This window comes from Ranitomeya imitator, chromosome 3 (genome assembly GCF_032444005.1).
Source record: "Ranitomeya imitator isolate aRanImi1 chromosome 3, aRanImi1.pri, whole genome shotgun sequence".
Lineage (NCBI taxonomy): Eukaryota > Metazoa > Chordata > Amphibia > Anura > Dendrobatidae > Ranitomeya > Ranitomeya imitator.
In genome coordinates this window covers 134,363,344-135,516,776 of record NC_091284.1, presented here as the reverse complement: position 1 = coordinate 135,516,776, position 1,153,433 = coordinate 134,363,344, and the positions used below count along the sequence as shown (strand labels likewise).

At 43.6% G+C, this 1,153,433-nt stretch overlaps 3 protein-coding genes across 16 annotated transcripts; 1 reads left to right on the top strand and 2 right to left on the bottom strand.

The window, feature by feature from the left end:
* The first annotated feature begins 334,166 nt into the window (after positions 1 to 334,166).
* CNKSR2 (connector enhancer of kinase suppressor of Ras 2) lies at positions 334,167 to 884,245 on the top strand. Of its 14 annotated transcripts, none has more exons than XM_069761477.1 (24): positions 334,167 to 334,469; positions 421,090 to 421,253; positions 435,835 to 436,037; positions 444,368 to 444,436; positions 451,315 to 451,402; positions 477,383 to 477,424; positions 477,783 to 477,902; positions 495,780 to 495,839; positions 497,297 to 497,365; positions 592,441 to 592,587; positions 594,966 to 595,010; positions 626,496 to 626,629; positions 645,575 to 645,786; positions 663,396 to 663,485; positions 670,645 to 670,859; positions 757,188 to 757,236; positions 776,844 to 777,016; positions 786,586 to 786,659; positions 792,920 to 792,991; positions 802,663 to 802,730; positions 805,424 to 805,524; positions 808,055 to 808,583; positions 874,671 to 874,867; positions 879,238 to 884,245. In XM_069761477.1, the coding sequence occupies exons 1-24, from the start codon at positions 334,406 to 334,408 to the stop codon at positions 879,451 to 879,453; spliced, it is 3,201 nt and encodes a 1,066-aa protein (XP_069617578.1). In that variant the 5' UTR covers positions 334,167 to 334,405; the 3' UTR covers positions 879,454 to 884,245. The 14 variants fall into 14 exon arrangements, with proteins under 14 accessions (XP_069617578.1, XP_069617586.1, XP_069617577.1 ...); XM_069761476.1 differs by having other exon boundaries at positions 334,185 to 334,469; positions 874,674 to 874,867; positions 879,238 to 879,683; XM_069761485.1 differs by lacking the exon at positions 874,671 to 874,867.
* A 24,578-nt stretch (positions 884,246 to 908,823) lies between these two features.
* Positions 908,824 to 920,767, bottom strand: KLHL34 (kelch like family member 34). The gene is made up of 2 exons (XM_069760063.1): positions 918,657 to 920,767; positions 908,824 to 909,421 (listed from the first exon to the last, which is right to left on the bottom strand). Exon 1 carries the CDS (start codon positions 920,447 to 920,449, stop codon positions 918,665 to 918,667), a length of 1,785 nt encoding a protein of 594 aa, XP_069616164.1. The 5' UTR covers positions 920,450 to 920,767; the 3' UTR covers positions 908,824 to 909,421; positions 918,657 to 918,664.
* Positions 920,768 to 978,525: 57,758 nt separating this feature from the next.
* SMPX (small muscle protein X-linked) lies at positions 978,526 to 1,114,043 on the bottom strand. The gene is made up of 5 exons (XM_069761475.1): positions 1,113,633 to 1,114,043; positions 1,076,032 to 1,076,089; positions 1,049,929 to 1,050,021; positions 1,023,251 to 1,023,404; positions 978,526 to 978,769 (listed from the first exon to the last, which is right to left on the bottom strand). The coding sequence occupies exons 2-4, from the start codon at positions 1,076,068 to 1,076,070 to the stop codon at positions 1,023,264 to 1,023,266; spliced, it is 273 nt and encodes a 90-aa protein (XP_069617576.1). The 5' UTR covers positions 1,076,071 to 1,076,089; positions 1,113,633 to 1,114,043; the 3' UTR covers positions 978,526 to 978,769; positions 1,023,251 to 1,023,263.
* Between the last annotated feature and the right edge of the window lie 39,390 nt (positions 1,114,044 to 1,153,433).

Here is a 1,153,433-nt window from a genome sequence, read left to right as displayed (position 1 = left end):
TCCATTCTACACTGCCTGTGCAATAGAGCACTGCAGAGCTGACACAAGCAGGGCTGAACTATGTTTGATGCCTCCCGCTGACTAATCAGTGATATGAAACTGCAATGCTGTTCTGCTTATGTTTTGCCATATTCATCAACAGAATAGGGTCTGTGGCCTCCTGCAGGAACACTGGAAAACTCCTCTTACCTGTTGCAACTGAAGGCCTGTTTGTGAATTGTAGTCCTGGTGTGCTGCTATCTTTGTGGAGTGACAAAACTGTAAATGAGAAAAAAACATTAAAAATTATTTTTTTAAGTAAAAATAAATATCATTTATGTTTAGTTTCTGTGAATGCTGGGACAATTGTTGTATTGTTAATGTGTTTTCAAAGTAGGTCACATAAAAGTTGACTACCGGGTTAATAGACACATTTCATTCTATTCGCCTGAAAAAGCTAGTTTTTCCTAATGTAACTACTTCAGCTATTTTTCACTTTACGACTCAAACATATTGCAATAAAATAGAAAAACAGAAACTCGTGTCTGATGAATTATTTAAAATATATTGTGGCTTTGACGAGGGCATGTTTATGTAGTAATAGATGTACAGAGATATTGCATTACACCTCCCATAATAGATAACTAGAATTTCGGTACAATTCAGACCAATTGAATATGTTTGTTTTTCAACTGGAACCTAATTGTGTTAGAATTTCAATTACTTAAATGGATTTTATAGTGTCTATTAAATTCTGCTGAAAAGTCATAATGTAAAAAGTTACCTAAATCTAAATCCATGTACGTTTTCAACAGAGATCGTTTCCCGGCTGTCCAGATTTGGTTAGTTATTACCAAAACATAGGGATTTAGCATGGATGCTAACTTGCACATCAAAGGGGTCCGACCATCGATCCTAAAAATTGGTGTCACAGGGATATCGTGACAGAGTGGCGTCAGACGATCACAATGTCTGGTGACACATAAACCTGCGGTAGTTAGAACGGCTTCACCGTCCTATTAGCAGATCTGGTTTTCTTTTGTCACGGGTTTACCGAGACAGAGGAGCCAGAAGATCACAGCATCTGAGTTCTTCTACTCCTGCACTGAATAGAAGCACTTCACCTTCTTATTAAACGGTGTAAAGTTCTTTGGGCAGTCCTGGGGTTAATCTGCTCTGTTGAGAGCTCTTAGAGCTAAGGCTCTCAGCTGTGCACTGTTAACCACTTCCATCCCCTATATAATCTGGGTCCTTACTAACACACATCATCAGAGTAAATTTATGCTGCATGGCTAGGAGGAAAGGTGTTGGTGGTTATTTGAGTAGTCGGTTGGTGGATTAATCTGTGACTGTTGCTTGATTTTGTGAGTGTGATAATTCCATTTTTTCTTCTACTTTGGTTTAACCCCATCCTCCACTTCCGGTGTATACCTTTGGTATTTCTGAGTGTATTTTTGTATGTTTGGTATTTTCCGTTACCTCTGTGCATATTACTTCATTTGGTCTGGTTGGTGTACTACGGTGCTCTACTACTCCTCTCTCCCCTGGGTGGGGGAAGGGTACAGACTGAGGGCAGATTCAGGAGTTAAAGCAAGGTATGTGGCCCTGGCATCTTCACTTTCAGAAGTAAGCCAGGAAACAGGGTGAGCTAGGGCACCCACTAGCATTAGGGACCGGGAAGGAGCTCCTGGTCCCGGGACACCCGATAACACAGTCGTGACATCTTTGCTCTGATGCTGCAAAGGTTAAACTGCTTATTTTGACTCCTGGAGTTCTGTCTTGTGTCATATCAGCTGTTCTGAGTTTTTTACTTCCAGCAGATATAAGAACCCTCCAGCTTGCTTCTGATCTTGTCAGTGATAGCTGCCACTACCTGGTTTGGAGTTGAAGGAGAGAGTTCAGTGTTTGGAGTAGGCAGTTGGAGAGTTTTTCACGAGATTGCTGTGTGGAGATAGTTTGCACATTAATCCTTATCCTATTCTTTTTTTATTTGGGCCTCTTATTTCTCCTATTTCCTACTCTGCTATTTTGCGAGCAGATTGCGGAATGCAATAACGGATAGGAGGCAGAGCAAGGGTTAAAATTAACTTTACTATAACAGGGGTATTTCCACGCAGGGAGGAGAGACGGTAGAGACAGGTGGTATTAACACTTTTGATATACTGATGGAGGGAGGGAGGGCAAAGGGTATAAACAATGTTCAACAGTAGTAAACTTATTGGTAGGGTTGAGCGACCTTCACTTTTATAGGATTGGGTCGGGTTTCATGAAACCCGACTTTTGGAAAAGTCGGGTCGAGTGAAATCGGCCGATCCTATAAAAAAGTCGGGGTCGGGGTCGGCCGAAACTCGAAACCCAATGCAATGCATTGGGTTTCCATGGTTCCCAGGGTCTGAAGGAGCGGAAACTCTCCTTCAGGCCCTGGGATCCATATTTAAGTGTAAAATATATTATTAAAATAAAAAATATTGCAATACTTAACCTCTGACGCGCCCTGGTACTAACCGGCAGCCTTCCTCCTTCGAATCCGCGCTTCTAGGACCTTGCCGTGACGTCGCGGTGACGTCACGGCTTGTGATTGGCCGCGCGGCCGCCCATGTGACCGCTCGCGCGGCCAATCACAAGCCGCGACGTCACCCGCGACGTCACCGAAGGTCCTGGAAGGGCTGATTCTTAGGAAGGAAGGCTGTCGGAAGGAAGCAGGGCGCTTCCGAGGGTGAGTATATTCCTATTAGGTATATACTCACCCTCGGAAGCGCCCTGCTTCCTTCCGACAGCCTTCCTTCCTAAGAATCAGCCCTTCCAGGACCTTCGGTGACGTCGCGGGTGACGTCGCGGCTTGTGATTGGCCGCGCGAGCGGTCACATGGGCGGCCGCGCGGCCAATCACAAGCCGCGACGTCACCGCGACGTCACGGCAAGGTCCTAGAAGCGCGGATTCGAAGGAGGAAGGCTGCCGGTTAGTACCAGGGCGCGTCAGAGGGTAAGTATTGCAATATTTTTTATTTTAATTCTATATTTTACACTTTAATCTGAATTCCGATACCAATTCCCGATATCTTAAACATATCGGGAATCGGGATCGGAATTCCGATTCCAGATTCAAAAGATCGCCGACTTCATGGCCGACCCCCCACTGGGGTCGGGTCGGGTTTCATGAAACCCGACCTTGCCAAAAGTCGGCGACTTTTGAACAATTTCGACCCGTTTTGCTCAACCCTACTTATTGGTCCAACGGCTTCAGAGTGAAGAGTCTCAGATGCACAGGGTGGTGCCGACATGGTCAACATGTGATGGATATGATGCAGGCCTGTAGGCGTCGATGTACTGGTTCCTGGTGGAGGGGATGTCTGTCTCGGGGTCCTGAGTAGCAGGGAGAAGAGCAGTATTTTGCACTGCCGGGGCTGGACAGAGCACGGTAGAAGCAAGTGGGTGAGTAAAGGTAAAGTTCTCGATAAATCACCCGGTTTCTTCCAGGCAGCATTTATGCATTATACGAAGACCTGTGACATTGAGTAACTTGAGCAGTGGGGGCCAAGGGGTGGAAAACTGTTCTCCGGTCACAGTCTTTGTAGGGAGCAGCTGCGACATTGTCAAGGTACTCAGAGGACGGATCACCTAAATTCCACAGCTGCTTGCTGAAATTTTTCTTTCATAATTAAGGACTGTAACTAGCCACTTGGATACTCTGACCATGGCCACTTCTTCCATGCCAGCTCAAGTTGTCGCAGCTGTGGGCGAGTATACCCTGACTGCGAGTTATACCCCTAGAGCTAATATCCACTTATCAGCTCTTCCACAATTCAGCAGAAATCCTAAACAGTGCCATGGATTCCTGAACCAATGCACCCTGCACTTTAAACTTTTGGCCAACAGTTCCTGACTGATCGGGTTAAAGTGAGATTCCCGATGTCCCACCTGGCAGAAGAATCCCTTGCATGGATCAACCCCTTATGGGAGAGAGGGGATCTTGTGACCATGGACCTACAGCCCTTCCTGGTGGCCTTCTGTAACGTCTTAGACAAACCTGATCATGCTTCCTCTACTGCATCTTTCATGTTCAGATTGTATCAGGGAGAATTGCCCATCAGTCAGTGTGCCGTCAGATACCGACCTTATCTTCTGAACTGGGATGGAATGATAAAGCCTTGGTAGCCGCCTTTTGGGAGGGATTATCTGGAAGGATCAAGGACGATTTGGCTGGATGTGACATTCCAGTCTCCCTAGAAGAATTAATCTCCCTAGCAATCTGTATCGACCTCTGGTTTCAAGAGCGGACGAAAGTGGTGACACGTGAAGGAAAACTGGCACATATGGCTCTGTCTTTCCAAAGGCCTCTCTTTCCATAGTCTCCTCTAACAGCTGTTCTGGTGGAACACATGTAAGTCGATAGAGTTAGGCTGGCAGAGCGGCAGCCAGAGTGGTCATGCCAAGGGTGTGTGCTTTAGCTGCAGTAGTGAGGAGCACTACTGTACTAAGTTATCTAAACTCCTAAACCTAAGGCCTGTGGGTGAAACCTTCCTAGGTGAGAGAGGAGACTTTTCATCACTGACTGTGAACGTTACTGTCTACTGTGGAGGAGTCCAATTAAAGGAGATAGCCTTTCTGGGCTACAGTTCACCAGAAAGTTTCGTACAACATGCTTGGTGGATTGATATAGAATTTTCGTTCGACGTCTTATGAATATGCTGAAAGTGTCATCCATTAAAGGAAAGGACCTAACCAAACTCATTCAATTCATCACTGAACCTGTTGTCCTCCAGATAGGAGCACTCCATACTCCATATGAAGAAAATTACTTTCTATGTGCTGGATGATATTTTTCTCCCCCTTCCCTTAGGTCTTCCTTGGCTGAGAACCCATGAGCTAGTCTTAGATTGAAAGTGCAGTGAGGTGCTTCGATGGGGAGAGTTGTGCCACAAGGGGACCAGGGGGGTCTGGTTCTAGTGCTTTCAGCCACCAGTGCTGCCATACTCTCCAGCAAGTGATTGTTCCAATGGTCCGTGTCCTACAAACCTCCCATCTGAAGGATGTACCTTGGGAGAGACCAATGTGGTGATTGGCCCTGAGAGGATATCCTCTAGTTCCAGGTGGTTCCAGGATGACAGCATCAAAGCAGAAGCATCTTCTGAGATTCTGCTGTCCACTGACCAGGAGGTGTCTCAGTCCATCTTTGTTTCTTCCAAGGGGACAGCTATTCCTGCCGAACTACAAGAGACTCAGCAAGTTAAAGTCCCTGTTGCCAAATCTGCTCTGAGCATGTCCAGCCAGTGAGAGAAATAATGGCCCAGAAGAAGATGGGAAATGTAACCTTTCTTCCAGTGGTTTGGAGAGAACGTGGCCCTGATGAGAGGTTGTGAGAGTTCAGGAGGAAGAATCTGGCTTCATCTTCTCTGCAAGGAGTCCTCGGGGGCTTGAAGAAGAAGGCCGTCCTATCTGCACAGTCTGAAACTGTCTCAAGTGGCCATCCAGTCCTGTCAAGGAATCTGATTAACAGCTTAGACCCTTGGGGTCAGCTTCTACTGTCAGATGCCACCCTGGAGTGGCTCCTGGCAGCTACCTGCCACACAAGCCTGACCTCTCTATTAGAGGCTCCAGTGAACACCAAGGTAGCTGCTTAGTCACACTCCTCCAGGATAAGTCTGGTACGTGACACAGTGGGTCCACAAACCATGTGTGCCACCTGTGTGCATGACAGTCTCATTGTACACCACATATTAGATGGCTTACTTTGAGCCACAACTTGGCTGCAAAATGATGTCACAATTTTGGCCAGAATTCTTGCATAAATCACCTTGAAAAGTTGTTTTGCCTTTTGGCATTTTTACACATAATGAGAACAGCAGGGGTTGTACCAGGGCATGGCGAATTCTTGATGCCACAGCTTGTCTTATTCATGATGAACTGTGGTATTCCCTATGCCAGAAATCTTATTCCAATTAGTGACTGGAGTAAGATTTGTGGCATGACACACAGAGGCACACGCCATTTTTCTGATTCTCCTGATTCATTAAGAGATATGCCTCTTAAGAATTCATGAGTGTCGGACTCTTACACGTTCCCCTCATCAAGATTGCTGAGAAAATCACTGGACTTGATGAATTGGGATCATGTTGTTGATCTCAAGCCAAAATCCCTTTCTTAGTAAGCCACACTTTTCTCCTAGCTAGACTCTAAAAATATATGATTAAAGTGGTGTATCCGTTTTGTTTATGAGTAATTTTGGGCAGTTAGCTTAAATCTGCAATAATCTTAACCCCTTCGCGCCACGCGCCGTACTAGTACTGCGCTGCCGACACTGCATTTGTGCCAGCAGCAGTACTAGTACGGCGCACCGATCACCGCGGTCTCGCGCTGAGCGCCGCGGTGATCGGGTGCGGGTGTCAGCTGTATATGACAGCTGACACCACGCAGCAATGCCCACGATCGGCGCTATCGCCGATCGCGGGCATTTAACCCCTCTGATGCCGCTGTCAGTAGTGACAGCGGCATAGAGGGGGATCGCGCACGGACGGGGGCTCCCTGCGCTCTCCCACCGGAGCAACGCAATGAGATCGCGTTGCTCCGGTGACCCGGAAGGAGTCCCCGGATCCAAGATGGCCGCCGGACTCCTTCCGGGTCATGAAATGACCTGGCTAGCCAGCGCCTGCTGAGAGCAGGCGCTGGAAAGCCAGCTGAACTGCCTGTCAGATCGTTGATCTGACAGTGTGCTATGCACAGTGTCAGATCAATGATCTGATCTAATACAGAGATGTCCCACCCTGGGACAATGTTAGAAAGTTAAAAAAAAAAAAAATAGAATGTGTAAAAAAAAAAAAAAAATCCCCAAATAAAAAAAAAAAAACATTTCCCAATAAATCCATTTATTTATGTAAATTAAAAAAAAACAATAAATGTACACATATTTGGTATCGCCGCGTCCGTAACGACCCGCTCTATAAAACTATCCCACTAGTTAACCCCTTCAGTGAACACCGCAAAAAAAATAAATAAAAAACATGGCAAAAAACATTGCTTTATTATCATACAGGCGAACAAAAAGTGGAATAACACGCGATCAAAACGACGGATATAAATAACCATGGTACCGCTGAAAACGTCATTTTGTCCCGCAAAAAAAAAGCCACCATACAGCATCATCAGCAGAAAAATAAAAAGTTATAGCTCTCAGAATAATGCGATGCAAAAACAATTATTTTTTTTATATAAAATAGTTTTTTGTGTAAAAGCGCCAAAACATAAAAAAAATTACATAAATGAGGTATCGCTGTAATCGTACTGACCTGAAGAATAAAACTGCTTTATCCATTTTACCACACGTGGAACGGTATAAACGCCCCCCCCTAAAAGAAATTCAGGAATTGCTGGTTTTTGTTCATTCCGCCTCCCAAATATCGGAATAAAAAGCGATCAAAAAATGTCATCTGCCCGAAAATGTTACCAATAAAAACATCAACTCGTCCCGCAAAAAACAAGATCTCACATGACTCTGTGGGCCAAAATATGGATAAATTATAGCTCTCAAAATGTGGTGATGCAAAAACTATTTTTTGCAATAAAAAGCGTCTTTTAGTGTGTTACAGCTGCCAATCATAAAAATCCGCCAAAAAAACGCTATAAAAGTAAATCAAACCCCCCTTCATCACCCCCTTACTTAGGGAAAAATAATAAAATGTAAAAAAATGTATTTCCATTTTCCCATTAGGGCTAGGGTTAGGGCTAGGGTTAGGGCTAGGGTTAGGGTTAGGGCTAGGGTTAGGGTTGGGGTTAGGGTTTCAGTTATAATTGGGGGTTTCCACTGTTTAGGCACATCAGGGGCTCTCCAAACGCGACATGGCGTCCGATCTCAATTCCAGCCAATTCTGCTTTGAAAAAGTAAAACAGTGCTACTTCCCTTCCGCGTTCTCCTGTGTGCTCAAACAATGGTTCCCCCCAACATATGGGGTATCAGCGTTCTCAGGACAAGTTGGACAACAACTTTTGGGGTCTAATTTGTCCTGTTACCCTTGGGAAAATAAAAACATAGGGGATAAAATATCATTTTCGTGGAAAAAAAAATATTTTTTATTTTCACGGCTCTGCGTTATAAGCTGTAGTGAAACACTTGTTGGTTCAAAGCTTTCACAACACATCTAGATAAGTTCCTTGGGGGGTCTAGTTTCCAATATGGGGTCACTTGTGGGGGGTTTCTACTGTTTAGGTACATCAGGGGCTCTGCAAATGCAACATGATGTCTGCAGACCAATCCATCTAAGTCTGCATTTCAAATGGCGCTCCTTCCCTTCCGAGCTCTGCCGTGCACCCAAACAGTGGTTCCCCCCAACATATGGGGCATCAGCGTTCTCAGGACAAGTTGGACAACAACTTTTGGGGTCTAATTTGTCCTGTTACCCTTGGGAAAATAAAAACGTGGGGGCTAAAATATAATTTTCGTGGAAAAAAAATATTTTTTAATTTTCACGGCTCTGCGTTATAAACTGTAGTGAAACACTTGTTGGTTCAAAGCTCTCACAACACATCTAGATAAGTTCCTTGGGGGGTCTAGTTTCCAATATGGGGTCACTTGTGGTGGGTTTCTACTGTTTAGGTACATCAGGGCTCTGCAAATGCAACATGACACCTGCAGTCCATTCCATCTAAGTCTGCATTTCAAAAGGTGCTCCTTCCCTTCCGAGCTCTGCCATGCACTCAAACGGTGGTTCCCCCCCACATGTGGGGTATCAGCGTACTCAGGACAAATTGGACAATAACATTTGTGGTCCAATTTCTCCTGTTACCCTTGGGGAAAAAAATTGCGGGCTAAAACATCATTTTGTGGAAAGAAAAAATGATTTTTTAATTTTCACAATGCTACATTCTAAACTTTAGTGAAACAATTGGGGGTTAAAAGTGCTCACCACACATCTAGATAAGTTCCTTAGGGGGTCTTCTTTCCAAAATGGGGTCACTTGTGGGAGGTTTCCACTGTTAAGGCACGTCAGGGGCTCTCCAAATGCGACATGGCGTCCGATCTCAATTCCAGCCAATTTTGCATTGAAAAGTCAAATGGCACTCCTTCCCTTCCGAGCTCTGCCATGCGCTCAAACAGTGGTTTATCCCCATATATGAAGTATCGGCGTACTCAGGACAAATTGCACAACAATTTTTGGGGTCCAATTTATTCTGTTACCCTTGGGAAAATAAAAAATTTGGGGCACAAATATCATTTTTTGTGAAAATTAATATAAAATTTTTTTTACGGCTCTACATTAAAAACTTCTGTGAAGCACTTGGAGGTTCAAAGTGCTCACCACACATCTAGATTAGTTCCTTAGGGGGTCTAATTTCCAAAATGGTATCACTTGTGGGGGGTTTCCACAGTTTAGGCACATCAGGGGCTCTCCAATCGTGACATGGGGTCCGATCTCAATTCCAGCAAATCTTGCATTGAAAAGTCAAATGGCGCTCCTTCACTTCCGAGCTCTGCCATGTGCCCAAACAGTGGTTTACCCCCACATATGGGGTATCGGCGTACTCAGGACAAATTGTACAATGACCTTTGTGGTCAAATTTCTCCTGTTACCCTTGGTAAAATGAAACAAATTGGACCTGAAGTAAAAATTTTGTGAAAAAAAAGTTAAATGTTCAATTTTTTTAAACATTCAAAAAATTCCTGTGAAGCACCTGAAGGGTTAATAAACTTTTTGAATGTGGTTTTGAGTACCTTGAGGGGTGCAGTTTTTAGAATGGTGTCACTTTTGGGCATTTTCTGTTATATAGACCCCTCAAAGTCACTTCAAGTGTGAGGTGGTCCGCAAAAAAATGGTTTTGCAAATTTTGTTGCAAAAATGAGAAATCGCTGGTCAAATTTTAACCCTTATAACGTCCTAACAAAAAAAAATTATGTTTCCAAAATTGTGCTGATGTAAAGCAGACATGTGGGAAATGTTGTTTATTAACTATATTATGTGATATAACTCTCTAATTTAAGGGCATAAAAACTAAGAGTTTGAAAATTGCTAAATTTTCATAATTTCCGACAAATGTTTGTTTTTTTCACAAATAAATGCAAGTCATATCGAAGAAGTTTTACCACTATCATGAAGTACAATATGTCACGAGAAAACATTGTCAGAATCACCAGGATCCGTTGAAGCGTTTCAGAGTTATGACCTCATAAAGTGACAGTGGTCAGAATTGTAAAAATTGGCCCTGTCACTTAGGTGAAAACAGGCTTTGGGGTGAAGGGGTTAAGATGCTTGTGCAAAATTTTGCTTTGTTCATGATAAAGGCTCCGCCCTAAATAGCAACTACAGATGTCATAAAGCAATTTCGTTACCAAAGCCGCCATCAGGGCATTACTGCCCTGACTGGCGTATGGGGCCCGATAACCAGAGGGGGCCCGCATCGGGCCCAATTGGCAGGATTCTGCCTATTCAGTAACTATACCTGCATCCGAGATGCAGGTTCAGTTAAACTCTATTGCCTTGCGGGCCTGAGCCCGCACGGCCATAGTTAAAAGCTGCCAATCGGAACCTGGCAGCTGACGTCACCACGCACATCGCTGGCGTATGACATCATTGCCATTTGCCGGCGAGTGCGCGCCTGGACTGCGCTAAGGGAACTTTGCCGCAGGAGCGCAGCCAGGTAAGATGAAAGGTTTTTTTTTATTGAGAGCAGCAGGCCCAGGGCAGAGTGTGAGACACGGGGGGAGGATGGGAGACACGGGGGCTGGATGGGAGACACGGTGGAAGAATGGAGACACGGGGGAAGAATGGAGACAAGGGGGAAGAATTGAGATACAGGGGGAAGAATGGAGATACCTGAGGAACTATGGAGACACAGGAGGAAGTATGGAGACACAGAGGGAAATATGGAGACACAGGGAAATATGGACCCTGAAACTCATAGAACAGAGAAGCATAATATATCACAAGGATCATTCAAAAGAATATGTAAAAATGATTACTCTTTATTAACATACACAGCAATGTAATACTAAATCCATTTAAAACCAGAAAAAACACACACAAGAATACATGCTCATAATAGGGTAATAAGCCCTGTCCAACTCTTTTAGTTCCTGGTGTAGTGTGCATCTGAATCACCCCAAATTCAATAAGAAAATCAAGTTACAAATAAACATCAAACAGACGCAACAGAATATACTACAAAACCAACACTATTCAGACCATTAATAATTATATGCATATTGGTATCCAATACCCCACCTGGGGAAACCATGCTGAAAACAATGAACGCCATACCATCCCCATAAGAGTTCTAAAATGAGAAGGGGGAAGGAAGTGGAAAGGAGAAATCTCCATGATACAGAGTAGTGGGAGAAAAATGAAAGCACCAAATGGTGCCCCAAATGACGATCGCTTGCTGCTGGGTACAGGCAGCCCGGTAATATCTGATGATTCAAAGAGGGTTAACAACCCATAAACAAAGAAAGATACTACCTGTACCCTGGGAATATATATGGCCACCACTGGTCAGCCTTTAAAATAACAAAAGGTCTGGATTGGAAGGGTTAACCAGGCCAGTCGCCTTTTTTTCTTCATCTAGTGTAGTTTAGGAGTTGGCAAAAAATTAAGTAATGTGTTCTGCAAGCGGTGCTATAGCTAAATGTGTTATTTCCTGCAGAGACGAGCCCTGACTGGAAGTGATGGCGGTCTGTGCTGGATGAAGATAAAAAGCAAAGATGGAAGACTTCACCTAGAGAAGTCACTGGTGAGTCAGTGTGCTGCCTGTACACCAACACTATACACTGTATATTATATACAGCGGTCCTGTGTACAATGTCACCAGTGATCACTGTATTACCTTTACACTGACACTATATACAGAGCTCCTGTGCATAACTTCATTGATTACAGTATAACCTGTATAGTATATACATTTCTCATGTGTATAATGTCACTGTTGATCACTGTATTACCTGTACACTATATATTGTATGCAGAGCTCCTGTGTATGATGTCACCGGTGATCACTGTATTACCTGCACACTGACACTATACACAGAGCTCCTGTGTATAACGTCATTGATTACAGTATGATGAAATTTAGATTCACCGCACTCTCTAAGGATAATGATGAAAAAGGTTGTGCCAATTTATTAAAGTATAATGGGAGCGTAACAGAATATTGCAGTATATGCGATTAACAACGTTTCGGCTCCACCAGAGCCTTTGTCACGTATTCGCTTATTTCAGGCACAAGATAGTGTACAGATGGGGGAAATTAGGAGAATCCCAGTGGTGAGCTTGGATACTGCACTCAGTACTCTAAATGAGGCTCCCTTCGGATATTGTGGACCTGTAATATCGGCATTAAGAGCGGCGCTCCCGCGCTGTGCTCAGTAGCAGCGTGTGTCAGTGTGACCTGACACACGCTGCTACTGAGCACAGCGCGGGAGCGCCGCTCTTAATGCCGATATTACAGGTCCACAATATCCGAAGGGAGCCTCATTTAGAGTACTGAGTGCAGTATCCAAGCTCACCACTGGGATTCTCCTAATTTCCCCCATCTGTACACTATCTTGTGCCTGAAATAAGCGAATACGTGACAAAGGCTCTGGTGGAGCCGAAACGTTGTTAATCGCATATACTGCAATATTCTGTTACGCTCCCATTATACTTTAATAAATTGGCACAACCTTTTTCATCATTATCCTTAGAGAGTGCGGTGAATCTAAATTTCATTATATAGGGGCCTTTGGTCCATTACAGCGGCACCTCGCTTCATCCAGGCTGAGTGCACGCCAAAACCCTCCTTCTATTGATTACAGTATAACCTGTACAATATATACAGTTCTCATGTGTATTATGTCACTGTTGATCACTGTATTACCTGTACACAATACATTGTATACAGAGCTCCTGTGTACAATGTCACCGGTAATCACTGTATTACTTCTACACAGACACTGCATACTAAGTACAGATCTCCTGTGTATAATGGCACTTACGGTGATATTAGTATTGTGATTTTTTTTATTAATGATCAGTATTGTAGTATTCAGTCACTATATGGTGGTAATATGTTGTCCGGCCATGGTGTGGCGGTATTTGTTCCTTGTATGTGGTATTATTGGTCACGATGTGGTGGTAATATGTGATCTGGACATGGTGCGGTGGTATTTGTCCCTTATATGTGATATTATTCGGTCACTGTGATGGTAATATGTGGTCTGGACATGGTGTGGTGGTATTTGTTCCTTGCATGTGGTACTATAGGTCTCTATGTGGTGATAATTTGGTGTCTGGTCATGGTGCCGTGGTATTTGTCCCTTGTATATGATATTATTGGTAATTTTAAAAATTGTTAAATAAATAAAAATATAACTAAACTGTATTGTATATTTTAACAAATGATTAATAGGTTAGAGTAGAGTAGAGCTCGGCCAAAATAGTGCACCTTGTCGATTAGATTAATCTTAGAAAAATATTTTGGCCAAAACAAAAGCTGCGGGCTATGTATGTCATCTGGTGATGGGAACTGTTAATGTGTGATTGGTGAGAACTGGAGTTTTTCCAAGAGAGATCGATGGGGCTGTGGACAGTTCGAGGGGTGGAGGCAGGGCTAAGATGGAGCCTGGGTGGAGTCTCGGGGAGGCCCTGAAAATTTAGCAAGTATGGGGCCCCGAAATTCCTAGTGGCAGCCCTGTCCGTAAGTAATAGTTTCAAGTTCTTTACAGTTAGTCACATATGACCTATATTTTTTCTCCTATATAAAGTAGGACACTGACTCCTTTACATTTCAGTAGCTCCAAAGAGCTGCCATATGAAGCTATAAGTATATGAAGGTATGCCTGATGACTGCTTCAATCACTGTAGCCTATTTTAGGTAATGCACAAGCGTCCATATAAATCAGAGATATTGGAATTTCCTGGAACTAGAATACTAAGGTCCCTAAAGTGTTATGTGTTATTTCTCCCTGATAGGAAGCAAACTCATATTCTGCAGATTGCTAATATTTTTTTTGACCTGGTGAAGTGAAAATCAAATCTCATTTGGACAGAAATGCAGCAGCAAAGACTTGCTCCACTTTATAATAAGACTATGGTAACTTTGGATCCAAGAAAAAAAATCTATTTATAGTCAGGTGTTCATGACTGCAGGGAAATCTCTGCGCAAACAGAAAACATCCTCAGGTCAATGTCTTACTGAGAGCAAAAATACAAAGTAATATAGTAATTAACAGCTATGATTTTAGTACAGTGTTAAAAATGTTAGGTACATGTAAATAACATAGGGTACTTAGTTAACACTATTATCTAGGCTGTCATCTATATAGCTTCCCGTAGATTTGTGTGAACAGTTGGGTCTCTGTCCTGCTCTGTCCTTATCTATATTTAGGTCAGTTTATACTATAGACAGGATAGGACTGTACGGATTCGGTACACCTTGTCGAGGTGGGATGGCTTTTACACATTTTTGATTAAAAAAAACTAAGTGTTCTATGTTATTTACACAAACTATTACTATGACCGGCCTATAGATCTTAACAGCTCATTTACATAATAAGAAAAACTTGGATTTTCAGCCAACAGTCTAATGTGTATCTGTGCCATAGCAGCTGCCAACACTGCCTTGATGGCTGGAAGGTAACATCTGCAAGGAAATTATGGCATAATTTTCCCCCTATAGTTTCTCTTCCAGTAAAGCAGCCTACTTTGAAGTAACATGGCAGCGTATGCCGAGTACGGTTTCCTTCGGGCGTAATCCTAAATACCGCCAAACCCCGACATACTGTCCCAACCCATTCCTTGAACAAAAACACAACCATTTATATTCTTTGGATATTTTGGCCACAGCAGCCAACTTTTATTAACAAAATTAACATAAACAGTAATACAATCAGTATATAAATTCGAGGGGAGGGTTCTTGGAGCTAAAAAGATCTGGCAAACCCCAAAATGAAGATGGACCACCATGTTACCCTCAGCCGTACATCACCAGCTCGAGGGCACCATACATCCCGTTCCAGGAAGAGAAAAACCACCAACAGCTCCCAGGGTAAAAACCCCGTCCAGAGCCCATACCAAAATGCCAGATCAAACCCCACACCATTTTCAATTGCCTGTAATTATGTTCCAATTCCTTCCCCCTACCAATCAGCGTCAACTCCAAGAACCCCCACTCCCCCACCAACCATGAACAGCCCTGACCAACTCAGGCTCGTGAGTGCCCCAATGCCACCAATGCCCTCTCCACCCCTTCTTGTACTGCCAAAGTCCACAAATCAATCCCAATTGCATTTAAGTGAACTCCATCCTCCAACCAGTAATTACCAACCAACCCCCGATTCCAATTCAAAATGCCTGATGCTAATACCCCCATTTCTGGAAACATAACCTTATACTGCACTGTTTAATGTTATCCTAGCTCTGCTAATTCCTTTCAAAGATCTAGCTACCCTCCACCGCTTCCTAGGCACAATATCCGACCACACAATCAACACTCCCGGAAACGATACCCACAACCTCAAAAAATCAAACCGTATATCTCTGATTAATTCTCTAACCGGCCTTACCCCTAAATCATTCCCCTCCATATGCACGACTAAAATGTCAGGCTGTCTATCCAAACGAGCAGCCCTGGAAAATTCAGAAAGGACCCTACTCCAAACCATCCCCCTAATTCGCAACCAACGAATGACCACTTGCCACCTACTAAAACTCAGTTGCCTACAGTCCGACCTGACATCAGCACGCAGTGCCCCCCAATGCACGAACGAATGTCCGAAGATCCAGGCTAAATAGGGGAAACCACCTGCAACAAGATACATGAAAAATACTCAACTTCAACACAATATCATGACATGCCACACAAAAATTAATGACGAACATAACTTAAGTAGCGATCCGAAGTCCACTTGCCAATTCTCCGTATGGCATCCGCACCTAAACCCAAACTATCAGCTTCTGATGCAGCCCCAATCCTAAAAGAATGCGACCCGAACATATCCGGGGGAAGGCCCAACTCCTGCAAACACCTTTTCAATACCGCAATAAACTGAAAATGAGACAGAAATGCCCCCCCGCGTGACACAGCAAAGGGCCTACTCTACGTGACCACAAGCGCCAATATGCTTCCAGACACCCTCTAGGGCACATCAACGACCCGATAACCCTCCCCAACACCACACCTTGTCCTCTTCGAAACTAGTCAGTCTTTGAGCGCTGAATCCAAAAACAATACCCCCCGTCCAAAAATCTACATCCTCTGCCAACAAACCTCATGCCCTGTCCCTGGAGCTTGACACAAGCTTGCCAACACGCATTGCCCCAAAAAAGGCTAAAGAAAAAGCAAGTCGAAACAACGCCAACTCAAAATTAGAACAACAAATAGTCTCCAAAACTCCGCCCAACCGTACCAAAAGGATGAAAGAAATGGGACTGTGCCAATCAAGCATCTGATTACCTCTCCTAAAACCTCTTAGTGCCTGTCTAACCAAAAAAATTTTTGTAACGGCCGCCAACCCCTGCAACTTAAAAGCAAAAGCAAGTCCAGCCACAAATTTATTCACTTTAGAAATCGACCAACCTACCTCGGCCGCCTTGCCAATTAAAAATAACACTGCCAACATTGTATCTTCTTTGGACACCAAATCGCCCCAACAAGACACCCAACTTTGCCACGAGGCTTCATATGATGACCAGGTTTGGCTTGACTCCTGAATCAACTGTCCTGCTCGTCCATAATCACGATCCATAGATGCAAAGGGCATTCCTCTCCCGAGACCTCTGCGTCCGGTGCCAATTCCCGAAAACGCTCCCACTGAAAACGAGACAATGCATCTGCTATTGAATTCTGGACACCTGGCACATGAACTGCCGAAATACAAGCATTCAGCTCTAAGCACCTGAGAACCAGCTCCCTCACCAACTTAATCACAGGGGGACGAAGCCGATAAACTGTTAATCACTGACTCCACGCTCATATTGCCGCAATGAAAACAAACCCTCCTGTTAGCAATCATTCCCCCCAAATGGAAACCACCATGACAATAGGAAACAATTCCAACAAAGCCAGGTTTTTTGTAAGGCCCAACTTCCTCCAAGGCTCCGGCCATTGTCCCGCACACCACCTTCCCTTGCAATAGGCCCCATAACCAGCCGCACCAGCTGCGTCCGTGTATATCTCGCAATCAAAATTGGTTAAAATCTCCTGTTGAATCAATTACCACCCATTGTAATTGTTTAAAAAACGTTGCCACACTAGCAAATCATCTCTATGCTCCTTGTTCAAATGAATCAAATGGTGAGGCGCCTTCACCCCTGCCATCGCGACCGACAACCGGCGACAAAATATCCTGCCCATGGGCATGATCCTGCACGCGAAATTCAACCTACCCAACAAAGACTGCAACTATTTCAAACAAATAAACCAATAAACAAAAAATCCTCCAGATAATGAATAACTGACTGAACTCCTGCAACATCCCTAACCACCCACTCCAAGAAAGTACTGAACGTCTCGAACAAGGAACAAAAAATTGTGCAACCCATTTGCAAACATCTATCCAAATATTAACCACCATTCCAAAAACAACCTAACAACGGAACACTGTCCGGGTGCACCGGAAGCAAACGGAAGGCCGATTCAATATCCGTCTTTGCCAACAATGCTCCAGGGCCGTGTCTCCTCACCCACTGTACCACCGCATCAAACAATGTATATTCCACAGAGCACAACTCTTGGGCGATGCCATCATTCACTGACAGGCCTTTTGGATATGACAAATGCTGAATCAACCAAAATTTATTCGGTTCTTTTTTGGGCACCACCCCCAAAGGGGAAACAACCATCCCTTCCGTCGGCGGATGCAAAAACGGACCTGCCATCCTACCCAGCTCCACTTCTTTTTTAAGCTTAACATCAACAACCTCGGCATGCAATATTGCCGACCGCAAATTCTTAATCGAGAAAGGAACCTCGTGACCCGGAGGGGGAATCCTAAAACCGTCCGCAAAACCATGAAAAATAACACCAGCCTTCACTTGATCTGGGTACCTATTTAGAAAGGGGGCCATCTCTTGAAGTCTCACTGGGCTCTCCCCCTTGACCGGCACCCAATGCTGGCTTTCCTTTCCCTTTCTTGAAGCATTTAGAGGCCCCATGGGAGCTTCCGTGACAATGGGAACACACATGCTTAAACTTACAGGTATTCCCGTACTTGCACTGGCAGTCATTAAACTGCCAGCATGTTCCAGATTTCTCCTTTGATCCCTGTGCCCCCTGACCACCGCTTCCGTGTCCCGCCTGCTGGTTGCCACCACCTCCACCCCCGTGAAAGGACTGCCCATGCCTGGCTGGGGCCATAACCTTCAACCAAAGCCCTATATCCTTCTGGTCCCACCTAATTTCCGGCCTCACCACCTTTCTCTGCCTAAACCGCTCATCATACCTCAGCCATGTCTGACCGCCATATGTACGATGCGCTTCCCCAATAGAGTCTAAATAACAAAACAATCCCGAGCAATTCTCAGGTGACTTCTCCCCCACCACACTCGCCAATATTGCAAATGCCTGCAACCAATTCACAAATGTCTGCGGAATTAATCTCCACCTCCGCTTTTCTTCCTCCTCCTTTTTGCTATCATCTTTTTTACCTTTATCTAAGTTAAACTTTTCCAAAGGAAGAAGGGAAACAATTTCCACATACTCATCCTGCCAAATCTTCTCTTTTACCTCCTTCTTCAAATGAGCTCCCAAAGGCCCTTCAAAGCACACGTAAACTTCCCCTTTCGCTCATTCATCTAATTTAACCGTATCCCCTTTTTCCTTTTCTGTCTGAACCGAAACCGATACACCTGATAATGCTGCCTCCGCCACCCGACCATGACTGAACAATACACTTCCCGACTGGGGCTCTACCCCCTGTCCTGACATCCACGCCCCCACTGGCGACATAATGACCCCAGTTGCCGCCCTGCCATCTAACCTCCGCAGAATTTGCGACATACTATGCAATATATCCTGCAGGCCTGGCACCTCCGCCACAATAGGCCCACCCTGCTGCCGCTCCTCACTCCCTACCACTAGGCCCCCCCTAGCCTCCTGCAACCTGGCCCCAGCGGGCAACAAACTTGCAGTTTCATCAACAGTCTTGATGTGCAGACCCGGACGGGCCAGCCCGTTCGTAAACCCTCCCTCGCTGACCGGCAGGCAGCTCGACACTGCTGCCTGCCTCTCTCTCATCACTTCGCTGCACACTGAATACAGGCAGCAGGGGAGCTCCCTGCCTGCCTGCTGCTTGTCGGCGCCTGGTGTTGAACCCGGCAGGCACCAAGGAGGGAGCTGCGCCGGGGGTACCTGCCGCAGGTGGTGGATCCGGACTCCTCCTTGCTGCCGCTGCCGGTCCCGGCTGTGTTCCTGCTCGTGCTACTGCTGACTGCACCCTGCGGGCTGAGGACCGGTTAGATTCCAAGAGCGCCGGCTGCATGCTGCCTGGCTTGCTCAGGCTGCACTTCCGGTCCGGCGCTCACTGCAGCAGTGGTGTCCTGGGCTCATCAACGGGCGCTTGCGCGGCGGGTGGAGGCCATGCCGCTGCACTCACCGCCCGCAGGGTCCCTGGAGGGGCTCCAGAGCCTGTGCCTGCCATGCGCCGCAACTCAGGAGAAAGTCTTTCCGGGGGCCTGGTCCTCCTGCCCCTTGCGCTTACTCCTGATCGCTCTGTCGCGCCAAGTATAGAGGACAGCTGGGCTTCAAGCCAACCTCCCCTCCTGGACTGAGCCACCACCTGCAGCCAGGCCATCTGCGCTTCCGCTGACTCCATCAGGTACGTCTGCTTCCTTCTGGCATATGAGATGGAATGGCGGTTTTCCCGCACTTTTCCTCCCCAGATCCCTCCTCCTTATAGCTCCTCCCCCGCTACAATCCACCTATCAAACCCCCTTGGCATTATTCAAAACCTCCCGGCCAAATACAGTCATGGGGGACCTCCATTTAGCTGCGCCCTACTCCTGCCCCTGTCTGGAATCAGTCTCCATCGCTACCTGATCTAAGAGCAAGCACAACGCCCAAGCCCATAATCCCTCCTGGGAAGTGGGCAACACCTCATATATCAGTTATATCATATCAGGAGCACAGATATTAAACTGTGATCCAAGAAGTGCCACTAAATACATTTATTTAAAAACCAAGTACTTTTATTAAACACTAAAATACAATACACACATACATAGACATAAACAAGGTGCCTCAAAAACAACCCTATTGCGGTCAGCAGGGCATAAGGATACTGGAGCCAGGTGAATACATTATAGGTATATCGAATTACCATATAGCAAGTCTATTGGACTAGTTGAAAGCCGTGTAGGCCAGAACCACACCATATCTCATGTAAATAGAGGCTAAGACAATTGCATTTGTAACACCTCTAATCTATGCCATACAGCTAAAATATAATAAGCGGTGCGTCCCGTCCCCCATACATGTTACCTGCTCCGTGCCTTCTCCTAAAGTGCTCTGCGCAGTGGCGTGCTGTGTCCTTATTCCCTGCTGACCGCAATAGGGTTGTTTTTGAGGCACCTTGTTTATGTCTATGTATGTGTGTTTTGTATTTTAGTGTTTAATAAAAGTACTTGGTTTTTAAATAAATGTATTTAGTGGCACTTCTTGGATCACAGTTTAATATCTGTGCTCCTGATATGATATAACTGATCTAAGAGCAGCATGATCTAAGGACAGAGACCCAGGTTTCAGTGTACTGATTGCAGCAGTTGTGATAAAACATTTTCTCTGCTGCAAATCTTGCAGCACTGAGAATGCTGAGCCTTGTATAACCCTATACACATAAGTTAGCAGCTTTCTGAGTACAATGTATAGTGAAGGAGAGCTGCTAATTAGTGGTTGGGGTGTCGGTTACACAGAGCAGGAGGACTTTGAGGCACACATGTGCTGCAGAGTCGACTGACAAAGTGCAATGAACAGTGACTATGTGCGCCTGACAACTGTATGACTGAAATAAAGTTCATTTTTTCCAGGTGATGCACTTTCAGTACAGCGGCTGTGCACCTCTATAATGCTATTAACATGCAGATTAGCAATGCCTCTGTAAGCAAATTGATCAGGCTCCGATCATGTAATCTTGGGTGTCCACAGATTACCACTATCCTTGCTTCTGCGCAGTGTTCAGTCATTCTATGGGCAATGGCTTCAATTTTCTCCTTCATCGCTGGGCAATGCTTGCTGAGAAGGAAGTAGTAGTCTCAGTAGCGTAGCTACCGGGGTGGGGGGGGGGGGCAGAGGGTGCGGGTCCTCTGAGGGCGCTTTGAGCTGCGCACGCCGATACAGTTACATTTTGCGGCAGAGCAGGGAGCTCTTCCGCCCGGCCGCTATGGGGCCCCTGAGCAGGCGGGGAGGGCTCGGTGCCAGCAGTGGCCCCCCACCGTCATCGGAAGATCAGCTGTACCGGCATTTAGCAGATACAGCTGACCGCAATGATGGGAGAAGGAGCGCTGCGCTCCTTCCCCCATCATCCCCCTGTCAGTGTCAGAATCTGACGTCGCCGACACTGACAGCGGGCGCGATGACGTCACTGCCCGGCTCCCGCTGTCAGGAGATCAGCGGGAGCAGTGCAGGAACCAGGAAGAAGAGAGGTGAGTATTTATTTCTTTTTTTAACTGGGTGCTGCTGCCTTTTTACAGGGTCTGCCTATGGGGGGGCTGCCTTATTACAGGTACTGACTATTGGGGCTGCCCTATTACAGAGTCTGACTCTAGGGGTGCTGCCTCATTACAGGGCCTGACTATGGGGGGGCTGCCTTATTACAGGATCTGACTATAGGGGTGCTGCCTTATTACAGGGACTGACTATGGGGGCTGCCTTATTACAGGGTCTGACTAGAGGGGTGCTGTCTCATTACAGGGTATGACTATGGGGATGCTGCCTTATTACAGGGTCTGACTATGGGGGTGCTGCCTTATTACAGGGTCTGACTATGGGGGTGCTGCCTTATTACAGGGTCTGCCTATAGGGGTACTGCCTTATTACAGGGTCTGACTATGGGGGTGCTGCCTTATTACACGGTCTGCCTATGGGGGTGCTGCCTTATTACAGGATCTGCCGCCTTATTACAGGGTCTAACTATGGGGGCTGCCTTATTACAGGGTCTGACTATGGGGGTGCTGCCTTATTGCATGGTCTGCCTATGGGGGCTGCCTTTTTATAGGGTCTGACTATGGGGGTGCTGCCTTATTACAGGGTCTGACTAAGGGGGCTGCCTTATTACAGGGTCTGACTATAGGGGTGCTGCCTCATTGCATGGTTTGACTATGGGGGGTGCTGCCTTATTACAGGGTCTGCCCATGGGGGCTGCCTTACTACAGGGTCTGACTATGGGGGTGCTGCCTTATTACAGGGTCTGACTATGGGGGCTGCCTTATTACAGGGTCTGACTATGGGGGGGCTACCTTATTAGAGGATCTGACTATGGGGGCTGCCTTATTACAGGGTCTGACTATGGGGGTGCTGCCTTATTACAGGGTCTGCCACCTTATTACAGGATCTGCTTATAGGGGTGCTGCCTTATTACAGGGTCTGACTATGGGGGCTGCCTTATTACAGAGTCTGACTATGGGGCTGCTGCCTTATTACAGTGTCTGCCTATGGGGGCTGCCGTATGCTATAGAGTGTGCCTATGGGGAGTGCATTATACTATATTGTGGACTATTTGGTGCATTATGCTACTGTATATGGAGGCTGTATATGGAGGATATATAGTGTGGTGATTACAGTGTTGGAGTCATCAAACAGTTTGGGGGCTACTAAGGAGTAAGTATACTGTGTGGGAGCTGTACAGGGGGAGACTTGGGACTTTATTAAATGTAAAGTGGGCACTTATTGTTATAGGGGAACTCAGGTTACTGTGGCTATCAAAGGGGCACACAGGGCATTATTACTTTCTAGGGGCAAATATGGGCACTGTTTTCTAGGGCACTTGCACCTGGCATTACTATACTGTTGAGAGTTGCTTTAGAATTTAGAGGGCACAGAGAACCACACAGCAGGTGCAGTAATAGGGACACATACGGCAGCAGCGGCTCAGTATTGGGATATCAGGTGCAGTAATAGGGACACATACGGCAGCAGCGGCTCAGTATTGGGGCATCAGGTGCAGTAATAGGGACGCATACGGCAGCAGCGGCTCAGTATTGGGGTGTCAGGTGCAGTAAAAGGGACACATTCAGAAGCAGCGGCTCAGGATTGGGGTATCAGGTGCAGTAATAGGGACACATACGGCAGCAGTGGCTCAGTATTGGGGCATCAGGTGCAGTAATAGGGACATACAGCAGCAACAACTCAGTATTGGGGTACCAGGTGCCGTAATAGGGACACATACGGCAGCAGCGGCTCAGTATTAGGGTATCAGGTGCAGTAATAGGGACACACGGCAGCAGTGGCTTAGTATTGAGGTATCAAGTGCAGCAATAGGGACACATATGGCAACAGCAGTTCAGTATTGAGGTATCAGGTGCAGTAATAGGGTCACCTAGGGAAGCAGTGGCTCAGTATTGGTGGAATCAGGGGCAGAAATAGGGACACATACCGCAGCAGCGGCTCAGTATTGGGGTATCAGGTGCAGTAATAGGGACACATACGGCAGCAGTGGCTCAGTATTGAGGTATCAGGTGCAGTAATAAGGTCACATAGGGCAGCATCGGCTCAGTATTGGGGTATCAGGGGCAGTAACAGGGACAAAAACGGGAGCAGCGGCTCAGTATTGTGGTATCAGGTGCAGTAATAGGGACAAATACGGCAACAGCGGCTCAGAATTGGGGCATCAGGTGCAGTACTAGGGACACATACAGAAGCAGTGGCTCAGTATTGGGGTATCAGGGGAAGTAATAGGGACACATACAGCAGCAGCGGCTCAGTATTAAGGTATCAGGTGCAGTAATAGGGTCACATAGGGCAGCAGTGGCTCATTATTGAGGTTTCAGGGGCAGTAATAGGGTCACATACGGCAGCAGCGGCTCAGTATTAGGGTATCAGGGGCAGTAATAGGGACACATGCGGCAGCAGCGGGTCAGTATTGGGGTATCAGGGGCAGTAATAGGGACACATACGGCAGCACCGGCTCAGTATTGGGGTATCAGGTGCAGTAATAGGGACACATAAGGCAGCAGCAGCTCTTTATTGGGGTATCAGGTGCAGTAATAGGGACACATACGGCAGCAGCGGCTCAGTATTGGGGTATCAGGTGCAGTAATAGGGACACATATGGCAGCAGTGGCTCAGTATTGAGGTTTCAGGTGCAGTAATAAGGTCACATAGGGCAGCATCGGCTCAGTATTGGGGTATCAGGGGCAGTAACAGGGACAAAAACCGCAGCATCGGCTCAGTATTGGGGTATCAGGTGCAGTAATAGGGACACATATGGCAGCAGCAGCTCAGTATTGGGGTATCAGGTGCAGTAATAGGGACACATACGGCAACAGCGGCTCATTATTGAGGTATCATGTGAAGTAATAGGGTCACATACAGCAGCAGTGGCTCAGTATCGGGGTATCAGGGGCAGTAATAGGGACACATACAGCAGCAGCGGCTCAGAATTGAGGTATCAGGTGCAGCAATAGGGTCACATAGGGCAGCAGTGGTTCATTATTGAGGTTTCAGGGGCAGTAATAGGGTCACATACAGCAGCAGTGGCTCAGTTTTGGGGCATTGGGCAGTAATAGGGACATATACGGCAGCAGAGGCTCAGTATGGGGGTATCAGGTGCAGTAATAGGGACACATACGGCAGTAGTGGCTCAGTATTGAGGTATCAGGTGCAGTATTAGGGTCACATAAGGCAGCAGTGGCTCAGTATTGTGGTATCAGGTTCAGTAAAGGGGACATATACGGCAGCAGCGGCTCAGTATTAGGGTATCAAGTGCAGTAATAGGGACATATATGGCAGCAGTGGCTCAGTATTGGGGTATCAGGTGCAGTAATAGGGACACATACGGCAGCAGTGGCTTAGTATTGAAGTATCAGGTGCAGTAATAGGGTCACATAGGGCAGCAGCGGCTCAGTATTGAGGTATCAGGTGCAGTAATAGGGTGACATACGGCAGCAGCGGCTCAGTATTGGGGTATCAGGGGCAGTAATAGGGACACATACGGTAACAGCGGTTCAGTATTGAGGTATCAGGTGAAGTAATAGGGTCACATACGGTAGCAGCGGCTCAGTATTGGGGTATCAGGTGCAGTAATAGGGACACATACAGCAGCAGTGGCTCAGTATTGGGGTATCAGGGGCAGTAATAGGGACACATACAGCAGCAGCGGCTCAGTATTGGGGTATCAGGTTCAGTAAGAGGGACACATACGGCAGCAGCGGCTCAGTATTGGGGTATCAGGTGCAGTATTAGGGTCACATAAGGCAGCAGTGGCTCAGTATTGGGGTATCAGTTTCAGTAAGAGGGACGTATACGGCAGCAGCGGCTCAGTATTAGGGTATCAAGTGCAGTAATAGGGACATATACGGCAACAGCGGTTCAGTATTGAGGTATCAGGTGCAGTAATAGGGTCACCTAGGGAAGCAGTGGCTCAGTATTGGTGGAATCAGGGGCAGTAATAGGGACACATACGTCAACAGTGGCTCAGTATTGAGGTATCAGGTACAGTAATAGGATCACATAGGGCAGCAGTGGCTCAGTATTTGGGAATCAGGGGCAGTAATAGGGACACATACAGCAGCAGTGGCTCAGTATTGAGGTATCAGGTGCAGTAATAGGGACACATATGGCAGCAGTGGCTCAGTATTGAGGTATCAGGTGCAGTAATAAGGTCACATAGGGCAGCAGTGGCTCAGTATTTGGGAATCAGGGGCAGTAATAGGGACACATACAGCCCCAGTGGCTCAGTATTGAGGTATCAGGTGCAGTAATAGGGACACATATGGCAGCAGTGGCTCAGTATTGAGGTATCAGATGCAGTAATAAGGTCACATAGGGCAGCAGCGGCTCAGTATTTGGGAATCAGGGGCAGTAATAGGGACACATACAGCCCCAGTGGCTCAGTATTGATGTATCAGGTGCAGTAATAGGGACACATATGGCAGCAGTGGCTCAGTATTGAGGTATCAGATGCAGTAATAAGGTCACATACGGCAGCAGCGGCTCAGTTTTGGGGTATCAGGTGCAGTAATAGGGACACATACGGCAGCAGCGGCTCAGTATTGGGGTATCAGGTGCAGTAATAGGGACACATATGGCAGCAGTGGCTCAGTATTGAGGTTTCAGGTGCAGTAATAAGGTCACATAGGGCAGCATCGGCTCAGTATTGGGGTATCAGGGGCAGTAACAGGGACAAAAACCGCAGCATCGGCTCAGTATTGGGGTATCAGGTGCAGTAATAGGGACACATATGGCAGCAGCAGCTCAGTATTGGGGTATCAGGTGCAGTAATAGGGACACATACGGCAACAGCGGCTCATTATTGAGGTATCATGTGAAGTAATAGGGTCACATACAGCAGCAGTGGCTCAGTATCGGGGTATCAGGGGCAGTAATAGGGACACATACAGCAGCAGCGGCTCAGAATTGAGGTATCAGGTGCAGCAATAGGGTCACATAGGGCAGCAGTGGTTCATTATTGAGGTTTCAGGGGCAGTAATAGGGTCACATACAGCAGCAGTGGCTCAGTTTTTGGGCATTGGGCAGTAATAGGGACATATACGGCAGCAGAGGCTCAGTATGGGGGTATCAGGTGCAGTAATAGGGACACATACGGCAGTAGTGGCTCAGTATTGAGGTATCAGGTGCAGTATTAGGGTCACATAAGGCAGCAGTGGCTCAGTATTGTGGTATCAGGTTCAGTAAAGGGGACATATACGGCAGCAGCGGCTCAGTATTAGGGTATCAAGTGCAGTAATAGGGACATATATGGTAGCAGTGGCTCAGTATTGGGGTATCAGGTGCAGTAATAGGGACACATACGGCAGCAGTGGCTTAGTATTGAAGTATCAGGTGCAGTAATAGGGTCACATAGGGCAGCAGCGGCTCAGTATTGAGGTATCAGGTGCAGTAATAGGGTGACATACGGCAGCAGCGGCTCAGTATTGGGGTATCAGGGGCAGTAATAGGGACACATACGGTAACAGCGGTTCAGTATTGAGGTATCAGGTGAAGTAATAGGGTCACATACGGTAGCAGCGGCTCAGTATTGGGGTATCAGGTGCAGTAATAGGGACACATACAGCAGCAGTGGCTCAGTATTGGGGTATCAGGGGCAGTAATAGGGACACATACAGCAGCAGCGGCTCAGTATTGGGGTATCAGGTTCAGTAAGAGGGACACATACGGCAGCAGCGGCTCAGTATTGGGGTATCAGGTGCAGTATTAGGGTCACATAAGGCAGCAGTGGCTCAGTATTGGGGTATCAGTTTCAGTAAGAGGGACGTATACAGCAGCAGCGGCTCAGTATTAGGGTATCAAGTGCAGTAATAGGGACATATACGGCAACAGCGGTTCAGTATTGAGGTATCAGGTGCAGTAATAGGGTCACCTAGGGAAGCAGTGGCTCAGTATTGGTGGAATCAGGGGCAGTAATAGGGACACATACGTCAACAGTGGCTCAGTATTGAGGTATCAGGTACAGTAATAGGATCACATAGGGCAGCAGTGGCTCAGTATTTGGGAATCAGGGGCAGTAATAGGGACACATACAGCAGCAGTGGCTCAGTATTGAGGTATCAGGTGCAGTAATAGGGACACATATGGCAGCAGTGGCTCAGTATTGAGGTATCAGGTGCAGTAATAAGGTCACATAGGGCAGCAGTGGCTCAGTATTTGGGAATCAGGGGCAGTAATAGGGACACATACAGCCCCAGTGGCTCAGTATTGAGGTATCAGGTGCAGTAATAGGGACACATATGGCAGCAGTGGCTCAGTATTGAGGTATCAGATGCAGTAATAAGGTCACATAGGGCAGCAGCGGCTCAGTATTGAGGTATCAGGTGCAGTAATAAGGTCACATAGGGTAGCAGCAGCTCAGTATAGGGGTATCAGGGGCAGTAACAGGGACAAAAACGGCAGCAGCGGCTCAGTATTGGGGTATCAGGTGCAGTAATAGGGCAGCAGCAGCTCAGTATTGGGGTATCAGGTGCAGTAATAGGGACACATACGGCAGCAGTGGCTCAGTATTGAGGTATCAGGTGTAGTAATAAGGTCACATAGGGCAGCAGCGGCTCAGTGTTGGGGTATCAGGGGCAGTAACAGGGACAAAAACGGCAGCAGCGGCTCAGTATTGTGATATCAGGTGCAGTAATAGGGACGCATGCGGCAGCAGCGGCTCAGTATTGGGGTATCAGGTGCAGTAATAGGGACACATACAGAAGCAGTGGCTCAGTATTGGGGTATCAGGGGCAGTAATAGGGACACATACAGCAGCAGCGGCTCAGTATTGAGGTATCAGGTGCAGAAATTGGGTCACATAAGGCAGCAGTGGCTCATTATTGAGGTTTCAGGGGCAGTAATAGGGTCACATACAGATGCAACGGCTCAGTATTGGGGTTTCATGTGCAGTAATAGGGACACATACGGCATCAGTGGCTCAGTATTGGGGTATCAGGTGCAGTAATAGGGACACAAACGGCAGCAGTGGCTCTGTATTGAGGTATCAGGTGCAGTATTATAGTTATTAAGGTTGAAGGAAGACTATATGTCCATCTAGTTCAACCCATAGCCTAACCTAACATGCCCTAACATGTTGATCCAGAGGAAGGCAAAAAAAACCCATGTGGCAAAGAGTAAGCTCCACATTGGGGAAAAAAATTCCTTCCCGACTCCACATACGGCAATCAGACTAGTTCCCTGGATCAACGCCCTATCAAGGAATCTAGTGTATATACCCTGTAACATTATACTTTTCCAGAAAGGTATCCAGTCCCCTCCTAAATTTAAATAATGAAACACTCATTACGACATCATACGGCAGAGAGTTCCATAGTCTCACTGCTCTTACAGTAAAGAATCCGCGTCTGTTATTATGCTTAAACCTTTTTTCCTCCAAACGCAGAGGATGCCCCCTTGTCCCTGTTTCAGGTCTATGATTAAAAAGATCATCAGAAAGGTCTTTGTTCTGTCCCCTCATATATTTATACATTAAAATAAGATCACCCCTTAGTCTTCGTTTTTCCAAACTAAATAGCCCCAAATGTAATAACCTATCTTGGTATTGCAGACCCCCCAGTCCTCTAATAACCTTGGTCGCTCTTCTCTGCACCCGCTCCAGTTCAGCTATGTCTTTCTTAAACACCGGAGACCAGAACTGTGCACAGTATTCTAAGTGTGGTCGAACTAGTGACTTGTATAGAGGTAAAATGATATTCTCCTCATGAGCATCTATGCCTCTTTTAATGCATCCCATTATTTTATTTGCCTTTGTAGCAGCTGCCTGACACTGGCCCCTGAATATGAGTTTGTCCTCCACCCATACACCCAGGTCTTTTTCATTGACGGTTTTGCCCAGAGTTTTAGAATTAAGCACATAATTATACATCTTATTACTTCTACCCAAGTGCATGACCTTACATTTATCCCCATTAAAGCTCATTTGCCATTTATCAGCCCAAGCTTCTAGTTTACATAAATCATCCTGTAATATAAAATTGTCCTCCTCTGTAATGATTACCCTGCAGAGTTTAGTGTCATCTGCAAATATTGAAATTCTACTCTGAATGCCCCCTACAAGGTCATTAATAAATATGTTAAAAAGAAGAGGGCCCAATACTGACCCCTGTGGTACCCCACTGCTAACCGCTACCCAGTCCGAGTGTGCTCCATTAATAACCACCCTTTGTTTCCTATCCCTGAGCCAGCTCTCAACCCACTTGCACATATTTTCCCCTATCCCCATTATTCTCATTTTATGTATCAACCTTTTGTGTGGCACCATATCAAAAGCTTTTGAAAAGTCCATATACACTACATCCACTGGGTTCCCTTGGTCCAATCCGGAACTTACCTCTTCATAGAAACTGATCAAATTAGTCTGACATGAACGGTCCCTAGTAAACCCGTGCTGATACTGGGTCATGAGGCTATTCCTCTTCAGATACTCCAGTATAGCGTCCCTTAGAATGCCCTCCAGGATTTTACCCACAGTAGAGGTTAAGCTTACTGGCCTATAATTTCCGAGTTCAGTTTTTGTTCCCTTTTTGAGTATTGGCACCACATTTGCTATACGCCAGTCCTGTGGCACAGACCCTGTTATTATGGAGTCTTTAAAGATTAAAAATAATGGTCTATCAATGACTGTACTTAATTCCTGCAGTACTCGAGGGTGTATCCCATCCGGGCCCGGAGATTTGTCAATTTTAGTGATTTTTAGACGCCGCCGCACTTCCTGCTGGGTTAAGCAGGTGACATTTAATTGGGAATTTTTATCACTAGACATTTTGTCTGCCATGGGATTTTCTTGTGTAAATACTGATGAAAAAAAGTCATTTAGCATATTGGCTTTTTCCTCATCCTCATCCACCATCTCACCCAGACTATTTTTAAGGGGGCCAACACTATCATTTTTTAGTTTCTTACTATTTATGTAGTTAAAGAATATTTTAGGATTATTTTTACTCTCTCTGGCAATGAGTCTCTCTGTCTCAATCTTTGCTGCCTTGATTTGCTTTTTACAGAATTTATTTAATTTTCTGTATTTATTTAACGCCTCCTCACTACCTACTTCCTTTAATTCTCTAAATGCTTTCTTTTTGTCACTTATTGTGCCCTTTACAGCTCTATTTAGCCATATTTGTCTCCTCCTATTTCTAGTATGTTTATTCCCATACGGTATATACTGTGCACAGGTCCTATCCAGGATGCTAATAAACGTCTCCCATTTTCTGTGTGTATTTTTGTGTCTCAGGATATTGTCCCAGTTAATTGCACCAAGATCCTCTCTCATCCGTTGGAAATTTGCCCTCCTGAAGTTTAGTGTCCTTGTAACCCCTCTACTACACATCTTTTTAAAGGATACATGAAAACTTATTATTTTGTGATCGCTATTTCCCAAGTGACCCCCAACCCTTATATTTGATATGCGGTCTGGCCTGTTGGTTAATATTAGGTCTAGCAGTGCCCCCTTTCTTGTTGGGTCCTGAACCAGTTGTGAAAGGTAATTGTCTCTCATAGTTGTCAAAAACCGATTACCTTTGCTGGAACTGCAGGTTTCTGTTCCCCAATCTATTTCAGGGTAGTTGAAGTCCCCCATAATAATGACTTCTCCTTGAGTCGCAGCTTCATCTATTTGCTTTACGAGGATATTCTCCATTGCTTCCATTATTTTTGGAGATTTATAACAAACCCCTATCAGTAATTTATTATTTTTTCCCCCTCCCCTTATCTCCACCCACAGGGATTCTACATTTTCATTAAATTCACCTATATTATCGCGCAGGATGGGTTTTAAGGACGATTTTACATATAGACACACCCCTCCCCCTCGCTTATCTGTACGGTCATTTCTGAACAGGCTATAGCCCTGCAAGTTAACAGCCCAGTCATGGCTCTCATCCAGCCACGTTTCAGATATCCCCACCATGTCATAATTATGCTCCAACAACATTAGTTCTAATTCGTCCATTTTGTTGGCGAGGCTTCTGGCATTAGTATACATGCACTTTATGTTCCTCTCTGTACTTCTATTTCTTAAATTATTAACTGTTCTGACCCCACCCCCCATGCCACCGCCACCCCCAACTTCCTTATTTGTGTCCAGGTCTATGTCTGCACTATCTTCCCCTCCTATAAAATGAATACCCTGCCCCCCAAATCCTAGTTTAAACACTCCTCCAACCTTCTAGCCATTCTCTCCCCCAGCACAGCTGCACCCTCCCCATTGAGGTGCAGCCCGTCCCTAGCGTAGAGCCTGTAGCCAACTGAGAAGTCGGCCCAGTTCTGCAGGAACCCAAACCCTTCTTTCCTACACCAATTCTTGAGCCACTTATTAACCTCCCTAATCTCCCGTTGCCTCTCTGGCGTGGCACGTGGTACCGGCAGTATTTCGGAAAATACCACGTTGGAGGTCCTTGCTTTCAGCTTGCAGCCTAATTCCCTGAAAGCATCTTTAAGGACCTTCCACCTACCTCTAACTTTGTCATTAGTGCCAATGTGCACCATGACCGCTGGGTCCTCACCAGCCCCTCCCAATAATCTGTCCACCCGATCAGCGATGTGTCGGACTCGAGCGCCAGGTAGGCAGCACACCGTTCGACGATCCCTGTCTTTGTGACAGATTGCCCTATCTGTTCCCCTAATAATTGAGTCGCCCACTACCAGCACCTGTCTGGCCTGCCCTGCTCTCCTATTTCCCTCCTTACTGGAGCAGTCACTCCTCCGGCTTTCAGAGGACATGCCTGGCTGCAGCAGTGCTACCCCTGTACTGGCACCCCCCTCATCTGCCAACTTAGCAAACTTATTGGGGTGTGCCAGGTCAGGACTAGCCTCCCTGGCACTCTTCCCTCTACCCCGCTTCCTAACTGTCACCCAGCTTGCTACTTCATTGTCCTGCAGCTCCATCCCACCATCCCCCCCCTCATCTGTCCCATTGAGCATCTGCTCCGTGAGCAGAAGACTCCTCTCCATATTGTCTATGGATCTCAGTGTTGCCAGCTGCACATTTAGAGTCAGAATCTGGGTTTCCAAATGCACAACGTGCTCACATCTCGCACAGCAGTATGCACCCTCGATCGGCTGCTCAAGGATTGCATACATGTGGCAAGATGTGCACTGGATGGCATTAACAAGAGTGGAGCACATTTCCTAATGGGGATTGCACCAGACAGAACAGTTCAATAAAAAAAATAAAAAATAAATACAAAGTATTAATAAAAATCAGACAGCAATTCAGTAATTCCTCCCTTGGAAACTCCCTGAATCCAAAGTCACTGAATCACAAGTCACACTTACCGCCGTCCACACTTATGCTCAGGCCACACTCAGCTCGCTCACACTCGCTATGCTGAAGATTTAAAGATTTTTTTATTTTTTTATTTTTTTTTTCTCTAGTTCCCTTAACAGCAATCCACCTTGCTGTCTAAATGCACTTCCAATTAGGGTCACATAAGGCAGCAGTGGATCAGTATTGGGGTATCAGGTTCAGTAAGAGGGACACATATGGCAGCAGTGGCTCAGTTTTGGGGTATTGGGCAGTAATAGGGACATATACGGCAGCAGAGGCTCAGTATTGGGGTATCAGGGGCAGTAATAGGGACACATACAGATGCAGCGGCTCAGTGTTGGGGTTTCAGGTGCAGTAATAGGGACACATACGGCATCAGTGGCTCAGTATTGGGGTATCAGGTGCAGTAATAGGGACACATACGGCAGCAGTGGCTCAGTATTGAGGTATCAGGTGCAGTATTAGGGTCACATAAGGCAACAGCGGCTCTTTATTGGGCTATCAGGTGCCGTAATAGGGACACATACGGCAGCAGCGGCTCAGTATTGGGGTATCAGGTGCAGTAATAGGGACACATATGGCAGCAGTGGCTCAGTATTGAGGTATCAGGTGCAGTAATAAGGTCACATAGGGCAGCAGCGGCTCAGTATTTTGGTATCAGGGCCAGTAACAGGGACAAAAATGGCAGCATCGGCTCAGTATTGGGGTATCAAGTGCAGTAATAGGGACACATATGGCAGCAGCAGCTCAGTATTGGGGTATCAGGTGCAGTAATAGGGACACATACGGCAACAGCGGTTCAGTATTGAGGTATCAGGTGCAGTAATAGTGTCACATACGTCAGCAGCGGCTCAGTATTGGGGTATCAGGTGCAGTAATAGGGACACATACAGCAGCAGTGGCTCAGTATTGGGGTATCAGGGGCAGTAATAGGGACACATACAGCAGCAGCGGCTCAGAATTGAGGTATCAGGTGCAGCAATAGGGTCACATAGGGCAGCAGTGGTTCATTATTGAGGTTTCAAGGGCAGTAATAGGGTCACATACAGCAGCAGTGGCTCAGTTTTGGGGTATTGGGCAGTAATAGGGACATATACGGCAGCAGAGGCTCAGTATTGGGGAATCAGGTGCAGTAATAGGGACACATACGGATGCAGCGGCTCAGTATTCGGGTTTCAGGTGCAGTAATAGGGACACATACGGCAGCAGTGGCTCAGTATTGAGGTATCAGGTGCAGTATTAGGGTCACATAAGGCAGCAGTGGCTCAGTATTGGGGTATCAGGTGCAGTAAGAGGGACACATACGGCAGCAGCAGCTCAGTATTGGGGTATCAGGTGCAGTAATAGGGACACATACGGCAGCAGTGGCTCAGTATTGAGGTATCAGGTGCAGTATTAGGGTCACATAAGGCAGCAGTGGCTCAGTATTGGGGTATCAGGTGCAGTGATAGGGTCACATATACGGCAGCAGCAGCTCAGTATTGGGGTATCAGGGGCAGTAATAGGGACACATGCGGCAGCAGAGGGTCAGTATTGGGGTATTAGGTGCAGTAATAGGGACACATACGACAGCAGCAGCTCAGTATTGGGGTATCAGGTGCAGTAATGGGGACACATATGGCAGCAGCGGCTCTTTATTGGGGTATCAGGTGCAGTAATAGGGACACATACGGCAGCAGTGGCTTAGTATTGAGGTATCAGGTGCAGTAATAGGGTCACATACGGCAGCAGCGGCTCAGTATTGGGGTATCAGGTGCAGTAAAAGGGACACATACGGCAGCAGCGGCTCTTTTTTGGGGTATCAGGTGCAGTAATAGGGTCACATATACGGCAGCAGTGGCTCAGTATTGGGGTATCAGGTGCAGTAATAGGGACACATACGGCAGCAGCGGCTCAGTATTGGGGTATCAGGTGCAGTAAAAGGGACACATACGGCAGCAGCGGCTCTTTTTTGGGGTATCAGGTGCAGTAATAGGGACATATACGGCAGCAGCGGCTCAGTATTGAGGTATCAGGTGCAATAATAGGGTCACATAGCGCAGCAGGGGCTCAGTTTTGGGTATCAACAGGATGAGGAGTTTGTGCAGGTTGGGAATAGATGGTGATGGGGCTGGAATATTTCTTTGTTGTATTCTCTGGAGACGAGTTGTAGCTGAAAGAACTTGTCATGTTGGTCTGGGCCAGATGGAAAAGACGGGAAAAATGAACAATTCCATCAGAAAGAACGTCAGTGGTAAGACATTATCTGTAACTGTGCTGTGATCTGTTATATGTTGTGAAGGGCTGGTATCTACCACTGACTATATGGCGGTAATATCCATGTTGGTCTTTATATAGAGATTATCTTCAGTAACAGCACAGTCATCTGCTGAGGTTCTCCTCCAGTATTAGGGCGCGTCATCGAGTTTTAATCAAGGTTACCTGGTTAGGGGCCCACTGAGAAGTTTCGCCTCCCCTGAACCAAAACCCTAGCTACGCCTCTGAGTAGTCTCTTTGTCCCTCACGTAATCCCTTCCTAGAATTTTTGGTTCATTCCATGTTTTTTTTTTTGGGGGGGGGGGTTGTTTGGTTTGGATTCCAACATATCTTGAATAGGGGTGGCAGGCAGGGGTCCTCATAACTACACTCCACCAGTAAGTATCCGTACACTTCATGCACTTTTGCCCATCTGTGGCTTTGCACTATTAGCACTATTAAGCACTTTACCTTTACCTTGTCACTTACATTTAAGTTTATGTGGGTATCTTGCCCTCATTTAGAGCAATGTCTTATATTGTGTACAATAGAGTAACTGCCCGGCATTATATAGCCTTCAACTTTAATGGAGGACTGTACATTAGGAACTGATTTAATTCTATGGAACTTCCCATACATATACAGTATAAATGAGGTGCTAGGTATTGTAATTTTTATTACTGGTTGTTAAAAACTTATTATGGATTCCCCATTACTCCTGCTTCAGCAGTGCTATTATGTTTATTAATCATTTTATGTATTCTATTTAAATAGAATTCACTACTTGGTATAATTTTCTGTTTTCCTTTTTTGCTTTAATCAGCTGGTAAGGGTTGTTGTCGTTCAAATGTGTTTTGAGTTTTGCCTTTATTAATCCCATAGTTATAGGGATATGCTAGTGTTTAAACATATCTTGAATTCTGATGAGTGAATTTGTTCAGAAAACGATCGCCAAACATAAATTCGGCACAAAAATGATGGTGTATCATGAGCATGGGGCACGCATTTGATTCGGATTCATTTTCCGAAACACAAGCAAAATTTTATAAAATCAGAAAAAATCCGAAACATTTGGTAAAAAGTGCGGGAAAATGTTTGCGTTGCCGCAAAAGTATTTTCAGCGCTTTGACTACGATAATGGTGGTCTATCACGAGTGTGAGGCACGTGTTTGATAAGGGGAGGGTGTTTGCAGAGCCAGGGGCGCGGCGTTCTTGTAAACAGTAATTTATTTAATCCTAACTTTGTGTGCACATTGTAGCTAGCCAATCAGGGTGCAGGAAACATCCACAATGTCAGGCTTGAACTGGCCCATAGGGCCTGCAGCTAGATTTTAGCTAGTTAGCTAAGCTCTTGTTTCTTACTCGGATAGTTTAGCTAGTCAGTGTCCTATGTTGCTGTGAAATCGACCTTCCAGCAATTTTTTTTTTTTTGCCATTGCTGAGGTCCACAGACAAAGTCAGCAGGGCACATGTCATACAAGTGTGTTGTGCACTCTTCTATTGTGCTCCATGCACGAGTATAGAGTTCTCAATTTATTTTTCTACTAGCTAAATGTGAAAAAGCATGCCATATCCCACCTTATCATTTAGTGCTGTGATGATATAGTTCTGTGATTTGAGCTATTGTGATTACGCATGAAGAAATGGTTTTGAGGGGCAGTTGCTAGCGTGATTCACCATGCCATATCTCACCTTGTTATTTAGTGGTGGTGAAATTCCACAGTGTGCAAAGCTCAAGCACATTAAAAAAAATATTTTTTTTTTCTGTTGCTAAATGTGATACAGTATCCCACATTGTAATTTTGTGGCGGTGATATGAAGCTGTCTGCAGACCTAACGCTTATTAAAAAAAATATAATTTTTTCTGTTGCAAAATGTGATACAGCCTGCCGTCCCCCACAAATGCAAAAGCAAAAAGTCAAGTTCAGTAATACCTAGATTGTGTCCTTTCTCATGCGGATACCCTGAGCAACAGATTGGACCAGTGGTAAATACAGCCCTCGTTTGCTATGAGCACACTCTCATGTCCAGCTTCCAGTGTAATGTCAGAAAGGGTTTCCACTGCAGTGTGTGGCTTTGGCACATCCAAGAGGACCAGGTTATCTGCTGCAAGCATCTAAGGCTCAACTCATCACTACTTCTCACACAGACTACAATTTGAGCGTTTTTTTAACATCAGATTCATGCGACACAAATGGAGAATCAAGCATAGCAGAAGAAAAACGAAACACCAGACAATGCAACCATCCACCTGTACAGGTACAGACAAAGAAATAAAAATGATAGACCCTCTGGATAAACAACTTCAAATCATTAATCTCTCATCCAGAGGGGGCTATCACCCCAAGCCCTGCGCTCTGATGGGGGCCCACCCGGAGCTATGCTACTGTAACTGTATCAGTGTGTGCACAGATACAGTTACATTCTGCGGCAGAGCAGGGAGAATCGAACTCCCTGCAATGCTGCCTGGCCCCTATGGGGCCCCTGAGCAGGTGGGGGGCCCGGTGCCAGCAGTGGGCCCCCCGCCTGTCATCGCAGGTTCAGCTGTATCGGCGGGATGCCGATAAAGCTGACTGTATTGATGAGAGAAGGAGCATTATGCTCTCTCTCCCATCATCCCCCTGTCAGTGTCTGACTCAGACACTGGCAGCGCGCGTGATGACGTCACTACCCGGCGCCTGCTGTCCGGAGATGAGCAGACGCTGCGAGCAGTGGAGGAGCCAGGAAGAAGAAAGGTGAATATTTATTTATTTTCATAGGTCTGCCTTATACTACAGAGTCTGCCTATGGGGGTCTGTCTTATACTACAGAGTTTGCCTATGGGGGCTGCCTTATACCACAGAGTCTGCCTATGAGGGAGCTGCCTTATTACAGAGTCTGCCTATGGGGGCTGCCTTATTAGAGAGTCTGTCTATGGGAGCTGCCCTTATACTACCGAGTCTGCCTATAGGGTGCTGCTTTATACTACAGAGTCTGCCTATAGGGGGGCTTTCTTATTCTACAGAGTCTGCCTATGGGTGCTGTCTTGTGCTATATAGTCTGCCAATGGGGACTGCCTTGTGCTATAGAGTCTGCCTATGGGGGCTGCCTTATGCTATAGAGTCTGCGTATGGGGGCTGCCTTATGCTATAAAGTCTGCCTATAGGGGTGCATTATACAATATAGAGTATGCTTATGAGGAGTGCATTATACTATATCAAGGCCTATGGGGAGTGCATTATACTATATTCTAGGGGGCAAAATATGGGCACTGTTTTATAGGGCACTTGCACCCAGCATTACTATATTATAGAGGGGTGCTTTAGAATTTAGAAGGCACAGATAACCACACAGCAGATGCAGTAATAGCGACACATACGGCAGTAGCGGCTCAGTATTGGGATATCAGCAGGATGAGGAGTTTGTGCTGGTTGAGAATAGATGGTGATGGGGCTGGAATATGAGAAGTGAAATGTGTCTTTGTTGTATTCTCTGTGTTACAGAGCTGCAACACAGGACTAAGGTAGAAGGGGGAAAACAGACCCTGCACTATGACTAGGCTGAAACCCTACAATGGAGTGGGTGACCTGTCATGATCCCAATGGCAGGGGATCACAAAAGGACAAGCACAAAAACAAAACAAGCTCTAGGGTGATGGAACCTGAGCTGACCGCGATCCTGAACCTAAACACACAACTAGCAGTAGCCGGGGAACGTGCCTACGATGATTCCTAGACGTCTCGCGCCAGCCGAAGGATTAACTTCCCCTATTAGAAGAAACACAGACCTCACTTGCCTCCAGAGAAACACCCCACAGAAATAGCAGCCCCCCACATGTAATAACGGTGAAATGAGAGGAAAGCACATACGTAGTTATGAAAATAGAATCAGCAAAAATGAGGCCCGCTAAAGCTAGATAGCAGAGGATACAAAAGTGAACTGCGCGGTCAGCGAAAAACCCTTCAAAAACCCATCCTCAAATTACTTGAACTCATGTGCCAACTCATGGAACATGAGGAGTAATTTCAGCCCACTAGAGCAACCAGCAGCAAGGAATCACATATCTGCAAGCTGGACTAAGACAAAAATTAAGCAAAACGTGGAACAGGAAAATCAAAACTTAGCTTGTCCTGAAGATAACAGATGCAGGGAGCAGAGGTAAAAAGACACGCTGATTACATTGATAGCCGGCGAGGAAATGACAAAAAAGCCAGGTTAAATAGGAAACTCCCATAACCTGATGGAACAGGTGGACACCAGAGACCGCAGAGAACACAAGTCACCCAGTACCATCAGTAACCACCAGGGGGAGCCCAAAAACAGAACTCACAACAGTACCCCCCCCTTGAGGAGGGGTCACCGAACCCTCACGAGAACCACCAGGGCGACCAGGATGAGCCCTATGAAAAGCACGGACCAAATCGGCAGCATGAACATCAGAGGCAATCACGCAAGAATTATCCTCCTGACCATAACCCTTCCACTTGACCAAATACTGGAGTTTCCGTCTGGAAACACGAGAATCCAAGATCTTCTTCACAACATACTCCAATTCACCCTCCACCAGCACCGGAGCAGGAGGCTCAAGCGAAGGAACAACAGGTACCTCATACTTCCGCAACAACGACCGATGGAACACATTATGAATAGCAAACGATGCCGGGAGATCCAAACGAAACGACACAGGGTTAAGAATTTCCAAGATCCTATAGGGACCGATGAACCGAGGCTTGAACTTAGGAGAAGAGACCTTCATAGGAACAAAACGAGAAGACAACCACACGAAGTCCCCAACAAGAAGTCGAGGACCCACGCGGCGACGGCGATTAGCAAACTGCTGAGCCCTCTCCTGGGACAACTTCAAATTGTCCACCACATGACTCCAAATCCGATGCAACCTATCCACCACCATGTCCACTCCAGGACAATCAGAAGGCTCCACCTGACCAGAGGAAAAACGAGGATGAAACCCCGAATTACAAAAGAAAGGAGAAGCCAAGGTAGCAGAACTAGCCCGATTATTAAGGGCAAACTCGGCAAGCGGCAAAAAGGAAACCCAGTCATCTTGATCAGCAGAAACAAAACACCTTAAATAAGTTTCTAAAGTCTGATTAGTTCGTTCCGTCTGGCCATTCGTCTGGGGATGGAATGCAGACGAAAAGGACAAATCAATGCCCATCTTAGCACAGAACGTCCGCCAAAATCTAGACACAAACTGGGATCCCCTGTCAGAAACGATGTTCTCCGGAATGCCATACAAACGGACCACGTTTTGAAAAAACAGAGGGACCAACTCAGAAGAGGAAGGTAACTTAGACAAGGGTACCAGATGAACCATCTTAGAAAAGCGGTCACACACAATCCATATGACGGACATTTTTTGAGAGACAGGGAGATCCGAAATAAAGTCCATGGAAATGTGCGTCCAAGGCCTCTTCGGGATAGGCAAAGGTGACAACAATCCACTGGCCCGAGAACAGCAAGGCTTAGCCCGAGCGCAAACTCCACAAGACTGCACGAAAGAACGCACATCCCTCGACAAGGAAGGCCACCAAAAAGACCTGGCCACCAAGTCTCTAGTACCAAATATTCCAGGATGACCTGCCAACACAGAAGAATGGACCTCGGAGATGACTCTACTGGTCCAATTATCCGGAACAAACAGTCTTTCCGGCGGACAACGATCAGGTTTATCCGCCTGAAACTCCTGCAAAGCACGTCGCAAGTCTGGGGAGACAGCCGACAAAATCACCCCATCCCTAAGAATACCAGTGGGCTCAGAATTTCCAGGGGAGTCAGGCACAAAACTCCTAGAAAGCGCATCCGCCTTCACATTCTTTGAACCTGGCAGGTATGAAACCACAAAATTGAAACGGGAGAAAAACAGTGACCAACGAGCCTGTCTAGGATTCAGACGCTTGGCAGACTCAAGGTACATCAGATTTTTGTGATCAGTCAAGACCAACACACGATGTCTAGCACCCTCAAGCCAATGACGCCACTCCTCAAATGCCCACTTCATGGCCAAAAGCTCCCGATTACCAACATCATAATTCCGTTCAGCGGGCGAAAATTTTCTAGAAAAGAACGCACATGGCTTCATCACTGAGCCATCGGAGCTTCTCTGTGACAAAACCGCCCCCGCTCCGATCTCGGAAGCATCAACCTCAACCTGAAAAGGAAGCGACGTATCTGGCTGACGCAACACAGGAGCAGAAGAAAACCGGCGCTTAAGTTCCTGAAAGGCCTCCACAGCCGCAGGAGACCAATCAGTAACATCAGCACCCTTTTTAGTCAAATCCGTCAAAGGCTTAACAACACTAGAAAAATTAGTTATGAAGCGACGATAAAAATTAGCAAAGCCTAAGAACTTCTGTAGACTCTTAAGAGATGTAGGCTGCGTCCAGTCACAAATAGCCTGAACCTTGACGGGATCCATCTCAATAGTAGAAGGGGAAAAAATATACCCCAAAAAAGAAATCTTTTGGACTCCAAAGAGACATTTAGAACCTTTTACAAACAAAGAATTGGCCCGCAGGACCTGAAACACCTTCCTGACCTGCTGAACATGAGACTCCCAGTCATCAGAAAAAAACAAAACATCATCCAAATACACGATAATAAATTTATCCAGATATTCACGGAAAATATCGTGCATAAAAGACTGGAAGACAGAAGGAGCATTAGAAAGTCCAAAAGGCATCACCAAATACTTGAAATGGCCCTCAGGCGTATTAAATGCGGTTTTCCACTCATCACCCTGCCTTATCCGCACAAGATTATATGCACCCCGAAGATCAATCTTAGTGAACCATTTAGCCCCCTTAATGCGAGCGAACAAATCAGTCAACAATGGCAAAGGATACTGATATTTGACTGTAATCTTATTCAAAAGACGATAATCTATGCAAGGCCTCAAGGAACCATCTTTTTTGGCCACAAAAAAAAAACCTGCTCCCAAAGGGGACGAAGATGGACGGATATGTCCCTTTTCCAAGGACTCCTTAACATAATTCCGCATAGCAGTATGCTCTGGCACTGACAGATTGAACAAACGACCTTTAGGGAATTTACTGCCAGGAATCAAATCTATAGCACAATCGCAATCCTTGTGAGGAGGAAGCGAACTGAGCTTAGGCTCCTCAAAAACCTCCCGATAATCAGACAAAAATACCGGAACCTCAGAAGGAGTAGATGAAGCGATAGAAATCGGAGATGCATCATCATGAACCCCCTGACATCCCCAGCTTAACACAGACATTGTTTTCCAGTCCAGGACTGGGTTATGAGTTTGTAACCATGGCAGACCAAGCACTAAGACATCATGTAAATTATACAGTACCAGGAAGCGAATCACCTCCTGATGAACGGGAGTCATACGCATGGTCACTTGTGTCCAGTACTGAGGTTTATTCATAGCCAAAGGTGTAGAGTCAATTCCTTTCAAAGGAATAGGAACTTCCAGAGGTTCCAGACTAAACCCACAGCGATTGGCAAATGACCAATCCATAAGACTCAGGGCAGTGCCTGAATCCACATAGGCATCGACGGAAATGGATGATAATGAACAAATCAGCGTCACAGACAGAATGAACTTAGACTGTAAAGTACCAATGGCAACAGACTTATCAACTTTGTTTGTGCGTTTAGAGCATGCTGATATAACATGAGCTGAATCACCACAATAAAAACACAATCCATTTTTCCGCCTATAATTTTGCCGTTCACTTCTGGACTGAATTCTATCACATTGCATTATCTCAGGTGCCTGTTCAAAAGACACCGCCAAATGGTGCACAGGTTTGCGCTCCCGTAAACGCCGATCAATCTGAATAGCCATAGTCATGGACTCATTCAGACCTGTAGGCGCCGGGAACCCCACCATAACATCTTTAATGGCCTCAGAAAGGCCATCTCTGAATTTTGCAGCCAGAGCGCACTCATTCCACTGAGTAAGCACCGACCATTTCCGAAATTTCTGACAATATATTTCTGCTTCATCTTGCCCCTGAGAGAGAGCCAATAAAGCTTTTTCAGCCTGAATCTCTAGGTTAGGTTCCTCATAGAGCAAACCCAATGCCAGAAAAAACGCATCCACATTGAGCAACGCAGGATCCCCTGGTGCCAATGCAAATGCCCAATTCTGAGGGTCAGCCCGCAGGAAAGATATAACAATCTTGACCTGCTGAGCAGGGTCTCCAGAGGAGCGAGATTTCAAGGAAAGAAACAACTTGCAATTGTTCCTAAAATTCAGAAAACTAGATCTATCTCCAGAAAAAAACTCTGGGATAGGAATTCTAGGTTCAGACATAGGCGTATGTACAACAAAATCTTGTATATTTTGAACCTTAGCAGCAAGATTATTCAGGCTGGAAGCCAAACTCTGGACGTCCATGATAAACAGCTGAGGTCAGAGCCATTCAAGGATTAAGAGGAGGAAAGAAGCAGCCAAGCTGCAATTAAGGCTAGGCTGCAAACACTGAGGAGGGGAAAAAAAAAAAAAAAACTTCCTCAGACTACTTTTCCTCCTACTTCAGCCAAAACGATGACCAATTTTTTTTAGGCCGGCTATACTGTCATGATCCCAATGGCAGGGGATCACAAAAGGACAAGCACAAAAACAAAACAAGCTCTAGGGTGATGGAACCTGAGCTGACCGCGATCCTGAACCTAAACACACAACTAGCAGTAGCCGGGGAACGTGCCTACGATGATTCCTAGACGTCTCACGCCAGCCGAAGGATTAACTTCCCCTATTAGAAGAAACACAGACCTCACTTGCCTCCAGAGAAACACCCCACAGAAATAGCAGCCCCCCACATGTAATAACGGTGAAATGAGAGGAAAGCACATACGTAGTTATAAAAATAGAATCAGCAAAAATGAGGCCCGCTAAAGCTAGAGAGCAGAGGATACGAAAGTGAACTGCGCGGTCAGCGAAAAACCCTTCAAAAAACCATCCTGAAATTACTTGAACTCATGTGCCAACTCATGGAACATGAGGAGTAATTTCAGCCCACTAGAGCAACCAGCAGCAAGGAATCACATATCTGCAAGCTGGACTAAGACAAAAATTAAGCAAAACGTGGAACAGGAAAATCAAAACTTAGCTTGTCTTGAAGATAACAGACGCAGGGAGCAGAGGTAAAAAGACACACTGATTACATTGATAGCCGGCGAGGAAATGACAAAAAAGCCAGGTTAAATAGGAAACTCCCATAACCTGATGGAACAGGTGGACACCAGAGACCACAGAGAACACAAGTCACCCAGTACCATCAGTAACCACCAGGGGGAGCCCAAAAACAGAACTCACAACAGTGACCTATTCCTTGCGAATAGACCCACCGACGATCCTAGGTTAATCTCAAGCGAAGACCTATAGATAAGGGGAAGGTCTTCCCGAAAATAACTAAGGACTGCGTACAAAAATGGGTCACCTCCTAGTAGAAAACACAGAGAAGGCTGCAGAAACCAATAGAAAACAGAAACTGAGGCTAGCAGAACCAGAGGTACCAATAGCACACTAGGTGGTATTTCCTGATGTAGGGGGCATGAGACCCCTGAAACGCATAGAATAAAACCACTGTGAATCAACTATACTCTCCTGAAATTCATCTTAGCGGCAGCGCGGAACTTTAACTACAAATCTCCCTTTGAAGACATAATTTACTACCAAAGCATCTTGCACTTACTGCCAGATGGGCTCCCAACCTTTGTGACTCCCTAATGAGGAGCCATTTTGTAAGACCCACTAACAGAACTCACTCTGGTTATAGACTTTGAAGTTCTTATCCATGTGGCGACTACAATGTCTGTGGTTTTGCCAAGCGCAATACTTATTTTTCCAATCATGATGATCAATCCGTGCATGTATTTCATTAATTGCAAAATGCAAAATGTTGTTTACGATCTTGTATGCCCTTGCCCCAAAGTGTATGTTGGACACACATCACAGGGAATGTGCAGGCACATACAACAGCACAAATCAAACAAACCTGGCCAAACAAGATTTGGCCAAAGGCAAAACCGTATCCTCAGTTGCCTCACATTTCCTTGAATTTCATGCTGATAAAATACGTGGGCTACATGTAGTGGGTCTTCAAAAGATCCAATGTAACATCCGCAGGAATGACCACCAAGGTGAATTACTTAGGTTGGAATCCAGATGGATACACAAACTTGACTCTGTTACTCTACTGAGAATAAATGAGGAACTATTTTTTACAGGGTCTCTCATTACCTAATTTATCTTTATTTCCTTTTTTATTTACACTTACCTTCTCGCATCCTTTCCTTGTATCCTGTTTTTGTCTTTCCCTTTCCTTCCCCCCTCCCACTTCCACCTTTCCCAATCCCTGTTGCCTGACTGTGGAAATAATGTGGCGCTTGTGATTGCCTCATTTCCCTCACTCAGCAACCTTCTTTCATCACCTTCCATCAGTTACCTTGGTCTTTCCTTATTGAATATTTTTTATCATATTATTTTTGTTTATTTTTTTTTTCTCCCATATTGTATTCCCTGGTATACACATTATGTGGTAATTGATATTCTGGGCCTCGTTTGGACTTTGCAGCATGTCATCCATGCTCTTGCACATGCGCAATTATTCCAGGTATTCCAGCACATATGTTGAGTAAATATCTACTATCAAATTATATTTTTTGCATTTGCATTTTATTATTATACAGGGTGGGCCATTTATATGGATACACCTAAATAAAATGGGAATGGTTGGTGATATCAACTTCCTGTTTGTGGCACATTAGTATATGGGAGGGGGGAAACTTTTCAAGATGGGTGGTGACCATGGCGGCCATTTTGAAGTCAGCCATTTTGATCCAACTTTATTTTTTCCAATGAGAAGAGGGTCATGTGACACATCACACACTTACTGAGAATTTCACAAGAAAAACAATGGTGTGCTTGGATTTAAACTAACTTTATTCTTTCATGAGTTATTTACAAGTTTCTCTTTGTTTACAGCCGTTGACATGTTGCAGAGGTTAACATGTGAGGAGCGGATAGAAATTGTGTTGATGTCTATTGAATGCAGTACCAGGGTCATTGCAGCAGATTTCAATGCAAGACACCCTACGCAAGAAAACTGTCACCATTCCCATGTTATTTAGGTGTATCCATATAAATGGCCCAAACAAAAAAGTTTGCCTCATCACTGAACATAATGTTCTGTGTAAACTGAAGGTCCTGTTTCAATTTTTGTTTTGCCCATTCTGCAAATTCAGCGTGCCGATCGGAGTCATCCTTGTTGAGATGCTGCAGCAGATGGATTTTATAAGGGTGCCATTTGAGAGTAGCTAACATCCGCCGAAGGGACGTTCGACTGCTGCCAGATCGGCGTGCTAAATTTGCAGAATGGACAAAACAAAAATTGGAACAGGACCCTCAGTTTACACAGAACATTATGTTCTGTGATGAGGCAAACTTTTTTGGGTGGGCCATTTATGCCTGGTTACCATAAGATGGGATGACCTTTTATTATATAATTTGCACTATTTGAATTATTTTTTTACCCATCTTGCATATCCAATCTTGTGGGTCATTCACAGTTCTTACTTGGTTATATACAGGATATTATTTCTTATTGTGCCTGCCTACATTTGTATATGTCTTCCTGCATCTTTTTAATGTTTTTAACTTGTTTTTGGCACTCATGTTCTCAATAAAACCTTGTTATTTATAATTTCTTGTGTGTGCACTCTTGATTTGTGCAATCTTTCCTCTTTTGTCAACATTATATGGTGACAGTTTACTTTTCACATGTACCAGAGACACTTACACACTTGACATATTGAAATCGATGCTGCTGTGCACATGTCAGTGTGTTTCCACAGACCATGGGTCCGAGTGATCCACACGTAGACATGTCCATTTTTTACATTACAAGTCCTATTAATCCCATCAGCCTGCACCTGCTGCCGCAAATAACAGTGAGAGCGGGAGCAGCTGATGGGAGTATTCAACACCCACCGCCTGCACTATAACTATATAAATAAATAATCCGGCGTGGGTTCCCCATTATTTTCTAAAGCCAGCCAGGCAAAACTCACAGCTGGGTCCACACCCCTAATATCTCCTGTATTAGATCACAAAGAAAGAGAGGACATCAGTGTGAGTAACATCTTCTTACTTCAGCACTTTCTGATATCATCAACATTACACCACACAAATAGGATGGACAGAAGAGTGACGTGAACAGCCTTTTCTTACCGCAATCTTCATACCTCCAATACTGCCCCTCCATTCTGATGGGATAAAAGTTCCCTGTTCTAGCAAATCAGTGAGAGAACCAATGATTGGACCCCATTGATAAATAAGTTATGTTATCACCTATCCAATGGATAGGAAATAACTTGCTTTCACTGGAGACCCATTTTAACCCCTTAATGACCGCCGATATGCCTTTTAACATTGGCAGTTAAGGGTACTTATGCCTCAGTGCCACTTTTTAACTGCGCTGAGAAATAAGTGGATAGCACCCCCCAGCGTTACAAAACCTCCGGGGTCTCGGCTGCAGGAGTAGCTGAGAAGCTGGAGAACATGATTCAGATTGGTTTTTACCAATCACAGAAAAACGGCGATCGCAAAAAAAGTCTGATTTCTGATTTATTTCTCTCTTCTCTCATATGATCTAGCATATCAAAGGAGAGAGAAATGGGGTCCCTCGAGCCCCCTGGTACCTCAGGCAACTCCTGCATCCCCCCGGTGATGTTCCCCAGCCCTCGACGTCTTCTTCTGGGAAGAAAATGGCAGGCACATGCGCAGTGTACCCGCTGAGATATGCCAGCCGACACCCGGCAACAATAGGAGATTTCTCCTATTGGTTTATTTTGATCACTGTGATGGACCATATCGCAGTGATCAAAATAAAAAAAGTAGTAAATCAACCCCCCCTTTATCACTCCCTTAGTTAGGTAAAAATAAAGTGAAAAAACTATATTTTTCTATTAGGGTTAGGGTTGGGGCAATGGTTAGAGTTAGAGCTAGGGTTGGGGTTGGTGCTATGGTTAGAGCTAGGGTTGGGGATAGGGTTAGAGTTGGGCCTAGGGTTACAGCTATGGGTAGGGTTGGGCTAGGGTTAGTGTTGGGGTTAAGATTAGGGTTGGTGTTAGGGTTGGGGTTGGTGTCAGGGTTGGTTTGGGTTGGGGCTAGGGTTGGGGCTAATGTTAGGGTTGGGCTAGGATTAGGGTTGGAGCTAGAGTTGGGGTTAGGGTTGTGTCTGAGTTAGGGTTGTGTTGGAGTTAGGGTTGTGGTGTTGGGGTTAAGGTTGTAGTTTGGGTTATGGTTAGGGTTGTAATTAGGGTTAGGAGTGTGTTGGGATTAGGGCTGGGATTAGGGCAGTGTTACAGTTAGAGTTAGAATTGGGGGGTTTCCACTGTTTAGGTACATCAGGGGGTCTCCAAACGTGACATTGATTCCAGCCAATTTTGCCTTAAGAAAGTCAAACATGATCCCTCCCTTCTGAGCCCTGCCATGCATCAAAATAGTGGCTTTCCCTTAGATATGGGGTATCTCCATACTCGGGAGAAATTGCACAGCAAATTTTGTGGTCTATTTTCTTCTGATACTCTTGTAAAAATAAAAAAGTTTGGTTCCAAAGTAAATTATTTGTGAAAAAAAGTAAAATGTTCATTTTTTTTCCTTCCACATTGCTTTAGTTCTCGTAAAGCACCTGAAGGGTTAAGAAATGTCTTAAATGTGGTTTTGCTCACCTTGAGGGGTGCAGTTTTTAGAATGGTGTCACATTTGGGTATTTTCTTTTATAGTCAACCTACAAACTCACTTCAAATGTGAATTGGTCCCTAAAAAATAGTTTTGTAAAGTTTGTTGGAGAAATGAGAAATCGCTCCTCAACTCTTAGCCCTTATAACGTCCTAGCAAAAAAAAATATGCTTCCAAAATTGTGCTGATGTAAAATAGACATGTGGGAAATGTTATTTATTAACTATTTTGTGCAATATGACTCTCTGATTTAAGGGTACAAAAATTAAAAGTTGGAAAATTGCAAAATTTTCAAACTTTTTGACAAATTTTTGTTTTTTTTAATAAATAAATGCAAGTCATATCAAAAAATTTTAACCGCTAACATGAAGTACAATATGTCATGAAAAAACGGTCTCAGAATCAGTGGGATCCATTACAGAGCTATAACCTCATAAAGTGACAGTTGCCAGAATTGTAAAAATTGGCTAGGTCATTAACCCCTTGCCGACATTGGGTGTTATACTATGCCGATGTCAGTATCCTTCCCTTTGATGTGGGCTCCGGCGGTGAGCCCACACTTTTCTCCGCGACATGTCAGCTGTTTTGAACAGCTGACATGTGCCTGCAATAGCCGTGGATTGAATTGCGATACATCCGTGCATATTAACTATTTAAATATAGTTAACTATTTAAATGCATTTAAATGGCGCTTCCATCAATCACGCCGGAAATACGAACATCGGTGACCTGCATCACGTGATCGCGGGTCACCGGTGTGTCAGCATGACAACCCAAGGTCTCCTGGAAACCTCTATGATTCTCAGTGCCAGATTGCTGTGAACGCCACCCAGTGGTTGGCAGTCACAGCAGCTCAGCATTTCTACTACATAGAAGCGATCTGACCATTGCTTCTATGTAGCAGATTCGATCGAGTTGTGCCAGCTTCTAGTTTTCTATGGAGACTTTTAAACCATGGCAAAAGTGAAAAAAAAAGTTTCTAAAGATATAAAAAAATAAAAAAAATATACAAGTTCAAATCACCCCCTTTAGCCCATTCAAAGTAAAGCAATAAAAATAAAATCAAACCTACACATATTTGGTATTACCGCATTCAGAATCTATCAATAAAAAAAGGATTAACCTGATCGCTCAATGGCGTAGCAAGAAAAAAACTCAAAACTATGTTTTTTAGGTCACCATGAAATTGCAATAAAATGCAATAATGGACAATCAAAAGATCGTATCTGCATCAAAATGATATAAATAAAAACATCAACTCGGCACGCAAAAAATAAACCCTCACCTAACCCGAGATCATGAAAAATGGAGACGCTACGGGTATCGGAAAATGGAGCGTTTCTTTTAACAAAGTTTGGAATATATTTCACCAATTAGAGAAAAAGAACCTAGTCATGTTTGGTATCTATGAACTTGTAATAACGTGTAGAATCATAATTGCAGGTCAGTTTTAGCATTTAGTGAACTTAATTAAAAAAAGCCAAACAAAAAACAAGTGTGGGATTGACTTTTTTGCAATTTCATCGCAGTTGGAATTTTTTTCCCATTTTCTTCTTTTAACAAAGTTTGGAATTTATTTCACCAATTAGATAAAAAGAACCTAGACATGTTTGGTGTCTATGAACTTGTAATGACCTGTAGAAACATAGTTGCAGGTCAGTTTTAGCATTTAGTGAACTTAGTAAAAAAGCCAAACAAAAAACCAGTGTGGGATTGACTTTTTTGCAATTTCACCGCAGTTGGAATTTTTTTCCCATTTGCTTGTACACAACATGGTAAAACCAATGGTGTTGTTCAAAAGTACAACTTGTCCCACAAAAAACAAGCCCTCACATGGCCATATTGACGAAAAAATAAAAAAGTTATGGCTCTGAGAAGAAGGGGAGCGAGGGTGAAGGGGTTAAGTACCGACTTTGCTCTGTCACTAAGGGGTTAAAGAGGGTTTTTCTACTAATATTCAATCAAACTGGTAGACGAATGTCAAAGATGCAATAAATTACCCATAACATAGCCATCTTCATGAAAAAGGTATTCTGAAAGCATGGTTTTAATCAATATAACCAAATATCTCATATTACACAGCTTTTGGCTCCTGTAATGATAGCACTTCATATTTCAATTCCCATGATTCCTTGCTGGTCATCAGCATCATAGATGACACATCACAATTTCTGAGATTGCTGTAAAATTGCCATGAATTTGCTATTAAGAAAGCAAATCAAGTGGAATAAATTACTTGGTGATGACTGCTTGAAGAGTCTATTGAAAGTATATTAAGATATGACTTAAGTCCTTTCTATCCTTCAAAAGGCACATCATTTTTTATGGCTCATATATGTTAATATGAGATTTACGTTGTAAAGATGTGGATATCAAAGCATATAATAAAAGTCAAAAATACCTTTTCCTCTGTTAAGCTATATCTCTATTTGTCGCCATATACCGTATTTTCTGGTGTATAAGATGACTGGGCGTATAAGACGACCCCCAAGTTTTCCATATAAAATATGGAATTTGGGATATGCCCGCCGTATAAGACGGGTGTCATCTTATACGCCCAGTCATCTTATACGGCGTGTGGTTCCCAGGGTCTGGAGGAGAGGAGACTCTCCTTCAGGCCCTGGGATCCATATTCATGTAAAAAACAAGGAATAAAAATAAAAAACATGGATATACTCACCCTCGGACGGGTCCTGGCTCACAGCGCTGCTAGCATCTCCCTCCGTTCCTTAGAATGCGGTGAGTGAAGGACCTTCGATGACGTCGTGGTCACATGAGCGGTCAGGTGACCGCGACATCATTGAAGGTCCTTCACTCACCGCATTCTAAGGAACGGAGGGAGACGCTGGCAGCGCTGTGAGCCAGGGCCCGTCCGAGGGTGAGTATATCCATGTTTTTTATTTTTATTCTTTATTTTTTACATGAATATGGATCCCAGGGCCTGAAGGAGAGTCTCCTCTCCTCCAGACCCTGGGAACCACACGCCGAAATGCAGGATTGCTCCCTGCACACACCGTACCCGACGTATAAGACGACCCCCGACTTTTGGGACAATTTTTTGGGGTCAAAAAGTCGTCTTATACGCCGGAAAATACGGTACAATAGTTAAAAAAAAGATGAGATAATAAATTCAATTCAAGTTCCATTTATGTAGAATTTTTTGAAATTTGCTGAACCTGCGAATTTGCTTCAATTGCCTAATTCTTACCAGTGTCCCTTAATGTAGTAATAACTCTTGAGTGCTTCAACAGATCTCACTGATTCTAAGACTGTTTTTTCGTGACACATTGTACTTTATGATAGTGGTAAAATTTGTTTGATATGACTTGTGTTTATTTGTGGAAAAAAATGAAATTTTACACACATTTGGAAATTTTTTCAATTTTCAAATTTTTAATTTTTATGCCCTTAAATCAGAAAGTTATGTCACACAAAATATTTAATAAATAGCATTTAACACATGTCTACTTTACAGCAGCACAGTTGTGAAACATATTTTTTTTTGTTAGCCCGTTTATAAGGGTTAAAAGTTGACCAGCAATTTCTCACTTTTCCAACAAAATTTACAAATCCATTCTTTTAGGGACCACATCACATTTAAAGTGACTTTGAGGGGCCTATATGACAGAAAATACCCTAAAGTGACACCATTCTAAAAACTGCACCCATCATGATGCTCAAAACCACATTCAAGAAGTTTATTAGCCCTTCAGTTTATTCACAGGAACGAAAGTAATTTGGCAGAAAAAAATGAACATTTAACTTTTTCTCACAAAAAATTCACTTTAGACCCAAACTTTTTCATTTTCACAAGGGTAACAAGAGAAAATGGACCACAAAATTTGTTATGCCATTACACCTCAGTACACTCATGCCACACATGTAGGGGAAATCTACTGTTTGGGCACACAGCAGGGCAGAGAAGGAGCACAGTTTGACTTTTTGAACGCAAAATTGTCTGGAATCGAGAGCGGACCTCATTCACGTTTGGAGAGCCCCTGATGTGCCTAAGAAGTGGAAACCCCCCACAAGCGACCCCATATTGGAAACCACACCCCTCAAGGATTTAATCCAGGGGTATAGTGAGCACAGGTACGACATAGAATTTGACATTAGGTTTTCATATTGAATATGTTGTCATTACTTAGTGTTGAGCGCAAGTGCTCGTTACTTCAGTTTGCATTAGGTGCTTGGGTATGCATCGAATATGTTTCGAATATGTTTCGCAGCAGTTAGACACCCAAAAAAAATATGGGAATCCCCCCTGCCTACCTGAGCACTAGGTGCAAACTTAAAGGGACACTGTCACCTGAATTTGGAGGGAACAATCTTCAGCCATGGAGGCGGGGTTTTTGATTCACCCTTTCCTTACCCACTGGCTGCATGCTGGCTGCAATATTGGATTGAAGTTCATTCTCTGTCCTCCGTAGTACATGCCTGCACAAGGTAATCTTGCCTTGCACAGAATGGGCAGCGGATGCGTTGAAAAACTGCATCCGATGCCCACGTCGTGCACAATTTTCACAACGTTCGTCAGTACGTCGGCCCGACGCATAGCGATTGACCCGTACCGACGCAAGTGTGAAAGAGGCCTTAATGAGCGTTTAAAAAAAAAGAAAAACGGAAAAAAACGGCATGGGCTCCCATGCAATTTTCTGCACCAGAGGGGGAAAGCCGATGGCTGGGGGCCAATATTTGTAGCCTGTTATGAATATCAGCCCACAGCTGTCTGCGTAGCCTTTACTGGCTATTAAAATAGGGGAACCCCCCAAAAAATGACATGGGGTCCCCCTATATTTTATAGCCAGAAAGGCTACGCAGACAGCTGTGGGCTGATATTGATAGCCTAGAGAGGTGCCATGGATATTGCCCCCCCAGCTAAAAATACCAGTCCGCAGCCGCCCCAGAAATGGCGCATCTGTAAGATGTGCCAATTCCGGCACTTAGCCCCTCTCTTCCCACTCCGTGGAAGCGGTGGGATATGTGGTAATAAGGGGTTAATGTCACCTTGCTATTGTAAGGTGACATTAAGCCGGGTTAATAACGGAGAGGCGTCAATAAGACGCTTATCCATTATTAATCCAATAGTAATAAAGGGTTAATAAAACACACACACATTAGGAAAAAAGTATTTTAGCATTTTTCTTTTAACCATACTTACCATACTTTAGCGCCTGCAAAAAACGTAAAATAATAAACCGTATACTACCTGTCCGCCGTAGTCCAATTAATGACGAGTGTCCCACGACGATCTCCCCTATAGAACAGTGACATCGGGTGATGTCACTGCTCTATAGGACCCTCAGTGACACACTGACAGGAGACAATGGCTTCTGCAGTGCATCACTGAGGTTACTATAGTTCAAAGTCTCACTTTATGGCAATTGCTGCGTGGGAAAATTTCTCACACAGCAATGCCAAAAGTGAGACTAGGGACTATTTTTTTACACTGGCTTCGGGGAACAAAGTGACAAGTAATGGTGAGTATGTACTCTATGTTTAATGTACTGTATGTATGTATGTATAGCCTGCACAGAGCCCCGGCAGCCTGCACAGAGCCCCGGCAGGTGTGCAAAGAGCCCCGGCAGCCCGCACAGGGCCCCGGCAGCCCACACAGAGCCCCTGGCATGCACACACAGACACTCGGCAGCCCGCACAGACCCCCAGCAGCCCGCACAGAGCCCCTGGCATGCACACACAGACCCCTGGCAGCCCGCACAGACCCCCAGCAGCCCGCACAGAGCCCCAGCAGCCTGCACAGAGCCCCCCGCAGGCATACACAGACCCCCGGCAGCCCGCACAGAGCCCCCGCAGCCCGCACAGAGCCCCCGCAGCCCGCACAGAGCCCCCGGCAGTTGCTCACAGACCCCCGGCAGCCCGCACAGACCCCCGGCAGCTTGCACAGAGCCCCGACAGCCCATACAGAGCCCCGACAGCCCATACAGAGCCCCCAGAAGGCACGCACAGAGACCCGGCAGGCCCGCACAGAGCCTCGGCAGCCCGCACAGAGCCCCCCGCAGGCACACACAGACCCCCGGCAGCCCGCACAGAGCCCCCGCAGCCCGCACAGAGCCCCCGCAGCCCGCACAGAGCCCCCGGCAGTTGCGCACAGACCCCTGGCAGCCCGCACAGACCCCCGGCAGCTTGCACAGAGCCCTGACAGCCCATACAGAGCCCCCGGCAAGCATGCACAGACACCCGGCAGGCCCGCACAGAGCCCCGGTAGCCTGCACAGAGCCCCAGTAGCCTGCACAGAGCCCCGGTAGCCCGCACAGAGCCCCAGCAGGCCCGTACAGACCCCCGGCAGCCCACACAGAGTCCCGGTAGCCCGCACAGAGCCCCGGCAGCTCGCACAGAGCCCCGGCAGGCCCATACAGACCCCCAGCAACCCTCACAGAACCCCGGCAGGCCTGCACAGACCCCGCCCGCACACACAGACATGCACAGTGTCCGCCCACGCACCGCCCACACTCTTCCCCCCTCCGGAACAGGATGTAGAAGGACAGAAATGGCTTATTTACATTCCGATATTTGTGTCCCATTGACTTGCATTGGTATCGGGTATCGGTATCGGCGATATCCGATGCTTTTTGGATATTGCCTGATCCAATCCGATACCGATACTTCTGGATATTGGAAGCTATCGCTCAACATTAGTATCCATCTCGCTTATTTTTGCATTAATAATCTATTGTGATCGCCTCCCTGCGGAGGAAATTTTACACTGGTCTTATTGTTTTCCCAATAAGACCATTAATTACCAGATTTAAAGAACATTATAATTCGATAAATACAGGTAAAGGCTGTTTAAGGTTAATACAGCATCTGAAAGAAAAACACAACTCTAACTCAGAATTGCTAAAGTTTGCTGGTCTGGAAATTGTAAAATTTCCTCCGCAGGGAAGCGATCACAATAGATTATTAATGCAAAAAGAAGCGAGATGGATACTAAATAGTAACACACAAGGTCCGACTGGTCTAAATGATGGATTAGACATATCGGTTTTCTTATAAACGCAGCTGATGATATAATTGTGTCAAAATAGTCTCTAAATGCCGCCTAAAATTATAAGTCTGTTTGTAGTCGATGATTATCTGTTTTCAATGCACTTTCACTATTGTTTTAATGTATTTGTTGGTGTATATCTATGCACATATGTCTATCTCCTTTAAAAAGGAAATGACGAACAGTAATCACTCACCTGGACCCCTTGAAGCACATTGTGTGTGAAACGGCCGTCGTCCACCTTCTATCCCTGCACCCTCCTATGCGCCTGATGTATTATATGGACATGTAATAACTCTCATGTCAGTCCAATAAAGAGCATGATTCCACAAGCAAAAAGGGTGAGTGCCGCATTTCTTCCTATTTTTTGGTTCATACAGCTACTTGCTATAAGTGCTGATCACCTAAATCCTTGGGAATTCTTGTAAGCTGTTATTCGGATTCACATGTATCCAAGTCCTGAACGTGTACTCCTCTGGTGCCGTCCATTCCATATATTATTCTTTTTTTGACTGTTTGACTTTTTGAATGCAAAATTGGCTGGAATCAATGGTGGAGCCATGTCAGGTTTGGAGACCCCCTTATGTACCTAAACAGTGGAACCCCCCAATTCTTACCCCAACACACCCCTAACCCTAATCCCAACCCTAACGATAACCCTAACCACAACCTTAATCCTAGCCCATCCCGATCTTTAGCCCAACCCTAACCCTAGCCCAGCCCTATCCCTAGCACCAAACCTAACCCTAAACCTAGCCCAACCCTAACCCTCGCTGAACCCTAACCCAACCCTAGCTCTAGCGTTAACCCAACCCTAGCTTTAGCCCAACCCTAACTTTAGCCCAATCCTAACCCTACTGAAAAATGGAAATAAATAAAAAAACTTAATTGTATTATTTTTACCTACTTAAGTGGTGATAAATGGGGGTTTGATTTACTATTTTTTTTATTTTGATCACTGTGATAGGGTCTATCAAAGTGATCAAAATCAACCAATAGGAAAAATTTCCCATTGTTGCCGGGTTCTGGCCGGCAGATCTCAGATGGCGCACTGCGCATGCATCTGCCATTTTCTTCCAGGAAGATGATGTTGTCGGCTGGAGGACTTCTCGGGGGATGCAGTTACACCGGAGGTATCAGGGGACTCCATTTCGCTCTCCTCTGGTGTGTGATCACATGAGAGGAGAGAAATTAAATGGAAAATCAGACTTTTTTTGCGGTTGGGGTTATTTCACTAATAACGGTGATCGCAACACTGAGGTCAGTAAAAACTGACCCGAATCATGTTCTCTTGGGTCTCAGCTACACCAGGTATCTGAGACCCTGAAGAAATTCCAACTCTGGGGGGCGCTATACCCTTGTTTCTTAGTGCCGTTAAAAAGCGGTGCTGAAGCATAAGTGTGATGGAAATATATATATTTCATATAGATCTCACTTGCATACAGTATATACTCACAGTTAATATATACACTATAATCAATTGATTAAAATGCCTGCCACAAGCCAGACAGCTCTTTGGGACTTTCCAAGATGAAAAGTGGAACAAGACCAGATGTGCCAAGTGCTGAGTCAGTCAATGTCTCAATTTTTAGCTTAATTGCAGAAAAGGAGACAGTTACACTTTAGTTGCTGAATCAGCATTCATATGTGCATTAATCCAGGGGTGTCAAACTGCATTCCTCGAGGGCCGCAAACCATGCGTGTTTTCAAGATTTCCTTAGCATTGCACAAGGTGCTGCAAACATTATGTGTGTAGGTGATTAAATTATCACCTGTGCAGTACAAGGAAATCCTGAAAACATGACCTGGTTGCAGCCCTCGAGGAATGCAGTTTGACACCCCTGCATTAATCACAATATTACATATATATTTAGATATCCAATAACAGAAGAGCTTGACCATATGGTAATTAACTAACCACCCCTTTCTAGATGCATTTATAAAAACATGTATGTACAATAAACCATCAGTATTGATGGAATGTTATTCTGTCACTGTGGGTGTACAGTGTCATTCTTGAGTGCTCAAATAGTCTAATTTGGGAATGGTCGCAGCACACACAGGGATAGATTTATCCAAACCAAATTTCCACAACATCTGGAGCCCAACGTAGACGAAACACACGGGGACCCTGCTGACCGGAAAGATGAGGGTGCCGGCCGCAGCCTTAGCACACAGGATGAAGACTGCAGCTCCATAGTAAGGTAGGAAAAAAATTGGCATTTTACCTGAATGTCCCTGTGCTCCGGGTCTATACCTTTGCCGGTCAGGTGTGGTCACCACCGCATTCCTAGGTAGTGTAAAAAGTCCACTCCCTTATCCAAACCCTGGGATATAAGCCAAAGTGTCAGCTGCGTTCTGTGTTTTATGTGTTTATGTTTGTGTATCTGGGAGATAGTTGGAACAGTGACTGATTTTGCTAGTGGTTGCTGGGAAACTGATAACAGGAAGTCAAATCACTTGATAAGTTAGCACCGGAGGGAGAGGTGCTCCCAGCTTTCCAGGAACAGATGGTGATAACTTAGAGGGATATCACAGATTCCCGTAGCCAGCGAGCCATGGCAGGACATCCAGAGCGGAGGGTGGTATTCCCTGGCATTTGAGTGCCCTGTGCGATTGGCAGTTGTCGGTTACCAGGACGGCTTGTACGTGTCATAGAATAATAAAGAGGGCTTCGATTTCGTCTATTGATGTTTGTAATGTAATGTACTGACGCTTTGTTTATAGAATTGTAACCTAAAGAAGAATTTTAGAAGGTATAAAGTATGTGAAATTCACCAGGAAGGCAGACTCAAGGCTGCAGAGTTGTATTACGTATTGAGAAAGGAAAAAGGGAAGTTAGTTGACGCTAAGTTGCTGAGCATGCAAATGCATGGTATAAAAAACAGTAGCCTTACATCTTTTAGGAGTTACAGAAAGATATGTGAACAAACCAGGAAATGATTTTTATGTGTATAAGATGGGGAAAGGTGTTAAGCCATCAGCGCCTCCCCCATATTGGGACGGGAAATATTGGACATGTGCAGTCTGCTCCCAACAGAATCCATGGTATTGGGAAAATTGTGCAGAGTGTGGCACTCCCTGTCCCTCTCTACAGGGAGAAGGCATTATTGTTCCAACCACACCCTCTCAGGCTACACAAAAGGGGAGGAATTTTCTCCTCCTCCCCCTCCTCTGTTACTCCCCTTTCCTCCTTCTTCACTTCTCTCTCCTCCCCCTCCTCCTCTGTTACTTCCCTCTCCTCCTTCACTTCTCTCTGCTTCTCCTCCTCCTTCTCTGCCACACCTCTCTCCTTCTTCAATTCTCTCTCCTCCTCCTTCTTTGCCACACCTCTCTACTTCTATACACCGCTCTCCTCCTTCTCTTTTGTTACCGGCTGTGCCAATGCCCAATTTAAGCAGTGCGGTGTCTCTGTATCCAGTGCTCAAAGCACAAGTCATGATATCGGGAGAAGAGGGAGAGAACCTCGCTGCCCACAGTATCGCAGCCCCCCGACACTACAGGCAGCTCAGCCCAGGAAGGCAGACTCAAGGCTGCAGAGTTGTATTACGTATTGAGAATGGAAAAAGGGAAGTTAGTTGACGCTAAGTTGCTGAGCATGCAAATGCATGGTATAAAAAACAGTAGCCTTACATCTTTTAGGAGTTACAGAAAGATATGTGAACAAACCAGGAAATGATTTTTATGTGTATAAGATGGGGAAAGGTGTTAAGCCATCAGCGCCTCCCCCATATTGGGACGGGAAATATTGGACATGTGCAGTCTGCTCCCAACAGAATCCATGGTATTGGGAAAATTGTGCAGAGTTTGGCACTCCCTGTCCCTCTCTACAGGGAGAAGGCATTATTGTTCCAACCACACCCTCTCAGGCTACACAAAAGGGGAGGAATTTTCTCCTCCTCCCCCTCCTCTGTTACTCCCCTTTCCTCCTTCTTCACTTCTCTCTCCTCCCCCTCCTCCTCTGTTACTTCCCTCTCCTCCTTCACTTCTCTCTGCTTCTCCTCCTCCTTCTCTGCCACACCTCTCTCCTTCTTCAATTCTCTCTCCTCCTCCTTCTTTGCCACACCTCTCTACTTCTATACACCGCTCTCCTCCTTCTCTTTTGTTACCGGCTGTGCCAATGCCCAATTTAAGCAGTGCGGTGTCTCTGTATCCAGTGCTCAAAGCACAAGTCATGATATCGGGAGAAGAGGGAGAGAACCTCGCTGCCCACAGTATCGCAGCCCCCAGACACTACAGGCAGCTCAGCCCAGGTTGCAGAAGGGAGACCATCAGCTGATAATGTGCAATTTCACCACCAATCAGAGCTGCCAACATTCACACCAACATGGAACTATAATCCACCGCAGCTCCAGTCATGGGAGGGAACATCCTCACACAAAAAAGCAACTTCTACATCCAAATATCAGCCCATGCATGACTCCAGTACACAGTATCACAACTACTTCTCTGATGAAGATGAAGAGGGATCATCATACATGCTCCCCAGTACTAGGAAAAGAAACCCACAGGCATCAAGAAGGCAGGGGCAAATAGAGGCACCACTCTTATACTATGTACCCTTCACCCCAAGTCAAGTGACCAGTATTCTGAATAATCTGCCAGACACAGAGATACATCCTATGCCATTTTACCAAAGAATGTAGCAGAACCAGCGAACATATGCAGCAACCTGGAATGATCTCTGGGCCATAATGGAAATAAAAGCAGGTGATGCATTCTGGCCAATCATGAAGGAACAATTCAAACGCCCAGCAGAATTAGATGTACACACTTGGGAGTGAGGGCCACAGCTTATTGAACAGCTCAGAGAGTGGGCCAAAGGCAGATTGTCAGGACAAGCCCTCAGCTTACATGACATGAGCCAAGGCAAGACAGAGTCCATGGAGAAGTTTCATGGCAGAGTAATGCAAGTTTTCCAAGACTTGGGCTTCACCATTCATGACCAAATACATAGGCAAATGTTGGCACAGGCCTTTGTGCATTTGCTAAGAGAACCAATCAGGAAACCAGTGATAGTGGCCAGACCCGAGTACAGGTTATTAGCAATGGACACCCTGCTCACAGTAGCCAAAGGGATTGAATCCCAACCAGGAGTGTGGAACACATCCCCTCTTATGGTGACCACTAACCTGGAAGAGCAACCACCCAACAAAGACAGAACAAATGTCAAATGTTACAACTGTGGCAAGTTTGGCTGGAACCAGTGCAGAGCACCCACACAACCCTAGAGTTTGCCCAGAGAAACAGGTCAAGGAAGAAGCACAGAAAGCAGTGAAGAGCTCTGCCCATAGGACAGGGGCAAGCCAGGTCCACAAGACACCACACGCCTAACATGCAAAACCCAGTGGGACCAATACCTCAAATTACCCTGAAAGTGGATGGGGTTGTCAGATCTTTTGGTGCAGCCAGAAGTGTGATGAGACATGTGAAACTCCCTGACTCCACCTGCCTACCAGAATCCTCTGTGTTTTGCGTGGGGATTGATGGTCAATTCAGGCATACCCAGCTTACAAAGCCCCTGAGCGTATGGACTCAGCCAGGACACTCTATTCTGTCCCAGTTCATGGTGTCAAGAAACTGTCCACTCAACCTGCTGGGAGCAGACCTACTGCAGAAGCTGAAGGCGACCATAGTGTTCCAGGAAGATGGGACCTTGACACTTTCTTCACCCCTGACCCAAGAAGAATCAATCATGCTGGCGGCCCTACAAGAACCTAAAACAATTGATGCAGGCCTACACAAGGAGGTACTGGACGTAGTACCAGAAAGTCTATGGTCCAAGGGACCCCCCAGTATCTCCTGTCCATCTCCCAGAGTCAAGCTGTCTATGACAAACTGAAGGTCTACCTGCAAATAGGAATCATTATTTCTTACACATCACCTTGCAATACCCCGCTTTTCCCGGTCAAGAAAAACTGTAAAAGGAGAACCAGCCAAGTTCAGAATGGTGCATGACCTTAGGGCCATGAACGAGGCTACGGTATTTGAAACCCCAATTGTACCAAATCTGCACACTCTGCTCTTAAATGTGCCAGCGACAGCAACAGTGTTCACAGTGATCGAGCTGGCCAAAGCTTTCTTCAGTGTTCCCCTTCACCCGGACGACCAGTACCTGTTTGCCTTCGTGCACCAGGGGGCACAATACGCATGGACAGTGATGCCCAGGGGGCCCAGAACAGCCCTTCAAAGTTCACGAAAGCAATGTCCTCCATCCTCGTCAACTGGATTACAGAACATGCAGAGGTCACTTTTCTACAATACATGGATGATCTTCTCCTTTGTGCAGCTGCTATCAATAACTGCACAGCCCATTCCTTGTCTCTCCTACTCTACCTGGCGGAGCAGCAATGCAAGGTCTCAAAAAACAAAGTCCAGTGGTGTCAGAAGCGGGTTATGTTCCTGGGACACTGTATTGCCCACCAGATGAAACACCTGGCAGATGACCGGAAGGACACTGTGGAGAAGATGGCTCCCCCAACAACTCCAAAGATGGTACAGGCCTTCCTTGCTCTAGTTTCGTATTGCAGAATTTGGATCCCTCATGCCTCGATCTTAATGCAGCATATGTACGATTGCATCAATGTGACCCCGTTCCTTCTCTCAGATGTGGCCTTCAACTCGTTCAGGAAACTGAAAGACTCCATAGTCTCAGTGCCAGCACTAGGCCTACCTGACTACAAGAAGCCATTTCGTCTATACCTGATGGAAAAAGAAGGCCATGCCACTGGAGTCCTGATGCAGATTCATAGGGGAAAGCAGAGACCTCTAGGCTACTTTTCAGCTCACCTAGATCCAGTTGCTAGGGGAGCCCCCTCAGGCATGAGGGCAGTATTTGCAGCACACGTCCTCCGGGACAAGACTGCTGACATCATTCTTGTACATCCACTGGAGATCCTGGCTCCGTACGACATCTCAGCAATCCTCAACCAAACCCAACCAAAACAACTCTCCACCGCCAGGCATCTTCGCCTCCAGTGCTCTCTGATCTTGCTTGACAATGTCACCATCTCCAGATGCACGGTCTTCAACCCAGCCACTCTACTCCCAAGGGGGGATGCAGTTATGGACTCCTCAGATCAAAATCATGATACATTTCACAAGGATCTGTATTTTCTCTGGACAGATGACCATGATTGTTTCAGCATCATGCAACAGGAAACAGCAGGAATACCCAATGTGGTGGATGAGCTACTAACCAACCCAGAGTTTATCCTTTACATAGATGGCTCCAGATTTTCAGGTGATGAAGGAAGATTCCACACGGGATGTGCAGTGACCAGCAATCAAGAAATCTTGTGGTCCAGAAGTCTGCCGCCTAGCCTGTCAGCCCAGGAAGCAGAACTGATAGCACTGACAAAAGCCTGCCACATTGCAAAAGGCAAAGCTGCAAACATTTATACCAATTCCTGGTACTTGCATGGCATATCACACGACTTTGGACCCTTCTGCGCTGCAAGCGACTTCATCACTGCAAGTGGGACAACCATGAAGAATCATGGAGCCCTCAGAGACTTGCTGATGCACTCCAACTACCAAAGATGGTGGCAATATTAAAAGTCAAAGCACATGGAAAACGGAACACAGTAGAGGCACGGGGCAATAACATGGCAGACATGGCAGCCAAATGAAGACAGTATGGAGAGGTGGGAGAGGTGGTAGAGCCAGACAGCTACTACATGATGACTGAGGACAAGAAACCTGACAAAATGACGTCCTGGGATCTGTTCAAGTTGCAATAACAGGCTTCAAAGGAGGAGAAGGAGAACTAGATGCGGAAGGGAGCAACACATGAAGAAGGAAAGGTATACGCAATGGACCCCAAACCCTGTCTTCCTCGAAGCATGTACCCTATGGTGGTTCAGTGGGCACATGAGACCACACACAGATGAATGATCTGATTGGTGATTACTGGCTCGCACTGGGGATTTCCACCCTAACAGACAAATTTACTAGCAGCAGTTTGACCTGCGGCAAATGCAACCCTGGACGAGTGGAGAAAGTTCCCCCACATCATCTGGCCAGACTACTGTACCCCTTCCAGAAAATCCAGATAGACCTCATCCAAATGTCACCAAGTGGAGGATTTGAATATGCCCTCATGGTCATAGATGCATTCTCAGGATGGCCAGAAGCTTTCCCACAGAGGAACCAGTTGGCGAAGACTACTGAAAAGAAGCTACTTTCAGAAATATTGTGCAGAAATGTGGTTCCAGATGTGATAGAGAGTGATCAGTGACCCACATTCACAGCAAACCTGACATGAGAGATCTGGTCAGAAGTAGGGTCAGATTTATGTCTACACACTCCCTACCATCCCCAAAGTAGTGGGAAAGTGGAAAGATTAAATGGGATACTTAAGAACTGGATGTTGAAAGTTGCCCAAGAGACAAACAAACCATGGCTTGAGACACTCTCGCGTTATTTAGTGTAAGGCGCACCCAGAGGCCCAGAAAAGCTGTCACCATATGAAATTTTGTTTGGGTCTAGTCCCAGGTTAGGGGTGTTCTTCCCTCAACAGCTGACTATACAATATGATACTGTTACGCCACTTTATTATACTTACCTGTCCGGCCGGCACGCTTCCGATGCTCCTTCCTGCTCTCCGTCTTCCAGCTTCTCCGACGCTCGTCCATTCTGTGGGCCGCGCATGCGCAGACACGCTCCTTTCGTCGCTTGGGCTTCTGGGAGGTCGTGACCCGGCGGCTCCGCCTCCAATATGGTGGCGCCCGTCGGGTACTTCTTCCCAGTGCCTGCCATGCTCAGACGCCTTTGCGTCTATTGCATTTGCTGGTTTTTGCCAGCATCTCCGTAGGTTATTTGGCTCCGGTCCCTGCATACTTGCTGTGACTCTTGGTAACCCATGTCCTGTGTTCCTGCCGTTCTAGCCAGTCCCATGTTCCTGCCATTCCTGTCAGTCCTGCCATTCCTGCTGTGTCTTCCAGTCCAGTGTTCCTGCAGTTCCTGTCAGTCCTGCCATTCCTGCCGTGTCTTCCAGTCCAGTGTTCCTGCCATTCCTGGCAGTCCTGCCATGTCTTCCAGTCCAGTGTTCCTGCCATTCCCGACAGTCCTGCCGTTCCTTCCAGTCCTGTGTTTCTGCCGTTCCTGCCAGTCCTGTTTTTCCTGTCATGCCCACCAGTCCTGTGTTCCCACCAGGTCTACTAGCCCTGAGTTCCAGCCATGCCTTCCAGTCCCGTGTTCCTGTTGTGTTCCGTCAAACGATTGTTATCTTCTTACCGGTCAGTACTTTATCTTTGCTGCCGCCGTCCGTCTTGTGGTCTTGTGCCTCTGCCATATTGGTCTCCTCTCTAGCTCGACCTTCTCCCTTCTTCTGTTCTCCCTCTTTCATATCCTCATTCGTCCCTTTGGTTCCCACAATTGCGGCTTCACCCTCCTTGGGCCTGTCCCTAACGCTCCCTGTACAGGGGGTGGTTCCATCTGGCCCGCTTGCCCTCGGGGCTCTGAAGCCGTGACCCATAGGGTCCACTTCTCTAGTCCTCATAGATACTTTGTCTGCTTATGTAATTGAACTGACCAAAAAAAACAGTGATCTTTTTTAGGTTCAGAACAGAGCAGACCAAAATACTGCATGGAAAAATTCTAAAATTGTATAGATAAACCCAAGTATGATTTTAACAGAGAACTTCCACGTCTTGAGTAACACATTTAGAATGACAGGAAAATCCCTATGGCAGATTAATATCTCTAGCCACATAAAGTATGTCTGGATAAAACAATCACTTTAGTGTAAGTAGGATTTGGCACTGCTGTGGGGAAAAAATCCTGTATTGTTGAAACATTGTTTTTTTCTGATATACCACAATATCAGGATAATCTGCTTTATAATCCAAGCCAAAGAGGTCAACTCAATCAAGAAAATGGCTGTAAAGAAACTCAAGCAAAAAAATAAGAAAATAAATAATTGCTCAAGAAATCAGTTTATAAAAGATCCACCATTCTTAAATGCTCCATTGAATAATAATGACATATCAAAGACCTTATACCTGGCTCTGCGTCTGATCATAGACAGTTTTACTCTACGCAGCAATGAATGTCTCTGTGATGTTATCAATTCTTTAGAAGACAGATGTACCACATAGTTGAATCGCAGTTTTAGAAGAAACTAAATAATAGTGTCTAAAAAATGGTAAATCAATATAACTGGTTGCACATGGATTTTTTAATGAATTTTTATTCTTGGTTTCTTATACTACCATAAGTGTGGTTTAAAAAATATTTTGTGCTGATTACAATATAGAGGTTAGAGCACAGTTATTCCATATACACAGCTACATAGCTTGCATATACAGTAGCAGTAGATTGGTTTTATTTGTACAAAAATAGACCCATTTTTTAACGCTAGAACGCATGATGTTAAAAATATACATATTAACGTATTGGGGACCTTTTAGGCCCGCATGCACATAATGTAGAAAAACACACTTAAATAACTTTCACAAGTTTATTTCAAAATTGCTCAATAAAATATGAATAGTGGACAAAATTTTAATTATAATTTTTCACAGAAAACACCAAAAAAAATTTTTTTCCCAAATTTCACACAAAGACATGAAAACACACAAAAACGCATAGAAATCTATAGCAAACTAGCTGCAGCTACATTTTTATTCTAACTTTATTTTCTATTATATTAGTCTTCCAAACAATTCTGACATGTTATTTTTTCAGAAGTTTTGTGCAATTTTTGATAAATATGTTCCAGATATAACTGATAGGGGCTAATTTGTCTGTTTCAAACCTCGCTGCACGAGTTCGCTTATCATCAAAGCGAATGATTCTTCTAATTTCCTCATATCTGCCCACTGACATTGTCGCCTTATAGTGTGGATCAGAAAGTGGGTCCAGAAATAATTCTCGTATTGGGACATCATACGATTTTTGACTCCCTGCCAGCAGTAAAAGTCCAATATATGCATAAAGTTCCTCTTTTGAGATATTTTTCCAGGACTTATTTTTTGCAGAAGCGATACGTCTTCCTTCTAGGTTTGAACATAATAGGACCTCTTCTGCAATATTGTCAGAAAAATAAGTACAGAATACATCTTTAGGGGTAAAGTAACTGGGACTTCCCACAGCTCCTTGAGCCTTGTGTGTTGGAGTACGTCCGACTAATGTAGGATTACTGTCCCAAAAAACATTCCTTTTGGATGTTCTGCTTATCACTTCTTGAGGATCCACTAGATTCACTTCTTCATCATCAGAAGAATCACTGCATGAGGATGTTTGATTAGCTGGTGGCAGATATTCTTCATCAGACAAAGACAGTTCACTTTCATCATCGCTTTGAAACATAATCGCTTCAATCTCTTGATCAGCCAGACACTCGGAGGAAGAGTGTGCCATTGCTGACTAGATGTTAGCAAACTGAAAGAAAAAACAATGAACAGAATCAGGGTTGTCCACTCTTTGCTTGTGTGTGACACACTGGAAGTGTAATGTACCCCCTTCTTCCTCTCACCCTCAGCAGCTCTTACCTTTTATAATTTTAGGTGGTGTACAATTCTCTTGATTTTTGTGGCTCACAAGCTCTAGCCTTTGCAAGCTTCTTAGAAACAGAAACTGAAAATGAATCAGATTTCCTCTCAACAGCTTATCTTATCAAAGGTCCTTCAGCAATTAGCTCACAGTGTATACTGTCCTCAGTACTTTATACACAGCTCATTACTGTGTTCCGAAGGACCTGAGGTGATGTCATGGCCTTATCATTCCCTCCAAAAATCACATGACATCCTCACATGTTATTATCCACACCCTGGCCCCTCCACCAGCATTACTGAATACAAATAAAGTAACTTGAGACACAAACACTACTGAGAACATGATAAAAATAGCGGGGGCCTAAAAGGCCCCCAATTCGTACAGATGTAGTTTTCACCAAACAAGCATTGTTACACCATAATGCCTATGAAAAAAATTATATGAACAACTGGATATTATCAACAACGACATACTCGAGGAATACCTGGAGTTTCAAAATTATAGCTAAAGTAATTTTGCAGATAATAGCAAAAATGTAAGCATGGGGGCCTAAAAGGCCCCCAATATGCGTTCTAGGGTTAACCTGATAGATCATAGTAATCAAACTGCCTTGAAGGATTCTGTCATCAGGTTTTTGTGATGTAATCTGAGAGCAGCATGATATAAGAGCTGAGAGCTGGATTCCAGCTATGTGTCACTTACTGGGCTGTGTTTTGCAGCTTCAATGAAATCAGTGTTTTATTAACAAAAGATTGTCACTACAGGACTAGATATATCATACCTCCATGTCTAACCCCACCTCCAACAATGATTATCAGCTTTTTGTCACTATATACAAGAAGCTGCCAGCAGGGTTATACATAGATTGGCATTGGGAACTCTATCTGCAGCAGAGAAGTGTCATTCTATCACAACTACTGCACAAAGTAAACTTAATGACTCTTCGCTGGAATCAGGGTCTTTGTCCCTATATTATGTTGATATTAGATTAAATACAGTAATACAAAACTGCTGACAGATGATTGCTGACACAGCAATATGTACAGCTCATTAATACAGTTTGAGGGATTACTCAGACAAGTGTTTTTTCTGTCTGTGCGCCTTTTGTGTGCTTGATGGGCCACACGTGGATTGCACACACCAATTTTATTCAATGTCCTAGTGCACATGGGCTTTTTTTCAAAATGTCCATGTGGATTGCCCTTGTGAAAAACTTTCAACAAGTAATACATTAGTTCATTTCTTTGAGCAGAGCAAGGTATAATAATAATAATAATAATTTTTATTTATATAGCGCCAACATATTCCGCAGCGCTTTACAAATTATAGAGGGGACTTGCACAGACAATAGACATTACAGCATAACAGGAATACAGTTCAAAACAGATACCAGGAGGAATGAGGGCCCTGCTCGCAAGCTTACAAACTATGAGGAAAAGGGGAGACACGAGAGGTGGATGGTAACAAATGCTATAGTTATTCGGACCAGCCATAGTGTAAGGCTCGGGTGTTAATGTAAAGCTGCATGAACCAGTTAACTGCCTAAGTATGTAGCAGTACAGACACAGACGGCTATTAACTGCATAAAGTGAATGAGAACATTTTTTTTTTTTTTTAAATAGGCCACACAGGGATCCTTACATTAATGCATTGAGGCGGTAGGCCAGTCTGAACAAATGAGTTTTTAGGGCACGCTTAAAACTGTGGGGATTGGGGATTAATCGCATTAACCTAGGTAGTGCATTCCAAAGAATCGGCGCAGCACGTGTAAAGTCTTGGAGACGGGAGTGGGAGGTTCTGATTATTGAGGATGCTAACCTGAGGTCATTAGCGGATTTGAGGGCACGGGTAGGGTGGTAGACCGAGACCAGAGAGGAGATATAGGGTGGTGCTGAGCCATGGAGTGCTTTGTGGATGAGGGTAGTAGTTTTGTACTGGATTCTGGAGTGGATGGGTAACCAGTGTAATGACTGGCACAAGGTAGAGGCATCGGTGTAACGGTTGGTGAGGAATATGATCCTGGCAGCAGCATTCAGGACAGATTGGAGCGGGGAGAGTTTGGTAAGAGGGAGGCCGATTAGTAGAGAGTTACAATAGTCCAGACGAGAATGAATAAGTGAAACAGTAAGAGTTTTTGCAGAGTTGAAAGTAAGAAAAGGGCGAATTCTAGAAATGTTTTTGAGATGCAGATAAGAAGAGCGAGCCAGTGATCGGATGTGGGGGGTGAATGAAAGGTCAGAATCAAGGATGACCCCAAGGCAGCGGGCATGTTGCTTTGGAGTAATGGTGGAACCGCACACGGAGATGGCAATGTCAGGCAAAGGTAGGTTAGTAGAAGGAGAGAACACGAGGAGTTCAGTTTTTGACAGGTTTAGTTTCAGATAGAGGGAGGACATGATGTTAGAGACAGCGGTAAGACAATCACTGGTGTTTTCTAATAAGCCAGGCGAGATATCAGGAGCAGAAGTGTATAATTGGGTGTCATCAGCATAGAGATGGTACTGGAAACCAAATCTACTGATTGTTTGTCCAATAGGGGCAGTATACAACGAGAAGAGAAGGGGGGAGAAGGTATAGAAATAGAGAACAGCCCGAACACTTCTGCTACACAGACAAGCTGAACATAGAGCCAATCACACCTGCATTTTGTGGACGCTACTGGCTAATCTTTTTAAATAACCATCTGATGGACATCCTAATAGTAATTAGTTCTCCTCCTATGTTTAGAGCTCAATGTACTCCTCTCAATAATATATATATATATATATATATATATATATATACACAGTACAGACCAAAAGTTTGGACACACCTTCTCATTTAAAGATTTTTCTGTATTTTCATAACTATGAAAATTGTAAATTCACACTAAAGGCATCAAAACTATGAATTAACACATGTGGAATTATATACTTAACAAAAAAGTGTGAAACAACTGAAAATATGTCTTATATTCTAGGGTCTTCAAAGTAGCCACCTTTTGCTTTGATGACTGCTTTGCACACTCTTGGCATTCTCTTGATGAGCTTCAAGATGTAGTCACCGGAAATGGTCTTCCAACAATCTTGAAGGAGTTACGAGAGATGCTTAGCACTTGTTGGTCCTTTTGCCTTCACTCTGCGGTCCAGCTCACCCCAAACCATCAGGTCATCTGGCGTAGCATCCCATCACTCTCTTTCTTGGACAAACAGCCCTTACACAGCCTGGAGGCGTGTTTGGGGTCATTGTCCTGTTGAAAAATAAATGATGGTCCAACTAAACGCAAACCGGATGGCATAGCATGCCGCTGCAAGATGCTGTGGTTGCCATGCTGGTTCAGTATGCCTTCAATTTTGAATAAATCCCCAACAGTGTCACCAGCAAAGCACCCCCATACCATCACACCTCCTCCTCCATGCTTCACGGTGGGAACCAGGCATGTAGAGTCCATCCGTTCATCTTTTCTGTGTCGCACAAAGACACCGTGGTTGGAGCCAAAGATCTTAAATTTGGACTCATCAGACCAATGCACAGATTTCCACTGGTCTAATGTCCATTCCTTGTGTTCTTTAGTCCAAACAAGTCTCTTCTGCTTGTTGCCTGTCCTTAGCAGTGGTTTCCTAGCAGCTATTTTACCATGAAGGCCTGCTGCACAAAGTCTCCTCTTAACAGTTGTTGTAGAGATGTGTCTGCTGCTAGAACTCTGTGGTGCAGCATTGACCTGGTCTCTAATCTGAGCTGCTGTTAACCTGCGATTTCTGAGACTGGTGACTTGGATAAACTTATCCTCAGAAGCAGAGGTGACTCTTGGTCTTCCTTTCCTGGGGCGGTCCTATTGTGAGCCAGTTCTTTGTAGCGCTTGATGGTTTTTGCAACTGCACTTGGGGACACTTTCAAAGTTTTCCCAATTTATTGGACTGACTGACCTTCATTTCTTAAAGTAATGATGGCCACTCGTTTTTCTTTACTTAGCTGCTTTTTTCTTGCCATAATACAAATTCTAACAGTCTATTCAGTAGGACTATCAGCTGTGTATCCACCAGACTCCTGCATAACACAACTGATGGTCCCAACCCCATTTATAAGGCAAGAAATCCCACTTATTAAACCTGACAGGGCACACCTGTGAAATGAAAACCATTTCCGGTGACTACTTCTTGAAGCTCATCAAGAGAATGCCAAGAGTGTGCAAACAGTCATCAAGGTAAAAGGTGGCTACTTTGAAGAACCTAGAAAATAAGACATATTTTCAGTTGTTTCACACTTTTTTGTTAAGTATATAGTTCCACATGTGTTAATTAATAGTTTTCATGCCTTCAGTGTGAATTTACAATTTTAATAGTCATGAGAATACAGAAAAATCTTTAAATGAGAAGGTGTGTCCAAAATTTTGGTCTGTACTGTATATATATATATATATATATATATATATATATATTGTAAAGCTGCAGCAGCATCGTACGCAGTGAAGAAGCAGTGACCCACAAATTCAAACACAAAAGTCTCTTTTAATGTGTTTCTTCACAGCATTAAAGTCCACTTCACATAAATGCATATAACATCAGTGATCAGTTTACACCAGTTCAAAGTAATGCATATCACATGGCTTTAGATTTGCGGTCCCTAAACAGGCCAGACTTCCCTTGTCCAGTTTCCCTGGGCGACCGCACGCCATCTCACAGTCTCTATACGTCTCCGTACACACAGCCTCATATGTTGCAGACACTACACACGCCAGCCCTCCTCTGACTAGTTTTCGTGGGTGTCCTGCATCGCTGTATCACAGTCTCTTACAGACTCATTACTCACACAGTCGTACACAGTTCAGGATATCCTCCGGATAGCAGCCGGGCACCATATCCACCTGTTTGCAATCGTTACACATGCTAGTCCTCTTTCGGGTACAGGACATCCACCTCCGGGCACAGGACTATCCACATCCGACTCCTATGGGCACAGGATATCCACCTCCGGGCACAGGACTGGCCACATCCGAGACCAGTACCATGGATGACTTGCATCTCTGTGTACGCTGCGGGTGCCAGGCTATTCAGCTGCCCTGGGTGCTGGCTCTGCTGGCCTCCATGCACTCTGCAGACCAGCACACACCAGACTGACACTGACGTGCACCTGGCCTCTCCTGGCCAGACACCTGACACGGCCTGCACGGCCTGACACACCCATACCCCTTACTGCAGGGTTTTTAAACACACACAAACCTGTGGCCAGCCTCACAATATATATATATATATATATATATATATATATATATATACAGCTCTGGCAAAAATTAAGAGACCACCACATCAAAACCCTGTCATGGGCAGCCCAATCTCCAGACCTGAACCCCATTAAAAACCTCTGGAATGTAATCAAGAGGATGATGGATAGTCACAAGCCAGCAAACAAAGAACTGCTTAAATTTTTGTGCCGGAAGCAGTGTGAAAGACTGGTGGAAAGCATGCCAAGATGCATTAAAGCTGTAATTAAAAATCATGGTTATTCCCCAAAATATTGATTTCTGAACTCTTCCTGAGTTAAAACATTAGTATTGTTGTTTCTAAATGATTATGATCTTTTTTTTCTTTGCATTATTTGAGGTCTGAAAACACTGTTTTTTTTTAAAAAAATTTAACCATTTCTCCTTTTCAGAAAAAAAGTACAAAATTTAGTGCTTGGAACTTCGGAGACAAGTTATCAGAAGTTTATAGAATAAAAGAATATAGAATAAAAGATCAATTTACCTATAAAGAGAAAAATCAGACAAACTGAACATTTTGCAGTGGTCTCTTAATTTTTGCCAGAGCTGTATATAATCATTAGTGACGGACGAGCATGCTCGGCAGTTCTTGATACTGGATCGAGCATTTAGCCGGCTCAAGAGACGAAGACCTAGAAGCACAGAGGATGTCAAGAGTGTCAACTACAACAGCACGGAGGATGTCAGAAGACCCAGCCACAGCAGCACAGAGGATGTCAGGAGAGCCAGCCACAGCAGGAGAGAGGATGTAAAGACTCAACATTAAGGCTGCGTGTCCACGTTCAGGATGGCCGGCGGTATCGTCGGAGCGGCAAACCCGCTCTGCGGTAAGCCCCGCCCCCTTTCTGGGACGCTATGATGCCGGATGTGTTCACAGCACACATCCGGCATCATCGCTCCCCACCATAGGGCCCTGTGCTATATCTTGCGGCGACGCAGCGTCGCTGCAAGATATACGGACATGCTGCGATCTGAAAAGACGCGCAGCATGTCCGGAGTCGCAGGCTCTATGCAGCGTCAGACACGCAGCGTTTCCTGCACGTGGAAACATACCCTAAGGCTATGTGCACACGTTGCGGATTAGGCTTAGGAATTTCTGGTGTGGATTCTGCCTCTCCTGGCAGAAAACGGACCTACGGATTTGTCGCGTTTTTTGTGCGGTTCCGCAGCATTTTTTGTGCGTTTTTGCTGCGGTTTTCTTGCGGATTTGCTGCGTTTTTTACCGCTGCGGTTTTCTATAATGGAATGAGTACAAAAACGCTGCAGATTCACAAAAAAGAAGTGACATGCTACTTCTTTTAAACCGCAGCGTTTCCGCAGTGGATTTTCCACAAAGTGTGCACAGCATTTTTTTTACTCATTGATTTACATTGTACTGTAAATCAATTGCGGATCTGCAGCGCTTCTGCACTGAAAAAACACTGCGGATCAGCAGAGAATCCGCATATTCTATGGGGGCTGTGCTGTATTACATTCTATGGGGGCTGTGCTGCATTACATTCTATGGGGCTGTGCTGCATTACATTCTATGGGGGCTGGCTGCATTACATTCTATGGGGGCTGTGCTGCATTACATTCTATGGGGCTGTGCTGCATTACATTCTATGGGGGCTGTGCTGTATTACATTCTATGGGGGCTGGCTGTATTACATTCTATGGGAGCTGTGCTGTATTACATTCTATGGGGGCTGGCTGTATTGCATTCTATGGGGGCTGGCTGCATTACATTCTATGGGGGCTGGCTGTATTACATTCTATGGGGGCTGTGCTGCATTACATTCTATGGGGCTGTGCTGCATTACATTCTATGGGGGCTGGCTGCATTACATTCTATGGGGGCTGTGCTGCATTACATTCTATGGGGCTGTGCTGCATTACATTCTATGGGGGCTGTGCTGTATTACATTCTATGGGGGCTGGCTGTATTACATTCTATGGGAGCTGTGCTGTATTACATTCTATGGGGGCTGGCTGTATTGCATTATATGGGGGCTGGCTGCATTACATTCTATGGGAGCTGTGCCGTATTACATTCTATGGGGGCTGGCTGTATTGCATTCTATGGGGGCTGGCTGCATTACATTCTGTGGGTGCTGTGCTGCATTACATTATATGGGGGCTGGCTGCATTACATTCTATGGGGCTGTGCTGCATTACATTCTATGGGGGCTGGCTGCATTACATTCTATGGGGGCTGGCTGCATTACATTCTATGGGGCTGTGCTGTATTACATTCTATGGGGCTGTGCTGTATTACATTCTATGGGGCTGTGCTGCATTACATTCTATGGGGGCTGGCTGCATTACATTCTATGGGGGCTGGCTGTATTACATTCTATGGGGGCTGTGCTGCATTACATTCTATGGGGCTGTGCTGCATTACATTCTATGGGAGCTGGCTGCATTACATTCTATGGGAGCTGTGCTGTATTAAATTCTATGGGGGCTGGCTGTATTACATTCTATGGGGGCTGTGCTGTATTACATTCTATGGGGGCTGTGCTGCATTACATTCTATGGGGGCTGGCTGTATTACATTCTACGGGGGCTGGCTGTATTACATTCTATGGGGGCTGGCTGTATTACATTCTACGGGGGCTGTGCTGCATTACATTCTATGAGGCTGTGCTGCATTACATTCTATGGGGGCTGGCTGCATTACATTCTATGGGGGCTGTGCTGTATTACATTCTATGGAGGCTGTGCTGTATTACATTCTATGGGGGCTGGCTGTATTACACTCTATGGGGGCAGTGCTGCATCACATTCTATGGGGCTGTGCTGCATTACATTCTATGGGGGCTGGCTGTATTACATTCTATGGGAGCTGTGCTGTATTACATTCTATGGGGGCTTGCTGTATTACATTCTATGGGGGCTGGCTGCATTACATTCTATGGGGGCTGTGCTGTATTACATTCTATGGGGGCTGGCTGCATTACATTCTATGGGGGCTGTGCTGTATTATATTCTGTGGGGGCTGTGCTGTATTACATTCTATGGGGGCTGTGCTGTATTACATTCTATGGGGGCTGGCTGCATTACATTGTATGGGGCTGGTTGTGCTACATTCTATGGGGGCTGGCTGTATTACATTCTATGGGGGCTGGCTGCATTACATTCTATGGGGGCTGTGCTGTATTACATTCTGTGGGGGCTGTGCTGTATTACATTCTATGGGGGCTGGCTGTATTACATTCTATTGGGGCTGGCTGCATTACATTCTATGGGGCTGTGCTGTATTACATTCTATGGGGGCTGACTGTATTACATTCTATGGAGGCTGGCTGCATTACATTCTATGGGGGCTGCCTGTATTACATTCTATGGGGGCTGGCTGAGTTACATTCTATGAGGGCTGTGCTGCATTACATTCTATGGGGGCTGTGCTGTATTACATTCTATGGGGGCTGTGCTGTATTACATTCTATGGGGCTGTGCTGCATTACATTCTATGGGGGCTGTGCTGTATTACATTCTATGGGGGCTGTGCTGTATTACATTCTATGGGGCTGGCTGCATTAAATTCTATGGGGGCTGTGCTGTATTACATTCTATGGGGGCTGGCTGCATTACATTCTATGTGGGCTGGCTGAATTACATTCTATGAGGGCTGTGCTGCATTACATTCTATGGGGGCTGTGCTGTATTACATTCTGTGGGGGCTGTGCTGTATTACATTCTATGGGGGCTGGCTGTATTACATTCTATGGGGGCTGGCTGCATTACATTCTATGGGGCTGTGCTGTATTACATTCTATGGGGGCTGACTGTATTACATTCTATGGAGGCTGGCTGCATTACATTCTATGGGGGCTGCCTGTATTACATTCTATGGGGGCTGGCTGAGTTACATTCTATGAGGGCTGTGCTGCATTACATTCTATGGGGGCTGTGCTGTATTACATTCTATGGGGGCTGTGCTGTATTACATTCTATGGGGCTGTGCTGCATTACATTCTATGGGGGCTGTGCTGTATTACATTCTATGGGGGCTGGCTGCATTAAATTCTATGGGGGCTGTGCTGTATTACATTCTATGGGGGCTGGCTGCATTACATTCTATGTGGGCTGGCTGAATTACATTCTATGAGGGCTGTGCTGCATTACATTCTATGGGGGCTGTGCTGTATTACATTCTATGGGGGCTGTGCTGTATTACATTCTATGGGGGCTGTGCTGCATTACATTCTATGGGGGCAGTGCTGTATTACATTCTATGGGGGCTGTGCTGTATTACATTCTATGGGGGCTGTGCTGTATTACATTCTATGGGGACTGAGCTGTAATGCTGGATACAGCTGTAATTATATGTTATATAATCGTGTTACACTCCCCTCACTTCTTGTAACCTACAAGTGTACAAAGATATTATACAGTCACCATGCGACAAGTGGGCCTGTGTACCTTCAAATGCCAGGGCTGAATTTTAGTCCCAGTCTGGCCCTGTGCCATAGCACTACAGAGTTCAATTTATTAGTTATGAATGGAGATGGCTACTCTTTTCACCTGTACACATCAGTTTTCTGTTTGGAAGTGACGGTCAGTGTTTGAGTATGTTTCCACGGGGCGTATTGCTTGAGTTTTTGATGCGGATTGGACGCTGCGTACAGCCACAGCATCTAATCCGCAGCGACCAGATGTTACATCATAGTGGAGGGGATTTTATGAATTCCCATCTCCAATATGCGTGCAAACACGCAGACCTGCGTAACCGGATATGCGGTGCGTCTTTATAGATCGCAGCATGTCTATTTATCTTTATAATCACCGCAGAGCTCTAATATTAGAATTAATAAAACATCAATTTTTATTTAAGTAGCTTAAAATGTCAATACAAAAAGTGAATAAACACCAATACCAAAGCATTAAAATTAGATGCACCCAGGGGGAGGTGCCTGACCCTATATACAACCACAAATACAAATTTGTGACTTTTTGCCTGAGACCCCCACCTATGACATTCAGAAGGGGAGATCTATTGCTGATCAATTGGTTCACAGTTACTATACATCACCATCAAAGAAAAATACGTGGTTGAATAAAAGGGAAATGGGCACCTTCAGATGTGGGTTTTGTAGATACATTGGTGTCTGTAGACAATTTAGTAGAGTTTCCAATGGGAAGGTATATCAAAGCAGACATTTTGTCAACTGTAAGACAATGGGTGTGATATACAGTTAGGTCCATATATATTTGGACAGAGACAACATTTTTCTAATTTTGGTTATAGACATTACCACAATGAATTTTAAACAAAACAATTCAGATGCAGTTGAAGTTCAGACTTTCAGCTTTCATTTGAGGGTATCCACATTAAAACTGGATGAAGGGTTTATGAGTTTCAGCTCCTTAATATGTGCCACCCTGTTTTTAAAGGGACCAAAAGTAATTGGACAATTGACTCCAAGGCTATTTCATGGACAGGTGTGGGCAATCCCTTCGTTATGTCATTCTCAATTAAGCAGATAAAAGGCCTGGAGTTGATTTGAGGTGTGGTGCTTGCATTTGGAAAGTTTTGCTATGAAGTAAACATGCGGTCAAAGAAGCTCTCCATGCCAGTGAAACAAGCCATCCTTAAGCTGCGAAAACAGAAAAAACCCATCCGAGAAATTGCTACAATATTAGGAGTGGCAAAATCTACAGTTTGGTACGTCCTGAGAAAGAAAGAAAGCACTGGTGAACTAATCAATGCAAAAAGACCTGGGCGCCCACTTAAGACAACAGAGTTGGATGATCGCAGAATAATCTCCATGGTGAAGAAAAACCCCTTCACAACAGCCAACCAAGTGAACAACTTTCTCCAGGAGGTCGGCGTTTCAATATCCAAATCTACTATAAAGAGAAGACTGCATGACAGTAAATACAGAAGGTTCACTGCACGGTGCAAGCCACTCATAAGCATCAAGAATAAAAAGGCTAGACTGGACTTTGCTAAAAAACATCTAAAAAAGCCAGCACAGTTCTGGAAGAACATTATTTGGACAGATGAAACCAAGATCAACCTCTACCAGAATGATGGAAAGAGAAAAGTATGGCGAAGGCGTGGTACAGCTCATGATCCAAAGCATACCACATCATCTCTAGAACACGGCGGAGGCAGTGTGATGGCTTGGGCATGCATGGCTGCCAGTGGCACTGGGTCACTAGTGTTTATTGATGATGTGACACAGGACAGAAGCAGCCAAACGAATTCTGAGGTATTCAGAGACATACTGTGTGCTCAGATCCAGCCAAATGCAGCCAAACTGATTGGTCGTCGTTTCATACTACAGATGGACAATGACCCAAAACATAAAGCCAAAGCAACCCAGGAGTTTATAAAAGCAAAGAAGTGGAATATTCTTGAATGACCAAGTCAGTCACCTGATCTCAACCCAATTGAGCGTGCATTTCACTTGTTAAAGACTAAACTTCAGACAGAAAGGCCCACAAACAAACAGCAACTGAAAACTACAGCAGTGGAGGCCTGGCAGAGCATCAAAAAGGAGGAAACACAGTGTCTGGTGATGTCCATGAGTTCAATACTGCAGGCAGTCATTGCCAACAAGGGGTTGTTAACCAAGTGCTAAAAATGAACATTTTATTTAAAATTATTGAATCTGTCCAATTACATTTGGTCCCTTTAAAAACAGGGTGGCACATGTTAAGGAGCTGAAACTCCTAAACCCTTCATCCAATTTTAATGTGGATACCCTCAAATGAAAGCTGAAAGTCTGAACTTCAACTGCATCTGAATTGTTTTGTTTAAAATTCATTGTGGTAATGTCTATAACTAAAATTAGAAAAAAGTTGTCTCTGTCCAAATATATATGGGTCTAACTGTATATGTTCAAATGCTCTTGCCCCCTTAATTACATTGGAAAAACTAAAAGAGAGCTCAGGTGACGCATCAGAGATCACCTGGGTGATATCCAACATGCAAGAGATACCCCGATATCAAGCCACATTAGGGAAGTACATCAGGGGGGTCTTAATTCATTTTCTTTCAATGTGATTCAGGTAATTACTCCATCTGTTAGAAGAGGTGACTGGAACAAGGTTATATTACAGAAAGAGCAAAAATGGATACATTGTTTGAAATCTACTTCTCCAGACAGCTTGAATGAGCAAATACAATTTAGTTGTTGCCTTTGATATCCTTGGCTATGAATTCTCTTTTTGGCCTGCAAACATCTAAATCTGGTCACACATATCGGCTAAGATTGGTCTATGTGACAATAATATCTTATTCCTATATAGGGAAGTACTGTACATCAATAAGACACGTGTCCTCACATCTTGGGGGTGCAATAATATTCAGTTTAGACAACCTATCCCCCTCAATATAGTTGCCACTAGGGTTGAGCGACTTTTATTTTTATAGGATCGGGTCGGGTTTCACGAAACCCGACTTTCTCAAAAGTCGGGTCGAGTGAAATCGGCCGATCCTATAAAAAAGTCGGGGTCGGGGTCGGCCGAAACACGAAACCCAATGCAGTGCAATGGGATACTATGGTTCCCAGGGTCTGAAGGAGAGGAAACTCTGCTTCAGGCCCTGGGATCCATATTGATGTGTAAAATAAAGAATCAAAATAAAAAATATTGATATACTCACCCTCGGACGCGCCCTGGTACTAACCGCCAGCCTTCCTTCCTAAGAATGAGCGCGTGAAAGACCTGCGGTGACGTCGCGGCTTGTGATTGGTCGCGTGAGCGATCACATGGGCGCTCACGCGACCAATCACAAGCCGCGACATCACCGCAGGTTCTTCACGCACTCATTCTTAGGAAGGATGGCTGCCGGTTAGTACCAGGGCGCATCCGAGGGTGAGTATATCAATATTTTTTATTTTGATTCTTTATTTTACATGTAAATATGGATTCCGATACCAATTCCCGATATCGCAAACATATCGGAACTCGGTATCGGAATTCCGATACCAGATTCAGAAGATCGCCGACCTCATGGCCGACCCCACACAGGGGTCGGGTCGGGTTTCATGAAACCCGACTTTGCCAAAAGTCAGCGACTTCTGAAAATGGCCGACCCGTTTCGCTGAACTCTAGTTGCCACATTTATTTTTTTTGAGTACATCTCGTATAATAACCTATATTCATTATAGCTATACTTCAAGGTTGTTTATCTTATGTATATATATTGTGGTGTCAGCGATCTGATAATTTAGGGCGCAGATACATCGGCATTTAGGTACTAAGCAGTTTTTCTATTTATGCAACTAATCGCATACCTTACTACTGTCTGTCACTTGGGACAGGGGTAGCGGCGTTTTATATCCGGGCACGCGCGGTCATTTGTAATGGAGTGAATCGCATGTTGCATTTTGTCATGCGCATAGCCCTGGAACGTGGTGAACCGCATGTCATATCCAGTCATGCGCGAGTGAGATAGCACTGACTGTACCCATTCGTTGCATCTGCGCAATGCCTTGGAACGCGGTGAACCCCATGACATATCCGGTCATGCGCAGTTGATGACCGCTTTCCTCGGCGCAAGCGCGAACAGTGTTGTTCCGGCATGATGTCACTCAGTTTGAATCCGTGTGCACCCAAATTTACGTCTCACCTGCAGGTATTCACCTAATCTAGTTGCATATATAAGAATGCGGGTGTGGTTAGGAAACACCATGCATCATTTGTGAATGAGGATTGTCTCTGAGACTCCGGCCATCATGCTTGATCTGTATCCGCTATAAGAAATATTAACTAAGTACTCCTTGTTATGATCTGTATTTTTATTATCTTACTCCTGATGAACCCCAGTGGAGGGGAAACTGTTATGATCCGGTGACCTTGGAGCAGCATGAGAACTTTCACTGGAGAAGGTGGTCACTATACTGACCGCAATCCTGAACTAAACACCGCAACTAGAAGTAGCCGTGGAGTGTACCTAACAAACCTAGACACCTCGTCACAGCCGGAGGACTAAATACCCCTAAAGATGGAAATAGGAATTCTATCTTGCCTCAGAGCAGATCCCCAAAGGATAGACAGCCCCCCACAAATATTGGCGGTGAGTCGGAGAGGAAAAAACATACACAGGCAGAAAAGCAGGATTTAGCACAGGAGGCCACTCTAGCTAAATAGGACAGGATAGGACAAAGTTCTGTGCGGTCAGTATTAAAACCCTTCAAAAATATCCACAGCAGAATATACAAAAACTTCCTACATCTAACTAAAGATGTAGGAGTGTATATCTGCAACTCCAGCGAATCCTACAATCAGAGCAGGAATACAAACAAAAACAAGCACACAGCAGTGTGCCACAGACACAAAAAACCAAACACTTATCTTTGCTGAATTTGGCAGCTAGCAGGAGAAGCCAGAAAGTGATCCAACACTTCACAAGGAACATTGACAACTGGCAAGGGCTAATGAATCCTGCACACCTAAATATCCCAGTCAGAATTGTAATCAGCAGATACACCTGGCCAGGGCTGCGACTCAGAGACAACTGCATTCCCACCTACAACCACTGGAGGGAACCCAAGAGCAGAATTCACAACAGGAAAAGCGTTGAGTGTTGTGGATAATGGAGTATGTATATTCTTCCATCAAGGCTCATCTCAAATTGGGGAATGTTTATTGTGATCTGCAGCAATCTTCATTGTAAGTGCTGCTACCTTTGGAGCATATAATTGAGAATATTTTGGCTTTTAACTTGCTGTTATACATCTTTAATATAGAGTGTTTGCTGTACTTACTATAGAATACACTGCAATGATTTTTTGATATTTATCCAATTATCTAAACATGCTAGAAATGATGTGATTTGGAATATTAAGTAAATATATCTCTTCTCTCTATCATTTTTTGCTCCATTCCTTAATTGGACTTTTGTATATTTAGTGACCCCTATACATATATAAATGATTATGTTTACAAGATTTACTGTATATCTTTAGATCGTTTATAGAAAAAGGTGTAGGTTACAATTATTCATCTACAAGTCAACCCACCCTTTTTTCCTTTAGGATATATAGCTATAGGTTTAGACATTAATATTTAATCTCTAGCCATTTCAACCTGTTTAGACTTTATAAACAATATAAACAGCTGTATTTCTTTATTAAATCTATCCTATTTCACTCTTTGCGTGTATCTTATTTTCACTCCCCTGCCATTGATAGAGACAAGTAGGGAAGACAGGGAGAGCGGCCAACGAGTGGGGGCGCCAGTGCGCAGGATATAGGGTGCCAACCTCCGCTCGCAGGCAGGGTGAGACAGGTTGTATATAGGGACAGGCACCTCCCCCTGGGTGCATCTAATTTTAATGCATTGGTGTTGGTGTATATTCACTTTTTTGTATTGACATTTTAAGCTACTTAAATAAAAATTGATGTTTTTTTAATTCTAATATTAGAGCTCTGCGGTGATTATATATATATAAATATCTCTAATAGTCTATCCTCAAAAAACTGTGAAATGTCTATTTATCTTGCGGAGACGCTCTGTCTCGGCAAGATAAATAACACAATCTATGTATAGGATGCAGTGATTCCGCATGTGTTCAATGAACACATGCGGAATCACCACGTGTACAAAAGGGAGAAGGGCTTTGGGCGGAGCGGGTTATCCGCTGCGTCCAAAGCGCTGTCAATACGCCCCGTGGACACATAGCCTATTGTTACTTATATTATTTTGCTACTTGTATTACATTTCCCGTATTTTTGGAGTTTTTTTATACTTGAATAAATGCTACATTTTACTTTGAAAAGAAAGCCTCTATTCCCGCTGTATCGTTTTTCCTTCAGTTTTGTACATGTGCAGCTGCTGTGACTGGATCCGTGCATGGCTCCTGACAACTCCACTATTTGGTGAGCTGATCTACCACTGTTTTTTCTCATTATACTGTATGGAGCAATATATGAACTATAAATTCTGTATGGAGCATTTTATAGGTCCATTATATACTTTATGGAGCATTATATTGTACTGGCTATTGAATCCGTTCTACGCCAGGGTGGCGAGCATTTATATTGGTATATGGTCTCCATCCTGGTATGTGCTGCTCCATCCTGGGTCCCCATCCTGTCATGTGCTGCTCCATCCTGCGTCCCCATCCTGTCATTTGCTGCTCCATCCTGCGTCCCCATCCTGTCATGAGCTGCTTCATCCTGCGCCCCATCCTGTCATGTGCTGCTCCATCCTGCGTCCCCATCCTGTCATGTGCTGCACCCATCCTGCGTCCCCATCCTGTCATGTGCTGTGTATGACAGGTGATTTAGAACCAAAATGGGTCTAGTGGTTAAGAGCACACAAGGTGACCTGACAGTTACCAATAACAAGGACGAGCTCTGAGACGTGGGAACTCTGCTGACCGCAATCCCTAATCCTATCATACCACACTAGAGGTAGCCGTGGAGCGCTCCTGTCCAGGCCTAGGCACCTCGAGCACAGCCTGAGAAACTAGCTAGCCATAAGAAAGAAAAATAAGCCTACCTTGCCTCAGAGAAATTCCCCAAAGGAAAAGGCAGCCCCCCACATATAATGACTGTGAGTTGAGATGAAAGTACAAAACACAGAGATGAAATAGATTTTAGCAAAGTGAGGCCCGACTGACTGAACAGACCGAAGATAGGAAAGATTGCTTTGCGGTCAACACAAAACCCTACAAACAACCACGCAGAGGGTGCAAAAAGACCCTCCGCACCGACTAACGGTACGGAGGTACCCCCTCTGCGTCCCAGAGCTTCCAGCAAGCAAGAAAAACCAATATCGCAAGCTGGACAGAAAATATAGCAACAAAAGTAACACCAGCAAAACTTAGCTTATGCAGGAAAGACAGGCCACAGGAACGATCCAGGAGAGAGCAAGATCCACACTAGAACATTGACTGGAGGCAAGGATCAAAGCACTAGGTGGAGTTAAATAGAGCAGCACCTAACGACTTAACCTCATCACCTGAAGAAGGAAACTCAGAAGCCGCAGTACCACTCTCATCCACCAAAGGAAGCTCATAGACAGAACCAGCCGAAGTACCACTCACGACCACAGGAGGGAGCTTGGCCACAGAATTCACAACAGTACCCCCACCTTGAGGAGGGGTCACCGAACCCTCACCAGAGCCCCCAGGCCGACCAAGATGAGCCACATGAAAGGCATGAACCAGATCGGCAGCATGGACATCAGAGGCAAAGACCCAGGAATTATCTTCCTGACCATAACCTTTCCACTTAACCAGATACTGGAGTTTCCGTCTCGAAACACGAGAATCCAAAATCTTCTCCACTATATACTCCAACTCCCCTTCAACCAAAACCGGAGCAGGAGGATCAATAGATGGAACCACAGGTCCCACGTATCTCCGCAACAATGACCTATGGAACACGTTATGGATGGAAAAAGAAGCTGGAAGAGTCAAACGAAAAGACACAGGATTAAGAACCTCAGAAATCCTATATGGACCAATGAAATGAGGCTTAAACTTAGGAGAGGAAACCTTCATAGGAATATAACGAGATGACAACCAAACCAAATCCCCAACACGAAGTCGGGGACCCACACAGCGCCTGCGGTTAGCGAAACGTTGAGCCTTCTCCTGAGACAAAATCAAATTGTCCACTACATGAGTCCAAATCTGCTGCAACCTATCCACCACAGTATCCATACCAGGACAGTCCGAAGACTCAACCTGCCCTGAAGAGAAACGAGGGTGGAACCCAGAATTGCAGAAAAACGGCGAAACCAAAGTAGCCGAGCTGGCCCGATTATTAAGGGCGAACTCAGCCAAAGGCAAAAAGGACACCCAATCATCCTGATCAGCAGAAACAAAACATCTCAGATATGTTTCCAAGGTCTGATTGGTTCGTTCAGTCTGGCCATTTGTCTGAGGATGGAAAGCCGAGGAAAAAGACAAATCAATGCCCATCCTAGCACAAAAGGCTCGCCAAAACCTCGAAACAAACTGGGAATCTCTGTCAGAAACGATGTTCTCTGGAATGCCATGTAAATGAACCACATGCTGGAAAAACAATGGCACCAAATCAGAGGAGGAAGGCAATTTAGACAAGGGCACCAAATGGACCAACTTAGAGAAGCGATCACAAACCACCCAAATGACCGACATTCTTTGAGAGACGGGGAGATCCGAAATAAAATCCATAGAGATATGTGTCCAAGGCCTCTTCGGGACCGGCAAGGGCAAAAGCAACCCACTGGCACGAGAACAGCAGGGCTTAGCCCGAGCACAAATCCCACAGGACTGCACAAAAGAACGCACATCCCGCGACAGAGACGGCCACCAAAAGGATCTAGCCACTAACTCTCTGGTACCAAAGATTCCAGGATGACCAGCCAACACCGAACATCTCAGAGATCTTATCTCAGAGATAACTTTATTCGTCCACTGTTGTGAATTCAGTGGCAGAGCTCCCTCCTGTGGTCACAAGTGGTACTTCGGCTGATTCTCTCTGGGAGCTTCCGTTTGTGGAGGAAACTGGTACTGCTGCTTCTGAGTTTCCTCCCTCAGGTGATCTGGTGAGGTCGTTAGGTGCTTCTCTACTTAACCCCATCTAATGCTTTGATTCATGCTTCCTGTCAATGTTCCAGTGTTGGACTTGTGTTTCTCTGGATCATTCCTGTGGCCTGCTGCTCTGCATAGCTAAGTGCTTCATTGCTATTTGTTGCTATTTTTTCTGTCCAGCTTGTCTATTTGTTTTGCTGGAAGCTCTGGGACGCAAAGGGTGTACCTCCGTGCCGTTAGTTCGGTACGGAGGGTCTTTTTGCCCCTTTGCGTGGTTTTCTTTAGGGTTTTGTGTAGACCGCAAAGTTATCTTTCCTATCCTCATTCTGTCTAGAATATCGGGCCTCATTTTGCTGAATCTATTTCATCCCTACGTTTGTCTTTTCATCTTACTCACAGTCATTATATGTGGGGGGCTGCCTTTTCCTTTGGGGTATTTCTCTGAGGCAAGGTAGGCTTATTTTTTCTATCTTCAGGCTAGTTAGTTTCTCAGGCTGTGCCGAGTTGCATAGGTAGCGTTAGGCGCAATCCACAGCTGCCTCTAGTTGTGTTTGGAGAGGATCAGGGATTGCGGTCTGCAGAGTTCCCACATCTCAGAGCTTGTTCTATTATTTTGGGTTATTGTCAGATCACTGTATGTGCTCTGACCTCCATGTCCATTGTGATACTGAATTGCCTTTCATAACAGTCCACCTATCAGGGACAAACAGTTTCTCCGCTGGGCAACGGTCAGGTCTATTAGCCTGAAATTTTTGCAGCACCCGCCGCAAATCAGGGAAGATGGCAGACAAAATGACCCCCTCTTTGAGAATACCCGCCGGCTCAGGCAAACCCGGAGAATCGGGCATAAAACTCCTAGACAGGGCATCCGCCTTCACATTTTTAGAGCCCGGAAGGTACGAAACCATAAAGTCAAAACGGGAGAAAAACAGCGACCAACGAGCCTGTCTAGGATTCAACCGTTTGGCAGACTCGAGACAAGTCAAGTTCTTGTGATCAGTCAAGACCACCACGCGATGCTTAGCTCCTTCAAGCCAATGACGCCACTCCTCGAATGCCCACTTCATGGCTAGCAACTCTCGATTGCCAACATCATAATTTCACTCAGCAGGCGAAAATTTCCTGGAAAAGAAGGCGCATGGTTTCATCACCGAGCAATCAGAACTTCTCTGCGACAAAACAGCCCCTGCTCCAATTTCAGAAGCATCAACCTCGACCTGGAACGGAAGCGAAACATCTGGTTGGCACAACACAGGGGCAGAAGAAAAATGACGCTTCAACTCCTGAAAAGCTTCCACAGCAGCAGAAGACCAATTGACCACATCAGCACCCTTCTTGGTTAAATCAGTCAACGGTTTAGCAATACTAGAAAAATTATTGATGAAGCGACACTAAAAATTAGCAAAGCCCAGGAACTTCTGCAGACTCTTCAGAGATGTTGGCTGAGTCCAATCATAAATGGCCTGAACTTTAACAGGGTCCATCTCGATAGTAGAAGGAGAAAAAATGAACCCCAAAAATGAAACCTTCTGAACACCAAAGAGACACTTTGACCCCTTCACAAACAAAGAATTAGCACGCAGGACCTGGAACACCATTCTGACCTACTTCACATGAGACTCCCAATCATCCGAGAAGACCAAAATATCATCCAAGTATGCAATCAGGAATATATCCAGGTACTCTCGGAAGATGTCATGCATAAAGGACTGAAACACTGATGGATAGTGTTGAGCGATACCTTCCGATATCGGAAAGTATCGGTATCGGTTTGGATCGGCCGATATTCAAAAAATATCGGATATCGCCGATACCGATACCCGATCCCAATGCAAGTCAATGGGACCAAAATATCGGAATTAAAATAAACCCTTTCTTTCCTTGTAGGTTCATTCTACATGAAGGAAAACAACTAAGAATAATGCCGGATGTATTTGGGGAGGTGGCGGAGACATTAAAGTCATAGAGGTTTATCCCAATCAAATAGAATAGCATGTTTTTTGTTTTTTTTTAAGACGTTCGGAGTGACAAAGATATTGACTATGTAAATTTTTTTTTTATTTTGTCAGATATTGATGTTTCACTATTCCACGCCCTTCCCCTTCTTTTTTTTCTTTTTTTTTTTCTTTTCCCACACTTTCATCTTCATCATCATCAGCATCTTTGACATCAACTTCTTCACCTTATTCATCTTCTTCTTCATCTTCTACCTATTTTTTTTTTTTTATTACATTCTTCATATTCATTTTATTCAACTATTATTATTCTTCTTATTCTACATATTCTTTTTATTCCACTGTTATTATTCTTCCTATTCTACTTCTTCATCATATTCTCATTTGTGACAGGCATTCCCGTAGTTGTTATCTATAAAAGTTTGAAGATTACACCTTCCGTTCTGCCAGTCACAAAAGTTACATTTGTCCGCGTTCAGTTTGGCCTGCAGCATCAGGCTTTATCCAGGGGCACCACGAGGAGGAACGGACTCACCCCCATACACTGCTTAGTCTTCTTCTGCATATAATTTAGATAATATCTTTTGCTCTGATATTAAGTCTTATGCTTAATGTTCTTCTGCTCTTTGTTCTGCAGCCTCTTGTTCTTCTGCTTCTCGGTCTTCCATGTTGTCGTCTCCAGGGTCGTCGTCTCCAGTGTCGTCATCTCCGCCGTCGTCGTCGTCGTCATCGGGGTGGTCTTCCGTGTCGTCGTCATCGTGGTGGTCTTCCGGGTCGTCGACGTTAGGGTCTTCAACTTGGAAATGTAGCAGAAGGTACAAGAAGGCTGAGAAAATGCCAAGAACCAGCTGATGGAACTGGAACTCGGATGGCTACCCGAAGGTTCAAGAGCCTATGGAACTACCGAGGACCAGCTGACGTTACTGGAACCCGGTTACTAAGCAGGAGGTACCCGTGCTAAAAAGCACTACCAAGGACCGCCTGACGTTGACGGAACTCGGATACCCAGAAGGAGGCACCTAAGCCAAAGGCTCTGCCCGGAACCAGCTGACGTTACTGGAACCAGGATGGGGAGCAGAAGGTACAAGAGCAAAAGACACTGCCGAGAACCAGCTGACGGTACTGGAACCCGGATGGGTAGCCGAAGGTCCAAGAGCCAATGGAACTACCGAGGACCAGCTGACGTTACTGGAACCCGGTTACTAAGCAGGAGGTACCCGTGCCTGAAAGCACTACCAAGGACCACCTGACGTTGGTGGAACTTGGATGCCCAGAAGGAGGCACCTAAGCCAAAGGCTCTGCCCGGAACCAGCTGACGGTACTGGAACCAGGATGGGGAGCAGAAGGTACAAGAGCAAAAGACACTGCCGAGAACCAGCTGACGGTGCTGGAACCAGGTGGTGGACCCGAAGGCCCACAGGAGAGGAGAGAACAGCTAGGCCGCGAGGCAGCCGCAGTTACCGAACCCCAACAGTCCTACAGGGGGAGCTGGGCCTACTGGCACTACAGAACCAGCCTTGACTACCAGTTCACGCAGCCCACATAGGAAGCTCCTAAACTGGAGGCACCCTGGAGTTGGCTAACCCGACCGCACCACGACGAGGCAAGCATAGGTGTCTCAGTGAGCTTGACACAACCCGGAAACAGCTGACGGTGCTGAAACCAGGCTTGGCACGAGGGAGTACCTGTGACAAAAACACTGCCGAGAACCAGCTGGCGGTGCTGGAACCCGGATGCGTTGCCCCAGTGTGCAAGAGCCAATGGCACGACCGAGGACCAGCTGACGGTGCTGGAACCCGGTTACTAAGCTGTAGGTGCCCGCGCTTAAAAGCACTACCAAGGACCGCCTGGCGTTGGCGGAACTCGGATACCCAGGAGGAGGCACCTAAGCCAAAGGCTCGGCCCGGAACCAGCTGACGGTGCTGGAACCAGGTGGTGGACCCGAAGGTCCACAGGAGAGGAGAGAACAGCTAGGCCGCGAGGCAGCCGCAGTTACCGAACCCCAACAGTCCTACAGGGGGAGCTGGGCCTACTGGCACTACAGAACCAGCCTTGACTACCAGTTCACGCAGCCCACATAGGAAGCTCCTAAACTGGAGGCACCCTGGAGTTGGCTAACCCGACCGCACCACGACGAGGCAAGCATAGGTGTCTCAGTGAAGTTGACACAACCCGGATACAGCTGACGGTGCTGAAACCAGGCTTGGCACGAGGGAGTACCTGTGACAAGAACACTGCCGAGAACCAGCTGGCGGTGCTGGAACCCGGATGCGTTGCCCCAGTGTGCAAGAGCCAATGGCACGACCGAGGACCAGCTGACGGTGCTGGAACCCGGTTACTAAGCTGTAGGTGCCCGCGCTTAAAAGCACTACCAAGGACCGCCTGGCGTTGGCGGAACTCGGATACCCAGGAGGAGGCACCTAAGCCAAAGGCTCGGCCCGGAACCAGCTGACGGTGCTGGAACCAGGTGGTGGACCCGAAGGTCCACAGGAGAGGAGAGAACAGCTAGGCCGCGAGGCAGCCGCAGTTACCGAACCCCAACAGTCCTACAGGGGGAGCTGGGCCTACTGGCACTACAGAACCAGCCTTGACTACCAGTTCACGCAGCCCACATAGGAAGCTCCTAAACTGGAGGCACCCTGGAGTTGGCTAACCCGACCGCACCACGACGAGGCAAGCATAGGTGTCTCAGTGAAGTTGACACAACCCGGAAACAGCTGACGGTGCTGAAACCAGGCTTGGCACGAGGGAGTACCTGTGACAAGAACACTGCCGAGAACCAGCTGGCGGTGCTGGAACCCGGATGCGTTGCCCCAGTGTGCAAGAGCCAATGGCACGACCGAGGACCAGCTGACGGTGCTGGAACCCGGTTACTAAGCTGTAGGTGCCCGCGCTTAAAAGCACTACCAAGGACCGCCTGGCGTTGGCGGAACTCGGATACCCAGGAGGAGGCACCTAAGCCAAAGGCTCGGCCCGGAACCAGCTGACGGTGCTGGAACCAGGTGGTGGACCCGAAGGTCCACAGGAGAGGAGAGAACAGCTAGGCCGCGAGGCAGCCGCAGTTACCGAACCCCAACAGTCCTACAGGGGGAGCTGGGCCTACTGGCACTACAGAACCAGCCTTGACTACCAGTTCACGCAGCCCACATAGGAAGCTCCTAAACTGGAGGCACCCTGGAGTTGGCTAACCCGACCGCACCACGACGAGGCAAGCATAGGTGTCTCAGTGAGCTTGACACAACCCGGAAACAGCTGACGGTGCTGAAACCAGGCTTGGCACGAGGGAGTACCTGTGACAAAAACACTGCCGAGAACCAGCTGGCGGTGCTGGAACCCGGATGCGTTGCCTTGCCTATTAAAGATTGTCTTCCTAGAGCCCCAACTAGCGGTGTTGGAGCAAAGGGTAAGCAGGGGGAGATGAGTGTAGGCCGAAGCCTGCACTGGAGGCAGCTTTGTGTCTGCGTTGCGTTTGCAGGACACTTTGCCGGCTACACACTGGGGGAACAGCTGGCGTTGCTGAACCCCACTAACACAATGGCGTGTGTTTTTCTCTGTGCAGCTAGCACTTGCGGGCAAAAACTAGCGATGTTAGAGCCCGTGTTGAAGCAGGAGGAGGAGGAGAGGAGCAGAGTGTAGGCCGAAGCTTAGTTGAACCAATTTCAAAGGAAACCTTTAACCCCCCCCTCAGGTGTTACAAAGTACAAGAGACACACCTTGTGCAGTATTAATGCTGCACAAGTGAAAGGTTGCTCTATTAATTTGTCTACTTGCACACGCTGAATGAAAGACATACACAATTTACCCCATTCTACAGTCAAACTGTAGTGGATGCGTGACTTGGTTTTTTGATGAGACGCAGCACAGGTGTCCAAAATAACGCCTTGGTGCTTGGAGCAGCTTCCTGAGCGTTGTTATTTGCTGTACAGGAGTCTGCGCTCTTGTGTTATCCCTTGGCAATGCCCTGTTAGCGCTGCCCATCTTATGACATCATTTCATGTTGGCCGGTGCGGTTAACGATGGCCATAAATCCCAGACCCACAGTGTCTTTTCATAAAGCCACACTGCGGTGCTGGGATTCGTGGCCTTGAGCAGTAAATATTTTGGCCGCTCACACACGTCCTTACACCTGCTTCAGACTGGGCGGCCTCTGCTGATCCCTTCTTGCATGCCGCGGCCATGAGGCTGCACAGTCTGAAGAAGGCTGAAGGAGATGAGTTAAGACAGGCGAAGATATGCACTGCTCGTGCCCATCAATCACACCCTCGCAGTCAAAATAATTAAGACAACGAGGAGCATTTTATTCAGGCAGGGCGGACGAACAGGCGCAAGTAGCCAACCAATGATGTCAGAAGACGGGAAGCGCTACCAAGGGGGGTGCTGCGTATCATTAGAAAGGAAAGTCACACCTCAGGGACAGTGGAATGGTCTCAAAGAGACACATTTTGTACGTGTTGAGTTCCACGTGGGCAAGGAGAAAACATCAGCCACCTTGTACAAATGCAGCAGTACTGCTGTACAAGGTGGCTGTTATACATAGAAACACCTGGGGGTGGGGGCCAGGCTCCCTTCAATTTCAGTTCATGTGCCTGCGTGGCGTTTGCAGGTCACGTTGCAAGCTGCACAGCAGGGGAACAGCTGGCGGTGCTGAACCCCACTAACACATTGGCTGGTGTTTTTCTCTGTGCAGCTAGCATTTCCGGGCAAAAACTAGCGGTGTTTGAGCCCAGGGTCAGCAGGAGGAGGAGGAGAGGAGCAAAGTGTAGGCCGAAGCCTGCACTGGTGGCAGCTTTTGGTCGGTTGTGCCAGCGTGGCTTGTGCTGGACACGATGCCGGCTACACAGCGGGGGAACAGCTGGCGTTGCTGAACCCCACTAACACATTGGCTGGTGTTTTTCTCTGTGCAGCTAGCATTTCCGGGCAAAAACTAGCGGTGTTTGAGCCCAGGGTCAGCAGGAGGAGGAGGAGAGGAGCAAAGTGTAGGCCGAAGCCTGCACTGGTGGCAGCTTTTGGTCGGTTGTGCCAGCGTGGCTTGTGCTGGACACGATGCCGGCTACACAGCGGGGGAACAGCTGGCGTTGCTGAACCCCACTAACACATTGGCTGGTGTTTTTCTCTGTGCAGCTAGCATTTCCGGGCAAAAACTAGCGGTGTTTGAGCCCAGGGTCAGCAGGAGGAGGAGGAGAGGAGCAAAGTGTAGGCCGAAGCCTGCACTGGTGGCAGCTTTTGGTCGGTTGTGCCAGCGTGGCTTGTGCTGGACACGATGCCGGCTACACAGCGGGGGAACAGCTGGCGTTGCTGAACCCCACTAACACATTGGCTGGTGTTTTTCTCTGTGCAGCTAGCATTTCCGGGCAAAAACTAGCGTTGTTAGAGCCCAGGGTCAGCAGGAGGAGGAGGAGAGGAGCAAAGTGTAGGCCGAAGCCTAGTTGAACCAATTTCAAAGGTTACCTTTAACCCCCCCTCAGGTGTTACAAAGAACAAGAGCCACTCCTTCTGCAGCATTAATGCTGCACAAGTAAAAGGTTGCTCTATTAATTTGTCTACTTGCACAAGCTGAATGCAACACGTAGACTATTTAGCCCATTATACTGTTTAACAGTAGTGGAGGCGTGACTTGTCTTTTTAAAGAAAAGCAGCACAGGTGTCGAAAACACCTTTTTGCATGGGCGCAGCTTCCTGAGCGTTGTTAGTTGCTGTACAGGAGTCTGCGCTCTTGTGATCCTTTGGCCATGCGCTGTGAGCGCTTCCTGTCTTATGACCTCATTTCATGTTGGCCGTTGCGGTTAGCGATGGACATGAATCCCAGACCCACAGTGTGTTTTTAAAAAATCACACTGCGGTGCTGGGATTCGTGCCCTGGTGCAGTAAATATGTTTGCCGCTCACACATGTCCTTACACCTGCTTCAGACTGGACGGCCTCATCTGATCCCTTATCGCCTGCCGAGGCCATGAGGACACCCAGTCTGAAGAAGGCGGAAGGAGATGAGTGAACACAGGCAAACATATGCACTGCACATGCCCATCAATCACACCCTCGCTGTCCAAAAAAATAAGACACCGAGGGGCGTTGTTTCGAGCAGGGGAGATGCACAGGCGCAGCCAGCTAACCAATGATGTCAAAAGACGGGCAGCGCTAACAAGGGTGGTGCTGCGTGTCATTACAAAGGAAAGTCACACCTCAGGGACATTGTAATGGTCTCTAATGAGACACATTTTGTACGTGTTGAGTTCCACGTGGGCAAGGAGAAAAAGTCAGCCACCTCGTACAAATGCAGCAGTACTGCTGTACAAGGTGGCTGTTATACATAGAAACACCTGGGGGGGTGGGGGGCAGGCTCCCTTCAATTTCAGTTCATGTGCCTGCGTGGCGTTTGCAGGTCACGTTGCAAGCTACACAGCAGGGGAACAGCTGGCGTTGCTGAACCCCACTGACACATTGACTGGTGTTTTTCTCTGTGCAGATTGCATGTCCGGGCAAAAACTAGCGGTGTTAGAGCCCAGGGTCAGCAGGAGGAGGAGGAGAGGAGCAAAGTGTAGGCCGAAGCCTGCACTGGTGGCAGCTTTTGGTCGGTTGTGCCAGCGTGGCTTGTGCTGGACACGATGCCGGCTACACAGCGGGGGAACAGCTGGCGGTGCTGAACCCCACTAACACATTGGCTGGTGTTTTTCTCTGTGCAGCTAGCATTTCCGGGCAAAAACTAGCGGTGTTTGAGCCCAGGGTCAGCAGGAGGAGTAGAGGAGCAGAGTGTAGGCCGAAGCCTAGTTGAACCAATTTCCAAGGTTACCTTTAACCCCCCCCCTCAGGTGTTGCAAGGTACAAGAGCCACACCTTGAACAGCATTAATGATGCACAAGTCAAAGGTTGCTCTATTTAATTTTGCTCCTTGCACACGCTGAATTAAACACGTACACTATTTAGCCCATTATACTGTCAAACAGTTGTGGAGGCGTGACTTGTCTTTTTAACGAGACGCAGCACAGGTGTCAAAATTTGCACCTAGGTACTGGGCGCAGATTCCTGAGCGTTGTTATTTGCTGTACAGGAGTCTGCGCTCTTGTGTTATCCCTTGGCAATACCCTGTTAGTGCAGGCCGTCTCATGACCTCATTTCATGTTGGCCGGTGCGGTTAACGATGGCCATAAATCCCAGACCCACAGTGGCTTTTCCTAAAGTCACACTGCGGTGCTGGGATTCGTGGCCTTGTGCAGTAAATATGTTCGCCGCTCACACATGTCCTTACACCTGCTTCAGACTGGGCGGCCTCAGCTGATCCCTTATCGCATGCCGCGGCCATGAGGCCGCACAGTCAGAAGAAGGCGGAAGGAGGGGAGTGAAAACAGGGGAACATATGCACTGCTCGTGCCCATCAATCACACCCTCGCAGTCAAAATATATGAGACAACGGGGGGCGTTGTGTCGGGCAGGGGGGACGCACAGGCACAGCCAGCCAACCAATGATGTCAGGAGACGGGCAGCGCTAACAATGGGGGTGCTGCGTGTCATTACAAAGGAAAGTCACACCTCAGGGACATTGTAATGGTCTCTAATGAGACACATTTTGTACGTGTTGAGTTCCACGTGGGCAAGGAGAAAAAGTCAGCCACCTCGTACAAATGCAGCAGTACTGCTGTACAAGGTGGCTGATATACATAGAAACACCTGGGGGGGTGGGGGGCAGGCTCCCTTCAATTTCAGTTCATGTGCCTGCGTGGCGTTTGCAGGTCACGTTGCAAGCTACACAGCAGGGGAACAGCTGGCGTTGCTGAACCCCACTGACACATTGACTGGTGTTTTTCTCTGTGCAGATTGCATGTCCGGGCAAAAACTAGCGGTGTTAGAGCCCAGGGTCAGCAGGAGGAGGAGGAGAGGAGCAAAGTGTAGGCCGAAGCCTGCACTGGTGGCAGCTTTTGTTCTGTTGTGCCAGCGTGGCTTGTGCTGGACACGTTGCCGACTACACAGCAGGGGAACAGCTGGCGGTGCTGAACCCCACTAACACATTGGCTGGTGTTTTTCTCTGTGCAGCTAGCATTTCCGGGCAAAAACTAGCGGTGTTTGAGCCCAGGGTCAGCAGGAGGAGTAGAGGAGCAGAGTGTAGGCCGAAGCCTAGTTGAACCAATTTCAAAGGTTACCTTTAACCCCCCCCTCAGGTGTTGCAAGGTACAAGAGCCACACCTTGAACAGCATTAATGATGCACAAGTCAAAGGTTGCTCTATTTAATTTTGCTCCTTGCACACGCTGAATTAAACACGTACACTATTTAGCCCATTATACTGTCAAACAGTTGTGGAGGCGTGACTTGTCTTTTTAACGAGACGCAGCACAGGTGTCAAAATTTGCACCTAGGTACTGGGCGCAGATTCCTGAGCGTTGTTATTTGCTGTACAGGAGTCTGCGCTCTTGTGTTATCCCTTGGCAATACCCTGTTAGTGCAGGCCGTCTCATGACCTCATTTCATGTTGGCCGGTGCGGTTAACGATGGCCATAAATCCCAGACCCACAGTGGCTTTTCCTAAAGTCACACTGCGGTGCTGGGATTCGTGGCCTTGTGCAGTAAATATGTTCGCCGCTCACACATGTCCTTACACCTGCTTCAGACTGGGCGGCCTCAGCTGATCCCTTATCGCATGCCGCGGCCATGAGGCCGCACAGTCAGAAGAAGGCGGAAGGAGGGGAGTGAAAACAGGGGAACATATGCACTGCTCGTGCCCATCAATCACACCCTCGCAGTCAAAATATATGAGACAACGGGGGGCGTTGTGTCGGGCAGGGGGGACGCACAGGCACAGCCAGCCAACCAATGATGTCAGGAGACGGGCAGCGCTAACAATGGGGGTGCTGCGTGTCATTACAAAGGAAAGTCACACCTCAGGGACATTGTAATGGTCTCTAATGAGACACATTTTGTACGTGTTGAGTTCCACGTGGGCAAGGAGAAAAAGTCAGCCACCTCGTACAAATGCAGCAGTACTGCTGTACAAGGTGGCTGATATACATAGAAACACCTGTGGGTGGGGGGCAGGCTCCCTTCAATTTCAGTTCATGTGCCTGCGTGGCGTTTGCAGGTCACGTTGCAAGCTACACAGCAGGGGAACAGCTGGCGTTGCTGAACCCCACTAACACATTGGCTGGTGTTTTTCTCTGTGCAGCTAGCATGTCCGGGCAGAAACTGGCGTTGTTTGAGCCCAGGGTCAGCAGGAGGAGGAGAGGAGCAAAGTGTAGGCCGAAGCCTGCACTGGTGGCAGCTTTTGGTCGGTTGTGCCAGCGTGGCTTGTGCTGGACACGATGCCGGCTACACAGCGGGGGAACAGCAGGCGGTGCTGAACCCCACTAACACATTGGCTGGTGTTTTTCTCTGTGCAGCTAGCATGTCCGGGCAGAAACTGGCGTTGTTTGAGCCCAGGGTCAGCAGGAGGAGGAGAGGAGCAAAGTGTAGGCCGAAGCCTGCACTGGTGGCAGCTTTTGGTCGGTTGTGCCAGCGTGGCTTGTGCTGGACACGTTGCCGACTACACAGCAGGGGAACAGCTGGCGGTGCTGAACCCCACTAACACATTGGCTGGTGTTTTTCTCTGTGCAGCTAGCATTTCCGGGCAAAAACTAGCGGTGTTTGAGCCCAGGGTCAGCAGGAGGAGTAGAGGAGCAGAGTGTAGGCCGAAGCCTAGTTGAACCAATTTCAAAGGTTACCTTTAACCCCCCCCTCAGGTGTTGCAAGGTACAAGAGCCACACCTTGTGCAGCATTAATGCTGCACAAGTAAAAGGTTGCTCTATTTGTTTTGCTCCTTGCACACGCTGACTAAAACACGTACACTATTTAGCCCATTATACTGTCAAACAGTTGTGGAGGCGTGACTTGTCTTTTTAACGAGACGCAGCACAGGTGTCAAAATTTGCACCTAGGTACTGGGCGCAGATTCCTGAGCGTTGTTATTTGCTGTACAGGAGTCTGCGCTATTGTGATCCCTTGGCCATGCGCTGTGAGCGCTTCCTGTCTTCTGACCTCATTTCATGTCGGCCGTTGCGGTTAGCGATGGACATGAATCCCAGACCCACAGTGTGTTTTTAAAAAATCACACTGCGGTGCTGGGATTCGTGCCCTGGTGCACTAAATATGTTTGCCGCTCACACATGTCCTTACACCTGCTTCAGACTGGGCGGCCTCATCTGATCCCTTATCGCCTGCCGCGGCCATGAGGACACCCAGTCTGAAGAAGGCGGAAGGAGATGAGTGAACACAGGCAAACATATGCACTGCACATGCCCATCAATCACACCCTCGCTGTCCAAAAAAATAAGACACCGAGGGCCGTTGTTTCGAGCAGGGGAGATGCACAGGCGCAGCCAGCTAACCAATGATGTCAAAAGACGGGCAGCGCTAACAAGGGTGGTGCTGCGTGTCATTACAAAGGAAAGTCACACCTCAGGGACATTGTAATGGTCTCTAATGAGACACATTTTGTACGTGTTGAGTTCCACGTGGGCAAGGAGAAAAAGTCAGCCACCTCGTACAAATGCAGCAGTACTGCTGTACAAGGTGGCTGATATACATAGAAACACCTGTGGGTGGGGGGCAGGCTCCCTTCAATTTCAGTTCATGTGCCTGCGTGGCGTTTGCAGGTCACGTTGCAAGCTACACAGCAGGGGAACAGCTGGCGTTGCTGAACCCCACTGACACATTGACTGGTGTTTTTCTCTGTGCAGCTAGCATGTCCGGGCAGAAACTGGCGTTGTTTGAGCCCAGGGTCAGCAGGAGGAGGAGAGGAGCAAAGTGTAGGCCGAAGCCTGCACTGGTGGCAGCTTTTGGTCGGTTGTGCCAGCGTGGCTTGTGCTGGACACGATGCCGGCTACACAGCGGGGGAACAGCAGGCGGTGCTGAACCCCACTAACACATTGGCTGGTGTTTTTCTCTGTGCAGCTAGCATGTCCGGGCAGAAACTGGCGTTGTTTGAGCCCAGGGTCAGCAGGAGGAGGAGAGGAGCAAAGTGTAGGCCGAAGCCTGCACTGGTGGCAGCTTTTGGTCGGTTGTGCCAGCGTGGCTTGTGCTGGACACGATGCCGGCTACACAGCGGGGGAACAGCAGGCGGTGCTGAACCCCACTAACACATTGGCTGGTGTTTTTCTCTGTGCAGCTAGCACTTCCGGGCAAAAACTAGCGGTGTTTGAGCCCAGGGTCAGCAGGAGGAGGAGAGGAGCAGAGTGTAGGCCGAAGCCTGCACTGGTGGCAGCTTTTGTTCTGTTGTGCCAGCGTGGCTTGTGCTGGACACGTTGCCGACTACACAGCAGGGGAACAGCTGGCGGTGCTGAACCCCACTGACACATCACCTAGTGTTTTTTTCTGTGTAGACAACACTTCCAGGTGGCAACTGACAGTGTTGAAACCCAGGGAATCAAAGAGGAGCAGAGTGTAGGCCGAAGCCTGCAGTGGAGCAAGTTGAAAGGGAACCTTTAACCCCCCCCCCCAGGCATTTGTTGCTGAAAGAGCCATCTTGTACAGCAGTAATACTGCACATGGAAAATGGTGGCTCCGAAAATTATGCTCCTTGCAAACGCTGAAGTACACACTCATATAATGTGTCCCCTCACACCGTCAAACCATCCCGGAAGTGGGACTTTCCTTTGTAATGTGACACAGCACAGCCGTCATTCCAACCCCCTTGGTGCCGGGCACCACCTCCTCAACGTTGTTTGGTTCTGTCACGGAGCCCGCACTGTAATGTTATCCCTTGGCCATGCACAGTTAGCGGTGCCCGTCTTCTGACATCATGTAGGTGTCAGGCTGGCAGTGCCTGTGCGTCCAAGCTGCCCGAGATCCAACCTTGCAGTGTCATCTAATGTAGTCCCACTGCGGGCCAGGGATCCATGGGCATGCGCAGTGCATATCATCGCCTCTCACTCACCTCCTTCCTGCTTCTTCAGACTGTGCGGCGTCACGGCCGTGGCATGCTATTAGGGATCAGCTGACGCCGCCTAGTCTGAAGAAGCGTGAAGAAGGGGAGTGAGAGGCTAGTATATGCACTGCGCATGGCCATGGATACCAGGCCCACTGTGGGATCACATTAGACGACACTGCGAGGTGTGATTTCGGGCAGCGTGGACGCACAGGCGCAGCCAGGACGACAACAAATGATGTCAGAGGACGGGCAGCGCAAACTGTGCATGGCCAAGGGATAACATAACAGCGCAGGGTCCATGACGGAATCAAACAACGCTAAGGAGGCAGCGCACGGTGCCAAGGGGGTAGCAATGACGGCTGTGCTGTGTCACATTACAAAGGAAAGTCCCACCTCCGGGACGGTTGGACGGTGTGAGGGGACACATTACATGAGTGTGTAGTTCAGCGTTTGCAAGGAGCATAATTTCAAGAGCGACCTTTCCCTTGTGCAGTATTAGTGCTGCACATGGTGGCTCTTTCAGTAACAAACGCCTAGGGGGGGGGGGGGACAGGTCCCCTTACATTTTAGTTGTGCCAGCGTGGCGGTCGCATGACACGTTGCCGGATACACAGCTGGGGATCAGCTGACGTTACTGAACCCCAATAACAGAGGAGCGACTGTTGACTGTGCACACAGCACTTCCAGGCACCAACTGGCGGTGTTAGAGCCCAGGGACAGCAGGAGGAGCAGATTGGAGGTATTGCCGCACACACAGCTGGGGATCAGCTGACGTTACTGAACCCCAATAACAGAGGAGCGACTGTTGACTGTGCACACAGCACTTCCAGGCACCAACTGGCGGTGTTAGAGCCCAGGGACAGCAGGAGGAGCAGATTGGAGGTATTGCCGCACACACAGCTGGGGATCAGCTGACGTTACTGAACCCCAATAACAGAGGAGCGACTGTTGACTGTGCACACAGCACTTCCAGGCACCAACTGGCGGTGTTAGAGCCCAGGGACAGCAGGAGGAGCAGAGGAACAGAGTGTAGGCCGAAGCCTGATTGGAGCAAGTTGAAAGGAAACCTTTAACCCCCCCCCCCAAGACGTTTGTAGCTGAAAGAGCCATGTTGTGCAGCACTAAGGATGCAAAAGGAAAAGGTTGCTCTTTTAATTATGCTCCTTGCAAACACCGAAGTAAACACTAAAAATGTGTCCCTTTATACCGTTAAACCGTTCCGGAGGTGCGAATTTCCTTCGTAATGGGACACAGCACAGCTGTCATTCCTATCCCCTTGATGCCGTGCGCTGCCTCCTCAGCGTTGTTTTAAGCTGCCACGGAGCCTGCGCTGTTCTGTTAGCCCTTGGCCATGCCCAATTAGCGCTGCCTGTCTTCTGACATAATTTGGTGTCAGGCTGTCAGTGCCTGTGCGTCCACGCTGCTCCAGATCCCACCTCGCAGTCTCATCTAACGTAATCCCACTGCGGGCCTTGGAACCATGGGCATGCACAGTGCATAACCTCGACTCTCACTCCCCTCCTTCCCTCTTCTTCAGACTGTGCGGTGTCACGGCCGTGGCATGCTAGGGATCAGCTGACGGCGCACAGTCTAAAGAAGGCGGAGGGAAATGAGCGAGAGCCCGAGGGGAAGATATGCACTGCGCATGCCCATGGATCCCAGGCCCGCAGTGTGACTCAATCAGAAGACACTGCGAGGCGGGATCTCGGGCACCGCGGCCGCACAGGCGCAGCCAGCCTGACACCAAATTATGTCAGAAGACAGGCAGCGCAAATAGGGCATGCCCAAGGGATAACAGAACAGCGCAGGCTCCGTGACAGCTTAAAACAACGCTGAGGAGGCAGCGCATGGCACCAAGGGGGTAGGAATGACGGCTGTGCTGCGTCACATTACGAAGGAAAGTCCCAGCTCCGGGACGGTATAACGGTATCAGTGAACACATTTTATAAGTGTTAAGTTCTGCGTGTGCAAAGAGCTAAAAAAAAAGAGCTACCTTTTCCTTGTGCAGCATTACTGCTGCACAAGATGGCTCTTTCAGTAACAAACGACGGGGGGGGGGGGGGGACAGGTTCCCTTACATTTAGGTTGTTGTGCCAGCGTGGCGGTCGCAGGACACATTGCCGGCTACACAGCTGGGGATCAGCTGACGTTACTGAAACCCAATAACACTGGGTCGTATGTTTTTACTGTGCAGCCTGCACTTCTGAGCCGCAACTGGCGGTGTTGGAGCCCAGGAATAGCAGTTCAGGTGGTAGAAAGATGAACACAGCAGGAGACCTGGATGACACCCAATTACTTAATCAGGCAGAGGAGTGGCAAATTCCTGCGAGATCCAGGCCTGGTTCATTTTCAGGAAAGTAAGCCGGTCAACGTTATCGGAGGATAGTCGCATGCGACGGTCTGTTAGTACACCACCTGCGGCACTAAAGACACGTTCCGATAAGACACTAGCCGCAGGGCAAGCCAGCACCTCCAATGCATACTGGCTTAGCTCTGGCCATGTATCCAGCTTAGAGACCCAAAACTTGAACGGGGAAGAGCCGTCTGGGAGTACAGTAAGAGGGCAAGCCATGTAGTCTGTCACCATCTGACGGAACCGTTGCCTCCTGCTGACTGGAGCCGCCGGTGATGGTGTAGACATTTGGGGCGGGCACACAAAAGTGTGCCAGAGTTGTGCCATACTGGGCTTGCCTTGGGCAGAGGCACTGCTTCTGCTCCCTCTTTGGGCAGAGCCTCCCCCACTGCCTCGACGCACTGAGCTGCTTTGTAAAGCACTAGCAGCACTCCTCTCAGTTGGACAGGAGAAGATGATGGAATTCACCAGTGTGTCGTGGTACTCCCGCAATTTACGCTCCCGGGTCAACGCAGGGATGAGGTTTTGGACGTTGTCCCGGTAGCGAGGATCGAGGAGGGTGAACACCCAATAATCAGGCATGTTGAGAATGTGGTCGATGCGGCGGTCGTTTCTCAGGCACTGCAGCATGAAATCCACCATGTGCTGCAGAGTGCCAACCGGCCCAGAAACGCTGTCCCCTGCTTGAGACATGATCTCTGCCCGCTCGTCATCACCCCACCCTCGCTGTACACACTGACCACTGGACAATTGTGTCGCTCCCTCCTCTGGACGGAGCTCTTCCTCCTCCATTGACTCCTCCTCATCCTCCTCACAAATTGGCCCCTGCGTACCCCTTTGTGAGGAACCACGTGGCGCTGACTCTCCAGAAGCTGATGGAAAAGGTGACTCCTCATCCTCCACCTCTTCCACCACATCATCCCTTAACCCTTGCAAAGTTTGCTGAAGCAGGCAGATAAGGGGGACAGTCATGCTGACTAGTGCATCATCTGCACTTGCCATCCGCGTGGAATAATCAAAAGGACGCAAAACCTGGCAGACGTCCTTCATAGTGGCCCACTCTGTGGTTGTGAAGTCTGATCGGCGCTGACTGCGACTTCTTTGCGCCTGATGCAGCTGGTACTCCATAACTGCTTGCTGCTGCTCACACAACCGCTCCAACATATGTAACGTGGAATTCCACCGGGTAGGTAGGTCACATATGATGCGGTGTTCCGGAAGGCGGAATCGGCGCTGCAGAGCAGCAATGCGGGATCTGGCCAAGCTGGAACGCCGCAAGTGAGCACACTCTAGGCGGACCTTGTGCAGCAGGGCATCAAGATCCGGATAGTCCCTCAGAAAACTCTGCACAACCAAATTGAGCACATGTGCCAGACATGGGATGTGAGTGAGGTTGCCAAGGGCCAAAGCTGCCACCAGATTTCGGCCATTGTCACACACTACCATGCCTGGCTGGAGATTCGCTGGCAGTAACCACACATCGCTCTCCTGCTTGATGGCATTCCAGAGCTCCTGCGCTGTGTGGCTTCGATGCCCCAATGAAACTAGTTTCAAGACGGCCTGCTGACGTTTGGCCACGGCTGTGCTCATGTCGGTCATAGGTAAACGTTCACGGGTCCATGTGGAGGTGGACTGTGACGGATCCTGCAGAGAGGAATCAGAGGAACTGGTGTAAGAGGAGGAGTCGATGCGTACAGACTGGATTCCTGCAATCCTTGGAGTGGGCAGGACACGTCCTGCGCCACTCGCACGATCTGTACCTGGCTCAACAACATTAACCCAATGGGCAGTGAGGGAAACATATCGCCCCTGTCCATGCTGACTGGTCCACGCATCGGTGGTGAGGTGGACCTTGCTACTGACGGCGTTCAGTAGCGCATGTTTTATGTTTGCCTCAACATGCCTGTGCAGGGCAGGGACAGCCTGCCTGCTGAAGTAAAAGCGGCTGGGCACCTTGTACTGTGGGACTGCCAATGCCATCAAGTCACGGAAGCTGTCAGTCTCCACCAGCCTGAACGAGAGCATTTCCAGGGACAACAGTTTGGCAATGCCTGCATTCAGAGCCTGTGCTCGGGGGTGGTTGGCCGAGAATGCCCGCCTTTTCTCCCATGCCTGTACTACCGATGGCTGTAGAGTAGACTGGGAGTGTGAGGATGACTGGGAAGGTGGTGCTGTGGGTGGAATTACACAAGGTCTCTGGGAGGAAGCCAAACCAGCTGTGCGTGAGCTGGAGGAAGAGGCAACACGAGCTGAAGAGGTGGTAGCTGCCGCTGTTGGTTGGCCTACATCTTCAGTGTGTTTCTGTAACTCCACCGCGTGCCTGGTCCGCACATGTTTCCACATATTTGTGGTATTGAGGTTGCTGACATTTTTCCCTCTTTTTACTTTATGATGACACAGCTTGCATTTGACAAAACAAATGTCATCTGCAACTGTGTCAAAAAAGGACCAGGCACTGCAAGTCTTGGGAGCGCCCTTTTTGGCTTTGGAAAGAGACAGGCTCCTAAAGGGTGCCAAAGTGGAGGCTACAGGCTCCGCAGTCTTCCCCCTCCCTCTCCCTCTTTGGCCCGTAAGAGGAAGCTCTTCCTCTGAGCTGCTCCCACCACCTTCCTGTTCCTCACGCCACGATGGGTCAAGGACCTCATCATCTCCACTACCCTCTGCCACCAACTGCTCCTCCTGGGTAGTCTCAGCAGCACAGTACGCACGAGAAAGCGGCACCTGAGTTTCATCATCAGATGCGTACTGCGCTGTGGTCACCGGAGGCACTGGCCCACCTGCCTCTTCAGAGTCAGAGAGAAAAAGGTGTTGGGCATCACTGCACACTGCCTCTTCTTCCATTTCTCCAATGCTGCTTGGCTGGCCCCCTGTTTCCAAGCCAAGAGATTCAGAGAACAGAAGTAGAGACGGCTCCTGTCCTGGGCTCTCTGACTGCCTGGCCAATTTGGCAGGTGGTGAAGAGACAGATGGCTGCTCTCCAGTGCTCTGTGCCTGAGAGGATGTGGCACTAACTGAAGTCGATGCCGAGGCGTTAGCTGCCATCCACCCGACAACGGCTTCAATTTGGTCTTCACGCAGCAGCGGTGCACGGCGCTCTCCGACAAAGCTGCGCATGAAGGACTGTTCCCTGCTGAAACTGAGTGACGACGAGTCACCGGCGCCCGCAGCAGGCACAGAATCACCACGTCCTCTCCCTGCTCCTCTCCCTGCTCCGCGCCCACGCCCACGTGCCTTACTCCCTGCCCTCTTCATCTTGGTTGACAGATAAAGATAAGCAGAAAAGTACTAAGGCCTTAGTGTGCTTATTCCTGTAATGCTCCTCCTAACAGGTGTAAGAAACACTAATGTTGTAAATTGTGGACTAAACTTTATTATTTTTCAAATGTGGCCTACACAAGTGTAAGTTGTGTTTGGTGAACTTAACCTTTTTTTTGGTGCAGATCGGGCTACAGAGCTAGTTTAAATCACACGGAGACCGTGCAGACAGCCGTAAACGGCGCTGCAAGGCCAAGAAACCCTCCTCTAGGTTATCCTATATAGTGTTTTTCCACTATTTAGCTGGATACAAGTGGAAAGACACTAATAGGAATTTTTTTTTTCAAATTTTAAACTGGCTGCACTATTTGAAAAAAAGGAAATTGTTTTTCAAGGTATGAGGCAGTAACGCACCCTGAGCTGAATCCAACCGGCTATGGCTGCACACAGACTACAGGGCGAGCTGCGCTCACACGGAGACCGTGCAGACAGCCGTAAACGGCGCTGCAAGGCCAAAAAACCCTCCTCTAGGTTATCCTATATAGTGTTTTTCCACTATTTAGCTGGATACGAGTGGAAAGACACTAATAGGAATTTTTTTTTTCAAATTTTAAACAGGCTGCACTATTTGAAAAAAAGGAAAATTTTTCTCAAGGTATGAGCCAGTAACGAACCCTGAGCTGAATCCAACCGGCTATGGCTGCACACAGACTACAGGGCGAGCTGGGCTCACACGGAGACCGTGCAGACAGCCGTAAACGGCGCTGCAAGGCCAAAAAACCCTCCTCTAGGTTATCCTATATAGTGTTTTTCCACTATTTAGCTGGATACGAGTGGAAAGACACTAATAGGAATTTTTTTTTTCAAATTTTAAACAGGCTGCACTATTTGAAAAAAAGGAAAATTTTTCTCAAGGTATGAGCCAGTAACGAACCCTGAGCTGAATCCAACCGGCTATGGCTGCACACAGACTACAGGGCGAGCTGGGCTCACACGGAGACCGTGCAGACAGCCGTAAACGGCGCTGCAAGGCCCAAAAACCCCCCTCTAGGTTATCCTATGTAGTGTTTTTCCACAATAGAGCTGGAGACTGGTGGAAAAACACTAATAGGAAATTTGAGAAAAAATGTGCAGCAGGCTGCACTAAGAGCAAAAAAGAACAACTGTGTGAGGCAGTGTGAACCCCCCCTGAGCTGAATACAACCGGGTATATGGCTGCACACAGACTACAGAGTGAGCTGCACACACACACACACACAGAGACCTTGCAGAACGCTGTTAAAACAGCGCTGCAAGGCAAGAGCAAGGTGAACAGTGAAGAACACACAGCGTTTTGCTAAATTAGCCTTTGGAAAGGAAAATAAAGCAATTAGCTAGCTCAACTGGCCCTCAGTTAGAACACAGCGTCCTGTCCCTAACTGAAATCACAGCAGAGTGAGCGCAAAATGGCGGCAGCGCTTTTTTATAGTGCAGAGTGACATCATTTCAGCAGCCAATCCAAGCCTTGCCAGTACTTACATGCCCACCATGCTAAACAGGATGTGCCCACACTTTCATTCATTCCTCATTGGCTGCTGCGTTCAATTTGAATTCTGGGAACTTCCGATTCCGGTATCCGATACGCGGGAAGTATCGGAATTCAGTATCGGAATTCCGATACCGCAAATATCGGCCGATACCCGATACTTGCGGTATCGGAATGCTCAACACTACTGATGGAGCATTAGAAAGCCCGAATGGCATAACCAGGTACTCAAAATGGCCCTCGGGCGTATTAAATGCTGTTTTCCATTCATCGCCCCGTTTAATACGCACAAGATTATATGCACCGCGAAGATCTATCTTGGTGAACCAACTAGCCCCCTTAATCCGAGCAAACAAATCAGATAGCAGCGACAAGGGGTACTGAAATTTGACCGTAATTTTATTTAGAAGGCGGTAATCAATACAAGGTCTCAGCGAACCATCCTTCTTGGCCACAAAAAAGAACCCCGCTCCCAATGGCGACGATGACGGGCGAATATGACCCTTCTCCAACGACTCCTTCACGTAACTCCGCATAGCGGCGTGCTCAGGTACAGATAAATTAAACAGTCGACCCTTAGGAAACTTACTACCAGGAATCAAATCGATAGCACAATCACAATCCCTATGCGGAGGTAGGGCATTGGACTTGGGCTCATCGAATACATCCCGGTAATCAGACAAGAACTCTGGCATCTCAGAAGGGGTGGATGATGAGATAGACAGAAATGGAACATCACCATGTACCCCCTGACAACCCCAGCTGGACACAGACATTGATTTCCAATCTAATACTGGGTTATGGACTTGTAGCCATGGCAACCCCAACACAACCACATCATGCAGATTATGCAACACCAGAAAGCGAATATCCTCCTGGTGCGCAGGAGCCATGCACATGGTCAGCTGGGTCCAATACTGAGGCCTATTCTTAGCCAAAGGCGTAGCATCAATTCCTCTCAATGGAATAGGACACTGCAAGGGCTCCAAGACAAACCCACAGCGCCTAGCAAACTCCAAGTCCATCAAATTCAGGGCAGCGCCTGAATCCACAAATGCCATAACAGAATAGGAAGACAAAGAGCAGATCAAAGTAACGGACAAAAGAAATTTCGACTGTACCGTACCAATGGTGGCTGACCTAGCGAACCGCTTAGTGCACTTAGGACAATCGGAGATAGCATGAGTGGAATCACCACAGTAGAAACACAGCCCATTCTGACGTCTGTGTTCTTGCCTTTCAGCTCTGGTCAAAGTCCTATCGCACTGCATAGGCTCAGGTTTATGCTCAGATAATACCGCCAAATGGTGCACAGATTTACGCTCACGCAAGCGTCGACCGATCTGAATGGCCAAAGACATAGATTCATTCAAACCAGCAGGCATAGGAAATCCCACCATGACATCTTTAAGGGCTTCAGAGAGACCCTTTCTGAAAATCGCTGCCAGCGCACATTCATTCCATTGAGTGAGCACGGACCACTTTCTAAACTTCTGACAATAAATCTCTATCTCATCCTGACCCTGACGCAGAGCCAGCAAATTTTTCTCTGCCTGATCCACTGAATTAGGTTCATCATACAGCAATCCGAGCGCCAGAAAAAACGCATCAATATTACATAATGCAGGATCTCCTGGCGCAAGGGAAAATGCCCAGTCTTGAGGGTCACCACGTAATAAAGAAATAATGATCTTAACTTGTTGAACTGGGTCACCAGAGGAGCGAGGTTTCAAAGCCAGAAACAGTTTACAATTATTTTTGAAACTCAGAAATTTAGCTCTATCTCCAGAAAACAAATCAGGAATAGGAATTCTTGGTTCTAACATAGAATTCTGAGCCACAAAGTCTTGAATATTTTGTACTCTTGCAGTGAGATGATCCACACATGAAGACAGACCTTTAATGTCCATCACTACACCTGTGTCCTGAACCACCCAAATGTCTAGGGGGAAAAAAAGGCAAAACACAGTGCAAAGAAAAAAAAATGGTCTCAGAACTTCCTTTTTCCCTCTATTGAGAAGCATTAGTACTTTGGGCCTCCAGTACTGTTATGACAGGTGATTCAGAACCACAATGGGTCTAGTGGTTAAGAGCACACAAGGTGACCTGACAGTTACCAATAACAAGGACGAGCTCTGAGACGTGGGAACTCTGCTGACCGCAATCCCTAATCCTATCATACCACACTAGAGGTAGCCGTGGAGCGCTCCTGTCCAGGCCTAGGCGCCTCGAGCACAGCCTGAGAAACTAGCTAGCCCTAAAAAAGAAAAATAAGCTTACCTTGCCTCAGAGAAATTCCCCAAAGGAAAAGGCAGCCCCCCACATATAATGACTGTGAGTTGAGATGAAAGTACAAAACACAGAGATGAAATAGATTTTAGCAAAGTGAGGCCCGACTGACTGAACAGACCGAAGATAGGAAAGATTGCTTTGCGGTCAACACAAAACCCTACAAACAACCACGCAGAGGGTGCAAAAAGACCCTCCGCACCGACTAACGGTACGGAGGTACCCCCTCTGCGTCCCAGAGCTTCCAGCAAGCAAGAAAAACCAATATCGCAAGCTGGATAGAAAATATAGCAACAAAAGTAACACCAGCAAAACTTAGCTTATGCAGGAAAGACAGGCCACAGGAACGATCCAGGAGAGAGCAAGATCCACACTAGAACATTGACTGGAGGCCAGGATCAAAGCACTAGGTGGAGTTAAATAGAGCAGCACCTAACAACTTAACCTCATCACCTGAAGAAGGAAACTCAGAAGCCGCAGTACCACTCTCATCCACCAAAGGAAGCTCATAGGCAGAACCAGCCGAAGTACCACTCACGACCACAGGAGGGAGCTTGGCCACAGAATTCACAACAGTGCTGCTCCCATCCTGCGCCCCCATTCTGACATGTGCTGCACCCATCCTGCGCCTCCATTCTGACATGTGCTGCACCCATCCTGCACCTCCATTCTGTCATTTGCTGCTCCCATCCTGCGCCCCCATCCTATCATGTGCTGCTCCCATCCTGCTCCCCCGTTCTGTCATGTGCTGCTTCCATCCTGCACCCCCGTTCTGTCATGTGCTGCTGCCATCCTGCGCCCCCGTTCTGTCATGTGCTGCTCCCATCCTGCGCCCCCGTTCTGGCATGTGCTGCTTCCATCCTGCACCCCTGTTCTGTCATGTGCTGCTGCCATCCTGCACCCCCGTTCTGTCATGTGCTGCCCTATTCTGTCATGTGCTGCTCCCATCCTGCGCCCCCGTTCTGTCATGTGCTGCTCCCATCCTGCGCCACCGTTCTTTAATTTGCTGCTCCCATCCATATGCCCCATACGCTGCTCCATAAAGGTTTATGGCCCCCATAAGATGCTCCATAGTATATGCCCCCGTACACTGCTCCATAAAGGTTTATGGCCCCCATAAGATGCTCCATAGTATATGCCCTCGTACACTGCTCCATTATGGTTGATGACCCCATTAGATGCTCCATAGTGTATGCCCCGTACGCTGTTCCATAAAGGTTTATGGCCCCCATAAGATGCTCCATACTATATGCCCCGTACACTGCTCCATAAAGGTTTATGGCCCCCATGACATGCTCCATGGTATTATATGCCCCGTATGCTGCTGCGATATATAAAAAAAAATACCATACTCATCTATCGTCGCTGGGCGCCAAGTGCTGGGGGGCCTGAGCAGGCGGGGACACCGGCGCACTGTGGGGGTCAGGTGCCGGTATCGCCGCTAGCTCAGGCCCCCGACACTTGCTATATTCACCTGGCCCTGATCCAGCGCTGCGTGCCGCTTCTTCCGGGTCCTCTGGCTGTGACTGTTCAGTCAGAGGGCGACGCGCATTAAGCGCGTCATCACGCCCTCTGAACTGTGAACGTCACAGGCATAGGACCCGGGAGACGGAGAAGGAGCCGCAAGCAGCGCTGGAACGGGGGACAGGTGAATATAGCCGATACTTACCCTCCTGGCGCGTCCCTGCCTCTCCGTTGGAGATCGCGGTGTGCGTTCAGTGTTTACGCATACCGCGATCTGCTGGGAGCGTCACTCTGTGGGGTCCAGACTGCGCCGGCGCTTGCGCAGTCTATAAAGGCTTCGGACAGAGTGACGCTCCCAGCTTTATATTATAGATAGTAATACTGTACTCATACTGTATATAGTAGGCTCTATAGGAGCTCATGCTGTATATAGGAGACTATATGGGGATTCATACTGTATATAGGAGGCTATGTGTGGGCTCATATCTTATATAATAATAATAATAATAATTTTATATAATATTATTTCTATAGTGCCAACATATTCCGCAGCACTTTACATTTTAGAGGGGACTTGTACAGACAATAGACTTTACAGCATAACAATAAACACATAGATCAAAAGAGATTACCATCTATGAGGAAAAAGGGGAGACACAAAAGGTGGATGGTAACAATTGCTTTCGTTGTTCGGATCAACCATAGTGTAATAATCGCGTGTTCATTTAAGGCTGCCGTCACACTATCAGTATGTCAGTATTTTACATCAGTATTTGTAAGCCAAAACCAGGAGTGGGTGATAAATGTAGAAGTGGTCCATATGTTTCTATTATACTTTTCCTCTAATTGTTCCACTCCTGGTTTTGGCTTACAAATACTGATGTAAAATACTGACCAAATACTGCTAGTGTGACGGCAGCCTAATGCTGCATGAACCGGTTATTGGCCTAAGTATGTAACAGTACAGACACAGAGGGCTATAAATGCATAAAGCGTGTGAGAACATGGTGCGAGGAACCTGGTTATGGTAAAAATTTTGAATGGGCAACACAGGGATAGTTAGATTAATGCGTTCAGGCGGTAGGCCAGTATGAACAAATGCGTTTTTAGGATACGCTTAAAACTGTGGGGAATGGGGATTAATCGTATTAACCTGCATTCCAAAGAATTGGTGCAGCACGTGAAAAGTCTTGGAGACGGGAATGGGAGGTTCTGATTATTGAGGATGTTAACCTCAGGTCATTAGCAGAACGGAGGGCAAGGGTAGGGTGGTAGGCTGAGATGAGGAAGAAGATGTATGTGGGGTGGTGCTGATCCATGGAGTGCTTTGTGGATGAGGGTAATACATTTTGTAGCGTGGCTAAAGGTTGTATAGTCGATGGGAGATATGCGTCACATAGGTGGCTTGTCGCTGTGACATAACCATGCCTATCTATGTGTGTTTCAGGACCTGTGGTGATGTCACAACCACATGTCTAATCATGTGATGGGTTCCTGGGTGTGGTTAGACCTATAAAAGAAAGGCTAATGTTTAACACAGGAGGTATATGTGTGGAGGTGTTAGCCTCCAGAGTGTGTTAAGGCTCCAGGACTGAGCCTGAAGGACTGGACAATTGTTTTTCCTTTTCCTGAGCTAAAGGATATTTGTTTTCTGTTTGGCTATGTTTATGGAGCAATAAACCCTGTGAACTTTTAATGGAACGTGCCTCCTGAGTGTCAGCCGTCGCACCTGAGCGAGTGAAACCCCTACAATTGGTGGTAGATGTGTGGGCAGCGTTCCCAGCGGAGACGTAAGTCTATAATTGAATGTCCTGGGTTAAGTCTGTTTCAAGCCAGCAAGCATTGCTGGGGAAAATGGAGGACCTGCTGAAACACTTGGTCCAGTCGCAGTCACAGTAGCAAGAGACCAACAGGCTGTTGATGCAGCAGATACAACAGAGCCAGCAGGAGTAACGGCAGCAGATACAACAGAGCCAGCAGGAGCAACGGCAGCAGATACAACAGAGCCAGCAGGAGCAACGGCAGCAGATACAACAGAGCCAGCAGGAGCAACGGCAGCAGATACAACAGAGCCAGCAGGAGCAATGGCAGCTGATACAACAGAGCCAGCAGGAGCAACGGCAGCTGGTACAGCAGTAACAGCAGGAGCAACGGCAGCAGATGCAGCTTCTGGCAACCGCCATCCAGGGCAGGACGAGCGCTCCAACCCCAGGTCTGGCTGATGACACCCACATCTGGAAGACGGTGAGACACGCATTGCAGAAAATTACCCCCAGGGATTATGTTGAGGCGTTCTTGACGGTGTTTGAGAGGGTCGCTGAGAGGGAAAAACTTCCGCCAGAGCAGTGGGCAGAGGTACTGGCTCCATACCTGACGGGAGAACCTCAGAAGGCGTACTATGACTTGACCTTGCAGGATGCCAAGGAGTATCACAAATTGAAAGCCAAGATTCTTGCACGTTTGGGGGTGACACTGACTGTTAGGGCACAGCGAATTCACTGCTGGGCCTATCACCGGGACAAACCGCCTCGCTCCCAAATGTTTGACCTGTTGCACCTGGTCCAGAAATGGCTGCAGCCAGAGTCCTCTACGCCTGCACAGATGGTAGAATGAGTGATGATGGATTGGTTTGTGCATTCCCTCCTGAGGCCCATACAGACTTGGGTTGCCCAGGGTGATCCCCAGAATGCCGACGAACTGATCGGACTGGTTGAGAGATACCAAGGGATGGAAGGCTCCTTCGGGAGGCAGCCCATGCTGTACTGGGGGTCCCAGAAAGGGGCTGAGTCCCAAAAAGGGGTGGGGCTTCCAAGGTCACAAAGGGTGGGGGAGGTGGTGCCCAAGGTCCCTACGGGTGATATTATTTGCTGGAGGTGCCATGGGCCAGGACATATGGCTGCCCATTGTTCCCAGACCACTGAGCAGATGGACTGCAGCATGGAACGCCGTAGTTCATACTATGCATATCCAGCCTGCAGTGTGAACTCTCCGCCCAACGAGGGGCCTCAAGCATGTCCCGTAAAGGTAAACGGTCGAGCAGTAACGGCGCTGTTAGACTCGGGGAGCTTAGTGACACTGGTGAGGGCCACTTATCCTCTCCATCTGCTCCTGGGAAAGAAGGTCGGTGTGCGGTGCATACATGGTGATGCAAAGGACTACCCTATGGCCAGGGTGGATATTGAAACGGCGTGTGGCACTGAGTCCCATGAAGTCGGCGTAGTTCGGGACTTGTTGCACCCTATAATTATTGGCCGGGATTTCTGTTTGTTTTGGGATTTGTGGGGAAAGGGTTCTAAGGTCCCTAGCAAGAGTAGGGAACCAATGAACCCTAAAAAAGGTATTGCCACACCCAGAGACAGACAGGTTTTCTTTTTGTGTTCTGGTTGGGGATAAGGAGGAAGTGTCACCTGCATCTGACATTCTGGAGTTAGAGGTAACCGGTGAAAATTTTGGGACTGCCCATCATAGGGACCCCACTCTGAGGGAAGCCTTTAACCCCTTCATGACCCAGCCTATTTTGACCTTAAAGACCTTGCCGTTTTTTGCAATTCTGACCAGTGTCCCTTTACGAGGTAATAACTCAGGAACGCTTCAACGGATCCTAGCGGTTCTAAAATTGTTTTTTCGTGACATATTGGGCTTCATGTTAGTGGTAAATTTAGGTCAATAAATTATGCGTTTATTTGTGATAAAAATGGAAATTTGGCGAAAATTTTGAAAATTTCGCAATTTTCACATTTTGAATTTTTATTCTGTTAAACCAGAGAGTTATGTGACACAAAATAGTTAATAAATAACATTTCCCACATGTTTACTTTACATCAGCACAATTTTGGAAACAAAATTTTTTTTTGCTAGGAAGTTATAAGGGTTAAAATTTGACCAGCGATTTCTCATTTTTACAACGAAATTTACAAAACCATTTTTTTAGGGACCACCTCACATTTGAAGTCAGTTTGAGGGGTCTATATGGCTGAAAATACCTAAAAGTGACACCATTCTAAAAACTGCACCCCGCAAGGTACTCAAAACCACATTTCAGAAGTTTATTAACCCTTCAGGTGCTTCACAGCAGCAGAAGCAACATGGAAGGAAAAAATGAACATTTAACTTTTTAGTCACAAAAATTATCTTTTAGCAACAATTTTTTTATTTTCCCAATGGTAAAAGAAGAAACTGAACCACGTAAGTTGTTGTCCAATTTGCCCTGAGTACGCTGATACCTCATATGTGGGGGAAAACCACTGTTTGGGCGCACGGCAGGGCTTGGAAGGGAAGGAGCGCCATTTGACTTTTTGAACCAAAAATTGGCTCCACTCTTTAGTGGACACCATGTCACGTTTGGAGAGCCCCCGTGTGCCTAAAAATTGGAGCTCCCCCACAAGTGACACCATTTTGGAAACTAGACGCCCCAGGGAACTTATCTAGATGCATAGTCAGCACTTTGAACCCCCAAGTGCTTCACAAATTGATCCGTAAAAATGAAAAAGTACTTTTTTTCACAAAAAAATTCTTTTAGCCTCAATTTTTTCATTTTCACATGGGCAACAGGATAAAATGAATCCTAAAATTTGTTGGACAATTTCTCCTGAGTACACTGATACCTCATATGTGGGGGTAAACCACTGTTTGGGCACATGGTAAGGCTCGGAAGGGAAGGAGCGCCATTTGACTTTTTGAATGAAAAATTATCTCCATCGTTAGCGGACACCATGTCGCGTTTGGAAAGCTCCTGTGTGCCTAAACATTGGCGCTCCCCCACAAGTGACCCCATTTTGGAAACTAGACCCCCCAAGGAACTTATTTAGATGCCTAGTGAGCACTTTAAACCCTCAGGTGCTTCACAAATTGATCTGTAAAAATGAAAAAGTACTTTTTTTTCACAAAAACATTTTTTCGCCTCAATTTTTTCATTATCATATGGGCAATAGGATAAAATGGATCATAAAATTTGTTGGGCAATTTCTCCCGAGTACTCCGATACCTCATATGTGGGGGTAAACCACTGTTTGGGCACTCGGAAGGGCTCGGAAGGGAAGGCGCGCCATTTGACTTTTTGAATGGAAAATTAGCTCCAATTGTTAGCGGACACCATGTCGCGTTTGGAGAGCCCCTGTGTGCCTAAACATTGGAGCTCCCCCACAAGTGACCCCATTTTGGAAACTAGACCCCCCAAGGAACTTATCTAGATGCATATTGAGCACTTTAAACCCCCAGGTGCTTCACAGAAGTTTATAACGCAGAGCCATGAAAATAAAAAATAATTTTTCTTTCCTCAAAAATGTTTTTGTTAGCCTGGAATTTCCTATTTTGCCAAGGGTAATAGGAGAAATTGGACCCCAAATGTTGTTGTCCAGTTTGTCCTGAGTACGCTGATACCCCATATGTGGGGGTAAACCACTGTTTGGGCGCACGGCAGGGCTCGGAAGGGAAGGCACGCCATTTGGCTTTTTAAATGGAAAATTAGCTCCAATCATTAGCGGACACCATGTCACGTTTGGAGAGCCCCTGTGTGCCTAAACATTGGAGATCCCTCAGAAATGACCCCATTTTGGAAACTAGTCCACAAATGGAACTAATCTAGATGTGTGGTGAGGACTTTGAACCCCCAAGTGCTTCACAGAAGTTTATAATGCAGAGCCATGAAAATAAAAATAAAAAATTATTTTCTCAAAAATGATCTTTTAGCCTGCAATTTTTTATTTTCCCAAGGGTATCAGGAAAAATTTGACCCCAAAAGTTGTTGTCCAGTTTCTCCTGAGTACGCTGATACCCCATATGTGGGGGTAAACTACTGTTTGGGCACATGCCGGGGCTCGGAATTGAAGTAGTGACGTTTTGAAATGCAGACTTTGATGGAATGCTCTGCGGGCGTCACGTTGCGTTTGCAGAGCCCCTGGTGTGCCTAAACAGTAGAAACCCCCCACAAGTGACCCCATTTTAGAAACTAGACCCCCCAAGGAACTTATCTAGATATGTGGTGAGCACTTTGAACCCCCAAGTGCTTCACAGACGTTTACAACGTAGAGCCGTGAAAATAATAAATCATTTTTCTTTCCTCAAAAATTATGTTTTATCAAGCATTTTTTTATTTTCACAAGGGTAACAGGAGAAATTGGGCCCCAGTAATTGTTGCGCAGTTTGTCCTGAGTACACTGATACCCCATATGTGGGGGTAAACCACTGTTTGGGCACACGTCAGGGCTCGGAATTGAGGGAGCACCATTTGACTTTTTGAATACGAGATTGGCTGGAATCAATGGTGGCGCCATGTTGCGTTTGGAGACCCCTGATGTGCCTAAACAGTGGTAACCCCTCAATTCTACCTCCAACACTAACCCCAACACACCCCTAACTCTAATCCCAACTGTAGCCATAACCCTAATCACAACCCTAACCACAACACACCCCTAACCACAACCCTAATTCCAACCCAACCCTAACCCTAACCACAACCCTAATTCCAACCCAACCCTAAGGCTATGTGCCCACGTTGCGGATTCGTATGAGATTTTTCAGTATCATTTTTGAAAAATCCGCGGGTAAAAGGCACTGCGTTTTACCTGCGGATTTTCCGCGGATTTCCAGTGTTTTTTATGCGGATTTCACCTGCGGATTCCTATTGAGGAACAGGTGTAAAACGCTGCGGAATCCGCACAGAATTGACATGCTGCGGAAAATACAACGCAGCGTTTCCGCGCTGTATTTTCTGCACCATGGGCACAGCGGATTTGGTTTCCATATGTTTACATGGTACTGTACACCTGATGGAACACTGCTGCGAATCCGCAGCCAAATCCGCACCGTGTGCACACAGCCTAATTCTAAAGGTATGTGCACACGCTGCGGAAAACGCTGCGGATCCGCAGCAGTTTCCCATGAGTTTACAGTTAAATGTAAACATATGGGAAACAAAAATCGCTGTACACATGCTGCGGAAAAACTGCACGGAAACGCAGCGGTTTACATTCCGCAGCATGTCACTTCTTTGTGCGGATTCCGCAGCGGTTTTACAACTGCTCAAATAGAAAATCGCAGTTGTAAAACCGCAGTTAAATGCGCAGAAAAAACGCGGTAAATCCGCCATAAATCCGCAGCGGTTTAGCACTGCGGATTTATCAAATCCGCAGCGGAAAAATCCGCAGAGGACCAGAATACGTGTGCACATACCGAAACCCTAACCCTACCCTTAACCCTAGCCCTAACCCTACCCCTAGCCCTAACCCTACCCCTAACCCTACCACTAACCCTAACCCTAGCCCTAACTCTAACCCTACCCCTAACCCTACCCCTAACCCTGCCCCTAACCCTACCCCTAACCCTACCCCTAACCCTATTCTAACATTAGTGGAAAAAAAAAATTCTTTATTTTTTTATTGTCCCTACCTATGGGGGTGACAAAAGGGGGGGGTCATTTATTATTTTTTTTATTTTGATCACTGAGATAGATTATATCTCAGTGATCAAAATGCACTTGGGAACGAATCTGCCGGCTGGCAGATTCGGCGGGCGCACTGCGCATGCGCCCGCGATTTTGGAAGATGGCGGCGCCCGGGGAGAAGACGGACGGACCCCAGCAGGATCGGTAAGTATGATGGGGTGGGGGGGGACCATAGGAGGGGGATCGGAGCATGGGGGGGTGAATCGGAGCGCGGGAGGGGTGGAACGGAGCACGGAGGGGGTGGAACGGAGCACGGGGGGGTGGAACGGAGCACGGAGGGGGGTGGATCGGAGTGCAGATGAGGTGATTGGAGCACGGGGGGTGATTGAAGCACGGGGGGAGCGGCCAAGAGCACGGGGGGGAGCGGAGCACAGGACAGAGGGGAGACAGAGCAGTGTACCGGACAGATCGGGGGGCTGGGGGGGCGATCGGTGGGGTGGGGTGGGGGCACATTAGTATTTCCAGCCATGGCCGATGATATTGCAGCATCGGTCATGGCTGGATTGTAATATTTCACCAGTTATAATAGGTGAAATATTACAAATCGCTCTGATTGGCAGTTTCACTTTCAACAGCCAATCAGAGCGATCGTAGCCACGGGGGGGTGAAGCCACCCCCCCTGGGCTAAACTACCACTCCCCCTGTCCCTGCAGATCGGGTGAAATGGGAGTTAACCCTTTCACCCGATCTGCAGGGACGCAATCTTTCCATGACGCCACATAGGTGTCATGGGTCGGATTGGCACCGACTTTCATGACGCCTACGTGGTGTCATGGGTCGGGAAGGGGTTAATAATGTCACAGTTATTAATGGGGTTGTACAGGAGCCGGGGCAGACAAAAGATTTCCCTATTTTCTGATGAGTGGGGAGTTGTTGTACCGGGTCTCGAAAATAAGGGAGGAGTTGGTAGAGCAGTTGGTAGTGCCGGGTCCATATTGACGGAAGGTGTTGGACATGGCCCATTCTCACATCTTGGGTGGACACCTAGGGGTGGAAAAAACACAGGAACGGGTTGTGCAGAGGTTCTATTGGCCTGGGTGTCACCGGGAAATAGTGAACTATTGCAGGTCCTGCCCTACATGTCAGCTAACTGCCCCCACTCCTCATTTCTGGAGCCCCCTTGTGCCATTGCCCATTACAGAGGTGCCATTCAAGAGAATTGCCATGGACTTGGTCAGTCCCTTAGTTAAATCAGCCCAGGGCCATCGGTGTATATTAGTCATCCTGGAATATGCCACGCGCTATCCTGAGGCAATTCCCCTGAGAAATTCTTGCTCGAAGAGTATAGCCTGCGAGTTGGTCCATGTGTTTTCCCGGACAGGTCTGCCGAAGGAGATCTTGACTGACCAGGGGACACCTTTCATGAGCAAGGTGATGAGGGAGTTATGCAAAGTCCTGAAAATCTCCCAGTTGAGGACCTCGGTGTACCATCCCCAGTTAGATGGCTTTGTTGAGAGATTTAACAAGACACTGAAGAGCATGCTGAGAAAAGCTATAGAGAAAGGCGGTAGAGACTGGGACTGTCTCTTATCATATCTGATGTTTTCCATTCGTGAAGTTCCACAGGCCTCCACAGGGTTCTCACCGTTTGAGCTTCTATATGGCCGACATCCATAAGGACTCCTGGATATAGCCAAGGAAACCTGGGAAGCCGAAGTCACGCCCCACAGAAGCGTAATTGAGCATGTGGCCCTGATGCAGTAGAGGATTGCAAAGGTGATGCCTATCATGAAAGAACACCTCCTCCAGGCACAAGAAGCTCAGGTGAGGGTCTACAACCGGTCTGCAAGAGTTAGGCAGTTCAATCCGAGAGACCAAGTTCTTGTGTTAGTTCCAACGGTGGAGAGCAAGTTCTTGGCCAAATGGCAAGGGCCATATGAGGTCGTCGAGAAGCTTGGTGAGGTAAACTATAAAATTCACCAACTCCGAAGACGGAAACCAATCCAAGTCTACCATGTCAACCTCATCAAGCCATGGCAAGATAGAGAGTCGGCAGTAACTCCATCTTTGCTAAGCAACCCCGAAGGAGAGGTTGGAGGGGTTACTATAGCGGAGACGCTATCGAAGGCCAAGAAACAGCAGTGCCGGGAGTTTCTCCAGAAGAACAGGGACTTGTTTTCAGAGTTGCCAGGATACACGAAGGTCATAGAGCACGAGGTCCTGACAGAGCCACATGTGCGGGTGAACGTGAAGCCCTACCGAATTCCTGAGGCCCGTTGAGAAGTAATCTCCAAGGAGGTGGAGCATATGTTGAAGCTTGAAGTCATTGAGGAATCCAAGAGCGGTTGGTTGAGCCCAATTGTCCTGGTCCCAAAACCTGATGGGGAGTGGAGATTTTGCAATGACTATCAGAAGTTGAATGAGGTCTCCAAGTTCGACGTATATCCCATGCCCCGCGTTGATGAGCTTATCGAAAGACTTGGGCCCGCCAGGTATATAACCACCTTGGATTTGACGAACGGGTATTGGCAGATTCCCATGGCACAAGAAGCCAAGGAGAAGACGGCATTTTCTACACCAGATGGATGCTTCCAGTATGTCCGGATGCCGTTTGGCCTACAGGGAGCTTCGGCAACCTTCCAGAGGGCTATGGATAGAATCCTTGCACCCCATAAGCCATACGCTGCTGCGTACCTGGATGATATCGTCATCTTTAGCCTGGACTGAGAGAGTCATCTGGAAAAAATCCAAGTGGTGTTTGATGCTCTAAGGGAGGGTTTACAATAAACCCAAAGAAGTGTGCCTTGGGTAAGGAAGAAGCTAAGTACCTAGGATATGTAGTGGGCCATGGAGAAATAAAACCCCAAATCAGTAAAGTGGAGGCAATTCAAACATGGCCAAAACCACTCTCCAAAAAGCAAGTTATAGCCTTTCTGGGTATCGTGGGATATTACAGGAGGTTCATCCCAAACTTTGACTGATCTGCTAAAGGGGACGAAATCAGTAATGGTTAAATGGTCCGAAGAGACAGAGTCAGCCTTCCAAGAAATGAAAGAGGCTCTGTGTAAGCAACCCGTTCTGATGGCCCCAAACTTTAAGAAAGAGTTTATTCTTCAAACAGATGCCTCAGATGTTGGGGTAGGAGCAGTCCTTTCCCAAGAGCTACATGGGGAGGAGCATCCTGTTCTCTATCTGAGTAGAAAACTGTCCTCGTCTGAAAAGAATTACTCAGTCATAGAGATGGAGTGTTTGGCCATAAAGTGGGCGGTGGACACGTTACGGTACTATCTGCTGGGACGTAAATTTAGACTGATATCCAAGCATGCCTTACTTAGATGGATGAGGGAAATGAAGGGTAGAAATGCTAGGGTCACTCGTTGGTTCTTAGCCCTGCAGGACTTCAGTTTCCATGTAGAACATAGGGCCGGGAAGCTGCACGGTAATGCTGATGCCCTATCAAGAATCCCTTGTCTAGTGGTAGAAAGTGCCAAGCCGCATGGCTTTAGGCAGAGGGGGAGGTATGTAGGGTGGCTAAAGATTGTATAGTCGACGGGAAATATGTGTCACATAGGTGGCTTGTCATTGTGACATAACCATGCCTATCTATGTGTGTTTCAGGACCTGTGTTGATGTCATAACCACATGTCTAATCATGTGATGGGTTCCTGGGTGTGGTTAGACCTATAAAAGAAAGATTAATGTTTAACACAGGAGGTATATGTGTGGAGGTGTTAGCCTCCAGAGTGTGTTAAGGCTCCAGGACTGAGCTTGAAGGACTGGACACTTGTTTTTTCTTTTCCTGAGCTAAAGGCTAATTGTTTTCTGCTTTGCTATGTGGTTTATGGAGAAATAAACCCTGTGAACTTTTAATGGAACATGCCTCCTGAGTGTCAGCCGTCGCACCTGAGCGAGTGAAACCTGTTGTGAATTCTGCTTTTGGGCTCCCTCCGGTGGTTGTAGAGGGTAATGCAGTTGTGCCTGGACTGCAGGATTGGACAGGTGTATCTGCTAATTGCAAAGCTGACTGGGGTATATAGCTTTGCAGGACTCTTTAGTCTCTGCCAGTTGTCCATTGTTCCTTTGGAAGTGTTGGTCCTGCCTGGCCTCTCCTGCTTGCTGCCAATTCAGCAAAGTTAAGTGTTTGCTTCATTTTGTTTTAGGCACACTGCTGTGTATTTATTTTCTGTGCTATCTTGTTTCTATTTTGTTCCTGCTAGACTGTGCCTGATGTTTTTTCTCAGTCTAGTTGGATTCGCTGGAGTCGCAGATATACTCTCCACATCTTTAGTTAGGTGGTGGAGTTTTTGTATTTTTCTGCTGTGGATATTTTGTAGTGTTTTATGCTGACCGCATAGTATCCTGTACTTTCCTTTCCTTTCTAGGTAGAAGTGGCCTCCTTTGCTTATCCCTGTTTTCAGTCTGCGTGTGTCTTTTCCTCTCCTACTCACAGTCATTATTTGTGGGGGGCTGTCTATCCTTTGGGGGTCTACTCTGAGGCGAAAGATTTTTCCTATTTCCATCTTTAGGGATATTTAGTTCTCCGGCTGTGTCGAGGTGTCTAGGTCTGGTTAGGCACACCCCACGGCTACATCTAGTTGCGGTGATAGGATCAGGGTTTGCAGTCAGTAAAGTTACCACTGCTCCAGCGAAGGTCATTTCATGCTGCTCCAAGGCCACCTGATCATAACAGAAACCTCTACAGTTTGTACTGGATTCTGGAGTGGATGGGTAACCAGTGTAATGACTGGCACAAGGTAGAGGCATCGGAATAACAATTGGTGAGGAATATGATCCTGGTTGCAGCATTCAAGACAGATTGGAGAGGGAGATTAATCCCTCTGCTTGTGGCTGGTACAGCTATAAATAGCCGCCGGTGGATGCCACGTCCGCACAGCACAGCACCGGCGCCAAGTGTAGCCGGCTATTTATAGCTGTACCAGCCACAAGCAGAGGGATTAATCTCCTATTAGAGCGTCAATCTATGAAATACTCTAAGAGAAGTACAGGTCCTTCTCAAAAAATTTGCATATAGTGTTAAATTTCATTATTTACCATAATGTAATGATTACAATTAAACTTTCATATATTATAGATTCATTATCCACCAACTGAAATTTGTCAGGTCTTTTATTGTTTTAATACTGATGATTTTGGCATACAACTCCTGATAACCCAAAAAAACCTGTCTCAATAAATTAGCATATCAAGAAAAGGTTCTCTAAACGACCTATTACCCTAATCTTCTGAATCAACTAATTAACTCTAAACACATGCAAAAGATACCTGAGGCTTTTATAAACTCTCTGCCTGGTTCATTACTCAAAACCCCCATCATGGGTAAGACTAGCGACCTGACAGATGTCAAGAAGGCCATCATTGACACCCTCAAGCAAGAGGGTAAGACCCAGAAAGAAATTTCTCAACAAATAGGCTGTTCCCAGAGTGCTGTATCAAGGCACCTCAATGGTAAGTCTGTTGGAAGGAAACAATGTGGCAGAAAACGCTGTACAACGAGAAGAGGAGACCGGACCCTGAGGAAGATTGTGGAGAAGGACCGATTCCAGACCTTGGGGAACCTGAGGAAGCAGTGGACTGAGTCTGGTGTGCAGGAAATGGGCTACAGGTGCCGCATTCCCCAGGTAAAGCCACTTTTGAACCATAAACAGCGGCAGAGGCGCCTGACCTGGGCTACAGAGAAGCAGCACTGGACTGTTGCTAAGTGGTCCCAAGTACTTTTTTCTGATGAAAGCAAATTTTGCATGTCATTCGGAAATCAAGGTGCCAGAGTCTGGAGGAAGACTGGGGAGAAGGAAATGCCAAAATGCCTGAAGTCCAGTGTCAAGTACCCACAGTCAGTGATGGTGTGGGGTGCCATGTCAGCTGCTGGTGTTGGTCCACTGTGTTTCATCAAGGGCAGGGTCAATGCAGCTAGCTATCAGGAGATTTTGGAGCACTTCATGCTTCCATCGGCTGAAATGCTTTATGGAGATGAAGATTTCATTTTTCAGCACGACCTGGCACCTGCTCACAGTGCCAAAACCACTGGTAAATGGTTTACTGACCATGGTATTACTGTGCTCAATTGGCCTGCCAACTCTCCTGACCTGAACCCCATAGAGAATCTGTGGGATATTGTGAAGAGAAAGTTGAGAGACGCAAGACCCAACACTCTGGATGAGCTTAAGGCCGCTATTGAAGCATCCTGGGCCTCCATAACATCTCAGCAGTGTCACAGGCTGATTGCCTCCATGTCACGCCGCATTGAAGCAGTCATTTCTGCCAAAGGATTCCCGACCAAGTATTGAGTGCATAACTGAACATTATTATTTGATGGTTTTTTTGTTTGTTATTAAAAAACACTTTTATTTGATTGGATGGGTGAAATATGCTAATTTATTGAGACAGGTTTTTTGGGTTATCAGGAGTTGTATGCCAAAATCATCAGTATTAAAACAATAAAAGACCTGACAAATTTCAGTTGGTGGATAATGAATCTATAATATATGAAAGTTTAATTGTAATCATTACATTATGGTAAATAATGAAATTTAACACTATATGCTAATTTTTTGAGAAGGACCTGTACATTGATGAAGGTCTAACCTGAGACCGAAACGTCAATATTGTATGTACTCTCTTTCAATTAAATCTCACTTTCATTTGACCACGTGTGTGCCAAGTTTATCTACAACATAAGTACGGTTTGGGCACCTACTTGTGCACCACAATTTATAGTAGTGCCTACGGCTATCTTCCACAGATTGGAGAGGGGAGAGTTTGGTAAGAGGGAGACCAATTAGTACAGAATTACAATAGTCCAGACGAGAATGAAGAGGCTATGTGGGGGCTCATACTGTATATAGGCAGCTAAAATGGGGAAAATAATGATGTGATGCACTGCCAATTTTGCAAGTTTTCCCACCTACAAAACATGGAGTGGTCTGTAATTTTCATCATAGGTACACTTTAACTGTGAGAGCCATAATCTAAAAAAATCCAGAAATTCGGACTGCATGATTTTTACATGATTCATTTGCATTTTATTGCATGAAATAAGTATTTTATAAAATAGAAAAACACAACTTAATATTTGCAACTTCAGAGGTCAGACGTTTACCATAGTTCTTGACCAAGTTTGACCACACTGTAACAGGAAAATTGACCCACTTCTCCATACAGATCTTCTCCAGATCTTTCAGGTTGCTGGGCCACATAGAGTTTCAGTTCCCTCCAATGATTTCTAATGGGTTCAGGTCTGGAAATTGGCTAGGCCACTCAAGTCACACTCTGGCTGTGTGTTTTGGGTCATTGTCATGCTAGAAAACACATCCATTACCCATCTTTGCAAAACGATCAAGAAGGAGAGTCTGTAAACCTGTTTAATAAAAATTTTTATCTGTTGGAAACCATTGTGGATGCATCAGCAGCAGCTGAGGAGTGACATCTCCTTCTTAATCGTTTTGCACTGTTTGGACCGATGTCCTTGCAGCAACTGATTTGTATTTCCTGCCAGATACATGTTGCTCTGTAGCAACCATACAAGGTGAGTGGATCAATTTCCTTGACACCTTTTTGATACCGGCTAAGACCCTATTGCGCTGTTTTTCTTTCCCAGTTCTATTTTGGTCTCATCTGACTACATGACTTTCTCCCATGCCTTTTCTGGATCACCCAGATGGTCATTGGTGATCTTCAAATGGGCCTGGAAATGTGTTGGCAAACGGGGACCTTGCATGACCTGTAGGATTTTAATCTATGACGGCATAGAGTATTACTAATAGTGATGAGTGAATATGTTTGGATTCTTGATCGAACACACGAGCAAAATTAAATAAAATCAGTAACATTTGGTAAAAAGTGCAGGAAAATATTTACTTTGCCACAAAAGTATTTTCAGCACTTTAGCAATGATAATGATGGTGTATCATGAGCCTATGGCGCGTGTTGATGAGAGGAGGGGGTTTGCAGGGCTCAGACGAGCGGCATTCTTGTAAACAGTAGTTTGTATGTTTTTTCTTACTTTATGTGTGCATTGCGGCTAGCCAATTAGGGCACAGGAAACATCCATAATATACTGACACCATGGCTTGTGTCATTGGCTGCTGAATACACATGTCCCTCTGCATATAAAGAGTGGACATCTTGTTTTCGCGCCATTTTGACACTGCAACAGTGCAGAGAGGCTGCTCCTGATGCTGTCACTGTTAGCAGCAAGATTTAAGCTAGTTCGCTAGGCGGTTGTACAGTGGATAAGGAAAGTATTCCAACCCTTTTAAATTTTTCACTCAGCCATTTGGTAAGTTCAAAAAAGTTCATTTTTTTCTCATTAATGTACACTCTGCACCCCATCTTGACTGAAAAAAACGGAAATGTAGAAATTATTGATAATTTATTAAAAAAAAGAAAAAATGAAATATCACATGGTCATAAGTATTCAGACTCTTTGCTCAGACACTCATATTTAAGTCACATGCTGTCCATTTCCTTGTGATCTACTTTGAAATGATTCTACTCCTTCACTGGAGTCCAGCTGTGTTTAATTAAACGGATAGGAATTGATTTAGAAAGGCAGACACCTGTCTCACAGTGCATGTCAGACCAAATGAGAATCGTGAGGTCAAAAGAACTGGCCAAGGAGCTCAGAGTTATGGCAAGGCACAGATCTGGCCAAGGTTACAACATAATTTCTGCGGTACGTAGGTTCCTAAGAGCACAGTGGCCTCCATAATTCTTCAATGGAAGAAGTTTGGGACCACCAGAAGTCTTCCTAGACCTGACCGTCCAGCCAAACTGAGCATCTGTGGGAGAAGAGCCTTGGTGAGAGAAGTAAAGAAGAACCCCAAGATCACTGTGGCTGAGCTCTAGAGATGCAGTAGGGAGATGGGAGAAAATTCCACAAAGTCAGCTATCACTGCAGCCCTCCACCAGTCGGGTCTTATTGGCTGAATGATCTGACAGTAGACTCTCCTAAGTGCAAGACACATGAAAATCTGCATAGAGTTTGCTAAAAAAAACACATAAAGGACTCCCAGATTATGATAAATAAGATTCTCTGGTCTGATGAGATGAAGATGGACCTTTCTGGTGATAATTCTAAGTGGTATGTGTGGAGAAAACCAGGCACTGCTCATCACCTGCCCAATACAATCCCAATAGTGAAACATGGTGGTTGCAGCATCATGCTATGGGTGTGTTTTTCAGCTGCAGGGACAGGATGACTGGTTGCCATTGAAGGAAATATGAATGCGGCCAAATACAGAGATATCCTGGATGAAAACCTCTTCCAGAGTGCTCTGGACCTCAGACTTGGTCTAAGGTTCATCTTCCAACAAGACAATGACCCCTAAGCACACAGCTAAAATAAAAAAGGAGTGGCTTCAGAACAATTCTGTGACCTTTCATGACTCTGGATGGGAGGATCCAGCCTCCATCCTGGTCAGGTCAGGGTTAATGCTTGTTGCCTCTCTCTGGTTCTGGGGCGGCTATTTAATGCTGGGGATTCCTGGGTCAGGTGTCGGTGATACTTCCATTTACTCAGTTAGTGGTTGCTGACCCAGGTTACTCTTCTGTAATCGGTGTGCCTCTGTGCGTGTGAGCTTTGTTGTGTATGACCCAGTTTTGTCCCCTATCTTCTGCCTCTGTTTTATTCTCTGTACTTATCTCAGTGCAGAGTGTACATTAATGAGAAAAGAACTTTTTTTAATTTACCAAATAGCTGCAATGAAAGAGAGTGAAAAATGTAAAGGGGCCTGACTACTTTCCATACCCACTGTATATCAGTCAGATAGTGTAGCTAGCTAGTGTCCAGTTTGGCTGTTAAATTTACCTTCCAGAATTTGTTTTGTTTTGTTTTTTTGGCCACAGACAAAGCCAGCAGAGCACATGTCCTACAATTGTGTTGTGCACTGCTTCTGTTGTGCTCCATGCATGAGTATAGCATTCTAAGTAATATTTTTCACTAGCTAAATGTGAAACAGCCTGCTGTATCCCACCTTGTCATTTAGTGCTCTGGTGATATGAAACTGTCTGCAGACCTAATGCACATTGAAAAAAATTATAATTTTTCAGTGGCAAAAAGTTACACTGCCAGGGGTCATTTTGTTGAGTTGAAATTAAGCTGTCCACAGATTCACACGCATAACCAAAAAACGCTTTCTGTTGCTAAACATCATACAGTAGGGGACCTGACTTAAGAGAGAGTACTATAGAGGCCTGATCCAGAGGCCACCAAACATTCTTCTGTTCCTAGTGGCATATAGAAGGGGAACTGACTTTCAAATAGGTTGTAGCATCTAGTGTGTTATAGAGGCCTTATCCAGAGGCCACCAAAAATTCTTCTGTTCCTAGTGTCATACGGTAGGGGACCTGACTTACAAATAGTTTGCTGCATCTAGTGTGTTATAGAGGCCTGATCCAGAGGCCACAAAAAAATTATTTTGTTCCTTGTGTCATACAGTAGGTGACATCTCACATTCAAATAGTTTGTATCATCTTGTGTGTTATAGATGCCTGATCCAGAGGCCACCAAAAATTCTTATGTTTCTTTTGTCATACAGTAGGGGACCTGACTTCCAAATGGTTTGTAGCATCTGGTGTGTTATAGAGGCCTGATCCAGAAGCCACCAAAAAAATCTTCTGTTTCTAATGTCATACAGTAGGGGACCTGACTTTCAAATAGTTTGTAGCATTTCCATGGGAGACTAGAAGCTGCCATAATCTGATCGGCTCTGCTCCATACAGGTGAAGATCAGATAGCCTTTATGTAGCAGAATTGTTCATTTGCTTTGAGCGACGACCAAGGGGCGGCTCTCATAGTAATCCGAAAGTGACAACCAAAGAGGTCTGTATATAATAAGTAGTGTTGAGCGATACCGTCCGATACTTGAAAGTATCGGTATCGGATAGTATCGGCCGATACCCGAAAAATATCGGATATCGCCGATACCGATATCCGATACCAATACAAGTCAATGGGACATCAAGTATCGGAATGTATCCTCATGGATCCCAGGGTCTGAAGGAGAGGAAACTCTCCTTCAGGCCCTGGGATCCATATTAAAGTGTAAAATAAAGAATTAAAATAAAAAATATTGTTATATTCACCTCTCCGGCGGCCCCTGGACATCAGCGGGAGGATCCGGCGTCTGGCACGGCTTCTTTCTTCAAAATGCGCGCCTTCAGGACCTGTGGAATGACGTCCCGGCTTCTGATTGGTCGCGTGCCGCCCATGTGACCGCCACGCGACCAATCAGAAGCCGCGACGTCATTCCTCAGGTCCTAGAAGGCGCTCATTCTAGGACTTTAGCTGAGGAATGACGTCGCGGCTTCTGATTGGTCGCGTGGCGGTCACATGGGCGGCACGCGACCAATCAGAAGCCGGGACGTCATACCACAGGTCCTAAAGGCGCGCATTTTGAAGAAAGAAGCCGTGCCGGACGCCGGATCCTCCCGCTGATGTCCAGGGGCCGCCGGAGAGGTGAATATAACAATATTTTTTATTTTAATTCTTTATTTTACACTTCCGATACCGATACCCGATATCACAAAAATATCGGATCTCGGTATCGGAATTCCGATACCGCAAGTATCGGCCGATACCCGATACTTGCGGTATCGGAATGCTCAACACTAATAATAAGATACAATAGATAGCATAAATAGCATGCAGTATGTAGATGGTACAAAGGTTGCTCTTGTTACAAAGCAACACCTTGAAAATGAATTCTACAGCAGATGAGTCAAGCCATCTTCCCAGCTACAAATTACGAATCAATGTGAATGAAGGTCTTAATATATGGGAGCAAAAAGAGTGAAACACCACTGCAAAGCTAGAAGTGTGATGTATATTGTGACATTATCATACCCTGCATCTATGAATAAACAGGTGAATATCAGGTGTTCAAGAATCATGTAATTTCAAGTAGACCCCTTCATTAATAAGTGGCATGAAGCACAACTCTTTACGCTGCTGTGTGCGGGGAAACTGTTTTTACCACCATTGTATTAAATAATGACCAGTGAATTGTGGTATTTCAACACAATTTCCTAATATGCTAAAGCTTAAAATAAATCCTCTTATAACTGTGTTCAAAGTAATGATAAATATACGGTACTTGGCCGGTTTTGAAGACTTTTTTTGTATAACATATTGATGTACACCATGTGCAGAATTATTAGGCAAGTTGTATTTTAGAGGATTATTTTTATTACTAGCTGAAGAGACCGGCGTTGCCTGGGCATAGTAAATATCTGTGGTTAGTTATAGCACCTCACTTCTCTTATTTTCCCCCTCACATCTCTCATTTTCTCCCTTACACCTCTCATTTTCACCTCACACCTCTCATTTTCCCCTCAGTATATACATGTTTGTCATTTCGACCTCACATCTGTCATTTTCAGATCACTTCACTATTTTCCCTCACTCCTCTCATTTTGCACTCACACCTTTTCATTTTCACCTCACACCCCTCATTTTCACCTCACACCTCTCATTTTCCCCTCAGTATATACATGTTTGTCATCTCCCTTATATATAATATACACCTGTACGTCATCTCCTGTATATAGTATATACCTGTATGTCATCTCCCCTGTAAATAGTATATACCGGCTGTATGTCATCTCCTCCTGTATATTGTATATACCTATGTGTCATCTCCTCCTGTATATAGTATATACCTGTATTTCATCTCGTCTGTATATACTATATACCTGTATGTCATCTCCTCCTATATATAGTATATACCTGTATATAATCTCCTGTATATAGTATATACCTGTATGTCATCTCCCCTGTAAATAGTATATACCGGCTGTATGTCATCTCCTCCTGTATATTGTATATAGCTATGTGTCATCTCCTCCTGTATATAGTATATACCTGTAAGTCATCTCCACCTGTATATAGTATATACCTGTGTGTCATCTGCTCCTGTATATAGTATATACCTGTGTGTCATCTCCCCTGTATATAGTATGTACCTGTATGTGATCTCCCCTGTATATAGTGTATACCTGTATGTCATCTCCTCCTGTATATAGTATATACCTGTGTGTCATGTCCTCCTGTATATAGTATATACCTCATCTCCTCCTGTATATAGTATATACCTGTGTGTCATCTCCCCTATATATAGAATATATGTGTGTCAAATCCTCCTGTATATAGTATATACCTGTGTGTCATCTCCTCCTGTTTATAGTATATACCTGTGTGTCATCTCTTCTGTATATAGTATATATCTGTGTGTCCTCTCACACATGCACAAAATAGACAGGTCATGTGACTGATAGCTGCCCTATTTCCTATATGGTACATTTGTTGCTCTTCTGGTTTGTCTGCTTATTAATCAGATTTTTATTTTTGAAGGATAATACCAGACTTGTGTGTGTTTTAGGGCGAGTTTCATGTGTCAAGTTGTGTGTGTTGAGTTGCATGTGGCGACATGCATGTAGCGACTTTTGTGAGATGAGTTTTGTGTGGCGACATGCGTGTAGCAACTTTTTGTGTCGAGTTGCATGTTACATAGTTACATAGTTATTAAGGTTGAAGGAAGACTATAAGTCCATCTAGTTCAACCCATAGCCTAACCTAACTTGCCCTAACATGTTGATCCAGAGGAAGGCAAAAAAAAACCATGAGGCAAAGAGTAAGCTCCACCTTGGGGGGAAATAATTCCTTCCTGACTCCACATATGGCAATCAGACTAGTTCCCTGGATCAACGCCCTATCAAGGAATCTAGTGTATATATCCTGTAACATTATACTTTTCCAGAAATGTATCCAGTCCCCTCTTAAATTTAAGTAATGAATCACTCATTACAACATCATACGGCAGAGAATTCCATAGTCTCACTGCTCTTACAGTAAAGAATCCGCGTCTGTTATTAGGCTTAAACCTTTTTTCCTCCAAACGTAGAGTATGCCCCCTTGTCCCTGTTTCAGGTCTATGATTAAAAAGATCATCAGAAAGGTCTTTGTACTGTCCCCTCATATATTTATACATTAAAATAAGATCTCCCCTTAGTTTTCGTTTTTCCAAACTAAATAGCCCCAAGTGTAATAACCTATCTTGGTATTGCAGACCCCCCAATCCTCTAATAACCTTGGTTGCTCTTCTCTGCACCCGCTCCAGTTCAGCTATGTCTTTCTTATACACCAGAGACCAGAACTGTGCACAGTATTCTAAGTGTGGTCGAACTAGTGACTTGTATAGAGGTAAAATTATGTTCTCCTCATGAGCATCTATGCCTCTTTTAATGCATCCCATTATTTTATTTGCCTTTGCAGCAGCTGCCTGACACTGGCCACTGAATATGAGTTTGTCATCCACCCATACACCCAGGTCTTTTTCATTGACGGTTTTGCCCAGAGTTTTAGAATTAAGCACATAGTTATACATCTTATTACTTCTACCCAAGTGCATGACCTTACATTTATCCCCATTAAAGCTCATTTGCCATTTATCAGCCCAAGCTTCTAGTTTACATAAATCATCCTGTAATATAAAATTGTCCTCCTCTGTATTGATTACCCTGCAGAGTTTAGTGTCATCTGCAAATATTGAAATTCTACTCTGAATGCCCCCTACAAGGTCATTAATAAATATGTTAAAAAGAAGAGGGCCCAATACTGACCCCTGTGGTACCCCACTGCTAACAGCGACCCTGTCCGAGTGTGCTCCATTAACCCCTTCCCGACCCATGACGCCACGTAGGCGTCATGAAAGTCGGTGCCAATCCGACCCATGACGCCTATGTGGTGTCATGGAAAGATCGCGTCCCTGCAGATCGGGTGAAAGGGTTAACTCCCATTTCACCCGATCTGCAGGGACAGGGGGAGTGGTAGTTTAGCCCAGGGGGGGTGGCTTCACCCCCTCGTGGCTACGATCGCTCTGATTGGCTGATGAAAGTGAAACTGCCAATCAGAGCGATTTGTAATATTTCACCTATTATAACGGGTGAAATATTACAATCCAGCCATGGCCGATGCTGCAATATCATCGGCCATGGCTGGAAATACTAATGTGCCCCCACCCCACCGATCGCCCCCCCAGCCCCCCGATCTGTCCGGTACACTGCTCCGGCTCCCCTCTGTCCTGTGCTCTGCTCCCCCCCGTGCTCTTGTCCGCTCCCCCCGTGCTCCAATCACCCCCCCGTGCTCCAATCACCCCCCCTGCACTCCGATCCACCCCCCTCCGTGCTCCGTTCCACCCCCCGTGCTCCGTTCCACCCCCCGTGCTCCGTTCCACCCCCCCGTGCTCCGTTCCATCCCTCCCGCGCTCCGATTCACCCCCCCATGCTCCGATCCTTCCCCCGTGCTCCCCCCACCCCATCATAATTACCGATCCTGCCGGGGTCCGTCCGTCTTCTCCCCGGGCGCCGCCATCTTCCAAAATGGCGGGCGCATGCGCAGTGCGCCCGCCGAATCTGCCAGCCGGCAGATTCGTTCCAAAGTGCATTTTGATCACTGAGATATAATCTATCTCAGTGATCAAAATAAAAAAAAATAATAAATGACCCCCCCCCCTTTGTCACCCCCATAGGTAGGGACAATAAAAAAATAAAGAATTTTTTTTTCCACTGTTAGAATAGGGTTAGGGTTAGGGGTAGGGTTAGGGTTAGGGTTAGGGGTAGGGTTAGGGGTAGGGGTAGTGTTAGGGCTAGGGGTAGGGTTAGGGCCAGGGTTAGGGGAAGGGTTAGGGGTAGGGGCAGGGGTAGGGGTAGGGGTAGGGTTAGGGTTTCGGTATGTGCACACGTATTCTGGTCCTCTGCGGATTTTTCCGCTGCGGATTTGATAAATCCGCAGTGCTAAACCGCTGCGGATTTATGGCGGATTTACCGCGTTTTTTCTGCGCATTTCACTGCGGTTTTACAACTGCGATTTTCTATTTGAGCAGTTGTAAAACCGCTGCGGAATCCGCACAAAGAAGTGACATGCTGCGGAATGTAAACCGCTGCGTTTCCGTGCAGTTTTTCCGCAGCATGTGTACAGCGATTTTTGTTTCCCATATGTTTACATTGAACTGTAAACTCATGGGAAACTGCTGCGGATCTGCAGCGTTTTCCGCAGCGTGTGCACATACCTTTAGAATTAGGCTATGTGCACACGGTGCGGATTTGGCTGCGGAGTCGCAGCAGTGTTCCATTAGGTGTACAGTACCATGTAAACATATGGAAACCAAATCTGCTGTGCCCATGGTGCGGAAAATACCGCACGGAAACGCTGCGTTGTATTTTCCGCAGCATGTCAATTCTTTGTGCGGATTCCGCAGCGTTTTACACCTGTTCCTCAATAGGAATCCGCAGGTGAAATCCGCACAATAAACACTGGAAATCCGCGGAAAATCCGCAGGTAAAACGCCCATCAAAAATGATGCTGAAAAATCTCACACGAATCCGCAACGTGGGCACATAGCCTTAGGGTTAGGGTTGGAATTAGGGTTGTGGTTAGGGGTGTGTTGCGGTTAGGGTTGTGATTAGGGTTATGGCTACAGTTGGGATTAGGGTTAGGGGTGTGGGGGGGTTAGTGTTGGAGGTAGAATTGAGGGGTTACCACTGTTTAGGCACATCAGGGGTCTCCAAACGCAACATGGCGCCACAATTGATTCCAGCCAATCTCGTATTCAAAAAGTCAAATGGTGCTCCCTCAATTCCGAGCCCCGACGTGTGCCCAAACAGTGGTTTACCCCCACATATGGGGTACCAGCATACTCAGGATAAACTGCGCAACAATTACTGGGGTCCAATTTCTCCTGTTACCCTTGTGAAAATAAAAAAATGCTTGCTAAAACATCATTTTTGAGGAAAGAAAAATGATTTATTATTTTCACGGCTCTACGTTGTAAACGTCTGTGAAGCACTTGGGGGTTCAAAGTGCTCACCACATATCTAGATAAGTTCCTTGGGGGGTCAAGTTTCTAAAATAGGGTCACTTGTGGGGGGTTTCTACTGTTTAGGCACACCAGGGGCTCTGCAAACGCAACGTGACGCCCGCAGACCATTCCATCAAAGTCTGCATTTCAAAAGTCACTACTTCCCTTCTGAGCCCCGACGTGTGCCCAAACAGTGGTTTACCCCCACATATGAGGTATCACCGTACTCAGGAGAAACTGGACAACAAATATTGAGGTCAAATTTCTCCTGTTACCCTTGGGAAAATTAAAAAATTCTGGGCTAAATAATTATTTTTGAGGAAAGAAAACGTATTTATTATTTTCACGGCTCTGCATTATAAACTTCTGTGAAGCACTTGGGGGTTCAAAGTCCTCACCACACATCTAGATTAGTTCCTTTGGTGGACTAGTTTCCAAAATGGGGTCATTTCTGGGGGATCTCCAATGTTTAGGCACACAGGGGCTCTCCAAACATGACATGATGTCCGCTAATGATTGGAGCTAATTTTCCATTTAAAAAACCAAATGGCGTGCCTTCCCTTCCGAGCCCTGCCGTGCGCTCAAACAGTGGTTTACCCCCACATATGGGGTATCAGCGTACTCAGGACAAACTGGACAACAACATTTGCGGTCCAATTTCTCCTATTACCCTTGGCAAAATAGGAAATTTCAGGCTAAAAAATCATTTTTGAGGAAAGAAAAATTATTTTTTATTTTCATGGTTCTGCGTTATAAACTTCTGTGAAGCACCTGGGGGTTTAAAGTGCTCAATATGCATCTAGATAAGTTCCTTGGGGGGTCTAGTTTCCAAAATGGGGTCACTTGTGGGGGAGCTCCAATGTTTAGGCACACAGGGGCTCTCCAAACGCGACATGGTGTCCGCTAACAATTGGAGCTAATTTTCCATTCAAAAAGTCAAATGGCGCGCCTTCCCTTCCGAGCCCTGCCGAGTGCCCAAACAGTGGTTTACCCCCACATATGAGGTATTGGCGTACTCGGGAGAAATTGCCCAACAAATTTCATGATCCATTTTATCCTATTGCCCATGTGATAATGAAAAAATTGAGGCGAAAATAATTTTTTTGTGAAAAAAAAGTACTTTTTCATTTTTACAGATCAATTTGTGAAGCACCTGAGGGTTTAAAGTGCTCACTAGGCATCTAAATAAGTTCCTTGGGGGGTCTAGTTTCCAAAATGGGGTCACTTGTGGGGGAGCGCCAATGTTTAGGCACACAGGAGCTTTCCAAACGTGACATGGTGTCCGCTAAAGAGTGGAGCCAATTTTTGATTCAAAAAGTCAAATGGCGCTCCTTCCCTTCCAAGCCCTGCCGTGCGCCCAAACAGTGGTTTACCCCCACATATGAGGTATCAGCGTACTCAGGACAAATTGGACAACAACTTTCGTGGTTCAGTTTCTCCTTTTACCATTGGGAAAATAAAAAAATTGTTGCTAAAAGATAATTTTTGTGACTAAAAAGTTAAATGTTCATTTTTTCCTTCCATGTTGCTTCTGCTGCTGTGAAGCACCTGAAGGGTTAATAAACTTCTGGAATGTGGTTTTGAGTACCTTGAGGGGTGCAGTTTTTAGTATGGTGTCACTTTTGGGTATTTTCAGCCATATAGACCCCTCAAACTGACTTCAAATGTGAGGTGGTCCCTAAAAAAATGGTTTTGTAAATTTCGTTGTAAAAATGAGAAATCGCTGGTCAAATTTTAACCCTTATAACTTCCTAGCAAAAAAAAATTGTGCTGATGTAAAGTAAACATGTGGGAAATGTTATTTATTAACTATTTTGTGTCACAGAACTCTCTGGTTTAACAGAATAAAAATTCAAAATGTGAAAATTGCGAAATTTGCAAAATTTTCGCCAAATTTTCGTTTTTATCACAAATAAGCGCATAATTTATTGACCTAAATTTACCACTAACATGAAGCCCAATATGTCACGAAAAAACAATCTCAGAACCGCTAGGATCCGTTGAAGCGTTCCTGAGTTATTACCTCATAAAGGGACACTGGTCAGAATTGCAAAAAACTGCAAGATCTTTAAGGTCAAAATAGGCTGGGTCATGAAGGGATTAATAACCACCCTTTGTTTCCTATCCCTGAGCCAGCTCTCAACCCACTTACACATATTTTCCCCTATCCCCATTATTCTCATTTTATGTATCAAACTTTTGTGTGGCACCGTATCAAAAGCTTTTGAAAATGCCATATACACTACATCCACTGGGTTCCCTTGGTCCAATCCGGAACTTACCTCTTCATAGAAACTGATCAAATTAGTCTGACATGAACGGTCCCTAGTAAACCCGTGCTGATACTGGGTCATGAGGTTATTCCTCTTCAGATACTCCAGTATAGCGTCCCTCAGAATGCCCTCCAGGATTTTACCCACAGTAGAGGTTAAGCTTACTGGCCTATAATTTCCGAGTTCAGTTTTTGTCCCCTTTTTGAATATTGGCACCACATTTGCTATACGCCAGTCCTGTGGTACAGAACCTGTTATTATGGAGTCTTTAAAGATTAAAAATAATGGTCTATCAATGACTGTACTTAATTCCTGCAGTACTCAAGGGTGTATCCCATCGGGGCCCGGAGATTTGTCAATTTTAGTGAGTTTTAGACGCCGCCGTACTTCCTGCTGGGTTATGCAGGTGACATTTAACCCCTTACCGGCATCGGACGTACTATACCGTCCGATGCCGGCTCCCCTGCTTTGATGCAGGGCTCCGCGGTGAGCCCGCTTCAAAGCCGGGACATGTCAGCTGTTTTGAACAGCTGACATGTGCCCGTAATAGGCGCAGGCAAAATCGCGATCTGCTCGCACCTATTAACTAGTTAAATGCCGCTGTCAAACGCAGACAGCGGCATTTAACTACCGCCTCCGGCCGGGCGGCCGGAAATGACGGCATCGCCGACCCCCGTCACATGATCGGGGGTCGGCGATGCTTGTATATTGTAACCATAGAGGTCCTTGAGACCTCTATGGTTACTGATGACCGGTGGCTGTGAGCGCCACCCTGTGGTTGGCGCTCACAGCACACCTCCATTTCTGCTACATAGCAGCGATCAGCAGATCGCTGCTATGTAGCAGAGCCGATCGTGCTGTGCCTGCTTCTAGCCTCCCATGGAGGCTATTGAAGCATGGCAAAAGTTTAAAAAAAAAGTTTAAAAAGATGTGAAAAAAATAAAAAAAACATAAAAGTTTAAATCACCCCCTTTCGCCCCAATCAAAATAAATCAATAAAAAAAATATCAAATCTACGCATATTGGGTATCGCCACGCTCAGAATCGCCCGATCTATCAATTAAAAAAAAGTAATAACCTGATCGCTAAACAGCCTAGCGGGAAAAAAATTAGAAACGCCAGAATTACGTTTTTTTGGTCGCCGCGACATTGCATTAAAATGCAATAACGGGCGATCAAAAGAACATATCAGCACCGAAATGCTATCATTAAAAATGTCATCTCGGCACGCAAAAAATAAGCCCTCAACCGACCCCAGATCATGAAAAATGGAGACGCTACGAGTATCGGAAAATGGCGCAATTTTTTTTTTTTTTAGCAAAGTTTGGAATTATTTTTCACCACTTAGATAAAAAATAACCTAGTCATGTTAGGTGTCTATGAACTCGTACTGACCTGGAGAATCATAATGGCAGGTCAGTTTTAGCATTTAGTGAACCTAGCAAAAAAGCCAAACAAAAAACCAATGTGGGATTGCACTTTTTTTGCAATTTCACCGCACTTGGAATTTTTTTCCCGTTTTCTAGTACACGACATGCTAAAACCAATGATGTCGTTCAAAAGTACAACTCGTCCCGCAAAAAATAAGCCCTCACATGGCCAAATTGACAGAAAAATAAAAAAGTTATGGCTCTGGGAAGGAGGGGAGCGAAAAACGAACACGGAAAAACGAAAAATCCCCTGGTCATGAAGGGGTTAATTGGGAATTTTTATCACTAGTCATTTTGTCTGCCATGGGATTTTCTACTATCAGTTTCTTACTATTTATGTACTTAAAGAATATTGGTGGTGAATTGGAACACGCGGGGTTAAAATTTCGCCTCACAACATAGCCTATGACGCTCTCGGGGTCCAGACGTGTGACTGCAAAATTTTGTTGCTGTAGCTGTGACGGTGCAGATGCCAATCCCGGACATACACACACACATTCAGCTTTATATATTAGATTGATCAACAACTATATTCTCAATCAGCCCAAAAGAATCATAAATATCAAAGCTTAATATTTTTGAAAGTTGGATTGTTTTTTTTTTTTAGATTTGGCTATCTTAGGAGGATATCTGTTTGTGCAGGTAACTTTTACTGTGCAGAATTATTAGGCAACTTGATAAAAAACAAATATATTCCCATCTCACTTGTTTATTTTCACCAGGTAAACCAATATAACTGCACAAAATGTAGAAATAAACATTTCTGACATGCAAAAACCAAAACCCTGAAAAATTAGTGACCAATATAGCCACCTTTCTTTATGATGACACTCAGCAGCCGGCCATCCATAGATTCTGTCAGTTGCTTGATTTGTTTACAATCAACATTGCGTGCGGCAGCCACCACAGCCTCCCAGACATTGTTCCGAGATGTGTACTGTTTTCCATCCCTATAGATCTCACATTTTATGAGGGACCTCAGGTTCTCTATGGGGTTCAGATCAGGTGAACAAGGGGGCCATGTCATTATTTTTTCTTCTTTGAGAACTTTACTGGTCAGCCATGCTGTGGAGTAATTGGAGGCATGTGATGGAGCATTGTCCTGCATGAAAATCATGTTTTTCTTGAACGATACCAACTTCTTCCTGTACCACTGCTTGAAGAAGTTGTCTTCCAGAAAGTGGCAGTAGGTCTGGGAGTTGAGCTTCACTCGGTCCTTAACCCGAAAAGGTCCCACAAGTTCATCTTTGATGATACCAGCCCATACCAGTATCCCACCTCCACCTTGCTGGCGTCTGAGTCAGAGTGGAGCTCTCTGCCCTTTTCTGATCCAGCCTCTGGCCCATCCATCTGGCCTATCAAGAGTCACTCTCATTTCATCAGTCCATAAAACCTTTGAAAAGTCATTCTTAAGATATTTCTTGGCCCAGTCTTGACGTTATTCTTATGTTTCTTGTTCAAAGGTGGTCGTTTTTCAGCCTTTCTTACCAGGGCCATATTCCTGAGTAGCGCACACCTTGTGCTTTTTGATACTCCAGTAACGTTGCAGCTCTGAAATATGGCAAAACTGATGGCAAAGGGCATCTTGGCAGCTTTTCGCTTGATTTTCCTCAATTCATGGGCAGATATTTTGCGCCTTTTTTGCCCAACACGCTTCTTGCGATCCTGTTGGCTATTTTCCATGAAACGCTTGATTGTTCGGTGATCACGCTTCAAATGTTTGGCAATTTCAAGACTGCTGTATCCCGTCAAATCTCTCTTCTGACCCATTTTGCCAAAGGAAATGAAGTTGCCTAATAATTAAGCACCCTTATATTGGGTTTTGATGTCATTAGACAACACCCCTCCTCATTACAGAGATGCACATCACCTAATTTACTTAATTGGTAGTTGGCTCTCAAGCCTGAACAGCTTGGAGTAGGACAACATGTATAAAAAGTATCATGTGATCAAAATACAACTTGCCTAATAATTCTGCATACAGTATATTTCACACGTAAGTGGAATCATAATTTCTCTACAGGCAAAAACGTTTCACTTAGAGTTGAGCGACTTTAACTTTTTTCGGATGGAGTCGGGGTTTCGCGAAACCCGACTTTGTCAAAAGTCGGGTCGGGTGAAATCGGCCGATTATTGCGAAAAGTCGGGGGCCGACTGAAACACGAAACCCAATGCAAGTCAATGGGGAATCAAAGTCGGCAGTGAGTGGAGGACAGGAAAACACCTACTGTGCCCATTTTAATGCCAAAAACTTCAATACTTATTACTTAAGCTTGTCAATCTTAATTTACTTTATAATAATAGTTAGGCATTGAAAACTGTGGGTCATTTGGCTAAAGTTCTGGGGGGGTAGGGCTGGTTCAAGATTTTCATGGGCCCAGGAAACGCGGAATACGTCACGGCGGTGGAGCAGGGAGAGGTAAGTATTTCAACTTTGCAAGTGCTGTGATCCTGAGCAAGCAGGGGGGAAGGGGCGCTTGCTGAACAGCCTCTCCAGGCTATTAATATCTGCCCTCAGCCACTGGCTTTACTACTCTGGCGGAGAAAATTGCGCGGGAGCCCACGCCAATTTTTTCCGCGATTTAACCCTTAAATTTAATAGCTAGAGCGCCGAAATTTTGCACATACACACTACTAACATTAGTAGTGTGTAATATGCAAAAAAAGGGGGATATGACATGGTTTACTGTATGTAAACCATGTCTCATATCATGTCGGGTTTAGGCAGGAGAAATGAAAAGCCGGCAATTGAATTACCGGCTTTTCTGCTATATCGCGCTGAAGCAAATATAAAAAAAGAAAATTTCCCATTGACTTTGCATTGGGTTTCGTGTTTCGGCTGATCCCCGACCCCGACTTTTCAATAAGATCGGCCGATTTCACTCAACCCGACTTTTGAGAAAGTCGGGTTTTGTGAAACCCGACTCGACCTCAAAAAATGAAAAGTCGCTCAACCCTAGTCCCAAATAATAAAGTAAGCTAAATGCAGTTCAAAATTGGTAATAGGACTAAACAGGTGGCATAGCCAGGTATAGGGGTGGGCTCCTCTGCTGAGTAGCAGACAGTGGTAGTAGGTGCAAAGTATTAACTGGTCTAAATGGAGGCCAGGGCCCCTGTATATTTTAACTATCATCTATCATTTCAACAAATTTGTATTGGCAGTGCCATTGAAGGATTTAACAGCACAGACTATACAGTGGTGGAGCAGGGAGAGGTAAGTATTCCAAGTGGTAGAGCACTGTTCGAGCTGGGGGGGGAACAATCTCTCGTGGGCGGCAGTACTGGCACAGGGCCCCTTATTTTACGATGGTGTGTCTGATGTTGGTTGTGCACCACCACCATCAGAGGCACTTCATTGTACTGTGAGGGACCCTGCGCCAGTGCCGTCGCCCAAGAGTGGGCCCACCCACCTGTCCAGGCAAACGGCACTCGCACGGGTGCTTGCGCCAGGTGGTGACCACGATCCTGTGGGGGGAGTCAGCCCATTTAAGGAGGTATAAAAATGGCCTATGGTGGACATTCAGCAGCTGCAAATGGACGAATTGGAGAAGTCAGTAAGAGGAGGCCAAAAGCAAGACATTTTTCTGGCAAGCTACGTGTCAGCAGGGGAAGGTGGGGCAAAATAATTTGAAATCCATGATTCGATCATTTTAATGAAAGTTAGATCATCAACATTCTGGGTAGCCAGACGTGTCCTTTTTTCGGTCAGAATTGAACCAGAAGCACTGAAGACTCTTTCTGATAGCACACTAGCAGCAGGGCAAGCGAGCTCCTGTAATGCATAGGCATATTCTGCCAATTCAGGCCAGGTGTCTATTTTAGATGCCCAGTAATCAAAGGAGAAAGACCTGTTAGGGAGAACATCGATAAGGGAGGAAAAGTAGTTCATAACCATACTGGACAAATGCTGTCTCCTGTCACTTTGAATCGATGCAGCAGTACCTGTCGTGTCAGTGGTCATTGCGAAATCACTCCACAAACTGGTCATAAAACCCCTCTGTCCAACGCCACTTCGGATTTGTGCACCTCTAACACCTCTGCCATGTTGCCCCCTACGGCTCGTGTGAGAACCATCACCGCTGCTGTGTGCTGGGAATGCCTGATACAAATGGTCTACAAGAGTTGCTTGTTTGGCAGCAATATTTGCTCAAGGTTCTCATGTGGCATGATATTTTGCAATTTTCCTTTATATCGTGGATCCAGGAGGCAGGCCAACCAGTAATTGTCATTGGTCATCATTTTCATAATGCAGGGGTCCCTTTTTAGGATATGCAAGGCATACTCAGCCATGTGGGCCAATGTTCCAGGTGTCAATTGACTGCTTGTGCTGGGTTGAGGAGCACTTTCTTGCAAATCAAAATCACTTGTATCCCGCAAAAACACTGTACCTGACCTTGCAATGCCACCAGTTTGTATTGCCCCCTGAGAAGCATCCTCCACACATAAATATTCTTTCCCATCATCATCCTCCTCCTCTTCATCCGCCACCTCGTCCAGGAGAGTTCCCTGAGCAGACAATGGCTGACTGTTATCAAGGCTTCCCTCCTCGGCTGCAGACGCCAGCTCCTTAATGTGCGTCATCTTTGCATCAGCAGACGCATTAGTGAAATGCTCATGCTTATGATGGCATCGTCTGCACTTACCAGCCCTGTGCATTCCTCAAAACACTGAAGGACTTGACAGAGGTCTTGTAGCTTTGACCACTGCACACCAGACAACTCCATGTCTGCCATCCAATTGCCTGCCCGTGTATGTGTATCCTCCCACAAATTAATTACAGCACGCCTCTGTTCTCACAGCCTCTGAACCATGTGTAGTATGGAGTTCCACCTTGTTGCAACATCGATTATTAGGCAGTGCTGGGGAAGATTTAGCGATCACTGATGGTTCAGCATACGGCTGGAGTGTACGGGCGACTGGTGATGTGCGAGCAAAGTCTTCGCACCTTCAGGAGCAGGCCTGGTAACTCCAGATAATTTTTGAGGATGCACTGCACCACCAGGTTCAAGGTGTGAGCCAGGCAAGGTATATATTTAAGTTCTGAAAGGGCTATGGCAGCCATAAAATTCCTTCCGTTATCTCTGACTACCTCGCCTGCCTCAAGATGTACACTGCCCAGCCATGACTGAGTTTGTTGCTGCAAGTACTCAGCCAGTACTTCTGCGGTGTGTCTGTTGTCGCCCAAACACTTGATGTGTAACACAGCCTGCTGACGCTTACCACTAGCTATTCGATAATGGGACACCTCGTGTGCAACACTGGCTGCTGCGGATGGAGTGGTCTTGCGACTGCGACTGTGCTCTGTGGACAAACTTTCACTTCTGGAGGAGGAGGAGGGGTGGCGAACGCCTACAGTCAACTGTTTCTTAGACCGTGGGCTAGGCCGAACTGTCCCACTATGGCTGTCCCCTGTGGACTCTGCATCCACCACATTAACCCAGTGCGCCGTGATGGACACGTAACGTCCCTGGCCATGCCTACTGGTCCATGCATCTGTTGTAAGGTGCACCTTTCCACTGACTGATTGCCTCAGTGCATGGACAATGCGGTCTTTGACATGCTGGTGGAGGGCTGGTATGGCTTTTCTCGCAAAGACGTGCCGACTGGGTAGGTCATGGCGTGGTACTGTGTAGGCCATCAGGTCTTAGAAAGCTTTACTTTCAACCAACCGGTAGGGCATCATCTCTAACGAAATTAGTATAGCAATGTGGGTGTTCAAACCCTGTGTACGCGGATGAGAGGATGAGTACTTTCTTTTCCTAACGAGAGTCTCTTGTAGGGTGAGCTGGACTGGAGAGCTGCATATGGTGGAACTAGTGGTGGTGGTGGTGGACATGGCAGATTGAGAGAGGGTTGGTGATGGTATTCTTGATGTTGGCCTACATACAGTGTTTCCTACCAAGAACCTTGTGATTCTCTGACTGCTTTGGCCTTGCGACAATACCTCCACATTTGCTGCTGGTGGTGTCCTAACCGGTGGACTTACAGTGAGGGAAGCAATGTAGCGTTGCTGAATACCTTCATTCTGAGCAGGTGCACCAACGGTACGGGACGTTTGGTAGTTAATCCAGGCTTGCAAGTGCATGCTGGTTAAATGTCTAAGCATGCACGTTGTATTTAAATTTTGAAGAATCTTCCCTCTGCTAAAGGTCTTTGAGCATTTCTTACAGATAACTTTTGACTGATCATTCGGATCTTGGATAAAAAATTGCCACACTACACTCTTCTGACTATGGAATACCTTTTCAGGCATTGCATGCTGTGCTACTTTCACCGGATGGCCACACTGTCCCAAAACTGTTTTTGTTTTTGACAAATGTTACGGGCATGCCAGATGACAGCTGTTGCGATGTAGATGGCTGCTGCGGATCATCCTCCGCCGCTTCTGAGCTACTGGCAGCGGCACCCTCTTCCCCCAATGGCTGCCAATCTGGGTCAACAACTGGGTCATCTATCACCTTCTCTTCAATGTCATGTGCACCTTCCTCTGTGTCACCGTGTAAGGTGCTATAGCATTCGGGACGGGGCACCATAGTCTCATCAGGGTCAGATTCTGGCTCAGTACACTGCAAGGGCAATGTAGTGATCTGAGTCAATGGAACAGCATAATAATCTAGGTGTGGCTGTGCATCAGTGCACTTCATTTCCGATTCATCATGTAATGGGCAGTTAACAATTTCCCTTTCTAACCCAGGCACGGTATGTGTAAAGAGCTCCATGGAGTAACCTGTAGTGTCGCCTGACGCATCCTTCACTTTTGGTTTAGGTGAAGGACACAAGGAAACGTCTTGTTCCTGACCGGGAGCATCCACTGACGACTCGCTGCTTTTATATTTGGAACTTTCTGAAAAGGAGGCGAAAGAGCTAGAGGCTGAGTCAGCAAGGAAAGCCAAAACTTTTTCCTGCTGCTCCGGCTTTAAAAGCTGTTTTCCTACTCCCAGATAAGGGAGCCTTCGAGGTCTTGTGTAGCCAGATGATGACACTGGCTCAACACCTCCAGCCTTAGGTGCTATTGTGGTTTTGCCACTACCACCAGATGCAGCACCACCACCACCACCACCATCAGTACCAGCTGGCAACCACCGCCCATGGGCTCTTCCACCAGACTTGCTCATTTTTTGGAAAATCTAACCAAAATAACAACCGTTATATGGTACTGTAAAACAAGGTAGAAGGTGTATATGAATTTGTTGAGATTTTAAATCTCCCTTTTTTTTCTTAACTGAACTAAAACTCAGGCCCAGTGTATATAACGCAATCTAAGTGGCAGAAAGTGGCTGGCTGACATACGACAAACTAACCAGACTGCAGTATATCTACTTTATGAGAATTCAAATCTCACTTTTTTCCAGTGTATATACCAACACAATGTAAGTGGCAGAAAGTGGCTGGCTGATATACGACAAACTAACAGGACTGAAGTATATCCACTTTATGAGAATTTGAATCTCCCTTTTTTTGGGGGGGAGACTGAACCAAAACTCAGGCCCAGTGTATATAACAACGCAATGTAAGTAATACGAATTGATGTTTTTGGCATTAAAATGGGAACAGTCCTCCACTCACTGCCGACTTTGATTTCCCATTGACTTGCATTTGGTTTCGTGTTTCAGTCGGCCCCCGACTTTTCGCAATAATCAGCCGATTTCACCCGACCCGACTTTTGACAAAGTCGAGTTTCGCGAAACCCCGACTCGATCCGAAAAAAAGTTAAAGTCGCTCAACTCTAATCATGACACCAGCCCACATTTCTGAATCTGAATCCTTTTTGCTAATAGTGTGATCTAGACACACTATATCAGCAAATAAATACTGATTGTTAATTTAGTGACAGGTGACTGACAAGTGTGTGCCTAAGGTTGTGAAACAGAAGGTTACAAGAGGGGATGGCTGCATAAAACATAAGTGAGAAAAATCAAGGTTATGGTGTAAGGTGGAATAGGCTTGGTGTTCGGCATGTATGTGGGTTAGGTGCTAATGTTAATGAAAGCTCAATGAAAAACACACTGTCTTGTTCTATCCAAGGACCACCGATAACATCTGTTACTGGATGGGCTACTCCAATCCCTTTCTTTGGCAACCACACAGCGGTATGCTTGTAGATGGGGACCAGGAAGAGCATGTGCTCCAGTGGATGGCAAGCGCTGCATCAAGTGGTCATGCCTCCTCTTCCTCCAACTTAACACCACACACATTACAATCTTCAGAGGTGTCACCCCAATTACCCTTGTTTCACCACATGTTACAACTTTCCAACAATGCAACTGACTGTGGGGAACCACAGATGGGCGAGTCTAGACAGCTGTTCACACATTCTATTCCATGGGCATCAGAGATCTGCTCGAAAGATTCACAGAATCAAGAGGAAAAAAGCATCTGCACAGATTCCCAGCATTTTTTTTTTCAGTTGGATCTGGGGACAGATGAAGGAAGATCCAAGCAGAAACCAGACCTTCAAGACCAGATATTAACCCCGGGGTGGAAGTGATCCTGATAGCTATCCAGGCCGAGTTTGAGCATTGGCTGTCTAAACTGAACCTGGAGCCAGGTAAGGCAGTGTGCGATAACAGTATCAAGGCAACCTCACACATGTGCCTTGTAGGGCTCACGTCCTCAACCTGGTGGATGTGCTGCTGCAAAAAGCTGTGTGCTCAATTCTGCCATTTGCACCCCGCAACTTACATTGCTACAGAGGTCTTTTGGCCTTCCAGTTAACTGTTTGAGATGCAATGTGCCGACATGGTGGAATTCCACTCTGCACATGCTGCAGCGACTGTGGCAGCAGCGATGAGCCCTGGTGCAGTATGTCCTTTTGCATAGCCTGGGGCAATGCAGTATGGACGTGGTGCACCCTTCTGCGCAGTTTCAAAAAGGCTACTAAGATGGTTATTGCCATCATCAGCATCACTATCCCTGTCATGCTGGAGAACACTTGGAATAGTCTGCGGGAGGAGATGATGGTCCCAGAGGAAGAGGTGGAAGCAGAGGAGGATGTGGAAGAGATAACAATATCTAAGTTCCGGCCTGTCATTGCACAGGCAGGTGCCATAGGAGAGTGGATTACAGTGATAGAGGGGGCTCAAGGTACCAGACAAACTGTTAGTGAAGGTGCAGGAGCCGAGGGACAAATGGACAAGGTCGAGGAGGAAGAGGTGTTGGGTCTGCAGCAGTCAGGAGATGAAGAGGATAAAGATCACTACTCTGTTGGTGGTGGTTGGCTGGAGGGGATGGAGGAAGCAAGCTTGAATGTTACCCCACCACCATCACACCATGGACTTGGACCTCATGGAAGCATCTGACACATGAGCGCCTACATGCTACACAATCTGCAACATGATGCCCAAATTGTTAGGGTTAGAAATAGTTCTGACTACTGGGTTGCCACTCTGTTAGATCCACTGTAAAATAATAAACTTTACCAGATGCTTCCACCTGGAAAGGGATGCACGCATTGCATGTTGATGTACTGAAACACGCTTGTGGACAATCTTAAGAGTGTTGTTCCCAAAGACAAAGTAGAGAGTGCATCGCAGTTGTAGACGTCCAACCCCAGGTCATTTCAAATATTTTTTTGGCCAGCTTGTGCACAAGCAGAACAGAATACAAGTCAGACACATTTTGAGCTACTGGAGAGGATAGTGCAGAAGTATCTCTAGCTCATTATCAATGCCATCAGAAGGAGCTTGGACCCTTCTGCACTTTAATCTTCAAAAATGGAATAGTGGCCTAAGCTTGTCTGCCATGCCTTGGAGGTTTTATCATGCCTGGCAGCCAGTGTTCTCTCAGAAAATGTCATCAGCACTGCTGATGGTGTTCTGATGAATAAGCGTATCCGGCTCTCCCCTGAAAGTGTTGAACGCCTAACTTTCATCAAGATGAACAAGTCATGGATCTCCAATGACTTTTGCACCCCAGTCACAGACTTGGCAGACTAGGAAATGGTGTAGCTTCTAGTGTGCTGCATTGATCTTGCATTACTGCAGTCTGGGAGACCTTTGTAGTGGCTTCTGCACCTGCTGTTGCTACTGCTGCCTGATATTACAAACAATTTTTTGAAATGTGGAGACTCCATGTTGGGTCTCCATCTGGTGGGTTGCCTGTAGTGGAAGGGGTGTCAGAGCCCCATAATACTATTTCTACTCAGGGGAAATTTATGCTGCTTTAGTGGCGTGTGGCAATAATTTTTGGTCTCCTTCACGTGTGCTGCCTGTAGCAGTAGGGTTCCCAGACAGTCAGGCCTGCACTTACTTTTGGTCACCTACCTGTGTTACTATCCTTAAATGTTCTGTGAGAATCTGATGTTGTGGGTTATAAAATTCACCTAGGCAGGTTAACGACACAACTATTTTTATTCCATACATCCATGGTTGTACAAGAAATTCAGGTAGATGGCCAAAATACAATTTCCTCAGTCCACAAGTTAGCAATCTGAGATCGGTAGTTCCACTGGCCCCATACCAGGCAATACCCACAGTCTCCCAACTTTTGGTTGGCCACAACTTTTGGTATCTCCAGCCGGTATAGTGAGCATTCACAACCTATGTTGAGGGGCAGCACGGTGGCTCAGTGGTTAGCACAGCAGCCTTGCAGCACTGGAGTCCTCGGTTCTAATCCCACCTTGGACAACATCTGTAAAGAGTTTGTATATTCTCTCCGTGTTTGCGTGGGTTTCCTCCGGGTACTCCGGTTTCCTCCCACATTCCAAAGACATACTGATAGGGAATTTAGATTGTGAGCCCCATCGGGGACAGCGATGATAATGTGTGCAACCTGTAAAGCGCTGCGGAATATGTTAGCGCTATATAAAGATTATTTATTATTATGTTCCTCCAGGCAATGGATATCATGACCGTAGCTCATGGATACCCCTTCAGCCAACAATCAATCTCCAAAACTCCACAGATCATCCATCCATCCCAGCTTGGATCCTCTCCCTTCGAAGTCCCTCCAACAACTGCCTGATTCAACCCATGTGTCTTTTTCTCCCACCCCCTTAAAAATTTTCTTTAGCTCATAAAATGAAGCATATTTCATCACCTAGGACTGTATGTGAGACCCCATGTGCTGACGGCTCCCCTAGGTCTACTATCTCCATCCACACAATGGACCTAGGCATTAAGAACAATAGATTGATAGGATGATTGCTTTACATTTACCTTTAGCAGTCTACTGTATGGCTTTAGGTTTACTTAAGATCCAGACTCCATGTCCTCCTCTGCTTCCTGTCACTGAATGTAAACATTGATTCCTGTAGATTAACTGACTAGCAAGCAAATCACTAATAAAACACCACAAGAAAATATCTAATAAAACACAACAATCTCGACACAACCGGTGCTTTATGCTGTAAAAAGTCTATCTCTTAGAGCTGGGGACTCCGCTCTACGTCCATTTGTCCAATAGTCTTTAGTAATTGGCCAAATCCTCACAGTTTCTAACAACAATTTTCTACTAAGCTGATACTTGAGTGTTGCTGAGCAGAAAGGCAGTTTGAGTTGTTGCATGAGGTATCAGGGCTCCCAGCAGCACTGGCTTACACCAGTCCCTTGCTCACCTCATCTCAATTTAAACTTAAATTCAAAGCTCTAAATGCATGGCCCATAGCTGAATGTTGTGTCATTATCAAATTTATACTGTGGGAGAATTGATCAGGCAACTACCTGTCTTACGATACTTAACTTTTTCTACCAATAGTAGTCTACGAAACTGAAGTTTGTGGCACCTGATTGTGGCTGAGCAGAAAAGCAGTTTGAGCTGTTGCATGAGATATAAGGGCTCCCAGCACAGCAGACTTACAGCGGTCCCTCACCCACCTCATCTTAATTTAAACTTAAATTTAAAGCTCTAAATGCTGGCCCAGACATTGATAGCTCATGCATAGCCCATGGCTGACTGCTGCTGTGCCATTATAAAATTTCTACTGTGGGTCAATTAATGCCACTTTTCCTGGTGTCTGCCCCTAATTTTAGGAAATGTTTGACCTGTAATGTTAATTACTTATCTGAAACTACTTTGTATAACGTAAATCATATAGTGGCCACTCAAAACTAATGTTTCGTTTAGATGAGCCAATAATCGTGGAACAAGCTTTCATAGGAATGCTCAGTTCCAAATATTGGCTAATCTAAGCAGGCCTGTAATCACCAGCTGAAAAAGCAAAATGTTAGTTCATCGAGTGTAATTATTTTTAAGTCAGTATAAAAATTATCTTTATCAACAGCACACCTGTGTAAACAGGTGATCTTGTACTCATAACACAATATTCTATGGGCAGAGATCTTTAACATTAAAGATTGTTCTGCACATGCAGAATGTTCTGTAAATGACCACCAATAGGTTTACATTCAGCCTTTCCATGGTTGTTAATGACCTAGATTGGCCATAGGGTCATAACAATGAGGTTGTAAGTTATATTAAAGTTGAGGATCTTTGACCATAAACCTTTAAAATGTTATTCTGCAGTTAAATATTTGCTTCCCATAACTGCTACAAGCAAAGTGTGAGGTGAGATGAAGTTTGCTGAAGGTAGGTGTTAATGGGTGTTAATGTTTGAGCATTTTGACTGTTATAATTCCTGATTTTGTGTTGGAGTTCCTGGCCGCTATGAAATTCCAGAAACAAGTAAGTATACGATCCAACATCAAGTATATGAAACCACTACGAACCCCATTATTTTACATGCAAATTTGGAGACAAGATCCAAAAATACACAACAGGGTGTTCACTGAAACAATGTTCTGCAGATTGTTTACTAAGGATAATTTAAATGACCCTCCAGGAAAAAAAGGCATAATTTCTTGATGGGAAACACAACCATTGTTCTCCACATATGATGGTTTTCCAGGATATTTACCAATCCCTTATCATACAAAACATCCAAGGGGATTTTCCTCAGCAGGTTTGCTTTCGCAGTCCTGAAATCAAGGCTAATTCTAGCTTTTTTGTGGCCTGAGGTGAAAATTGAATTGGCACCCTTCCCTGCAGTGCAATTTCAGCCTGCAGTAAACAAACATAATTCTGACATTGTTTTTTGGGTTTTGTTTTTACAGTATTAATTTATTACAATATGGCCAATGTGTTTGCTTATACAACAGTATTGCTATATAGCGTTAAATCACTTTCTCCTATCAAGGAATTCAGCACCAGAACCACAATCAGCTCAAGAATACAGCACCATAATACAGCACCAGAACCAGAACAACTAACCATCAGTACATGAATGCATCACTAAAACCAACATTGGTACATGAATACAGCAATAAAACATCACTAGTACATAAATACATCACTAGTCATCAGCAGTACATTAAAAGCACCAGAACAACCATCAGTACATGAATGTGCAGCGCCCCAGAGACCTGGCCATTGCAGTATGACACTCTGCCGCTAAGGGGAGTGATGGTACGTCTGATGGCACTGAAGGAATTCTACTGACCAGGTATCACCAGCACACATTACACTTCACACTCCGGCCACTAGGGGGAGAAAAAGGCTTTATTTATTGGGCCACTCCTCACACTGGTAAAACTAGGGGTTGGATAGGAAGTTAGTCAGAAGCTGACTGGTTTGGATTCAGGCAACATCCCGTGGCAGGGGGTGTTGCAGGGAGAAGATTCAGGGGGGTCCCTGTCAGGCGTGGGAACCTGGCAGGTACCTAGCGAACAGAACAGAACGTTACGGAACCGCGCCTGCACTACCTTGCGGCGGTATCCTAAGAAAGAGACACGAAGCGAAGGATATTGTGGAACAGTGAGAAACGACATCAAGCACAAAGGAGAACCAGTAGGAGTCGTGCCCCGAGAACGGCAACATCCTACTGAGGCGCGTAGCCGGTGGCCGGAACACCGAGGAAGTAACTGACTCTATGCCTTACTTCAAACTCCGCAGGACAGTTAATTATAGGTTCGCTGTCTACCTTAAATTTCCTACGCAGACATAGGGGGCAACGCGTGGAGAGGGGCGTCTCTAGGGTCCCGGAAGAGCTCCGAGCCTTCCCGTCATACGGGTGCATCCTAGCCATAACATACCTGGGGACGAGAAACTAGTAACATCTGGAACGAAATAGAAAGAAAGAGAAAGAACTAGAAACAACGAACGAACTAGAACAGAAGTTGTGAGGACTATACCGAATGCTCAGCAGGGTAGCACTACAACACACAGGCGCTATTGGTAGGCAACGATTTCCACCTGCAAAGGGAACTCTGGATGTGCCATCGGACCGGCCGGTCTCAGACAGCCCTGTTAACTGTGCTCTGGATTGCGGATCCTGAAGTCTTCAGTAAAGAGGTAAAGAGACTGCAACCTTGTGTCCTCGTTATTGTCTGCACCTCACACCATCGCCATCTACATCACTGGGAAGCCCTGGGGACATACTTCACCTGTGGGAAGGTATACCATCTAGCTGCCATTCCATCACCCCAGCGGACCCCAAGCAGCGTCGGTCATCCTGACCGAACACCACAGGTGGCGTCACGAAACCTTGACAGACTCCTATCACCTTTTATTGGACGCCCCTTGGCAGGGTCACGGACCGGGTCCAGGCACCGTGACAACCCCAGAACTGAGACAGAAAGGACCGGTACCGAGTAACCTGTGGCCCTGTGTCTGGGGGCGCTCCAACTGCATCACCATTAGTACATGAATGCAGCATCAGCACCAACATCAGCACCTAGGTAAAGGTACTGTCACACTCAGCGACGCTGCAGCGATATAGACAACGAGCTGACCTAAACTAAATCACTGGACCGTCGCTGTTTAGGTCGCTGTAGAGGTGTCAAACACAGCAACTCCAGAATGATGCAGGAGCGATCCAGTGACGTAACAACGACTCACTTCTCGTTCTCACTGGTTGTTAGCTCCATGTCAAACTACCGGAGTTTACCGATCCAACACACATCTAGGGGCCCTATGCTCGTTGCTGGCGTCGTTGCTTTTGATGTCAAACATGACGATACACGCCAACCTGGTGACGAAATAAAGTTCTGGAATTCTAGCTCCGACCAGCGATGCCACAGCGGGATCCAGATCGCTGCTGCATGTCAAACACAACGAGATCGCTATCTAGGACGCTGCAACGTCACGGATTGTTGTCGTTCTCTTTGCAAAGTTGCTGAGTGTGACGGTACCTTTAGACCAGCAAACAGCTGCAATGTCAAGCCAGCCCCCACAATTTACATTGGTGTCACATCAACTTACACCTCCTAGGATGTCCTCAACTATGCAAAAGCAATACTAGTTGTTGATACCAGACATCATCAGACTGTGGACCATACAGAAACCACAATACTGAATAGATAGAGGCAGCATCACAAATAAATATTTACACCCAGGTATCTTGCATATGACAACTTCTTTGATTAAAGTCATTCTCTTTCTTTTCCTTTCCTTCTGGTCTGCAGACTTCCATCTTCTCCTATCTTATTCAGCACATCAAAGTATAGTGGTGTTCCTGAATAGGTTCTCGGGCAGCTTATGAAAACTGCTGCTTGGGCTGCATAGTACTTTAGTGATGAGCAAAACTACAACTCATTCTGCAAAAAAGAAACCTGTCATGATCCCAATGGCAGGGGATCACTAAAGGACAAGCACAGATACAAACAAGCTCTAGGGCGATGGAACCTGAGCTGACCGCGACCCTGAACCTAACACACAAATAAAAGTAGCCGGGGAACGTGCCTACGATGATCCTAGACGTCTCGCTCCAGCCGAAGATCTAACTTCCCCTATTAGAAGAAACACAGACCTCTCTTGCCTCCAGAGAAATCCCCCACAGAAATAGCAGCCCCCCACATATAATGACGGTGAAATGAGAGGAAAGCACATACGCAGTATGAAAACAGTTTCAGCAAAATGAGGCCCGCTAAAGCTAGATAGCAGAGGATACTAAAGTGAACTGCGCGGTCAGCGAAAAACCCTTCAAAAAACCATCCTGAAATTACTTGAACTCATGTGCCAACTCATGGTACATGAGGAGCAATTTCAGCCCACTAGAGCAACCAGCAGCAAGAATCACATATCTGCAGGCTGGACTAAAAACCAAATAAAGCAAAACACCAAAACAGGAAAATCCAAACTTAGCTTGACCAGAAGGTTCTAGGATCAGGGAGCAGAGGTAACAAGACACACTGGATACATTGATAACCGGCGAGGAAATGCCAGCAAAGCCAGGTTAAATAGGAAACTCCCATATCCTGATGGAACAGGTGGAACCCAGAGACCCAGGAAAGACAAGTCACCCAGTACCATCAGTAACCACCAGAGGGAGCCCAAAAACAGAACTCACAACAGTACCCCCCCCTTGAGGAGGGGTCACCGAACCCTCACGAGAACTACCAGGGCGACCAGGATGAGCCCTATGAAAAGCGCGAACCAAATCATCAGCATGAACATCCGAGGCAACCACCCAAGAATTATCCTCCTGACCATAACCCTTCCACTTGACCAAATACTGGAGTTTCCATCTGGAAACACGAGAATCCAAGATCTTCTCCACAACATACTTCAATTCTCCCTCCACCAGCACTGGAGCAGGAGGCTCAAGCGAAGGAACAACAGGTACCTCATACTTCCGCAACAACGACCGATGGAACACATTATGAATAGCAAACGATGCCGGGAGATCCAAACGAAACGACACAGGGTTAAGAATTTCCAAGATCCTATAGGGACCGATGAACCGAGGCTTGAACTTAGGAGAAGAGACCTTCATAGGAACAAAACGAGAAGACAACCACACCAAGTCCCCAACAAGAAGTCGAGGACCCACGCGGCGACGGCGATTAGCAAACTGCTGAGCCTTCTCCTGGGACAACTTCAAATTGTCCACCACATGACTCCAAATCCGATGCAACCTATCCACCACCATGTCCACTCCAGGACAATCAGAAGGTTCCACCTGACCAGAGGAAAAACGAGGATGAAACCCCGAATTACAAAAGAAAGGAGAAACCAAGGTAGCAGAACTAGCCCGATTATTAAGGGCAAACTCGGCCAGCGGCAAAAAGGTAACCCAGTCATCCTGATCAGCAGAAACAAAACACCTTAAATAAGTTTCCAAGGTCTGATTAGTTCGTTCCGTCTGGCCATTCGTCTGAGGATGGAATGCAGACGAAAAGGACAAATCAATGCCCATCTTAGCACAGAACGTCCGCCAAAATCTAGACACAAACTGGGATCCCCTGTCAGAAACGATGTTCTCAGGAATCCCATGCAAACGAACCACATTCTGAAAAAACAGAGGGACCAACTCAGAGGAGGAAGGCAACTTAGGCAAGGGTACCAGATGAACCATTTTAGAAAAGCGATCACACACAACCCAGATGACGGACATTTTTTGAGAGACAGGGAGATCCGAAATAAAGTCCATGGAAATATGCGTCCAAGGCCTCTTCGGGATAGGCAAAGGTGACAACAATCCACTGGCCCGAGAACAGCAAGGCTTAGCCCGAGCACAAACCTCACAAGACTGCACAAAAGAACGCACATCCCTCGACAAGGAAGGCCACCAAGAAGACCTGGCCACCAAGTCTCTAGTACCAAATATTCCAGGATGACCTGCCAACGCAGAAGAATGGACCTCGGAGATGACTCTACTGGTCCAGTTATCCGGAACAAACAGTCTCTCAGGCGGACAACGATCAGGTTTACCCGCCTGAAACTCCTGCAAAGCACGTCGCAAGTCTGGGGAGACAGCAGACAAAATCACCCCATCCCTAAGGATACCAGAGGGCTCAGAATTTCCAAGGGAGTCAGGCACAAAACTCCTAGAAAGAGCATCCGCCTTCACATTCTTTGAACCTGGCAGGTATGAAACCACAAAATTGAAACGAGAGAAAAACAGTGACCAACGAGCCTGTCTAGGATTCAGACGCCTGGCAGACTCAAGGTAAATCAAATTTTTGTGATCAGTCAAGACCACCACACGATGTCTAGCACCCTCTAGCCAATGACGCCACTCCTCAAATGCCCACTTCATGGCCAAAAGTTCCCGATTACCAACATCATAATTCCGCTCAGCCGGCGAAAACTTTCTAGAAAAAAAACGCGCATGGCTTCATCACTGAGCCATCGGAGCTTCTCTGTGACAAAACCGCCCCCGCTCCAATCTCGGAAGCATCAACCTCAACCTGAAAAGGGAGCGAAACATCTGGCTGACGCAACACAGGAGCAGAAGAAAACTGGCGCTTAAGTTCCTGAAAGGCCTCCACAGCCGCAGGAGACCAATTAGCAACATCAGCACCCTTCTTAGTCAAATCCGTCAAAGGCTTAACAACACTAGAAAAATTAGTTATAAAACGACGATAGAAATTAGCAAAGCCCAAGAACTTCTGTAGACTCTTAAGAGATGTAGGCTGCGTCCAGTCACAAATAGCCTGAACCTTGACGGGATCCATCTCAATAGTAGAAGGGGAAAAAATATACCCCAAGAAAGAAATCTTCTGGACTCCAAAGAGACACTTTGAGCCTTTTACAAACAAGGAATTGGCCCGCAGGACCTGAAACACCTTCCTGACCTGCTGAACATGAGACTCCCAGTCATCAGAAAAAACCAAAATATCATCCAAATACACAATCATAAATTTATCCAGATATTCACGGAAAATATCGTGCATAAAGGACTGGAAGACTGAAGGAGCATTAGAAAGTCCAAAAGGCATTACCAAATACTCAAAATGGCCCTCAGGCGTATTAAATGCGGTTTTCCACTCATCACCTTGCTTTATTCGTATAAGATTATACGCACCCCGAAGATCAATCTTAGTGAACCATTTAGCCCCCTTAATGCGAGCAAACAAATCAGTCAACAAAGGCAAAGGATACTGATATTTTACGGTAATCTTATTCAAAAGACGATAATCTATACAAGGCCTCAAGGAACCATCTTTTTTGGCCACGAAAAAAAAACCTGCTCCCAAAGGGGACAAAGATGGACGGATATGTCCCTTTTCCAAGGACTCCTTAACATAATCCCGCATAGCAGTATGCTCTGGCACTGACAGATTGAACAAACGACCTTTAGGAAATTTACTGCCTGGAATTAAATTTATAGCACAATCGCAATCCCTGTGAGGAGGAAGCGAACTGAGCTTAGGCTCCTCAAAAACATCCCGATAGTCAGACAAAAACACAGGAATCTCAGAAGGAGTAGATGAAGCGATAGAAATCGGAGGTGCATCATCATGAACCCCCTGACAACCCCAGCTTAACACAGACATTGATTTCCAGTCAAGGACTGGATTATGAGTTTGTAACCATGGCAGACCAAGTACTAGAACATCATGCAAATTATACAGTACCAGGAAGCGAATCACCTCCTGATGAACGGGAGTCATACGCATGGTCACTTGTGTCCAGTACTGAGGTTTATTCATAGCCAAAGGTGTAGAGTCAATTCCCTTCAAAGGAATAGGGACTTCCAGAGGCTCCAGACTAAACCCACAGCGATTGGCAAATGACCAATCCATAAGACTCAGGGCAGCGCCTGAATCCACATAGGCATCGACGGAAATGGATGATAATGAACAAATCAGAGTCACAGACAGAATGAACTTAGACTGTAAAGTACTAATGGCAACAGACTTATCAACCTTTTTTGTGCGTTTAGAGCATGCTGATATAACATGAGCTGAATCACCACAATAAAAGCACAACCCTTTTTTCCGCCTATACTTTTGCCGTTCACTTCTGGACTGAATTCTATCACATTGCATTATCTCAGGTGACGGTTCAGACGACACCGCCAAATGATGCACAGGTTTGCGCTCCCGTAAACGCCGATCAATCTGAACAGCCATAGTCATAGACTCATTCAGACCAGCAGGCGCAGGGAACCCCACCATAACATCTTTAATGGCCTCAGAAAGGCCATCTCTGAACTTTGCAGCCAGAGCGCACTCATTCCACTGAGTAAGCACCGACCACTTCCGAAATTTTTGACAATAAATTTCTGCTTCATCTTGCCCCTGAGAGAGGGCCAACAAAGCTTTTTCAGCCTGAATCTCTTGGTTAGGTTCCTCATAGAGCAAACCCAATGCCAGAAAAAACGCATCCGCATTAAGCAACGCAGGGTCCCCTGGTGCCAATGCAAATGCCCAATCCTGAGGGTCACCCCGCAGGAAAGATATAATTATCTTGACTTGCTGAGCAGGGTCTCCAGAGGAGCGAGATTTCAAAGAAAGAAACAACTTGCAATTGTTCCTAAAATTCAGAAAACGAGATCTATCTCCAGAAAAAAACTCTGGGACAGGAATTCTAGGTTCAGACATAGGAGCATGTACAACAAAATCCTGTATATTTTGAACCTTAGTGGCAAGATTATTCAGGCTGGAAGCCAAACTCTGGACGTCCATGATAAACAGCTGGGATCAGAGCCATTCAAAGATTAAGAGGAGGAGGAAGTAACCAGGCTGCAATAAGGCTAGGCAGCAAACTCTGAGGGAAAGAGAAAGAAAAAAAAAAAAAAAAAACGTCCTCAGACTACTTATCCTCCTACTTCAGCCAATACAATTAACACTTTGTGGGCCGGTTATACTGTCATGATCCCAATGGCAGGGGATCACTAAAGGACAAGCACAGATACAAACAAGCTCTAGGGCGATGGAACCTGAGCTGACCGCGACCCTGAACCTAACACACAAATAAAAGTAGCCGGGGAACGTGCCTACGATGATCCTAGACGTCTCGCTCCAGCCGAAGATCTAACTTCCCCTATTAGAAGAAACACAGACCTCTCTTGCCTCCAGAGAAATCCCCCACAGAAATAGCAGCCCCCCACATATAATGACGGTGAAATGAGAGGAAAGCACATACGCAGTATGAAAACAGTTTCAGCAAAATGAGGCCCGCTAAAGCTAGATAGCAGAGGATACAAAAGTGAACTGCGCGGTCAGCGAAAAACCCTTCAAAAAACCATCCTGAAATTACTTGAACTCATGTGCCAACTCATGGTACATGAGGAGCAATTTCAGCCCACTAGAGCAACCAGCAGCAAGAATCACATATCTGCAGGCTGGACTAAAAACCAAATAAAGCAAAACACCAAAACAGGAAAATCCAAACTTAGCTTGACCAGAAGGTTCTAGGATCAGGGAGCAGAGGTAACAAGACACACTGGATACATTGATAACCAGCGAGGAAATGCCAGCAAAGCCAGGTTAAATAGGAAACTCCCATATCCTGATGGAACAGGTGGAACCCAGAGACCCAGGAAAGACAAGTCACGCAGTACCATCAGTAACCACCAGAGGGAGCCCAAAAACAGAACTCACAACAGAAACCCTCTTAAGGCTTTGTTAACAGAAAACGAAAAAGTTATATATTTTGGATAAATAAAAAAATAAAAGAAAAAAATCGCCAAGTTCTTAATGGGAAAACACCATTTCTCTTTGTTGCCTATGTTGTTTGCACAGCTTCCACTGAAAGCTCATTGACCTGAAAGCAGAATCCAAGGCAATAAACCACATACCATACACAAACTAGGATGCCATGGTACTGCCTAAACTCAGATGTATAGGCTCATATTCTTTGCACTTGTGAAATAAGAAATTCAGAATGAGGATGGAAGTTGCCAGCTTTGCCAATTAGTTGGATGGGAAACTTCTTAGTGGTTATTTATTGTGATTTGCCTTAGAAGAGCTATATTATTCAGCTATTTGCCTCCACAAAAGCTGACCCTTACTTTATACATTAAATTGAAACTTATATAAATATTATTGATACCTACTTCTACATAATATATTTGTAATAGACGTATAATACTGTACCATTATATATAGAGATGCTAAATATCTATTTAAATAATAAATATAGTATCGGAAACCTTTGAAAGGGAACCAGTCAGCACATTTTTACATATGGAATTAGTTGTATGGATTTCCCCCAATAAAAATACCTTTTTTGTAGACATATGATGTGCCAGTCATTAGAAATCTAGTATAGACATCATATGTAAATTAGGCTGGAAGTGCACTGGAGGCATGTCACTGCACTTAGAAAAAGTAGTCCTTTAGTACTCTTCAAATTATATAATAATGTTAAATCATCATCATACTGTTCTACTACTATTACTACCATTTCCAATACTACTACTTTTACTACTATAACTTCCTCATGGCAGGGACACGACGTATGACGTGACGTATATATGTACGTCATATGTCGTGAAGGGGTTAAATTGATTATATAATAATGTTAATCATCATCACAATACTATACTACTACTATGACTACTTCTTCCGCTACTACTACTTTTACTTCAATAATTGTTTCATGGAGCAAAAACATAAGAAAGCTAATATTTTATCTCTTAGTCATTTTGACGGATATTGAATTAATCCCCTTTGCATAGTCTTATTATTATTATTATTATTATTTTATTATTATTATTTATTGTTATAGCGCCATTTATTCCATGGCGCTTTACATGTGAGGAGGGGTATACATAATAAAAACAAGTACAATAATCTTAAACAATACAAGTCATAACTGGTACAGGAGGAATGAGGACCCTGCCCGCGAAGGCTCACAATCTACAAGGGATGGGTGAGAATACAGTAGGTGAGGGTAGAGCTGGTCATGCAGCGGTTTGGTCGATAGGTGGTAACTGTAGGTTGTAGGCTTGTCTGAAGAGGTGGGTCTTCAGGTTCTTTTTGAAGGTTTCGATGGTAGGCGAGAGTCTGATGTGTTGTGGTAGAGGGTTCCAGAGTAGGGGTGATACTCGAGAGAAATCTTGTATACGATTGTGGGAAGAGGAGATAAGGGGGGAGTAGAGTAAGAGATCTTGTGAGGATCGGAGGTTGCGGGTAGGTAAGTACCGGGAGACGAGGTCGCAGATATATGGAGGAGACAGGTTGTGGATGGCTTTGTACGTCATGGTTAGGGTTTTGTAGTGGAGTCTCTGGGCAATGGGGAGCCAGTGAAGGGATTGACAGAGGGGAGAGGCCGGGGAATAGCGGGGGGACAGGTGGATTAGTCGGGCAGCAGAGTTTAGAATAGATTGGAGGGGTGCGAGAGTGTTAGAGGGGAGGCCACAGAGCAGGAGGTTGCAGTAGTCAAAGCGAGAGATGATGAGGGCATGGACTAGGGTTTTTGCAGATTTATGGTTGAGGAATGAACGGATTCGTGAAATATTTTTGAGTTGAAGTCGGCAGGAAGTGGAAAGGGCTTGGATATGGGGTTTGAAGGAGAGATCAGCGTCAAGGATTACCCCGAGGCAGCGAGCTTGTGGGACTGGGGAGAGTGGGCAGCCATTTACTGTAATGGATAGGTTCGTTGGGGGGGTCGCGTGAGATGGGGGAAAGATGATGAATTCTGTTTTGTCCATGTTAAGTTTCAGAAATCTAGCGGAGAAGAAGGATGAAATAGTGGACAGACATTGAGTGATTCTGGTTAGAAGGGAGGTGATATCTGGTCCAGAGATGTAGATCTGTGTGTCATCAGCATAGAGGTGATACTGAAAGCCATGAGATTCTATGAGCTGTCCCAGGACAAAGGTGTAAATGGAGAAGAGCAAGGGCCCAAGGACTGAACCTTGTGGGACTCCGACAGATAGGGGGCGAGGTGAGGAGGTGGTGTGTGAGTGGGAGACTCTGAATGTCCGGTCTGTTAGGTATGATGAGATCCAGGATAAGGCCAAGTCTGCGATGCCAAGGGATGAGAGGGTTTGTAATAATAGGGAATGGTCCACTGTGTCAAAGGCAGCCGACAGGTCGAGGAGGAGGAGGACAGAGTAGTGTCGCTTGCTCTTGGCGGTTAAGAGGTCATTGGTGACTTTAGTTAGGGCAGTTTCGGTGGAATGGTGTGACCGGAAGCCAGATTGTAGGCGGTCAAAGAGGGAGCAAGAAGAGAGATGGGAGGACAGTTCAAGGTAGACGTGTTGTTCCAGTAGTAGTCTTATGTTGACTTGTGCTGCCTATGTCTTGTATAGACAGAGGTCAATAACAATAATAGGGCTAAAATATCTCAGAGCTAAAATTGGAGTATAACAGCAAGGTCAACAGTCAGTATCATACACTACAGAGCCAATGCAGTAATTGATTTTAACCAAAGGAGTCAGAAACATATATTTGCTCAGTACTGGAGCAAAGCCAAGGATGCCAGAACACAAGCTAAGGATTGGAGTAATGCAGCTAATCTAACCCCGAGTGGTGCCAGAATTTAAGGACAAGGTTATAAGTAGTGTTGAGCATTCCGATACCGCAAGTATCGGGTATCGGCCGATACTTGCGGTATCGGAATTCCGATACCGAGATCCGATATTTTTGTGATATCGGGTATCGGTATCGGAAGTGTAAAATAAAGAATTAAAATAAAAAATATTGTTATATTCACCTCTCCGGCGGCCCCTGGACATCAGCGGGAGGATCCGGCGTCCGGCACGGCTTCTTTCTTCAAAATGCGCGCCTTCAGGACCTGTGGAATGACGTCCCGGCTTCTGATTGGTCGCGTGCCGCCCATGTGACCGCCACGCGACCAATCAGAAGCCGCGACGTCATTCCTCAGCTAAAGTCCTAGAATGAGCGCCTTCTAGGACCTGAGGAATGACGTCGCGGCTTCTGATTGGTCGCGTGGCGGTCACATGGGCGGCACGCGACCAATCAGAAGCCGGGACGTCATTCCACAGGTCCTGAAGGCGCGCATTTTGAAGAAAGAAGCCGTGCCGGACGCCGGATCCTCCCGCTGATGTCCAGGGGCCGCCGGAGAGGTGAATATAACAATATTTTTTATTTTAATTCTTTATTTTACACTTTAATATGGATCCCAGGGCCTGAAGGAGAGTTTCCTCTCCTTCAGACCCTGGGATCCATGAGGATACCTTCCGATACTTGATGTCCCATTGACTTGTATTGGTATCGGATATCGGTATCGGCGATATCCGATATTTTTCGGGTATCGGCCGATACTATCCGATACCGATACTTTCAAGTATCGGACGGTATCGCTCAACACTAGTTATAAGGTTAGTCATATGAGCCAAATCTAAGAGAGGAAACAAGCTGAGTACACTCTTTCAGTGCATTACACAATACTTGCATATCCTATATTGGGATAACTTGCTGATTGGCTTTTGGGAGGCTCTATTGCAGTGTTCTGTAATTCAGGAGCTTCAGAGATAGAAGCAGATAAGTTTGTGCCATAGAAAAGGTTTTAGATTAATTCCCTGCCCTAAGCATTTTCCCTTTCAGATATATTGTTCTTTCAAGTGACCTTTCAGAGAAATCTGTTGTATTTATCTGTAAAGAATAACACGATTTCTTACTATTATATAGTTTTCACCTCTGTAGGCTTCATATGTCATTGGCAGTATTCCCTGAGCTAGGAACTGTAAACTATCTGCTATGATAGCTCCCATTTACTACACATGCCACTCTCTCATTCTTTTGTGGCATATCCTCAAGTAGTACTGAGCAATGTAGATGTGATTTCAGCACTAAGGTGAAATAGAACACTTACTAGAGCCTTCAGAAGAGACTTTATGTGTATTTTTCTACATTTGTCTCCCTCTCCCTTCCTCTCCATAGACTTCCAAAGGAAGCACTTAACCTGGTCCCACACTTAGCTGAACTTCAACTGATTTCAAGCTTGGAATAATCAGTTTAGAATGTAGGGGGAAAGGTGAATGATAACTGAAGGAAAATGTATTTTTCTCTCATGAGAAGTTTTACAAAGCTTCAGTGTTCAGAGATAGTGATGCAAATGATATTCTGAATTTTTTTAATTAGTGGTATCCTAAACAGAAGAGCGTTATGTATCAGTTGCCCAAGAAGAGATTGAAGCAATAAAAATGTTTAACCTTACCAGCAAAAAAAAATCAGTCCTTTTGGCAATTTATGAACACTAATCTTTGTCCAGATCTCCAGCTTACAATAAAGAAAATAAAGAGAAACAAATTTAACCCCTTTACCCCCAAAGGTGGTTTGCACGTTATGGACCAGGCCAATTTTTACAATTCTGACCACTGTCCCTTTATGAGGTTATAACTCTGGAACGCTTCAACGGATCCCGGTAATTCTGACAAGGTTTTCTCGAGACATATTGAACTTCATGATAGTGGTAAAATTTCTTTGATATTACCTGCGTTTATTTGTGAACAAAATGGAAATTTGGCAAAAATTTTGAAAATTTCGCAATTTTCCAAATTTGAATTTTTATGCCATTAAATTACAGAGATGTGTCACAAAAAATACTTAATAAATAACATTTTCCACATGTCTACTTTACATCAGCACAATTTTGGAACCAAAATTTTTTTTTGTTAGGGAGTTATAAGCGTTAAAAGTTGACCAGCAATTTCTCATTTTTACAACACCATTTTTTTTTAGGGACCACATCTCATTTGAAGTCATTTTGAGGGGTCTATATGATAGAAAATACCCAAGTGTGACACCATTCTAAAAACTGCACCACTCAAGGTGCTAAAAACCACATTCAAGAAGTTTATTAACCCTTCAGGTGTTTCACAGGAATTTTTGGAATGTTTAAATAAAAATGAACATTTAACTTTTTTTCACAAAAAATTTATTTCAGCTCCAATTTGTTTTATTTTACCAAGGGTAACAGGAGAAAATGGACCCCAAACGTTGTTGTACAATTTGTCCTGAGTACGCCGATACCCCACATGTGGGGGTAAACCACTGTTTGGGCGCATGACAGAGCTCGGAAGCGAAGGAGCGCCATTTGACTTTTCAATGCAAAATTGACTGGAATTGAGATGGGACGCCATGTTGCGTTTGGAGAGCCACTGATGTGCCTAAACATTGAAACCCCCCACAAGTGACACCATTTTGGAAAGTAGACCCCCTAAGGAACTTATCTAGAGGTGTAGTGAGCACTTTGACCCACCAAGTGCTTCACAGAAGTTTATAATGCAGAACCGTAAAAATAAAAAATTGTTTTTTTTCACAAAAATTATCTTTTCGCCCACAATTTTTTATTTTCCCAAGGGTAAGAGAAGAAATTGGACCCCAAAATTTCTTGTACAATTTGTCCTGAGTACGCTGATACCCCATATGTGGGGGTAGACCACTGTTTGGGCGCATGGGAGGGCTCGGAAGGGAAGGAGCGCCATTTGGAATGCAGACTTAGATGGAATGGTCTGCAGGCATCACATTGCGTTTGCAGAGCCTCTAATGTGCCTAAACAGTAGAAACCCCCCACAAGTGACCACATATTGGAAACTAGACCCCATAAGGAACTTATCTAGATATGTTGTGAGAAGTCCGCCAGCTTGCAGGAGCTTGCAGTGGGATGCAGCAGTTTGTACCTAGTACGGGCAGCTTAGGCTGATCTGCTTCCATCCAACTCCAAGTTCATGCAAGCCACCCTGCCTCCACCTACGCCGGATTCCCCAGGGAAGGGCGGCACTCTGTTCTCGGCACTCACCGTGGACATTGCACGCAGACAGCACTGGCTGGTGGGTGCCCATTTTACTATTAGCTCCTGAGAGGCACCTTGCCTCAGCACTCACCGCTAACACCGGTAAAGGACAACGTTCCACTGCAGCACGGACGGCTCCATATGTATTGAGGCTGGCGGACTTCTCACGCGGTAAGGAACTTACCTATAACAGTCATAAGCACGCAGATACTATACATCTATTCACTGTGGCCACTAGATTCATTTATTGAGTATTATACAGTATGTGCATGCTCAATAGGCAGCGCATTATTCGGTATTATAAGTGCTGACTATTTTCATCTAGGTGGAATATATACGAGCAGGTGTGAGATTTTGATTTAGTTGTTTATTTATTTATTTATTTAGTTATTTACTTATCCACTTGTTTGAGGTAGCCATTTATTGCTCTTTAGGCTCTGGTAGCGTGGTATTTTACACTAAACCTGGACCCCAAAAGTTGTTGTCCAATTTGTCCTGAGTACGCTGATACCCCATATGTTGGGGTAAACCCCTATTTGGGCACACGGGAGAGCTCGGAAGGGAAGGAGCACTGTTTTACTTTTTCAATGCAGAATTGGCTGGAATTGAGATCAGACGCCATGTCGCGTTTGGAGGGCCCCTGATGTGCCTAAACAGTGGAAACCCCCCAATTATAACTGAAACCCTAATCCAAACACACCCCTAACCCTAATCCCAATGGTAACCCTAACCGCACCTCTGACCCAGACACACCCCTAACCCTAATCCCAACCCTATTCCCAACCGTAAATGTAATCCAAACCCTAACCCTAACTTTAGCCCCAACCCTAACCCTAACTTTAGCCCCAACCCTAACTGTAGCATTAACCCTAGCCCCAACCCTAGCCCTAACCCTAGCCCTAACCCTAGCCCCAACCCTAACCCTAGCCCCAACCCTAACCCTAGCCCCAACCCTAACCCTAACCCTAACCCTAGCCTTAACCCTAACCCTAATGGGAAAATGGAAATAAATACATTTTTTAAATTTTTTAATTTTTCCCTAACTAAGGGGGTGATGAAGGGGGTTTGATTTACTTTTATAGCGGGTTTTTTAGCGGATTTTTATAATTGGCAGCTGTCACACACTAAAAGACGCTTTTTATTGCAAAAAATGTTTTTTGCGTTACCACATTTTGTGAGCTATAATTTTTCCATATTTTGGTCCACATAGTCATGTGAGGTCTTGTTTTTTGCGGGATTAGTTGACGGTTTTATTGGTAACATTTTCGGGCATGTGACATTTTTTGATCGCTTTTTATTCCGATTTTTGTGAGGCAGAATGACCAAAAACCAGCTATTCATGAATTTCTTTTGCGGGAGGCGTTAATACCGTTCTGCGTTTGGTAAAATTGATAAAGCAGTTTTATTCCTCGGGTCAGTACAATTACAGCGATACTTCATTTATATCTACTTTTATGTTTTGGCGCTTTTATACGATAAAAACTATTTTATAGAAAAAATAATTATTTTTGCATCGCTTTATTCCGAGGACTATAACATTTTTATTTTTTTGCTGATGATGCTGTATGGCAGCTCGTTTTTTGCGGGAGAAGATGATGCTGTCAGTGGTGCCATGGTTATTTATATCTGTCTTTTTGATCGCGTGTTATTCCACTTTTTGTTCGGCGGTATGATAATAAATCGTTGTTTTTACTGAAGGGGTTGACTAGTGGGACAGTTTTATAGGTCGGGTCGTTACGGACGTGGCGATACTAAATATGTGTACTTTTATTGTTTGTTTTTTAATTTAGATAAAGAAATGAATTTAAGGGAATAATATTTTTTTTTCATTATTTAGGAATTTTTTTTTTTTTTTTTTTTTTTTACACGTGTGGAAATTTTTTTAAAAACTTTTTTACTTTGTCCCAGGGGGGACATCACAGATCGGTGATCTGACAGTTTGCACAGCATTCTGTCAGATCACCGATCTGTCTGAGAGCACTGCAGGCTTCACAGTGCCTGCTCTGAGCAGGCTCTGTGAAGCCACCTCCCTCCCTGCAGGACCCGGATGCTGTGGCCATCTTGGATCCGGGCCTGCAGCAGGGAGGGAGGTAGGGAGACCCTCGCAGCAACGTGATCACATCGCGTTGCTGCGGGAGGCTCAGGGAAGCCCGCAGGGAGCCCCCTCCCTGCACGATGCTTCCCTGCACCGCCGGCACTTGGCGATCATGTTTGATCGTGGTGTACCGGGGGTAAATGTGCCGGGAGCGGTCCGTGACGGCTCCTGGCACATAGTGCCGGATGTCAGCTGCGATAGGCAGCTGACACCTGGCCGCGATCGGCCGCACTCCCCCCATGAGCGCGGCCGATCGTGCTGGACGTACTATTCCGTCCTTGGGAAGTAGGGCCCACCCCACATGGACGGAATAGTACGTCCTTTGGCAGAAAGGGGTTAAGGAGCTAAAGAGAAGAAAATCACTAATTACATTTATTTTTACAATGTAAAATTATCCACATTTAAAGTTATGCAAGAGGCAAAAAGCAAACTTTCTTTGAAAAAGTGGAAAGCCAATAGAAAGATCAAATTTTGCATGAAATGGTCAGACATTACATGTTTTCTCATTAATTTGAATAAACACTGTTTATTACTAGTGAAATTGAATGAATTCCCTGATTATTCTTATGGGTTCCAATTTAAAAAAATCCTTTAATTTATACTTTTTTATTCCCCATATTAAACTAAGATCTGAAAATTAACTTTTCTCGCCCAATCAGAGCAATTTTATCATTAACTCTAGTCTATGAAGGGGTACAGGAATTTTGATATCATGCTGTGATATTGCAATGGCATCCTGTGCCTGAGCAGGTTTCTTGTAAAATCAGAGTTGTGACAGTGTACTTTGTCTCTCCGCATATCTGTTTCTGTGTATGTGTGGAAAGCCATAAACATGCTTTTTTTTATATAGCATACCAAATTTGTTCAATGGAATACGATGACCAATATGTAGAGTACACCAGATGCAAACGACGTTTGTTAATAAAAAATGCAAACTTTCTGTTTTTTTGCAATAATACCATCAAACAAGAACAATTTACATAGCTCAACACAACTAATATAACAAGTGGTTTCAACAAATTCAACACAAAATGTCATCTTTAATGATCACTGCAGTCTCAGAATTATTCAACCCCTTCATGACAAGTGCCTTTAGTGCCTAGCAGAGCCTCTTTGGCTGTTATAACCTTCTACAAACAAGATATATAGCGAGACACCATCTTCTGTCATAATTCTTGAATTTCATGGGCAATGGCCTCCAGTTCATTAAAATTCTTGAGATTGCATGCTGCAATCTCCTTTAAATCTCACAAGAGATTTCTATGTGGTTCAAGTCAGGCAACTGAGTCCATCACTCCAGAATATTTCTGAACTTCATTTGAAGCCAAGTCTTTGTGAACTGTGAGGCATATGTATGATATGTGAGGACAACCCCATCTTAAACAAATATTCAGCCCCAATAAAATATTGAAGCATATACTCAGGTCCCGTGTCGATCCAGAGGTGTCTAATTTAAAAAAACTGATCGTCACATCCAAATACAAACTAAGTGTGAACAGGTGCTAACCTAGAGTCACCAACTCATATACACTCAAACAAAAAAGACAGCACTCTGTGGCGCCATAGCATGCAAATATGAAGTATGAAAATTGAATTGCCTTGCTGCATTAGAAATATGAAAAATTGAGACAGCTTAGCGCATATATTGGCCAATTCATGTGTACCTGGCTGCCACGTTAAGGCGTTTCTCGTTTCCAGGACCTAACAATGCCATTCCTCTCTTAGAATAAAGTCTTCATGTGTATGGGAACCAAAAGTGCGTCCTCTCATAGACTAAAATCTCTCTGTGGAGGGGTAGTGGTCTTGCTGTAATTAAAAACACCTGTGGCTAAAAGGCGGAGTGCTCAATAAGAAGGCTACTGAATACAAATTTAAAAAAACTGACCGTCACATCCAAGCATAAACTAAGTGTGAACAGTGAATTAAAATTACTTATAAACTGGCAAAAACGTATCCAAAACCCTGTCTGAAAATGTTTTTTCTTTAATTTTTAATAATTTTTACTGTTACTTTTCCTAGAAGCTTGAAGCCATATTACAATGGTATTTAATGAAAGGGAAGAGTTAGATCAATTTTAAAGAAAAAGTAATCCTACTTAAATCTGTTTTTTCAGACTCTGCTGAGTGTTTAGTTCTCGGGCTCAGATTTTCTTGACAATGCTTCATTCACAGTAGACCCATCATCAAAAGGATCATATGATCTCTGTGACTAAAATCAAATTATATTTAAAGCATCTGCATTCATTAAAGAAGTCATACTAGGTAGGAAACTTTGCGATTAGTTCATGTACACTTTATAAAATACTGCATTATAATAGGATTTAGAATTAGAAACCATTCATATGGGAAAATGTTGAATTTATCAAAGATAAGATATTTGTTTACTTTAGTCCTTTGCAAATTATTGTGCTCATTACAAAGAGCATCTCAATATTTTAACACATTAAGATATCCCTATCTGGACATTATAGTCACATGACGTCTTATTTCTACTGATCCACTTCCTTTGAAAAAATATTAATAAAAGTTAATTTATTTTCTCAAAACAAAAAAAAGTAAGAAAATATTTTTTAAAAATGTTAAAAATATTTTCTTACCTTTTTTTTTTTTTTTAGAAAATAAATGAACTTTTATTAATATTTTTTCACTGGAAGTGGATGTAGTCAAAAAATCCTAAGATGATTAGTGCCACATTCGCTTGGAGTTTATTTTCCCTTTGAATTAACCACCTATGTGGATCCAAAACAGGATCAACACATAGTTCTCCAAAGTGAGCTGCACACCGTATTGGATTATATAAGACACGGAGAAGAATTGCCTAAAGAATTGATTCCTTGAGAATCTCAACATGCATTTCTTACCGATTGAAGCTGAGCATAACAACAACTTAAAGATTTTTTTTACTGTTGGTAAAAACGTATTACGCTCAGAGGAAGCACCACACTTTTTTCCCCCCTCTTTCCCCAAACCAGGGTATTTCTAAAGTTATTACTACTGATGTAATGCCACTGTCGTAGCTGTTTTCGTTCTGACCAATGTCAGCTGACAGATCAGCAGTGAGGCCAAATTGTGGAATTACGCCCGTCATTTTACAAGCGCGCTTGGAGACAAAAAGACACCTCACACATTCTGTGAGCAAGTCACTTTTATCTGAAGTAATGGTGCAAGAAGCAATATTTTATACCATTTACAACAAATGTAACTCTCAATGCAATTCATGTAGCCCCCACTATCACCCAGGGTTATACTGACCTTTATTCTCTCACGTACCCGGAGCATGTTTTGACTGACTATTGGGAACATACATGATAAGAAGTGTAGTCTCCTTGGAGTGGAGACTATCAGACTACTGCATCAACAGATTCTAGTAATTCTAGCAATTAAAGGCAAAAGGCACTTAAAGGCAAACTATTAACCCTTCTATATCAATTTCCCCCTTTTGTAAAAGGTATAACCTTTGCTACGGGGTCAGCTGATGTCCACAAAGGAGCTACTGTCTCATGGGTCTAGGGGGCTTTCTACCTGCTTCGCCCATCCGCCCTCAGTGTGGACACTCACTTCCTCAGACAGCAGTGGTTATCTGGGTTTTATGATACACTATGGATGGCACAGCCTCAGATTCCTTCCTTAAACATACACTATTCCATAGCTTAGGTTATATATATATATATATATATATATATATATATATATATATATATTAGCACTTTTATGGCTACATAAAACAATAAGCAAAGCAACAAAATGTGCATACAAGTCTGTAAAATACCAAAAATAATCCATCCCGCTAGGCCGCTAAGCCAATTGGCTGGATTAAAAAGGAGTCTCTATATTGTATTAGTCTCATTAAGAGCCTTAAGGAACCTAAAAAGTCTGAGTCCTAGTCTCACTGTGCATGCAGTGTGACGTTAATACCTTCCTTGGCTCCTGGGGTATGTCTAAGTACAGCATAGTCCTTGCAGATACTGGGCTGTGTATACAGATCCAACAGTCCAGCAGTTTTTGTCCTTCCGCGTCTTTTATAAGAAAAGCAAGATGTTGAATATGTTGTTGTCCTTGTCAACATTTAAAAGTGTATCCAGTGTCTCTGTAAGGTGCAAAAATACTACCACTGCCAGCACGGTGATTAGGAGAACTGTCATTCTGCTGGTGAAAAGATCTTTTTGCAGTGACTGGCATGGATCAAGGTGGGCTTTCCCTCAAGTTTCACTGAGGTGAATGTGGTCAGCTGGACTTTAAAACGGGCCCTCAAACCGTGGATCTAGGCTCCTTCTCACGTGTCTGTGTATGACCACCCAATCACTTGGATTCAGCAGATGTACGTCTGCCCTGGCATTAGGATCTGGAATGGATGAGAACACGTTTATGCACCACATTAAGTCTTTTATGCATTCCTGGACATGGGCTGTCATAGCACCGTGTTACATTTGTAGCACCTGTGGGAAGTACAGACCAGCATTTGGCAAACTACTAAACAGGACTTCAAAAGGAGACAAGCCGGTCTTTCTATTTTCAGTGTGTCTGACAAGAGTGCAAGAGACAAGCATTCTACCCCGCTCTTTCCTGTGTCTGCCGTGGCCTTTGATTTTTCAGTTTAAGTGTCCCATTTAGTCTCTCCACTTTCCCACTACTTTGTGGTCTATATGGTGCATGATATGCTTGCTGTATTCCCAGGGCCTGCATGACTTCCCTCATTATTTCTCCCGTGAAGTGTGTATCCTTATCGCTTTCTATGGTTTCTAGGACACCATACCTGCAGATCAGTTCTTTCATCAGTTTGTCTGCAGTCGCTTTAGCATTTGCAGATTTTACCAGATAGGCTTCCAGCCAACCAGAGAAGAGATCTACACATACTAGGATATTTTTACACACTCCTACCTTGGGTAGCTGTATGTAGCCAGTCTGCAGTCTCTGAAACGGGTAGAGAGGCCTGGGTGTTGCTTTCTTAGGGACTTTTACTGTTTTACCTGGGTTGTGCTGTGCACAGATGAGGCATGATTGTACGAGCTTTGCGTAACTGAAACCAGGAGCGATCCAGAAGGCATCTACCATGGACACATGTGACATTTTGAGGTGTGAGTGGGGCCATGTGTTGCTTGCGCCATAATTAGGAACAGGGACCTTGGTATATACAATTTATCCTTATTCTCCCATACTCCTTCTGAGTTCAGCTCAGCTCCCATTCTTCCACAGTGTTGTGTTCCTTCTCTGTTTGGGCAGCTGGAGGGATTTCAGGACATCTAGGCTCAGTGTGGCTGGAATACGCTGACTCTCCTCGCCACCGTCCACTGCTCTCTAGACCGCCTTGCTGCTACTTTAGCAGCCTCGACCGCCCTTCTGTTGCCCTCTACGTCCACAGAGTCACCGTTCGTGTGTGCTTTTACCTTGACGATGCCAACCTGGACTGGTAACATCAATGCCTCCACTACTAATTGTTTCACCAGCTCTGCATTTTTAATGGGCTTACCGGCTGATGTAAGAAACGTTCTGCTTCTCCAGATAGGGCAATAATCATGGGATATTCCCCATACACAATTCGAATCTGTGTAACTATTACCGAATTTTACCTGCAGCAGCTCTACACGCCTCAGTGAGTGCCTTCAACTCTGCCTCCTGCACCGACATGTGAGGAGCGAGTGGTTCAGCTCAGATTACCTCATGTGAGGAGCAGGATTTTTTTTCCCACAAACATATGTAAAACCCACTCTCTCCTGACTCATCAGTTCCTTTGCAGTCATGTTCGTGCGTCATGTGAACGTCATGTCATGTTCTCTTTCCCACCTGCCAATGCTGTCACCAATTCCCCCTTGTCTGAATCCACAGGCAGATGAGTGGCTGGATTCAGAACATTATGTTTTTTGAGGGTGACGTATTCAGGAATTAGTATTAGAGCACATTCAAGTCTGATCTGTCTATCCATCGACAGGTGTTTTGGTTGAACTTGTATGAGTATGGCATTAATGTCATGTGGAGAACAAATTGTCAAAAAGAAAAAGTCAGTGTGATCTCACATGCCTTTCAGTAATACAGCAGCTCTTACAGCACGGACACATGTAGAAGACCCTCTAATCACTGGGTCTAATTATGCTGAGTAATAAGCTATCGGTCTCTGTTTCTCTCCATGTTGTTGTGTCAGTACTGCGGTAGCATGTCCACCCTGCTCTGTGCAAAATAAGAAAAATGGCTGATCATAGTTTGGAATGCCCAAGGCCGGGGCTGACACAATGAGCAGCTTGAGAGAGTGGAAGGAATCAATTGCTTCTTGAGTAAGATTGTAGGGGTCTGATGGCAAACAGTCATAGAGTGGTTGCATCATTTGTGAAGCAGACCTTATCCAAGGCCTACAGTAGGTCACCAAACCTAGAAAAGTGCGTAGATGCTGGTGTGACCTGGGTAAAGGGAGATTTTGTATTGCCTGTTTTCTGTCTTCAGTCAGGTGTCTGGTACCTTCAGCAATACAATGTCCTAAAAATGTCACCTTTTGTTTGCAATACTGTAATTTGTCACTTGAGACCTTGCAACCCTTCTCTGCCAAGAAACACAGCAAGGAAACTGTAGCTTCCTTGCAGGACGTCTTGTCTGGGCAGCAGAGCAAGAGGTCATCCACGTACTGTAATAGTACAATCTGTGGATGAGGTGGTTGCCACTGCTCAAGAATCCCTGCCATCACTGTTGAATAGATGGTTGGGGAGTTCTTTCCCCCTTGTGGGAGGACCGTCCAACAGTATTGTTTACCTTCGTGAGTGAAAGAAAAAGATACTGACAGAGTGCAGTGGTACAGAGAAGAATGCATTTGCCAAATCAATAACTGTGAAAGATTTTGACATCGGTTGGATTTGGGATTTGTGACAGTAAGGTGTGTGGGTTAGGGACAATTAAGGTCATTCTCTCTGTAACCTCATTAATAGCCCTTAAGTCATGAACCATTCTGCAAGCACTGGGGGAACCCTTGGGTCCTTTTTTCTTAATGGGATACAAAGGGGTGTTGTAGGGGGAAGATCTCTGCACTAGAACCCCTGCCTTAACATACTCTTTAATATCCCTGCTCAGGGCCATTGATTTAGCTAGGCGCAAGGGGTATTGCTTTAAGCAAGGAGGAGTGGTTCCTTCTTTCAATTTAACCATGAAAGGGGGAATGGGCAGCCGACCCACATCAGATTTTCCCCTTGCCCAAACGGTGTCTGGTACCTGACTCTTTTCCCTGTCCTCAGACATTCTGGTGTCAGGTGTTACTTTCACTACTTTATCCATATACACCATTTCTGCAATATTACACAAGTGTTTATATAAATCACACATTAATGTCCAAATATTTATACCCGTATTTGATTGGGTAGAGTATCCCTTAAAAAAAACCTAAATTTGATTCACAAAATATGTTGCCAAAAGAAAATTATATATATGAATATATATATAATTACGAAAGATACTGAGTCATAAAACAGGGGAGCACAATGCCATAGGCCACAGCAAAGCACAATTCTAAGGAAATAGCAGCCCTACAAAAATTCATAACTAACAGTTCCAAATACAAAAAGAAGGGATTTGAAAAATACCAAATATCAATGCCAGCTGCTTGCGATAAGGTATAAGAAGTGGAAAAGACAAATAAACAGTGACTATGATTTGAGCCAATATAATGAATGGCTAAAAACTATACATCATATGAAGACAACCTAGAAATAGACGGTAACTATACCATCTTGTGTAAGGAAAACTACGAAACTGGCAAATGAATGGAATTAAGTGTAACTATAATAGGGCATGATTTACCTGTGGTATAATGTGCACGTGGAAGACCCTGGCGTCCCTCTGCCCCAAGTGTTTAAATGAAAAGGGGACTTGTGACTGTAATACCCTCACAAGAGTACTGTATAGTGGCCTAGGCAGCACTCAACTCTGCTCCCAGCAAATTCATAGGGGTATTGTCACTAACACTAAGTTTGTAAGCACCTCTTGGCTGTCTCGTGACTCTAGTCTTTTTTGTTTAGTCATAGGGGCTTCAGTCGCTTGTCCCTCTAACCTCACGCATTCCACAGTCTTGTCAGTAATCATGTCTGGCAGTATCAAGTCTTTGTGTACCACAGTTCCGGCTGCCTCAATGTCAGTCAAGAATTCTGTCTCTTTCCCTCCCAGCATTTGTATGGTGGTCATCAAGGCAGGACCAGGTTCGGAGGGGACAAGAACAGGGCACACATTTGTCACTGGGTTGTCAGTTTCCTAATCTGAAGGTGAAGGAGGTGGAAGGTTGGTCTGGGTGTCCATTTTCTCCACAATTCCAGCACTTTATTGTTTCTAAGTCCTTAGGTCCCTTACTACGTCTCTACTGTTTTCCTTGTATTCCAGCATACATGACACGTCGTCTTATTGTCCTAGTTTGTTCAACTCCTTTAGCAACCTTCAGGAGGTCTTTGGATCTACATTTCTCCATTCAGGTCTGGCTGTCTGTACTGCGTCTCATAAGCCTTTGGTCATACCGTCAATGAATGTATTTACCAATATTTTAACATCAAGTGGGTTTACTGGACTGTACCCCATGTCTGCCCATTTCAGCTGTAACCGTCCAAAGTACATCTCTACACTCTCTCCTTTTGTCACATCTGTAAAAGTCTTAATTTGCATCCTAGTATGTCACCTGCTTTTGTGCTCACCAACTCTCTAGGTCTGCTCAGGTGCACTTATACGTCCATCATATTGTCTTTCTTTGTCTGTAAAATGGGAAAGGTTGGTTCTCAAGGTCAGCCAATTGTTTTAGCGTAGCTAGCTAGTCAGAGGGCTTCCAGGGATAATACTCTTGTATCTGTCTTACCCTACCTGTTGTGTTTGGTTCTCTGGTGGTGGGTGTGACTAGATGTCCGGTTGGGGGTGACATGACATGCTGGTCTACAGCTCCTTCCCAAAAGGATTACTGTCAGCTTACTCCCAAAAAGTTAATGTCCCCACTACCCACTAACCACAATCCTGTGTCAGCTTCTTATGTCACTACATGTGATGTTGTCTGGACAGGATTCAGTGCAATTCATTTAGGTCAAGTTGCAGAACAGATCATACAAGTATTTCTCCAATCTGGGTTTGTCTGACCGCAATGTTTACAAATCCATCTGTCTTGTCTGGGTCTCTGGTTATACAAAGGTATGACCGCAGCAGTAATGTGTCGGTCATAGTCGGACTTTTGAGCATCAAAACATTCATAATACACCTTACTTCCGTCCTGCTGCACTCTCTCAGACGCCATTTATTCACTTGCTATTTTCTTCCCTTGTCTGTGCCTTTTTGTACATCCAAACATCCACACTCTGGCATTTTTGCCTTTTTCAATATTGGTCTCACATCTTTCACTGCTTCCTTTTTCAATCTGTATAGCGGTTCTGGATCCTATTGGGGGCCCTGACTGCACACAGAACACGTTGCCCATGGCTTCAACTTATTTGCTCAAACAACTCACCTTTATTCTACAAATGCCCTTTTTAGTGTGCCTTACCATCTACGGGTGGCCACACGTGACAAGTCAGAGCGAGTGTCAAGATTTAGCGGGAAAGGTTACAGAACCTATTACCCGGTAGACCTAAAGGATTTAGCGGGCAGGTTAAAACCACCTACCACCCGGTAGATCAACTGGCTAGCTCAGCTCCATGGAACGGCAAGGTTACACCTCCTATGTGCCGTAGGCTGACTGTAGCAGGAAGACTCTCACCTACTACATCAGCCGTGCAGTTGGCTACCTCCTCTGTTGATCCTCAACTTGCTATATCAATAGTAATATATGTAAGTGGTGCACCCCTGCATAAATCAAGAGAAAGCAGGGTGCAAAACCTGGCCAGTAAACAAATGATAGAAACAAAAGAAAGAGCAGACTAGGCCAAAAATGGTATGCACACCCACGAATGCTATAAACATATGAAACAATTTTATTTACACCTCAGAACAAGACATGTATAGATAAAACCAATTAAAAAGGTCTAGATACAAGACCACATACCATCACCCCTAGACATATATGGCATAAATAAGCCTAACACATAAAGAAGTATAAATACATACATATAGAGTATACATATATATGCAACGTCTCTTGTCCACAAGATATTCCCTCAGATCACAGAGAGCCCCACGCGTATCGCTCTTGTCTCTTGTCCTTCTCGGGCATTGCCTTTCATGATATATTTCTGCTTACCACTGACCACATAGGTATACCGCTGGGACATGATCTTTACTACTTTTTTTGTGGTCCCATTGTGTGTTCACATCTAAACCCTAGGGATTGTATTTCCTATCTGTCTCTCCTGCACTATTGTGTTCATGGTCTCATTAGTCTCATGCATGAGCATAATTTATCTTTTGACATCATATTATTATGTGTGTGGGGGGGGATTTATTGTTATGATTATTGGTCATTTGGTATGCTTGAGTTGGTTCATCCCTTCTAAATTGAGTATATGTTACATTATATACTTCTCTGTGATCTGAGGGAATATCTTGTGGACAAGAGACGTTGCATATATATGTATACTCTATATGTATGTATTTATACTTCTTTATGTGTTAGGCTTATTTATGCCATATATGTCTAGGGGTGATGGTATGTGGTCTTGTATCTAGACCTTTTTAATTGGTTTTATCTATACATGTCTTGTTCTGAGGTGTAAATAAAATTGTTTCATATGTTTATAGCATTCGTGGGTGTGCATACCATTTTTGGCCTAGTCTGCTCTTTCTTTTGTTTCTACAACTTGCTATATCAATCACTCAACTTGAAGCAGGTGAATCTTTTTACCAATCTTTCATTCACTTACAAGTTTCCTCTAAAATAGGCACAGTTCTTTTACTTTCAACTTCAACTTGCAATATTCCTTTCTACTTCAATACATACAGTACTATTGCTTTAAACACAAATCTCTCAGCGTGTACTACACCAAGGACAGAATATGCACAGCTCCATATTCTTCAGCGCAGCTGCATGCCCCCCTTCCTCTGGCCCACAGCACAGAGAGGAGAAATAGCAAGCAATTCGCACAGGGGTTCGACTCACCCCTCCCATCAGGTATAAACACAGATAAGAGCTTGGTGTCTTACACACACAGAAACAGAATGCAGCAGTTTTCAGACTTAATCTCTACAAAACATTCATCCTCTCGGAATTAAAAACAGTTTCTCTATACAGGCAGATCACTGCACAACTTGAATAAGCTGATTCTGACCGCGTCCGGCCAAAACACATATAGAAACCTATCCAATGTCAAACCATATATAACACGGTTTCACTGAATCTCAGATGTAAATTAAATGTACATTAAAAATATCCACAACTCATCCATCCTGGACAATCAACAACAGTTAGATAAGTAATGATACTTATGTGATCATTCATTCATACGTGCTCATTCAGGGATTGTTTTTTTCCTTTCCTTTCACTTTTCAGTTGATTTTTACAAACAAAGCTGAATAATGTCTTCTGTCACATACAGAGGACCACACCTAACGGAACCCCTCATCAATCAGGGATTTATCTATTTACCCCTTATTTTCATTTACTCACCTGTCATCTCATTCAGAGTTTCTCATATACATACAAGGTTCACATAGCCTGCCTATTTTGCACTTTGGAATTAACACAACTCTATATAAAAACTGCAGCAGTGTCCACTGACACTCTGAAAACACTAAAGGCCAAACAACAAAAACCACGGCCCTGAAATTACAGCTTCATATGATGTACTGCCAATCCAAAATGACCAAAATAACAACACTGCACAGAGCCTATCCCAGCTCTGTATTACCCACACACACACTAAACAAATACATAACCAATTAGGATATTGACAAATAATACAGATAACAATTATCACCATTATTACTCTATTATTCAATTCTCATACGGACATAAACAGAAAACACAAAACTTACTGGTGATGTGGATTCTTTGAACCGTGCTCGCAGCCTTTTACCCAGAGGTATGGAGAGATCCAGAAGAGAGAATGCAAGTGCAAAACAGATTGTAAGAATAAAATTTCTTACCTTGCTGCAGCTGGTGTTTTACATGTCCAATCTCCCAGAAAGCTCCCACATACGGATTCCGAATAGGCTGGTCACACGGCCCCGGTCGGGCGCCAAAACTGTCGTAGCTGTTTTCGTTCTGACCAATGTCAGCTGACAGATCACCAGTGAGGCCAAATTGTGGAATTACGCCCGTCATTTTACAAGCGCGCTTGTAGACAAAAAGTCACCTCATACATTCTGTGAGCAAGTCACTTTTATCTGAAGTAATGGAGCAAGAAGCAAAATTTTATACCATTTACAACAAATGTAACTCTCAATGCAATACATGTAGCCCCCACTATCACCCAGGGTCATACTGACCTTTATTCTCTCACGTACCCGGAGCATGTTGTGACTGACTATTGAGAACATACATGATAAGAAGTGTAGTCTCCTTGAAGTGGAGACTATCAGACTACTGCATCAACAGATTCTAGTAATTCTAGCAATTAAAGGCAAAAGGCACTTAAAGGCAAATTATTAACCCTCCTATATCACCACCATGGCTGAATACACAGGACTAGTGAACACTAATAGGAACTGGTGGCAGGAGTGGGGTAATCCTTTTTTTTCTAGCTTTTTTTAAGGTTTCAAAGCTTTATAGAAAAAGTCAAGCTACTTAGGGCTTTATCACAAGTTGCATTTTTGCAACATTTTTTTCTGCCAGTTTTTGCTATAGATAAAAAGCAGCATTTTATAGTACCAGTAATATGAATGAGATTTCTAAAATCTCTTGCACAAGCTGCTTATTTTTGCCTTGGAGATTTGAGCCTTCACCTTTTTCAAATCTACAGTATGCCAATTCTTTCAGCGTTTTTTGTGAAAAAAAAAAACCAAAACATTTACTCCGTTGTTTTTTATTTTTATGGGGTTAACTATGCAGTACAAATTATCTGGAAATATGATTTTCGATGTCAGCACAAATATGAAGATACCAAACATACATAGATTTTTTTTACTAAAAATGTCACACTTTTGTAAAAAATTAAAGATTGGTGTCATGCTCAAACACGGCTAAGGCCAGTGGACGACACAGCATATAAATAAGACAAGATGGAAAAAGGAGAGGGAGGCTCTAACGGTAGAGAATGGAGGATGAGACACCTCATGACACCAACGTGTGCCTGTCCCTAAGAATCCCTAATGCCCTATGTGGGTCCTTCCCCCCACCACCATCACGTGCCTAGTCCCTGACTATCACCTGGCTAGTGAACAGAGGACAGACAAAAAAGAAACTACTCAGATCAGACTCTGCTGTTAATCTCCACAGCAGCAAAGTGAACAGCACCAGGATAGCAGAACTCCCACAGCAGCACCATCATCATCACAGGTGAGTTCCACACACCAAGCTGGCCTGCATAGAACAAAAACTCTATAACTGACGATCAGCTGATGGTCATTTGACTATTTAAAGGGAGGTGGGAGCGGTTACAAATCAACATAAGCTGACTAGCTTAAAAGACAACTTTCAGCAAGAGACTGACATTAATTCTGGCTGCACCAAAAGGAAAAAAACAACATTTAAATTTCAGTAGACTCCCAGCCGCCACGAATCCCTCAATGATTAGTGGACAATTGGTTTGCGTTACCATTTTCAGAGACCCATAACTTTTTTTATAATACCATCAAAGGAGCTGTATAGAAACTTGTTCTATTTTATGTGCTAAGCTGATATTTTTATTTGTACATTTAGTTTTTTGTTATTGTGGAAGCTGAAAAATTGCAATTCTCGTGTTTTGATTTATTTCCACTTTACAGCATTTAAAAGTTTAGCTTCATTCATTTATCTTTTTGCTGGAAGGGACTTTCCTGGACACAGGGATACCAAATATGGATTTTTGTTTTATTATTTTACATTTCATTATTGTTAACTAGGGAAAAGGGGGAGGTGATTCTAATTTATATGTATGTATGTATATATATATATATATATATATATACTAGCTGAAGAGCCCGGCGTTGCCGGGGCATAGTAAATATCTGTGGTTAGTTATAGCACCTCACTTCCCTCATTTCCCCCTCACTCCTCTCATTTTCCCCCTTACTCCTCTCATTCCCTCCTAACACTTGTCATTTTGACCTCACATCTGTCATTTTCCGATCATTCCACTATTTTCCCTCACTCCTCTCATTTTGCACTCAGTATATACATGTTTGTCATCTCCCTTATATATAGTATACACCTGTATGTCATCTCCTGTATATAGTATATACCTGTATGTCATCTCCCCTGTAAATAGTATATACTTGCTGTATGTCATCTCCCCTGTATATAGTATATATCTGTGTCATCTCCTCCTGTATATAGTATATATCTGTGTGTCATCTCCTCCTGTATATAGTATATACCGGTGTGTCATCTCTCCTGTATATAGTATATACCTGTGTGTCATCTCCCCTGTATATAGTATATATCTGTGTGTCATCTCCTCCTGTATTAGACCTCGTTCACACATTATTTGGTCTGTATTTTTACCTCAGTATTTGTAAGGTAAATGGGCAGCCTGATAAATCCCCAGCCAACAGGAAGCCCTCCCCCCTGGCAGTATATATAAGCTCACACATACACATAATAGACAGGTCATGTGACTGACAGTTGCCGTATTTCCTATATGGTACAGTTGTTGCTCTTGTAGTTTGTCTGCTTATTAATCAGATTTTTATTTTTGAAGGATAATACCAGACTTGTATGTGTTTTAGGGCGAGTTTCATGTGTCAAGTTGTGTGTGTTGAGTTGCGTGTGGCTACATACATGTAGCGACTTTTGTGAGATGAGTTTTGTGTGGCGACATGCGTGTAGCAACTTTTTGTTTCGAGTTGCATGTGACAGGTTAGTGTAGCAAGTTCTTTGTGTGGTGCGTTTTGAGTATGTGCAAGTTTTGTGAGGCAACTTTTGCATGTGTTGCAACTTTTGTGCATGTGGCAATTTTTCCACGTGTGCAAGTTTTGCGTGTGGCAAGTTTTCCATGAGGTGAGTTTTGCACGTGTGGCGAGTATTGCGTGAGCCTAGTTTTGCATGTTGCGAGTTTTGCGCATGGCGAGTTTTGAGCGGCGACTTTTGTGTTTCGACTTTTATGTGGTGAGGTTGGTGTATGTGTGGTGAAATGTGTGCTGAGGGTGGTATATGTGTTCAAGCACGTGGTAGTGTGTGGCGCATTTTGTGTGTGTGTTCATATCCCCGTGTGTGGTGAGTATCCCATGTCGGGGCCCCACCTTAGCAACTGTACGGTATATACTCTTTGGCGCCATCGCTCTCACTCTTTAAGTCTCCCTTGTTCACATCTGGCAGCTGTCAACTTGCCTCCAACACTTTTCCTTTCACTTTTTCCCCATTATGTAGATAGGGGCAAAATTGATTGGTGAATTGGAATGCACAGGGTTAAAATTTTGCCTCACAACATAGCCTATGAAGCTCTCGGGGTCCAGACCTGTTACTGTGCAAAATTTTGTGGCTGTAGCTGCGACAGTGCAGATGCCAATCCCGGACATACACACATACATACATACACACATACACACATTCAGCTTTATATATTATATATATATATATATATAGTGGCGTAACTTGAAACTCATGGGCCCCAATGCGAAAGCTCCAACGGGGCCCCCAAATATTTTAAATCTTTTTTTTTTTTTATTTAAATAGATTTTTATTAACAATATAAAGAAGAACATCAGAATGCCATTTACACTACAATATGTTACATGTACATTTTCTTATTTTAATAAACCCCAACATTACCCCAACAGCCCCCCTCCCCCATAAGACAGCTCATTCCCAATCTGCACTCCTCTGAGGCCATCTCTGCCTCGACTAATTTACCCTTATCCAAGTCCTAAGAAACCCAACTTCTATACTCCTCAGTCCAGTTCAAGCCAAGGAGACCACATTCTATTAAACATTTCTATTCTCCCCCTTTTTTTGTACACCCCCTTTTCCAATTTTAGACCATGTTGTACATATTGGAGAAATTCCCTCCTCGCAGGTGGTTCAGCATTTATCCAATTTCGTGCTATCACTTTCCTAGCCATGTATAGTAGCCTAGCGATTGCAATCTTCCAGGTATTGTCAACTCCAATTTCTTCCACATATCCCAGCAAGCATACTATCGGGTCTCTAAGAACTCTACACTTATAAGCTACTTCAACCCGGCTCAAGACCACCACCCAAAAAGCAGCCAGCCTAGGACACGTCCAGATCATGTGATATATTCCTGCATTCTCACTCGCACACCTCGGACACTCAGAATTGGCACGCAACCCCGCTTTGTGTAGCACTTCCGGAGATTTATATACTCTGTGCAAAATATATAGCTGCGAGAGTCTATATGGTTCACTCAAGGATAGTCGCGGAACCCACTCCATCACCGATTCCCAGGTTTCATTCTCCATCGGCCCCACTTCTCTCTCCCACTTAGCTCTCGCCTTTATAGGGAAATCAAGCAAAAACGTGTGCATAAGGTCCTTATACAGGGTGGAAATAACTCCCCTTGTGGTCCCGTCACCACACACATACTCCAAAACTATATCATCTTGAATCCTGATATCAGCTTTCTTATTCTGAGCTCTAAAGGCATGTCTCATCTGCGCATACTGATATTCCCCTGTTGATCTCAGACCAAACTCTACCTGCAATTGGGAAAAGGATTTCAATGCTTGCTGCTGGATTATCTGGTGAACAAAGCAAATTCCCTTATTCTGCCATTCCATCAGTCCTCCCAGAGCCTCGAATTCCTTTAAATTGTTGTTAGCCCATATCGGTGTGAATTTAGTCAGCCCTGTAACCCCACGAATCTGCCTTAGTCTATTCCATAATTTACGAATCAGGAACAGGGTTGGATATAATTTCCCTAAAGCGCCCAAGGAGCCATCTTCCAAACACTGAACCACCGGTTGTCGGCCTGTCACCTCTTTCATCAGGTGTTGTACTGCACTGGATGACGCCTCTCGCGCCCAGCCCTTCAAATGCTGACTCTGGGCTGCAAGAAAATATATTTCCAGGTTGGGCAAAGCCAAACCACCATCTTCCTTGGGTCGCTGAAGCGTCTCCAGGCTAATACGTGGATATTGTCTCCCCCATATCAAACTTCTAAAGAGGGCATTAATCTGCCTGAACTTCCCCCGAGGGATCCAAATTGGCGCATTGTGTAAAACATATAGAATTTTAGGCATCAGGACCATCCTAATAAGGTTAACCCTTCCGACCACCGATAGATGCAGTTTATTCCAGGCATTTACCTTCGCCTTGAGTACCCCCATAACAGGAGTCAAATTCCTTTGTAGGAACTCCGCAATTGGGACCGAAATCCATATTCCAAGGTATTTAAATTGGGAAACCACCTTTAGCCTCTCATCCCCAACATCCTCACTCACATTCTCTCCTACGTCATCCACCATAAAAAGAACCGATTTACCCCAATTAATTGTTAGTCCCGACACGGTACCAAATCTCTCAACAATTTCAATGGCCCCTCTCAGTGAATCATCCGGATCAGCCAGGAACAGCAAAACGTCATCCGCGTATAGCGCTATTTTTTCCTCAATTTTCCCATACCTAAACCCAGGGACTCTATCAGACTGCCGAATCTTAGCAGCAAGAGGTTCTACAGCTAAAGCAAACAGGAGGGGTGAGAGCGGGCATCCCTGCCTAGTACCCCTAGCCAGCTCTATAGGCCGAGACAGCTCCCCGTTCACTCTAATTCTAGCCGACGGTAATGAATACAACAGCTGTATCCAGGCCACAAACTGCGGACCAAACCCCATACATTCCAACACCTGCCATAGGTATCCCCACTCAACACTGTCAAACGCCTTATGGGCATCTAACGATACAATCACTCTTCGACCACAGTTGTCAGACTCCACCTGCAGATTCACATATAGCCTCCGCAAATTAATCGCCGTTGACCTATCAGGCATAAAGCCAGACTGGTCCGAATGCACCAGACTCGCAATAACACTAGAGAGACGGAGAGCCAACACCTTGGCCAGAAGCTTGACATCAATAGTTAGTAAGGAAATTGGTCGGTACGACTCCGGCTTCCCCAAATCCTTATCCTCCTTTGGAATAACCACTATTATGGCCTCTCTCATAGAGGCTGGCAAGCACCCACAGGACCTAGCTTCCTCCAGTACCATTTTTAATCTAGGAATCAACACTTCTGCCAAACCTTTATAAATCTCAGCGGGTAACCCATCAACCCCAGGCGCCTTCCCATTAGCCATGGACATCAATGCCCGACTCAATTCCTCCTCATTGATAGGGGCCTCAAGGCTCTCCCTATCTGCCTCATTCAGTCTCGGCAGATCCAGACCCTCCAAGAAGGTCAATGTATCCTCGACCGATTCCCCCAACCGGGAGGAATACAAATCTGCATAGAAGTCCGCGAAGGCCCTCAAAATCTCAGGCGTTTCCGTTATTCTACCTCCACTTGTAGGTTCCAAAGAGTGTATATATGAAGATCCTCTCTGAGCAGCAGCCACCACCGACAGCATATGACCCACTGTTTCTCCTTCCTGATAAAACAACACTCTTTGGAAATCCCGCTTTCTCTCAGCTTTGTCTAACAGAATTTTTTCCAAATGGTTTTGTGCATTTTTCATCCTTCTCTCTGCCTCAGGAGTTCCCAGTGTGGCCATCCCATCTTCTGCCTCCTTCAACTCCTCAACTGCCGCCTTTTCTGCCTCCCTCGTCCTCCGCTTACACCTACTAATGTCCCTAAAGAGTAGTCCCCTCAGATACGCCTTCATTGCATCCCAAATCGTAAGAGCGTCTGTGCTTCCATCATTTAGGACAAAGAACTCCGCCACCTCCCGTCCTATACTTTCCAACTCAATGCTCTGTAACCAATTAGGATGAATCTTCCAATCTCTCCCATTTATCGAACGTGCCCCCTCCAATCTAACCTCTACTTCAATTGGGCTATGGTCTGACAAGGCCCTTGGCAGATATCTCACCTCCCCAACCAGTGTGTCTAAGATCCTGTTACCCAGAGCCATATCAATTCTAGAGAGCGTGGCATGCGCTGGTGAATAACATGAGTACCCTCTTTCCCCAATATGTCTGACCCTCCAAAGATCAATCATACCTATCTCCTGTATATAGGTGCCAAATGTTGTAATGTGTCCCTCCGACCTATTCTGAGTATTTTTATTTTTGTCCCAATAATCATCACAGATGTTATTTAGATCCCCGATAATCATTAACGGTGTTGGCCCCCATCTTTCCACTCGCTCCATTACTTCTCTAATCTTCCTGCTAGAGTAGGGGGGCGGAATATACATCGCAGCAACACACATCATCACTCCATACAATATACACTGTATTAGTACGTACTGCCCATCCACATCCACATATACCTTCACCTCCTCATACTGAACTCCCGCTGGAACCAAGATTGAGACTCCTCTTGCATACGTGGAGAAGGTAGAGTGCTATCCCTTTTGAATCCAACGTCTATTTAGGACATCCACCTTTACCCTTACCAAATGCGTCTCCAGCAAGCATATCATTGAGGCCCGTTGGTCTCTTGCATATTGCAAACTCGCGGCTCGTCTGGATTTTTCCCCTAGGCCTCTCACATTCCAGCACAAAATCTTAAAACAGGTCCCCATCAATTGACTCATCTTCACTAAGAGTATCATCATTCTTGAGCACAAGCTGTTCAACTTCTCTCCCCCCCTCTCCCAACTCCCCCTCCCACCCATCCCCCCTCACATCTAACCATTCCACCTCTTTTGAAGAGTGGGGCATCATCGCCCATAGCGAACACTCCGTTTGGCATTGCCTTCCCAACCCTCCTCCCACCACTGTACATAACAGGATTCCATACATTTTGAAAAACAACGTGTCTCAAAATATTTTAACATAGAATTATTTACACACGCAAGAAACCTGCATATACTTATAATATGCCGCTTACCCTTCCTCCCCCTTTCCCAGCAGCCATTACACCATCCCTTTAACTTTAACTGATTACAATCCAACTCCCTTCTTCACCACCCATACCCCCTGAGTTGTCAATCACAAGATTCTTTTCCAACTGACAGAGAAGTAATCACATTCAGAATCACCCCACAGTTTCAGTCTCCTTTTCCTTTAAGCCTTTTAGCATTAATATCGATCCACTGGGTAGCTTCCTCCGGCTTCTGAAAAAAGTGAATTTTATCAAACGCCACCACCCTCAGTCTTGCTGGAAACATCATAGAGTACTGCACTCCCAGCTCCCTCAGCCGTCTCTTGATACCCGTGAACATCATCCGTTGTTTCTGCACCAGAGCAGAATAGTCCGGGTAGATTGCAATCCTTTGGCCTTCAACTGTCAGATCCGTCATGTCTCTAGCCTTCCTCAGGATAATGTCTCTGTCTCTATAATTTAGAATTTTGGCAAGCATGGTACGGGGATTCGCTCCAGGGACAGGTGGTTTCGGCGGGACCCTATGCGCTCTCTCTACCGCGAAATATTTTGTTAGCGCCATATCTCCAAAAGTCTCTAACAGCCAGTTTTCAATATACTCAGTTGGATTCCTCCCTTCAGCTTTTTCAGGGATGCCCACTATGCGAATATTGTTTCTTCTGGACCTATTCTCAAGGTCCTCATTTTTAGCAGCCAATTCAGCTATAGCTTGAGTGAACTTCTTCTCTGCTTTTTGCAGCTGCACTATATGGTCTTCTGCAGTGCTCACTCTCTCCTCTACCTCCCCCACACGTTTGTCAATCTTCTGCATGGCTGCGTTTATCTGGGCTGTGTCTCCCTTAACCTCCTGTATCTGTAAAGTCAGAGACTGTTTACATGAAGAAACCAGCGCAAAAACGTCTCTCAAGGTAGGCTCAGCTTCTGGCGCCATTTCCTCGGGTCCCCCTTCTGCCACCGCCATTTTGCTCTCCTTTCTCCCCTGTTGTACCTCATGTTCTCCTGCTGGGCTCTCCTCCTCCTCCTCCTCGGTATCAGCTCCGGCTCCCTCCTCTGCGGCCTCCGCTCTCGCAAACTGCTGGAGCTTTGCTGCTACCTCCATGCGCTTTCTACATGCGGCGTTCTCCTTGTCTGCCTTCTCCCTTGTATCGGCGCCATCTTGGATTGCGCCTGCATCCCCGGCTCCCGCGTCCTTCTGCCGTCTCCTGGTCATATTCGCCGGTTCCAGCGCTACCACTCAGCACCGCCGGACTCTCCAAGTCTCCCCGCAGCCGGTAAGCCCCCTCAGGGACCGAACAGCAGCGGCTCTGTAGGATTATTGAATATACAGCAGCGGGAGCTCCCTGCCGCACGTCCGTTCACATGGACTCTCAGGCCATGCCCCCAAATATTTTAAATCTTTAATAGCAATAGTCTTTTTCTATAGGCCAAAGGGACTTTTAGTGCCCTCTAGGCTCCAGGGCCTGGGTGCGATTGCAACCCCTGCATCTGTTGTAGTTACACCCCTGTGTGTATATATACAGTGGGGCAAAAAAGTATTTAGTCAGTCAGCAATAGTGCATGTTCCACCACTTAAAAAGATGAGAGGCGTCTGTAATTTACATCATAGGTAGACCTGAACTATGGGAGACAAACTGAGAAAAAAAATCCAGAAAATCACATTGTCTGTTTTTTTAACAATTTATTTGCATATTATGGTGGAAAATAAGTATTTGGTCAGAAACAAAATTTCATCTCAATACTTTGTAATATATCCTTTGTTGGCAATGACAGAGGTCAATCGTTTTCTGTAAGTCTTCACAAGGTTGCCACACACTGTTGTTGGTATGTTGGCCCATTCCTCCATGCAGATCTCCTCTAGAGCAGTGATGTTTTTGGCTTTTCGCTTGGCAACACGGACTTTCAACTCCCTCCAAAAGTTTTCTATAGGGTTGAGATCTGGAGACTGGCTAGGCCACTCCAGGACCTTGAAATGCTTCTTACGAAGCCACTCCTTCGTTGCCCTGGCGGTGTGCTTTGGATCATTGTCATGTTGAAAGACCCAGCCACGTTTCATCTTCAATGCCCTTGCTGATGGAAGAAGGTTTGCACTCAAAATCTCACGATACATGGCCCCATTCATTCTTTCATGTACCCGGATCAGTCGTCCTGGCCCCTTTGCAGAGAAACAGCCCCAAAGCATGATGTTTCCACCACCATGCTTTACAGTAGGTATGGTGTTTGATGGATGCAACTCAGTATTCTTTTTCCTCCAAACACGACAAGTTGTGTTTCTAACAAACAGTTCCAGTTTGGTTTCATCAGACCATAGGACATTCTCCCAAAACTCCTCTGGATCATCCAAATGCTCTCTAGCAAACTTCAGACGGGCCCGGACATGTACTGGCTTAAGCAGTGGGACACGTCTGGCACTGCAGGATCTGAGTCCATGGTGGCATAGTGTGTTACTTATGGTAGGCCTTGTTACATTGGTCCCAGCTCTCTGCAGTTCATTCACTAGGTCCCCCTGCGTGGTTCTGGGATTTTTGCTCACCGTTCTTGTGATCATTCTGACCCCACGGGGTGGGATTTTGTGTGGAGCCCCAGATCGAGGGAGATTATCAGTGGTCTTGTATGTCTTCCATTTTCTAATTATTGCTCCCACTGTTGATTTCTTCACTCCAAGCTGGTTGGCTATTGCAGATTCAGTCTTCCCAGCCTGGTGCAGGGCTACAATTTTGTTTCTGGTGTCCTTTGACAGCTCTTTGGTCTTCACCATAGTGGAGTTTGGAGTCAGACTGTTTGAGGGTGTGCACAGGTGTCTTTTTATACCGATAACAAGTTTAAACAGGTGCCATTACTACAGGTAATGAGTGGAGGAAAGAGAAGACTCTTAAAGAAGAAGTTACAGGTCTGTGAGAGCCAGAAATCTTGATTGGTTGTTTCTGACCAAATACTTATTTTCCACCATAATATGCAAATAAATTGCTAAAAAAACAGACAATGTGATTTTCTGGATTTTTTTTTCTCAGTTTGTCTCCCATAGTTGAGGTCTACCTATGATGTAAATTACAGATGCCTCTCATCTTTTTAAGTGGTGGAACTTGCACTATTGCTGACTGACTAAATACTTTTTTGCCCCACTGTATATGTATGTATATATATATATACACAAACACACACTTTGTGCAGAATTATTAGGCAAGTTGTATTTTGATTACATGATACTTTTTATACATGTTGTCCTACTCCAAGCTGTTCAGGCTTGAGAGCCAACTACAAATTAAGTAAATTAGGTGATGTGCATCTCTGTAATGAGTAGGGGTGTTGTCTAATGACATCAAAACCCTATATAAGGTGTGTGCTTAATTATTAGGCAACTTCATTTCCTTTGGCAAAATGGGTCAGAAGAGAGATTTGACGGGCTCTGAAGAGTCCAAAATTGTGAGATTTCTTGCAGAGGGATGCAGCAATCTTGAAATTGCCAAACTTTTGAAGCGTGATCACTGATCAAGCGTTTCATGGCCTATAGCCAACAGGGTCACAAGAAGCGTGTTGGGCAAAAAAGGCACAAAATAACTGCCCATAAATTGAGGAAAATCAAGTGTGAAGCTGCCAGGATGCCAATTGCCACCAGTTTTGCCATATTTCAGAGCTGCAATGTTACTGGAGTAACAAAAAGCACAGGATGTGCGATACTCAGGGACATGGCCAAGGTAAGGAAGGCTGAAAAATGACCAGCTTTGAACAAGAAGCATAAGTTAAAACTTCAAAACTGGGCCAAGAAATATCTTAAGACTGACTTTTCAAAGGTTTTATGGACTGATGAAATGAGAGTGACTCTTGATGGGCCAGATGGATGGGCCAAAGGCTGGATCAGTAAAGGGCAGAGAGCTCCACTCTGACTCAGACGCCAGCAAGGTGGAGGTGGAGTACTGGTATGGGCTGGTATCATCAAAGATGAACTTGTGGGACCTTTTCGGGTTGAGGATGGAGTGAAGCTCAACTCCCAGACCTACTGCCAGTTTCTGGAAGACAACTTCTTCAAGCAGTGGTACAGGAAGAAGTCGGTATCATTCAAGAAAAACATGATTTTCATGCAGGACAATGCTCCATCACATGCCTCCAACTACTCCACAGCGTGGCTGGCCAGTAAAGGTCTCAAAGAAGAAAAAATAATGACATGGCTCCCCTTGTTCACCTGATCTGAACCCCATAGAGAACCTGTGGTCCCTCATAAAATGTGAGATCTACAGGTAGGGAAAACAGCACACTTCTCGGAACAGTTTCTGGGAGGCTGTGGTGGCTGCTGCACGCAATGTTGATCGTAAACAGATCAAGCAACTGGCAATCTGTGGATGGAAGGCTGTTGAGTGTCATCATAAAGAAAGGTGGCTATATTGGTCACTAATTTTTGGCGTTTTATTTTTGCATGTCAGAAACGTTTATTTCTAATTTTTGTGCAGTTATATTGGTTTACCTGGTGAAAATAAACAAGTGAGATGGGTATATATTTGGTTTTTATTAAGTTGCCTAATAATTCTGCACAGTAATAGTTACCTGCACAAACAGATATCCTCCTAAAATAGCCAAATCTAAAAAAAAAACACTACAACTTCCAAAAATATTAAGCTTTGATATTTATGAGTCTTTTGGGTTGATTGAGAACATAGTTGTTGATCAATAATAAAAATAATCCTCTGAAATACAACTTGACTAATAATTCTGCACACAGTGTGTATATATATGTATATGCTTATAAACTTTTGTTTACTACTTTGGCAATCCTACCGGGCTGACAAGGTGCTGTTTCACTGGTGCTAGAGAAAGGGGCCTGTCAGTTGTTGGTAAGTGTGGTGCCACGTCAGTGACTGCATGGGCCACATCCTTTCACTCCCCGTGCACCCCTGGGCCCATGTACACAGAGGCTGTCTGTGTTAAACAGTACCAAGCAGACCTTATGTGTCCGCAGGGGGTGCAGAACATCATGTTGGTGAAAGTGGGGAGATCTAATTGCGTGATCCTTCTGACGTATTAGTGACGTCAGGCGGGGTGGCAAGGGACTTGAACATCACAGGGGTTAAGGGATATAAACCTGTAATCTGATTGCTATAGAGTATATTACATTACCATGGTATTGCAGTATACAGCGCAAATTGTGTTCCCTATAAAACAGCCTGTAGCTAAACATCTCAGGAGTAATAAGATGACTTAATAATGTGATACAACTAAACTCAGCTGCACTGCCCCTCCCCCCTCACTTACTCATGCAGGAGGTTAGAACAAGACATCAGGACTGTCTAACATTATACATCTCACAAACTGAGAAACTCTGGCTCTAAGTTGTAATGACGGGGTGTTCTTCCTTTGAATGTTGCTTCCTGCTTATGATTGGTCAGCATCATACATGCACCCAGGGCGATTTATAAAAGAAAATTCAGATTTACAATTCATTTCTCTCTCCTCTGATATGATCTAGCATATTAGAGAAGAGAGAAATGGGGTCCACTGAGCTCCAACGGTACCTCCGCTATCTCCAGGCCCTACTGCTTATCCCCCTGCCCTCCACATCATCTTCCTGGAAGAAAATGGTGGGCGCATTAACAGTGTGCACTAGGGTTGAGCGAAACGGGTCGGCCATTTCCAGAAGTCGCCGACCTTTGGCAAAGTCGGGTTTCATGAAACCCGACTAGATCCCTGTGTGGGGTCGGCCATGAGGTCGGCGATCTTCGCGCAAAAGTCTCGTTTCTTTCCGATACCGCAAGTATCGGATATCGGCCGATATTTGCGGTATTGGAATCCAAATTTATGTGTAAAATAAAGAATAAAAATTAAAAATAGGGATATACTCACCCTCGGACGCGCCCTGGTACTAACCGCTGTAACCGGCAGCTTCCATTCCTAAGAATGAGCGCGTGAAGGACCTTCGATGACGTCGCGGCTTGTGATTGGTCGCGTGAGCGGTCACATGAGCGGTCACGCGACCAATCACAAGCCGCGACGTCATCGAAGGTCCTTCACGCTCTCATTCTTAGGAAGGAAGGCTGCCGGTTCGCGTCCGAGGGTGAGTATATCCCTATTTTTTATTTTTATTCTTTATTTTACACATAAATATGGATCCCAGGGCCTGAAGGACAGTTTCCTCTCCTTCAGACCCTGGGAACCATTAGTATCCCATTGCACTACATTGGGTTTCGTGTTTCGGCCGACCCCGACCCCGACTTTTTAATAGGATCGGCCGACTTCACTCGACCCGACTTTTGAGAAAGTCGGGTTTCGTGAAACCCGACCCGACCCTAAAAAAACAAAAGTCGCTCAACCCTAGTGTGCACCCATCAAGATCTGCCAGATAGTACCCGGCAACAATAGGATATGTTTCTTATTGGTTCCTCATGATCGCTGTGACAGACCTCATCATAGTGATCAAAATAAAAAACAGTATTTCAAATGCCCCTTTGTCATTCCCTAGTTAGAAAAAAAATTATAAAAAATTGTGATTTTTTTTTCTTCCATTCCTTGCAATTAGGGTTGGGGTTAGGGTTAAGGCTAGGGTTGGGATTAGAGCAGTGGTTAGGGTGGTGTTAGGGTTAGGGTTGGAGTTAGAATTGGGGGGTTTCAAAAGTTAAAAAAAATGAATACCATATAATTGCTAGCTAAGAGTGTACTCGCTACTCGAGTTTGCATCACGTGATTGGGTATGCACATAGTATCCCAGATCCTTGCAGATTTTTGAGGTGTCTAACAACCACGAAACATGTGGAGCAACCAATTTTGTGTTCAAAACATCAAACTATGCTCCTTCCCTTCTGAGCCATGTTGTGCGCCCAAACTGTGGATTTCCACCACATATGGGCTATTGGCATACTCTGGAGAAATTGCACAACAAATGTTGTGGTCCACTTTATCCTGTTACCTTTGTGAAAATAAAAAGGTTTGGGTATAAAAAAAAAAATTTTGTGAAAAAGTAATACTGTATGTTCATTTTTTCCTTCCACTTTACTTCAGTTCTTGTGAAGCAACTGAAGGGTTAATAAACTTTTTGAATGTGGATTTGAGCACCTTGAGGGGGCAGATTTTATAATGGTGTCACTTTAGGGTAGTTTCTGTCATATAGACCCCTCAAAGTCACTTCACATGTGATGTGGTATCTAAAATATGTGGTTTTGTACATTTTGGTGGAAAAATTAGAAATTGCTAGTTAACTTTTAACCCTTTTAACATCCTAAAAAAAATGGTTTCCAAAATTGTGCTGATATAAAGTATACATGTAAGAAATGTTATTTATGAACTATTTTGTGTGACATAATTCTCTGATTTAAGGACACAAAAATGTAAAGTTTGAAAATCACAAAATGTTCAATATTCTGGCCAAATTTCCATTTTTTTCATAAATAAATACAAGTCATATCAAAGAAATTTTACCACTATCATGAAGTACAAATAGTCTCAGAATCAGTGGAATTCGTTGAAGCGTTCTAGAGTTAAAACCACATAAAGTGACAGTGGTCAGATTTGTATATTGTCATTGTCATTAAGGTTAACATTTGCTCATCAATAAGGGGTTAATATTTTAAATAAATGCTTTCAAAACGTTTTTTTTTGTTCCCATTTTATCTGTGTTTTGCTTGTTAAACATCTGTTGTACTCCATGGATTCACTCTACAACAAATCAATGTAATAATGCTTTGTAAACCATATAATTCGATTTTCATTGATATTTCTACTGCAAAATTGAAATGTAGATAGATGTTGCTATGTTGATATTTTGTACAAAGCATTTTGCCAAATATATCAGTATATTTAGTGTTTTCTATAGAAATTGGACTTTAGATTATTACCATTTGTAGGCAGTGAATTGAAACTATCTTGTTTAGTCAGGAGTCTGAAAATCTGTATCCACTCATTATCCTCAGTCTACTACTGACAGATTTTAATTACATTAAATCATCATAGAAAAATAATGCTTCACAGTGGACTACCTTGACTTTCAGAGGCGCAGAGAAATGTTAAATCCTTAAAATAGTAAAGCATAGTACTGTTAATTTTATTCCAAGGACACCGATCTCTCTTGGTTCTCACCCTTCATCTCTAACTGGTCCTTCAGTTTATCATTTGCTGGCTCTTATTTCTGTACTCTTCCCTTTGTTGTTGGGGTTCCTCAAGGTTCAGAACTATCTTCTCTCCATTTTACTCTATATTCAGCCCCTTTTGGAAAAACAATAAGCAGAATTAATGCCCTCCCTGTACCATCTCTATGCTGATGTCACCTAATTATACAGTCATGGCTGAAAGTGTTGGCTCCATGGAAATTGTTCCAGAAAATGAAGTACCTTATATACTTGAGTATAAGCCAACCGGAGTATAAGCCGAGAGACCCATAATTTTGCCACAAAACAATGGGAAAACTTATTGACTGTAGTGTAAGCCTAGGGTGGGAAATGCAGCAGCTACTGGTAAATTTCAAAAATAAATATAGATACCAATAAAAGTAAAATTACTTGAGACATCAGTAGGTTAAATGTTTTTGAATATCCATATTGAATCAGGAGCCCCATATAATGCTCCATAAAGTTCATGATGGGCCCCATAAGATGCTCCATACAAAAAATATGCCCCATATAATGCTGCACAAAGGTTAATGATAGCCCCATAAGATGCTCCATATTAAAATATACCCCATATAAAGCTGCATAAAAGATTAATGATGGCCCCATAAGATGCTCCATAGAATAATATGCCCCATATGCTGCTTCATAAAGTTTGATGGCCCCATAAGATGCTCCATAGAATAATATGCCCCATATGCTGCTCCATAAAGTTTGATGGCCCCATAAGATGCTCCATAGAATAATATTCCCCATATGCTGTTCCATAAAGGTTGGTGGTGGTCCCATAATATGCCCCATATGCTGCTGCTGTGATTTAGAACAAAAAATGACATACTCACCTCTCATCGCTGGGTGCCAGGTGCCAGTGTCCTAAGCATGCAGGAACACCGGCGCGCTATGGGGGCCTTGTGCCGGTGTTGCCTCTGGCTCAGGCCCGCGACACTTGCGATAGTCACCTGTCCCCATTCCACTGCCGCATGCCGCTGTGTCTTCTAGGTGTCTGCAGTGACTTTTCAGGCAGAGGGCGTGCACTAACCACGTCATCGCACCCTCTGACCTGAACATCACAGCCAGAGGATGCGGAAGACAGTGCCTGGCGGTGGAACAGGGACAGGTGAATATCGATGGCTCACCCTCCCCCGTCATACTCACCCTCTCCTGGCACAGTCTCTGCTTCTCAGATGGTCTCTGGCACTGGCAGCTTGTTCCTGTGTTCAGCGGTCATATGATACCACTCATTAAAGTAATGAATATGCGCTCCACGCCTATGGGAGTGGAGTCGTGTCTATATTCATTAATTAATGAGCGGTACCACATGACTGCTTAACACAGGAAGAGCTGCAGTCGCCAGAGACCATCTGAGAATCAGGGACATGCAGAGACCACGTCGGGAGGGGGTGAGTATGATGTGACAGCCACCACTCTTGCCGCTCCACCTCCACGCCGACCCCTGGGGCAATGACTCGAGTATAACCCGAGAGGAGCACATTCAGCCTAAAAAAATGGGCTGAAAATCTTGGCCTATACTCAAGTATATATGGTATTTCTCCCAGAAAATTTTTGCAATTACATATGTTTATGTTTTTTTATACACATGTTTATACACATGTTTATTTATTTTGTGTGTATTGGATCAACACACAAAAAACTGAGGAAAAAGGAAAACTGGACATCATTTCACACAAAAATCTAAAAAATGGGCAATATAAAAATTATTGTTGGCACTCTGAACTTAATATTTGGTTGCACACCATTTGGAATAAATAACTGCAATCAATCACTTCTTATAACCATCAACAAGCTTCTTACAACTCTCAACTGGAATTTTGGACCACTCTTGTTTTGCAGGGTGCAAGCCTAGCTTTCTGACACTGGGCATTGCAACCCAAGATACTTGGTAATCTTCAGATTTCATGATGCCTTGCATACAGTCAAGACACCGAGTGCCAGAGGTAACAAAACCACCCCAAAATATCTTTAAACATCCACCATATTTGACTGTAGACACAGTGTCCTTTTCTTTGTAGGTCTCATTCCATTTTGGTTAAACAGAATGATGTGCTTTACCAAAAATCTCTATCTTGGTCATATCCATCCACAAGATGCTTTCCCAGGAGGAATTTAACTTACTCACGCACATTTCGACTAACTACATTCTAGCCTTTTTATGTCTCTGTGTCAGCAGTGGGGTCCTTCGGGCCTCTCCTGAAATAGCTTTTAATTTCATTCAAATGTTGATGAATAATTTGTGATGACACCGATTGAGCCTGCAGGACAGCTTGAATTTCTTTGGAAATTGATTGGAGCTACTTATCCACTCTCCGTACTATCCTTTGTTGCAAGCTTTCATTAATTTGTCTCTAACATTCCCGTCCAAGAATATTAGCAACTGTGCCGTGTATATAAAATTTTTGGATTATGTTGCGCACCTTGGACAAAGGATCATCACAATCTCAGGAGGTGGACTTGTAAACTTGAAATTGTTAATATTTTTCAACAATTTTGGTTCTCAATTCCTCAGACAGTTCTCTTCTCTTTCTATTCTCCATGCTTAATGTTGCACACACAGACACACAATGCAAAGATTGAGTCAACTTCTCTTTTTACCTGGTTTCCGGTGTGATTTTCACATTGCTAACATAAACTAATACCTAAAAGAATCTTTATTGAATATTTAGACAAAAAACAAAAAAACAGCTTCAGGCCTGCAAAAAGCATGGATTTTGTGCCATTGGAAAAAATATATTATACCAACCCCTATAGAACCCTAACTGCACCCTCTTACACCCTTCCTGACAGCGGAGGTTGGCACCCTAGCTTGTACGCAAAGTGGCGCCCCCACTCACTGACGGCTGACCCTAGATTCACCCTAATAAATCCCTAAATAGGTGTAGGGTGCATAGGTTACCAACTACTCGGATACACCAGATCAATAATGCCGTGGTGAAAAAGAAAAAAGAAAAAGAGAGAAGGGGGGTGTTTTGAATACTGATGAGGTATTCACACAAAGATATACACCTGCTCCTCACCAGAAATTCTAAATATATCCAAAAGCAACAAATCAAATAAGATAAATAACATCAGAAAGAATATTCAACCGGATTTTGGATAATTCAGGGATAAGGGGAGTCGCAATAAAGCCTAGATAAAAACAACCCTACAATACCCCTGATCAACAACGTCCCTACCTAACTGCAGAGATTGGCACCCTAGAAAAACATTGCGCAAAGTGGCATCCCCTCTCCCGTCGACTATCCCTCACTTTCCCTTTTTAATCACCCTCTGCTCTCTAATACGAGATAGTATAGGCAAGAGGGAGTTACCAAAAAAGTGCAGGGGAACTCTAAAGGAGTGATAAGGACAGAAAATAAAGCAAAAACCCCACACTTAGATCAAGTAAAAACCCCACACTTAGACCGGTGCTCAGGAAGGATATAATGGAACTAGAGAGAGTACAAAGGAGGGCAACAAAATTAATAAAGGGGATGGGAGAACTACAATACCCAGATAGATTAGCGAAATTAGGATTATTTAGTCTAGAAAAAAGACGACTGAGGGGCGATCTAATAACCATGTATAAGTATATAAGGGGACAATACAAATATCTCGCTGAGGATCTGTTTATACCAAGGAAGGTGACGGGCACAAGGGGGCATTCTTTGCGTCTGGAGGAGAGAAGGTTTTTCCACCAACATAGAAGAGGATTCTTTACTGTTAGGGCAGTGAGAATCTGGAATTGCTTGCCTGAGGAGGTGGTGATGGCGAACTCAGTCGAGGGGTTCAAGAGAGGCCTTGATGTCTTCCTGGAGCAGAACAATATTGTATCATACAATTAGGTTCTGTAGAAGGACGTAGATCTGGGTATTTATTATGATGGAATATAGGCTGAACTGGATGGACAAATGTCTTTTTTCGGCCTTACTAACTATGTTACTATGTTACTATGTTACTATGATGTATTCAGGGACGACACCCTTATTACAGTTCACTATATATGCAAAAATGTGGTATGAATGGTACTATTGAGCCAATACCAAATTAGCACAATCTCTGTAATTATAAGTTAAAGGTTAAACCATCCCCAGTATAATGATCAAAATGACTCCATGGGGAGACCAACATCAGCAACAAAGCTTCATATATCAGCAGGGGTATTCAGACCCCTATACATCAATAGCATGTTTATACAGTATTGCCACCACCACCAATGCCCTATGCACAAAACAATTCCCTCAGATACATTAGTGAACTGTCCCCAACACATGAAATAAACTGATAATGGTGAAGTCTTATCTGAAATCCAGATGGTATATGAATGCCTCAACGCGTTTCCCTTCCATCATATCTTAGGTCTTTTATATGACTGACCATATCATCTAGATAGTTTCTGATGTCTGTATCCATCTTTTCCATTCTATCAGTCCGTGAAAATTGGACAACTCAGATTTGAAGTCTGTTTTTTTTTTCCACGGACTCACTGACTTGCATGGCTGAGTACGATCCAAATATAGGATGCAAATCAAGCATGCTGCAATTTTTTCCTAGAACAGACTCTATCCGAAGAATAAATCTTGTCCACAGCCCCATATAATACCATTGCTCCAAGAGAAATCTGATGACACTTGGACAGATAATTTGGTCATCTGCACTCTTCCTTAGTCTGATCTCTCATCGTTTACGTATTGTAACATGGCCACTGAACGAGTCCCATGAGGTCGGCGTGGTCAAGGACCTATTGCACCCTACCATAATAGGGCAGGACTTTGTGTTATTTTGGGACTTGTGGGGGAAAGGGAAGACGTCTGGCTCTCCAAACAACAGACAGATTGCTCCCAAAAAAACCTTATTGCAGGCTGCGGATGACAGGTTTTGTGTGCTTGTTAGCGATGAGGATGAGGCAGCATCCACTGAGGCCAATGTCCCTGAGCTGGAGGTGTCCGGGGGAAACTTTGGGACCGCCCAACTCAGGGATTTAACTCTAAAAGGGGCATTTGAGAATGTAACAGTACTTAATCATGCAGCTCAAGAGTCGGGGGCTGACACTCGCTACCCACATTTTTCCATGAATGGGGAATTACTACCAGGTCACCAAGCTGAGAGGGGAGGTAATTGAGCAGTTACTGGTGCCAGGGCCATACAGATGCAGAGTGTTAGACAAGGCTCATGAACATGTGTTAGGTGGTCACCTGGCCATATAGAATACCCAGGAACGGATCCTCCAGAGGTTCTACTGGTCATGGTGTCACCGTGATGTTGTGAATTTCTGTAGGTCCTGTCCCACCTACCAGCTGACATCCCCAGTGGCCCATTTCCGTAGCTCCTTGGTGCTAGAAGCACGGGCACGAATCCCAAGAGGCAGTGTGACTGCCGATACTGCATGTCCTGGGTTAAGTCTATTGCAAGCCATCAAGCATCGCCAGATTAAATGGAGGCCAGTTGCCTCATTCGGTGTCTGTGGCTGGAGGTGTGGAGTCCTCCATGTGTGTGTTGCTGAAGACAATGACCTGAGCGGGCGGACCCGCAGTGCTGTGGACTGGTTATTTTGCTTGTTTCTTTGTTGTGCTGGAAAAAGGCTGTTCATTTGTTTATTCTAATCAGAAATCTAAGCAGAGCATGCCATTTGAAAACACTTGTTTGGACATTCCAGTAAAACTGCTTCCTGTGCCTGCCTCAACTGCAGCCAAGTGAGTACAGATCCCTACAGTATATATTCTATTATTCTTTTTATGAGTGTGTAATTATCATATAAACATATTGTCTATTTTATAGCATTTTGTTTGTGTGAACCTATTTCTTCTTTTGGGAATATTTACTGCTTTTTGTCCCATTTACATTTTTTAGTTTATTTCCCTAAACTTTGAATGTCTGAAACAAATCATGAGACTGCCATGGTCCCAGATAGGGTTGAGCGAAACGGAATGGACAAATTCAAAAATCGCCGACTTTCGGCAAAGTCGGGTTTCATGAAACCCGGCCCGATCCTAGTGTGGAATCAGCCATGAGGTCGGCGATCTTCGCGCCAAAGTCGCGTTTCGTATGTCGCCTTCAGCGCCATTTTTCAGCCAATGGAGGAGGACGCAGAGTGTGGGCAGCGTGATGACATAGGTCTCGGTCCCCACCATATTAGAGAAGGGCATGACAGTGATTGGCTTGCTTTCTGCTGCATCACAGAGGCTATAAAGGGGCGTGCACACCGACTGCCATCTTACTTCTACCGATCGTAGCATAGGGAGAGGTTGCCGCAGCTTCATCAGAAGAAGGAATATAGTTAGGGATGGAAGATTAAGCCCCGAAACTGCTTGTGCTGTAGCGATTTCTACTGTCCAACACCACCATTTGTTTGCAGGGACAGTGGAGGCTATATTTTTGTGCATCAACTCTGTAGCTTATTAGGCTGCCTTATAAGGCTCCCTGATAGCTGCATTGCTGTTTGCACGCCGCTGTGCAAACCAACTGCTTTTTTAAAAGGAAAAATCCTGCTGCTCCTTTCTGCACAGTTATCTTGTTTATTTGTCCACACTTTTTTTGTGCAGCAGTCCTTTTTATTGCTGCCATACTTGTACTGAGATCATTGTAGGGAGATTGAAATTGTACTACAGTCCTTGTATTTTTTTCATATATCTTCCAGCCACTTTCTGCCACTTACATTGTGTTGTTTTATGCACAGGCCTGAGGTTTGGTTTAGTCTCCCCCCAAAAAAGTGAGATACAAATTATCACAAAGTGGATATATTTCAGTCCTGTTAGTTTGTGGTATATCAGCCAGCCACTTTCTGCCACTTACATTGTGTTGTTATATACACTGGGCCTAAGTTGTGGTTCAGTCTCCCCAAAAAAAGGGGAGATTCAAATTCTCACAAAGTGGATATACTTCTGTCCTGTTAGTTTGTCGTATATCAGCCAGCCACTTTCAGCCACTTACATTGTGTTGTTTTTTGCACAGGGCCTGATTTTTTGTTCAGTCTACCAAAAAAAAGGGAGATTTAAAATCTCAACACGTTTATATACACCTTCTACCTTGTTTTACAGTACCAACAGTTGGTATAATAGTTGTTATTTTGGTTAGATTTTCCAAAAAATGAGGAAGTCAGGTGGAAGAGGCCGTGGGCGGTGGTTGCGAGCTGGTACTGATGGTGGTGGTGGTGCATCTGGTGGTAGTGGCAAAAGCACAATAGCACCTAAGGCTGGAGGTGTTGAGCCAGCATCATCATCTGGCTACACAAGGCCTCAAAGGCACCCTTATCTGGGAGTAGGAAAATGGCTTTTAAAGCCGGAGCAGCAGGGAAAAGTTTTGGCTTTCTCCTCTTGAGAAAGTTCCAAATATAAAAGCAGCAAGTTGTCAGTGGATGCTACCGGTCAGGAACAAGACGTTTTCTTGTGTCCTTCACCCAAACCAAAAGTGAAGGATGCGTCAGGTGACACTACAGGTTACTCCATGGAGCTCTTTACACATACCGTGGCTGGGTTAGAACGGAAAGTTGTTAACTGCCCATTACAAGATGAATCGGACATGGAGTGCACTGATGCACAGCCACACCTAGATTATTATGCTGTTCCATTGACTCAGATCACTACATTGCCCTTGCAGTGTACTGAGCCAGAATCTGACCCTGATGAGACTATGGTGCCCCGTCCCGAACGCTATAGCACCTTACACGGTGACACAGAGGAAGGTGCACATGACATTGAAGAGGAGGTGATAGATGACCAAGTTGTTGACCCAGATTGGCAGGCATTGGGGAAGAGGGTGCCGCTGCCAGTAGCTCAGAAGCGGAGGATGATCCGCAGCAGCCATCTACATCACAACAGCTGTCATCTGGCAGGCCCATATCAGGCCAAAAACGTTTGTCAAAAACAAAAACAGTTTTAGGACAGCATGGCCATCCGGTGAAAGTAGCACAGTGTGCAATGCCTGAAAAGGTATTCCATAGTAGCAAGAGTGCAGTGTGGCATTTTTTAACCAAGATCCGAATGATCACATTGCCAGACTAATCTCATTAGAGATGATGCCCTACCGGTTGGTTGAAAGCGAAGCTTTCAAAGCCCTGATGGCCTACGCAGTACCACTCTATGACCTACCCAGTCCACACTTCTTTGCGAGAAAAGCCATCCCAGCCCTCCACCAGCATGTCAAAGACCGCATTGTCCATGCACTGAGGCAATCAGTCAGTAGAAAGGTGCACCTCACAACAGATGCATGGACCAGTAGGCATGGCCAGGGACGTTACGTGTCCATCATGGCACACTGGGTTAATGTGGTGGATGCAGGGTCCACAGGGGACAGCCATAGTGGGACAGTTCTGCCTAGTCCTCAGTCTAGGAAACAGTTTGCTGCAGGCGTTTGCCACCCCTCCTCCTCCTCCTCCAGAAGCAAGAGCTTGTCCACAGAGCGCAGTCGCACGACCACTCCATCCGCAGCTGCCAGTGTTGCACACGAGGTGTCCCATTATCGAGCAGTTAGTGGTAAGCGTCAGCAGGCTGTGTTAGAAATGAAGTGTTTGGGCGACAACAGACACACCGCGGAAGTACTGGCCGAGTATTTGCAGCAACAAACTCAGTCATGGCTGGGCAGTATAGATCTTGAGGCAGGCAAGGTAGTCAGTGATAACGGAAGGAATTATATGGCTGCCATAGCCCTTTCAGAACTTAAACACATACCTTGCCCGGCTCACACCTTGAACCTGGTGGTGCAGTGCTTCCTCAAAAATTATCCGGAGTTACCAGCCCTGCTCCTGAAGGTGTGAAGACTTTGCTTGCACATCCGCCGGTCACCCGTACACTCCAGCCGTATGCTGAACCATCAGCGATCGCTGAGTCTTCCCCAGCACCACCTAATAATCGACGTTGCAACAAGGTGGAACTTCACACTGCACATGCTTCAGAGGATGTGCAAACAGAGGTGTGCTGTAATTAATTTGTGGGAGGATACACATACAAGGGCAGGCAGTTGGATGGCAGACGTAGTCTGGTGTGCAGTGGTCGAAGCTCCAAGACCTCTGTCACGTCCTTCAGTGTTTTGAGGAATGCACACAGCTGGTGAGTGCAGACGACGCCATCATAAGCATGAGCATCTCAATAATGCCTATGCTGATGCAAAGTTTGACGCACATTAAGGAGCAGGCGTCTGCGGCCGAGGAGGAGGGAAGCCTTGATGACAGTCAGCCATTGTCTGCTCAGGGAACTCTCCTGGATGAGGTGGTGGACGAAGAGGAGGAGGGGGAGGATGATGGGGATGAATATTTATGGGAAGCGGATGCTTCACAGGGGCAATAGAAACTGGTGGCGTTGCAAGGTCAGGTACAGGGTTTGAGCAAGACACAAGTGATGTTGATTTGCAAGAAAGTGCTCCTCAACCCAGCAAAAGCAGTGAATTGACACCTGGAACATTGGCCCACAAGGCTGAGCATGCCTTGCATATCCTAAAAAGGGACCCCCGCATTATGAAAATGATGACCGATGACGATTACTGGTTGGCCTGCCTCCTGGATCCATGATATAAAGGAAAATCACAAAATATCATGCCACATGAAAACCTTGAGCAAATATTGGCTACCAAACAAGCAACTCTTGTAGACCGTTTGGTTCAGGCATTCCCAGCACACAGCTGCGGTGATAGTTCTCACACGAGCCGTAGGGGGCAACATGGCAGAGATGTTAGAGGTGCACAAATCCGAAGTGGCATTGGACAGAGGGGTTTTATGACCAGGTTGTGGAGTGATTTCACAATGACCGCTGACACGACAGGTACTGCTGCATCGATTCAAAGTGACAGGAGACAACATTTGTCCAGTGTGGTTACAAACTACTTTTCCTCCCTTATCGATGTCCTCCCTCACAGGTCATTCCCCTTTGATTACTGGGCATCTAAAATAGACACCTGGCCTGAATTGGCAGAATATGCATTACAGGAGCTCGCTTGCCCTGCTTCTAGTGTGCTATCAGAAAGTGTCTTTAGTGCTGCTGGTTCAACACTGACCGAAAAAAGGACACGTCTGGCTACCCAGAATGTTGATGATCTAACCTTCATTAAAATGAACCATTCATGGACTTCAAATTATTTTGCCCACCTTCTTCTGCTGACACGTAGCTTGCCTGAAAAATGTCTTGCTTTTGGCCTCCTCTTACTGACTTTTCCAATTCCGCCATTTGCAGCTGCTGAATGTTCACCATAGGCCATTTTTATACGTCCCTTGTCTCTGACGGTGGTGGTGCACAACCAACGTCAGACACACTGTCGTAATATGAGGGGCCCTGTGCCAGTACCACCGCCCACGAGAGAGTGTTCCCCTCAGCTCGAACAGTGCTCTACCACTTGCAATACTTGCCTCTCCCTGCTCCACCACTGTGTAGTCTGTGCTATTAAATCCTTCAATGGCACTGCCAATACAAATTTGTTGAAATGATAGATGATAGTTAAAATATACAGGGGCCCTGGCCTCCATTTAGACCAGTTAATACTTTGCGCCTACTACTACTGTCTGCTACTCAGCAGAGGAGCCAACCCCAGTACCTAGCTATGCCGCCTGTTTAGCCCTGTTACCAATTTTGAACTGCATTTAGCCAACTTTGATATTTTGGGCCTACTAACTGTGTCTGCGCCACTCATTACTGTTGTCCTCCACTGAACAAAGCAATGCCGCCTGTTTAGTGCTGTTACGAATTTTGAACTGCAGTTAGCCTACTTTTTTATTAAGGGCCTACAAACTGTGTCTGCGCCACTCATTACAGTTGTTCTCCGCTGAACAAAGCAATGCCGCCTGTTTAGTCCTATTACCAATTTTGAACTGCATTTAGCCTACTTTATTATTCGGGCCTATATCTGTGTTTCCTCCTCATCCTGACCATTGCTCAGCCTCTGCTAGATGAGTCTGCTGGTACATTGACTCAGACCACTACATTCCCCTTGCACTCTACACAGCCAGAATCTGTCCCTGCTGAAAGTCAGGTTCCCCTTCCCGCATACTGTACCACCTTACAAGGGGACAAAGAACAAGGTACAGATGAAAGTGCAGGTTCCTTCATCAGGTGGGGGGGCATACTCATTGGCAACGTCACTGGCACAGGGCCGCTCATAGTACGCAAAAGTGTCTCTGACAGTGGGAGGCGCCACCCGCCATCAAACACACTGCCGTACTATGAGGGGCGCTGTGCCAGTGCCAACGAGTGGGCCTCCCCTGCTTGCTCAGGATCACAGCACTTGCAAAGTTGAAATACTTACCTCTCCTTGTGTCACGAGACAAAAATTGGAAGACAAGAGATTAGGAATCTGGGCCCCTGAACTGCCCCCCAGGCTAGGGGAAGCCCTGTCTTTCCTTAACTTGGGGGTACCCTTGAAGGTAGGGAGGCCCAAGTCACCAACCTGTCCCTGTCTCCTGTTAAACCCTGTATTAAACCCCCAACCCCCACCCCAGGGGGTGAACTGTGTAAACAGCACCACAAAGCAAATAAACAATATAAGAGTGAGGGGAACAGGATACCAAAAGGTGAATGCACAAACTACAAAATAACAAAACTCAGAACTTAGATTGTGCACACCGCTGCAGACTCCAAAACAAAGATAGTACAGCAACTGAGCTCCAAACACCAGACTTGGCTGACACCTGGGAGCTGCTACTGCGAGGTTGGTCTCCTGAAAGGAACTGTATAACCAACAGTCAGCTGATGCACCAGGTGACCTTATTAAGGATGGTGGGAGTGGTCACAAACATCAGCTGCTCCAGCAGCAATGCAATGCAATAACACCAGCGGCCACCGGGGGGAGAAAACTGCATTAACCCCCAATGACCAGAAAAGTGAAAAAGGTATAAATCTGAGGAAAACCAGATCTGCCACAGATCCAAACATGGATCGTGACAGTACCTTTTCAATGAGTGGCCTCTGGACACTCAACATCAGACCTCACCAGACCTTCCTACGGTGAGGACGCCACGATCCACCAGAGTTCACCTCGGCAGTCACCTGACTCTTAGGTTTATGGCAAACGCGACCTGATGAAAATGCCACCAACGAAGGCTCCGGAGGAGCCACAAATCTCCAGCGGGCCGACCTGGGGAATGAGTTGTGTACATTCATAACTGGGGGTAACTCCAACTGAAAAGTCCCCAGGCTGAGAATGGCCGACACCCGATATGGCCCAACCACCCTGGAGCTCCAGGTCCCAGTTGCACACTTCCACCTGATGTTTTTGGCGGACACCCATACGTACTCATTCACACACAGGTCCGGACCTGAACGTTTATTTGCATGCAAACGTTTGCCACAGGACGGAGAATTCTTTGAGGAATTGACAACAGAGGCATCCCCCTGTGTCACTACACTCACATCCCCACAATGCTCCGAGGGAACCACCACCCTCATCTGACCCCTCCTCCTAAGAGGTCTCTGACCCACCAGGTTAACCTGTCGTGAGGGTAAAGTCTTGCCCCTAGTCCCTGGCAGCACCTCTGCTGCCCCCACTGAAGGGGAAGGTGTAGGTTTTAGAACAACGGCAGAGATCGTAGCTCCCGGGCAGCAGTCCTAACACGACTGACCCCAGCTGACTACTTCCCTGGACCACCAGTCTATGACCAGGTTATGTCTTTTCAACCAAGGGAGTCCTAAAACCATGGGAGTTGGTATGCCCTCCAAGACGTAGCATGATAACGACTCTTCATGACAAGCCCCTATACGCAGATGTATATTGTCTATGACTTGTGTAATGCTCCCCTGGCTGAGCGGAGCAGAGTCAATGGCCTGGACGCTTAAGAGTTTCGCTAGCGTCATATTCATCAGGCCATGGGTCTGGACAAAATAAGCATCCACCAAATTGACTCCTGCTCCACTGTCCACAAGCACCGGAATATTCTCAGTTACCCCACCAATAACCACCTCAGCAGGTAAGGTACACTGAGACGAAAAAATTGAGGAAATATACACACCCTGGTCGCCTCCCTCCACACGACCAGGGGGACGCGGCTCTTTAGATGGTGCAGGTACTTTGACACGCGCTGGGCAGACATTGATAAAATGACTGGTCTGCCCACAGTAGAAACATGCCCCCACTCCACGGCGAACCACAGGCAACCCAGTTTGGGAACCAACTCCTCCCACCAGCATGAGTTCGTCCACCTGCCCAGGTGTGTCCTCCTCCCTAGCAAGGACTATAGGGGGCACATTTGGTGTATGCCTCTCCCTTAAGCATCTATCCACCCGGATGGCAAGGGACATGGCGGCCTCCAATGACCTGGGGGCTGCGTACTGCATCAGAGTATCTTGCAACCTAGGGGACAGACCCTGCACAAAATGGCTCCTAAGGGCAGGGTCATTCCACTGTGTGTCAGTGGCCCACCTCCTGAACTCTGAACAGTACTCCTCAGCAGGCTGACCCCCTGCTTGATCTTAAGGAGTCGGGATTCCGCCAGGGAGACGCCATCTGGATCACCATACACCAGTGCCAGAGCCGTAAAAAACTCATCCACCGACCGTAGGGATGGTGAACCGGTCAGCAGGGAGAAGGCCCAGGATTGAAGATCACCCTTAAGAAGGGAAACGATGATACCCACCCGTTGTTCCTCACTTCCTGATGAACGAGGGCGGATGCTTAAAGTACAACTTGCAGGCCTCCTTAAAAAACAAAAATGTATCTCTCCCTCCAGAGAACATGTCTGGGAGAGATATCTTGGGTTCAGATTGAGCCTGTACCTGAGCCGAGGCCCAAAACCCCAACAATTGCTGCAGCTGCTGCAGCACCTCACCACGCAGCACCTTACACTCGTCGGTGAGAGTCTGTAGCAATTGGGCAAAGGCCTGCATCTGGGCCATGGCTCACCAGAAAAAAAACAGAATGGTTGATTATAATGTCACGAGACAAAAATAGGAAGACAGGAGATTAGGAATCTGGGCCCCTGAACTGCCCCTCAGGCTAGGGGATGCCCTGTCTTTCCTTAACTTGGGGGTTTCCTTGAAGGTAGGGAGGCCCAAGTCACCGACCTGTCCCTGTCTCCTGTTAAACCCTGTACTAAACCCCCAACCCCCACCCCAGGGGGTGAACAGTGTAAACAGCACCACAAAGCAAATAAACAATATAAGAGTGAGGGGAACAGGATACCAAAAGGTGAATGCACAAACTACAAAATAACAAAACTCAGAACTTAGCTTGTGCACACCGCTGCAGACTCCACAACAAAGATAGTACAGCAACTGAGCTCCAAACACCAGACTTGGCTGACACCTGGGAGCTGCTACTGCGAGGTTGGTCTCCTGAAAGGAACTGTATAACCAACAGTCAGCTGATGCACCCGGTGACCTTATAAAGGATGGTGGGAGTGGTCATAAACAACAGCTGACCCAGCAGCAATGCAATGCAATAACACCAGCGGCCACCGGGGGGAGAAAACTGCATTAACCCCCAATGACCAGAAAAGTAAAAAACGTATAAATCTGAAGGAAACCAGATCTGCCACAGATCCAAACATGGATCCTGACACCCTGCTCCACCGCCGTGACGTATTCCGCGTTTCCTGGGCCCAAGAAAATCTTGAGCCAGCCCTACCCCCCCCCCCACAACTTTAGCCAAATGACCCACAGTTTTCAATGCCTAACTATTATTATAAAGTAAATTAAGATTGACAAGCTTAAGAAATAAGAATTGATGTTTTTGGCATTAAAATGGACACTGTAGGTTTTTTCCTGTCCTCCACTCACTGCCGACTTTGATTCCCCATTGACTTGCATTGGGTTTCGTGTTTTGGTCGACCCCCGACTTTTCACAATAATCGGCCAATTTCACCCGACCCGACTTTTGATCTCGATCCTAAAAAAGTAAAAAGTTGCTCAACTCTAGTCCCAGATTCTGACACATTACTAATCAGCTGTACAGAGAATTATATGGCATAAAAATTGTAAAACTGTAGCTCAGGTTACAGTTCAGGGGACATTTTAAAAAGAACCAGCTAAAGAATTGGTCGTGCTTTGAATTTTCCAGAAATGCAGACAAAACTACATTATTCTTAAAAATAGCCCAGCTGTGTTTCTTCCTCTCAAAGTATGTGCCTGCAAGAATATTGTCAATGCAAACAACAGATCAAAGTTAACAACCCTGGTTTCACATGAGAATTGTTCCAGTTATTGAAGTGCTTCCAATCTTAATTGAATTCTCTGAAAAGGAGCATCCATGTTGTACCGATTCACTTTGTCAGAGAGAGCAAACAAATGTTCTGTATAATGCAAAATAGTGAAGAACATTCTCAGTAAGTCTGCTATCCCCAGTAAGTCTGCTAAATTTACTGATTTGGTTCGAAAAGTATCTTAAAAAAAGCTGCAGAAAACACATTTTAAAAAATATGTTTAAGGCCGGGGTCACACTTGCGAATGTGATGCAAGAAACTTGTGCATCAATACCCGGCACTGCCGCCAGCAATCTGGACCGGAGCGTGCGGCTGCATAGAAATACATGCAACCGCATGCTCCGGTCACGAGTGCCGGCGGCAGTGACGGGTATTGATTCAAGAGACTCACGCGAGTTTCTGGCATCACACTCGCAAGTGTGACCCTAGCCTAAGTTTAATTTCTGGTACAATTTAATTTTCTTTGTATTAATCCCTTTACGACTTTAGATGTATCCATACGACTGGTTCTTAATGACCTTGGACGTATGGATACGTCATATTTTTAATGCGGCATCACAACCTCATTAAAGTGCAGATGCCATCTTACCACAGGCCATATGCAGTTGTCATCCCAGGGGGTGGCTACGACACCTATCTCCACCGCAACTACGAGCACTGTAATTGGCTGTTCAATTCTGAACAACAAATCGCAACATTTCTAAGTGTTTCAGGCAATCAGATTTCCTGAAACACTGATGTCCAGCCTACAATCAGTGCTGTAAGAGCTCAGATCACAGGCTAAGCCTAGGAAAGCCAGCCTCACCAGGGCCAGCTCTCGTTGGTGTGATCGCCCTGTACTTCCTCATTCTAGCTGCAGATTTGTACATGGCGGTCACTCTGTCCCTTTGTGCTACATGCTGGTCTTTGTAGTGCCATAGAAGCTTGTACATCAAACTTTCTTCTGTCTGTGCTCCTGCTGCTGCTGAAACGAAGAAAGAGAAATTCCTTATCCTTTCCTGATCTTTTCTAATCCATCCCAATCCCCCTCTCCCACTCTTCTGCCGCTGAGCACTGATCAGTACTTGATCGCTCGATTTTTGGCAGTTTTTTTTCCGGTACATCCTGCTGCCACTGAGCGCTGATCAGGGATGCAAATCCCTGATGAACGACTGTGCTCACTGTTTTCCAGGACTTTTTTTTTTTGTCCCTGTTCATTTTTCTCCCCATCCTCCTTTAAAACATAGAAAAGTACAAAAAGTCAGCTCCCCATCAAATCTTTTTGTGAAAAGAGAATAAAAAAATAATTAAGATTAGGTACAAAAAAATAAAAATATACCATAATAATTGTTGTCTACTGCAGTATTTTTCTACTGAATTGAGTTAGTGTCAGTGTGGAAAAAAAATCATCTGCGCGTCGAGCACTGATCACTGACACACATCAGTGAGCAACCTACGGTTTCTGGGTTTTTTTATGTGAAAAGAATAATTTAGATTAGGGACAGTAAAATATACTGTAGTAATCATCACGCACATAAGTGATCAACCTGCAGTTGTTGATTTTTTACTTTGATCTTTTTCTATCTTTTCTAAATAAAAAAAAGTTTACACCATGCAATCACACACACACTTATATAAAATTTGGTACTCACACAAACACCACATGCATAAAAAAAAGTCTATCACATGGTCATAAGTATTCAGACCCTTTGCTCAGTATTGAGTAGAAGTATCTTTGTGAGCTAGTACAGCAACGAGTCTTCTTGGGAATGATGCAACAAGTTTTTCACACCTGGATTTGGGGATCCTCTGCCATTCTTCCTTGCAGATCCTCTTCAGTTCCGTTAGGTTGGATGGTGAACTTTGGTGAACAGCCATTTTCAGGTCTTTCCAGAGAAGCTCAATTGGGTTTAGCTCAGGGCTCTGGCTGGGTCAGTCAAGAATGGTCACAGAGTTGTTCTGAAGCCAGTCCTTTGTTATTTTAGCTGTGTGCTTAGGGTCATTGTCTTTTTGGAAGGTGAACCTTAGGCCAAGTCTAAGGTCCAGAGCACTCTGGAAGAGGTTTTCATCTAGGACTTGTACTTGGCCACATTCATTTTTCCTTCAATGACAACCAGTCGTCTTGTCCGTGCAGCTGGAAAACACCCCCATAGCATGATGCTACCACCACCATGTTTCACTGTTGGGATTGTATTGGGCAGGTGATGAGCAGTGCTTTCTCCACACATACCACTTAGAATTATCACTAGAAAGGTATATCTTCAGCTCATCAGACCAGAGAATCTAATTTCTCATAGTCTGGGAGTCCTTCTTGTGTTTTTTTTTTAGCAAACTCTATGCGGGCTTTCATGTCTTGAACTGAGGAGAGGCTTCCATTGGGCCACTCTGCCATAAAGGCCCGACTGGTGGAGGGCTGCAGTGATAGTTGACTTTTTGGAACTTTCTCCCATCTTCCTACTGCATCTCTGGAAATTAGCCACAGTGATCTTGAGGTTCTTCTTTACCTCTCTCACCAAGGCTCTTCTCCCATGATTGCTCAGTTTGGCTGGATGGCCAGGTCTAGGAAGACTTCTGGTGGTCCCAAACTTCTTCCATTTAAGGATTAAGGAGGCCACTGTGCTCTTAGGAACCTTGAGTACTGCAGAAATTTTGTTGTAACCTTGCTCAGATCTGTGCCTTGCCACAATTCTGTCTCTGAGCTCCCTGGCCAGTTCCTTTGACCTCATGATTCTCATTTGGTCTGACATGCACTGTGAGCTGTGAGGTCTTATATAGACAGGTGTGTGCCTTTCCAAATCAAGTCCTATCAGTTTAATTAAACACAGCTGGCCTCCAATGACGGAGTAGAACCATCTCAAGGAGGATCGCAAGGAAATGGACTGCATGTGACTTAAAATAGGAGTGTCTGAGCAAAGGGTCTGAATACTTATGATCATGTGACATTTCAGTTTTTCTTTTTTATTAAATTTGCAAAAATGTCTACATTTGGTTTTTTTTCAGTCAAGATGGGATGCAAACTGTACATTAATGTGAAAAAATGAACTTTTTTGAATTTCCCAAATGGCTGCAATGAAACAAAGAGTGAAAAATTTAAAGGGGTCTGAATACTTTCCGTACTTTCGTTAGGTGTCAGCACTGAAAATGGCCACAAAAAAAAAAACATACAAAAGAACCATGATCTGCATATGCCCAATAAGTCAGGTGAGTGTAATGGATTTTTGGTTTATAATTTTAACCCCTACCGGACCCTTAAAGTAAAATAATCTAGGAAATTTAATGAGGGAAATTTTGCTTGATTTTCCAAATTAAATCTGAAAAGTTTCAAGTTTGCCAGAATCCAACATTTTTGGGGAAAATTAATAATGAATTTAATATGTTTTGAATCAATTTGTTCACCTCTAGTAGCTAACTTTAGGTGGCACAAGGAAAATAGTTTTTTTTTCAAATACTTACACAAGTCTGCTATGGAATGTGCTGCTTCTATGTGCTACACAGGCTTGTAACCATAAGAAGAGAAACGTTGACAAAAATCATAGAGATGCAGGAGAAACAAGACAGAAATTGGAAAGAGTGCATGAAATTCATAAGAAACATGATGGATTTGTGAAGCTCAGGTTCATAATGAGCAATAATAAAGTACCGATAGAAGTCAACGGAATAAACCAATGACTGTAATCCTCAATTTTATGCCGAGGCATACGCAGCTTTCTGTTCTCTTGAGCACATGCTGTATTCTCGCATTCTATCAGGCACCATATTACTGAGGTATCTTTTCCTAGAAAAATGACCTCTAGGGGAATATATCTCAGTAACATGATGTCAAACAGAGGCACTATACAACAGCACAGAGTAATTACGGCTAAGTAGTTACTGTAGGGCTAAAATTCGTGGTGGCCAATATATACAAGAGGTTTTATAATCTCAACCTCAATAGAATTAGAAAATTAGAAAAACAACTAATTGCTTTGAGCTGTACAAAATCAAATGACTTCACCACATACAAAAATAAACAATCCCTGATGGTAAGCATGCAATTATAATTCGTACTCTGTTTATGAACATAAAAGATATTTGACGTCATTCTCATATAATCTGTTAAGTATGTGTTAATGTATTCCTAAATATTCTCTCATTCAGTATTTAATTGCTAATTCTAAGTTCAATTAATAATAGAACCGCCTGGATCTCGATTAAGTACTCTTGAATTAATCATGTATAAATAAATGGCCAAAAAGTGTTAATCCTTTGAAGACATTGTGAAATTGCTGCTACCATATAACCAACTAGATACTCATGTTGAAAGCTTAATTTAAAGCCTCATTATAACAATTTTTCTATTTCTATTGTTATCTAAGCATCTCGTACCCATCAAAAACCATTTTAAAATAATATTGGGTTCATTTATAATCTGAAATAAACAAAGATCTGATTGTTTCATTTTATGTTAGGGACATGAAAAGAGCAAAGATGGACCTATAACACATAGCAATATGGTGCTCTCTAATGCTAGTGCCAGCCTGTCATCTCACGCCTCCACTCTGGAGCAGGAGAACCAAAGGCTCTTTTATATGTACTGGTTACAATTACAATCCTATTATCTCTATTGGCCAATGTTAGATCCAGAAAATGAATATATTGGTCATATGGTAAATTACAAAGTAAAAATTAAAAGCATTCCCAAAAATCACACTTGCAAAGGTTAATATGTGACATAGATGACATCCCATGAGAAGGTCCTCTAGGTAACCATCCTACAACCATAGCACACAATACTATTGAAAAACAAATTGTCATCGCTAAAAACAGAATGAAGATAATTTAGTAATTATTTTATATACTAAAATATTGCAGTTAATTAAAGCACCACTCCAGTGTTTTTTATTTTTATTTCACCCCCGAGTGGTATAACTAGTAATAAAATACTTACCAGACGTCGTCTTTTGCTGTTCCTGACAGTGATCTACTCCTGTTAAACCATCTTGAGACCACAGGTCCTGACTGGCCTCATATCACAGTCAGAATCTCCCAATGTAAGTCCAACAAACGCTGGAGTGGTCCGGCTAATCATAACTAGAAGAAAAACACCGGACCAATGCTAAACACAGCAGAACACAGCTATTTGGCAAGTATTGTACTACAGACAAGGAACATACATTATTGACACCACTCCACCCATTAAAGAGAAAAAAACTGTTAGAGTGGTGCTTTAACAGAAATATTAACCCCTGCACCCCCGAAGCTTGTTTTCACCTTCCTGACCAGGTCAATTTTTTATAATTCTGACCACTGTCAATTTATGAGGTCATAACTCTGGAATGCTTCAATGAATCCCACTGATTCTGAGACTGTTTTCTCGTGATATATTGTACTTCAAGATAATGGTAACATTTATTTGATATGACTTCCATTTATTTGTAAAAAATCAGAAATTTGGCAAAAATTTGGAAAATTTAGCAATTTTCAAACTTTTATTTTTTATGCCCTTAAATCAGAGAGTCATATAGCACAAAATAGTTCATAAATAACATTACCTACATGTCTACTTTGAATGGAATATGAAAGGAAAAGATTTACTTTTTTTCACAAAATATTTCCTTTAGATCTTTTTTTTTTTACTTTCGCAATGGTAACAGGAGGAAATGGACCATACAATGTGTTGTGGCAATTCTCTTAAAGGGACACTGTCACCTGAATTTGGAGGGAACAATCTTCAGCCATGGAGGCGGGGTTTTGGGGTTTTTGATTCACCCTTTCCTTACCCGCTGGTTGCATGCTGGCTGCAATATTGGATTGAAGTTCATTCTCTGTCCTCCATAGTACACGCCTGCGCAAGGCAAGATTACCTTGTGCAGTTGTGACGCCCAAGAGACCGGGGTACCCAGCACCGGACCAATGGGGTCTGTCTCTTGAGGGGGATGTCACGGGTGGCTTGACCCGGTGCTGTAGCCTCAGGCAATGCACAGTGTAAAGGGTATCGTGAGGGAACAGGCACTTACTTGATCAGCAGCAGGTTCTCCCAGCGGTGATGATCCCAATCCTGGATAGATGGCTATTGTCCAAATGAAAGACTGAGGCACTGAAACGTTTAACCAGTTTACTTTAACAAAAAAAGGATTTACAACCAGTCCTGTCACCGGAGTCTGTATGGGAACTCTGAGTTACTTTGACCCTGCCGGGGTCTTCGCCTCTTATTGTACGCAATATCTGTGTGGCCCTGCTGCTGTATGTGAACTGGCTGCTGGCCCAATCTGTCCCCTCCGGGTCCTGGTTCGACGGGCAACCCGAGTCCTTTTATCGGCTTACCCCCTCCGGGAGTACCGCTGAACTCTGTGTCTGTTGCTGCGTCCGACCCTAGTGAAGCTGATATCACCTCACGTTTTTCCGGTTGCTGTATTATATGTAATGAATACAGCCACGGATCCGGTATCCGTCTTTGCGCCTGTTCTGGGTAGTGATTAATGCTACCCGGTTCTCACAATGTCCTTTTTCTCTATCCCTCTTCTCCTCAGGCCGGTGATTTGGGCCTGGAAACCGGCATAGGGCTGTTAGAAATTCAGCTGTATGACCTCTCACTTTCAGCTCCTTAGCCCAACTGCCCAACTGTCAGTTCTTCTCTCAGACCAGAATGGATCAAGGGGAGTCTCTGGAGCTCCCCCTTCTGGCCGGAGGAGGTAGTGCAGTCTTGCTATTTTAGTATTTGTATTCAGTGTCAGTAACTATATTTGTGGCAAATACCTCTAGGGGTGCCACATTCCCCCTTAGTTAAGAACAGTACTCCGGGACTGTGGGACGATAACATTTTGAAATAACAATTAATGTGTACAGAGTCTTAAAAATGAAAAGTTACAAAAACCACTCAAGGAAACAAAAATAGAGTTCTGTAAAAAGTCACTTCAAATAGCGTCCATTAATACAGTTCTATCCTTGAAGGTACTAGGAAAGGCACTGCACTTTGTGTCCAAGAATTTAGTTCCATTTTTCCAACGGAGTTACCAATATAAAGTCTAAAGAAAGTTCAAAAAGAGCAAAAAGCAAAGTTCAAAAAGCAGTCTTTCCGGAGCTTTGATTTAGTGCCTCCGGGCTGATAAAAAGTTCAAGAATATGCAATAAGTTCATACAGACAAGTCTCTGTAGGTACTGGGCTTAAACGTTGCAGAATGATAACAATGACTATAGTTTTATAGTTGGTAATCCGCATACCTGGCCGGTAATTGACCCTGGGTACTACGCTGTGATCTACGTAATAGCGGTGTCTCTTCATGTTGTGTACTACTGTCTACTGCGGATGTAGTATCTGCCCGCTCTGCTAAAGATAATTCCACGACTATGGAGTTGGCAAGTCCACCATTAATGGGATTACTCTGATCAGGAATCTGTTCTTCCTGGCCTGGAATCTCCTGTAGTACGGGGTCAGCCTCTTCCTGTCTCGGGACTTCTGGTATTGGGTTCGGTGTTGGGTAAAAGGCCACCATGGGAACCACTACTGCACCATGGTATGTTAGTAGGGTTTTGGGAAAGTCTCCTATACAGGTGTGATATATTTCCTCTTCTTTTTCCTTTACTGGTTGAACCAGTATGGGTTGAATATCTTCTGGTTCTGGCTGGACAATTTCTGGCTCTTTCAGTGCTTCCGGACATAATTTAAGATTGTCTCTTGACACTAGTACAGATGTTAAGCCTCCGTTTTTGCTAATGAGACACATTTTAGGATTATCCATTCTTGTTGGTAAAACTGTGTAGGGTACGGCTTCCCACTGATTGTCTAGTTTATTGGTTCGACGATTTCTCTTGAGCACTTGGTCACCCGGTCTTAATGGGGTCGCTAGAGCATTCTGGTTGAAAGTTCGCTCTTGTCTTTCTCTAGTTTGCTGAAGGCTTCTTTCCACACTCTCTTGCACTTGGCGATACTGCTTTTGCCGTATGATATCCCAATTGGAGTCTTGAACTTCTGCGTCTGGTTTCAGAATTCCCATTTCTAGATCGATTGGTAATTGGCCGGGTCTTGCACGCATAAGGTAAGCTGGGGTGCAGTTGGTGGAGCTCACCGGGACATGATTATACAGATCCACCAAGTCAGGCAATTTCTCTGGCCATTGATTCCTTTCTGTCTCAGGTAAAGTCTTTAGTAGGTCTATTACAATATGGTTCATCTTCTCGCATAAGCCGTTTGTTTGTGGATGATAGGCCGTCGTCCGGATCTTTTTGCAACCATACATATTACAGAATTCTCTGAAGATCTCTGATTCAAAGGCTGTACTTTGGTCGGTGAGAACCTGTTCCGGATATCCATGGGGTCTACAAAAGTACGTTTGGAACGCTTTGGCTGCTGTTTTTGCTGTCAGATCTTTTACGGGTACTACTACCAAGAAGCGTGAATAATGGTCCACGATGGTCAAGGCATAGACATAGCCAGACCGGCTTGGTGTCAACTTCATGTGGTCCATGGCTACAAGTTCAAGTGGTTGTTTGGTGATTATGGGCTGCAGTGGTGCTCTTTGGTTCTTTTGATCGTTTCTTCTGAGGTTGCACGGGCCACAATTTCTGCACCACTGTTCGATTGATTTTCTCATCCCGACCCAATAAAATCTTTCTCTTAGAAGTACTTCTAACTTTTTCCAACCGAAGTGACCAGCACCATTATGGTAAGCTTCGAGGACCATCTTGACATCTTGTTTAGGCACGATAATCTGCCAAACCAATTCATGTGTTTTCGGATTGGTGTACCTTCTACAGAGCTTCCCTTGATACAGGAACATTTTGCCTCTCTCTTTCCAGAGTTGATGCGTCTCTTCTGGGGCATCCTCATCGGGATATGCACTTTGCTCAGTTAACAGTTCCTTCACCAACTTCACAGCCGGATTGCTGTCTTGGGTGTCAGCCCATCTATGGTGTGCTAACGGATTTAAATTCACCTCTTGTTGTTTCTGATAGGTACTTGACTGATGATGTTTTGCCTTGGGATGATGGAAGGCTGGTAGTTCAATTTCTTCAAGCTCCCCCGTTTCTTCTTCTACATCTCTCAAGTGTGGCATCCGGGATAGGGCATAGGCATTTCCATTCTTGCGACCTGCTCGATACTTGATCTTGAAGTTGTAATAAGATAACCGGGCTATCCATCGCTGTTCTAACGCACCTAATTTGGCTGTGTCCAGGTGGGTCAACGGATTGTTGTCAGTATAGACAATAAATTCTGCAGCGGCCAGATAGTGTTTGAAACGTTCAGTCAAAGCCCAAACTACTGCCAGTAGTTCCAATTTGAAGGAGCTATAAATTTCTGGATTTCTTTCAGTAGGCCGGAGCTTTCTACTTGCAAAGGCGATGACTTTCTCCCGACCTTCTTGCTTTTGTGACAGCACCGCTCCTAGTCCCACATTACTGGCATCGGTGTAGAGGATGAAAGGTTGATGGTAATCTGGGTATGCCAGAACCTCTTCTCCGGTTAGTGCCTTCTTTAGTTGTTCAAAGGAGTCTTCCCTTTCGTCGTTCCACTGAAAAGGAGGGTTTCGGTTTGAAGGTTTCTTCGTCTGCCCTACCAAGGCGTCTTGCAAGGGTGCTGCCAACTTGGTAAATCCTTTTATAAATCTGCGATAGTAACCCACCAATCCCAGGAATTGCCTCACTTCTTTTGCGTTGGTAGGTCTTGGCCAATCCCTTATGGCGCTTATTTTCTCGGGATCCGGTGCTACTTGTTACGTACGCTGCGCACGCTGCGCATACTTACCCGGCTTCTCCCGTCCCTCGGCGCACTCGCGATCCTGTCCAGCGCCGCTCTGCTTCCTCCTTCGCCGGCTCACGGCGTCCGGTCCCTCTGCGCATGCGCGGTCGCGTCTCCTCCATCGCAGAGCCTTCTGGGAGGTCGCGACCCGGTGGCTCCGCCCCAACATGGCAGCGCCCATCGGGTATTTCTTCCCGGCGTCTCCCTAGGTAAGACGCCTTTGCTTTGTAGGTGCACTGTCTGCCGTCAGTGTCCCTATGCCCTAGGCTCCCCTGTGCCAGTGTCTTCTCTCAGCCCAGTCTTTACTTTGTCTTAGTGTCCTGCCAGCCCGTGTTCCTGCTGTGTCTTGCCTGTCCGTGTTCCTGCTGTGTCCTGCCTGTCCGTGTTCCTGCTGTATCCTGCCAGTCCGTGTTCCTGCTGTATCCTGCCAGTCTGTGTTCCTGCTGTATCCTGCTAGTCCGTGTTCCTGCTGTGTTCTGCCAGCCCATGTTCCTGCTGAGTCCTTCCGGTCCGTGTTCCTGCTGAGTCCTGCCAGTCCGTGTTCCTGCTGTGTTCTGCCGTTCCGTGTTCCAGTCATTTTCAGTTAAGTCTTGTTTTCCTATTATTCCCTGCCATCCTTATAGCCTTTGGTTTCCTTCTTTATCTTGGGTCGCCCCTTTGGCTCTAGCTGTTGTGTCTCCATTCCACCGAGGTCCTGCTCCTAACACTCCCTGTATAGGGGGTGATTCCATCTGGTCCGCTCGACCCCGGGGGCTCTAGAGTCACGACCCAGAGGGTCCACTCTCGGATTTCTGCCCGAGTACTTACAGTAAGCAAAGGCCATGGACCCCGCTGGGGCCTCTGCTGCGCAGAAAGAGCTACTCTTTTTGCGAGAGAATCAGTCCCGCATGATGTCTTTTATGAAAGCTATGGATTCTCGTTTGTCCACGCTCCAGTCCTCCGATCCTGGCAACGCCGCTCTACTCGTTGGCTTACAGCAAGAGTTAGCTCAGCAGCGTGACACCCAGGCCCATATACTTAGTTATATGTCTTCTATTGACGATCGGCTGCTTTCCATCCAGACAGCCGCTTCTACGTCTGCTCCTGCGTCCCACCCTCCACCCCGCTTGGCTAAACCGCCTCGGTACAATGGGGATCCTAAGTCCTGCCGAGGATTTCTAAACCAATGCCGTCTTCACTTTGAGCTTCTGCCCCAGCATTACCCGACGGATCGGTCCAAAGTTGCGTTTTTGATTTCCCATCTGGAGGGTGATGCCTTGGCATGGGTTAATCCACTCTGGGAGCGAGACGATCCTCTAGTCTCCCGGTTGTCTGAATTTTTGGAGACTTTCCGTCTTGTCTTTGACGAACCTGGACGTCTGGCCTCTACAACTGAAGCTCTATTTTCTCTCCATCAGGGGTCGTTATCCGTAGGCCAGTACGCTATTCAGTTCCGCACACTCTCCTCTGACTTGGGCTGGAACAATGAGGCGTTGGTGGGTGCTTTTTGGCGGGGTCTCTCTGGGCGCATAAAAGATGAGTTAGCCGGTCGGGACACCCCTACTGTTTTGGAGGAATTAATTTCCTTAGCTACCCGTATTGACCTTCGGTTCCAAGAACGCGCCCGTGAGCGGAGGTCTCTTCGTCCTTCTTCTGCCACCCGTAAGCCACTCAGTCCTCAGCCTAGAACCTCCTCTCAGGCGTCCGCACCGGAACCTATGCAAGTGGACCGTCTTAAGATGTCCGAACAACGTCGTAAAGAGAGGCGCACTCAGGGGTTATGCTTTTACTGCGGGAGTGCTGCTCATTTATTACGCTCTTGCCCTGAATGTCCGGAATACTCCTCCGCCTAGGTCAGGTAAGAGAGGCCTCCCTAGGTGTGTGTGATCCCTCTCAACCCCTTACTTTGTCCGTTCTTTTGCATATTGCGGGCAAAGGCATTTCTCTGGATGCGTATGTGGATTCGGGTGCAGCAGGGAATTTTATTAGGTTGGAGGAGGTTTTGAAATTCTCCGTTCCAGTCAAAACCTTAGAGGCTCCTGTGATTCTTGCATCTGTGGATGGTAAACCGTTACAGGAGACCATTACTCAAGTAACACTTGAGGTGGAACTTCAGGTTTGGGCTCTACACAAGGAGAGAATTGCATTTTATGTTTTAGCGGGTCTGTCTCATCCTATGCTCTTAGGTCTTCCTTGGTTACGGAACCACGAGCCCATTTTAGATTGGCGCAATGGTAATATCTTGCGCTGGGGTGAGCTTTGTCGGGAACGTTGTCTGCTGCCGGTGCGTCCTGTGGGATCTTCCTCTAATTCTTCTCCTTCCTCTTCTTTTCCCGCCTTACCCTGTGTCTACAGCGCTTATTCTGATGTCTTCAACAAGAAGGAGGCTGAGGGTCTTCCGCCTCACCGGCTCTATGATTGTCCCATAGATCTCGTGCCTGGAACTAACCCGCCCAGGGGCAGGATCTATCCTCTCTCTCCTGCTGAGACTCAAGCTATGTCTGAGTACATTCAAGAAAATCTTGCTAAAGGATTCATTCGCAAGTCTTCTTCTCCGGCCGGAGCAGGGTTTTTTTTCGTGAAGAAGAAAGACGGTTCTCTCCGTCCCTGCATTGATTATCGAGGCCTAAACAACATCACGGTGAAGAACAAATATCCTCTGCCACTCATTCCGGAACTCTTCGACCGTCTTCGGGGTGCGCAAACTTTTACCAAATTAGATCTACGTGGCGCATATAATTTGGTTCGTATTCGTGCAGGCGATGAGTGGAAGACTGCCTTCAATACTCGTGACGGTCACTACGAGTACTTGGTTATGCCGTTTGGTCTCTGCAACGCCCCCGCAGTTTTCCAGGAATTTGTGAACGATGTATTTCGGGATCTTCTCTACTCCTCGGTCGTAGTTTACCTTGACGACATTCTCATCTTTTCTCCGGATCTCTCCACTCACAGGCGAGATGTCCGTCGTGTTCTGCAAAGGCTAAGAGAGAATCATCTGTTCGCTAAGATTGAGAAGTGCGTCTTTGAACAATCTTCTCTTCCCTTCCTGGGATATATTGTCTCAAGATCTGGCTTAGAGATGGATCCAGAGAAGGTTTCTGCTGTCCTGAATTGGCCTTGTCCTCTTGGAACAAAAGCAATCCAACGTTTTCTTGGCTTTGCCAACTACTATAGACAATTTATTCCTCATTTTTCTTCCATGACCAAGCCTATCTCTGCTCTAGTTCGCAAGGGAGTCAACTCCAGTCTTTGGACCCCTGAGGCTGAAGAGTCCTTTCTGTCTCTTAAACAAAGCTTCGCTACGGCCCCTGTGCTTCATCGTCCTGATGCTAATAGACCGTTTGTCCTTGAGGTCGACGCATCCTCTATTGGAGCTGGTGCTGTACTTTTGCAAAGATCCTCGTCCGGACGTTTGGTGACCTGTGGTTTTTTTTCTAAAACCTTTTCCGCTCCTGAGCGTAACTACTCTATTGGAGATAAAGAACTTTTGGCTATCAAGCTAGCCTTGGAGGAATGGCGTTATCTCCTTGAGGGGGCTCTTCATCCATTCACCATTTACACAGACCACAAGAATCTGGCCTATATTCAGTCCGCCCAAAGACTAAATCCACGACAGGCCAGATGGTCTTTATGCTTCGGACGATTCGAATTTGAACTTCATTTCCGACCCGGAAATAAGAATGTCAAAGCAGATGCTCTTTCAAGATCCTTTCAGCCTCTGGACCTAGAGGATTCTCCGGCTCACATCATTGATCCTGCGAAGATCGTCACTCTTGCTCCTCTAAGAGTGATTTCAACTCCTCCTGGCAAGACTCTTGTGGCTAACCAAGACAAGGAGAGAGTTTTACGTTGGGGTCACTCCTCCAAAATTGCAGGTCACGTAGGAGTCAAGAAGACACTTTCTCTTATCTCTCGGCATTACTGGTGGCCATCTCTCCGACAAGACGTCACCAAATTCATCGCTTCTTGTCCTTCTTGTGCAAAAAATAAAGTCCCTAGGCAGCTTCCTTCCGGTCTCCTGCATCCTCTGCCTGTGCCTTCCGTTCCTTGGAGTCATATAGCTATGGACTTCATCACTGATCTACCTTGTTCCTCGAATTGCTCTGTCATCTTGGTTGTTGTAGATCGGTTCTCCAAGATGGCTCACTTCATCGCATTACCTGGTCTGCCTACCGCTCCTGAGTTGGCAAAGATCTGTTTACATCAAGTCTTCCGTCTTCATGGTTTTCCTCATCATATCGTCTCAGACCGTGGAGTACAATTTACCTCACGTTTTTGGAGAGCTCTCTGCAGTCTATTAAAGGTTAACTTGGACTTTTCTTCCGCCTATCACCCTCAGTCCAACGGACAAGTGGAGCGAGTTAATCAAGTCCTGACTACATATCTGCGACATTTCTCCAATGCACACCAAGATGACTGGGTCTCTCTTCTCCCCTGGGCCGAATTCTCATATAACAATCTTCCCAGCGAGTCTTCCTCCAAAACCCCCTTTTTTGTAGTCTATGGTCAACATCCGAACATTCCTCTTCCTGTTTCTCTTTCCTCGGGGGTACTGGCAGCGGATTTCTTGTCCCGGGAATTCTCTACGATTTGGAGTGAGACCAAAGTGGCTCTTGAGAGAGCTAGCCTTAATATGAAAAAGTTTGCTGACAAAAGGCGTTTGGATGCTCCGCCATATTCTCCGGGTGATAAAGTTTGGCTTTCCTCTCGCTATATCGAGCTTAAAATTCCCTCTTGCAAACTGGGTCCCCGCTATATTGGTCCTTTTCCTATCTTGAGTCGCATTAATGATGTTTCTTATAAGTTGAAGTTGCCTGCCTCTTTACGCATTCCCAATGCCTTCCATGTGTCTCTTCTCAAGCCTGCAGTCTTTAATCGTTTTCACTCCGCTACCTCTTCCTCTCCTCAGCTCAGTACTTCTGATGGAATCTTTAATGTTAAAGACATTCTTGCCAAAAAGGTAGTTAGGGGTAAAACTTATTTTTTGATTGATTGGGAGGGATTTGGCCCTGAGGAGAGGTCCTGGGAGCCCCGAGAGAACATCAATGCTCCTCTTATCATGAAAAGATTCCTTTCTAGCCTTAAAAAGAGGGGGACTAAGGAGGGGGATACTGTTACGTACGCTGCGCACGCTGTGCATACTTACCTGGCTTCTCCCGTCCCTCGGCGCACTCGCGATCCTGTCCAGCGCCGCTCTGCTTCCTCCTTCGCCGGCTCACGACGTCCGGTCCCTCTGCGCATGCGCGGTCGCGTCTCCTCCATCGCAGAGCCTTCTGGGAGGTCGCGACCCGGAGGCTCCGCCCCAACATGGCGGCGCCCATCGGGTATTTCTTCCCGGCGTCTCCCTAGGTAAGACGCCTTTGCTTTGTAGGTGCACTGTCTGCCGTCAGTGTCCCTATGCCCTAGGCTCCCCTGTACCAGTGTCTTCTCTCAGCCCAGTCTTTACTTTGTCTTAGTGTCCTGCCAGCCCGTGTTCCTGCTGTGTCTTGCCTGTCCGTGTTCCTGCTGTGTCCTGCCTGTCCGTGTTCCTGCTGTATCCTGCCAGTCCGTGTTCCTGCTGTATCCTGCCAGTCCGTGTTCCTGCTGTATCCTGCCAGTCCGTGTTCCTGCTGTATCCTGCCAGTCCGTGTTCCTGCTGTATCCTGCTAGTCCATGTTCCTGCTGTGTTCTGCCAGCCCGTGTTCCTGCTGAGTCCTTCCGGTCCGTGTTCCTGCTGAGTCCTGCCAGTCCGTGTTCCTGCTGTGTTCTGCCGTTCCGTGTTCCAGTCATTTTCAGTTAAGTCTTGTTTTCCTATTATTCCCTGCCATCCTTATAGCCTTTGGTTTCCTTCTTTATCTTGGGTCGCCCCTTTGGCTCTAGCTGTTGTGTCTCCATTCCCCCGAGGTCCTGCTCCTAACACTCCCTGTATAGGGGGTGATTCCATCTGGTCCGCTTGACCCCGGGGGCTCTAGAGTCACGACCCAGAGGGTCCACTCTCGGATTTCTGCCCGAGTACTTACACTACTCCCTCCGAACTCACGATGTGTCCCAAGTACTGTACCTTTGGCTTGAGAAGGTGACATTAGGATGGCTTGATTTTCATGCCATACCTGGATAAGGCTTCGAACACTTCTGCCAGGTCTTTTAAGTGTTGTTCGTAAGTCTTTGAGTAGACGATCACATCATCTAGGTACAGGAGGACGGTCTCGAAGTTCTTGTGTCCGAGGCAGCATTCCATCAGCCGCTGGAAGGTACCGGATGCGTTGCAGAGTCCGAATGGCATGCGATTAAATTCACATAGACCCATTGGTGTGGTGAATGCCGTCTTTTCCTTATCTCTCTCAGCCACAGGGACTTGCCAATACCCGCTTGTTAAGTCTAAGGTGGAAAAATAATTAGCAGATTTCAAAGCAGTCAAGGACTCTTCTATCCTAGGCAAGGGGTAGGCATCTTTATGGGTGATGTTATTAATCCGCCGGTAGTCTACGCACATTCTCATGGTTCCATCCTTTTTTTTGACAATCACTAGAGGGGCCGCCCAGGGGCTACAGCTATCTCTTATTACCCCGGCCTGTTTCATCTCCCTCAGCATATCTTTTGAACATTGATAGTGAGCGGGCGGTATGGGTCTATATCTTTCTTTTATTGGGGGATGGTCACAGGTGGGGATTGTGTGTTCTACCCCTTCTATCCGTCCGAAGTCCAATGGGTGTTTACTGAAGACTTGTTCATATTCCGTCACTAGCCTATACACCCCTTGTTTTTGATGGGTAGGTGTTGAATTTATGCCCACGTGTAGCTGTTGGCACCAATCCTCCAATTCTCCATCTGAGCCGTTGACTTCCACCTGACAGGTTGGTTCTAAGGGCTCAATGGTTGTGATGGCATTGTTGTCAACAGTATATAGCTTTGCCACTGTAGCATACCTTGGCAAAGTGACCTCTTCCTCTCCACAATTCAAAAGTCGTACCGGCACTCGTCCCCGGTGTACCTCGACTACCCCTCGTGCTGTGAGTATAGTGGGCCTGCTGTCGGTGTACACTGGTTCTATTAAGGCTTGATAATCTCGTCCCTTAGTACCAATGGCTGCTCTACACCATACCAGCATTTCTGTTTTTGGTGGGATTACAATAGACGTTGGATCACTTACCCTCACACTGCCGATTTCTCCACCTGCAACTTCTACCTGTTGCCTTAACATCAATACTTTTATTTCCCTCCGGAGAACTCTCTGCTGGTAGGATTGGGCAGTTTCAGCAATTTGCTGTAAGACAGAAATAACTTCGGCAAAGCAGTTCTCTAACACATTCATTCCTATCAATACAGTTGGTTCACGGTTCCGCCGGTCAACATCAACAACAATTATACCCTGTTTCTTCAATTCTACTTTACCAATCTTTATGGTCATCTCCCTGAATCCTAGTTTCGGTACCAACTTACCATTACTGGCCCATATATCTAGTTCAACATCAGAGGGCCCTTTATCAATATCTGCATCAGCCCAGTACCTCTTATAAAGGATATACGGTATAGATGAAATCTGGGAACCTGTGTCCAGCAAAGCGTTGAGGGGAATTCCGTCCAGCACGATAGGGATAATGGGTCGTCCTCCGATGTACCTGTCGTGCCAGGGTGTTGGGACTTGAAAGTTCATTCCTGCGAAGCGGCCCGCATTCCCAGGGGATTCCCGTTTAAATCACAATCTCGTGCAAAGTGACCTGGCTGCTGGCAATGGTGGCAAATGGGCTGTCCATCCGGTTGGTAGCGGTCGCGGGGTCGTCCTCTCCATGTCGGGTATCTCCGGGGTCTCATCCATGGAACATCCTCTCTACAGTTTGCCAACTCCATCTTGTGTCCTCTCATCTCCTGCATGGTTTTAGCCATTGAAGCAACAACATCAGTTAAAGAGTCAAGCTGTTGTTGAAGAGCCTCATTAGTACTGGGCCCCAGGGGCTTAGCAATGGCCCCGGCCATAGCTGATGTCACTGGCACTCCCTGTTGTTGAGGTGCCTCTGCCATGGGCTGCGCAGGATCCTGATCCCGAGGTGCCTCTGCCAGCTGGAGACGTATAGCGCTCTCCTTTAATTGGGCAAATGTCAATTCAGGGTTCTTAAAAACAAGCATGCTCACATGCCCCCGGTGAGAAGGGGTGTAGAGTCCCTCAATAAATTGATCTCTTAGCAGTTTATCCGCTCCGTTGTTAAAAATGGGTTCAGCCAGTGTAAGTGATTTAAGTGCTTCCTGCAGGTTTAAGGCAAAGTCTCTCACGCCCTCATTAGCTTTTTGTTTGCAATTAAAGAATCGTACTTTAGCTTTGCTGCCGGCAGTGGTTTCAAATGTAGCTTTTAATCCAGCAAATATGCGTTCAACAGTGCCTTTTAGATCAGCTGCCCATGCTGTGACTTCTCGCTTAGCATGGCCACTTAACTGCATCATCAGGAGACTAACACGCTGAACTTCACCCACGGGGAACATGTCAAAATGGGCCAGCATCTTTTCTCTGAAATCGTCAAGGGTATTAGGCTCACCTTCATACATTGGAAGCCACGGGCCACCCGGGGTATATGGCATCAGCACCGGCATGATGGGCGCCGCTCCTTGCACCGCTGCGCTACCGGACTCTCTATCGACACTCTGTCTTTCAGCTGCATTAGCGTCGCCGGGTGCTGCGGCGTCTCCGTGCTGCGACATACTGTGCCCCCTTAGTTAATCCGGACCCTTCCAGTCCTCCGCTTCCGTCGGGATAGTGTAGATTCGTTCCGCTGTGCAGCAGGATTGGTTTTCCCCTTGCTCTGACGTCAGAGCGCTCAGCTTGGTGCCGCCCACAATGACACGCCCCCTGCTGCCCCCGCCCGCCGCGCGCTCAGTAATGGCGGATTCTGAAGTTTATCAGTCAGACTGGGGCTCAGGTAATGGCGTAGCTCAATTAACAGTCTCGTGCCTAACGGTTATGAGGTGATGGCGGCCATCTTTACTCCATTATAACCAATGGGGAAAAGTCACTTTCAATAGTTTTTAATGGGAAATGGAATTTTCTTTAATAAAGTCAATTTTCAAGATTTTTCATCCAAGTTTTCACAGTTTTGGGCACACAATACCCGGTATACGGGCTGGCTGAATCCTGTTCGTGATGCCAATTGTGACGCCCAGGAGACCGGGGTACCCAGCACCGGACCAATGGGGTCTGTCTCTTGAGGGGGATGTCACGGGTGGCTTGACCCGGTGCTGTGGCCTCAGGCAATGCACAGTGTAAAGGGTATCGTGAGGGAACAGGCACTTACTTGATCAGCAGCAGGTTCTCCCAGCGGTGATGATCCCAATCCTGGATAGATGGCTATTGTCCAAATGAAAGACTGAGGCACTGAAACGTTTAACCAGTTTACTTTAACAAAAAAAAGGATTTACAACCAGTCCTGTCACCGGAGTCTGTATGGGAACTCTGAGTTACTTTGACCCTGCCGGGGTCTTCGCCTCTTATTGTACGCAATATCTGTGTGGCCCTGCTGCTGTATGTGAACTGGCTGCCGGCCCAATCTGTCCCCTCCGGGTCCTGGTTCGACGGGCAACCCGAGTCCTTTTATCAGCTTACCCCCTCCGGGAGTACCGCTGAACTCTGTGTCTGTTGCTGCGTCCGACCCTAGTGAAGCTGATATCACCTCACGTTTTTCCGGTTGCTGTATTATATGTAATGAATACAGCCACGGATCCGGTATCCGTCTTTGCGCCTGTTCTGGGTAGTGATTAATGCTACCCGGTTCTCACAATGTCCTTTTTCTCTATCCCTCTTCTCCTCAGGCCGGTGATTTGGGCCTGGAAACCGTCATAGGGCTGTTAGAAATTCAGCTGTATGACCTCTCACTTTCAGCTCCTTAGCCCAACTGCCCAACTGTCAGTTCTTCTCTCAGACCAGAATGGATCAAGGGGAGTCTCTGGAGCTCCCCCTTCTGGCCGGAGGAGGTAGTGCAGTCTTGCTATTTTAGTATTTGTATTCAGTGTCAGTAACTATATTTGTGGCAAATACCTCTAGGGGTGCCACACAGGCATGTACTACGGAGGACAGAGAATGAACTTCAATCCAATATTGCAGCCAGCATGCAGCTAGCGGGTAAGGAAAGGGTGAATCAAACACCCCAAAACCCCGCCTCCATGGCTGAAGATTGTTCCCTCCAAATTCAGGTGACAGTGTCCCTTTAAGCATGCAGATACCCATTATGGGGGGGCAAACTACTGTTAGGGCACATGGCAGGGCTTGGAAGAGAAGGAGTGCCATTTCACTTTTTGAATGTAAAATTTGCTGCCGTAATTAATGGATGCTATGTTTGGAGAGCCCCTGATGTGCCTAAACATTGGAAACTCCCCACAAGTGATCCCATTTTGGAAAATAAGCCCCTTTGGGAACTTATATAGATGTGTGTTGAGCACCTTGAACCCACAGGTGCATCACAGAAGTTCATAACATAGAGCTGTGAAAATAAAATAAAAAAAATCACATTTTTAACAGATAAATCTTTTTTCACTCCACATTTTGCATTTTAATAAGGGTAACAGGAGAAATTGCACCATACAATTTGTTGTTCAATTTCTTCTGAGTGCGCAGATACCCAATATATGGAGTAACTGTTTGGGTATACGACATACTAGGGAAAGGGTAAAAATTTCTGCTCAATGTGGCAATACCCCAGTACTGTGGATGTACAGTACTACTTAGCCATATGGAGAGACCTGTGAGGGACTGAGCGCTATTTGAATCCTGGAGCACAGATTTTCCTAGAATAGTTTGCGGATTCTATATAAAGAGCCCTTAAGTGCTAGAAAAGCAGAATCCCCCCTCAAGTGACCCCATGTTGGAAATTATAACCCTTTGGGAATTTATCTACAGGTATAGCAGGTATAGTTATCATCATTTTGACTCCATGGGTGTTTTCCAGAAACAAGCAGTTGCGAAGTGAAAATTTTTATCTGCGTTATAGTGATCAGTACATTATGCCCAGCTCATGCGTCTGGAGACACGCACCTGTAAATTAGGTGGGCTTTCTTCACTACAGAAATGCCAGACGTGGGCGCTACATGTGGTTTAGATACACTGTGGGGCTCAGAAGGGAGTGGGGGCACTTGGATTTGGGAGCGCAGAATTTGCTGAATTTCTTTTTGGGGACGAGGAGCCATTTCACTTTTTCAGAGCCTTTGTGCTACCAGTAATGTGGAAGCCTCCTATGTTTCTATTAACAGATGACAGACCTGAGTGAGGGCTTACTTTTTTTTGTGGATTGAATTGAAGCTTTTATAGGGAACATTACATAACGTTTGGGATCACAGTTATCCGGCGCACTACACTGAGCACTTACTTTGACATTTCCATCTTAATCTCTGAGTGACCTGACAGATGAAACCCCTCATGGATCCATTCACTATAATGAGGCAGCAGAGTTACTGTGGACTTCGTCTGGCTTCTGTTCAGCATTGTCCTTTTCAGAAGTGCACAAAACTGTGGCCAACGACATTTTTATGGAATTTTAAAAAGACGGACACAGTTAGATCACAGGTCCTATGGCATCCACAGTGCCACCATATGCCTCATGACCGCGTATGCCGAGTACGGTCTTTCTTACGTATGTAGCCTAACCACCAAACTACTGCCCACCGACCCACCTTTCCTTAAATAAAACATAACCACTTATTCTTTTTGGATATTTTGGCCACAGCGGCCAACTTTATTAACAAAATAACATAACATAAATACAACAGTATAAATTCGAGGGGAGGGTTCTTGGAGCTAAAAAGATCTGGCAAAAACCCCACAAGATAAGCTCGACCACCATATTACCCTCAGCCGTGAAAACCAGCTCGAGGGCACCGTACATCCCGTTCCGGGAAGAGAAAAAACCACCAACAGCTCCCAGGGTAAAAACCCCGTCCAGAGCCCATACCAAAATGCCAGATCCAACCCCAACAAATTTTAAATTAACTGTAATTATGCTCCAATTCCTTCCCCCAACCAATCAGCGTCAACTCCAAGAACCCCCACCCCCCCACTGCCACTGTGACAATACATTAATAAAATGCAAATAATGACCAAACACCCGCATACAAAGTGTAAACCCACAAATGTCCTCCTTTTTTTTTTTTTTTTTTTTATATATATATATAAATAACTTCCCTCGCCATATCCACATATAAACTCTGCCCCGCAATTCCCCCCCTCAATAACAAAAACCCCCAAGCACACAACAACAAGGGAGGGTGGGTGGGTCTTCCTTCTCCTGGATTAAGGTAGGGAATGGCGGTTTTCCCGCACTTTCCCTACTACCTCCCTCTTCTAAACCCCTCCCCCCTTTCCATTCTCCTATCCCCAGCCGGAGCATTATTCAAAAAGACCGCCGGCTCAAAGCAGTCATGGGGGGCCTCCTCCCAGCTGCGCTTTGTTCCAGCCCCCATCTTGACCGCGTATGCCGAGTACGGTCTTTCTTACGTATGTAGCCTAACCACCAAACTACTGCCCACCGACCCACCTTTCCTTAAATAAAACATAACCACTTATTCTTTTTGGATATTTTGGCCACAGCGGCCAACTTTATTAACAAAATAACATAACATAAATACAACAGTATAAATTCGAGGGGAGGGTTCTTGGAGCTAAAAAGATCTGGCAAAAACCCCACAAGATAAGCTCGACCACCATATTACCCTCAGCCGTGAAAACCAGCTCGAGGGCACCGTACATCCCGTTCCGGGAAGAGAAAAAACCACCAACAGCTCCCAGGGTAAAAACCCCGTCCAGAGCCCATACCAAAATGCCAGATCCAACCCCAACAAATTTTAAATTAACTGTAATTATGCTCCAATTCCTTCCCCCAACCAATCAGCGTCAACTCCAAGAACCCCCACCCCCCCACCACACACGAACAGCCCTGACCACCTCAGGCTCGTGAGTGCCCCAATGCCACCAACGCCCGCTCAACTCCTTCTTGCAATGCTAAAGTCCACAAATCAATCCCAATCGCGTTCAAGTGAACTCCGTCTTCCAACCAGTAGTTACCAGTCCCTGCCTCCAATTCAAAATGTCTAACACTAATCCCCCATTCCTGGAAACAAAACCCGCTATTGCCCTATTCAACTTGACCCTAGCCCTATTAATACCCTTCAACGATCTAGTCCCCCTCCACCGTTTTCTGGGCACAATATCTGACCACACTATCAACACCCCAGGAAATGATACCTGCAACCTCAACAAATCGAACCGTATGTCCCTAATCAATTCCCTGACAGGCCGCACACCCAAGTCATTCCCCCCCAAATGCACGATTAAAATGTCAGGTTGTCTATCTAACCGAACCGCCTTAGAAAATTCAGGAAGGGCCCTGCCCCACACCATCCCCCTATATCCCAACCACCGAATGACAACTTGACACCTACTAAAGCCCAGTTGCCTACCGTCCGGCCTGACCTCGGCCCGCAGCGCCCCCCAATGAACGAACGAATGTCCGAAGATCCAGGCTAAGTAAGGGGACATACCTGCAACAAGATGCATGAAGAAAAAACACTGGGGTCAAATACAAAATCATAATCGCACCATTAAATTAATGACGGACGTAACTTAAGTAACGATTGGAAGTCCACCTGCCAATTCTACGAATGTCTTCCGCGCCCAAACCCAAACTATCAGCTTCTGATGCCGCCCCGATACGAAATGAATGCAACCCAAACATATCTGGAGAAAGACCCAACTCCTGCAAGCCCCTTCTTAACACTGCAATGAACTGAAAGCGTGACAAAAATGACCCCTCTGCGTGACATAACAAAGGGCCAGATCTGCCTGACCATAACTGCCAGTATGCTTCCAGACAACCTCTAGGACACATCAGAGACCCGTTAACCCTCCCCAGCACGACACGTCTCCCTCTCCCAATTTGGTCAGTCTTTGAACGCCGAATCCAAAAAACAACACCCCCCGTCCAAACTTCCACATCCTCCGCCAATAAACCCCCGGCTCTAACTTTGGACGCAGACACCAGTTCCCCAACGCGCATGGCCCCAAAAAATGCTAATGAAAAGGCAAGGCGGAACAACGCCAATTCGAAACCCGAACCACAAATAATCTCCAAGACTCCACCCAACCGTTCTAAAAGGCTAAACGAAATGGGGCGGCGACGATCAATAGTGTGATTACCTCTCCTAAAACCCCTAAGTGCCTGTCTGACCAAAAATTGTTTTGTCACGTCCACCAACCCCTGCAACTTAAAAGCAAACGCCAATCCAGCAACAAATTTATTAACCTTCGAAACTGACCAACCTTCTTCGGCCGCCTTCCCGATCAAGAATAATACTGCCAACATCCTGTCTTCTTCAGACACCAACTGGCCCCACACCGACACCCAACTTTGCCATACCCGCCAAGATGCTTCATATGATGCCCATGTTTGGCTCGTCACAGACTCCTGAATCAACCGGCCCGCTCGTCCATAATCACGCTCCAGAGATGCAAAGGGCATTCCTCTCCCGAGATCTCCGCGTCCGGCGCTAATTCCCGAAAACGGTCCCACTGGAAACGAGACAATGCATCCGCTATTGAGTTTTGCACACCCGGCACATGCACCGCCGAAATACAAGCGTTCAGCTCCAAGCACTGAAAAACCAACTCCCTCACCAACTTAATCACCGGGGGAGATGAGGCCGACAAGCTGTTAATCACCGACACAACGCCCATGTTATCGCAATGAAAACGAATCCTTCTGTTAGCAAACATTTCCCCCCAAATGAAAACCGCTACCACAATAGGAAACAATTCCAACAGGACCAGGTTTTTTGTAAGGCCCAAGTCTCTCCACTGGCTTGGCCACCGTCCGGCACACCAACGACCACCACAATAGGCCCCGTAACCAGCCGAACCGGCTGCATCCGTGAATATCTCGCAATCAAAGTTTGTCAAGACCTCCTGCTGAATCAATGACCGCCCATTGTAATTGCCCAGGAAACGTTGCCACACTAGCAAGTCATCTTTGTGCTCTTTGTTCAGGCGAATAAAATGGTGCGGCTCCTTCACGCCTGCCGTCGCCACCGACAACCTGCGACAAAATATCCTGCCCATGGGCATGATCCGACATGCAAAATTCAATCTACCCAAAAGAGACTGCAACTCTTTCAAAGTCAACTTCCGCTTTCTTCTAGCCCTTTCAACCTCCTGCTGCAGAATGGCCAACTTATCCTCCGGCAACCGACACTCCATTTTTTCGGAGTCAATTAAAATTCCTAAAAAACTCAACGCCGTGCTGGGACCTTCTGTTTTATCTGCCGCTAATGGAACTCCAAAAAGCTCTGCGACCCAAAACATAGCCGTTAGCGTATTACGACACACTGCGGAATCAGGCGGCCCAATAAACAAAAAATCATCCAAATAATGGATAACCGACTGAACTCCCGCCACGTCCCTAACCACCCACTCCAGAAACGTACTAAATGTCTCAAACAACGAACAAGAAATGGCGCAGCCCATTGGCAAACATCTGTCCAGATAGTAACCACCATTCCAAAAACAACCTAATAACGGAACACTGTCCGGATGCACCGGAAGCAAACGGAAGGCCGATTCAATATCCGTCTTTGCCAACAGCGCCCCCGGGCCATGCCTTCTCACCCACTGCACCGCTGCATCAAATGATGTATACTCCACAGAGCACAGCTCTTGGGCGATGCCATCATTTACCGACCGACCCTTTGGATACGACAAATGTTGAATCAGCCGAAACTTATTCGGCTCTTTCTTAGGCACCACCCCCAAAGGGGAAACCACCATACCCTCCGTCGGCGGGTTCGCAAACGGCCCCGACATCCTTCCCAACTCTACTTCTTTCCTAATTTTAACATCAACCACCTCGGCATGCAACATTGCCGACCGCAAATTCTTAATTGAAAAAGGAACCTCATGACTCGGAGGAGGAATCCTAAAACCATCCGCAAAGCCATTAAAAATAATACCTGCCTTCACCTGATCAGGGTACCTATTTAGAAAGGGGGCCATCTCGTGAAGCCTCACCGGGCTCTCCCCCTTGACCGGCACCCACAACTGGCTTTCCTTTTCCCTTCCTGAAACACTTTGAAGCCCCGTGTGAACTTCCGTTACAGTGGGAACACACATGTTTAAATTTACAGGTGCTACCGTATTTACACTGCCCGTCATTAAACTGCCAGCAGGTTCCAGATTTCTCCTTTGCTCCCTGTGCACCCTGACTACTGCTTCCGTGTCCCGCCTGCTGGCTGCCACCACCCCCGGACCCATGAAAGGACTGCCCATGTCTGGCTGGGGCCATAACCTTCAGCCAAAGGCCTATATCCTTCTGGTCCCACCTAATTTCTGGCCTAACCGCCTTTCTCTGTCTAAACTGTTCATCGTACCGCAGCCACGTTTGACCGCCGTATGTACGATGCGCCTCCCCAATTGAGTCTAGATAGCAAAACAAACCCGAGCAATTCTCGGGCGCCTTCTCCCCCACTACGCTCGCCAATATTGCGAATGCCTGTAACCAATTCACAAATGTCTGCGGAATTAAACGCCACCTCCGCTTTTCCTCCTCCTCCTTTTTGCTATCGTCTTTTTTCCCTTTATCCAAATTAAACTTCTCCAACGGGAGCAAGGAAAAAATTTCCACATACTCGTCTCTCCAAATCTTCTCCTTCACCTCCTTTTTTAAATGCGCTCCCAACGGCCCTTCAAAGCACACATAAACTTCCCCTTTTGCTCTGTCATCTAATTTTACCGAATCGCCTTTTTCCTTCTCTGTCTGAACCGAAACTGATACTCCTGCCGATGCTTCCTCCAATACTCGACTAGGGCTTACCAACCCACTTCCCGACGGGGGTGCCACCCCTCGCCCAGCCAGCCACGCCTCCACCGGCGATGCAGCAACCCCATTTGCCGACCCCCCTTCCAATCTACGCAAAATTTGCGACATACCCTGCAATAAGTCCTGCATGCCTGGCACCTCTGCCACAATCGGCCCACTCCTCTGCCGCTCCTCACACACCGCCACCCGACTTCCCCTAGCTTCCTGCAACCCGGCCCCTGCGGGCGACAAACCAGACGTAGAATCATACTCACAACGCTGCGCGGGTGCTGTGTCCCCGCCAGCCGGACCTCCGGATCCCTGTCGCTCCGATCTCCCTTGTCGATCACCTCTGGACTCCGACACCTCCTCACCGCGTCGATGCCCTGGGCCCGCGCCCCTGGCCTCCTCGTCACCAGGGGGGACCCGAGCGTGCTGGAACTGCTGCGCTGCTAGCCCTCTCTGCCCCAGGCCCGCGCCCCTGGCCTCCTCGTCACCAGGGGGGACCCGAGCGTGCTGTAGCTGCTGTACCGATCCACTCCTCCGTCCGCCGTCAGTATTCCCCGCCACCTCACCGTCCGATGGGCAACGGGTAAACGCTGCTCTATGTTCCGGAGATCTCCTGGGCAACCGCGACCGATCCCCGCATTCCAACTCGGGCGAGCCCGCCCGGTCGTGTAACGATCTTCGCTCCCTAGCAGGCAGCTCGACACTGCTGCCTGCATCTCTCCCTCCGCTGCGCCGTTCTGTGTAGGCAGGACGTAGCAGATCTCCTGACCGCTGACCGTCCGCCGCCTGTGTACTCCTCGTGGACATCCCAGCAGGCACCCTGGGAGGCGATGGGCTGTGGGTGCCTGCCGCAGGCAAAGGGGCCGGATTCCTGGGTGTTGCTGCCGCTGCTCGTCCTGGCCGTGCTGCTCTTCCTGGACTTGCTGCTCCTCTTGCTGCTCCTCCTGGCTGTGTCCCCCTGCCTGGCTGGGCTGGTCTTCCTGGTGGCGCTGTTCTCCCTCGTCCTGCCGCCGCGCGCCTCCTGGGGGCTGTGGATCTGGTGGTGGCAGGAGAAGCGGGGACAGGGGAAGCGACGGCCGCTCTGCTCCTGGATGCTGGGACAGCTGATGGAGCCGGTGTAGCGGCGGCCGCACGCCCGCCGCTAGCTGTGGACCTGCCAGGAGCGGAGGAAGCTGCGGCCGCGCTCTGCCTGGATCGCGCAGGCCGCACTTCCGGTCCGACGCTCCCGGCGGCAGCGGCGGTGTCCTGGGTCTGCCGCCCGGCGCGCGCAGGCCGGGTGCATGGATTCCTGCCGGAGCGGGAGCGACCAGGGGGGGAAGCGCCGCTGGACTCACCGCCCGCAGGGTCCCTGGAGGGGCTCCGGAGCCTGCGCCTGCCACGCGCCGGGAGATCCGGAGATAGTCTCTCCGGGGGCCTGGTCCTCCTGCCCCGTGAGCTCTGCCCGGATCCTCCTGCGGCACCAATGATGGAGGCCAGCTGTGCCTCAAGCCAGCCCCCTCTTCTGGATCTGGCCATCTCTTGGAGCTGGGCCAGCATGGACTCCGCTGACGCCATCCTGCACTTCTTCCTTCTCCTGGATTAAGGTAGGGAATGGCGGTTTTCCCGCACTTTCCCTACTACCTCCCCCTTCTAAACCCCTCCCCCCTTTCCATTCTCCTATCCCCAGCCGGAGCATTATTCAAAAAGACCGCCGGCTCAAAGCAGTCATGGGGGGCCTCCTCCCAGCTGCGCTTTGTTCCAGCCCCCATCTTTATAGGGAATCTTCCGCCGGGGGTTCTATCTGAATCACTTATTTCAGAGATTTATAGGGAAACCTTAATGTAATTGCTCAGCATAGAGGGCAGGAAAATGTGCGCTGAGCCGTACTGCGATCTTTGGGAGGCAGAGTGAAAAAATCAACAGATTGTAAAGAATTGGCTTTATTTATTTTTTTACACCATCCCTCGTGCAGTATAAGTGATTAGGCAACTTTATTCTTCAGTTCGGTGCGATAACAGCGATAACAGATTTATATTGGGTTTTTATGTTTGGCAGCTGTCACACACTAAAAGACGCTTTTTATTGCAAAAACTTAGTTTTTCCATCACTAAATTTAGAGAGCTATAATTTTTCCATATTTCGGCCAACAGAGTCATGTGAGGGCTTGTTTTTTGTGGGACAAGCTGAAGTTGTTATTGGTACAATTTTCGGCACATGACATTTTTTGATCGTTTCCTATTCTGATTTTTGGGAGGGAGAATGAACAAAAACCAGCAATTCAGAAATTGCTTTTGTTTTGATTTTTTATACCTTTTTATTGCACTTTTTGTTCAGCAGTAAGATGATAAAGCATTGTTTCTTGCCTCGTTTTTTTTTTTTACGGTGTTCACTGAAGGGGTTAATTAATGGAAACGTTTTATAGAGCGGGTCGTTACGGACACGATGATACCAAATATGTGTACTTTTATTGTTTTTTTTTTATTTACATAAATAAATGTATTGATTGGAAAAATATTTGTGCTTTTTTTGTTCTTTATTTGGGGATTTTTTTTTTAAATATATATTTTTACACTTTTCAATATTTTTTTTTTAAACTTTTTTACATTGTCCCAGGATGATAAATTACTGAATAGCATGAGATCGCTGATCTGATGCTCTGCAATGCTTCTGCATCACATCACCATCTGACAGGCAGGGAAGGAGGCGTCTCAGGTCCTGCATCTTGCGGCTGGGGTCTCCATGGACACCATAAGGACAACACGATCACATGGAAGAGAGCAGGGAGCCCACTCCCTGCGTAATGCTCCTCTATGTCGCTGTCACTAATGAAAGTGGCATCAGAGGGGTTAAATGCCCGCGATCGGTGCTAGGAACGATTGTGGACATTGATGCGGGGTGTCAGCTCTCACATAGCTGCCAACTGCTGTCCGCACCCGATTGCTGCAAGAAAGCAGCTCCCACAGTGCAGTATATACAGTGGGGAATTAAAGTATTTAGTCAGGCACCAATTGTGCAAGTTCTTGAACTTAAAAAGATGAGAGAGGTCTGTAATTGACATCATAGGTAGACCACAACTATGAGAGTCAAAATGAGAAACCAAATCCAGAAAATCACCTTCTCTGATTTGGCAAGATTTATTTAGCAAAATATGGTAGAAAATAAGTATTTGGTCACCTAAAAACATGCAAGATTTCTGGCTCTCGCAGACCTGTACCTTCTTCTTTAAGAGGCTCCTCTGTCCTCCGCTCATTACCTGTAGTAATGGCACCTGTTTGAACTTGTTAACAGTATAAAAGACACCTGTCCACAACTTCAAACAGTCAAACTCCAAACTCCACTATGGTGGAGACCAAAGAGCTGTCAAAGGACACCCTGCACCAGGCTGGGAAAACTGAATTTGCAACAGGCAAGCAGCTTGGTGTTATGAAATCAACTGTGGGAGCAATAATAAGAAAATGGAAGACTTACAAGACCACTGATAATCTCCCTCAATCTGGGGCTCCACGCAAGATCTCACCCCGTGGGGTGAGACCACCATATGAAGGTCCTTGAGTGGCCTAGCCAGTCTCCAGATCTCAACCCCATAGAAAACCTTTGGAGGGAGTTGAAAGTCCATGTTGCCCAGTGACAGGCCCAAAACATCACTGCTCTTGAGGAGAACAGCATGGAGGAATGGGCCAACATACCACCAACTTGTAAAGACTTACAGAAAACGCTTGACCACTGTGATTGCCAACAAAGGACATATAACAAAATATTGAGATGAACTCTCCTTAGAGTGCAATTGGCTGTATAACATGACAGGGAGCTGACAATCCATCTTGTATGGAGCTATTTTTTCAGAGTGGATAACAAGTTGTGAGAGGAGAGGAAGAAAAGTGGCTCATAGGAGTTTCTTATATTCACTTGTACTATTGATATATGTAAACTTTGTTAACAAATTAAATATTATACAGAGCTAATGTTAATTCTTTAATAAGACCAAGCAACTCTTTAACTCCTTAAATCTAACCAATACAAGGACCCATGACTCCACTAGATAGAAATCTGGGTACTTTAGTCACTTTTTTGGCATTCTGAAAATATATGTGCAGAAGAGTTCAATATACCAACTATATATCCTCCTTTGTATAGTATTCCTTATGAAAACACTCTGTGCAATAGCATTATACAACTAAGAATGGTACTGTATACTTTGCAGTCCAACTGTTCTAAATCTATCACTTCAAGCATGCCTTTATATTCTTTTATAGGAACAGCTGTAGCTTCACAGATTTTGGCAAATCACATATTGAAGACCAGCACAACATACAGCATGAATTTTGATTATCAGTTTACATGTTACATGGTCAGATATAGAATATATAGCATTTCTTACGAAAATGTGGGTAATAGCATAATACAATTCTGGTTTCTGAATGTAAACTGCACACAAAGGAGTCTTACTATTGGCAATATTTTACCTATCAGTATAGCTATACTTGCAAACACAAAAGTCATAACTCATAGGGCCACAAAGCAAAAACTAGAATGGACCTCACCCTTCACTTACAGTAACTTTTGACAAATGTACTACTTTTTTTATAACTTTGTAGCATATTTTTTGTCACATAATGCCAGCGGTACAACTTGTATCATATCACAGTGCTGAGCAGTAATGCCAGTAAAGTACGCCATGTGACTGTGGGGACCACTGATATGCTGGCTTCTTCTAAAAAAAAGACCAGGAGGACTTCCGGAGCTTCTATTTTAGATTGCTGATGAATAGTGATGAGTAGGGTTGAGCGACCTTGACTTTTTTAGGGTCGAGCCGGGTTTCGCGAAACCCGACTATCTCAAAAGTCGAGTCAAGTGAAATCGGCCGATTATGGCGAAAAGTCGAGGATCGACCGAAACACGAAACCCAATGCAAAGCCAATGGGAATTTTTTTTTTTTTTCATCTCTCTCTCTCTCTCTCTCTCTCTCTCTCTCTCTCTCTCTCTCTCTCTCTCTCTCTCTCCCCCCCTCCGTCCGTCCCTGAACTGAAAAGCTGGTGTTACACAGTGCAAATCGCTACAGCGCACAAGCAACAACATGGCGATAGGCATCCACGCCCCTAAGACCTATGTCATGACTCTGCCCACGCCCCTTCATTGGCTGAAAAAAATGGCGCCAAGCGCGTCATACGAAACGCGACTTTGGCGCGAAAGTCGCGTACCGCATGGCCGACCCCACACAGGGATCGGGTCGGGTTTCATGAAACCCGACTTTGCCAAAAGTCAGCGACTTTTGAAAATGAACGATCCGTTTCGCTCAACCCTAGTGATGAGCGAATACACTCGGCACCATTCGTTACTCATACGAATAGTACACTATTCGGGCTATTCGTTACTCAGTGAGTAATTTGGCATTCGCGTCGGTATATTCAAGTGACCCGCCCAGCACGTTTGGTGATTTATTTGCAGCCAATAAACATGCTGGGCTGGCTTGCCAATCGCAGTAATCATCTTTAGTGTGGCATTACTGTGATTGGTTGGCCTTACAGCATCATAGGGGATATTTAATACCTGCCGGCGCAGGAAAAAAATTTTCCATAAGCATAACGCATTCAGTATGAGAAAGGGTGATGCTAAGGGACGTGGATGTGGTGGTGTCCACCAAGGCCATGTGACAGATCAGAAGGTGGCTGTAACTTGTTCTAGTTTCCTGTCAAAATTAAGTCAGCGCACTACACCACTGATGAACCCAGACAAATGCAAGGTTGTGGGTTGGATGGTAGACAAAGGGTCCAGTGTGTTGACAAGCACCACAAATTTTTCCACATGGTCCAGTCTCAGGAGCCAAAAGGCTGGGCCTCTGAATCCTTAATCTGGTCCTCCTTCCTACCTCATCACGAGTCCCAGAGCACATATGACCCTAACGCTGGCCACTCTGAGAAACTATTCACATTCCCTTGTAAATTTTCAGGCCTTTCAATGTGCACCATTAAAGAGGGTCATGAATGGGTGAAGTGCAGTGATGCCCAAACATTTGAGCACCCATGGCCAGGAGAAAGCCACATTGGGTGGAATAAGATGATGACGCACCAGGTAAGCCTAAAATCGCAACTCAGAAAAAGGATTAGATTGATGGATTGGTAGATGACGTGATTGATGATGATGCCACTGATCCAACCTGGCACAGTGGAACACCTTGCGAGCACAGTAGCGCAGAGAGGGATGGATCCGTAGCATGAAAACAGGCAAGAAGAGGTAGTGGTTTGACCAGAGAGAGAACTCAGTCAACTGTTCTACAGTGCCCCACACTCGGCTAGATAACAGGCCAAGGGTGCAGTGTTCCCCTGTATGGCAGTTTTTTTTCTGAAATTCCTTCAGACAAGTCGAGACAGGTCCACCTAACCACAGACATGTGGACAAGTTCTTGTGGACAGGGATGCTGCATTTACCTGATGGCACACTGGGTTAACCTGGTGGAGTCTGGGACAGTCAGAGGCTGGGACATCACACATCTTACCCACACCAAGAATAGCAGGCCTAACTTCCATCAGGGTTTCAGTATCCTCATATTCCAATTCCTGTCTCTCCTCATCCTCAGCTGAACTATAGCCTGCCCATCACTCCCCAACTGGGAAATCTGCAGCATGGCCTTGGCGAAGTGGTAGCACGCTCTGCTGAAGCTCATCTGTTTAGGTGATAAAGCTTACAACGCAGCATAGCTGTTAAATGGGATAAATGAACCGATCAGTAGCTCTCCCAGCTGAACCGTTAACTAGGTCTGGTTGTGTGCAATAATGGGCGTCACTTGGTGGCAACTTTAAAGCTTGGCAAGCTGGTACATTGTAACAACCCTGCCGCCATCATTGCATGGCCACCCATCCCCTACCTGCTCGTTACATCAACTAATTCACTCCGGGCCATTCTGTAAGTTCTGTCTGCTGCCAGCTCCAGGCTCTGGGCCTCATGTCTGCCTACTCTGTGCACGCTTCCTGGCTGTGTGCATAGGGGGCGGCGCTGGCAAATCCAGATTCTTATTGAGACTATGTGCACCTCCCTAAGGTGTCCCTGGCCAATTGCCTAGAGGCCTCTGATACTCAAGGCACCCTCCCGCAGTGGAGGATGCCTGAGCAAACTATTTCCCTTAGTTAGTATCTTGCTACTGGGCTGCCAGGTCCTGTCCTGTCTCTGCCTCTGGGGGCTGCAATACCCAGGCCTATATCCGTGTTCAGTTCTTGTGTCCATGTCTGTTCCTGTCTGTGCTCTGGTCTAAGTCCATTCCTGTTGTTCTTTGCTTGTTTGCCTTTCCCACTCTGCTGTGCGTACCTATGTGTTCACTCTCTCTGCTCTGCTTGCTACAACCTGTGGCTCTGCGGCTTTTGCTCTGCTCTCGGCTCTGCACTCTGCGGCTTGCTCTGCTCTCAGTTACGCACTCTGTGGCTTTGCTCTGCTCTCGGTTCCGCATTCTGAGGCTTTGCTCTGCTCTCGGTTCCTCACTCTGCAGCTTTGCTCTGCTCTCGGCTCTGCACTCTGTGACCTTGCTCAGCTCTCGGCTCTGCACTCTGTAGCCTTGCTCTGCTCTCAGGTCTGCACTCTGTGGCTTTGCTCTGCTTTTGGCTCTGCACTCTGTGGCTTTGCCCTGCTTTCGGCTCTGCACTCTGTGACCTTGCTTAGCTCTCAGCTCTGCACTCTGTGGCTTTGCTCTGCTCTTGGCTCTGCACTCTGTAGCCTTGCTCTGCTTTCGGCTCTGCACTCGGCGCCTTTGCTCTTCTTTAAGCTCTGCACTCTGCGGTTTTGCTCTGCTCTCGGCTCTACACTCTGCGGCTTCGCTCTGCGGTTCCGCTCTGCTCTCAGTCTGCCCTCCTTGCAGTTCTGCCTTTCTCCACTCCTTGCTTGTTCTATCTTCCTCCACTCCTTGCGGTTCTGCCTTGTTCCGCTCCTTGTGATTCTGCTCTTAGCTCCACCTCCTGTGGTTCTGCTTTGCATCCGCTCTTGCGGTCTTGCTCTACCTCCGTTCTGCAATTAGTCAAACAGGTTCCTATTTGTTCCAATATACTCTCCTGTCTGAACAGGTTCCTACCTGATCCCATATACTCCCCTGTCTGAACAGGTTCTTACCTGTTCCCATATACTCTCCTGTCTGAACAGGTTCCTACCTCTTCCTATATACTCTCCTGTCTGAACGGTTACTTCCTGTTTCCGTATGCTTTCCTGTATACCAGTTCCTACCTATTCCTTTATATCCTCCAGTGTGAACAGGCCCCTACCTGTCTCCATATACTACACATACCTGTCAAAGCTCCTGTCTTACCCGTACAGGTTCCAGTCTGGTTAGCTGTGCCCTTCTGTCATGCTTGAGTGCCAGCTGTGCCCGCCTGTCCTGCCAGTGTGCCAGACGTGCCTGCCTGTCCTGCCTGTGGGTCACTAGTGCCCGCCAGTCCTGCCTGCCTGTCCTGCTTATCATCCACATTCGCCCGCACCCGTCTGAGTGACCCATTCCTCAGTAGGATCAGCAGCCACAGCCAGACACCACCCTGGAGTGGTTGCTACCTGCTGCACAAGCCTGACCTCACCATCAGAGGCTCCAGTGAACACCAAGGTAGCTACTTAGTCATGACCCTTCCAGGCTAGTCTGGTCAGTGGTCCAGTGGGGCCACACTTTGCGCCAACCTACCAAGGTGCGAGCATTACATACATATTCCATGCATGGCCCACGTGCTGAAATTGGTGGTACAGCAGTTTTTAAAAACATACCCTGACTTGCTAGACCTACTTGCCCAGGTTCGCCGTGTCAGCACACATTTCCGAAAGTCATCTCTGTCTTTCGCCGGTCTAGCTTCACTGCAGCAGCACTTTAATTTGCCTCATCACCGACTGATTTGTGAACTGCCCACATGCTGGAATTCGACCGACCATATGTTAGCAAGGCTTAGTGAGCAGCAGAGGGCAGTGTCTGAATTCCAGCTTCTTAATGCCCATCAGCGTAACTTTCAGCCCCCACACATAGCAACTGCTGAGTGGGTGTGGATCACTGACATATGTGAGGTTCTTCAAAACTTTGAGTACTGCACCAAGATGGTGAATGCTGATGATGCTATTATCAGAGTAACCATCCTGTTGCTCTGTCTATTAAAATGTTCACTTCAGAATCTGAAAGAGGAAGCTTTGAATGCCGAGCAGGTAGCTATGGAGCTAGATTTTACAGTGACTGATACCACACATACCAGCCTCACATAGTATTCTTAGGCCATATTGGGTGATGACAAGGAATAGGAGGAGGAGGAAGAGGAGTTTTTTATCTGCGCTACAGAGGGGACTCCCAATCCCAGCTTCACGCCTGTCCATCATGGATGGCCTGAAGAGGAGGAGCAGGAGGAGGCGATGCATTGTGAGGAGGTCAAGATGGTTAGTGTTCTTCCTGTGAGGACACTGAATGTTTGACTTTTTGAAGTCTGCCACACATGGTACAATTCATGTCCAGATGCCTTTCCCAAGACCCTTGCGTGAAACACATTTTGTACAACATGAAATACTGGCTGTGCATCTTTCTTTACCCATGGTACAAGGAGAAATTTCCTTCTCTCAGCCTTGCACAGAATAATAATATGAGTAATGAAACATGCTCTATATATATGCTGCTAGTTCAAAAATTATACCCACAGTTCCCTTTATAAAGGGAAATTTGACATAATACCTCTGTTAGCATATGCCATACACTGCTCACATACGCAGCATCCCAGTAAGTGGGTGCAATGCCTGGGTACAAAATGTGTGTGGGAGATACCACTGGCCTTTCCCTTGTGTTACAGCCTTCCCAATTTGCTGTCCAGGAAGCAGGCGCTGATGCCTCCTGCCCACGACCTGCAATTACACGGACACGGCAGTCAGCAACCACGTCCAGTTCATTGTCCCAGCATAGTGTTCAGTTGCCACCATATATGTCTGTTCACGAATTATTAGTTAGATAGGGCATACATATTCATTAGCACTTTACATTGTCTGGTGCTGGACAAAGACCATTGCTGGCTTTTCCAGGCTCCTAAATTAAACTGTTGCTTCCCTTTAATTTTCTAGATTTGGGTCCTAAAAAAAATGGTGGGGGGTTGGTACTGCCCAGTTTTTGTATGTTTTAAGCACATCTAAGAGACTGGGTTAATATGCTCCACAGACCTATTCAGGCGGCAGCCTTACACATACTGGAACATAGTCATTGCCACGTTAAAGGGACACTGTCACCTGAATTCGGAGGGAACAATCTTCAGCCATGGAGGCGGGGTTTTTGGGTGTTTGATTCACCCTTTCCTTACCCGCTGGCTGCATGCTGGCTGCAATATTGGATTGAAGTTCATTCTCTGTCCTCTGTAGTACATGCCTGCACAAAGCAATCTTGCCTTGCGCAGGCGTGTACTACGGAGGACAGAGAATGAACTTCAATCTAATATTGCAGCCAGCATGCAGCCAGCGGGTAAGGAAAGGGTGAATCAAACACCCAAAAACCCCGCCTCCATGGCTGAAGATTGTTCCCTCCAAATTCAGGTGACAGTGTCCCTTTAAGGCCTTTACCTGACGTCTGTAGCACTGCCTGTCACCTGAGTAATACACTCCACAGACCTAGTCACTCTCCGGGACATATCCTGTAATTACTTCATTGTTGTTCAAAACCATGGAAAATATACATTCTGCCTGGTTGTGTAGTTTTCAGAAATGCATAGGATTGTGCAGATTGGTCAATGGCACTCACAGCTTTGTGAACAGAATCAATAGAAAAACATAAGATGTATGACTCTTTGAAAAATCAGTAAAAAAAAGTAGAAAAATGAAAAAGGGTTAAAGTTTTGTATAACCTTAAAGACAATTTCTGGCAAATTGTAGTTCATTATTGTAATGTTATGCGTTAACAAGAGATTTTTTTTTACAGAATTCTCTTATAATTGGACCAACCAAACAAAAGGCATTTAATTGAGCCATTACTTGTGCATCCAGAGAATCACTCATTACATGCCTGATTTCATGCGCAACTTAGTTTGTGTGCTTTTTCGTAACCAATCTGCAACATAACTAGAGAAAAGCTGAGTACCTATTATGGTTTAGCACAGAACTTCCACTCGGATCACCTTTGCCCTAAGTGGCATAACCTTTGCTTCATATTCAAAGGCATTCATGAGAAACTAATATCTTTAGAAGATAAAAGAGAAACATGTGGTACTTGCAAGGAACAAATTGGCTTTGCAGTAGAATCAGCTACATACAGCATCATCAACTCTGTTTATATAATGATTGACCATGAAGGACTTTTTTATCTCAAGCCTTAGCTTCATTCTTCCAGAATCTCTGCTCATTTGAGATGGGAACAATCTGAGGATGTCATAGACAATGTTCTGATAGTTTTTCTTTTGTCCCAAAGTCATGTTTTTTAAAAAGCCACTGTAGTTTCAACAAACTTTACATAACTCAATAGTAAAAGCGAATATCAAGAGTAGGGTTGAGCGAAACGGGTCGTTCATTTTCAAAAGTCGCCGACTTTTGGCAAAGTCGGGTTTCATGAAACCCGATCCGACCCCTGTGCGGGGTCGGCCATGCGGTACGCGACTTTCGCGCCAAAGTCGCGTTTCAATGACGCGAAAAGCGCCATTTCTCAGCCAATGAAGGTAAACGCAGAGTGTGGGCAGCGTGATGACATAGGTCCTGGTCCCCACCATCTTAGAGAAGGGCATTGCAGTGATTGGCTTGCTGTCTGCGGCGTCACAGGGGCTATAAAGGGGCGTTCCCGCCGACCGCCATGTTACTGCTGCTGATCTGAGCTTAGGGAGAGGTTGCTGCCGCTTCGTCAGAAGCAGGGATAGCGTTAGGCAGGGTCCATTAACCACCAAACCGCTTGTGCTGTAGCGATTTCCACTGCCCAACACCACCTTCGGTGTGCAGGGACAGTGGAAGCTACATTTTTTTTTTTTCCCCTCAGCGCTGTAGCTCATTGGGCTGCCCTAGAAGGCTCCCTGATAGCTGCATTGCTGTGTGTACGCCGCTGTGCAAACCAACTGCTTTTTTCAAAGCACAAATCCTCTTGTTCCTTCCTTTCTGCACAGCTATCTTTTTTGTTTGTCCACACTTTTTATTTAATTTGTGCATCAGTCCACTCCTTATTGCTGCCTGCCATACCTGGCTGAGATTACTGCAGGGAGATAGTAATTGTTGGACACTCCCTGTTTTTTTTTGTTTTTTTTTTGTGGGAGATTAAGATTGACATTTCAGCTAGAGTGCCATCCCTGTGTGTGCCATTTTTTGCTTGATTTGGGTTATAAAATCTACCTGAAAAAATCACTACATCAATCAGTGGGAGAAAAATATTGGCCTCAGGGCTTGTGTGCCACTCTTGACTCCTGTGTGTGCCATCTCTCAGTCAGTGGGCCATAGAAAGCCTATTTATTTTTTTGCTTGATTTGGGTTCTAAAATCTACCTGAAAAAATCACTACATCAATCAGTGGGAGAAAAATATTGGCCTCAGGGCTTGTGTGCCACTCCTGACTCCTGTGTGCATCATCACTCACTCAGTGGGCCATAGAAAGCCTATTTTTTTTTTTTTGCTTTATTTGGGTTCTAAATTCTACCTGAAAAAATCAATAAATCAATCAGTGGGAGATTAATATTGTCCTTTGGGCTTGTGTGCCAGTCCTAAGCGTGCCATCTCTCTCTCTCAGATAGTGGGCCATAGAAAGCCTATTTATTATTTTTTTTATTGGGTTTATAAATTTTCCCTGGAACAAAAAAAAAAAAGTGGGAGATTAATATTGGCCTCTGGGCTTGTGTGCCAGTCCTGAGCGTGCCATCTCTCTCACAAATAGTGGGCCATAGAAAGCCTATTTATTTATTTTTTTTTTGTTTTATAAATTCTCCCTGAAAAAAAAAGGGAGATTAATATTGGCCTTTGGGCTTGTGTGCCAGTCCTAAGCGTGCCATCTCTCTCTCTCAGATAGTGGGCCATAGAAAGCCTATTTATTATTTTCTTTATTGGGTTTATAAATTTTCCCTGGAACAAAAAAAAAAAGTGGGAGATAAATATTGGCCTCTGGGCTTGTGTGCCAGTCCTGAGCGTGCCATCTCTCTCACAAATAGTGGGCCATAGAAAGCCTATTTATTTATTTTTTTTTGGTTTTATAAATTCTCCCTGAAAAAAAAAAGGGAGATTAATATTGGCCTTTGGGCTTGTGTGCCAGTCCTAAGCGTGCCATCTCTCTCTCTCTCAGATAGTGGGCCATAGAAAGCCTATTTATTATTTTTTTTATTGGGTTTATAAATTTTCCCTGAAAAAAAATAAAAAGTGGGAGATTAATATTGGCCTCTGGGCTTGTGTGCCAGTCCTGAGCGTGCCATCTCTCTCACAAATAGTGGGCCATAGAAAGCCTATTTATGTTTTTGGTTGATTTGGGTTCTAAATTCTACCTGAAAAAATCAATAAATCAATCAGTGGGAGATAAATATTGGCCTCTGGGCTTGTGTGCCACTCCTGACTCCTGTGTTAGTCATCTCTCACTCAGTGGGCCATAGAAAGCCTATTTTTTGTTTTATTTGTTTTATAAATTCTCCCTGAAAAAATCATTTTATTTTATTTGGTTTCTAAATTCTTCCTGAAAAAATCATTTTATTCTATTATTTTTTTTTCCTATAGTCTCCCTGAAAAAAAAAAAAATCAAATCAGTGGGAGATTAATATTGCCCTTTCTGCTTGTGTGCCAGTCTTGACTCCTGGGTGTGCCATCTCTCTCTCTCTCTCTCCAATTGTGGGCCATAGAAAGCCTATTATTTTTTTAGCTTGATTTGGGTTCCAAAATCTACCTGAAAAAATCACTACATCAATCAGTGGGAGATAAATATTGGCCTCTGGGCTTGTGTGCCACTCCTGACTCCTGTGTGCGTCATCTCTCACTCAGTGGGCCATAGAAAGCCTTTTTTTGTTTTATTTGTTTTCTAAATTCTCCCTGAAAAAATCAATTTATTTTATTTGGTTTCTAAATTCTTCCTGAAAAAATCATTTTATTCTATTATTTTTTTTTCCTAAAGTCTCCCTGAAAAAAAAAAAAAAATCAAATCAGTGGGAGATTAATATTTACATTTGTGCTTCAGTGACAGTCCTGCGTGTGTGGCATCTCTCTCATTTGTTGCCACCAACAACAGAGTGTGTAACATTGTGCCTGATTTTCGTTGTGGTCTCACTCACCTGTAAAGGGGTAGCTGAATCATACTGAAGTTATAGCTCACCGTGTAAGTTGTGTGACAGCAACAAATACCGTTAGTTTGTTTACGTTTTTAAAACAATGAGGAAGTCTGGTGGAAGAGGTCGTGGCCGGGGGCGTTCATTGTCAGCTGGTAATGAGGGTAGTGGTAGTGGTGGAGCATCAGCTGGTCGTGGGAAAAAAAATATTGCACCTAAGTCTGGAGCTGTGGAGCCAGGTTCGTCGTCTGGCTACACAAGGCCTCGAACGCTCCCTTTTCTGGGAGTAGGAAAACCGCTTTTAAAGCCGGAGCAGCAAGAGCAAGTTTTGGCTTATCTTGCTGACTCAGCCTCTAGCTCTTTTGCCTCCTCTCGTGAAACTGGTAAATGTCAAAGCAGCGCGTCGTTAGTGGATGTTCACGGTCAGGGACAAGTCGCTTCCTTGTCCTCTTCAGCAAAAACAACAACAGAGAAGAATGCAGCAGGCGACACAACGGGTTACTCCATGGAGCTCTTTACACATACCGTCCCTGGCTTACAAAGTGAAGCAGTTAACAGTCCATGCCCATTACAAGTTGAATCTGACATGGAGTGCACTGATGCACAGCCACAGCCAGACTACTATGCTGGTCCTTTGACTCAGACCACAACATTGCCCTCGCAGGGTAATGATCAAGAATCAGACCCTGATGAGACTATGTTGCCCCATCACGAACGCTATACCACCGACCGACACGGTGACACAGACGAAGTTGCACACGAGCTACAAGAAGAGGTAATAGATGACCCAGTTCTTGACCCCGATTGGCAGCCATTGGGGGAACAGGGTGCAGGCGGCAGCAGTTCTGAAGCGGAGGAGGAGGGGCCGCAGCAGGCATCAACATCGCAACAGGTTCCATCTGCCGGGCCCGTATCTTGCCCAAAACGCGTGGCAAAGCCAAAACCTGTTGGAGGACAGCGTGGCCATCCGGTTAAAGCTCAGTCTGCAATGCCTGAAAAGGTATCCGATGCTAGAAAGAGTGCAGTCTGGCATTTTTTTAAACAACATCCAATTGATCAGCGCAAAGTCATCTGTCAAAAATGTTCAACTACCTTAAGCAGAGGACAGAATCTGAAAAGTCTCAATACAAGTTGCATGCATAGACATTTAACCACCATGCATTTGCAAGCCTGGACTAACTACCAAACGTCCCTTAAGGTTGTAGCACCCTCGGCCAATGAAGCTAGTCAGCAACGCAACATCCCTTCCGGCAGTGTAGGGCCACCATTTTCCGCACCACCTGCAGTATCTGTGCAGGTTTCTTTGCCAGGCCAAAGCAGTCAGGGTCAGGGAATCACCAGTTTTGTAGTAGGAAACACTGCATCTAGGGCACCGGCGGCAACAATACCATCTCCCACCGTCTCTCAGTCTGCCATGTCCACCGGCACCCCCGCTAGTTCCACGATCTCCAGCTCTCCAGTCCAGCTCACCCTACATGAGACTATGGTTAGAAAAAGGAAGTACTTAGCCTCGCATCCGCGTACACAGGGTTTGAACGCCCACATAGCTAGACTAATCTCGTTAGAGATGATGCCCTACCGGTTAGTTGAAAGCGAAGCTTTCAAAGCCCTGATGGACTACGCTGTACCACGCTACGAGCTACCCAGTCGACACTTTTTTTCCAGAAAAGCCATCCCAGCCCTCCACCAGCATGTTAAAGAGCGCATCGTCCATGCACTCAGGCAATCTGTGAGCACAAAGGTGCACCTGACAACAGATGCATGGACCAGTAGGCATGGCCAGGGACGTTACGTGTCCATCACGGCACACTGGGTGAATGTTGTGGATGCAGGGTCCACAGGGGACAGCAAGTTTGGGACAGTTCTGCCTAGCCCACGGTCTAGGAAACAGTTGGCTGTAGCCATTCGCACCCCCTCCTCCTCCTCTTCGTCCTCCTGCAGAAGCGAGAGCTCGTCCACAGACCGCAGTCGCACAACCACTCCATCCGCAGCTGCCACTGTTGCACACCAGGTCTCCCATTATGGGGCAGCTACTGGCAAACGTCAGCAGGCTGTATTGGCTATGAAGTGTTTGGGCGACAACAGACACACCGCGGAAGTTCTGTCCGAGTTCTTGCAGACAGAAACGCAGTCGTGGCTGGGCACTGTAGATCTTGAGGCAGGCAAGGTAGTGAGTGATAACGGAAGGAATTTCATGGCTGCCATCTCCCTTTCCCAACTGAAACACATTCCTTGCCTGGCTCACACCTTAAACCTGGTGGTGCAGTGCTTCCTGAAAAGTTATCCGGGGTTATCCGACCTGCTTCTCAAAGTGCGTGGACTTTGCTCACATATCCGCCGTTCGCCCGTACACTCCAGCCGTATGCAGACCTATCAGCGTTCTTTGAACCTTCCCCAGCATCGCCTAATCATAGACGTTGCAACAAGGTGGAACTCAACACTGCACATGCTTCAGAGACTGTGCGAACAGAGGCGGGCTGTTATGCTTTTGTGGGAGGACACACATACACGGGCAGGCAGTAGGATGGCAGACATGGAGTTGTCAGGTGTGCAGTGGTCGAAGATTCAAGACATGTGTCAAGTCCTTCAGTGTTTTGAGGAATGCACACGGCTGGTTAGTGCAGACAACGCCATAATAAGCATGAGCATCCCCCTAATGCGTCTGCTGATGCAAAGTTTGACACACATAAAGGATCAGGCGTCTGCAGCTGAGGAAGAGGAAAGCCTTGATGACAGTCAGCCATTGTCTGGCCAGGGCAGTGTACAGGACGAGTTAGCGGGCGAAGAGGAGGAGGAGGACGAGGAGGATGATGGGGATGATTATATTTTTAATGAGGAAGCTTTTCCGGGGCCACTGGAAATTGGTGGCGCGGCAAGGCCGGGTTCTGGTTTTTGGAGGGACACAAGTGACGTGGATTTGCCTGAAACTGCCCCTCAACCAAGCACAACCGCAGATTTGAGAACTGGAACTTTGGCCCACATGGCGGATTATGCCTTACGTATCCTCAAAAGGGACACACGCATAACTAAAATGATGAACGATGACGATTACTGGTTGGCCTGCCTCCTTGATCCTCGCTATAAAGGCAAATTGCAAAATATAATGCCACATGAGAACTTGGAACTAATATTAGCAACCAAACAATCAACTCTTGTTGACCGTTTGCTTCTGGCATTCCCTGCACACAGCGCCCGTGATCGTTCTCACACGAGCTGCAGGGGCCAGCAGACCAGAGGAGTTAGAGGGGCAGAAATCAGAAGTGGCGTTGGCCAGAGGGGTTTTCTGACCAGGTTGTGGAGTGATTTTGCTATGACCGCAGACAGGACAGGTACTGCAGCATCAATTCAAAGTGACAGGAGACAACATTTGTCCAGTATGGTTACAAACTATTTTTCATCCCTTATCGATGTTCTCCCTCAACCGTCATTCCCATTTGATTACTGGGCATCAAAATTAGACACCTGGCCAGAATTGGCAGAATATGCATTGCAGGAGCTTGCTTGCCCGGCAGCTAGTGTCCTATCAGAAAGAGTATTCAGTGCTGCAGGTTCAATACTAACAGAAAAAAGGACTCGTCTGGCTACCCAAAATGTAGATGATCTAACCTTCATTAAAATGAACGACAACTGGATTTCGAAATCTTTTGCCCCACCTTGCCCGGCTGACACCTAGCTTTCCTATGAAAAGGTCTTGCCTGTGGACTATTCTGAATGCCTTTTCCAATCTCGTAATTTTCTGCACCTGATTGTCCAGCATACGACATGTTTACACCTCACTAAATGGCCAAACTCCCCACACGGGGCCGTGGTATCGACACTTGGCGACAGCACCCGTGAGAGTGCTGTTTGTCTGAAGAGGTGGGTGTGCCTGCTTTTGGTCGACGGCATTGCCACTGGGTCCCTCCTAGTACAATAAAGTGTCTCTGGCGGTGGTGGTGCGCACCCAACGTCAGACACACCGTTGTAATATGAGGGGCCCTGGGCCTGTACCGCCGGCCACAAGACAGTTCCCCCCCCCAGCTCAAACAGTGCTCTACCACTTGCAAAATTATCTCACAGCTCCACCAATGTTTAGTGTATGCGCTGACATCCTTCAATGCCTGCCACTGACAATACCATTGTATTGACATTTTTGTTATGTTAGGCCTTCGAAGCCTGTCTGCGGTCACTCCTTCCACTATGCCTCCACTGACCACACCACTGCTGCCCGTGTACCCCTGGAACCAATTTAAAATTGCCTACAGCCATGTGTTATTATTTTAGGCCTTCGATGCCTGTCTGCGGTCACTCCTTCCACTAGGCCTCCACTGACCACACCACTGCTGCCCGTGTACCCCTGGAACCAATTTAAAATTGCCTACAGCCATGTGTTATTATTTTAGGCCTTCGATGCCTGTCTGCGGTCACTCCTTCCACTAGGCCTCCACTGACCACACCACTGCTGCCCGTGTACCCCTGGAACTAATTTAAAATTGCCTACAGCCATGTGTTATTATTTTAGGCCTTCGATGCCTGTCTGCGGTCACTCCTTCCACTAGGCCTCCACTGACCACACCACTGCTGCCCGTGTACCCCTGGATCCAATTTAAAATTGCCTACAGCCATGTGTTATTATTTTAGGCCTTCGATGCCTGTCTGCGGTCACTCCTTACAATATGCCTCCACTGACCACACCACTGCTGCCCGTGTACCCCTGGAACCAATTTAAAATTGCCTACAGCCAGCCCAATTTTTTTATTTTAGGCCTTCGATGCCTGTCTGCGGTCCGTTCTTTCTACTACTACTACACTGACCAGGCCACTGCTGCCCGTGTACCCCTGGAACCAATTTAAAATTGCCTACAGCCATGTGTTATTATTTTAGGTCTTCGATGCCTGTCTGCGGTCACTCCTTCCACTAGGCCTCCACTGACCACACCACTGCTGCCCGTGTACCCCTGGAACCAATTTAAAATTGCCTACAGCCATGTGTTATTATTTTAGGCCTTCGATGCCTGTCTGCGGTCACTCCTTCCACTAGGCCTCCACTGACCACACCACTGCTGCCCGTGTACCCCTGGAACCTATTTATAATTGCATAGAGCATCCTTTTTTTAATAGTAGGCGTACAAAGTCTGTCTGCGGTTCACTATTGAAATTGTCCTCCACTGCCCAGAGCACTGCTTGTGTACCCCTGTAACTTTTTTCTGCTGCAGTGAGCCACATTTTTGGTTTGAGTCCTACTACCTGTGTCTGTCTGCGCCACTCAATTCAGCTGTGTTCCTTTGAAAAAAGCTGAGCGTCAATAGTCTTGTTTTCAGCCTCTAGGAATTTTAAAACTGCATTGGGTGTACAACTTTGGTAGGGCCTACTAACGGTGTCTGCCTCCCCAAGGTGTTCCCCAGGTTTCCTCTCCATTGCTTCAATCTTCATGCTCTCGTTTAGTAGTTGTTGGAAACTACGCTGCATTAGGCCTACAAATTGGGTATGGGGTGTAGAGAGATGGTGTGTTCCACTCCAAGGTGTTCCCCAGGTTTCATCGCCATTGCTTCGATCTTCATGCTCTCGTTTAGTAGTTGTTGGAAACTACGCTGCATTAGGCCTACAAATTGGGTATGGGGTGTAGAGAGATGGTGTGTTCCACTCCAAGGTGTTCTCCAGGTTGCCTTTCCTGAGCTTCAATCTTCATGCTCTCGTTTAGTAGTTGTTGGAAACTACGCTGCATTAGGCCTACAAATTGGGTATGGGGTGTAGAGAGATGGTGTGTTCCACTCCAAGGTGTTCCCCAGGTTTCCTCTCCATTGCTTCGATCTTCATGCTCTCGTTTAGTAGTTGTTGGAAACTACGCTGCATTAGGCCTACAAATTGGGTATGGGGTGTAGAGAGATGGTGTGTTCCACTCCAATGTGTTCCCCAGGTTTCCTCTCCATTGCTTCGATCTTCATGCTCTCGTTTAGTAGTTGTTGGAAACTACGCTGCATTAGGCCTACAAATTGGGTATGGGGTGTAGAGAGATGGTGTGTTCCACTCCAAGGTGTTCTCCAGGTTGCCTTTCCTGAGCTTCAATCTTCATGCTCTCGTTTACAGACAGGGTCTGTTCCGCAGGATTGGCGCATAGCAAATGTGGTGCCAATATTCAAAAAGGGCTCTAAAAGTGAACCTGGAAATTATAGGCCAGTAAGTCTAACCTCTATTGTTGGTAAAATATTTGAAGGGTTTCTGAGGGATGTTATTCTGGATTATCTCAATGAGAATAACTGTTTAACTCCATATCAGCATGGGTTTATGAGAAATCGCTCCTGTCAAACCAATCTAATCAGTTTTCATGAAGAGGTAAGCTATAGGCTGGACCACGGTGAGTCATTGGACGTGGTATATCTCGATTTTTCCAAAGCGTTTGATACCGTGCCGCACAAGAGGTTGGTACACAAAATGAGAATGCTTGGTCTGGGGGAAATTGTGTGTAAATGGGTTAGTAACTGGCTTAGTGATAGAAAGCAGAGGGTGGTTATAAATGGTATAGTCTCTAACTGGGTCGCTGTGACCAGTGGGGTACCGCAGGGGTCAGTATTGGGACCTGTTCTCTTCAACATATTCATTAATGATCTGGTAGAAGGTTTACACAGTAAAATATCGATATTTGCAGATGATACAAAACTATGTAAAGCAGTTAATACAAGAGAAGATAGTATTCTGCTACAGATGGATCTGGATAAGTTGGAAACTTGGGCTGAAAGGTGGCAGATGAGGTTTAACAATGATAAATGTAAGGTTATACACATGGGAAGAAGGAATCAATGTCACCATTACACACTGAATGGGAAACCACTGGGTAAATCTGACAGGGAGAAGGACTTGGGGATCCTAGTTAATGATAAACTTACCTGGAGCAGCCAGTGCCAGGCAGCAGCTGCCAAGGCAAACAGGATCATGGGGTGCATTAAAAGAGGTCTGGATACACATGATGAGAGCATTATACTGCCTCTGTACAAATCCCTAGTTAGACCGCACATGGAGTACTGTGTCCAGTTTTGGGCACCGGTGCTCAGGAAGGATATAATGGAACTAGAGAGAGTACAAAGGAGGGCAACAAAATTAATAAAGGGGATGGGAGAACTACAATACCCAGATAGATTAGCGAAATTAGGATTATTTAGTCTAGAAAAAAGACGACTGAGGGGCGATCTAATAACCATGTATAAGTATATAAGGGGACAATACAAATATCTCGCTGAGGATCTGTTTATACCAAGGAAGGTGACGGGCACAAGGGGGCATTCTTTGCGTCTGGAGGAGAGAAGGTTTTTCCACCAACATAGAAGAGGATTCTTTACTGTTAGGGCAGTGAGAATCTGGAATTGCTTGCCTGAGGAGGTGGTGATGGCGAACTCAGTCGAGGGGTTCAAGAGAGGCCTGGATGTCTTCCTGGAGCAGAACAATATTGTATCATACAATTAGGTTCTGTAGAAGGACGTAGATCTGGGAATTTATTATGATGGAATATAGGCTGAACTGGATGGACAAATGTCTTTTTTCGGCCTTACTAACTATGTTACTATGTTAGTAGTTGTTGGAAACTACGCTGCATTAGGCCTACAAATTGGGTATGGGGTGTAGAGAGATGGTGTGTTCCACTCCAAGGTGTTTCCCAGGTTTCCTCTCCATTGCTTCGATCTTCATGCTCTCGTTTAGTAGTTGTTGGAAACTACGCTGCATTAGGCCTACAAATTGGGTATGGGGTGTAGAGAGATGGTGTGTTCCACTCCAAGGTGTTCTCCAGGTTGCCTTTCCTGAACTTCTATCTTCAGGCTCTCATTAAATTGTAGTTAAATGGAACAACTGCATTTGGCGTACTAGTTGGTTTGGGGCCTACTATCGGTGTCTGCCACTCCTTGCTGTTCTCCTGGTTTCCTGTCCTGAAATTCCATTTTCAGGCTCTTGTTAAGTAGTTGTTAATGTTAGACTGCATTTGGCCTACTAGTTGGGTTGGGGCCTACTATCGGTGTCTGCCACTCCTTGCTGTTCTCCTCAACTGAACAAAGCTGGGCCGCCTGTTTACTACGGTTGCCAATTTTGAACTGCATGTCGACTACTTACTGATTTGGGCCTACTCTCTGTGTCAGCCTCTCATTCCAGTTGTCCTCCACTGCAATGCCCCCTGGTTAGTCCTGTGTTACCAATTTTGAACTGCATTTAGCCCACTTTATTCTTTGGGCCTATATCTGTGTTTCCTCCTCATCCTGCCCATTGCCCAGCCAGTGATAGATGAGTCTGCTGGTACATTGACCCATAACGCAAAATTCCCCGTGCACGCTACACAGCAAGATTGTGACCCTGCTGAAAGTCAGGTTCCTCTTCCCGCATACCATACCACCTTACACGGGGACAAAGAGGAAGGTGCAGATGAAAGTGCAGGTTCCTTCATCAGGTGGGGGGAGGAATACTCGTTGGCGACGTCACTGGCACAGGGCCTCTCATAGTACGCAAAAGTGTTGCTGCCGGTGGGAGGCGCCCCCGCCGTGCAAACACACCGCTGTACTTTGAGGGGCCCTGTGCCAGTGCCAATGCCAACGAGTGGGCCCCCCCTGCTTGCTCAGGATCACAGCACTTGCAAAGTTTAAATACTTACCTCTCCCTGCTCCACTGCCGTGACGTGGTCCAGATTTACTGGGCCCACTAATTACTTGAACCAGCCCTACCCCCCACAACTTTAGCCAAATAGCCCCCAATTTCAAATGCCTTCCAATTATTATAAGGTAAATTACGATTGACAAGCTTCTTTAACAAGAATGGATGTTTTTGCCATTAAAATGGGCAGTGTAGGTGTTTTCCTGGCCTCCACTCACTGCCGACTATGCTCCCCCATTGACTTGCATTGGGTTTCGTGTTTCGGGCGATACCCGACTTTTCGCGATAATCGGCCGATTCCACTCCACTCGACTTCTAAGATAGTCGGGTTTCGCGAAACACGGCTCGACTCTAAAAAGGTCAAGGTCGCTCAACCCTAATCAAGAGAATTGAGAGAACTGAAAAATAGAGATAGAGATAGAGCGTTCAGAGATAGAGCCTCCATGTTGATTGTGAGCCAGTAAGGACAGAGTCTTCGCTCCCTTTGTTCCAGTCTGTCATTATTAGTTTGTTTACTGTATTTTATATATGTATTGAATGTATATAAGGCCTCTTTCACACATCAGGTTTTTGCCGTCAGGCTAAATCCGGCGTCCCGCCGGAGCAACGGATCCGGCATAAATTGTGGAAAACTGATGCGACAAATCCGTTTTTTCACCGGGACCATCTAGCAGATTCGGCTAAAAAACTGATCCGTTGCATCCGTTTTGAATCGGTTTCATTCGTTTTTTTATCCATTTTACGATGGATTCGGTTTTTAAAAATGCCCATGGGAGGCATCCAAACGTGATTGGTTACTGAAAACCTATATTTACACTGTTCCTACACACCATCTTTGACAGGTTGTAGAGGAGCAAGTAGCGAATACGGAAAGGCAAAATGGCAAAAATTCTGAAGACCAATGTGGATTTTACTGTTGAGGTGAATCGTTTGAAAGCGATTGTTCTGGAGAAGGAGCGAGAGAGACAGGAATGAATCATGCTTCAGCGACGACTGCGTTTTTGGATTCACCCAATAACAGCACAGAGAATAACTAACGCGTGGGGATTTTTCTACTTTATACATGGTTACGAGGAAACCCCGAGAAGTTTTTCAGATACGTGGGGATGAAAGCAGAGAACTTCGACTTGTTGATGGAGCGGGTTGGACACCTCATCGCAAGAAGTGATACATATTGCCACTTCTCAGTTTCACCAGCGGAGCGTCTGATGGTGACTCTTAGGTAAGCCATTTTTATTGCATCTCCAACTGTAAAAGCTGACTTATAAGTGTAATATTATTGCTGGTATTTTCTGCTAATATCTGTCTTCCTTTTTTTCAGATTCCTTGCAACTGGAGAATCTCTATTGTCACTACATTTTCAGTTCAGACTTGGGATTTCTACAATATCAGGAATTATGAAGCACACGTGCCGTGCATTGTAGGACTCTTTACATGGCGAGTTTATACCACATCCCACAACAGAGAGTTGGCTGGAGATTGCCGAAAAATTCCAACAAATTTGTCAGTTTCCCAATTGCTTGGGTGCAGTGGATGGGAAAACTATCCGCGTTGTAAAACCTACTGCATCTGGATCGGAATTTTTTAACTACAAAAAATATTTCTCCATTGTGCTCATGGCCATCGCTGATGCAGAATACAAATATATAGCAGTCAATATTGGGGCCTATGGCCGCTCAAATGATTCCCAAGTTTTTAAAGTGCCTGCAATGGGGCGTCATCTCTATGGAAACACATTCCAATTTCCACCACCAAGACCGCTGCCTGAAACCTTGGAGCCGCCAATGCCTTTTGTATGTGTTGGAGATGAAGCATTTCAACTCTCAGAACACCTGCTTAAGCTTTACTCAAGTAGTGGATTGACGGCAACTAAAATAATTTTTAGATACCGATTAACACGAGCACGGAGACTGGTGGAGTGCGCTTTTGGGATTTTAACATTAAAATGATGAGTTCTGTTAACCGCTATCAACCTGAAGACTGACACTGTTGACGAGGTGGTTAAAGCTTGTGTGGTCCTTCACAATTTTGTTATATGCAAGGAACAGATTTCCATTGATGACAACTTAGAAGAAACCGCCTTGCCTGATTATCAGAACATTACTTATAGAAGTTCTGTGTCAGTTTCCAGAATGAGGGTCAAATTTGCTGAATACTTTATATCACCTCAAGGAAGAGTAGACTGGCAGGATGAGAGACTGTGGAAATTTTGTTTTGGACCTTAATACCCAAAGTATTTGACCTTTTTTTACCCAAAGTATTGTACCTGGTTGGGATTTACCCAAAGTTTTTAACATGTGTAACCCAATGTATTGTACTTGATTGGTTGTATTGTACCTTTTTTACCCAAAGTATTGCACCTGGTTGGGTTTTACCCAAAGTATTGTACCTTGTTTTACCTAAAGTATTTAACTTTATAATTTAATAAATGAATGACAAAAAATTTTAAACCAAAAAACTTTTATTTACAAATTAACCGTACAAAAGTTTTATAAATTTAAGTGTGGGGTGGAGATAATACTGGAGGTGCTGTCAGATTGGGACACTTCGACAGTGGGAGTGTGGAGAGAGGATTGTGGTGGTGATGGATCAGGAGGAAAAACAGAAGGTGAAGGGGTGGAGAAAGAAATAGAACGTGTGGACATAAAAGCGGGAGTAGTGTTTGGATTTTGGAAGGTTTGAGGGATGGAGTGGAGGGATTGGGAGGCAGAAGAGGTGGTGGGTGGAGAAGAGGGTTGTGTTGGGGGCATGATGGGTGTGGAAGGAAATGGGTGGTAGTGGGCAGGGAGTAAAGATTGGCAGAGAGTGGAGGCGCAGGTGATGTGGTTGGGAACTGGTATGGGGCAGATTGCTGGTACGGTGCAGGATGCTGGTACGGGGTAGAGTGCTGGTACGGGGCAGAGTGCTGGTATTGTATAGGAGGGGGAGAAGGGACAGTCGCTGGAGGGGGAGCAGGTGAGGAGGAACTACCGGTGCGGGTGGAGGGGCTTGGGAGCTAACATGCGCTAGAGCAAACTGGCATGCTTGCATTACATGCATCTGCTAATCAGGGGATAGCGTGTCCATGCGCTCGAGTACTGCCTGTAAAAAGGTGTGGTTTGGAGATTTACTTGTAATTGAATGCATCCTATCCAGGCGTGTGTGCAACTCAAAGAATACTGTTGCTGAGCAAATTAAATCCTGCAGTCATTTTCTCAGACAATAGTTTGAGACAGTTCTGGAAGGCTGCATTCAGAGGCAAGAACTCGGGAGAATAGCTCTTTTCCTGACCCCTCTGGCGCTGCCGTCCAGAACCCACAGGTGTTCTAGAGGTGGCAGAATCAGAAGGGGTGGGTTAAAGGAAAAGCTATATCCTCACCAGCAGCTTCATGTAACACAGTTGGGCACGATGCTCCAGCGCTGGTGGATGGGACTGAGGGATCAAATGGGAGGGAAGGCTGGGAAGGTGCAGAGGGGTCGGGTCTGTCGAAGTGTCCCTGGGTGGCGGATTCCTGAGGGATCGCTTCAGAAGGGTTTAAGTCTGCAGGCTCCCAAGTGCTGCAGATGGTGCTTTGGAAAAAAGAAAAGGAATTAATATATTGATATTGATTGGCCCTGGCTGAAACGCAAAAAAAGTGTTAGACATGTAAACATTTTTTATGAAATGGGGTGGTTAATATTTACCTTCTGCTCACCATCATCGACTGGAGGAACGACAGGGCTCTAGCATATTTATATTTGCTCCTGCGTCCTCCCGATCCACTTGGGGCCTGCATCTCTTTGTTGAATTCCTTCTTGAAGCGATCCCTGATTGACCGCCACCGCTTGACCACTTTTCGCCTGTAAAGTGAAAGCACAAATTGGTTAGTATACAACACATTACATCCAGCAACATAACTGAACTGTGAATACTTACGCTCTGGTTTCTGGACCCGAACATCGAGGTCCTCCCAGTTGTCCACAAGTTGTTGGCATACTTGCTCCCAGAGCCGACGGGTTATACCAAGATCTGCGTGGCGGCATTCCCCATGTTCCACAGCGGCTCCCCCTCTCGTATTAGATCGATGAGGAGGTTGATATCTAGCCCGACCTCCTCAACATCCGAATCAGGAGCACGCTGTGACGCCTGCTAAAAAAGACAAAAATCAAAGACATTAGACTCAAAACAACATAAAGTAGAAATTTAAAAGAATAAAAAGGTACTTGTTCGATGCCGACTGTCCTGACGCTCACACCTACGACCCTGGGAGGCGCTTTGAGGACCTCTAGATGGAGCCGCAGAATCAGACGACAAAAAGAAAAAAAAATGATGTGCTTGGATGTAGGCTATGTTTTGTGAGTACGGTTATGTCTGTGATAATCTGTTTTTGTGTTGTGTGTACTGTGATATGTTTGATGATGTGTTTCTGCGATGCATGTAAACTTACCAATTGCAAGCCCACTCCGGGTATCTCTTCACCCCTTACGTCTCCTTCTGGAAGCACCTCTTCTGAAGCTTCCTGCTATACAAAAACAATTATATATACAGTACAGACCAAAAGATTGGACACGCTTTCTCATTTAAAGGTTTTTCTGTATGAAAATTGTAAATTCACACTGAAGGCATCAAAACTATGAATTAACACATGTGGAATTATATACTTAACAAAAAAGTGTGAAACAACTGCAAATATGTCTTATATTCTAGGCTCTTCAAAGTAGCCACCTTTTGCTTTCATGACTGCTTTGCACACTCTTGGCATTCTCTTGATGAGCTTCAAGAGGTAGTCACCAGGAATGGTTTTCAATTCACAGGTGTGCCCTGTCAGGTTTAATAAGTGGGATTTCTTGCCCTATAAATGTGGTTGGCACAATCAGTTGTGTTGTGCAGAAGTCTAGTGGATACACAGCTGATAGTCCTACTGAATAGACTGTTAGATTTTGTATTATGGCAAGAAAAAAGCAGCTAAGTGAAGAAAAACGAGTGGCCATCATTACTGTAAGAAATGAAGGTCAGTCAGTCCAAAAAAGTGCAGTGGCAAAAACCATCAAGCACTACAAAGAAACTGGTTCACATGAAGACCGCCCCAGGAAAGGAAGACCAAGAGTCACCTCTGCTTTTGGTCTATACTGTATATATCTCAAACTTTATATAGGGGGTGCTCACTGTTAAGAATAGGTGCTCTGGAGAAAAAGTATTGTATATATCAAAAATAAGTCCGGCACACTTAAAGTTCCAAATAAATGGTACAATTTATTATATGTTTCCAAAACATGATGATGCATTTCATACCATGTCCTGCGTTAACTAGCCAAACATGATAAGTGAATCAGGTATATCGTTCAACGTTTCGGCTTAGTTTAGCCTTTATCAAGAAATACCTATATCTCACATAGAGACAGTGTTCGGGTGATCGAAGTCCATTTATTTACCTCACAGTGCTGGCGAAGCGGGGAAGGGCTCCCAGATGACGACATGGCTGCCTACGGCTGGCTGTAGCTGGCTGTGGCTGGAGCTGGAGCTGGAGCTGGTTGGAGCTGTAGCTGGCTGGCTGGCCTAGAACAGGTTCAGCTCTGGATCTGGCGGCAGGATCAGCTCTGGCAGCAGGTTCAGCTCTGGCTTGTGTGGTTTTTCACCACAGACAAAACAACGTAACTTTGTATGTTTTTTCCAGACGCCGGACAAACACTTTTTGCTGGATCTGGCAAAAGACGGACGTGAGGCCATCCAGCGCAATCCAGCACCAATACAAGTCTATGAGAAAAAAACAAATCCTGCGACAGCTTTCAAAAATAGCCAGATTTAGCCTGACGGCGGAAACCTGATGTGTGAAGGGGGCCTAAACCCTTTTCACATGTAAAGTTCCATGGAATTAATAGTACAACTGAATATCCACCCACTAGCACAGTGAGAACTGAAAACTATAGATCAAGAGTACAGATATAGAGGCTCCCTGTAGATTGTGAGCCAATAAGGACAGAGTTCTCTCTCGCTTTGTACTAGCCTGTCTCTAATAGTTTGTTCACTGTATTTAAAAACTGTATGTATTAAATGTGTGTAAACCCTCTTCACATGTAAAGTACCATGGAATTAATGGCACTTTAAAAATAAATAATAATTCTGAGAAAACTGATGCAGGATAATAATGGCATTAATCCTCATATACACACAATGGAGATTATTCTGAATAATTACCTAAAATGATAGGTATGTTTTAATTTCAACATTGCTCAGATTGCCTCTATTGTCCTATCTTGGCAAAAAAATAAAAAGATGCCTACATACAGTAGGCAGCCTTGTAAATACAAATCATGTCTTATTTTCTTGTGATGTTATCAGAGGTTGAACCCAGAGACTCCTTCTAAAAACAGCTTGTAGGAGGTTTGGTGACATTACCTTATAGAGAACATTGAAGTTTTTTTTCAAATTAAATTAATTTATAACATTTGACAATAAAACTCTTTAAAGAGTACCTACTGTAACTGGGTCATTTTTCCCAAAATAATAGAAGAGGGGTGAAATTGAATAGTGCACTTACATGTGTAAAAGGCTGTTTGCTGCAGTGTCCGTCTGTCCTGCGGGTCATCTGACCAGGTCAAGCACAGGTAGCTGCTCCCCCTTGCAATTCTTCGATTACCAATTGGTTCTACCTGATTTTGCCAAGCCAGGAGATGGCAGTCTTTCCTTACTATGGTCACATCCCATAAGGGCTCTTCAGGGGTATTACTGCTTCCTTTTAGGCCTCTTTCACACAACAGTGTGTCCGATACATGTGGTGACAGTTTTCACACGTACCGGAGACACGTACACATGCAGACCCATTCAAGTGAATGGTTCTGTGCATGTTTCAGTGTGTTTCCACAGACCGTGTGTCCATGGGAAAAACATGCTGACATGTCAGATTTTTACCATCAGCACGGGCTGCAAAACGTCTCGCACATGTGCACACGGATGACACACATGGATGTCATCCATTTGACAAGCACCAGCGCCAGAGAAGAAGCGTTACAGTAAGCACTGTTCCCTGACGCCGGGTGCTGAAAACTGCTCTTATCATTGTCCCCTGCTCTGCCGGCGATCAGTGCGAGCATGGGAGAATGATAAGAGATATATTCAAGTGAGAACAATGACAGCAGGCTGAGGCTGGAGGAACTATTACTCCCATCAGCCTACACCTGCTGCCGCTAATAACAGTGACAGAAGGCGGCAGCTGATGGGAGTGTTTCTCATCCACCGCCTGTGCTATAAATAAATGAAAAAACTGACAGCTGGAGACTGCAACTCTCAGCTGTCATCTTCAGTAAGATTGGTTATCAAGAATAGAGGGGTTCCCACGCATTTTTTTAAATTATTTTAATTAATAATTTAAAAAAAAGGTGTGGGGTCCCCCCATTTTTGACAAGTAGCCTTGCTAAGACTGACAGCTGGGGCTGGTATTCTCAGGCTGGTAAGTGACCATGGATATTGACTTCCCCCAGCCTAAAAATGGCGCTTTGCCTGGCTCTTCCCTCTTGACCTGTAGCGGTGGAAAGTGGAATTCATACTTGTGAGGTTGATGTCACCTTTGTACTGTGAGGTGACATCAAGCCCACGGCTTAGCAATGAAGAGGTGCCTATAAGACACCTATCCATTGCTAAGCCTATAGTTTTCTGATAAATAAAGACACAGCCAGAATAAAATATTTTACTAGAAATAAAACAAAAGTTTTCCATTTTATTTAAAAATAACAGACACAGTTATACTCACCTAATGCCTAATTCTACTGAATCCTTTGTCTCCTGTAATAAAACAAAAATAAAAAAACAACAATATCCCTCACCTTTCCATCTTTTTGTCCAATGTCATAATCCACGTTTGGGGGATTAATACTTTTCAACCTGGACGGCGCCAAGATGCGACCGTCCAGGCTGAGAAACACTGGTGAATGAGCTGCTGCGAGCACAGAGTCAGTGACAATCGATGACGTCATAGAGGTTACTGACAGTCACTGAGGCTGCATTCCCAGCTGGGCTGAACTGTGGTGACCTTAGCACCGAGAGAAAAAGTCATTGAGTAAATCGCAGTTCAAGGTCAGTGACTTCACCGCAGATCATGGTGTGAAAGTCTCACGGTGACCTGTGGTGAAGTCACTGAGTTGAACTGCAGTGAGCTCAGTGACTTTTTCCCATGGTGTCGGGGAGCAGCGCTTACTGTACTGCTACTTCCCTGGCGCCCGTAAGTGTGGAACTTATGCGGCACATGGATGCCACGCGTGTGCCACATGTATTAAACACACACACAGACACATGAACACTAACATCTCCGGTATGTTTTTTTTCCGTTATTCCAGGATGTGTGCTACAGAATCGTAGAAGGCGAGTGAGAAGTCAAAGGCAGGAATATAATATAGGAGCAAAGGTGGAAGATAATACAGAAGTAAAAGTGTGCATTGGTGGCAAAGGAGCATGGCCTGTGATGGAAAACAGTCAACTAACAGGTGGTATAAAGCCACATAGAGTGTCAAAATGTATCAAACAGCATGGGCCACTTTGATAAATCTGGCACAATTAATCATTTTTAGTATTAGTTTACACTGTGTAAAAATTAGACAGTAAATCTGCCCAAAAGGTTGAGGTCTTCTTATTTTGAATGGATCCGTGAAATACTCAGGGCAGAGACACACTACAGTATTTCTCCTGCGAGAATCACATTGTAAAACTTGTACTGGCTGTCCGCTCACCTGACATGAGCCTGACAGCTGCATAGTAATCCATCATGTTGTCATGCTCAGGTCAGGAGAGGTGCCGGCCAGTCCATACAGTGTACGCAATTATTGCACGAGAAATACGGCAGTGTGTCTCTGTCCTAAGTGTGGTAAAACTATGACAGATGTTTTCCTGCTCTGAAACTGGATTAGTCTGCAGGTCTATAAGTGGGCAGTGGGCTGATATAGAAAATTCAATGTGTTTCTGTGTGTCTTCTAAAGCTTGGTTCACACGTTGAGCTTTTGGTGAGTTTTTGATGTTGCAGATCTTCTGCACTATTTCTGCATGCATGAATGATAATAGGTTACTTGCACTTTTTCTAAAATACGCAGTGTAAAAAAATGACCAAAATCTCATTGTGGGAATGTAGCCTTAGTATAACTCTATCTGAAAATTGCTTGAACTGTGCCTAAGTTGTCAAGGTACTATATCAAAAGAAATAATTCATATGACATAACCGGAATTAGTTTCTCATGATCACATATAATCATGTGAAACATTAATTCTAAGGTAGGATTTTGGATATGTCTAAAATACTATTTATGGTTAACGTTTTCCAGCATCATGAACTAGTTCTCTCCTCAACACACATGGGAGCTCTATATTTATCCAGTGAAGAAAGAACAGGAATCTGAAGACCTGTTAGATGTTCTTGCATTAGTTCTTCCTCAAATAGCCACATACATTGTCACAATATTCATAAATGAAGATGTCTTTCCTAGGGAGCAATTTAAGACCAATCTTATTTGAGAACTAATTTTCTCAGATTGCACAAATATCAGTATATTGCACCTTATCTGCCCATGCTATAAATGGATTCTGGAGGCTTGTGAACTGTGGAAAGTAGGACAATGGACTGAAATAATACTTTTATTAAATGTTAACCTATTTTCTAACTCATCTACAGCAGCTATTTTCATTGCTTGGATCAGAAGAAAAGGTTTACATACTATTTTGTATGTAGAGAAAAAAAACTTTTAGGGGTATTACCATCTCGAAGATCCTATCCCAATTTGCAGTCGGTATAATAATAATATTAGGAAATACCGAAACTACTACAATGTCTTACATGAGGTAAGTGGCATACCGAATCTGAAGAACTATACTAAATTTCAAATTGGATGTATTTGCTAATACTATTAATAATATACCTAATACACATTGGTATAGAATCTTGGAGATGGGAATACCCCTTTAATGCCAACTTTTTGTTAATTTAACATATTTTAGTTAAAATAGGAAATCATGGACCAAGCCCTTTGAGTCCTTGCACACTCTAGTGATTCCACTTTTTTCTTGATAAATCTCCCTTTAAACTTTTTTTTGTAGTTTTAACCCCTTACTGACCTCGGACGGGATAGTACGTCCGAGGTCAGCTCCCCTGCTTTGATGCAGGGCTCCGTGGTGAGCCCGCATCAAAGCCGGGACATGTCAGCTGTTTTGAACAGCTGACATGTGCCCGCAATAGCGGCGGGTGAAATTGCGATTCACCCGCCGCTATTAACTAGTTAAATGCCGCTGTCAAACGCAGACAGCGGCATTTAACTACCGCATCCGGCCGGGCGGCCGGATATGAGCGCATCGCCGACCCCGTCACATGATCGGGGGTCGGCGATGCTTCTCCATTGTAACCATAGAGGTCCTTGAGACCTCTATGGTTACTGATCGCTGATAGCTATGAGCGCCACCCTGTGGTCGGCGCTCACAGCACACCTGATTTTCTGCTACTTAGCAGCGAACATAAGATCGCTGCTATGTAGAAGAGGCGATCAGGTTGTGCCTGCTTCTAGCCTCCCATGGAGCATGGCAAAAGTTTAAAAAAAAAAAGTTTAAAAAAATGTGAAAAAAATAAAAAAAATATAAAAGTTTAAATCACCCCCCTTTTGCCCCAGTCAAAATAAATCAATAAAAAAAAATCAAACCTACACATATTTGGTATCGCTGCGTTCAGAATCGCCCAATCTATCAATAAAAAAAAGCATTAACCTGATCGCTAAATGGCGTAACGAGAAAAAAAACGAAACGCCAGAATTACGTTTTTTTGGTCGCCACGACATTGCATTAACCCCTTAATGACCGCCAATACGGCTTTTAACTGACCTGAGATATAAGAGAATAGCCTCCCCATACAGATGACAATCCAGCATCTGTTGGTTGTACACTATAGCTGACAACTTGCTGTATCAGCCACGATCAGTATTTGCACCTTCTAAATCTGTTTAACCCCTTAGATGCTGCTGTCAATAGTGACTACATCATTATAAATGGTTAACAGAGTGTGGGGGCTTCTTCTTTATCCCAATTGGTGCCCTCAGATCATGATTTTGTTGTCCTGATGTTTGCGATGGCAATTCATGACCAAATAGCGGCCTTAGAGTCTGACTGCTGTAGTAATCTGTTTAGAAGTTAGCAACATTTAGGTGGTAAAAATCCCCATTTTCATTTCTGTCATGCCACTTTGCATTAATTCCTGTAAAGCACCTGAAGGGTTAATAAACTAACTGACAGCAGATTTCAATATGTTTAGGGGTGCTGTTTTTAAAATGGTATCACGTTTGGGGGTTTCCCAATATATGGGACCCCTAAAGTCACTTCAAACATGGATAAGTCCCTAAAAAAATAAATGTGGTAAATTTCTTTGAAAAAATGAAAAATTGCTGCTACATTTTTAAACCTCCTAAAATGCTAACAAAATAAAATAACATTTTACAAATGGTGCTGATGTAAAGCAGACATGTGGGAAATGTTATTTATTAATAGTTTGCTGTTGTATGACTATCTGGATTAAAGGGATAATCATTCAAATTTAGAAAATTGCTAATTTTTTAACATTTTTCTCAAATTTTTAATATTTTTTATAAATAAACACAAAAAATGTTGAACTAAATTTACCATTATCATAAAGTATTATGTGTCACGAAAAAACAATCTCAAAATCACTGGGATTTGTTGAAGCGTTGCAGAGTTATTACCACATAAAGTGACACTGGTCAGATTTCAAAAATTTGGCTCGGTCACTAAGGGGTTAAAATGCAATAACGGGCGATTAAATGAACGTATCTGCACCGAATTGGAATCATTAAAAACGCCAGCTCAGCACGCAAAAAATAATCCCTCAACCGACCCCAGATCATGAAAAATGGAGACGCTACGAGTATCGGAAAATGGCGCAATTTTTTTTTTATTTTTTTTTTTTTAGCACTTAGGTAAAAAATAACCTAGACATGTTAGGTGTCTATGAACTCGTACTGACCTGGAGAATCATAATCGCAGGTCAGTTTTAGCATTTAGTGAACCTAGCAAAAAAGCCAAACAAAAAACAAGTGTGGGACTGCACTTTTTTTGCAATTTCACTGCACTTGGAATTTTTTTCCCGTTTTTTAGTACATGACATGGTAAAACCAATGATGTCGTTCAAAAGTACAACTCGTCCTGCAAAAAATAAGCCCTCACATGGCCAAATTGACGGAAAAATAAAAAAGTTATGGCTCTGGGAAGGAGAGGAGCTAAAAACGAACACGGAAAAATGGAAAATCCCAAGGTCATGAAGGGGTTAAGCTACATTCCCTAAAAACTCAAACAACCAGAGGAGCAATGGTCATGGTCAGGCTCAGAATGGCCTAGCGGCGAACTGGTGGATCTTCTGAGGGCCCCACCAACCAACCTGTACAAGAGCTGCACACATTATTTTTACAACCAAGAGAGCATGTGCCGAATCTGAGCTCCAAAAAAGAATTTTGGGATGAATGTTATAAAAGTACCTTTATTAAACAAGCATGGTAAATGGTGGCACAACGTGCAAAGAACTGCCAGCAAATGTAATGAACAACAATGATAATACAATATAAAAAATAAATAGATAAAAGTTAATATATAATTAGCTAGTCAAAAAACAAAAAAACCTCAGAACCACTGAATGAAGATTGGGTATACTAAGCAGGTAGTGAACTACAGTTGTGCTCAAAAGTTTACATCCCCCTGACAGAATTTTTGCTTTCTTGGCCTTTTTCAGAGAATATGAATGAATATGAATGATAACACCAAAACTTTTACTCCACTCATGGTTAGTGGTTGGGTGAAGCCATTTATTGTCAAACTACTGTGTTTTCTCTTTTTAAATCATTATGACAACCCAAAACATCCAAATGACCCTAATCAAAACTTCACATACCCCATTTCTTAACACAGTGTATTGCCCCATCTAACATCAATGACACTTTGAAGTCTTTTTTGGCAGTTGTGGATGAGGTTCTTTATTTTCTCAGATGGTTTAGCTGTCCACTCTTCTTGGCAAAAAGCCTCCAGTTCCTGTAAATTCCTGGGCTGTCTACCATAAACTGCGCAATTGAGATCTCCCCAGAATGGCTCAATGATATTGAGGTCAGGAGACTGAGATGGCCACTTCAGAACCTTCACTTTGTTCTGCTGTAGCCAATGACAGATCGACTTGGCCATGTGTTTTGGATCATTGTCATGTTGGAACATTCAAGTATGTCCCATACGCAGCTCCCGGGCTGATGATTGCAAATTTGCTTCCAGTATTTGCTGATAACGTGCTGCATTCATCTTTCCTTCAACTTTGACCAAGTTTCCTGTGCTTTTGTAGCTCATACATCCCCACAACATCAGCAATCCACCACCGTGCTTTACAGTAGGAATGGTGTTCCTTTCATTATAGGCCTTGTTGACCTCTTTCCAAATGTAACATTTATGGTTGTGGCCAAAAAGTTCAATTTTGGTCTCAGCACTCCAAATTACCTTGTTCCAGAAGTTTTGAGGCTTGTCTCTGTGCTGTTTTGCATATTGTAGGCGAGAAACTTTGTGGCATCTGCGCAGTAAAGGCTTTCTTCTGGCGACGCAACCATGCAGTCCATTTTTCTTCAAGTGCCTCCTTATTGTGCATCTTGAAACAGCCACACCGCTAGTTTTTAGTGAATCCGGTATTTAGGCTGATGTTATTTTTGGGGTTTTCTTTGCATCTTGAACAATTTTCCTGGCAGTTGTGGATGAAATTCTTGTTGGTCTATCTGACTGTGGTTTTGTTTCTACAGAACCCCTGATTTTCCATTTGTTAATCACAGTTTGAACGCTGCTGACTGGCATTATCAATTCTTTGAATATCTTTTTGTATTTGCAAGAAATGAGGAAATGTTCCAGCTTCTGGTAAAATTTTCAGAGTAATCTTTATTCAATCAAAAAACAATTACAAAAATATGATGGACAGGAACACTAGCAAGCTTAGTAAAGAGCAACCGTGTTTGAAACGCGTCGCTTGCTAGTGTTCCTGTCCATTGTATTTTTTAATTGTTATTGGATGGAGTAAAGATTACTCTGAAAATTTTACCAGAAGCTAGAACATTTTCTTCTTTTTTGCAATTGCTATACACGAGTGGTCTGCTCGTGGTTCTGTGTACGCTGGATTCCTACAAACTTCAACTTTGAGCTCGGATTATCTTTTCTGTTCTCTGTATCTTCTTGTATCCCTTTCCTCTTTTATACAGTTCAACTACCTTTTCTCATAGATCTGTTGACAATTGTTTTGCTTTCCCCATGACTCACAATCCAGAAATGTTAGTGGCTGGATGAAAAATGCAAGAATCTGTCTGGATCCCAGAAACTCACTCAGCTTTTATATACGCACACACTGAGTACAAGCAAAGAGGTCAATGATGAGGATGTTACCTTTAGTAGCTAGTCAAACCCATTTGTGTCAACTTCTGTGCACGTTATCAGACCAAAATCACCAGGGTATGTGAACTTTTGATCAGGGTCATTTGGATTATCTAATCTATATACAGTGGCATAAAAATGTTTGTGCATCCCTGGTCAAAATTACTGTTATTGTGAGCAGTTAAGCAAGTTCAAGATTAAAAAGGGCTAAAACTAAAGATGACACATTTCCTTTGTATTTTAGGCAAAACAAATATATTGCCATTTTTTTTAATTTTAAAAATTACAAAAAGTACTATAATTTCATGTGAAACACACAAAAAGCAATGAGTGTGTTTAGTCTGGTATTTGTTTTTTAAGATAAGAATATTCTTTCACTCTTAAAACTTTGGCCACAAAGCAGACCGAAAGGATCATTTTGGCTTCATTGTTATCTTGCTATGATACTATATCATATCACTGTAAAATAGTTTAACAGGGAGCAGATGGAGTAGATATGCACATCACTTTTAAAAGGAATCTGTCAGCAAGTTTTTGTTAAGTAATCAGAGGACAGCATGAGGTAGGGGTTAAAACACACAATGTAGTGATGTGTCAGTTATCAAGCTGTGTGCTGTTGTTTACTTACAGTGAAAGATTAATCACCAGGACATTATCATTGCTGTGACTATCTGGCATGCGAGGAATTATCCAACTCCGCCCGCTCATGTGATTAGCAGTTAATGGTGAGGTTAGCTTTCTCATCTCTGCTGCGCTGCTAAATCTAAAAACTCTTGAGTGTGTGAGAACTATTGCGCCCAGTAAAATAAGTGATATATTGTTGGATTCAGGGTTTATTTTCTGACATCAGGATGCTCTCAGAAAAGTTAGCAAAATCTGGTGACAGATTGCCTTCAAATAACTTCTAGGGTCAATGACATTTGCTTCCCGATGCCATGTATTTAAAGTGTATCCTTAGTATACACAAAAAAAAACAATTATACTACAGGAGCTAATTTTCTATTATTATCACTCAGCAAGAATCATTTCATAAATTAATTTTAAGCAATCTCTTTTAACAATATTTTCTAATCAATGGAATATATGGAGTTTATGGTTTAGAAGACAACAGGAAGAACTAATATTTTTTCTTCTAAGTTTAAAATGGGCCTCAATATCTGCTAAGTCCTTTCACAACTTCTCACAATTCACACATAAGGTCGGCATATTCTCTGGTTGTTACATGATTTTTTTGGTATGGAGGTGTGACATCCATAGGAGAAGATATTGTTTTTCCTTTCCTGATTCCTTCTGTTATCACTGCCTGTTGACAGGCTCATCCATTATGATCCATTAACCTTTATCTTTTATTTTTTTCCTTTGCGAAGACGAGAGATGATATCACTGTTAATATTCCCGTCATGGAAGAGGCATACAAAGTAATTTGCATTGATAATTATATGAACATTCACTTTCAGTGCAGAAATCACTTATCTGTATTATTACAAGTACGACGCCCCATGGTACCAAAGCAATAACATAATTGTTTCACTCTTTATGTAATCCATGCATGAAAACAGATCGATACTTTCATTGATGCGCAGACAGATCCAGAATTTAACGAGGTTAAGCAGATTACATTATACAATGAAATTCCTTCAAATTGTCGCCTGCCTCACTAAAGGAAATGGGGTATCAATCTTGACTGCAAGAGAAATCACATGCCAGGTCTTCTATTAGTTACTCCTAGGATACAAATAAAAAGCTGGATGGTGATTAAGTGGATTGACATTAGCCTCACAGTATCTTTGGCTAAAGCAAAAAATAAGGCATTTTTTTTTGTTTTTATTGTAAGAGAGGGATAAGATACCTGTCACAAATCATTAAGGGATTGGTGGCAGCTCTGGGTCTGCTGTAATTTAAATGTTGTTTTTTTTCCTTTTGGTCCAGCAAGAGTTAATGTTTGTCTCTTGCTGGGAGCTCTTTTAGGCTGATGTTGGTTGGTAACGCCTCCCATTCCCTTTAAATAGTCACAGGACTGTTGTGAATTCTGTGCCCAAGCTCCCTCCTGTGGTCGTGAGTGGTACTGCGGCTGGTTCTGTCTATAAGCTTCCTTTGGTGGATGAGAGTGGTACTGCGGCTTCTGAGTTTCCTTCCTCAGGTGATGAGGTTAAGTCGTTAGGTGCTGCTCTATTTAACTCCACCTGGTGCTTTGATCCTGGCCTCCAGTCAATGTTCTAGTATTGGTCTTGCTTCCTCCTGGATCGTTCCTGTGGCCTCTCTATCCTGCATAAGCTAAGTTCTGCTTGTGTTATTTTTGTTTGCTATATTTTCTGTCCAGCTTGCTATATTGGTTTTTTCTTGCTTGCTGGAAGCTCTGAGACGCAGAGGGAGCACCTCCGTACCGTTAGTCGGTGCGGAGGGTCTTTTTGCCCCTCTGCGTGGTTGTTTGTAGGTTTTTGTGTTGACCGCAAAGCTATCTTTCCTATCCTCGGTCTATTCAGTAAGTCGGGCCTCACTTTGCTAAATCTATTTCATCTCTGTGTTTGTATTTCATCTTTACTCACAGTCATTATATGTGGAGGGCTGCCTTTTCCTTTGGGGAATTTCTCTGAGGCAAGGTAGGCTTATTTTTTCTATCTTCAGGGCTAGTTAGTTTCTCAGGCTGTGCCGAGTTGCATAGGGAGCGTTAGGCGCAATCCACGGCTACCTCTAGTGTGGTGTGTTAGGAATAGGGATTGCGGTCAGCAGAGTTTCCACGTCTCAGAGCTTGTCCTATGTTTTTGGTAAATGTCAGGTCACCTTGTGTGCTCTGAACTTCAAGGTCCATTGTGGTTCTGAATTACCTGTTCATAACAGTACTGGAGGCCCAAAGTACTAATGCTTCTCAATAGAGGGAAAAGAGAAGTTCTGAGACCATTTTTTTTTCTTTGCACTATGATCTGTCTTTCTTTTCCCCTTTACATCAGGGTGGTTCAGAACACAGGTGTGGACATGGATATTCAGGGTCTGTCCTCTTTGATGGATAATCTCACTATAAGAGTACAGAACATTCAAGATTTAGTGGTTCAGAATCCTATGTTAGAACCTAAAATTCCTATTCCTGAGTTATTTTCTGGAGATAGAGCTAAGTTTTTGAATTTTAAAAATAATTGTAATCTGTTTCTGGCTTTGAAACCCCGCTCCTCTGGTGACCCAGTTCAACAAGTTAAAATCATTATTTCTTTATTATGTGGTGACCCTCAAGACTGGGCATTTTCCCTTGCGCCAGGAAATCCTGCATTATGTAATATTGATGCGTTTTTTCTGGCGCTCGGATTGCTGTACGACGAACCTAATTCAGTGGATCAGGCAGAGAAAAATTTGCTGGCTCTGTGTCAGGGTCAGGATGAGATAGAGATTTATTGTCAGAAGTTTAGAAAGTGGTCCGTGCTCACTCAATGGAATGAATGTGCGCTGGCAGCTATTTTCAGAAAGGGTCTCTCTGAAGCCCTTAAGGATGTCATGGTGGGATTTCCTATGCCTGCTGGTCTGAATGAGTCTATGTCTTTGGCCATTCAGATCGGTCGACGCTTGCGCGAGCGTAAATCTGTGCACCATTTGGCGGTATTATCTGAGCATAAACCTGAGCCTATGCAGTGCGATAGGACTTTGACCAGAGCTGAAAGGCAAGAACACAGACGTCAGAATTGGCTGTGTTTCTACTGTAGTGATTCCACTCATGCTATCTCCGATTGTCCTAAGTGCACTAAGCGGTTCGCTAGGTCTGCCACCATTGGTACGGTACAGTCGAAATTTCTTTTGTCCGTTACTTTGATCTGCTCTTTGTCTTCCTATTCTGTCATGGCATTTGTGGATTCAGGTGCTGCCCTGAATTTGATGGACTTGGAGTATGCTAGGCGCTGTGGGTTTGTCTTGGAGCCCTTGCAGTGTCCTATTCCATTGAGAGGAATTGATGCTACGCCTTTGGCCAAGAATAAGCCTCAGTATTGGACCCAGCTGACCATGTGCATGGCTCCTGCACACCAGGAGGATATTCGCTTTCTGGTGTTGCATAATCTGCATGATGTGGTCGTGTTGGGGTTGCCATGGCTACAAGTCCATAACCCAGTATTAGATTGGAAATCAATGTCTGTGTCCAGCTGGGGTTGTCAGGGGGTACATGGTGATGTTCCATTTCTGTCTATCTCATCATCCACCCCTTCTGAGGTCCCAGAGTTCTTGTCTGATTACCGGGATGTATTCGATGAGCCCAAGTCCAATGCCCTACCTCCGCATAGGGATTGTGATTGTGCTATCGATTTGATTCCTGGTAGTAAGTTTCCTAAGGGTCGACTGTTTAATTTATCTGTACCTGAGCACGCCGCTATGCGGATTTACGTGAAGGAGTCTTTGGAGAAGGGTCATATTCGCCCGTCATCGTCGCCATTGGGAGCGGGTTTCTTTTTTGTGGCCAAGAAGGATGGTTCGCTGAGACCTTGTATTGATTACCGCCTTCTAAATAAAATTACGGTCAAATTTCAGTACCCCTTGCCGCTGCTGTCTGATTTGTTTGCTCGGATTAAGGGGGCTAGTTGGTTCACCAAGATAGATCTTCGTGGTGCGTATAATCTTGTGCACATTAAACAGGGCGATGAATGGAAAACAGCATTTAATACGCCCGAGGGCCATTTTGAGTACCTGGTTATGCCATTCGGGCTTTCTAATGCTCCATCAGTGTTTCAGTCCTTCATGCATGACATCTTCCGAGAGTACCTGGATAAATTCCTGATTGTATACTTGGATGATATTTTGGTCTTCTCGGATGATTGGGAGTCTCACGTGAAGCAGGTCAGAATGGTGTTCCAGGTCCTGCGTGCGAATTCTTTGTTTGTGAAGGGGTCAAAGTGTCTCTTTGGTGTTCAGAAGGTTTCATTTTGGGGTTTCATTTTTTCCCCTTCTACTATCGAGATGGACCCTGTTAAAGTTCAGGCCATTTATGATTGGACTCAGCCGACTTCTCTGAAGAGTCTGCAAAAGTTCTTGGGCTTTGCTAATTTTTATCGTCGCTTCATCAATAATTTTTCTAGTATTGCTAAACCGCTGACTGATTTGACCAAGAAGGGTGCTGATGTGGTCAATTGGTCTTCTGCTGCTGTGGAAGCTTTTCAGGAGTTGAAGCGTCGTTTTTCTTCTGCCCCTGTGTTGTGCCAACCAGATGTTTCGCTTCCATTCCAGGTCGAGGTTGATGCTTCCGAAATTGGAGCAGGGGCTGTTTTGTCGCAGAGAAGTTCTGATTGCTCGGTGATGAAACCATGCGCCTTCTTTTCCAGGAAATTTTCGCCTCCTGAGCGAAATTATGATGTTGGCAATCGAGAGTTGCTAGCCATGAAGTGGGCATTCGAGGAGTGGCGTCATTGGCTTGAAGGAGCTAAGCATCGCGTGGTGGTCTTGACTGTTCACAAAAAATTGACTTATCTCGAGTCTGCCAAATGGTTGAATCCTAGACAGGCTCGTTGGTCGCTGTTTTTCTCCCGTTTTGACTTTGTGGTTTCGTACCTTCCGGGCTCTAAAAATGTGAAGGCGGATGCCCTGTCTAGGAGTTTTGTGCCCGATTCTCCGGGTTTGTCTGAGCCGGCGGGTATTCTCAAAGAGGGGGTAATTTTGTTTGCCATCTCCCCTGATTTGCGGCGGGTGCTGCAAAAATTTCAGGCTAATAGACCTGACCGTTGCCCAGCGGAGAAACTGTTTGTCCCTGATAGGTGGACGAATAAAGTTATCTCTGAGGTTCATTGTTCGGTGTTGGCTGGTCATCCTGGAATCTTTGGTACCAGAGATTTGGTGGCTAGATCCTTTTGGTGGCCGTCTCTGTCGCGGGATGTGCGTTCTTTTGTGCAGTCCTATGGGATTTGTGCTCGGGCTAAGCCCTGCTGTTCTCGTGCCAGTGGGTTGCTTTTGCCCTTGCCGGTCCCGAAGAGGCCTTGGACACATATCTCTATGGATTTTATTTCGGATCTCCCCGTCTCTCAAAGAATGTCGGTCATTTGGGTGGTTTGTGATCGCTTCTCTAAGATGGTCCATTTGGTGCCCTTGTCTAAATTGCCTTCCTCCTCTGATTTGGTGCCATTGTTTTTTCAGCATGTGGTTCGTTTACATGGCATTCCAGAGAACATCGTTTCTGACAGAGGTTCCCAGTTTGTTTCGAGGTTTTGGCGAGCCTTTTGTGCTAGGATGGGCATTGATTTGTCTTTTTCCTCGGCTTTCCATCCTCAGACAAATGGCCAGACTGAACGAACCAATCAGACCTTGGAAACATATCTGAGATGTTTTGTTTCTGCTGATCAGGATGATTGGGTGTCCTTTTTGCCTTTGGCTGAGTTCGCCCTTAATAATCGGGCCAGCTCGGCTACTTTGGTTTCGCCGTTTTTCTGTAATTCTAGGTTCCACCCTCGTTTCTCTTCAGGGCAGGTTGAGTCTTCGGACTGTCCTGGTGTGGATACTGTGGTGGATAGGTTGCAGCAGATTTGGACTCATGTAGTGGACAATTTGACTTTGTCCCAGGAGAAGGCTCAACGTTTCGCTAACCGCAGGCGCTGTGTGGGTCCCCGACTTCGTGTTGGGGATTTGGTTTGGTTGTCATCTCGTTATATTCCTATGAAGGTTTCCTCTCCTAAATTTAAGCCTCGTTTCATTGGTCCATATAGGATTTCTGAGGTTCTTAATCCTGTGTCTTTTCGTTTGACTCTTCCGGCTTCTTTTTCCATCCATAACGTGTTCCATAGGTCATTGTTGCGGAGATACGTGGCACCTGTGGTTCCATCTATTGATCCTCCTGCTCCGGTTTTGGTTGAAGGGGAATTGGAGTATATTGTGGAGAAGATTTTGGATTCTTGTGTTTCGAGCCGGAAACTCCAGTATCTGGTTAAGTGGAAAGGTTATGGTCAGGAAGATAATTCCTGGGTCTTTGCCTCTGATGTCCATGCTGCCGATCTGGTTCGTGCCTTTCATGTGGCTCATCCTGGTCGGCCTGGGGGCTCTGGTGAGGGTTTGGTGACCCCTCCTCAAGGGGGGGGGTACTGTTGTGAATTCTGTGGCCAAGCTCCCTCCTGTGGTCGTGAGTGGTACTGCGGCTGGTTCTGTCTATAAGCTTCCTTTGGTGGATGAGAGTGGTACTGCGGCTTCTGAGTTTCCTTCCTCAGGTGATGAGGTTAAGTCGTTAGGTGCTGCTCTATTTAACTCCACCTGGTGCTTTGATCCTGGCCTCCAGTCAATGTTCTAGTATTGGTCTTGCTTCCTCCTGGATCGTTCCTGTGGCCTCTCTATCCTGCATAAGCTAAGTTCTGCTTGTGTTATTTTTGTTTGCTATATTTTCTGTCCAGCTTGCTATATTGGTTTTTTCTTGCTTGCTGGAAGCTCTGAGACGCAGAGGGAGCACCTCCGTACCGTTAGTCGGTGCGGAGGGTCTTTTTGCCCCTCTGCGTGGTTGTTTGTACGTTTTTGTGTTGATCGCAAAGCTATCTTTCCTATCCTCGGTCTATTCAGTAAGTCGGGCCTCACTTTGCTAAATCTATTTCATCTCTGTGTTTGTATTTCATCTTTACTCACAGTCATTATATGTGGGGGGCTGCCTTTTCCTTTGGGGAATTTCTCTGAGGCAAGGTAGGCTTATTTTTTCTATCTTCAGGGCTAGTTAGTTTCTCAGGCTGTGCCGAGTTGCATAGGGAGCGTTAGGCGCAATCCACGGCTACCTCTAGTGTGGTGTGTTAGGAATAGGGATTGCAGTCAGCAGAGTTTCCACGTCTCAGAGCTTGTCCTATGTTTTTGGTAAATGTCAGGTCACCTTGTGTGCTCTGAACTTCAAGGTCCATTGTGGTTCTGAATTACCTGTTCATAACACAGGACCCATCAGCAGATCTTTGGTTATAGAGTTCGTTTTGTATGCAGACCAGCTAGGTGTGTGGAGTTCGAGTATGATGGTGGTGTTGCTGCTTTGGGAGTTATGCTATCCTGGTGCCGCTTTCTCTTCTGCTTTAGGGCTTAGTAGCAGAGCCGGAGCTGAATATTTCCCATTTTGTCTGTCCTGTGTTTGTCTCTTCCCCTGTGTATTACCATCTGCAGTGGTTAGACTATCGTCTTTGCCAGCCAGTGCACTAGCCGGGGTACATTAAGGTGCCAGTCAGGGACTAGGAATGTGACAGTGGCGGGGGAAGGACCCTCTTAGGACGTTAGGCAAGCTTAGGGACAGGCACAGGTTGGCGTCAGGAGGTGTTCTATTCTCTGCTCCCTACCATTTGAGCCTTCCTCTTCTTTTTCCATCCCACCATATTTACATGCTGAGTCGTCCGCCGGACTTACCTGTGTCCGTGCGTGACAATACCTCTGTCATAAATTCAATCTTGTAAAAATTAAGAGTAAAGAAAAAACATCAATTAGTTCATCTACGTTAGTGGTTCTCAAGCCTTAAAGAAACAATATAATCAGAAATTGACCCACTGTACTGTTTAAAGGGAAATTGACAGCTGATACATGTTGCTCGATCCACTAGCATCATGTATCAGGCACTGACTGCATAATATCAGCCATGTATGTTTAACTCTAAAAAATGCTACAACATTTCAGCAAAAAACATTGTTTAATGTGTAAGGAGAGACTAAGATCTAGAGTATATATGACCTGTCGCTGCAAGGTAGCAGGCAGGGAGAGTGTAAGGATTCTGGACTTTCCTGGTGCCTGTTCGCCCTGATCCAAGATGGAGTCTTGGATCTCGCCCTGTCATGGAACTTCCTGTCTGTCCTGATTATTTAAGTCCGGGTCATGTGTTCTACGGTGCCTGAGTATTTTGTGCTGCTGGCTCCTGAGCTTCTGCCGGTTTGTTGGTGAACTCCCTGCTTCTTCTTCTCACTACTCGGTGGTCTTTGCAAAACTTTTCCCAGTGTTGTGCCTCTTTGCACAACCACACCAGGTGAGCAAGATTCAAGTTGTGCTTGTCGCATCCAGAAATATTTATTCATCTGCTATGCTTAGATAAAGCTCTCCCTCTTTTCCCCTCGTCCTCTCTTTCCCAGGACTGCACTCACATAATGCATCATCTGTGAATTATTGGACTCCTACTAACAAGTACTGGACTAGCACATGTGTGATCAAGTTTTGCTGGACTTCCTCATTTTAACCCCTTCCCGACCTTTGACGCCACGTAGGCGTCATGAAAGTCGGTGCCATTCCGACCCATGACGCCTATGCGGCGTCATGGAAAGATCGCGTCCCTGCAGATCGGGTGAAAGGGTTAACTCCCTCGTGGCTACGATCGCTCTGATTGGCTGTTGAAAGTGAAACTGCCAATCAGAGCGATTTGTAATATTTCACCCATTATAACGGGTGAAATATTACAATCCAGCCATGGCCGATGCTGAAATATCATCGGTCATGGCTGGAAATACTAGTGTGCCCCCACCCCACCCCTCCGATCGCCCCCCCACCCCCCCGATCTGGCCGGTACACTGCTCCGGCTCCCCTCCGTCCAGTGCTCCGCTCCCCCCCGTGCTCGTGTCCGCTCCCCCCGTGCTCCAATCACCCCCCCGTGCTCCAATCACCCCCCCTGCACTCCGATCCACCCCCCCCGTGCTCCGTTCCACCCCCCCGTGCTCCATTCCAGCCCCCCCGTGCTCCGTTCCACGCCCCCCGCGCTCCGTTCCACCCCTCCCGCGCTCCGATTCCCCCCCCCGTGCTCCGATCCCCCCCCCCGTGGTCCCCCCCCACCCTATCATACTTACCGATCCAGCCGTGGTCCCGTCCGTCTTCTCCCGGGCGCCGCCATCTTCCAAAATGGCGGGCGCATGCGCAGTGCGCCCGCCGAATCTGCCGGCCGGCAGATTCGTTCCAAAGTGCATTTTGATCACTGAGATATAATCTATCTCAGTGATCAAAATAAAAAAAATAATAAATGACCCCCCCCCTTTGTCACCCCCATAGGTAGGGACAATAAAAAAATAAAGAAATTTTTTTTTTTCCACTAATGTTAGAATAGGGTTAGGGGTAGGGTTAGGGTTAGGGGTAGGGTTAGGGTTAGGGTTAGGGGTAGGGTTAGGGGTAGGGGTAGGGTTAGGGTTAGGGGTAGGGTTAGGGGTAGGGTTAGGGGTAGGGTTAGGGCTAGGGTTAGGAATGTGCACACGTATTCTGGTCCTCTGCGGATTTTTCCGCTGCGGATTTGATAAATCCGCAGTGCTAAACCGCTGCGGATTTATGGCGGATTTACCGCGTTTTTTTCTGCGCATTTCACTGCGGTTTTACAATTGCGATTTTCTATTGGAGCAGATGTAAAACCGCTGCGGAATCCGCACAAAGAAGTGACATGCTGCGGAATGTAAACCGCTGCGTTTCCGTGCAGTTTTTCCGCAGCATGTGTACAGCGATTTTTGTTTCCCATAGGTTTACATTGAACTGTACACTCATGGGAAACTGCTGCGGATCCGCAGCGTGTGCACATACCTTTAGAATTAGGCTATGTGCACACGGTGCGGATTTGGCTGCGGATCCGCAGCAGTGTTCCATCAGGTTTACAGTACCATGTAAACATATGAAAAACCAAATCCGCTGTGCCCATGGTGCGGAAAATACCGCGCGGGAACGCTGCGTTGTATTTTCCGCAGCATGTCAATTCTTTGTGCGGATTCCGCAGCGTTTTACACCTGTTCCTCAATAGGAATCCGCAGGTGAAATCCGCACAAAAAACACTGGAAATCCGCGGAAAATCCGCAGGTAAAACACAGTGCCTTTTACCCGCAGATTTTTCAAAAATGGTGCGGAAATATCTCACACGAATCCGCAACGTGGGCACATAGCCTTAGGGTTGTGGTTAGGGTTAGGGGTGTGTTGGGGTTAGTGTTGTGGTTAGGGGTGTGTTGGGGTTAGTGTTGTGGTTAGGGGTGTGTTGCGGTTAGGGTTGTGATTAGGGTTATGGCTACAGTTGGGATTAGGGTTAGGGGTGTGTTGGGGTTAGTGTTGGAGGTAGAATTGAGGGGTTACCACTGTTTAGGCACATCAGGGGTCTCCAAACGCAACATGGCGCCACCATTGATTCCAGCCAATCTCGTATTCAAAAAGTCAAATGGTGCTCCCTCACTTCCGAGCCCTGACGTGTGCCCAAACAGTGGTTTACCCCCACATATGGGGTACCAGCATACTCAGGACAAACTGCGCAACAATTACTGGGGTCCAATTTCTCCTGTTACCCTTGTGAATCTAAAAAAATGCTTGCTAAAACATAATTTTTGAGGAAAGAAAAATGATTTTTTATTTTCACGGCTCTGCGTTGTAAACGTCTGTGAAGCACTTGGGGGTTCAAAGTGCTCACCACATATCTAGATAAGTTCCTTGGGGGGTCTAGTTTCTAAAATGGGGTCACTTGTGGGGGGTCTCTACTGTTTAGGCACACCAAGGGCTCTGCAAACGCAACGTGACACCCGCAGACCATTCCATCAAAGTCTGCATTTCAAAAGTCACTACTTCCCTTCTGAGCCCCGACGTGTGCCCAAACAGTGGTTTACCCCCACATATGGGGTATCAGCGTACTCAGGAGAAACTGGACAACAACTTTTGGGGTCCAATTTCTCCTGTAACCCTTGGGAAAATAAAAAATTCTGGGCTAAATAATTATTTTTGAGGAAAGAAAACGTATTTATTATTTTCACGGCTCTGCATTATAAACTTCTATGAAGCACTTGGGGGTTCAAAGTGCTCACCACACATCTAGATAAGTTCCTTTCAGGGTCTAGTTTCCAAAATGGGGTCACTTGTGGGGGGTTTCTACTGTTTAGGCACATCAGGGGCTCTGCAAACGCAACGTGACGCCCGCAGAGCATTCCATCAAAGTCTGCATTTCAAAACGTCACTACTTCAATTCCAAGCCCCGGCATGTGCCCAAACAGTAGTTTACCCCCACATATGGGGTATCACCGTACTCAGGAGAAACTGGACAACAACTTTTGGGGTCAAATTTCTCCTGTTACCCTTGGGAAAATTAAAAAATTCTGGGCTAAATAATTATTTTTGAGGAAAGAAAACGTATTTATTATTTTCACGGCTCTGCATTATAAACTTCTATGAAGCACTTGGGGGTTCAAAGTGCTCACCACACATCTAGATAAGTTCCTTTGGGGGTCTAGTTTCCAAAATGGGGTCACTTGTGGGGGGTTTCTACTGTTAAGCCACATCAGGGGCTCTGCAAACGCAACGTGACGCCCACAGAGCATTCCATCAAAGTCTGCATTTCAAAACGTCACTACTTCACTTCCGAGCCCCGGCATGTGCCCAAACAGTGATTTACCCCCACATATGGGGTATCAGCGTACTCAGGAGAAACTGGACAACAACTTTTGGGGTCAAATTTCTCCTGTTACCCTTGGGAAAATAAAAAATTGCAGGCTAAAAGATCATTTTTGAGAAAATAATTTTTTTTTTTTTTTTCATGGCTCTGCGTTATAAATTTCTGTGAAGCACTTGGGGGTTCAAAGTCCTCACCACACATCTAGATTAGTTCCTTTGGGGGTCTAGTTTCCAAAATGGTGTCATTTCTGGGGGATCTCCAATGTTTAAGCACACAGGGGCTCTCCAAACGTGACATGGTGTCCGCTAATGATTGGAGCTAATTTTCCATTTAAAAAGCCAAATGGCGTGCCATCCCTTCCGAGCCCTGCCGTGCGCCCAAACAGTGGTTTACCCCCACATATGGGGTATCAGCGTACTCAGGACAAACTGGACAACAATATTTGGGGTCCAATTTCTCCCATTATCCTTGGCAAAATAGGAAATTCCAGGCTAAAAAATCATTTTTGAGGAAAGAAAAATTATTTTTTATTTTCATGGCTCTGCGTTATAAACTTCTGTGAAGCACCTGGGGGTTTAAAGTGCTCAATATGCATCTAGATAAGTTCCTTGGGGGGTCTAGTTTCCAAAATGGGGTCACTTGTGGGGGAGCTCCAATGTTTAGGCACACAGGGGGCTCTCCAAACGCGACATGGTGTCCGCTAACAATTGGAGCTAATTTTCCATTCAAAAAGTCAAATGGCGCGCCTTCCCTTCCGAGCCCTGCCGTGTGCCCAAACAGTGGTTTACCCCCACATATGAGGTATCGGCGTACTCGGGAGAAATTGCCCAACAAATTTTATGATCCATTTTATCCTACTGCCCATGTGAAAATGAAAAAATTGAGGCGAAAATAATTTTTTTGTGAAAAAAAAGTACTTTTTCATTTTTACAGATCAATTTGTGAAGCACCTGAGGGTTTAAAGTGCTCACTAGGCATCTAAATAAGTTCCTTGGGGGGTCTAGTTTCCAAAATGGGGTCACTTGTGGGGGAGCGCCAATGTTTAGGCACACAGGAGCTATCCAAACGCGACATGGTGTCCGCTAACGATGGAAATAATTTTTCATTCAAAAAGTCAAATGGCGCTCCTTCCCTTCCGAGCCTTACCATGTGCCCAAACAGTGGTTTACCCCCACATGTGAGGTATTGGTGTACTCAGGAGAAATTGCCCAACACATTTTAGGATCCATTTTATCCTGTTGCCCATGTGAAAATGAAAAAATTGAGGCTAAAAGAATTTTTTTGTGAAAAAAAAGTACTTTTTCATTTTTACGGATCAATTTGTGAAGCACCTGGGGGTTCAAAGTGCTCACTATGCATCTAGATAAGTTCCTTGGGGCGTCTAGTTTCCAAAATGGGGTCATTTGTGGGGGAGCTCCAATTTTTAGGCACACGGGGGCTCTCCAAACGTGACATGGTGTCCGCTAAAGAGTGGAGCCAATTTTTGATTCAAAAAGTCAAATGGCGCTCCTTCCCTTCCAAGCCCTGCTGTGCGCCCAAACAGTGGTTTACCCCCACATATGAGGTATCAGCGTACTCAGGACAAATTGGACAACAACTTTCGTGGTTCAGTTTCTCCTTTTACCATTGGGAAAATAAAAAAATTGTTGCTAAAAGATAATTTTTGTGACTAAAAAGTTAAATGTTCATTTTTTCCTTCCATGTTGCTTCTGCTGCTGTGAAGCACCTGAAGGGTTAATAAACTTCTTGAATGTGGTTTTGAGTACCTTGAGGGGTGCAGTTTTTAGAATGGTGTCACTTTTGGGTATTTTCAGCCATATAGACCCCTCAAACTGACTTCAAATGTGAGGTGGTCCCTAAAAAAAATGGTTTTGTAAATTTCGTTGTAAAAATGACAAATCGCTGGTCAAATTTTAACCCTTATAACTTCCTAACAAAAAAAATTTTGTTTCCAAAATTGTGCTGATGTAAAGTAAACATGTGGGAAATGTTATTTATTAACTATTTTGTGTCACATATCTCTCTGGTTTAACAGAATAAAAATTCAAAATGTGAAAATTGCGAAATTTTCAAAATTTTCGCCAAATTTCCGTGTTTATCACAAATAAATGCAGAATTTATTGACCTAAATTTACCACTAACATGAAGCCCAATATGTCACGAAAAAACAATCTCAGAACCGCTAGGATCCGTTGAAGCGTTCCTGAGTTATTACCTCATAAAGGGACACTGGTCAGAATTGCAAAAAACGGCAAGGTCTTTAAGGTCAAAATAGGCTGGGTCTTGAAGGGGTTAAGTACCGTGTTTAAATATCTGTTCGCCTCTAAGTTTGCTGTGATTTACTTTATTGTGCTGAGGACCTTGTTACTACTACAGGGATATCTGCATTATGCTCTGTTTGCTATTTACTATATAGAGCTGAAGACCTCGTTGCAATTGCAGAAATATCTGCGTCAATTCTATTTTCTTTTCTGTTTCGAGTAAAAACATTCTTTGCTGCAACTTTGTTCTCGGACTGGCTTTATCCCATGCTATTAGATTCCGTAGTACCCATATAATTATTACAGAGAGGCTGCCAGAGAACTGCTTGTCTGAGTAGTCTCCTGTGCAACTCGGTCCTCAGTGGCTATTAAACTATGTATTTCTCTGTAATGCCCCAGCATTTCAGAGTCAAATCATGCAGCCAGAGTCTGACAAAAGCTGCATGTGGATACATGCTACCTATGGACAGGGCCGGCGTCAGCACCCGGCACAGCGGGCAAATGCCGGGGCCTTGGGAAGAAAGGGGGGCCCACTAGCAGCTGGGAGAGCAGAGCAGGAGATAACATGCTCTCTCCGCCCACAAAGTCACTGCTGGCTGCGTTCTCTTAACCCCTATGTGCCAGCTCTGACACAAGCATCTTCTCACTCAGTCAGTGCAGCCAGGCAGGCACACATAGGGGTTAAGAGAAGGCAGCCAGCGTGACTGTTTGTGGGCGGAGAGAGCAGTTCTCTGCTCTGGCCCCTGGCTGGCTGCAGACAGTGCTGCTGAGCTGAACTTATCAGGAAGATTCCAGAGGAGCTAGTCCTACCAGAGTGCAAAGGTATCCAGCAATAATTGCAGTTGGTCCTGTGGCTCAGTCTGCTGCTGTCTGTCTCTGCTGCCTAAAAATGTGGGTGATGTCTGGAGGAGCAGCTGGTGGGGTGCAGCCTGCAACCTGCAGCCACCCAGAACCCCAGAATACATGCATGCTGCACCAAACCTGCACCAGTGGGGTAGGAAGAAGCTTAACCCCTTCCCATCTGTATGAAGGTTATTGCTAAACCTTAAATATAACAATCCGACCCGCATAAATGGGGTTAACCAGATGCCAGGAGGAAGGGGAGCTGCTGCCATGTGGGCTGTAGGTTGGGGCCCCGTGGCCCCAGGCTGGTGACTGGAGGGACTCTGCCCAGTGCTGGCATGTGGGTGATTTCTGCTCCGGAGTCTCAGCTTCTCTCCTCCACATCACACTGTGCAGTCACAGCAACATTGGTTGTCTCTGTCCAGGTCCCAGCAGCTGCCACCGCTCCCACCAAGGACATGGCATCACTTAACCCTTCCCCTGCAGCCACCGGCAACAAATCCACATTATTCCTTGATTAAATCAGGTTCCAACCCAATAGAGGAGCAGACATTTCCTGCTGCCATTAGGATCCGGGACGGGGTGACATTGGTGCCCTGCTACTCTGTAGTGGGGGGTGACAAGTGTAACATGGGGTAACGATGATGGAGAAATGCACAGGATAATAGTGAGAGCGACAGAGGGCAGTGTATGGTATGGAGCAGTCACGGGTGGGCTGCAGGATCCCCCCATACTGTACATGATTGCTCGGGACAGGGAGGCGTTTAATGAGCTTCTAATGACGGGGCACTAATTGGGTCATTAGGGTTTGTGGAAAGGATTCAGCATCAGGTCCCTCATTAATGCCCGAGCCGCCTGTTACTTTGTAGCACAGATCTGTTAGGGCCGCAAAACCAAACAACGTTGTTTATGTAGAAAAGTCTTTGTTTCATAGAAAAACTCAAAACAGAAAAGATTTTCTGATACAACAACGCCCTGCTCACGACACTGCACAGCACCTCTCCTGTATATATACACTGCACAGCACCTTTCCTCCTGTATATATACACTGCACAGTACCACTCCTCCTGTCCTGTATATATACACTGCAGAATTTACAATAGCTGTCACTCATGTAAGAAGTGAAATCTGGCATTGTACTATACATTTCTCTGCCATATCTGTGCATCATAAATCGGGTATGTGTTAAAGGGGGGGGGCCCACTGAGACTCTTTCGCCCGGGGCCCTCAAAAACCTGGAGCCGGCCCTGCCTATGGATCTGGTAGCATGTATCAGCTGCAGGGTTGCCAACTTGACTTTTTATAATTTTTCAAGACAGCTTATCAAAAAATCATGGATATACAAGATTTTTTAAATACACTTTGGAAAACCAAAATAAATAATTATGATTAAAAGTGATTCATATCTATAGCCAATAATTATGATATGAAGACATTGGTTGAATTCATTGCAAAATGTAAAATGATAATTATAGTTCAAAATCAAGTTACTTCACCTTCAAAAAATCACGAAAAAATGTCCTATTTCTACGGACTGTCCTGGTATTTCTGGATGGTTGGCAACCCTTATCAGCTGTCAGGTTCCCTTTAATTTTTTCTGTGTTAAACTTTGTGGGATTGCTAATCACTTGGGTGCGTCGTGACTAGGGTTGAGCGAAACGGATCGGTCATTTTCAGAAGTCGCCGACTTTTGGCAAAGTCGGGTTTCATGAAACCCGACCCGATCCCTGTGTGGGGTCGGCCATGAGGTCGGCGATCTCCTTATCGGGTATCGGAATTCCGATACCGAGTTCCGATATTTTTGCGATATCGGGAATCGGTATCGGGATCCATATTTATGTGTAAAATAAAGAATAAAAATAAAAAATATTGATATACTCACCCTCGGACACGCCCTGGTTCTAACCGGCAGTCTCCCCTCCTAAGAATGAGCGAGTGAAGGACCTGCGGTGACGTCGCGGCTTGTGATTGGTCGCGTGAGCGGTCACATGAGCGGTCACGCGACCAATCACAAGCCGCGACGTCATCGAAGGTCCTTCACTTGCTCATTCTTAGGAAGGAAGGCTGCCGGCTAGAACCAGGGCGCATCCGAGGGTGAGTATATCCCTATTTTAAAGAATAAAAATAAAAAATATTGATATACTCACCCTCGGACGCGCCCTGGTTCTAACCGGCAGTCTCCCCTCCTAAGAATGAGCGAGTGAAGGACCTGCGGTGACGTCGCGGCTTGTGATTGGTCGCGTGAGCGGTCACATGAGCGGTCACGCGACCAATCACAAGCCGCGACGTCATCGAAGGTCCTTCACTTGCTCATTCTTAGGAAGGAAGGCTGCCGGCTAGAACCAGGGCGCATCCGAGGGTGAGTATATCCCTATTTTTTATTTTTATTCTTTACTTTACACATTAATATGGATCCCAGGGCCTGAAGGAGAGTTTCCTCTCCTTCAGACCCTGGGAACCATTAGTATCCCATTGCACTGCATTGGGTTTCGTGTTTCGGCCGACCCCGACTTTTCTATAGGATCGGCCGATTTCACTCGACCCGACTTTTGAGAAAGTCGGGTTTCGTGAAACCCGACTTGACCCTATAAAAATAAAAGTCGCTCAACCCTAGTCGTGACGCAACACAGGAAGCGTTTCCATATAAATGTCGATGCTGGGTTATTGGTGCTTCATAAACTAGCCACAAGCGTAGGAAAAATAAATTGCCTTTCAGTGCAGGCAAAACAATGTAAACAGTTATTGACAGAGTCCCAGTGCCTCATTTTTTTATTTTTTTTTCACAAGGGTAACAGGAGATATTGCACCATACAATTTGTTGTGCAATTCCTCATGAATATGCCAATGGGATCGAAAGGAAGGAGCATCATTTGAGTTTTTGAACTCAAACTTGGCTGAAATCATTAGCAGACGCCATGTCATGCCTGAACAGTGTAAACCCCCCCACAAGTTACCCAATTTTGGAAACTAGACCCTTTAAGGAATGCACTTTGAACTCCAAGGTGCTTCACAAAAGTTTATAATGTAGAGCCGTGAAAATAAAAAAAATCACGTTTCCCACAAAAAAAGTTGTTTTAGTAAAAAAAAACTTTAATTTTCACAAGGATAACAGGAGAAAATGAATCCCAAAATTTGTTGTGCAATTAGTCTTGAGAACACCAATGCCCCATATGTGGTCGTAAAATACTGATGAGGCACAGTGCAAAGCTCAGAAGAGAAGAAACGCCATATTGGGCTACAAATTTTGCTGGTATGGTTTGAGGGTGCCCTATCACATTGGTAGAGCCCCTGAGTTGCCAGAACAACAGAAACCCCCATAAGTTATCTCATTTTACAAACTACACCCCCAATGAATTCATCTAGGAGTGCAGTGAGCATGCTGACACTACATTTGCCTCAGAGTCTTATAACATTGGGGGGTAAAGAAAGAATAATTACATTTTTACCAGTAAAATGTTGATTCAGCCCCAAGTTCTTAATTTTTCTAAAGGCTGGTAGGAAAAAAATGGACCTCTCAGTTTGCTGTTCCATTTCTCCTGAATGCAGCAATAACATGTAATTCGGAAATACTTGTGCAAAGATCAGAAAGGCTCAGTAATTCGGAAATACTTGTGCAAAGATCAGAAAGGCTCAGAAGGGAAAGAGCATCATATTATTGTGCAGATTTTTACTCTTATGGTATCCGGGTGCCATGACCCACTGGGAGGGCCGCTGAGGTTTCACAACAGCAGAACCCCCATATGTGACCCCATTTTGCAAACTACACCTCACAATAAATTCATCAAGGGGAGCAGTGATCATATTGACACCAAGTGTGTCACAGAATTTTAAACCATTGGGCAGTAAAGAAAAAATAATTACAATTACATTAGATTTTTCCATTTTCACATGGGGAATTGGGTAAAAATAGAACCAAAATTTGTCCCACAATTTCTGCTGAATGTGGAAATACACCAAGGTTACTTACTGGTAGCCGGTTTTTCCGGAGCCCATGACAGCACACCTGAGAGAGGGATCCGCCCAGTCAGGACAGGAAACCTACTGAAATAAAAGGGTGGCACCTCTCCCTCGCTTCAGTTGGTTTTCAGAGCATGAGAGGCCCCCTTTGTTAGTACACATGGCAATCTACCACCACATTATAATAACAAATAACACCCAGCTAAAAAAAGTGCGCACGAAAAGGGTGAAAAAAGAAGGGAGGGAATATACACATTGCTGTCATGGGCTCCGGAAAAAACGGCTACCAGTAAGTAAACTTGGTGTTTTCCCGTCTCCCATGACAGCACACCTGAGAGATTTTTGGAGAAAGACACATTAGGGAGGGACCACCGCTTGTAGCACCCTTCTACCAAAGGTAAGGTCAGTTGAAGAGGATAGATCTAGACAGTAGTGTCTAAAGAAGGTAGACGGTGAGGACCAGGTAGCGGCCTTACAAATTTGATCAATCGATATCTCTGCTTTTTCTGCCCAGGAAGTAGCCACAGCTCTGGTGGAGTGAGCCTTGATGCCTTCAGGGATCGGGGCACCACGAGAAGCATAGGATAAGGAAATGGCCTCCCTAATCCACCTAGCAATAGTACCCTTGGATACCCCATATCCTTTCCTACTACCCTGGAAAGCTACAAATAAGGACTGATCTTTCCTCCACTGACTAGTGAAAGATATGTACTGCAAAATAGCTCTTCTTACATCCAGTGTATGAAATTTCTCTTCCCCTGGGTTCTTGGGATTATCACAAAAAGAGGGTAACACAATTTCCTGGCTTCTATGGAACTTAAGTACCAGTTTCGGCAGATATGCCGGATCTGGTCTGAGTACTACTCTGTCATCAAATATCTGTGTGTAAGGAGGGGAGATAGACAGGGCTTGCAAGTCACTCACCCTACGGGCTGATGTTAACGCTACCAGAAGTACTGTTTTAAGAGTGAGTATTTTTATCGATGATTCCTGCAAAGGTTCAAATGGATCACTAGTCAGAGCCTCTAACACCAGATTCAAATCCCAAGGAGGAACCCTCTGAATTATTACCGGTCTAGACCTACTACAGGATTTTATAAAGCGGGACACCCATCTATTGGAGGCCAGATTACAATTATACAAGGCTCCTAATGCCGACACTTGTACTTTGAGCGTATTAGTTGTCAACCCTAGTTGTAAACCCGCCTGTAAAAACTCTAGAATAGTACCTACAGGAGCCTTGTCCCCCAAAGGTTGCCCTGAAAAATCCAGAAACTTTTTCCATGTTCTACCATATATCCTCGATGTTACTGGCTTTCTACTTTTCAACAAGGTGGAGACTAACCCTGGTGAAAACCCCTGCCTACTCAATAATGCCCTCTCAAATTCCAGGCTGCAAGATGGAAGCCCTTCACTTGAGAGTGGCATATTGGACCCTGAGTAAGCAGGTCCGGAATTTCTGGCAGAATCCATGGATCGGTTACTGACATTTGTCTCAGGAGGGAGAACCAAGGTCTTTTTGGCCAAAATGGAGCAATCAAAATTACTCTCGCCTGCTCCATTCTGATCTTCCTTACCACTGTCGGAATCATCGCTATCGGTGGAAACACATACGCGAGACTGAACTTCCATTGTATTTGAAGAGCATCCACCGCGAAGGGTTTCTCTCTCGGGTCTAATGAACAGAAACTCTCTACTTTCCTGTTGTTTAGGGTGGCAAATAAATCTATTACAGGTAAGCCCCAAGCCTGCACTATCTGTTGAAACACATGGGGATTAAAAGACCGCTCTCCTTGTCTCAGTGTCTTGCGACTTGGGTAATCTGCTTTCGTATTCTCGACTCCCTTTATGTGGAGAGCCGAGAGGGATAGTAGGTGGCGCTCTGCTAGCTGTAGGAGGACAGATGCTGAATTCATCAGGGAAGGGGATCTTGTCCCCCCTTGGTGGTTGATATACGCCACCACTGCGTGATTGTCTGACATGACCCTGGTATGGTGACCCTGAAGGATGGGAAGGAAATGTTTCACAGCTCTCTCTACAGCCCATAACTCTCTTAAATTTGACACCTGTTGTGATTCTAGTTGGGACCAGGATCCCTGAACTGAGAGAGTCCCTAAATGAGCCCCCCATCCTGTACCGCTTGCATCTGTGGTGATGATCTGCTCTATCGGAGTTATCCACTGGACTCCCGACGCCAAATGATCTCTTACAACCCACCATTTTAGGGAATCCGTTACCGCTAATGAAAGGCATAGCTTCCCATCTAAATGCCCTTTTAACCACTTTTGTGCTGACAGGACCTCCCACTGTAACTGTCTTAGATGGAACTGTGCCCATCTTACTGCGGGTGTACAGGACGTTAGAGAACCCAACAGGGACATTGCCTTTCTCAACGTCATTACAGGGAGCTGAATTGCTGACTCCACAAGATTTTGAATTTTGACCAGCTTGTTTTCTGGTAGGAGACAAAGCTGACGCCTGGAGTCCAGAACTAAACCCAGAAAGGACTGAACTAGCTCTGGCGTCAACCTCGACTTGGTGAGATTTATTTTCCACCCCAACCGCTCTAGCGTTGACATGACTTCTTTTATTTGTGCCCGGCAATGTGCTGCTGAGTTCCCTATTATAAGGAAGTCGTCCAGATACGGAACTATAACCACGTTCTGAGAGCAGAGGAAGGACATGACCTCTGACATCAGCTTGGTGAATATTATTGGCGCTATAGAAAGGCCGAATGGGAGGGCAGCGTATTGATAGTGCCTGAGACAACCTTGGACATAAACTGCTACCCTTAGGAATTTTTGATAGTCCCGATGTATTGGGACGTGGTAGTAGGCATCCTTTAAGTCTATGGCTGCCATGAAGCAACCTGGGAACAAGAGTTTTATTGCTGTATTCACAGACTCCATTTTGAAGGAGCAGTTTACTACTGACTGGTTTAGATTTTTTAAATTGACAATGGTTCTCAGTGACCCGTCTGGTTTTCGCATTAAAAAAAGAGGGGAGTAAAAACCTTTTCCCAGCTCTTACCCCGGGACCTCTACCAGAACTCGTTTTGATACCAGTTCCAATACCTCTGCTTCCAAGGCTAGCTGCTCCTCCGGGGTTTTTCTTTGGGGCGTTAAAACAAAAGTTTGTCGCGGTGGAAAAACAAAATCTATTTTTTACCGTCTTTGATGACTTTCAGAGTCCAATGACTGGGGGAGATGTCTACCCAGGCTGGGAAAAAAGATGAAAGCCTTCCCCCCCACCTCCGGCCTGGTGTCATTGGGAGGGCTTTTTTGCCGATGTAGAGGGACCTTTAAACATATATCCAGATCCCTTCCTGTCTCTGGAGTCCCAATTCCTTCTGTCTCCCGGGGGGCGGCCCCTACTAAATTTGCCCCTCCGAAAATAAGGCCTTCTAAAGTCCACAGGAAAGCGAGGAAATACCTTTTTCCTATCTCCTGCTTTCTCCAAAATATCTTCTAATTTTTGACCAAAGAGGAAATGGCCATCACATGGTATAGAACAAAGTCTATTTTTTTAATTTAAATCGCCCGGGCACCCCTTCAACCAGAGAGCACGTCTAGCCGCATTGGATAAACTTGGCGCTCTAGCCGCCAGCCTTACGGAGTCTGCCGAAGAATCTGCTATAAAGGCAGCTGCTCCTTTAGCCAAAGTTACATTTGTTAAAATTTCATCCCTTTGGACTTTAGATTTCAGTTGCTCTTCTATCTGCTGCAGCCAGACGATAAGGGAGCGAGAGACACAGGTCCCTGCGATTGCTGGTTTTAACACCCCTGCGGTCGCTTCCCAGGTGTGCCTTAGGAATCCATCCGCTTTTTTATCCAAGGGATCCCTTAACACACCAGAGTCTTCTAAGGGAAGGGATAACTTTTTAGACGATCTAGCTACCGCACCATCTATTTTCAGAACTTTATCCCATGTTTCCGAATCTTTCTCCTCAAAGGGGTAACGTCTTTTAGAAGCCGAGGGTAGATTACCCGATTTCTCCGGCATCCTCCATTCCTTTTCTATAAGGGCCTTTACCCTGGGATTAACTGGAAAGGTGCGCTTTCTCTTCTCCTCTAGACCCCCAAACATTATGCCCTCCAGGGACCTGGCCGCTTTCTCATCTTTTAGGCCCATTGAAGCTCTAACGGCTTTTACTAATTTGTCCGTGTTAGAAAGCACGGACGGCCTCCAACATCACTATCGGAAGAGGAGCCAGAGGATTTAGAGGAAGAGGAGCAGGGAGATAATGGTTCCTCCTGACATTCCTCGTCAGAAAGAGAAACCTCGGAAACCGAAATTGGTTCTGGGTTTTTACTACCTTTTTTCTTAAGGGCTGCTTTTACAGAGCCTTGTACTTCTGCTCTAATTATTGCTCTAAGACTAGAGGCAAAGTCAGGGGTCTCTTCCTGGATAGTCTTTTGGATGCAATCTACACAAAGACTTTTCTGCCACTGGACTGCCAACGGAACTCTACAGAGGGCACATTCCTTATTCCTTGACTTGGAGCTAGCCTTCCTCGGTGCCTGCCAAGTAAACAGAAAATGTAGCCCATTACCACCAGGGTGACATTCACGTAGATCACTCACCACCCGCTGACCATAAAGGGTACCGGATTCCAAGGCGGACTAGGAGCACGGGGAACGTTCCTCCTGGAGGCTGAAGAGTCCTGAGATGTCCGACTAGGACGATTGCCACTCCTTCCACTCGAGCGGCTATTCTTCTTAGCACGTTGGTGAGCCGGTGCATCACCTGATAAGGGCTCTTGCTGCTGCTGCTGTAATAACTGCTGCTGCTGCTGCTGCTGCTGCTCCATACGATCCTCCATCTCCGGAATCTTGTATGAAGATGAACGACGTTCTGTGCAGCCACCCCCCTAATAAGGGGTCTTCCACAGTGCTCCCCGTCTCTTCCATTAACCATTTCGCTCCTCTCCCCATCCTGTACACCACCGGGAAGTGTGTAACGTTACCGGCGTTTCATTCCATGGGCGCCGCCATCTTGGATCCGGCGCGCCTCCCTGACGTCACGCAGGCACGCCCATTCCCAGCATGCCTTGCGCTGAACGCCAGCCGCGCGCCCGGAAGTTGCCCAGCAGAGGGGGAGAGAGTGGTGTGGCAGACGCAGAATGGCCCCCAGAGTCCGGACTGCGCTGGACCGACGCCCACATGTGCGCAAAAGCCCGGAGGATCTGCGGACGGTGCTACCAGCATCCAAAGGCCGGCATACAGGCATTCTGCCTGCGCTTCCAGTACCGGGACGGGAGTGAGTAAGTGGATCTTCAATCAACAATCAAAAAATTAAAATAAAAATACCGCCGTGATTCCAGCACAAGGGTTCCCATCAGGACAGGAAACCCAACTGAAGCGAGGGAGAGGTACCGCCCTTTTATTTCAGTAGGTTTCCTGTCCCGACTGGGCGGATCCCTCTCTCAGGTGTGCTGTCATGGGAGACGAGAAAACCCCATATGTGGCTGTACAGTACTGCCTAGCCATACAGTGAGGGATGGACGGAGCACTATTTGCCTCCTGCAGTGCCAATTTTCCTAAAATAGTTTGCGGACTCCATATACAGAACTGCTAAGTGCTAAAAGAAGAGAATCCCTCCTCGAGTGAACCCATTTTGGAAATTATGCCCCTTTGGGAATTTATCTACAGGTGTAGTGACGATTTTGACTCTACGGGTTTTTTCCAGAAACAACCAGCAGTAGATGTTGCTGAGTGGAAATTACAAACGGCCATTGTAGTGCCAAGTACGCTGTAGTGCCCTGCTCATGCTTCTGGAGATATGCACACATACACAAGGTGGACTTTCTTGGCTACAAAAATGCCAAATATGGACCCTAAATGTGGGTCAGGCACACTGGGGCTTAGAAGGGAGAAGGGCTGGGAGTGCAGAATTTACTGAATTTCTTTTGGGCGGAGCCATTTCACATTTCCAGACCCTTTATTCTACCAGTAACATGGAAGCCCAGTATATTTCCATTAACAGATGACCTGAGTGGGGACTTAATTTATATGTGGATTCATTTGAAGCTTTTGTTGGGTACATTTTACATAACATTTTGGATCACATTTATAATGCACTCTACGATGAGCAGTTACTTTGCAGTTTCCATCTAAACCTCCAAGTGACCTGATTCATTCAGATGACACCCCCAAGGCATCCATTCACTATAATGAAGCAGCACAGTTACTCTGGCCTCTGTTCAGAATTGTCTGGTTTTTTTTTTTTTAGAAGTGCACATGTGGCGCCCCAGGGTCCTGGTCGTTACAGTAGCATTGCTTTTCTCCCGGGGAGAGTGATGTTACGCTTGAACGCAAGAAGGGATAACTGTAACCAGGTAACACAAATGTGGCTCCCCAGGGTCCTGGTCGGCGCAGTGGTATTGCTTTCCTCTCGGGGAGAGTGATACTGCGTTTGGAGGCAAAGAAGGATAACTGCATCCAGGTATCACAAACATGCAACACATTTAACGCTCCAGGCCACCAGGGGGAGATCATGCTCCGATTAATTAGGTCACTCCCCACATAGGTAAAACTGGTCGGAACTTGCTTGTATATAGTTTGCACCTTCTTAAAGGTGCTTTCTACTGGTTTTACAAAAGAAGCTTTTACAGAGACTGCTTCTAAAAGAGACTGCTACTAATCTTGTTGTGAGAATTACTTTGTTTTACAGAGTCCTGAAAGAAAACCCATTTGGCGCAGCAGGATTCTGGGTCTGGATACACGCCTTGTAGCCCGCCCAAGCCCAACGTTGGGGGTTAATAACGGGTCCCTTGCTTGTTCCTACTGTTACAGGGTTATTGACTGACTTGAGTATTTATACTTTGCACTACCTCAGTAAAAGAGACTTGAATATTGTTTAAATCTTTAAAGGGAATGCTTGCTAGTTGCACTTTGACAGAATATATTAAAGAGTTAATATAGAAGATAGTACTGAAAGCTGAAACTTGAATCTAGTTAGAATGGTGCTTCAATATAGCCGGTAATGAGTATTGATATCCTGATATACTTTTGAATAAAATAGAGAAAATAAAGTAACCCACGGTCGTTGGACACAAACTTTGCACTTGAAGAATAAAAGTAATCAGATGTTGATTTGCACTTGAATAAAGATAGAATGTTTGCCTTTGCACTTAACAGATAGTATACCCGTTTGGATAATTGGATTTCATAGTTAGTAACGGTTTTCCACCCTTATTAAAAGTGTGCATACAATGTAAATATGTTTTGTTATGCAACGTTGAAGTGACCTCACCTCCCATAAAGGGAAGCATCAGTTCATATTCATTTGTTTTATAGCATTTCAAAAATTTGTATGTCTTTTTGCTAACCTGTAACTGTTGTTTTCTTTTCCCAGACCGGGAGTACTGGATTTAACGGGGGGAAGTGTGGCGCCCCAGGGTCATGGTCATCGCAGTGGGATTGATTTCCTCTCAGGGAGAGTGATACTGTGCTTGGAGGCAAAGAAGGATAACTGCATCCAGGTATCAAAAACATGCAACACATTTCACACTCCAGGCCACCAGGGGGAGCTCATGCTCCTATTTATTAGGTCACTCCCCACATAGGTAAAACTGGTCGCCTGTAGGGAAAGTTAGTTAGTTAGTTGCTGGCTGAGCTCCACTTAGTTAGTTGGTCCATGGCAGGGGTGGGATCCTGTCAGAGAACGAAGGAGGACACAGAGCTGTGCATGCCCTCATAGCTGCAGCTCCTAGATAGAGACATTGAAGGCAGAACTGTATTGCAGCGAGTGTGCAAGGAAGTCATAGCAAAGGAGAGGATACCAGAAGGGGACCAGCCCTACACAGGCTGCCTTCTTCTGAGGCGCAGAAGCCCGGTAGCCGGAACACCGAGGGAGTAATGTCCTTTATGCCTTTCTCCAGAGACCGGCAGGACAGCTAATTTCACATTACCTGTCGGTCCTACACCCAGGAGGCACGGTGGCACCCGTTAGAGGCTTGGGCATGATAGAGTCCCACCAGTCATACGGGTTTGTCCTATTCTATATGGGGGACAGAGAGAGAGACATTACATCTGTGAGGACCTTATGTGAAGCCTTAGGCAGTAAGAAACTACAACACTGCAGCGCAAGGGAAGGCTACTGATTTCCATCTGGACAAGGGGACTCTGGACTTGCCTCCAAACTGGCCGGTCTCTGCCTGCCCTGTGATCTGGTGCCCTGAACTGTGGATGCTAAAGTCTTCAGTAAAAGGTAAAGAGACTGCAACCTTGTGTCCTCATTCTTCTCTGCGCCTCTCAACATTCACCATCTACACACCGCGAAGCCCTGGGGACATACTTCACCTGTGGGAAGGTATACCATCTAGCTGCCATAACATCACCCCAGTTGACCCCTTAAAGCAGCGTCGGTCACCCTGACCGAATACCACAGGTGGTGTCACGAACACAAACTCTATCCCTTTAAAGACCTTTCCCTTTTACATGGATGTCCCAGGGCCACGGACGGGGTCAGCCACCGTGACATCCTCCTGTGAACCGAAGGACCCTGTACCGAGAACCCCAAGGCCCCATGGGGGCGCTCCACAAACATGCAACACATTCACACTCCAGGCCACTAGGGGGAGCTTTTGATCCTATTTACTAGGTGACACCCCATATATATGGCAGTCTGTAGGGAAAGTTAGTGAGTTCTTGCCAGGAAACAGACAGGATCAGTCTGAGGCAGAAGATGGTTTACAGAGCTGTGTAGCCACAGTGCAGCAGTTCCTGGAAAGAGACATTCAGAAAGCCGAATACATTGCAGTGAATGTGCAGGAGAGCAAAGCACAGGAGAGGATACCAGGGGGAGACCAGCCCCGAGCAGGCTGCCTCCTTCTGAGGTGCAGAAACCGGTAGCTGGAACACCGAGGATCGTAAGGCCCTCAACAACTTACATCAGAGACCGGCAGGACAGCTGGCCTCCACGTTACCTGTCCGCCTTAGTACCCAGGAGGCACAGTGACACCCTTAGAGGCTGGGGCATGCTAGAGTCCCTATAAACCACCTCAAGTCACCAGTCATACGGGTCATGTCCTATCCTATATGGGGGACAGAGAGAGAACAACTGTGAGTACCTTATTTGAAGCCATAGGCAGTAAGGGACTACAAGACCACGGCGCTAGAGGAAGGCTTTGATTTCCACCTGGATAAGGGGACTCCTAACTTGCCTCCAAGCCGACCGGACCTTGCCTGCCCTGTGATCTGGTGGTCTGGACAGTTTCTGCTGAAGTCTTCAGTAAATAAAGTAAAGAGACTGCAAACCTGTGTCCTCATTCTTCACTGTACCTCTCACCATCTTCCATCTACACACTGGGAGCCCTGGGGATATACTTCACCTGTGGGAAGGTATACCATCTAGCTGCCATAACATCACCCCAGAGAACCCCTTAACCCCTTCATGACCCAGTCTATTTTGACCTTAAAGACCTTGCCGTTTTTTGCAATTCTGACCAGTGTCCCTTTATGAGGTAATAACTCAGGAACGCTTCAAGGATCCTAGCGGTTCTGAGATTGTTTTTTCGTGACATATTGGGCTTCATGTTAGTGGTAAATTTAGGTCCATAAATTCTGCGTTTATTTGTGATAAAAACGGAAATTTGGCGAAAATTTTGAAAATTTCGCAATTTTCACATTTTGAATTTTTATTCTGTTAAACCAGAGAGATATGTGACCCAAAATAGTTAATAAATAACATTTCCCACATGTTTACTTTACATCAGCACAATTTTGGAAACAACATTTTTTTTTGTTAGGAAGTTATAAGGGTTAAAATTTGACCAGCGATTTGTCATTTTTACAACGAAATTTACAAAACCATTTTTTTTAGGGACCACCTCACATTTGAAGTCAGTTTGAGGGGTTTATATGGCTGAAAATACCCAAAAGTGACACCATTCTAAAAACTGCACCCCTCAAGGTACTCAAAACCACATTCAAGAAGTTTATTAACCCTTCAGGTGCTTCACAGCAGCAGAAGCAACATGGAAGGAAAAAATGAACATTTAACTTTTTAGTCACAAAAATTATCTTTTAGCAACAATTTTTTTATTTTCCCAATGGTAAAAGGAGAAACTGAACCACGAATGTTGTTGTCCAATTTGTCCTGAGTACGCTGATACCTCATATGTGGGGGTAAACCACTGTTTGGGCGCACGGCAGGGCTTGGAAGGGAAGGAGCGCCATTTGACTTTTTGAATCAAAAATTGGCTCCACTCTTTAGCGGACACCATGTCACGTTTGGAGAGCACCCGTGTGCCTAAAAATTGGAGCTCCCCCACAAGTGACCCCATTTTGGAAACTAGACGCCCCAAGGAACTTATCTAGATGCATAGTGAGCACTTTGAACCCCCAGGTGCTTCACAAATTGATCCGTAAAAATGAAAAAGTACTTTTTTTTCACAAAAAAATTCTTTTAGCCTCAATTTTTTCATTTTTACATGGGCAACAGGATAAAATGGATCCTAAAATGTGTTGGGCAATTTCTCCTGAGTACACCAATACCTCACATGTTTGGGCACATGGTAAGGCTCGGAAGGGAAGAAGCGCCATTTGACTTTTTGAATGAAAAATTATTTCCATCGTTAGCGGACACCATGTCGCGTTTGGATAGCTCCTGTGTGCCTAAACATTGGCGCTCCCCCACAAGTGACCCCATTTTGGAAACTAGAACCCCCAAGGAACTTATTTAGATGCCTAGTGAGCACTTTAAACCCTCAGGTGCTTCACAAATTGATCTGTAAAAATGAAAAAGTACTTTTTTTTCACAAAAAAATTCTTTTCGCCTCAATTTTTTCATTTTCACATGGCAGTAGGATAAAATGGATCATAAAATTTGTTGGGCAATTTCTCCCGAGTACGCTGATACCTCATATGTGGGGGTAAACCACTGTTTGGGCACTCGGCAGGGCTCGGAAGGGAAGGCACGCCATTTGACTTTTTGAATGGAAAATTAGCTCCAATTGTTAGCGGACACCATGTTGCGTTTCGAGAGCCCCTGTGTGCCTAAACATTGGAGCTCCCCCACAAGTGACCCCATTTTGGAAACTAGACCCCCCAAGGAACTTATCTAGATGCATATTGAGCACTTTAAACCCCCAGGTGCTTCACAGAAGTTTATAACGCAGAGCCATGAAAATAAAAAATAATTTTTCTTTCCTCAAAAATGATTTTTTAGCCTGGAATTTTCTATTTTGCCAAGGATAATAGGAGAAATTGGACCCCAAATATTGTTGTCCAGTTTGTCCTGAGTACGCTGATACCCCATATGTGGGGGTAAACCACTGTTTGGGCGCACGGCAGGGCTCGGAAGGGATGGCACGCCATTTGGCTTTTTAAATGGAAAATTAGCTCCAATCATTAGCGGACACCATGTCACGTTTGGAGAGCCCCTGTGTGCCTAAACATTGGAGATCCCCCAGAAATGACACCATTTTGGAAACTAGACCCCCAAAGGAACTAATCTAGATGTGTGGTGAGGATTTTGAACCCCCAAGTGCTTCACAGAAGTTTATAATGCAGAGCCATGAAAATAAAAAAATAAAAAATATTTTCTCAAAAATGATCTTTTAGCCTGCAATTTTTTATTTTCCCAAGGGTAACAGGAGAAATTTGACCCCAAAAGTTGTTGTCCAGTTTCTCCTGAGTACGCTGATACCCCATATGTGGGGGTAAATCACTGTTTGGGCACATGCCGGGGCTCGGAAGTGAAGTAGTGACGTTTTGAAATGGAGACTTTGATGGAATGCTCTGTGGGCGTCACGTTGCGTTTGCAGAGCCCCTGATGTGGCTTAATAGTAGAAACCCCCCACAAGTGACCCCATTTTGGAAACTAGACCCCCAAAGGAACTTATCTAGATGTGTGGTGAGCACTTTGAACCCCCAAGTGCTTCATAGAAGTTTATAATGCAGAGCCGTGAAAATAATAAATACGTTTTCTTTCCTCAAAAATAATTATTTAGCCCAGAATTTTTTATTTTCCCAAAGGTTACAGGAGAAATTGGACCCCATAAGTTGTTGTCCAGTTTCTCCTGAGGACGCTGATACCCCATATGTGGGGGTAAACCACTGTTTGGGCACATGCCGAGGCTCGGAAGTGAAGTAGTGACGTTTTGAAATGCAGACTTTGATGGAATGCTCTGTGGGCGTCACGTTGCGTTTGCAGAGCCCCTGATGTGGCTTAACAGTAGAAACCCCCCACAAGTGACCCCATTTTGGAAACTAGACCCCGAAAGGAACTTATCTAGATGTGTGGTGAGCACTTTGAACCCCCAAGTGCTTCATAGAAGTTTATAATGCAGAGCCGTGAAAATAATAAATACGTTTTCTTTCCTCAAAAATAATTATTTAGCCCAGAATTTTTTAATTTTCCCAAGGGTAACAGGAGAAATTTGACCCCAATATTTGTTGTCCAGTTTCTCCGGAGTATGGTGATACCCCATATGTGGGGGTAAACCACTGTTTGGGCACACGTTGGGGCTCGGAAGTGAAGTAGTGACGTTTTGAAATGCAGACTTTGATGGAATGCTCTGCGGGCGTCACGTTGCGTTTGCAGAGCCCCTGATGTGCCTAAACAGTAGAAACCCCCCACAAGTGACCCCATTTTGGAAACTAGACCCCGAAAGGAACTTATCTAGATGTGTGGTGAGCACTTTGAACCCCCAAGTGCTTCATAGAAGTTTATAATGCAGAGCCGTGAAAATAATAAATACGTTTTCTTTCCTCAAAAATAATTATTTAGCCCAGAATTTTTTATTTTCCCAAGGGTAACAGGAGAAATTTGACCCCAATATTTGTTGTCCAGTTTCTCCTGAGTACGCTGATACCCCATGTGTGGGGGTAAACCACTATTTGGGCACACGTCGGGGCTCAGAAGGGAAGTAGTGACTTTTGAAATGCAGACTTTGATGGAATGGTCTGCGGGCGTCACATTGCGTTTGCAGAGCCCCTGGTGTGCCTAAACAGTAGAAACCCCCCACAAGTGACCACATTATAGAAACTAGACCCCCCAAGGAACTTATCTAGATATGTGGTGAGCACTTTGAACCCCCAAGTGCTTCACAGACGTTTACAACGCAGAGCCGTGAAAATAAAAAATCATTTTTCTTTCCTCAAAAATGATGTTTTAGCAAGCATTTTTTTAGATTCACAAGGGTAACAGGAGAAATTGGACCCCAGTAATTGTTGCGCAGTTTAGCCTGAGTACACTGATACCCCATATGTGGGGGTAAACCACTGTTTGGGCACACGTCAGGGCTCGGAAGTGAGGGAGCACCATTTGACTTTTTGAATACGAGATTGGCTGGAATCAATGGTGGCGCCATGTTGCGTTTGGAGACCCCTGATGTGCCTAAACAGTGGTAACCCCTCAATTCTACCTCCAACACTAACCCCAACACACCCCTAACCCTAATCCCAACTGTAGCCATAACCCTAATCACAACCCTAACCACAACCCTAATTCCAACCCTAACCCTAAGGCTATGTGCCCACCTTGCGGATTCGTGTGAGATATTTCCGCACCATTTTTGAAAAATCCGCGGGTAAAAAGCACTGCGTTTTACCTGCGGATTTTCCGCGGATTTCCAGTGTTTTTTCTGCGGATTTCACCTGCGGATTCCTATTGAGGAACAGGTGTAAAACGCCGCGGAATCTCCACAAAGAATTGACATGCTGCGGAAAATACAACGCAGCGTTTCCGCGCGGTATTTTCTGCACCATGGGCACAGCGGATTTGGTTTTTCATATGTTTACATGGTACTGTAAACCTGATGGAATACTGCTGCGAATCCGCAGCGGCCAATCCGCAGCCAAATCCGCACCGTGTGCACATAGCCTAATTCTAAAGGTATGTGCACACTGCGGAAAACGCTGCAGATCCGCAGCAGTTTCCCATGAGTTTACAGTTCAATGTAGACCTATGGGAAACAAAAATCGCTGTACACATGCTGCGGAAAAAAAGCACGAAAACGCAGCGGTTTACATTCCGCAGCATGTCACTTCTTTGTGCAGATTCCGCAGCGGTTTTACAACTGCTCAAACAGAAAATCGCAATTGTAAAACCGCAGTGAAATGCGCAGAAAAAAACGCGGTAAATTCGCCATAAATCCGCAGCGGTTTAGCACTGCGGATTTATCAAATCCGCAGCGGAAAAATCCGCAGAGGACCAGAATACGTGTGCACATACTGAAACCCTAACCCTACCCCTAACCCTAACCCTAACCCTACCCCTAGCCCTAACCCTAGCCCTACCCCTAACCCTAACCCTACCCCTAACCCTAGCCCTAACCCTAGCCCTAACCCTACCCCTAACCCTAACCCTAACCCTACCCCTAACCCTATTCTAACATTAGTGGAAAAAAAAAATGTCTTTATTTTTTTATTGTCCCTACCTATGGGGGTGACAAAGGGGGGGGTCATTTATTATTTTTTTTATTTTGATCACTGAGATAGATTATATCTCAGTGATCAAAATGCACTTTGGAACGAATCTGCCGGCCGGCAAATTCGGCGGGCGCACTGCGCATGCGCCTGCCATTTTGGAAGATGGCGGCGCCCAGGGAGAAGACGGACGGGACCCCGGCAGGATCGGTAAGTATGATGAGGTGGGGGGGGACCACGGGGGGGGGATCGGAGCACGGGGGGGAATCGGAGCACGGCAGGCGTGGAACGGAGCACGGGGGCGTGGAACGGAGCACGGGGGGGCTGGAACGGTGCACGGGGGGGTGGAACGAAGCACGGGGGGTGGATCGGAATGCAGGGGGGGTGATTGGAGCACGGGGGGGTGATTGGAGCACGGGGGAGCGGACAAGAGCACGGGGGGGAGCGGAGCACTGGATGGAGGGGAGCCGGAGCAGTGTACCGGCCAGATCGGGGGGCTGGGGGGGCGATCGGTGGGGTGGGGTGGGGGCACATTAGTATTTCCAGCCATGGCCGATGATATTGCAGCATCGGCCATGGCTGGATTGTAATATTTCACCCGTTATAATAGGTGAAATATTACAAATCGCTCTGATTGGCAGTTTCACTTTCAACAGCCAATCAGAGCGATCGTAGCCACGAGGGGGTGAAGCCACCCCCCCTGGGCTAAACTACCACTCCCCCTGTCCCTGCAGATCGGGTGAAATGGGAGTTAACCCTTTCACCGGATCTGCAGGGACGCGATCTTTCCATGACGCCACATAGGCGTCATGGGTCGGATTGGCACCGACTATCATGACGCCTACGTGGCGTCATGGGTCGGGAAGGGGTTAAAGCAGCGTCGGCCCCCACTGACGGAATACCACAGGTGGCGTCACGAACATAAACTTTATTCCCTTTAAAGACCTTTCCCTTTTACATGGGCGCCCAGGGCCACGGACCGGGTCGCCACTGTGACATCCCTCTGTGAAACACCAGACCCGGTACCAAGTACCCCACGGCCCTGGCAGGGCGACTCACACAAAATTGTGGTTAACTGCGATTTTATGTATGCCTAAAAGCGGACACTGCTATATCATGGGCCAGACGGTGTTCACGGTGCTTCCATTTGCCTCATTATAGGGAATCTTCCACCGGGGTTCTGTCTGAATCACGTATTTCAGAGATTTACATGGAAACCTCGATGTACGCGTTCAGAGTAGAGCGCAGGATAAATGTGAGCAGAGCCTTAATGTGATCTTTGGGAGGCAAAATGAACAAATTAAAAGTAAGTGAAGAATTACCGTATTTTCCGGCGTATAAGATGACTTTTTAACCCCTGAAAATCTTCTTAAAAGTCGGGGTTGTCTTATACGCCGGGTGTCGTCTTATACGCCGGGTGCAGACCAATGTGTATATGGTAGGTGGGGGGGAGTGGTCCCGATGACGATGAGGGGGCGTCTCACGGGAAAGTGTGAGTGGAGTATCCCCCTATTACCTCATTGTAGCAGCGTGGGGTCTCTGTGCTGGGGAGCGGCGGCGGCTAGTCTTTGTGCCGCGTGGGTGCTGTGCTGTGGGGCGGTGGCTCCTCTTCATGCAGCGTCAGGGCTCTGTGCTGTGGGACGGCATATTTTCGTTCAGAGTCGGTGGCTCCTCCGGCATTTCCCAATTCCTCAAAGCCTGGAGGCACCGGCAGCTCCATTGCTGCGATGCGGTGGCCTCCGTGAAAATGGCCGCTGGGGGCGGCGCATGCTCAGATTCATATCTCGTCCTGGGAGAAGTTTTTGCATTGCCATATTTTGAGAGCTATAATTTTCCTATATTTCTGCCAACAGACTGATGTGAAGGCTTGTTTTTTGCACGATGTGTTGACATTTCTATTTTGAAGTATATAACTTTTTTATCGCTTTCTATTCCGATTTTTGGCAAGGAGAATAAACAAAAAACAGCAATTCAGGAATTGTTTTTTTATTTATACTGTTCTGCATGTAGTAAAAGTGGTAAGACAACTTTATTCTTTGGGTCAGTATGATTATAGCGATACCGCATTTATTGTATATAATGTGTGACACTTGCACAATGTAAGAAGGGAGATATGTGTCAATGCGCATATTGGCATCAGTGATGTAAAATCAGGATGTTTTTCCTCCAGCACGCTATGTGCTGAGTGGAGTAATTTAACCCCTTCATGACCCCAGCTTTTTTCGGTTTTGACTTTTAGTTTTTTGCTCCCCTCCTTCCCAGAGCCAACTTTTTTATTTTTCCTTCAATATGGCCATGTGAGGGCTTATTTTTTGTGGAATAAGTTTTACTTTTAAACGACATCATTGGTTTTACCATGTTGTGTACTAGAAAACAGGAAAAAAATTCCAAGTGCGGTGAAATTGCAAAAAAAAGTGCAATCCCACACTTGTTTTTTGTTTGGCTTTTTTTGCTAGGTTCACTAAATGCTAAAACTGACCTTCCATTTTGATTCTCCAGGTCATTGCGAGTTCATCGACACCAAACATGTCTAGGTTATTTTTTATCTAAGTGGTCAAAAAAATTCCAAACTTTGCTAAAAAAAAGTGCGCAATTTTCCGATACCCGTAGCATCTCCATTTTTTGTGATCTGGGGTTGGGTGAGGGCTTATTCTTTGCGTGCTGAGCTGACATTTTTTAATGATACCATTTTGGTACAGATACGTTCTTTCGCCCGTTATTGCATTTGAATGCAATGTCACAGCGACCAAAAAAACTTAATTCTGGCATTTTGAATTTTTTTCCCGCTACGCCGTTTAGCAATTAGGTTAATCCTTTTTTAATTGATAGATTGGGCGATTCTGAAAGCAGCGATACCAAATATATGTATACTTGATTTTTTTATTGCTTTATTTTGAATGGGGCGAAAGGGGGGTGATTTAAACTTTCATATTTTCTTTTTTTTTCATATTTTGTAAAACATTGTTTTTTACTTTTGCCATGATTCAATAGCTTCCATAGGCGGCTAGAAGCTGGCATAGCCTGATCAGCTCTGCTACATAGGAGCGAAGCTCCCTATGGGAGGTGGAGCCGCATATTCATCACTGTAATGAGCGGTACCACATGACCGCTCACACAGGACAAGCTGCCGGCGCTGAGAGAAGGCATCGCGGGAGCTGGGTGAGTATTTCTCTGCAAGCGGGCGGGCGCACGGGGGGTGAGAGGCGGGAGGTGACCCCAAACTTTATTTTTAACAAAAAAAAACTTGATTTTTCATCCCTTCTCTCCTGCAAGTGCTGCTTTCAGCCGAGCAGGACAGAAGGGATGAATGCCGACTTCAGCACCACACACAGGGGACAGCACTTACTGTAGCGCTCTTCTGTGTGGACCTCAAGCAGCACACGGATGGCACACAGACAGCATCCATGTGCGATACGTGTTTACACAGACCCATTGACTTTAATGGGTCCATGTGAGCCGTGCGCTCCCACGAACACTGACATGTCTCCGTGTTTTGCAAATGGACACACAGTCTGTGAAAACACGCTGACATGTGCAGAGACACATTTACTTTAATGTGTCTATGTGAGTCATTGTCTCCGGTACGTGAGGAAACTGTCACCACACGTACCAGAGCCACTGACGTGTGAAACCGGCCTTAGATATAGTATTTCAAATGGTGTCAGGAGTCAGTTTAAATAGTTACTCCCTTCCGGTTACTATACCAGTGGAATGATTAAGCCGGTTGATATCATAGAATACATTGGAAACAAACTGACATTTCTGACACTCCAGAATAAAAACATCAGAAAGACGTGCATATTAAAAACAATTAAGATAAGTGACGAAAGCTAGAAAAGCAGCATAATGCGTTCAAGGTGAAGAAGGAAAAACATTAGAGATAAGGAAAGAATAGAAAAAAAACAATATAGTCTTATTTCTATGAGTGAATTGCAGCCAGATAAATTCTGCTATATAATGAGAGAATGATGTTCCCCGGAACCTGTAGGAGGGAATGCACGGCATTTCTATATGCCATGTCTTTCTCGCCTGAAAGGATTAATTAGCGTTAAATGCTTTTTCGCCAACACTTTTACATCTCCATACTTTGGACTAAGTGGCCCAGGGCATGGTGAGTGGCTAAACGGATGATCCAGGATCCGCCACTGGGGAGAAATATTCTCCTCTGCTGGTGATGACTAGTGATGGGATGAATGTGTTTTGCAAATATGGGCTTGTGCAGGGATGAGAGGGTGCCACACTGAGGGTCTGTGTCTGACCACCAGCATTTCATACCTAGAGCTGTCCTGCCTGTACTGTCGTGTAAGGAGGAGAAGCAGGCCGTGGGTACCTGTCCTAGGCCGGGTCCGGAACTGTCGGGGCTGTCTCCTCTGTCCGGAGGAAGGAGTAAGAGACCGGACAGACCTTTGCACTCTGAAACAGGGGGTGTGGCTAAGTGGCAGTCAGTCTTAGCGGGAACAGGCAGCGTGCAGCACAGAGAGAGAAGTGCTCTGTTCCTTGAGCACCGTGGCTGCACTGGCCCGCATCCATGTACTCCCACTGTGACCAACGGGGATTGCAGAGAGAGAAGTGCAGAGCGCCCGGTAACTGGCAGAGAGCGAGGTGTCGTGCACTTCGTGACCGTGAGTACAGCGCATATGCCGCAAAGAGAGAACCGGGAACTGGACAGACGTTTGCGGCCCACCTTACCAGCATATACCTTCCCGCCCATGGGGGACCCTGATTGTGCTGTGGCATTGTTTGCTCCGGCCGCATATGTTCATGGACTAGGGGCTCAGCGGAAGGTGCCGGAGACCGACCGCTGCCGCCAGAAGATGGACCGCCGTTACCAACCGAATCCTCTTGAACAAACACCGCACCAGCCGTTGCCAGTGCTACCAACCCCCAAGTGGTACCTGAATTCTGAAAAACTCCTGACACAATGTGCCCAACAGAACTACTGTCACTTTGTTTTTTAACTCCACATATCCTTTGCAATTGGACTGCGAAGAGTTAACCCCCTGTTAAAACTGTTAAGTTTGTTAACCTTTGCTCTGCCTTCTGTCTGTCACTGAATGTCCTCCACTGAGATGGCGCTACCCGCACATGCGCAATAACAGCTGTCGGCGATCTCCTAGAGCTGCTATGCGCAGCATTTTTTCTTCTACTCCAGCAAGTGTTTGCCACCGGCGCCTGCACAACAGCAGCTATCAGATCTCTATACAAACCGACAGCTGCTACTGCGCAGGCACGGCGGGCTCAATTTTCAAAATTATTATGCTGCAGCACAGGAGCCACAGCCGGCATCTGCCTGCAGAAGCGTTTTTTTTTTAAATTCAGTGTGTGATGGTGTTCATTATGCAAACTACAGGACAGGTCAGTGAGGGATCAGTGACCTGCCAGCAATATGCATTATGAATACCTAATCAGAGCACCACATACATGAACCCCACCTTAGGACACGAGCATATCATTAACACAAAATTAAATATAAAGATTAAGAAACAGCCACAAGACGTTTTTCATCAACCAAGGTATCATTTTATTCAGTATAACGGCGCCAGCCTGACTATGCGTAGGTTACTATGCACAACCCTGCTGACAGGTTCACTTTAAGTAGAAACCCGGCCTTCTGATTTGTCACTGAAACACAGTTTTATCACAAACGATTTGTAATAGCAAATGGGGCCTCCTGAGACGGCCACACAGTTTTTGCACAATCTAGATAGATGCTGAAAGATCGATTTCACACCGGACAGGATCCTATCTAGCTAACTCACAAGTTCCCTTTCAGAAGCAGCAGGAGAAGCAGAAACGGCCTGTCTGCACTGTGACACTGAGCAAATGGTGCCAGCATTTTTATATGCTTTTCCGCTTTTTATATGTCATGACATTGTGGATGGCTTCTGCAACCTGATTGGCTGCCAGAATTAACAACATACATGATGTTAAGGGGGAAAAAAGAGCGTTTCACTCCTCTAACCTCTCCACACCCCTTCCCGTCAGTAAATATGTCCTCCAGTACCCCCTGCTCATCATACAATACTACTATCCTTGCCAAAGTAATAACTACAGCATTAGTGGAAACGCGATGATTTACCGAAATGTGACCAAATTTTTCTGACTTTGAATAAAAATGCTTGCGAAACTGAACATGAATCTGAACGTGCTACGTTCGTGCCGACTTTAAAATTGGCGAACGCTTTTCAAACAAGTTCGCTGATCTCTAGTAATTACTATAGAATTTAATGGTTGTTGCTTTGTTACACTGAGAGAATCCTGAGAGAAGACACGTAAGCTGATGTTACCCTCTTTGAAACAATAAGGGTAAGAATAGATTATTCTTGAAATCCAAATCAACCTCTTTTCTACCTTTTTCAATTTGGTCCTCTTCTCTGTGTGTAACTTCATTCTTCCATTCCCCTTTTGCCCTTCATCCTCTTCCTTATTTGGAATCATTCCCCTGATATTAGGTATGGAAATAGTAAAAAACTGATGCAACTGATCCTTTTTTTTTTTTTTTAGAGGGAGAGAATGAAAGATGTGCATGATTTCAATGGAAAAAATGCATGAAAAACTGGATTCGGAGGCCGGATTCATCTTTTCAGATCACAGTTTCATACATTTTTCGCCGGATCCGTCGCTGTTCGTTTTTTCGCCGGACAGAAAAACCGTTCTTCTATATGTTTTCTCCGTCCGCCGGAAACAGCTTTCTGAAAGATCCAGCAAAAAACGGATGAAACGTGTGGCCATTAGGCGTAACCCAGCACTAATACAACTCTATGAGAAAGAACCGGGTCCGGCGGAATCAGGTGCGCTCCTGTAATGAGGCAACTTGAGCTTGTTGCCTCAGGCGGCGCCACCTGCTGGGCGGCAGTGGGAGCGCTCAGTGCAGGAGACTGATGCACAAAGTCCTGAGTGTTGCTCCTGTGCAGAGCTTGGTGCCGCCTCCAGCACTGGCTCCTCCTCTGTCTTCTCTCCCCCTCACCCTCTGGCTGATCAGGACATTGGCAGTGAGGGACAAAGCAGGAGGCGCTCGGAGCCAGAAATCTCCTCAGTGTGTGACAATTACAGTGGCCAGTAGGTGGCAGCGTCACAAAGTGATGCTGCCCCCTCCTGGCTCCAGATGTAGGGCTGCTCCCTCCCCCAGCCCCCACCATTTCTGAGACTAGCTGCTGAAGCTGCCTGCTGGTGCCTCTGTACACTGTCCCCTCCATAACTCCTTCCTAGTTCCTCTGAGATCACAGGAGGCAGTCGGACCAGAGGAGGAGGGGGAGATCCTGTCTGCACTGACTCCTAGAGGAGGCAGCAGCTCCGTGTCCTCCTGTGTCCTCTGCCCCTGGTGTCCTGGAATGGGGCGAGCAGTGCCGGCTCTGCTGCAGCACACGTGAGTATATGGAATGTCATTTATAGGGTATGTAATAGTGTGTATAGTGTGTGTGAATGGATGCAGAGGTTTCTTGTGTATGTAATAGTGTGTGTAGTGTACAGTATGTGTGTCTCTGTTTATAAATGAGTGTATATGAATATACTGCCTGTGATTCGTGAGTATGATCAGGCTTGAACCCACAATTGTCTCTGCTTGGCAGGATCCCACATAATAAATTCCCTCCAATAACAATCCTTTGCATATATCCAGTACAGTGTAACCTGTGCACTCCCGAGTATCCGGAGTCCTGTCCAATAATGTGCTGGGGTGCAGGCAGTGCAGTGCTGGTGTATGTTATGTGCGCTCCCCTGAGTATCTGGAGTCCTGTCCAGTAATGTGCAGGCGGTGCGGTGCTGGTGTATGTGATGTGTGCTCCGCTGAGTGTCCGGAGTCATGTCCAGTAATGTGCTGGGGTGCAGGCGGTGCTGGTGTATGTGATGTGCACTCCCCTGAGTATCCGGAGTCCTGTCCAATGATGTGCTGGGGCGCAGGTGGTGCTGGTGTATGTGATGTGCGCTCCCCTGAGTATCCGGAGTCCTGTCCAGTAATGTGCTGGGGTGCAGGCAGTGAAGTGCTGGGGTACGTGATGTGCGCTCCCTTGAGTATCCGGAGGCATATCCAGTAATGTGCTGGGGTGCAGGCAGTGCAGTGCTGGGGTACTTGATGTGCGCTCCCCTGAGTATCCGGAGTCCTGTCCAGTAATGTGCTGGGGTGCAGGCAGTGAAGTGCTGGGGTACGTGATGTGCGCTCCCTTGAGTATCCGGAGGCATATCCAGTAATGTGCTGGGGTGCAGGCAGTGCAGTGCTGGGGTACTTGATGTGCGCTCCCCTGAGTATCCGGAGTCTTCTCCAGTAATGTGCTGGGGTGCAGGCAGTGAGGTGCTGGTGTATGTGATGTGTGCTCCCCTGAGTATCCGGAGTCCTGTCTAGTAATGTGCTGGGGTGTAGGCAGTGCGGTGCTGGTGTATGTGAGGTGCGCTCGCCTGAGTATCCAGAGTCCTGTCCAGTAATGTGCTGGGGTGCAGGCAGTGCAGTGCTGGTGTATGTGATGTGCGCTCCCCTGAGTATCCGGAGTCCTGTCCAGTAATGCAGAGGTCCCCAACTCCAATCCTCAAGGCCCACCAACAGGTCATGTTTTCAGGATTTCCTTTGCATTGCACAGGTGATGCAATTATTACTTGGGCAAGACTAAGGAAATCCTGAAAACATGACATGTTGGTGGGCCTTGAGGACTGGAGTTGGGGACCCCTGCAGTAATGTGCTGGGGTGTAGGCAGTGCGGTGCTGGTGTATGTGATGTGCGCTCGCCTGAGTATCCAGAGTCCTGTCCAGTAATGTGCTGGGGTGCAGGCAGTGCAGTGCTGGTGTATGTGATGTGCGCTCCCCTGAGTATCCGGAGTCCTGTCCAGTAATGCAGAGGTCCCCAACTCCAGTCCTCAAGGCCCACCAACAGGTCATGTTTTCAGGATTTCCTTTGCATTGCACAGGTGATGCAATTATTACTTGGGCAAGACTAAGGAAATCCTGAAAACATGACATGTTGGTGGGCCTTGAGGACTGGAGTTGGGGACCCCTGCAGTAATGTGCTGGGGTGTAGGCAGTGCGGTGTTGGTGTATGTGATGTGCGCTCGCCTGAGTATCCAGAGTCCTGTCCAGTAATGTGCTGGGGTGCAGGCAGTGCAGTGCTGATGTATGTGATGTGCGCTCCCCTGAGTATCCGGAGTCCTGTCCAGTAATGTGCTGGGGTGCAGGCAGTGCGGTGCTGGCATATGTGATGCTATCAGTGTAGACGACCGCTGTGCACTCTGGTACCCAGCACCTGTATGTTCTGCAGTTATCGCCCCTCACATTATCACACCTCAGCTAGAATGTCCGCTCTGTGGAACATCTCCTGAAGGTTCATGCAGGATTCCAGAGCTCTGGTCATTCTAGCAATGGACCTAATAGTCCGGGCAGTGGTGACCACGGTCATTTCACTCTATATAGATGTAGTGATGAGTCTGGGTTTAGGTTCCTCTCTGACTGAGAATCATGTCGGTTCCCCTAAAGTCTCTTTTTTTTGTTTGACTAAACTATTAAAGATAGGACACGCAGGTTGATATCAGAGATTTCTGTTGAGAACAATATGTTTTGCTGACACAGAACAACGACCTAATGACTGTGGTGGACTCTTTTGTGCAGTTCCTCTGTTGGATAATGGGATTAAGTTAATGCCTCTGATCAGAATGTCGGCTTAACATGGTCCAATAATCTCACGAGAGAATCGGAGCACACTGAGGAGAAGATGGAGGAAAACATTTTCTATCTTATCACTTTGCGGAAATCAGACTGCACTCAGATGTCATCCAAGTGCAGTCCAATGTTCTGGCCCCACCCACTGATTTGAATGTTTGCATGCCGTCCAATATACCCTGCTACTCAGCATTCTGTGATTTTTTTTCTCTTGCCAATTCAGTATGAGAAGAAGACACCAGTCTTCTAGAAATCCCATCCTCACTATGTTTCTCCCCTCCGCAGCGTTATTTTAGCTGCAGTGCAGGTTTTGGGACTTTCGTATCACCACAGCATGTTCATTTCATGCTTCGGAGTCGGAAGAGATCTCCATCGGGTGAATGCGGGGAGAAGCCGTCCTGCACCCACTGCAGATCGTGAGTACAGGGCAGCTGCGGTCTCCCTGCGATCACCCGCGGGTTCCCACGGGTCCGGAGACACTGCTTCCAAGACGCAGCCCCTCCAGATGTTGAGCACATACCCGAAGACTATGTTCACATACTGCATTTCTGTGTTTTCGCCCATAGCACGCTGCAAAATCGCTGAAAAGAATTGGTGCTCATTCTTTCCAAATCACAGCAAAACCTGTGCAGGTTTCACTTTCTGCAAATAAATAAAACCAATGTGCGTTCTCAGCTATAAAAAATGCAGGTTTAGATGAAAATAAAACCAAGGTAAAAATGCAGCAAAACCTTCCATGTGTGAACACAGTCTAAAGAGGAGGAGAGAGTGGAGAATACATGTTATATGCGGCTCCTTACTTCATTCATTGGCCAATAGACCTGTCATAGGGGGGCACCAAAATCTCCTCATTTGCATTAGATGTAAATAATTTTCTCAGGAAATTGTCCTGTTCTAGTCTGTATTTTACCGGAGGTGAGCCCCTTATACCACTATATAGCAGCTTAGTATGCATCTTGGGGGTCACTGACTTCCTTTTCACATAGAGGTGTTACCATTTTTTGGAATGTAGAAATTTGGAAGTGGACAATACAGTATGTGGGCCAGTGGGGTCTCGTGGGGGGGGGGGGGGCAATTAGAGCTAATGCTATGGAGCCCCATAATTTCTATGTACGCCCCTGGTGCAGGATGCATTGCACCATTCACATACAGTATGCCTCTGCTGCAGGACTGACTTGTTATAACATCCACACCACGTCCAATGTCGCCCCTTGGTACATACAGGCATCCAGCCATGTTTCTCCTGAGCGGCGGTTGGTCGGTGGCGCTCGTCCGCCTTCCCGCTCTCACATCCCTCGCCCAACCCAATGGGAAAGCCCCTATTAGCCCCGGACAGCACTGTGTGTGGCACTAGTGATTGGCTAAGCGTTTCGGGACACAGAGGTGTGGTCTGTTGGAGAAGACGCACCATTTTTTACCAATTTAAAAAATTTACAACGGGGGGCGCCATTTTGCAGTTTGCCTCAGGCAGCAGAGAGGCTAGGTTCACCCCTGGGCGGAATCAAAACTCGCCAGATTGTGCCTGACGGCAAAAACCTGGTGTGTGAAAGAAGCCAGATATATGGATAGATACATCTATGTATCTATAGATATATCTATCTATAAATATATCTATAGATCAATATATCCATAGATATAAATTGTAAGAAAGAAAATGAGGGCACTCACCGGTCTTCTTGAAATGCAAAAACTTTTATTGGCAACACATCCAGATAAAATTCATGGCCGGGAACGACGGAGCCGAAGCTCTGGTGAGCAGGGGAGAACAGGGACGACGGTCGTTTCGCGCTGTGCTTGCGCTTCTACGGGTCCCATACTATGTATGTAGTATGTAGGTAGTATGAATGTAGTATGTTGTATGTATGTATGTAGTATGTATGTTGTGTGTATGTAGCATGTTGTATGTAGTATGTATGTTTGTGTTTTTTTTTACATTCAACACATTAGCCGGATGATGGGACTACTACTGTCCCATCATTGGCTAATGTGTCAATCACTGTCATTGTAGCAGGCATAGCCCGATGGGTCTTGTAGTCCCATCGGACAATGCCTGCACACACACACAAAGACCCCCAAGAGGCCCGCACAGACCCCCGACAGGCCCGCACAGACTCCTGGCAGGCCCGCACACTACGACAGGCCCGCACAGACCGCCCGGCAGTCCGCACAGACTCCCCGGCAGCCCACACAGACCCCCGGCAGGCATGCACAGACCCCCGGCAGGCCCGCACAGACCCCCGACAGGCCCGCACAGACCCCCAGAAGCCCACACAGACCCCTGCAGGCCTGCACAGACCCCTGGCAGGCCCGCACAGTCCCCCGACGGTCCCACACAGACCCCGCCCGCACACACAGACACGCAGTCTCCGCCCACGCACCGCCCACACTCTTCCCCCCCCTCCCGAACTGGATGTGCCCATAGTACACAGGCTCTTCATTGGGTGGTTCATGTGTCAATCACAAGCATTGTGTAAAAAAAAATACGCATTTCCGATTTCCGATCACATTCAATGATCGGAATCGGGATTTGGAATTCAGATCATAGTGAAAATCGGTATAATTCTGATTTTGCATGATTGGATCGAGCAACCCTAGCAGAGAGTCATAAATCCAGGTGTTAAATTGAGCCCTAGTGTCAAAGAATTGAACATCTTCTTTAGTTTGAATTCCCAGATTTTTCTTTCTCTGTCATCCTTAAAATGACCTTTTAGTATTAAGACTTTTAAATCTGTCATACTGTATCCAGGTCCAGAGAGATTTTATTCCTGCTCAGGGAAGCCCACTAATCGCATAAAATGGGGATATCTGAAACTATAAGAATTACATTTTATGGCCCAATTCATCAAAGCTTTTACAAAATTCTGTCATAAAACCTTTGAAAAGTTGCAAAATTTTGGCACAACTCAAGGATGCTCTAAAATTTTGGGACTCTTGGTGTTCTCATGCCATTTTTGCCAAGCTGCAACAAAGTAGGAGATAGTGACCCAGAATGGGAGCGTCGCAACCTTTTGCTTGTTAAATTTATGATGAGTGGAGGCATTCTTTACACCACAAAAGATTTGTGACAAGGTGCAATAATTAGACATATATGAGGCTCGCTTAGTTTTAGACAACTCTTTAAAGATAAATTAAATTTTTTGCTTTGGAAAAAATAAAAGAAATATATTTCTTTACAAAACAGAACAAAAATGTTACAAAAAACAGATATGGTATTGGATTGTGCAAGCATATGTTTTTCTGTGGATCAACACAAAGAAGGATTTTATGATATTACAGCAAATTTTGTGTTCATTTTACTGTGGTTTTGGTCATGTGGTTTTCACAAATTACTGTTCTAACATGGACAAAAAACAGATCAAAATGAAGAAGACTGTGCAGCATATTGCCACTAAGCGCAAATGCATCTTTACAAAATAAAGTGTTTTGTTGGCAAGGTTTTGAAGCAATTTTTTCCATGTGAAATGCAAATTTTGTTTATTTTGTTCCAATGTTTTGTCCCTTAAGTAATTTAAGTCTTTGAAAGGTTTGTAATATGTTCACATAAAATATGTAGAGTGTGTTTACTTAGTCTTACATAGGTTCTGTGATAAAACAAAGCACCATTCCATATCCACAATGTCTGAAGGCAGTGCAAGGATCTTTTTGGAACCTTGTCTGTCTCATTTTAATTCTAAGATTAAAAAATAATGCTATAGTCCCAAGGGTTTTAAGGCCTGGCTGGCAAGGCATGGCCATTTTACAGTCATTAACCCCTTTACCCCCAAGGGTGGTTTGCACGTTAATGACCAGGCCAATTTTTACAATTCTGACCACTGTCCCTTTATGAGGTTATAACTCCGAAACGCTTCAACGGATCCTGGTGATTCTGACATTGTTTTCTCGTGACATATTGTACTTCATGATAGTGGTAAAATTTCTTTGATAGTACCTGCGTTTATTTGTGAAAAAAACGGAAATTTGGCGAAAATTTTGAAAATTTCGCAATTTTCAAACTTTGAATTTTTATGCAATTAAATCACAGAGATATGTCACACAAAATACTTAATAAGTAACATTTCCCACATGTCTCCTTTACATCAGCATAATTTTGGAACCAATTTTTTTTTTTGTTAGGGAGTTATAAAGGTTAAAAGTTGACCAGCAATTTCTCATTTTTACAACACCATTTTTTTTTAGGGACCACGTCTCATTTGAAGTCATTTTGAGGGGTCTATATGATAGAAAATGCCCAAGTGTGACACCATTCTAAAAACTGCACCCCTCAAGGTGCTCAAAACCACATTCAAGAAGTTTATTAACCCTTCAGGTGTTTAATAGGAATTTTTGGAATGTTTAAATAAAAATGAACATTTAACTTTTTTACACAAAAAATTTACTTCAGCTCCAATTTGTTTTATTTTACCAAGGGTAACAGGAGAAATTGGACCCAAAAAGTTGTTGTCCAATTTGTCCTGAGTACGCTGATACCCCATATGTGGCAGTAAACCACTGTTTGGGCGCATGGGAGAGCTCGGAAGGGAAGGAGCGCTATTTGACTTTTCAATGCAAAATTGACAGGAATTGAGATGGGACGCCATGTTGCGTTTGGAGAGCCACTGATGTGCCTAAACATTGAAACCCCCCACAAGTGACACCATTTTGGAAAGCAGACCCCCTAAGGAACTTATCTGGATGTGTGGTGAGCACTTTGACCCACCAAGTGCTTCACAGAAGTTTATAATGCAGAACCGTAAAAATAAAAAATCATATTTTTTCACAAAAATTATATTTTTGCCCCCAATTTTTTATTTTTCCAAGGGTAAGAGAAGAAATTGGACCTCAAAAGTTGTTGTCCAATTTGTCCCGAGTACGCTGATACCCCATATGTGGCAGTAAACCACTGTTTAGGCGCATGGGAGAGCTCGGAAGGGAAGGAGCGCCGTTTGACTTTTCAATGCAAAATTGACAGGAATTGAGATGGGACGCCATGTTGCGTTTGGAGAGCCACTGATGTGCCTAAACATTGAAACCCCCCACAAGTGACACCATTTTGGAAAGTAGACCCCCTAAGGAACTTATCTGGATGTGTGGTGAGCACTTTGACCCACCAAGGGCTTCACAGAAGTTTATAATGCAGAGCCATAAAAATAAAACAAAATTTTTTTCCCACAAAAATTATTTTTTAGCCCCCAGTTTTGTATTTTCCCTAGGGTAACAGGAGAAATTGGACCCCAAAAGTTGTTGTCCAATTTGTCCTGAGTACGCTGATACCCCATATGTGGGGGGGGAACCACCGTTTGGGCGCATGGGAGGGTTCGGAAGGGAAGGAGCGCCATTTGGAATGCAGACTTAGATGGAATGGTCTGCAGGCGTCACATTGCGTTTGCAGAGCCCCTAATGTACCTAAACAGTAGAAACCCCCCACAAGTGACACCATTTTGGAAAGTAGACCCCCTAAGGAACTCATCTTGATGTGTTGTAAGAGCTTTGAACCCCCAAGTATTTCACTACAGTTTATAACGCAGAGCCATGCAAATAAAAAATATTTTTTTTTCCACAAAAATTATATTTTAGCCCCCAGTTTTGTATTTTTCCAAGGTTAGCAGGAGAAATTGGACCCTAAATGTTGTTGTCCAATTTGTCCTGAGTACGCTGATACCCGATATGTGGGGGGGAACCACCGTTTGGGCGCATGGGAGGGCTCGGAAGGGAAGGAGCATCATTTGGAATGCAGACTTAGATGGATTGGTCTGCAGGCGTCACATTGCGTTTGCAGAGCCCCTAATGTACCTAAACAGTAGAAACCCCCCACAAGTGACCCCATATTGGAAACTAGACCCCTCAATGAACTTATCTAGATGTGTTGTGAGAACTTTGAACCCCCAAGTGTTTCACTACAGTTTATAACGCAGAGCCGTGAAAATAAAAAATCTTTTTGTTTTCCCACAAAAATTATTTTTTAGCCCCCAGTTTTGTATTTTCCCAAGGGTAACAGGAGAAATTGGTCCACAAAAGTTGTTGTCCAATTTGTCCTGAGTACGCTGATACCCCATATGTTGGGGTAAACCCCTGTTTGGGCACACAGGAGAGCTCGGAAGGGAAGGAGCACTGTTTTACTTTTTCAACGCAGAATTGGCTGGAATTGAGATCGGACGCCATGTCGTGTTTGGAGAGCCCCTGATGTGCCGAAACAGTGGAAACCCCCCAATTATAACTGAAACCCTAATCTAAACACACCCCTAACCCTAATTCCAACGGTAACCCTAACCACACCTCTAACCCTGACACACCCCTAACCCTAATCCCAACCCTATTCCCAACTGTAAATGTAATCTAAACCCTAACCCTAACTTTAGCCCCAACCCTAACTGTAGCCCCAACCCTAACCCTAACCCTAATCCTAGCCCTAACCCTAGCCCTAACCCTAATCCTAGCCCTAGCCCTAACCCTAGCCCTAACCCTAGCCCTAACCCTAACCCTAGCCCTAACCCTAGCCCTAACCCTAACCCTAGCCCTAACCCTAGCCCTAACCCTAACCCTAGCCCTAACCCTAGCCCTAACCCTAGCCCTAGCCCTAACCCTAGCCCTAACCCTAGCCCTAGCCCTAACCCTAGCCCTAACCCTAGCCCTAATGGGAAAATGGAAATAAATACATTTTTTTTTATTTTTCCCTAACTAAGGGGGTGATGAAGGGGGGTTTGATTTACTTTTATAGCGAGTTTTTTAGCGGATTTTTATGATTGGCAGCCGTCACACACTGAAAGACCCTTTTTATTGCAAAAAATATTTTTTGCAATACCACATTTTGAGAGCTATAATTTTTCCATATTTTGGTCCACAGAGTCATGTGAGGTCTTGTTTTTTGCGGGACGAGTTGACGTTTTTATTGAAAACATTTTTGGGCACGTGACATTTTTTTATCGCTTTTTATTCCGATTTTTGTGAGGAAGAATGACCAAAAGCCAGCTATTCATGAATTTCTATTGGGGGAGGCGTTTATACTGTTCCGCGTTTGGTAAAATTGATAAATCAGTTTTATTCTTCGGGTCAGTACGATTACAGCGATACCTCATTTATATCATTTTTTTATGGTTTGGTGCTTTTATACGATAAAAACTATTTTACAGAAAAAATAATTATTTTTGCATCGCTTTATTCTCAGGACTATAACTTTTTTATTTTTTTGCTGATGATGCTGTATGGCGGCTCTTTTTTTGCGGGACAATATGACGCTTTCAGCGGTACCATGGTTATTTATATCTGTCCTTTTGATCGCGTGTTATTCCACTTTTTGTTCGGCGGTATGATAATAAAGCGTTGTTTTTTGCCTCGTTTTTTTTTTTTTTTCTTACGGTGTTTACTGAAGGGGTTAACTAGTGGGACAGTTTTATAGGTCGGGTCGTTACGGACGCGGCGATACTAAATATGTGTACTTTTATTGGTTTTTTTTTTTATTTAGATGAAGAAATGTATTTATGGGAATAATATTTTTTTTTTTTTTTCATTATTTTGGAATATTTTTTTTTTATTTTTTTTACACATTTGGAAAATTTTTTTTTTACTTTTTTACTTCACAGATCAGTGATCTGACAGTTTGTACAGCACTCTGTCAGATCACTGATCTGACATGCAGCGCTGCAGGCTTCACAGTGCCTGCTATAAGCAGGCTCTGTGAAGCCACCTCCCTCCCTGCAGGACCCGGATCCGCGGCCATCTTAGATCCGGGGCTCGAGCAGGGAGGGAGGTGAGGAGACCCTCGCAGCAACGCGATCACATCGCGTTGCTGCGGGGGGCTCAGGGAAGCCCGCAGGGAGCCCCCTCCCTGCGCGGTGCTTCCCTGCACCGCCGGCACATCGCGATCATCTTTGATCGCGGTGTGCCAGGGGTTAATGTGCCGGGGGCGGTCCGTGACCGCTCCTGGCACATAGTGCCGGATGTCAGCTGCGATAAGCAGCTGACACCCGGCCGCGATCGGCCGCGCTCCCCCCGTGAGCGCGGCCGATCGGCTATGACGTACTATCCCGTCCAGGGTCAGATAAGCCCAGGGCACCTCGACGGGATAGTACGTCTAAGGTCACAGAGGGGTTAACCATGCTGACATAAGCATACTCAGTTTTTTTTTAGGCAGTTAAAAATGACAAGTTTTCTAGTGGAAATAGTTTTCAGGAAATGTTCATTTTTCTAGGAATTTTTCGAACAGTTTTAAGCTTCCTGAAGTTGTTTTAAAGCGTGTTATAGGGTATTTGCACACAAGACTTTTTTTTTGAGCAGATACGGCCTGGAACCCATTTTTAAAAGCACTAAAAATCTGTTCACATGCATACCAATGTGAAAATCGAGTTACAGTGCATATGTTCAATCTTTTATTCTTTTATTCACCAAAAACTTCAAAAGCTGCAAAGTGGCTTAAAGGGAACCTATCACCCCCAAAATCGATGGTGAGGTAAGCTCACCGTCATCAGGGGCTTATCTACAGCATTCTGTAATGCTGTAGATAAGCCCCTGATGTAACCTGAAAGAGGAGAAAAAGGTTAGATTATACTCACCCAGGGGTGGTCCCGCTGCGGTCTGGTCAAATGGGTGTCTCAGGTCCACTCCGGCACCTCCTATCTTCATTCCATGACGTCCTCTTCTGGTCTTCACACCGTGGCTCCGGTGCAGGCGTACTTTGTCTGCCCTGTTGAGGGTAGAGGAAAGTACTGCCGTGCGCAGGCGCTGGGCCTCTCTGACCTTTCCGTCGCCTGTGCACTGCAGTACTGTGCTCTGCCCTCAACAGGGCAAAGTACGCCTGCGCCGGAGCCGCGGCGTGAAGACCAGAAGAAGATGTCATGGAATGAAGATGGGAGGCGCTGTTCCGGACCTGAGATACCCATTGGAGCAGGACCGCCCCTGGGAGAGTATAATCTCACCTCTTTTTCTCCTCTTTCAGGTAACATCGGCGGCTTATCTACAGCATTACAGAATGCTGTAGATAAGCCCCTGATGACGGTGAGCTTACCTCACCATCGATTTTGGGGGTGACAGGTTCCCTTTAAGCAATCTGCTTCTAAAAATGTCAGGAAAGATGTAAAAAAGACACTTTAGGAAAAACATTACCAGTGCCTTCCTACAGTGTCTGTGACAGGAAGTACTCAACGGATGCACATACCCTTAAGATATTTTGGGAGTTTTTTCTGAAGAGTTTTTTTTCCAGCAAATTCCTCCAGGAGCCACATCAGTGAAGTGACGTGTACTTTTTTGCCCAAGAGTCATTTTTCTAAATCTGAAGTGTTGGAAATTTTTTTTTAAAGCATTTTAAAAGCAAAGTATTTTTTCCAATATAAATAATAAGGAAGAGTCTTTCAAGTGTTTTTAGCGATTTTTCAGGCTTTTGTTTTCTAAACCCATTTCAAAAAACTATCAAACTCCATCCAAATTTTCACACAAAAAATATTTGCATACAAACTGATACAATTTCATTGTAGATTGTGGATTTTAACAACCTATGCAAATTATCCACTAGATGTTAATGTCACGAGTGGGTCGTCCTGGGAGATCTGGAGTTAGAAGATCACTACACATTGTTAATGATGAGCGAATACATTCATCACTATTCATTACTTGCATGTATAGTACGCTATTCGGGCTATTGGTTACTTGCCGAGTAATTTGGTATTCACCTCAGTATATTAGAGTGACCCGCCCAGTAAGTTTGGCACTATATTTGCAGCCAATGAACATATAGGGCTTGCTTGCCAATCACAGTAATACCGGCGCCATCTTTGTTGTGGCATTAAAATCATTGGCTGGCCTTACAGTGACATATAGGATGTTTAATCCATGCCGGCGCCATTGCAACCAGAAACAGAGTAGGGAGCGCATAGTGTGAGCGTACTGAGAGTGAAAGAAGCTTATCCGGTGAGATTGTGATCCCAAAAAGCTCTTTTAAGAGCTCATGAGGGTGAAGATGAGTTATTTGTAAGGTGGAGATAGTGTAGGGAGAGATTTAATATGAGGGAGACTGAAAGGCAGGCACCTGGGTGTTATCACATCATCATTGCAAGTACATGCTGCAGATCTCTGCTAGCTTGCATTAGTGGATTAGGGAGAGATAGGCAGGGTTTCATCCATAATATACAAAGCAGCTTTTTTAGAGACAAATAATATTAGGTAGCACCAGCATATACTAAATCAAATTTCTTGGAGCTACATTATATTCCTGCGTACCAGCATATAAATAAACTTGTTTTTACAGCTAAATAATATTCCTTAGTGCCAGCATATAGTAACATCCTTCTTAAAAGCTAATTGTTAAATAATATTACTCGCCTAATGCTTAAATAGCTATTATTTATCTAGCAGTTGTATGACTGGCGCAAAACCTGCTGAACTATGTAAACATCACTATTTACCAGTAATTTCCCTGAGTCTGCTGTTGGCGTGTCTCATAAAGACGATATAAAAAATAGAAAAAAAATTATATTGGTTAAATAGCGTATTTTTATCTAGCAGTTGTGTGTATGGCGCAAACCATGCAGAGATAAGCAAATGTCACAATTTACCAGTGGCAATAATTTTCCTTAGTCTGCTGTTGCCTTGTGTCAGCATGGCAATATACACCATGTTCCAAATTATTATGAAAATTGGATTTAATTGTTTTGTTTTTCAAATAAACTCATGGTTGGTATTGTGTCTCAGGGCTCAATGGTTCACTGAAATCAATCTTAAACACATGTGATAGTTTTCCAGGTGATTCTAGTTAAAGGAAAACTACTTAAAAATGATGTTCCACATTATTAAGCAGGCCACAGGGTTCAAGCAATATTGGAAATGAAAAGGATCTCTCTGCTGCTGAAAAGTGTTAAATAGTGCAATGTGTTACACCAGGTCCATTTCCTGTACCTCCAGGGGGTCTCCGTTGGGACTCTCGCTCTGTGCTGGCTCCACGCTCTCCGAATGCAGCTTCTGCCCCTCCTTCCTCTCCTGCTTCCTGGTGTGCAGCCAGCAGGTTCTCATGCAGGGTTCTTAGGTCGCACGCGCGCTCACTCCCGGTCTTTTAAAGAAACAGTGTGCATTTTCCAAAAGTTGCCTCTAACCAATAGCGTGTGGCTGGCTACTATTTCTAGCTCCTCCACCTTAGGGAGGGCGCCGGAGCAACAAGTATTCACTGTTGCTAACTTCCCGTTACGTGCGCTTCTGTTTCTGAAGTGTCTGCCAAGTACTGCGCTTCCACAGATCCACTGCTATCTGTTACCCGGTTATTGTGGACTGCATCCGCACTATCTATGCTGGACCCATCTAGTTCTGCCAGTCTGCCTGCCACTCTTCCAGCCTACGCCAGTACTCCCGGTATCAGCTTCTACTCGAACACCCGGTATCTACCGGTCAGCTCTGCAGCATCCACTAACCCTGCTGGTCAAGCTGTTCCGATGGGACAGCCGCCACGAGTACAGGGTCTAACTGAAGGTAGCACCCGTGTCCTCCATGCATTCCATTCTGTCCCTCTTTGAGGGGACTTACAACTGGTGTCTGGGGCTCACGTAGTAACACCCCTTCGGAGCCCCCCGGACCGTGGTCTAGTGGTTCCGCATTTAACTTCAATAAATAAGAATGTGAACTTCTACATCTGTGCCTCGGTTTCCATTCGTTACACAATGCCTTGGACAAGGTATTGAAACATTAGATATTTCACGAAAAATTAAGAGTGATCATCATACTGTGAAGAGATTTGTGACTGAAACAGAGCACAGACAGAGTTCATGCAGATAAAGGCATAATGAGGAAGGTTTCTGCCAGACAAATTCATTGAATTAAGAGAGTAGCTGCCAAAATACCATTACAAAGCAGCAAACAGTTATTTGAAGCTTGCTGTGGTGCATAAACCTACTATTCAGCCACCTCTAAACAGTGTTCACAAGTAGAAACGGTTGCAGTGGGCCCAGACATATTTGAAGACTAATTTTCAAACAGTCTTGTTTACTGATGAGTGTTGAGCAACACTGAATGGTCCAGATGGACGGAGTAGTGGATGGTTGCTGGCTGTCCACCATATCCCAACAAGGCTGCGATGTCAGCAAGGAGGTGGAGGAGTCAGGTTTTGGGCCGAAATCATGGGGAAACAGCTGGTAGGGCCCTTTAAGGTTCCTGAAGGTGTGAAAATGACCTCTGCAAAGTATATAGAGTTTCTGACTGATAACTTTCTTCCATGGTATAAAAAGCAGAAACGTGCCTTCGGGAGCAAAATCATCTTCATGCATGACAATGCACCATCTCATGCTGCAAAGAATACCTCTGAGTCCTTGGCTGCTATGGGCATAAATGGAGATAAACTCATGGGGCGGCCACCATCTTCCCCTGACCTCAACCCTATAGAAAACCTTTGGAGTATCATCAAGCAAAAGATCTATGAAGGTGGGAGGCAGTTCACATCAAAACAGCAGCTCTGGGAGGCTATTCTGACTTCATGCAAAGAAATACAAGCAGAAACTCTCCAAAAACTCACAGGTTTAATGGATGCAAGAATTGTGAAGGTGATATTATAGATGGGTTCCTATGTTAACATGTAACTTGGCCTGTTAGGATGTTTTGGAGTTAAATAGCTTTTTTGTTCAGTGAATGTGACCTCCTAATGCTGCAAATTCCACAAATGTTTAGAAATTCTATTGTGCCTAATAATTTGGAACAGTGCATGTTGAGTTTTTATTCATTTTGAAGATTATACTGTTATCATTGGGAGGTTTCTTCAATAAAATTCGATGTATACTCTAACGGGTGATGACTTTTATTAGACTGACTGTCATTTGCACCGACCATTTAGGAAAATCCGAGAAAAATATCATTTGCATAATGATTTTGAACATGGTGTAAAAAAATAATCTAATTTTCTACTGACTAAATAAATAGCATATCTTTATCTAGCAGTTGTGCGACTGGCGCAATCCGTGCAAAGATAAACAAATGTCACAATTTACCAGTGGCAATAATTTTCCTTAGTCTGCTGTTGGAAATCGATTTAAAAAAATACAAATTTTCTATTGGTTAAATAAATAGCTTATCATTATCTAGAAGTTGTGCGACTTGTGCAAAGCCTGCTGAGATATGCAAACGTGACTATTTACCTGTAATTTTCATGAGTCTGCTGTTGCCATGTGTAGTAAAGCTGATATCTGAAAAAAAATAGCCACACGTTGCTAGACACAGGGAATTTGTGCATAACACCTCTGTGGAGGTACTAGTGAGAAATAAAGCCAGGAATTTATTTTTTAATAATGCACTCAATATATGAAAGGGTGACATTAACCTCTTTCTAACATCGGATGTAATGATACGTCCATGTGACCTGGGCCTATTTGACTATGGATGGATCATTAAGTCATATCTTTTATGTGACACTGCGACCGTAGTCGCGGTAATCACATTAAAGTTCTGGCGCCATCTTACCTTTGGGTAGATGGTGCCATCATCCTGGGGGTGTCGCTGCCGTCATCCCGCAACCACGATTGCTGTGATTGGCTGTTCAATTCTGAACAACCAATCGCAGCATTTCTCAGTGTTTCAGCCAATCAGATTGCCTGAAACACTGATGTCACAGCCTAGGATCTGTGCTCCATGAGCACCGATCCTAGACTGGTGACTGGCAATGCCAGGCATCACCAGATCCGACTCTGATTGACGCGATCACTGAGTACATGGATCGTGCCAATCGCAGGGCACAGCTGTGGTGTGACCGCGCTGTGCCCTGCCTGTGACCTGCTTAGGATCGGAGCTCTAAGAGCACGATCCTAGGCTGGTGCCTAGCAATGCCAGGCATGGCCTGGACCCGCTGATTGGTGCGATTGACGATTAGATCGATTGCGCCACTCACAGGGCACAGCCTCGGTGTGACCGCTCTGTGATCTGGCTGTGCCCTGCATGTGACCTGCCTAGTATTGGAGCCGATCCTAGGCTATTGCCTGGCAACACCAGGGTCACCAGGGCCGGCTCTGATTGGTGCAATCGATGTCATCATACAGTATATTGCACCAATGACAGGGCACAGCAGCGGTATGATCGCTCTGTGTCCTGTCTGTGACTAAGCTGCAGTTCCTCACACTAGCTGATGATTTCTGCAGAGCGGTCACGCTACAGGGTCTGCTGCTGTGCTGGTCCTTGTGGTGCCACAGAAGCCTGTGACACCACAATCCCTTCTGAAGAAAGAAGAGCAAAGAACAGAATAGAAAGAAGACAAGACAGAATAAAGAAGAGACTCTAAGTGTTTTGATCCCTGATCGCTGCCCGATCTCTCTTCATCCACCCCAATTCCCCATCCCCCCTTTCTACTTCCCTTTCCCCCTCTTTTTACCCCCTCCACCCCCCTTTGCGCTGCCTCAGTGTGCACATTTAGCAGCCGCCAAGCGTTAATTGGTGACACAGTTCACCGATCAACACTCTTGCTAGCTGTTTTCCATTTTTCTTTTTCACCCCCTTGCGCCACCCCCGTGCGCACATCCAGCAGCCACCGAGCTTTTATTAGTGACGCAGTTCACTCATCAAAGCTTGTGCATGCTGTCTTCCAATTTTCTTTTTCACCCCCCCTGTGCCACCCCATGTGTACATCCACCAGTGGCTGAGCTTTGATTAGTGATGCAGTTCACTCATTAGAGCTCATGCCTGCTGTTTTCCACTTTTCTTTTTCACCCCCTTGCGCCACCCCCATGTGTACATCCAGCAGCCGCCAAGCTTTGATTAGTAATGCAATTCACTCATCAGAGCTCCTGTGTTGTTTTAGACACTTTTCTTTTTCGCCACCTCCGTGCGCACATCCAGCAGCCCCCGAGCTTTGAGTAGTGACGCAGTTCACTCATCAGAGCTCGTGTCTGCTGTTTTACACTTTTCTTTCTCACCCCCCCTTGCGCCATCTCCGTGTGCACATCCATCAGCCACCGAGCTTTGATAAGTGACGCAGTTCACTCATCAGAGCTTGTGTTATTGTTAATGTGTGATTGGTGAGGACATGGTGCAAAAGTAGAGTTTTTCCAAGAGAGGGCGGTGGGACTGTGGAAGGTTTGAAGGTGGAGGCGGAGCTGTGGTGGAACTGTGGATAAAGTAAAATATGATTTTTTCTTTTGTCACTGAACATTATCAGCATGCACAAGAGAGAAATCTAGCACGACAAAAAGCACAAGAAAAAACAAGCAAACTTGCGTTTTTTCTGCAGCTTCTTTACTGCCAAGAGAGCAGAAAAAAAGCAGCACATGTGAACATAACCCTATGGTGTGCGGACAGTAGATGTGCAGGAGCCACCTGTATTTTCAGGTCGATGCTCCTCTATAACGTGGATAATGGCGAACAGGTAGGTACATACAGATGTATTATGGTCCGCTAGAGTCAATTACACCAGTGAGATCCAGGCACCCTAGTCCGACCTTTTATGCTCATGTAAACTTGACCTTACAGTGATTTTTTTTGGGGACAAGAGATTAAAAGTCAGGTGTACTACTCCCAAGAACCTCACAATTTCTTATTTATTGTGGTTGTCTATATGTCTGTGTGATGGATGTAGTTTATTTGGCCAGGGTCTGCATTTAGCAAGTCAATGTGTCCTTCTCATACAGGCAGCGTGTTATACTATCTGATTTTTCCATTTAAAAAAAAAACCATGGCATCATCACCTCAATCTGGATTGCATCAGAATACATTGCATTGGGTATATACAGCTCCCCTGGATTTAGGAATCTCCATGTATCAATTTATTGCTTTTTTTTTTTTTTTTGCTGTTGTGCTTACTAAGTATAAACTGCTATAAGGTGCATTACAGAAGGCAGTGCTGCATCCCAGGCTCAGGAAAGTAGAAGTGTTTGTGGTGTAGGAATGTGTGCTGTGTGTGTGACTGTGGGTGGAGGGATGATGTCATGATGGGAGGTGGGGAAGATCAGTGGGAGAAGCTGACTGAACAGAGAGCCTGGCTTGCACTGAGTGAATGGTGTGAAGCAGCAGCCTTGTGCACAGAGGAGCAGCCTGACAACTGATGCTGCTGCTTATGGAAGCCTGGACTGAGCAGCATTGCTGACATCCACACAGCTTCCCCTCCTTCAAAGCCTGCTCTGGAAGCCAGGAGGACTGACAAGCCTAGGGTTGTAGCTGTTCATCACTGTGGGCAACTGGCAAAGTTCAGCATGGCATTAATAATGGAACCTGTGAGCAAATGGTCTCCCAGTCAGGTAGTGGATTGGATGAAAGGTAATGTCATTGAATTAACTCTTGAAAACCTTTGGATGAATGTCATGTCTTTTCTGAGGTTGTATGTGACTTGCATTCCCTACTCATGGGGGACTTGTTTCACCAGGCTGAGGAGCAGAGGTCTCCAAGTGTTGAGATGCCACCTTGCTTCTTCTCACACAGGTGCCAGTTAGGAGTCAGCAGCATCTGACTTCTTCATATCTCCAACCACATGTCAGTTTGGCAAGTTCTCCAGCAGATGAAGGTGTAGGAAATAGATGTATGGTTGGTTCTACCACTGCTGGATGAGGACCAGAAGAATGCTACCTGGGACCAGTGTGGTCACCTGGCATATCACACATCACCTTTTAAATGTTTTCTTGACCTTTTAAGATTAATAGAAACTCAATATTCACCTATAAAATAGATGTGTACACATTTTAATTAATTTATAACTTAGCCTACTAAATAGGTCAGAAGCAATTACATTTCTGGTCATATTTATCTCTTTCTAGAAGACAAGACTTAGGTTAACACCAACTAATTGCCTAATTAAGGCTGATGGGAAGTAAAGATTGCTTTCCAGATCCACTTGTCCTCTTTTAGTGTTTGGATGAGCTGTGAATCCTGGTGGGATTTTTCAGAACAAAATGCAAAATTGGGGCATGGAAATGGTGCCAAATCTACTATAGAAAACCTCTTGTCTTGGAGAAGAAGGGGATCTTGTGGATGGATGGATGGATCTAGTGCAGGGTTGTACTGCCAACAGACATTGATTAATGATGACCCTTCACAATTATTGTGTAGGGGACCAGAGTATTAACCCTTCATCTGCTACTGGCTTTCTGTGCCGGGTTCTTTAAAGTAAGGATAGTTTATGGTGTATTCTTATGTGATCATTATGGCTTGATCCTGTAGGATCTGGCTTCATATCTCTAGCTAAGCCATGGCATAACCTGCCACTGTAGTGACACCTAGCTTGTACTAATGGTCTATGGCAAGCTAGGTGTGATGTTTGTGCTCATTTGCTATTTGGACATTGTAGGCTATTCAGTCTGTGCACTCTTCACTTCATAATAATTTACCACATTCTCTTATTAAAATGAAATTTACTTCATTATGATCAGCCTTGTGTTTCACAGTCTTTCATTTTTCACATCCACCTACATGATTTCAGTGCCCACATACAGCTTTCTGATCCAGGATAATTTATATATTTGTTTCCATTTTTTTTTAATGGTGCTAACAGCGCTATACAGAGATTGAAATTACTCATTCATTCACTAGTCTATCAGTAATAATGTTAAATACAACGTGGGCACAAATTTTATAAAAAAAAAACAAACAAAAAACAACAACATAACAATAAACCTATATAGAAAAAAACATTAGAAACCCTCTCAAACACAGAACATACAATCATCATGCTTATTTTACTGGCTGGATTGAAGCCTATGACACCAGCACTGAAAGGCAACCAAGCAATCAGCTGAAGGGCTCCATACACACATCCCTGTTTCACAGATCATGATGCAATGACCATCCAGGAATCTCCCAACCAGAACTCAGTAACCTCCTATATGCCTTTAAAGCAATCTTCACACGTTCAGTATCTGTAAGCCAAAACCAGGAGAGGAACAATCTGAGGAAAACTATAATAGAAACACGTCACCACTTCTGGATTTATCACCCACTCCCGGTTCTGGCTTACAAATACTGAGGTAAAACACTGAACGTGGCCTAAGGCTGCTGTCACACTATCAGCATTTGGTCAGTATTTTACATCAGTATTTGTAAGCCAAAACCAGGAGTGGGTGATAAATACAGAAGTGGTGACGTGTTTCTATTATACTTTTCCTCTAATTGTTCCACTCCTGGTTTTGGCTACAAATACTGAGGTAAAATACTGACCGAATACTGCTAGTGTGACGGCAGCCTTATGCTGTTGAGTTCAGGTCCCAAGACAAGCTGATGGTCCAGATAACCAAGTCAGTGTGTGAATTGTGTTTCATTGATGTCTCAATCATAAAAAATTTTCTCTCTAAATCTGCATCGAACACTGTGAATATACATTTGTACTAGTGAAAATCCGCAACATAAATTGTCATGTTAAGTTCCGCTGCAGATTGTATTCCGACACTGTGTGAATTAGACTTGATCAAATCCCTTCCACTTTCCAGCTACTGGTAAATGCAAAGTATTTGTCAAATGCAAATCCAAGTGGGAAATATGCCGCATATCTGCTTAGTGTGACCATGCTCTAACAGAATATTCACACTTTTTAATATGGATTTTTATGTTGATCTGCTTGAAAATCCACACCCAAAAAGTGTGTTACGAACAAACTTTAAGAATGTATTAGTTCTGTGTTCAGAAGGTTGGAGCTAATGCAGCTGTGAATAAGATCTTCATTTTACATCTATGTTGATAGAACTACTTCATCTCTCTGCTTTGCTGCGTATTATATCAGTGTCCATATTCACCTGGCTATATTGACAACTTTTGGGGTCTTGCAAACAGCCAATATTTATTTATATATTTACTGCAGGGTATTTGCCTATTTTTTTTTTTTTTTATCTTGGCACTCGAATGACAAAAAAATAATCTGTTGTTTTCACAGATAAAATATCACAGGAATGAGTGTTCTGGGGCGATGTTCAACTCTTTTTTTTTTTTTTTTTTTTTTTTCTTCTGCCAGTCTGATTTTTCAGGACTAGAGAAAGTGGAGATTTTTTTTTTCTTTCACGTCCGAGAAAAACTGATGCTACTCTGGGCAAAATATTCGGACTGTTTTTCTTGGATGTGCAGGAATCGTACAGTACAGTATTTCTGCACCTATTAAGTAAATTAGGTCACTTGCGTTTGAGTGTGTGTTTTTTTTTTTTTCGTTCTTAAATTTTATCACATTTTAGACTAGGCCTTATTTGTCCATTTTGGTATGTTATGTTTTTTGCATTTCCTTGTATTTGGTTTTCACAAAACTTTGAGACAATCATGTGCGTGAAAAAAAGAGGTGGGCATGAGATTTCTATAAATCCCTTCCACTTTGCTCGAGCTGTAAGATGCTACATTTTTGATGCAGTGAAAGTACAGTGTCAAAAACTCATTGTCTGCACAAAGCCTAAGTAAATGTAATATTCCAACATAGAACTGTATTACATGTTTACTGCATTTGTTTTTATAATACATGAGAATATATGAAAGTACACAACGCACAGACTTGTATGATTATCATACATATAGTAAAAGGGTTGCCTAACTTACAAAAAGTTAACCTGCAAATTGTCTCCTCAGAGAGGAAGTGGACTAGAACTCTAGTGCCACCTAATGGAAGTAGCCATCCTAACAGTCAATAGCGACCCTCTAATGAGCCTTGTCACATGACTTAGGATAAAAGCCAAAATCTCAATTTGCAGACAGTGTTTCGGGGTACTGCCCCTTGTCAAGCAAAATTTGAGATCTGACGATCGAGTTTGGCTAGGTGAGAGGTGTCTGACTGGGATCCAATGGGTAACGTTTCTCCTCACCTTGGTAGTCAGGCATTACATGTCACTCTCCGCAAGAAGAAACGTTACCCCTTGGGAAAACGTTAATTTAACACTCAAATAGTGTCAGTCCATTAGACGGAACTGAATCTTGATTTGGTGGACCTGCGTGTCCATTTATGACACTGGCATCCAACTGATTTAATAGGCTTTGTGTTATGGTTTGTTTCTCCAGAGGTGTCAGCCATTGCCTTGTTCCGAATGTGGCTCAATGCTTGCAGTATGCCTAAGGGTACCGTCACACAGTGGCATTTTGATCGCTACGACGGCACGATTCGTGACGTTCCAGCGATATACTTACGATCTCGCTGTGTCTGACACGCTACTACGATCGGGGACCCCGCTGAGAATCGTACGTCGTAGCAGATCGTTTGAAACTTTCTTTCGTCGTCAAGTGTCCCGCTGTGGCGGCATGATCGCATCGTGTACCAAAGGTGTGCACGTTATTGTATACGTTGTGCACATAGTAACCAACGGCTTCTACATCGCACATACGTCATGAAATTATCGCTCCAGCATCGTGCATTGCGAAGTGTGACCGCAGTCTACGACGCTGGAGTGATAATGGTGCGCTGCTGGAGCGTCACGGATCGTGCCATCGTAGCGACCAAAGTGCCACTGTGAGACGGCACCCTTACCCTTCTAGTGGTCAGCTTGTCGTCACATGAAAGTGTCAGATTGCATAAAAGTTATTGAGAACCTCAACTGCAGAAATGCCACACACTTGTTGAACCACCGGTATGATGCACCTGCATTAATTTTTATGGGTTGTCTCTCAATGACGCTAATGTGTAAACAATCACATGACATTCAACCCCAATGGTTGATTATCTGCCGCTTACGGAGGGAAGAAAGGTTTATCCATGACACTTTGTTTGTCACTGGGTGAAACCTTTACTGGGTAGAATTATCATATGCTGTGGCCTTGATACACCACAGCAAAACACCTCCAGAGAGACATCCAACTATGACTTTCACGTGTCCCTTTTGATCATTATGGCCATGTCCATCATATGGTGAAATGGTTCTACTTCAAGCTTTAGCTCAGAATCAATGCTTGGCAAGCAAAGGAACTTTGCATCTATTTTCTCTCTATTTTATATAAAGAAACTAAAATATGGGGTACTTGACACGCTAATTCTGTACAAGGCAATGAGTAAGGTAATGACACCCATTAATTAACATTGATACGTCATGTTTACTCATTCTGCCTAGATCCTACAAGGATAGTTGACATTTTTAGCAATTTACACATTACTAGAGATGAGCGAATTTGATCGGGTCAAGGCTTAATCGGCAAGCTAGAGCGCTTACCGAATAAGCTGCAGAGGGAACCCAGATACCTGAAGAGCAGCGGCTGATCAGTTGTTCGGCTCCATAGCTGCATGTGTCCTGGCTGTGTTACTGTCACAGCACACACATAGAGGGCCCAACGCACAGGCTGTCCATTCCTGTGTTGTGACTGTGACAAAGCCGCGACACATGCAGCTGCGGAGCCGAACAGCTGATCAGCCGGTGCTCTCCACGTATGGGGGCTCCCTCTGCAGCTTATTCGGTAAGCGCTATAGCTTGCCGAATAAGCAGGGACTTAATCAAATCGCTTATCTCTACCCATTACCCAATGTCTAGGACAACAATATAAGAAGAGGATCCTCAGTATATTAATGAAATGCATCAACTATAAATGACTGTATGATTTATATAATGGCATCTTGTGTTTTGTGTCTTTGGGTAGGTGGGAGTTGCAATACTTGCTTATGCTGGTTTCTCACTATATGGGCTTTTCTTCTTTTGCCTTTTCACTGAATAGAAAATTGCAGCTGCACCCCCTTCCTCCGTAGTTGTTCTACTCTGGATAGATTGCTTTGGTAACATCATAGTTAATTATGACTGATTAGCTGGGGAGCACCACCGATATGGGTAAGAGAGATGAGCGGAGCAATATGCGCAGGATTGAGCTCAAGATGAATTTCCTGAAATTCATGGTACCACACAAATTCGTGCTTTTTTGAGATTTGATACGTTAAAAAAATATAAATTATACTCTGTGGTGGGCGATATCTGAGCTATCACAGATCAGCAGTTCCCAGTACAGCACAGTTTGTATGGCAAGTCACTGAGTAATGCCACATTCACATGTTCAGTATTTGGTCAGTATTTTACATCAGTATTTGTAAGCCAAAACCAGGAGTGGGTGATAAATCCAGAAGTCGTGCATATGTTTCTATTATACTTTTCCTCTGATTGTTCCACTCCTGATTTTTGGCTTACAGATACTGAGGTAAATTACTGAACATGGTCTAAGTCTCTCTCTCCTGTAGTGTGTAAGTTATTATGGTCAACGCCGATTTCTCACATTGAAATTTGCGCAAATCAAATTTTTAAAGGTAAAATTGGGCAAATTTGATTGTCTGAAGATCCGCATATCTCTAATGGCTACACTTTGACATGCTTGACATGGCCAAAGCAGTGTGTAAAGCTTAGATGCAGAATAGAAATTATTCTGGTCTCCAAACTATTCCTTTTTGTCTTTTTGTGCCAAATGTTTGCACTACTCTTGAATACCAATAAAATAACCAAGAAAGTATAATACTCATTTTTTGCATAGTTTACTTTGCTACAAGCCTCTAGGCAATCGCCTGCTAGGAAGTGAGGCAAAAGATGTTCCAGCTCACATAGTGCTGGAAGAAAGCCTTTAAAGAGTAACAAGAGTTGAAGTTACGGGGTAGAAGAATCCAGACATATTGGGGTATGTGCACACAGTGTCTTTTCCAGGCAAATTCCGCTTGAAAAACTGCTAAAAAAAAAAAAAGCCATCAAGAATGAACATAATGAAAAAGCTACTGGCAGTGCATACGTACAGTCTTCTGGAGCTCGTTTTAACTACTTCAGGCTTTGAAATCTGTGAAGTGTCTATAAAGAGAAGTAACTTTCTCATTCTTCAGGAGGCTTCTGTTCGCAATCTTCTCACTATTTATACAGTTATATGAAAAACTTTGGGCACCTATATTAATCTTAAGCTTAATGTTTTATAAAAATTGTTTTTTTTTGCAACAGCTATTTCAGTTTCATATATCTAATAACTGTTGGACACAGTAATGTTTCTGCCTTGAAATGAGGTTTATTGTACTAACAGAAAATGTGCAATCTGCATTCAAACAAAATTTGACAGGTGCATAAGTATGGGCACCCTTATCATTTTCTTGTTTTAAATACTCTTACCTACTTTTTACTGATTTACTAAAGCACTTTTTTTGGTTTTCTAACCTCATTGAGCTTTGAACTTCATAGCCAGGTGTATGCAATCATGAGAAAAGCTACTTAACGTGGCCACTTGCAAGTTGTTCTTTTGTTTGAATCTCCTCTGAAGAGTGGCATCATGGGCTCCTCAAAACAACTGTCTAATGATCTGAAAACAAAGATTATTCAACATAGTTGTTCAGGGGAAGGATACAAAAAGCTGTCTCAGAGATTTAACCTGTCAATTTCCACTGTGGGGAACATAGTAAGGAAATGGAAGAACACAGGTACAGTTCTTGTTAAGGCCAGAAGTGGCAGGCCAAGAAAAACATCAGAAGGGCAGAGAAGAAGAATGGTGAGATCAGTCAAGGACAATCCTCAGACCACCTCCAGAGAGCTGCAGCATCAACTTGCTGCAGATGGTGTCACTGTGCATTGGTCAACTATACAACGCACTTTGCACAAGGAGAAGCTGTATGGGAGAGTGATGCGAAAGAAGCTGTTTCTGCAAGCACACAACAAACAGAGTCGGCTGAGGTATGCAAAAGCACATTTGGAGAAGTCAATTTCTTTTTGGAAGAAGGTCCTGCGGACTGATGAAACCAAGATTGTTGTTTGGTCATACAAAAAGGCGTTATGCATGGTGGCCAAAAAAAACACAGCATTCCAAGAAAAACACTTGCTTCCCACACTAAAATTTGATGGAGGTTCCATCATGCTTTGGGGCTGTGTGGGAATCTTGTTAAAGTTGAGGGATGCATGGATAATGTTCATGAATCAGTGACAAAGTTGAAGTTACGCAGGGGATTGATCTTTCAGCAAGACAATGATCCAAAACACCGCTCCAAATCTACTCAGGCATTCATGCAGAGGAACAATTACACTGTTCTGGAATTGCCATCCCAGTCCCCAGACCTGAATATCATTGAACATTTGTGGGATCATTTGAAGAGGGCTGTCCATGCTCGACGACCATCAAACTTAACTGAACTGGAATTGTTTTGTAAAGAGGAATGGTCGAAAATACCTTCATCCAGGATCCAGGAACTCATTAAAAGCTACAGGAAGCGACTAGAGGCTGTTATTTTTGCAAAAGGAGGATCTACTAAATATTAATGTCACTTTTCTGGTGGGGTGCCCATACTTATGCACCAGTCAAATTTTGTTTAAATGCAGATTGCACCTTTTCTGTTAGTACAATAAACCTCATTTCAAGGCAGAAACATTACTGTGTCCAACAGTTATTAGATATATGAAACTGAAATAGCTGTTGCAAAAAAAACAATTTTTATACAACATTAAGCTTAAGATTAATAGGGGTGCCCAAACTTTTTCATATAACTGTATATAGTTTCAATGATCAAGACAAGTTGCAGTGGAGCCTTTTTAAAAAAAATTAAAAAAAAACGAATTAAAAGATGCCAGCGCTCCAGAAAATGACTGACAAGGTTCTCCTAAAGCATTTTCCCTTGTAAACATTGGTGGGATGAACTTTTTCGTGAATCAGGACCGTCTGACTCCAGCACGTCCCCTTCACAATCTGGCTCAGAGGTTTTTTTGAGAAATCTTTTGAAGGAGTTATACTCTGAAGCTTGAAAAGCTCTTATTCATTTCTATTGTAAAATGACTTTCTGCCAATACTGTATGTTCCAACTTTTGAGCACTTTTCTTCCACTTCATGTTTTGAAAAATACCTATTTGGAGAAAAGTGCTTGTCACTTTTTTCAAAAATCTCCTGATGGCCACAAGCCAAACTAGTCACTGTCACAATTAAAAGGCTGCAAGAAAGTGCTCCAGGAAAAAAAAACTCGACAAAAACTATTGAAAAACTCTTTTAAAAACTCCCTAAAGAAGGAGCGTTCCCTGAAGCAGTTCCTATAAAAAGTTTGACATATTTTACTGCCCCCAGAAAAACTCCTTATGAGTATAATTTAATGTGAACACATCTCAAGGTTTTTGGAATACAAACTCTCCAACTCCGCAATCAAAACTCCTGTTTTTTTGTTTGGATGTTTATTTTTATTAAGACTTTGCTTCAAAAAGTCCTGAAAAATTAGTGTGAACATACCCTTTGGGCTTATTTAAATGACATTGATTTTTGCTTGTATTCCAAAAAACTGACCACATGTCATCTAACATAGTAACATAGTTAGTAAGGCCGAAAAAAGACATTTGTCCATCCAGTTCAGCCTATCTGTGTTTTTGTTCAGATTTTCATCAGTTTGCTTAGTGTGTCAGTTTTTTTACCATCAGTTTCATTAGTTTTTCTGTAATGCAAAAGAAAAAAATTCTGTAAGTTGTTTAAGCTTCACCTATCAAATATACAGTGACTACCTTTTTCCGCTGACCCATAGTCTTCTGTGGGCAAGTTTGATCTGTGACTTAACCCCTTCATGACCTTGGGATTTTTCGTTTTTCCGTGTTCGTTTTTCACTCCCCTCCTTCCCAGAGCCATAACTTTTTTATTTTTCCGTCAATTTGGCCATGTGGGGGCTTATTTTTTGCGGGACGAGTTGTACTTTCGAAAGACATCATTGGTTTTAGCATGTCGTGTACTAGAAAATGTGAAAAAAATTCCAAGTGCGGTGAAATTGCAAAAAAAGTGCAGTCCCACACTTGTTTTTTGTTTGGCTTTTTTGCTAGGTTCACTAAATGCTAAAACTGACTTGACATTATGATTCTCCAGGTCAGTACGAGTTCATAGACACCTAACATGACTAGGCTATTTTTTTTTCTAAGTGGTGAAAAAAAATTCCAAACTTTGCTAAAAAAAAAAAATTTGCGCCATTTTCCGATACTCGTAGCGTCTCCATTTTTCATGATCTGGGGGTCGGTTGAGGGCTTATTTTTTGCGTGCCGAGATGATGTTTTTAACCCCTATACCCCCAAGGGTGGTTTGCACGTTAATGACCAGGCCAATTTTTACAATTCTGACCACTGTCCCTTTATGAGGTTATAACTCCGAAACGCTTCAACGGATCCTGGTGATTCTGACATTGTTTTCTCGTGACATATTGTACTTCATGATAGTGGTAAAATTTCTTTGATAGTACCTGCGTTTATTTGTGAAAAAAACGGAAATTTGGCGACAATTTTTTGAAAATTTCGCAATTTTCAAACTTTGAATTTTTATGCAATTAAATCACAGAGATATGTCACACAAAATACTTAATAAGTAACATTTCCCACATGTCTCCTTTACATCAGCATAATTTTGGAACCAATTTTTTTTTTTGTTAGGGAGTTATAAGGGTTAAAAGTTGACCAGCAATTTCTCATTTTTACAACACCATTTTTTTTTAGGGACCACGTCTCATTTGAAGTCATTTTGAGGGGTCTATATGATAGAAAATGCCCAAGTGTGACACCATTCTAAAAACTGCACCCCTCAAGGTGCTCAAAACCACATTCAAGAAGTTTATTAACCCTTCAGGTGTTTAATAGGAATTTTTGGAATGTTTAAATAAAAATGAACATTTAACTTTTTTACACAAAAAATTTACTTCAGCTCCAATTTGTTTTATTTTACCAAGGGTAACAGGAGAAATTGGACCCAAAAAGTTGTTGTCCAATTTGTCCTGAGTACGCTGATACCCCATATGTGGCAGTAAACCACTGTTTGGGCGCATGGGAGAGCTCGGAAGGGAAGGAGCGCTATTTGACTTTTCAATGCAAAATTGACAGGAATTGAGATGGGACGCCATGTTGCGTTTGGAGAGCCACTGATGTGCCTAAACATTGAAACCCCCCACAAGTGACACCATTTTGGAAAGTAGACCCCCTAAGGAACTTATCTGGATGTGTGGTGAGCACTTTGACCCACCAAGGGCTTCACAGAAGTTTATAATGCAGAGCCATAAAAATAAAACAAAATTTTTTTCCCACAAAAATTATTTTTTAGCCCCCAGTTTTGTATTTTCCCTAGGGTAACAGGAGAAATTGGACCCCAAAAGTTGTTGTCCAATTTGTCCTGAGTACGCTGATACCCCATATGTGGGGGGGAACCACCGTTTGGGCGCATGGGAGGGTTCGGAAGGGAAGGAGCGCCATTTGGAATGCAGACTTAGATGGAATGGTCTGCAGGCGTCACATTGCGTTTGCAGAGCCCCTAATGTACCTAAACAGTAGAAACCCCCCACAAGTGACACCATTTTGGAAAGTAGACCCCCTAAGGAACTCATCTTGATGTGTTGTGAGAGCTTTGAACCCCCAAGTATTTCACTACAGTTTATAACGCAGAGCCATGCAAATAAAAAATATTTTTTTTTCCACAAAAATTATATTTTAGCCCCCAGTTTTGTATTTTTCCAAGGTTAGCAGGAGAAATTGGACCCTAAATGTTGTTGTCCAATTTGTCCTGAGTACGCTGATACCCGATATGTTGGGGGGAACCACCGTTTGGGCGCATGGGAGGGCTCGGAAGGGAAGGAGCATCATTTGGAATGCAGACTTAGATGGATTGGTCTGCAGGCGTCACATTGCGTTTGCAGAGCCCCTAATGTACCTAAACAGTAGAAACCCCCCACAAGTGACCCCATATTGGAAACTAGACCCCTCAATGAACTTATCTAGATGTGTTGTGAGAACTTTGAACCACCAAGGGTTTCACTACAGTTTATAACGCAGAGCCGTGAAAATAAAAAATCTTTTTGTTTTCCCACAAAAATTATTTTTTAGCCCCCAGTTTTGTATTTTCCCAAGGGTAACAGGAGAAATTGGTCCACAAAAGTTGTTGTCCAATTTGTCCTGAGTACGCTGATACCCCATATGTTGGGGTAAACCCCTGTTTGGGCACACAGGAGAGCTCGGAAGGGAAGGAGCACTGTTTTACTTTTTCAACGCAGAATTGGCTGGAATTGAGATCGGACGCCATGTCGTGTTTGGAGAGCCCCTGATGTGCCGAAACAGTGGAAACCCCCCAATTATAACTGAAACCCTAATCTAAACACACCCCTAACCCTAATTCCAACGGTAACCCTAACCACACCTCTAACCCTGACACACCCCTAACCCTAATCCCAACCCTATTCCCAACTGTAAATGTAATCTAAACCCTAACCCTAACTTTAGCCCCAACCCTAACTGTAGCCCCAACCCTAACCCTAACCCTAGCCCTAACCCTAGCCCTAACCCTAGCCCTAACCCTAACCCTAGCCCTAACCCTAGCCCTAGCCCTAACCCTAGCCCTAACCCTAGCCCTAACCCTAACCCTAGCCCTAACCCTAGCCCTAACCCTAGCCCTAGCCCTAACCCTAGCCCTAACCCTAACCCTAATCCTAGCCCTAACCCTAGCCCTAATGGGAAAATGGAAATAAATACATTTTTTTTTATTTTTCCCTAACTAAGGGGGTGATGAAGGGGGGTTTGATTTACTTTTATAGCGAGTTTCTTAGCGGATTTTTATGATTGGCAGCCGTCACACACTGAAAGACCCTTTTTATTGCAAAAAATATTTTTTGCAATACCACATTTTGAGAGCTATAATTTTTCCATATTTTGGTCCACAGAGTCATGTGAGGTCTTGTTTTTTGCGGGACGAGTTGACGTTTTTATTGAAAACATTTTTGGGCACGTGACATTTTTTTATCGCTTTTTATTCCGATTTTTGTGAGGAAGAATGACCAAAAGCCAGCTATTCATGAATTTCTATTGGGGGAGGCGTTTATACCGTTCCGCGTTTGGTAAAATTGATAAATCAGTTTTATTCTTCGGGTCAGTACGATTACAGCGATACCTCATTTATATCATTTTTTTATGGTTTGGTGCTTTTATACGATAAAAACTATTTTACAGAAAAAATAATTATTTTTGCATCGCTTTATTCTCAGGACTATAACTTTTTTATTTTTTTGCTGATGATGCTGTATGGCGGCTCTTTTTTTGCGGGACAATATGACGCTTTCAGCGGTACCATGGTTATTTATATCTGTCCTTTTGATCGCGTGTTATTCCACTTTTTGTTCGGCGGTATGAAAATAAAGCGTTGTTTTTTGCCTCGTTTTTTTTTTTTTTTCTTACGGTGTTTACTGAAGGGGTTAACTAGTGGGACAGTTTTATAGGTCGGGTCGTTACGGACGCGGCGATACTAAATATGTGTACTTTTATTGGTTTTTTTTTTTTTATTTAGATGAAGAAATGTATTTATGGGAATAATATTTTTTTTTTTTTTTTCATTATTTTGGAATATTTTTTTTTATTTTTTTTACACATTTGGAAAATTTTTTTTTTACTTTTTTACTTTGTCCCAGGGGGGGACATCACAGATCAGTGATCTGACAGTTTGCACAGCACTCTGTCAGATCACTGATCTGACATGCAGCGCTGCAGGCTTCACAGTGCCTGCTCTGAGCAGGCTCTGTGAAGCCACCTCCCTCCCTGCAGGACCCGGATCCGCGGCCATCTTGGATCCGGGGCTCGAGCAGGGAGGGAGGTGAGGAGACCCTCGCAGCAACGCGATCACATCGCGTTGCTGCGGGGGGCTCAGGGAAGCCCGCAGGGAGCCCCCTCCCTGCGCGGTGCTTCCCTGCACCGCCGGCACATCGCGATCATCTTTGATCGCGGTGTGCCAGGGGTTAATGTGCCGGGGGCGGTCCGTGACCGCTCCTGGCACATAGTGCCGGATGTCAGCTGCGATAAGCAGCTGACACCCGGCCGCGATCGGCCGCGCTCCCCCCGTGAGCGCGGCCGATCGGCTATGACGTACTATCCCGTCCAGGGTCAGATAAGCCCAGGGCACCTCGACGGGATAGTACGTCTAAGGTCACAGAGGGGTTAATCATAGCATTTTGGTGCAGATACGTTTTTTTTATCGCCCGTTATTGCATTTTAAAAAAACGTAATTCTGGCATTTCGAATTTTTTCTCTCGCTACGCCGTTTAGCGATCAGGTTAATGCTTTTTTTTAATTGATAGATCGGGCGATTCTGAATGCGGAGATACCAAATATGTGTAGATTTTTTTTTTTTTTTTTTTTTTCATTGATTTATTTTGATTGGGGCAAAAGGGGGGTGATTTAAACTTTTATATATTTTTTTTTGATTTTTTTCACATTTTTTTTAACTTTTTTTTAACTTTTGCCATGCTTCAATAGCCTCCATGGGAGGCTAGAAGCAGGCACAGCATGATCGGCTCTGCTACATAGCAGCGATCTGCTGTTCGCTGCTATGTAGCAGAAAATCAGGTGTGCTGTGAGCGCCGACCACAGGGTGGCGCTCACAGCTACCGGCGATCAGTAACCATAGAGGTCTCAAGGACCTCTATGGTTACAATGTACTAGCATCGCTGTCCCCCGATCATGTGACGGGGGTAGGCGATGCCGTTATTCCCAGCCGGATGCGGTAGTTAAATGCCGCTGTCTGCATTTGACAGCGGCATTTAACTACCGTAGTTAATAGGCGCGGGCAAATCGCGATTCTGCCCGCGCTTATTATGGGCACATGTCAGCTGTTCAAAACAGCTTACATGCCCCGGCTTTGATGCGGGCTCACCGCCGGAGCCCGCATCAAAGTGGGGCTTCTGACCTCGGACGGGATAGTACGTCAGAAAGGGGTTAAAATTGGACATGTCTCTATGATTTTGTGTGGACCACTCGGATATGTGAACATCAACATAGAATATAATAAATATGAATATTATCCATGGAAAACCTGAATAGAACTCATACGGGAAAAACTGACTTCTGAATGAGTCCCTATAGTGGTATGTGCACCAAAAGCAGTTTTATTGTGGGGGAAGAACTTGATTTTCTGCAGGTTTTATGAGAAAGGTCAAATACACATTCAGGGTATGTGCACAGGTCGTCTATTTCAGGTGGATTTCACACAAAAAAAAACCTTGAAAAATGCTAAAAAAGAATTAACATATGCACTGCAATGTTAAAATGACTTGCTATTTACAAGTGCTTCTCACTAAATTAGAATATCATCAAAAAGTTAATTTATTTCAGTTCTTCAATACAAAAAGTGAAAATCATATATAGTCATACTCATTACAAACAGAGTGATCTATTTCAAGTGTTTATTTTTGTTAATGTTGATGATTATGGCTTAGTCCATGAAAACCCAAAAGTAATTATCTCGGTAAATTAGAATACTTTATAACAACACCAGCTTGAAACAGGATTTTAAAATCCGAAAAGTTGGCATACTGAAATGTATGTTCAGTAAATGCACTCAATACTTGGTTGGGGCTCCTTTTGCATCAATTACTGCATCAATGCGGTGTGGCATGGAGGCGATCAGCCTGTGGCACTGCTGAAATGTTATGGAAGCCCAGGATGCTTTGATAGCAGCCTTCAGCTTGTCTGCATTGTTGGGTCTGGTGTCTCTCATCTTCCTCTTGACAATACCCCATAGCATCTCTATGCAGCCAAGGTCAGGCGAGTTTGCTGTCCAAGCACAGTGATACTATTACCAGGTATTGGTACTTTTGACAGTGTGGACAGATGCCAAGTCCTGCTGGAGAATGAAATCTCCATCTCCAAAAAGTTTGTCGGCAGAGGGAAGCATGCAGTGCTCTAAAATTTCCTGGTAGACGGCTGCACTGACTTTGGTCTTGATAAAACTCAGTGGACCTGCACCAGCAGATGACATGGCTCCCCAAACCATCACCGATTGTGGAAACTTCACACTAGACCTCAAGCAGCTTGGATTGTGGCCTCTCCACTCTTCCTCCAGACTCTGGGACCTTGATTTCCGAATGAAATGCAAAAGTTACTTTAATGTGAAAACACCTTGGACCACTGAGCAACAGTCCAGTTCTTTTTCTCCTTGACCCAGGTAAGACGCTTTTGCCGTTGTTTATTGGTCATGAGTGCTGCAGTTTTACTGAAGCATCTTCCTCTGCCAAAACCTAGCAAGTATGCCAGTGTCTATAAGATGCCCAGGGCGCATGCCGTTAAATAATGGAATCTGCCTGAATCAGGGTGGCAAAATTACCACAAAGCATAGCCGCTACAGGGCAAGTGGGAACAGCCGGACAAACCCCAGAATTGGCACAATAGATGCGCCTTTTCTGGGTGGCTGTGGGTTACTGTTTTTAGGCTGAGGTGGGGGGTGTATGTGGTCAGTATCAATGGCCCCTTACCAGCCTGAGAATATGAGCCCCCAGCTGTCTGCTTTAGCAAGGCTGGTTGTCAAAAACTGGGGGAACCCCATTTAAATAATTTAAAAAAATAGCATGGGGACCTTTTATATTCATAATAATCAACCTTGCTAACGTTGACAGCTGAGGCTTGCAGCCCCCAGCTGTCAGTTTTGCCTGGCTTTGTTTAAAAAATACATGGGAACCCATGCCGGGTTTTCTTCTTAAATAATTTGTCATTTGAGAGCGTGGGAACTGCGGCTGTCTGACCGTCAGTAATGATTTTACCGCCGATCAGAAGCAATGTTTGCCGCGCTGTCATGCACATGACAGGGCAACAAACACCTGGTGTCCGGGGCCCTGAACCCGAACAGTAACACGAACTTCCTGGTGAAGTCCGTGTTCCGTGTCCAGTAGGTGTTTTGGTACGGACACCGAACTTTATTGTTCAGGTTCGCCCATCTCTACTCAGGAATGTTCCGTGGCACAATCTATTGGTGTATTTAGTAATTCTACTGAAGTCGTAGGGAAAATGTAAATTATGGAGTTTTCAGTATTTGTAGGAGAATGCTGTTTCAATTCCATCACTTTATGAAGAAAAAAAAAATAGTCTGTCTATAGCGAAACAGAGATGCCCGATATGGATGTATAATTGAGCGCTGGATACCGCCTGTCGCCATGGTAACTGCTACACTGATTACTGCAGAATCCATGCTGGTGTTTTGGTGCAAATATCACACGTAAAAACTTGTTAGGTCCTGTGTAAATGCATGATCTTTGGGAGACACAAGCCCACAAAATATTGACTATGACTGACGATAATGGCTTACGTGCTTGATACAATTCTTGGGTGAATAAGGCGAGTTAATGGTAATAAGGAGCATGGAGAATACCTAGCTAGAATATGTACTCTATTGTGTATCTTCATGTTTCCTCATTTCAGCTGGACTTGTACTGTAGCTGCGCTGTTCTTATTAGATTTTCTTTAATTTAATGACCGGTACACGTACGGGACTGATCCCATTATGCAGGCTTCAGGCTTGCTGTGGTTCTATCAAAGACTTGTATACAATACTTGCATGATCTGAAAGGGTGTGTCCTGCTTGGATGGCCCATTCTTAAATGCTGTAGTCTCCAGTGTAAAATTAAGTAATCTCACGGTCACCTGCTGTATCTCCGCAGTTGCAGTGATGTCAACACTATGTCTTTCAGCACTCTCTGCGCATTATGTCATAGGAGTGCTGCAGCCTAGCAGTGATCTCTAATGTGCTGCCATATTCACAAATCCTTTAGAGGTCTTAGTTTCATCCGAGGGATGTGTGAGCGCTGCTGCCCATCAGAGGCTGCTGATGGACTGCAGCGCTTATTTGGCATAGCAAAGTCACATGGGTGCTGACATCACCGGAATTGTGCTGGTATTTTAGGTGATATACGGTTTATTATTTTATACAGGAGAGCATAGCCTTTAAAAAAGGATTGTCCTAATAGTGAACAATCCATTTAATTTGAGATTTTCAGTTACTTTGTATAATAAAGTTAGCAAATTTATAATTATAGTGCGTATTCCAGTTCTTGCCTATGTTCACTACTTTTGCTTGCAATCAGTGAATGGAAACCTAGCTGATTACATTAATTGGCTAAAAGTCTACCACTAATTAACAATGATGTATATTGAGCAGACACTCCATACAATAGTTATGATTCTCTCTCACATCTATTTAGGTATCTGTTATTCTCCCCGAGATGAGATCTTGTACCGATGTGGTTGGCCTCCATAAGAGACCATGATTTTAACGATATTCATCTATCCTGAAAGTAAATATCAATGCAGCATCACCTGTTCTTCATTCAAAAACAAATTAAGGAATGAAATACTGTATTTTGTAGCACTGCGATCTTAAGTTGATCTATCAAAATTATTTAACCCAGATGGTAGACACCATTAAAATAAGAGAATTGACAAAACAAAGCCATCAAAATGTCAAGTGTAATCAAAAATTGTACCAATAAAAGCTACTGCTCAGCGCTCAAGAAACAGGCCCATGCTTATCAACTGAAAAATTAAACATTACAAGTCTCAGAAAATGCCGACACAAAACAAATTTTTCTTATAATGCCCTCAAAAATTTTGCACACTACTGTGTTTCTGTTTCTATATCTAACTTTGCTAGCTTGATTTCTTTTTTGCATTTATTATTGAGACCTTCATACTCCTGAAATGCTATTTCTGTACTCGGCCTTCAAGACTTTAATCTGCTTCACTTCTGGTTGCAGTTATACCTGTGTACAGCTGAATGAGGGTGACAGGTGTCAAACCCCAAACCATCTCATATGGATAAAGGTATACCATCAATATCTAAGCGCTGGACTACAACGTGCATCCATGGATGAGTGCATGTGAGATACAGGCCTCTTCATATGTATATCAGCTTCATGGCAATCCAAATTTCAAGTGTAATACCGTTTGCAGCGACGTTGCTAATAAGGCATTGTGCTCGGTTTTATTTGAGGCAGGCAAAATGGCAAGGTTTTTTTTTTTTTTTTTTTTTTTTGTTTAGTTGACAGTGTTTCCTGAAACGCCTTTTTTCTGGGGAGTTATTGACCTATTATTTTCACGAAGATCAGCTAACGTCCATCATGTCAGACAGCGGCTTTATGATCGAAAACGTAGGAGTGCTCCGCTGATGGAGAGCTTCTGTGTATGGGAGAATCAGCTGTTATGGTTGTTGGCTGAAGCATCATTCAGTCAACTAACTTCCAATGTGTATTGGGACCTATGCTGTGCAGCCTGAGTGATGGTGATTATTGTAACTCTGTCATTATATTCATGAGCAGAAAGCGTTAAGTGTTCTACTAAATTTAGGGGATATCTTTTCAATTGTTGGGGGACAACCAGTTGGAAACCCCATTAATACCAAGAAGAGGATTTTGTCTGAAGGGAGCAATGGTCGAGCATGTGCACCTCCACTCCATTTATTAATGGAAGTGCTAAAAAGAGGCGAGAGTAGCACTCTTCTCTTCAGCACTCCCATTGGAATTGAATGAAGTGCAGGTGCTCTTGCTCAACCTCGTCTACATTTACACAGGTCTCTTTAAAGCCCCATTCTCAGGATCGATAGGAGCCCCAGTGGTCGGACACCCAACAGTCAGGAAGTTATTCTCTTTTCTACAAAAAGGAATATCTTTCAAACTTGGTAAAAGCCCTTTATTTCCCCCCATTGGACAGACTCTCTTCTGGGAGCAGCTTAATGCCAAAGAATAAAACTATCACCCATTGGAAATTCGACTTGCCCGACCCTTCTCTGGCAGGCTCCAATTCACATTTGTCTGTTGACCGATCTAATGTTTAAGGAAACTTTTACTGATCTTAGAAAAAGGAGACAATTTTTTTTACAAAGTTCAGGTTTTTTTTTAGCTGCTAAAATATATTTTAAAAAACCTTATGTTTGGTATCCTCATAATCGCACTGACCCGAAGGATCATGTTGTGAGGGAATTTTCACCGCACAATGAAGGCATCAACCCCTATACAAATTAGACTATTGGACAATCCTGACAATATCTGTTTATTCGGCTGACTTAACTGCAAAGTGTACGGAGGCTTCTAGCATGAAAACATACAGCTGCTCCGCCATTGGATGTGCAGACTGATACACTGTGTTTTGCAATATCATGAGGACCTTACCGCTCCCGGCACTGGCAAGAGACCTCAGTGAGGCCGGTTTCACACGTCAGTGGCTCCGGTACGTGAGGTGAGTTTCCTCACGTACCGGAGACACTGACTCACATAGACACTGACTCACGTAGACACATTAAAATCAATGTGTCTCTGCACATGTCAGCGTGTTTTCACGGACCGTGTGTCCGTTTGGAAAACATGGAGACATGTCAGTGTTTGTGGGAACGCACGGATCACACGGACCCATTAAAGTCAATGGGTCAGTGTAAAACACATACCGCACACGGATGCTGTCCGTGTGCAGTCCGTGTGCCGTGCAGGAGACAGCGCTACTGTAAGCGCTGTCCCCCCAGCTTGTGGTGCTGAAGCCCCATTCATTTCTTCCCTCCAGCAGCTTTCGCTGGAGAGAAGGAATGAAAAATCATTTTTTAAAATTTGTTTTTTGTTTTTAAAATAAAGTTCCCGGTAATCTCCCACCCCCTGTGCGCCCACCCGCTGGCATTAAAATACTTACCCAGCTCCCTCGGCGCTTCCATCCTCTCAGCGTCGCAGCTCTTCCTGTATGAGCGGTCACGTGGTGCCGCACATTACAGTGATGAATATGCCGCTCCACTTCCCATAGGGGTGGAGACGCATATTCATCACTGTAAAAAACGGCACCACGTGACCGCTCATACAGGAGAAGCTGCCAGCGCAGAGAGGAGACATCGCGGGAGCTTGGTGAGTATTTCTATGTAAGGGGCCGGGCGGCGCATGGGGGATGGGAGGCGGGAGCTCACCAGCAAACTTTATTTTTAACAAAAAATAACAAAAACTTGATCTTTCATCTCTTCTCTCCTGCGGGGGAGAAGAGATGAATGCCGGCTTCAGCACCACGCAGGGGGGACAGCGCTTAGTGTAGCGCTGTCTCTCCTGCACAGTCCGTGTGGTCCTCAGGCGGCACACGGATGCGCACGTGTGCCACACTGATGTGCCACGTGAGCACACGGACACGGATAATTCCGGTACCAATTTTTCCTGTACCGGAATTATCTGGACGTGTGAGACAGGCCTGAGAAAGCAGTCACTGAAATAAGAATCCATATAACAAAAGAAAAATATCACTTCCGCACTGCCGTAATTTGTTAGACCCTTTTGCCTCTAAACCTTACTTTGCTGTGATAACCATGTAAAAACCCTTTTTTGCAAAAACCAACCCGGGTGCTGCTTCCAAAATCAGATCATAAAGAACATATAAAAGAGCAAAAAAGCAGATGGCACTCACCGGTGTTGAACTGTCAAACTTTTATTCGGACATAACTTAATACAGCAGGGAGGGATGTGAACACACACGGACGACGGCCATTTCATGCACAAAGCACTTCAACAGGTCCTGATGACAGGAGGAAGTGAGGTGGGCCTTTTTACCTGTGAGATCTTCTGGCAACTCTTCGGACTGAAATAAGAATGACCTGCCAGTCCGACAAAGGAGGTGGCCAGAAACAGTGAGGGACGGCAGGATATCTGCCAGTGCAATGTCCCACCCCAAAGCACTTGCCACTCATTTGCATATGATTTCAACACTGAATTTCTCAAACTGCAAAATGGATTTCTATGAATTTTGATCACTCCTTACTATATTTGTTTGCAGCTTTTCGATAACCAAAACATTGTTTTCCCTTTACAATGTTTGCCTTTCAGGTTGGTAAAAGCACCACTCCAGTATTTTTTTTTTTTTAATTTCAGGCTGGAGTGGTGCTACTAATATATATTACCTAACTCTATTATACTCACCAGCTACTGACTTCAGTTCTTTCTGGTGCTGTTTCGGTCCACCATCTTGTGACCGCGACTTCTGACTGACCAGAAGTCAGAGGTAACACTGTCACAAGCTCTCAGTGCAAATTTGAGAGCCTCGTTCTGGGGCTTTTTCTGGCTCTTATAGACTTCATTGAGTTGTGACCTTGTGCTCCCCCAGTCAACACTGGAACGATCCAGCAGGTCACAAACTTCTGCACATGAAACCGAGCGGATAACAGATAAAAACGGCAGCTGGTAAGTATAACACTTGGGGCAGGAAACTTACTCTAGGTATATAGCACCATTCAAGCACTGCACTAAAAATAAATGCTGGATGGTGCTTTAAGTTTATTTATTGATAGATCAGACTATCATGGACTCTGTGTTAACATATATGTGTATTTTTAAATGGAGATGGGGGGTGATTTTAACCCCTTTACCCTTCAAGGTGGTTTGCAAGTTAATGCACAAGTCCAATTTTTGCAATTCTGACCGCTGTCCATTTATAAGGTAATAACTCTGGAACGCTTCAACAGATCTCACTGATTTTTCATGACATATCGTACTTTGTTATAGTAGTAAAATTTGGCAAAAATTTGGAAAATTTAGCAATTTTCAAACTTTGAACTCTTATGCTCTTAAATCAGAGAGATGTCACACAAAATAATAAATAACGTTTCTCACATGTCTACTTTACATCAGCACAATTTTTGAAACAACTTTTTTTTGTTAGGAAGTTATAAGGGTCAAAATGTGATTTTCTCCTTTTTCCAACAAAATTGACAAAACCATTTTTTTTAAGGACTACCTCATATTTGAAGTGACTTTGAGGGGTCTATATGATAGAAAATATGCAAAAATGACACCATTCTAAAAACTGCACCCCCTCAAGGTGCTCAAAACCATATTCAAGTAGTTTATTAACCCTTCAGGTGCTTCACAAGAATATTTGGAATGTGGGAAAAAAATGAACATTTAAATTTTACTTAAGCTACTTTTTTAAAATTTTTAACAAGGGTAACAGGAAAAAATGAACCACAAAATGTGTTGTCTAATTTCTCCTGAGCTTGCCGATACTGCACTTGAGGAAGAAAATCACTGTTTAGGCTCAAGGCAGAGCTCGGAAAGGAAGGCTCGTCATTTGACTTTTTAAATGCAAAATTTGCTGGAACAATTGGCGGATGCCATATCGCATTTGGAGAGGCTCTGATGTGCCCAAACAGTGAAAATCCCTCACAGGTGACACCATTTTGTAAACTCGACCCCTCAAGGAATATATTTAGATGTCCTGAGCACCTTGAACCCCCAGCTGCTTCACAGAAGTTTATAACGTTGAGCCATGAAAATTAACAAAAAAAACATTTTCCTCACAAAAATGTTATTTTGGCCCCAAATGTTGCATTTTTATTAGGGTAACAGGAGGAATTGCACCATACAATTTGTTGCAATTTCTTCTCAGTATGCCGATACCCCAAATGTGGGGGAATACTACTTTTGAGGCACAGTGTAAAGCTCAGAAGGGAAGAGGCACTATATTGGAATACAGATTTTGCTGGAATGGTTTGAGTGTGCCATGTCACATTGACAGAGCCCCTGAAGTACCAAAACAGACCCCCCCCCATATGTTAACTCATCTTACAAACTACACTCCCCAATTAATTCATCTAAGGGTACAGTGGCCATATTGACACCACATGTGTCTCACAGAATTTTATACCATTGAGTGGTGAAGACTTTTTTTTTTTTTTACAACAAACTGAGGTCCATTTTTTCCTGAGTGTGCCAATAGCCTTCATGTAATCGGTAAATATTTTTCAGGCACAGTGCAAGCTCAGAAGGCAAGATTTTACTGTTATGGTTTGCGGGAGCCATAACCCACTGGGAGAGCCCATGAGGTAGCAGAACCCCCCCCCTCCCCATAAGTGACCCAATTTTACAAACTACACTCCTCAATGAATTTGTCTAGAGGTGCAGACTTGAACCTGTGATTGTCTGATCCCTTGTGCTATATACTGTGACACCTCAGTGCTGCTGTATAGAGCAAAAGTCTTCTTTGAAACCTAAATAAAATAAAAGACTGACTGTCATTTCCAAACAGGAACTAAGTGTGAACAGGTGCGAACTAAGAGTAGCCACCTCCAACAAAGTTGCAATCTGTAGCGCTACAGCATGAAAATATGAATTGCATTACTGATCTAGCAGTAGTGCAATTCATATTTCATGTTTTCATGCTGTAGCGTTACAAAGTGCAACTTTCTTCTTTGAAGCCCAGACACAGATGAGCTTCAACAGAGCTCTTTAATGGCAGGAACGGGAATCTTCAATAGACCCCCAGCTGTCATATCAACCAATTAGCTCCCTGCGAGCACTTTGCAGGGTGGCCGATGGGCACACATTGTTAAAGTGGTTGTCCAGTCTTATTCTAATAGTCTGTAGTCACTCTAAGTGCTCATCACATGTTGTAAGGATTCTCCGGTGTTGACAAGGAGAGTGGGCGGTCATGTGACCACAAGTATGAACTCCCCGGAGTATTAGGCAAAGGGCTCACGCGACTGTAAGAAGGGGGGACCCTCATATCCTGGAGTTATCAATATTTATATCAATTGTATTAGGCTGAGTGTTTCCCATTTTAGAAGCAGCCATCAATTGTGTGCCTGGTTTTGTATTACTATTGGAGGGAGGAGGTAATGAAAAATAAACCTTGCTGTCTCCTCCTACCGGAAGACATGGCAGAAGCATGTATACAGGTTCAGGGAGGATAATACAGCGTCTATTACCTCACAGAACTGGGTAATTTCTCTTCACATAAACAAAAGGTAGAAGTTAATTCAGCTCTCCCTTAGATGATTCCCAATGGATTTCAAGGGACGAAGCACAGGATCACGTCTCTGCCAAACATAGAGGCAAAGTGCATGTAAGTAAAAAAGATCCGGCTTCGGCAGGTAAAATGATAAAGTTTTTATTGTAGTCATTAAAAGCAAGGCATTTGTTATGACAAAAATGATGACTGTAGTCGGAGTGTGGAAGGTGCCAGGAGAATGGTAAACTGGACGCGTTTCGAACACACGGAGTTTAAGAGCACACTAAGTGTTGTAAATGCATCCAGTTTTCCATTCTCCTGGCACCTTCCACACTCCGACTACAGTCATCATTTTTGTCATAACAAATGCCTTGCTTTTAATGGCTACAATCTCACTTCAGTGTAGTGTCATCCATTCTGTGCGCCTCCATTATCTACCTCATGTAGCAGTATAGCGTCATCTTCCTCACAGAGGACTGTTTTACCTCAGATATTGTGCTCCTCCACCTTTCACTTCTTTACTAGTGTAGAAGTTCGTTTTTGTTTGTTTTTTGTGGCGAAATGGCTTTGTGATTTAGTGTGCACTCTCACAGGCCACTGTACCCTGCGGTCATCACATTACCTCAGAGTACCATGGTAACCCACAGTTTTCATTGCGGCAGTCTGATGGCTACAAAGGGGGACGTTTGACCCCCCCCCCCCCCCCCTTGCAACCAACCAAATTCTTCTGTCGTGATTAACAATAATATTTAAGGGGTTATACAGCCCCTTTCGGGCTCCAAAACTGCCTGGGGCTGATGCAGCAGGGTGTCAGCTGTCATGACACCCTCGGGAATTGCAGCCGTCAGGCAACGCTGTTTAGTTTTTCCTCAGTGCCGCTAAAAGTGGTGCTGAGGAATAAGGCCCCTTAACAACCGCCGTTAAAAGGCGTATTGGCAGTCATTAAGGGGTTAAATATTTCCCTGCATGTGATTAGATGCTCCCATGTAGGACAGGTCTCCCTACAGTCAGTGCTGGTCATTCATAGTAGCTCCTTGTGTATTCCCCTCTTTTTTGTTAATCTGGGTTGACGCTATTTTTGGCTGCTGGTCCCTTTCAGCCCCTGCTCTATTGATAATATGATTTTGCACTTGGTTACATTAGCTATATTGATGGCATATATTTATTTAATATAATACTGTAGTAAAATTCCTGGCTACCAGTATGAGTATCCTTGAATGTATTGAGCAGTCTGACTTGCTGGTACATGTCTGTGGTGTTTTTCCTGGTGTGAAAATTTTCTGGTAAAATGTATTATATCCCCTCCCATCCTTTTTATGTCATGGTTCCAAGGACATGATTCAAGGAGCCTGAGGGATACAGGTGAGTCCCCCTAAAGCAGAGACATTGCATGATGGCTAGGATGCAGCCCCCATATTTTTCTGAATTCTATGCCGTAGTTGATATGTCCTTTTAATATTACACTCAGCATGTGATTTATTTATTTTCAGGGCTAAAGAGAACCTGTCACCCCCAAAATCGAGGGTGAGCTAAGCCCACTGGCATCAGGGGCTTATCTACAGCATTCTGTAATGCTAATAAAACAAGCCCAACCTGAAACATACAATTCCAAACTTCTTCACCATGCTCACAGCCACCATGGGGGAGCCTACTGAGAAGAAGTATCTCTCATTAATACATAAAGTCCACAAAGGTATAGCAAGCAAAAGAAAAAGTGGAGGTAGCACAGATCAAAAACAGCGTGGAAAAGCCCGATGCCAACACCCAGCCTGAATCCTTACCCCAGAAGCTGGCAACAGAGGAGATCCACGCCGTGGCCCCAACAGAGGATCTCCTCTGTTGCCAGCTTCTGGGGTAAGGATTCAGTGTGGATTTTTTCTGACCACTTTATTTAAGTGATCGTTTGGAGCCTGTGTACAGGGCTCAGTGATCTGTCCACATGGACTTTATACATTTATACTGACCCTATACACCCTGATCCTTTTCCCTATTTACTTGCTGCACTACGCACTTTATAAAGATACTAATGGCATCGGGCTTTTCCACGCTGTTTTTGATCTGTGCTACCTCCACTTTCTCTTTTGCTTGCAATACCTTTGTGGACTATATTCGATAAGATATATTTGATATTTGATTGTTGTATTTTTGGTAATCAATAAATTTGTATTTTTAGTATGGATATGTACTCCGTTTTTCTCTATATAAGCATTCTGTAATGCTGTAGATAAGCCCCCGATGTATCCTAAAAGATGAGAAAAAGAGGTTAGATTATGCTCATCTGGGTGGGCGGTCCGATCCGGTGGGCGTCGCGGTCTGGGGCCTCCCATCTTCATAGGATAATGTCCTCTTCTGGTCTTCACGCTGCGGCTCCGACGCAGGCATACTTTGTCTGCCCTGTTGACGGCAGAGCAAAGTACTGCAGTGCACAGGTGTCGGGAAAGGTCAGAGAGGCCCGGCGCCTGCGCACTGCAGTACTTTGTGAAAGTGAAACAGTTAATAAAACACACACACACACACACACACACACACCGCTCATACAGTAGAAGGTGCGGCCAGGACAGGAAGCAGCGCCAGCCAGCTAGGGAGCCGGGTGAGTATTTTAAGAACAGCGGGCGGGTGCACAGGGGGTGGGAGAGGGGTGGGTACATGGACCTTTACTTTAACCCCTTTACCCCCAAGGGTGGTTTGCACGTTAATGACCGGGCCAATTTTTACAATTCTGACCACTGTCCCTTTATGAGGTTATAACTCTGGAACGCTTCAATGGATCCTGGTGATTCTGACATTGTTTTCTCGTGACATATTGTACTTCATGACAATGGTAAAAATTATTTGATATAACCTGCGTTTATTTGTGAAAAAAACGGAAATTTGCCGAAAATTATGAAAATTTCGCAATTTTCCAACTTTGAATTTTTATGCAATTAAATCACAGAGATATGTCACACAAAATACTTAATAAGTAACATTTCCCACATGTCTACTTTACATCAGCACAATTTTGGAACCAAAATGTTTTTTTGTTAGGGAGTTATAAGGGTTAAAAGTTGACCAGCAATTTCTCATTTCTACAACACCATTTTATTTTAGGGACCACATCTCATTTGAAGTCATTTTGAGGGGTCTATATGATAGAAAATACCCAAGTGTGACACCATTCTAAAAACTACACCCCTCAAGGTGCTCAAAACCATATTCAAGAAGTTTATTAACCCTTCTGGTGCTTCACAGGAATTTTTTGAATGTTTAAATAAAAATGAACATTTAACTTTTTTTCACAAAAAATGTAATTCAGCTCCAATTTGTTTTATTTTACCAAGGGTAACAGGAGAAAATGGACCCCAAACATTGTTGTACAATTTGTCCTGAGTATGCCAATACCCCACATGTGGGGGTAAACCACTGTTTGGGCGCATGGCAGAGCTCGGAAGCGAAGGAGTGCCATTTGACTTTTCAATGCAAAATTGACTGGAATTGAGATGGGACGCCATGTTTCGTTTGGAGAGCCCCTGATGTGGCTAAACATTGAAACCCCCCACAAGTGACACCATTTTGGAAAGTAGACCCCCTAAGGAACTTATCTAGAGGTGTGGTGAGCACTTTGACCCAACAAGTGCTTCACAGAAGTTTATAATGTAGAACCGTAAAAATAAAAAATCATATTTTTTCACAAAAATTATCTTTTCGCCCCCAATTTTTTATTTTCCCAAGGGTAAGAGAAGAAATTGGACCCCAAAAGTTGTTGTACAATTTGTCCTGAGTACGCTGATAGCCCATATGTGGGGGTAAACCACTGTTTGGGCGGATGGGAGAGCTCGGAAGGGAAGGAGCGCCGTTTGACTTTTCAATGCAAAATTGACAGGAATTGAGATGGGACGTCATGTTGCGTTTGAAGAGCCACTGATGTGCCTAAACATTGAAACCCCCCACAAGTGACACCATTTTGGAAAGTAGACCCCCTAAGGAACTTATCTAGAGGTGTGGTGAGCACTTTGACCCACCAAGTGCTTCACAGAAGTTTATAATGTAGAACCGTAAAAATAAAAAATCATATTTTTTCACAAAAATTATCTTTTTGCCCCCAATTTTTTATTTTCCCAAGGGTAAGAGAAGAAATTGGACCCCAAAAGTTGTTGTACAATTTGTCCTGAGTACGCGGATACCCCATATGTGGGGGTAAACCACTGTTTGGGTGGATGGGAGAGCTCGGAAGGGAAGGAGCGCCGTTTGACTTTTCAAAGCAAAATTGACAGGAATTGAGATGGGACGCCATGTTGCGTTTGAAGAGCCACTGATGTGCCTAAACATTGAAACCCCCCACAAATGACACCATTTTGGAAAGTAGACCCCCTAAGGAACTTATCTAGAGGTGTGGTGAGCACTTTGACCCACCAAGTGCTTCACAGAAGTTTATAATGCAGAGCCGTAAAAATAAAACAAAATTTTTTTCCCACAAAAATTATTTTTTTAGCCCCCAGTTTTGTATTTTCCTGAGGGTAACAGGAGAAATTGGACCCCAAAATTTGTTGCCCAATTTGTCCTGAGTGCGATGATACACCATATGTGGGGGGAACCACTGTTTGGGCACATGGGAGGGCTCAGAAGGGAAGGAGTGCCATTTGAATGCAGACTTAGATGGAATGGTCTGCAGGTGTCACATTGCGTTTGCAGAGCCCCTAATGTACCTAAACAGTAGAAACCCCCCACAAGTGACACCATTTTGGAAAGTAGACCCCCTTAGGAACTTATCTAGATGTGTGCTGAGCGCTTTGACCCACCAAGGGCTTCACAGAAGTTTATAATGGAGAGCCGTAAAAATAAAACAAAAATTTTTTCCCACAAAAATTATTTTTTAGCCCCCAGTTTTGTATTTTCCCGAGGGTAAAAGGAGAAATTCGACCCCACAATTTGTTGTCCAATTTGTCCTGAGTGCGCTGATACCCCATATGTGGGGGGGAACCACTGTTTGGGCGCATGGGAGGGCTCGGAAGGGAAGGAGCTCCATTTGGAATGAGGACTTAGATGGAATGGTCTGCAGGTGTCACATTGCATTTGCAGAGCCCCTAATGTACCTAAACAGTAGAAACCTCCCACAAGTGACACCATTTTGGAAACTAGACCCCCTAAGGAACTCATCTAGATGTGTTGTGATAGCTTTGAACCCCCAAGTGTTTCACTACAGTTTGTAACGCAGAGCCGTGAAAATTAAAAAAAAAAATCTTTCCCCCCAAAATTATTTTTTAGCCCCCAGTTTTGTATTTTCCCGAGGGTAAGAGGAGAAATTCGACCCCAAAAGTTGTTGTCCAATTTGTCCTGAGTACGCTGATACCCCGTATGTTGGGGGAAACCAACGTTTGAGCGCATGGCAGAGCTCGGAAGGGAAGGAGCGCCATTTGGAATGCAGACTTAGATGGAATGGTCTGCAGACGTCACATTGCGTTTGCAGAACCCCTAATGTACCTAAACAGTAGAAACCCCCCACAAGTGACCCCATATTGGAAACTAGACCCCCCAGGGAACTAATCTAGATGTGTTGTGAGAACTTTGAACCCCCAAGTGTTTCACTACAGTTTATAACGCAGAGCCGTGAAAATAAAAAATCTTTTTTTTTCCCACAAAAAATATGTTTTAGCCCCGAGTTTTGTATTTTCCCAAGGGTAGCAGGAGAAATTGGACCCCAAAAGTTGTTGTCCTATTTGTCCTGAGTACGCTGATACCCCATATGTTGGGGTAAACCCCTGTTTGGGCACACGGGAGAGCTCGGAAGGGAAGAAGCACTGTTTTACTTTTTCAACGCAGAATTGGCTGGAATTGAGATCGGACGCCATGTCGCGTTTGGAGAGCCCCTGATGTGCCTAAACAGTGGAAACCCCCCAATTATAACTGAAACCCTAATCCAAACACATCCCTAACCCTAATCCCAACAGTAACCCTAACCACACCTCTAACCCTGACACACCCCTAACCCTAATCCCAACCCTATTCCCAACCGTAAATGTAATCTAAACCCTAACTGTAACTTTAGCCCCAACCCAAACTGTAGCCCTAGCCCTAACCCTAGCCCTAACCCTAGCCCTAACCCTAGCCCTAACCCTAGCCCTAACCCTAGCCCTAACCCTAGCCCTAACCCTAGCCCTAACCCTAGCCCTAACTCTAACCCTAGCCCTAATGGAAAAATGGAAATAAATACATTTTTTTAATTTTTCCCTAACTAAGGGGGTGATGAAGGGGGGTTTGATTTACTTTTATAGCGGGTTTTTTAGCGGATTTTTATGATTGGCAGCCGTCACACACTGAAAGACGCTTTTTATTGCAAAAAATATTTTTTGCGTTACCACATTTTGAGAGCTATAATTTTTCTATATTCTGGTCCACAGAGTCATGTGAGGTCTTGGTTTTTGCGGGACGAGTTGATGTTTTTATTGGTAACATTTTCGGGCACGTGACATTTTTTGATCGCTTTTTATTCCGATTTTTGTGAGGCAGAATGACCAAAAACCAGCTATTCATGAATTTCTTTTGGGGGAGGCGTTTATACCGTTCCGCGTTTGGTAAAATTGATGAAGCAGTTTTATTCTTCGGGTCAGTACGATTACAGCGACACCTCATTTATATCATTTTTTTATGTTTTGGCGCTTTTATACGATAAAAACTATTTTATAGAAAAAATAATTATTTTTGCATCGCTTTATTCTCAGGACTATAACTTTTTTATTTTTTTGCTGATGATGCTGTATGGCAGCTCGTTTTTTGCGGGACAAGATGACGTTTTCAGCGGTACCATGGTTAGTTATATCTGTCTTTTTGATCGTGTGTTATTCCACTTTTTGTTCGGCGGTATGATAATAAAGCGTTGTTTTTTGCCTCGTTTTTTTTTTTTTTTTCTTACGGTGTTTACTGAAGGGGTTAACTAGTGGGCCAGTTTTATAGGTCGGGCCGTTACGGACGCGGCGATACTAAATATGTGTACTTTTATTGTTTTTTTTTTATTATTTAGATAAAGAAATGTATTTATGGGAATAATTTTTTTTTTTTTTTTTCATTATTTTGGAATATTTTTTTTTATTTTTTTTTACACATTTGAAATTTTTTTTTTTTACTTTTTTACTTTGTCCCAGGGGGGACATCACAGATCAGTGATCTGACAGTTTGCACAGCACTCTGTCAGATCACTGATCTGATAGGAGTGCAGGCTGCTTCACAGTGCCTGCTCTGAGCAGGCTCTGTGAAGCCACCTCCCTCCCTGCAGGACCCGGATCCGCGGCCATCTTGGATCCGGGGCTGGAGGGAGCAGGGAGGGAGGTGAGACCCTCGCAGCAACGCGATCACATCGCGTTGCTGCGGGGGGCTCAGGGAAGCCCGCAGGGAGCCCCCTCCCTGCGCGGTGCTTCCCTGTACCGCCGGCACATCGCGATCATCTTTGATCGCGGTGTGCCGGGGGTTAATGTGCCGGGGGCGGTCCGTGACCGCTCCTGGCACATAGTGCCGGATGTCAGCTGCGATAAACAGCTGACACCCGGCCGCGATCGGCGGCGCTCCCCCCGTGAGCGCTGCCGATCGCATATGACGTACTATTGCGTCCTTGGGAAGTAAAGCCCACCCCACATGGACGCAATAGTACGTCTAATGGCAGAAAGGGGTTAAACACGAGAAACAACAAAAAAAAAGAAATATTCATATCTTCTTTACAGCAAACGCTGCTGCAGAGAAGATATGAATCGCGGCTTCAGCACCAGAGGGGGGGACAGCGTTTACTGTAGCGCTGTCTCCTGTACGGCACACGGACAACGTCCGTGTGTGGTACGTGTTTTACATGGACCCATTGACTTTAATTGGGTCCGTGTAATCTGTCGCTCCCACGAACACTGACACGGTCCGCAAAAAATCAATGACATCTGCACAGATGCATTGATTTGAATGTGTCTACGTGTGTCAGTGGCTCCGGTACGTGAGGAAACTGTCACCTCACGTTTCGGAGTCACTGACGTGTGAAACCAGCCTTAGACTGTTTTGTTAAATAAGGCCTTTTATCAATTCAATTCAATTCAAATGAGCTTTATTGGCAGGACTAAGTACATGTTAGCATTGCCAAAGCATATGGTAAAAATACAGGGGTGGGGGAAGGAGGCATATAGAGGTCCAGGGTATATCAAATTCCTTTTAGAGGATAGGGGATGTTTCCAGGGTGGGGTATAGGAGTCCATGACATATCAGGCTCTTTAGTCGGGGGATAGGGATATATCCAGTGTTTTATCTTTGTTATGCTTTTTCCATGATTATCCAATAATGCAGCATTTTATGTCATTGTACCTGTCTGGTCTTGATAAAAAAATTAAAAAAAAAATTCTGTGAGGTTCTGTATATGTTGGTTTTTAGATTTGAGTTTTCTTTGTTTGCTTGGTAGAAGGCTTATGAAGGCAAAAATGTCCTCCTGGCAATGTCAGTCCTCTGTATATCACGTATTTTACATGGCTCAATGTTACGGATCTTCATATGAAATTTCAATATGTTATCTCTCCGGGGCTCTGTCATTCAGATATGTTTCTATGCTCATTACAGAGCCTTTTTAAAATCGTTGACATCAGCAAGCAGTTATTAAACATCTGGATGTATTTTACTATTAATTTTATTTCCTGTGAATGCCAGCATCAGAGATGTGGCTGCCTGCTCAGACTGGCAGCTTCTCCGCTGAAGCAAACCTTTTGAGCTTCTGAAGAAGCAAAAAAGGAAAACATTATTTTAATTGGCACACCACACCTCTGCAAAGTTTGGGGCCACATCCCTGACTACTCTCCCCTAACCATACAAATTTTTTTTCCTTCCCATCCTGGTGATGTAAAGAAAATGTAATAAAATGGACAACCCCTTTTAGGGCTCCTTTCACACTATAGCTAACCCTTTCCAATGTCCTGCTCATTAAACCTTTACATTGTTTTGTTCCACTAAAGCAACGGTGGAGAACTTAAGGCTCGTGGCCTCGATTGCCTTTTATCCAGCCCCTGGGCAGATACCCGTGGACCGCAGTGCTTGGGCTGCGACCTGTATTTTTACAGCCTTTGACCCATTTTTTTTTCCTAGCTTTGCGAGCATGTGCACGCAGTGTTGCACTGAGGCGCGTGCAATGAAAGATTATGTCTGAACACCAGTTCCAGTGTCAGGAAGTACTTTATGGGTGGAATTAGAACACAGTTTATATGGCCCGTAAAGGAAGGCATAAATATCTAAATGGACCTTGGCAGAAAAAAAAGATTCCCCACCCCTGCATTAAGGGAACAGAGCAATGAAAAGCAGCAGAAGCCAGAATCCTTGTTTGCTGCACAGCAGCAGAGACCAAAGGTCACAGAGAAGCATCTTAAGAAGTTGACTTCTGCACATCACTATGCTTGCATTAACAATTTTAATATTTGGAGTTACTCGCCTGTTCCTCCTCCAGAATGAATAACCTATTATATACTAGCTGAAGAGTCTGGCATTGCCCGGGCATAGTAACTAACTGTGGTTAGTTATAACAAATTACAATGATTATATTGCACATAAAAACATTTCACATCATATACCCAGCACTACAGATTTGCAACACAAATTAACTAAATGATTACCCAAGTAATGATAGTATTTTATTTTAAACTCATTCAAGAGCGTTTTGGATAAACAACATTTTTGGTTTTTCTTTCCGGTGCAAAGATGAACAGATTTTTGGCAGTTCCAACTCTTGAACAGGCCACCTAAAGTTGACCATGAAAAAAGCATGGAGATTGCAAATCAATCCCTACTACTTTCGACTGTCCCTGAGCCTTGTTAATGGGCATTGCAAATGCCAGTCGAAGTGGAAACTGGAGGCGTTTAAAATCAAAAGGCAAATTAGATGGAATGAGAGGAATTCTTGGAATGAAAAGGTCCTCTCCTTTGGCACATCCTGTTGCTGAGCCTTGTATCTAATCCTATCTTGTGTGATACTGGGCTCCCCCTGCAGTCAGTGTCAGAGGGTGGTCTGTGTCGGCACTGTAATAAATTATGTTTTTTCCAGCTTTACAGAAGGACGATAACACCATAGAAATTATAAGATTAAAAGGCCTCAGTTACCACAACTGTCTACAAGGAAAACTGTTGCTCATAGCAACCAACTTATAAACTTGTAAAAAGCTCTGGTGAAATGAAAGATGCTTGGTTATTGGTTGCCGATATCTCTCTCTCTGTATGTGTGTGTGTGTGTGTATGTATGTATGTATGTGTGTACGTACACACACACACACACACACACCACTCTCACTTTCACACACACCACTCTCACATTCACACATGCGCCACTCTCACTCACACTTTCACACACGCGCCACTCTCACTCACACTTTCACACATGCGCCACTCTCACTCACACTTTCACACACGCGCCACTCTCTCTTTCACACACGCGCCACTCTCACTCACACTTTCACACATGCGCCACTCACTCACACTTTCACACACGCGCCACTCACACTTTCACACACGCGCCACTCACACTTTCACACACGCGCCACTCTCACACTTTCACACCCATGCCACTTTCACTTTCACACACGCGCCACTCTCACTCACACTTTCACACACGCGCCACTCTCACACTTTCACACACGCGCCACTCTCACACTTTCACACACGCGCCACTCTCACTCACACTTTCACACACGCGCCACTCTCACACTTTCACACACGCATACATACACTCATATTCTATATATATAGAGAGAGAGAAAAGCCAAACAGCACTCCCAATGTGAACACATGCAAGCTGTATCATATAGATATAAAAGAACACAGCAGCACATGTACATGAATCTAGGCCATGTGAAAACACAGACAAATGTTCGATATGAATTATACTTCTCGAAAATATTTTAAAAATTTTTTTTTCCAGAAAACTTAGTTATAGATAAAATGAAGATTCTTAGCGCATAAATTGGCCAATTCATGTGTGTCCTACTCTACTGTACATGCCACTGCATCCAGACTGATCTTGCACTCCTCAGATTGACCTTGCAGATGGTGGTAATCAACTCTACCTGCCCATAAATTGTAGGTTTAGCCCAGAGTGACATGTTTGTCCAAAGTTGTAGGCTGGTGGCCCAAGAGTGGCATGTACATTAGAGTAGGACCCATTAGAGGGAGATCACCTTGCCGTGGTTGATAGGCCCACATGAATTGGCCAATTTATGCGCTAAGAATCTTCATTTTATCTATAACTGTAAGTTTTATGAAATAAATTTTTTTGAAAAATTTTATATGAAAAAATATTTTTGAGAAGTATGATTCATATCGAACATTTGTCTGTGTTTTCACATGGCCTAGATTCATGTACATGCGCTGCTGTGTTTATATATATATATATATTTGTCTGAGGGTCACTTCTGTCTTTCTGTCTCTGTCCTTCTGTCTGTCACAGATATTCATTGGTCGCGGCCTCTGTCTGTAATGGAAATCCAAGTCGCTGATTGGTCATGGCTGTTTTGCCGCGACCAATCAGCAACGGTTAATTCTTTTTTTAACAGGGATATGATGCCCACATTGCTATATACTATGTGGGCTGTGCAGTATTCTATGTGTTCTGTGCAATATACTACATGGGCTGTGCAATATACTACGTGGGCTGTGCAATATACTACATGGGCTGTGCAATATACTACGTGGGCTGGGCAATATACTACGTGACTGTGCAATATACTACGTGACTGGGCAATATACTACGTGACTGGGCAATATACTACGTGACTGGGCAATATACTATGTGACTGGGCAATATACTATGTGACTGGGCAATATACTATGTGACTGGGCAATATACTATGTGACTGGGCAATATACTATGTGACTGGGCAATATACTATGTGACTGGGCAATATACTATGTGACTGGGCAATATACTATGTGACTGGGCAATATACTATGTGACTGGGCAATATACTATGTGACTGGGCAATATACTATGTGACTGGGCAATATACTATGTGACTGGGCAATATACTATGTGACTGGGCAATATACTACGTGACTGGGCAATATACTACGTGGCTGGGCAACATGGCTGGGCAATATACTACATACTACGTGGCTGGGCAATATACTATGTGACTGGGCAATATACTATGTGGCTGGGCAATATACTGTGTGAGTGGGCAATATGCTACGTGGCTGGGCAACGTGACTGGGCAATATACTACGTGACTGGGCAATATACTACGTGACTGGGCAATATACTATGTGACTGGGAAATATACTATGTGACTGGGCAATATACTATGTGACTGGGCAATATACTATGTGACTGGGCAATATACTATGTGACTGGGCAATATACTATGTGACTGGGCAATATACTATGTGACTGGGCAATATACTATGTGACTGGGCAATATACTATGTGACTGGGCAATATACTATGTGACTGGGCAATATACTATGTGACTGGGCAATATACTATGTGACTGGGCAATATACTATGTGACTGGGCAATATACTATGTGACTGGGCAATATACTACGTGACTGGGCAATATACTACGTGGCTGGGCAACATGGCTGGGCAATATACTACATACTACGTGGCTGGGCAATATACTATGTGACTGGGCAATATACTATGTGGCTGGGCAATATACTGTGTGAGTGGGCAATATGCTACGTGGCTGGGCAACGTGACTGGGCAATATACTACGTGACTGGGCAATATACTATGTGACTGGGCAATATACTATGTGACTGGGCAATATACTATGTGACTGGGCAATATACTATGTGACTGGGCAATATACTATGTGACTGGGCAATATACTATGTGACTGGGCAATATACTATGTGACTGGGCAATATACTATGTGACTGGGCAATATACTATGTGACTGGGCAATATACTATGTGACTGGGCAATATACTATGTGACTGGGCAATATACTATGTGACTGGGCAATATACTACGTGGCTGGGCAATATACTACATACTACGTGACTGGGCAATATACTATGTGACTGGGCAATATACTATGTGACTGGGCAATATACTATGTGACTGGGCAATATACTATGTGACTGGGCAATATACTACGTGGCTGGGCAATATACTGCATTGCTGGGCAATATACTGCATGCATATTCTAGAATACCCGATGCGTTCGAATCGGGCCACCATCTAGTGTATATATATATTTGTTTTTCCTTCTGGAATACAATTACTCTACCCTTTGTTGTTCATTCTCCTTCCCACAGCCTAATGTTCCCTCTCTGTCACATATACTTGGTAGGAACAATAACAAGTTCTGATTTTTTTTTTTTAAGCTGTTTGACATTTATGACAGCTTGATATTTTTGCATACCCACTGAAATCTTCCTATTATTGCACCTCACACTCCGCACTGCTAAAACCATTGCTAGGAACAATAATTAGCGGCCTCGATTATAAGAACAAGTTGATCACTGCAGCTATTCGGATCATTTATTTTGTAATCTGCTCTGTGAATAATAGACATTATCCCGTTTGTCCTTCATTTTGTTTTGTGAATTTACAGTAAATTTGGAACTGCGTTAAATCTCACTCAAATTGAAGACCATAATTAATTGGAAGGTAACAGCAGTTCAGAAACAAAAACGTAACAATGGTTATAAAATTGAAGTTTTGTGAATTATTCACCAGTGAAGTTATTTTTCTGTATTTGTTTAAAAGGCAGAACAAAGGTAAAAGTATTTGACTAGAATCCCCAAGGTGAAGGAAGAAGTGCACGTGGTAAATGTATGCTGTATACAATGGTTGTCTTGGTGCATGTTTGGGTATCTTTAGTTAGTGGGGTTGCCTTTTGAATAGATATTACATTTCTCTGTTGGATCACATAATCAAATATTTTTGAATTATTTAAAAAATGCATTTGTTACAACGCTTTCTGGTGCTTTCTGAATTCAATTTTTAATGTTTTTTTCTTTTGTAAGTAGATTTTGAAGGGGATCCACATCAAAATCCTCTGGAAAATACTCTTTGATGTGGATTTTAAAGCAGATCTTTCAAAATCCATGTAAAAAAAAGTACTGTACCCTACAGTTACCATAGATGTTCTGTGAAGGACTAAAAAGAACACCAGAGGACACCAACGCAAATGTGTTAAAATTATATCTTTATACGGGATTTAAAAAAAAAAATCCAGTTAAATTACTTTCTGTTGCTACAGTTTGGTAGAGTAAATTGCATGTCTATGGCTCCATACTGCTTGCTTTCTTTTTCTTTTTTTCTATTTTGCCACTTTAACAAAGAACAGAAAATACCTCTTCTCTAGGGATAGCCATGCCCAAAATACAGATCAATAGGAGCACTAGCCGGCAAACTTCTACTATTCAGACTCTTGTGATGAATATGTTATAAAGTATAGTCCAAGTTGTAGGATCTACTTCTGGTAAAAAAAAAAATGTTTTCTAGCATAAATGTGTAAGGTGCCCAGGACTGTAGCTATGGGCAAGCTGCAGCTCCATAATACCCTGGTACTTTACAAACAAATCGTGCCCCAGTCCATATGTGTTGTGCTGTGTATGGTGCGTTACACTCACTTGCAGGCCGGAGGCCTTCGCTTTTTCCATGTCCTCACTTCCAAGACCAACCGCACACATCAGGGGAGACCCAGTTCATTTTAATAAGTTCAACTTTACGGGACAGTTCAAGTACCGTACATCCATATTTAAAGGGAACCTGTCACATCATTTCAAGCATCTAAACTTTCCCCAGTGCGTGGTTAGTGATGTAATCTGCACCACTAACATGTTCTTTAATTAAAAACGGCGCTGTAATGATGTCCAGAAAGTGCTTTATATAGTTATATCGCTTTTGCTCATTTAGTCATATTGATGTGCTTAGGCTACGTTCACATTAGCGTTTTGCGGGGCTGCGTTGGGCGCAGCCGCGGCGACGCATGCGTCATGTGCCCCTATATTTAACATGGGGGCGCATGGACATGCGTTGTCTTGCGTTTTGTGATGCATGCGTCTTTTTTGGCGCAAGCGTCAGGGCGCAGAGGATGCAGCAAGTTGCATTTTTTTTGCGTCCAAAATCATGCCAAAACAGGACGCATGCGTCACAAAATGATGCGTTTTGCATGCGTTCTTGTTTGCGTTGTGCGTTGCGTCACCGACGCAGCACCGCACAACGCAAATGTGAACGTAGCCTTAATTTTCTGTTCAGTCATGAGCGTTGCCGCCCACTTAATTTGATTGATTTCCCTGGTTGCACCAATGTCACTGGAATCCCTAGCTTGCGCAGCTTCCCACTTGACATTGCACAAGCACGGCTGGCTCCACGCTACACACTGCGCAACCGCAGCTCCAAGCACCACACTGATCAATTGCAGGACTCCAGTGATGTTGGCTCAACCAGGGAAATCAATCAAATTGAAAGGTCGGCGATGCCTGTGACTGAACAGAAAATGCAGCATGACCAAATGAGCCAGTACGATATAACTATATTTCAGTTTTTCTTTTTTATTAAATTTGTAAAAATTGCTACATTTTTCTTTTTTTTTTTTTTTTCAGTCAAGATGGGATGCAGAGTGTACATTAATGAGGAAAAAAATTAACTTCTTTTGAATTTACCATATGGCTAAAATGAAAGAGTGAAAATTTTTTAAGGTGTATGAATACTTTCCGTACCCACTGTACATATAAAAACGGATGCTGCACGTACCAGAGGCATGTGAAGGAGGCCTCATGATGTGATCTGATGTAATAGAATTTTGTCATGTGGTGGCTGAGATGCAGAGACTTGAAGGTTGATGGTGATTAGTTACATTAGCACAAGTGTGGAAGCGCTTTCTACATCTTTATACTGTATGTAAACATACTTTTAGCAGCAATGCTTACAGGTTTTATGTCAGTTTTTATGTGTACAAAACATCTGTTCATTTAAAACGGTTTGTACAATATGTTTCCGAAGTGATTTTTCTCCTCCGTTATGCACTGCTGATGTAACGCTTAGGATATTGGAGAAATAACATTTCTGAAGCTGAGAAATCAGCGCACTGTCATCACTCCCCCTGCACCACGGCTGACAGCTTGCTCTGCACACACACTGCAGAGCAGGTTATTAGTCAAGGTCCGTGGTAAGTGATAAATGTGCATGCAGACTGGTAACTGATACAGCCCCCTGCACCGCCCAAATGACTGGAAGGGAGCAGCTGCTGGGAGAATATAGCTAGATCTTATCTCTGTAGACACGCTTCTATTAAATGAGCCGAAAATTATTTAAGTACTCTTTATTTACAGATTACCAATAGATTTGCAGCTAAATAGCATTTTTGGAGGGGACTGACTCCCTTTAAAAATAACGTGTCATCCGTTTTATTTTGCAGTCTGAAATCCCAACAGTTTTCCCTATTACAGACAGCTATGTTTATATGTCGCTGCGTTTCGGTGGAAAGGGCCACTGCATGGGGATAAGAATATGGGCATAAGAAGTGTGTGATTGACAGGTCCCCTCCAGCTTCTCTCCACCTAGACCAGCTTGTTTGACAGGCCTCTCTGTATTTGCACATAGGGAGAGATGGAGCGGAATTGGCCAAGGGAGTAGCCATAAGATTGCTGTTCTGTGGACATATCTCCCCGTGCCTTACTCTTCTCCCTGTTACAAATTCAACTTTGAAACTATTTATTTGAACCGCCACAGCATTTCATCGTAAAACATAGCGTTCTGTAATAAGCAACTGTGTGGGTAATTCCTGCCGTCTTTGGTTTCATAGGCATGAATCTGATGACAAGTTCCCTTTACTCTTACTTGCCACACATATTATAATCTCTGGTATACACAGAATAGTCTACCACCCCTTTTCATGTCATCTTTTGCTCTAAATGTCCCCCAAAACTTAGTTTTTATATGAACAGATTATTGTAGGAATGTCACATAGAAATGTGAGAACTAGACAAAAAAACAATGTCCTTATAAAAAAAAACAGAGTAAGCTATAACAGTAGAGAAAATGTAAAAAATTACCTTTTCATTTAGATGCACCCCTATCTTTTCCCATTTCTGCTGTCAGTAGTATTGATTATTCTGCAGGCGCTTCACACAGCACTTATAGTGTCTAGTTGAGCCAATTTCATGTATAATGAATGTTCCTTTCCTTGTCACCTTCCTTGACACTCAAACTACTGTAATAACCTCCTAACCTTGTGGCAGCTTCTATTGCAAATTAAACTATTTAACCATATGGAGGCATGCATGTATGTAGCCACCAACATTGCTTCCCATCCTATGCAATGTATGGACCCCAACCAGGGCAGGTGGGGATAGACTCCCCCAAAACCACCACCACCCTCTCCCCTTCTTCAAAATTGTTGAAACGTTCTACAAATTTAATATTCTTGTAAGAGGTTTATCAGGAAATTACTTTGCTGTCGTAGATATTATAGCATCACTTTTGTCTACTAAGACAATGAAAGAGACAAGAAGGTTGCTGGATTAGTGAGATCCCCAGGCTCAGACCTCCCCACTCAGTTTACTATACGTACTGTAAATACATTTAAAACTCATAAAGAAGAAAGACAGATAAAGTTTATCCATAATAGTTTTGTTAGTTATTTTACTAAATACTTTTTATTCGGTCGTCCATGACAGCACTACGGAGAGAGGGGATCCGCCCTTTAGGAACAGGAAACCTACAGATACATAAGGGCGGCACCTCTCCCACGCATCAGTTGGTTTCCTGTTCCTGGAGGACAGGATTCCCTACAGATTTATCTTCAGTCACCTATCAAGCACCCAGGCCGGCTGTCCGACCCAGGTAGCGAGGGGGTCTCCTACCTCGGGCAGTGCGGGTCCATGGAAGCGTCACGGTGGGCCCGGGTAGGGCTCCACGACAGTGAGCGGTGCAGAGGGGAGCAGCGTCCGGAGGAGGTCTGTCTCTGGGGTCAGCGTGGTGAGTATGTCTCTTCCCCCCCCCCCCCCGGGGTCCGTTCCCTCTCCCGTGCCCTGTCTCCCTACCTCTGGTCCTATCCAGGCGGCGCAGGCTTCCTGGAACGCCCCTCTGCACTCCTTTGGGATCGGGGCGGATCTGGGTGTCGAGCGCCTTCTTCCGCCGCGATCGCCGCTGTGCTGGGGCCACGTGCGGCATTGGTATGGCGGCGTGCGGCTGGAGGATCCGGCGACGCCGTCCCCGGCTTCCGGGCGCGTCTCTGAGCGCTCTAGCCGTTTCTGGAAGTGATGCGACGGGGGGGCGGAGCCAGGACCGGAAGTCGGACGCCGGCCGGCTTCAGCTGGAAATGCCCTGTCCTGCATGTGATGGGAGCGGCAGGGGGGAGCGTTCAGGGGCAGGGGAGGATGGAGCAGGGTCCGGTGCAGGGGGGAGATTAATTACTGGCCATACACACCTGCACATGTTCCGGCGGGGGAAGGCTATATATAGCCGATTAGATTGCTGCCAGAGCTGCTTATGGCCATCTGCAGCTATGGATGTGCCGGAAGCTGCCGTTGGTCTGCTGGAGCAGGAGCAGGATAGATCCTCGGAGACCCTTGCAAACCCCCAGCAAAAGACCCGCGGACGCAGTAATCAGGCCAGTCGCAGATCAAGGCAGAAGGATCTGGACCGACCCCCAGTGATCCGGTACCTACCGCTACTGCCTGGGTAAGAGATCTTCGTGAATGTACCCTGATGCAGTCTTTTCCTATGTTTATTTCCGTAGGGCAAAAAAAGCGCTGGTAAATCAAAAAACAAGGAGTGCGCGCTATGCGCTTGCCCTTTGCCAGACGCCTACCCTAAAAGACTTTGTCAGTCGTGTGTGCGGCAGACGGTAGGAAATAGTTGAATGGGATACTGTATAGCGGTAGCACCGGATAAGTGACATAGCCTTTTCTCCGCTCCCATAGGTGGCGGAGGAGTCTCCCGATTTCACTTCAAATCTTAGGGAGATTATCAGGAAGGAGGTGAAGGATTCCCTGAAATCCCTATCCCGGGGAGAGCCTTCCAAGAGAAGAAGGGAGCCTAGCGCCTCAAATTCAGATTCGTCCGCTGGCCCAAGTAGGGAGATTGATTCAGACGCCTCTGTCTCCTCAGCGTCCTCTTCGGAAGAAGAGTCTAACCGTTTCTGTTTCCCGTTGGACCAAATGGACAAACTAATTAAATCAGTTAGATCCACCATGGGGGTGGCGGACGAAAGGCCAGAACGTTCAACGCAGGACCTAATGTTTGGCGGTCTAGACCCTAAAAAACGTAGGTCTTTTCCGCTCAATGACAAGGTGCAGAACCTCATCAAAAGAGAATGGAAGAAGCCAGAGAAAAAAGGCTCTTTTCCACCGGCCTTTAAACGAAGATACCCCTTTGAGGACCCCATGGTGAACACCTGGGATAAGGCGCCAAAATTAGACGCGGCGGTGTCTAAGGCATCTAAGAGATCATCTATCCCCTTTGATGACATGGCTTCCCTAAAAGATCCTCTAGATAAAAAGGCTGACTCGTTCCTTAAAGGGACATGGGAGATGTCGGCGGGTGCCTTGAGACCTGCTGTAGCTGCGACATGCGCAGCTAGATCGATGATGGTCTGGCTGGATCAGCTAGGGTCTAAATTGGAAGAAGATGTTTCCAGAGATTCCATGTTGAAATTCCTGCCAACAATCCAAAATGCTGCTGCCTTTCTCGCAGACGCTTCTGCGGATTCGGCAAGAATGGCGGCTAGAGCGGCAGGATTATCGAACGCAGCACGCAGGACCCTATGGCTGAAATGTTGGCCGGGTGACCTTCAGTCCAGATCTCGTCTGTGCTTTATCCCAGGCGAAGGGGAATACCTGTTTGAACCAGTCCTAGATGAGCTGCTAGAGAAAGCCGGAGATGAGAAGAAGTTTCCTAATCTACCAACTACTTCTTACAGGCGCCCCTTCGCAGGGAAAAGATTCTTTCGGAAGAGACCAGCCAGAGACCAGAGCAGATGGGACGATAAAAAGAAGAGAGGTACTGGGTTCATGTTTGGTGGAGGACGTCAGGAGCCACCCCGTGAAATCAAAAAACCACCCCAATGACTAGTCGCCCCGGTGGGAGCTAGACTATCTGCCTTCTACCCGGCCTGGTCCAAGATCTCCAGTAGTGATTGGATTTTGGGGTTGATGGCTACGGGTCTGCGGCTAGAATTCTCCTCTATCCCTCAGAACTTCTTCAGAATCACCCCTCTCAGATCCTCTCCAGCGGAACAGGCGGCCCTGGAAGCCGAAGTTCACGATCTGCTCAATAAAAATGTCCTATCAGAGGTTCCGGAAGGAGAACAGGGTAGTGGATTCTACTCTCCTCTATTCCTAATAAGTAAACCAGACGGCTCCTTCAGAACAATCATTAACCTTAGAGCGCTGAATAATTTTCTGACCGTTCAACCATTTAAAATGGAAACTATTAACACCGCAATAAAGCTGCTGTTTAAAAACTGCTTTATGGTAGTATTGGATTTAAAGGACGCCTATTACCATATCCCTATTTATGCAGGTCACCAACGATACCTGAGGGTGGCAGTACGGTTGGATGGGGTAGTAAAACACTTCCAGTATAGGGCCCTTCCCTTTGGGATTTCGGTCGCCCCTCGGGTATTTACCAAAGTAATGGCGGAAGTTATGGCACACCTGCATGAGTCCAACATTCTAATAATCCCCTACCTGGACAATCTCCTTATCGTAGGTAAAACGGCGGATCACTGTCTGGAACAGTTACATAAAGTGATGTCGGCTCTAGAGCGTCTGGGGTGGATGCTAAACGTTAAAAAATCACGGTTACAGCCCATGACGGTGCAGCGATTTTTTTTTTTTTTTTTTTTTTTTAAGGCCTGACCCTGGATTCCCAGGTTCAGGAATGCCGTTTGCCTCAAGAAAAAATTAATCGCCTGCACCTTCAGGTGCTGAATGCCTCAAAAAACCCCACCATGTCCCTACGAAGAGCCATGTCTCTGTTAGGCTCTCTCTCGTCCTGTATTCCAGCCGTCTGATGGGCTCAGTATCATACGAGGATACTTCAGGGCGAGGTGCTGTTACATCAAAAAAGGTTGGGGGGATGTCTAGAAAGTCTGCTGACCCTATCCCAAGACGGTATTGTATCCCTCGGGTGGTGGTTAGACCAAGAGAATCTGTCCACAGGGGTCCCCTGGGAATATAATATAACTCGTATTGTCACCTCGGACGCTAGCCCTTCTGGGTGGGGGGCTCACATGGGGGATACATTGGTCCAGGGGCTTTGGGATCGTGATCAGATGGAGATGTCTTCCAATCTAAAGGAGTTAACGGCTGTGGAGCAGGCGGTTAAAACACTCCTTGTCTATCTACAGGGCCACCACGTGCGGGTATTCTCGGACAATCGGGTCACCGTGGCATACATAAATCACCAAGGCGGGACTCGTTCCAGATCCCTGATGTGTGTAGCAGATCGTCTGTTTCATCTAGCAGAGCAACATCTTCTCTCGTTGATGGCTCTACACATAAAAGGGGCAGAAAACACTACGGCGGATTTCTTAAGTCGCAACACATTGAGGCAGGGAGAGTGGTCCCTGAACGGCACCATCTTCGACCTTATCGTGGAAAGGTGGGGACAGCCAGAGGTAGACCTGTTTGCCACAAAAGAAAACAGGAAAGTGGCACAATTCTGCTCTCTGAACCCCAGAGAAAATCCCCTGTCAGTAGACGCCCTCCTCATAAACTGGTACTTCAGGCTAGCCTACGCCTTTCCTCCCCTGTCTCTACTTCCTCTGGTCGTGAGGAAAATCAGGAAGGACAAAGCCACAGTAATATTAATCGCCCCCTTCGGCCCAGAAGGACGTGGTTTCCATGCCTAAGGGCTATGTCGATGTCCGATCCATGGGTCTTGCCAGACATTCCGGATCTCCTATCCCAGGGCCCAGTCTACCATCCTCTAGCGGTTGGCCTTCATCTGACGGCGTGGATTTTGAGCGGGAGCTGCTAAAAGATAGGGGGTTCTCGCCGGCCCTCATTAACACGCTGCTGAAAAGCAGGAAAATGATAACCACAAAGATCTATGTCAGAATCTGGAAGAGATTTCTTCAGAACTCGGGGGCAACAGCTGGACAGTCAATACCGATTGTCCAGATCTTGGAATTCTTACAAAGGGGGTTAGATATGGGATTATCCCCAAATACTCTTAAAGTGCAGGTATCAGCCTTTGGGGCCCTCTTTGGCTGCAACATTGCTGAGAATCACTGGGTCAGCAGATTCATCAGGGCAACAAAACGGTCTAGGCCAATTGTGAAGAATAGAGTCATGCCTTGGGACCTGAACCTAGTCCTCTCAGCCATGACAGAGGCCCCATTTGAGCCAATTACTTCAGCCTCTATTAAAAATTTATCTCTTAAAGTAGCCTTCCTGGTGGCCATAACATCGGCGCGTAGGATAGGTGACATACAAGCATTATCCAGGGTTCCCCCTTACATGCAGCTTAGAGATGATAGAGTGATACTATCCCCTGATCCAGCATATCTCCCTAAAGTAGTGTCCAGTTTCCACAGAACACAGGAAATAGTTCTTCCATCTTTCCTCCCCAATCCTACTAACGATAAGGAAAGGAAGTTACACACTTTAGATGTAAGAAGATGTATCCTGGAGTATCTAGCGGTAACTGATCCCCGGAAGTTAGATAATGCCCTATTCGTGTCCTATCAGGGTAGTAGGAAAGGGCATAGAGCATCAAAATCTACCTTAGCTAGGTGGATTAGGGAGGCTATCTCGCTGGCATACATCTCAAAGGGCAAGCCAGCGCCTGAAGGTCTTAAAGCGCATTCCACTAGAGCTATGGCGGCTTCGTGGGCGGAAAGATTGGAGGTGTCGATCGACCAGATTTGTAAGGCTGCTACTTGGTCTTCTCCAAACACTTTCTATAACCATTATAGATTGAACCTGGGTGCCTCTTCTGACCTCTCTTTTGGTGTAAGGGTGCTGCAAGCTGTAGTCCCTCCCTAGTTAGTTACTCTCTGTAATTCTCTCCGTAGTGCTGTCATGGACGACCGAATAAAGTCTTAGTTACTCACCGGTAAACAGTGTTTTTCGGAGTCCATGACCGCACCTGTACATACCCTCCCATCTTCTTAAGTTCTGGGTGTACACCTCTTCCTTTATTTATATATAATTCACGGGTAGTGATTAGTTAGTTATTGTATTATTGTTTATTATGTATGCTATTAACCTTGGTGGTCCTCTTGTGCTCTGTAAACCAACTGATGCGTGGGAGAGGTGCCGCCCTTATGTATCTGTAGGTTTCCTGTTCCTGAAGGGCGGATACCCTCTCTCCGTAGTGCTGTCATGAACTCCGAAAAACACCGTTAACCGGTGAGTAACTAAGACTATGGACCACTACTGATTCATCATAATCATTTTGGTTTAGGAACCCCTTATTATGTAACATAACCTGTAATCTCACCAAGAAATGAAGTTTTTATTTGTCTATTATCGCTTGATATTGTATCTTTGCAAAAAAAAAAAAAAGTGATGTTCGTCTTACAACTTTTAGAATTATTTTGTATCTTTCTGGAATATTTTCTTTATGCATTTCTGTTGTTTTTTTGCTTTTTGTTTTTTCTTGAAAACCCCTGTTTATCGGTCGTCCATGACAGCACCACGGAGAGAGGGGATCCGCCCTTCAGGAACAGGAAACCAACAGATACATAAGGGAGGCACCTCTCCCAGGCATCAGTTGGTTTCCTGTTCCTGGAGAACAGAATGCCCTACAGATAAATCCGTACTTCATCTGGAATACCCAGGTCGGCTGTCCGACTCAGTTAGCGAGGGGGTCTCCTGCCTCGGGCAGTACGGGTCCCTGGAAGCACCATGGTGGGTCCAGGTAGGGCTCCACGGCAGTGAGCAGAGCAAGCAAGCATCTTACCAAGCTTCACAACAGCCACCGGGTTACGTCAATTATCACACACGAGCATGCCTGGTTGTAGGATGAACAGCGAGAGCCACAGATATGTCTGGTCTGTTATTCCTTTCAATAACTCTACCACAGTGTGCGATCTGTCTCTTAGACAAATTAGCTTCAGCAGAGCCCGTTGTCACTTCGCTGAGGCCAGATTTCAGCTCATGTGGGGGACGTGCTCTGAGATAACACATCGGAAATGGAGGAACAGGAGGGGTCCCGGAACTGGTGTTAGAGGAAACCCTGATAAAAGTAGGGCCAGCAGTCTGGCATCGGTAGCACATTTACCGTACCAGCCTCCACAATGTCCACCCAGTGTGCCATCAGGGAAATGTAGCATCTTTCGCCACAAGTGTTTGTCCACGTGTACTGGTACAAGCCGGGGACACCACACCAGGAGAAAGCGTGTCAGCTGGGGACCGAGTACAGAGAAACAGCTGCTGCCATGAGTCATCGGAAATCTACCGGACAGTATTTCTTTATGATTCCATGGCCTGAGGTAGGGACAGAAGAATGCTGTGCTCGGACAAGGATTTGGAAGTGCCTGATGATGGTGTCAGAATATGCAAGGACAGATACAGGGTGGGAGGCATCTGCGCCAGTGTTATGGACAGGGGATTGGCAAGCACCTAGCACAGTGGAAGAGGCAGTGGTTTCATCCACTGGCACCAATTGTGGACCCAGGTGTTCGGCCCACCAAGTGGGGTGCTTACATGACATATGCCTGATCATGCTGTGGTTAGGTTCTTTTTGTTTAAATCAAATCATTTTTATTGAAAAATTCCAACTACAAATTTTCAATCTTTCAAATAACATAAATTACATAATAATTTCAAAGTATAATATATAAGCAAAGTAACTCCACTTCAATTGCCTAACCCACTTTAAAATCAAAACCCAATGTTCCAGAAAGGACAAATTTCACAGTAGTTCTAACAATTAAGGGATAGCAACATAAATATTCTATATCTAATTAGAAGATTTGTGGGCAGCCCAGAAGTATCCAACCAAGGACTCCATATATTTTCCAATTTGCGAATATTTGTTTATAATAGACTACTCTTTCAACCAGATTATATTATTTATCCTATAGATGGAATATGTAACCAATGAAATGCAAGAAGTTTACGTGCTTGAAATAAGATATGAAAGATACAGGTGCATCTCACAAAATTAGAATATCTTCAAAAAGTTAATTTATTTTTGTTCTTCAATACAAAAAGTGAAACTCATATTTATTATATAGAGTCATTACAAATAGTGTTGTTTCAAGTGTTTATTGCTGTTGATGATTATGGCTTACAGCCAATGAAAACCCAAAAGTCATTATCTCAGTAAATTAGAATACTTTATAACACCAGCTTGAAAAAATGTTAACATCCTAAATGTTGGCCTAATGAAATGTGTTATTGGCAACTGTGTCTAATCCTCATTCCTCATCTACCTCCTTAGACAAAATTTGCAGTTCCCCACCGTCATCTTCTTGTGACGTGTATGCTCTAAGTTTTGTGCATCACTAAACAGCATGTCCTCCTGTCCCTCTTTGAACATGCAGGGTGAGAGGCCGCAATAAAAAAAATGATGATGTGAAGAGCTCCTCGAAGTGTACTAGTGTGGTCTCACTGGTGTCCTGGGAGTTGACATGGTGGGAGGAAGGAGGATCAGGATGAGGATTAAGTGATCCAGACTCTTCGCTGCTGAGACTGGATTGTGTGGAAGACTGAGTGGTGCTTACAAGCATACTGGAAGCATTATCTGCTATCCAACTGACCACCTGTTTCCACTGGTGTAGTTTCAGAAGTGGTGTCCTGTGTCACTCTGCAAAATGGGATGGGAAGCTATGTGTCGTGGATGGGCATTTTTTCTTAACATAGTAACATAGTTATTAAGGTTGAAGGAAGACTTTAAGTCCATCTAGTTCAACCCATAGCCTAGCCTAATATGATGATCCAGACGAAGGCAAAAAAAATCCCATGCGGCAAACAGTAAGCTCCACATTGGGGAATAAAAGTCCTTGCCGACTCCACATATGGCAATCAGACTAGTTCCCTGGATCAACGCTCTATCAAGGAATCTAGTGTAAATAACCAGTAACATTATACTTTTCAAAAAAGGCATCCAGTCCCTTCTTACATTTTAGTAATGAATCACTCATTACAACATCATACGGCAGAGAGATCCATAGAACCACTGCTCTTACCGTAAAGAATCCGCATCTATTTTGATTAAACCTTCTTTCCTCCAGACGTAGAGGATGCCCCCTTGTCCCGTCTCAGGTCTACGAGTAAAAAGATCATTAGAAAGGTCTTTGTACTGTCCCTTCATGTATTTAAACTTTGTAATAAGATCACCCCTTGTGCTCCAGCAACAGGTGTAGTCGCACCTGCCCCACCTCTTCCGTGTGTGCTTAGACCATCATCATCCCTTACCACATGCCTTATGCATTTTCTAATTGTAAAGTTTCTTGAAGTCAATTTTTTTTACATTAAGTTGTTCACCTGCAGCTGAAAAAAAAAAATGTTTCTAGATTAAAACCACCATAATGTAACACAAAGCACGTTAAACTATATGGATGACAATAAAGTCGTTTTTTTTTTTTTTTTTTTAACACCCCCCCCCGCCCCCCCCAAAAAAAAAAAAAAGAAAAATGCGGTCACGTGTAGCAGCTATATAATTAGATATTTAGCAGTGGACTTCAAAGCCCTAAGTCCTGCCTAGAGGCTGTATTCAGCCACTCTCCCTGCTCTATTAGTTGTCTGTAGGCTTAATGATAAATGTATCGCATAGAAACAGCAATGCACAATATTAGAAGGATTTTTAGTATGATGGTTCAGCATAGTATCACTACTAGAGGACTTTGATTCCTAAAACTTTGCAATGGTGTCAGTGTGCCGAGCGTGGCGGCACTGTTCCTTTTATAACCTTTGATGAGGTAATGCGGCCATAAAGACAAAAAAGATACTCTTGTACATAATAAAAATAATTAATCTTTATCAATGAAAATGTTAACAAGCAGTATATTGACATATAAAATCAAGTAAAAAAAAAACAGGTTTAAACTGCAAGAGAGCCAGGAAAAAATGTTGTACCATTCGATGACACTAGATGACCAACTTGAAGACCTGACAACTGGACAATCTGTAACTTGTGCTCTCGTAACGGAACCTGTCCTGTCTGATCCGCCTCTGTACTATGGGAATCTGGAGCAGTGCATGCGTCACTATGAAGTTTTCAGGCAGCAATTTTCCTCTCATTAGGCTATGGTGGGATTCCTAATGTCCTACCTAACAGGAGATGTCCTGGCATGGCTCATTCCCCTATGGGAGATCACCTCGGCCCTACAGGCCTTCCTGGTGGCCTTCCAGATGGTCTTCGACGATTCGAACCCAGAATCTCCTGAAAAAACTTAACCTTCCCAGCTTCCAGGAGCAGACCAGACCAGTGACATATGTTATCAAACAGTGAAGGCCGACAGTGTTTATCAGACTGAGCAGAAGCCAGAGCTGAGTTGTGAGGCTATGTTCCATGGTCAGGAAATGCTGCTGATTGGATGCTACAGACAGCCGCAGCCTCCAATCTGCAGCATCCAGATGTTACAGCATAGTGGATGGGATTTTATGAAATCCCATCTCCACTATGCGTTCAAAGACGCAGATGGCAGACTTTCCTATACGCACATACAGCACGTCTTTATAGACCGCAGCATGTCTATTTATCTTGCAGAGATGCTCAGTTCATTGTGTACAAAAGTCGGCGGCACTTTGGACGGAGCAGTTATTGGCTGCGTCCAAAGCACTGCCATTCCGAACCATGGAAAGATAGCCTGAGATCTGATTGCGGTATGGCTTCGGTTCCGCAGAGCATCCTGACTCTTTGTCCAGTGAAGCTTAAACTCCAAAACCTTTGGCCAGTGGAAGAAGCTGCAGGAGAATTCCTTCTCCACAAATGACTGTGACTGTATGCGTGGCAAGTCAAGGCTTCACTGTGGCGAGAGAGTTCGTGCTGCAAGAGTCGATGTTAGATTCCCATCCAGTGGTTCCAGAATCTGGTGAGGGTGTTGTCTAGTGAAGGACAAGCCCTACTCAGAAACGGTCAAGTCATGCCTGAACAACTTGAGCTCCAGATTGGAGTGTTATACACTGAGAAGATCTCCTTCCATGTGCTGTCTGGTATTCCCATTGGTCATCTGAGGCTGAGAACTCAGGTGCCCATCCTAATCTGGAATCCCCGCTTGGTGCTTCGTTGGGGACAGCCGAGCCACGAGGTGTCTGGTCCCATATGTCCAAGTCAGCCAACAGTGTTGCCATATTCTCCACTAGGACTGGTAGTCACCAAGTCTCCGAAGAAAGGGAAGCAAAGGGGATGTCCCCACACAATCCCGATTTTATCAGTGAACTGCCCCAGGAACTTCTGTGCCTTGTGGTTGTGACATATTGGAGACCAGGCCGAAGAAAGGACCAGAGGAGGTATCTGCAGTCTGTAAGTGCTCTGGTGAAGAGAACATCAAGGCTGTGGCATCTGCCATGTTTCTGCAATCCAATAACCTGGGGGAGATGGTAGCTGATCTCAACGTACAAAGAGGGAGTTCCCAATTACCAGTTCCTGACACTACGCCCACTTTGTCCTATGCTGAGGATGGCTTGATGGAGAGAAGCATCTCAGTCGTGATGATGGTGAGAGGTGTCACTTTTCTTCAAGTGGACAGAAGAAGTCGTGGTCCTGAAGAGAAGTCGTGAGTCCGTGAATAGGTATTTGCCTCCAACTTCTTTGCAGAGAGTTATCTTTAAGAAAAGTGGGCATAAGGAGTGGTACTGTAGGATTATTGGAGAGTCGTCAAACAACCTGTAGAATTTTTATTTAATAAGGTCTCTTGGGTCTCTCCCTAAGGTGGCTAGCATGTATGTATCGCTTGCTCACCGAGCCCCACTCCATACAGCCAACCAATTCCAGCCCTGTGCTGATGAGGGCCTAAAGCCCGAAACACGTGTCCACAGGTAGGAATTGGTTGGCTGTGTAAATTTAGAAACTAATCCGCAGCATTGCACGCTTGGCGGATCCAAGCGCTGTGGATTAGACTGGGGCGGAAAGAGATGATTTGCATAGCTCCGCCTACTGCAAAGGATTCTGGGTAAACCTGCTATTCTTTGTATTATGCTGCTTGCAAGTACTTTCCGTTTCAGGAAAGCATCCACTATGTATTTAATAAGGTGTACTACAATTGCGTTGTGAGGTCCTCCTGCTCCCAATCCGACCAGTGTCCTGAACCTATGCCCCTGGTCCCAGTGTGGCCAGTCATTTATCCATAGTCCCTGGTCCCGGTGTGGCTAGTCCCCAGTTCCCGAAGCGGCCACTGCCTGTACCTCATCCCCTGGTCCCCTAGTGGACAGTGCCTGAACCTCGTCCCTTGATCCATGTGTGGCCAAACCCTGATCCAGTATCCAAGATCAACGTGCTTGAACAAAGCCCAAATCCGTGTCAGTAACGATTCAGTAGAGGTGTCAGAACTTACTAGTGTGAACAGAAACCTAGCCCTATTCAGTGTCGCCTGACCTGACCCGTCATGTCAGCAGCTAAATTACCGGGCTCTGCCCAGGAGTGGTACCTGTTGACTACCTGCAACCTAGTCTGTCCACCATCAGGAGCTCCAGTGAACACCAGCTAGCTGCTTAGCTATGCCCTTTCCTGGACAGGCGTGGCCCTGGGACACAGTGGGTCCACAAACCCACATGCGCCACTGTTGGGCATAACCTACAGTTTTCTGTTCTATCATGGGAACAAAAAAATAATAAAAATGATGGTGTGCTAGACAAGTCGTTAGAGGAACGTTAGCAGTGTTCAATGTGTCCAATTAACTACAGTAAGGTCTGTCATGATGTCTATTATTTTACTATCAAAAATAGTGCTGTGCACCACACTACATTTTTTCACTAGAAAATAAGACCATCTTCCTCCAAAGCGGGTTATTTGTAATTATGCTACATACTCATTTAAATATAGGTAATACACCAAAAGGGGTTGATTCATGAAGACCGCTCTTGAACATATGCCCAATTAGGGCATCTGGACATCATAGAGGTCACACATTCTTGTCGCCGTACTACTCACTATAATCGTCGCTCTGCTTTTCCTCATGTCTGACCACCGCGCTGAGTCCATACAGCACTTCCAAGTCTAGTGTATATCCATGAAGCCTCCACATGACTTTAGAGGATGTGGCCAGTTCCTGCAGGAATTTAACCCTACTGTGTCCTGCAGAGTGTGTATTTCCTAGCCAATTACTAACCAGAAGGTGCTTTATCAGGCAGCGCCGCCCTCCACACCATACCTGGGCTTAGGTTCTAGTTTGCTGTTAGCATCTAGTTCAGTTATCGACTCGGTTTGCCTTCTCGTTTATCCTGATCTGTCCGCTCCTCACCTCCGCTCCAAATTCTGAACCTGTGCCCCCTGCCCTTGAACTGTCTGACTATGCTTCTGCCTCGCCCACCTGTGTCCTGTACTTGGGTCTCTGACACTCCGGTCACCTGCTGCAGTCCTGGTGACTGTCTTGGAGTGGTACCTAGTGCCTACTAGCAGTCAGCCTATCCTCACCATCATAGGCTCTAGTGATTACCCAGTAGACACTTAGTCATACCCACCGGTGTTACATACTGCTTGGTACTCCACAACTGCTGTAAGAATCATTTTTGTCTGGTTGCAACGTTCCTTGCAAAAATCCAATGATTTTGGTTGTTGCAGGACTATTCTACATTTTGAAACGGGTTTCCTCCATTGACTTGAAGACTTCATGTTAAACAATTGCACCATGATGAATGAAGAGTAAAAATGAAAAATCTTTAATAAATAACTAATTTAATAAAAACATACATTTGAAAAGATTGGATGAGAAAACTTTTTTCTGCAGTATCTGTTTTGAATGAATACTGATCATGTGCTATTTCTACTGCAGAGCCAAATTAGCATGTTTTTGTTATAAGAAAGGTAGTGTCCCTTCATGCCCAGCACAAGGCATAGCACCATGTATCTGGCAAAAATGACAGGGGCATTTCAAAAATTCTAGGTAGTGAAATGATTACCGCGGGCTTTGCACTGAACATAATGGAGTGAATCAATTTTAAATGGAGTTTTGCTTTAAATTACTTCTGTGAACTATAGCTTTTTTTTTTTTTAGTTCTGCAAAACATCTTTACAACTTTTAAAAGACTTGTAGCTAGATAAATCTGGCAACCGCATCTGTGTGTGATGAACAAATTAAGCTGTAATCAATTTCTACTATACAATCTTTTCAGCGTATTGATAAATTTAATTACAGCTCTTTGTCAAAGTCCAAACTTGCGGTCTTTTCTTTCGGCTCTTTGTCTAATTGTAATGACAATGTATATATTTGGCTTCGGGGCATCTTTCAGGTATACAGTGATTAACATTAACTTCTATACTTTACCAAAAAAAGATTTACGGTATCTAAGATAATTGGTGCCGACCATATGGCGATACCCATAGCATTAAATTATATTCTTTAGAGCCATGAACATTAAATTCTGGTTAGTCACAAATATCACACCACCTATAATTTTTTCAAATTTTGGAATTGTGTGATGCTACATCTGAAATTTTCGCATTCAGATTTGCCAGACTTGCATGTTTAGACTTGTCCAAACTTACAAATGCTCTATTGTCCTAAACAACTTAACAGTAGAAGTATACCCTAAGGCAGTGGTCCCCAACCTTTCTGATCTTGAGAGCCACATTCAGCTCTGAGAGAGCGTCGCAAGCCACATCCAGTTCCCACTCACCTCAAAGTTATGGCAACCAAAGACCCCTTTACTGGTATAATGATAACAAAAGCTTTTCCACTTAAATCACACGGAAGCAGGGGTTCCAACAATACCCCCAGCTTCAAGTGTCTCTTCTGATGGGTAGTATCATCCTGTCTCCAGCTTACTATATTTAAATTATCTCTAAACATATGTGCATCCAAATCTGCTCTTCTGTGCAGAGCTGCTCACAATATTCACCATTTTGAGATGTGCTCTTCGTACCTGTTTGCTAGACCTGGAGCTAATGCATCAAGCTGGCAGACAGCCACGAGCCGCAATTCATGCGGCCACGAGCCGTAATTCATGGGGCAGCGAGCCACATGTGGCTCCCGAGCTACAGGTTGGGGACTCCTGCCCTAAGGTAACACTGGAGCATGATCAAAAGTTATAACTTATATTCCATAAAAGACATATGATTGATGTTTATAAGGTACTTCTCGTTCATATTCTCATGTCTATGAGGGCATTATCCTAGTTTGGAGTGATAGCATGCTGATCACTCCAATCTGGAAGAATGCACTCATCGAAATTGTCTTCTTTTACATCGCTCTCCTGATGACCCCATGTCATTAGAGGGGTAGGGGGTACTCGTTGGGATGGACATCAGAATATGAACAATAATTACCTTATAGACTTCGTTCATATGTCTCTTATGGGCGATCAGTTATGACATATGATCATGTTCCTGGGAATTAATATGCGTACCTTAGGGTATATTTATATTTTTTTTAACGGTTTAGGGCCAAATTTGTAAGTTTTGAAAAATCTAAATTTGCTAGTCTAACAAATCTGAATGTGTAAATTTCAGGGCTTGTGCATTTTATTTAACTATCCTAGGCCATTGGGCTTGTGTAAAATATACCTCCTTTTTACCTATGGATTTCACAGGATCATAATCCAGACATCATTCTGGTCTGGTTATATCAAATAGTGCTCACAATACTTATTGTCTATCTGATGAGGTGTATGTGAACTATTTGTAGTGAATTAACCAATGAGATATGATTGATATAGCTAGTGTCTTGAACGCAACTACGGTAGCTCCTAATTCTTTAAAGTTACCAATTGGGTCAATTATTTGGTTATTTATACCTAATTAGTGTTGTTTGTTTATTTTCAGTGGTTCTCCTTTTTTGCAGGGTATAACAGGATCATTGGGGGCGAGCTGGGTGCCATATCCCTCTTTAGTGTGACAATCCCCGCAGCAAGATAGGCAAACCATGAGGCCAAAACTAGGGCCAGAATTCCTATTGCCCACATGTGCGACCTACCCTGTTTTGACAATCCAGACACCCTTTTTGTCTGGCTATATTTAATACCGCCTATGATACTGTCTATCTGATGAGCTGTATGTGAACTACTTACAATTAAGTAACCAATGAGATATGATTGACATATTTGTAGTGTCTTTGACATGACTTTCTCCCTATATGTGTTGCCATAATTTTTTTTAAAGGTTACCATTTGGTCACATTTTTGGGAACTTATACCCGTTTGTTGTTGTTGAATTATTCACGGTGGTGCTACTCCTTTGCAGGGTATAACAAGGTAATTGAAGCCGACCCGATGTTTAGCGGGGGTACCATATTGCTTTTTAAGGTGCCGACCTTCGCGGCAAAGTAGGATAACCATCAGGTCAAAATTAGGGCCAGAATGCATATTGCTCATTTCTGTGACCTGCCCCTGTCTGACAAAGCAAGGGGGCTTTTAATATTGATCTATTAAAGTAGTTTTAAATAGTAGACTCATTGCATAGACTCATTGTATAGACTCATCTCATTAGGGGTCTATGCAATGCTCAGGTTGTGCAGGTCGGCAAGTGCATTCATTTACAGTCTGTTATTCAGCAAGACACATGGGATGAGGGTCGATACACCAAATGCTCTTACATTTTGCATCCTCTCTTATACAACTTGTACATAGTGAATCCTACTTATTCACTATACAATAATTTGTACTGTGCATTTCTCACAATGGACTCCAAGTGATTTATGTTGTCTCTCACTCCTAATTTTCTAATGTATTTTAGATTTTCCATCTGATAAACCTTCTGAAAGACCTAACAGTGACATTTTGCTTTTTCAATGTTATTGAGGTATCTGTGGTAGAAATACTGGTATGTGGGCATATAAAGGAGTGAGAAGATGTCTGTCCTTCCCACCCCCCCCTGCTGACTTTTATTAGATGTGAAAATATGCATTATTGTAAAATTGATTTTACTTCAGTGTCTTCCAGTTGGAGCTGTGGTAGGTTGGAACACTGTGAAAGAAAGTGTTAGCAACTAGTCAGCTCAGTTGGTGGGAGTAGCTAGCCAGTAAGTAGGGTAGTTGTCTTGTGAAGGGCAGTTAGTGTTAAGACTAGGGAAAAGGAGACCTGTAGCCACAGCCAGGAGTGTGTGAAAGAGTACAATGTAAACTTATCAATCTCACCTACAAAGCTCTCCACAATTCTGCCCCACCATTCATCTTATCCCTCATCTCAGACTATCACCTCACCCGTTCTCTCCTTTCTGCAACTGATATGAGACAAGCATCCTCCATAATTCAAACTTCCCACATCCATCTCCAAGACTTTTCTTGTGCTGGATCAGTTTTCAAGAATGCACTATCCCAGACAATTCTGTTAATACCTAGTCCCCATATTTTTAAGCATGCTCTAAACACATCTTTCTAGACTGACTGTCGCCTTACTTCACTAATCTAACTGTTACACTTTTCTAAATTTTCCTCAGAATCTGGTCCCTCCTATTCATGTCTCCACATCTTTTATGCACTCAATAATATTTGATAACTGTACTTAGATACTGGCTAATGATTGATTCATCTCATCTTATTCTAATGCTGGCTGGACCATACACGACAAGCACTTTTTACGTATTGTGACCCCCCCCCCCCCCATTTTCTTAAAGATTCTAAACTTGTGAGCTGGACTCTCACTTCTGCTGTAACCTTCAAATTTAGTGTTACTCTGTAATGTCTTTCTCTACATTTCCTCGTTTTTAATTCTAAAGTGCTGTAAAATATGTTGGCACTATATAAGTAATATTTATTATAGTAATGTGGTGTTGCTATAAAGCTAAGACACAAAGTTGAAGGGGTTATCCTCTTTCGGTTAAGTTTTGTGCTGGGTGCAGTTAGTTTGGTATTTAAAAAAAACTCTCTGTATTCGCCATCTCTGGGTCCATCGGCGAATCTCCGCTGCTTATCCTAGAGTCTGGTATTGGCTGCGGTGCTGATGATGTGACAGGGCTACAGACAATCACTGAGCTCAGCATCTCTAAGCATCCATCTATACCAGTGGTTTCCTAACTTTCTTACCTTGAGAGCCACATTCAGTTTTGAGAGCAGGTTGTGAGCCACATTTAGGCTATGTGAACATGTTCAGGATTTCTTGCAGAAATTTCCTGAGCAAAACAGGACATTTTCTGCAAAAAATCCACATTTTTTTTACGCATTTTTCTCGCTTTTTTACCACGTTTTTGGTGCATTTTTTTTTTTTTGCAGATTTTTCCGGAGGTTCCCAATGCAATAATATAGTGGGAAATCCACAAAAAATCCGCAAAATTAATGAACATGCTGCGTTTTTTACGTATCATGTGCACAAAAATTGCGGAATGCATTCTAAATGATGGGATGCATAATGTATGCGTTTTTATAGCGAAAAAACGTGAAAAATCTGCAACGTGTGCACACAACCTTAGGTCTAAGAGAGAGTCGAAAGCCATATCCAGCTCCCACCCCTATCACAGTTGTGATACACAGAGCCTCAATTACTGGTATATACCGTGTTCCAAATTATTATGCAAATTGGATTTGTGTCATATAGATTTAATTGTGTTGTTTTTCAAATAAACTCATTGATGGTATTGTCTCAGGGCTCAATGGATCACTGAATTCAATCTTAAACACGTGATAATTAGTTTTCCTGGTGATTCTAATTAAAGGAAAACTACTTAAAAATGATGTTCCACATTATTAAGCAGGCGACAGTTTTCAAGTAACATGGGAAAGAAAAAGGATCTCTCTGCTGTTGAAAAGCATCAAATAGAACAATGCCTTGGTCAAGGGATGAAAATATTAGATATTTCCCAAAAACTTAAGTGTGATCATCATACTGTTAAGAGATTTGTGGCTGAATCTGAGCACAGACATGTTCGTGCTGATAAAGGCATAATGAGGAAGGTTTCTGCCAGGCAAGTTCATCGGATTAAGAGAGCAGCTGCTTCGTTGTGATCACATCCCAGGGTGTCATCCCAACAACCCACCTACCCCACTCTTTCCCCTCTCATCCTTCCTTTCCTCTCCCTCCCCCCTCTCTATCTCCCTATAGCCTCTAACCAGAGGCCTTCTTCTATTTCATTTCTACACCTCTCTTACTCAGTTGTTAAAAATTTGTCTGTAAACAAGATGACAGTAAATCATAATTATACAGGATTGGATGAATAATATCTGATACATGTTGATTACTATGTCAACATATAACCCAAACCCATTACCACACACTTGGGATGGGTAGCACTCAGATATAGCACTAAACATACTGATCCACTAGGCAGATATTACGCTGCATGTTGAATCACAAGAGTGTCCTGTTTTTTTATAAAAAGTTAGAATTTTATTAACACAAACAATACAAATAGTAAAACAATGCCTGAAAACCGTAAACATTATATACTGGAAACAAGCGTTTATAGAATTCTAGGAAAACATTAGGTAACATACATATCGTTAAGCCCATTGTATTGGGCACTAGAGCATGCTAAGAAAATTCTTAATAAAATTTTTTTGTGTTCATTTTTTATTGCATGATAATACCAAACTATGAGCTAATTCTGTACCACTACACAATTTGATAATGATATAAATTATTTCATTATTATTAGAGGCATGCTGGAAAATCAGCACAGGCATTAAAAAGCACTCCGACAAATTGCTGCGCAAAAGCGCTAGACACACTGTTACAAATACCCTAAATATAGTTATACAAAAATAGATAATACCAATGGGTGCAAGAGATTATTAGAGCCACAATTAATGATATGGTTTAAAGTACTACTTGGTGATAATTTCAATACACCGTCGGGAAATCCCATACTTTAACCCCAGCTACCATTGGTGCCATAAACGCTGGAGGTAAGTAACTCTATAGTGTCATACCAGCTACTGTGAGTGCCCTGACCGCTAAATTGATGATTATATAAACAGTGCAACTTGATGCAAATAAGCAATTGTTGCCCTAAAAATATGTTAAACTAGCTCCTATTGGTGCCGTGACCCCTAAACTAATGATTGTATAAATAAAGCAGCTTGTTATAAATACGCGCTGCTGCCGTATGGGTAAACAGCTCCAACAGAATGCGAACCTAGCTACTACTGAATGCCGCAGTCACTGGGCCAATAATCATACAGTCAGGACAGCCCGTTATACATAAGCGTTTGTTACCGTGATGCCAGACCACTGCATGCCCTGATTGCAAGAACACATAATGTAAGTACACTCTATACCAAGAGGATTCCTACAAGGTGCAACGAACAAACCAACAGGTAATACTCGGAACTAAAATGGAGCGTTATAGCCACCCATATGTACATAGATGAACAATGCGTCCCTACGTTGGTCCCAGATAAATACAAATGCCGGAGGAAGCTGTTGCAAAACGCGCGTCGGGGTCTCTGGAAAGTGGCGTGCCATGTGCGGCTGGAAGTGAGAAGCGTCTCACAATTAGGTAATATGTATATGTGTGGGTGTTTTTGTACCATTTATTCAGGCATATTTTATTGCATGTAGAGGGCTGATTATACGGCATTTGTATTTATCTGGGACCAACGTAGGGACGCATTGTTCATCTATGTACATATGGGTGGCTATAACGCTCCATTTTAGTTCCGAGTATTACCTGTTGGTTTGTTCGTTGCACCTTGTAGGAATCCTCTTGGTATAGAGTGTACTTACATTATGTGTTCTTGCAATCAGGGCATGCAGTGGTCTGGCATCACGGTAACAAACGCTTATGTATAACGGGCTGTCCTGACTGTATGATTATTGGCCCAGTGACTGCGGCATTCAGTAGTAGCTAGGTTCGCATTCTGTTGGAGCTGTTTACCCATACGGCAGCAGCGCGTATTTATAACAAGCTGCTTTATTTATACAATCATTAGTTTAGGGGTCACGGCACCAATAGGAGCTAGTTTAACATATTTTTAGGGCAACAATTGCTTATTTGCATCAAGTTGCACTGTTTATATAATCATCAATTTAGCGGTCAGGGCACTCACAGTAGCTGGTATGACACTATAGAGTTACTTACCTCCAGCGTTTATGGCACCAATGGTAGCTGGGGTTAAAGTATGGGATTTCCCGACGGTGTATTGAAATTATCACCAAGTAGTACTTTAAACCATATCATTAACCCCTTAATCCCATATGACGTACTATCCCGTCCAGGTGACCTGGGACTTAATTCCCATGGACGGGATAGTACGTCATATGCGATCGGCCGCGCTCACGGGGGGAGCGCGGCCGATCGCGGCCGGGTGTCAGCTGCCTATCGCAGCTGACATCCGGCACTATGTGCCAGGAGCGGTCACGGACCGCTCCCGGCACATTAACCCCCGGCACACCGCGATCAAAGATGATCGCGGTGCAGGGAAGCATCGCGCAGGGAGGGGGCTCCCTGCGGGCTTCCCTGAGACGATCGGTACACGGTGATGTGCTCACCGTGTACCGAGCGTCTTCTCCCTGCAGTCCCCGGATCCAAAATGGCCGCCGGGCTGCATCCGGGTCCTGCAGGGAGCACTTCCGGGTCAGGATCAGGCTGCAGCTGCAGCTCTAATCCTGCCCGGCTGTATGTTAGATCACCGATCTAACAGAGTGCTGTGCACACTGTCAGATCGGTGATCTGTGATGTCCCCCCCTGGGACAAAGTGAAAAAGTAAAAAAAAAAATTTCCACACTTGTAAAAAAAAAAATAAAAAAAAAATTCCTAAATAAAGCAGAAAAAAAAAAATATTATTCCCATAAATACATTTCTTTACATAAAAAAAAACAAAAAAACAATAAAAGTACACATATTTAGTATCGCCGCGTCCGTAACGACCCGACCTATAAAACTGGCCCACTAGTTAACCCCTTCAGTGAACACCGTAAGAAAAAAAAAAAAAAAACGAGCCAAAAAACAACGCTTTATTATCATAACGCTGAACAAAGAGTGGAATAACACGCGATCAAAAAGACGGATATAAATAACCATGTTACCTCTGAAAACGTCATCTTGTCCCGCAAAAAACGAGCCGCCATATAGCATCATAACCAAAAAAATAAAAAAGTTATAGTCCTCTGAATAAAGCGATGCCAAAATAATTATTTTTTCTATAAAATAGCTTTTATCGTATAAAAGCGCCAAAACATAAAAAAAATGATATAAATGAGGTGTCGCTGTAATCGTACTGACCCGAAGAATAAAACTGCTTCATCAATTTTACCAAACGCGGAACGGTATAAACGCCTCCCCCAAAAGAAATTCATGAATAGCTGGTTTTTGGTCATTCTGCCTCACAAAAAAATCGGAATAAAAAGCGATCAAAAACTGTCACGTGTCCGAAAATGTAACCGATAAAAACGTCAACTCGTCCCGCAAAAAACAAGACCTCACATGACTCTGTGGACCAAAATATGGAAAAATTATAGGTCTCAAAATGTGGAGACGCAAAAACTTTTTTGCTATAAAAAGCGTCTTTTAGTGTGTGACGGCTGCCAATCATAAAAATCCGCTAAAAAACTCGCTATAAAAGTAAATCAAACCCCCCTTCATCACCCCCTTAGTTAGGCTAGGTTCACATTGCGTTAATGGGTTAACGCTAACGGACAGCGTTGCACGGCGAAAATGTCACAATTAACGCCGTGCAACGGGTCCGTTAGCACAACCATTGACAGCAATGTGATTTTCAGGTGTAGCGCATCGCTAGAGCGTGCCATTTTCGGCTCGCGCTAGCAAGGTGCCATTCTTTTGTGGCGCGCCTCAGACGCTGCTTGCAGCGTCCGCGGCGCGCCCGAGGTCCGATCCCCGATCTTCCAGAGCGGGGACGTTAACGCGACCACTAAACACGACACCTAAAAAGACATTGTGTTAGCGCAATCCGCTAGTGCTAAACGGATTTCCCTAACGCAATGTGAACCTAGCCTTAGGGAAAAATAATAAAATTAAAAAAAATGTATTTATTTCCATTTTCCGGTTAGGGTTAGGGTTAGGGCTAGGGTTGGGGCTAGGGTTAGGGTTTGGATTACATTTACGGTTGGGATTAGGGTTGGGATTAGAATTAGGGGTGTGTCTGGGTTAGGTGTGTGGTTAGGGTTACAGTTGGGATTAGGGTTAGTGGTGCGTTTGGATTAGGGTTTCAGTTATAATTGTGGGGTTTCCACTGTTTAGGCACATCAGGGGCTCTCCAAACGCGACATGGCGTCCGATCTCAATTCCAGCCAATTCTGCATTGAAAAAGTAAAACAGTGCTCCTTCACTTCCGAGCTCTCCCGTGCGCCCAAACAGGGGTTTACCCCAACATATGGGGTATCAGCGTACTCGAGACAAATTGGACAACAACTTTTTGGGTCCAAGTTCTCTTGTTATCCTTGGGAAAATAAAAATTTGGGGGGCTAAAAATCATTTTTGTGGGAAAAAAAAGGATTTTTATTTTCACGGCTCTGCGTTGTAAACTGTAGTGAAACACTTGGGGGTTCAAAGTTTTCACAACACATCTAGATAAGTTCCATGGGAGGTCTAGTTTCCAATATGGGGTCACTTGTGGGTGGTTTCTACTGTTTGGGTACATCAGGGGCTCTCCAAACGCAACATGGCGTCCCATCTCAATTCCAGTCAATTTTGCATTGAAAAGTCAAATGGCGCTCCTTTCCTTCCGAGCTCTGCCATGCGCCCAAACAGTGGTTTACCCCCACATATGGGGTATCGTCGCACTCAGGACAAATTGCACAACAACTTTTGTGGTCTAATTTCTTCTCTTACCCTTGGGAAAATAAAAAATTGGTGGCGAAAAGATTATTTTTGTGAAAAAATATGATTTTTTATTTTTACGGCTCTGCATTATAAACTTCTGTGAAGCACTTGTTGGGTCAAAGTGCTCACCACACCTCTAGATAAGTTCCTTAAGGGGTCTACTTTCCAAAATGGTGTCACTTGTGGGGATTTCAATGTTTAGGCACATCAGGGGCTCTCCAAACGCAACATGGCATCCCATCTCAATTCCAGTCAATTTTGCATTGAAAAGTAAAATGGCGCTCCTTCCCTTCCGAGCTCTGCCATACGCCCAAACAATGGTTTACACCCATATACGGGGTATCAGCGTACTCAGGACAAATTGGCCAACAATTTTTGAGGTTCAATTTCTTCTCTTACTCTTGGGAAAATAAAAAATTGGGGGCGAAAAGATCATTTTTGTGAAAAAATATGATTTTTTATTTTTACGGCTCTGCATTATAAACTTCTGTGAAGCAATTGGTGGGTCAAAGTGGTCACCACACATCTAGATAAGTTCCTTAGGGTGTCTACTTTCCAAAATGGTGTCACTTGTGGGGGGTTTCAATGTTTAGGCACATCAGTGGCTCTCCAAACGCAACATGGTGTCCCATCTCAATTCCTGTCAATTTTGCATTTAAAAGTCAAATGGCGCTCCTTCCCTTCCGAGCTCTGCCATGCGCCCAAACAGTGGTTTACCCCCACATATGGGGTATCAGCGTACTCAGTACAGATTGTACAACAATGTTTGGCATCCATTTTATCCTGTTACCCTTGGTAAAATAAAACAAATTGGAGCTGAAATAAATTTTGTGTGAAAAAAAGTTAAATATTCATTTTTATTTAAACATTCCAAAAATTCCTGTGAAACCCCTGAAGGGTTAATAAACTTCTTGAATGTGGTTTTGAGCACCTTGAGGGGTGCAGTTTTTAGAATGGTGTCACACTTGGGTATTTTCTATCATATAGACCCCTCAAAATGACATCAAATGAGATGTGGTCCCTAAAAAAAAATGGTGTTGTAAAAATGAGAAATTGCTGGTCAACTTTGAACCCTTATAACTCCCTAACAAAAAAAAATTTTGGTTCCAAAATTGTGCTGATGTAAAGGAGACATGTGGGAAATGTTACTTATTAAGTATTTTGCGTGACATATCTCTGTGATTTAAGGGCATAAAAATTTAAAGTTGGAAAATTGCGAAATTTTCAAAATTTTCGCCAAATTTCCGTTTTTTTCACAAATAAACGCAAGTTATATCGAATAAATGTTACTACTAAAATGAAGTACAATATGTCACGAGAAAACAATGTCAGAATCGCCAAGATCCGTTGAAGCGTTCCAGAGTTATAACCTCATAAAGGGACAGTGGTCAGAATTGTAAAAATTGGCCCGGTCATTAACGTGCAAACCACCCTCGGGGCTTAAGTGGTTAATTGTGGCTCTAATAATCTCTTGCACCCATTGGTATTATCTATTTTTGTATAACTATATTTAGGGTATTTGTAACAGTGTGTCTAGCGCTTTTGCGCAGCAATTTGTCGGAGTGCTTTTTAATGCCTGTGCTGATTTTCCAGCATGCCTCTAATAATAATGAAATAATTTATATCATTATCAAATTGTGTAGTGGTACAGAATTAGCTCATAGTTTGGTATTATCATGCAATAAAAAATGAACACAAAAAAATTTTATTAAGAATTTTCTTAGCATGCTCTAGTGCCCAATACAATGGGCTTAACGATATGTATGTTACCTAATGTTTTCCTAGAATTCTATAAACGCTTGTTTCCAGTATATAATGTTTACGGTTTTGAGGCATTGTTTTACTATTTGTATTGTTTGTGTTAATAAAATTCTAACTTTTTATAAAAAAACAGGACACTCTTGTGATTCAACATGCAGCGTAATATCTGCCTAGTGGATCAGTATGTTTAATGTTGATTACTATGCCTGTATTACAGTTAGTTAACTATATACTGTTACAGTTATCTCATGAAAATGTTTGTAATACGCTGATTTTCTTAATAAAAAAAGAACTTTGAAAAAGAAAAGAGATCAGCTGCTAAACAGCCATTCCAAACCAGCAAACATATTTGAAGCTGCTGGTGCCTCTGCAGTCCCTCAAACCTCAAGGTGTAGGATCCTTCAAAGGCTTGCTATGGTGCATAAACCTACTATTCGTCCACCTCTAAACAGTGTTCACAAGCAGAAACGGTTGCTGTGGGCCCTAATTTTCAAACAGTCTTGTTTACTGATGAGTGTCGAGCAACCCTGGATGGTCCAGATGGATGGAGTAGTGGATGGTTGGTGGATGGCCACCATGTTCCAAAAAGGCTGCGATGTCAGCAAGGAGGTGGAGGAGTCATGGGGCCGGAATCATGGGGAAACAGCTGGTAGGGCCCTTTAAGGTTTCTGAAGGTGTGAAAATGACCACTGCAAAATTATCTAGAGTTTCTGACTGGCAACTTTCTTCCATGGTATAAAAAGCAGAAACGTGCCTTCTGGAGCAAAATCATCCTCATGCATTACAGTGCACCATCTCATGCTGCAAAGAATACCTCTGAGTCATTGGCTGCTATGGGCATAAAAGGTGATAAACTCATGGTGTGGCCACCATCTTCCCCTGACCTCAACCCTATAGAGAACCTTTGGAATATCATCAAGCGAAAGCAAAGGGAGGCAGTTCACATCAAAACAGCAGCTCTGGGAGGCTATTCTGACTTCATGCAAAGAAATACAAGCAGAAACTCTCCAAAAACTCAGAAGTTCAATGGATGCAAGAATTGTGAAGGTGACCTCAAAGAAGGGTTCCTATGTTAACATGTAACTTGGCCTGTTAGGATGTTTTGGAGTTAAATAGCGTTTTTGTTCAGTGAATGTGACCTCCTAATGCTGCAAATTCCACAAATGAGCATTTTCAGTTCTGTAAAACATATCAAATGTTTAGAAATTCTACTGTGCCTAATAATTTGGAACAGTGCATTTTAAGGTTTTATTTATTTTGGAGATTATACTGTTATCATTGGGAGGTTTCGTCAATAAAATTTGATGTATACTCTAACGGGTGATGACTTTTATTAGACTGACTGTCATTTGCATGGACCATTTAGGAAAATCCGAGAAAAATATAATTTGCACAATAATTTGGAACATGGTGTAATAACAGCCAAAGCTTTTCCACAGAAATCATACAAAGGCAGTATACCAAGACGCAGCTTCTCTTAGAGTTCGCATCATCCGGTCTCCAACTTGTCATGCAATAACTATCTCCTAACCCCCAAGGCCAAAATATGCACTTTCAGATCTGCTCTTTTGTGCTGGGCTACTCACAAAATTCACCATCTGGAGACCTGCTCCTCATAGTTGTTTCCTAGACTTGGTGCTAATGCACCAATCTGGCAGGCTGCCATGAGCCACACATCAGGGGCCTGAGCGCCACATGTGGCTCCCGAGCTGCGGGTTGGGGATTCCTGACTGTCAGAGCCACGTAGTTCAATAGTTCAATAACTCTGTCAACATGACATCAGCTTTTTTTTAATTATTATTATACCAACTTGATCTCTGGGACAAAGATTAATATAAATGGGACAGCCCCTTTTAAGAATAGGAATGTCCTTTTTTTTTTTTTTTTCTTTCGGGCGTTCGCTTATGATAATACCATTGGGAATCATTACAGTTTACTAGCTTATTGGATTTTCCGACTGAGTTACTGTATCTGTGTGTAACAGAACTAACAGGATTTAGAAGAATTATCCACAGTATATATGGAGCTGATTTTTTTATTTGAAGGCTTCATAGAGAAAAGTGGGTAGCTAGTCATATAAGTAGATTTTCCCACAATCTGTGACATAAGTGAGAAATGTAGTCATAACAATTTTCTAGAGAACAGAACTACAAGTACTTTTAGCATGCGTTCAGTTCTAGTATCACGATTACTCCTACAAGAGGGGGGAAAAACCTGCCATCTGCGCTCCCACACAAGGTCGTTATCATGCCAACTCACTATTAAAAATAGCTGCATTGATGGAAATCACTTGGCTGAGAAATTCGATTGAAACTTTTTCCTATTCTTTTTCTCTTTATTCAGTGCCCTACATAATAGGTTTAGCATTGTTTGAACTATTTCTGTACTTTCGTTCGATTCAGATGCATTGCATGATGTAAATGGAACGCTCTGTTTGTCAGATTTGTGTTTAAGTTTTGCAGACGTTCCAGTTTTTGACAGCAAGAATTATATAGTCTGAAATACTTACTGCTATCGAAAACACCAAAACCTACTGTAGGTAGACCCCATTATAAATTAATGCTATCTGTCATGGCACTTATAAAGGGAACCTGTCATGTAAACGAACGTTATTAACCTGCAGATATGGGGTTAATCTGCAAGTTAATATCATTCTGACAATATGCGGCACCGCCACTGAGAGCCCCGATGCCAGCAGGAAACTAACTTTATTCCTCCTGGCAGTGTTTGGCTTCCAGTCTTGGGGCGGCCCGGATGCAATTTCTTACTGCCCTTTTGTATAGAGAGCAGTGGCTGTAACCGTGCCTTATGCAATGACTGACAGCAACTTAGCATTAGGGCTGGCTGTCAGTCCGTACCAGGGGAGCGGTTACAGCCACCGCTATACACAGGGCGATGACTGAAACTGTGCCGGTGCCACCTCTATGAATGGAAGCCAAATGCTTCCGGAGAGAATAAAGTTAATTTCCTCCTGGCATTGGGGCTCCCGGTGCCTGCGATGCACGATATCAGAACATTATTAATCTACAGATTAACTCCATATCTGCTTGTTAATAGCATTTTTTTTACATGACAGGTTCTCCTTTAAAGATGACCGATCACTTACCCATTACTTTCAATTTACAAAAATGAGTGCAAAATCTGGGAAGCTTTAATCTCACTTCTGGTCAGTTTAAAGGGAGTCTGTACTTTTATATTTCTGATATATCCTTGGGATACTGCAAAAAAAAACTAATCAGCGCCTCCATACAGAACAAAGCTAGTGTGAACAAGTGCAAGTTGCCATGACTTCACAATATATGAATAAGAGAAACAGCAGCACTCTGTAAGCGCCATTATGTATGCAAATATTAAGAATGAGATCTAAAATGCATAACTGCAATATAGAGTATAGTTTAAAAAAAAAAAAAAAAAAGGTACTTGGCGCATAAATTGACCAATTCACGTGTGCCCATCAACCAAGGCAAGGTGACCTCCACCCATTAGTCCAAGGGTGTTATTAATCAATACTGGATCCCAACCTGCCCATTAATTATGTAGGCTTAGTCCAGGAGAGGCATGTTTGATAAGTATTAGGCTAGGTTCCCATCAATGAAAGGTCATCTTGCCGTGGTTGATGTGGACATGTGAATTGGCCAATTTATGTACTAAGTGCCTTCATTTTTATAGGTGTATTCTGTATTGCAGATATTCATTTACATCTCATATATTCAATGTTTGTGTACATGTGGCGCTTACGGAGTACTGCTGTATTCTCTTGTTTGTGTATCCTTAGCTTCAGGGTTGGACTGGCGCACCAGGACACCGGAGAATCCTACGGTGGGCCCACACCCAGCCCCAGCTCCTGCCACCCACAAAGGGGGCCCCTGCATCTACAGCCCCTTTATGAAGTGCAGAGACAGTGTGCAGCATTCCTTACAGTGAATAATGCTGTGCATCTTCTGAAGTTCCTTGCTTGTATTTCCCAACCCCCCCTACATCACCCCTCTCTCTCCCTGCATGTGTCAGGTTAAGTTGAGAGTGGGGGGTCTCACAGTAGAGAAGAGGTCAGAAAGGGGGCAGGAAGATGTTTGCAGCACAAGTGAAGCACCAGGACCCGGTAAGTATACATACAGTATATACAGTGGGGCAAAAAAGTATTTAGTCAGTCAGCAATAGTGCAAGTTCCACCACTTAAAAAGATGAGAGGCGTCTGTAATTTACATCTTAGGTAGACCTCAACTATGGGAGACAAACTGAGAAAAAAAATCCAGAAAATCACATTGTCTGTTTTTTTAACAATTTATTTGCATATTATGGTGGAAAATAAGTATTTGGTCAGAAACAAAATTTCATCTCAGTACTTTGTAATATATCCTTTGTTGGCAATGACAGAGGTCAAACGTTTTCTGTAAGTCTTCACAAGGTTGCCACACACTGTTGTTGGTATGTTGGCCCATTCCTCCATGCAGATCTCCTCTACAGCAGTGATGTTTTTGGCTTTTCGCTTGGCAACACGGACTTTCAACTCCCTCCAAAGGTTTTCTATAGGGTTGAGATCTGGAGACTGGCTAGGCCACTCCAGGACCTTGAAATGCTTCTTACGAAGCCACTCCTTCGTTGCCCTGGCGGTGTGCTTTGGATCATTGTCATGTTGAAAGACCCAGCCACGTTTCATCTTCAATGCCCTTGCTGATGGAAGGAGGTTTGCACTCAAAATCTCACGATACATGGCCCCATTCATTCTTTCATGTACCCGGATCAGTCGTCCTGGCCCCTTTGCAGAGAAACAGCCCCAAAGCATGATGTTTCCACCACCATGCTTTACAGTAGGTATGGTGTTTGATGGATGCAACTCAGTATTCTTTTTCCTCCAAACACGACAAGTTGTGTTTCTACCAAACAGTTCCAGTTTGGTTTCATCAGACCATAGGACATTCTCCCAAAACTCCTCTGGATCATCCAAATGCTCTCTAGCAAACTTCAGACGGGCCCGGACATGTACTGGCTTAAGCAGTGGGACACGTCTGGCACTGCAGGATCTGAGTCCATGGTGGCGTAGTGTGTTACTTATGGTAGGCCTTGTTACATTGGTCCCAGCTCTCTGCAGTTCATTCACTAGGTCCCCCCGCGTGGTTCTGGGATTTTTGCTCACCGTTCTTGTGATCATTCTGACCCCACGGGGTGGGATTTTGCGTGGAGCCCCAGATCGAGGGAGATTATCAGTGGTCTTTTATGTCTTCCATTTTCTAATTATTGCTCCCACTGTTGATTTCTTCACTCCAAGCTGGTTGGCTATTGCAGATTCAGTCTTCCCAGCCTGGTGCAGGGCTACAATTTTGTTTCTGGTGTCCTTTGACAGCTCTTTGGTCTTCACCATAGTGGAGTTTGGAGTCAGACTGTTTGAGGGTGTGCACAGGTGTCTTTTTATACTGATAACAAGTTTAAACAGGTGCCATTACTACAGGTAATGAGTGGAGGAAAGAGGAGACTCTTAAAGAAGAAGTTACAGGTCTGTGAGAGCCAGAAATCTTGATTGTTTGTTTCTGACCAAATACTTATTTTCCACCATAATATGCAAATAAATTGTTAAAAAAAACAGACAATGTGATTTTCTGGATTTTTTTTTCTCAGTTTGTCTCCCATAGTTGAGGTCTACCTATGATGTAAATTACAGACGCCTCTCATCTTTTTAAGTGGTGGAACTTGCACTATTGCTGACTGACTAAATACTTTTTTGCCCCACTGTATGTGTATCTCTGTGTGTATATGTGCAGTATACAGTGTGTGTGTGTCTGTATATGTGTATATAGTATGTGTACATATATACAGTATATTATATGATTGTGTATATCTGTGGTGCGTGTGTATGTATGTGTATGTACATACAGTATATAGGATGTTTGTGTATATTATGTTTGTGTACTGCATGTGTGCACTATATTGTGTACATGTATGTGAGCATACTGTATATAAATTGAATGTTTCTGTGTGTATACCTTATATACCGTATTTTTCGCTTTGTACGTGTGCTGTACATGTGCCATCCGTGTTTAACATTGAAAGTATGTGAGAAGCTTTGTAATTTCATTTCCAGTACCCATACCGGAAAAACACTTATGGCACATGGACGACAACACACTGATTGAAAACACTGGTGGCACCGATATCGGTGTAACACATACATGTTTTATTTGGACATGTGAAAGGGGCCTAACTGTTGTTGGTGGGGCAAGTTTGATGTGCTGCTCCAATGGTGCTGCTGGGTGATCCCACCATATTCTCAACATACTTTGAGCTAATTTTGTGTATTTGCTTTACTGAGTTAATTCTAAGAATATGCTGAGATGGCTTTTAGGCAAATTTGATTTCCAATTTGTAAAATTGGGAAAGGTGAAATTCCTATTTCTTTGGAAATTATAAATTTTGTCTAGTAAAGTCGGTTTTATAGAATATTTATTTTTATCTAGTAAATAATACTCATTTTTTCTTATTGCACTTTAATGGGTACTCCCATATTTCCAGGATGTACCACAATAGTAGATGCGGTTCTCACAAATGGAACAGGCATCTGTTTCGCTGATAGTGGAGAGATGGCCAGAATTTTGTCTACCTCACCACTTACATCGCTGTGTGATGGGACTCCGTGCTCAAAATACATGCAAGTTCCATTTTTGGGACTTATACTTTAAGGAAATGTACCTTGAAAGTATTTATTGTTGAGTTATGCTACTTTCCAACAGGCTCTGAACGAGACATAAGTGTTTCTTTTTTGCCTGGAGTGTTTCTTTAGTTTATTTATACATTAAGTTAAATTGGTTATTTATTGACTATTATTATTCACTATTATAGCGCCATTTATACCAGGGCACTTTACGTGTGAAAGAGTCTTCAGGTTCCTTTTAAAGGTTACCGTGGTAGGCTAATAAACACTTTGATTGATATTACCTCATTTTGCAACAGAATTGGTATTATTTCTATATAAATGCAAGGTGGGCCCCAAGAATGATTTTTCTCTGGTGGGTCCAAGGTACTCCAGTCCGACGCTGCTTAGGTTACATCATCGTTATTAGATAGATGACTGTCCTTTACCTGGTGCTCCCAACTTTGGCTTCCTCTAAAAAGTCACTAAACATTATTTATTTTAATACGGTAAGTTTGTCCAGCGAGAAAAAGCTATGAAACTTTGTACTTTTACTTTATTAGGGCTTTTGTCCTCATTCTTGTTAAAAAAAAAAAAAAAAAAAAAAAAAAAAAAAAAACAAGTATGTTGCACCCAAACCCCTACTTTTCCCCAGTCCTGTTTGTCGGCTTTCAGCTAAGTTTATTTCAGAAATTACTCATTTGGAGTAGAGATGATGACAGCAATAGCTAGACCCATGGAGGGCGAGTGTCTGCTGAGGTTATTTTCTGCACTTTTTACACTTAGGAGACCACATTACAATTTAAAAGGGGTGTCTATTTTCAGTAAAAAATGCTTCAATACACCATGTTTCAAAATAAGCTCTAAGAAACTATTGTTAAAGCAAAGACAAACAGTTGAAATTGATTATTCTCTGTTCTGACATGCTGTACAAAAAGATGAACATGGTCAAAATAAAATTTTGACCTTAAAATAATTAGTTTTCCAATTTGTAACTTGGTTCCTTCAGAGCAGGCGGTTTTGCTGCTTCAACTCTGAACTATAGCTTACTAACTATGGAGCATTTGTCCAATTGCTAAATATCTGCAATATCTGCAATCCAATATGAAAGAAACTACATTGTTTTGATAATGACACGTAGGCAGATATCAAGCAGTAGTTGTGGTCCGAGCCGGAATCTTATGTCACTTGACCAATGTTAGGCCATTATCCAGCTTTCATTGGTGACTTACAAGTTTAAAGGGAGCAGGTCACAACACCTGTAAACAATATAGGTATTGTAATCTAAATTTCAAAAATGTATTTTCTTAATCATTATGTTCTTATAAAAAAAAAATAATTCTATGTGGATACGAAACAGAAGAAAAATAGAAACTGGTGTGAGAGTCTGGCTTAAAGGCTCATTAAGAAGTTCTTTATTTTCTCTTGCAAGAAAAAAGGTTCAAGTTTCATAAGTTTTTCCAGGATGGGGAAACAAAAGAGAAAAGTTTACCCGCCTTCTCTCAAACAAACCGTAAAAGAATCGACAGCACATGGATGGCATCTGAGTACTGTCCAATATTTTTCACTGGCCGATAGAATTGCAATGGCAAGTTTGATCCAACATTTGGATCAATATCAGACAAGTCTCTGTGATTTGTCTACCTCTCATTCAATTCAAAGGGAAAAAAACTTTCATAGGTACGAGTACAATCTGTTGAAAACATAGAACTCGCACTTGAAAAAACATCTGGATGAGCCCTGACAGTGAGAACAGACCCAAAACTTTCATATAGATATCAACCAGTAAGAAGCGAACTATGCTGCACAGTTGCCCCCTTAGTCAAGTGCTATCTTTCCACAGGACTCTTTGTCTTCCACTGCAGAAGAGTCTTCAGTTATTTTTCGGTTACAGTTCTACAAACCTTCTCCATCGAATTCTCCTACTCTGTCAGGAAGCTCAGACATTGACGACCTGGCCAAAAGAATGAATCACAACTATAAGGAGCATGAAAGGAAAGATCGTTACTAGGGATGAGCTAATAGCTCTGCAAAACTCCTTATCCGAACAGATATAGCACTTACCGAATAGCGGCATCGGTAACCTGGACACCGAACAAACAGGTTCTCCATGAATGTTTTGTGACTCTCACACATCTGCGGCGCCAAACAGTTGATCGGGAGCGCTCCAGGTGTCCAGGTTCCTGATGCCGCTATTCGGTAAGCGCTATAGCTATTTGGATAAGGAGTTATCCGAAGCTATTCGCTCATCTCTAATCATTACATCTTTAGAGAAGAGGTGCCTGTTCTGGCCCATGCTTCCAAAACCCCCCATGGGGGAGTTTTTTTTAGTAAAGATAAGTATTTGCAGGGTTTGGTTAGTGCTGAACAACAGCTTTTAACAGAGAAAGTAAAACTTTGTTCTCGCCACCAACAGCCATTGAAGAGAATGTCCCACATTGAAGAGCTGTTAGGAGGACACATGGCAGGAGTCTGTCTCCTGCATCTGTGAAGTTGTCTTCGATTTGCATAAAACTGATGCTTTCACTTTGGGGGTCAGTGCACCATAAAGCACTAATGGAGAAAGGGCTGGTTTTATCAGGTGAGTCTTTATTGGTCCTTAAGTTCTACATGACTTGTGAGATATCTCAGGTCATCATTATAGCTCAATTAATTAGTTCTCTATTAGGTCTATGACATCATATAATTAAAAACAGACTAGCTGAGGAGGGAGCATCTAGGTCAGGAGTTGAAGAGGGAAAATATTTATATAGAAGCAAGAGACTTCATGTTTCTTCATAGAGCAGATTGAAGAGAAGATTTTACTGGGTACAAAGGCAAAATGGGCAATTGAAATTATACAATGCTATATACAGTCATGGCCAAAAGTATTGACACCCCTGCAATTCTGTCAGATAATACAAATTTTCTTCCTGAAAGTGATTCCAAACACAAATTATTTGGTATTATTATCTTCATTTAATTTGTCTTAAATGAAAAAACACAAAAGAGAATGAAGCAAAAAGCAAAACATTGATCATTTCACACAAAACTCCAAAAATGGGCCAGACAAAAGTATTGGCACCCTCAGCCTAATACTTTAGCCAAAATAACTGCGACCAACCGCTTCCGGTAACCATCAATGAGTTTCTTACAATGCTCTGCTGGAATTTTAGACCATTCTTCTTTGGCAAACTGCTCCAGGTCCCTGATATTTGAAGGGTGCCTTCTCCAAACTGCCATTTTTAGATCTCTCCACTGGTGTTCTTTGGGATTCAGGTCTGGACTCATTGCTGGCCACCTTAGAAGTCTCCAGTGCTTTCTCTCAAACCATTTTCTAGTGCTTTTTGAAGTGTGTTTTGGGTCATTGTCCTGCTGGAAGACCCATGACCTCTGAGGGAGACCCAGCTTTCTCACACTGGGCCCTACATTATGCTGCAAAATTTGTTGGTAGTCTTCAGACTTCATAATGCCATGCACACAGTCAAGCAGTCCAGTGCCAGAGGCAGCAAAGCAACCCCAAAACATCAGGGAACCTCTGCCAAGTTTGACTGTAGAGACCGTGTTCTTTTCTTTGAATGCCTCTTTTTTTCTCCTGTAAACTCTATGTTGATGCCTTTGCCCAAAAAGCTCTACTTTTGTCTCATCTGACCAGAGAACATTCTTCCAAAATATTTTAGGCTTTTTCAGGCAAGTTTTGGCAAACTCCAGCCTGGCTTTTTTTATGTCTCGGGGTAAGAAGTGGGGTCTTCCTGGGTCTCCTACCATACAGTCCCTTTTCAATCAGATGCCAATGGATAGTACGGGTTGACACTGTTGTACCCTCGGACTGTAGGGGAGCTTGAACTTGTTTGGATGTTAGTCGAGGTTCTTTATCCAACATCTGCACAATCGTGCGTTGAAATCTCTTGTCAATTTTTCTTTTCCGTCCACATCTAGGGAGGTTAGCCACAGTACCATGGGCTTTAAACTTCTTGATGACACTGCGAACGGTAGACACAAGAACATTCAGGTCTTTGGAGATGGACTTGTAGCCTTGAGATTGCTCATGCTTCCTCACAATTTGGTTTCTCAAGTCCTCAGACAGTTCTTTGGTCTTCTTTCTTTTCTCCATGCTCCAATGCTTGGTACACACAAGGACACAGGACAGAGGTTGAGTCAACTTTAATCCATGTCAACTGGCTGCAAGTGTGATTTAGTTATTGCCAACACCTGTTAGGTGCCACAGGTAAGTTACAGGTGCTGTTAATTACACAAATTAGAGAAGCATCACATGATTTTTCGAACAGTGCTAATACTTTTGTCCACTCCCTTTTTTATGTTTGGTGTAGAATTATATCCAATTTGGCTTTAGGACAATTCTTTTTGTGTTTTTACATTTAAGACAAATTAAATGAAGATAATAATACCAAATAATTTGTGTTTGCGATCAATTTCAGGAAGAAAATGAGTATTATCTGACAGAATTGCAGGGGTGTCAATACTTTTGGCCATGACTGTAATGTGGTGATAGCAATTTTTTAAAAGGATAGAAACTTTGATGGGAGGAGTGCCTCTTTAATACAATGTTTTTCAGCTGGCTTCTAGTTGAAATAAACTTTTTCTATAGTTTAATTTGTGCTATAGGACACCATGAATGTATTGTTGTTCAGGAAAATTTGGGATGTAGCATCGGTCATAGTATAAACATGACTGCACCCTCTGCTCTGAACTGTCACAGTGCAGAGAACCGGCAGATGCCGAAGCTGGGGAGTTTGGAGCAGAGCAGCAACCAGCGAGGAGAGGTGAGTATTTCATTTTATTTTTTTAATGTTTGGAGCAATATATGGGGACCATCATATAAGGGGCCCATAATATATGGAGCATTATATGGGGCTATCATACACTGGAGCATCATATATGGGGTCCATTTTATATGGAACATTGCATAGGGCCCATCATACACTGAAGCATGATATATGGGCCCATCATACACTGGAGCATGATATGAGGCCCATCATACACTGGAGCACCATATACGAGGCCCATTATATATGGAGCATCATATGGGGCATATTATATATGGAACATTTTATGGGGCCCATCATATACTGGAGCATTATATGGAGCCTGTTCTTTATGGAGCATTATATGGGGTCCACCATATTCTGTATAGAACATTATATGAGGCCCATTATGTATGGAGCAATATATGGGGCTCCCTATACTGTATGGAGCATTATATGGGACTAATTTTACTGTATGGGGCAATATATGGGGCTCATTATTCTGTATGGAGCAATATATGGGGCATATTATTCTGCATAGAGCATTATATGAGGCACATTATTCTGCATGAAGCGCTGTGGTGCCCATAATACTGTATGGAGGACTATATGGGGCTCATTATTCTGTATGGAGCACTATGTGGTACCCATAATACTGTATGGAGCAATATATTACATTACATTTTTACATTAGATATCACTCATGTAATGTAAGATGTAAGTGAAATATTTTGCATTGTACTATACCTATATTTCTCTGCCATATCTGTGCATCAGGAATCGTGTTGTGTTAAAAAAACCTGGAGCCCGTCCTGATTTTATCTGAGTTTTTGTGACTCTTGTCCTTTTTTTTGGAGCTACTGCTGTCACTACATTTTCTACTAAATGAGAATTATATTGTATTTTTGTTCATCTTCTGTGTAATGGATTTATATAATAAATCTTTGCTTCTGAGGACGGTTGAGTGTTATGATGATCATATGTCATGGTTTTACAATCATTCTTTCCATTACTTTTGCTGCATCGGGCTGGAGAGCCGCAGACTGTGGCTGCTAGTAAAACTGGTGTGTTAAGATGTGGTTGTGAAAAGAAAGTTTTGTAGCTGCTCTCTAATATACAAAATTGCTTTCTACCAGTTATCAGATATTCCACCCACTGTCTATTGGATAATGATGGAAATCCAACTGATGACAATGGCATGAAGACTAATAAAGAACCATTTTCAAGTGCTTAAGAAAAAGAATATTGTAATATCAGTAAATGTATACAATGAATGCTATGCAGGCAGGAATTAAAAGCAATCTGTTATCAGGATTTTATACCTCAAACTAAAGGAATTTACATATAGGTGCTATAATGCTGAATACATCCTTAAATTCATTGTATAAATTCATTTTGCTGTTTGGGAGAAATCCATAGATGAAAACTAATTCTGATGATTTGCAAGTACAGCAGGTGGGACAATGCACTTGCCTCGCTCCCTATTGCCCACCCACTGCCTGACTCCTGTCGTTGACTGATGAGTCACTCTTATTTCATTGACCTGCTCTCCCTAGTAAGATCTTTTGCCAGTTCGCAGATTGATAGTCTGACTTTCAAAATGTCATCAGGACCTTAACCCCCCAACCTACTGTCTCCTTCCCCACCAACCTGCCAGGGCTGGACTGGCCATCGGGCACTTCTGGCAAATGCCAGAAGGGCCGGTGCCAGTAGTGGGTCGCTCGATCCCTGCACGCTCTGCCACTGGGCCGACTAACCCCCCGCCAGTGCCGACTCACCCCCCGCCAGTGCCGCCGCATTCAATTATACCGGCGTCTATGGCTGCACTCAATTGTACTAAAGCAAAGGAATGTGTGATAACATGAAATGTGAATAGCATAGTGACTTGTGAAATCTATGAAAAAACACATGAGATGCTTAGCAAAAAATTTGGACATAAAATGTGAGCCCACCCACCAACGTCAAGGTAATCTCATGGATCGGATGGGTCCCTAACCTGACTGCCTAGTGTGAACACTTACCTCTGGCTAATATCATGGTAAAGCCTTCTTTATAGATTAGTGTCACCACTCCAATGGTAAAATAAAAAAAATGCTGGAATGGTGCTTTAACACTAGGACTACTGGTATAGTCATTTTGACTACTTGCACTTCAGTAGTTCTATTCGGGGTCACGAGTTCAGTAGTCCTAGTGTTAAAGCATCCTATTTTTATGGATACATGGCAGTTCTTAACATAAGAATCTGTATTTCATTTTGTAAATTTTATTCACTGCTGGTGTATAAAAGTAGATGCCAAACATATGACAATACATATATAAAATCATTATTTATTTTGTTTACGATGAAAATCAAATGATTTTTTTTATACTGTCGGGTAAACTAAGCCTTCTAGATGATATGCTGCTACTGCTTCTGTACCCAAGATTTTTCCAGAGAGGGTTGCTGCTTGGGTCCTAACTGTAGATTAAAGAAAGTTATAAGTGTTGGCCCCGCCTGCCATGTTGACATCTTGGACAAATGGAGCTCGAGATAATACCTGGTGACTTGTGTATTTATATGCTTCACCAGTCCTTTTTTATTTTATGCCAACATTATCACCATTTCCCTTTAATTGTTTTGGTAGTCGGTATATTTTTCATCCACAGCAGATTGCTTATCTTGTCAGTATTTTATTGCAGATTGTTTTCTTATTGTCCTAGCCATGCTGTCCGATATGACATTGTAGAATACCTCACTTATCATTAAACAATTATTTTTATAAGCCAAGTAACTGAGGGTTTCTTATTGTTGCCATTCGCGAGATGATCTATGTAACAGTATATGAATGAAGAGCGTTGTTAATGTTTCATGAGCTTCATTTAGCCTGCAGGCTGCGGATAACTTCAATCATCTTTTAGAATGGAGCAGGCTCTGTTAGCGATATGATGTTATGTTAAACCTATTATTTAGTCCTTATTGGAAGTTTTCTCAGACTGACCACATTTTACGTTCAATTTAACTTTGAAGTCAGTAGAATAAAAAGAAAAAAATCAACAGGGCCCGCTCCATGTGTTAGTAGCTGCTTTAGTGACAGTCATGGAGTGTCTCTTATCGCCCACCCTTGGAATGACAAGCATAGCGCATATTTACCCAGATAATTTTCAGTCCTGATGTCATCTATGCCGCTCATAAAAATTAGCATGTTCACCTTCTTTTTTTTGTAAAATTCTCACTGAAAAACACTTGGATGTATGGGTGGACGGCAGACTAAACTTTAGTGGCCAGTGTCAGGCAGTTGCTGCTAAGGCAAATATAATAATGGGATGCCTTAAAAGAGGCATGGATGCTTATGCTGAGAACGTAATTTTGCCTCTATACAAGTCATTAATGCATTCACATTAAAGGGAACCTGTCACTCCCCCCCAGGCGTTTTTAACTAAAAGAGCGACCTTGTGCAGCACTAATGCTGCATTCTGTCAAGGTGCCTCTTTTAGTTGAGGTCCCTGCCAACGCTGAACTATTTGTATTTAGAATTTGCCTTTCCTACCTGTAGTTTGTCAGGGGGGCATGTATTTTCCCCCGTGACACAAACGCCTCCCAGCCATCACTCAGCCCCTCCGTGCGCCGCCTCCACTTCCTTCATTAACGTCCCCGGCGCCTGCGCTGTAAGTTCCCATCATGTGATGGGAGTCAAGGGGCAGCGCAAACTGCGCATGCCCGGAAAAAAAACTTACAGCACAGGCGTCAGGGACGTTAATGAAGGAAGTGGAGGCGGCGCCCGGCGCACGGAGGCCCTAAGTCAGGGGTGTCAAACTGCATTCCTCGAGGGCTGCAAACAGGTCATGTTTTCAGGATTTCCTTGTACTGCACAGGTGATAATTTAATCACCAACTCATTATTTGTGTAGGTGATTAAATTATCACCTGTGCAGTACAAGGAAATCCTGAAAACATGACCTGTTTGCAGCCCTCGAGGAATGCAGTTTGACACCCCTGCCCTAAGTCATGGCTGAGAGGCGTTTGTGTCAGGGGGGGAAAGATATGCCCCCCTGACAAACTACAGGTAGGAAAGACAAATTCTAAAAATTAATAGTAAAGCGTTGGCAGGGACCCCAACTAAAAGAGCCACCTTGACAGAATGCAGCATTAGTGCTGCACAAGGTGGCTCTTTTAGTTAAAAACGCCTGGGGGGGGGGGGGTGACAGGTTCCCTTTAAGAATATGGTGTACAATTTTTTGCTCCCATGTATAAGAAGTTGAACTAGAACGGGTACAGAGAAGAGGAACAAATTTATTAAAGGAAAGAGTGGACTGCAATATCAAGACAGGTTATGAAACTTGGGGTTATTCAGTTATGAAAAATGAAGGCTTTTTAGCGATCTTATTCAATCTCTATTCTGTCCCTTCATATGTTTGTACATTGTAATAAGGTTATTTTTACACCTACAATGACGACAATCACAGAAGGTGAGACTTTGGATCTTTCTGCCACATGATGTTGTAATGGTTTATTCACTACTAAAGTACAAGGAGGCCTGGATGCCTTTCTTGAGAAATGTAATATTACAGGTTATGGGCACTAAAGTTTTTGGTGGGAAGTTGATCCAAGGAACCTGTCTGATTGCCACATGTGAAGTCGGGAAGGAATTTTTACCCTATATGGGGCAATTAGCATCTACCATATGGGATTTTTGCTTTCCTCTGGATCTACATGTTGTGCTATAGGTGGACCAAGCTTTTATGCATGTCTAAAAAGACAGACACCATCAGATCAAAGGCAACACAGCATCCACAGTGACTCTATCTGCCTCATTATAGGGAACCTTCCACCCGGGTTCCATCTGAATCGCGTATTTCAGATATTTACATGTAAACCCCTGTGTAAGCGCTCAGCACAGAGTGCAGGATAAATGTGGTCCGAGCCTTAGGCTATGTGCCCATGTTGCGTTTTTTAAGCGTTTTTGCTGTGATTTTTCATGGTGGAAACGCTTAAACACTTACAAGCAGCATCCCATTCATTTGTAATGCATTCTGCAATTCTTGTGCCCATGATGGGTTTTTTTTTCCGCGGCGGAAACGCATCGCGGAAAAAAAGCAGCATGTTCATTATTTTTGCGTAATCGCAGCAATTCCGCACCCATAGACATGCATTAGAAATCCGCTTGTAAAACGCATGGAAAACTCGGTAAATACGTCGTAAAAACACGTCTAAATCCCCATGCGTTTTTACTGCCAAGGGTATGCAGAATTGAAGCAGAAAATTCTGCTTCTATTCTGCAACGTGGGCACATAGCTTTACTGCAATTTTTTTTTTTTTGAGGCAAAATGAACAAATCAACAGCATGTGAAGAATTTATTTTATTTTATTTGCGCCGTTTTTCATGCAGTGATTAGACAACTTTATGCTTTGAGTCAGTGTGATTACAGCAATACCAGATTTATATATTTTTTCTGTTTGGGTGCTGTCAGACAAAAAAGAAAGTTGTTTTTTTTTTGACAGCTGATATATACAGCTGACATGTGCCTGCAACAGCCACAGGTGGAATTGCGATCCACCCGCGGCTGTTAACTAGTTAAATGCCGCTGTCAATTTCTGTCATCGGCATTTAAACTGCGCTTCCGGCAAGCACACCGGAAATATCGCCCATTGGTGACCCCATCACATGATCGCGGGTCATCGATGGGTTGGCATGACAACCAGAGGTCTCCAACAGAGCTCTGTGGTTGTCATAGCAAGTAAGCATTTCTGCTATATCCAGGCTATCTGTTCATCACCTGTATGTAGCAGAGCCGATCAGATTATGGCAGCTTCTACAGACTAGAAGCATGCAAAAAGTAAAAAAAAAAAGTTTAAAAATATTTAAAAAAATTTTAAAAATAAAAGTTCAAATCACCCCCATTCAACATAAAACAATAAAAAAAAAACTACTACACATATTTGGTGTCACCGCGTTCTATCAATATAAAAAATTATTAACCCGATAATTAAATGACGTAACAAAAAAAAAGTCAAAACGCCAGAATTATCTTTTTTTGGTCGCAGCAACATTGCCTTAAAATGCAATAACTGGCGACCAAAGATCATATCTGCACCCAAATGGTATCAATAAAAATGTCAGCTTGGCACACAAAAAAATAAGCCCTCATCCAAAACGAGATAATGAAAAATGAAGACGCTACGGGTATCGGAAAATGGCACAATTTTTTTTTTTATTTATTTATTTTTTTTAATTTGGATTTTTTTTCACCATTTAAATGTAAAAATACCTATATATTTGGTGTCTATGAACTTGTAATGACCTGGAGAATCACAACGGCAGATCAGTTTTAGCATATAGTGAACATAGTAAAAAAAAAAAAAAAAAACTGTGGGATTGCACTTTTCTACAATTTCACCACACTTGGAATTTGTTTCCATTTTACAGTGCACAATATATTAAAATCGATGTTATTCAAATGTACAACTAGTCCCACAAAAATAAAGCCCTCACATGGTCATTTTGACCCACCCAAAAAGTTATGGCTCTGGGAAGAAGAGAAGGAAAATGCAAAAACGGAATATGGCCTGTGGGTTAAGGGGTTAAATGCTCGTACACAGTATATATTGTAGTTAAACCTTCTGCTGTTGCTCTGTGTTGATTTACACAGCAAATGTTGTAGGAGTAAAACATTTTTGTTGTGAGATTTGGATGACTCGCCAGTACCAAGGTTTTTAAACCATTTCTAATATCTCCTAGTGTATTGGTAAATGTCTGAAATCTGCGTCATCCTGAACAATCAATATGTAACAATGACTACAAGGAAATCCCAATAAGTGAATGAATGTTACAAAGTCTTCAAGAAGTTTTACATTTTTTTTGTACTGAAAGATCATTTTAATCCAACATCAATGGATTAGTTCTGGATAGTTGGGTATATAGCCTCAAATATAATATTTTAAAGGTTGAAAATTAAAAAATAAATTTCAGGAAAAATATCAGGTATTCTGAAGATGCACTGAATAATATGCAAGAATCTGTGCATAAATACCTCTGTCAGTACACAGTCAATGTGTCTGGTCCATGGGTGGTTATAGATAGGGACCCTGTGCAAGAATAGTACATGGCACTCTTGTTATCCATTATTTTATCATTGATCTACCTTATGTCTTTTTTATAACCGTTCACCTCTAATTGTTGGCTCTGATAGTTTTTACCTTTTGACCCTTATCTTCAGAGAAATAGACCATTAAAGGCTGCTAGGAAGCTGAGAAAAGCCCCCTACCTATTGGGTTCATGTGCAGGTTGAACTCATGGTATCTATGCCGCTGATCTTGGCAAACTTTTTTACAAACACAACACAAGTTCAGTCATCGCAGACTAAGGATTTATCCAAATCCAATAATGTTCCCAAAGAATTCTTACATCTTTATAGGACTGAGCATTAAAACACGATTATGTTGCACTAGTTGAAGCAATCTGCAGCAGATGAATTACAATTAGTTTTAAATTACTATTTCTTTAGCATTCGATCCAGTGAAGATCTCGGAGTTCTTTGGACACTTTACCAGACTTCAGATAAGTCCTTGGTCTGGACCTGTTGAAGTTTTATCACGTTGATTCACAGAATTAAAAGACGATGGTGTTGGAAAAATTGAGTCAGTTTTTTGTTTATTTTGCTTGTCGTGGTCAGACATTGAACAATGTTATTCCATTTCAGCTACTTTTATTGTTTCGAAGACCGCTGTCACCGTTCTAATTAGTGATGAGCAAGCGTGCCCTGATATAGGGTTTTCCGAGTATCTTGGGCGTGCTCGAGTAATATGTTCGCGTTCTCGCGGCCGCGTGATTTGCAGCTGTTTGACAGCCCCAACATGTGAGGGGATTGCCTAAAAAACATTCAACCCCCACATATGTTGCGGCTTTCTAACAGCCATAAATAATGCAACCGCGGGGACTTGAACATATTAGTGGATAACACCCGAGCATGCTCGGATAAAGCTATATCAGAGCACGCTCGCTCATCACTGGTTCTAATCTATCGATTGTGATGAAGTGCTTATTGCTAAATAATGCATAAAGGAGGCAGTTATATGCACAGAGATGAATTGATACTCATGTGCCCCAATACAAAAATCAATAACCAGAGGCGGATTGAGGGTAATCGGGACCCCGGGCAATTTAGAGTAAGTGGGCCCCCCATCATCCGATGCATCATGTCACATGACATTTCAGGGAGGTCTATGATAGGTCACCTAATAAACATACAGATGGTCTGGTGCACATCTGCAGATGTAAAGAGACAGACAGATTTGTTTTCCTTAGGTACAGCGCTACACATAACAATAGAGGATAATATGTAATAAGGGACAGCAATACACATAACAAGATAAAGCCCTATATGCTAAGGGACGGGGCTTTACATAATAAGGGTAGGTGCACATGACAGTTTTCGCTTTATCTAAGAATAACAGTACGATTATTCTGATCAGGCTTTAATCAGAGAGCATTTCCAAAGAAGATTTATATACCTGGTTGAAATCATGTACTCTGGCTCTGATTCATGATGTCCATAGTTTGGGAAGCATGAATCAGGTAACTGGTTCCCTTTTAAGATTTTTCTTTGTATATTTTTGATTGTACATTTTTTGTTAATTTTGTTTTAAAATAAAGTCACTAGAATTGTGTTGTTAAATCAAACACTTCACTGCATCAATTATTTCTTCATCAGGTCTCGATGACTGTCTACAACAATACATCAAAAACTTTGAGAGGGAGAAAATTGCTGGGGACCAGTTACTCCGTATTACTCATCAAGAACTGGAAGAACTGGGAGTCACAAGGATTGGACACCAGGAACTTATCTTGGAAGCAGTAGACTTGTTGTGTGCATTAGTAAGTAAAATATTACAGGTTTATATAAACATATTGCAGAATTACTGGTTAAAGGAGTTTTAAGTCATTAAAATGGATGTCTTGAGGTTAATTTTAAGTGATTTGCCATGGCTTTCTCATAAAACTAAAAGCTCAGTTCATCAAGCGATCTTTGCCAGTTTACTGGTGAAAACACATTGAAATGTCACAAAATGTTTGCAGTACTCAGCTTGAAAGAAATGTGCTGCTTTTGGCCTTTTTTTTCGCCAGTACCAGCCAGCTCTGCCAAGGAGAAAGCGACCATAAATTTACCCCACCCTAGTGCCATAAATTACACCTGAAATGTACTTCAGTCCCAGACTGGAGTAACATTTCTGATGGAGTCACATGCCAGTGGTAATGACATGTGCCTCTTAATGGTACTCTGTCACCCCAAAAATCGTATCTGAGCTAAGCCCACCGGCATCAGGGGATTATCTCCAGCATTCTGTAATGCTCTAGATAAGCCCCCGATGTAACCTGAAAGATTAGATATAAAGGTTATATTATACTTTAGACTCACCCAGGGGCAGTCCCACTGCGGTCCAGTCAAAGGGCGTCGCGATCCGGGTCCGGCACCTCCTATCTTCATTCGATGACATCCTCTTCTTGTCGTCTTGCAGCGGCTCCAGCACAGGCGTACTTTGTCTGCTCTGTTGAGGGCAGAGAAAAGTACTGCAGTGCGCAGACGCCTGTAAAGGTCAGAGAGCCCCGGCACCTGCCCACTGCAGTACTTTGCTCTGCCCTCAACAGGACAGACAAAGTATGCCTGCGCCAGAGCCGCTGCAAGAAAACAAGAAGAGGATGTCATCAAATGAAGATAGGAGGCGCTGGACCCAGATCGCGATGCCCATCGAACCGGACCGCATCGGGACCGCCCCTGGGTGGGTATAATCTAACCTTTATTTCTCATCTTTCAGGTTACATTGGGGGCTTATCTACAGCATTACAGAATGCTGTAGATAAGCCCCTGATGCCGGTGGGCTTAGCTCAGATATGATTTTTGGGGTGACAGAGTCCCTTTAAGGAATTAGGTGCATCTTACTCCAGCGGTTCTTTAGTTAAGACCGATGGGCAAAACGTCAGTCTTAATGAGTGCCATTGATATAACATGCAGTTTGGTAACTGCCATAATAAAAGCTGGCATTATTTTGTAACTTGACTACTGGTGTACCAAGTGGGTTTTCATGCTAGGTCTATAAGGAAATACTTTCAACCTTGTCCAAAGCCTCGTGAGTATGATCAGTTACTGCTGTTTTATGAAGCAAAATCTGCCACGTTTTTTTACACAGACCTCCATGTAGCTTAAGAAAGGCCTGTGTGCTGAACTGCCTTTGTGCTCCACCAAAAATCACTCCTTGATCATACTCGGGTTGCCTTAGGCTACGTTCACATTTGCGGCTTTGGACGCAGCGGCGTCGCCGCAAAACAACGCACGCGTCATGTTTACCTATCTTTAACATTGGGGACGCATGTGCGTTCGTTTTCATGCGTTTCGGTGCGTTTTGCGACGCATGCGTCCTTTCGACGCACCTGGCAGTGCGTTGCAAATGTTGCATTTTTTTCTGCGTCCAAAATTTAAAAAAAACGCTTGCGTCGCACTTGCATTGTATTTGCGTCGTCGAAACTTCAAATCCTCCATTGAAGTGTATTGGCAACGCAGAAGACGTAAGTACTTGCGTCGTTGTGCATTGTAGGACGCATGCGTTCTTTACTTTAAAAATAGAGAAACTGAAAAGACCCTATATATTAAAAAAGGGTTGAACGCATGCGTCAAAAATGCATGCGTTTTACTTGCGTCTTTCGTGCGTCGTGCGTTGCGTCCACGACGCTGCGTCCAAAGCTGCAAATGTGAACGTAGCCTTAGACTTGTTTACTACTTGAATTGTAGTGTAATTTTTAGTACAGTAACCAAAATGTAGAAACGTAGAGACAAATCCTAGCTCTACAGAAAGAGCTGCAAATAAATATTCTTGCAATGTATGTAGCTGGTAGAGTTGAGCGACCTTGACCTTTTTAGAGTCGAGCCGGGTTTTGCGAAACCCGACTATGTCCAAAGTCGGGTCGAGTGAAATCGGCCGATTATGACGTAAAGTCGGGATCGACCGAAACACGAAACCCAATGCAAGTCAATGGGGCAGCATAGTCGGCAGTGAGTGGGGGCCAGGAAAACACCTAGAGTGGCCATTTTAATGTCAAAACCATCCATTCTTCTTAATGAAGCTTGTCAAGCGTAATTTACCTTATAATAATTGGAAGGCATTTGAAATTGGGGGTCATTTGGCTAAAGTTGTGGGGGGTAGGGCTGGTTCAAGTAATTAGTGGGCCCAGGAAATCTGGACCACGTCACGGCAGTGGAGCAGGGAGAGGTAAGTATTTCAACTTTGCAAGTGCTGTGAACCTGAGCAAGCAGGGGGGGCCCACTCGTTGGCATTGGCACTGGCACAGGGCCCCTCAAAGTACAGCGGTGTGTTTGCACGGCGGGGGCGCCTCCCACCGGCAGCAACACTTTTGCGTACTATGAGAGGCCCTGTGCCAGTGACGTCGCCAACTAGTATTCCTCCCCCCACCTGATGAAGGAACCTGCACTTTCATCTGCACCTTCCTCTTTGTCCCCGTGTAAGGTGGTATGGTATGCGGGAAGAGCAACCTGACTTTCAGCAGGGTCACAATGTTGTTGTGTAGCGTGCACGGGGAATGTTGCGTTATGGGTCAATGTACCAGCAGACTCATCTATCACTGGCTGGGCAATGGGCACGATGAAGTGGAAACACAGATATAGGCCCAAAGAAGAAAGTGGGCTAAATGCAGTTCAAAATTGGTAACACAGGAATAACCAGGGGGCATTGCAGTGGAGGACAACTGGAATGAGAGGCTGACACAGAGAGTAGGGCCAAATCAGTAAGTAGTCGAAATGCAGTTCAAAATTGGCAACCGTAGTAAACAGGCGGCACAGCTTTGTTCAGTGGAGGAGAACAGCAAGGAGTGGCAGACACCGATAGTAGGCCCCAAACCAACTAGTACGCCAAATGCAGTTGTTCCATTTAACCACAATTTAATGAGAGCCTGAAGATAGAAGCTCAGGAAAGGCAACCTGGGGAACACCTTGGAGTGTAACACACCATCTCTCTCCACCCCATACCCATTTTGTATGGCCTAATGCAGTGTACTTTTCTACAACTACTAAACGAGAGTCGGAAGACCGAAGCAATGGCAAGGAAACCTGGGGAACACCTTAGAGTGTAACACACCCTCTCTCTACACCCCATACCCAATTTGAAGGCCTAATGCAGTGTAGTTTCCAAGAACTACTAAACGAGAGCCGGAAGATCGAAGCTCAGGAAAGGCAACCTGGGGAACACCTTGGAGTGTAACACACCCTCTCGCTACACCCCATACCCAATTTGAAGGCCTAATGCAGCGTAGTTTCCAACAACTACTAAACGAGAGCCGGAAGATCGAAGCTCAGGAAAGGCAACCTGGGGAACACCTTGGAGTGTAACACACCCTCTCGCTACACCCCATACCCAATTTGAAGGCCTAATGCAGCGTAGTTTCCAACAACTACTAAACGAGAGCCGGAAGATCGAAGCTCAGGAAAGGCAACCTGGGGAACACCTTGGAGTGTAACAAACCCTCTCTCTACACCCCATACCCAATTTGTAGGCCTAATGCAGCGTAGTTTCCGACAACTACTAAACGAGAGCATGAAGATCGAAGCTCAGGAAAGGCAACCTGGGGAACACCTTGGAGTGTAACACACCCTCTCTCTACACCCCATACCCAATTTGTAGGCCTAATGCAGCGTAGTTTCCGACAACTACTAAACGAGAGCCGGAATATCGAAGCTCAGGAAAGGCAACCTGGGGAACACCTTGGAGTGTAACACACCCTCTCTCTACGCCCCATACCCAATTTGTAGGCCTAATGCAGCGTAGTTTCCGACAACTACTAAACGAGAGCCGGAATATCGAAGCTCAGGAAAGGCAACCTGGGGAACACCTTGGAGTGTAACACACCCTCTCTCTACACCCCATACCCAATTTGAAGGCCTAATGCAGTGTAGTTTCCAAGAACTACTAAACGAGAGCCGGAAGATCGAAGCTCAGGAAAGGCAACCTGGGGAACACCTTGGAGTGTAACACACCCTCTCGCTACACCCCATACCCAATTTGAAGGCCTAATGCAGCGTAGTTTCCAACAACTACTAAACGAGAGCCGGAAGATCGAAGCTCAGGAAAGGCAACCTGGGGAACACCTTGGAGTGGAACACACCATCTCTCTACACCCCATACCCAATTTGAAGGCCTAATGCAGAGTAGTTTCCAAGAACTACTAAACGAGAGCCGGAAGATCGAAGCTCAGGAAAGGCAACCTGGGGAACACCTTGGAGTGTAACACAACGTCTCTCTACACGACGGAAGGGCTGATTCTTAGGAAGGAAGGCTGTTGGAAATAAGCATTGCGCGTCCGAGGGTGATTATATTCTTATTAGGTATATACTCACCCTCGGACGCGCCCTGCTTCTTTATTTGGAATGAATGTTTATTTGCAATGTGGTGTTGACTTTCTCTATTATTTTGGTAATTAATGATTTTATTATTTTCATTATTTTGCATCTTCTCGGCAATAATATAAAGAAGACGCGACAGGACAACACTCGGTGGATGCCATATGTGTGTTTTCAATTTAAAAAAACTTTCAGTTAACTACTTGCAGGAGAAAGTAATTGTAGCTGGTGGCCATTTTTAGTACTGTACCAGATTAGAGTTGTGTGTTTGTTTTTAATGTTAAAATGTCTGCATTTGATATCTCACCAGTATTTTCTTTTTTATAAGCAAAATACTTATTTTTATATTTTCTGATGTTGGTTCCAGGGGTACACGGCCAGCAGTGCCCTGGTCAGTGTAGTAGTAGTTGAAAGAATGGACCGCAGACAGGCATCGAAGGCCTAAAATAATAACACATGGCTGTAGGCAATTTTAAATTGGTTCCAGGGGTACACGGACAGCAGTGGTGTGGTCAGTGGAGGCCTAGTGGAAGGAGTGACCGCAGACAGGCATCGAAGGCCTAAAATAATAACACATGGCTGTAGGCAATTTTAAATTGGTTCCAGGGGTACACGGGCAGCAGTGACCTGGTCAGTGTAGTAGTAGTTGAAAGAATGGACCGCAGACAGGCATCGAAGGCCTAAAATAAAAAAATTGGGCTGGCTGTAGGCAATTTTAAATTGGTTCCAGGGGTACACGGGCAGCAGTGGTGTGGTCAGTGGAGGCCTAGTGGAAGGAGTGACCGCAGACAGGCATCGAAGGCCTAAAATAATAACACATGGCTGTAGGCAATTTTAAATTGGTTCCAGGGGTACACGGGCAGCAGTGGTGTGGTCAGTGGAGGCCTAGTGGAAGGAGTGACCGCAGACAGGCATCGAAGGCCTAAAATAATAACACATGGCTGTAGGCAATTTTAAATTGGTTCCAGGGGTACACGGACAGCAGTGACCTGGTCAGTGTAGTAGTAGTTGAAAGAATGGACCGCAGACAGGCATCGAAGGCCTAAAATAAAAAAATTGGGCTGGCTGTAGGCAATTTTAAATTGGTTCCAGGGGTACACGGACAGCAGTGGTGTGGTCAGTGGAGGCCTAGTGGAAGGAGTGACCGCAGACAGGCATCGAAGGCCTAAAATAATAACACATGGCTGTAGGCAATTTTAAATTGGTTCCAGGGGTACACGGACAGCAGTGGTGTGGTCAGTGGAGGCCTAGTGGAAGGAGTGACCGCAGACAGGCATCGAAGGCCTAAAATAATAACACATGGCTGTAGGCAATTTTAAATTGGTTCCAGGGGTACACGGACAGCAGTGACCTGGTCAGTGTAGTAGTAGTTGAAAGAATGGACCGCAGACAGGCATCAAAGGCCTAAAATAAAAAAATTGGGCTGGCTGTAGGCAATTTTAAATTGGTTCCAGGGGTACACGGGCAGCAGTGGTCTGGTCAGTGGAAGTCTAGTGGAAGGAGTGACCGCAGACAGGCTTCCAAGGCCTAACATAACAAACTTGGGCTGGCTGTAGGCACTTTTAAATTGGTTCCAGGGGTACACGGGCAGCAGTGGTCTGGTCAGTGGAAGTCTAGTGGAAGGAGTGACCGCAGACAGGCTTCCAAGGCCTAACATAACAAACTTGGGCTGGCTGTAGGCACTTTTAAATTGGTTCCAGGGGTACACGGGCAGCAGTGGTCTGGTCAGTGGAAGTCTAGTGGAAGGAGTGACCGCAGACAGGCTTCGAAGGCCTAACATAACAAAATTGGGCTGGCTGTAGGCACTTTAAATTGGTTCCAGGGGTACATGGGCAGCAGTGTATGGTCAGTGGAAGTCTAGTGGAAGGAGTGACGGCAGACAGTCTTCGAAGGCCTAACATAACAAAATTGGGCTGACTGTAGGCACTTTTAAATTGGTTCCAGGGTAACACGGCCAGCAGTGGCCTGGTCAGTGTAGTAGTTGTAGAAAGAAGGGACCGCAGACAGGCTTCGAAGGCCTAACATAACAAAAATGTCAAAACAATGGTATTGTCAGTGCCAGGCATTGAAGGATGTCAGCGGCTAGACTACACATTGGTGAAGCTGTGAGAGATAATTTTGCTAGTGGTAGAGCACTGTTTGAGCTGGGGGGGGGAACTGTCTTGTGGCCGGCGGTACAGGCACAGGGCCCCTCATATTACAACGGTGTGTCTGACGTTGGGTGCGCACCACCACCGCCAGAGACACTTTATTGTACTATGAGGGACCCAGTGGCAGTGCCGTCGACGAAAAGCGGCCACACCCACCTCTTCAGACAAACAGCACTCTCAAGGGTCCAAGCGCAAAGTGGCGATAGCACGGCCCCGTGTGGGGAGTTTGGCCATTTCGTGAGGTGGAAACATGTCGTATGCTGGACAATCAGGTGAAGAAAATTACGAGATTGGAAAAGTCATTCAGAATAGTCCACAGGCAAGACCTTTTCATAGGAAAGCTAGGTGTCAGCCGGGCAGGGTGGGGCAAAAGATTTTGAAATCCAGTTGTGGTTCATTTTAATGAAGGTTAGATCATCTACATTTTGGGTAGCCAGACGAGTCCTTTTTTCTGTTAGTATTGAACCTGCAGCACTGAATACTCTTTCTGATAGGACACTAGCTGCCGGGCAAGCAAGCTCCTGCAATGCATATTCTGCCAATTCTGGCCAGGTGTCTAATTTGGATGCCCAGTAATCAAATGGGAATGACGGTTGAGGGAGAACGTCGATAAGGGATGAAAAATAGTTTGTAACCATACTGGACAAATGTTGTCTCCTGTCACTTTGAATTGATGCTGCAGTACCTGTCCTGTCTGCGGTCATAGAAAAATCACTCCACAACCTGGTCAGAAAACCCCTCTGTCCAACGCCACTTCTGATTTCTGCCCCTCTAACACCTCTGGTCTGCTGGCCCCTGGAGCTCGTGTGAGAACGATCACGGGCGCTGTGTGCAGGGAATGCCAGAAGCAAACGGTCAACAAGAGTTGATTGTTTTGTTGCTAATATTAGTTCCAAGTTCTCATGTGGCATAATATTTTGCAATTTGCCTTTATAGCGAGGATCAAGGAGGCAGGCCAACCAGTAATCGTCATCGTTCATCATTTTTGTAATGCGTGTGTCCCTTTTGAGGATACGCAAGGCATAATCCGCCATGTGGGCCAAAGTTCCCGTTGTCAAATCTGCGGTTGTGCTTGGTTGAGGGGCAGTTGCAGGCAAATCTACGTCACTTGTGTCCCTCAAAAAACCAGAACCCGGCCTTGCCACGCCACCAATTTCCCGTGCCCCCGGGAAAGCTTCCTCATTAAAAATATACTCATCCCCATCATCCTCCTCATCCTCCACCTCCTCTTCGCCCGGTACCTCGTCATGTACACTGCCCTGACCAGACAATCGCTGACTGTCATCAAGGCTTTCCTCTTCCTCTGGTGCAGACGCCTGATCCTTTATGTGCGTCAAACTTTGCATCAGCAGACGCATTAGGGGGATGCTCATGCTTATTATGGCGTTGTCTGCACTAACCAGCCGTGTGCATTCCTCAAAACACTGAAGGACTTGACACATGTCTTGAATCTTCGACCACTGCACACCTGACAACTCCATGTCTGCCATCCTACTGCCTGCCCGTGTATGTGTATCCTCCCACAAAAACATAACAGCCCGCCTCTGTTCGCACAGTCTCTGAAGCATGTGCAGTGTTGAGTTCCACCTTGTTGCAACGTCTATGATTAGGCGATGCTGGGGAAGGTTCAAAGAACGCTGATAGGTCTGCATACGGCTGGAGTGTACAGGCGAACGGCGGATATGTGCGCAAAGTCCACGCACTTTGAGGAGCAGGTCGGATAACCCCGGATAACTTTTCAGGAAGCACTGCACCACCAGGTTTAAGGTGTGAGCCAGGCAAGGAATGTGTTTCAGTTGGGAAAGGGAGATGGCAGCCATGAAATTCCTTCCGTTATCACTCACTACCTTGCCTGCCTCAAGATCTACAGTGCCCAGCCACGACTGCGTTTCTTGCTGCAAGAACTCGGACAGAACTTCCGCGGTGTGTCTATTGTCGCCCAAACACTTCATAGCCAATACAGCCTGCTGACGTATGCCAGTAGCTGCCCCATAATGGGAGACCTGGTGTGCAACAGTGGCAGGTGCGGATGGAGTGTTTGTGCGACTGCGGTCTGTGGACGAGCTCTTGCTTCTGCAGGAGGACGAGGAGGAGGAGGAGGAGGGGGTGCGAACGGCTACAGACAACTGTTTACTAGACCGTGGGCTAGGCAGAACTGTCCCAAACTTGCTGTCCCCTGTGGACCCTGAATCCACCACATTTACCCAGTGTGCCGTGATGGACACGTAACGTCCCTGGCCATGCCTACTGGTCCATGCATCTGTTGTCAGGTGCACCTTTGTGCTCACAGATTGCCTGAGTGCATGGACGATGCGCTCTTTAACATGCTGGTGGAGGGCTGGGATGGCTTTTCTGGAAAAAAAGTGTCGACTGGGTAGCTCGTAGCGTGGTACAGCGTAGTCCATCAGGTCTTTGAAAGCTTCGCTTTCAACTAACCGGTAGGGCATCATCTCTAACGAGATTAGTCTAGCTATGTGGGCGTTCAAACCCTGTGTACGCGGATGCGAGGCTAAGTATTTCCTTTTTCTAACCATAGTCTCATGTAGGGTGAGCTGGACTGGAGAGCTGGAGATCGTGGAACTAGCGGGGGTGCCGGTGGACATGGCAGACTGAGAGACGGTGGGAGATGGTATTGTTGCCGCCGGTGCCCTAGATGCAGTGTTTCCTACTACGAAACTGGTGATTCCCTGACCCTGACTGCTTTGGCCTGGCAAAGATACCTGCACAGATACAGCAGGTGGTGCGCTAAATGGTGGTCCTACACTGCCGGAAGGGATGTTGCGTTGATGACTAGCTTCATTGGCCGAGGGTGCAACAACCTTAAGGGACGTTTGGTAGTTAGTCCAAGCTTTCAAATGCATGGTGGTTAAATGTCTATGCATGCAACTAGTATTGAGACTTTTCAGATTCTGACCTCTGCTTAAGGAAGTAGAACATTTTTGACAGATGACTTTGCGCTGATCAATTGGATGTTGTTTAAAAAAATGCCAGACTGCACTCTTTCTAGCATCGGATACCTTTTCAGGCATTGCAGACTGAGCTTTAACCGGATGGCCACGCTGTCCTCCACCAGGTTTTGGCTTTGCCACGCGTTTTGGGCAAGATACGGGCCCGGCAGATGGAACCTGTGGCGATGTTGATGCCTGCTGCGGCCCCTCCTCCTCCTCTGCTTCAGAACTGCTGCCGCCTGCACCCTGTTCCCCCAATGGCTGCCAATCGGGGTCAAGAACTGGGTCATCTAATAACTCTTCTTGTACCTCCTGCGCAACTTCGTCTGTGTCACCGTGTCGTTCGGTGGTATAGCGTTCGTGATGGGGCAACATAGTCTCATCAGGGTCTGATTCTTGATCAGCACCCTGCGAGGGCAATGTTGTGGTCTGAGTCAAAGGACCAGCATAGTAGTCTGGCTGTGGCTGTGCGTCAGTGCACTCCATGTCAGATTCAATTTGTAATGGGCATGGACTGTTAACTGCTTCACTTTCTAAGCCAGGGACGGTATGTGTAAAGAGCTCCATGGAGTAACCCGTTGTGTCGCCTGCTGCATTCTTCTCTGTTGTTGTTTTTGCTGAAGAGGACAAGGAAGTGACTTGTCCCTGACCGTGAACATCCACTAACGACGCGCTGCTTTTACTTTTACCAGTTTCACGAGATGAGGCAAAAGAGCTAGAGGCTGAGTCAGCAAGATAAGCCAAAACTTGCTCTTGCTGCTCCGGCTTTAAAAGCGGTTTTCCTAATCCCAGAAAAGGGAGCGTTCGAGGCCTTGTGTAGCCGGACGACGAACCTGGCTCCACAGCTCCAGACTTAGGTGCAATATTTTTTCCCCCACGACCACCTGATGCTCCACCACTACCACTACCCTCATTACCAGCTGACAATGAACGCCCCCGGCCACGACCTCTTCCACTAGACTTCCTCATTGTTTTAAAAACGTAACCAAACTAACGTTATTTGTTGCAGTCACACAACTTACACGGTGAGCTATAACTTCAGTATGATTTAGCTACCCCTTTACAGGTTGGTGAGACCACAGCGAAAATCAGGCCCAATGTTACACACTCTTTTTTTGGTGGCTGCAAATTAGAGAGATGCCCCACACGCAGGACTGTCACTGAAGCACAAATGTTAATATTAATGTCACACTATTATTTTTTTTTTATTTTTATTTTTTTCAGGAACACTTTAGAAACCCCCCAAAAAAAAAAAAATAGATTTTTGCAGGGAGAATTTAGAAAACAAATGTAACAAACTATATGCTTTCTATGGGCCACTGAGTGAGAGATGACGCACACAGGAATCAGGAGTGGCACACAAGCCCAGAGGCCAATATTTTTCTACCAATGATTGATGGAGTTATTTTCTCTGGTAGATTTTGGAACCCAAATCAAGGAAAAAAAATGTAGGCTTTCTATGGACCACAATTGGAGAGAGAGAGAGAGAGAGAGATGGCACACCCAGGAGTCAAGACTGGCACACAAGCAGAAAGGCCAATATTAATCTCCCACTGTTTTTTTTTTTTTTTTTTTTTTTTTTTTTTTTTTTTCAGGGAGACTTTAGAAAAAAAAATAATAAAAAAAATATGATTTTATCAGGAAGAATTTAGAAACCAAATAAAATAAAATGATTTTTTCAGGGAGAATTTATAAAACAAATAAAAACAAAAATAGGCGTTCTATGGCCCACTGACTGAGAGATGACGCACACAGGAGTCAGGAGTGGCACACAAACCCAGAGGCCAATATTTTTCTACCAATGATTGATGTAGTTATTTTCTCTGGTAGATTTTAGAACCCAAATCAAGGAAAAAAAATATAGGCTTTCTATGGACCACAATTGGAGAGAGAGAGAGAGAGAGAGAGAGAGAGAGAGAGAGAGAGAGAGAGATGGCACACCCAGGAGTCAAGACTGGCACACAAGCAGAAAGGCCAATATTAATCTCCCACTGTTTTTTTTGGTTGTTTTTTTTTTTTTTTTTTTCAGGGAGACTTTAGAAAAAAAAATAATAAAAAAAATATGATTTTATCAGGAAGAATTTAGAAACCAAATAAAATAAAATGATTTTTTCAGGGAGAATTTATAAAACAAATAAAACCAAAAATAGGCGTTCTATGGCCCACTGACTGAGAGATGACGCACCCAGGAGTCAAGACTGGCACACAAGCAGAAAGGCCAATATTAATCTCCCACTGTTTTTTTTGGTTGTTTTTTTTTTTTTTTTTTCAGGGAGACTTTAGAAAAAAAAATAATAAAAAAAATATGATTTTATCAGGAAGAATTTAGAAACCAAATAAAATAAAATGATTTTTTCAGGGAGAATTTATAAAACAAATAAAACCAAAAATAGGCGTTCTATGGCCCACTGACTGAGAGATGACGCACCCAGGAGTCAAGACTGGCACACAAGCAGAAAGGCCAATATTAATCTCCCACTGTTTTTTTTTTTTTTTTTCAGGGAGACTTTAGAAAAAAAAATAATAAAAAAAATATGATTTTATCAGGAAGAATTTAGAAACCAAATAAAATAAAATGATTTTTTCAGGGAGAATTTAGAAAACAAATAAAACCAAAAATAGGCGTTCTATGGCCCACTGACTGAGAGATGACGCACACAGGAGTCAGGAGTGGCACACAAACCCAGAGGCCAATATTTTTCTACCAATGATTGATGTAGTTATTTTCTCTGGTAGATTTTAGAACCCAAATCAAGGAAAAAAAATATAGGCTTTCTATGGACCACAATTGGAGAGAGAGAGAGAGAGAGAGAGAGAGATGGCACACCCAGGAGTCAAGACTGGCACACAAGCAGAAAGGCCAATATTAATCTCCCACTGTTTTTTTGGTTGTTTTTTTTTTTTTTTTTTCAGGGAGACTTTAGAAATAAAAATAATAAAAAAAATATGATTTTATCAGGAAGAATTTAGAAACCAAATAAAATAAAATGATTTTTTCAGGGAGAATTTAGAAAACAAATAAAACCAAAAATATGCGTTCTATGGCCCACTGACTGAGAGAGAGAGAGAGATGGAACGCTTAGTACTGGCACACAAGCCCAAAGGGCAATATTAATCTCCCTTTTTTTTTCCAGGGAGAATTTCTGAAACCCAAAAAAAAAATAAAATAGGCTTTCTATGGCCCACTATTTGTGAGAGAGATGGCACGCTCAGGACTGGCACAGATGGCACGCTCACAACTGGCACACAAGCCCAGAGGCCAATATTAATCTCCCTTTTTTCAGGGAAAATTTATAAAACAAAAAAAAAAATTAAATAGGCTTTCTATGGCCCACTATTTGTGAGAGAGATGGCACGCTCAGGGCTGGCACAGATGGCACGCTCAGGACTGGCACACAAGCCCAGAGGCCAATATTAATCTCCCTTTTTTTCAGGGAGAATTTATAAAACCAAAAAAAAAAATAAATAGGCTTTCTATGGCCCACTATTTGTGAGAGAGATGGCACACTCAGGACTGGCACACAAGCCCAAAGGCCAATATTAATCTCCCACTGTATTTTTATCAGGGAGAATTTATACACCCCACAAAAAAAAATACAGAAAAATGAAAAGGCTTTCTATGGCCCACTATGTGAGAGAGATGGCACACACAGGGATGGCACTCTAGCAGAAATGCCAAATTGCCAATCTTAATCTCCCACCAAAAAAAAAAAAAAAAAAAAACAGGGAATGTCCTACAATTACTATCTCCCTGCCTGCAGTAATCTCAGCCAGGTATGGCAGGCAGCTACTATCTCCCTGCCTGCAGTAATCTCAGCCAGGTATGGCAGGCAGCAATAAGGAGTGGACTGATGCACAAATGAAATAAAAAGTGTGGACAAACAAAAAAGATAGCTGTGCAGAAAGGAAGGAACAAGAGGATTTGTGCTTTGAAAAAAGCAGTTGGTTTGCACAGCGGCGTACACACAGCAATGCAGCTATCAGGGAGCCTTCTAGGGCAGCCCAATGAGCTACAGCGCTGAGGGGAAAAAAAAAAAAAAAAAAACTTCCACTGTCCCTGCACACCGAGGGTGGTGTTGGACAGTGCAAATCGCTGCAGCACAAGCGGTTTTGTGGTTAATGGACCCTGCCTAACGCTATCCCTGCTTCTGACAAAGCGGCAGCAACCTCTCCCTAAGCTCAGATCAGCAGCAGTAAGATGGCGGTCGGCGGGAACGCCTCTTTATAGCCCCTGTGACGTCGCAGACAGCAAGCCAATCACTGCAATGCCCTTCTCTAAGATGGTGGGGACCAGGACCTATGTCATCACGCTGCCCACACTCTGCGTTTACCTTCATTGGCTGAGAAATGGCGCTTTTCGCGTCATTGAAACGCGACTTTGGCGCGAAAGTCGCGTACCGCATGGCCGACCCCGCACAGGGGTCGGATCGGGTTTCATGAAACCCCGACTTAGCCAAAAGTCGGCGACTTTTGAAAATGTTCGACCCGTTTCGCTCAACCCTAGTAGCTGGTATGTAAAACCCCAGAGATCCCCTAGAAAGTTTCCTAATGGTGAAAGATTTAGTGCCTCTTCCCATCTACTCTATATACCTTTTAGAAGACTTGCTCATTGACAAAAAGCGTCCATCATTTAGATATTGATGGTGACTGTTTCTTCTTTGCTTTTATATGCAATATTCTTTTTGCAGGCCGCCATTGGTGGACTGATGAGAAAAACGTGTGTTCTTTTCAAATACAATATCTACAGCTATTGCTACTTATAATATGATGTTCTGTAGCAGCTGAGGCACAAAACAGTATATAACACCGTGCAGCTGCTGAGATAACTGAAGCACTATATGTAATTTCATGAGTAGTTTGCATAGTAGAAATGACTTTTTGCTTATTCTGTCTGTCTGTTCGTGATCTAAATGTTTCATTTAATATTCAGAATAATATCTTTATATTTTTTTCAGAATTATGGCTTGGAAACTGAAAATCTAAAAACTCTTTCCCATAAATTAAATGCCTCTGCCAAAAATCTACAAAATTTTATAACCGGAAGAAGGAGAAGTGGCCATTATGATGGAAAGAGCAGCAGAAAATTGCCGAATGATTTCCTGACATCTGTTGTAGACCTTATTGGTTCAGCAAAGAGCCTTCTTGCTTGGTTGGACAGGTAGGACTTTTTATGTTTATAATATTGCTATGATTGATAACTTTATGATTTCATAGAGTAATGTCTTCCCAATGCTTTTACACATCTCACTAGATAAATATCATCTAATACCCCCAAGGCAATGATCATACATATTATTATGAATACTGCATGTGAGGATCTCATAGAGACATGGCATGTACCCCTTGGTGGGGCACAACACAAGAAGAAGATCCTATGGAGACATGGCATGTACCTCTTAGTGGGGCACAACACAAGAAGAAGATCCTATAGAGACATGGCATGTACCCCTTGGTGGGGCACAACACAAGAAGAAGATCCTATGGAGACATGGCATGTACCCCTTAGTGGGGCACAACACAAGAAGAAGATCCTATAGAGACATGGCATGTACCCCTTAGTGGGGCACAACACAAGAAGAAGATCCTATAGAGACATGGCATGTACCCCTTGGTGGGGCACAACACAAGAAGAAGATCCTATGGAGACATGGCATGTACCCCTTAGTGGGGCACAACACAAGAAGAAGATCCTATGGAGACATGGCATGTACCCCTTAGTGGGGCACAACACAAGAAGAAGATCCTATAGAGACATGGCATGTACCCCTTAGTGGGGCACAACACAAGAAGAAGATCCTATAGAGACATGGCATGTACCCCTTAGTGGGGCACAACAGAGGATGAGAATCTAAGCTTTATATTGTTTGTCACCACAAGCTTATGCTAAAATGTACTTTTTTCAACTTTGCTTATTTAATTTGTATAACTGCACTGATAAATCTGCACCATTTTGTCAACCTTCAGCGTAACATCATTGCTTAAAGATTAACAATGATTAATAGTAATTTATCTAAAGGGAATTTTGAGCCTTATCTGGTTTATGTTGAGTTGAGACCAGGAAAATCAGCAGGGGGACAGAGCAAGCATCAAACTGGAGCTGAGGGGAGGATATCAATAACACCATACCGGTCCGATTCGTTTTAAAAATATTTTTGTCCTCTTTTAATCTAGCACTAAAATGCAGCAGTCGATTTTAGGTTGGCAATGCATATTTTTCTGGACTGATATCAGATTTGACTCTTCTAAGTAATTATATATACACTTTTTCTCTATTCCCATCTGACAATCCAGAAATTTGATCTTCTGATACATACATGGCGGTCATTAATGCCAAACTAAAAGGAACACCATTACAAATTTCATTTACTGTAGGGAAAAAAGAAGCAGTAAGTGGTAAATCCAGCCCCACGGTAGCGTCATCACCGGAAAGAATACTATTTACCGGGGTACCTCAGAAACTACAATTAACTATTTAGGTAAAATATAAAGGGCTCTGGGTAATTGCCCTTTTCTGAAGTCCTTACACTACTTTTTAGTGACACATACTAATGTGTCTGGAAGGAATGGTGTGGATTTAGAATATCAATAGAAAAGTGTCACAAGAGCTCCAGGTCACATTATTTTTCTTGGTGTATTTGGTGCATGTTGCCTTGAAGAAAACTGGCACTTCACTCTGAAAGTGAGCCCAAAACACTACCATTAAAGGGAATCTGTCAGCAGGTTTTTGCTATGTAATCTCTTAATATAGGAGCAGAGTTCCTGATTTCAGTGATGTCAAATTACATGGCAAACACCTGCTGATAGATTCCCTTTAACCCCTTCCCGACATTTGACGCATACGCTGCGTCATGAAAGTCTGTGCCATTCCGACCCATGACGCAGCATATGCGTCATGGAAAGATCGCGTCCCTGCAGATCGGGTGAAAGGGTTAACTCCCATTTCACCCGATCTGCAGGGACAGGGGGAGTGGTAGTTTAGCCCAGGGGGGGTGGCTTCACCCCCTCGTGGCTACGATCGCTCTGATTGGCTGTTGAAAGTGAAACTGCCAATCAGAGCGATTTGTAATATTTCACCTAAAAAAATGGTGAAATATTACAATCCAGCCATGGCCGATGCTGCAATATCATCGGCCATGGCAGGACACACTAATGTGCACCCACCCCACCCCTCCGATCGCCCCCCCAGCCCCCCGATCTGTGGTCCGCTCCCCTCGGTCCTGTGCTCCGCTCCCCCGTCCTCCTGCCCGCTCCCCCCATGCTCCAATCAAACCCCCCCGCACTCCGATCCCACCCCCCGCACAGCGATCCCCCCCCGCACAGCGATCCCCCCCCGTGCTCCGATCCACCCGCCCGCACAGCGATCCCCCACTCCGTGCTCCAATCCACCCCCCCGTGTTCCGATCCACCCCCCCGTGCTCCGACGCCCCCCCGTGCCCTGATTTCCCCCCCCTTATACTTACCTGGCCTCCCGGGGACCGTCCGTCTTCTTTCCTGGGCGCCGCCATCTTCCAAAATGGCGGGCGCATGTGCAGTGCGCCCGCCGAATCTGCCGGCAGGCAGATTCGTTCCAGAGTGAATTTTGATCACTGAGATAGGTTATATCTCAGTGATCAAAATAAAAAAAAAAGTAAATGACCCCCCCCCCCCTTTGTCACCCCCATAGGTAGGGACAATAAAAAAATAATTTTTTTTTTCCACTAAGGTTGGGGTAAGAACTAGGGGTAGGGTTAGGGTTAGGGGTAGGGGTAGGGTTAGGGTTAGGGGTAGGGTTAGGGTTTCGGTATGTGCACACATATTCTGGTCCTCTGCGGATTTTTCCGCTGCGGATTTGTTAAATCCGCAGTGCTAAACCGCTGCGGATTTATGGCGGATTTACCGTGTTTTTTCTGCGCATTTCACTGCGGTTTTACAACTGCGATTTTCTATTTGAGCAGTTGTAAAACCGCTGCGGAATCCGCACAAAGAAGTGACATGCTGCGAAATGTAAACCACTGCGTTTCCGTGCAGTTTTTCCGCAGCATGTGTACAGCGATTTTTGTTTCCCATAGGTTTACATTGAACTGTAAACTCATGGGAAACTGCTGCGGATCCGCAGCGTTTTCCGCAGCGTGTGCACATACCTTTAGAATTAGGCTATGTGCACACAGTGCGGATTGGCCGCTGCGGATCCGCAGCAGAGTTCCATCAGGTTTACAGTACCATGTAAACATATGGAAAGCCAAATCCGCTGTGCCCATGGTGCGGAAAATACCGCGCGGGAACGCTGCGTTGTATTTTCCGCAGCATGTCAATTCTTTGTGTGGATTCCGCAGCGTTTTACACCTGTTCCTCAATAGGAATCCGCAGGTGAAATCCGGACAAAAAACACTGGATGTCCGCGGTAAATCCGCAGGTAAAACGCAGTGCCTTTTACCCGTGGATTTTTCAAAAATGGTGCTGAAAAATCTCATACGAATCCGCAACGTGGGCACATAGCCTTAGGGCTAGGGTTGGGTTGGAATTAGGGTTGTGGTTAGGGTTAGGGGTGTGTTGTGGTTAGGGGTGTGTTGGGGTTAGGGTTGTGATTAGGGTTATGGCTACAGTTGGGATTAGGGTTAGGGGTGTGTTGGGGTTAGTGTTGGAGTTAGAATTGAGGGGTTTCCACTGTTTAGGCACATCAGGGGGTCTCCAAACGCAACATGGCGCCACCATTGATTCCAGCCAATCTTGTATTCAAAAAGTCAAATGGTGCTCCCTCACTTCCGAGCCCCGACGTGTGCCCAAACAGTGGTTTACCCCCACATATGGGGTACCAGCATACTCAGGACAAACTGCGCAACAATTACTGGGGTCCAATTTCTCCTGTTACCCTTGAGAAAAATTGCTTGCTAAAACATCATTTTTGAGGAAAGAAAAATGATTTTTTATTTTCACGGCTCTGCGTTGTAAACGTCTGTGAAGCACTTGGGGGTTCAAAGTGCTCACCACATATCTAGATAAGTTCCTTTGGGGGTCTAGTTTCCAAAATGGGGTCACTTGTGTGGGGTTTCTACTGTTTAGGCACACCAGGGGCTCTGCAAACGCAACGTGACGCCCGCAGACCATTCCATCAAAGTCTGCATTTCAAAAGTCACTACTTCCCTTCTGAGCCCCGACGTGTGCCCAAACAGTGGTTTACCCCCACACATGGGGTATCAGCGTACTCAGGAGAAACTGGACAACAACTTTTGGGGTCCAATTTCTCCTGTAACCCTTGGGAAAATAAAAAATTCTGGGCTAAAAAATTATTTTTGAGGAAAGAAAACGTATTTATTATTTTCACTGCTCTGTGTTATGAACTTCTGTGAAGCACTTGGGGGTTCAAAGTGCTCACCTCACATCTAGATTAGTTCCTTTGGGGGTCTAGTTTCCAAAATGGGGTCATTTGTGGGGGATCTCTAATGTTTAGGCACACAGGGGCTCTCCAAACGCGACATGGTGTCCGCTAATGATTGGAGCTAATTTTCCATTTAAAAAGCCAAATGGCGTGCCTTCCCTTCTGAGCCCTGCCGTGTGCCCAAACAGTGGTTTACCCCCACATATGGGGTATCTGCGTACTCAGGACAAACTGGACAACAACATTTGTGGTCCAATTTCTCCTATTACCATTGGCAAAATAGGAAATTCCAGGCTAAAAAATCATTTTCGAGAAAAGAAAAATTATTTTTTATTTTCATGGCCCTGCATTATAAACTTCTGTGAAGCACCTGGGGGTTTAAAGTGCTCAGTATGCATCTAGATAAGTTCCTTGGGGGGGTCTAGTTTCCAAAATGGGGTCACTTGTGGGGGAGCTCCATTGCATAGGCACACAGGGGCTCTCCAAATGCGACATGGTGTCCGCTAACAAATGGAGTTAATTTTCCATTCAAAAAGTCAAAAGGCGCGCCTTCCCTTCTGAGCCCTGCCGTGTGCCCAAACAGTGGTTTACCCCCACATATGAGGTATCGGCGTACTCGGGAGAAATTGCTCAACAAATTTTAGGATCCATTTTATCCTATTGCCCATGTGAAAATGAAAAAATTGAGGCGAAAATAAATTTTTTGTGAAAAAAAAGTACTTTTTCATTTTTACGGATCAATTTGTGAAGCACCTGAGGGTTTAAAGTGCTCACTAGGCATCTAGATAAGTTCCTTGGGGGGTCCAGTTTCCAAAATGGGGTCACTTGTGGGGGAGCTCCAATGTTTAAGCACACAGGGTCTCTCCAAACGCGACATGGTGTCCGCTAACGATGGAGATAATTTTTCATTCAAAAAGTCAAATGGCGCTCCTTCCCTTCCGAGCCTTACCATGTGCCCAAACAGTGGTTTACCCCCACATGTGAGGTATCGGTGTGCTCAGGAGAAATTGCCAAACAAATTTTAGGATCCATTTTATCCTGCGGTCCATGTGAAAATGAAAAAATTGAGGCTAAAAGAATTTTTTTTGTGAAAAAATAGTACTTTTTCATTTTTACGGATCAATTTGTGAAGCAGCTGGGGGTTTAAAGGGCTCACTATGCATCTAGATAAGTTCCTTGGGGCGTCTAGTTTCCAAAATGGGGTCACTTGTGGGGGAGCTCCAATTTTTAGGCACACGGGGGCTCTCCAAACTTGACATGGTGTCCGCTAAAGAGTGCAGCCAATTTTTCATTCAAAAAGTCAAATGGCGCTCCTTCCCTTCCAAGCCCTGCCGTGCGCCCAAACAGTGGTTTACCCCCACATATGTGGTATCAGCATACTCAGGACAAATTGGACAACAACTTTCATGGTTCAGTTTCTCCTTTTACCATTGGGAAAATCCAAAAATTGTTGCTGAAAAATCATTTTTGTGACTAAAAAGTTAAATGTTCATTTTTTCCTTCCATGTTGCTTCTGCTGCTGTGAAGCACCTGAAGGGTTAATAAACTTCTGGAATGTGGTTTTGTGCACCTTGAGGAGTGCAGTTTTTAGAATGGTGTCACTTTTGGGTATTTTCAGCCATATAGACCCCTCAAACTGACTTCAAATGTGAGGTGGTCCCTAAAAAAAATGGTTTTGTAAATTTCGTTGTAAAAATGAGAAATCGCTGGTCAAATTTTAACCCTTATAACTTCCTAGCAAAAAAAAAATTTTGTTTCCAAAATTGTGCTGATGTAAAGTAGACGTGTGGGAAATGTTATTTATTAACTATTTTGTGTCACATACCTCTCTGGTTTAACAGAATAAAAATTCAAAATGTGAAAATTGCGAAATTTTCAAAATTTTCGCCAAATTTCCATTTTTATCACAAATAAACACAGAATTTATTGACCTAAATTTACCACTAACATGAAGCCCAATATGTCACGAAAAAACAATCTCAGAACCGCTAGGATCCATTGAAGCGTTCCTGAGTTATTACCTCATAAAGGGACACTGGTCAGAATTGCAAAAAACGGCAAGGTCTTTAAGGTCAAAATAGGCTGGGTCATGAAGGGGTTAAGTATGTAGGAAAGTACCTGACATAAAATGTCCTGTTTAGTATAATAAAATGTCCAATTCTTTGTACAAGGAGTCATTAATTAAATTAACATACATAGTATTAGACATAGGCATAGTTTTTAATTAAATTAGTCATTCTGCACAGAAAACATTTGTTTTTCTTAGTTTAAAAGTTTTGGGAAATAAATTTGAAATCATTTCTTTAATTCCAGTGTGAATTTCTGTATGTTGTGTTCAGTATGCACACGTTGATGCTGGGAATTCTTAATGGCTGATGAGATTTACTGATGAATGCCCATGATGTTAGGAGTTAATCACATTTCATGTTCTTACATGGATTAGCAAGATGTGTGTAGATTAAATTGAAAATATTTTTGTACTAATACACATTCTAATTCAGTATGTTAGTCTTTCATTTATGCTGCTTTGGGAGAAGGGTACCAGTTTATTTCTTTGCATTTCAACAGATGTAAATTGGGATTCTAAAAGTTCATCCATCCTAGATAGTTAATAAGTTAAAGGGAACCTGTCACCCCCAAAATCGAAGGTGAGCTAAGCCCACCGGCATCAGGGGCTTTATCTACAGCATTAAAGAGGTTAGATTATACTCTCCTGGGGCGGTCCCGCTGCGGTCCGGGTCCGATGGGTGTCGCAGTCTAGTCCGGGGCCTCCCATCTTCATACGATGATGTCCTCTTCTTGTCTTCACGCTGCGGATCCGGTGCAAGCGTACTTTGTCTGCCCTGTTGAGGGCAGAGCAAAGTAATGCAGTGCGCAGGCGGCGGGCCTCTCTGACCTTTCCCGGCACCTGCGCACTGCAGACAAAATACGCCTGCGCCGGAGCCGCAGCATCAATGCAAGGAGAGGACGTCATTGTAAGAAGATGGGAGGTCCTGGACCGCGACACCCATTGGACCCAACCGCGACACTTATCGGACCCGGACCGCAGCGGGACCGTCCCTGGGTGAGTATAATCTAACCTCTTTTTCTCATCTTTTACGGTTACATCGGGGGCTTATCTACAGCATTTCAGAATGCTGTAGATAAGCCCATGATGCCGGTGGGCTTAGCTCACCTTTGATTTTGGGGGTGACAGGTTCCATTTAATAGTCAGGGGAAAAAAATCAATGACTGTGCGTGAGATTTCTGAAATCTCATAGCTTTTGCTGGTACTGTAAAATGCAGCTTAAAATTTGCATTACAAAAAACAGCAAAAACGCAATGTGTGAACATATCCTTAGAAAGATTTGGCTTGTCAGTTTTTAATCGTGTGATATTGTAAGCCTAATGGAAAAGAGAATAATTAACTTGGAAGAAAGACAAAATGAGCAATCGTAAGTGCACAGTGCTGTATAATATGATGACTGCAATATATTAAGAGGATAACAACTTTTGTTAGAGTGCTTAAAACTTTAAAAGTTACTCCGTTATACTAAACTCATATTTAATTTATATTTTTACTATCTGCATGGTAGGACGATGTGGTTCTAATTGGATGCATTTTGCAAAACTGATGTAAATTCTGCTACGGCCAACTAGGAATTGATTGTTTATGAGGTTCCTGGATGTCATGAATCAGTACCTTGCTGGTTATAGTTATGTAGGCTATATGCATAGACCATTCTGACTGACAGTTGACAGTCCAACCAATCATCTGACTTGTACCATGAATGCTCATGTGGAGATCTATGACCCAAGATGCATAAAAAGTTACTTCTAATAATAGTTTTATCCACCAAGTCCCGTGGTGGTAAAGACATGATAAAGTGGGTTAAAACTCCATTTAAATCTGTTCTGTCTCCTGATATAATTTGTGTTTCTGTATGTAATGTGTCACACTGTGGTATCATTACAAGATGTGAAGGACCATTCTGTGCATTTCTAATGACTCGGTTTTCTATTTTTACCCAGTGATTTGTGAATCCATGTAAACACACTGCATTGCAGATGAGAGCAATATGTGCAATGAAATGATTTGTATCTTTTGTTACCAGCTATCCTTCTTGTATGCTTAACTACTTCTCTTGCTTTAGGTATTGCCACGCTGATCAGGATGACATTGATAACCTTAAAAAGAGATGGATAGGGCATAAACTGGATAAGTAAGTGATCCACACAATTATTTAATCAGTTGATAAATGTTTCCTTTAGTAATACAATGTTATATGAATTGTTAGATATTACTGTGTTGATTGCGTTAAACAGTCTATACTTTTGTATAACCTTGTATGCATGTACTTTGTAATATTCCTTATACATATTTGAATGTTTCGCGTCTCGCTTATACAATGAACCTATGGGCTTCAACAGAACTTTTTCTTAAATTGTTTCAAAGTGTCTGAGTAATGTTAAAGGTGTTCCAGAGAAATTTGTAGACACCTTCACTATGGAATGCCAGAGCTACTATTTTAGGCATCTTCATCAAGTATTTATTTGAAGACTCATTGGTTATGGAATGAAAAAAAAACCACGCAAATGTCATGACAGGCAATGCGATCAACTAGGAAATTTGGCTTCATTTGGATTTTCTATGTCATGTACAGTTGTGGTCAAAAGATTTGAGACACAAATTTTGTTTTTACCGACATTTCTGTCGATTCTAAATTTGTGTTTTACTCGTAATTTACATTACCTCTAGATTGTTACGATCAGTAAAAAAAATCGCAAAGTCATTCCTTACCGTAAAAAATAATTTAACCACAAACAAAAAACATTTCCACTGCCACAAAATTGCATGGTGATGATCTTGTTGGCTCAGGAGAAAGTGTTCACAAGGACAAGAAAGCTGATCACTTTGTCATGCTGATTGGATTATAAACACAGGCTAGTTGCTTTAGAAGGTAGGTGATGCTTGAAATCATTGTCCGTTTTCTTCATTTAACCATGGTTACCTGCAAGGAAACGTGCAATTATCATTGCTCGGCATCAAAAGGACTTTTCAGGCAAGGACATTCCTGCTTGTAAGATTAACCATTTATCAACCATTCATCTGGTCATCAAAACATTCAGAGAGAGGTTCTATTTCTGAGAAGAAAGCTTCAGGGTGTCCCAAGAAAGTATAGCAAGTGTCAGGGCCATCTCCTAAAGAAGGTTTGGCTATGAGATCGGTTCGACATAATGGAAGAACTTGCTCAGTAATGGCAGCAAGCAGGTGTTAGTTCATTTGCATGCACAGTGAGGTGGAGGCTTTTTGGAGGTCTATCCTACTGGCAGATTTCCTTTTAAGAAACTCATATATTTGTACCCAGGCGCCACCACTAAACAGTATATGGACCAGTAGTTTTTCCTCTCTGTACACGATTTTATATCTGGCCACTGCTGGAACTAGTGACAGCTGATTGATGGGGTGCTGGGTGTCAGACCTTCGCCTATCTCTCGTGTTGATGGCCTATCCAAGGTTATGCTATCTGTATGATAGCAGTGGACAACCCCTTTAAAGTATTCAACTTTTATACATTGAACCCAATAAATTCAATGCATTTTTTGAAGGAAGCTCCTAAACTTTCTGTAGTGGTTGCTGCAAGAATATTGAAAATTTGGAGCTCTGTATCACAAAAACTGTTTTTCAACTGCTATCGAGATATACTGGGGAATAAACATAAAATGTTTATTCTAAACAACAAAATGTAAAAAGGGGGAAATCCACTCGTGTCAAAATAGGTGAGCTAAATCAGATAATTATTCTTCAAACTTCTATTCTTCAAACGTGTTGTTACACACGAAGGTGGTGCATGTGGATCGTGGACCCACGGTGCCACAGATTGTACTTACCCTGGGGGGGCATGATGAACCAGCTACCTTGGTTTTCACTGGAGCTTCTAGTGGTGAGGTCCGGCTTGTGCGGTAGGTAGCTGCCAGGTGCCACTTCAGGGCAACATCTGGCAGTAGCAATTGACCCCAAAGTTCTAAGCCGTTAATTGAGACTCCTGGATAGGGCAGGACATCAACTGGAACAAGTTCAGACAGTGTAGACAGGACAGCAACTTGGGACGGGTGCAGACAGGGCGGTCACTTGGGACAGGATCAGACTGTGCCATCTCCGGACCTGACACCATGTAGTTGCACACACTACACCACCTAACAGTAACTATAGGATTTGCACAGGCACCCTCCCTATTGGGGAGGATGCCTTTTATACATGATGACTCCCGGTTATTTGCTGGGAGACTTCTTGCAAGTGAACTATATTATACTAAAAACCTCTTGGCAACAAGCTTACTAGGCAGGAACTGCGGTGCGCACACCAGGAAGCAGGAGGGATATAACATGAGACCACGCTTAGAGGCGGGGACGATGAGTAAGCTGGCATCCCTGTATGAAGGGGGAAGGGGACACCATGCAGGGACGCTGGTCATAGCGCTACGCCTATGGTAATATGAAAAAATGTTTCCTGCAAATGTCTTCATGCTAATGAAGACCATTGTTAAAATTGTGATTGTAGAAAGACTTTACTTGCTCTTATGATTGGTCTGTTGATTTCTGCAAGCTGATTTGCATTTTTACATGATTCTCAGTATCAGCGCATCGCCATGAGATGCAAACTATGCATGTTTAACATTCTGAGAGAAAACATGTCTTCTTTTTATTTCCCACTAGTATTCTTGGTGAAACATTTGTTAAAGTAGAAGGTGTTCCCATTTACATAAGCCTCATACTTCGTATTATACAGAACAGTAGTATAATTATAACACTTTATTTAATAATTCCATTTGGTAACCAAACTGTAAATTGAATAGTTCACATACATCTTCTAAACCTGCACATATGAAGGAAATCTCTGGGGTAAAATATTGTACATTTAATGGGGAATCCTTTATTATAACCATTTTATGTGTAGTGAACCAAAAAAATGGTTGTTGCCCCTCCCAAAACCTTACCCACCCTCTACATTATGTCTGGCTAGTGAAATTAAAGAGGAGCACAATGATGCTACCAAATATCCCTTTTTTTTAACCAGTAGGACACAAAAATGCTAGTGTCTACAGTCTAGTGAGCCATACTGATAGCATTGACCTCACTCCATTATTAGGCCATGTTCAGTATTTTGTCAGGATTTTACATCAGTATTTGTAAGCCAAAATTAGGAGTGGGTGAAAAACACAGAAATGGTGACGTGTTTCTATTATACTTTTCCGCTGATTGTTCCTCTATTGGTTTTGGCTTACAAATACTGATGTAAAACCAAACCAAATACTGACCGTGTGAACATGGCCTTAATGTGAGGTTTTTACAGCTATCATGAAATGTTGAGTAAAAATTGGATAAAAATAGTAAATATGAGAGGCTAATTCTCTAATGTGTTAATAATCAGTTTAATGCCTAAAATTAGGGTATGCAAAATATATTACTGGATAGGATAAAAGACCAGCTCTAACATAAGCTTCATATGATGCCAGAAGGTCCGTTTCAGTTTGTTTGTTTCTACCTTAAACATCAGTGTAATTGCTTATGTCATCCTAAAGCTCTTGACAGATTTTCTTTAGATCTGTGGCCAACCAGCCTGAATGTTTTTGGGCAAGCTATGGGAATTTTGGGTTAAATGACTTTTTTCATAGGGCAATAGGGTAGTTACACACAGCCTTTTGCTGCTACTGCCGCAGTAACATTTGACATTTATCCGGCAAGTATCTGATTTTTCTCTCATCCTGCTACTTTTCCAGCGGTCTATGCAACCATAAATGACATCTGATTTTCCAAAGTTTTACCTTCATGTCAAAAACAGCCCCAGAAGAGTGATGACTGGGTAAACGTGTACCCTAGTTTTCTGCCGATTAAATTTTCTCAATACGACTTGGATAAGAACGCAGAATTGGCTTTACCTTTAGCTTTCCTAAAGTTGATTGAAATGCTTTGACAGCTTCTATTTGTTAAATTGGCCCGTTTTGTTTATTCCTCCTATTTCCAGGCTATATCTAAAGATTATCTCTTGCCACAAATACTTTCTTTTTCATTTACTTTTCAGTCTCCCACATCTTTATACAGCGGAGGTGTATCTCCTTGTCTTTCTGTCCACCCTCTTATCCCTAGTTGTTATTCTCCACAGACAAACCACCCACCTAACAAGAATGATGCATCTGCTAGTGGATTCTACGTAGTAACCTTGATTTCAGTCACCATGACATACTTTATGTAGATTACATAAATCACAGTACATAACTTCATTCTTTAACCTAATAAAGGTCCCAAGAATTTTTTTTTGTTTTCACACTTTTTTTCATCTCCTTGTTCCAAGACTTGATGAGTTGTAACTAGAATTACCCCATTCGTTTTACTGTACAATGTACTAGAAAATAGGAAAATGTTTTTCAAATGCAGTTAAATTACTTGGCTACATGATTCTCCAGATTAGTACAATTTAAGGAGATATCCAACTTTCTCTTTTTTTTATTTTACTGGTGAAAAGAAATTCAGACATCTTTGTAAAAATAAATAACTTCTTTGCTTTTTTACTTTAACTTCCAAGACACAGTATGGAGACTAATTTTTTGCGTCCTGAGCTGATAATTTTATTGATATCAATTTTGGGTACATTATAACATTTGAATCACTTTTTATTCAATGTTTTTTGAGAAGTACATTGAGTGAAAAATTGCAATTCTGTCCTACTGTTTTTTTTGTTTTTAATGTCGACATTTAACGTACAGTTTAAATAATTTTACATTTTAGTAAATTGGACTTTTTTGGACACAATGGTACCAAATACGTTGAATATTTTTACATTTCTTATTTTTAATTGGGGAGAAAGGATGATTTGATTGCTAGTACTATACAGCAATAGGACTGTATTGCAATATCTTGGGAAATCTCTTCTAGAAAAATGGCTTCTCCTATGAAGCTCAGCCTGGACTGAACCAGCTGCTGTGATAACCCATTGGTTGCCAGCAAGCATGTCATGGAGGTCCGATGGGAGATGGTGCCCCCTTTTATTTAAATGTTATTGTCGGAGATTGAAAGTGGCATTTAAATGGATATAATCAGGCGATTGGAGATGGTTCTTGTCGTTATTGGCAGATACCGGCTATGGAACAAAGCCTTCATCCTCCTGGTATGACACAGGATTCATACTTTCCTTAGCGACCTATGATGAAATTGTACATCACATGTTGTTAAGGGGTTAAAAGTATAGAGTAACTGTAATTGATTTCACATAGTCATGAGTGCTTTGACATAACAAATCATTTTGCTGCTTCTTTGGCGCTAGTAGCCATGTTACGGCTTCTGTGGCACTAGTAGTCATGTTGATGCTTCTCTGGTACAGATAGTCATATTGCTGCTTCTCTGGCACTAGTAGTCATGTTGCTGCTTCTCTGGCACTAGTAGTCATGTTGCTGCTTCTCTGGCACTAGTAGTCATGTTGATGCTTCTCTGGTACAGATAGTCATATTGCTGCTTCTCTGGCATAGGTAGTCATGTTGCTGCTTCTCTGGCATAGGTAGTCATGTTGCTGCTTCTCTGGCATAGGTAGTCATGTTGCTGCTTCTCTGGCACTAGTAGTCATGTTGCTGCTTCTCTGGCACTAGTAGCCATGTTGCTGCTTCTCTGGCACTAGTAGCCATGTTGCTGCATCTCTGGCACTAGTAGTTATGTTGCTGCTTCTCTGGCACTAGTAGCCATGTTGCTGCTTCTCTAGCACTAGTAGTCATTTTGATGCTTCTCTAGCACTGGTAGTCATGTTGCTGCTTCTCTGGCAGTTGTAGTCACGTTGCTGCTTCTCTGGCACTAGTAGCCATGTTGCTGCTTCTCTGCCACTAGTAGCCATGTTGCTGCTTCTCTGGCACTGGTAGTCATGTTGCTGCTTCTCTGGCACTGGTAGTCATGTTGCTGCTTCTCTGGCACTGGTAGTCATGTTGCTGCTTCTCTGGCACTGGTAGTCATGTTGCTGCTTCTCTGGCACTAGTAGTCATGTTGCTGCTTCTCTGGCACTAGTAGTCATGTTGCTGCTTCTCTGGCACTAGTAGTCATGTTGCTGCTTCTCTGGCACTGGTAGTCATGTTGCTGCTTCTCTGGCACTGGTAGTCATGTTGCTGCTTCTCTGGCACTGGTAGTCATGTTGCTGCTTCTCTGGCACTAGTAGTCACGTTGCTGCTTCTCTGGCACTAGTAGTCACGTTGCTGCTTCTCTGGCACAGGTAGTCACGTTGCTGCTTCTCTGGCACTAGTAGTCATGTTGCTGCTTCTCTGGCACTAGTAGTCATGTTGCTGCTTCTCTGGCACTAGTAGTCATGTTGCTGCTTCTCTGGCACTAGTAGTCATGTTGCTGCTTCTCTTGCACTGGTAGTCATGTTGCTGCTTCTCTGGCACTGGTAGTCATGTTGCTGCTTCTCTGGCACTAGTAGTCATGTTGCTGCTTCTCTGGCACTAGTAGCCATGTTGCTGCTTCTCTGGCACTAGTAGTCATGTTGATGCTTCTCTGGCACAGGTAGTCATGTTGCTGCTTCTCTGGCACTAGTAGTCATGTTGCTGCTTCTCTGGCACTAGTAGTCATGTTGCTGCTTCTCTGGCACAGGTAGTCACGTTGCTGCTTCTCTGGCACTAGTAGTCATGTTGCTGCTTCTCTGGCACAGGTAGTCACGTTGCTGCTTCTCTGGCACTAGTAGTCATGTTGCTGCTTCTCTGGCACTAGTAGTCATGTTGCTGCTTCTCTGGCACTTGTAGTCATGTTGCTGCTTCTCTGGCACTTGTAGTCATGTTGCTGCTTCTCTGGCTGTTGTAGTCATGTTGCTGCTTCTCTGGCACTAGTAGTCATGTTGCTGCTTCTCTGGCACTAGTAGTCATGTTGCTGCTTCTCTGGTACTAGCAGCCATGTTGTTGCTTCTCTGGTACTAGCAGCCATGTTGTTGCACACCACTAATAGCTGGTGACTCATTTTATAAAATTCATCTGCGTTATGAGAAATGTTTGAGGTTTAGTTGCATGTTCTATCTGATGTGATAATTTGCTGACTTTATATGACACATGCTAAAATATCTTTTATCTTTTAGATCCCCATTTGCTGCTGTAACGGATTACTCAGTGACAAGAAACAATGTAATTCAGCTGTGCCTGGAATTAACAACAATTGTTCAGCAGGTTTGTACTTTTTGCGAATACATGAATCTCTAATAGCTGTTTGCTGGTATACACTTTTTCTTGTTTGTTTTGTTTCTTCTTGCTGCAATAATATTGTAAAGTGGAGAAATCAAACTGATTTAATTTGTCTAGTTTGTTTCTTTTACTTCAGTTACAGTTCTACAATGCAGGATAGATTTCCCCATTGAGTAACACAAAGTAACATAGTAACATAGTTATTAAGGTTGAAGGAAGACTTTATGTCCATCTATTTCAACTCATAGCCTAACATAACATGCCCTAACATGTTGATCCAGAGGAAGGCAAAAAAAACCCATGTGGTAAAGTAGGTCTACTTAGTTTTATTTATTTTGGACCATTTCGATTCTACTGCACGTATTCATCATAGTACTGTATATGACAAACAGAATGGGATACCAGTTAAATCTGTTTGAGCATGTCCTGATGATATTCTCCGTCCCTTCTTGAACTTTGTCATAAGTCATCTTACAAGATTGCTCAGGAGTGCGAGTTAAGGTACCGTCACATTAAGCGACGCTGCAGCGATATAGACAACGAGCCGATCGCTGCAGCGTCGCTGTTTAGGTCACTAGGAGACGTCAAACACGACAACAGCTGAACGATGCAGGAGCGATCCAGTGACGTACTTATCGTTCTCGCTGGTCGTTGCTCCATGAAAAAAACATTGCAGGCATCGTTGCTTTTGCTGTCAAACATGACGAATCACGCCGACCTAACGACCAAATTAAGTTCTGGACTTTCAGCAACGACCAGCGATGTCACAGCGGGATCCAGATCGCTGCTGCGTGTCAAACACAACGAGATCGCTATCCAGGACACTGCAACGTCACGGATCGTTGTCGTTCTCGTTGGAAAGTTGTTCAGTGTGAAGGTACCTTTAGGGTCTGGAGCTCACTATCTAGAAGCCCCATACAGATTTTACTAATATTAGCTGAATCAGCAACAACAACTGGTTCAGGCGATGGTCTAAAGTGCATGGGGCAATTGTTGGTGGGGAAACATGTCGATCACGCATGTTTGCATGTCCGATTTCAGACTGCTAATTGTATTGTTCTCCCTGAGATATGCCACCAGCTGACAAGTTAGTTGGCGGCTTTCTCATAGAGAACACAGGAGTACACCAGTGTATGTGAGATTGCTGCCTGATTGCTAAATGATTCCTTGGCCAAATGCCATCTAATGTGTGTGTGGTCATCCTATCTCATTCTGCTATATTCGCTGATATGTAGAGTCTGTACAAGCTGAACAACACAAAGATTGTAAGGCGATTTTTCACATGTTGCCTTTTTTTGCAGCTTTTTTTAATTAAATTAATAGCTGAGTTTTAAAGTATCAGCAAAAGCTACGTGATTTCAGAAATCTCATGCACATTTTTTTTTTTTTTTACTGAATTGGAAAATTGCTAGGTTTATAAAACTGCATCATGTCACTACTTTCACCGTTTTTTCACTCATAGAAAGGAATGAGTAAAGGTACCTTCACACTAAGCGACGCTGCAGCGATACCAACGACGATGTCGATCGTTGCAGCGTCGCTGGAGAGCTGTCACACAGACAGCTCTCCAGCGACCAACGATCCCGAAGTCCCCGGGTAACCAGGGTAAACATCGGGTTACTAAGCGCAGGGCCGCGCTTAGTAACCCGATGTTTACCCTGGTTACCGTTGTAAATGTAAAAAAACAAACACTGCATACTTACATTCCGGTGTCTGGTCAGGTCCCTCGCCTTCAGCTTCCCGCACAGACTGAGTGCCGGCCGTAAAGTACAGCGGTGACATCACCGCTGTGCTGTGCTTTACAGCTGGCCGGCGCTCACCAGTCAGTGTGGGAAGATGACGGCGAGGGACCTGACCAGACACCGGAATGTAAGTATGTAGTGTTTGTTTTTTTACATTTACAACGGTAACCAGGGTAAACATCGGGTTACTAAGCGCGGCCCTGCACTTAGTAACCCGATATTTACCCTGGTTACCAGTGAAGACATCGCTGAATCGGCATCACACACGCCGATTCAGCGATGTCAGCGGGAGATCAGCAACCAACGATCTCCCAGCAGGGGCCTGATCGTTGGTCGCTGTCACACATAACGATTTCGTTAACGATATCGTTGCTACGTCACAAAAAGCAACGATACCTTTAGTGCAAAAAAACACTATCAGTGTTTGTAGCTTTTCTGTTGAACAAAGAAAAACAAAACGAAAAAAAAAAAACAGTGCAGCAGGAGGTGAAACCCATTTCTTTTTTATTTTCTCAAGTATAAACCATAATCTCAGGATCAATCCATTCAATGATTAGATCAAATTGCCTTTTTTTCCATTCATGTTTTAAACTTTCACGTACGTCTTGTATTGGTGGCTTAACACCTTGTATTGTTTATGCTTGAAAGGTGGAATCTGAACCTTTGGGATCCTGAAAACATAGCAAAAAATGCAGCAAAACCTAGGTTTTGGCTGCAGCTTTTTTACTGCCAAGAGATCAGATTTGGCTGCTGAAATAAAAAATCAGCAAAAACAAAACATATGAACAGAGCCTTAAGCAGTTTTTTTTTTCAAAAGGGGTAAAATTTAAAAGATAAATACATACATCACTAATGAATGAACCTTCTGCTACTAAAAAATATTTAAAATTGCCAAAACATTTCAAGACAATAGGATTTACGTTAACCACCCAACTGTGATAGGCAGACCACAGCGATCTCTACTGCCTGACCTGTGATGGAATCTCAGAGGCTAATGGGAACCTGTATCTGATCTTTGGAAGTTGGCGTTTGGTAGAGAACCACTCCAGCAATGTTAATGAGAGCCGAGATTTGGCTCCCTTTTCCATGGCTTTAGGCTATGTGCACACTTCTGTGCGGATCCGCAGTGTTTTTTGCGGTGCAGAAACGCTGCAGATGCGCAATTGATTTACAGTACAATGTAAATCAATGAGAAAAAAAAAGCTGTGCACACTTTGTGGAAAATCCGCTGCGGAAATGCTACGGTTTAAAAGAAGTAGCATGTCACTTCTTTTTTGCGAATCTGCAGCGTTTTTGTACCCATTCCATTATAGAAATCCGCAGGGGTAAAAAACGCAGCAAATCCGCAAAAAAAAAAATGCAGAAAAAATGCACCAAAAACGCTGCGGGTCCGCACAAAATCTGCACCTGCATTTTCTGCCAGGAGAGGCAGAATCCGCACCAGAAATTCCTAAGGCTAATCCGCAACGTGTGCACATAGCCTTACTGTGATTACTGATCTAACCCTGTTCAGCTCTGTATATGGGATGAAAGCAGAGAGGTCACGTTATCTATTCTAAATGAGCCCATCTTGTTTAGTGTCCCCATTCTTGGCATTACTTAAGAGGGCTCGTAGATATTCGCTTATGGAAATATGTGTTTGATCCAAGTGGGCTTGTGCTGTTGAATATTACTGAAATGCTTCAGCTATTTTCTTGGACTCTGTCTTTCTTTGTTCATGGGAGCAGGCTGAAAAAAAACTTGTATATATTGTATTTTTTATAGTGTGTGTATACAGCATATGTAAATGTATATACTGCATTCTATACAACCATGTAAGTGTGAAGATGCTTGGCCCTTGTTGTTCACAAATCTTCAGGGTTCCATCCCGAGATGCAATATTTACAAAGAACTTGTCACCTTAGAGTACCTTGGTGTGCTTTAGCATGTTCTGATACTTTTTGATTTATTAATATCTTACTAGTAAAAAAATTCGAAAATCTTTTAACCCCTTTCTGACATGGGACGTACTATCCCGTCGAGGTGGGGTGGGCCCCCATGACCACGGACGGGATAGTACGTCCAGCGCGATCGGCGGCCGGGTGTCAGCTGTTTATCGCAGCTGACATCCGGCACCATGTGCCAGGAGCGGTCACGAACCGCCCCCGGCACATTAACCCCTGGCACACCGCGATCAAAGATGATCGCGATGTGCCGGCGGTATAGGGAAGCTTCCCGCAGGGAGGGGGCTCCCTGCGGGCTTCCCTGAGCCCCCCGCAGCAACGCGATGTGATCGCGTTGCTGCGAGGGTCTTACCTCCCTCCCTGCTTCCTCCAGCCCCGGATCCAAGATGGCCGCGGATCCGGGTCCTGCAGGGAGGGAGGTGGCTTCACAGAGCCTGCTCAGAGCAGGCACTGTGAAGGCTGCAGCGCTGCTAGTCAGATCAGTGATGTGACAGAGTGCTGTGCACACTGTCAGATCACCGATCTGTGATGTCCCCCCCTGGGACAATGTAAAAAAGTAAAAAAAAATTTTTCAAAATGTGTAAAAAAAAAATAAAAAAAAATATTCCTAAATAATGAAAAAAAAATATATATATTATTCCCCTAAATACATTTCTTTATCTAAATAAAAAAAAAACCATAAAAGTACACATATTTAGTATCGCCGCGTCCGTAACGGCCCGACCTATAAAACTGGCCCACTAGTTAACCCCTTCAGTAAACACCGTAAGAAAAAGACAAAAAAACGAGGCAAAAAACAACGCTTTATTATCATACCGCCGAACAAAAAGTGGAATAACACGCGATCAAAAAGTCAGATATAAATAACCATGATACCGCTGAAAGCGTCATCTTGTCCCGCAAAAAACGAGCCGCCATACAGCATCATCAGCAAAAAAAAAAAAGTTATAGTCCTGGGAATAAAGCGATGCAAAAATAATTATTTTTTCTATAAAATAGTTTTTATCGTATAAAAGCGCCAAAACATAAAAAAAGATATAAATGAGGTGTCGCTGTAATCGTACTGACCCGAAGAATAAAACTCATTTATCAATTTTACCAAACGCGGAACGGTATAAACGCCTCCCCCAAAAGAAATTCATGAATAGCTGGTTTTTGGTCATTCTGCCTCGCAAAAATCGGAATAAAAAGCGATCAAAAAATGTAACATGCCGGAAAATGTTACCAATAAAAACGTCAACTCGTCTCGCAAAAAACAAGACCTCACATGACTCTGTGAACCAAAATATGGAAAAATTATAGCTCTCAAAATGTGGTAACGCAAAAAATATTTTTTGCAATAAAAAGCATCTTTCAGTGTGTGACGGCTGCCAATCATAATAATCCGCTAAAAAACCTGCTATAAAAGTAAATCAAGCCCCCCTTCATCACCCCCTTAGTTAGGGAAAAATTAAAAAAAATGTATTTATTTCCATTTTCCATTAGGGCTAGGGTTAGGGCTAGGATTAGGGTTTGGGCTAGGGCTAGGGTTAGGGCTAGGGTTAGGGTTAGGGCTAGGGTTAGGGTTAGGGCTAGGGCTAGGGTTAGGGTTAGGGCTAGGGTTAGGGCTAGGGTTAGGGTTAGGGCTAGGGTTAGGGCTATGGTTAAGGCTAGGGTTAAGGCTACAGTTAGGGTTGGGGCTAAAGTTAGGGTTGGGGCTAGGGTTACGGCTACAGTTAGGGTTGGGGCTAAAGTTACGGTTAGGGTTTAGATTACATTTACAGTTGGGAATAGGGTTGGGATTAGGGTTAGGTGTGTGTCAGGGTTAGAGGTGTGGTTAGGGTTACTGTTGGGATTAGGGTTAGGGGTGTGTTTGGATTAGGGTTTCAGTAATATTTGGGGGTTTTCCACTGTTTAGGCACATCAGGGGCTCTCCAAACGCGACATGGCGTCCGATCTCAATTCCAGCAAATTCTGCGTTGAAAAAGTAAAACAGTGCTTCTTCCCTTCCGAGCTCTCCCGTGTGCCCAAACAGGGGTTTATCCCAACATATGGGGTATCAGCGTACTCAGGATACATTTGACAACAACTTTTGGGGTCCAATTTCTCTTGTTACCCTTGGGAAAATACAAAACTGGGGGCTAAAAAATAATTTTTGTGGGAAAAAAAAAGATTTTTTATTTTCACGGCTCTGCGTTATAAACTGTAGTGAAACACTTGGGGGTTCAAAGTTCTCACAACACATCTAGATAAGTTCCATGGGGGTCTAATTTCCAATACGGGGTCACTTGTGGGGGATTTCTACTGTTTAGGTACATTAGGGGTTCTGCAAACGCAATGTGACGCCTGCAGACCATTCCATCTAAGTCTGCATTCCAAATGGCACTCCTTCCCTTCCGAGCCCTCCCATGCGCCCAAACGGTGGTTCCCCCCAACATATGGGGTAACAGCGTACTCAGGACAAATTGGACAACAACTTTTGGGGTCAAATTTCTCCTCTTACCCTCGGGAAAATACAAAACTGGGGGCTAAAAAAATAATTTTTGGGGGAAAGATTTTTTTTTTCAATTTTCACGGCTCTGCGTTACAAACTGTAGTGAAACACTTGGGGGTTCAAAGCTCTCACAACACATCTAGATGAGTTCCTTAGGGGGTCTAGTTTCCAAAATGGTGTCACTTGTGGGGGGTTTCTACTATTTCGGTACATTAGGGGCTCTGCAAATGCAATGTGACACCTGCAGACCATTGCATCTAAGCCTGCATTCCAAATGGAGCTCCTTCCCTTCCGAGCCCTCCCATGCGCCCAAACAGTGGTTCCCCCCCACATATGGGGTATCGGCGCACTCAGGACAAATTGGACAACAAATTTTGGGGTCCAGTTTCTCCTGTTACCCTCGGGAAAATACAAAACTGGGGGCTAAAAAATAATTTTTGTGGGAAAAAATTTTTGTTTTATTTTTACAGCTCTCCATTATAAACTTCTGTGAAGCCCTTGGTGGGTCAAAGTGCTCACCACACATGTAGATAAGTTCCTTAGGGGGCCTACTTTCCAAAATGGTGTCACTTGTGGGGGGTTTCAATGTTTAGGCACATCAGTGGCTCTCCAAACGCAACATGGCGTCCCATCTCAATTCCTGTCAATTTTGCATTGAAAAGTCAAATGGCGCTCCTTAGCTGCCGAGCTCTCCCATCCGCCCAAACAGTGGTTTACCCCCACATATGGGGTATCAGCGTACTCAGGACAAATTGTACAACAACTTTTGGGGTCCAATTTCTTCTCTTACCCTTGGGAAAATAAAAAATTGGGGGTGGAAAGTTAATTTTTGTGAAAAAATATGATTTTTTATTTTTACGGTTCTACATTATAAACTTCTGTGAAGCACTTGGTGGGTCAAAGTGCTCACCACACATCTAGATAAGTTCCTTAAGGGGTCTACTTTCCAAAATTGTGTCACTTGTGGGGGTTTCAATGTTTAGGCACATCAGGGGCTCTTCAAACGAAACATGGCGTCCTATCTCAATTCCAGTCAATTTTGCATTGAAAAGTCAAATGGCGCTCCTTAGCTGCCGAGCTCTGCCAGTGGTTTACCCCCACATGTGGGGTATTGTCGTGCTCAGGACAAATTGTACAACAATGTTTGGGGTCTATTTTCTCCTGTTACCCTTGGTAAAATTAAACAAATTGGAGCTGAATTAAATTTTTTGTGAAAAAAAGTTAAATGTTCATTTTTATTTAAACATTCAAAAAATTCCTGTGAAGCACCAGAAGGGTTAATAAACTTCTTGAATATGGTTTTGAGCACCTTGAGGGGTGTAGTTTTTAGAATGGTGTCACACTTGGGTATTTTCTATCATATAGACCCCTCAAAATGACTTCAAATGAGATGTGGTCCCTAAAAAAAAATGGTGTTGTAGAAATGAGAAATTGCTGGTCAACTTTTAACCCTTATAACTCCCTAACAAAAAAAAATTTTGGTTCCAAAATTGTGCTGATGTAAAGTAGACATATGGGAAATGTTACTTATTAAGTATTTTGTGTGACATATCTCTGTGATTTAATTGCATAAAAATTCAAAGTTGGAAAATTGCGAAATTTTCATAATTTTCGCCAAATTTCTGTTTTTTTCACAAATAAACGCAGGTACTATCAAAGAATTTTTACCATTTTCATGAAGTACAATATGTCACGAGAAAACAATGTCAGAATCACTGGGATCCGTTGAAGCGTTCCAGAGTTATAACCTCACAAAGGGACAGTGGTCAGAATTGTAAAAATTGGCCCGGTCATTAACGTGCAAACCACCCTTGGGGGTAAAGGGGTTAAAGAATAGGAATAGTATAGTGCATATGCACTAATGTAATATTGTAGACAGTGTTACAAACTTTTTTATTATTAACACTTTCTGGATAGCATTTAAAAATATCACGGACAACCACCATTTTTTACTGACACATTTGGAAACTGTAATAAATTATTAGATTTTATGTGATCTAACGTACTTCCCAAAAGTTTTATGTAGATATGGAAAATATGCTGTAAAGTGAGAATTGGTTAAAAAATATAATGTTAATTATCTATTTGTTTTTATCAACTGACCAAGTGAATGAACAAAAGATAAAACTAAATCAAGTCAATATTTTGTGTGACAATCCTTTGGCTTCAAAGCAGCATCAGTTCTTTTAGGTAAACTTAGACAAAGTTTTCAGAGGAACTCGGCATGGATGTTGTTCAAAACATCTTCTGTTGAGGTTTCATGTTATACCAGACCGACCCCATAATGAGATCAAGGTTCTGTAGAGACCATATCATCACCTCCAGGACTCTGTGTTCTTCTTTACACTGAAGATACTTAACAACATTGGCTGTATGTTTGGAAACATTGGCTACAAATATATTTTGTAGTAGGACAATCAGATGCTTCCTTCATGGCATTGCATTGTGGATAAGTGTTTGCCTGTATTTGTTATTTTCAGATTTTGACTCCTCATTCCTGAGCACTTGCTGCCATTTTTCTTTGCCCGAGTTCCCATGTTCCTGTGCATGGCTGAGTCACTTGGCTTTGGTTTCATGTCAAGGCTATAGCTTTTATTCACCACAACTCTTCCATTTAGGTCACATTCACACCTTCAGTATTTGGTCAGTATTTTACATTCGCATTTGTAAGCCAAAACCACGAGTGGGTGAAGTGTTTCTATTATACTTTTCCTCTGATTGTTCCACTCCTGATTTTGACTTACAAATAATGAAGTAAAATACTGACCACATACTGAATGTGTGAATGTGGCCTAAGACGACTACTAGCCAGACTTCTCTTAACAGTAAATGAGGGTAGCAAGGTCCCAATAATTGACCTCTTCCACATTTAAGGGGAAGTAAGCATGAAGTATCTTTGATCTGCTTCACTAAATTTTATTGGCTGACCTCTAAGTCTAGGGTCCTCAACATATGTAGTTCTTAATGCCCTTTCAAAAGAGTTTGAACATAACATCTTCCAAGAAGTGTCGTTTCTCCTTGCGGAGAGTGACATGATAAGCATGTGCAGGTGAGCAGACTTAAAGCCGCAATGCTCCTCTGGGAAATATGCAAATTGTCTCTTCAGAGAGGAAGAGGACTAGAACTCTAGTGCCACCTATTCGTGATATGTCACCTTGACTGCTTATCATGTCACTCTTCGCATGGAGAAACAACACTTCTTGGATCCCGGTCAGACGCCTCTCAATCAGTCAAACCAGATCTCCACTTTGTACTGACGAGAGGCAGTACCCCGAAACAGTGTCTGTAAATTGAGATTCTGGTTTGGCTATTATCCTAAGTCATGTGACAAGGCTCGTTAAAGGGTTGACATTGACTGTTAGGATTGCTTCTTCCAATAGGTGGCTCTAGAGTTCTAGTCCTCTTCCTCTCTGAAGAGACAAATTGAACATAACATTTTGAAACACCGGTCTGCTCTGAAAATTCTGCTTGCGAGAGGCCTTGCTGATGCAGTGTAATTACCTGATGTCTTGTTGATATAGATTTTTTGTTTGTTCATGCCCGTTTCATTTTCATTGCTAAAAATAAATGAACACTTCTATTTTTAAGAGCCTTTGAACAGTAGTGTATCTAACTGCCCAATATTCGGATATGAAAGCATTAGCTTCATAAACTGTGAATGGTAAAATTATGTCATAATAATCTGTACAAGTTATCTCTAGCTTTATGGACCCATGAATTTTTTAACGGATTGAGGAATTTCTGGATGGCTGACAGCCCCGTTTGTAGATTAGTTAAGGGGTTTTCTCCATAATGGACAGTTATCCATTACCTATAGGATAACTCCTAAAAGTCTGAAAGCTATCTTACCGCTGGGACTCCGACCATTCCGAGCTCCCTAGCTCTCCTTTCTACAAAACTGGGATATATCAATATACTCATCATGTTTCAGGGGTTGATCCCAGGGTTTTGGCTAGCAGTTGCTTGGCAGGCATGTGGTCTGTTGTCCAGTTGCTGAATGTCATGGAGAGGGAAACCATATAAACCATTTTACTTTGGCCATTGTATTTAATAACATAATGCCAGGGAACAAAAAGGACCCAAGGAAAGAAAAGCCTAACAACTAATGTTTGAGCCACGTGGCCAAACCAAAACTGTGTGTGGATGAAGATAGCTTATCCATACCATGTAATCATCCATTAGTTGGGTATTTTCTTTTACAAAAACTAACTAGTCAGGTTTTTATTTTTTTATTTTTTTTGTTTATCTACTAACATCTACTTATCTTTTTTCCTAATAATTACCCAGAGCAGTCCTATAACATAGAAAATAAAACCTAGGCTTTATATCTGTCTCCTAAGAAAAGTATCCAGAGTAAATATTTCATACAGAAATTCAGCTATGCTTCTTAATGAATGAATGTGCATGATATACAGTGCATAATAATCCTGCACTGCTCAGCTATATACTGTAACATAGTGCTGTACTGTGAGTGTGTAGTTCATCACAGGTCTCCGAGCTTCAGTCAGACCGATTCCTGATTCTGAGATTCTTCATTATTTACAGATCCACGTTAGAGTTTCCCCCACTTTAGTGTTATATATGACAGGTGATGTAGCAAAAAGGTCTAGTACTGTCACCTCTTCCTTCTATCTGAAATAGATTCTGTAATCTAAACTCCTGCTATTGTTTTTCCTTTTTTTTTTCTTCTTTTCAGTAAGACCATTTCATACTTAAAATGTCAACATTTTCTTCTTGCATAGCAATTACTCACCGCATGATCTTCACCAGGCTGACAAAGTGTACCCAGGTTACTGTAACCTGTACGGTGTGCTGATGAGTATGACAGAAGCCATTTAAAGCAACACGGCTGCTAACAATTAGAGGTGGTGAGATTTTATTTATGGGGTGAGAACCGTATATTTTGGATTTATTCCGTGTCTAATAGAATAAAAGACAAAACTTGTTTTTAGTGTTCTTGTTTTATAGGAGGTTTATCGATATGGCATTATTCCTTACATTGATGTGCTGCATAATGATGGGTTATTTGCATTTTTCAAGTTATAGAAATATTATCTACAGAGAATTTTTTAGAGGCCAATAGACTGGAAAGGGCAATGCCATGATTCAACTTATGCCATCTTTTCCTTTTTGTATTGTTTGCATAGTGGCAATCCAGACTTTAATTGAGAAGGTAGATTACTTTTTTGCTACATATACCAATTTTTTGAGGATTGACCACATGTTCTCAATAATATTGAGATCTGGACCATAGAACCAAACTTTGAATATTTTGTTCACCGAGCCACTTTATCACTTTTGCCTGTGACCTAGTGTTCCATCATACTGGAAATAGCATTGTTGATTACCAAATTGCTCTTGGATCAGCAAAAGAAGTTACTATTGAAAGATTTATTCATGACAAAATTATAAGTGAGCCCACTCCCTTGGATGAGAAGCAACCCACGCATAAACAGTCTCCGCATGCTTTACCGTTGGTATGACACAGAAATCAAGGTGGTGCTCCCTTTTTCTTCTTCAGACAATCATTGTTCCAGATGTTTCAAACAGTCTGAAAGAGGCTTAATCCGACAAAATAACCAGTCCCTGAGGTGCAATCCCCTTGCTCCTTACAAACTTCACTGATTAGATAATGGGTTGCCATCAGTCAAGCTTTGACCCAGAAGTTGGTATCCAACATGCCAGTATGGATTGGAATAGGCTTGATAAATAAGGTGAAAAATTTAATTTTATATTGAGTCTTTAATTTAAAAAAAATATCAGGTTTATGCAAAGTTTAAAAATGTCTGAAATTCTCATAATTGTACTTCTGTAACCAATACTGAAGCAGCAACATTTATCTTTTGAGAATGACTATAGACTACCCAAGGTTTCAGATAGTTAATAGCACAATATGGTACCATTATATACAGTAGTCATTTGGAGCAGTGGTATTGGCTAATTATAGCAGAATTTGTGCTTATTAGTGTAATGGTATTATAGGACACAGAACCCAAGTCATCTTTTCACAAGTGCCACTCAATGCAAAGCTACCTCTGTAAGGTGGCACTTGGTGGCATTCCATTCTTTTCCCTAAGGGTCTTTGCCAATATGACTCTTAATGATAGTCAATCCCTCTTTCCCCCAACACTTAGTAAACTCTACATTTTTTTGTTTTTAATTGATAATTGTAGGGCAATTATTAGAAGAACATTTTTCTCATGATTATGACTTCTTATCTTACCCCGTCTGTTTCATGCTCAGTGGTTCTAGAATCTGAAATGTTTGTCACATTAATCATAGTGGAAGCTCTTGGTTTCAGTTATTTGTCATTCAATGGCAACATAGGTTCAGAAGTCTTCAGAAAGTTACTTTGCTAGTTTTTTTCCTCAATGTGTGGGCCGTGCCTGGATAGGAGAGTATGATATCTACAACCTAGCACGAGAGAAGATGTTATAGCAACAAATTCTCCTGGCATCCAAATTTCATTTTTGTGCATTTTACTTTTGTATTAACCCCTTCCCGACCTGTGACACAGCGTATGCGTCATGAAAGTCGGTGCCAATCCGACCTGTGACGCATATGCTGTGTCACAGAAAGATCGCGTCCCTGCAGATCGGGTGAAAGGGTTAACTCCCATTTCACCCGATCTGCAGGGACAGGGGGAGTGGTAGTTTAGCCCAGGGGGGGTGGCTTCACCCCCTCGTGGCTACGATCGCTCTGATTGGCTGTTGAAAGTGAAACTGCCAATCAGAGCGATTTGTAATATTTCACCTAAAAAAATGGTGAAATATTACAATCCAGCCATGGCCGATGCTGCAATATCATCGGCCATGGCTGGAAATACTAATGTGCCCCCACCCCACCCCTCCGATCGCCCCCCCAGCCCCCCGATCTGTGGCCCGCTCCCCTCCGTCCTGTGCTCCGCTCCCCCGTCCTCCTGTCCGCTCCCCCGTGCTCCAATCACACCCCCCCGTGCTCCAATCAAACCCCCCCGCACTCCGATCCCCCCCCGTGCTCTGAACCACCCCCCCTGCACACCGATCCCCCCCCCCCTGCACACCGATCCACCCGCCCGCACACCGATCACTCTCCCCCATGCTCCGATCCCTCCCCCCCCGTGCTCCGACGCCCCCCCGTGCTCCGACGCCCCCCCGTGCCCTGATCTCCCCCCCTTATACTTACCGATCCTGGCGGGGTCCGTCAGTCTTCTTCCCCGAGCGCCGCCATGTTCCAAAATGGCGGGCGCATGCGCAGTGCGCCCGCCGAATCTGCCGGCCGGCAGATTCGTTCCAATGTGAATTTTGATCACTGTGATATAATCTATCACAGTGGTCAAAATAAAAAAACAGTAAATGACCCCCCCCATTTGTCCCCCATAGATAGGGACAATAATAAAATAAAGAATTTTTTTTTTTTTTCACTAAGGTTGGAGTTAGAACTAGGGTTAGGGGTAGGGTTAGGGGTAGGGGTAGGGGTAGGGTTAGGGTTAGGGGTAGGGTTAGGGTTAGGGTTAGGGGTAGGGTTAGGGTTAGGGGTAGGGGTAGGGTTAGGGTTAGGATTAGGGTTTCGGTATGTGCACACGTATTCTGGTCCTCTGCGGATTTTTCTGCAGCGGATTTGATAAATCCGCAGTGCTAAACCGCTGCGGATTTATGGCAGATTTACCGCGGTTTTTCTGCGCATTTCACTGCGGTTTTACAACTGCGATTTTCTATTGGAGCAGTTGTAAAACCGCTGTGGAATCCGCAGAAAGAAGTGACATGCTGCGGAATGTAAACCGCTGCGTTTCCGTGCAGTTTTTCCGCAGCATGTGTACAGCGATTTTTGTTTCCCATAGGTTTACATTGAAATGTACACTCATGGGAAACTGCTGCGGATCCGCAGCGTTTTCCAAAGCGTGTGCACATACCTTTAGAATTAGGCCATGTGCACACGGTGCGGATTTGGCTGCGGATCCGCAGCGGATTGGCCGCTGCGGATCCGCAGCAGTGTTCCATCAGGTTTACAGTACCATGTAAACCTATGGAAAACCAAATCCGCTGTGCCCATGGTGCGGAAAATACCGCACGGAAACGCTGCGTTGTATTTTCCGCAGCATGTCAATTCTTTGTGCGGATTCCGCAGCGTTTTACACCTATTCCTCAATAGGAATCCGCAGGTGGAATCCGCAGGTGAAATCCGCAGGTAAAACGCAGTGCCTTTTACCCGCGGATTTTTCAAAAATGGTGCGGAAAAATCTCACACGAATCCGCAACGTGGGTACATAGCCTTAGGGTTAGGGTTGGGTTGGAATTAGGGTTGTGGTTAGGGTTAGGGGTGTGTTGGGGTTAGGGTTGTGGTTAGGGGTGTGTTGCGGTTAGGGTTGTGGTTAGGGTTACGGCTACAGTTGGGATAAGGGTTAGGGGTGTGTTGGCGTAAGAATTGAGGGGTTTCCACTGTTTAGGCACATCAGGGGGTCTCCAAACGCAACATGGCGCCACCATTGATTCCAGCCAATCTTTTATTCAAAAAGTCAAATGGTGCTCCTTCCCTTCCGAGCCCCGACGTGTGCCCAAACAGTGGTTTACCCCCACATATGGGGTATCAGTGTACTCAGGACAAACTGGGCAACAATTACTGGGGTCCAATTTCTCCTGTTACCCTTGAGAAAATAAAAAATTGCTTGCTAAAACATCATTTTTGAGGAAAGTAAAATGATTTTTTATTTTCACGGCTCTGCGTTGTAAATGTCTGTGAAGCACTTGGGGGTTCAAAGTGCTCACCACATATCTAGATAAGTTCCTTGGGGGGTCTAGTTTCCAAAATGGGGTCACTTGTGGGGGGTTTCTACTGTTTAGGCACACCAGGGGCTCTGCAAACGCAACGTGACGCCCGCAGACCATTCCATCAAAGTCTGCATTTCAAAACGTCACTACTTGACTTCCGAGCCCCGACATGTGCCCAAACAGTGGTTTACCCCCACATATGGGGTATCAGCGTACTCAGGACAAACTGGGCAACAATTACTGGGGTCCAATTTCTCCTGTTACCCTTGAGAAAATAAAAAATTGCTTGCTAAAACATCATTTTTGAGGAAAGAAAAATGATTTTTTATTTTCACGGCTCTGCGTTGTAAACGTCTGTGAAGCACTTGGGGGTTCAAAGTGCTCACCACATATCTAGATAAGTTCCTTGGGGGGTCTAGTTTCCAAAATGGGGTCACTTGTGGGGGGTTTCTACTGTTTAGGCACACCAGGGGCTCTGCAAACGCAACGTGACGCCCGCAGACCATTCCATCAAAGTCTGCATTTCAAAAGTCACTACTTCCCTTCTGAGCCCCGACGTGTGCCCAAACAGTGGTTTACCCCCACATATGGGGTATCAGCGTACTCAGGAGAAACTGGACAACAACTTTTGGGGTCCAATTTCTCCTGTAACCCTTGGGAAAATAAAAAATTCTGGGCTAAAAAATTATTTTTGAGGAAAGAAAACGTATTTATTATTTTCACTGCTCTGTGTTATAAACTTCTGTGAAGCACTTGGGGGTTCAAAGTGCTCACCTCACATCTAGATAAGTTCCTTTCGGGGTCTAGTTTCTAAAATGGGGTCACTTGTGGGGGGTTTCTACTGTTTAGCCACATCAGGGGCTCTGCAAACGCAACGTAACGCCCGCAGAGCATTCCATCAAAGTCTGCATTTCAAAATGTCACTACTTGACTTCCGAGCCCCGACATGTGCCCAAACTGTGGTTTACCCCCACATATGGGGTATCAGCGTACTCAGGAGAAACTGTACAACAACTTTTGGGGTCAAATTTCTCCTGTTACCCTTGGGAAAATAATAAATTGCAGGCTAAAAAATCATTTTAGAGAAAATAAAATTTTTATTTTATTTTCATGGCTCTGCGTTATAAACTTCTGTGAAGCACTTGGAAGTTCAAAGTCCTCACCACACATCTAGATTAGTTCCTTTGGGGGTCTAGTTTCCAAAATGGGGTCATATGTGGGGGATCTCCAATGTTTAGGCACACAGGGGCTCTCCAAACGTGACATGGTGTCCGCTAATGATTGGAGCTAATTTTCCATTTAAAAAGCCAATTGGCGTGCCTTCCCTTCCGAGCCCTGCCGTGCGCCCAAACAGTGGTTTACCCCCACATATGGGGTATCAGCGTACTCAGGACAAACTGGACAACAACATTTGCGGTCCAATTTCTCCTATTACCCTTGGCAAAATAGGAAATTCCAGGCTAAAAATCATTTTTGAGGAAAGAAAAATTATTTTTTATTTTCATGGCTCTGCATTATAAACTTCTGTGAAGCACCTTGGGGTTTAAAGTGCTCAATATGCATCTAGATAAGTTCCTTGGGGGGTCTAGTTTCTAAAATGGGGTCACTTGTGGGGGGTTTCTACTGTTTAGCCACATCAGGGGCTCTGCAAACGCAACGTAACGCCCGCAGAGCATTCCATCAAAGTCTGCATTTCAAAATGTCACTACTTGACTTCCGAGCCCCGACATGTGCCCAAACTGTGGTTTACCCCCACATATGGGGTATCAGCGTACTCAGGAGAAACTGTACAACAACTTTTGGGGTCCAATTTCTCCTGTAACCCTTGGGAAAATAAAAAATTCTGGGCTAAAAAATTATTTTTGAGGAAAGAAAACGTATTTATTATTTTCACTGCTCTGTGTTATAAACTTCTGTGAAGCACTTGGGGGTTCAAAGTGCTCACCTCACATCTAGATAAGTTCCTTTCGGGGTCTAGTTTCTAAAATGGGGTCACTTGTGGGGGGTTTCTACTGTTTAGCCACATCAGGGGCTCTGCAAACGCAACGTAACGCCCGCAGAGCATTCCATCAAAGTCTGCATTTCAAAATGTCACTACTTGACTTCCGAGCCCCGACATGTGCCCAAACTGTGGTTTACCCCCACATATGGGGTATCAGCGTACTCAGGAGAAACTGTACAACAACTTTTGGGGTCAAATTTCTCCTGTTACCCTTGGGAAAATAATAAATTGCAGGCTAAAAAATCATTTTAGAGAAAATAAAATTTTTATTTTATTTTCATGGCTCTGCGTTATAAACTTCTGTGAAGCACTTGGAAGTTCAAAGTCCTCACCACACATCTAGATTAGTTCCTTTGGGGGTCTAGTTTCCAAAATGGGGTCATATGTGGGGGATCTCCAATGTTTAGGCACACAGGGGCTCTCCAAACGTGACATGGTGTCCGCTAATGATTGGAGCTAATTTTCCATTTAAAAAGCCAATTGGCGTGCCTTCCCTTCCGAGCCCTGCCGTGCGCCCAAACAGTGGTTTACCCCCACATATGGGGTATCAGCGTACTCAGGACAAACTGGACAACAACATTTGCGGTCCAATTTCTCCTATTACCCTTGGCAAAATAGGAAATTCCAGGCTAAAAATCATTTTTGAGGAAAGAAAAATTATTTTTTATTTTCATGGCTCTGCATTATAAACTTCTGTGAAGCACCTTGGGGTTTAAAGTGCTCAATATGCATCTAGATAAGTTCCTTGGGGGGTCTAGTTTCCAAAATGGGGTCACTTGTGGGGGAGCTCCAATGCATAGGCACACAGGGGCTCTCTAAACGCGACATGGTGTCCGCTAACAATTGGAGCTAATTTTCCATTCAAAAAGTCAAATGGCGCGCCTTCCCTTCCGAGCCCTGCCGTGTGCCCAAACAGTGGTTTACCCCCACATATGAGGTATCGGCGTACTCGGGAGAAATTGCCCAACAAATTTTAGGATTCATTTTATCCTATTGCCCATGTGAAAATGAAAAACTGAGGCGAAAAGAATTTTTTTGTGAAAAAAAAAGTACTTTTTCATTTTTACAGATCAATTTGTGAAGCACCTGAGGGTTTAAAGTGCTCAATATGCATCTAGATAAGTTCCTTGGGGGGTCTAGTTTCCAAAATGGGGTCATTTGTGGGGGAGCTCCAATGTTTAGGCACACGGGGGCTCTCCAAACACGACATGGTGTCCGCTAACGATGGAGATAATTTTTCATTCAAAGAGTCAAATGGCGCTCCTTCCCTTCCGAACCTTACCATGTGCCCAAACAGTGGTTTACCTCCACATGTGAGGTATCGGTGTACTCATGAGAAATTGCCCAACAAATTTTAGGATCCATTTTATCCTGTTGCCCATGTGAAAATGAAAAAAATTGAGGCTAAAAGAATTTTTTTGTGAAAAAAAAGTACTTTTTCATTTTTACGGATCAATTTGTGAAGCCCCCGGGGGTTCAAAGTTCTCACTATGCATCTAGATAAGTTCCTTGGGGCGTCTAGTTTCCAAAATGGGGTCACGTGTGGGTGAGCTCCAATTTTTAGGCACACGGGGGCTCTCCAAACGTGACATGGTGTCCGCTAAAGAGTGGAGCCAATTTTTCATTCAAAAAGTCAAATGGCGCTCCTTCCCTTCCAAGCCCTGCCGTGCGCCCAAACAGTGGTTTACCCCCACATATGAGGTATCAGCGTACTCAGGACAAATTGGACAACAACTTTCGTGGTTCAGTTTCTCCTTGTACCATTGGGAAAATAAAAAAAATGTTGCTAAAAGATAATTTTTGTGACTAAAAAGTTAAATGTTCATTTTTTCCTTCCATGTTGCTTCTGCTGCTGTGAAGCACCTGAAGGGTTAAAAAACTTCTTGAATGTGGTTTTGAGCACCTTGAGGGGTGCATTTTTTAGAATGGTGTCACTTTTGGGTATTTTCATCCATATAGACCCCTCAAACTGACTTCAAATGTGAGGTGGTCCCTAAAAAAAATGGTTTTGTAAATTTCGTTGTAAAAATGAGAAATCGCTGGTCAAATTTTAACTCTTATAACTTCCTAGCAAAAAAAAATGTTGTTTCCAAAATTGTGCTGGTGTAAAGTAGACATGTGGGAAATGTTATTTATTAACTATTTTGTGTCACATAACTCTCTGGTTTAACAGAATAAAAATTCAAAATGTGAAAATTGCGAAATTTTCAAAATTTTCGCCAAATTTCCGTTTTTATCACAAATAAACGCAGAATTTATTGACCTAAATTTACCACTAACATGAAGCCCAATATGTCACGAAAAAACAATCTCAGAACCGCTAGGATCCGTTGAAGCGTTCCTGAGTTATTACCTCATAAAGGGACACTGGTCAGAATTGCAAAAAACGGCCAGGTCATTAAGGTCAAAATAGGCTGGGTCATGAAGGGGTTAACTTACAGTACTACTTATATCCATGGACTGTGTCTGGTAAAGATCTACTTTTTTTAAAATCACTGGACCTCTTTAATTTTATGTTTTTAAGATGCAAAAAGTAGAATTGTTAATATCATCATATATGTGACTGGGTGATCATCCAAAATCTATAATTAAGGCAATTGTAATTATGGAATAATACTCTTAAAGGGAACCTGTGAGGTTTCCCATTCCTCCAAAACTACCACTACTACACACTAGAGTCCTATTCCTGTATCCTAATAATGTCCTAGACCAATGTTTATACTAAACCAATACAAGTACCAAAAAACATAAAAATGTATTTCAATCACCATATTCTATAGCACTGTGTACTTACAATTGCTCATGTTGCCTTTCTATCCAGTAAATGCTTCTTTTTTCTCTGAGCTATGTAGAAACCGGAAGTATTTTTGTCCCTGCATAAATCATTTCCCTCTTCAACTCCGGTCCCAGCTGCACCACCCTTTGGCCCTGGCATTGACTTTTGCAGTGATTAAGACTCATACAGGGAAAATTTACCTCCTGTTTCTACACAGGGCTTTGGAGGATTCAGCTAGTTTTTAATTAGTTTTTGTTAATTGTGTGATGTCATAGACCTAATGGGAAAGAAAAAATTACCGTAGCTGGGTAGAAAGACAAAATGAGCAACTGTAAGAACACAGTGCTGTATAATATAATTACATATTAAGAGGATAGAAATTTTGATGGGAGTTTTCTTTAAAGTGGTGGTTGGGAATCATAGAAAAGAGAGAAAAGGGTCTATATATATATACATATATATATATATTTTAACCAGGAACCGCAAAACTTTTGTCCATGGGCTGTGGACAAAACATGTAGCTCATCCTTTTTAGCAGCACAATTAAATCTGACCAACACTACTAGACACCATCCAGGGAAAAGGGTGGTGCTTTTTAACCCCTTAATGGCCAAGCCAATTTTTACAATTCTGACCACTGTCACTTTGAGGTTATAGCTCTGGAACGCTTCCAACGTATCCCACTAATACTAAGATTGGGTTTTTTTCGTGACATATTGTACTTCATGTTAGTGGTAAAATTTATTCTATAAAACTTGCATTTATCTATGAAAAAACGAAATTTGGCAAAAATTGTGAAAATTTAGCAATTTTCAAACTTTTAATTTTTGTGCCCTTAAATCAGAGAGTCATGTCACACAAAATAGTTAATAAATAACATTTCCCACATGTCTTCCTTACATCAGTACAATTTTGGAAACATAGAAAAAATTATCGGAAGTTATAAGGATTTTCTAGTTTTTCCAATAAAATTTACAAAACTATTTTTTTTAGGGACTACATCACATTTGAAGTGACTTTGAGGGGTCAATATAACAGAAAATACAAAAAAGTGGCCCCATTCTAAAAACTGCACCCCTTTCACAGAAAATTTACTGTAGACCCAAACTTTTTTATTTTCATAAGGGTATCAGGAGAAAATCGACCACAAAATTTGTTGTGCAATTACTCCTGAGTACATCGATACTCCATATGTGGGGGGAATGCAACTGTTTGGGCGCATGGCAGGGCTCAGAAGGAAGGAAGCTCCGTTTGTCTTTTTGAACACAAAATTTGCTGGAATCAATGACGGGCACCATGTTGCATTTGGAACCCCCACCCCAATTATAACTCCAAGTCTAGCACAGCCGTAAACCCAACCTTAACCCCAACACATCCCTAACCCCAACCCTAACCCCAACACAACCCTAACCACAACCCCAACCTTAACCGCAACCCTAACCACAACCGTAATCCCAAAACAACCCTAACCCTAGCACAACATTAACCCCAACCCTAGCTTCAAAGAATGGAAAAAAATTAAAAGTTTTTTATTTTATTATTTTTATTTTACTAAGGAGGTGACAAACGGGGGGGGGGGTTACTTTGATCACTGGGATAGGGTCTATCACATTGGTCAAAATGAACCAATAGGAAAAATCTCCTATTGTTGCCGAGTACAGTCCAGCAGACCTCTGCGGGCGCACTGTGCATGCACTCGCCATTTTCTTCTAGGAAGATGACACAGAGGGCCGGGGACGGAGCAGGAGGATCCAGTGATGGGGACTCGGGAGAACCCCATTTCTTTCTCCTTTGGTATGCTAGATCATATCAGAGGGTAGAGAAATTAATGGAAAATCTGACTTTTTTTTGTGATTGGCAATCACATGACAGGGGACGTAAAAAATGACCAGAATCATGTTCTTCGGGGTCTCAGTTGCCCCCTGTAGCCGAGACCCTGGAGATTTTCCAACACTGGGGGGCACTATACACTTATTTCTCAGCACCGTATTAAAAAGCAGCACTAATAAATAAGGCCCCTTAACTGCTGCCATTAAAAGGAGTATCAGCGGTGGTTAAGGGGTTAAAATAGACGACTCTTTTCTGTAATCCCTGATACCTTTTTTAGTTACCCTATTTGGTATTTTTTTGCCCCAAACAAATATTTAATCCATTTGTTTGTTCTCTGATTAGAAAAAAAGAAAAGAAATGTCTGCCTTATTTATTTCTTACAAAGTTTTTTTCTTGATCATCGCATAACCAGTATTGATTAAAAGCCATGTGTGTGTGCGGAAAATGAATCCCACGCTATGAACGATTTGGCTCAGGAAATTGACTTGATCAAGGCTCGGAGACTCGCGTTACATAAGAGATGTTTCAATACCTCTAAAATAATATTTTAGTCTATAAAGACGATCGTTAAATACATACATTATTAATAACTCTGCTATTCAGAGGGGTCTGATTAAAGCTTGGCGTTCTCTTGTTTAAGCAAGAATCTGAGCCCATTTTTCTAAACATATTAAAGACATTTATCTTGTAATGCATTAGCATTAGTAATCAAAGGCTAGGCTTTTGGGTACTTTTAGCCAATATCTTTCATGTTGCTTAGCTTTGTAATATCAGATTCTGTAGCTGCATTTCCAGAGGTGCTAGGGTAAGATAAAAAGGCTATAAAATACCTCAATTGAAGAAAGAAGAAAATAAGATGTGGGAGATGCAAGTGGAGCTAATTTTTTGCTTATGATTTAATAATATAATTGTTTTTTTTCCGAGCATTAAAATCTCCAAGGCTGGGTAGTAAAATAGAGGTCATTTTTTTATTCATTGCATATCTGCATACTGTAATTGACATAATGCCTTGTACATCATTACTATGAGGTTGCCGTATTCCAAGAAAAAATATTTAAATGGTCTGACATTCTCTGAATCCTCTTTATTTATACACAAGTAATTAGTAATTATAAGCCTACATGTTGTGGTGTCAGACTCTGTGTACTCACCCCGCAATAAATCCAAAGAAGTGTGATATCGAAACAGTTTTTGAATTGTATTTGATGAACAATGGAATCAGAATGGTCAGTTAAACCCACTAATGAATACTCTCAGGGGCAACAATAGAAATATAACGCATCGGGTATTCTAAAATATGCATGTCCAGGTAGTATATTGCACAGCCCATGTAGTATATTGCTCAGTGACGTAGTATATTGCCCAACCACGTAGTATATTGCCCAGTCACGTAGTATATTGCCCAGTGACGTAGTATATTGCCCAGTCATGTATTATATTGCCCAACCACGTAGTATATTGCCCATCCATGTAGTATATTGCCCAGTGACGTAGTATATTGCCCAGTGACGTAGTATATTGCCCAGTCGCGTAATATATTGCCCAACCACATAGTATATTGCCCAGTGACGTAGTATATTGCCCAGCCACGTAGTATATTGCCCAGTTACGTAGTATATTGCCCCGTGACGTAGTATATTGCCCAGTGACGTAGTATACAGCACAGAGCTACATAGTATATTGCAGAGCGACGTAGTATAGAGCACAGAGCCACGTAGTATATTGGCCAGTCACGTAGTATATTGCCCAGCTACATTTGTCACAGGTTAAAAAATTAAAAATAAACATATACTCACCTTTCCTAGGGCCCCTTGTAGTCCACGGCAGCTTCCGGTCCCAGGGTTGGTATGAGCGCAGGACCTCTGATGACATCGCGGTCACATGACCGTGACGTCATGCAGGTCTTTCTCGCGCAGGCGCGCAGGGCCTGTGATGACGTCGCGGTCACATGACCGTAACGTCATGGCAGGTCCTTCTCCCATACCATCTTTGCCACCGGAACCTGCAACGGAAGATGGTGGCCGGCGCGAGCGGCTCAGCGGACTACGGAGGGTGAGTATAGCAGGTTTTTTTTTTTTTAATTATTTTTAACATTACATTTTTTTACTATTGATGTCGCATAGGCAGCGTCAATAGTAAAAAGTTGGGGACACACAGGGTTAATAGCGGCGGTAACGGAGTGCGTTACCCGCGGCATTACACGGTCCGTTACCGCCGGCATTAACCCTGTGTTAGCGGTGACCGGAGGGGAGTATGCGGGCGCCAGGCACTGACTGCGGGGAGTAAGGAGCGGCCATTTTCTTCCGGACTGTGCCTGATGCTGATTGGTCGCGGCAGCCATGACAGGCAGCTGGTGAGACCAATCAGCGAATGAATATCCGTGACAGACAGACAGAAGGACAGACGGAATTAACCCTTAGACAATTATATAGTAGATTTTATGGCATCTCTACTTGCTGTAATTCTATTTGATGAACAACTGAGAACTTAATTCTCCCGAGTTCTATGATTTTCTTTTTTTCTTTGGATTCTCTGATTCCCCGTTCTGACATTCTGCAGATCATTGGGTTAAAATATTTTCCATTTCATGGTCAATTAGTTTATTACCCAAACAGTTTCTTGGCCCAGAAATCTGTTCAAAATGTTTCACTATTGATTTTGGAAAACATCAAAGAAATAACAGCTGAAGATGGCAGGAATGTAGCCATAGAGAGTTGAAAGATAGTAATCGTAACCAGTCCAAGGAGACTAAGGAGCCCAGGTTTCCGAATCCAGTTATTTTGGTTAAAGATGCAGAGTTACTGTTCTACTTCCAGGCCTGTACACAACACTGAGTGTTTACAGTATCGGCATGTGGCCAGTTCTGTCGGAGGGGATTTGACTTCTCATTTCAGTAGCCAAGCCAACTCCCTATTTCTATGCATGGGCTATGATTGACAGAAAAGTTAGCTGTATTAGCTCTTCAAATAGGCCAGTGAGCCAGCCCCTTCATATTCAGCACTGAAACCCTCTTCTGGGTGTATCATATGGCTGTGACTTCATGACTACAACACAAGAAGGTTGCAGTCAGTAACTAGCATCAATTGTGTTATACATTGTAACCAAAGATTTTTGTTTTGTTTTGTTTGTATTGGGGTTTGTTTTGCATGTAGCATATTGTATTACAGGCTGTACAATGTGGTTTTATTATACTTTTTTACAAAATAAAAAAGAATAAGGCTTGGAGCTACTGTCAGCAACTTAAATTAAAAAAAAAAAAGATCCACCTGATGAAGACTGATCCTCCTTCAAAACGCGTTGTGGTTTAACCCCATCTCTCGTCTGTGTCTCTTCCCTGCGCTTCTCAGACTTTATCATTGTCTCATTTAAAGGGCCACTGTCACCCCCTCCAGCCGTTATAACCTAAAAGAGCCACCTTGTGCAGCAGTAATGCTGCATTCTAAAAAGGTGGCTCTTTTAGTTTTTGGTGCATGTATTCCCTAAATAAAGCGTTTTATTACTTCTCCAAAATACCTGTCTTTATCCAGGGAGGCAGGTCCTCATCCCCCTGCTTGAAACGCCACACTGCCATCACTCAAATATTCAGGGGCTCCGGGCGCCGCCCCCTCCGCGCTGTTTTCGCATGAAATCTGACGCCTGCGCTGTGTAGTACTGTCTGATGCAGGCGCAGTGAGCTCTGGCCGTCTGACGACACAGCCAGGCTTGCAGACTGCGCGTGTGCGGACAGTGCGGCCACCCACCTTGGGAATCCCAGCCCCGCAGTGTGTTATGCATTATGCACAGTGCGGGGCTGGGATTCATAGGCAGGGCGGCCGCACAGGCGCAGTCTGCAAGCCTGGCTGTGACGCCAGACGGCCAGAGCTCACTGCGCCTGCCCCACATAGTAGTACACAGCACAGGGGTCCGGATTTCATGCGAAAACAGCGTGGAGGGGCGGCGCCCGGAGCCCCTGAATATTTGAGTGACGGCAGTGTGGCGGTTCAAGCAGGGGGGTGAGGACCTGCCTCCCTGGCGAAAGACAGGTATTTTGGAGAAGTAATAAAACGCTTTATTTTGGGAATACATGCACCAAAAACTAAAAGAGCCACCTTGTTAGAATGCAGCATTACTGCTGCACAAGGTGGCTCTTTTAGTTTATAATGGCTGGAGGGGGTGACAGTGGCCCTTTAAGTGGTGTGATCTCAGATGGAGATTATTAAAGCTACAGAAAGCAGCCCAGTAAGTGACACATTTCTGGAACCTGAGTCTCTGCCTCTACATTATGCTTTTCTCGGGTTGGGTTAAAAAAACTAGTGACAGTTTCCCTTTAATTAATTAACATTTTAGGTTCATACAAAAGTATTTTAAAATTAAAAAAAAATATTGACACAACATGCATACAACACTGAAGTAAATACAGTACCACAGTGTCCTCTCCTATTAACATGAAATATTGTCTTTGTATTGTTTCAGGAATGTACCGTGTATGAAACGGAGAACAAGATCCTTCATGTGGTGAGTAATTGCGATGGTCACATGTGTACCTGTATACCTGCATGTGCAATGGTGCTAGTAATAGTACATGTACACTGAAGCCTTTTCTGATTAGTCAGCAAACCCTCTCATTAGCTAGATTTCAGTATTACAAGATAAGGGACGCAAAAAAGATCCTTAGCAATAATGCTTCATTATATCCAATTATTTTCGTGTGAGATGTACAATCTACTTTCTAAGGCTTTAATCAGTCTTTTTATCTTGATTATCGAGCAAATTCCACCATTTTCTTTCTTTTCTCATTTTCAATAAAACTTAATATTGTCAATAGATTGTGTTGCGTTAACCCTTAATAATGCATCTCTGTATTTTCTTTTAGTGTAAAACCCTATCAGGTGTCTGCGACCACATCATTTCTCTCTCCTCTGATCCTCTGGTTTCTCAGTCTGCCCATCTCGAAGTCATACAACTTTCCAACATCAAGCCAAGCGAAGGGCTGGTAAGAAACACATGGTTGCTTTCAACTAAATATTCCGCTATGTTAGTGTCTTCAGTAGCTCATTTCCAGCAATCACATTCTCCCTTCATTATTGCCTGCAGTGGAGTGCCATAATAACTTAGCACTATGTTTCTTGATGTACAGTATGTCTGTTTCTCCAGGATTGTGGAAGATTTCAGACATGGCTTAAGTGACAAATTTAATTACCAGAGTATGCCGGAAAGTAGGCATCATTACATGCCATCATTATGTAATGCTTTTCCTATAGTAGCGTTAAAAATGAAAAATGTATTCACCGTAAATTTGTTCTCGTATCGTAATATACTATTAGGCTAGGTTCAGATTGCGTTAGGGCAATCCGTTTGGCACTAAGCGCTAGCGGATTGCGCTAACGCAATGTATTTTTCGGGGTCGCGTTTAACGTCCCCGCTCTTGCAGATCCCCGATCTGCGAGAGCGGGGAACGGACCTCGGGCGCACCGCGGATGCTGCTTGCACGTTCCCATTGCTGCCAATGGGCGCGCTAACGGACGCGTTGCACGGCGTTAATTTTGCCGTGCAACGCTGTTCGTTAGCGCGGTCCCATTAACGCAATCTGAACCTAGCCTTAGAGAGTAGAAAATCTTTGGTACTGATCCTTGGGAGTTTTGAGATATGTTAACTCATCTGGTCATTTCAGGATCCACACTATATTTAGCCTTTCTGACCTTTTCATATGGTGATATGTATTTTTCACCTTACTGCCCAGTGGAAGAGACGCCGCTAATTAAAAAATCGGACTTTTACCTATTGGATTGTTCCAGTAGACGGTGGCCTGTATGCTAAAACCCCCTAACTCCTGGCTCTTATCCATCCTCAAGCACTTGATGTTGTCAAGTGCTAAGACATCGTATAGGTAGAGACAGAAACCAGGAAGGTCTGTATATAGTCTGTTATGAGGTCAGAATATTTTTTTTTCTGTTTGGTCTTAGGTTAGTTTTTTTATCTGGGTCCTAAAATTAACTTAAGGGACTGAATGTATTTAGTGCATCTTGTCTGGGGACTGATATTGATATGTGGTTTCTGTATATACTTAAAAGTTCTGGTCTGAAATTCATTTTTGAGTCTGGTTTTGGTGTCTGATATGAATATATAAGTCTTAACTGTTGTCATGCTATGTGATGGGCTGTAAGGAGTGTATGTTGTGTTGTATTCTAATCAGAAACTATTTGTTTCTTCATCTGGAAGGATCACGTGGCCTACTGTACTTCACTACTAACTAATTACAACAAGCAATTTTCTCCTTTGCTTCTTTATTTCTGCTGTTGTATTCATTAATGCTCTTTTTTTCTAAAGGTGTTGTCCAAGCTTGGGGCTCAAGTCTGTGGTCACTCAATGTGACTTTTAGACTTGTGAATTATCACAGATTTTTACGCCACCGGGAGTGAACTGTGATCAGAAGTATGTGATTTGCAAATTTCATTTTACATTCTGACATGACCGGTCCATCTTTGCTCAGTTAACTTGTATTGAACGAGACCGTGCACATCTAGTCAGCATGTGACTGCATGTATGCAAATCGCACACTTGCAGTCTCACTCCTGCCCTGCTCCTCATAACCGGAGTCACATAGTGTCCGCAGAGTTGAACCATAAGCCCGCACTCACCCGCCACCGGAGAATCCTGACGGCGTATAACTGAGCGCACTGTGCAGTGACTTAGAGTGACAACCCCTTAATGATTATGGTAAAATAGGACAGTATGATATTCACCATTACTACATTTCAAGAGCTGTAGATTCTACCTAAAAAGTAGTCGTCATTAGTGATGAGTGAACGTGCTCTGATAAGGTGTTATCCGAGCAAGCTCGGATATTAACCAAATGTCTACGGTGTGCTAGAAAAATATGTTTGAGTCTGTGTACCTGCAGGTATCACGGCTGCTCGACAGCCACAACACATACAGGGATTGACTAACAAACAGACAACGCATGCATGTGTTATGACTGTCGAACAGCCGTGAGACATGCAGCTGCAGGGACTTAAACATATTTTTTGGGCACACCAAGGACACTGTTAGCACACAAGCGTGCTCAGATTACACCTTATCCAAGCACTTTCGCTCATCACTAGTCACCAACCCGAATGGGTCTGCCAATACCAAATAAAAGATAACATTGTGTGTGTATGTCCTAAGGCCATTTTACACAGGGCAATGATTGTGTGAACGAATGTTTGTATCTTGTAATATGCAAGGGATGAAATGTCAAAACCTTTATTAGGTCTTTTATGAAGGCCTAAAAGTCATCATTGATGATAATTCTGAAAGAGAGGGGGAATGAATGATCAACTTTATATGTTGTTGATCTGTGCTCACTGCAAGAGTTTTTTTTTTAGTCTGTGTAGAAAGACCTTAATGGGGTTATTCCTTTTCAAATATAATTTGTCCCTCGCTATATTTTGTTTTAGAAAAACAATACGCGCTGTGCTCCCCTTCTCCGGGTTCACCGATAAGTCTCCACCGCTGCTGTTAGTTTCTGGTATTGGCTGCAGCACTGACATCATGTTGACAGTCTAGCTACCAATCAGTGAGCTCAAAAACCTATGGATTATGGCTACACTGGAATATCCCACTCAGATCCGCTGAGATACTTTGGTATCTTGCTGAATTAAATTTTTTTTATTAATAATAATTACATTAGTAGTAGTAGTAGTAGTAGTAGTAGTGGTAGTGGCAGTGGTAGTAGTGGTAGTGGTAGTAGTAGTAGAGTTGGTGGTGGTATTGTCTTTTTGTTGTTTTAAAGCTATGAACACTGTAAAGTAGTTAGTTTAGAATTGACATAGTATAGTGGAATCCAATTTAAAACAAATTCTTTGCTATCGATTCACAATATGTACAATTAGCAAGAGGCAGGAAAAAAAATCTTCTAATATATGGCAACTGCTACTGCACATGTTCTTGTTTCCTCATTTGCTGGTAGCCAGTTTTTGTATAAATCCTGTGGTTTCCGAGTCGTGCAGTGTGTGAGCTTTCAGTATTATTTCATGCATAATAAACGGATTACTTGCCATTTGATTTGGTTTCAAACGCTCCTCAAGGTTCTCTGCAGCCTTTGATAACTGCCGGGGGGGGATCATACCTTATTAGCTGTTATAACCTATTTTACCTGCAGTTAGTATAAAAGCATACGAGCTGTGATAACAGTATGAGGTGCTGTTTTGACCCCTGTTTAATGTGATCTCTTATTCATTGATGTAGTTCCCAGTGCAGGACAAACCTCATCTTTAAATAGTTTGGAGATTACTTAGAGCATGATAATAATTTCCCTTTTGAACAGCCAACAGTATCATATTTTGTAATTGTTTTCAGTACAATTTCTATCCTATTTATTCTTCACAACGTAATCCTGATTTCAATAAGGGTTTTGATGCGCTCGACTGTAAACTTGGTAAACTTCAACAGAGTTCACCAAATGCTGCTGCCTACGAAAACTATTGATAATAGCAAATTGCACTTTCAGATAAATGTCTGAGCTTGTATATGCTCTGATACATTTGCCTGTAAATTACATGTGTGTATGATTAAATAAGTACAGAGTTGTCGATCAATCAAAAAGGTTAATAAACCTGAAACCTGATTATTTAATAAAGTAAAAGAGAGAATTTGCTTTTCTTAAGAGAATATTTATAGTGGGGGAAAATAAGTATTTGATACACTGCTGATTTTGCAAGTTTTCCCACCTGCAAAAAAAGGAGAGGTGTGTCATTTGTGTTGTAGGCACACTTCAACTGTGAGAGATGGAATCTTAAAGAAAAAAAAAATCCAGAAAATCACCCTTTATGATTTTTAAATACCGTATATACTTGTGTATAAGCTGAGTTTTTCAGCCTATTTTTTTTTGTCTTGAAAACGCCCCCCTCTGCTTATACACGAGTCATTGTTCAGAAAACCGGCGGGGAGGAGGGGTGGCGGAGCAGCGTCAGGAGTCGGCAACTGTGGCTGTAACTGTGCAGCTGCTAAAGAAAATGAATATTCATTTCTCTTATAGCGCACAGTGACAGCTGCAGCCGCCGGATTCCAGAAGACATCATACTCACCCTCCTCCGCGCCATCGCAGCATCTCGGTGGTCCCAGCACCTGCAGCTCTTCCTGTGCTGAGCGATCACGTGGCACCGCTCATTAAGGTAATCAATATGCACTAGTCTCCACTCCCATAGGTGTGGAGCGCATATTCATTACCTTAATGAGCAGTGCCACGTAACCACTCAGCACAGGAAGAGCTGCAGGCACAGGGACCAACGAGATGCTGCGACGGCGCGGAGAAGGGTGAGTATGATTTTTTTTTTTGTAATAGGAAGCATGCATATCGGGACAGGGCGAGCCATGCATGCAACGATGGGACGGGGGGAGCATGCATGCAATGATGGGACCGGGGGAGCCATGCATACCAGGACAGGACGGGGGTGAGCCATGCATACCAGGACAGGACAGCGGGGAAGCCACACATACCAGGACAGGACGGGGGAGCCATGTAGAGCAGGACAGCAATGGGGGAAGCCACACATACCAGGACAGCGACGGGGGAGCCACACCTAGCAGGACATGGATGAGGGGATAATGCATACCCAGCTTATACTCAAGTCAATAAGCTTACCCAGTTTTCCGTGGCAAAATTAGGTGCCTCGGCTTATACTCGAGTATATAAGGTAATTAAATTACATTTTATTGAATGAAACCAGTATTTAATCACCTACCAACCAGCAAGAATTCTGGCTCTCATGGACCTGTTAGTTTTTCTTTAAGAAGCCCTCCTACTCTGCACTCATTACTTGTATTAATTCTACCTGTTTGAATTTGCATGTATAAAAGACACATGTCCACACACTCATTCAACCACACTCCAACCTCTCCACCGTGTCTAATGACACCACATAAAAAATTGTAGACCTGCACAAGTTTGAGATGGGCAACAGGACAATAGATTAGCAGCTTGGTGAGAAGGCAACAACTGTTGGCAAAATTATTAGAAAATGGATGAAACACAAAAGATGACTGTAATTGTTCCTCAGTTTGAGGTCTCCATGCAAGATCTTACCTCGTGGGGTGAGGTTGATTCTGAGAAAGGTCAAGAATCGGTCCAGAACTACATGTGAGGACCTGGTAAATTACCTGAAGAAAGTTTTAAACATCACCATTAGTAACACACTACGCTGTTATGAATTAAAATTCTGCAGGGCACGCAAGGCCCTCCTGCTCATGCTAACACATGTCCAGGCTCATTTAAGGTTCACCAATGACCATCTGGATGATCCAGAGGAGGCATAGGAGAAGGTCATGTAGTCAGATGAACTTTTTTGTATTGCCTTCACTTGCCGTGTTTGGAGGAAGAAAAAGGATGAGTACAACCCCAAGAACACCATCCAAACCATGAAGCATGGTGGGGGAAACATCATAATTTAGGGGTGCTTTTCTGCAAAAGGGGCAGGACGACTTCACCGTATTGAAGGGAGGATGGATGGGGTTATGTATCTTGAGATTTTGGCCAAAAACCTCCTTCCCTCAGTAAGAGTGTTGAAGATGAGTATTGATGAGCGATTATACTCGTTACTCGAGATTTCCCGAGTACGCTCGGGTGACCGATTATTTTTTAGTACTTGGAGATTTAGTTTTCATCACCGCAGCTGAATGATTTACATCTGTTAGCCAGCATAAGTACATGTGGGGGTTGCCTGGTTGCTAGGGAATCCCCACAAGCTGGCTAAGAGATGTAAATCATTCAGCTGCGGTGAAGAAAACTAAATCTCCGAGCACTAAAAAATACTCGGAGGACACCCGAGCGTGCCCAGGAAATCTCGAGTAACGAGTATATTCGCTCATCACTAAAGAGGAGTCTTAGCTGGGTCTTCCAGCATAACAATGACCTGAAATACACAACCAGGGCAATGAATGAGTTGCTCTGTAAGAAGCATTTCAAGTTCCTATAGTGGCCTAGCCAGTCTCCAGATTTGCACCCAATAGAAAATCTTTGGAGGGAGCTGAAACTCAATATTAGCCAGTGACGACCCTGAAACTTGAAAGATCTGGAGAAAATCTGTATGGAAGAGTGGGCCAAAATCCCTGCTACAGTGTGTACATACTTGGTCAAGAACTACAGGAAACGTCTAACCTTTGTAATTGCAAACCAAGATTTCTGTACCAAATATTGCATTCTGTTTTCTATTGTATCAAATACTTATTTCATGCAATAAAATTCAAATTAATTATCTAAAAATCATACAATGTGATTTTTCTGGGTTTTTTTTTCTTAAGATTCTGTCTCACAGGGATAAAAATTACAGACCTCTCCATTCTTTGTAGATGGGAAATTTAGCAAAATCGTCAGTGTATCAACAAATACTTATTTTCCCCATTGTATGTGTGCAGAATTATAATGCAACTGAATATAAAACTTAAATTTGTCCATCACAATATTTTTTTATTTTCCTCTGTTAAAGTGAGAATAACCAAACAACTCAATGTCCAAATATACAATTCATCTGTTTAGGCATCACCAACCACAGCCTCTCAGACACAGTTTTCCTTCACCCTTTTAAGAAGGGCCCACAAGTTCTCAGTAGGGTTTAGGTTAGGTGAGGAAGGGGCCATGTCATTATTCTTTCTTCTTTAAGGCCATTACAGGCAGCTATCTATTGGGACATTGTCCTGCATACAAATCATGGTTTTCTTAAAAGATGCAGAGTTTCTCTTGTACCATTGCTTGAAGAAAGTGTCTTCTAAAAAATTGCATTAGATTTGGGAGATGATTTTGAGTCCATCTCCAACCTGAAAACGTCCATCTAGCTCATCTTTAATAAAGCCAGCCAAAAGTAGTACCCCACCTCTACATAACTGGCATCTGAGTTGAAGGTCTGTGGTTTTACTGATCCAGTCATGGGCTCATCTATCTAGTTCATCAAGAGTCCCTCTCTTCTCATCATTCCATTAGACCTTTAAAAAAATAGGTCTTCAGATATTTCTTGGCCCTGACTTGACATTACTACTACTGTATATTGTTCAGTGGTGGTCAGGTTTCAGCCTACCTTACCTTGGACATGTCTCTTATCACTGAACACCTTGTACTTCTGGGCACTCTAGGGATGTTCTGGAGTATGACAGCACTGAAATACAAGGGGCTTTTGGTCTCTTCACATTTGATTCTCCTTAAATCTTTGCCAGTTAATATGCATCTTTGTTTCTCAACGTATTTTTCAAGACTGTGTTGACCATTTGCAGCAAACTTTTGATAGTTCTGTGATCACGCCCCAATATCTAAGCAATTTCAAGAGTGCTGCATCCCTTATAAAGTCTAACATATTTTGATTTCTCAAAGTCAATTAAATCTCTTTTTGGCTCATTTTGCCTGAGTAAAACAAGCTTCCTAATAATTACAAACACCTTGATGGGTGTTCATATCTGTTGTATCTTTAGGCCGTGCTGTCCATAATTTTGCAATACACATCATTTGCTTCATCCAACGAGCATTTAAATTTATACAGCTTGAAGTTGGAAAATCTGCAAAAATATAATATGGTCCAAATACTTATCTGCCTGATAATTTTGCACACAGTGTGAGTGTATAGACATATAAAATAAAATACAAGGTCTAGCAGCCCTGACAAATTGGGTGGAAAAATAATCTTGGAAACCCTACTTTCTTATTCAAAATCAATAAATGAGTCACAACTTCGTTATTTAGCAAAAAAAGTAGGTTATTTTATTCCTCCATAATATACAGTATAGCTCCAGTTCCTCAAATGATTATGTGAGAACTCTGGCATAAATTGCTTGGAAAAGTCACAAAATTTTCACACAATGTAGAGTTGTGCAAAAAGTAGCTTTTTTTTTTTTTTCATTATCATGACCCTTTTACTGAGCTCCAAAACAGGTGGAGCTGGGATGGGGCACCACAGCTCATCTTAGTCAAGACAAGCAGTGTTGTATCTTACTTAAGAAATATTGCTCCCGTTGACACCACAACACTTGTCAGATGCTCCTGATTTATTAAGACTCTTGCTCCTCTTAATGAATCAAGAGCGTCTGACCCCAATACAACCCTTCATCAAGACCGGCGTGATAAATCGGGGCTTATGTTTCAGCTGAGCTCTAGTCAATGGAGCCTTTCTCAAGTCATATATTTTCAATTTGCAGGAAATTGTTTGACCATGCATATGTGAATATACTGAATTAGAATTGACCTAAAAGATTTGCTGGCCCCTGGTCCAGTGGTCACATTGGTAGTCCTAGCTACTGTGAGTCAGTGACCTGTGTTTAATGCGAGGGCCGCTATGTGTCCCCCCCCCAGGGTGTGCACAGAGGCTGTGTGAGTGCATTGCAGTCACAGGCATAGCTGTGATTGCAATGCAGAATAAATGTGAGTGTTGGTCTTGGGCAAGCTATTTGTCCAAGGCAGATTTAAGAAAACCTGTTCTGGGCTTTTATTTTTAAAAAAGGACTACAGGATGGTAGTGGGGCAGTCTGTTTCCTTCCCGGCTGGGTTTTCTATGTGGCCTACGGCCATAGGTTCCCTGTAAGAAAAAGAGAAAAAAACTGAAGCAGAGGTATCAGTTTGGTTTTGCAAGTGTGCAGAGCCCCACCTGTCTGAGTCAACACAGGCTAGCGGAGCTGAAAGGCCTGGCACCCACAGCGTACATGGTGGTGCAGTCGCCCACAGTAACTAATCTCTGAGGTGGACTGGCGTGTTTATCAGCTGAAATCTGGTGTTAGAATCTGTTTTGTTTTGACCATCCACCATCTTGTTGTGGTTTTCTAGCTGCTGGTCTTTTCCCCCTGGTGCTGGGTTGTCTTAGGTCAGGTGATTGTATCACCCTTTATTACCCAGCACCTGCCTCCCATTCCTTGCTGGACAACAGGGTTAATCTGCTAGAGTTCTGGCTAGGTGCTTTGACAGCTTTCTGTGTTTTGATATTGTGCACTTCTGAGATCTCTGGTTCTGCTATCTTTTGTTTCTGTTTTCAGTTGGTTTCTGCAGCCTTCTCTGTGTTTCCTATTAGGAGGTGACCTGTATTTTATACCCAGTCCTTAAATCTTTTAGGGACCTCCTTCCCCTTATCTATAGGTCTTCGCTGAGTTTAACCTAGGATCCTTGGTGGGTCTATTTGCAAGGAATGGGTCGCCCATTCCATCATAGGGTATCAGCCTAGTCTTAGTGCAGGGTCAGCTTTCCCCCTTCTATCCCTAGTTCTGTGCTGCAGTTCTGTAACATCTGGAGGATATGGTTCCCGGCTGCGATCCGGAGGATATCGCGTGCTGTGTATTTCTGTGAGTGGTACATTAAAACACGTTTTGCTTTGAACTTTGCTGGGTCACTGCCTCATCACTGCACAGTGTGGAACATCCTTCTAGCCGCATCATCCCCTGTGCCTCTTCTGATTGGTATGCCAAGACGTCATAGATGCAACTCACTGCCATTGCACCACGGCAGTCTACCAATGAAAAGAGAAACTGGATGTTGCATGTAGTAAGAGGTTTCGTAGTTCTTTCATCCTGCAGCCCCAGCCTTCGTGGCCACTGGGACCAGGGTCTTGCAAATCGTTTTGCTCAACTCTATACAGAACCTTTTTAAACTTTTGTAAAGGAAACCTTTGGAAACTTTTCATTTCTTTTTTCTTTTTTTTTTTTTTTTTTAAGCATCAATTCACAGCTGAAAAATTTATACTTTCTAATTCTTAACAGTAGGGATTAAATATATTAGATAGTCTCATGAAGCCTCTCATCTCAGCAATCACTTTCCATATGGCCTAAAAGATCATTTGATGTTATCCCCTCTATCAGCTATAGTGGAGATATGCTTAATGGGCAACTATTCGTTTGAAAGTCATGTATAATACAACAATTCTCATGTAGCATTCACAGCATCTATGCCTAACAAAATTAGCTGTTTGCCGGAGTTATTGATGGCTCACATTCATATTAAGGGGTTATCTGCGATGGGGCAGCTCTTTTAAACATTTTATGCCAAAAGCACATAAAAACATTAGAACTTTGAACTTTGTAGGCTATTTTAAAACCATATAAGGCTGCTTGTTCTAGCATCAAATCATTGACCAATCTAAACTATCCCTGAAAAATCCTACTACCTTATGACTTCTGATGACATTTGCCATTTGAAAAATTAGTTATAAACTTTGCTTTAATAGAAATGCACAGGGTCCATTCCTTGGCCAGAGTGTAGCTTGGATGAAATGTCTCACTATGTTTATGAACAATTTTCCAGTACATGTCCAAAACTATTCAAGCTTTCTGTCCTCTGTTCGCCAGGTTTCAGAAAAGATATAAAGCAAAGATGATGGAACAAAATAGTGTAGATAAAAATGATTGCGTTAGTAAAACTATAGAATTTTCTCAGCAAAAATGTACCTTGCAGCTATGATTTTATTTTTATACATGCTCTTTAAAAAAAAAATTACATTCTTTCAAGAGCCGTAACTTGTGGGACAAGTTGTAGTTTTGGAGTCATGTAGTTAATTTTACCATATAATGTACTGAAAAGCAAGAATAAATCCTAGGTGGTGTAAAATAGTGAGGGAAAAAAGCTATTTTTTTGTTTTATTTAAAAGTCATTCATTGTATGGTAAATTGACCTAGCAAAATAATTATTTGGGTCAGTGGGATTATGGCAAAACCAAACTTGTATACAAGACAATAGCAGACTTTGCATCCTGCAGTTTCATCTGTACTTTACTACTATTTGTCTAATTCTAACTTTTCTGTCCCATTACTGGCCCTTTGATGTCTCTGGGTAGAAATCCGTTAAGCTTAGACCTTTTTAGAATCAAGTGTCTGAGTAATGAGCTTGTCCTAATGTAACTGGTTAGGAATGTGACTTTGGGCTAAAGCTGGCCACACACATTAGATGGCTGTGTCAACTGAACGATGCCATCTCAACTGGCTTCCATACACATATGTTTGTCCAAGTGCTACTATGTTCTCTATGAGAAAGGTGTCGGTTGACACTTTGGCTAGCAGCTTATCTCAATGCAATTAGCCTTTCTACCAACCATCAGTTTCCTGGAACCCCAATACATATTAGAACGTCGGTCAAACCAGTCAATATTGAAGGGTTTGGCTGACATTAGTCTAATATGTGTGGAGGTCTAAAGGATGCCTTTACATGTACAGATATCTGACCAGTTTTTATCCAATTAAACCAAAATTCTCATGTGTAAATGGCCATTTGATCTGACTATAACCTACCTCATCAGCCAAGAAAATGATCTAACGTGATTAAAAATCTGTCTGCCACACACACTGATTGTATCATGTACACAGACAGTTGAAAGACAACTCCATGATTAGGAGTAAAGGTACCGTCACACTCAGCGACGCTGCAGTGATATAGACAACGAGCTGATCGCTGGAGCGTCGCTGTTTAGGTCCATGTAGAGACGTCAAACACAGCAACTCCAGAACGATGCAGGAGTGATCCAGTGACGTAACGGCGACTCCCTTATCGTTCTCGCTGGCTGTTAGCTCCATGTAAAACGTTGCTGGCATCATTGCTTTTGATGTCAAACATGACGATACACGCCAACCTGATGACGAAATAAAGTTCTGGACTTCTAGCTCCGACCAGCGATGGCACAGCGGGATCCAGATCGCTGCTGCATGTCAAACACAACGAGATTGCTATCCAGGACGCTGCAACGTCACGGATCGTTGTCGTTCTTGTTGCAAAGTTGCTGAGTGTGACGGTACCTTTAGAATTTTTAATTTAAAATGATTATACCCGATGAGGTACACTAGATGAAGACCATATCTATAAGCTGTAAGATTGGCTTTGACCTATAGCATAGTAGATAACTTGCTGATCACTCAGGGTTTAACTACTTGGATCTCCAGAGATCTTGAGATTGGTTCTTTAGCACTCCGAGAATGGGGCGCTGAAGGTAGGCCTTGAATGGAGCTGAGGTGTTCATGGTAAACTTCTGCTCCATTTATTGTCTATGGAACTGCCTGCTGACAGTAGCATTTGGCTAGTCCCATAGACATTGAATAGAGCAGAGGCCGCACAAGAGTACCTTTTGCTCCTTTCAGGAAGTTGCTGCAGCTTTCTGTTCTCTGGGTTCAAATCCCATCTCAGGATTGCGCGGGGTCCCAGTGGTCGATCCTTCAGCGATCAGCAAGTTATCCTCCATCCTAGATAGGGGAATAGTCTTTTGATTTAATCCTTCTCAATATATCTCCCTAATATTTCTGATTCAAGCAGCCCACACGAACAAAGAGACTGGCCAATTTTGTGTTTCCATGTAAAAAAAAAAGTAATGGTAACCAAGTTTAAGGACAACACTCATAGTAACATAGTAACATAGTTAGTAAGGCCGAAAAAAGACATTTGTCCATCCAGTTCAGCCTATATTCCATCATAATAAATCCCCAGATCTACGTCCTTCTACAGAACCTAATTGTATGATACAATATTGTTCTGCTCCAGGAAGACATCCAGGCCTCTCTTGAACCCCTCGACTGAGTTCGCCATCACCACCTCCTCAGGCAAGCAATTCCAGATTCTCACTGCCCTAACAGTAAAGAATCCTCTTCTATGTTGGTGGAAAAACCTTCTCTCCTCCAGACGCAAAGAATGCCCCCTTGTGCCCGTCACCTTCCTTGGTATAAACAGATCCTCAGCGAGATATTTGTATTGTCCCCTTATATACTTATACATGGTTATTAGATCGCCCCTCAGTCGTCTTTTTTCTAGACTAAATAATCCTAATTTCGCTAATCTATCTGGGTATTGTAGTTCTCCCATCCCCTTTATTAATTTTGTTGCCCTCCTTTGTACTCTCTCTAGTTCCATTATATCCTTCCTGAGCACCGGTGCCCAAAACTGGACACAGTACTCCATGTGCGGTCTAACTAGGGATTTGTACAGAGGCAGTATAATGCTCTCATCATGTGTATCCAGACCTCTTTTAATGCACCCCATGATCCTGTTTGCCTTGGCAGCTGCTGCCTGGCACTGGCTGCTCCAGGTAAGTTTATCATTAACTAGGATCCCCAAGTCCTTCTCCCTGTCAGATTTACCCAGTGGTTTCCCATTCAGTGTGTAATGGTGACATTGATTCCTTCTTCCCATGTGTATAACCTTACATTTATCATTGTTAAACCTCATCTGCCACCTTTCAGCCCAAGTTTCCAACTTATCCAGATCCATCTGTAGCAGAATACTATCTTCTCTTGTATTAACTGCTTTACATAGTTTTGTATCATCTGCAAATATCGATATTTTACTATGTAAACCTTCTACCAGATCATTAATGAATATGTTGAAGAGAACAGGTCCCAATACTGACCCCTGCGGTACCCCACTGGTCACAGCGACCCAGTTAGAGACTATACCATTTATAACCACCCTCTGCTTTCTATCACTAAGCCAGTTACTAACCCTTTACACACAATTTCCCCCAGACCAAGCATTCTCATTTTGTGTACCAACCTCTTGTGCGGCACGGTATCAAACGCTTTGGAAAAATCGAGATATACCACGTCCAATGACTCACCGTGGTCCAGCCTATAGCTTACCTCTTCATAAAAACTGATTAGATTGGTTTGACAGGAGCGATTTCTCATAAACCCATGCTGATATGGAGTTAAACAGTTATTCTCATTGAGATAATCCAGAATAACATCCCTCAGAAACCCTTCAAATATTTTACCAACACTCGTTCTGCAAATATAACACTAGATGGTGGCCCGATTCTAACACATCGGGTATTATAGAATATGCATGTCCACGTAGTATATTGCCCGGCCACGTAGTATATTGCCCAGCCATGTAGTATATTGCCCAGTCACATAGTATATTGCCCAGCCACGTAGTATATTGCCCAGTCATGTAGTATATTGCCCAGTCACATAGTATATTGCCCAGCCACATAGTATATTGCCCAGCCACGTAGTATATTGCCCAGTCATGTAGTATATTGCCCAGCCACGTAGTATATTGCCCAGTCATGTAGTATATTGCCCAGTCACATAGTATATTGCCCAGGCACGTAGTATATTGCCCAGCCACGTAGTATATTGCACAGCGACAGAGTATACAGCACAGAGCCACGTAGTATAGAGACTTAAAAAAATAAACATATACTCACCTTCCGAAGGTCCATTGAAGTCCTGCTATACTCGCCATCCGCCGCCTTTCCCGCTCCTCGCGACGCTCCCGTGACCGCTCCATTGCCAGCGGCAGCTTCCGGTCCCAGGGCTGGTGTGAGCAGGACCTATGATGACGTCGCGGTCACATGACCGTGACATCACGGCAGGTCCTTGTCGCACACCAGCCCTGGGACCGGAGCTGCCGATTGCAATGGAGCGGTCCCGGGAGTGTCGCAAGGAGCGGGAAAGGCGGCGGATGGCGAGTATAGCAGGTTTTTTGTTTTTTTTATTATTTTTAACATGACATTTTTACTATTGATGCTGCATAAGCAGCATCAATAGTAAATAGTTGGGGACACACAGGGTTAATAGCAGCGGTAACGGAGTGCGTTACACCGCGGGCCATTACTGCTGCCATTAACCCTGTGTGAGCGGTGAGTGGAGGGGAGTAGGGGGGGGCGCCAGGCAGTGAGTGCAGGGAAGTAGGGGAGGGACTAATCGGACTGTGCCCATCGCTGATTGGTCACGGCAGCCATGACAGGCAGCTGCCGAGACCAATCAGCGACGCGGGATTTCTGTTACGGAAGTTGAGGACAGACAGACGGAAGTACCCCTTAGACAATTATATATATATAGATGTCACAGCCCTATGTAACTGCACCAATAGCACAGCGATAACTCTCTGAATACATATAATGAATTGTTATGTGTAGTCCTCTTTAAAAGGGTTTTCCCACAAACAAAAGTTCATTTTAATCAATATATCTTGGAATAATAATAACTTCCACAATTGGATGTGTATTAATAAAATGTTCCTGTGCTGAGATAATCTTATACATGCCCCCCTGCTGTGTACTGTGTAATGGCCGTGTCTGACCGTACAGGGACATGGTCTGATCATACCACAGCTCCTGGCCAGGGGATGAAGCAAAAGAGAGTATACAGACAGGACAACAGGGGATCACAGCTGATTCTTTCTGTGAGCAAAACTTTTCATTGCCTGTTTTTAAACAATATTTTACCTCATTGAAAGAATCAGCTTTGCTCAACTTCTGTAATGTCTGTACACTTTTTTGCATCCTCCCCTGCCCAGGAGCTGTGGTATATCCGACCGTGTCCTTGCACGGTCAGACACAGCCATTACACAGAGGCACGTTTATAAGATTGTCTCAGCACTGGAATATTTTTTTTAAACACATCCAATTGTGGAATTTAAATTTATTCCAAGATCTATTGATCAAAATGAACTTTTGTTTGTGGCACAACCCCTTTAACACAACATGATAGCACTTCGAGTACAGATAATGTGTGAATAGTAACTACCATACTGTCTCTAAATAAAACTTAGCAGAGAAAATAATCCTGTTAGACCACACTAATATTAAACAAAAACCACTGTATTAAGAATGATAATTTCCACCATTCAGTGACCATACAGTGGTGGATACTAATTATACACAACTTCTGTACTCATTACTACCTCCACATAGTAATAGTGCTCCGTTCTTGCATCCATACAATTATAATGCCATTTGTGTTACCACAATATTAATAATGCTCTTTTTATTCCCTCACAATAATAATGGTGCCCCCATAAAATAATTTGCCTTAATTTTGCCACCACACAATAATTGTGCCAAACAATTTAATGTCACCAATTTATGACCCTAAATTTTTCATACATTGTTACCCATTTATGTCTATACAATACTATTGCCCAACACAGTAGTGTCCCCCATTTGTTCACCCACAAATAAAGTGCCCCATATTTGCCTCTACATATTAATGTACCCAGTTTTTTGCTCCAACGCATTACTATCCCCCATTTGTTCTCCAGACAATAATATCTCTATATATGCCCCACAATAATATTGCCCCCAAATATAAATATTCCCCATCTGTGCCACCACACAGTAATATTCCTCCTTTGTGCCCCCACACAACAAACTTCCTTTGCCACCTCAACTCTCTTGACGCTTCTCCCATGAGTGCGGGGGTGAGATCTCCTAATGTTCTGTTCCAATCCATGTACAACAATTGCAGGTAGTGTATGGGCATCACTTTATTGTGCCAGGTACAGACTGCAGGATGTTGTCTATGTTCTTGCACGCAGCATACTTCTGACACAGAGGGAGTGACATCATTGTGCTTCCTGAATACTTGAGTGCTTTGTTCCTCTATCAGTCCGCAATCCTAGAACAACCAGTCCGAAGTAAGCATTAAATCAGGCAGCTTATCTTCTCCCTGCTCCAATGTAGAGGTGTATATCCTTGAGATTTTCCAACCGCTCCAGGAGTCCAAGAAGTATTGCCAAATTTCTTCAGTCTCCTTGGATTCCGGTCAGACTCCCCTCACCCAGCCAACCCAGATTTCAAACTTTGCACTTATGAGGGGCAGTACCCCGAAACAGTGTCTGCAAATTGAGATTTTGGTTTTGGCTTTTATCCTAAGTCATGTGACAAGGCTTGTTAGAGTCGATTATTGACTTTTATGATTGCTACTTCCTATAGGTGTCATTAAAGTTCTAGTCCTCTTCCTCTATGAAGAGACAATTTGCATATTTCCCAGAGAAACATTGCGGCTTAAGTCTCTTCACCTCAGCATGTCAGGCTTGATTTGTCGGTCTCCGCAAGGAGGAACGTAAGGCTACTTTCACACTAGCGTTAACTGCAATCCGTCACAATGCGTCGTTTTGCAGAAAAAATGCATCCTGCAAAAGTGCTTGCAGGATGCGTTTTTTCCCCATAGACTTGTATTGACGACGCATTGCGACGGATTGCCACACGTCGCATCCGTCGGGCGACGGATGCGTCATGCTTTGGCGGACCGTCGGGAGCAAAAAATGCTACATGTAACGTTCTTTGCTCCTGACGGACCGCTTTTTCCGACCGCGCATGCGTGGCCGGAACTCCGCCCCCACCTCCCCGCGCCTCACAATGGGGCAGCGGATGCACCGGAGAAATGCATCCGCTGCCTCCGTTGTGCAGTGCGTTAAACGCTAGCGTCGGAATCTCTGCCCGACGCATTGCGACGGGGAGATTCCGACGCTAGTGTGAAAGTATCCTTACCCCTTGGATCCCGGTCAGACCCTTCTCATTCAGCCAAACCAGATCTCACACGTTGCACTGATGAGGGACGGTACCCCTAAGCACAGTGTCTGCAAATTGAGGTTCTGGTTTTGCTTTTGGCTTTTATCCTAAGTCATGTGACAAGGCTCATTAGAGAGTCGATTACTTTTAGGATTGCTACTTTTTATTGGTGGCACTAAAGTTCTAACCATCTTTCTCTCTGAAGAGACCATTTTCAGTCTCCTGAACATTCTGTGAGAGAATAAAATATATATCTATCTTCTAGATAGGATGCATGCTTGGTCACTGGCTCTCAATTGTCAAACAGGGGGCCTATGTACCCACTGTTTCTTGTTTTTGTTTTTTTGTTTGTTTGTTTTTTACGTTACTTAAAAGCAGAGATGAGCAAATTTTCACTTCAATAGTATTAGCAGTTTCCTTATTATAGATATATAGATGCTGCATAAAATACATTGACGTAATCAGTATTGGAATATGAGACTGGCTTATACGGCTTTGTTACAGGATGTTAAGCAAGATGCCTGCAATGGAAATTTTCACATATTCCTCATATTTTCTGTAATCTATCTAAAGGACCAATATTGATTTGACCTTGCTGTGTTGGGCATGACCATACAGTAGACTGTTTCTTTATATCAATATATGTTTAATTCCAGGGAATGTACATTAAATCCACATACGATGGTCTCCATGTGATCACTGGAACAACAGAAAATGTAAGTATGTTTCATAATGTGATAATAAGAGTATTTAGGGTAAACCTCCCACTTCTGCCTATTACATATGCCTGTAATATTTTAGACTGTATGATTGAGATTATATAGGAGGTTGTCTCAAGTTTTTTTTTTTTAAATATGACCAAACAGGAATGCTTATAAAATAACAAAATAAGTAATAGTCACCGAGTAGCTTCGCTGATGCACCAACATCTCTCCTCACGTGGTCTCCAAAGACATACAGGTAGACACATTTAGATTTGGACCCAGAATGTAGACAGTGATAGTGATGTCTACAAAGCGCTGTAGAATATGATGGCGCTATGTAAGCAAGTAAAATAAATGGTCCCATTGGTCTTTTAGAACTGTCCTTCAGTGATGACATATTAACTGCGATCATGTGACCTCTATGGTCATTGGCATAATTGTTCAATTGGACTGTGACAGCACAGTCCGTATACAGTTGTGCTCAAAAGTTTACATACCCCGGCAGAATTTTTGCTTTCTTGGCCTTTTTTCAGAGAATATGAATGATAACACCAAAACTTTTTCTCCACTCATAGTTAGTGGTTGGGTGAAGCCATTTATTGTCAAACTACTGTGTTTTCTCTTTAAATCATAATGACAGCCCAAAACATCTAAATCACCCTGATCAAAAGTTCACATACCCCATTTCTTAATCCAATGTATTGCCCCCTCTAACATCAATGACAGCTTGAAGTCTTTTGTGGTAGTTGTGGTTGAGGTTCTTTATTGTCTCAGATGGTAAAGCTGCCCACTCTCCTTGGCAAAAAGCCTCCAGTTCCTGTAAATTCCTGCGCTGTCTAGCATGAACTGCGTGTTTTGAGATCTCCCCACAGTGGCTCAATGATATTAAGGTCAGGAGACTGAGATGGCCACTCCAGAAACTTCAGTTTGTTCTGCCAATGACAATGAATGGATCGGTTTCATGTTGAAACATCCATGCATGTCCCATGCGCAGCTTCCGAGCTGAAGATTGCAAATTTGCCTCCAGTATTTGCTGATAATGTGCGATTGTTATTTCTCTGAAAAAAGGCCAAGAAAGCAAAAGTTCTGTAAACTTTTCAGCACAACTGTATGCAGGCTAGTGATCAGCTGCAGTGGTCACACGAGAATGGTTGGCCCTGCAGAATTGTTCACAAAGGCCAGAGGTGGATTTACAATTATAGATTATTTTGTTATTTTATCACCTACCTCTGCTTTTTTGGCCATTTTTAAAAATATCTTGGCCAAACCCTTTAATATGATAATGTGATATGCTGAATCAGATTCAAAAAGAGTATTTGTGTATGATGTATAAAAGGTTTGATGTCTATGTACAGGCATTCAGTACAGTGAGAAAATCACACACAATCCATGTCAGTGTGGAATCGCTATACAGTGACGCAATAAAACATAATTAAGTCCTCACTTAAAGCATTCTGGTTATTTAACAGTCCCCGGCTGATAGATGCAAGAAGATCCATGCCGGTGATGAAGTGATTCAAGTCAACCATCAGACAGTGGTATGTATTCTGCATCTCAAATATCATCTTATGGATAGCGGAGCATGTCCTGCAAGCAAAAACTGTTCTCCACTTTCATCTGATAGAAATGTCATTATCATGATAAGTTCAGCTTGATCTGAATCACTGATGCTAAAAGGATTAATTTAATTGCTGCACTACAGTGTCTTTATATGTGCAGCTCGACACGGTTATCATCGGCGAAGGATAACATAAGTGTATGAATGAATAACTGTGCCGTAACGCAAGTGTAATATCAAGCGTAGAGGTAGGTTTACACTCCCTGACAGCGGCCGTTTAAGCGACTGCCAATTGGCTGCATGTACGTTGATTGGCGGTTGTTTACTGGCCTGCTTAAACAGGCCAACTATGCTTTCGTATGCACAGAGCGATTGTTATTTTGATTGTTCTGGGTGCGTATTATCATTGTTCTTAGCAGCTCATTTCCTATTTACTTAAAAATCATTTCACTCTCCAGTGAATGTTTTTCTCGCTTTTTAGGTGATTGGAAGCCTGTTTAGTCTGGGTGATAATTAATTATAAACGCACCCTTAATTTGTATATATGAGATTACAAGCATGGCTTTACATATTAGCCAGTGACTTTTATACAAGCTTGCAGGCAGTTAACACCCAAGGGCAGATTGACTCCAACATGTCTGGTTCTGAGATTCTAAATCATTTGCATATATTCTATGTTATTGGTCACTCTGCTTTGGAGATGTCCTACAATCTTTTGTCAGAGTAGCAGTTTATTTTTATTCATTTTTAAGGACATTTACCGGTACTTATTAGAGAGCAATGTCTTCCTACTACTTTTCTCATTTATAGACTGACATGTTCTTTTATGCTGCAATGTTTCTCAAGGATGAGTAAAAAGAGCCTGGTTTCAGACACAAAGTCTTCAGAACTTCTGACAATGGTAGGACTAATGGGATAAGTGTGACTATAGGACATTTTATGATGAGTAGAAGAATTCAACAGATTCTTTTGAGGATATGTAGAAAATTCAGTCCTTATATCTCAATTGACTTTTTTCATATCCCTAACTGATGTGTACTGTGAAAACTTAAAGGAGTTGTCCAGGATATCTGATTGGCAAAGGTGAGGGGTGTAGCACCTTTACCTATCAGTTTTTCCTGGTGTCTGCAGCAGCCAGAAGTGCACAGCTGTATAGTGGCTGGGTACTACACATCTGCCCCCTATTTAAATCAAATGGGGGGGTCACATTTGTAGTGCCTGGCTGCAGCTCCTATACAGTTGACAGAGCTGTGCTGTGCAGCTACCCAACTCAGCACTTCCCACTGCTGCCAGCACTGGGAACAGCCTCACTGATCAGATATTGGTGACCCATCAAAAGGAAAGACCATCAATGTAAAAGACCTAGATATCTCCTCTAGTCTCATGGACAAACAGGGTAGATGTGCCCTATCTATCTATCTATCTATCTATCTATCTATCTATCTCATGTCTATCTATCTCATATCTATCTCATATCTATCTCTCTATCTATCTTATTCCTGTATCTAAAGTTGAGGATTATTTTTAGTAAGCTTCCAAATTCAAGGTAGTTTAATTCAACAGCATGGTGCAAAGTTTTATTTTGCTCATGTGTCCACATATTGCAGTTAGGAACTTGTAATGTATCTTCTCCTCCCCCAAGGCATCGATTGATTCTTTTTCAGAACATCCATTTAATGTAACTAGTACTGATGTGGGCATGTAAAGTGCTGTAGAGCGATCATCGCGACCAATCTGCTGTCCGGTTGCGCTCTGGCACCTTAACAGACAAGGGATGTTGCAGTCCTAGTGTGCTGTAGGGTGTGAGGTGCATCACAATCACTTGTAGGCCACAGACCTCCACTGCATGGGACACCATGGTTTCTGTAACAGTCAAACTTTTACTTAACAGTCCAGGTTCATCAGATGGGATAGGACACAGAAATGCAGAAATCCTTCCTCCTTGGCACAACTCCTTTTCTGTTCTGTCACATGTTCATTCAGGGCTACCTATCATCCCCAAGCCTGCTGACTCCATCAGCCCCAGACTCTTGTTGTCCACTCTGGCAGTGCACCCGGAATCCGCCACCTGCCCCTCATGTAACTCGATATCCACCAACTTTGTGACGTCTGAAGACCAGGCCCACTCCATAGTACCTGACCTGAGCCCTAGGCTCCAGATTCTGTTGAAAAACGTCCATCAGGCATCTCCATTTGGCTTCCCAGTACCCTGAACGTTTATCACATGCTGCCCCTAACAACCCACCACTACACCTGTACTTGAACCCACTCCACACTTCACTAGCTGACCCTGAACTTGCTCTAACAATGAAGTGCCCCCCTTCAAATCAGCACTAGTGCCCACCAATGGGGCTAACCCTAACCTTAACCACTTCCTATCTACTTTCTAACCTGTTGTATATACTGTCTTAAGCTTACCCTTATGCTATATTCACATTATGCATTAACACCTTATATGCTCTACACCAACCATAATACATTGTATCACGTCACATCACATTAGACACGTTACTTCACATATAAAACCGCACAACGGTATTCACACAGCGTGTCTGTTGTCGTCAGGGGCAGGAACAGGGTAAGACAGCCCACATCCTTACAGGCACAGTTATTGTTATACTGTAGACTGGACTGCAAAATTTCAGGAATCACTCCGCTGTCAAATAGAGGAGAATCTTACGCTTTTGAGTTTGTGACCGCCAGCAGTTATCACATTAGGTAGACCTTCTGAAAGGGAAGTAAGGGAACTCCAAGCTGCTATTCTCTTTGGTTGTTCTATTTTATCCTTCTATTGCAGCTCTCTAAATATTGTTTCTCTAGCACAATCATTAGCACTTATGTCTGAAGAAAGGCAGTGGTCTAGCAGTGATATTGATGCGCCCACAGGGCAGTGGGGTACTTGATACCGGGTCCGGTCGCAGAGGGGGATGTCACGGTGGCTGCGACCCAGTCTGTGGCCCTGGGCATCAACGTTAAAGGGGGTTAAATGTTCAAAGTTTGTCGTGACGCCAGCTGTGAGGTTCTGTCCATAGGGGGACGATACTGCATTAGAGGGGTCCACTGGGAGATGTTGCGGCAGCCCAGATGTTACACTTCCCAGAGGCGAAGCGGGGTCCCCAAAGGTCCTATGGTGTGTGGCGTAGATGGTAAAGCCGGTGAATAAATGGAGGAGACAAGTTGTAAGTCTTTACCTGGTTCACTTCTGGGTGACAGGCCACAGTCCAGGGCACCGACAACAGGTGAATAAGAAGTCCGGGTAGTCCTGAGACAAGTGGAATCCCCTTAGCAGGTCAGGTAGGAGCCTTCCACTCTGCGCTCACTGTCTCTGATGTCCCTGCTGCCACAAAGTGTCCTAAGCAAAGTCCTTATTCGCTCTCCTGTCCAGGGACAGGTACCTGTATGGCAGGCAGCTTGAGCCGTGCCTATTGGGGTCCTTTAACGGTGACTCCTGGCTCCAAGGTGCTGATATGCCACAGGTAGATATGGGCAAAGTCCCTGTAAATCTCTGCCCTCCGGTTCTGCTCTGTGTCTTATAGTCCACAAAAGCCTCGGGTTCCCGGTACCGGCTACTGCGCTCTGACTCCCTGGAGGCCTTCCTAGTCTCCACCTGGAGTCCTGTATTTCCACTGTGCTCCGTCCTTGTCTGTCCTCGCATACAGACTGTTTGTACTCACTGAACTATCTTCGCCTCCAAACCAGGATCTTTATCCAGGGAAGCTGCCCTAAAACAGGGTTTTGAGCTCCCCCCTTCTGGCCTGCATTTGGAAGGTGTTGTGTGTGTCAAAACCTACCAAAGGTAATCCCACTTGTCTCCAGACATAGCACTACCCTCCCCGAGAGGAAGGCAGCATTACTGTGGTCCCTGAATTCCTGGGGTGCCACAATATTGTTTCCTAACTTTGTAACATCAGGTAGTACCCATGTATGCATACATACCCATGAAGATAATAAGAGTTAAATGTTAGATTTATGGATGTTCTCTTTTTATGAATGTTAATTTTAGTTCTTCCCTTCTTTTCAGCATCTCTTATTACAGGGAGAACAATTCATGGCTAAATGTTCTCTGATGAGCCCTTTATGTTAGTGGTGCTTGCAAGCTTCAAATGAGAGATATTGACTATGAATTTGTGAAAGTCTTATACCAGTGTATAATATAATTGCGTTTTTTTAGTATGTGCATATATTAGTTTTTCAGCGAACGTTTCACTTCTAATATACTGGTTTTTGGCCATTTTTTGCTTATTGCCATTGATTTATAATGGTTTTGACAAGCACCAAACTCATTATAATCTTTCTATGCAGTATTTTCTGCTGCTAATCATCTGACAGGCACCTATCCATGCAATGTCATCAGTGCTTCTCACCACCCAATGCAGAACTGACAGGTGCCAGAGAAACCCCTTATTAACCATATCATCGTGACCTATTTTGTTCTTGCCTTTTTTCTCATTTTAAATTAATATTAAACAATATTACTAATTACAGTAAGTCAAATATATATATATATATATATATATATATATATATATATATATATATATATATATATATATATATATATATATAATTTTTTATTTTCTTTTATACATGTTGGGACATTGTATGAGAACTTGACATTGGGTTTATGCTATACTCACCAAGGTCAGTATAAATTACCAATGGGTGCCCTGACCTTATCTCATCTAGTTTTGTCATGTCTAACACAACAACCTAGTTTCATATAATTAACTTGCTTGGGGGCATAAGTCCACTTCCAGTTACCCCCCACCATCCTTACCTTGACTGACAGGTCTCTACTTATTTGTTTATTGATAGCGCTCCATCAATCCAACTTAACTGGGCAACGAGACATCAGACGGGATCTGCTTGGAGAAAAGTCTGAGCCTGGCACTTATTAGAACTACGCATTCAGTTAGCTACCGACCACAGTCTTTCATAATAGTTATGGTTCAGTTTATATAGAGCACATGTGGCTACTATGTGCTGCCCATTGTGGGGGTAGTATGAATCTGCCTACAAGCTCTGATTTAAATGCAAGTAAAAATGACTGATTTAGGTATAGGGTCATGTGGGACATACATATGTAAATATATATGTAATCTAAATTTCTGTGTAATTTGTATGATAAGTTGATCTATTCATTGTTCCAGATGATCTATGTGGACAGGCTCTGACTGGTCCACCGGGTGGCTGGTAAATTCCCTGGTGGGCCCCTGAGCAGTAGTGGGATTCCCAACAACCCCTACATGAGTAGTGGTTGGCACAATACACTTAATTTACCATGTACAGACAAAACAGCATTGCAAAATCCTTTTAAGTTTAATATTGTATATAAGCTGAGGTAAGTCTGTGGACAAGGGTCAGGTAATATTGCATGTAGCTGAACAGTGCGCCCTTAAAGTCAATGTTACTGATGGGCCCTTGACAACCCAGTCCAACACTGTGTATGGATATAGCCTTGGCAAAGGATATTTCACATCAGTCTTCCCAAAAAATAATTCCCAGGAACATAGGAGGAATGTCCGCTAAATCTCTGTCTCCGCTGTTGCATGAACAGATTAAACAAAAGACTGCCGAAGCTTTATTCACTTGGCTGTGTACTTTCTAGCTGGCTCACTGTATTTACCATAGCAGTAATATAGGAACACAGGAAATCTCAGTCAACTTTAATTATCTACTCCATTCCGGTCAATCATAATAATGGGGTATTCACTGTCAGCGGCGTCATTTATGGAATAATGGTCAGAGGTTGGCACAAAAAATAATACCTGTAATTTTCGAGAGGAAGCAAAATGACTTGTTCTTGGGCTGTTTTGACAGAAACAAAGTAATAAACTTCAATCACCAGTAACACAGTAGGTCCGTAACAGTATGAAGTAATTTTAAAAATGTGTTTTTTAATATAGTGCCCCAAATGCACTTGCTCATTGGTATATATAAAGAAATGTATTTTGTTTGATGGCGAACAGAAGATAGTCGTTAAGGTTGAGAGAACAGGTATTTAAGTAAAATAGGGATTTTTGTGTATTCACCGTAAAATCCTTTTCTCTGAGCCAATCATTGGGGGACACAGACCATGGGTGTATGCTGCTTCCGCTAGGAGGCTGACACTTTGTGATACAAAGAAAATTAGCTCCTCCTCTACAGTATACACCCTCCTGCTGGCTCTCAGCTAACCAGTTAGTTGCAAAAACAGTAGGAGATCAATAACAACATATGAGCATATAGCATGTCTCATTATATGAGAGTATAGCATGTCCCCCAATGATTGGCTCAGAGAAAAGGATTTTACGGTGAGTACACAAAAATCCCCATTTCTCCTATGCCTCATTGGGGGACACAGACCATGGGACGTCCCAAAACAGTCCCTGGGTGGGGACACCATCAGATCAGGCCCCGTGTAACCGCTACTTACAAGTGCGACACCGTGGCCTCAGAGTCCGCCTGCCCAGACTCACATCTGTGGAAGTCTGAGAATTATAGTGCTTCAAGAATGCATGCGGACTAGACGAACCTGCAAGCTTGCAGCCATGCTGTGCCGACGCCTGGTGCCTAGAATCCGAGAAACCTTGATAGACAGGGAGATAGGCTGACATCTAACACGGAAGGATTCCTGGATGGTGCAACAAATCCACCAAGCTAACATGGCCGATGAAACTGCTAAACTCTTCCTGTAGCTGTCAGGAAGCAGTCCTCTTACAGTGAGGTAGCCCAAATAAAGTGTCCAACCTTCGGAAGGACGCCGCTCTCGAGACATACCTACTCAGAGCACTCACCACGTCCAGAATATGGGGAACCCATTTCGTTATGTGGACTGGTGCCAAGAGAGATGAGGGAAGAACGATGCCCTCATAACTGTGGGAATACAATACCACCTTGGTAACGAGGGATGGGGATTGCCTGTAGACAACCTTGCCTTGATGGTAATAAAGTCTGAAAGAACAGAGCTGATAGTTCCCTGATAGTAAAGTCTGTCCGGATCAAAAGGAGTCTACTGTAAGACTCTCAGGATCATTAAGGTCCCAAAGATCTAATGGTATGCGATAGGGAAGAATCAGCAAATGAGAAAAAACCTGACATGGTCAGTGCAGATCTCCTAGGATCACTGGAGCCCTTCCTGCTTCCGAAAAGATCTCGGAAGTAGTGGAAGAGGGGTGAAGGAAACTGGTACCATGGAAGAACCAGAGCATGCACTGCGATGGCTTTTGGACCTGGAGGCCGAACCATGAACTTGGAGTACATTGGCGTTTAGTCTGGATGCCATCTGAAATGAGGAAAAAACTTGTCTAAGTTTAGCTGCCAGCCCAGGAGAGAGAGGGTATCGCAAGAGATATAGACAACTCAGCGCCGGGCTGAAGGAGCGACTAGAAAGTCGACTAGGTAGGGCAGGACGACCATGTCTCTAGGGTGCAAGAGGAACATGACAGCCCCATAACCCTTGCGAACACTCTGGGTGCGGTAGCAAGGCCGAAGGACGTGGTCGCGATTTGAAAATGCTGTTCGCGAAGGGGAAAGTGAAGGAATTTTGAACAGGGAAAAACATAGGAATATGAAGGTAAGCATCCCGAATGTTGGTGGATGCCAGAAACTCCCCCTTTTTCCGTTGAATTAATGGCTGAGCGGGGGAACTCCATCTGAAGAAGGGGGACCTTGTCAAGCTTGGTAGAAGTTTGAGGTTCAGAGTCGGTCTTACTTTACGGTCCCCATTTTGGAACCAAGATCCCTTAGATATAGACCGTCCTGGACAACTGATCCACTGCTGGTTGGGTCTATAGGAAATCAAAATAGTTAAGGTCCCTAGCCAAGAGACCATTGCTCTAGCAACACATGTGGCGGCTAAGGGAGGGTAGAGCGCTGAACTGGAGGCCGCAAGATGGAACGAACTAGATTTGCTATCTGACAGTCGGTTGTATTTTTAATTGATGATCCATCGGGTAGGGATACTGGTAGGTATACAACAGGAGATTCTACCTGGTTAAAATGCCAAGTGTCAGAATGCGCGGCTGCAGGCAGAAGGAGGAAAAACCGTCTCTTACTATCGAAGCTCTCTTTTGACTGTGCGGAGTTAAAATGATGAACCCTCGATCCACCATCCTCTTAACAGGGAAGTGGAAAGCGATTGTCCGCCTTCTTGCATCATCTGCTAAATAGTGGTGATGCAGAGGGGGTGTTCGGACACCAAAAGAAGGAGCCTCTGTGCATCCACAGAGTTAAGGTCCCTGGGTGGACAGGGCTAGTTGTGCAGCGTTAGGCCTGGCTGTAGAAGAGGATACATGGAGGCGACACTCCGTGTGCTTGTCTATTGATGGTGTGAGGAGATCGGTGTCCTTTAAAAGGACCCGTCGCCCTTAAGAATCAGACCAGGCATGGCATCTCACGTCTTACGGAGGGAGCACCGCACGTGTTTAAATATTGGCTGAAAAAGGATACTGCGCTTGCAGAGGTTTCTGTCCAGTGGATCGCTTATCCAGACGGTCCCTGTCCGGGTGAATGGCAGATGCTCTGCGAGGGAGTTTAGTTTCCTCATGAGGGACACTGCATGATCTAGAATAGAACCGAAGTCCTCATCAATCTACAGAGATTGGTTAATGATATAAATAGGCGAATCCATCCTTTTCTGAAGTTCTGGTGAGTCCAGAACCAAGGCAATATCCGATCCATATTCAGAGACTTGTTCTCAGCAAATCATTGGTGAGGGGTCAGGAAATTAAACTTCCATTTTCTAGGCACGTGTACGTTTCTAGACGCCTGTACGTTTCTAGAATACTTACGGCCCCTGCTAGCCGATGGCTTTAAGACCAGGAATACTGGTCATGCGCCTTTAAGACCGGGTAATACTGGTCATGCGCCTTTAAGACCAGGTAATACTGGTCATGTTAAGTACAGGGGGAAGATGCAGGGGAAGAGAGCAGTACTTCCTTACCCGGATGCAGAGTCGTTGTGCCCCTTTACTACAAAACCATAGCCCCTGTGTGTGTGCCGGCAGGGTGGACCAAGAAGGCCACTAGAGTTGCAGAGGTGGTAAAGTCTTGCAGAGAGCGAGAGGTGCCAATTCGGGGGTGGGGCCACAGATGTGATGTGGGCGGAGCCTCGTGACTTCCGTGAATAGGCCTAAGCTGGGGGCCTAAATTTCTGCATGAGCAATACCAGCGTTGCTGAGGGAAGCAATTTCTCCCGTGCTAGGGAAGAAGCGCCAAAAAAGGTGGGCGGAGCCGCCTTAGCGCACCATAGTGCAGGCGAGGCTTCTGTGATGCGGCCTACACATCGGCCAAAGCCGAGGCCTAAACTTTTGCAGCTGGCCGGAGCGTTACCTCAGGGAGGTGGGCCACAGGGAAGCTGAGGCTGCCTGTCAGCATGTGAATATCCCACTGCAGAGGCCCATCGCTGACTGGATCAACTCACCATCGGTGCGCGTCCCGGCATGGATGACTGGGTTTCAGCGCCGAGGAAGTGCTCGCCCTCTACTGTTCTGCTGCAGGTCTGGTATTGCAGCATGGACGGTGCAGGGATAAACCTCAATCCACCATCCCTTTGTTAGGGAGGTGGAGAGGAACTGTCCGCCTTCTTATGCCATCTGCTTTAACAGTAGTGGGACAGTGGGGGATGCTCGGACACCATAGAGAACATCCACGGAGATCAGCCCCCAGGTGGACAGGGCCAGTTGTCCGGCAATAGGCCTGGCTCCAGGAAAGGATACATGGAGGCGACACTCCATGTGGTCACCTGCTGCTGGTGTGGGGAGATCGGGACTCGAAGGAACTGTCGCCCCTGAAGTGAGCTCAGGCATGGCTTCCCACTTCGCAGGAGAGGGTATGGGGAGGTATACTCCGCGTGCTCGCCTTTTGATGGTTCGGGGGAGATCGGAACCTTGAAAGGATCCATTGCCCCTTCACTCCGTTAATTAAAAAATAAAAATGTATAGAAAAGTAAAAAATAAAATAAAAACGTTGGGGTTTGAACCAGACCAGATTGCCTCCTACAGACACTAAGCAAGAGTGTATACTGCAGGGGAGGAGCGAACTTTCTTTTTATCACTTAGTGTCAGCCTCCTAGTGGCAGCAGCATACACCCACGGTCTGTGTCCCCCAATGAGGCGTAGGAGAAAGTCTCAAAAGTAAAAGGAAACTATTCTGGAAAAAAAAATTGTTTTGATCTACATCTTTGTTTACATTTGGGAAGACATTCTGTAAAAATTTTATGTGCATGAATCGACTGGCACATTAAATAACTGCCGATCAGTAAACCCAAATAGTTTGGTTACGCAGGCGGACCGCAGTAAACTATTTTCAATGAATGATCTGTAATCTTGTTTTCACAGGGTAATGCACTGCTGACAGCGATGATCTTTTGTGCAGCGCAAAGTTGAATTCACCCAACGAAAGAGCACTTTGCTTGTTCATCGTGTGATAAGCAGCCTGTTTACGCTGCAAGATGATCATGATCAAGATTAACACTCTTTCATGATTATCTTGCAGTCTAAAGCTTTGCATAAAATTTTATAGGCAATGCTAACTGCAAAATAAGTATGCAAAACAGCTCTCATCCATTAACAAAGAAAACTGCTCTTGTGACCTAGTTTGACCATTCGTGCAAATAATTCCTAGAGGGAAACTATAAGGCCAGTTTCACACGTCAGTGGCTCCGGTACGTGTGGTGACAGTTTCCTCACGTACCGGAGACACTGACACAAGTAGACACATTAAAATAAATGTATCTCTGCAGATGTCATCGTGTTTTCACGGACTGTGTGTCCATGTGCAAAACACGGAGACATGTCCGTGTTCGTGGGAGCGCACGGATCACACGGACCTATTAAAGTCAATGAGTGCGTGTAAACACGTACCGCATACGGATGCTGTCCATGTCCTTTTTTTAAAGTCATAGGGTTAAAATTGAAACAAATTATTTCAATACACGGACAGCACACGGACCCCATAGGGGTGGAGCCGCATATTCATTACTGTAATGAGCGGTACCACGTAACCGCTCACACAGGACAAGCTGCCGGCGCTGAGAGAAGGCATCGTGGGAGCTGGGTGAGTATTTCTCTGCAAGCGGGCGAGCGCACTGGGGGTGAGAGGCGGGAGGTGACCCCAAACTTTATTATTAACAAAAAAAAACTTGATTTTTCATCCCTTCTCTCCTGCAGGCGCTGTTTTCAGCCGGGCAGGACAGAAGGGATGAATGCCGACTTCAGCACCACACGCAAGGGACAGCACAGTCTCTCCTGCATGGTCCGTGTGGTCCTCAGGTGGCACACAGGCGGCACACGGCTGCCGCACGTGTGCCACACTGATGTGCCACGTGAGCACACGGACACTGATAACTCCGGTACCGATTTCTCCGGTACCGGAATTATCTGGATGTGTAAGGGTACCGTCACACTAAGCGACGCTGCAGCGATACCGACAACGATCCGGATCGCTGCAGCGTCGCTGTTTGGTCGCTGGAGAGCAGTCACACAGACAGCTCTCCAGCGACCAACGATGCCGGTAACCAGGGTAAACATCGGGTTACTAAGCGCAGGGCCGCGCTTAGTAACCCGATGTTTACCCTGGTTACCATCGTTAAAGTAAAAAAACAAACACTACATACTTACCTACCGCTGTCTGTCCTCGGCGCTCTGCTTCTCTGCTCTGGCTGTGAGCACAGCGGCCGGAAAGCAGAGCGGTGACGTCACCGCTCTGCTTTCCGGCTGCCCGGCGCTCACAGCCAGAGCAGAGAAGCAGAGAGCCGAGGACAGACAGCGGTAGGTAAGTATGTAGTGGCTGTTTTTTTACTTTAACGATGGTAACCAGGGTAAACATCGGGTTACTAAGCGCGGCCCTGCGCTTAGTAACCCGATGTTTACCCTGGTTACCAGCGAAGACATCGCTGAATCGGTGTCGCACACACCGATTCAGCGATGTCAGCGGGAGAGCCAGCGACGAAATAAAGTTCTGGCCTTTCTTCCCCGACCAGCGACATCACAGCAGGGGCCTGATCGCTGCTGCCTGTCACACTGGACGATATCGCTAGCGAGGACGCTGCAACGTCACGGATCGCTAGCGATATTGTCTAGTGTGACGGTACCTTAAGACTGGCCTAAGAGATATACCAGTAGTTAAAATGCCTTCAAATCAGATAAGATGTGCAGTTGCTTTTGGTTCTTTGATTGCAATGAATTGAAACATCTGTTCAGTAGACAAGTAAGGTGACACATTGTTGATGTGGGTGACATAACCCTTAGGGTATGTGCAGACATATTTTTGAGGTCTGCGGGTTTTTCTGCAGCGGATTTGAGAAATCCGCAGGTAAAAGGCACTGCGGATTTTGTGCGGATTCCACCTGCGGTTTTACTCCTGCGGATTCCTATTATGGAGCAGGTGTAAACTGCTGCAGAATCCGCACAAAGAATTGACATGCTGCGGAATGTAAACCGCTGCGTTTCCGCGCATTTTTTCCACAGCATGGGCACAGCGGTTTCTGTTTTCCATAGGTTTACATGGTACTGCAAACTCATGGAAAACTGCAGATCCGCAGCAAAATCCACAACGTGTGCACATAGCATTATAGGTCACTAGTGGCCAAACAGTGGATTTCGAAATGGGTCTGAGTGAAGATGGGTGTATCTAAAAGTTACACCAGCATGCAAAAAAAATGTACGGTAGTTGTGTCCTCCAAACTCAACATATTCCTGTTTCCCCCTTTTAATTACTTGGGAAACATTTAAGTAATGTTTCTTAAACATTTTTACCATAAACAAAGTACATTTTAATCAGTAGATTTTGGAATAATTAGTTCCACAATTAATTGTACCGAGATAATCATGTGTGTGTAATGGCTGTGTCTGACTGTACAGGAGCATGGTCTGATCACATCAGAGCTCCTGGGCAGGAGAGTAATTTTGTTTGTGTTTTATGTTTTTTTTTCTATGGATTTGGCTGCCACATACTGTATCTATAGACACCGGTAACAGGATAATATTGTTTTTTTCCTGAATTTACTGATTGATGAATCCAGGGCTTTCTATGTCTGAGACCCACATACACATTAGACTGTCAGCCAACCCCCACCAATATCGATAGGTTCAGCTACCACTCTATGTATGGGGATATCGGGCAACTAATCGTCAGAGATGTTGACCTGACATGTCTGATTTCGGACTGATGCTCTCTTTGTTTCTCCCAGAGATACAGTAAACCGCTGGCAAACTTGTGTCTGTCCGCGGCTTTTCCATACAGAACACAGCAACACTCTCTCGTCTGGGAGATGTAAGAGGTGTATTGCTGGCTTAATCTTCTGGTAGACTCTTTTGTTCATAATAATGATTTAATGACAAGGATATGGATATAAGGTTGACCAGGCTTTGTATTTTTTTGGTGTAATTATACTTTCTTATTGTGAGGAAACTGAAAATTGTCATACATTAATAAATTTGTCACGGAAAGGACAAAACCACAAAAATGTTGGAAGATAATTGATGCCATAACATCCTCAATAGATCTTTGAAATGAAACTTTGCTTGTATATAGGAACTGCTCCAGTGTGAACTTGGACATATTAAACTGTGACATCCCAAGATCTTCCTGGGTTTTGTATTAGAAATTAAGAGTGAGGGAGGTACGTAATGGTTGATGGTTGTTGAAAGTCCCATCGCAAACAAGACAGTATGAGAAACTGTGTGGTTTCCCTGGACAACCTTTCTGCTTTACTTCAGTTCTGGCTGGTCAATTTTATTAATGTGGTATCATGCAAACCGCAAAAGCAAATTAAGAGGATATTAATTGCTGACAGCACTGTCTATGAAAATTGTCTATGTGGAAGGCTTTTCTTTTCACTGAATACATTTTATAGAGCAGCGTTCCTTAACGAGCAGTCTACCAAATTCTGACAGTGATACCAGCTGTCCGGACCCAGCAGACTTGCTGTCATAGATTAATTTTAGGAGTGGGGGTCTATCATGGCAGGTCATAGTGGAATTATCAATGGGGCCTGTTATACGAGATCCTTGGAGTAGGACATGGCAAGCTTCAGCCCCTTATTCGGAAGTAGACTCGAGTGGTATTTTTTTAATAGGTTGGCCGATGCAGCACACAGAAATATACCTATTACCACAGAATGTAAAGAAAAGTACACACCAGAAAATTATATTAGCCAAGTGGCCCTCAGGTCAAGCCATAAAGTGATTTGGCTACAGTGGTCACATAAATGATAGAAATCACATTGGGACTGCTTTTGTAGATGAGCGTGGATCACCAGAATGCTAGTGCTGGGATAGTGTCTGATACAATGCTATAGCCTAAGCTTTTTTTGTTAAAACATTCCTTAACATTTGCCAATTTGTGAGAAATTCCATAAAATTCCTCTAAAAATGATTTCAAGCATGCATCCAGCTGTACAATATTTTATTAACTACCAAAAGCACAAAAGCATAATGTCCCATTGACTTGTGACCATGTGACTTGTGTTAAGGACTTAATTGATCTTCAGAGATAAATAAGGGTACCGTCTCACAGTGGCACTTTTGTCGCTACGACGGTACGATCCGTGACGTTCCAGCGATATCCATACAATATCGCTGTGTCTGACACGCTCCTGCGATCGGGGACCCTGCTGAGAATCGTACGTCGTAGCAGATCGTTTGGAACTTTCTTTCGTCGCTGGATCTCCCGCTGTCATCGCTGGATCGGTGTGTGTGACACCGATCCAGTGATGCGTTCGCTTGTAACCAGGGTAAACATCGGGTTACTAAGCGCAGGCCGCGCTTAGTAACCCGATGTTTATCCTGGTTACCATCGTAAATGTAAAAAAAAACAAACAGTACATACTTACATTCCGGTGTCAGTCAGGTCCCTTGCCGTCTGCTTCCCGCACTGACTGACTGCCGGCCGTAAAGTGAAAGCGGAGCACAGCGCGCTGTGCTGTGCTTTCACTTTACGGCCGGCAGTCAGTCAGTGCGGGAAGCAGACGGCAAGGGACCTGACGGACACCGGAATGTAAGTATGTACTGTTTGTTTTTTTTTACGCTGGTAACCAGGGTAAACATCGGGTTACTAAGCGCGGCCCTGCGCTTAGTAACCCGATGTTTACCCTGGTTACCCGGGGACCTCGGCATCATTGGTCGCTGGAGAGCTGTCTGTGTGACAGCTCTCCAGCGCCCACACAACGACTTACCAACGATCACGGCCAGGTCGTATTGCTGGTCGTGATCGTTGGTAAATCGTATAGTGTAACGGTACCCTAAGTGTAGATGTTGGAAAAGTTCCCTATTGATGACCATACACATCTAGAGTTTACAGTAATTGATTTCTTGAGCAAAGCTCTCTTGAATTCTTGACCAAGTGCATTGGAAAGTTAGTTATTACAGAACTTAACTTGTTACATCACATTACACCATTAAGTGGCTGCATTTACCTCGCTCTACAGGAACAAACATTTTACATTTAGCCTTTGTAATATGTTCTATACTGTGGATAACATGTTCTTTCCAGCTAAGTGCAGACTTTTAGGTGGCCAACACAAATTGGACAAGTCAAATTACAGTATTCTGGATTTTTTAAAGTTACATGTGACAGGTTGAAAGTACTATAATTTTAGAGAATTTCTTAAAGCTTTCATGTTGTTTGTAATTTATATTATATTATATACATGATACTAAAACCATTTCATGTGTTTGCTTTAAACACTTGACACTTTGGCAAAAGTGGATGTGTTGGCTATTTACTCAAATATATATGTTGACGACATCAGAGGAATGCTCAAAAGCAATACCATCAGTCTGTAATACATTTTATGAAGAGAAGAGAGTTCCTTGAACCCCCATATGTTTCGACCATCTTTTTTATCTTAGGGACAGAAACAAAATGGACTGTTTCTTTTTCATTTTTTTTACCCAAACTATCCTGCAAGTGTACTTTTTTGGAACTGGTGATGAATTAAATCCACCCAATACATTTCTGCACAGTTTTTACATTCAACATCTCTATTCTGTGTCCTGTAGCATCATTTTATACCGGTAATTTATACATTTAAAGATGGTTCTCTTTTTTAAGCTGCCTGAAGGATGGGATCACTAGAAAGTAAAGAACAAATGCACTGATTCATTAGACCAGTGTTTTGCACTTCAATCTTGTTGCCCATTACTCAAACACCACCTTCTCAATCCTCATGTTTCTCCCTTGTAAAATAATAACCTCTACACTCGCCTCCAGTGCTAGTCCTGTTCCAGCAGTGTCCGCATCGGTTCTCCATGGGATCGCGTTCCATTGTTATGTCACATGATCCCTGTGGCCAATCAGCGCTGGCTTCACTCACCCTGCCTTCTGACAAATTGGATACATCCAAAGGAAATCAGAGCTACTACTGCTGTCTTACTTCCTCCTGATGTTATTGATTCGTCTGAAGGTGGGGAGAGAGAAGCCAGCACTGATGGACCGCAGCAATTATGTGATATTAGAAGGCTAGGGTAAATAAAAAGGCTTTTCATTTTTCAATACTGGTGTAACAGGCCAGAATATACCCCGTCCCAGACTATGCCCAGGGTTAAAGTGGTCTAGGCCAGAGTATACCCCGAGTGTATTCTAGCCTAGGCTAAACTATACCCCTACAAGCCCAAATAGTGATGTGTTTTCCTACTCGCCCACCCAAATCACATAATAGTTGTCCTGTGTATTAGGACCTTTAGGGCAGGGACACACGGCGACTTTGTATGCAATTGTTGCATGCAAATTTTTATCCCTGGCCTTAGACTAGCAAGTCCTTGCTACAATATAAACGTTTAAAGGCAAACACTGATAATAACATTAAAATGATCATGCTTATTTTCAAGATAAAGTGCATGTTCTGTTGTTGACTGCAGATTGAAGCTTGCAGGATATGTCAACCAATCCATGGAGTCTCCGACTTTTGTGTGGATGACAGTGTTGCAATTCAACAGATTAGCTGTGGCCATGATCTCTGCGTCAGGTGCCCATCTACTGTCAGTGTAATGCAACTCCTCCAACACATACTATAAGTGTAGCCTTACTTTCTGCCTTTGTAATCATTCTGTAGAACAACTACAGCAGGAAAAACGCACCAATAAGGGGTATAGTTTAGCCTAGGCTAGAATACACCTGGGGTATACCACCACCACCACCGTGTCTTTGCGCGACGCAGAAAAGGTGAACGGATGGACTCTACATGCCTGGTTCCCACTGTGAAGCACGGAGGAGGAGGTGTAATTGGTGTGGGGGTGCTTTTCTGGTGACACTGTTAGGGATTTATTAAAAATTAAAGATATTCTGAACCAGCATGGCTACCACAGCATCTTGCAGCGGCATGCTATTCCATCCGGTTTGCGTTTAGTTGGACCATCATTTATTTTTCAACAGGACAATGACCCCAAACACGCCTCCAGGCTGTGTAAGAGCTATTTGTCCAAGAAGGAGAGTGATGGGGTGCTACACTAGATGACCTGGCCTCAACAGTGACCAGACCTGAACCCAATCGAGATGGTTTGGGGTGAGCTGGACCGCAGAGTGAAGGCAAAAGAGCCAACAAGTGCTAAGCATCTCTGGGAACTCCTTCAAGATTGTTGGAAGACCATTTCCGGTGACTACCTCTTGACGCTCATCAAGAGAATGCCAAGAGTGTGCAAAGCAGTCATCAAATCAAAAGGTGGCTACTTTGAAGAACCTAGAATACAAGACATATTTTCAGTTGTTTCACACTTTTTTGTTAAGTATATAATTCCACATGTGTTAATTCATAGTTTTGATGCCTTCAGTGTGAATTTACAATGTTCATAGTCATAGAAAATACAGAAAAATCTTTAAATGAGAAGGTGTGTCCAAACTTTTGGTCTGTACTGTATATTATAGTGATTAAAATGTATTTGCTAACTAATAAGCATTTTACAAATCCTCATGTGCAATAGTGAAGTTGGTTGAGAAAAGAATCTTAAGAAAACCAGAATTGATTTGGTTGACCCCATACATTACATGCCGCTTCCTTCCACATTTTGCCGCACAGTTCTGGTGCTTTGTACCTAGCACATCTCCCCATTGCGTGGTTTAGTTCATTCTTACGGTCGGAAGCGCTTCTAGCTGACACAGATCGTTGCATGTGCAGTGTTGTAGTGTGTCTTGGGCCTTATTTTTAGTGCAGGTTTATGTTGTCCTGTAGTGTAAATAATTAGTCCAGTTTTTCTTTTTTTCACTGACTCTGGTGACCTGGCTTCTGTGTACTGAGAATAACGTAATCCGTTTTTTGCATATACCCTGAGCTGTGAGCATTTGTTGAAGTGTGCATCAGCACATTGGTCTCATTTAGTTTATTTCCCCCCAGGATGGGAGCATGTACAGTTCTGTAGATAACCTGCCATTTTATTTTGTGCTCACTTGGGCTTTCATGCAGAAATCCCGCTGCTATGAAAAGCACAGCATTATCTCTTACTCCGATGTGACTGTCAATGCTCACAGGGAAAAAAAATCCTCACTATACTCAATGTGGGACTGAATATTCTTTATTTACAGGTAAAAATGATTATTTAAATTAGTTATTTTTTTTTAATTTTTCTGCATATTTTCATTTGTTGTTTTATAGTGCTTTTATTCAGCCATCACTTTTAAAAGGGGTTATGATGTTGGAGTATTCTCTGTCCATACACCTTATTAGAATTATTGCTACGGTGGACATCTGAATGGTCACCATGAAATTCTAGATCCCCCTTCCAGTGACGACTGAAGGGCACACACATACCAGTAGCTCCAATGGCTCCTGGGATATAGGAGATGGCTGTGAAAAGATGCCCCCATTATCTTCCAAAATTGGAATAAAGGATACAGGGGCAGCACGGTGGCTCAAATCCCACCAAGGACGACATCTGCAAAGAGTTTGTATGTTCTCTCCGTGTTTGCGTGGGTTTCCTCTGGGTTCTCCGGTTTCCTCCCACATTCCAAAGACATAGTGCTAGGGAAATTAGATTGTGAGCCCCATTGGGGACAGCGATGATAATGTGTGCAACCTGTAAAGCGCTGCGGAATATGTTAGCACTGTATAAATAAAAGATTATTTTTTATTATTATTATCTTTTATGTGACAGCAAAAGGAGGTAAAAATGGTGAAAGTGCTGCCATTTTTAATTTTTATCAACTCTCTTCCTGTCACCTAGGAATAGTTGGGATAGCGGTAGAGTGGCTTGTAGAGGAGACTTTTCGAATGTCAATACCCCGTATACGGTTACACCCACATTTATCAGGAAAATGCATTGAAAACTTAGTAGAGCGCATCTGCCTTTATCTTCTAGTGGAGGTCACAGCACCTAAAATCACAGCCCTCAACATATATCCATGGCATGTCTTTATTCTCTTTGTCGGTGTTCTTTTTTCAGCACGGGCACAGTGGGTAATAAAACCATCTGAACTGCATTTCTAATATTAAAGCAACATTAACATTAGTAAAAATAAATGTAATTATGCCACTCCTACATATCATCACGATTTTACTTCTTATTACAATCAAAATAAAGCAATATGTTATTCTGTTTGGTCATATCCCCACTCTCTTCTATACTGTGTGTAACTGTATGACAGCCGACTGCACATGGAGCCTCCCCCACTATCCTGACTGCAGTAGTAGGCAAAGATTAAGCCCCAGCCCCTGGGCGAGCCTCAGATACCTTCTGGCCAAAAATGTTGAGCAAAAAAGTCTGTTACTGCAAGAAGCGTTCAGGATCCCTCAGAACATCCTGCAGACTGATGGCCATTGAGCAATTGGGAAAGTTCCTTAAAGGGGATTTGTCGCGTGGTTTTGCCACATAATCAGAGAACTGCATAATGTAAAGACAGATACCCTAATTCCGGTGATGACACTTACTGCTCTGCTTGCTGTAGTTTTGATAAAATCACAGTTTTATCAGCAAGAGATTATCACTAGAGGACTAGTTAATCTGCTGCCATGTAGTCTTCCATATTCATGAGCTTTCTTTAAGCGCATCCCCACCTCTGATTGCAGCATTTTTCACTGCTCAGATCAAAAGCTGCCAATCAGTGATGTGGGCGGGTTTAAGTAGAGCACAGCATTCCGAGAACTGCTAGATCTTCAGCAGAGAAAACAGTGACTTTATCAAAACTGTATCAAGCAGCTCAGTAAGTGACACATCAGTGGAATCCGGGTCTCTGCCCCTACATCCTGCTGCTCTCAGATGGGATAGTAAAAACCCAGGGACAGATTCCCTTTAACTCTTAATACTATGCTACAATATTAATAGGCATAGAAGCACATCTAACGTACATTGATGAATTTCACATCATTTAGTCACATGTATTATTACTGTATATTACCCAGACGGTCCAGAAATGCAATATCTATACTATCTGACAGGTTTGTATTTTTCTGGTTTTTAAACCATTTGTATATTGTATCTATAGGAAGGAATGTGATGGTGGAAAGCTTGAGCAAATGTCAGATTATAAATGAAATGTAAATGCTTTTGCTACTTTGTTGACTTTATTGCTCATCTAAATTGACCTAAATGTACTCCAGTTTGTGTGTGTGTCTTCGTGAGACATAATTCTTTCCAATTAAAAGCATTCTATCAGTCTTGCTGGATAGTTAGCAGAGAGAGCGCTCGCTAAATGAGGCAATTTAGAATTATCCACATGCATTATTCATTTTTCACCTACCTATAGTCTGCCAGGAAATAACACGCATAAACAAAAAGATAAGGCACATTTTTTTTTCTTTTTTGCCAAGTGTGTTTTATGATTACAGGCACGGCGAGATTAGCGCTCGGAGAATTGTGTGCAGCTCTGTCATGTCATAGCTTGGTTCAGCAGATTTTCATATAAACCTAGTTATTTGTCTGCCAGAAATAAGACAATCCTTATGTAAAAAAAAACAAAAAAACTGTTCTGCAGCAAATAAATCGGCCAGATGAACCTGTAATTTGCACTCCTATCGGGATGAAAAATGTCCACAGCACTTGTGGGCAACTGGTTACCTAAGGTATCACAGCTCCTCTGAATCAGGCAGCGTCTGTCCACTGGTTTTACTGGTGATCACTCACTCATGTGATGGGCAAGTACAAAGTACAGGTGATATTAACTTATTACAATGAGTTGGGACAGAGGTGTATCTAGGTTTTTTGCCATCCAGGGCAAGAATTCAGTTTGGCGCCCCCACAAGCACATATGTGATTTGTACACTTAGGGTATGTGCATGCGTTGCAGATTTGCCTGCGGACCCGCGGCGGATTGGCCGTTGCAGATTCGCAGCAGTTTTCCATCAGGTTTACAGTACCATGTAAACCTATGGAAAACCAAATCCTCAATGCTCATGCTGCGGAAAATACCGTGCGGAAACACGGAGGTTTATTTTCCGCAGCATGTCAATTCTTTGTGCAGAATCCGCAGCGTTTTACACCTGCTCCTCAATAGGAATCCGCAGGTGTAAAAACGCATGTGAAATCCGCACAAAAATCTCTGCAAATCCGCGGGTTATCTGCAGGTAAACCTACCCCACTTTTTGTGGCAAAACGTTGATTGTAGTCAATACATGTACAGGATTAATATTACATTACGCAAAACTTTTGAGACTTTTTAAGCTCTTTATGCCAGAGCATTGGCATAAAAGTTTGGATGAATCGGGGTCATTATCTTAACTCAACTGACTTGGAAATAAGTAAGGGGATTGTGAGATAAAAAAAAAAAAAAAAATTAAAAAATAAAAATGTAATAATGTCTCACAAAAAATTTTCAGCATCTTTAGTAAAATAAAAAAGTGGTGGCTTGGACCAAGGCTTTGAGAATACCTTTACGCTGTTAATTGCCATCACAGTCTCAGTAGTTTGGAGAATATTAGTAGATAAGTTACTATTTTACATTTTATTAATTTTAGGAGAAAGTATCGCATTGTATGCGGCACAGCTGCAGAATCGGCATCTTTCCACTCTAATTCTGTATTTCTCATGTTGTTTGCTGTAACTCCTCTCTACAAAGCGATCATTCTATTACAATGGCTTTTGCTTTCTTTCATGATTTTTGCTGAGTAGGCTTCCTATTGTTCATAGGTGAAATCATTTTCAGTTTTACTCTTTTAGGTGAAATTATGTATCCGGGTCTCTGTTTCTTTTTATAATATAATTCGCATTTTTTTTACATATTTTTATTTGCATAGCTTCAGTTACTACTGTGCTGTATAGTACCATACATACTCTTAGCCCAGATATTTCTTAACATGGTTGGGTAAAGATTATGTATACTGTTATATAAAATTATAATTAAAATTAAAAATGTTATATTTATATCTATTTATAATTTAAATTTTAGATTTTATTTTCGGTAATTGTGCATATGTTAATTTTCTGTAAACCGGATCTATGCACACCTCTGTGTCTCCATGGTTACAGACTAGTAACTAACCTGATCTACTCTGACTCCCTGGCATCCTTTAAATTTTGTAAATTGGACCAAATTGAGAAATCTGTGAATTGCATACAGTATGTGTTTTACCTATGTTATTCACGAATAGGACAAGCTGCCATTTGGCACTATGAGCTTTTGGTGAGTTTTTGATGTTGCAGAATTTCTGCACCTATTATGCAAATTAGGTTACTTTCATTTTTTCATTACATTTTTGTATGCGTTTTTTAACATGCGTTTTTATTGCTTTTTGACACTGCAGTTTTTTTCTCTTGTCGGTGTGTCATTCTTTAAATAAAGCTGCTTTGCTTTTGATTCTTCCTTGTATTTGTCTTGAACAAAACTTTATTAATACACTTACAGATTACATGCATTTTTCTATGTGTTTCCGCACTAAAAACGCATATGCGTTTTTAACCTCCAGATTTTCCACATCTAATGCAATCCTATGGGGAATATCTGCCTATAAAACTTGAAATTGACATGTTGCGGATTCAAAACGCCCACCGCAGGTCAGTTTATGCTGAGTAAAAAGGACAGTGGGAATGAGGTTTCTAGAAATCCCATCCACATTTGCTGAAATTGTAATACGCTGCGTTTTTGAGTGACAATGCGCCACATCGAAAACCCACTAAAAGCTCATCGTGGGAACACAGGCTTAACCCCTTGATGACCTTGGGATTTTCCATTTTTCCGTGTTCGTTTTTTGCTCCCCTCCTTCCCAGAGCCATAACTTTTTTATTTTTCCGTCAATATGGCCATGTGAGGGCTTATTTTTTGCGAAACAAGATGTACTTTTGAACGATATCATTGGTTTTAGCATATCGTGTACTAGAAAACGGGAAAAAAATTCCAAGTGCGGTGAAATTGCAAAAAAGTGCAGTCCCACACTTGTTTTTTGTTTGGCTTTTTTGCTAGGTTCACTAAATGCTAAAACTGACCTACCATTACGATTCTCCAGGTCATTACGAGTTCATAGACACCTAACGTGACTAGGTTATTTTTTATCTAAGTTGTGAAAAAAAATTCTAAACTTTGCAAAAAAAAAAAAAAATTGTGCCATTTTCCGATACCCGTCTCCATTTTTCATGATCTGGGGTCGGTTGAGGGCTTGTTTTTTGCATGCCGAGCTGGCATTTTTAATGATACCATTTCAGTGCACATATGTTCTTTTGATCGCCCCTTATTGCATTTTAATGCAATGTCGTGGCAACCAAAAAAACGTAATTCTGGTGTTTCGAATTTTTTTCTCGCTACGCTGTTTAGCGATCAGGTTAATGCTTTTTCTATTGATAGATCGGGCGATTCTGAATGCAGTGATACCAAATATGTGTAGGTTTGGTTTTTTTTTAATTGATTTATTTTGAATGGGGCGAAAGGGGGGTGATTTAAACTTTTTTATATTTTTATTTTTTTCACATTTTTTTTTACTTTTTTTTTTTTACTTTTGCCATGCTTCAATCGCCTCCATAGGAGGCTAGAAGCTGGCACAACTCGATCGCCTCTGCTACATAGCAGCGATCATCAGATCGTCCGGAAGCGCCGGTTAAATGCCGCTGTCAGCGTTTGACAGCAGCATTTAACTAGTTAATAGCAGCGGGTAAATCACAATTTCACCCGCCGCTATTGCGGTCACATGTCAGCTGTTCAAAACAGCTGACATGTCCCGGCTTTGATGCGGGCTCACTGCCGGAGCCCGCATCAGAGCGGGGGTTCTGACCTCGGACGTACTATCCCGTCCGAGGTCAGAAAGGGGTTAAAGATTCTGGTGCCACTCTCAAATCCTTGTTTTTTTTAAAGGGAACCTGTCACCTGAATTTGGCGGGACCAGTTTTGGGTCATATGGGCGGAGTTTTCAGGTGTTTGATTCACCCTTTCCTTACCCGCTGGCTGCATGCTGGCCGAAATATTGGATTGAAGTTCATTCTCTGTCCTCCGTAGTACACGCCAGCGCAAGGCAAGATTGTCTTGCGCAGGCGTGAACTACGGAGGATAGAGAATAAATTTCAATCCAATATTGCGGCCAGCATGCAGCCAGCGGGTAAGGAAAGGGTGAATCAAACACCTGAAAACTCCGCCCATATGACCCGAAACCGGTCCCGCCAAATTCAGGTGACAGGTTCCCTTTAAAGGGAATATGTCACCTCATTTTAAACTATAAACTGCGGCCACCACCATTAGGGGCTTATCTACAGCATTCTGTAATGCTGTACATAAGCCCCCAGATGTAAGCTGAAAGATAAGAAAAACAAGTTAGATTATACTCACCCAGGGGCGGTCCCGGTGCGATGGGTGTCACAGGTCCGGGTCCGGTGCCTCCCATCTTTATACGATGACGTCCTCTTCCTTGCTTCTGTTGCGGCTCTGGCGCAGGTGTACTGATTTGCCCTGTTGAGGGCAGCATAAAGTACTGCAGTGCGCAGGCGTCGGGCCTCTGACCTTTCCCAGCTCCTGCGCACTGCAGTACTTTGCTCTGCCCTCAACAGGGCAGATAAAGTACGCCTGCACAGAAGCCGCGACAGGAAGCAAAGAAGGATGTCATCGTATAAAGATGGGAGGCGCCGGACCCTGACCGCGACGCCCATCGGACCACCCCTGGGTGAGTATAATCTAACTTGTTGTTCTTATCTTTCAGGTTAGATCGGGGGCTTATCTACAGCATTACAGAATGCTGTAGATAAGCCCCTGATGGCAGTTTATAGGGCCAAAATGAGATGACAGATTCCCTTTAAGTACCATCTGTGTGCAAAAAAGAAAAATGTAGAGACGTGTAATTTTTTTAATCAAAAACACATACAAGTCTATGGCTGTATGGGCAGTACGTTTGCTGTCCATGGTTGACATTGCAATGGATAGAAGCTTTTGGAATTTATTTTTGCACACAGAAAAGTTGCATATGAAGCAAAGTCCATAAAAATAGAGCATTTTTATTCACTGACTGTGGGGAAAAAAATGTGGCATTAGTGATTTTTTTTCTGTAATGTGGAGAAACTCATACAGATTATGACTGTAATTCATTTTACAGTTCACAGTGAATGAAGATAATGTCTTCACTTAAAATCTTAATGGCTTATTATGGTTTTTGAATGTGTCATTTAAAAAAAGCTGGGTGTTCATAGTTTTTTTGAGAAGTTGTCCTGAAAATATAAAAAATAAAGATGGCAACTTTGACACAAATGAAAATCTGATTAAAAACACTGAAGAAACGCAAACCATTATTTTGGATACATGAAAAGTCAGACGTCTGAATGAGGTGTTAAGAACATTAAGAAAGTGGGCAGAAAGAAGGGGTATAAGGGAACCTCTCAGGTCCTCCATGCCCTTCAACACATCAGCCTTTGTGTATTTTTTGCTAAATTCCCAGCCTAACCAGCCCTTTATCCTGTTGGTCACCTAAACACGTTTAAAATAATTATTCATAAGCTCCATTTTTCCTATGGTAATTAGGCCTTTGGTTAGTCGATAGGATGTTGGTTTCCCCAGACTAGTTGTCCCTCTTTGTGGGCATGGTAACCTGATTTGCAAGAGTCGGCATTACTTCCAGCTCTCTGCAAACCTTGTGCATGCTCATGGCTTTCTTCAGGCACATACTCGTAAATGCTTTTTTTTTTCAACATACACTACCATTCAAAAGTTTAGGGTCACCCAGATAATTTTGTAATTTCCATGAAAATTCATACTTTTATTAATCAAATGAGTTGACAAATGAATTGAAAATCTAGTCCAGATATTGACATGGTTCAAATAAAAGATTTTTATTTGAAATAATTTTCTCCTTCAAACTTTGCTTTCGTCAAAGAATGCTCCCTTTGCAGCAACTACAGCATTGCAGACCTTTGGCATTCTAGCAGTTAATTTTCTGAGGTAATCTGGAGAAATTTCACTCCATGCTTCCAGAAGCCCTTCCCACAGGTTTGTTTGGCTTGATGGGCACTTTTTGGATACCATATGGTCAAGCTGCTCCCACAACAGCTCAATGGGGTTGAGATCTGGTGACTGCACTGGCCACTCCATTACAGATAGAATACCAGCTGCATGCTTCTAAGTTAAATAGTTCTTGCATAATTTGGAGGTGTGCTTTGGGTCATTGTCCTGTTGTTGGATGAAATTGGCTCCAATCAAGCTCTGTCCACAGGGTATGGCATGGCGTTGCAAAATGGAGTGATAGCCTTCCTTATTCGAAATCCCTTTTACCTTGAACAAATCTCCCACTTTACCAGCACGAAAGCAACCCCAGACCATCACATTATCTCCACCATGCTTGACAGATGGTGCCAGGCACTCTTCCAGCATCTTTTCAGTTGTTCTGGGTCTCACAAATGTTCTTCTGTGTGATCCAAACTCCCCAAACTTGGATTCGTCCGCCCATAACACTTTTGTCTGAGTTCTTTTGCCCATATTAATCTTTTTCATTTATTAGCCAGTCTGATATCGCTTTTTTTTTGCCACTCTACCCTGAAAGCCTGCATCCCGGGGTCACCTCTTCACTGTAGACGTTGACACTGGCATTTTGCGTGTACTATTTAATGAAGCTACCAGTTGAGGACCTGTGTGGTGTCGATTTCACAAACTACAGACTCTAATGTACTTGTCTTGTTGCTCAGTTGTGCAGCTGGGCCACCCATTTCTCTTTCTACTCTAGTTAGATCCGGTTTGTGCTCTCCTCTGAAGGGAGTAGTACACACCGTTGTAGGAAATCTTCAGTTTCTTGGCAAATTCTGGCATGGAATAGCCTTCATTTATAAGAACAAGAATAGACTGTCGAGTTTCACATGAAAGCTTTTTTCTGGCCATTTTGAGAGTTTACTGGAACCAACAAATGTAATGCTCCAGATTCTCAACTAGCTCAAAGAAAGGTGAGGTTTATAGGTTCTCTAATCAGCCAAACTGTTTTCAGCTGTGCTAACATACTTGCACAAGGGTTTACCATCCATTAGCCTTCTTACAAAGTTCGCAAACACAAAGTACCGTAAGAACACTGGAGTGATGTCTGTTGGGAATGGGCCTCTATACACCTATGAAGATATTGCATTACAAACCAGACGTTTGCAGCTAGAATAGTCCTTTACCACATTAACCAGTATTTCTGAATCATTTAATGTTAGCATCATTGGAAAAAACTGTGCTTTTCTTTCAAAAATAAGGACATTTCTAAGTGACCCTAAACTTTTGAATGGTAGTGTATGTTTAGGTGGAGACTAGTATAAAGGTCTGGTTAGGCAGAAAATTTAACATTAAATATAGAAATGCTGATGAATTGGAGGGCATGGGGAACTGACAGGTTTCCTTTTGACACTTTGCTGTCAGGTCAGACTACATGCTAGCCTTTTTTTGTAGTCTGTAACCATGGAAGCATAGTACTTTTCAGAACCACCTACATCTCTCTGGTCTCAGTCTACCACCCTACCCGTGCCCTCCACTCTGCTAATGACCTCAGGTTAGCATCCTCAATAATCAGAACCTCCCACTCCCGTCTCCAAGAATTAACACGTGCTGCGCCGATTCTTTGGAATGCACTACCCAGGTTAATACGATCAAACCCCAATCCCAACAGTTTTAACCGTGCCCTAAAAACTCATTTGTTCAGACTGTCCTACCGCCTCAACGCATTAACCTAACGAACCCTGTGTGGCCCATTCAAAAAGAAAAAAAACTTAAACCATAATCAGGTTCCTCGCATTATGTTCTCACACACTTTATAGAGTTAATAGCCCTCTGTGTCTGTACTGCTACATACTTAGGCTGTTAACTGTTCATGCAGCTTTACATGAACACCTGAGCCTTACACTATGGCCGGTCCGACTAACTAAAGCAATTGTTACCATCCACCTCTCATGTCTCCCCTTTTCCTCATAGTTTGTAAGCTTGCGAGCAGGGCCCCCATTCCTCTTGGTATCTATTTTGAACTGTGATTTCTGTTATGCTGTAATGTCTATTGTCTGTACAAGTCCCCTCTATAATTTGTAAAGCGTTGCGGAATATGTTGGCGCTATATCAATAAAATTATTATTATTATTACTTTTTCGTTAATGATTTAATGCAAACTTTCAGCTTTGCAATTGTAGAGCAGTATAATATAGGAAAAGAGAGCTTGATTTCAGCAATGTAACACTTGCAGTACTGCTTAGTAAATTTTTATAGAATCCATGTTTTATCTGTTGTAGATTTAGCAGTGTTCATAATGCTGAGCCCTGTATAACCCCTCCCTCACCGCCGATTGGCAACTTCCTGTGGACAATGTACATTGTCAGCGAGCTGACAATCAGTGATGGGGGAGGGGTTACACAGATTAGCCTTACTGCTGTTAATGTGAGACCTAGTCAGGCAGTGATGATCTCCTGCTGATAAAACACTGATTTTTATTGAAACTATAGCACACAGCCTAGTAAGTGACACATCTCTGATAAAAAACAAAAAAAAATCCACAAGACGTAAGAATCAAGAATATATTTTCATTTTTGCCACCTTGTATAAAAGTGTAAGGAACATAAACATAAAAACTTGGTGCCATTTTTATCTGTCTTTGAGTAGTATTTACTCTAAGGAGTGGTAGTGGTTTTTAGTGAAAAAAAAGTTAAATTCATTTTTTTTCCACATTCCAAAATTTCCTGTGAAGCACCTGAAGAGTGAATAAACTTCTAGAATGTGATTTTGAGCACCTTGAGTGGTGCTGTTTTTAGAATGGGGTATTTTCTATCATATAGACCCTCAAAGGGACTTCAAATGTGATGTGTCCCTAAAAAAGGAAACAAAAAGGTTTTGCAAATTTTGTTGTAAAAATGAGAAATTGTTTGCCAACTTTTAGCCTTTATAACTTCCTAACAAAAAAAGAAATGGTTCCACAATTGTGCTGATGTAAAGTAGACATGTGGGAAATGTTACTTATTAAGTATTTTGTGTGTCATGTCTCTGTGATTTAAGGGCATGAAAATTCAAAATTTTTTGCCATATTTCCATTTTTTTTTTACAAAAGAACGCAAGTCATATCAAATAAATTTTACTGCTGTCATGAAGTACAGTATGTCATGAAAAGAACAATCTTAGAGTCAACAGTATCCATTGAAGTGTTTTGGAGTTGTTAACTCATAAAGTGACAGTGGTCAGACTCAGAACTGTAAAAATTGGCTTGGTCGTTAAACGTCCAAACCATCTTCGGGAGTAAAGGTGTTAATGTCTCGAGACCAGTTCTTGCTTCAGTTTAGTGAGGAATGCAATGTCACACTTTACTTGAAAAAGAAAACAACCACTATGGCAGTCTTCAACCGTTTAGGTTTCTCCCAGAAGACAGGCACCAATATCTTTCTTTGCTGACTACTGTGTCTAGAACTAATTTAGCCAATGAGAATTGTTGTCTGCTACGATTGGGTTATTGTTGGTCTTTGGATCAAATTCGTGGATCCAATGTTCATCTATTGTTATGAGAGAGTTAAAAAATAAATCCTGCAGTTTCCACTGATCTTGGTTCAGAAAAGCTTGTGAAACAATCACTTGATCAAACATCTGCGTAGCATTGAAATATTTGTCAGTCTATTTGGCAAAACGATTTCTCATGACTGAAACTTTTTAAATGTTGTAGCCTACTTGTTCTCTGTTATTTGCCAGGGTCAATGTCATATTTTTAGTGGATTTTCTTCAGTTTCCTAGAGTCATGGAAAAAATGTCATTGGCATATTGTGGAATTGTTGGTTGGTCTCCCTCAAAGTCCTTCCCCGTGCTCATGTGGCCAGTTCTGAACTAAACAACCCATTTGATTACTGTGTAGTAGGATGGCCACTTATTACCAAGTGCAGCCAGCACATCATTGTATTTTTTTGTGGGCAACATCCCCCTTTAGTAAAGATAGATTATGATTGCTCAGAACTTTTCTACAATGAAATTTCTATTGCTTTGTGCCTTTTTATTTTCTAATCAGAAAAAAACTACAATTATAAAATGTCACCTGCATAAAATACGATAAACATTAACATGTTATAAAGTAGTATCAATCTAAAAGTATTTGAAATCAGAAAAGCCAAAGACTTATCATCTTTCTCATTGCAACTTGTGCTGCACTGGGACTTGACCTTGTGTTTGAGTGCTTAATCATTTGCTTTTGAAGTTTTTTGAACTCTCATAGAAATTAATGGGAAGAGCTTGTGCGTGTGCGCAGCTGTGTCTCCAAAGTGTTTGCATTTGTCAATAACCAGTGCTGCACTTTCATTCCAGATTACACTTGACAAAACAAAGCACAGTTTAGTTAAGAAATTACTAGGACTTGTAGTATCTTGCAGACACAAAGCGTGTGGGTTAATGTCTGAGTATTGTTCGAATTAGCTACTTGCTGTGAGCTTTGGATGGAACCACACTCTTATTTAAAACTCATGTAGTAATGTTGCCAATTATTTGTTGTACTTACCGTAAGTCTGTTTATTTTTTTTTATCCTTGTATCTTGAATCTCCTGGTGCTTTGTTACTAGCCCTGGCTTGTGTTTCTAATTATCTCCTGGTTTAGACCCAACACCACAATAATTCTGTGCCAGAACACTCCACTGGATAGGAGTCAATCCATGGTTATGAACCAGGAGGCCCTGTGTAAGTCCACATCCTTACATAGTGGATAAAGAGTAAAGTCCAAGGTTCCCCTGGGACCTGCTACATGGATTGGCTGGTTCAAAGCCTGTCAGTGGAAGCCCCATGAAGAGCTATGAGGCTTCTACTTACGGCGTGTGATTACCACCCCCATTCTGAAGATGGTTAAATGTCCCAAAGGTGGTATCTTAATATGCCATGAATCTGTCATGTGACATTAGTTTGAAAGGTTGTTTCTTATCTTCTGGATCACACACTGGTTTATTTAAATGCAGGACATTTTAATGAAGTGGAGGTTGCAGCAATCTGAAACCAGATAGTTGATCATTTTTGATTGTTCTTCAAATCCTCTAGAGAGATTGTCTGCAGTTCTTTAGTTGTGAACCACTCCACTGTCTCGCCTCCCAGTGTGATGACACCAATGGTGTCACTGGTGCTGCCTAGGGGTCGCTACCAGGGGCAAGGGAACGAGCGCAGGGAGTCCAGGAAAAGGCACGCTGTGCGCAAGGACCTGACACTAAGCAGTGAGCACAGGACCTGGCACTGAGCAGTCACGTGACCAGGGAATAGAGTCACCGCGCGTGAGTGCAGGGAAGGTAACTGAGTGCCCGGAGTACAAGGCACAGAGAGTAAAACATGGTCATGGAAAGCCATGGGTCAAAACCCAGACAAGAGTAAAAGGAGACAAGCCAAGGGGTCAGATAACTGGAAAGGACAGAGCAGTACAAAGCAGGATACAGAGGCAAAAGTCAGGGGACAAAATAAAACCGCAAAGCACACAGGCACAACGGAACAGCATTTACAGACGAGTATCTCCGACACCAAATCCAGGAACTGCCAACATTAAATAGACACCCCAGTACCAAAGAGAGGTGAACTAAAATTAACCCTGAGCTGACCAGGATGGAGGCGGAACCACCCTGTCCAGAGTCATGACACCCAGCTTATGGTTGGCTGTGGAATAGTGCGCTTCTGAAAATTGACAGTTTGGTTGAGTAGCATGGCTGGGCCAATGTCTCAAAATGCTTAGTGTCACAGTTCCACCCCTCTGAGTGTCTGTGAAGCAGTTACTAACAGCTCGGCGGTCCAATCCAGAACTGGGGTGTGCTGAAGCTGTCAGTACTTTGATGGACAGCATGGCCATCCAATTTGGTGCAGGGCCATGCTGAGCTGTCAGTGTGTTGATTGACAGCTCGACTATACAATCTGTGACTGGGAGGCTGTCTCCGGGTGATTGCCATGCCGATTTAACTGAGCAGCTTCTCCCAGACCACTGCCAGACGTACATTTAGCTTGTGAGGATTGAGCTCCTGTGCCTTGTGTTCTATATGCTTGATCTGTTGCCTAACCTTGGACTTCGTCGTGACCATCCGCCTGTTTACCCCCTTCTGCTCTGATCCGTTATCCTCCCGGTACTCTGACCTCGGAACATTCCATGACTACGCTTTTGTCTCTTCCTTCTCTTTGATGTACCCTCCTGGCTTCTGACCTTAGACTCCTTGACCACTCTGACTCAGGCTTGGCTGTGAGAAGTGACTTGCATCACACCTAGTCTCCAATGTTGCAAGCAGTGGCGGAAGCTTTTCCGCTGCAACTTCTGTGGAGCTCAGGACCTTTTGAAGCTGGATGGATACAGCATTCTGGCCAGCTTCAGAGCAACAACTTGCAAGTGCATGTTTCTTTACCACGAATCTGTCTATCTCTGAGGTGGTCATTAATCTTGTCAATGACAATAAACTGTCAAATTAAAAATCACTCCATTATTTAGGATTTTTGATAAGTACATTATAAAGTTGCTTGTTTTTACAAGCCCTATGAATTTTTCCTATTTGATAAGATGAGACAACACCTTACAACAGGTTTTGTCGATATGTAGCAAATGATAAGTTTGATTCATAGATGATATATAAAAGGGATTTCTCGCTACTAATATCGGTATTATTCCACTGTATAATAACACATTATTCATATGTTTTATTCTGTATTGTATTCCTTTAACCCCTTTCTGACATTAGACGTACTATCCCTTTGTGGTGGGGTGTGCCCGTAAGACCACCGACGGGATAGTACGTCATATGCGATCGGCCGCGCTCACTATCGCAGCTGACATCCTGCTCTATGTGCCAGGAATGGTCAAGGACCGCCCCTGGCACATTAACCCCCGGAACACTGTGATCAAACATGATCGCAGTGTTCCGGCGGTATAGGGAAGCATCGCGCTGCGTGCTTCCCTGAGACCCTCGGAGCAACGCGATGTGATCGCGTTGTTTCGAGGGTCTCCTACCTCCTTCTCCCTGCAGGCCCCGGATCCAAAATGGCCACGGAGCTACATCCGGGTCTAATTAAAAAACCAAAACAATAAAAGTACACATATTTAGTATCGCTGCGTCCGTAATGACCCGACCTGTAAAACTGTCCCACTATTTAAAACGCGATCAAAAAGATGGATATAAATAACCATGGTACCGCTGAAAACGTCATCTTGTCCCGCAAAAAACGAGCCGCAATACAGCATCTTCAAAGAAAAAATAAAAGTTATAGTCCTCAGAATAAATAATAATTAAATAATTAATTATTTTTTCTATAAAATAGTTTTTATCGTATAAAAGCGCCAAAACATAAAAAAATATATAAATGAGGGATCGCTGTAATCGTACTGACCCGAAGAATAAAACTGCTTTATCCATTTTACTAAACGCGGAATGGTATAAACGCCTCCCCCAAAAGAAATTCATAAATAGCTGGTTTTTGGTCATTCTGCCTCACAAAAATCGGAATAAAAAGCGATCAAAAAATGTCACGTGCCCGAAAATGGTACCAGTAAAAACGTCAAATCGTCCCTCAAAAAACAAGACCTCACATGACTCTGTGGACCCAAATATGGAAAAATTATACATCTCAAAATGTGGTAACACAAAAAATATTTTTTGCAATAAAATGCGTCTTTTAGTGTGTGACACCTGCCAATCATAAAAACCCGCTAAAAACCCGCTATAAAAGTAAAACAAACCCCCCTTCATCACCCCCTTAGTTAGGGAAAAATAAAAAAAAATAAAAAAAATGTATTTATTTCCATTTTCCCATTAGGGTTAGGGCTAGGGTTATGGTTGGGGCTAGGGTTAAGGCTACAGTTAGGGTTGGGGCTAAAGTTAGGGTTAGGGTTTGGATTACATTTACGGTTGGGAATAGGGTTGGGATTAGGGCTAGGGGTGTGTCAGGGTTAGGGGTGTGGTTAGGGTTACCATTGGGATTAGGGTTAGGAGTGTGTTTGGATTAGGGTTTCAGTTATAATTGGGGGGTTTCCACTGTTTAGGCACATCAGGGGCTCTCCAAACGCGACATGGCGTCCGATCTCAATTCCAGCCAATTCTGCGTTGAAAAAGTAAAACAGTGCTCCTTCCATTCAAAGCTCTGCCGTGCTCCCAAACAGGGGTTTACCCCAACATATGGGGTATCAGCGTACTCAGGACACATTGGACAACAACCTTTGGGGTCCAATTTCTCCTGTTACCCTTGGGAAAATACAAAACAGGGGCTAAAAAATAATTTTTGCGGAAAAAAAAAAAAAGTTTTTTCATTTTCACGGCTCTGCGTTATAAACTGTAGTGAAACACTTGGGGGTTTAAAGTTCTCACAACACATCTAGATAAGTTCCTTGGGGGGTCTAGTTTCCATTATGGGGTCACTTATGGGGGGTTTCTACTGTTTAGGCACATTAGGGGCTCTGCAAACACAATGTGACGCCTGCAGACCAATCCATCTAAGCCTTCATTCCAAATGACGCTCCTTCCCTTCCGAGCTCTGCCATGCGCTCAAACCGTGGTTGCCCCCACATATGGGGTATCAGCATATTCAGGACAAATTGGACAACAACTTTTGGGGTCCAATTTCAACTGTTACCCTTGAAAAAATACAAAACTGGGGGCTAAAAAATAATTTTGGGGGGAAAAAAAAGAATTTTTATTTTTACGGCTCTGCGTTATAAACTGTAGTGAAACACTTGGGGGTTCAAAGCTCTCACAACACATCTAGATGAGTTCCTTAGGGGGTCTACTTTCCAGAATGATGTCACTTGTGGGGGGTTTCAATGTTTAGGCACATCAGTGGCTCTCTAAACGCAACATGGCGTCCCATCTCAATTCCTGTCAATTTTGCATTGAAAAGTCAAACGGTGCTCCTTCCCTTCCGAGCTCTCCCATGCGCCCAAACAGTGGTTTACCCCCAGATATGGGGTATCGGCGTACTCAGGACAAATTGTACAACAACTTTTGGGGTCCATTTTCGCCTGTTACCCTTGGTAAAATAAAACAAATTGGAGCTGAATAAATTTTTTGTGAAAAAAAAATTAAATGTTCATTTTTTTAAACATTCCAAAAATTCCTGTGAAACACCTGAAGGGTTAAGAAACTTCTTGAATGTGGGTTTGAGTACCTTGAGGGGTGCAGTTTTTAGAATGGTATCACACTTGGTTATTTTTTATCATATAGACCCCTCAAAATTACTTCAAATGAGATGTGGTCCAGAAAAAATTTGTGTTGTAAAAATGAGAAATTGCTGGTCAACTTTTAACCCTTATAACTCCCTAACACAAATTTTGGTTCCAAAATTGTGCTGATGTAAAGTAGACATGTGGGAAATGTTACTTATTAAGTATTTTGTGTGACATATCTCTGTGATTTAAGGGCGTAAAAATTCAAATTTGGAAAATTGTGAAATTTTCAAAATTTTCACCAAAGTTCCATTTTTTTCCAAATAAACGCAGGTAATAGCAAAGAAATGTTACCACTATAATGACGTACAATATGTCACGAGAAATCATTGTCAGAATCACCAGGATCTGTTGAAGCGTTCCAGAGTTATAACCTCATAAAGGGACAGTGGTCAGAATTGTAAAAATTGGCCTGGTCATTAACGTGCAAACCACCCTTGGGGGTAAAGGGGTTAATCTGACTTTTTTCAGGATTTTTGCTTACTACCAGGAAATGGGAGCAATGTTATTTCCTGTATATCCATGTTCTGAAAACCAATACATCAGCAATATAACACTATCACTAGTAAAGATAATTTTTTAGGTTGTCTTAGCATAGATTAAATGTAAGGTGGATTTTAGAATAATTGACCTGCGGCGTTAAACGACCACTAAATCAGTGGTCGTCTAGCAACACAGGTCAATTGTATATAGTAGATTGACTTTCATTTGCCGTAATCAGTGGCATATCTAGGGGGGGGCAGCCAGGGCATGTGCCCTGGGTGCAGCCGGCAGGTGGGCGCAGTCGGGCCGCCTAATGCGGCAGTCCGCAGTGTCTCCCCCGGCGGCTGCATTCTGCCGCCCCCTGCACTGGGAGTCAGCTGTTCTCTGTGCCGACTGTCAAGCTGACAGCCGGCTGACAGAAGCTGCAGCGCGCCAGCTCCCAGTGTTCAATTGTACTGCATCTGAGTCGAGATGCGAGTACAATTGAAGCTCTGACTGCCAGGTCACAGCGACGCCAGCAGCATGATCAGGTCATGTGATCACGCTGCTGACGTCACTCGCCCGTGCTGCAGAGCAGAGGCAGAGCAACAGAGGCACTGAGACGCAGATCGGTGGTAAGTGCTCCAGTGGAGCTGAAGACACCGAAGGTGCAGGGGGGGGATTTAATGTGAGTGGGAATGGGGGGGATATATTGTGGGGGGGATTTAATGTGAGTGGGGATGGTGGGATTTATTATTGGATGGGGGGTATTTAATGAGTGGAGATGGGGGGGATTTATTGTGGGGAAGGGATGTAATGTGAGTGAAGATGGGGGGGATTTATTGTGGGGGGGAGATTTAATGTGAGTGGGGATGGTGGGATTTATTATTGGATGGGGGAGATTTAACATGAGTGGAGATGGGATTTATTGTGGAGAAGGGATTTAATGTGAGTGGAGATGGGGGATTTTTTGTGGGGGGATTTAATGTGAGTGGGGATGGGGGATTTATTATTGGATGGGGGAGATTTAATATGAGTGGAGATGGGGGGATTTATTGTGTGTGGGGAGAATGTGAGTGGAGATGGGGGAGTGAATGTGTGTGTGGGGAGATTTGTCGTAGGGATGGGGGTGTTTAATGTGTGGGGTGGTATTTGGAGTGGGGATGGGGGGGATTTAATGTGTGGGGGAGATTTGTCATGGGGATGGGGGTGTTTAATGTGTGGGGTGATATTTAGAGTGGGGATGGGGGATTTAATGTGTGGGCGAGATTTGAGGACACAAAATGAAGAGCAAAGGGGGAGATGGGGGGCATGTATGAGGAAACAATACCGGGGAATGGGGGGCATATATGAGGAAACAGTATGGGGGATAGGTGCAGACAGTTTGGGGAGCAAACAGGGGAATGTATGCAGACACAGTATGAGTAGTGATGTGAAAAACGTATGTGGACAGAGTACGGGGAGTGAGGGTGCTGGGATGTGTGCATGCGTAGCATGGAGGGACAGTGTAAGGGCACAGCCAGGAGGGGACAGTACACCAAGGAGGGGGAGTGTGATGAGAGAGTACATTATAAATACTAGGCCCTATAGGGGGGACACTGTGAGAGGACAGTGTGAAAATGAGGGCCGGTATGGAAAGGGGAGGTCTGTGTAAAGAGCATGTACCATAAGAGGGACAGTGTGGGGTCATATTTTATGCAGACCATATAGTGAGTGGCAATTTTTCATTCAGGAGCATTATAATGACACTTGTATCTTTAAGGGCATCATGTGGAGATTTTCTGCAAAAGAGCGGAGAAGATGGAAGTCTGCAGAGACGGCTGTGGATGAGGAAGCTCATCATGGGGTCTGGACAAGATGAAGAAAAGAACGGCTCGAGAGACGATGCCATCTATAAGGTACCTGGATGTAAATGTTATTTGTGATACTGACTATTTCTCATGTTTTTATTTATGTTAGGAGCATTAAAGGGAATGTCCAGGTTTGTAATGAGTCTGCAGTCATTCTTTGTTACTGCAGACTTCTGACTTCTCACAGTGCGCGCTGCATGCTGTCAGGATTCTCTAGTGCTGGTAATTTACGTACATGCGATCACGTGCCGACTAGACATGAAAATGAACTCAGCGAGGTCAGGCACGTCTAGTCGGAATGTGGTCAGAAGTATGCAAATCACATACTTGTGCTGACATGACTGTCCACCAGTCAGGGAGAACCCTAAAAGTGTGCAGTGCATTAGTTGTGAGAGTTCAGTATCCTGCAATGTCAGGATTCAGCGCTGCAGGTTCCAGTAGTCGTCACATGGACACTTCACTCATATGCAATTTTCATACTTGTGGTCCTGTGACAATGAGATTCTCTTCCTGCTTCTCTCAGTTTTTCACTGAACATTGAGAGCATTAGGGAGAGGAGCTCGTCGGTACATGACTAAGTGTTCAAATCGCATATGTCCTGGGGGGGCGCCAAAATGAATTCTTGCCCCGGGTGCCAGAAACCCTAGATACGCCTCTGACCGTAATAGCCTGTTTTATCAGGTTGACCCCGCTACCATAAGCACACAATGATTGTTAACACGATAGTGTTATGTGCATTACGTGTTTTTTGTTGTCGGCATCATAACTCCTGTTTACACATGGCGAGCAAGCTTAAAAATCATTTCACCCGACAAACCATCATTTTGTTGTATTGTCAAGTGATTGGTAGCATCTTTACACTGGCTCTTTCTCAATAATCACTACTAGAGTTGAGCGACTTTTACTTTTTTCGGATCGAGTCGGGTTTTTTTTGCGAAACCCGACTTTGTCAAAAGTTGGGTCGGGTGAAATCGGCTGATTATTGCGAAAAGTCGGGGGCCAACTGAAACTCGAAACCCAATGCAAGTCAATGGGGAATCAAAGTCGGCAGTATGTGGAGGACAGGAAAACACCTACTGTGCCCATTTTAATGCCAAAAACATCAATTCTTATTACTTAAGCTTGTTAATCTTAATTTACTTTATAATAATAGTTAGGCATTGAAAACTGGGGATCATTTGGCTAAAGTTGTGGGGGGGTAGGACTGGCTCAAGATTTTTGTGGGCCCAGGAAACACGGAATACGTCACGGCGGTGGAGCAGGGAGAGGTAAGTATTTCAACTTTGCAAGTGCTGTGATCCTGAGCAAGCAGGGGGGTCCACTCGTTGGCACTGCTACAGGGCCCCTCATAGTACGGCGGTGTGTTTGACGGCAAGTGGCGCCTCCCGCTGGCAGAGACACTTTTGCGTACTATATGGGGCCCTGTGCCAGTAATGTCGCCAACGAGTATGCCCCCCCACCTGATGAAGGAACCTGCACTTTCATCTGCACCTTCCTCTTTGTCCCCGTGTAAGGTGGTATAGTATGCGGGAAGGGGAACCTGCCTTTCAGCAGGGTCAGATTCTGGCTGTGTAGAGTGCAAGGGGTATGTAGTGGTCTGGGTCAATGTACCAGCAGACTCATCTAGCAGTGGCTGGGCAATGGGCAGGATGAGGAGGAAACACCGATATATGCCCAAATAATAAAGTAGGCTAAATGCAGTTCAAAATTGGTAAGAGGACTAAACAGGCGGCATTGCTTTGTTCAGTGGAGGACAACTGTAATGAGTGGCAGACACAGTTAGTAGGCCCAAATAATAAAGTAGGCTAAATGCAGTTCAAAATTGGTAACAGGACTAAACAGGTGGCATAGCTAGGTACAGGGGTGGGCTCCTCTGCTGAGTAGCAGACAGTGGTAGTAGGCGCAAAGTATTAACTGGTCTAAATGGAGGCCAGGGCCCCTGTATATTTTAACTATCATCTATCATTTCAACAAATTTGTATTGGCAGTGCCATTGAAGGATTTAATTGCACAGACTACAATAGTGGTGGAGCAGGGAGAGGTAAGTATTGCAAGTGGTAGAGCACTGTTCAAGCTGGGGGGAACACTCTCTCTTGGGTGGCGGCTCTGGCACAGGGCCCCTCATATTACGACGGTGTGTCTGACGTTGGTTTTGCACCACCACCGTCAGTGACACTTCATTGTACTATGAGGGACCCTGTGCCAGTGCCGTCGCCCAAGAGTGGGCACACCCACCTGTCCAGGCAAGCGGCACTCGCAAGGGTGCTTGCGCCAGGTGGTGACCACGGCCCTGTGGGGGGAGTCAGCCCATTTAGGGAGCTATAAAAATGGCCTATGGTGGACATTTAGCAGCTGCAAATGGAGGAATTGGAGAAGTCAGTAAGAGGAGGCCAAAAGCAAGACATTTTTCCGGCAAGCTACGTGTCAGCAGGGGAAGGTGGGGCAAAATAATTTGAAATCCATGATTGGTTCATTTTAATGAAGGTTAGATCATCAACATTCTGAGTAGCCAGATGTGTCCTTTTTTTGGTCAGTATTGAACCAGAAGCACTGAAGACTCTTTCTGCAAGCAAGCTCCTGTAATGCATATTCTGCCAATTCTGGCCAGGTGTCTATTTTTGATGCCCAGTAATCAAAGGGGAATGACCTGTGAGGGAGAACATCGATAAGGGAGGAAAAGTAGTTTGTAACCATACTGGACAAATGCTGTCTCCTGTCACTTTGAATCGATGCAGCAGTACCTGTTGTGTCAGCGGTCATTGCGAAATCACTCCACAAACTGGTCATAAAACCCCTCTGTCCAACGCCACTTCGGATTTGTGCACCTCTAACACCTCTGCCATGTTGCCCCCTACGGCTCGTGTGAGAACCATCACCGCCGCTGTGTGCTGGGAATGCCTGAACCAAACGGTCTACAAGAGTTGCTTGTTTGGTAGCCAATATTTGCTCAAGGTTCTCATGTGGCATGATATTTTGTAATTTTCCTTTATATCGTGGATCCAGGAGGCAGGCCAACCAGTAATCGTCATCGGTCATCATTTTGATAATGCGGGGGGCCCTTTTTAGGTTACGCAAGGCATACTCAGCCATGTGGGCCAATGTTCCAGGTGTCAATTCACTGCTTGTGCTGGGTTGAGGAGCACTTTCTTGCAAATCAACATTACTTGTGTCCTGCAAAAACCATGTACCTGACCTTGCAATGCCACCAGTTTGTATTGCCCTCTGAGAAGCATCCTCCTGCCATAAATATTCATCACCATCATCCTTCTCCTCCTCCTCTTTGTCCGCCACCTCGTCCAGCAGAGTTCCCTGAGCAGACAATGGCTGACTGTCATCAAGGCTTCCCTCCTCCTCGGCTGCAGACACCAGCTCCTTAATGTGCATCAAACTTTGCATCAGCAGACACATTAGTGGGATGCTCTTGCTTATGATGGCATCGTCTGCACTTGTCAGCCATGTGCATTTCTCAAAACACTGAAGGACTTGACAGAGGTCTTGTAGCTTCGACCACTGCACACCAGACAACTCAATGTCTGCCATCCAACTGCCTGCCCGTGTATGTGTATCCTCCCACAAATTAATTACAGCACGCCTCTGTTACACAGCGTCTGAACCATGTGCAGTGTGGAGTTCCACTTTGTTGCAACGTCGATTATTAGGCGGTGCTGGGGAAGATTCAGCGATCGCTGATGGTTCAGCATATGGCTGGAGTGTATGGGCGACCGGCGGATGTGCGAGCAAAGTCTTTGCACCTTCAGGAGCAGGGCTGGTAACTCCGGATAATTTTTGAGGAAGCACTGCACCACCAAGTTCAAGGTGTGAGCCAGGCAAGGAATGTGTTTCAGTTCTGAAAGGGCTATGGCAGCCATAAAATTCATTCCGTTATCACTGACTACCTTGCCTGCCTCAAGATGTACACTGCCCAGCCATAACTGAGTTGGTTGATGCAAGAACTCGGCCAGTACCTCTGCGGTGTGTCTGTGTCGCCCAAACACTTCATTTGTAACACAGCCTGCTGACGCTTACCACTAGCTATTAGATAATGGGACACACCATGTGCAACACTGGCAGCTGCAGATGGAGTGGTCGTGCGACTGCGCTCTGTGGACGAGCTTTCACTTCTGGAGGAGGAGGAGGAAGGGTGGCGAACGCCTACAGCCAACTGTTTCCTAGACAGTGGGCTAGGCAGAACTGTCCCACTATGGCTGTCCTCTGTGGACCCTGCATCCACCACATTAACCCAGTGCGCCATGATGGACACGTAATGTCCCTGGCCATGCCTACCGGTCCATGCATCTGTTGTGGGGTGCACCTTTCCACTGACTGATTGCCTCAGTGCATGGACAGTCGGCGATTTTTGAATTTGTTCAATCCATTTCGCTCAACCCTAATCACCACTGAAGGTGCACTCTGAGAGAAAGCTATTTCACTCACAAATGATAGTCTGAACCTGATACAATAATGCAAACTTTCTTCTGTAAAAGATATTAACTGCAGGGAGTAAAGACAACTGTTGTAAACACATAAGTTCTTGTTTGTGAGAGAAAATATTAATCTTGAGAAGTGTGAGAAATTGTATGCTTTCAATTAATGTATATAACATTTAACTATTGTTTAAATTATAAACCATTTTAAGTTTTCCTGAATGAACTCCTAAAGATGTTTTTTTTCAAAATGTTTCAATCTCCTTTAAGAATTACTTAAATCTTGACACTTCCTTTAATTTGTCTCAGCACCTGCATTATTAACTTCCACTAAAACATATGTTCTCTCTGAGGACTCTGTGAAAATGCTGTCTAATATTTTGATGATTATATTAGAGTATGTTTAAAAACTTTTTGTTCTTGTTATTTTTCCCTAGCTTAAGTCTTTTGCTCTTCTTCCTTTTTTGGCAAAAAAAAGTATAACCGAAAAGTTTTCAAGTTTTACACATAAGAGCAATGTCATAAAATATTCCTATATTCATCTAGTGTTTTTTTATGTGGAGGCTGATGGATATATATACAGTGTATATATGTATATATATATATATATATATATATGTATATATATATATATATATATATATAACAATAGTAAAGCTCTAATAATGCTTTTTACTAAACACTAGTATAGAAAAATATCTATTTCGACAGCTTGGCTTTTTTTTTATTCTTCTGGTTGGACATTTTTGAGTAGCTCTGACTGTTTGAGGCATATTAGGCCTCCAATAAAAATGCATGGAGCCTTACTATAACTCTGTATGCTTTTTAATTTTAGAAAAAGAATGTTGCATGAAGGGTTTACTAGAAACATTTCTTCAAATGTAGAAGTTTGAACTTTGTTAACTATTGATCCAGAGGAAACTCAAACAATCCTCAAGTCTGAGCCAGGAAAGCAGTAACACCAAAACATCGAAAGCTCTATTACAACAAATACAAAAGAAACAAAAAACAATAGGTCCAGATTATCTGCTTATAAATATCAGCAAGTGAAGGGCAGTGATTCTCCGAAATCATTTGTGTAAGGTGTGCCTAATGCAACTATCGTTGGGGTCCTAATACACGTTGTGTAGTGGCGCTTAGAACTGAAGAAAAAACAGGATTGGCAATTAATTCTAGGGTACTGATCTGGGGTCTCCAACGAATAATTTGGTACCCACACCAGACCACAGGTCTAAGCTCTGAATTAATTTTAGATGATATTCTGTGGCCAGACAATTCTTTCTGTCCTCGCCTGAGCTTTCTTAGGCTTGGTTCCCATTGCGTTAATGGGAAAGCGCTAACGGACAGCGTTGCACGGCGAAATTAACGCCGTGCAACGCGTCCGTTAGCGCGCCCATTCACGGCAATGGGAACGCGCAGCACTAGCGCGTGCCATGTTCGGCACGCGCTAGCGACGCGCCGGTGTTTCCTTGCAGCGTCCGAGGCGCGCCCGCGGTCCCTTCCCTGCTCTCGCAGATCGGGGATCTGCAAGAGCGGGGACGTTACCGCGACTCCGGGACGCGGCCCCATTAAAAACATTGCGTTAGCGCAACCAGCTAGCGCTAAACGGGTTGCACTAACGCAATATGAACCTAGCCTTAGGTGATATGAAGTCAGCATCATCAATTTCGACTTTAATGTGGTCATAAATTAGGTAAGTTCAGGAGAACAGAGATAAGAGTTAAAAATGTTGGCATTAAAAAAGCTCAATGTTTATATATATATATATATATATATATATATATATATATATATATATATATATATAGTGATATATTGAGGCTGTAGATATTCAAGGCTTTAACATTTTTATTTCAATCATGGTGAAACATAAATGCAGACAAATAGCGGTTGTGTTCCACGAGGCAAGAAGCTGGGGACTCGAGTGTTATGATCTGGTGGCCTAGGAGCAGCATGTGACGTACTCTGGAGAAGGTGGTACCTGTACTGACCGCAGACCCTGAACTTAGCAGGGCAACTAGAAATAGCCGTGGGATGTACCTAACACTCCCTAGACACCTCGACACAGCCTAAGGACTAACTTCCCCTAAAGATAGAAACGGGAAAACTATCTTGCCTCAGAGAAAATCCCCAAAGGATAGACAGCCCCCCACAAATATTGACTGTGAGAGGAGAGGGAAATGACATACGCAGACTAAAATCAGGATTAGCAAAGGAGGCCTTACTAGCTAAAAAGAAAGGATAGGACAGAGAACTATGCGGTCAGTATTAAAACACTAGAAAATATCCACCACAGAAAATACAAAACTCCAAATCTGACTAAAGACATGGAGGGTATATCTGCATCTCCAGAGATACCGCTTGGCTGCAAAAAATCCTTACACCGACAAGCTGGACAAGACAAAACATGAAAATGCACTGAACTATAAAGCCCACAGCATGTGGACAGCAAAAACAAAGCCAGGACTTATCTTTGTTGAAAAGCACAGCAAACAGGAGAGACCAGTAAGGGATGTGAATCTTCCAAAAACAATGGACAACTGGCACTGACTAAAGGATCAAGCAGGACTAAATAGCTGAGTCCAAATTGCAAAAAGTGAACACACCTGATAAATGCTGCGATCCAAAGACAGCAGCACTACCACTCATAAACACCGGAGGGAGCCCAAGAGCAGAATTCACAACAGTACCCCCCCCCCCCTTGAGGAGGGGTCACCGAACCCTCACCAGAGCCCCCAGGCCAATCAGGATGAGCCAAATGAAAGGCACGAACCAAATCGTCAGCATGAACATCGGAGGCAACAACCCAAGAATTATCCTCCTGGCCATAACCCTTCCATTTGACCAGATACTGAAGCTTCCGCCTCGAAAAACGAGAATCCAAAATCTTCTCAACCACATACTCCAACTCCCCATCAATCAACACCGGGGCCGGAGGATCAACAGAGGGAACAACGGGCACCACATACTTCCGCAACAAAGATCTATGGAAAACATTATGGATGGAAAAAGAAGCTGAAAGGGCCAAACGAAAAGACACTGGATTGATAATCTCAGAAATCCTATAAGGACCAATAAACCGAGGCTTGAACTTAGGGGAAGAAACCTTCATAGGAACATGACAGGAAGACAACCAAAACCAAATCCCCAACCCGAAGCCGGGAACCAACACACCGACGACGATTAGCAAAACGTTGAGCCTCCTCTTGAGACAACACCAACTTGTCCACCACATGAGCCCAAATCTGCTGCAGCCTGTCAACCACAGAATCCACACCAGGACAATCAGAAGGCTCAACCTGCCCTGAAGAAAAACGAGGATGAAAACCAAAATTACAAAAAAAAGGCGAAACCAAGGTAGCAGAACTAGCCCGATTATTAAGGGCAAACTCGGCCAATGGCAAGAAAGCCACCCAATCATCCTGATCAGCACACACAAAGCATCTCAAATAAGTTTCCAAAGTCTGATTAGTTCGCTCGGTTTGGCCATTTGTCTGAGGATGAAATGCGGAAGAAAAAGACAAATCAATGCCCAGCCTAGCACAAAAGGCCCGCCAAAACCTAGAAACAAACTGGGAACCTCTATCGGACACAATATTCTCCGGAATGCCATGCAAACGAACCACATGCTGAAAAACCACGGAACCAAATCAGAAGAGGAAGGCAATTTAGGCAAAGGTACCAAATGAACCATCTTAGAAAACTGGTCACAAACCACCCAGATAAGACATCCTCTGGGAAACCAGAAGCTCTGAAATAAAATCCATAGAAATATGCGTCCAAGGTCTCTCAGGGACCGGCAAAGGCAGAAGCAACCCACTAGCAAGGCTTAGCCCTCGCACAAATCCCACAGGACTGCACAAAAGAATGCACATCCCGCGACAAAGAAGGCCACCAAAAGGACCAACCAACCAAATCTCTGGTACCAAAAATACCAGGATGGCCAGCCAACACAGAACAATGAACCTCAAAAATCACTTTACTAGTCCATCTATCAGGAACAATCAGTTTCCCCACTGGACAGCGGTCATGTTTATTAGCCTGAAATTCCTGAAGAACCCGTCGTAAATCAGGGGAGATGGCAGAAAGAATCACCCCTTCCTTCAGAATGCCGACCGGCTCAAGAACCCCAGGGGAATCAGGAAAAAAACTCCTAGAGAGGGCATCCGCCTTAACATTCTTAGTGCCAGGAATGTACGAGACCACAAAATCAAAACGGGAGAAAAACAGGGACCATGGAGCCTGTCTAGGATTCAGCCGTTTGGCAGACTCGAGGTAAATCAGATTCTTATGATTGGTCAGGACCACAATACGGTGCTTGGCCCCCTCAAGCCAATGTCACCACTCCTCAAATGCCCACTTCATAGCCAACAACTCCCGATTGCCGACATCATAATTGCGTTCCGCAGGCGAAAACTTCCGAGAAAAGAAGGCACACTGTTTCATCAGGGAACCATCAGAATTCCTCTGAGACAAAACGGCCCCTGCCACAATCTCAGACGCGTCAACCTCAGCCTGAAATGGAAGAGAAATATCTGGCTGATGCAACACAGGGGCAGAAGTAAATCGACGTTTAAGCTCCTGAAAGGCAGAAACAGCCGCGGAGGACCAATTCGTCACATCAGCGCTTTTCTTCGTCAAATCGGTCAGAGGTTTAACCACACTGGAGAAGTTGGCAATGAAACGACGATAAAAATTAGCAAAGCCCAAGAATTTCTGAAGGCTCTTCACAGATGTGGGCTGAATCCAATCATGAATGGCCTGAACCTTAACCGGATCCATTTCTATAGATGAGGGAGAAAAAGTCCATCTATCAGGAACAATCAGTTTCCCCACTGGACAGCGGTCATGTTTATTAGCCTGAAATTCCTGAAGAACCCGTCGTAAATCAGGGGAGATGGCAGAAAGAATCACCCCTTCCTTCAGAATGCCGACCGGCTCAAGAACCCCAGGGGAATCAGGAAAAAAACTCCTAGAGAGGGCATCCGCCTTAACATTCTTAGTACCAGGAATGTACGAGACCACAAAATCAAAACGGGAGAAAAACAGGGACCATGGAGCCTGTCTAGGATTCAGCCGTTTGGCAGACTCGAGGTAAATCAGATTCTTATGATCGGTCAGGACCACAATACGGTGCTTGGCCCCCTCAAGCCAATGTCACCACTCCTCAAATGCCCACTTCATAGCCAACAACTCCCGATTGCTGACATCATAATTGCGTTCCGCAGGCGAAACCGAGAAAAGAAGGCACACTGTTTCATCAGGGAACCATCAGAATTCCTCTGAGACAAAACGGCCCCTGCCACAATCTCAGACGCGTCAACCTCAGCCTGAAATGGAAGAGAAACATCTGGCTGATGCAACACAGGGGCAGAAGTAAATCGACGTTTAAGCTCCTGAAAGGCAGAAACAGCCGCGGAGGACCAATTCGTCACATCAGCGCTTTTCTTCGTCAAATCGGTCAGAGGTTTAACCACACTGGAGAAGTTGGCAATGAAACGACGATAAAAATTAGCAAAGCCCAAGAATTTCTGAAGGCTCTTCACAGATGTGAGCTGAATCCAATCATGAATGGCCTGAACCTTAACCGGATCCATTTCTATAGATGAGGGAGAAAAAAATGAAGCCCAAAAAAGAAACCTTCCGCACTCCAAAGAGGCACTTCGACCCCTTCACAAATAAAGCATTGTTACGGAGGATCTGAAATACCATCCTGACCTGTTTCACATGAGACTCCCAATCATTGGAAAAAATCAAAATATCATCCAAATATACAACCATGAATTTATCAAAATAACTCCGAAAGATATCATGCATGAAGGATTGGAACACAGATGGGGCATTAGAGAGTCCGAATGGCATCACAAGGTATTCAAAATGGCCTTCGGGCGTATTAAATGCAGTTTTCCATTTGTCACCCTGCTTAATACGAATAAGATTATATGCCCCTCGAAGGTCAATCTTAGTAAACCAGCTAGCCCCCTTAATCCTAGCAAACAAATCAGTAAGCAAAGGGTATTGAAGTTTGACCGTGATCTTATTCAAGAGGCGATAATCAATACAGGGTCTCAAGGAGCCATCCTTCTTGGCAACAAAAAAAAAAAACCTGCTCCCAATGGTGAAGAAGATGGCCGAATATGCCCCTTCTCCAAAGACTCCTTAATATAGCTCCGCATGGCGGCATGTTCTGGCACAGACAGGTTGAAAAGTCGGCCCTTAGGGAACTTACATCCTGGAATCAAGTCAATAGCACAATCACAGTCCCTATGCGGTGGAAGGAAACTGGATTTGGGCTCATCGAATACATCCTGGAAATCTGACAAAAACTCAGGAATTTCAGAAGAGGGGGAAGAGGAAATTGACATCAAAGGAACGTGACCATGAACCCCCTGACAACTAGTCACAGACATAGATCTCCAATCTAACACCGGATTATGTACCTGTAACCATGGAAAACCCAGCACAATATCATCATGCAAATTATGCAACACCAGAAAACGACAATCTTCCTGATGGGCTGGCGCCATGCGCATGGTCAGCTGTGTCCAAAATTGAGGTTTATTTATAGCCAACGGTGTAGCATCCATGCCCCTTAAAGGAATAGGGTTCTGCAAAGGCTGCAAGGGGAAACCACAACGTCTGGCAAATTCCAAGTCCATTAAGTTCAGAGCGGCGCCTGAATCCACAAATGCCATGACAGAAAATGATGATAATGAGCAGATCAAGGTCACAGATAACAGAAATTTAGGTTGTACAGTACTGATGGTAACAGAACTAGCGATTCTCTTTGTACGCTTAGGGCAATCAGAAATAACATGAGCAGAATCGCCGCAGTAAAAACACACCCTATTCTGACGCCTGAATCTTTGACGTTCAGCTCTAGACAAAATCCTATCACACTGCATAGCCTCAGGGCTCCGCTCAGAGGACAACGCCACAGTGTGCACAACTCTGCGCTCGCGCAAGCACCGATCAATCTGAATGGCCAGAGACATAGAATCACTCAGACCAGCAGACGTGGGAAACCCCACCATAACACCTTTAACAGATTCAGAAAGACCCTTTCTGAAAATTGCCGCCAAGGCATCCTCATTCCATTTAGTCAGTACAGACCATTTTCTAAATTTCTGGCAATACGATTCTGCCGCTTCTTGACCCTGACACAGGGCCAACAAGATCTTCTCAGCTTGATCCACAGAATTAGGCTCATCATACAATAACCCCGATGCTTGAAAGAAAGAATCAACATTAAGCAAAGCAGGATTGCCAGTTTCCAGGGAAAATGCCCAATCCTGTGGGTCACCATGCGGCAGGGATATGATGATTTTAACCTGCTGAATGGGATCACCAGAGGACCGGGGTCTCAATGCAAAAAACAGTTTACAGTTATTTTTGAAACTCAAAAATTTGGATCTGTCACCAAAGAATAAATCAGGAGTGGGAATCTTAGGTTCTAAGGCAGGAGTCTGAACAATATAATCTGAAATACCCTGTTCCCTAGCAGCAAGCTGATCCACACGAGAAACTAACTCCTGAAAATTTATTTTATTACTAGGTTCCGCAGCCACCCAGAGATTAAGAGAGAGGAAAAGACAAAACAGGCTAAGGAAAAAAAAATGGCTCAAAACCTTTCCTCCCTTCTTCTGAGATGCAATTAACTCATTGTTGGCCAGTTGTACTGTTATGATCTGGTGGCCTAGGAGCAGCATGTGACATACTCTGGAGAAGGTGGTACCTGTACTGACCGCAGACCCTGAACTTAGCAGCGCAACTAGAAATAGCCGTGGGATGTACCTAACACTCCCTAGACACCTCGACAAAGCCTAAGGACTAACTTCCCCTAAAGATAGAAACGGAACACTATTTTGCCTCAGATAAAATCCCCAAAGGATAGACAGATCCCCACAAATATTGACTGAGAGGAGAGGGAAATGACAAACGCAGACTGAAATCAGGATTAGCAAAGGAGGCCTTACTAGCTAAAAAGAAAGGATAGGACAGAGAACTATGCGGTCAATATTAAAACACTAGAAAATATCCACCACAGAAAATACAAAACTCCACATCTGACTAAAGACATGGAGGGTATATCTGCATCTCCAGAGATACCGCTTGGCTGCAAAAAATCCTTACACAGACAAGCTGGACAAGACAAAACATGAAAATGCAGTGAACTATAAAGCCCACAGCATGTGGACAGCAAAAACAAAGCCAGGACTTATCTTTGTTGAAAAGCACAGCAAACAGGAGAGACCAGTAAGGGATGTGAATCCTCCAAAAACAATGGACAACTGGCACTGACTAAAGGATCAAGCAGGACTAAATAGCTGAGTCCAAATTGCAAAAAGTGAACACACCTGATAAATGCTGCGATCCAAAGACAGCAGCACTACCACTCATAACCACCGGAAGGAGCCCAAGAGCAGAATTCACAACACTCGAGTCCCATATCTTCGATATTAACAACTCTGTTATGTTTGCTAATGACAGGTGTTATGAAGGCAATCCAGAAACACAGTGTGCTTAGCGATCAGAGCGCACACAGTGATCTGACAAATACCCAAAAATACAAGAACGAGCTCTGAGACGTGGAAACTCTGTAGACTGCACACCTGATCCTATCCTAAACACAACTAAAAGCGGCTGTGGATTGCGCCTAACAACTACCTAGGCAACTCGGCACAGCCTAAGAAACTAGCTAGCCTGAAGATAGAAAAATAGGCCTGACTTGCCCCAGAGAAATTCCCCAAAGGAAAAGGCAGCCCCCCACATATAATGACTGTGAGTAAGATGAAAAGACAAAACGTAGGGATGAAATAGATTCAGCAAAGTGGGGCCCGATATTCTAGGACAGAGCGAGGATAGCAAAGAGAACTTTGCAGTCTACAAAAAACCCTAAAGCAAAACCACGCAAAGGGGGCAAAAAAAACCCACCGTGCCGAACTAACGGCACGGCGGTACACCCTTTGCGTCTCAGAGCTTCCAGCAAAAACAAAGACAAGCTGGACAGAAAAAAAGCAACAAAAAAGCAAAAAGCACTTAGCTATACAGAGCAGCAGGACACAGGAACAACCAGGAGAAGCTCAGATCCAACACTGAAACATTGACAAGGAGCAAGGATAGCAGCATCAGGCGGAGTTAAGTAATGAAGCAGTTAACGAGCTCACCAGAACACCTGAGGGAGGAAGCTCAGAAGCTGCAGTACCACTTGTGACCACAGGAGTGAATTCAGCCACAGAATTCACAACAGTACCCCCCCCTTGAGGAGGGGTCACCGAACCCTCACCAGAGCCCCCAGGCCGACCAGGATGAGCCGCATGAAAGGCACGAACAAGATCGGAAGCATGAACATCAGAGGCAAAAACCCAGGAATTATCTTCCTGAGCATAACCCTTCCATTTAACCAGATACTGGAGTTTCCGTCTAGAAACACGAGAATCCAAAATCTTCTCCACAATATACTCCAATTCCCCCTCCACCAAAACCGGGGCAGGAGGCTCAACAGATGGAACCATAGGTGCCACGTATCTCCGCAACAACGACCTATGGAATACATTATGTATGGAAAAGGAGTCTGGGAGGATCAAACGAAAAGACACAGGATTGAGAACCTCAGAAATCCTATACGGACCAATAAAACGAGGTTTAAATTTAGGAGAGGAAACCTTCGTAGGAATATGACGAGAAGATAACCAAACCAGATCCCCAACACGAAGTCGGGGACCCACACGGCGTCTGCGATTAGCGAAAAGTTGAGCTTTCTCCTGGGACAAGATCAAATTGTCCACTACCTGAGTCCAGATCTGCTGCAACCTATCCACCACAGAATCCACACCATGACAGTCCGAAGACTCAACCTGTCCTGAAGAGAAACGAGGATGGAACCCAGAACTGCAAAAAAATGGAGAAACCAAGGTAGCCGAGCTGGCCCGATTATTAAGGGCGAACTCAGCCAACGGCAAAAAGGACACCCAATCATCCTGGTCTGCAGAAACAAAACATCTCAGATATGTTTCCAAGGTCTGATTGGTTCGTTCGGTCTGGCCATTAGTCTGAGGATGGAAAGCCGAGGAAAAGGATAGGTCAATGCCCATCCTACCACAAAAGGCTCGCCAAAACCTTGAAACAAACTGGGAACCTCTGTCAGAAACAATATTCTCAGGAATGCCATGCAACCGAACCACATGCTGAAAGAACAAAGGTACCAAATCAGAGGAGGAAGGCAATTTAGCCAAGGGCACCAGATGGACCATTTTAGAAAAGCGATCACAGACCACCCAAATGACTGACATCTTTTGAGAAACGGGAAGGTCAGAAATGAAATCCATCGAAATATGTGTCCAAGGCCTCTTTGGGACCGGCAAGGGCAAAAGCAACCCACTGGCACGAAAACAGCAGGGCTTAGCCCTAGCACAAATCCCACAGGACTGCACAAAAGTACGTACATCCCGTGACAGAGATGGCCACCAGAAGGATCTAGCCACTAACTCTCTGGTACCAAAGATTCCAGGATGACCAGCCAACACCGAACAATGAAGTTCAGAGATAAGTTTATTAGTCCACCTATCAGGGACGAACAGTTTCTCTGCTGGACAACGATCAGGTTTATTCGCCTGAAATTTTTGCAGCACCCGCCGCAAATCAGGGGAGATGGCAGACACAATGACTCCTTCCTTGAGGATACCCGCTGGCTCAGATAAACCCGGAGAGTCGGCCACAAAACTCCTAGACAGAGCATCCGCCTTCACATTTTTAGAGCCCGGAAGGTACGAAATCACAAAGTCGAAGCGGGCAAAAAATAACGACCAACGGGCCTGTCTAGGATTCAAGCGCTTGGCAGACTCGAGATAAGTCAAGTTCTTATGATCAGTCAATACCACCACGCGATGCTTAGCTCCTTCAAGCCAATGACGCCACTCCTCGAATGCCCACTTCATGGCCAGCAACTCTCGATTGCCCACATCATAATTACGCTCAGCGGGCGAAAACTTCCTGGAAAAGAAAGCACATGGTTTCATCACTGAGCAATCAGAACCTCTCTGTGACAAAACCACCCCTGCTCCAATCTCAGAAGCATCAACCTCGACCTGGAACGGAAGAGAAACATCTGGCTGACACAACACAGGGGCAGAACAAAAACGACGCTTCAACTCCTGAAAAGCTTCCACAGCAGCAGAAGACCAATTAACCAAATCAGCACCCTTCTTGGTCAAATCGGTCAATGGTTTGGCAATGCTAGAAAAATTACAGATGAAGCGACGATAAAAATTAGCAAAGCCCAGGAACTTTTGCAGACTTTTCAGAGATGTCGGCTGAATCCAATCCTGGATGGCTTGGACCTTAACTGGATCCATCTCGATAGTAGAAGGGGTAAAGATGAACCCCAAAAATGAAACTTTCTGCACACCGAAGAGACACTTTGATCCCTTCACAAACAAAGAGTTAGCACGCAGGACCTGAAAAACCATTCTGACCTGCTTCACATGAGACTCCCAATCATCTGAGAAGATCAAAATGTCATCCAAGTAAACAATCAGGAATTTATCCAGATACTCACGGAAGATGTCATGCATAAAAGACTGAAACACAGATGGAGCATTGGCAAGTCCGAACGGCATCACTAGATACTCAAAATGACCCTCGGGCGTATTGAATGCAGTTTTCCATTCATCTCCTTGCCTGATTCTCACCAGATTATACGCACCACGAAGATCTATCTTAGTGAACCAACTAGCCCCCTTAATCCGAGCAAACAAGTCAGATAACAATGGCAAGGGATACTGAAATTTAACAGTGATCTTATTAAGAAGGCGGTAATCAATACACGGTCTCAGCGAACCATCCTTCTTGGCTACAAAGAAGAACCCTGCTCCCAGTGGTGATGACGATGGGCGAATATGTCCCTTCTCCAGGGATTCCTTCACATAACTGCGCATAGCGGCGTGTTCGGGCACGGATAAATTAAATAATCGACCTTTAGGGAATTTACTACCAGGAATCAAATTGATAGCACAATCACAATCCCTATGCGGAGGTAGAGCATCGGACTTGGGCTCTTCAAATACATCCTGATAATCAGACAAGAACTCTGGGACCTCAGAAGGGGTGGATGACGAAATCGACAAAAATGGAACATCACCATGTACCCCCTGACAACCCCAGCTGGATACCGACATGGAATTCCAATCCAATACTGGATTATGGGTTTGTAGCCATGGCAACCCCAACACGACCACATCATGCAGATTATGCAACACCAGAAAGCGAATAACTTCCTGATGTGCAGGAGCCATGCATATGGTCAGCTGGGCCCAGTATTGAGGTTTATTCTTGGCCAAAGGTGTAGCATCAATTCCTCTCAATGGAATAGGACACCGCAAAGGCTCCAAGAAAAACCCACAACGTTTAGCATAATCCAAATCCATCAGATTCAGGGCAGCGCCCGAATCCACAAACGCCATGACAGAAAACGACGACAAAGAGCATATCAAGGTAATGGACAGAAGGAATTTGGACTGTACAGTACCAATGACGGCAGACCTAGCGGACCGCTTAGTGCGCTTAGGAGAATCAGAAATAGCATGAGTGGAATCACCACAGTAGAAACACAGACCATTCAGACGTCTGTATTCCTGCCGTTCAACTCTAGTCATAGTCCTATCGCACTGCATAGGCTCAGGTTTAACCTCAGGCAGTACCGCCAAATGGTGCACAGATTTACGCTCGCGCAAGCGTCGACCGATCTGAATGGCCAAAGACAAAGACTCATTCAAACCAGCAGGCATAGGAAATCCCACCATGACATCCTTAATGGCTTCAGAGAGACCCTTTCTGAACAAAGCTGCCAGCGCAGATTCATTCCACAGAGTGAGTACTGACCACTTCCTAAATTTCTGACAATATACTTCTATATCATCCTGACCCTGGCACAAAGCCAGCAAATTTTTCTCAGCCTGATCCACTGAATTAGGCTCATCGTACAGCAATCCGAGCGCCAGGAAAAACGCATCGACACTACTCAATGCAGGGTCTCCTGGCGCAAGAGAAAATGCCCAGTCTTGAGGGTCGCCGCGCAAAAAAGAAATAATAATCAAAACCTGTTGAATAGGATTACCAGAAGAATGAGGTTTCAAGGCCAGAAATAGCTTACAATTATTTTTGAAACTTAGAAACTTAGTTCTATCTCCAAAAAACAAATCAGGAATAGGAATTCTTGGTTCTAACATAGATTTCTGATCAATAGTATCTTTAATTTTTTGTACATTTATAACGAGATTATCCATTGAAGAGCACAGACCCTGAATATCCATGTCCACACCTGTGTCCAGAATCACCCAAATGTCTAGGGGGAAAAAAAAAAAATGAACACAGAGCAGAAAAAAAAAAAAAAAATGATGTCAGAACTTTTTCTTTCCCTCTATTGAGAATCATTAGTGTAGGCTCCTTGTACTGTTATGTATGCTAATGACAGGTGTTATGAAGGCAATCCAGAAACACAGTGTGCTTAGCGATCAGAGCGCACACAGTGATCTGACAAATACCCAAAAATACAAGAACGAGCTCTGAGACGTGGAAACTCTGTAGACTGCACACCTGATCCTATCCTAAACACAACTAAAAGCGGCTGTGGATTGCGCCTAACAACTACCTAGGCAACTCGGCACAGCCTAAGAAACTAGCTAGCCTGAAGATAGAAAAATAGGCCTGACTTGCCCCAGAGAAATTCCCCAAAGGAAAAGGCAGCCCCCCACATATAATGACTGTGAGTAAGATGAAAAGACAAAACGTAGGGATGAAATAGATTCAGCAAAGTGGGGCCCGATATTCTAGGACAGAGCGAGGATAGCAAAGAGAACTTTGCAGTCTACAAAAAACCCTAAAGCAAAACCACGCAAAGGGGGCAAAAAAAACCCACCGTGCCGAACTAACGGCACGGCGGTACACCCTTTGCGTCTCAGAGCTTCCAGCAAAAACAAAGACAAGCTGGACAGAAAAAAAGCAACAAAAAAGCAAAAAGCACTTAGCTATACAGAGCAGCAGGACACAGGAACAACCAGGAGAAGCTCAGATCCAACACTGAAACATTGACAAGGAGCAAGGATAGCAGCATCAGGCGGAGTTAAGTAATGAAGCAGTTAACGAGCTCACCAGAACACCTGAGGGAGGAAGCTCAGAAGCTGCAGTACCACTTGTGACCACAGGAGTGAATTCAGCCACAGAATTCACAACACAACTCCGTTGCTGCAAAGTTAGCCAGTGTTGTGGGTATTTTCATCTAGTTCGGCTTAAAGGGATTGTCTGGCCTTAGGCTTCAAGTTTGTAGTCATTCTATGTGACTGTAGACTTGATCTTTGTCATGCGCATTTGGCACACAGAGAGCTCTCTGGTGCTAGGAACAACAGGCGTGTGAATGCAAGTATATGATTTGCATTCATGCGGTCGCATGCCAACAAGATAGGTGCAGTTTCACCCACTGAAAGTGTATTGAGCAAGACCAGACACAGTCTAGTCAAGATGTGGCCAGAAGTATGCAAATTGCATAATTTCAGTCACATGACTGTCCACACCCAGTACCTCCATTAGTGAATCCTCATGTCGCGCAGTGCGCACGATGGTAGGATTCACAAATCTGCAGTTAGGTAGGCTACAACTATGAAGTCAACTCTAAGGCTGGACAACTCCTTTAATTAATGGACCCCTCCCTTTATGCATGTAGGAAGATGCTTAGCAGTACATCCAAGTAGGTTTGGAGAAGATGTAGGGATAGCAAGATTTAAATACTGAAAAATGTAAATTAAAAACGATAATGTAGATATTTTAAGCAGGTACCACATTAGCCCGGCGTCACACTAGAGAGTTTTACGGACGTATGAGAGGCGCAAAAGCTACGCATTGCGCACGGACCAATGATTCTCTATGGGGCAGCTCCTATCTGCCGTATATTTCTCTGCCGTATTTTACGGGCGTAGAAAATCACAGCATGCTGCATTTGTCAGCGTATTGCGCAAAAAATCCACCAATGAAAGTCTATGGGGGTGAGAGAAATATGGATTACACACGGACCATGCGTGTGACTTGCGAGAAATGCACACCAGTGTTCTATAGAAAAGCCAGTAATTCAGTGCGGCGGTGTACAGTAAAATCACATTGACAGGTTAAAAAAGAATAGATCACATAAATGTCTACACATAGAATAGGTATATATAAAATATATATATATATATATATATAATATATCTTTCTCTCTCTCTCTCTCTATATCTATCTATATATCTATCTATATCTACGGTATATATCTATCTATATCTCTCTATCTATCTATCTATCTATATATGATATATATATATGCCTGTGAAATATGGACCGTATTTCCCTTGCTGAGTGTGACGCCGGCCTTAAAGGGTTCATAGTAAATATGCATTTTCTTCTGCATTTTCGTCTAGCAGTGTTTACTTACTTAGTTATCAGAGCTGTAAGCCATGGGTGCTAAATTTTGTGCATGATTAGCTATTTCTCACAGTTACTGCCAAGGTTGTCCACACATCGAAATTTTGCTGAATGACAAAAGCACAGTGTAGATATTGTCCTGTGATTTGTAATGTCCGGTTATTGTTATCCTTAATCTCTTGTTCTCTGTTGTGCTCGCTCATTACAGACTCGGAGCTGCTTCTATTTGAGTCTAATTTGACAATAGTTCTTTTTACATTTAACTGGTGAGCTCATTATTGACATAATCAGTCTGCTCATGGAAAGAGAACTTATTATAACAGCAGTCGCTAGACATGGGAAGCCGGAAGAGTTTGTTAAAGAGACATTGTTTGCTTTTCAGTCCTATTGCAGTAGAGTCCGAAGAAATTCTCTACAATTCACTATAAGCTCTTTTATATTGTTTAATATATTCATATTCTTTCATGTAAAGTTCATGACATTATGCAGATGATTGTTACACTTCCCCTAAAATTTAACATCTGGCGTCACTTGCAGATGAGTATAGTACCGTAAGTATATATTGCTGCATGAATTTCTGTAGCGTGCTAAAACTTTAAGGCCGTATTCACATAATGTGTTTTCTATGCATTTTTCTGCCATGATTTTCTAAAAGTGCTGCAAAATCACTGCTTTAGTTATTGTGAGGTTTTTTTTTGTTTGTTTTTTTTAAATCATGGCAGAAAAATAAATTATGAATGCATCAAGTGACCTATGGGTAAGTCCACATGGAACATAAACCGAGCATGAAAAAAAGTCTGCAATTTGGCTGTGAATTTTCATAATACTGTATTTTCTGGCGTATAAGACTACTTTTTAACCCTTGAAAATCTTCTCAAAAGTCGTGTATCGTCTTATACGCCAGGTGTCGTCTTATAGGGCAGATGCTGAGTAAACTGCGGTCGCCGCATATTGTGGGGGGAGCGGTCCCAATGACGAGGTGAGGGGGCGCCTCACCGGGAAGGTGTAAGTGAAGCAGAGGCAGAGAAGGAGATAATAGGATACAAGGGTGAGCCAGATGAGTGAAAGAGGAGTGTTTTTCTAGGCACAGCATCGCTCTCTCTCTCTTATTTGCATACCCCTGGCATCCCAGACGCTGACAGTTTGCTTCACTTACACCTTCCCGGTTCGGCGCTCCCTCACCTCGTCATCGGGACCACTCCCCCCACTATATACGTCGACTGCAGATTGCTCCGCACCCACCCTTTTAGACGACACCCGGCATATAAGACAACCCCCGACTTTTGAGAAGATTTTATATTTTAACTGGAAAAGTTGGGGGTCGTCTTATACGCCCAGTCGTCTTATATGCCGGAAAATACGGTAATTTCTATTTTTATAGTGCCAAGATATTCCACAGCACTTTACAATGGGGACTTGTACAGACAATAAAGACAGAACAGAATAACACATCGTTCACAGGATACCAAGAGGAGTGAGGGTCCTGTAGTGGCTATTGGGAATCAATTGAATTGGGTAGTGCATTCCAGAGAATTGATGCAAGAAGTCTTGAAGATGGGAGTGGAAGGTTCGGATTATAGAGAATATTAGTCTTAGGTCATTAGTGGGATGAAGGAGGGTATGAGCAGGGTGATGGACAGTGATGAGGGAGGATATATAGGGTGGTGCTGAAATGTGGAGAGCTTTGTGGATGAGAGTGATACATATGTGGATGACACCCAATTATACACATCTTCTCCTGACTTCACTCACCACCTCATTATTACAGAATAACAGAGATTGTCTTTCTGCTGTCTCTAACATTATGTCCTCACTACCAAAAATTGGTATCAGTAAAAAAATGAACTTCTTATGTATTCTCACTAGTGTTGAGCATTCCGGCCGATACTTGCGGTATCGGAATTCCGATACCGAGATCCGATACTTTTGTGGTATCGGGTATCGGTATCGGATACATAGAGATGTGTAAAATAAAGAATTAAAATAAAAAATATTGATATATTTACCTCTCCGGCGGCCCCTAGACTCAGCGCGGGTAACCGGCAGGCTTCGTTGTTCAAAATCAGCGCTTTTAGGACCTGAGAATCACGTCCCGACTTCTGATTGGTCGCGGGCCGCCCATGTGACCGCCACGCAACCAATCACAAGCCGCGACGTCACCGCAAGCTATTAACGCGCTCATTTTTAAAAATGAGCGTGTTAATGGCTTTCAAAGACGTAGCGGCTTGTGATTGGTCGTGTGGCCGCGACCAATCACAAGCCGCTACGTCTTTGAAAGTCATTACCGCGCTCATTTTTAAAAATGAGCGCGTTAATAGCTTGCGGTGACGTCGCGGCTTGTGATTTGTCGCGACCACGCGACCAATCACAAGTCGCTACATCTTTGAAAGCCATTAACGCGCTCATTTTTAAAAATGAGCGCGTTAATAGCTTGCGGTGACGTCGCGGCTTGTGATTGGTCGCGTGGCCGCGACCAATCACAAGCCGCTACGTCTTTGAAAGTCATTACCGCGCTCATTTTTAAAAATGAGCGCGTTAATAGCTTGCGGTGACGTCGCGGCTTGTGATTTGTCGCGACCACGCGACCAATCACAAGTCGCTACATCTTTGAAAGCCATTAACGCGCTCATTTTTAAAAATGAGCGCGTTAATAGCTTGCGGTGACGTCGCGGCTTGTGATTGGTCGCGTGGCGGTCACATGGGCGGCCCGCGACCAATCAGAAGCCGGGACGTGATTCTCAGGTCCTAAAAGCGCTGATTTTGAACAACGAAGCCTGCCGGTTACCCGCGCTGAGTTCAGGGGCCGCCGGAGAGGTAAATATATCAATGTTTTTTATTTTAATTCTTTATTTTACACATCCCTATGGATCCCAGGGCCTGAAGGAGAGTTTCCTCTCCTTCAGACCCTGGGAACCATGAGAATACCTTCCGATACTTGATGTCCCATTGACTTGTATTGGTATCGGATATCGGTATCGGCGATATCCGATATTTTTCGGATATCGGCCGATACTATCCGATACCGATACTTTCAAGTATCGGACGGTATCGCTCAACACTAATTCTCACTCTACTAACCGTCCCAAACCCAATATTTACGTTTTCATGTGTGGTTGTACCATTACTCCCCTGCAGCATGTCTGCTGTCTTAGGCTGGTTTCACACTTGCGTTTCAAAACGCATGCGTTTAAAAAAAAAAACGCATGTAAACGCGTGCAAACGCTGCGTTTTTTTGACGCATGCGTTTTTGCATGTGGTGAAAAAAATGCTGCGTTTTGACGAGTTTACATGCGCTTTTTCATGCGTTTGCGTTTTTTAAACGCATGCTGAGAAATGTGTGACAGCTGCCAATCATCAAAATAAAGTAAAAAACCCACTATAAACAGAAATAGGGTTAGGGGTAGGAGTAGGGTTAGGGGTAGGGATCATAACCCCAACCCTAAAGGGATCCTAACCCTAACCCTAACCCTACCCCTACCCTTAAGCCTAAAGGGATCCTAACCCTAACCCTAAAGGGATTAGGGGTAGGGGTAGGGTTAGGATCCCTTTAGGGTTAGGGGTAGGGTTAGGATCCCGTTAGGGGTAGGGTTAGGGTTAGGATCCCTTTAGGGTTAGGGGTAGGGGTAGGGTTAGGATCCCTTTAGGGTTATGGGTAGGGTTAGGGTTAGGATCCCGTTAGGGTTAGGGTTATGGGTAGGGTTAGGGTTAGGGATAGGGTTAGGGATAGGGTTAGGATCCCTTTAGGGTTAGGGTTAGGATCCCTTTAGGGTTAGGGTTAGGATCCCTTTATCACCTTTATGGTGGGGGGTGGCATATCAGTGTGTTTTCTGTTTTTTTTAATAAAAACGCATGCGTTTTTAACGCAAACAAACGCATGCACAAAAAAACGCATGCGTTTCCATTGACTCCAATGTATTTTTTGACACAAAAAAAGCATGAAAACGCATGCGTTTTTATGTGTCAAAAAAGCGTCTCAAAAATACTTCAAGTTGCATTTCTGAAAAAGAACGCATGCAGTAAAAAAACGCATGCGTTTCAAAACACGACCAAACGCGTACAAAAAAACCGCATGCGTTTTCAATGTTAAATATAGGGAAAAAACGCATGCTTTTTTTGTGCAAAAAACGCTGCAGACAAAAACGCAAGTGTGAAACCACCCTTAGGGTTATATTTGATCTTTTCCTTAATTTCACAAATCCGATCACTCATTCGCTCATGTCATCTATAATTCAAAAACATCTCTAGAATTTGATCTTTTCTTTCCTTTGACTCTGCAAAAACTCTTGCGGTTGTTCATTCTCGTCTGGACTATTGCATCTCTCTTACTAAACTCTCTCATCTCCAATCCATCTTGAATGCAGCAGCGGAGCAAATTCCTCTCCAATAGCTACACCGATTCCTCTACCCTGTGCCAGCCAATTTAATGGCTACCCATCTGCTACAGAGGCCAAAACATATAGATGATACTGAAATCCGAATTTACTTATTGTTTGTCCAATAGGGGTAGTATATAGGGAGAAGAGAAGGGGACCTAGAACTGAACCCTGAGGAGTTTTGGCAGTAAGGGGAAGAGGAGTCTGCAGAAGATACAGTGAAGAAGCTGTCTGTTAGGGACTGACCTGAGTTGGAGTAGATTCACACCGTGACAGTCACCCCCACGTCACATGTCGGGGTGACTTTAAGCCACCAGACGGCTATCACATGTGCAGGGGGCTTATCTTAGTTATCCCTCCTCTCCACAATGTGATGAAAAAACTTACACAAGGCTATTGACCTCTTATTTTACAGCAGGGGCTTATTTTAGGTATCCCACTGCTCTGCAATATACCAAGAACTGCAGGGATTTATGTATATCCCGCTTACAGTTCCACTTGAAACTTGCAGCTCTCTGGCACCACCCTTACTCTCAGGTCAGATTAGGCACTGCACCTAGGGTAATTAGTCGCCAGAAAGGCTGCCTGCTCTGTACTGGCTATTGGGCACGCTGCAGCGTGGCGATTTAACTACTTCCACTCAGGCAGGAACAATAGCGATTAAACGCTAACCCAAAACAGTAGTGTAATTCCCTTCAGAAGACTTGGGGTACATTTTAGAACAGGAAGAACAAACTAGTACTTTAAATATTTTTACTCCGAAAGGTAAGGCAGTGTTTATAAAAAGTTATATAAAGATGTTACAATATGAGACAATTGAAAATATGTACAAAGGTAATTATAATTAAACAGGGATTACATGAGAAATCAACACTTACATGTGTTCAGAGCATTGCAGGCAGCCAGGCTATTTGGTGGAGTTTCCATCTGTCTCAGTGCACCAGGCTAGCAGTCAGGGCTTCCCAGGTAGAAAATTGCAACCATTAGGAGCAGCGGCGGCAGGTAGCATTGTCAAGATATAGCCAGAAGTCGGTACAAGAAGCAGCGGTATAGTTGGGAGGATAAGCAGGTAACGTAGTCAGAAAATAGCCAGAGGTCGGTACATGGAGCAGCAGTATGATCTTGAGGTTAAACAGCAGGTGGGAAGAAGCCTGGGAGCTCAATAATCTTAAAATGAAGGAGATGCAGTTCCTGGTTTAAGTAGGGTGCTCAATTAGGAGATCACATGGTGAGCCAATCAGTAACTTGGGTTAGAGGCATCAGGAACTCAGGTTGGAGACATCAGGAACAATAGAGGTACTAGTATCTGATTTAGTAAGGAACTGTCCAGCGAGCTGAATAGCTCAGAGGGAACAGTGCACCTGCCAGAGGGACAACAACATATGTAAGTAATTATTATTATTATTTATTATTATTATAGCACCATTTATTCCATGGCTCTTTATAAGTGAGGAGGGGTATATATACATTTTAGTCCATTAAATTTATGATAACAGAAAAACACATTCAATTTCAAAGTATAGAACCAAGCCTCCCACCATAATGGACATGCAAAAGAATGTATTATTAAAAATACATACTTTATTTATATCACAAGAATCAAACAATATTTTACTAAAATTAGTGATGATGCCTCCTGTCAAAAAATAGATAAAAAATGGTCCCAAAAACACAAGTGACACACAATAGTATACAAATAGCAATAAAGCCTTGGTAATGCCACTCTTAGAAATTTTTTGTGGGTCAAAAGAATTATTTACATTCACAGATAAAAATAAAATGCCAAAGTGTAAGTGTGAATGACAATAAATATCATAGGCAATGTGCAAAAGAATGACCTCAAAAAGTCCAAAGCACAGTGCTTGAGTGCATGTAAACATTACCAGCTCCAATAGATCTAATAAAGTGCTTATCTGAATATCATTACCTCAGTGGGGAGCTACAAGAGACCTGCTTTCTACCCCAACGTGCGTTTCGCTATATTGTTCCCAAGACACCACCACCAGACTATCTCACATGTCCAGGTATTTAACCAGGACCATGTAATGATCACATGATTGTGATATCACCGAAGGTCCTGCTATGTGTAACGGTAAGTATCGCTTTACTGGGGTTTCCCGGGAGCAGATAAATCGATGCAGCTGCATCGGGCCCAGAAGTGGAGTAAGGCCGGCTTACTCTAGTGAATACTTCAGCTCGATCTGCATCGTTGAATGCACATTCATCTGAAATATATTGCAGCGCAGGGGATCCGCCAGCTCCCTGCGCTGCACTACAAAACCATTGGCCAATTTGCGTCCAGCAGCTGACCTCGGCATGCCCATGACTGGGGGCATATGACAGTGACATCATACACGATGGTGGGGACGTCAAAGTCAGCTGGCGGCATTTGTGCCAGTTGCAGAAGAGGACACCACGTGGCGTGGGTATGCTCCCAAAGGGTGAGTAGAATCGCTGTTTTTTTTTCATGTGTTGCAGAAGAACAAGACGAATTATAAGAGAAATCTGCATGTAGCGCTATGCCTGACATGGTGTCCCCCCTCCCTCCATGCAGGGACACCAGCTTACCGGCCCTGGCATGCGTCTGCCTCCTCCCTCATCTGTGCAGACTGCACTGTGTCTGCAGTACCGGTACCCTGCCATCCCTTATTACGTAACATCCTCTCTATTTATGTATGGTGCCTTTCTTTATTATATAGCATGCTGTTTTGTGGAGTGCCGTCCATTATTACATAATATCTTTTGTCATCTACAGCACCATCCCTTACACTGAGTATTCTCATTATTTTTGTTATTCACAGCACCCTCTCTTTATTACATAGCGTCCTCTCTTGTAAAATACCATATAAAATGACTGCTGATGGAGCAGAATCTGGCCAGTCCCTCAGCCAGATTCATCACAAAAGAAACTTTCCCAGGCTCCATCAGCCATCATTTCAGTTTATATCTAACAAGAGCAGACGATCTGTAATAATGAACAGGGAGGTATAAATAACAAAAATAACGAGAATCCAATATGTAAGGGACGGTGCTGTATATAAAGAGGTGGCACTGCATAATAAGGGGCGGCACTATATAGAATGAGACGAGACCTGTAAAAAAATGTGTGTGTATGTATATACACACATTATATATATATATATAGATAGATAGATAGATAGATAGATATATATATGTATATATATATATAGATATATATATCTATATCTATATCTATCTATTATATATATATATATATATATATATATATATATATATATATATATATATATATATATATATATATATATGATAAAAAAGAGGAAGCAGCACAAGAAAATGGAAAAAAGTGGACTTTAATGCCTGAACGTTTCGGATGTAATATCCTTTCTCAAGCAGTGAACATAAGAGTGAATCAGCCTAATATATGAAACACAGGCTGATTCACTCTTATGTTCACTGCTTGAGAAAGGATATTACATCCGAAACGTTGCCACGCCGATCAGGCATTAAAGTCCACTTCTTTCTATTTTCTTGTGCTGCTTTCTCTTTTTTACCTTATATTTGGAGACCATTGGATTGCTGGTTGGGAGAGCTTTGCACAACATGTCATGTGAGTCTGTGTTGGATGCTGTTCCAATTTTTATATATATATATATATATATATATATATATATATATATATATATATATATATAAATATTTATATCTGTTGCTTGGTCGCCATAAAAGGAGGGGGCCCAGGCACATTTCTTCTACAGGGGCCTCAAAGTGTCTGTGTCCGCCCCTACTTATAATGCAGAAGGTCCACTTGCTTTTCTTATATCAGATTAAGGTACAATGCCTGAGGTGAAGACTACACACAAACCACTAAAGAATTTAGGATAACTTAAAGGGAACCTGTCACCCCGAAAATCCCGGGTGAGGTAAGCCCATCGGCATCAGGGGCTTATCTACAAAGTACGCCTGCGCCGGAGCCGTGGCTGAAGATCAGAAGAGGACGTCTTGGAATGAAGATGGGAGGTGTCGCAGTGGACCAGAGACACCCGTTTGACCGGAAAAGCAGCGGGACCGCCCCTGGGTGAGTATGAAGCGATGGCCGAGGGACCACCACGGTGCAGGAAGACTACTGTACACAAGATGAGGTGCAAACAACAAAGGACAGATTTATTGGGAGACAGGGAATGGAAGGGACAAGGAAGGTGCAAACAGGGGATTACAATAACCAAAGATAATGCACATGAGTAATCTTCTCTGTAAAATAACACAGTGCTTAAACAATTAGAAACTCAGTATCTGTCTCACAAGCAACTTTACACAATAAAAGGTATATTGATGCTACTCTGCATATAACCTTCCTGGCCTTTACTACGCAGGCCACACGGCTACCGTGCTCTAACTACTGGAGCCTGCACTAGGCCCTAACAGGTGCACCAAACAGGAGCAACTCACGGTGATGTTGGGGACACCAGTACAGTCCCAGGGGGCCCCCGAAGTCCAAAACGGTGCGCACAGATTCCTGTCAGCTCTGCGAAGCGTGGTCTTCTCCTTGCCTCTGGATCCTAGGGATGCTCCCGGAAATTGTAAGTCCCCTTCTCAGTATCTCCGTGGCTTCACAAACTAGCACAGGACAGCCACCTCTGCTGTAACCCAGAAGAGTCTTGCAAAGTTCACAAGTAAACTTTCGTCCCAAGCTATGGGACCGTTCTTGTAGCAAAATAACACACAGTTCTCTCTCTCTTGCAGCCTCTCTCTCCTGCAGCTTCTGATCACAAAAACAGTTCAGGCTCAACTCCTCCCCTCCTCCTGGGGCAGTTTATCTCCACCGTCTAGCAGGGGGAAGCAGGACATTCCATCCATCGTACCAGACAAGGGGGTGCTGTCTATTAAAGTGGCAGCGTGTTTCCGTCCATAACAGCACTACCCTCTTACAAGTATAATATATTGTCTTTTTCTCCTCTTTCAGGTAACATCGGGGGCTTATCTACAGCATTACAGAATGCTGTAGATAAGCCCCTGATGCCGGTGGGCTTACCTCACCCGCGATTTTCGGGGTGACAGGTTCCCTTTAAAATGTATTGATTTTAATGTGATAGTTCTAGGTTAAGATGCTCGGAGGGCAGCCATGGTCCGCTTAGGCTACGTTCACACTAGCGTTATGCTAGTGTGCGTCGGGTTAGCGTCGGGCGACGCAGCGGCGATTTTACATGGGGGACGCATGCGTTTTTGTTTGTTGCGTTGTGCGACGCATGCGTCTTTTTTGCCGCAAGCGTTGGACCAAGAAAACGCAACAAGTTGCATTTTTCTTGCGTCCGATTTTCGGCAAAAAACGACGCATGCGTCGCAAAACGCAGCGTTTTTGCGTGCGTTTTGCCGCGTTTTTGCGTGCGTTGTGCGTTGCGTCGCAGACGCAGCGGCGCACAACGCTAGTGTGAACGTAGCCTTACCGTGTTAGTGTTTGGGGTCATTCTCTTGACTCATATTCTCAGTATGAGCAATGATTTAGCTCAATAAATTCCAAGGTATACTGAATATTTTTCAGAAAATCTTTACCTAAATCAGCTGTGCCCTTTGTGACCAATAGATGGGGCCCTTCTTCTTATGTGACATATCTGCTTTCTCACAAATTTAAGTGATGATCAATCATTGATGAGGTGGGAAAAACTCAAGATTCGGAAATACATGATTGGACTCAAATTAGGCCATCCAGTTCCACTTTGCCCTTTTAATCTTGTTAAACTATGCCAATTCACTGGTCTGTTTTTTTTTGCACAACCATTTTTGTGTCTTAAACTTTAAGAAAATTACATTTATTTTAGTAAAATATCTCTTTAATTTTAAGCTCATAGAAATATTAAGTATTTCTAAGAATCCATTCGAATCTATTATTCCGCCACATAATATGTTGTGCGGAACGCTTCAAAGCTTCCGGCAGTTCAGTATGTAATCTGCTATTATGTTGTCACCAAAGAGCTCATGTGAACATTTTATGTATGCGTTACAGAGCTAATTGTGAAGTTGATGGAGTCCTACATCATTCTCTAGCGATCTCTTGAAATATTATTATACTGTATAATGGCTTTAAGAGCTACTAGGACTGATTATATACAGGCCAATTTAGATTTTAAGGATTTAGTTGTGTGATCTCTGTATTACTGGATTCATTTAGTAACTTCTAATGTCATATGTGCATAGATGTTGCCAAAAAGAAAGTAAATGAATCTTAACAACTGTAGACTGCCAAAGCCAGAATAAGGGTGAATATACATTTAAAGGGGCTCCGCCACCTCAGGATTACTGTTCAAACCAAGTACAGGAATTTGGTGAAACCAGCCTTAGATGACCACACTGTTAGAAAAGGGTGGCAGATGTGTTTGTAATGAGACAAAGTTCAGCTCTGCTGTATTTTCTTAGGTATCACACAGTTCTTCAGCGAGATCAGGAGGGCAGACTGTCAGTCATGTCCTGTCTCACACTGGTAACATCCCTTTTAATTTAAAATAAGATCTGGAGGCAGACTCTCCTGGAGATGTATTATTTAGTTATACGGCACCATTAGTTCCATGGTGCTGTACATTAGACGGGGTTACATCAAAATACAAATATTACTGAAAGAAACAACTAACAATGGCAGACTGGTACAGAAGGAAGAGGACCCTGCCCTTGCGGGCTTACATTCTACAGGATTATGGGGAAGGAGACAGTAGGTCGGGGGTTTCAGCAGCTCCAATGGTGTTGAGGTGTGTGGTCATTACAGGTTGTAAGCTTTTTTGAAGAGATGGGTTTTCAGGTTCCATTTGAAGGGTCCAAATGTGGCGGATAACCGGACGTGTTGGGGCACAGAATTCCAGAGGATGGTTGATATTCGGGAGAAGTCTTGGAGGCGATTGGGTGAGGAGCGAATAAGCATGGAGGAGAGGAGGTGGTTTTGGGAGGACCAGCGATTACGTGAGGGAAGTTATTGAGAGATATATGGAGGAGAAAGGTTATGGATGGCTTTGTAGGTCAGTGTTGGTAGTTTAAACTGGATACGCTGGTAAATTGGGAGCCAGTGAAAGGATTTGCAAAGAGGGGAAGCAAGAGTGTAGCGAGGAGAGAGATTAATTAGTCGGGCAGCAGAGTTAAGGATGGACTGGCGGGGTGTGAGAGTGTTAAAAGGTAGGCCACAAAGGAAGATTTTGTAGTAGTCGAGGCGGGAGATGATTAGGGCATGCACAAGCATTTTGGTAGAGTGAGGGTTGAGGAAAGGACGGATTCTGGAAATATTTTTGAGCTGAAGGTGACAGGAGGTGGCAAGAGCTTGGATGTGCGGTTTGAAGAACAGGGCAGAGTCAAGGGTTACTCCGAGGCAGCGGATTACCGGGACATGGGAAAGTGTGAATTAATTTATTGTGATAGATAGATCAGGTAGGGAAGGTGTGCAATTTGTCCACAATGAGTTCAGATTTGTCCACAATGAGTTTGAGGAAGCGAGAGGAGTAGGAAGATATGGCTGATAGATTTTGGAGAGGTGACATCTGGGCCAGAGAGGTAAATCTGAGTGTCAGCATATAGATGGTACTGGATGCCATAGGACGTTATGAGTTGTCCCAGGCCAAGGATATAGATTGATTAGAGAAGGGGTCAGAGCCTTCAGGGACAGCAACTGAGAGGGGGCGAGATGTAGAGGTAGTATGGCAGTGGGAAGTGCTAAATGTGTGGTTGGTAAGGTATGAGGAGATCCAGGATAGGGCAAGGTCTTTGACACCAAGGGAAAAGAGGATCTGTAGTAGGAGGCAGTGGTCAACTGTGTCGAAGGCAGAGGACAGGTCTAGGAAGAGGAGTATAGAGAATTGTCTGTTAGCTTTGGCTTTAAGTAAGTTGTTCGTAAGTTTCATCAGGGCAGTCTCAGTGGAATGGTGGGGACAAAAGCCAGATTGTAGGTTATCGTGTTAGATGCAAGGTGAGAGGAAAGTTCAACATGGACTTGCTGCTCAAGGAGTTTGGGAGCAAAGATATGGGGCGATAGCTGGACATAGCGCTCTGGTCAATGGAAGGCTTTTTAAGGATAGGTGTGATTAAAAGCAGAGGAGATGGTACCAGAAGTTAGTGATAGGTTGAAGAGATGGGTTAGGGATGGGATTGTTTAGTGGTGAGGTTGGGGAGTAGGTGGGATGGGATCGGGTCAAGTGCACAAGTGGCGAGGTGTGATTTGGAGAGAAGTTGAGCAAGCTGTCCTTGAGTGATTTTGGAGAGCGAAGTTATGGGGTTTGGGCATTGGCCTGGCATACAAAGGGGTTGTGGTGGTCGGACAACAAAGACTTGCCTTGTTTGGTCTATCTTATTTTTGAAGTGCGTGGCAAAGTCCTCGGCAGAGATAAGGGAAGTTGGAGGGGGCAGTGGTGGGCAGAGAAGGGAGTTAAAAGTGTTGAACAACTGTTTGGGGTTGTGGGATAAAGAAGATACAAGGAATGTGAAATAGACCTGCTTAGCAGAGGTGAGAGCTGATTTGAATGCAAGTGTTGCTTGTTTGAGTGCAGAGAAATCATCTTGCAAATGCATTTTCTTCCAACGCCATTCTGCAATTCTGGATACTTGCCGAAGCTTTTAAGTGATGTGATTGTGCCAAGATTGTCTATTGATTCGTTGCACTTTGCTATGCAGGGGAGGTTGTGAAGTTAGATTGGGAGCAGAAAAGGGTGAAGACCAGGTCTGATGTGTGTTCGTCTGTGTGGGTGGCTGAGGAGGACCACTGAGTAAGTCAAAAAGATGAAATAAGGGACAGGAGTTTGGAGGCTTCAGACTGGTGGGTTCAAATGGGGATGTTAAAGTCATGCATGATGATGGTGGGAATGTCAGCAGAAAGTGAAGAAGCCAGGTGAAGAATTGGTCAATAAAGGCAGTGGTCAGGCCAGGAGGTCGGTATATGATGGCCACTTGGAGGTTGGAGGGAGAATAGATGCGGACAGAGTGGACTTCAAAAGAGGGGAGGATAAGGGAGGGTAGAGGTGGGATTGGGTTAAAGGTACAGTTGGAAGAAAGGAGAAGGCCCACTCCTCCGCCATGTCTGTTGCCAGGGCGAGGAGTGTGAGTGAAGTGGAGTCCACCGTAGCATAGCGCAGCAGGGGAGGCTGTGTCCAAGGGTGTCAGCCATGTTTCAGAGAGGCCCAGGAAGGAAAGAATACGAGAGGTAAAGAGGTCGTGAATCATGTTGAGTTTATTGCAGATGGAGCTGGCATTCCAGAGTGATCCAGCGAGAGGGAGAGCAGGGTGGTGGGCGTCAAGGGCACGGATTTGAGGTGGGCAAGATATCGGGTGTTTATATTGGGTTGGGAGCTCTAGAAGGGGTAATAATGGGATGTATGAGATGTGGGGGTCCAGGATTGGGAGATCTGTCACCAGCAGTGAGAAGCAGAGAGACAGAGCAGGTGGGAGAAGCCCTGCAGTTCGCAGGCATCAGCAAAGGCCAGAGAGGCCCAGCGCCTGCTCACTGCAGGATTTTGTTCCGCCATCAGCAGGGCAGATAAGTACCCCTATGCAGGAGTGTGATGCCAGGCAGACTGTGTGGATGATACAGGGACGTGTCATCAACATGAAGCAAGCAGGAGGATGGCATCAAAAGAAGATTGAGGTTGCGGATCAAAAAGAGGGATACCCATCGGGCCAGACCACCCTGCAGGTGAGTATAATATAAGGTAAAGTTATTTTTCTTCTCTTACAGGTCGTTTTATGGGCAGGTATACAGCATTATAGAATGCTGTTTATCAGCCCCGAAAGGTGATGGCCGTAACTCATAATGGGTTCGCTTTAAGAAAGTGGATTTTCTTGCAACAAGACAGATATCATGTTATCACTTTATTCAACTTTCTTTGACTTGGGTGTCCATGTAGACTGCTTATTAGGGCTGATTATATTGACAGATATAAAACAAAGCATACGGATTTGTTTCAGTAATTTAGTATTCCATTTATGTAGACTAGACAGTGGCTCAGTGTTAGCATTGTTGCGTTGCTACACTGGGGTCCTGGGTTCAAATCCAACCAATGACAACATCTGCAAGGAGTTGGTATGTTCTCTTCTTGTTTTAATGAGTATTCTCCAGGCTTTCCGGTTTCCTCCCATAGTCTAAAGACATACTGATAGAGAATTTAGATTGTGATCTCCAATGGGGACATTGCCAATGATGAGTATAAAGGGTTGTGGAATTAATAGTGCTATATATAAGTGAGATAATTAAATAATAAAATAATAAATTTATATCCACCTCTGAATACCAAATTATTCTGCATAGCATGTTGAGAAACTTAATATATTCATTGCATTATTTCTTGTCCTGATCCCAAGTTACATTCTTTATTGTAGTCCAGAGCTGCACTTATTATTATTTATATAGCACCATTAACCCCTTTGTGCCATGCGCCATACTAGTACGGCGCTGCGACAACTGCAATTGTGCCAGCCACAGTACTAGTACGGCGCACTGATCACCGCGGTCTTGTGCTGAGCGCCGCGTTGATCGGGGGCATTTAATCCCTCTGATGCCACTGTCAGTAGTGAGAGCGGCTTAGAGGGGGATCGCGCAGGGACGGGGGCTCCCTGCGCGCTCCCATGAGAATAACGCGATATGATCGCGTTATTCTCATGGTCTCCATGGAGACCCCCCAGATCCAAAATGGCCGCGGGGGTCCTACAGTGCTATGGAAAGTGTCAGATCGCTGATCTGACACAGTGCTATGCAAAGTGTCAGATCTGCAATCTGACATGATACAGTGATGTCCCACCCTGGGACAATATTCTAAAGTAAAAAAAAACAAAAATAAAATGTGTAAAAATATATATATATATATATTTTTTTTAAATCCCCAAATAATAAAAAAAAAAAAAATATATATATTTTTCCAATAAATCCATTTATTTATGTAAACAAAAAACAATAAAAGTACACATATTTGGTATCGCCGCGTCCGTAACGACTCGCTCTATAATACTGTTTCACTAGTTAACCCCTTCAGTGAACACCGTAAAAAAAGGCAAAAAACAATGCTTTATCATCATACTGCAGAACAAAAAGTGCAATAAAACTCGATCAAAAACACAGATGTAAATAAAAATGGTACCGCTGAAAACAACATCTTGTCCCGCAAAAAACAAGCCACCATACAGCTCCATCAACAGAAAAATAAAAGTTATAGCTACCAGAATAAAGTGATGCAAAAATAATTATTTTTTCTATAAAATAGTTTTTATTGTGTAAAAGCGCCAAAACATGGAAAAAAAAGATATAAGTGAGGTATTGCTGTAATCGTACTGACCCGAAGAATAGAGCTGCCTTATCAATATTACCACACGCGGAACGGTATAAAAAAAAAAAGCAATTCCTGAATTGCTGGTTTTTGTTCATTCTGCCTCCCAAAAATCGATCAAAAAATGTCATGTGCCCGAAAATGGTGTCAATAAAAACGTCAATTCGTCCCGCAAAAAATAAGACCTCACATAACGCTGTGGGTCAAAATCTGTAAAAATTATGGCTCTCAAAATGTGGTGATGCAAAAACTATTTTTTGCAATAAAAAGCGTTTTTAAGGCTAGTTTCACATTTGCGTCTGAGCGCAGCGTATCATCCGCAACTGCAAACACATGCAAAAACGTGCATGCTAATGCAGCATTTTTTATCCTCACATGACAACAAAAATGCAACGTTTGCATGCTTTCTTGCATGCGTTTGCGCTTTTTATGCGCATGTGTTCGATATTTCCAGCTGGGCGTGTCTCAATGGGCATGTCTCAAAACAGTTTCTGGACATGCGCACCCCGAAGTACGCAAGCGCATCGAACGCATGCGTACGCAAGCACTCCCATAGACAGTAATGCATTTTTTTTACGCACTCATCCACATGCACATGTCTGTGCATATTTGACAGATTTTTTACGCCTCCAGAAATGCAACATGGTGCGTTTGCCGCGCCCAGTTGCACACCGTGAAAAAACGCATGCGTATGCAAAAACATGTGAACACATATCCATGCGTACACCATGTTAAAGATAGATGCGCATGACGCATGCGGATCGTACGTGCGCACACAGATTCAAATGTGAAACCAGCCTTCGTGTGTGACAGCAGCCAAACATAAAAACACGCTATAAATAGTAAATCAAACCCCCCTTTATCACTCCCTTAGTTAGGGGAAAATAATAAAATTACAAAAAATATTTATTTCCATTTTCCCATTAGGGTTACGGCTAAAGTTAGGGTGGGGGCTAAAGTTAGGGTTAGGGTTGGGGCTAAAGTTAGGGTTAGGGTTGGGGCTAAAGTTAGGGTTGGGGCTAGAGTTGGGGATAGGGTTTGGATTACGTTTACGGTTGGGATTAGGATTAGGGTTGTGTCAGGGTTAGGGGTGTGGTTAGGGGCATGTTCGGGTTAGGGGTGTGATTAGGGTTGGGTTTAGAGGTGTGTTGGGGTTAGGGTTGGAGTTAGAATTGGGAGGTTTCCACTGTTTAGGCACATCAGGGGCTTTCCAAAAGCGACATGGAATCCGATCTCAATTCCAGCCAATTCTGCGTTGAAAAAGTAAAACTGTGCTCCTTCCCTTCCGAACTCTGCCGTGCGCCCAAACATTGTTTTACCCCCACATATGGGGTATCAGAGTACTCAGGAAAAATTGCACAACAAATTTTTTGGTCCAATTTCTCCTGTTACCCTTGTGAAAATAAAAATTGGGTGGCTAAAAAATTATTTTTGTGGAAAAAAAAAAGGATTTTTTATTTTCATGGCTTTGCATTATAAACTTTAGTGAAACACTTGGGGGTTCAAACTTCTCACAACACATCTAGATAAGTTCCTTGGGGGGTCTAATTTCCAATATGGGGTCAGTTGTGAGGGGTTTCCACTGTTTAGGCACATCAGGGGCTCTGAAAACGCCACATGGTGTCCTATCTCAATTCCAGCCAATTTCGCATTGGAAAGTCAAACGGCGCTCCTTCCCTTCCGAGCTCTGCCATGCACCCAAACAGTGGTTTCCCCCCACATATGGGGTATCAGCGTACTCAGGACAAATTAAACAACAACTTTTGGGGTCCAATTTCTCCCGTTACTCTTGGGAAAATAAAAAATTTTGGGGAAAAGATCATTGTTGTGAAAAAAAAATATGATTTTTTATTTTTTCGGCTCTACATTATAAACTTCAGAGGAGCACTTGGGGGTTCAAAGTGCTCACGACACATCTACATAAGTTCCTAAGGGGGTCTGCTTTCCAAAATGGTGTCACTTGTGGGGGGTATTCACTGTTTAGGCACATCAGGGGCTCTCCAAACGCGACATGGTGTCCTATCTCATTTCCAGCCAATTTTACATTGAAAAGTCAAACGGCGCTCCTTCCCTTCCGAGCTCTGCCATGCACCTAAACAGTGGTTTACCCCCACATATGGGGTATCCGCGTACTCAGGACACATTGCACAACAACTTTTTTGGTCCAATTTCACCTGATACCCTTTGTAAAATAAAACAAATTAGATCTGAAGTAAATTTTTTGTGAAAAAAAGTTAAATGTTAATTTTTTTTTTTAACATTCCAAAAATTCCTGTGAAGCACCTGAAGGGTTAATAATCTTTTTGAATGTGGTTTTGAGCACCTTAAGGGGTGCAGTTTTTAGAATTGTGTCACTTTTGGGCATTTGCTGTCATATAGGACCCTCAAATTCACTTCAAATGTAAGGTGGTCCTTAAAAAAAATGGTTTTGCAAATTTTGTTAAAAATGAGAAATCGCTGGTCAACTTTTAACCCTTATAACTCCCTAACAAAAAAAAATTGTTAACAAAATTGTGCTGATGTTAGGCAGACATGTGGTAAATGTTGTTTATTAACTATATTATGTGATATAACTCTAATCTAATTTAAGGGCATAAAAACAAAGATTGAAAATTTCAAAATTTTCACAATTTTCGCCAAATTTCCCTTCTTTTCACAAATAAATGCTTGTCATATCGAAGACGTTATATGACTATCATAAAGTACAATATGTTATGAGAAAATATTCTCAGAATCACCAGGAACTGTTGAAGTGTTTCAGAGTTATGACCTCATAAAGTGACAGTGGTCAGAATTGTAAAAATTGGCCCTGTCACTTAGGTGAAAACAGGCTTCGGGGTGAAGGGGTTAATTCCATGGTGCTGTACATGAGACGGGGTTACATCAAAATACAGATATCACTTACAGTAAACAAACTAACAATGGCAGACTGATACAGAGGGGCGAGGACCCTACTCTTGCGGGCTTACATTCTACAGGATTATAGGGACGGAGACAGATAGGTCGGGGATTACAGTTCTGCTTGTTTTTCAACCAATATTAAGCCATTTTATCTAACTAGCATTGCTCTATATTTGGACCTAGTTTGCTTTTGTGATTTGCATTTTATGATATACTGGCGGCACTTTAGGATTTATATGAGAAAAGATAGATGAGATTTCTCAAGCTATATGTGCCTGAATTCTTGTAAAATTTGCACACAAAAAACCCACTTTTTTTGTCATAACCTGCACCATGTTTGTGTTTCAGCTTCTTTAGGCACCTTTCCCGACAAGGGGGAATGATTTTACTAAGTGGGTATGGCATAACATACAACACTGTGCTCCAAAAAAGAATAAAAATTGTGTCACAAATTTCTGGCAATTAATAGATGGTGTAAACTTACAATAGACTAAAATAAATAAATAGACAATAGTCCTAAGATGTATCAAGTTGAAAGAGTATTATATATGTAGCTTATATACCGTACATTTTAATTTCTTTTATTCATAATGTGGTTGCAAAACAGGCATTCCCTCGGTAGGCACATGTGGAAAGTCAGGGAAAAATAAAGCTCAGCGTCCGCGCCTTAGATGTGAATGATTGCAAATAAAGAAAAATCCAGCTCCACAAAAATCCAAAAACTCTTCTTAATTAGTGTGAATAGAAATGGCATAAAAATGCCATGGTAGTAGATAAAACATACTGAAACCCTTAATCATGTTACCATACAATAGAAAGGGTTGGAAAATATATTGGGCAGAATCCGTTTTTTCACATTTGATGCCTAATTAGCCCCTTTACCACCGAAGATGGTATGCACGTTAATGACCAGGCCAATTTTTACAATTCTAACCACTGTCACTTTTTGAGGTAATAACTCTGGAACCCTTCAAGGGATCCCGTTGATTCTCAGATTATTTTCTCGTGACATATTGTACTTCATGTTAGTGGTAAAATTTATTTGATATAACTTGCTTTTATTTGTGAAAAAAGCAGAGATTTGTCGAAAAGTTTTAAAATTTCGCAATTTTCAAACTTTGAATTTTCATGCCCTTAAATCTCAGAGATATGTCACACAAAATAGTTAATAAATAACATTTTCCACATGTCTGCTTTACATCAGCACAATTTTGGAACCATTTTTTTTTTGTTATGAAGTTATAAGGATTAAAAGTTGATCAGCTTTTTTTCATTTTTCCAACAAAATTTACAAAACCATTTTTTGGGACCACCTCATGTTAAAAGTCACTTTGAGGGGGTCTATATGTTATAAAATACCCAGAACTGACACCATTCTAAAAACTGCACCCCTCAAGGTGCTCAAAACCACAATCAACATGTTAATTAACCCTTCAAATGCTTCACAGAAATTTTTGGAATGTGGAAAAAAATATGAACATTTAACTTTTCTTCACAAAACATTTACTTTATATCCAATGTATTTTATTTTGTCAAGGATAACAGGAAAAAATCGAACCCAGAGTTTGTTGTGAAATTTTGCCGAGCCAGCCGATACCCCATATGAGGGAGAAAACCACTGTTTGTGCGCACAGCAGAGACTTTTTAAATGCAAAATTTACTGGAACAATTGGCGAACGACGCCATGTCGCATTTGGAGAGCCCCTAATGTGCCTAAACAGGGAAAATGTCCCATAAGTGACACCATTTTGGAAACTAGACCCATGAAGGAATGTATTTAGATGTGTGGTGGTGTGCATATTGAACCTTTAGGTGCTTCACAGAAGTTTATAATGTTGAGCCATAAAATAATAAAATAACATTTTCCCCACAAAAATGGTATTTTGTCCCCAAATTTTGCATTTTCATAACGGTAACAGGAGAAATTGCACCATACATTTTTACGTTTTTTTTTTTTTTTACTTTTTTTTTGTCCCACTATGGGACTATCATTCTTTGCAGGCTGATCGCTTGTATAGCATGGGGATGCAAGCAGCATCCCAGTGCTATGCAAACTGTCAGCTCAGCACTGACAGAGAAAGTTGGTGACCATGGCAACGATCAGGGACCCCATGTCGCGCTGCAGGGTCTCCGATCCAAGGGCAGAGGATTCCTCTGCCAGCTTCCTCAACGTCGGACAGGTGAGGGATATTGTTGTTTTTATTTTTGTTTTATTACAGGAGACAAGAGATTCAGTGGAATAGGCATTACGCGAGTATAACTGATGGTTATTTTTTAACCACTTTCCAACAATGGGCTTAAATTTACGCCAATGTTGGATTCTCTCCCTTTGATTTGGGCTCTGGTGGTGAGCCACAGATGGAATTGCGATCCACCTGTGGCAATTAACCTATTCAATGTTGTTGCCAAATGCTGACAGCAGTATTTAACATGCACTTCTGGCAATCGTGCCGGAAATCCGCCCATCGGTTACCCATGTCACGTGATTGCGGGTCACCAATGGGTTAGCATGACCACCAGAAGTCTCCTGGAGACCTCTATGGTTGTCACTGCCGGATTGCTATGAGCGCCACCTGGTGGTTGGCGCTCATAGCAAGTGAGCAATTATGCTACATACAGCTGATCTGATCATCGCCTGTATGTAGCAGAGCCCATCGAATCAAGGCAGCTCCTTGTCTCCCATGGAGACTATTGAAGCATGCCAAAAGTAGAAAAAAAATGTTTTTAAAAATATAAAAAATTAAAAAAAGAAAGAAAATTAAAGTTCAAATCATCCTCCTTTCGCCACATTCAAAATAAAACAATTACAAAAAAATTAAACCTACACATATTTGGTATCCCCGTGTTCAGAATCGCCCGATCTATCAATTAAAAAAGAGGATTAACCTGATCATTAAACGGAGCGAGAAAAAAAGCCAAAACAGCAAAATTACGTTTTTTTGGGCGCAGCTACATCGCATATAACGGGCGATCAAAAGATCGTATACACCAAAATGGTATAATTAAAAAGTCAGCTCGGCGGACAAAAAATAAACCTTCACCCAACCTAAGATCACAAAAAATGGAGACGCTACGAGTATCAGAAAATGGGAAAATTTTGTCTTTTTAACAACGTTTGGAAATTTTTTTTACACCACTTAGATAAAAAAGAGCCTAAACATGTTTGGTGTCTATGAACTTGTAATGACCTAGAGAATCATAATGGCAGGCCAGTTTTAGCATTTAGTGAACCTAGTAAACAAGCCAAACAAAAAACAAATGTGTGATTGCACTTTTTTTTGCAATTTCACCGCGCTTGGAATTTTTTTCCCCATTTTGAGTACACGACATGGTAAAGCCAATGGTGTTGTTTTAAAAAGTACAACTCGTCCCGCAAAAAAACAAGCCCTCGCATGGCCATTTTGACCAAAAAATAAAAAAGTTATGGCTCTGGGAAGAAGAGAAGAAAAAAATGAAAAAGCAAAACCAAAAATACTTCTGGTCATTAAGGGGTTAAAAATATATATAAAAATATGTTTTGTTTTGATTTCAAATAAAATACCTTATATTTGCCGTGTATTTACCATAAAACTGTAGTTAATGTAGTAATGGATAGGTGTTTTATAGACGCCTCTCCATTACTAACCCTTGAGTGAGTTTGATGTCAGCTTTGTGTTGTCTGGTGATATGAACCCCACAAATATGAACCCCCTACTTGCTGCCGCCACATGACAAGTGGGAAGAATCGGGTAAAGCACCTAAATTGATGCATCTAATAAATGTGCCTTTTTTGGGCGGCTGCGGTCTGCTATTTGTAGGCTGAGAGAGTCAATGTCCACAGCCCCTTGCCAGCCTAAGAATACCAGTCCCCAGCTGTCTGGTTTAGCAAGGCTGGTTATCAAAAATGGGGGGGACCCCTCGCCAGTTTTTTTAAATTATTTATTTACATAATTTAAAAAAACAGCTTGGGGACACCTCTATTCTTAATAGCCAGACATGCTAACGCGGACAGCTGAGGGTTGCAGCCCCCAGCTGTGAGTTTTTCTTGGCTGGTTATAGAAAATACAGGGGAACCGACGTCGTTTTTTTAAATTATTTATAGCGTAGGCGGCGGGTGATGAATACTCCAGTCAGCTGCCACCTGCTCTCACTGTTATTAGAGACAGCAGGTGAAAGCTGATGTGAGTAATAGTCCCATCAGCCACCGCCTGTTGTCGCTGTTATCAATTGAATATAACTCTCATCATTCTCCTATCATCTCCGGCACAGCTGAGAATGATGAGAGAGGTGTTCAGCACCCTGTGCCAGGGGAACAGCGCTAACGGTACCCCTGCTTCCCAGGCATCGGTACGTGTGGTACCGATGCATCACACAGTTGCCACACATGTGCCACAAGTATTGCACACATTTTGGCTCAACTGGAGAAAGGTCCCCCATTTAGATGGTGCTATTTACTATGTTGGGCAGTTGTGTCAATTTTGTAAAGTTGGTCTTTTTTTCTGTCTCAATTGGAGAAAGTTTAGATGATGCTTTTTACTGTCAGGTAGTTGTGTCAAGTCTTTGCCGCTTAGGCACCTGTCTTCAGTGTTGGTGTTTAGATGGATGTCTTGCTTATATAGTCCTTTTTATTTGCACAATAAAAAATAATTTTTAGTGTGAAATATTTGAACAAAAAAAATTGACTTTAGGGTGTGAGTTATAAAAAGCTTCCCAGGAGGAGTCATGTGGACTGTTCTGGAATGGTGAAAAGTCACGGTGTGCTGATTCTTAAAGGGACTTAAGTAAATGAATGTCTATGGCTACAGGTTATTATAAAGAAACAAAACAAAATTTATGCACCTTCCCCGGGTCCACCGGCAAGTCTATACCACTGCTCCTGGTGTCTGGCATTGACTGTGGCACTGACATCACATCAGTGGCGTGGCAGCCAATCATTGAGCTCATGGGCTGTGAAGCGCGTGTTCCGTCTACACTTGAGGAGCTACTGAGCTCACTGACTGCCAATGCCAGACACTGGGAGCAGCAGCGAAGTCTCACAGGTGAGTACATTGCGGTTTGTTTCTTTATAAGAACAAGCCGTTAGGGAGATTATTCTACTGAAAGGGACAATCTCTTTAACATTCTGACTTTTGTCTTAATAGAAATTACCATTAGTCGAAGATGTTAATAGCTTTCAGAATTTAAGTCAAGACAGAATTGATGTTCTAAGAAACAGCACACTACGACTCTTCACCGTTTCTGGTGTCTTTTTTTCCATTGACCTCACTGATTTCAATCTTTTTTTTATTCTTACAAGATAGTGGAGCAGACTTTTTTTTAACCATATAGTGTGTAAAGCTTTTTAACTTCTACTGTATTGTTACAATCTCAGTTAAAACACAAACATTTTGGCGACAGATTCACTTTAACCACAGGATTTTGTTGATTTCTGGATTTCTGTATAATTCATCTTATGGGAATCAAAAGCCAAGTTTGTATTTTTTAATTGCTGTACCAGTAAATCTGTGTGATGGGAGAACATAACAGAATCAAGCCCAGGAGACAGTTCCTTGTCTTTTGGATTCCTGTTCCACTAACATCTGCTTACTCCTACACAACGTGTGACATTACACGAACGGATCTATATTTCTCACAGCTTTTTAGGGCAGGTCCTGTGATTTCATTTTCCCTTGCTGGATATGCATCACTGCCCAGCTAAGGGCGGGTCTCTTAATTTATAGACTTATATTCTGTTTTACATGTAGGAGAAATAATATCAGTGTTCAAAAGTTCTTAAGCTTTAAGCCTGTGTTTAATAATCCCTGACTTTCTCTAGTCTATAATACAATAACTGTTTAGCTTTGTGAAATAACTTATATTGCACATTTTTATTTGTCTCCCTTATGGCATAGTCAGACAGCCATATAAATCGGACCGAGATCGGAACCCAGTATACGGACTGGCCGGCAGCTCTACTGACCCCGAGTGTGACAGCTGCATAGAAATACATGAAGCTGTCATGCTTGGGTAGTGAGAGCTGCCGGCCAGTCCATACACTGCGTAAAGGTCTCTGTCTGATTTACACAGTTGTATGACTGCGCCATTATGCACAGAAATAGGACATAGTGATGTCACAGCATAGGGGTAATAGGGAGTATATACATACTCGTCAAAGCTCAGGTGAAACGCGCGTCGGGCAGGTGCGCGCTGCCACGGGGTTCCTTCACTGGCTAGTATACCATTATGTTTCCTCCTATTTTGATGATTATTTAATGTGTGTATCCAATGCAGGTATCTTCATATTGTTAATACATTTCCATCTCCATATACTTTTAAGGTATGATGCCTATGTGGTGTAATTTATTAACATAGGAGTTTGTGGACTTATTAGTCTTGGAGTTATGGTTATTGCATACTATTATATGTACCCCGTATCATCCCGCATTTTTTCTCACCTTAATTTTGTCTTCCCCTGTATTGATGGTTATGTATTATGAAGTTTTTATGATTCAATAAACTATGATCTATTATATATCTTGCAGTTGTGTATCATATCTATAGGTATTATAGGGGTAATAGGGTTAATGCACACAGACATGTCACCGCACAGGGATATTCTACTAGGTGGCTTTCCAGCACAATCATTAGTATTACAGTATAGGAATAACACACAAATGTCATCATGTACATTATGACATAAAGAAAAAAACATATTGTGTCACATGCACGATATGTGACACGTACAGCAATAATGCAATGATGTCATGGCACTGGAATAATGCAAAAATTAACACTGCAGAGAAGCCATGAAGTTCCGTAGTAAAACTTGGGATTTTATTTCCCACGCCTTTTTTATCGTTCATAGTCCTCACTTATTGCACTGTGTATTTCATTTGAACTCTCCGTTAGTTGTGGACTTATGCTATGGGTCCCAACAGCTGTTAGTTCTGTGGGCCTACTAATCACAAGGTGCTCCCAGAATGTCGGCATTTACATGCCGAAGAAGTTTTTACTGCCCTGATCTGGCTGTCATAAAGAAATGAAATAGTCGCTGAACCATTCTGTGGATTAAACTCTAACATATTTATCAGGCCTAAAATAAATCAAAAAGCTCCACCATCGGAGTCCATCTCTGTGTCAGGAATTCAACAAATAGACTAATTTATTGCAAAGGGTGATATAAAACTGCTCGTGTTCTCATTCCTTTGGTGAAAAAATATCTTCCTCAAACCAGAATACACATATGTTCCCTAAATAGGAAACGGGGGTGATAACATAATGAAAAGCTCCTGTATGTGTCGGAGTGTCATTGGAGACAGTACTGGGGAAGAAGTGACAGTAAAAGGTTCAGTTCTTCATTCCTGATGCTACCTTGTATCTCCTGGCTGCTTCCTCCTATCCTATGTATCCACCGAATCAGAAAGTAAAATATTTTATGTTTCTCCATATCTTCAAACGAGAGCTTCATGCAGAATATTGCACCCAGAATAATTAACCTGGTATTAATTGAAAGTACGGTAAGTATGGTTTTAATATTATAACAAATCTGTACATTCTAGCCGTGGCAACCAATTGCCATGGTAGTAAATGGGTTATTGAAGTTTTATCATGTCTTCCTATTGATAATTCTTAAATGTCTTAGGTATTTAATAAAGAAATTATATAGTTAATAAGAATATTGTGAAAAAATCGAGGAATATCTTATTTATGGTATAAAGCTAAGGCACAGGTAATAAACCTGTTAGTAAAAAAGTTTTTGCATTTTTTATGTAAACCATATTTAGAAACTTGTTTGGCCCAAATAATTACTGGTAATATTTTTTGATGTATATAACTTTCATCTGTCACATTTTTAATATACACATCATTGGATCTACTTATTGAGTTTTATTTTTTTTATGCAGTAAATTTAGGTCTATATATTGTAAGAGGTACACCGTTTAAGTTACTGTTCTGCATTTTATTACTCTAAGCCTAAGCTTTGTCATCTTTTATGTAAGCTCTACTTGGGCATATGGAAAAGGGTTGTCCTAATGAGACAACCCAATTATGGAAACACAAACCGCCCAAGGACTGATATGTAATAATGTTTTGGGGGTTTTATTGGTGAAGATTATGTTGAATTTAATACAGTAGAATGGAGACTCACCAAAAACTTGTAGCTAAACTTTATTTTATCTGCTTCAAAAGGTTTGGCTTGATTTTCCTTGATCTGATTCTAAACACTTAATTTAGCTTAGTTTCCCATATGTTCTCTTCTATCCCTAACTAGCGAATATGTTTGGAAAAACAAATCACCAAATCTGAATTTGCCATGTTCGTACCATATTTGTGCTGAATTTATGTTTGTTGATCGTTTTCGAACTTATTCTCTCATCTGTTCTCCCATTGACTTCAATGGCATTTGGCTAATATTGCAAATACGATAATAATCTGAAATGTATATTGGAATATTTGCTCATCTCTACCCATAACCAATTGGAATGCTGCTTAGATTTTTCAAAGAGTTCCTGACAAAATGAGAAACAAAGTGTGATTGGCTGCTATGGTCAAATCTTTTCCCTTGTGCTACTTTTTATGAATCTTTAGTTTTAATGAAGATACATAAGACTGTGTGTTGAATTATTTCGAAGGACGACTGAGAACAATACAGTTACTTTTACTTCTTCTTGGGTAGACTGTATCTAAATTAATGATGTTGGCATCGCTATTGAGCATGCTACTAAATGTTTCATGCAGTTGACAAATATTTTATACCTGATAAAATAAGTGTCTGTATTTAAACAGAGACATATTAGTTTGCTCATTAAGCAGACTGTCTCAGGCCAAAATCCTGTGATGACTGAGCAAAAGGAAAGATAAGTTGTTATAGGATGAGATGAGTTTATTGATTGTTTTTTTTCTTTCCTTAATGTCAAAAGTTCATTCAAAATAATTACTGCCAAGACTTTTGCAAGTTCTCTTAGCTTTAGATATGTCAACTTCACTGGGTCAGGTACAATTTTTATAATGGCTATTCGTTTGTGATCTTTGAAGTGAATTGTCTAATTAGTTGTTATTAGCGTTATTAGAATGTAAAGTTTTTGAAATGTTGAGAGATTTGGAGACAGCATTAAAGTTAATCATACAAATTAGGTAGTTTTTACTTGAACGCTCATTTGGTCCCCAGGGCTCAAGCAAAAACATGTGTTCATTTCAATTAGGAGAAAGGGGGATAAACACCTTGGACATTTACTTGCCTCTAAAGTGACACTAGAGCAGATGATCGGACATACAAAAATTGATCATGTCCAGTTTTTACCTAACCCTTAGCCATAGGGTAATCGACAATGCCTAAAATTAGTGTTTTGATCAAAGTGCATTTAATGACCAAATTTAAAACCCCTTTCCGACATCGGGCATAATAATACACCAATGTCGGACACCCTCTCTTTGATGTGGGGTTCGGCAGTGAACCCACATCTTTTCCAGCACATGTCAGCTGTTTTGAACAAATGACATGTGCCATTAACAGCTGCGGGAGGAAGTGCCACCCTCATGTGACTGACAGCGACATTTAACATGTGCTTCGAGCAAGCGCACCGGAAATCTCATTCATCGGCGCCTGTGTCATATGACCGCAGGTCGCTGATGGGTTGGCATGACAACCAAAGGTCTCCAGCAGACCTCTGTGGTTGTCATTGCTGGGTGCTATGAGCGCTGCCCGGTGGTGTTCTGATCTTCACCTGTATGTCAATCAGACAACTGCAGCTTCTAGTCACCCATGGAGACTATTAAAGCATGCAAAAACTAAAAAAAATGTTTTTAAAAGTATATAAAAAAATATAAAAAAATAAATATATATATATATATATACACTGTGAAAATATATATATATATATATACTGTGTGTGTGTATATATATATATATATATATATATATATATATATACATGTATATATATATATACATGTATATATGTGTGTGTGTGTGTGTGTGTTCAAAACGCCCCCTTTTGCCCCATTCAAAATAAAACCGTAAAAAAAAAAATCAAACATACACATAATTGGTATCGCCACGTTCAGAATCACACGATCTATCAACATAAAAAAAGAATTAACCCGATCACTTAGACGGCGTAACGGGAAAAAAGTCAAAGCGCCAGAACTACAGATTTTTTGGTTGCCGGAACATTGCATTAAAATGCAATAATGGGCGATCAAAAGATCGTATGCATACCAAAATGGTATAATTAAAAACGTCAGCTCGAACATCGGCTCAAAAAATAAGCCCCCACCAAACCCCAGATCACGAAAAATGGAGACACTACTGGTATCGAAAAATGGTGCAATTTTTTTTTAAGAAACTTTGGAATTTTTTTTCACCACCAAAAGAACCTAGACATATTTGCTATTATGAACTCATAATGACCTGGAGAATCATAATGGCAGGTCAGTTTTAGCATTTAGTGAACATAGTAAAAAAGCAAAACCAAAAAACAATTGTGGAATTGCAATTGCAATTTCACCACCCTTTGCATTCCTTCTCTTTTTCCAGTACACGACATGTTAAAACTAATGGTGTCATTCAAAAGTACAACTCGTCCCACAAAAAACAAGCCCTCACATGGCCATACTGACCGAAAATTAAAAAAGTTATGGCTCTGGGAAGAAGGGGAGCAAAAAACGAAAACGCAAAAATGAAAATACCTCCAGTCGTGAAGGGGTTAAGGCCTTATGACAGAATAAGGTCTGTATGTATGATCATTTCAGAGTGCACCGCTAGGATCCCTACTTATTACTATAATGATGGTCCTGAGCCCTTAGTTCTGAACACTTCTGCGGCGGTGAAGATTATTGGGATGGACTGTAACTGTTTCTTGCTAAGTTATTAAAAGGAAACCGCAATTATTACAACTCATGGAATTATAAATTGTAGAGCATTTTTTTGCCTGGACCTAAATTACTGTGCCTTTGTAAGTCTTTATGTTCTTGAGTTTAATTGACAACATGTAAAAAAAGAAAAAAATAAGATAATCTGTAATGGCTGTCCTTTCTTGTCAGTCTTAGGCTATGTTCACATGTTGCATTTTTGCTGTGTGTTTTCCCCCGCAGGTAAAACTTCCTCGCTTGTCAGTAGACAAACTGCATAGAAAAAGCAGGTTTTGCTGCGTTTTTAGGCCGGCTTCACACTTGCGAGTTTTACGGACATAAGAGCGCAGAAACTACGTCCGTAAAACTCGCAAAAAATACGGCACAATTATTCTCTATGCCCCTGCTCCTATCTGCCGTATTTTACTGATCAGTATTATACGGCTTTCTACGGCCGTACAAAATCGCAGCATGCTGCGTTTGTCACCGTACTGCGCAAGAAATACGCCAATGAAAGTCTATGGAAGCATGAAAAATACGGATTTCACACGGACAAGCAGTGTGACTTGCGAGAAATACGCAGCGCTGTTAGAGAGAAAAGCCGGTAATTCAGTGCGGTGTACAGTAAAATCACACTGACAGCTTACAGTCCAATAGGTAGAATAAATGTGTACACATAGAATAGGTATATATATATATATATATATATATATATATATGTCAGTGAGACACATATATGTATATATATTAATATTTATTCCAGCGCTATACAGCTTGAAAGCCGGTAATTCAATTACCGGCTTTTTCTTTCTCCTTCCTAAAACCCGACATGATTTGAGACATGGTTTACATACAGTAAACCATGTCTTCTCTCCATTTTTTTGCAGATTTGTCACTACTAATGTCAGTAGTGTGTATCTGCAAAATTTGGCCGTTCTAGCTCTTAAAATAAAGGGTTAAATGGCGGAAAAAATTGGCGTGGGCTCCCGCACAATTTTCTCCGCCAGAGTAGTAAAGCCAGTGACTGAGGGCAGATATTAATAGCCTGGAGAGGGTCCATGGTTATTGGCCCCCCCTGGCTAAAAATATCTGCCCCCAGCCACCCCAGAAAAGGCACATCTGGAAGATACGCCTATTCTGGCACTTGGCCACTCTCTTCCCATTCCCGTGTAGCGGTGGGATATGGGGTAATGAAGGGTTAATGCCACCTTGCTATTGTAAGGTGACATTTAGCCTAATTAATAATGAAGAGGCGTCAATTATGACACCTATCCATTATTAATCCAATTGAATGAAAGGGTTAAATAAAACACAAACACATTATTTAAAATTATTTTAATGAAATAAAAACAATGGTTGTTGGAGTATTTTATTCTACGCCCAATCCAATCACTGAAGACCCTCGTTCTGTGAAAGAAAAAACATAATAAACCAACAATATACTTACCCTCCGCAGATCTGTAACGTCCAACGATGTAAATCCTTCTGAAGGGGTTAAAACATTTTGCAGCAAGGAGCTTTGCTAATGCAGGCTGCTCCTCGCTGCAAAACCCCGGGGAATGAGTCTAAATATAGATCAATGAGCTATATTTAGCTTCATTTGCGGTGAGGCGCCCTCTGCTGGCTGTTTATAGATCGTGGGAACTTGCCTAGAAAGCCTGGGAGCTTTCTAGGAAATTTCCCACGATCTATGAACATCCAGCAGAGGGCGCCTCACCACAAATGAAGCTAAATATAGCTCATTGATCTATATTTAGACTCATTCCCCGGGGTTTTGCAGCGAGGAGCAGCCTGCATTAGCAAAGCTCCTTGCTGCAAAATGTTTTAACCCCTTCAGAAGGATTTACATCGTTGGACGTTACAGATCTGCGGAGGGTAAGTATATTGTTGGTTTATTATGTTTTTTCTTTCACAGAACGAGGGTCTTCAGTGATTGGATTGGGCGTAGAATAAAATACTCCAACAACCATTGTTTTTATTTCATTAAAATAATTTTAAATAATGTGTTTGTGTTTTATTTAACCCTTTCATTCAATTGGATTAATAATGGATAGGTGTCATAATTGACGCCTCTCCATTATTAATTAGGCTTAATGTCACCTTACAATAGCAAGGGGGCATTAACCCTTCATTACCCCATATCCCACCGCTACACGGGAATGGGAAGAGAGTGGCCAAGTGCCAGAATAGGCGCATCTTCCAGATGTGCCTTTTCTGGGGTGGCTGGGGGCAGATATTTTTAGCCAGGGGGGGGCCAATAACCATGGACCCTCTCCAGGCTATTAATATCTGCCCTCAGTCACTGGCTTTACTACTCTGGCGGAGAAAATTGCGCGGGAGCCCACGCCAATTTTTTCCGCCATTTAACCCTTTATTTTAAGAGCTAGAACGGCCAAATTTTGCAGATACACACTACTGACATTAGTAGTGTGGAATCTGCAAAAAAAATGGAGAGAAGACATGGTTTACTGTATGTAAACCATGTCTCAAATCATGTCGGGTTTTAGGAAGGAGAAAGAAAAAGCCGGTAATTGAATTACCGGCTTTCAAGCTGTATAGCGCTGGAATAAATATTAATATATATACATACATGTGTCTAATGACATATATATATATATATATATATATATATATATATATATATATATATACAGTGGGGCAAAAAAGTATTTAGTCAGTCAGCAATAGTGCTAGTTCCACCACTTAAAAAGATGAGAGGCATCTGTAATTTACATCATAGGTAGACCTCAACTATGGGAGACAAACTGAGAAAAAAAAATCCAGAAAACCACATTGTCTGTTTTTTTAACATTTTATTTGCATATTATGGTGGAAAATAAGTATTTGGTCAGAAACAAAATTTCATCTCAATACTTTGTAATATATCCTTTGTTGGCAATGACAGAGGTCAAACGTTTTCTGTAAGTCTTCACAAGGTTGCCACACACTGTTGTTGGTATGTTGGCCCATTCCTCCATGCAGATCTCCTCTAGAGCAGTGATGTTTTTGGCTTTTCGCTTGGCAACATGGACTTTCAACTCCCTCCAAAGGTTTTCTATAGGGTTGAGATCTGGAGACTGGCTAGGCCACTCCAGGACCTTGAAATGCTTCTTACGAAGCCACTCCTTTGTTGCCCTGGCGGTGTGCTTTGGATCATTGTCATGTTGAAAGACCCAGCCACGTTTCATCTTCAATGCCCTTGCTGATGGAAGGAGGTTTGCACTCAAAATCTCACGATACATGGCCCCATTCATTCTTTCATGTACCTGGATCAGTCGTCCTGGTCCCTTTGCAGAGAAACAGCCCCAAAGCATGATGTTTCCACCACCATGCTTTACAGTAGGTATGGTGTTTGATGGATGCAACTCAGTATTCTTTTTCCTCCAAACACGACAAGTTGTGTTTCTACCAAACAGTTCCAGTTTGGTTTCATCAGACCATAGGACATTCTCCCAAAACTCCTCTGGATCAACCAAATGCTCTCTAGCAAACTTCAGACGGGCCCGGACATGTACTGGCTTAAGCAGTGGGACACGTCTGGCACTGCAGGATCTGAGTCCATGGTGGCGTAGTGTGTTACTTATGTTAGGCCTTGTTACATTGGTCCCAGCTCTCTGCAGTTCATTCACTAGGTCCCCCCGCGTGGTTCTGGGATTTTTGCTCACCGTTCTTGTGATCATTCTGACCCCACGGGGTGGGATTTTGCGTGGAGCCCCAGATCGAGGGAGATTATCAGTGGTCTTGTATGTCTTCCATTTTCTAGTTATTGCTCCCACTGTTGATTTCTTCAGTCCAAGCTGGTTGGCTATTGCAGATTCAGTCTTCCCAGCCTGGTGCAGGGCTACAATTTTGTTTCTGGTGTCCTTTGACAGCTCTTTGGTCTTCACCATAGTGGAGTTTGGAGTCAGACTGTTTGAGGGTGTGCACAGGTGTCTTTTTATACTGATAACAAGTTTAAACAGGTGCCATTACTACAGGTAATGAGTGGAGGAAAGAGGAGACTCTTAAAGAAGAAGTTACAGGTCTGTGAGAGCCAGAAATCTTGATTGTTTGTTTCTGACCAAATACTTATTTTCCACCATAATATGCAAAAAAAATGATAAAAAAACAGACAATGTGATTTTCTGGATTTTTTTCCCTCAGTTTGTCTCCCATAGTTGAGGTCTACCTATGATGTAAATTACAGACGCCTCTCATCTTTTTAAGCGGTGGAACTTGCACTATTGCTGACTGACCAAATACTTTTTTGCCCCACTGTATATATATATATATATATATATATATAGACAGTATATATATATTTTTTTTTCTTTTTGGGACACATGGATCATTTCTATAGCGGTATGTTGGTTTTGCAAGCCTGCGAGAAAACCACGCAGTACGGATGCCATACGGATTACATACGGAGGATGCCATGCGCAAAAAACGCTGACACACCCTGCCTACGGAGGAGCTACGGACCACTATTTTCGGGACATTTCAGCGTATTACGGCCGTAATATACGGACCGTATTTTCATACGCTGAGTGTGAAGCCGGCCTTATTCCTGCATTTTTGTTGTCTCTCTTGCATGTTGATAAAGCTTAGTGGCCTCTAAAAAAAATCATGGTTTAACTTCCTTACATTTTTGCACCAAAAACAAAGCAAAAACGGATACCTGCATTCCTTGCTGTGCTTTGCTGCAATTTTGCACTTACCCATTGTTTCCAATGGCTGAAAAAACACTGACAGAAGTGACATGCTGCAGTTTTCGAAATCAGTCAGGAAAAAAACATTGTGTGTTCATGAGATTTCTGAAATCTACTCGCCTTTGCTGGTATGGTAAATCGCAGCCTAAAATTTGTATTAAAAAAAAAGCAACAAAAAATGCTGCAAAAACACAAAGTGTGAACATAGCCTAAGGCTACATTCCCATGATGAGCTTTTGCTGCATTTTTAATATTGCAGCATTTCTGCACCTACAGTATTTAAATTAGGTTACTTGCTTTTTTCATTGCTTTCTTTGTGTGCGTTTTTTTTACTGTGTATTTTTAGCACGTTTTTGACACTGCATTTTTTCCTTCTCTTTTTGGTATGTTATGCTGTAAATAAAGCTGCTTTGTTTGATACTTCTTGGTGTTTTGCTTTGACAAAACTTTATTGATATATTTAGGTGTGGATTAGGTGCGTCTTTGATGCTTTTCCGCGGTATCTTTTTTTACCTGCAGAATTGTATGGAGGATGTGTAGATTTTTCTACACGAGTAGATTTTTCCCATAGAAATGTGTTAGATATGGAATTCCGGCAGGTAAAAAAAAAAAAAAATCTGTGTTTTTAGTGCATTTCTGCTGTAGAAACACTACAAATGCACAAAATCCACACATAACTGCATCAGTAACAGAGCGAAATACCAGTCAAAATAAAAAATAAGGCACTGAGGATCTGTTTATACCAAGGAAGGTGACGGGCACAAGGGGGCATTCTTTGCGTCTGGAGGAGAGAAGGTTTTTCCACCAACATAGAAGAGGATTCTTTACTGTTAGGGCAGTGAGAATCTGGAATTGCTTGCCTGAGGAGGTGGTGATGGCGAACTCAGTCGAGGGGTTCAAGAGAGGCCTGGATGTCTTCCTGGAGCAGAACAATATTGTATCATACAATTATTAGGTTCTGTAGAAGGACGTAGATCTGGGTATTTATTATGATGGAATATAGGCTGAACTGGATGGACAAATGTCTTTTTTCGGCCTTACTAACTATGTTACTATGTTACTATGTTACTTTAGTTTAAACCATGGCATACAGAGAAGAGACAAAAAAACTCAATAAAAAGCGTGTAAAAAAACCCCTCAAACATAATGTAAAAAATGCAAATAACTTACGGTAATTTACTTATTAGATGCGGAAAATCTGCAACATGAAAAACTCACCTAGTACATTGTGGGAACAAACTCTTATAAGGCTATGTTCTTTCAATGAGCTTCTGGTGAGTTTTTGATGTTGCAAATTTTATGCACCATTTCTGCACCTATTGAGTACTTTTTTCTTACTGTGTGTGTGTGTTTTATTAACCCTTTAACAACTGTGTGATTAGTAATGGATAGATGTCTTATTGACACCTCTCCATTACTAAGTCGGCTTAATGTCACCTTATAATAGCAAGGTGACATTAACACCTCATTACCCCATATGCCAATGCTACAGGGCAGTGTGAAGAACTGGGCAAAGCTCCAGAATTGGCGCATCTAATAGATGCGCCTTTTCTGGGCAGCTGCTGTTTTTAGGCTGGGGAGGTCCATATCCATGGCCCCTTACCAACTTTAAAATAGCAGCCCGCACCTGTGAGTTTTGCCGGGTTTGTTTTAAAATATAGGGGGGGACCCCATGTCGGGTTTTCTTTCATTCATTCTCCCCGGCTCGCGCTGATCGCCAGCCAAGCAGGGGAGAATGGATGACAGCCGGCTTCATCACCACAAGCAGGGGACAGTGCTTACTGTAGCGCTGCTCCCCACATGGCCGTCCGTGCGCACGGAGGACAGTGTACACTGTTCTCCGTGTGCATGTGTGCGGGCCGTGTGTCTGGGTAAAAACGGACATGTCTGCTTGTTTTGCACACGGACACACGGTCCATGAAAACACGCTGACATCTGCATAGACCCATTCATTTCTCTGGTACATGACAAAACTGTCACTACACGTACCGGAGGCATTGACATGTGAAACAGGCCTGATAGTTACTTGCATTTTTTTTAAATACGCAGGATAAAAAAACTCACAAAAAAATCATTGTGGGAACATAGCCTTAGAAAACATTTTTGATAAAAATTGTTAAGCCAAAGAAACTGGTGATCAGGATTTTTTCAAAACGTTTTATTTTTTATTGCTTTTTAAGTTGGATTTGTTTTTAAAATGATTTGTCAATAGGACAACGGATTTTCTACATTACATATATTGTCCTGTAAACATATCATCATTTTGCTAAACTACTGTTGATATATTTCTCAGGGACATTACAGAGGTTTTATGCTTAATATTACAGTTTTGTATTATTACCTGGCAAAAAAATGATACCAGATTGAGTGGTGATATCATTCCATGGCTCAGTGGTACAGGAGCAGAAGTGCCTTTCCAAATCTCATAGCAATTAAAGCCGACGAGAGGAAAAGAAAATCTTAAATAATAAAATATTTTTTTTAATAATTTTGTCCCTTTAACACGGTCTCATTGGCCTTTATATGTTATGGTTAATACTATAGAGTTTATATTTTACATAGCGAAGTATAATAGCATATAGTGCACTCCTGCAAGATGGGAGCACGAGTGGAGTTCCACCCCAAATAAATGAAAGACGAAAGGACGTGGCGCTCCAAGCCCATCCTCTTGGTATTTCATATAGATTCAGCACTAGGAAAATCTCTGTAAATAGTTGTTTACTTTTATTTTTTTTCATTTTCGGAGCCCAGTGGCACGAAAGAAGCAAATTCTACTGGGTTTGTTTTCCTGGGCATGCTTTGAAGTCCAATGTGCCAATGACAGCTGTGACCTACGGTATACCGTTATCACAATATATGCTCCTTTGCAAACATTTTTTGGCTAAGCTTGGACACAGTTAAATGTTATGCTGGATGACCAGGTCTGCTTATTGTGTGAATAGATTCGCTATAGCCTGCCATCCAAAATAGATTATCCAGGGCAGGTTGCTCAAAAATGAATTTATTTCTTAGACACTTCATCACATTCAAGAAAAGCAGATAATACATTTATCGTAAATGCAATTAATACATGTAGTATATTAAATCAATTTATAAGTTATTGTCAAATCTGAAGGTTTAATTATTCCTCTCGACTAGCTGTGGTAGAGCAGAAATTGTGGCAATAGATGCTTAGTGCAATGTGTCCTGTGATAAGTCACTTCTTTTAATGGTTATTGACAATGTGGCCTTCCTTTTGGATGTTGACTTGAGGTTGTACGTCAATATCAGAGTTAATTTCTTGGTATGGTTTCCAAAATCTTCTATGTTGCTTGCTATATCTCCTTTCATGTAACTGGGATCAATACACTGTGTATGCTCTGCCTCAATTATATTTTAATAATTTTGCTGGTTACCAGGTGGGGTGGCAGTTGAAAAATTTGGTGAATGCACTACGAGAGGACCCGAGTGGTGTTATCTTAACTTTGAAAAAGCGGCCTCAGAGCATGCTTACCTCAGCACCAGCTTTACTGAAAAATATGAGATGGAAACCTCTTGCTCTGCAGGTAACTAAGCTAAATCATAAGCCATTCGCCATCATTTTAGTCATAAACAAAAATTTTTGGAATGCTTTAAAGGGAAACTGTACCCTAAATCTAAGCGGGGACTAAAACTGCTTGACAACACCATGCTGACATGACCAGTGTTATGTTAGGGTCACATCGCGCAGAATTACCAAACCGTAAAAGCAAAAAAAATCTATTTATGCTTAAATTAAGATATGGAACATGTGGTTCTTCAGGATTCCTTGAAGGTTTATGATTATTAACTAGAGAATATCTAGAGAACCAAAGATCACTAGCTATTGCATTATAAGTCATGTATGTCCTTGTATTCCGCAAACCATTCATGATTTTAGGATCTCCTTAACACTTACACAGAAGTTCTCTTTGTGGAATATCCTCAAATCATGACCGGTCAGGGGTACTTGAAGAACAGAGCCCTTAATGGATCACTCCAGTGATTTTTTTTTAAATTATTTTTATTGTGTTAACAACCATGAGTGTGTGTGTAGAATGTATTAAAATACTTACCGGTCACAGTCTTTTGCCATTTACAATGCTGCTCCTTTGCACGTCGGCTTCTTGAAACCATGTTTGTGAACTGCTTTTGGAACATCTTTTGGTCTGCAACAGAAGGTCACTTTCTCAAAGTTCTAAGTCTCAAAGACTGACGTTGAGAAAGTGACGGCTGAGCACACAGCAAAAGCTGAGGAAGATGTGGTCACAGTGATCAATAAGTATTTAAAAGGAACCTTTTGTGTAATTTTTTCCCCTACTAAACTTCCCCCACTGTCTTACAGGTCATGCAATGAGCATCGTGAACATGTTGGTCTAAAAAAAAAAAAAAAAGAAAAGTCCCAGCATAGACGTGAAATTTATTTTTTTAATCTTTACTCCATTGCCTGCCAGACCCTGGCGTTCAGTCATATGGGTGGTGCTGCATATAATTTCAGTCATGGTCTTCCAGACAGTCATCACTCCCAACTCAGTGTGAGTGATTGTCTGTACTGCCAAGACAATCTGCCGATGCACATGCTGGTTGACCGCGTGCACAATCTGCATGCGGTCAACCAGCCTCCTGTGCATGTATACTCACAACATGTATAAAATTACAGTGGCTTCCAGAGCTTGCACATATAGTTAATGAAGCTGAGGGCATACATGACTGGAAAGCTGGTTATCAGTGCGCAGGGGCCAGATTTCGACAGCAATTAGCGTGATGTCGGGGCAGTCTAGGCCATCAATCAAACTGCGTTGGGCATGATTATTGCCCAGATGACCGTCACTGAAGCGATATGCAGTGCCACCCATATAGTTGAAAGCCAACGTCTTGTAGGAAGTTGAATTAAGTTTAAAAAGGTTTTTTTTACTTGTATACTGGAACAATAAACTTGAGAACAACATGTTAGTGATTCACATTGCCGTACCTGTAAGACATTGGGGGTAATTTAGTAGGTATAAATGATGGGACAGGTTTCCTTTAAATAAGCTCTTTACACACCCATGATTGTGAACAGGGGACTATAAAAAAAAATCACCAGAGTGCTTGTTAAAAGAAACACTCCAGGAAAAAAAAATAGATGATGTTATGCCTGGTACAATGCCTAATTGGTGCATAGTTTCTCTTTGGTGTTTGAGTCTCTCATGCACTGCCCCCTCCAGTCCATCCCTAGACACAAGACTGCATTTATCCGTTATATCCCAGAGAATTTCTATAAGTATTTTACATAGGACCCATGAAAGTCCATTAGGTACCAAACTTGTATTTGTAAAGACCAAATGTGTCCTTTTAGAATTACATATCTGCAAACCTTTCCGAGGGTAAAAGGTAAATTAGAACTGTTTGACTTGGATAATCCCCCCTTAATTTAGTGTATATGCGTATCCTTTTTAATGTGATTCATTCAAGCGGCTTACATTTAGCAAGGCTTGTTGTGCAGTAGATGTGCTCTTGTTCATTGCTTGGCCATTTATGGGTTCATTTTGCCATAACAGAATTTTTACTAGCATAGTCTCTACTGGAAATGAGCATGCATGTCTTTGCTTGAGCTTCTCACTGACCATTCTGTATGATGGAGGGCAAGGGGGCGGAATGCATTATTGGAACCCTGTTGCATAATACTTTTTATGGGGTCATTGCGGAGAATGCACTGCTGGAGACCACTGACATATTGTATGCATTTTGTCTGTTGTGGAATATTGTGGCATGTTTAGGCAATGGATAGTCCTGCTGCTTGAGAAGATCTCATTAATAATGCTGCCATTGTATTTTAAATCCACCCTCTCATTACTTATTAGTCTGATTTAATGGCTGAAGCTTCTGCTGCATATTATATTGATATGAAAATTGAATGATAATAAGTGTCATCTTATTTTTTTAGTGGTATGATGATGAAATGAAAACTTATTCCTGGACACGTATATCAGTAAGCAATTTTATGTTACTAGATTTTTAGCACTTCCGGTATTGTTAGTACAGTATTTTCTCTCTAGTTGTGGATGAAAGAGATGGCTAGTTTTTTTTATTTCAGAAGAGTTGTGATTTTTTTTTAAGTGCTTTTCTAATCCAATGTTTGTGTTCCTTTTATTCGGGTGATTTTAGATTGATATCCACATTACTTTAAGAACAGGCAGACATTCTTGAATCTTGTTCTGTCCTCATACATTCTACATAGCTGGTTGCCTCCACGATAGTCTAATATCTATCAGCAGGGAGTGAAGTGGGCATGGGTAAGGGCAGCATCTTCGTTCTCCTAATCCTTTCACTGGTCCAGTATTGAACCCCTTATCCCCCAACGACAGGCATTGTAATTTAGAAAAATGCTAATGTAGTTATAACTTTGCACTTTGACCTATTTTTTTCTGCTTTTTACTGAAATCAGACGTAACATTTTAAAAACAATTTATTATATTTTTACTGATGTGTATGAAAAACTACAGCGCTGGAAACCACAAAGCACCTGAAGTCATGGACTAACAAGTGGAGCCTGAGAAAATAGGAAACATAAAAAAAATTATTGTATTCTAAATATGGGGCTGGTGGCATCCAGAAATGAATAGATGAGACTAGATGTGAGACCTGGTGGTGGTACCATGTGATTAAATCTGTTGGATGTATTAATGGATGTTAGATGAATAATCCAAATATTTAATATATAAATTGTTTTTTAAAATACTATAATAATCCGCCTGTGTCAACTGATGTCACAAAAGTAGTTGTATTAATAACAAAAATGAAAAAAACCAGACTACAGAATAAAGAATAATGTAACACAGATTATAGTCAATTTAAGTCCATGATATGAGAATAGTTTGCAAATGAATGCAGAGTGGTAATTAGCATGTCCTTCATATAATCTTTGAGTTACCTTGCTCTAGGAGTCAAAAAAAGAAAATGTCCACATTGGTAATGATACTCTCTGATTCATTCCACCTATGGTTCAGCAAGCGAAGTCATAGTCAACAATGCAAAATTATTGAATAACTATGGAATTACCTTCTATGGGCACACATGTCGGGGCTACGATGTTGTTTAAATTTCCAAAATCCTAGTACCAAAATCCAAAAGTTTCAGATTAGAACAAATTTTTCACTTTTTGCGAACTTTAACCACCAACTCACCAAATCCAAAACCTACAAATTTAGAATTGAAGTATCTATATGACCCATTGGGAAATGGCCTCATATCACAGCTATATTCTATATTTAATCAACCAAGAGATGATTTAAAATTAAAGGCCATGGAACAATGACCGGAAGAAATACAAGTCTCTCTTACACCTCAAAGATGGTATAAATTATTCCATAGAATTCATTATGTTCCTAACTTTTTGCACAATATCTATCATACAATCCCTAACAAATGTTTTAGAGAATGTATCGATATGGGAGATACACTTCACATCTGGTGGTCATGTCCAATAGTGAAGTCTCTCTGGATTAACACCGTTCTAAAAAAAGAATTGCTCCTAACACCGACAGTATTACTTTTAGAAGACAGACCAATCAACAATACAATTTGTTGTCTTATTGACTCTATTACTATGGCAACCAGAACCCACATAGCTTGACAATGGAAAACTAATATGCTTTCAATAACCCAGGTGAAAAGACTGATTAATTTAATAATGCTATATGAAAAAAATCGAGACCACTAGGTCCGATTCTATCGATACCTTTCAAAGCATATGGGATCCTTGGATCCAGGCACAGAATGATGACGACCTTCATAGAATAATGTCTCTAGGTATATAACACACAACTATATCAGTACTTATTGATAACTATAACTTTTGATTTATTTAATTTGTTAATTCACGTCAACTTAATTCTCATCGCTATCACTCAATGTTCTATACCCCCCTCTTTTCCTTCCCCCTCCCATTAACCCAAACACAGTTCAGTTAAAATTGTTATATATATTTTTTATAACTATAACTATACAGTCAAGGATAGTGTTTCTTTTTTTTTACTTAATCTGTCTTATATTTCCCCCTGCGAGGGGATCCTTGAACTTTATAATCTATGTAATTCATGTTTAATGATATTTTCTGAAATAAAAATTGTTGACACTAAATTTCCGAAATCATGGCAAAGCAACTTGGCTTTGTCACAGCTTCAGAAAATCATTGTAAGAAAACAAACTGCTGCAGTATTAATGCAATTTCATAAAATTGCAACTAATACCTGCTGTGGCTGCAAATTGTGAGCCCAGTGTAAAAAGTAATAATATATTAAATCAGATTGATATTCAGTGATCAATCAGTAATCTACAATATTTTGCATGCAGAATGAGTCAAGGCACACGATTAAAAAGGAGCATAAAGGGCTTCTTCTAGCGTAAAATAATATTCTTTGCATGGATCATGAATTATTTATAGTATATTCAATTTACTGTACATGTAATAAACAATGAAGTGAAAAGCTATAACATTTTCTTGCATGGTATAGCACCACCTGGTATTCTGCAATAAAGTATAGCATACCGCATGTCTTTCCAATAAGCTGAGTGCTGGGGGGCATACACATGTTCAGTCATTCGAACTACAGTTAGTTCTCGCCATAATCCGGGCAGCGTTGGATGAGGTGAACAAACTGGGCAATTGCCCAGGGCCCCGTTGCACTAAAGGGCTAATTGTGAGACCCTACACTGCTCCAGGTTATTGGGTCGGTTAGTATCTCGGCTACCTGCTTTAAAGAGCTTACTTCTCCTGCTCCTTTGAGTAATCTGATGTTTGTTTTGTTTTCTAACCCCTTAAAGACAAGGCCAAACTTTTTAAATCTGACCAGTGTCACTTTATGTGGTAACAACTCTGGACTGCTTAAACATATCCCAGTGATTTTGAGACTGTTTTTTTTTTTCGTGACACATTGTACTTTATGGTAAATGTAAGTTGATACATTTTGTTAATTTATTTTGAAAAAAATTCAAAATTATGCACATTTTTGAAAATTTAAAATTTTCTAACTTTGAGTATTCCTTTAATACAAATAGTCGTAGCACACAATAACGTTTTCCTCATTCATGTCTGCTTTACATTAGCATCATTTGTAAAATCTTCTTTTTTTTTGTTAGCCTTTTAGAAGGTTTAAAAATGTAGTAGTAATTTTTTATTTTTTCAAGCAAATTTACAAAATGTATTTTTTAGAGATCTATTCAGTTTTGAAGTGACTTTGGGGGTCCTATATATTGGAGAACCCCTGAAGTGATACCATTTTAAAAAACGCATCAGCCAACATATTCAAAATTGCTGTCAGATAGTTTATTAACCTTTCAGGTGCATCTCAGGAATTAATGCAAAGTAGCATGACTGGAAATTAAAAAAAATATATTTTTACCACCTAAATGTTGCTACCTTCTGAACAGGTCACTATATCTGGCAGACTCTAAGGCCATTATTTGGCTGTGAATTGCCATGTTAAACATCAGGACCACACAATCATGATCTCAATCTGCCGATAAAGTTAGAGGCCTCCACACTGTTAACCACTTCAAAGCTGTAGTTACTATTGATAGGAGCATCGAAGGTGTAAAACATTCATGTCATTGCCAACAATGATCGTGGTTGATGCAGCAAGTTGTTAGTTGTAGTGTCCAGCCGACAGCTGCTGGATATTCGACCATTGTGGGAGGCTATTATCTTATATCTCAGGTCAGAGAAAAAGGACCTTTTGGTGAACTTGTAGTCCTATGAGAAGTTTAGAGGAACAACAGAGGTGGCGAGACACTGGCAAGTCCTCCATCATCCCTGTGTATAGTATAAAATACAGAGTATAGATTGTATAAGTCATTCATGGGTAGATATTGTACCTAGCATCCATGGACTGTATATAATATATGTAATAGGGTGCAGGGTTAAATATGTCACCACGGAACACACAGACCAACTGTTGAGGAGGATTTATTAACAAGGGCAATATTCTCCTCGCAGGGAGAGAACAGTAGAAAATAAACTGAAAAGATAATGGTGCAAAATATGGGAGTCAAACTGTGTAACAGAATTAAGCAGGATTTCTTGAGAAAAAGAACCCTTATCAGTCTGATGAGGACTTGCTTGAAGGGTCGTCTTCTCCATCGTAGGCGCCGAGAAACAGCGGCACTTGTCGTCCCTCTGTTGTCTGTGGGCTGAGTAGTCTCTAGGGCCCACTGCCTGGGTTTTCGGGAGTTAATGTGATATGCACAGGCTCTGAGTCTTTAGCTTTTACAGCACAGCCTATCCCGGGAAAACGATGGTCAGTCTATTATTAAGTCTATCACCAGTAATCAGGGGCTCTGCACTGATACCATGGGTACCAGGGGGTCACAGTCTCTGCACGGATACCATGGGTACCAGGGGGGTCGCAGTCTCTGCACGGGCCAATGGCTCTGCACAGGTCTCAAAGTGCCCCTCCCCATTCACAGCAGAGTCCGCTTTCATGTACTCACAAGATGCAGTGTTTCTAGGCAATCTCCCTGTATTTGTCCTCTGACCGGGAGCTCTCTCTCTCCCACAGCGCAGCTGCATCCTGCCCTGACCGCTGCACACGCTGCTCTGCCACTTGCACCTGGCTTCCTTCCCGTCCCAGTCTCTAAGTCTGCCCCCTGGGGAACTTGTAGCACAGCTCAATGGTTCCAGGCACGGGGCAGAGAAGGTAACCGCCCCGGACTCTTCTTGTGTTCCACCTCCTTACATATACATTAAGAACCTAAGATAAAACAAAATAAGCAAATAGCCTGCAGTATATAAATAGTAATAGTGCACGTAAGTAACATAGGGTACTACTTGGTTAACACTGTTTTGGTCAAAAAAGCATAAAAGCAATCCCACCGTGAAAAGGTGTACCTCAATCAGGACAGTGCCTATCTTATCCTTCATCTCACTATGTGTCAGCAGACGTAAAAATAGAAAAGGGCCGAGCAGGACCTGGGTCCCAACTGATAAGACAGCTGCCCGTGGAAAGCTTTATAAACAAAATGAACAGCCCAAAAAGGGGAGTCACACCCATTTGTACAAAGTACAAAAGAATTAAAACAAAAATAAAATTAATGTACCTTGTATGTAGCATATATTGTATACAGTCTGGATGTAGAATAAATTGTATATAGTTTATATTGCATATAGTGTACAGTCTGTATGTAGAATAGATTGTATAAGGTATGCATTGATTGTATATAATGTAAATGTAGTGAACATTTTCAGTATACAATAGATTATATATAGTGTACAATGTCTGCATTTTATACACTGTATATGAACTGTATACACTATATAGTATAGTGGGCATTGTTGTATATATTGTGTATATACTGTACATTGCATATAGTGTATATAGTGTACACTCTCTGTATATAGTAGACATTGTCTATAGATTATAGCGTGCACTACCTACAGTATATAGTGTACATTGTCTATATATAGTATAGATAGTGTACATTCTCTGTAAATAGTGTGAATTAAATCTATAGTATAGATTATATACAGTATAGTGTACATTGTATTTAGTATAGATTATATATAGTATGCTTGCCCAGTTATATATTGTACATAATATATTGTCTGTATATGGTGCCCATTGTCGGTATATAGTTAGAATGATTGTAGTATCCATTGACTATATAGCATAGATCTTGTTTTGTATAAACTGTCTGTATATAGTGTAGATTATGTATATGTGTCTGAGTGTATGTATATACAGCAGGTATAAAAGAAAGGTCCTGTTACTATGCAGGGCTGCACGATGTCCCTTTTTCTACTTCATCTGGCACAGCGTAGAAGTCGGGGGTGGGGGTGGAGTGGGGAATGCACTCTGAAAGTGATCAGCTATGCAGCAGGCTCAATAAGTATTGAACACATCACTAATTCTCAAAGTAAAAATATCTCCAAAGGTGTTACTGACATGAAATGCTCGCCAAATGTTGCTAACAACCCATCCAATCCACACAGTCAAAGGGATCAAACTGTAGATAACCATAAATTAATTTGTGTACTAATGAGAAATGACACAGGGAAAAAGTACTGAACACACTTACTGAAATTCGTACAAAAGTCTTTGTTGGTGATGACAGCTTCTCCTCTATGGAGAAAGTAGTCACATGCATTGCTCAGGTGCGATTATGGCCCATTCTTCCACATAGTCTTGAAGGTTCCTTGGGCTCCTTCTATGAACTCTGAGCCTTTGTTCCTTCAATACATTTTCTACTGGATTCAGATCAGGTGATAGATTAAATCAGCCATTCTCTGAAACCAATTGAGAGTTTCCTTGGCTGTGTGTTTTAGATTTTTGTCTTGCTTAAATGTCCATCCTCGTTTCATCTTCATCATCCTGGTAGATGGCAGCAGATAGTTTTTTCAAGAATGTCTCAGTACATTTGTCCATTCATTTTCCTTCAATCATATGATGTTTACCAGTGTTGTATGCTGAAAATCAGCCCCAAACCATCATGTTCCCACCTCCTATCTTCACTGTTGGTATGGTGTTTGTGAAGTCATATGCAGTGCCTTTCGATCTGCAAACATGGTGTTTATTATGGTATCCAAAGAGTTCAATTTTGGTCTCATCTCAGCAGGCTATATTCTCACAGTCTTTCAGTCTTGTCTAAATGTTCTTGGGCAAACTTCAACATGCTTGAACATGCTTTTTGTTCAGCAATGGAGTCTTGCGTGGTGAGCGTGCATACAGGCCATAGAAGTTGAGTTACTTATATAGATTTCTTTAAAAAAATTATACCATGTCTTTCTGTAGCTCTCCACAGATGGTTGTTGGCTCTTGGACAACTCTTCTGATAATTCTGTTCACTCCTCTGTCTCTGAAATCTTGCGGGGAGCACCTGGTCATAACTGGAGTATGTGTTGTGGGTTCTGTTTTTGGGCTCCCTCTGGTGGTTACTGATGGTACTGGGTGATTTGTGTTCTGCTGTCTCTGGTGTCCACCTGTTCTATTAGGATTTGGGAGTTTCCTATTTAACCGGGCTTTCTTGTCATTTCCCCGCCGGCTATCAAGGTTATCAGAGTGTTTTGTTACCTCAGCTTCTGGCTTCAGTAATCTTCAGGACAAGCTAAGTTTTGATTTTCTTGTTCCACGTTTTGCTTTATTTTTGTCTTGTCCAGCTTGCATATAATTGTCTCTTTGCTGCTGGTTGCTTTAGTGGGCTGTAATTGCTCCTCATGTTCCATGAGTTGGAACATGAGTTCAAGTAATTACAGGATGGTTTTTTGAAGGGTTTTTTGCTGACCGCACAGTTTACTTTTGTATCCTCTGCTATCTAGTTTTAGCGGGCCTCATTTTGCTGAATCTGTTTTCATACTGTGTATGTGCCTTCCTCTCATTTCACCGTCATTATATGTGGGGGGCTGCTATTTCTGTGGGGTATTTCTCTGGAGGCAAGAGAGGTCTGTGTTTCTTCTAATAGGGGAAGTTAGATCTTCGGCTGGTGCGAGACGTCTAGGATCAACGTAGGCACGTTCCCCGGCTATTGTTATTTGTGTGTTCAGGTTTAGGGTCGCGGTCAGCTCAGGTTCCATCACCCTAGAGCTCGTTGGTGCTTGTCCTTTTGTGATTCCCTGCCATTGGAATCATGACAGTATAGCCGGCCAAAATGTTTGGGCTGAAGTAGGAGAAAAAGTAGTCTGAGGAAGTGTTTTTTTTTTTTTTTCTCTCCTCTGAGGTTGCTGCCTAGCCTTAATTGCAGCCAGGCTGATTTTTTTTTTTTCCTCCTCTTAATCCTTGAATGGCTCTGACCTTAGCTGTTTATCATGGACGTCCAGAGTTTAGCTTCCAGCTTGAATAATCTTGCTGCTAAGGTTCAAAATATACAAGATTTTGTTGTACATGCTCCTATGTCTGAACCTAGAATTCCTATTCCAGAGTTCTTTGCTGGAGATAGATCTAGTTTTCTGAATTTTAGGAACAATTGCAAGCTGTTCCTTTCTTTGAAATCTCGCTCTTCTGGAGACCCTGCTCAGCAGGTTAAGATTATTATATCTTTCCTGCGGGGTGACCCTCAAAATTGGGCATTTGCATTGGCACCAGGGGATCCTGCGTTGCTTAATGTGGATGCGTTTTTTCTGGCATTGGGTTTGCTCTATGAGGAACCTAACCAGGAGATTCAGGCTGAAAAAGCTTTATTAGCTCTCTCTCAGGGGCAAGATGAAGCAGAAATATATTGTCAAAAATTTCGGAAATGGTCAGTGCTTACTCAGTGGAATGAGTGCGCCCTGGCTGCAAAGTTCAGAGATGGCCTTTCTGAGGCCATTAAAGATGTTATGGTGGGGTTCCCTGCGCCTACGGGTCTGAATGAGTCTATGACTATGGCTATTCAGATTGATCGGCGTTTACGGGAGCGCAAACCTGTGCACCATTTGGCGGTGTCTTCTGAACAGGCACTTGAGACAATGCAATGTGATAGAGTTCAGTCTAGAAGTGAACGGCAAAACTATAGGCGGAAAAATGGGTTGTGCTTTTATTGTGGTGATTCAGCTCATGTTATATCAGCATGCTCTAAACGCACAAAAAAGGTTGATAAGTCTGTTGCCATTAGTACGTTACAGTCTAAGTTCATTCTGTCTGTGACTCTGATTTGCTCATTATCATCCATTTCCGTCGATACCTATGTAGATTCAGGCGCTGCCCTGAGTCTTATGGATTGGTCATTTGCCAAGCGATGTGGGTTTAGTCTTGAGCCTCTGGAAGTCCCTATTCCTTTGAAGGGAATTGACTCTACACCTTTAGCTATGAATAAACCTCAGTACTGGACACAAGTGACCATGCGTATGACTCCCGTTCATCAGGAGGTGATTCGCTTCCTGGTATTGTATAATTTACATGATGTTCTAGTACTTGGTCTGCCATGGTTACAAACTCATAATCCAGTCCTTGACTGGAAAACAATGTCTGTGTTAAGCTGGGGATGTCAGGGGGTTCATGATGATGCACCTCCGATTTCTATCGCTTCATCTACTCCTTCTGAGGTTCCTGTATTTTTGTCTGATTATCGGGATGTTTTTGAGGAGCCTAAGCTCAGTTCGCTTCCTCCTCACAGGGATTGCGATTGTGCTATAGATTTAATTCCTGGTAGTAAATTTCCTAAAGGTCGTTTGTTCAATCTGTCAGTGCCAGAGCATACTGCTATGCGGGATTATGTTAAGGAGTCCTTGGAAAAGGGACATATCCGTCCATCTTCGTCCCCTTTGGGAGCAGGTTTTTTTTTTCGTGGCCAAAAAAGATGGGTCCTTGAGGCCTTGTATAGATTATCGTCTTTTGAATAAGATTACCGTAAAATATCAGTATCCTTTGCCTTTGTTGACTGATTTGTTTGCTCGCATTAAGGGGGCTAAATGGTTCACTAAGATTAATCTTCGGGGTGCGTATAATCTTATACGAATAAAGCAAGGTGATGAGTGGAAAACCGCATTTAATACGCCTGAGGGCCATTTTGAGTATTTGGTAATGCCTTTCGGACTTTCTAATGCTCCTTCAGTCTTCCAGTCCTTTATGCACGATATTTTCCGTGAATATCTGGATAAATTTATGATTGTGTATTTGGATGATATTTTGGTTTTTTCTGATGACTGGGAGTCTCATGTTCAGCAGGTCAGGAAGATGTTTCAGGTCCTGCGGGCTAATTCCTTGTTTGTAAAGGGCTCAAAGTGTCTCTATGGAGTCCAGAAGATTTCTTTCTTGGGGTATATTTTTTCCCCTTCTACTATTGAGATGGATCCCGTCAAGGTTCGGGCTATTTGTGACTGGACGCAGCCTGCATCTCTTAAGAGTCTGCAGAAGTTCTTAGGCTTTGCTAATTTCTATCGTCGTTTTATAACTAATTTTTCTAGTGTTGTTAAGCCTTTGACGGATTTGGCTAAGAAGGGTGCTGATGTTGCTGATTGGTCTCCTGCGGCTGTGGAGGCCTTTCGGGAACTTAAACGCCGGTTTTCTTCTGCTCCTGTGTTGCGTCAGCCTGATGTTTCGCTTCCTTTCCAAGTTGAGGTTGATGCTTCCGAGATTGGAGCGGGGGCGGTTTTGTCACAGAGAAGCTCCGATTGCTCGGTGATGAAGCCATGTGCGTTCATTTCTAGAAAATTTTCGCCCGCTGAGCGGAATTATGATGTGGGTAATCGGGAACTTTTGGCCATGAAGTGGGCATTTGAGGAGTGGCGTCATTGGCTGGAGGGTGCTAGACATCGTGTGGTGGTCTTGACTGATCACAAAAATCTGATTTACCTTGAGTCTGCCAGGCGTCTGAATCCTAGACAGGCTCGTTGGTCACTGTTTTTCTCTCGTTTCAATTTTGTGGTTTCATACCTGCCAGGTTCAAAGAATGTGAAGGCGGATGCTCTTTCTAGGACTTTTGTGCCTGACTCCCCTGGAAATTCTGAGCCCACTGGTATCCTTAGGGATGGGGTGATTTTGTCGGCCGTCTTCCCAGACTTGCGACGTGCTTTGCAGGAGTTTCAGGCGGGTAAACCTGATCGTTGTCCGCCTGAGAGACTGTTTGTTCCGGATAGTTGGACCAGTAGAGTCATCTCCGAGGTCCATTCTTCTGCGTTGGCAGGTCATCCTGGAATATTTGGTACTAGAGACTTGGTGGCCAGGTCTTTTTGGTGGCCTTCCTTGTCGAGGGATGTGCGTTCTTTTGTGCAGTCTTGTGAGGTTTGTGCTCGGGCTAAGCCTTGCTGTTCTCGAGCCAGTGGATTGTTGTCACCTTTGCCTATCCCGAAGAGGCCTTGGACGCACATTTCCATGGACTTTATTTCGGATCTCCCTGTCTCTCAAAAAATGTCTGTCATCTGGGTTGTGTGTGACCGCTTTTCTAAAATGGTTCATCTTGTACCCTTGCCTAAGTTGCCTTCCTCCTCTGAGTTGGTCCCTCTGTTTTTCCAGAACGTGGTTCGTTTGCATGGGATTCCGGAGAACATCGTTTCTGACAGGGGATCCCAGTTTGTGTCTAGATTTTGGCGGACGTTCTGTGCTAAGATGGGCATTGATTTGTCCTTTTCGTCTGCATTCCATCCTCAGACGAATGGCCAGACGGAGCGAACTAATCAGACCTTGGAAACTTATTTGAGGTGTTTTGTTTCTGCTGATCAGGATGACTGGGTTACCTTTTTGCCGCTGGCCGAGTTTGCCCTTAATAATCGGGCTAGTTCTGCTACCTTGGTTTCTCCTTTCTTTTGTAATTCGGGGTTTCATCCTCGTTTTTCCTCTGGTCAGGTGGAGCCTTCTGATTATCCTGGAGTGGATATGGTGGTGGATGGGTTGCATCGGATTTGGAGTCATGTGGTGGACAATTTGAAGTTGTCCCAGGAGAAGGCTCAGCAGTTTGCTAATCGCCGTCGCCGCGTGGGTCCTCGACTTCGTGTTGGGGACTTGGTGTGGTTGTCTTCTCGTTTTGTTCCTATGAAGGTCTCTTCTCCTAAGTTCAAGCCTCGGTTCATCGGTCCTTATAGGATCTTGGAAATTCTTAACCCTGTGTCGTTTCGTTTGGATCTCCCGGCATCGTTTGCTATTCATAATGTGTTCCATCGGTCGTTGTTGCGGAGGTATGAGGTACCTGTTGTTCCTTCGCTTGAGCCTCCTGCTCCGTTGCTGGTGGAGGGAGAATTGGAGTATGTTGTGGAGAAGATCTTGGATTCTCGTGTTTCCAGACGGAAACTCCAATATTTGGTCAAGTGGAAGGGTTATGGTCAGGAGGATAATTCTTGGGTGGTTGCCTCTGATGTTCATGCTGATGATTTGGTCCGCGCTTTTCATAGGGCTCATCCTGGTCGCCCTGGTGGTTCTCGTGAGGGTTCGGTGACCCCTCCTCAAGGGGGGGGTACTGTTGTGGGTTCTGTTTTTGGGCTCCCTCTGGTGGTTACTGATGGTACTGGGTGATTTGTGTTCTGCTGTCTCTGGTGTCCACCTGTTCTATTAGGATTTGGGAGTTTCCTATTTAACCGGGCTTTCTTGTCATTTCCCCGCCGGCTATCAAGGTTATCAGAGTGTTTTGTTACCTCAGCTTCTGGCTTCAGTAATCTTCAGGACAAGCTAAGTTTTGATTTTCTTGTTCCACGTTTTGCTTTATTTTTGTCTTGTCCAGCTTGCATATAATTGTCTCTTTGCTGCTGGTTGCTTTAGTGGGCTGTAATTGCTCCTCATGTTCCATGAGTTGGAACATGAGTTCAAGTAATTACAGGATGGTTTTTTGAAGGGTTTTTTGCTGACCGCACAGTTTACTTTTGTATCCTCTGCTATCTAGTTTTAGCGGGCCTCATTTTGCTGAATCTGTTTTCATACTGTGTATGTGCCTTCCTCTCATTTCACCGTCATTATATGTGGGGGGCTGCTATTTCTGTGGGGTATTTCTCTGGAGGCAAGAGAGGTCTGTGTTTCTTCTAATAGGGGAAGTTAGATCTTCGGCTGGTGCGAGACGTCTAGGATCAACGTAGGCACGTTCCCCGGCTATTGTTATTTGTGTGTTCAGGTTTAGGGTCGCGGTCAGCTCAGGTTCCATCACCCTAGAGCTCGTTGGTGCTTGTCCTTTTGTGATTCCCTGCCATTGGAATCATGACATGTATGGTAAAATGATGTTCTTTCCACTTCCATATTATGCAACCTTAAGTAGTTTAGAAATTATTCTGTAACCAATGTCCTCTGTATGTTTTGCAACAATTATGTTGCAAAGGTCTTGAGAAAGCTAACTGAATATACCCATTATGAGATTCTTTTGTGGCAACTTGGTAATGAAACACCATTTTATAGGCCATCAGTCGTACCAGCTGATATCATTTTTCACTAAGTCACAGGATTGCTTTTTAATTACCAATAGATTTCATCTGGTGTCATAACTTTCCACCGACTTTTGCACCTCTGCCTTTAAGTGTTCAATACTTTTTTTCCTGGGTCATTTCTCATTTTTTACACATACCGCATATACTCGAGTATAAGCCAAGACCCCTAACTTTGCCACAAAAAACTGGGAAAACTTAATGACTCGAGTATAAGCCTAGCGTGGAAAATGCAGCAGCTACCGGTAAATTTCAAAAATAAAAATAGGTACCAATAAAAGTAAAATTAATGGAGATATCAGTAGGTTAAGTGTTTTTGAATATCCATATTGAATCGGGAGCCCCATATAATGCTCCATAAAGTTTATGATGGGCCCCATAAGATGCTCCATATTAAAATATACCCCATATAATGCTGCACAAAGGTTAATAATGGCCCCATACGATGCCCAATAGACACATTTGCCCAATAGACACATTTGCCCCATACAGTGCTGCATAAAGGTTAATTAGGGCCCCATAAGATGCTCCATAGAGATATTTGCCCCATATAATGCTGCACAAATGCTGATTATGGCCCCATAAGATGCTCCATAGAGATATTTGTCCCATATGCTGTTGCTGCGATAAAAAAAAAAGACATACTCACCTCTCGTCGCTCAGGCCCCCAGCACTTGCAATTTTCACCTGTCCTCATTCCACCACCGGGCGCCGCTGTGTCTTCTGCGTCCTCTGCACTGACATTCAGGCACAGGGCGCGCACTAGCCACGTCATCGCGCCCTCTGACCTGAGCATCACAGCAGAGGACGCGGAAGATGGAGCAGCACCCGGCGGTGGAAAGAGGACAGGTGAATATCGCGCAATGCTGCTCACCCTCCCCATTATACTCACCTGCTTCCGGCACAGTCCCTGGAGGCTTCCCTGATGGTCTTCTCTGGGCGCTGACCGCTTCTTCCAGCGTTGAGCGGTCACCGTTACTGCTCATTACAGTAATGAATATGCGGCTCCACCCCTATGGGAGTGGAGTTGCATCCATATTCATTAATGTAATGAGCGGTACCATGTGACCGCTCAATCCTGGAAGAAGCTATCAGCTATCATGGCTGTCAGCGCCCGGAGACCATCGGAGATGCAGGGACCACGCCGGGAGCAGGTGAGTATGTGACAGCCCCCGCTACCCTGCCGACCTCCCTGGGACAATGACTCGAGTATAAGCCAAGAGGGACACTTTCAGCCTAAAAAATGGGCTGAAAATCGTGGCTTATACTTGAGTATATATGGTAACTTAATTTATGTACATCTATGGTTTGATTTCTTTGCCTGTGTGGATTGAATAGGTTGTTACCGACATCTGGTGAGAATTTCATGTCAATAGCACCTTTAGAAATATATTTACTTAGAAAATTGGTGATGTGTTCAATACTTATATCACCCAATGTGCGTGTGTGTGTGTTTTTATATATGCAAGCACGCACGCACGAACAAGCACACACACAGTGGGTTATATAGCATAGATTGTTTATCACATATGCTGTAGCTGTGGCTGTTTTGAGGTCTGTGGATGAGGAACTTAATTTATATAAATTCCCCTCCATATAGGTAATTTTACTCACCTGGTTTTAGCTAGAATCACCCTATTTTTAGCCAATTGCTATATAGTTTTCACCTCATTGCCAGGGAGGACGGACAGCATATACATTTATACAGTCATGGTCAAAAGTTTTGACACCCCTGTAATTCTGTCAGATAATACTCATTTTCTTCCTGAAAATGATTCCAAACACAAATTATTTGGTATTATCTTCATTTAATTTGTCTTAAATGAAAAAACACAAAAGAGAATGAAGCAAAAAGCAAAACATTGATCATTTCACACAAAACTCCAAAAATTGGCCAGACAAAAGTATTGGCACCCTCAGCCTAATACTTGGTTGCACAACCTTTAGCCAAAATAACTGCGACCAACCGCTTCCGGTAACCATCAATGAGTGTCTTACAATGCTCTGCTGGAATTTTAGACCATTCTTCTTTGGCAAACTGCTCCAGGTCCCTGATATTTGAAGGGTGCCTTCTCCAAACTGCCATTTTTAGATCTCTCCACAGGTGTTCTATGGGATTCAGGTCTGGACTCATTGCTGGCCACCTTAGAAGTCTCCAGTGCTTTCTCTCAAACCATTTTCTAGTGCTTTTTGAAGTGTGTTTTGGGTCATTGTCCTGCTGGGAAACCCAGCTTTCTCACACTGGGCCCTACATTGTGCTGCAAAATTTGTTGGTAGTCTTCAGACTTCATAATGCCATGCACACGGTCAAGCAGTCCAGTGCCAGAGGCAGCAAAGCAACCCCAATACATCAGAGAACCTCCGCCATGTTTGACTGTAGGGACCGTGTTCTTTTCTTTGAATGCCTCTTTTTTTCTCCTGTAAACTCTATGTTGATGCCTTTGCCCAAAAAAGCTCTATTTTTGTCTCATCTGACCAGAGAACATTCTTCCAAATGTTTTAGGCTTTTTTAGGTAAGTTTTGGCAAACTCCAGCCTGGCTTTTTTATGTCTCGGCGTCTTCCTGGGTCTCCTACCATCCTGTCCCTTTTCATTCAGACGCCGACGGATAGTACAGGTCGACATTGTTGTACCCTTGGACTGCAGGGCAGCTTGAACTTGTTTGGATGTTAGTCGAGGTTCTTTATCCAACATCCGTACAATCTTGCGTTGAAATCTCTTGTCAATTTTTCTTTTCCGTCCACATCTAGGGAGGTTAGCCACAGTGCCATGGGCTTTAAACTTCTTGATGACACTGCGCACGGTAGACACAAGAACATTCAGGTCTTTGGAGATGGACTTGTAGCCTTGAGATTACTCATGCTTCCTCACAATTTGGTTTCTCAAGTCCTCAGACGATTCTTTGCTCTTCTTTCTTTTCACCATGCTCAATGTGGTACACACAAGGACACAGGACAGAGGTCGAGTCAACTTTAATCCATGTCAACTGGCTGGAAGTGTGATTTAGTTATTGCCAACACCTGTTAGGTGCCACAGGTAAGTTACAGGTGCTGTTAATTACACAAATTAGAGAAGCATCACATGATTTTTCGAACAGTGCCAATACTTTTGTCCACCCCCTTTTTATGTTTGGTGTGGAATTATATCCAATTTGGCTTTAGGACAATTCTTTTTGTGTTTTTTCATTTAAGACAATTAAATGAAGATAATAATACCAAATAATTTGTGTTTGCAATCATTTTCAGGAAGAAAATGAGTATGATCTGACAGAATTGCAGGGGTGTCAATACTTTTGGCCATGATTGTACATGCCAACAGCACAGACCAGCACTCATAGGAATGCTCATTTCTGACCGTCCTCCTATGTAGACATGTGAATCATGCCCAACAACTGAGCAAAAGCGCTTCATAGAACTTTTTTTTAGCCCAAAACTAGAAAGTGATTTAATATAACTTTAGTTTCAAAATCTTCAACTTTACTCAGATTAGTTGATGCAAAATTAATACACCCCACATCAAAAACTAGTACATGTATTGTTATATATTACCTCCATGATTTTTAAGGACAGCACCATGTCTTCTAGGCATGGAATGAACAAGTTGGTGACATTTTGAAACAACTATCCTTTTCCATTCTTCAAGAATCACCTAGTTTAGAGCATGGATGCTGGATGGAGAGTGGTGGTCAAATTGTCTCTTCAGAATACCCCATAGCTGTTTTTGTTGGGTTGAGATCTGGAGACATACTTGACCACAGAGTCACTTTCACCCTGTTTTTCTTGGGTTTTCTTGTGTTTGCATGAACCTGTGGAAAAGATCAGACTATTATGATTATTAAGCTGAGTTTCAAAACCTTGAACTTCATCTTCAGTCTTGGCAGCACTTCTAATGACAGTGAGTCTCCTTTTATACATTGACAGCTGCCTTGCTTGTCAGGTAAAGAGCAAAGCCTCAGCATCATAGCGATATAGCTGAGAAAACTCGCCCTTTAATTATAAGAAGCAACTATATTGTCAGCTGCCAGAGGGAGAAGGAGACTAATTCTGCAATGAGCCTGTCTGTATCATCACAGATTAGCTGCAGATAAAGAAGCAAAAAAATCTGAAAAACAATTTTATGCATGAAATATTGCATGTCCCTTTATAACCGCTATTTAGCATTTTAGAACTTTAGTATCTGAAACATTCATGGGATAACCTTGTTAATGTGTCATTTGATTTTACTTGTGATCTTACATTAAATCAAAATGAAAGACTTGGTATTGTGTGTATGTGAGATAAAAAAATAGTTAAACATTATATCAGCAGAAATTTATTAAGCGTTTATGCTAGATAATGTCTTACATGAAGCAGATTTCTAAATGTATTATGCCTTCATGTCTCCTTACCGCCATAGCTGGTCTATAATGAGGTTTTGGGGGTATAAATATCTAATATACATTACTTTTTCTGCAACCTTTAATCCCAAGTCGTTTATTTAGTTTTATAGGTCACTCTTGATTAGTATAGTGTAGGACTGGCTCATATCACAATGGATTTCTCATGCAATTTATGGTTCTGACCCTTTTCACAACTTTGTTTATCTTATTGATTGTTTAGATCATTGCTCTTGACCAAGATTGTGAAGACCGCTTAATGAGTCCAACGTTCATCATGAATAAACCATTGTGGCCTCTCCAGAGGTGTTTATTTTCAGCCTTATTAAGCAACGGGCTAAAACTGTGCATTGAATATGTAATGAAACTGCAAAGGAAGAATGTTATTTTTAAGCTTCTATTTTCTAAATTAATGTGCATTATACTGAATATTTAGTGTAATATGTTTGGAATTAAAGCTGATGGGATTTCTTCTTGAAAATATTTTTTCTTTAGCTTTAAAAAAACCTTTACTTGGGAGGTCAATACTGCAGACATTTACTTATTTCATGTATATACCACACAGGAGAGTGTAGAGAATTATTAGCAGCTGAAACGAATGGTTGTCATAGTTATTATTGTAGACTGAAATAATACAGATTGACACATCCCGTCCCACCCAGACAAGAGTGACAGGGAAGATGCATACCAAGCCATATCTTTGTGTACAGTGTTATTATTCTGCATTATCTAGATTTCCAGCTGTACAAAAATCTACTGCTGGAAGATTATCTAACTTCTGATAATAAGGAGATAACTCTGCTGACTCTGTTCCAATCTGCACAGCAAAGATGTCAAGTGAGCTGTAGGAAACTGAATGTGTTTGTATATTATACCAGCTCTCATGGCCAGTGGAAAAAAAGATATTTTTATAGGTTAGGCACAAAGCTAAAGATTTTTTAAAGATTTTTCTGTATTTTCATGAAAATTGTACATTTACACTAAAGGCATCAAAACTATGAATTAACACATGTGGAATTATATACTTAACAAAAAGTGTGAAGCAACTGAAATTGTCTTGTATTCTAGGTTATTCAAAGTAGCCACCTTTTGCTTTGATGACTGCTTTGCACACTCTTTGCATTCTCTTGATGAGCTTCAAGAGGTAGTCACCGGGAATGGTTTTCACTTCACATGTGTGCCCTGTCAGGTTTAATAAGTGGGATTTCTTGCCTTTTGAATGGGGTTGGGACCATCAGCTGTGTTGAGCAGAAGTCTGGTGGATACACAGCTGATAGTCCTACTGAATAGACTGTTAGCTGCTTTTTTCTTGCCATAATACAAATTCTAAGTAGGGTAAAATGAGTGGCCATCATTACTTTAAGAAATGAAGGTCAGTCAGTCCGAAAAATTGGGAAAACTTTGAAAGTGTCCTCAAGTGCAGTGGCAAAAACCATCAAGCGCTACAAAGAAACTGGCTCACATGAGGACCGACCCAGGAAAGGAAGACCAAGAGTCACCTCTGCTTCTGAGGATAAGTTTATCCAAGTAACCAGCCTCAGAAATCGCAGGTTAACAGCAGCTCATATTAGAGACCAGGTCAATGCCACACAGAGTTCTAGCAGCAGACACATCTCTACAACAACTGTTAAGAGGAGACTTTGTGCAGCAGGCCTTCATGATAAAATAGCCGCTAGGAAACCACTGCTAAGGACAGGCAACAAACAGAAGAGACTTGTTGTTTGGGCTAAAGAACACAAGGAATGGACATTAGACCAGTGGAAATCTGTGCTTTGGTCTGATGAGTCCAAATTTGAGATCTTTGGGTCCAACCACCGTGTCTTTGTGCGACACAGAAAAGGTGAATGGATGGACTCTACATGCCTATTTCCCACTGAGAAGCATGAAGGAGGAGGTGTGATGGTGTGGAGGTGCTTTGCTGGTGACACTGTTGGGGATTTATTCAAAATTTAAGGCATACTGAACCAGCATGGCTGCCACAGCATCTTGCAGCGGCATGCTATTCCATCTGGTTTGCGCTTAGTTGGACCATCATTTATTTTTCAACAGGACAATGACCCCAAACACACCTCCAGGCTGTGTAAGGGCTATTTGACCAAGGAGAGTGATGGGGTGCTACGCCAGATGACCTGGCCTCCACAGTCACTGGACCTGAACCCAATCGAGATGGTTTGGGGTGAGCTGGACCGCATAGTGAAGGCAAAAGGGCCAACAAGTGCTAAGCATCTCTGGGAAGTCCTTCAAGATTGTTGGAAGGCCATTTCCGGTGACTACCTCTTGAAGCTCATCAAGAGAATGCCGAGAGTGTGCAAACCAGTCATCAATGCAAAAGATGGCTACTGTGAAGAACCTAGAATATAAAACGCAATTTCAGTTGTTTCACACTTTTTTGTTAAGTATATAATTCCACATGTGTTAATTCATAGTTTTGATGCCTTCAGTGTGAATGTACAATTTTCATAGTCATGAAAATACAGAAAAATCCTTAAAATGAAAAGGTGTGTCCAAACTTTTTGTCTGTAATGTATGAATGTTTTTTTCTTAAATGGGCTAATATCAAAAACTTTATTTGAAAATGTTAAATTTTCTGACAAAATATTCCCTAATGCATGTACACTATGATACACTTCTGTGCCTAAACTCTATGGCATGAAAAATCAGATTTTTTTCATTAGAGTAATTATCTGAAAATTTTGTTTTTAAATCCGTTACAAGTACAAGGACTCTGCTCTCAAACACACTTTATTCTATAAATTTTAGCCTGATAATGTATTCTCTATTCACAGCTAATAGGTTTCTTGTCGTATATTGCCTCTTCGATGTGGATGATTTGTGATTCTTACCTTGCTGCCATCTCCCTATAAAATTAATCACACTTCTTGCAATACTGTATGAAATGAAAAGAATCTTGGTTTTCCCTCGGCTTCGTGTTTTCTATGACTTCCCACTTTGATGTTCGTGATCATCCTCTTTGATATTTGCTTTAAACTACATTGCATATGTAATAATGCATTTTAGAATAAAATAGACCCATGTGTACATGAAATGAAGCGGAAAGGATAGAGCAGCAAATAATTTATCATCTAACAGTGGGAGGTAGTTTATAAATCAAACTGAATTCTTTTGTTTCTGAATGTTAGTCTTTGGAGCCAGTGGTTGGCTTACTAATAGGTTACATCCTTTATTCCATATATCAAATCTAATGGTTGATTAGAGAATCTTTTAAAAAAAAAAATTCAACAATCTACCTGCCTTACAAACAATAGATTCTTCCCAATACATGCACCAAATCACATTACAGGTCATCATTGTATGGAATGTAATAGTGTTCTCTCAGTACTGCTAATTTCTTATAGCGATGCACAGATTTTATATATATATATATATATATATATATATATATATATATATATATACACAGTACAGACCAAAAGTTTGGACACACCTTCTCATTTAAAGATTTTTCTGTATTTTCATAACTATGAAAATTGTACATTCACACTGAAGGCATCAAAACTATGAATTAACACATGTGGATTTATATACTTAACAAAAAAGTATGAAACAACTGAAATTATGTCTTATATTCTAGGCTCTTCAAAGTAGCCACCTTTTGCATTGATGACTGCTTTGCACACTCTTGGCATTCTCTTGATGAGCATCAAGAGGTAGTCACCGGAAATGGTCTTCCAACAATCTTGAAGGAGTTCCCAGAGATGCTTAGCACTTGTTGGCCCTTTTGCCTTCACTCTGCGGTCCAGCTCACCCCAAATCATCTCAATTGGGTTCAGGTCTGGTGACTGTGGAGGCCAGGTCATCTGGCGTAGCACCCCATCACTCACCTTCTTGGTCAAATAACCCTTACACAGCCTGGAGGTGTGTTTGGGGTCATTTCAAAAACCTGACCGGCACATCCAAACATAGACTGAGTGTGAACAGGTGCTGAACCTAGAGTCGCCAACTCGTATATAGTTAAGTAAATAAGGCAGCACACTGCAGCGCTAAAACATGTAAACTTGAAAACACGGAATTTGAACTGCATTAGCCATTACTGCACTAGAAATATGAAAAATGAGAGCTTTTAGCGCATAAAAATGGCCAATTTTATGTGTACCTGGTAGCCCCTTTACGGCATCTCTCTTATACCAGGTCCTACGCTTGCCTTACCTCGCTGAGAATAAACATCTCCATCTGAATGGGTACATGTGAAACCTCTTCTTAGACTAAAATTCTCTCAATGGAGGGGTATTGGACCTGCTGCAATTAAAACACCTGAAGCTAGGAGGCGGAGTGCACGATCAGAAGGCTAAATAATACATTTCAAAAACCTGACCGGCACATCCAAACATAGACTCAGTGTGAACAGGTGCTGAACCTAGAGTGTTTGGGGTCATTGTCCTGTTGAAAAATAAATGATGGTCCAACTAAACGCAAACCGGATGGAATAGCATACCGCTGCGAGATTCTGTGGTAGCCTTGCTGGTTCAGTATACCTTCAATTTTGAATAAATCCCCAACAGTGTCACCAGCAAAGCACCCCCACACCACCTCCTTCATGCTTCACAGTGGGAACCAGGCATGTAGAGTCTATTCGTTCACCTTTTCTGCGTCGCATAAAGACAAGGTGGTTGGAACCAAAGATCTGAAATTTGGACTCATCAGACCAAAGCACAGATTTCGATTGGTCTAATGTTCATTCCTTGTGTTCTTTAGCCCAAACAAGTCTCTTCTGCTTGTTGCCTGTCCTTAGCAGTGGTTTCCTAGCAGCTATTTTACCATGAAGGCCTGCTGCACAAAGTCTCCTCTCAACATTTGCTGTAGAGATTTGTCTGCTGCTAGAACTCTGTGTGGCATTGACGTGGTCTCTAATCTGAGCTGCTGTTAACCTGTGATTTCTGAGACTGGTGACTCGGATAAACTTTTCCTCAGAAGCAGAGGTGACTCTTGGTCTTCCTTTCCTGGGATGGTCCTCATGTGAGCCAGTTTCTTTGTAGCACTTGATGGTTTTTGCCACTGCACTTGGGGACACTTTCAAAGTTTGCCCAATTTTTCGTACTGACTGACCATTTCTTAAAGTAATGATGGCCACTAGTTTTTCTTTACTTAGTTGCTTTTTTCTTGCCATAATACAAATTCTAACAGTCTATTCAGTAGGACTATCAGCTGTGTATCCACCAGACTTTTGCTCAACACAACTGATGGTCCTAACCCCATTTATAAGGCAAAAAATCCCACTTATTAAACCTGACAGGGCACACCTGTGAAGTGAAAACCATTCCCGGTGATTACCTCTTTAAGCTCATCAAGAGAATGCCAAGAGTGTGCAAAGCAGTCATCAAAGCAAAAGGTGGCTACTGTGAAGAACCTAGAATATAAGACATAATTTCAGTTGTTTCACACTTTTTTGTTAAGTATATAATTCCACATGTGTTAATTCATAGTTTTGATGCCTTCAGTGTGAATTTACAATTTTCATAGTCATGAAAATACAGAAAAATCTTTAACTGAGATGTGTCCAAACTTTTGGTCTGTACTGTATATAAATAATATATATATATTCTATGATATATATTCTACTTGAAATTTTTGGGGAAACCACATGTCATGCTCCAGCATATCTCATAAAATGGAATATTTCTCCTCTATTTGAATGGTAATTGCATATCACCGGAACAACATACAGCAACACATGGAGCCAATCTGAAGAAGTCAAGCTGCTGGTAGAGGGTGAGAACATCGGTCTGAACCAGGAGGAGTGTCCCAGACCACCTTAGACTCCCCATAGTCACTGTAACTAAGCATTAACAATACATCATAGCCCTGTACTAAAGGAGTTGAGCTAAAAAGCAACCAACAGTTGAAATCACTGAAAAATAAGCAGGTAAGCAAACAAAAGGGTGATTATATTATCCAAGTTGGAGTCCTATATGATTTACTGTGTATATAACCATATCTGGCCACCCAGTGGTTGTGCTGTGACAGTTTTTTTTTTATATATTGAATTTGCATAACGAGAAATTGATAGATATTGAAAGATCACAATGGACACAAAAATGACTTTTTGATAATAATTATGGTACAAATATTACTATCATTGGTTACCAATGAAAATGAGAAATCCGTGCAAAATGACATAAGATGGCAGCAACTTGGTTATTTGTGCAGATTTCACCCTTGTGCCACATATAGGTTGAAGCCCAACATCTTGTTTGGATAATTCCTTTTGCATGTGTACGGTCTTTATCATCAAGAATTGGGTGCAACGTATAACAGGAGATGTGAATGCTTATAGTAAATCCCTTGTATCTTATTTCATTTTTAATCTTTTCTACAAGTATGCTTTTTCCTTTGCAGCATACACTGCTCTAAGCACTCAAAGAAAATCCATACCAACATATTTTCTTTCAACAAATCATTTTTTCCCCAGAAAATTACAATACAAGTAATTTTCTCCATGTATTAATCAATAAACATTATTAAATAGCAATAGTATACTTATTCATTGATTGCAAACTATTCATACGGTTTGTGCAAGGTAGCATAAATGGCTGCTTAAATAATTAAAAAAAAATAGGATTACTTAAAAAAAAAAATCCTGTAGTTCGAGTGTTGGTGCTAACTAGGGATGAGCAAGTATGCTGGTTACTCTGGTTTCTTCAAGCATGCTCGGGTGGTCTCCGAGTATTTCAGTGTGCTCGGAGATTTAGTTTATGTCGACAAAGATGCGAGACAGCTTGAATACATGTGGGGATTCCCTAACAAACAAGCAACCCCCACATGTATTCAAGCTGTCTAGCATGCAGCTGCGTTGACATAAACTAAATCTCCGAGCATGCCAAAATACTCGGAGACCACCCGGAGCAACCCGATTAACGAGCATACTCGCTCATCACTAGTACTAACTAATTGGAATGACACTGCGTTGGTTATCCTTGATGATCCTTGTGTCTGAGGAAACACAATAACCTGTATCGTAAGTCATGGTATCATAAAGAATTTTGGGAAAGGGTAAATGCCCAAACGCCTGCTATCACCTTAGAAAAGCCCTGTCCATCCTTCATTTTGCTCACACTTTTGACTTTTCTTAATTGTATAATAAAGTTCCGTCATCTATATTTTACTATATGGATGGGTACAGAATCTGGGACTTTTACCTTGAATCTGGCACATCTGTTAATGTAATATGGAAACTGGTTGACAGATCACCTTTTTGTATGCACCTCCAGGTGGTACAATATACATACAATAGCATCTTAGACTACGTTCATATTCGCGTCTTTGAACGCAGCGTCGTCGCCACAAAACAACGCATGCATCATGCATCCCTATCTTTAACATTGGGGATGCATAGGCATGCGTTGTCATGAGTTTTCGCGACGCATGTGTCATTTCGACGCACCTGGCAGGGCGCGGCAAACGCAACATGTTGCATTTTTTCTGCGTCCAAAATTTAAAAAAATGCTTGCGTCGCACTTGCGTTGCATTTGCGTCATCGATGCGTCAAAAACTCCATTGAAGTGTATTGGCAACGCAGAAGACGCAAGTACTTGCGTTGTTGTGCGTTGTACGACGCATGCGTTCTTTACTTAAAAAATAGAGACACTGAAAAGACCCTATATGTATAAAAAAAAGGTTGAATGCATGCGTCAAAAATGCCTGCGTTTTACTTGCGTCTTTCGTGCATCGTGCGTTGCGTCCACGACGCTGCGTCTAAAGACGCGAATGTAAACGTAGCCTAAGTGATTGATCGAGTGGTTGAAAACTAGAGTCAAACAAGTCTAAAAGAAGAAATGTAAAACGCACAATTTTAGTGAATGCCAACTTCTTTAATGAAATAGATCTAAATTAGAAGGAGAAGTTAAGCATCTACACACTTCCAGTTAATTTCACCATTAATAAGGGCAATTAACAATAGTGTCATGTCATGACTGAAGTGGCGTAGTGTGGGGTGGAACAGCGGGCAGTTTCCCTGGGCACCAAAATTATTGAAGATGTACAGTTGTACTTACCCTACAGCTGGCAAGCCAGATGAGTAAAGCAATTAGTGGATGATTTGACATCTTGGTCAGTGCCGCAGGTTCCTATGTAAAAAGGGTCTGTCATTTACTGTTGTGCTGTCCATAGGTAGGGGACAAAGATGAAGGTCTGTCAATATCTTAAAAGGAGCTTTTTCATCTCAGTTGCTACTTATTCGTGCATGGCATCTGATGACACTCATATTTTGACTGCTGTGCTCTGCAGAGGCAGTTACTGATATGACAGAGGCTTCACTGTGCTCTCTCACAGTTGTGTTCCTCTCCTCTCACTTACTTAAGAGGAGAGATAAAGACCTACTGTGGTAACTTCTAAAATTTTAAAAAATATTACCTGGGGTAAATAACACTAATGTTTTAATAAACTTTCAGTCTTTGCATACTTTTTCAAACCCTAATTAGGGTTCAGGTAACACATAATACATAATTATATGAAAAATACAAAAATGTAATAAAAATATAACTATGTACAACTTTTATAAGTTAAAATTTTGTCAGAATTCTAGGGAACCTGACAGCTGATACATGCTGCCTGATCCACAGGTAGCATGCGTCAGGCTGTGCTGTATGATTTCAGCCATATACAGTCCTGGCCAAAAGTGTTGGCACATTTGAAACTTTTTCAGAAAATGAAGTATTACTCCCAGAAAATTATTGCAATTACACATGTTTTCTTATACACATGTTTATTTTCTTTGGTTGTATTGGAACAACACAAAAAAACACACACTAAAAAACAAATTGGCCTTACTTTCTTCCAAAACCCCAAAAATGGGATGGCCAAAATTTTTGGTACCTTTCCAAAATTGTGGGTAAAATCTTTGTTTCAAGCATGTGATGCTTGTTCAAATTCACATGTTGCAAGTAACAGGTGTGGGCAATATGAAAATTACACTGGAAACCAGATGAAAAGGGGGGGAAGTTGTTACAATCTCTTTGCATTGAGTGTCTCTGTATGCCACTCTAAGCATGGAGAACAGAAAGGAGAAGAGAACTGTCTGAGGACTTGAGAACCAAAATTGTTGAAAAATATCAACAATCTCAAGGTTACAAGTCCATCTCCAGAGATCTTGATATTCCTTGGTCTATGGTGCACAACATAATCAAGAAGTTTACAACCCTGTACCTGTACCTAATCTCCCTGGACGTGGACAGCAAAGAACAATTAAAAGGTTGCAATGCAGGATAGTCCGGATGGTGGATAAGCAGCCCCAATCAAGTTCCAAAGAAATTCAAGCTGTCCTTCATGTTTAGTGTGCATCAGTGTCGATGCAAACTATCCGTCGACATTTTAATGAAATGATATGCTATGGCAGGAGACCCTGGAGGGACCCCACTGCTGACACAGAGACCTAAAAAAGCTAAACTGCAGTGTGCCAAATTGTACGCAAGCCAAAATCCTTCTGGAAAAGTGTCTTGTGAACAGATGAGACCAAGATGGAGCTTTTTAGTAAAGCACATCATTCTAATGTTTACCAAAAATAGAATAAGACCTACAAAGAAAAGAACACAGTGCCTACAGTCAAATATGGTGGACGTTCAAAGATGTTTTGGGATTGTTTTGCTGCCTTTGGCAATGGGTGCCTTGACTGTGCGAAAGGCATCATGAAATCTGAAAACTGCCAAAGGATATTGGGTCTCAATGTTGTGCCCAATGTCAGAAATCTGGGTTTGTGTCCTAGGTCTTTCAGCAAGACAATGACCCAAAACATACTTCAAGAAGCACCAAGAAGTGGATCAAAACCAAGCACTGAAGAGTTCCGAAGTGGCCAGCAATGATGCCGAATCTAAATCCCATTGAACACCTGTGGAGAGATCTTAAAAGTGATGTTGGGAGAAGGCACCCTGAAAATAAGAAACCTGGAGCAGCTTTCAAAAGAGTAGTCCAAAATTCCCGTTGAGAGGTGTAAGAAGCTTGTTGATGGTTATAGGGAGAAATTGATTGCATTTTATTGTTTCGAAAGGTTGTGCAACCAAATGTTAAGTTTACGGTGACAAAACTTTTGTCTGGCCCAATTTTGGGGTTTTGGTGTGAAATGATTTTATGTTCCAGTACACACAAAAGAAATACATATGTATATAACAAAATGTTTATTTGCAATAATTTTCTGGGAGAAATACTTCATTTTCTGGAGCAATTTGAAGGGTGCCAACACTTTCAGCCATTACTGTATATCTAACTCTGAAACGCTGACCAAGCTGCACTGGACACTGGTCAGACAGTTGGGTCCCCTTTGGCTTGTCCCTGCCTGCTGCCCTAGAGAGACAGGACTCTCACTGCACTCAATGCATGTATGTATAAGTAGAGACTGAAAACTCAATGGAATGGGCGAGTAGAAGCCGCCGTTGGATCCAAGTGTCTGACTAGTCTCCAGTGTGGCTCGGTCTGGCTGGTGACTATTATGCTATGTTTTGAGTTAAACATATACGGTTGAAATCATGCAGCCATGGTCTGATACGCATGTTGCTCATGGATCAGGCAACATGTATCAGCTGTCCGGTTAGGTTCCATTTAAAGGGTCAAGATTTACTTTGTCATCTTTCTCTTTGAAGAGGCGAATTGCAATTTTTTCACAGAATACACTATGTACTACAGATGGGGTGAAAATTGAGACATATACTAGCCATATAACTCAACTATTGATAATGTCATCTTTGTAGTATCTGCACCTACAAATTTGTGTTTCAATTGATGCAGGGTATTATGAAAAAAGAGACAATTACTTGGAAAAAAAATGTTTATTTTCTGGGATTTATTTACCCATTTTAAACCCATAGTTCTTTACTACATTATGTTATGTGGAATGTGGTTGGCAGTGAAGACCGATGACAAAGCCAAACAAGAGATTTGCAGGATAGGCAGCTTTTCCCTCCTCGGTGTCCTGGATTGTGACAAGTCTCTCCCCATACATGCCCACAGGGAGAGACTTGTCACTCAAAGGAAGTAGGCAGGAAGAAGCCACCAGGGACCCATCTGTCCTACTAGTCTCTCGTGCTGCTCGGTCACCAGCAGTTATTAAACTATATTTTCTCAAAAATGTTAGACCTATATGGCTGAAGTGATATCAGCTGTCACGTTTCTTTTAGTTAGTTTTTGCTTGGCGTCAAAGGCAAAATTATAATTGCATCAGTTTTTTTAAAATATAGAAAACATATGTTTGGATGATAAGAGGTTCATTACTGGACTGGTGGAAGGGACTTGGGGAATACCAATAACCATGGGTTGGGGTGTAAAATACATGCCTTTCCCTGGGCACTGGTAACCCACGCTGTGCTACTGCATGGTTCTAACTCATTTATACTACAAATATCTGTGATTATAGATCATTAAATTGGTTCAATTTGACTCAAATTTTAGCATAATTTTTATCAAATTTGTAGGTCCAGGTGAAATATAATAATTTGCTATTCAATTTTTGTCAACTTGACAAAAAAATGTCTGTTGCCTTTTTACCGACTGCAGAAGAATGCATCAGCCGTGGAAGGCAGACATCCAATGCATTCCAGATATCACCTTACATGGTAAAGCACAGCTTATCAAGAGAGAATATCATAGCCTGTATTAAAATCAAGACAGGGGATGCTGCAGACATTTTCTGTGAATTTTGACTAGTGAGAGGGCATCTGAACATAAAGTGGGGCTCATGCCGCATATGGGGGAGGCTGTGTGCGGCTCATGCCGCATATGGGGGAGGCTGTGTGCGGCTCATGCCGCATATGGGGGAGGCTGTGTGGGGCTCATGCCGCATATGGGGGAGGCTGTGTGTGGCTCATGCCGCATATGGGGGAGGCTGTGTGCGGCTCATGCCGCATATGGGGGAGGCTGTGTGGGGCTCATGCCGCATATGGGGGGAGGCTGTGTGGGGCTCATGCCGCATATAGGGGAGGCTGTGTGGGCTCATGCAGTGTATATAGGGAGGTTGTGTGGCTCATGCAGTGTATATGGAGAGGCTGTGTGATGCTCATGCCGCATATGGGGGAGGCTGTGTGGGGCTCTTACAGTATATAATGGGCTGTTGGGGGCTCATATGATATACAGAAGGGAGTGTACTTGGGTTCAAATGATATATAGGGGGATGTCAGCATACTTAATTCTGCTCAATATTAAGTGATACAATTATTATAATTAGCAATAATATAATATATCTATATTAATATTGAGTAAAATTCATGTGATTTGTGCCAGTAGCAGTGCAAGTTTCAGTGTATTTGATCAGTGATATGCTGTAGCTGACATCTGCCCCGCTGGATTTGAATTAAAATTACACATTTTTTTTCTTCATGCACTAGAAAGCAATCGCAAAACAGTACAGTGTTTTTTAAAGGAAAAAACTGTCAGACTGTGTATTTGCTAGTCACAAGCAACTGTACTGATTTTTATTTTTATTTTTTGCATCTCTTCAGCAACTTTTTGGGAAAGTGTAATAAGTTATTTTTATTGTGCATTCCCCAAAATCCAAACATTTAACTCTAACTCACAAAATGTGAATGTCACAGCCAATTTTTTTTAGTATATCTGCTTTGCTATGCACATTTTACTGCTGTACACACCACATAAGTACAGCACCCTGTTGCAGATGCTAGCGTCTTGGACATTTACCTACTTATTTTTGGAAAGAAGGATGAATTATGCATGTTTTTGCGCTCCTACTCTAGAACATTGTACTTGTCCAGTTTGATAACAGTGCAAGCTACACCTGTACTGTGGCTTGCTGCCACATTTGGCTTTCTGCAGACGTATCTATCTATCTAGCATTTTTCGTTGCGTCTTTTTTTAGCAAAGGATGAGTAATTGAGGTTGAAAAGATTTTCATAAGTTAATTATAGTTTTATCCCAAATGCATAGTTATAGAAAAGGTGATAATGGCAATGGTCAGGGTAGTGTGAAAGAAAAATATGTATGCTATTGCTAAGAACGTTGGAGTTAATAACAGAAGTACCAACAACACCACTGGCACCAGCTGTCCGAACAATAGTACTACAAAATGCCATTCAAAATTGGCTTCCTTAGCCTTAAAGGGAACCTGTCACCTGAATTTGGCGGGACCAGTTTTGGGTCATATGGGCGGAGTTTTCAGGTGTTTGATTCACCCTTTCCTTACCCGCTGGCTGCATGCTGGCTGCAATATTGGATTGAAGTTCATTCTCTGTCCTCCGTAGTACACGCCTGTGCAAGGTAATCTTGCTTTGCGCAGGCGTGTACTACGGAGGACAGAGAATGAACTTCAATCCAATATTCCGGCCAGCATGCAGCCAGCGGGTAAGGAAAGGGTGAATCAAACACCTGAAAACTCCGCCCATATGACCCAAAACTGGTCCCGCCAAATTCAGGTGACAGGTTCCCTTTAAGTCCAGACTATTGGTGGGAGGAATTGCAGGGTATTTTGGAATATATGGCACATCACTCATCTCATTCACAGCAGAATGTTACCTCTGAGAGCGACACAGTCGGTTTGAGTCCATGTTCTGTGAATTATCCGTAAGATTTATCTCCCTAAAAAATCATGTGTGGACATTCAGGTCTTCTGAATTGTAAATTGATTGACACCTTTATATCTGCTATCTGTTGCTGCATTCCTGAGTAAAACATGTTTTCACTCATTTGCAAAAGCTCTTGTTGTGTTAAAGAAGAATTCATAAAGGGCTACGGTGCGCCAACCAGTAACGTTTCTGATAACAATACTAAGTAAAAAAAAAAGGTTACTTTTATTCAAATTCACAGGCTATCAACTGGTGGATTCAAATAAAGGTAACAATGTTTAACCAAATATTTGTATCAGAAACCTCCCTGTGCCATGCACCATTCCCTTACTGAACTCCTTTTTTAACCCACTCAACTCCTTAGCGCGTTCTCCTCTTGTGCCGTCTCCAACACACAAGGAACAACCATCCCTAACTGTGACACCACCTGAACGCCACCTTATCATATTGCTTTACACTTGTTAAAAAGCACTTAAGGAGCTACAGCTTCTTTAGGTTTTTTCTCCCCCCTAGCACCAGCCTCTTTAGCTTGATTGATAGTCACTGTTACTCTTCTGTCTTCTGCATTGCTTGCTCTGTTTTTTTAAGCTTTATTGACCACATGTCAAAAAGCATAGTGTGGCGTCAAAAGCCGCATCATGTTACTGGCACTATTTTCTAGAATATGAGAAGACTATGAAACATATGTACAAATTTTAGAATGTGCCAGAATAAAGGTGTGCTGATTTGGGTTGACTAATGCAAGTATTTTATAGCAATAATTGTATGATTTCTTTTAAAGCCCCTGATACCAAGGAGCCCCACAAGTGGAGCAGCTACCCCATCAAGCACAATCAGCACACCTACGAAAAGGGATAGCTCAGCACTCCAAGACCTTTTCATCCCTCCACCTCCAGCAGAGCCATACACACCAAGGTAAGACTCAAAGAATGATAATATTTCAAGGTTAATATAATGTTTATCAGAAGATGGTGAAACAAGTTCCATAGACAAATATCAGATAAATAGGTATACTGTACAGATTTAAGTTACCGTAAATTAAATTAGATGACGCAATTTATTGAAGCAAAAATTCTGTCCTTAACCTTTGCCCAGTCAGCTTCTAAAAATTACACGATAGCTGCAGGGTGAGATTGAAAATAAAAAAAAAATTAAATTAAATGTCCTAAAACATGATACTAATTTTAGAGATTCTTCAGTACCCTGATTTACTGGAAGTATATATCGTAAATACTTTTTAATAGGGTAATGAGATTAAATGTGTATGTTGGAGGGGCATACTGTTAGCGCACGGGCTAATATTCGAGTATATAGACCTATACTAGTACACAGTATTAAAAAAAAATCATTGTAGATTAAAATTAAGATGCCTTAAGAAAATAAAGGAAAGCTATTATTTTTTTAACAAAATGTGGAAAAAATGCACATTTTTACTTTATATGAAATGCATTATATGTTCTAAGACTCAACAAAATAACAATGTACTTGGTATCATTTCACCTAGCCTTCTTACAAAAACATGAGTAAAATCATCTAATAAGGCCACAGTATTTATGCCTCCAAGCATAATGCTTCCCTCAAATTATATGACTTAATAAAGTTCGGCGAAGAGAGATATTTAGAGAAGTTTTCTTGTCTTCCAAAGAAAGAAGTTTATGAAGATACCTTATAATGATCATAATCCAGACTCTAGGAGTCATGCAGGAAGTTCCTAAATTGTCAGAGAAAGATATATATTTGGTCTGCTTGATACCAGATAACAGATGATGACCAAATGTGGGGAAAAATAGCAGTGCATTGGTAGCCATAACAGATGTAACCGGAGTTGCTGGGGTAATGGTGGCACCAGTATGCTGTGGTTCGAGAGCCAAAATATAGAAATAACCAGGACCAGTTCTGAGAGGCAGGATCAAGATCACAGCTGGAGAAAAAAGCTATTACACTGCTGTAGGCTAAGGGGAACAGGCAGAATCCGAAAACAGTCATGACCTAAAGGGCAGAATAGAAAATGTATGGGGACTCCCACCTTTCCAAAAAAAACAGATATGCTATGGAAAAGAGGGATCTATTTGATTCCCTTCTGATAGCAAAACCCAAACCCCCTAGGTGGACTTAGAAGAAATTGCATTTTGGCTGACAGCTGTATACGCATTCTTTGATTTATTTTGTTACCTCTGTCCATATACAACCATCTACATGATATATTTAATGGTAGATAAAACAATTTTCTTTTTATTCAACTGCAAAGGTGGGCCACATACATTATAAGATGGACTAGATCTGTCAATAAATCTCAAATGTCATTGGCTAACTTTTAATGGTGGTCATCATGATGAACAAGCAGTAGGTTGCCCATTTTCATCAATAATGTACTTCATAATAAAATTAAATCGCAGAATACAATTTGTTATTACCACTTTGTCAAAAGAAATAATAGAAAATCCCCTGTAGCAAAGACATCCAGGATAAACAGATTGAAGTACTTACTCTTTGTTGATAACTGCTCATTCATCCTTATTCTGTGAGCAATCTAATACACGAATCAACCGCTATGGTGCTGTAATGCCCATTGAATGTTAAACACTTTTTATACTTTGCTGGTTAGTATGTCTCTTGAGTAAAAATGATTTTTCAGCAGCTAATAGAGAACTATTCCTGTCAAGAGACTGTGAACGGCTCTCATGATCCACACTGGTTTTCCACAATTGTACATAGGAGCATAGAAAAGTTACATATAACATATATTAAAAATAAGCATGTTATTTTGCATAGATTAATTACATACAGTATTAACACATTCAAAAGACATACTGCCAAGTTTATTAATTTCCTTTGGCGTTTACTGTACTGCACTGTGTGTGATATGGAAATTAGATGGTGATTGGTGAACCACATTGGGAACTGTGACTTTTATGAAAGATCATAATTTCAGCAGATGGCTTCAGAGTATGTTGAGATGTATATGTATATGTATTTGTCTGTGCATATATGTATGTGTATAAATATATATATAGAGGGGAAAATGAGTATTTGATACACTGCCGATTTTGCAAGTTTTCCCACCTACAAAGAATGGAGGTCTATATATTTTTTTTTTCGTAGGTACACTTCAAAAGAGAGAGACAGAATCTGAAAAAAAATCCAGAAAATCACATTACATGATTTTTTTTTCATAATTAATTTGCATTTTATTGCATGAAATAAGAGTTTGATACAATAAAATAACAGAAAAATGTTTGGTGCAGAAATCTTTGTTTGCACTTAGAGAGGTCAGATGTTTCTTGTAGTTCTTGACCAAGTTTGCACACACTGCAGCAGGGATTATGGCCCACTCCTCCATACAGATCTTCTACAGATTTTTCAGGTTTTGGACCAGTCACTGGGAAACATTGAGTTTCAGCTCCCTCCTATGATTTTATATTGGGTTCAGGTCTAGGCACTGACTAGGCCACCCCAAGACCTTGAAATGATTCATACGGAGTCAATCCTTAATTGTTCTGGCTGTGTATTTGAGGTCATTACATGCTGGAAGACCCAGCCATGACCCATCTTCAATTTTCTTACTGAGGTTGTTGGTCTCCTGAGGAAGGAGGTTGTTGGCCAAAATCTCACGATACATTACCCTATCCATCCTCCCTTCACTACGGAACAGTCATCCTATCCCCTTTGCAGAAAAAGCTCCCTCAAAGTATGATGTTTCCTTCCCCCATGCTATACGATGTTCTTCTGATTGTACTCATCCTTTTTTTCTCCCACGCATCCTCTGGATCATGCAGATTGTCGAACGTTTTGGCAACAATGCCAAATGATATGTTTGGCATAAAAGCAACACAGCTCATCACCCTGAACACACCATCCTCACTGTCAAACATGGTGTTGGCAGCATCATGGTTTGGGTCTGCTTTTCTTCAGCAGGGACAGGGAAGATGGTTAAAATTGATGGGAAGATGGATGGAGCCAAATACAGGACCGTTCTTGAAGAAAACCTGTTAGAGTCTGCAAAAGACCTAAGACTGGGACGGAGATTTGTCTTCCAACAAGACAATGCACCCAAACATAAAGCAAAATTTACAATGGAATGGTTCACAAATAAACGTATCCATGTGTTAGAATGGCCAAGTCAAAGTCCAGACCTCAATCCAATTGAGAATCTGTGGAAAGAGCTGAAAACTGCTGTTCACAAATGATCTCCATCAAACCTTACTTAGCTCGAGCTGTTTGCCAAGGAAGAATGGGCAAGAATTTCAGTTTCTCGATGTACAAAACTGAGAGACAAATTCCAAGCGACTTGCAGCTGTAATCGCAGAAAAAGGTGGCGCAACAAAGTATTAAGTTAAAGGGGCCGAATAATATTGCACGCTCCACTTTTCAGTTTTTGAATTTCCGCAAAAATTTAAAATAACCAATAAATTTTGTTCAACTTCACAATTGTGTTCCACTTGTTGTTGATTCTTCACCAAAAATTTATATTTGGTATCTTTGTTTGAAGCATGATATGTGAGTAAAGGTTGAAAAGTTCCAGGGGGCCGTATACTTTACCAAGGCACTGTATATAATATATTCTAGCAGGTGAACGAAGTATTGAACACACCTCCAACTTTCTAAGTTAAATCCAACCCACACAGGCAAATAATTCAAACCATAGATCTCCACAAATAAAGTTATGTGTAATAATGAAAATGACACCGGGAAAAAGTAGTGAACATGCTTACTAAAATGTAATTAATACTTTGTATAAAAGCCTTTATTGGTAATGACCGATTCAAGATGCCTCCTGTATGGAGTAACGAGCTCTGCAATGCTCAGTTGTGATTTTGACCCATTTTTCCACGCAGACAATCTTCAAATTCTGAAGGTACCGTGGGCTTCATTTATGGACTCCTTCCATAAATTTTCAATTTGATTCAGGTCAGGTGATTCTAACAGCTTTATTTTCTTTCTAATTTCATGTAATCTTCATCATCCTGGTAGAGGGCAGCAGATTTTTATCAAGGATATTTCTGTACATTTCTCCATTTATCCTTCATTTTGCAAGTGCTGTATGCTACAAAACAGCCCCACACAATTATGTTCCCACCTCTAAGCTTCATGTTGGTATGGTGTTTTGAGGGTGATATGGAGTGCCTTTTGGCCTCCAAACATGGTGTCTAATAGGATGATCCAAAGAGTTTAATTTTGGTCCCATCTAACCAGACTATATTCTCCCAGTATTTCACAGGCTTGTTTAAATGTTGTTGTGCAAACATTAAACATGTTTGAACATGCTTTTTGTTAGACAATGGAGTTTTGTGTAGTGAGAGTGCATACAGGCCATAGAAATGGAGTGTATTACTTATTCTTTACTTTGAAACAATTGTATCTATTGATTCCAGGTCTTTCTGTAGCTTTCCAAAGGTGGTCCTTTGCTCTTGGGCAGCTTTTCTGATAATTTTTTCACTCGTCTATCTGAAATCTTGCGGGGAGCACCTGTCGTGGCTGGTTTATGGTGATATGATGTTCTTTTCACTTCTGGATTATGGTTACTGGAACCTTCAGTAGTTGAGAAATTCTTCTGTCAATGCCATTAGTATGTTTTGCCACAATAAGATTGCTAAAGTCTTGAGACAGGTCACTGCTGTTTCTTGTGTGGCACCTTGGTAATGAAACACCTTTTTATAGGTCATCAGTTGAACCAGCTGATATTATATTACATATAACTTAATTATCTATGGTTTGATTTGCCTGTGTGGATTGGATAGGTTGTGACCAACATATGGTGAGAATTTCATGTCAATAGCATCTTTAGGGATATATACTAAGAAAATTGTTGACTTGTTCTATACAAAGTTTGCAGTATTATTTGGTCAAGTTGTTTTTTCGAGTATTATTTTTATTATTGACCAACAATTATGTTCTCAATCAACCCAAAAGACTCATAAATATCAAAGCTTAATATTTTTGAAAGTTGCAGTGTTTTTTTTTTTTTGTTTTGGCTATCTTGGGAGAATATCTGTTTGTGCAGCTAACTATTACTATGCAGAATTATTAGGCAACTTAATAAAAACCAAATATATTCCCATCTCACTTGTTTATTTTCACCATGTAAACCAATATAACTGCACAAAATTTAGAAATAAACATTTCTGACATGCAAAAACACCCCAAACAATTAGTGACCAATATAGCCACTTTTCTTTATGATGACACTCAGCAGCCTCCATCCATAGATTCTGTCCGTTGCTTGATCTGTTTACGATCAACATTGCGTGCAGCAGCCACCACAGCCTCCCAGACACTGTTCCGAGAGGTGGACTGTTTTCCTTCTCTGTAGATTTCACATTTTATTAGGGACCACAGGTTCTCTATGGGGTTCAGATTAGGTGAACAAGGGGGCCATGTCATTATTTTTTCTTCTTTGAGACCTTTACTGGCCAGCTACGGTGTGGAGTAGTTGGAGGCATGTGATGGAGCATTGTCCTGCATAAAGATCATGTTTTTCTTGAACGATACCGACTTCTTCCCGTACCACTGCTTGAAGAAGTTGTTTTCCAGAAATTGGCAGTAGGTCTGGGAATTGAGCTTCACTCCATCCTCAACCCGAAAAGGTCCCACAAGTTCATCTTTGATGATACCAGCCCATACCAGTACCCCACCTCCACCTTGCTGGTGTCTGAGTCGGAGTGGAGCTTTCTGCCCTTTACTGATCCAGCCTCTGGTATATCCATCTGGCCCATAAAGAGTCACTCTGATTTCATCAGTCCATAGAACCTTTGAAAAGTCAGTCTTAAGATATTTCTTGGCCCAGTTTTGACGTTTTATCTTATGTTTCTTGTTCAAAGGTGGTCGTATTCAGCCTTCCTTACCTTGACCATGTCCCTGAGTATCGCACACCTTGTGCTTTTTGTTACTCCAGTAATGTTGCAGCTGTGAAATATGGCAAAACTGATGGCAAATGGCATCTTGGCAGCTTTACGCTTGATTTTTCTCAATTCATAGTCAGTTATTTTGTGCCTTTTTTGCCCAATATGCTTCTTGCGATCCTGTTGGTTATTTGCCATGAAACGCTTGATTGTTCGGTGATCACGCTTCAAAAGTTTGGCAATTTCATGACTGCTGCATCCCTCTGCAAGACATCTCACAATTTTGGACTTTTCAGAGCCCGTCAAATCTCTCTTCTGACCCATTTTGCCCAAGGAAAGGAAGTTGCCTAATAATTAAGCACATCTTATATAGGGTTTTGATGTCATTAGACAACACCCCTCCTCATTACAGAGATGCACATCACCTAATTTACTTAAATGGTAGTTGGCTCCCAAGCCTGAACAGCTTGGAGTAGGACAATATGTATAAATAGTATCATGTGATCAAAATACAACTTGCCTAATAATTCTGGACACAGTGTACTTACGTCACCTACTTTATGTATGAGTGTGTGTTATATAAAGTGTATATATATATATATATATATATATATATCATGATGCTGTACCATGTGCCTAATTGTACTATAAGGGGGAAGTGTATTCTTTCTTCCAGAAAAAAACTGTCACTCCCAAAAAAAAGTTGCCACGTTATTTTTATGTTTTCGTGCAATTTCTAAACTACTTGAGTTGTAGCTCTGTAACAGAAAAATAGAGAACTGCCTAGCTTTTAATGCTTTGTGGTAGAATGGCTCACTCGGCTGGACGCAGAGATAGAAACGGAACACTGTCTCTTTAAGAACATGCTTGGTTTATTAAAGGCAGCATAAACCTAGCTGGGAAAAATAAACACGGGCCTCTTGGCAAAACAAAACACAGTCCTTCTCCTAGGGGGGATAAGCCTGCTCATGGTTAGCAATGTCCATGGTTCAGGTCCTTAGCATACAACACAGACACAAACAGTTTCTTGGATTGCTTCCTTTCCAGGCACACTGAACACTGCTATCTTTGGAAGCCAGCTACTAAAGCCCCAGACCATGTGACTCCTCCATCATGTGACTGATCACATGATTGTGAAATCACACCGGACCTGTCAGGACACAGTGGTGTCGGCTCTGCAGGTGGAGATAAGGTGGACATTTTCCCACCCACTCTATGTCCACATAAAACCAGCCCATTTATGCAACTATAGCGTAAGCCTCAAAACACTTTAGTGTGCTGGAGGAAAATACTCTGGTTTTAGATCACTGACGCCAATAAATGTAGTGACACATATCTCTCCTCCAGTACTTTAACCCCTTTACCCCCAAGGGTGGTTTGCACGTTAATGACCGGGCCAATTTTTACAATTATGACCATTGTCCCTTTATGAGGTTATAACTCTGAAACGCTTCAATGGATCCCAGTGATCCTGACATTTTCTCGTGACATATTGTACTCCATGATAGTGGTAAAATTTCTTTGATATTACCTGCGTTTATTTGTGAAAAAAATGGAAATTTGGCAACAATTGTGAAAATTTAGCAATTTTCCAACTTTGAATTTTTATGCAATTAAATCACAGAGATATGTCACACAAAATACTTAATAAGTAACATTTCCCACATGTCTACTTTACATCAGCACAATTTTGGAACCAACATTTATTTTTTTCTCATTTTTACAACACCATTTTTTTTTAGGGACCACATCTCATTTGAAGTCATTTTGAGGGGTCTATATGATAGAAAATACCCAAGTGTGACACCATTCTAAAAACTGCACCCCTCAAGGTGCTCAAAACCATATTCAAGAAGTTTATTAGCCCTTCTGGTGCTTCACAGGAATTTTTACAGAAGTTTATAATGCAGAACCGTAAAAATAAAAAATCTAATTTTTTCACAAAAATTATCTTTTCGCCCCAAATTTTTTATTTTCCCAAGAGAAAGAAGAAATTGGACCCCAAAAGTTGTTGTACAATTTGTCCTGAGTACGCTGATACCCCATATGTGGGGGTAAACCACTGTTTGGGCGCATAGGAGAGCTCGGAAGGGAAGGAGCGCCGTTTGACTTTTCAATGCAAAATTGACAGGAATTGAGATGGGACGCCATGTTGCGTTTGGAGAGCCACTGATGTGCCTAAACATTGTAACCCCCCACAAGTGACACCATTTTGGAAAGTAGACCCCCTAAGGAACTTATCTAGATGTGTGGTGAGCGCTTTAACCCACCAAGGGCTTCACAGAAGTTTATAATGCAGAGCCGTAAAAATAAAACAAAAATTTTTTCCCACATAAATTATTTTTTAGCCCCCAGTTTTGTATTTTCTCGATGGTAACAGGAGAAATTGGACCCCAAAAGTTGTGGTCCAATTTGTCCTGAGTGCGCTGATACCCCATATGTGGGGAGAACCACCGTTTGGATGCATGGGAGGGCTCAGAAGGGAAGGAGCGCCATTTGGAATGCAGACTTAGATGGAATGGTCTGCAGGCATCACATTGCGTTTGCAGAGCCCCTATTGTACCTAAACAGTAGAAACCCCCCACAAGTGACACCATTTTGGATATTAGACCCCCTAAGGAACTCATCTAGATGTGTTGTGAGAGCTTTGAACCCCCAAGCGTTTCACTACAGTTTATAACGCAGAGCTGTGAAAATAAAAAAATAAAAACTTTCCCCCCAAAATTATTTTTTAGCCCCAAGTTTTGTATTTTTCTGAGGGTAAGAGGAGAAATTCAACCCCAAAAGTTGTCCAATTTGTCCCGAGTACGTTGATACCCCACATGTGGGGGGGGAACCACCGTTTGGGCGCATGGGAGGGCCTGGAAGGGAAGGAGTGCCATTTGGAATGCAGACTTAGATGGAATGGTCTGCAGGCGTCACATTGCGTTTGCAGAGCCCCTAATGTACCTAAACAGTAGAAAACCCCCACAATTGACCCCATATTCTAAACTAGACCCCCCAAGGAACTTATCTAGATGTGTTGTGAGAACTTTGAGCCCCCAAGTGTTTCACTACAGTTTATAACGCAGAGCCGTGAAAATAAAAAAATCTTTTTGTTTTCCCACAAAAATTATTTTTTAGCCCCCAGTTTTGTATTTTCCCAAGGGTAACAGGAGAAATTGGACCCCAAACGTTGTTATCCAATTTGTCCTGAGTACACTGATACCCCATATGTTGGGGTAAACCCCTGTTTGGGCACACGGGAGAGCTCTGAAAAGAAGGAGCACTGTTTTACTTTTTCAACGCAGAATTGGCTGGAATTGAGGTCGGACGCCATATCGCGTTTGGAGAGCCCCTGATGTGCCTAAACAGTGGAAACCCCCCAAATTAGAACTGAAACCCTAATCCAAACACACCCCTAACCCTAATCCCAACAGTAACCCTAACCACACCTCTAACCCTGACACACCCCTAACCCTAATCCCAGCCCTATTCCCAACCGTAAATGTAATCTAAACCCTAACCATAACTTTAGCCCCAACCCTAACCCTAACTTTAGCCCCAACCCTAACTGTAGCCTTAACCCTAACCCTAGCCCTAACCCTAGCCCTAACCCTAGCCCTAACCCTAGCCCTAACCCTAGCCCTAACCCTAACCCTTACCCTAGCCCTAATGGGAAAATGGAAATAAATACATTTTTTTAATTTTCCCTAACTAAGGGGGTGATGAAGGGGGGTTTGATTTACTTTTATAGCGGGTTTTTTAGCGGATTTTTATGATTGGCAGCCGTCACACACTGAAAGACGCTTTTTATTGCAAAAAATATTTTTTGCATTACCACATTTTGAGAGCTATAATTTTTCCATATTTTGGTCCACAGAGTCATGTGAGGTCTTGTTTTTTGCGGGACGAGTTGACGGTTTTATTGGTAACATTTTCAGGCACGTGACATTTTTTGATCGCTTTTTATTCCGATTTTTGTGAGGCAGAATGACCAAAAACCAACTATTCATGAATTTCTTTTGGGGGAGGCGTTTATACTGTTCCGCGTTTGGTAAAATTGATAAAGCAGTTTTATTCTTCAGATCAGTACAATTACAGCGATACCTCATTTATATCATTTTTTTATGTTTTGTCGCTTTTATACGATAAAAACTATTTTATAGAAAAAATAATAATTTTTGCATCACTTTATTTTCAGGACTATAACTTTTTAATTTTTTTCTGATGATGCTGTATGGCAGGTCGTTTTTTGCGGGACAAGATGACGTTTTCAGCGGTACCATGGTTATTTATATCCGTCTTTTTGATCGCGTGTTATTCCACTTTTTGTTCGGCAGTATGATAATAAAGCGTTGTTTTTTGCCTCGTTTTTTTTTTTTTTCTTACGGTGTTTACTGAAGGGGTTAACTAGTGGGCCAGTTTTATAGGTCGGGTCGTTACGAATGCGCCGATACTAAATATGTGTACTTTTATTGTTTTTTTATTATTTAGATAAAGAAATGTATTTATGGGAATAATATTTTTTTTTCATTATTTAGGAATATTTTTATTTTATTTTATTTTACACATTTGGAAATGTTTTTTTTTTTTACTTTTTAACTTTGTCCCGTGGAAGACATCACAGATCGATGATCAGACAGTTTGCATAGCACTCTGTCAGATCACCGATCTGACTTACAGTGCTGCAGGCTTCACAGTGCCTGGTCTGAGCAGGCGCTGTGAAGCCACCTCCCTCCCTGCAGGACCCGGATGCCGCGGCCATTTTGGATCCGGGCCTTGCTGCAGGGAGGGAGGTAGGGAGACCTTCGCAGCAACGCGATCACATCGCGTTGCTGCGGGGGGCTCAGGGAAGCCCGCAGGGAGCCCCCTCAATGCGCGATGCTTCCCTATACCGCCGCACACCGCGATCATGTTTGATCGCGGTGTGCCGGGGGTTATTGTGTGGGGGGCGGTCCGTGACCACTCCTGGCACATAGTGCCGAATGTCAGCTGCGATAGGCAGCTAACACCCGGCCGCGATCGGCAGCGCTCCCCCCGTGAGCACTGCCGATCGCATATGACGTACTATCCCGTCGGTGGTCATACGGGCCCACCTCGACGGGATAGTACGTCTAATAACAGAAAGGGGTTAATAGTGACTTTGTCACATATCCCCCCTCTGCCTAAAGCCCTGGGGGTTTTGCACCTTCATTGGCTAAGCAGGGGACTCTGGACATGGCATCTGCATTCCAATGCAACTTCCCTCATCTGTGATCCCAGGGCTGCCACTAGAAATTTCGGGGCCCCATACTGGCAAAATTTTCGGGGCCCCCTTGAGACTCCGCCCAGGCTCCACCCCAGCCCCGCCTCCACGCTCCACCCCTCGAACTGTCCACAGACCCACCGCTCTCTCTTGGAAAAACTCCACTTCTCACCTATCACACATCAACAGTTCCCATCACCAGATCATAAATATAGCCAGCAGCTTTTGTTTTGGCCAAAAGATTTTTTAAGCCGCCACCATAACATGGTAGACACTTTTGGCCGGGCCCTACTCTACTGTAACCTATTAAATATTTGTTAAAATATGCAATACAATTTAGGTATATTTTTATTTATTTTTCAATTTTTAAAATGACCAATAATATTACATACAAGGAACAAATACTGCTACACCATGACCAGATGACATATTACCACCACAGTGATCGGATAATATCACATACAAGGAACAAATACCGCAACACCATGACCAGATGACATATTACCACCACAGTGATCGAATAATATCACATACAAGGAACAAATACCGCTACACCATGACCAGATGACATATTACCACCACAGTGATCGAATAATATCACATATAAGGAACAAATACCGCAACACCATGTCCAGACCACATATTACCACCACATAGTGACTGAATACTACAATTCTGATCAGTAATTAAAAAAAAGCACCATACTATCACCATAAGTGCCATTATACACAGGAGATCTGTACTTAGTATGCAGTGTCTGTGTACAGATAATACAGTGATCACTAGTGAAATTATACACAGGAGCTCTGTATACAGTATACAGTGTATAGTGTCAGTGTATAGGTAACACACTGACTCACCAGTGACGTCTCTAGGTGAAGTCCTTCATCTTTCATCCAGCACAGACCGCCATCATTTAATCCAGCCAGGACTTCTCTCTGCAGGAAATAACACAGTTATCTCGAGCTCCGCTTGTAGAATACATTACTTAATTTTTCCCACCTTCTACATTACACCACATGAAGAAAAAGAGGCGACATAGTGTCACTCTACACAGTAACAGGACCGCCCCCCCATTTAAAACCGTGTCCTCAAAAAATAAAATAAATACATCACTGCAGTAATAATATCCCTAAATTAGCCCCTATGGTAATAATATCCCCCAGCCTGGCCACCGTGTGTCTCATTCCTGGCGTCAGCCACATGTTCTCCCATCCTGCCCTCATGAGTATCCATTCTGCCCCATATGATCTCCCCATCCTGCCCCATATGATCGCCCCATGTGATCTCTCCATCCTGCCCCATCTTTCTGCATCATATCCATCCTGCCCCATGATCCTGCACGATCTGTCTCCAATCATGCCCCATGTCTCCATTCTGCCCCCTATGTCTCCAACCATGCCCCCATGTCTGAAATCCAGCCACTTGTCTCCAATCATGCCCCCTGTGTCTCCATTCTGCCCCATCTGTCTCCAATCCTCCCCCATCTGTCTCCAGTCATGCCCCCATGTCTTTCATCCTGCCCCGTGTCTCCAATCATGCCCTGTATCTCCATTCTGCCCCGTGTCTCGCATTCTGCCCCAATTTCCAGCATTCTGCCCCAATGTCCAGCATTCTGCCCCCGGGTCTCACAGTCTGCCCCTGTGTCCAGCATTCTGCCCCTGTCACTGTGTCCAGCATTTCTGCCCCTGTCACTGTGTCCAGCATTTCTGCCCCTGTCACTGTGTCCAGCATTTCTGCCCCACTGTGTCCAGCATTTCTGCCCCACTGTGTCCAGCATTTCTGCCCCACTGTGTCCAGCATTTCTGCCCCACTGTGTCCAGCATTTCTGCCCCACTGAGTCCAGCATTTCTGCCCCACTGTGTCCAGCATTTCTGCCCCACTGAGTCCAGCATTTCTGCCCCACTGAGTCCAGCATTTCTGCCCCACTGTGTCCAGCATTTCTGCCCCACTGTGTCCAGCATTTCTGCCCCCCTGTGTCCAGCATTTCTGCCCCACTGTGTCCAGCATTTCTGCCCCACTGTGTCCAGCATTTCTGCCCCACTGTGTCCAGCATTTCTGCCCCACTGTGTCCAGCATTTCTGCCCCACTGTGTCCAGCATTTCTGCCCCACTGTGTCCAGCATTTCTGCCCCACTGTGTCCAGCATTTCTGCCCCACTGTGTCCAGCATTTCTGCCCCACTGTGTCCAGCATTTCTGCCCCACTGTGTCCAGCATTTCTGCCCCACTGTGTCCAGCATTTCTGCCCCACTGTGTCCAGCATTTCTGCCCCACTGTGTCCAGCATTTCTGCCCCACAGTGTCCAGCATTTCTGCCCCACAGTGTCCAGCATTTCTGCCCCACTGTGTCCAGCAATTCTGCCCCACTGTGTCCAGCATTTCTGCCCCACTGTGTCCAGCATTTCTGCCCCACTGAGTCCAGCATTTCTGCCCCACTGTGTCCAGCATTTCTGCCCCACTGTGTCCAGCATTTCTGCCCCACTGAGTCCAGCATTTCTGCCCCACTGTGTTCAGCATTTCTGCCCCACTGTGTCCAGCATTTCTGCCCCACTGAGTCCAGCATTTCTGCCCCACTGTGTCCAGCATTTCTGCCCCACTGTGTCCAGCATTTCTGCCCCACTGTGTCCAGCATTTCTGCCCCACCGAGTCCAGCATTTCTGCCCCACCGTGTCCAGCATTTCTGCCCCACCGTGTCCAGCATTTCTGCCCCACCGTGTCCAGCATTTCTGCCCCACCGTGTCCAGCATTTCTGCCCCACCGTGTCCAGCATTTCTGCCCCACCGTGTCCAGCATTTCTGCCCCACCGTGTCCAGCATTTCTGCCCCACCGTGTCCAGCATTTCTGCCCCACCGTGTCCAGCATTTCTGCCCCACCGTGTCCAGCATTTCTGCCCCACCGTGTCCAGCATTTCTGCCCCACCGTGTCCAGCATTTCTGCCCCACCGTGTCCAGCATTTCTGCCCCACCGTGTCCAGCATTTCTGCCCCACCGTGTCCAGCATTTCTGCCCCACCGTGTCCAGCATTTCTGCCCCACCGTGTCCAGCATTTCTGCCCCACCGTGTCCAGCATTTCTGCCCCACCGTGTCAAGCATTTCTGCCCCACCGTGTCCAGCATTTCTGCCCCACCGTGTCCAGCATTTCTGCCCCACCGTGTCCAGCATTTCTGCCCCACCGTGTCCAGCATTTCTGCCCCACTGTGTCCAGCATTTCTGCCCCACTGTGTCCAGCATTTCTGCCCCACTGTGTCCAGCATTTCTGCCCCACTGTGTCCAGCATTTCTGCCCCACTGTGTCCAGCATTTCTGCCCCACTGTGTCCAGCATTTCTGCCCCACTGTGTCCAGCATTTCTGCCCCACTGTGTCCAGCATTTCTGCCCCACTGTCCACTGAGTCCAGCATTTCTGCCCCACTGTGTCCAGCATTTCTGCCCCACTGACAGGTCCCCCGGGCCCCGCTGCCGCCGGCGCTTGCCTCTTCTCCTCTGCTCTGCCGGTCCCCCGGGCCCCGCTGCCGCCGGCGCTTGCCTCTTCTCCTCTGCTCTGCCGGTCCCCCGGGCCCCGCTGCCGCCGGTGCTTGCCTCTTCTTCTCTGCTCTGCCGGTCCCCCGGGCCCCGCTGCCGCCGGCGCTTGCCTCTGCCCTCTTCTCCTCTGCCGGTGACCGGTCCCCCGCTGCCGCCTGCCTCTTCTCCTCCGCCGGGTCCCTCGTCGTCCGGTGGTCCCCCGCTGCCTCTTCTCTGCTCCCTCGGCCTCCGCCGTCCACGTGGTGTGCCGCCGCACGCTGCTCTGCTCTGGTCCCGGAATGAGGAAGTGGAGCAGGGCAGCGTGTGACGTCACTAACTTGCGGCGGGCGGGCCCATGAATCACCGCGGGCCCGGCCGCCTTAAAGGTACAAGGCTCATTTAGAGACAGCAGGCACAGCACAGTGGCACTGCAGCCGCAGCCTGAATAAAAATGTCAGGGGGGGCCCGAGCAGAGCGCGGACCGGACCGGCTGCCAGCGTGCTCGCTCGGGCCCCCCTTTTTGCTCCTCATCACCGGGCCCCATACGGCAGTGATGCCTGTAATGCCCTGATGGCGGCCCTGTGTGATCCACATGAAAAGTAAAGTCCTGGAACACCAGAAACCACCTAGTCACCGTGGCATATCCCACCCGATTATCACGGGTGTAGCAAACCTTTGACTACCCAAACCTCATGGGACTCCGTATCCTGGCTTGTTTTTATTGACATTCTGGAGAGAGGATAGTCCATGGTGTTCCCGTGCATACAGCGGATGCCCACGTGTTTCCCTGGGATCAACTGATGGGGAAGTATGGCCCTTATCAGGGTCACCAAACTCCCTGAGTCTGAGTCTTGACACCAGCACCCCATTTATTAACATGGGACATGCCTGTGGCCTCTCACCAGGCTGATAGTCCACACTGCAGGCGGAATATGCTTATTAAGAGCAGTGCCTCCCTAGGCTGCAGTCCATCTCTTTGGAGGACAAGGGACAAAGAACGGACATATGTCCAGGACTACAACATCTCCTGCAAAACAAGTCTTTACCTATGGCCTTTGGCAACCCCTCAGCGACCCCTTGGGATCTAGGATTCCCCCCAGTGGTGGCTCTGCTACCCCTCTTTTGGGGCTCAGGTTCTCACTGGGTACCTCAGTATGGGGATGCACCACCCCCTGGCACTCTTAGAGACCTCTCGACTACCTGGTACCATTCCACTAGGCCCACCAGTTCGTCCGCATTTTGGGAATCTCCCTGAGCAACCTGGGTCTGCATCAGCCTAGGAAGGGTGTGCATGAATATGTCCATGCCACACGCTCAACCATCTGGGCTGGACTGGAAGGTTCTGGCTGCAGCCATTTTTGCACAAGATGCAATAAGTCAAACATTTGGGATCGAGGCGGTTTGTCCCCACAGTATGCCCAATGTTGAACCCTTTGTGCTCTGATTGACAGTCACTCATGTGCATGTAAAACTTTTAGTTGTTAATTTGGCATACTCCTGTGCATCCTATAATGCCAAATCATAATAGGCCTTCTGGGGCTAACAAGTCAAATAGGGGGCCAGCACCTCCTCTCACTCCTCTGGCAGAAGCTTCTCATGCTTTGCCACCCGCTTTAACACAGTACAAAATGCCTCCACATCATCACCCGGGTCATTTTTTTCATGGCTCGTCTTACCACCTTCCAGATGTATGTGTCGTCACCTGGACTTGGGGGAGGGGCTGCCAGCCTTCCACGATCCGCCTCTATAAGGAAGTCAATCTGTTGCTGATGCTGCTGCATCTGCTGTTTAAGCAGCTTACTGGTCTCTGTTGCCGCTGTAATTGTTGCTGGTGTTGTTGGTGCTGTTGCTCCTGTGCATTTAGCAGATGTTTAAGCAGGACCTTCATCTTGCCAAACATTGTACGCTGGCTTGTGGCCGTCACACATGTTCGCCCGTACTTCTAACACCACCTGTGGTAGAGCGGCTCACTCAGCTGGACACAGAGGTAGAAACAGAACACTGTCTCTTTAAGAACATGCTTTGTTTATGGCAGCATAAACTAAACAAATAAACATGGCCCTCTGGGCAAAACAGAAAAACAAAACGCAGTCCTTCTCCTTGCGAGGATCAACCCGCTCATGGTTAGCAATGTCCATGGTTCGGGTCCTTAACATACGACGTGGACACAAACACTTTACTGGAGTGCTTCCTCTCCAGGCACACTGAACACTACTGTCTTTGGAAGCCAGCTACTTAAGCCCCAGACCATGTGACTCATGTGCGATTAATCACATGATTGTGACATCACAAAGGTCCTGTCAGGACACAGTGGTGCTGGCTCTGCAGGTGGAGATAAGGTGGAAATTCTCCCTCCCACTTTATGAATGTCCACATAAAACCAGCTCAGGCTCCTTTCACACTAGCGTCGGAATCTCCCCGTCGCAATGCGTCGGGGAGAGATTCCGACGCTAGCGTTTGCTGCATTGCACAATGGGTGCAGCGGATGCATTTTTCCAGCGTATCCGCTACCCCATTGTACGGTGTGGGGAGGTGGGGGCGGAGTTCCGGCCGCGCATGCGCGGTCGGAAAAAGTGGTCCGTCAGGAGAAAAAAACGTTACATGTAGCGTTTTTTTCTCCCGACGGTCCGCAAAAGCACGACGCATCTGTCGCTCGACGGATGCGACGTGTGGCAATCTGTCGCAAATGCGCCGTCAATACAAGTCTATGGGGAAAAAACGCATCCTGCAAGCACTTTTGCAGGATGCGTTTTTTCTGCAAAACGACGCATTGTGACGGATTGCAGAAAACGCTAGTGTGAAAGTAGCCTCATTTATGCAACTTTAGTTTAAACCTCACTACACTTTAGTGTGCTGGAGGAAAATACTCTGGATTTATATCACTGACGCCATTAAAGCCCCCGTCACACAAAGCGAGATCGCTAGCGAGATCGCTGCTGAGTCACAAGTTTTGTGACGCAACAGCGACCTCAGTAGCGATCTCGCTATGTGTGACACGTAGCAGCGACCAGGCCCCTGCTGTGAGATCGCTGGTCGTGTCGGAATGGCCTGGACCTTTTTTTGATCGTTGAGGTCCCGCTGGGTAGCACACATCGCTGTGTTTGACACCTTACCAATGACCTCGTTGACAGGACGTCCCCCATTGAGGTCTGTTAATCGTCATGAAATAGCTGCCATGTGACATCGTTGTACAGGTCGCTACAGGTCGCCGCATCGCTGCTGCGTCGTTGGGGAGATCTCACTGTTTGACATCTCACCAGCGACTACATAGCGACGCAGCAACGATCCCTGACAGGTCGTATCGTTGTCGGGATCGCTGTAGCGTCGCTAAGTGTGACGGGGCCTTAAGTGTAGTGACTCATATCTTCCCTCCAGTACTTTACAAGTGAGTTTGTGACAGCATGTATTTTAATAAAATCTTTGGACCATTTAGTTTTGACAGTAAAATTTCCCAATGAACTTGTCTGAAATCAAGGTCTAAAGGTTATCTTTCATCTACTGAATCAACTTCTAAGCTGATTTCTGACTAAATGAGTTGAATTGACAGATTTCACTGCTAAGGGCTAGACGTCACACAATAAAAACGGTCTGAGCTTCATCAACATTTTTTTTTGTTATCAGTATTTCATCAGATTTACAGCAGAGTGTATATATGGGTTTCTCCAGAGTTCGGATAATATCATCACTTTTTTTTTGGGTAGGGAAAAAAAAAGTTTTTCCAGCTTCTCCTATCAAACAGTCCATGAAAAATGGATAGCACACTGATGGCATCTAAATGCTATCCGATTTTTTTTTTTTTTTTTTTTTTTTTTTTTTTTTTTAATGGAGCCATAGACTTACATTGGCAAGTTAGATCCAAGTTAGATCAATATCGAATAAGTCTCCGTGCTTATTTGCAGACCTCTCAAGCCATGGAAAAAAAGCAGCCATATGAACTACCCCTTAGACTAGAAAGTAAGAAAGTCTTCAAGTTATTCATGTCCTTTATGATTTTGGTAAGCAATAATTAGTATGCCGGTAGGACAGTAGTGCCATCACACTTAATACATGCAATAATTTTGCTAACATACAGTAGTACATGCCAGATAGGTTGCTTGGCAGGTAGCTATAGATATAGAGATAAATGTATTCTCTGCTGCCGCTGCCTCCTTGTTGTCGTTACAACCATCTAGTAAATTTGGATCGTGGGATAGAAGGGAACAAAAACTTGCTTGCTTTAAAAATTATATTCCTTAATCATTTCTGTAGAGCAGCTCCAAAGGTTTGTTTTCAACAAATGTTTTTTTTTTTTTTTAAGAGACGAGAAAGGCAATTTGCCATGTGAAGATGTGAGCCGTCATATAGTTGGAAAACCAGTATCAAAGGGATCAGAGTCTCCAAACTCATTTCTGGATCAGGAGTATAGAAAACGATTCAACACTGTAGAGGAAGATGCTGTCCTTTATTGCTACGAATATGACAAAGGAAGATCCAACATGCAGAGTCGCAGAGAAAGCACTCCCACCTATGGTAAGTGCTACTGCTCTATGTGTCTGATGAGATAGTGTGTACAAGGCTTCTTTTGCATCACGTTTTTGTAATCTGCTGCAGGTATAAGTTTACATTGTGTAATCAAGAGTAAATCAGATCTGTTGTGAAACTGATGCATTTTAAAAGCTGGCATGTTCTGTTTTTTGCTTTGCTTTTTTCAATATAAATGTTACATCTGTTTTTGTGTTTGTTTTTAAAAATTGATCTTTTTTTCTTTTTTAAGGGTAGCAGATTAGGTGACTGCTTTTTGGAAATAAATGTATTATAAAACAAACACTTTCACATATGAAAGTGTGAGGCAATACCTTTGCATAAGTTTCCCATTTCAATAAAAAAAAAAAAAACAGACACCTGCTATCAAATAATTATGGTATTAAATAGTGTAGAAAGGAAATAATTTTTTTTGTTACCACATAACCCTTAAAATATAAGAAATTTAACCTGAATTTTGCAGGCAGATGTTTAGTAGTTGCTATAGCGTATCGTGAATTATTAAGGTATGTGTCCACGGGCCAGGTTACATCCGGATTGAACACTGCATACAGCCGCAGCGTTCAACCCGCAGCGTCCATATGTTACAGCATAGTGGCGAGGATTTTATGGAATCCCATCTCCACTATGCGTGCGAACACGCATCCGGCGGCCTGCGTTTATGGACATGCGCAGGGCCGGCTCCAGGATTTTGTGGGCCCCAGGCAAATGAGTCTCAGTCGGCCCACATACCACGATTCATGATGCACAGATACGGAAGGCCTAGCCTTCCCCCTCATCCTTCACATAGGCAGGTATGCACACACACACAATACGCAGACATACACACACATTTACAGTACGCAGACATGCGCACTCACACACACACACACAATACGCAGACATGCACACACACAATACGCAGACATGCACACACACAATACGCAGACATACACACACACAATACGCAGACATACACATACAGTACGCAGACATGCTGCACACATACAGTACTCAGACATGCACACACACAATACGCAGACATGCGCGCGCACACACACACACAATACGCAGACATGCGCGCGCACACACAATACGCAGACATACACACACAATACGCAGACATGCTGCACACACACAGCACTCAGACATGCACACACACATACAGTACTCAGACATGCACACACACACAGCACTCAGACATGCACACACACACACAGCACTCAGACATGCACACACACACACAGCACTCAGACATGCACACACACACAATACGCAGACATGCACGCACACACACAATACGCAGACATGCACACACACACAATATGCAGACATGCACACACACACAATACGCAGACATACGCATGCAATACGCAGACATGCACACAAATACAATACGCAGACATGCACACAAATACAATACACAGATATACACATAGAATACGCAGATATTTACATACATATATTTGAAGACAAATTCACAAAAATACATAAATGTGTACAGTCAAACACACTGATACACACAGATATGCACATCATACAGGCATACACAGACATACAGACAGACACAACACACAAGCCTCACTCACCTCCCCCAGGCTTGTCACCCATCAGGCTCCTCTGGCATGTGGATATGGAGGGAGTGCTGTTTGATCGATGGCCGTCATTTAAACAGACATGGCCACCCACAGTGCACGCTGCAGCTGTGTCTGTTACTAATGATGCGGTCAGGCAGACACTGTGCCTTTAACTTTGCTTGTGTGTCCGCCCGGCCGCGTCATTACTAGCAGAAGCAGAGACATCGCTGCAGAGTGCACTGTGCGCGGCCATGTTTATTTAAGTGACGGCTGAGCTCAAGTAGTGGCGAAGCTGCTGGGGGAGCAGCCCGGGCTCCCTGGTATCCCGGCCACGAGTGGGCCCCCCCATTTGTTCAGGGCCCCGGCACTTGCCCCGATACGCCGGGTGCTGACGCTGGCCCTGGACATGCGGCTCATCTTTTAGAACACAGCATGTCTGTTTACCTTGTGGCGACGCTCCGTCTCCACAAGGTAAATAACACAGTCCTATATATATAGGGTGCAACTATTCCAAACACATCTGGAATCACCGTGCGTACAGAAGGGGGCGGCACTTTGGCGGAGCAGGTTTTCCGCTACATCCAAAGCGCCGACTATCCGGACACGCATCCGCTCGGCGGTTGTACAGCGCACTCCAGTGGCTACTGCAGGGGTTGCCGCACCTCCACAAGCTGCACTGGAGCCTAAGATTGCATTACCTGACAGGTTCTCTGGGGGGCACGACAAGTTTGTTATATTCAGAGAGGCCTGTAAATTATACTTTAAGTTGCGTCCCCACACTTCAGGTTCCGAGGAGCAGAAGGTCGGGATTGTAATCTCGCTCTTACAAGGAGATCCCCAGGCCTGAGCTTTGTCACTTCCTGCTGATGCTTTGCCGTTATGGACTGTGGAGGAGTTCTTTCGAGGCTTGGGTCACGTGTATGATGATCCTGACCGCATCTCCCTCACTGAGTCCACAATACGTCACCTCCGCAAGGGAGACTGGCCAGTGGAGGATTACTGCTCTGAGTTTCGGAGATGGGCTACTGCTACAATGTGGAATGATCCCGCACTTCACAGTCAATTTTATCAGGGACTATCTGATAAGATAAAAGATGCCTTCGCCCTACAGGAGAGACCAGCTACTCTAGAGGCTGCTGTGTCTCTAGCTATTCGTGTAGACCGCCGCCTGCGCCAGAGACTTAAGGAGATGCCGCTTTTTAAGGGTGACTCGAATTTGGAGTTACCAGAACCTGAGTCTCTAGGGGAACCTATGCAGTTAGGTGGCGCAACTCGATCTAAGGGGACAGCAGCAGTACATAAGGGAGGTGTTTGTTTTTCTGTGGCGGAAAGGGTCATTATGCATATGTGTGTACTTCTAGAAGACAACCGCTGGAAAACTAATGAGCCCAGGTTGTGGGGAGGTTGGCAACTCGGGTGTACTTGTTTCCTCCATAGGTAAGCCACAATTTTTCTTACCAGCCGAGATTAGTCTTAGTGAAAATAAGCTCATAGTTTCTGCCTTCTTAGACTCTGGGGCAGGGTTTAATTTAATCGATGCTGGGTTCGTTCAGACCCAGGGGCTTAAAACTGAGGAGTTGTCTAGATCCATACCCATAATTGCAATTGACTCTGCACCTTTGAGACAGGGAAATTTCACCTAGATTGTCCGAGGGGTGATCCTGCAAATAGGGGCATTGCACTCCGAGTCAATAGATTGTTTTGTGTTGGGGGGATTACCATTGCGAATAGTTCTCGGTTTACCCTGGCTCACGCTACACAATCCGATGCTAGACTGACGGACTCGAGAGGTTTCTAAACGGAGTGAGTTTTGCAGGAACATTGTCTGGGTGGCCGGGGTGGCTTCTCAGGTTCTGCCAGACTTTATCTCAGATTTTGAGGATGTTTTCTCTGAGGGAAGTCAGGAGCTACCTCCACACCGCCCTTATGATTGTGCCATAACTTTCGTTCCAGGAGCTAAGCTAACTAAGAGTAAGCTATACAATATCTCGGCTCCTGAGAGACAAGCCATGAAGGATTATATCACGGAGAGTTTAGCCAAGGGATATATCAGACCCTCGTCATCTCCCATTGCAGCTGGGTTCTTCTTTGTAAAGAAGAAAGACGGGGGTTTACGCCCATGTATAGATTTCCGTGAATTAAATCAAATTACGGTCCGGGATCCTTTTCCGCTCTCTCTTATTCCGGATCTCTTTAATCAAATTGTGGGGGCTAAGTGGTTCTCCAAATTGGATCTCGGGGGGCATATAATCTCATTCGCATGAGGGAGGAGGATGAATGGAAGACAGCATTCATTACTCCAGAGGGACATTACGAGACCTTGGTTATTTCTTTTGGGTTATGTAATGCCCCTGCCGTGTTTCAACATTTTGTCAACGATATACTTAGTCATCTGATTGGTAGGTTTGTGGTGGTATATCTCTGACATCTTAATTTATTCTCCTGACCTCGAGTCTCATCTGGCTCGTGTTAGACAGGTCCTTCAAGTACTCAAGGACAATAAATTATTTGCCAAACTTGAGAAATGCATGTTCGCAGTCAGAGATTCCATTTTTGGGATATTTTTTGTCCTCCACAGGATTTCGTATGGATCCAGCCGAGGTCAGGGCGGTCTTCGAGTGGGGTCGCCCTGAGGACCTTAAGGCTTTACAGAGGTTTTTGGGTTTTGCAAACTTCTATCGCAAATTTATTAAAGACTTTTCTGTGGTAGCCAAACCATTAACAGACCTGACCAACAGAGGCACGGACTTCTCTGCAAGGCCCAGTGTGGCCTGCAAGGCTTTTGAAACTTTGAAAAAGTGTTTTTCCACTGCATCCATATTAATACAGCCTGACATCACTCAGCCATTTGTTGTAGAGGTGGATGCCTCTGAGGTAGGGGTGGGAGCTGTATTGTCACAGGAGATTTCTCCGAGTAAGTGGCGTCCATGTGCATTTTTCTCAAAAAAATTATCTCCTACGGAGAAGAATTATGATATTGGTAACAGGGAGCTGTTGGCAATTAAATGGGCATTTGAAGAATGGCGCCATTTTTTGGAGGGAGCACTTCACCCTGTCATGTGATCACAGATCACAAAAATCTGTTGTATTTAGAATCTGCGAAGCGTCTTACACCTAGGCAGGTAAGGTGGTCTCTGTTATTCGCCAGGTTCAATTTCTACATTACATACAGGCCATGAAGCAAGAATGTCAAGGCTGACGCGTTGTCCCGTTGTTTCCCAGGGGCTGGAGATAATTGTGAGCCAGGTCCTATACTGCAGAAGGGTGTAGTAGTCTCCGCAATTAATTCTGATCTTGAGAGAGAGGTGGTAGAGGCACAGGGGGACGCCCAAGCAGCCTGTCCTTCAGGTAAACTTTTTGTTCCTGCTAATCTCTGTCTCGGGGTCATAAATGAACATCATGACTCTGTTTTGGCCAGACACCCTTGATGTAAGGTTACCACGGACTTTCTCTCTTGGCATTTTTGGTGGTCTGGGGTAAAACATTATGTACAGGAAAATATCGCTACTTGCAGTGTATGAGCACGTTCCAAGACCTCTTGTTCTCATCCGTCTGCGTCTCTCCAACCTCTGGAGATTCCCAATAGACCTTGGACTCATTTGTCAATAGATTTCATCACTGACTTACCGGTTTCGGAGGGTAATACAGTTATTTTAGTCGTAGTTGAGAGATTTAGCAAGATGTCTCATTTAATTGCACTTCCCGTGTTACTAAATGCTAAGACTCTGGCACAGGTCTTTATCAAGGAGGTTGTGAGACTGCATGGTATTCCTTCAGATATCGTCTCTGACCGGGGGGGTGCAATTTATTTCCAAGTTTTGGAGGGCTTTCTGCAGCCGGCTGGGGACTCATTTGTCGTTTTCTTCAGCTTTTCATCTTCAATCTAATGGTCAGACAGAACGTGTAAATCAAAATCTTGAAACTTATCTCAGGTGTTTCATTTCAGAGAATCAGGAGGACTGGGTTAAGTACTTACCGTTAGCAGAATTTGCAGTAAACAACCGTACTCATGAGTCTACTGGTAAGTCCTCGTTTTTCGGGGCATATGGTTTTCATCCTTAATTTAGTTTATTTAATAGCAGGGATTCATCAGGTGTTCCTGAAGAGGAGAGGTTTTCTTCATCCATCACGTCTGTATGGTAAGGGGTTCTTGATAAATTGAAGAGGATGGGTTCCAGATATAAGAATGCGGCTGATCAGAGACGTGTAGAAGGTCCGGACCTGTGTGTGGGTGATTGGGTTTGGTTGTCCTCAAAAAATATTAAGCTGAGACTTCCCTCGTGGAAATTGGGCCCTAGGTTTATTGACCCTTATAGGATTGTGGCCGTCGTGAATTCTGTTGCTTTTCGGCTGGCTTTGCCTCTGTCATTTAAGATCCATAATGTTTTCCAGCGCTCCTTACTCAAGAAGTTTGTGGCGTCATCCAATACGTCACCTTCACCTCCCTCTCCGGTCCTTGTTGATGGAAATCTCGAGTTCCAGATAGCCAGGGTCTTGGATTCTCGTTTAGTTCGTCGGTCTCTACAGTATCTGGTACACTGGAGAGGGTATGGTCCTGAGGAGAGGACGTGGGTACCTGCTGCCGATGTCCATGCGGTTAGGTTGGTTTGGGCATTTCATACAGCCCATCCTGAGAAACCTGGCCCTGAGGTTCCGGAGGTCCCTCATAGAAGAGGGGGTACTGTCACGGGGCTACCGTGACTAAAAGGCTTCAGACAACCGCAGCGCTCTGGGCCTCGTTCACACACAGTGAACAGAAGCTCTTCTCCTGAATTCTGACCTGGCTGCCTTGTGCCAGCAGTGCAGGAGTTAACCTTGTTGCTGAAGTTGCTGAGAGCTTGGTCTCTCAGCTGATATGGATTTTGTAATCTCATCCTCTATATAGACCTAGCTTTGACTACAACTGTTGTCAGTGATCAGTTCAGCTGCCTAGCTTGGAGTGTGAAGGAGCATAGTGTTGGAGCTTGGAGGTTTATCTACTTAGATTGTTGGCTGCTTATTTGGTTGCATGTTAAACCTGTTTTCTCTCCTTTGTTCTCCCCCCCCCCTTTTTTCCTACTCAGTGTTTCCTCTGTGGTTGTGTGAGTTTTCAGGGTGTTTGCTATTTAAGTTACTTTGTCTGTATTCCTTGCCTATTAGTCGTTTTGCTATTATTGTGCAATCCTCCTTCCTGGGGGGGAGAGGAGGCCACTGATAGGGTCTACGCAGGAGACAGGGATACGCTGCCGGCTCATGCCTCCTAACCATTATAGGTACCCCTGAGATAAGGGCAAGTCAGGGCCCCTTTATAGAGTCAGGGACAGGTGCGGGTCCCAGTACGCTGTCCTGCCCCTTTATCGCCATTTACGGTGTGACACTTACACTGATGTACCCTGAGCCTGAAGGACAACTTGAAATTCTTTCGAACTTGATTGGGGCTGCTTATTCACTATTCACACTATCCTGTGTTGCAACCTGTCATCAAATTTTCTTTGTTGTCAACTTCCAGGGAAATTAGTTAAAGTGCCATGGGTTGTAAACTTCTTGATCATGTTACGCACCATGCACAAAGGAACATCAAGATCTCTAGACTTGTAACCTTGAGATTATTGATATTTTTCAACAATTTTTTTGTTTTCAAGTCCTCAGACAGTTCTCTTATCCTCTTTCTATTATACATGCTTAGTATGGCGCACACAGACACACAATGCAAAGTTTGAGTCAATTTCTCCCATTTTGATCTGGTTTCAGGTGTGATTTGCTACAGATGAGTTTGGACTAGCATCACATACTTGAAAAAAAGTTGTCATCAAGGTTACCTCAGGTCACTGAGGCTGCATTCCCAGCCAGGCCCCTGAACTGCTGTGACCTTGGTGAGATCCCCGCTAGTACAGTAGTAAAGTCTCATGGATCAGTGCTGAGCTCAGAGAGTTCACCGCAGTTCACTGTGAGAAATTTCTCCTGGTGCACTTACCACTGCACCATGAGGCTTTTTCTCACTGTGTGAATGGGGATCTGTCAGAGGTCACCACAGTTCAGCCTGGCTGAGAATGCAGCCTCAGTGACCTGCAGTAACCTCGATGACATCACCGCTAGTCACTGATGCTGCGCTTGCAGCAGCTTATTCATCAGTGGTTTTCAGCCTAGACTGTCGCATCTTGGCACCGTCCAGGTTGAAAATTGTTTATCCAGAGACATGAAATACGGCGTGGACAGAACGTCGGACAAGTGAAGGATTTGTTTGTTTTTTACTTTTATTATATGAGGCCATGGCTTCAGTTGAATTGGTGATGATGTGAAAATGGTTTAATTTAGATTCATTAAAGGAGTCTGTGTAATTATTTCAACTAAAGGATTTTATTCGGGCTGTGTGTTTATTTACCATATAGCTATAGGATTAGTAATGGATGCGTGTCTTATAGACGCCGCTCTGCTCCTAAGCCATGGGCTTGATGTCACCGGACAATGCAAAAGTGACATCGGTCCCAATAATATTACCCCGCTTGCCACCGCCACAGGGCAAGTGGAAAGAGCCATGCAAAGCACCACAATTGGCACAGTGTAGCAGTGTTTGCTGTGCTGTCATGTGCTTGGGAGGCCGAACCCGAACAGTAACATAGACTTCGTGGTGAAGTCCGTGTTCGGTGTCAGGGCCCGAACAGTAGGTGTTCAGAACGGATGGCGAACTTTACTGTTCAGATTCGACCATCTCTGTTTGCCATGACAGCCGGGTGTCTGCTTAAGACCTCCGTGATTGTCATGACGATTCTCCCATGAAAACCAGCATTTAGATCAAAGGTTAAAGTCGTCAACTGAGTGCACTATCAAATACAGTAACAAGTTTAAAAAAAATAATAAATTTCAATATAAAAAAATACAAATGTTAACATCACCCCCTTTTGCCCCATTAAAAAGAACAATTTTAAAAAATGCACATATTTGGTATCTCTGTGTTTTTGTAAAAGTCTGATTTAAAGTATAAAATAAATTAATCTGATAGGGAAACGGCGTAAAGAGAAAAAAAATCTAAACTTTTTTTTTTTTACACTGCAACATTACAATAAAATGTTATGAGAGGCAATGAAAACATTATATCTAAATGGCATCAGTAAAAACATAAGCTCGGGGTACAAAATATATTATTAAAAAGAATTAAGATTAAAAAGAACCCAAAACTTTACATGTTTGCTAAGTGGTGAAAAAAAAAATAGAAAAAAAATGTACATTTTTTTTCTTGTATTACCATTTTCCAAAAACTGTGTGGGGGCACAGTTTTTGGAAAATGGTAATACGTTTTTGGAAAATGGTAATACAAGAAAAAAAAAATGTACATTTTTTTTTCTATTTTTTTTTCCCACCACTTAGCAAACATGTAAAGTTTTTTTTTAATCTGTGTAATCGTACTGACCTTGCAAATCATATAGTTTTCTCTGCATATGTCTGTGGCTAAGCTGTGAACTGTGATTTCCTCTCACTATTCAGATTCAATTGCAAAATGGTTGCTACTTTCCCTGCTTCTGCTTTCATATAGGCATAGGTATTCCTGATTGGATGTGCTATAACGTGATAACTGCAAGGCATTTTGAAGATGCCTAACTAGCTGCACCAGAAGTCATGTGAGCGTGCTCTGCCTGATGCAGTCTTCTACGGTGTAATAACGGTGGCCATTTTAGTCGATTTGCACAATGCAAATCCAATATTGTTCAAATTTGCCACGTTCAATAAATTCATAAAAATTCAAAATGGAATCGATTTTGCTCATCTTAAGTGTTTTGTTTGATTCATTAAGTTTAATACTTTCCTTCGCACGTGTAAATATACAAACAGGGAAATGGTTACATGGTATTGAACCTAGTGGGCAGTCAACTAAACAGGAAGTCCTGACGTGGCCCCTCTAATACCTCTATTTTCTATGTCCATGATGATGTTTGATCATCAAACAGTAAAATGATCTGGAGGGACAGCGTGCTTAGATGTAGGATTATGAGTTCTATTTATGCAGCTCAATTATATTTTGAAGGAGTTTTTTTTTTCTATTTCCGAAGTGTTTAAAAATAGCTTGCATGGTGTTATCATTGGCTTCACTGTATGAGAAGATTTTAATGAGTAGTGACTAAAACCACACTGTGTATTCTATGAAACCTTTTCAGATAATTCATTCAAAGAACAAAATAAATCGATGGTGTTCTTTCTATGTGGGGTTTTTTTGTTGTTCTTCAGACTGGTAGATGAATATATTCATGTATTTCGATGCCATTAATTAAAAGAAATGTTATTGAGGAAAAAGCTCTTAAATGTGATAAACACTGCATCATGTCCTCAATATATGTATCATCTGCTACTCTCAAACTCCCTACAGGGAGAGGTATTGATGAGTGCCAGTCATTAGATCTGCAGTGTTTTTGTGACAACCCTTAGGGGTGCTACAATGGCGGCCCAGAGATGTTGTTGTCACTTTTAGTCTTTGGACTGTTTCTCAGTGGAACCATTCCGCAGTTGAGATATGATTTTTATTTCAATCACACACCGCAAAAAGAAACAGATGTGAATGCTGCATATGAGGAGTAATAATTAAACATAAAATCAGTCCATGGGCTTTATTGCACCCTGGTAAGCGATATGTCACCATTAAATCTCGACTTTCCTCCAATGATTGTAAAACTAAGAAAAATTATGTCTCTACTTAAAAATCAGAGAATATGACAAAAATGTATAAATAACAAATACAGGTAAAATAATAAGCTGTTTAACATGTAATCCCTTAAAAATTAATATTTATTGTATACATTTTAAAAATACCCAATCCCAGTGAAATCCCGAATAGATCTATACCGTATCAGTAACCTAGCAGTATCCCTGCACTTTTCTGCTATCCCTTCCTAACAGTGGCACCCTAATAGAAGCGATTTTTTGGCGCCCCCCACTCCGCGGCGGCTGTCCCCATCTAGCCCTGTTAGTACCTGCCACACTGAAGGTGGGAAAACAATGAGCAAAAAAGAGATGAAAGGAAAGTGCTTAACCCCTTAGCAACCGCCGATACGCCTTTTAACGGCGGCCGCTAAGGGTACTTAAACCACAGCGCCGTTAATTAACGGCGCTGTGGAAAAAGTGAATAGCGCCCCCCAGAGTCGGATTTTCTCTGGGGTCTCGGCTGCCGGGGGTAGCCGAGACCCAAGAGAACATGATTCGGGGGGTTTTGTACTGACCCCGCATTTGCGATCGCCGGTAATTAACCGTTTACCGGCGATCGCAAAAAAAAAAAGCGATCTCTTTTTAATTTCTCTGTCCTCCGATGTGATCGCACATCAGAGGACAGAGAAAGGGGGTCCCAGATAGCCCCCCGATACTCACCTGTCTCCCCCGGTGCTCCTTGTGGCTCCCGGTGGGCGCCGCCATCTTCAAAATGGCGGGCGCATGCGCAGTGCACCCGCCGGCCGGCCCCGGGAGAATCTTTGGGGTCTCGGCTGCCGGGGGTAGCCGAGACCCCAAAGAGCATGATCGGGGTCGGTTTTACCGACCCCTGTTTTGCGATCGCCGGTAATTAACTGTTTACCGGCGACCGCAAAAAAAAAAAGTCAAAGTGTAATTCTCTGTCCTCTGATGTGATCGCACATCAGAGGACAGAGAAATAGGGGGATTCGGGGACCCTAGCATACTCACCTGTGTCCCTGGGTCCTCCTGCTGCTCCTCCTGGCCGCCGGCAAAAGAGAATGGCGGGCGCATGCGCAGTGCGCCCGCCATCTGTCTCCATCTGCCGGCCGGCAGGAGAACAGCAGTTGGGGCTAAAATTAGGGTTAGGGCTAGGGTTAGGGCTAGGTTTAGGGCTAGGGTTAGGGCTAGGGTTAGGGTTAGGGCTAGGGTTAGGGTTAGGGCTAGGGTTAGGGTTGGGGCTAAATTCAGGGTTAGGGTTCTTTCACACTTACGTCGGTACGGGGCCGTCGCAATGCGTCGGCCCGACAAACCGACGCACGTTGTGAAAATTGTGCACAACGTGGGCAGCGGATGTAGTTTTTCAACGCATCCGCTGCCCAATCTATGTCCTGGGGAGGAGGGGGCGGAGTTACGGCCACGCATGTGCGGTCAGAAATGGCGGACACGACATACAAAAAAACGTTACATTGAACGTTTTTTGTGCCGACGGTCCGCCAAAACACAACTGATCCAGTGCACGACGGACTCGACGTGTGGCCATCCGTCACGATCCGTCGGCAATTCAAGTCTATGGGCAAAAAACGCATCCTGCGGGCACATTTGGAGGATCCGTTTTTTGTCCAAAACGACGGATTGCGACGGATGCCAAACAACGCAAGTGTGAAAGTAGCTTTAGGGTTAGGGTTGGGGCTAAAGTTAGGGCTAGGGTTGGGGCTAAAGTTAGGGTTAGATTTGGGATTAGGGTTAGGGTTTGGATTAGAGTTGGTATTAGGGTTAGGGTTGGCATTCCGGTTACGCTTGGGATTAGGGTTAGGTTTCGGATTAGGGTTAAGGTTAGGGTTGTGATTAGGGGTGTATTGGGATTAGGGTTAGGTTTGAGGTTAGGGTTGAGATTAGGATTAGGGTTGTGTTGGATTTAGGGTTTTGATTAGGGTTATGGTTAGGGTTGACATTAGGGTTGTTTTGGGGTTAGGGTTGTGATTATCGTTAGGGTTAGTGATTAGGATTATGGATCAGGTTGGGATTAGGGTTAGGGGTGTGTTGGGGTTAGGGTTGGAGCTATAATTAGGGGGTTTCCACTGTTTAGTTACATCAGGGGGTCTCCAAACACGACAGCCAATTTTGCGCTCAAAAAGTCAAATGGTGCTCCCTCCCTTCTGAGCTCTGCCGTGCTCCCAAACAGTGGGTTACCCCCACATATGGGGCATCAGCGTACTCGGGATAAATTGGACAACAACTTTTGGGGTCCAATTTCTCCTGTTACCCTTGTGAAAATAAAAACTTGGGGGCTAAAAAATCTTTTTTGTGGAAAAAAAAATATTTTTTTATTTTCACGACTCTGCCTTCTAAACTTCTGTGAAGCACTTGGGAATTCAAAGTTCTCACCACACATCTAGATAAGTTCCGTGGGGGGTCTAGTTTCCAAAATGGGGTCACTTGTGGAGGGTTTCTACTGTTTAGGTACATCAGGGGCTCTGCAAACACAACATAACGCCCGCAGACCATTCTATCAAAGTCTGCATTCCAAAACGGCGCTCCTTCCTTCCGAGCTCTGCCGTGCGCCCAAACAGTGGTTTACCCCCATATATGGGGTACCAGCCTACTCAGGACAAATTGTAAAACAACTTTTGGGGTCAGATTTCTCTTATTACCCTTGCGAAAATAAAAACTTGGGGGCTAAAAAATCTTTTTTGTGGAAAAAAAAAATATTTTTTATTTTCACGACTCTGCATTCTAAACTTTTGTGAAGCACTTGGGCATTCAAAGTTCTCACCACACATCTAGATAAGTTCCATGGGGGGTCTAGTTTCCAAAATGGGGTCACTTATGGGGGGTTTCCACTGTTTAGGCACATCAGGGGCTCTCCAAACGCGACATGGCGTCCAATCTCAATTCCAGACAATTCTACATTGAAAAAGTAAAACGGCACTCCTTCTCTTCCAAGCTCTGCAATGCGCCCAAACAGTGGTTTACCCCTACATATTGGGTATCGACGTACTCAGGAGAAATTACACTACAACTTTTGTGTTCTAATTTCTCCTGTTACCCTTGTGAAAATAAAAATTTTGGGGCGAAAAGATCATTTTTGTGTAAACAAATGCGATTTTTTATTTTCACGGCTCTACGTTATAAACCTCTGTGAAGCTCTTGGGGGTTCAAAGTGCTCACCACACATCTAGATAAGTTCCTTAAGGGGTCTAGTTTACAAAATGGTGTCACTTGTGGGGGGTTTCCACTGTTTAGGCACATTAGGGGCTCTCTAAACGTGACATGGCGTCCGATCTCAATTCCAGCCAATTCTGCATTGAAAAAGTCAAACGGCGCTCCTTCACTTCCAAGTTCTGCGGTGCGCCCAAACAGTGGTTTACCCCCACATATGGGGTATTGGCGTATTCAGGAGAAATTGCATAACAAAATTTATGGTTACATTTCTGTTTTTACACTTGTGAAAATAAAAAAAATGGTTCTGAATTAAAATGTTTGCAAAAAAAAGTTAAATGTTCATTTTTTCCTTCCACATTGTTTCAGTTCCTGTGAAGCACGTAAAGGGTTAATAAACTTCTTGAATGTGGTTTTGAGAACCTTGAGGAGTGTAGTTTTTAGCATGGTGTCACACTTTGTTATTTTCTATCATATAGACCCCTCAAAATGACTTCAAATGTGATGTGGTCCCTAAAAAAAAAAAGGTGTTGTAAAAATGAGAAATTGCTGGTCAACTTTTAACCCTTATAACTCCCTAACAAAAAAAAATGTTGTTTCCAAAATTGTGCTGATGTAAAGTAGACATGTGGGAAATGTTATTTATTAACTATTTTTCGTGACATATCTCTCTGATTTAAGGGCATAAAATACAAAGTTTGAAAATTGCAAAATTTTAAAAATTTTCGCCATATTTCTTTTTTTTTTATAAATAATCGCAAGTAATATCGATGAAATGTTACCACTAACATGAAGTACAATATGTCATGAAAAAACAGTCTCAGAATCAGCGGGATCCGTTGAAGCGTTCCAGAGTTATAACTTCATATAGTGACAGTGGTCAGAATTGCAAAAATTGGCTCGGTCATTAAGTACCAAATTGGCTCTGTCACTAAGGGGTTAAATTATTAACAAAAAAGGTTCAGTACAGCGATAAGTAGCATTCCCCATGCATATATTGCTAGCATCAAAAGATACACTGTACCTAACAATGCAATTGCATATAGCCCTAAAGAGTCCTACATAATATTGGCTATATCAACCACTTCATAAATACATAGAACCTATATTCAAAAGGACTCAAAATATCATAAAGGGGAAATAATGAAACAAAGTGGTTAAACAATGCCTGTTTCAAATCGTAATAAATAGCCCATCACAGTTCACACAAAAAAACTACAACCAATGGCAGCCTTGTGAGCATTAGTGGGTAGTACAGCGGAAAGCATAGAAGGGTGTTAGCCCAAAACAACTTAGCTTCCAGCCAATAGCCCCAGCCTCGACGCCTTTCCCCGTAACACGGTTCATCAGGAGGCAGAAGATAGAACAAGATGATCCCTAGATGCAGGCATCCTGATAAATGGCAGCATACAGAACAAAGCGGAAACACTCACTGGTCCAGGTGTGGTCTGAATCCTTTATTTAGAAAATACAAAAAGACACCGTCATCTTCACGGCTCGGGACAACAAGCGCCGACAATAGCGCTTCCACGGGTCTAAGGTGCAGGAGAGTAACGCGGACCTAAATAGGCAGGTAGGAGGAAAATCCCCCCTCCTCCCTCCCTCCCTACCTCTAAACGCCCGCCCCTCCCCCCTGACACCTAAAGACAAAATACAACATGCGTGAAACAAATAATATTAAAAACCGGGATCAAACCCGGATACTCCCCGATACCTTGTGTTAGCTCTCAGATAAAACCATATACAATATAAAGTATAAAATACCCGAGATGGCCATGTGGACATGAAAGTATAGACATATCCATATCAAAACCCTCCCCCACTAGCCCGGCATACTGGATACATCTTCTTAAATATTGATCCTGCACATTTTTTTTAACCGCGGACCATACTACATCCGAGGGTGCCTACCTGGTTCAAAAAAACATACCGGTGCAATTAACAAACGCCCTTACAACCGAACACAAGGGTACAAAACGCAACCAACCTCTACAGGAAGACAAACATGTCCAACCTGTCATTCAAGCCTGCTGGACCCATCGCGCGTGTGCGCATGATCCACTTGGCCTTCTTTCTTAACAGCAGCTTATGCACATCACCCCCTTGTGCCGGTACCACCACCCTCTCGATGCCTGCGAACATGAGGACCTCTGGGTCCCCTAGATGTGCGTCCCTAATATGCTCTATCAATCTAGGCACACCTTTACCCGTCCGGATCGATCTGAAGTGCTCCCTGAAACGAATACACAATTGGCGTATGGTTTTCCCTATATAAAAGCTTCTACAGGGACAAAAAACCACATATACCATGTAATCGGTCTTGCAGGATATGAACTGTTGGACAATATGTCTAATAGGCCCTATGTTCATAGATTGCCCAATGGCATGATGCCTGCAAGAGAGACAATGGCCACAGCGAAAATTACCCTTAGGGATCGATTGCTCCAACCACGTAGCTCTGGGATTCGATATATGGTTACCTTAATACCTTTAACACCATGGGGATGTCTTTTACTTCGGTGTTTGGGGTGATAGTTTAGAGTTCTTGGATGTGGCAGTGAGGGTTCAGGATGGAGAAATTTTCACTTTTGTCCATCGCAAATCCACTGCAACAAACTCGTTGTTACATTTTAACAGTTTTCACCCGGCACACACTAGACGTTCGCTGCCCTATAGTCAGCTTCTCCGTACGAGAAGGATTAACAACACGCAGACAGGGTTTGAGGAGCAGTCTAGGGAGTTATGTGACAGGCTCCGTGAGAGGGGTTACCTGGATAACGTGTTGCAGAGGGCCGTGGAGCGAGTTCATGGGCATTCACGTTCCAGGGTGGATGGCAACAAGACCCCCGTAGGGCAACGGTTTATTTTTTGTTTTCGTTTTGGTCCCATGGACCAGGAGATCAGGGCATCTATTAGGAGGCACTGGCATGTGTTGGCAAGGGATAGGGATCTCGCAGATAGGGTGGCTGGAGGGCCGCTTATCTCTAACATACGAAGTACGCGGGTCAGATACGTGTTGGTGCGGAACCGTATATCGATTCCCAGAGCTACGTGGTTGGAGCAATCGATCCCTAAGGGTAATTTTTGCTATGGCCATTGTCAGGGGGGAGGGGCGAGCGTTTAGAGGTAGGGAGGGAGGAGGGGGGATTTTCCTCCTACCTGCCTATTTAGGTCCGCGTTACTCTCCTGCAACTTAGACCCGTGGAAGCGCTATTGTCGGTGCGAAACGGCCGTCGTCACATCCTGCTCACCTCCTTCCCTGCTTGTTGTCCCGAGCCGAGAAGATGATGGTGTCTTTTTGTATTTTCTAAATAAAGGATTCAGACCACACCTGGACCGGTGAGTGTTGCCGCTTTGTTCTGTATGCTGCCATTGGTTTTGAACCTGTTTTCATGCGAGCACCTCGACCTGGATATCGGGCTCCTGTGCAACATAATATGCTTTGAATTAACCGCGGCTGATCCTGGACACTTTTGCAGCTGTGCGGCTTTACTGCTTCTAGATGGACATGTATGTTTTTACATCCTGATAAATGGACAGACCATCTGTACTGTATACAGATAGGACAGCACAGGATCGCAGCTGATTTCATTCTGTATGGTAAAACATTTCCCTGTCTATTCTTAAACAATATTTTACCTCACAGAAAAAAATCAGCTGCAATTTCATGCAGTGTCATCTGTGTTCCCTCTTTTGTTTCCTCCAATGTCCAGGAGATGTGGTATGATCAGACCATGTTCCTGCACGGTCAGACACTGCCATTACACAGTACACAGCAGGGGCACATTTATAAGATTAGCTCAACCCAGGGGCATTTTATTTAACACATTAAAATTGTGGAACTTATTAGTATTCCAAGATCTATTGAGTAAAATGTACTTTGTTTGTGGGAAAACTCTTTTAAGTATATAGGTTAAGCTGATTAAACATAGGAAACATTTTATTGTCCAATGTCAGTTTTCCATCCCTGGCTGAATGTGATGTGCAGACCTTTGAGGGTCACATTCTATGGCTAGACAGTATGGGGTTCACTATCGCTTGTAAAGATGTGCACAGCTTAGTCAGTAAGCCTACAACAAGTGTGAATTTTTGCCAAAATTCTCACGCTAACGGTAAGTCTCTTTTGATTATTCATTATAGCATATACTCACTGTAGTTTGTTACTGGTGAATTTCTGCTGTTCAATTTTCTTCATTAGCTTATGATTATGGTATTTAACTTGAAATATTATTCTTTTGTTATACCATATAGGTAAGTTGAGGCCAATATCTATGCCTGTAGAATACAACTGGGTTGGAGACTATGATGATCCTAGCAAGATGAAACGTGATGGTAGGAGAGGTAAGTCAATTGTAGTGAATAATAATAAGAAACATTATATTAATTAATAAGAGATTGAAAAGAACTAGTCAGTGCGTTATGGTAACGATCTGTTTCTCTAAAGGGATTGTCATCTCTTTTTTTGCATAGATTCCTTAATACCAAACAATACAATCATAAGGCACCAAGTAAAGTATCAAGGCATACTTGACATCCCCACTATCATCATGGGTGATTTCAATGTCCCCATTGACACTTTCACCTCAGCTACCTCTAAACTTTTATCACTGACTGCCTCCTTTGGCCTCACTCAATGGTCCTCTGAGGCCACTCACAAAGATGGCCACACGCTGGACCTCATCTTCACCCGCCTCTGCTCCCTTACTAACCTCACTAACACACCCCTCCCCCTGTCTGACCACAACCTACTGACATTCTCGTCCCTCTCCTCTCCTAGTGTGCAACCCCCACTCCACAAACTCACTCACCCTCGCAGAAATCTCAAACATCTCAACTTACAATCACTCTCTGAGTCCCTTCTCCCTCTCACAGACATAGCGTCCCTTCATGACACAGATGCTGCTGCCACTTTTTATAACACCACAATAACAACAACACTCAATTCGGCCGCCCCACTCATGCATAGTAAAACTCGTACAATTAACAGGCAGCCCTGGCTGACCAGCCTGACCAAAGAATTGAGACGGGCTTCCAGGATTGCTGAGCGGAGATGGAAGCGATCCCACTCTGCCGACCACTTCACTGCATACAAGCAGTCCCTCGCCAGCTTCAAGTCTGCGCTCACTGCCGCAAAACAAACTTACTTCTCATCCCTCATATCCTCCCTGTCCCACAACCCTAAACAGCTTTTCAACACTTTCAATTCTCTACTCCGTCCCCCCGCACCTCCTCCCTCCCCCCTCATTTCTGCTGATGATTTCGCCTCTTTCTTTAAACAGAAGATCGATACGATCAGAGAAAGCTTTGGCCCACAGCGCCCACTGCCCCTCTTAGCTGCTCAACCCTGCTCCTCCAAAACCAGCTTCTCCACCATGACAGAAGATCAGCTCTCCACCCTCCTGTCAAGATCACACCTCACCACCTGCACGCTTGACCCGCTCCCATCCCACCTCATCCCTAACCTTTCCACGGTCTTCATCCCAACCCTAACGCACCTCTTCAACCTCTCACTCACAACAGGTGTCTTTCCCTCATCCTTCAAGCATGCCAAGATCACACCCATCCTCAAAAAGCCCTCCCTCGACCCATCCTCTGTGTCTAGCTATCGCCCGATATCTCTTCTCCCTTATGCCTCCAAATTGCTGGAGCAACACGTCCATCTTGAACTGTCCTCCCACTTCTCCTCCTGCTCCCTCTTTGATCGGTTACAATCAGGCTTCCGTTCCCATCACTCAACTGAAACTGCCCTAACTAAAGTCACCAATGACCTACTAACTGCCAGGAGCAAGCGACACTACTCTGTCCTCCTTCTCCTGGACTTGTCTTCTGCCTTTGACACTGTAGACCACTCCCTTTTGCTACAAATCCTCTCATCCCTTGGCATCACAGACTTGGCCCTTTCCTGGATCTCGTCATATCTGACAGACCGAACATTCAGTGTCTCCCTCCCCCACACCACCTCCTCACTTCGCCCCTTGTCAGTCGGTGTTCCTCAAGGCTCTGTTCTAGGACCCCTACTCTTCTCCATCTACACTTTCGGCCTGGGACAGCTCATAGAATCCCACGGTATGCAGTACCATCTCTACGCTGACGACACGCAGATCTACCTCTCCGGACCTGACCTCTCCTCCTTGCTTACCAAAATCCCGCACTGTCTGTCTGCCATTTCAGCCTTCTTTTCTGCTCGCTTTCTACAACTGAACATGGACAAAACAGAATTCATCATCTTTCCCCCATCTCACTCTACCCCTCCACCAGACCTATCCATCAATGTCAATGGCTGCTCACTATCCCCAGTCCCACACGCCCGGTGCCTCGGGGTGATCCTCGACTCTGCCCTCTCTTTCAAGCCACATATCCAAGCCCTTGCCTCCTCCTGTCGTCTCAAACTCAAAAATATTTCCCGGATCCGTGCTTTCCTTGACCGCAACACTGCAAAAACGCTAGTGCATGCCCTTATCATCTCCCGCCTCGACTACTGCAACCTCCTACTCTCTGGACTCCCCTCTAGCACTCTGGCACCACTCCAATCCATCCTACACTCTGCTGCCCGACTAATCCACCTGTCCCCCCGCTATTCCCCAGCCTCTCCCCTGTGTCAAGCCCTTCACTGGCTTCCTATCGCCCAGAGACTCCAGTTCAAAACCCTCACACTGACATACAAAGCCATCCACAACCTGTCTCCTCCATACATCTGTGACATGGTCTCCCGGTACCTACCTACACGCGACCTCCGATCCTCCCAAGACCTCCTTCTCTACTCCCCTCTCATCTCTTCTTCCCATAACCGCATCCAAGACTTCTCCCGTGCTTCCCCCATACTCTGGAACTCTCTACCCCAACACATCAGACTTGCGCCTACCATAGAAACCTTCAAAAAGAACCTGAAGACTCATCTCTTCCGACAAGCCTACAGCCTCCAGTGATCCTCAACCTACTGAACAGCCGCACAGCCAGCTCTTCCCTCTCCTAGTGTTTCATCACCCATCCCCTGCAGACTGTGAGCCCTCACGGGCAGGGTCCTCCCTCCTTATGTACTCGTGTGCCTTGTTATCTGCTCATGTTTAATGTATTTGTCTATATTTGCCCTGTATTCACATGTAAAGCGCCATGGAATAAATGGCGCTATAAAAATGTATAATAATAATAATAATAATAAAAGGCACACTGCAAACTGTGAGATTTCTCCATTGCTGGTGGCAGGTGCGTGACCACAAGTATGGGATTTGCATGCCATTATGGGACATTTAGATATGTGTGGCCTTTCTCAATGCAACTGTATTGAGCAAGGTCAGATATGTCTGGTCAGAATGTGGCCAGAGGTAGGCAAATCACATACTTCCAATCACGTGAGGACCACTGGAACCAACATGCAGAGCCTGCCCAAATTTACCCATTTATGAGGAGGGAGGTTATCATTGGGGCTGTCGCCTGTCTTACCATTCATCAGCTGTGTGAGAGTTCCTGCTTCTCAGCTGGGAGATATCATTGGGTGTGGGAGAATGGTAATGGGCAACTGGTTAATACTGGGGGGCACTGTTTTCTTCCTGCTGAGACTGGGTGTATTTATGGAAGATGGGTGGTGGAGCCGCAGGAGGAGAAAAGGGAAAGACTTGGTAAATGCAGTCCTGACACAGCTTCTATTTAGTATCTTGTGGCTGACCTCTTCTATACAGTGTGAGGGACAAACCTTTTCCAAGCAACGGATTCCTCCTTTATGCATAGGGACATATTACATGGCCTTCACGGTCTTTATCAAGCTTATTTTTGCTGAGGTTTTTTAAGATGGCATAAAAAGTCACATCTGAGCACGAGACTCCACTTTACCATTTGATTGCTTTATAGAATCAACTTCTCCCTCACAGTTGGTGCCTCTCAAAGAATTTGCTCCCTCTCACAGTTAATACCTCCCAGAGAACCTGCTCCTCATGGAAGTTAGCTTCCCCCAGAGAATCAGCTCCCTCTCACAGTTAGTACCTCCCAGAGAATCAGTTCCCCCTCACAGTTTGCACCTTAAAGAGATTTGGCTCCCAGTCATAGTTAGCACCTCCCAGACAATCCGCTCCCCCACACAGTTATCTTCTCCCAGAGAATCTTCTCCCGCTCACAATTAGCACCTCCCGCAAAATGTGCTCCCACTCAGTTACTACCTCCCAGAGAATATGCTCCCCCTCACAGTTACTACCTCCTAGATACTCCACTCCCCCTCTGTCAGTTCCCCCTCACAGTTACCACCTCCCAGAAAATCTACTCCCCCTCACAGTTAGCACCTCCCAGAGAATCTGCACCCCCTCACATTTAGCTCCTCCCAGAAAATTTGATTAACCTCACAATTAGCACCTCCCGGAGAATCTGGTCCCTCTCACATTTAGCACCTCCCAGAGACTCTGCTCCCCCTTACAGTTAGTGCCTACAGAGAATCAGCACCCCCTAACAGTTAGCACCTCCCAGAGAATCAGCTCCCCCTAACAGTTAGCACCTCCCAGAGAATCAGCTCCCCCTTACAGTTAGCACCTCCCAGAGAATCTGCTCCCCCTTACAGTTAGTACCTACAGAAAATCAGCTCTCCCTAATAGTTAGCACCTCCCAGAAAAGAGTGTCACCAAATTTTGCATTTTGAACTCTGGTGAAATGAAAGTTCATTGCTAATAATTTTTGTTAGTCAGAAGCAGTGTTTGCCACGCTGTCATGCACATGACAGCATGGCAAACACTGAATGTTTGGGCCCCCATTCAAGTGAATGGGGTCCGGGTACTGTTCTGGTACCCAACATTTTTTTAACTGTTCAGCCGGACCCGAACATCCAGGGGTCCACCCATCTCTAGTTTTGATGAAATCACTATTTTATCAGCAGACTAGAGGACTAGTAAACCTGCTGTCATGTAGTTAGCATCTATCTATATAATTGTCTAAGGGGTACTTCTGTCTGTTTGTCTGTAACGGAAATCACGGGTCGGTCGCGCCCGGCTGGCCGTGACCAATCAGCGACAGGCACAGTCCGGCCGCGAATTAGCCCCTTCCTACTTCCGTCCAGTCGGTGCCCCTCCATACTCCCCTCCAGTCAGCACCCCATAGTGTTGTAGTACTGCGTTACACCCTGCGGCATAACGCGGTGTAATGCAGTCCGTTACCACTGCCATTAACTGTGTAAGTGTGCCCAACTTTTTACTATTGATGCTGCTTATGCAGCATCAATAGTAAAAATATATAATGCTAAAAATAATGAAAAAAAAACCAAAACATATTCTCACCTTCCGCTGTCCGCGCCAGCCTTTCCCGCTCCTCGCAACACTCCGGTCCCCAGAATGCATTGCGGCAGCGGCAATGACTTGAGATCACGTAGCGGTCTCGTGAGATGATGACGTAGCAGTCTCGCGAGACTGCTACATCATCACATGTTATTGCCGCAATGCATTACTGGGAACGGAGCATCATGACGAGCATCGGTCAAGGTCTGGCCTGGATCCGGGGCCCGATGGAAGGTGAGTATATAACTATTTTTTATTTTAATTCTTTTTTTAACAGGGATATGGTGCCCACATTGCTATATACTATGTGGGCTGTGTTATATACTACGTGGGCTGTGCTATATACTGCGTGGGCTGTGCTATATACTGCGTGGGCTGTGCTATATACTGCGTGGGCTGTGCTATATACTGCGTGGGCTGTGTTATATACTACATGGGCTGTGCTATATACTACGTGGATGTGCAATATACTACGTGGCTGTGCAACATGTTACGTGGCTGTGTTATATACTACATGAGCTGTGTTATATACTGCGTGGGCTGTGCTATATACTACGTGGCTGTGCTATATAGTATGTGGACTGTGCTATATACTACATACATATTCTAGAATACCCAATGCGTTCGAATCGGGCGACCATCTAGTTATAGGTATAAGTGTTTTAGCCATCTGTATATTTAATTAGCGCAACAGTACCATAGTTTTTGCTGTGTGTTCATTATAATTTTCCATATACCTGAGCTCAGTATAACCCCGCCTACACCACTGATTGGTAGTTTTATGTGAACACTGTGCATAGGCAGAAAACTGCCAATCAGTGGAGTTGGCAGGGTTCTAAAGCTCAGCATTCAGAGAACCGGTAGATCTGCAGCAGATAATAAAAAGGATTTTAGCAAAAATGTAGCACCCTGTAAAGTAAGTTGTTAGAGTTGGGCAGATAAATTTGCACAACTCCGGTTCATTGGCCAAGTCAGTAGTGACAGGTGACTGGATGAGAGGCTTGCGAATCTCTTCCCTTCCCTGATCCACAGTGACAGACTTGATTACCTGGGCAGGTGTGACATCATCATTACGTTGTGACACACAGATGACATTGTGCCAGCCCAGCAAATCAAAACGCACACCAGGGATCCCAGAAGAAAAGCGATTTGCATTCAGCAGCCAGAAACTACTGACTCGGCCAATCTACGAAGTCCCACAAATTGATCCACCCAAGTCTGTAAGTGACACATCAATGTAGTCCAGGTCTCTGTCTCTACATCATGCTGCTTTCATCAGATAGGGTGCCAAACTCCTTGAACAAAAATTGCCTTTAATTAGTTGCACAATAGGATCTCTACTGTGGTTTTGTTACTGTTGTTTTTCCCATACTTTTGTGTTAAATACACTTACTGTGTGTATATATAATATATATGATATTTTAGGCTGTGCATTTTTCCATTACAAGATCCATATATACAGTATATTTTTATTACCTCTTTTTTTTTCTTTTTATTGAAAACGAAGAACTTAAAATCCTGATATACAGCTTTATGGTTTTTTTAAATCAAAAACAGTGTTTACAAAGTACCCTACGTTAATTATTTAATGCACTTGCTTTTTTTACTTATTAATTTTCATTAAGGTATATGTCCTTTGGTATTGATATTTTAGGCTGTAGATTTTTCCATTACAAGGTGCATATATACAGTATATTTTTATTACATCTTTTTTCTCTTTTTATGGAGATTTAAGAACTTAAAATCCTAATATATATTTTCCAATAATATAATGCTAATTTTAATTTCAAGTAGAAATGTACCATTTACTGTTTTCTCATATAACTTGCTTGACTATAGCAGCATTTTCTGAAAAAAAGTAACAGTCGCAATCTGATAAACAGCAGAATCGTGTTCAGAAGAGCATATACTTCATTTTGTATTTGGAAAATGTTAAATTTTTTCACAGCATCACAGATTGCCTCCAGGACCTATAACTTTTGGTTCTGATGCAATCTAATGCTTGGAATACGTTAAACTCTCTGAGAAATACAGTAACCGTGTAGAATGAGTGCAAATCCCCAAAGCACCCTGACATAATGCCCTGTGGGAAGAAGTAGTCATCGTAATTTATCTGTAAGTGAACATAAATGCAATTTTCTCTAGTCTACAGCAGGACAATGTTATAGTAACATCTTCAAAGTTTTAATATATCATTGGTTTTCATCTAAGTAACTTGAGATTCTTAAAGTCTTTCTTTCCATTTTGCTCAGAAAGTTCTCTTCTCCGGTACATGAGCAATGACAAAATAATTCAAGAGGAGTTTATGATGCAGAGAAGCACCAAAAAAGACACAGGGAAGAAATCTAAAAAGAAAGGAGAAAAAAATACAAGTCCAAGTCATTATGGTCTACTTTCTGGAGCACAAATGGATTCCTTAAGGCAGGAAGGGGTCAGTCCATCAGTAGCAGATACAGCTTCATATCATGTGAGTAACGCGCTTTATTCCGTCTCGATTTTTACTTTACATTCAAGTATGAAGGTTCCAGATTTTACTACGGCAATTCATGTTTATTACTATGCGTTAATTTGAGAATCACCGGAAATTTAGATATGATATTTGAGTTTTAGCTATACAATAAACTAGATTTGATCACATATTTGGTCTGAAGTTTTGTTCACACAGTGCATTGATGGTTTCTGATTTGTTTGGTATGTGCTTTTTCACAAAGTAGTTTTTCACGTGTATTTATAATTACTTTCTAATTCCGAGACAATTAAAACTTATACTAGGCATAAAACCGGCCAGATTTATCATAGGGGTTCATGCTGTTCAATAAATCTGGTGTATTTAAAAGGGGTTGTCCAACAGTGGACAATCTCAGGCATGACCACGTTAGGAACTCGTTTAAAATAAAAAGAATGGATGCTTGCCTCCTGCAGCCGAACAGTCCAAGCGATGTTGGCCCGTATTCCTGGCTGATATTTTTGTGCCAAGAGTCTTCTGCAGCCAGTCCTAGAGTCCCTGGTTGGCTGAAGCCTTTAATATTTGATCAGAGCCTACATAGGAACATAGTAACATAGTTATTAAGGTTGAAGGAAGACTTTAAGTCCATCTAGTTCAACCCACAGCCTAACCTAACATGCCCTAACATGTTGATCCAGAGGAAGGCAAAAAAAAAACCCATGTGGCAAATAGTAAGGCTACGTTCACATTAGCGTTGCGCGCCGGTGCGTCGGCGATGCAACGCACGACGCACAAAAAAACACGTGCAAAACACGCGCAAAAACGCTGCGTTTTGCGACGCGTGCGTCGTTTTTTGACGAAAATCGGACGCACGAAAAATGCAACTTGTTGCATTTTCTTGCGGCCGACGCTAGCGTCGGAAACGACGCACGTGTCGAAAAACGCCACCCAAAAAACGCACGCGTCCCCTATGTTAAACATAGGGGCGCGTCGCCGCTGCTTCGCCGCTGCGTCGCCGACGCAACAGCGACGCACATTAGCGGAACGCTAATGTCAACGTAGACTAAGCTCCACTTTGGCATATATCTGGCAGAGTATTGATGAGATACAGAGATTAGTGTCCCTGTAGCCAAAGTCGCATGACCCACCAGAAAGAGCGGCTTCAGCATTACTAGATCAACCGTGCTTCGAGACTTCAGTATCCATTGTTTACATTTTAATCGGGCCTTGAAGTGAATAAGCAAGGGTTGTCCAGTAGTGGAAAACCATGTTAAGTTTATACCAACTACTTTGAGCCAGAAATGTGTGCCAAACTCTTGAGGCACTTATGGCACATAGTTTCGCACGTTAGGTTTATGCTCCTTTTTTACAAGGTCACGTCCCCTTGTCAAAAAAGGCTCAGAATATGCCATAATGATTATGGCGCTATTCATGGTGTCTGGCACATTTTGCTTGATAAATATGGCCAACATTCTTTTGAATATCTCAACTGAATTTTTGAGCCAAAAAAAAGAAGTGGAATAAAATTTGAAATATAAGATATTTTCTCTTACTTTCTTCTTTCACGTCTGGCTTTGGCCAGCAATGTTTTGTAAAAATGCTCAGCCTCATACTGCTTTTAGCTAAAAAGTAATAATAATAATAATCTTTATTTTTATATAGTGCCAACATATTCCGCAGCGCTATACAGTTTGCACACATTATCATTGCTGTCCCCGATGAGGCTCACAATGTAAATTCCCTATCCGTATGTCTTTGTAGTGTGGGAGGAAACCGGAGAACCTGGAGGAAACCCATGCAAACACGGAGAGAACATACAAACTCCTTGCAGATGTTGTCCTTGGTGGGGTTTGAACTGAGGACTCCAGCGCTGCAAGGCTGCTGTGCTAACCACTGCGCCACCGTGCTGCCAAAAAGTGCATCGAAATTAAAAAAAACTTCCCTTTGTGAACCTAACCATAAAATGAGGGTCACGTTTCATGTAATTTTAGTTTGGTATGGTAGCGCTTTCTTTATAGCAATGTTCAGAAATAATCCGAAATCCCACAAATCAGCCTGGAGTATTGCATTAAATGGAGTCTGGCAATACAGAATGACTGTTACTGTTAAAACCAAGTCCAGGTGCCCGGCACACTCTTGGCATAGCCAAATATTTAAGTGAGCGTTACCTTACCACCCACTTGTTTTTCCTCTGTTATCACCCCCTCTCTTCTATAATTGACAGCTCTGGTTTTATAGAGCAGATTGTAAAGTAATTTTGTGCTGACAGTCTCCCTTTAGAAGATGGGGAGAAGGGAGATATAGGAGTTTAGAGAGGAAAAATGAGCACATTTTCAAATTGCAAAAGACATTGCGAAAAGCTGCACTGCAGGTAATGATCATCTTCAGCGGTTCACTAGGGTAAGATTTTCATGGAAGGCAAAGGTTTAGAACTGTACTACTATACAATCCCTCTTCTCTCAGGATAAGAACATTAAAGTGTTAAACCAAAATATGCTTTAGACCACATGTGCAGGAAACCTTTACTCAATGGGGAAGTTCAGATCAATATTTGTTTTCATGCCAGTGAGGAAATGATTTATAGAGTACAGAAATTAAACTGCTGCCGTTTAGTTTTCCATTCTTTTTATTAGTTTAGAAACTTCATCAACTTTTTATTGATGTTCAACTTTGTTACTATTGTTATGGATATTTAATAGTGATTTGAAATTGTGCTGAAGCTATAAAATAAACTTTTATTAATATTGGAAAAAAAAAAGTCATTTGTGAAGACTATCCTAATCTCTATCCTCCTCTGTCCAATATCACTAGACAGGCATTGGTTTTTGCTGGTTACCGAGCAAGTGTTTTGATAATTGGTCAGTTCTAACAAAGGAGAAGACAGACAAAAAAAAAAGCCTTTGATTTATTTTAACCTTTCAATTACGATGGCGTATTGGTGTCACAGTACTGTATTTGTAGATAATCCCTACCCCAGAAAAAAAAGTGACAAAATAATTTCCACCATATAGTGACTGAAAAAGTACCATATATTTTTTGGATTGGAAGACAAACTTTTTCCCCAAAAAATTGGGAGGAAAATGGGGGTGCGTCTTATAATCCGAATATAGCTTACAGTAGAGTGGGGCGGTGGTGGTGAAGGGTCAAAGGAGGCATGGTCACTGTGCAGGAAGCAGCAACCCTGCCTCCTGTGACCTCGCTCCACTACCACCCCCCCACTCCCCACTATAAGACAGACCCATATTGTATTTAAAAAAAAAAAATTCCTATTTACATCCCCAAATTTTGGGTGCGTCTTATGGTCTGGTGCGTCTTATAGTCCGCAGGATGAAGTATATCCAGAATATAACTACATAATACCACCCTACCATGACTGATTACCACCACCACACCTTGACTAAAAAGCATTACCATAGAGTGACTAGATAATGCAGCCATACCATGACTAAATAATACCACCATAGAGCTATAACTTCTCAGTGCAGAACAGGAACAGGACCCCAGATTGTGCAGTGTTACCAAACTAAAGGAGGAGCACGGTCAATAGCCGGAGTATCTGTGAGTGACCTATATTCTCGATTCGGGCATATTAAACAGCTTTGAATAACGTTTTCACCATATTGCAATTATAGATATGATCAGCAGCAAACATATACATTATATTCCTATCAGCATGTAAGGGAGTCAGTTAGATAATTAGATAATTTTTACTTTTAGGTCCAGTAGTATTCCTCTCCTTTTCCTTTTTCTCGGTTTTTAGCTTCTCCTGACATTTATGAGGAATTACTATATAAAGGATTCTACTGTTTTGTTCTGAATTGTTATCATTTATATTGTCCTTTGTTTCATTGCTCTCTAATATGGCATGAAGGTTGGTGGATCCAATAAATGCTTATGGTCTTGATATGAATTACGGTTCACAAATTTTCCGTTCTGGAGAGTACAACAGAGTTTCATGTTCCATATTGCCTATTTTTTCTTACTTCTATTTGTGTACTGTATACACTGTTCACTTATATGTTTTCATTTATATGTTTTTTGTATATATTGCAGACAGTAATCTCTTGAGAAAGGCTTTATCAGCCGAAACGTTGAGAATTGCACAAGAATTGTACATATACTGTTTATTACCAATCTACAGAGAAATCATATGTGGATTCCCACCAACATTTTTCTTGAAATAAAAGTTTTCTTACACAAATACACTGATTCCTGTCTTGAGTGCCGGAGATTTTTGGTATCAGCTATATTGGACATTTTTTCTCCTGGCACCTATATAACCAACAGTATAGAGCACCCCCTTAATCGTTATTATTGAATTTTAAAACTGAGAGATAGAATATCAAAATAAATTCCAGAAAATCAGTGTATTAATTACATAAATTTATTCCCTCTTTGTAGTAAGAATTAAGTATTTAATCTCCTACCAACCATTAAGAGTTAAGGCTCCTACAGACCAGTTAGATGCTCCTAATCAACTCATTACCTGCATTAAAGACAACTGTGTTACATAGTCACCGTTATAAAAAGACTCCTGTCCACCGACTCAATTAATCAGTCAGACTCTAACCTCTACAACATGGGCAAGACCAAAAAGCTTTATAAGGATGTCAGGGACAAGATCATAGACCTGCACAAAGCTGGAATGGGCTACAAAACCATAAGTAAGACATGGGGTGAGAAGGAGACTACTTTTGGTGCAATAGTAAGAAAATGAAAGAAATATAAAATGATTGTCAATCGACATCAATCTGGGGCACAATGCAAAATCTCACCTCGTGGGGTATCCTTGATTATGATGAAGGTGAGAGATCAGCCTAAAACTACACGGGGGAAACTTCTTAATAATCTCAAGACAACTGGGATCACAGTCACCCAAAAAACCATTGGTAACACATTACGCCGTAAAGGTTTAAAATCCTACAGAGCCTGCAAGGTCCCCCTGCTCAAGAAGGCACATGTGCAGGCCCATCTGAAGTTTGCCAATGAAACCCTGGATGATTTTATGAGTGATTGGGAGAAGGTGCTGTAGTCATATGAGACAAAAATTGAGGTCTTTGGCATTAACGCAACTTGCCGTGTTTGGAGGAAGAGAAATGCTGCCTATGACCCAAAGAACACCGTCCCCACTGTCAAGCATGTAGGTGGAAAGATTATGTTTTGGGGTGCTTCTCTGCTAAGGGCACAGGACTACTTCACCGCATCAATAGGAGCATGGATGGAGCAGTGTACCGTAAAATCCTGAGTGACAACCTCCTTCCCTCCGTCAGGACATTAAAAATGGGTCGTGGCTGGGTCTTCCAGCAAGACAATGACCCAAAACATACAGCCAAGGCAACAAAGGAGTGGCTCAAAAAGAATCACATTAAGGTCATGGAGTGGCCTAGTCAGTCTCCAGACCTTAATCCCATAGAAAACTTATGCAGTGAGTTGAACTTCCGAGTTGCCAAGTGACAGCCTCAAAATCTTAATGATTTACAGATGATTTGCAAGGAGGAGTGGGCCAAAATTTCTCCTGACATGTGCGCAAACCTCATCATCAACTGCAAAAAATGTCTGACTGCTGTGCTTGCCAACAAGGCTTTTGCCACCACGTATTAAGTCTTGTTTGCCAGAGGGATCAAATACTTATTTCTCACTGCAAAATGCAAATACATTTATATAATTTATACAATGTGATTTTCTGGATTTTAATTTTGATATTCTATTTCTCAATTCTAAAATTAACCTACCCTTAAAATTATAGACTGTTCATGTCTTTGTCAGTGAGCAAACTTACAAAATCAGCAAGGAATCAAATACTAATCTCCCCCACATTAGATGCCCCTTATTTCACGATAAAATAAAATAAAAAATTGCCAGACTTGACTATTAAAGAGAATCTGTCAGCAGGCTTTTGCTATGTAATCTGAAGACCACATGAAGTATGGATTAAAACACAAATGTCTGATGTGTCACGTCAGGCTTACAATGAAGGTTTTATCACCTAGAGATTAGTATTGCTGGGATTACAGCAACTAAAGAAGCGCATGCATACTATTCCGACTCCTCGCCCTCCTGTGATAAGCAGCTCACTGTCTATAGACATTCTACATACAGACCCTGGTGTGGGTGGAGTTAGCTTTCTCCGCTCTGTTGCATTGCTAAACTTAAGAACTCTGATTGTGTCAGAACGTCTGCACCCTACAAACTAAGTGATACATCATTGGATTCAGGGTCTCTTTGCCTACATTATGCTGCTCTCAGATGAGCTAGCACAATCTGCTGACAGATTCCCTTTTAAATTGCAAATATGGTAATACAAAACAAGACCCGCTGCATGTATAATATAACTATGGTAATGCAGACTGTCCGCATACCTGTCCTTCTAACAGTAGAAAAACTTGCCATTTACTCTTACTTAATGTTGGTGGTTTTCCATCATAATTCTGAGATGCTGGAACTTATTGGAACTCCAAGACAATAACTAATACATGTGCAATACATATTATAAGGATAATAAATAATAATAATCTTTATTTTTATATAGCGCTAACATATTCCACAGCGCTTTACATACATCATCATCGCTCTCCCCGTTGGGGCTCACAATCTAATTCCCTATCAGTATGTCTTTGGAATGTGGGAGGAAACCGGAGTACCCGGAGGAAACCCACGCAAACACGGGGAGAACATACAAACTCCTTGCAGCTGTGGTCCTTGGTGGGATTTGAACCCAGGACCCCAGCGCTGCAAGGATATAGTTTGTGAAGCCAGTGTCAATAATGGATCATAATGACAATGAAAGTCCTCAAGGAAAGCTTCTACTTTCTTATGTTTTTATTTACTGCTTGTTTTTAAACTCCCTAAAAACCTGCAAGAATTGGAAATGTGAAGAAGCGTCCAAATAGTGCAAAATATTCAAGTATTTGAAAAAAAAATATGGTCCTCAAATTGGATCTGCTTACTGGAGGAGCTGCCATCTTGATGTAGCACGGACTGTTATCGATACCTGCTGTATGTACAGTACATTCCTCTGGAATTCAGCACTACTTTCTTTTAGTACAGAAAAATCTGGCTGCGTTCTAAACCACAGAACGAAGAATTGCTGATCTACTAGATTTCTCACGTCTCCCTCAGTGTACAGCTTCAGGACATGGAACTTAGCAATAAAAACAAAACTCTGACATGTGACAGGCCCAATTTATATCAGTGCACATAGTAGGCTGGAGAACTGTCCGCAGCCCGCTGCCTCCGGTGTTTCATACTGTGCCACGTAATATCACGCGACACCTTCTGTCACCATGTTCGGTAAAACTGCTCACAAGTTTTTATTCGTAGAAGCAGAGCCTGACAATACTTTTTTATTTTATTACCACTTTAATCTTAAGATATGGAAAACTGAAAATATTGGCTTTAATAGCACAGAAAATATTTAATATTGTCAGAGTTTAGCAAAAGAAATGACCACTGGACTGGTATAAATCTTATAATAACTTGCACACCCTGTACATTTAATTTATCATAAGAAGCCATAATTGACATATTCGTATATTATTTATGACTCTCAACTGAAGCTTATGTTAGGAGCCACATTAAGATAATAATCAGGGAATTTTACTTGGAGAAATAACCATATAAAATGTTTTATTTTTGATCATTTTTGTGTCGGGCATAAGAGATGCATCTGCATGCCTGGGCAACCTTCCTACACGTGGTATACTTGCCCGATTAATTAGAATAGGACTTGTGTGTGATACCTGATGGAAGTCCAGCCGTCACCACATCAGCAGCACCCAACGCGGCAACGATCAGGCCTTTGAAAGGGGTTGTCCGTTAGTAAACTACATGACTGCAGATACTCTAGGCCAGGGGTGTCAAACTGCATTCCTCAAGGGCTGCAAACAGGTCATGTTTTCAGGATTTCCTTGTACTGCACAGGTGATAATTTAATCACCAACACAAATAATGAGTTGGTGATTAAATTATCACCTGTGCAGTACAAAGAAATCCTGAAAACATGACCTGTTTGCAGCCCTCGAGGATTGCAGTTTGACACCCCTGCTCTAGGTGATTACAGACTAGTGAATCCTCACATTGCACTCTCTGCATGCTGTGAGGATTTTCTGCGGACATATGACTGCAAGTAAACGATATGCATTCTGCCAGCCACAATCCGACTAGTTTGGCGCTGCCTCACTCAATACACCGGATACAGTCTAGTCGGAATGTGACCAAAATGAAGCTGTTCCCACCAGAGAGTCCTCACAGTGCACAATGTGGGAATTCACAAGTCTGCGTTCACATGGAGTGACTGTAGACTTGTTGTTTAAGACCGGACAATTCCATTAAGGTTCTTCCAACCTGGAGTGCAACTTAATACATATAATGCGTCAAAATAACATAATGAAGTAAATACATGAAATAACATAGACTTGTATGTGTGTCTGATACAATGTGCATATAGTTAAATCATATTGACAAGGTCACAACTTACCATTTGTGTATACTCTGCATATGGTGTATTGTAGTATATTCAGAAAGGGAAAGTCCTATATGATTTCCACTGCTGCACCCAATGTGAACAGGTGATTGCTAGGTCTGCATTTCAGAAAGAGGATGAATCTAGATGGAATGTCATTACATTATCGCACTGGGTGCTGCTGACGTTGTTCCTGCTGGACTTCCATGGATGAGCTCTTCACTAAATACATTGCTGTACCAAATCCTTCTGTAACCTCAGCTGCTCTTCTGATCACATGATCTCTGGCTGAGAATCTCCTGCTTCCTGTGATGTCACGTCAGATACTCCCTCACTTCCAGGCTCTGGCAACTAATGGGTGGTTTGCAGTACAGATGGGTGTGGCTGCATTTCCCAAAGCTCACATGATTTCTGCCAGCTCTCCCTGCATCTGTATCTATACAGCGATGTATATCCATGTACACACACTGCTGTATACCCTGTGTACAGTACAGTGGCTCAGTGGTTAGCACAGCAGCCTTGCAGCGCTGGAGTCCTGGGTTCAAATCCCACCAAGGACACCATCTGCAAGGAGTTTGTATGTTCTCCCCATGTTGGTGTGGGTTTCCTCCGGGTACTTCGGTTTCCTCCCTCATTCCAAAAAAAAAAACATACTGATAGGGATTCTAGATTGTGAGCCCCATCGGAGACAGCGATGATAATGTGTGTGAACTGTAAAGCACTGCGGAATATGTTAGCTCTATATAAAATAATGATTATTATTATATACACATTCCTGTATTCCCTTTATAATATGAATGCATTCAGATCTCTCCCCATCCATCCATTGATCCTTCCTATCTGTCCATTCATTCATTCATTCCATCCCATCACATCCATGTCAGTGAGGGGGAGTAGGGGATAACCTTTATTGCCAGGGCTGGTGTAATGGTGATTTGTTCATTACTTCTATTCTTTCCAGTGTCCAATACAGGAGATGGTGCTAGGGGCTGTGTGTGACATGAGATGTTGGGAGGGGTGTGGGCGGAGTTACAGGTCTGTGCTCACTGCTGGCTTGTAGCCCAGCACAAGGAATGATGGGAAATGTAGTAAGAAGGGAGCAGAGGAATCTGAATATGAAGTCATCAATGTGACAACAGAGCAGGTGTCAGCTCACAGGAAGCGGAGTGGAAAGGCAGAAAACATAAAACTTTGCAGAAAAATAAATATAGTGTTATTTAAGGGCATTATCCTTAAGAATTTGTGGCACAACCATTAACTTTGTCTGCCATTTTGCTTATGCTTGGAAAAAGGCTGCTTGTTGACACAAACTTTATTTATTATGCATTTTGGATACATAAAGGAATAAAATTGTCTCTCTGGTGCCTTGGAAGCAATGACTCTGGAAAACCAGTAACTGAGTCAGGGTAGTGGACTAATGGTAAATTGACTTGTGTTTTTTTTAGATGTAAACTTGGACCAGAAAGTTACTGGAATAAAAAAAATATTAGTTGCAAAAATTAAATAGGAAAATATTTTTGACTATTCTCATTTTCTCAAACCATAGAAAATAGCCACTAATTATGGATTATAGATTCTAGTTTTCTATAGAACTTTTCTATGAAGTTTTCAGGTACAGTGATGTTATATTTTTATAGACCAATAAGCCTGTTTTACCTTTGAGTATCTATAAGGACAAGGACATTCAATATACTGTATTGTTTAGACTTTATTTGGGATGGAAGGTGAAAGACTTTGGTAACCTAAGGACCTTCCATGTTTCTGAAAAGTTATTAGTTGCCGGGTTCTATTGTCAGGGGAAATGTCTGTGCAACAAACAATCACCTGTGCACTGTTCCATCAGATGACTATAGTAGTACTAGCATTCTGTAGGGGGCAATATATACTAATTGTTTATGACTTGCCACCTCTAGATTATTCCCTGTAAAAGTTTCTTTACAGTTTTTATTTTTTGTCAGCTACTCTAACCACACAGACTGCTTCCTACTTCTGCTGTCTGCTGGATTAACACACAAGCTGAAACATTGTATGCATACTAAATACACTGCTCAAAAAAATAAAGGGAACACTTAAATAATACAATGCAACTCCAAGTCAATGTGAAATCAACCTGTCCAGTTAGGAAGCAACACTGATTGTGAATCATTTTCTCCTGCTGTTGTGGAAATGGAACAGACAACAGGTAGAAATGATAGGCAATCACCAAGATAACCCCTATAAAGAAGAGGTTCTGCATCGGGTGACCACAGACCATTCCTTTGTTCTCATCCTTTTTGGCAGTTGTTTTGGTCACTTTTGCATTTTGTGATTGCTTTCACCCCTAGAGGTACAATAGAGTAGCATGAGGCGGTGTCTACAACTCACAGAAGTTGCTCAATTAGTGCAGCTCATCCAGAATGCCACATCAATGCGAGCTGTGGCAAAAAGGGTTGTTGTGTCTGTTACTGTCAGCACGATGTGCCGAGCATAGAGCAGGAACCGGGAGACCTGGAGGGGGCTGTAGGAGGGCAATATCTCAGCAGGAGGACCGCTATCTCCTCCTTTGTGCAAGGAGGAACAGTAGTAGCAGTGTCAGTGCCCTGCAAAATGACCTCCAGCAGGCGTCTAACATCCATGTGTCTACTTATACCACCAACATGAAGTCTGTTGACAGTGTGAGGGCCTGACGTCCACACATGGATGTAAGGCGATTTGGCATTTGCCAGAGAACACCAAAACTGGCAGATTCAACATTGTCGCTCTGTGCTCTTCACAGATGAGAGCTCGTTCGCACTGAGCAGAGCTGACAGACTTGACAGAGTCTGGAGACGCTATGGAAAATATTCTGCTGCTTGTAACATCCTACAGCATAACCGGTTTGGCAGTTGGTCAGTAATGGTGTTGGTGCGCATTCTTTTGGAGGGCCACACAGCCTTCCTTGTGCTAGTCAAAGGTATCCTGACTGAGATTAGGTACTGAGATGAGATCCCCAGACCCATTGTGAGACCATATGCAGCTGCGGTGGGCCCCTGGGTTCCTTTTGATGCATGATAATGCAATGCCTCATGTGGCTGAAGTGTCAGCAGTTCCTGCATGATGAAGGCATGGACTGGCCTGCCCGTTCCCCAAACTCAATCCAATCGAGCGCATCTCAGACATCATGTCTCAAAGTAACATAGTATCATAGTATTTAAGGTTGAAGGAAGACTTTAAGTCCATCTAGTTCAACCCATAGCCTAACCTAACATGCCCTAACATGTTGATCCAGAGGAAGGCAAAATGAATCCATGTGGCAAAGAGTAAGCTCCACATTGGGGAAAAAAATTCCTTTCCGACTCCTCATACGGCAATCAGACTAGTTCCCTGGATCAACGCCCTATCAAGGAATCTAGTGTATATACCCTGTAACATTATACTTTTAAAGAAAGGCATCCAGTCCCCTCTTAAATTTTAGTAATGAATCACTCATTACAACATCATACGGCAGAGAGTTCCATAGTCTCACTGCTCTTACAGTAAAGAATCCGCGTCTGTTATTATGCTTAAACCTTTTTTCCTCCAAACGCAGAGGATGCCCCCTTGTCCCCATCTCAGGTCTAAGAGTAAAATGACCATTAGAAAGGTCTTTGTACTGTCCCCTCATATATTTATACATTGTAATAAGATCACCCCTAAGCCTTCATTTTTCCAAACTAAATATCCCCAAGTGTAATAACCTATCTTGGTATTGCAGACCCCTCAGTCCTCTAATAACCTTGGTCGCTCTTCTCTGCACCCGCTCCAGTTCAGCTATGTCTTTCTTATGCACCAGAAACCAGAACTGTGCACAGTATTCTAAGTGTGGTCGAACTAGTGACTTGTATAGAGGTAAAATGATGTTCTCCTCATGAGCATCTATGCCTCTTCTATTGCATCCCATTATTTTATTTGCCTTTGCAGCAGCTGCCTGACACTGGCCACTAAATGTGAGTTTATCGTCCACCCATACACCCAGGTCTTTTTCTGTAACAGTTTAACCAAGTGTTTTACAATTAAGCACATAATTATTCATCTTATTTATTCTCCTCAAGTGCATGACCTTACATTAATCCCCATTACAGGTCATTTGCCAATTATCAGCCCAAGCTTTTAGTTTCTATTAATCCTCCTGTAATATAAAATTGTCCTCCTCTGTATTGATTACCCTGCAGAGTTTAGTGTCATCTGCAAATATTGAAATTCTACTCTGTATGCCCCCTACAAGGTCATTAATAAATGTTAAAAAGAAGAGGGCCCAATACTGACCCCTGTGGTACCCCACTGCTAATTGTGAACCAGTCTGAGAGTATGTGCACACGTCAGGATTTCTTGCAGAAATTTTCCTGACAAAAAATGGACATTTCTGCCAGAAATCCGCATGCGTTTTTACCGTGATTTTACCGCGTTTTTGATGCGTTTTTTGGTGCGTTTTTTGTGCGTTTTTTCCCAAATGCATAGAATTGCGGGAAAAATGCAGAAAATCTGCAAAAATAATGAACATGCTAATTTTTTTACCGCGATGCGTTTTTTTCGCGGAAAAAAACGCATCCATATGCACATGATATGCAGAATGCATTCTAAATGATAGAATACATAATGAATGCGTTTTTAATGAGTTTTTATAGCGTTTTTACCATGAAAAACCGCAAAAAAAAGCGAAAAAACCTGAACGTGTGCACATAGCCTGAGTGTGCTCCATTAATAACCAGCCTTTGTTTACTATCCCTGAGCCAGCTCTTAACCTACTTACACATAATTTCCCCTATCCCCATTGTTCTCATTTTATGTATCAACCTTTTGTGTGGCACCGTATCAAAAGCTTTTGAAAAGCTCATATACACCACGTCCACTGCGTTTCCATGGTCCAATCCAATACTAACCTCTTAGAGGAGTCATATTGCACCACTGACTGTCCAGGAGTTGACTAATGCTTTAATCCAGGTCTTGGAGGAAATCCCTCAGGAGAATATCATCAGGAGTATGCGCAGGCATTGTAGGGAGGTCATACAGGTACATGAAGGCCACACTTACTACTGAGCATCATTTTCTTGTCTTGTGGCATTTACACTGAAGTTGGATCAGCCTGTAATTTGATTTTCCACTTTGATTTTAATAATCATTTCAAATCCAGACCTCTGAAAAATATTAATTTTGATTTACATTGATCATATTTGTTTTACACTGTCAATGCATTCCACTATATAATGAATAAAGATTTGCAACTGGAATATTTCATTGTGATATCTAGGATGTGGTGTTTTAGTGTGCCCTTTATTTTTTTGAGCAGTGTATTTTTACAATAGTTGTATGCATGAGAACCAACATCGAAGAATCAATACATTATAAATATCCCTACTTCCCCCTAAAATAAAAGAAAAAAAAACCCTTCAGGGTCTTACTACTTAAATAGCAAATCCACTAGGTTAGGTGCATAGTACAATACAAGTGAGCTGTGTGTATAGTTTAATAATTTGGCAGATTTGTAAATTTGTATCTAGCTGGATAGCAAGCCATATAAAAGTTGTCATGCCGACTGCCAGCATTTTAGTCCTTCAACCAAAACCTGTAGAAAAGCATGGTGTTGTTTTTCTCATGCCAAGTTACAGCTGCTTTTCGTGCTCATACCAATCTTGTCTGTCCTGGAAATGTCCCGATGCTCATGCTCTATAACAGGCCATCTACTCTTATTTAGTGTTTGATGTTCTTCATCATAGTTCTGCCAGCGCTAGACATGCTGGGACTTACTTCCCTCTCTTCCTAACATATTGTGCCTACCTCTCTGCCGCACCAGTTTTCAGTTTTTCTGACAAACACCACACCCTCCAACATCCCTGGAGGTCTCCACTGCCAGAGATAGATTACAGTTGGCTACACACAGAGGACACCAAGTAAGACTGATTGTGGTCTCTTAGTGGCCTGCAGTGGTTTTAGTGCTTTTTCATGTAAGGCACCTTCACCTTTTAATTAAAGTGATTTGCTAATAAGCATTTTGGTTTTTTTTTTAAAATCAAATGAGTTAAAGCTGTATTTACAAATTTTCCTCGAGTTTTCAGGTGTCAGTCCCGCTGAAATAGAAAAAGGTTCATCTTCTTAAAGCAACTCGTTTGTAGGAGTAAGGCCGGTGTCATACTTGACACATACCATGTGAGAAACTCTCGCATCAATACCCGGCACTGCCGCTGGCGGTTCGGACCGGAGCGTTCAGCTGCATAGAAATACATGCAGCCGCACATGCCGGTCCCGAGTGCCAGCCGCAGTGCCGGGTATTGATGCGAGAAACTCATACGAGTTTCTCGCATTGCACACGCAAGTGTGACCCCGGCCTAAATAACCCTTACGGTAACCATTATTTTGAAAGCCATAGTCACAGTAACTGCTAACCTTTTGCTTTCTGCCAAGGTGCCAATAAACTATGTAAGGAAAATTTATGTAAAAGAGTCCAAAGTAAAAGGAGTAGTTTATCAAAATCTTTCCCAAGGGTCAGCATTAGTGATGAGCGAGTGTACTCGTTGCTCGGGTTTTCCTGAGCACGCTCGGGTGATCTCCGAGTATTTGTAACTGCTCGGAGATTTAGTTTTCTTTGCCTTAGTAGCATGATTTAAAGCTGATAGACAGCTTGAACACATGTGGGGATTCCCTAGCAACCAGGCAACCCCCACATGTACTCAGGCTGGCTGGCAGCCGTAAATCATGCAGCTGTGATAACAAAAACTAAAGGTACCGTCACATTAAGCGACGCTGCAGCAATCTAGACAACGATCCCGATCGCTGCAGCGTCGCTGTGATTGCTGGAGAGCTGTCACACAGACAGCTCTCCAGCGACCAACTATGCGAAGTCCCCTGGTGACCAGGGTAAACATCGGGTTACTAAGCGCAGGGCTGCGCTTAGTAATCCAATGTTTACCCTGGTTACCAGCGTAAACGTAAAAAAAAAAAAAACAGTACATACTTACATTCCAGTGTCTGTCCTCTCAGGCGCTCTGCTTCTCTGCACTAAGCGCTGGCTGGAAAGCAGAGCACAGCGGTGACGTCACCGCTGTGCTTTCTGGCCGGCGCTTACACAGTGCAGAGAAGCACAGCGCCGGGGAGGACAGACACCGGAATGTAAGTATGTACTGTTTATTTTTTTTTACGTTTACTCTGGTAACCCGGGTAAACATCGGGTTACTAAGCGCGGCCCTGCGCTTAGTAACCCGATGTTTATCCTGGTTACCAGTGAAGACATCGCTGAATCGGTTCAGCGATGTCTGCGGGAGTCCAGCGACGAAATAAAGTTCTGGACTTTCTGCGCCGACCAACGATGGCACAGCAGGATCCAGATCGCTGCTGCCTGTCAAACTCAACGATATCGCTAGCCAGGACGCTGCAACGTCACGGATCGCTAGCGATATCGTTCAATGTGAAGGTATCTTTAGTCTCTGAGCAGTTACAAATACTTGGAGACCACCCGAGCGTGCTCGGGAAGAGTACACTCGCTCATCAATAGTCAGCATCTTATTCTGCTAAATTCACTTTATTTTGTACTACACCAAATATTTTATGAAGTTTGTGACTCTTTTGTTTTATACCTTTTTTAGGAAGCATATCCATGGGTGATGGTAAATACATGGGTTTTACTGTGTTTTCTAGCATTCAGCATGATCCTCTTTCTTTGGCCATTTGAAGAATAAAAGTGGATCTGACAGATGAATCTTCTGTCCATCATAAGAGCTGCATATTACAGGGATAAGGTCTGTTCTCCCATTAGCAAAAATATGGTGATTGACAGTCTTTTATACATTGTAATACAGCAACCCATCGATCACCACTGAAGAGGGATGGAATCTCTTATATTCTTTGCTCGCTGATATTGGCCAAAACAATAATATTTTTGTGTCTTTTTGGCTAATTGGATAATGGATCTTTGGTGTTCAGTTTAATTCAGCCCACTGGCCTAAGGTTGCATCTGTATACCCACAGATCCTTTGGGGAATGACAGATTTTCAAGGTTTCTGCCTGCAATATGCAAGATACAATTGTACTTCTCACTTGAAATCTTCTAGTATATAATAGCAGTTGTCAGTAAATCCCATTAGCACAGGCTGTCACCAGGGAATGACTATTCAGATCAATTCAATCCTCATCTTCCTACAGTCAGCTGCAAAGATAAGTGAGCGGTGTAAGAAGCACGCTGGAACTCACTTAAAGGCATATACATGGCTTTTGTCATCCAAATACACAGTGACACAATTATACCTTTTAGACCCTATAACCTCTCATTGTATGGGGTCCAAGCAAATACTGTAGTGTGGCACATGTACACTTATGTTTTGAACAGCCAGAAATTATGACATCCAAACAAATAACAATTTCAATTTGGGACACAAATACCCCAGTCGCGGATAGTATAGGTTGACAAGCCTAATTTGCCTTTGTTATCAGGTTTGTTTTGCACTTCTTGCTTTGCGTGTTTACGCATCCCTTTAATACCTGCCAATGCCTAATCCAATCCTTGTTCCAGTACTTTTCACCTTGAGCCCTGTCTACTCTTATAACAATCTGTCCAAACACTGTTACAATCGTGACTGCTTCATCTGTTCTATCTGCTATTCATCTCTGTCTCTTTACTGGCATAGAGAATGTAAGCTGAAGGTTCAGGGTAACGGAGGGTATTTAATTAGAATTGCATTTTCTATGCATCGCTTAACACATTTGGCTCATTTTACATCAATGCAAACCAGATTAGGAGGCATACTCTTAATAATTTTGGCACATCTTTGGCGCTCCTTACATTAGACATTTCCATTTTTGCCAAATTTCTGTCATATTCAAGTGAACTCTACTCACTTTTCTCATCATCTTTCAAAAGTGTTAAGAATAATGGAAAGTCTCACATGTTAGTGCAAATATGGCATATGAGAAAATGGCCAGCTTTATTATCCCAAAAATGGGAACAAAGTTATTAAAGGGGTAGTCCAAAACTAATACTGATTTAAACCTAAATGTCTATCTGTTTAATGTAATAATGTAATTGATTTTCTAATATACCGTACTTTCATTAAAAAAACGCCCAACTGTTCCCTCTCTATTTTAACTGCTTTATTTATTTTGACCTACTATGTGATGATGCTTCATTTGAGAATCTACAGTGCATACAAGAATACTCAAAAGAGATGTCCTCCGGGGCAGAGGCGGTGGTCATTGCCACAAACTGTCCTCACCCTGTAACGAAGCATGTGTCGGTTGTCAACTCCAACATAGGCTCAGTAGGATCTTCTCACTGTGTAATATTCTTTTTAATGTACAGTGACAGTGTGCTCTTTCGCCCGTTTTAATGAGAAGTGTTGAGCTGGCAAAAGAGTGCACTGTCTGTGCGCATTGTAAGGAGAGAACTCTATAAGCAGGGAAGGTAGAAACAAGCCCCACCACCAAAGCCAACGTCACTTTCACGTACAAATCAGCTCGATGCTTTTCATGTTCACTGGGTTATCTCCTTACATTGTTTACTGACAGTGCGCTCTCCTGCCAGTCCATAACACACCTCATCAGAGCTGCCGAGGGAACACACCATCACTGGGCATTAAAAAGAATGTTGCACAGTGCCAATACCCAACTGCGCATATGTCGGAAATGTCAACCAATACATGCTCAGTAGAGCAGAGACCAAATGGATGTCACTAATGACTCTTCTTTTCAGGGTGAGGACAGAAGCTACCCCCTGATGATGTCTCATTTGAGTTTTCCAGCATGCTCTTAGGATTCTCAATCAAAATGTCATCAAACAGGAAGTTGGTTGAAATAAAATAAAGCCAATCGAGTAGAGATGGAAAAGTAGAAAATTTGCAATTAAAGTACGGTTTTGTTAGAAAAGCAATTAGATTATTACATTAAATAGACACTTAGGATTAAATCAGTGTTGGTTTCAGACCACCCCTTTAATAAATTCCCACTGCTTTAAATTATTGAATCAATATAGCCTAAACTGTTTTTGTCTGAAGCAATTTTTGTATCATACAATATGTTTCTGAACCAAAGGGTCGTGTGCTAATCCTGCAGAGAATGCTCATCTTTATTTATTGCTTGTCTGTTCCTTTTTTAGTTTCTATTGGGCTAAGGTTGGTAAAGAATAGTCAAGGGATGGCCCTTAACCCCTTCACGACCTTGCCCTTTTCCGTTTTTGCGTTCTCGTTTTTCGTTCCCCTCCTTCCCAGAGCCATAACTTTTTTATTTTTCTGTCAATTTGGCCATGTGAGGGCTTGGTTTTTGCGGGACAAGTTGCACTTTTCAACGACATCATTGGTTTTAGCATGTCGTGTACTAGAAAACGGGAAAAAAATTCCAAGTGCGGTGAAATTGCAAAAAAAGTGCAATCCCACACTTGTTTTTTGTTTGGCTTTTTTGCTAGGTTCGCTAAATGCTAAAACTGACCTGTCATTTTGATTCTCTAGGTCATTATGAGTTCATAGACACCAAACATGTCTAGGTTACGCTTTATCTAAGTGGTAAAAAAAATTCCAAACTTTGTTTAAAAAAAAAAAAAAATGCGCAATTTTCCAATACCTGTAGCGTCTCCATTTTTTGTGATCTGGGGTCAAATGAGGGCTTATTTTTTGCGTGCCGAGCTGGCATTTTTAATAATATCATTTCAGTGCAGATATGTTCTTTTGATCACCCGTTATTACATTTTAATGCAATATCACGGCGACAAAAAAAACATAATTCTGGCGTTTCAAATTTTTTTCTCACTAGGCTGTTTAGCGATCAGGTTAATTCTTTTTTTATTGATAGATCGGGTGATTCTGAACGTGGCAATACCAAGTATGTGTATGTTTGATTTTTTTTATTGTTTTATTTTGAATGGGGCGATTTAACCCCTTAGCGACCGCCGATACGCCTTTTAACGGCGGCCGCTAAGGGTACTTAAACCACAGCGCCGTTAATTAACGGCGCTGTGGAAAAAGTCCATAGCGCCCCCCAGAGGCTGATTTTCTCCGGGGTCTCGGCTGCCGAGGGTAGCCGAGACCCCAGAGAACATGATTCGGGGGGTTTTTAACCCACCCCGCATTTGCGATCGCTGGTAATTAACCGTTTACCGGCGATCGCAAAAAAAAAAAAAGCGATCTCTTTTTAATTTCTCTGTCCTCCGATGTGATCGCACATCGGAGGACAGAGAAAAGGGGTCCCAGGTGGCCCCCCAATACTCACCTAGCTCCCCCGATGCTCCTCGTGTCTCCCAGTGGGCGCCGCCATCTTCAAAATGGCGGGCGCATGCGCAGTGCGCCCGCCGGCCGGCACCGGGAGAATCTTTGGGGTCTCGGCTGCCGGGGGTAGCCGAGACCCCAAAGAGCATGATCGGGGTCAGTATTACCGACCCCTGTTTTGCGATCGCCGGTAATTAACTGTTTACCGGCGACCGCAAAAAAAAAAAAAAAAAAGTAAAGTGTAATTCTCTGTCCTCTGATGTGATCGCACATCAGAGGACAGAGAAATAGGGGGATTCGGGGACCCTAGCATACTCACCTAGGTCCCTGGATCCTCTTGCTGCTCCTCCTGGCCGCCGGCAGCAGAACATGGCGGAGGCATGCCCAGTGCGCCCGCCATCTGTCTCCATCTGCCGGTCGGCAGGAGAACAGCAGTTGGGGCTAAAATTAGGGGTAGGGTTAGGGGTAGGGGTAGGGGTAGGGTTAGGGTTAGGGGTAGGGTTAGGGGTAGGGTTAGGGGTAGGGTTAGGGGTAGGGTTAGGGGTAGGGTTAGGGGTAGGGCTAGGGTTAGGGCTAGGGTTGGGGCTAAATTTAGGGTTAGGGTTGGGGCTAAATTTAGGGTTAGGGTTGGGGCTAAACTTAGGGTTAGGCTTCTTTCACACTTACGTCGGTACGGGGCCGTCGCAATGCGTCGGCCCGACATACCGACGCACGTTGTGAAAATTGTGCACAACGTGGGCAGCAGCTGTAGTTTTTCAACACATCCGCTGCCCAATCTATGTCCTGGGGAGGAGGGGGCGGAGTTACGGCCACGCATGCGCGGTCAGAAATGGCGGATGCGACGTACAAAAAAACGTTTCATTGAACGTTTTTTTGTGCCGACGCTCCGCCAAAACACAACTGATCCAGTGCACGACGGACGCGACGTGTGGCCATCCGTCACGATCCGTCGGCAATACAAGTCTATGGGCAAAAAACGCATCCTGCGGGCACATTTGCAGGATCCGTTTCTTGTCCAAAACGACGGATTGCGACAGAATGCCAAACGACGCAAGTGTGAAAGTAGCCCTAGGGCTAGGGTTAGGGTTGGGGCTAAAGTTAGGGCTAGGGTTAGGGCTAAAGTTAGGGTTAGAGCTGGGATTAGGGTTAGGGTTTGGATTAGGGTTGGTATTAGGGTTAGGGTTGGCATTAGGGTTACGCTTGGGATTAGGGTTAGGTTTGGGATTAGGGTTAAGGTTAGGGTTGTGATTAGGGGTGTATTGGGATTAGGTTTAGGTTTGAGGTTAGGGTTGAGATTAGGATTAGGGGTGTGTTGGATTTAGGGTTTTGATTAGGGTTATGGTTAGGGTTGACATTAGGGTTGTTTTGGGGTAAGGGTTGTGATTATGGTTAGGGTTAGTGATTAGGATTATGCAGAGGCGTAGCTAGAGCTTTTGCCGCCCGGGGCTGTTCCCGAGTTTGGCGCCCCCCCCCCCGGCTCAATACACACAAAGGTTACCAAAAACGGTTTTCCTGTTTTGTAGAACTTAAACTGGGCCTAATGGTGTCACCCCCACATGCCACACCTGTGACTTAATACCACCACACCATGACCAGGCCACATAGTGACCGAATAATACTACATACAAGGGACAAATACCACAACACCATTTCCAGACCACATATTACCACCACATAGTGACTGAATACTACAATACTGATCAGTAATAAAAAAAAACCCACAATACTATCACCATAAGTGCCAGTATTCACAGGAGATCTGTACTTAGTATGCAGTGTCTGTGTAGAGGTAATACAGAGATCACTGGTGACATTATACACAGGACCTCTATATAGTATACAGTGTATAGTGTCAGTGTATAGGTAACACTGACTCACCAGTGACGTCTCTAGGTGAAGTCCTTCATCTTTCATCCAGCACAGACCGCCATCATTCCTTCCAGCCAGGACTCGTTTCTGCAGGAAATAACACAGTTATCTCGAGCTCCGCCTGCAGAACACATTACTTAATTTTTCACAACTTCTACATTACATCACATGAAGAAAAAAAGGTGATATAGTGTCACTCTGCACAGTAACAGGACCGCCCCCCCATTTAAAACAGTATACTCAAAAAATAAAATAAATACATCACTGCAGTAATAATATCCCTTAATTATATGGTAATAATATTCCCCACCCTGGCCCCGTTTCTCATTCCTGGCTCCAGCCATATGTTCTCGCATCCTGCCCTCATGAGTATCCATTCTACCCCATATGATCTCCACATCCTGCCCCACCAGCCTCCATCGTATCCGTCCTGCCCCATGATCCAATCCTGCCCCGTGTCTCCAATCATGCCCCGTATCTACATTCTGCCCATGCCTCAAGTCCTGCCCCCAGTGTGTCCAGCATATTACCCCCATGTTGTCCAGCCATCTGCCCCAGTGTGTCCAGCATATTACCCCCATGTTGTCCAGCAATCTGCCCCAGTGTGTCCAGCATATTACCCCCAGTGTGTCCAGCAATCTGCCCCAGTATGTCCAGCACTGCCCCCAGTGTGTCCAGCAATCTGCCCCAGTGTCCAGCCTTTCCCCAGTGTGTCCAGCAGTCTGCCCCAGTGTGTCCAGCATATTACCCCCAGTGTCCAGCATTGCCCCAGTGTGTCCAGCATATTACCCCCAGTGTGTCCAGCAATCTGCCCCAGTGTGTCCAGAAGTCTGCCCCAGGGTCTCCAGCATTGCCTCAATGTGTCCAGAAATCTGCCCCAGGGTCTCCAGTATTGCCCCAGTGTGTCCAGCAATCTGCCCCATGGTCTCCTGTATTGCCCCAGTGTGTCCAGCATTCTGCCCCATGGTCTCCAGTATTGCCCCGGTGTATCCAGCAATCTGCCCCATGGTCTCCTGTATTGCCCCAGTGTGTCCAGCATTCTGCCCCATGGTCTCCAGTATTGCCCCGGTGTGTCCAGCAATCTGCCCCATGGTCTCCAGTATTCAGTGTGTCCAGCAATCTGCCCCATAGTCTCCTGTATTGCCCCAGTGTGTCCAGCATTCTGCCCCATGGTCTCCAGTATTTCCCCAGTGTGTCCAGCATTCTGCCCCATGGTCTCCAGTATTGCCCCAGTGTGTCCAGCAATCTGCCCCATGGTCTCCTGTATTGCCCCAGTGTGTCCAGCATTCTGCCACATGGTCTCCTGTATTGCCCCAGTGTGTCCAGCATTCTGCCCCATGGTCTCCAGTATTGCCCCAGTGTGTCCAGCAATCTGCCCCATGGTCTCCTGTATTGCCCCAGTGTGTCCAGCAATCTGCCCCATGGTCTCCTGTATTGCCCCAGTGTGTCCAGCATTCTGCCACATAGTCTCCTGTACTGCCCCAGTGTGTCCAGCATTCTGCCCCATGGTCTCCTGTATTGCCCCAGTGTGTCCAGCAATCTGCCCCATGGTCTCCAGTATTGCCCCAGTGTGTCCAGCAATCTGCCCCATAGTCTCCTGTATTGCCCCAGTGTGTCCAGCATTCTGCCACATAGTCTCCTGTACTGCCCCAGTGTGTCCAGCATTCTGCCCCATGGTCTCATGTATTGCCCCAGTGTGTCCAGCAATCTGCCCCATGGTCTCATGTATTGCCCCAGTGTGTCCAGCAATCTGCCCCATGGTCTCCAGTATTGCCCCAGTGTGTCCAGCATTGCCCCAGCCCCAGACAGTCAGACATAAAGAAAAAAAAAAAAAGTAAAATCCTCACCTCTCCCGTTCCTAGCGCAGGTCCGGTGCAGTCAGCGTCTCTCCGGCTCTGCGACGCTCAGGACAGAAAGGCAGAGCGGCGCGCACAGTAGTGACGTCATTGCGCCCTCTGCTCTGAGACGTCGCAGAGTCAGAGGACGCTGTAGCTGCCGGCGCCGCAGGAACCAGGAGAGGTGAGTATAGAGCGGGGGGCGGGGTCCGGTGGTGGGGGGAGCTGGCCCTGGTCGTGGCGGCGGACGGCGCCGCCCGAAGATTTAAAGGGGCGTCTTTTTTTTTTTTTTTTTTTTCTTCTCCTGCAGCGCCGGCCGCCCCCCGCATTGTGCCGCCCGGGGCGGACCGCCACCCCCGCACCCCCCTTCCTACGCCACTGGGATTATGGATGAGGTTGGGATTAGGGTTAGGGGTGTGTTGGGGTTAGGGTTGGAGCTAGAATTGGGGGGTTTCCACTGTATAGGTACATCAGGGGGTCTCCAAACACGACAGCCAATTTTGCGCTCAAAAAGTCAAATGGTGCTCCCTCCCTTCTGAGCTCTGCCGTGCGCCCAAACAGTGGGTTACCCCCACATATGGGGCATCAGCGTACTCGGGATAAATTGGACAACAAATTCTGGGGTCCAATTTCTCTTGTTACCCTTGTGAAAATAAAAACTTGGGGGCTACAAAATCTTTTTTGTGAAAAAAAATATATATTTTTTATTTTCACGACTCTGCATTCTAAACTTCTGTGAAGCACTTGGGCATTCAAAGTTCTCACCACACATCTAGATAAGTTCCTTGGGGGGTCTAGTTTCCAAAATGGGGTCACTTGTGGGGGGTTACTACAGTTTAGGTACATCAGGGGCTCTGCAATCGCAACATAATGCCCACAGACCATTCTATCAAACTCTGCATTCCAAAAAGGCGCTCCTTCCCTTCCGAGCTCTGCCGTGCGCCCAAACAGTGGTTTACCCCCACATATGGCGCATCAGCGTACTCGGGATAAATTGGACAACAACTATTCCAGTCCAATTTCTCCTGTTACCCTTGTGAAAATAAAAACTTGGGGGCTACAATATCTTTTTTATGGAAAAAAAAATATTTTTTATTTTCACGACTCTGCATTCTAAACTTCTGTGAAGCACTTGGGCATTCAAAGTTCTCACCACACATCTAGATAAGTTCCTTGGGGGGTCTAGTTTCCAAAATGGGGTCACTTGTGGAGGGTTTCTACTGGTTAGGTACATCAGGGGCTCTGCAAACGCAACATAATACCCGCAGACCATTCTATCAAAGTCTGCATTCCAAAACGGCGCTCCTTCCTTCCGAGCTCTGCCGTGCGCCCAAACAGTGGTTTACCCCCACATATGAGGTACCAGCATACTCAGGACAAATTGGACAACAACTTTTGGGGTCCAATTTCTCTTGTTACCCTTGTGAAAATAAAAATTTGGTGGCTAAAAATCTTTTTTGTGGAAAAAAAAAATATTTTTTATTTTCACGGCTCTGCATTATAAACTTCTGTGAAGCACTTGGGCATTCAAGGTTCTCACCACACATCTAGATAAGTTCCATGGGGGGTCTAGTTTCCAAAATGGGGTCACTTGTGGGGGATTTCTACTGTTTAGGCACATCAGGGGCTCTCCAAACGCGACATGGCGTCCGATCTCAATTCCAGCCAATTCTACATTGAAAAAGTAAAACCGCACTCTTTCTCTTCCAAGCTCTGCGGTGCGCCCAAACAGTGGTTTACCCCCACATATTGGGTATCGACGTACTCAGGAGAAATTGCACAACAACTTTTGTGGTCTAATTTCTCCTGTTACCCTTGTGAAAATAAGAATTTGTGGGCGAAAAGATCATTTTTGTGTAAACAAAAGCGATTTTTTATTTTCACGGCTCTACGTTATAAACTTCTGTGAAGCACTTGGGGGTTCAAAGTGCTCACCACACATCTAGATAAGTTCCTTAAGGGGTCTAGTTTCCAAAATGGTGTCACTTGTGGGGAGTTTCCACTGTTTAGGCACATCAGGGGCTCTCTAAATGTGACATGGTGTCTGATCTCAATTCCAGCCAATTCTGCATTGAAAAAGTCAAACGGCGCTCCTTCACTTCTAAGTTCTGCGGTGCGCCCTAACAGTGGTTTACCCCCACATATGGGGTATTGGCGTATTCAGGAGAAATTGCATAACAAAATTTATGGTTACATTTCTGTTTTTACACTTGTGAAAATAAAAAAAATGGTTCTGAATTAAGATGTTTGCAAAAAAAAGTTAAATGTTCATTTTTTCCTTCCACATTGTTTCAGTTCCTGTGAAGCACGTAAAGGGTTAATAAACTTCTTGAATGTGGTTTTGAGAACCTTGAGGGGTGTAGTTTTTAGAATGGTGTCACACTTCATTATTTTCTATCATATAGACCCCTCAAAATGACTTCAAATGTGATGTGGTCCCTAAAAAAAAATGGTGTTGTAAAAATGAGAAATTGCTGGTCAACTTTTAACCCTTATAACTCCCTAACAAAAAAAAAATTTGTTTCCAAAATTGTGCTGATGTAAAGTAGACATGTGGGAAATGTTATTTATTAACTATTTTTCATGACATATCTCTCTGATTTAAGGGCATAAAAATACAAAGTTTGAAAATTGCAAAATTTTAAAAATTTTCGCCATATTTCCGTTTTTTTCATAAATAATCGCAAGTAATATCGAAGAAATGTTACCACTAACATGAAGTACAATATGTCACGAAAAAACAATCTCAGAATCAGCGGGATCCGTTGAAGCGTTCCAGAGTTATAACCTCATAAAGTGACAGTGGTCAGAATTGCAAAAATTGGCCTGGTCATTAAGTACCAAATTGGCTCTGTCACTAAGGGGTTAAACTTTTATATTTTTATTTTTTTCATATTTTTTTTAAACTTTTTATTTTTTACTTTTGCCATGCTTCAATAGCCTCCATGGGAGTCTAGAAGCTGGCATAGCCTGATCGGCTCTGCTACATAGCAGCGATCATCAGATCGCTTCTATGTAGCTGAATTGCAGGCTTGCTATGAGCGCCGACTCACAGCAATCCGGCATCAGCAACCATAGAGGTATTATGTATACCCCTCCTTACATGTAAAGCGCCATGGAATAAATGGCGCTATAACAATAAATAATAATAATAATAATAGAGGTCGCAATGAGACCTCTGGTTGCTATGCCGACGCATCGCTGACCTCCAGTCATGTGACGGGGTCGGCAATGCGCTCATTTCCGGCCACGCGGCCGGAAGCCCCGGTTAAATGCCGCTGTCAGCATTTGACAGCGGCATTTAACTAGTTAATAGCGGTGGGTGAATCGCGATTTCACCCGCTGCTATTGCGGACACATGTCAGCTGTTCAAAACAGCTGACATGTCGTGACTTTGAAGTGGGCTCAGCGCCGGAGCCCACATCAAAGCAGGGGATCCGACCTCTGCAGTAATAGTACCACGGAGGTCGGTAAGGGGTTAATATTCATTGTATCCAACCACAAACAGGACACACTAGAGAAAACTGCAGCCAGTTGTCTCACAGGCAGACATAGAATAGGAGGAGAGGAATATGGTTGTGTTTTGCTGCAACACATGGAGAGGGTTTCATTAGATTTCTTTCCAGCTATTTTTCTTTTCTTGTGCATTTTTGTGTTCCGTGTTCATTTATTGCACTGTGTTGCTGGTCTTTGTTAGAAAAATGTGTTTTATTTATTTTTGTTATATTTTATAATAATTGTAATATTTTTTTTGCTTTGAAAAGCCTAACCAGGTTTACAGCAGCGGTTTTATTATTGCTCCTCTATCAGGAGATCCTATTTAACTTCTGTTTGCTTGTTTGAAGGTCATCCAAACCATTCCCCATATTCTGACTTAACATGGGTAAAATAGTCCTTTTACTGCTTCCCCGCCCCTTAACACACCCTGTCCCGCCTATGGATTGGATTTATCAGAGTGCAGCGGGATTGAAAGAGGCAGCAATAAATGTGTAATAAGGTGTTTACATCATTTTTCACATTGACCTTATGGGATGTTATTCCTATAATTATCAATAACCTCATAGAAAAGAAGCTCAGACTGGAGATTTACAGCTTGAATAATGTCTAATTTCCAATCTTCCACAATTTTAGACGCACACATAACCTTTGAGACAGATGCCTGAAAAATGTTTCGTAGAACAATTTTTAAATCCCATTTGGTGAAGAAAAGTCTTAGAAATAAAACTATATAACATTTATTTGCAGTGCCCGCTGCTGGTCACAATTTTAGTCTTCCAGGAATTTCTTTTCATTTTGAGCTAGCGGGCAAAGCTGGAATGCCAATGTCACATAATAAAGTCACGCCCTTACTCACAGATGTGCAGAAGGGGATAGAAATCCACAGTTCTAGATAAGAAAAATACATTGCAAAAAATTTGTATATTTTTAGCCAACACATTCTACTTATTAGTTTTCACCATATAACTTGATGGTTAAAATAACTTTCTTGATTTGGGCAATGAAATGTCATCTCCGTAATAAGCGTTCTTAGTGTGGTCCAGCTTCCAGGTCAATATTAAAGATATAATCCAAACTTCATTATTAGGATTCAATGAAAATGTAATATAGTGTAATATTATTCACCAATGTGTTTCAAAGTTATTAAACATTCTTTTATTATTCCTGGTGTATTTGATTGTACATGTAAAAGTCAAGCGTATAATACCCAATTCCACAACTGCCAAGATGACCTTTCATAATAAAGCATGCCTTGTGATATGTGATTTATTTTGAGATTGATTATTCTAATTCGTAATTACATCAGGACAAATAAAATGGAACATTGCCTTCAGGCTATAAGGACAACTTGTTGCAAGGTAAAAAAAACATTGTAAAAACCATATGATATGACAAGATAAGACAAGCATAGGAAAGCCAGGTAAACCTATACGAAATATTTATATTTCTAAATGTGTAATATTAAGAGTACATATCGAATATACTTACATGTTATGAAGGGCCAATTATTTACTACTGAAATATACCAAGAACCTACATCTGGGAACACTATTCTTCATGCACATAGTCACCATCCAACACACACAATACAATGGTTGGAGAACTCACTGGGGCTAAATGGATTTGCTGCGATAACACAATTTTTTAAAAATAATCTGCTATCATTCAGAATAGGGTGAAATATAAAGGTTACCCTACATACAGAGATCCTCCAATAGAGTTAATAATAAATGCCTAGGTAATCTTGTAGGCACTAACCAACAGCGAAAAAACACCAAACCACAAAAAAACAACTCAAATTCTGCAATGCAGTCCATTTTTTTTGTGATATCTCAAAAATTGCTTCTAAACTTTTGCGACTATTGAACGATGACCCTATATTGGTCTCCTTCATTAAAGAAGGCATCAGAATTGTACCAAAGTGAGCACCTACACTAGGTAATTTCTTTTCATCTAGCATGTATAGCCTTTATGGAAAGAATAGTGATAAAAATCTTGGTTGTCCACAAAAGGCTTGTAGAAGTGTGGCCAAATTCTGCGTAAAACCTGTTCACACTCTACAACCAAAAGAGAGGGTTTTTTAATTCTGCAAATAGCTGAGAACTTCCCATCAGGGAGAACATGAATTGCAATTCTGATCATATTGTTATCATTTGAGTACCCAATGTAAGCTTAAGTCTATATATACTGTACAATAAGGACATTTTAATCCAGGATTAGTCAGTTATCTAATCACAATACATCTGGATATATACTCTTAATATGACAATGCTGTCAGGTTTGAATCTTAAAAAAATAAATAGTGCTACCATATTAGTTGTGTTTATTTATATGTCTATCTGACTCTTGTACTTTTGTTTTTATCTTGTTTTACGATATGATTTTTATGTTGTTTTTGCCTTGCAAGAAACTGCCTTTGTATCCCCGTGACAAATTTCCATTTCATCTTTTGTGATGTAATTCCAAATCCGAATAATTAATCTTAAAACAGATAACATATTCTCCTTATGGAAGGTTGTCTGCGCAGTCACAGAATTGGGTACATTAAGCATGACTTTTTGACAACCATGCACCAGAAATATGATTAAGTGTGCATCCTAAAAATAATTTTAGATTTTAACTTCAAGAATCAACATGGAAGCTGAATCCGTTTTCCTTATGTACAATATTGGACATTATTGGGATGTCATAAAAATTGTGGATTCTGTTTCATAACATGTTCTGAATGGTTCAACTCTGGTAGAAACTATCTTCTCTGAAAACAAAAACTTAGGCCAAAAAAACATCTGCCATCAGAGGAGAATCATGACACTCCCATACAGATTAGATTGTCATCCAGTTCCACCAAAAATGATGGGGATGGTTGACATTAATCTTCTGCGTATGGCCACTTACACTTTTTGGAATATACTTCATTGGGTAGAGAATCACTTGATTTTCTTCATCTGTAAAAAATAGGAAACCACTGTGGGTTATTATTTATAATGGCTACCACTATTTATTTTTATCGGCTTTTATGTGACCAATGTGCTCAACCTTCAGCAGAGGTCAGTGGGGATTTTTAGTAATATGCTGTATTCACACAAAGGTAATATTCCTCAGTAAGAAAATAGCATAAAAGCCATCCAACCGTCGACATGGTGGCCCTGATCATGACCGTCCTACACTGTCTAATATTAAAAACCTTACCATGTGTCAAAGTTGACCTAAGTGTGTGAATAAGAGCAGACAAAAGGACTGAGTCCCAACCATTGGACACCAGTTTACGGAAACCTTTAAATGTAATTTCCAGCTCAGGAAAGGGAGACCATACCCCGGCTTGCACAGAAAGCAAAAATACCATCCCTATTTTGTTGACGGTGGGATGGCTTTTATTCTATTTTTGATCAGAAACAGTATTACTAAGAACTCTGTGTTATTTAAATTCACTTTTGCTTTTTATTTATTTAGTAACTGCAGTGTTTTTTACTCATTTTGTTTCTTGTAGGTTTTGTATGTTTTATGGCCAATGTGAACATGTGTTTACGTGCTGCATGTATACCCACTCAAGCCAAGCTTAATTTTTGTATCTTGTATTTCTGCATTCTGTGCAAGCCGGGGTGTGGCCTCCCTCTCCTGAGCTGGAAATTACATTTAAAGGCTTCCCTAGACTGGTGTCCACTGATTGGGACGCGGTCCTTTTGTCTGCCCTCATTCACACTGAGGTCAACTCTGACACATGGTAAGATTTTTAATATTAGACAGTGTAGGACTATCATGATCAGAGTCACCTTGTCAATGGTTCGATGGCTTTTATGCTATTTTTGATCAAAAAGAGTATTACTAAGAACCCTGTGTTATTTAAATGCACTTTTGCTTTTTACTTATTCAGTTACAGCAGGGTTTTTGCTCATTTTGTTTCTTGTAGGTTTTGGTGTATATATATATATATATATATATGTATGTGTGTGTGTGTATGACACAGACTTTGGCTTACCCTAATATGGAAGCTACTGCTTCTCTCTCATGTCCCGGGCATTTACACTTACAGTATATATTCAGAATGTTTCCACAGAGCACATCTTTATTGCATTGTCTGCTACCTATATGCATCCTAAATTAAGGTACAGAAAGCAGAGTAGAAAAGCAATTCCTATACATCAGAAGCAAGATGCAATTCCTAGGAATCCATCTGCAGAAAAGCATCAATCTAAAATTGGTAAACAGATTTAAATTGCATGTTCCAGAAACAGAAGTGCATATACAATGAGGTTTCTTTTTTCCCCCCTGAATTTAGAATTAAAAGCAGAGTCCTCCCACACTGTTATTTCCTTTGGTCTGAAGAATGCTTCACTCCCACGCCTCCCTCTGGGTTCTCACATTTATTCTTCCTTTTAGAATTAAAAAAAAGCCTTTTTCCTTTTCAGTGACAGAACTGGAGAAGATATTTACAGGCTTGAATAAATAACTCCATGCTCCCGTTATATGTGCCATGTATATCATTTGCCTATATGGCTATTGATCGTGGCAAATGCATACAGAAATTCAAGAGATTTGTATGCCCATCACACCTGTTGAAATGAGAACATTTGCCCGCTAATGATTTAATGTCTTTCACGTTACATAATAGCAGCACCATCTGCAGCAATGCTCTTTCCTGTGTCTTTGTCATCATTGGATTAGTCACCCACTGAGAGTCTGCTCCTGTTTACAAGGAGATTTTTTATATCCTGGTAACAGATTTAGAAAATGGTCGTAAAACAAATTTGATTTGTAAAACTTATGTTTATTTTTTTATGTAAGGACTTCAGTGACCTGTTTCAAAAAAGCTTGTAGTATAATCTTGGATCGAGCTAGCGGTCCGATGTGAGGCTTGCTACCGGCAGTCCAGTTAAAAATGTCACCCACAGAGCATAGGGCAGAGTACCCCTACAGAAGCAGCTTAGAAATTTCACCCACAGGGCCAAGCTTTTATCTTCAGTAGCTACAGTAGAGCAGTCACAGATTAAAAAATAAATAAAATAAAAACTTGTAGTTTGATTTTGGATACAATTGGCTGTCCGACGTGAAGCTTGCTCTTGGCAGCCCCAGCGCCATTACCTTGGGACACCTCCCATATGCAGTTGCCTTGGAGTCCTGAAGTGTTTCTCTTGAAAAAAATGTGTTCAAAACAGGCAACCACACTTGAATACTTCAGCAAGGGATATTGGAATTGTACTCCATACCTATATTCTTGTTTATGTTCCACCGCCTCCCCTCTTAATGGCCCCAGTTCGAATAAAGTGATGGAACTGGAGGCACTCTCGGCTATCCAATCTCAAACTGCCCACAGGCTGGGAAGCAGAGTACACATGGGTAACGGAGAAGCAGAGTTCTATTCTGCAGAGGCAGCCTGATGTTTACCCCATCTAAGGAAGGCAGCACTCAAGCAAATTAACCACTTGTCAACTGGGTCAGCAGTTGATGTAGCGAAACATAATAGCCGTCCATGACGACTTAGATGCTCTGTAATTGGAATGCGTTAAATCCTTTCATGAACATTATGCCCAGCCACAAAGATTAGTAAAATTATTTGTTAGGCAAACTACTCGTACAGACACGGCTGCAGAGTAAACAGATGCTTTTGGGCACAGTATCCCTCACAGACGCTAATAACAAATTTCATGCACAGAGCATGTTATCACATTTCCTCCACAGAAGCTGCTAAAAATGTTCACCCACAGAGCATGGGGCACAGTAATCATAAAGAAGCTGCTTAAAAAATTCACTCACAGAGCATGGGGCACAGTTCTCATAAAGAAGCTGCTTAAAAAATTCACTCACAGAGCATGGGGCACAGTACCCCTATAGAAGCAGCATACAAATTTTACTCACAGAGTATGGTGCACAATACCGCCACAGAAGCTGATAAATTTCACCCACAGAGCATGATTTCAGATTTTCCTGAGAAAGCTGATTAAAAATTTCACATCCAGACAGTGGGGCACAGTTCCCCCACAGGCATGGTTGCAGAGTATACACAGCAGCTTTAAGGCACAGTACTCACACAGATCTGGGTTAAAGAATACACACGTCGTATTTTAGCACAGTAATCCACAGACATAGGTTAAAGAATGCACACAGCAGCATTTGGCACAATACTATCACAGACATGCTTGTATAAGAATACAAAAATATGTTTAGACGCACATCACTCCCACCAAAAAAGTTGAAGATTCTAAAACCTTTTGGTTACGTATGGTACTATCACGGACACTGGTGCAGAGTACACATAGAGTGTTTTTGTAATCCTGCGCATACGCAGAACATACTGTCACACACTACAGCTGCATCCTGTCCCTATGCTAAGCAGAGTAGAAATAAAAAAATAAGAATCTTGTACCAGGAGGTACATGTCCAAGTGGAGGAGGTGGACATGGCAGAATAGGTGAAAGAGGCAGGGCAGCCCGGTGGCTCAGTGGTTAGCACTGCAGTTTTGCAACACTGGGGTGTTGGGTTCAAATCCAACCAGGACAATAGCTGCAAGCACTTTGTATCTTGTCTTCATGTTTTTATTGGTTTCCTTCAGGTACTCCGGTTTTGTCCCACACTCCTAAGACATACTGATAGGGAAATAAGATTCTGAGCCCAAATGGGGATAGAGCCAATAATGTCTGTAAATGGTGCTACATTACTGAGTAAAATAAATAAAGATTCAAGGGAGGAGTAATACAACACTATTTTTATTAGGGTTTTTTTTTTCTTTGGAAGTGACATGAAACCACCTAGACTTTTCAAAACTAAAACTAGCAGTACTATAAACAGGAGGCATAGGTCCAAATGGAGGAAGAGGTGGATGTAGCGTTGTGGGTGGAAGACGCAACGGATGAGTAATCTAACATTTGTTTTTCTTTTTGTATTTTTGTATTTTTTTTCCTTTTTTTGTTTATTTTATGTGTTTCTTTGAATTTTTTTATGGAGCTGACTTAAAACAACCTAGATTTAACAAAACTAAAACCAGTTATCTAGAACCACAAGGCATAGGTCCAAGTGGAGAAAGTCGTTGTAGCGGTATAGCTCGAAGAGGTGGAGGAGTAGCTCACCAACACAGTTTTGTTTTTGTTTTTTTCGGGAGGAGGCACACAAATGAAACGAATGGCAAATAGAGTTGAATACTGGTTGGGTGCGGCTGGTATAGTTGTCTAGTCATTTAAAAGTATGGATATTTCCTGTGGGATCCACATATGGTTCCATTTTAAGGAATATTAGGTTCCCCATGTTGGCTGTGGACAAGCGGATGCACCTGTCTGTCATCAGACCTCTTGCCATGCTAAACACACGTTCCGACATAACACTTGCAGCAATGCAGACCAGCACCTCCAAAGCATAATGGACAAGCTTCGTTCATGTGTCCAATTTGGAGACCCAGAAGTTAAATGGGGCATACCCATCTGTTAATACGTAGAGACATGTGGACATATTTTCTTCCCCCATGTTGTTGTAACGGATCCTATTACATGACGGTGCTGTATGTTGTGGCGTGCTCATAAAGTTTTGCCACATTTCAGCCATGCTAACCCTGCCTTCCGAGGTGCTGGTGGTACCCCCGCTGCATTGGCGACTTCCTCCTCTGCCTCTGCCTTGTTTTTACACTGAGCCCCTGCTGTCAGTTGGGAAAGTCATCAGTAATTTCTCTACAATCATCTGCTTGTAATCACGCATTTCGCACTCCCACACCAGTGACCGAAGTCATGACAGTATGTTGTCCTTGCAGTAGAGATCCAGCAGGAGGGTGGCCACCCAGTAATTTACACTGGTAACCATACAGGCTACTTGGCAGTCAATGCACAGAGACTGCAGCATGTATTGGCTCATGTGTGGTAGGCTACCCAGAGGCAATGGCAAGCTGTCCTCGGTGGAAGGTGTATTATCTGGCTATTAATACAGCCAAAAAAGGGCCGCACCGCTTACCTTCTCAGGTCTCTGAACAAATGCACTACAGGATGCAGCCAACCCATGTAGCGAAGATGTCAGCAACACAGGTGCAAAATACTAATAGGACAGCCACTCACAGCTTACCAGTTCATGGAGGGGATGACTGCTTAGTATATGATTGCACAATAGAGGCTTGCATAGGGCGTTGTTGACATGCAGGTTGGCAGCACATTCCCTGAAGAAATGCCACACCAGGGAGCTCTTTTGAGCTGTCTTTGGTGTGCTGATTTCAGCGGCATGGTGGGCAGTAGCAGCCAACGTACTAGCTAGGGCCCGTGCGCTGTGCCTTTGCACCCTGTTTTGCTGTGCTGCTGTGGCAGCATGGCCACCTTCTCTTCCTCCAAACTGCGCAAGTCACTAGGATGGCCTCCTCTCCTTGTGCAGTCTAGGTTTTCAGCATCCCCCACATCATCTTCCACTGACTCCTCAACCCTGCTCTCCTTGCCAGTTTGCTCACTGCAGAGAGTCACTACAGTTAGTAATTGAGTTTTGTCAGCATCTGACATGTGCTGCAACGGTCCACTTACCATGTGCATTAGCCTTCCCACGTACTCATCCTGCAACCTAACAAGTGGTTGGGCTTCAGTGCACTGAGTCGATTCCACTTCTGGGGCAGGGCTCGGCGGATGGGCCACAGAACCACAGTCAGTGGAGTCATCAATAAGCAGAAGACTGCTGCATGACTTGGGGCTCAGACTGCTTGGCTGATTTGGGAGGTGGAAGTTAGATGACCATGGTCCTCAGGTGTCAACTGTGCACTTTCTATGGAGCCATTCTCAGCCATCCAATCCAACACCTGTTCAACATCTTGCCAACATCTTGTGGCCTCACCATTCGTGCAGAGGTATTCAGGCCTACAAAAGGATGCAAAACATCCTGTCGGCTGCGTGCTCCAAAGGAAGGGGTTGTATTTGGGCATGTACAGAATGACCACGTCTTCTCCTTGCATCAGCTACAACACCAACAGCACAGCCACATCCCCTATTTGATACTCTCCTAATTTTTGGACGCAGTTTTTCTATACACTACTTACAGAGACACAAAGAGATGGTCAAAGAGTAGATTTATTTGCAGCACTACTAGATAATACACAGTGGCCCTGAAAAAATATTTATTTGGCCTATAAATGGCAACGAGATGGATGATGCTATTTATTTCCACACTTAAATAGAAAAAAAATAGCGGCACTGCTGTATAACTGGATTCTTTGATCACATATGTTGTTGCCGTACACAGGCTGTATCAATGGATTCCGGGTGCTGGTCCAAAAAACATCACAATAGTTATGTGGGAAAAAGAAAAAATAGATAGCAGTCACCGATCCTTAAAACTTTATTCAAACGATTAAAACGTCATGGCCAGGAGAATGGGTAAAAGACTACATACACCACAAAGTCTGTTTTACATGATATAAATTGTGATACCATATGACTAACTGATCCCATTCTACCACGTGAAACCTACAAAACGGACAATATCCGCACTTATGGTTATGGTGGATTACATGTGGGGATTCCCTAGCAACCAGGCAGGCTAGTAGCTGTAAATCATTCAGCTGTGGCGAAGAAAAATAAATCTCCGAGCACTGAAAAATACTCGGAGGTCACCCGAGCGTGCTCAGGAAATCTTGAGTAATGAGTATATTCGCTCATCACTACTGATGATCTTTCAATCGAACTAAGTGAAGCTGCTGAGCCTTCACTTAAGCTGGAGTCTGATTCCATCATTAAATAGTCTCTCTTTTGTGATTGATTCCTGTTTTTATTCTTATTTCTCAGTTTACTCCATTTCAGATAATGCTTTCTAGATTGTGTTTCATCACCATTAAGGCTAGGTTCACATTGCGTTAGTGGGTATCCGCTAACGGAATCCGTTACATAGCGCCACTAACGCAATGTAATGGATCCGTAAGCGCACCCATTGACCGCAATGTATGTAACGCTTCCCGAACGCATGCCATTTTTGGCATGCGTTAGCGATGCTCCGTTATTTTGTGACGGACCTCGAACGCTGTCTGCAGCGTTTTTGGTTCCGTTCTTGCTAGCGCAGATCGGGCATCTGCGCTAGCGCGATCGCTAAACGCGATCCTTTTTGGACATTGCGTTAACGCAGTCCGTTAGCGTATGCGCTAAACGGACTGCACTAACGCAACGTGAACCTAGCCTAATCTTACATTTATTCCATAACACTTGTTCCATTTCAAAGTCAATTTTGTCTCGCACAAATTTGTCCCGTTTCCTTTGTTTAATTTCTGCTTGTATAGGGATTAGTCTATTATCCATCTTTTTATTAAACATAGTCCATTGGTTTTCTGTGAGCCTGCTATTCAGTTCTTCTTGTGTTTTCAACATGTCTGTATTAACCACCTCATAACTGTGGAGATTACTTTTCAAGACCGGCTGTACAAGGTCTTGTGAGCATTTTAGTAAAATCTTCTCCCACTCTGTTCGAAAGGGGGCTTGATCCCCAAAATGCGACATTTCTTTCCAGACTCTTAGAATGCGGGGACTGAGTTATTGGTCCAAAAAAAGTCTTATTTCCCTTTCAGCCAGATTTATTAACTTGTATTACAGGGATTTAGTACTCAAAAAATGTACTTCATCGCAATGCTTGCACTCCTTAAGATAACCCTCCACGTTCTCTCTGCCGGCTTGTAAGCCTTGTCTAACTGGTACAGTCTCTGATTCCATCTCATTGGACATCATTGGAAATGAATTTATACCAAATTACACCTGTGTTTTCTTCCACTGAGATCAGTGTGCCAAGCCCTTGAGCAAACAAATGGATCTCCACACTTCAATAGAAAAAAATAGCGGCACTGCTGTATGGCTGGATTCTTTGATCACAGGTGTTGTTGCCGTACACAGGCTGTATCAATGGATTCCAGGTGCTTGTCCAAAAAACATCACAATAGTTATGTGGGAAAAAGAAAAAATAGATAGCACTCACTGATCCTTAAAACTTCATGCTTTATTCGAACAATTAAAACGTCATGGCCAGGAGAATGGGTTACAGGAATGTGCTTCCACGGGTCAGTGTGTCTTGGGATATGACGCAGGGCGAAAAATACTCTGGCTCAGGCATGCTCCTCCCTCCGTGTCCACCTCCCACCATACGATGAAATACATAAAAAACATTAAAAACATCACAACAGTACATGTACTAAATTCTCCATAGTACATTCTGAAAAAAACAGAGGGAAACATTCTCATGTCGACAAGACCTTCAAATTACTTACACATCAGGAATATTGGTATATGTACACTACCTAACAAGGCTTACCTCTAACCTAAATACTGTCTAATATTTAACAGATTGTATGTTGGATTGGAATTTCCTCATGGACAAATTGCCAGCCTCTTTTATAAAAGATGGACATATCTACTCTTATCGTTTAATCCTAGCGGGCCCATCGCATCTGTGCGCATAATCCACTTTGCTTATTGCCTTAGCAGTAATTTGTGCAAATCGCCCCCCCCCCCCCTCCCCCTGAGAAGGCAAAGTGACTCTTTCTATACCTGCAAATGTCAGGACGTTCGGCTCTCCTCCGTGTTTCTTTTTGATGTGATTGATTAATCGTGGTATTTCTTTGCCCGACAAAATGGATTTGTGGTGTTCTCTAAACCTCACATATAGGGGACGTATTGTCTTGCCTATATAAAAAAACCCACTTGGGCAAAAGACTAGATACACCACAAAGTCTGCTTTACATGATATGAATTGTGATACCGTAGGACTAACTGCTCCCATGCGTATAACCCGATCTACCATGTGAAACCTGCAAAACGGACAATGTCCGCACTTATGGTTTCCCTTGGAGATTCCCACATTCAGCCAATTAGAATTTTGTTTACTTATACGGTTACGGACTAAGACATCTCTAAGTCTGGTGCTTTGCTTGCACGATATGAGTGACCCCCTTGCTACAATTTCCGCTAGTTCTTGGTCTGTCCCCAAGATGTGCCACTTCTTCCTGATAGAGGAAAAACCGCAAAGGAAAATAGTGCAGCAATGAAAAAACAAGTACAAAAACAAGGAAAAAGATTGACCTTTTGTTTTCAGTATGGCCCTATGGACTGGCACATACACTCCTCTATAGAGGGCAATTGCACAAATTACTGCTAAGGCAATAAGCAAAGTGGATTATGCCCACAGGTGCGATGGGCCTGGTAGGATTAAACAATAAGAGTAGATATATGTCCATCTTTTTATAAAAGAGGCTGGCAATTTGTCCGTGAGGAAATTCCAATCCAACATACAATCTGTTAAATATTAGACAGTATTTTGGTTAGAGGTAAGCCTTGTTAGGTAGTGTACATATACCAATATTCCCAGTGGGTAAGTACCGTATTTTTTTGCCGTATAAGACGACCCCCAACTTTTCGGGAGTCATCTTATACATCAGGTGTCGTCTTATACAGCGTGTGCAGGGAGCGGTCTCGGATTGTTCCCAGGGTCTGGAGGAGAGGAGACTCTCCTTTAGGCCCTGGGATCTATATTTGTGTAAAAAAAAAAAAAAAAGTATAAAAATAAAAAATATGGATATGCTTACCTTCCGACGGCCCCTGGAGTTTTCCCGGCCGTCAGCAATGCATGCGGCGGCTTCCTTTCCCAGGGATGCATTGCGCGCCACGAAGGACCTTTGTGATGTCGCAGTCTCCTCTAATCCAGACCCTGGGAACCATCCTGGAACGCTCCCTGCACATGCCGTACCCGGCATATAAGACGACCCCCCGACTTTTGAGAAGATTTTCAGGGGTTAAAAAGTCATCTTATATGCCAGAAAATACGGTAATTTGAAGATCTTTTTGACATGAGAATGTTTGCCTCTGTTTTTTCAGAATGTCCTATGGAGAATTTAGTACAGGTACTGTTGTGATGTTTTTTATGTATTTCATCGTATGGTGGGAGGTGGACATGAGGGAGGAGTATGCCTGAGCCAGGGTATTTCCCCCCCCCCCCGTGTCATATCCTCGGACACACTGACCCATGGAAGCGCTGTGTAGCACAAAACGGCCGTCGTCAGCACTGGCTCGCACATTCCTGTAACCCATTCTTCTGGCCATGACGTTTTAATTGTTTGAATAAAGCATGAAGTTTTAAGGATCGGTGAGTGTTATCTATTTTTTCTTTTCCCCACATAGCTAATTATTTATTTGCCACACTGCTAAAAAGTTTATTAAAAAAAATTATTTATTTGGCCTATAAATGGTAATGAGATGGATGGTCACAATTATTTTTTTGCCACACTACTAAAGACAGCAGTACAGAAAAAATATTTCTTTGGCCTGTAAATGGCAACGAGATGTCTGATGCCAATTATTTATTTGTAACACTACAAGAAAACACACTATCAGTTTACGTAAATTATTTCTTTGACCTATAAATGGTAACGAGATAGCGAACGCCAATTATTTATTTCCTAGACTACTAGAAAACACACAGTGGCTTAAAGGCACAGTACTCCCACAGACGGAGGGTATAGAGTACACACAGTAGCATAAAGGCATATTACTACCACAGACAAGTAGCCAGAGTACACACAGCGGCTTTTTGGCACAGTACTCCCACAAGTGGAGGGTGCAGAGTACAAAGAGCTGCTTTTTGGGACAGTACTCCCACAGACTGGGGGTACAGAGTACACACAGCAACTGAAAGACACAGTACTCCCACAAAAATGGGTTACAGAGTGCACAATAATGGCTTTTGACACAGTACTTCCACAAATATGGGTTGCAGAGTAAACACTGCAGCTTTTTTGTGTGTGCACTCCAAATCTGTCCCTCACCCTAGCTATGTCTTATCCCTACACTAATGAGAGCATAATGATGCGGCACTCATGATCCTGCCTTTATATAGGCTGAGTCATGTGCTGCGCTGGCCAATTACAGCCATGTCAATACTAGACATGGTTGTGATGGCTCTAGAATTGCCCACAGTCTAAAACCTTGTTGATTGACTGTGCTTCAGCCTTTCAACAAACTTTATTAGGCTGCCGAACTCGAATAGGAAACCAGACGTGCAGTAAAACGTCTGTGTATGTGGTTCAGTAACACACACTAGATGTCTGGTACGAACCCTCAGTAATTTACCATTCAGGTAAGCTCATCCCTACTTGTTTTTATTATTATTATTATTTTTATTATCTATCTTTTCACATAGAATCATAGAATGTACTCAACACCTCTCGTGCAACCTGTTACTCTTATTGATCACCCTCACTGTCAAAATGTTTTTTCATAATATCTAACCTTTATCTTCTCCCTTTCACTTACATTCCATTGCTTCCATGTGCAAATGTTTCCATGTGCAAATGAGAATAAGGATGATCCTTCTACACTGTGACATCCCTTCATATATTTGTAGACTGCTATTAAGTCTCCTCTTAGCCCTCTTTTTTGCAAGCTAAACATTCCCAGAACCTTTAACCATTTTTCATACAACATCATTTGCTGTCCACTCACCCTCCTGGTAGCTCTTGTCTGAACTTGCTCCAGTTTTTGGATATCTTCTTTAACCCCTTTACCCCCAAGGGTGGTTTGCACGTTAATGACCGGGCCAATTTTTACAATTCTGACCACTGTCCCTTTATGAGGTTATAACTCTGGAACGCTTCAATGGATCCTGGTGATTCTGACATTGTTTTCTCGTGACATATTGTACTTCATGACAATGGTAAAAATTATTTGATAGTACCTGCGTTTATTTGTGAAAAAAACGGAAATTTGGCGAAAATTATGAAAATTTCGCAATTTTCCAACTTTGAATTTTTATGCAATTAAATCACAGAGATATGTCACACAAAATACTTAATAAGTAACATTTCCCACATGTCTACTTTACATCAGCACAATTTTGGAACCAAAATTTTTTTTTGTTAGGGAGTTATAAGGGTTAAAAGTTGACCAGCAATTTCTCATTTCTACAACACCATTTTATTTTAGGGACCACATCTCATTTGAAGTCATTTTGAGGGGTCTATATGATAGAAAATACCCAAGTGTGACACCATTCTAAAAACTACACCCCTCAAGGTGCTCAAAACCATATTCAAGAAGTTTATTAACCCTTCTGGTGCTTCACAGGAATTTTTTTAATGTTTAAATAAAAATGAACATTTAACTTTTTTTCACAAAAAATTTAATTCAGCTCCAATTTGTTTTATTTTACCAAGGGTAACAGGAGAAAATGGACCCCAAACATTGTTGTACAATTTGTCCTGAGTATGCCAATACCCCACATGTGGGGGTAAACCACTGTTTGGGCGGATGGGAGAGCTCGGAAGGGAAGGAGCGCCGTTTGACTTTTCAATGCAAAATTGACAGGAATTGAGATGGGACGTCATGTTGCGTTTGAAGAGCCACTGATGTGCCTAAACATTGAAACCCCTCACAAGTGACACCATTTTGTAAAGTAGACCCCCTAAGGAACTTATCTAGAGGTGTGGTGAGCACTTTGACCCACCAAGTGCTTCACAGAAGTTTATAATGTAGAACCGTAAAAATAAAAAATCATATTTTTTCACAAAAATTATCTTTTTGCCCCCAATTTTTTATTTTCCCAAGGGTAAGAGAAGAAATTGGACCCCAAAAGTTGTTGTACAATTTGTCCTGAGTACGCTGATACCCCATATGTGGGGGTAAACCACTGTTTGGGTGGATGGGAGAGCTCGGAAGGGAAGGAGCGCCGTTTGACTTTTCAAAGCAAAATTGACAGGAATTGAGATGGGACGCCATGTTGCGTTTGAAGAGCCACTGATGTGCCTAAACATTGAAACCCCCCACAAATGACACCATTTTGGAAAGTAGACCCCCTAAGGAACTTATCTAGAGGTGTGGTGAGCACTTTGACCCACCAAGTGCTTCACAGAAGTTTATAATGCAGAGCCGTAAAAATAAAACAAAATTTTTTTCCCACAAAAATTATTTTTTTAGCCCCCAGTTTTGTATTTTCCTGAGGGTAACAGGAGAAATTGGACCCCAAAATTTGTTGCCCAATTTGTCCTGAGTGCGATGATACACCATATGTGGGGGGAACCACTGTTTGGGCACATGGGAGGGCTCAGAAGGGAAGGAGTGCCATTTGAATGCAGACTTAGATGGAATGGTCTGCAGGTGTCACATTGCGTTTGCAGAGCCCCTAATGTACCTAAACAGTAGAAACCCCCCACAAGTGACACCATTTTGGAAAGTAGACCCCCTTAGGAACTTATCTAGATGTGTGCTGAGCGCTTTGACCCACCAAGGGCTTCACAGAAGTTTATAATGGAGAGCCGTAAAAATAAAACAAAAATTTTTTCCCACAAAAATTATTTTTTAGCCCCCAGTTTTGTATTTTCCCGAGGGTAACAGGAGAAATTCGACCCCACAATTTGTTGTCCAATTTGTCCTGAGTGCGCTGATACCCCATATGTGGGGGGGAACCACTGTTTGGGCGCATGGGAGGGCTCGGAAGGGAAGGAGCTCCATTTGGAATGAGGACTTAGATGGAATGGTCTGCAGGTGTCACATTGCATTTGCAGAGCCCCTAATGTACCTAAACAGTAGAAACCTCCCACAAGTGACACCATTTTGGAAACTAGACCCCCTAAGGAACTCATCTAGATGTGTTGTGATAGCTTTGAACCCCCAAGTGTTTCACTACAGTTTGTAACGCAGAGCCGTGAAAATTAAAAAAAAAATCTTTCCCCCCAAAATTATTTTTTAGCCCCCAGTTTTGTATTTTCCCGAGGGTAAGAGGAGAAATTCGACCCCAAAAGTTGTTGTCCAATTTGTCCTGAGTACGCTGATACCCCGTATGTTGGGGGAAACCAACGTTTGAGCGCATGGCAGAGCTCGGAAGGGAAGGAGCGCCATTTGGAATGCAGACTTAGATGGAATGGTCTGCAGACGTCACATTGCGTTTGCAGAACCCCTAATGTACCTAAACAGTAGAAACCCCCCACAAGTGACCCCATATTGGAAACTAGACCCCCCAGGGAACTAATCTAGATGTGTTGTGAGAACTTTGAACCCCCAAGTGTTTCACTACAGTTTATAACGCAGAGCCGTGAAAATAAAAAATCTTTTTTTTTCCCACAAAAAATATGTGTTTTGTATTTTCCTAAGCGTAGCAGGAGAAATTGGACCCCAAAAGTTGTTGTCCTATTTGTCCTGAGTACGCTGATACCCCATATGTTGGGGTAAACCCCTGTTTGGGCACACGGGAGAGCTCGGAAGGGAAGAAGCACTGTTTTACTTTTTCAACGCAGAATTGGCTGGAATTGAGATCGGACGCCATGTCGCGTTTGGAGAGCCCCTGATGTGCCTAAACAGTGGAAACCCCCCAATTATAACTGAAACCCTAATCCAAACACATCCCTAACCCTAATCCCAACAGTAACCCTAACCACATCTCTAACCCTGACACACCCCTAACCCTAATCCCAACCCTATTCCCAACCGTAAATGTAATCTAAACCCTAACTGTAACTTTAGCCCCAACCCAAACTGTAGCCCTAGCCCTAACCCTAGCCCTAACCCTAATCCTAACCCTAGCCCTAGCCCTAACCCTAGCCCTAACCCTAGCCCTAGCCTTAGCCCTAACCCTAGCCCTAACCCTAGCCCTAACCCTAACCCTAGCCCTAACCCTAGCCCTAAACCTAACCCTAGCCCTAACCCTAGCCCTAACCCTAGCCCTAGCCCTAACCCTAACCCTAACCCTAGCCCTAACCCTAGCCCTAACCCTAGCCCTAACTCTAACCCTAGCCCTAATGGGAAAATGGAAATAAATACATTTTTTTAATTTTTCCCTAACTAAGGGGGTGATGAAGGGGGGTTTGATTTACTTTTATAGCGGGTTTTTTAGCGGATTTTTATGATTGGCAGCCGTCACACACTGAAAGACGCTTTTTATTGCAAAAAATATTTTTTGCGTTACCACATTTTGAGAGCTATAATTTTTCTATATTTTGGTCCACAGAGTCATGTGAGGTCTTGTTTTTTGCGGGACGAGTTGATGTTTTTATTGGTAACATTTTCGGGCACGTGACATTTTTTGATCGCTTTTATTCCGATTTTTGTGAGGCAGAATGACCAAAAACCAGCTATTCATGAATTTCTTTTGGGGGAGGCGTTTATACCGTTCCGCATTTGGTAAAATTGATGAAGCAGTTTTATTCTTCGGGTCAGTACGATTACAGCGACACCTCATTTATATCATTTTTTTATGTTTTGGCGCTTTTATACGATAAAAACTATTTTATAGAAAAAATAATTATTTTTGCATCGCTTTATTCTCAGGACTATAACTTTTTTATTTTTTTGCTGATGATGCTGTATGGTGGCTTGTTTTTTGCGGGACAAGATGACGTTTTCAGCGGTACCATGGTTATTTATATCTGTCTTTTTGATCGCGTGTTATTCCACTTTTTGTTCTGCGGTATGATAATAAAGCGTTGTTTTTTGCCTCGTTTTTTTTTTTTTTTTTTCTTACGGTGTTTACTGAAGGGGTTAACTAGTGGGCCAGTTTTATAGGTCGGGCCGTTACGGACGCGGCGATACTAAATATGTGTACTTTTATTGTTTTGTTTTTTTTATTTAGATAAAGAAATGTATTTATGGGAATAATATTTTTTTTTTTTTTTCATTATTTTGGAATATTTTTTTTTAATTTTTTTTTACACATTTGAAATTTTTTTTTTTTACTTTTTTACTTTGTCCCAGGGGGGGACATCACAGATCAGTGATCTGACAGTTTGCACAGCACTCTGTCAGATCACTGATCTGACATGCAGCGCTGCAGCCTTCACTGTGCCTGCTCTGAGCAGGCTCTGTGAAGCCACCTCCCTCCCTGCAGGACCCGGATCCGCGGCCATCTTGGATCCGGGGCTGGAGGGAGCAGGGAGGGAGGTGAGACCCTCGCAGCAACGCGATCACATCGCCTTGCTGCAGGGGGCTCAGGGAAGCCCGCAGGGAGCCCCCTCCCTGCGCGGTGCTTCCCTGTACCGCCGGCACATCGCGATCATCTTTGATCGCGGTGTGCCGGGGGTTAATGTGCCGGGGGCGGTCCGTGACCGCTCCTGGCACATAGTGCCGGATGTCAGCTGCGATAAACAGCTGACACCCGGCCGCGATCGGCGGCGCTCCCCCCGTGAGCGCTGCCGATCGCATATTGCGTCCTTGGGAAGTAAAGCCCACCCCACATGGACGCAATAGTACGTCTAATGGCAGAAAGGGGTTAAAAATGTGGTACCCAGAACTAGACACAGTATTCCTGATGATGTCTGTTCAAGGAGACGATACAGGGGGATAATTACTTCACATGATCTAGACTTTAGGCTTCTCTTAATACATCCCAGAACTGTGTTTTTTGCTGCTGCATCGCTCTGTTAACTCATGTGCAGTGTGTGATATATTAGTATACCCAAGTTCTTTTCACACATGCTGTTGCTTAGTTCTATTCCTCCCATTCTGTAGATGTAGTTTTTGGCTTTTCTTGTGCATATGTAGAATCTTGCATTTCTTCCTGTTGAATACTATTCTATTAGTTGCTGCCCATCATTCTGAATCTTTTCTGTCTTGTCTAGTGTTAGCTATCCCTTCTAGCTTTAGCATCGTTGTCAAATTTCATTAGATTACCTTCATTTCCCTTATCTAGATCATTTATTAAAATGTTGAACACTGGGGCCAGGAAAGAGCTTTGTGGTACCCCACTTGATGCAAATGTCCAGTTGGATGTACAACCATTTATTACCACCACGATCACTGAGCTAGTTATGAATCCACCTAACCGTAGCCTTGTCAGTCCGCTACTTGGTCATTTTTTTCAATAAGGGTAGTATGATATACTTTATCAAATGCTTTGCTGAAGTCGAGATATATTTTATCTACTGTATTTCCCTGATCCACACAGTCACTGACTCCATTATAAAAGGAAATTAGAGGTGTCTGGCATGACGTCTTTGCTACAAACCCATACTAGCTCTAGTTAGTTACTGTATTCAAGTACTTACAAACATGCTGTTTAATAAATTGTTCAAAGATCCTAATAATTTCCTTGCTTCATCTTCTTTGTTTTTTTATGATAGGGACTTCTCTTCTCCAGGGTGTTTCAAAAATTCTGGCTAGTGGTTCTGTAATTTCTTCTGATATCTTTCTCAGTACCCTAGGATGTAATTGATCTGGACCAGGATAACTCATTTTATTTAAATTAGTTACCGTATATACTCGAGTATAAGCCGAGAATTTCAGCCCATTTTTTAGGCTGAAATTGCCCCTCTCTGCTTATACTCGACTCATACAGCGGCAGCTGTATAAAAATACTCACCTGCTCCTGGCACGGTCCCTGATTCCCCGGAGCCGGCAGCTTCTTCCTGTAGTGAGCGGTCACATGGTACCACTCATTAAAGTAATGAATATGGACCCAACTCCACTCCCATAGGGGTGGAGCCGCATATTCATTACTGTAATAAGCGGTACCATGTGACCGCTCACTACAGGAAGAAGCTGCTGGCGCCGGGGAACAGACGTGCAGGGACCGCGCCAGGAGCAGGTGAGTATAATGCAGTGCGCGATATTCACCTGCTCCCCTTTCCACCGCCACCGGCCGCCACTGTGTCTTCTGCGTCCTCTGCAGTGATACTCAGGTCAGAGGGCTCGATGACGCGATTAGTGCATTCCGCCCTCTGCCTGAACAGTCAGTGCGGAGGACGGTGAAGACACAGCGGCAGTTAGTGGTGGAACGGGGAGCAGGTGAATATAGCAAGTGCCGGGGGCCTGAGATGAGTATGTGATTTTTTAATTTTTTTAATCGCAGCAACAGCATATGGGGCAAATGTCTGTATGGAGTATCTTATGGGGCCATGTGCAGTGTTATATGGGGCAAATATCTCTATGGGGCATCTTATGGGGCCATAATCCACATTTGCGGAGCATTATACAGGGCAAATGTGTCTATGGAGCATCTTATGGGGCTATAATCAGCATTTGTGCAGCATTGTATGGGGCAATTGTCTATATGGAGCATCTTATGGGGTCATAATCAACATTTGTGCAGCATTTTATAGGGCATATTTTAATAAAGGGCATCTTATGGAGCCCATCATAAACTGTATGGAGCATTATATGGGGCGTATTTTGTATGGAACATCTTATGGGGTCATAATCAACATTTGTGCAGCATTATATGGGGCATATTTTAATATGGAGCATCTTATGGGGCCCATCATGAACTGTATAGAGCATTATGTGGGGCTGATTTAATATGGATATTCAAAAACACTTAAACTACTGATGTCTCAATTAATTTTACTTTTATTGGTATCTATTTTTACTTTTGAAATTTACCGGTAGCTGCTGCTTTTTCCACCTTAGGCTTATACTTGAGTCATTACGTTTTCCCAGTTTTTTGTGGCAAAATTAGGGGTCTCGGCTTATACTCGGGTCGGCTTATACTGACTATATTGTCAAGATCCTGTCAGCATCGGCGCACTGCCACGGCTGAACAGGGTGACTCACCCACACTGTGAGAGAGCCCGGGGTGAGATACCACAAGGAAAACTCAGACAGACGGGACCTGAGCAGCGTGCTGAGTATGGCAGAGAACAGAAGGACCTACGATCATGTGACCACAGGGGGCGGGGCTTAGCGTCCTGCTGCTGGAGATGAGTGCAGGATTTTACAGGGAATCTGAAGTAGAGGAGAGGGGAACTCAGGTCGGACAGGCGGGGTTTTACACGGAGAGGGCGGCGCAGTACACAGGGGCAGTCAGAAGAATAGTCAGGATGTAGCAAGAGATCAGAAAACCAAAACTGGCAATAGACGGTACAGAAACAGCAGGCAGGAATCACAACAGGGACAGGACCAGATCAGAAACCAAACAGACAGATTTTAGTACTTGCACAAAGCAGAGGCACACCAGGGTCAGACACACTCAGCCAAGGGTCAAAGTATAAACGACAAGCAATGACCTCACAGTGAGGCTATATAAAGCCTCCCAGGACCCAGAAAGAGGCCATCCGAGTTAACCCTGTAACTACCTGACCCGAGAGCACAGTAAACCATGACATATATACGGTAACTGTTCCTTCACCATCTCTCTGTTTATAGATAGTGTGAATTATTTTATACCTCTTATAGCATCAGTGAAAATCAGTTGTTATAATTGCTTTCTTAGAGAACACAGATGCAAAATAGGCATTTAAAAGTTCAGCCTTTTTACCATGTAAAGCGCCATAATAAATAATAATGATTTTTTAATTATTTTATTTCATAAAGGGGAAATAATTAATTTACTACTTTGACAACCCCTTTAGTTGCAAATTTGCAGTTTAATATGCTCCCAGCTGAATACATCTGGTTAATTTTCATGATGGAATGTAGTTTTGGCGCTACTTGGTTAAAATTTATTTGATTACGATGTATTATGTTTTAAAAGCTCAAGAAAAACCACTCTAGATGACTGAAATTATCTGTTTTATAGTTGCCACTCCTAGTTTTTTTCTGTCCTTTCAGTACCAAGGTGAGTAATGACCAACTTCTCAGCAGAACTTATTTCTATAGAGGGAAGTTATTGTTCCGTGGCATATCCTGTGTCATGGAACAGTTAAGTATAAAAACTCCAACTGATATCTTGGCAGAATATTTTATGAAGCTACATCAAGATTCTCAGTTTCCTTATGTTTGCAGTGCAGCAGACAGTTTCTCTGTACAACACTGAATAATATTTTGCTGGATTATCTGTTTTATCGCCTGGCAGATAACCTACCAGGCTCCATAGGTCCACACTCCACATTCTTTTTCATGCCTGATCACCTACTGAGGCAGTATTGAATGATATATTTTCTTTATCACTTATCTTCATGTACTGAATGCCTCATACACAAGTAATTGGAATAAAACAGCAAGAGTTTGTCGTTCTTAATAGAATATACATAACACCCACCTCCTAGAGCTTATCTTTTCTTGTGAAAATCCTAGTTGTACTACAGATAATGATCAGATTTGATGTAGACCTCTTTAGCCAATTTATATCTGGAGTATTTGGGGTTTTGTGGACCAGACACCGTGTGACTGATTTGTCCTCCTTTAACCATTCCTGGAGGGTTGTCCGGCTTAAGGTATTAATCATCTATCTGTAGGTCACCAATACCGATCAATGACCATAGAATAGTTCATCAATATCAGATACTTAGAGGTCCAAAACCCAGCAACCAATTAGATGTTATCTGTTCCAGCAGTGGGCAAATGTAGGCAATGTCACCCTAACTTCCATTTACCTGTGTATGAGATGAGGTGAGGTCCCTTATCTTCTGTAGAAGTGAAAGGCCACTAAACAATGTACAGGACCACTCTACTCCAGCTCAGCCCATTGTTTGTATTTAGCTAATGACTAGACAGCAATTGGTCAGTGGTAGTCAGGGCCGGTTTTAGACAAAGTGGGACCCTTGACAGAGTGGGGCCCCAAATGCTAACAAATTGCACCATCACACAGAAACATTTTGTTTGTATTTACATGCGCTGAGTTCAGGCCATTAAATGAGCATGATCGACAACATTTAAGTTGTTTGACGCTTTGTTCCTGTGTCTCTTTGAGGAAGAATGATGGGCACAGATAGTTCTCGATACAGTATAATGCAGGTCCCATATAGTACGTATAGTATAATGCACTCGCCATGATAGAGTATACTGCAGCCCTCCTCATAGTATAATGCAGCCCCCCCCCACACACACACACACAGTATAATGCAGCCACCTCAGAGTATACTGCAGCCCCCATCATAGAATATAATGCTGCCCCACACACATTATAATGTAGTCCCCTGATAGACTATAATGTAGCCTCCTCAGAGTATAATGCAGCCTCCCACACGGTATAATGCAGCCCCCTCAGAATATAATTCAGCCCCCCACACACAATATAATGCAGCCCCCCCCCCACACACACACAGTATAATGCGCCACACACACGCACACACACAGTATAATACATACACATATATACACATACATACATATATATACAGTATACTGCATACACATACACCATACAATGCATATACATATATATACAAATGCAATACTCCCCTCTTCTCCTTATTCCCCACTCTGCTCCAAGCTCTGCTCTGGTCTCATTAGCTCCACTGTGGGCACAGTGTTGCGCATGATGAAGTGACATCATCGCGCACCGGCTGATTCACAAGCATGATGTCAGAGGGAGCGTCTTCTGATGCTCTCGCCTCCATCACTGCTTTCACCTGTATCGGCATCTATGATGCTGATAAGTTGAATGTGCGATGCAGGGGGGAGCGGTGCTGGGCCCCTCTTAGGCCTCTTTCACACTTCCGTCTTTCATCTCCCATCACAATCCATCGAGTTTTGAGAAAACAGGATCGTGCTAATTTTTCTGCAGGATCCTATTTTTTCTCATAGACTTGTATTAGCGACGCATTGTGACAGATGGCCATCCATATCATCTGTCGTGCACTGGATCCGTCGGCCAAAAACGGTCCATCGGGTGGAGAAAACGTTCAGAGGAACGTTTTTTCTGCACGTCGGAAAATCGCTCAACGACTCATCCTGCACTGCCCGTCGCTGGCTATAATGGAAGCCTATGGGCGCAGGATGCGTCGCTGACTGTGAAAAACAGGAATCCAGCGACGTATCACGTTTTTGTGTTCTGAGCATACCCAGAAGGATTTTCTAGTCAGGTAAAATATCTCTCTCTTATACCTGAAAATCCAGGCAGGAACTCTTTCGAGGCATCCGTTATCACACTGGATGCATTGCACACGTTTTCCGCTACTTTCCAACATCCGTCGATACGTCGCTTTACTGCATTGTGATACACCCGCAGTGATGGAAGTGTGAAAGAGGCCTTACTCACAGGCCCGATACAGTCTGCATGGTCTGCCTGCCCCTAACGCTGACCCTGGTGGTAGTGAAAATACTTCTTGTAGGTCAATAATGGTAGAATAGAGTTTTATTCGTTTGACCCCATTCCCCTCCAAATAATTCTAAAAATGAAAGGTTGTTTGGTCTTAGTTATTGTAGACTTTCACCATATGTAACTGCAGACTTCCAAATCCTTACAGCATGTACACAATCAGGATTCTACTGTATATAATAGAAAATACTATTAGTCACGCAAAACCAAGGCTATATACTACATCCCCAAATTTTGTGAGGTCCTAAAGGCAGAAATTTCCTGGTCCTGAAGCAGATTTGGACTCTGCAAATGTTATTCTTAAGAAATATCACCTACACTTATATATTGAAGTGGAAGAATTATTGTCTCTTGGACCTCATTTAGATGCCCATGACATAGATATGAGTTATTGAATAAATCTTTTTCACAGATAGAACACGTACACACTATAGTCTATATGGCTGTTACCATGTCCATGTTTTTTAGAGGACCAAATCATCAGCAAAAAAATCACAGATACCTCACTGTATTTGATCGTAGTCATGGATTAAAATTACCCATACAAGTCTATGGGGCTGTGAGAATCACAAACTTCACACGGATGGCATCCGCTGCACATTGTCTATAATTTAGGCCGGGGTCACACACAACGAGATACGGCCGAGTCTCGCAGGTTAAAACCAAGCTCTGGCATCGGCACTCCAGAGCGGAGCGTGCGGCCGCACAGCAATACATGGAGCCGCACGCTCCGCTCCGGAGTGGCGGTGCCAGAGCTTGGTTTTAACCTGCGAGACTCGGCCATATCTCGCTGTAGTGTGACTCCGGCCTTACACTGCGATGAATAGAAGAAACTGTGCAATATATTTTTTCTTCATGAGTGAAAACCACTGATAAAAAACCGATGGTAAAAACACTGATGAAAATCAGATCCAAAACACTGATGAACAAGGGTCTGTGTTTTTATATAAAAGAAGAATTACAGACATCTGAATGAGGCTTTAGTAAAATCATTTATTACCTTCCAGGCCATTAAGAGGTTTACAACAAAAAGTACTGGGTGATGTTTTTACATTTAATCCTCACTCCAACGATTTTTGGCTATAACAAATCTCCTTAAGTTATATTTCAGTACTTGTCAGGGCAGTATTCCTGTCTTAATTAACAGCTGGCCCAAAATCATGTTTTAATGGTGTTACATGCTGCTCCCCGGTTGTAATCATGCACTTACAATTACTGGTTTTATTCACTCTTTTGTGACAACATCTGTGAGTTTGGTGGAAAAATCTTTAAATAATACTAAAATAGCACAGTGAGCTCTGTCTTTTAGGACGACTCTTAAATTGTTTATATGACTTTGCAAAGCATCCATAAAAACTTACCACAGAACTGCATGTCCTCCTTTCACTGTGGCAATTTTATTAAGTCTGCGTATCTAACCATATAGGAATAAAAGAGCTCCATAAACAAAACTCAGAATGAGACCCACTCCATATTGAGAGCTCTGCCAAATGTACTGTACTTGTGTTAGGGACATAATTTTATGGTCCTTATTAACATGTAAGTATTACCAATTGTACATTTTTCTGAAATGGCACCCAGCGGTTACGTCAGCCTTCCTTACAGAATGCACAGCTCTCATGTTCTTAAAATGGCTACTGATGGAGGAGCATGTTACCAGACCTGCACATCAATCTCCTGTAGATTTTTTGGATATTCCTAGTCTTATGCTCCTCCATCATAAGATTTTTTGATAAAAGGACAGCTGGGCGGTCTGTGAAGAATACAAAAAAAAAACAGAAAAAAAGTATTTCAGCTCACCAAAGATTCATCCAATTGTGGTCACTCCGGAATTTATAGAATGCGGTGCACGGACATGGAGATCCTGAGCTGACTGCCAGGTGAATGAAACACAAAAAGGAGGAGGAAGTCCAGTCACCAGCAAAATGACGTATTAGGTAGAGGAAAATTAGGCTATGATTTAAAAAAAAACAAAAAAAAAACCTTAGTCCTTTATTGTAATTTCATAAAAACATCTTGCTTTAGCAACAGCAAGAGGCACCACTAATGAAACCACACCATGAAGACCAAGGAGATCTCTAAGCAAGTCAGGGACAAAGTTGGGATATAAAAAAAATTATCTGATGATTCCCCGGAGCACCATTAAGTCCGTTGTCATCAAATTGAAAGAATATGTTACAACAACAGACCTGCTAAAAGAGGGCCGCCTAGCAAAACTCTAAACCAGGGCAAGGAGGGCATTAATCAGACAGGCTGCACAGACCCCAAAGGTAACCCTGAAGGAGCTGCAGAATTCCAAAGCAGAGAATGGAGTATCTCTACATACGACCTCAATAAGTCATACATAAATAGCCTTTATGGGACAGTGGGCAGAAAAAAGCTTTTACTTACTGTAGTGCAGCGGTGTTCACACAGTGCGACAGATAGGCAGGGACCACAGAAAGTACAACATGTGGTTTCAACAGTCCATTACCAACCCCCTTGCAGTGGGCAATTGCACTGCTGTATCTCTTGGGTGCGTCAACAGCTTTGAAGTCCATGGTTCTGTGTTGGGTTTGCACAGGCCTGGGTTACACAGAGCCTCCTGCTCTGCAGCTGGCAAAAACAGAACTGACACCACCAAGACAAAACTGAGAGTTTAAATGGGAATCGTGAACATAGAGCCACACCCAAAACCCAGAGTGGAGGGAGGGATTCGCCCCACTAGCAAACCTGCAAATCCCTCCAAAAATAAAAGCTCATGTCAGGTTTTGCTAAAACTTTTACTTTGCCTTGTAATCACATACGTTTTGCTGTAATCACAATGCTCTCCAGCGGGCTTAATATGTCTCTATATGCATCCTGGGGACATATACCGGACCTCATATATGATCCCCCTCACTGCCTCACATATCCCCCCCCTCTGTTCAAACTTGTGGGGTTGAACACCTCTGACCATACAGGGTTCCTGTGACAGGGTATCCGCATTCCCTTGCACCTTTCCTGGTCAATATACCACCGTAAATCTAAAGTTTTACAGTGACCGGAACCATCTGATGACTCAAGCATTCCTCTTCTTGGCTTTTCTCATCCATACCAAGGGTGAATGATCTGTCACCAAGCGAAACTGTTGCCCAAGCAAATAATAACTTAGGGACTCCAAGGCCCACTTAATGGCCATGCACTCCTTCTCGCCTATGCTACAATTTTTCTAATCCGGGATAAGTTTCCTGCTCAAGTATGTGACCGGATGTTCTTCTCCATTCACCTCCTGTGACAGGACCGCTCCTAGGCATACCTCTGAGGCATCCGTTTGTATGATGAAGTATTTTCCTGAAGTTGGGGCTGATGAAGACAGGCTGTCCTCACAGCGCGAACTTCATAGATTGGAATGCTTCCTCCACCTGGGGGTTCTACTGAACTATGACTGACTTCTTTCCCTTTAAGAGATCAGTCAGGGGTGCCGATCTCCCAGGAAAATTAGGTATGAACCGTCGGTAATACCCAATGATGCCGAAGAATGCTCTTACCAGTTCAGTAGTATCAGGCCAGGGCCAGTTATGAATGACCTCGATTTTATTTATTTGGGGTTTGATAACCCCATGGCCGATCACCCTAAGTATCAGGCTTCCTCAAGACATATCTTGCATTTTTTGGATTCGATGTCAAGTCTCTGAGTAAATTCACTACCACATATACCTAGGACAGTCAGTACTAAAGATAATATCATCCAAATATGTTGACACATACTTCTGATCGGTCTCTAACACTATGTCCATCAGCCTTTGGAACGTGGCTGAGGCCCCATGTAATCCAAGAGGCAAGATGGCATAGTGTTAAAGACCCTCCGGCGTTATAAAAGCAGTCTTTTCTTTTGCCGACTCTGTAAGAGGCACCTGCCAGTAATCCTTAGTCAGATCGAGCGTAGGTAAAGTACTGGGTCTGCCGATGGGTTCAACTGTCAGAGGGCAGTTGGCAGCCACATGTCCTGGTCCTTGGCACCGCCAACACCTAATAGCTGCGGCACCGCTAGTCCACAAGGCCAGTTTAGGGGAAACTGGTCTCCTGTCACTCTCACTCAGGGGTACTACCTCAATACGGGCTCGGTCTTGACTGACCCCAGCAGAGGGTCGTGTCCCTTTCCCAGGCTCCTGAGCTGGCTGGGGTCAGTGTAATAATGATAGTGAGGCAGATTCCTGTATGAAGTCCTGAATGGCTGTATACAGCTCGATCAGGTTAACCACCTGGTCTAAGGTGCCCGGATCCCCTTGCCCCACTCAACGCTGTATAGCTGCTGGAAGAGTTCTCACAAGCCGATCGACCACTACCCTCTCTACCATCTGGGAAGGAGTCAAAGTCTCAGGCTGGAGCCATTTTTTTTACTAGCTGCATCAAATCATATGCCTAAGACCTGGCAGTTCGGACCACTGAAACACCCATTGTGCACGTACATAAGTGTTAGCCCCCAGTCTGGCAAGGATCTCACCTTTCAGTTTCCCATAGTTCTGGGCATCCTCTCGACTGAGGTCAAAGTAGACCTTCTGGGCATCTCCCATCAGGAATGGGATCACCATTTCAGCCCACTGGCAAATTGGCAGGTTTTCCTGCTCCCCTGTGCACTCAAACACTGTAAGGAAAGCTTCCATGTTGTCCTCAGGACTCCTCTTCTTCAATGCAGACCGGACCTGTGCCTTAGAATGGATCAGGGTCGTGGTGGGGAGTGCCTCTCGTAATGCCACAATCTGCTGCATCAACAGGTTATTCATCTGCTGCTGCTGAGTGAGGACCAACTGTTTCAGGGTTTCCTCCATCTTGTTGCCATGACTGGGCTGTAGCGTTGCAGGCCCAATAATCGACATGCAGCTTGCGTTGGTGTATGCCTCAGTTCACACTGCCCGCATTCTCCACCATGTGTAGTGCAGCGGTGTTTATACTGTGCGGCAGATAGGCAAGGACCACAGAAAGTTTAACATAAAATGTCTTTAGTCCAGAAAACTCACATAAACAAGGAAACAATATCTTCCGGTTTGCAGCCATGTTCTCCAAAAAGTCAGTGACCAACTCCATTGCCGTGGGCAATTGCACCGTCGTATCTCTTGAGTGCGTCAGCAGCTTTGAAGTCCATAGCTCTATGCTAGCTTCACACAAGCCTGGGTTGCACAGAGCCTCCTGCTCTGCAGCTTGCAAGAACAACACTAACACATCCAAGACAAGACTGAGCGTTTAAATGTAAATCATGGATATAGAGCCACTCCCAAAACCCAGAGTTGCAGGCGGAACTTGCCTTAAACCTGCAAATCCATAAAAATAAATGTCCATGTCGGGTTTTCCTAAAATCTGACTTGGTCAACTACTTTGACCAAATCCAAACTCACTTTTACTTTGCCTTGTAATCCCATTTTGCTGTAAATGCACTCCAGTGGGTTTATTATGTCTCTATATGCATCCCGGGGGACACTTATCTGCCCTCATATATGATCCCAGTCACTGCCTCACTTTACACCCAAAACTTATAAGGCTCGTTTTGAGTTTGTCAAAAGACACGCGAGAGACTCCCGCGTGTCTCTTGGCAAACTCAAAAGACATGCGAGAGACTCCCCAAATGTATGGAGGAAGGTGCTGTGGCCAGATGAGACCAAAATTGGACATCAAGGTAAACGCTATGTCTGGTGCCAAACACAACTCATCACCCCAAGAACACCATCCCCACAGTGAAACATGGTGGTAGCAGCATCTTCCTGTAAGAATGTTTTTTGGCAGCACGGACAGGGAAAATGGTCCGAGCCAAAGGGAAGATGGATGGTACGAAATATAGGCATATTCTTGAGACAAACCTGTTTGTCAGTGATTTGAGATTGCGATGGAGGTTCACCTTCCAACAAAACAATGACCCAAATCATACTGCTAAAGCAGCATTTAAGTGGATTAAGGGGAAATATTTTGGAGTGGCCTAGTCAAAGCTCAGACCATAATCCAATTGAGAATCTGTGGTCACCAGAGGAAACTATCTAACTTGAAGTAGCTGGAGCAATTTTGCCTTGAGTGATGGGCATAAAATCCCAGTGGCTAGATGTGGAAAGCTCATAGAGACATAAGGCTAGGTTCACATTGCGTTAGTGCAATCCATTTAGCGGATACGCTAACGGATTGCGCTAACGCAATGTCCAAAAAGGGATTGCGTTAGGGGATCTGCGCTAACGGGATTGCCAATCTGCGCTAGCAAAGAACAGACCCTGAACGCTGCAAGCAGCGTTCGAGGTCTGTCCGAAACTAACGGCACATCGCTGATGCATGCCAAAAATGGCATACGTTAGCGATGTGTTAGCAATCCGTTAGCACATTGCAGTCAATGGGTGCGCCAACGGATCCGTTTCATAGCGTTAATTGTGACAATTTCGCCATGTAACGGATTCCGTTAGCGGACACCCACTAACACAATGTGAACCTAGCCTTATCCAAAGCGACTTGCAGCTGTAATTGCCGCAAAAGGAGGCTCTACAAAGCGCTGAATTTTAGAGGGTGAATAGTTATGCAGACTGAAGTTTTCAGTTATTTTGTCCTATTTGTTGTTTTGCTTCACAATAAAAATAAAACCAAATGTTCACAGTTGAAAGCATGTTCATTACATGAACTGAAGCAAACCCTAAAACAAAAAAGATGAAATTCCAGGTTGTGAGGTTTTAAAACAATAAAAGTGCCAAGGGGTGAATACTTTTGCATGCCACTGTAGGTGCTACTTGCTAATCAGTGCACTTTTTTCTAATGTTGTCACTATTTTAATGCACTTCAATAAAGTCTGCAATATTTTACTCCATTTTGAGCTGGATCTCCTCTATATTCCTAACCATTTGATGTCCATGTCAGTGGCCATGTCCCGGGCTCCACAGGACATATTGCTGCATTGGTGACCTGGCTTTTTCTCTTTTTTTGATTAATATAGTTCTGACTACATTCAGCAATCACTAGGAGGAAAAATGCAGAATATAGAGTTTTATAGATATTGTGAACGGGAACTTTATACATTTGTATGTGTTGAACTCATGATGGTAGTGCCTGTGGGAAGCAGCTAGTCACTAGTAAGGAAAGCAGTTTGAGCCACAAAGCAGTCCCATGACCTGCCGCTGTGAAAGCTACAGTCTACTTTTACTCTGATAATAGCCTGCATTTTTCCTGGCACAATATCCGTGAGATGTAAGAAGCACTCCATATAGATTTACAAGTGTTGCAGACTTATTGGTTTTAAGTTTATACAGCAGATAGTCACACATTATACAGGATTCAGATATATCCTTTATAGCGATTTGATGATTATGCCGATCATTGAACTACTAAAGGCCGGCAGACAGATAATAGTAAAGTTGATGGAACCTGAGGATTTCTGCAAGAACATCCAGCCATCTGACATTTATGGGGTTTCCAACTGTCTCCCAATAAATGCTGATTTGATGAGTAGAAAAGTTCAATCGTTCTGCTTTGCCACTTTTTAGAAAAGTTCAGACGTTAGTTCTCCACTGCTTTCAGATGGGGAAGATGAAACTGTGCAAAGTACTGAACACCCATATAGTGCACCATAGTCACTTAGGCTAGGTTCACATTGCGTTAGTGCAATCCGTTTAGCGGATACGCTAACAGATTGCGCTAATGCAATGTCCAAAAAAGGGATTGCATTCGGCAATCCCGCTAGCGCATATGCCCGATCTGCACTAGCGAGGAACGGACCCTGAACGCTGCAAGCAGCGTTCGAGGTCCGTCCGAAACTAACGTCACATCGCAGATGCATGCCAAAAATGGCATATATTTGTGATGCGTTAGGGATCCGTTAGCACATTGCAGTCAATGGGTGCGCTAACCGATCCATTACATAGCGTTAATTGCGACAATTGCGCCATGTAACGGAGTCCGTTAGCGGACACCCACTAACGCAATGCGAACCTAGCCTTTCAGGCTATTAGTAACATTCATATTATTCATCAGGTGGACTACCACGCACCTTCTAAGTGTGCCCCACAAAACACCGACATCACCCCTATCTCTAACATCATAAAACCAGACTGAAGAAATCAAGGTTTAATCCATATGTGACACTTGGTATAGAAAGTGTCTAAAAATACCTTTATGGAAATTACTTACAACTTTGTAGTCATGCAGTATATACTACTATAGATTACCTGCCATGTCAGCGACGTACATTCATGGATATAAATAAAGTAGTACTGCATAAAAACATACAATATCAAAACCAAATCAATGTACCCACAACCATTGCCTGGAAATATCACCACATGTCCTTAATCATGTACATTGACCAAATCTGTACGTTTTATGAACTGCTTTCTGTAGCTAGGATTTTCTGTGGAGAGGTAGGCATTCTGTATTTTCTGCCCTTTAATTTTATTAATCATTAAAATAATTATGTATTTGTGCTTTTGTCATCTGTTCATTGTTTCGCTGGAGATTTAGTCGAGTTTTTGGGCAGCACGCTTTTGCACAAAATCCCTGGAGGTAATCCTCACACTTTTAGATAAGAAATAAGTCTGTAGCTAGAATATTTATTTTTCTTGATGTCTGGGAAATCATGGAGACTGCTGACTTGAAGGAGGAGCAGGAGGAGCCAAGAATTTCTATCCCAAGTTAAGAAAGATTGTTGACATGAGTGGTCACACCTAACTCTCAACCTTTAAATTCTGATGAGCGTTTTCCTTTACCCAATTATTCTGGTGGTTTTTTTCAGTCAATCTCCGTCATGAGCATATCTTCTCTTGCTCTCAAACGACTTGTGTGTCGCCTTGATGGCATTTAGCGATGTTGACCTTTTCCTCAATAGAAGTAGAAATTGTCACTCTGCCATCAATGTATCTTTGACACGAGGATCTTTATGGTATTTTGTTTAAACAGAACGCACTCTTTTGTTCTATTTCAGTTAATTAAATGCTTATTGATGAGCACAATATATGAAATGAACATATGATTTCATTAGATCTAAATGGCACAATGCTGCTAACCGTCAAATGCTGCACCTCAATGAGACCATTCTTCTCATGGGTACTATCAGTGTAGTAAATCTGTTACCTCCATGTCATCAGAGATACAAGTTAAAAGACTGAAGCTAGGCTACCGCCACACAATTTGAATTAATTGTAACGCTATATCACTTATTAAAGTGCCGTAAAACCCGGCAGTAGTGAAGCGCTGCCAAGTAGAATGAGAAACCATGTATCAAACATAAATGTATTGCTAGATAAAAACATAAAATGCATTTTGAAACCAGACTAGTTTGAGATTTGTTGTATAAAAAATGCCAAAAATGTATTGCTAGATGAAGAAAAATCTGTTTTCTCATCCTACTTGGTAGCGATTCATTACTTTTTGCTTTTACAGTACTTTACATTGTTAATAAACAACCCTTAGTTGGTCCAGGTGGATGTAGCGGTCAGAGGATCTTGTGCCCGTGGCTTTCACAGCCATACAGGGTGAACATGCACTGTGGTGTTACCTCTGTAGTTCATGTTTTGAAGTTTTACATTATGGAGTGCTACTTATGATTACTTATTCAAGAATTAAAATATATTTGTCAACAGATTTCAACATACAAGTTATATACATTACATAAAGTGATGAGTGAATATACTTCTTACTTGAGATTTGCCGAGTGACCTCCGAGTATTTTTTAGTGCTCAGAGATTGTTTTCCTCACCTCAGCTGAATGTTTTATATCTGTTTGCCAGCTTGATTACATGTGGGGATTCCCTAGCAGCCAGGCAACTCCCATATGTACTTATGCTGGCTAACAGATGTAAATAATTCAGCTGCGGAAAGAAAAACTAAATCTCCGAGCACTAAAAAATACTCAGAGGACCCCCTGAGCATGCTCGAGAAATCTCGAGTAACGATTATATTCGCTCATCACTAATAACAAAGAAGTCGTTTAACGCTTGTTCCCGAGTTTCTTTATACCGACTGAGGAAGAATGATGGGGACAGATAGTCCTCGATACAGTGTGATGCAGGTCTCATATACTACATATAGTATAATGCACTCCCCATGGTCCTTGATAGAGTATACTGCAGCCACACACACAGTATAATGCAGCCCCCCACTCATAATGTAACCCCTTCCCGCACACGCAGTATAATGCAGCCCCCACTCACAGTATAATGCATCTCCCCCACACACAGTACAGTGCAGCTCCACCCACACACAGTACAGTGCAGCTCCCCCAACAAATAGTGTAGTGCAGCTCACCAACACATAGTACAGTGCAACTCTCCCCAACACAGTGTAGTGCAGCTCCCCTCACAGTATAGTGCAGCTTCCCCAGCACACAGTACAGTCAGACACACACAATAATGCATACATTCACACACACACACACAATACTCACCCCTCCTCCTCGTTCCCCGTGCTGCTCCAGGCTCTGCTCCGGTCTCATCGGCTCCACTGCTGACACAGCATGGTGCACGATGAAGTGACGTTATTGCAAGACCGCTGGGTCACAAGAAGAGGAGGAGTGATGAAAGAGGAAGCGTTATCTGATGCTCTCTCTTCCATCACTGCTTTCAACTGTATCGGCATCTATGATGCCGATAAGTTGAATGAGCAATGGGGTGCGGTGCTGGGCCCCTCTTATGGGCCCCATGGCAGCCACTGGCTGGGGCCCCTGGAGTAGTGGGGTCCTAGGCATCTGCCTGGTCTGCCTGCCCCGAACGCTGACCCTGCAGCCAGCTTCCTGCAGTTAGGCAGCAGGGAGCCAGCTGTCAATCAACATGACACCCGTAGTAATGTGCCTTCAACAGAGCAGAAGAGAAGTTGCTGCTTTGTCAAAATGAAATCAGTGGAATTTCCAGAGCAAATAACACAGCTGGGTAATCTTGTGGTGTATGATAGTGAAGAGTGGTTAGCTTCTTCTTTTTTTAATCCATACATTTGAATATAATCCTCATGGAAAACATTGCCTATAACTTAAAAAAAAATGTTCATCGTTAAGAGATTGAATGAAATCTTATTTCTTCTTTTCTGTAATATATAAATCTGCGAGCACATGTTCTATCTACTGTCATTGCCTTAGGGCTTTTTGAAAGCCATATTGTGTACAGGTTACACAGCTGTGCACTCTTGTACTACTACACCAGCAGACTTGAAGGGGAGACCTTTTATGGCAGGTTTTCAGAATCTACATTCTGTTTGGCCACATTGTCCTTATGATATGATGACATGCCCTGACATCAAGAAATCACTAACACTCATTATTTATCAACTATTGATACTCCAGCTGCCAGTTCATGGAGAGGCTCATTTCTCAACTTCTCGCCATTAACCTAAAGGGACAGTGGAAATCCAATGAAATCTCTATTGCTCTTGGGTGAGGAAAAAAGGCTCTTAGACGTGAAACGGTGATAAATTTGTATAATTGCATTACTGGACTACTTAGCCTTGTTACGGGCTGTGTGGGAAGTTTACGCTACATTAATCGACTGTCAACCAAATATATATATATTTTTTACTGTCAGAAGATGACAACAATGCACTGGGAAGTACAATGATAGTGACAGGCAATAGGACTTGTTACAACATGTGTTCTGCACTCCCAGATATTTGTCTTTGCAATTTTGGCGGTTTTAATTTTTTTCTGTTTATGGTGCTTACCGATTGGTTAACTATTTTTTTATTTTGATAGAATGGACTTTTATGTATGCAGCTATACCACATATGTTATATTTTACTAAATATAGCAAGTAGCGCTGGAACCAGGTATTTTATTGCCCTAAGCAATTGAAGCCAGTGGCGCCCCTTTTCCCCACCAATGAACACCCATCCCCCACGAAAAGAAATGGGTCAGAGACTAAGGCAATAGAACCCCTAACGCAGTCCCCCTCCAATGAGTTGGGTAACAAAACTCTGATGACCACTTCCATTAGAAATGTTACATTTTTCAACAAAAAAATACCAACAAAATAAAAAAAGTGATGTACTTTAAGGGTGAGTTTCAACAGGGAGTGCAATTTCAAAGTTAGATATTAGTGATGAGCGAATATACCCATTACTCGGGTGGTCTCCGAGTATTTGTGACTGCTCGGAGATTTAGTTTTCCTTGCCGCAGCTGCATGATTTGCAGCTATTAGACAGCTTGATTACATGTGGTGATTCCCTAGCAACCAGGCAACCCCCACATATTCTCAGACTGACTAGCAGCTGTAAATCATGCAGCTGTATCAACGAAAACTAAATCTCCGAGCAGTCACAAATACTCGGAGACCACCCAAGCGTGCTCGGAAAAACGAGTACACGCGCTCATCACTATTGGATATAAAACGATTCATTGTTTGTGGACCATGTACACAATCCCAAGGATAAATAGTGAAATTCATCCCGGACGTCCAATATTTTAAATGTCAGAGCCAAGGACAGTCATGGAAATTAATATTTACTTAACTATAATGTGGGCAGTATGGCTTCAGTTAAGTTGTTTAGTATCTGCCGTATATCCTAGGGGAAACTAAAGAGACTCTATTATAGATAAAGGGATATGTATGATGGTTTTTGCATCCGTCATGCAGCAAATACGGTTTGCAACAAAACTGATGATGGTTCTAGTACCATATGCTTGTATACATAGTGGTTCTGGTGGCGTATTCATGTACTGATAGTGGTTCTGGTGTAAAATTCCTGTACTGATAGTGGTTCTGGTGACGTATTTACGTAGTGATGGTTGTGCTGGTGCTGTATTCATGTTCTACTGATGGCTCTGGTGAGTATTCTTGTAGTGATGAAGGTTATGGTGCTGTATTCATCACAAGAACGATCTGCAGCAGTGCATAAATACAAAGCCAAAATCATAACCAGAATATAACTAGAACCACCAAGAGTACATAAATACAGCACCAGAACCATCATAAATAAATCACCAAGTAAACATTTACATCCAGGTACCTTATAGGTGACATCTACTATGTTTGGAGTTATAAACATAATGACCGTAGAGTTATTAAACTATACTCAGTCACGAAGTGTTTAATACTACAAAAACCGTTATTTACAGATAGACAATACCAAACATTAAAACAGTGCCTCAAAATCAGATCAAACATTCATATCAAGGTCAGCGAAAAGGAGCAACAGGTATATCAAACCTAATTATTAGAAAATCGTACTCGTAATAAAGATTTTAATAATCACCAGAAGGACATTCCCTTGTGGTCAGTATCACATTTCTCCAGTGACATTTGCAAGATTGCTACTGTATGTATATCGTACATGCTCTTAAAGGGTACACCAACATCTGATGTCCCTATACATTTCCTATAGTAAATGCTCAGAATTTTTAAAGTGACAGTGCAGACAAGATCCTAAGACTATGGATGGTACCCAGAAGGGGGTTGTACCCACAACCCAAGGCTGATCCCTTTCCCAAATAATCAAAGTGGGACCATATGATAATATTGCACATTTCCGTATCCCATAATCTCATACTACGTCAATATAACCTGTGGCGAGAAAAATCCCGCCATCAGAACATACTATCCGGACAAAGGCTACAAATAATTGTATTCACCGTAAAGTTAACATCTCTGTCACATCTAAAAGTCATCACACAAATATTAGTGAGCAATCTGCTCGGTACATGTTACCTGAATGACCCCGCTGCTCCCCTGCCTCGTGGCATGCTGCACCTTGACTACCCCGATGCGCGTTTCGCATCTGCTTCCTCCTGGGGGCGTGTCTAAGGTCAGGCATCATAAGATATTTAAAGTCCGATCTCACCAATCAGATTGCTCGCACGGGGATATCCCAGGTACGTAATCCAGAAACATCAACCAGATACAAGGGGCTGTCCTCAGCGTGTTACCCAAAGACGTCATCCATTCGTCCACCAATCGGAGACAGGGGCTGTCCCCGGCATGTCACCCAGCGGCCACACCCATTGGCTAGCCGCTCCCAATTTCCGTACACTTGACCAGACTCCCGGCCGCACAGGGCGGAGATACGCTATTCCAGACGTCAGTCGTAACACGGGGAAAGCACACCCCCCGAGAAGACACAAACCCCATTGTAATCGCTAAAACGAGAAAAAAATGAGACAACAGATAACTCTCTACCGACGCCATCCCAGACTCCGTGCATAGATCGCCACAGGGGGAAACACATTCAGGTAATCATGTGTTTCCGAGCAGATTGCTCACTGATCTTTGTGTGATACTTTTAGATGTGACAGAGATGTTAACTTTACGGTGAATGCAATTATTTGTAGCCTTTGTCCGGATAGTATGTTCTGATGGCGGGCTTTCTCGCCACAGGTTCTATTGACGTAGTATGAGATTATGGGATACGGAAATGTGCAATATTATCATATGGTCCCACTTTGATTATGTGGGAAAGGGATCAGCCTTGGGTTGTGGGTACACCCCCCCTTCTGGGTACCATCCATAGTCTTAGGATCTTGTCTGCACTGTCACTTTAAAAATTCTGAGCATTTACTATAGGAAATGTATAGGGACATCAGATCAGAAGCGCTCAATAGTGATGGCACAAGATATCGATATGCTACAGATCCACAATATGATAACGGGTATAGGCAACAAATGAACCAAAAGATTCATATATAACAAGACATTTAGTATCTATATAGAGAAAGAACATACAGTGCCTTCCGAAAGTATTCGGCCCCCTGGAACTTTTCAACCTTTTCCCACATATCATGCTTCAAACATAAAGATACCAAATGTAAATTTTTGGTGAAGAATCAACAAGAAGTGGAACACAATTGTGAAGTTGAATGAAATTTATTGATTATTTTTACATTTTTGTGGAAATTCAAAAACTGAAAAGTGGGGCGTGCAATATTATTCGGCCCCTTTACTTTCAGTGAAGCAAACTCACTCCAGAAGTTCATTGTAGATCTCTGAATGATCCAATGTTGTCCTAAATGCCTAATTGATGATAAATGCACCTGCTCTGTGATAGTCTCAGGGTTCTGTTTGAAGCACAGAGAGCATTATGAAGACCAAGGAAAACAGGCAGGTCCGTGATACTGTTGTGGAGAAGTTTATAACCGAGCAACGAATACTCACTCATCACTATTCGTGACGCCACCTGTGTTGTTCAGCTAGAGATGGCCGACGCTGCTTAAGGGGTGCGCTGGGGCCGGTGGTGTTGCAGCTGAGATGGTTTGACTCGCGGGGCCCCAGGGCTACCAGAACAGTCTACCACATCAGCCATAGACTGGCAAAGTGCAACAAATCAATAAGCAATCCTGGCATAGCAACCTCACCAAAACACTCCGACAAGCATCCAGGGTCGCGGAGCGGCATTGGTGAAAAAACACGCCTGCCTGACAACTTCACTGCTTTCAGACAAGCTACACTTGCCTTCAAACTAGCCCTCACTTCTGCTAAACAGACCTATTTCACTAACCTTGTATCTTCATTATGATACAACCCAAAACAACTGTTCAGCACATTTAACTCTCTCCTCCGCCCACCACTGCCACCTCCAACTCCCCTCATCTCTTCTGAGGACTTTGCCACCTACTTCAAAAACAAGATCGACCAAACAAGGCAAACCTTTATTGTTCCACCACCTCAACCACTCCATATACCAGACCTCTGCCCTTCCCTAATACCTTCCCTCTCCAACATCACTGAAGGAAAATTTACTCACCTCCTTTCCAAATCTCACCTCACCATCTGTGCACTTGACCCCACCCCTTCCCACCTGCTCCCCAACCTCACTAACATGCTCAGTCCAGCCCTAATCCATCTCTTCAACCTATCGCTATCTTCTGATACCTTCCCCTCTGCCTTCAAACATGCCACCATCACACCCATCCTCAAAAAAGCTAACCTTGACCCAACTATTATGCCCAGCTATCGCCCCATATCACTGCTCCCGTTTGCTTCCAAACTCCTTGAGCAGCATGTCCATGCTCAACTTTCCTCCCAACTTTCATCTAACTCTCTCCTTGACAACCTCCAATCTGGCTTCCGCCCCCACCACTCCACTGACACTGCTCTGACCAAAATTACTACTGACTTACTCACAGCCAAAGCTAACAGACAGTTCTCCGTCCTCCTCCTTCTCGATCTGTCCTCTGCTTTCGACACAGTCGACCACTGCCTACTGCTACAGATTCTTTCTTCCCTTGACATCAAAGGCCTTGCCCTGTCCTGGATTACCTCATACCTTTACGACTGCACATTTAGTGTTTCCCACTCCCACACTACCTCCTCTTTCTGTTGGAGTCCCCCAAGCCTCTGTCCTAGGGCCCCCTACTTTTTTCCTTCTATACCCTTGGCCTAGGACAACTCATAAAGTCCCATGGCTTCCAGTACCACCTGTATGCCAACGATACTCAGATCTACCTCTCTGGCCCAGATGTCACCTTTCTGCTGTCCAGAATCACGGAGTGTCTATCAGCCATATCCTCCTTCTTCAGCTCTCGCTTCCTAAAACTCAATGTAGACAAAACCGAACTCATCATCTTTCCCCCATCTTGCGTATCCCCTCACCTGATCTATCTATTACGGTAAACGGCATCATGCTCTCTCTCGCACCTGAAATACGCTGCCTCGGGGTAACTCTCGACTCTGCCCTGTCTTTCAAACCGCACGTCCAAACTCTTGCCACCTCCTGTCGCCTCCAACTCAAAAATATTGTCAGAATCCGTCCCTTCCTCACCCCACAATCTACTAAAACTCTTGTGCATGCCCTCATCATCTCCCGCCTTGATTACTGCAACACCCTCCTCTATGGCCTCCCCGCTAACTCTCTTTCACCGCTTCAGTCTGTCCTCAACTTTGCTGCCCGCCTGATCCACCTCTCTAATCACTACTCCCCTGCTTTTCCCCTCTGCAAATCCCTCCACTGGCTCCCAATTCTCCAAGAAATCCTGTTCAAACTACTATCACTGATCTACAAAGCCATCCACAACCTGTCCCCTCCCTATATCTCTGAACTAATCTACTATCTTTCCTCACGTAATCTTTGATCCTCCCAAGACCTTCTACTCTCCTCCATACTTATTCGTTCCTCACACAACCGCCTCCAAGATTTTTCCCGAATATCCCCCATCCTCTGGAATTCCACTTCTCAACACATCCGATTATCCACCACCCTTGGATCCTTCAGATGGAACCGGAAACCCATCTTTTCAGGAAAGCCTACAGCCTGCAATAACCATTCTGCCACCTCACCACCCACCCGAGCTGCCGCGTCACCACCGCCAGAGCTCCCGCGTCACCACCACCAGAGCTGCCGCACCCCTGGCCTTCTGTCTCTTCCCCATTATCCAGTAGAATGTAAGTCCACAAGGACAGAGTCCTCTCCCCTCTGTACCGGTCTGTCATTGTAAATTTGTTTACTGTAAACGATATCTATAACCCTGTACGTAACCCCTTTTCTCATGTACAGCACCATGGAATTAATGGTGCTATATAAATAATAATAATGAGGGGTTTTGGACATTGGGATGCACGAAAAATTGGAGGACATGGGGTCTGTAGTTTCTTTACCTTTAATTGTAGGTGCAGTCCAGAGAACAGGTAGCAGGTGGTATTAGAGATCCAGGCAGCCTGGAAGCAGTTCAGAATTCCCCTAGCCAAGTGGGGTTGGAAGCCTCCCTACTGCGCTGCTCTCTGGGTTCCTGATGCTTGTAGTTCTCCTCAAGTTCCTCTCTCCGTCTCTACTTAGTGAAACACTACCTGCATGGCAGGCAGCTTGAGCCTTTTCCAGGTTTCACTCAATTGTGGTGACTCCAGGCTCTGATATGCGGCTGTGCCTTCGGGTGTCAGTTGTGGCCAGGAGACCTGCAATCTCCTGTCATCTGCATTGGGCTGTGGGTCATGCAGTTCCCACAACAACCACGGACTTCGGTGTCCGCTCTCTTGCACTCAATCCTGGGGTGATCTCAGTTGCAGCTCCACTCCCAGGCTCTCCTCACATGCTTCTTCCTCTTCACTGTTTCACACTGAACTCACTAACCCCGCCTCCAGACCAGAACTTATAGGGAAGCTACCCTGAAACCAGGTTAGAGCTCCCCCTTCTGGTCTGGAGTCAGGAAAGGTGTTGTATGCCAGCGTACCTGCTAAGGGAATCCCTTCTTGCTTCCAGGCATGGCATCACCCCCTGTGAGGGAGGCAATGCCACTGTGGAAACCGGACTCCAGGGGTGCCACAGTTCTCCCCCACCCTCATCATTGTTGTCCCCACCCTTAAATATTGTTCTTTCCAACACACCTGTCCTCTCCCCCACCACAACTCAGTTTCCTCTCCACCAGCCCCATCATTGTTCTCCCCCATTATTATACTCCCCCATCATTGTTCTCCCTCACCCTCATCATTGACCTCCCTCACCTTCATCATTGTTCTCCCCAACCACCTCTGTGTACTCTCCCCAGTGTATTGCTTTAAAAAAAACACCACCACTCACCTCTCTGTCCGTTCCCCCACAGCATCGTCTTCACTGGCAGCTTTATCTCTCTGACACAGGTGCGTGCTGCTTGCTGATGTCATCAAGCTGGTATGTCTGCCCTTGATAACCACAGCCTCCTATACAGTATGATATCCACAACAGCCCACCAATATATACTATGATTTCCACGACCACGCCCATTAAGTAATTTGTCCACCACAGTCCCCCATTATATAGTGTCACCCCATATATAATATGATGGCCTACACAACACCACATATAGTATTATGGGACCCAGACAACCTTATATATTTATAATGTCCCACACAGTATGGTATTCACCACAGCCCCCAATATACAGTACGATGTTCACCACAGTCCCCCAGAAAATATTTTCACCACAATCACCTATTCAGAATAATGTCCACCATAGTGCCCTATGCACATGGGTCACAACAGCCTCCAATACAGTATGGTCACTACAGACCCAAGTATGTCCCCTACAGCTCTCTATACATTATGGTCATCACCGCCCCTTTACAGTATAATGTTTCTACAGCCCCTAGTATTGTCCCCCACAGCCAAATATACAGTAAGTCCCCTCCACAGCTCCCTATAAAGACTTCACAGCAAGCCCTCAGTGTAATGTTAACCATAGCCAGCCCCATAATGTCCCCCACAGTCAGCAGCCTCCAGTATTATGTCCCCCACAATTGTCAGCCCCCAGTATTGTCCTTCCTAGCCAGGAGCCCCCAGTATAGCTTCCTCCAGAGCCAGCAGCCCCAAGTAGTATGCCCCACGGTCAGCAGCCCGCCATAATTATGCCAACAGGCAGTCCCCCGTATTATGGTCTCCTACAGCCAGCCCCTTTTGATCGCCCACATTCAGTGACCATAAAATATAAGAATAATGATAAAAAGCTTATACTCACCTAATCCATACTCCTTGTCCAGCGGCGCCTCTGTCTCTTCTCCTATCCTGCACAGCAGTAGATGCTGGACAGCTCGATAATGTCACTGCATTGCGCCATCTGACACCCCCTGTATGTGCCATCTCCAACAGGGCGCAGGTCGGAAGTGGCCTGCTTCTCATGGCGTTCCTGAAGAATATAATTGCTAAACAAAATAAAAACAAACACACAAAGTGACAACAGGCAGAGAAAAGTCATAATTATTTGTGGGGAATTGCACAGTCAGCTGTAGCACCCTTAGTCTACATATTATATATGTCTCTTGGTGCCCACTATTTTCTTCTTCTGGACACCGGGAAATAGTCAATTTTGAGTAATTATGCATATCCATTTTAAATTAATGGTAGGGGTATATGTATTTTGTAGTGAAATAGAAATGATAAAAACATTTGTATTCGTCTAACTAAAATTTGATTATATTGCACAAGTAACCAAACTAGTTAAACGTGTGAATGTATATATATACAGTTAGGGCCAGAAATATTTGGACAGTGACACAAGTTTTGTTATTTTAGCTGTTTACAAAAACATGTTCAGAAATACAATTATATATATAATATGGGCTGAAAGTGCACACTCCCAGCTGCAATATGATAGTTTCCACATCCAAATCGGAGAAAGGGTTTAGGAATCATAGCTCTGTAATGCATAGCGTCCTCTTTTTCAAGGGACCAAAAGTAATTGGACAATGGACTCTAAGGGCTGCAATTAACTCTGAAGGCGTCTCCCTCGTTAACCTGTAATCAATGAAGTAGTTAAAAGGTCAGGGGTGGATTCCAGGTGTGTGGTTTTGCATTTGGAAGCTGTTGCTGTGAGCAGACAACATACGGTCAAAGGAACTCTCAATTGAGGTGAAGCAGAACATCCTGAGGCTGAAAAAAAAGAAAAAATCCATCAGAGAGATAGCAGACATGCTTGGAGTAGCAAAATCAACAGTTGGGTACATTCTGAGAAAAAAGGAATTGACTGGTGAGCTTGGGAACTCAAAAAGGCCTGGGCGTCTCCACGGATGACAACAGTGGTGGATGATCGCCGCATACTTAATTTGGTGAAGAAGAACCCGTTCACAACATCAACTGAAGTCCAGAACACTCTCAGTGAAGTAGGTGTATCTGTCTCTAAGTCAACAGTAAAGAGAAGACTCCATGACAGTAAATACAAAGGGTTCACATCTAGATGCAAACCATTCATCAATACCAAAAATAGACAGGCCAGAGTTAAATTTGCAGAAAAACACCTCAAGAAGCCAGCTGAGTTCTGGAAAAGTATTCTATGGACAGATGAGACAAAGATCAACCTGTACCAGAATGATGGGAAGAAAAAAGTTTGGAGAAGAAAGGGAACGGCACATGATCCAAGGCACACCACATCCTCTGTAAAACATGGTGGAGGCAACGTGATGGCATGGGCATGCATGGCTTTCAATGGCACTGGGTCACTTGTGTTTATTGATGACATAAGAGCAGACAAGAGTAGCCGGATGAATTCTGAAGTGTACCGGGATATACTTTCAGCCCAGATTCAGCCAAATGCTGCAAAGTTGATTGGACGGCGCTTCATAGTACAGATGGACAATGACCCCAAGCATACATCCAAAGCTACCCAGGAGTTCATGAGTGCCAAAAAGTGGAACATTCTGCAATGGCCAAGTCAATCTCCAGATCTAAACCCAATTGAGCATGCATTTCACTTGCTCAAATCCAGACTTAAGACGGAAAGACCCACAAACAAGCAAGACCTGAAGGCTGCGGCTGTAAAGGCCTGGCAAAGCATTAAGAAGGAGGAAACCCAGCGTTTGGTGATGTCCATGGGTTCCAGACTTAAGGCAGTGATTGCCTCCAAAGGATTTGCAACAAAATATTGAAAATAAAAATATTTTGTTTGGGTTATGTTTTTGTCCAATTACTTTTGACCTCCTAAAATGTGGAGTGTTTGTAAAGAAATGTGTACAATTCCTACATTTTCTATCAGATATTTTTGTTCAACCCTTCAAATTAAACGTTACAATCTGCACTTGAATTCTGTTGTAGAGGTTTCATTTCAAATCCAATGTGGTGGCATGCAGAGCCCAACTCGCGAAAATTGTGTCACTGTCCAAATATTTCTGGCCCTAACTGTATATACCAGATAGTAGCCCGATTCTAACGCATCGGGTATTCTAGAATATGAATGTAGTTTATTTATGAAGATTTTAGAATACATTGAATACACAGGATTCGGCCGTTCGTGACCAATTAGCGAAGCGTGGTTCAAATCCCACGCCAATTCGCGGCCAGACTGCGCCTGTCGCTGATTGTTCACGGCCGGCCACGTAGTATATAGCATGGCCACGTAGTATATAGTAGAGCCACGTAGTATAGAACAGCCCACGTAGTATATTGCACAGCCACGTAGTATATAGCACAGCCCACGGAGTATATAGCACAGCCACATAATATATACCACAGCCCACAGAGTGTATAACAGCCCACATAGCATATAACACAGCCACATAGTACACACAGCCCACGCACGCAGTATAGAACACAGCCCACGTAGTGTATAACACAGCCCACGTAGTGTATAACACAGCCCACATAGTGTATAGCACAGCCATGTAGTATATTGCCCAGCCCACGTAGTATATTGCACGTAGTATATTGCCTAGCCCACGTAGTATATTGCCCAGCCCACGTAGTATATTGCCCAGCAACGTAGTATATTGCACAGCCCACGCAGTATATTGCACAGCCCACGTAGTTTATTGCATAGGCAGCATCAATAGTAAAAAAGTTGGGGACACACAGGGTTAATAGCAGCGGTAACCCGCGGCCCGTTACTGCTGGCATTAATCCTGTGTGAGCGGTGACTGGAGGGGATTATGGAGCCGGTGCCGGGCACTGACTGCAGGGGAGTAGGGGAGGGACTAATCGGACTGCCCGTTGCTGATTGGTCGCGGCAGCCATGACAGGCAGCTGGCGAGACCAATCAGTGATGCGGGATTTCCGTTACGGAAGTTGCCGACAGAAAAACAGAAGTACCCCTTAGACAATTATATATATAGATATATATGCATATGTATGAGACGTGTGTGTCTGTATATATATATATATATATATATATATATTATAACGTAGCATATTTATATCTTTTTATGTTCGTTCTGTTCTGCAAATTGCTGCACGGACTGTACTTTCTGCTGTTGTAGTGAGTTTATGAAAACCATTTGTGACATTTCTCATTCCAGCCGTGGTTCGGTAATTGACTCCCTTCTGTCTAGACACTGCATTTATTGCATTTGCCGGCCTAAGTTGGTGCAGAGCACAGTCACACAAGTCACTTTGTTTTGTTGAAGTGTTACATATAATCTTTTGCATAATGATTGGATGAATATAACTAGTTACCTGCACCTATTTGGCTGAGAGAAGTTCTCCTTTCGCACCTGGTTATCAGGCCTGTGTTTCATGAGCGTTCGCTTACAATTTGATGCATGATCTTCTTTTTACAAACTTTATGAGCAACATTTTTATCAGGTGTGAAAATTAGCAAAATGGGATCAATGCAGTCAGTAACAGGGAGGCACAGGTTCAGTAAAAATAGAGGCTTCTTCTGTTCTTTTTTGTTGGTGTATTGGTGTACAGGATGGATATAAACAAGTCATATATTAAGTACGGTGCTATGACCGCTCTATGTCCGATACATCAAGGTAAAAACAGATGCATAATACTTTTAGGCAACATTCCCACTATGAGCATTGGGTGGATATTTTTCATGCTGCGTGTTTTTGTGGAAAAACAAAATCCAGCTCACCATACCGACATTCCCAGGAGCTCGGAGCACGGAACCGCTGTGTCAGGGCGTGGACGAACAGGAAAGAGAAGGAGATCCAGCTCAACGAAATAGTGAAAAATCCATAATTTATTTCACTCAAAATACAGTGAAAGGACAAAACATCAGCATGTTTTATTTTGAGTGAAATAAATTATGGATTTTTCACTATTTCGTTGAGCTGGATCTCCTTCTCTTTCCTGCGTGTTTTTGTGCAAAAAAACAGTTCTAACAAAGTGGATAAGATTTACAAAAATCTCATGTCCACTCTGTCAACGCTGCATAAACTGACATGCAGTGCATTTTTCAAATCCATTTCTCAAATCAAATTTCTCTGGCGGGCGCGATGAGGTTTCTGTGTGGAATTTAACCGTAGACTTGCATTAGGTATGGAAATTCCACGGGTAAAAAGCACACTTGTGACTTTAGTGCATTTCCACGGTGGAAACGCATCAAAAACGCATGTACTCCTCACTTAAGTAAGGCCCCTTTCACACATCAGTTTTTTGCCATCTGTCACAATCTGATGGCTAGACAGATCTGTCGCAGATTGAGAAAAACTGATGCGACGGATTCGTTTTTTTGAACGGATCCAACTAGCAGATCTGGCTATTTGGATTGAAGCATGCTCAGTTAAAAAAAAATGGAATCCGTCACCGTCCATTCTAGCAAACGACAGATGGCAACAGATCTGTCGCTGTCTGTTTTTTTGACGTACACAAAAACAGTTACTTTGTCCGTTGTCTCCGGTGTTGTGAATTCTGTGGCAGAGCTCCCTCCTGTGGTCACAAGTGGTACTTCGGCTGATTCTCTCTGTGAGCTTCCGTTGGTGGAGGAGAGTGGAACTGCGGCTTCTGTGTTTCCTTCCTCAGGTTATGTGGTGAAGTCGTTAGGTGCTGCTCTATTTAACTCCGCCTAGTGCTTTGATCCTGGCCTCCAGTCAATGTTCTAGTATTGGACCTGTTTCCTCCTGGATCGTTCCTGTGGCCTGCTGCTCTGCATAGCTAAGTTCCGCTTTGGCTATTTGTTTGCTGTTTTTTTCTGTCCAGCTTGCTTATTTGTTTTTTCTTGCTTGCTGGAAGCTCTGGGACGCAGAGGGTGTACCTCCGTGCCGTTAGTTCGGTACGGAGGGTCTTTTTGCCCCCTTTGCGTGGTTGTTTGTAGGGTTTTGTGTTGACCGCAAAGTTACCTTTCCTATCCTCGCTCTGTTCAGAAAGTCGGGCCTCACTTTGCTAAATCTATTTAATCTCTACGTTTGTCTTTTCATCTTAACTCACAGTCATTATATGTGGGGGCTGCCTTTTCCTTTGGGGTATTTCTCTGAGGCAAGGTAGGCTTATTTTCTATCTTCAGGCTAGCTAGTTTCTCAGGCTGTGCCGAGTTGCATTATTAGGATTAGGGATTGCGGTCTGCAGAGTTCCCACGTCTCAGAGCTCGTTCTATGTTTTTGGGTTATTGTCAGGTCACTGTATGTGCTCTGACTTCTATGTCCATTGTGGTACTGAATTACCAGATCATAACACTCCGGCCTCCGTACAAACAATTATCGATGGATCTGGCGAACGACGGATGAAACGTGGGGCAGTCCGTCGCAATCCGTCACTAATACAAGTCTATCAGTCGCCTGATCCGTTTTTTTCAAAATTCGAAGGATTGCGACTGATGGCAAAAAACTGATGTGTGAAAGGGGCCTAAGTCAATAAAGTTCTGTCAAAGTAAAAAAAAAAAAAAAGAAAAGGAAGTATCAAAAATAAAGCAGCTTTATTGGCATGACATACCAAACAGGCAAAAGTGCAGCATCGAAAGTGCAATAATAATGCATGTTAAAAATATGCACACAAAAACACAATGAAAAAATTCAAGTAACCTACATTACATAATATATAAAATATACACGCACGCACATATACAGTGGGGCAAAAAAGTATTTAGTCAGTCAGCAATAGTGCAAGTTCCACCACTTAAAAAGATGAGAGGCGTCTGTAATTTACATCATAGGTAGACCTCAACTATGGGAGACAAACTGAGAAAAAAAAATCCAGAAAATCACATTGTCTGTTTTTTTAACAATTTATTTGCATATTATGGTGGAAAATAAGTATTTGGTCAGAAACAAAATTTCATCTCAATACTTTGTAACATATCCTTTGTTGGCAATGACAGAGGTCAAACGTTTTCTGTAAGTCTTCACAAGGTTGCCACACACTGTTGTTGGTATGTTGGCCCATTCCTCCATGCAGATCTCCTCTAGAGCAGTGATGTTTTTGGCTTTTCGCTTGGCAACACGGACTTTCAACTCCCTCCAAAGGTTTTCTATAGGGATGAGATCTGGAGACTGGCTAGGCCACTCCAAGACCTTGAAATGCTTCTTATGAAGTCACTCCTTCGTTGCCCTGGCGGTGTGCTTTGGAACATTGTCATGTTGAAAGACCCAGCCACGTTTCATCTTCAATGCCCTTGCTGATGGAAGGAGCTTTGCACTCAAAATCTCACGATACATGGCCCCATTCATTCTTTCATGTACCCGGATCAGTCGTCCTGGCCCCTTTGCAGAGAAACAGCCCCAAAGCATGATGTTTCCACCACCATGCTTTACAGTAGGTATGGTGTTTGATGGATGCAACTCAGTATTCTTTTTCCTCCAAACACGACAATTTGTGTTTCTACCAAACAGTTCCAGTTTGGTTTCATCAGACCATAGGACATTCTCCCAAAACTCCTCTGGATCATCCAAATGCTCTCTAGCAAACTTCAGACGGGCCCGGACATGTACTGGCTTAAGCAGTGGGACACGTCTGGCACTGCAGGATCTGAGTCCATGGTGGCGTAGTGTGTTACTTATGGTAGGCCTTGTTACATTGGTCCCAGCACTCTGCAGTTCATTCACTAGGTCCCCCCGCGTGGTTCTGGGATTTTTGCTCACCGTTCTTGTGATCATTCTGACCCCACGGGGTGGGATTTTGCGTGGAGCCCCAGATCGAGGGAGATTATCAGTGGTCTTGTATGTCTTCCATTTTCTAATTATTGCTCCCACTGTTGATTTCTTCACTCCAAGCTGGTTGGCTATTGCAGATTCAGTCTTCCCAGCCTGGTGCAGGGCTACAATTTTGTTTCTGGTGTCCTTTGACAGCTCTTTGGTCTTCACCATAGTGGAGTTTGGAGTCAGACTGTTTGAGGGTGTGCACAGGTGTCTTTTTATACTGATAACAAGTTTAAACAGGTGCCATTACTACAGGTAATGAGTGGAGGAAAGAGGAGACTCTTAAAGAAGAAGTTACAGGTCTGTGAGAGCCAGAAATCTTGATTGTTTGTTTCTGACCAAATACTTATTTTCCACCATAATATGCAAATAAATTGTTAAAAAAACAGACAATGTGATTTTCTGGATTTTTTTTTCTCAGTTTGTCTCCCATAGTTGAGGTCTACCTATGATGTAAATTACAGACGCCTCTCATCTTTTTAAGTGGTGGAACTTGCACTATTGCTGACTGACTAAATACTTTTTTGCCCCACTGTATATATATTGTAGAGGTTTGTACTCAGCTGCCTTTGAGGCAAGCACAGGAAGCTGTATTACGAAAATGTCCAGGCAGGTTTATTAAGACTGCATAAACCACTCAAGGAAGCAAACAAAAGAACAGCTTTTTCCAGCACAAAGTACAAAGTCTATACAATATTGCGGGTTCGCATACTCAGGATAGTGTCTGGCTCTTTAGGCCTTAGCACAGACCAAAGCACAGGAGATCCACACATCTCCAGACAGTGAATGAGACACTCGGTCTCCATTTTACCTGCCAAACCATGCCCCTGGGGTGGGGATATGTGAACAGTCATTCCCGCCCATCTCTTATGGTTGCTCGTAAATCATAATAATTTGCACTAGCGACGTCATCACAAATCTAGCCCATGCGCGCACCTTATTCCGATAATGTCACTGCACCTCTGCTTCCGAGGTGTGCACTGCACATGACCGGAAAACATCTTCTGAACTCCTGGTCGTGCGTCTTTGAAGAGAAAATGTAGCTGAGCTGCAGTCAGTACCCAAGAACAGTGACTGCACAGCTCTATGCACTGTGTACAACTTTGCTGCAAACAACGGATCATAGGGGGTTTCTGGGTGTCGGACCTCAACCTGTCTGATATCGGTGATATAAGTAGTGGACAACCTTTTTTCACAGCGGAGTTATAAAGGCGTTTTATTGGAGGGGTGAGTGTTGATAACTGGAGACTAGCCAGTCTGTGACACTATTTGGCCACTTTCAAGCTTCAGAATTTTTTTTCCATTATTTTGTATCAGTATTTGTAAGCCAAAACCAGAAGTGGGTCCAAAAAACGATGTAGTACACATTTTTTTAATTATACTTTTTATCTGTATTCTTATTTTTACGTAGAAATAGTGATGAAAGTGAAAATGGCTCACCCTAAACACATTTTTTGCTCTGAAAAGGTTACTATGAATATGGACTACTTACTAACATCTAGATATGTTTGACCCAGTCCCAGAGCGCGCCTTCCTGAGCTCCAATTGCCCACTACCCCATGATATACTACTGTTTTTTTTATGGCAGCTGGGTCCTACTGAAGGCCCCAGAGACTAGCTTGTCAAGCTTTAAAGACTTTTTCAAAATTAAAAAAAATGAAAAACCTCAAATTCAAGTAACCCCACTTTTCACTTTTTAAAAATGGACATGGGAAAAAAGCATAAACATATTATGTAAACACTATAAAGAAGAAAAATAATCTATTTGTCAGAATCGCAAAAAAAAAAATGCAATAAAAAGCTATCAATACATAATTTGCATCCAAAAATATCAATAAAAACTTAAACCTTCCCTAAAAAAAATCCCTCACAGCACTCAATTGATGGAAAAATATAAGTTTTCGGAGACGCAAAATTTTTTTTTTTTTACACATTTCTGATTTTTTTTCACCATTCTAACAATAAAAAAAATCTATACAAATTTGGTATCGACGTAATTGTACTGCCCTGAAGAATTACACTGACAAGTCTTTTTTTATTATTATTCCACAATAAAACAACAATGGCAGAATTGCATTTTTTTTCTCCATTTCGCTTGCACTTGGAATTTGATCACCTTTCCCATTACAGTGTATGGTAAAATGAATGGTGTCATTCAGAACTCCAAATCATCCTGCCGAGAACAAGCCCTGTTATGGCTCTTAGAATAGGGAGGAAAAAACGAAAGCGCAAAGATGAACATTGACTGAGACGAGAAGAGCTTAAAGTTTTGATATCTTTGTTCCAAATGTAAATTCACACTATATTTTAAGTAATACAGATTGAACGGTTTGTTCTGCTTTGTTCTGTTTATCTTTGGTAGATCTTGCTGCTGGGAATATTCATTTATATAGAATGTGTTGGCTGTAAAAAGTTAGTTTCCATGGTGATAGAGTACTAGTATAAATTTATGCTGTCGATTTCAGCAATGCCATAATTTTTTTTTCCTTTTCGACAAGTAAGTTTAATTTAGTAATAGTAGTTTCGCCTGGTTTTCGCCGGATCCGGCAAATCTGCCATTTCCGGTTTCATGAAAAAACGTCCATAGCAACGTTTTTGATTGCTAGAATGGAAGTCTATGGGAGCCGGAAGGTGCCGGATCCAGAAAATGACGGATTCCGTTTTTTTAAACTGAGCATGCTCCAAATTTTTTTTTATCCTATAATCTAGATATGCTAGCTGGATTCGTCGAAAAAACTGATCTGTCGCATCAGTTTTTCACAATCTGCGCCGGATCCAGTTTTTTCAACATTCGCCGTATTGTGCCTGATGCAAAAAACCTGATTTGCCTAAGTAGCCTAAGCCAAAAGGTGCAAAATTATAAATGAAAGCCATTCGCAAGAAGAATTGTTTTGTCCAATATACGTGCATTTTAAATTAAAAAGTCCCCAAATATGGAAAACTAAGTACAGCCTGTAATACTTTCATGTAAATCCCTGCTCGTTCTGTGCCTCGGAGTCAAGCGGATGGACTGATTCAATGATTATCACATGTCTCAGTATGTGTGTGCTTATGGAAATAACAATTAGTAGGACCACCCCAATAGATTCTTAGGGATTTAATGAATTACAAGTTAGACTGAACATTTTCTCGCAAAGCTATTTATCCTTCTTAGCTCATCCTACTCTGAAAGATGTGATAATATGTGCCGGATCTAGTAACCTTGTGCCCAGGGGTGAACCTAGCCACACTGCTGCTTGAGGTGAACTTCAAAACGGCGCCCCCCCCCAAACACATATATAGTGCAGCCCCCCTATAGGGCTCCCATCTCATATACAGTCCCTCCATACAGTCCCTCCATACATTACATGAGTGATAACTATTGTGCATTCTACAATAGGTCATAAATCAGACAGTACAGTCCTCCATACAGTATTCTGGGCACCACAGTGCTCCTTACAGAATAATGAGCCCCATATATTGCTGCACACTGTATAATGAGCCCCATATATTGTTCCATACAGTATTGTGGGCACCGCACAGCGCCCCATACAGAATAACATGCCCCATATATTGCTCCATACAGTATAATGAGCCCCATATATTGCTCCATTCAGTATAATGAGCCCCACATGATGCTCCATACTGTATAATGGCCACACAGTGCTCAATACTGTATAATGGCCACACATGATGCTCCATCTACTATATAATTGTCTAAGGGTCACTTCCGTCTTTCTGTCAGTCACGGATATTCATTGGTCACGGCCTCTGTCTGTCATGGAATCCAAGTTGCTGATTGGTCTCGACAGCTGCCTGTCATGGCTGCCGCGGCTAATCAGCGACGGCCACAGTCCGATTAGTCCCTCCCTACTCCCCTGCACTCAGCGCCTGCTCCATACTCCCCGCAGTCACCGCTCACATAGGGTTAATGCCAGCGGTAACGGACCGCGTTATGCCGCGGGTAACTCACTCCATTACCGCCGCTATTACCAAGTGACCAAGTTTTTACTATTGATGCTGCCTATGCTGCGTCAATTGTAAAAAGATCTAATGTTAAAAATAATTAAAAAAATAAAAAATCATCATATACTCCGGCGCCTTTCCCGCTCCTCGCTCCTCCGGTGCTAAAGATGGTATGCGACAAGGACCTTATATGACGTCACGGTCATGTGACCGCGACGTCATCACAGGACCTGCGTGACAAGGACCTGCCATGACATCACGGTCATGTAACCGCGACGTCATCACACCCTGGGATCGGAAGCTGGCGAACAGGCGACAGAACTACAAGGGGCCCTCGGATCGGAAGGTGAGTATGTTTATTTTTTATTTTTTAACCTGTGACATACGTGGCTGGGCAATATACTACGTAGCTGGGCAATATACTACGTGGCTCTGTGATGTATACTACGTCGATGTGCAATATACGACGTGGCTCTGTGTTGTATACTACGTCACTGGGCAATATACTACGTCACTGGGCAATATAGTACGTAACTGGGCAATATACTACGTGACTGGGCAATATGCTCTGTGCTGTATACTACGTGGCTGGGCAATATACTATGTGGCTGGGCAATATACTACGTGGCTCTGTGCTGTATACTACGTCACTGGGCAATATACTACGTGGCTCTGTGCTGTACCTCACTGGGCAATATACTACGTAACTGGGCAATATACTACATAACTGGGCAATATACTATGTGGCTGGGCAATATGCTCTGTGCTGTATACTACGTGGCTGGGCAATATACTACGTGACTGGGCAATATGCTCTGTGCTGTATACTACGTGGCTGGGCAATATACTACGTGGCTGGGCAATATACTACGTGGCTCTGTGCTGTATACTACGTCACTGGGCAATATACTATGTGGCTCTGTGCTGTACGTCACTGGGCAATATACTACGTAACTGGGCAATATACTACGTAACTGGGCAATATACTATGTGGCTCTGTGCTGTACATCACTGGTCAATATACTACGTAACTGGGCAATATACTACGTGGCTGGGCAATATGCTCTGTGCTGTATACTACTTCGCTGGGCAATATACTACGTGACTGGGCAATATACTACGTGGGCTGTGCAATATACTACGTGACTGGGCAATATACTATGTGGTCTGTGCAATATACTACGTGGCTGGGCAATATACTACATGTGCTTTGCAATATACTACATGACTGGGAAATATACTACGTGGGCTGTGCAATATACTACGTGGCTGGCCAATATACTACGTAGCTGGGCAATATAGTACATGACTGGGAAATATACTACGTGGCTCTGTGCTGTATACTACGTCGCTGGGCAATATACTACACGGCCGGGCAATATAATATGTAGACATGCATATTCTAGAATAGCCGATGCGTTCGAATCGGGCCACCATCTAGTACTGTATAATGGCCACCCATGATGCTCCATACTGTATTATGGCCACACATGATGCTCCATACCGTATAATGGCCACACAGTGCTCCATACTGTATAATGGCCACACATGATGCTCCATACTGTATAATGGCCACACAGTGCTCCATAATGTATAATGGCCACACATGATGCTCTATACTGTATAATGGTCACACATGATGCTCCATACTGTATAATGGCCACACATGATGCTCTATACTGTATAATGGCCACACAGTGCTCCATACTGTATAATGGCCACACAGTGCTCCATACTGTATAATGGGCACACATAATGCTCCATACTCTATAATGGTCACACATGATGCTCCATACTGTATAATAGCCAGACATTATGCTCCATGCTGTATAATGGCCACACAGTGCTCCATACTGTATAATGGCCACACATAGTGCTCCATACTGTATAATGGCTACACATAATGCTCCATACTGTATTATGGTCACACATGATGCTCCATACTGTATAATGGGCCCACATGATGCTCCATACTGTATAATGGGCCCACATGATGCTCCATACTGTATAATGGCCTCACATGATGCTCCATACTGTATAATGGCTACACATAATGCTCCATACTGTATAATGGTCACACATAATGCTCCATACTGTATAATGGCCTCACATGATGCTCCATACTGTATAATGGGCCCACATGATGCTCCATACTGTATAATGGCCTTACATGATGCTCCATACTGTATAATGGGCCCACATGATGCTCCATACTGTATAATGGCCACACATAGTTACTCCTACACATGCGGCTGCGCTCCGTACACCTTGCACACATGGCTCCACTCCGTACTCACGCGGCTCCGCGCCATACACCTCGCACACACCCGGCTCTGCTCCATAGACCTCATACACACCTGGCTCCGCTCCATACACCTCATACACACCCAGCTCCGCTCCGTACACCTCATACACATGCAGCTCCGCTCCATACACCTCATACACCCCCGGGTCTGCTCCACACACCTGATACACACCCGGCTCTGCTCCGTACACCTCATACACACAAGGCTCCACTCCGTACACCTCATACACACACGGCTCCGCTCCGTACTCCTAATACACACCCGGCTCTGCTCCGTACACCTCATACACACACGGCTCTGTTCCGTATACCTCATACACACACAGCTCAGCTCCATACACCTCGTACACATTCAGCTCCACTCCATACACCTCATACACACACGGCTCTGCTCCATACACCTCGTACAGATTCAGCTCCGCACCATACACCTCATACACACACGGCTCTGCTCCATACACCTCATACACACACGGCTCCATACACCTCATATACACACTTACCATGGCAAGCAGCACAGCAGAGTCCTGCAATCCATGGAGGTCACGATCATGTGACCCCTGACTCCTCCCCTCCTGTGACCTCATCACAGGTCCTGTTTGCACAGAGCAGCCAATATGTGGTGTGCTGCTCTGTGGGTGCAGGGATGACCAGCTGATATTGAAAAATATTTAGAATTGAGAGTCCTCAGTGGTTGATACCTTTTAATGGCTAACTGAAAAGATGGTAACAAATTGCAAGCTTTCGAGACTACATATGTCTCTTCATCAGGCAAAGACTTTGCCTGATGAAGAGACGTATGTAGTCTCGGAAGCTTGCAATTTGTTACCATCTTTTCAGTTAGCCATTAAAAGGTATCAACCACTGAGGACTCTCAATTCTAAATATTTTTCTATCTGCTGGCTAACACGGTACAAAGATATATTTCTCAGCTGATATTGCACACCGTGGGTTGTGAGCAGGGGCGCGCGCACCGCACTAGTGACACCAAGTGTCATGGATTATGGAGAGTCCGCACCAGGTGCTCTGCCGCCCCCTGTCTTTCAGTGACGACTGCTGCCTGAAGCAAAGGGCTCAACTTGCCCCATGATAGCGGCGCCCCTGCTTGTACCTCTTAATGAACTCGATGCATGTTACCACTGACATGCACCTTTGTGTGCTTAGCCAGAAATGTTAGTCTGCTTTTTAGCTCTCAATTCTGCATATACTACATATCAGAGGTTATAGAGATGAGACAAAGTTCATTTTGGCCAGTTTCGCTTGAGTTGTTCCAAATAAAATTGATTTTAAGAGAAATTACCTCGAAAATGCTATTGTTACTTTCTGAAGTCTTTCCAAACCCATATACATAATAAATGGAAGGAATTAAAAATGCCAAAATACATTGTACTCTCCTGTCTTTAAGTTGCCCCAGCTCTCCAGTGCACTACGGTGATCTTTTCAGGGGCTCTTTCCATCACTGGGGCTCTTAACTGGCCTAACGTGGTCACATGCACGCCATTGACTTCAATAAAATCTATTGCCCCCCATATAATGCACATCTTTGATGTAAGGATCATGTGGCGCTCCCCATGTCACCACATGAAGTCAATCCCTATCCTCAGCGTGGAAGAACTGAAGACCAACATAGAGGTAGCTGCAACGGAGATAATGTTGGGACAGGTGAATGCCATTGATTGGTGAATGTAGTGTATTTTATTATTTTTTACCCTTCCCGACGCTCAAAACCGCAAAACGGCAGCCAGCAGGCTACCATTTTGCCTTATTTCTTTGAATCAAATCTCTAAAATTTCCCCCAAAATTCCCATATTTTGCCAGTGGTTCTTTAGTACTTTATGTACAGAACTCAACGTAGCCTAGCACCTACTTATTAATGTAGAAGACTTAAAATAGTTTTTAAGCTTCTTGACTTTTTTTTCAGTATTTTGAAAGGCATAACTCTTTGTGACCAGTGACAGGTGTTTTTTTTAAACCTGAATGTAACATTTAATTTCTTTCCTGTGAAGAACACCCTTGCTTCAAGCCTTGACTCTTAAGAGATTGGTCTTATTGGTAACTGTTACAGGAACGTCATCACTGACTTAAACCTAAACTTTTGTAAATAAATGACTGTAAATCGGTTGTGTCCAGGAGAGCATTTATGAGCCGGCTAACTGGTTTTCTGAAAGAGGAAATATTGGCATACACCAATCTACAGGAGGAAAGTAGGCTTTATTCTTATGTGAATGTTTCCTTTATTTTTCAGACTTTCCAGCAGTCGTCTCTGCAGCATAAATCCAAGAAAAGAAATAAAGGTAATGTGAATAATTACAAAGTGTGGGAAATAAAGTTCCTGTGAAACTAATGACATTTGGAGAAGCAGCTGGATAAGATGATTCAGGAACTGCAAATATTCTGCGTCTGAAGTATGAGATTTCATGTGGGAGGTGATATCAATTATATAAATGCTATATTTCCATCCGAGCTTGTAAACATTTCAATAGCTATTCTGTAGCAGGATTACGATGTTTCACAATTAGAACCTGGGTTTTATTAATTCCATTGTTTTTGTCGTGTGGTGCCATATACATAACTGTGCATGTAGTAGCCAGTGCTCTAGTAATTATTGTTGTAAAGCTACTTAGGCATTATGTTTGGCCAAACCGTTTTACATGTTTCACCAAAGGTAGGTCCCAGATGTATATAGGTGTTTAGGTGTTTGCCTGTATAGTTGCATATTTCTGCTATTGACTTCCATCTAAAAAAGTTAGAGATTATTCAGGACTATATTAATTTTTCACTGTTGACCTAAGAACCAGCAGGCAGGCAGTTGCTAACTACCTGGCTGTTCTACCCTGCCAGATTTCTGCCGGTACAGAGCGTTCACCGACCGCTCCTGATGGCGATTCTGTGGCTTCTGCTGATGTCGCATCATCAGGGCAGTGGCTTCTCTTCCACTCTGATTAGTTGATGGGACATGACTGTCAACGTCATGCTGATTGACAGCCAGCTCCCCTATACATAACTGAGGGAAGGCAACTGTCAGTCACCCTAACGTTGAGTGTCACACCCCGTCAACAGAGTAACCTGAGTGAAAAAGAGCTGCTCTATTGACATTGACGTGGAGGAGCTAAATTGCCAGCAGGAGCGGTCAATGACCACTCTGTGGTGGCGCCAGATAGAACAGGTAGGTCATTGCTAACTACATAGCAACTACATGCCTATTAATTTTTGGCTCATAGTAAAAGAAAAAATAATTTAGTCCTGGATGATCCCCTTTAACCTTATGCTTTTCAATAGCCAAATGCCAAAAATACTTTTCTTCTGTGATCATTTTGTTATATGTTTATGAGCATATTAGATGTATATGATGGGACAATTTGATATACCGTATTTTTTTGCCCATTTTCGAAAAAGTAAAGGACCATAAGAAAGCACAACAGACTGCAGGACCTGTCACAACCACTGGGTGGCCACATATTTACATAAATAGTATATATAGTATTTTTCAGACCAGAAGGGCTTGTTCAGACATTGCATTTTTTCTGCATATTGTTTCAGGAGTCAAAAAATGCTGCACTTTACAGTAACAGCAAAATGAATGCAATTTCTCCTGAAATCTCATAGACATGCTGCTTTTTTTTTCATTGTGGATTTTAATTATCAATGCATTTTTTTTTCAAATCTGCTGCACACTGGGGAACACAATTTTTTAAGAGTTAGGTCAGACAACTGTTCTTAATTAATTTTTGGATGCTGAATCCAGAAATGATCTCAGTTTTTCTCTATCACGTCAAGTTTTTGAACTATAGGATTTTTGTCTTCTCAAAACTCTGTAAACTAATGTACCTAAAAGGTGTTTTTTTTATTAAATAGTACAAATATGAACAAAAAATGAAATATATAAGAAATAGGCATGACAAAGTTGTGACTACTCTTACAAGTTGCCACGTAGCTCTATATGAGTCGAATTGTAATCAGATAACAAGTCTTATTACAGATATCAGTGCAATTGTGCTTCTCTGGCAGGTAAGTTGTGTAGGAAAAACTTGACGTGCTAGAAAAAAACTGACTACATTTTTGGAATCAGCATGCCAATTTTAGTATAAATCAGCTCAAAAACCTAACTCAACAGAAATTTTTTTTCAAATTGTTCCCCTGTGTTATTTTAGCATTTTTCACCCATTCAAATACATGAGAGAAGAAAAACGCACTTAAAAACACTTAAGCGTGCCTTTTGTGCACAGTGTTTTTTCAGATAACAATCAAATTTTTTGCGGCAGAAAAGTCCACGGCAAATAGTCTACATGAGCACATTCCGTAAGGTGCACCCGACTATAGCTGCCACCTCGGCCATAGGCAGTAGAAAATATGGAAAAAATATATTCCATGCTAACTAACAGTCTAAGGAAGCATTAGGGTTAATGTCCCTATCAGTGTGTAATTCACTGTTGGACGGAAGGGAGTGTATGCTATCTATTCTAGGAGCTGAGGTTACAGCTAGGGATGACACACGCTGCCTGTGCGATACTGCGACAAGTGGTTGTGGATTAAGGAGTTAGCCTGGTAGGGATTTTAGATTGATAAATAAAATATCACTATACAGATTTAGCAGGTGGTAGACAAACAGGCTGCAAACAATGTTAACAGTGTAGATTGCCAAGAACGCTGTACCCTACTAATGTAGCGCATTATTTTACCTGTAAGTTTGTATATTGTACGCAGCAGGTGTATTAGCTAGCCTGTGGATAGGGTTAGCAGGTAAAGCTAGCCCTGGTGGGGAGGAGTTACATGGGCACTTAGGAAGCTAGTTCCTGGTTGTTCGGCAGCTCTTATTCAGCTACTTAAGAGAGAAGTATTGTCTAGAACAGAGGTCCCCAACTCCAGTCCTCAAGGCCCACCAACAGGTCATGTTTTCAGGATTTCCTTTGCATTGCACAGGTGATGCAATTATTACCTGGGCAAAACTAAGGAAATCCTGAAAACATGACATGTTGGTGGGCCTTGAGGACTGGAGTTGGGGACCCCTGGTCTAGAAGGCCTCAGGTTGGAGAGTGTGTTAGTGACAGAGTATCTAAAGGGTTAAGAAGTTCAAGAAACAACTTGTACAGAAACTGAGTAGTTTACTAGTAGTCACTACTACTAACAGATGGGTGCAGAGATAGAAGGAAAAGTCATAAGAAGGTTCCTTTCACCATCAGTGAGTACCTGCTGAGACATTATGCAAAGATGAGGGAGGCGTAATTCCCCTAGGTGGCTACATGGAGTGGGCTACAGGTCAACGTGTAAAACCAGTCCTGGAGAATTAGAGAAGTCTTTTCCAACCAGGAAGGAGCATAGGGTAAGCATGCCAGTAAAGATGTTTTTACAACAGACTGTGTATTCACTGAATCGTCGCAAAATGTTAAGTTCCCCATACCGTCAAACTACTTGTGGTCTGAAAAGGGATATGCCGCATCCCAGTTCGCATGCACACTCAGGACTACCGTAACAGGGTGATTAAGGACCGCAGAGCAAACCTCACCAGCAATGGTCCATTACAAGACGTAGACATTTTTATCAACGTATTTTCCTGCCAAAAAGCTAATGTTGCCTTAAAAAGAAGAAACCTCTCCCAACGGTATATCACAAAGTCACTTATTTTTTTAAAGCTGGTCATTTCGTGCCACTCATCTCAATATTGAGCCAAGATGTGAGATAAGTAAGGACGCATATGTAACCTTACAAGTGACCAGCCTTATTTATGTGTGGAACCAGATGACCAGCTTTAAAAAAAAAAAAAAAAAAAGTTGTGGGCCCATCTGTGATCACATTGTAGTAATGTGAATTGCAGCCTGTCAAAGATTTTGCTGGTATGTCACGATAATATACTGTATAAAACTTGTATAGTGAAAAATTGGACCCTTTAACAAAATTGAAAAAAAAAATATAGGTGGACACACCCATATATGCATAGACCTAGACATATACCTGGCTTTATTATTTGATCATATAATTAATTTAGGAAAAAAAATATTTTATAGAAATCTAAATGATATATTGCCTAGAAGAGGTCAAGCATGCTGATCGATAAAAAGCAGGTTTGCAAGCAGCTAATGACTGATGTGCTGCAGATCATGGAGAAGTGTAGGAGGGGGAGTTCATCATCAGGTGTGTGGTGGGGAGTGTAGATCCACTTCTTGTATATGATCTCTGTAGGTGAATAAGTCCTGCTGGATCTGCAGCGCAAAGACATAACTGAAATTACAATGATGCTGCTGCTGTAGACAGCTTGGGAAAATAGATATGCTGCCTGACAGGCAGGACTGCTACCAGGAGATGTTATTAAGATTTGGCCAATAATGTCATTTGAAAATGATCTTTTCAGGCTATGTAGAAAATACACACTGATCAGCCATAATATTAAAACCACTGAAAGGCAAAATTAGTGGCATTTATTATGTCTTCACGATTAAGTAGAAAGTGAACATGAAAAATGGGCAAAAGCCGTGACAGAGGCCAAATCGTAACGGCTAGACTACTGGGTCAGAACAACTCAAACATATCAGAGCTTTTGTAGTCTTCTTGGCATATATTGTTTAGTGTGTACCAAAAAAAGTCCAATGAGGGACAATGTCCTGGAGGCAGTGTCCATGAGTGACTCATTTATTCCCACAACAACATGTGATCCAATCCCCCAGAAGAGCTTATGGACATGGCGATCATTATAGAAGGTGTAGGGACATAGCGATCACTAGGGTTGAGCGAAACGGGTCGTTCATTTTCAAAAGTCGCCGACTTTTGGCAAAGTCGGGTTTCATGAAACCCGATCCGACCCCTGTGCGGGGTCGGCCATGCGGTACGCGACTTTCGCGCCAAAGTCGCGTTTCAATGACGCGAAAAGCGCCATTTCTCAGCCAATGAAGGTAAACGCAGAGTGTGGGCAGCGTGATGACATAGGTCCTGGTCCCCACCATCTTAGAGAAGGGCATTGCAGTGATTGGCTTGCTGTCTGCGGCGTCACAGGGGCTATAAAGGGGAGTTCCCGCCGACCGCCATGTTACTGCTGCTGATCTGAGCTTAGGGAGAGGTTGCTGCCGCTTCGTCAGAAGCAGGGATAGCGTTAGGCAGGGTCCATTAACCACCAAACCGCTTGTGCTGTAGCGATTTCCACTGCCCAACACCACCTTCGGTGTGCAGGGACAGTGGAAGCTACATTTTTTTTTTTCCCCTCAGCGCTGTAGCTCATTGGGCTGCCCTAGAAGGCTCCCTGATAGCTGCATTGCTGTGTGTACGCCGCTGTGCAAACCAACTGCTTTTTTCAAAGCACAAATCCTCTTGTTCCTTCCTTTCTGCACAGCTATCTTTTTTGTTTGTACACACTTTTTATTTAATTTGTGCATCAGTCCACTCCTTATTGCTGCCTGCCATACCTGGCTGAGATTACTGCAGGGAGATAGTAATTGAAGGACACTCCCTGTTTTTTTTTTTTTTTTTTGTGGGAGATTAAGATTGACATTTCTGCTAGAGTGCCATCCCTGTCTGTGTCATCTCTCACTCAGTGGGCCATAGAAAGCCTATTTATTTTTTTGCTTGATTTGGGTTCTAAAATCTACCTGAAAAAATCACTACATCAATCAGTGGGAGAAAAATATTGGCCTCAGGGCTTGTGTGCCACTCTTGACTCCTGTGTGTGCCATCTCTCAGTCAGTGGGCCATAGAAAGCCTATTTATTTTTTTGCTTGATTTGGGTTATAAAATCTACCTGAAAAAATCACTACATCAATCAGTGGGAGAAAAATATTGGCCTCAGGGCTTGTGTGCCACTCCTGACTCCTGTGTGCATCATCACTCACTCAGTGGGCCATAGAAAGCCCTTTTTTTTTTTTTTTTGCTTGATTTTGGTTCTAAAATCTACCTGAAAAAATCACTACATCAATCAGTGGGAGAAAAATATTGGCCTCAGGGCTTGTGTGCCACTCCTGACTCCTGTGTGCATCATCACTCACTCAGTGGGCCATAGAAAGCCCTTTTTTTTTTTTTTTTGCTTTATTTGGGTTCTAAATTCTACCTGAAAAAATCAATAAATCAATCAGTGGGAGATTAATATTGGCCTTTGGGCTTGTGTGCCAGTCCTAAGCGTGCCATCTCTCTCTCTCAGATAGTGGGCCATAGAAAGCCTATTTTTTTTTTTTTTATTGGGTTTATAAATTTTCCCTGGAACCAAAAAAAAAAAAGTGGGAGATTAATATTGGCCTCTGGGCTTGTGTGGCAGTCCTGAGCGTGCCATCTCTCTCACAAATAGTGGGCCATAGAAAGCCTATTTATTTTTTTGCTTGATTTGGGTTCTAAAATGTACCTGAAAAAATCACTACATCAATCAATGGGAGAAAAATATTGGCCTCAGGGCTTGTGTGCCACTCCTGACTCCTGTGTGCATCATCACTCACTCAGTGGGCCATAGAAAGCCCATTTTTTTTTTTTTTAGCTTTATTTGGGTTCTAAATTCTACCTGAAAAAATCAATAAATCAATCAGTGGGAGATTAATATTGGCCTTTGGGCTTGTGTGCCAGTCCTAAGCATGCCATCTCTCTCTCTCAGATAGTGGGCCATAGAAAGCCTATTTATTTATTTATTGGGTTTATAAATTTTCCCTGGGAAAAAAAAAAAAGTGGGAGATTAATATTGGCCTCTGGGCTTGTGTGCCAGTCCTGAGCGTGCCATCTCTCTCACAAATAGTGGGCCATAGAAAGCCTATTTATTTATTTTTTTTTGGTTTTATAAATTCTCCCTTAAAAAAAAAAGGGAGATTAATATTGGCCTTTGGGCTTGTGTGCCAGTCCTAAGCGTGCCATCTCTCTCTGTCTCTCAGATAGTGGGCCATAGAAAGCCTATTTATTATTTTTTTTATTGGGTTTATAAATTTTCCCTGGAACAAAAAAAAAAAGTGGGAGATAAATATTGGCCTCTGGGCTTGTGTGCCACTCCTGACTCCTGTGTGCGTCATCTCTCACTCAGTGGGCCATAGAAAGCCTTTTTTTGTTTTATTTGTTTTCTAAATTCTCCCTGAAAAAATCATTTTATTTTATTTGGTTTCTAAATTCTTCCTGAAAAAATCATTTTATTCTATTATTTTTTTTTCCTAAAGTCTCCCTGAAAAAAAAAAAAAAAAAACAAATCAGTGGGAGATTAATATTGCCCTTTCTGCTTGTGTGCCAGTCTTGACTCCTGGGTGTGCCATCTCTCTCTCTCTCTCCAATTGTGGGCCATAGAAAGCCTATTATTTTTTTAGTTTGATTTGGGTTCCAAAATCTACCTGAAAAAAATCACTACATCAATCAGTGGGAGATAAATATTGGCCTCTGGGCTTGTGTGCCACTCCTGACTCCTGTGTGTGTCATCTCTCACTCAGTGGGCCATAGAAAGCCTTTTTTTGTTTTATTTGTTTTCTAAATTCTCCCTGAAAAAAATCATTTTATTTTCTTTGGTTTCTAAATTCTTCCTGAAAAAATCATTTTATTCTATTTTTTTTTTCCTAAAGTCTCCCTGAAAAAAAAAAAAAAAATCAGTGGGAGATTAATATTGCCCTTTCTGCTTGTGTGCCAGTCTTGACTCCTGGGTGTGCCATCTCTCTCTCTCTCTCCAATTGTGGGCCATAGAAAGCCTATTATTTTTTTAGCTTGATTTGGGTTCCAAAATCTACTTGAAAAAATCACTACATCAATCAGTGGGAGATAAATATTGGCCTCTGGGCTTGTGTGCCACTCCTGACTCCTGTGTGCGTCCTCTCTCACTCAGTGGGCCATAGAAAGCCTTTTTTTGTTTTATTTGTTTTCTAAATTCTCCCTGAAAAAATCATTTTATTTTATTTGGTTTCTAAATTCTTCCTGAAAAAATCATTTTATTCAATTTTTTTTTTCCTGAAGTCTCCCTGAAAAAAAACAAAAACAAAACAAATCAGTGGGAGATTAATATTGCCCTTTCTGCTTGTGTGCCAGTCTTGACTCCTGGGTGTGCCATCTCTCTCTCTCTCTCCAATTGTGGGCCATAGAAAGCCTATTATTTTTTTTAGCTTGATTTGGGTTCCAAAATCTACCTGAAAAAATCACTACATCAATCAGTGGGAGATGAATATTGGCCTCTGGGCTTGTGTGCCACTCCTGACTCCTGTGTGCGTCATCTCTCACTCAGTGGGCCATAGAAAGCCTTTTTTTGTTTTATTTGTTTTCTAAATTCTCCCTGAAAAAATCATTTTATTTTATTTGGTTTCTAAATTCTTCCTGAAAAAATCATTTTATTCAATTTTTTTTTTCCTAAAGTCTCCCTGAAAAAAAAACCAAAAAAAACAAATCAGTGGGAGATTAATATTGCCCTTTCTGCTTGTGTGCCAGTCTTGACTCCTGGGTGTGCCATCTCTCTCTCTCTCTCCAATTGTGGGCCATAGAAAGCCTATTATTTTTTTTAGCTTGATTTGGGTTCCAAAATCTACCTGAAAAAATCACTACATCAATCAGTGGGAGATAAATATTGGCCTCTGGGCTTGTGTGCCACTCCTGACTCCTGTGTGCGTCATCTCTCACTCAGTGGGCCATAGAAAGGCTTTTTTTGTTTTATTTGTTTTCTAAATTCTCCCTGAAAAAATCATTTTATTTTATTTGGTTTCTAAATTCTTCCTGAAAAAATCATTTTATTCTATTATTTTTTTTTCCTAAAGTCTCCCTTAAAAAAAAAAAAAAAATCAAATCAGTGGGAGATTAATATTTACATTTGTGCTTCAGTGACAGTCCTGCGTGTGTGGCATCTCTCTCATTTGTTGCCACCAACAACAGAGTGTGTAACATTGTGCCTGATTTTCGTTGTGGTCTCACTCACCTGTAAAGGGGTAGCTAAATCATACTGAAGTTATAGCTCACCGTGTAATTTGTGTGACAGCAACAAATACCGTTAGTTTGTTTACGTTTTTAAAACAATGAGGAAGTATGGTGGAAGAGGTCGTGGCCGGGGGCGTTCATTGTCAGCTGGTAATGAGGGTAGTGGTAGTGGTGGAGCATCAGCTGGTCGTGGGAAAAAAAATATTGCACCTAAGTCTGGAGCTGTGGAGCCAGGTTCGTCGTCAGGCTACACAAGGCCTCGAACGCTCCCTTTTCTGGGAGTAGGAAAACCGCTTTTAAAGCCGGAGCAGCAAGAGCAAGTTTTGGCTTATCTTGCTGACTCAGCCTCTAGCTCTTTTGCCTCCTCTCGTGAAACTGGTAAATGTCAAAGCAGCGCGTCGTTAGTGGATGTTCACGGTCAGGGACAAGTCGCTTCCTTGTCCTCTTCAGCAAAAACAACAACAGAGAAGAATGCAGCAGGCGACACAACGGGTTACTCCATGGAGCTCTTTACACATACCGTCCCTGGCTTAGAAAGTGAAGCAGTTAACAGTCCATGCCCATTACAAGTTGAATCTGACATGGAGTGCACTGATGAACAGCCACAGCCAGACTACTATGTTGGTCCTTTGACTCAGACCACAACATTGCCCTCGCAGGGTGCTGATCAAGAATCAGACCCTGATGAGACTATGTTGCCCCATCACGAACGCTATACCACCGACCGACACGGTGACACAGACGAAGTTGCACACGAGCTACAAGAAGAGGTAATAGATGACCCAGTTCTTGACCCCGATTTGCAGCCATTGGGGGAACAGGGTGCAGGCGGCAGCAGTTCTGAAGCGGAGGAGGAGGGGCCGCAGCAGGCATCAACATCGCAACAGGTTCCATCTGCCGGGCCCGTATCTTGCCCAAAACGCGTGGCAAAGCCAAAACCTGCAATGCCTGAAAAGGTATCCGATGCTAGAAAGAGTGCAGTCTGGCATTTTTTTAAACAACATCCAATTGATCAGCGCAAAGTCATCTGTCAAAAATGTTCAACTACCTTAAGCAGAGGACAGAATCTGAAAAGTCTCAATACAAGTTGCATGCATAGACATTTAACCACCATGCATTTGCAAGCCTGGACTAACTACCAAACGTCCCTTAAGGTTGTAGCACCCTCGGTTGTAGCATGTTAAAGAGCGCATCGTCCATGCACTCAGGCAATCTGTGAGCACAAAGGTGCACCTGACAACAGATGCATGGACCAGTAGGCATGGCCAGGGACGTTACGTGTCCATCACGGCACACTGGGTAAATGTGGTGGATGCAGGGTCCACAGGGGACAGCAAGTTTGGGACAGTTCTGCCTAGCCCACGGTCTAGGAAACAATTGGCTGTAGCCGTTCGCACCACCTCCTCCTCCTCTTCGTCCTCCTGCAGAAGCGAGAGCTCGTCCACAGACCGCAGTCGCACAACCACTCCATCCGCAGCTGCCACTGTTGCACACCAGGTCTCCCATTATGGGGCAGCTACTGGCAAACGTCAGCAGGCTGTATTGGCTATGAAGTGTTTGGGCGACAACAGACACACCGCGGAAGTTCTGTCCGAGTTCTTGCAGAAAGAAACGCAGTCGTGGCTGGGCACTGTAGATCTTGAGGCAGGCAAGGTAGTGAGTGATAACGGAAGGAATTTCATGGCTGCCATCTCCCTTTCCCAACTGAAACACATTCCTTGCCTGGCTCACACCTTAAACCTGGTGGTGCAGTGCTTCCTGAAAAGTTATCCGGGGTTATCCGACCTGCTCCTCAAAGTGCGTGGACTTTGCTCACATATCCGCCGTTCGCCCGTACACTCCAGCCGTATGCAGACCTATCAGCGTTCTTTGAACCTTCCCCAGCATCGCCTAATCATAGACGTTGCAACAAGGTGGAACTCAACACTGCACATGCTTCAGAGACTGTGTGAACAGAGGCGGGCTGTTATGTTTTTGTGGGAGGATACACATACACGGGCAGGCAGTAGGATGGCAGACATGGAGTTGTCAGGTGTGCAGTGGTCAAAGATTCAAGACATGTGTCAAGTCCTTCAGTGTTTTGAGGAATGCACACGGCTGGTTAGTGCAGACAACGCCATAATAAGCATGAGCATCCCCCTAATGCGTCTGCTGATGCAAAGTTTGACGCACATAAAGGATCAGGCGTCTGCAGCTGAGGAAGAGGAAAGCCTTGATGACAGTCAGCCATTGTCTGGCCAGGGCAGTGTACAGGACGAGGTAGCGGGCGAAGAGGAGGAGGAGGACGAGGAGGATGATGGAGATGATTATATTTTTAATGAGGAAGCTTTTCCGGGGCCACTGGAAATTGGTGGCGCGGCAAGGCCGGGTTCTGGTTTTTTGAGGGACACAAGTGACGTGGATTTGCCTGAAACTGCCCCTCAACCAAGCACAACCGCAGATTTGAGAACTGGAACTTTGGCCCACATGGCGGATTATGCCTTGCGTATCCTCAAAAGGGACACACGCATAACTAAAATGATGAATGATGACGATTACTGGTTGGCCTGCCTCTTTGATCCTCGCTATAAAGGCAAATTGCAAAATATAATGCCACATGAGAACTTGGAACTAATATTAGCAACCAAACAATCAACTCTTGTTGACCGTTTGCTTCTGGCATTCCCTGCACACAGCGCCCGTGATCGTTCTCACACGAGCTGCAGGGGCCAGCAGACCAGAGGAGTTAGAGGGGCAGAAATCAGAAGTGGCGTTGGCCAGAGGGGTTTTCTGACCAGGTTGTGGAGTGATTTTGCTATGACCGCAGACAGGACAGGTACTGCAGCATCAATTCAAAGTGACAGGAGACAACATTTGTCCAGTATGGTTACAAACTATTTTTCATCCCTTATCGATGTTCTCCCTCAACCGTCATTCCCATTTGATTACTGGGCATCCAAATTAGACACCTGGCCAGAATTGGCAGAATATGCATTGCAGGAGCTTGCTTGCCCGGCAGCTAGTGTCCTATCAGAAAGAGTATTCAGTGCTGCAGGTTCAATACTAACAGAAAAAAGGACTCGTCTGGCTACCCAAAATGTAGATGATCTAACCTTCATTAAAATGAACCACAACTGGATTTCGAAATCTTTTGCCCCACCTTGCCCGGCTGACACCTAGCTTTCCTATGAAAAGGTCTTGCCTGTGGACTATTCTGAATGCCTTTTCCAATCTCGTAATTTTCAGCACCTGATTGTCCAGCATACGACATGTTTACACCTCACTAAATGGCCAAACTCCCCTCACGGGTCTGTGGTATCGACACTTGGCGACAGCACCCGTGAGAGTGCAGTTTGTCTGAAGAGGTGGGTGAGCCCGCTTTTGGTCGACGGCACTGCCACTCGGTCCCTCCTAGTACAATAAAGTGTCTCTGGCGGTGGTGGTGCGCACCCAACGTCAGACACACCGTTGTAATATGAGGGGCCCTGGGCCTGTACCGCCGGCCACAAGACAGTTCCCCCCCCCAGCTCAAACAGTGCTCTACCACTTGCAAAATTATCTCACAGCTCCACCAATGTTTAGTCTATGCGCTGACATCCTTCAATGCCTGCCACTGACAATACCATTGTATTGACATTTTTGTTATGTTAGGTCTTCGATGCCTGTCTGTGGTCACTCCTTCCACTAGGCCTCCACTGACCACACCACTGCTGCCCGTGTACCCCTGGAACCAATTTAAAATTGCCTACAGCCAGCCCAATTTATTATGTTAGGGCTTCGAAGCCTGTCTGCGGTCCCTCCTTCCACTAGGCCTCCACTGACCACACCACTGCTGCCCGTGTACCCCTGGAACCAATTTAAAATTGCCTACAGCCAGCCCAATTTATTATGTTAGGGCTTCGAAGCCTGTCTGCGGTCCCTCCTTCCACTAGGCCTCCACTGACCACACCACTGCTGCCCGTGTACCCCTGGAACCAATTTAAAATTGCCTACAGCCATGTGTTATTATTTTAGGCCTTCGATGCTTGTCTGCGGTCACTCCTTCCACTAGGCCTCCACTGACCACACCACTGCTGCCCATGTACCCCTGGAACCAATTTAAAATTGCCTACAGCAATGTGTTATTATTTTAGGCCTTCGATGCCTGTCTGCGGTCACTCCTTCCACTAGGCCTCCACTGACCACACTACTGCTGCCCGTGTACCCCTGGAACCAATTTAAAATTGCCTACAGCCATGTGTTATTATTTTAGGCCTTCGATGCCTGTCTGCGGTCACTCCTTCCACTAGGCCTCCACTGACCACACCACTGCTGCCCGTGTACCCCTGGAACCAATTTAAAATTGCCTACAGCCATGTGTTATTATTTTAGGCCTTCGATGCCTGTCTGCGGTCACTCCTTCCACTAGGCCTCCACTGACCACACCACTGCTGCCCGTGTACCCCTGGAACCAATTTAAAATTGCCTACAGCCATGTGTTATTATTTTAGGCCTTCGATGCCTGTCTGCGGTCACTCCTTCCACTAGGCCTCCACTGACCACACCACTGCTGCCCGTGTACCCCTGGAACCAATTTAAAATTGCCTACAGCCATGTGTTATTATTTTAGGCCTTCGATGCCTGTCTGCGGTCACTCCTTCCACTAGGCCTCCACTGACCACACCACTGCTGCCCGTGTACCCCTGGAACCAATTTAAAATTGCCTACAGCCATGTGTTATTATTTTAGGCCTTCGATGCCTGTCTGCGGTCACTCCTTCCACTAGGCCTCCACTGACCACACTACTGCTGCCCGTGTACCCCTGGAACCAATTTAAAATTGCCTACAGCCATGTGTTATTATTTTAGGCCTTCGATGCCTGTCTGCGGTCACTCCTTCCACTAGGCCTCCACTGACCACACCACTGCTGCCCGTGTACCCCTGGAACCAATTTAAAATTGCCTACAGCCATGTGTTATTATTTTAGGCCTTCGATGCCTGTCTGCGGTCACTCCTTCCACTAGGCCTCCACTGACCACACCACTGCTGCCCGTGTACCCCTGGAACCAATTTAAAATTGCCTACAGCCATGTGTTATTATTTTAGGCCTTCGATGCCTGTCTGAGGTCACTCCTTCCACTAGGCCTCCACTGACCACACCACTGCTGCCCGTGTACCCCTGGAACCAATGTAAAATTGCCTACAGCCATGTGTTATTATTTTAGGCCTTCGATGCCTGTCTGCGGTCATTCCTTCCACTAGGCCTCCACTGACCACACCACTGCTGCCCGTGTACCCCTGGAACCAACATCAGAAAATATAAAAATAAGTATTTTGCTTATAAAAAAGAAAATACTGGAGAGATATCAAATGCAGACATTTTAACATTAAAAACAAACACATACAACAAAAATCTGGTACAGTACTAAAAATGGCCACCAGCTACAATAACTTTCTCCTGCAAGTAGTTAACTGAAAGGTTTTTTCAATTTTAAACACAGATATGGCATCCACCGAGTGTTGTCCTGTCGCGTCTTCTTTATATTATTGCCAAGAAGATGCAAAACAATGAAAATAATAAAATCATTATTTACCAAAAAAATAGAGTAAGTCAAAACCACATTGCAAATAAACATTCATTACAAATAAAGAAGCAGGGCGCGTCCGAGGGTGAGTATATACCTAATAAGAATATAATCACCCTCGGACGCGCCCTGCTTCTTTCCGACAGCCTTCCTTCCTAAGAATCAGCCCTTCCGTGGTGTAGAGAGAGGGTTTGTTACACTCCAAGGTGTTCCCCAGGTTGCCTTTCCTGAGCTTCGATCTTCCGGCTCTCGTTTAGTAGTTGTTGGAAACTACGCTGCATTGGGCCTACAAATTGGGTATGGGGTGTAGAGAGATGGTGTGTTCCACTCCAAGGTGTTCCCCAGGTTGCCTTTCCTGAGCTTCGATCTTCTGGCTCTCGTTTAGTAGTTGTTGGAAACTACGCTGCATTAGGCCTACAAATTGGGTATGGGGTGTAGAGAGATGGTGTGTTCCACTGTAGAGAGATGGTGTGTTCCACTCCAAGGTGTTCCCCAGGTTTCCTCGCCAATGCTTCGATCATCATGCTCTCGTTTAGTAGTTGTTGGAAACTACGCTGCATTAGGCCTACAAATTGGGTATGGGGTGTAGAGAGATGGTGTGTTCCACTCCAAGGTGTTCCCCAGGTTTCCTCTCCATTGCTTCGATCTTCATGCTCTCGTTTAGTAGTTGTTGGAAACTATGCTGCATTAGGCCTACAAATTGGGTATGGGGTGTAGAGAGATGGTGTGTTACACTCCAAGGTGTTCCCCAGGTTTCCTCTCCATTGCTTCGATCTTCCGGCTCTCGTTTAGTAGTTGTTGGAAACTACGCTGCATTAGGCCTACAAATTGGGTATGGGGTGTAGAGAGATGGTGTGTTCCACTGTAGAGAGATGGTGTGTTCCACTCCAAGGTGTTCCCCAGGTTTCCTCGCCAATGCTTCGATCATCATGCTCTCGTTTAGTAGTTGTTGGAAACTACGCTGCATTAGGCCTACAAATTGGGTATGGGGTGTAGAGAGATGGTGTATTCCACTCCAAGGTGTTCTCCAGGTTGCCTTTCCTGAGCTTCGATCTTCCGGCTCTCGTTTAGTAGTTGTTGGAAACTACGCTGCATTAGGCCTACAAATTGGGTATGGGGTGTAGAGAGATGGTGTGTTCCACTGTAGAGAGATGGTGTGTTCCACTCCAAGGTGTTCCCCAGGTTTCCTCGCCAATGCTTCGATCATCATGCTCTCGTTTAGTAGTTGTTGGAAACTACGCTGCATTAGACCTACAAATTGGGTATGGGGTGTAGAGAGATGGTGTGTTCCACTCCAAGGTGTTCTCCAGGTTGCCTTTCCTGAACTTCTATCTTCAGGCTCTCATTAAATTGTGGTTAAACGGAACAACTGCATTTGGCGTACTAGTTGGTTTGGGGCCTACTATCGGTGTCTGCCGCTCCTTGCTGTTCTCCTGGTTTCCTGTCCTGAAATTCCGTTTTCAGGCGCTCGTTAAGTAGTTGTTAATGTTAGACTGCATTTGGCCTACTAGTTGGGTTGGGGCCTACTATCGGTGTCTGCCACTCCTTGCTGTTCTCCTCCACTGAACAAAGCTGTGCCGCCTGTTTACTACTGTTGCCAATTTTGAACTGCATTTCGACTACTTACTGATTTGGGCCTACTCTCTGTGTCAGCCTCTCATTCCAGTTGTCCTCCACTGCAATGCCCCCTGATTAGTCCTGTGTTACCAATTTTGAACTGCATTTAGCCCACTTTATTCTTTGGGCCTATATCTGTGTTTCCTCCTCATCCTGCCCATTGCCCAGCCAGTGATAGATGAGTCTGCTGGTACATTGACCCATAACGCAACATTTCCCGTGCATGCTACACTGCAAGATTGTGACCCTGCTGAAAGTCAGGTCCCCCTTCCCGCATACCATACCACCTTACACGGGGACAAACAGGAAGGTGCAGATGAAAGTGCAGGTTCCTTCATCAGGTGGGGGAGGAATACTAGTTGGCGACGTCACTGGCACAGGGCCTCTCATGGTACGCAAAAGTGTTGCTGCCGGTGGGAGGCGCCCCCGCCGTGCAAACACACCGCTGTACTTTGAGGGGCCCTGTGCCAGTGCCAATGCCAACGAGTGGGCCCCCCCTGCTTGCTCAGGTTCACAGCACTTGCAAAGTTGAAATACTTACCTCTCCCTGCTCCACTGCCGTGACGTGGTCCAGATTTCCTGGGCCCACTAATTACTTGAACCAGCCCTACCCACCACAACTTTAGCCAAATGAACCCCAATTTCAAATGCCTTCCAATTATTATAAGGTAAATTACGCTTGACAAGCTTCATTAAGAAGAATGGATGGTTTTGACATTAAAATGGGCACTCTAGGTGTTTTCCTGGCCCCCACTCACTGCCGACTATGCTGCCCCATTGACTTGCATTGGGTTTCGTGTTTCGGTCGATCCCGACTTTACGTCATAATCGGCCGATTTCACTCGACCCAACTTTTGAGATAGTCGGGTTTCGCGAAACCCGGCTCGACTCTAAAAAGGTCAAGGTCGCTCAACTCTAGCGATCACTCCAGAAGGAGTCGGGACATGGCGATCATTTTAGAAACTGTCAGGACATGGCAATAATTTCAGAAGGTTTCGGGACATGCCGATCATTACAGAAAGTGTGGGGACATGGCAATCATTTCACAAGATGTCGGGACATGGCGATCATTTCAGAAGGTGTTGAAACATGGCGATCATTGCAGAAGGTGTTGGGTATGGCAATCATTACAGAAGGTGTCGGGAAATGCCGATCATTTCAGAAGATGTCGGGACATGGCTTTTATTTCAGAAGCTATTGGGACATGGCGATCATTTCAGAAGGTGTCGGGACATGGCGATCATTTCAGAAGGTGTCGAGACATGGCGATCATTTCAGAAGGTGTTGGGTATGGCTATCATTACAGAAGGTGTCGGGACATGGTGATCATTTCAGAAGGTGTCAGGACATGGCGATCATTACAGAAGGTGTCGTGACATTGCAATTATTACAGAAGGTGCCGGGACATGCCGATCATTTCAGAAGGGACATGGCGATCATTTTATAAGGTGTCGGGACTTGGCAATCATTTCATAAGGTGTCGGGACATGGTGATCATTACAGAAGGTGTCGGGACATGGCGATCATTTTCAGAAGGTGTTGGGACATGTTGATCATTGCAGAAGGTGTTGGGACATGTTGATCATTTCAGAAGGTGTCCCGACATGGCGATCATTACAGAAGGTGTCGGGACATGGCGATCATTGCAGAAGATGTCGGGACATGCCGATCATTGCAGAAGATGTCGGGACATGGATTGAGGAATATGATGGTGTTCAAGGTATTTGGCCTCCAAATTCTCCACTCAAATCGATGTGCCGGAAAAAAAAAATCTGATCCTAAGGCTAGGATCACACGACCTGCTTTCTCCCATCTGTGTCTGATTATGCTAATCACTCTGTGTAATCAGAGGGTGATCCTCGAATCTGAAGAAAATAGCCATGCAATTTGTACATGAAAATTGGACCGGTGCGGTCCAATGTTTTTCATGAACTCATAGACATGTCTGAGTGCCATGTTATTATTAGAGGCAAATCATGCATGCTGCAATTTTTTTTCTCAGACAGAATCGGTCCTAGGAAAAAATTTGACATGTGTACTGTGCCATTGAATAACATGGTGATGAGTGCCATCTGTCAGAGCGATGGATGGCACTCATACGATATTTATGGTTGTGTGCACGACCCCTTAGAGACCACACTTCACAACTTACAGGACTTAAAGAATATGTTGCTGACAAATAGCCCCGGGCAGGTGTCTTGTAGAGTCAGCGCCTCAATAGGTCACAGCTGTTTTGGTGTCATAAGGATAACCTACACAGTATTAGACAGGTGGTTATAATATTAGGGCCGACTGGTGTGTAAAACAGCAGAGTTAGTCATTTACAAAATTGTAACAATACATTATAAGATCCAAAGTGGTAACTTTGAAATTTAGGGTTTGGCATCCTCAGCCGCACCTAAGGCTAATATAGGTGGTTAAAATCAATTATCATGCAATTATTTTATGGGCAAGAATTAGCAGTAGATTAGGTCAAACTGAATAGTACTGTGAACAAAACATATGACCTTTCAAATAAATCTTGGGGATCAGGACTAATGCCATGTCATCCGCATGGTTATATCATTGATATTCAGGTTTACATGCAGAGTGGACATTCATTATCTTAATTTTTACAATGCCTAAATGATACTGCCCTGGCTCCATTATTTAGCCGGTATGTAAGTAAATGGGGCTTTACTGCAATAAAAGACACAGCCCATAGAGTAGAGTGGCATTACTTCTGAATAAAGAACAGTTTTGGTTTTATTCTCGAGGAATACCATTAAAGGGGTTTTTGTATATATATATATATATATATATATATATATATATATATATATATATATATATATATATATATATATAATATACCAGTAGATAAAAATGGTGTGAAAAAAAGAAGTAATGTAACTTTTTACTTGTTCCTTTTAACTGCCGCTTGTTGCCACTTCTGTCACTTTGCTCCCCAACAGTTTCTGCTTACTTCCTTCAGCTATGGCATGCCATCTATGCACATCTGACCACTGACTATCACTTGCCTCAGAGGTCTTGTGCCTCACTTGCCAGCTTCACTGCTAAGGCCAGTGATGGGCTGCAGTGGTCACGTGCGCATGTAAGACACTGACTGTAGGATGCAAGCGGAGACCGGTGGGGACCACCAGTGCAGCAGAAGAGAATAAAAAAAGTAAGTATAAATTATACCATTTCTAGTTTAATAAAATATTAGAGAATCCCGTTAAGCTGAAACTCCCACCTGACTTTCATGTCTTTAATCAAGAAATGATTGTATAATTTGATCGCTTTCTGATCCTAGGCTTCATCTTGCCGTTGCCTATTGTAGCCAGATAAATCACAGTGGCTGACCTCCGTTCCTCCCTCATGTTCAGGAGAAATCCTGTGAAATACAAGAGCCGCTATTCATAGAAATTCTGCTTCGTGCAGTACGCTACACGATCTCCAGATAAAATAGCTTCAGGATATTTCTTTGTGTTCATAGTCACCAGCTTCTGAATTCAGCCAGATGAAAGCACGCCTGCGTTTGATGATTTAAAGCCCTCATAAATACACAATAATGTTGCACTTGCAAAGCAAACACTTATTTTGTATTGCGCTTCTTAAATGGGGTTATTTACGGTTCTCTGCGCGCTATGTACATGTTTGTTTTCTCTGTAGCGAGCTGGGTATTTGTGGCACGTGAGACCTCTTCTTTTTGTAGCATATGTACAATGCCTAAGAGTGGTCCTCAGTCTTCCCTGTCCCCTCGATATACCGCCCCGTGCACAAAGCGTCCTCGTCCCTGTCATAGCTTTTTTTTTGTGTTTGTGATGTTTGTATCCCGAAGTTGCACCGGTGGGGACAACATTAGTAAATCTTTATAGAAGATTATCTCAACTTGATTCCTCATTTATCTTTATTGTATTGTTCTCCAGGTCCTGCTCCTGGGAAAAGTAAAAGACGTATATCATGTAAAGACTTGGGAAGGGGCGATTGTGAAGGATGGCTATGGAAGAAGAAGGACGCGAAGAGCTATTTTTCACAGAAGTGGAAAAAGTATTGGTTTGTCTTGAAGGACTCTTCCATGTACTGGTACAGCAATGAGGAGGTAAAGACGTCTTCCTGTTCGCAACAGTCTGTATTGGTAGATTGTCATATTATTGGGTGCATGTGAGAAATTTCATGTGATTTATAAGAAGGCACAAGTCACTAATTTACATTTTGCATTTTACTAATTTACATTTTGCATGTATCAAAGAATATGTGCATTGTATTTTCATAGCTTCATAATTTATAAGGTTGAAGTCATATGTCCGTCCTAAAACCTAACATTTTGATCAAGAGGAAATGCCCTGTATCAACATCCCATCACAGTATATAGTACTTATAACTTCTAATAATATATTTTTTTAGAAAAGCAACCAGGCCTCCTTGCACTTTTGTACTGAATCGACCATTACATCATGTGGTCGAGTGTTCCATAATCTCACTGCTCTTACAATAAAGAATCTGCATCTGTGATGATGATTAAGCCTTCTGTTCTCTAGAAGAAGAGGATGCCCCTACTTTTCACCTGGTATATAAAAAAACAATGAACTGGTCATTATTGCATTTGCACCTGTTTTTGTTGGGTTTTAGTGTTTTTTTTTTTTTTTTTTTAAACCAAATTCATCATCAGTCTTCCCTGTCCCCTTGATATACATCTTAGTGCCCAGTTAGAAGTCTATTTTCTTTGTATTCATCTGCTTTTTTTTGTTTAGTTTTTTGACTGTGGGCAGGGCATGGTGACTTTGCTTGACTGATTGTGACTTTTCAAAAAGTCATACAATTTGTCATAATTGTACTCCTTTCCTACACTAAAAACACCATGCAGATGAATGAATTCAGCTAAAAGTGTTTTAACTTGGAACCACCAATTTTCATTTACAGCCACCCAAATTTTGCGCAAAGAACAGCTGTGTCAAACGTTCATGGATGGTCAACTCTCTCTGAGCAATTATTTTTTAGTTATGAACCCCTGCCGCTCCCCCAAAAAAACAAAACAGGGTTTGGATATTGGTTGGTGAAGTTCCTCCACCTTTAGCAGACTGAAGGGTTGACTTTATTGTTTATCCAGGAGCTGCAAGCTCGTCCATACGTGTGGCTGTGCGCGGGGCTGCAGCCTTGCCCCATTCAGTCCAACAAGCACCCCCTAATTGTTTATTAAAGGGGATTTCTGACCGGTTACTAAAGATAATATAGAGAATTCATTCTTATAAATGGATGTGAATACTTTTCTGCCCAATGATGACAGAAGTATTCTGGGAGTGATACCTTTATTGGCTAACCAGAAAATATGTTTGCAAGCTTTCAGAGCACAGAGGCTCCTTCTTCAGGCAAGATTACAGATAGATTGGAAAACAGAAGCCATTGAAGATGAGCAAATCTTTTGAGATTTGAATTCTCCAGATTTCCTGAATTTTGCCATGAGACTCAATTTGTGAGGAGACTCTGTTCTCTTTTCTTCCCATATTAATCATCTTCACTGCTTTTTACTTTTTTTAGTGCTTTAGGCTAGGTTCAGATTGCGTTAGTGCAATCTGTTTAGCGCCTAGCGCTAGCGGATTGCGCTAACGCAATGTGTTGTAAAGGGGTCGCGTTAAACGTCCCCGCTCTCGCGGGGAACGGACCGCGGGCGCACCTCGGACGCTGCAAGCAGCGTCCGCGGCGCGCCACAGAACACCGGCACATCGCTAGGGCATGCTGAAAATGGCATGCGCTAGTGATGCGCATCCCCATTGCTGTTAATGGGCGCGCTATCGGACGCGTTGCACGGCGTTAATTTCGCCGTGCAACGCTGTCCGTTAGCGCGGTCCCATTAACGCAATGGGAACCTAGCCTTATGGTTTTCACTCCATATCTCTATGATGGAGATGTGACATTCTTTCACTATCCAGATTTGCCACTATATGGCTGCTGCATTTTCTGCTTCTTCTTTTATACTGGCTATGAAACTTTCTCCCGGTTGGCTTTACCATATGATATGATAGTTTGAAGGCATTATGTGGAAGTCCGCACAAGGTCAAGTGATCCTTCTGTGGCTGATGCAATTTTCTTGATTGTGTAAAATGGCAGCGTGAAACAAATCACAATTGGTTGTATTCGCCACATCCAGCAAATTCAGTTTACATTGAATCAATTCACTCATCAGCAGAAGCCATACTTACCACCCAAACCATCCCCTGCTCCAGACCTGCAACTGTGAAGGTCCTGCCCGACATGGAAGTGATGACATGTCAATCACCAGCTACCTAACTGCAGCCTAGCAATGGCCACAGCAGTCAGGTCTCTGATAGTCTTGCTGTCATCACTTCTGGTAGAGCGGATAATGTGATTACTATGGCTTCTTTCTTAACCCCTTAGTGACAGAGCCAATTTTGTACTTAATGACCAAGCTAATTTTTAGAATTCTGACCAGTGTCACTTTATGAGGTTATAGCTCTGGAACCCTTCAAGGGATCACACGGATTCTGAGATTGTGTTTTCATGACATATTGTACTTCATGTTAGTAGTAAATTTTCTTCGATATTACTTGCATTTATTTATGAAAAAAAATGGAAATTTGGCAAAAAAATTTAAAATTTTGCCGTTTTCAAACTTTTCATTTTTGTGCCCTTAAATCAAAGAGTGGCGTCAAGCAAAATAGTTAATAAATAACATTTCCCACATATCAACTTTACATCAGCACAATTTTGGAACCTATTTTTTTGTTAGGACAATATAAGGGTTAAAAGTTGACCAGCGACTTCTTATTTATCCAACAAAAATTGACTAAACCATTTTTTTTAGGGACCACCTCACATCTAAAGTGAGATTGGGGGTCAATGTAACAGAAAATACCCAAAAGCGACACCATTCTAAAAACTGCACCCCTACATTCAAGAAGTTTATTAACCCTTCAAGTGCTTCACGAGAACTAAAGCAATGTGGAAGGAAAAAAATGAACATTTTACTCTTTTCTCAAAAAATTTACTTTGGAACCAACCTTTTTCACAAGGGCAACAGGAGAAAATGGACAACAAAATTTGTTGTGCAATTCCTCCTGAGTATGCCAATACCCTGTATGAAGGGGAAGGCCACTGTTTGGGCACATTGAAAAAATGAATGACGTGCACTCTATTGGGATATTAGGTGCGGGCTGAACCTGGGCAGAGTCCAGATAACATAACAGGAAAAAAGTAACAGCTGCACTCAAAAAGATTCTTTGTTTTTGCAAAACAGTGCTCAAATTTATTTACAGTACTACATAAATAACACAAAAATGCGGTAATGTGTCGACCCTGATCCAGGTCGTTATCAAACGTCACTGCAAAGGAGAATACAGAGAATAACACAATATTAGTACAATTAGTGTAGTAATAGTTGCAGAGTAATGTGCTCTTTTTTGAGTGCGGCTGTTAACTTTTTACTGTTTGGGAGCATGGCAGGGCTCAGAAGGGAAGGAGCACCGTTTGACTTTTTGAACGCAAAATTGTCTGAAATCAATGGTGGGCACCATGTTGCGTATGGAGACCCCCTGATGTACCTAAACAGTGGAACCCCCCCCCCCCCTGTTCTAACTCTAACCCCAACAAATGTCCTAACACACCCAACCCTAATCCCAACCCTAAGATCATACTCTAAGCCAGTGTTCCCCAAGTCCGGTCCTCAAGAGCCACCAACAGGTCATGTTTTCAGGATTTCCTTAGTATTGCACAAGTGATAATTGCATCACCTGGACAGACAATAATTCCATCACCTGTGTAATACTAAGGAAATCCTGAAAACATGACCTGTTGGTGGCTCTTTAGGACCGGACTTGGGGAACGCTGCTCTAAGCACTTGCCAACAGTATTTTGGTGTATTTTACATCATTCTATAATGATTTGTCAAACAATTAATGCACTTTATTTGCTGAAACCTAAATATTCTGATAAGGAACAAATATTATAAATTCTAGTACTAGATGTCGACAGTTTTTGTGACCAGATACGGCCACGTCCTAGTTGGAGTTCATTTACTTTTGCATTCCACGTTGTACTTGTCCCGTCTATTTTAAGTCATTGTTTGAAAACCTTTTTGGATTTCAAGAACTGCACAATTTTCTTAGGAGGTTTAGGTTAGAATAAGCAAAGGCAGTTATTTTCTATTCTGCAATTTGTGGTCCTTGGAAATGGTCTTTATTCTTAGAAAGCACCAAATGTAAAACAAACTGTCTATAAAACATTTCCATGATATGTGCACATAATACTATAACCAAAATGCAGACTGAAATCACAATTTTATGCTAAGTAGTATATCTAAAACCCCAGTGATAAAGTGATGATCAGTTTCATGTAAGCGCGGAGTCTTTTCTCAGTATGACAGGAGCAAAAATGTACTGTTCCTCCCCAGAGAAATTATGCAGAAGTTCAAAGCATATTTAGAAATTATTTTCTGGCTGCCACCTCTGGAATATGCTATATTCTTTAGAAAGTATCCAGGATTTGCCCATTTCTTGCATATCTTGGGGATTGAATATTTTATGCAAACGGTTAGTAGCGATGCAGGATTCATGGATTCAAACCGTTTTCTGATGATTGTATGTTTTATTCAGAAGCATTTGTTCAAATTTGTTTACGGCATCGGTTGATTTTTTTTCTAGCTGTAGCGTTTCGGCTGTAAACTACTACCCCATTGTGTTTTATAGCTACAAATAATCTAGGGCAGTTTGTAGAAATGTGCTGTCATTTTTGACAATAACTTACAAATCAGCATTTACTAGGATTTTCTTTATGGCTATGTCCTGTTAAACTGTCATACATTCAAAGTGAGATTCTGATTTGGCTTTAATCCTATGTCATATTGCACGATTCGTTAAAGGGTTGATTGTGACTTGTAGGATCGCTACTTCCAACAGGTGGCGCTATAGAGTTCAAGTCCTCTTTCTCTCTGAAGAGGCAATTTGCATATATGCATTAAATAGTCTCTCAATATATGCACTGGGCTGCCTGTTAGGGATGACTCTTGACATTCACTTGTATAGGAGTTCCATATTTGCTGGGCAAGCTTGAGTTAGGGCACCATTTGTGACATGGATGTGGACACTTTTGGCATATCTTGTTGATACGCCCATAAATGTTCGAAATGGAAATATTCCTTAAAAAAGAATCTGTCAGCAGGTTTTTGCTGAGATTATCATAATGTAGAGGCAGAGAGCCTGACAATGGCAATGTGTCATTTATTAGGCAGTGTGGTTTAGTTTCAGTACAATCCTAGTTTTGTCAGCAGGAGATTATCACTAAAGCCCTCCCTGTAACCTTCCCCCACCACTGATTGGCAACTTGCTGACAATGTACAGTACACAGGAAGCTGCTAGTCGGGTGGGGGCAGAGTTATACACAGCTCAGCATTCTGAGCACTGCTGCATCTACAGCAGAGAAAACGAGGATTCCATCAGAACTACAATAAGCAGACCAGTAAGTGACATATCGCTGAAATCAGGCTTTCTGCCCTTACATCATGCTGCTCTCAGATTCCATAGCAAAAACCTGCAACAGATTCCCTTTCATTCCTCTGTGATTCAGTGTAATGCTATGTGGTATTTTAGATGGGTAACCACTCTGTTCTAGGTATATTTTATTTTCACTGAAATGCAGTATATTTCACAGAGGACTATCATAGTATAGTAACAGTAAATACGATTCTGAGTTACGGTATTGATTATGGTAAAAGGAGCAAATAGTAACATAGTTAGTAAGGCCGAAAAAAGACATTTGTCCATCCAGTTCAGCCTATATTCCATCATAATAAATCCCCAGATCTACGTCCTTCTACAGAACCTAATAATTGTATGATACAATATTGTTCTGCTCCAGGAAGACATCCAGGCCTCTCTTGAACCCCTCAACTGAGTTCGCCATCACCACCTCCTCAGGCAAGCAATTCCAGATTCTCACTGCCCTAACAGTAAAGAATCCTCTTCTATGTTGATGGATAAACCTTCTCTCCTCCAGACGCAAAGAATGCCCCCTTGTGCCCGTCACCTTCCTTGGTATAAACAGATCCTCAGCGAGATATTTGTATTGTCCCCTTATATACTTATACTTGGTTATTAGATCGCCCCTCAGTTGTCTTTTTTCTAGGCTAAATAATCCTAATTTCGCTAATCTATCTAGGTATTGTAGTTCTCCCATCCCCTTTATTAATTTTGTTGCCCTCCTTTGTACTCTCTCTAGTTCCATTATATCCTTCCTGAGCACCGGTGCCCAAAACTGGACACAGTACTCCATGTGTGGTCTAACTAGGGATTTGTACAGAGGCAGTATAATGCTCTCATCATGTGTATCCAGACCTCTTTTTATGTTGTATTATTGGACAAAATTTGCCATTATAATGTAAAGACCCAGTATATTAACCCTGAACTTACTGTAGAACAAGAAGTGTTAGAGCTTTCATGTATTGAGACTGTTCCATACACGGTATTAGGAGCGTATTTCCGCCAGCATGCAGCACAATGTTGCTTTGATTTTTGTACTGAACTGCGTACAGCTCCCATTTTAATCCAGCAAGGACTGTCCTCTGAAAGTTGCATGTGTCATGTTTGTGATTGAGCAGTTTTGACGTTCTCTGTGATTATGACATATTTATCAGGATTGCCACCTTAGGCAAAGTATCATAATGAAACGATAGTGTGACAAATGGATGGATACTCTGTTCTTTGGAATACATTGGGAAAATAGGAAGCCTTGAATATTTAATGTATTATGTTTTCACATATCATAGCTTAAAATGAACTAAAGCCCAGCTACAAATGAGCTTGTGTAAGAATAATGTGGATGGCTTAGAGAGAACCTGACGTCTGATGCATGTTGCCCAATACATGGCTAGCGTGCATAAAGCAATGACTCTGTGATCCCAGCTAGGTATGTTTGACTCTGAAATGCTGCGGTGTTTCAGAGAAAAGCATACTATTAATAGCCGATGGTAACCAATCCGCATAGCATACTGGTCAGACAGGTTGGCCCCATCAGCTTCTCTCCGCTGGACACCCCTGGTTAAAATGACTGTTTATTTGTACAGATAAACAAGTTGAAGATGAAATTATCTCTAAAAGGCCTAAAGTTAAAGATTACACATTTCCTTTGCATTTTAGGGCAAAAATATTAATTTTTTACCTTTTATAAATTACAAAAACAAAAATGGGCCAATGCAAACGTTTGAGCACCATTGGAGATTTATGTGCTTTGATAACTTTGACCAAGGCTTCAGACCTTAATTAGTGTGTTAAGGTTATGGCTTGTTCAGTAATATCGTTACCAACTGATACAAATTTCCCTCTTCTAAACTTGTGCCAAAAAAAAGTCAGCTATGGGTTCCTCTAAGCAGCTGCCTAGCACTCTGAAAATGAAAATGATGGAGGCCCACAAAGAAGAAAAAGGCTAAAAGAAGATAGCAAAGCGGTTTTAAGTTGCCCTTTCCTCAGTTCAAAATGTAATTAAGAAATAGCAGTTAACTGGAACACTGGAGGTCAAGATAAGGTCTGGAAGACCAAGCAAAATTTCAGTGAGAGCTGCTTGTAGGATAGCTAGAGAGGCAAATGCAAACCTTGAATGCAAAAGACCTTTAGAAAGATTTAACAGACTCTGGAGTAGTGGTACATTGTTCTGCTGTTCAGGGACACCTGCACAAATATTGCCTTCATGGAAGTATCATCAGAAGAAAACCTCTCCTGTGTGCTCACCATAAAATTCAGTGTCAGAAGTATGCAAAAAACAATTAAACAAGCCTGATGTATCTTGGAACCAAGTCTGGTGGACCGATGAGGTTAAAATAGAACTCTTTTTGCCACAATAATCAAAGGTATTTGTGGAGAAGAAAGGGCACAGAATTTCATAAAAAGAACATCTCGCTAACCATTATGCATGGGGGTGGATCAATCATGCTTTGGGGTTGACACTGAGAACATTTCATGGGTAGACGGAAGAATTAATTCAATGAAATTCCTACAAATTCTTGATGCAAACATAACACCATCTGTGAAGAAGTTGAAAATAGGATGCCTTCTACAAATGGATAATGATCCTAAACACATGTCAAAATCTATAATAGATTACCTCAAAAAGGCGCAATTGGAAGGTTTTACAATGGCCCTCACAGTCCCCAGATCTAAACATCATTGAAAAGCTGTGGTAGATCTCAAAATAGTAGTTGTAGTTACATACTAAAAAAAAAGAGCATGGACCACACCTTCAAAAATCATAGATTGGTCTAATGCCACTAATCAAAAATCTATATAGCTGAACATAAGGGTCTTAGTTTAACATTGGTTTTAACATATGTAATGGAAAACTGGAAAAAAAATCCAAGTGCTGTGAGATTGCAAAAAAGTGCAATTCCCCAGTTCTTTATTTTTATTTTTTTACCATGTTCACTAAATGCTAAAACTGACCTGCCATTATGATTCTCCAGATGATTACAAGTTCATAGACACCAATCATATCTAGGTTCTTTTTTATTTAAGTGGTGAAAACAAAAATTGGTTAAAAAAAAATGGCACCATTTTCCGAGACCTGTAGCGTCACCATTTTTTGTGATCTCGGGTTGGGTGAGGGCTTACTTTTTGCACGTCAAGCTGACATTTTTAATTATACCATTTTGGTGTAGATACGATCTTTTGATCACCCGCATTTTATTGCAATGTAGCGGCGACCAAAAAAAGTATTTCTGACTTTTAAAAATTTTTTCTTGTTACGCCATTTATTGATCGGGTTAATTATTTTTCTATATTGATAGATCAGGTGATTCTGAATGCGGCAATACCAAATATATGTATATTTGATTTTTTTAATTTTTTTATTTTGCATGGAGCGAAAGGGAGCGTACGTTACATTGTTGGTGACGTCTGTTTTTTTTTTTCTTTTGCAGAATTGTTAGCTTCAAGTACATTTTTAGCTAGTACATTAGGGGAGTATACATAGCAGTGACAGTGACGTCTGTTTTTCTTTTGCTTAAGAATAGTTAGCGCTGAGTAACTTTATAGGTGAGGCATTAGTGTAGTTGAACGTCACTGTAATTTTTTTTATACAAACTTTTTTTTACATCAACTGTTTTTTCTTTAAATTTCGTTCATCTTTTTTTTCAAGTGTTTTCCTTTGTACACTTTTTCTTTACTTTTTTCTCTACTTTATTTTTCTCTACTTTTTAGAATACAAATTTCTGATAAAACTTTTAACCCTTCTAACTTCGTAACAAAAAAAAATTGTTTCAAAAATTGTGCTGATGTAAAGTAGACATGTGGGCAATGTTATTTATTAACTATTTTGTGTGCCATAACTCTCTGGTTTAAGAGCATAAAAATGTAAAGTTTGAAAATGGCAAAATTAAAAAAAATAAATTTTACCACTATCATGAAGTACAATATGTCTTGAGAAAACCGTCTCCGAATTGGTGGGATCCATTGAAGCGTTCCAGAGTTATTACCACATAAAGTGACAGTGGTCAGAATTGAAAAAATCAGCCTGGTCAGGAAGGTGAAAACAGGCTTCGGGGTGAAGGGGTTTAAGATGTTTGCTATGATTGCATTGTCTGTATTTGACATGTCAAGTCCCATGTCTTAATTTCAGTGAAAAATGTTTTCATTATTTGCGGTTTGTATTTACTTTCGTCTTGTCTTCCAGGAAGAAAAAGCAGAGGGATTCATCAGCCTACCTGAGTTCAAAATCGATCGCGCTAGCGAGTGTCGGAAGAAATTGTAAGTACACCTGGGCTGGTATAGAATGATGAGTGTTATATCATGTATATGGGTAATGGATTTTTAATGTTTTATTTTAATGTATTATTTTTCAGTTGTTCCTTTATTTTTATTTTTTAAAACCTAAAAAAAGAACATTTGTGTAGATCTGTAAATTCCAGTATAGTCCTATTGCTTTTTGCGTATTACTTTTATTACAGATACCCTGGAGGGGCATTCCCATTGTATCTTAGGGTAGGCACACCAAAGATTATGCATGAACATAAGAAAGTGCAATGATATCTGGGTGCAAATTAACACTAGAAATTGCTGAAATGTTTTTTTTTTTAAATATATATATGAGCGCCTCATTTACTTGAAACGCCAATATTGGGGGAGAATAATTAGCACAGCAATCTGTACAAGCTTTGCACACTATCCCTAGGTGCAGCGTGAAGAGTTTCATGTACAGACGAGTGCCCTGTTAATAATTCTACCAGTGTCTTAAAAAATCACCAGATTGGACCTGCATTGATTTCCTACAAGTGATGAGCGAACGTGCTCGGATAAGGTGCTATCCCAGCATGGCCGAGTGCTAACCGAGTGTCTTCAGCGTGCTCGAATAATGTGTTCAAGTCTCCGTGGCAGCATATCTCTGACAGCCAAAACACATTCAGGCATTGCCTAAAAAACGGGCTATCCCTGCATATGTTGTGGCTGTCGAACAGGAGACACGAGTGTGTTCGGATAACACCTTATCCAATCATGTTCGCTCATCACTATTTCCTACCTATTTCTAGTTACAAAGTGTGAGAAATCCTTCATAAATGAGTTGTTCTCTGTGATATTTTAATACCCTAAATTTATCTAACTTATTTGTAGAATTACGGGATAAAAGTGCAGCATAAATCTGACCTGTGCTGCAGAATTTGTTGTTCCGTTTAAGCCTTGGAGAGACAGATATTTCTCCCTTTTTTTTATTTTTTTCCAAGAGCCATAACTTTTTATCTTACCATTGATATAGCTGCCTCTTTTATTTTTGTGGGATGAGTTGTCGTTTTGGATGAGACCGTTCATTTTACCATATGTAATATGCACTAAAAACAGGGGGTGGAATTGAAAAACAAAACTGCTATTCTGCTGTTGTTTTTTGGGTTTTGTATTTATAACTTTAGCTTTGTGGTAAAAATGACCTGATAACTTTGTTGTACAGGTCAGTAGGTTGTGGTGATACTAAATTTAGTTTGGGGTTTACTACTTAAAAAAAAAAAGAGAAATTGACTCTGATGGCCATGTTCTATGTGTCGTAATATATATATATATACTAGCTATTGAACCCGTTCTACGCCCGGGTGGCGAGCATTTATATTGGTATATGGTCTCCATCCTGGCATGTGCTGCTCCATCCTGCGTCCCCATTCTGTCATGTGCTGCTCCCATCCTGCGTCCCCATCCTGTCATGTGCTGCTCCCATCCTGCGTCCCCATCCCGTCATGTGCTGCTCCCATCCTGCGTCCTCATCCCGTCATGCGCTGCTCCCATCCTGCGTCCCCATCCTGTCTTGCGCTGCTCCCATCCTGCATCCCCATCCTGTCATGCGCTGCTCCCATCCTGCATCCCCATCCTGTCATGCGCTGCTACCATCCTGCGTCCCCATCCTGTCATGTGCTGCTCCATCCTGCGTCCCCATCCTGTCATGTGCTGCTCCCATCCTGCGCCCCCATTCTGACATGAGCTGCTCCCATCCTGCCACACTCAGCTCTGCTACATCTGCCACACTCTGCTCTACTACTTCTGCCACACTCTGCTCTGCTAAATCTGCCACACTCTGCTCTGCTACGTTTGTCACACTCTGCTCTGCTACATCTGCCACACTCTGCTCTGCTACATCTGCCACACTCTGCTCTGCTACATCTGCCCCGCTGCCTCTGACCCGCTCGGCCCCGCTGCCTCTGACCTGCTCGGCGCCAAGTGCTGGGGGGCCTGAGCAGGCGGGGACACCGGCGCGCTGTGGGGGTCAGGTGCCGGTATCGCCGCCAGCTCAGGCCCCCCAGCACTTACTATATTCACCTGTCCTCCGTTCCACCGCTGTGCGCCGCCATCTTCCCGGTCCTCTGGCTGTGACTGGTCAGTCAGAGGGCGGCGCCAGCGCGCATTAAGCGCCCTCTGAACTGAAGGTCACAGGCCGAGGACCGGGAAGATGGCGGCGCACAGCGGTGGAATGGAGGACAGGTGAATATAGCCGATACTCACCCTCCTGGCGGTCACTGCTTCTCTGTTGGAGATCGTGGTGTGCGCTCAGTGTTAACGCATACCACGATCTCCCGGGAGCGTCACTCTGTGAGGCCCAGACTGCGCTGGCGCTGGCGCTTGCGCAGTCTGTAAAGGCTTCGGACAGAGTGACGCTCCCAGCGTTATATTATAGATATTTTTTTTTTGTGGTAGAAAATTATCTTAAAGGGAACCTGTCACCCCAATATCGAAGGTGAGCTAACTCCACCAGCATCAGGGGCTTATCTACAGCATTCTGTAATGCTGTAGATAAGACCCCGATGTATCCTGAAAGATGAGAAAAAGAGGTTATATTATACTCACCCAGGGGCTGTCCCGATCCGGTTCTGGTCCGATGGGCTTTGATGTGCAAAGCAGTCATCAAAGCAAAAGGTGGCTACTTTTAAGAACCTAGAAAATAAGACATATTTTTAGTTGTTTCACACTTTTTTGTTATGTATATAATTCCACATATGTTAATTCATAGTTTTGATGCCTTCAGTGTGAATTTACAATTTTCATAGTCATGAAAATACGGAAAAATCTTTAAATGAGAAGGTGTGTCCAAACATTTGGTCTGTACTGTGTATATATATATATATATATATATATATATATATATATATATTTGTGTGCATGAGACCCAAAGGGTAGATTTAATTTTCCATGTTGTAAATTGTGCAATCGGTCCAGTACTTCTTACTTCAATTATTTGTTACTTTACAACAGAATTTCTATCTCATCGAAAGATAAACTTTCCTGCAAATACCAATGCATAAGTAATGTTCTGTAAATGAGTGAAAAGCTGTTCTTTCACTTTAATTAGCTACTTCTGAACTACAACTCTTATGTCGATAAGGTGTGCTTTCCCTCTGTATCTGGTTGATGGTGTAGGCTCTGGAAATTGCTTCTTTCTGCTGATATTGAAAACCAGAGGTGGCATGCTTCAATTGGGACTGCCATGTATTATTCAACATTTATAGTACAATAATGACCCATGTTTCAGTTATAGTGATGTTTTGCAGCCCTGCTGCCCAAGGTTTGGAACAGCGCTGGCAATTCACCGGGCACAGCTAGCTGCCGCCAATTGTTCATACTTCTGACATTTAGCACTTCACTCCACGCTATTAGGAATGGATACTAAATGTCATCATTCCTGAAGAAAGCGGCGAGCGAGAACAGATGCTGAATTACTGTCTGTATAACACTGGGCACATAGGTAACGCTGTCAGCCGATTATGATGAAAGACCAAGATCGTTCCCATTATCAAATATTGCCTTTAGGCTGTTACGCAATGGCAACTTTACCTTTTTTTTTCTAACATGAATAATGGGGTGGAACCTTTTGGTCTGATACATTTAATGGTGTATTGCACTGCATCAATTTAGCTCAGCCACTGTGTTCTAAAAGCTCTTTACTGTTTTCCAATATATCGTATTCTATGATTATTCCTCTGGTTTTCAGTATATCTGCTAGCTATGATTTAGCTAAATCCTTATTTTTTTTTTTTTTACTTCATGCAAGGTCGGTTTCATACAAATAAGGGTTCTAGGTAAAGAGGATCGTTCTACGTGGTTACTCATAGAATTTCAGCTCACATAGTACAGCTATATATTTATTTCGATAATACTGACCCCAAACAATAACATTTATTTGATGAAACTCCTTCACAAATTGCAGATTCGGTCAGTATTTTACATCAGCATTTGGGAGCCAAAGGCAGGGTTCAGACAAGCGTATGGGGAATCATTTGATTTTAATCTATGAAAAGATTGCTGATGTCACAACAGTGGTGTGTCGTGTGTCCGTTTTTGAAATCTTACGGCATCTGTTTTATACATCAAATAGTTAACAAAAATATGTAACTTGTCAAATGAGATTTAATGTAGATAAATGTAGAGTAACGCACCTAGGACGGAGTAATCCTATAGCTGCACATACATTAAATGGAAGTATAATCAGGACTACAGAGCAGGAGAAGGACTTCTGGTTACAAGGAAGCTGAGCAGCAGTACTCAATGTCAAGCAGCTGCTGCAAAAGCAAACTAGATTTTAGGATGTATAAAAAGATAAATAAAATCCTGCGATCCCAACGTATTGTTACCCCTTTATAAATCACTTGTGAGGCCACATTTAGAATATGGGATCCAGTTTTGGGTTCCACCTTTAAAAAAGGATATTCAGAAGTTAGAGTGAGTTCAAAGGCGGGCAACTAGATTATTACAAGGGATGGAAGGCCTCTCATGTGGGGAGAGGTTGGAAAAGTTAGGCTTGTTTAGCTTAGGCTAGGTTCACATTGCGTTAGTGCAGTCCGTTCAACGCATATGTTAAACGGACAGCGCTGACGCAAGTGCCGACTTTGCACAGCGCTAGCGCAGATGGAGTATCTGCTAGCTCCATCTGCGCTAGCGGTGACGGACCCGGAAACGCTGCAGCCCACATCTCGGGTCCGTCACTCAATGTCGGACGCATCGCTAGCGCATGCCCATTGTGGGTGTGCGCTAGCGATGTGTTCGACATTGCATTCAATGGCGCCGTTAACGGACTACGTTACACCGCGTTATGCCGCGGTGTAACGTAGTCCGTAAAACGGAGACACTGAACGCAATGTGAACCTAGCCTTAGAAAAAAAGATGCCTTCGAGAGGATTTCATGTATATGTATAAATATGTGTGTGGTCAATACAAAGGACTGGCGCATGACTTATTCCTTCAAAGTACCAGACTGAGGACCAGGGGGCACTCATTACAGGTGGAAGAAAGGTGATTCAGGCAGCTAAACAGGAAAGGCTTCTTTACAGTTAGAGCAGTCAGAATGTGGAATGCCGACCACAAAAGATAGTAATGGCGGACCCTATAACAGCGTATAGAAAAGGGCTGGATGCTTTCCTCAATAATATTGTGGGTTATCGTTAATTTGGTGACAAAAAAACAGTTGGTGGAGAAAATCTGTGCTTTGTGGACCGAGGTCTTTTTTCAACCTAGAACTATGTAAGGCCAAAGACCGTTTCCTCTCTTACCAATTGTAACAGATCGGTTACAAATGGATGCCGTGTGGATGGTATTTGCATACTTTTTTATGTACCTTTTGGCCCTGATAAATCAAAGCAATTTAGCGATAATTGTGGCATAAATCGCTTTGAAAAGTTGCAAAATTTCATGTTGGGCATTAATTTAGCATCTTTTGGCGCTTACATGACCATTTCTCCAAGATCTGACAAAATGGACAGAGCTGGGGCACGGCGGAGGTATGACACCATAACGTATGTAATTCATGATGAGTTGTGGCAAGAAACCTCATTCCAGTCACAGTGGTGCAGACCACTCGTCAGACGCTCCAGATGCAGCACGAGGTGTACATCCCTTATTGAATCTGAAGTGTGGCTCCTAAACTCTACCAAGACCATCAAGAAAATTTCTGGTCTTGATTAATCTGGGCCATTAGCTAGCCTAACCCCAAAAAAATGGATCATAGTGCATGCTGTGATTTTTATTATTTTTTTTATATACACAAGGACCCTCGGTCTGTATGTACAAACATGCATCTGAACTTCACCATTCACTTGCATTGGTGTGCAAAGCTTTTGATATGTACACTAGCCACTAAATCCTATATATGGGTAATATCATAGAGAGATTTCTACTTCTATTCACACTCATTTCCGATTTTGCTTTCTGAACGTAAATACCCAGTTAACTATGGTCAGAGCAGTGACTTCTCAGCCAGCGATTTGCTGAGCGGACATTACTGTCAATTTCCGGTTTGTCAAGGACAGGACCAGGAAGCAGAAACCTGTAGGGACCATGTAGGCCTTGGAATCGGAGCTGTAAGTAATCACTGACTGTGAACATTTCTTTACTTAATTTGAAGCAGTATGAGGAATAATTAATGTTCTTTAGAGACGCCTTTCCTTAACTTAATTGCTTATTAATTCTTTTTTGTTGGGTATACGGTGGAATGGCTGCCTTGTTTCTGTGTGTGTGTGACATATTTTCTCTCTGTTTTGTAGTGCCTTTAAAGCATGTCATCCCAAGATCAAAAGCTTCTACTTTGCTGCTGACAATTTAGATGATATGAACAGGTAACGAAACATGTCACATATTTGTGTTATTTCGAGGGCCGCCTATTCTTAGGTTTAAGAGTTGATTTTTCGGCACAAAGGTGGAGTTTCTAGCTCACGCTGACCTCATATCAGGGCTGTTAAAATATTTGTCTGGCATAATTATGCGACTGCCACTCATTTCATCACAATTTCTTTTATTCTATTGAAGTGAATTGACTATAGGCACTCTCTAATCCAGTGTTCCCCAACTCCGGTCCTCAAGAGCCACCAACAGGTCATGTTTTCAAGATTTCCTTAGTATGGCCCAGGTGATAATTGCATGACCTTCACAGGCAGGAACTTCTTCACCTGTGAAATACTAAGGAAATCCTGAAAACATGACCTGTTGGTGGCTCTTGAGGACTGGAGTTGGGGTACATTGCTCTAATCAAATACATTCCATATCATTTAGCACACATTAACACCCATGAGACATAAAATGACATTGTTTTTACTTACCTCCCGTGCTGGCGCCATTCTAGTGGTGTCGGCACTCGCGATCCCGGAGCTCTCGTTCGGTTGCATGACACGTGGTGTTCTGTGCCCAATCAGCACTGGTGTCACTGTCCCCACTTTCTGTCGAATTGAACATGAAAAGTCCGGGCTGCAGCTGCTCTCTAAATTCCTCTTCATGTTCAATTCGTACGAAGGAAGGGAATAGTGACGCCAGCGCTGAATGGGCACCACATGTCATAACCGCACTAGAGCCTCGGGACCGCGAGTACTGACAGCGCTGGAACAGGAGGGGAGTATAAGCTTTTTTTATTTTTTCGAGGCCAAACACTTAGATTGACAAGAGATTGTCCTAGTAATGGACAGCCCCTTTATTTGGGAATAGAGGGATGATTTAAAGGGTTTCTCCACAAATATCATAAAATGACCCCCATCACATAAACAAAACAGCAACGTGTCCAAGTCTCGTGTCAGGACGGGCTGCAGTCTGAAAAAACACAGTTCCCAACACATGTCTCAATGACAGATGAGCTACATCTGAAGAAGACATACCTCACTCAGCGAGGGAAAGGGCTGTGACATGAGAAGAAATATATCATCTTCTGGGCTGACTGACAGCACAGGGAGGACAGAGACTGGAGAAAAAATCCTTTATCAGCCGAGGAGAAGATATATATCTTCTGATTACATGACCCATCTCCTCGATTCAGGGAGCTATTTGTGCTTAGTACACTTACTGTAGCTTCTGAGATTTGAGGCACTAGCTTTGCTTCTTTAGACTTCAACACATCCTGACACATGACTTGGATCGGCTGCCATTTGAGTTATGTCATGGGGTCATTTTATTTCATTCTAAGAGCCCTTTAAACTGTTATATTTTTTAATTTTTGTAATATTCTTTTAAATATTTTTTGTTGATTTTTTTTTTTTTGTGTGCCTTGGTTATGCTGAACAATTCTTCTTCTTTTCATCCAATGATATAACACCCTATGATCTTGGCAGTGTATTTGCCGCAGAATGAAGCTGATTTTAATCAGTTGTTTCCCTAATATTAGTACATGATGAATGAGAACCTGATTGTACTTTTCGGTGTGAGGAGACCGAGATGATTGAAAGCACATGGAGACCAAACTGTTCTTTGCGGTAATTTCATTACAAACCCCCAGAGCTAAAAATCATCTATAGCATCTTTAGGAAGGCAAAGTTTGAACAGCTTAGAGATGCCCTTAATCTGGTAGACTGGGACAATATCCTCAGAAATGAGAATACAGATAATAAATGGGAAATGTTTAAGAACATCCTAAATAGGCAGTGTAAGCGGTTTATACCTTGTGGGAATAAAAGGACTAGAAATAGGAAAAACCCAATGTGGCTAAACAAAGAAGTAAGACAGGCAATTAACAGTAAAAAGAAAGCATTTGCACTACTAAAGCAGGATGGCACCATTGAAGCTCTAAAAAACTATAGGGAGAAAAATACTTTATCTAAAAAACTAATTAAAGCTGCCAAAAAGGAAACAGAGAAGCACATTGCTAAGGAGAGTAAAACTAATCCCAAACTGTTCTTCAACTATATCAATAGTAAAAGAATAAAAACTGAAAATGTAGGCCCCTTAAAAAATAGTGAGGAAAGAATGGTTGTAGATGACGAGGAAAAAGCTAACATATTAAACACCTTCTTCTCCACGGTATTCACGGTGGAAAATGAAATGCTAGGTGAAATCCCAAGAAACAATGAAAACCCTATATTAAGGGTCACCAATCTAACCCAAGAAGAGGTGCGAAACCGGCTAAATAAGATTAAAATAGATAAATCTCCGGGTCCGGATGGCATACACCCACGAGTACTAAGAGAACTAAGTAATGTAATAGATAAACCATTATTTCTTATTTTTAGTGACTCTATAGCGACAGGGTCTGTTCCGCAGGACTGGCGCATAGCAAATGTGGTGCCAATATTCAAAAAGGGCTCTAAAAGTGAACCTGGAAATTATAGGCCAGTAAGTCTAACCTCTATTGTTGGTAAAATATTTGAAGGGTTTCTGAGGGATGTTATTCTGGATTATCTCAATGAGAAGAACTGTTTAACTCCATATCAGCATGGGTTTATGAGAAATCGCTCCTGTCAAACCAATCTAATCAGTTTTTATGAAGAGGTAAGCTATAGGCTGGACCACGGTGAGTCATTGGACGTGGTATATCTCGATTTTTCCAAAGCGTTTGATACCGTGCCGCACAAGAGGTTGGTACACAAAATGAGAATGCTTGGTCTGGGGGAAAATGTGTGTAAATGGGTTAGTAACTGGCTTAGTGATAGAAAGCAGAGGGTGGTTATAAATGGTATAGTCTCTAACTGGGTCGCTGTGACCAGTGGGGTACCGCAGGGGTCAGTATTGGGACCTGTTCTCTTCAACATATTCATTAATGATCTGGTAGAAGGTTTACACAGTAAAATATCGATATTTGCAGATGATACAAAACTATGTAAAGCAGTTAATACAAGAGAAGATAGTATTCTGCTACAGATGGATCTGGATAAGTTGGAAACTTGGGCTGAAAGGTGGCAGATGAGGTTTAACAATGATAAATGTAAGGTTATACACATGGGAAGAGGGAATCAATATCACCATTACACACTGAACGGGAAACCACTGGGTAAATCTGACAGGGAGAAGGACTTGGGGATCCTAGTTAATGATAAACTTACCTGGAGCAGCCAGTGCCAGGCAGCAGCTGCCAAGGCAAACAGGATCATGGGGTGCATTAAAAGAGGTCTGGATACACATGATGAGAGCATTATACTGCCTCTGTACAAATCCCTAGTTAGACCGCACATGGAGTACTGTGTCCAGTTTTGGGCACCGGTGCTCAGGAAGGATATAATGGAACTAGAGAGAGTACAAAGGAGGGCAACAAAATTAATAAAGGGGATGGGAGAACTACAATACCCAGATAGATTAGCGAAATTAGGATTATTTAGTCTAGAAAAAGACGACTGAGGGGCGATCTAATAACCATGTATAAGTATATAAGGGGACAATACAAATATCTCGCTGAGGATCTGTTTATACCAAGGAAGGTGACGGGCACAAGGGGGCATTCTTTGCGTCTGGAGGAGAGAAGGTTTTTCCACCAACATAGAAGAGGATTCTTTACTGTTAGGGCAGTGAGAATCTGGAATTGCTTGCCTGAGGAGGTGGTGATGGCGAACTCAGTCGAGGGGTTCAAGAGAGGCCTGGATGTCTTCCTGGAGCAGAACAATATTGTATCATACAATTATTAGGTTCTGTAGAAGGACGTAGATCTGGGTATTTATTTATTATGATGGAATATAGGCTGAACTGGATGGACAAATGTCTTTTTTCGGCCTTACTAACTATGTTACTATGTTACTATGTTACTATGTTAAATATTAACTGCTATAAAAAGAATCACCAAAAGTTGAAAATCAACACTCATGGGTTTATTTATGGAAGCGCGTCATAAAAGGAGGCTCCAAACCCAATGGGGAATTCTTATCCCATGGATGTGTTGCGATAGGTCCAGAACTCTCCACGTGCATATTTCACATCAAGGACATTGCTTTACTTTTCTCACCAGACCTCCAGCACAAGCCTTTTTAGACAATGAGTTCTGCCTCATGACATCCTCATCAATGAACTCTCTCTTACTGACAGCGTGTGTAAAATATGGTTGTAAGCCTTTGAATTGTTGACATCATTTTTTCTCATTCATTATATGAACACTTGTGGCTGTAAGGACCATACCTATGTGTTTCCAAGTGGTTATATAATCAATGAGTCATTAAGTATTCTATTAATTACTACTAAATTGCCAATGTCTCCTGTAACCTCGCAGGAACATCTATTGTGCTTCACACTCTGGATGTACTCATCTATTTAGCATTTTCAACATCTTAAACAGGTTAAAACAATCTATCATCAGGTCTTTGCTATATAATATCAGAGCACCATGATGTAGAGTCAGAGACCCTGATTCCAGCAATATGTCACTTTAAAGTCTGTGGTTTCCTGTTTAAATACAGGGTGGCCATTTATATGGATACACCTAAACAAAATGGGAATGGTTGGTGATATCATCGTCCTGTTTGTGGCACATTAGTATATGGGAGGGGAAAACCTTTCAAGATGGGTGGTGATAATGGCGGCCATTTTGAAGTCGGCCATTTTGGATCCAACTTTAATTTTTTCAATGGGAAGAGGGTTATGTGACACATCAAACTTATTGAGAATTTCCCAAGAAAAACAATGGTGTGCTTGGATTTAATGTAACTTTATTCTTTCATGAGTTATTTACAAGTTTATGACCACTTATAAAATGTGTTCAAAGTGCTGCCCATTGTATTGGATTGTCAATGCAACCCTCTTCTCCCAGTCTTGACACACTGATAGCAACACCGCAGAAGAAATGCTAGCACAGGCTTACAGTATCCGTTGTTTCAGATGCTGCACATGTCGTATCTTCACAGCATAGACAATTGCCTTTAGATGACCCCAAAGGTAAAAGTCTAAGGGGGTCAGATTGGGAGACCTTGGTGGCCATTCAACTGACCCACGACGACCAATCCACTTTCCAGGAAGCTGTTCATGTAGGAATGCTTCGGACCCGACACCCATAATTGATGGTATGGTGTGATATATGGGGTACAAAGATAGTGGGGCCATTCTTCATCAATGGAAACCTCAATGCCACTGGATATCTGAAATTGCTACATGATGTGTTGCCCTCTTTATGCACTGAAGATGGCACATTCCCTGAGTTTTTCCAGCAAGATGGTGCACCAACACATTATGGGTGTCAGGTCCAAGCATTCCTACAAGGAATCTGACCCCCTTAGACTAGCATTTCTTCAGTTGTGTTGCTGTCTGTGTGTCAAGAGTGGGAGAAGAGGGTCGCATTGACAATCCAACACAATGGGCAGTACTTTGAACACATTTTATAAGTGGTCATAAACTAATGCATTTCATTAAATATCATGTGATAATAGCACCATATGTCTTGGAAGCAGACAAAATTGGGCAAGTATGAAGTATCTAAGCAGTTTCAACCATAAATTGTAATAGCTAACCTATACTAATCGATCAAGGCATTTCCAAAGCGCAGGTTTTTCCTATAATGCAGTTGTTCGCATGTGCCAAACATGGGGCAAGCCAAGTCCATTGGTGAATTGGCCACAGCTTCATGGAAGGCCAAGGCTTGATGAGAGTGAGGGGACAGTCATTGGATTTGATCGTACAAAAGAACTAGTGCAGCATAAATTGCTGAAATAGTTAAACACATATGATTCATGGTGACCCCATCTGAAAAGGTAAAGGCCTTACTGCTAAAGCCTTTATGTAAGAAATTGCAATATATCTCATGTCATGGTGGCATAAGGAGGACCTACACATTATAGGTAGGCAGTGTTAATACCATGGTTTGCTTTCTAGCCAGGTGTTATGAGTGAAGGATGCAAAGGGCCCACCAGTGACATTGACTCTGAGGGCCCACTGTTCAGCTGGATACAAATATTACATCACCATCATTCCCAAATTTGCCTGTGCTTCTCTGTAAACTATGTAGTTTGATAAGTGAATGATGAGGTGCTGCCCTTGCCTGTGCAGAGAGTCAAGTATATTGCGCGGGCCACTGCTCACGTAGGTGGGTGGGGTTGTGGGGAAGCCCACTACACTGGAGACCACCGACCGGGGAATTCTCCTGTTCCCTTGTGGGACAGTACGAACCTCTTTATTATTATTATTATTATTATTATTATTATTATTACTTCTGCTACTATTATCATCATTAATTTAATACATTACTTGTTCCAACTATTTCCTTCCAAGATATAACATGCCAAATGGTATTAAACCTGAAACCTTTGAAACGAATGAATTCTGTCATTTCCTTCTTTGTCTGCCTTTAACAATACAACTACTATTTATAATACATGCACTTTGCATGAACTTGCTTTGTTTTTCATGCACCCAGCAGTACATAGTTTATTACCGGGATATGACCTGTAACAAGATCCTATTGGCTGGCAGCAACAACTGCCAAAAGCTGTCATATGACCGAGACCACTCCAGCCAAAACATCGGAACAGCTGAGATCTCCTTTCCTTCAAATAGTTTGAACATGACTTGCAAATTCATGGAAGATTGCTCATTAATATCAGCAGAGCCCATGGAACAAGCTGCTCAACACAGAACACCGTGCTTTATCCAGATCAAGCCTGCTTCATCTCTCAGCCAACACATTTGACTTTGAGAAAACTATTTAACATGTCATTTTGAAAGTATTCGAGTCCTCCACACTTTTATCTCAAAAAGTGAAGCAGGATTCATAAGTGTATTTTATCAACGTAAAAGTAAAATTTGGAAGCCTGAATTTTAGATGAGGTGCACGGCAACATCTTGAACTAAGGAGCATTGCGGTATATTATATGTGCAGACAAAGTGTACTACATGTGAGGTTCAGATGCACAAACCTAGTAAACTCCTTTTAGACATTAGCAAGATTTCACCCCCTTTCAAAACTATATGTGCATGTAGCGCTTTCAAAGACAAGTCCAGCGATACCTTCACATGGCCAGTCTATTCCTCAGTTACTGAGAAGTCCATGTTTAAATTGATATACAAAGTAGTGTGAAGAGCTTTTTTTGTGGATTTGAAGCCTCTGTCACTCCAGCTCTATTATATTCTCTATTCTGTGCTACTTCAGGCAAGAGAGCTATCGATCAAGTAGCAGGAGGCAGCACTGGATGGGAAATAGAGCTGGAGTGACAGGGGTTTCAGATCTACAAATAATTCTAAAGCCTAATTTGCATATCAGCTAGAATGCTGATATTCAGTAATGGAGGAACGGACTGGCCATGTAAAGGTATTGCTATATTTGTCTTTGAAGATCTGCATGTCCATATAAATAGTTTGGGGGTTGAAACTCCATTTAATTTCCTCAAAGGGAAACTGTCACGTTGTTGTTATTCTGTATCAGAGCTTTGTCACTTATATGTTAATGTGCAGTGTTTGGCCAGAGAACTTTCACTGTAAAGGATGAGACAGTTCCTGTATCCATATACAAGCTTTTACCATTTATCCTCCATAGGCCAATTGACAGCTTTCTCCCTATGCACATTAATAATGATACATATCATAAATACATTGGACTCTTTGTTTGCAGTCCTGACTGTGTGTTATAAATATTAAAGCATTATCACTTTTAAAAAATCCTTTTCCAAAAGGCTCAAGCAAACTGAGCTTTATTTGCCCTCTTCAGGTCTATCGCAGTGTCTCTGCCGCTACCCCGGTCTGTGCTGTTTGGCTGCAGTGGTGACATCATGTTGCGCCAACATTTCAACCAATCACTGGACTCAGAGGTTGGGCCATCTACATTGGTGGTTAGGTTGTGATGTCACAGCTGCAGCCAAACAGCTATGGATCAATGGAAGGTAAGTAAAGCTTAGTTTTTTGTATTTTAAGTAATTGAAACATTTATTTTGAAAGAGGACAACTCCTATAAAATGTGAGTTATCAAAAAACTCAGACTGCTGAAATTAGCATGCCTGTCCGTACTTTTTTGCTGCCTTCAGACACAGCAGCCTAACAAGTTTTTTTCTAATTTACTTTATCTAGAGCAAAAAGTATTTTTACAATTTCATGTGATTCAGCACAATTCTATATCCCCTAATTAGTAAGACGTCTAGTACTGGTTGTCACGATCCTCTAGGTTCTTGCATATGATGGATATAGTATAATTCTGGGTGAATGATCCTCTGGGTACAACGACTGTCTAGAGACCCCATACAAATCAGAATATTGATGTCTGAACCATCTGATCATCTGATGTGTTTGAGGCGTCCAAACTCTGCACAGGGGATATTGGGAGCGAAAAGGCCTGGGCACCTTGAATTTAACCAACTTTAGTTCTTCTAGTAGAAAAGCTGCTATTGGAGGTGTTTTGCGGTGACTAACTCCCTTCTCTCCATTAAAAACACATGAAAGGCTCAGTGAAGCCAAAATCCATGTGTGTGGCTTTCCAGAGAGATGGCTGTCGGCTGAACTGGGGTCAGGGAACAGATCTATAAGGTGTATAGGCACCTTTAGCTGCGTTTTCCTTTGGACATTAGGCCTAAATTACTGTAATATCAAATACAAATAAAAATCTCAACAACTTTACAGAAATAATCAATTCAGGGACTTGTATTTCAAAAAATGTATACTTTTATGAAAGTGAATCTGTCAGTAGGATCAACCACTCTAAGCCGTCTATATTGGCATGTAGATCATAGGAAGCTGAATAAAATGATACATTGAAGTCTCATTAAAGAAAAATCCACATTTTTCACAGTTCGTAAGTGAGTAAATACCGTAAATAGGCCGGTCATAGATTTCACTGAGAATCTGCCTCCAGAGCTTATTTTAAATTAAAGAGGGTGTTACCAGCGTGAGACATGTAATGACTGACAGTCTGCTTTCTGATCTACATGTCTCACCCTGGTAACTCCTTCTTTCATTGATAATAATCGCTGGAGGCAGATTCTCAGAGATAGCTATGTCCGGCCAAAGGATCTTAACAGCAGATTTACATACTAAGAAAAATGTGGAATTCTCTTAAATAAGACGTCTGAGTGCAGATATCAAGGTATCATTTTAATTAACCTTCCATGACCTGCATGTCCATACAGATGGCTTGGGTTGATCCTACTGACAGGTTCCCTTTAAGGGGCAAGGACAACTCCTTGTCACTCATTAGTTCAGTAATGGCATCTCTATACTCTCAATCTTTTAATGAAACTAATGTACAGTATCATTGACTTTCTGGCTTTGGTGGAAAGCATTCAGCTCTGTGGCTTGTGTTGTACAGATTTTGTCGTACAAGGTTACATTGATGCATACAGCACTTATCAGCTTATTTTCAAAACCCTTATCAGTGCAATTTGCTTATAAGCCATTGTTCATATGACTCATCGTAAAATCTTCTACATGGGTTTACTCCAGCTAATGATAAGTCTTCACTTTTTAGATTGACTATTCTGTGCTTTTTTATATATAGGCAAATGGTAGCATACCGTAACTGGCAATGTATGTCACTATAAAACTAGTATTAGTAGAATATATAATATAAATCTGTAAAACACATTTTTTTACTTCCGTGAATACAACTGGCAGTACACATTCAATTGTTTTTCTTTTTCAGGTGGATGAGTCGAGTTAACCTTGCTGCTTCCGGCTATGCAGAGAGAGAGCGGATCAAGCAAGATCAAGGTGAACATAGTCTATGGACCGACGCTGACCTATCCTATATCCTGTGTCTGGTATTGAAGTTCTGCCATATTAGGCTATGTTCACACTTTGCGGATTTTGCAATGAGTTTCCCATGAGTTTACAGTACAATGTATACCTATGGGAAACAAAAAACGCTGTGCACATGCTGCGGAAAAAAACGCGCAGAAACACTGCGGATTACATTCCGCAGCATGTCACTTCTTTTCTGCGGACTTTCACCTGCTCCAAGAGGAAAATGCAGATGAAAATCCGCATAAGAATCCGCAGTAAAAACCGCGATAAATCCGCGACGGGTTCTCACTGCGGATTTTGGAATTCCGCTGCGGAAAAATCCGCAGTGGAATCCGCAAAGTGTGCACATAGCCTTAACGTTAACGGGGCTGATGAACAATACCAGATACCACCAAGGAAGAAGGTTGCTCTGTTTCTGGAAAAAAAAAAAAAAAAAAAAAACAGACCCTGTGTTCTAATCTGAGTCTTAAGAGGAACACTTAAATTCTTGTTGCTTCTCATATTAGTGTTTTTTAAGCATATTTTGCCGAAGCAAAGAATTAAAGTTTCCTGCGCAACCAAGCCTAATATAGTTTTCAATGTACAAAGCAAAAAAGCAAACAAAAACATTTATTTCCTCTGATGCACAGTTTATCTAAACATGTTGGTCTGTACATAAAAATAGATGTTGCCTGCAAGATAATGTGGCATTTGGACATGTGTGGGTGGTCAACTAATGTGTGCTGGACAGAAATAACGGGTGCCTTGTGTACCAAGGCGTATTCTGTTTACTGCTACACTTCAACGTGCTGCCCAAGGACAGAATGCAATTTTCTGCATTGGCCAGATGTGCAAATACAGGGAACTGGCATTATTTGAGCTGATTTTCATTCATTCTGTGGTTTAAATAAGCTGCCAGGATTTCATGACATGTAGCTACTAGTGATGAGAGAATGTGCTCAGATAAGGTGTTAGCCGAACATGCTCCTGTGCTAAGGCTGGGGTCACATTGTGTTTCGGGCGTCCGTTTAACGGACTACGTTACACCGCTGCATAACGCGGTGTAACGTAGTCCGTTAACGCCGCCATTGCTAGTAATGGCGAACGCATCGCTAGTGCACGCCCACATTGGGCGTACGCTAGCGATGTGCCGTCATTTGTGTGATGGACGCGAGACGCTGGCTGCAGCGTTTCCGGGTCCGTCACTGCTAGCGCAGATGGAGCTAGGAGAAGCTCCATCTGCGCTAGCATGATGTAGCGCAGGCACTTGCGATAGCAGCAGCCCGTTAGCGTATGTGCTGAACGGGCTGCTGCTAACGCAATGTGACCCTAGCCTAACAGTGTGTCTTCGACGTGCTCGAAAAAAATGTCAGAGTCCCCACAGCTGCAAGTCTCGCGGCTGTTCGACAGCCGCAACACATTCAGAGAGTCCCCTGGGTGGGACAGAACCCTTCCCATGCTTCTGCCTCCTGAGGTTGTTTCCCTCCCACTACCAGCCTCTTTCCCTTGATTGTTGGCTCACTTGCCTGGCACCTGACATCACACAGTGAGCTATCAATCAAGCTAAAGAGGCAGATAGTGGCAGGGAAATAACCTTGAGGCTATGTGCACACGTACAGGTTTTTTCGCTATAAAAACTCATTAAAAATGCATACATTATGCATTCTATAATTTAGAATGCATTCTGCATGTTTTGTGCACATGGATGCGTTTTTTTCCGCGAAAAAAACGCATCGCGGTAAAAAAATGAGCATGTTCATTATTTTTGCGGATTTTCTGCGTTTTTCCCGCAATTCTATGCATTTGGGAAAAAACGCACCAAAAACGCATCAAAATCGCGGTAAAGACGCATGCGGATTTCTGGCAGAAATGTCCGTTTTTTGTCAGGAAAATTTCTGCAAGAAATCCTGACGTGTGCACATACCCTAAAAAGCAGAGACATGGGAAATGCTATGTCCCGCCCAGGGCACTTAACACCTCATTTACATAAGAAATAAATTTCACATTTCTTGGGAATGCAGCAACAAATAGAAAATATAAAGGTGGAGCATTGGGGGTTGATCCTTCTGATAGATTCCCAGTAAGTGGGGGGTGTCGTTCCTTGTTCTTATTTTCTACAGTCCAGCTTCTTTTCTGGCTTTATGCAGCTGAATAGCCACAGCCCTCTTAGGGAGCGTGGGCACAAGTCATGGCATTTAAGCTGCCATGTTCTATATCTATAGCATTCTACCTTTAAAGTAGAAAAACAGCTAAAGGAGCAACTTTTTAAATGTTTTTAAAAAATAATTATTGGTCTTTTTTATATAAAGTTGAACACTCGCTTATATAAATTAATCATATTTTCAGCTTTCTTTGGTGAAAATTCTTCTATTGTCTACTTCTAGCCCCCTTCCTATGTAATATGTTCACTTAAATGCTATTAATGCAATTAAAAATTATAAATGGCATAATAATTAACATTTGGTGTTGTTCTTTGAGTCAAAATCCGCAAAATTGCATTGAGCGATGGGCTTCTGGAAGGGTTGTGCTCTCGTAGAAAATGGCCAATGTACAGCACCTACACTGCAAAACATGGGTGGTCTTCTCAGAGCAGAAATCTAAGTTCCACTGTATGTAAACAAATAAATCCGTAGAACCTGTCTTTATAATAACCATGTGTTGTGAATTTCTATGTCTTGCAGACTACTGGAGTGAAAGTGACCAAGATGAGGCCGAAACTCCATCAACTCCCAAACAAGACAGCCCCCCACCACCATATGACACTTACCCCAGACCTGCAACAGTAAGTAATATATTCATAGATTTTTACACAGATCAATTCAAGAAGGGGGAAGGAAGAAGGGGTGAATAGCTAAAATGCTGTGACTGCCTCATTGATGTCATGATATGATATAATATATAACATAATGTATCTGTTTTGCACAGTGTCCTTGAATTATACCGTTTCATCCACCTGGTAGGAAATGTGGAAATCCTGTGTGCCATGTCCTGCTCTGATATTGACATATCTATAATCTCATCCCAATTTGTAATCTCGTGTTTGGGGATATTATAGTGACATGTCATCTTAATTATTTACATTGCTAAACTTTATTTCTATTACAGTGGTTTGCAAAGTCTTTTTTCATGTTTTGCCACATCACAACCTAGAATGTCACTGTTTTGGGGGGTTTGCATCAGTTCGTGTAAAGAACATGCCTACAACTGTGAACAGTTAATTTTCTTTTTATTGTGAGGCACATAACAAATTAGACAAAATTACTGAAACCTTCAGTGTACACAACTATTCAACCCCTCTAAAGTTACTACTTTGTAGAGCCTCATTTTGCAGCAATTACAGCTGCAATTCGCTTTGGATAAGTCTCGATGAGCTTTCCACATTTTGCCACAGAGATTTTTGTCCATTCCTCAAGGAAAAACTACTCCAGCTCCTTCAAGTTAGATCGTTTCTTCTGGTGAACAGCAATCTTCAAGTCTGATTACAGATTCTCAATTGCATTAAAATCTGGGCTTTGACTAGGCCACTACAAAACATTTCCACGTTTCCCCTTAAACCACTTGAGTGTTGTTTTAGCAGTATGCTTTGGGTCATTGTCTTGTTGGAAGGTGGTCTCAAATCACTGACAGACTGAAACAGATTTTTGCTCAAGAATATCCCTGTATTTCACACCATCCATCTTCCCTTTGACTTGGACCATTTTCCCTGTCCCTGCTGCTGAAAAACATCCCCACAGCTTGATGCTACCACCACTATGTTTCACTGTGGGCATTGTGTTCTTGGGGTGATGAGCTGCATTGATTTGGTGCCAGACATAGCGTTTACCTTGTTGGCTAATAAGTTAAATTTTGGTCTCATCTGACCACAGCACCTTCCTATATACATTTGGAGAGTCTTATATTTTTTGTGTGTAAGTAAAGGCTTTTTTCTGCCCACTCTTTCATAAATGCTACCTCTATGGAGTGTATGGCTTATTGTGATCATATGGACAGATACTCCAGTTTCTGCTTAGGAACTCTGTAGCTCCTTCAGGGTTACCTCTGGTCTCTGTGCTGCCTCTCCGATTAATGCCATCCTTGCCTGGGTTGAGAGTTTTTGGCGTGCAGGCCTCTCTTGGCATTGTTTGTTGTGGTACCATGTTCTTTCCATTTGATAATGGATTTGAATGTGCTCCGGAGGATCATCAGAGATTGGGATATTGTTTGATAACCCAACCCTGACAACAACTTGGTCCCTGACACATTTGCAGCTCTCCTTGGTCTTCATGGTGGTGCTTGGTTAGTGGTGCCTCTTGCTTAATGGTGTTGCAGCCTCTGTGTCCATTCCGAGAAGGTGTGTATATAGTGACAGACCATGTGACACTTAGATTGCATAGAGAGGGACTTCCTTTCACTAAGCATGTGACTTATGAAGGTAATATCTTGTACCAAAAATGTTTAGGGACTACATAGCAAAAGTGCTGAATACATATGCACATGCCAATTTTTAGTTATTTGATTCCATAAATGTAATTTCTACCTATATTTTTCTCACTTCACCAACTTAGACTATTTAGTGCTGATGCATCACATACAAATCTGAATACAAAAATATTTAAACACATACTTAAACAAAATAGATAAAAAGCCAAGGTGGGGAGAGGGTGAATACTTTTGCAAGTCGCTGTATTATTGTAAATCCTTCATATAGTCTGAAAAACAAAAAATAAAGGAATTCCTCAAATTTAAGCTAAGAGAAGAAAAGGGAAGAGAGGCTTTCCAATACATTTCTTTTTATAGTTTCTAATGCTATAATAAGACTTTATTTTTTTCCTTTTTTTTTTTTTTATAAGTCCACTGGAAAAAAGCAAATAAATAAAACTTTTACATCTCTTCCTAATATAATGAACTTAGGAACACCCTTATTTTTTATTTATTGTGACAAAGGAGCCATGACTTTAAAGGTAACTTCAGTGGTCCGGTTTGACAGCTAGACTTCGGCCTCTGTGCCCTACACAGGAAAGAGTTGTCAGTGTCAGTATGTCATCAGTGATCTGTTTCATAGATTTAGCTATGAAAATAGGCCAATCAGGCATCCCTCTTTACACACCACACTAATGACATTCCAACAAAGGAAGTCTAAGCTGAAAGTGGAGCCTGGATGACTGCTGATCTCTTCAGATTGGGCCACCTTTAGAAATAAAAGTTTATTAGTAAATTCCATATGCTCTTATAACATTTTTTTAAATGTAACTTTTTTAAAATGTTGTTCAAGTACATTTATATATTGAGGTTTGTTTTCTCTTATTTTGTTTTCTCCCTTTCTTGTTTTCTAGATGTCATGTGCAAGCCCTTTTGTGGAACAGAAACACGGCAGATTATCCTCCACCGAAACCTCACAGTCCCATTCTTCCCATGAGGATTACCGTCAGGAACCAGCAGGAAACACCACTGATTCTCCAGTGCGCAAAACTGCCAGCCAGAGACGATCTTGGCAAGATTTAATTGAAACGCCATTAACCAGCTCAGGACTTCATTACCTTCAGACTCTTCCTCTTGAGGACTCTGTGTTCAGTGAACCAGGAGTGGCATCTCCAGATCACAGGCGGCAGTCCACACTCCCAGCTCCAAAATGCCATCAACAGGACCATTATGGCCCTTTTCCTTTAGTAGAAGGGAACAGATTACAAGTACTAAGTAGCAGAGGGCCAAAGCCACGCAGTTTTACACTACCAAGAGATGCAGGCCTGAGCCATTGTGCTCCTCTTTCCCCAGTAAGTATACTGGAACCAACAGAACTTCTTCAGAAAGAAGAAACGGAAGAGGAATGTACTTCCCAGGAGCCAGAAAGACCGGACGAAGCCAGTAAGTGCACTTATTATTCCCGAGTACAAAGGATGCCAACGTAGTTGTACTTAATGCATCAAATAGAGACATATGAATGAACTAAACACGTCATGGCTCCCCATACCTCAAATAAACAAATAGCTACAATAGGAGCTCCACAGCCTGTCCTTACATCTTCTTACAGTAGGCACTTGGTAATCGCAACGCGCACAATGCTCGGGAAGTGATTCATTACATGATTATAGCCGCCTCCAGGAGGTAGTAGCAGCCATTCTCCCCAGCATTTACATTTACATTCTCCTTTACTCCAGGTAATGGATTCTCTTTGTAGGAATCCGATCTTTTTATAGCAAAGAATTGAAATTCCCACAGTTTGAGAGGACCCCGCAGTAAATAGTGTATTGGTGTCATTTAGTGTTTCCATACATAGAAGTTTTCCTCTAAACTTCCAACCCACACTCAGAATGCATCTTCCACATCTATACATATGTGAGTGTACCATGTCTCCACAAAGCACACGGCAGCCCGTTCAGGCCAATGTCTCTCATTTGATGTTTTTATGTGCTATATACTGTATGTTTAAGCTTCAGGCTAACTACCTATGTTGCAATGTTTTCTGTGGATCAATGTGTTCATTCTGTACAGATAGTAGGCAGGTGTATGAGCTTTGACAATGTTTTTCATATATGATACATAGAAGCCTACTGATTTTAGGAACATAGAATTATTGTTTGAGATTAAATGGGTTCTCCAGGACAAATTGCATAAAAATGTCCTAGCTCTGTACTGGTCACACTCTGTGGGTGCAATCTTATTGAGCACTTTGTTCAATCACAAAGGCATTGACGTGCGAGACTCATCCGAGTTTCTCGCATGTGAGTATGATCCCTTAAAGTCATAGTAGGGCTGACCATTAGAACTATGATTGCGGTAGTGAGTAGGGGGTTTTAAACTGGTCTTATATATTAGATGGCTGTCAGCCAAGCAAACAATGCTTTGGCAGATTGTCCATCTCTCCCTTACACAGTGCTCCTCTATGTCCTTTTTGAGAGGGCAATCTTTGCTGGTGGCCTATCTCCAGGAGAACAATCAGCAGTCCAAAATCAAACATCCCCGATCGAAAAACCTTTCCCGATGACCAGTTGGCCAGTGCACCCATACACATTAGAGTGTTGGCCAAATCCGTCGATGTGGGTGGGTTCAGCCAACATTACTCTGTGTGTGTGGGGGCATTTAGTTGTATTTACTTTTGTGTCTAGTCCAGGACAAACATAAAAGACTACATCCACAAAGTCTCTTCTTCAATGAATAGGTCATTAGTAAATGTTCCCTTCTCCAATAAGTACTGTCCTCACCTGCGTTTTTGCTCCATTTTTTTCCGCAGGCAAAATTGCTCTATTGGCAGGTTGTCCTGCATTTTTATTGCTGCTTTTTGTTGTCTCTTGTGCTTGTTGATAAAGTTTAGTGGCCCCCAAAAATCATGATTTAACTTCTTTAGGAATTTACAGCAAAAACGCAGCAAAAACTGATACCTGTATTTTTTGCTGCATTTTTGCTTCATTTTTGCACTTACCCATTGTTTCCTATTGGTGAAGAAACACTGAAAAAACTCTGAAAGAAGTGACATTCTGCAATTTGCAAAAATGCAGCAGTTTTCCAAAACAGTCAGGATAAAAATAAACTATGTGTGCATGAGACTTCTAAAATCTCATAGACGTTCCTGGTACTGTAAGGGTATGTTTCCACCGTCAGGAATGGCTCTGTATTTGCTCAGGATTTAGTCAAATAAATAAGGCAGCACGCTGTAGCGCCAAAACCTGCAAACGTGAAAATTGAATTGCATTACTGCACTAGAAATATGAAAAACTGAGAAAGTTTAGCGCATAAATTGCCAATTTATGTGTACCTTGTAGCCACGATAAGGCATTTCTCGTATACAAGGGCCAAGCAATACCTTTACTCTCTGAGAATAAAGTCTTCATCTGAATAGGAACCTAATGTGAGTCTTCTCTTTGACTAAAATCTCTCTCTGTGGAGGGGGAAGTTTTTTGAAATTTTTAAATTTGCTCAGGATTTGACACAGGTAAAATCTGCACCAAATCTGCATCTGAGGTCACTGTCAGGTCACCTGCGTTTTTGATGCTTTTTTAATGCGTTTTTCATGCGTTTTTTTTTTCAAACTTTTTTTTCATGCGGATTTGTGTGTTTTTGTAAGCTAAATATATACAAAAAAAAAAGAATTCTGATGTAATTTCTTGTCTTGTTTTTTATACTTCATTGAACAATAATTAGTGATGAGCGAATATACTCTTTACTCGAGATTTCCTGAGCACGCTCGGGGGTCCTCTGAGTATTTTTTAGTGCTCGGAGAATTAGTTTTTCTTGCCGCAGCTGAATGATTTACAGCTACTAGCCAGCATAAGTACATGTGGGGGTTGCCTGGTTGCTAGGGAATCCCCACATGTACTTATGCTGGCTAACAGATGTAAATCATTCAGCTGCAGCAATAAAAACTAAATTTCCGAGCACTAAAAAATACTCGGAGGACACCCAAGCGTGCTCGGGAAAACTCGAGTAACGAGTATATTCGCTCATCACTAAGAATAATGTTTACACACGCAGATAGATAGATACATCTATAGATAGATAAGATAGATGATAGATAGATATAGCTATAGATAATAGATAGATGATAGATTGATTGATAGATAGATAATATATATATGATACAGAGATGATAGCTAGATAATAGATAGATAGTTAGATAATAGATACGATAGATGGATCGATAGATAGATCTATAGATAATACCAAGCCCGATGTTTAGTAATAAACATAATAAAATGGTACATAAAGAGTTAGGCCAGGATCACACATGCGAGAAACTCAAGACGAGTCTCGCATCTTAATACCCGGCACTGCCGCCGACACTCGGGAGCAGAGCGTGTGGCTGCATGTATTTCTATGCAGCCGCACGCTCCGCTCCCGAGTGATGGCGGCAGTGCCGGGTATTAAGATGCGAGACTCGTCTGAGTTTCTCGCATGTGCGATCCCAGCCTTCAATAAAGACACACACACACGAAATCTGTGTTAGGCCGGGGTCACACTTGCAAGAAACTTGCGCGAGTCTTGCACCTCAATACCAGGCACTGCCGCCGGCACTCGGGACCGGAGTTTGCAGCTGCATGTATTTCTATGTAGCTGACTTTTCTGGTCCGAGTGCCGGCGGCAGTGTCAGGTATTGAGGTGCGAGACTCGTGCGAGTTTCTCGCAAGTGTGACCTCTGCCTTAAATACAATATCTGTTTAATTTTTTTTAAAAATGGCGTGGGCTCCTGCGCAATTTTCTGCGCCAGAGAGGGAAAGCCAGCGACTGGGGGACCGGTGTTTGTAGAATGGGAAGGGGTTAATACCCATGGAGCTTCCCAGGCTATGACTATCAGCCCGCAGCTGTATATTTAGCCTTTACTGGCTATTAAAATAGGGGGACCCCCAAAACAATTGTGGGGTTCCCCTATAATTTATAGCCAGAAAGGCTATGCAGACAGCTGCGGGCTGATATTCATAGCCTAGAGAAGGGCCATGGATACTGTCCTCCCCTGGCTACAAATACCAGCTTTCAGGCACCCTAGAAATGGCGCATCTGTAAGATCCACCAATTCTGGCGCTCAGCCTCATTCTTCCCACTGCCCTGTAGCAGTGGCATGTAGGGTAATAAGGGGTAAGCCGGCTTAGTAATGGAGAGGAATCAATAAGATACCTACCATTACTAATCCTATAGTTGGTCAAGGGTTAATAAAACACACATACATGCAGAATAAAGTATTTTAATTAAATAAAACACTACACGGTTTTGCCATCTTGGTAATCCAAGCGAAGCCATCGATCTTCTGAAAAAAAAGTTAAAATAAACCAACAGTATACTCCCTGTGTCCGACGCAGTCCATTTAATAACGAGTGTCTTACAACGAGTCCAGCTCTGCTACATCTGGATGCCTGACATCCAGACATAGCAGAGCTTGTAGATTACTGCCAGAGATAACTCTCTAGCGATTACCTACACTCTAGCACTCGTGGTCAGCTGACCATGAAAACTAGCCTAGGGTGACCTGAGATGACGCCCGGTCAAGTGCACAGCAGTTCTCGCGGTAAGGTAACTTATCGCGAGAACTGCAGTGGACGTGGACTTCCGGCGGTGGGACAGGTAAGAGCGTATTTAAATTAGTAGTAGACATGCGTAGTAAGCTGCGTTTACACAGTTACTACGCATGTGACTAATCATTAGATGCGGTTTTACCGCATTTAATGATTATCTATAGGAAATTTATGGTGCGGCGACAGAGCGTCGCCGCATTGCAAACAAACATGCTGCGTTCTGAAAAGAAGCGCCACATGTCCGGATACGCGGGTCTGCCATCTGCGTCTTAGTGGAGACCGGATTTAATGAAATCCCCTGCACTATAACATCTGGACGCTGTGGCTGTACGCAGCGTCAAACACGCAGCGTTTCCTGAACGTGGAAACATACCCTAAAATGCAGCTTAAAATTTGCATTAAAAAAGCAGCAAAAAAATGCTGCAAAATGCAACGTGTGAACATATCTTTTTTGTAGCAGACAGCATATTAGGAAGCTGGAGCACTTCTGCTCCTGTTAGTTTAGCTTTTCATGTTGTCCAGAGATCTCATTTAAGATCAGTTTCTGTGGTATATTTACTGTATATTTGCCTTAATAACTTGGTTGTAAGGTTTGTTTGGAAAAGAGTTTGTAGTTCTTACATTTTACACTCAATATATGCAGGTTATGTGTCAGCCGAAGATTATCAACGCTACGCTAAGCAGTCCAGTAAGTGACACATCGCTGGAGTCAGTCTCTATATGATGCTGCTCTCAGATTAGGTGGCAAAAACTTGGTTGCAGATTCACTTTAATATTATATAGTAGGTTTATCGGTATGTTACATAATAAGGATCTGATCTGAAGGGATGCTTTAACATTTGTAGGATTAGTGTCTATGGTTGTATATGATTTTTACCGATACATTGCAGTTATGAAAAAAGCACACCTCCTCCTCCTATCAAAGTTTTGATCCTCTTAATATGTTGCAATCATATTATACAGCACTGTGTACTTACAATTGTTCATTTTGCCTTCTACTCAGCTTCTCTTTTCTCTGCTCCATGTAAAAAAATGAAGTTTCTTTTCCCTGCAAAAATCATTCCCCTTCTCAACTCCTGACACAGCTGCTCCCTCCTCACCAGGCCATTGAGTTTTGCAGTGACTTAGGATTCATACAGGGAAAATTTACTTCTACACAAGAGCTTAGAAGGATTCCGATAGTCAGTTTTTAATCACGTAATGTCATAGACCTAACAGAAAAGAGAAGAATTAGCAGGGTAGAAAGGCAAAATGAGAAATTGTAAGTACACAGTGCTGTATAATATGATGACTGCAGTTAATTAAGAGGATGCATGTAGCCTAACACTGCAGGGAAAAAAATTGACTTTATTCTACCCAAGCAGCGATACAGTTTCAGTCACAGGGGCTGGGCCGGCTTGGATTCAGTCATCGCTGATTATACAGAGTGGCGGCTGTAACCATACCTCCAACCCTGACTGGTGATAGCTGAGCCCCAATGCAGAGAGAGTTTCAGCCAGGACCAGGGGCGCGGTTACAGCCCCTGCTTTGTATACTCAGTGACTGAACCTGTGTCGGCGCTACCCCTGTGACTGAAGCTGCTCTCCTGGCCCTGACAGTTGAGCCCCAATGCAGAGGGAGTTTCAGTCAGAACCAGGGGCGCGGTTACAGCCCCTGCTTTGTATACTCAGTGACTGAACCTGTGTCGGTGCTACCCCTGTGACTGAAGCTGCTCTCCTGGCCCTGACAGTTGAGCCCCAATGCAGAGGGAGTGTCAGTCAGACTAACGCCACCCATGTGACCGAGGCTGCTCTCCTGGCCCTGACAGCTGAGCCCCAATGCAGAGCCAGCGTCCGTTAGGGCTGGAGGCGCGGTTTCACTCACGATGGCGATGCCGGCGCTGGTTCAGTCACCGCTCTGAGTATAGATACCTGCGGCTATAACCGTGCCCCCGTTTCTGACTGACACTCCCTCTGCATTGAGGCTCAGCTGTCAGTCAGGGCCATGGTTGTGTTTACAGCCACTGCTCTGTATACTCGGGGCGGTGCTGCCCCCATGACTGACACAGGAACGCTGTTGGGAACAATAAAGTTAATTTTCTCCCCGCAGTGTTACGTTACATGCCGGTGCCAGCCAGCGTTATGGCACTATTTACCTGGAGATTAAGCTCACATCTGCAGATTAATAGTGTTATTCCTGGTGACAGATTATCTTTAAACTAAAGGGGCTTTTACATATTCTGTATAGTTTGATGGCAAACCCTAAGATTAATTTCCTCTGGAGGTGTTTACGAGAACCTGTCACCAGTTTTATACCTTATATAAAGACTGCCCATCACCTTTTTAAAGCATTTAAATGGGGTGCTTGGCGCTTCATCAGCCCTTTCAAGTGTCCGATGTTCTATTGATGGAAATGGATGACATCTCCTGCGTCACCCACACATTACTCATCCACTTGAATCAGACACCTGTAGTGCTCAGGCGTGTCTTGCTCTATTGGGAGCTTATGACATAAGAGTGATTTGACTGTGCAGGCACAAGACTTTCAGCACCTTGTGGATCATGTAGGAGATGTCAACAACTTCCTGCAAGATAGAAGAAGCGGCATCTGAAGGGACTGAGGAGGCACCAAGCGTGATCCAGAGACATCATTCAGAACGGACAATGCAATATGCATGCAGCGTATGATATGAATAAGAGACTTTTTCAGACATAAGCTGGGGCACCTATGAGGGTACAAAGGGGTTATAGAAATCCCTCTTATATGCTTTAAAAAGCGATGGGCAGGGTTTATGAGGTATAAATCTGGTGACAGGTCCCCTTTAAGCTAGTCCAGTCTAATCGTGGGTGCAGGGTCCTGAGTGAAAGCAATATTGTAGATATCTAGAAAATCCCCCTCTATGAGCCTACATTACTCATTACTACATAATGCTATATACCAGGGGTGTCAAACTGCATTCCTCAAGGGCTGCAAACAGGTCATGTTTTCCGGATTTCCTTGTACTGCACAGGTGATAATTTAATCACCTACGCACATAATGATTACAGCACCTTGTGCAAAGCTAAGGAAATCTTGAAAACACGCATGGTTTGCGGCCCTCGAGGAATGCAGTTTGACACCCCTGCTGTATACGGTAAATAATGCTCAACCAAATCATACCGATTCCCAACCTCAATAATGTAAACCCTTTTATGAATATTATATAATTACATGAATGTGTAATTAGACAATTTCTATCATCACTATGAACACCATGCAGACAAGCTCGATAATTGCTTATTTTGTTACATAAATTGTTGGACGGTGCGCTTATTTTATTCTGTCACATAATTATCCCTAAACTCTTTTTCGGCTTCCTTTCCGGCCCCAGTGAGCAGAGGATTAGTTTTTGCCTAGCATGCCTTCCTGTGTGGCACTATTGATGTATTCTTGTCTTGCTGTGCACCAACAGACTGTGGTAATTAGACATGACAGGTCAGCTGTCAAATTAAGGAAAATACTGCTCTGATCGTTGTATATTTGGACACCTATTGGGACATGGGAAGTTGTTCCGCACTCGCAAGATTCGTTGATGTCCCTCCTTCCCCCATTACCTCATTTATCTTGTCTGTCGTCTTTTGAAATTGTAATTTATATCTACTGTTTCTCTTTTTTGTGCTAGCTGGATCCATATACCACTAGTGAATCTGTTTTATTTTTGGTCTTAAAGTGGTTGTTCAATAAAAAGAAATGATCACCTATCCACAGAACAGAGGGGGTCCCTGCCCTGGAGCCCACACCAATCAACAGAACAGGGAATTTTATCTCAGCAGCCAGTTGGATGTTCGAATGTTGGTCCATTCATTTTTTTTAATGCTGCGTGAAAAAGGTGAGCGCAGTGCTCATCAGCCTCATGAGGAATGAAAGGAGCAGCTTATGAGCACTTTCACTGCAGCTTTTGAGCATTTTCACTGTTGCTCAATTCTTACAGTGCTAACATTTCCCCATTCTGCAAGTCATTGCAGATCCCAGCAGTCCGACCTTCCACCAAGCAACACGTCATCACCTATGTGCCTTATAGCTGATAACTTCTTTTCACCGGACAACCCCTTTAATATGTAGTTAGTTATGCATAAAGTATCATTGCTTGCAATAAGCTCAACAAGAGCATATCAACATGAGGCCGAGCCATTAAAAACTTGTTTGGTCTGGAGCAACAGCAAAAAGAAAATGCCCAAACTTTTACCATTTTTGTACAGTTATAGAAATTGGGTTTATATACAAACTACTAGATTACAATGAACCTTACTTCTATAACATGGTAGATAGTTGAAAAGATATCTACACCCATGCACCACTCCATGGTCCATGCAGTCTTGGTGCAACTCCCAATAGTGTTGGAAGATCATTAAAAAGTAATAGAAGTTCCAAGGCACAAGACTTTCTTCTCCAAGGGATTTCTTTATTGGTTCCACATACAAAAGGTAAAAAATACAAGTGACGTTTGACCACATAGGGCCGTTTACAAGCCAAATATAATAAGAGGTGTACAAAATGTTTAAAAAAAAGGTGTTAAAAAAAAAAATACAAGTGACATTTTGTCCACTTATGACCTATTTCACGCCAAATATAATAGGAAGTGAACAAAATAAAAAGAGGTGTTAGAAATACAAGCGACGTTTCTGCCACATAGGGTCATTTTCATACCAAATACCATAAGAGATATAAACCTAATTTCCTGGTAGACGGCTGCGCTAACTTTGGTCTTGACAAAACATAGTGGACGTACACCAGCAGATGACATGGCACCTGAAACCATCATTGATTGTGGATACTTCACACTAGACCTTGGAAATCAAGGTCCCAGAGTCTGGAGGAAGAGTGGAGAGACAGACTATCCAAGCTGCTTGAGGTCTAGTGTGAAGTTCCCACAATCAGTGATGGTTTGGTGAGCCATTCCATCTGCTGGTGGTGTAGGTCCACTGTGTTTTATCAAGACCAAAGTCAGCGCAGCCGTATACCAGGAAATTTTAGAGCACTTCATGCTTCCCTCTGCCGACAAGCTTTTTGGAGATGGAAATATCATTCTCCAGCATGACTTGGCACCTGTCCACACTGCCAAAAGTACCAATACCTGGTTTACAAACAACAGTATCACTGTGCTTGATTGGCCAGCAAACTCGTCTGACCTTAACCCCGTAGAGAATCTATGGGGTATTGTCAAGAGGAAGATGAGACACCAGACCCAACAATGCAGATGACCTGAAGGCTGCTAGCAAATCAACCTGGGCTTCCATAACACCTCAGCAGTGCCACAGGCTGATCGCCTTCATGTCACGCCGCATTGATGCAGTAATTGATGCTAAAGGAGACCCAACCAAGTATTGAGTCATTTACTGAACATACATTTCAGTAGGCCAACATTTGGGATTTTAAAATCATTTTTTCAAGCTGGTGTTGACTTTTGGGTTTTCATTGGCTGTAAGCCATAATCATCAACATTAACAGAAATAAACACTTAAAATAGATCACTCTGTTTGTAATGACTATATGCAGTAATATGAGTTTCACTTTTTGTATTGAAGAGCTGAAATAAATATGATGATATTCTAATTTTGTGAGATGCACCTGTAAGTCTGGAAGTGTATTGGGGGCGTTTCAGGTGCATGGGCTGCTTCCAATGACACGCTTCCAGTGCACTAATAGCCTGATCTGCATATGGTTTCTATGCTAGGTTTCTTACAATTGGCACATCGAATCTCTGCAAAAAAAGTATCAATTTCATTGGGGGGCAAGCAACTATGCAGCAATACAACTACTTCCATATGTCAAAATCAACAGACAGGTTCCCTTGTATACTGCATTCTGGGAGAATGGGTCCATATCTACATCAGATTAGTGTACAGTGCCTGTTGGAAAGGCAACGCTTCTAAGAATGAAGATTGTCAACACAACATTGCACTAATAGGGAATTCTGTCCAGTGTTAGCTCAGAAGCTGGCAGAATCCTCAATACTGCCATAAAAAGTAGAGCCATAGGGTGCAACTCCAGCACAATACAAGTAAACCAATGTGTAGGATAAATGATTAATATCTCCATGTAGACTACATATAAATGTATCTTAAAACCTACAAGAGAAAAAAGTAAATGAAAACCCTGATGTAACTAAGTAAAAAAGGAAAAAGTGCATTTAAATAACACAGAGTTTTTAGTAATACTGTTTTTTGATTAAAAAAAATAGCACAATAGCCATCCCACCTCATCACGGTAACTCTGATCGGGACAGTCCTACACTGTCTAATATTAAAACCTTACATTGTGTCAATGTTGACCTCAGTGTGAATAAGGGCAGATGAAAGGACTGAGCCCAACCAGTGAAACACTAGACTGGGGAAGCCTTATATAGTCTCTAGCTCAGAAATAGGGAGGCCACACCCCGGCTTGCACAGAATGCAACAATACAGAGAAAAAAAAATATATAAGATATAAATGCATTTGTATACTTTTTAATTCGTTAGCAAGGTGATATATAAATGCCCGAATCAATGGATCGCCATGCAGCCGATTGTAATCTGTTCAGAAATCTGGCAGTATGTGTTTAATTCCTCATCACCATAAGAAAAAAAAATAAAGAGCATTCCCCATTGATATAAATGGTCTGTGCGTGTAAGAGATGCTCTTCTTGTCTGTCTTAAGAGACAGCCATTACTCGCGCTAATAATGTCCTGGACAACTCGATCCGAAATATCATGCTGACTCAGTCCATCCCGTCATCATCCAAAGTTACAAGTATGGTCTGTTTCTTGAACGATACGATGTGCTTATTGCTCACGTTAGTTATTGCGTCCTACACATGTTGTTCATATTGATGAGTAGAGAAGTAGTCAGTGAGAAGTGACGTGATTACGGCTCTGATATGGAAACTTCAGTGGGAGCAGAAAACAACAGCTTTCTGTAATTACTGTGTTCTAGAAAACTTTGACTTGTAGACTTTACCAGTAGTATTTTTGTGTCCGTATGAACATATAAAGGGTTTTCTTAGATGGCCTTTCTGCCCTATCCACAAAACAGATATTTCACTTATGGCCCCACATGTCAGTACAACAGGGATCCTGAGCCCCCTGTTCTTCATGACTATGGTGAGCTGGAGTTTAAATGCCGCTCCATTCATACTCATGGACAACTCCAGTTCAGCATGGTCATACAGTGAGGAAGTACGGGGTGGGCTCGGGATCACAGTTCTGCTGACATGTGGGGCCCTAAGTATTATGGATAAAACAGTGTAGCTCTATAAACATTTAATTTAATGGTAGAGTACATCCTTAACCATCAAATGTAATCAAATCCCTATCACTGCTGTTGTGCAGTGAAAAGGAATGATTGGCTCAGGACCCCCATTCTTCTGGTCTAGTGATCTGTGGGGGGTCTTTTGGTAGCCTCCAGCGATCAAACACTTGTCACCTATGCTATGACTAGGCAATATATGAGGAGCGATCCAAAAGTAATGATAATCAATACTAAACACAATGAATATAGTCAAAAAATAAATTTATTTTTCTACATAGTCTCCTAACAAGTCTATACATTTAGTCCATCTCTTTTCTAAACTTAGAATTCCCTTTGAAAAAAATTCTTGATCTTGACCCTCAAAAAAATCCCCAACAGCGGTTATCACGTCGCTATTGTCGTCAAATTTCTTGCCCCGGAGGTGTTCCTTGAGCCTAGGAAAGAGAAAGAAGTCACTGGGGGCTAGATCTGGTGAATAGGGGGAGTGTTCCACCAGTTCAAAGCCCGCTTCTTGAATGGTAGCCATGGCAACAGCAGCTTTGTGAGTCGGCACGTTATCTTGGTGAAAAAACACTCCAGCCCGCAGTTTGCCGCGCCTTTTCTCCTTGATAGCCTCCCGCAATCTTCTTATTTGTTCTGCGTAGTAGGAGCCCGTAATAGTGGCTCCCTTCTCCAAATAGTCCACCATAATAATTCCTTCAGCGTCCCAAAAAACGGACGCCATAACCTTCCCTGCTGAGCTTGACACTTTGAATTTCTTCGGCGTCGGTTCGTCGGCTCGTCGGCTCGTTTCCATGTCATCGATTGTTGTTTAGTTTCGGGATCAAAGTGGTGGATCCAGGTCTCGTCCATGGTCAAAAAAACGTGACAAAAAATTTTCCTTGTCTGCTTGGAACTTTTCGAGATTTGCTATTGAAATGTCAACTCGTTTCTTCTTTTGTTCGTCGGTTAACATTTTTGGCACCCAACGCGCGGAGACCTTTCTCATATGCAATTCTTTTGCAAGGATTCTTTGAATACTGCCATATGAGATCCCTGTGACCTCAGCTACATGCCTGATAGTCACTCTTCGATCCTCCAATACAACTTCTTCAACTTTTTTCACGTTTTCTTCATTGAGGGACGTGGATGGGTGTCCTTCACGATGTTCATTTTCCGTCGATGTTCTTCCCAGCTTAAATTCCTTGGCACAGCGTGCAACTGTGGAATATGGAGGAGAAGAGTCCCCCAATGTTTCCACCAAGTCGCTGTGTATGTCTTTGGTAGTCATTTTTTTCAAGCAGAGGTATTTGATGACAGCTCTGAGCTCGTTTTTTTCCATTTTGATGTTCACTCCTCGGCAGTTCATATTCAAATGAATGTAGCTCCCGGGAATCGTGGTCTATTTAAGTAATTTTTTTTTCCTGGACTAGTGGATACCTAAGAGAGAAGAAAATATTTTATTTTAATTTCTGTGTGCAATAGAAATAACCGATTATCATTACTTTTGGATCGCCCCTCGTAAGTCTGTCTTTGAAAAACCTCTTTGTTATTTGTTTGTAGATGCACAACTTGAAGCTAGGCCCCAGTGCAAAATCTATAGATTTCCCCAAGCTACCAAAGGTATTTGCGCCCCCAGGGCCTAAGTGATCCCATTGCCATTATATTACCATTAAAGGTAATGACAGTATATCATGTAGTACTGGAGGCTAGCCAGGGAGGCCAGCGACATTTTACACAGATGAGGCCCTACATGCCCATCATTGGGAGGGGCTTTTCTCTATCGATTTCTCTTTCCTATGGAACCCCTTTAATTTCTATTTCCGGAAGTGACATGTATGCTACAAGACCAGCACAGGAAATAATCTGCAGAAAGCCTCATACTACCTGCCAATTAACGTGCAACAGTGATGATTACACTGTATAAAAATAGAGCAATTTTTCTTTCAATAGTTTGTTTTTTTCTTATTCAATAATAAAGACCAGGCCGCCTCTAAAAATAAAATCAAATCTATTTATCTCTGACATTACACCTGACATGTTCATCTTTCTTGGATTCCGCTTCTTTCTCCAGGGAAATAAAAATACAATATTGTAGCAGATAATGATATTGCTGGTGTCAATGAGATGCAGCGTGGTTTGCTGTACTTTTCCACAGCAGCAATGTTGTGTCATCGTTAGACTCTCGCTGCATGGATTTTGCATCTGTGTGTGTTGTGCGGAGCGTTGAATTTAGATCATTCAGTCTACAGTTAATCTCCATTGGGTGTTTCTACACGATACTAAAATTAACCGAACTGTATGGACGACTATGAAGCTGATACAATATACTTTCACTTTCTCACGACCCCTTCTTTGCCGCTGTGCACGAATGCCTCCTGACACACCTCTATTCACACTCTTGTGTCATGACGCATGATTATCTGACCCTATGAATTATTTTTAAATTTTTTTCTTTTTTTTACCAAAGAGAACCTGACAGCTGATACATGATGCCTGATCCATTTGTGGGTCCCCGACGGCTTCTCCCTCCCCCGCTGCCAGTGACTGACCGGTTTCTCCCTATACACACGTATTGGGAGAGACCTGTCACTCCATGGGAGCGGGTAAGGAGACGCCGCCAGGGACACATCTGTTAAACTAGTCGGCGACTTTTCATTTGTTTTCCTCTCAAACATACCAGGCTGAGATCATGAAGCTACTGCCCGATACCTGTTGTCCATGGATCAGACAGCATGTATTAGCTGTCAGGTTCCTTCTAAGGCCATGTGCACACATTATTTGGTCAGTATTTTACCTCTGTATTTGCAAGATAAAATCAGGGATGGAACAGTCAGAGGAAAAGTATAATAGAAACACGTCACCACTTTTACATTTTTCCTCCACGCCTGGTTTTGCCTTACAAATACTGAGGTAAAAACCTCACCAAATACTCAACGTGTGCACGTGGCCTAAGGATATTTTTATTATATGCACATCTTTGTTATTTCTATTACATGAAGATTTTCTTGTGGATGTGCTGTGGTTTTTATTCTTGGCATGGAATAGGATTAGTGACATTCCCCCCTCACCCCCCCCACCCCCGTAAACTAGAGCAATGAAAGAGTTAAGGACACAATCTTTTGAGATCATCCTGAGTGACCTATGGCAGTGAAGTGGTTTATTACCTGCATACGTGATGGTCTATGTCATAGAAATAGTTAATGACAGTATATCGGGTGGTCTAAGGTAGAGAAAGACCTTACTTCAAAACCCCTTGCAGTCTAGGGTAGTGTGGGGTTAGTCTCTTATACTTGGGCCCCAGTGGTCGCCTTGTCCTTCCACGCTCGAGCTTTGTCCTGGCTGTAGTAAAAGGCTTAAAGGAAATGGAATAAGTTCCTAATTGTTGGGTAAGTTTGATTAAACCTCCACCCGTTACGAGAATGTGCCTCTGAAATATATTGAAAATATACAGGGCAGAAGTGCATGTGTTCACCCTGCATTTCATTCAGATGGGGCTCTTCAGTGGGGGGTCCAGTGATCAGACCACCAGTGATTAGGACGTTTTCTTCTAAGAATAGGGAATAACTTCAAATTTTGGTACAAATCTTCAGATTTTTCAGCTCTCTGTTCTTTCTGAGCACTGATACTTGAGAGAAGTGCAGTGGGAATTTGCATGGACTCTGCAGCAGTCACTGTGCAATCTGTAATCAGGTAGAGCACTTCATGAACATTCTACACAATCAGGGAGAAATCATGGAGTCTGTGCCGCCATTCAGCTGAAAGAGAGTTTATAACCTGGTTTACAATCTTAACATAGCCCCAAATACTATCATGTTAAATATTAGCTGTCCTGGTACCTTTGGCTTCAGTTAGCTTTCCTTGGGATTAATGTAAATGGGTCCCTTATTAGGCTAAATTCAGGATATGCTGCTGATTTGCATTGTGGATTCTGCACCATCAATCCACAGCAAAAATCAGTACAAAAGACCTAATTGGGCTTTTCATAGTCCTATTCACTTGTTGCACAAAAAAAAGCCTCTCGGAATTGAGAGCATGATGCGGATTCAAATCTGCAGCATTCTCGTTCTTGTGTGCATTTTCATTACGGATTGTGACCAATTCCACAAGTGAAATTTTCCCCTATGTGTCAAGGAGTGTATCACCCTATTTTTCCCACTTGTTCTAGAGCAGTGCTCCCCAACTCCGGTCCTCAAGAGCCACCAACAGGTCATGTTTTCAGGATTTCCTTAGTATTGCACAGGTGATTGAATGCTTTCCTGTCCAGGTAATGCTATTATCACCTGAGCAATACTGAGGAAATCCTGAAAACATGACCTGTTGGTGGCTCTTGAAGATCGGAGTTGGGGAACACTAGATGGGTTTTTTTCTAGTTGTAGACTACTTTTTTATTGTGTTCTGCACATGACTATTGGAGCAGTCTTTCTTCCTGGAACACTTCTTTGGGAAGTCAGAAAAATCTCACTATCTCCATGGAAATAGGTTTTGTGCATGTATTGTGACCTGTGTAGAGATCGCTATGCAGGGAGCGGAGGCGGCTAGCAGTGGCTATCACCTATTTTCAATGATGGTATCCTGCATTAGAGGTGTTATATTAATTTATAGTGAAGAGAGCAAGTGCTCGTTACTCGAGTTTGCCTAGGGTACTTGGATATGCACCAAGTATCACAGGTGTTTGAGTCCCTGTGGCTGCGTGTTTTGTGGCTGTTAACCTCAAAACATGCGGGGATTGCCCGTGTCTGTCAGGCAATCCCCACATGTTTTGTGGCTGTCTAAAAGCCACAAAGCATGTGGCCGCGGGGGTTTGAACAGGTCACTCGAGCACCCGTGATACCTCTATGCATAGCCGAGCACCCTAAGAAAACTAGAGTAACAAGCACTTGCGCTCATCACTATTATATTACTTTGCAATCCTTCCTGTGATTATAATGAATTGACTGCTGAGAAGTGATCTCTACAGAACTGGTAGTTTTAATCTATTGCTCAATACATAGAATGAAAGCTGAACGATTAGGATCATTTTTATATTGGTAGTCGGGGTCGTACTGGGGTGTCTGGGACCCACAGGGGGAATTGACCCTAGGGGCCCACTCTACAGCTATATGCAAATAACCTAGCCGTTATCCCTAATATCTACTGTGCACCACCATAACTGAGATGTACAATTACGGTAGTTTGCATTAAAGGGTGCTATTCACAGGTTAGGTAGGTGAGAACTTATTGATCGGTGGAATCTCACCGTTGGAAACTGCACCGATCTTAAGAATGGGGAACTTTTATCCCCATTTTAAAATTCAGCAATGTCTGACCGCAGCTCTATTCATCCTCTTTGGGGGCTTCCAGAAAAAGCCAAGTGCAGCCCCTTAGGGAATGAATAGATTAGTGGTCGAGTTGTACATGCCGCTGCATACTAAGGGGGTAAGAGTTCACATTCTGCAGATCGGTGCACGTCCCAGCAGTCGGACCCCCACCAATCAATAACTTATCACTTAGCCATTGGCCATGTTCACATGTTCAGTATTTGATCAGTATTTTTCATCAGTATTTGTAAGGCAAAACCAGGAGTAGAACAATCAGTGGAAAAGTTTTATAGAAACAAGTCCACTTGTGCATTTATCACCCACTCCTGGTTTTGGATTACAAATAATTAGACAGAATACTGACAAAACATTGATTGTGTGAACATAGCCTTAGCATAGATGATTACTTGTTTTTACCGTAGAACCACTGTAAATGCATATTTGCTACTGTATAAAAGTCAGAGGAAAGGGCGGGGTTAAACGTCCAAGTATTTAATCTCTATTGAAAACCAAGAATCTCCTCCTTATTGATGTCCGAGAGAACAAGTGGCCTCCATACACAACACAATCCACTATACCAAGACCAATAATACCACATAAAAAAGGAACAAGTACCACCACACCATGACCAGACCACATATTACCACCACATAGTGACCGAATAATACCACATGCAGGGGACAAATACCGCCACACCATGACCAGAACACATATTACCACCACATAGTGACCGAATATTATCACATACAGGGGACAAATACTGCTACACCATCACCAGACCACATATTACCACCACATGGTGACCGAATAATATCACATACAGTGCTCAAATATCGCCACACTATGACCAGACCACGTGGTGATCAAATAATACCACATACAGGAGACAAATACTGACACACCACGATTAGACGACATGTTCACACCACATAGTGACTGATTAATACCACGTACAGGTAGTTAATACACTCACATCATGACCGAATAATACCGCATACAGGGGATTAATGCAGTCACATCATGACCAGACCACATAGTGACCAAATACTACCACATACAAGAGAAATACCACCAAATCATAACCAGATCAAATATAACCGCCATATAGTGAGAGTACTACTATAATGATCATTAACCCCTTCCCGACCTTTGACGCCACGTAGGCGTCATGAAAGTCGGTGCCAATCCGACCCATGACGCCTATGCGGCGTCATGGAAAGATCGCGTCCCTGCAGACCGGGTGAAAGGGTTAACTCCCATTTCACCCGATCTGCAGGGACAGGGGGAGTGGTAGTTTAGCCCAGGGGGGGTGGCTTCACCCCCTCGTGGCTACGATCGCTCTGATTGGCTGTTGAAAGTGAAACTGCCAATCAGAGCGATTTGTAATATTTCACCCATTATAACGGGTGAAATATTACAATCCAGCCATGGCCGATGCTGCAATATCATCGGCCATGGCTGGAAATACTAGTGTGCCCCCACACCACCCCTCCGATCGCCCCCCCCACCCCCCCGATCTGGCCGGTACACTGCTCCGGCTCCCCTCCGTCCAGTGCTCCGCTCCCCCCCGTGCTCGTGTCCACTCCCCCCGTGCTCCAATCACCCCCCCGTGCTCCAATCACCCCCCCTGCACTCCGATCCACCCCCTCCCCGTGCTCCGTTCCACCCCCCGTGCTCCATTCCAGCCCCCCCGTGCTCCGTTCCACGCCCCCCGCGCTCTGTTCCACCCCTCCCGCGCTCCGATTCCCCCCCCGTGCTCCGATCCCCCCCCCCGTGGTCCCCCCCCACCCTATCATACTTACCGATCCAGCCGTGGTCCCGTCCGTCTTCTCCCGGGCGCCGCCATCTTCCAAAATGGCGGGCGCATGCGCAGTGCGCCCGCCGAATCTGCCGCCCGGCAGATTCGTTCCAAAGTGCATTTTGATCACTGAGATATAATCTATCTCAGTGATCAAAATAAAAAAAATAATAAATGACCCCCCCCTTTGTCACCCCCATAGGTAGGGACAATAAAAAAATAAAGAAATTTTTTTTTTTCCACTAATGTTAGAATAGGGTTAGGGGTAGGGTTAGGGTTAGGGGTAGGGTTAGGGGTAGGGTTAGGGCTAGGGTTAGGGGTAGGGTTAGGGCTAGGGTTAGGGTTAGGGTTAGGAATGTGCACACGTATTCTGGTCCTCTGCGGATTTTTCCACTGCGGATTTGATAAATCCGCAGTGCTAAACCGCTGCGGATTTATGGCGGATTTACCGCGTTTTTTTCTGCGCATTTCACTGCGGTTTTACAATTGCGATTTTCTATTGGAGCAGTTGTAAAACCGCTGCGGAATCCGCACAAAGAAGTGACATGCTGCGGAATGTAAACCGCTGCGTTTCCGTGCAGTTTTTCCGCAGCATGTGTACAGCGATTTTTGTTTCCCATAGGTTTACATTGAACTGTACACTCATGGGAAACTGCTGCGGATCCGCAGCGTTTTCCGCAGCGTGTGCACATACCTTTAGAATTAGGCTATGTGCACACGGTGCTGATTTGGCTGCGGATTCGCAGCAGTGTTCCATCAGGTTTACAGTACCATGTAAACATATGAAAAACCAAATCCGCTGTGCCCATGGTGCGGAAAATACCGCGCGGGAACGCTGCGTTGTATTTTCCGCAGCATGTCAATTCTTTGTGCGGATTCCGCGGCGTTTTACACCTGTTCCTCAATAGGAATCCGCAGGTGAAATCCGCACAAAAAACACTGGAAATCCGCGGAAAATCCGCAGGTAAAACACAGTGCCTTTTACCCGCAGATTTTTCAAAAATGGTGCGGAAATATCTCACACGAATCCGCAACGTGGGCACATAGCCTTAGGGTTAGGGTTAGGGTTGGAATTAGGGTTGTGGTTAGGGTTAGGGGTGTGTTGGGGTTAGTGTTGTGGTTAGGGGTGTGTTGGGGTTAGGGTTGTGATTAGGATTATGGCTACAGTTGGGATTAGGGTTAGGGGTGTGTTGTGGTTAGTGTTGGAGTTAGAATTGAGGGGTTACCACTGTTTAGGCACATCAGGGGTCTCCAAACGCAACATGGCGCCACCATTGATTCCAGCCAATGTCGTATTCAAAAAGTCAAATGGTGCTCCCTCACTTCCGAGCCCTGACGTGTGCCCAAACAGTGGTTTACCCCCACATATGGGGTACCAGCATACTCAGGACAAACTGCGCAACAATTACTGGGGTCCAATTTCTCCTGTTACCCTTGTGAATCTAAAAAAATGCTTACTAAAACATAATTTTTGAGGAAAGAAAAATGATTTTTTATTTTCACGGCTCTGCGTTGTAAACGTCTGTGAAGCACTTGGGGGTTCAAAGTGCTCACCACACATCTAGATAAGTTCCTTTCGGGGTCTAGTTTCTAAAATGGGGTCACTTGTGGGGGGTTTCTACTGTTTAGGCACACCAGGGGCTCTGCAAACGCAACGTGACACCCGCAGACCATTCCATCAAAGTCTGCATTTCAAAAGTCACTACTTCCCTTCTGAACCCCGACGTGTGCCCAAACAGTGGTTTACCCCCACATATGGGGTATCAGCGTACTCAGGAGAAACTGGACAACAACTTTTGGGGTCCAATTTCTCCTGTAACCCTTGGGAAAATAAAAAATTCTGGGCTAAATAATTATTTTTGAGGAAAGAAAACGTATTTATTATTTTCACGGCTCTGCATTATAAACTTCTATGAAGCACTTGGGGGTTCAAAGTGCTCACCACACATCTAGATAAGTTCCTTTCAGGGTCTAGTTTCCAAAATGGGGTCACTTGTGGGGGGTTTCTACTGTTTAGGCACATCAGGGGCTCTGCAAACGCAACGTGACGCCCGCAGAGCATTCCATCAAAGTCTGCATTTCAAAACGTCACTACTTCAATTCCAAGCCCCGGCATGTGCCCAAACAGTAGTTTACCCCCACATATGGGGTATCACCGTACTCAGGAGAAACTGGACAACAAATATTGGGGTCAAATTTCTCCTGTTACCCTTGGGAAAATTTAAAAATTCTGGACTAAATAATTATTTTTGAGGAAAGAAAACGTATTTATTATTTTCACGGCTCTGCATTATAAACTTCTATGAAGCACTTGGGGGTTCAAAGTGCTCACCACACATCTAGATAAGTTCCTTTGGGGGTCTAGTTTCCAAAATGGGGTCACTTGTGGGGGGTTTCTACTGTTAAGCCACATCAGGGGCTCTGCAAACGCAACGTGACGCCCACAGAGCATTCCATCAAAGTCTGCATTTCAAAACGTCACTACTTCACTTCCGAGCCCCGGCATGTGCCCAAACAGTGATTTACCCCCACATATGGGGTATCAGCGTACTCAGGAGAAACTGGACAACAACTTTTGGGGTCAAATTTCTCCTGTTACCCTTGGGAAAATAAAAAATTGCAGGCTAAAAGATCATTTTTGAGAAAATAATTTTTTTTTTTATTTTCATGGCTCTGCGTTATAAACTTCTGTGAAGCACTTGGGGGTTCAAAGTCCTCACCACACATCTAGATTAGTTCCTTTGGGGGTCTAGTTTCTAAAATGGTGTCATTTCTGGGGGATCTCCAATGTTTAGGCACACAGGGGCTCTCCAAACGTGACATGGTGTCCGCTAATGATTGGAGCTAATTTTCTATTTAAAAAGCCAAATGGCGTGCCATCCCTTCCGAGCCCTGCCGTGCGCCCAAACAGTGGTTTACCCCCACATATGGGGTATCAGCGTACTCAGGACAAACTGGACAACAATATTTGGGGTCCAATTTCTCCTATTATCCTTGGCAAAATAGGAAATTCCAGGCTAAAAAATCATTTTTGAGGAAAGAAAAATTATTTTTTATTTTCATGGCTCTGCGTTATAAACTTCTGTGAAGCACCTGGGGGTTTAAAGTGCTCAATATGCATCTAGATAAGTTCCCTGGGGGGTCTAGTTTCCAAAATGGGGTCACTTGTGCGGGAGCTCCAATGTTTAGGCACACAGGGGCTCTCCAAACGCGACATGGTGTCCGCTAACAATTGGAGCTAATTTTCCATTCAAAAAGTCAAATGGCGCGCCTTCTCTTCCGAGCCCTGCCGAGTGCCCAAACAGTGGTTTACCCCCACATATGAGGTATCGGCGTACTCGGGAGAAATTGCCCAACAAATTTTATGATCCATTTTATCCTACTGCCCATGTGAAAATGAAAAAATTGAGGTGAAAAGAATTTTTTTGTGAAAAAAAAGTACTTTTTCATTTTTACAGATCAATTTGTGAAGCACCTGAGGGTTTAAAGTGCTCACTAGGCATCTAAATTAGTTCCTTGGGGGGGTCTAGTTTCCAAAATGGGGTCACTTGTGGGGGAGCGCCAATGTTTAGGCACACAGGAGCTATCCAAACGCGACATGGTGTCCGCTAACGATGGAAATAATTTTTCATTCAAAAAGTCAAATGGCGCTCCTTCCCTTCCGAGCCTTACCATGTGCCCAAACAGTGGTTTACCTCCACATGTGAGGTATTGGTGTACTCAGGAGAAATTGCCCAACACATTTTAGGATCCATTTTATCCTGTTGCCCATGTGAAAATGAAAAAATTGAGGCTAAAAGAATTTTTTTGTGAAAAAAAAGTACTTTTTCATTTTTACGGATCAATTTGTGAAGCACCTGGGGGTTCAAAGTGCTCACTATGCATCTAGATAAGTTCCTTGGGGCGTCTAGTTTCCAAAATGGGGTCACTTGTGGGGGAGCTCCAATTTTTAGGCACACGGGGGCTCTCCAAACGTGACATGGTGTCCGCTAAAGAGTGGAGCCAATTTTTGATTCAAAAAGTCAAATGGCGCTCCTTCCCTTCCAAGCCCTGCCGTGCGCCAAAACAGTGGTTTACCCCCACATATGAGGTATCAGCGTACTCAGGACAAATTGGACAACAACTTTCGTGGTTCAGTTTCTCCTTTTACCATTGGGAAAATAAAAAAATTGTTGCTAAAAGATAATTTTTGTGACTAAAAAGTTAAATGTTCATTTTTTTCCTTCCATGTTGCTTCTGCTGCTGTGAAGCACCTGAAGGGTTAATAAACTTCTTGAATGTGGTTTTGAGTACCTTGAGGGGTGCAGTTTTTAGAATGGTGTCACTTTTGGGTATTTTCAGCCAAATAGACCCCTCAAACTGACTTCAAATGTGAGGTGGTCCCTAAAAAAAATGGTTTTGTAAATTTCGTTGTAAAAATGACAAATCGCTGGTCGAATTTTAACCCTTATAACTTCCTAACAAAAAAAAATTTTGTTTCCAAAATTGTGCTGATGTAAAGTAAACATGTGGGAAATGTTATTTATTAACTATTTTGTGTCACATATCTCTCTGGTTTAACAGAATAAAAATTCAAAATGTGAAAATTGCGAAATTTTCAAAATTTTCGCCAAATTTCCGTGTTTATCACAAATAAATGCAGAATTTATTGACCTAAATTTACCACTAACATGAAGCCCAATATGTCACGAAAAAACAATCTCAGAACCGCTAGGATCCGTTGAAGCGTTCCTGAGTTATTACCTCATAAAGGGACACTGGTCAGAATTGCAAAAAACGGCAAGGTCTTTAAGGTCAAAATAGGCTGGGTCTTGAAGGGGTTAATAAAAACCACAATGCTAATAACACTAATATTACCAGTGGTGACATTATACACAGGAGTATATAGTGTCAGTGTACAGATAATACAGTGATCATCAGTGACATACACAGGAGCTCTGTATATAGTGTTAGTGTACACGTAACATAGTGATCATCAGTGACATTATACACAGGAGCTCTGTATATAGTGTTAGTGTACACATAACATAATGATCATCAGTGACATTATACACAGGAGAAATGAAAAAAGAAAAAAACTGTTGTGGAATTGCACTTTTTTGCAATTTCACCGCTCTTGGAATCTCTTTCCTGTTTTCCAGTACACGATATGGTAAAACCAATGGTGTCGTTCAACTCTACCTGCAAAAAACAAGCCCTCACACGGCCATATTGACGGAATGATAAAAAAAAAGTTATGGCTCTGGGAAGAAGGGGAGAAAAAAACAAACGCAAAAACGAAAATGGGCTTCGGCGTGAATGGCATATTATATGTCATCACCTATATAGAAAGATTTCAGTAACATGTCAATATATTGAAGGGCTTCAAATATTTAAGGGTAGAAAAGGTAACTGTGGAAAGACGTGGTTTGCTGAAAACATTTTTTCCTTGTATATAATTTTCAAATTTTTTATGCAAATTGATGGCATCCAGCATCCGTTATTTTCCTTGCAGTCATGGCTGCTCATTCTTGCATGGTGAGTGACGTGGAATGACTGCAGTCTCATTCTAATGGAACATCATTTCCTTTATATCATTATATATGGTTTTCTATTGTGATTTTGACCTTCCGTACTTTTTGTTGGCTTCTGATTAAAAATAGACGTCTTGTGCGTGCAGAGATAAGAGGTAAATATATATATATATCTGTGTGTAATTATTTCACGTTCTTCGACAGTCACCATGGCAACGTGTATCTTTAGAGCAGCTGATCAGCCGCAGGCCGTACATTTCTATTCTGCAGCTGCACTTAACTTTTGCTTGTGCAGAATTCCTGCGCCGATGAGGTGGTGCTTTCCTTCTGCAGTAATGATTTCCCTATCTCCAAGGAAACCTGTTCGGCCACTTCACTTCTTATCACTGAGTAATGTCTGAGTGCCGTATACCGCACTCATTACCGCAGCTTTCTGGTAGAAACCTGGACTACGCGAGGGAAGAAATTGTAACACTTTTCTATTTTTGTAAAGTTCTACGTAATAATAATGTGAATTTAGTAGTTTAAAAAACATCTCATTATGTAGATTAGAATTTCCAAAGCATTAAAAACCCATTACCCCCAATCACTCTGTAGCTGTTTGGTATTAGTTGATGTTGATGAAGCTTGCCGCCTTCTCCTAGAATATTAATATTATCCTGACATGTATCAGGGAACCCACATCCGTTGTCAGGGAAATACAGTTTTATATGGTGGCCATTCAGAAGCAGTACTGAAGAGCATCATTCTAATCTGGCACGTAGAGTGGGAGCTGGAGACAATTCCTTTAATTATTTTATTGAGCGGAGCAAATATACCTTACGGCGTGTGTCTATACAAAATGTGTTATGCATAGTAAAAGGGGTTGTTCAGCCTTAGGCTACAAGTCTGCAGTCACTCTACATGACTGAAGACTTTTGCATCATCACATCACACTCGCTATGAAGATTCTCCGGTGTCAGCAGCGGTTGGTCATGTGACTGTATGTATGAGATTTGCACACTTACGGCTACATTTCAACTACATTTGCATTGAGCAAGGCCATACCCATATAGGTGGCACGTCACTGCATGTATACAAACCACATAGTTGGGGTCACGTGCCCAACGCTTGGTGACTGGCACTGGAGAATTCTCACAGCGTACAATGCACGCTATGTGACAACTCACAAGATTGCAGTAACATAGAGTGACTGCAGACTTGTAGTCTGAGGCCAGCAACTCCTGTAACGCCTTCCCGACCTTGTACATACCCAATACATCATGATTGACCATGACTTCCCGACCTTGGACATACCGGGTATGTCCTGGCAATTTTGCACGTGCGATCGCCAACAGGTGTTCAGCTAATGTCATAGCTGACACCTGGCACTCACTGCCAGGAGCTGTGCCTGCACCTAATGTTGGAACCTGCTCTCCGGGCTTCAGTTCACTGAGGCGAACCACCTAGGTGACACATATCTCCCATGCAGGACCTGTCCAGCAGCTTTCTTACAGTATATTAGTCTCTTACTCAAGTAATTTCATGTATTCTAAACATGTATGTGCGATTTGTGTGACTTTTTGCCAAAATTTTTAACTTTTTAGTTCGAAAAGTTGCAAAAACACCCAGAAAAAAGACCTCTTTTGACTTTGCTCCAAAAAAAAAAAGGTGCAGAAACTTCTGGTGCACATGAAATCACTCCAGTAAGAGACTGAAGTACATTTGCGACTGTTTGAAAAATCGCAAATGATGCATCAGGCCAAAACATCTTGAAACTCTCAACCACGCCCACAGTGGAAAACCTAAAAAAAAAAAATGCACCAGCAAATATGAAATAGGCTTCAAAGAAGCACTGTTATGTATTAATATTTTACAAAAACTTTCAAGATTTCCAAGGAAACTAAAGTGATAGACCTAAAATTACCGTACTTTCTTAAAAATAATTTTTCTATTGTTTTTTTCAAACTACAGTAATAAATTATGAAGCTGCATACATAGCATACATAGCATAGCAATATAAATCTGAAAATTGTTATGTGCATTTGTATTCCACCCCACTTAGTCAATAATTTGTAGGACCACCATTTGCTGCGATTACTGCTGCAAGTCTTTTGGGGGATGTCTCTACCAGCTTTGCACATCTAGAGGCTGAAACTAGCTCTAACTCAGTGAAATTAGATGAACAGCAATTTTCAAGTCTCATCCCAGATTTTCTATGGGATTTAAGTCTAAACTTTGACTGGGCCATTCACACACGTGAATGTGCTATGATCTACACGGTTCCATTGTAGCTCTGGCAGTATGTTAAGGGAAGATGAACCTTTGCCCCAGTCTCAAGTATTTTTCAGCCCTTAACAGAGGGCTGGATACACATGATACACATGATGAGAGCATTATACTGCCTCTGTACAAATCCCTAGTTAGACCGCACATGGAGTACTGTGTCCAGTTTTGGGCACCGGTGCTCAGGAAGGATATAATGGAACTAGAGAGAGTACAAAGGAGGGCAACAAAATTAATAAAGGGGATGGGAGAACTACAATACCCAGATAGATTAGCGAAATCTGGGGATTTATTATGATGGAATATAGGCTGAACTGGATGGACAAATGTCTTTTTTCGGCCTTACTAACTATGTTACTATGTTACTATGTATGTTAGGTGTTCCTCCAGGATTGCTCTGTTTAGCTCCATCCATCTTCCCATGAACTCTGACCAGCTTCCCTGTCTTTGCTGAAGAAAAACAGCATGATGCTGCCACCACCATGTTTCATAATGGGGATGGTGTTTTCCGGTAATGTGCACTGTTAGTCATCTACACATAGTGTTTTTGCATTTAGTCCCCAAAAGTTCTACTTTGGCTTCATATGAACAGAGCATCTTCCAAATTCTAACTGTGTCCCCCAGATGACTTTTTGAAAACTGCAAATGGGACTTCTCATGGCTTACTTACAAAAATCGCTTACTTCTTGACAGTTCCTTAAAGGCCAGATTTGTGGAGTACAAGACTAATAGCTGTCCGGTGAACAGATTCTCCCAACTGAGTTGTGGCTCTTTGCATCTCTTCTGGAATGATCATGGACCTCTTGGCTGCTTCTCTAATTAGTACTTACCTTGCTTGGGATGTCAGTTTAGGTCACACATGTCAAACTCTGACCCACAGGCGGAATCAGGCCCGCAGAATTATTATATATGGCCCGCAATGCAGGGACTGACCCATAGTGTAAGGCCCATTATGCTGTATGGAGGACTATGTGGGACCCATTATACTGTATGGAGGACTATGTGGGGCTGATTATACTGTGTGGATGGCTGTGTTGAGGTCACCATACTTTGCTGGGTGGGGGGGTACTGTAGGGTCATCATACCATGCTTGTGAAGGATACTGCGGAGGTATCATACTGTGTTTGAGAGGCACTTTGTTGGCATCATACTTTATTAAATTTATTATTTATTAATTCAAATTTATCCTTTCTTATTACGTATTAAATTGGGACATAAGGTTCATCATTATATTTGATGATGAGGAAAAAACTTCAATTATAGACTTTCTTTTAATAGATATTAAGGTTGGCCCATGACTTTGTCCAAGTTTTTTTTATTTTCCCCCTCTTTGTATTTCAGTTTGACATCCCTGGTTTAGGTGGACTGCCATGTCTAGGTAGTTTTGCAGTTGTGCCATACGCCTTCCATTTTTTGGATGAGGAATTGAACAGAGCTTGGATGTTCAGAGCTTGGGTTATTTTTTTATAACCTAACCATGCTTTACTCTTCTCCACAACTTTATCCCTGACCTGTCTGGTGTGTTCATTGGTTTTCATAATGTTGTTTGATCCCTCATGTTCTCAGAAAAACCTCTGAAGCCTTCAAAGAACAGCTGTTGTTTTACTGAGAATAAATTACACACAGGTGGACTCAATTCGCTAATTATGCGACTTCTGGAGGCAATTGGTCACTCCGAGGATTTATTTTGGTTTATCAGACTGCATGGGGCTGAATACAATTGCACGTCACAATTTTCAGATTTATATTTTTAAAATATTTAGAAAACCATGTATCATTTCCTTTACACTTTGCAGTTTATCGCAACTTTGTGCTTCTGTATCACATAAATCCCAAATAAATACATTTAAGTTTGTGGGTGTTACGTGAAAAAATGTGGAAAAGTTCACAAGGTATGAATTATCTTTCAAGACACTGTATAAGCCTACAACCTACTGTAACCCCCGAATCACCGTACCGCTGCACGATCAGCTCTACCTTCACCTACGGTATCCTCATCCATCCCTTGTAGATTGTGAACCCTCCTGGGCAGGATCCACTCTTCTCCTGTACCAGTCGGTGACTCGTTTTGTTCAAGATTATTTTATCTGTTTTTATTATGTTTATTCCCTTTCACATGTAAAGCACCATGGAATAAATGGCGCTATAATAAATAATAATAATAATATACTATGACAAGGCAGCTGGAGGAGTTATTGCAGTTCCATTGCATAGCCCATTTCCCTGTCCTGGGTGTCCTCTTCTCACGCTCACAATACTGTGACTGCCTGATTATAAATTGCATATGAATACATATTGTTCAGTGGACTTAAATTTTCATTTTTTTCAATAGCTGCTCTATCTTTTGGGCTGCCTATATAGATCGTGCCTAAGGATATATCTGTCCCTGATATTTGATATACTTTTCGTGAACTATAAATTCTTCCTAGTAGTGCTGCAATTAATAAAAGTATAAATGTCACATTTCCAGGTAGAAATCTGTTGCCAGTTTTATTCTAAAGGCTAATACTATGTTCCTATTGCCATTCATGATATTGCATTTGAAAATGTAATGATTCACTAGTAAATTTCTGTGCAGATGGCAGATTGTCCCACGGCCTTGCCTGCCATTTTGATTCTCTCGTGATGGCTCATTTTCTAATCTGTAGCTGGAGGCTATGTAGACTTAAACAGAACATCAAGCAGGGCCGTTATCCTTGTGCTGAGTGTTAAATGCTCGGGAAGCTGGGATGCTGTGAATTTACTTGGAGGAGAGGAAAATATTTGTAACTTGCAAGCAATGTCAGGGCTTGACAAGAGCGGAAAGTTGTTCAACATGAGCAAACAATTAGGGAATGTTTCCACGTGCCGGATTACATCCGGGTTAGCTGCGGATTGCACGCTGCATACAGCCGCAGCTTTCAACCCGCAGCGTCCAGATGTTACAGCATAGTGGAGGGGATTTTATGAAATCCTGTCTCCATTATGTGTGCGAACACGCATCCGGCGGCCCTGCGTTTCCGGACATGCGGCACGTCCTTTTAGAAGGCAGCTTGTCTGTTTACCTTGCGGCGACGCTCCATCGCCGCAAGGTAAATAACAGGGTCCTATGTAGAGGATGCGGTGATTCCGGATGTGTGCAATGAACACATCCAGAATCACCGTGCGGACAGAAGGGGCGGCGCTTTGGGCAGAGCGGGTTTTCCACTCCGTCCAAAGCGCCGTCATTACGGACCGTGCACACGCACCCTAAGAGTTTATTTTATTTTTTTGGTTTTTACCATTTATTTTTTTCTAGTCGTTTGATCTTTCTATATTCAATTGATCTAGTCTTTCAGGCTACACTCATTTTTTTTGTTAAGATGTCATTTTTATACATAAAGTACTGCCATTTTATACATAAGCGGTGATGAAACAGAAGTGACAATATTGTGATGACTAGTGTGACTATTGCGCTGCCTTGCTGATCAGAAGTGGCACTAATTGAAGATCTGTACATTTTTATACAATGAATATTTTTAAGTTCAGTAAACTTAACCTGTGGATACTTTCATTTAGGTATACAGATTGAATGTTTTTATAATATAAATATAAAATATAACATTTTTTTTAACAATCTCAGGCAGTGGTACAGCTCTGTGACATGTAGAAGCTGTAGTCAGAACTGGCGAGGCATCCTAATTGCTGCAAAAAGTAATGTTGCATTATGTGTGAACAACATAGGAATATGATAACAACATTTCTAGCATAATTGCACCATCGTAGCAGCAACTGTGGACAAAGCTATCATATGATGAATACTTCACAATGGCACATGTTATCTTTTGCATTAAAATTTGCTTAAGGCCTAATTCAGACATCTGATTTTCAAGTATGAGTGCTATCCTAGGCTTTCATAGATGGCACTCGTACATGTGAGTCTATGGGGCCATTCAAATGTCTGTCATATTTTGCGGAATGGGTGGTCCACGGAAAATAGCCGAGATATGTCTGATTTTGATTCATGGCTTGGATCAAAATTGGTAAGGCAAGTCTATGCGTCCGTGAACAAATCGGACAGCGCTTGGATGCCACAGACTGTCGCATAGAAGAAGGTGGAGAAAGATTTTTTTCTTCATATATCAAGTATGGATGACATTTGGACCACACTGATCAAATTCTTATAAAAATCATCTGTTGGGAGAAAAACAGATCTCAGATTGAGGCCTTACGGTATGTGTCCACGTTCAGGATAGCATCAGGATTTTGTCAGGATTTTATGCAGGTAAAATCCTGACCAAATCTGCACCTGCGTTCTTAAGACGCGCCGCATGTCCGTTTCCGCGGGTCTGCCGCATGCATCTTTTAATGCATAGTGGAGACAGGATTTCTTTAAATCCCCTCTACTATGCTGTAACATCTAGACGCTGCGTTTTTTACGCTGTGGCTCAACGCAGCGTCAAAAACGCAGCATTTCCTGAACGTGGAAACATACCCTTAGGGTAGATTCACATGAGTGTATAAAAAAAATTGTTTAAAGTTTTATCCAGAAAAGTGGGACGATTGTGTACTCACTTGTCACCTATATGCCATCCTTTTTTTTTTTTTTTACAACCGCAGCTATTAATCATTTCCAGGACCATTTATAGTTTCCCATGATACAGAATTGTAATATATCTATACAAATCATATGTTCGACTCCGTATGCCACTCTATTATTTACTTTTTTACGCACCCATAAGACATAAATGGGTGAGTCTCATAAGATTTTAACTAGTGCATGCTACCTGTTTTTCACAAGCAGAATAACATTAGGCTGAGTCCTGTCCATTTTTTTTATGGACGCCACTCAGACCGAAATTACGGTCGTGTGAATGAGCCCTTAATCTAAGTTCCCACAAACTGACTTGTGGTGCAAGTTTGAAAAAAAAATTGCTGATTTCTTTTTTCTGTAAACATACATTTTATTTTCAGATTTTCCAAGTAACACATATATCAGTAAAAAGACCAATAGTTTGTAATTCACAGATTTGATTCTAAATGGGCCACAATGGTGGCCAAAAGTGAATCAAAAGAAAATCAATCAATTCAAACCAGAAGGCAAATATGACAGTGGTCATAAAATTCGGTAGATATTGCCAACACATACACCAGTCTGTCACCATGTAGTGTCTCTTGGATACACAGGATTGGACAGTTAATGATAAATTATAATTATTAAATATGGAACAATCTCACCATGGTTTCATTCAAGACAGGAGAGAAGGTCCCATGCTCAAGCCATCCTGTGGATCACCGTCTGGTAGAAAATGCACAGACCTGGCCCTTTTGTGCCCTGTGAGACACTAGATGGCCCTAATCCCAGATAACTCCCATCCATACAAGGGTAGTCCGCAGCTTACCCTAATGTGAACATGCCCTAAAGTAGCCCTGCTTGCCTCCCGAGGTGCGTTTCTCCCTGTTAGGTCTTCAGGGGAGGACATATGCACACTAATTAACCATGTGTGGGATCAGTGTCCCATGCCCATTAGTGTTTATGTAATAGATGTAACTAGTTTGCCAGAAGACCTCAGTGATTACCTCTTTAAATTCCTGCATGCAGGAACAGGACAACCAAACACTTGCATAACACATCTAACTCCTCTGTTTGCGGCCGCGTCACCCTTCCAGCAAAGTGAATGTGATTTATAGAAATCTTGTACCCACCGTGGTTTTTTTGAAAAAATGTCAGGTTTTTTTTCTGTATACATACATTTTATTTGCAGATTTTCCCCACAGATTTGAATGAGATTACAAAAAATCTGCCGATTAAAAAGCATATGTGTATTTTTCATCGCATTTATGCAGTAGAAGCACATAACAAATGCATGCAATGAGCACATGACTTTACCACTAAAGCTTTGTCAAAGCCAAATGCGAAATCATGTGCCTAGGGTTCCTCAGAGGCAGCATCCTCCTGCTGTTCTACTTTGGTCAGGGTATTTAGGAGGCAGAATGTTTCTGAAGAGAATCATTTATGATACGACAGAGAGGCAGCTATTCCCCTGATTGAAGACACAGTAGTTCAAGCTAAAATAAGTCAATGTGGTAGGAGGGTATCTAGAACCCTCCACTCAAAATTTAAGTTGCATTTGAGTTTGTCATTTGGCTCCTCATTGACTTCCAATGTTCTTTGGGTTCCATTATTCTGTTATTTTACAATAGAGAATTTCTCGGTATGTTGTATTGTTTTTCGGGCAAATATGAAGGGAGTAACAATGCAGGCTCAGAAAGCCAACTTGTGACAGGCACTTATAATTTAATCGGTGAGTAATACAGCTATGTCTGGCTTTGGACGGCGTCTGATATTCAACTCTCGCTAAGCCCGTCTTTGCTATGAGGTGCATGATAAAATGCAGTACTACCCTATTTTGAAGTCCAGCCGGTTTGAGCCATGGAAAGGTCATCCTTTATCCTGTGTAGTCCTATCACATGTAAGGTCTGCTCCTTTCTCCTCAAGGTTTTTCCATTTGTACCAAGGACATCACATAAAAAGTGAAATGCCACCTCCCATGGTCAGTTGTGGATATAATATTTAAGTATTTTATGTTTTTTGTGATGGAAAGGCAATTTGCAAAGCTATAGTCAGTTTCGTCAACCACCTTTTTATTCATCCAGCGTCAAAATTATCCCTCAATAGCTAGAATAGAAAGTCACAGGCTCACAGCAAACAACATAATACTTTAATTTGTACCTGTCATTTTGAAGAAACATTGTAATGAAATTTGTTTCCAGACCAAAATAATGCTTCAACTGGCTAGGTACAAAGGCCCTGATTCATCAAACCAATTTAGCCAATATTCTGGACTAACTTGCTTTGAAAAATCAAAAACTTTCTGCGCTACTCAGTCTTAAAAAAAAAAAAGAAAGTATCAACTTTTGGAATTTTCATAAGTTTTGCCAAGCTCCGCCAACGTTGGAAGAGCCGGATTTCATTGGGGCGTGACACCAGAGCTTGTCTAAATGACGACGAGCGCATTCAGGGACTGGACTAAGATTTGTGGCAAGGCGCAAACGGAGGTGCTAGCCACTTGTCTGATGCTCCAGGTCTAACAAATCCAGTAAGAGGCTTTCGCTTCTTAATGCATCAGGACTGTCTGACTCCTACACGCCACCTGATCAAGACTAACGAGAAAATCACAAGTCTTGATGAATCAACGTCTAGGTGTGTCTCTCTTCTGTCTAATTTGCTATCCACTGCCAAGTGTTGGCCTTTTAGTCATAATAGATGGATATCATAATGGCAGGTGCAGTGCATGCTGGGAAGTGTGGGGAAGAAATTCCAGCATTTATATTACTGGCAGAATACTGATCTGCTCACTGAAAGAGAGATTTTAATTTATAGGACATGAAAATCTGGGCAGTTCCTATGCACCCAAAGTAGTTTTAGAGGGAACCTGTCACCACATTTGTCCCAAGTGAGATAAGGCCACCATCTTTCAGCCCTCATGCACAACATTGTAATATGCTGAATATATGCCCCCAAGCTGGCCTGCAAGAAAAGAAGATGGCCTTTTCTAATACTCGCCTACAGGGCAGTAGGGTCCTATGGGCGTCACTGTCTTGATCCGGTGACTCCTCTCTTCTTGAGATGCCGTCCTCCTTTTGTGCTTCGTGTGGATCACACTGCAGTGGGCATGTGCCCGGGGCTCTTTGGCCTTTTCCTGCATATGTGCACTGCCATACTTTGCTGTGCCCTCAACATGGCAGAGAGAAGTACGCCTGCGCAGAAGCGCAATGCTGGCGACACTGTGGATGACGTAGGACGCGTCATCCACACGAAGCACAGGAGGAGGATGGCATCGCCAGAAAGAAGGCACTGGACCAAGGCGGCTACACCCATTGGACATGAGACAGAAAAAAGAAATACACTAGTGATGTGCACACCTAAAATAAAAAACACTTTTATTGGCGTAAAAGCATAAAAATATATAAAATATCAATGAAAACCAACCTCAGCCACACATAATCAGGTGGTAACAAGTGCCAAGATGACATACCAAAAGGTAGACATAGCAGTTTAATAATACATCATCTTTTATAAATATTGCTAGCAATGGTACATAGAATTTGTATAAGCCTTGCATAAAAGCATATAAAGGACACCATGTAATACCCCAATAATCCTAAGGGAGAAAGAAATGGTATGCTGTATCCCCCGCACCAGTGAAAACAAGCCATACTGGAGATGAGCTGCAGAAAGATTGAAAGCATCTCTATATACCAACTATAGGCTTTTCATGTGTCTATTAATTGTTGAATAACCGTATACATCTGGCTACAGCTGTTTGAGATTACTATTAATTATTACATTATTTGAGATTTATGACATTGGTTACATATTGCACCTTATAGCATATTTCAATCTTTCTGTGGCTCATCTCCAGTATGCCTTGTTTTCCCTTCGGATTATTAGGGTATTATACATGGCTTATACTAATTCTACAGTATGTACCATTGCCAGCAATATTTATAAAAGATGATGTATTATTATGCTGCTTTGTCTACCTTTTGATATGTTATCTTTACCCATGTTAGCACCTGATTATATGCGGCTCAGGTTGGTTTAATTGATACTATATATATTTTTATGCTTGTACACCAATAAAATCTGTTTGGTTTTTTTAGGTGTGCACTTCACTGCTGGGCAATATACTACGTGGCTGGGCAATATACTACATGGGCTGTGCAATATACTACGTGGACATGCATATTCTAGAATACCCGATGCGTTAGAATCGGGCCACCATCTAGTCTCATATATTCATTGATACACGATGCAGCACCCTGTAGTTATCTAGGCTGTGCACCCATTTTTGGATGCTCATCAGACACGATAACCCCGTAGGTCAGTATAATGAAAGGTGTTCTTCTTGGCTTGCAGGCCTGATTGGGGGCAGATATATATTAGAATGCTGTATATCCGGGCAGAAAGGTGGTGGCCATATCTCATATGGGACAAACCTGGTGACAGGTACCCTTTAACTTCATTGTGAGGAATGAAGGCATCAGGACCATGCTTTTACTTTGGGTGAAATGACAGGTGCACTCGCAAGAGGTTGTTTCGGCGTTGAAGTGGACTGCTTTTTTATTATCTTTTTCAATGGGCTCTTCAATGTGTCTGGTGTTATTTCTCATAACCATTCAAGTGATAGACTATATGATGTGAATGATTTCCAACGATGGCATAGAAAAGCAAAGTATGAGCACTGCTCCTCAAGTGTAGGATTATTCACCACACTCCGGGGCTTTTAGTAGTAGCAGTGCACAATTCATAATAATAGCATTCTAAAGAGAAGAAAAGTGTGGCATTCGCCAATGGTAAAATAAAGTAGTTACTGTTTTCAGCATTAGTGAGTGCCGCACTTTTCTTTTTTTTCACATGCTCTGATTTGAATGATTATACATGCCGTATTTTTTGGACTACAAGACGCACTTTTTCCCCACACAAAAAGGGGGGGAAATGGGGGGTGCGTCTAATAGTCGCAATGCAGGCTTACCGTGGCGGCAGAGGTGCGGCGGCAGAGGAGGCGCAGTAAGCGGGGTCCCTTTCTCTGGTGAGGTGATGCAGCAGCCCGGTATGCAGCAGAGCCGGGTGAATCCTGTTGTTATCGGTGGTGGCGGCCATTTTCCCGAGGCCGCGCGTGCGCAGATGGAGCGCTCTGCTTCCCGGAGCTTCAGGAAAATGGCCGCCGCGATCTCCATCTGCGCACGCGCGGCCTCCAGCGGCCATTTTCCTGAAGCCCCGGGAAGCAGAGGGCTTCATCTGCACACGCGCGGCCTCAGGAAGATGGCCGCGCCCACCGATAACAACAGGATTCACCCGCCTCTGCTGCTTACCGGGCTGCTGCATCACCATACCGGGGAAAGGGACCCCGCTTACTGCGCCTCCTCTGCCGCTGCACCTCTGCCACCGCACCTCTGCCGCCACGGTAAGCCTGCATTGCCTGCACGGTAAGCCTGGGACCCCTCTCACGCGATACCTCTCACTGCACCTCCTGATCCCAGCACCTCCTGATCCCAGCACCTCCTGATCCCAGCACCTCCTCATCCCAGCACCTCCTGATCCCAGCACCTCCTCATCCCAGCACCTTCTCATCCCAGCACCTCCTCATCCCAGCATCACCCCACCTCTGCCGACACCTTGCCTCCTGTGACCCTGCTCTGCCACCGCCAGCCCTCAGGTAAGATACTGTAAATTCGGACAATAAGACGGACCCCCATCTTATAAAAAATCTTTTTTTCTGCAATTTTCACCCCAAATTTGGGGTGCGTCTTATGGTCCGGTGCGTCTTATAGTCCGAAAAATACGGTATTTATTTTGTATCTACTAGAAGGATGACTATCGGTTAACTACCTGCTTATTACTGGGCACAGTCCTTGGTTTTCTGTTCTATTCAGGTGTTACACTTGCATTATATTTACATCTATCTGTTTTTATTTATAGGGAAACTGTCAGCAGGATTCCATCCTTCAAATAATTTATGCCCATGAAGCTCTTTCAAAGACAATACCTTTACATGGCCAGTCCATTACACATTTACTGAGAAATCGCCTTTTGAATTGAATTACAGCAAACGAGGCTGTAAATCGTAAGCCTCTGTCACTCCAGCTCTATTCCCCGCCCACTGCTTCCTCCTGCTTGATTGACTGCTCCTTTGATTGAAGTTAGACAGCATAGAAGCTGTCAGTCAAGCAGGATGAGGCGGCGCTGGGTGGGGAATAGAGCTGGAGTGACAGAGGATTCCGATCTACAAATAGCTCTTCAGCCTAACTTGCATATGAATTAAAATGCTGATTTCTCAGTAACATAAACCGTAAATCCTGCTAGCAGATTTCCTTTAACATTGTGCTTGCAGTTGCTGTATAAACCATGACCTAATTTGCATTAAGTGTCAAAAAGTCCTTATACGCCCGTAATGACATGTGAACAGATCCCTGGAAGGTATATAGTATTTTGTCATTAAATCCAGTCACTTAAATTAACTGCATTTGTACAATAGGTCTCAACTCTTACATTTTCTGTGATGTCTGCCCTTAACTAAGGCTTGTAGGAAATCCTGTTCATTCCCGGAAATTATACTTTACTGAGGCAAAAACTATGAATTTTGTTGGAGGTAGACAAACAGTTCCTCTTTGTCACCTATGAGCTTTATCTTGGTCCCCATGTTCTATATGGGCTGACTCCTAGTTCTTTGGTTTTTGGCTTTGTAGAACATCAATTTGTACCTTGTTGTTGCGGCCTGATAGATGTTTTTTTTTTTAAATTGCTTGTCTCAAATTCTGATACGACTTTTCATTGCTTTTTTGTAGTTTGTTTTAGACATGGGCAGTAAGTATAATTTTTATACCTGCTTCAAGCTGGTAAGCACAGTTAGGTTTTTATTTAATTATGATTTTCCCAACTCTTCTCCATTTATATAAATAAAAAGGGAAAAAAAGTCTCCAATTGCATTTTAGGATCATTTCTTATTTCTACAAATAAGAAAAAAAAGGCTTTGTCTGAGTTTAAGGGAAAAAGTCATTTTTTTCCCCGAAACTAGATAATTTTCATATTGGAGTTTTTTGGAATTGTAGTTAAAGGGAATCTGTCATCACATTCAACCAATCTAAACTATTAATATGGGCATACAGGTTATAGTCACCCGAGGAGAGTGATACCTTTGTCTCATATGAGATGTCTTGTTGTGGATAAATTATCTTTTATCACTTTTATATGATAAGCTCTTCCAGGCTCTGGGGTGGACGCAGCCTGGAAAATAACTCTGCCTCCAGAGATTATTTTACATGAAGGGGAGTTACCAGTGTGAGACAAGTAACTAACATAGAACAGGAGAAATCAACTTTGTCTTCTTGCAGTCACATTTTTGCAGCTCTCTGAGCTCTGCTCTATTGCAACAATATTGCAGCCCTGTGTGATGGAAGCTTAGATGAACCTGCAGATGTGTCATGTGTAATTATACACTCCTCTCCTGATCTCACTGCAGAGCTGAGTGCGGCCATTACACACCCCATAGCTTGGAAGTGGCCATTTATGTAAAGTAATAAAAGATGATTTATCAACAACAAGGCATCTGATATGAGGCACACAGGTATCACTCTCCTCAGCAGTCTGTAGCCTTTATGCCCATATTAATAATTTAGATGTGGTGACCGATTCCCTTTAAAGGGAAGGTACCGTGTTTGTAGATCATTAATAAATCACTGTAATGTAGCATAACATGCTGTTATAACAAAGTTTTAAATGCATGTGAAACATATTTTGTGTGTTATATGAGTTTAAAGAAGGCACTGGGGGCTGACATCTTGGTTTCACAGATGTAGCACGACACTATCAGTGTCATATTACGGCACCCCATGGACATGGGAAATAATAGACCGCCGCGGACCCTATCTCTAACATTGCAGCAGCATTAGCAGTGAGCTGGGCACGCCTCTGTGGGCTGCTGTAGGTGTGACTGGCCGCCATTTTATTATAGCCCAGTGCTATCTGCTGAACTCCACTTACTCTCTATCGCAGGACAGAAGCACTCACTGGAGCCGTAGGATGGAGAGTGTGGAGTGCAGGTGATTTACCTCCGTGCTCCTCTGTACTCCGGTCCAGGCACTGTGTGTCCTGAGCAGACATCCTCTGCTGTGCAAGAATGTTAGTCACAAAACAGGAGAGAAGTAGCATGCACACAACAGGGATCACATACCCTTCCCCCATATATCTCTTCTGTGATCTCCCATAGGCCAGCACACTGCTCTCCTGAAATACTCTGTGCTGCAGTCACCCTGTTCCTTCCCCCATATATCTCCCTCTGTGACCCTGGAGGTGACTGTCTCTCCCCATGGATGCTGTCTCCTCATGTGTGCTCTCTATCCTCCTGTGCCTGTTTGCTCTCTCCCCCTGCATGTCTCTCCCCTTAGGTCGCTCTCGATCCTATGCACTCCTCTCCCCCTGCATGTTTCTCTCCCCATAAGTCACTCTCCCTCTCCCCCTTCCATGTCTCACTCCCCATGGGTTGCTCTCCCTCCTATGCACTCCTCTCCCCCCTGCATGTCTCACTCCCCATGGGTCGCTCTCCCCCCTCTATGTCTCACTCCCCATGGGTCGCTCTCCCTTCTCTCCCCCCTGCATGTCTCACTCCCCATGGGTTGCTCTCCCTCTGCATGTCTCACTCTCCCTACTCTCCCCCCTGCATGTCTCACTCTTCATGGGTCGCTCTCCCCCTGCATGTCTCACTCCCCATGGGTTGCTCTCCCCCCTGCATGTTTCACTCCCCATGGGTCGCTCTCCCTCCTCTCTCCCCTGCATGTCTCACTCCCCATGGGTTGCTCTCCCCCCTGCATGTTTCACTCCCCATGGGTCACTCTCCCTCCTCTCCCCCCTGCACGTCTCACTCCCCATGGGTTGCTCCCCCCCTGCATGTCTCACTCCCCATGGGTCGCTCTCCCTCCTCTCCCCACTGCATGTCTCACTCCCCATGGGTCGCTCTCTCCTTGCATGTCTCACTCCCCATGGGTCGCTCTCTCCTTGCATGTCTCACTCCCCATGGGTCGCTCTCCCTCCTCTCCCCCCTGCATGTCTTACTCCCCATGGGTCGCTCTACCTCCTGCATGTCTCTCTCCCCGTGGGTCGCTCCTGCTCCTATGCACTCCTCTCCCCCTGCATGTCTCTCTCCCCATGGGTCGCTCTCCCTCCTGCATGTCTCTCTCCCCATGGGTTGCTCTCGCTCCTATGCACTCCTCTCCCCCTGCATGTCTCTCTCCCCATGGATCGCTCTCCCCCCTGCATGTCTCACTCCCCATGGGTCGCTCTCCCTCCTATGCACTCCTCTCCCCCTGCATGTCATTTCCCTATTGCTACCGCCGGTACTGTCGGTCACAGCGCTGTGGGATCATGCTGGCAGATGTCCGTGTGATTCCGCAGCTGACTGTGACCTGCAGCCGTGACCTGCGGTAAAAAAGCAGGCGTGGACCGATGAGACTACTGCTCCCATTGGGCTATGTCTGATGGGAGAGTAGTATCATCTGCCGGCACGTGTGCTCACAGTTTAAAAAAAAATAAAAAAGTTACATTACATACACATTCACATAAAAATAAAATTATAATCACGGCAGCGCAGTGATCCACTGCAGGGGGCGATCTCATCCTGTCAGTCTATCGCCGGCTGTCTTTGAGAGCAGTCATATCACTGATGTGTGACTGCTCTCAAAGTGATCAGGATCGTCGTGGGACATTATGGATTATCTTCTCGGCGGGCAGGTGAGGAATATTTGTGGTTTATTTTATTTTTGTTGCAGGAGACGAGGGATTCGGGGATTATGCGTTCGGTAAGTATAGTTTAAGTAAGATTAAGAAAGGACTTTATTCTGGCTGAGTCTTTATTTACAATACAACTATAGGATTAGTAATGGATAGGTGTCTTATATATTCTCCATTACTAAGCTGTGGGTTTGATGTCACCTGACAATAGAAAGGTGACAGCAACCCCACAAATATGAAACCAACTTGCCACCACAACAGGGCAAGTGGGAAGAGCCGGGCAAAGTGCCAGAAAAGATGTATCTAAGGCTGCCGTCACACTAGCAGTATTTGGTCAGTATTTTACATTAGTATTTGTAAGCCAAAACCAGGAGTGGGTGATAAGTGCAGAAGTGGTGCATATGTTTCTATTATACTTTTCCTCTATTTGTTCCACTCCTGGTTTTGGCTCACAAATACTGATGTAAAATACTGACCAAATACTGATAGTGTGACGGCAGCCTAATAGATGCGCCATTTCTGGGGCGGCTGAGAGCTGATGGTTTTTAGCCTGGGGGGGCAATATCCATGGCCCCTTCCTAGGCTATTAATATCCCGCAGCTGTTTGCATAACCTTTGCTGGTTATTATAGGGGGACCTGTTGTGAATTCTGTGGCCAAGCTCCCTCCTGTGGTCGAGAGTGGTACTTCGGCTGGTTCTGTCTATGAGCTTCCTTTGGTGGATGAGAGTGGTACTGCAGCTTCTGAGTTTCCTCCCTCAGGTGATGAGGTTAAGTCGTTAGGTGCTGCTCTATTTAACTCCACCTGGTGCTTTGATCCTGGCCTCCAGTCAATGTTCTAGTATTGGTCTTGCTTCCTCCTGGATCGTTCCTGTGGCCTGTCTATCCTGCATAAGCTAAGTTTTGCTTGTGTTATTTTTGTTTGCTATTTTTTCTGTCCAGCTTGCTATATTGGTTTTTCTTGCTTGCTGGAAGCTCTGAGACGCAGAGGGAGCACCTCCGTACCGTTAGTCGGTGCGGAGGGTCTTTTTGCCCCTCTGCGTGGTTGTTTGTAGGTTTTTGTGTTGACCGCAAAGCTGTCTTTCCTATCCTCGGTCTATTCAGTAAGTCGGGCATCACTTTGCTAAATCTATTTCATCTCTGTGTTTGTATTTTCATCTTACTCACAGTCATTATATGTGGGGGGCTGCCTTTTCCTTTGGGGAATTTCTCTGAGGCAAGGTAGGCTTATTTTTCTATCTTCAGGGCTAGTTAGTTTCTCAGGCTGTGCCGAGTTGCATAGGGAGCGTTAGGCGCAATCCACGGCTACCTCTTGTGTGGTGTGTTAGGATTAGGGATTGCGGTCAGCAGAGTTTCCACGTCTCAGAGCTCGTCCTTGTTTTTGGTAATTGTCAGGTCACTTTGTGTGCTCTGAACTTCAATGTCCATTGTGATTCTGAATTACCTGTTCATAACAGGGACCCCACGTAATATTTTTTGTTTGGGGTCCCCCATTTTAATAGCCAGTAAAGGCAAAGTATACAGTTGTGAGCGTGTGTGTCAGCGTGTGAGCGTCAGCATGCGCACACTCCCCCATAGACCAGCACATTGCTCTCCTAAAATACTCTGCTCCCTCCACCATATATCTCTCTCTGTGACCCCCCCATAGACCAGCACACTGCCATATGGATCACGCATAATGCTGCCATATCTATTTATCACATAATACTCCCATAAAGACCACACATTATACCGCCATATATGTTTATTATATAATACCGCCATATAGATCACACATGATGCCGCCATATATATTTTTTACATAGTACTGTCATATAGACTACACTTGATGCGGACAAGTATTATGTGTGATCTGTATTATGGCATTATGTGTGATCTATATGACGGTATTATATGTGATCTCTATGGTGGTATGTTTGATCAGTATGGTGGAATAATGTAAAACATATATGACTATTATATGATAACTATATTGTGGGATTATGTGTGATCTATGTGGCATTATTATGTGACAATTATGTGGGTTAAATAAAGTATTTTAATGAAATAAAACACTACACAGTTTCTCATCTTTATTAGTCAGCTAATCCATGCAACACCCTCAATCTCCTGAAAAAAAATAAAATAAAATAAACCAGCAGTATACTCCCTGTTACCGCACACACACAATACACGCAGATACACACGGACACCCGCACACAGACACGCACATATTCACAGTTCACACAGTCTCCGCCCACACACACTCCCTCCTCCCTATCTGCAACGTTTATCGCAAGCAACTCCGCAGCAAAACCACAGATTTTTACACCTGCAGTTTTGCTGCGGATTTGCCTAACTCAATGGTAGTCCATCGGTGCAGAAATGCTGCAGATCCGCAAAAAGAATTGACATGCTGCGGAAAATGAAACCCTGCAAATCCGCGCGTATTTTTCTGCAGCATGTGCACAACAATTCTCAATTTCCCATTGACTAACATTGGTTGTGCACTACACTGCGGATTTGATGCAATTCCGCACCTCAAAAAACGCTGTGGAAACGCATCAAAATCATCCAAGTGTCTCACTTCTGTTATCCCATGTGTATCTCTCTCCCCATCACGCTCCAAGTGTCTCACCCCGCTATTCCTTGTGTATCTCCCTCCCCATAACGCTCCATGTGTGTCTCACCCCTGCTGGTCCAAGTGTATCTCTCTCCCCATCCTGCTCCATGTGTCTCACCCTTGCTATTCCATGCGTATCTCTCTCCCCATCACGCTCCATGTATCTCACCCCTGCTATTCCATGTGTATCTCTCTCCCCATCACGCTCCATGTGTCTCACCCCTGCTATTCCATGTGTATCCCTCTCCCCATCATGCTCCATGTGTCTCACCCCTGCTATTCCATGTGTATCTCTCTCCCAATCACGCTCCATGTGTCTCACCCCTGCTGGTCCATGTGTATCTCTCTCCCCATCTTGATCCATGTGTCTCACCCCTGCTATTCCATGTGTATCTCTCTCCCCATCATGCTCCATGTGTCTCACCCCTGCTATTCCAAGTGTCTCACCCCTGATATTCCATGTGTATTTCTCTCCCCATCACACTCCATGTGTGTCTCACCCCTGCTATTCCATGTGTATCTCTCTCCCCATCATGCTCCATGTGTCTCACCCCTGCTATTCCATGTGTATCTCTCTCCCAATCACGCTCCATGTGTCTCACCCCTGCTGGTCCATGTGTATCTCTCTCCCAATCACGCTCCATGTGTCTCACCCCTGCTATTCCATGTGTATCTCTCTCCCAATCACGCTCCATGTGTCTCACCCCTGCTGGTCCATGTGTATCTCTCTCCCAATCATGCTCCATGTGTCTCACCCCTGCTGGTCCATGTGTATCTCTCTCCCAATCACGCTCCATGTGTCTCACCCCTGCTGGTCCATGTGTATCTCTCTCCCCATCATGCTCCATGTGTCTCACCCCTGCTATTCCAAGTGTCTCACCCCTGCTATTCCATGTGTATTTCTCTCCCCATCACACTCCATGTGTGTCTCACCCCTGCTATTCCATGTGTATCTCTCTCCCCCATCATGCTCCATGTGTCTCACCCCTGCTATTCCATGTGTATTTCTCTCCCATCACACTCCATGTGTCTCACTCATCATTCTACATGTCTCGCTCTCCCATCAGTCTCTCTCAGCCATACCAATGTATCTCTCCCCTCCCTCCACAATGCCTGACCATTCACTGCAGACCTGGATCTCCTCCTTCTTATCTTACTGATGGATGAGTCACAGACAGCTCAGCTCAGATAATGCTGCTCCATACACACCACATGTCTTTACTCTTCCTCCAGTCCACCATGCTGCTGAGCCCACTGTGTTCTGCTCCTCTATAAACAAGCTGTGCTTCTGCAGTAACTGCTGCTGATAGCAGGTTACAGGGCGGTCACACGCAAAATGGCGCTGCCCTGTGATGCTGCTCTTCATTCTGCCCCAGGGATATTAGACCACCCAAAAGGGGAGGGAAATGGTGATGTCAGCAGTTACTGCCCCAATTTTCCAGCTAACAGTAAAGCTGGTAAGTCTTACTATAGCTGCTTGAGGTCTAAAACGGAAAATGCTCCCCCTAGTGGTCAATATATATATTTGTAAGAAAATATATAATATTTTTCATATAGAAATGTTTGCAAACAGTGCAAACATTGCATTAATACATTTTATTTACTATTTTAAGCTTAATTTCACAAAAAAAAAACCTACAAGAAACCTGGTGGCACCTTCCCTTTAAGGTATAGGGGCTAAGCTGCAATTCAAGACATGGCCTGTTTTTGCATAGAAAAATGCAGTTCCTTTTTACTAATCTGAATGATCTTATACTACTGAAGATTTCCAAAGCAAATTTGCAAGAATCAGCAGGGAAAACCACAATGTTAAATCCACACCAAAATGCTGATTTTCATGCAAAAGCAACTGCATAAGTAATCTTGGCAAAATCACGATACACCTTTCACCTGGCACTTCAGAGGCTTCCATGATGTTTGCTGTTTGTCTCTGTATAAATCCATATTTATGTATCCGTGTCAAGGTCAGACTGTACTGCAATGCACAAACTGTGTCCGAGTCTCCTGACCCAAGCTCAACGTCATATAGTTGTGGCGTTCAGGTCCATGCATCACGCACCGCGACACACTCAGATGTGTGAGTTCGGCAAGTTGGAAGGATCGCTTTTCCATTGTGAAATCTGCTGCCTCTATTTCTCTTTATTTTAAACTTTGCAAAAAGTGTTTTTTTTTGTTATTTTTTTAAATGGCTTGTAGATTTTGCGGTAGATCTGCAGTTAATCCACAACATAGTCTGCAACAATTCGGGTTGGTTGCAGCTAAAGAGCTCAATCCATGAAGACTGGTATTTCGTTAAGAAGCGCACATCACTTAATGATTTAGGTGCATTAGCGCCTCTCCAGAAATGTTACTATAGTACACTTCTCATGTAACTTACACCGGTAAAGTGGCATAACTTTTCAAGATTATGTTGGGCCGGCTTTGCCATGCGCTTTCCTACCAATACCCTACTCACTTTGCCAAATTTTGCCTGGACTTCAAATTGCACAAAAGTTTTGCAACTTTTCAAAGTGTTTTATCTCAGAAATATGGCAAAACATTTTGATGAATTGGAGCCTTTAACTTCTATAACAAATCCGTGCTCAAAATTGACATGTTGCAGATTTCTACAGGGATTATCCGTGCCTCCTTCTGTGGCTCTAAGCACTTAACAGTAGATATTTGCGTGTTCTGCTGTTCATTGAACTCTCCCATCTCAGATAGGTCACAGAACTGCTCCTGGCAACGATTCTAACACTTCCTTCCTATCTTTTCTGCCGCTCAGCTTTGTCGACGTTGCATCACTGCCGATGTCATGATGATTGATGGCTGAGGGTGCGATTTACATTGCAGGAGCCGGTGTGTGAGAAATGCAAAGAACCTTCCAAGTGACTCTGATTTTCAGAGCATATGTAAAGGCCCCTTCACATTAAGCGACGCTGCAGCGATACCGACAACGATCCGGATCGCTGCAGTGTCGCTGTTTGGTCGCTGGAGAGCTGTCACACAGACAGCTCTCCAGCGACCAACGATGCCGGTAACTAGGGTAAACATCGGGTAACTAAGCACAGGGCCGCGCTTAGTAACCTGATGTTTACCCTGGTTACCATCCTAAAAGTAAAAAAAACAAACACTACATACTTACCTACCGCTGTCTGTCCCCGGCGCTCTGCTTCTCTGCACTCCTCCTGCACTGACTGTGAGCACAGCGGCCGGAAAGCAGAGCGGTGATGTCACCGCTCTGCTTTCCGGCTGACCGACGCTCACAGCCAGTACAGGAGGAGTGCAGAGAAGCTGAGCGCCGGGGACAGACATCGGTAGGTAAGTATGTAGTGTTTGTTTTTTTTACTTTTAGGATGGTAACCAGGGTAAACATCGGGTTACTAATCGCGGCCCTGCGCTTAGTTACCCGATGTTTACCCTGGTTACCAGTGAAGACATCGCTGGATCGGTGTCACACACGCCGATCCAGCGATGTCTGCAGGGAGTCCAGCGACGAAATAAAGTTCTGGACTTTCCTCAACGATCAACGATCTCCCAGCAGGGGCCTGATCGTTGGTCGCTGTCACACATAGCGATTTCCTTAACGATATCGTTGCAACGTCACCAAAAGCAACGATATCGTTAACGATATCGTTATGTGTGAAGGTACCTTTAGATATCAGTGTTACTAGCAGACTATATTGCTCATTCAATGTAAATCGCACCAGCTCTACGAGCCTGCACCGAGTTAAGCAGCTGGGATGTGGCTGTCAAGCAATATGACATCAGTAGTGATGCGCCATGGGCAGAGCATAGAGGAAGAGAAGGAACTGCTTAGTCAAAGTAATGTCAATGAAAGTAGGAGAATCGCTACCAGCAGCAGTTCTGTAACTACTCTGAGTTGGCAGAGATCAGTGCACGGCTGAACAAGCAGGTAGTCGGCAATGATTAACTTACAAAAAACTATACCGTAAAGATATTTACTTATTGATACATTTCATAAAAATGCCCAAACAAAACAAAAATTACACACGGTTTATCCAATGAAAAAAATGCAGCTGAAGATACTCTCTATGGATAGGGAAGACATGGCACAGAGGCATAAAGTCAAGGACATCCCAGGATGTAAATGCAAATTTATAGATAATCCCGGATTGTCCTTGAGTATAACACTGCCTGACCACAGAGATTGGCACCCTAAAGATAAATGTAAAATGGCTTCTCCACTCAGTCGTCTGACCCTATAGGACCCTAGAAGACCCTAGTGTATGATACACTGCCAAATAGACAAGATGCCTGCAAACATAAAGGATTACGGCAGTCAGTTTTTCACAGTAAGGTAGTATGTATCATGTAACTTTGAAGCACACAGGAGAAGTCCACCAACAAGATTGGTTTGCTTGCCAATATGAAGATAAAGATGACTAGCCCTACATTGCCATCACAGCCAACAGTTATGGCTATATGTATCCCATGGAGGAAGCCTAAAAGCACTAGCCAAATTTCCTTACAAGCATACTCATTGTGCAAGCAAATCATAGATATAATATAGCATGTGATTTATACAGAGAAAAAGCACCCTACCAGGTAACTACGGTATATAGCCTCATATACATGGCTTATGATATCTAGATATGTATACTGCATATGTTTAAGCTATATAGAAAAAAATCTTACTCCTTGGTGAAGTCATGAATATGAATTCACCAATATGTGCCCCCATGTTTACCAGTCCACATACCGCTCCTCAATGCACTCCCCCTCCAGATGTTGCTTCATCGGGAGCACCATGGGGTAAAGGATATTCAGCCAATTAAATGATAGATGCCCAGTTGGCAATTACCTACTGTTAAATGCTTATCCGCTAGAATTAAAAAAAGAATAGTCTCAGATAACGCTCTTAAAAATCAGCGACACAGGTTAGGCTCCGCTCAGAAACTATCCACAGCGTGTGGATGCAATTTCTTGAAATGTTACCCAACACGCCGTTATTGCATTCTGCTGCAGATATTCTGCCCAAAATTTCAGATGAGCAGCACTGAATAATTTTGTGACATGTGGACAAGCCCTAGTGATCTATATCACTGGCGAAGTGTCAGACCCACCTTCACGCTGCTTTTTCACAGCTACCCTTGCCAGGCATGTACAACCCTTGGCAAAAATCATGGAATCACTGGAGGATGTTCATTCAGTTGTTTAAGTTTGTAGAAAAAAAAGCAGATCACAGACATGGCACAAAACTAAAGTCATTTCAAATGGCAGCTTTATGGCTTTAACCCCTTCATGACCCAGCCTATTTTGACCTTAAAGACCTTGCCGTTTTTTGCAATTCTGACCAGTGTCCCTTTATGAGGTAATAACTCAGGAACGCTTCAATGGATCCTAGCGGTTCTGAGATTGTTTTTTCGTGACATATTGGGCTTCATGTTAGTGGTAAATTTAGGTCAATAAAATCTGCGTTTATTTGTGATAAAAACTAAAATTTGGTGAAAATTTCGCAATTTTCACATTTTGAATTTTTATTCTGTTAAACTAGAGAGATACGTGACACAAAATAGTTAATAAATAACATTTCCCACATGTATACTTTACATCAGCACAATTTTGGAAACCAAATTTTTTTTTGCTAGGAAGTTATAAGGGTTAAAATTTGACCAGCGATTTCTCATATTTACAACGAAATTTACAAAACAATTTTTTTAGGGACCACCTCACATTTGAAGTCAGTTTGAGGGGTCTATATGGCTGAAAATACCCAAAAGTGACACCATTCTAAAAACTGCACCCCTCAAGGTACTCAAAACCACATTCAAGAAGTTTATTAACCCTTCAAGTGCTTCACAGCAGCAGAAGCAACATGGAAGGAAAAAATGAACATTTAACTTTTTAGTCACAAAAATTATATTTTAGTAACAATTTTTTTATTTTCCCAATGGTAAAAGGAGAAACTGAACCACGAAAGTTGTTGTCCAATTTGTCCTGAGTACGCTGATACCTCATATGTGGGGGTAAACCACTGTTTGGGCGCACGGCAGGGCTTGGAAGGGAAGGAGCGCCATTTGACTTTTTGAATAAAAAATTGGCTCCACTCTTTAGCGGACACCATGTCACGTTTGGAGAGCCCCCGTGTGCCTAAAAATTGGAGCTCCCCCACAAGTGACCCCATTTTGGAAACTAGACGCCCAAAGGAACTTATCTAGATGCATAGTGAGCACTCTGAACCCCCAGGTGCTTCACAAATTGATCCATAAAAATGAAAAAGTACTTTTTTTTCACAAAAAAATTCTTTTAGCCTCAATTTTTTCATTTTCACATGGGTAACAGGATAAAATGGATCCTAAAATTTGTTGGGCAATTTCTCCTGAGTACACCAATACCTCACATGTGGGGGTAAACCACTGTTTGGGCACATGGTAAGGCTCGGAAGGGAAGGAGCGCCATTTGACTTTTTGAATGAAAAATTATCTCCATCGTTAGCGGACACCATGTCGCATTTGGAGAGACCCTGTGTGCCTAAACATTGGCGCTCCCCCACAAGTGACCCCATTTTGGAAACTAGACCCCCCAAGGAACTTATCTAGATGCCTAGTGAGCACTTTAAACCCTCAGGTGCTTCACAAATTGATCTGTAAAAATGAAAAAGTACTTTTTTTTCACACAAAAAATTCTTTTCGCCTCAATTTTTTCATTTTCAATAGGCAATAGGATAAAATGGATCATAAAATTTGTTGGGCAATTTCTCCCGAGTACGCCGATACCTCATATGTGGGGGTAAACCACTGTTTGGGCACACGGCAGGGCTCGGAAGGGAAGGCGTGCCATTTGACTTTTTGAATGGAAAATTAGCTCCAATTGTTAGCAGACACCATGTCGCGTTTGGAGAGCCCCTGTGTGCCTAAACATTGGAGATCCCCCACAAGTGACCCCATTTTGGAAACTAGACCCCCCAAGGAACTTATCTAGATGCATATTGAGCACTTTAAACCCCCAGGTGCTTCACAGAAGTTTATAACGCAGAGCCATGAAAATAAAAAATAATTTTTCTTTCCTCAAAAATGATTTTTTAGCCTGGAATTTCCTATTTTGCCGAGGGTAATAGGAGAAATTGGACCCCAAATGTTGTTGTCCAGTTTGTCCTGAGTACGCTGATACCCCATATGTGGGGGTAAACCACTGTTTAGGCGCACGGCAGGGCTCGGAAGGGAAGGCACGCCATTTGGCTTTTTAAATGGAAAATTAGCTCCAATCATTAGCGGACACCATGTCACGTTTGGAGAGCCCCTGTGTGCCTAAACATTGGAGATCCCCCAGAAATGACCCCATTTTGGAAACTAGACCCCCAAAGGAACTAATCTAGATGTGTGGTGAGGACTTTGAACCCCCAAGTGCTTCACAGAAGTTTATAACGCAGAGCCATGAAAATAAAAAATAAAAATTATTTTCTCAAAAATGATCTTTTAGCCTGCAATTTTTTATTTTCCCAAGGGTAACAGGAGAAATTTGACCCCAAAAGTTGTTGTCCAGTTTCTCCTGAGTACGCTGATACCCCATATGTGGGGGTAAACCACTGTTTGGGCACATGCCGGGGCTCGGAAGTGAAGTAGTGACGTTTTGAAATGCAGACTTTGATGGAATGCTCTGTGGGCGTCACGTTGCGTTTGCAGAGCCCCTGATGTGGCTTAACAGTAGAAACCCCCCACAAGTGACCCCATTTTGGAAACTAGACCCCGAAAGGAACTTATCTAGATGTGTGGTGAGCACTTTGAACCCCCAAGTGCTTCATAGAAGTTTATAATGCAGAACCGTGAAAATAATAAATACGTTTTCTTTCCTCAAAAATAATTATTTAGCCCAGAATTTTTTATTTTCCCAAGGGTTACAGGAGAAATTGGACCCCAAAAGTTGTTGTCCAGTTTCTCCTGAGTACGCTGATACCCCATGTGTGGAGGTAAACCACTGTTTGGACACACGTCGGGGCTCAGAAGGGAAGTAGTGACTTTTGAAATGCAGAATTTGATGGAATGGTCTGCGGGCGTCACGTTGCGTTTGCAGAGCCCCTGGTGTTCCTAAACAGTATGCTGGTACCCCATATGTGGGGGTAAACCACTGTTTAGGCTCACGTCGGGGCTCGGAATTGAGGGAGCACCATTTGACTTTTTGAATACGAGATTGGCTGGAATCAATGGTGGCGCCATGTTGCGTTTGGAGACCCCTGATGTGCCTAAACAGTGGAAACCCCTCAATTCTACCTCCAACACTAACCCCCCCACACCCCTAACCCTAATCCCAACTGTAGCCATAACCCTAATCACAACCCTAATTCCAACCCTAACCCTAAGGCTATGTGCCCACGTTGCGGATTCGTGTGAGATTTTTCAGCATCATTTTTGAAAAATCCGCAGGTAAAAGGCACTGCGTTTTACGAGCGGATTTTCCGCGGATTTCCAGTGTTTTTTGTGCGGATTTCACCTGCGGATTCCTATTGAGGAACAGGTGTAAAACGCTGCAGAATCCGCACAAAGAATTGACATGCTGCAGAAAATACAACGCAGCGTTTCAGCGCGGTATTTTCCGCACCATGGGCACAGCGGATTTGGTTTTCCATAGGTTTACATGGTACTGTAAACCTGATGGAACACTGCTGCGAATCCGCAGCGGCCATTCCGCAGTGTGGGCACATAGCCTAATTCTAAAGGTATGTGCACACGCTGCGGAAAACTCTGCGGATCCGCAGCAGTTTCCCATGAGTTTACAGTTCAATGTAAACCCATGGGAAACAAAAATCGCTGTACACATGCTGCGGAAAAACTGCACGGAAACGCAGCGGTTTACATTCCGCAGCATGTCACTTCTTTGTGCGGATTCTGCAGCGGTTTTACAACTGCTCCAATAGAAAATCGCAGTTGTAAAACCGCAGTGAAATGCGCAGAAAAAACGCGGTAAATCCGCCATAAATCCGCAGCGGTTTAGCACTGCAGATTTATCAAATCCGCAGCGGAAAAATCCGCAGAGGACCAGAATACATGTGCACATAACGAAACCCTAACCCTACCCCTAACCCTAACCCTAGCCCTAACCCTACCCCTAACCCTAACCCTGCCCCTAACCCTAGCCCTAACCCTACCCCTAACCCTAACCCTACCCCTAACCCCCTACCCCTAACCCTAACCCTACCCCTAACCTAACCCTAGCCCTAACCCTACCCCTAACCCTAACCCTACCCCTAACCCTATTCTAACATTAGTGGAAAAAAAAAATTCTTTATTTTTTTATTGTCCCTACCTATGGGGGTGACAAAGGGGGGGGTCATTTATTATTTTTTTATTTTGATCACTGAGATAGATTATATCTCAGTGATCAAAATGCACTTTGGAACGAATCTGCCGGCCGGCAGATTCGGCGGGCGCACTGCGCATGCACCCGCCATTTTGGAAGATGGCGGCGCCCGGGGAGAAGACGGACGGACCCCGGCAGGATCGGTAAGTATGATGGGGTGGGGGGGATCGGAGCATGGGGGGGTGAATCGGAGCGCGGGAGGGGTGGAACGGAGCACGGGGAGGGTGGAACGGAGCACGGGGGGGTGGAACGGAGCACGGGGGGGTGGATCGGAGTGCAGGGGGGGTGATTGGAGCACGGGGGGGGGTGATTGGAGCATGGGGATGAGCGGACAAGAGCACGGGGGGGAGCGGGGCACAGGACGGAGGGGAGCGGGGCAGTGTACCGGGCAGATCGGAGGGCTGGGGGGGCGATCGGTGGGGTGGGTGTTATGGCTGGCAATCAGGCAACACAGCGTGCAGTAATCAGCGCACATACAGAGATCTGGCAATAACCAAAAACAATAGGACGAGCTCTGAGACGTGGAATCTCTGTAGACTGCAGTACCTGATCTATCCTCACACAACTATAAGCAGCAGTGGATTGCGCCTATCACTACCTATGCAACTCGGCACTGCCTGAGGAGCTGACTAGCCTGAAGATAGAAATACAAGCCTGACTTACCTCAGAGAAATACCCCAAAGGAATAGGCAGCCCCCCACATATAATGACTGTTAGCAAGATGAAAAGACAAACGTAGGAATGAAATAGATTCAGCAAAGTGAGGCCCGATATTCTAGACAGAGCGAGGATAGCAAAGAGAACTATGCAGTCTACAAAAAACCCTAAAACGAAAACCACGCAAAGGGGCAAAAAGACCCACCGTGCCGAACTAACAGCACGGCGGTGCACCCCTTTGCTTCTCAGAGCTCCCAGCAAAAGTTAATAGCAAGCTGGACAGAAAAAACAGAAAACAAACTAGAAGCACTTATCTAGCAGAGCAGCAGGCCCAAGGAAAGATGCAGTAGCTCAGATCCAACACTGGAACATTGACAAGGAGCAAGGAAGACAGACTCAGGTGGAGCTAAATAGCAAGCAGAGGCGTAGCTAGAGCTTTTGCCGCCCGGGGCTGTTCCCGAGTTTGGCGCCCCCCCCCCCCCCAGCTCAATACACACAAAGGTTACCAAAAATGGTTTTCCTGTTTTGTAGAACTTAAACTGGGCCTAATGGTGTCACCCCCACATGCCACACCTGTGACTTAATACCACCACACCATGACCAGGCCACATAGTGACCGAATAATACTACATACAAGGGACAAATACCACCGCACCATTTCCAGACCACATATTACCACCACATAGTGACTGAATACTACAATACTGATCAGTAATAAAAAAAAAAACCACAATACTATCACCATAAGTGCCAGTATTCACAGGAGATCTGTACTTAGTATGCAGTGTCTGTGTAGAGGTAATACAGAGATCACTGGTGACATTATACACAGGACCTCTATATAGTATACAGTGTATAGTGTCAGTGTATAGGTAACACTGACTCACCAGTGACGTCTCTAGGTGAAGTCCTTCATCTTTTATCCAGCACAGACCGCCATCATTCCTTCCAGCCAGGACTCGTTTCTGCAGGAAATAACACAGTTATCTCGAGCTCCGCTTGTAGAACACATTACTTAATTTTTCACAACTTCTACATTACACCACATGAAGAAAAAAAGGTGATATAGTGTCACTCTGCACAGTAACAGGACCGCCCCCCCATTTAAAACAGTATACTCAAAAAATAAAATAAATACATCACTGCAGTAACAATATCCCTTAATTATCCCCTATGGTAATAATATTCCCCACCCTGGCCCCGTTTATCTCATTCCTGGCTCCAGCCATATGTTGTCGTATCCTGCCCTCATGAGTATCCATTCTACCCCATATGATCTCCCCATCCTGCCCCACCAGCCTCCATCGTATCCGTCCTGCCCCATGATCCAATCCTGCCCCGTGTCTCCAATCATGCCCCGTGTCTACATTCTGCCCATGCCTCAAGTCCTGCCCCCAGTGTGTCCAGCATATTACCCCCATGTTGTCCAGCAATCTGCCCCAGTGTGTCCAGCATATTACCCCCATGTTGTCCAGCAATCTGCCCCAGTGTGTCCAGCATATTACCCCCAGTGTGTCCAGCAATCTGCCCCAGTATGTCCAGCATATTACCCCCAGTGTGTCCAGCAATCTGCCCTCAGTGTGTCCAGCAATCTGCCCCAGTGTCCAGCCTTTCCCCAGTGTGTCCAGCAGTCTGCCCCAGTGTGTCCAGCATATTACCCCCAGTGTCCAGCATTGCCCCAGTGTGTCCAGTATATTACCCCCAGTGTGTCCAGCAATCTGCCCCAGTGTCCAGCATTGCCCCAGTGTGTCCAGAAGTCTGCCCCAGGGTCTCCAGCATTGCCTCAATGTGTCCAGAAATCTGCCCCAGGGTCTCCAGTATTGCCCCAGTGTGTCCAGCAATCTGCCCCAGGGTCTCCAGTATTGCCCCAGTGTGTCCAGCATTCTGCCCCATAGTCTCCTGTACTGCCCCAGTGTGTCCAGCATTCTGCCCCATGGTCTCCAGTATTGCCCCAGTGTGTCCAGCAATCTGCCCCATGGTCTCCTGTATTGCCCCAGTGTGTCCAGCATTCTGCCCCATGGTCTCCAGTATTGCCCCGGTGTGTCCAGCAATCTGCCCCATGGTCTCCAGTATTGCCCCAGTATGTCCAGAAGTCTGCCCCAGGGTCTCCAGCATTGCCTCAATGTGTCCTGAGATCTGCCCCATGGTCTCCAGTATTCAGAGTGTCCAGCATTCTGCCCCATAGTCTCCTGTACTGCCCCAGTGTGTCCAGCATTCTGCCCCATGGTCTCCAGTATTGCCCCAGTGTGTCCAGCATTCTGCCCCATGGTCTCCAGTATTGCCCCAGTGTGTCCAGCATTCTGCCCCTAGGTCTCCAGTATTGCCCCAGTGTGTCCAGCATTCTGCCCCATGGTCTCCAGTATTGCCCCAGTGTGTCCAGCAATCTGCCCCATGGTCTCCTGTATTGCCCCAGTGTGTCCAGCAATCTGCCCCATGGTCTCCTGTATTGCCCCAGTGTGTCCAGCAATCTGCCCCATGGTCTCCTGTATTGCCCCAGTGTGTCCAGCAATCTGCCCCATAGTCTCCTGTATTGCCCCAGTGTGTCCAGCAATCTGCCCCATGGTCTCCTGTATTGCCCCAGTGTGTCCAGCATTCTGCCCCATGGTCTCCAGCATTGCCCCAGCCCCAGACAGTCAGAAATAAAGAAAAAAAAAAAAAAGTAAAATCCTCACCTCTCCCGTTCCCAGCGCAGGTCCGGTGCAGTCAGCGTCTCTCCGGCTCTGCGACGCTCAGGACAGAGAGGCAGAGCGGCGCGCACAGTAGTGACGTCATCGCGCCCTCTGCTCTGAGACGTCGCAGAGTCAGAGGAGGCTGCAGCTGCCGGCGCCGCAGGAACCAGGAGAGGTGAGTATAGAGCGGGGGGCGGGGGCGGGACCCGGGGGTGGGGGGAGCTGGCCCTGGTCGTGGCGGCGGACGGCGCCGCCCGAAGATTTAAAGGGGCGTCTTTTTTTTTTTTTTTTTATCTTCTTCTGCAGCGCCGGCCGCCCCCAGCATTGTGCCGCCCGGGGCGGACCGCCCCCCCCGCACCCCCCTTCCTACGCCACTGATAGCAAGGCAGCCAACGAGCTCACCAAAACACCTGAGGGAGGAAGCCCAGAGACTGCAATACCACTTGTGGCCACAGAAGTGAACTCAGCCACAGAATTCACAACAGGTGGGGTGGGGGCACATTAGTATTTCCAGCCATGGCCGATGATATTTCAGCATCGGCCATGGCTGGATTGTAATATTTCACCCGTTATAATAGGTGAAATATTACAGATCGCTCTGATTGGCAGTTTCACTTTCAACAGCCAATCAGAGCGATCGTAGCCACGGGGGGGTGAAGCCACCCCCCTTGGCTAAACTACCACTCCCCCTATCCCTGCAGATCGGGTGAAATGGGAGTTAACCCTTTCACCCGATCTGCAGGGACGCGATCTTTCCATGACGCCACATAGGCGTCATGGGTCGGATTGGCACCGACTTTCATGACGCCTACGTGGCGTCATGGGTCGGGAAGGGGTTAAGAAGCACTAAAAGAAATCAAGAACAAAAAATGTGGTAGTCAGTAATGGTTACTTTTTTAACCAAACATAGGGGAAAATTATGGAATCACTGAATTCTGAGGAAAAAATTATGGAATCATGAAAAACAAACAAAAATACACTCCAAAACATCACTAGTATTTTGTGGCACCACCTCTGGCTTTTATTACAGCTTGCAGTCTCTGAGGCATGGACTTAATGAGTGTCACACAGGACTCTTCATCAATCTGGCTCCAACTTTCTCTGATTGCTGTTGCCAGATCAGCTTTGCAGGTTGGAGCCTTGTCATGTTCCATTTTCTTCAACTTCCACCAAAGATTTTCAATTGGATTGAGATCTGGACTATTTGCAGGCCATGACATTAACTTTATGTGTCTTTTTTCAAGGAATGTTTTCACAGTTTTTGCTCTATGGCAGGATGCATTATCATCTTGAAAAATGATTTCATCATCCCCAAACATCCTTTCAACTGATGGGAAAAGAAAGTGTCCAAAATATCAACATAAACATGTGCATTTATTGAAGATGTAATAACAGCCATCTCCCCAGTGCCTTTACCTGACATGCAGCCCCATATCATCAATGACTAGAAATTTGCATGTTCTCTTCAGGCAGTCATCATTATAAATCTCATTGGAATGGCACCAAACAAAAGTTCCAGCACCATCACCTTGCCCAATGCAGATTCGTGATTCATCACTGAGTATGACTTTCATCCAGTCATCCACAGTCCATGATTGCTTTTCCTTAGCCCACTGTAACCTTGTTTTTTATGTTTAGGTGTTAATGATGACTTTCATTTAGCTCTTCTGTATGTAAATCCCATTTCCTTTAGGCGGTGGTTTCTTACAGTTCGGTCACAGACGTTGACTCCAGTTTCCTCCCATTCGTTCCTCATTTGTTTTGTTGTGCATTTCCTGTTTTGGAGACATATTGCTTTAAGTTTCCGGTCTTGGCGCTTTGATGTCTTCCGTGGTCTACCAGTATGTTTGCCTTTAATAACCTTCCCATGTTGTTTGTATTTGGTCCAGATTTTAGACATAGCTGACTGTGAACAACCAACATCTTTTGCGACATTGTGTGATGATTTACCCTCTTTTAAGAGTTTGATAATCCTCTCCTTTGTTTCAATTGACATCTCTCGTGTTGGAGCCATGATTCATTTACAGGGTGATTCCATAATTTTTTTCTCAGAATTGAGTGATTCCATAATTTTCCCTCTATGCTTGGTTAAAAAAAGTAACCGTTACGGACTACCACATTTTTTGTTCTTGATTTCTTTTAGTGTTTCTTAAAGCCAGAAAGTTGCCATTTGAAATGACTTTAGTTTTGTGCCATGTCTGTGATCTGCTTTTTTTTCTACAAAATTGAACAACTGAATGAACATACTCCAAGGCCGGTGATTACATAATTTTTGCCAGGGGTTCTTATTATTATTTAGAACACTTCTTAATGGGTAATGGTGCTTTCCACTCAAAGACCTATATTCTGTCCATTGTTAACAGCTTTGCTGTGTGAATATGTGAAGAGCAAAACCCCTTAAACAATAACATTTAAAAATGTAAATGTTCTGCTAAATGAATATTTAACCTTGAATTGCTTGGACACATATGATGTCTTTGGCTTCTCCTAGGTTAAAAATGATGGATGACAAAAACGTTCATGTCTGCTTTTTGTTTGTTGTTTTCTGTGTCTGCTCAGAAGTCTCTCCATTTCGTTGCACCTCTCTCAGCTATAGACTTCTCCCAATATACCGTTTAGGCCACTAACACTTTTATTAGGCAGAAGCTAATTATAAATGTTCTTGATGAGCAGCACAAGGTGCCAGATCAAATTAGCAGTTTGATCGCTGCCGTACATTGTCACTGATGAGATGTAAAGCATGTACTAATTAGCAATATAAAATGCAAACAACCCAGGCATTTAAGAAATGTCAGCAGAATTTATTGTTGGCGGCCTCCCAGCCCATCTTGTACTCAACAGTGCTGCCTACTAGTTTCACATATAATGGTGCAGGCTCTTTGTTTTTCTGTATTTGAGCCTCATTTCTGCAGAGTAGGTGTATTGTTAGTGTTATGCTGTTTGTTTTGCAATCCGTTTCTCTGCTTTTTCTTATTTTCATCAGTATATAGTATGTCATTCCTATCCCTAAAGTTATATACTTGTCATACAGCTCTGGCAAAATTAAGAGCCCACTGCAAAATGTTCAGTTTGTCTGATTTTTCTCTTTATAGGTATATTTTTAAGTAAAATGTAAATTGTTCTTTTAGTCTACAAACTTCTGACAACATGTCTACGAATTTCCAAGCAATAAATTTGTTTTTTCTGAAAAGGAGAAATTGTCAAAATTTAAAACAACAACAGTGCTTTCAGACCTCAAATAATGCAAACAAATAATAATAATAATAATAATTTTATTTATATAGCGCCAACATATTCCGCAGCGCTTTACAAATTATAGAGGGGACTTGTACAGACAATAAACATTACAGCATAACAGAAATACAGTTCAAAACAGATACCAGGAGGAGTGAGGGCCCTGCTCGCAAGCTTACAAACTATGGGGAAAAGGGGAGACACGAGAGGTGGATGGTAACAATTGCTTTAGTTATTCGGACCAGCTATAGTGTAAGGCTCAGGTGTTCATGTAAAGCTGCATGAACCAGTTACCTGCCTAAGTATGTAGCAGTACAGACACAGAGGGCTAATACTGCATAAAGTGTATGAGAACATGATGCGAGGAACCTTTTTTTTTTTTTTTTTTTTTATTATAAATAGGCCACACAGGGATCGTTAGGTTAATGCATTGAGGCGGTAGGCCAGTCTGAACAAATGAGTTTTTAGGGCACGCTTAAAACTGTGGGGATTGGGGATTAATCGTATTAACCTAGGTAGTGCATTCCACAGAATCGGCGCAGCACGTGTAAAGTCTTGGAGACGGGAGTGGGAGGTTCTGATTATTGAGGATGCTAACCTGAGGTCATTAGCGGAGCGGAGGGCACGGGTAGGGTGGTAGACTGATACCAGGGAGGAGATGTAGGGTGGTGCTGAGCCATGGAGTGCTTTGTGGATGAGGGTAGTAGTTTTGTACTGGATTCTGGAGTGGATGGGTAGCCAGTGTAATGACTGGCACAGGGTAGAGGCATCGGTGTAACGGTTGGTGAGGAATATGATCCTGGCTGCAGCATTCAGGACAGATTGGAGCGGGGAGAGTTTTGCAAGAGGGAGACCGATTAGTAGAGAGTTACAATAGTCCAGACGAGAATGAATAAGTGAAACAGTCAGAGAAACAAAACAAGTTCATTATAATTTAGAAACAACAATACTAACTTTTTAACTCAGTTCAGAAATCAATATATTGTGGAATAACCATGATTTTTAATCACAGCTTTCATGCGTCTTGGCATGCTTTCCACCAGTCTTTCACACTGCTTCTGGCACAAAAATTGTGACTATCCATCATCTTCTTGATTGCATTCCAGAGGTTTCCAATGGGGTACAGGTCTGGAGATTGGGCTGCCCATGACAGGGTTTCGTTGTGGTGGTCACTTAATTTTTGCCAGAGCTACAGCCATGGCCAAAAGTATTCACACCCCTGCAATTCTGTCAGATAATACTCAGTTTCTTCCTGAAAATGATTGCAAACACAAATTATTTGGTATTATTATCTTCATTTAATTTGTCTTAAATGAAAGAACACAAAAAGAATTGTCCTAGAGCCAAATTGGATATAATTCCACACCAAATATAAAAAAGGGGGTGGACAAAAGTATTCACACTGTTCGAAAAATCATGTGATGCTTCTCTAATTTGTGTAATTAACAGCACCTGTAACTTACTTGTGGCATCTAACAGGTGTTGACAATAACTAAATCACACTTGCAGCCAGTTGACATGGATTAAGGTTGACTCAACCTCTGTCCTGTGTCCTTGTGTGTACCACATTGAGCATGGAGAAAAGAAAGAAGACCAAAGAACTGTCTGAGGACTTGAGAAACCAAATAGTGAGGAAGCATGAGCAATCTTAAGGCTACAAGTCCATCTCCAAAGACCTGAATGTTCCTGTGTCTACCGTGCGCAGTGTCATCAAGAAGTTTAAAGCCCATGGCACTGTGGCTAACCTCCCTAGATGTGGACGGAAAAGAAAAATTGACAAGAGATTTCAACGCAAGATTGTGCGGATGTTGAATAAAGAACCCCGACTAACATCCAAAGAAGTTCAAGCTGCCCTGCAGTCCAAGGGTACAACAGTGTCAACCCATATTATCCGTCGGCATCTGAATGAAAAGGGACTGTAAGGTAGGAGACTCAGGAAGACCCCACTTCTTACCCCGAGACATAAAAAAGCCAGGCTGGAGTTTGCCAAAACTTACCTGAAAAGGCCTAAAACGTTTTGGAAGAATGTTCTCTGGTCAGATGAGACAAAAGTAGAGCTTTTTGGGCAAAGGCATCAACATAGAGTTTACAGGAGAAAAAAAGAGGCATTCAAAGAAAAGAACACGGTCCCTACGGTCAAACATGGCAGAGGTTCCCTGATATTTTGGGGTTGCTTTGCTTCGTCTGGCACTGGCCTGCTTGACCGTGTGCATAGCATTATGAAGTCTGAAGACTACCAACAAATTTTGCAGAATATTGTAGGGCCCAGTGTGAGAAAGCTGGGTCTCCCTCAGAGGTCATGGGTCTTCCAGCAGGACAATGACCCAAAACACACTTCGAAAAGCACTAGAAAATGGTTTGAGAGAAAGCACTGGAGACTTCTACGGTGGCCAGCAATGAGTCCAGACCTGAATCCCATAGAACACCTGTGGAGAGATCTAAAAATGGCAGTTTGGAGAAGGCACCCTTCAAATATCAGGGACCTGGAGCAGTTTGCCAAAGAAGAATGGTCTAAAATTCCAGCAGAGCATTGTAAGAAACTCATTGATGGTTACCGGAAGTGGTTGGTCGCAGTTATTTTGGCTAAAGGTTGTGCAACCAAGTATTAGGCTGAGGGTGCCAATACTTTTGTCTGGCCCATTTTTAGAGTTTTGTGTGAAATGATCAATGTTTTGCTTTTTGCTTCATTCTATTTTGTGTTTTTTCATTTAAGACAAATTAAATGAAGATAATAATACCAAAGAATTTGTGTTTGCAATCATTTTCTTGAAGAAACTGAGCATTATCTGACAGAATTGCAGGGGTGTGAATACTTTTGGCCATGACTGCATATGCATGTTTTTCTCAATATCTGTCATGAAATCAGAATAAACCTTTCCCTGTAAAGGTCAATTAGGATTACCATAATTATTAATATTTGACAAATGCCAGCATAACGAGAGAGAATGTGTTAAGACATTTTTATTACTTACTGCAAAGTCACAAGTTTACATACACTAAGATTACTATGCCTTTAAACAATTCTGGACTGCTCATATGAAGATGTCATGTATTTGAAAGGTTTTTTTTTCTTTTTTTTTTAGAAGCTCATTTTTTGGCAACATCTGAGTTAATTAGAGACACTCCTGTGGATGTATTTTATTGCTCACTTGAAACACACTGCTTCTTTGTGTAGCATCATGGGAAAGTCTCTAGAAATCAGCCAAGATATCAGGAAGAGAATTGTGGACTTGCACAAGTCTGGCTCATTCTTGGGTACAATTTCAAGATACCTGAAGGTGCCTTGTTCATCGGTACAAACAATTATACGCAAGTATAAACAAGATGTGAATGTCCAGCCATCATACCGCTCAGGAAGGAGATGGGTTCAGTGTCCCAGAGATGAATGTGCTTTGGTCCAACATGTGCATATCCTACCAAGGATAAAAGCAAAAGACCTTGTGAAGATGATGGCGGCCGGTAAGATTGTGTCAATATCCACAGTGAAACGAGTACTCTAACAACATGGGCTGAAAGGCCACTCTGTCAGGAAGAAGCTATTACTCCAAAAAAAAATAAAAGCCAGATTAATGTTTGCATGTCCTGTGGTCTGGGACTTTTTGGGCATAATGACCATCGTTACATTTGGAGGATAAAGGGAGAAGCTTGGAAGCCTAAGAACACCATCCCAACTGTGAAACACGGGGGTAGCAGCATCATGTTGTGGGGTAGTTTTGCTGCAGGAGGGACTGGTGCACTTCACTAAATATATGGCATCATGAAAAAAGATTATGTGGCAATACTGAAGCAACATCTCAAAACATCAGCCACGAAGTTAAAGCTTGGGTGGAAATGGGTTTTCCAAATTGACAATGACCCGAAGCATACTGCCAAAGTGGTAACAAAGTGGCTTAAGGATCACAAAGTCAATGTTTTGAAGTGGCCATCACAAAGCCCTGATCTCAGTCCTATTGAAAATTTATGAGGAAAGCTGAAAATGCAGGTGCAAGAAAGACGACCTACAAACCTGGATAAGTTACATCAGTTTTGTCAGGAGAAATGGGCCCAAATTCTGATCAACTATTGTGAGAGGCTTGTGGAAGGATATCCCAAATGTTTTACCCAAGTCATTTAAGGGCAATGGTACCAAATACTAATGAAACCTATGTAAACTTCTGATTGTGCAGTAAGTAATAAAAATGCCTTAAAACATTCTCTCATTATTCTGGCAAATATTAATAATTATGGAAATCCTAATTGACTTAAAACAGGAAACATTTATTCTGATTTCATGTCAGATATTGCGAAAAACATGAATGTGTCTTTTTATATAGTGTATGTAAACTTCTGGTTTTAACTGTATATAGTAGCCCGGTTCTCCTCTACTAAAACCATGCACTTTTTCATCTCAACTGGATAGCTGATAATAATTAATCCTCCTTTTCTGGCTACCAGGAGTTGAATGGAGTGGCAGGATACACATGAACCCTGCCACCACATTCAAGTCCATGACACTTACAAACATAGCCAAGTGTAGCGCACTTGGTCATCTTTGATTATTATCATTAATTTGAATGTGGCAATAGTGCACATGTGTGACCTGCGCTTCCATTCATCTCCCCCTGGATGCGGCCTCGTGGCCAGGGAAGAACAGCGGATACGAGTCCTGCATTGCGACTCACACTGATAAAACTGTTACTACCTATCCAGTGAAAACATAATAACTTGTTTCAGCTAGAAATTACCGTACCTTTAATTTTGCCTATGGCTTATTAAGCAACATTATCTTATTAAGCTAACAAATTTAAAGTAATTAAACTTTTTGTCTAAATTACTTTTAAAATGATTTCTTATTTTCCAATTTATTAACATTATGATCACAATAAAGCAAAGTATTTTTCCTATTATACTACAGAATGGATGTAGAGGTGGCAATTAACCCCACATATAAAATAGAATATTTTTATTGACTCGATTTAACTTTCATTGCATTGAAAATGAGGCAAACTGTAAACCGTTAATTTTTAATTTCTGTTTTAGAAAAGGTAAAGTATTGAAGTATATTATTACATTGAAAATGACCAGGAGATTGCTCCTACAAGTGATAGAATGACTGGATTATTATTATTGCCCCTTCTTTTGTTACCATAAGAAGGGATTATTTACTCATTATTTTTTAAGTCTATTTGGCCTCACAACTGATTTCTACCTTTCCTAATTCCCCACTATATTAAGTTTTTAATCATTTTTCTGATTGTCCGCAGATTTTGGTCTAATTATTTTACTATTTTAACAAAATAAATTAAAAATAATGTGTTAGAATTATAATACCTTTTTGGCAAAATACATTCTTTTACCCTTTTTATCTTCCTTCTTTATAATAAATACTAATTTTGATTACAAATTCAGTAGATCTGACTACTTAAATGATGATAAATGTAGGCTTTTACCAATTATATTATAATTTCCAAAGTAGCGAAACTGCTGGGAGCCTAAAGACCCTCACAGCCATAATTCTGGCCATGGTTTTGCAGAGTCTTTCCATATTAAAGTGGTTTTCCTCTACTTTAAAGTTATTCTCAAAATCTCCAGAGCGAGGTAATGAAAAAAATTCCTGTGCTCAACTCCTAGACAAGTACAGCTCTTCTATACTCGCTCCTGTGTCTTCAATGGTCTTGGAGCATCAACATTGGTGAGGGCATCATGTAACCGCTGCAGCCAACCATTGGCTGCTGAATCGTTGAAGCGTTCACGCTACATCCAAGGAAAAGCTGGCTTGAAAGAAATCTGAAGGCTGCAGTCAATCAGAAGACACTGGCAAAACACGGAATTTCACACCTCCTGATGTTGATGCTCCGAGACTAGTTGGGGGCCACAATAGAGCATGCAGGGTAGCAGTGCTAGTCCAGGGAATGAGTGTAGGATTTTTTAGTGATGAGCGAATATACTCATTATTTCAGATTTCCGGAGCACGCTCGGGTGTCCTCCGAGTATTTTTTAGTGCTCGGAGATTAAGTTTTCATCGCTGCAGCTGAATGATTTACATCTGTTAGCCAGTATAAGTACATGTGGGGGTTGCCTGGTTGCTAAGGAATCCCCACATGTAATCAAGCTGGCTAAGAGATGTAAATCATTCAGCTGCGGTGATGAAAATTAAATCTCCGAGCACTAAAAAATACTCAGAGGACACCCGAGCGTGCTCGAGAAATCTCGAGTAACAAGTATATTCGCTCATCACTACTCATCACTAATTATTACCTCACACTATGCGCCCATCGAGAATAACTTTAAAAAATATTTTTCCTTGGTAAATAATCACTAGAGATCTAAATTTGGTGGAGAAAGGGTACAAAGGGTTTAAATCAAATCTGTCACATCCTGTATTTTATGGCAGCATCTCCTACAGAGGTGAAGACACGGAGTATATATAGTTTTCTATGATTTAATTTTATATTTTCATCTCAAAAGTTGATAAAGGGAACCTGTCACCATGAAAATGCCGTCCAATCTGCAGGCACCATGTTTTAAAACCAGGGTGAGCTGAGCAGATTGATACATAGTTTTGTGAGAAAAAATTCAGTATCAGGCCGATGTCACACTTGCGAGTGCAAAACGAGAAACTCGTGCAAGTCTCTCCCTTCAATACCCGACACTGCCACCGGCACTCGAGACCGGAGTGTTCAGCTACATAGAAATACATGCAGCTTCACACTCCGGTGCCGAGAGCCGGCGGCAGTGGTATTGATGCGAGAGACTCGCGTGAGTTTCTCGCATTGCACTCGCAAGTGTGACCCCAGCCTAACCTCAGTTTTCATCATTTAATCCTCTTCTCTTTCTGGGATTTTCAGTCCAGCCTAAGGTCCTATCAGTGAATGACCACTTTCTTTGTATAAGTGTGTATAGAGAGACAGCGGTCAGTCACTGATAGGACCGCCTACCAGGCTGAAAATCCCAGAAAGAGCAGACAAAATATAGTTAAGAAACTATATATCAATCTGGTCATCTTGTCCTGCATTTTTGTGGTGCCAGGTTCCCTCCAATGTTTGGCCAGGAATTAGAAACTAAAAAAAAAAATTATAAAAAAATCACAAAGATAGCAAGAAACAGTTGCTAGCCTACAATTTCTCACTAGTTAATATTGCTCCATTCCTTCTGTTTTCGTGATAGCAGACACTGTAGATGAGGAGCCAGCAGACTCATTACAAGATCTCTACAGGGCCCTGGAAAAGGCCAGTTTGTCCCCAATTGGAGAACAACGTCTTTCAACCAAATTGGAGTACAAGAAGTCTTTTATAAAAAGATGTAGTGATCCAGTAGTCAATGAAAAACTTCACAGACTGCGAATTTTGCAAAGCACTTTAAAGGTAGGAAATTAGAAAAGATTTTGTAAGCAATCCTTGGGAAAGATATTAAAGTGGCAAAAAAAGTTTTAATTTTTTTTTAAACCTAATTGTAAATATAACAAAGATACAGGGCAGTTTTGTTTGTAAGAATGTATTGTTTTTATCTGAGTATTAAACATAAGTTTATTTCTGCTTACTTATATTTAGTCAATTATTAAATCGCATAACATTTTGTACGTTATGCGGCAGAAAAATTCCCCCATTAAATGAATGTGGCGAGTGTCTGGTCATAGGCATTCATAGAAAAGCCGTATTTTTCGTAACAGCTGGGAGCTTCCAAGTTGCTATTGTAACCCAATTTGAAGGCATCGTCTCATGAGAGACATTGTCATATCCAGTGGATATGCTGTAAATGTCCAATGAGTGCAGGTACAACTTTTTAGACCTGCACCAATTTCCAGAATAAGGGTCACCCAATCCCATATCGGGCGACATATTACCACCACTAGTTGGAGAGCTGATGGCGTATTCACAGCTATAAAAGTTCTGAATGCAGCCAAGGGAAATTGCCAGAAAACAGATCGGGGGATCCCTAGATGTGGGCAAAACTTTTAACGAAGCCCAATTGCTAAACTGATTTTTAGCCATCATTCCTTTGAGTGGTTTTTGTGCATGACGAATGATCTACAGGCTATTATTTTAATAAATTAAACTGAAAAAAAAATTCTTATTCACCATGCTCAGACATATGCATATATTATTCAAAAAGTACAAGCATGAAAGCTGCGGTATGTTTAAGGCGCCATTTGAAAAAATATATGGCCAGTCATAATAACGTTCAACAGCAATCTTTCAGTCTTTGGACCACAAAGCCTAATGTCTTAAATCATTGGGGATGGGGTCCCACTTATTAAGACGCACTTGTGCTTTCATTCCTTTGAAGTTTTACTTACAGACCGTCGTCCCAATAATGAATGCTATAGTCAACAGCTGTACAACTTGTGTATAGAAGATAAAGTTTAGGATTAGTATCTCACTTAATGGTCTGAGTGCTACATGTCAAGGACAAACTGTAGTAATATTTCTTAATTCTCTGGCAGACTTTTATCATTTTCTTATGTACGTGGCAATAATAGAATATTTCATTTTATTTTATTATTGCTCTGTTCATAAAACAGTTTGCATCCTGTTGAAAGGTACTTTTATTATATCAAATTTATGGGGAAAAAATTTCTGTATATATCTTTGTCATTTACTAGTAGCCTTTAGTTCAAGTTCTAGCTGTCTAAGTAAGAAAGTAAGTTGCCATCAACAAGTGCACTTCTGGAGATCTCTTGAACAAATGGATAGGACTCCTGTACTTTTTGTTACTCCCAAATACTCGAATAGGCTGCCCTTGGCATCTACAACATGGACTTAGGCATAAACATATTGCCCCGATTCATCAAGACTAACATTGCTCACACCAGTCTTGATGAGGGGGCATAGTGGAGTGAGACGCTCCTGACTCATTAAGATTAGTGTGCCTCTTAATGATTCAGGTGCATGTGATAAGTGGGGTGCACTTATGTGACCCTCCTCATAAATCATGAACTTGACAAGCGGGTGCTGCTACACTCTGTTATACCCCGTCCTGCCGACAAAAATCCAAAGTTGCAAAAAATGTTCACGTCAAATTGTTTTACACTACAATTCTGGCGTAATCACTCTGATGAATCGGGGCCATTAGGTGATTTCTCTTAGACTATGCGCCACTTAGCATTTCTGTTTATACATAGAAGCAGAAAATGTAAAACTGTCAGTGTCCATCGTTTTACCTGAAAAAATAGTGCGCAATGCTGCACTATTTTCTTTCAGGAAATATCATAATACATGCAATTGAAGCTCCAATCAGATGGAAATCTTGCTTACCCCCCAGCGGTCAGTTATTAATGCAGGGCAGCCTGCATTTATTTGATCATCTGACCATGGATGGTTGTGTCTACCAGAATTGGAACTTCTCTTGCACAGCAGCTCTCTATTCTGACTTATAAGGAGTTTCCAGGTGGGTAGACTCCCTATATGAACTTAATATGACCGAATAGGCCATCTTTGTCATGACAATCATTTCACATTCTGCTGCATGCCTTGAAGGCAGCCTGATAAAGGTGTAAAAGGACAGTCAAATGAATGAAGAGGTGATACAAAAATTCACCAAAATTGTATATAGCGTTGAGAGTTATCTTTTAAAACGCCACTCCATTGTTATTATTTATTTCGCTACCAGAGTGATATAACTAATGCATGTTCACTGCCCATAGTAAAATACCAGCTGTCGTCTACTTTCTCTTATTGGCACCACTCCGGTTGTCTTCTGGTGGCTGTGACCTGCTGGATCTCTCCAGTGTTTGCCAGATGAGCTAGAGGTCACTTCTCCATGTAATTCTAGGGGCCAGAAAAAGGCTTGCATTTGACCTGTGACTTCCCATCTGTTAAAAGCTGAGGTCACAAGATGTTGGAACGGGACCAGAGTGGCGTTGGGAACAGCTGAAGACTGAGGCTGGTAACTATAACACAAGGAGAAAGGTACTTACACTCCCTGACAGAAGTTGTCTCTTATCCATGTTATGTAAATAAAAGCTTATAACCTGACGTTAAATTCATCCATTGGTTGTATAAATTATTCTTTTGAAAGCTGAAACTCTCCGAAATGTGGTTAAGAAAATAAATTGGCATCAATGCAGAAATATTGCTCAGTTAATGGACACAGAATGGTCAGATTTTGGCAAGACAAAAGTTTTGTTACCTGGTCACATAATGCACCCAATCCTAGTTTACATCCTCACCTGTGCTCAGTAAATTATTGGTTAATTAGTGTGTGTATAAAAAGAAACCCACCACCCCAGAACTTCATTTCAACTGCAACTTGATCTCTGACAACATGCCAAAAATCCACCTTGCGACCAAAGCCTGGATTATCAAGAGGCTGAAGACCAGATCCACTGCAATCCACTTTAATGTGTCTCAGCATCAAGTACAAAGAATTAAAATAAGATTTGAAGAGACTGGAGATGTGTTTGACAAGCCCAGGTCCGGCAGACCCCGCAAGACAACTGCTCAGGAGGAACGTTTGTTGGTTAGAAAATCCAAAGCAAGCCCCTCTTCCACTACAGCAGAGCTCCAACAGGCCTGGTCACCTTAAGTCCCTGTGTCAACTAGAACAATTTGTAGGATCCTGTCTCGAAATGGCCTCCATGGTCGAATCAGTGCCCAGAAGCCAGCACTAAGCAAAAGGCAAATAAAAAGCCGTGTGGCATTTGCAAAGTCCCACAGCCTGCTAAACAGATGGACTCTGGAAAAGTGGCAGACGGTGGATTTCTCTGATGAATCTTCAGTAGAATTGCACTACAGCCGCCGCAAATACTGCAGGAGACCGACTGGAGCCTGTATGGATGCAAAATACACCCAGAACATAGTTAAATTTGGTGGTGGAAAGATCATGGTCTGGGGTTACATTCAGTATGTGGGTGTGCAAAACATTTGCAAGGTGGAAGGCAATATCAATAACCTAAAATATCAAGAAGTATTAGGTACTTCTTATATTCCAAATCATAAAAGGGGTCAAATTCTGCAGCAGGATGGTAATCCATGTCATACATCCATCTCTACAACAAAGTTCCTCCAGGCAAAAAAGATCAAGGTTCTCAAGGAGTGGCCAGCCCAGTCACCAGACATGAACATCATTGAGCTTGTTTGAGGTAGGATGAAAGAGGAAGCTTGGAAGACAAAACCAAGAATCTAGATGAACTCTGGGAGGCATTCTTTGCTGTTCCTGATGACTTCATTAATAAATTGTATGAATCATTGTTGTACCGCATGGATGCAGTCCTTCAAGCTTATGGAAGTCACACAAAATATTAAATATGATTCTAATAGCACCACAGCTTCATTCACCAATATTATGCAACATATATTTGTATTTTAAGTTAATTATTTGTTTGAATATCACATTACTTTCTGTGGGCGACAAAAATTTTGTCTTGCCAAAATCTGACCATTCTGTGTCCATTAACTGATCAATATTTCTGCATTGATGCCAATTTATTTTCTTAACCTAAACCACATTTCGAAGGGTTTCAGCTTTCAAAAGAATATTTTATACAACCAATGGATGAATTTAATATCCGGTTATAAGCTTTTATTTACATAACATGGATAAGAGACATAACTTCTGTCAGGGAGTGTACGTTAGTGATGACACTCCAGTGCTGAAATAAAATTCAAAAAGCCGGATTAGTGCTTTACGTACACATGAACATTGAAGTTATGTTGATTATGCTATGTTTTTGTTTCTTAATAATAATGACTTTTTTGACTGTTCTTGCATTGATTTTATTTATTTATTTTTTTAGGCCAAAGAAGGAGAAGTAGCTATCATTGATAAGATTCTGGAAAATCCAGATTTGACATCTAAAGACTTTCAAGAATGGAAGCAGCTATATCTTGACCTTTTTTTGGACATCTGTCAAAAAAGTGATGTAAAGAACTGTGAAAGCGTTTCTTCTGAAGTGGATGCTCTTATTCAGTCTCTATCCCTCACGCATTCTTATATTGAAACGCATGTATAATTGTTGTATCCTCTGAATCTACTCTGAACCTTGGAAGTTTTTTCTAACTGAAATGATCCTGAATATCTGCAAAGTCTAGTAATATATATTTTAATGTTGCTGACTTATGTGGCGTAAGCATTATATTGCCGAGATGCCATTGTCTTATTTTGGCATTTGTAAATTTTTAATGCTATCAGTGCTATGCTTTGTGTTATTTTTGTGGTAAAAATGAATAAATATGTATGTATTAAATATGTTGGTCAAGCTTAGGGCTTTATATTTGAAACAAAACTAACTTTTCTATGACACAAATTATTTCTGGGTAAAAAAAAAGTATACTGTTTGGCAAAAGAATAAAAAATAAAACCTTTTTATAACCAGATAAATATATATATATAGGAAATGTAACAATGCCTCAGATAGAAAATATCAAATGCTGTAGTTGTATTTTTTTTTAGATTATAAATTAAATTATATAATGACAATTAAATTTATAGTACAAATTGGTTACTGAAAAAAGAGTTGTCCTAACCTAGAAAATTGTCTTCTATTCCCAGTATAGGTGATAAATAGAGGTTATGAGAACTGATCCTAAGAACTGGGCTCTGAAGTGCCTTGTTTGAATAGAGTGGTGGACGCAAATACCGGCCACTGTTCGATTCATTGTCTGCAGGAATTCCAGAGATGGCTAAGTGCTGGACCTCTGTAAGTGCCACAGATAGTGTATGGAGTAGTGGCACACATGCCCAGCTATCGCTCCTTTCAAATAGGGCACTTCAGAGCCCCATACCCCAAAGTTCAGTTAATTGTCATTTATTCTGTGGATAGGCAATCAACGATCATAGTGGGGACAATTGGTCTTGAGCTCTGTTCACAGAATTATTTTGGCTTTTATTATTAACAAACTGTTTACTACTATGCCGGGTGCTTTATCGGTCCCTATTGACTTATATTGGTGTCTTTAAAGGCTATATCCAGGCTTGGAGTTCAAGTATGCAGTTAATTTATGTGAATCCTCACAGCATGCACAGTGCGTGCTGATTGGATTCTCTGGAGCAACCGGTCACGTGACTGCAAGTATGTGATTTGAATACTTCTGGACACATTCCAACTAGACGTGTCCAGCCTTGCTCAATTCATTTGTATTGAGGGAGGCTGTGCACGTCTAGTTGGTATTTTACCGAATGTATGAAAATCACATGCTTTTGGTGCCAGGATCGGAGAATCCTGGCATTGCAGTCACATAGCATGAATGCATATTTGAACCCTAAGCCTGGACAACCACTTTAACGGGAATCTGTCAACACATTTGACCCATCTTAACTATTAATATGGGCATGCAGGCTATAGAATGCTGAAAAAAGTCCTACCTGTGTGTCTCATATCAGATGCCTTGATGCTGAGAAATCATCTTGTATCACTTTGTGTAAATTACCTCTCCCTGGCTATGGGGGGATGCTGCCAGGAAGATAACTCTGCCTCCAGAGATTATTTTACATGAAGGTGAGTTACCAGTGTGAGACAAGTAACTAACACAGAACAGGAGGAATGAAATTTGTCATCTCTCAGCTTTGCTGTATGGCAGCAGTATTGCAGCCCTGAATGCCTGTGAGCTGGAAACTGAAGCTGAGAGGAACCTGCAGATGTGTGAGGTATAATCACACACAGCTCTGCAGAGAGCAGCAATTACACATCCCACTGGTATCTCCCCCTTTTATTTAAAACAAGCTCTGGAGGCAGAGTTATCTTCCAGGCAGTGTCCTCCCCATAGCCCGGAAGAGGTACCGTAATTTATATAAAGTGATAATAGGATTTATCAGCAACAAGTCATCTGATATGAGACACACAGGTAGGACTGTTTTCAGCAGACTATACAGTAACTTGCATGTCCATATTTAATAGTTTAGATAGGTCAAATGTGGTGACAGATTCCCTCTAAGGGTTTCTCAATATCCAGTATTTTGATGGCAAGGACAGCACTATCTGCAGCACTGGCAAAAGTACTGGATCCTTTGACAGAAATATACTAATTCATAGATGTGAACAGAGCCTTAAAGGGAATGTATTATTAGAAAATTACCTATTTTTAAATCAAGTTTTGGTGTTACATGTGATTGAAAAAAATTTTTTTTTTCTTCATGATGTATGTTTTTAAAAAAATAATTGTAATTTAGCAGTTGGACTGGACACTGGGGCTATTTAAGGTTCATACTTAATGTCCTTTCAGCAAGAGTTTTCAGAAGTCTCATTATCATCATATGCAGGATTACAATGACAGGTATCACATCTTTTCACAGCTGATAACACAGGATCAACCAATTACAATAGATGATGTCACAGTTCCTCTGGTCCTCCTCCCTACACCATGACCTCTGCACATGCTGATTAGATGCTTCAGTACAAAAGATAGGGTCAGAGTCGGCCTATTGCTGCTAATGTACATGTGGATCTCCTGAAACAGAAAATTTGAGTCTAATAATGCCCCAGTGGCCAGTTTGAAAATTGCAAGATTTCTATTTTTGCTATTTTTAATACAGATTGTAATATGGAAAATAACACACATAATTAAAAGAAATAAAATTAACACAAAAACCTGATTTAAAGAATAGGTAGTTTTTCGGATGATACATCCCCATTAATTGGAATATTCTCTGGGAAATCTATTTGTTGTTACAACATTAGCCATAATACTCAGAGAGAGTTATAGCAGTGGCAGAATATTTCATATTGCTAGAAGACTACCTCCTGGAATGTGTCCCATCTTATTTATGTGTTGTCCATAGTGACAGCACTATCTAAGATGAAGATGGATTGTTTATCATGTTAAAATGACACTCGCTTCTTTTTCTCCAATTTTAGTTTCTAAATTATTTGTCAGGAATAATTCTTAGGAGAACCTGTTTCTGTGAAACATTTAGCAACAATTTATCAGCTGGCTTTTCTCTGCCTGAATGATGACTTTTATGTATTACAAAGTAGTCACAATGCAGTTTTATTGGCTTGATTAAAATCATGCAGTGGGTAACTTTACCTTTTTGACCGCATAAAATAAACCTTCTGTTTATGCAGCATGTTGCCTTTTAGACAAATTACACAAGAAATAGATGTTTTGAAATATATATATATTCTTTAAAGTTTGTATTGCGTATGCAAGTTTTTCCAGGTACGGTATGACCCCATGCACACAGGCATATTAGAGGCTTTGCACCTCGTTCGTATATATTAGGTATGGCTCAAAAACACGATTTACTCAGTTACGACCCCAGCTGCTTGTTCTTACTGCTGGCCAGGCCCCCCTACAAAATCTTCTACTCCCGATCGTCCGGCGTTGACCTCTGCAGCCATTCCATGACCGTAGTGTTTACTAAGAGCTCATGCAGACGTCTGAGAAATTCAATTTCAGCACGCACTGTAATGCACGGACTGGCCCTTGGTCACCTGACCTGAACTAGTTCACCTCACATACAGTATACTTGTTCGGCTGTCAATTTTGGGCCCCGTAAACAGTCCGTATATTGTGGTCCATGTTCTAGCTCGTCTGCATGGGTCCTAGCACTTCACAGGCCACAGGTTCACTGTAGTGGTCACAAGGCAACAACGTTTCCAGGATGTACCTTGGGATTCTATTATTGTACCTCAAAATGTTCTATATGGTTGAGGTAACCCTGGAAACTTTGAACAACTGTTACTATAGGAATCCAATAAAGCATGACGACCTGCAATAAAATTTTAAATCGATGCCTGATATGGTCTTTTACTGGGTAAGACTTACACTGGAATGGTCAGAGGGATATCTCTAATTGGTTCTTAAAAGACCCAAAACATTACTACAATGACCTTGTTTGATTTATTTTTTATTTTCTTATGTAGTTTTATTATATTCTGCTGTAGTTTACAGAAATCATCACTTTCCCCATTGGGATCAGAATCTAAATATCAGTATGTCTTTGGAGTGTGACAGGAAACCAGAGTTACCCCTTGAAAACCCACGCAAACAAGCACATATTGTCCTTAAAGAGATTTGCACACAGAACCCCGATACTGCAAAGCAACAATGTTAACCACTGAGCCACCATGCTGCCCATGATACATGCTACATTATGCTGTGCCCTGATCAACTGATCTTAAATTGATTAGGCTAGTAGTGACTATTCGGCCCATTGGTTTGCATGCGGTGTCTTGCAAAACGCACATCAAAACGCAACAAAAACATGCTTATTGTGCCAAGCGGTTTTCCTGCCACCATTCTTGTTTTTGGTGCCGAAAAGCAAAAGCTACATATTTGAAACATATGATGAACATACCTGTAGGAGTGAGTCCATCCAGACTGGCGCTATGCAAGTCTTGACAGATTACACGGTGTTAAATTTATTAAGATGCAGTCGTCACTTAATAAATTCAGCCTCCTTTTCTTAGTGGTATGGAACTGGAGTAGCATTTCTGACATTAAAAAAAATACACTTTTTATGAATCGGACAGCAAGTTTTTGTGACCATGTCCTGTCTGGCCCCGGTTCTACCCATTTTGGTGGAGCTAATCTAAAGTGGCATGAAAACACCTAAATTTTTTTTGCAACTCTGCATTATTCGAAGACTTTTGTGGCCAAAATCTCTGATGTATCGGCCCTTAGTGCTCCGTTTTCTTGAATTGGCCACCATAGAGGGATTTGGGGATTACAAATGGGTTATCTGAGTAATTAAGGTTGGGATAAATCCTCCAGATTCCCTGATCTACACTTTGAACAAAATTTGAGGATCTTGAACTGTAAAACAACTACTGGACAACACTTTATTAATTTACCTAGCAAAGTAAAAAAAAAAAAAAAAAAAATAACTTGCAGACGGGCGCCACTCTTCCATGCTCTACACTGTCTCTCCCTCTGGACTGCTTGGATCAGCATCAAATGAGGGTGTCACATGAGCAAATTGTAGCCAATCAGTGGCTGATGATAATTAAAAAAATCTGTGAACCTTCACGTGAATTATTACATTTTGCCTGAAAGTGTTTATTCTGAAAATTAATGAAATATAATAGAACATATGTGTAAGATGGAAAATAGTTTTTGTATAAACCAATGCACAATGATTTAGCTGTACAGTGTTTTTTTCTAATAAAGATGTTTCTCATCTCCCTATGCTTGTTCAGTGGACCGAATGTATTTTACAACTCAGAGTTCAGAAATTTTTCTGAAATTAAAAATGTGAGAATTAAGTGATTATTTTTCTGTTTATTTTATTATCTACATAACAATTGGTGTTTTTGACATTCTACTTGCACAGTAAACGCGTGGCCTTTCATTACAGTTTAAACTGACTGCATTGGAAACCTGCTCCAGGGTACTCTTTGTATAATCTAAAAGAAAATGATCTATAATGAGAGACGTATTTCTTTTTTGCATGAATATGGATTTGCACATTATGATAGTATCTGTTTTTTTGTATTTACCCAGAAAAAAAATTGTTTCTTTGAAATGTTTGTGTTCTTGTAAAATGCATTACGATTTATTGTTTTATTGGATCAAGAAGAAACAATATAAAAGGAAACTGATAAGAATGTGACTCAATATGTGCATATTTATTATAGAAAATGTTACTGCGGCTGCCTTATGATTCCTGTTGTAACAAGTGGACATTTTATTTGCATTTAGAAATGGAGTCACCATCTGTCAAACAGTACGACATTATGGGAATGTAATGGTTTCCACTGGAAATGAGTGAGACATTTTAACACATTGGTGGCCTAAGTGCAAATATTTCATTCTAATTCATTCTAAGTGCTACGTTGTGACCCCTGACGCAGCAAGCAATCCAGTCCTTTTGGTAAGTAGTAGGTTCCTGATATTACACGCATTAAAGAAGAAATCAAGTCATTTTCCAAATAAAAGTATGCAAATAACTTTATTCCAAAATAGATTAAATATAGGCAAGCCCGAAAAAAAAAACCTACGAGTGTTAGGTGTCGAGTTCCCGCCGCTGCAAAGGGGGAATCTCAAACCATCTCCACTGCTGTCTCCCATTCTCCTCCAGCTGCAGTGGAGCCTGCTCAGCAAAGATGTCGGTCCCAGCGTCTGGCTCAAGCTGATACTGTGTGGCTGGTTACTGCTGTCCTTCTAGGCTCAGTCATCGTAACCAGTACTGATCAGCGGTGAGCAGGCGCTCCTGGGACTAAGTCCTGCTTTTCTTCTGAGCATTCCCAAGGGACGACCTCCCATTAGAGGTCGGGGGTCACATGCTCAGGTCCTGTAGCAGCTCCTATTGGACCACTAGGAAGGTCCCGGAGAGCTTCCGCTATAAAAGGTTCGCATGGCCGCACGGCCATGCTCTAGTATAAGCCTGTTATCATGTGTGTGTGGATGTATGCCTGTTCTGGTGATTGCTCCTTAATCATTCCCATTCCTAGTGTTGTTGAATGCTCGAGAATGTTGGAGCTACCTAGCGCCTGACAGTGCTATCCTAGACACAAGAGCATGATCCTACTGTGTCAAACCAGCAGCGACTGCCAATGCGGCCCCGTGCGCAATCAGTGCGCTTTCCTAGCCCTAGTTAGGGTGGTTACTGGCGTCCGCCAGAGCGGCGCTGTACACACTCTGTGTGGTAATCTTTAATGAGTCCTGACAACCGGTCATTGTAGGGTGGGAACTCCCGCTTGATCTCAGCATCTGACTCGGAGCGTCCTCAGGCGCGGGCTCAAAAGCCACCGAGGGTCAGAGCGAAATCAATCACCAGCATAGTAGGGGCGAGATTCAAGGATCCCACTAGCGTCCATCTGCTGCACCCTATGACTGCTAACAGGGCACAGCATTTCCTTTGTTTCCCTGTGACTCTGTAAAACAACAGAGTTCACATCAGTTCATACCGGGTGACAACCTGTGTTTATTCTGGTGTAGTACCGCCATATTGTGCCGCCATTACCTAGCAGCAGGTTCCATCTCTGCACGGTGGACCCCGGGCTGCGAACGCACGTTTTACTATCTTTATATTTATTTGGTGCGTTCCGCCAGCCCTAACATTATACAAGTGCCAGGGTCTAAAATACAGTATAAATTGCAATATTTATTAAAATATATATAGTGTAACGGTGGGAAAAAATACCATAAAAAGCACAGCACCAGGGACATGTAAATGGCAGCACTAAAAATAAGTTAAATATATAACCACAGTGTAAGAACAACATATATGTGCATATCTGTGTCAATAAGCCATAAAAATATAGCAAGCAGATTTACCAAATGAATATTATAAAGTGCATGTGCAAATTTAATTAATTGGTGGCAAAAAGGAGACCGAATAGAGATGCTGATAATAAATATTGGTGCATTCTATTGGCGCTAAATCCGGCCGGTATAAAGTATAATAGTCATAGTGACCAGTGAGCTATAAAGCATCCAGCGGGCAAACAAAAAAAAAACCCCAAAAAACAAAATAAAAATGACCTCCTATGTCAGCGCGCGTCGCTCCACACCCGCTCCCCATCTCATTGGCTGCCCATTTCATAAGTACCTGGCTTCCCTTGGATGTAGCCACCACCTGACAAAGGCATACGCCGAAACGTGCGTCGGGGTTCGGCACATCCCAGGAATGTTCATCCCATTCAGCAGGTAATACCAGGTGGCTTCTATTTGACCTCTACTCCGATTTTTAGTTTTGTTTTTGGGGTTTTTTTCTTTTTTTTTTTTTTTTTGCCCGCTGGGTGCTTAATAGCTCACTGGTCACTATGACTATTATATTATATACCGGCCGGATTTAGCACCAATAGATTGCACCAATATTTATTATCAGCATCTCTATTCGGTCTCCTTTTTGCCACCAATTAATTAAATTTGCACATGCACTTTATAATATTAATTTGGTAAATCTGCTTGCTATATATTTTATGGCTTATTGACACAGGTATGCACATATATGTTGTTCTTACACTGTGGTTATATATTTAACTTATTTTTAGTGCTGCCATTTACATGTCCCTGGTGTTGTGCTTTTTATGGTATTTTTTCCCACTGCTACACTATATTATATATATTTTAATAAATATTGTAATTTATACTGTATTTTGGACTTTGTTTCGTTTTTTTTCTTCGTTTTTTCTGTTTTCCCGACTTTGTCCGATACGCCTTCCATTGGTGCACATTGGTGGTTATAGATATATATATATATATATTCTCTCCTCCCATGTACAATTGCTATGTGCACCGTGCCTTGAGATATATTTAAGTGCCAGGGTCTGGCTAGTAATGGAGGGCAGGTTGGCGGCTCTCGAGCGCACAACCTCAGCTGTGGATTTTACCACAGTAGCTGTTCAGCCACCCCTGTTCCGACCTTATCCCACCTCCCGCTGCCAGATAGGTACTCTGGCGATAGCAAGTCATGCAGGGGATTCATGAACCAGTGTGCAATACACATTGAGCTCCTGGCTGCATGTTTCCCCTCAGAGCAGGCTAAAGTGGGATTCATTATATCTCTCTTGTCGGACAGGGCGTTGGAGTGGGCTAAGCCACTGTGGGAGCGTGACGATCATGTGGTGCAGAGTGCTCCGCGGTTCCTGAGCACTCTGAAACAGGTCTTTTTGGGACCTCAAGTCACTCATGATACGGCGCTCCAACTGCTGGCACTGACACAGGGCTCATCCATTGTTAGCCATTTTGCCGTCCACTTCCGGATTTTATCATCTGAGCTGGAGTGGCCTGATAAAGCCCTCATCCCTGTATTTTGGAGGGGGCCGGCTGACCATGTGAAGGATGCTTTGGTCACTAGGGAGATTTCCGCTACACTGGAGGAGCTAATAGCTGTATCAACTCGCATCGACCTTTTTAATGAGCGAAGGTTGGAGCGAGCCCAGTGTAGGCAGATGTTTCGGCTGGCTCCCACCTTCGCCATACCTCTGGAATCTCCGGTGCAGGCGTCCGAGCCACATGAGGCCATGGAAGTGTCATGAGCGGGATCTAAGTCCCGGACCGCTCGTGCACTCAAGGTCTGTCATGTCTGCCAGCGGTCAGTACATTCTGCCTCCAGATGACCCCAGCGGTCGGGAAAATATCAGCGTCTAGTGGTTGTAGGAGGAGGTACACAAGACACGGCGACGTTTTCCTCCAAACTGTCCTTCAAGGTGACAATTTCCATTGGCCCATCCACTCTTACGGTAGAGCTTTGCATGGATTCCGGAGCGGAAGGCAATTTTATGTCACCTGCCTTCGCCCAACGGCACGCAATATCCCTGGTGATGCTCGCCAAACCATATCCCTGGTGATGCTCACCAAACTTGTGACCGTAAGAGTCGTAAATGGGTCGACACTGCCCTCAGAGATAACACACCAGACAATCCCATTTACTTTATCCATGTCTCCATCCCATCAGGAGATTATCTCTCTGCTAGTCATTCCCGAGAGAATTGATGAGGTCCTCTTATGGATACCATGGCTACGCTACCACTCTCCTCATATAGAGTGGTCCTCAGGGAGAATTCTGGGATGGAGTAAATCTTGTGAGGGTAGAAGTCTGAGGGAGTGTGTTCAGGTTACTACTGAGGTACCCGCAGATCTTTCCTCTCTCCCCAAGCACTATTGGCCCTATGCGGACGTGTTCTCCAAGAGGGCGGTGGAGACCCTTCCGCCCCACCGTCCCTATGACTGTGCTATTGACCTCTTGCCTGGTGCAGAGCCTCCCCGGGCTCGAGTCTATCCCCTATCTCTCCCAGAGACAGAGGTGATGACCCAATACATCCAGGAGAATCTGGAAAGAGGATTCATTAGGAAGTCAGTGTCACCTGCAGGGGTGGGGTTCTTTTTCGTGCAGAAGAAGAACGGAGAACTATGTCCATGCATAGATTACAGGGGTCTTAACGCCATCACCGTTAAGAACAAATACCTTCTGCCTCTGATATCTGTGCTATTCGATAGGTTGCGGGGAGTGAGGCTATTTACTAAGCTTGATCTGCGGGGTGCTTACAACCTGATTCGTATCCGTGAGGGGGACGAATGAAAGACGGCATTTAACACCAGGGACGGACAATATGAATACCTGGTGATGCCCTTCGGGCTCTGTAATGCTCCTGCCATTTTCGAAGACTTGTGAACGATATCTGGCTGGCTGGTCACGTGAAGGACGCTTCGGCCACTAGGGAGATTCCTGCCACACTGGAGGAGTTAATAGCTGTCTCCACTCGTATTGACCTCCGTTTTAATGAGCGGAGGTTAGAACGAGCCCAGTGCTAGCAGAGATTTCAGCTGGCTCCCACCTTCGCCAAACCTCTGGAATCTCCGTTCCTGGTCCCTGAGTCACATGAGGCCATGGAAGTGTCACGAGCGGGATCTAAGTCCTGGACGGCTTGTGCACTCAAGGTCTGTCATGTTTGCCAGCAGTCAGGACATCTTGCCACCAGATGTCCCCAGCGGTCGAGGAAATGTCAGTGTCTAGTGGTAGTAGGTGAAGGTACACTAGACACGGCGACGTTTGCCTCCAAATTGTCCTCCAAGGGGACAATTACTATAGGCTCATCCTCCCACTCGGTAGAGCTCTGCGTGGATTCTGGAGTGGAGGGCAATTTTATGTCTTCTGCCTTCACCCAACGTCACGCAATACCCCTGGTTATGCTAGCTCAACCAGTAACTGTACGAGTGGTAAATGGGTCGACACTGACCTCACAGATAACACACCAGACGATCCCTTTTACTCTGTCCATGTTGCCATCCCATCAGGAGATTATATCTCTGCTCGTCATTCCTGAGGGAATTGATGAGGTCCTGTTGGGGATACCTTGGCTACGGTACCACTCTCCTCATATCGAGTGGTCCTCAGGCAGAATTCTGGGATGAAGTGAATCTTGAGGGGGTAGGTGTCAGGGGGAGTGCGTTCAGGTTGCTACTACAGAGGTACCCGCAGATCTATCCTCTCTTCCCAAGCAATATTGGTCCTATGCGGACGTGTTCTCCAAAAAGGCGGCGGAGACCCTTCCGCCCCATCGCCCCTATGACTGTCCTATTGATCTCTTGCCTGGTGCTGAGCCTCCCCAGGATTGAGTTTATCTGTTATCTCTCCTGGAGATGGAGGCAATGTCTCAATAAATGCATAAAGCCAGGAGAAACCTCATGAAATCTAAAACATAACCTTTAATGGTAACCTTCTAAAAACGATTTTTATGGACAATAAAGTGATAAAGTGCATATAGTGCTCAAGTAAACAGTGCTCTATAAAAAAATGGTTTTATCTCACTAAATCAGTCGTTTTTCTCGCGGGAGCGTCTTCATGTATTTTTTTAGGGGGAGGGGAGAAAAAACACAGTAACTATGCTACCCAGTCGTGCCCCTGTATTGCTCCCGCCCTGACAAGGGCAGTCCCCAAGTCAGGCTAGATTGTTGTACCCACCAAAACCAAGTGAACTTCCCTACGCGTTTCCTCTTCCATAGGGGAGATTCATCAGGGGAAATAAAAAAGGGGGGGTATATGTATTATGGGGTATCCTATTCAAAAAGATTGAGCCCCTGCATTGGCAGGTAGCTCCTATGTGTCCAGTGCACCTGGCTTTGGGTGTGGACTATGGTAAGGTGAGATAAGAAGCGAGATCGCACTCCCTTATATAGTTCCTCCCCTCTCTGCCTGATTACATGGCGTCCTACCTCACTTCCGGCCGGTATACATGACCGCTCAGCTGATTGAACATCCCTGGCGTTGTATCGCCATCTTTCTTACAGGTCATGTGTACATATCTCTCTGGGATCCGGATGATTCACCAACGCGCATGCGAATAGTGGAGCTAGTGAAGCCGTGCTCTTACCGGCTTTCACTTCCGGTTCGTGTTCCTAGTATATCCGCTATTGCGCAGTGCTGATTTGGACCCAGCTCTGCCGTCTGCCGGCGTCTCTGTATCCCTGGTTACCTTCATGCTCCCAGTGTTCCACGCCAATGCGCATGCGGCCTTTTTGCCCGCTCCTGCGCAATGCACAGACAGATGTATGTTAATACCTAGGTGCCCCAACTAAGGCTCCCTAGTATATCCGCTATTGCGCAGTGCCGATTCCGGCTCTGCTCTACCGTCTGCCGGCGTCTCTGTATCCCTGGTTACCTTCATGCTCCCAGTGTTCCACGCCAATGCGCGTGTGGCCTTTTTGCCCGCTACTACGCAATGCACAGACAGATGTACATCGATATCTAGGTGCCCACACTAGGGTTCTGGTAATGGTTATTCCGCTGGTTCATTTTTGGTAGATACGTAACCTTACTGTACATGCATACATTTATTAGATGTTATAATGGGAGGGGAAGAAACTAAACAAAGGGAAAAACCATCCCTCTGAAAACATCCATAAAAAATCAAACATTCTCCATTTAATACCCAATATAGTAAGGTCAGAGATAAAGATATATTTATAAAATATGGCAGTGGCTCATACCTTAGAAATCATGATAGATAATAGACATCCTGTTTTATTGGCTTAGTGCCCCCAAGAAACAGAAACCCAGATTCCAACATGTTTATAATCAGCAGCAATAGACCCCAATTAATGGGGAAAGGACATATGCATATATCCTAGTTTCAGAGAAAGCAACTATAACTCAATTGTTCATTCAGACCATGCGGATAGCAGGTCTGAAGACAAAATATCCACCTTGATTCTCTTTGAAGCAACATCCTATCAAAATCACCCCCTCTTCTTGGTGGCTTAACTTTCTCGATACCCATAAACTGTATGGCCTTCAGATCCCCATTATGCATAACATTAATGTGTCTAGCCACAGATGTATCTCTTTTATTCCGAATATCACCTAGATGCTCTCCTATCCTCCTTCTTAACTCTCTTATGGTTTTACCTATATAGGCCTTACCACATTTGCAGGTAATGCGGTAAATGACGCCCTTGGTTCTACAATTGATGAAGTCCCTGATCTCAAGCGACTCACCAATACCATCAAATTGTTTACCCACTAGTATGTATTCACAGGCCATACAATCACCACAACGATAGCAACCACTGATTTTAGCAGGTAGCCAGGTCTCTCTAGTCACAGGTGTAACAAAGTGGCTATGTACCAGGCGATTTCCAATCGTCTTGCTTTATCTATACGTAATGTGTGGTCTTTCACCTACGAAGTCTCTTATATCCTCATCCATCCGGAGGATACCCCAGTGTTTTTGGACTATTTGCCTGACCGTTTGGGCCCCATTGTCAAATGTAGAGATAAGTCGAGCCTTTCCATCCGGGTTCTCAGTTCTCTTCTTGGGTACCATAAGTTCCCTCCTATCCTGTTCCTTCGCATGTTTAAATGCCTCTCTCAGTATCTTGTCAGGGTAGCCCTTGGTCAGGAATCTCTGACGCAAGTCATCCGCCTTGCTTTTAAAGTCTTTTGTATTTGAGCAATTCCTTTTTAGTCTCAAATACTGACCCTTGGGTATGCCCCTTTTTAGGGAATAAGGGTGATGACTCTCCCATTTCAATAAAGAGTTAGTAGAGGTTGGTTTTCGAAAGATAGTGGTTTCCAATGTGTCCCCATTTACAGACTTGGTAATTAAGACATCGAGAAAGGCCAATCTATTAGGATCCACTTCATATGTGAACCTTAGGCCTATCTCATTCTGATTTAGTGAGTCAATGAACTCCTGGAATTCGGCCAAGGTGCCCCGCCACAGGATGAAAACATCATCTATGAATCTGACCCAAAGGTCAACCTTACTCGTCAGATGTGTGAGTTGGTCAGAAAACACGACGGTGTCCTCCCACCAGCCCAGGAACAGATTTGCGTAACTTGGCGCACATGGATTACCCATGGCGGTGCCCCTGAGCTGGTGGAGGATCTTACCATCAAAGGTGAAGTAGTTATTATGCAGGACAAATTCAAGAAGGGAGATAACCAACTCATTATGGGGGGCACATTGGCAACCTCTCGTACCCAAAAAGTGTTTGACACCCAGAATTCCAAAGTTGTGTGGAATAGATGAATAAAGTGCCTCAATATCAATGCTTGCCAGGAGTACTTCTGGTTCCACATTGATATTATCCAGTTTATTCAAGAGATCAGATGTATCTCTCAAGTATGATGGTAACGAACTCACAAAGGGTCTGAGGATCTCATCAAGGTAAGTACCCACATTTTGACTTATGCTCCCAATACCCGATACAATGGGTCTGCCTTTAAGGGGATGAAGCCCCTTATGAAGTTTTGGGAGTGCATAAAAAGTTGCCATTACTGGATGTCTAGGAAAGAGATAGTCATATTCTTCCCGACTAATCAGTTTATTATTTATAGCTCCATCAAGATTTTTTTTCAATTTGTCCCTTGCTGTCTCCATCGGATTACTCATGACCCGGGTATATGTTGCTGTGTCATTTAACAAGGAAAGACACATTTCTCTGTATCCATCTATATTCATCACAACTATGTTTCCCCCTTTATCAGAGGGTTTTACCTCTATAGATGTGTCCCTCTCCAGATTTTGGAGTGCCTCCATCTGGTTTTTAGTTAGGTTGTGTCTGATATGGACACCTTCTTTTTGTTTGATCTCATCCGTTGTTAAATTGAGGAACACATCTATGGCAGAAACATCACCCCCGACTGGTGGCATCTTAGTACTAGTTTTTTCAAGGATGAAAAGGGACCCTGACCACTGGCTGATGGCAGTGATTGATCAAGATTAGCCAAGAGCTGCACATCCTGGAGTATATCCACTGGGATGTCCAGCCCTGCGCAAATCTTCCTATTCTGTTGTTTGAAAAATTTGTGCCACCTTAATTTTCTCACAAATAGGTTTATGTCCTTGATACAGTCAAAAGTGGAAAAATCCGTAGTGGGAATAAATGATAACCCCTTACTCAGTACCGTCATCTCTACTTCACTAATGTTTCTATCAGAAAGATTGATTACCTGTAGTTCTAATCCCTGTTGAAGGGGTTTCTGCTTCTCAGGGAGTATGTTTTGTCTAAAAAACCTGGTCTGGTTACTGAGTAGAAATTACCCCCTCTTGAATAGCCTCTATTTTTGCCCCTCTGCCGGCCTTGAGTTGATCTTTGTCTCGTTTCTGTATCTGAGATGTCGGTTTCTGTTGAGGATAAATCTGTATCCCTTTCACCTCTTTCTACATGGTCTCCCAGGACCTGATAGATTTTATTATCTCTAAAGTCCTGGAGATCCCTTAAAAATTGTTTGTTTTCTTTCTTTCAGTTTATATTGAAATTTTTCGATTGAGTTCTGTAATTGTGTTTCCTTGACACTGAAATCACTTTCTCCTTTAAATTTTGTTACTATCTCAATCTGTTCTTTTAATTTTGTATTTAATTTCTCAAAGTTATTTTTTTCCTCAGTAACCAACCGCATTACCTGCAAATGTGGTAAGGCCTATATAGGTAAAACCATAAGAGAGTTAAGAAGGAGGATAGGAGAGCATCTAGGTGATATTCGGAATAAAAGAGATACATCTGTGGCTAGACACGTTAATGTTATGCATAATGGGGATCTGAAGGCCATACAATTTTATGGGTATCGAGAGAGTTAAGCCACCAAGAAGAGGGGGTGATTTTGATAGGATGTTGCTTCAAAGAGAATCAAGGTGGATATTTTGTCTTCAGACCTGCTATCCGCATGGTCTGAATGAACAATTGAGTTATAGTTGCTTTCTCTGAAATTAGGATATATGCATATGTCCTTTCCCCATTAATTGGGGTCTATTGCTGCTGATTATAAACATGTTGGAATCTGGGTTTCTGTTTCTTGGGGGCACTAAGCCAATAAAACAGGATGTCTATTATCTATCATGATTTCTAAGGTATGAGCCACTGCCATATTTTATAAATATATCTTTATCTCTGACCTTACTATATTGGGTATTAAATGGAGAATGTTTGATTTTTTATGGATGTTTTCAGAGGGATGGTTTTTCCCTTTGTTTAGTTTCTTCCCCTCCCATTATAACATCTAATAAATGTATGCATGTACAGTAAGGTTACGTATCTACCAAAAATGAACCAGCGGGATAACCATTACCAGTACCCTAGTGTGGGCACCTAGATATCGATGTACATCTGTCTGTGCATTGCGTAGTAGCGGGCAAAAAGGCCGCACGCGCATTGGCGTGGAACACTGGGAGCATGAAGGTAACCAGGGATACAGAGATGCCAGCAGACGGTAGAGCAGAGCCGGAATCGGCACTGCGCAATAGCGGATATACTAGGGAGCCTTAGTGCCTTAGTTGGGGCACCTAGGTATAAACATACATCTGTCTGTGCATTGCGCAGGAGCGGGCAAAAAGGCCGCATGCGCATTGGCGTGGAACACTGGGAGCATGAAGGTAACCAGGGATACAAAGACGCCGGCAGACGGCAGAGCTGGGCCCGAATCAGCACTGCGCAATAGCGGATATACTAGGAGCACGAACCGGAAGTGAAAGCCGGTAAGAGCACGGCTTCACTAGCTCCACTATTCGCATGCGCGGTGGTGAATCATCCGGATCCCAGAGAGATATGTACACATGACCTGTAAGAAAGATGGCGATACAACGCCAGGGATGTTCAATCAGCTGAGCGGTCATGTATACCGGCCGGAAGTGAGGTAGGACGCCATGTAATCAGACAGAGAGGGGAGGAACTATATAAGGGAGTGCGATCCCGCTTCTTATCTCACCTTACCATAGTCCACACCCAAAGCCAGGTGCACTGGACACATAGGAGCTACCTGCCAATGCAGGGGCTCGATCTTTTTGAATAGGATACCCCAAAATACCTATACCCCCCCTTTTTTATTTCCCCTGATGAATCTCCTCTATGGGAGATGAAACGCGTAGGGAAGTTCACTTGGTTTTGGTGGGTACAACAATCTAGCCTGACTTGGGGACTGCCCTTGTCAGGGCGGGAGCAATACAGGGGCACAACTGGGTAGCATAGTTACTGTGTTTTTTCTCCCCTCCCCCTAAAAAAATACATGAAGATGCTCCCACGAGAAAAACGACTGATTTGGTGAGATAAAACCATTTTTTTATTGAGCACTGGTTACTTGAGCACTATATGCACTTTATCACTTTATTGTCCATAAAAATCGTTTTTAGAAGGTTACCATTAAAGGTTATGTTTTAGATTTCATGAGGTTTCTCCTGGCTTTATGCATATTCTCTATTAGAGGACCTTGTAGGGGTACCGGACGTGGATACACCTTACAATTTGGCTATTATTCTAATGTCTCAATACATTCAAGAGAATCTGGCAAGAGGGTTCATCAGGAAGTCAGTGTCACCTGCTGGGGCAGGGTTCTTTTTCGTGCAGAAGAAGAATGGGGAACTACGTCCATGCATAAATTATAGGGGTCTTAACGCCATCACCGTTAAGAATAAGTATCCTTTGCCCCTAATATCTGAGCTTTTGATAGGCTTCGGGGAGCAAGGGTATTTACTAAATTAGATCTGCGGGGTGCTTACAACCTGATTTCCATCCGTGAGGGGGATGAATGGAAGACGTCTTTTAACACCAGAGATGGGCACTATGAATATCTAGTGATGCCCTTCAGGCTCTGTAATGTCCCTGCCGTTTTCCAAAAATTTGTGAATGACATCTTCCGGGATATGCTCTCCACCTCGGTTGTAGACTATCTTGATGATATTCTCATCTACTCTCCAGATATTGACTCCCACCGGAGAGATGTTTGCAAAGTCTTCGACCTCCTACGGGCAAACTTCCTCTATGCCAAGTTGGAGAAGTGTGTGTTCGAGCAGGAGTCCTTACCTTTCCTGGGCTATATTATCTCCGCCCAGGGATTGGCTATGGATCCTGCCAAACTATAGGCAGTGAAGGACTAGCAGGAACCTCATTCTCTTAAAGTGGTGCAGCGCTTTATGGGGTTCATTAACTACTATCGCCAGTTCATTCCACACTTCTCAACTTTGGTAGCTCCCTTGGTTGCCCTCACCAAGAAGAGGAGGTCTCCAAGGCCATTCTATTAAGTCACACTTCGCTAGTGCTCCCATTCTACATCGCCCCGATGTTGATAAACCATTTATCATGGAGATGGATGCCTCTTCCTTCGGTGCTAGAGCAGTCCTCTTCCAGAAGGATGCTCAAGGTTGGAAGCATCCTTGCTTCTTCTCTAAGACCTTCACACCTGCGGAGAGGAATTATTCCATCGGGGACCGGGAGTTGCTAGCCATGAAGTTGGCCTTTTCGGAGTGGAGACACCTCCTGGAGAGGGCTCGCTTCCCTTCCAAGTTTACACTGACCACAAAAATTTGGTGTATCTACAGACTGCCCAGCGGCTAAATTCTCGCCAGGCTAGATGGTCCCTGTTCTCCCGATTCCATTTCACCCTCCATTTTCTCTCCAGGGCGAACATTCATGCTGATGCTCACTCCCACTCCATACTGTCATTAGAGGAGGAGGAGCCTCGGCTTATTGTCCCTTCAGAGAGCCTGAGAACTGTGGCTCCGATTTCGCTAGAGTCTGTGCCCCGGGCAAGACTTTTTTGCCATCTAATTTGTGACTGGAGGTTCTCTCTTAGGCTCACTCATCCAGGGTGGGTGGATATTTTGGGACCAAGAGGACATCTGAGCTTCTGGCGAGGACGTACTGGTGGCCGCATATGGCCCGTGATGTTGGAGACTATATTCGGGCATGTATCTCTTGTGTCAACAGCCTGCTGGGTTACTTTACCCTCTGCCGGTGGCGGAAAGGCCCTGGGAGATGGTCAGGATGGACTTTGTGGTGGGCTTACCCAAGTCCCATAGCTGCACCATTATTTGGGTAGTCACCGACCATTTTTCCATAATGGTGCACTTGGGGCCACTTCCATGGCTATCTTCTGCATGGGCCTTGGCGGCATTGTTTATTAAGCATGTTTTCTGCCTATATGGTATGCCTGACAAAATTGTCAGTGACCGGGGTCCCCAGTTTGCATCTCGGTTCTGGAGAAAGCTTTGTCGTTTAATCAGCATCGAGCTGAATCTCTCTTCAGCATACCATTCCGAGATGAATGGGTTGGTAGAGAGGGCCAACCAGACCCTGGTCACATACCTGCGACATTTTGTTTCAGCTAGGCAGGATGACTGGGCATCCTTGCTACCGTTGATGGAGTTTGCGCTGAACAAAGCCATAGCCGACCCCACTGGGCAGACCCCATTCCTCCTTAATTATGTCCAGCATCCGTGGGTTCCTGTGCCCATGCCCAAGTCTTCCGCCGACTCCAGGGTGGCAGCCTGGGCTGTGGAGGCTGTGACATTTGGGACTGCACACAGGATGCTATCTGGGCCTCTAAGAAAAGAATGAGGTCCTCCGCCAATGCACATCGGCGCCCTGCTCCGACCTTTGTCCTGGCGACTTTGTGTGGCTCTCTGCCCATAATATCCGGCTGCAAGTTGAGTCCACTAAGTTTGCACCTCGCTACTTGGGTCCCTTCAAGGTCCTGGAACAGGTTAGCCCTGCGGTCTACCTTCTGGCCCTTCCTCCATGCCTAGGCATAACCGACACCTTTCATGTGTTCCTCCTAAAGCCCATTCACATTTCCCGTGTTTTCCGAGTCATCTGCCGGGACATCGGGTTTGTCCACAGACGATTAGGAGGTGAACGCCATCATGGGGTGTACGTTGGTACGTGGCAAAAGATTCTGTTTGGTGGATTGGAAGGGTCATGGCCCTGAGAACAGGTCCTGGGAGCCTGCTGAGCACATTCAGGCTCCGCAGCTCATTGCGGCCTTCGAGCGTAGCAAGGTCCAAGGAGGGGGGGGGACCCTAGGAGAGGGGTAATGTTAGGTGTTGAGTTCCCACCGCTGCACAAGGGGAATCTCGAACCATCTTCGCTGCAGTCTCCCATTCTCCTCCAGCCGCAGTGGAGCATGCTCAGCAGAGACGTCGGTCCCAGCGTTTGGCTCAAGCTGATACTGTGTGTCTGGTTACTGCTGTCCTTCGACGCTCAGCCATCGTAACCAGTACTGATCAGTGGTGAGCGGGTGCTCCTGAGACTAAGTCCTGCTTTTCTTCTTCTGAGCATTCCCAAGGAACGACCTCCCATTGGAGGTCAGAGGTCACATGCTAGGACCTCCTGTAGCAGCTCCTATTGGACCACTAGGAAGGTCTGGGAGAGCTTCCGCTATAAAAGGTTTGCATGGCCTTATCATGTGTGTGTGTGGATGTTTGCCTATTCTGGTCATTGCTCCTTAATCATTCCTATTCCTAGTGTTGTTGAATGCTCGCGAATGTTGGAGCTGCCTAGCGCCTGACAGTGCTATCCTAGACACAAGAGCACGATCCTACTGCGTCAAACCAGCAGTAACCGCCAGTGCGGCCCCATGCGCAATCAGTGCGCTTTCCTAGCCCTAGTTAGGGTGGTTACTGGCGTCCGCCAGAGCGGTGCTGTTCGCACTCTGTGTGGTAATCTTTAATCAGTCCTGACAACCGGTCAGTGTAGGGTGGGAACTCCCGCTTGATCCCAGCATCTGACTCAGGGCGTCCTCAGGCGTGGGCTCAAAAGCCACCGAGGGTCAGAGTGAGATCAATCACCAGCATAGTGGGGGTGAGTTTCAGGGATCCCACCATCTGCTGCACCCTGTGACTGCTAACAGAGCACAGCATTTCCTTTGTTTTCCTGCAACTCTGAAGCAACAGAGTTACCATCAGTTCATACCGGGTGATGGGACCCGTGTTTATTCTGGCGTTGTACCGCCATATAATGCTGCCATTACCTAGCAGCAGGTTCCATCTCTGCACGGTGGACCCTGGGCTGCGAACGCATCTTTTACTATCTTTATATTTATTCAGTGCGTTCCGCCAGCCCTAACAATGCATTTCAGAATAAAGCTTATATATTAAAAAAAAACCTGACAAACAGAAAGACAAGTGTAAACAGGCACTAGCTAAGAGAGCCACTCTAGATAACTAACAAATTAAAGCTGGACACTGAAATGCTATAGTATGTACACACTGAATATATGAAATTGGAACTGCATTACTTCTGTAGAGAACATGTTAAAAAACGAAGGTATTTAGCACACAAATTTGCCAATTCATATGAGCCCTCCATGAGGTGTACCCTTTGTTGGGACCCTAAGCCTAACATGATGCCTCTGGATCGCCCCCAGTAGGGCAGTGGGGTACTCGAAGCCGGGCCCTTCGATGTCACGGTGGCTGACCCGGTCCGTGGCCCTAGGGGCGTCCATTGTAAATTGGGGAAAGATCTTTAAAGGGATAGTGTTCGTGATGCCACCTGTGGTATTCGGTCAGGGTGACCGACGCTGCTTAGGGGTCCACTGGGGTGATGTTATGGCAGCTAGATGTTATACCTTCCCACAGGTGAAGTATGTCCCCAGGGCTTAACTGTGCGTAGATGATGGATGGTGTGAGGTGCAGTAAAGAACGAGGACACAAAGTTGCAGTCTCTTTCCTTTTACTGAAGGCTTCAGTGGCCACAGTCCAGAGCACCGGATCACAGGGCAGGCAGAGTCTGGCCGGTCCAAAGGCAAATCCAGAGTCCCCTTAACCAGGTGGAAATCAGTAGCCTTCTTCTAGCGCCTGAGTGTTGTAGTTCCTCCCTGCTGAGCTTCTTGGTGAGGTCCTCACAACTATTACAGATGTAATGTCTCTTTCTCTCTGTCCCGTATGACTGATGGCCTGAGGCTTTTTACAGGGACCCCACGACGCCCCAGCCCCCACAAGTTGCCACTGTGCCTCCTGGGTATAAGGTCGGGCAGCCAACGTGGAATTAACTGTCCTGCCAGTCTCTGAAGTAATGCATAGAGATCCTTACTCCCTCGGTGTTCTGGCTACCGGCTTCTGCGCTTCAGAAGGAAGCAGCCTGCTCCTGGCTGGTCTCCCTCTGATATTCCTCTCCTTTGCTATGACTTCGTTTCTCACTCAGTACAAGACAATTCCCTTCTGATGTCTCTTTCTTTGAATGCTGCGCACGTGGGGCAGGCGCAGCTCCGTGGACCCTTGTCCTCCGCAGACCTCAGTCTGCATCTGGCTCCCTCTCACTCCAGCCAGCTTCAGCTTCATCTGCATCTCTCTAACTTTCTGTCCAGACTCCCAGTTTTACCTAAGTGTGAGGAGTGCTCTAATAGATAGAAGCAGGGCTCCCCCTGGTGGCCCGGACTGTGAAGTGTGTTGTTTGGTTTGTGAAACCTGGTGAGGTGATCTCCTTTATTGCCTTCATACGTAACATCACTCCCCCTGGTGGAAGAATGACATTACTCCAAGGACCAGGACTCTGGGGCGCTGCACCCCTCCCCCACCCCCTTCCCCATCAAATCAAGTACTCCCGGACTGGGAAAAGAAAACAACAGTACATTAGCAAAAGACATGCAAAATTTTGGAAATGCTATAAAACAAATTAATTTAACAGGTAACGTGCAGATCAGCTGTCCTGCTGGTCTCTGATGTAAGTCGTAGAGTCCTTACAACCTTGGTGGTCTAGCTACTGGTTATCTGCGCCTCAGAGGGAGGCATCCTGCTCTTAGCTGGTCTCCCCTGATATCTTTCCTCTGTGCTTCGCTCTCCTTCATGTTCACTCAACAATGTTCTGCTGTCGGTATAATCTCTGTCCAGGAGCTTCAGCACTTTTCTGACTGAACGTCCCCTCCAGTCCTACAGACTGCTCTCTTATGTCTCTCTGGCAATCTAACCTCTCTTTCCCTCCAAACAACAAAATATTTTTGGTGGAGTCACCTAGTAAATAGGATCAAAGGCTCCCCCTTGTGGCCTGGAGTGTGAACATGTTGTATATTTGGTGGTTACCTGTGAAAAGTTATCCTTCATCACATCCAAACGTAACATCACTCTACCCATGAGGAAAGCAATGCTACTGTGATGACCAGGACCCTGGGGCGCCACATAGACATTTATTTGATCTATTCTGTTTTAACCTGTCAGTGAGATTTTACTGTACACCCCACTGAATTGCCGGCTTTTCTATAGAACACCGATGCGTATTTTCTGCAAATCACACTGATGGTCCATGTGGTGTGCGAGTTTTTCTTGCACCCATAGACTTGCATTGCCGATTCTCGGCCAAGATATGCTGACAATCGCAGCATGCTGCGATTTCCCTCGCTCGTATAGTACGGGCAAGAAAATATAGGATGATGGGAGCTGCCCCATAGATTAACATTGATCCAAGTGTAATCCGATACTTAATCGGATTGCACTCGTCCGTTTCTCACACAAATGAGTAGGAGCCCTAAGGACAACATCTGAAAGAGTTTGTGTGTTTTCCCTGTGTCTGTGTGGGTTTCCTCCCATACCACAAATACATACTGATAGGGAAATTAGATTGTGAGCCCCAACAGGGACAGTGATTATGTTTTTAATGCACTGTGGACTTAATGTCTATATATAAGCAAGTAAAATAAATAAAGAATACATGAATCCGATCAACTCATGCCATAAGGAGGAAAAAACTGAAACAGCAGAATTGCATTATTTTGGTCACTGCAACACTGAAAAAAAATGCAATAAGGATCAAAAAAACATCAAAGAACTAGCCCTTAGACAGCTCATTCGACAGAAAAATTGGTCGAATATATTGGTCTCGGAAAATGGCGACAGAAGCAAATCTTTTATTGCATGAATTTATGATTTTGTTTCTCACCACCTAAATAAAAAAAAAACATACGGTATATAAGTATATGAGTTTGATAGAGTGGCAATCGTACTGCCCTGGACAATCGTGTTGATGGGTCATTTTTATGGTATAATGAATTTGATAGAAACAACATCCAAATAACAATTGTGAAATTGTGTTTTTTTGTGCAATTTCACCACATTTGGAATTATTTTCCATTACATGGAATGGTACAGTGAATGATGTATTCAAAACAACAATTTGTCCCACATGAAAACAATCTCTCATATATCTGTTGCGATAGAAAAATGAAAAAAGTTATAGCTCTTCGAAGAAACACAAAAAACAAAAATTGCATCGTCAGGAAGGAGTTGATCAAATGGTTATAAAAGTGGCAATTTCCTTTAGAAATACTGTACATAGCAATCATCATGTGTATTCAATGGGTGTTGGGAGTAAGGGCCCCATATAGAAGCGAAAGGCAGCTGAACCTGCTGATATCGACTGGTTCGGACGAAATCTAATGTATATGGGGGTGGCAATTGACTGATGGTTGGGAGCGATGTCAATCATGCATGCCTGATTTTGTCCTCCTGCCTATTGTATTATTTTCTCTGGCCCTGGCCGGCATGTCAGTCAGCAGCTTTCTTATGGAAAATACAGGAGCGCTTGACCAAGATGACAGGAGTGGAGCACTCACTAGGACCGTGGGGTACTCGGTATCTGGTCAGTACAGTTCTTAAACGGATGTGTCACGGCAGCAATGACCCGGTCCATGGCCCTGGGCGTCCAATAAAATATGAAAACGGAAATAGAGTTCATGGGATAAGTGTTCGTGATGCCACCTGTGGTACTCGGCCAGGGATGGCCGACGCTGCTTAAAGGGGACCTCTGGGGATGATGGTATTGCAGCAGTGTTGGTATAGCTCCCCACAGGTAGAGCTTAGTCCCCAGGGCTCCTCCCGGGGTAGTTGGTAAAGGATGATAGATAGTGAAGTGCAGGAAATAATTGGAGGACACAGGATTTGCAGTCTCTTTACCTTTTACTGGTGAAATTGCAGTCCAGAGCACAGATTACAGGTGTTCTTGGAAATCCGGGCAGCCTGGAAGCAGTTCGGAATCCCCCTATCCCGATGGGGTTGGAAGCCTTCCTTTCTGCGCTGAATTCTGGGTTCTTGATGCTTTATGCTCTATTCAAGTCCCTCTGTCAATCTGTCCCTTAGGTGGCACACTTCCCGCATGGCAGGCAGCTCGAGCCTTTTTACAGGTGTCCATCTCACGTGGTGACTCGGGTCTCTAATCTGCTGCTGTGCCTTCAGGTGTCTGTTGTAGCTAGAAGACCTGCAATCTCCTGCCCTCCAGTTTCTGCTGTGGGGCATACAGTTCCCACACAACCTCGGTCCCCGGTGTCCGATTTCTTGCACTCTATCCTGGGATTGAGCTAAATCGCAGCTCCACTCCCAGCTTCTCTCTCCTTTGCTTCTTCCCCCTTCAGTGTCTCACACAGACTGACTTCTAACTCCTCCTCCAGAACAGAACTTATAGGGAAGCTACCCTGAAACTGGGTTTCGAGCTCTTCTTCTGGCCTGGAGTCAGGAAAATGTTGTATGCTAGTGTTACCTGCTAAGGGGATTCCTTCTCACTTCCAGGCATGGCATCACCCTCCCCCTGAGGTAGGCAATACCACGGTGACAACCAGATTCCTGGGGTGTCACAGGAGCATCAGCTGAGATGGAGAGAGAATCGGCTAAGACGACTGTCGACCGAATAATCTGCTGAAGCATTGTTCGGCTGGCAACCATCTAATGTGTATGGCCAGCCTAAATCAGAGCCAGACTTCTAGCAATGGCTTATCACCTTGAGAACAAAATGATTAGTTTCAGGAGTCCTCCACTACACACTAGATGACAAACTCATCAGAAGGTCAGTTGTCCTGCCAGAATCAGAGGGTTCACACAATTCTGATGTGCATCAAGGGCCTTATTCTAAATAGGGCTCTATAGCTTCTAAAAGTCATGGAAATTATATGAGACACATTCATATGAAGTGATGACTATGTAGTCCATCAAAGTGGAAGAAGCTTGTTCCTAGTGACTCTCTGATTTCACAAATAAAAGACAATCACAAACCTGGGGTTCCTGAATAGGTCATATTAGGACACCCACATTGATTAGGTACAGCGTCCGCAGCAACATTTTTATGATAATATACAGCATACAGTAATACAAAATGTGAGGCACTTTAGTATTGGCACAGTATCTCTTTAACAGGACAAATACAATAGGAGCGCATTTTGTGAGAATAAGTCTTGGCCGATACAGTTGATCCTGTGATGATGAGCGGGGGCCCACTGCTGGCACAGGGTCCCCCACCGTCTCCTCAGGGTCCCCATAGTGGCTGGGCGGCACAACAGGGAGATTGATTCTCCCTGTTCTGCCGCAGAATGTAACTGTATCGGCGCAATGTGCTCGCCGATACAGTTACATAGCGTAGCTTCAGGTGGGCCCCTCAGAGCGTGGGGCCCGGGACCACCGCCCCCTCTGCTCCCCCCACCCAGTAGCTCCGCTATTGCAAATAAAAAACTTAGCTGATTTTCTTGTCCAGAAAAATAAATATCTAGTCCATACCTGAATGCCAGCAAAGGCAGCAGATCTTTAAAAATCTGCAAGGTCAATAAATAGATCATCATAGAACTCCTCCTTCCCAGTTCTAAGGCTATGTGCACACGTTGTGGATTCATGTGCAGATATTTCTGCCCAGAATCTTAAAAATCCACAGGTAAAATGTCCGATTTTCCGTGTGTTTTTACACCTGTGGATTCTTATTAAGGAATAGGTGTAAACCTCTGCGGAATCCGCAAAAAGAATTGACATGCAGCAAAAAAAACTGCAGCATTTCCGCACGGTATTTTCTGCACCAAGGGCACTGCAGATTTGGTTTTCCATAGGTTTACATGGTACTGTACACCGAATGGAAAACTGCTGCGAATGTGCAGCGTCAAATCCGCAACGTGTGCACATAGCCTAAAACAGAATAGACGAGGATGTGTCCTCCTATAGTGAAGACATGTTCATCTGCAAAAGGGATTTTATTATATTTTCACAAATATTCTTTCAAAATTACATATCACCCACCTGACACGGAGTTTTTCTCTATTGATTTCTTTCTGGGGCATCACCTACTTGACGGAGTTTCTTCTCCCAGCTTTTTCATGGAGCAAAATACAATGAAATCAATTTTGCAGAGTACTGGTCTGGATGAGTGGCACGGTGATTTTTGTTATGAGATCTGTGGATTTAAAAAAAAACTGCTCCCTATGAAGGTACTGAGGTGTGAGTGAGATACATTAACATCAAGTGGTCTTTAGGTTTCTGAGCTAAAAAAAATCAGCTACGCTCTCTGTTTGCACCTATTGATAAATGTAACTGATTTTGACAGAACAACTTTTTGTTTTGTTTTTCTACATCCATTTCATCCGTTCTCATACATGTGAGACCGGTGGAGGTGGTACATAAAGACCGCCGGTGGTTTCCAAAATAAAATGTCTCTAAACCTTTTGTAATTGCTCAAGATTAAGTCCACCTAAAATAATATTCTTTTCGCAAATGTAAGTGTTCTGTAATAATATACTCTTGCGGTAACGTCTGTGACCATCCAGTTTATCTGAATGGGGCGTACCCCAAAAAAACATGGTTGCTTCAGGAACAACTCCATTCCAAAGAATGGACCTGATTTTGAGTTACTGAAATTTCTGAAACAAATCTACCTCGTGCGAACATAATCTTAGGATATATGCACACTACATCTTTTATACACTTGTGTACTCTGTATTTTCCCTGGCGCTTTTGTGGTGCCTTTTTCTTACATTATATATATATCTATATAGATATATATAGATATATATAGATATATATAAAATAGTGGGCTTCCAAGTGGAAGCCACCAGAAGAATAGACCGGTCATTTCTTTAAACCCCTTCAGGACTTTCAAAGTCTGAAGCAGTTAAAGGAAGTGACAAAGATGAAACATATGCACAGCAAGTCGTTTTAGTGGTAATATACCTTAAACTTGGACTATAAGACTGATCCCCATCTTATAAAAAATCCTTTTTTTTTATATATATATATATATATATTTTCCTCCCCAATATTTGTGGTGCATCTTATGATCCAGTGTGTCTTATAGTACAAAAATATGGTATATACATTTTCTTTAAAAAGATTGTGTGAGAATATAAAAACGTGACTGCTGTCTTCCAGACAGGGTCACTTGTTCAAAGGCTGTTTCTTGTAATCCAGCTCAGCACCAATTCACACGAAGTCCATAGACAAGTCTAAACGTAATCTCATCCAGCCTCTGTGAAAAATTCGATCTGCCAAATAGTTAGGTTTCATGAATCAGAAATGCAGAATCAAGAAGAGGAAGACTGCAGCCTTCCCACTACTGCTGTCATAACACCTCCGCACTTCCTCTCCCTTCCCAGCTGATCAGAGACAGAAAACATCATTTTACTTAGTATCAAAGACCCAAAATGTTGTTTTAAAATAAGTTTTAACCCAAAATCAGGAAATTTCATATAATCAAGAGTTTCCTAAAGGTTCTATGCAATAATGCCATGGCAGTATTTCTTATTACTCCAAATCGCTTTATTACAGAATTTTAGCCCAGCAGTACATACATTTACCTCTATGTCCACACAACAGAGAACAACCGTTCCAAATTATTAGCCAAAAGTACATATAAACGCAGTGAATACATTAATAATTGCTCTTAGAATATCGGAAGTTTTACAGTATACGCAATAAATATGGAATCGCGCACAGTTCTGTACCCATGTATGTTTGCGTTTTTCATTTTAGAGAAAGGATTACAATTTGACATGCTATACGCATTATTTTTGTTTTATGGTGGAATTTATCATTTTAGGTAACATTTCTGAATTAGCTGGCATGTGTATAAATGAGAAATAACACTATTTCAAACTATTCTATGACTTTTATGTTGCATTTTAGTAGTTTTTCCCTATGCACTAAAATCAGCAGTTTCTTTTTGTGAGCATTGTCTTTAACACTTCCCCACCTCTTATAGACTTAAAAACATGATTGCTTTACAGACAGATTTGTAGACAGATTTAGGCAGTTTTAGAGAGTAAATAATCAATTCAGGGAGTTAAGAAGTTACTGTTAAGTGGATAAAGAAGCATTTGTCTCTAATATAACATACATAAAAGTTTCTTCTCTTTGTTACTATTTACAGAAATAATATTGGCATGTTAAAGGGAGTCTGTCACCCCCAAAATCGTATATGAGCTGTGGCCACCGGCATCAGGGGTTTATCTACAGCATTCTGTAATGCTGTTGATAAGCCCCGATGTAACCTGAAAGATGAGAAATAAAGGTTATATTATACTCAGGGGCGGCCCCGGTCCGATGGGCATTGCGGTCTGGTCCAGTGCCTCCTATCTTCATCAGATGACGTCATCTTCTTGTCATCTTGCCGCGGCTCCGGCGCAGTCGTACTTTGTCTGCCCTGTTGAGGGCAGAGCAAAGTACTGCAGTGCGCAGGCGCCGGGCCTCTCTGACCTTTGCGCACTGCAGTACTTTGCTCTGCCCTCAACAGGGCAGACAAAGTACGCCTGCAACGGAGCCGCGGCAGGAAGACAAGAAGAGGATGTCATCGTAAGAATATGGGAGGTCTCGGACAAGACCACGACACCCATGGGACCGGACCGCATCGGGACCGCCCCTGGGTGAGTATAATCTAACCTTTATATCTCATCTTTCAGGTTACATTGGGGGCTTATCTACAGCATTACAGAATGCTGTAGATAAGCCCCTGATGCCGGTGGCCGCAGCTCATATACGATTTTGGGGGTGACAGATTCCCTTAAATTGGCACTACAGTTGTAACCATACATGAACAGTTAATGGTTGAATTAGAAGCATTTTTTTGGACTATAATACTGATAACTTTTACTTAGAATTCTCTACTAGTATTAGAGTATGTGAGTCAGTCTGATTCCTGGGACCATTGTCGATCAGATGGATGAATCATAGAATCATAGAATGTTAGAACTGGAAGGGACCTCAAGGGTCATCGTGTCCAACCTCCTGCTCAATGCAGGATTCACTATACCATCTCAGACAGATGTTTGTACTGCCTCTGTTTGAAGACCTCCATTGAAAGAGAACTCACCACCTCTCGTGGCAGCCTGTTCCCCTCACTGTAAATGATCAATGAACGGAGCTTTGTTTCTTCATTGTTTATCTGTTACTCGTAATCCAACTTAGTCCACAGTTGATAAGCAGGGGTCCAAAAGTCTGAAACCCAGTGTTCAAATATTGAAGGTCTCTTCCATAGTTAGGAGATCAGTTCAGGTTGTGGCCACACCGTGACTTTTTGTCATTTTAGCTAAGAAGGACAGATGGAGTCCAGATTACAAACATCTCCATGTCTTCCTTTAGGCTGCAGCTCAACCTTGAAAGATAAAATCCATCAGTTGGGATACAACTTTACAAAGTGCAAAAAATAATTGGAAGTATCCATACATGCTGTACATTTTAGTGCCCGTATATTGTGCACAGCTCATGCTTCCGGACCCCATAAATTAAGCGGGCTCACATCGCTACAGAAAAGGCCAAATATGTGAATGCTAAATGTGGTTTAGGCACACTGTGGGGCTCAGAAGGGAGTGTAAAATTTGCTGGATTTCTTTTTTTTTTTTGGGGGGGGGGAGGAGCTATAGTGCTTTTCCAGAGCCTTTGGGCTCCAAGTAATATTTTTTTTTGTGGATTGAGTTGAAGCTTTTATTGGGAACATTTTACATAACATTTGGAATAAAGTTTGTCCTGCCCTCTATGCTGAGCACTTCCATCAGAGTCTTCATCTAAATCTCTGAGTGACGTGATTCAGATGAAACCCTTGATGGATCCAATCACTATAGTGAAACAGCAGAATTACTCTGGACTTTGTCCTCTGTTCAGCAGTGTCTTTTTCACAGATGCACAAAACTGTGGCCGACCGCACTTTTATACACATTTAAAAAGACAGACACCACCGGATCATAAAACAAAAAGTCTATACCACATTTACGGCATACTTTTTTTTAAACGTTTCGCCGCTTTTAACCCCTTCCCATCATGTGCCATACTAGTACTGCTCTGTGGTAGATGCGTTCCTGCAAACAGCAGTGCTAGTATGGCGCATCAATCGCATGGCCGCAAGCTGAGCGCCGCGGCAATCGGGCATGGGTATCAGCTGTATGTGACAGCTGACACCCCGCAGCAATGCCCACGATTGGTGCTAGGCATTTAACCCCTCTGATGCTGCTGTCAGTAGTCAGTAGTGACGGAGACATACAGGGGGTTCCCTGCGTGCTTCCATCAGGACAACCTGATCGCGTTGTCCTGATGGTCTCCATGGAGACCCCTGGCACCAAGATGGTTGTGGGGTCCTTCCAGGTCCTGCAGGGAAGGTGGCTTGTGAGTGCCTGTCAGATCCTGATCTGAGACTCTGCAGTGCAGAGTCTCAGATCAGTGATCTGATGTAATATAGTAAAGTGCACACCTGGGACAATGTAAAAAAGTTAAAAAGAAAATTACAAACTGTAAAAATATTTTTGTAAAAATCCCTAAATAAAGAAAAAAAAAAGAAATATTTTTCCAATAAATACATTTATTTATGTAAATAAGAAAAATAAAAGTACACATATTTGGTATTGCCACGTCCGTAACGACCTGCTCTATAAAAGTGTCCCACTTGTTAACCCCTTCAGTGAATACCGTAAAAAAAATAGACAAAACAATGCTTTATCATCATACCACTGAACAAAAAGTGCAATAAAACGTGATCAAAAAGACAATTGTAAATAAAAATGTTAGCGATGAAAACGTCATCTTGTCTCGCATAAAACAAACTGCCATACAGCTCCATCAGCAGAAAAATAAAAAAGTTATAGTTCTCAAAATAAAAGGATGCAGAAATAATTATGTTTTCTATAAAATGTTTTTGTGCAAATGCGCATAAAAAACATAAAAAGTCGATATAAATGCGGTATCTCTGTAATCGTCCTGACCTGAAGAACAAAGTTGTCTTATCAATTTTACCACATGCGGAACTGTATAAAAAAACTCCCAAAAATTATTCCTGAATTGCTGGTTTTTATTCATTATGCCTCCCAAAACTCTGAATAGAAACTGATCAAAAAATGTCATGTGCGCAAAAATGGTACTAATAAAAATGTCATCTTGTTCCGAAAAAAGAAGCTATCACATGACTTTGTGGGCTGATATACAGAAAAAATTAAAAACTTGTTTTTGCAATAAAAAGCATCTTTTAGTGTGTGACAGCATACAAACATAAAAACCCGATATTAGTCTGGTATCGCTGTAATCGCACCGACTCTAAGAATATAGTTGCCTAATCACTTATACCACACGAGGAACTGCATAGAAAATAAATAAAACCAATTCTTCACATGCTGTTGATTTGTTCATTCTGACTCGCAAAGATCGCAGTAAGGCTCGGCTCACATTTATCCTGCGCTCTGCGGAGTGCTTACACCAGGGTTTCCGTGTAATTCTCGGAAATACGTTATTCAGACGGAACCCCTGGCGGAAGATTCCCTGTAATGAGGCAGATGAAGACACTGTGAACACCATAGAACCTATAATCCGGTGGTGTCCGTCTTTTTAGGTGAGCATAAAAGCGTGGTCGACACAGTTTTATGCACTTCTGAAAAGAAGAACACCGCTGAACAGAGGCCAGAAGGAGTCCAGAGTAACTCTGCTGCCTCATTATAGTGCATGGATCCCTCGGGAGTTTCATCTGTCATGAGGTTTAGATAGAAACCCTAAAGTAAGTGTTCAGCATTGAGTGCCGGACAAATGTGATCCAAAATGTTATGCAAAATGTTTTCAATCAAAGCTTCAACTCAATCTACAAAAAGAGCCAGTCACCACTCAGGTCTGTCATCTGTTAACGGAAATTTAGGGGACTTCCACATTACTGGTAGTGCAAAAGCTCTGGAAAAGCGCTATGGCACCTCACCCCCAAAAGAAATCCACTGCTACTTGTTTCTGGAAAACACCCATGGAGTCAAAATCGTCACTGCACCTGTAGATACATTCCCAAAGGGGAATAATTTACCAAAAGTAGTTACTTGAGGGCATATTCTGCTTTTTTAGCACTTAGGGGCTCTGTATATGGAGTTTGCTAACTATTTTAGAAAAAAATCTACACAAGAGGCAAGTAGCGCTCCATCCCTCCGCTCTTGGTGGAAAAAAGGTAATTATTTTTTCTTCATTGCCCAATGGTATGAAGTTCTGTGACACACCTGTGGTGTCAATATGATCACTGCACCCCTAGATGGATTCATTGAAAGTTGCAGTTTGTAAAATAGAGTCACTTAGGCCGGTTTCACACGTCAGTGCCTCCGGTACGTGTAGTGACAGATTTCTCATGTATCGGAGACACTGACACACGTAGACCCATTCAAATGAATGGGTCTATGCAGATTTCAACGTGTTTTCATGGACCATGTGTCCGTTTGAAAAACACGGAGACATGTCTGTTTTTACCCGGACGCACGGCCTGCCAAACAGCCCGCACACGTGCATATGGAGAAGAGTGTGCACTGTCCTCCGTGCACATGGACGACCCTGGGAGAAACAGCGCTATTGTAAGCGCTGTCCCCCCTGCGTGTGGTGCTGAAGCCGACTCATCCATTGTCCCCTGCTCTGCCGGCGATCAGCGCGAGCAGGGGAGAAGGGATGAAAGAAAAAAATGACATGGGGTCCCCCCTATATTTTACAACCAACCCGTCAAAACTCACAGGTGCGGGTTGCTATTCTCAGGCTCGTAAGGGGCCCCCAGCTTAAAAACAGCAGCCCGCAGAAAATCAGGAAAATCAGCTGGCATTTTTCCAGGCTGAAGAGTTCATGCCGCTAGGGGGCACAGCTTCGGTGACATCACCGCTAGTCACCGAAGCTCTGCTCCCTGCATTTCATTAATTCCCCAGTCATTTACAGCTGGGGGCAGTCGCATTAGCATGTAAATGCCCCCAAATATGGATTACTGTCTAGGACTTGACTGTACGGCGGACAGATATGGGTATATTGTTGTTTTTTTTATTTTGACTTTATTCCAGGAGATCAAGGGCTTTGCTTGGATTACCTGTAACAATAAAATGGTCAAATTGTGTGTACTGTTTTATTTCATTAAAACTCTTTTTTCTTACTGTTTGTGTGTTTTATCAACCCTTTAACAACTGTGGGATTAGTAATGGATAGGTGTCTTATTGATACCTCTCCATTACTAAGCCGGCTTAATGTCACCTTAAAATAGCAAGGTGACATTAACCCCTCATTACCCCATATGCCAATGCTACAGGGCAGTGGGAGGAACCAGGCAAATCTCCAGAATTGGCGTATCTAATAGATGCACCTTTTCTGGACAGCTGCGGGCTGCTGTTTTTAGGCTGGGGGGGCACATGGCCATGGCCCCTTACCAGCCTGAGAATAGCAGCCCGCACCTGTGAGTTTTGCCGGGTTGGTTGTAAAATATAGGGGGGACCGCACTTCGCTTTTTTTTCATCCCTTTTTTCAATGGATGAGAGCTGTCTTCAGCACCACACGCAGGGGACAGCGCCTACTGTGGCACTGCTTCCCGAAAGCCATCTGTGTGGTCCTGATGCCGCACACGGGCGACACACGGCTGCCGCACGTGTGCCACACGGATGTACCACATGAGCACACGGACACTGATATCTCCAGTACCTGTTTTTCCAGTGCTGCAAATATCAGGACGTGTGAAACCGGCCTTATGGGGGGGCGTGAGGGGGTCCTGCTGGTCTGTCACCTCGGGCTCTACCAATGTGAAATGGCACCTTCAAACCAGTCCTGTAAAATCTGAACTTCAATATGATGCTTCTTCTCTTCTGAACTATGCACTGTGCCTCAAAAGTCGATTTTTTTTAACCACATATGGAATATCGATGTACTCAGGGGAAATCGTACAACAAATTTTGGGGTCATTGTTCTCCTGTTACCCTTGTGAAAATGCAACATATGGATTTAAAAAAACATTTTTGTATGAAAAATGTGTTTTGCTTTATTTTTATGGCTCATCGTTATTAACTTCTATGAAGCACTTTGGGGTTCAATGTGCTCAACATACATGTAGATAAGTAACCTGAGGGGGGTGGGGGGGTTCCAGTGTTTAAGCACATCAGGGGCTCTCCAAATGCGACATGGTGTTTACTAATTACTCCAGCAAATTTTGCATTCAAAAAGTCAAATGGCACTCCTTCCCTTCCAAGCCCTGCCATGTGCTCAAACAGTAGTTTTCCTCGACATATTGAGTATCTGCGTACTCAGGACAAATTGCACAACAAATTGTAAAGTGCAATTTTATCCCGTTAAAAATGTAAAATGGGGGCTAAAAACATTTATGTGGGAAAAATTAGATTTTTTTATTTTCATGGCTCAACGGTGTATATATACAGTGGGGCAAAAAAGTATTTAGTCAGTCAGCAATAGTGCAAGTTCCACCACTTAAAAAGATGAGAGGCGTCTGTAATTTACATCATAGGTAGACCTCAACTATGAGAGACAAACTGAGAAAAAAAAATCCAGAAAATCACATTGTCTGTTTTTTTAACAATTTATTTGCATATTATGGTGGAAAATAAGTATTTGGTCAGAAACAAACAATCAAGATTTCTGGCTCTCACAGACCTGTAACTTCTTCTTTAAGAGTCTCCTCTTTCCTCCACTCATTACCTGTAGTAATGGCACCTGTTTAAACTTGTTATCAGTATAAAAAGACACCTGTGCACACCCTCAAACAGTCTGGCTCCAAACTCCATTATGGTGAAGACCAAAGAGCTGTCAAAGGACACCAGAAACAAAATTGTAGCCCTGCACCAGGCTGGGAAGACTGAATCTGCAATAGCCAACCAGCTTGGAGTGAAGAAATCAACAGTGGGAGCAATAATTAGAAAATGGAAGACATACAAGACCACTGATAATCTCCCTCGATCTGGGGCTCCACGCAAAATCCCACCCCGTGGGGTCAGAATGATCACAAGAACGGTGAGCAAAAATCCCAGAACCACGCGGGGGGACCTAGTGAATGAACTGCAGAGAGCTGGGACCAATGTAACAAGGCCTACCATAAGTAACACACTACGCCACCATGGACTCAGATCATGCAGTGCCAGACGTGTCCCACTGCTTAAGCCAGTACATGTCCGGGCCCGTCTGAAGTTTGCTAGAGGGCATTTGGATGATCCAGAGGAGTTTTGGGAGAATTTCCTATGGTCTGATGAAACCAAACTGGAACTGTTTGGTAGAAACACAACTTGTCGTGTTTGGAGGAAAAAGAATACTGAGTTGCATCCATCAAACACCATACCTACTGTAAAGCATGGTGATGGAAACATCATGCTTTGGGGCTGTTTCTCTGCAAAGGGGCCAGGACGACTGATCCGGGTACATGAAAGAATGAATGGGGCCATGTATCGTGAGATTTTGAGTGCAAACCTCCTTCCATCAGCAAGGGCATTGAAGATGAAACGTGGCTGGGTCTTTCAACATGACAATGATCCAAAGCACACCGCCAGGGCAACGAAGGAGTGGCTTCGTAAGAAGCATTTCAAGGTCCTGGAGTGGCCTAGCCAGTCTCCAGATCTCAACCCTATAGAAAACCTTTGGAGGGAGTTGAAAGTCCGTGTTGCCAAGCGAAAAGCCAAAAACATCACTGCTCTAGAGGAGATCTGCATGGAGGAATGGGCCAACATACCAACAACAGTGTGTGGCAACCTTGTGAAGACTTACAGAAAACGTTTGACCTCTCATTGCCAACAAAGGATATATTACAAAGTATTGAGATGAAATTTTGTTTCTGACCAAATACTTATTTTCCACCATATTATGCAAATAAATTGTTAAAAAAACAGACAATGTGATTTTCTGGATTTTTTTTTCTCAGTTTGTCTCCCATAGTTGAGGTCTACCTATGATGTAAATTACAGACGCCTCTCATCTTTTTAAGTGGTGGAACTTGCACTATTGCTGACTGACTAAATACTTTTTTGCCCCACTGTATATATATATATATATATATCTGTGAAGTATCTGGTGTTTTAAGGTGCTCACTACAAATCTAGATAAGTTCTCTGAGGGGTTTAGTTTCCAAAATGGTGTCAATTGTGGGGAGTTTCCACTGGTTAGGCACATCAGGGGCCCTCCAAACGTGGCATGGCGTCCACTAATTATGCCAGTAAATTTTACATTCAAGAAGTCAAATGGCACTCTTTTCCTTCTGAGCCCTGTCATGCGCCCAAACAGTGGTTTTCCCCCACATATGTATGTGTGTGCTGAGTTGAAATTGTACAACAAATTGTATGGTCAATTTACTTGAAGGTTAAAAAAACTGGGTCTAAAGGAAAATTTTTGTGAAAAAAGTTAAATGTTTATTTTTTGCTTCCACATTCTATTAATTCTATTCTATTAATTCATGTGAAGCACCTGAAGGGTTAATAAACTTCTTAAAGGGACTCTGTTACCTGAATTTGGAGGGAACAATTTTCAGCCATAGGGGCGGGGTTTTTGGGTGTTTGATTCACCCTTTTCTTACCCGCTGGCTGCATGCTGGCTGCAATATTGGATTGAAGTCCATTCTCTGTCCTCCATAGTACACGCCTGCGCAAGGCAATCTCAGAATCAGTGGGATACATTGAAATGTCCCAGAGTTATTACCTCATAAAGTGACAGTGGTCAAATTTTTAAAATTGGCCTGGTTAGGAAGGTGAAAACAGGCTTGGGGTGAGGGGGTTAATATATATTAGATATACTGTACATTGTGTGTAATTTTCTAGAGCTTTATTTTTTCTCCTTGCAGCGCTGGAGTCCTGGGTTCAAACCCCACCAAGGACAACATCTGCAAAGAGTTTGTATGTTCTCTCAGTGTTTGCGTGGGTTTCCTCCAGGTTCTCTGGATTCCTCCCACATTTCAAAGACATACTGATAGGGAATTTAGATTGTGAGCCCCAATGGGGACAGCGATGATAATGTGTGCAAAATGTAAAGCGCTGCAGAATATGTTAGCGCTATATAAAAATAAAGATTATTATTATTATTTCAGCATTTATGCTGCAGATTTAACCTATACTAAGTGAGGGAAAATCTGCAGGAAAAATATGGCAAAAAGGCACCTATTTATGCTGTGTTTTTTCTGCCAAGAGATGCAGAAATTTCTGCACCAAATATTTAACATGTGCACATACTCTAGAAGAGAACAATTCATCAGGATTAATGCTGCCTGAACCACATACAACATGAATCAGACACTGGCAGCATTATTGCAGCTTTTCATGTTTTCGTCTGAAGGCTGGCCGGGGACTATGCATCTCAGAAGACTGGTGTGAGGAAGGTCCTCCGAGACTTCTCTTGACCTGGCTCTCCTAGACTGACAGGACTCTCCCTATGGCCGGGGTCACACTTGCGAGAAACTCGCACGAGTTTCCTGTCTCAATACCCAGCACTGTCCCCGGCACTTGGGACCGGAGCGTTCAACTACATAGAAATACATAGAAATTGACAGCCCCCCGAGGAAGCACTTTTAACGCGAAACGCGCGTCGGGGCTTTCGGTGGGACAGCGCACATTGGAGGTCACGTTCATGGGTAAGCAATTAGCAGGTCCGGGGTGTGTTCTCTGTGCTATAGTTTATGGGCAGGTTGCAATGTGGGTGAACGCATTCAGGGACAGGGGATACACCCACTAGGGTTGTTAGCGTTGTTGAAAAACCCTCCCCTTTTCTTCTGTGTTATCACCCAATATACATATATTTAAACTTTTGGCACTTTATAACTAGCTGTTGCTATTTACTATTTTCCCCATGTGCTCCTGCTGCGCCTATACTCTGGCATATGGGCGTACTCCAGTGTGTCTGTCCTTGAGTGTCGTCACATACTTCATCCTTATTATTTACTATTGTACTTTTTGTGTATTTGTTGTTAATAAAGTTTATTTATTTTATATTTCCATCTGACTTAATTAGTTTTTGTCTAATATGGGGCCTATGCTCTTTTCAATTTATAGGTGTATACATAGAAATACATGCAGCCGCACACTCTGGTCCCGAGTGCCGGCGTCAGTGCCGGGTATTGATGCGCGAGTTTCTCGCAAGTGTGACCCCGACCTAAGGGTGTGTATACACAGACCTGTCAGATAAGTAGAGAAGCTGCCGGGGATCTGTCTCGGACTACTCATGTGAGACACATATTGCCCTGTCACTTTAAAAATTATGTTTTCTCTGAAATATTAAGTATTTCAAAGTTCAACATACCTGGTTGCAATAATTCAGCCTGTGCCTGATTCATACTGCCTGTCTTTTGGAAAACATGAATTTAATGACAGGTTCCCTTTAAATTTTTAATTATCTTAACTTCTCTCTGTACTGAGAACCTATGGGAACTGCAAAAAACACTATGAAGGAATTCCCTGAGATTTGAAAAAAAAAAAAGTCTGTACTTTTTCCAGAAACGGTGCCACTCTTTTTCTTGGGTAGGGTCTAGTATTACAGTTCAGCCCTATACACTTGAATGGCACTGAGATGCAATTGCAAAAATTGTGACTATTTTGGGGGAAGAAAATAGACTTTTTTATCCCTTAAAATTCTAATATGAAATACATATTGCTATACATTACCAGTTATATCACTTAATTTGTGTACATGGTTTGATCTGTTGTTCCTCGCTCTCATTTGAGTCAGACAGTTGTAGAACATCACACTGTAGGCCACAGAATGGAAATGCTAGGCTGCATATTTCTTCCCAGCAATCATTTTCTGAATCATACCCAACAATATTGTGCGTCGCCACCTCCTGTGAGTCCTGCCATTTCTTCCCTCCAAGTAGAAGTATGGTTTGCTCCACCACCACCAGACCATAGCAAAAGCGGTCAAAGGTCATTGGTCTCAAACGAGTCCATTGATTGTTCAATGGATCATATTTCTCTATATCAGAAAACGGTTCATAGATTCCTAAAAATGTAAATATGGCATCATTAACAGTGGCCATCTGGTGTCCAAACCTTGCAATTGTCATTGAAGCTTGTTTTTTCCATTGTGCTTCTAATTTATTAAATGAGTATACATCTTTACAGCTGCTCGCCTGTCCAGTAAACTTTCCACCGGATATATAGACAATGTTTTTGTGTACTGCACTGGCCTGACCATGGATTTTGAAAGGAAGCTCTTTAGACTTTGTCCATGTATCTCTACTGATATCATAGACTTCCACTGATGAATGTATAGCCAATTGATATCCTCTTCCACCTATAGCAAATATATGATTATCAACAACACAGCAAGAAAACTGAGCTCTTTTTTCCATCATTCCAGAGACTTTCATCCACTGATTGAACCTTGGGTCAAATCGATAAACAATATTTGTAGGTGACAAGCAAGTATCGCTTGAGTTGCTTTCCAAATTTTCAGGAGTTTCTCCCCCAAGGACATATAGAAAGTTGCCGATCACACATGTGCAATGATGCTGAACTTTCATTTTTAGGTTTGTCACCATTCTCCATTTATGATTGTAGACATCAAACCCTAGAACATTCTCTACTAGTTCTCCATTGGCATTGCCTCCTACTAGCAGAATCCAACCTTTCTGGTTTCTCATTGTGCTATACTTTTCTTGTAAGATGGGTTGTTTTGCGGGGAATGAATGATAATTGATTGCTTTGATAACAAGACTTTTGATTGATGGTGTTAAAGGAACCTCAGATTGGGTGTAGAGTTTCCGAAGGGTTTCTAATGACAATAATCCAAAACGTACATTTTCAAAAAGCACCTTAGCATGTAACAGCCGGGTTCTGTCATACTGTAACCACTTCAAAACTAAATCCAGAAGACAATGTTCAGTCACTTTTGGAATATTTTCGCACTGCATCAGCTTGATCATTGACTTTGTATTTAATTCCAGAAGCTCAGTCCATTCTAAATTCTCTTGTAACAGTTTCCAAAGGTTATGAACAATGTACGAGTCCGTTTCCACTAAAGCATCTATAAGATAATACTGCGATGCAATATTTGCACAAAAACAACAATTTTCCAAGTCACAGTTATTGATTATATACTTGCTGCACAGCGGTATTGCATCCATCACTTGCAAGTAAGTCGCCGCTTCCAACGTATCCTCCAAAGTATTCATGGAAAGTGACAACCATGATGTATATATAAAATCCAGTATATTTTGCAGACCTGTTGCTGAGATAATTTTGAGATGGATGACAGAGGCATTGGACTCCTTTGTATAGTCTTTAAACATTGCCCTGAAGTAGTCACTTGAGCAAGCAAGCAATGATTTGTGCGCTGGGAACTCATGTCCATCGACTACTAGAGAAACATCACACAAGTGGCCATAAGATCGAAGCAACTGGAACTGGGTAAATACCATGCCACGATGGGACTTGCAGTAAGCCAAGAAATAGCTCATGATGCATAATGATTACAGGAAATCTAAAAATATTTGCAATGGTCACGTCTTATGCAGCACTTGTAATTCTTAGATTTGCATTTGCAGAGTAGCATCTTTACAGTTATAGTTTGTTTCTCTCACCTTTTCCAGTGCAGGACTTGATATGTAACAAAATTCCTTATTCTCTAAATCCATGGATGTGACTTGTATCGTCCAAAAAAGAAAAAGCTCTCTTCCATTCCCTTCTGGAGAGTCAGACTTGGATCCCCTTGTATGAAGGTTTCTCATCCACTTCTAGAAGTTGTACAGCCCAGGAGCACGTTCTATGTAGATGACCCTTTGTCACTTCCACTGAAAGCATTTGTTTAAAGATCAAATCAACAGCCGCGGAGGAGAGGTGGACCAAATTTAGAAGACTATAGTGACCGCCATAGTTTGACATGTGTATCTCCAGTCTTGGGTGAATGATATCATCATAACTCACAGTTACAGGAATAGCATGCAAACACAAGACAAGATTACTTCACTTTCCCAGAGCGGAGCTGCAGTTTAAGGGGACAGACTTGTTTGTGCAACATGGCACATAAGAATACCCTTATCTTGTATTCCATGAATGCCAACCTATTGTGAGGGGTGGATATAGTACACAGAGCTGTTAGGTCGGACATTTGTGAAAAGATTATTGTTATATTTTCAATTATGATGTTCATGTATATTCATCATTTACATACAGTATATTGCATTACATACTTTTAGTTTATCTCTAGGATTGATACTCTGCCATGCCTTACACATTTCAGAATTCATCTTAGTGACCATGTAACGGATAAATAGTTTATAGTGATGACAGAACAGTATATAGATAAAAAAAAATCCATATTATCCTTACAGGTCCTTAGTTATATCAAGTATAATTATGATGAAATATAATAGAACATTGAATGAATTTTTGCAAATATTTTTGATTGTAAATATCTCAAGAAAATATTTCACCCAATAATTATACCGGTAGTTATTAAACAGTATATACCATAAAGAAAAATTATTCACCAATATATACTTATTAAAAACACAATAGTAATAGATTTCAGATTAGGAGTTAAAGATACTAAATACTACATAGAGTAAATGTTACAGGGTGGTATCTTTTATTAATATTTTAGTTATTAATGTCATGCTTGACTATCAATAAATATATTGGGGTAATAATTTTGTAAATAATCATATAGTACCCAAACAAAAACGAATTTTATTGAATCTTATTAAAATGCCACCAACCTGTGGCTACACCACAAAGTAAACACAAAACACACCGTGAAAAAACTGGTATGGGGGGAAAGGACATACCTTATATGTGTCTATGCTGAAGTCTGCCTATCTGCGGGGGTTGGCGCCCTAGGGGAAGTGTATTGGCGCCCCCGCTCAGCGACGGCTGACCCTGGGGTCCCTAGATTGACCCTGACAATCCCACTGGGTCCCTCTACCCACACAATGATGTACTAAAGGAACCCCTAATGACTATACATGAGACACTCCTATGAGTAAGGAGTCCTAAACCCCACACCGTGCAATAAAAACAATTAGAGAACATGTAGTTAGATGACGGAGATAACAATGCACTAATAACACTTAGTGTAGATAATTTTTGATATAAATCCCTTTGTATGGATCACTGCATTTATCTTCCACCTAGACTATGAGGCAAATTTATATAGATTGAAATCAATCTTGACCACAGGCCAGATCACAGCTGATCAAATCCTCTAATAAAGACTCTGTGGACTAGATCACATATGCAAATAAGTCCCAAACAGGCATAATGCCAGATAGCAAAAGTGAACACCAACCGATACCTATGTACATGAGTGCTGAGCGGGGGCGCCAATACGCTTCCCCTAGGGAGTCAACCCCCAGCAGAGCCACTGATAGTGGGGTTAGACTTGGTTCTGGTTGGAAGCCAGGTGCTACTCCAGGACAGATCTTGAAAGCATGGAAGCTGACCCTTAATGGGACAGGAAGCTGTAAGTACAAGTGCTGGCAGGAACAGCAGGGATACAGGCAGGCACGGCAGATGCAGCAGGTATACTGACTTGGACCTATAGAAACGTCAGACAGACACCTTTTACCCCCTGAATGTCTCCCTTATTTATCTGCATACTGCTGGATCCTGTCCACATGTAATGGAATAAAGGACTTGTAAAGCTACAAGGATTTGGTAAGTGCTACTTTTCTTATCCTCTCTGCACTTTATGTCAGAATATACTGTATATAGGGGATATGTTGGATTTATGTGGTGGCATCATTTATGCGTATGGAGATATATATATATATATGTATACATATATATATATATATATATATATACACTGTATATATATGGAATATATACCGTATATACTCGAGTATAAGCCGACCCGAGTATAAGCCGACCCCCCTAATTTTGCCACAAAAAACTGGGAAAACCTATTGACTCGAGTATAAGCCTAGGGTGGAAATGCAGCATTTACCGGTGAATTTCAAAAATAAAAATAGATCATTATTTCCCCATAGCTGTGCCATATAGTGCTCTGCACCGTTCATCATTTCCCCATAGCTGTGCCATATAGTGCTCTGCACCGTTCATTATTGCCCCATAGCTGTGCCATATAGTGCTCTGCACCGTTCATATTTCCCCATAGCTCTGCCATATAGTGCTCTGCACCGTTCATATTTCCCCATATCTGTGCCATATAGTGCTCTGCACCGTTCATATTGCCCCATATCTGTGACCTGTATGCTCTGCACCGTTCATATTGCCCCCATATCTGTGCCCCATATAGTGCTCTGCACCGTTCATACTGCCCCCATATCTGTGCCCCATATAGTGCTCTGCACCGTTCATATTGCCCCCATATCTGTGCCCCATATAGTGCTCTGCACCGTTCATACTGCCCCCATATCTGTGCCCCATATAGTGCTCTGCACCGTTCATACTGCCCCATAGATGCTCCACATAAATCTGTGCCGCTGCTGCAATAAAAAAAAAAAAGCCATACTCACCTCTCTTGATTGCAGCTCCAGGCGTCTCGTTCCGGCGTCCGGTCCCGGCATCTCTCTGCGCTGACTGATCAGGCAGAGGGCGCCGCGCACACTATATGCGTCATCGCGCCCTCTGACCTGCACAGTCACAGCGCAGAGACGCCGGGAAGATGGAGCGGCGCCCAGCGGCTGGAACGGGGACAGGTGAATATTACATACTTACCTGGTCCCGACGTCCGGCTCCCTCTGCCTGTCCCACGGTCTTCGGTGCCGCAGCTTCTTTCTCTATCAGCGGTCACCGTTACCGCTGATTAGAGAAATGAATAGGCGGCTCCACCCCTATGGGAGGTGGAGCCGCCTATTTATTTCTCTAATGAGCGGTCCCACGTGACCGCTGAAGAGGGGAAGAGCTGCAGCAGAGAAGACCGTGGGACGGCAGGGACAGCGCCAGGATCGCTGGGACTAGGTAAGTATACCTCAGCGCCCTCACCCCCTCACCCGCCGACCCTGCCACCCACCTTGACTCGAGTATAAGCCGAGGGGGGCACTTTCAGCCCAAAAATTTGGGCTGAAAATCTCGGCTTATACTCGAGTATATACGGTATATATTTGTGTGAGTGTACATGGGTACATAGGAACCCCAGAGGGGCATATATGGACTGACTGAGGTGCACCTCAGCTTACCTTGATGACATGGTGATCTTCAGCCTGCATTGGGGAAGTCACCTGCAGAAGGTCCAGGTGGTACTGGATGCACTGAGGAAGGCAGGGTTTACGAAAAACCCAAATAAGTGCACCATGGGGAAAGAAGAGGCAAAATATTTGGGCTACATCATTGGAAAGGGCAAAATAAAGCCACAAGTAAATAAGGTGGAGGCAATCCAACCGATCACCAAGAAACAAGTTTGGGCATTTCTCGAAATTGTGGAATAGAATGTGTGAACAGCTCAGTAGGCTGGCTCATCTGTGGTTACCGACATTCAGTTGGGTGGTTGGAAATTTGTGGCGCAGGGGGAAACAAGGGTGATTGATGATTGTACTGTGTGTAATGTGAAGGTGGAGAAAGAGGAGAAGAGACCACTTGATGCAGCGCATGTCATCCACTGGCACATATGCTCTTTCTGGCCCTCATCTACTAGGCGTACTGCCATGTGGCTGCCAAAGAAAGGGAGACGAATAGCCCGTCCAGTATCAGATGTCAGTTTTCTTTTGATAGGATGAGCCGGTGTTTGTTTAGTAGAACTTTCGTTAACATTACCACCTAACCCCCTTACATGTTGAACGCCAAGCCTATTCCCCCTTTCACCAAGACCATGCTTTTTGCCACACATGTTGGATGTACCCTGCCCTTCTTTTAACCAACTGTTTCACAACTCTAGGCCCAGACATGTCAGTCAACTGTCACGCAATTAACAATCAGTATTTATTTTCAGAGTGTGCCTGCAGAACAATATTAGCCCAAACAATTTTGATTAGGAAATGGAGCCTTGTGCCAACATCCCATATTAGTCCAAACGATTTTTATTAGGAAATGTGACCTCCTGCCTGCACCCCAATATTAGCCCAAACAATTTGGATTAGGAAAGAGTATAACCCAGAAAAGGTATAGAATCCTTCACCCAGAAAAGAACAGCATCACAATAAGCAGAGATGTAATGATTGGTTAGAACTTTCTGTTGCTCACATTTAATAACATCATACCAGTAGTCCAGCAGAAGCAACAACAATCTCAGTCACACTTTCAAATTAGCAAGGAAAAAGATGTAGAAGCTCTTAAACCACTTAAGAAGCAAAATAAAAATCAGGGGAACCTGAAGTCAGGAGATTGTCGAGATCAAACAAGGGTATACCAGCTAAATGTCTCTCCTACTTTCGACTTTGTCCTACTTTGAGTCAGAACCGCAGTCATGGGATGAGATGTAATAATTACCTGTCCATGAAAAACTGAACTGGATTAATGCTGCTGCTAATGAGGAAATTAAGTCTGTTCTGTTATGAAAGGCAATTCAGAATCACAATGGACATGGAGGTCAGAGCACATACAGTGAACTGACAATAACCCAAAATAATAGAACGAGCTCTGAGACGTGGGAACTCTGCAGACCGCAATCCCTAAGCCTATCAAACCACACTAAAGGTAGCCGTAGAGCGCTCCTGACCAGAACCTAGGCGCCTCGTCACAGCCTGAGAAACTAGCTAATCCTGAAGATAGAAAAATAAGCCTACCTTGCCTCAGAGAAATTCCCCAAAGGAAAAGGCAGCCCCCCACATATAATGACTGTGAGTAAGATGAAAACACAAACATAGAGATGAAACAGATTTAGCAAAGTGAGGCCCGACTAGCTGAACAGAACGAGGATAGGGAAGATAACTTTGCGGTCAGCACAAAAACCTATAAAAACCACGCAGAGGGGACAAAAAGACCCTCTGCACCGACTAACGGTACGGTGGTGGTCCCTCTGCGTCTCAGAGCTTCCAGCAGGTGAGAAAAACCAATAAAGCAAGCTGGACAGAAAAATAGCAACAAAATAACATAAGCAAAACTTAGCTTTGCAGAGCAGCAGGCCACAGGAATGATCCAGGGAAAAAACAAGTCCCACACTGAAACATTGACAGGAAGCATAGATCAAAGCATCAGGTGGAGTTAAGTAGAGAAGAAGCTAACGAGCTCACCAGATCACCTGAGGGAGGAAACTCAGAAGCTGCAGTACCACTTCCTCCACAAACGGAAGATCCCAGAGAGAATCAGCCGAAGTACCACTTGTGACCACAGGAGTGAACTCTGCCACAGAATTCACAACAGTACCCCCCCCTTGAGGAGGGGTCACCGAACCCTCACCAGAGCCCCCAGGCCGACCAGAATGAGCCACATGAAAGGCACGAACAAGATCGGGAGCATGGACATCAGAGGCAAAAACCCAGGAATTATCCTCCTGAGCATAACCCTTCCATTTAACCAGATACTGGAGTTTCCGTCTTGAAACACGAGAATCCAAAATCTTCTCCACAATATACTCCAATTCCCCCTCCACCAAAACCGGGGCAGGAGGCTCAACAGATGGAACCATAGGTGCCACGTATCTCCGCAACAATGACCTATGGAATACGTTATGTATGGAAAAAGAATCTGGAAGGGTCAGACGAAAAGACACAGGATTAAGAACCTCAGAAATCCTATACGGACCAATAAAACGAGGTTTAAACTTAGGAGAGGAAACCTTCATAGGAATATGATGAGAAGATAACCAAACCAGATCCCCAACACGAAGTCGGGGACCCACACGGCGTCTGCGATTAGCGAAAAGTTGAGCCTTCTCCTGGGACAAGGTCAAATTGTCCACTACCTGAGTCCAAATCTGCTGCAACCTGTCCACCACAGTATCCACACCAGGACAGTCCGAAGACTCAACCTGTCCAGAAGAGAAACGAGGATGGAACCCAGAATTGCAGAAAAACGGTGAAACCAAGGTAGCCGAGCTGGCCCGATTATTAAGGGCGAACTCAGCCGAAGGCAAAAAGGACACCCAGTCATCCTGATCAGCAGAAACAAAGCACCTCAGATATGTTTCCAAGGTCTGATTGGTTCGCTCGGTCTGGCCATTAGTCTGAGGATGGAAAGCCGAGGAAAAAGACAAGTCAATGCCCATCCTACCACAAAAGGCTCGCCAAAACCTCGAAACAAACTGGGAACCTCTGTCAGAAACAATATTCTCTGGAATGCCATGCAAACGAACCACATGCTGGAAGAACAAAGGCACCAAATCAGAGGAGGAAGGCAATTTAGACAAGGGTACCAGATGGACCATCTTAGAAAAGCGATCACAGACCACCCAAATGACTGACATCTTTTGAGAAACGGGAAGGTCAGAAATAAAATCCATAGAGATATGTGTCCAAGGCCTCTTCGGGACCGGCAAGGGCAAAAGCAACCCACTGGCACGAGAACAGCAGGGCTTAGCCCGAGCACAAATCCCACAGGACTGCACAAAAGCACGCACATCCCGCGACAGAGAGGGCCACCAAAAGGATCTAGCCACTAACTCTCTGGTACCAAAGATTCCAGGATGACCAGCCAACACCGAACAATGAAGTTCAGAGATAACTCTATTCGTCCACCTATCAGGGACAAACAGTTTCTCCGCTGGGCAACGATCAGGTTTATTAGCCTGAAATTTTTGCAGCACCCGCCGCAAATCAGGGGAGATAGCAGACACAATTACTCCTTCCTTGAGGATACCCGCCGGCTCAGATAAACCCGGAGAGTCGGGTACAAAACTCCTAGACAGAGCATCCGCCTTCACATTTTTAGAGCCCGGAAGGTACGAAATCACAAAGTCAAAACGGGCAAAAAACAATGACCAACGAGCTTGTCTAGGATTCAAGCGCTTGGCAGACTCGAGATAAGTCAAGTTCTTATGATCAGTCAATACCACCACGCGATGCTTAGCTCCTTCAAGCCAATGACGCCACTCCTCGAATGCCCACTTCATGGCCAGCAACGCTCGGTTGCCCACATCATAATTACGCTCAGCAGGCGAAAACTTCCTGGAAAAGAAAGCGCATGGTTTCATCACTGAGCAACCAGAACCTCTCTGCGACAAAACAGCCCCTGCTCCAATCTCAGAAGCATCAACCTCAACCTGGAACGGAAGAGAAACATCTGGTTGACACAACACAGGGGCAGAAGAAAAACGACGCTTCAACTCTTGAAAAGCTTCCACAGCAGCAGAAGACCAATTGACCGCATCAGCACCCTTCTTGGTCAAATCGGTCAATGGTTTGGCAATACTAGAAAAATTGCAGATGAAGCGACGATAAAAATTAGCAAAGCCCAGGAACTTTTGCAGACTTTTCAGAGATGTCGGCTGAGTCCAATCATGGATGGCTTGGACCTTAACAGGATCCATCTCGATAGTAGAAGGGGAAAAGATGAACCCCAAAAATGAAACCTTCTGCACACCAAAGAGACACTTTGATCCCTTCACAAACAAAGAATTAGCATGCAGGACCTGAAAAACCGTTCTGACCTGCTTCACATGAGACTCCCAATCATCCGAGAAGATCAAAATGTCATCCAAGTACACAATCAGGAATTTATCCAGGTACTCTCGGAAGATGTCATGCATAAAGGACTGAAACACTGATGGAGCATTGGCAAGTCCGAACGGCATCACGAGATACTCAAAATGACCCTCGGGCGTATTAAATGCAGTTTTCCATTCATCACCTTGCTTAATTTGCACCAGATCATACGCACCACGAAGATCTATCTTTGTGAACCAACTAGCCCCCTTAATCCGGGCAAACAGATCAGATAACAATGGCAAGGGGTACTGAAATTTAACCGTGATCTTATTAAGAAGGTGGTAATCTATACAAGGTCTCAGCGAACCATCCTTCTTGGCTACAAAAAAGAACCCTGCTCCTAATGGCGACGATGACGGGCGAATATGCCCCTTCTCCAGGGATTCCTTCACATAACTGCGCATAGCGGTGTGCTCAGGCACGGACAAATTAAACAATCGACCTTTTGGGAATTTACTACCAGGAATCAAATTGATAGCACAATCACAATCCCTATGCGGAGGTAGGGTATTGGACTTGGGCTCATCAAATGAAGGAGAAGGAGTGGATGACGAAATTGACAGAAATGGAACATCACCATGTACCCCCTGACAACCCCAGCTGGACACCGACATGGATTTCCAATCTAATACTGGATTATGGGCTTGTAGCCATGGCAACCCCAACACGACCACATCATGCAGATTATGCAACACCAGAAAGCGAATAACCTCCTGATGTGCAGGAGCCATGCACATGGTCAGCTGGGTCCAGTATTGAGGCTTATTCTTGGCCAAAGGCGTAGCATCAATTCCTCTCAATGGAATAGGACACTGCAAGGGCTCCAAGAAAAACCCACAACGCTTAGCATATTCCAAGTCCATCAAATTCAGGGCAGCGCCTGAATCCACAAATGCCATGACAGAATATGATGACAAAGAGCAGATCAAGGTAACGGACAGAAGAAATTTTGACTGTACAGTACCAATGGTGGCAGACCTAGCGAACCGCTTAGTGCGCTTAGGACAATCAGAGATAGCATGAGTGGAATCACCACAGTAGAAACACAGACCATTCAGACGTCTATGTTCTTGCCGTTCAACTCTGGTCAAGGTCCTATCACACTGCATAGGCTCAGGTTTAAGCTCAGGTAATACCGCCAAATGGTGCACAGGTTTACGCTCACGCAAGCGTCGACCGATCTGAATGGCCAAAGACATAGCCTCATTCAAACCAGCAGGCATAGGAAATCCCACCATGACATCCTTAAGGGCTTCAGAGAGACCCTTTCTGAATATTGCTGCCAGCGCAGATTCATTCCATTGAGTGAGCACTGACCACTTTCTAAATTTCTGACAATATACCTCTATCTCATCCTGAGCCTGACAAAGGGCCAGCAAATTTTTTTCTGCCTGATCCACTGAATTAGGCTCATCGTACAGCAACCCAAGCGCCAGGAAAAACGCATCGATATTACTCAATGCAGGATCTCCTGACGCAAGAGAAAACGCCCAGTCCTGAGGGTCGCCGCGCAAAAAAGAAATGACGATCCTAACCTGTTGAATTGGGTCACCAGAAGAGCGAGGTTTCAAAGCCAGAAATAGTTTACAATTATTTTTGAAACTCAGAAATTTAGTTCTATCTCCAAAAAACAAATCTGGAATAGGAATTCTCGGTTCAAGCAAAGAATTCTGGATCACAAAATCTTGAATATTTTGAACTCTTGCCGTGAGCTGATCCACACATGAAGACAGACCTTTAATGTCCATTGCTACACCTGTGTCCTGAACCACCCAAATGTCTAGGGGAAAAAAAAGACAAAACACAGTGCAAAGAAAAAAAAATGGTCTCAGAACTTCTTTTTTCCCTCTATTGAGAATCATTAGCACTTTTGGCTTCCTGTACTGTTATGAAAGGCAATTCAGAATCACAATGGACATGGAGGTCAGAGCACATACAGTGAACTGACAATAACCCAAAATAATAGAACGAGCTCTAAGACGTGGGAACTCTGCAGACCGCAATCCCTAAGCCTATCAAACCACACTAAAGGTAGCCGTGGAGCGCTCCTGACCAGAACCTAGGCGCCTCGTCACAGCCTGAGAAACTAGCTAATCCTGAAGATAGAAAAATAAGCCTACCTTGCCTCAGAGAAATTCCCCAAAGGAAAAGGCAGCCCCCCACATATAATGACTGTGAGTAAGATGAAAACACAAACATAGAGATGAAACAGATTTAGCAAAGTGAGGCCCGACTAGCTGAACAGAACGAGGATAGGGAAGATAACTTTGCGGTCAGCACAAAAACCTATAAAAACCACGCAGAGGGGACAAAAAGACCCTCCGCACCGACTAACGGTACGGAGGTGGTCCCTCTGCGTCTCAGAGCTTCCAGCAGGCGATAAAAACCAATAAAGCAAGCTGGACAGAAAAATAGCAACAAAATAACATAAGCAAAACTTAGCTTTGCAGAGCAGCAGGCCACAGGAATGATCCAGGGAAAAAACAAGTCCCACACTGAAACATTGACAGGAAGCATAGATCAAAGCATCAGGTGGAGTTAAGTAGAGAAGAAGCTAACGAGCTCACCAGATCACCTGAGGGAGGAAACTCAGAAGCTGCAGTACCACTTCCTCCACAAACGGAAGATCCCAGAGAGAATCAGCCGAAGTACCACTTGTGACCACAGGAGTGAACTCTGCCACAGAATTCACAACACTGTTCATCAACTTCAAACTTTGACACTCACCAAAATACCACAAGGCAAGAAAGCATCAAAATGTAAATGAGTTTTTAAGACCAAGTATGACTCTGAAGGTAAGGCTCTCAGATTTAAGCAATATTAGTAGAATAGAATATTCCCAGAAATATGGTGGAGATTACGATCAGAGGTGTATCTAGGGTTTCTGGCACCTGGGGCAAGAATTAATTTTGCCCCCCTCCCCCCCCAGCAAGGACATATGCGATTTTCACACTTAGTCATGTACCAACGAGCTGCTCTCCCTAATGCTCTCAATGATCAGTGAATAACTGAGAGAAGCAGGAAGAGAAGCTCATTGTCACAGGACCATAAGTATGAAAGTCGCATATGAGTGAAGTGTCCATGTGACGACTACTGGAACCTGCAGAGCTGAATCCTGACATTGCAGACTTCTGAATTTTCACAACTAATGCACTGCACACTTTTAGGATTCTCCCTGGCCAGTGGACAGTCATGTCAGCACAAGCATGTGATTTGTATACCTCTGGCCACATTCCTACTAGACGTGCCCGACCTCACTCAGTTCATTTTCATTGAGTGAGACCACACGTCTAGTCAGCATTTGACCACATGTATCTAAATGGCCAGCATGAGAGAATCCTGACAGCATGCAGGGCGCACTGTGAGAAGTCAGAAGTCTGCAGTCACAAAGAATAACTGCAGACTCATTACAAACCTGGACATCCCCTTTAAAGCTCCTAACATAAATAAAAACATGAGAGTTAGTTAGCATCACACATAACATTTACATCAAGGTACCTTATAGATGACGTCGTCTCTGGAGTCATTCTCCTTCTTTTCTTCATCTTGTCCAGATCCCATGATGCGTTTTCTCATCCACAGCTCGTCTCTGCAGACTTCCATCTTCTTTGCTCTTTTGCAGAAAATTTCCACATGATACCTTTAAAAATGCAAAGTATCATTAAAATGCTCCTGAATAAAAAAAATTGCCCCTCACTATATTGTCTGCACAAAATATGACCTCCACACTGTCCCTCTTATGGTACATGCTCTTCACACTGACTTCATACCGGCCCCCTCTTCACACTGTCCTCTCACACTGTGTCCCCCCTATCAGGCCCAGTATTTATACTGTACTCTATCATCACACTCCCCCTCCTTGGTATACTGTCCCTTCCTGGCTGTGCCCTCACATTGTCCCTCCATGCTACACCCCCACTATTCAGTTTCTATTCTGTGCCCACTCACTTTTGTCCCCCATACTGTCTCCTCACACTATTCCCCTCCCTCCTCATACTGTCTCCTCTCATATCCCCCTGTTCACCATACTGTCTCCTAATATATTTACCCCCTCACTTTCTATACTACCTGCTCACCTAACTCCCAATACTGTGTCTGCACACATCCCATCACCCTCACTCCCCGTACTCTATCCACATACATTTTTCACATCGCTCCTCATACTGTGCCCTCGTTCTCCAATATTGTTTCCTCATACATGCCCCCATTCCCTCATACTGTTTCCTCATACATGCCCCCAATTCCCCCATACTGTTTCCTCAAACATGCCCCCAATTCCCACATACTGTTTCCTCATACATGCCCCCCATACTGTTTCCTCATACATGCCCCCCATTCCTCTGTACTGTTTCCTCATACATGCCCCCAATTCTGTTTCCTCAAACATGCCCCCAATTCCCCCATACTGTTTCCTCATACATGCCCCCATTCCCCCATACTGTTTCCTCATACATGCCCCCCATTCCCCATACTGTTTCCTCATACATGCCCCCAATTCCCCCATACTGTTTTGTCATATATGCCCCCCATTCCCCAATACTGTTTCCTCGTACATGCCCCCAATTCCCCCATATTGTTTCCTCATACATGCCCCCTATTCCCCTGTTCTGTTTCCTCATATATGCCCCCATCTACCCTTTTGCTCTTCATTTTGTGTCCTCAAATCTCCCCCACACATTAAATCCCCCATCCCCACTCCAAATTTCACCCCACACATAATAAATTCCCCCATCCCCAAATTTTCCCCACACATAATAAATCCCCCTATCCCCACTCAAATTCTCCACACACATGTTATTGTCCTCTACCCCACCCCATCATTGCCCTCTTCACCACCTCCATCATTGCCTTCTCCGTCACACCCATCATTGCCCATTTCACCACCTCCAGCATTTCCTCCCCCAATCCCATGATTGCCCTTTCTACGACATCCATCATTTCCTCCTCCCCCACCATCCCCATCCTTGCCCATTCCACCACTTCCATCATGTCCTACTCCCCACAATCCCCATCCTTGCCTATTCCACCACTTCCATCACTTCCTCCTCCCCCAACATCCCCATCCTTGCCCATTCCATCATTTCCTCCTCCCCCCACCATCCTCATCCTTGCCCATTTCAACACTTCCACCATTTCCTCCTCCACCACCATCCCCATCATTGCCCTCTCCTCCCCCATCATTCCTATCATTGCCCTCTCCCCGTCAGCCCCATCATTGCCTTCTCCTCCCCTACACACACACACCATTTACTTCTCTGCACACTCCCCTGCAGCGTGCAACACACACACGTGCACACGCACACACCCCTCTCACCTCTCCTTGCGCGATGTCCCCAGCATCTCCATCACCTTCCTCTGACACAGCCGGCCGCTGCATGATGATGTCATCCAGCGGCGCGTCTGTGAGAGGAAGTGTGGGCAAGAAGCAGGAAGACAGATCGCTGCAGCTCCGCTGCTATCTTCTCTTGTAGGCAGCGGAGCTGCAGTAATTTCTCCTTGCCCGCCACAGCCACCCTGCATGGGCACCCCTCCACCTCCGCACATGTTGGGAGCCAGCGCTCTGCAGCTTCTCTGTGCCGGCTCTCAGCTTGATAGTCAGCACAGAGAACAGCAGAATGCAGCCGCCGGGGAAGACACTGCGGACCGCCACATTAGGTGGCCCGACTGCGCCCCCCTGCCGGCTGCGCCCAGAGCACATGCCCCGGTTGCCCCCCCTAGATACACCACTGATTATGATGCCACGTTTTCTCCAGTAAGCTGACCACATAGTAGACTCTAATGGCTACAGCTGCTGCACAAATGTGTTTGTCAGACATATAGACATCAAAACTGCCTTTTGAAATGGTGACATTGAAGATGACTTGCACATGACTCAACCAGAGGGTTATATCAATGAGGATGAAGATAATTTTATTTGCAAACTACCAAAATCTCTCTATGGTCTTAAGCAATCGGCTAGAGCATGGAACACCAAAATGAACAAAGTCTTATTGGAAGAAGGATCTAAAAGAGGTCAAAGAGATCCGTGTTTATACACAAAATGTAGAGACCGAAAGTGGATGTCTATTCTTTTATATGTGGACAATGTGATTATGGTCCATCAAGAGGAAACAAAAATTGCAAAGATGACTAAAATTCTGAATCAGCATTTTGAAACAAAAGACCATATAAACGTAGACTATCAGCCCAGGAGAGAAATCACATTAGGTGTAAACAGCATGACATTAATTGTGGCAGAGCTGCAGGCAAAGTATACTTTTGTTTCTTTTATATGAGTTGGCTATTTTCTGCAATCTATAAATATTGAAAGTTCATCTTTAATTTGATTTTTTTTACTGGTTTTTATTTTGTCTGGGCATAAAACTGAAAGTTTGAAAATTGTAACATTTTCAATTTTTTTGTCAAATTTTCTATATTTTCATTAATAAAAAGTATCAACTAAAATTTACCACTAAAAGGCAGTACAACATGTCATTAAAAATTATCTCAGAATCACTGGGATACGCTGAAGTGTTCCAGAGTTATCACCGCATAAAGTGACACTGGTCAAAAATTGAAAATGTTGATCTAGTCAGGAACTGGAAAACAAGCTGGGGGCGTGAAGGGGTTTAAAGCCCATGCAGAACAAAGCCTGCCTACAATTTTCCAGGTTAAAAAAAAAAAGAAGACTATTGGGACTCTATAGTTTAAAGTGATGAGTCAAAGATAAATGGAACTGATGGCTTCAAAACTGTATGGCATCACAAAGTTGAGAAGTACAAAAATAGTGCATAATGCTTTCAGTGAAACATATGCGTGCACTTTTCCAATATGACAATGATCCAAAACCCACATCTGTTTCTGAAAAACAGCAGGGTGAAAGGGATTCAATGGCCAAATAGGTCTTCAGATCTGGACCCAACCGGAACACCTATAGGAAATTTTAAAGAGACAAGTTGAGCATCACTCTCCATACACCATCCAGGTTCTAAAAGACGTCGTTCTTGAAGAATGGATATAGATAGATATTGCAATATGTCGCCAACTTGTTCATTCCATGCCTAGTAGACTTGGTGCTGTCAAAATTCATGGAGGTCATACAAAATACTAGATGTGTTAGGTTTTGATATGAGGTGTATATTTCATTTTTGCATAAACTAATTTTTGGAAAACTGTATTCAGTGAGGTATTGATTAAAATCTTACTTTTCAAAGGGGGTGTACTCATTTATGCTGAGCACTGTACATTCATTGTTCTGTCTTCTAGAAAATTATATTGTGCCTGGCTAAAGAAAATATTCATAGATGTGTGCATTAAATTGTTAGGTACTATAAATGTTTGCATGCTTCTTTAAATTAACACTAATCTCAGATAAAAGTTACACTTCATGTATAATGCTGCACAGTAATGAACAATGCAAGCAGTACTTACTGCCATCATTCCACACTCTTATCATATGACTATGAGGATTAAGTGAGATTAGGCATGACTTTAGGAACTATGTGACCTTGAGATGTCAGGGACAGGACCATAAAATGTGAAAATTGACTATTCTCATCCCCAATAAGCAGAAAAGATTTATGGCTGCAAACAATGTACACCAGAGAAGCACAAAGTCTTAATGGGATCATAATTAACTGCCAAAAGAATGAAATATCCATGTATGCATTAATAAGACTGCTATGTAAGCAGATGGCAGACCGGTAATTCATCCTACACTTACCACCAAGGTGACACACAGTATACAAGGCATCTACATAATTCCCCCATTCCCTTAAGCCATAACATACTGTAGTCAATTAATTAGGATGCTCATAAGACTTTTTAGCTTTGCACGGTTTTCATGGGTCAGACTTACCAAAGTGAACAACACCTTTGACAGCCATCATTTTCCCTTATACATTTGTGTGACTTTAAATCACCTAAAGTATTGCAGTTGGAACATATAGGGTTAAACAGGCTAAATTTTAAAATTAAATTAATAATTAATGCAGGTTTCATATATCTGACATTTCCGGCCTAAGCCAGGCTTGCAATATGCAGACTGGCAACTTCGACAGCCTCATAATTGTCTATGAAGCTCTTCAGTTCAGATAAGGAGAATACATATGGGAGATTGTACTCGTATCATTAATTTAGGATGTGTGAAATCGGCCTAAGGCTCCCTCCATATACTGTTTGTGAACTATATTACATATTCAAAGAGCTTTTACCCAACATTTGACATACACGTGATTGTCAGAATGTCAGAATATATTTTTCTGCCATATAGGATAGTTGCAAACAACATTATTCTATATGGAGTGATACAGTAAAAAATATATGCATTGTGTAATGAGGGCGAGTGAGGCCTAAGGAGATGAACACCCTTTATCAGGGTGTGTTGAATTACTTCTCAGCTTGTTTTCCTCAAGCAAAATGGACAAAAAGAGATTTGACTGCCTCTGAAAAGTCAAAAATTGGAAAAAAAAATCTTACAGACTGATGCAGCACTCTTGAAATTGCTGAGAAATCAGGGCGTGACCACAGAACCATCAAAAGTTTTGCTGCAAAAAGTCAACAAGGTGGCAAAAAACAAATGTTTTCAGTGTTCAGAGACATGACCAAGGTAAGGCATGCTGAAACATGACCACCATTGAACAAGACACACAAAATGAAATGTCAAGACTGAACTAAAAAATATCTGAAAACAGATTTCTCTAAAGTTCTGTGGATTGATGAGATGAGAGCGACTCTTGATGGATCAAATGGGTGGGAGCTTGGCAGGTTCAGTAACAGACACAGATCTCCACTTTGCTTCATTCACCAGCAAAGTTGAGTTTCGGTACTGATATGGGCTGGTACTAGGGATGAGCGAACCCAAACTATGAAGTTTAGGGTTTGTACAGGACACCAAGTGTCCAGTACTGAAACCCCAAACGCAGACTTTTTGTTGGATGTTGAGTCCAGTGATTGGGTTTGGATGCCGAATAAAATTTGTTGAAAGGCTGCAGCGCAGCCAATAAACAAGCAATTGGGCTATGGGCACTTTCTAAGCCATCACAGCATTGCCAAGTATTGTCATGACAGTGATTGGCCGACGCACCACATGACCCGGCTTGTATAACTGCTGGATCACAGGTGCCAACTTTATTCTGCTCTTATTAGTGTAGGGACAGGACGTAACATTAGTGAAGGACAGGATTAGACTTTATGTGTGCGTACTATGACAAAAAAGCCTCTGTGTTTGTAATCTGCACTCGTCTCAGTTGGAGTACTGTGCCAAAAAGCTGCTGTGTGTACTTTGAAATAGTGATGGGCAAACCATGGATGTTGGGGTCCAGCGGATTCAACCAAACATTTAAAAAAAAGTTCATTTCGGGTGCCAGAACAGTCATGAAATACGATCCCGGACTTCTTTCATATGAATCAAGGACCTGAACATCCATTGTTTGCCATGCTGTCATCTGCATGACAGCGAGGTAAACATTGCCTATAATCATCATTACCGCCAGTCAGAGGGCTGTGGTTCCTAAGCTGTCTGTACGAGTAGTGTGTCAGAAAAATAATTCTACTCAGCAGCCATCTATTTGCCATTTGTGGTCCTAAAAAATAATTTTATTCTACCATTGTGTCTGTAAGAGTAGTGTGCCTAAAAAATAGTTCTACTCTGCAGTTGTCTCTTTTGCCGTTTGTGAGCTTAAAAAATATTTTTACTATGCATTTGTATCTATACAAATTGTGTCCGGGCCTAAAAAGTGATTTTACACCAACACTGGGTTTATACAAGTTGTGGCCTGGCCTAAACAACAGATTTACTCTACCGCTGTGTCTATAAGAGTAGTGTACCTAGAAAATAATTTGACACTGTAGCCATCTCTTTGCAATTTGTGGGCCATAAAAATTATTTTACTCTACCGCTATGTCTGTACAAGTTGTGGCCGAGCCTAAAAAACTATTTTACTCTACTGCTGTATCTGTGCGAGTAGTGTGCCTAATAAATAATTCTAGTCTGCAGCTGTTTTTTGCGATTTGTGGGCCTAAAATATAATTTTACTCTACCGCTGTGTCTGTTAGAGTAGTGTGCCTTAAAACCACTTCCAATACTGAGGAGAGCATCAAATAGGGGATGTGCACTTGACTGTGGTGGTGCTGGTGTAGCTGCTGCTGGTGGTGGTGTAGCTAGAGGATGTAATTGTTCTGTGTGTGAAACGTGCCCAAATACAACACCTTCCTCTGGAGCACACCGGCTACAGGACATTCTGCATCATTTCACAGGGCCAAATACAGCTTCAAAAATGGTGAGGCCAGAACATTGTTGAGGCGGTGTTACATTGGATGGCAGACAGTGGCTCTAGTTCCATTGCATTATTTTCCACTCAGTCCACTGCAGAAAGAGCAGATTTGGCACAGACGTACCATGGTCATCATCTGGCTTCCACCTCACACCCTTGTAAATCAGCCAGGCAGTCAGAGCCCCAAGTTATGGAGCAGTAACTTCTGCTTTTTGCTGACTCCACTGGCTGTGGTTCTGTGGGCCATCCACCTGGCCCTGCTCCAAAGCTGGAAGATATTGAGTGCACTGATGCCCAACCACTTGTTGAGTTGGAGGATGAGTATGTGGGAGAGTTAGTTCACACGATCAGCGGACAATCACAGCACATCTCTGCTGATGATGAACACAGGTTCCAACTGCTGCATCTTTCTGCAGTGTGCAGACCGTCAAGGAGGGCAGAGGTGAAAGCTGGATGGAAGATGATTTGAAGGATGAGGAAGTCCTAGACCCTGCAAGGAGCAAAGGCTATCCTAGTGACATGCGCTGTTCGTAGGAAGGTGGTCATGCTGGCCAAGCAGCACAGCAAAAGAGGAAGAAGAAGAACAAAGAAATGGAGTGCTAACTTCATATATGTAAAAAAAGAAATTTTATTAATCACAATCAATAATTAAAACAAGAAAATATCCAAGAGGTGTACATAAAGAAGGAAACATCAAAAAAGTCACCCATCGAATGATCAGAAAAAAAGATTTATCACAATTCAGAGAAATCGTCAGTGACAAATGTATATCCAGATGTATCGTGTCTAACACATGGAAGTGCCTAGTAACCAGGGCCGGCTCCAGGTTTTCGAGGGCCCCGGGCGAAAGAGTCTCAGTGGGCCCCCCCCTTTAACACGTACCCCGATTTATGATGCACAGATACGGCAGAGAAATGTATAGTACAATGCCAGATTTCACTTCTTATATGAGTGACAGCTATTGTAAATTCTGCAGTGTATATATACAGGAGGAGTTGTACTGTGCAGTGTATATATACAGGAGAGGTGCTGTGCAGTGTATACATACAGGAGGAAAGGTGCTGGGCAGTGTATATATAGGACAGGAGGAAAGGTGCAGTGTATATATACAGGAGAGGTGCTGTGCAGTGTACATATACAGGAGGAAAGGTGCTGTGCAGTGTACATATACAGGAGGAGCGGTACTGTGCAGTGTATATATACAGGGGGAGAGGTGCTGTGCAGTGTATATATGCAGGAGGAGCGGTACTGGGCAGTATATAAATGGGGAGAGGTGCTGTGCAGTGTATATATACAGGAGAGGTGCAGTGCAGTGTCGTGAGCAGGGCGTTGTTGTATCAGAAAATCTTTTCTGTTTTGAGTTTTTCTATGAAACAAAGACTTTTCTACATAAACAACGTTGTTTGGTTTTGCGGCCCTAACAGATCTGTGCTACAAAGTAACAGGCGGCTCGGGCATTAATGAGGGACCTGATGCTGAATCCTTTCCACAAACCCTAATGACCCAATTAGTGCCCCTTCATTAGAAGCTCATTAAATGCCTCCCTGTCCCGAGCAGTCATGTACAGTATGGGGGGATCCTGCAGCCCACCCCCTGACTGCTCCATACCATACACTGCCCTCTGTCGCGCTCACTATTATCCTGTGCATTTCTCCGTCATCGTTACCCCATGTTACACTTGTCACCCACCACTACAGAGTAGCAGGGCAGCCAATGTCACCCCCTCCCGGACCCTAATGGCAGCAGGAAATGTCTGTTCCTCTATTGGGTTGGAACCTGATTTAATCAAGGAATAATGTGGATTTGTTGCCGGTGGCTGCAGGGGAAGGGTTAAGTGATGCCATGTCCTTGGTGGGAGCAGTGGCAGCTGCTGGGACCTGGACAGACACAACCAATGTTGCTGTGACTGCACAGTGTGATGTGGAGGAGAGAAGCTAAGACTCCGGAGCAGAAATCACCCACATGCCAGCACTGGGCAGAGTCCCTCCAGTCACCAGCCTGGGGCCACGGGGCCCCAACCTACAGCCCACAGCTCAGTTTTATCCATGGCAGCAGCTCCCCTTCCTCCTGGCATCTGGTTAACCCAATTTATGCGGGTCGGATTGTTATCTTTAAGGTTCAGCAATAACCTTCATACAGACGGGAAGGGGTTAAGCTTCTTCCTACCCCACTGGTGCAGGTTCGGTGTGGCATGCATGTATTCTGGGAGAGCTGGGTGGCTGCACGTTGCAGGCTGCACCCCACCAGCTGCTCCTCCAGACATCACCCACATATTTAGGCAGCGGAGACAGACAGCAGCAGACTGAGCCACAAGTCCAACCACTGCTGGATACCATAGCACTCACTGAGTCACTGGTAGCAGCTCCTCCGGAATCTGCCTGATAAGTTCAGCTCAACACAGCAGCCAGCCAGGGGCCAGAGCAGGAGAAGTGCTCTCTCCGCCCACAAACAATGTCACACTGGCTGCCTTCTCTTAACCCCTATGTGTGCCTGCCTGGCTGCACTGACTGAGTGAGAAGATGCTTGTGTCAGAGCTGGCACATAGGGGTTAAGAGAATGCAGCCAGCAGTGACTTTGTGGGCGGAGAGAGCATGTTCTCCTGCTCTGCTCTCCCAGCTGTATCTATGACAGCGTGAGTGGGCCCCCCTCTCTCTCTAGGGCCCCGGCATTTGCCCAGGTGCACCGGGTGCTGACGCCGGCCCTGCTAGTAGCACTTGATGGAATGCTACACCCATGAAGAAACTAGACATCCTTAACCAGATGGCTATTTTGTCTTGCAATATCAACTGCTGACTCAGTGGAGGAGTGTTTAATTTGTTTGACTCCTTCCTACCTTGGATGTGGTAACTCTTTATCACGCTGCCTTTCCAGAATAGAACACTGATTCCTTGTTGCCTGTGGTCACCATGTAACGGAGCCCATAAGGCATTGTGGGTTGTAGGAAGGGAGAGTGGCTCACTGTGTGGGCAGATCCCGAAGCGGCAGGCATACAAAAAACCACTCTTGCATGGAAAATGTGAAGTGATTGGCCTCCAGAGGACACCACGGCTGCCCTGCCTCGTAACTCACCACACCCAAGGCGATGCCCAGGGTGGATTGGGAGAGAGGTGAGGGTGAAGGGGCCTATGCGGAGCATCTGTCAGGCTTAGACCTTCCTACGCCTCTGGGGTCCTTTATTTTTAGATTATATATTATTTTAAGGGATTTTTCTATCCACATTTGTTTTCAGGGCACTTGACCTGCTTTTGCCCCCTTTTTGCTTACTTTTGCAGCCCCTAACCCTTACTATGACCATTTTACAGCCATTTTAAAGCACTAAAGTTTGGGTTGCCATAGACTTCTGTTGCATTCACAATCCGGTTTCGCTGACGAACTGAACTTTGAACTCTTGCTTGGCCAAACCTTATGAACCCAAACATCCATGGGTTTGCTCATCCCTAGCTGGTATTATTAAAGATGAGTGGGTTGAAGATAGCCTGAAAATCAACTCCCAAACCTACTGCCAATTTTTAGAAAACACTTTAATCAAGCAGTGGTAGAGTAAATATATGAATCTTTCAGCAAAGCCATGATTTTTATGAACGACAATGCTCCATCATAAACAGTAAAATTCTCCACTGCTTGGCTGCCAGTAAAGGCCTTAAAGATGAAAGAATAGTGGCATGGCCCTTCCTCACCTGAACTAAACTCTATGGAGAACTTGTGTTTCCTTCTTAAATGGGAGATTTACGGTGAAAGAAAACAATAGACCTCCCTCAGCAATGTCTGGAAGGCTGTGGTTGGTGCTGCCCAAAAAGTTGATCAACAACAGCTGGTCTCCATGAGGCGATGGGCTGGAGTCAGATACTCCTGATTCATGAATGAAGAGGCACACAACTCTTCATGAATCAGAAGAGTATGACATATGACATGCTCCTTTTTATACACCTCTCCATGAATCCTACTCCAGTCCCTGCTGGAGTAAAATTTGTAGTGTAGCGGATGCTACCGCTTGTCACAACACCGAGCTGGGTGAAAATGGCGTGAGAACACAAAAAGTTGTATAATTTTAGCACAGTCTACAGTTTCGCAGAAATGTTGCAGCTTTTCAAAGCTTTTTACGTCAGAATCCTACTATATAATTGTCTAAGGGTCACTTCCGTCTGTCTTTCTGTCACGGATATTCATTGGTCGCGGCCTCTGTCTGTCATGGAATCCAAGTCGCTGATTGGTCGTGGCAAAACGCCCACGACCATTGCCACGACCAATCAGCGACGGCCACAGTCTGGTGGCAATATGGCCACTCTTTCCTCCCCGCAGTCAGTGCCCGCTCCATACTCCCCTCCAGTCATACAGTCAGACCTCACACAGGGTTAATGCCAGCGTTACCGGAGCGCGGTGTAACGCACTCCGGTTATGCAGCTATTAACCCTGTGTGACCAAGTTTTTACTATTGATTCTGCGTATGCAGCATCAATAGTAAAACAATCTAATGTTACAAATAATAATAATAATAAAAAAGTTATTCTCACCCTCTGACGTTGCGTCCTGTTCGCCGGCAGGTTCCGGTGCTAAGGATGCTATGGGAGAAGGACCTGCCATGATGTCATGATCATGTGACTGCGACGTCATCACAGGTTCTGCGCGGCTGCATGAGAAGGACCTGCCATGACGTCACGGTCATGTGACCGCGACGTCATCACAGGTCCTGCGTGCCTGTGCGAGAATGACCTGCCATGATGTCACAACATCATCACAGGTCCTGCGCTCATAGTCACACCAACCATGGGACCAGAAGCTGCCACGTGCACCGTACACAGGAGCCAGGACTAAGGTGAGTATATGTTTATTTTTTATTTTATGTCACTGGCCAATATACTACGTGGCTGACCAATATACTACATACTACGTGGCTGTGCAATATACTACGTGGCTGGGCAATATACTATGTTGCTGGGCAATATACTACATGGCTGGGCAATATACTACGTGACTGGGCAATATACTACGTGGCTGGGCAATATACTACGTGGGCTGTGCAATATACTACGTGGCTGGGCAATATACTACGTGGGCTGTGCAATATACTACGTTGCTGGGCAATATACTACGTGGCTGGGCAATATACTACGTGACTGGGCAATATACTACGTGACTGGGCAATATACTACGTTGCTCTGTGCTGTATACTACGTGACTGGGCAATATACTACGTGACTGGGAAATAAACTACATGACTGGGCAATATACTATGTGGCTGTGCAATATACTATGTGGCTGGGCAATATACTACATTGCTGAGCAATATACTACGTGACTGGGCAATATACTATGTGGCTGGGCAATATACTACGTGACTGGGCAATATACTATGTTGCTGGGCAATATACTACGTGACTGGCCAATATACTACGTGACTGGGCAATATACTATGTTACTGGGCAATATATTATGTCGCTGGGCAATATACTATGTGGCTGGGCAATATACTACGTGACTGGGAAATATACTACGTGGACATGCATATTCTAGAATACCCGATGCGTTAGAATCCGCCCACCATCTAGTACTGTATAAAAGCTTTGATGATTCTGGTGCCCTGTGAGTTGTTTGATTATTATTCTCACTTTAACCCCTTCCCGACCCATGACGCCACGTAGGCGTCATGAAAGTCGGTGCCAATCCGACCCATGACGCCTATGCGGCGTCATGGAAAGATCGCGTCCCTGCAGATCGGGTGAAAGCGTTAACTCCCATTTCACCCGATCTGCAGGGACAGGGGGAGTGGTAGTTTAGCCCAGGGGGGGTGGCTTCACCCCCCCCGTGGCTACGATCGCTCTGATTGGCTGTTGAAAGTGAAACTGCCAATTAGAGCGATTTGTAATATTTCACCTATTATAACGGGTGAAATATTACAATCCAGCCATGGCCGATGCTGAAATATCATCGGCCATGGCTGGAAATACTAATGTGCCCCCACCCCACCGATCGCCCCCCCAGCCCTCCGATCTGCCCGGTACACTGCCCCGCTCCCCTCCGTCCTGTGCTCCGCTCCCCCCCGTGCTCTTGTCCGCTCACCCCCGTGCTCCAATCACCCCCCCGTGCTCCAGTCACCCCCCTGCACTCCGATCCACCCCCCCGTGCTCCATTCCACCCCCCCGTGCTCCGTTCCGCCCCCCCCCGTGCTCCGTTCCACCCTCCCCGTGCACCGTTCCACCCCTCCCGCGCTCCGATTCACCCCCCCATGCTCCGATCTCCCCCCCCCCGTGCTCCCCCCCACCCCATCATACTTACCGATCCTGCCGGGGTCCGTCCGTCTTCTCCCCGGGCGCCGCCATCTTCCAAAATGGCGGGCGCATGCGCAGTGCGCCCGCCGAATCTGCCGGCCGGCAGATTCGTTCCAAAGTGCATTTTGATCACTGAGATATAATCTATCTCAGTGATCAAAATAAAAAAATAATAAATGACCCCCCCCCCTTTGTCACCCCCATAGGTAGGGACAATAAAAAAAATAAAGAATTTTTTTTTTCCACTAATGTTAGAATAGGGTTAGGGTTAGGGGTAGGGGTAGGGTTAGGGGTAGGGTTAGGGGTAGGTTTAGGGGTAGGGGTAGGGGTAGGGGTAGGGTTAGGGGTAGGGTTAGGGGTAGGGTTAGGGTTAGGGGTAGGGGTAGGGCTAGGGGTAGGGTTAGGGCTAGGGTTAGGGTTTCGTTATGTGCACACGTATTCTGGTCCTCTGCGGATTTTTCCGCTGCGGATTTGATAAATCCGCAGTGCTAAACCGCTGCGGATTTATGGCGGATTTACCGCGTTTTTTCTGCGCATTTCACTGCGGTTTTACAACTGCGATTTTCTATTGGAGCAGTTGTAAAACCGCTGCGGAATCCGCACAAAGAAGTGACATGCTGCGGAATGTAAACCGCTGCGTTTCCGTGCAGTTTTTCCACAGCATGTGTACAGCGATTTATGTTTCCCATGGGTTTGCATTGAACTGTAAACTCATGGGAAACTGCTGCGGATCCGCAGTGTTTTCCGCAGCGTGTGCACATACCTTTAGAATTAGGCTATGTGCCCACACTGCGGATTGGCCGCTGTGGATTCGCAGCAGTGTTCCATCAGGTTTACAGTACCAAGTAAACCTATGGAAAACCAAATCCGCTGTGCCCATGGTGCGGAAAATACAGCGCTGAAACGCTGCGTTGTATTTTCCGCAGCATGTCAATTCTTTGTGCGGATTCCGCAGCGTTTTACACCTGTTCCTCAATAGGAATCCGCAGGTGAAATCCGCACAAAAAACACTGGAAATCCGCGGAAAATCCGCCGCTAAAACGCAGTGCCTTTTACCCGTGGATTTTTCAAAAATGATGCTGAAAAATCTCACACGAATCTGCAACGTGGGCACATAGCCTTAGGGTTAGGGTTGGGGTTAGATTTGTGATTAGGGTTATGGCTACAGTTGGGATAAGGGTTAGCGGTGTGTTGGGGTTAGTGTTGGAGGTAGAATTGAGGGGTTTCCACTGTTTAGGCACATCAGGGGTCTCCAAACGCAACATGGCGCCACCATTGATTCCAGCCAATCTCGTATTCAAAAAGTCAAATGGTGCTCCCTCAATTCCGAGCCCCGACGTGTGCCCAAACAGTGGTTTACCCCCACATATGGGGTACCAGCATACTCAGGATAAACTGCGCAACAATTACTGGGGTCCAATTTATCCTGTTACCCTTGTGAAAATAAAAAAATGCTTGCTAAAACATCATTTTTGAGGAAAGAAAAATGATTTTTTATTTTCACGGCTCTGCGTTGTAAACGTCTGTGAAGCACTTGGGGGTTCAAAGTGCTCACCACATATCTAGTTAAGTTCCTTGGGGGGTCTAGTTTCTAAAATGGGGTCACTTGTGGGGGGTTTCTACTGTTTAAGAACACCAGGGGCTCTGCAAACGCAACTTGACGCCCGCAGACCATTCCATCAAATTCTGCATTTCAAAAGTCACTACTTCCCTTCTGAGCCCCGACGTGTGTCCAAACAGTGGTTTACCCCCACACATGGGGTATCAGCGTACTCAGGAGAAACTGGAAAACAAATATTGGGGTCAAATTTCTCCTGTTACCCTTGGGAAAATTAAAAAATTCTGGGCTAAATAATTATTTTTGAGGAAAGAAAACGTATTTATTATTTTCACGGCTCTGCATTATAAACTTCTGTGAAGCACTTGGGGGTTCAAAGTGCTCACCACACATCTAGATAAGTTCCTTTCAGGGTCTAGTTTCCAAAATGGGGTCACTTGTGGGGGGTTTCTACTGTTAAGCCACATCAGGGGCTCTGCAAACGCAACGTGACGCCCACAGAGCATTCCATCAAAGTCTGCATTTCAAAACGTCACTACTTCACTTCCGAGCCCCGGCATGTGCCCAAACAGTGGTTTACCCCCACATATGGGGTATCAGCGTACTCAGGAGAAACTGAACAACAACTTTTGGGGTCAAATTTCTCCTGTTACCCTTGGGAAAATAAAAAATTGCAGGCTAAAAGATCATTTTTGAGAAAATAATTTTTTTTTTTTATTTTCATGTCTCTGCGTTATAAACTTCTGTGAAGCACTTGGGGGTTCAAAGTCCTCACCACACATCTAGATTAGTTCCTTTGGGGGTCTAGTTTCCAAAATGGGGTCATTTCTGGGGGATCTCCAATGTTTAGGCACACAGGGGCTCTCCAAACGCGACATGGTGTCTGCTAACAATTGGAGCTAATTTTCCATTCAAAAAGTCAAATGGCACGCCTTCCCTTCCGAGCCCTGCCGTGTGCCCAAACAGTGGTTTACCCCCACATATGTGGTATCGGTGTACTAGGGAGAAATTGCCCAACAAATTTTATGATCCATTTAATCCTATTGCCCATGAGAAAATGAAAAAATTGAGGCGAAAAGAATTTTTTGTGTGAAAAAAAAGTACTTTTTCATTTTTACGGATCAATTTGTGAAGCACCTGGGGGTTCAAAGTGCTCACTATGCATCTAGATAAGTTCCTTGGGGCGTCTAGTTTCCAAAATGGGGTCACTTGTGGGGGAGCTCCAATTTTTAGGCACACGGGGGCTCTCCAAACACGACATGGTGTCTGCTAAAGAGTGCAGCCAATTTTTCATTCAAAAAGTCAAATGGCGCTCCTTCCCTTCCAAGCCCTGCCGTGCGCCCAAACAGTGGTTCCCCCCCCCCACATATGAGGTATCAGCGTACTCAGGACAAATTGGACAACAACTTTCGTGGTTCAGTTTCTCCTTTTACCATTGGGAAAATAAACCTGAAGGGTTAATAAACTTCTTGAATGTGGTTTTGAGTACCTTGAGGGGTGCAGTTTTTAGAATGGTGTCACTTTTGGGTATTTTCAGCCATAAAGACCCCTCAAACTGACTTCAAATGTGAGGTGGTCCCTAAAAAAATGGTTTTGTAAATTTCGTTGTAAAAATGAGAAATCGCTGGTCAAATTTTAACCCTTATAACTTCCTAGCAAAAAAAAATGTTGTTTCCAAAATTGTGCTGATGTAAAGTATACATGTGGGAAATGTTATTTATTAACTATTTTGTGTCACATAACTCTCTAGTTTAACAGAATAAAAATTCAAAATGTGAAAATTGCGAAATTTTCTAAATTATCGCCAAATTTCCGTTTTTTATCACAAATAAACGCAGATTTTATTGACCTAAATTTACCACTAACATGAAGCCCAATATGTCACGAAAAAACAATCTCAGAACCGCTAGGATCCGTTGAAGCTTTCCTGAGTTATTACCTCATAAAGGGACACTGGTCAGAATTGCAAAAAACGGCAAGGTCTTTAAGGTCAAAATAGGCTGGGTCATGAAGGGGTTAAGGTTGCCGTCACACTATCAGTATTTGGTCAGTATTTTACATCAGTATTTGTAAGCCAAAACCAGGAGTGGGTGATAAATGCAGAAGTGGTGCATATGTTTCTATGATACTTTTCCTCTATTTGTTCCACTATTGGTTTTGGCTTACAAATACTGAGGTAAAATACTGACCAAATACTGATAGTGTGACGGCAGCCTAAAATGAACATAAAGAATTGAGATAGGAAAAGTAAAATTTTTTATTTATTTTCAAATTAATTCTGAAAACTAATTGTTGCCCAATAATACTACTAATAATCATCTTTATTTTTATATAGGGCTAACATATTCCGCAGCGCTTTACAGCTTCCCTATACCTACAATTCCCTATCAGTAAGTCTTTGGACTTTGCCCAATAGTTATGCACACATATATATTCTCATAAGGCCGGCGTCACACTTGCAAGTTTTACGGACGTAAGAGCGCAGAAACTACATCCGTAAAACTCGCAAAACATACGGCACAATTATTCTCTATGCCCCTGCTCCTATCTGCTGTATTTTACTGATCAGTATTATACGGCTTTCTACGGCCGTAGAAAATCGCAGCATGCTGTGTTTGACACCGTACTGCGCAAGAAATACGCCAATGAAAGTCTATGGAAGCCTGAAAAATACGGATCACACACGGACCAGCAGTGTGACTTGCGAGAAATACGCAGCGGTGTTAGCGAGAAAAGCCGGCAATTCAGTGCGGTGTACAGTAAAATCACACTGACAGCTTCCAGTAGAATAGGTAGAATAAATGTGTACACATAGAATAGGTATATATATATATATATATATATATATATATATATATGTCAGTGAGACACATATATATATATTTCTTCCAGCACTAGACAGCTTTAAAGCCAGTAATTCAATTACCGGCTTTTGCTCTCTCCTTCCTAAACCCGACATGATTTGAGACATGGTTTACATGCAGTAAACCATGTCTTCTCAATGTCAGGATTCAGCTCTGGTTGCTGCTTCCATCAGTCATCATATGACCACTTCACTGATATATGATTTTCATACTCACGGTCACGTGACAACTAGCTTCTCTTCATCCTTCTCTCAGTTTTTCACAGAACATTGAGAGACAGAATAAGGCTAGGGTCACATTGCGTTAGTGCAATCCATTTAGCGCTAGCGCTAGCGGATTGCGCTAACGCAATGTTTTCTATGGGGCTGCGGTCGGGGTCGCGGTAACGTCCCCGCTCTCGCAGATCCCCGATCTGCGAGAGCGGGGAACGGACCGCGGGCACGCCTCGGACGCTGCAAGCAGCGTCCGCGGCGCGCCAGGGATCACCAGCGCGTCGCTAGCGCGTGCCGAACATGGCACGCGCTAGTGAAGCGCGTTCCCATTGCCTTCAATGGGCGTGTTAAAGGACGCGTTGCACGGCGTTAATTTCGCCGTGCAACGCTGTCCGTTAAACGCGGTCCCATAACGCAATGGGAACCCAGCCTTAGGGAGTGTGCAAATCGGATATGTGTTTGAGGTGCTGTGTGACAAACTGAATTCTTGCCCCGGGTGCCAGAAAACCTAGATAAACCTCTGCATTGGTAACCGTATAATGTTCCCCATTCTAGCTCTTATGCAGTATAATATTCACTCTTCTGGTTCCTATAACAGTATAATGTCCCCTATTCTGGCTCCTATACTGCACAATGTTCCATTCTCGCCCCCATATAGTATATTGTATCTATTATAGCCCCCATACTATTTAATGTCCACATTCGGAGCTTCAAATAGTGCATTGTCAGCATTTTGTCCCCCATATTGTATCATCTTTCCATTCTGGCCTTTGTACTGGACCTTCCATTCCGGTTATTACAAGTTCATCCTGATGTGGAACTTGCCCGCCATAGGAGACAGAGAAAACATTTATCCAGAAAGGACTCATAATGATAATCACTTTTGACCCTGTCTCGGGCAAGAGACTTCACCAAATGCTCATTCCATGGAGAGATACTGTACACAATTTGTCTTTGAATGGCGACATTAAAAATTAGTGCCAAAAATGTCCAACATGTATCTGTAGGGGGTGTACAGGCGGCTGGTTTGGGCCCTGCATTCCTGTGCATGCCTACGTAATGAAACTAGGTACGTGTTATGTGTTTATTATAGCTGACAATGTCTTGATGTGAACTGATGTACCTGTGTTTATGTTTGTATATTTTAGGGACACGAATAGGGACAGTCAGTGTTAGGGCTCATACTCACCTGCGTGAAACTCTGATGAGTCTCACATGTTAATACCTCGCACTGCACCTGGCACTCAGATCGGAGCGTGCGGCCACATAGGAATACATGTAGCTGCACGCTCTGCTCCTGAGCGCTGGGTATTAACATGCAAGACTCATCAGAGTTTCTCGCAGGTAAGTATGAGCCCTTAGAGTTAGGTCAGCAATGGTAGAGGAAATAACAGTGTAGTGCCAGGTAAGGCTACTTTCACACTAGCGTCGTGGCGATGTACCGACGCATGCTGTGAAAGCGCTGCACAACGGGGTAGCGGATGCAGTTTTTCAATGCATCCGCTGCCCCATTGTGAGCTCCGGGGAGGAGGGGGCGGAGTTCCGGCAGAAACATGCGCGGTCAAAAATGGCGGACACGACGCACAAAAAAATGTTACAAGCCACGTTTTTTTGTTCCGACGGTCTGCCACAACACGACGCAACCGTCGTGGCAATGCGTCGCAATGCATCACTAATGTTAGTCTATCGGGAAAAAACGCATCCTGCAGACAACTTTGCAGGATGCGTTTTTTCTCCAAAACAACACATTATGATGTGCGTCGTACGACGCTAGTGTGAAAGTAGCCTTAGTGTTAAGGGGGCAGTATAGCGTTAAATGTAGATGTCAGATTTAGATAAGAATTGGTTTTAGCCAGAGTAGTAACAGTTAAATAGTAAAGCCAATAGGAGGGCTGGTGGGAGGAGCTATAGCAGTGTGAGGAGAACTGTTCTAGAACAAGTGTACTAGTCAAGTGTGAGTTGCAGTTGAGAGAGACAGAAGAAGCACTGAAAAAAGCAGGTCTGGAGATGTTAGATCTTGGAGCACATGGGAGGTGAGGCAGCCTGGAAGAATCAGTGGCTTGTCTGTGGGTTACCTCCTGGGACTTACGGTCCGAACAGGAATTGCAGAGGCAACCTGATTTTTCGCTCAGGATGGGGAAAGTGGAAAGGGAGCACCTAATATCAGAAAGCTGGAATTCCCAGGGAACAGCAGGTCTGGAAGCCACAGGGCTAGAGGATAAGCTGAAGGAAAAGACCAGGGAAAATGCAGGAGATGGAGTCCTCATGTCTTTTGGAAATGACTGGAATGTAACTGTTATGAAGGAGAAGGAGTTGAGTAAAGTTTTACTGGAAAAGAACAAGGACTCTGATAATATTTGTGTGTGTCTGAAAAGGACTGGAGCTCTGCATGCTGAAGAGATCCCTGACCCACAGGTGGGTGAAATACATGACACACATAGCACACCACAAAATGGACTACTTATTTCTGTAGCGGAGCGTCACAGAACAGCAGCAGCCCTTGACACGACTATCACCCTGGCCCCCGCTACATGTCATCACCAAATATCGGCATAGAAACCAAAAAGCACCTCTACACCCTATAAAGTAACAAAAAACAGGAGAAATTGTTGCTCTTGATCATGTGAAACTGGGTCTAACTCGCTCTGGCTGTACATATGCCCTCACATTGGTCAACCATTACATAAAGGTTTCTGCTATTGCTCTTGTCAAAGGTCTTACAGCCCAAACTGCAGCTGAAGTCTTATAAAAAATGTTTGTTCAACACTATGGATGTCCGGACCACATCCTCAGTGATCATGGACCTGCCTTTGAATCTCACCTTTTCCATGAGCTGTGCAAGTACAGAGATTGCAAGAAACTGCTTAACACCACTTAAAATTCACAAAGCAATGGACTGTGTGAGAGAGTGAACCTAGTAATCATTGGTATGATGTTCACTACTTCTATCCCCAAGGGAACTCAGTCACCTGTACTTCTCAAAGATCTTGTCCACATCTACAATAATACCACCTATTGGTCAACTGGTCATACTCCATTTTATTTGACATTCTGCCTACAAGGCCAGTTGCCATCAGACTTGGCTCTAGGTGTAAAAATATCTAACACCATTAATCCATTTCTACAAACAGACTGGGTGATCGAACACCGCAGACGCATGGCAGAAGTCAAACAGATTGTAGATTCTCACATGGAAGAAGCATGAAGTAGACAACAAGAAGATTATAACCATTGGACTGGAAAATTGGATCCACTTTGGGACGTTGAACCATACGCAATAACTGCTATACCCTTTCCATCATCTGACGTATACGAGATATGCAAGATTGGTTGGAAACATCAGACAGTGGACAGGAAAACTTTATCTCAAGGAAGGACTCCTGAGAGAGCCTCCACTACCTCAGTCACATATGACTGGAATACAAAATCTTCTGGATTCATCAGAAAGGCTGCTGAGACTTGATGAACTTGTGTTTCCTAGCTATCACTAATTTATTCCTACCTCATCTTAGGTTCCTGTTCCACATGAAGAAACCACAGAACCTGAGCTGATCTTCAGTCAATGGACAGTATCAATGAAACGCTCCGAGCGGAGTACAAAAGGTATCCCACCTGCTCGGTACAGGGGCTAAGTACTTCACCATGTATCCTTTTTGAATTATATGCCCTGTTGGTAATAATAGGTCACGGATTGTGCCCGGCTTGCAAAGCCAAGAACTCTTAAACTTAATTTCTCCATTTACATGTAGCATTATTATGGTTATTGCTAAATATGTTGTTAATGCTAATGTTTATCTACTATAGTTTTTTTTTCTAGGTTTGGAAATTTTCCTAAAATGCCTAGATACTTTGCCTGAACAGTGTTCTGAATGTGTCTTAAAGTTTGCACCCTAATTTGGTTCTACTTGTAATTTATCCTGTTGATATCCTGTATTTTTTTCTTGCACTATGTGCTCCTAACTTTGTAATTTGTACAAGTCTCCACCCTCCAACTATACGCCAAGGACGGCTTTTCTTAAGAGGGGGAGTTTTTGGTATCCCAGTACCTGATCTACTGCTGCTGAGTGAAACAGTTGTCGTGTGGCTGTAGATTTGTGCCAGTGTGGCAGGACTGCTTTTGGCACAGTGAGTCAGGAGATGTAATACATTGCATGTGCGTACCCTGAGGATTCATAAATGTACATTGTAAATTGTACTTTACTACCTTCTTCTAGTCAATGTATGCGTATGAAAGCTGGTTGATTAATTTCATCCAAAAAAGCTGCCATAGAAATGGCTGGGAAGAGCCTCCCGGCTCAGTACACACACTTCCTGTGAGCTGATATAAACCGGTTTAGTTTAGTCCTGTCTAGTCAAGACAAAGGAAGTAAACTCCATTGCTACTTGAATCCATTCCAGTCCACGCTTATGGGACATAATTTTCCACAGTCACCTCCATAAAGGAGTGAAGTCTCAAACAAGAGAGTTAAGGCTGAACAAGTGCTTTCCTGCATACTGGTTTTACTATGTGCTTGCAGACGGAAAACAGATCATCCCATCATGTCTGACAGGCCATGAACTTTGTCTGACCTACCCCTTGTAATTGGAATGGTATTGTCAAAAATTTGAGTACTTCCACACTACTAACGAGTACCACGTGGAGTCAACTCATAAGGAGAAGACACCTTTATTCATACGCACAATATGCAGTGTATACTGTGAACAACCGTCACTTTGCCTTTAAATGAGAGAGACTGTACCCTGTTCACACATTTTTAGCTGCTTGTAATTACAGTAGCGTCACAGGCGCTCCAGCACCTGCACCCAGACATCACCTCTACAGTAGTGCCCCAGGAGGGTCTTATACCATCTCCATAAGGGCCACCTCCCGCTATTGACAATTGTTGTGGACACGAAGGAAGTGTTTTGGTGTCCAGCGACCCACTTCAGCACTGTGACATTAAAATCCGCTGCCAATGGAACTACATCTCCCAGTTGGCCCCGCTGCAACATTTGAAGCCTCCATGTGGCTCACTGCATAATGTTCCCAATACTGTAATTGATAGCTGTACTTTGTAAGTGTAATATTCTGACCACAAAAACAAAATCTACAAATGATTTACAGAAATTCGCTATCACTGTTCAATATTTCTCACATTTATTTCTTTTACATTGCTTCGCCTGTTTGTCCTAGCATTATTGAAATTGCAAATATATTTATTTGTGCTCTGCCTGTTATATTCCCGCTGTGTCTTCTCCAAATTTAATTATCACAAATATGTGAAATGGCAGCAGAAATTCTGAGAACTGAAGCATGCCTCCTGCAGCTGTGAATTGGGGAAAGCAAATAAACAAGATGACTGTCATGAGAGCGCTGCCCCAACATGAGTTTACATGGATTTTTGAATCTAAGGAGAAAAGTCTTCAGTCACTCTATATGACTGTAGACTGTTTAGGTTGCACACACTGTCACAATTCTCTTGCCACGTGACTGCATGTGTGAGATTTGTGTACAAAAACAGCAAAAATTCAAATAACCTAAAAATCGAGTGAAGAGAACATACTGCAAAAATTGTGCGGTAATAAAATGTAACCCTTAATAATAATAAAAAATGGCCAATCCTAATTTATAAATTCAAACTAAATCAACAATGGTGAACCTACTGTCTAGACAAACATCCTTTAATGATAATAAGGTGTTAACTCCAAAAACAAACCATAAATGCAGAAGTGGAACTATAAAATCACACTTCACGTTTTCTCAAAATGCCGCATGAGATGATCAAGGCAAGGCAAGTCCAGCAACCAAGACCAGGATCATGTATGCCAGCAACTTTACACAACCTTCATTATCTGAATCGCAACAAACAAATCAGAAATCATAGATCAAATATCCAACAGTGGTTCAAATATCCTCAATCAATGATCATAAAAATAGCTGTAAAACCCTGCAGGGGATAGGGAATCACAGACATATTAGTAATAAAATAAATATTACACACATTATTCCCTTCAATGGAAAGAAAAACTTGTGTCATACATGGGAAAACATGGAATTATTGCATCGATTTCAAATGCTAGATCACCCCATTCGTGGGATATGTGGGTATCAGTATTCTCAGGAGGGACAAAGAGGCATACATGAAGGCACTAAATAACCTTCCAAAATGGCCTCTCACTAGGCCCCAAGTTTCCTGCCCTCACAAGAGCAGTCGAGAGATGTTCGTTCAATAGTGACCGTAAAACTTCTCTAAACGCATTCCCGACGCATTTCCTCCACCAGGATTCATCAGGGAACTGCAAGTCATAGATGTAAATCCATAGGTTACACTCCCAATCAGATATAGTGTTTTACAGTAACCACCTAGGATCCAGTGCTTTTGCTTGGCACACAAGTTAGAGCATAGAGTATAGTTATTAGTAATTGATGATCAGCACCTGAATTATCATCAGCCCAAATGGTGCCATTAACAAGACATAACCCTATAATGCCATTGTGGTAATCTAATGAAACATCTTACCTTATCATGTTACCACAAGGCAGTCCTGTAAGTTGTTAGCATGCAGCAATGTTGCCATCCACAATAGCGGTGTCAGAATGTACCGTAGAATACATTTCCGGTTGCTCATATGTAAGAGGGTCGACGAGGCAGCGGATACCTGTGTGCTGGGTCCAAAACTAGAGAGGCTGCATCCACTGTTCCTGGGGGAAGCCTGAGTGAGGCAGACCTTCCCCTGTTGCCTGAGGGAAGCTCTAGAGAAGAGGGGCTTCCTGCTGTCAGAGGGGGGTGGAAGAAAAGAGGAAAAAAGCGCACAAAGCAGGGCAGTATGGGGCCAGCGCAGAGCAGTGGGGAGCGTGCCGAGCTTCCTCGTCCAGAGAGTGCTGCAGCAGGCCTGAAAGAACGGGACTGCTGCATTGAGGGGAGTAGTGTGCTCAGCAGCAACCTGGAGAGCAAGAGCCATACAGAGCCGAGCTGTGCAGAGCAGAGCCGTGCGGACAGAGCCATGCAGAGCAGAGCCGGGTACACAGAGCAGAGCCGAGGCGGGTGTTGCAGCAGTCACAGAGAGTAGTGCTCCGGCCGGGAGCACCGGCGCCAAGCAGATCAGTGTCACCCACCTCCAACAGCAGGAAGCAGAGAGAGTGGGATGTGCGGTGTGTGTCCAGTAACCACCAGAGAGAACCAGGTGCCGTACACTATGTGACCATGAGTACCGCACACGCACTGCCCCAAGAGAGCTCCCACATGGGACTGACACTTGCACCCTGACGTGGGCAGAGAATAGTTGTCCTGACCCTTGTTACCTGACTACCCCAGTTAAGATAGTTAACGAGCCACGTTGGGCTCGCACAGGACTGTGGCCCGTGCTTTTGCTAGCCACATCAGTATATGGACAAGGACCAGTGGAAGGTACCGGAGACCAACCACTGCTGCCAGAAGACAGACCAACGACTACAGTACCATCCTGGAAAAGGGACTGGGCCCGCCGTTGCCAGCGCTATTGAGTTTGCAGCAGGAGCTGCAGTGTTAGGACTTCCTGATACGCTTGCTACCGAAGTATCGTTATTTGTACTGTTGTACTTCACTTTGTCATTCATACTGTTTAACTCTTTACCTCCCTGCATGGAGTATTCCCCTGTAAATAAACCTGTCAACCCTTGTTCTGCCTCCCATCCATCCCGCGTTCCTGTGATTTCTACACTTGGTGTTAGTTGGCAGGATACAGTCTATGGGCGCAGGGGTGGCAGACCAAGCGGTCAGGGGTGCCTCAAGGGCCAGTATACCGCTGGGGCAGTATGGAGCAACTTCCCAAAGATTACTGGAAGTAACACCATGTTGTGGAGCTGGACGGAATGGGTCAGGGGGTTGATGAGAATGTACCACATGACCCCAGAATTACAGGCGGAGGTGGCCATGATGGCTTTGGATGGTGAAGCCAGGGACTCTGTCATTCTTCGGCCCCTACAGGCGAGAGATACCCTGGATAAAGTTTTGCTCATACTTGAGGAGACGCATGGGGACCCCGCGAACGTAGGGGAGTTACATATGCGCCTGTTCGGCAGAGTTCAGAGAGAGGGGGAGACAGTCACCCTGTTTATGAATGCACTGCAGGAACTTCATACTGCCATTGCTCGCAAAGATGGCATAGGCATAGGGTCTATTGACGTAGTGTTGAGAGACCAATTAGTGACGGGCCTGCGAGACGTGCTGTTAAAGCAGGCTTTGCGGGAGCGCTTGTGGACAAACCCGTGCATGATGTTTACTGAAGTGGGGAGCGAAGCACGCATAGGCGAGCAGGAGCACGGGATTGCAGCCTTGACAGGGATGGTCCGGTGTTGCGGAGTACCCACTCCGAACAAAGAAGAGCCGAAGTGGTCATGGAGTGAAGAGCGTTCGCAGATGCGATACGCTTCCCGCAGTGTCCAATGATCCAGAAGAAAGCGCCCACCAGTCAGGCGCAGAAGTGAGTACTGGACATGCGGAAGAGTGGGACACCTGTCCATAAATTGCTCTGCATGAGACCGACAACGGTGGAGAACCGCTCGCCCCTTCAAAGGTACTGATAATTGGAGATAACGCTGCCCGTGAGAGAATTGGTATGGTGAGGGGAGAAGACAGAGCCATGATGCCGGACGCCGAGAAGAGATGGAGAAGGTGTCGACTGTCCACGGTGAGATGTCTGCGCTGTTCAGGTGAGTGGAGGCGAGTCTGGTGGAACTCCAACCTGGATCCGAAGGTCCTGTCTGTGAGATTCGACCCGAAGGAGAAGAAGGGACGTCTGCCCGAGTAGTACACCAGAGTAAGTTGCTACCTTGCCCATCACAAGCTCCTGACAGAGGAGAGAAGGTGACAAGTGTTCCTGAGATGCCAGCTCCTACAGTTCCCATTTATGAGAAAGAAGAGCCACTAATCTCATCCTCTGAAGTGGAAAGTTTGTCGCCCGCCAGCTCAAGGGACCCTGATCCATTGGAAGAATTGCAAGATGCCCCTGAGGTACCCCCCGCCAGAAGTAGTGGACTATGAAGAGGAAGAAGGTCCTGAGACATTGCTTCCGGCAGCTAAAGATGATGTAGAGGGGGAATCTCCTGATCCGCCATATGTTGACTCAGAAGAGGAACAGACGCCGGGAGGTTGCTGCTCCTTGGAACCTGCATGAACTTACATTATCTGCCACCTTACCCTAAGTTTGGAGTACCGGTGACGAGCCTTATAGGCAGAAGCTGGAGCCAGAGAGGCAGGAGAGGTTGCGAAAATTGTGGGCATCTGTTGGCCCTCAGAAGAGCATAGTGGAGTATGAAGAATTCTCATGGAATGGTGAGCTAAAAGAGAGGGGGAATGTAAGGGGGTTGACAAGGCAGCGGGTACCTGCGTGCTGGGTCTGGAACTAGAGAGGCTGCATCCACTGTTCCTGGGGGGAAGCCTGAGTAAGGTGGACCTTCCCCTGTTGCCTGAGGGAAGCTCTAGAGAGAAGGGGCTTCCTGCTGTCAGAGGGGGGCGGAAGAAAAGAGGGAAAAAGTGCGCGAAGCAGGGCAGTGTGGGGCCAGCGCAGAGCAGTGAGGAGCTGCAGCAGGCCTGAAAGATGGGGACTGCTGCAATGAGGGGAGTAGTGTGCTCAGCAGCAATCTGGAGAGCAAGAGCCTTGCAGAGCTGATCCGTGCAGAGCAGAGCCGTGCAGAGCAGAGTCATGCAGAGCAGACCTGTGCAGAGCAGAGCCGGGTAGGGCCAGGTACACAGAGCAGAGCTGAGTCAGGTGTTGCAGCAGTCACAGAGAGTAGTGCTCCGGCCGAGAGCACCAGCCCAAAACAGATCATCGTCACCCGCAGAAAACAGCGGGGACCAGGGAGAGCGGGATGTGTGTTGTTTGTTCAGTAATCGCTAGAGAACCAGGTGCCGTACACTACATGACCATTGGTACTGCACATGCGCTGCCCCAAGAGAGCCCCCACACAGGACTGACACCTGATGTGGGCAGAGAATAGTTGTCCTGACCCTTGCTACCTGTCTATCCCAATTAAGATAGTTAATGGGCCACATTGGGCTTGCACAGGACTGTGGCCTGTGCTTTTGTTAGCCACATCGGTATATGGACAAGGCGCAGTGGAAGGTACCGGAGATCGACCACTGTCGCTAGAAGACAGACCAACGACTACAGTACCATCCTGGAAAAGGGACTGGGCCCGCTGTTGCCAGCGCTATTGAGTTTGCAGCAGGAGCTGCAGTGTTAGGACTTCCTGATACGCTTGCTACCGAAGTGTCATTATTTGTACCGTTGTACTTCACTTTGCCATTCATACTATTTAACTCTTTATTTCCCTGCATGGAGTATTCCCCTGTAAATAAACCTGTCAACCCTTGCTCTGCCTCCCATCTGTCACTGCATCCCACGTTCCTGCGATTTCTACACATACCTGACTTCATTTCCAGTGTAACGTATCCTTATTAAAGTGCACCAGAGAATGCTCGCACCTGATTCCACTTCCGGTGAGATGTCTCAATAGTGTCATGCACTATGCAACCCACATTTGAAGGGCAAGCTCATGAAAGTAAACACATTAGTGTCTATGTGCCGTCATTGAAACACATCCATCATTACGTTACCAGATGTCAGATTCTGGGTTGGTATACTGTCCTCATACATGTTAGCAGGGTGTGCAATGAGCAGTGGCGTAACTACCGCGGTCGCAGCGGTCGCCAGTGCGACCGGGCCCGGCAGGTCAGGGGCCCGGGCCCGGCAGGCAGGCTCGGACTGGCAGTGCCTCCCCCCGCTCCAGGGCCTCCCCCCCCTTCCCCGCCGCCGCTGCTGCCTTGAATACTCACCCTGCTCCAGCGATGGTCTCGGCGTCTGCACTGCAGCTCGTTCCTGCTTGAGCGATCACGTGACACCGCTCATTAAGATCATGAATATGCGCATATTCATGATCTTAATGAACGGTGTCACATGACCGCTCAAGCAGGAAGAAGGTGCTGCGCCGGCGCCGCCGTCTGGAGTCGGGACAGAGCGCGAGGGATGTCGGCACGGCCGTGCAGTGGGAAGACAGGTGAGTATGAGGGACGAGGGACGGGGGGACGGGGGGACGGGGTTTGGGGGATGAAGGAGGACATAAGCCGGCGCGCCGAGCAGGAGCGGAGAGCTAAGCCTGCATACAGGGGGGAATATGAGCCATGCAGGGGGGAATATGAGCCATGCAGGGGGGAATATGAGCCATGCAGGGGGGAATATGAGCCATGCAGGGGGGAATATGAGCCATGCAGGGGGGAATATGAGCCATGCATACAGGAGGGGTAATATGAGCTATGTATATGGGATAGGAGGGAGATGAGCCATGCATACAGGAGGGGGGTCATTATACAGTATTGAGCATCATGTGTGGCCGTTATACAGTATGCAGCATCATGTGTGGCCATTATACAGTATGGAGCATCATGTGTGGTGGCCGTTATACAGTATTGAGCATCATGTGTGGCCATTATTCTATGGGGGTTACATTGAGTTGTATGGCAGGGCTGCAGGGGGGGGGCCCCATTTGGAAGTTCGCACCGGGGCCCCTAACTTTGTAGTTACGCCACTGGCAATGAGACATGTAGCTAAACCCCCTGTCTTCTTTAAGAAAAGAGGCTGTAAAATTGTAACCTTCTTTTATTGATTGCAGATGTGACAGGAAAGGGTGAAACTATAGGATGCAATAACAGGAGCCTTTCAGAATATATAACTGCACAGAGCATAAAACACAAATAGTCTGCAATACACAGGTAACATGAGGTAATAGGCTAGGTTCACATTGCGTCAAGTACATGGCGTTAAACGGATTCGTTAAACGCATGTACAGAAAAGGAGCCAAAATATGTGTAAAATCGTCGTCACGGTAACGCTAGCGTTAACGCATGTGATCGCGTTTTTTCATTTGGATGTCCGTTACGAAGTATCCGTTTGGCTGCGTTTGTCACTGTCAATAAAGTTGTCCTTTTTTTTTTTTATTCTCCATTTTGAAAGCATTGAGTGAACTTCTGCTAGCAAGATGTTTGTGTCTGAGCTCGTTAGATTTCGCTTGATGCGGTTGTGACTTCGGCAGAGAAAGCGTAGTTCGCAAAGGAGATATTGGATCCACGAAGTGAATTTCTTGCGGAATACATATGGTGCCTTTCACACCCTGTATGTGCAGCTTCGGGATCATCCCTTCAAATTCCAACGCTATCTACGGATGTCCATTGAGACCTTTGATGTTCTGCTCTCACATGTGAAGGATGAGATACATCATCATCGCAGCACTTTTCGTGAAAGCATCTGTGCGGAGCAACGTTTAGTAGTGACTGTGAGGTAATTATACATTTTTTTTATCAATCTATTGACAAAGACTAGATCTCGGTATCGTGTGGCATAATGTTCATTTAGCAATTGTATATTCTATTGTAACTAGCCTTTTAGTTGATCTTTAAAATCCTAATTTTATTTTCTTTTTGAATGCCGACAGATATCTGGCTACCGGAGAATCTTTTGCGTCACTGCATTATCAATTTAGACTTGGGAAGTCAACAATTTGCCAACTGGTTCGGGAAACTTGTGATGCCATTTGGAACAACTTGCAACCACTTGTGCTATCAACACCAACATCAGAAATGTGGCTAGCGATTTCCCAACAGTTCGAGGATGTAGCTAATTTCCCCAATTGTATTGGTGCCGTGGACGGCAAGCACATTCGAATTCAGAAACCAGCGCATAGTGGCTCACTATACTACAACTATAAAAAATACTTTTATATTGTTTTGATGGCTATTGCGGATGCAAGGTACCGTTTTGTTGCTGTGGATATTGGTGCTTATGGCCGGACTAACGATTCCAGAGTCTTCAGAGACTCCAACATGGGCCGATGTTTGTACAGCCAAAATTTTAACATACCCTCATCACGACCTCTACCGGGGACCGATGACCCAAGTTTGCCCTATGTTTTAGTTGGTGATGAGGCGTTCCAACTCGGACAAAATCTCCTCAAGCCGTACTCAAGCCGTAGTCTAAACTCCACCAGGTGCATTTTTAATTATCGCTTGAGCCGGGCAAGACGTTATGTGGAGTGTGCCTTTGGGATTTTGACATTAAAATGGCGGATTTTACTAACCTGCATGCAACTGCAACCAGAAAATGTGGACCGTGTTGTGAAGGCGTGCATCTGTCTGCATAATTTTGTGGCGAGACATGAACCCCAGGTGGTAGACCCCGATGATTGTGAGTCGAACCTCATTAGCATTGAATCGAATGCAGTTCGGTCTACAGCACAAATAATGAGGATTTGTGATCAATTTGCACATTACTTCACGCATGAAGGCCATGTTCCATGGCAAGACAGACACGTGTGAAAATAATTTAAAGTCTTAAGTTGTATCCTGATGTTTTGCTGAAATGTGTGTGGCTTTTATTGTTTGTTTTATTTCCCACAACCTTATGTCGTGTAAAAAGTTATGTTGTGTTAAAAGTTAAAGTCATACAAGAATCTTAAATTTTAAACAGTTTACTAAATGTTTATGGATTTTTCCAACAAACTGTTGGTAGACAGGTTTAACATATGATATCCCATAGGGATGAAAAAAAAATAAAATAGAAACTGGGTGTTACAAAAAAAAAAAAAACAACAAAACTTGCAACGCAGTAATTGCACCTGGCTGGGGACTGTGAACAGTACTAAAGACTTTGGTACTGCACGGGCGTATTGTCTGCCCAACTGTATGATGGACTGCTACATTGTCTATGAGGTTTCATGCTCGTTTCACCCCGGCCTCTATATTGAGGATTGTAGGCCGGCATGTCCATTCTTCTTGTTCCCGATGGAGCGGGTTCCTGGGGGCCCACAAATTCCTCAAGAAGGTCGTTCAGTCTTTGCCTAAACATAAGGTTTCTATGTGCCGGGATATTTTGAGCGACAGGCACATAGGACAAAAAAAGTAGCTTCCACTCATTAGCAGAGTATACAGACTCGCGGGATTGCAGGTCGGTAATTTCCCGCCTCAGGTCTTTGAGCTCACTGCGACACATGTCCTCTACCCGTTGGAGTCCATCGACGATAATTGCATCAGCTTCAACTTTTTGTTATGCTCGCTTGCGTCCACGCTGTGATTGCAACCGGGCACTCACACCAGCAGCAACAGTGCTTCTCTCCACAGATCGTGGATCGCTGATGCCAGACACATCTTCAGGTTGGGTTGGTTCCACTGGAGAAGGCTCCAGTTCCTCTGCCGGTCTAGGCGCAGCGGTACTGCATATCGTGCTGTAACCCCCCCCCCAAAAAAAATTAATTATTTTCCTTTCAACAATTTTGTCTCGCACACAGACCTATTTCTACTTACGAGTGCTGAGACAATGTTTTTTGAAGGAAGAGCAATTGGTCGTAATGCACATACGGGGTCACCCGTTTGCCACCTGATCCGCTTGGTGCATTCTGACTGTTGCGGTAGTCACGGACAAAGCGATCGCGTATGGATTTCCAACGGGTATGGACAGCATCGGCTTTAAATAAAAAATAAAAAAACAATAAGTTATATAAACAGTAGATAGATAGTTTGAAGATATAATAGTAGAAAAATTGTTGATAGTTTGTTACGATAGTTGATATATAGATAGTAGATAGATAGTTGTTAGATAATAGAGAAATAGTTTAGAAATAGTGTATAGATATATAGTGTACAGATAGTTGAGAATTGAGAGATAGATAGCAGACAAAAAGTGGATAGGTACAGTAGATAGGATAGAAAACATTTTTTTTTTCACATTTTGCAATGTAACGTCACCAATATTTACCAATTTTTTTCTTTGAGGTTGTCGACTTCTCCATGTATCGGGGATCGAAGTGACAGATAATTTGATCCCACAACTTATATGGTCCCATATGGAGGGGTTGGCTTCCACAAGGTTGATCAGTGTCTCGTTGTGAATAGTCAATGGCTCTTCGTCAACGACAATCCTTTTTTTTTTGGTCGCTGACTTGGACTATGTAAACACAAAACGTTATGTTGAAAGTGTAAATTTCACTGGATGGCCATATTCATAGATACAGAGATAGATAGATAGATAGATAGATAGATAGATAGATAGATAGATAGATAGATAGATAGATAGATAGATAGATAGATAGATATAGCGATAGATAGATACATAGATATAGAGAGATAGATACATAGATATAGCAATAGATAGATACATAGATATAGCGATAGATAGATACATAGATATAGAGAGATAGATATAGAGATAGATAGATACATAGATATAGCGATAGATAGATACATAGATATAGAGAGATAGATACATAGATATAGAGATAGATAGATACATAGATATAGATAGATACATAGATATAGTGATAGATAGATACATAGATATAGCGATAGATAGATAGATACATAGATATAGAGAGATAGATATAGAGATAGATAGATACATAGATATAGATAGATACATAGATATAGTGATAGATAGATACATAGATATAGATAGATAGATACATAGATATAGAGATAGATAGATACATAGATATAGCGATAGATAGATACATAGATATAGAGAGATAGATACATAGATATAGAGATGGATAGATACATAGATATAGATAGATACATAGATATAGATAGATACATAGATATAGTGATAGATAGATACATAGATATAGCGATAGATAGATACATAGATATAGATAGATACATAGATATAGCGATAGATAGATACATAGATAGAGCGATAGATAGATACATAGATATAGAGAGATAGATACATAGATATAGCAATAGATAGATACATAGATATAGCGATAGATAGATACATAGATATAGAGAGATAGATACATAGATATAGAGATAGATAGATACATAGATATAGCGATAGATAGATACATAGATATAGAGAGATAGATACATAGATATAGATAGATACATAGATATAGTGATAGATAGATACATAGATATAGATAGATAGATAGATACATAGATAGAGCGATAGATAGATACATAGAGCGATAGATAGTTGATAGATAGTTTATAGATATAGTAGATAGAAAGTGAATAGATAGATTGTTGATAATTATTGGATAGAATATTTCTAGTTTTATATTTACCACTGGCAGTTGTGGCGACGACAGACGGCTAGGGACCTTCTTTCTCTTGTGTCCTCCGTGTGCCACAACCTATTGTATATGTAAAATGAAAAAAAATTAACATTAATTGGATCAATAAATTTATGCCTGAAAAATTCAAAATGTGTGCCATGTACCTTTGTGGTTTTTGCCTGTTTTTTTGGGGGGGTCTAGCAGCCTCGGGCTCAGAAGACTCCTATTTACAATAAAAACATGATTTTTATAACGTGCTTAGCGCAATACAATGGAGTTTCACACAACATTATTGTGGTTTTTTAAAGTGCAAGCCTACCGATTGAGAAGAAAACACCGCAGACACGCTGCTGCTGCTGCTGCTGACATCAGTATCCGACATCTGCGTGCAACAAAGCAATACATGTTTAGTACACACACATCCGACGGACATTACAGACTCCCATGATGTATACAGAGATATATAATATATAGAAATATACTTACATTTCCGGTGATCTCTTGCAACACTCTGTCACGTGCAGTAGGCCTCAGGAGAAATGTGTGGGTGGGATATTCCTCATTTGGCCGAAATCACATTTCCTGTCACATGACCACATGGACCACCCTCAAACGCTATTAAAACGTGTGGTTCTATTTGGAAATTTTTCATGATTTGCGTCTGACTGCGTTTGCCATAGCCTTCTATGGCAGAATGAACGCTTCCGTTAGTATTGCGTTAGCTTGGCCAGACCCGAAAACGCTGCAAGCCGCGTTCCAAGGTCCGTCAGAAAAAAAACGTTATGTGACAAACGCATGCCAATTTTGGGATGCGTCATGATGCGTCAGACAATGCAAGTCTATGGGCGCGTTAGTATGTGCGTTATATTGCGTTTTTACTACTTAAAAACGTGTCCGATAGACGGACACACCTAGCGCAATGTGAACCCAGCCTTATACCAACTGATGATTACCTACTTACTACAACAAACGTATTGATAAACACAGGCTTATAACACATAGAGAGTGCTTACCAACTATGCTTAGAGCAGGCTGTTTAAGGAGCATGAAGAACACGAATGGTGTAGTTTCTCCTAAGACGCATGGAGGAATAATGGCTGCTGTTCCCTTCACAGTGTCATAATAAGACCATAATGCAACAGGAACAATCCCACAATACCCTAGGAACTTCCCACAATGCTTTGCAAATTAAACTAGAATCTGTGCATTAAATGGCCAGCAGGTGGTGCTGTTACCTTACAATATGAAGTATAGGAAGGATTAATACACACAAAAATACAATGTCTGTAATAGCGGAGACATTAAAAAATGACTAAACTTTCTAGACAGCAATTATATGGCTGGACAGAACAGTTGGCAAACATACTTAGTCATTTTATAAGGCTTATTAAGGGATATGATATTGACTTATAGGGTAGCTGTCTTCTGTATGTGTGACTAGAGAGGCCGTTTTGTTCCTTCTGGTGGAAATCTAATTTAAGGTCAAACATGAAATAAACCTGATTTAAATAAATTGTTAGTGAACTTCACAGAAATGCAGAGAAATAAATGAAAAACGCCATTTTTATTTATAGGGCTTCTACAGAGGAGCAGGAACCTTCTACTGCTCCTTTGTATGCCATTGATAAAAGCATACAGGAACGTTCTTCTGTTGAATTCTGTGTGAATCTGACAAGAAGGGTATTTTTGTTTCATGAGGATAATAATCTCTGAAGTAGCGGATCATGAGAGGCTGTGCAGACTGTGCCAGAGTGTATGATCCTACAGTCTGTGGAGCCACTAGACACTACTGCCATAACGCCCATCCTATTGGAATTATTAAAACAATATCGTCCGTCCTACAGGAGGATTTTGAGTGTCGTGTGGTTTTCACTGAACCTGTAATGTTCCTCTAACCAATCATTAATACTAATCAAATGTCAGATTTATTAAAACAACAAAAGCCACGTAAATGCAATATTTGTCCTTTGGAAAATTCATACGTCGACACATAAAAATAACAACTTCCTATAAGCTGCTCACACACATCTCATGCCAATAGAGCCTCATTAAAAAAGCTTGGTCTGTTCGTCCTTCAAATAATGGAATAGAACTGACCTGTCAGATTGTTTTATGGCAGCTTAGGAACATCTTCTAAATGCCACTTGTATTTCTATTTATTTGACCTGGAGGTACATCAGACAGAAGAGCTCCAAAATGATACAGCAGTGAGTCACTGTCTAAAAGTCTGCGTTGGTGGAACATCCTACTTGGTTACCGTCTCATTTTTCCACAAGCATCAGGCATATAAATTATCAAACTTACTGGCATATCACATGCTAATAGAAAACGGTGCAAAAACAGTGCACATTTTAAAGAATATGCGGTGCTTTAATATATAGGGACAGATGGAGTATACATAACTAATAAATAATAAAGGAGTTTTCCAGCTAAAATAAATGATGGTAAATGCACCCAATTTAGTATCTTATGCAACTTATGAATATACTTGACTTTTGAAAGGTGCCCCAATCTTCAGCTACAGGTTCCATGGATCTTGCAGGAACTCTTCCTGTTTGCATCCAACACGGGTTAGTATTTCTTTGCGTTGACAACTCGGCACATAACATGAGCTGTGTATGAAAGGGACTGATTGCCTTTTTCAATAGTTAAGCCAGCTCCCTTTTCTTCCACCCCCAGTCACAGGCATATCTGGGGGGGGCAGATGGGGCATCCGCCCCAAGTGCAGTCAGCAGGGAGGGGATTCGTCTGGCCATCTAATACAGCAGTCCTAAGTGTCTTCCCCAGTGGATGCCTTTTGCCGCCTTCCAAGTCTAGAATTCGGCCATTTTCTGAGCCAACTGTCAAGCCGGCATCAGCACCCGGCGTACCCAGGCAAGTGTGGGGCCCTGGCGAGACGGGGGGCCTATTGACGGTATGACACTGAGGGGGGCCCCCGCAGCCAGACTACGTCCCCTGTAATACACAGTACAACTCCCAGGACTCGGAGCACATCCCCAGCAGCAGGCGGCACAGAGCTCTTGGAGTTTCGCAGCTGCTGGAGAGCCATGATGCGTCGCCGTTAATTAGCAGTCTCACCATGGATACGCAAAGTGACTTCCGGTCTGTGTCGTCACTTCCGGGTGAGAGTGAGGACAAGCTCATTATCCTAAGAGCTCAGAGCGGTCCGCCCTGCCCTGGGAATCCTCATAGTCCAGCGGCGCATGGGGTCTGACTGTCCAGTGCCCAGAGCATGAGCCGCGCGTCACCAAGCAGAAAGACGAGCAGCAATGCAGCACCTGTGGGTGTCTGTGACGGTGAAAGTGAAGCAGTCTTCCTTTCTGGAGCAAAGGTATGGCATCTGAGTGAGTGATGCTGGGACTTGTAGACTACTGTCTGTATATACTACACTACATGACTGTGTTATATACTAGGTGGGCTGTGCTATATATTACGTGGGCTGTGCTATATACTATGTGGGCTGTGTTACATACTACGTGGGCTGTGCTATATAGTACGTGGACTGTGCTATATAGTACGTGGGCTGTGCTATACACTACATGGGCTGTGCTATATACTATGTGGACTGTGCTACAGTTATATGAAAAAGTTTGGGCACCCCTATTAATCTTAAGCTTAATGTTTTATAAAAAATTGTTTTTTTTGCAACAGCTATTTCAGTTTCATATATCTAATAACTGTTGGACACAGTAATGTTTCTGCCTTGAAATGAGGTTTATTGTACTAACAGAAAATGTGCAATCTGCATTCAAACAAAATTTGACAGGTGCATAAGTATGGACACCCTTATCATTTTCTTGTTTTAAATACTCCTACCTACTTTTTACTGACTTACTAAAGCACTTTTTCTTGTTTTCTAACCTCATTGAGCTTTGAACTTCATAGCCAGGTGTATGCAATCATGAGAAAAGCTACTTAAAGTGGCCACTTGCAAGTTGTTCTCCTGTTTGAATTTCCTCTGAAGAGTGGCATCATGGGCTCCTCAAAACAACTGTCTAATTATCTGAAAACAAAGATTGTTCAACATAGTTGTTCAGGGGAAGGATTCAAAAAGCTGTCTCAGAGATTTAACCTGTCAATTTCCACTGTGGGGAACATAGTAAGGATATGGAAGAACACAGGTACAGTTCTTGTTAAGGCCAGAAGTGGCAGGCCAAGAAAAACATCAGAAAGGCAGAGAAGAAGAATGGTGAGATCAGACAAGGACAATCCTCAGACCACCTCCAGAGAGCTGCAGCATCAGCTTGCTGCAGATGGTGTCACTGTGCATCGGTCAACTATACAACGCACTTTGCACAAGGAGAAGCTGTATGAGAGAGTGATGCGAAAGAAGCTGTTTCTGCAAGCACGCCACAGAGTCGGCTGAGGTATGCAACAGCACATTTGGAGAAGCCAATTTCTTTTTGGAAGAAGGTCCTGTGGACTGATGAAACCAAGATTGAGTTGTTTGGTCATACAAAAAGGCGTTATGCATGAAGGCCAAAAAACACAGCATTCCAAGAAAAACACTTGCTACCCACAGTAAAATTTGGTGGAGGTTCCATCATGCTTTGGGGCTGTGTGGCCAATGCCGGCACCAGGAATCTTGTTAAAGTTGAGGGACGCATGGATTCCTCTCAGTATCAGCAGATTCTTGACAATAATGTTCATGAATCAGTGACAAATTTGAAGTTACGCAGGGGATGGATCTTTCAGCAAGACAATGATCCAAAACACCGCTCCAAATCTACTCAGGCATTCATGCAGAGGAACAATTACACTGTTCTGGAATGGCCATCCCAGTCCCCAGACCTGAATATCATTGAACATCTGTGGGATCATTTGAAGAGGGCTGTCCATGCTCGGCGACCATCAAACTTAACTGAACTGGAATTGTTTTGTAAAGAGGAATGGTCAAAAATACCTTCATCCAGGATCCAGGAACTCATTAAAAGCTACAGGAAGCGACTAGAGGCTGTTATTTTTTCAAAAGGAGAAGCTACTAAATATTAATGTCACTTTTCTGGTGGGGTACCCATACTTATGCACCTGTCAAATTTTGTTTGAATGCAGATTGCACATATTCTGTTAGTACAATAAACCTCATTTCAAGGCAGAAACATTGCTGTGTCCAACAGTTATTAGATATATGAAACTGAAATAGCTGTTGCAAAAAAAACAATTTTCATAAAACATTAAGCTTAAGATTAATATGGATGCCCAAACTTTTTCATATAACTGTATATACTACGTGGACTCTGCTTTATACTATGTGGGCTGTGCTATATACTACGTGGCTGTGCTATATACTATGTGGCTGTGCTATATACTACATGGCTTTGCTATATACTTCGTGGCTGTGCTATATGCTATGTGGGCTGTGCTATATACTACCTGGGCTGTGCTATATACTACGTCGCTGTGCTATATACTACGTGGGCTGTTATATACTACGTGGGCTGTGCTATATACTACGTCACTGCTATATACTACGTGGGCTGTTATATACTATGTGGGCTGTGCTATATACTACATGGGCTGTGCTATATACTATGTGGACTGTGCTATATACTACGTGGCTGTGCTATATACTACATGGCTGTGCTATATACTACGTGGCTTTGCTATATACTTCGTGGCTGTGCTATATACTATGTGGGCTGTGCTCTATACTATGTGGGCTGTGCTATATACTATGTGGCCTGTTACATACTACATGGGCTGTGCTATATACTACGTGGGCTATTAATCTGGCATTGTACTACACCTATATTTCTCTGCTATATCTGTGCATCATGAATCGTGGTTTGTGTTAAAGGGGGGCCCACTGAGACTTTTTCGCCCGGGGCCCTCAAAAACCTGGACCCGGCCCTGGTGACGCCCACAGAGCATTCCATTAAAGTCTGCATTTCACAACGTCACTACTTCACTTCCGAGCCCCAGCATGTGCCCAAACAGTGGTTTACCCCCACATATGGGGTATCAGCGTACTCAGGAGAAACTGGACAACAACTTTTGAGGTCAAATTTCTCCTGTTACCCTTGGAAAAATAAAAAATTGCGGGCTAAAAAATCATTTTTGAGAAAAGAAATTTTTTTTTTTATTTTCATGGCTCTGCGTTATAAACTTCTGTGAAGAACTTGAGGGTTCAAGGTGCTCACCACACATCTAGATTAGTTCCTTTGGGGGTCTAGTTTTCAAAATGGGGTCATTTGTGGGAGATCTCCAATGTTTAGGCACACAGGGGCTCTCCAAATGCGACATGGTGTCCGCTAATGATTGGAACTAATTTTCCATTCAAAAAGTCAAAAGGCGCGCCTTCCCTTCCGAGCCCTGCCGTGTGCCCAAACAGTGGTTTACCCCTACATATGAGGTATCGGCGTACTCGGGAGAAATTGCCCAACAAATTTTAGGATCTATTTAATCCTATTGCCCATGGGAAAATGAAAAAATTGAGGCGAAAAGAAATTTTTTGTGAAAAAAAAGTACTTTTTCATTTTTACGGATCAATTTGTGAAGCACCTGAGGGTTTAAAGTGCTCACTAGGCATCTAGATAAGTTCCTTGGGGGGTTCAGTTTCCAAAATGGGGTCACTTGTGGGGGAGCTCTAATGTTTAGGCACACAGGGTCTCTCTAAACGCGACATGGTGTCCGCTAACGATGGAGATAATTTTTCATTCAAAAAGTCAAATGGCGCTCCTTCCCTCCCGAGCCTTACCATGTGCCCAAACAGTGGTTTACCCCCACGTGAGGTATCAGTGTACTCAGGAGAAATTGCCCAACAAATTTTAGGTTCCATTTTATCCTGTTGCCCATGTGAAAATGAAAAAATTGAGGCTAAAAGAATTTTTTTGTGAAAAAAAAAGTACTTTTTCATTTTTACGGATCAATTTGTGAAGCACCTGGGGGTTTAAAGTGCTCACTATGCATCTAGATAAGTTCCTTGGGGTGTCTAGTTTCCAAAATGGGGTCACTTATGAGGGAGCTCCAATTTTTAGGCACACGGGGGCTCTCCAAACGCGACATGGTGTCCGCTAAAGATTGAAGCCAATTTTTCATTGAAAAAGTCAAATGGCGCTCCTTCCCTTCCAAGCCCTGCCGTGCGCCCAAACAGTGGTTTACCCCCACATATGAGGTATCAGCGTACTCAGGACAAATTGGACAACAACTTTCGTGGTTCAGTTTCTCCTTTCACCATTGGGAAAATAAAAAAATTGTTACTAAAATATCATTTTTGTGACTAAAAAGTTAAATGTTCATTTTTTCCTTCCATGTTGCTTCTGCTGCTGTGAAGCACCTGAAGGGTTAATAAACTTCTTGAATGTGGTTTTGAGTACCTTGAGGGGTGCCGTTTTTAGAATGGTGTCACTTTTGGGTATTTTCAGCCATATAGAGCCCTCAAACTGACTTCAAATGTGAGGTGGTCCCTAAAAAAAATGGTTTTGTAAATTTCGTTGTAAAAATGAGAAATCGCTGGTCAAATTTTAACCCTTATAACTTCCTAGCAAAAAAAAAAATGTTGTTTCCAAAATTGTGCTGATGTAAAGTAGACGTGTGGGAAATGTTATTTATTAACTACTTTGTGTCACATAACTCTCTGGTTTAACAGAATAAAAATTCAAAATGTGAAAATTGCGAAATTTTCAAAATTTTCGCCAAATTTCCGTTTTTATCACAAATAAACACAGAATTTATTGACCTAAATTTACCACTAACATGAAGCCCAATATGTCACGAGAAAACAGTCTCAGAATCGCTAGGATCCGTTGAAGCGTTCCCGAGTTATTACCTCATAAAGGGACACTGGTCAGAATTGCAAAAAATGGCAAGGTCTTTAAGGTCAAAATAGGTTGGGTCATGAAGGGGTTAAAGATCTAGTAATGAATATCATATTTAAACAATTTTGGCTTACTCTAGGCTGATACAATTTACGTGAAGGGCTTGACTCAAGCTCATAAATGATTACATTTGCAAAGTGCTTATAAAAAAATCTTAGTAAATATCATCTTCGTTCTTAAGAGTGGATGGGTTTTTACTGCTATAATTTACACCTTGTTGCCTAGGTTACTGGCCACCTTGCAGTCTCAGTGTGGCTGGGTACCTCGGCAGGGGGCGTGCGACTTTTAGTTAATATTCTTTACAGCCTGTAAGCACCACTCTGAAGATCACTAGATCATGCCGGCCTTAGTGCCCCTGCAGATCTCCTAGACATGAAGAGCTGCCTCTGCTAGTAGCATGGGAGTCCATGCCGCTGTCAGCCTTTAGGAATGTACTGCCCCTGGTACACAGGAAGATGGGAGACTATGGAACGGTGTGCTACTGAATACAGAAAATTAACACCATCCTTTAAATTCATACATTAGTAAATGATTAGCAAAAACAGAAAGATTTGGGTTGATGTACGGTATTTGGCTCACAGAGGATTGCACGGATTGAATACAATTGTAGCGGTTACTCCACAGCATTAACTCAGTTTGATTTTTTTTTTTTGACTTGGGATTTCAGATAAATTAACAGAAATTTGCAGAACATTTCAATATTCAATGAATATTTACTTGAAAAATGTAAAATCCATAAAAATATGTTGACATATGTCAATCTCTTATGACCTGTATTATATTTTTCTATATTGTGTGGTTTACTAAGCATATATTTTCATTACAAGTGGAAATAAAGAAGTTCAAAGTTACCAAACAATATATCAATAGAAAGAACCAATAGGAGGATTACTTGAAGAGTACCATTCATAATATTGGCGATGAGAAGGTGTTGCCTAGAACCCATAGAAATAAAAAAAAAAAACAGAAAACCCCCCAAAAAACTGTCATACAAAACTTTATGTTAAAGGGAAGGTGCTACATTTTATTTTTTGTATTAAAAATGATTGTTTATATAAACAATTATTTTTAGTACAAATTTACATTTTTTTAACTTTAACATTTTTTTTATTATTAACTATTTTTTCAGCCACTGGGCGCCGCCATTTTGCTTTGCAGGAGTGTAAGAGTCCCAGCAGGACACTTACACTCTGCATTTACGGCTGAAGGAGGAGGAGACAAAGGACAGGAGGGAAAAAGGACTCAGGAGCGGAGCAGTGAAGTAAGTATCAGCGGGGAAGGGGGAGAGGCAATCTAATCCTATCCTTTGTGATGCTGACTCTGAGCAGTGTATCTCCTCCCATGTGTGTTACTGTGCTGAGACATGTATCTAATCCTCTCCTGTGTGATGCTGTCTGCTGAGCAATGTAGCTAATCTTATCCTGTGTGATACTGACTGAGCTGTGTATCTAATCCTCTTCTGTGTGATACTGTCTGCTGAGCCATGTATCTAATTCTATTCTGCGTGTTACTGTATGCTGAGACGTGTATCTAATCCTACCCTGTGTGATACTGTGCTGAGACGTGTATCTAATCATCTGCTGTGTGATGTTGTCTGCTGAGCCATGTATCTAATCCTATCCTGTGTGATACTGACTAAGCTGTGTATCTAATCCTCTCCTGTGTGATACTGTCTGCTGAGCCATGTATCTAATCCTACCCTGTGTGATACTGTGCTTAGACGTGTATCTAATCCTCTCCTGTGGGATACTGTGTGCTGAGCCATATATCTAATTATATTCTGTGTGTTACTGTATGCTGAGACGTGTATCTAATCCTACCCTGTGTGATACTGTGTGCTGAGCCGTGTATCTAATTCTATTCTGTGTGTCACTGTATGCTGAGACGTGTATCTAATCCTACCCTGTGTGATACTGTGCTGAGACGTGTATCTAATCATCTGCTGTGTGATGTTGTCTGCTGAGCCATGTATCTAATCCTATCCTGTGTGATACTGACTAAGCTGTGTATCTAATCCTCTCCTGTGTGATACTGTCTGCTGAGCCATGTATCTAATCCTACCCTGTGTGATACTGTGCTTAGACGTGTATCTAATCCTCTCCTGTGGGATACTGTGTGCTGAGCCATATATCTAATTATATTCTGTGTGTTACTGTATGCTGAGATGTGTATCTAATCCTACCCTGTGTGATACTGTGTGCTGAGCCGTGTATCTAATTATATTCTGTGTGTCACTGTATGCTGAGACGTGTATCTAATCCTACCCTGTGTGATACTGTGCTGAGACATGTATCTAATCCCCTCCTGTGTGATGCTGTCTGCTGAGCCATGTATCTAATCCTACCCTGTGTGATACTGTGTTGAGACGTGTATCTAATCCTCTCCTGTGTGATGCTGTCTGCTGAGCCGTGTATCTAATCATATTCTGTGTGTTACTGAATGCTGAGCTGTGTATCTAATCCTATCCTGTGTGATACTGTCTGCCGAGCCGTGTATCTAATCCTACCCTGTGTGATACTGTGCTGAGCCTTGTATCTAATCCTATCCTCTCCTGTGTGATACTGACTGCTGAGCAGTGTATCTAATCCTATCCTGTGTGATACTGTCTGCTGAGTTGTGTATCTAATCCTCCCATGTGTCACACTGACTGCTGAGCCTTGCATCTAATCTTCTCCTGTGTGATACAGTGCTGAGCTGTGTATCTAATCCTCCCCTGTGTGATACTGACTGCTGAGCTGTGTATCTAATGCTAACCTTTGTGATACTGACTGCTGAGCCGTGTATCTAATCCTATCCTGTGTGATACTGACTGAGCTGTGTATCTAATACTGTCCTGTGTGATACTGACTGCTGAGCTGTGTATCTAATGCTATGTGTGATACTGACTATCTAATCCTCTCCTATGCACTCCTCTCCTCCCTGTTATCTGTGATCTATATGGCGGTATTATGTGTGATCTATATGGTGGTATTATGTGTGAAGTATATGGCGGTATTATGTGTGAAGTATATGGCGGTATTATGTGTGATCTATATGGCAGTATTATGTGAGAACACTATGGCAGTATTATCTTCAGAAAGGGGACCTAATCTAGGGTGGTTTTGGTTGAGCAGCTACACACAGGTCTGGGGTAATAGAGGGGGCAGCATGACCTCCAGTTAGGTGCAGTCAGGGGAAGGCTGGTGAGGCAGCTGAAGAGAGGGGTCTCATTTTTATTGTTACTATATGGCTACATTTCCCCCCAGCGTCACCCCGGGCTGCGCCTGTCGCCTCGCTTTCACACATCGCCAGGGCAGGATCTGAGGAGGGGAATGGGGTCTTTGCATACAATGTCTGGATCAGAACAGGCCATCAATCAACAGAAACGTTTCCTGGATTTCTGTGGAGCAGACGGTCCATCCATGTGTATAAAAGACAGCGCTCTATATACAATCCCTGGCTGCTCCACGCACCAAACAGGGTGCCCACCCATAGACCAGCACACTACTCTCCTGAAATACTCTGTGCTGGTGTCACCCTGCTCCCTCCACCATATATCTCCCAGAATCCTTGCTGCCTGCCATCCTTTGTGACTTTCTACTTGTCAGTATAACTTTTTAGTCACCAACAAAATGGCTTCTCACTGTGTTCCTGAATATCATCCTCTCTTATCCCTTAGCAAACACCCAAGAGGGGAGGAGAGGAGACATCACACACATGTGAGCAGACTCCGCCCATAATTACTGCAGTGCAGTAATGTGAGCTAGTTGTACCCTAGGTTTTTGTCAAATTTCATTAGCTGCTCCTCCTAGTGTTTAAAAGTGGAAATACCAAACCTCTTAAAATTATTTTTCATATTTTACTAAATTATAAACAAATGATAATATTTTTAAAGAAAATTTAAACATTAATTCTTTACATTTTTTCAATCGCTGAAAAAAAATTTTGATGGCACCTTCCCTTTAAGGTTTTTTATAAAATTATTTGTCCCTCAAGAACAATGTTCTCCAGACTTGTCCACTAGCTATGATACTGTCACAATGGGGTTGGGACTATGGGCGCTAACCAGGTTCCTAGAACTAGGTGAGCCCTAATCTATCCCTTTCCCCCATTATTCCTGGAGGTGGAGATGCCGGGTTCCCATGCCTTGCTATGCTCATATATTAACCCTAATCTGTCCCCTACCCACTCAGGGTAGTAGGAAGCTGATGTGTATAGGAACACAATAACAAGACAAGCAAGGGAAGATGGATAGGGATAAGTAAAAATACCAATCCTACAAAATACACACACCAAACAACAGTGGGACACAGGGGAGTTAAAGGAAGGAGAAACCAAATAGGAGAGAATGAGGATGTGTGCACAAACAAAACTCCAAGCATCAATCTCCTGAACAAACTCCAAACACCAACTCCAACCACGAACTACACCTCCAACTGCACAACCAGGCAGTAAAAACTGACACTGGCAATTTCTAAGTGCTATAGGTGAGCATATATAGCAGCGGAGAGTGAAAAACACGGAACAGCTGATGCAATCCAGAAAGGAAAGCTCCAGGAGCTTCAACTGAACAGATTAATCCTTGCACTGCTAGAAAGTAAAAAATCTGCACTGTTTAATACGATGGTGAAATACTTTTAACCAGTGAAGGAGTACGTGAAACCAAACACCACAGTCTTCTGGCCCCACTTTGTTGCAGTATCCCTGTGACAGACACTGCATTATACAACACTATGCAAATTCTCTAGACGGCAATTAGCTAAAGTTAGTAGATGGAGAAGGATAGAAAACAATTTTCAACATTAGTATATTTTTTTTATATCTTTTACTAGTTTACCACATTTGATGGGTTGACATTCAACTTTTTTTTAATTCTTGATCACATCTGTATTTTCCATGCTTTTTTGATTAAATGATGTGAACATTCCCATTTATTTATGTCTGTTTTTATTAAAGAACACCTTGTAAAGCAACAGAAATTAATGTATTTGTTTTGCTTTATTAACTGGAATTCAAGCTATGGTTCTTAACATTCTGTAGTATATTTTCTAGAATATGATCCAGATTCTGACCTATGACGAAGCAGTATAAATGTAAAAATAAGTTATTTGCTGTAGCGTGGAAATACACAGCATATAGGTAGTATACAGTCTTTATACAAATATAAAAAATATTCTTCGGTCTTCCACATCAGTGCTGATTATCCGGGGAGCATTGGCTCACCTGTAAATGAAAGAATAACATGTTAAAATGCTTTATGTATGTACTGTATCTGCTAATATTTCTAATAATTCCTTATAAAACATTGTAAAGAAATACATCCCTCAGAAAATTAAGCTTTACTGGTTTAATACATTGCATTCATACAAGATAGATCACCTGTTACCACATTGTATAAAATAGACTATGTCCGATTTCATTATCAGTTTCTTGTTTATGAGATGAAAACAATGGATATCAATTAGTTCTTTTTAATTTAGTCCGTCTTTTATTGACTCAAATTTTAACTTTTGCATCAATTTTTGATACATCTATTTTTTTTATTTTTCATAAAACAGAATGCAAAGCGTTATGTAACAATGGCCTAAGGCTGTGTTCACATTAGCATCGGGAGTATCCGAAAAAGGGTTCCATCAAAATATCAGTAAATTATTAATTACACGAATAGCGCAGTCTACAATATTCTTGTATTCTTAGCAAAAATGTTTGAAGTCACTATTTGGGGCATTATAACAAGATATATTTATCTATACAGAAATACATATATGCCTCGACTAGGTAATGAACCCATCACTAGGTTCAATAAATTAAATTAATCCGATAAACACATATGAACCCAAACATAAATTTAGAAAAGTGTAAATCTTTATTACATATAAAAAATATACATTGAAAAAAATACACACAAAAGATTAAAAGAAAAAAATATTCTTGTAGCAAAAAATACCGGACCCCATTGAAGTTCAAAAGATTGTCCGATTTACCTTAATTTTGAGGGGAGAGCTATCTATCAAGGAAGAATGGGGCGGATGCAAAACAAGTAGGTGGGAAGGTGCAATAAGACGTTTGGCCACAAAAAGGGATCACAGAGCAACTGACGTACCATGGTTTCTGGAAATCCGGCACAGATACCACCACTGTGGTCATCACACAAAAATATCTACAACCTATTGAATTGGTAGGTTTTTCTTCACCTGCATTTAATTAAGAGACATTTGCCATAAAAAATCAAAACCAGGTAACTGAGTATTTTTGCAGACTTCTTGTCTCTATTCAGTGTTCGTAATTATCTAATCAACCATAAAATATCCAAATAGAGTGGTATTTGTGGATAATGAGAGCATACATGCCAATAGTACATGTGGACCTATGCACATGTGGATTATCAGCCATACTGCTCCACATAAGAATGCATTTAACAGTAGCAGGAAGTTCACGGAAGTTATGTCCTTATGCTTATATCAGTACTTATAGTCCAAAAATAAAATGCATTGTGTAATGAACTCATGATAACTACATACCAAACCGAGTATAGTAATGGAAGCAAATGGTCAACAGTAACAATCACCAAAAACAAAGCCGCACTTGACAATAGTATTGCTGATGAATAACATTCCCCTTGACTAATCAGCAGTTTATACCTTCAATGTCAAACTGCTTGAGGGCCAGATAGTCTGTTTTCCTCAAAAACCATTTCCAAGGTGAAATGTTCCATGGTTATTTCTTTAGTATCGGGATGCATTTCTCTTTTAGTTTTTTTTACTTCAGAGCTCAGACATGTGAAAATAGAGATGAGCGAATCAGGCAAAATTAGAATTTGCCTCTTAGTATGGATTATTCCAGGAATTTTGATTTGTGGAGACAAATGTAATGCCACTTTATATGCTTTAGGGCAGTGTTCCCCAACTCCGGTCCTCAAGAGCCACCAACAGGTCATGTTTTCAGGATTTCCTTAGTATTGCACAGGTGATGGAATTATTGCCCGTGCAGATGATGCAATTATCACCTGTGCAATACTAAGGAAATACTGAAAACATGACCTGTTGGTGGCTCTTGAGGACCGGAGTTGGGGAACACTGCTTTAGGGTATAGGGTTTAGGACCAGCGCCTAATAAACGTTATATGTAAAAAAATAAAAAAAGCATTTATACTCAACTCACCACTCATGTATAAAGCCCCTCCATTCCTCACCACCACCTATCCGGTCCTCGTTGCATCTTCTGATCTCCACCACTTGCACTCTGGGTCATGACATCACAACGCGCACCGTGACATTGCACGTACATGCACAACACTGACCCAAGCCTCATCAGAGCCAGAAGTTCTTTCTGAGAGGCCCGGGGATTTCAGTTTTCATGGCAGGGATCAGAAGATGCAACAAGGACCAGATGGGCGACGGTGAGGAGCGGATGGGAATGAGATAAGCAGTGAGGTGAGTATAATGATTTTTATATTTTGATGACCGCCACTTTACTAAATCCATACTAAAGCAAAACCAAAAGAAATGAAATGGAGTATAAATTGGTATACATGCAATGTGTAGGAGCATGTTCACACTGGCCATTAAACAGACAAAACTTAAGATAGAAATAAAATGAACATATACCCTGCTATAAATAAAAAACAATAATTTATATAAATAGCATAGGGTGCTTAGTAAGCACTGTTTTTGATTAAAAAAAAGGGTAAAATCCCTCCCACCAGTGCCGAGTTGTACTCGGTTACCTTATTTTTTCTCCTATACATTGCATTTACAGTATACCAAGTGATATGACAGTTAATTCCTTTCGGTGTTGTTTCAGGTTCTTGCACTCAATGCACGTAACCATCTGACCTCCTTTTCTTTGAGCTGGCCATTACGTTTATATAGCTTCCCATGACTGTGTCCATAGTGAGACTGCGGTCTTGCTCGGCCCTTATTCACATATTGAGGTCATTTTTGACCCATGGTAAGGTTTTAATATTAGAGGTCAGGATAGTCCGTAATGAGTATACAGTACCTTGGCATTAGTGGGATGGCTTTTACGCTTTTTTTTAACTAAGTGCCCAATGTTATTTATAAACACTATTGCTCTTTACATAATTATAGCAGGGTATATGATCATTTTGTTTCTCTCTTAGGTTGTGAATCCAAACTAAAGCAAATTACAAAAAAATAGCATTTTGGCGAATATAAATTTATATAAAAATCAGTTACACATACACTTATTTACTCATCTCTATGTGAGACTAAAAGTTTTTTGCTGCTTTGTCTGACTGGGAGATAGATTGCTGAAGAGAAAGCCATGTCCTACAGCTTTGTCTGCAACATATTAGAAGTAATCTAAGCTTTGCTCCCTTCACGTAATGGATAATAGAATTCTTCTTAATTGAAGTACTGAATATTTTCACAGCAATGACCAGGAAAAATGCAAGTTTGAAGGTGTTGGGTAGATAATTCAATAATACCTAAGTTCATCTGAACATATTTTCAGTAGCCCACTTGTCGGCTTTGCTGTATAGAGTTGGGACAGAATGATCAGAGTCATTTCATTTTCAGTAGAGGGTGGACAAGTTAATGACAGCTTGTTTGTACTGCTGGAGGTTTAGATTAGATAGGATAGTACCGCTATACATACTGATAAGGCTCTGTATGCATCTCACTTGTAATGTCCTTTAAATGTCCTTGTAATGTCCTTTAAAGGGGTTGTTCACTCCTAGGACAATCGCTTCTCATTTCCAATGTATGGCCCAGATAAATTAAAAACTCTTGTACTCACCTCCGGTGCTTACACCATTCTAGCAGTGTCGACACTCACATTCCCGGGGCTTTCGTACAGTTGTTATGACACATAAGCCCTGCGCACAATCAGTGCTGGCATCACTGCCCGCGCCTTCGGACAAATCAAACTTGAAGAGGAAGGGGTGCGGCTGCACTCTGACTTCCTTGTGATGATCAATTTGTCCAAAGGCTGGGACAATGACACCAGTGCTGATTGGGCACAGTGCTCACATGTCATGACAACCGTACGAGAGGCCCGTGATCGTGAGTGCAGACACCGCTGGAATGTCGCCAGCACGAGAGGTGAGTATAGATATTCCTATTTTATCGGGACCAAACATGGGGAATGAGAAGGGGTTGTTCTAGTATTGGAAAACACCTCTAAGATCCATTTCCGATATTTGACCCATCTAGCAGCCCAGCAATAACACAATAAATGTACTAAACGCTTGGGTGCTATGATTTTTAACCAAGCTTAAAAATCATTGACAGCACATTGTCCTGTAAATGATGTGTTAACGATGGTTCTGTGTTCATGTTGGCTTGTCTAAAAAGGCCAATAAACAACCATCAATTGGATTGTATATAGCTGATCATCGATCATTTAATGGCCATGGTTGGTTAGTGTAAATGGGCCCTTACTCCATCAACTTGAGTCTTAATCAAGAAGAATAAGAATTCTTTGTGAGTTGACTGCAGTGGCATAAACAAGGGAATTATGAGGCTAAAATATCCCCTTTCTGCCTTCAATCTTCCTTCCTGTAAGATGAAGAGTCTGTATGTAACGATGGCTGCCATATGAAGATGAAAGATGGACGCTACATGAGAGATTCTCACCTCTCACTAGCAGATGGCAGACATCAATACTTACAGATGTCTGGTCAGGGAGGAAAGATTCATAGCCCTATCATTTCATGCTGCAGGCTGGAGCAGTTCTCCTGTGACCAACCCTGTCCTAGTATTAATGGAAATATTTGTATGTACTGTATGTTAGTCACAATGTGTTTTTTGTATTTATGCTGTACTATTCAAGGGTGGCCATGGCCATAATTCACCAGAACATCATTCTGCATACAACTCACATTCATAGTTTTACGGTTGAAAGAAAACACAAATCCTGCAAGTGCAACCTATAGCCCACCATGTTTATCCAAAGGAAGGCAAAAATCTCTCAAGGCAAATGCTAATTGCCCAATATTAGAGGGAAAATTCCTTCCTGACTCCATATACTGCAATCAGACTAGTTCCCTGGACCAACGCCCCATCACAGAGCCTAGTGCCCATAACCTATAGAAGGTGCTACGAAAGGTAAAATATACAGTACATACTGAATACATGTAAATACATACAGTGGCTTGCAAAAGTCTTCTGCTCCCTGGAACTTTTCAACCTGTTCCCACATATATTTACAGCTGGTTAGAAAAATGATATTTTAAAACTTAGCCTTTATTACTATATGCTAAAAAATGAACAAATTACCACACACATAGAAAGTGCTAGTGCTGACAGGACAGTACAGATAAAAACCAAAGGAAAATATGGGTAAACTACACATATGCTTCCTCTAGGGGATAGTCAAAACACAACCTCTGACTGGGTATAGCAGCTAGAAGAGATTTATCTTGCAATATACATCAATCCCTTTTATTTCTGCTTATCACCTTCAGGGGGCAGTTATCAGCACCTTCCCTGTACGCGGAAGGTATCCTACATATTTTACCCCAGGTAAATTTTAATGTAACCGAAGACCGCCTGATTTAGACCAACAAAAATATATCAATAGTTGGCATATGCCAAAACAGCGGGCCTACCTTCTGTCACTCAATTTTGCATATGGTGTTTACATATAAAAACGCAAGCTCCACAATAGTACAAAGAGGGGACTATCCCCTAGAGGAAGCATATGTGTAGTTTACCAATATTGTCCTTTGGTTTTTATCTGCACTGTCCTGTCAGCACTAGCACTTTGTATGTGTGTGGTAATTTGTTCATTTTTTAGCATATAGTAATAAAGGCTAAGTTTTAAAATATCATTTTTCTAACTAGCTGTAAATATTTGGAAAGCATACGGGTTAAATTAGAATATTGTCCTCGCTGAGAAACTGTTCCCACATATCAAGCTTCAAACAAAGATACAAAATGTAAATTTTTGGTGAAGAATCAACAAGTGGAACACAATTGTGAAGTTGAATCAAATTTATTGGTTATTTTAAATTTTTGTGGAAATTCAAAAACTGAAAAGTGAGGCGTGCAATATTATTCGGCCCCATTACTTTCTGTGCAGCAAACTCACTCCAGAAGTTCATTGTGGATCTCTGAATGATCCAATGTTGTCCTAAATGCCTAATGATGATAAATATGATGATAAATATAATCCATCTCTGTGTAATCAAGTCTCCGTATAAATGCACCTGTTCTGTGATAGTCTCAGGGTTCTGTTTGAAGCACAGAGAACATCATGAAGACCAAGGAGCACAACAGGCAGGTCCATGATAAGTTTAAAGCCGGATTTGGATACAAAATGATTTCCAAAACTTTAAATATCCCAAGGAGCACTATGCAAGCGATCATATTGAAATGCAATGAAATTTACCACTGCAAATCTACCAAAACCCGGCCGTTCCTTTAAACTTTCATCTAAAAAAAATGAGAAGACTGATCAGAGATGCAGCCAAGAGGACCATGATCAATCTGGATGAACTGCAGAGATCTACAGCTGAGGTGGGACAGTCTGTCCATAGGACAACAATCAGTTGCACACTGCACAAATCTGGCCTTTATGGAAGAGTGGCAAGAAGAAAGCCATTTTTCAAAGATATCCATAAAAAGTGTTGTTTAAAGTTTGCAACAAGCCACCTGGGAGACACACCAAACATGTGGAAGAAGGTGCTCTGGTCAGATGAAACCAAAATCGAACTTTTTGGCAACAATGCCAAATGATATGTTTGGCGTAAAGGCAACACAGCTCATCAACCTGAACACACCATCCCCACTGTCAAACATGGTGGTGGCAGAATCATGGTTTGGGCCTGCTTTTCTTCAGCAGGGACAGGGAAGATGGTTAAAATTGATGGGAAGATGGATGGAGCCAAATACAGGACCATTCTTGAAGAGCACCTGCTGGAGTCTGCAAAAGACCTGAGACTGGGACGGAGATTTGTCTTCCAACAAGACAATGATCCCAAACATGAAGAAAAATCTACAATGGAATGGTTCATAAATAAACGTATCCAGGTGTTAGAATGGCCAAGTCAAAGTCCAGACCTCAATCCCGTCGAGAATCTGTGGAAAGAGCTGAAAACTGCTGTTCATAAACGATCTCCATCAAACCTCACTGAGCTTGAGCTGTTTGCCAAGAAAGAATGGGCAAGAATTTCAGTCTCTCGATGTACAAAACTGATAGACATACCCCAAGCATCTTGCAGCTGTAATCGCAAGGTTAAAGGTGCTGAATAATATTGCATGCCCCACTTTTCAGGTTTTGATTTTCCACAAAAACTTAAAATAGCTGTTCCACTTGTTGTTGATTCTACACCAAAAATTTACATTTGGTATCTTTATGTTTGAAGCATAATATGTGGGAAAAAGTAGGAAAGTTCCAGGGAGCCGAATACTTTCGCAAGGCACTGTATCTTACATGGCTTAAAAGAATAACAACTGATTATTTATTTTGTGTAAACTTATATAAATCTGATAATCTAATTGATACTAAAAAGAAATACGTGAGGCATTCCCTTATAGGATGACTGCAAGAAGAGAACCATCCATTGATAAAATGATATTATTGTAGTATGAAGTATGACTTTAAATGAAGGAGAAAGACCGGCACATTGGCCTTTTAAATATAGCGTGATCAGGAAAGGGACTGTAATGAGGCTGCCTGGTGTATTAGAGAGGAAGCCTAAGCGGGCGCTAGCGGGAGCACAGGGAGAGGGAGGAATGAGGCACGCAGTGCAAACAGGACCTGAACTAGGCAGGTCACATGATCACTACAGAGATGATGGGGCGGAGCTAGCGCACGATAATGGAGGGTCTGCAAAAAAATGCAGGACACAGAGTACTAAGACAGAGACATAGTCAAAGGACAAGCCAAGGGTTGGAAGCCAGATGGGAGCGAGGTACCAAGGGGCAAAACAGCAGATTAGTCAGAGACAAACCAAGGGGTCAGAAAGCCAGGACAGACAGAGAAATACCAAGCAGAAAACAGAGGCAGTAGTCAGGGGGCAAACCGGGTCATACACAGCAAGGCACACATGCACAGAGGCACAACGATTACAGACGAATAACCTGGGTGAGCTATCTCAAGCCAAGTAGACGGAAGTATAACCGACCCAGAACCCAGGAACTACCAGCATTAAATAGCCGCCCCAGAACCAAAGAGAGGCGGACTAATTTAACCCAGACCTGAGCAGGAAGGAGCCAGAACCAGCCCATCCAGAGTCATGACAGGGACCCGTGATTCAGACTAGTCGAAGTAGAAACCTCAGCACCAGAAAAAAAGAAAATAGGGCTGTAGGTCTTGCTACAGTGTTATTTATTTTGAGCCAGCAAGGAGTTAAAATAGATATGGTCTAAAGTTTTGACCGAGAACGGTATTTGTCAAGGACATCTGTGTATAGTAAGAGCCGGGAAACAAGAAATGCGTCAGGGTGGAAGACCTATGGTCCCTTTTTTTTTTGTGGTGCTGAAGTAGGATTTTGTCTAGTCTCTGGGTTCCTGAGTAGTGATGAGCAGCTGCGTCAACAAAAACTAAATCTCCGAGCAGTCACAAATACTCGGAGACCCCCCAAGCATGCTCGGGAAAACCTGAGCAACGAGTATACTCGCTCATCACTATTCCTGAGTACAATAACGTGAATCATAAAAAAACCTAAAATTCAAATATATTAGATATGCATAAAAAATGGAAAACAAACATATTTTATTCCCACATGGAGTAAATAAGTATCCTGATAGCCACAAGTGACACTGCTTCACCGTGGAGGTTACCCTCCAAGATCAGCAATATGGCGCCCTCACTCATCGGTGGGTGTCCCTATGTAGCCCTATGTGACCCTATGCAAATAGGGAATAACATCAAACAGGATATGACATGATTATATATATATATATATATATATATACATACATATACACTAGATGGCAGCCCGATTCTAAAGAATCGGGAGTCTAGAATCCATATATACTTGAAATTCGGCAGGAGCTTGAAGAGCAACGTCACTGGGCCCGCCTCCACGCAGTAGAAACTTGCTGTGAGGTAATAATTCAAAAATCACACCAAAATGGCGGGCGGAGTGTGTCACAGTACGGCACGTTTCTGATTGGTCGCTCGCAGCAGGCGGCAACCAATCAGACACTGGACACTGTTGACGTCACTTATCTCCGGACATTAGCTCCGGACATTAGCTCCGCACATTAGCTCCGCACATTAGCTCCGCACATTAGCTCCGGACATTAGCTCCGGACAAAGCCACGGAAGTTGGCACAAATTGCAGGAAGTAGTATTCTAGGCAATTATATATAAGATATATATATACACTTGAAAAATAGGTAATATCGGGGTGTACAAAGGATAATAATTTCCTATTCCTCTAACAAATATAGTATTAGCAAATAAAATATATACGACGGTTCAGGTAACATCATCAATTCCTCATTGTATCCCAGATTAGTCTCTATTATGTCCTGAGGACATTAGATAACAACAAAGTGTCAGTGCTGAACATTTGAGTTGAAAGCTTAAGGTACCTTCACACATAACGATTTCGTTAACGATATCTATGATAAAAAAAGAAGAAAAAACTATCTGCGCTGGAAACTAAATTTGTGACCCTAGTGAGGACCCAAGTATATAACTATTGGAGATGGTGATATTCTAAAAATAAATGGGGGTTTCCGATATCTAGAAATAATACAGCCACCATGAGAAATATTAAAAGTGTATAATAAAAAAGGCGTTAATAAAAATGACATTGGCTGGGAACTGCCCCGGCCGGCGGCAGAAGAACCTGTGCTCACGTGTTCTATAGAGTATCAGCGCTGCTGGGCTGAGCCGCTCGGTACTCTGCAAATTTGGTCCCACACGCTTTCCTTAGCCTGTCACGTGAACAATCACGTGACCGTGACGTCACGTAAGGTCCTGCAACTGCAGAGTACCGAGCGGCTCAGCCCAGCAGCTCTGATACACTCTATAGAACATGCGAGCGCAGGTTCTTCTGCTGCCGGCCGGGGCAGTTCCTGCAGCCCGCAATTCTAAAGGCAATACGCTGAATATACTCCATTTTACCTTCTTCTGGCATTGCAAGTGGGCAGAATCGCTGAGGATCGCATATCACTACGGCAGCCGTACCAGGCACATCTGAAGGCAACATACAGCATTCATCTGACTTTATCCCCTTTTGGGCAACACAAGTGGACTAAACCACGGAATCTGTACTCCACAAGTGACAGTCTCACCAGGTAGGTAATATATTATATTTACCAATGTCATTTCTATTAACGCCTTTTTTATGATACACTTTTAATATTTCTCACGGTGGCTGTATTATTTCTAGATATCGGAAACCCCCATTTATTTTTAGAATATCACCATCTCCAATAGTTATATACTTGGGTCCTCACTAGGGTCACAAATCTTGTTTCCAGCGCAGATAGTTTTTTCTTCTTTTTTATCATATCTATTGATTTTGTTGCGGACGGGTGGTACCGCAACATTATCTGCTGCATGTTCCATAAAGGTGCAAGCGCTACTGGCCCTTTTTTTAATGATTTTTTATTGATCGTTAACGATATCGTTGCTTTTTGTGACGTAGCAACGATATCGTTAACAAAATCGTTATGCGTGATAGCGACCAACGATCAGGCCCCTGCTGGGAGATCGTTGGTCGCTGGGAATGATCAGGACCTTTATTTGGCCGGCCGGCCGTAAAGCAGAGCACAGCGGTGACGTAATGATGTCACCGCTGTGCTCTGCTTTGCGGCCAGCCGGCGCTGACAGTGCAGGGAAGCTGACGGCGTGGGACAGACACCGGAATGTAAGTATGTACTGTTTGTTTTTTTTATCTTTTACAATGGTAACCAGGGTAAACATCGGGTTACTAAGCGCGGCCCTGCACTTAGTAACCCGATGTTTACCCTGGTTACCCGGGGACTTCGGCATCGTTGGTCGCTGGAGAGCTGTCTGTGTGACAGCTCTCCAGCGACTACACAGCGATGAAACAACGACGCTGCAGCGATCAGCATCGTTACCTATATCACTGCAGTGTCGCTAAATGTGACGGTACCTTTAGGGGTTACTTATCTCATTTTTATTGCCTCAACAGTGCACGTTTCCCCAAGTGTGGTTCATCAAGAGGCCCAGATAGTAGATGAAGGAATAGATAAAAGATCTAGCATGGATACCAGCAAAACATTGGATCGCACTCAGACCAATATTAGTCTATGGGGCCCTACACATGACACAGACTGTCCGAGGACAAAAATCGCTACATGCCAAAGTTTGAGTTAATAGTCGTATCACACTTGGCCATACAAGTCAATGAGCCAGTGGAAAAAATCAGATTGCACTTGAATGACATCTAAATGCAGCCTGATTTCCGCATATTTCTATATATGATTTCCTCACTCTAACAGAATGGAGAAGATGGAGACATTTTTTTCTCCTTATTCGAGAGAATCGTATCGCACTATGCTGACACTCTGATCAAACTCTGACCTTCCCGAATCCATCAGATAAGAGAATACATGCTCGTCTGCACCTACCCTTATTAGAAGTCTGTAGACCTATTCTGGACCTCTGTTTGCCTCCAGTTTCACACAAATGCATATGTAATTACAAAGCATCCTTCATTAGTAGCATTAATTTATCATTGTCTTCTGTGCCTCAGGAATGCATCGTCTAAGATGACAAGGAGTTCATTAGAGGTCCATGCTAATTGCAGCCCAGGCACTGCCACAACTATGGGATCTTACTAATGCTTACATATTGGGCTTTACACCTACAACCTTGTATTAACACCAAACTTTACCATATGAAAGAAATTTAAAGAGAAACTGTCCCCAGGTTTCTACTTTCCCATCTTGGGGCAGCATAAGTTTGGGACAGATTCCTTGATTCTAACGCTGGGTCACTTATTGGGCATTTTGCTGCAGTTTGGATAAAGTACTGCTTCACCTGCTGCAGCTCTGCTATCAGGGACAAGCTCCTGTTTTAAAGTCTTTGCTTTTCATGAGCCCTGGTTATATCTACTCACCACCTCCGCATAGTGAAAGCAGAGCTCATCAATGAAAGGACTAGCAGATCTGCAGCTGATATAAACAGTGATAATTTAGCAAAACCAAAGCAATTAGCCAAGTGACACACTGCTAGAATTAGGATCTATCTCCATTATGTGATTGGGAAACATAAAAGTGATGAATAATTCCCTTTATATCCCTTTATGTCCTCCTTCACCTGTTCTCAAAACATCAAGACATAACCATGAACACCTAAGAATAGTAGTAATGCTGCAAATGTTGTCCTGTTTTTTGTTCTAAGGCCGGTATCACACATGCGAGAAATACGTCCGAGTCTTCCATGTTAATACTTGGCATTTCCGCTGTCACTCAGGAGCGGAGCGTGCGGCCGCATGTATTGCTATGCAGCCGCACTCCCCGCTCCTGAGTGATGGTGGCAATGCCGGGTATTGCCATGCGAGACTCGGACATATTTCTTGCATGTGTGATCCCAGCCTAATGAGTGGAAATTAGTCAGTCTTAGGTCACAAAGGGTTATTAGAAAGAACTTGGTCTATTACACCAAATGGGGTCACTACATGGAAGCTGATGCCAAGGGGCTGGTTTCAAAGTGGCAACTCAAGTTTACTAGTTACCTGTGGTATTTTAAAAAAAAGTTTTGGAGGATTTCGAAAAATGGGTCTGATTTTTGGGTTTTGTTTTTTCAAAAATTTTACCACACCAGCTGCGGCTGATATTGGTAATCATCCTCATTCAACTGAATGGGGCTCTACTACAAGACCAGACACTTAGAATCTGTGATTTTAATGTTTTCTGTTGATGTAATTAGAGGATTAGTTCATCTACTCTTTGATGTATATCCAGGACATGAGCCATGCTTTCATCTAGAAACCTGTCTTTTTACCATCAGTTGGCAATTGTGCACGTGTCAGATGAAAATACGTCCTTTAAAGATTTGAACGCTCGGTGAAGCTTTGAAATGTTCGGCATTCAGCATCCTCACCCCCGGTGAACGTGCCCTGTGCTTGCTAAAGAGAGGTGACCCCTAACTAGTAATTTCAGAGGTCTTGTTCGAGACGACAGGAGAATGACATCTGTGACAGAGCTGATCATGAGTGACAAAGACAAAAGTTTGAACGAAAATGATGTGTGACAGCTGAGGCATAAAGCCAAACCCTGGAAACAGAATCATTCTTTATAAATGTACCAGATATAACTTTTTTACCCTGCTGTTTCATGCTTGTTAGCTATCATCAATGCAACAGATGGAAACTTTCAACAATGATGGGCTACTATGGTGTAGGACTTGCAGAATATCAATAAGTGCTGCACCATCAAGAGACAAGGTGAGAAACTTGTTATAAATGATACATCAAAACCACTCCATTTTTAAATGAAGACAAGTTGGCTATTTCCAACTTTACTTAGCCCCCTATGCATCCCCTGATGTAGGTCCCCACTACACGTCTTTGGCTTTTCTGGTATGGTCACAACACTTTTGGCATTACCCTTCCATTTTCCTCAACCAATGCTCTTCTGACCTAGGGCACTTATAAGACCCTCCCTGATTGCTTTTTTGCCCAAGCAATAAGATTTCTAGGTTCCTATCTGAGCAAAACAGATCTACTGAGAAGCCTCAAAGCCTCTAATCCTGATTGCCTCCTGCTGGCCTAGCTTCTTGCAGTTAACCATATCTAACATGAAGCTCCACCTGCTTTGACCTTCTGCTTGATGGTCATATTGGGTGTGCTCCACAAGCCCGAATCCCAGCTTTGCTAACTACCAGTCACCACCATCATGTGTCCGCTATTGCTAAAGGAAACTTCTTTGAAGTTGTCCTGGGGAGGCTTGCACATTTCCTCCGTAGGGGGAAGAAATGTGGTATCACATGGATCTTCCAAGTGGAAGTCATTCTTTTCACTCTTATTACTATAAGGGGTTGAAAGCAGAGGACCCTTCTCTATGACTTAGAGAAGCATAGGCTCAGGGTTATCGTAATGTAACAGACCAGGACAACATTGAGCATTATGGCAGCATAGTTTTGCAAGCAAAAATCGTTTTTACCGGAAAAATATTTCTACTCTTGGTGTTCTCGTCTTTATTCAGTGCAGGATTTTGCAAGTAATTGCTATTAATACCCTGACAGCTGCTTCATGTGGACTCACCTTAACAAGCCAAGCAGCAAGTCAATCAGTGTGTGTCTAGTGTATGTGAGTGAGTGGCAGGTAATTATGAGCTTGCAGAAATTGATAGTTGTGAGACATTAATCCTGAGAAAATGCCAATCTGCAAATGTGATGGAAATATAATAGACAATCATTCCACAGAATAGGGATAAGTATTTCCAATAATATTAAGTAAGACCCACCAATCTGCCACAAAGTTATTGAAACATTGCCAAACATTGGAACTCATGTCCGTCCCCTCTACCTACATGAGACACGATCACTGTGAAGTGCCTAGTAGCAATAGTAACCATTGCCTGGTTTTTGGCAACCAGAGTGCTATTCATGACATGTTCTATATTCTATTGTGAATAAAATATGGCTGTAAGTGATTTCCAAATTGTTGCATTTTTGTTTGTCACAACGTTTTGAAAATTGGGCTTGTATAATGGTATTATTGTTTTATACAGTCTATGTATAACAATTCCATAATAAAATTGCATTTTTGAATTTGTCCCGGTTAACATTGGAGAGATTTTACTTTACCATTGGCAGGAGTTGTTTACAGCACAAGAAGAGTTGCAGGAGGAACAAGTTCATGTGTGGGAATTGGTCAGGTGCCTTGGATGACAGAGTTCCCAGATATTAAAGTCATGCCTGTCAAACCAGATTTGGCTCCAAGGAGAGGAACAGTGCGGACATGGCCCAGAGACAACTGTGAAGCCTCCACCAGACAAGGTCCAGACGATGCCCAGTGAAATCTAGACACCCGAGTACGCCAGCCAAGACCTGAAGATCCGATCTGCGCCAGTCAAGACCCAGAGCCTAGCCTGCGCCGGTCAAGAGAGATATATATATATATATATATATATATATATATATATATATATATATATATACATACACATACATATATACTAGATGGTGGCCCGATTCTAAAGCATTGGGTATTCTAGAATATTCTGACTGACAGAACGTGTTCAGTGAACTTGACTGAGCTATGTCTGACTGTGACTGACAGAACTTGTTCAGTAAACGTGACTGAACTACATGGACTGTGACAGAACTTGTTCAGTAAACGTGACTGAACTACGGCCAAACTGCGCCTGTCGCTGATTGGTTGCAGGTGGCTGTCGCGACCAATCAGCGATGCTGGATTTCCATTACAGACAGATAGATGATGATATAGTAGATAAATATAAATACTGTATATATATTTATATATATATATATATATATATATATATATATATATATATATATATATATATATATATAATCGGTTTGTTACTCACTTGGGTGTGTAATGAGGCAACACTGAAAGTGTTTCCATTTATCGTAAATGTCCATGTTGGTTTATTGGTGCTTCATAAACCAGCCACAAGCCAAGGAAAACAAACAGCCTTTCAGTGCAGGGAAAATAAAATAAACAGTTCTTGACAAAGTCTCTTTAGAGCCAATCCTGGTCACACAAGCTAGATAACATCCAGTATACCACAGATAACACAGAGGAGCTTCTGTGTATAATGTCACTGGTGATCACTGTATTACCAGTACATCAAACACTATATACAGAGCTCCTGTGTATAATGTCACTGGTGATCACTGTATTACATGTACACTGACACTATATACAGGGCTCATGTGTATAATGTCCCTGGTGATCACTGTGCTACCTGTACACTGACACTGTAAACTATACATTCCTGTGTATAATGTCACTGGAGGTAATAACAGTTTTGTTAGTATTGTGGTTTTTATTTGTAATCAGTATTGTAGTATTTGGTCACTATGTGGTGGTAATATGTGGTTTGGTCATGGTGTGGCGGTATTTCTCCCTTGTATGCAGTATGATTCAGTCACCAGTGGCGTAGGAAGGGGGGTGCGGGGGGGCGGTCCGCCCCGGGCGGCACAATGCGGGGGGCGGCCGGCGCTGCAGGAGAAGAAAAAAAAAAAAAAAAAAAAAAAAGACGCCCCTTTAAATCTTCGGGCGGCGCCGTCCGCCGCCACGACCAGGGCCAGCTCCCCCCACCACCGGACCCCGCCCCCCGCTCTATACTCACCTCTCCTGGTTCCTGCGGCGCCGGCAGCTGCAGCGTCCTCTGACTCTGCGACGTCTCAGAGCAGAGGGCGTGATGACGTCACTACTGTGCGCGCCGCTCTGCCTCTCTGTCCTGAGCGTCGCAGAGCCGGAGAGACGCTGACTGCACCGGACCTGCGCTAGGAACGGGAGAGGTGAGGATTTTACTTTTTTTTTTTTTTCTTTATGTCTGACTGTCTGGGGCTGGGGCAATGCTGGACACACTGGGGCAATACTGGAGACCATGGGGCAGATTGCTGGACACACTGGGGCAATACAGGAGACCATGGGGCAGATTGCTGGACACACTGGGGCAATACATGAGACCATGGGGCAGATTGCTGGACACACTGGGGCAATACAGGAGACCATGGGGCAGATTGCTGGACACACTGGGGCAATACAGGAGACCATGGGGCAGATTGCTGGACACACTGGGGCAATACAGGAGACCATGGGGCAGATTGCTGGATACACTGGGGCAATACTGGAGACCATGGGGCAGATTGCTGGACACACTGGGGCAATACAGGAGACCATGGGGCAGATTGCTGGACACACTGGGGCAATACAGGAGACCATGTGGCAGAATGCTGGACACACTGGGGCAATACAGGAGACCATGGGGCAGATTGCTGGACACACTGGGGCAATGCAGGAGACCATGGGGCAGATTGCTGGACACACTGGGGCAATACAGGAGACCATGGGGCAGAATGCTGGACACACTGGGGCAATACAGGAGACCATGGGGCAGATTGCTGGACACACTGGGGCAATACTGGAGACCATGGGGCAGAATGCTGGACACACTGGGGAAATACTGGAGACCATGGGGCAGAATGCTGGACACACTGGGGCAATACAGGAGACTATGGGGCAGATTGCTGGACACACTGAATACTGGAGACCATGGGGCAGATTTCAGGACACATTGAGGCAATGCTGGAGACCCTGGGCAGACTTCTGGACACACTGGGGCAATGCTGGACACTGGGGCAGATTGCTGGACACACTGGGGGTAATATGCTGGACACACTGGGGCAATGCTGGACACTGGGGGTAATATGCTGGACACACTGGGGCAGACTGCTGGACACACTGGGGCAAGGCTGGACACTGGGGCAGATTGCTGGACACACTGGGGGCAGTGCTGGACATACTGGGGCAGATTGCTGGACACACTGGGGGTAATATGCTGGACACACTGGGGCAGATTGCTGGACAACATGGGGGTAATATGCTGGACACACTGGGGCAGATTGCTGGACAACATGGGGGTAATATGCTGGACACACTGGGGGCAGGACTTGAGGCATGGGCAGAATGTAGATACGGGGCATGATTGGAGACACGGGGCAGGATTGGATCATGGGGCAGGACGGATACGATGGAGGCTGGTGGGGCAGGATGTGGAGATCATATGGGGTAGAATGGATACTCATGAGGGCAGGATGCGAGAACATATGGCTGGAGCCAGGAATGAGAAACGGGGCCAGGGTGGGGAATATTATTACCATAGGGGCTAATTAAGGGATATTATTACTGCAGTGATGTATTTATTTTATTTTTTGAGTATACTGTTTTAAATGGGGGGGCGGTCCTGTTACTGTGCAGAGTGACACTATATCACCTTTTTTTCTTCATGTGATGTAATGTAGAAGTTGTGAAAAATTAAGTAATGTGTTCTGCAAGCGGAGCTCGAGATAACTGTTATTTCCTGCAGAAACGAGTCCTGGCTGGAAGGAATGATGGCGGTCTGTGCTGGATGAAAGATGAAGGACTTCACCTAGAGACGTCACTGGTGAGTCAGTGTTACCTATACACTGACACTATACACTGTATACTATATAGAGGTCCTGTGTATAATGTCACCAGTGATCTCTGTATTACCTCTACACAGACACTGCATACTAAGTACAGATCTCCTGTGAATACTGGCACTTATGGTGATAGTATTGTGGTTTTTTTTTTTATTACTGATCAGTATTGTAGTATTCAGTCACTATGTGGTGGTAATATGTGGTCTGGAAATGGTGTTGTGGTATTTGTCCCTTGTATGTAGTATTATTCGGTCACTATGTGGCCTGGTCATGGTGTGGTGGTATTAAGTCACAGGTGTGGCATGTGGGGGTGACACCATTAGGCCCAGTTTAAGTTCTACAAAACAGGAAAACCGTTTTGGGTAACCTTTGTGTGTATTGAGCCGGGGGGGGGGGGGGGCGCCAAACTCGGGAACAGCCCCGGGCGGCAAAAGCTCTAGCTACGCCTCTGTCAGTCACTATATGGTGGTAATATGTGGTCTGGTCACAGTATGGTGGTATTTGTCCATTGTATGTTATATTATTTGGTCACTATGTGGTGGAATATGTAGTCCAATCATGGTGTGGCTGTATTTCTCCCTTGTATGTGGTATTAGTATAACTTCTTTTAACCAAAGAAGGCCTTTAATGCAAACTACCATAATTGAACATCCCAGCTATGGTGTGTGCACAGTAGATATGCAGGAGTTGTCTGTGTTTTACAGTCAATGTTCTACTATAACGGGGATGACGGCAAACAGATATTTGCATATAGCTATAGGGTGGGGCCTTAGAGTCAATAAGCCCTGTGGGCCCCAGACAACCCAGTCCGACCCGGTCCATGTGCTGTCCATGTGCCCTTGTAACAAGTACCGTCACCTGGGAAAAGCAGTACAGTTAGCTGTTCTCAGGTGCCAAGTGCTGAAGGCAGCTCTCATTATTGTCGGCTAGTCTCCTTGTAATCAGCGCGACCAGGCAACAATGATGGGAGTTGTATTCAGCACTCACTGTGTACATTGTGTGTAAAATGAAGAATTAATTTAAAAAAATGGAGGAGTTTTACCCCCATGTAATTTTGATAACCAGCAGAGGGAAAGCCCACAGCTGGGGGCTGATGTTACTTATCTGGGAAAGGGGACAATGTCCCAAAAGATTCCCAGGCTATTAATAACAGCTCACATATGTTTGCTTAGCCTTTATTGGTTAGTTTACGGGAGACCCCAGAAAATTCTAACCAGCAAAGGCTAAACAGACAGCTGTGTGTTAATATCAATAGCCTGGGAATGGGTCAGGGACCTTGCTTGCCCTCCCAGGCTACCAACATCAGCTCTCATCCACCCCAGAAATGGCTCTTAGCCTTGCTCTTCCCACTTGCCGTGGTGCGGTGACAAGTGGAATAATAGGGTTGTGGTTGGTGTCAGCTTTGTATTGTCAGCTGTCATCAAGACGCCACCATTACTAACCCCATAGTCATATTGCAAAAAAGATGAAGCAAGAAAAAAGTATTTTATTTGAAATAAAACTCCACAATCTAATTTACACATTATAAGCCATAATCATCATCATCAACAGAAATCATAAACACTTGCAATAGATCACTCGGTTTGTAATGACTCAATGTAATATATGAGTTTCACTTTTTATGTTGAAAAATTAAAATAAATTAACTTTTTGATGATATATATATATATATATATATATATATATATATATATATATACACCGTATATACTCGAGTATAAGCCGACCCGAGTATAAGCCGACCCCCCTACTTTTGCCACAAAACACTGGGAAAACTTATTGACTCGAGTATAAGCCAAGGGTAGGAAATACAGCAGCTACCGGTGAATTTAAAAAATAAAAATAGATGCTCCATACCGTTCATTATTGCCCCATAAGATGCTCCATATAAAGCTGTGCCACATATAATGCTGCATACTGTTCATTATTGCCCCATAGATGCTCCATATAAAGCTGTGCCCCATATATGCTCTGCACCGTTCATTATTGCCCCATAGATGCTCCTTATAAAGCTCTGCCATATAGTGCTCTGCACCGTTCATTTGTGCCCCATAGATGCTCCTTATAAAGCTCTGCCATATAGTGCTCTGCACCATTCATTTGTGCCCCATAGATGTACCATAGAAAGCTCTGCCATATAGTGCTCTGCACCGTTCATTTGTGCCCCATAGATGCTCCTTATAAAGCTCTGCCATATAGTGCTCTGCACCGTTCATTTGTGCCCCATAGATGCTCCTTATAAAGCTCTGCCATATAGTGCTCTGCACCGTTCATTTGTGCCCCGTAGATGCTCCTTATAAAGCTGTGCCACCGGTATATATAATGCTGCAATTAAAAAAAAAAATGGCATACTCACCTTTCTTGCTTGCAGCTCCCGGCGTCTCGTCCCGGCGTCTCTCCGCACTGACTGATCAGGCAGAGGGCGCTGCGCACACTATATGCGTCATCACGCCCTCTGACCTGAACAGTCAGTGCGGAGAGACGCCGGGAAGATAGAGTGGCGCCCGGCGTGTGGAACAGGGATAGGTGAATATGCGATACTTACCTGCTCCCGGCGTCCCGCTCCTTCTCCCGGACAGCTGGTCTTCGTTGCCGCAGCCTCTTCCTCTATCAGCGGTCACCGTTACCGCTGATTAGAGAAATGAATATGCGGCTCCACCCATATGGGAGTGGAGTCCACATTCATTTCTCTAATGAGCGGTCCCACGTGACCGCTGAAGAGGGGAAGAACTGCAGCACCCGGAGACCGTGGGACAGCAGGGGGAGCGCCAGGATCGCCGGGAATAGGTGAGTATGCCTCAGTGCCGACCGTGACTCAAGTATAAGCCGAGAGGGGCACTTTCAGCCCAATGACTTATAATCATTAACAATGACCTCCCTCCAGCCATTTGACACATTTGTGTTGGAAACATTGAAGATTATTGTAGTTAAGTGATGGGACATCTACTAGTTTGAGTGATTACCACTAGCAGCATATCATTATTTAATGCTTAATGTTGATTGTCAATGTCATGGTTCACACCGAGCTGACAACCCTAAGTCATGGATCCCAGCAGCATGTCAGGGATTCCAGGGAGGATATCTTTATCGTCCCCACTACTCACACCAATTTGTCATGAACCGGGGTTGTTTGGTTGCCCCTGGTTCCTTCTGGATGGGATTTATCTATATCCCACTCCCCAGTTCCTGTTTGGAACTTGCAGCTCTCTGGCGCCTCCCTTACCCTCAGGTCAGACTAGGTACTGCACCTAGGGTAATTAGGCACCAGAAAGGCTGCCTGCTATGCATTGGCTATTGGGCACGCTGGAGTGAGGGCAATATAACTACTCCCACACAGGCGAGAACAATAATTATCAATGCCGCCATCGCTGCAAAGATTCCCAATTGCACAGAACAAAGTATGGTGCCACCAGCTCCGATTAATGGGTCCGGAGCCAACCCAAATTAGTAGAGCAATTCATTTCAGAGGACACAGTTTGTTATAGAGTAGAAGAGACAAGCTAGCAATTAAATATTTTACTCCATTAAAAATTAAGCAGTGTTTACAAAGTATAAAAAGATATTAGAAAGGAGAAAATTCGCATAGACTGTACGTACATTACAGATTACAAAATAAAATAGGATTAACGTTGAAAAGAGAACTTACAGGTTATGTCATGATATCATCTTGGCTGGCCTGTAACTAAGGCCTCTTTCACACTTACGTCTTTTTGAAGACGTTGTAATGCGTCGTTCTGTGCAAAAAATGCATCCTGCAAAATTGCCCGCAGGATGCGTTTTTTGCACATAGACTTGTATTACTAACGCATTGCGACGTATGGACACACGTTCCATACGTCGTGCACTGGATGCGTCGGTAATTGGCGACCGTCGTCACCAAAAAATGTTCAATGTAACTTTTTGTGCGACGGGTCCGCCATTTTCGACCGCGCATGCGCGGCCGAAACCTCCCTCCTCCCCGGACTGCAGAATGGGCAGTGGATGTGTCCATCTGCTGCCCACATCAAGCAGAGAATTCACAACGTCCGTTGGTACGTCAGCCCGACGCATTGCAACGGGCCCGTACCGACGGAAATGTGAAAGAGGCCTTAGGAGGATAAATACAGTTATATGAAAAAGTTTGGGCACCCCTATTAATCTTAAGCTTAATGTTTTAAAAATATAGTTTTTTTTGCAACAGCTATTTCAGTTTCATATATCTAATAACTGTTGGACACAGTAATGTTTTTGCCTTGAAATGAGGTTTATTGTACTAACAGAAAATGTGCAATCTGCATGCAAACAAAATTTGACAGGTGCATAAGTATGGCCACCCCACCAGAAAAGTGACATTAATATTTAGTAGATCCTCCTTTTGCAAAAATAACAGCCTATAGTCGCTTCCTGTAGCTTTTAATGAGTTCCTGGATCCTGGATGAAGGTATTTTTGACCATTCCTCTTTACAAAACAATTCCAGTTCAGTTAAGTTTGATGGTCGCCGAGCATGGACATCCCTCTTCAAATGATCCCACAGATGTTCAATGATATTCAGGTCTGTGCACTGGGATGGCCATTCAAGAACAGTGCAATTGTTCCTTTGCATGAATGCCCGAGTAGATTTGGAGCGGTGTTTTGGATCATTGTCTTGCTGAAAGATCCATCCCCTGCGTAACTTCAACTTTGCCACTGATTCATGAACATTATTGTCAAGAATCTGCTGATACTGAGAGGAATCAACTTTAACAAGATTACCGGTGCCGGCATTGGCCACACAACCCCAAAGCATGATTGAACCTCCACCAAATTTTACTGTGGGTAGCAAGTGTTTTTCTTGGAATGCTGTGTTTTTTGGCCACCATGCATAACGCCTTTTTGTATTACCAAACAACTCAATCTTGGTTTCATCAGTCCACAGGACCTTCTTCCAAAAAGAAATTGGCTTTTTCAAATGTGCTTTTGCATACCTCAGCCGACTGTTTGTGGCGTGCTTGCAGAAACGGCTTCTTTCGCATCATTCTCCCATACAGCTTCTCCTTGTGCAAAGTGCGTTGTATAGTTGACCGATGCACAGTGACACCATCTGCAGCAAGTTGATGCTGCAACTCTCTGGAAGTGGTCTGAGGATTGTCCTTGAATGATCTCACTATTCTTCTTCTCTGCCTTTCTGAGGTTTTTCTTGGCCTGCCACTTCTGGCCTTAACAAGAACTGTACCTGTGTTCTTCCATTTCCTTACTATGTTGCTCACAGTGGAAATTGACAGGTCAAATCTCTGAGACAGCTTTTTGTATCCTTCCCCTGAACAACTATGTTGAATAATCTTTGTTTTCAGATCATTAGACATTTGTTTTGTGGAGCCCATGATGCCACTCTTCAGAGGAGATTCAAACAGGAGAGCAACTTGCAAGTGACCACTTTAAGTAGCTTTTCTCATCATTACATACACCTGGCTATGAAGTTCAAAGCTCAATGAGGTTAGAAAACCAAAAAAAGTGCTTTAGTAAGTCAGTAAAAAGTAGGTAGGAGTATTTAAAGCAAGAAAATGATAAGGGTGCCCATACTTATGCATCTGTCAAATTTTGCTTAAATGCAGATTGCACATTTTTTGTTAGTACAATAAACCTCATTTCAAGGCAGAAACATTACTGTGTCCAACAGTTATTAGATATATGAAACTGAAATAGCTGTTGCAAAAAAAACAAATTTTTATAAAACATTAAGCTTAAGATTAATAGGGGTGGCCAAACTTTTTCATATAAAGACACAGATGATTGGCCTCGGGGAGACCAAAACATCCAACACTGCGGAGACACCATCACGTGTTTCTCAACGCAGTGATTCCAGAACACTGCCCCCATCCCTTGTGGGAAATATGCAAACTTTATCATATAAAGAAACTTTTTCATATAACTGTACTTCCAGATGCATGGAACAGCTTTGCCAGGCTGGTGCTAGATCGCTTCCCGGGCCAAGACTGAAGGCTGGTCTAAGAGTATAGTGACTTACGTCTGAGCTTGTGACATCACTAAAGGGCTGGTTAATGATATGCATGCCATAATCTGATAGTTATTTACGCTTTTCCGAAGTCTCAGACAAAGGCATTCCTGAGTGAGAGGGGAGGGACAATGAGTGGCTTTACAGGATTGGTCACCTGCAGTTTAAAGCCACAAACTGCTCACACACTAGGTTCAAGTTGCATAGTGTATCTATACCAGCGAATGCAGTTGGGGGAGAAAGAAGGGGGGGTCGCAGCTGCACTTGTGCCTGTGACATAGTACTCTCTAGACCTAAACTCATAATATGACATTTTTGGCATTACCGTGACAGTCAATACAAGTGATTTTAGCTTGCAGTACATTTTACTGCTATTATTCATCATCCCAGCTTGTGGTATACTGCAGTAGTGCTTTCAATGTTTGAGCCTGCAGTACATTGCTGTGTGCACATAAGATACTGTATGGGCCATTAACCTCTGGCACTATTATATAGAGCACTAGCTGAAGAGCCCGGCGTTGCCTGGGCATAGTAAATATCTGTGGTTAGTTATAGCACCTCACTTCTCTTATTTTCCCCCTCACATCTCTCATTTTCTCCCTCACTCCTCTCATTCCCCCCTAACACTTGTCATTTCGACCTCACATCTGTCATTTTCCGATCACTCCACTATTTTCCCTCACTCCTCTCATTTTGCACTCACACCTTTTCATTTTCACCTCACACCTCTCATTTTCACCTCAGTATATGCATGTTTGTCATCTCCCTTATATATAGTATACACCTGTATGTCATCTCCTGTATATAGTATATACCTGTTTGTCATCTCCCCTGTATATAGTATATACCTGCTGTGTGTCATCTCCCCTGTATATAGTATATACCTGCTGTGTGTCATCTCCCCTGTATATAGTATATACCTGTATGTCATCTCCTCCTATATATAGTATATACCTGTATGTCTTCTCCTTCTATATATAGCATATACCTGTATGTCATCTCCTCCTGTATATAGTATATACCTGTAGGTCATCTGCTCCTGTATATAGTATATACCTGTGTGTCATCTCCTCATGTATATGGTATATACCTGTAGGTCATCTGCTCCTATTTAGAGTACATACCTGTGTGTCATCTCCTCCTGTATATAGTATATACCTGTAGGTCATCTGCTCCTATATATAGTATATACCTGTGTGTCATCTCCTCCTGTATATAGTATATACCTGTAGATCATCTGCTCCTGTATATAGTATATACCTGTATGTCATCTCCCCTGTATATAGTATATATCTGTGTGTCATCTCCTCCTGTATATAGTATATATCTGTGTGTCATCTCCTCCTGTATATAGTATATACCTGTGTGCCATCTCTCCTGTATATAGTATATACCTGTGTGTCATCTCCTCTTGTATTAGACTGCATTCACACGTTATTTGCTCAGTATTTTTACCTCAGTATTTGTAAGCTAAATTGGCAGCCTGATAAATCCCCAGCCAACAGGAAGCCCTCCCCCTGGCAGTATATATTAGCTCACACATACACATAATAGACAGCTGCCGTATTTCCTATATGGTACATTTGTTGCTCTTGTAGTTTGTCTGCTTATTAATCAGATTTTTATTTTTGAAGGATAATACCAGACTTGTGTGTGTTTTAGGGCGAGTTTCGTTTGTCAAGTTGTGTGTGTTGAGTTGCGTGTGGCGACATGCATGTAGCGACTTTTGTGAGATGAGTTTTGTGTGGCAACATGCGTGTAGCAACTTTTTGTGTGTCGAGTTGCATGTGACAGGTTAGTGTAGCAAGTTGTGTGCAGCAAGTTTTTCGCATGGCGAGTTTTGCGCGTGGTGAGTTTTATGTGTAGTACTTTTTGAGTATGTGCAAGTTTTGTGTGAGGCAACTTTTGCATGTGTTGCAACTTTTGTGCATGTGGCAATTTTTCCGCGTGTGCAAGTTTTGCGTGTGTCGAGTTTTCCATGAGGTGAGTTTTGCGCTTGTGGCGAGTTTTGCGTGAGCCTAGTTTTTGCATGTGGCGAGTTTTGCGCGTGGCGAGTTTTGAGCGGCGACTTGTGTTTTGACTTTTATGTGGCGAGGTTGGTGTATGTGTGGTGAAACGTGTGCTGAGGGTGATATGTGTTCAAACACATTTTGTGTGTGTGTTCATATCCCCGTGTGTGGTGAGTATCCCATGTCGGGGCCCCACCTTAGCAACTGTACGGTATATACTCTTTGGCGCCATCGCTCTCATTCTTTAAGTCCCCCTTGTTCACATCTGGCAGCTGTCAATTTGCCTCCAACACTTTTCCTTTCACTTTTCCCCATTATGTAGATAGGGGCAAAATTGTTTGGTGAATTGGAAAGCACGGGGTTAAAATTTCACCTCACAACATAGCCTATGACGCTCTTGGGGTCCAGACGTGTGACTGTGCAAAATTTTGTGGCTGTAGCTACGACGCCTCCAACACTTTTCCTTTCACTTTTCCCCATTATGTAGATAGGGGCAAAATTGTTTGGTGAATTGGAAAGCGCGGGGTTAAAATTTCACCTCACAACATAGCCTATGACGCTCTCGGGGTCCAGACGTGTGACTGTGCAAAATTTTGTGGCTGTAGCTGCGACGGTGCAGATGCCAATCCCGGACATACACACACACACACACACACACATTCAGCTTTATATATTAGACTAGCTGAAGAGCCCGGCGTTGCCTGGGCATAGTAAATATCTGTGGTTAGTTATAGCACGTCACTTCTCTTATTTTCCCATCACGCCTCTCATTTTCCCAATCACATCTCTCATTTTCTCCCTCACACCTCATTCCCGCCTAACACTTGTCATTTCGACCTCACATCTGTCATTTTCCGATCACTACACTATTTTCCCTCACTCCTCTCATTTTGCACTCACACCTTTTCATTTTCACCTCACACCTCTCATTTTCACCTCAGTATATACATGTTTGTCATCTCCCTTATATATAGTATACACCTGTATGTCATCTCCTGTATATAGTATATACCTGTATGTCATCTCCCCTGTATATAGTATATACCTGCTGTGTGTCATCTCCCCTGTATATAGTATATACCTGTATGTCATCTCCTCCTATATATAGTATATACCTGTATGTCATCTCCTTCTATATATAGTATATACCTGTATGTCATCTCCTCCTGTATATAGTATATACCTGTTTGTCATCTCCCCTGTATATAGTATATATCTGTGTGTCATCTCCTCCTGTATATAGTATATACCTGTATGTCATCTTCTATATATAGCATATACCTGTATGTCATCTCCTCCTGTATATAGTATATGCCTGTAGGTAATCTGCTCCTGTATATAGTATATACCTGTGTGTCATCTCCTCCTGTATATAGTATATACCTGTATGTCATCTCCTCCTGTATATAGTATGTACCTGTATGTCATCTCCTCCTTTATATAGTATATACCTGTGTGTCATCTCTCCTGTATATAGTATATATCTGTGTGTCATCTCCCCTGTATATAGTGCATACCTGTGTGATCTCCTGTATTAGACCTCGTTAACACGTTATTTGCTCAGTATTTTTACCTCAGTATTTGTAAGATAAATTGGCAGCCTGATAAATCCCCAGCCAACAGGAAGCCCTCCCCCTGGCAGTATATATTAGCTCACACATACACATAATAGACAGGTTACGTGACTGACAGCTGCCCTATTTCCTATATGGTACATTTGTTGCTCTTGTAGTTTGTCTGCTTATTAATCAGAATTTTATTTTTGAAGGCTAATACCAGACTTGTGTGTGTTTTAGGGCGAGTTTCGTTTGTCAAGTTGTGTGTGTTGAGTTGTGTGTGGCGACATGCATGTAGCGACTTTTGTGAGATGAGTTTTGTGTGGCAACAGGCGTGTAGCAACTTTTTGTGTGTCGAGTTGCATGTGACAGGTTAGTGTAGCAAGTTGTGTGCAGCAAGTTTTGCGCATGGCGAGTTTTGCGCGTGGTGAGTTTTATGTCTGGTGCCTTTTGAGTATGTGCAAGTTTTTTGTGAGGCAACTTTTGCATGTGTTGCAAATTTTGTGCATGTGGCAATTTTTCTGCATGTGCAAGTTTTGCGTGTGGCGAGTTTTCCATGAGGTGAGTTTTGCACTTGTGGCGAGTTTTGCGTGAGCCTATTTTTTGCATGTGGCGAGTTTTGCGCATGGTGAGTTTTGGGCGACAACTTTTGTGTTTCGACTTTTATGTGGCGAGGTTGGTGTATGTGTGGTGAAATGTGTGCTGAGGGTGGTATATGTGTTCAAGCACGTGGTAGTGTGTGGCGCATTTTGTGTGTGTGTTCATATCCCCGTGTGTGGTGAGTATCCCATGTCGGGGTCCCACCTTAGCAACTGTACGGTATATACTCTTTGGCGCCATCGCTCTCATTCTTTAAGTCCCCCTTGTTCACATCTGGCAGCTGTCAATTTGCCTCCAACACTTTTCCTTTCACTTTTTCCCCATTATGTAGATAGGGGCAAAATTGTTTGGTGAATTGGAAAGCGCGGGGTTAAAATTTCACCTCACAACGTAGCCTATGACGCGCTCAGGGTCCAGACGTGTGACTGTGCAAAATTTTGTTGCTGTAGCTGCGACGCTTCCAACACTTTTCCTTTCACTTTTTTCCCCATTATGTAGATAGGGGCATAATTGTTTGGTGAATTGGAAAGCGCAGGGTTAAAATTTCACCTCACAACGTAGCCTATGACGCTCTCAGGGTCCAGACGTGTGATTGTGCAAAATTTTGTTGCTGTAGCTGCAACGCTTCCAACACTTTTTGTTTCACTTTTTTCCCCATTATGTAGATAGGGGCATAATTGTTTGGTGAATTGGAAAGCGCGGGGTTAAAATTTCACCTCACAACGTAGCCTATGACGCTCTCAGGGTCCAGACGTGTGACTGTGCAAAATGTTGTGGCTGTAGCTGCGACGGTGCAGATGCCAATCCCGGACATACACACACACATACACACACATTCAGCTTTATATAGTAGACTAGCTGAAGAGCCCGGCGTTGCCTGGGCATAGTAAATATCTGTGGTTAGTTATAGCACCTCACTTCTCTTATTTTCCCATCCCCCCTCTCATTTTCCCAATCACATCTCATTTTCTCCCTCACTCCTCTCATTCCCCCCCTAACACTTGTCATTTCGACCTCACATCTGTCATTTTCCGATCACTCCACTATTTTCCCTCACTCCTCTCATTTTGCACTCACACCTTTTCATTTTCACCTCACACCTCTCATTTTCACCTCAGTATATACATGTTTGTCATCACCCTTATATATAGTATATACCTGTATGTCATCTCCTGTATATAGTATATACCTGCTGTGTCATCTCCCCTGCATATATTATATACCTGTATGTCATCATCTCCTATATATAGTATATACCTGTATGTCATCTCCTTCTATATATAGTATATACCTGTATGTCATCTCCTCCTGTATATAGTATATACCTGTGTGTCATCTCCCCTGTATATAGTTTATATCCGTGTGTAATCTCCTCCTGTATATAGTATATACCTGTATGTCATCTTCTATATATAGCATATACCTGTAGGTCATCTCCTCCTGTATATAGTATATATCTGTGTGTCATCTCCCCTGTATATAGTATATACCTGTGTGTCATCTCCTTCTATATATAGTATATACCTGTATGTCATCTCCTCCTGTATATAGTATATACCTGTGTGTCATCTCCCCTGTATATAGTTTATATCCGTGTGTAATCTCCTCCTGTATATAGTATATACCTGTGTGTCATCTCCTTCTATATATAGCATATACCTGTAGGTCATCTCCTCCTGTATATAGTATATATCTGTGTGTCATCTCTCCTGTATATAGTATATACCTGTGTGTCATCTCCTCCTGTATTAGACCTCGTTCACACATTATTTGCTCAGTATTTTTACCTCAGTATTTGTAAGCTAAATTGGCAGCCTGATAAATCCCCAGCCAACAGGAAGCCCTCCCCCTGGCTGTATATATTAGCTCACACTCACACATACACAGGTCATGTGATTGACAGCTGCATATGTACATATCATACATTTGTTGCTCTTGTAGTTTGTCTGCTTATTAATCAGATTTTTATTTTTGAAGGATAATACCAGACTTGTGTGTGTTTTAGGGCGAGTTTCGTTTGTCAAGTTGTGTGTGTTGAGTTGCATGTGACAGGTTAGTGTAGCAAGTTGTGTGCAGCAAGTTTTGCGCATGCCAAGTTTTGCGTGTGGCGAGTTTTATGTGTGGTGCCTTTTGAGTATGTGCAAGTTTTGTGTGAGGCAACTTTTGCATGTGTTGCAACTTTTGTGCATGTGGCAATTTTTCCGCGTGTGCAAGTTTTGCGTGTGGCGAGTTTTCCATGAGGTGAGTTTTGCACTTGTGGCGAGTTTTGCGTGAGCCTAGTTTTTGCATGTGGCGAGTTTTGCACGTGGCGAGTTTTGAGCGGCGACTTTTGTGTTTCGACTTTGATGTGGCGAGGTTGGTGTATGTGTGGTGAAATATGTGCTGAGGGTGGTATATGTGTTCAAGCTCGTGGTAGTGTGTGGCGCATTTTGTGTGTGTTCATATCCCCGTGTGTGGTGAGTATCCCATGTCGGGGCCCCACCTTAGCAACTGTACGGTATATACTCTTTGGCGCCATCGCTCTCATTCTTTAAATCCCCCTTGTTCACATCTGGCAGCTGTCAATTTGCCTCTAACACTTTTCCTTTCACTTTTCCCCATTATGTAGATAGGGGCAAAATTGTTTTGTGAATTGGAAAGCGCAGGGTTAAAATTTTACCTCACGGGTGACTGTGCAAAATTTTGTGGCTGTAGCTGCGACGCCTCCAACACTTTTCCTTTCACTTTTTTCCCCCCATTATGTAGATAGGGACAAAATTGTTTGGTGAATTGGAAAGCGCAGGGTTAAAATTTCGCCTCACAACATAGCCTATGACGCTCTCGGGGTCCAGACGTGTGACTGTGCAAAATTTTGTGGCTGTAGCTACGACGGTGCAGATGCCAATCCCGGACATACACACACACACACACACACACACACACACACACACACACACACACACACACACACACACACACACACAGCTTTATATATTAGATTACATTTTGACTGTATAGTTTTTTTATTTTATTTTATCAGGGTTAGTTCAGGTGGGAAATAGGTGATTGCTAGAAGGATTGGCGCAGCAAACTATTGATGTTTATTTCGAAATACAGGGATATTCTTGAGCAAAACTTGTTTCAGTCTGTCACTGATTTGAGACTGGGACAGAGGTTCATCTTCCAACAAGTTAATGATCCAAAGCATACTGCCATAGCAACACTTGAGTGGTTTAAGGGGTAACGTGAAAATGTTTTGGAGGGGCCTAGCAAAGCCCAGACCTTAATCCAATTGTGAATATGTGGTCCGACTTGAAGATTGCTGTTCACCAGAGGATACCATCTAATTTGAAAGAGCTGGATCAGTTTTGCCTTGAGGATTGGGCAAAAATCTCAGTGGCAAGATGTGGAAAGCGCATAGAGACTTATCCAAAGTGACTTGCAGCTGTAATTGATGCCAAAGGGGGCTCTACAAAGTACTGACTTTATGGGGGTGATTAGTTATTGACACTGAAGTTTTCAGTTATTTTGTCCTGTTTGTTGTTTGTTTTACAATAAAAAGAAAACCAAATGACCACAGCTGTAGGCATGTTCTTTACATGAACTGATGCAAACCTAAAAAAAGCAGTGAAATTCCAGGTTGTGAAGTAGAAAAACACGAAAAACAACAATTTAGTGATCCAGAATCTTTATGGTCAGACTCTGGCATCATGGAGTAAGTCAGGGCAATAATTTTATAATGTCCCTAAAGAAATAGAAGATGACTACAGAAAAACTAGTGAAGTCATCTACAGCCCAAGTAATACCATCCTAGTTATGTACGTATATGAAAATGTTTCAATGTATGAAATGAGACAAACAACCCTTTTAACTATGAAAATCTAGATTTTTATCAGTGAATAGATGTTAAATCGTAATGTGTACAAGGTAGTAGGCATTGTAATGCACAGGTTAGACCTGGTTTAACTAGCTGCGGAATATTAATATGTTGATTTTTCTAACGAGCTTCTTATACATCTCCGAATATAGGTAAGTATAAAACTCACTGCCAGGGACAATACCGGAGATATAGTGTCAACATGCGGAGCGTTTCTGTCAGCCACCTGGCACAACCTATCAAGTTCTGTGCCTGGCACTGAAGATGCTAGTGTCTGCCAATCATGTACTATTTCTTAGATAACAGGACCATCTCCTTGTCACTGTCACGCTAAGTGCACACCTGTTACTATGCCCTTGAAATTTTTAATTATGCATTATTTTTCTAAATAGATTAACATCTATCTGTATACCGGAAATGTATATTATATATATATATATATATATATATATATATATATATATATATATATATATATATATATATATATATATATATATATATATATATTGTAGCGATTTCACTCACTCAGCTGCGACGGCTGACACTCAGGAGACGTGTTCCTTTAAAGTTCACTGGGTTTATTGCTTCATAAACCATGTGGCAAAACAACAGAAAGCAAAATAGCCTTTGGTTCAGGCAAAGGAAAACAAGTGTCCAGTTCATCCGGCTCAGTCCTGAAGCCGAACACACTCAGGAGGGTTTCACCTCCACACATATCTGCTGTGTAAAGGATTAGCCAGTCTTATATAGGACTAACCACACCCAGTAATCTATCACATGATTAGCCATGTGGTCTGACATCACCACAGGTCCTGAAACACAAACATATGGTTATATAAAACAACGCAATATTCCGGGCTACATTACAGCAACAAGGCACTTATGTGGCACATACCTCCCATCGACTACACACCCTTTAGCCATGCTACATACCTCCCCCCTCTGCCTAAAGCCGTGGGGCTTGGCACTTTCTCCCACTAAACAAGGGATTCTTGATAGGGCATCCGCATTACCGTGCAGCTTTCCGGCCCGATGTTCCACATGGAAACTGAAGTCCTGCAGGGATAAGAACCAACGGGTGACCCTAGCATTTCTACCCTTCGTTTCCCTCATCCACCTAAGTGGGGCATGGTCGGATATCAGTCTAAATTTACGTCCCAGCAGATAGTACCGTAATGTGTCCACTGCCCATTTTATGGCCAAGCACTCCTTCTCAACGACTGAGTAGTTCTTTTCAGATGAGGACAGCTTCCTACTCAGATAGAGAACAGGATGCTCCTCCCCATGTAGTTCTTGGGAAAGGACTGCTCCCACCCCAACATCTGAGGCATCTGTCTGAAGAATAAACTCTTTCTTGAAGTTTGGGGCCATCAGAACGGGTTGCTTACACAAAGCGTTTTTCATTTCTTGGAAGGCTGACTCTGTTTCTTCGGACCACTTAACCATTACTGGTTTTGTCCCTTTTAGCAGGTCAGTCAGAGGCGCAGCCATCGTGGCGAAGTTTGGGATGAACCTCCTGTAATATCCCACGATTCCCAGGAAGGCTTTAACTTGCTTCTTGGAAACTGGTTTTGGCCACGTTTGAATTGCCTCCACTTTACTGATTTGGGGTTTTATTTCTCCGTGACCCACTATGTATCCAAGGTACTTAGCTTCTTCTTTACCCAAGGCACACTTCTTTGGGTTTATAGTAAATCCGGCCTCTCTTATAGCATCCAACACCGCTTGGACTTTCTCCAGATGACTCTCCCAGTCCGGGCTAAAGATGACGATATCATCTAGGTACGCAGCAGCGTAGGCCTTATGGGGTGCAAGAACTCTATCCATAGCCCTCTGGAAGGTCGCCGGAGCTCCCTGTAGGCCAAACGGCATCCGGGCATACTGGAAGCATCCATCAGGTGTCGAAAAGGCTGTCTTCTCCTTGGCTTCCTGCGCCATGGGGATCTGCCAATACCCCTTTGTCAGATCCAAGGTGGATATATATCTGGCGTGCCCAAGCCTTTCGATGAGCTCATCAATACGGGGCATGGGATAAGCGTCGAACTTGGAGACCTCATTCAACTTCCGATAGTCGTTGCAAAACCTCCACTCTCCATCAGGTTTTGGGACCAGGACAATTGGGCTTGACCAACCGCTCTTGGATTCCTCAATGACTCCAAGCCTCAACATACGCTCCACTTCCTTGGAGATAACTTCTCGACGAGCCTCAGGCATACGATAAGGTTTCACATTCACCCGCACATGGGGCTCTGTTAGGACCTCGTGCTCTATGACCTTCGTGTATCCTGGCAATTCTGAAAACAGGTCCCTGTTTTTCTGGAGTAACTCCCGGCACTGCTGTTTCTGGGTTTTCGATAGCGTCTCTGCTATAGTAACCGCTCCAACCTCACCTTCTGGGTTGCTTAACAATGACGGAGTAACTGTCGGCTCTCTATCTTGCCATGGCTTGATGAGGTTGACATGGTAAACTTGGAATGGTTTCCGTCTTCCTGGTTGGTGAATTTTATAATTTACCTCACCAAGTTTCTCGACAACCTCATATGGCCCTTGCCATTTGGCCAAGAACTTGCTTTCCACCGTTGGAACTAACACCAGAACTCGGTCTCCCGAATTGAACTGCCTCACTCTTGCAGACCGGTTGTAGACCCTGGCTTGAGCTTCTTGTGCTTGGAGAAGGTGTTCTTTCACGATAGGCATCACCTTTGCAATCCTCTGCTGCATCAGGGCCACATGCTCAATGACGCTTCTGTGGGGCGTGACTTCGGCTTCCCAGGTTTCCTTGGCTATATCCAGGAGTCCTCGTGGATGTCGGCCATATAGAAGCTCAAACGGTGAGAACCCTGTGGAGGCCTGTGGAACTTCACGAATGGAAAACATCAGATAGGGTAAGAGACAATCCCAGTCTCTACCGTCTTTCTCTATAGCTTTTCTCAGCATGCTCTTTAGTGTCTTGTTAAACCTCTCAACAAGGCCATCTGACTGGGGATGGTACACCGAGGTCCTCAACTGGGAGATCTTCAGGGCTTTGCATAACTCCCTCATCACCTTGCTCATGAAAGGTGTACCCTGGTCAGTCAGGATCTCCTTTGGCAGACCTGTCCGGGAAAAGACATGGACCAACTCGCGGGCTATGCTTTTTGAGGAAGAATTTCTCAAGGGAATTGCCTCAGGATAGCGTGTGGCATAGTCCAGGATGACTAATATATACTGATGGCCCCGAGCTGATTTAACTAAGGGGCCGACCAAGTCCATGGCAATTCTCTCGAACGGTACCTCAATAATGGGCAGTGGCACACGGGGGTTCCGGAAATGAGGAGTAGGAGCAGTTAGCTGACATGTAGGGCAGGACCTGCAATAGTTCACTATTTCCCGGTGACACCCAGGCCAATAGAACCTCTGCACAACCCGTTCCTGCGTTTTTTCCACCCCTAGGTGTCCACCCAAGATGTGTGAATGGGCCATGTCCAACACTTTCCGTCTATACGGACCCGGCACTATCAACTGCTCTACCAACTCCTCCCTTATTTTCGTGACCCGGTACAACAATTCCCCCCTCAACAGAAAATGGGGAAATCTTTTGTCTGCCCCCGGCTCCTATACCACCCCGTCAATAACTGTGACATTATTAAAGGCTTCCCTCAGAGTGGGGTCCCTATGTTGGGCAGTCCCAAAATTTTCACCGGTAACCTCTAACTCCAGAATGTCAGATGTAGGGGATACTTCCTCCTCATCCCCAACCAGAACACAAAAAGGAAAGCTGTCTGCTTCTGGGTGTGGCGATACCGTTCCAGGGTTCACTGGTTCCCTGCCAGGGAGCTCAGAACCCTTTCCCCACAAATCCCAAAACAAACAGAAATCCCGGCCAATAATTATAGGGTGCAACAAGTCCTGAACTACGCCGACTATGTGGGATTCAGTGCCACATGCCGTTTCAATCTCCACCCTGGCCATAGGGTAGTCCTTTGCATCACCATGTATGCACCGCACTCCGACCTTCTTTCCTGGGAGCAGATGAAGAGGAAAAGTGGCCCTCACCAGGGTCACTAGGCTCCCCGAGTCTAACAGTGCCGTTACTGCTCGACCGTTCACCTTTACGGGACACGCTTGAGGTCCCTCGTTGGATGGAGAGTTCACACTACAGACTGGATACGCATAGTATGAACAACGGCGTCCCATGCTGCAGTCCATCTGCTCAGTGGCTTGGGAACAACGGGCAGCTATATGTCCTGGCTTGTGGCACCTCCAACAAATAACATCACCCGTGGGGACCTTGGGCACCACCTCCCCCGCCCTTTGTGACCTTGGACGCACCACCCCTTTTTGGGACTCAGCTGCCCTCTGGGACCCCCAGTACGGCATGGGCTGCCTCCCGAAGGAGCCTTCCAACCCTTGGTATCTCTCAACCAGTCCGATCAGCTCGTCGGCATTCTGGGGATCACCCTGGGCAACCCAAGACTGTATAGGCCTCGGGAGGGAATGGACAAACCGATCCATCATCACCCGTTCTACCATCTGTGCAGGCGCAGAGGTCTCTGGCTGCAGCCATTTCTGGACCAGGTGCAACAGATCAAACATTTGGGAACGAGGTGGTTTGTCCCGGTGATAGCCCCAGGAGTGAACTCGCTGTGCCCTGACAGTCAGTGTCACCCCCAGACGTGCGAGAATCTCGGCTTTCAATTTGTGATACTCTTTGGCATCCTGCAAGGTCAAATCATAGTACGCCTTCTGGGGTTCTCCCGTCAGGTATGGCGCAAGTACCTCTGCCCACTGCTCTGGCGGAAGTTTTTCCCTCTCAGCGACCCTCTCAAACACCGTCAGGAAGGCCTCAACATCATCCCCGGGAGTCATTTTCTGCAATGCACGTCTTACCGTCTTCCGGACGTGGGTGTCATCAGCCAAACCTGGGGTTGGGGCGCTCGCCTTGCCCTGGATGGCGGTTGCCAGAAGCTGCATCTGCTGCTGATGCTCCTGCTGGCTCTGTTGTAACTGCTGCCGTTGCTCCTGCTGGCTTTGCTGCATCTGCTGCCGTTGCTCCTGCTGGCTCTGTTGTATCTGCTACTGGCTCTGTTGTATCTGCTGCATCAACAGCCTGTTGGTCTCTTGCTGCCTTTGCTCCTGCTGGACCAAGTGTTTCAGCAGGTCCTCCATTTTCTCCGGCAATGCTTGCTGGCTTGCAACAGCCTTGACCCAGGACATTCAAAAATAAACTCACGTCTCCGCTGGGAACGCTGCTCGCAGGTCTCCACCAATTGTAGCGATTTCACTCACTCAGCTGCGACGGCTGACACTCAGGAGACGTGTTCCTTTAAAGTTCACTGGGTTTATTGCTTCATAAACCATGTGGCAAAACAACAGAAAGCAAAATAGCCTTTGGTTCAGGCAAAGGAAAACAAGTGTCCAGTTCATCCGGCTCAGTCCTGAAGCCGAACACACTCAGGAGGGTTTCACCTCCACACATATCTGCTGTGTAAAGGATTAGCCAGTCTTATATAGGACTAACCACACCCAGTAATCTATCACATGATTAGCCATGTGGTCTGACATCACCACAGGTCCTGAAACACAAACATATGGTTATATAAAACAACGCAATATTCCGGGCTACATTACAGCAACAAGGCACTTATGTGGCACATACCTCCCATCGACTACACACCCTTTAGCCATGCTACAATATATATATATATATATATATATATATATATATATTGTAAGACTGCTCTTACTGAGTGTATTGGGGGACACTCGCTTAGCACGGGATTCACGTACACGGGCACGGTTTTTTTCCAACAAAACAGTCCACATGGTTTATTATGGCATCATAAACCAGAGAAAATATGAACAATAAGCAAACAGTCTTTGCATCAATCTTCACATTAACAGGTTGCAGCAACTAATCACGCTGGTCCTCCTCTGACCAGTTGCCGTGGGTTACCACACAGTTCATAGAACACAGGTTGCAGCAACTAAACACGATGGTCCTCCTGACCAGTTGCCGTGGGTTACCACACAGTTCATAACACAATAAGGACCAACAGTCTATGAAGGTACCTTACGGGAGCTCCTGCTCCACCAGCTGACTCCTTGTCAGTCCTCTCTTCTGGAGAAGCTGCCAAACGGGGATCACCAACTTGCCTTTGCGGCATATCTCAGTCAGTCCAGACCCACCGAGGACTATAGCTTCCCCAAGTTCCACTGCGCTGCTCAGGGATCCAGTCCTACTCCCAGGACCTCCCACGCTAGCATGTGCTTTCCAGGAAGCAACACAGGCTTCCACAGGTCACTCATACACAGGGCCCCTCTGCAGTGTCCAGCCAGGACACATGAAAGTCTGCCCAGACTTGCAGACTCCCAAACACTCACTACCATGTGCTAACACACCTCCTTTAGGTAGCCTCTAACCACACCCACAGGTGAGGTAACATCATATGCACTGGTCACATGATCATGACATCACTGCAGGTCCTCAAACACCTGCAGGGAAAAAGATACAGTGAGCACCCCCACTCAGAGTGAGGTATGTGGGTAGCCAGACCCTCCCATCTCTCATAGCTACCCGCAACCCGGACCCAGGTGCACTAAATGACATCTTCAGTGCTCATGCGCTCTAAAGACAAGATACTCCGGGTTGCATCGCAGGGAGCATCCATCCCTGTGACACATACCTCCCATTAACCACAATTCCAGACACTGTCTCACCATCACATCCATGCACACATTTGCCACGCACGGCCTCAATACGCCTCCGTGCGCATACTGGGGAGACCATGCAGCGCCCCCTACCTGTTACAGGGGTCACTGCATCACAATATATATATATATATATATACACACATTATATACATTATATATATATCTTAATATATACTTACCTTGTAATGTCTTCACATCCTGTTCCGTCCAGATGTGTCCGGATCCCAGAATTCCAAGCGGCGGAAGTTCACCGACCGCCATATTGGGGCACCCAAGTGATGGGTGTGTCAGTATGGAAACTGCTGGTGGTACCAGCCTCTTGCACGGTACCACCAGCGGAACACCGTCACACCACACACACACACACTGTATACGCCGTACGCACCACACACACACACAAACACACACTGTATATGCCTTATGCACCACACACACACACACACACACACTCACTCGCACACAGACACTGTATACGGCATACGCAGCATCTTGTGCGGTACCACCAGTGGAACACCGTCACGAACACTCTGCCGCCGGGATCAGCCGAATGATTCACTGACTGCCGCCATCTTTGCACATCTTTGACTGCCGCTATCTGCACAAAGATGGCAACGGTCTGCGCAGGCACAGTGAATCCTTCGGCTGAACCCGGAGGCAGATGCGCAACGTGTCTACAGGCAGAGGAAGGCGGTCACATTAAAGGGGTTTTCCCATGAACGAAAGTTAATTTTAAAAATTGTCTGTGTCTGACCGTGTACGGAGCATACCACATCTCCTGGGCAGGGAACGAAGCAAAAGACACTACTGACATTACAGCAGGAGATCACAGAGGATTTCTTTTGTCAGGTGAAATATTTCACTGACTGTTTTTAAACAATATTTTACCTCACAAAATGTATCCTCTGCGATCTCCTGCTGTAAAGTCAGTATTGTCTTTTGCTTCCTCCCTTGCCCAGGAGCTGTGGTATGTTCTGTACACGGTCAGATATAAACAATATTTAAAATGAACTTTCGTTCATGGGAAAAACCCTTTAAAAAGCAAATATCAACGCCAACATGACTCCTCCTAAAAAGTACACCAATGACAATAAAAGGAAAGCAGCAATGGCACAACGTCGAAGACAACAACGGGCAAATGAGACTCTTGAAGAGCAACAGCATCGCTGGGACAAAAATGCATATAAGCGTAGGCGTCAAGCACATGAGTCTCCTGATGCAAAAGTTATTAGATTATTACAGGATGCCATTAGGAGCACATACGGGAGAAGTCAGCACATAGGGAAAGAGAGAGTGGGGTGGGTGAGCACAAGGAGGGGGGAGATCCTCAACGCTGCAAAAGCCTGCCCCATCATGACATTACTGCCCTCCCGATGCGACATATATATATGTATATAAATATATATATATACAGTATATACAGTGGGGCAAAAAAGTATTTAGTCAGTCAGCAATAGTGCAAGTTCCACCACTTAAAAAGATGAGAGGCGTCTGTAATTTACATCATAGGTAGACCTCAACTATGGGAGACAAACTGAGAAAAAAAAATCCAGAAAATCACATTGTCTGTTTTTTTATCATTTTTTTTGCATATTATGGTGGAAAATAAGTATTTGGTCAGAAAAAACAATCAAGATTTCTGGCTCTCACAGACCTGTAACTTCTTCTTTAAGAGTCTCCTCTTTCCTCCACTCATTACCTGTAGTAATGGCACCTGTTTAAACTTGTTATCAGTATAAAAAGACACCTGTGCACACCCTCAAACAGTCTGACTCCAAACTCCACTATGGTGAAGACCAAAGAGCTGTCAAAGGACACCAGAAACAAAATTGTAGCCCTGCACCAGGCTGGGAAGACTGAATCTGCAATAGCCAACCAGCTTGGAGTGAAGAAATCAACAGTGGGAGCAATAATTAGAAAATGGAAGACATACAAGACCACTGATAATCTCCCTCGATCTGGGGCTCTACGCAAAATCCCACCCCGTGGGGTCAGAATGATCACAAGAACGGTGAGCAAAATCCCAGAACCACGCGGGGGACCTACTGAATGAACTGCAGAGAGCTGGGACCAATGTAACAAGGCCTACCATAAGTAACACACTACGCCACCATGGACTCAGATCCTGCAGTGCCAGACGTGTCCCACTGCTTAAGCCAGTACATGTCCGGGCCCGTCTGAAGTTTGCTAGAGAGCATTTGGATGATCCAGAGGAGTTATGGGAGAATGTCCTATGGTCTGATGAAACCAAACTGGAACTGTTTGGTAGAAACACAACTTGTCGTGTTTGGAGGAAAAAGAATACTGAGTTGCATCCATCAAACACCATACCTACTGTAAAGCATGGTGGTGGAAACATCATGCTTTGGGGCTGTTTCTCTGCAAAGGGGCCAGGACGACTGATCCGGGTACATGAAAGAATGAATGGGGCCATGTATCGTGAGATTTTGAGTGCAAACCTCCTCCCATCAGCAAGGGCATTGAAGATGAAACGTGGCTGGGTCTTTCAACATGACAATGATCCAAAGCACACTGCCAGGGCAACGAAGGAGTGGCTTCATAAGAAGCATTTCAAGGTCCTGGAGTGGCCTAGCCAGTCTCCAGATCTCAACCCTATAGAAAACCTTTGGAGGGAGTTGAAAGTCCGTGTTGCCAAGCGAAAAGCCAAAAACATCACTGCTCTAGAGGAGATCTGCATGGAGGAATGGGCCAACATACCAACAACAGTGTGTGGCAACCTTGTGAAGACTTACAGAAAACGTTTGACCTCTGTCATTGCCAACAAAGGATATATTACAAAGTATCGAGATGAAATTTTGTTTCTGACCAAATACTTATTTTCATCCATAATATGCAAATAAAATGTTAAAAAAACAGACAATGTGATTTTCTGGATTTTTTTTTCTCAGTTTGTCTCCCATAGTTGAGGTCTACCTATGATGTAAATTACAGACGCCTCTCATCTTTTTAAGTGGTGGAACTTGCACTATTGCTGACTGACTAAATACTTTTTTGCCCCACTGTATATGCACACATACATACACACACACACACACACACATATATATATTTCTTTTTTTATATAAATTCAGACTTATATTACTACAGATTCTTCAATAAGGAAATTAAATATAGTATGGGCCTTGTAAATTTCTATATATATGTGTGGTTTGCACCTCAATACAACACACATGGAGGTATAATAGCTGTAATGTGGCTGTGTATGACAACTTGGCATTTCTCATGCACAGATAAGTGCCTGACAAGGACTAGATTGATTTAACTGTTTTTACAGTTCTTCTATTGAAGGGAACCTTTCTGCTGATTCATGCTGCAGCATTTCAGAGAAAATTGAACAGAGACGATGAGACGTGGATGACTAGTCTGAGGTAGATCCCCTGAGAATCTGCTTGGGAACTTGATAACAGGTCATCAAGGGCCGTAAATGGCCCTGAGGCCTGTGATTCCCCACCCCTGGTCTAGGGGAACCGAGGTGGAGAGGACCTACAGTCATGGACAAAAATTTTGAGAATGAGACAAATATTAATTTTTCCAAAGTCTACTGCTTCATTTTTTCTAATGGCAATTTGCATATACTCCTGAATGTCAGAGTGATCAGCTTAACAGCAATTACTGTACTTGCAAAGTCAATATTTGCCCAGAAAATGAACTTTAACCCCCAAAACACATTTCAACATCATTGCAGTCCTGCCTTAAAAGGAGCAGCTAACATCGTTTTAGTGATTGAGCCATTAACACAGGTGTGGGTGTTGATGAGGACAGGGCTGGCGATCAATCAGTCATGATTAAGTAAGAATGACATCACTGGACACTTTAAAAGGAGGCTGGTGCTTGGTATCATTGTTTCTCTTCATGTAGAGGAGCTGCGGAGACACCATCACGTGTTTCTCAATGCAGGCAGTGAATAGCCAGGCCTTTCCCCGGGAAGGGCAGTATCCAATAAAGGAAAACATCCAATAAAGGAAAACCACCTATGCCAAGCATGGTATCCATCCACAGACAGCTGTTTCGGGGTTTTTGCCCCTCATCAGTGTGGAGTAGGAAACTGGCTATCAGGAGCAGTGCCTAGTAGAAAGTCTATAAAGGCATGGATGATTGACCTCATGGAGACCAAAACATCCAACACCGCGGAGACACCATCATGTGTTTCTCAATGCAGTGATCCAGAACACTGCCCCCAAATATGCAAATGCATGTAGAGGAGCTGCGGAGACACCATCACGTGTTTCTCAACGCAGGCAGTGAATAGCCAGGCCTTTCCCCGGGAAGGAACAACCAAGGGAAGGGCAGCATCCAATAAAGGAAAACATCCAATATAGGAAAACCACCTATGCCAAGCCTGGCTATTCACTGCCTGCGTTGAGAAACACGTGATGGTGTCTCCGCAGCTCCTCTACATGCATTTGCATATTTGGGGGCAGTGTTCTGGATCAATGCATTGAGAAACACGTGATGGTGTCTCCGCGGTGTTGGATGTTTTGGTCTCCACGAGGTCAATCATCCGTGCCTTTATATTGTTTCTCTTCAGTTACCCATGGTTATCTCTAAAGAAACACATGCAGCCATCATTGCACTGCACAAAAATGGCCTAACAGGGAAGAGTATCGCAGCTACAAAGATTGCACCTCAGTCAACAATCTATCGCATCATCAAGAGAGAGCTTCCATTGTTGTCAAAAAGGCTCCAGGGCGCCCAAGAAAGACCAGCAAGCGCCAGGACCGTATCTTAAAACTGTTTCAGCTGCGGGATCGGACCACCAGCAGTGCCGAGCTTGCTCAGGAATGGCAGCAGGCTGGTGTGAGTGCTTTTGCACGCACTGTGAGGTGGAGACTCTTTGAGCAAGGCCTGGTTTCAAGGAGGGCAGCAAAGAAGCCAATTCTCTCCAGAAAAAACATCAGGGACCGACTGATATTCTGCAAAAGGTACAGGGAGTGGACTGCTGAGGACTGGGGCAAAGTCATTTTCTCTGATGAATCCCCTTTTCAATTGTTTGGGACATCTGTAAAACAGCTTATTCAGAGAAGAAGAGGTGAGCGCTACCACCAGTCTTGTCTCATGCCAACTGTAAAGCATCCTGAAACCATTCATGTGTGGGGTTGCTTCTCAGCCAAGGGAATCGGCTCACTCACAGTCTTGCCTAAAAACACAGCCATGAATAAAGAATGGTACCAGAATGTCCTCCAAGAGCAACTTCTCCCAACCGTCCAAGAGCAGTTTGGCACCCAACAATGCCTTTTCCAGCATGATGGAGCACTTTGCCATAAAGCAAAGGTGATAACTAAATGGCTCATGGAACAAAACATAGAGATTTTGGGTCCATGGCCTGGAAACTCCCCAGATCTTAATCCCATTGAGAACTTGTGGTCAATCATCAAGAGACGGGTGGACAAACAAAAACCAACAAATTCTGGCAAAATGCAAGCATTGATTATGCAAGAATGGACTGCTATCAGTCAGGATTTGGTCCAGAAGTTGATTGAGAGCATGCCAGGGAGAATTGCAGAGGTCTTGAAGAAGAAGGGTCAACACTGCAAATATTGACTTGCTGCATTAACTCATTCTAACTGTCAATATAACCTATTGGTACTCATAATATGATTGCAATTATATTTCTGTATGAGATATAAACATCAGACAAACACTAATAAAAACCAGAGGGCAGCAGATCATGTGAAAATATAATTTTGGTGTCATTCTCCAAAATTTTGGCCATGACTGTACTAGGGACCTGCCTCTTGGACTAGTGATTCTAGTAGCATAGTCCTCAACAGCCATTTTGCAGTATGTTCTCTCTGGAATGCCCCAGTGTTTCAGAGTAAAACATAAATGGCTGTAATAGGGGAACCTGTTTCTGGTTCACAATGGCCGTAGTCCACCATAGTCCACCACATGCTCCCTCTAACGAAAAATCCCATGCCAGCTGGATGTTCTCACCTCTCAGTAGATATTACTGCTCATCAGCTCTTGGTACAAATTTAAGTTCACTCTTTATATTCTGAATTTCTGAAAGGTTGAATGCAGGCCCAGGAAGTTTCACAGCACCGGGGAGTTGCTTCTTCTCCTCACTTGGCACAACGTCTGGCTTACTCTACAAGTAAGAGATGTAATACAAAATATATTATTGTTATGGCTTTGGATGTTTGGTCTAGAATGGGCTTTGCTACTCCATTGAAAGACTAAGGCAGTTACAGAAGCAGCTGAGCAATGTAATGGGCTGTTTTCATCAGTGCTTAGACTTTAATATGATTGACTGCATAATCTTTATTTCATCAAGTCTGTTGGGGACATGATTTTGTGGCAGTGACTAATATAAAAGTATTACAGGTTCTCCTCTTTTGTGAAGCGCCGACTGCTTGTAAGTGCCATTTTTCCCACAGACTGTTCAGTTATCCTGTTCTCAAAATGTCCGCTGATAGAGGACCATGTGACCAGACCTGCCAAGCTGTTTCCTCCAATTAAAAAACAGCTTTTTCGTGTAGGGTTTTTCATTTGGAGGAGGATGAGGGACAGGTCCGGTAACATGCTCTTCCATAAGTGGCCATTTTGAGAACAGAAGAACTGTGCAGTTTGTGAGGAAGGGTATACTCACAAGTGCTGGCAGAGAACCTGCAATTCATATATACAATACAGACCAAAAGCTTGGACACACCTTCTCATTTAAAGATTTTTCTGTAGTTTCATGACTATGAAAATTGTACATTCACACTGAAGGTATCAAAACTATCAATTAACACGTGCAATTATATACTTAACAAAAAAGTGTGAAACAACTGAAATTTTGTCTTAAATTCTAGGTTCTTCAAAGTAGCCACCTTTTGCTTTGATGACTGCTTTGCATACTCTTGGCATTCACTTTATGAGCTTCAAGAGGTAGTCACCGGGAATGGTCTTCCAACAATCTTGAAGGAGTTCCCAGAGATGCTTAGCACTTGTTGGCCCTTTTGCCTTCACTCTGCGGTACAGCTCACCCCATACCATCTTGATTGGGTTCAGGTCTGGTGACTGTGGAGGCCAGGTCATCTGGCGTAGCACCCCATCACTCTCCTTCTTGGTCAAATAGCCCTTACACAGCCTGGAGGTATGTTTGGGGTCATTGTCCTGTTGAAAAATAAATGATGGTCCAACTAAACGCAAACCGGATGGAATAGCATGACGCTGCAAGATGCTGTGGTAGCCATGCTGGTTCAGTATGCCTTCAATTTTGAATAAATCCCCAACAGTGTCACCAGCAAAGCACCCCCACACCATCACACCTCCTCCTCCATGCTTCACGGTGGGAATCAGGCATGTAGAGTCCATCCGTTCACCTTTTCTGCATCGCACAAAGACACGGTGGTTGGACCCAAAGATCTCAAATTTGGGCTCATCAGACCAAATCACAGATTTCCACTGGTCTAATGTCCATTTCTTGTGTTCTTTAGCCCAAACAAGTCTCTTCTGCTTGTTGCCTGTCCTTAGCAGTGGTATCCTAGCAGCTATTTTACCATGAAGACCTGCTGCACAAAGTCTCCTCTGAACAGTTGTTGTAGAGATGTGTCTGCTGCTAGAACTCTGTGTGGCATTGACCTGGTCTCTAATCTGAGCTGCTGTTAACCTGCGATTTCTGAGGCTGGTGACTTAGATAAACTTATCCTCAGAAGTAGAGGTGACTCTTGGTCTTCCTTTCCTGGGGCGATCCTCATGTGAGCCAGTTTCTTTGTAGCACTTGATGGTTTTTGCCACTGCACTTGGGGACACTTTCAAAGTTTTCCCAATTTTTCGGACTGACTGACCTTCATTTCTTAAAGTAATGATGGCCATTCATTTTTCTTTACTTAGCTGTTTTTTTCTTGCCATAATACAAATTCTAACAGTCTATTCAGTGGGACTATCAGCTGTGTATCCACGAGACTTCTGCACAACACATCTGATGGTCCCAACCCCATTTATAAGGCAAGAAATCCTACTTATTAAACCTGACAGGGCACACCTGTGAATTGAAAACCATTCCCGGTGACTACCTCTTGAAGCTCATCAAGAGAATGCCAAGAGTGTGCAAGGCAGTCATCAAAGCAAAAGGTGGCTACTTTGAAGAACCTAAAATATAAGACATAATTTCAGTCGTTTCACACTTTTTTGTTAAGTAAATCAATCCACATGTGTTAATTCATAGTTTTGATGCCTTCAGTGTGAATGTACAATTTTCATAGTCATGAAAATACAGAAAAATCTTTAAATGAGAAGGTGTGTCCAAACTTTTGCTCTGTACTGTATATATCAGTAAGTGCCACAAAACCATGTCCACAACACACTTGTTAAAATAAACATAAAGTGCCCTGTTGTTTAAACACCTCCTAATTTAGAGGGTGGTTGATCCAATACAGTAGTCCCCAAACTTTCAGTATCATCCAATCTCCAGATGACTATACTCAATTTATATCTAAGCACACTAAAGGCCAATATATGCTTGCTAATCATGATCATGGCGCAAGCCACACATCATAGGCCCGCGAATCATATCTGGCACCTGAGTCACAGGTTGGGGAGCCCTGATGTAACATAACATACCGTACATATCCAGCGGGAACATGGAACATGGCGGTGGGTTGCAGAACTGCGCTATGTTTAAAGGAGCCTTATCCAGGTAAAAAGATGCTGCACCAGATTTTCAAATAAATATGCAAATAGTGCTGTTCATAAAGGGTGCAATGACAAAAGTACCGAATAATCAATTAAATGATAATAATATGTCACACACCCAAACCAAGCACATAGACATATGGTGGCTAAAAATCGTATCTATCTAAACTTAAAAGATAAATAATCAGTAAAAAAACATTTAATTGTAGATATGCCACATAAAGAGGTCGACAAATGCAGCGGGAGGTGACAATAAAAACATGATGAAATATGAAGGATTAAATAATCAAATGTGGTAAAGTGATAACTGTATATCAAACAGAAAAATCATAGGTAGGATAATAATAAAGTACAAAGTGTAAGACAGTATGCTCATAAAACAATTCCAAAGTGCAAAATAAAGCAGTGTGATAAATTATTGCCTGCACTGAAATGATAGCACTGATATGTGTATATCCATACAAAGAAATGATACTATGATGGAGTAAAAAAAAAAGAAACCTCCCCATATTAGTCTCCTCCCACTGGAAGCGTGTTTCGTCGCAAGCCTTCATCAGGGTGTGAGGAACGCACGTTGGGGCTGTATACTTTAGAAATCTATTATTTACCTACTATCTTACACATTGTTGTACTGCCTGCTTATATTTTTGCTATTTTACTTTTTATTTCAGGATTACAAATGGCACATAATTTATCAAGCATAATAACTCCTAATGTGATGTGAACAAAGCCTCATAAATGGAAATCCAATTCTTACTGCCATAGTGAAATTAGCTGGACGGTCTGTAGGACCGGTGATATTCTTTATAACAAGCAGACTAAAATCTGGGGATGTACTTATTTAAAATGCAAGTTCTAGCGCCATTAATAATAAATGATGTCTTGCTGGCCATGTCAGCTGGCTGAGCGTTTACCGAGCAGCACTTCATTACACAAATACTCTATGCATTATTTATCCAGCCATTTTCTGTCTCCTATGTACTTTTCACTATGTGCCAGTCCATCCTCAAAGCTGGAAAGCTTCTTTTCAGTTTTAGAAAAACTGCATTATTTAAGAATTTCCAACAACTTTAATGGAAACTGAGATTTTGCAATGATGATAGTCACAGCGTGCTTGTCTTCTGCTTCCATTCATGTCACCTCTAATGTTCACTATTATATTTAGGTAGAACATTGTGTGACCGGTTCTTTCTTAACATAATGATGATTATTATGTTCATTTTGTACTAGTGAACTTACTAACAAGGGAAACAGAAAAAAATGAAACTCTGATGCTGATTGTGGACCCGTCTTTGCTATCTTATGGGTTACAAAGGCTCGGTTCATCAAATTAACTTAGGATCACCGACTCTCTTTATAATGACAGGAGAGAATCGGATCAATTATGCAAATGACACTCCGGTAAAATTTTGATCAGACTTTAATCAGAGTGTTAGCTTCGTGTGATCCGATTCTTTCAGATGAGAGAATCACAGCACAGGTGAGGAGAACAAAATCCATCTTGTTCATTCTGTGAGTCTGCGGAAATAGGAAAGCACTCAGATGACATCCAAGTGCAGTCCAATGTTTTCCATGCACTGAAAGACCTAAATGGATGAATACGATCCAATACAAGGCAATAAATGCAGATCTGCCCCTTAGAATAAAGAGCTATCCGATAAAACATTGAGTGCTATTTGTAACACAGTTATGAGATGATAACAAGATAATGAGATAACAAGTGACGATACGAGATAAAGCATCACAGGCTGTAGGTGCAACACAAGAGAAGTTTGTGAAATAGGAATGATAAGCAGAAAATGTATCAATATATCATTTTGTGATTAGAGACTCTTTGTATCATGGTAGACAGAAAATATGAAGAGGAATGCAGGAAGAGATTTGTAGATGAGACATGTACAGTCATGGCCAAAAGTATTGACACCCCTGCAATTCTGTCAGATAATACTCATTTTCTTCCTGAAAATGATTGCAAACACAAAATATTTGGTATTATTATCTTCATTTAATTTGTCTTAAATGAAAAAACACAAAAAGAATTGTCCTAAAATTGGATACAATTTCACACCAAACATAAAAAAGGGGGTGGACAAAAGTATTGGCACTGTTCGAAAAATCATGTGATGCTTCTCTAATTTGTGTAATTAACAGCACCTGTAACTTACCTGTGGCACCTAACAGGTGTTGGCAATAACTAAATCACACTTGCAGCCAGTTGATATGGATTAAAGTTGACTCAACCCCTGTCCTGTGTCCTTATGTGTACCACATTGAGCATGGAGAAAAGAAAGAAGACCAAAGAACTGTCTGAGGACTTGAGAAACCAAATTGTGAGGAAGCATGAGCAATCTCAAGGCTACAAGTACATCTCCAAAGACCTGAATGTTCCTGTGTCTACCGTGCACAGTGTCATCAAGAAGTTTATAGCCCATGGCACTGTGGCTAACCTCCCTAGATGTGGACAGAAAAGAAAAACTGACAAGAGATTTCAATGCAAGATTGTGCGGATGTTGGATAAAGAACCTCGACTAAAGGCCCCTTCACATTAAGCGACGCTGCAGCGATACCGACAACGATCCGGATCGCTGCAGCGTCGCTGTTTGGTCGCTGGAGAGCTGTCACACAGACAGCTCTCCAGCGACCAACGATCCCGAAGTCCCCGGGTAACCAGGGTAAACATCGGGTAACTAAGTGCAGGGCCGCGCTTAGTAACCCAATGTTTACCCTGGTTACCAGCGTAAAAGTAAAAAAAAAAAAAACACTACATACTTACCTACCGCTGTCTGTCCCCGGCGCTCAGCTTCTCTGCACTCCTCCTGTACTGACTGTGAGCGTCGGTCAGCCGGAAAGCAGAGCGGTGACGTCACCGCTCTGCTTTCCGGCTGACCGACGCTCACAGCCAGTACAGGAGGTGTGCAGAGCACAGCGTCGGGGACAGACAGCGGTAGGTAAGTATGTAGTGTTTGTTTTTTTTTACTTTTACGCTGGTAACCAGGGTAAACATCGGGTTACTAAGCGCGGCCCTGCGCTTAGTTACCCGATGCTTACCCTGGTTACCAGTGAAGACATCGCTGGATCGGTGTCACACACGCCGATCCAGCGATGTCCACGGGAGATCCAGCGACGAAATAAAGTTCTGGACTTTGTTCAGCGACCAACGATCTTCCAGCAGGGGCCTGATCGTTGGTCGCTGTCACACATAACGATTTCCTTAACGATATCGTTGCTACGTCACAAAAAGCAACGATATCGTTAACGATATCGTTATGTGTGAAGGTACCTTAACATCCAAACAAGTTCAAGCTGCCCTGCAGTCCGAGGGTACAAAAGTGTCAACCCGTACTATCCATCAGCGTAGGAGACCCAGGAAGACCCCACTTCTTACCCCGAGACATAAAAAAGCCAGGCTGGAGTTTGCCAAAACTTACCTGAAAAAGACTAAAACGTTTTGGAAAAATGTTCTCTGGTCAGATGAGACAAAAGTAGAGCTTTTTGGGCAAAGGCCTCAACATAGAGTTTACAGGAGAAAAAAAGAGGCATTCAAAGAAAAAGAACACGGTCCCTACAGTCAAACATGGTGGAGGTTCCCTGATGTTTTGGGATTGCTTTGCTGCCTCTGGCACTGGACTGCTTGACCGTGTGCATGGCATTATGAAGTCTGAAGACTACCAACAAATTTTGCAGCATAATGTAGGGCCCAGTGTGAGAAAGCTCCAGCAGGATAATGACCCAAAACACACTTCAAAAAGCACTAGAAAATAGTTTGAGAGAAAGCACTGGAGACTTCTCAGGTGGCCAGCAATGAGTCCAGACCTGAATCCCATAGAACACCTGTGGAGAGATGTAAAAATGGCAGTTTGGAGAAGGCACCCTTCAAATATCAGGGACCTGGAGCAGTTTGCCAAAGAAGAATGGTCTAAAATTCCAGCAGAGCATTGTAAGAAACTCATTGATGGTTACCGGAAGCGGTTGGTCACAGTTATTTTGGGCTAAAGGTTGTGCAACCAAGTATTAGGCTGAGGGTGCCAATACTTTTGTCTGGCCCATTTTTGGAGTTTTGTGTGAAATGATCAATGTTTTGCTTTTTGCTTCATTCTCTTTTGTGTTTTTTCATTTAAGACAAATTAAATGAAGATAATAATTCTAAATAATTTGTGTTTGCAATCATTTTCAGGAAGAAACTGAGTATTATCTGACAGAATTGCAGGGGTGTCAATACTTTTGGCCATGACTGTAGCTTTACAGTTTGTTCTAAAAGGAATAAAGGCCCCTTCACATTAAGCGACGCTGCAGCGATACCGACAACGATCCGGATCGCTGCAGCGTCGCTGTTTGGTCGCTGGAGAGCTGTCACACAGACCGCTCTCCAGCCACCAACGATGCCGGTAACCAGGGTAAACATCGGGTAACTAAGCGCAGGGCCGCGCTTAGTAACCCGATGTTTACCCTGGTTACCATGCTAAAAGTAAAAAAAAACAAACACTAGATACTTACCTACCGCTGTCTGTCCTCCAGCGCTGCGCTCTGCTTCTCTGCTCTCCTCCTGTACTGTCTGTGAGCCGGAAAGCAGAGCGGTGACGTCACCGCTCTGCTTTCCGGCTCACAGACAGTACAGGAGGAGTGCAGAGCACAGCGCTGAAGGACGGACAGCGGTAGGTAAGTATGTAGTGTTTGTTTTTTTTTACTTTTAGCATGGTAACCAGCCCTGCGCTTAGTTACCCGATGTTTACCCTGGTTACCAGTGAAGACATCGCTGGATCGGTGTCACACACTCTGATCCAGCGATGTCAGCAGGAGATCCAGCGACCAAATAAAGTTCTGGACTTTATTCAGCGACCAACGATCTCCCAGCAGGGGCCTGATTGTTGGTCACTGTCACACATAACGATTTCATTAACGATATCGTTGCTACGTCACAAATAGCAACGATATCGTTAACAATATCGTTATGTGTGAAGGTACCTTAATGGAGCAGGTTATCGGAAAACCAACTGGCAATTTGCTCTGGTGGCCAAGGCTAGAGATTATTAGTTCCTGGATTAGAGCTTTATGGCTTCAAATGAAAGTACAGGTACTAACAGGCAGTAATATGACATAACTAGAGCACCTCATATAGCACTATACATTTAAATCTTCTCTGTCGTTTCAACAAACTTTGCATATATCAATCGTACAAGCAAATATAAGAAATGTTGTCATCTCTCTCATCAGAGAATATACTTTTTTTCTTCACTTACAAAGTCAGTCCTACTCCTCTCCCTGCTTCCAAAACTCAGTATTCACTTTAAAAAAAATGCTTGGGAAAAAAAACCTGACTGCCAGCACATTGAAGGATCAGATTATAGCTGTATATTGATGACTTTTAAGAGGTGAGGGGTAAGGAATCATGCTGCTGCTTTCTCATAAGTGCTTTATCTCACTCCAGAGCTGTTTTCACAGCTACACTGCTCAGTAATGCTATATAACGTCTTCTATGCTGTTGCTGATGATGATGAACACGTATTACATAAAGAAAGGAGAGCAGGATTCCCTCATCTGATATGGGAGACATCATAGCACTTACTAGCTCAGAAAAAAGTGTTATTCCACATGCACATGCACAGCAAACTATACTGAAAAGTCACCTGACTGGTACGCTTTAAAGACCATTATCAAGACTGAAAACCCTTCTGTACTACAGAATTCTGTTTTCCATGGCTTTTTACAAGGTACATGAAGCGTGAAATCTTCAGAGTGGGCGAAGCAGACAACACTGTAAAATGTCTGTATATTCTCGCTAAGTAAACAAACGATCTCCTTCTTCCGAGGACATGCATCAAGTGTTTGTCAAGCTCCTTGTACATCTCAGCTGAAGATAGATCTGACAAGTTACAACCATAAAGATATATTTGACAGAGCTATATTGCATCTGAGAGTTTGTGCTCCTAGAGGGTCCGTGTGACAGCCAGGAAGATATAGCTGTTCACCAGTCACCTAAAGGCGATTCAGGGAAATTCGAAAACCTGAGTGAGGCTCCGTATAAGTAATCACAGATAGATAAGAACTGCGCATATTAAGGGAACTGGTAGCACCACCAATACTCAGAATATATCCACATTACATGTATAGCCTCTGCTGCGGAAACATGGAAGAATTACACCATAATGTCCAACTTAGCTACAATTACTGGGAACCGATCGACAATTAACAAGGACTGCTTGTAATATTATTTTACTGCATAAAAGTCTGAAAATGTCTCCATGATTCCTACTTTATTTTTAATAACTGAAATATTTACATTAATATGTGTGACGGATATCACCGTCAGCTCTATAAAGAGCATCTACAATAGGTGAACTTTAGATTTAAAGGGAACCTGTCACCCCCAAAATCGATGGTGAGGTAAGCTCACCGTCATCAGGGGCTTATCTACAGCATTCTGTAATGCTGTAGATAAGCCGCCGATGTTACCTGAAAGAGGAGAAAAAGAGGTTAGATTATACTCACCCAGGGGAGGTCCTGCTCCGATGGGTGTCTCAGGTCCGCTCCGGCGCCTCCTATCTTCATTCCATGACGTCCTCTTCTTGACTTCACGCCGCGGCTTCGGCGCAGGCGCCGGGCCTCTCTGACCTTTCCTGCAACTGCGCACTGCAGTACTTTGCTCTGCCCTCAACAGGGCAGACAAAGTACGCCTGCGCTGGAGCCGCGGCGTGAAAACCAGAAGAGGACATCATGGAATGAAGATGGGAGGCGCCGGAGCGGACCTGAGACACCCATCGGAGCAGGACCGCCCCTTGGTGAGTATAATCTAACCTCTTTTTCTCCTCTTTCAGGTAACATCGGCGGCTTATCTACAGCATTCCAGAATGCTGTAGATAAGCAACTGATGACGGTGAGCTTACCTCACCATCGATTTTGTGGGTGACAGGTTCCCTTTAAATGGAATCTGTCATGTAAAATCACGCTATTAACCGGCAGATATGGGGTTAATCTGCAGGTTAATAGCATTTGCACGCAGAACCCGCTGGGACGAAATGAACTTTATTCTCCCCCACCAGTGGATGGCGCGGCACGATTTCAGTCACCGTTCAGTGAATGTAGGATGGTGGCTGTAACCGTGCCCCCGGCTCTGACTGATAGCTCGCTCAGCATTAGAGCTGGCTGTCAATCACCAGTGAAGGAGGTGGGCGCATGCAAAACCAGTGGTCAGATTGGTACACTGAGCCTCTTGGCCTCATCAAAGGGTGCCCTAAGCATCCTAATTGGCACATTTTTCACATAAGAGAAAAACGGACCAATAATTTTGATCAGGCCTTGCATAGCGTGTGGTCCAAGTGTCATCTGTTTTTTTTTTGTACATGGATAAATAAAAAAATGGCGGGCAGCACGGTGGCTCAGTGGTTAGCACTGCAGCGCTGGAGTCCTGGGTTTAAATCCCTTCAAGGACAACATCTGCAAAGACTTTGTATGTTCTCCCCGTGTTTGCGTGGGTTTCCTCCCACATTCCAAAGACATACCGATAGGGATTCTAGATTGTGACATGGCCGCTTAGACCAGCACAGATAGAAGTGCTATACATGAAAAACACGAATAGCACATGCCAGTCAAACTCAGATGTGTGACTGAGCCCTAATGGTTTGATTTCATAAGGTCTATATCCCCTACAAGGCTATGTGCTTAGTTTACACTGTCAGTTTGGGCTGACACATTCTCTTTAAGTGCTCTCTGAATGTCAAAGCACTTCCCAAGCCACTGCCTCCATGGTTTTATTCCCTGCCCAGCCCCAGCTTCCACTGTTTGACTTCCTGCTCACTAGCTATGTAATTAATATAGAATGTAAGTCCGCAAGGACAGGGTCTTCTACCCTGTGTACCAGTCTGTCATTGTAAACCTGTTTACTGTAAACGATATCTATAACCCTGTATGTAACCCCTTTCTCATGTACAGCACCATGGAATTAATGGTGCTCTATAAATAAATAATAATAATTAATATATTGAGCTATCAGTCAAATAAAGGTGGAACTGATCAGGAATAGATCCAGGAAGGCAGAGGTTTGAGAAGTGCTTTGACACTCCCAGAGTGTCCCAGAGGAAATGAACCTCATTTGCATATAAATGAAGACAGTAATTTTTCAGTTGGTGAGCAACAGATTGCATGAGTTAAAACATGAATGGCATTATTCTTCAGAGGTCAACAAGTACGTAAAACAATTTTGGAGGGTTGGGTGGATTGTTCTGATTCTTCCCATTCCCTTTAAGGCATCTATCCTTGCCTGTTTTGATTGTCATGACTCATGTACACATATTGGACAGAGCGTGTGTTGATGGCTTTTCACAACAGCTCCAACTTGAATCTTGGAGCATATTTTATCAGCCAGCCTCATTTGTATTTATCATTACCGCATCATGCTGAGAAAATCTGTAACCACTCCGTATTTAATTGTCGGTGAGCAGTAATGGTGACCTCTGGCTCTAAAACAGTAAGTGAAAATCCTGCACAGAAGTTCTCATAGTATAAGCCCAGAGGAATGGAAACCCTGGAACATTTATAAGATGTACTTAACCTTTCTGAGATACCCTAGAGCACTACCTGCATTAAGTAGCATTGCAGGCAGAGGAGAATCAAGTAAAACCCCATTATGCCGCAAGTTTTTCTCTTAAAAGGGACTCTTTCAGCACAGAATGACTGTTCAAACTGAGTCCCGCCACTCGGTGCACTAAGGTGTGGTCACCTTTATACAGTACAGACCAAAAGTTTGGACACACCTTCTCATTTAAAGATTTTTCTTTATTTTCATGACTATGAAAATTGTACATTTACACTGAAGGCATCAAAACTATGAATTAACACATGTGGAATTATATACTTAACAAAAAAGTGTGAAAAAACTGAAAATACGGTATGTCTTATATTCTAGGTTCTTCAAAGTAGCCACCTTTTGCTTTGATGACTGCTTTGCACACTGTTGGCATTCTCTTGATGAGCTTCAAGATGTTGTCACCAGGAAGGGTTTTCACTTCACAGGTGTGCCCTGTCAGGTTTAATAAGTGGGATTTCTTGCCTTATAAATGGGGTTGGGACCATCAGTTGTGTTGTGCAGAAGTCTGGTGTATGCACAGCTGATAGTCCTACTGAATAGACTTTTAAAATTTGTATTATGGCAAGAAAAAAGCAGCTAAATAAAGAAAAATGAGTGTCCATCATTACTTTAAGAAATGAAGGTCGGTCAGTCCGAAAAATTGGGAAAACTTTGAAAGTGTCCTCAAGTGCAGTGGCAAAAACCATCAAGAGCTACAAAGAAATTGGCTCACATGAGGACCCCTCCAGGAAAGGAAGACCAAGAGTCACCTCTGCTTCTAAGGATAAGTTTATCCGAGTCACTAGCCTCAGAAATCACAGGTTAACAGCACCTCGGATTAGAAACCAGGTCAATGCCACACAGAGTTCTAGCAGCAGACACATCTCTACAACAACTCTTTGTACAGCAGGCCTTCGTGGTAAAATAGCTGCTAGGAAACCGCTGCTAAGGACAGGCGACAAGCAGAATAGACTTGTTTGGGCTAAAGAACACAAGCAATGGACATTAGACCAGTGGAAATCTGTTCTTTGGTCTGATGAGTCCAAATTTGAGATTTTTGGTTCCAACCACCGTGTCTTTGTGCGATGCAGAAAAGGTGAACAGATGGACTCTACATGCTTGGTTCCCACCGTGAAGCATGGAGGAGGAGGTGTGATGATGTGGGGGTGCTTTGCTGGGGACACTGTTGGGGACTTATTCAAAATTGAAGGCATACTGAACCAGCATGGTTATCACAGCATCTTGCAGCGGCATGCTATTCCATTCAGTTTGGGTTTAGTTGGACCATCATTTATTTTTCAACAGCACAATGACCCCAAACACACCTCCAGGCTGTGTAAGGGCTATTTGACCAAGAAGGAGAGTGATGGGGTGCTACGCCAGATGACCTGGCCTCCACAGTCACCAGACCGGAACCCAATCGAGATGGTTTGGGGTGAGCTGGACCGCAGAGTGAAGGCAAAAGGGCCAACAAGTGCTAAGCATCTCTGGGATCTCCTTCAAGATTGTTGGAAGACCATTTCCGGTGACTACCTCTTGAAGCTCATCAAGAGAATGCCAAGATTGTGCAAAGCAGTCATCAAAGCAAAAGGTGGCTACTTTGAAGAACCTAGAATATAAGACATATTTTTAGTTGTTTCACACTTTTCTGTTAAGTATATAATTCCACGTGTGTTAATTCAGAATTTTGATGCCTTCAGTGTGAAAATACAGAAAAATCTTTAAATGAGAAGGTGTGTCCAAACTTTTGGTCTGTACCGTATATATATATATATATATATATATATATATATATACCGTCCCACCTGCTTGTGTTCCCTCTATCTTCACCCCCCTTATTTGATTGACAGCTCTGGCTTCATAGAGGCGGAGAAGGGTAGAGATAGATGGAAACCAAGCAGGTGGGAAGGTGTACATACACTGCTCAAAAAATGTGGCTCAGGTAGTGCAGCTCATCCAGGATGGCACCTGTATGTACATTGCCTAAAACTAGTGATCCATGTTTGGGCTTATCCTTGTACAATTGCACATTCCACATAGGGTTAAACATTACACATATGCTATATACTAAAAAATTTAGGCACATATCTATGCATCAAGTTGGCAATGGTCCCTTGGAGACGCCATAGTTATTACATTGTATATGATGATTATATAAGAAGCCAAATGGGATTATTCTGTGCTGCAAGATCAGCGAGGCCGATATCCAGCCAGGACATGAGCAGGCTCCATAACTGTAATGTACAAATCCAATAAAAAGATGTAAAACATCTCCTACCAGATCGTGTCATATTCTGAGACTCGTAACATTTTATGGTGCTTACTGTGCTGGATAAATCATGTAATATTCTAATACTTTGGAGATTTATAAATGGAGAAATGCCAAATATATTTTTTTCACACATTTTTAGTTAAAAATGGGGAAAGAAGGTGAGTCAAGTTGTATTTTTTAAATTTTTTTAATTACTATATTTTGACTTTTTTTTAAACACCATTTTTTACTACCACAACATATACACAATGCAGTGCAGTACTTCTAATCTTATGAGAAGCCTGCCTTCACGCTGAATGCAGTAATCTGGCTTCATTCTGCTACTGCATGCACCAGGGTCATACATTCATTACATAGGATCACCCCAGATTTTGTCTAAACTAAAGGGGATGTGTGCTGTCAATCAAGCAACAGGAGACGTGGTTTACTCTGCAGCCTCTGGATATACCGGACTCTTCCTCCTTTTTTTGCATACAGAATAGGAAAACTTTAGAAGTAATTAAGAATTAGAGATGTACATGCTTTTTCATACAATTAGCATGTAATTAAGCAATTTCATTTCCTTAGGGATCAAATGTTGGGGACAGGTGTCCTTTAAACCTATAGATTAAAGGGGCTCTGTCAGCACAGAATGACTTCAAACTGAGTACAGGTGCTCGGTACTTCACAGCGGGGCCAGTCACATATATATATACACTGCTCAAAAAAATAAAGGGAACACTAAAATCCCACATCCTAGATATTTCTGAATGAAATATTCCAGTTGCAAATTTGTACTCAAAATCAAAGTGGAAAATCAAATTACAGGCTGATCCAACTTCAGTGGAATTGCCTCATGACAAGGAAAAGATGCTCAGTCTAGTGTGTGGCCTCAACGTGCCTGTATGACCTCCCTACTGTAGAACACCTGGGCATGCTCCTGATGAGGCTACAGATGGTCTCCTGGGGGATCTCCTCCCACACGTGAACTAAAGCATCCGCCAACACCTGGACAGTCTGTGGTGCAACGTGACATTGGTGGATCGAGCGAGACATGATGTTCCAGATGTGCTCAATCGGATTTAGGTCTGGGGAATGGGCGGGCCAGTCCATAGCTTTAATGCCTTCATCTTGCAGGATCTGCTGACACACTCCAGCCACATGAGGTCTGGCATTGTCCTGCATTAGGAGGAACCCAGGGCCAACCGCACCAGCATATGGTCCCACAAGGGGTCTGAGGATCTCATCTCGGTATCTAATGGCAGTCAGGCTACCTTTGGCGAGCACATGGAGGGCTGTGCGGCCCTCCAAAGAAATGCCACCCTACACCATTATTGACCCACTGCCAAACTGGTCATGCTGAAGGACGTTGCAGGCAGCAGATCGCTCTCCACGGCGTCTTCAAACTCTGTCATGTCTGTCACATGTGCTCAGGCATTAAAGCTATGGACTGGCCCGCCCATTCCCCAGACCTAAATCCGATTGAGCACATCTGGAACATCATGTCTCGCTCGATCCACCAATGTCACGTTGCACCACAGACTGTCCAGGTGTTGGCGGATGCTTTAGTTCACGTGTGGGAGGAGATCCCCCAGGAGACCATCTGTAGCCTCATCAGGAGCATGCCCAGGTGTTCTACAGTAGGGAGGTCATACAGGCACGTTGAGGCCACACACTAGACTGAGCATCTTTTCCTTGTCATGAGGCATTTCCACTGAAGTTGGATCAGCCTGTAATTTGATTTTCCACTTTGATTTTGAGTACAAATTTGCAACTGGAATATTTCATTCAGAAATATCTAGGATGTGGGATTTTAGTGTTCCCTTTATTTTTTTGAGCAGTGTATATATATATATGTGACTGGCCCCGCTGTGAAGCACCGAGCACCTGTACTCAGTTTGAAGTCATTCTGTGCTGACAGAGCCCCTTTAATCTATAGGTTTAAAGGACACCTGTCCCCAACATTTGATCCCTAAGGAAATGAAATTGCTTAATTACATGCTAATTGTATGAAAAAGCATGTACATCTCTAATTCTTAATTACTTCTAAAGTTTTCCTATTCTGTATGCAAAAAAAGGAGGAAGAGTCCGGTATATCCAGAGGCTGCAGAGTAAACCACGTCTCCTGTTGCTTGATTGACAGCACACATCCCCTTTAGTTTAGACAAAATCTGGGGTGATCCTATGTAATAAATGTATGACCCTGGTGCATGCAGTAGCAGAATGAAGCCAGATTACTGCATTCAGCGTGAAGGCAGGCTTCTCATAAGATTAGAAGTACTGCACTGCATTGTGTATATGTTGTGGTCGTAAAAAATGGTGTTTAAAAAAAAGTCAAAATATAGTAATTAAAAAAATTTAAAAAATACAACTTGACTCACCTTCTTTCCCCATTTTTAACTAAAAATGTGTGAAAAAAATATATTTGGCATTTCTCCATTTATAAATCTCCAAAGTATTAGAATATTACATGATTTATCCAGCACAGTAAGCACCATAAAATGTTACGAGTCTCAGAATATGACACGATCTGGTAGGAGATGTTTTACATCTTTTTATTGGATTTGTACATTACAGTTATGGAGCCTGCTCATGTCCTGGCTGGATATCGGCCTCGCTGATCTTGCAGCACAGAATAATCCCATTTGGCTTCTTATATAATCATCATATACAATGTAATAACTATGGCGTCTCCAAGGGACCATTGCCAACTTGATGCATAGATATGTGCCTAAATTTTTTTAGTATATAGCATATGTGTAATGTTTAACCCTATGTGGAATGTGCAATTGTACAAGGATAAGCCCAAACATGGATCACTAGTTTTAGGCAATGTACATACAGGTGCTTCTCACAAAATTAGAATATCATCAAAAAGTTAATTTATTTCAGTTCTTCAATATAAAAAGTGAAACACATATATTATATAGAGTCATTACAAACAGAGTGATCTATTTCACGTGTTTATTTCTGTTAATGTTAGTGATTATGGCTTACAGCCAATGAAAACCCAGAAGTCATTATCTCAGTAAATTAGAATATCGTACTTTATAACACCAGCTTGAAAAATGATTGTAAAATCCGAAATGTTGGCTTACTAAAATGTATGCTCAGTAAATGCACTCAATACTTGGTCGGGGCTCCTTTTGCATCAAATACTGCATCAATGTGGTGTGGCATGGAGGCGATCAGCCTGTGGCACTGCTGAGGTGTTATGGATAGCAGCATTCAGCTCATCTGCATTGTTGGGTCTGGTGTCTCTCATCTTCCTCTTGACAATACCCCATAGATTCTCTGTGGGGTTAAGGTCAGGCAAGTTTGCTGGCCAATCAAGCACAGTGATACTGTTGTTTGTAAACCAGGTATTGGTACTTTTGGCATTGTGGATAGGTGCGAAATCCTGCTGGAGAAAGAAATTTCCATCTGTAATAAGCTTATCTGCAGAGGGAAGCATGAAGTGCTTCAAAATTTCTTGGTAGACGGCTGTGCTGACTTTGATCTTCATGAAACACAGTGGACCTACACCAGCAGATGACATGGCTCCCCAAACCATCACTGATTGTGGAAACTTCACACTAGACCCCAAACAGCTTGGATTGTGGCCTCTCCACTCTTCCTCCAGACTCTGGGATCTTGATTTCCAAATGAAATGCAAAATTTACTTTCATGTGAAAACAACACCTTGGACCACTGAGCAACAGTCCAGTTCTTCTTCTCCTTGGCTCAGGTAAGATGTTTCTGGCATTGTCTATTGGTCAAGAGTAGCTTGACACAAGGAATGCGACACTTGTAGCCCATGTCCTGGATATGTCTGTATGTGGTGGCTCTTGACTCCAGCAGCAGTCCACTCCTTGTAAATCTCCCCCAAATTTTTGAATGGCCTTTTCTTAACAATCCTTTCAAGGCTATGGTTATCCGGTTGCTTGTGCACCTTTTTTTTAACACACTTTTGCCTTCCATTCAACCTTCCATTAATATGCTTGGATACAGCATTCTGTGAATAGTCAGCTCCTTTAGCAATGACATTTTGTGGCTTCCCTTCCTTGTGGAGTGTGTCAGTGACTGCCTTCTGGACATCTGTCATGTCAGTAGTCTTCCCCATGATTGTGAAGCCTACTGAAACAGACTAAAGGTACCGTCACATTTAGCGACGCTGCAGCGATCTAGACAACGATGCCGATCGCTGCAGCGTCGCTGTGTGGTCGCTGGAGAGCTGTCACACAGACAGCTCTCCAGCGACCAACGATGCTGAAGTCCCCGGGTAACCAGGGTAAACATCGGGTTACTAAGCGCAGGGCCGCGCTTAGTAACCCGATGTTTACCCTGGTTACTAGTGTAAATGTAAAAAAAAACAAACACTACACACTTACATTCCGGTGTCTGTCCCCCGGCGTTCTGCTTCCCTGCACTGTGTAAGCGCCAGCCATAAAGCAGAGCGGTGACGTCACCGCTGTGCTTTACGGCCAGCCGGCGCTCAGTCAGTGCAGGGAAGCAGAACGCCGGGGGACGCGACAGACACCAGATTGTAAGTATGTAGTGTTTGTTTTTTTTTTACATTTACACTGGTAACCAGGGTAAACATCGGGTTACTAAGGACAGCCCTGCGCTTAGTAACCCGATGTTTACCCTGGTTACCAGTGAAGACATCGCTGAATCGGCGTCACACATGCCGATTCAGCGATGTCTGTGGGAGATCCAGCGACGAAATAAAGTTCTGGCCTTTCTGCTCCGTCCAACGATGTCACAGCAGGATCCAGATCGCTGCTGAGTGTCAAACACAACAATATCACTATCCAGGACGCTGCAACGTCACGGATCACTAGCGATATCGTTGTTAAGTCGCTCAGTGTGAAGGTACCTTTAGGGACCTTTATAAACGCTTAGGAAGCCTTTGCAGGTGTTTTTTGTTAATTATTCTAATTTAATGAGATAAATAAACTGCTGGAAGGAAAACAAAGCGCAATAGGGTCTTATCCGGGTATTAGGAGATAAATTCCAATTGGATTTACTCACCAGATAGAGCCCAAACACAGGCTCATGAAAGTGTCAGCTGCTGCAGATCCACCTGGTCTCCTCATGACCAAACCAAAGTAAAAAAAGTGGAAAAAAAAGTGGATTATCTCTGCGCTGCTTGACGTATAAAACAGTCCAAATCAACAGTCATTTGATTTTCTCTTTGGAATGATTTATACGTCAAGCAGCGTGGAGATAATCCACTTTTTTTTTCCACTTTTTTTACTTTAATTTACTGAGATAATGACTTTTGGGTTTTCATTGGCTGTAAGCCATAATCATCAACATTAACAGAAATAAGCGTGAAATAGATCACTCTATTATATAATATATGAGATTCATTTTTTGTATTGGAGAACTGAAATAAATTAACTTTTTGATGATATTCTAATTTTGAGGGAAGCACCTGCATGTCCAGTATTAAGAAAAATGATCTGCAGCAGAAACAGATGCAAAATTAAACACAGAGTTCCCTTTTTTGGATTGATCCACGTTAAAAAAAATTTTTTTTAAAAAAAGAAAGAAAATGGGTCCGTTTAAAAATGAAAATGAACATTTCAGTTTCAGTTTTGTACTTTTTTTTTCTTTTCTTCTGGATTCAACCTTACTACAGGTGTCTCTGAACACCTTTAGTGTTCTGGGCATGCACAGTGCTTAGAAACGGATATATTAACGGATAACTATCCATTATAATTAGTGTTGATCAAGCACTTAAATGCTCGACCCTCGGACGTGATCAACTCAGAAGGAAGTGATTGTGAAACTCGAGCATTTCTCTCTCTTGTCCGTCTAACAGACGAATCCCTGCGCGGCACAGAGGATTCAGATGAGCACTCGAGCACCACGCGATACTCGGCACTGCTCGACTCCATGCTCAACCGCGTATCGAGCGGTGCCGAGCACACTCGGCCGTCGCTACTTATGACTAGTGATGAGCGAATATACTCGTTGCTTGGGTTGTCCCGAGCACGCTCGGGTGGTCTCTGAGTATTTGTGACTGCTCGGAGATTTAGTTTTTGTTGACTCAGCTGCATGATTTACGGCTGCTAGCCAGGCTGAATACATGCGGGGGTTGCCTGGTTGCTAGGGAATCCCCACATGTAATCAAGCTGGCTAGTAGCTGTTAATCATGCAGCTGCGGCTACGAAAACTAAATCTCCGAGCAGTCAGAAATACTCGGAGATCACCCGAGAGCAACGAGAATATTCGCTCATCACTACTTATGACCCGTTTCCCATAGACTTTAATGTTAAAAAAAATAAACCAGTTCTCCATATTTTTGGGGACAAAAACTTTGTGCAGGCTACATTTTAGAATTAACTTAAAAAATGGATTGCTGCCAAAAGAAAGACAGTTCTATAATTATTCAAATGACTGAATTATGCACTGGATCATTTTATTTTTGTTATTATCATCCCAAAATGGATCCAAAAACAGGAATAACTACTAGACATGTGAAGACAGACTTATCTCACGCAAAGTCTTTCCATATCCTAAATGATAGTCTATAACTATAAGTGCAGTGCTCTGCAGCAGGCACTACGCAATGTATAGAGCTGTGGTGTGCAGTACATTGCTTACATCTGGCCGCTTATGTCATCTTATCGGTGGGGCTGCTGGGGTCGCTTGCCCACCAATCACATAGTGATATTCAATTTTTTTTGTCATCATTCAAGGGTTCTTTAAAAAAGCTAATTTATTATCATGAAGAGAATACGCTTAAAGGGATAGTAACAAGGTATAACGTTATAATCTATGCACAGAATGGGTGATAATTTGCAGATTGCTGTGGTTCACATCTCTGCGACCCCCATCAATCCAAAGAACAAGCCTCTGCATTGTCTGTGGGACTAGCAGAGATAGTCATAAGTTGTATTAAGTTATCTCCATCAGTCTTGCAGACAATGGGCCCAACTCATCAAAGCTTTCAAGACGGAATTCTGGCTTAAAAGCTTTGAAAATTTACAAATTGTAGGTTTGCATCTAAATTTTGCGACTTTTGTGGTTTTTTAAACTAGTTTCTCCCAGCTCCACCTAAATAGGCAGAGCTGGGGTGGGATAGAGGCATGGAGGGGGCATAATGCCACCGCTCATCTAACGAGCAGTTTCGTTGCGTTCACCAGAAATCACAGAGCTGAACCTTTTCATGAATCAGGAGAATCTGACTGGTGTGAACAATGCTGGTCTTGATGAATCAGGCTAAATATATGGACCTGACCACCACTTTCTTAAGACCGGTGGGGGTCCCAGGGGTCAGAACCCTAGCAATTAGAAAGTTATTATATATCTAGTTGATAGGAGACAACTTTCTAACTTGGTAAAAACATTTAGCTATACAATATTAATGAATATACCAGATGCAGGTGCAGCACAGCAGAATTGATCATTAATGCGGTCCTATGCTTTAGAGAGCCCTGTGATGAACCTGCACCTCGCTACTCCAACTTACATCACAATTACATAAGAAGGATCACATAGCGCGCCACTACCACCAACGTGATGTACTGCACCCGCTGGGGACACATAAGGTCTAGTGATGAGCGAGTGTACTCGTTGCTCGGGTTTTCTTGAGCACACTCGGGTGATCACCGAGTATTTGCTAATGTTTGGAGATTTAGATTTCATCCCTACAGCTGAATGATTTACGGCTGCTAGCCAGGGTGAGAACATGTGGGGATTGCCTGGTTGCTAGGGAATCACCACATGTAATCAAGCTGTCTAGTAGTTGCAAATCATTCAGCTGCGGCGATGAAAACTAAATCTCCGAGCAGTTACAAATATTCGGAGATCACCCGAGTGTGCTTGGGAAAACCCGAGCAACGAGTACACTCACTCATGACTAATAAGGTCAGCTTGACACAGTTTTACAAATACTGAGTCTGTCCACGCTGGCCCAGGGAGGCAAGGGGAGTGAGAAGATGTGGCCCACGCAGTCACTGATGTGGCACCCTACTTGCTCACAACCTTGACAGGCTTAAAGGCCCCTTTCACTAACACCAGTGAAACAGAGCGCTGCCAGCCTAGTAGGACAATGGCGTCACTGTGCCGAGCGTGGCGGCGCTCGTCCTTTTATAACCTCAAATGAGGCAATACAGCCAGCCAATCACAGTAATGCCACTACCAAGCTGGCTACCGCATTACAGTGACTGACAGGAAATCCCCGCATGCTTATTGGATGTGTAACAGGTGCCAAAGATACGGAGCAGGGATTCAAGCTTCAAGTCTGGACACTAGCCAGTAGCGTAGCTACCGGGGGGCAGAGGGGCCCCGCGCTCTGAGGGGGCTCACCCGGAGCTACGCTACTATAACTGTATCAGCGCGCCTGGCTGCTATGGGGCCCCTGAGCAGAAGGGGGGCCCCAGTGCCAGCAGTGGGCCCATCCCCCATCATCGGAAGGTCAGCTGGCATTTCGCCGATACAGCTGATCGCATTGATGGGAAAAGGAGCGCTATGCTCCTTCCCCCATCATCCCCCTCTCAGCATCTGACATCACCAACGGAGACACTGACAGGGAGAGCGATGATGTCACTAGCCGGCGCCCGCTGTCAACAGATGAGCGAGCGCTCAGAGCTGCAGAGGAAGAGAGGTGAGTATTTATTTTTTACTGGTGCTGCCTTATAATACAGGTGCTGCCTTATACTACAGGATCTGCCTACGGGGATGCTGCCTTATATTACAGGATCTGCCTATAGGGGTGCTGCCTTATATTACAGGGTCTGCCTATAGAGGTGCTGTATTATAATAAAGGGTCTGACCCGTTGAAGCACATACTGTGCGAAACGGCCGTCGTCCACACTCCACCTCCGCACCCTCTCGCTGACCTGATGTCCTAATGGATGTTTTATACATTTTTCTCCAATAAAGAGCACGATTTCACAGCTTCATATAATAAGGGTGAGTGCCACACTGTTTTCTTTTCTTGTTTCATCATAATAAAGGGTCTGCCTATAGGGGTGCTGCCATATACTACAGGATCAGCCTATAGGGGTGCTGTCTTATACTACAGGTGCTGCCTTACACTACAGGATCTGCCTATGGGGGTGCTTCCTTATGTTACAGGATACGCCTATAGGGGTGCTGGCTTATACTACAGGATCTGCCTATAGGGGTGCTGCCTTATACTACAGGATGTGCCTATAGGGGTGCTGCCTTATACTACAGGATCTGCCTATGGGGGTTCGGCCTTATACTACAGGGTCTGCCTACAGGGGTGCTGCCTTATACTACAGGGTCTGCCTATGGAGGTGCTATCTTATACTACAGGGTCTGCCTATGGGGTGCTGCCTTATATTACAGGGTCTGCCTATGGGGGTGCTGTCTTATACTACAGGGTCTGCCTATGGGGTGCTGCTTTATACTACAGGGTCTGCCTATGGGGTGCTGCCTGATACTATAGAGTCTGCCTATGGCTGCTGCCTTGTGCAATAGAGTCTGCCTATGGGGGATGCATTATACAGTATAGAGTTTTCCTATGGGGTCTGCCTTCTGCTATAGAGTCTGCCTATGGGGGATGCATTATACAATATATAGTAGGCCTATGGGGAGTGCATTATACTATATGGAGGCTTATAGGTAGTGCATTATACTATATTTAGGACTATCTGGTGCATTATACTATATGGAAGCTATCTAGGGGGCCAACATACAGTGCTGGAGCCATCAAACAGTTTGGCGGCTACTAAGGGGTCAGTATCATGTGTGGGTGGTACTATACAGTGAGGGGCATTCTACTGTGTATAAGAGAGCATCATGCTGTGTATAGGGGAGCTGTACAGAGGGAGACTCGGGACATTATTAAATGTAAAGCGGGCACTTATTGTTATAAGGGAACTCAGGTTACTGTTACTATCAAAGGGGCACACACAAAACATTATTACTTTCTAGGGGGCAAAATGTGGGCACTGTTTTCTAGGGCACTTGCACCCGGCATTACTATATTATAGAGGGCTGCTTTAGAATTAGGGCACAGAGAACCACACAGCAGGGGCAGTAATAGGGACACATACAGCAGCAGCGGCTCAGTATTGGGGCATCAGCAGGAAGAGGAGTTTGTGCAGGTTGGGAATAGATGGTGATGGATGGAATATGAGAAGTGAAATGTGTCTTTGTTGTATTCTCTTCAGATGGGTCATGGCTGGAAGTTGTCATGTCAGTCTGGGCCAGATGGAAAAGACGGGAAAAGTGAACAATTCCATCAGAAAGAACGTCAGCGGTAAGTCATTATCTGTAACTGGAAAATGTAACCGTGAGCACTACCAGAGAATGGGTGCTAAGGACAGGTTCCCAAACCACATAGATTAATAGTAAGAGACCTAGCACTCAACTTTAGGTAAGATGCAGCAGGAAAAATTTATTGTAGTAAATACAGGAAAACGTGTCAGAGACAAGCGGTGGATGCCACGTCGGAGAGCACTGCAGCTCCAGGAATCTTCCTATTTGCTCATAGCAGGTTTGCCTACAACAACCATGCTGAACTAATTTTGATATATGATCGTGCAGCGATTAGAATTCCTGTTACCGGCTTTTATTTAATAACCTCCTGTAACTGATGAAGGTCACAATTGACCAAAACGTTTTCTTGTTTTTACTACAATAAATTTTTCCTGCTACATCTTACCTAAAGTTGACTGCTAGGTCTCTTACTATTATCTGTAACTGCGCTGTGATCTGTTATATGTTCTGAAGGGCTGGTATCTACCACTGACCATGTGGCGGTAATATCTATGTTGGTCTTTATATAGAGATTATTTTCAGTAACAGCGCGGTCATCTGCTGAGGTTCTTCTCCACTATTAGGGTGCGTCACCCAACTGTAATCAAGGTTACCTGGTTAGAGGCCCACTCAGAAGCTTTGCTCCCCCTGAACCAGAACCCTAGCTACGCCTCTGGGACTAGCCAATGCTCAACGAGTGCCGAGCACATCCGAGCACCCAGATACTCGAGTCGTATCCAAATATCACTGAACACATTCGCTCAACGCTAATAATATTTAGTGATAAGCGAATATCCTCGTTACTCGAGATTTCCCGAGCACGCTCGGGTGACCTCCGAGTATTTTTTAGTGCTCGGAGATTTAGTTTTCAGCACCGCAGCTGAATGATTTACATCTCTTAGCCAGCTTAATTACATGTGGAGATTCCCTAGCAACCAGGCAACCCCCACATGTACTTATGCTGGCTAACATGTAAATCATTCAGCTGTGACGAAGAAAACTAAATCTCCGAGCACTAAAAAATACTCGGAGGACCCCCGAGCGTGCTCGAGAAATCTCAAGTAACGAGTATATTCGCTCATCACTAATAATGTTTTCTCAGTTCACCACTTAGCATTAGCTATGATTGCTTCTTCATGGAGATGTAAACAATAAAGATAAATATTCATTCCCCTATAGTTCGTGAACTGACAAGCTATTACATAATATTAGCTTTGCCTAAAGATAGGACCAAACAGGATTTAGCATTGTTGCCACGGAAACCTGTACTGACTCAGATGTCGGAGACTTACATGGTACGGATAGTTACAATACAGGCCTGAGCTTTGTGGTGAGGTTATACTGACACTCAGTGGCCACGAATATTCTACCCTGGAATTCATTTTTCTCATACAAATTTTTTACTATACAGAAAATATCTAAACATTTTGTGAGATTGCAGGAAGAGCCCTGCTTTTTCAATGTAATCATAGGGGCAGAGACTGGTCTGAAAGTACCATCTAATATGCAGTATCCATATAGTGCTTTGAAAAAATATTCATGCCCCTTGAGATTTTCCACATTTTTTCACGTTACACCCACAAACTTAACGTATTAAAGTATTTGTGAAGTGTAAGGAAATGACACATGGTTTTCTAAATATTTTAAAATGCAAATCTGAAAACCGTGATGTGCATTTGTATGCAGCCCCCCTGTAGCCTGATACCCCTAAAGAGTAGTGTATGGGCTCATCGCACTGATGCTTCCTGAGCTGTGCACAGTCCACTGACCTGCAAGTCATAAAATGACCTGTCACCCCTTAACTTTTACTTAGTAGCAGTTGGGTCCTGACGTTGATGAGGACCTAACTTTGGGTAACCGAAAAATAATATGAAAAAAAAAATCCCTCCAACCCACTCTCTCACCTCCCTCTCAAGAAAAAAAAACGCTGTGAAAGAATTTGTGGCAATTTTTCATGTGGGCATTTTTCCTGTGAATGAAAGTGGGTTTGTTTTTTCTTTGTGTAATTTCCATGAGGTATTTTTTAACGTGTTTTTACTCCCTAATATCAGTGTCCTGTTTGTTCTGCTTTTTTTATTAAATCCAATGTAAGTTTTTAAAATAAAAGGTTTAACATTATTATGATTATTTCTTGTTTTTTGTTATTATTGTTTATGCTTTTTTATTTTAGTAAGCATTTTATCACCTTAACATTTATCATTAGATCTATCCCTAGCTTTAACCCTAACTCTGGACCTAACCATAACCCTAGCTGAGGTTAGAACATGTGTGAAAACGTAATACTTCTATATTATTAGACGCATATCCTGTCAGAGTGAATCTGGGGAGCACAGTGCCGCATATACACTGCATAGGGTTCAATACTGTCTTCATTCATTAGCTGCTCAGTCTCCATCATCCAGAGTGCAGCAATCGAGATATGTTTGTTGTTGGCTGCTGCACTCTGCATAGGCCAAGATCGAGATGCTCACTGCAGTAGCTGATAACAAACCCATCTCGATTCCTGGGATCTGCATAGTAACTGACTGAAATGACCAAGAAGACAGTGATGGTGGTGGTGTGGTGGCAGACATTTTGGGACCTCACAGAATTTGACGCCCTTAGCAACCTTCCCAAAGGCCTTTCCAGTCTCCACTCTACACCACTGAGGGTTTGGGATTGATAATGAACAAATAGGAACAATAAGGTCACCTGTCTTCAGGCAACGCGTTTTCTGACCTACATGTCATGACAAAAGACCATGTAGGTCAGAAATGCATTGTCTGAAGATGCGATATGTGTTCTTCTCCTGCATGTTAGTTCTGTGTGCCGTTGTGTGAATCATTGCTGCTGTTTTTAACTTTTGACAAAATAAAGGATTTTTTATGAAGATATGAGTGCCGGCTATTTTTTGGACCGTTTTTGAGATTGATAATGATGATATATTATTACCATCCCAATTCTTTAATTGATTGTTACCTGTTCTGCCTCTGCTTCAGGTGTAAATTCTCTTCTCTTAGGCGGCTGCCCGGCACCGGGTCGGAATGCTCCCATAGGAATATTGAGATTAGCCTAAAAGATAAAGGATGTTCATTAATATCAAGCTATTTTTGAGTGCTGATACATCACTAATGGAGCCAGGGCTGTTACAATGACCTCCAGATCTGCCATCTCCAAAACTGAAATATTGTAGTGTTTCATACAAGTTATCTAGTATTTCACAATCCCCTGGTGGGAATACAAAAAAGAGTGATAAAAAATTTAAATAATCAACTTCAATTTTTGCTTTTCCTCTTAATATTTATTTTATTTTCAAAAAGTGACACATAACAACAAAAACATAAATTATTTCCATTACAAATTATAATTACATAAAAAAAAAAAATTAACAGCTATGTTAAGACAAATAATATTTACTCACAGTCCAGGTTTGCCAAATCTTTGCTACCTTTTTTCTCCTAGTGCGAGACTGAGACAACATTAATTCATATTTACAGTTCACATTCAGCTTTTCGGTCAACTCTTTTATGGTTGGAGGAGAGGTCTCCTTCCATTTTCTAGCCAACAGTATCCGAGCCGCTATCAATATATGTGATATCAACCCCCTAATTTGTTTAGAAAATATTTCCAAACCGATGTGTAAAATCGCCATTGATGGAGTAATTTGTACCATTACCCCCGTAATCTCCATAATCAGCTTCAACACATCACCCCAGAAGGATAAAAGCTTCGGGCACGAGTACCAGATATGTCTCTGGTTGCCTACTAGTCCACATCCTCGCCAACATAAATTGGAGGATTGTGGATTAAATTTTGCAATTCTCTCTGGGCATAGATACCATCTCATTTGAGTTTTCTTTAATTGTTCCACGTGATTTATACAAAATGACACTCTCTTAACCTCCTTTATACTATTTCCCCATAGTTTTAATTCCAATACCTCCCCTAACTCTAATTCCCATTTTTTCATATAGGGCAGTTTAATCTCTTCCACTGGATTAATTAAAGCTCTATAAAACACGGATATTCCTTTTATAATTGGACCTGCTGTTACTATAAGTTTTCCCATCTTTCCCTCTCCCGTAGTACCAGAGTGTCTCGCTATTACAATTTTATTTAGAAAATTCCTAATTTGTAAATACTGATAAAAATATTTTCGTATTCCAATATATTTATTAGCCAATTGATCAAAAGGGATAACTCCAGTGATTTCCATTATATCTGCTAAGGTTTGTATACCTGCCCCTCGCCATTGTTGGAGGTTTAAATAAGGAATATGGGGCTCAATGGCATATATTGATAATGTTTCACATGGTATCCCTAGCAGCGAGGGCAATAACAGTCTCCATAACCGGATTGCCGCCTGCATTGTTGGCAATAAGGGGGAGGTGGGTCCAGTTTGTATTAACTCTGTCTCTAGCGCCAGACGCATGGAACCCCGTCTAGAATAAAAATTTTCAATCAGCATCCATCTGTGGTTTCCAGTCATCTGCCACCATTCTTTTAAACCCACTTTTTGCTTTTCCTGTCTCCCCATAAATGAAAACAAACGAAAAAATTCAAACTACAAAAATCATATGTTCCCCTTAAAGGTAACCCAGCACTTACACAAATGCTATTTACCTGGAGATATAATGGTAAACTGCAGGTAAAAAGTGTTTAGACCATGTTAGGCTGGTTAACTGAAAGCACAGCTTCAGGAGGAACATTAAGTTATATTTTCTCTGCAGCTGCTTAATTCCAGTCATCATAGTGGTGCAAGGATCAGTTACAGTCATCACTGACTTTATTGGCAGGCTGTCAGTCAAGGTGTCAGGGCTACAGTAGTCACCACTTTACTGCTCAGTGAGCATGCTGTCATCATTCCACCTACATCATGACTGATTGGCTGCAGGGAAAATATAACTTCATGTTCGCCCTGTAGTAGTCGTACTTTCATTAAACCAGATTAACATGGTCTAAACACTATTTACGTGCAAATCACCACTATATCTGTAGGTAGATAGCATTTTTGTAGGCGACATGTTTCCTGTAAGGTTACATTGTACAAATAAAACATCTTGTCCCACATAAAAATAAGTCCTCAAACACTACTGTCAATGCAAAATTAAAACCTATATACCTGATGTCTATAAGGTCTGGACCTTTACACTTTACACCTATATGGTTTGGACTTATAAATCTCACGTGTATAATGTTCAAACTGGACCTAAGCTATATGACCAATGTAAGGTATGTGGACACCTTTATGAGATTGTTGGACATCTTATTCCAAAACTATGGATGTTTATATTGTATTTAGTTGGGTTCCCTTTTGTCCTAATTTTCTGTGAATTCTTTCTACAAGATTTTGGAGTGTCTCTGTGAGGATCAGTTGGCGTGATGTCAATTCTTAGAATTATGCATAGTGATCTTAGGCTTGTTTAGATGTTTGATTATGGAACTCATTTTAATAAAGTTGCAATCAAAATTATTCAACCCCACTCCGAATTGCAAATTAGGTTTATTTATAAATTTTCTGCAGTTTGCAAAAAATTAATCAAGAACAATTGAAATAGCCCAAGATAACTAATATAACAAATGGACTTGCTACCCCATCCCTGACCGCTGTAAGGTGTCTGTTGGACACCTAGTGGTTTGGAAATAAACTTGGAGTAATGTTTTAGTACATATAGGACTAAAAGGGGTTAATCGACCGTGACAGAATTACTGTGAGCAGCTGAAGAATTCGGAGACATGACTGCTCACCATATCTCCACCCCTGGGTGTGGTTCAGTTTGTAAATTGAGAGCTGTTTGTCTCAAAGATGGCTATGTGTATGGAGGCGTGCAGATTTCCTGGATTGAGTACCTTTGCTAAAGAACTAAGAAGGTTTTCTTATTATTTACGTTCTAGAAATAGAAATTTCCATCCCTAGATGATACATTCATTATATTATCAGAATGTAACCTATAAATACATGGACATTTTCATTCCTTGTGATTGGCTCCTATGGGAAATAATTTCACTGGTAACCATGTGCTGTTCTACAATTAGTAGGGATAACTTTTCTGTTACGAGCACTGTGGGTCCCAGTTCAGGTAGGAGAAGCAGCAAATATGGAGAATTAGAAGTGATACTATTTTAAGATGTGTTGTCACTTATTAGATTTTAGCTAAGCAGTGCAAAAGTACAGAGATAAAATGGTTGCTGTGCAATTAAGAAGAAAAGGATACAATATAGAAGTATTGCTTGGCCAACTGATTACTGGGGGAAATTAGATTTAAGAAAAGGATTTTTTTGTAGCGTTTTTTTATTTTTATACCCACTGTGCACTTCATCTTGTAGTTTTATGACTAAATAATTTCTAAAAAATGTGATGTGCCTTGCCACCCACCTACTGTATGCGCATTGGTGATGCCTCTGGACAATCATAATGTCTGTGTGTCTAGCCAATTAGGATAGCTGGCTAGCTGACCAAGCAGTTTCTCTTGCACACTATTTCACTCCATCCAGTTTGTAGCACTGTGCCAGGTATTGTACACAAAGGAGTTGTTACAGATGCAACATACAGTATAATCCCTATCCACAGAACAGATGATAAATGTATGATCAATTGAGATGTGATCACTGGGACCCCCAATGATCACAACAATGGGAGTTCATAAGCACATTGTTTGAATGAAGAGTTAAAGAGTATGTGCTGCCAGGGCTGGCGTTTGGGGCAGGCAGACTAGGCAGCTGCCTAGGACCCCTGCTCCTCAGAGGTCCCCAGCCAGTGGAATCCTACTAATAGCGGTACACCACATGGCCTCTATGGGGCCTGTGAGTCAAGGGGGCCCGCTGCCCCCTCCGAGTGCTGCATTCAACAATATCAGCATCATACATGCCGATACAGTTGAAAGCAATAATGGAGGAGAAAGCGTCAGAAGATGATGTCACTTCATCGTGCACCATGCTGTGTGCAGGGCAGTGCAGCTGCTGAGATGCTCTGCAGAGCCTGGAGCAGCGGGGGAACAAGGAGGAGAAGTGAGTATTGTATTTTTATATATATATATATATATATATATATATATATATATATCAGTGAGTGGGTACATGGTGGCCATATTACTGTAGGACAGCATTATATTGTATGGGGAGACTGCTTATATTCCATGGGGGGGCTGCATTATACTCTATAAGGGGGCTACATTATATTCTATTAAGGGGCAACATTATATGCTATTAGGGGGGCTGCATTATATTATATGGGGTGCCACATTATACTGGCTGCATCATACTTTATAGGGTGGCTGCATTATACTCTGAGGGGCGAAGCATTATACTCTATGGGGTGACTGCATTATACTCTGAGGGATGCTGCATTATAATCTTTGAGGTGGCTGCATTATACTCTAAGAGAGGGGCTGCATTATAGTCTGAGGGGGCTGCATTATAATCTATGAGGTGGCTGCATTATACTCTGAGGGGGCTGCATTATACTCTATCGAGGACTATGGGGTGCATTATACTAAATGAAGGCTGCATTCTACTCTGACTATACTATATGTACTATATGGGACTGTATTGAGGACTATGGAGAATACATTATACTATATAAAGAACTATGGGGCACATTATACTATCTGGAGGACTATGGGGTGTATTATTCTAAATAAGCAAAATGCTGCCTTTTCATCGAGTGATTGGATTGATTATGCCAAAACAAAAATTATTGTTCTCAGCAGCACATTGCCCGTTGAAAACTGCAGATGTGCTGCTGATAATACTGCCTACCTAGTAAAATAGCTAGCAGAATGTAACAGGTGTTAGAACAGAATATGGTAATATTATAAAAAAAGGATTTTGCCTGTTTGAAGTTGATAGATACAAAAATAGGTGATGATTTCTGAATTAAATAATACAGTCTTTATAATACTTAAAGGGGTTTTCTCACTAACAAAAGTTCATTTTAATCAATAGATCTTGAAATAATAATAATTTCCACAATTGAATGTGTTACAATAAAATGTTCCTGTGCTGAGATAATCTTACACATGTGCCCCTGCAGTGTACTGTTTAATGGTCGTGTCTGACCGTACAGGGACATGGTCTGATCATACCACAGCTCCTGGTATGAAGCTGGGAACTACAAACAGCTTCAGTGCGCACGTTTCGGTGAGTCACTGTTACGTCAGTATGCAGTAGCAGTGACTCGTCTGTGCAGAAAAGCAATAAAGCCAATGCCCACAGAATGGTGGAAAAGGTTAATATAATCACCTTATTGCATGGCGTAAGTGCGGGATTCCGGGGCCATCAGTACACGTCACAGGGCAGTATGACACTGATGGAAGGGGTTTGATATGCAAATGAACACCAAAGGCAGAGTTTTCTTCCAGGCACCGCATGCCCCAGAGCCTAGAAGAACACATTACCAAAAAGAAATAAAAGATAATTGCTCCACAACAAGACCACAGATATGGGCATACAGGTAGGACAATTTTAACCATTCAATCACCTGTATGCCCATATTAATAGCTTAAAAACAGCTCAAGGGATCACAGATTTCCTTGATTTAGTGCTGCTCAGTTATGAGATATACACTGCCTGTGGGGGGCAAATCTAAGTACCGGTATCTATATATACACTGCACAATGCCACTTCTGTCCTGTATACATACACTGCACAGTAACACTTCTCCTGTCCTGTATATATATATACACTGCACAGTACCAATCCCCCTGTCTTGCATATATACTGCACAATACAACACTCCTCCTGTCTATATACACTGCACAGTACCACTCCTCCTGTCCTGTATATATACACTGCACAGTACCACTCCTCCTGTCCTGTATATATACACTGCACCTACCACTCCTCCTATCCTGTATATATACACTGCACAGTACCACTCCTCCTGCCCTGTATATATACACTGCACAGTACCACTACTCCTGTCCTGCATATATACACTGCACAGTACCACTTCTCCTGTCCTGTATATACACATTGCACAGTACCACTCCTCCTGTCCTGCATATACAGTGGGCAAAAAAGTATTTAGTCAGTCAGCAATAGTGTATGTTCCACCACTTAAAAAGATAAGAGGCGTCTGTAATTTACATCATAAGGTAGACCTCAACTATGGGAGACAAACTGAGAAAAAAAATCCAGAAAATCACATTGTCTGTTTTTTTAACAATTTATTTGCATATTATGGTGGAAAATAAGTATTTGGTCAGAAACAAAATTTCATCTCAATACTTTGTAATATATCCTTTGTTGGCAATGACAGAGGTCAAACGTTTTCTGTAAGTCTTCACAAGGTTGCCACATACTGTTGTTGGTATGTTGGCCCATTCCTCCATGCAGATCTCCTCTAGAGCAGTGATGTTTTTGGCTTTTCGCTTGGCAATATGGACTTTCAACTCCCTCCAAAGGTTTTCTATAGGGTTGAGATCTGGAGACTGGCTAGGCCACTCCAGGACCTTGAAATGCTTCTTACGAAGTCACTCCTTCGTTGCCCTGGCGGTGTGCTTTGGATCATTGTCATGTTGAAAGACCCAGCCACGTTTCATCTTCAATGCCCTTGCTGATGGAAGGAGGTTTGCACTCAAAATCTCATCATACATGGCCCCATTCATTCTTTCATGTACACGGATCAGTCGTCCTGGCCCCTTTGCAGAGAAACAGCCCCAAAGCATGATGTTTCCACCACCATGCTTTACAGTAGGTATGGTGTTTGATGGATGCAACTCAGTATTCTTTTTCCTCCAAACACGACAAGTTGTGTTTCTACCAAACAGTTCCAGTTTGGTTTCATCAGACCATAGGACATTCTCCCAAAACTTCTCTGGATCATCCAAATGCTCTCTAGCAAACTTCAGACGGGCCCGGACATGTACTGGCTTAAGCAGTGAGACACGTCTGGCACTGCAGGATCTGAGTCCATGGTGGCGTAGTGTGTTACTTATGGTAGGCCTTGTTACATTGGTCCCAGCTCTCTGCAGTTCATTCACTAGGTCCCCCCGCGAGGTTCTGGGATTTTTGCTCACCGTTCTTGTGATCATTCTCACCCCACGGGGTGGGATTTTGCGTGGAGCCCCAGATCGAGGGAGATTATCAGTGGTCTTGTATGTCTTCCATTTTCTAATTATTGCTCCCACTGTTGATTTCTTCACTCCAAGCTGGTTGGCTATTGCAGATTCAGTCTTCCCAGCCTGGTGCAGGGCTACAATTTTGTTTCTGGTGTCCTTTGACAGCTCTTTGGTCTTCACCATAGTGGAGTTTGGAGTCAGACTGTTTGAGGGTGTGCACAGGTGTCTTTTTATACTGATAACAAGTTTAAACAGGTGCCATTACTACAGGTAATGAATGGAGGAAAGAGGAGACTCTTAAAGAAGAAGTTACAGGTCTGTGAGAGCCAGAAATCTTGATTGTTTGTTTCTGACCAAATACTTATTTTCCAACATAATATGCAAAAAAAATGATAAAAAAACAGACAATGTGATTTTCTGGATTTTTTTTTCTCAGTTTGTCTCCCATAGTTGAGGTCTACCTATGATGTAAATTACAGACGCCTCTCATCTTTTTAAGTGGTGGAACTTACACTATTGCTGACTGACTAAACACTTTTTTGACCCACTGTATACACTGCACAGTACCACTCCTCCTGTCCTGTATATATACACTGCACAGTACTGATATAGAAGGGTTAATAGTTTGCCTTTAAGTGCCTTTTGCCTTTAATTGCTACAATTGCTAGAATCTGTTGATGCAGTAGTCTTAATGTCTCCAATTCAAGGAGACCATACTTCTTATCATGTATGTTCCCAATACTCAGTCACAACATGCTTTGGGTACGCTAGAGAATAAAGGTCAGTATGACCCTGGGTGATGGAGGGGGCTACATGAATTACATTAGAGTTACAGTTGTTGTAAATGGTATATAATATTGCCTCTTGCTCTATTACTTCAGATAAAAGTGACTTGCTCACAGGATATGTGTGAGGTGTCTTTTTGTCTCCAAGCGCGCTTGTAAAATGACGGGCGTAACTCCACGATTTGGCCCTCACTGGTGATCTGTCAGCTGACATTTGGGTCAGAATGAAAAACAGCTATGACAGTTTTGGCGCCCAACGTGGGGCCGTGTATCCAGCCTATTCGGAATCCGTATGGGGGAGCTTCTGGGAGATTGGACATGCAAAACACCAGCTGCAGCAAGGTGAGAAATATTATTCTTACAAACCTGTTTTGCACTTGCAATCTCTCATCTGGATCTCTCCATACCTCTGGGTAAAAGGCTGCGAGCATGGTTCAAAGAATCCACATCACCAGTGAGTTTTGTGTTTTGTCTATTTATGTCCGTATGAGAGTTGAATAATAGAGTTATAAGATGATAATTGTTATCTGTATTATTTGTCAGTATCCTAATTGGTTGGGTATTTGCGTAGTGTGTAATACAGAGCTGGGATAGACTCCTCCTGTCCTGTATATATACACATTGCACAGTACCACTCCTCCTGTCCTGTATATATACACTGTACAGTACCACTCCTCCTGTCCTGTATACATACACATTGCACACTACCACTCCTCCTTTCCTGTATATATACACTGCACACTACCTCTCCTCCTATCCTGTATATATACACTACACAGTACCACTCCTCCTGTCCTGTATACATACACATTGCACACTACCACTCCTCCTTTCCTGTATATATACACTGCACACTACCTCTCCTCCTGTCCTGTATATATACTCTACACAGTACCACTCCTCCTGTCCTGTATACATACACATTGCACACTACCACTCCTCCTTTCCTGTATATATACACTGCACACTACCACTCCTCCGGTCCTGTATATATACACTGCACAGTACCAATCCCCTGTATATATACACTGCACACTAACACTCCTCCTGTCCTCTATATACACTGCACAGTACCACTCCTCCTGTCCTGTATATATACACTGCACAGTACCACTCCTCCTGTCCTGTATATATACACTGCACAGTAGCACTCCTCCTGTCCTGTATATATACACTGCACACTACCACTCCTCCTTTCCTGTATATATACACTGCACACTACCTCTCCTCCTATCCTGTATATATACACTGCACAGTACCACTCCTCCTGTCCTGTATATATACACTGCACAGTCCCACTTCTCCGGTCCTGTATATATACACTGCACAGTACCACTTCTCCTGTCCTGTATATATACACTGCACAGTACCAATTCTCCGGTCCTGTATACATACACTGCACAGTACCACTTCTCCTGTCCTGTATATATACACTGCACAGTACCACTCCTCCTGTCCTCTATATACACTGCACAGTACCACTTCTCCGGTCCTGTATATATACACTGCACAGTACCACTTCTCCTGTCCTGTATATATACACTGCACAGTACCACTTCTCCGGTCCTGTATACATACACTGCACAGTACCACTTCTCCTGTCCTGTATATATACACTGCACAGTACCACTTCTCCGGTCCTGTATACATACACTGCACAGTACTACTTCTCCTCTCCTTTATATATACAATGCAGAGTATCAATTTTCCTGTTCTGTATATATACACTGCACAGTACCACTTCTCCTGTACTGTATATATACAATGCAGAGTATCAATTTTCCTGTTCTGTATATATACACTGCACAGTACCACTCCTCAGGTCCTGTATATATACACTGCACAATACCACTTCTCTGGTCCTGTATATATACACTGCAATATACCACTTCTCTGGTCCTGTATACATACACTGCACAGTACCACTTCTCCTGTCCTGTATATATACACTGCACAGTACCACTCCTCCTGTCCTGTATATATACACTGCACAGTACCACTCCTCCTGTCCTGTATATATACACTGCACAGTACCACTTCTCCGGTTCTGTATATATACACTGCACAGTACCACTCCTCCTGTCCTGTATATATACACTGCACAGTACCACTCCTCCTGTCCTGTATATATACACTGCACAGTACCACTCCTCCTGTCCTCTATATACACTGCACAGCACCACTCCTCCTGTCCTCTATATACACTGCACAGTACCACTCCTCCTCTCCTGTATATATACACTGTGCAGTACCACTCCTCCTGTCCTGTATATATACACTGCACAGTACCACTCCTCCTGTCCTGTATATATACACTGCACAGTACCACTCCTCCTGTCCTGTATATATACACATTGCACAGTACCACTCCTCCTGTCCTGTATATATACACTGCACAGTACCACTCCTCCTGTCCTGTATATATACACATTGCACAGTACCACTCCTCCTGTCCTGTATATATACACTGCACACTACCACTCCTCCTTTCCTGTATATATACACAGCACACTACCACTCCTCCTGTCCTGTATATATACTCTGCACAGTACCACTCCTCCGGTCCTGTATATATACACTGCACAGTACCAATCCCCTGTATATATACACTGCACACTAACACTCCTCCTGTCCTCTATATACACTGCACAGTAGCACTCCTCCTGTCCTGTATTTACACATTGCACAGTACCACTCCTCCTGTCCTGTATATATACACTGCACAGTACCACTCCTCCTGTCCTGTATATATACACTGCACAGTAGCACTTCTCCTGTCCTGTATATATACACTGCACACTACCACTCCTCCTTTCCTGTATATATACACTGCACACTACCTCTCCTCCTATCCTGTATATATACACTGCACAGTAACACTCCTCCTGTCCTGTATATATACACTGCACAGTACCACTTCTCCAGTCCTGTATACATACACTACACAGTACCACTTCTCCTGTCCTGTATATATACACTGCACAGTACCACTTCTCCTGTCCTGTATATATACACTGCACAGTACCACTTCTCCGGTCCTGTATATATACACTACACAGTACCACTTCTCCTGTCCTGTATATATACACTACACAGTACCACTTCTCCTGTACTGTATATATACAATGCAGAGTATCAATTTTCCTGTTCTGTATATATACACTGCACAGTACCACTCCTCAGGTCCTGTATATATACACTGCACAATACCACTTCTCTGGTCCTGTATACATACACTGCACAGTACCACTTCTCCGGTCCTGTATATATACACTGCACAGTACCACTCCTCCTGTCCTGTATATATACACTGCACAGTACCACTCCTCCTGTCCTGTATATATACACTGCACAGTACCACTTCTCCGGTTCTGTATATATACACTGCACAGTACCACTCCTCCTGTCCTGTATATATACACTGCACAGTACCACTCCTCCTGTCCTGTATATATACACTGCACAGTACCACTCCTCCTGTCGTCTATATACACTGCACAGCACCACTCCTCCTGTCCTCTATATACACTGCACAGTACCACTCCTCCTCTCCTGTATATATACACTGTGCAGTACCACTCCTCCTGTCCTGTATATATACACTGCACAGTACCACTCCTCCTGTCCTGTATATATACACTGCACAGTACCACTCCTCCTGTCCTCTATATACACTGCAGAGCACCACTCCTCCTGTCCTCTATATACACTGCACAGTACCACTCTGTTGTGAGTTCTGTTTTTGGGCTCCCTCTGGTGGTTACTGATGGTACTGGGTGACTTGTGTTCTCTGCGGTCTCTGGTGTCCACCTGTTCCATCAGGTTATGGGAGTTTCCTATTTAACCTGGCTTTTTTGTCATTTCCTCACCGGCTATCAATGTAATCAGCGTGTCTTTTTACCTCTGCTCCCTGCGTCTGTTATCTTCAGGACAAGCTAAGCTAAGGATAAGTTTTGATTTTCCTGTTCCACGTTTTGCTTAATTTTTGTCTTAGTCCAGCTTGCAGAGATGTGATTCCTTGCTGCTGGTTGCTCTAGTGGGCTGAAATTACTCCTCATGTTCCATGAGTTGGCACATGAGTTCAAGTAATTTCAGGATGGTTTTTTGAAGGGTTTTTCGCTGACCGCGCAGTTCACTTTTGTATCCTCTGCTATCTAGCTTTAGCGGGGATCATTTTTGCTGATTCTATTTTCATAACTACGTATGTGCTTTCCTCTCATTTCACCGTTATTACATGTGGGGGGCTGCTATTTCTGTGGGGTGTTTCTCTGGAGGCAAGTGAGGTCTGTGTTTCTTCTTATAGGGGAAGTTAATCCTTCGGCTGGCGCGAGACGTCTAGGAATCATCGTAGGCACGTTCCCCGGCTACTGCTAGTTGTGTGTTTAGGTTCAGGATCGCGGTCAGCTCAGGTTCCATCACCCTAGAGCTTGTTTTGTTTTTGTGCTTGTCCTTTTGTGATCCCCTGCCGTTGGGATCATGACAGTATAGCCGGCCAGAAAATATTGGTCATCGTTTTGGCTGACGTAGGAGGAAAAGTAGTCTGAGGAAGTTTTGTTTTTTTTTCTCCTCCTCAGTGTTTGCTGCCTAGCCTTAATTGCAGCTTGACTGCTTCTTTCCTCCTCTTAATCCTTGAATGGCTCTGACCTCAGCTGTTTATCATGGACGTCCAGAGTTTGGCTTCCAGCCTGAATAATCTTGCTGCTAAGGTTCAAAATATACAAGATTTTGTTGTACATACGCCTATGTCTGAACCTAGAATTCCTGTCCCAGAGTTTTTTTCTGGAGATAGATCTAGTTTTCTGAATTTTAGGAACAATTGCAAGTTGTTTCTTTCCTTGAAATCTCGCTCCTCTGGAGACCCTGCTCAGCAGGTCAAGATTGTTATATCTTTCCTGCGGGGTGACCCTCAGAATTGGGCATTTGCATTGGCACCAGGGGATCCTGCATTGCTCAATGTGGATGCGTTTTTTCTGGCATTGGGTTTGCTCTATGAGGAACCTAACCTAGAGATTCAGGCTGAAAAAGCTTTATTGGCTCTCTCTCAGGGGCAAGATGAAGCAGAAATATATTGTCAGAAATTTCGGAAGTGGTCGGTGCTTACTCAGTGGAATGAGTGCGCTCTGGCTGCAAAATTCAGAGATGGCCTTTCTGAGGCCATTAAAGATGTTATGGTGGGGTTCCCGGCGCCTACAGGTCTGAATGAGTCCATGACTATGGCTATTCAGATTGATCGGCGTTTACGGGAGCGCAAACCTGTGCACCATTTGGCGGTGTCTTCTGAACAGGCACCTGAGATAATGCAATGTGATAGAATTCAGTCCAGAAGTGAACGGCAAAATTATAGGCGGAAAAATGGATTGTGTTTTTATTGTGGTGATTCAGCTCATGTTATATCAGCATGCTCTAAACGCACAAAAAAGGTTGATAAGTCTGTTGCCATTGGTACTTTACAGTCTAAGTTCATTCTGTCTGTGACGCTGATTTGTTCATTATCATCCATTTCCATCGATGCCTATGTAGATTCAGGCGCTGCCCTGAGTCTTATGGATTGGTCATTTGCCAATCGCTGTGGGTTTAGTCTGGAGCCTCTGGAAGTTCCTATTCCTTTGAAAGGAATTGACTCTACACCTTTGGCTATGAATAAACCTCAGTACTGGACACAAGTGACCATGCGTATGACTCCCGTTCATCAGGAGGTGATTCGCTTCCTGGTACTGTATAATTTACATGATGTCTTAGTGCTTGGTCTGCCATGGTTACAAACTCATCACCCAGTCCTGGACTGGAAAACAATGTCTGTGTTAAGCTGGGGATGTCAGGGGGTTCATGATGATGCATCTCCGATTTCTATCGCTTCATCTACTCCTTCTGAGGTTCCGGTATTTTTGTCTGATTATCGGGAGGTTTTTGAGGAGCCTAAGCTCAGTTCGCTTCCTCCTCACAGGGATTGCGATTGTGCTATAGATTTGATTCCCGGCAGTAAATTCCCTAAAGGTCGTTTGTTCAATCTGTCAGTGCCAGAGCATACTGCTATGCGGAATTATGTTAAGGAGTCCTTGGAAAAGGGACATATCCGTCCATCTTCGTCCCCTTTGGGAGCAGGTTTTTTTTTTGTGGCCAAAAAAGATGGTTCCTTGAGGCCTTGCATAGATTATCGTCTTTTGAATAAGATTACAGTCAAATATCAGTATCCTTTGCCATTGTTGACTGATTTGTTCGCTCGCATTAAGGGGGCTAAATGGTTCACTAAGATTGATCTTCGGGGTGCGTATAATCTTGTGCGGATAAGGCAGGGTGATGAGTGGAAAACCGCATTTAATACGCCTGAGGGCCATTTCGAGTATTTGGTGATGCCTTTTGGACTTTTGGACTTTCTAATGCTCCTTCTGTCTTCCAGTCTTTTATGCACGATATTTTCCGTGAATATCTGGATAAATTTATTATCGTGTATTTGGATGATGTTTTGGTTTTTTCTGATGACTGGGAGTCTCATGTTCAGCAGGTCAGGAAGGTGTTTCAGGTCCTGCGGGCCAATTCTTTGTTTGTAAAGGGTTCTAAATGTCTCTTTGGAGTCCAGAAGATTTCTTTTTTGGGGTATATTTTTTCCCCTTCTACTATTGAGATGGATCCCGTCAAGGTTCAGGCTATTTGTGACTGGACGCAGCCTACATCTCTTAAGAGTCTACAGAAGTTCTTGGGCTTTGCTAATTTTTATTGTCGCTTCATAACTAATTTTTCTAGTGTTGTTAAGCCTTTGACGGATTTGACTAAAAAGGGTGCTGATGTTACTGATTGGTCTCCTGCGGCTGTGGAGGCCTTTCAGGAACTTAAGCGCCGGTTTTCTTCTGCTCCTGTGTTGCGTCAGCCAGATACGTCGCTTCCTTTTCAGGTTGAGGTCGATGCTTCCGAGATCGGAGCTGGGGCGGTTTTGTCACAGAGAAGCTCCGATGGCTCAGTGATGAAGCCATGTGCGTTCTTTTCTAGAAAATTTTCGCCCGCTGAACGGAATTATGATGTTGGTAATCGGGAGCTTTTGGCCATGAAGTGGGCATTTGAGGAGTGGCGTCATTGGCTTGAGGGTGCTAGACATCGTGTGGTGGTCTTGACTGATCACAAAAATCTGATGTACCTTGAGTCTGCCAAGCGTCTGAATCCTAGACAGGCTCGTTGGTCACTGTTTTTCTCCCGTTTCAATTTTGTGGTTTCATACCTGCCAGGTTCAAAGAATGTGAAGGCGGATGCTCTTTCTAGGAGTTTTGTGCCTGACTCCCCTGGAAATTCTGAGCCCACTGGTATCCTTAGGGATGGGGTGATTTTGTCGGCTGTCTCCCCAGACTTGCGACGTGCTTTGCAGGAGTTTCAGGCGGATAAACCTGATCGTTGTCCGCCGGAAAGACTGTTTGTTCCGGATAATTGGACCAGTAGAGTCATCTCCGAGGTCCATTCTTCTGTGTTGGCAGGTCATCCTGGAATATTTGGTGCTAGAGACTTGGTGGCCAGGTCTTTTTGGTGGCCTTCCTTGTCGAGGGATGTGCGTTCTTTCGTGCAGTCTTGTGGAGTTTGCGCTCGGGCTAAGCCTTGCTGTTCTCGGGCCAGTGGATTGTTGTTACCTTTGCCTATCCCGAAGAGGCCTTGGACGCACATTTCCATGGACTTTATTTCGGATCTCCCTGTCTCTCAAAAAATGTCCGTCATATGGGTTGTGTGTGACCGCTTTTCTAAGATGGTTCATCTGGTACCCTTGCCTAAGTTACCTTCCTCCTCTGAGTTGGTCCCTCTGTTTTTTCAAAACGTGGTCCGTCTGCATGGCATTCCGGAGAACATCGTTTCTGACAGGGGATCCCAGTTTGTGTCTAGATTTTGGCGGACGTTCTGTGCTAAGATGGGCATTGATTTGTCCTTTTCGTCTGCATTTCATCCTCAGACGAATGGCCAGACGGAACGAACTAATCAGACTCTAGAAACTTATTTAAGGTGTTTTGTTTCTGCTGATCAAGATGACTGGGTTTCCTTTTAGCCGCTTGCCGAGTTTGCCCTTAATAATCGGGCTAGTTCTGCTACCTTGGTGTCTCCTTTCTTTTGTAATTCGGGGTTTCATCCTCGTTTTTCCTCTGGTCAGGTGGAGCCTTCTGATTGTCCTGGAGTGGACATGGTGGTGGATAGGTTGCATCGGATTTGGAGTCATGTGGTGGACAATTTGAAGTTGTCCCAGGAGAGGGCTCAGCAGTTTGCTAATCGCCGTCGCCGCGTGGGTCCTCGACTTCTTGTTGGGGACTTGGTGTGGTTATCTTCTCGTTTTGTTCCTATGAAGGTCTCTTCTCCTAAGTTCAAGCCTCGGTTCATCGGTCCCTATAGGATCTTGGAAATTCTTAACCCTGTGTCGTTTCGTTTGGATCTCCCGGCATCGTTTGCTATTCATAATGTGTTCCATCGGTCGTTGTTGCGGAAGTATGAGGTACCTGTCGTTCCTTCGCTTGAGCCTCCTGCTCCGGTGCTGGTGGAGGGTGAATTGGAGTATGTTGTGGAGAAGATCTTGGATTCTCGTGTTTCCAGATGGAAACTCCAGTATTTAGTCAAGTGGAAGGGTTATGGTCAGGAGGATAATTCTTGGGTGATTGCCTCTGATGTTCATGCTGCCGATTTGGTCCGTGCTTTTCATAGGGCTCATCCTGGTCGCCCTGGTGGTTCTCGTGAGGGTTCGGTGACCCCTCCTCAAGGGGGGGGTACTGTTGTGAGTTCTGTTTTTGGGCTCCCTCTGGTGGTTACTGATGGTACTGGGTGACTTGTGTTCTCTGCGGTCTCTGGTGTCCACCTGTTCCATCAGGTTATGGGAGTTTCCTATTTAACCTGGCTTTTGTCATTTCCTCGCCGGCTATCAATGTAATCAGCATGTCTTTTTACCTCTGCTCCCTGCGTCTGTTATCTTCAGGACAAGCTAAGTTTTGATTTTCCTGTTCCACGTTTTGCTTAATTTTTGTCTTAGTCCAGCTTGCAGAGATGTGATTCCTTGCTGCTGGTTGCTCTAGTGGGCTGAAATTACTCCTCATGTTCCATGAGTTGGCACATGAGTTCAAGTAATTTCAGGATGGTTTTTTGAAGGGTTTTTCGCTGACCGCGCAGTTCACTTTTGTATCCTCTGCTATCTAGCTTTAGCGGGCCTCATTTTTGCTGATTCTATTTTCATAACTACGTATGTGCTTTCCTCTTATTTCACCGTTATTACATGTGGGGGGCTGCTATTTCTGTGGGGTGTTTCTCTGGAGGCAAGTGAGGTCTGTGTTTCTTCTTATAGGGGAAGTTAATCCTTCGGCTGGCGCGAGACGTCTAGGAATCATCGTAGGCACGTTCCCCGGCTACTGCTAGTTGTGTGTTTAGGTTCAGGATCGCGGTCAGCTCAGGTTCCATCACCCTAGAGCTTGTTTTGTTTTTGTGCTTGTCCTTTTGTGATCCCCTGCCATTGGGATCATGACACCACTCCTCCTCTCCTGTATATATACACTGTGCAGTACCACTCCTCCTGTCCTGTATATATACACTGCACAGTACCACTTCTCCTGTCCGGTGTATATACACTGCACAGTACCACTCCTCCTGTCCTGTATATATACACTGCACAGTACCACTTCTCCTGTCCTGTATATATACACTGCACAGTACCACTCCTCCTGTCCTGTATATATACACTGCACAGTACCACTTCTCCTGTCCTGTATATATACACTGCACAGTACCAATTCTCCGGGCCTGTATATATACACTGCACAGTACCACTCCTCCTGTCCTGTATATATACACTGCACAGTACCACTTCTCCTGTACTATAAATATACAATGCAGAGTATCACTTCTCCTCTCCTGTATATATACACTGCACAGTACCATTTTTCCTGTACTGTAAATATACAATGCAGAGTATCACTTCTCCTGTCCTGTATATATACACTGCACAGTACCGCTCCTCCTTTCCTGTATATATACACTGCACAGTACCACTTCTCCTGTCCTGTATATATACACTGCACAGTACCACTCCTCCTGTCCTGTATATACACATTGCACAGTACCACTTCTCCGGTCCTATATATATACACTGCACAGTACCACTCCTCGTGTCCTGTATATATACACTGCACAGTACCACTCCTCCTGTCCTGTATATATACACTGCACAGTACCACTCCTCCTGTCCTGTATACATACACTGCACAGTACCACTCCTCCTGTCCTGTATATACACACTGCACAGTACCACTCCTCCTGTCCTCTATATACACTGCACAGCACCACTCCTCCTGTCCTCTATATACACTGCACAGTACCACTCCTCCTCTCCTGTATATATACACTGTGCAGTACCACTCCTCCTGTCCTGTATATATACACTGCACAGTACCACTCCTCCTGTCCTGTATATATACACTGCACAGTACCACTTCTCCTGTCCGGTATATATACACTGCACAGTACCACTCCTCCTGTCCTGTATATATACACTGTACAGTACCACTTCTCCTGTCCTGTATATATACACTGCACAGTACCACTCCTCCTGTCCTGTATATATACACTGCACAGTACCACTTCTCCTGTACTGTAAATATACAATGCAGAGTATCACTTCTCCTCTCCTGTATATATACACTGCACAGTACCATTTTTCCTGTACTGTAAATATACAATGCAGAGTATCACTTCTCCTGTCCTGTATATATACACTGCACAGTACCGCTCCTCCTTTCCTGTATATATACACTGCACAGTACCACTCCTCCTGTCCTGTATATACACATTGCACAGTACCACTTCTCCGGTCCTGTATATATACACTGCACAGTACCACTCCTCGTGTCCTGTATATATACACTGCACAGTACCACTCCTCCTGTCCTGTATATATACACTGCACAGTACCACTCCTCCTGTCCTGTATATATACACTGCACAGTACCACTCCTCCTGTCCTCTATATACACTGCACAGCACCACTCCTCCTGTCCTCTATATACACTGCACAGTACCACTCCTCCTCTCCTGTATATATACACTGTGCAGTACCACTCCTCCTGTCCTGTATATATACACTGCACAGTACAACTCCTCCTGTCCTGTATATATACACTGCACAGTACCACTTCTCCTGTCCGGTATATATACACTGCACAGTACCACTCCTCCTGTCCTGTATATATACACTGCACAGTACCACTTCTCCTGTCCTGTATATATACACTGCACAGTACCACTCCTCCTGTCCTGTATATATACACTGCACAGTACCACTCCTCCTGTCCTGTATATATACACTGCACAGTACCACTTCTCCGGTCCTGTATATATACACAGCACAGTACCACTCCTCCTGTCCTGTATATATACACTGCACAGTACCACTTCTCCTGTACTGTAAATATACAATGCAGAGTATCACTTCTCCTCTCCTGTATATAAACACTGCACAGTACCATTTTTCCTGTACTGTATATATACACTGCACACTACCACTATTCCTGTCCTGTATATATACACTGCACAGTACCACTCCTCTTGTCCTGTATATATACGCTGCACACTACCACTCCTCCTGTCCTGTATATATACACTGCACAGTACCGCTCCTCCTTTCCTGTATATATACACTGCACAGTACCACTTCTCCTGTCCTGTATATATACACTGTACAGTACCACTCCTCCTGTCCTGTATATATACACTGCACAGTTCCACTCCTCCTGTCCTGTATATACACATTGCACAGTACCACTGCTCCTCTCCTGTATATATACACTGCACAGTACCACTCCTCCTGTCCTGTATATATACGCATTGCACAGTACCACTGCTCCTGTCCTGTATATATACACTGCACAGCACCACTCCTCCTGTCCTCTATATACACTGCACAGTACCACTACTCCTGTCCTCTATATACACTGCACAGTACCACTACTCCTGTCCTGTATATATGCACTGTGCAGTACCACTCCTCCTGTTCTGTATATGCAGGTGCTTCTCACAAATCATCAAAATTAATTTACTTCAGTTCTTCAAAGCAAAAAGTGAAACTCATGTATTATATAGAGTCATCACAACCAGAGTGATCAATTTCAAGGCGGAAAAATTGCTGCCGGGGTTCCCAGTCAGGCCACACTGGTATCACGTCCCCAAAATACACAAGTCAGTGACCGATGCACCCGGGCGCCCCATCGTGTCCGGGGTAGGATCGGTCACTGAACCGTTGTCTCGATATGTAGATTGGTTGCTACGTCCATTGTTAACTAGCATTCCATCATACACTAAAGATACTGATGCATTTTTGAGAAGTATAAAGAATTTTCAGTGGCAACCAGGTTTTGCTCTTGCATCAATTGATGTAGTAAGCCTATACACGAGGATACCACAAGAAAGTGGTGTAGAAGCAGTGAGGAGGATATTAAATACCACAGAACGCAGTGCCAAATTTTGTGATTTTGTTTGTGCGGGGTTAAAATTTATTTTGACGCACAATACGTTTACATTTCTAAACCAATGGTATATCCAGGCAGTTGGCACTGCTATGGGGACTCCGGCAGCATGTACATTCGCAAACTTGTTCTTGGGTTTGTTTGAAGAACAACATATATATGCGGATAAAAATATGTTTCTTAAGCATATTAAATTCTACTGTAGGTACGTGGATGACATGTTCCTTGTGTGGGATGGGACAGAAGATATGTTTCATCTTTTTGTCAATAATTTAAACAACAATGAAGCTAATATGGCGTTCACATCGGTGTTTGGGGGACAAAAACTCGATTTTTTGGACGTGACAGTGGAAGTTAAAGAGAGTAGGTTAAGTACGTCCTTATATCGCAAGCCACTCGCGTCCAATTCATTGCTCCATTTTAATAGTTACCACCCACCTCACACGAGACAATCGCTACCCTATAGCCAACTTCTGCGAGTCAGAAAGGTGAACAGCACAGTTGAGGGGTTCGATTTACAAGCAGGAGCTCTATGTCAGCGTTTGAAAAGAAGGGGGTACCCAGCGAAAGTGCTAGAGAACGCCATGGCAAGGGTTAAAAATGAAAATAGGGCAGAAAGAGAGAAAAGAGCGAATAATAAAAGGTTCACTTTTTGCTTCCAGTATGGCCCCATGGACCAACAAATACGGTCCGTAATTAGAAAAAACTGGCATCTCCTGGAAGGAGATAGAGACCTGGCTGAGGTGGTAAACAGAGGTCCACTAATTTCTAACAAACGAAGCACAAGATTGAGAGATATTTTGGTCCGTAATCAAGTAACAGTAGATAATAAGAACTGGCTGGAGAAAAATGCACCTATAGGAAATCATCGGTGCGGTCACTGTTCTTTCTGTCAGTATCACATCACAGGACAAAATTTGGTGATCGGACCGATTAGTCATACTGTCAAAGAATTTATATCTTGTAAAACGAAATATGTTGTGTACGTAGTTTTTTGTGAGTGCGGAAGATTCTATATAGGCAAGACTATTCGATGCCTTTACATGAGGTTTCGTGAGCATTTAAGATCCATTATTACCAAGAAGGGAGTACCAAGATTACCGTATATACTCGAGTATAAGCCGAGATTTTCAGCCCAAATTTTAGGGCTGAAAGTGCCCCCCTCGGCTTATACTCGAGTCACGGTAGCGGTGGGGTCGGCAGGTGAGGGGCTGAGGGCGCTGGGGTATACTTACCTAGTCCCAGCGATCCTCGCGCTGTCCCTGCCGTCCCACGGGCTTCGGCGCTGCAGCTTCTTCCTCTCTTCAGCGGTCACGTGGGACCGCTCATTACAGAAATGAATAAGCGGCTCCACCTCCCATAGGGGCGGAGCCGCTTATTCATTTCTCTAATCAGCGGTGCCGGTGACCGCTGATAGAGAAAGAAGCTGCAGCGCCGAAGACAGGAGGGGACAGCGCGAGGATCGCCAGGACTAGGTGAGTATGTTATATTCACCTGTCCTCGTTCCAGCCGCCGGGCGCCGATCCATCTTCCCGGCCGGCGCCTCCATCTTCCCGGCGTCTGCGCTCTCTGACTGATCAGGCAGAGGGCGCGATGACGCATATAGTGTGCGCGGCGCCCTCTGCCTGATCAGTCAGAGCAGAGACGCCGGGAAGATGGAGGCGCCGGAACGAGACGCTGGGAGCTGCAATCAAGGGAGGTGAGTATGTGTTTTTTTTTTTATTGCAGCAGTAGCAGCGGCAGCACAGATTAATGTGGAGCATCTATGGGGCACAATGAACGGTGCAGAGCACCGTATAAGGCACAGCTAGGGGGCACAATGAACGGTGCAGAGCACCGTATAAGGCACAGCTAGGGGGCACAATGAACGGTGCAGAGCACCGTATAAGGCACAGCTAGGGGGCACAGTGAACGGTGCAGAGCACCGTATAAGGCACAGCTAGGGGGCACAGTGAACGGTGCAGAGCACCGTATATGGCACAGCTAGGGGGCACAATGAACGGTGCAGAGCACCGTATATGGCACAGCTAGGGGGCACAATGAACGGTGCAGAGCACCGTATAAGGCACAGCTAGGGGGCACAATGAACGGTGCAGAGCACCGTATAAGGCACAGCTAGGGGGCACAATGAACGGTGCAGAGCACCGTATAAGGCACAGCTAGGGGGCACAGTGAACGGTGCAGAGCACCGTATATGGCACAGCTAGGGGGCACAATGAACGGTGCAGAGCACCGTATATGGCACAGCAATGGGGCACAATGAACGGTGCAGAGCACCGTATATGGCACAGCTAGGGGGCACAATGAACGGTGCAGAGCACCGTATATGGCACAGCAATGGGGCACAATGAACGGTGCAGAGCACTGTATATGGCACAGCTAGGGGGCACAGTGAACGGTGCAGAGCACTGTATATGGCACAGCTAGGGGGCACAGTGAACGGTGCAGAGCACTATATGGGGCACAGCTATGGGGAAATATGAATGGTGTAGAGCACTATATGGCACAGCTATGGGGAAATAATGATCTATTTTTATTTTTGAAATTCACCGGTAAATGCTGCATTTCCACCCTAGGCTTATACTCGAGTCAATAAGTTTTCCCAGTTTTTTGTGGCAAAATTAGGGGGGTCGGCTTATACTCGGGTCGGCTTATACTCGAGTATATACGGTAATTGACCATATTCATGAGTCTCATGGGGGCAATTCATCCGTTTTAAGCTTCGCAGGTATCGAAAGAGTCACTTTACCAAGTCGAGGTGGTGATCTGCATAATATCTTACTAAGAAAGGAAGCCAGATGGATCATGGACACACGGGCGACGGGCCCTTGGGGTTGAATGATCGGGTCGATATGTCCATTTTTTTATAAGCGGGATATAAAGTAAATTAATAGGGCCACATGAGAGGATATATAAATAAGTAATAGGGTATTATTAATAATCAAAAATAATAAAAATAAATATAAATATATTGGGCCTACATTTTGGCCATAATAGATTATATAAATACATATGGATTACGTATAAGTAACTGTTAGTTACTCTCTTCTTGGTATTTTAATGGCACGGTATTTTTGTCGTTATTTTTTTATGAGTTTATTCACACTGTGCATTTTTTGGTATAATTAAAGGCTTGTGAGTTTGTGTAAAGTGAAAACTATACTGAAAGAGTTAAGACATTCGTATTCCGGTACAAGAGGAAAAATCCACAAAAAATGTCAAACATTAGAATTGTTTCTTTAGTTCAGAACGTCATTGTTATAGTACTTAGTGCATGTTAAGTCAACATTGTTTTTAATTGTTTTTAACAGTATTTTGTAGGAGGGTGAAGCGCCAGGTGAGGCAGGGGGGATTGATGACGGAGGGGAGGGATCTCATCTCCGTGGTTGTATTTCCTCTGCCTCCCTAGACGCTCACTCACTGACCCGTAGAAGCGCCAGGAGGGCGTGAAACGGCCGTCGTCAGGCTTGCCGCACTGTTTGTTCAGTACCCCCGGCTGTGATGGCTTTTTAAGCAATAAAGTAACCGCTCGGAATGGATCTGTGAGTGCCGCCTTTCCTTTCTTCTTCGTTGGTTGAATTTCAAGTGTTTATTTCTGCTAATGTTAATGATTATGGCTTACAGATGTTTCATTGGATCCTACTCGGACTGAGATTACAGTGGTCTGCACCTGCCCTTACACAGGGTCATTAGGTGTTTTTGCACATGTTTATCTGGTATTGGAGCTACTGGATGACAAATTCAGTAGCAACAGAGACTAACGAGACCCCAAGGGGCATCACTAGAGAAGTGTTATTGGTTCAAACTAGTGCAGATTAAAAAGAGGTTGTATTTGCACATGATTGGTTCTGAATTCACAAAAAGCTGAAATCACATTGATTTAAGGTTGACATAGGCCTGGTTGTTAAAGGGGTTAAAAAGTTAAAGAGCTACAAGTAATCTGTTATCTGTATCAAATACTAAGGAGCCTTTAAATAATTCAATGTGAATGCAATGCCTGTATAGACATTTTAAAAAAATAAATAAATTCTGTAACCATAAAAATAATACATTTTGAGCGAATCTGAATAGTCATTTTCATTGCAGCCTACTGTCCTATTATACATATAGTAGATGGTGGCCCGATTCTAACGCATCGGGTATTCTAGAATATGCATGTCCACATAGTATATTGCTCAGACACGTAGTATATTGCCCAGTCACGTAGTATATTGCCCAGCCACGTAGTATATTGCCCAGCCACGTAGTATATTGCACAGAGCCACGTAGTATATTGCCCAGTCATGTAGTATATAGCCCAGTCACGTAGTATATTGCCCAGCCACGTAGTATATTGCCCAGCTACGTAGTATATTGGCCAGCCACGTAGTACATTGGCCAGCTACGTAGTATATTGCCCAGCCACGTAGTATATTGCCCAGCCACGTAGTATATTGGCCAGCCACGAAGTATATTGCCCAGTCACGTAGTATATTGCCCAGCCACGTAGTATATTGGCCAGCCATCTAGTATATTGCCCAGTCTCATAGTATATTGCACAGCCACATAGTATATTGCCCAGCCACGTAGTGTATTGCCCAGCCACGTAGTATATTGCCCAGCCACGTAGTATATTGCCCAGTCACGTAGTATATTGCCTAGCCACGTAGTATATTGCCCAGTCACGTAGTATATTAGCCAGTCATGTAGTCTATTGCCCAGTCACGTAGTATATTGCACAGCGACGGAGTATACAGCACAGAGCCACATAGTATATTGCCCAGCCACGTAGTATATTGCCCAGTCACGTAGTATATTGCCCAGTCACGTAGTATATTGCCCAGCCACGTAGTATATTGCCCAGTCAGGTAGTGTATTGCACAGCGACGGAGTATACGGCACAGAGCGACGTAGTATATTGCCCAGTCACGTACTATATTGCCCAGCCACGTAGTATATTGCCCAGTCACGTAGTATGTTGCCCAGTCACGTAGTATATTGCCCAGCCACGTAGTATATTGCCCAGTCACGTAGCATATTGCACAGCGACGGAGGATACAGCACAGAGCCACGTAGTATAGAGACTTAAAATAACAAATAAACATATACTCACCTTCCGAAGGCCTGTTGAAGTCCTGCTATACTCACCATCCGCCGCCTTTCCCGCTCCTCGGGACGCTCCGGTGACCGCTCCATTGCAAGCGGCAGCTTCCGATCCCAGGGCTGGTATGAGCGCAGGACCTGTGATGACGTCGCGGTCACATGACCGTGACATCATGGCAGGTCCTTGTCGCATACACTCCTTGCCACCGGAACCTGCCGCTTGCATGGAGCAGTCACCGGAGTGTCCCAAGGAGCGGGAAAGACGGCGAATGGTGAGTATAGCAGGTTTTTTTTAATATTTTTAACATGACATATTTTTACTATTGATGCTGCATAAGCAGCATCAATAGTAAATAGTTGGGAACACACAGGGTTAATAGCAGCGGTAACGGAGTGCGTTACACCGCCGCCCGTTACCGCTGCCATTAACCCTGTGTGAGTGATGACTGGAGGGGAGGATTATGGCACCGGGCACTGACTGCAGGGGAGTACGGGAGGCACTAATCGGACTGTGCCCGTCGCTGATTGGTCGCGGCAGCCATGACAGGCAGCTGCCGAGACCAATCAGCGACGCGGGATTTCCGGGACAGAAAGACGGAAGTACCCCTTAGACAATTATAAATATAGATAGCATAATGTACACTTCTATAAAATGCAGGCAGCAAATATACATTGTATACTGTTCATACATACCTGGAGAGATTTGACATGTGACGCCGACTGTTTAGACATCTTAAAAGCTGAGATCTTCCTGCAAACAAAGTTAAAAGAATCAGATTCTAGGCATCCACTCGATGCTCATGCACTTCATGGTAAGGATACTCTATATCTCACTTTCCCGGTTGCCTGGATACTTCCACCAATTATGTGTTGGAGTAAGAACACCTGAGCTCCGCCAATTAATAATTAACGGTGAGAAATTATACTACGTACATCTACTACATGCTCGTCAGATCAAGGGATCTCTTCCTGTAAGAGACCTGATTTGTCATCTGCTCCATTGTTTCTCCTTTACCTCGGATAGCAAATAATTCAATATGGAGTCAGCTAGCGAGTAAAGTTTTCGTCTGTCGTATCAGTTTTTCGTCCATTGTCTCCCTGAGAGTCAATGTGATAAAAGGCAGAAAAAATAAACTCCTGCTGTCCTGAGACGACATCTGTCTTGTGTCGTTATCATCTTTCCAATCCATCACCCCAATGACTTAAATGTAAAATTAGGATGAAATATCGGACAGAAAACTGACAATTACATTAAAATCCCTTTTCAATGAATGGGATCTCGCCTTATTCAAACATCTTGTCAGAAGTAATCCTATTCCTCAGACATTCTGCATTTTTATTGTCTTTTTGGGGCATTTATTTCTACATTACTTGAATGTCTATACTGTAGTGACTATGAGAATGTCTACACATATATATTTATATAAGATAGAAGTTTCTATGTCAATCTTTATGAATAAACAACTGGAGTAAAATGCTAGAAATGTATTAAAAGACATAAATAATTGGGGAACACAATTTTTTAAGAGTTAGGTCAGACAACTGTTCTTAATTAATTTTTGGATGCTGAATCCAGAAATGATCTCAGTTTTTCTCTATCACGTCAAGTTTTTGAACTATAGGATTTTTGTCTTCTCAAAACTATGTAAACTACTGTACCTAAAAAGTGTTGTTGTTTTTTTTAAATAGTACAAATATGAACAAAAAATGAAATATATATGAAATAGGCATGACAAAGTTGTGACTACTCTTACAAGTTGCCACGTAGCTCTATATGAGTCGAATTGTAATCAAATAACAAGTCTTATTACAGATATCAGTGCAATTGTGCTTCTCTGGCAGGTAAGTTGTGTAGGAAAAACTTGACGTGCTAGAAAAAAACTGACTACATTTTTGGAATCAGCATGCCAATTTTAGTATAAATCAGCTCAAAAACCTAACTCAACAGAAATTTTTTTTCAAATTGTTCCCGTAAGAGACAAAGATGCAATAAATAGGTTATCCTCTCCATGTGTTATTGGCACTATTATTTCCACTAAGATTCTGGTGTAAAATTATAGTAAATTTGTTGGGCAGCAAAATACTAACCTTTCATACTAAGGGCCCAGTTCATCAAAGCTTTTGTGTCAGCATTCTGGCATAAAAAAGCTTTGAAAAGTTGCATAATTTTGGCACAACTCAAGACTGTCAAGGCATTTTTGCCCAGCTCCGACAAAGTTTTAAACCCACCTGAAGAAGGAGCCTCTGTGCTCTGAAAGCTTGCAAATATATTTTTTCTGGTTAGCCAATAAAGGTATCTGTCACAAGGGTGTCACATCCCCCTGGAAGTTACACTCTCCTGGAGTTAGATGTTCATGTCAGGTAATGAATCACAGGTCTTCTTTAGAGATGGTGTGATTCTTGTCAACGCTTTATATGCTGGTCAGAAACATGCAGCTCCATTTCAGCTGCTTCTGATTTGGTCATTACCTCTTCCTATATAAAGTGGTCAGACCTTCTTGTTCCTGCCAGTGAAAGATTCTTCTTCCTGTGCTGTGTGCCAAAGCTAAGTGGTTGTAGAAGAGTTGTTGTAGAAGTGTTTTGTTGTTTTCTATAGTTTGTGTGTGTTTATCTCCTGGTCTGTGTTCCATTTAGTTTATTCCTCCCTGTCCCTATCCTCCTCCCTATTGTTGGTTAGTGCTTTTGTATGATAGAGGTTTTGCCTAGGGGGCGTTATCAGAGGGTCAGGTGACCGAGCACAGGTAGTGCAGGGACAAGGCACACTGTGCACAAGAACCTGAGACTAAGCAGTGAGCAGCACACAGGACCTAGCACCGAGCAGTCAAATGACCAGAGGGGCAGAGCACCCGTGTGTGAATGCAGGGAAGGCAACTGAATGCACAGAGTGCAAGGCAAAGACCGTACACGTGGTCAAGGAAAGCTGAGGGTCAAAAGCCACACGAGAGAGTAGTAGCTAGGGATAAGACAAATAGTAAATGGAGACAAGCCAAGAGGTCAGATAACCAGGAGAGACAGGGCAGTACAAAGCAGGATACAGAGGCAAAAGTCAGGGGACAAACCGGGTCATACACAGCAAGGCACACACGCACAGAGACACAACAATTACGGAAGTAACCTGGGTCAGCAACAACTAGCCGAGTATACAGAAGTATCACCGACACTAAACCCAGGAACTGCCAACATTAAATAGCCGCCCCAGAACCAAAGTGAGGCGAACTAAAGTTAACCCTTACCTGATCAGGATGGAAGCGGAACCATCCTGTCCAGGGTCATGACAGGTTTTCTGTTATTCCTGTTTTGTCATTGAGTCTTGTTCACACTACATTCCTGCCCCATGCCTCATGGGGTGGGGGAGGGTACAGATCAGGGTTTAACGGAAGCATGGTAAGTTAGGAGACTCGGGCCTCTCTACCTTCAATAGTACTCCTGGGACAGAGATAGTTAGGGTCCCAGTTCCCAGGACAGTGTGAGGACCCCCTTCCTTACCGAAGACTGTGACAGTGTGACAGTATCACTCCGAGAATACTTTTGTCACTTTTGGACATAAAAGTATTTACATCTTGTTTTTCCATAAATGTCTTGTGCAGTGTTTGTTTCAGAAACCAAAAATGCCATAAAAATGCGGTAAAGTGCTGGTATTTTTTGCAAGCATCTGAAAGGGTATCTGTCAGAAGGTTTTGGCTATGTAATCTGAGGAGAGGAAGAAGTAGGCTGTGTAGTGTGGTTTACTTAGACTGAAGGATTAATCGCCTAGTAATTAACATTGCTCTAATTAGCTGGTTGTGTGAGCACTGGTCCGACTCCACCCCCCTTCTGTGATGATAACCACCTCACTGCATATAGAGAGAGCCTGTTGGGGGCAGGGTTAGCTTCCTCAGCTCTGCTGTATTGCCTAGCCTAAAACTCCTATTGTGTCATTGCACCCAGTAAACTAAGTGATGCCCTAAGTGAGACCCTGGTTTCAGGGTCTATTTTCCTAAATCATGCTGCTCTCAGATGAGGTAGAAAAAACCTGCTGTCAGATTCCCTTTAAAACACAGTGGAAACAGAAAAGATTATTAGGACATCAAAAATAAACTAATTAGTGACTAGAAGTGAATGTCAAGCGGAAAAATCTGATACATTTAGGCTGTGTGCACACGTTCCGGATTTTTCGTGGTTTTTTTCACTATAAAAATGTGATAAAACCACGAAAAAAACGCTCACATTAAGCATCCTATTAAAACAATGCAATCCGCATTTTGTATGCACATGCTGCGTTTTTTTCCTGAGCGGAATTGCATTCCGGAAAAAAACGCAGCATGTTCATTAATTTTGGAGAATCGCAGGGATTCCGCACACATAGGAATGCATTGATCCACTTACTTCCCACATGGGGCTATACCCACCATACGGGAAGTAAGCGGATCATGTGCGGATGATACCCAGGGTGGAGGAGAGGAGACTCTCCTCCACGGACTGGGCACCATATAATTGTTTAAAAAAGAGAATTAAAATAACAAATAGTGGTATACTCACCTTCCGATGGCCCCCGGAGTCCTCCCGCCTCTCAGCGGTGCACGCGGCGCCTTCAGTTCCCTGGGATGCTGTGTGCGAAGGACCTGCGATGATGTCACGGTCACGTCCATGGGATCGGAAGCCGCCCCGTGCGCCGCTGAGGAGATCGGGACGCTGGAAGGTGAGAATAACCTTTTTTTTTTATTATTATTTTTAACACTCTATCTTTTACTATTGATGCTGCATAGGCAGCATCAATATTAAAAAGTTGGTCACACTTGTCAAACACTCTGTTTAACAAGAGTGACCAACCTGTCAATCAGTTTTCCAAGCGATGCTACAGATCGCTTGGAAAACGCTACCATTCTGCAAGCTAATTACGTTAATTAGTGTTTAGCGGGAATACGCATGCCAATTCCGCATGCGTTATACCCGCGTCAGGAGTTGAGGAATTGCCGAGGAAATTTCCGCGGCAATTCTGCAACGTGTGCACTTAGCCTTAGGCTCTGATTAATCTAAGTGTTTAGCCCAGAAACCTGGCGTAAAACACTTTGAAAAGTCGTATGCCTCTTAATGAATTTGCCGCAACTTATTTCTGCATGTCCTCTTTAGACTGGCGTATAAAATACCAATCTTAATGAATTCAGGCTATGGAGCACTGCCCCACAGATTGGCAGGCCATGGAAATATCTAATCTGAAAAGCAGAAATTAGACAATGTGGATGGCACTTATGGAGAGGACTGTGAATGACAATCTTTCAATAGCACTGTGAATTACAATATTTTGAGGATATTAGTTGACATTATTTAGAGGTCATGTAGTTAAAGAGATTGTCCAAGACTTCAGTGTATAGTCTCTCATGTCAAAGAATTGGGTTGTACATTATATATTATATTACACTCTGATCACAGTTTGATCGGAGTGTGATCGTAGTGTGCTCCGATTTTCTCGTATGAGGAGAAGATGGAGAAAAAAAATGTCTCCATCTTCTCTATTCTGTTAGTCTGTGGAAATCAGACTGCACTCAGATATCATCCAAGGTTGTCACTCAGATGTCATCCACAGATGCACTGACTTGCATGGCTGAGTGTCATCCGAATATTGGATAAAATTTGGACATGCCGTGTTTTTTTCCACAGACCGGCTCTGTCCGAGGAAAAAAATCAGACATGTGCACGTCCCCATAGAATAACATTGCTCTTAGCGTGATCTGATATTTTCTTGGATATCACTTGGTCTGAAAATACGGTCATGTACGCGAGCCCTCAGAGTAAATCATCAATATCAGAAGGGTGTGGACCGACACCTGAAACACCAAGCGATAAGATGTTTGCGGTTTCCACAGCGCCCCAATCTTTATAGTGTATAGAGCGAGAACAGTATGGCTCCGTACACTGGAACGTGGTCATTCTTGGGTACTGCAGCTCAGCTTCTACTCTAGTGAATGAGAGTGAAGTTGCAGTACCCGGGAACAGTCACTACACAGCATACGGAGCTGCGCAGTTTCGACTTTGTATGCTATGTACATCATCCAGAAAATGTGAATTTGTAAGCCGTGGGAAGCCCCTTTAAACAGTAAAATACTGATGTTGGGTTTATGAAATACCTCTTCTGTGACCAACATGGTAACTAAACTTATTTTGTCTTCTAATTCGATTATTGCATATAATATTCTTTAAATATTTTAGACTATGTACGGAATAAGCAGTAAGTTTGAAATCTTTTTGCTTCTACAATTTATTTAAAAACGTCTGTGTAATGAAAACTTTTGGATTGACTTTTTGACCCCATCATAACAGGATGATAATGTGTGAAATGATAAAGCAGGTAAAAGAGCAGTGTGCTGACCAGCCTGAAGCAAGCAGCCGTGCTGTGAGCATTGGCAGCCAAGAAAAAGAGATGTTCGGCTAGTGAAGGAGAAAGTGTCTCCGACAAGGTGCTGAGATTTATGGCTTTAATTTGAAGTTAGTTTGGAGCTCCGATGCTTTTAAAATTGTAGCAAATTTCATTTATCAAATATGAAATCTGAGGGTATTAAACTCTATAAAAGATTGTGATCTAATATATTTGCTGGTTTTAGGCTCCATTAAGCATAGATATAAATTTAATTAACTCACCTTTCTTTAGGCTATGATTTATGCACTGTGGTCAGAGGTGGATTTAGGACCTTGAGCATAATGTTCAGAGGATAGAACTGGTGAAGTACTGAGGCCTTTCTTTGTAATCCAACTAGCAATTTGGATGTTTTCCCAATGTTTAGGTGTGTTTCATTCCAATAACCTGGCTTCCTAAAAAACTAATTTGGGTAGATTCAGTTCCTTCGATGTAACTAGCCAAAGTGTGTGCATGAGATACGGACAATAGAAATTTGATTCTAAGGGATCATAATCTATTATACTGGAATCTGGAATAAGCAACACAATAGTAAAAACCGTAGTGCATTTTTTTCAAAATTGGTGTGAAAAAAAAATCATCTACTGTAAGAAGCTAGGTTAGCCATCTTGGTCCACTAATATTAGATGAGTGGGATTAAGTCACGGTTTGAATAAGTCATGGTATTACATCATTTTCCTGTAAGAATGTGGAAAGAGAAGAAACAACCTCCTGAAGTTATATAGTGCTGACAAGTGTCATATTGCTTCATTTTCCATATGCTAATGTTTGATAGAATTGTTTTATATGTCATGTGTTATGAATGACCTCCTATGTGCTTGTGTGGGGAACTACGTGGAAAGGATCGATGTCTGAATGAGCCCTGGCAGTTAGGGTATGTTTCCACGTTCAGGAAACGCTCCGTGTTTGACGCTGGGTAGAGATGCAGCGTCAAACACGCAGCGTCCAGATGTTACAGCATAGTGGAAGGGATTTCAGGAAATCCCATCTCCACTATGCATCAAAAGACGCATGCGGCAGACCCGCGGAAACGGACATGCGGCGCGTCTTTTCAGAAGGCAGCATGTCCTTACAATGCTCAAACAACGCAAGGACAGCGCAGGTGACCTGCCAGTAACCTCAGGTGCAGATTTTACCTGCGTAAAATCCTGACCAAATCCTGATGTAATCATGAACGTGGACACATACCCTTAGGATATGGAGGACATGACACAAACACACAGCAGTGATGGTGGTGGTAATTGTGGCACTGGCAGTTTAAGTGGCAGGGGCACTGGCAATGACATTTTACAAGTAATAGGAAATCTAAAGGATGGAACCAGAAGACAACTGTCAGCCGCGTCAGGACTCATTAATGATGATTTCATGGTGAACAAGATCTGGCAACCAGATCAGGGTGACAAGAAAGTGATGTCATCAGAGGTTGAGGATGGTGGCATGAGAGATGAAAAGCATAACTGAAGTTCAGCCAAAAGATTTTTCAAGGGCAGATATTCTTCTTCTGTGGTAAGCAAAGCATAGGAGCAAATGATGCCGCAACAGTACCTGAGAGATCTGGTCATGGTCGTGATGGTGGTGAGTCCTAATACGGTCATTTCAAGTGTAGGAAATCTTTTCCCTGTTGCTGGCTAATGAATCTTTTGCCTTGTGCAGTTTCTGCAGAATAAAAGTAAGCTGTGCATATCCTGGCATAAATCTACTAGGAAATATGGCTTTTCATCAGCACATGAAGCATTCACTTGCTCTTGAGGGAAAATCAAGCTGGACAGCAATGTGATCATCAACATCACTTCATCATCTACTGCATGCTATACTCTGACTACTCCTATCGCTCCTACTCCATTGCACCATCATGGACTGGAAGTTACAGTGACTCTCTGGTGTCTGTGCACAACAAAATGTAAGTCAGTGCCCAGAGAAGGGCGGAACAATGTATAGGAGCAACGACAGAAAGAATGCGACGGTGCAGGATGTCTGGCCGCACACCTGTCATCAAAGGCACACTGCGAAGAGAGGGGAGGAGAAATCTGGTATAATGAAGTGAGAAGGCAGTCTTTCCTTCTGGGCAGCGTACGCCCCATAGCCCGGAAGAAATAATTAACATAAAGAGATAAAAGATGATTTTTAAATAATCCAGGAGGCATACAGGTTTGACTAGTTTCAGCTGTCTACAACCTGTATGCCCATATTAATAGCAGAAAGTGCTAAAATGGGGTGACAGATTCCCTTTAATGTACATTGTATGTAAGATATGTGTATTCTAAATATCACGCACATTTAAGAACCTGATACATTTCAAATAAAAGCCTCATGACTGCCTTATTTCTCTGTATGGAGTAATACAATGGACACTTACGCTAAAAATAAAGCTTGGATTAGATCAGGAGGATGTGGATCAGTGTGATTTGATTTCCTGTTTAGCTTGGAATAAAGATGTTCAAGGCTGTAGTTTTTGGATGTTACTATTGCAATGTGCTAATACTAAAGGAGCTGTAAATTAGATATAACACAGCTCTGTTCACATTGTGTTTGGTGAATTGGTAGGGAAATGCTTTTTCCATATATGCTGTATACATGGTCACAAAACGCAACATTATGCCACATATGCATATTTGTTCAAAGGGCTGGTAAAATAGTGCCAGATGATTTTGGAAGTGGCTCTCTGGTGAATGAAGCAGAGCATTCCTATGTACTGTATGAAAGTCAAACGACAGCTTGGCCAACAATATCTAATGTGCATTCCCAGCATATAGCTATACCCCTGCACCAGAACACATTTTTTGATATATACAGCTCTGGCAAAAAATAAGAGACCACCACATCAAAACCCTGTCATGGGCAGCCCAATCTCCAGACCTGAACCCCATTGAAAACCTCGAGAATGTAATCAAGAGGATGATGGATGGTCACAAGCCATCAAACAAAGAAGAACTGCTTACATTTTTGCGCCAACAGCAATGTGAAAGACTAGTGGAAAGCATGCCAAGACGCATGAAAGCTGTGATTAAAATCATGGTTATTCCACAAAATAATGATTTGTGAACTCTTACTGAGTTAAAACATTAGTTTTGTTGTTTATAAATGATTAGGAACTTGGTTTCTTTGTATTATTTGAGGTCTGAAAGCACAGCTTTTTTTTATTTTGACCATTTCTCCTTTTCAGAAAAAAAATACAAAATTTATTGCTTAGTAAATCGGAGACATGTTGTGAGAAGTTTATAGAATAAAATAACAATTTACATTTTACTCAAAAATATACCTGTAAAGAGAAAAATCAGACAATCTGAAAATTTTGCAGTGGTCTCTTAATTTTCGCCAGAGCTGTAAGTATGTCAGGGAAAGCAACTTAAAGACATTGTCCACTACTTGGACAATCAGTTCTCATACCCCACACTTGGCCTCCAATCTACTATATAATTGTCTAAGGGTCACTTCCGTCTGTCCTTCTATCTGTCTGTCTGTCACAGATATTCATTGGTCGCGGCCTCTGTCTGTCATGGAAATCCAAGTCGCTGATTGATCGTGGCAAAACGCCCACGACCATTGCCACGACCAATCAGCGACGGGCACAGTCCGGTGGCAAAATGGCCGCTCCTTCCTCCCCGCAGTCAGTGCCCGCTCCATACTCCCCTCCAGTCAGCCCTCACACAGGGTTAATAGCAGTGTTAATGGACCGCGTTATGCCGCGGTGTAACGCACTCCATTAATGCAGCTATTAACCCTGTGTGACCAACTTTTTACTATTGATGCTGCGTATGTAGCATCAATAGTAAAAAGATCTAATGTTAAAAATAATAATAATAAAAAAAAAGGTTATTCTCACCCTCCGACGTGGCGCTGTCCTCGGCAGTGCAAGCGGCAGGGTCCGGTGCTAAGGATGCTATGCGAGTAGGACCTTCCATGACGTCACGGTCATGTGACCACGACGTCATCACAGGTCCTGCGCTCATACCAACCCTGAGACCGGAAGCTGCCGCGTGCACCGCACACAGGTGCCAGGACTTCAATTGGCCTTCGGAAGGTGAGTATATGTTTATTTTTTATTTTAAGTCTTTTTTAACCACGCATATAGTGCCCACATTGCTATATACTATGTGGGCTGCGTTATATACTGTGTGGGCTGCATTATATACTACATGGCTTCTATATACTATGTGGCAAGTGTTATATACTATGTGGGCAATGTTATATACTGCGTGGGCTGCGTTATATACTACATGGCTGCTATATACTATGTGGGCAGTGTTATATACTGTGTGGGCTGCGTTATATACTACATGGCTGCTATATACTATGTGGCCAGTGTTATATACTATGTGGGCAATGTTATATACTGCGTGGGCTGTGTTATATACTGCTTGGGCTGTGTTACTGCGTGGCCACTGTTATATACTGCGTGGTCTGTATTAACACATCAGGTATTCAAGAATATGTCGTGGCCTGTGCTATATACTCTGTGGCTGCTATATACATATTCTAGAATACCCGATGCGTTAGAATCTGGCCACCATCTAGTAAAATATAAAAGCTTATACTCACCTCACATGCCGGCGCCTTTCCAGCAGTGTCTGCACTCGTGTTCCTGGGGCTCTCGTGTGGTTGTTATGACACACGAGCCCGGCACCCAATCAGCACTGGAGTCACTTCCCCGCCTTCATACGAGATGAACACAAACAGGAAGTGAGAGCAACGGCAGGCGAGGACAGTGACACCAGCGCTGATTGGGTGCAGGGGTCACATGTCATAACAACTGCACGAGAGCCCAGGAATGCGAGTGCCGACACCACAGGAACGGTGTCAGCACGGGAGGTGAGTATAAGCTTTTTTATTTTATTGGGGTCAAACATTTAGATCAAGAAGATTTGTCCTAGTAATGAACAACACATTAAATGATGAATAATTTCTGCCTCTTTTATAAAAAATCTGGTACCTGCAGCCTACCATGGATGTTTATAACAGTGGAAAGTAGTAAATTTACTGGAGCTTTCTTGCAGGTGGGCCGTATTCTAAGCTTTGCTTTTGGCTCATAGGATCAGCGCACTTCTGTGTAAAAAATTTCCACAACTAAACAAATGGTAGAGAAAAACTAATATCTAAAAAGTTTGATATTACCCTAGATAAATCTCTATGGTGTATATACATTGTATATTACTAGCCTTGCAACATTTCTAAAAATATAACAATGGAAATAGGTCAAATAGTAACTGAGCGAAATGGCAGATCAATAGTTTTACTACCCTAAGGCCCTGATTCATCATTGTCTTAGTCCGTGTTTTTTGCCTAGTTTTGTTTGTTTTGCACCTCTTTTATTTGCACTATTCCATTATTCTGTTTGCATCTGTTTAAAGTCTATTTCATCTGTGCGCACCTGTTTTTATTTTTTTCTGCTTTGTGGGTGGAGTTTAGCAACTTCATATGTTTTATCTGATTCATCAATTGCAACACTTTAAAAAGTCGCAAAACTTTGTGCAACTCCCCGTGGAGTGATTTTCTGCATCTAATTCAAAACTTAAATTTTCTAGTGACATTTTGGAAAAGTTGTTCAAAAAGTCACAAAAAAGATAAGTGACAGTCAACTTTTTAAAAATTTGCACCAAACTCATGATGCATTCACCATTTTGATGAATTTTGGCACAATAAAAATCAGAGAATGCCATAAAATAAAAAAAACAGAAAAGTTACTTGAAAAATCCCCACAAATGATCAATCGGGGCCTCCAGTTTTGTCGCTTTACACAATGTTTTTTTTAAATCTAAATAGGTTTAAAATCTCTAATTAATTTATCTTTATACCAGATTGAATGTACCTGAGACATTGGACTAAAGGTACCTTCACACTAAGCGACGCTGCAGCGATACCGACAACGATGTCGATTGCTGCAGCGTCGCTGTTTGGTCGCTGGAGAGCTGTCACACAGACAGCTCTCCAGCGACCAACGATCCCGAGGTCCCCGAGGTAACCCGATGTTTACCATCGTTACCAGCGTAAACGTAAAAAAAAAAACAAACACTACATACTTACCTTCAGCTGTCTGTCCTCCGGCGCTCTGCTTTCCTCTGCACTGTCAGCGCCGGTCAGCCGGAAAGCAGAGCGGTGACATCACCGCTGTGCTTTCTGGCTGGCTGGCGCTGACACAGGATGCAGGAGGAGTGCAGAGAAGCAAAGCGCCGGGTACAGACAGCTGAAGGTAAGTATGCAGTGTTTGTTTTTTTAACGTTTACGCTGGTAACCAGGGTAAACATCAGGTTACTAAGCGTGGCCCTGCGCTTAGTAACCCGATGTTTACCCTGGTTACCAGTGAAGACATCGCTGGATCGGTGTCACACACGCCGATCCAGCGATGTCAGCGGGAGATCCAGCGACAAAATAAAGTTCTGGACTTTCCTCAGCGACCAACGATCTCCCAGCAGGGGCCTGATCGTTGGTCGCTGTCACACATAACGATTTCCTTAACGATATCATTGCTACGTCACAAAAAGCAACGATATCGTTAATGATATCGTTATGTGTGAAGGTACCTTAACAAGCAGTTCAGCAAATGGTCTAACATGAAAGCCTATGCCTTCGGACTTTCTACTGATACATGATGGTGGGGGACAGAACGATCCAGCATGTCCAATTTTTATACTGCTAATCCCTTCAGAGATAAACCACCACTAGAGATATTCATCAGTCTCATAGAGAACACAATAGTACCTGGCAGAGCGAGTGCACCTTGTATGAGAGTCAGGGGAGATAGACGAGGGCCGAACAATCGTTAAGCTGACAACTATATAAGGTCCATGGTGTTAGGAGTTGAGTTCCCGCCGCTGCACAGGGGGAATCTCGAACAATGTCTGCTGCGGTCTCCCATTCTGCATCGGCCGCAGTGGAGCCTGCTCAGCGGAGACGACGGTCCCAGCATCTCACTGAATCTGATACTGTGCAAAGGGTTACTGCTGCCTCTCCAGGCTCTGCTATTGTACCCTACACTGGTCTGCGGCGAGCAGGCTTTTCTGGGACTAAGTCATGCTTTGCACACACTGAGCATGCCCAGAGTAAGATCTCTCAGTGGAGATCGAGGGTCACATGCTCAGGTACTGCAGCAACTTCCATTGGTCCTCCAGGAAGGCCCTGTACCTGATCAAGTTCTGTGGCAGCCTTCCATTGGTCCTTCTGGGAAGGTCCTGAAGTTACTGCAGCTATAAAAGGTTCTCATGACCGCACGGCCATGCGCTAGTATCAAATATGTACGAGCTCAGCACCAGTGTGGTCGTGTGTGTGGTCAGGGACCCGGCTGAAATAAGCCCCTAGAATCCTGGCACCTCCGGCGAGGAGTTTATGTGTGAATTCAGGGCTGGCTAATAGCTATTAGAATTCCGGCTCCACTGGAGAGGAGCTGCGTGTTGGTTGGACTGCATGACCACTGTCGGCTCTACACAGTAGCTGTGTCCCCTGTGAGCTAAACAGGGCACAGCGTTCTCTTTACTATGGGCTCTGTGAAGTAACAAAGTTCGTTTGTACTAATTTCCTTCGCCACCTTGCTTAGCAGCAGGTTCTTTCCTGCACGGTGGATCCCGGGTTGCGAATGCACCTATCTCATCTAATAAATATATTCGGTGCGTTCCGCCAACCCTAACACATGGGGGGCTTTTGGGTACATTTGCACTGCATTTTGCTAGTTCCTTGGGTGATTAACAACTTGTTTAGACTAGCCAATTATTGGGAAACCAGCATTCCAGAAATGCTTGTTTCACATTATCGGCCTGTATAAATGCTCCCTTCTTGCTCTTAACCCCTTAACGACAAGAGGTATTTTTGGTTTTGCATTTTCATTTTTTGCTCTCCTTCTTCCCATAGCCATAACTTTTATATTTTTCCATCAATATGGCCAAGTGAGGGCTTATTTTTTGAGGGACGAATTGTACTTAGGAATGACACCATTAGTTTTACCATGTCATGTACTCTAAAATAGGAAAAAAATTCCAAGTGTGGTGAAATTGCAAAAAAGTGCAATCTCACGGGGGTTTTTTGTTTGTTTTTTACCATGCTCACTAAATGCTAAAACTGATCTGCCATTATGATTCTTCAGGTCATTAGAGTTCTTAGATACCAAACATGTCTACAGTAGGTTCTTTTTTATTTAAGTGGTGAAATAAAATTCCAATGTTTGTCAAAAAAAAAAATTGTGTCATTTTCTGATAACCATAGCATCTGCATTTAGAGCTTACTTTTTGCATACCAAGCTGTCGCTTTTAATGATACCATTTTGGTGTAGATCCAATCGTTTGATCGCCCGTTATTGCATTTTTAAAAAAAAAAAGTAATTCTGGTGTTTTTACTTTTTTCTTGTTACGCCGTTTAGCGATCGATTTCATTATTTTTTAATATTGATAGATTGGGCGATTCTGAACGCAGTGATACCAAATATGTGTATGTTTGATTTTTTTATTGTTTTATTTTCAATGGGGCGAAAGAGGGGTGATTTGAACTTTTACATTTTTTTTAGCTTTTTTTTTAATTTTTTTTACTTTTGGCATGCTTCAATAGTTTCCATGGGAGACTAGAAGCTGCATTAATCTGATTGGCTCTGCTACAAAGAGACAATGATCAGATCGTCTGTAAGTAGCAGAATTGCTCACTTGCTACGAGCGCCAGCAGTGACAACTATAGAGGTCTGCTGGAGACCTCTGGTTGTCATGCCAACCCATCGGTAACCCATGATAACGTAACGGGGTCACCTATGGGTGGGATTTCTGGCACACTTGCCAGAAGCGCAAGTTAATGGGTTGACAGCCACGGGTAGATCGCGATTCCACCTGCAGCTGTTAGAGGCACATGTCAGCTGTTCAAAACAGCTGACATATGCCGGGAAATATGTGGGCTCAGCGCCAGAGCCCACATCAGAGGGAGGGAGTCTGACATCAAGGTAGTATTGCTCCCAATGTCGGAAAGGGGTTAATCAATAAGGGCTCGTTCTCACTTGAATTAAATTGGATGAATACTATCCGATTAAAAATTTGATTGCATTTGTACCAATTCAATCCTATGCTTGTGTTCTCAGTGGGGGTTTCTTTTCCTGGTCCAATTGGATCATGATTGGAGAGGAAAAAAATTGCAGCATGCTGCAACTGCATGCCAAATTTGGATATCACTCAAGTGCAGGGCGATTCCCGTCAATGCCGGCAGCAGAGATGGAGAAATACATTTCTCCATATCCTCCGCAGCTGTGCTGTAATCCACTCATGCGTGAAGATAGGAGCACAGACCACTGACATTCTGCTCCTGTTCGCAGCAGAGCAGGAGCCGAGTGTCATTAGCATATCAGATCCGATGTCCTTACAATGGATGTGATACGCTAGTGGGACCCCGGCCTTAGATAACATGCAATAAACTACATCCAGTGGTATGTGATCGAAGCTAAATGTTCTCTTGTAAATCTATTTCTATGCAGATTTAGAGCAAATTTATTAGTGCAAAATTTAGACAGAAAAAACAACATACAGTAGCAATAAAGGTGAATATTCGCTTTCCCATTTGTTCATATGTAAGCAGGTGACTGGATGCAACGCACAGAAGAAAACAAGGTAGAAGTCACCAGTTAAATTATTTATTTTTTGATATGGCATGAAATTATAGCAATTATATCAACGGTGAATGAAAAAACAGGATGATTACAACATGAAATATACAATATCCGATATACAATGAGTCCTCCTGTTTGCTTTAGTTGTTTTACCAGTCTCTCATAGTATGTGTCTTTAACTATTGGCAAGGGTGATAATCATGATGAATATAGGCTACAGCACTATCGCTTCTTCTAGCACAGGCCCTAGCGGGGGTCTCTGTTTTTTTCCTGCTAGGGCGCAAGTATTCCTGACAAAGTCTAACAAGGCTGGCTGGGCTGTCTTTGCTTTACCCGGCCACCACCCTTTGTACTAGCCCAGATCAACACGTGTACTGTACGTCAGGGCTGGAAGCTCACTCATGCCTCTAAATCACCACTGCAGGCTTCCATCCATGAGTGGAGCCTCCTCCCAGTGGATGTCTCTCGTACCCGTTGAGATGAGGGCTGGAACCCAACTCTGGATTGGTGTACACTGGACTCAAGTTCTTGATCGGCGCATGTCTGCTTTTTGGACCTTGACCGGCAAAATCTAGACTCCAGATCTTGAATGGCGCAGGTCTGGTTTTATGCCCTTGACCGGCATAGTCTAAGTCCTGGAACTCATCTGGCGGCATCTGGATTCTGCTTTTAGGTGCGCCACAGGCTTTCTGCCACGACCTGTCACTTCAGCCTCAGAGTTACCACTGACGCATGTCTTGCCTGTTCCTTTACTTGGCACCAAAACCACTCCTGTTTTGGTGAGCTGGCCTTTATTATTGGCGAACTGCATCATCAAGGTCACCTAACCTGGTGTTTCATCTAAATTCTTCACTCCTTAAACTCTCCCTCTTCCGGTTGTTCCTGCTTGGACGGTAGATAGCAGTCTTTTTGCTCAAATGCCACAGTACGGAGGATTCTTGTTTCTTATGGCACACCTTCTTATACATAATCAGCATTTTTTGGTTCTTAATTCACCTGACACCCAAAATATTGTTTTAGGCATAATATGGCACAAACAGAATTTCAGACCTACTTTTATAGGGGAATTCCTTAATTACATTTGACTTTCTACTCAGCCTAGTGGGTACACTGCTTATCATAGCCGCCCACATCATGTTACTATGAAGTGAAATATAAGTCAGTCTTAAAGATCATTGAGAATCTCGTCTTGTTTCTCCGTTGAAGAAACACTTACTCCTCAGGCTTTTTATAGCAGTGACTTAGCAAAGTTTCCCTTCTGGGCCTGGTGTGAGTAACATGATCCAAAAAATAACGTTCAATGTATTCATCACTTAGCTCAGTTTGACCTTTGCTGGCAGCACCATATTCTTAGTTTGGGAGCAAGTTTCTGCCATAAGAAACTTTCTATCTGTGCTTTTCCAAATGTTAGATCTCAGAACATCCTTCTCTAATTATTTCATGGGAAAGTTTTGTATTATTTCTTGCAGATTAACATCTTGGATAACAATGCTTTTGAGTGTAATATGGTAGATCTATAGGCCTATTTGTTTTGCATAGAAGACGTGGTTTATTTACATGTTTATTTTGTGTGTGGTTTTTTTGCCTTTTGGGATATTTGATCAAGAAAATAAACAACGCCATTTTCATAGACATTATCAAACTCTATGGAAAACATCTGCACCTGTGTTGACTTATGTCAATGATAAACTGAAGGAGGTTGTGTAAAATAAATAGGTTTAGGATGGAATGAATTGCAATAACCACATTAATGACTCCTCCATGCAAGCCTATTGTCCCGCTGCCATCTGCTCCATCATTTCATAAACTTTCAAAGCTAAAAGGATCTGATTTGGGAGCAATATTTTTTTATTATTTTGAAAAAGTCCAAATTTCTGTACTTATTAATTAATGGTACATCCGACCTAGTAAAGTAAAGACCTACACTATATGGGCAAAAGTTTTGGGGCTCACTAAATGTAGGTTTTCATACGGTCGCATGACCACAAGTGTATAAAGTCCAGCACTTAGCCGTGCAGTCGGCCTTTACACACTTATTAGGTTGTTACCTTTGTTATAAGTCAGTGTGTGACAATTTTTCCCTCCTAAATACTCCATAATAATGATAATTGGTATTATTGAAAAGTGCAACCACATGAAATCAGCCATGAAGTGGGACTCAAGTAAAGTTACAGAGCGGAGAGCTGAATGTGGATGCACACAGAGACCAATTCATCAAACTTTTTGGCCAGAATTCAAGTGAAAAAAAACTGTTTGAAATGTTGAAAAATGTTTATATACATGCTAGCCACCTTAGGGAGAGACCCAAGTTGGGCTAAATGTAGCGGGACGAAAGAGACCGAAAAGCCCTCTACTTAAAGGAAATACATAGTGGATGCTTTCCTGAAACGGAAAGTACTTGCAAGCAGCATAATACAAAGAATAGCAGGTTTACCCAGAATCCTTTGCAGTAGGCGGAGCTATGCAAATCATCTCTTTCCACCCCTGTCTAATCCACAGCGCTTGGAATCGCCAAGCGTGCAATGCTGCGGATTAGTTTCTAAATTTACACAGCCAACCAATTCCTACCTGTGGACACGTGTTTCGGGCTTTAGGCCCTCATCAGCACAGGGCTGGAATTGGTTGGCTGTATGGAGTGGGGCTCGGTGAGCAAGCGATACATACATGCTAGCCACCTTAGGGAGAGACCCAAGTTGGGCTAAATGTAGCGGGACGAAAGAGACCGAAAAGCCCTCTACTTAAAGGAAATACATAGTGGATGCTTTCCTGAAACGGAAAGTACTTGCAAGCAGCATAATACAAAGAATAGCAGGTTTACCCAGAATCCTTTGCAGTAGGCGGAGCTATGCAAATCATCTCTTTCCACCCCTGTCTAATCCACAGCGCTTGGAATCGCCAAGCGTGCAATGCTGCGGATTAGTTTCTAAATTTACACAGCCAACCAATTCCTACCTGTGGACACGTGTTTCGGGCTTTAGGCCCTCATCAGCACAGGGCTGGAATTGGTTGGCTGTATGGAGTGGGGCTCGGTGAGCAAGCGATACATACATGCTAGCCACCTTAGGGAGAGACCCAAGTTGGGCTAAATGTAGCGGGACGAAAGAGACCGAAAAGCCCTCTACTTAAAGGAAATACATAGTGGATGCTTTCCTGAAACGGAAAGTACTTGCAAGCAGCATAATACAAAGAATAGCAGGTTTACCCAGAATCCTTTGCAGTAGGCGGAGCTATGCAAATCATCTCTTTCCACCCCTGTCTAATCCACAGCGCTTGGAATCGCCAAGCGTGCAATGCTGCGGATTAGTTTCTAAATTTACACAGCCAACCAATTCCTACCTGTGGACACGTGTTTCGGGCTTTAGGCCCTCATCAGCACAGGGCTGGAATTGGTTGGCTGTATGGAGTGGGGCTCGGTGAGCAAGCGATACATACATGCTAGCCACCTTAGGGAGAGACCCAAGTTGGGCTAAATGTAGCGGGACGAAAGAGACCGAAAAGCCCTCTACTTAAAGGAAATACATAGTGGATGCTTTCCTGAAACGGAAAGTACTTGCAAGCAGCATAATACAAAGAATAGCAGGTTTACCCAGAATCCTTTGCAGTAGGCGGAGCTATGCAAATCATCTCTTTCCACCCCTGTCTAATCCACAGCGCTTGGAATCGCCAAGCGTGCAATGCTGCGGATTAGTTTCTAAATTTACACAGCCAACCAATTCCTACCTGTGGACACGTGTTTCGGGCTTTAGGCCCTCATCAGCACAGGGCTGGAATTGGTTGGCTGTATGGAGTGGGGCTCGGTGAGCAAGCGATACATACATGCTAGCCACCTTAGGGAGAGACCCAAGTTGGGCTAAATGTAGCGGGACGAAAGAGACCGAAAAGCCCTCTACTTAAAGGAAATACATAGTGGATGCTTTCCTGAAACGGAAAGTACTTGCAAGCAGCATAATACAAAGAATAGCAGGTTTACCCAGAATCCTTTGCAGTAGGCGGAGCTATGCAAATCATCTCTTTCCACCCCTGTCTAATCCACAGCGCTTGGAATCGCCAAGCGTGCAATGCTGCGGATTAGTTTCTAAATTTACACAGCCAACCAATTCCTACCTGTGGACACGTGTTTCGGGCTTTAGGCCCTCATCAGCACAGGGCTGGAATTGGTTGGCTGTATGGAGTGGGGCTCGGTGAGCAAGCGATACATACATGCTAGCCACCTTAGGGAGAGACCCAAGTTGGGCTAAATGTAGCGGGACGAAAGAGACCGAAAAGCCCTCTACTTAAAGGAAATACATAGTGGATGCTTTCCTGAAACGGAAAGTACGTGCAAGCAGCATAATACAAAGAATAGCAGGTTTCAGGAAAGCATCCACTATGTATTTCCTTTAAGTAGAGGGCTTTTCGGTCTCTTTCGTCCCGCTACATTTAGCCCAACTTGGGTCTCTCCCTAAGGTGGCTAGCATGTATGTATCGCTTGCTCACCGAGCCCCACTCCATACAGCCAACCAATTCCAGCCCTGTGCTGATGAGGGCCTAAAGCCCGAAACACGTGTCCACAGGTAGGAATTGGTTGGCTGTGTAAATTTAGAAACTAATCCGCAGCATTGCACGCTTGGCGATTCCAAGCGCTGTGGATTAGACAGGGGTGGAAAGAGATGATTTGCATAGCTCCGCCTACTGCAAAGGATTCTGGGTAAACCTGCTATTCTTTGTATTATGCTGCTTGCAAGTACTTTCCGTTTCAGGAAAGCATCCACTACGAAAAATGTTTATGAAACTCACTAGATGGCAGCCCGATTCTAAAGAATCGGGAGTCTAGAATCCATATATACTTTATTTATTCAAATGTAAGAATAATACAATTAATAAATAATAGTAAGAAAGAACAAAAATAATAGGTAGTATATGGAGAAAACACCAAACAAAAGTTCAAAATTGGTGTGAAAATGTCACTGAACCACTTCACAACTAAATATATATAGTTTTGGTAAATGGTATTATCATTTTTTTGACGAAATTCGGCAGGAGCTTGAAGAGCAACGTCACTGGGCCCGCCTCCACGCAGTAGAAACTTGCTGTGAGGTAAAAATTCAAAAATCACACCAAAATGGCGGGCAGAGTGTGTCACAGTACGGCACGTTTCTGATTGGTCGCTCGCAGCAGGCGGCAACCAATCAGACACTGGACACTGTTGACGTCACTTATCTCCGGACATTAGCTCCGGACATTAGCTCCGGACATTAGCTCCGGACATTATCTCCGCACATTAGCTCCGGACATTAGCTCCGGACATTAGCTCCGGACAAAGCCACGGAAGTTGGCAGAAATAGCAGGAAGTAGTATTCTAGGCAATTAATCTCCGGACATTAGCTCCGGACATTAGCTCCGGACATTAGCTCCGGACAAAGCCACGGAAGTTAGCACAAATTGCAGGAAGTAGTATTCCAGGCAATTATATATTAGATAGCTGCACAAAAATTTTGCAGCTTTAAATTTTTTTACTTCAGTCGTGGCCAACTCCACCAATGTTTTAAATCGTGGCTAAATTGCATCTCATGAATTCAAAAGGGGCATAAATGACCACTCAAAATGTACTCCAGTCTCTGAATGGAGTACATTTCCTGCGGTAGCACATAAGCAGATGAAAAATGTGCCAAATTTATTAAAATGCACTCTACTAATCTAAATCCAATGCACTCTTCATGATGATAGGTATTCCAAACGTCAGACTTGATGAATTGGAACAAAAGTGTAGAAAAGTCACCAACGCTCTGCTGACTCAATGAGTGCAGAGTCCAAACCTCCTCTGGCATTAACATCAGCAGAAAAACTATGCACTGGGAGCTCCATGGTATGGGTTTCTATGGCTGAGCAGCTGCATGCAAGCCTTACACCATAAAGCACAATGCCAAGCGTCGATGCAGGGATGTAAAATATGCAGCCATGAGACAGGTGAAAACGGTTCTGTGGATTGGCGATATGGTATCACTTTATGATATACCTGGCAGTCTGATGCACAAGTCTGGATTTGGGCAGGAGAACTTTGCCTACCTTACTTCTATTTTTCAGGGGTTGGACTAGGCCTTCAAGTTGCAAGGAAGTGAAATCTTAATACTTCAGCATAAGAAGACAATTTGGACACTTGTATGCTTACAACTTTGTGGGGAAGATTTGAGGAAGATTCTTACTGTCTCAGCATGACTGTGTTCCAGAACAAAAAGCAAAGTCTAAAAAAGCATGATTGGGTGAAATTGGTGTGGAAGAGCCTGACTGGCCATACAGAGCCATGACCTCAACCCCATCGAACACATGTTGGATGAACTAGAATAAAGATTGAAAGTCTGGTCCTCTCACCCAACATCAGTTTCTGAATAAATGGTCAAAATGCCTCCAAAATCTTATGAAAAACTTTACCAGAACTGAAGTAGCTGCAAAGCGGAGCACACACTGTGTGCAGAATTATTAGGCAAGTGAGCATTTTGACCATATCATCAGAATTTACAACTACAAGCTGTATAAACTTGACTGCTTATTGGATGAAACAGATTAGGTGATGTGTATTTGTGTAATAAGGAAAGTGTGGCTTAAGATATCATCACCCTTTACCAAGGTGGGCAGAATTATTAGGCATCTTGTTTTCTTCAGACAAAATGAGCCCAAAAAAAGATTTAACTGACTATGAAAAGTCAAAAATTGTTATAAGTCTTATAGAGGGATGCGGGATCAAAATAAAAGTTTTGCTGCAAATAGTCAACAGGTCCACAAAAAACGTGTTGAGAAAAAAAAGCACACAAAAAAATGCATATTAACTGCCAAAGATTTCAGAAGTATTAAACGTGAAGCGATCAAGAACCCATTATCCTCCAGTGCTGCCATATTCCAGACTGCCAGATCCCTGAAGTACCAAGAAGTACAAGGTGTTCAGTGCTCAGAGACATGGCCGAAGTTCGGAAGGCTGAAACCCGACCACAAGTGAACCAGACACCGAAGTGGAAACGTCAAGACTGGGGCAAGAAAACCAAGCGCTGGAGACTTCGATGCATGTGAGGGAGCACTGTCATGCAAAAAAATGATAGTTTTCTAAGATGCATACTATCTCTTTTTCCTGCAAAAGAATTTAGTTTAGATTTTGAGTCCATGTTTAACTCAAAAAGGTACAACTAGCTCATCTTTAATACCAGATCATAGCAGTACCCCACCTCCAACTTGCTGGCTTCTGAAGAGAAGTGGATGTCTGTACTTATTACTCATCTATCTATGGGCACATCAATCTGCTCTGCAAAGAGTTACTCTCAACAATCCAGGTTCTTGGCCCAGTTTTGATGTTTGAAATTATTTGTCTTGTTCAGTGGTGTATATATGGGAGGGATTTTTCAGATTTGCATACAATCAATATACTTTTTCATTATTGCATTATGTAGTTATGTCACCATATATGTATCATATATTCATGCAATATCTTTCTGTGCATTCATTTATATATTTATTTTTTGCCCATATATTTATATATAACAGCTTTCTAGTTGTTTTACCGTGCTCGGCACAAACACGCACTGAGTGTGTGCTAGTGAGTCTTCACCAGGTGATGCGCCGTATGTGCTTGTTGCAATGTTGGCGGATGTGTTGATGTTGTTGTTGATGTTGTGAGTCCAGTTTGTAGCTATGGCATGGGCATGTGTGTCAGTCTGGTGGAGTTGGGGGGTTGCATCAGATGTGCCCTGTGCTGTGCTATCCTGCAGGCTGTTGTAGTCATTCACTGATACCACATTTTAAATTAGCCATACAACTCTGACACATCCACCTTTACAGTTGGAGCAAGTTGATTTGCAGGACCCAGACCAGCGGCCAAATCAGTAATTGGACAGGAGCCCTATGAACTGCCTTCTACCTTATGGCAGATTTAGCTTGTCTTCTGAAGAGCATCAGGTGCTGTGGCGTGATGAACGTGTAAGGTATCGCCATACCAAATAAAGATGAACGTGTAAGGTATCGCCATACCAAATACAGATGAACGTGTAATGTATCGCCATACCAAATAATTAAGAGAAGAGTCATGGATGTTGGGAGGTGGTTCTCATGGCTATCGGCCAGTGGCCAGAGATTACTGACCTCACCACTGGACTGGGTCCTTCAAACCGTTTCACACCAATTCAAGCTGCCATACTGTATTTATTAGATTGGTAGTCATTAGATTATACAGTATAAGTTTACAAGGAATGTGAATTCTTTTTTATGGAGGGGAAGGGTTTTAGGGGCGAGAAGAACATATTTTGGTGCTAGTATGACCTTGTGGTCATGCATGTTGGCTTAAAACCCCACCTATATAATTTTAAGCTAGTTGTGTCACATACTCTAACTTATTTTATTGTATTCATGTATTTTTGTGATACAATTTTTCTTAAACAAAATTATTTATTACCTACATTGTTTTTTTCTTTCTCTTGTTTGAGTCATGGCAAAGGTGGCAGTCCAAAACTGTCCTGTTGGATCTCAAGATTATTAATCCACTCAGCAGACCCAACCAAAGCTGCTACTAACTCATGTAGTCTTGGCTGTGTGACTGTGCCCAAAGCACTTATGCGAGTATGCAAAAAGGGAAAAATTATTTTAAAAAAAAGGACAAATGACTGTTTCACAATGGAGAACAACTTTTGGGTATGACTGCACAGCTTCTTTTTCAGGTGGGTACACTCTATAACCTGCTTGAAAAAGCAATAAAGGTAGGTGAAAAAGAATGAACATATATTGCTATGTAAAAATGATGTGTTGTGCACATGTTCAGTCTTCACTACTTCTTTTAACCGTCACACGTTTCCAAAGACGTCAAGTGGTTAAAAGAAGTGACTGGTCCATTCTTCAGGCGGTCTGAAGCCGCTCACCATTTTATACAAACAAATAGGAAAAAAAGACACAAAAGGTAAATCCACGGCAAAAACAACCAAGATGACATCAAAGAAGATGATTCAGGAAGAACTATGTTGGCGCTTTACAGAATTGTGTTCTTGTAGCAAAACCTGGTGGATCTGCCGGCATCTAAAAGACGTCATGTGCACATACCTTATATAGATATTCCCCGTGACTGAAGAATTGGAAAGAGAAACAAACATACATGTAGGTGTTCCCTATAGATAAACTAGCATTTATTAAGGGCAACCTGGGAGGAGCAGCCTTATATCAATATGGCAATGTGGCTATGGTTAGAGTTGTATGCAAATAAAAGCAACCTATACTGGTGAGCATATGAATACATTTGTTAATATTCCTACCAAGTAGAACACACACACTACCTTAAAGAAGTGCTTCTATCATTTTTTCCTTTTTCCAGAACAATACACTTACAGGCTCATTAACTATATACCCAATAGAGCACCTACAACTTAATATAAGCCTCTATACCCAAGAGAGCATCTCTACAATCTGCTGTAAGCCTAGAAGGCTTGTGTTTCTGATTCAAAGGCAGACTGAGGTTTGTTATGACAGATTCCATGTGAATATTCTTGAATTACTAGTATTATTCCCAACTGTTTCTTAAGGTTTGTTTACATGGACTGACCGTCGGCATCATGAGACCACGGATTGGTAAACTTTTACCAATTGACGTTGTTTGAATGCCTATTTACACAGGCAGACCGAAGTAAAGGATGCGCACTGCATACTAGATCGCTCAGTGCACATAGGCTGCCATAGTTCTTGGCAGTGCAATTCCTGTTTGCACAGAACAATGCATCATTTTGCTCCTTCATCAAGTGATCGGCAACCTGTTTACATGGCAAGATGATCGTTCATGATTAGTGTAGTGAAAATGATCCTTTACTTAAGGTACACTAAACGACTTACCAACGATCACGACCAGCGATACGACCTGGCCGTGATCGTTGGTAAGTCGCTGTGTGGTCGCAGGGGAGCTGTCACACAGACAGCTCTCTCCAGCGACCAACGATCCGGGGAAAGACTTCGGCATCGTTGAAACTGTCTTCAACTATGCCGAAGTCCCCGGGTAACCAGGGTAAACATTGGGTTACTAAGTGCAGGACCACGCTTAGTAACCCGATATTTACCCTGGTTACCATTGTAAAAGTAACGAACCTCTGCTTTACGGCCGGCGCTGACAGTCAGTGCAGGGAAGCTGACGTCGGGGGACGTGACAGACATTGGAATGTGAGTATGTACTGTTTTTTTTTTTTTTACTTTTACAATGGTAACCAGGGTAAACATCGGGTTACTAAGCGCGGCCCTGCGCTTAGTAACCCGATATTTACCCTGGTTATAAGTGAACACATCGCTGGATCGGCGTCACACACGCCGATTCAGCGATGACAGCGGGTGATCAGCGTCCAAAAAAAGGTCCTGATCACTCCCCAGCGACCAACGATCTCCCAGCAGGGGCCTGATCGTTGGTTGCTGTCACACATAACGAGATCGTTAGCGGGATCGTTGCTACGTCACAAAAAGCGTGGCGTTGCAACGATATCGTTAACTAAATCGTTATGTGTGAAGGTAGATTTAGATTTGTGCCCTACACAAGTAAAGCTTATCTCTGTTTTCCCTCTCTGAAACTAAGATAACTACAGACTAATTTTTTTACTAAAACATATTGATGTTTTTAGATTTTAACAGCATTCAATCCCCGATGTAAAACATTATAATGTGAGGATGCTTAATAGTTTTGACCATAAAATCATAGCTGCAGCACACAGCAATGGCAATCTTCAAAAATTAGACTTGAATCCAATTGGAGAATTTGTTGCTGGACCTAACATTGCCTATTGTTCGCTTTTACAAGAATGTTGAAAGCTCCAGTTTCATGCAAGTACCTGGATGATAGAAAGCTATATACAAGGCTCAAGGCCGTGACTGCTGCCAAAGATGTCTCATGCAAATGTATGGGGATAGAATTTCTTGTGTTTGATTTATTCTGTGTTCTGTAATTGGGGTGACTGTAGATCTCATCAGAGATGTGTTTACTTATCTACAGTAATCCTTTGCTATCATTCTATAGGTGACTATTCTTTCTAGTAATTCGTTATATACAGTAATAATGTTTAGGTTTCATTCCATTGATTTTAGCCGATCTCTCTTTACATGAAATCAATGGGTGATCACTTGTAACCTGTGTCATGCCGGTGACATGTACAGCTTGTAAGAACTCTCCTACTCACTGCGTGAATCGCTCTGCTCCTTGCTCCCAGTGTAAGACCATCTCGCTGAGCTGCCTCTTGCCCACTTCCAGCACTGTTACATCCTCCCGTTGCTGGAGAATCTCCACCCAGCTATAGGGAGGAGTGGCAGGATTCTTTAGGAATTTAAAACCACTTTGTCCTGCAGAGTTTTTCTTCCCTGGCCTATCCCCTGCCAGCAGTGGATATATTAGGTAGCTCCTCCCTCCACACCTTGCATGACCTTAGGACCTAGCTGCAGTTTATCACTAGTTTTCTGCCAAGGTGCTTTATTGTTCTGTCCCTTTTGTTACCAACTGGCTTGTTTTTTCATTTAGTCTGATGTCTCTGCTCCTGACCCAGTTTCGTATTTTGAACCTGTTCTGCCCACCCCAACCTTTGGCTGTCTCACCACATCTCTGGTTTCACCCTCTATGCTTCGTATCTGTGCCTCTGACTCGCTGGTCAGCTGCTGCAAGTCCAGGGAACTGCCCTGGAGTGGTACCTGGTGACTTCCCTAATGGCCCAAGACTATACTTGCCATCAGAGACTCTAGTGAAGACCAGGTACTCAATTAGTTAAGCCCCTCCAGGGTAAGCCTGGCAACTGGCACATTACAAGTGATTACATTTCCTGCAGTGCCTCCACAGGTGAAATTACACATTATACCTAAAATCAAAGAGCATTTTATGCAAAAGTCAAACTTGCTGGGTCCTCCAGGGAGAGACAGAGATGCTCTTTGCAGCTGATCTCTACTCTGACTTGGAAATTAATTATTTTGAGTTCTGTAATTCGAAGGATGGTAGATCATGCTTAGTGGAACGATGCCCATCAAGTAAATACAATTTTCCATAACGGTATGTAAAAATGTACTTTTATGAGGCAGATTTGATGATCATATTCTGCACAGATCTTTCGTATGGTTGTAACAATTTCTAGAGTTTAGAGATACTTGAGCATGGATCATGGCTACATAAGGTAAAGTACAGCTATCATCTTGGGTTTTTTTTGAGTGAGGGCCTTGGATTATCTTTGTATGTCTGGTGGGGACCAAGTAGAAAAAGTTTGAGAAGTCCTAGGCTAAATAAAAAGTCAGATGATGTAAAGTAAAATGTCCCTTTAACAAACTTCACCTTTTTAATAAATGTTATTTTTCAAGGTGCAAAATAGCATAATATTAGTCTGTACAAAAACGAGGTCCACCTCTACCTTCTCATAGTACAGTTGTAGGTGTTGCATGGATCCATCTTTTTTTAATTAGCGAGCTGTATGGGAGCCATAACAGTAAAACTTTGTTATAAAATATATTAAAGCTTGACTGAGATGAATCAATTCTGGCTGCTTATTTAAGACCTGATGAACCAGTATTTCTGTCTGAAAACAATGGTTGTATCTGCTTGCATCCAGTCATGTGTACTTCGCTCTGACCATCGTCTCTCGTGGTTGGATCCCTTGGACCTGCCTCCAGGAAAAGCTGCTGTTTGTGATAATACTGAATAGTAAAGTAGACCTAATACAATGGCAAAAGTTAGGTTTCCATTTCAGTTGAAGCAGTGTACATTTATAAAAGGAAAAATGGAAATTAATCAGAGAAATTGGCAAGGAACCACAACAGAAAGTACTTTGAATTGGTGTCCGCATTTTGGGAAGAATTGATTTTTACATTCCATCTTAATAACCTCAGGTATACCATGAGATGCCCTAACAATGTTTAGCTAGTGCCTTCAGTACTGTACAAACCCTCCTCCCCCAAACGAAACAGTGGACAAATGTGTCAGAAAAATTAACCCTCCGCTTTTAACATTGCAAACCAACACACTAGTAAAGCATTGATTAGAATGGCTGTCCATTCTTTTTTTATCACTGCTGCAGCCAATGATTGGTTGCAGTATTCACGGAAATCGAGAAAGCAAGGAAATCTGAGGGGGACCCTGGAAGCAATATGGAAAAGCAGTGAACGAGCAGGAGGTGAATACATTCAATCCCTTTGTTTTTAAACCACGATGGGCCTGTTTTTAAAAATAAAAATAGATGGAAAAACCCTTTAAATTAAATGTAATATTACTATTAGGGTATGTACCCACAGGCTGAATACACAGTGGATTTTCTTTTGCAAATTTGCACGTTGAATATATACTGCATATTACAGAAGCAGAGAAATCTCATTCATACACTGTAGAGAAAATCTGCAGCTTACATTGACCATTGTTAACCCCTTCAAGACCCAGCCTATTTTGACCTTAAAGACCTTGCCGTTTTTTGCAATTCTGACCAGTGTCCCTTTATGAGGTAATAACTCAGGAACGCTTCAACGGATCCTAGCGGTTCTGAGTTTGTTTGTTCGTGACATATTGGGCTTCATGTTAGTGGTAAATTTAGGTCAATAAATTCTGCATTTATTTGTGATAAACACGGAAATTTGGCGAAAATTTTGAAAATTTCGCAATTTTCACATTTTGAATTTTTATTCTGTTAAACCAGAGAGATATGTGACACAAAATAGTTAATAAATAACATTTCCCACATGTTTACTTTACATCAGCACAATTTTGGAAACAAAATTTTTTTTTGTTAGGAAGTTATAAGGGTTAAAATTTGACCAGCGATTTGTCATTTTTACAACGAAATTTACAAAACCATTTTTTTTAGGGACCACCTCACATTTGAAGTCAGTTTGAGGGGTCTATATGGCTGAAAATACCCAAAACTGACACCATTCTAAAAACTGCACCCCTCAAGGTACTCAAAACCACATTCAAGAAGTTTATTAACCCTTCAGGTGCTTCACAGCAGCAGAAGCAACATGGAAGGAAAAAATGAACATTTAACTTTTTAGTCACAAAAATTATCTTTTAGCAACAATTTTTTTATTTTCCCAATGGTAAAAGGAGAAACTGAACCACGAAAGTTGTTGTCCAATTTGTCCTGAGTACGCTGATACCTCATATGTGGGGGTAAACCACTGTTTGGGCGCACGGCAGGGCTTGGAAGGGAAGGAGCGCCATTTGACTTTTTGAATCAAAAATTGGCTCCACTCTTTAGCGGACACCATGTCACGTTTGGAGAGCCCCCGTGTGCCTAAAAATTGGAGCTCCCCCACAAGTGACCCCATTTTGGAAACTAGATGCCCCAAGGAACTTATCTAGATGCATAGTGAGCACTTTGAACCCCCAGGTGCTTCACAAATTGATCCGTAAAAATGAAAAAGTACTTTTTTTTCACAAAAAAATTCTTTTAGCCTCAATTTTTTCATTTTCACATGGGCAACAGGATAAAATGGATCCTAAAATGTGTTGGGCAATTTCTCCTGAGTACACCAATACCTCACATGTGGGGGTAAACCACTGTTTGGGCACATGGTAAGGCTCGGAAGGGAAGGAGCGCCATTTGACTTTTTGAATGAAAAATTATTTCCATCGTTAGCGGACACCATGTCGCGTTTGGATAGCTCCTGTGTGCCTAAACATTGGCGCTCCCCCACAAGTGACCCCATTTTGGAAACTAGACCCCCCAAGGAACTTATTTAGATGCCTAGTGAGCACTTTAAACCCTCAGGTGCTTCACAAATTGATCTGTAAAAATGAAAAAGTACTTTTTTTTCACAAAAAAATTATTTTCGCCTCAATTTTTTCATTTTCACATGGGCAGTAGGATAAAATGGATCATAAAATTTGTTGGGCAATTTCTCCCGAGTACGCCGATACCTCATATGTGGGGGTAAACCACTGTTTGGGCACACGGCAGGGCTCGGAAGGGAAGGCGCGCCATTTGACTTTTTGAATGGAAAATTAGCTCCAATTGTTAGCGGACACCATGTCGCGTTTGGAGAGCCCCCTGTGTGCCTAAACATTGGAGCTCCCCCACAAGTGACCCCATTTTGGAAACTAGACCCCCCAAGGAACTTATCTAGATGCATATTGAGCACTTTAAACCCCCAGGTGCTTCACAGAAGTTTATAACGCAGAGCCATGAAAATAAAAAATAATTTTTCTTTCCTCAAAAATGATTTTTTAGCCTGGAATTTCCTATTTTGCCAAGGATAATGGGAGAAATTGGACCCCAAATATTGTTGTCCAGTTTGTCCTGAGTACGCTGATACCCCATATGTGGGGGTAAACCACTGTTTGGGCGCACGGCAGGGCTCGGAAGGGATGGCACGCCATTTGGCTTTTTAAATGGAAAATTAGCTCCAATCATTAGCGGACACCATGTCACGTTTGGAGAGCCCCTGTGTGCTTAAACATTGGAGATCCCCCAGAAATGACACCATTTTGGAAACTAGACCCCCAAAGGAACTAATCTAGATGTGTGGTGAGGACTTTGAACCCCCAAGTGCTTCACAGAAGTTTATAACGCAGAGCCATGAAAATAAAAAAAAAAATTATTTTCTCAAAAATGATCTTTTAGCCTGCAATTTTTTATTTTCCCAAGGGTAACAGGAGAAATTTGACACCAAAAGTTGTTGTCCAGTTTCTCCTGAGTACGCTGATACCCCATATGTGGGGGTAAATCACTGTTTGGGCACATGCCGGGGCTCGGAAGTGAAGTAGTGACGTTTTGAAATGCAGACTTTGATGGAATGCTCTGTGGGCGTCACGTTGCGTTTGCAGAGCCCCTGATGTGGCTTAACAGTAGAAACCCCCCACAAGTGACCACATTTTGGAAACTAGACCCCCAAAGGAACTTATCTAGATGTGTGGTGAGCACTTTGAACCCCCAAGTGCTTCATAGAAGTTTATAATGCAGAGCCGTGAAAATAATAAATACGTTTTCTTTCCTCAAAAATAATTATTTAGCCCAGAATTTTTTAATTTTCCCAAGGGTAACAGGAGAAATTTGACCCCAAAAGTTGTTGTCCAGTTTCTCCTGAGTACGGTGATACCCCATATGTGGGGGTAAACTACTGTTTGGGCACATGCCGGGGCTTGGAATTGAAGTAGTGACGTTTTGAAATGCAGACTTTGATGGAATGCTCTGCGGGCGTCACGTTGCGTTTGCAGAGCCCCTGATGTGCCTAAACAGTAGAAACCCCCCACAAGTGACCCCATTTTGGAAACTAGACCCTGAAAGGAACTTATCTAGATGTGTGGTGAGCACTTTGAACCCCCAAGTGCTTCATAGAAGTTTATAATGCAGAGCCGTGAAAATAATAAATACGTTTTCTTTCCTCAAAAATAATTATTTAGCCCAGAATTTTTTATTTTCCCAAGGGTTACAGGAGAAATTGGACCCCAAAAGTTGTTGTCCAGTTTCTCCTGAGTACGCTGATACCCCATATGTGGGGGTAAACCACTGTTTGGGCACACGTCGGGGCTCAGAAGGGAAGTAGTGACTTTTGAAATGCAGACTTTGATGGAATGGTCTGCGGGTGTCACGTTGCGTTTGCAGAGCCCCTGGTGTGCCTAAACAGTAGAGACCCCCCACAAGTGACCCCATTTTAGAAACTAGACCCCCCAAGGAACTTATCTAGATATGTGGTGAGCACTTTGAACCCCCAAGTGCTTCACAGACGTTTACAACGCAGAGCCGTGAAAATAAAAAATCATTTTTCTTTCCTCAAAAATTATGTTTTAGCAAGCATTTTTTTAGATTCACAAGGGTAACAGGAGAAATTGGACCCCAGTAATTGTTGCGCAGTTTGTCCTGAGTATGCTGGTACCCCATATGTGGGGGTAAACCACTGTTTGGGCACACGTCAGGGCTCGGAAGTGAGGGAGCACCATTTGACTTTTTGAATACGAGATTGGCTGGAATCAATGGTGGCGCCATGTTGCGTTTGGAGACCCCTGATGTGCCTAAACAGTGGTAACCCCTCAATTCTAACTCCAACACTAACCCCAACACACCCCTAACCCTAATCCCAACTGTAGCCATAATCCTAATCACAACCCTAACCCCAACACACCCCTAACCACAACACTAACCCCAACACACCCCTAACCCTAACCACAACCCTAATTCCAACCCTAACCCTAAGGCTATGTGCCCACGTTGCGGATTCGTGTGAGATATTTCCGCACCATTTTTGAAAAATCTGCGGGTAAAAGGCACTGTGTTTTACCTGCGGATTTTCCGCGGATTTCCAGTGTTTTTTGTGCGGATTTCACCTGCGGATTCCTATTGAGGAACAGGTGTAAAACGCTGCGGAATCCGCACAAAGAATTGACATGCTGCGGAAAATACAACGCAGCGTTCCCGCGCGGTATTTTCCGCACCATGGGCACAGCGGATTTGGTTTTTCATATGTTTACATGGTACTGTAAACCTGATGGAACACTGCTGCGAATCCGCAGCCAAATCCGCACCGTGTGCACATAGCCTAATTCTAAAGGTATGTGCACACGCTGCGGATCCGCAGCAGTTTCCCATGAGTGTACAGTTCAATGTAAACCTATGGGAAACAAAAATCGCTGTACACATGCTGCGGAAAAACTGCACGGAAACGCAGCGGTTTACATTCCGCAGCATGTCACTTCTTTGTGCGGATTCCGCAGCGGTTTTACAACTGCTCCAATAGAAAATCGCAATTGTAAAACCGCAGTGAAATGCGCAGAAAAAAACGCGGTAAATCCGCCATAAATCCGCAGCGGTTTAGCACTGCGGATTTATCAAATCCGCAGCGGAAAAATCCGCAGAGGACCAGAATACGTGTGCACATTCCTAACCCTAACCCTAGCCCTAACCCTAGCCCTAACCCTACCCCTACCCCTACCCCTAACCCTACCCCTAACCCTAACCCTACCCCTACCCCTACCCCTAACCTTAACCCTAACCCTACCCCTAACCCTACCCCTAACCCTAACCCTATTCTAACATTAGTGGAAAAAAAAAAAATTCTTTATTTTTTTATTGTCCCTACCTATGGGGGTGACAAAGGGGGGGGGGGGTCATTTATTATTTTTTTTATTTTGATCACTGAGATATAATCTATCTCAGTGATCAAAATGCACTTTGGAACGAATCTGCCGGCCGGCAGATTCGGCGGGCGCACTGCGCATGCGCCCGCCATTTTGGAAGATGGCGGCGCCCGGGAGAAGACGGACGGGACCACGGCTGGATCGGTAAGTATGATAGAGTGGGGGGGGACCACGGGGGGGGGATCGGAGCACGGGGGGGGGAATCGGAGCGCGGGAGGGGTGGAACGGAGCGCGGGGGGCGTGGAACGGAGCACGGGGGGGCTGGAATGGAGCACGGGGGGGTGGAACGGAGCACGGGGGGGGGGGGTGGATCGGAGTGCAGGGGGGGTGATTGGAGCACGGGGGGGTGATTGGAGCACGGGGGGAGCGGACACGAGCACGGGGGGGAGCGGAGCACTGGACGGAGGGGAGCCGGAGCAGTGTACCGGCCAGATCGGGGGGGTGGGGGGGCGATCGGAGGGGTGGGGTGGGGGCACACTAGTATTTCCAGCCATGGCCGATGATATTTCAGCATCGGCCATGGCTGGATTGTAATATTTCACCCGTTATAATGGGTGAAATATTACAAATCGCTCTGATTGGCAGTTTCACTTTCAACAGCCAATCAGAGCGATCGTAGCCACGAGGGGGTGAAGCCACCCCCCCTGGGCTAAACTACCACTCCCCCTGTCCCTGCAGATCGGGTGAAATGGGAGTTAACCCTTTCACCCGATCTGCAGGGACGCGATCTTTCCATGACGCCGCATAGGCGTCATGGGTCGGAATGGCACCGACTTTCATGACGCCTACGTGGCGTCAAAGGTCGGGAAGGGGTTAAAGAAACTCTCCCATCAAAGTTTTTATCCTCTTAATATATTGCAATCATCATACTATATAGCACTGTATACGTACAATTGCTCATTTTGCCTGTTTACCCAGCTGAATCTTCTCTTTTCTCTGCTCTGTGTAGAAACAGGAAGTCTCTTGTCCCTGCATTTAACATTCCCCTCTTCAACTCCTGACACATCTGGTCCCTCCTCCCCCCTGCTAGTGACTTTTGCAGTGACTCATGAGTCATGCACCGAAAATTGACCTACTGTTTATACATAGAGCTTAGAAGGATTCAGCTAGTCAGTTTTTAATCACGTGATGTCATAGACCTAATGGAAAAGAGAAGAATTAGTAGGGTAGAAAGGCAAAATGAGCAATTTTAAGTACACAGTGCTGTATAATATGATGATTGCAATATATTAAGAGGATACAAATTTTGATGGGAGTGCTGCTTTAAGGTTATGAAATTCACAGCATGGCAGACTTGGGTATACTAAGAGATCACAGACTGTACAAGAGTCAACAGTGTGATGCAGCAGCAAAAAAGGGCAAATAGTTCTAGGATGTATTAAGAGAAGCATAGAGTCTAGATCACATGAAGTAATTATCATCCTCTACTCCTTCTTGCTCAGGCCTCATCTGGAATACTGTGTCCAGTTCTGGGCAGGGCACCACATTTTAAAAAAGACATAGAAAAACTGGAGAAAGTTCAGAGAAGAGCTACCAGGATGGTGAGAGGACTGCAAGGCATGTCCTACAAGGAACGATTAAAAGATCTGTGAATGTTTAGCTTGCAAAAAAGAAAACTAAGAGAAGACTTAATAGTTGTCTACAAATATCTGAAGGGATGTCACAGTGTAGCGGGATCATCCTTATTCTCAATTGCACGTGGAAAAACGAGAAGAAATGGAATGAAACTGAAATTGAGAAGATACAAATTAGATGTTAGAAAAAACTTTTTGACAGTGAAGGTGATCAATGAGTGGAACAGGCTACCACGAGAGGTAGTGAGTTCTACTTCAATGGAAGTCTTCAAACAGAGGCTATTTATAAATGCAGATTTGACCGTTGTTTTATGTTCTGAAAACTCTGCAACAATTACAACATGGGAACATACCTTAAAGGGGGCAAGTTTGGCTGCAACCATTAGATTAAGTCTCCAAGATGAGTTTTTGATGAACTTTTGACACTTCATATTTTTGCTGCGCAAAAAACACAATCTTACAGTTGAAGCAAAGTGGGTGGGATTTATATAATTCTAACGTCCGCTGTACTTGACAGATTTCAAACACTGCGGTCGTTGCTTGAAATCTGTTACATGTCAATTTCTCTTGAGGGTACGCTGAGTTTTATGTGCAGATATTCTAAGTAGACTTGCATTAGATGCAGGAAATATGCAGGTAAAAAACATATCTGCATTTTTAGTCAGTTTCCGTAGCTGAAACGCACTAAAAATGCAAGTAATCCGCACATGATTGTATCAATAAAGTTTTGGCAAATCCAGGAAGTATCAAAAACAAAGCAGCTTTATTTAAAATATGACAAACCAAAAAGAGTCAAAAACTGCATTGTCAAAAGCACAATAAAAATGTATGAAAAATGCACAAAAAAATGCAATAAAAAAGGGCGAGTAACCTATTTGAGACAATAGGAGCAGAAATGCTACAGAAAACCTGCAACACTGAAAACTCATCAAATATTAACTTCTCATTGTGGGAACATAGCATTAAAGGGAATCTGTCAGCAGTTTGCTTTGTAATCTGAGGACAGCATGAGGTAGGGGTTAAAACATATATTTCAATGATGTGTCACATGCCTGTTACTGAGATTGAACGTTTCATCACCTGGTGATTATCAAGGTCTGAGATACAGCAGCACGTGCCTCTTCGTCCGACTCTGCCCCTTCTGTGTAGGCACCTCACTGTCTATAGACATTGTACATGGAGAGCCTGGTCTGGGTGGGGTTAGCTGTGGTGTGGGCAGGGGCAGCTTTCTCAGCTCTGCTGCATTGATAAATCTAAAAACTCTGATTGTGTCAGAACGGCTGCACCCAGCAAACTAAGTGATACATCGTTGGATTAAGGGTCTCTTTTCCTACATTATGCTACTCTCAAATGAGGTAATAAAACCTGCTGTCAGATTCCCTTTAAAGCTGATTTTCTGTGAATAGAGTTCTTTCTCCTACACCAATAGGTTGAAATAATAAAAAGAGGTTGTCGTCCCTGGATCCAGTTCTGCCGTTTTTGTTTGCAGGCTGTATCGGTGACTTAATGACTACAGTGCACTCCACAACCCTGCTGCAGCCAACCATTAAATTCAGTGGCTCCGCTGAGGGAGTCGGTACGAGCCAATGACGGCACAAGCCCAGCAGCGGGGGGCATAAAACCCTTTTTAATATTTTAACTTACAGCTAACTAAGTCCGTGAGCATAGATAATGCTAATACGCATGGAATAAAGTTTGTTTTCATTTACCAAATTGTGTATCTTCACTAAAGTAATCGTTTTACAGTCATGGTTGATGTCCTGAACACAAAGACAGGTCTCTGTAGCTTTTTAGACCATGTGACTGGATTAACGTTCAGGATAAACTTTTCTCATGCAGAATGCAATTTACGGTATATGTAATAAACAGTCCATAATAATATGTAGGTGAGCTGGATAGGCTGCCACTGTTCTCTAGCAAAGACAAATACACATTGTATTACATCGGGAATTAATGTCCCACTGTAACCCAAGGCAAAGTGAAGAACAAGGCTCTGATCTTTTATTTTAAGCCGGCAACAAAGAGTTAATATAATTTCATTTTCCAGGAGCTGAACTACTTTGAAGCATGTGAACTAAGTAAGAATTGACCTAGTTTATTTTTCTGCTCTGAGTCCAAAATCCTTTAGATTTAACATTCATGATCAGCATTATAAACATGGACCCCTTTATCCATTGTACTAATGAACTATTAACCGGGCACAAGTCAGGAATTAAGAAACCTTGGAGATCTCTGCAGATATTCCCCAAGCAGAATATCCCAATTACTTCTATAAAGTGGTCATAGATACGTTATACTATTATTTTTTCCTAAGATCCAGTGCCTGAGATATGTTAGTAGGGGCAATGTCTTTGGGGGCTGGGGATGACGTGCATCAGGTGCCCTATGACCGCGATCTTATGTATATATCTGATCCATAAGACCCCCATCCAGATGAGCAGTGTACCCCTTCTGTACGCCAAAGGTTTTATATAAGAACATGCTCCAACACTAAAGGATGAAACAACCCCTAATAAGCGAACTTTATTCTGATAGATCGGAGATTGCCCCCATACTTCTACTTCAATCATAGTATTAGTAAATATATCTATAGTGGTAACATAGTCCAAAGTGATGTGTATAGGCGTTTGCGAAGATTCTCAAAACGTAAATATAAATATAAAAATAAATGAAAGAAAACGTAAATATCTTTCTTACCTTGCAGAACTTTATTTCCCCAGGAGGAGAGTGGGACGGGGGTCTTTACTTTTGACTTTCGTTCTTATCTTGCCAAGGGTGCTTCCAGGGCAGCTGATACATATGTTTCTGAAGAGCTTTGTCTCTGCCTTGTTCTCCGAGCTGCTTCTGGGCTGGCAGATAAACCCAATTTGGTAGCTAAAGTGTAAAAGGAATTCCTTTCATAGCAGTGACTTGTTCTTCCTAAATATAGTTTGTTGCACTTGGAGCTCTGCGTTGCCAGCGGCTGCCGGGTCTCGCTGCACCTGAGTATTGAGAGTGATATCGGCTCTAAGCAAAAAAAAGCATAAATAAAAAATAATAATAGTAATAATAATAATGTCCTACAGTGCAGCGCTCCCACTGCGCACCTCGCAGGATGAGTAGCTCTAACCTCTGAGCCAGGAGTGTGCAGCATGTAACCTGACACTGGATTGTATAGTCTCATTATAGTCTCATGATAACGGAAACTATTGTTATGCTGCAGTATAGGGGTGTCAAAGGGTCCAGGAACTGAATCTTGGAATAGTTTTTATTATAATATATAATGGTTTTCTATCATGAATGTATGATGAAGCTATTTATCAGTGCTGAGCTTCACACTATTATCGTTAATACTTACATAATACAGATAAGGTTTAAGCGTTATATCATTACGTGGCAATATTCACACAACCGTGTGACACGTCCTAATGCTGTCCGTTTTTTTCTCGTTTTTCTGGCTGTGAGGCAGTGACCTGTGTCATATGCGAGGGTCGATATGTATTCCCCAGGATTCGGACGGCGTCATTTTAGATCTGCTGGAGTGCCTTGTGGACACAGCAGGACGCTTGTGAGTCACGGGGCAAAAAAAGAGTAAGCGTGGACCTGGGCAAGCTATTTGGCCTGGGCATTGTTCAGGAAAAGCCGGTATGGGCTATTATTTTTGAAACGGACTGCAGGAAGGAAGTGGGGTCGGTCCATTTCCTCCCGGCCGGGTCTTGCAAGTGGCCTACGGCCATAGGTTATTGTACGACATCCCTGCAGCAGAGGGTTGGCGTGTCAGTGTGGAATTTGCATGGTGTAGAGCAGACAGCTCTGCCTGTGTGAGGGAACACAGAGCCCAGTGGAGCGAACTCCTGGCACCCTGCAGCGTAATACGGTGGTGCAGTCATCCTCGGCAACTGGATGCATTTATGAACTGTTTTGTTTCCCTGCTGCGATCCGGAGGATACCATTTCTTTTGTTTGCACGTTTTTGGACATTAAACCTACGTTTACTTTGAATTTTCCTAGGTCACTGCCTCATCACTGCATAGCATGGACACTGCTGCACCACATGGGCCATAGAGTTTCATTAATCCAAACACACGCCACTTTTTAAAGCATCGCTTCATTGTTTTGTTTTTTATTTCACCACTGGAGTGGTACCTCTAATCTAAGTTCCCTGCCCCTTGTCTTATACTTACCAGTCGCCATCTTCAGCTCTTCCCGGTGCCACTGCACTCCCACAAAGCCACCTTGTGACTGCAGCTTCTGACTGACCGGAAGTCAGAATTAACGGTCACAAGCTCATAATTCAAGTTTGTGACCCTCATTCTGACCTTGCTCTGGCTCTCATCTACTATATAATTGTCTAAGGGTCACTTCCATCTGTCCTTCTGTCTGTCTGTCTGTCACGGATATTCATTAGTCGCAGCCTCTGTCTGTCCTGGAAATCCAAGTCGCTGATTGGTCGCGGCAAAACAGCCACGACCAATCAGCGATGGGCACGGACCGGAAAAAAATGGCCGCTCCATACTCCCCGCAGTCAGTGTCCCCAGCGCCGCTCCATACTCCCTGCTCCATACTCCCCGCGGCGCAGTCAGTGTCCCCGGCACTGCTCCATACTCCCCGCGGCTCAGTCAGTGTCCCCTGCGCCCGCTCCATACTCCCCGCTCCATACTCCCCGTGGCGCAGTCAGTGTCCCCTGCAACCCGCTCCATGCTCAGCGCTCCATACTCCCCGCGGCGCAGTAAGTGTCCCCGGCACCTGCTCCATACTCCCCGCTCCATACTCCCCGCAGTCAACGCCCGCTCCATATTCCCCTCTGGTCACCGCTCACACAGGGTTAATGCCAGCGGTAACGGACCACGTTATGCCGCGGGTAATGCACTCCGTAACCGCTGCTTTTAACCCTGTGTGACCAAATTTTTACTATTGATGCTGCCTATGCAGCATCAATAGGAAAAAGATGTAATGTTAAAAATAATAAAAAAACTAAAAACCTGCTATACTCACCTTCCATCGTCGGACGATGCGCTCACGCCGGCCGCCATCTTCCGTTCCCAGAGAATCATTGCGAACTTACCCAGAAGACTTAGCGGTCTCACGAGACCGCTAAGTCTTCTGGGTAATTTCGCAATGCATCCTGGGAACGGAAGATGGCAGCCGCATCGCACAGCTTCGCTGGATCCCAGGGGTGAGTATATAACTATTTTTTATTTTAATTATTTTATTTAACAGGGATATGGTGCAGACACTGCTAAATACTGCTTGGGCAGTGTTATATACCTACGTGTCTGGGCAATATATTACGTGACTGGCCAATATACTACATGACTGGGCAATATACTACGTGACTGGGCTATATACTACGTCGCTGGGCAATATACTACGTCGCTGTGCAATATACTACGTCGATGGGCAATATACTATGTCGCTGGGCAATATACTACGTGAATGGCCAATATACTACGTGACTGGGCAATATACTACGTCGCTGGGCAATATACTACGTCGATGGGCAATATACTACGTGACTGGGCAATATACTACGTGACTGGGCAATATACTACGTGACTGGGCAATATACTATGTGGCTGGGCAATATACTATGTGACTGGACAATATACTACGTGACTGGGCAATATACTACGTGGCTCTGTGCTGAATACTACGTGACTGGGCAATATACTACGTGGCTGGGCAATATACTATGTGGCTGGGCAATATACTACGTGACATGGCAATATACTACGTGACTGGGCAATATACTACGTGACTGGGCAATATACTACGTGGCTGGCCAATATACTACGTGACTGGGCAATATACTACGTGGCTGTGCAATATACTACGTGACTGGGCAATATACTACATGGCTGTGCAATATACTACGTCGCTGGGCAATATACTATGTGACTGGGCAATATACTACGTGACTGGGCAATATACAACGTGCCTGGGCAATATACTACGTGCCTGGGCAATATACTACGTGACTGGGCAATATACTACGTGGCTGTGCAATATACTACGTGACTGGGCAATATACTACGTGGCTGTGCAATATACTACGTCGCTGGGCAATATACTACGTGACTGGGCAATATACTACGTGACTGGGCAATATACTACGTGGCTGGGCAATATACTACGTGCCTGGGCAATATATTACGTGGCTGGGCAATATACTATGTGCCTGGGCAATATACTACGTGGCTGGGCAATATACTACGTGACTGGGCAATATACTACGTGACTGGGCAATATACTATGTGGTTGAGCAATATACTACGTGGCTGGGCAATATACTATGTGTACATGCATATTCTAGAATACCCGATGCGTTAGAATCGGGCCACCATCTAGTAGTCTTATATTGAGTTAGGATTTCTGGCTCTCCCAGCAAACAATGGAGCAATCTGCCAGGTCACAACCTGCAGAAGATGACCAGAACGGCGCCAATAAAGGATAAAGGAGGTGCCTGGTGAGTATAATACTAGGGGTAGGGAACTTAGATTAGTAGTACCACGGGTCTGAGTGTCCGGTCTGTGTGAGTTAAGCTTGTCCTTCTCTCATCTCCCTATTCCCTGCGGGAGAGAAGTAGGAAAACTAGAAGGAGAGAAGTAGGAAAGCTAGACGTGCAGTGCCCGCCCACTGCACTTCTGACTCATTAGCATACAATTTCAACTATAGATTTCTCTAAAACAGTAAAACAGATTTCTACAAGGAAGATAAGGATGTACTCAGCGTTAGAGCACCTTTATATACATGCCATCCATTTAGGATATAAATTAATGATGACAAATTTTCATTAAAGGACCACACCTGTTTTCAATAGGGCCCTCCATTGTTTGTTGATGCTCACTTCTTCTCATTATTTGTCATCTTACTTGTTTGTTTCTATCTCTGTTGTTAAGAACAGCAGAATAAACAGGAATTATGGACATAAAAGGCATAAATATTATTATTCCTAAATCATTGTAAGGCTCTGATCGCACCAGGATTGTTACTTCTGTTTATAATAATCCATGACAATGTGACAATGCCATGACAATGTGATGAATCCAAAGATGTTTTTGTTATTTCAGCTCTGGAGAGGTGGTAGTAATCTAAGTTCCCTTCCCCTAGTCTCATACTTACCAGCTGCCGTCTTTATCTGTTCCCGGCGCCGCTCCTGTTGGTCTCCATAAGTTTGTGATCTGCTGGATTTCTCTAGTGTTTGCTCCACAGTCTGGAAGTCACAACACAATGTAAGGGTTCGTGTCCACGGTCCGTAATGACGGCACTTTGGACGGAGCGGAAAACCCGCTTCGCCCAAAGCGCCGCCCCCTTCTGTAGACGCAGTACAGAATCACCGCACCCTTGCGTCGCCGCAAGGTGAACATACATGCTGCGTTCTAAAAGGACGCAGGGCCGCCGGATGCGTGTACGCACGCATAGTGGAGACGGGATTTCATAAAATCCCTTCCACTATGCTGTAACATCTGGACGCTGCGGATTGAACGCTGCAGCTGTATGCAGCGTTCAATCCGCAGCTAATCCAGATGTAATCCGGCATGTGGAAACATACCCTAAGTCTTTAGGAGAGAGAATGAGGTCAGAAAGAGGGTCTCATGGATTTAGATTGGCAGCTTGTGACCTTTGCCTTTGACTTCCGGGAAGTCAGGAATTGCGATCACAAGGTGGCAGCGCAGATCGGAGTGGTGCCGGGAAGAGCTGAAGACTGCGGCTGGTGAGTATAAGACCAAGGTAACTGAACTTAGTTTAGTAGCGCCACTCCAGCACTGCAAATACAAAAAAATTCCGGAGTAGTGCATTAATTAACTTACTATGCTTATACCTCTATACAAGGAATGTCAGAGAATGTCAAAACATTTTTTTCTGTTTGAAAACAAACAGAAATCCAGATGCCTATTGTAATTCCAGACAAAACAGAGACAACATTGTGGCTATTATTATTTAGATTGTGGCAAATCATTCTGAACACCTTTACACACGCTTCTTAGTGCACGTACACGATGGGACAGGTGGAAGCATTTGCAGGGGTTTAATTGCTGTTATTCTTAATAATATGGCAATTGGAAAGAAAGGTGATCTGAGCGGTTTTGATGATCGAATAATTATTGGTGACAGATGTGGCTATAGAAATATCTGTTGGGATTGTGCACCCACATCAGATATTTTAATTTTCAAAAAAGACCTAAAATCCACATCAATTACAACACAATATGGGGAAATACGGAGGAAATTGACAACATATAGCACAAGCCACACTTGGAAAATCTATATTTTGCCCACAACTCCATTCTGTTTGTTTCCACTACATGTGAAGCAGATTTTGTTAAACTCCATTCACATGCATTGTACTTTACTTTTACTAATGTTTAGTGTGGAATCTACGTGAAAAGCCTCAACAAATCAAAAACATTCAGTGTATGGTATGCGAATTGCCAGCCTGATTCAAGCTTATAGGAGTCTCATGCCCACTATAGTGAGACTATATGAGACTACAGTGGTACGCAGAGCCCCATTGCAAGCCAGTGTCATATGGATCCCAAATATGGTTGTGTGCATGAGGCCTTGATAAGAATACTGGTATGCAGAAAGGTGGCTCTGAAGGTAAAGAACAAGATACGGTACTTAAACAATGGCAGAAGAAGACTGGAAAAATCTCATTTTGTCTTTGTCTAATGAATCTCAGTCTCCTCTTCATGAAAGTGATGGTAGAGTTAACATTTGTAATACACCATGAGGTTCACAGGCCCCTATGTAAAATGTTTTCCAGGAACTCTCTTTTTGTCACCACTGCCATCTTTTATATACACAACTTCTCAACTTTCTCCACATACCAGGGCTTCCTATAGCGACACCATGACTTCTCTCCCACAAATTGACAGTTAGCATGTTTTGTTGATGTACATTAGACTTTCAATACTGTGATGCAGTGACCCCTGTAACAGGTAGGGGGCGCTGCATGGTCTCCCCAGTGTGCGCAGAGAGGTGTATTGAGGCCATGAGAGTGCATGGTAGTTGCATGCATGTGCAGCGCCCCAGAGTCCTGGTTCGTTGCAGTAATGTTATGTCTTCCAGCAGGGGGAGTGATGTTACGTCTGAAGGCAATGAAGGAGATCTTCTGTCCAGGTATCACAACCATGACATACACTCCACACTCCAGTCCACCAGGGGGAGCAAAGGTTCTATCTACTAGGCCACTCCTCACAGTTAGGTAAAACTGGTAGTTGGAGGGAAAGTTAGGGAGTTCCTGGCTGGGGACCGACAAGGAAAGGTCTCCAGGTCGAGCTGGCTGGAGTGATCTCCAGTCAGATCCAGACTGCGGTCTGAGGAGGACGAGGGTACACGGGGCTGCGCCTGCATCCCATGCGGCAGCATCCTAGGAAAGGACACGAAATGAAGTGTGTTGCAGTGAGTGAGCAATGAAGTCATAGCAACAGGAGTGAAACATCAGAGGGAGACCAGCTAGAAGCAGGCTGCCTCTTTCTGAAGCGCAGGACCGGTAGCCAGAACACCGAGGGAGTAAAGAGCTCTATGCCGTTACTTCAGAGATTGGCAGGACAGTTAATTCCACGTTTGCTGCCCGACAATTTACACAGGAGGCACGGTGGCAACTTGTGGGGGCCGGAGCGTCTCTAGGGTCTCTATAAAAAGCCTCAGACCACTAGTCATACGTGTTTTGTTCTATCCGACCACGGGGAACAGTGAGAGGAGTAACAACAGTGAGGACCTTATCGGAGCTTATGCAAGTAGGGACCTACTGTATTACTGTGCGCTAGGGGAAGGCTATTGATTTCCACCTGGATAAAGGGAGTCTGGATTTGCCTTCAGACCAGCCGGACTCTGCCTACCCTGTGGTCCCTACCCTGGACTGTGAATGCTGAAGCCTTCAGTAAAGGTAAAGAGACTGCAACCTTGTGTCCTTGTTATTCATTGCGCCTCACACCATCCATCATCTACTCACTGGGAAGCGCTGAGGATACACTTCACCTGTGGGAAGGTATACCATCTAGCTGCCATAACATCACCCCAGCGGACCCCTAAGCAGCGTCGGTCACCCTGACCGAATACCACAGGTGGCGTGACGAGCATTATCCCTTTAAAGACCTTTCCCCCACCATTTCATCAACGGACCTCCCGAGGGCCACGGACCGGGTCAGCCACCGTGACATCCCCACTGAGTACAGAAGAAGGGCCTGGTACCGAGTTCCCCACAGCCCTTGGGGGAGCTCCACATGGCTGTGGTAATAAGACAAAGTCTTATATAGGCCGATATATGTGTTGCAGAGGAGAAGACTCTGCGCTGCCAGCCTGAAGCGATGTGGTGTTCTGGGACCTGTAGTCCTATAAGAATAGTGTTGTATGTTTATCATGGGAGGCTGGCAGGGCTAGTTATGTGAGATGGGCGGAGCAAACTAGCCACACACCAACACTCCCACCCAGGGGAGTTGTTAAAAGGTATATAATGTGACCAGGGTGTGGGTCACAAAGTTGCTGTGAGTTTCCTGTTTGAAGCCTGTGTTGGAAGACCTGGGAGGAGGCTTCCTGTAGAGCACATAGTGGGGCTTCAGACCTGGTGGCCTGGGGTGTTGGACTAACGTCCTGAATAGCACCCGGACAGGTCATATGCATGGGGTGTTGGACTAATGTCCTGAACAGCACCTGGACAGACCACTTGCTGGTGTGTTGAGAGGTCCTGGGAGTAGGACCGGATCCCTGAGCAGCACACAGTGAAACTGTATGGTCTGGGTTGAGGAAGCTACCGTCCTTCGGTGGATCTGGACTGACTAAGATATGCCGCACAGGCAAGTTGGTGATTCCCGTGAGGCAGCTTTCCCGGAAGAGAGGACTGACAAGGAGTCAGCAGGTGGAGCAGGAGCTCCCGTCAGGTACCTATACAGACTGTTGGTGCTTGTGATATGAACTGTGTGGTAACCCACGGCAACTGGTCAAGAGAGGACCAGCGTGTTTAGTTGCCGCAGACTAAGGATCTGAAACTTGATGTGATGTCTTGGTTCAGTGTGTAAATGGACTGCTCATGATGTGGTTTATGATACCTTAATAAACCAAAAGGGACTGTTTTGTTTGAAAAAACCGTGCCCGTGTGCTTGAATCCCGTGCTAAATGAGTCTTCCCCAATACACTCAGTAAGTGCAACCTTACAATACCAAGCATTGATTAAGGGACATAGCTTACTGCTGTCCTTTAATCAATGTCCTTATAATAAGTTCTTATAATAACAGCTTCTTTCAGCAGGCTAACAAATCATGAAGTTCATGAAATCAGGGCACTCCAATTATTTTCCCATCGGATAACAATCTAATAGAGTCTATTTGCAAAAATTAAGTAATAGCAGCTTTGCAGCCTTGTGACACTGAGTCACTTCTCATGGACAAGCTGTGAGTCAGGATAGTCAAGGGATCTGAGGTCAAGCCAGGAGGGTATGTCATAAATGTAACACCCCAGGTAACCGGTTGTTATAGTTATGTTGTCTTCCTTTCAGGGAGGGTGATGTCATGCTTGGAGGCAAGGGGGGTTTCCTTTACCAGGTAAGCACCTACATGCAACACATTCTGAATCCAGGCCAAAAGGGGGAGCTCTTAACCCAGATTCAGGGGAGCTTCCCCCAGATACATATATTCTGTTCTGGAGGAGGAGTTAGACAGTTATTCAGAGAAGTGGAAGAAAGAGGGGAGAGAGCAGAGAGTGGGGCTGTGCAGCCACGTGTGAGCTGCAGCTCCAGCACGGAAGATAACCTGAAGGGTTGGAATGTTAGTGAGCATCTGCGGAAAGGAGCAAAGGAGACGGAAAGGGCTTAGAGGGGAACTGTGACCAGGCACCCTCTGAGCCGAATCGCAGAAACCGGGAGCCAGAGGTTGTGGTGAACTCTAGGTCACACAGCAGAACCGGAGGGCAAAGGACTTTATGTAATTTGCCTGCACCCACACCTGAAGGTGCAGCAGTACACAAAGAGCCCAGGTAGTGATAGAGACCTTATAAAAAGGCTCACACTGCCCACCATATGGGTAACTGCCCCAGGACAGGAGAGAGAGAGGACGTTGTCAAGGAGCCACAGGAAGCAACGACCTTGCATATGAGCGCGAGCAGGAAGGCTTACGGATCTCACCAGGGAGAGGGATCAACCATTGCCTCCATGCCGGCCGGACCACATCACCACCTGTTACTGGTACCCTGGACTGTGGCCTAATTCAACCAGGAAACCAGGTAAAGACGTTACAACCCTGTGTCCTCCATTTATTTGTCGGCATCCACCACACCATCTCTGCCCAACACACCGGGAGCCCTGGGGACCCCACTTCACCTGTGGGAAGTGACACCATCTTTGCTGCAGCACCACTGCACCCAGAGGACCCCTTTAAGCAGCGTCGGTCAGCACTGGCGGAGAACCACAGGTAGCATCACAAACTTTTATTGCTTTCAACTCCCTTTAAAAACTATCCCTTTTACTTGGGAGCCCAGGGCCACAGACCAGGTCGCCGCCACCATGACCTCCCCTTTTACAATGACTGGACTAGGTATCAAGTACACGTAGGCCCTGGCGGGTGACTCATAAACAAAGGAAAGAAATGAATGCGTAGTCAGGTAAAAGTCTGAGGTCAAAATACGAGGAAAATAGCAGATTAGAGCAAAGGGGTTAAACAGAAGTAGGGTCAGAACAAGGTCCAAGACCAGGAAGCAAAAGATCATCAAGGAAAACAGTAGGCACAGAGAAAATCAACCACACTTAGCTGAGGTCATAACTGGCATATGTCTGGGACTGACAGCCTAGCTAAGTAGCTGGGCAATCACCTGGGAGAAGGAACACCTGAAGACAGGCCCGCACCTCCCAGTCTCAGATTAGAAGGCTGAGCTGTCAAACAAACCACTGACAGCTCAGCATGCCCCTACACCAGACTGGATGACTGAGCTGTCAATCAAAGTACTGACAGCTTCAGCATGCCTCTACACCAGATTGGATGACTAATCTGTCAGTAACTGCACCCCAGACACACTGAGGGGTGGAATCATGATAGTACTCCCTCTTCTAGTGGGGCCACTGGACCAACAGATTTCCCATGAAATTTCAGATGGAAGGCCATGACTAATCATTCGACCTTCACAACTGAAGCTGGGGCCTAGTATCTCTCCTTTGATCCATATCCCTTCCAGTGGATGAGGTATTGGAGGGTATTTTGGACCCTATGTGAATCCACAACCATGTGAACCTCATACTGCAAGCCACCATCGGCTGAAATCGTAGGAGGTGAGGATGAGGGAAACACTGCCGAAGGGATGAACCCCTTTAACAGAGACTTATGGAAAACATAAGGGATGCGAAGGAATGTATGAAGTTTTAATCTGAATGCCACTGAATTGCCAACTTCCAAGCTTTTATGTGGACCAATAAACCTTGGACCCAACTTTGCTGATGGAATTTTAAATTTAATATTCCTAAATGACAACCAAACCTTATCTCCAATCTTAAAAACAGGACCCACTGAACATTTTCTATCCATCTTCCATTTTTTGTCGAAACTGAGCTGGCCCAATATTATTTTGAACATCCCTCCAAACATCCCCATGTCTCTGAACAGTGATCTCCACCCTAGGACATTCAGAACTAATCCTAGGAAACTCACCAAAATGGGGTTTAAAACCATAATTACAGAAAAATGGTGAGGTTCCAGTGGACTTAGTTACTTGACTTGTAAAGGCAAACTCAGCAAAAGGTTAAAAGAAAGACAAGTCCTCCTGCCCAGCTGCCACAAAGCTCCTTAAAATCTGTTCCAAAGATTGATTTCTTATCTCAGTCTGATATTTGGTTTCAGGGTGGTAAACAGATGAAAATGACAAGTCAATCCCCAGTTTACTACAAAACACTTTCCAGAATGTTAAGAGGGATCCCATGTAACCTTAAGGTACCGTCACACTCAGCGATGCTGCAGCGATATAGACAGCGAGCCGACCTAAACTTGATTGCTGGAGCGTCTCTGTTTAGGTCGCTATAGAGACGTCAAACACAGCAACTCCAGAACGATGCAGGAGCGATCCAGTGACGTAACGGTGACTCACTTCTCGATCTCGCTGGTTGTTAGCTCCATGTCAAACAGCCGAAGTGTGCCGATCCGACACACATCTAGGGGCCCTATGCTCGTTGCTGGCATCGTTGCTTTTGATGTCAAACATGACGATACACGCCGACCTGGCGACAAAATAAAGTTCCAGACTTCTAGCTCCGACCAGCGATGGCACAGCGGGATCCAGATCGCTGTTGCGTGTCAAACACAGCGAGATTGCTATCCAGGACGCTGCAACATCACGGATTCTTGTTGTTCTCTTTGCAAAGTTGCTGAGTGTGACAGTACCTTAACAATATGAAAAACAACAACCTGGAGAGTATCTCTGCATTAATTTATCCTGTTAAAGACACAAAATGAGCTTGTTTGCTGAATCGGTCAACTACCACCCACATAGTAGTTTTCCCCCAAAATAGAGGCAAATCTATGATTAAATCCATGGACAGATGAGTCATCTTGTGTGAAGAAACCAGATTGTATCTTAATTTCCCAGACAACTGTCGTGAATTCCGCTCTTGGGCTCCCTCCGGTGGTTGTAAGTGGCACTTTTGTGAGTTCTGCTCTTGGGCTCCCTCTTGTGGTTTCTAGTGGTATGGCTGCTCCTTGGAGTTAGCTGTCATCAGCTGCCTCCACTTATCGTCTCTTCTGCTCGGCTATTTAAGTCTGGCTCTATCTTCAGCCAGTGCCACTTGTAAATGGTTCCTGGTTGGATTCACATCTCTTTGGAGTTCCCTGTTATCCTGACCAGTTCAGCTAAGCTAAGTTTTTGCTTGCCCTTTTCTGTCCATAGATTGTGAACTTATCCATTCTGTGCTTTCTATGTTTGTCCAGCTTATCAGTGTGAATTAATTCTGTCTTGCTGGAAGCTCTGGGAGGCAGATTTGCCCTCCACACCTTTAGTCAGGTGTGGAGATTTTTTGTAAACTCTGCGTGGATTTTTGTAGTGTTTTATACTGACCGCACAGTATTCCATCCTGTCCTATCTATTTAGTTAGACTGGCCTCCTGTGCTCATCCTGGTTTCATTCTGTGTATGTCTTTTCCCTCTCCACTCACAGTCATTATTTGTGGGGGGCTAATCTATCCTTTGGGGATTTTCTCTGAGGCAAGATAGCTTTCCTGCTTCTATCTTTAGGGGTAGTTAGCTCTTAGGCTGTGACGAGATGCCTAGGGAGAGTTAGGAGCATTCCACGGCTACTTCTAGTGTTGTGTTGAGCTTAGGGACTGAGGTCAGTACAGTTACCACTTCCTTCAGAGCTCGTTCCATGTTGCTCCTAGACCACCGTATCATAACAGACAACCATGTTTTTGCAAACCAAAAGAACTGGCTTTTTATCTGTTTATTGGCTTGTGAATTTAAGTGTTTATGTCTGGTGGGTCAAGAAGACAGACTTGCCAACTGATATACTATCTAACATACTGTGTAAAGGTACCGTCACACTCAGCAACTTTGCAACGAGAACGACAACAATCCGTGACGTTGCAGCATCCTGGATAGCGATCTCGTGTTTGACACGCAGCAGCGATCTGGATCCCGCTGTGCCATCGCTGGTCGGAGCTAGAAGTCCAGAACATTATTTCGTCATCAGGTCGGCGTGTATCATCATGTTTGACATCAAAAGCAACGACGCCAGCAACGTTTTACATGGAGCTAACAACTAGCGAGAACGATAAGTGAGTCACTGTTACGTCACTGGATCGCTCCTGCATCGTTCTGGAGTTGCTGTGTTTGACGTCTCTACAGCGACCTAAACAGCGACGCTCCAGCGATCTAGTTTAGGTCGGCTCGTTGTCTATATCGCTGCAGCATCGCTGAGTGTGACGGTACCTTAAGTCTGTAATAGTGACTGTACATAGGGTGTTAAACTTTGTTTATTGATGTGTGCTGATATGATAATAGTGCTACTTGATCCCATCATCATTGTTTACCTTATCTTGATGTTGGACTGAAGGACCCTGGGTAATTCTAAAAATAGCTTACATGCCTTGGGTATAAAAAGACTCATAGATCACATCATGGGAGACTGAAGTAACACAGAGCTACCAGCCGGACATTCTGCAAACCACCCAACAGACAAGAGAAAAGACTGTAGCCAATTCATCATGGCACCATCACGAGGGACACTGATCTATGATTCTATAGGAAACAACCTAGGGGTTTTCGGCTCTGGTTGGAAGGACATATATCTGATCCAATGACCATCTCTGAACCATGGATATGTTTGGAGAAAGCCAGGTTTGGGACCCGCTGGTCGCCTGGTTCCATGGAGATGGTCAGATAAGCCAAGTCATGACTCTTGTGTCAACTGGCTTTGGACTTTGTATGGACTCTATGGACAGTTCTTGGTCATCTCTCTATGCTTGTCGTTATCTCTTCTCTGTGTGTGCATCACAGGTGGAATAGCGACCCTGGGAGCTCTGACATCATGTCAACTGGCTTTTGACCTTGTATGGACTCTATGGACTGTTCTGTCATCTTCCTACGCTTGTCGATATCTCTTCTCTGTGTGTATATCACAGGTGGAATAGCGACCCTGGGAGCTCTGATATAACATCTACCATTATCCCGGCGAGACAACGGAAGAGTAAGACTCTGTCATGTGCACTATGTTGGGGTAATTGCTGAGATTGTTCTGTTTGCTATTATGTGTTGTGGTTCAATAAAGTATTGCCACACTGTTTTACCTTAACCCTGTGTTGTCTGTGTAGTGTATTACCCACCGGGAGATAGAGCGGGTGTTCAGTAGTATGAGCCCTGGTCCATGCAGTCTTGCTAAAGACAGCAGGGCCAGCGGACGAGAGCACCCACTGACCCCGTTTCTCCACATCTTGCAATGGCTTTCCATGCAACAGTAACATCAGGAGGAGGACTCAAGACGGAATCATGAAACTCCTGTAAGAAATCCAATCTTAGGTACACAGGCACAAATAATTTAAATCCTGGAACAGTGGAAGGAACCAGTGACTGGACTTTACAGATCCCCTCTTGCAACTCCAAGGTTACAATATAAACCACAATACCCTGAGGAAGAATGGAGGATGGAGGTTCTGGAGGAGAAACTGAATCAAGACTGCGTGATAATGTGTCAGCTTTCACATTCTTAGACCCGGCCTGAGTGTGATTGTGAAATTAAACCTAGAGAAAAACAAGGACCGTCTGGCCTGTCTGGTGGTTAATAGTTTAGCTAATTCAATATAAGCTAGATTTTTGTGATCAGTGACAACAGTATGCCTCCATTCATCAAAGGCCAATTTAACAGCAAATAACTCACGATTCCCAACATCATAATTTCTTTCCACAGATAAGAACTTTTTAGAAAAAAAAGCACATGGACGCAGGTTAGTCAGAATTTTGGGCCCCTGCAATAAAAAGGCTCCTACCAATCATTCATCTCCACAATGAACGGTTCTTGGAGATCAGATTGCATTAGAACAGGAGCAGACATTAAATAGCCTTTCCAAACCTTGAGATTTGCCCACTTATGTGTAAGGTCGGTAATCAGTTTATCAATCTGGGAAAAACCCTTGACAAATTTCCTTTAATAGTTGGACAATGCAAGAAAACGTTGCAAAGCTTTAAGATCATGAGCTTGAACAAAAAGAATTATGCCTGGCACCTTCACAGGGTCCATCTTAGACCCTCCTGCTGACAAAATAAACCGCAAGAATGAAATTTCCAGAACAGAAAAAACACGTCTCTAATTTATCAATCATAGAGTTCTTTCTTAACCTTTGTAATACATGTTCTTAGTGAGAGTCTAAATCAGGTGAGAAAATTAGAATATCATCCAGGTAAATCACAACAAATCTTCCAATGCAATCCGAGAAAAAACATTCATAAAATGTTGAAAAAAAGCAGGTGCATTGGATACCCAAATGGCATGACAAGATTTTCAACACAAGAATTTCAAGTAGACCTTCAAAATGTTAAGAATGCCATTTTCCACTCATCACCCAACCGAATGCGTATAAAATTGTAAGCCCCTCTAAAATCAAGTTTTGAAAACCACCTGGCCCCCCGAAGCTAATGATATAAGTCGAAAATGAGTGGAAATGGGTAAGTATTTTTAACCATGATTTTGTTTAGTTCTCAGAAATCGAGGCAAGGACGTAGACCACCATCTGTCTTGTTTAAAAAGAAAAATCCGCCAGCTACAGGGGAGGAGAAATGACGGATATGACCCTTCCATAAACTTTCGTTAACATATTCTTTCGTGGCAGTCTGTTCATGCCCAGACAAATTGTAAAGGTGAGCTTTAGGTAATTTTGCATCAAGAACAAGATTAAAAGCACAATCGTGAGGACCATGAGAAGGTACTATCAACACCTCCTTTTTCGAGAACACATCTCTGAAGTCTTTCAGGTACCCTAGCAGACCCTTCAGACTAGCTGAGCATATTTGTACAGGCTTTAGATATTTCTAGTGACAATTAGTGCTCCATTTAACAATTTCCTTCTGATACTAATCAATAACAGGATTGTGAGAAGCAGCCATGGATGCCCCAGTACCAACCAAACAGGTAAATTATCCAACACAAAACAGGAGATGGATTCAGAGTTGAATGTTGCCTCTTGGAGAGTGAAATCCACCGTTATGCTTTTGACCAAATTCCGGGTTAACAATGTCTTGTCAATGGCAAAAATTTGAATGGATTTTTCCAAACTAACTGTCCCTAAACCTAACTTTAAAACCAGTCGAAAATCAATAAAGTTAGCAGCAGACCTGCAGTCAAAGAACGCCAATGCTGATAACACTTGTTTCTTGAAGGATAACACTGTACTTTATCAGAGGAAGAAAAAGGTACCTGGGAGTCTGGGTGACTTCCCCAGCCGTCACCCAGACTCAGATGTTTTCCCAACCGTTTGCTTGCCTGAGGATGAGTTGGGTAATTCTTGAGAAAATGTCCAGAGAGACCACAATACAGAGTCCAAGATCTTGTCTACATTTTTTCTCCTCTACACGAAGACTCGCAACCCTCACCTCAGGTACATAGATGTGGGGAATTATAACAGGCAGCCTGCTGTTCACCATGTCTATCACAGATACTGCTTTCCATTTGTATGGCCTGGGTTATGACCTCCGCCAGAGAACAAGGGGTATCATGAAGAATGAGAGCTTCCTTAAGAGACTCGGAAAGACCTTTGTGGACTGGCACCTGAGAGCTGCACTGTTCCACAGAACATCAGAGGACCATTGCCAAAACACAGTGCAGTAGCCCTCAGCTGTGCGGCCCCCCTGTGCCAGGTTCAAGATTTTTGCCTCGGCGACCTGGATCCTGTCAGGTTCATCGTAGATCAGACCTAAAGAGTCAAAAAAGCATCCACAGAAGAACCTAGAGAGCAGCATGGGATTACAGCTGATTCTTTTTGTGAGGCAAAACATTTCCCTGTCTGTTTTTAGGCAATGTTTTACCTGAAAGAAAGAATCTTTTGCTTCCTCCCTGTCCAGGAGCTGTGGTTGACTAAATTAACTTTGCTGGTGCGAACATTCTTTAATGATTGATGAAAAAAACTGGAGACAGAACTCGGATGCCATCCATGTGCTGTCCATTTTTCACGGATTGTTTGATAGGAGAAGATTGAGAAACCTCCATGAGTTTTTTTTTTTCATTTGTGAAAAGCTGGTTATCTGATTGTAAAAACTGACACTGACCAAACTCTGATGACTTGTTTCGATGTATTTCTAAGATTACATACTGTACATTTGCAGGCATACTTTAATTGTCAGCTATTATAAAATGTTACTCTGGTGACAAGGTTTGCACTTCCTATTATAATTTGATTTCGTAAGGTAAATGGCCTTATTAAGGCATGTTGAGGCAATGTGCCAACAGTAGTAAATATCTCCTTGTGGATGTACCTGGGTACCATGTGTTTAGGGAGGTTCATCATATGGTGCAGAAAACACAAAACAAATGAGCGCATATTAAGTCATGTCCCTTGATACTAGTTAACTGTCAGCCAAAGACATACCCAACGCTGATAATGTGGTAGACAATCATACTCCAAGATACAAAGGAAAAATGAATAAGCTCTAAAGTGACACATTTCTTACAGATCCTCACTGTGGATTTTTCACGAAAAAATCAACAACTGACTACAGCGCATGTCAATATGAGGTTTCCAAATCTCCATAAAAGTCTCATTTAGATATCCATTTTTTCCTCATATATGAGAAAAGACAAATTTTCATTAATGCGCTGGTGTATCAGTGTGTCAATTTTTCCATCAGGGATTTAGAAAAAACTAAAAAAGATTTTTTGCAATGCTCCTCCTATCCATTACAATGTTAAAAATAGACAGGACACAGATTGTATCTGAGTGTTGTCTGTGATTTTCAAGGACCTATAAACTTGCATAAGGTGACTGTGATCTGTGGCTTGGATCCAAAAAGGAGATGCCTCTGAGTTTTCCAGCTCTGAAAAAACCATAGATATTTTGTGCAGAAATTTCTGCACCCTTTCTGCATCCTTTGGCAGGAAAATATGCATTTTTGATACGTTTTTGGAGCATATATTTCCCCAATATCGGTTGCGACGTGTGTCAATGCGTCGCAATTCGTCGCTAATGTTAGTTTATGGGGAAAAAACGCATCCTGCAGACAACTTTGCAGGATGCGTTTTTTACCCTAAACGACGCATTGCAACGTATTCAAAACAACGCTAGTGTGAAAGTAGCCTTAGAGTGTGACAGTTGCTAATCATAAAAATCCGCTAAAAAACCCGCTATAAAAGTAAATCAAACCCCCCTTCATCACCCCCTTAGTTAGGGAAAATTAATAAAATTAAACAAATGTATTTATTTCCATTTTCCCATTAGGGTTAGGGTTAGCATTAGGGTTGGGGCTAACGTTAGGGTTAAAGTTGGGGCTAAAGTAAGGGTTAGGGTTGGGGCTAAAGTTAGGGTTAGGGCTAAAGTTAGGGTTAGGGTTGGGGCTAGGGTTAGGGCTGAGGCTAAAGTTAGGGTTAGGGTTGGGGCTAAAGTTAGGGTTTGGATGTTTACGGTTGGGGTTAGGGTTGGAATTAGGGTTAGGGGTGTGTCAGGGTTATGGGTGTGGTTAGGGTTATGGTTAGGGTTGAGATTATGGCTAGTATTAGGGTTAGGGCTGTGTTGGGGTTAGGGGTGTGGTCAGGGTTATGGTTAGGGTTGGGATTAGGGTTAGGGGTGTGTTTGGGTTAGGGGTGTGGTTAGGGTTATGGTTGGGATTAGGCTTAGGGGTGCGTTGGGGTTAGGGTTGGAGTTGTAATTGGGGGGTTTCCACTGTTTAGGCACATCAGGGGCTCTCCAATCGCGGCATGGCATCCGATCTCAATTCCAGCCAATTCTTCGTTGAAAAAGTAAAACAGTGCTCCTTCCCTTCCAAGCTCTCCCGTGCACCCAAACAGGGGTTTACCTCAACATATGGGGTATCAGCATACTCAGGACAAATTGGACAACAACGTTTGGGGTCGAATTTCTCCTGTTACCCTTGGGAAAATACAAAACTGGGGGCTAAAAAATAATTTTTGTGGAAAAAAAATATTTTTTATTTTCACGGCTCTGTGTTATAAACTGTAGTGAAACACTTGGGGGTTCAAAGTTCTCCCAGCAGATCTAGATAAGTTCCTTGGGGGGTCTAGTTTCCAATATAGGGTCACTTGTGGGGGGTTTCCACTGTTTAGATACATCAGGGGCTCTGCAAATGCAACGTGACGCCTGCAGACCAATCCATCTACAGTAAGTCTGCATTCCAAACAGCACTCCTTCCCTTCCGAGCTCTGCCGTGCGCCCAAACAGTGGTTCCCCCCACATATAGGATATCAGCGTGCTCAGGACAAATTGGACCCCAACTTTTGCGGTCCAATTTCTCCTGTTACCCTTGGGAAAATAAAAAATGGCAGGCTAAAAGATCATTTTGTGGAAAAAAAATGATTTTTTAATTTTCACGGCTCTACATTCTAAACTTTAGTGAAACAATTGGGGGTTCAAAGCGCTGACCACAAATCTAGATAAGTTCCTTAGGGGGTCTTCTTTCCAAAATGGGGTCACTTATGGGGGGTTTCCACCGTTTAGGCACATCAGGGGCTCTCCAAATGCGACACGGGTTCCGATCTCAATTCCAGCCAATTTTGCATTGAAAAGTCAAATGGCACTCCTTCCCTTCCGAGCTCTGCCATGCGCCCAAACAGTGGTTTACCCCCATATATGGGGTATCAACCTACTCAGGACAAATTGAACAACAACTTTTGGCATCCAATTTGTCCTGTTACCCTTGGAAAAATAAAAAATTGGGGGCGAAAAAATCATTTTTGTGAAAAAAATATAATTTTTTTTTACGGCTCTACATTATAAACGTCTGTGAAGCACTTGGGGGTTCAAAGTGCTCACCACACATCTAGATTAGTTCCTTAGTGGGTCTACGTTCCAAAATGGTGTCACTTGTGGGGGGTTTCCACTATTTAGGCACATCAGAGGCTCTCCAAACGCGACATGGTGTACGATCTCAATTCCAGCAAATTTTGCATTGAAAAGTCAAATGGCGCTCCTTCCCTTCCGAGCTCTGCCATGGGCCCAAACAGTGGTTTACCCCCACATATGGGGTATCGGCGTACTCAGGACAAATTGTACAACGACTTTTGTGGTCCAATTTCTCCTGTTACCCTTGGTAAAATAACAAATTGGATCTGAAGTAAAAATTTTGTGAAAAAAAAGTTAAATGTTCAATTTTTTTTAAACATTACAAAAATTTCTGTGAAGCACCTGAAGGGTTAATGCACTTTTTGAATGTGGTTTTGAGTACCTTGACGGGTGCAGTTTTTAGAATGGTGTCACTTTTGAGCATTTTCTGTCATATAGGCCCCTCAAAGTCACTTCAAGTGTGAGGTGGTCCCTAAAAAAATGGTTTTGCAAATTTTGTTGTAAAAATGAGAAATCGCTGGTCAACTTTTAACCCTTATAACTTCCTAACAAAAAAATTATGTTTCCAAAATTGTGCTAATGTAAAACAGACATGTGGGTAATGTTATTTATGAACTATTTTGTATAATATGACTCTAATTTAAGGGCATAAAAACTAAAAATTTAAAAATTGCAAAATTTTCAAAATTTTTGCCAAATTTCTGTGTTTTTTCACAAATAAACGCAAGTCAAATCGAAGAAATTTTACCACTGTCATAAAGTACAATATATCATGAGAAAACGATCTCAGAATCACCAGGATCCGTTGAAGCGTTTCAGAGTTATGACTTCATAAATTGACAGTGGTCAGAATTGAAAAAAATGGCCTGGTCAGGAAGTTGAAAACAGGCTTCGGGGTGAAGGGGTTAAAGAACTGATTAATTTACTTTATATTTTGATAGATTGGCCATTTCTGAACACAGCAATACCAAATATATTTTCTGTATATTTTTAAATTGTTTTATTTTCAGTGAGGCAGAAGATGGGTGATTTGAAGTTTTGTGTTTTTTTATTAATTTTTTTTTTCACTCAGAATCAGCTTTCTGCATCCTTTGGCAGGAAAATATGCATTTTTGATACGTTTTTGGAGCATATATTTCCCCAATATCGGTTGCGATGTGTGTCAATGCGTCGCAATTCGTCGCTAATGTTAGTTTATGGGGAAAAAACGCATCCTGCAGACAACTTTGCAGGATGCGTTTTTTACCCTAAACGACGCATTGCAACGTATTCAAAACAATGCTAGTGTGAAAGTAGCCTTAGAGTGTGACAGTTGCTAATCATAAAAATCCGCTAAAAAACCTGCTATAAAAGTAAATCAAACCCCCCTTCATCACCCCCTTAGTTAGGGAAAATTAATAAAATTAAACAAATGTATTTATTTCCATTTTCCCATTAGGGTTAGGGTTAGCATTAGGGTTGGGGCTAACGTTAGGGTTAAAGTTGAGGCTAAAGTAAGGGAAAGGGTTGGGGCTAAAGTTAGGGTTAGGGCTAAAGTTAGGGTTAGGGTTGGGGCTAGGGTTAGGGTTGGGGCTAAAGTTAGGGTTAGGGTTGGGGCTAAAGTTAGGGTTTGGATGTTTACGGTTGGGGTTAGGGTTGGAATTAGGGTTAGGGGTGTGTCAGGGTTATGGGTGTGGTTAGGGTTATGGTTAGGGTTGAGATTATGGCTAGTATTAGGGTTAGGGCTGTGTTGGGGTTAGGGGTGTGGTCAGGGTTATGGTTAGGGTTGGGATTAGGGTTAGGGGTGTGTTTGGGTTAGGGGTGTGGTTAGGGTTATGGTTGGGATTAGGCTTAGGGGTGCGTTGGGGTTAGGGTTGGAGTTGTAATTGGGGGGTTTCCACTGTTTAGGCACATCAGGGGCTCTCCAATCGCGGCATGGCATCCGATCTCAATTCCAGCCAATTCTTCGTTGAAAAAGTAAAACAGTGCTCCTTCCCTTCCAAGCTCTCCCGTGCACCCAAACAGGGGTTTACCTCAACATATGGGGTATCAGCATACTCAGGACAAATTGGACAACAACGTTTGGGGTCGAATTTCTCCTGTTACCCTTGGGAAAATACAAAACTGGGGGCTAAAAAATAATTTTTGTGGAAAAAAAATATTTTTTATTTTCACGGCTCTGTGTTATAAACTGTAGTGAAACACTTGGGGGTTCAAAGTTCTCCCAGCAGATCTAGATAAGTTCCTTGGGGGGTCTAGTTTCCAATATAGGGTCACTTGTGGGGGGTTTCCACTGTTTAGATACATCAGGGGCTCTGCAAATGCAACGTGACGCCTGCAGACCAATCCATCTACAGTAAGTCTGCATTCCAAACAGCACTCCTTCCCTTCCGAGCTCTGCCGTGCGCCCAAACAGTGGTTCCCCCCACATATAGGATATCAGCGTGCTCAGGACAAATTGGACCCCAACTTTTGCGGTCCAATTTCTCCTGTTACCCTTGGGAAAATAAAAAATGGCAGGCTAAAAGATCATTTTGTGGAAAAAAAAATGATTTTTTAATTTTCACGGCTCTACATTCTAAACTTTAGTGAAACAATTGGGGGTTCAAAGCGCTCACCACACATCTAGATAAGTTCCTTAGGGGGTCTTCTTTCCAAAATGGGGTCACTTATGGGGGGTTTCCACCGTTTAGGTACATCAGGGGCTCTCCAAATGCGACATGGGTTCGGATCTCAATTCCAGCCAATTTTGCATTGAAAAGTCAAATGGCACTCCTTCCCTTCCGAGCTCTGCCATGCGCCCAAACAGTGGTTTACCCCCATATATGGGGTATCAACCTACTCAGGACAAATTGAACAACAACTTTTGGCATCCAATTTGTCCTGTTACCCTTGGAAAAATAAAAAATTGGGGGCGAAAAAAATCATTTTTGTGAAAAAAATATAATTTTTTTTTTACGGCTCTACATTATAAACGTCTGTGAAGCACTTGGGGGTTCAAAGTGCTCACCACACATCTAGATTAGTTCCTTAGTGGGTCTACGTTCCAAAATGGTGTCACTTGTTGGGGGTTTCCACTATTTAGGCACATCAGAGGCTCTCCAAACGCGACATGGTGTACGATCTCAATTCCAGCAAATTTTGCATTGAAAAGTCAAATGGCGCTCCTTCCCTTCCGAGCTCTGCCATGGGCCCAAACAGTGGTTTACCCCCACATATGGGGTATCGGCGTACTCAGGACAAATTGTACAACGACTTTTGTGGTCCAATTTCTCCTGTTACCCTTGGTAAAATAACAAATTGGATCTGAAGTAAAAATTTTGTGAAAAAGTTAAATGTTCAATTTTTTTTAAACATTACAAAAATTTCTGTGAAGCACCTGAAGGGTTAATGCACTTTTTGAATGTGGTTTTGAGTACCTTGACGGGTGCAGTTTTTAGAATGGTGTCACTTTTGGGCATTTTCTGTCATATAGGCCCCTCAAAGTCACTTCAAGTGTGAGGTGGTCCCTAAAAAAATGGTTTTGCAAATTTTGTTGTAAAAATGAGAAATCGCTGGTCAACTTTTAAACCTTATAACTTCCTAACAAAAAAATTATGTTTCCAAAATTGTGCTAATGTAAAACAGACATGTGGGTAATGTTATTTATGAACTATTTTGTATGATATGACTCTAATTTAAGGGCATAAAAACTGAAAATTTAAAAATTGCAAAATTTTCAAAATTTTTGCCAAATTTCTGTGTTTTTTCACAAATAAACGCAAGTCAAATCGAAGAAATTTTACCACTGTCATAAAGTACAATATATCATGAGAAAACGATCTCAGAATCACCAGGATCCGTTGAAGCGTTTCAGAGTTATGACTTCATAAATTGACAGTGGTCAGAATTGAAAAAAATGGCCTGGTCAGGAAGTTGAAAACAGGCTTCGGGGTGAAGGGGTTAAAGAACTGATTAATTTACTTTATATTTTGATAGATTGGCCATTTCTGAACACAGCAATACCAAATATATTTTCTGTATTTTTTTAAATTGTTTTATTTTCAGTGAGGCAGAAGATGGGTGATTTGAAGTTTTGTGTTTTTTTATTAATTTTTTTTTCACTTATTACCTTATTAAATAGTCTCCTTAGGAGACTTCAAGCTTCCAATTGCCTGTGCTATACATAGCAGGTCATCAGCACAAGGGCGTCAATGGGCAGGATTTATGATGCTATTCCGTTTGACACATGTTAAATCCAAGATTGACAGCGGGATTTAACTGGTTAACAGTTGTGAGTGGAGCTCCAATACACCCGCGGCTGTTAAACGCACATGACAGCTGATCAGGGACACGACATATGATGTTAAAGGGATTACAAATATATAAATATTTGGGAAACAATTGTACGACAATGAGGCTAGGTGCACACAACTGATTTCACCACATCTAAAAAAAACAGTCCGATTATTCTGATCAAGAGTGTCATCAGTTTTTCTTGGATGTGGAGAAAGTGAGGAAAGGGGTAAATTCCAACATGGATTAGAAAAATAGTCCCCCATGGAGAAAATGATAGAAGACAAAATCCCAGATTAAAAATTAAACAAAAAGACAATTTACAATAAACAATCATAATTAATGGGGGAAATTGAAAACAAAGTCGCTCATATTGTTAAGTACATTCTAAAACTGCTGATGGCAAAGAGGCAGAAAGCCAGGAACACAACCTTCCAGACGAAATGAATTGAACATTGGAAATTAACCTTTGAAAACAATACAGCAAAACATTGTGTCGTTGTACTTATTACAAAACACGAGGTATATTAATCCAGATATATTGTATTTGTGATCATTATAAATGAAAAAATATTTTTTTTTCTTGCAGCTTTAGGCCGGTTTCACACGTCAGTGGCTCCGGTACGTGAGGTGTCAGTTTACCGGAGACACTGACTCACGTAGACACATTAAAATCAATGTGTCTCTGCACATGTCAGCGTGTTTTCACGGACCGTGTGTCTGTTTGGAAAACACGGAGACATGTCAGTGTTCGTGGGAGCGCACGGATCACACGGACCCATTAAAGTCAATGGGTCCGTGTAAAACACGTACCGCACACGGATGCTGTCTGTGTGCAGTCCGTGTGCCGTGCAGGAGACAGTGCTACAGTAAACGCTGTCCCCCCAGCTTGTGGTGCTGAAGCCCCATTCATTTCTTCTCTCCAGCAGCATTCGCTGGAGCGAAGGGATGAAAAACCTTTTTTTTTTTTGGTGTTAAAATAAAGTTCCCGGTAATCTCCCCCCTCCCCCTGTGCGCCCGCCCGCTGGCATTAAAATACTTACCCAGCTCCCTCGATGCTTCCTCTCAGCGTCGCAGCGCTTCTTGTATGAGCGGTCACGTGGTGCCGCACATTACAGTGATGAATATGCGGCTCCACCTCCCATAGGGGTGGAGCCACATATTCATCACCGTAATAAGCGGCACCACGTGACTGCTCATACAGGAAGAGCTGCGAGGCAGAAAGGAAGCGCCGAGGGAGCTGGGTAAGTATTTTAATGCCAGCGGGCGGGCGCACAGGGGGAGGGGGGAGATTATCGGGAACTTTATTTTAACAACAAAAAAATAAAAAAATAAATGATTTTTCATTCCTTCGCTCCAGCGAACGCTGCTGGGAAGAAGGAATGAACTCTGGATTCAGCACCCAAAGCAGGGGACAGCACTTAATTCTAGTGCTGTCTCCTGCACGGTGCGTGTGGTACCCAGTTGGCACACAGACGGCACACGGCTGCCGCATGTGTGCCACACTGATGTGCCACGTGAGCACACGGACACACGGACAACTCCGGTACCGATTTTTCCGGTACCGGAATTATCTGCTCTTGGGCTCCCTCTTGTGGTTTCAAGTGGTATGGCTGCTCCTTGGAGTTAGCTGTCAGCAGCTGCTTCTACTGATCGTCTTTTCTGCTCGGCTATTTATGCCTGGCTCTTTCCTTCAGCCAGTGCCACTTGTAAATTGTTCCTGGTTGGATTCACATCTCTTTGGATTTCCCTGTTATCCTGACCAGTTCAGCAAAGTTAAGTTCTTGCTTGCTCTTTTCTGTTCACAGTTTGTGGACTTTTCCATTCTGTGCTTTCTATGTTTGTCCAGCGTTATCAGTATGAATTAATTATGTCTTGCTGGAAGCTCTGGGAAGCAGATTTACCCTCCACACCTTTAGTCAGGTGTGGAGATTTTTTGTAAACTCTGCGTGGATTTTTGTAGTGTTTTAAACTGACCACACAGTATTCCATCCTGTCCTATCTATCAAGCTAGACTGGCCTCCTGTGCTCATCCTGGTTTCATTCTGTGTATGTCTTTTCCCTCTCCACTCACAGTCATTATTTGTGGGGGGCTAAACTATCCTTTGGGGATTTTCTCTGAGGCAAGATAGTTTTCCTGCTTCTATCTTTAGGGGTAGTTAGCTCTTAGGCTGTGAACGAGATGCCTAGGGAGAGTTAGGAGCATCCCACGGCTACTGCTAGTGTTGTGTTGAGCTTAGGGACTGCGGTCAGTACAGTTACCACTTCCTTCAGAGCTCGTTCCATGTTGCTCCTAAACCACCGTATCATAACACATCCCACTCTTCAAATCCCACTCTCTCAGAGCTACCACAGCATGCGGTACTGTGTGCATAAACCAGAGAGGGCTCCCTAGGTTACAAATTGGGCAGCTTCTCAAAAAGGGTGAGAGCAGAGCCCAATGCAGTGACAACATACTGATGGTCAAGTATAAGAACAAGTGAGATATCATATCCTTTTCTGGGCCACAATACTTGGCAATGACAGCACTCCCACCACTGTCACAGGCAGATTCCTTCACTTTCAGTAGGTCGTGGTCAAGGCACTAATATTTGGAATTTAGGAAGGAGAAGGCCTCAGTACAAGAGCAAAATTTCCCAGGTGAGATCCCTCAAACTGCAAAGAAACGAAGGTCACAAGAAAAATGTAAAGTGTGTTACAGAAGGGGGATGAGAAAGGACACAATTTTTCAACGTGACATCTGCCCTGACAAACCATGTCTATGCAAAAAAAAAGCTGTTTCAAAGTGTACATTGTGTCCATGGATTACTAAATTTATTTCTGATTTACTCAAATTTTTTGTTCGGCTTGATGTACTCTACAAAGCTTACATATGGCAACCTGATGTACTCTACATAGCTTACAGATGCTAACCTGATAAACTCTTCACAACTCACATCACATATGCTAACTTGATGTCCCGTACACAACTCACGTAGGCCAACCTGATGCACACTACACAACTCACATATTTCATACATCGCTGATTAAGCAGACACTACTTGCATCACTTGTATGATATTGTCTCACTACATAATGCACGATGCACTTTATTTTTATATTGTAGACAGTATATATATAGCAGTGCATAACTTCACAAGGTCCGTCATTAATAAAGGGTCTGTTACTTTTTTTGCCACTTTATTACTGTCACTGGCCTTTGTTTTTCATTCTCAGCCCTTTTACCTTTTTGAGAAATTTCTATTTGTTACAGATTTTATATAATTTTAACATTTTTTTAATGAAAGATTGAGTTTTAATTGTTTTGCCTATGCCTCTTTGTCCCTGATATTATTATGGGACAATGTTTATCATAGTTGGATTGAGGATGGTAGGATACCACAAGCGGACATTTGATAATTATTCAACTCACATATGCCAACCTGATGTACTGTACAAAACTCACATATGCTAACCTGATGTACTGTACAACTCACATATGCCAACCTGATGCGCTCTAAACAACTCATATATATGTCAACTTGATTTACTGTACACAAAGGCTCTGCAAATGTGTCATGGCGCCCACAAGCAATTCCATATTGGGTCATATGTGAGGGTTCTCCACTCTTTAGGCACATCAAGGACTCTGCAAACACGAAATGGCATCCTCTATTGATTCCAGCTAATTTTATGCTTCTAAAGTCCAATGGTTCTCCTTTCCTTCCGAGCCCTGCCGTGTGCCCAAACAGTAGTTTTCTACCACAAATAGGGTATCGATGTACTCAGACAACAAATTTCAGGTTTCATTTTCTCCTGCTACCTTTGTGAATATGCAAAATTTGGGGCTAAAGCAACATTTTTGTGGAAAAAGTAAAATGTTCACTTTTTCCTTCGATATCGGTAGTAACTCTAGAATGCTTCAACTAATCCCTCTGACTGCTTTTTTCATGACACATTGTACTTTATGTTAGTGGTAAATTTAGGTCTATATTTGCTTTTATATGTGAAAATAATAAAATTTAGGAGACAAATATTGAAAAATTAGCAATTTTCAAACCTTTTTTCTATCCTTAAACAAGTTATGCTGTGCAAAATAATTAATAAATAACATTTCCCGCATGTCTCCTTTACATCAGCACAATTATTGAAACATAATTTTTTTGTTAGGAAGTTATAAGGGTTAAAACTTGACCAGCGATTTCTCATTTTTCCAGCAAAATTTATAAAATTAATGTTTTTAGGGACCACATCACATTTGAAGTGACTTTGAGGGGTCTATATGACAGAAAATACACAAAAGTGACACCATTATAAAAACTGCACCCCTCAGGGTACTCAAAACCACATTCAAGAAGTTTATTAACCCTTCAGGTGCTCCATAGAAATTTTTGGAATGTGGAATGAAAAACTAAACATTTACTTTTCTTTCAGAAAAAAATTCCTTTAGTCCTATTGTTTTTTACTTTTGCAAAGGTAACAGGAGAAAATGGACCATACAATTTGTTGTGCAATTTATCCTGAGCATGCCGATACCCAATATGTGGGGGAAATCTACCGTTTGGGCACACGGCATAGCTTGGAAGTGAAGGAGCTCCATTTCACTTTTTGAATGTAAAATTTACTGGCATAATTAGCGGACACCATGTCATGTTTGGAGAGCCCTGATGTGCCTAAACAGTGGAAACCCCTAACAAGTGACATCATTTTGGAAACTAAACCCCTTAGGGAACTTATCTAGATGTGTATTGAGCACCTTGAACCCACAGGTGCTTCACAGAAGTTCCCAACGTTAAGCCATGAAAAAAAAAAAAAATCACATTCTTCCCCCCCAAAAAATATTTTTTAGCTCCAAATTTTGTATTTTCACTAGGGTAACAGGAGAAAATGGACCCCAAAATTTGTTGTGCAATTGCTCATGAGTTCACTGATAGCCCAAATGTCGTCGAAAACCACTTTTGAGGCACAGTGAAAAGCTCACAAGGGAAGAAACGCCACATTACAGTGCAGATTCTGCTGCACATGTTTGAGGATGCCATGTAATATTGGCAGTGCCCCCGAGGTGCCAGAACAGCAGAAACCCCCATAAATGACCCCTATTTACAAACTAACCCTCTCAATGAATTTATCTAAGGGTACAGTGCTTATATTGACACCACAGGTGTGTCACAGACCTTTATACCATGGAGAAGTGAAAATAAAATCATTTATATTTTTACCACCAAGATTGTGTGATGGCCCAAAGTTTTACATTTTCATACTGGGAAATTTGTAAAAATGGCACCAACATTTGTCCCACAATTTCTACTGAAAGTGGCAATACTTCATATGTGGCTGTACAGTACTACTTAGCCATACAGAGAGACTTGGGAGTGACAGGGCGCTATTTGCCTCCTAGAACCCAGATTTTCCTAGAATAGTTTGCGGATTCCATACAGAGCCCCAAAGTGCTAGCAGAGCAGCATCCCCCCTCAAGTGACCCCATGTTGGAAATTATATCCCTATGGGAATTTATCTACAGATGTAATGACTATTTTGACTCCATGGACTTTTTCCAGAAACAAGCAGCAGTGGATGTTGCTGAGTGGAAATTGTAAACTCCCATTGTAGTGACCAGTACGTTATGCCAAGCTCATGCTTCTGGAGACACGCACCTGTAAATTAGGTGGGCTCTCATCACTACGGAAATGCCAGACATGTGGACACTACATGTGGTTTAGGCTCACTGGAGCTCAAAAGGGAGAGGGGGCATTTGGATTTAGGAGCGGAGAATTTGCTGAATTTCGTTTGGGGGGTGAGGAGCCATTTATCTTTTCCAGAGCCTTTGTGCTACCAGTAACGTGGATGCCCCCTATATTTCCGTTAACAGATGACAGACCTGAGTGGGGGCTTGCTTTTTTTTGGACTGAGTTAACGCTTTTATTGGAAACATTTTACATAACATTTATGATCTCATTTATCTGGCACTGTATGCTGAGCACTTGCATCTGGGTTTCCATCTAAATCTCTGAGTGACGTGATTCAGATGAAACCCCCGACTGATCCATTCATTATAATGAAGGAGCAGAGTTACTCTCGACTTCGTCTGGCCTCTGTTCCGCAGTGTCCTTGTTTTCAGAAGTGCACTTTTATGCAATCTTAAAAAGACGGATCACAGGTCAGACGGCATCCATAGTGCCTCCATCTGCCTCATTATAGGGAATCTTCCACCAGAGGTTCCATCCGAATCACGTATTTCAGAGATTTACATGGAAACCCAGGTGTAAGCGCTCAGCGCAGAGCGCAGGATAAATGTGCACTGAACCTTACTGCGATCTCTGGGAGACAGAATGAAAAGATCAACAGCAGGTGAAGAATTGGTTTTATTTTTCAAACCGTTCTTGGTGCAGTATAAGTGATTAGGCGACTTTATTCTTTGGGTCGGTCCGATTACGGCGATACCAAATTTATATCGGGTTTTTATGTTTGGCTGCTGTCACACACTAAAAGACGCTTCTTATTGCAAACAATAGTTTTTGCATCACATCATATTTTGAGAGCTATAAGTTTACAATATTTTGGCCGACAGTCATGTTATGGCTTGTTTTTTTGAGGGACGAGCTGACGTTTTTATTGGTTCAGGCACATGACATTTTTTGATCACTTTCTATTCCAATTTTTGGGAGACAGAATAAACACAAAACAGCAATTCAGAAATTACACGTTCCGCATGTAATAAAATTGGTAAGGCAGCTATATTCTTCAGGTCACTACGATTACAGTGATATCCAATTTATATAGTTTATTTATGTTTTGGCGCTTTTACACAACAAAAACTATAGAAAAAGTAATTATTTTTGCATCACTTTATTCTGAGAGCTTTTTAATTTTTCCAATTTATAAAGCTGTATGGCAGCTTGTTTTTTGCGGAACAAGATGACGTTTTCACTGGTACCATTTTTATTTACATTTGTCTTTTTGAATGCGTTTTATTGCACTTTTTGTTCGGCAGTATGATGATAAAGCATTGTTTTTGCTTCATTTTTTTTTTTTTTTACGGTGTTCACTGAAGGGGTTAACTATTGGGACAATTTTATAGAACTGGTCATTACAGACGAAGCGATACAAAATATGTGTACTATTATTGCATTTTTATTTACATAAATAAATGTATTTATTGTAAAAATATTTGTTTCTATATTTAGGGATTATTTTTTATATTTTTATACTTTCTAATATATATATTTTTTTTTCTTTTTTTACATTATCCCAGGATGGGATATCACTGTATTACAACAGATCGCTGATCTGATGTTCTGCAATGTATCTGCAGTGCAGAACATTGGAGGAGCGACTGACAAGCAGGGAAGGTGTCTCAGGTCCTGCTCTGAGCAGGCACTGAGAAGTCACCTTCCCTGAAGGACCCCATGGCCATCTTGTGGCGAGGGGTCTCCATGGAGACCATCAGGACAACGCAATCACATCGCGTTGTCCTGATGGAAGTGAGAAGGAAGTCCACTCCCTGAGCGATGGTCCTCAGATGTGTTAAATGCCCGCGACCGGTGCTAGCACCGACCGTGGGGGTTGCAACAGGGGTCAGCTCTCACATTGAGCTGACACCCGCACCCAATCACCACGGAGCTCACCATGAGGCCGCGCGATCGGTGCGCCGTACCTGTACTGCTCTTCGTGGGAACGTAGCTCCCGCAGAGCAGTACATATATGGCGCATGTAGGGAAGGTTTTTTTTGGTTCCTTTTTAGACCTATCATTCATACATACAACACAATAGTTTATTTGGAAAAGTCACCTGAATTAACAGAATGCTTAAAGGGAACCATTCACGTGTAAAAATGCTATTAACGTGCAAATATGGGGTTAATCTGCAGGTTAATAGCTTTCTGAACATGCTTGTTGCCCGCACTTAGATTTCCACTACCAGGAGGAAGTAAACTTTCTTCCTCTCTATACACACTTAGGTAGGAAAAAAGGATCATCCCCGCGCTCCCGCAAGAAGAATTCCAAAAATTGTAGAGGTTTCAACGTGGTTTATTCTACGCGTTTCAGGGTTCAGGTGACCCCTTCATCAGGACATACCACAAATATTGTACAAGAGTCATAGGTATACAGGGTTTAAGTACACGTCAGCATTTGGAAGCGACACCCAATGGATCAGATAACACCCAGTGTCAGAGTTCAGGCTCATCAGGAAGTTCACATGACAAGATTAAAAATCATCAGAGAAATACAAATTGATATTTTACACTTTTAGCCTTATTTTTGTTTCATAGGATAACAAAAATTGAAAAAAGAGAAGAAAAAAAAAGGGAAAAAAGAAGAGAAACATGGTCTCACTGAGAGTGGAACCGAACTCACATTGGGAAAAAATGAAACAAATTCAGAGGTGAAGGAATTTACTTTGAGCTACTGAGCTGGAAGGATAGACTCTTGGAGAACACAGGTTGCCAGTGTTGAACCATAGTTAAAATACTTTTTTATTAATAAATATTAAAATATATATATTTTTTTCAAATTATTTGGGAATATGTCATACCACAAAAAGAAATAATTAAGAAATGGGGAGTTAAAACGCTGGAGCATACACCAAATGAGGATCACTTCACTAGGAGTGAGAGAAAATGGGCTCATCTGATCAATTCATTGAGAGTCCAGAGGACAAATGCTCCCCCAGTCGTATGGAATAAAGCTGACGGGGAGCATTTGTCCTCTGGACTCTCCATTAATTGTATAATTAAGAAACTCCCCATTTCTTTTTGTGGTATGACATACTCCCAAATAATTTGACAAACACAGTTCTACTTTTAATAAAAAAAAATATATATTTTAATGTTTATTAATAAAAAAGTATTTTAACTGTGGTTCAACACTGGCAACCTGTGTTCTCCAAGAGTCTATCCTTCCAGCTCAGTAGCTCAAAGTAAATGCCATCACCTCTGAATTTGTTTCATTTTTTCCAATGTGAATTCGGTTCCACTCTGAGACCGTGTTCCTCTTCTTTTTTCCTTTTTTTCCCCTCTTTTTTCAATTTTTGTTATCCTATAAACAAAAATAAGGCTAAATGTGTAAAATATCAATTTGTATTTCTCTGATGATTTTCAATCTTGTCATGTGAACTTCCTGATGAGCTTGAACTCTGACACTGGGTGTTATCTGATCCATTGGGCGTCGCTTCCAAATGCTGACGTGTCCTTAAACCCTGTATACCTATGACTCTTGTACAATATTTGTGGTAGGTCCTGATGAAGGGGTCACTTGAACCCTGAAACGCGTAGTATAAACCACGTTGAAACCACTACAATTTTTGGAATTCTTCTTGCGGCAGCGCGGGGATGATCCTTTTTTCCTACCTAAGTGTGTGTTTCAATCAGGTCCTGCACTGACCTGTGGATCTGCAGCAGCCGCCATTAATATATGTCCTTCCTTCAATCTCACCAGGTGAGTAGTTCTCTTGGTGGGCAACTTTGTGCAACGTTTGATAAGACCCTATTTGCGCTTTTGTGTCTCCCTCTTTTCTCTGATTTCTTCCTCTCTATAGCGTTCCGGTTTAAGTTAAGGGGGCGGCACCAGTCACTGCTCCGTTAATAGAGAGTGGTGGCTGTAACTGCACTCCAAGCACTGACTGACAGCGGCTTAGCATTAGGGCTGGCTGTCAGTCAGTGCTAGGGGCACAGTTACAGCCGCCGCTTGCTATACACAGGGCAGTGACTGAAACCATGCCGGCATAGCCCCCATGACTGAAACCCGAATGCTGACAGGGGGAATAAAGTTAATTTCTTCCTGGCAACGGGGATCTAAGTGGTCATGTCCAGAATGCTATTGACCTATAGATTAACCCTATATCTCCAGGTTAATAGCATGTTTTTACGTGCCGGTCTCTTTTTAAAGCTCAGTACTGCTCTCTATATTTCTGAAGCCATGGCTCCTTTTTCAGAAAGACTTCTCAGCCGATGCTGTTGATGGAGAGGCATATAACTAGGTACATCACACACCCTTCCAAACAGACTGACACTGTGCTAGATTCCACATGTCCACAATCAGTGCAAATGTGCTTAACTGTGGTTCCCATAGTAGTGAATCGAAAGGATTATGGGCATGAGCTGCCACCTCTCCGTTAATTCTTTGCTTCAGCCTGCAGGAAGAAAGCACAGTTCCTCTCAAACACTTTTAGGATCTTCAATTGTAAATTTGAACTTGTCAATATAATGTTGCCCCAATCAGCTATACTTTGCATTATACATGTAAACCTTGTAGATTACTCACCTGCCTTATGTATGTGTAATACTAAAAGCCGAATATCGAGAGCACCTGATGGAAACCTCTCCACACACTGCTGTTTGCTTTGTGACATGATTCCGGTTGTCAAGTGCAATGTTTTGTAAGCTGAATAGAACTGTGACATGTTAAACGTGCTGTATACTGAGTGTGCTGCAACGCTATATTCAACAAACTATAGCAACTACACAAATGGTTACATTTGGCAGTACAGCAGGTTCCTGCAAGTGCCAACACTGTTAGCTACACAAGTCCATCCAAGAGCAAAAAGAAGAGATCTCCTGGTGAACAAAAAATGTCCAAATCAAAAAGAAAAATATAAAAATTTAACTTTTAGTGGATGATACCTTTTAGTGGCAACAAATAGCAAACTTTCGAGACTACTCAGGTCTCTTCGAATCACATCAGATAGAATGATTCGATGAAATGGATGTTACTACTGTTGATTACATGATGCCAACCTAAGGACAAAGTTACCATTTACATAAAATGTTCTCATCTTTTTAAGTTGTAGACCTTTTTTTGTCATCAGCTTTTTATCAACTTAAAGGGACACTGTCACCTGAATTTGGAGGGAACAATCTTCAGCCATGGAGGCGGGGTTTGGGGGTTTTTGATTCACCCTTTCCTTACCCGCTGGCTGCATGCTGGCTGCAATATTGGATTGAAGTTCATTCTCTGTCCTCCATAGTACATGCCTGCGCAAGGCAAGATTGCACCTTGTGCAGGCATGTACTACGGAGGACAGAGAATGAACTTCAATCCAATATTGCAGCCAGAATGCAGCCAGCGGGTAAGGAAAGGGTGAATCAAACACCCAAAAACCCCGCCCCTATGGCTGAAAATTGTTCCCTCCAAATTCAGGTGACAGAGTCCCTTTAATCTGAGGGCCTTTCTCTTGCTATAAAGATGGCTTTTTTTAATATAATGTCAGCAGATTAGGGACAAATCTCTTTTTTTAATCCTTCACCCAGGGCCGGCATTAGGGGCAGGCAGACCATGCAGCTGCCTAGGGCCCCCACTCCCCCATGGGCTCCCAGCTAGCGGCACATCACGCAGCCGCTATGGGGCCCCTGTGAGGCAGGGGGGCCCGCCTGCCACCAGCGCCGACTCCCCCACCGCCGCATTGAACTATACAGGTGTCTGCCGGTACAGTTCAAAGCAATGATGGAGGAGAGAGCGTCAGCTGACGTTCCCTCTCCCATCATTTCCCGCTATGCCTCTGACACTGCAGGTGCATGATGTCATCGCGCACTCACTGTGTGCCAGGCAGTGCAGCCGCTGAGACAGGAGCAGGGAGCAGCGTGGGCACGAGGAGAGGTGAGGAGTGTGTTTTTTTTAACTATAACTGTGAGTACTGGACTGTGGGGCCATTTTCAGGGGGGGGGAGATGTGGGCTGTGCTATATACTATGTGGGCTGTGCTATATACTATGCAGGCTGTGCTATATACTATGCAGGCTGTGCTATATACTATGCGGGTTGTGCTATATACTATGCAGGCTGTGCTATATACTATGAGGCTGTGCTATATACTATGCGGGCTGTGTTATATACTATGGGGGGTATATTCTATTCTATGGGGAGGCTGTATTACATACTATGTGGCTGTGTTATATACTATTGAGGGGTATATTATATTTTATAGGGGAGGCTGTTATATACTATGGGGGTATATTATATTCTATGGCGGAGGCTGTGTTATACACTATGTGGCTGTGTTATATACTATGGGGTACATTATACATTATACTCTATGGGGGAGGCTGTGTTATATACTATGGGGGTACATTATATTCTATGGGGGAGGCTGTGTTATATACTATGGGGGCTGCATTATATTCTATGGGGGGGGCTACATTATATACTATGGGGACGTGGGCTGTATTATATTCTATGGGAGCTACATTATATTCTATGGGGTGCTGTATTAGATTTTATGAGGGAGGATTGCATCATACTCTTTGATGGAGCTACATTATATTATATGGGGAGGTGGGCTGTATTAGGTTTTATTCGGGGCTACATTATATTCTATGGGGGCTGTATTATATTTATATTCTATGAGGGGTGATTGCATCATACTCTGTGAGGGGGCTACATTATACTATATGGGGGGGCTGCATTATATTCTATGGGGGGTTACATTATACTCTGTGGGGTGGTTGCATCATACTCTGTGGGGTGGCAGCATTATACTATATGTGGGCTGCATTCTACTGTATCGAGGACTATGGGAAATTATATTATACATATAATTACATTATACTATATGAAGAACTATGGGGTGCATTATACTAGGGGAAGTGAATTGTACTACATGGATGACTATTGAGGTGCATTATACTATATGTAGCACTATGAGGAGTGTATTATATTATGTGAAGGACTGAGCAGTGTATTTTAATATATGGAGGACTATGAGGAGTGTATTATACTATATGGAGGACTATGGGAAGTGTATAATACTATATGGAGGACTGAGGATTGTATTATGCTATAAGGAAGGATGACTATGGGGTGTGCATTTTACAATATGGAGGACTGTGGTGAACATTATACTATGTGGAGGACTATGGGGTGCATTATACTAAACAAGCAAAATGCTGCATATTCATCAACTGATTGGATTGTTTATGCCGGAACAAAAATCATTGTTCTCAGCAGCACATCGCCGGTGTAAACTGTAGATGTGCTGCTGATAACATGATACTGTATGGTGATCTGCTAGTTATATATTAGTGATCTTTCTGTTCCCATCATTCTTTCTCAGATGGTGGAAAGAGGCCGGGAAACAAGCGTTGAACGATTTCAATATTGTCGATCACACTTATTTAGCGGCCTGAACTCAGCACATGTAAATACAACCGAAATGCTTCTGTTTGATGTGCAATAAGTTAGCATTTGGGGCCCATTTTAAACTTTGCCTAGGGCCCCACTTTGCCTAAAACCGGCCCTGCCTCCACCGTTATAACCCTTTATAACTTATAACTTTATATTTTTATTGCTGAATAAAAGTTAAGTTTTATGACCTGTTAGTGAGGGTTACGCAATGGGGTTCTCCCCTGTTTTCAATTAGTAATATATCCCTCCCAGGTCATTTGTACCCCCATTAGTTTTTCTCTTTTGAATTCATAACTCATCAATCCCAACAAAGTAAAGAAATTTGGTTAATAGTGAAAAGGGAATTAGAAACGTGGACAGATAAAAGAGAAAACCTTATGAGGTCTCAGCAAGAGGTACCGTATATACTCGTGTATAAGCCGAGATTTTCAGCACATTTTTTGTGCTGAAAACACCCCTCTCGGCTTATACACGAGTCACTGTCCAGAAAGCCAGTGGGGGAGGGGGAGCGGCGGAGCAGCGGCAAGAGCCGGTGGCTGAGACATCATATTCACCCTCCTCGCTCGGTCGCTGCACGTCCCTGCATCCCTGCTGTCCCGCTGCTGTAGCTCTTCCTGTGCTCATTGGTCATGTGGAACCACTCATTAAGGTCATGAATATGCACGTGTCTCCACTCCCATAGGCATGGAGCGCATATTCATTACCTTACTGAGTGGTACCACATGACCGCTGAGCACAGGAAGTGTCGGGACAACGAAGATGCAGGGACGTGCAGCGACTGTGCGATGAGGGTGAGTGTGACCGGGGAGGACGCTGAGCCATGCATACAAGGGGAGGACGGGGAGGATACCGAGCCATGTATTCAGGGGGGTGGACGGGGAGGATGCCGAGCCATGCATACAAAGGAGAGGACGGTGGAGGATGCCAAGCCATGCACACAAGGGGGAGGACGCCAAGCCATACATACAAGCGGTAGGACACCGAGCCATGCACACAAGGGGGAGGACGCCAAGCCATACATACAAGCGGTAGGACACCGAGCCATGCATACAAGGGGGAGGACGCCGAACCATGTATACAAGGGGGTGGATGCCGAGCCTTGCATACAACTGGGAGACCGGGGGAGCCACATATAGCAGGATAGGGATGAGGGGACAATGCATACCCGGCTTATACTCTAGTCAAAAACTTACCCTGTTTTCCGTGGCAAAATTAGGTGTCTCGGCTTATACTCAGGTTGGCTTATACTCAACTATATACGGTAATAGAGACCGCATAGATTTGATAATAAAGTGGGTAAATTGCTGGCTAACCTAGCTAAAGAACGGAGAACTCCCATGCTCATTGCTAACATGGTAGGGGCAAATGGCAACAAAGCAACAGACCCAAAAGAAATTAACAGTATATTAGGAGAATACTATGAGGATCTATATAACTAAACAGGGGTAGTTTCGAGTGATAGGAGGGAATGGTTGCAACAGGTGAAACTACCTTAGAATCATAGAATGTTAAGGTACCGTCACACTAAGCGACGCTGCAGCGATACCGACTACGATCCGGATCGCTGCAGCGTCGCTGTTTGGTCGCTGGAGAGCTGTCACACAGACAGCTCTCCAGCGACCAACGATCCCGAGGTCCCCGGTAACCAGGGTAAACATCGGGTTACTAAGCGCAGGGCCGCGCTTAGTAACCCGATGTTTACCCTGGTTACCATCCTAAAAGTAAAAAAACAAACGCTACATACTTACCTACCGCTGTCTGTCCTCGGCGCTCTGCTTCTCTGGTCTGGCTGTGAGCGCCGGGCAGCCGGAAAGCAGAGCGGTGACGTCACCGCTCTGCTTTCCGGCCGCTGTGCTCACAGCCAGACCAGAGAAGCAGAGCGCCGAGGACAGACAGCGGTAGGTAAGTATGTAGCGTTTGTTTTTTTTACTTTAACGATGGTAACCAGGGTAAACATCGGGTTACTAAGCGCGGCCCTGCGCTTAGTAACCCGATATTTACCCTGGTTACCAGCGAAGACATCGCTGAATCGGTGTCACACACGCCAATTCAGCGATGTCTACGGGGAGTCCAGCGACGAAACAAAGTTCTGGACTTTCTTCCCCGACCAGCGACAGCACAGCAGGGGCCTGATCGCTGCTGCCTGTCACACTGGACGATATCGCTAGCGAGGACGCTGCAACGTCATGGATCGCTAGCGATATCGTCTAGTGTGACGGTACCTTTAGAGTTGGAAGGGACCTCCAAGGTCATCGTGTCCAATCCCCTGCTCAATGCAGGATTCACTAAACCATCTCAGACAGATGTCTGTCCAGCCTTTGATTGAAGACTTCCATTGAAGGAGAACTCACCACCTCTCATGGTAGCCTGTTCCACTCACTGATCACCCTCACTGTCAAAAAGTTTTATCTAACATCTAATCTGTATCTTCTCCCTTTCAGTTTAATCCCACTGCTTCTCGTATTTCCATGTGCAAATGAGAATAAGGATGATCCCGCTACAATGTGACATCCCTCCCGATATTTGTAGACAGCTATTAAGTCCTATTAAGCGGCATAATGTACAGACAGGGCCCCTAGTACCACTGATGTGTCAATTAATGGACTGCTTGCTCAAATTTTGATAAAATCACAGTTTTATCAGTAGATTATCAGTAGAGGACTAGTAGACCTGCTGCCGCATAGTCCTCCATATTAATAAGCTCT

Bases quoted from the DNA above. Each gene is read 5' to 3' on its own strand.
- SMPX (XM_069761475.1), bottom strand. From the start codon at position 1,076,070: ATGTCTAAACAGTCGGCGTCACATGTCAAATCTCTCCAG. The intron at 1,050,022-1,076,031 runs GTATGTATGAAC...TTTATCTTTTAG, and splicing joins CACATGTCAAATCTCTCCAG to GCTAATCTCAATATTCCTAT. The intron at 1,023,405-1,049,928 runs GTAACAATCAAT...TCTTACTTGTAG, and splicing joins CTGAAGCAGAGGCAGAACAG to AGTAAGCCAGACGTTGTGCC.
- CNKSR2 (XM_069761477.1), top strand. From the start codon at position 334,406: ATGGCATTAATAATGGAACCTGTGAGCAAATGGTCTCCCAGTCAGGTA. The intron at 592,588-594,965 runs GTAACTAAGCTA...TTATTTTTTTAG, and splicing joins GGAAACCTCTTGCTCTGCAG to TGGTATGATGATGAAATGAA. The intron at 626,630-645,574 runs GTAAGACTCAAA...TTTTTTTTTAAG, and splicing joins GCAGAGCCATACACACCAAG to AGACGAGAAAGGCAATTTGC.
- KLHL34 (XM_069760063.1), bottom strand. From the start codon at position 920,449: ATGAGCTATTTCTTGGCTTACTGCAAGTCCCATCGTGGCATGGTATTT.